This window comes from Euleptes europaea, chromosome 1 (assembly GCF_029931775.1).
Source record: "Euleptes europaea isolate rEulEur1 chromosome 1, rEulEur1.hap1, whole genome shotgun sequence".
Taxonomy (NCBI): Eukaryota; Metazoa; Chordata; class Lepidosauria; order Squamata; family Sphaerodactylidae; genus Euleptes; species Euleptes europaea.
Genome location: NC_079312.1, coordinates 49,589,685 through 50,743,117, shown reverse-complemented (window position 1 = coordinate 50,743,117; position 1,153,433 = coordinate 49,589,685). Strand labels below are relative to the sequence as shown.

The 1,153,433-nt window shown below is 43.0% G+C and overlaps 1 protein-coding gene across 2 annotated transcripts; it reads right to left on the bottom strand.

The window, feature by feature from the left end:
* Positions 1 to 393,699: 393,699 nt before the first annotated feature.
* GRM7 (glutamate metabotropic receptor 7) lies at positions 393,700 to 970,748 on the bottom strand. Of its 2 annotated transcripts, XM_056855460.1 has the most exons (11): positions 970,228 to 970,748; positions 776,173 to 776,389; positions 663,440 to 663,581; positions 654,901 to 655,055; positions 598,222 to 598,362; positions 572,461 to 572,661; positions 566,941 to 567,080; positions 519,316 to 520,251; positions 450,008 to 450,254; positions 442,125 to 442,217; positions 393,700 to 394,258 (listed from the first exon to the last, which is right to left on the bottom strand). In XM_056855460.1, the coding sequence occupies exons 1-10, from the start codon at positions 970,735 to 970,737 to the stop codon at positions 442,147 to 442,149; spliced, it is 2,760 nt and encodes a 919-aa protein (XP_056711438.1). In that variant the 5' UTR covers positions 970,738 to 970,748; the 3' UTR covers positions 393,700 to 394,258; positions 442,125 to 442,146. The 2 variants fall into 2 exon arrangements, with proteins under 2 accessions (XP_056711438.1, XP_056711446.1); XM_056855468.1 differs by lacking the exon at positions 442,125 to 442,217.
* Positions 970,749 to 1,153,433: the final 182,685 nt, after the last annotated feature.

The following is a 1,153,433-nucleotide window of genomic DNA, read 5'->3' as shown; positions in this document are numbered from 1 at the left end:
AGTTTCCACAGTGCAATGTGTTCCCAACCTCACAGTTCCTGATATGCAATGACTTGCTATCTTGACAGATCCTGGTGAGAGCAAGTATGCATCACGACTACTATCCATGTTAACTAGTAGCCATGAACACCCCTTTCCTCCATGAACATGTCCACTCCCCTCTTAAAGTCTTCCAAGTTGGCAGCCATCACCACATTTTGGGGCAGAGAGTTCCACAATTTAACTATGCATTGTGTGAAAAAAATACTTCATTTTATCTGTTTTTAATCTCTCACCCTCCAGCTTCAGCAGATGACCCCACGTTCTAGTATTATGCATAATTTTATAAACCTCCAGTCTAAGCCCATTGAAATGAATGGGCTTAGACTGGAGTAATTCTCTTTAGGATTGCACGATTAGTCTTTCTGAATCCCAGCCATCTATTCAGAGTCTGAATACCATCATCTTAATTTCAACTTCTTGAAAAGCCAATGAATCCAAAAATGCAATCAGGATTACGCTTGTTGGCATGGAACTTGTTTATTATGTATGTGTCATTCGTAGTGTCCTGGAGGAAAACATGCCTCCCACAGGTAATCCTTTTTCTCTTTATTTAATGCAGAGCCAATGGCAAGCTCTATGTCACAAACACTAACTAAAGTTATATGCCAGAAAATTGGGAGGGGGTGAGCAGTAGCTCATGTGTCACCTGTTTATCTGACACCTGCAGATCTTGATTGATGAAGAGTAAAGGATGAAGCAGGGAAAAACCTAGCCAGGTCAGAGATATGGGACAGTACCAAACTTCACAGTATTTAATTCTAACCACTGGAGTATCTATCAATTAAAGTTAGTGCAATTTTCCCAAAGGCCATATGCTTAGAGTTCTACCAGTATACTGCTATTGAACTGCAAGTACTAACCGGGGCTGACCCTGCTTAGCTTCTGATATCTGATGAGATCAGGCTAGCCTGGGGCTATCCAGGTCAGGGTTAAATGGTAATTGGGACAGTTAAACTACTTAGTCCAAAATAGTGTATTTGAGGAATTTAAAGTTTACAGCATAGTCAAAATAACATAAAGGAATACCCCCCAATCACTTCAAAGAACACATAGTGGTTTGCACAATTTTCCTTTCTTTTTTAACTTGCACTGTGATTTATTTTTCAGAGAAAACATGCTTATGGAAGAAACACTGTGATAATATTAGTAACAAAAGCAATAACACACACACTTCCCAAAAGGCTTAAAAGTATAAGTGTGGAGTCTGATAAAGTGTAGTTGGTTTAAACCGGACTGCAACAGACACCAATAATAACTCTGGTTTCTACACAGTTCCTATTTTGTCTGCTTCTTATTTCCCTTTCATATCCCAACAGAACAGAAATCTCCTGGACTGCCATATCTTTGGAAAGGTGGTTGTTAGTGGTGGAGCTTCCCAACAAGCTATGGGTTGGATTCAAACTCAATTTTCTATTGGGGGAATGGAAGCCCCTCCCTCATGCAGTTTGCTATCCAACCCAGCCTAGCTGAGAGGTTGTAGCTTATGTGTGAAAGAAACAGTTGGATGCATAGGCCCTTTGAAAAAGTCTGAGTTCTTAAAAGAGAAAGGTCTTCATTCAGTATAACAAAACTTTACCCTCTAGTGCACAAATACATAGGGGAAAGTATATCACAACACTTAAGGACTTTTGCAACAGAAAGAAAAACAAACAATCACATGAGGCTCATCGAAACATTTGAGTCAATGACGTTATCTTAGCATCCCCTCCTTGCAGGCTAGTCAGGCCAGATGCCACTCTGTTCCCTCCCTTGTTCCTGGTCACAGTTTGAGCAACACTAATGGGGTGTTCAGATCTTATAACCCTTCCTGCTCTAGCTGGGTGGGTTTCCCTTCACCGAATTGTGCATGTGGGGATTGAAGCCACGCGTGTGTGACCCGTCACTCCTTTCTCCAATCAACTTGGAGCAGGTACCCCTTCTTCACTGCCCCACTCATGTCATCCAAGTAGCCATCCATCTTGCCCCTTCCTGGTAGCTGGCCAACTCCTTGCAAGTTTCTCCTTGCAGGAAACTCATCTCCATTCAGCTGGCAATTTAAGCAGTTTATTACTCCTTTCCCTGGGAAAGAGTGTTCTCTAGTTGTAATTCAAGGCGTCTTACACTTCCCTGTCACAACATAGGGGATCCTGAGGAATGTCATGAGGGAAGGTGAATTGTTCGAAACTGTCAGTTCAGGCTGGCTCTGGCCCTATGGTTTGTGATTTCTTATGTAACAATAAATTAGTGCCACCTCTGGTTAACAAACCAGCTACAAACCCTATTTGGTGCCCACCACAACAGCACAGTTTGTTAGATGGTCTCATTCAGATGACACCAACTGAGGATTAATCTAACTGTGGTTTATCACCATGTCTGAATATAGCCTAACATAGTCCACTGCTAATCATCTTATTAAACATCTTCATACCTAAACTGTGCTGTGCTTCTCAGTTTTAGAGCATTCAAGACCGGAGCCCAGTTTTCAAGATATTTGCTTTACTTGCTCTAGCCATCCATATAAAATCTTTAGCTTGATCTTTGCCCACTATATAATTGTAAGAATGTCTAGTAACAATCATATCCAGATCACTTTATTATAGTCTAGGTTTTAGAGATGATGTAGCCTATTCATCATACCATGGTTTATTGACTGAAACTGTCCTATGGAGTCATGTATGTCCCCCTTTCTTTTCTACTCACAAATTTCTTCTTCCCTTCCCTGATCAGAATTAACCACCATTCAGCATTGTGTCATCACTAGAGCAACCACTGGTAGCTTTTATACCTAGTTTAAATCAAGTTTTAAAAACTAATCTCAGTCCTTAATTTGAAAGTGAAATATCTGTCAGTATGTAATGCCTGTTCAGATGCAAGCTTGGGTAGAGAAAAGTAAGGGGATGAATGTAAACTTCTATGGTGTTATATGGTGATGAGGCAATGTGGTGTTCACAGCTGGACTTATGTCACAAATGAACTTGGACCTATATCAGAAATGAACTATGTTAGCTGGACCTATGTCACAAATGAACTTGGAAGTCAAGGTTATGAGAGTGGCTAAGAAATATTAGCAAAAGGTCTTCGTTCTAAACCAAATGTTCATAGCTCACAAATAAGAATTAATCATACTGCTCACATAAGCACATGTTAAAAGAGTGAAATGAATGATGCAAATCAAACATTCATTATCTGTACTTTGGTTAATTACAGTTCATGTAATTCATCAGTGGAGTATCAGACAGAATGACTGCATGCTGAATTCTCATAAACTGGAATTAATGATGGTGTTTTAACCTTCAGTAACCTAAGAGGGCTTGGTTGATGTGAATAGCTTACAGAAGGTCCCCATTGTTACCCCTTCGTGTGTGTCCCAGAGTAAAATGTTGAAAATGCCAACATGATTTAAGAGCAAGGTAAATGAAATCTGGGAGGGGTTTGCCCACTATATCCGTGTTCAGTTAAGTGCTAGTCACATAGAAAAACACTTAAGAGGACCAAGCTACTAGACTGGTAGATCTTGTACGCAGATGCTTATTTATGGCATCTTCTGTTGTGGGGAGAGGAAGGGAAGTTGTCTAGGGCCTCAGCCCACCCTATAAAATAGATAAGGGAGCTGCTAACCCCCCCCCCACCCTGCTTTTCATACCAGGGGAAGAGATGCTCAAAGGCCAATGGGAAGAAGCAGCTTGATCAGACTCAGAGGGGGGAAATCATCAACATTTGTTAGATGCAAGAAAGCTCATCCTGAAAACAAACAATCCTGACTTGCTAAGATAATTTCAGATTCCAGTCACCAGAAACGGTCAGTGTTTGTGACAACAAAGCACAAATATTACAGAAGACATAAAGGGATTTTTCTTAAACGATGTGTCTTAACACATCCAAGAGAGCAACCGAGTCTCCTTCCTGAATAAATTAGGAGAAAAAACTCATCGTCTGAGTCCTAACACATATTTAAGCAAATATTCAGTCATTGTTTTTGAATTAATCAGGGTATCAACACAATATCAGGTGACGGCCACAGTTAAGCTTTGCACCAAACAACTATTGGCAAAGGATATCAGTTTCTTGAGTCCTGAAACTAGGAAATAAGACAATTTAATTTGACACCATTCTCAAAAGATACCCCTCCCCCAGAGTAGGAAATTATGTTGGGATTCAACCATACATTTCATGTCAGGTTTTTCCATCTAACCTACCTCTACCAGTAAGGAGGTAGCAGGGGCTCTTCAAGACTGGTGATTATGATCTAATTGCTCCCTCTTTCTTAATCTCTCCAGCTTCCTCTCACTATGGCCCATGGTCACCACACACTTTCTCCTAATTGCTCTGGCACTGCTCGTGGTTCCTGCCATGGAGCCTCCCAATGTCCCTCTTGGTCCCTTGGCTCTGTGGCTGCTGTCTGTACCTTTTTGTCCAACCCCCCCCCCCCAGCATAACTCTCTCTCTCTGGTCTAAAACGCATGGTCACTTACTCCGGTTTCTGCCCAGTTTCCTCCCCGTTCCAGCCAGGATTAAATGAACCTGGGCTGGGGGAGAATCTGTACACATTACCTTTGTTTATCCGTGGTGAAACTGTGCGCTGATCCGTCCGTGAAAACAGAAAATGCGAGAGACACGTACTTCCTGGTCGTTCAGCAACGCCCCCTCCCCCTGGTGATTGGTCGATTCAGACTGACCAACGACAGCCTTGCGAGGGGAGGGGTTTGGAGGCGGGCGGGCCGTTGTGACGTGGGAAGACTCGGCTCGTGTTTATCTGAGACGAGCCAGGGATAACAGTTTGGCTCCTCGATTGCAAAACCGGGTTCGTTTTGGGTCGACACATCGCTCAGCCAGCAGCAAATTAGGTGCTGTTCGTTTGCGAGTATTTGATCCTGGGTGAAACAGGGAATAAACAGGGAGGAAACTGGGCAGAAATCGGAGTAAGTGACCGTGCGTTTTAGACCTCTCTCTCTCTCTCTCTCTGATCCCCAAGCCTTCTCCTTGCATTATCTCTTTCACTTTCTTATTTAACCTTCCTCATCTCATTCTTGTCAGACATGAGCACATACACACAACTTCTTTATGGGCTAGCTATGAGCGAGACATAATTGGGCATCTTATTATCAAAAATGTTAGTAATTGTTAGTAATTGATTTAGGATTTACCAAGGTCGATATCTGAAATAATTTGACTTTCCAATTGTTTTAATTGCCAGCTGCCTTTTAGATTTTCCTTTCTGTCTTGCCTTCAAGCTATCCCCTTGTACTTAATCAAAGTCAATCCTTTTAAAATGATGGTCTCATTATTTTATGGAAAAATACCACAGTAACCTGCAGCCCAAGAGGCCCAGAGTTGGGGGTGCATGTGCGAATGGCCACATACATGTGCTTCTCCAAGGTCTCAAGGTAACATGACCCCTCTATCTTGCAGTACACAATTGCATTTGTGGTCCATTGAGCTTTTACCCCATGGGAGGTCACACTAGGGTTGCCAGGTCCCTCTTCACCACTGGTGGGAGGTTTTTGGGGCGGAGCCTGGGGAGGGTGGGGTTTGGGGAGGGGAGGGACTTCAATGCCATAGAGTCCAATTGCCAAAGCGGCCTTTTTCTCCAGGTGAACCAATCTCTATTGGCTGGAGATCAGTTGTAATAGCAGGAGATCTCCAGGTAGTACTTGGAGGTTTTCCACCCTAGGTCACACCCTAGTGGCAGGGCTCTGTCTTATGGACTTTGTATTCAGCAGTGAACATATGGAAAGTTCCAGGCAAGGATTCTTTAAATGAAATAAAGCTTCCTACACAACTTAAGAAATCACACAACCTCATTCACACTAACCCCAACGTTGGCCAGACATACTTGCATGCACAGGCTGCTAAAGTAGGAATTCTTCATTGATGATGGAAAGTAGAACTCTGACCTGTCTTGGCCTCCTCCTTTTTTATGCCTGATGACATCACTGTGTCTCTGGCCATTTTCTGCTCTTCTTTCATCTTTTTTGCCCCTCACTGTCCAAGTGCAGGTGTGTTCAGTTCTAGCTCAATACCAGATGTTCCCTGTGATAGTCTTTATCAATAGGGTTGCCAGGTCCTCCCCTCTCCTCCGGCGGGAGGTAGAGCTGGGGCAGAGACTGCACGGGTGCGTCTGTGCCGATGGGATTATTTCACTTCCTGTTTACACTTGGAAGCGCCGCATTGCAACTCAACCCCCCCCCAAAGCAATTGCCTGCCAACCCATGTGACATGGCAACACTATTTACCAGCCTTTTCCAGGCTCATTGGCTCCAACCATCTCTGTTGTTTAAGGATTGCTTCTCCTTATCTTTCATCTCTGGCTGGGGGTGGTGGTGGCTTGACTAGAGGTTCCAGCACTTCACATGTGGCATGGAACAAAACAGGCTGTTCTAGAGTCAGAACGGCATGGCTGCCATCTGTCATAAACCCACCCTGGGTCTATGTGTGCTTACATCCGTGTTGCATGTTTGTGAGTATATAAAGCCTCTTCTTCTGTGCCACCACCTCAAGTTAAAATCCAACCTCCTACATTACTTGGGGGACACTAGTAAAGACTGCCTCTGAGCAAATTCAAAGGGCAGAGTTTCCCAATTCCTTGAGTAAAACTGTGTGTGCATATTTGAGCCTAAGCAAGTGATCTAAGGCACACAAGGAGGACTTTGAATCAGAGCCTGCTCTCTCAAACAGGAAAACTTTACTGTTATAGATTAAGCTACTGCACACGACAGGGAAAATAATCTACCATGCCTACTGGGTTACAGATCTAAGGGAGAAAAATGGAAAAGTATAAAGCTAAGCAAAGTTCAACAATGCAGATGATTTACTTCTGACAACCCCCCCCCCCATGGAACAAATGAACATCCTAACCCCCACCTGTTCCATGCAGGGGAATCCAGCCTCCAGCATTTGAACAAAGACTAATGGAAGTTACCAATCTTTTAACCCTTCCTGACATTGCTGGTGGGAAGCCTCTACCAATCTAGATTTAGAGAACTCACTCCCATGTGTGAACCCCAATCTCCCAATAAATCAAGGGTGCACTTCTACACATCTCAATGTCCAGATCATATTTTACAACAACTATCCATCTTGCCCTCCCTGGCAGGTAGAGCAAATTGTTATGTCTGTGTGAAATACACCTCTGCTCTCTAATCTCTTGGTGCATTTTATGGTTCTCTTCCCTTGGAAAACGAGTGGCTGTCGGGATCACAGGAAATTCCGATGCACTTCAAAGCACCCTACATCTCCAGGGTATGACAGCATCTACCACTAGGGGCAGGAGAAAAATAAACAAAGAATGCCTCCATATATGCTTGACACTGCATGTTCTCAGTGCTTTGAAAATATTATCTAGTTTTAGCTCCTCTGCAATAGATCAAACAATTCGTAATAAACCGATGCCAAGTACTTAGCATAATAAACAAGTGAAGTCGAAAGATTATTAAAACAAAAGGGTCTGTGCGCTATGGTAGAGGAAGTGTATCTGAGAAACCGTGCCTTAAATTTCATCATAATGCCCATGATAAATTAAAACGAACTGCCCACAAGCTGCTTGGTATTCCTGGATGGATTCATGTTTGTAAATTCATGGATCTTCCCTTGAATTGCTCCCTTGGATATATAAGATTTAATAGAAGGACCATGCACTGAGAAGCAGGAGCTGATGTATGTAGGAGTAGGAGTTTGCTTCTTGGTGATAATTTTCCCATTCATTAGAAAGCATAGTATACGTGTATATGTGGGGGGAGGGGGCAGAATAATCCTTACAGTTTCCACTTACACTATTATGCTCCAGATGGCAACTTAACATGCCACACCAATGTTAAGTATAATTCCTGGTATGCGATCAGCCATCCCTGCAAAAACAACAGAAACTTCACTTAGTTCTGATTGATGCTTTGAATTGGCAAAGTCCGTTAGTTGTTGCTGATTAGCTGCATCCTGATAAGTGTTTGTGAAGATGCCATGCCTTTCCTAGACCACATTTGGCACCTATCCCATTAATCAGGTTTTCATTCCAAGTTTATTCACATTTTTTTAAAAAAAATTCTGTATGCTTTGTGGTTTATTTCTAAAATTGATGCCGTACAAGCAATTAATTCCAAATGACTGTTTACACAATAGTTAGTGGTTTTCAATTCCAAAAGAAATTACCTCCATTAGGTAAATATTTTCATTGTTAAATCTTCTTGGTACCCAGTTATCCACTGATGACTAGAATGCTGAGATACTTCCGTCATTGATACACAAGTAGGTTGCCCTGTCTGTGCTTAATTGGCTGTTCAGAAGAGGGCCACAGTTACCTTACTGTTGATATAAATCATACAAATTGCCCACTGAGAATCATTAAGAGGGAAAGGAATGCCCCTTGTCAAGCATTTTATTTTGTTGTAAGGCAAAACTCAGAACCTAATGTTAGGAATAATAATGGCAAAATAAAGGCATAACCTTAGGCGCATTAAAGTTTGTGAGAAAATATGGATATGCACAGACTGACGGTACAAACTATAATTAGACCCGAGCATTTTTCACAGAATTGAGCAGTTTAGGGATGATTCCAAAGAGCTCTTCATTTGAGTTTAGCCTCAGATTTTGGAGCTTCATATGACCTGCTTTTGTTTCTTAGGTCAAATTTGATAAATCAAGAATTATGTTTTGTTCTGTTATGTCTGAACATTGTACAGACGCTGGGCAGGTGCAGTTCAGTTTCTTCCATTCAGATACATCTTTTCCCTTCATTTTATATCACTATCTGTTCTACTTGTATTCCACCCCTATTATTCGGGCCACTTCGGCCCACCACCATTTTCTCCTTCCCCTCTTTCCTCCCCTCTTACATACCTGCTTCTGAAATAAATCCACTCCCATCGCTTCTCTGGGGTAGGGCAGAACATGGAAATCCACCCTCTGCCACTTCTCTGGAGCCCAGAAGAAGGGTAGATCTGAAAGATTTGGGGGAGGGGGGTTCAGTATTTTTCAGGTTTGGGTTAATTAACCCAAAATTTAATTAACCCAAAATTTTAATTAACCCAAAATTTTAGGAAAATCCGGGTTTTCTGGATTTTTCTTAAATATCCACGTTTGATAAACCCAAACTCCAAAAATACCAGGAAACAATTGGTGCACACCCCTAGTAGAGAACAAAGTTTGTGGCTTCCTCAGGGATGGGAAGGAGGAAGTACATACACAGTAGCTTCTGCTACATTAGGGTGCACAGAAACAATCTTGATTTCTTGTGATTGGTGTCTCATAGCTTCTCTTGTCCTGGAATGTGAAGAAAGGTCTTAAGAAAGATTTGCAATCCTAACTAGGTCCACTGTGACTTCTTAGCACTTCTCTTGCCCATATCTTGTATGTGTTACTTATTGAATTGATTAATCAATGAATAAAGAATTCATAGCACATGAGATCCTGAAGGGCCCTTTGAGATACTTTGATCACAGATGGCGTACAACTAAACAGCAAAGGAGCATCCATTTGTTACAGGGCCTTGAATCCTTACATTTCTCCAGGGGAAAAATATTGTGGCTTCAGTGTGTGAAAAGGGCAATCTCCTCAAAGCAAATGTACTGCCTTCAGGAGACTCATCCATAAAGCAAATTAGTCATAACTGAACTATTACTTTCTCTCAGTGTAATGTGAAAGGAAAAGCATCATACCGTGATGAAGTAACAACTTTTGACAAAAGAGACTTCCATTTTTTGAGTGCTCCCTGGAGTGGCTGCCAAGTGATATCGATTTATGGTAATCATGCAAGTACATCTCCAGGGTGAGTTGTTAAACATGCAAACAAGCAGCCAGTTGTATCACATTAATTGATTGTAAATAAGTTTTAGCCCCCCCCCCCCAGTGTATGCACAGGCATTTAAGGTTGTCTGTATCTCTGCTAATGATTAAGAGTATCAGCTCTCTGGGCCAGGCCAGATGTACCCTGATCTAGACCTGGAGAATCTCTATGTCCAGATTCCTAAGCCTTGTGCTGAAATTGGGCTGCTGCTCACTTGACCAGGCAAAAGGTCTACTTCTTTCTGTTGGTACAGATGCCTACAATGTAGGGGCAGCTTGTTTCACAACAATCGCAGAGGCAAATGCTGATCTGTCCCAATCAGAGTTGTGTGTGTGTTAAGTGCCGTCAAGTCGCTTCCGACTCATGGCGACCCTATGAATGAAAGTCCTCCAAAATGTCCTATCTTTGACAGCCTTGCTCAGATCTTGCAAATTGAAGGCTGTGGCTTCCTTTATTGAGTCAATCCATCTCTTGTTGGGTCTTCCTCTTTTCCTGCTTCCCTCTACTTTTCCTAACATGACGGTCTTTTCCAGTGACTCTTGTCGTCTCATGACGTGACCAAAATACGACAGCCTCAGTTTAGTCATTTTAGCTTCTAGGGTCAGTTCAGGCTTGATTTGATCTATAACCCACTGATTTGTTTTTTTGGCAGTCCACGGAATCCGTAATACTCTCCTCCAACACCACATTTCAAAGGAATCTATTTTCTTCCTATCAGCTTTCTTCACTGTCCAGCTTTCACACCCATACATAGTAATAGGGAATATGATGGCATGAATTAATCTAGTCTCTGTGGCCAGAGTCACATCCTTACACTTCAAAATATTTCTAGCTCCTTCATGGCTGCCCTTCCCAGTCTCAATCTCCTTCTAATTTCTTGGCTGCAGTCTCCCTTTTGGTTGATGGTGGAGCCAAGGAATAGAAAGTCTTGAACAATTTCAATTTCCTCATTGTCAACCTTAAAGTTGTGTAATTCTCCTGTAGTCATTACTTTTGTTTTCTTGATGTTCAGCTGTAGTCCTGCTTTGGCACTTTCTCTTTTAACTTTCAGCAATAGTTGTTTCAAATCTTCAATCAGAGTTGCACCCTTCTAAACTCATTGAAGTCAAGGGACTTAGAGGGATTGCACTGCCCGTTCCATACTGGCCTGAAACAAACTGAGATGCTAACTCTGTCCCCATATTCACTCTGACAACACAATCACCAGACCTAACAACACCAGCCATACCATCTCAGGTACATCCATTGGTTCATCTTCTAATGTTATGTACACCATCAAGCATCAACAATGCCATTCTACTTTTTATATTGGACAGATAGGTCAGCCCCTATGTGTGTGTGTTAAGTTCCATCAAGTCACTTCCAACCATTGATGATCCTATGAATTAATGTCCTCCAAAATGTCCTATCGTTAACAACCTTGCTGAGCTCTTGCAGATGGAGGCCCATGGCTTCCTTTATGGAGTCAATCCATCTCATGTTGGGTCTTCCTCTTTTCCCGCTGCCTTCAACTTTTCCTAGCATTATTGTCCTATGCAAAAGAATAAATATACATAAATCTGACAACTGAAACCACAACATTCAATAACCAGAGAGAGAACATTTTAATCTTCAAGGTCATTCCATTGCTAAAAGTGGCAGTCCTCAAACAGAGAAGCTTCAAGGGGAGATTACAATGTGCAATTGCTGAACCTGAGTTCATTCACAAGTTCAGAATAGTGGACCCCAGGAGCATAGGATTCTTGTCTCACTACAGATGCTAATTTTCTGCCCCCAAGCATTTCCCTTTTGCCCTATTCAAGCTGATTACAATGTGTATTGTACCTTTGCATCCTGAGTTCCCTCTTTGCAACACCCCTCCCACCTTCTGACTGAAATAGAAAGACTCGGAGATCTCCATTCCAACTCATATCTGATGAAGGGAGCTTTGACTCCTTTCATCAGAAAATGTTTTTGGTCTCTAAGGTTCTACTGGACTCAGATCTAGCTATCCTTATTACAGCCATTGATGTAGGTAGTAAAATGTTTAAATTTAATTAAACAAGTGAGGTTGGGGGGAAGCCAAAGATTCCGTATCATATTAAAACAATCCCTTATGCAGAGGTTCTCATTAATCAGATTCCCTTGTATAAACACTGACGGTTAATTAAATAATTACTGACACTTTACATTCTGTCTGTTTTTCCCTGAAGAAAGTGTGTTGCATTGAGTAGGACAGAATTACTTTTGCAGCAAGTTTGTTAAATTAAAAGTTACCTTCAACTTGTATCTAAACATGCCAGAATTTTATGCTCAGTTTGTCACTCCAGCAATAAAAACATGTTTAAATAAGCCGTGAGTCTCTTTTATATATGCCAAGATGAACAGTTATATAAAGAATAGCTGAAGCTGCACATTTTTATCATCACCAAGTTATATTTTGAGACAAAAACGTTGACTAATAAAAGCTCATTAAGGGCCATGAAAGCAGCTCAACTGAAATAAGCAACTGCTTTTTTGTTATATATAATGAAACTTTTTTTTTTGCTGCTACCCAAGCATACAAAATCTTATTATCATAGGGTACAGCTGCCTTAGTCTGCTGTACAGAGGTTGCCAGCTTGAATCAAGTGAGGTTGCGGCAGCAGGGCCTGTCAGAAGTTGAGAGAAGCCCATGCCATTTCTATTTTTTTTGGAGGCTCCCAATATATTAAAAAAATTAAGAAATGCCAAAACAGGTGTTGTGATATATTTTAACTCTTTGTGTTTAACTTAGATCTCAGAAGCTCAGCAAGGTGGGTCCTGGTCAGTATTTGTATGGGAGACCACCAAGGAATACCAGGGTCACTATGTAGAGACAATGGCAAATCACCACGGAACATCTCTCGCCTGGAAAACCCTATGTGGTCACCATAAGTTGTCTGTGAGTTATTTATTTATTTATCATTTTATTTTATTAAGTTTATACCCTCCCCTCCCCAGCAACATCCGGGCTCTGGGTGGCTCACACAATAATACACTCACAGCATGGTGTAGTGGTTAAGAGTGGTAGACTCTAATCTGGAGAACCTGGTTTGATTCCCCACTCCTCCACATGAAGCCAGCTGCATGACTTTGGGCTTGTCATGGTTTTCTTAGAGCTCTCTCAGCCTCACCTACCTCACAAGGTGTATGTTGTGGGGAGAGGAAGGGAAGGAGATTGTAAGCCAGTTTGATTCTCCTTGAAAAGGTAGAGAAAACTGGCATATATAAACCAACTCTTCTTCTTCTTCTTTTTCTATATTATACAATAAAACACAATAAAAACATTTAAAAACAATAATTACAACCTGCCTTATAAAATCAGTAAATAAGGGACAACATATGTTTAATGGTGCACTTAGTTGTAACATATAGGCCACAGCAGGGCCTGCAAGTAAATGAATACCCATAAGGTAGAATAGAATTCAAGGGGGTAAAGCAGGGTAGGGTAGGGAGGCCAGCATTGATGGAAAGAAACCATAGCTGGCCTCAGCCATAGGCCTGGAGGAATACCTCTGTCTTGCAGGCCCTGTGGAACTCCTTAAGGTCCCCCAGGGCCCTTGTCTTATTAGAGAGGCTATTCCACTGGACAGGGGCCAGGGCTAGGGTTGACAGGTCCCTCTTCACCACCGGTGGGAGGTTTTTGGGGTGGAGCCTGAGGAAGGTGGGGTTTGGGGAGGGGAGGGACTTCAATGCCATAGAATCCAATGGCCAAAGCAGCCATTTTCTCCATGTGAACTGATCTCTATTGGCTGGATATCAGTTGAAATAGCAGGAGATCTCCAGCTAGTACCTGAAGATTGGCAACCCTAGCCAGGGCAGAAAAAGCAAATTAATGGCAAAAATTATATTGTCTAAATTTGAGACCAGGCCAGATGACCCTTGTGGCTCCCTGTGTGATCGGCCCTGAGTTTCAGAAGGAATCTTCACTGCCTTTGTCTGTTCTGTTAGAGGGGTAACCATGATAGTCTGTTGGAGCAAAATAAAGCAGAAGTCCAGCAGCACCTTAAAGACTAACATTTATTTCAGCAGAGTCAGATCTCACCTCCTCAGATACAATGAACATAATTTTCTTCATATTTATCAGGAATGTAATGGGAGGGAGGAGTTGCGAGCAGAGAGACAGGCCTGGCGTGGCAAATTAGGTGGGATTCCATGCGTAAGGGACTGGAATAGATTAGGTTGTTACACATAATTGATGATGAAAGAGATTCTACCCACTGTCTCCTGAGGTGAAGACCAACAAAATTGTAGTGGAATGAAGTAAATAACTAATCATCCTGAACTCTTAAAAAACAAAACCCTCTCCCGGTGATCAGGGACCCTTGGGAGTGGTTCGATGTATGGTACAGAATGTTGCGACAGGAAAGGGAATGAAGATAAATTCTTGGACAAGCAGAGGAAGGGCTGAGTGAATGGAGCAACAGTTTATATAAGAACCTGCATGTATGTGGGGTAGAACTTTCTGCTAGGTCCTCCATCCCACAACATTCACAAATGTTTTTTGGAACATCAGAAGTGGTGCTGACTTGCATCAATGAGAAACCAATGAGAAATATTAAATAAGTTTGAAATAAAAAAGATATTTACAGCAAAGGCAAAAGGAAGGGGGTAGCCATTCTTTAAGCACAGGTGTATCTTAGAGAGGACGTCATTCCATAATGATGATAAATCCTGTGCAACTGGATAATGAAGATATGCAACTGATGTGCAGTCAGATAATTAAGAATCAAAATATGACCTGGACTTCCAGGAATGTGTCTCTGTAAGAAGCTGGGTTCAGGGCGGCTTACACAGCATTAATATCACCAACAAGTACACTAAAATTACAATAAAATCATGTTAAAAATGCTTATAAATGGAAACCTGCCCCAAACATAATCAGTACAAACATCCACAAAATGTATTGGATGGCACTCCCAATAGCATATAATCCATGGCAGGGCCTGTGGGCAGTCAGAACCCCCCACATAGATTGTAGTAAATTTGAATGGAAGTGTGTGTGGGTATGTGGGGGGAAGGTTCATAATTCATTATGAACATTTGGAATTAGCCATTTCTTGACACATCTCTATGTTTGTTGGGCAGGTTAACATCCGTACAGGGTCAACTCTTACACAATAAGTTTGGTGCAGTTCATCTCCCAGATGCATTCCATACATGTATGATTTGGGATACATGTGTATGATATGATCCTATTTGAATGTTAATGCATCAAATGGATCATAAGCGTAGCTGGTTCTACTGTGAGACATGATAAGGAAGTACCTTCAGGTACACACTGAGTGTGTGTGAGAGAATCTCCCCTGAACATACATGGCATATATCACACTGTCTTTCAGGCTGCCAGGGGAATGAGGAAAGAAGGAGTATTAGTTGCTCTGGCTCTTGGACAGGAATAGAAAGGCAGGTGATGACACCTTAGGGGGCATAGGTTCATGCAACACACCTTGCTGAGTCACCACTGGGGGTGGGTGATGTTGGAGACAGAGAAACACAACTCTCCACAGCCTCCCTGTGCAAAGTTCACAATGATTCTCTATGGAGGAGGGGGGAGACCCCTTCCAGACTCCATAAAATTGGACCCCCTAACCCAATCATGCAAGGAGTGTCCCTTCAAGCTACACTGTGAATTTGGGGGTTCTACCTTCAAAAATGCCCCCCATGAACCTGGAGAAAGCCAAACCCAAAAAAAGCTGAATTTTAATAGTTTTTCCCCGGGAATTGCATATTTGGCTTTGGCTTTCTCCCCAGGTTTGTGCATTTGGTAAACCCAAACCTGAAATTTACCGAAATGGCTATTTTTGGGTTTATTTTCAGTTCAGGTTTATCGATATACACAAGCTTACTCCTGAGGAATTTCATCTTCCCAGCTCAGGAATGAACTGTTAGCATATAAAATTGTGGTGTTTGGTATATTTATGGAATTTAAAAGTATAAAAATATTTATTTTTACACCCAATGCTTCAGAAAGAGTAGCAAACTGCTGCACCCTATGCTGCCATAGCACATGCACCTTTAATTTTAGCCATCTAAAATGTGGGGGGGGGGATTAAAGGTGAAGGTAGAAAAAAAATTCTGTAGTAAACAGAAAGCGGTATATTTGGACAGAGACTCTCTCATAGAGTCCCAGTAGGTAGGACTGCCAATATGTTTGGATATTAAGCGAAACTTTGTATCATTAAAAATGGTAAACTCTTTAATATATTCTCATTAAACAAATTATAGCACATGAAGTGTTGCCCACATTATTTAGATTTAAACAAAAAAATCTTGAAAATGTTGTACATGTCTAGAGTATAACAGTACTCTATACTGACCTTTTTATGCTATTCATTTGGAATGAGTGAAATGCTTTGTAATACAAGGCTTTTCTCAATATTTTGTTGGAGGTTTTTTCAGTATCCCCCCCCCCAATTTCCTAGTTTTCCATTGGAAAATTTGAATACAAGTCTTGGGGCAGGAATTCTGGGCGTTCATATTTCTGGGGAATTCTTGGGGGGGGGGGGAAGACTTCTCATGAAAGTTTTACTCACCCAGAATATGTAGTGTGAAGAATTTTAAGTAAGACAAGAATTCCTGCATCTATTATAGACATATGCTGCTAGCTCTATTGACCAACACACTTGCCTTCACTTTACTACCAAATATTTATTTTCTTTTTTCTAATCTTGGCAAAACCTATGTGCTCGTGCTAAGGCAGCACAGGACGCAACAGTTTGTGGTTCTCTCTTTAGTATTGGGTGTGATAGCAATTTTGCTTACAGAAAACAGATATTTGTACTTGTAAATGTCATTAAAATCATATGCTAAATTATAGATTATGCAGTAAAATAATGTTAGACTTGATAAGAAGTATTGCATCTGTCAAAAAAAAAATCCCTGAGGCTTCAAAATTTCTGGGAATTTTACACCTGTAGTTAAGGATCATCTGAACAATCTCATAACTTGGCCTTTAGCTTGTCCAAAATTTGGGCAATTTGAGGCTTTGGGTTGAATACTACAATCCATCAGCAGAAGGTCCTGATGGTCACAGATCTTTCCCACATTCCTCTCCTCTTAGCAGTCTTGGGAAACCGTATTCTGGGGATATAGGATCTGCTTGGACAATTAGCCATGTTGGCTTAGAGGCTGCATTGAGGAATACAATTGTCTTTCTGCTTTTTCCATCCATGGAGTTCCACTTTCTGAAGAGAGAGGAGAGGGCAATTTCACCCCCTTTTCTCTCCCCACTGCTGCCAGTGTGGGGTAATGGTTAAGAGCAGTGGTTTGGAATGGTGGACTTTGATCTGGAGAACCTGGTTTGATTGCCCACTCCTCCACATGAGCGGCTGATGCTAATCTGCTGAACCGGATTTGTTTCCCTATTCCTACACATGAAGCCAGCTGGGTGACCTTGGGCTAGTCACAGCTGTGTCAGGCTGCTATCTCGGTTTCGTTATTGCCTCTGTCTCTGCGTTGTATTGTCTGCCCCCCAAGGTCGCATACCTAGGCCTGGGAACCCAGCTCCTGAGAAACTGTATTCAGCCTGTACGTGTAATCTCCCGCCTTCCCTGCCTTATAATATCTCCCAGCTAGTGAGCCTCTCATAGCTGTCATTTTATTCGTTTGCACTGTATGCCTAATTGACCAGTAAAAGCCATCTGTTTGGACTCTATATGACTTTGTGGTGATTTCTGGTTCTGTGGGCCAAGGGCTGACATTATGACAGCTAACTCCTTCTCTTCACCATTCTACTAGCCAGGCTGGAGCCCAGGGGGGTTCGCCTGCCATTTGGATGGGAGCTGTGCAGCTCTCCAGGTGATCTACACCCTGGAGCCCTTCTCTGAGGATCCTACTCTGTTACAAGACTTAATCGCTGAACTTTTCCGGACGACCCGAGAGGTTTGCCGCTTGAGGGGACTGGTACAGGAACAGTGGCAATCTCTTAAAGGACGTCTCTGGATGTTAACGTCGGAGGATACTGATGCTCGTCTAGATCTTCAGAACTTGGATCAATTACTGGACGATGCCCGATTGGCGACTGAGGATTTACAAATATTAACTGGACTTTTGGATAATCTTATTTCTCGAGAAACTCTTTCTACCATGGCGGGAGCCCCACCGGAGGGTTTTTCCCTGATCCCGGATGCAGCCAGCTGTCAGGCTGAGGCCAAACGAGTCGCTATTAGCACCGCTCTTCTCCTTGTGGAATGTACAAAGGACACCCCGGTAGCCACCTTGGCTCAAGTTTTGACCTCGACCTTCGGAGCCGAGGCACCCGCACTGGCGGTTCGAGTACAACCTCTGCTGGGCGGGGAACCCGACCCCATACTCTCACTCCTGGAGACAGAACTTTTGCCGCGCATTACGGCAGAGGCTGCCCTGAGACTTGAGAACGCCAAAGTTCTTGCGGATCAGCAAGCCGCCGAAGCGGCTAAGGTCGCAAGAGAGAGAGAGGCTGCGGAAGCAGCCAGGGCGGCGGCAGCAAGGATTAGGAATCAGGCGAACGTGGACACGCGCCCTAAAGGCAATGTACTAGGGCTATCAGGTCTGTCCTTTTCCCCGGCGTTTGTCCCGTCGCGCGCGACCCAACGCGCACGCCGTTTGGCTGACCGACGTCGAGACTCAGAAGAGTCTGAAGACGAGGATTTATATGGGGATAGCTCTCAATGGGCCACAAGCTTCCGGACCAGTAAGCCTCATCTTACTGGTGGCCCAAGTGAGGAGGCTCATCTCTTAAGAGCCCAGAATCGGGAGCTCTCCGACCGTGTTGATCAACTCCAGGAAGTAATGGAACGTATGCTTCAGGAGAACAGGCAATTACAACAAACCCTGATAGCTCTGAGACAGCCCGTTCCGATACCGGGTCAGGGGGTACCCGTACAGCCACCCGCTAATGTGCCTGCTCCACCCTTGCCTCCTGGAGCTCCTGTTGCTCCTCCGCCCGGACCACCCGTGCAACCACCCGCTAATGTGCCTGCTCCACCCTTGCCTCCTGGAGCTCCTGTTGTCCCTCCGCCCGGACCACCCATGCAACCGGGTCAACCTGCGCCCGGCCCTTGGAAGCAACTCAAATTGAGGACTACGTATGACGGATCTCTCGAGACTTTGCCTTGTTTCTTGCATCAAGTGGACAGTTATATGCGAGAACAGGGACAACTTTTCCCCACGGAAGACAGCCGGGTGCGTTACGTAGCTTCCCTTCTGACAGGTAAAGCGGCTGACTGGATGGTCCTCCAGTTTGACACCCGCTCTCGTGCTATTCGTTCCCTCAACAACTTCATGACTGCCCTGAGAAGGAGGTTTGAGGACCCCTTCCTGGGGGAAAGAGCCAAAACGGAACTCTTACAATTAAAACAAGGCTCTGCTACAGTTCGAGAATTTGCCGATGAATTTCAACGACTGGCAAGTAAAATTGTAGGTTGGCCCGAGACCACCCTGATCCATCATTTCAGGGAAGCCTTGCATCCTGACATTTTGAACTGGTCTTACATGCGAGGCGATCCCGATACCCTCGAAGACTGGATCCTATTAGCCGAGGAAGTGGAAAGCCGCCGACGCTTCATTTCTCTCGTCCGTCAAAAGCACAAGGAAAAAGGCACCCAAAAGCCTCAACCCAAGGCACCACTGCTCGTCCCACGAAATCCCCCACGTCCGCCCCAGGAACGTGAAGCCCGATTTCAGAGGGGTGCCTGTCTTACTTGCGGAGAAATGGGCCACTTTGCAGCCGTTTGCCCACGCCGCCAGGAAATATTTCGTCCCAGCACAACAACCCGCGCCCGAGGTCGTCCACCACGCAGAGGCACCGCGGCCACCCGCAGCGCAGCTCCGGGAAGACCCACACCCTCTGCACTCCATGCCGGGGACCCAGCCTCCCTGCCTACTACCAACGACCCCGCCGGGTCTCGGATTACAAGTGCCCCATTGGGGGACGATTTTCCCTCTTCGGATGAGGAAAATCCTTGGATTTCTCCAGCCTTAAACCTGGAATCTCCCCTCGACTTGTCAAAAAACGGCTCCGGTCTGTGGTGAATGGAGCGTCTCCACAGACCTCTCAGGATCTTCCTATCAAACCGAATGCTCCTACCAAAATTAAAGACGTGGACTCCACCGTCTACGTGGATGCAGTTTTACAGCAACTTAACGGTGGCCCACAAATCCCCGTCAAAGCACTAATTGACTCCGGTTGCTGTCGCACTCTCATAAGCGAAACCACTTTTGCTGCACTCAGAGCCGACTCTGAGGCTTTACCCGCCCCCGTCCAATTTGCCCAAATGGACGGAAGCCATTTCCAGGGGGGTCCAGTTGATCACCGCACCATAGGGGTGGCAATGGGAATTGGTTCCCACTGGGAACAAATAGACTTCACTATAGCCCCTATCCGATTTGAAGTGGTCTTGGGAATTAACTGGATTAAAGGACATAGTCCCAGTATTGATTGGGATACAAACACTATCTCCTTCGCTAGTCCCACCTGCGACCAGCATCGGCAAAACTTTGCTCTGCCATATCCGCCCGTTCCAGCATTAACCTCTACTGCCCCAGCACCACCGGCTCTACCCGCTGTATACCGAGACTTTGAAGATGTCTTCGACCTTAAGGAATGTGATGCCTTACCCCCCCACCGGGCCTCAGACTGTGCGATTGAAGTGGTAAAGGACTGCACATTAACCAAGAGTAAGATTTACCCTATGAGCGCTTCCGAGCGCACTGTCCTCCGGGACTTTTTGGACAAAAACCTCGCCAGAGGGTTCATTCGCCCTTCGAATGCCCCAAACTCGGCCCCCGCGTTTTTCGTCCGGAAAAAAGAGGGCGACCTTCGCCTGTGCATTGACTTCAGAAAGCTCAATGCGGTTACCCAGACCAATGCCTATCCTATCCCATTAATATCCGATATTTTGGGACAATTACAGGAAGGCCGTGTGTTCTCTAAATTAGACTTGGTGGAAGCTTACTACCGAGTCCGTATCCGCGAAGGGGATGAGCACCTCACTGCCTTCTCTAGCTGTTTCGGAATGTATGAATTCCTTGTGATGCCGTTCGGATTAAAAGGGGCTCCGGGGGTCTTCATGCAACTCATCAATGAAATCCTACATGACCTTCTATATCGTGGGGTGGTGGTCTACTTAGATGATATTCTCATTTATTCGAAAACTATGGACGAGCATGTGGCTCTGGTCAGGGAAGTTCTGCAACGCCTGCGTAACCATCAACTTTTCGCAAAACTAGCTAAGTGCGAATTTCACCAAAGCAAACTCACGTTTTTGGGATACATCATCTCCCACCAAGGTCTTCGCATGGACCCCGCCAAAGTCCAAGCCGTCCTCGATTGGACTCCCCCCACCAACCGGAAGCAAGTCCAGCAGTTTCTGGGATTTGCAAACTTCTATCGAGGATTCATCCCTAACTTCGCCCAGGTGGCTCTACCCATTACGGACCTACTGAAAACTAAGGGAAAAATAAGCTCGGCTGCCTTGCCCTCCGCGAAAATCCTATGGACTGAGCAATGCCAAGCCGCCTTTCTAGCCCTCAAACGCCTCTTCACTTCGGAGCCGGTGCTACAGCACCCAGACCCAAATCAAATGTTCATTGTGCAAGTCGATGCTTCCGATGTAGCCATGGGAGGGGCTCTCCTCCAGCAAGGACCGGATGGTCTTCTTCACCCTTGCGCTTACTTTTCAAAAAAATTTGCGCACGCTCAATTAAACTGGCCCATCTGGGAGAAAGAGGCCTCAGCAGTTCATCATGCACTGACTCTATGGCGACAATTCTTGGAGGGGTCTAAAGTCCCCTTTGAGGTTTGGACCGATCACAAAAATCTAGCTGCCCTCACGGGGTCCCATAAGCTATCGGCGAAACAACAACGGTGGGCGGAGTTCTTTGCGCAGTTCCGTTTCACCCTGAAGCACGTCCCTGGGAAACAGAACGTTCTTGCGGATGCCCTCTCCCGTTTACCACAATATCCGGTAAAACTCGAAAGACCCACCAACTCTCTGTTCACCCCTATGCAACGTGGGGCTCTACCTATGCTGGCTGTACAAACTCGATCCCAGCATCAACACACCTTACCCAACGTACAAGCTCCGCCAGCTCAACCGGCTGCCCAGCCGCCACCACAACAAACCGGAGTTCCCGCCCTTCCTACCCCTCCGACCGCCCAGCCGCCTGCAGTCTGCGCGCCGCCGCACGTAAGCACTAGCCCCATAACTGTTTCTAAGATCTCCATGGCCGACGGGGGGGCCCCCTCCAAAATCCCCATTTCCGAGTCCTTTTTAACTGTCCTTCGGGATCAGTGCCTTTTAGAACGTTCCGCTCATACCCTACCTCCTGGTGTTTTGGAACAAGGAGGATCCTGGTACAAGGACTCGAAATTATATGTCCCCAAGGCTCTCCGAAAGGACGTTTTACATTTAGCCCATGGAGCCAAAACAGCTGGGCACTTTGGGTTCCTGAAAACCCTTCACTTATTGCGCAGACAGTTCTGGTGGGGGGGAATGCGTTCCGACATTGACTCCTTCATCCGCAGCTGTCCCGTTTGTGCCGCTGCGAAACGATCGCAGGGCAAACCCCCGGGACTGCTACAACCTCTTGAAACGCCCAGCAAACCTTGGGAAGTGATTGCTATGGACTTCATGACTGATCTCCCTCTCAGTGGGGGTAAAACTGTATTGTGGGTTGTTACTGATTTGTTTTCTAAGCAAATACATTTGATTCCATGCGCAGGAATCCCCTCTGCTCAGAAACTGGCCCGCCTCTTCGTGACGCATATCTTTCGTTTACATTCGTTTCCGCGTAAGATAATTTGTGACCGCGGCAGTGGTTTCGTTTCTAAGTTTTGGAAAGCTTTCCTCAAGTTGGTGGGAGTGGAACAAGGGTTGTCTAGTGCATACCATCCTCAAACTGATGGTCAAACTGAACGTGTCAATGCTGTACTTGAATGTTATTTACGCTGTTATGTTAACTACCACCAGGATAACTGGGTAGAACTGTTACCTTTAGCAGAATATGCCTACAATAATGCCATGCATCAATCCACAGGTTTTAGCCCATTTTTTGCTGTGTATGGACAAGATTTCAGTCCCATCGCTCCTACAGATGATATAGAGGGGGAGGGGAACCCCGACATTGCCTCCTGGGCACACGCCCTCCGTACCACTTGGCCCTGGCTCGTTAGCAACCTCGACCGAGCCAAACGTAAATACAAAGCACAAGCTGACAAACATCGCTCCCCCGGGGGTGATCTGCAAGTGGGTACTTTGGTTTACCTTTCCACCAAAAATCTCCGTTCCACCCAACCGTGCCATAAGCTCAGTGCCAAATACATTGGCCCTTTCCCCATCACCCGGGTCATAAACCCTGTCACGGTGGAACTGGCTCTCCCCAAGTCCTTGAGGCGTGTGCATCCTGTTTTCCACATTAGCCTCCTCAAACCCCATGTTGCTTCTCCACGATGGCATCCGGACCCACCTCCTGCGCAACCCATCATGGTGGGGGGGGAGGAACACTTCGAAGTCTCCAAAATCCTTGACTCCCGTGTTCACCATGGCAACCTGCAATATTTGGTCCGTTGGAAACATTTCCCCCCTGCCTAAGAGCTAGGGTTGCCAACTGCCAGGCAGTAGCAGGAGATCTCCTGCTAACTGAACAGATCTCCATCCGATAGAGATCAGATCACCTGGAGGAAAATGGCCGCTTTGGTAACTGAACTCTGTGGCATTGAAGTCCCTCCCCTCCCCAAACCCCACCCTCCTCAGACTCCACCCCAAATATCTCCTGCCGGTGGCGAAGAGGGACCTGGCAACCCTACTAAGAGCTCTCTCAGCCTCACCTACCTCACAGGGTGTCTGTTGTGGGGAGGGGAAGGTGATTGTAAGCTGTTTTGATTCTTCCTTAAGTGGTAGAGAAAGTCAGCATATAAAAACCAACTCCTTCCATCCTCCTGATCCGTTTATCTGTTAGACTATGTAGACACTTTGATCCTGGGAGTAAAGTTTTTTGGATTCAGAAATGACTGCTGAGGGGAGGAGAATGCTGGAAAAATTTGTGATCCTTGCATCCAGGGTTTGTGGAATCTAGTCCTTGAGTACAGTGTACAATGCTGCATTTTCTTCAGGAAAAAAAGTTAATCTTGCATTCTGAAGCAAATCTCCAACTACCTTTGCTCGCATTAGGTCCTTGTTCGTCTTCCCTCTCTTTTATTGTTTACTGCAGTGTGAAAATTTAGATTGTAAGTTCCCTTGAGGTATGGGACTGCTTTTTTCGCTAATGCAATTATCTAAAGGACCATGTACATCAATAATGCTCTATAATTATAATTATCATAATAGTTTCTAACCTAATTAAATCTGAGCACAAGATTTTTCTCCATTACCATTTAAAGACTAAACTAGCTGTAGATAAGGGATTAAGACCATACAAAGAGCTCTTTCACAAGTATCTCTTTCCCTCTCTTAATTATCTCCCTGAGGAACAGTGGAGCATAACCCAACCTGACATACTGCGGGGTGAGCACTTAGGGTTGCCGGTCTGTGCTTGGCAACTGGTGAGAGGGTGGAGGGCGGGGTCTTGGATGGGCCTGCAACATAGGGTTGTCAACCTCCAGGTGGTTGAGCAAACAAAACAAGCACTGATGACGTTCAAAAGCATATATTCATTGAAACAAAACAACATAGGTTATGCATAGGAAAGAACAATAAAAAATTGGTAAAGCCACACAAGTGTCCTTGTATATTACAAGAGACCCAAGCCATCCTCCTCACTCCTTGTTACAGCACAGAGCAGTTGTAGCAAAGTCCCGGAGAGGATGTTCCAGTGGATTGAAACTGCGTGTATAGCCGGGGAGGGATTAAACCATTGTAAACTTGTTGTTCCCAAGTTACACAAAAAGGCTGTGAGCCTACTTATCCCGAGATAGGAATACAGTATAATAGACCAGGTGCTACTGGACTCGAATCTAAATATTCAATTGCTATTTTAAACAAACAAACAAACAAACAAAAACAAACATGAAAAGCAATGTACTGGGCTGCTGCCAGGGAAACTGTGGGGAAAGCTGCTCTGTAGGACCCCCATTCCCACTGTGCTATATGATCAGCCTCACTGACCACAGGAAAAATGCAAACACTTTACCCTCTGTGGAAACCAGCGTAGTATATAGTAAATATGTCTGTGTGTACTGTCAAGTCACAGCTGACTTATGACAACCCAGCAGGTTTTCAAAGCAAGAGATGTTCAGAGGTAGTTTGCCATTGCTTGGTTCCGTGTCACAACCGTAGTATTCCTTGGAGGTCTCCCATCCAAATTCTAACCAGTGCCAACCCTGCTTAGCTTCTAAGATCTGATGAGATCAGGCTAGCCTGGGGCTATCCAGGTCAGGGCATATCATAAACTGCAATCCACTAATACATAGGGATGGCTAGCAGCAGCTGAATAAGATTTTGCTGAATTCATTTCCTCTTGTTTTCTCACAGGTGTCTAATGCCTGGGCATGCCCAGAGGTGCAAGTCAAAGGGCCTTTTTCCTTCTGCTCTTAGCTGAGGGTTCTAGCTTAGAATGGGAAGGAAGATCTGCCAGCAGGCTGTAAGAAAGAGATGCATTGCTCTTTGAAATCATTTTCCCTTTCTCCTCTATTTTTTTCTGTTAGTTATTCTTGTAGTGTATTGCATTTTTTTTGTATTGTAAGCTGCTTTGGGTCCCTATTAGGGCTGCCGATTTGGTTCGTCCCGAACCGGAAAACCACCAAATTTCCCCTGATTCAGCGGTTTCCGGTTTGGGACGAACCAAATTAAAAAAAGGCGGGAAACGGGGGAGCCGAATTCCCTGACATCGGGGTGTTCGGCAAATAAATTCGGGGTTTGGCGCAGCCATCAGGCTACCCCCCCGCGTGCCTTCACGGGGCTTCGCTGAAGGCGCGCGGGGGGGCCTTTAAACAGATCTGCGGCTAACAGCTGTTAGGCGCAGATCTGTTTAAAGGGCCCCCTGCATGCCTTCAGGGAAGCCCCTGAAGGCGCACGCGGGGGGAAACAGATCTGCGGGAAGGCAGGTGGTGGGTTGTCAAGCCCCTCTGTGCTGCCTGCACAGGCAATGCAGAGGGGTTTAAAGACACCCTCTCTTCCCAGGAGTCCCGGGAAGGTGGGCGGTGGGTTGTCAAGCCCCTCTGCGCTGTCTGCGCAGGCAGCACAGAGGGGTTTAAAGACCCCTCTCCTCTTCCCGGGAGTCCAGGGAAGGCGGGCCGTGGGTTGTTAAGCCCCTCGCGCTGCCTGCACCGACAGCGCAGAGGGGTTTAAAGACCCCCTCCTCTTCCCAGGAGTCCAGGGAAGGCGGGCGGTGGGTTGTCAAGCCCCTCTGCACTAAGAAAACCGAAGGACAGACACTGAAACTGAGGAAATTTTATTCCCGCTAGTTACCCTTCCCTTTAATGATCAGGGAGTGCTCAGCGATGGTTTTGTTTAGTTTACTTAAAAGGCATCCCTGCTAATATGTCTGCTGGAGGCTGCCTTAGAATATTACAGTTTCCTCATATTTCAAACATCCCATACTGTTCTAATAATACAACAGAACATCAGTATTCAGGCAGGCATCCTTTGAATTAGCTACCCAAAAAAAAGTTCTAAATGAACTCCAGTCTGTGTACTCATATCCCATTTACATCATGTTTAATGAAAACACAATGGAATCATTGTGTTTTCATTAAACATGATTTAAATGGGATATGAGTACACAGACTGGAATTCATTCTGAATATATAAAATCAGGGGTGAAGTAGGGATAGCAACCTTGTGACCATTTGTGACAAAGAGAGGAGGCACTGGTTGAAATAGGGTGTCACTGTCATATGCTTCTACAGCACACTTAGTATCTTAAGAATGTAAGAGCATAAGAAAAGTCATGCTGGATCAGACCAAGGCCCACTAAGTCCAGCAATCTGTTTACTCAGTGGCCAACCAGGTGCCTCTGTGAAGACCACAAGCAAGACGATTGCAGCAGCATTATCCTGCCTGTGTTCCACAGCACCTAATAGGCATGCTTTTCTAATACTGGAGAGACTAGGTATGCATCATGACTAGTATTCATTTTGACAAACAGTACATTTCTAGCAATATCTTAAGCACGGTTACACCCTTCTAAATCCAATGAAGTCAATAGGTTTGAAAGGGTAACTCTGCTTAGGATGCCACAGTTCCATGGTTTCCATGAGCTGCTCTTTTTTGTAGGTAACCCTCCATTAGGTTTAATCTTTGCCTGTTAAACCTCATATTTCCTTTAGTCACCACCAATGAGGTTCTTCTGCCTCCACACAGAAGCCATTATTTTTCAGTATGCCCCCCCCCAAGAAAAAACCAGAAAAAGGAAACATGGGGGGCACAGTTCCCCTTCACAAGGGATGCACAAATGTTCCTTATTTTATTTGTATTTTCAAGTTTGCTAGTAATGTTGCCAATAATTTAAGTTAGTTCTGTAGACTTGTGAATTATGCAAGAGTAATGTGCAGTTTTATAGGCAATCAGTACAGTATTTTACTACTACGTACATCATTTATATATATATGTAACATGTAAACACACAAATAACACAAATACAGAAATTCTCCTCCTCCTCCTCCTCCTCCTCCTCCTCCTCCTCACAAGTGGCTGCTTGTTTTTTTCTGCACTCTGCATACAATCTGAAACTGCTCAGCAAAACTATCCATGAGGAAAGAAGGTTTAATCTTTGCCTGTAGTTTCTCAGTTGTTATTGTATGAAGTGCTCGCCAGAGTGTTATGGTTTGGGTGAAACACACATAATCTGATTTTGGGGAGTAATGTCTGAGTTTGGTAGCAGCTTATCAGTGCCCTGTTTTCCTTTCTCTGCTTCCCTTTCCCCCTTGACGGGGGAAGTACAGACCCTCCAGGTCATCACAACTGTAAAAAAAAAAAAAAAAAAAAAAAGATGCTTTCTAACCGAAAGCAAGATATTTGTGGGTTTTTTATAAAAAGGATCTCAAGTTGAACATAAGAAAGGCCATGCTGGATCAGACCAAGGCCCATCACATCCAGCAGTCTGTTCACACAGTGGCCAATCAGGTACCTCTAGGAAGCCCACCAACAAGACGACTGCAGCAGCATCCTGCCTGTGTTTCACAGCACCTAATATAATCGGCATGCGCCTCTGATACCGGAGAGAATAGGTAAGCATCATGACTAATATCCATTTTGACTAGTCACCATGGATAGCCCCTGATCCATGAACATGTCCACTCCCCTCTTAAAGCCTTCCAAGTTGGCAGCCATCACCACATCCTGGACAGGGAGTTCCACAATTTAATTATGTGTTCTGTGAAGAAATACTTCCTTTTATCTGTTTTGAGCATCTGACCCTCCAACTTCAATTCAATTGAGAGGGAGATAAAACTTCAAATTCCATACACCTTGGTAAGAAAACCACCAATCGAGAAGCATTAGTTCTGAACCAAAATAAAAATTAAAATAATAATAATCGCAGCGCTAGATAAAAATGCACCCTGGCAGTATCACTTGCTTTAGATCTAAACTGACAGTTGCTACAGTGGCTGCTTATGAATAACTGACTTTGATGAATTATTGGTCAGCCCTTCCGCTTTGCATCTCGAAGGCTCCCATTTCTGTTACAGAAATTCTCAGCTATGTGTTCAACTCTTCAGGCTATTAACTATTTACATGTCTACCAAGGCAACTCATTATTGAAACACTTCTTGTCTGCATGCTTGCCACAGCCAAGACCTGTCAGCTCTGTATTAGTCTTCATTTTTCAAATCTGGCGATATTTACTTCTGCCTTGAGGCTACCAAGGGAAAGAGGGGAAACACAGCCAACACTTACTCGATTTAGATAATTCCTTTCTTCCCCCAAATCCTGCTCTTTCTAATGCCCATTATGTAGCCTTGGGCAACACTGGGATGGCTAAATGAAGTTTTAGTAGGCAGTCAGACAACAAGGCTGTTGGGTGCCACTCTGGACTCTTTACTCTAAAATCCCATTAGGAGAGATGTCGCGGCATTTATATTTAATATACGCTCGACGAACTGTTCTGGCAACAGTGAGCTGAGGCTGGCGAAGGTAATCAGCGCGCTGACAACGGCATGCCAAGTCTCCAGTATCAAGGCATTTCTGCCTAGGAGAAAGGCAGCTCTGTCACACTTTCATTAGATGTAATTGAATGTCTACAGAGGTGGTAATTACAAATACCCTCCCAAATGCAGAGGCTCATTTGTCTTTGTTTATCATCGGTGGGGTGGGATGGGGGGAGTGAATCATACTAGAGCATTAAATATCTTCAGAGAAGAATGGGGAAATTGGATGAATAAGTCTTGACAAGTGTTGTAAAGGGCAGCTCATCTGGAACGCCAGATGTGGTAATGCGAAAGTAGCAAACGAGAGGATTCTCGGGCACCCTGATGTGAAAGATTTGTGGAGCGTGGGGGAAGTCCTGCTGATGTGGTTAACGCGCATCAACTGCAACCCTCTTTTCAGTCGTCTCATATCAAACATTAGCCTTGCAAATTTGTGGAGGACTTCCTGCAGGCAAAAAGGACTTCGGAGTAATGCACAGATGAGTAATCCTCAGCCTTTCCATGCCTGTTGTATACCTGTGCTTTAACAGTGTGGCTTTACAGGATTCTGATATTCAGCTTCTGACAAATTCTGCTCTCTGCATCATGATGGTGATTTTATTTCTGTATTGTAGATACACCGCAACACCACCAGACAACTCAGCTTCAAGCTCCATATGATTATTTGATTCCTTGCCACACTGGTCTGAACTTAGCGTTGTGAAGAGAAATTCTCTTAATTCCTTTCTCCCCAATATCCAACAAGCTATTTCTTTTCTTCCTTATAGAAATTTAGAATCTGTTTTCAGTCAATTCTATTTTGATCAAAAGAGAATTTAAAGAGAGGATGGGCAGAAAGGGAAGTGCTGAAAAAAAAATCCAGAATTCTGTTCTGCAGAGGCTCAGAGGCAGGCAATGTCTTCTCAATAGGGTTGCCAGGTCCCTCTTTGCCACCAGCGGGAGGTTTTTGGGGTGGAGCCTGAGGAGGGTGGGGTTTAGGGAGGGGACTTCAATGCCATAGAGTCCAATTGCCAAAGCGGCTATTTTCTCCAGGTGAACTGATCTCCAGCAGCTGGAGATCTGTTGTAATACCAGGAGATCTCCAGCTATTACCTGGAGGTTGGCAGCCCTACTTCCCAGATCTTCTATCCTCCTGCTAGACCACTACCCTGTGGTGTGCTACATCAAAAAGGGGCAAGGGCTGAATTTACCAATAATATAGTGTAATTTATTAATTATGAAGGGCCTGTCTTTGATGTAAGGCACATCTGGTTCTGTATATGTTTGTGAGTGTGTTAAGTGCCGTCAAGTTGCTTCCAACTCTTTGCGACCCTATGAATCAATGTCCTCCAAAACCAACTAACCTTAATAGCCTTGCTCAGGTCTTGCAAATTGAGGGCTGTGGCTTCCTTTATTGAGTCAATCCATCTCTTGTTGGGTCTTCCTCTTTTCCTGCTGCTTTCAACTTTTCCTATCATGATTGTCTTTTCCAGTGACTCCTGTCTTCTCATAATGTGAACAAAGTATGACAGCCTCAGTTTAGTCATTTTAGTTTCTAGGGTAAGTTTGGGCTTGATTTGATCTATAACCCAACGGTTTGTTTTTTTGGCAGTCCACTGTATCTGTAACAGGGATGGTGTAGGAAGTACAATAACATAAGGCATGTGCAGTGTTTTAGTTGTAGGAAATGCTACTTAAGTTCTAAATATTATTATAAACCACAGATTTAGAAAGGCACTTTTTATTGCTTTTAATACTCTCTGAGAGACAGTGTTTTAGAGACAAACTAGATGAGATGCCATCCTGCGTTCACCCTGGGGATGCTCCTCTATTTTGTAGTGCCAGGGAAAGCCATTTAAGAGCACCGTTAGGGCTTGGTTTTGGTCAGGACTGCCATGGTGTGGAAGGAGAAGGGGCTCCTGTCTCCCCCCATGCCATTTCTCCAACCTGAAATGGCACTGGGGTAGGGTTGCCAACCTCTAGTTGGGGCCTGGGGATCTCCGAAAATTACAACTGATCTCCAAGCTAAAGAGATCAGTTCCCCAGGAGAAAATGGCTGCCTTGGAGGGTGGAATCTATGGCATTGTACCCTGCTGAGGTCCCTCCCCTCCCTAAACCCCACAATCCCCAAGGCTCCAGCCTCAAATCCCCAGGAATTTTCCAACCTGGAGTAGGAAACCCTACTGGGGGGGCATATTTGTCAGTGTGCCCTTCTGGCATCATTTCTGGTCAGAAAAATGTCTTAAAGGGAAAGCCAGAGTCACTCTTCCCTCAGTTCCATGGTGGTCCTGAACAGAATGAGTCCCTCATGGCACTCTTAAATGGCTTTCCCTGATGCTACAAAATAGTAGTGCATCATTGGGGTGAATCTGAAGATGTTGTCTGGTTTGGCTTTTATTTTATTTATTTTTTATGTTATTAAATTTATTTCCTGTCCTCCCCAGCAAAGAGCAACACAATATCATATCCTATTTAAAGTGCTCATAAATAAAACCAGCCCCACAAAATATCAAAAATATCAATCTCAAACATCGGGCACACTTATTGTGGCATGGAAGCCGCAGCAGCAGATGACGATAGCATGAAAAGGGTGGGGGGGGGAGGGAGGCCAGCATTGATGGAGAAAACCGTAGCTGACCTCAACCATAAGCCGATGGAATAACTTGTGTTGGGATCTGATTTTTTTTAATATGTTTTAAGATACAATACCCATTTCTTGTGGAAAAAAACCATTTTTTTTGTGAGTTCATTCTTCCAGTTTCTCTTACAACTTCCCTTCAATGGCCACTACTTTTGCAGACCCTACAGTGAATATTTCATACTCTGCATGTCTGGCTTGCTGAGAATTCTGTGTTCCATTGATGCTGTCTTGCCAAATTGACTGCCTTTGGTCTGTCTACCCTGTTTCTGGATCCAAACTGTACCTTGAACTTCTTCCCCCTTCGCCTCCTAGCTGAGAACTGAATCTACTAAAATGCGGACAGGTCAGATTACCTTTTCCCAAGGATAACCATCGCTTAGGGCTGGGTTTTTATTAGAAAACACAGTTTTCGTACAGACATCTCTCTCTCTTTCTCTCATCAAAGAAAGCTAACCTACAGGGCCAAGGTTAGATGGTCTTCTTACATTTCCAGACTGCTTACAACAGAGTCTGGAAGCTAGCATATTTCAAATGTGAAGAAGCCTTTTAATCCCTTGGTTTTACTGTCAAATTAGTCCTTTTTTGCATGCCATTTAATAGCACTGTCCCATAGAGATATAATCTTTCCTATTTTGAAAGTTTGACAGTTCAAATGCCTTAATTATTGGAGCTGCCATGCCTCCTCCAGAAGCCTGTTGAATCTGTCAGTCGGCTTGCTCTTCTGTAAGTCAAAGGTACCAGATCTTTTCCATAACAGAGAGCACAAAGTTCTTGTCCTGTAGAGATGACTTCTCTGTCTCTCAGTTCTGTTGACTGGATGAGAACCAGAGCAGTATTCCCTGCTCCAACTACCCTGACCTGGATGGCCCAGGCTAGCCTGATCGCATCAGACCTCAGATGCTAAGCAGAGTTGTGTGTGTGTAAAGTGAGTTAGCCCTGGTTAATACTTGGATGGGAGACAACCAAGGAATACTAGGGTCACAGTGCAGAGGAAGGCAATGGCAAACCAACTCTGCTGGTCTCTTGCCTTGAAAACCCTACTGGGTTGCCATAAATCAGCTTCGACTTGATGACACTTCATACACACACATATGCTCCTACTATGTAGTTTGTACACTATTTAACATGTCTCATTTAAATGCTTAAGCTTTATTTCAGCTCAGACTTCTGCTTGTTTTCAGATTTCTGGAGTCCAAACCTTAATGTATTATTTATTGAGGTCCCATCTTGTTGACTATATTTGACGTACACTTCATAATCCACCTTGAGCATCAGTGAGAAAGACAAACTATAAATAAAATAAATAAAATTAATTACCCCAAAATGTGTATTATTCTAGCAATAACATTTATTATACTTAGAGGCCCTTCGAAATCCGACACACCAAACTGTTGCTTTCTAAGCTTGTGTGTAAATCTAGCTCTGGATAAAGCAGCAAGATGCTTTTGAGACTATTAAATATATAATATTTTATTACATATTGTTTCTGATAATTGGCTTTAAATCTGGATTGACAATGGAGACTTTCCTGCTCCCCACAGCATCTCAGGATCATCTCTAGGTGACAATGAAAGAAATCTTTCAGCCAATTATTTGTGAAATTAGTACTACAAATTTCTAGAGTAGGTATAAGTTGATTATCCAACTCTCAGTTGTTTTAAGGCTTACGAGTTGCCAGCGTACTCCAGGCCCCACCCTTAATGGCCTGTGCTTGATCAAGTGAGCTACAAGAGAAAAACTGGTGTGGGAAACAATGGCACGAACACTGTGCTGACACTTTCAGGTGATCACCCAGAAGTAATGTCACAGTCTCATATGGTGCTCTATGAATCCTCCCAATCTATGGTAAAGACCATAGAGGTTGAGGAAATTACTCGAGTGTGGGGAGGGCTGTGACACCCTTCCCAGGCTCTGCTGACAAAAGCTTCTGAGATTTGTAGACACAGGCCTGTCAATCTGAAATGCTTTTGAGGATGCTCTTATTATTCTTAGTAAGTCATACATTTCTAGCACTCTAAAATGTTCAAAATAATTCACATTGCATTGTATTGTAATCCTTACTCCAGCAATCCTATTTTTATCCCCATGTTGCAGATGGGGGGAAGGGTCAGTGGAGACTTAGAGCCTTCCCTAAGCATACTAGTGGGATCCTTAAACCCCAATATATTATTCCCCCCACAAAAACATATATATACAAACACCCCCTAATATTGGTTTTAAAAAGAGATTGTTGGAAATTCCTCATTCATATATACCTGCTATACTCAACAACAGCATTAGTCTATCACTCTGTCCCCTTATATGATGTGATATGATTTTTTTTCATTTTGAAAGCCTATCCCAGATAATGAAGTGTCGGCCAGCAGAGTGACTCATTAACATCCTCACTTAATTTGCATCACCCTCGTTAGTCTGTGAGGTTGTCAGTGAATAAAAAAATGTTACATTTCTGCCTTTGTGGGGAGCCCAAATTGACATTATTCATTAGCTAACACAATATGAAGTACTTCATATTAAATCTGTATCGTGAATGGGTGATTTGTGGTTCTTGAGCAGTTAACTTGTTAGTCTCCCTGGATCGTGGAAGGACTGATTTAGTCTCATGTCTCTCAGTATCTTTAGATCCAGAAAGCCTGTAGAATTCAAAATAAAACATGCTGTTCAATGTTTTGAATGATGTCATTGTATGGCCACATTGTTGGGTTAAATCTGGATCATATGCAATGGAGAACCATTAATTACTTCTCTGTCCACATGAGCCCAAAGGCAGATGAGCTGCTTAACACATAGGGAAATTTCCTGATGGATCACTGCACAAGAAGGAGACTGGTGGCCAAGCCCCAGCAACTCGGCCAGTGGCTCAGAGGAGAGTTGGCTCAGATCCTTCACTGGTAATTGGTGTCAGTCCACCAGCTGTCTTCTCCTGCACAGTTGCCATTTTGTGGGATGAGGCAAATGGTGCGCCACTGAGTTTAGTGGTCCCCAAAGTACTGGCTTGTATCACCACGGGGGCTGTCCTGCTTGACTTGTTCCAGGGCCATGTTTACTTCCCAGTCCAGTCCTGGGAACAAGTCAAGCCAATATTTAGTGTAAACAGAAGTAGGGGAATAACAACAGTGCAAGTAGTAGGGATGTTGCAGTCTGTTGAAGGTGCATTCACCAACTGTATCAAACCCCTCCTATTTACCCACATTTCTCATGTGCTTTTTATTACACCACTGAGGCTAGGATCTAGAGAGATCTGTGTGTGCATAATGCATTTTTTCCACAGGTTGTTTATAGCAGCTTGATTAGATCCAGAACCCACTTTTTGGTGGTCCACGGTATCTGTTAAACTCTCCTCCAACACCACATTTCAAATGGTACCACTATACAACTGGAAAACAAGGCCCATTTTGTCTTTGATGCACAACAGAAGGTCCGTTGTATAGCTGAAGATGTTCCAATTTCTTAAGTCTCATGGCTCTATGCAGACCTCCTCTAACTTAGAGTACCAGCACTGATGTAGTCCTTCTGAAAACAGCAGGATTAGATTCTCCTACATCCATGTGGTCTAGCCCAAGTGACGGAAGCATTCCAACTAGATCTATTAGTCTTGCATAATTCATCAGATAAGATGAAATGTATTACAGTAGTGCTCAGATACCATAGCAAAGAAGCAGTATTTAAAAAAATCTAGCGAAAAAGTAGATTACGTACCATTCAAGTGATAGACTGCACTGACAAAATCCACTATAATGCCAGTAGGCAATATGTGTATTTTTATGTGCTCAGTGTTCTTCGAATGAACATTATCTGCATTTCACTGACTCTGAGTCAGTGTGGTATAGGGTGATGGGCTAATGTTAGTACACTATGCTGAGGAATAACATTACAGAAGAATTAAGTATCAGTCTTAGATAACAAACAACAATAACATTTCGGGTTAATATAGCCACAAATCTTTTTTTTAAATGACATAGACTCACACAGCTACAAGAGCTTGCAAGAAGACAGCAATTTATTTGTGCCACTGTTGTATGAACAGTAACTAGCCAAATGGGTTTTTGCTTCTACTGTATCTGCCAGGGTAGCTTTAAAGACTGTCTTCTTGATTTACCAAAGTGGCTTTGGTTGTGGTGCCCAAAACTGAACACAATTCCCTGCCAAGGAATTCTTCTATGTCTGTCACAGAGACCCTCTGTGTCTTGGAGGATCCTGCAGTCTTTTCATGCAGGGCACAAATCTAATCTTGTAGGGTCTGCCTTTGACCCAGTGCCCTGAAATGGACCCTTCACTTCAGGTCAGCCTACCCAGGGCTAGATCAAAGGATTTCCTCATCCCATTCTTATATCCTGCTAACTGTGGAACTACAGTGCTTTGGAGCCTTGTTGTGAGCCTGAGCAATGCTGGTGGTGCAGAAGTGATTGTAGAAAATTTGTAGATGGGATTGAAGAAATTGTCCTGATGTTGTTTTTCCCCTGTTGTATTTTAGAGGTATCATAATCATGAGTATAGAGCCCTGTGGTGCAGAGTGGTAAGCTATAGTACTGCAGTCCAAGCTCTGCTCACGACCTGAGTTCGATCCTGACAGAAGTCGGTTTCAGGTAGCTGGCTCAAGGTTGACTCATCCTTCCATCCTTCCAAGGTCGGTTAAATGAGTACCCAGCTTGCTGGAGGTGAAGTGTAGATGACTGGGAAAGGCAATGGCAAACCACCCCGTAAACATCAGGATGTGACGTCACCCCATGGGTCAGTAATGACCCGGTGCTTGCACAGTAGACTACCTTTACCTATATTCATGAGTAAAGACTAGCACAAGGATCTCAGATTTCTTTGGCTCTCCCCAGCAACCATTTATAACCCTGGGCAAGTTATTTTCTAGGGTCACAGGGCCCGCATGGAGTAGTAGCCATGTGAATTGGAAAGCTGCAATGCAGAAGGAGTGAAATAGTGTCCTTCCGCCTCTTTCATCAGTAAAGCTCTGCTCACACAAGAAACAGGAGAGAACAATTTCACTGCTCTTCTCACGACCTGAGGGGGCTGTGGCTCACTGCTAGAGCATCTGCTTGGCATGCAGAAGGTCCCAGGTTCAATCCCCGGCATCTCCAGTTAAAGGGACTAGGCAAGTAGGTGATGTGAAAGACCTCTGCCTGAGACCCTGGAGAGCCGCTGCCGGTCTGAGTAGACAATACTGACTTTGATGGACCAAGGGCCTGATTCAGTATAAGGCAGCTTCATATGTTCATCCCCTTTCCCCTCCCAGTTTTCAGCCTCTCAGTCTACATGTCTGTGACCCCAGGAAGACCCTATGAAGAAACTTTTCCAGGGTTGGAAATGATTGCTGGAGAGAGGAAAAAGCCAAGGAGACTGGCAGCTGGCAGCTCTTTCCATGGATGGATCTCCACAGCATGTCTATGCTTTCAGGTTTTCAAGTGTTACAATATATCCTGAACTGTCATGACAGGGACCCCAAACCCTATCTGAATAAATAAAATGCAGTTTGAAAGGGGAGGGGGGAGACACTGCTACCGCCCTTAGATAAAATCACATTATACATTCCTCATTCCAAAGAATCCAGTTCTGTGTCTTATTAGTTAATAAGAATGGGGCTGACAAAATCTACACTCTGTACCAAGTTTAATCATAATTCTAGCCCTTGGAGGGATTCAAGTTGCAAATGTATTTCTTCATAAAATAAACATATGCTTTTGGTCAGCATGTTGGGTAGCGGTTAGTTTTGCTTCTATAATATAAATGTTTAATCAGCTGAGATAAAAGGGGGGATTGAAATCAGGTCGAATAGGAAGTTAAAATGCCAGAGGCTTCAGTTGAAGTCTAAGATTTGACAAATGTAAATGTTATTTATAGACAGGTGGTAGTGTATTTTCAGCAGGATAATGGACTTTAAAGGGAAGAAGGCCTGTACAGATGTGAAGCAAAAGCCTTGGAAAAAAAATACAAATATCTAGTAGGCATTATGTGACACATAAATGGTTTGAGGCCAATTGCTCAGTTTACCAGACTTTCAGTGCATTCCTGAGAGGAATGCCTGTGCTAGTCATGGGAGGCAGCATGGCAGCTCTGCCTCCAAAGGAGGTTTCAGCACCCCAGAAACTTCTCCATGGTATAAAAAAATCAGTGCAACCCTTCATAGGGTTGCACAGGAGATACGCCACCTAAAAAGGTGGCGCATCTAACCAAAATAAAAAAGGGGCATTCCTAGCCCGAAAGGGCTTTGGAGGCTGCTTAAAGGTGGCTCCTCCTCCAACCCAGCACCGGAATACCCCGGGAACACCTTCTGGGATGCCAGAACGCCTCCCAAGATGCTGGTGTGGGCTTTTACAGTAGTGGGATGCTGGCAGAAGGCCCTGTCGGTATCCTGGGGTGGCGCTGCCATGGCAGCACCCGGTGCCCGGCATCCAGGCCTTCCTGCCGGTGTTTGGGCCACTAACGCTGGTGTAAGTTGCTTGGATGCCAGCATGGGGGAACTAAATGCCAGTGCAGCACCTTCCTGGCCTCCTAAGGGCTTTCGCCCTTCAGGCTCAGGAATGCGCTGTTAGTATACCAAGTAGAATCCATTCAGCCATTCAGTGGCAACTCCAAACTGTAGTGATGGCCACTATGCTGCCTTTATATCTACGTCTCAGTGCAGCCTTTTTTATTTTATTGCTGCTGCCTGTATCCCCTACCAGAACTTGGGAGAGTGCTCTTGACTGCCTGTTAGAGTTTCCTGAACTCTTGCAAGATTACCTCTTCTCCAAAGAGATGAACTTTTAGTTTGGTAGCCCTGGCATCAGGCAACCAAAAATGAAGGCTAGGATGAAATGAAGAGAGATCTTGGGGACAGGCCAGGAGGGATCTTTTCCAAAGCTATTACCTAAGAACCCCCAATTGTACATTGTTGGAAGTGGTATGTGCTCTACCAGGAGCCCTATGGCACGGAGTGGTAAGCTGCAGTACTGCAGTCCAAGCTCTGCTCACGACCTGAGTTCAATCCCGATGGAAGTTGATTTCAGGTAGCTGGCTCAAGGTTGACTCAGCATTCCATCCTTCTGAGGCCAGTAAAATGAATACCCAGCTTGCTGGGGCAAAGTTTAAATGACTGGGGAAGGCAATGGCAAACCACCCCATGAACATAGTCTGCCTAGTAAATGTAATGATGTCATCCCATGGGTCAGTAATGACCCAGTGCTTGCTCTACTTTTACCTATCTGCTCTACCACTGAATCAAGGCCAATTCCTTCCCTGTAGTTCTGTTCTCAGTATAGCTCAGGGAAGATGGACCAATGTATAAGATGTGTACATTGTGTGTGTTATAAGGTGACATTATGAGTTAAGGTACAAATATTGGATTATTTCAAAAAACAAGTAACATCTGTGGTTTGTTATTTACAGATTGGCACCATGAAATCAATTACCAAAAAGCAATTTAATTAAGACAGGTTAACACTTCATCTAAAGCACTAAATCCATGACATGTAATTTCACTTTGCTAACCAGTGTGATGCTAATAGCGATTTGACATCTGTTCAATGCAACCGGACTGTTAATTCTGGTGGCAATTTATTCAGCAATTTTTGTTTTCTGGTTCACATCAGAGAGTCCTTCTGAGTACCATAAGGTGAAGAAGAATAACAACAACATGATTCGTCACTTTCTTTCCACCTAAGCCAGTCCTTGTGCTTGCTATTACAAACAAAGCAAACTTGAGAAACAAAAAGCTTCAAAATGGCAGCAGCAGCTCTGACGAGAATGTGCAAAGAACCAGGTAGTAGTCATTTCATCCACTGGTCAGTTTTGTCACAGAATTGGAATGCCAAGAGACTGGTTCTGAATGCAAACTGGAACCCATCCACATGATGTATAATTTAGCAACCAAAGAGTTTACAAAAATGCTAAATGTTCGGACATACTATCAGTAGTTAAATATTCAGTCCTTCTCTTATAAATCTCTGGCACTGAACTAACCCAGTCCCAGAATATACCGTTTCCGTGGCAATGTCTACATCTACCTCTATGTTTGCATGACTCTACTGCAAACAGATCTGTCTTATGCATTCTGTATTTTTTATTACATTATAGTTCATTGGCATTACAGACAACACAGATGTTTGCTTCATAGAGAGCAACTGCGTGTAGATATAACAGCAGAAGCTACATGGAGAAAGCCCTCTTTGAGAAGAAGCCATCGTTCAAACTGCAGATCAATAAGGGAAATGGGGTCTTCTCTCTCATTTCTGCCCGCCAAACCGAGAAGAAGTGGTGTAATTACTGCTTTTTGAAGAATGATCTCCATGTGCAGCCATGCCTACTGCTTTGGTGGGGTCCACAGCTGGATCAGGGCTCCAGCCTCTAATTTAATGATCCCTTGCCATGCATTTGCCAGCCCAATCACTATTTGTTTTTTATGATTGCAGTCACAGATGACCAAATTTATCGATCCCGATTGCAGGGAATTCATTACACTTTGAATGGCTGCTGGTGTGTTGTCCTTTAGACTTCTACATACCATGTCTAGTTTTGTGAACTTGGCCCTCAGCTGCCAGTAACTTTGTTTTCACTTTGATTATGCTTGATTATTTTATCATTATACTGTTACCATAAATGGAACAAGAAATGCCTGATGTTCAAGCTGGATTCAGAAAAGTAAGGGGCACTAGAGATCATATTGCAAACTTATGTTGGCTACTAGAGCATATGAGATAATTGTATGGGTGTGAAAGCTGGACAATGAAAAAAGCTGAGGTGAAGAAAGTAGATTCCTTTCAAATGTGGTGTTGAAGGAGACTGTTATGGATACCGTGGACTGCCCAAAAAACAAATCAGTGGGTTATAAATCAAATCAAGCCTGAACTGACCCTAGAAGCTAAAATGACTAAACTAAGGCTGTCGTACTTTGGTCACATTATGAGAAGACAAAAGTCAATGGAAAAGACAATCATGCTAGGAAAAGTTGAAAGCAGCAGGAAAAGAGGAAGACCCAACAAGAGATGGATTGACTCAATAAAGGAAGCCACAGCCCTCAATTTGCAAGACCTGAGCAAGGCTGTTAAGGTTAGTACGTTTTGGAAGACATTGATTCATAGGGTCGCCAAGAGTTGGAAGCAACTTGTCGGCACTTAACACACTCACAAACATATACAGAACCAGATGTGCCTTACATCAAAGACAGGCCCTTCATAATTAATAAATTACACTATATTATTCACATAGTCAAAGTATTTTTTGTTTGTTTGTCTGTTTCAGTAAAACTGAGCTAAGCATATCAGAAATAGTGGATGCTTTTAGACAGAAGGGTGTTTTCCACACCAGGCCAGGCTTGTGTAGTGTTGGGGTTGCTACTGCAGCTGCGAATGCAGCACAGTGGCAACAGGCCTTCCACGCAGCAGGTTTACCTGGTAGTTTTTTTAAAAAACAACAACAACCTGTCATTAAAGCACTTTCTGCAATAAGTTCTTCAACCAAAAATTGCATAGACGGGAATATGTCCTCATATACAGGGAAACATTATGGACATTACATCATTCAAGGAAATCTTGTGCTTCCTAAGAGATAAACAGCACGATGGCTAGAACAGGTATTCTTACGAAGATCCCCCCAAACATGTGAACAACTTGTTGTAGTTGTTATAAGTGTTTTGTACTTTCTTGTCCAAGCTGTCATTATATGCTTATCATATACATGAGGAAAGATTGTTAATGAACTTATCTCTTCGTTACTGCAACAGTATATATTATTCAGGCTGATGAAATTATTCTTTACGAAATGGCAGAAGAATCCAGACTTCCATACCACCATCGTTTTCACTCCTCTGTTGCTTGTTACATACTTTGTACTCAAGCACTCCTTTTTCATTAAGAAGTGGGTGCTTGCCAAGATTGTCCTCATTAAGGTTTTTTTCCTACTTCAGACTTTGAGTGATTGTTCTCTTTAGTTACAACTGTATATATCATTGTTAAAAAATTATATTGCACATGCATTTGTTATAATTTTCATTAATGTTTGTTATATTAGTATATATAATTGATAAAACTACAAGTTGTTCACCTTTTGGGGGGGGGTTCTTCGTATGAATTCCTGTTCTAGCCATCGTGCTGTTCATTAGAATTGCATTTAGCTTGTCAGCACAGGTTGTTTCTGTATTTTCCTAAGAGATAAAGTCATCTAGAAAGGGCAATATAACTAGGCACCTTGTCTTCCTGGTCAACCTTTATTGAAATTAAAGATTAATAAACAGAGATCATCAGGAAAGAAAATACCAAGACCACGGTCACACAGCCCGGATAACCTACAAGAACCAATGAACTCTGACCGTGAAAGCCTTCGACAATATTTAGAGATCATCATATCATTCTTTAGTTCATCATCGTCTTTTTGAGTTTATTCTGACCATTGTTACTTATATTGCCAATATTTCATTGGTCTGACCACTAAAGCTGGCTCAGACCATAATCTGGCAGTTTTCATCCTGGCTCCAGTCCTGAGCTGCAAGCTTCTTCCCTGTTTCACTAGTCCAACATCTGGCAAAACCTGGTAGAATCTATCAAATGCCTCCTTTTCATCATTTCTGGCTCTACTATGTGTCTTGTCTAGAACGCATACCCTACTTCTGCTCTGGGGTTAGGTATTTTTGGAACTGACAGAAAGCCCTGTTCCTGTTGTAAACCTAGTGACATCTCTGTTGTTGAGCTCACTGACATTTGAATTAACATTCAGTGGAATGATTGAACTTTTTTACCTGTATAGATGTAGTGGAATGGAAGTGGGACCAGTGCTTACCATGAATGTGGAAAAGTCCATGAAGAATAGTTATTTCAGCAGTTATTTCAAAGACAAATGTTGTGTTCCTAGATTATGTACTAATAATGTATGCATCAATTAATAGAGAGAGTAGTGGTCAAGCCAGATAAAAATCAGGTTTGAGAGAATCATCATTTGTAGTAAGTCTACTTAGAATCCTATTCAGAACTAGTCAATGGGTTTATTCCCAAGAAAGTGTTCTTAGGATTGTAACATAAATATATCTAACTAAGAAATAAGTCCCATTGAACTTTGTGGGAATTAGGTCGTTTCCACACCAACTTTTTAAACCTTAAATGAAATGTTATATTTATTCTTGTCCACACACACACACCCGGTTTGGGGTTGGAGCCATCTTGCGAACATGGCATTGTCATCTTATCCACAAACACTTTCATGGAGATGTTTCCCTTCCAACCATTTCTAGGATGATTTCTCTTGGGATGAAGATATATTAACTACATATTTGTTTCTCCGCCCCCATCAGTAAACACACCCACTGCTTCCCAGTTTCTTCTTCCCCTCCCTCTCCTCTCATTAATATTTTCTGCTTATTTTCCTTTTTTAAAAAACACTTCCAAAGGAACAAAGGAACGTTGGATTGCCACATCTTTGCATTACCCCCCCTTCCTTTGCACAGGGTCTGTTACAATTATATGAGTTCTGTGAAAATTGGGACTCAGCAGATTTCAAATGAGGGGGTGGCAGCAGGGGAGAGTTCCTTGCTTGGTCTCACTCTGCTCGCTCAACCCAATACAAGTTCTGCCCGGTTTCTCACTCTGCTCGTCCCAACGTGTATGTGCTTATGAACATTTTGTAGAGGCAGTGGGGGTCTGAGCGGAGGAGCAGTCAACTGCTGGCATGAAGTAAAAGCAAATAAAAAGGGGGGAGGGGGAGCTTGTTGCACTTCCCTGACATCATGAATTACATGACACCACCCAGGGGAAAGTATGGACAGGCAAAGTAGTAAATATAGTGATGAAGAAGCCAAGATGTGGATGGAAATTTGGACTGCACAGCCAAACTATGCAGATCCACCACGATGATAATTTGTGGTCAGTTAATGGTGCAGAAATGGCTATACTTCAAACCATACATAGTCAGTATTACAGTGTAAGAGTACTAATGCAGATTATTCTTCAGTAGATTCTACCGAAACTGTATGCTCAAGATATATGCCTCCCCAAATGTTTCTGGTGTTACTGATAGTCTTTTAAATAATCTCACAGCGCATTCCTGAGAGGAATGGCTGCGCTGGTCATAGGAGACAGCGTGGCTGCACTGCCTCCAAAGGAGATTTCGCCCCCACAAAACCTCCCCGTGGCATAAAAAATCTGTGAAAGGGGTGTTCCCGGCCAGAAAGGGCTTTGGAGGCCGTCTAAAGGCGGCTTCTCCCCCAGCCCAGCACCGGAACGCCCTGGGAATGCCTCCCAGGATGCTGGCGCGGGCTTTGATACTAGTGGGACACCGGCAGAAGGTCCCGTTGGCATCCTGGGGTGGCCCTTCTGCGGCAGCATCCGGTAACCGGTGTCCAGGCCTTCCCGCTGGCGTTCGGGCCACTCATGCTGGCATAAGTTGTTTGGGCGCTGGCACAGACCCCCTGAACGCCGATGCAGTGCCTTCTTGGCTTCCTAAGGGCTTTCGCCCTTCAGGCTCAGGAATGTGCTGTTAATACAGATGGAACAGGACCCTAATTTGTGGTTAATTTTCTTTTTAGTTAAACCAGTGCAATAACTCTGGAGATGTGAGAGATTTTGCTGTGACATTTTGCAGGTTACAGTTGCTGTGTTACAGATGCTATTTTTAAAATTCTAAACAGCATCCACTGTTACTCCAGCTGCCGCCCTTGTGACACACTGCTGATCTTATTGAAAATCTTTTAATCCCTCTGAAAATTAATACAGATATTTCACTGTACATGACTCTCCAAATTTACTTGAGGTTTCACTTGAAGCAAATTTTGCCAAATGCTGTAAAATATACTTGTCGGCCACTGTTTCCTAGTTCTGTATTGTACCTGTTTTTAAAGCCCCTTATGTAGTGAACTTAACTGAATGCATACATTTCAGCTATGTATTCCTTCACAGCACATTGGCATGCTGGCATTTCCTGAGCTCTCAGTGACTCTGGGCGGGTGGGAGATTTCAGTCTAGATAAACTATAAGAGGAATGGACAAATAGAAGCACGCTGTGAGGTTAGAAAGGCAACCCATTTAGATTTGTGAAAGACATTTTTTCTAACATTATAGTGACTTTAGCTTCCATGTTAGCCTCCCACATAGGACTCCTTGAAATCTTTTTAATCACTGAAGAACTAAGGGCTGATTTTTAATAGGTACTGTAAATTCATCTATATTATACAATAAAATAACATTTCACTTTTTTGTTTTTGTATTATAAAATTCATTTTTTTATGTATTTAAAATAAATTACAGTGCAACTCACACTGTAGGTAATCACATCTCCTACTGAAAAAGGCACAAACTTTGAACAAAAATCTCTGGGAAATAGTACGGCCAGTGAGATATCCAACTCTGGTTGACACACTGTGTGAAACATGCATAAATGTGTTTGTAACACTCAGGGGTCATATTGCTATCCTAACAGTGCATTCCTGAGACGGGCCCAGACACCATCACGGCACCTTCCTGGCCTCCTCAGGGCTTTCACCCTTAGAGCTTAGGAATGCACCATTAAACATGAAATGGTTAGACCAATTACAACTGAAGTACAATCCAGCACTTTGAATAATAGGCAGAATAAGTTCTGCATCTCCTAATGGGGGGAAAAATGGAATACCATACTATGACTAAGGGAGAAGGCACCAGACTTGCTAACTCAAAGGTATGAAATGTACTATGAGTGAAAAGGGCCTGCCAAGCCCTTGATTTGTCCACCCATAATTGTGACAGAAGAGAGCCAGCGTGGTGTAGTAGTTAAGAGCAGCAGATTCTGATCTGGAGAACCAGCTTCAATTCCCCACTCCTCCACATGAAGCCTGCTAGGTGACCTTGGACCAGTCACAGTTCTCTCAGAACTCTGTCAACCCATGCAGAGGCAGGCAATAGCAAACCACCTCTTTTGCCTTGAAAACCTTATGGGGTTGCCATAGGTCAGTTGTGATTGAAAGCACTTTCCACCACCACAGCTGTGACACGAGTGAGGGAGTTTCCTCAGTCCAATGTACTCAAAAGATGTGACTGGGCTGGGTAGAACCTGTGATATCTTGGCATAATGGCTCATGATTTCAGGTTACCAGATTGTTCCATAAGCTTTTTGAAATATGTGGAATCTTGAGATTTAAAAATTAATTTGCTTCTGCGCAGAAATTTCTCCCACATGCCAAATTTACTTGACAACAGAAGTCATTCAGACTGGGGTATGATACAATTCTATAGAAAGATGTTTTTGCCCAATGTTTACTTCACAAAGAAATGCAACAGTGGTTGAAGAGGTTTAGAGGAGCATCCTTTGATATGAAGGAAACCAGATGATTCAATGACATACTAGATGTTATGTGATATCAGTGATCATGATCTCCACATTAAAAAAATTTATTAGCATGAAATCAACATGATTATATTGGAATAAACATATAGTTTAAGAAGTAAAGAGGGGAAATTCAGCTACTAGTAGTGCAATCCTAAGAACATTTTCTTAGGAGAAGGCCGCTCTGACTAGATCTGAGTAGGATTATGAGTACACCTACTTAGGACTGTAAAGTAGGGCTAAACAAACAAACACGTTTTTGGATAAATTTCAGGTTTGTGTTTATTGGACTTAATTTGGGGGAGGGGGTGGAACCTGAAATAAGCCGAATGCTCATACTGGTAAATGGGTATTTTGGCTTTATTTCCAGGTTCCCTTGGTGGGGGAGGGAGGTCCATTATAGTATATATGGAATTATTTTTGAGGAGCTCTTGAGGGGGTGTTTTTTGAGGTAGAGTCACCTTGCATGAACCTCAAAGATTGGTAAAGTTTGGGAAAAGGAGTCCAATTTTATGGCCCCCAAAGGGGGGAGGAGTCTGGAGAGGGCAAGGTTTGGGGGAGGAGAAGGACCTCAGCAGGATATAATGCCATACAGTCTATCCTTCAAAGCAGCTATTTTTTTCCCAGGGAAACAAATCTCATCTGGAGATCAGTTGTAATTCCAGGAGATCTCCAGGTCCCTAACCTTGGGCTCTTACAAGGATTATGGTTGTTTCCACATAAAGATTTTTCTCTAGTTTTGCATCCAAACTGGAGTGGATTTTTTTTTAGCATCCACACAGTGTCACTCTGTTGCCACTACAAATAGCGTTTCATTCAACAGCAGCCACAAGAGCTCCATGGAGAATTGCAGCCATATGGAAGCACCATACAATCTGGCTGTTGAGAATACTCAGCTGGAACGTGCCAAGATTGTTAACAGAACAATCCCAAATTGCATGCAGACTACAAAAAGATCCACCTCCTCAAGAGACTGATGTCCTGATCCAGCTGGAAAATGGGTGCTTTGCATGATGGTCCTCCTTTCTTCACCTCAAGCTAGATCAGCCATTTGCACAGAGAGCGGGGGATAGGCCTACCAGGCTTCCTGCTGGCCTCTGAGCCAGTACCCCTGCTTGTACCTGGAAGTGATGTAGCCATGTTGGCGATGTCACTCACCCTCCCATGTCACTGCCACCCAACCCTCCCTCTGGTTGTTAGCCTTGGCCAATGACTCTATGTATGGAACACTGGCAGCAACTTAAAGATATGCTTGCACTAGGCCCTACTTTTAGGGTTCCCTGCCCCCTCCTCTTTACTTTTGAATAACCTTATGTTCTGCCTTGTATAGATATGTATTTGTTCCAGTAAAAAGATTTCAAGAGCTTTCCTCTTGTTGCCTTGTACAGCCAAAGTACTTATTGAATTTTTTGTGTGTGTCAGCCTTCTAGAGTTCATTGCTGTGAAGAGCGAATTAAATCTTGGAACTTCACTGACTTTCCTTTTCTTGCTTTCCCCAGAGTTCTGATTATAAAGGACTTTGAGGCGGTGGGGGGGGGGGGAGCTTGAACCTTATATAAAAGGATTGATTTGACTTTTTGCATTAGCTGAACATAGCTGGAGATTCCAAAATTGTCTCAAGCTTATGTAAGTATTTATAATTTGAAGGTAAGCCTAAAGTGAATTTGAAGTTATTTTGTTTACTTTGCAAGAACATGCCAATGGAGATTATGTGAAAAGACCACCTTTGGGATCGTTTTTGAATTTTCATGACTTTTTCCACCTAGTTAAGCTCAAGCAGAAGCTTGCTAGCACATGTTTATTTTTCAGCAACTATTGTTTCACGTAAAAATCTGATTCAGACATTACATTTTTATGAGTTTGGCACACGGAGGACTCACTTGCACATCTATTATTTCCTAGTCATAAAAACATAATGTGCAGCATCAGAGAACTAGTGTGGCATAAGTAGGGTTGCCAGGTCTCCCCTTGCCACCAGTGGGAACTTTGTTGTGGTGGAGCTGGGTGGGGGGATCTGCATGTAGCATCACTTCCGGGTCTACCCCAGATGTGATGGGGACACTCTAGCCCATTCCTCCAAAACTCTATGGTCCCCGTCACTTCTGGGGTAAAACTGGAAGTGAAATTAATCACCCCCCTTCAGCTGGTTTGCTTTCCCCGCTGACCAGCTGAGGGGCAGTGGGCAGTCCCCTTAATTCGCAGGCAATTGCCTGGCATCTGGCCACCCTAGGCATAAGGGTCAGAGTACTGGAGTTGCAGTGCAGAGACCAGAATTTGAATCCCTGTTTGAGCCATGAAATTCACTGAGTGACCTTGGGCCAGCTGCTTTTTCGCTCAGCCTAAGCTATCTCACAGGGTTGTTTTGAGGAAGGAAAAAAATACAACCAATGTACAGTGCTCCAAGTTGCTTAGATAAATAATTAGTCAATGACAAAGTAATGCTAAATGGTGCCAGGGATCAAAAAGTGGGGTGTTGGCAGTGGGCTTTACCTTCTACTCCAGATGAAGAAGCTACTGGCTCACTCTCTACTGTGCTTCAGATTTACTCATGTGAATGGTATTGCTGCTACCAGTACTGCATTCAGGTGATTAAGAGGCCCAGTAGGGTCACACTTGGTTCCATCAACCTGGATTCTGGCCTCATTCCTCACCCTCAGCTATATTCCAACTGGCTCTTTGAATGCATGATTCATTGCTCTTACAATGTCACTTGCAGATTGGCAGTTCTAGGAGGTGTTGATTCCAACTGTAGTCCACTCTGTACTCTTGAAGTTATCTTCTTACCTAGTTTTGATTGCAGTAAAAAATGATTTGCAATAACCTCCCACATTGCATGGCCCCCAGTTTGAAGATGCATGATTTATTCCTACTTAGGTATCTATGGGTGAAAATGCATGGTCGCTTTATCCTCCTTTAATCCCTGCTTTAGCCAGGATTGAACACAAATTAGGCGAAACACATGCATTCAATCCTGGCTGAATCCTGGCTGAAACAGGTATTAAAGGAGGATAAAGTGACCATGCGTTTTCCCCCTGTGTGTTACATTTTATCCCATGTTTCCTCAAAGTATAGGTTTACCAGGTCTCTTCACTCCACCGGTGGGAGCTCTTCAGCAGCACGCGACCCACGCTACACACCCATATCACTTTCGGTTTTACCTGGACGCAGATGCTCTATCAATCTCTGCTGAAACTCTATAGTTTCCATAAAGTTTTGGTGGAGGTTGCTAGAGCATCTGAATCACTTCCAGGTAAAACCAAAAGTGATGTGGACGCGTCGCCATGCACGCGTTGCCCACCAGCCCTCAAGTGGTCAGCAGGCAGCTCGGTGGATTGGTGGGATTTTACCCGGCACCACCGGGCACTTGGCAACCCAATCAAAGTAGTTCTAGGCAGCTTGTGAAGTTATTTTATTCTCCATTTTATCTTCCCAACAACCCTACTTTATGCTGAAGATATGATATGAAATAAGATTGAGTGGGGATTTGAATCTGAGTCTTTGCCTGACACTCTGACCATGGCATCACACTAAAACAGAACTCAAATGACTCCTTGAAGACTAACTAAGTCGCCCTGAGCCTGAGATATAAATGCAAATAATAAATAAAATACATAAATTTCAGCATAAACGTTCGTGACTCAGACCTCATTTTTTTCAGAGATAAGAAATGGTATGCATCTGAAGAAGTAAGTTCTGACTCACAAAGGTTTATCCTGAAATGAACTTGGTTAGTCTTAAAGGTGCCACTTGATTTCTATTTTACTACAATAGACTAGCGTGGTTCCTCGTTTTAAAATATTGGCTCACTCTGGCTATTAATTTCTGCATTTATTGGACCAAAAAAGCTGTTTAAAATGGCTCATGTCAACTGAATGTTAATTCCTGCTTCTCCCCGCATGATCTGGTAACGCTTAGTGTCTTTATGAAAATCTCACCTACACTGTTTTGGTAACAAGGACCGCAGTAGTTGCTTGTCTTCCTAAACCTCTTAGCTTTTAGGCCAAGGATTGAACCTGTGACCTTTTGCATGGAAAATAGGGATGCCAGGCCCATGCTCATCAGGAGCTGCTTGGGGGTGGGGCCTGGGAGGGGAAAGCATTGGAGGGTTAAGCACTGGCAGTCTTTAAGCAGCGGATGGACAAACACGTGTCAGGGATGCCCTAGGATGAACCTGCATTGAGCTGGGGGTTGGACTAGATGACCTGTATGCCCCCTTACAACTTGATGATTCTATGTTTTGATGTCACGCCTATGCCAGTGGGACACCCTAGGAATCCCCAGAATTCTATGGCCAATATCATAGAGCTTTGGTAAGCTGCTAGAGTGTCCAGAGGGGAGTGATGTCACTTCTGTTTTTCCCCCTGGAAATTATATCAAAACACCAGCAATGTTGTTTCCCTCCTTTTTACCTCCTGCTTCTTTCTGGAGTGGGGTTGGGCAATGGAGGGTGGGGGCTGGAGTTCCTCTACCTTTGGTGGGCACCTGGCAATCCTAAATGGAATGTACATACCACCACTGAGCATTCTGTTCTTAAATTTATGGAGTCAAAACCCATTTCCTTCTTCCCCTTCCTTTCTAAGCATATACTCCAGGAACTAGGTTATGTAGAACTCAACAGGTCTTACTTCCAATTTAATGGCCTTAAGAAGACTGAGGCCTACTTACTTTCAATAGGAATGAATTATCATAGATCCAAGTACTCTTATGTAGCTGGCCTAGTTTGTAGCTTGGGCCACCAATAGCCTCTAAGGAGTCCTTTGTATGGCTATTTCTGAATCTATATTTGTCACCAATGAGGCACTAATTGAAAACTATCAAAGGGATCTGACTGTAATAAAAAAGAGAGAGATTGTAATGCAGCCACAAAACACACAAAGGTGAAGGGACCGAGCTGAAAGTGGCATTGCCTCATGCTGTACAATACCGACTTTGATGTGCAGCTCATAAAATTCTGCCTTCCAAGTGCCTTGCCTCCTTAGTTATTTTCCAATTGATTTGATTTCTTCAATAGCATTAACCACATGGAGGCCTAACAAGTGGTAATTAATATGTCTCAGACACTTGTTTCTGTGACAAGTTAGCAAGGGAGACAGCAAGAGGGGAAGAAACAGGTTGCCAAGAGAACATTTCCATTTAAAGGAATAAGCAGCTCCCACTTTTGACTTACAAATTATTTGAGACCGAAGGTGCTATTTTATATGTTGTTGTTGTTGTGTTTTTTTTTTTTAAAAAAACGAGGCAGTGTAATTTGGGAAGGGGGTTGGGTGAGTTGAAATCTCAAATAATTAACAGTATCACAAAAATGCTAAAAATATCCAGCATAACATGAATGGATGTAATATTTGTGTATACTGTACACATGCTAGGGTTGCTAACCTCCTGGTGGGGCCTGGAGATCCCTAGTAATTACAACTTGTCTCCAGATGACAGAAATAGGTTCCCCTGAAGAAAATGCCTGCTTTGGAGGGGGGACTCTATGGCATTATACCTCACTGAGCTCCCTCCCCTTCTACCTTTCCCAGGCTCCACACCCAAATCTCCAGGAATTTCCCAATCCAGAGACGCCAACCCTACATCAACCTATATACCGTTGAATATGTGACTGAAACCATACATTTATTCAAGTACTGGGCCCTGGATTCATTTGTAAATAGGGTTGCCAGCTCCAGGTTGGGAAATATCTGGAAAACTTTGGGGTGGAGCCTAGGGTTGCCAACCTCCAGGTAGTAGCTGGAGATCCAGCAGATAGAGATCAGTTCACCTGAACAAAATGGCTGCTCTGGCAATTGGACTCTATGGCATTGAAGTTCCTCTCCTCCACAAACTTTCCCCTTCTCATGCTCCACCCTAGAAATATCCAGGAATTTCCCAACCTGGAACTGGCAAACATAGTGGAGCCTGAGGAGGGCAGGGTTTGGGGAGGGGAGGGACTTCAATGCCATGCAGTCCAATTGCCAAAGTGGCCATTTTTTCCAGGGGAACTGATCTCTATTGGCTGGATATCAGTTATAATAGCAGGAGATCTCCAGCTAGTACCTGGAGGTTGCTACAAAAAGAAACCAGTACTACTCAACAAGTACAAATCTATTTCATACTAAGTGCAAACATGAAACATTTCAAAACACAACAATATTATTACAACAATAACAACAATATATACAAAGTGAATCAATAAGCAGTAAACTGCAAACTGTTTAATACAAGCATAATAGCTGTCTCCAAAGAACTAAACGTCAGTCCAATGTACAAAGGAAGAAGAGTGGGATCTTCTTATCCAAAAGTGGACAGTTGCTCCAAGGTAGGTAGCAAAAAAGGTCCAAAGAGAACGGCAAAGAGGAAATGCTATTCCTGATATTCTGTAGTGCTTTCACCAAAGCATAGCTTCATCAGCCTGGGACAGAAGGAAGGAGACGGCAAGTTGAGCGTGGCGTTGCATTTTGCTCAGCCTAGTAGAGACGGGCGGCTTTTTCATTCATGCACTCGGCTGCACTGAGCATATTTTCACTGTGGAACAGCCTCTCTTCCTTTTCTCTGTCCTTGACCTGCTCCTGGGGTTTCTAGCAAGTGGGGACCGTCTCCATTGGCCTCTTCAGGCCTCACCTGGACCCTCGCCCGGGTCCTTAACTGGGTGGGGAAGGGGTGGCCGGCGACCCGGCCGGCCGGGGAATTCAAACCATTTGCCTCCCGCAAGACCAAACTATCCCTGAACAAGGGGTGCCTGCTGTGGGGGAGTCGCGTCGTGATTCCGGCCAACTACGCACGAAAGTTCTGGAGGCTCTATATGTTAGCCACCCAGGGGTAGTGCGCATGAAGGCCCTGGCAAGAAGCTATGTGTGGTGGCCGGGCATCGACGCTGCTGTCGAGGAGTGGGTGAGCCGTTGCCAACCCTGCCAGGAGTCACGGCCGGAGGTGCCACGGGCCCCAACCCAGCGCTGGGAGTCTACCCACACACCCTGGTCCTGCATCCACATAGACTTTGCTGGGCCGTTCCAGGGTAGGACATTCTTGATTATCATGGACTCCTACTCCAAGTGGCTGGAGGTGGTCGACGTGGGTTCCATGACCTCGAGTGTGGTCATCCGTGAGCTGCACAAAGTCTTCGCAACCCGTGGCTTGCCCGACACCGTGGTCTCTGACAACGGGGCCCAATTTACATCCACCGAATTCAAAGACTTCATGGCCAAGAACTTGATCCGCCACACAACCTCGGCCACATTTCACCCTGCCACCAATGGGCAGGCGGAACGGATGGTCCGAACGACAAAGGACACTTTACGGCACATCGACCACCGTGACTGGGACAGGGGGTTGGTGGACTTCCTCTTAGCTCAGTACACCACACCCAACTCTGTGACTGGCAAGAGCCCCGCGGAACTCCTCATGGGTCGGCAGCCAAAAACGCTGCTCGATTGGCTGCACCCTGACCTGGCGCCTGAGTACCCAGGCCACAAAGACTCGACCACCACACCGAGGGTCATTGAGCAGGACAACCCCGTGTTCGCCCGGAACTACGAAGCGGGCCCCGCCTGGATCCCAGCCACGGTCCAGGACTCCACCGGCCCGGTATCCTATCGGGTAGCCACCCCAGAGGGGCGCATTCTGCGGTGCCACATCGATCAGCTATCCCGCTGCCCCGCCAAATTGCTGGAAGCAGCCATGGTTCCAGCGCCACTGCCGACCCCCGTCACTACAGAGCCAGAACAGCCGGAGCGCCTGGAGCCACCGTTGCCGCTGCCTGCGATGATTAAAACCGACGACCCAACAACCGAGGGTGAGATTGATCCGGCGCCGACAGACTGTCCAATGGCCCCCGTCCCGGCACCGTGCCATTCCCAGCGGAACCGCTTGCAGCCGAGCTACCTCCAAGACTTTGTGTGCTCCTAGTGCACTGCTAGGATCGCTCGGACTTAGGGGTGTTGTGTATGTATTTAGTAGGGTAGTAAGCAAGGGGAGGTTTAGGAGCTTGAGTTCCACATGAAGGATCCTAAACCTTGCTCACCCTATTGGCTAAGCAAACGGATCCTATTGGCCCTAAGCCAGCATGTCCCATTGGTCACCGAGAGGGTATTCCCCACTATCATGGATCAGGGGGGGAGTGGCCGCAGGCAGCCAGGGGGGCATATAAGCAGGGCACATTCAGTGTGTAAGTTAGTTCTGGGCTGAAATCAAATAAATCTGTGTTGTTGAACTCAGTCTCTGATCTCGTGAATCCTTCCCACCCGGACTTAACAGTATGCATAATAATTATGCAAGTTTGCAAATCACATGCCGTATCAGCAGCACCTCCATCTCCTTTAATGGGAGTTTTAACATCAATATATTTTTATGAGATCACAGTCTAATATCCTATACAAACAAAGTGTAAATATTGTGCGTCTACAAAGAAAAAGACTGAAGCACCAGCACAATTGCTATTCCCTCAAGAACTCTTTTACAAAGAGTTGTATTTTTAAACCCAAATACAAGTATAAAAAAATAGGCAATAGGACCTTGATTCATATTTGTGGTAATTCATTTAATCATTTTTCCCCTTAGCAAGATGCACCTATTTTAATTGCTGCTTGTTTTTTTTTTCCCCCTATGTGAAGATCTACATTGGTCACAAAAGAGATTTAAAGCTCTTGGGAAGGGAGGGGGAGAGGAAGAACAGCATCGAACCCAGGCAAGTTATTCTCTTGATGAATCTGATCCTGCAGCAAAAATGACAAGCTAACATCATGAGCCACGTTGCATCTGCAGATCAAAATGCAAAGCATGAAAGGTTTTGCCAGGTTCGTTTGATTAACTGCTCAGCAAATCTCTTTTTTCACAAGAGCTGCAGCTATGCAAGCAACACTAATCCTTTATTCAGGAGAACAAAATCCATTTATGTTATGCAAGGTACAAATCTTGGAGCCCAAACTCGCTTGCCTTTCTTATGGGTGATATCCCAGTGGGTTCAAGGTGTTAGGCAGAACTTCTTTGTATTGTCAGGATTGTTTTTATTAGAGCTGCAGACATTTTTCCAGCAGATTATTCAATGTGAGAAGTCAGAGTCCGCTGCAAGCTCAATGCAGGATTACTGGAGAATTAAGATGCGCAAAGCAAAGTGGAAGAAACAGGAAAATAATACAGAAGATGGTGAGAAACAAAAATTGTCTGCACAGCATTCTTGGACCTGCCCACAGTCTACAAAGGACCCATCCCTATGGGTTTCGTTGGCAACTTGATCAGATGAACAATAACATAAAAAAGGCCATGCTGGATCAGACCAAGGTCCATCAAGACCAGCAGTCTGTTCACACAGTGGCCAACCAGGTGCCTCTAGGAAGCCCACAAACAAGTCAACTGCAGCAGCATTGTCCTGCCTAAATTCCACAGTACCTAATACAATAGTCATGCTCCTCTGATCCTGGAAAGAGTAGGTATGCATCATGGCTAGTAACCATTTTGACTAGTAGCCATGAATAGCCCTGTCCTCCATGAACATGTCCACTCCCCTCTTAAAGCCTTCTAAGTTGGCAGCCATCACCACATCCTGGGGCACGGAGTTCCACAATTTAACTATGTGTTCTATAAAGAAATACTTCCTTTTATCTGTTTTGAATGTCTCACCCTCCAGCTTCAGCAGATGCACCAAGGGAATGATTGTCAACAAATGAGGTAGAGGTCATTGTAAATTAAGGAATGTGACCTTATTAGCGACCACTGATGGCCTACCTCCCCATAATTTAATTTATAAATGGATTACCAGTTGGAATTTTTTGGGGGAGAGGGCCATTTTTTTAATGAGTATTCTAAATTGGTTCACATTTTGTGCATGTGTGTACTTGCATTAAGAAACATAGAGATTAGTTCACCTGGAGAAAATGACCACTTTGGAAGGTGGATTCTATGGCATTATACCCACTTATGCACCTCCTCTCCCCAAACCTCGCCCTCCTCAGGCTCCACCCCCAAAATCTCCAGGTATTTCTCAACCCAAAGCTAGCAACCCTAACTGCGGTTACATTTTTGAGTATCTCAAGGAATGCAGACTGTGCCACCCAAAATCGTAGTCAACTCAATATTCTCAGTTTAAATTGTGAGCAGAAAACAATTTTCAGGCACGAAGGAATTTGCACTGCATTAAGTCCTGTAAAGAGACAAACTGTACTTCTTGTATAGATCCCTGGCAGAGAATAGGATACACCACCTGGTTCTGAGAACAGATGACAGGATTGTCTTCACTAAAACCCTTCCGCCCAAATGCACTGGGTTTCATGACCTCTTAGTAGGGCTGTTGATTCAGTTCATCCCGAACTGAAAAACAGCCGAATTCCCCTGATTCGGCGATTTTTAGTTCAGATGGAACCGAACTCAAAAAAAGGCGGGAAAACGGGGAGCCGAATTCAGTGAATTTGTGGTGTTCAGTGAATAAATTCGGCAAATTCGAGGTTTGGCACAGCAGCATAACAGTCAATTAGCAAGCAGCATTCTTCTGCAGCCAATCGGTGGCCAAGCTGGGTCTTCTTATGGCCAATCAGTTTGAGCAATGGAGTGCATGAGCCAGCTGCTGCGCGGCCCGGGAAAAGAAAGAGAGAGTATCTGTTTGTGTATGAGAAAGAAATCCCTGTGGGGGGGGGGTGCTTGTGCACATTCGCTCCTTTCCGTGGCTGCAGGGGGCACATTTTTTGGGGTAGAGACCCCAAACTTTCAGCGGAGCTTCAAAGGATCGTTCTTGTGAGACCCCCCAAGTTTTGTAAACATTGGGTCAGGGGGTCCCAAGATATGGGGCCCGAAAGGGGTCCCCCCTTAATGTGCATTTTTATTCCATTTAAAGCACACATTCGCTCCTTTCCATGGCTGCAGGGGGCGCATTTTTGGGGGTAGAGACCCCAAACTTTCAGCGGAGCTTCAAAGGACCCTTCTTGCAAGACCCCCTAAGTTTTGTAAACATTGGGTCAGGGGGTCCCGAGATATGGGGTCCCCCCTTTTCCCTATTGGGATGAATGGGATCAGCCAATCCTGTGTGCATCTCGAGAGTGGCAAATCCAAGGCAAAACCTCCCGTGCTTAAATGGAATCATATTGGATTAGCCAGTCCTCCCAGTCCCTCCTGATGGAACAGAAGACATCCACAGTAAGACCCCTTTTGGGGCTTTAATCTATAATTTTTCTCCTGTGTGTGTGTGTGGGGGGGAAGCAGAGTCTGTGTGTGTGTGGGAAGGGAGCAGTTTCTGTGGGTGGGGGGGAAGCCAAAGGGGGCTTTCGCCTGTTCTGTCTGGGGGGGGTGCCCCCTCGAGTTTCTCTCTCCCTGGTTTGAGGGGGGGGCTTCAGTTGTGTGTCCTCAGTTTTCCCCTCATTCATAAGATCGGTTAGGTCTATTTTGATGCTTGCTCAAAAATTGTTTTCAAATTGTGACTTAAAGAATGCATCTGCCTGGTCCCGAGTCCGATGCAAAAGGGGAAATTCCACCCCCTTCTGCTCCTGATGGTTAGCTATCATGCCTCTGTCCCTTTCCATGGTTTGCAAACTCCCAGGCATCAGATGTTGCTTTGCATGGTTGCAAACGTGTTGCTTTGCATGGTTGTGTTGCTTTGCATCATGGTTTGCAAACTTTTTCTGTCCCTTTCCATGGTTTGCAAACTCCCAGGCGTCAGGTATTGCTTTGCATGGTTGCAAACGTGATGATTTGCATGGTTGTGTTGCTTTTCATGGTTTGCAAACTTCTTCACACTTGCCCCGCCCTTGCTCCCCTCAGCTCAGCTGTTTGTCGGGGCTGGGAGCTTTGAGTGGGCCTGTTTTAACCGCTCCTCATAGGGCAGTTGCTCTAGTCCCCTAATCATTTTGGTTGCTCTTTTCTGCACCTTCTCAAGCTCTGCAATATCCTTTTTAGGTGTGGTGATCAGGTCCCCAGTCACGATCCCCAGGCTAAGAGCCACAGGGCAATCCCAGCAAACCTCACTTAGTTAAATCACAGTTTAATTAGGCTTCCCAGCCGTTTTAGGAAATGCAAAGTTACTTACCCCAGCCTGTTTTCCCCAGCTCAGCTAGCAACCCTATTCACTGGGGTATAGGCTAAACCTACTGTCATCTGATGATTATATCAGCAAACATTTCCCTGTCTTTATAGCTTGTCCCTCAAGCTGCCTAGCTTTATCCTGAATTCTCTTTCTTACCATATTAATATATTGTAAAATCACAAAAAATGGTATATAGTGATGGGAATGCAAGGCAGGGTTGATTCTATTGGTGTTCCACCCACCCCACTGCCCAACCATATCCTTATCTGAGCTGCAGGAGGTGGTCTTGGAGGTGGTGTTGAAGACTCCTAGGCTGGTTGTTTTGGGGGACTTCAACATCCATGCCGAGGCTACCTTGTCAGGCATGGCTCAGGATATCATGGTCTCCATGACAACCATGGGCCTGTCTCAGATAATAACAGGCCCCATGCATTGTGCAGGTCACATTGCTGATTTGTAGGGTTCTCATTTGAACCAGGCTGCCCATGCACCCTCCACTTGCCAGCGGGCGGAAGCAGGAAGGGGGTCTCAATTGGCACCATAGCATTACTTCCAGGGATGCTACTGGACCCACAGGGAAGGTGGTTCCTGGAGGTGGGGTTCAGCCAACCCCCAATCCAGGCCACCATTTTGGGGGTTGGAGGGGAGCAACCCTGTGGCCTCGGGTCTCTCGCCGGCTTTCCTCCCTGCCTCCCCCTTTCCTCTGCTGATCTACTGATCAGCTGTTTGGCAGTAGGTGGGGCCGGTCGGGATGCTGCTGCTGCCTGGCCTGGCTGCGGTTGGTTCCTCTCTGCCCCTGTTGCTGCTGCCCCTGTTGGTGGGGCTCCTGCTACTGCTGAAGCTCCTGCTTTCCCCAAGGTTTCCATTCCGCTTCTGCTGACTACAACTGGGGGTAAGTCTGGGTCCCTGCATCAGGATAATCCCCGGGCACTCTGCATTCTTGCAGTGATGATACTTCCAGGGTAAAAGTGACATCATTGCACGCGCGCGAACGACCTCCATAAGCCCTGCCCCCACAAAGCTCCTGCCGGTGGCCAAGGGATACCTGGCAACCCTATTGATTTGGTGTTCTGCTCTGATCAGGAAGAAGGTGATCTGAAGATGGAGGGGGATTGAAGACAGTCCCTTTGTCATAGGCAGATCACTACTTGCTAGGGTTTAGACATACCAAACCTTCCCCCCCATTACCACCTCTTTTTTGTTGGGATTATGTTTCAGTTTGTTAGCCCTCATCCATCCCAAAACTGCCTCCAGGCACCTATTCATGGTTTCGACAGCCTCCCTGGGATCTGCTGGAAACATGAGATAGAGCTGAGTGGCATCTGCATATTTAGGGTTGCCAACCTCCAGGTACTAGCTGGAGATCTCCTGCTGTTATAACTGATCTCCAGCCGACAGAGATCAGTTCACCTGGAGAAAATTGCCGCTTTGGCAATTGGACTCTATGGCATTGAAGTCCCTCCCCTCCCCAAACCCCGACCTCCTCAGACTCCACCCCAAAAATCTTCTGCCGGTGGCAAAGAGGGAACTGGCAACCCTATGCATATTGGTGGCAACTCAGCTCCATATAACATATAAACACACAAACACACATAACAAAACAACCAGGGAGGAGTTACAGTTACGGGATTTTAAAAGTATAAACAGATACATTTAACAGACACATAAAGAAAGAGTGTTTCTGTTCCCAGATGCTCTACACCACCTATTTCTAAATGAATTGCAAAAGAGAGGGGGGAACTATGTAGCCTTGTCCAGTTATCTCAGCTTTGCAGATGGTCACTGTGGCAGATATTCCATCACTACACTAAGCCTGGCATTTCATTTGAATGTTTCATAGACACTGTTGGTGGTGCTGACACTGGCATGTAATACTTTTCCAAACAGCTCTGCTGCAGAAGAAGAAGAGAAGTTGGGTTTTATACCCCACTTTTCTCTACCTTTAAGGAGTCTCAAAGGGGCTTACAATCACTTTCCCTTCCCCTCTCCACAACAGACACCTTGTGAGGTAGGTGGGACTGAGAGAGTTCAGAGAGAACTGTGACTAGCCCAAGGTCCCCCAGCAGGCTTCATGTGGAGGAATTAGAGTCCATCACTCTTAACCATTACACCATGTTGTGCTACATTCACACACTTTAAGGAGTTTTAAAAATATATAAGTATTAAAAACAATATGCCCTATGTACAATCTGAAGTGGCACAGTCCATTCTGTTAGCTCACCATTCCACCTGAGATGTTGCCCATGCCTTAGGCTCTGCTTAAACATGGCATGCAACTAAGTGGTAGAATATTGAGGTGAATGCCCCCTTTTTGGAGTGTAAGTGATGTATTCCAGCTCTGGACATCTCTTTGCATAAAAAAAAAACTCAATGCAAATAGAAAACTAGTGTAGCAGTACAACAGTACTCCCCCCTCTCTTGGCTTGTATGCTAGTTTGCTATTTGATGGGAGCTTTTTATGCAAGGAAACATTCAAAAATATTAACTTCCATGATCTTCTATCTGCAGAGCTGCACTCCATTTTACCACCTCAGCGTTCTGTGTTCAGCTATTCCCACCTAATTCTCTTGCATGTGTTCATGAGGCCTTAGATTCAGGTGAATGTGCACAAGACTGTTGCTCAAAGCTCCACTGTTGTACATTTGTTCCAAAACTAATGAAAAAAAATATGGAATGAACCCCACTTTGGTTACTGAATAACAAAAATCAACAAAATGCACCAACATTATTTTTATTAACTGTATTCCTTCCACTTAGGGTTGCCAACCTCCAGGTACTAGCTGGAGATCTCCCGCTATTACGACTGATCTTCAGCTGATAGAGATCAGTTCACCTGGAGAAAATGGCAGCTTTGGCAAATGGACTCTATGGCATTGAAGTCCTTCCCTTCCCCAAACCCCACCCTCCTCAGGCTCTGCCCCAAAAACCTCCTGCCGGTGTTAGACCTGGCAACCCTGCTTCCACTGGCAATGGTCCATCTTGTTTATAGCATTCAAGAAGGTCAGCTGGAGGGGAAAGATAGACTGGCAGATATCAAAATGATCACAAAACTTTCCAACCATCGAAGCAAATCATGCTGAAGTAAAACAATATGTGTGAATAGGTTTTAATTTCCATAGTGTATGCATCACTTTCCCTGACCTGGATAGTCCAGGCTAGCCTGATCTTGTCAGATCTCAGAAGCTAAGCAGGGTTGGCCCTGGACAGTGTTTGGATGGCAGACAACCAAGGAAACCCAGGGTCTCTACACAGAGGCAGGCAATGGCAAACCACCTCTTAACATCTCTTGCTTTGAAACCCCTAGGGGTTACCATAAGTTGGCTGCAACAGCAAAAAACAACAACAAAATACCACTTAATGCTTGGCTAAGGCTTCCTTGATTCAATATAACTGCTGGGGCAGGAAGTCTGATAGTATGGTTGGAGGTCTCAAAATGCACCAGTCTTATAAAGCAAAGCAGGTCTGGTCAATGTTTGATAGGGGAACATATGGGGATCTCATCTACAACCCACTTGGAGTTTCATAGTGGGAGACAGAAGGGTTATAAATGCAATAATTTGTCTTCTTTGCCTGAGCGAGCTGAAAGAATGAGCGTATTCCCAGACACAAACGATGGCAATCGGAATGCTGAGAAAAAGAAGCTCCCGGTAGCGGAAGCATGCATTTATTGCAGGAAATAGACTATATGGAAAGAACTGTAAAAGAATGGATCTTGGATGATCGTTATGGGATTCTTCCTTCTCAGCACTTTCAGCTATGCTAGACATCAGAACGAATGGGTTACATTTGCACCATTTTTATACTGGCCTCTCATTTTAGCAGCGAAGAGGGGAATGAGCCTGTGTTTGCCTTCCTTTCAGTGATAGATTAAAATGAGAAGGAGGATGGTAATCACCATTAAATATTCAACATCCTCCATCCACTGCACTCCTTTAGTATGAGAAGAACTACAGCAAGTGCCACGGCATGATAGATACTAAGTATTTAATGGTAATCTAATTTTGGATGCGCGCATTTTGAGGCTCCTGTTTTGTTGACAATCTACATGATAACGAATGGTAGTCTATCCAGAAGTAATTGTCCCTAAGTTGCGAAGTTATCCACTGAAGTCTGTGCATGCATATCGTTATTCATTTTAGTTTACAGAAGCAAGGGGGGGAGGGAAGCACCATGAATCAGTCCCTAGAACTGTCACATGCGTTATGTTTTTGTTATACCTATTGGCATGTATCCAGCCATGCAGTTCCTCCAACAAGACAGCATCTCCGTCGGCAGGGCAGTGATTTCTGTTGATTTCTGCCTTCTAATGCCGAACTCCAGTATGCTGTTCCTGAGGGTCTGTTGGCACCCGGAAACAACATTTCAGGAGACTCAGTGGGCTGAATCAGGTGAAGTGGGAAAATTCCATTGCACAAAGTCCACGAATAGTTGAATACATGCCACAACAAATTAGAGGCTGGTTACTTAAATACTGTGACTGGAGTCAGGAGCCCTCTTCAGACAACCACCTCAGACAGAAGACCCTGCTTGCAGAAGGGGGACAGGAAGAGCTCACTGGGCCTCACCATAACATATGTAGACAGGGACAAATTGTATTTGCGTGGTCTGTCCCCATGATCATGAACACCCACAAATGTTCCTTTAAATACTTGACTAACAGTGCATTCCTGAAGGGGGGGTACAAATGGTCTTAGGAGGCAGAGTGACCCCTATGCCAGCGTCCATGCCACTTGTGCCATGCAAACTGGCATGGACACTGGCATAGGGGCACCCCAGATGGTGACGCAACCTCCTGCTGGCATTCCCCCGGCACAAGTCTCCACGCTGGCACAAGTTGTCGTCCCCAGCATCACTTGGAGGCATTCCTGGGGTATTCTGGGGTGGGAGGAGCTGCTGTTAGGCAGCTTCTTAACCCCTTTTGGCCTGGGACTGCTCCCTAACTCAATGGCATTGGTGCACCACCTTTTTGATGGCACAGCATTGCTGTTTGCTATGGGGACTTTCCCCCCCTTTTCGGGGTTTTTGAAATAAAAACCCCTCTCCCCCCCACGGCAGCTGCGAAACCTCATTGGCTACATCATCCCCGGCCGCTGCGGCTTTCAGGAATGGGCTGTGAATGACATTGATGATGCTACACAGCCAGCTTTACAATTATTAAAAATATGTTAGCTATGTCAGCAATGCAAGTATCTATGCTTTTTTTGGCAGTATATCCTGAGATTCTCGTTTTGATGGCATAACTAATAACCAAAACAAGATTGAATTCAGTAACGAAGTAGAAGCCAAATGAAAATACAGCCGATAAGCAATAAATTTGAAATGTACTATACCAAACATCTGAAAGATGATGTTCTCTTTATGGAGTTAAGTCCTTGGAAGGGAAATGGAAGTAGTTAGGGCAGTGAATTGTCTGAGCAAATTAAGCTTTTTTTCTAAAACACACACACACCAATTGTGATTGCCTCTCAGTTCCAAGTCTATTCTGAATATGGAAACAGTTTGTTTACATTTATAATACGGGGTTTGGAAGCTATCCTTAATGTAAAATTGCCCAATAAGCACCATGCTACCATTTGTTTTGTGTAAGAGAACTGTTAAACAGTTTTTTGAAATTATATTTAGATTTATTGTTTCTTAAATCCACTTGCCAATGCTGATAACTGCTCTTGCAGTTCTTACCAGTGACACTGACCAAACTGGTTTGAGCTGTGGTGTGGAAACATTCGTATTTCTTTTATTTAAAATACATTCATCCCCACTTTATACAAGCTCCTTCTTTTTCACAGGTAATGTCCAAAGAAGACATTTAAAACCAAACAAGAATAAATTGATTAGCAGTAAAAGCAACAATATGGCATCACATAGAAAAACAACAATAGAATAATCAAAGTACACTTTCACAGAGATCATCCGAAAGTCAAAGACAATAACAGTGTTCTTACCTGATATCTGAATATCAACAATATTAGTGCTAAGTAAGCATTCCTGGGGAAGGTGTTCTAAACATGCAGAACCACCAAGAAATGTCACCATCTGCTTTACCTCCAGTGACAGGCGTTACCCAGACAGGCCACCAATTATTTTATAATTATACAATTATATGAGTGAAGGTTGAAAAATGAATGGGAGAAGACAGTCCTTTAGATACTTTTGACCCAGATTTTTAGGAATTCAACTAAACCACAGTTTTGAAAAAGTGTTTATTTATTGATTCATTCATTCATTAAAATATTTGTATCCCACCTTTCCTGGTGGCTCAAGGATGGTTTACAAATTACAATTAAAACAGCACTTTTAAAAACAAAACCTTAAATAACTTCCTTGTCCCAGATTGAAAAACAAAATAAAACCCTGCGGTCTATATACTACTCCAAGCCCTGGCAAATAAAACAGTTTTGCAAGGCCTCCTGAAGATTTCTAGCAATGGTGCCCCCCTTAACTCCTCAGGGAGTCCTTTCCACAGAGTGGGAGATACAGTAGAAAAGGAATGGACGCATGTCGATATCAGGTAAACTACCCTTAGGGAGGAAAGGTGGCATGGTATAGCCCTATCTTGTCAGATCTTGGAAGCTAAGCAGGGTTAGTACTTGCAAAGGAGACCTCCAAAGAAGACAATGGCTAACCACCTCTGCTTCTCAATTGCCTTGAAAGCCCTTTGCTGGGGTTGCCATAAGTCAGCTGTGACTTGGTAGCACTTTACACACACAAATTACCCTTAAGTGGGGGAACAGCTACTGGGTGGCAACCTGAGGACTGTTGCTGATGTATGGGGATATGTAGGAAGAGGTGGCCCTTTAGATATGCATGTCGACTTGTAGGGCATGGGGGACATTAAACATGTTTTCTTTTTCTTAGAAACAAACTGGGAGCAAGAGTATATCTTTCAAATCCAGCAAGATATATCCATATAGTGGCCCCTGTTAGTAGTGGCCCCTGTTAGTAATAGTCCCTGTTAATAACCTTACATTCAGAACTAGTTAAAGCCTCTGAACCATCTTGAAAGGCATGCGTCACATTACAGTAGCCAAAATGCAGATAACTGCAGCAAGGACATTCCCAAGAAGGAGTGCAAGCTCATTCTTAGCTGTTAGGGCCCGGATGCTATTGTCCAAGCAACTCTGAGATCAAATGAGGCACAAAGCCTCATTAACTGGTGACAATTAATTGGCTGTAGAGTTTGCTTCTGATGCTTGTATCCTTTTTTCGAAACAGTTAATTACCAAGGCTATCAGAGATAGCAGTCTCCCTCCTCCATGTTGGTTTTTGTTGTGTGCTCTTGCCCATCCTCCCTTAAGACAACATGGGACTAGCTGATTGTTTCATGGTCAAGCAGGAATTTGGGGGATCTCCCATTATTAGGGTCGCTGGGTCCCTCTTTGCCACCGGCGGGAGGTTTTTGGGGCAGAGCCTAAGGTGGGGGGTTTGGAGAGGGGAGGGACTTCAATGCCATAGAGTCCAATTGACAAAGTGGACATTTTCTCCAGGTGAACTGCTCTTTATCGGCTGGAGATCAATTGTAATAGCAGGAGATCTCCAGCTAGTACCTGGGGGTTGGCAACCCTACCCATGATAAGTCCGCTTTCTCACAAGGCACTGGAATAATGAGGTCTGGTCCCAAAACTGGTTAGGCCAGGGATGTCGAACTTATTTATTATGAGGGCTGGATATGACATAAATGTCATTTGGTCAGGTTGGGCCATGCCTCGCCAGCCCAGATCAAAGGCGGGGTTTTGGTGGTTGCCTTGGCTGGCTCACCAGCAGCAGTTTTGCCAGTCTAGATTCAAGGGGGGAGGGTGTGCCTTGGCTGGTGAGCCCGCAGCAGGCTCACCAGCCCAGATTGAGACTGGGGGGGATAGCTGTTTGGCTGGTGACCCTGCAGCAGGCTTGCCAGCCCAGATTGAGAGTGGGGAGTGGCTGCCCCTGCTGGCTCGTGGGCCGGATAAGAGCTCCCAAGGGGCCGGATCTGTCCCCCCTCCCCGGGCCTTATGTTTAACACCCTTGGGTTAGGCCATAACTAGGTTTGCTGGAATATAGGTGTGGTGAAGTGATGAATACCCTGGGATGTCATGGGATGATAAGGAGGGCATTCCTAAGCAGCCCGTGATTTGTTTTATGTCAGGGTGGGTTTGGGAAGGGATATCCTTGATGCTGAGCAGCCTTAACCACATTGTTAGTTGTCTGTGCAGCATGTTGGGGAATGAGATGAAGCCAGGCATCTCTTAGCATAGTTAATGTTCAGGCTGGTGTTTGGAGCCAGGGTGGTGTTGCCAAATGATGGTAGTCATGAAAGACTGCCTTAAAGAGACCATCCTTAAATGGGTAACAGTGATCAGCCTTTGTTTGGTTGTCTCTTGTTTGTGTTTGGGGAGGGTATTGGAGACAACTAACATTCCAGTTACAGGTGCTTGGGTATCCATAGTGAAGGGTAGCTCAAAAAACACCCCTTCCTAATTGTTAAGGAAGAATGCAACTCCTTTCAGCACAGGGTGAATCAAGTAGTGTGTAACACACTTCATTGGGTTGGATCCAATGACAACTTCCATCAAACAAGGAAACTACTTGTGATGAAAGAAACCTTTCTGCATTGGAAGAAGTAAAAAACATTCCTTGTTTAAAATTGGACCCTATTAAATATGTAGCTACCAATGATCCATATGACTTCCAGTAAAAAAATGGAAGTGATGTCACTGTGCTGGGGTGAACCTCTAGGATTTACTGGGAGAATCCCAGAGTATTACCACAGCACAATGATGTCACTTTCATCTCTTTGCCAGGAGCAATGTCACGCACTGGCACAACCTCAACAAAATTGTCCCTTCCCAAATTCTCCCAATAGGTCAATAGCTATTGCTGGCAACCCTATCAGTATCTCCCTCTACTCGTATTTGTCCACAGGGACAGAAGTTTTTTTATTCCTTCTATATGAAGTCCTTTCTGAATCATCTGTCTGGGTGCTGCATGGTGTAGTGGTTAAGAGCGGTGGTTTGGATCAGAGGACGGATCTGGAGAACCAGGTTTGATTCCCCACTCTTCCACATGAGCAGCGGAGGCTAATCTGATGAACTGGATTTGTTTCCCTGCTTTTCCACATGAAGCCAGCTGGGTGACCTTGGGCTAGTCACAGCTCTTAGAGCTCTCTCAGTCCCACCTACCACACAAGGTATTTGTTGTGGGGAGAGAAAGGGAAGGAGATTGTAAGACGGTTTGATTCTCCTTAAAAGGTAAAGTCGACATATAAAAAGCAAATCTTTTTCTTCTTTTTCATGGTGTGCTCCTTGACTATAGAATAATAATTTTCAGCAGCTAGGCTTGTAAACAAGTCCTAGGGGCACTTTAAGTTTGTATTTCCTCCTAAGAGTTCAGGGTGGCGAGCAAGTTTTTCACCTCCATTTTATCCTAACAATACCTCTGGTTACATTGACAGAGAGCATGTAGTTAATCACCCAGTGAGGTTTGTGACTAAGTGGAGATTTGAATTCAGGTTTCGCCATTCCCAGTGCGATACTCTACCATTACATAACAATGAGCTTCTAGCAGACTACTCTTCTAGGTAAAAAAGAAATGTAAGACAAGTTGGTAAGAAAAGAAGTAGGAACTGAATAAAGAAATAACTGGTTATGCACATACTTGCAAGATGAAAGTTAAAAATAGATGTTGGTATAAAATGTCACAGGGTATTATTTTTTATGCTTTATCCTTAAGGAAGCAAAACTGATAGGTACTGTATAAATTGAAATCTCTGATGTGCTCTGGTGGTAACATTAATTTTATATTCCATCAAAAACCCGTTGGAAAATGTCTGTTAAAATATTTAATTGCAAGGCGTTTTTCTTCTGTTCTTTCCTTCCCCATCCTTGCACATATTGTTCTCCCAATCAAAAACCTGCAGCGTTTGTAACTTTGACAGCTGTCTAGGGAAGGGAGGCAATGGAGTGGTGTAAAAAGGCGCAACATTGATGGCAGATAAATTGCTGAAGGCCTGGGTATTTATAGTTTAAGAAAGGTTATGTTTTGTTTAATTGAAAATGTGTGGGACATCAGAAAGATACCCAACTGCCTGAAAACACTGGAAATAGGGTTGCCAATGTCCAGGTATTAGCTGGAGATCTCCTGCTATTACAACTAATCTCCAGCCGATAGAGATCGGTTCACCTGGAGAAAATGGCCACTTTGGCAATTGGACACTCTGGCATTGAAGTCCCTCCCTTTCCCAAACCCTGCCCTCCTCAAGCTCTCCCCCCCCACACCTCCCACTGGTGGCCAAGAGGGACCTTGCAACACCTAACTGAAAAGTTATTTGGCATGTTGTTGTTGTTTTTTGGTTTTTTTTTAATGGATTGAGTTCAAACATTGCTCCCACTGGAGAACATCATGGCCACAAATGGTTTACCAGTCCTCAACAATAGCTTTCTGAAAACACAAAATGTCAAGTTTAGAGAACAGGGATGCTGTCTGAGGAGCATCTCTCAGTGAGTACAGTGAGTACTGTGCCTTTGACAGTTGAATAAAAGGAGGCCATTTATGTAGGGCTGTTTCCCTCATGATCACCCCATCAACTGCTTCAGGGCTTCCTTTTGATTGTGCCTGCCTCTCCTGACCGTCAGAGGTTGCCTTGCTCCCCATGTGTTTTGCCTGTTTTCTCCAGATGCTATTTTAGCTAGAATCCAGAAAAAGCAGGCAAAATGTGCGGGGAGCATGAGGCAACCTCTGATGGTTGAGAAAGGCATGCATAATCAAAAGGAAGAAGCCCTGAAGTAGTCAGCCGGGGTGACAGCAGGGATACAGCCCTGCATAAATGGCTGAGGAATTTAAGTTGATGCATGTTATCTCATACTTGCCTTGAAAATGTGTCACGATTCCCTTAGGTATTTGAATCTCTGTGAGAAAGGTGGAATATAAATAAAGTAAGAAATAAATGTAAATAAATTAAATGCCCAAATATTAAGGGCTCAGACAAGCTGAAGAACACATCTCCATCTTAAAATACAGAAAAGCAGGTATATGCTGCCTCAATTTGCCTTGGAGCCATGAAGGGAAGAGAAAGGAGGCTTAGCCCTTTCATTTCCACTTTGTGTCATACGCTCCCCTGCTTTGTTATTGACATTTTAAAGGAGAAAAGATATATCCCTTTTCTCCCTTAAAATATGCCAGTTTGAGCCTTAAAAGCAAAAACTGCCCCGTTGTAAATCTGATCACCTTCAGAAAAATTGTATGTAGTTTCTTTAATTGTTTTCAGATTTCTAACTGTTCCAACAAGTTACAGTGGTTGATTCAGTTCTGTTATTCTTTGTCACTTCTGCTGTGCTTGCAGACTCAAAAGTGGCAGAAATATTCTAGCGTTCTTTGAAAAAAAAAGGAAGAACAGTGGTATATATGTTGAAGGCACAATGGCTTGTATCCCCCTAGAATTTCCATGGGCAGAAGAACCTCTGCTCATCCTATTCTCTCTAGGATCAGAGGAGCATGCCTATTATATTAGGTGCTGTGGAGCACAGGCAGGATAATGCTGCTGCAGTCATCTTGTTTGTGGGCTTCGTAGAGGCACCTGGTTGGCCATTGTGTGAACACACTGCTGAACTTGATGGACTTTGGTCTGATCCAGCATGACCTTTCTTGTGTTCTTATGTTCACAGAGCATAATTTCCTGCAACAGCCCCCTAGCCCCCCTGAAATCCTGTTTGCCCAGTGGTTAGCCTTTAAGGTGCATAACAGGCCAGCTTCATGTTCTCTTTTTGTTTTTGTTGTTATTGTTTTGCTGTGATAGGCTTACTCCTCTGGAACGTAAAGGAACTGCTGGCTAAGATTTTACGTTTCTTTTTTAAGTGAATGTTAAGAGCTCATTATGGAAAACAGATTTTTTTTAAAACAATGCTCCATCAGAAGTCCATCAGAAGTCCATCAGAAGTCTTTGATAAAGTTCCCTAACAGACATTTGGGTCTAATAATGTCTTGTAACTAAAAGACATCATAACACTTTTCTCTCGACTTTTCGTACGACCGGCGCAGTAAAGTGCCCTCTGTAGCCTTGCTGGCTAATTAGGAGACGAAACATAAAAAACCCTGCAGGAACATAATGCATCTTCTAAGCTACCTATTTATATTCACAAAGCAAGCACCACTTCAGGGAATGCCAGCATTTCAAGGTTTCAGTGATTCTTTGCTTATGGTCCATTGATGTTTGTACTGTCAGATTTCCATCCTCGTCAGGTAAAGCCAATATTACTCCATTGCTTCCTGCAGCTTTAGCTCAGCCCCCCCCCCCCCAACAATCTATTATAAATCGTAGGGGCGAAGGTGAGGGATAATTCACTATGAATCAGCAAAGATTGGCATTTATCAGTGATATGATTTCTCTGTGACCTTATGGGCCACATTATTAATCAGAGTCACAACACTTTGTAGCGTTACTTTCAGAAGCTAAGGAAAAAGGGCCAGGCCGAGCTTCTCTCTTTTGTGGTGTAACCTGGCTGTGTGGGACAGGAGTAGATGTGGAGATGTGTGGTTACAAGGATTTTGCAACAGAACAACAAAAACGTGGGGGGAAACTCAACCAAAGCTTAAAAGGCTGAGCTACAAACTAAACAATATAACCAAACAATTACATTTATTTCAAGGTGTACGCAGTGAAATCATTAAAAACACAGGTCCTGGGATACAGGCTACATATATAAATATTGGTTATAAAATTCCCATACACAGTTGATATAACAATGAAAATGACCAATGCTTAACCAGACACGTTTCAGCCTGAGTAGGCCTTCCGCAGTGGCCAATTTAGATTCATCACAGGTTGATGTACACACTTCTGGAAGCATTGTTAATTTTGCAACTGTCCATGTGGCAAGACCCAAAATTGAAATTTAGAAGTCACATCAAGCCATACAAAATAATAGATAAAAATATTCCATTAGGTTTATTTCCGGATGTGTTTCTATAATTTTTTGTGACCACTGAGGAAGGCCTACTCAGGCCGAAACGTGTCTGGTTAAGCAGTGGTCATTTTTATTGTTATATCAACTGTTTACAAGGCTGTTGCATTCTGTCCCATTTCACAAGAAGGGGCCAACCTTTTGAATTTCGATCCATGCACCATTGGGTATTGTGCTGTTGTTATGCTACATCAGTTCTTCCCAACTGGAAGGGCTTATCCACAGAGGAGAATCCAGGAGTGAATAACTGCTATAACAGCAAAGTGGCACAATATTCAATGACATGTGGATAGAACCCAAGACAGTTAGGTGATGAAATCAAACTTCTGACAGTTGTGGTCAATGCAGGAGGATATAATGAAGTAAAAGTAAGAGAAGTTATATTTCATGCCACCATCCTTCTTTGAAAGGTATGACAATTTTTTTTTTGGTGGGTGCCTGTTTTATTTATATTTTCTGCAGTGCTTTGGATCCCTTTTTTGCATTATAATGTAAATGGCTAAATAGTAGAACACCTGTTTTGTATTCATAAAGGCCAGATTCAGACTTAAGCACTTCCAGTTACAAGGATCAGGCAATAGATTGTTTCCAAGGCCTCCACCTGAGACCCTGGAGAGAGGCTGCCAGTTAGAGCAGGCAGTGCTGACCTTGATAGAACAATGGACTGATTCAATAAAGTAGTTTCATGTGTTCAATGGTGTGGGGCTGGACTACACCATGAAACAGAATCCAAATCTGAAACTTTGTCAGCAAACCTTTAGGAACAAAATAAACCGAATCCTGTGTTAATGCTCATACATACCTAACAGTACGGGTGGGAGCAGCACAAAGCCTTTTTCATTCTAGAAGATGATAAAACAGATTACTATTCTCAAAGTACCACACTATTTAAAACACCTACATGGGCTTTCCTTTGTCACTAAAATGTCAGCAGAGTCCTCCTGAGCTATTACTTCAGTCACTTCAAAGTGCACAAGGTTAGGGGAAGTCCAACCATATAATTACAAGCCAGTTAAGATATTAGCTGTCATAGTAATATCTTAAATGTGTGGGTTTCAAGATTGTGCATGCTGTATTTCATTCACAATAAATGATCAGTCACCCTGAACGTATTAATGTATATGTGATTAACCATGTTTTCTTTCCATATGCTTTTTGTTGTTGTATGCTGCAAGCCCTAGGCTACCCTGGTACACCAGGCAAGGTGTTCAGGACTCGAGCTAGTGTGCAAGGATGGGACACTGCTGTATAGCCAGAGACAAAAGGGGTCTCCTGGCATCCATCTTGTTTATACCATGCTACAGAGGCCTATTGGGCAAGTTCAGGCATGCTCACCATGTTTCCCCTTGATGTTCCTTGGAACAACAAGGGACAAAAACAGACCTCTTCAACATTTCTTAAGCTCTCCTGCAGCAGATAAGACACACCTTGCTGGATCGCCTCAGGAACAGAACTCAATTCAGAGAATCAGGATGGACACAAATAATCTCATCAAATTGCTATCTGAGCCCTCTGACTCACCATGGCAGATAGTTTCACAGACTTCACCTTCCTCTCCAATTCTATAGCCAATGATCAGGGATACTTAGCCAAGAGTACCTAGGTATTGTTTCATCTCCTGTTCTATTCTTCTTCCTATTCCTAATTCAATCTAGAGCAATCAAACCTTTTGTCCACTGGCAATGACAAGCCATTTCCAGGCTCAGTAAGGCCACAGTTCCAACTCCTGGATACAAACATATCCCCATTTGCCATAGCAAATTGCTAGCATTTTTCCTGGATCCAAAACGTGAGACACTGTTCTTGCATGTACAGTTTTCCTTTCCTTGTCAGCAGCGCTGGTCATTACTTATCTCCACGCAGCTGCCTCTATCTGGAACCTCACTCCCCGGAATGATAAATATACTTTCACTTGTGAACCTTTAGTCCTTGTGTCCACCCCCTCATACCTTTGCTTTCTGAATTCTGTACGTATTGGGATTTGTGTGAATGTGTAAATGAATTTGATTATTTTTAATAAAACCATTAAAATTCATAAAAGCCTCTTTATTGGGGACCTTTTCCACTGGTGCGCTCATCCACATAAAAATTGGTTTCAAAGATCCCCATGCCAACCTTTTGCAAAGCTCTACCAGTCTCCAGCTAATTTCCCCCAATAAAAAGAGACCCCTCTATTTGGTGTTACATTTGTAGGTAGAAATTTGTTGACATCAGAAGAAGCATATGAAGTGAACATGTGGACATGATGATTCCTCCCACATCACTGCGGAGTGGCTGTGGTAAGCCAATGGAGTATGGAGAGAGTCAGTGAGGTGCACTGGCTAGAGTGTTACAGTACAGTCCTAGAAGCTACACTAGGAATGGGAAGACTCAAGTCCAAATCCCCATTCTGCCATGCAGTTCACAAGATGCTCTTTCTCGGCCTAACTTATCTTACAGGATAAAACAGGGAAGAAGGAGCCATGTAAGCTGTCCTGAATTCCTTGGAGGAAGGGTGGATAAAAAACAAAGATCCATGTTCTATCCATACTTCCATTTCTACTATAAAAGTATCCCATTGTGAGAAAATATATCTGTGCTTTGGCAACAAGTATATGCTCATCTTCCAAGATCTATGGCCTGTGCTATCATAGAAAAATATTTATATTTATGTATATAAAATATTTATATTCTTAATATTCTTTATATACACTTAGAAAACAATAGCAAATAACAGGAGCTGAAGGGATATGTATAGAATATGCTTGAGAAGGGTATTTGTTTTATCACAAACAGGCAAGACTCCAGGTTCCAGTCGTTTTCCTCCAGAATTTATTCAGAGGCAGAGTCATTTGGTAGAATTACAAGAACTCATCCAGAAAGCAAAAGGTGGGCCATCTACACCATCTGTTGCTTATGTAGCAGACAAGAGAAGGGCAGCAGAAACCTGAGAGACATCAATATGAAAATATAATTTACAGGGAAAACAATAGCTAAGTAGACAAAGTATTTGGCTAACAAACAAATGATGCCTATTAACAAGGAAGGTGGAAAATATGGTCCCAGCTGTCCTTTGATAACAGAGGGATTGCCTTTCTCTGATAAAGTGTCTTCCTGTGACAACACATTAAATAAGAATTGCTGAGGGAAGGTCTTGTGTTCGGAAAATGCTATGAAGGACTGAAGTTTTTCATACCACCAATGTGGTTTTGTAATCAATGGCTAGTAATGCTTATTTGCTAGAATTACTCTTTAGACACCCCAGCTGCTCTTTGAATCCCATATTTATTTTTGTTGGCAGAGTACCTATGCAGCATTCATAACACTGGACCCATTAAGAGTCACAACAGCTGTATTTATGGAACATCAAACTGGAAAGGGAAGAGATCAATCTAGCAGCCTTGCTAGCTGAGAGAGCATTCTAGAAGAAAAAACTTAAGAATAGTAGTCTGACTCTGCATACAGACAAGGAGAAGCCCTTTTAGAAAGAAGTCATTTCTAGCTAGAGCTTGCTGCCCCCTGCAGGATCTTCCTTCTTCTTCTATACGTACAAGACATTGTTCCAACAACTTTATTGTGCCATATATTTAGTCAGTTTTTCTTACATACATCCAAAAGTACATCCAAAATATTTTTAATGTGAGCATTTCTGCCTGTGTATAGTTCAGAATCCTGTCCATAGCCTAGTTGAAACTGGTTTCAGTTCAAATTGTTTCCCTGTAGGACTTTATCCAAAGATGAGTGCCCTAACCACATTTTAGGGGTGTGACCATGATCACCAGTTGAACTCACCTTGATTGAACTCCTTGCCCATGCGTGACTCAAGCCTGTTTGGAATTATTGCCCATATGTCTGATATGCTTGATATCTGACTTGAATGCCGTGTAGAGCAGCTTTGCGGCTCCTTAGTGGTCAGATGTGCTGCAGGGTCATAGTTCAGTCATGCCTTTGTTTCATTTTCTTTTGTGTTGCAGCTTTTGGCTGCTTTTGCAGTTGTGCCCTCATCTAACTTGATCTTCTTGAGGACTAGAGAAGATGGTATGTATTCCCCAAGGCTGTGGCCAAGTCGTTAAAGCTATCTACTTTTCAAGCATGGATCACTCACTGATGGCCCTTTATTTGCAATAATTTGGGACAGTTTCAGTGCCTTTTCTTTTAGTTGTTGGTGTAGACAATACTGTAGATCCTGACTAGAACACAATGATAGCCAGTTCTACATAATGAAGTAATGAGTGGAATACTGTACTGATATTTGATCTCCCTTTAAAAAAAAACAAAATTTGGGAACATGTATGCTCCAATACTGTAGAGGGAGACAACAGCTTGAAGAGCTAAAGGGCTAAAGAAAATTACACTAAGATAAAAGTAAATATTCCACAGAATTGTGGTGACACAATGAACAGGGTACATCAGTGTGCTCTGCAAGATCAGTCCCTTTTGAAGGCCTATTTGAGTTCAATGGACTTAGAAATATGTCTGTCTTCTTATGATTGCTCTGTAAGTATGGCAATTTTGGCTTCATTTTAACCATTAACAATGAGTACTGTTTGTCTTCCTGAGTAGATCTGCTAAAAACACCAGGGACATTGAGTTGGATCCTATAGAACCACAAGCAGAATAAGTTCATCCCTAAAATGGCCACTTCCTGGCAGACCCCCCAATTATGGGAAGCTGACATAAGAACTGTGGATGTGATGTTTGTCAGTTCCCGTTTCTGACTGAAGGACCACATAGCATATCTTACATTGGCCACTGATCCATTGGAGCAGTTTTTCGGAGGCATAGAGGGCTGTAGTAGTAAATGGGAGTTAGGAATTATTCCTTTCACAAACAATAATGCTGAAGAACCAATGCATTTCGTGGTTATACCAACACTGAGTAACATTTCAGTACTAAAGCAACCATACTCTATTCAGTGGGGGACTCCAAAAGCCATTTAAATACAACTGAAAAAAATCTTTTGCAATTTCTTCAACTAACAAAATTAGCTTGATCAAGATAAAATTAAGGCTTGGTATTATCACTTAAATATGTCTGAAAGCATTGCAGTAGAGATGGTGTAAGAGGAAGTACAAAAGTCAAAGTTTGAAGAATTCATTCTTACCGGACATAAACATTTTTTTTAAAGATAGGGATGACGCTAAGCTGTGTTGATATCTGGTAAGCATAGGGTTGCCAGCTCTAGGTTGGGAAATATGTGGAGATTTTGGGGGTGGAGCCTGAGGAGAGAGAGAGGGTTTTGAGAGAGAAGGAACTTCATTGCCATAGAGTCCAATTGCTAGGGTTGCCAACCTCCAGGTACTAGCTGGAGATCTCCTGCTATTACAACTGATCTCCAGTTCACCTGGAGAAAACGGCCACTTTGGCAATTGGACTGTATGACATTGAAGTCCCTCCCCTCCCCAAACTCTGCCCTCCTCAGGCTCCACCCCCAAAACCTCCTGCCAGTGGTGAAGAAGGAACTGGAAACCCTACCAATTGCCATAGAGGCCTTTTTCTCCAGGGGAACTGATATCTATCTCCTGGAGATCAGGTGTAATAGCAGGGGATCTCTAGCCACCATCTGGAGGTTGGCAACCTGGCTAGAAACTCACATTTCAATTTGTATTTATCTCTTGAACACACAGAGGAAGGAAAATCAAAATTCTCCCTGAAATGTTGAAAGGGAGGAATTCAAGGGCCTCTTCTGGCTTGAATGGATGTGTGTGTCTGTTACAGAAAGAATGAGAACACAGTGCTTTAGGCTTCATCATTGTTATTCTCTCCCATAGCTTCCTGCTCCTCCTCTGCTACCATTCTTGGCATGGCTCCTGAAATTGAATATTATCTATGAGCAAAAGTGAATGTATTTTTAAAAGGGACAAAAGCAATGCATAATGCCAGGCCTCACATTCTAATAATCCCATCTGTTCCACCATCACAATGATGACACAACGTCTGCACCATTTCTTAGACCTTCCCTGTGTATGGATTTCCTAACTGAGATCAGAGGGGTTCAGATATGTGACCATGTAAATAATATATTCCTCCTCCATTTCAGTTCTTCTCAAACAAAAAATGAACAGGGAGAGAGGGGGCAACGCCGTAGCCTCACATAGCCTTCTGAAGATCGCTTGGATTATCAAGAAACATATCCCAGTGTCCTTTTGAAATATTGAGCGCATGCCATATGTTGGCACAAACCGGGGAGCTGGAAGGCACTGGGAAGGCAGAGAGAGAGAGAGACACACACGAAGGGGTTGTGCCAATGGCCTAAGGGGGCAGAGAGAAGCTGCCAGGAGAAGAGAGACTGTTTATCAGTTCTGGTTGCTTGGGAGCAATTTGTACAGTTTTACATAGTAATTTGAAAGGCTGCAAGGAAGCAAAAAAAAAGAAAAGAAAAGAAAGTCTGATCAATTCCTACAACAGTAAGAATAAATATACCTTTTTAGCTTCCTTCTTTGAAGTAGACATGAACGCTGGCTTTCGGGAACACAGACAAATAGTTATTCATAAAGAAAAAACCCCCTCACATTTGGAAAAAAAATATATTCTAAGGCTGATCTGCTAGACACAGCCTACCAGTCATGTATGGTGGCTTGTTCAGTACTCGACAAGCCCACTCTTTTTGTAGACTCAGGTTGAAATTAAGAATGACCTGAAGGCTACCAAATCCCAATGAGCTACTGTCTTTACTATTAGTTCTGTGTTCTCCAGGGAGTTCAGGATGGTGTATACCAGGGGTGTTAAACATAAGGCCCGTGGGTTGGATTCGGGAAAAGAAGACATAAAAGGGAAAAGCCATCTCCATTAAGTTGTGGGCGGGGTGGGGAGCAAAGATTGGTATAAATTGTCCATACTCTGACAAAGTACTTTAATATCCCTGCAGGGTACCTTTCTGAGAGAGCAAAAAATCCTTGAATTCACGACTGTGACAAAAAGGGTCACACGGATATTTTTGGTGGATTAATTCTGCCATTACTTTGCATAGATTATTCTGGGCAAAAAGGATCTTTAAGGCCCTTATTTCTTTTAAGAAAAGGTAGCATTGCCGTGACAAGTGATGGCAGCTTATAATAGCATCTTGGACTTTCTGGATCATGTTGCTGATTCTCTTGTTCCTGTTCGAGCTCCATACTGTTATATCCCATCTGAGGTTTCAGAGGATCATTTTTTTGCCCCGTTTAATGTCACCAGGTCCAGCAGGATTCTTCCCTTTTCCCTATTGCCAGTTCCCTGCCAACTTGGCCTCCAGTGTTGGAAAGGGTGGTAATAGACCTAATACAGTGCCTTAAGGCGGGCAAAGCTCCTGGGCCAGACTTTTGGCCCGTGGATCTATTAAAGACCTTTCCAGATTGGCAGGCACTGCTTTTAATGCTTTGTTTATTATGAACAAATCATAATACATGGTTCTTGTTTCATCCCAGAGTCCTGGCTCCAGGCAATTACAGTACCGGTCTATAAGAAGGGCTATAGATCAGATCCATCTGTCTACCATCCTATTAGCCTGCTCTCTTCTGTTGGAAAGCTCTATGCCTCTTATTTGTACCATAAGTTGGTCTTGTGGACAGAGATGAAGGGAATTTTGAGGATGGAGCAGGCTGGCTTCCAAAGTGGGCGTTCCACTTTGGATCACTGTCTAGTTCTTTCCCAGCTGGCAGAGAAGTATTTAGCCCCTCCAAAAGGGTATGCTATATATAGCCTTTATGGATTTAAAAGCTGCATTTGCTTTCATTTCATTGCCCTGTATATTCACAGAACTGTCTGGTTTATGGGGGGGCGGGGGACGTTCAGGACAAAGAGTAACTGAGAACCAATGTACAATTTTTAAATGATTTGGTAAGACATTTAAAAAAAGATATTGACATCTATGTTACTATAAATTGTTATGCAGTGACCAGAGACAGTATATGACATTTGATTATTAATGCTGGATGCCACCATCAATCAACTGTGAAACTGGACTTTCAGTAAAATATGTATTAATATCTAGGGATCTCAGAAAATGAGACTGTCGGGCACAGCTTCAGAATGCAGAGAACAGAAAGACATAGGTACCAAAACAGCAAGGGGCAATCCATGTGTGTTACTCACAGTTTTTGGACAGAGAAATAAAGGCAGAAATTACTGAACACAGTGATTTCATGCAATCAAAGTCTTGGCTTCAGATCTCTAACAAATACATTTAATAGAATGATGATGAAGAAGAAGAGGAGGAGGAGGCGGAAGAAGAAGAGTTGGTTTTTATATGCCAACATTTCCTACCTTTTAAGGAGAATCAAACTGGCTTACAATCTCCTTCCCTTCCTCTCCCCACAACAGACACCTTGTGAGGTAGGTGAGGCTGAGAGAGTTCAAAGAGAACTGTGACTAGCTCAAGGTCATCCAGCCAGCTTCATGTGGAGGAGTGGGGAAACCAACTCGGTTCACCAGATTAGAGTCTGCCGCTCATGTGGAGGAGTGGGGAATCAAACCCGGTCCTCCAGATTAGAGTCTGCTGCTTCTAACCACCACACCACGCTGGTTCTTGTTTTAAAGGCTCTTGTTGCATTCATTGCAAAGCAGTTCCAAGTGGGACCTGCTGCTGTAATCTTATGAGATGTGATCTGGTAGTATAACCATTTGGGGTACAATCCAGAACTACTTTGATTACTCCTGAGCAATTCTACTAAGCTCAAATAATTGCTCCATGGTAAGCAGTTTCTAGAGTGGGATCTTGCCTGCTGTACCTTATAACGGAACATGAAATGGTTCCACCTCGATTAAGAAGACTGGCACTCCCTTGTCCCAAAGGATTTTATATAATTTCTTGTTATCCAAAGTAGACTTTTCATGCAGTGTTTCTGAAATGATCAAAACGAGTTGCTAATAAAGAGCTCGGGACTCTTTTGGCAACTAAAAGCCTATGCAGGTCAGGCTAGAAGTATGTGAACATTCAAAGCACAATGTAATACCCTGCAGTGCTGAGTTCAGCCTCGCCACAGCTCCCCCATCCATCAGTAGTTGTCATCTCAGAAGCAGGTAGTAAGAAGGTGTCCATACATAGGACAAAATGGTGTAAATATAATGAAAATCAGTAAGGGTCTATTTTCCCTACTGAAACGGGAATTGAATTTCTCAGGCATGTGGCAAGGAGATGTTGATTAAACATAAAACAATGCTATAAAAGTGGCAGTATAAAAAGAGAGTTACTCTCGGGGAAAAAATGTCTATGTGATGAGATTTCCCTTGTAAAACTCAATCTCGTTTCATGCATTTTGTCTACAATTTCATTTTCAATCCCTGCCCTGCCACAACTTTATTTGTCTCAGCTTGTATGACAAACTTTCTTTTGGCACATGCAATCCCTTCAAGACGTCTAAAAATTAGAAAGTTCCCAAATGCCATCCGAAGTGTAGAACAGCTCGCAAAATAATAGGTACAACAGTTTACGGCTTGTTTGTACATGTCACTGCATGGTGAAAAAGATCAATACTTTCCTTTAAAGGTAGCCCCGTTGGGGACTGAACATTCTGGAATATGAATAGCTGGCTAAATTGTGTGCGCGCGCCTGGCACCAGGAAGTATTGAAATCATTGCAACAGCATCTGGTGTTACTTATTCTGGTGATAACCCATCAAAATTGATTTGTGGGACAAATCCCCTAATACCAGTGTATGGCAAGGAACATTAAATGTGGGGAAGAACTGCACCAGAGAAATGAGTCCATAATGAGAAATTACATCGGATGTTCATCTTAACATTCAACTTACGTTTCTTCCATCCTCTGGAGATGGGTTAGGAAAGGGCCTGGAGCACCAGGAGAATCCAGTCAACCCAAATCCTCTTCTTTCTTGTCCTTTTTGTTGTTGGCATTTGTTAGTTTTTGTGACCACTTTATGGCAACTTGCCCACAAACAGCAAGATCACTGAATGAGATGTCCTCCTTCATTCATATGCTGCCTACTCAAAGAAGTCTTTGGACTGTATATTTTATTACAATGCTGGTCAGTTCAATTAGTTTGGTCACCAATAAGAGTGCTGGTATTTAGCCTGGGGTGGTCAGAGGCACAAGCCTTTGACTTGTCTCAAAGGGCAAGAGCCAAAGGGCTCTTAGCCCATGGCTTGTTGCTTGTGACCCCAAGTGAGACCAGCTAGCTGAATCAGGACTAGTCCATCATCAGTTTTCTTATACAGTTTGCTTATTTGAATTTCATTTATGCATTTTCCAGGCCACTTTGGGTTCCCACTGTGAAGAATAATTGGGTAAAAGCAGGGATGCTGGGAGCCATCATGGGCCCCAGACAAAGATTCCATCTGGGTCCCTCCATATCCCCTCAATCCAAACCAAATACCATAACAAAACAAATCACTTGGCTTGCTGTTACCATGACTAGAATAATAAGTGTTCAGTGTTTGACATAAAATGAAAAGGGACAGGATTATTAAAGAACAGATTTTACTTAATTTATGATTTGCACACTGGTATAGAATACAGTGTGGCAAAACAAAACAATACCACACCCCACTTTCAAATAACAACCAAGTCGCATGATTCAACATTAAAGGAGAACAGATAGAGTTGAGGAAATCTAGCTCATAGTGCTTTGTGAGCTTTTTGGCTGGCAAAAAGTTTAATAACACTATCAAAGTTAAGTTTTTAGACCAGCTATGCCTCTACTGCCAACTTTGCCAAAGCTGCCAGATGACTTTGGCTCCTTGAGGATCCTGTACCTGGGAGTAAACCCCATTGAATAAAATAAGTCTTACCTCTGAGTAAATATACATGCATACTGACCTCTGTGAATAATGAAATAGACTTATGCACAGGCATTTCATTTCATTCATTTTCATTATTAATTCCAAAAGGAACTGTTTTGCTATTGGGCTGCTTTGTATGGTTTTGTTTCATTATATCGTCTTTTGTTATTGTGGTTTCAACAATTCTGTGTTGTTATTATTTCTCATTGGTTTCAGTGGAAGACCCACCCCCCATCTCACAACTCTGTACATTCATGGTTTTCCCTGCCTTGGGTCGGAACTGTGTCAGTAGAAAGGCAGGGTATAAAAATGTTCTAAATAAATTAAGGGATACCCCAACAGGTCCATTCGGTACATGTTCCACTATTTCTCAAACTTCTTGCTTCAACATACCCTTCTATTGACCGTGTCTTCTGTTCATTCACACTTCTCCCAGCCTGGATTGTCATTTTCACGTTTTTTCAACCCCTCATGTACTCCTTGGGACTGACAATTCACATTGCAGCCGTTGCTGTTGCATCCTTATTTCCTCAATCCCAGAAAATCACTAGGAACAGGAGGTGATACGGTTCTCTTCCTATTTCACCGTTAGCCACACATTTTCACTGCAGTGTTCTCTAGCTTCCATTTATGTTTTAGAACTGAGAAAGTGCGCTTGAAGTGTTCAGAAATCCCTTTTGTCCATGTCTACTTGCAGCTCCAGTAGATAACCCCCTTCCTCCTGCTTCCAGCTGCCTTCAATGATAGGGTTGTCAACCTCCAGGTACTAGCTGGAGATCTCCTGCTATTACAACTGATCTCCAGCTGATAGAGATCAATTCACCTGGAGAATATGGCTTCTTTGGCAATTGCACTCTATGGCATTGAAGTCCCTCCCCTCTTCAAACCCCATCCTTTTCAGCCTCCGCCCCACAAACCTCCTGCTGGTTGCGAAGTGGGACCTGGCAACCCTGGGGGGGTGAGGCCTGCTTTAAAAGCAGCAACAACTGGACAATTAATGTGGACAGCATAAAATTGCATTTCAATAATAAAATTAGGATATATTAAAATTTCTTACAATCCACGAATGTATCAAAGACATGCATCATTTAATACCAACCTTTTGAAAAATTTTCCTATCAGGTTATATGAACAGGGCTGAGTAGCCAGGTTAATTCACCCTTTGCATTAGAGGTAGCAAAGCAGCTATCCAAGAAACACAAGATGAAGGTAAGTGAGAGACTGTTGACCGCAAAACCACCTTCTCTGTGCTTGACAGCATACTAAAGCATCACTCGTACCATGTATTATTTCCAGCCTTTGAGTACCATTAAGCAGGGGGTCCTAGCCCCAATATTCAGTATATATTGTCCTATTGAATAAATTTTGCTTTAGCAGTTATCTTCCTGCTTCTTTTGTCTGACATGGACAGATCAGACATGGATGCTATACAAGGTAACATTGAAAGGACTCAATAATTTTAAAACAATTGTCACAGTGTTTGTTCCTTTCATCAATCAGGAAAGCTTTCACATTATTCCTAAATTAGATTTTTTTTTGAAGCTGAGTAAATAAACTGAAATTTGGCAGAATCTTTCATGGCTATATAATAGCAATAATCAAGCTGGCATTAAGATTCCAGGAAAGGGCAAGGGTGCAACTAATGAATTTAAAAGTATCTCAGACCCTGTATAATGTAATATTCCCTACTATGAAAACAAATGAATAGAAGTGGAGACTCGGCAATATATTTATTACACAATATATTTATTAAAAAATATTGTGGTGCCCCTGTTAATAACGGCATGAACTCATTATTTTTCAGCTCTCAGATAATTAAAGAATTAGTTGAGTAAGGCGCAAACAGAAAGAGATGAGAAAGCCAAGGAATTAGCAGCCATGGAATCTGATATCATTGACAATGCATGCAGCAAGACATGAGACTTAGTGCTGTTATGTGTCTTTGGAAGCTAAGCAGTGATGACAGGCAAGCTGACACAGGGGGGTCAGCCTAACCCTATTACCTATGCAATCACATATTTGAGGCCACCTTTTTCTTTCTTTAAAGGTGTATCTAAGGGTGTCTTTGGTGGGCTCCAAAAATTACACCATCAACTTATTTCAGTAATTGGGAGAACAAAAAGCAGAATAAAGGAACATCTTTTTGTCAAGAAAACATATTGTGCAGCTCTGGAGATAAACTAAATTATGGCAGCTCAGAAATGAACTAAAAAAACACACACTCAGATAAAAAGAAAGGAAGGAAGAATACCCAAACCTCTCGTTGATCTCCATGGGAATGAGTTTTTATCTGCAAGCCAGTCAGCATTTCCTTACTAATTGAGCATTGTGATAACTATTTTCTTTGGCTTCTGAAGAAATTACCCAATAGGTTATTAATCAGAATCACTGGGAACTGTTGTTCAACAAATGCTTTTTTCTTTCTTCCTTTCATTTAGAACTGGGGTTTTTGTTCATCTTTTGGGCAAGGATGTGGCCTAATAATAGGAAGGGTTAATATTTATTCTCAGCCAAATCTTACTTCTAAATAATTCTCTATGAATCAAAAAGCCATATGATGTAAATCAAAATATAATGCAATTACTCCTCAGAGCAGACATTCTCAACTCAGCTGCATCCAGACATGATAAAGGGATGCCCAAATGCTTTCTGCCCATGCTTGGTGGCAGCTGAAATCTACCGGAGGGTAACACACTGGACTCAATCACAGACAGAGAATATGTGGCTCCTTCCTGCCCTTTTTCTGATGTCCCCATTGTAGTAGGGTTGCCAGCTCAGGCTTGGAAAATACCTGGAGATATTTGGGGTGGAGCCTGAGGAGGGCGGGGTTTGGGGAGGGAGGGACTTCAATGCCGTAGAGGCCAATTGCCAAAGTGGCCATATTCTCCAGGTGAACCGATCTCTAGTAGTAGTAGTAGTAGTAGTAGTAGTAGTAGTAGTACTGGACAGATCCTTTCTGAAGGCAGCTCTAAACTGAAGCCAAATGTTTAGATTGTCAAGGAGAGGGAAAATAACATCCATGTTCCACTTGGTACTAGCCCAATTAGGCCAAAACATTAGGCAGCCTAGCAATCTGCGTTCTTTCTTGGCTTGGGTAAGCTAAGTGTCCTTCTAAGCTGAGTGACCCCCTTCTAAGCCAATTGAAGCTGAAAGATTTAGAAGTGTTTAGAAGGACATTGTTTTTTTCCAGTGACTCTGAAGCTAGGAGACTGCAATCTTTTCTGAGGGACCTACTTTCATCTGGCTTTGTCACTGCACCTCTGTAGAACATACTGGAAAATACTATTTGGTAGGTGGAATGTCTTAAACAATGGGACCTCTTAAAAGGAGGTGAAAATTTTAAGATCAAGCTACCACCTCAGCCAGCCTTTGTTCTGTGGCAGAATAGATCAGGAATAGTCAGTATTCTCTGTGCATATTATATACCATACATGCAGCCAGATAGAAGTATTTGTATACATATGGCTATATTACACAATTGTCTGGTAATACTGAAATACATCTGCTCTCTGTAGTATGTTCTTTTCATAAAATTCGAGGAAAGACCATCAAAGAGCAGCGACCGTTCCTGTGACCCCAATCTTTGGATTATAACTAGGCCTTGTGACTTGTCTCAGAAACAATGGAGGAAAGGTTAGGGAATATCCTGCAGAAAACATGGAGAGAATTAGCATTCTGGGGAATAAAGAGGAAGAACAAAGCTTCTATCTTGAGCATTTGTTTTGTTCTTGTGTGCCTGTAGTTAATGTTACCAATTTACATTTTTCTTAATGAGTTTAAAAGCTGGCCCATTTTCTCAGTCCTGTTTCCTAACCTCATTTACTGTGGCATTAATGGGATGGTGCCAGTTGCTACCAAATCTTGGTCCACTTTACATCATGGACAGTTTGAAAAGAAACAAAAGCTAGAAGTCATCTAACGTCAAGCAATGAAATGTGATTGACATCAGAAGAGTGGAGTCTCACTTGAACGCTATACCAAAAGTATTATTAGACTAATCGGAAGTGTTTCTTTCTACAGATGACTTTTTAATGGAAAGTAAAGTATATTAACATGATGTCAGGTGCTTTTAGCTTTCTGATATCAGAATAGAAATCAATACCTCTCTCTCTCTCTCTCTTTTTTTCTTCAAAGAAAGCATTTTAGGAGGAAGGAAAACGCAGTAAGTTTTCTTCCTTTTACCCAAACTTGTTCCCAATTCAAAACTATTACTTTAAAGCATTATTGAATGACTAAAGTTTATGGTTAAAGCATTATTGAATGACTAAAGTTTATGGTTCAAAGGTTTTGTTCTTAAAACCCTACCAGACACAAAGCCTAGTAACAGATGGTCTTGGTGCTATATGTAAAAAGATGCAGCAGTGATGGAGGCAAGCAGCTCTATCAAAGGTTGATCAATCATTAGACTATGGTCATTAACACATGGCTGGGATGTCATTGGTTTGTCCCTGTTATGTCTCATGCTATTTGATCCGGTGCTCAAAAAATTGAACACGTGGTGCCCATGTTTGCTGAGAACAAACCATTGATGGACCTCTCCTCTGTGAATCTAATTGTCTCTTAAAGCTGTCTATGCTTGTGGCCATCACCACGTCCACAGGCAGTAAATCCGCCAATTTAATTACCCATCGAGTAAAGGATTTCCTCTTGCTGGTCCTGAACATATCGCCCAAATAACCTTGATGGGATGCCCCTGATTTCCAGTATTATAGTAGAGGAAGAAAAAGCTTTCTCTACTAACTTCATCCACCTCATACATCATTTTATAGACTTATGTCAAGTATCCTCTAGTTGCCTTTTTCCTAAACTGAAAACTTGTGGACTCATTAGCCTTTCCTTATAGGAAAAGTGCTGTAACCCCTTAATTTCTTGGTTGCCATCTTCTGCACTTTTTAAATATTTATAGATACCCTGAGCATAAAGGTACAAGGGTGCCGAGCCATCTTACTTAGCAATCACCAATTTTAAAAAATTCCAGAATGTTTTCGAGCTCAAAATCTCATGGGACATCACCATGTCCCATTATGGCAAGTTGAAACAGCTAATTTTTGCACACTGTAACCACCCCCACCAAAAAGCTTCATTTTTGATGCCTGACTAGAACCAGAAAGATTGTGGAAATCTGGTCTAGTGTCAGCATGGTGTAGTGGTTAAGAGCAGTGGACTCTAAACTGGAGAACCGGATTGGTTTCCCCACTACTACACATGAAGCCAGCTGCGGGCTAGTCACAGTTTTCTCTGAACTCTCTCAGCCCCACCTACCCCACAAGGCGTCTATTGTGGGGAGAGGAAGGGAGGGAGATTGTAAGCTGGTTTGATTCCCTTTTTTTTCTTTAAAAAAAGAGAAAGTCGGCATATACCGTATATACTCGGGTATAAGCTGACCCGAGTATAAGCCGAGGTGCCTAATTTCACCCCAAAATGGGGAAAAATTAGGCACCCACGTATAAGCCGAGGGGGAAATGCACCCCCTCCCCCCCTCAGGCTTACCTGACCGGGCTCCAGGCACAAGGCAGGCGGTGGCGGCAGCGACGGCCCTCTCCCTGCGTGCAGGAGGCCCCGCAGGGTCAGCTGGCAAGCGGGAGGACCGGCCCGGGTGAGGTGGGGGTGGGTGGGGTAGGTGAGGGGGAAGAAACCGCCGCCCAGCAGAAGGCGGGGTGGGGGTGGGGTGGGGGTGAAGAAACTGCTGCCGCCACGCAGAAGGCGCGATCGTGCAAAAGGCACGATCGGGTGGGGTGGGGGGAAAGAAGCTGCCGCCACTGCCGCACAGAAGGCGTGATTGGGTGGGGTGGGGTGCGGGAGAAGGCGGGACAGCCCGCCCATCAGCTGGCCAGTGGGAGCGTGCTGGGAGAGGGCCCGGCAGGCGAATTACCATATTGACCCAAGTATAAGCCGAGGTGAGTTTTTTAAGCCAAAAATCATGGCTAAAAAACTCGGCTTATACTTGAGTATATACTGTAAACGCCAACTCTTTTTCTTCTTTACAGTGCAATCCTATGCAGAGGTATTCCAGTCTAAGCCATAGATTTCAATAGACAGGAGCAGCTCTCCATGGGGTTATAGCATTTATTTATTTCAATATTCCTATAATGTCTCTTTAAGTGCACAGCAAAACATGAAAACATGCTCTTTTTAATGCACATTTAGATTTAAATATCAAGAGGTATCTTAATATAGCTGCCATCTGGTACTCATATAACCATAGTTTCTCCAGAACTAGTAACCATCATAACACAACATAGTACTTTTGTTGTGAGTTTGCCACAATGCTAGAAAGAATAGTAACAGTTCTTACTTTAGACAGTATTTATTATATTTACAATTTTGGATACAGATACAATGTTTAGGCTCTAAATGGACCACCAAGAAACTGAATAATTACAATTTTCATAGGTAAAAAAAATCCAAAAGGCATGATATTAATTCCTTTGCAATTGATGCTGAAGATATTTAGCCCTGGTGAAAATTTCATTAGTATCAATATTTCATATTAACCAAGTGGCTTACTTGAAAAATACACTTCAATGATCATTCAGCTGAGATGAGGGGAGTTTTGATTAGGGGTGCGCAGTGAGAAAAATCATTATAATTCATATCTGGAGTTTGAGGGGAAATTTTCACCATAATTGTTTATGTCCATATCGGACATTGCCATTTCAGGATTCAAATCTGTGAGTTTGTTCTGGTTACAGAGGTTTGGGCCCATTCTTTTCAATGGGGAATTTATTGGAGAGTCTGAGGCAGCTGTTTTTAAAGACAATGGCACCAAATGTGCAGGGAACATACTCTTTAATCTAAGGACGTGTTCAAATAAATTGGACCAAGGGGGTTGATTTTACAGATCCCCAAAGTAGGTGCCTCTCGGCACAAGCACACGTCTCTCCACTGATTCCTATCAGGGGGAAATGGTGCCAGCCACCATATGTGTTAAGTGCCATCAAGTGCCATCTGACTGATGGCAACCCTATGAATCAATGTCCTCCAAAAAGTCCTATCCCTCACAGCCTTGTTCAGATCTTCCCAGCCATTAGCATTGGGTTTTTTTTTTAAAAAAAAAACTGTCCGTAATCATTTCGTTTTCCTACAATTGCAGTGAATGACTGACATTTTTTTACCTTTCTGCTGAAAACTCTGTGTTTGCCGTCCTTCCTTGTTGTGATCTGTTTTTTTGTGTCCTATGACAAATTGAGGAAGGAAGGACTTCTTGGGGGGAGGATGGAGTAGCTCTTTTTCAATCAAATGACGACAACATTTCAGCAGAGCTAGTGCTGCCTGCCCACTAAAAAACTCAACGGGGTGCTATTCTATAGGCCCCAGAACAAGTTACCCCAGCACTTGTACTTGCAAAGAAAATGAGGGCTCCATTCCCACAAAGAAGGGAGGGAAAGAGAACGGTGCTTCAAAAGTGATTGGCTGGTAATGTTCTTTGCTCCTCTCCTGCAGGGCCCCATTGGAATACAGAAATGCCATTGCCCGGAAAATCAAAGAAAAACACAAGCACTTGCTGCATTGGTGATAAGCACCTGAAATAAAAAAAAAAAAAAAGGATTTGGGGAGGGGACGGTTATAATTCTCAAGAATCCCAGATTTGTATTCCCATAGCAGCAAATCACCACAGTGATACAAACCAGCAATTTCCATGTATATATTTGGCTCAGCAATTTTGTAATGCTCACTCCTAGTTTTGGTACTCCTTAAAAAAAGATCTTATTCCTAGGGGAATTTAATAGGTTTTAAGTGAAACCTTCCTTTAAAAAGCTAACAAACTGATGATCTAACAGAAAAAAAAAATACGTGTGAATAGATATGTCTATTTTCAAGTCATGAAAAGATATGGCAGTTGCAGAATTATTGTTCCCCAATTTGCTTTAACATTGACTATAATGTGTTTTATAAAGCAATTGTGCTTGAACTGTTTACTTCTCTACAGGGTAGTAAAAACCATGCCATGTTTTATATTACTGCCCTGCAGGGCTGGCACATATTGAAGGTGAGTTCAGATCGATAGACAATATGGCTATGCACATAGAATCAGGTAATATCTGATTACGTGAGGCTCCTTCAGATTTCAGATCCGAAGCCCCAAAGCTAATACGTTGGAAGATTTTGCAGCTCTGATGGGTTTATCTGTACTCAGCTCATTGCAAGACCTTTTTTTAAAAAAAGCTGAAAACAAGGGCTCATTCTCTCCCACAATGAGGGAGCATGTGACATTACAACATGGAGTACATTACATTAGAATAGATGCAAGGTGGATGGATCTGTGATTTGAAAATTTTGGGCGAGGAAAGGATTTTTTTTAAAAAATATATTATTTATTATTTGTTGCTTTATTTACAATTATATCCCCCCCTTGCATAGCAGGGCTCAGGGTGGCTAACAACAGTGTATATGATAAATGCATTAAAAACAGGCTTTGTTAAAATGCCATAATTCAAAACATTACATCTAAAAGCAAACATAGTTATGGTGCTTAAGGATCAAAAATCAGAACAACCTCCCCAGCTGAAAAAACATAATATTAAACTATAACAGAAGCCAGGGAGCATAGCAACAACAACAGCCAGGTCATAATCGAGAAGAGCTGGTGCAGAGCCGTTGGAAGGGGGGGTGAGAAACTGAGTGGCTGAAATAAAGTGAGGTCACCTCAGTCCAGGCCAGCAATTAGGGTTGCCAGGTCCCTCTTCGCCACCAGCATGAGGTTTTAGGAGCAAAGCCTGAGGAGGGTGGGGTTTGGGGAGGGGAGGGACTTCAGTGGCATAGAATCCAATTGCCTATGCGACCATTTTCTCCAGGTGAACTTATCTCTATTGGCTGGAGATCTCTAGCTAGTACCTGGAAGTTCGCAACCCTACCAGCAATCGGTTTTAGCCATTTTATACCATAGCTGTCCTCAGTGATATGCACTGAATGCACTGCCTTGGAGGGTGGTTGAGTCCCCGCCTTTGGAGGTCTTTAAGCAGAGGCTGGATGGCCATCTGACGGGAGTGCTTTGATTGTGGGATCCTACATGGTGGGGGGAGGGTTGGGGTCACTGGGGATGTGGGGGGGAAGGTAGTTGTTAATCTCCTGCATTGGGCAGGGGGATGGACTAGATGATCCTGGTGGTCCCTTCCAACTCTATGATTCTATGATTCTATGAATTTATGATTCTATGATAGGCCTGGCAGAACAACTTTGACCCAGATTTTTTATGGCCCAGGCCTCCTTTGACAGAGAGCTGTACCATGCATGGGCCAGAGCAGAGATGGCTCTGGCCTTAGTTTAGGACAGCCGGATGGCCTTTATTTAGAAAATTGCTATGATGCCTCTCCATAGAACCTACTCAAGGTGACTTATAAAGTAAAACATAGTAAAGACATAAAATATCATCGAAGTTGTTAACAATTTATAAATGTTTAAAACCCAGCCTTAAAACCTCAGCCTGAACTATAACATAAAACGCGACGTAGCTTAAAATGAGCCTCATACAACTGTTCTCAGACTTGAAGTAGACTATAAAAATGATGGTGACCCATCAAGTCCTTAATTAAAACCTTGGTTTTATAAAAAAAGGGGGGGTTGGCCTGGCACCTAAAAAAAAGTAGGGAAGGCACAAGGTGAGAATCAAGCAGATGATGATATTTTGGTGGGTTTGGGTTCAATCTGGCTAGTTTCTTTAAGCAACTAGATCAATGGAGCCACAGGGCAGCAAGGAATTAAATTATCAATACTCAGAATAGTGGCTGTTGACATTGTACTCACAGCATGACTAAGTTTATGGAGTGATATAGGAGCATATTTCTCTGAATGTGTCAGAATGGACTTTGTAGCACCTGACAGTATTGTGGGCAACTTAGGGTGGAACCAAACTGTACAAGAAACACGAGCTGCCACTGCAAACAGCAGCCTTGTTTCATGTTCTCCTCTTCCACACTGTGACAACTAGTCCACATCATTGGCTGACCCTGGCAAAGGCGGTAAAATGAACAGTATCGTGACATAAATATTCACAAAATGCTCATTTTGATTCACTCATTCAAAACTGAATGAGGAACAGTGGTGAAACTGGAACCTGCTGGATAATGTAGCTGTATGTACACTTTGTGCAGGAAAGAATCAACGGCAAAGGTAATTTTGAATGTCCACCATTCTCGTCCAGGGATATCTGTTCTTTGTTCCAATGATATGGAAATGAGGAATGGATTTCCTCCCAAAAAAATTAGGCCTGTGCCATAATTTGACAAATGCCTTGTTACAGCTTCATTTTTGTTATTTTTTATTATTATTATATTTTTATCTATCCATCTTGAGATACTATCCTCGATTTTATCTTCACAACAACCATATCAGAAAGGTTAAGTTGAGAGATAATTACTGGCCTTGGGGGTTATCAGTGAGCTTTTCATGGTAAGGATTGAAACCTAGGGTTCACCGGCTTAGGTAATATTCCAACCATTACACTGTCTATTTATACCTTGTTATGTTAGATAACCCACAATCAGAAGTTACACAGATTCAGTCCCTTTAATATTCATCTATGTGAAGAATCACCTCATTGGTGTTGCTGTTTATTGTGCCATTGCCATCATTCACCTCCTAGATTTTTCTGGCCAGGAATATCTTGGAGGTAAATGATGAGAAGCCCCAGTCCACAGGTGACCAACTAGATGACTCTTTCCTAGATCATGACAGGTTCTTCTTTAACATAACCACTGTCATGGTGAGATGATGACCTTGCTAATCAGAGACCACTATCAGTCCAAGATTTTGTCAGAGTTCCATACTTGCCTGAACCAGCACAAATTGCCTTGCTTCATATCCAAATTGGAACTTTGAAAATGTATAGCTGTAACAGAATGCCGCATCATTACTGTGTACTGTTTTGAGACAAGAAGGGTAAACGTTCATGCAAAATTTAGTGAGATATTGTTCCATGTAATAGGATTCCTTGTGAAACAGATGTCATTTTTGTATTGAATGTAGCATATATATAAGAAGAAGAAATTAAAGGAACTGAAGAAGTCATCAGACGAAACAGAGCTAATTTTTCAGAAGACCGTCTTCCCCTTTGCAGTCCAGTTTGGAGAGCTTTTTCAATACAATTTTGTGGATATCACTTTGAAACTTTATAGTAGCTTTGGACTTTAATGGACTTGACATTACACTTACCTGCTGTATATTATTCCTTTGTGGGTTATTACCCTGGGTATTTATCTGGTAATGGCTGTTTTGTTGTATATTTGTCAATTTCAGGCTATTAGATGCTTACACATTAATTTATAAGAGTTGGTTATTCAAGAGTGGCCATCTATGTTGATTTAAAAATATTGTCAAAGGCTTTCATGGTCAGAGTTCATTGGTTCTTGTAGGTTATCCGGGCTGTGTAACCGTGGTCTTGGTATTTTCTTTCCTGATGTTTCGCCCGCAGCTGTGGCAGGCATCTTCAGAGGAGTAACACTGAAGGACAGTGTCTCTGAGAGACACTGTCCTTCAGTGTTACTCCTCTGAAGATGCCTGCCACAGCTGCGGGCGAAACATCAGGAAAGAAAATATCAAGACTATGTTGATTTAATTTGTTGCTTCATATGCCGGCACAATAAAAAACAGGAGCGCTCAACGGAGAGCCACTTAGGAATCAGGATAGAATGAAGTCACTCCAAGGGTCCAGGGCTACCTACTGTCTGGAAAGGAAAAATCCTGTCCTTTAATAGAAGCTTAATGGAATGTTATTTGCCAGGTAATGTTATTTACCTCCATACTATTAAAAGTTTCAGGTGTCTATTTCTACAAATTAAGCCTGTATTAAAGGAACAGGCTTTATTTTTCTCCAGGCTTATTGGCAATCCCAACTGCATATTCAATCCATAAATATTTTTTAGTTTCTATAACTACTAGGCCCTGACCTGGATGGCCCAGGCTAGCTGATCTCGTCAGATCTCAGAAGCTAAGCAGGGTCAGCCCTGGTTAGTATTTGGATGGGAGACCACCAAGGAATACTAGGGTTGCTGTGCAGAGGAAGGCACTGGCAAATCACCTCTGTTAGTCTGTTGCCATGAAAACCCCAAAAAGGGGTCGCCATAAGTCGGCTGCGACTTGACGGCACTTTACACACACACATATCTGCTAGACATCTATATGCATTTTCTAGTTTCCGGAATCTGCTGGACTGTTTATTTGGGAGGAAAGACCATATGTGGCAAACCAGTTATAAAACCTTTACTCCCAGCCCCAGGTTTTACTTGATGTTCTCACATTTTGCTGTTGAACAGGATCAGTATTTCTATAGAGGTCAGCTTAAAACAACTAGTTAAATTTGTAATAAATCTGTTGCTAAACAAAACAGAATTTTACTGTTACTCTCTCTGGTGTGAAAGAAATATAGCAGGTGTATATATATTTTTAAAACAGCTAGTCTCTCATGAGTTGTAAAGAAGCCATAGAGAATTGGAAGGAATCGCCCGTTTCCATTTTGCTGAACACAGATCAGAAGGTGACTCCCTGTTGAAAAGCCTTGTAATGCAGCTTTATATATGATTCATTGTTCACTGATCAAAGGGCAAGACTGAAAAGAACCACCAGGAGAAGAGAGCAGAGTGAGAGGAAACTGGACACAGAATCAGAAAACATGAACTCCAGAGTTCCTTTCAGACAAAGTTGGGGGGGGGGAGGCCTGTGGATGAGTTTATATTAGAAAACCATGAAATATTTCTATGTATATTTCTTTTTTAAAAATTATTTATTTATTTTAGATAAAAGTCAATACAAAATATAAAAAATAGATAAAATGGATAAAACACATAAAGCAGATAGAACTAAGATTACGACTGCACAAAAATATTTAGTAAATTTGAAACAAGGACATATTTAAACAGAATAGAATAATCATGCTTAATATAATGGAAGACAGGTCATTACTTCAGACTAGTTACAAAATTCCAGAATAGCTTAGCTAAAAGTCAAATATATCATATCAAAAATAGTTAAACCTGTAAGTAGGATATATAAGCCAAAATGTTTATTTCTATGGTATCTATAGTTATATCTGTTCATCTCTACATACCGTTAGTTGCCATCCCCAGCTCTACATACCGTAAGTTGCCATCCCCAGCCACTGCAGTTCTCAGGAATGGACTGTTAGTCACTCATGTTGTAAGGATGTTATTTTTATAATTTACAATAGCACTAATATAACTTGTAATCAGGGCCGGCTCTATAAGGCTGTGAGATGAGGTGGTAGTATCAACCAGTGGACTTCGAAGTGTGGCAGTCTCCACTTCCCCAACAACTGCACCATCTTGCCATCCCCTCCATCCAGTGGCATTGCCATTGCTTTTACATGCTCAGGAAGGAAAGAGAGTGAGCTGCTCCAGCTCCTGATCAGAGTGAGAGAAGTAGGCAGCAGCAAACTTGGGGGCAGACAGCACTTCACATTCATTCTATTGACCCCCCAAAAATAATAATGCCAGAGCACTTCCCCTGATTTCCTAAATGCAAGGGAATATGTTATAAGCAATTCAACTTCTTGGATTAAGGGAGGGTGACATGAAAGGTCTATTTGCCTGAGGAAGATGGTCTATTAAAAAAGAAGTTGCCAAAGGAGATCTGATTATTTTGTAGGGTTACTGGTTTGACTCCTTTGGTGATTCGTATTGTTTTTTAAAGGTTGTGAGCCAGAAAAAGGCCTTGGAACATATTTGACTGACATAGTTTGAAGGAGAAAGAGATGTCAATATTGATGCCTGGTGTTTGAGAATTAGAAGTAATTTTGTAACCTACAGCTCTGATGGTTATCTGTTGCTTTATGTGTTGAAGACTCCGGGCAGATGCAAAGATTGAAGCTGGAGAAATCATCTTTGGATAAGAGGGATGTGGGCAAGTATTGATCTGTGTCCAGTCTCCCCTTCCTGGTCAAGGTGATAGTATGGGTTATGGCAGAGCAACTGCTGGAGGTTATGGCTTAAACACCTTCCCTTGACTCATTTCAGTCTGGCTTCAAACTGGTATTCAGGACAGAAACAGCATTATTGGTCTTGGTGGACATTTCCAGCTACGGACTTCCGCTAGGGCAGAGGAGTGAAGCAGCCGTCTCCCCCGGAGCTCCGGGAGGGGAAACCAAGAATGTCGTAAATAAGGGGGCTAGTCCCCCCCGATTCCTAAACAGTGGAACAGGTATCAGGAAATCTCCTGCAGCCTTGTAGTGCGGTTAACTCCTGGAATCTCTGAGATTTACAACTTGGAGACCCAGTAGCAGTTCCGCCCGCTAAGGAGTAATAAATCGCCAAAGACGTCTTCTTGGAATTTTGGAACTAATTGGCTTCACTCCCCCCTATCTATCTACATCTGGCAACTATACAAGTAAATATACCTGCTCTTCTGAAATCTGAGTAAGTCTGAAATAACTCTTTTGTTTTACTGGATCTGGAAGTCCCAGGAAATTGCTAAGCTTATCTGTTGAATCTGTATCTCCCCACTTAATTTTTAAATGACTCTTTAAAATCAAGAAAGTATCAGATAACCCGGCAGGAACCTTATCAATTTGATCAGTGGGAAGACATAACAATTAAGATTTTTGAAAGACGCCTTAACTACTAATCAGGAACTATTACGTATTAAGGGGAGGGAAGAATGGAAATCCCTCCCAACTCAAGGGCAGTCTTTTTAATTAAATAAAAACTTCCTGCCACGTCCTTCCTGGAAACAGTTTATCATTGCAAGAAAGTCAGAGAACTTGGAATCGGAAATCTGATATCAGTGTGTAACCAGTAAATGATTCCCAAGCCTCTGACTACAAAGAAGGAAGGTTTATGACTTTGATTCCTGCAGTACCTCCTTGTTACTCATCTCGAATCTGCCTGGATTTCACTAACTGAGCTTTAACAGGAAACTTTGGAGGTGCAATCCTGGCATTCGTGGCAAATATGATTAAACAGATGGAACAATTTATGGATTTGATGAACACTTCATTTCAAGGTCTTATTCAGAAAATGGACATCATCTTAGAAGAAACTAAAGAATTAAAAGCCTTATTCACCTCAATGAGATCAGAAGAGGCAGCAAAGGCTTTTTGGCTGATAAGAGAGACAAAGAACAAAGGGATCTTGCAAAAGACATGGGGAATCTTACAAAGCAACCTGCAGCAATTCATTGGATAATAATGGACTGGAAAGGAACTGATTTTGATTTTTACCATCTGGATTTGTCTGATGATCTTTTCAAAGTGACTTGTGCTACCTGGATATGTCTATGGATTTTACAACAGCTGTTTGGAGGATCTGAGGAATAGAAAAACTGGGTCGGTCAGGATCTCCTTTTTTGAATTTGGGATGGAAGATAATGCAACATGGTTCTATTACGTTCCATCTGCAGAAAAGAATTCACCAACAATCTCCAAGGATGCCCTCCGTCAATTACTCAAAATGTGGAAAAGACAGAAATGCTGGAAATTCAGGATAAAGGGACTAATTTAAAAGAGTCTGGTTTTTCTTCTGGTTAAGATTGACAAGTAACTGATTAAAAGGATTGGCTATAATGGAGATGGAATTACATAAAATATTAATTTACTAGAAATGTTATGTATTAAATAAGTGTTAGGGAGAAATGGAGGATTTACAAATTAATTAATTTTCAATGGAAATAATTATATGTTTTTTACTATACTAATCCATCTTTTAGTAGGGAGATTTAATATTTCTTTCCTTTTTTATCTTTAATATTTTTTCCTTTTTATGTGATGTTATTAATTAAATCCTTTTCTTTTTTCTTTCTCTTTGGTTCTGTTATAGAAAATATAATATTTAAGTGATTAATGATTAATGAATATTAACAATGATATTAGGATTAAAATTTATGCAAATGAGATTACAAGTCTATTGTAGGATGGAGGGAGAAGTAGGGGAAGTCAAATTTTTTATTCTATATATGTTATTGTTAACTTTTTTGATTAATAATTTTGGACAATAATAAAAAAATATTTTTTAAAAAAGACATTTCCAGCTACAATTGGGTGAGGGCAATCATCCCGAAGATACTGTTAGATCTGTCAGCAGCATTTGATATGGTTGATCACAATATTCTGGTGGACTGACTACAATCAGAGTTTAGAGTCAAAGGGACATCCCTCTGTTAGTTTTGTTCTTTTCTTTGTTCCCTAATTGGTGAAATTTTGTAAGGGCCAAATCCCATGCAGTGACCCAGGTTGACAGCCAGATCCCCAGGCTTGAAATTTAGCTGCAAACAGCAGCCACCAGAACCCCCCCACCCCTGCAATATGGATTGGGGTGGCTATGGTGAGGAAGGGATTCATTCAGCTTTTCTTCCCCTCATCAGAAATGCCACTGGGCCACTTTAAGCCTTTGTAAGGAAAAACAAACAAACACACACACACACCAAATACAAGAACAATATATGTGATGGGGACTCATTTCTCATCAAGGAAATGGTGTGGGGAAAATAATTAACTCCCTCTTTCCCTATGCCATGGTTCCAATCCCTTTCTCAGACATGAAGCCAGTTTTTGCTTCTAAATCACATGCTTAGGATTCAGTTATGGATCTTCATAGTCATGTAAATATTACTTTTAACTGAAATTTCCACTCTAGAATGACAATACATATGATTTTCCCTGTAATGTTGCCTCATAGAATGCCTATTTAGAGCAAATTTTATCACCAGGTCCATGACTTGTTGTGCCTTATTTTTGACAAGGTAAGCCTGCACAAAGCCTTTTAAAGATCACTGAGTTTCTTGATAACCTGCCTTGTCCATGGACCATTCTAATCCTTAGGTCCTGTCACCCTCAGTGTTGTACTGGGATGCAGATCGCAGAAGATTTGTCAATTGTGAAAGACAGGAAGACACAGGAAACTGAAACAGAGTTGTTACTGTGGCCAACAGACACTGAGGTATCACTTGATGGGAAGCAGCCGTTTAAGTCACCAGTGCTTAGAGACCATCACAGCTAGGTGTGTTGATCCACAAAATGAGTTGTCTTGTGACATGTCGATTAATTTTCATAGAATACTGGAATTGGGGTTGCCAGCTCCGGGTTCAAAAATAATGGAGATTTTGGGGGTGGAGCCTGAGGAGGGTGGAGTTTGGAGAGGAGAGGGACTTCAATGCCATAGAGTCCAATTTCCAAAGCAGCCATTTTCTCCACGGGGACTGATCTCTGTTGCCTGGAGATTGGTTGTAATAGAGGGAGATCTCCAGCCACCACCTGGAGGCTGGCAACCCTAACTGGAATATATTGCCCAAGCTGCAATTCTTTTATATCCCTGAGCAGCAGACTAGGTTGCCAGTGCTTTCCAGACTGATGTAAGTGTGGATACAGAATTGCTTTAACTAATAGGCCCTGGTTTCCCAGTATCATAATTCTAAAGTTAAGCAATACATTGAATCCTGTAGCTAGTTTTACAGGGCAGTTGAGCAGAGGCATTAGGGGGTGAAAGATCTGGGAAATATACCTTATAATTGGAATGATTATAGCATCTTTCCTGGTACAGCATCTTTTCCAAACAACTTTCAAAGAAAATTGTTCCATATGTTATGCAGGCACCTTGCATGAATTAATCTTCTGCTAAATGTTCTGGTTTACAAAACCATAGCATTATCATTATGTTACTCACAAGCTGGATTGTGCATTTGGCATATAATCAGAAAACAGCCTATAGTTTTAATTATTTCCATTAGCATGGTAGTTGCTATGAGTTACAGACAAGTTAATTAGGCAGAAGAATTACATCCACCAGTTAATAACAGTACAGTCCTAAGAAGAGCTACACCCTTCGGAGTCCATTGAAGTCAATGGGCTCCCAAGAGTAAGTCTGGTTAGAAGCCACTGTAAGGCTGCTACCTTAAGAACACTTTCCTAGTAGTAAGCCCCACTGAATAAAATGGACTTACTTCTGAGTAATTGCTTAGGATTGCAAGGCTGAGAAAACCAAGACTGGTATAGAACAAGGAACAATGTAATTGCAATTAACATTTGATCGGCCCTGCTTCTTACTCACAGTTTTGGCATTAATCTTTGGGCAGGGCTGGCTATTTAATTGCTAAGCAGATGCACTCGCCAGCTGCTCGCTGAGTACAGATGTCGGCACCACACTGTAACAATGGAGAGGTCATAGTAATTATGGTTGTGTCAAGCTGCTCAATTTGAATGCAGAGGCACTATGAACCACTGTATTGGAAACAACATGTATAGATAATTGAAGATCAGAGTGCTCTCGCATTGTGTTTCGCTTCATTTCTTGATGTCAGTTTAACTTTAGGAAATATAACTTTTTTATTTAGGTTTGTTTAGACAACTGTCTGGGGCTCTCCAGCTCTGTGTTGTAATGCCACGGCTATTTATCTAGTACATTGTGGTCCAATCCTGAATCCCAGGACTGAGTCAGCAACTCATGGAAACAAGTGTAAGATGCTTACTGACAGAGCAATGAATAAATTGAATGGTCTCCTAGTATCTGCACCGAAGCACAGTCCCAAATCCAGAATTTCTTCCTCTACTTCTGCCCATCTTCTCAGTGCAAGAGTGCTTATACTTCCTGTTTGGTATGGTTGGACAGAACTACTGCAGACGGGATGATGCCAGTGATGACCCCTTTGGGGGAATCATAAGAGCATTGGGAGTGGCCCCAGTAGCCTTTAAGTGGTACTGCCTCAATACCATTATTTGATTTTAAAGTGGTTTGTTTGCTTGTTTATTGAAATATTTTTACCCTGCCTCTTAGCTTAAGGTAGCTTGGTTTAACAAATTTTAAGTGGGATGCTTGGTACATATTTGTTTGTCTCTCTCCAGCCAAAACAGACCTGTAAGATTAGTAGGGTTGCCAGGTCCCCCCTCTCCTCCAGTGGGAGATTTTGGGGGGCGGGGATCACATGTGCGTGGCCATGAGCAATGCGAACCTGTCAATTCCGGTTTACTTCCGGAAGCACCACAGCACAACAGGATGATTCACCAATCAAACCCCCATTTGAGTGCTAAATTGTCCCATTGTTCTTCGGCGCTTCCAGAAGTAAACTGGAAGAGACAGGTTCACGTTGCTTGTGGCTGTGCGTGCACACGATCCTTGCTGTCAGCCAGCAGGTGGATTGGTGGGCAATTGCCCACCATTGCAAGCCATTTGGCAACCCTAAAGATTGGGTAGCAAGACCATTTTTTCACCTGTACTCATTCAAGTACAAATAATCAGAGTCCATGGGAAATAGCGATGAGGAGAAAACTCGAGTAGCCTCATCCTGAGGTATTCACGTTCTAAACCAACCCAGGGTCTACAAAAGTACTTTAGACATCATTTGATGTGACCCAAACATATCGATAGTTGTCCAAACTAATTATGAGGCTATGTGGGGAATGGATTGATGGTAATCTGCAAAGATGAAGGATTGTGCCAGCTACAAATATTTCTCTTTTTCCAATATTCAGCCCACTTACTATTACTTGGCCTGATATTTTTGAGTAGATGTTTTATATTTATACTGAGTGATTGCTTACACTGTTTCAGTATTACAGACATTGCCAGGATGCAGCCTCCTAACAAGATCATTAGCTCTAGCTGTCTATGGTTTCCCTCTTCCTTTAATTCCATCCAGCTCCTGAACAGCCATATCTTGCAAAGGGGCAAGTGTGGTAGCAATTTTTTTAAAAAATATTTTGTTGTGTTTTCCTACATTTCTCTAACTCTCACACTTTTCTCCTCCTTCATTTTGCTCTCTTCCTTTCATGATCTGCCATTAATCTATCCCCACTTCTAATTCCCTCCCTCAATTTAGAATGCATTTAATAGTAGTACAGCAGCAAGCCTTTGTTAATATTATGAACAGAAGGGGGAAGTTAATAGTTCCCAATAATCTAAAAGGATTATTAAGGATGCTTATTATAAAAGGATTATAAAAGGATGCTTCCCCCCTCTGCCCTTTACATGCATGATAATAAATGTTAATCTGCTTTAGTAGTAACAAATGAGGAATCAAAGTCAGAAACTATTGATTTACTTTATTTATTTACTTTATTTATATTCCTCTTTTCTTCCCAAGGGAGACCCAACATAACTTACATCATTCTCCTCTCCTCCATTTTATCCTCACAACAACCCTGTGGGGTAGGTTAGGCTAAGAGTGTGTAATGGGCTCAACACTGTTATCTTTCCAGTGCCAAGTAAAGACATCATTATTTCCTCCAGATTTAATAGCTTTACACCTTCAGTGGCTTCCAATGTGTTAATATAATGTTGGTCTTAAATTTACTGTCACTTCTTATTGTTTATTTTACCTTTGCTGATGTCATTTAGTTATGTTGCAAGTCATTTTGAGAAGCTCTACATGAAAGATGGGGGTTAAATAATTGAACTAACTAAATGAACAGCGATGGCCGCAGTAGTTACAAAGTGGAATGAAGACTACTTTTTAAAGAGTGTGGGAGCTTTCAGTAATGACTGGAGAATCTCCTCATTATCCTGCCCTTCATCCTACTTTGGCATACTTGGGCATACTCTCAAAACTGCAGCATGGATCCCCAAAGCATTCTCAAGAACCACTTTACAAAATTCAACTGCATGAAATGTAAACATGCAATATCCTCAAACTGACAGATCCATCCACTAGGGCATTCAACTATAACCTGAGTTCAGAGCCTTACTTAGTTATGAAGCTGTCTGGTTGACTTTGGGCCACTGTCTCTCACCTTGACCTACTTCATAAAGATTATTATGCAGGCAAAATGGGATTGTATGCTGCCCAGAGGTCCTAGAGGGAATGTATGATAAAAAATGGTGAGTTAGATTAAACTGTAACACAATGACTCCAGGGCCTTATTTTGTAGAGAGCCAGTTCAAAATGGCAATATTGTTCAATGGTATATACACCTTTCATCACAGAGATATATCACATACAAATTGGGAGCACTACAAGATGCCTGATTTTTGTAAATCCCTCCTTCCCACCCTGTTTGTGCTTGAAAAATTGTGACAGTTGTTCATCCAGGTAGAATGCCTGAGTCACATGTGACTTTGTGCATGTGATTTGCCCCAGAATATGGTTTGAAGGCACATGATTCAGATACCTAAGTGTCTAGTCAGTGCCTGGGGAACTTATGCATGTCATCTTGGGTTCCACAATGGAAGAAAAATAGGATTGCCAGGTTCTTCATGGCCACTGGCCACTGGGTGGTATAGTTGCCAGATCCAGATTGGGAAACTCCCAATCTGAGGAGGAGGGAGCCTGGGGAGGACAGGGATCTCAGTGGGTACAATGGGCTACAATGCCATAGAGTCCGCCCTCCAAAGCATCAATTTTCTGCAGGGGAACTGATCTCTGTAGTCTGGAGAGGAGCTGTAATTATATTGGAATCCCAGGTCCCACCTGGAGGCTGGCATCCCTACAAAAATGAGAGATAAATGTCATCAATAAATAATGTATTTGCTGTTGTTGATATAGTATGCTGCTTAAATAGTTTTCTGTTGTGCTGGATCTCCTTTTCTATTTGACATTTGTTGTTACTGATATGTGATATTTTTCAGCTTTCTTATGAGCCCCTTCAGCAGTTTTTAATCAAGGGAACAAACTATACATTTTAAAGAAATAGAATCATAGAAACATGGAAGGGACCAGCAGGGTCATCTAGTCCAACCTCCTGCACCATGCAGAAAATTCATAACTACCCCCCCACACACACCAGTGGTAGGAAACACCTGCTCCTCCATCTTGTGAAGTATCTTGGTGGCCTGGTAAAAATCAGAACTGATCATAGAAGTATGAGGTGGGACACTCTTCGGAGGATGAAGCTCATCCCATTCCTTCTGCAAGCCAATTATGTCAGCTATTACCCAGACATCCTACTGAAGATAATGGCAAAGCTCCCAGGAATGTTAACAGTTGTGAATTACACTCAAAATGGCACAACAATGCATTCATTATCCATTCATCTGTACACCAGTAGTAAAAAAAAAACAATACCACAACAGCAGTAGATTATAGGAGAACTCCATACATTCCAAATTGATGCTCAAAGAATTTATGGAATAGTTAATTAAATACTTTGAATGCTCAACAGTTTAAAATCTGTAAAATATCCTCAGCACCTGACAACATGTACATTTAAAAAGATTTACTACTATGCCATCTTTCAAAGAATGAACTATACTAAATGGGATAACATTTGTGCTGCAGTTAAAACTCTGGAGCACTTTCATGCCTCTTGAAGCAAGATGTAAATATATTTAGGCAGAGTCATTTATAAGGATAGATAGATATAGTGTAAAAAGCCAGAGATATTTAGTGAGTTATACCATTTGCTTGTGGATTACTATTTTCTCAGACTGTCGGCATGCATTGGTATTGAATTTATGTGTATCATAATCAAAAAGGAGGAATAAAGGAAAGGATTTTTTTTTACTTTAAAAGTGTATATATTTCTGAGCCTTATTCCTGTAATCTTGGGAGGGAAGGAGGGAGGGGAGGGAAGGAGGGAGGAAGAGAGAGAGAGAGAGAGAGAGAGAGAGAGAGAGAGAGAGAGAGAGAGAGAGAGAGAGAGAGAGAGAGAGAGAGAGAGAGAGAGAGAGAACAAACACCAGTTGTGGGAACCAGGTATGTGCCTCATGATACTGACACAGTTAAAGGAATGACGAAGTGGCCGCACAAATTGATCTGATCCCAAGTTTCATAGCTCTACTATGAAAGTAACACTTCCATTTATTCAGAATGAGATCTATAGATTGAGAATAATCACCTTGCTCTTCACAACCAGTTTAAAAAAAAATGCTTATATCAAATATCTGCCACTATTTTCCTCTGCTATGCGATTTTCAGTAGTCACCTCACTGTGGAGATGTCTGTGAAATGTAACCTTTAAAATAGAATCTTCCACCCTCGCTCGGTTTTTCTTCTTCTTTCAGCTCAGCGGGTCTTGAAAATAAATGCATGTGTGCGTGTGTGTACGCATGCAAGTAATGATGGCACAATAGCCAAGTACATAGTAAACCCACGCTCAAGATCATATTCCAGAGACATGATTGTCTCATTGCTTAGGAGATCACGCACCAAACATACAGTAAGTAAGAGCAGAGCTCAAGCAGAGACTTTTCTGGGATCCATTTAACTAGTGTGCTGCTGAAGAACTTGATGTGTTGCCATCGCAGCCGAAACCACACACAGTGATAGATGTCAGCCTGATCGATCCTCAGTCTATAACCTGCTTTTTGTGCACCTGTTTGGATGAAGATTTTCTCTAAATATTACCAAATGTTAGTTTGTTTCAGTATTTTTGTTCATGTTAGGCAGCATTTTTTTTCCAAATCTGTATGCAATAGGGAAGGGGAGAATTTTTACAAATAAAAAGGTTTTTTTTAAAATTGCGCTTCAGACAGATGTTTGGCAAAGATCACACTGTAGTGAGAAATGAACCAGGCAAACCTGGCAATCTGACAACACAACCCTTGTTTCTATTATATGATGCTTGATCCTATATAAATGCTACCACATTGCTACTGGTTCTGGTTCTTGATAGGTTTCTTGAGTCCTATATGGGACTGCCCTCTCTTGTAAGAATCACAAGCACTAAGTGTCTGCTGAGACAGGGACCCTGTGGAATGGAAAACAAAGCATTTGTGCATAGAGAATCATTGCTTCTTTTCCCTAGGCACCACCCGCTCTCATCCAACGTCTCTTTTTCCTGTGGATCTCAACAGCTATCATTGCCTTCTACAGAGTGTAGAGCTGCAATTGGAGACACAAGAAACAAACTTAAGCAGGCCTACTCAGGAGCCCCATTTCATTCAGTGGGCCTTATTCCCAGGGATTGCAGGCACAGTTAAGATGGAGTCGCCAGTGTCTGGGTTGAGGGCAGTTTTGTCCCATTTTTGTGAAGCCTTTTGCCCACTGAGCTCATTGGAGTATATATGGTTCTTCCCTCATCCATTTTATCCCCATAGCAACCTTGTGACATCAGTAGGTTGAGAGAGAGAGAGAGAGAGAGAGAGAGAGAGAGAGAGAGAGAGAGAGAGAGAGAGAGAGAGCTCAGTGAGCTTCTGAGTGGGAATTTTAACCTACATCTCTCCAGTTCTATACCAGTACTCCAACCACTGCATCAAACTGGTTGTCTGTCATCAGTTTCAGCCCCTATTTTTGTAATCTAGGATGGACTGTATTATATTCTAATGGTGGCTTTGCTAATTATACAAGTATCTGGTTTGGGTCAATGTCTCTCCAAATGATGACAGTAAACCGTATCATCCTTGAAAGATTAAGAGGAGCAGTATCTCTAACCATTTGGGATTTCTTTGACTTACATAGTCAGATGTAAAGATCAGGCAGAATGATGGTGTGCTCCAGATGAGAAAGGCATAAATACTGACAGATTTTGGTAAGAAAGTGATAGCATGGGATTCAAATAGACCTTGTCTACCTTCCCTTGGCAGCTCTTGTGCCCCTGTAAAGCCCAGCCCCTGCTGATACTTGAGAACAATACGCTGTGCTGGAATGGGGCTGTGGTAAGAAGGGAAAATAAAATTAAATGGGCCCCCTTTTCTCTGCTGTATGAGCACAGCAAGCTCTGTGAATGGAGCAAATGGCCATACGAGAACTGAGAAGCTGATATGGTGCTGGATGGTGCTGCTGCAGTCGTCTTGTTTGAGGGCTTCCTAGAGACACCTGGTTGGCCACTGTGTGAACAGACTGCTGGACTTGATGGGCCTTGGTCTGATTCAGCAGGGCCTTTCTTATTTTCTTATGTATAATTTTGTTTCTTGTATCCTTCCCCCCACCTCAGGGTGTAATGTTCTTGAGAGTCCCCTGACTTGCAACAAAGGATTTACAGAGGACTTTGGGAAAAGATCCATTCTTACATTCATTAGGAGCCGTTTTTTGTGGCTCCCCAACTTTGAAATTGGAAGGTACCAACTACTGGGTGGACAAGATAGCCCGATGCTACCAAGCCAATTGGGGGGGGGGGGGAGAGAGACACTCTTGTTTAATACACTTGGGGGAATTTTGTTTAATTCAGTCAAGAAGAAAAGCTGGTTTTTATATACCAACTCTCTCATCCTTTTAGGAAGAATCAAATCGGCTTACAATCCCCTTCCCTCCCTCTCCCCACAACAGATACCCTGTGAGATGGGAGAGGCTGAGAGAGCTCTAACAGAGCTGTGACTAGCCCAAGGCCACCCAGCTGGCTTCACATGTAGGAGTGGGGAAACCAACCTGGTTCACCAGATTAGAGTCTGCCGCTTATGTGGAGGAGTGGGGAATCAAACCCAGTTCACAAGATTAGAGTCCACTGTTCTTATACTACACTGGCTCTTTGTGTCTATGTCTATCTTCTCAGGTGGGAGACCAAGAGAAAGACAAGAAATACCATCTCATACATTCCTTCAATTTGCAGACCCATGGATCTAACACATAAGTTAGGAACTGGTGCAGATGCTACATTTCTGAAGATATTCCTTTTCTGCCTGTTTCAATTTGGTTGCAAAGAAGAACTATAAAAAGATTGCCATACCTACTTCCATGATCAGAAGGGGGAAGTGAATCTTGTGATTTTTCTAATTGCTGATATACTGTTACTACATTGTATGCTTATTTTGTTATAATTGTCTCAGGGAATATTTCTGAACATTCAATCTCTAACAGGATGCTCAAAAATCATACTCAGGAATTTGTTCATCTAGAGGACCCTTTGCCTCATGCACATGCAGACTTATGGTACTTATGGTAATCCTATCCAGTTCCTTAATGAAGTACTAACCTTTTGCTAAATCAATAGTTCTTGTCAATATTTCCCACATCAAATGGTGCGTACCTTGAGGTTACATACTTCCCGACCGATTTGTAAAAGCTCAGTTGACAGGCTGTGGTATTACAGTGGAAAATAAACTCACTTGAGGCAATAGGATTAAAACCTCACTGAAAAACAGGTCGTGGTTGTGAAACACCAACTCTTTTCTTTGTTAAAATATTCAAATGAAGATGATAAACAGAAGGGAATTACCTGCCACTGGCAACAGATATGTGGCTCCAGAGAAGGCATTATGTTTGAGTCAATATTATGCAAGAGTCATTTTCCATTTTTGTTTTAAAAAATAGTTCTTTGTTGGAGAAGCTTCTGCATCAAATCAAAGAAACCATGACCCCGACTGAACTAGATTCCCCTCTCCTGTGGAGGACAATCCTGTCACATGTAGAAATTCAGGAGGAAAAAGAAAGGGTTAGCGACTCTCTTCACCGCCACTGTTCCAATCTAATTGGCAGCCACCAATGGCTGTTTTTTAAGTTAAAATCAAAATGGTGCGAAATAACCATGTAATCCCCTGCAGTTATTCTAATCTAAACCCATCGAAAGAGATGAGGTTTGGCTGGGAGTACCTCTGCATAGGATTTCGCTCTCAGTCACAGATCTCTACACCACGTCTATCTATCGTTTCAAAACACGTTAAGTACCAGTGGTCAAGAAAACCTCTTACATATGATGAACTCAGAATATGTAATAAAAGATGTTACACAATTCTGTATATGCAGCATCTCCCTTTCCAGATGACCTCATTTCCCTTTCCTACATTCTTGTCTTGTGGCTCACCCTTATACTTCCCAATTGCAAGACGTTCTAGAGCAGCAGTTATTAGCTGGGGCCCTGGCCCCATCATGGAGTAATCTGCTAATCTTACAGTGCATTCCTAAAGAGAGTTACTCCAGTCTAAGCCCATTGAAATGAATGGTCTTAGACTGGAGTAACTCTCCTTAGGAATGCACGGTTAGGGAACATGCAGAATTTGGGGTACAAATGGGGGGCATTTGGGATTTCTAGATTTTCAGCAGCCCCTTCTCTCCCTTTTTGAATAACTTCTGACAGCCAGCAGAGGAGAAGTGTTGTTTTATACTGCTCACAGTGCTTTGAGAACAAAATACCAGATTTTTCTTTGAGATTCTTAAAAAGTGGAACACAGGAAACAGAAATCAAACCTAACATTAAGGAGTTGGCTGATGACCTTCAGGCACAAGTGTCTCATTGAATGCATGCTGAAGAATCACAGGGAAGGGAAAATCCCACCCACACTGTTGGACCCACTTCCTTGCCTCTTGCTCCCCCCTAACACACCCATGAGGCATTTCTTTCCCCAACCCTCCCACTGTGCCTTTTCTTCCCACATAATCCTCCCATTGAATGCTTTCTTCTCTTTGCTGACTCTCCCATCATTCATTGAAAAACAAGAGCACTGTTTTTCCTCTGTAATCAAGTCATTAATTTTTAATCTTACTAGTCAGTTAATTAAACATAATCTTGTTTGTTTTGTAGTTGAACAGTAGGAATGAAAACTGAAATGGCAGTGTACACGTTGAAGTTTAGGTCAAAGAGACACAGCAGCAAAACAATAGAGGGCTATTGAGGGTAAGTTGCCAGGTCTTTTCCTTAAAGAGGCTCTTGTGCTGTTACTAACTGCATGGCAATATAAAATTCAACATACACATTATTTTCTATTTTTGTTACCCCACTCATAGAAGCTGTGCTTGCTGAGTTATTTTTCCTATCGTGTCTGACACAAAAGCCATGAAACAAATTGCCAACTACGCTCTCTACAGGCATGTGCACAGATAAACCACACTTTCTGTGACTGTTTAATCATTATAATTTTATTATTAATAATAACAAAACAATGATCTTTAGAGCTACTAACAATGACATACAAATACCAACAGCATTTACACATGGTCATGCCATCTGAAAACATTGATAAGGCATCAAGAAAATATCGAACTCCAGAAAAGTGGTCCTTAACTGTCCACTAACAGTACATTCCAGAGAAGTGCCGGCAGCCACGACCAAAGGTCTTTGGAGGCCACCTAAGGCCTACGCCAGCGCCGGCATCTGGGCGGCGCACGCCAACATTTGTGGCCCAGCGCCGGCATGCAGGTCCAGCTGCCGATTTCTGGCTGCTGGCTGCTAGCGCGGCAGTGCCAGGCCCAGATGCCGATGGAGCCTTCTGCCGGCATCCAGACGCTGTCAAAGGCCGCATCGTCGTCCCGGGAAATGTTCCTGGGGTGTCATGGCACTGGCCAGGGGGTAGGGCCACTGTCAGGCGGCCTTTTAAGCCATTCCGGCTTGGGAATACCCCCTTTTACTTTGGCTGAGACACGCCACCTTTTAGGTGGCGTGTCTCCCGTGCAACCCTATGAAGGTTGCATGGATTTTTGGTGCCGAGAGGTTTCAGCAGGGCTGAAACCTCCTTTGGAGGCAGCGCTCCTGCGTTGCCTCCAAACAGCGGCACAGGCATTCCGCTCAGGAATGCACTGTAAGTCTGTAACATTATTACTGAATGCCCTCAAGTCACAAATAAAACAAAGAAATACATGCAAGAAACAAAACAACACCCTGGACAGGGTAACTAACTATATTTATCATATATGTAATTCCAAACTTGACATCACATGTGGATCAAATAAGTCCACAAAACAGAGCCATGCAGAAATATGGGAGATGTTTCTACAAATCTGGTGAAACCCCATATTTTGCAGAAAAGTCCCAGAAGTGTTTTTTTTTTAATGAGAGCAAAACTAAAACCAGGGGGAAAAATACTTTTAAAGAACAATTAAAAATGCCAACTCAGTTCTTGTGAAACTTTGTCTTAAATTACATTTGGTAACTGTGGCCTTTCATTCGAAAAAAGGGTAGGTGTCCACTGAGTGGAAGGGAGCAGCAACATGTAGGGGTGTGCATATCAAAAAGCTGAATTAAAAAAAAAAAAAAAACACGGAAAATACCTTTTCAGGGAGGGGAGTTATTGGCAAAAAAAATGGCGGCCATAATTGGGGGCTGAAAAAACGGACCTCAAATAATGCCGAATTTATTTGACATTATTCCGGGCTGCTATGGCCCACCACTAATTTTTAGCCACCCCCTACCCCTTCCTTTACTTACCTGCAGTATGCTTCATCGTAGCAGCAGATCTCCAGCTCTCTAGCTGGAGATCTGCTGCTGTGGTGAAGTAGACTGGAGGCAGGGCTGGCGGGGAGCTCTCCAGTCCTGGAGTTTGACTGCATTGGAACACAGAACTGAAGGCTGGCCTCAAAGCGAGCCCAGCCTTCAGCTCTGTGCCATATTTTTGGGATTTAAGTTTATTAACCTGAATTTTTCAAAAAAAAAACAAAACAAAACAGGAAAAGCTGAATTAAGTATGTGGCTTGGGGGGAGGGATTCAAAAATTTCCGAGTCTAATAAACCCCGAACCCCAAAAATACAGGGGGGAAAATGGTACACTCCCCTAGTAACATGAAGATGAGGTTGAAGACGGGGCTGGCTGAAGACGGACCTCCAAGCCAGACCCAACTCCAGTCCATCGGCACAACAAAGCTCAAGCTCTGCTGCTGCACCAAAGCAAACTGAAGACGGGCTCACAGAACTGAAGGCTGGGCTCGCTCTGATTAAGTATTTGTAGGCTTGCCAACCTCCAGGGACTAGCTGGAGGTCTCCCGCTATTACAACCGACCTCCAGCCGATAGAGATCAGTTCACCTGGAGAAAAGGGCTGCTTTGGCAATTGGGCTCTATGGCATTGAAGTCCCTCCCCTCCCCAAACCCTGCCCTCATCAGGCTCCTCCCTGAACCCCCCTCCCCAGTGGTGAAGAGGGACCTGGCAACCCTAAGTATTCAGCCTTTTTCAGGTTTTTCAAAAATGTCTAGGTCTAATAAACCTGAACCCAAAAAATACCGAACAAAAATTTGGTGCACACCCCTAGTAACATGCACAAACAGGGAGACTGAGGAAGGGGATCGTAAAGGGTAAGGGGGAAGTATACATACAAAGGGAGGGTTGGAAGAATGAATGATGGAGGCACATGAATAGGTAGGCTGTATTCCTGTGTATTTCTGCTTGGTAGTTCCTATAAGAAAAAGGTGCAGGTGGGGTGGGGCACCTTTTATGTTTGAGCTTCTTCAGTCATCACTACTGTTTGGGTAAGTGGCTCAGGAAAAGAAGGTGGACAAATCATGGAGTAAAAGTGAAACATTATGCACTAGAATAATTCTCTTCCTAGGGAGTCAGTAATGTAGAAATCCAGAGAAAGGACTTCCAAATAAGCATGCAAAGGGTTGTGCATTTCTTAACAGATGGGATAACTGAGACATGAAGGCTCTGGCTGATTGATCTAACCAAACTGTTTCTTGGGTAGGCTGAAAACTTTGTAAAAACTTTCCCCATTGAGTTCACAATGGGTTTCTTAGAAACCAAATATTCCAAATGATTGCTATCACAAGCAAAGGAGGGGGAAAATTGGAGTCATTTAAGTAGCAATTTAGGGACCATCAGTGCATGACACATTGTAGAATTGAGAGCATGCATCTGAGAATATGATGTCATGCAAATAAGTATCTTGTTAGTACATAAAATTCTTCAAAATAAAAATGTCATTCTGGAAAAAAACACCCATAGCAAATGATTACTGTGACAGAAAAATCGTTTGAAAGCATTCCGCACTCTCCCATACACCTTGCGTCTTTGCAGGTTTTTTCCTGTTTGCTCATGCGGACAGTTGGAGTGAAGCTGTCAAAATTATCAAACTGTGAGAGCCGTGCTGAGGCTAAGCCTTTTTAATGCTTGGCAAAGCATGCAATCCGAATTAAACAATGTGAATACATTCATTTCTGGTGATGTGTAAATACATGTAAATAGAAGATTTTTTAAAAAATTTAATTCACTAGTTTCTAATAAAATTTATTTGGATGGAAGGTAATAAAAATGTAATGATTACTAAGTACATAAATGATGCTAATCCCTTGGTATCTGTCAGAAATAGGAAAAATATAAACCAGTAGATTATTGTCATAACTGTGGTCCTGCCTAAACATGTACAGTGATGTTTAAAAGGCTACAGTGGGCATACAGGATGAGCCCTAATAAGAAAGATGACTTTAAAAGGGAAGAATAAATTGAATGTGTATCCTACCACTCTGAGCATGGAACCTGGAACTTTCCTGTATTCCTCTGTTCCTGCAGTCTCTTCTGACCTCTAGAAAGATCACTTCTAGGTTCATGGGATTCATGTATAGGAACAGGGTGGAGGTGGAGGTGGAGTGAGGAATGACAAGGACTGAAATTGATCCTTCTTTCTCTTCCATAAGTGCAGCTCATGCTTACTTCAGCCACACATGTACTCAGATTGGAACAGAAGTGTGGCTCCACTGAGGAAAGGTGTCATTTCATCCCATTGTCCCTTCTTCCTTCAGCCCACTAACCCTCGTTCCAGCCCCAGCCCACTTACCCTCAATCCAGCCCCAGCAATTATCATTCTGGGAGGTTAGAAGGAGCTGCCAGAAAGCAGAGGGACATGTGCCTTCCATGCATGGATGGTTGGATATATGCTTGTCTAAAATCAGCACTTTTCAGCTTAATTACCATGCCTAAGGCAATTCAGTTAGGGATGTGTGGTCATACTGATCATAATCCATCTTCAACTCATTCATAAATATTACAAATCCATAACCCTTCAAGTTTCACAAAATGACTCTGATTGGGATTTTGTGTTTCCACTTTCTGAAAGTTGTTAAAACATCCCAATGATTTGGGGATGACTTTTTCATTCGATATAAGCATAGATCCCGGTTGTCTAAGCTATTTGATTATTGGGGGTTGTGTGCATGTTAGGCAGGCATAAGGAATGTTTGCTTGGATTGCCCTTTCTTCACAGACCAGGTAGGCAGCACCATCCAAAAGCATGCCCTATAGGATTTGCTAGCAGAGGAAGGGAGGTCATAAACCTTTGCAGCAGATTGGGCAAGATTAATTTTCTGCCAGCTGCTCAAAACCATTTAAATTAACACAGAGAAAAGGAAGAGATATGGCTAAGTCTGGAACTGTTATCCCTGACTGTGGAGTTGACCATGGACCAGAATATGCTCCAGCTCTCCTTGTATCAGGATAGTAATTAAACAATATGGCTTGTTGCTTGTGTAGATTTGGAGGATGGACAGATTAAGCAAATAAATATTTGGGAAATATGAGACTGTGTGTTCCTCAAGTATCCCCATCCAGTACTACTTCTCTGCAGAAAGTAAGATGTTGATCCTGACCACTTGGAAGCAAATATTAAGAGTCGAAGTACAGGAAATGTCAAACAAACACAATTCATGCCACTAAAATGTCTATATTTCAAAAACCTTTCCTATTTTTTTATATCCATACAACTCCTGCCCTTGGCCATCTATGGCATTCATGGACGATTCAATTTCCATGAATAACTTAGTTACCTTGTTCACTATGTTTATCTTGAGTTGAGCACCTGGGTCTAGCTAGTTGCCATTAGTGGCGGAGCAGGAATTGTGTTGTATTACCTCACGGTGCATGGTTTTTGCCTGCTTCATGCTGTTCCTCAGTGTAGTGTTAAAAATTGGCCTGGTCTTACAACTGGTTAGGGCCTGACTATGGATTGCAGGAATAGGGTGTTTTGCTAGGGCAATTGGCTAGTGCCCTGAGGTAGTCAAGTTTAAAGGGCCATTTGTAAAGCAGCCCATCATTCATTAGAGTAGCAACATGGGGCAACCTTAATGCTGAGCTGCATGGCCAAAGCCTTAGTTACTGGAGCTGCACATTGGAGGAAGAACATCTCTTGCCACTGTTATCTCTTGCCGCTGTTAGTGTGTGAGCTATGATAAACATAGTCTGCAGTAATGTTGGCTATATTTGAAACGAGGGAGGAGTTCATCAAATTGCTAGTAGCCAGTGTGCTGTCTTAGTGGCAACCTGCTCTTAAAATTAGGGGTGTCGGTTGGATGATGCACATAAGCCATTAAATTAATAAAACCCTAGTTGAACCTGTATAAATGACTGTCCCATGTCTTCATTTTTGGACTGCTGATGTAGTGTGAAACAGAGAGAACATGAACATTTTAGAGGGTTTGAGGACACTCCTCAGAGGATGGTTGCTTCTCTTTGATGCCATCATATTTGACTGCAGACTAAGGCTGTTGATTCGGTTTGTCCGAACCGAACAAACAGCTGAATTTCCCCCGATAAGGGGGTTTTCAGTTTGGATGGAACCGAACTCAAAAAAGGCGGGAAAAGGATGTGCCAAATTCGGCGAGTTTGGCGATCGCCGGATAAATTTGGCAGGTTCAGCATTCCCCGAACCTTCCTTTTCATGCCTTTAAAGACCCCCCCCCCCCGCTCAGTTTCCTGGGAGTCCCAGGAAACCGGGCGGGGGGTCTTTAAACTGCTCCACGCTGAGCATGGAGCAGTTTAAAGACCCCCCCCGCGCCAAGTTTCAAGGGAGTCCCAGGAAACTGGGCAGGGGGGTCTTTAAACTGCTCCGCACTGCCTGCCCAGGCAGCGCAGAGCAGTTTTCCCGGGAAGGGGATGGGGGGAGCAGAGTCCCGGGAAGGGGGTGGGGGGTTTAAACTGCTCCGCACTGCCTGGGCAGGCAGCATGGAGCACTTTCACCCCTCCCCGCCCAGCTTCCTGGGACTCCTAGGAAGCCCTGCGGTGGGGGGGGGGTTAAACTGCTCCACTGCCTGGGTCCCGACACTCAACTGTTGCGCCCAACAATTGAGCATCGGGATCCAGGCAGCGGAGCAGTTTAACCCCCCCCCAGTTTCCCGGGAGTCCCGGAAGTCCTGGGCTGGCAGCTTGGAGCACTTTATTCCCCCCTCCCGGCTTCCCAGGACAGTGGGGGGGTTTAAACTGCTCCACTGCCTGGGTCCCGACGCTCAGCTGTTGGGCGGGGGACCGGCGGTCCCCTGCCCAACAGCTGAGCGTCGGGACCCAGGCAGCAGAGCAGTAAAAAAACCCCTCCTGCTTCCCGGGAGTCCCGGGAAACCAGGCAGGGGTGTCTTTAAACCGAATTTGTTCGGGAATGCCGAATTTCCTGCCAAATTCTGCATTCCCGAACAGGGGGGGGGGTCGGAATTCGGCCGAACCAGACCCAAGTCCGGCCGGGTTCGGTCGAATCCGAACCGGCCCTTTTTTTCCCCAACAGCCCTACTGCAGACATTTTTGCCAGTCGATCTTATCGCACTTGTAGCTTAGTACAATAGAACCTCTTCATTTGTGATTTCACGACTTATGATCTCACTTATTTGTGGTCTGTGGTCAGACTACATGTTGTAGTCTCCAGCTTTCTTTTACTTCCACTGTGTAATCATGGTCTCATTACGTTTAGCAGGAAATTTGGTTGTTTTGGAGATGACTCCATTTGCAGTGATACTGGGAATGTATTTGCCCACAAATGGTGGTGCTCCACTGTATTATATTCTGGTCACATCTTCAAAAGGAAAAAGCAGCTAGTGACAAAAAAGGAGGTCAGCTGCCTGCAAGTTCTCTCAGTCTAAAAACTTACAAAAGGAGGAACTGAAAAAGGAGATATAACTCACAGAATGTAAGCTGATACAAATACGGCTTGTCACCTCAAAATAATTCCTCTAAATTAAAAGTCACTGGCTTCAAGATATTACATTGCCCTTAATTCCCCCTGAGAACTTCGACCTTGTTGAACTGATTTGCTTCAAAGACATTAACTTTGATTAATGCAATGAAAATGTAAGTGGAAGTTCAACTTCATTAAGAAGTCAAATAGCAACATCAAGTTAAAGCAGATCTTTTTTTAAAAAATCTTAGTAGTAGTTCTTGCACAAATGACAGATCCAAGCAACAGCTGGAATGTTTTCATACTCTACTCAAAGTCAAGAGTTCATGCTTTATAGAAGAGGTGGGGAATGTCAGGCGGGGGGGGGGGGCATTTAAGGCCCACAAAATAATTTGGTCTGGCCCTTCCTGGGTCCTGGCAGATCTCTAACTCAGAAGGATCAAAGACTGGTGATCCAACCCCTCCCACAGACAGGAATGGCCTCTATTCAAGACGGATGTGAGTTTGTTTTGCCGAGAAAAGGAACCTTCCCCCCCTTGCCAAAGAGTCACTAGCTATGGAGCTGCTAGGACCACCCAAGAAACTCTATTAACCCTTTCCCACTCTATTAACTCTATTGACCCTTTCCAAATGGCCCTTGACAGAAAAAAGGTTCCTCACCCCTGCTTTATTGTATTTACACAGCCATGATTCAGGGATTAATGAACTTCCGAAAACATAGGTTATCAGGTTAAGGTTGTCTGTAAATCATGCCCCCAGGTGTTCAGATGGACTGGGAGCTGTTATTTGGTGGCCAGGACAATACATTATCTACATATTTTAATAATCACTTCTCATGTTTTATTATTGAGAGAATTATTGAGAGAATTTGCCAGTGCCCTGTGCCTTTTTAAAAAAAAGCAATGAAGGAACAGTCGTGGGGGTTTCTCCATGAAGTGGTTCCTGGAGGAATTCATTCATGGAGTTAATGGGATTAATACCTGTATAGCTGAAGTCAAATATAAGTCTTACTAAGTATAATTTCAGCAGCCACCAACAACTGAGAAACTACACTCAAAAGATGATACCTAGGGAACTGTGATTTAATAATGCTTGCTAGTGAAGTTTAATAAACAGTAAATCCTATTTGACAAAATCAGGTAGAGATGTTTCAGAGGGGATGAAATTAGCTAACACCTTGAGCGGGATTTTTTTCATTTCATTCAAGATGTGTTGCATGACTCCTGGGGGCAAAAAAAGTTATATTTGTACCAAATACAGGGAGTATAAAAGATAAATACACAATGTTATTTGTTTTTCCTTTGCAAGGTAAAGCAGAGATTTCATTCAATTCTTGCTACTTAATCTGGGTGATGTGATATTCTATTTCAGAAAAAAAACAATGGGAGTAAAAAAAAATCTGGATTGGATCCTGTGGACCCATTCCATGAGCACATATACCTTTAACAATATGGATCCAACTCGTCTTTGTAGTCTCAAATTCATATCCTATGCATATTTATTTGTTTGCTTTGCTCAATAAGGTTTATTGGCAAATATTGCATTGCATGCAATCTTTTATACTTGTGGTTTGATTTGCCCCTTTTGAAGAAGGAAAGCCACTGAGATGACAGGAAATAAAACAAATGGAAGAGAGAGGATGTTTAAGACTTCTTCCTGCTTCCTGTCCACTTCACATAATATCCTCTAGAGGTGCTTTTTCTTCTTCAGAAAGTGCTCTTGGACTACAGTGAGGAGTAAACTAAAAACTATAAATTCTATTTGTCAAGTGTTGCTGCTATCTGGGGGAGTCACTGGGGGACTGGGGTAGGGAGGTAGCTGTGAATTTCCTGCATTGTGCAGAGGATTGGACCAGAGGACCCCTGGGGTCCCTTTCAGCTCTATGTTTCTATCTGCAGAAATGTAAACCTTCCAGAAGCCTACAAAAGCCCATGATCCACCTCCAGAGGCTTTATGAACCACAAGTTGTGACCCACAGATAAGGAAACACTGCCATAGACCCTCCCCAAAATTCTCTCCTTGCTATGTATTTATTTATTTCATCATGTTTTTACCCCGCCCTCCCTGGCAAAAGCCGAGCTCAGACAGGCGTGTGTGTGTGTGTAAAGTGCCTTCAAGTCGCAGCCGACTTATGGCGACCCCTTTTGGGGTTTTCATGGCAAGAGACTAACAGAGGTGATTTGCCAGTGCAGACAGGCTTACAGAACAATAAAATATACAACAGGAATTAATACATTTTAAAAACAGCAATTAAAAAACAGCCCTATATAATCAATAAATAGTTATAATGTGTATCCAATGGCACCCTTAATTGTACAGATAACTGTAGTAGGGCATGCCAGAGAATGAGTCCCCATAGAATGGCATAAGGGGTAAGTTGGGAAGGGTAGGGAGGCCCGTGTTTATAGGGAATACAGTCGCTGGCCACAACCATAAGCCCAGCAGAATAACTCTGTCTTGCAGGCCCTGCAGAACTCTTTAAGGTCCCACAGGGCCCTGGTCTCACTGGAGAGGCTATTCCACCAGACAGGAGCCAGGGCAGAGAAGGCCCTGGCCTTGGTCAAGGCTAGCCAGACACTCTTAGGGCATTAGACCACCAGTCAATTGGTGTTAGATAATTGGTTAGATTGATGTTGCTAGGCATTCCCTATTTCCCTTTACCCAAACTCCTCCTGCTCTTCACATTTTGCATCCTTTTTGGGGCAACCCCTATACCTTTCTATTCTCCTGGGAGGATTATTTCTTGGAATAATCATGAGGGAACAACATGTAATTGGGTTAAAATGTAATTGGGCACTAGCTGAAAATAACTACAGTTTGACACAATGATTTTGCAAAGTAAATGGCTTATTGGTTTGCGACAAGCAAATTGCGACTGTATTTTAATCACTGAACAATTCCGTTTTTCTGGCTTATATTATTGTCTTTTTACTTTAGTATTCATTGTCTTGGTTGGGATAATAAAGTTACTCTCTGTTTAAGCTTCTTTCTCTTCCCCTCATATCCCTCCTTGTGGAATATTAAGTCATAAGCCCAGAATGATGTATACAACTGTCTCTGCAATTTGGTTTCAGGTCCTGCACATGTTGAGGATGCTCAAATGTGCATACCCTGACATGAGGAAGATTTTGGGTAACATACAGCCCCCAAGACAAGAGCCAAAACCAGAGCCCATTGGCTCATGCTCCAGGCCATGGCTCAGCCTTAAGTACTCATCAGATGCCAACCTGGAAATGTGGGGAGAAATCTTTGGTTGGCTGAATTGCACATCTTCAGCAAGTGACTATGGAAATTGTCTTCAAGGGGACTAGACTCCAGTCACCTTTATTCTCCCCCCAACTGCCACAAAGAATACTGGTCCACAACATCTGGTTACATGTTCTTGTGCCTGCCACAGACTGCATACATAAAATGTGAGTGGCAGAAAAGCAGTATTCCTGCTTAAGCCGATTGGACTGTTGGCCCCACTGGACTACACCAATTAAAACAATTGCTGAAGTTACTTAGAATAGAATCATAGAATTATAGAGTTGGAAGGGACCACCAGGGCCATCAAGTCCAACCCCCTGCACAATGCAGGAAATTCACAACTACCTCCCCCCTCCACACCCCTAGTGACCAGAAGATGACCAGAAGACTTACACTGGAAGGTTGAAGGCACAAGGGCTGCAATCACACACACACACCCCAGGTTGCTGCAGCAGTTGGATCTAGGCTGTGGAGGGAAGGGGCTGTGGCTCAGTGGTGGAGCATTTGCTTTGCACGCAGAAGGTCCCAGGTTCAATCCCCATCATCTCCAGTTAAAGAGACTGGGCAAGTAGGTGATATGAAAGACCTCTGCCTGAGGAGACTCTGGAGAGCCGCTGCCGGTCTGAGTAGACAATACTGACTTTGATGGACCAAGGGTCTGATTCAGTATAAAGCAGCTTCATGTGTCATATGTCAAGGGGAGGGGTTCTGGCTCAAAGGTAGAGCATCTGCTTGACATGCAGAAGTTGCCAGGTTCGATCCCCAGTATCTCCTGTGAAAGGATCTGGCAATAGGCAATGTGAAATATCCCCTCCTGAGACCCTGGAGAGCCACTGCCAGTCTGAGTGGGCAGTGCTGACCTTGATGGACCAATGGGCTGATTCAGTATAAGGCTGCTTTGAAGGTGTGTGTGTGATCTGGTTGGGAAACAGAAGGGCTCGGCTTTCGTGTTGTTTTCTGCAGAACCTGCTTCTGCAAAAAACCCAATGTAAAGTCAGACCACACATCTTTTCTGTCCTGAATTGCACAACATTCAGGAGAAAAGAAGGGTAGATAACTACAAATAATGAAAGGCTATTAAGTCAAGGCAAATTGTGTGATCTCCCTATCTGTATAGGTAAGTAAGCAGTGAAATTAACACTTCTCTTGGGTATTTTCAAATGACACAAGCAGTTTTAAAATAAACAGGACAATAGCGGTGCTGATTTGGGATGCATAGCAGTTCCCTTAATTGCCTGTGCTTTCCACTTGCATCAAGCAGAAAAAGAAGGCCATCCTGTCATTTTTACTGACAGTTAAATTTATGCTGAATGATCCCCCTGTTATCTACATATTTTTGCTACAGTTTAAGTTTCATTTGGCCTTATGAATCACCTCCTCTAGCAATTCAGCTTGAGTCTGTTAAAATGTATGACACATTTTTTTAATGGAATTCTACCGACTCCCCTCCTTCTGGAAAGAAAGTGCTCCCTTTCCACATCCCATTTCCTTGGCCGTATGAAATCAATTCTTTTCGCTTGTGCTTCCCTGGTAGAATGTTCATGCTACCACCGAGTAATCTAAGGCAATAAGCTGATTAAAAGAGTAATAGTTTCTATAGCTCAATGGGACCCAGTACTCAAATGCCTAATGCCTGTTTTGAGGAGTCTGGTGTTCATTCAATGGCGGGAAACAACTGTGGTGACGTGTTGCTGACATGATTCGTGTCAGTCGAGACTGGGCTTTCTCAAGCAATGTGTCAACATTGGAGCTGTGCCACCTCTTATCCCCTACAATACAGAGTGGGCAGCTTGCTGGAGTGGCATAGTAAATTGTATTTGGATAGACTGAGGGCCAGTGTGGTGCAGTGGTTAAGAGCGGCGGATCAGGAGAACGGGGTTCGATTCCTCACTCCTCCTCAGCATGGGCTAAGAGAGTTCTGAGAGAACTGTGACTGGCCCAAGGTCACCCACCTTGAATTCTCTCAAGGCACCACAGTTTCAGCATCACGGCTAGTGACTCTCCTTACAAGAGCCCCCAGGTTGGGTATAGATAGGGTGAGGGGGTCCAAATTTTATGGGCCCCATTTTTCCTCCATTGGAACCAACGGAGAATGAATGGGGCACCCCCTTTGTAGGCCCATAAATTGGACCCCCTGACCCAATCTTTACCAAACTTGCGGGTTCTTTTAAGAAGAGTCACCAGCAGCTATGTCACAAATTTGGTGCCTCTACCATAAAAATACAGTTCCTTAGAGCCCTGGAAAGATTACCAATTGGCTATAATGGAGCTGATTTGGGGGGGATTTCTGAGAAAAACAAAAACAAACCCATATTGGTATGAGGATCTGAGAGTATTTGGAATATGAAAAAAGTTTGGGTTCAATATTTGTGAATCCAAATTTTCCTTTTTTTTTCTTTTCTTTTTTTTCTTTTTTGCGTACCCCTAATTCACCCTATAAAGCTGTCATTTCCTCCAGAGTACCTGTGTCGTCTGGAGATCAGCTGTAATTCCAGGAGATCTCCAGGTCCCACCTGGAAATTAGCAACCCAAATTGTAAACAGCTTTGGGATCACATTGGGGAGATAAACAGGATGTGAATGAATGAATGCCTAAGATAGACTGCAACTATAGAGTTTTAGATATTCTGGAACTATTAGCCAGCATGTTATAGTGGTTAAGAGTAGTAGTTTGGAGTGGAGTCTGATCTGGAGAACTGGGTTTGATTCCCCACTCCTCCACATGAAGCCAGCTGGCTGATCTTGGGCTAGTCACAGGTCTCTTCGATCTCTCTCAGCCCCACCTACTCACAGGGTGTCAGTTGTGGGGAGGGGAAGGGAAGGTGATTGTAAGCCAGGTTGAGTCTTCCTTAAGTGGTAGAGAAAGTTGGCATATAAAAACCAACTCTTCTTCTTCTTCTTCTTCTCCTTCTCCTTCTTCTTCGAACAATAAAAATCTATTGCATTTTGAAATGTTAGTTCTGGGCTTTGTTTCTAGGGGAAAAAATAAAGGCAAATGTTACAAGATGGTTTCTTTCGTTATACAGCATGACCAGTATTTTTTGAGGTGGCAAAAGAAGCTGTTATATGAGGAAAATACACCCTTGCTTCAGAAAACAAAACTTGTTTTTGAGTGGCTCAGCTTTTTTTAAAGTCAAAGGGAATGCTCTCAAATAAAACTTCAAATAAAACAGCAAGTGTCACGTTTGTGGCCTGAGCAGGCGTTTGTACTCCTAAAACTTATTACTGTCTTGATTTGGATGAGATCCCAGAGAGAACTTAGCAAATGGGTAAATAAAATGATTTTTCAGGTTTTAGGGCTTTCTCTTTCAGCAAATACAGTGTGCCAGGACATGTAAGAGAGACAACATTGGATTGCTTTGAGTCAAAGAGAAAGTATCATAACAATTAGTTAGTCAATTTTGCAAGCAAACTTCCATCATTATTTTATATTATTGTTCCATTGTTATTAGTATTGCTTTAATGTAAAATAGTGCTTCTAATGGCTTTGTCATGTTCTAGCTGTGGTGTAAGTCCATATACTTTGAAGGAAAACCAATACAGGGTTTGTAGTGAGTAGTGTTTGTACCCTCATTACCAGTATGGGTAGGTTTTTTTTTTTATGGTTCTATTAAACCTGAACTAGAAAAATTCCACCCCACCTCCGAGCTCCCCGTGGGTCTTGTAGGTGGTAGGTGGGGCAGAGCTGAAAACTGGGCTGAGAGAACTGTGACAAGCCCATGGTCACCCAGCAGGCTTCATATGGAGGAGTGAAGAATCAAACCCAGTTCTCCAGATATGAGTCCACCTATTAACCACTACAGCATGGAGAGAGAGTGGGGAGAGAGAGAAAGACAGAGAGAAATAGAGCATGTGTTACCAAAATTGTTCTTTGGATGGGGAATTAGCTTGAGCAATCGGTAACTATGTATTTATTAAGCCGGGATCGCCCTATGTCTACGAGGGTTTTTCTCAGTGACTCCCCAAATAAAGACAGACTCAGGAATTCCAAATTAAAAGGTTTATATATATATATATTCATTCATACGAGGGAGACAAGGCAGATCTTCCCCTTTCACATGCATTGAGGTGGGTGGAGACCACTGGGATGTCACTTCCAGTTTTGAAACATACAGTGAAATCACAACACTCTAGAAATTGTCATATGTCTTTGTTTTTTACCATGGAGATTTTAAAAATCCTAGAGCATCGTGACATCACTTCCTGTTCTGAAAACTGACATCCCAGCATCAATGCTTCTCCCCCATTTCCCATGATGTGAAAGTTTTAAAATATGATAAGGATCAACCAAATAGGAGAGGTAGCAAATATGGTAGAAGACAGAGCCAAGATGCAGGATGATCTTGACAGGCTGGAGAAATGGGCTAGAACTAATAAAATGCACTTCAACAAGGACAAATATAAAGTTCTGCATTTAGGTAGGAAAAACCAAATGCATAATTATAGGATGGGGGAACTTGTTTGAGCAGTAGTGTATGTGAAAAGGATCTTGGGGTCTTAGTAGACCAAACACTGAACATGAGTCAGCAGTGTGATGCTGTAACTAAAAAGGCAAACGCAGTCTTGGGCTGCATCAACAGAAGTATAGTGTCCAGATCACACGAAGTGATGGTATTGCTTTACTCTGCTCTGGTTAGACCTCAACTAGAGTACTGTGTTCAGTTTTGGGCACCACAATTTAAGAAAGATGTAGACAAGCTGGAACGTGTCCAGAGAAGAGCAACAAAGTTGGTGAGGGGTCTGGTGACCAAGTCCTATGAGGAAAGGTTGAAGGAGCTGGGTATGTTTAGCCTGAAGAGGAGAAGACTGAGAGGGGATATGATAACCATGTTCAAGTACTTGAAGGGCTGTCATATAGAGGAGGGTGCCGAGTTGTTTTCTGTTGCTCAAGAAGGTCGGACCAGAACCAACGGGTTGAAATTAAATCAAAAGAGTTTCCGTCTAGACATTAGGAAGAATTTTCTAACAGTTAGAGCGGTTCCTCAGTGGAACAGGCTTCCTCGGGAGGTGGTAAGCTCTCCTTCCCTGGAGGTTTTTAAGAAGAGGTTAGATGGCCATCTGTCAGCAATGCTGATTCTGTGACCTTAGGCAGATGATGAGAGGGAGGGCATCTTGGCCATCTTCTGGTCACTAGGGGTGTGGAGGGGGGAGGTAGTTGTGAATTTCCTGCATTGTGTAGGGGGTTGGACTTGATGGCCCTGGTGGTCCCTTCCAACTCTATGATTCTGTGATACTATGATTCAAATGTGGATTTGCACCATGCTCTTTGTTGAGGCATGGGGGGGGGATCAAAGAACCTTCTGTATGAAAATGTAGTAAATTTCATCAAAGTGGGGAAAAAGATGTAAAAATCTGCCTATGATATTAGAGTTCTAGCCTATTTGGAATAAACCACAAATTTCAGACCGAATTCTTCTTTTAGTGAGTTTTGTCAGGAGGTCTGTTATTTTCCCCTATTTTATATATTTTCTTGTGCTGCTCAATATTTTATTTCAACTACCATTTTTATTGCTGAATCACTGATTTTCATGAGATCCTTCCACAACTCATCACTCTCACTTCTACACTGGAGGGTATTGCTTTCTTTACAGCAATAAGAGTAAGTACTGAGGAGGGCTATCTCCTATTCTTATAAAAGCCAGAAACATTTTACCTGCGGAAGAAAATCCATACCGCAAATAGTTTAGAAGACAGACTTATGGAGAGACAGCCTTTTGAGTTACATTAATGCTTCTGAAAAGGTATTTCAGGATCCATTTTATATTTCTTATCTGAATTACAAACAGGCATTCTGATTCTGCTTTTAGATGGAATGAAATCTATGGAATCTTGGATCACCACTGGTAAAATGGCATCCTGTGCATAAATGTCCAAAAGATGGACAGCTCCATTCCTTCAGGTCCATATTATGTCCCTCTATCAGCACGTCTCTGAGAAATAGTTCCTAAGGGTTCTGAGGGGTTATAGGGTGTATAGGATGGAACCACTTGTATAGAATAGAACCACTGTCTTGGAGGCTCCTGGTCTGTTCTGGCCCTACCTTCTCTAGCAATGTGGTGGCTTTACACTATGGGAGGGGCATGAAGTACCCACAGCCCCAAATTGGATAACTATCTGAAACATGGAACTGCTCTAGCATTCCTTTTGCATGTGCCTAGAATTAAAAAAAGGGAGTTTTAAGAACATAAGAAAGGCCCTGCTGGATCAGACCAAGGCCCATCAAGTCCAGCAGTCTGTTCACACAGTGGCCAACCAGGTGCCTCTAGGAAGCCACTAACAAGATGAGTGCAGCAGCACCATCCTGCCTGTGTTCCACCGCACCCAAAATAATAGGCATGCTCCTCTGATACTAGAGAGAATAGGTATGCAGCATGACTAATATCCATTCTAACTAACAGCCATGAATACCCCTCTCCTCCATGAATATGTCCATTCCCCTCTTAAAGCCCTCCAAGCTGGCAGCCATCACCACATCCTGGGGCAGGGAGTTTCACAATTGAACTATGTGTTGTGTGAAAAAATACTTCCTCTTATCTGTTTTGGATCTCTCTCCTTGCAGATAGCAGTTAAAGTAATCCTGGATAGTATTGTTTGCAACTTGCTCCAAATATAATGGCCATCACATGAATTAATTTCAAACATTAACAAACTGTGTGTGTTTCTCTGTTTTGTTTTTTTAATCAGTTCAGGCAGGACTCATTCACAGATGTCCCCACTGGATCTATGCTTAGGGCTGCAATGCTAAGCACACTTACAAGGGAGTAAGTCCCATTAAACTCAGTGGGATTTGATTCTAGGGAGACATCTCATTCCATAGTATTGTACTGCATATTCATGACTGTCAGTTTGTGTTCTCTTCCCTGGGCTCAGACAATCATTTCTAGTACTGAGATCTGTACCCCGGCCACTGACTTAGAACTGATTCAGACCTTCAGGCAGCCGTGTGACACAGTATCTTATGGAGAGTATCACTTCAGAATGCCAGTGTAAGATCACTTGTTTGAAATAGTCACCATGTCAAATTCTCCATGCACATGGAATGCATTATCAAGCAATCCAATGAGCAGCCATGTAAGTCTGCTACAGCAAAAATAGGATTTCATGCGCCACAGCTCACTTCATCAGATGATGGGGTGGCTCATGAAAGCTTATAACACAAGACATTAATTTGTCATTAAGCTGCCCCAAGACTCCTTGTTATTATGGAGAAGGTGACTTTGTCTGTCAAAGGACTTGCTGATTATTTATTATATTTGCTTTTATGTTATATATTAGGGGTGTGAAAAAAATATTGGTAAAATTTGGACTTGAAATTTATTGGAAAACCTGAATATTCTTCAACCCCCATATTGGGAATATCCCCCCAAAATTCAGATAGTGGTTTTGAGCAGTGGACTCTAATCTGGAGAACCGGGTTTGATTCCCCACTCCTCCACAGAGCAGCAGACACTAATTTGGTGAATCTGGTTGGTTTCCCCACTCTTCCACATGAAGCCATCTGGGTGACCTTGGGCTAGTCACAGCTCTGTTAGAGCTCTCTCAGCCCCACCTACCTCATAGGGTGTCTGTTGTGGGGAGGGGAAGGAAGGTAATTGTAAGCTAGTTTGATTCTTCCTTAAGTGGTAGCGAAAGCAGGCATATAAAAACCAACTCTTCTTCTATCTAGTAAAACTTCCTGTCACGGGTGTGCGTATGTGTGTTTTCCCATCAAATCACCACTGATGTATGGCAACCCCGTAGGGTTGTCAAGGCAAGAGACATTCAGAGGTGTGAACAGACTGCTGGACTTGATGGACCTTGGTCTAATCCATCATGGCTTTCCTTATGTTCTTAGATGGTTTGCCATTGCCTGCCTCTGCATCACACCTCTGGTATTCCTTGGAGGTCTCCCATCCAAATAGTTGCTAGAGTCAAGGCCTGTTACTGTTGCTGTTGCTTAATTCTTTCCTAGCAGCTTCTTTCAGTTTGTCACAGGGGAAAAAAAACGTTCTGTGGTAATTAATGAAAGAATAAGGAATAAATAATTTAGAAAATTCAACTATAAGTCACATTATGAAGCAATGCTTAACAGTGGGCAGATGACTCGGGATAACAACATAGGTCCAAAAACAAGGTAAGAATTACTCAATGCATATTTAACTAACAATCATGTGTGCACTGTATATGTTGGATATAATGTAAGAATTACTCAACACGTGTACAAAGAAAACCACACATATGTCATACATTGGTTTGTACAAACATGTTAGCCGAAATGCGCTTTGAATGGGGAATTAGCTGTGCATACGGTGAATATAATATTTATATAGCGGGATGCAACCAATTTATACCAGAGATGGAATCTGTGACCTTAGAATAATGACAGAGGCAAGGGATTACAAATTAAGAGAGTTATGTAGTTCAAGCATTCCATGTGACAACACAAACATACACAGAGAATCTAGGCATCAAAGACAGGAGAGAGAGAGACAATTGCCAATGTGGCAGGAATACGTTGACGGGCTATACGATACCTGTCCTGAAGCAGAGGTGTCCTGAGTCCCGTAGGCTAAGAGGAATAAACAAAAATGGCAGGGGGGGATAAAAAGGGGGCAGGGGGGTCCCCTGCATGTTTGAGCATGGCTGCCCACACTGACAGAGTGACAGTCAGTATGAACATAATGGTAACATAATGGACTGTGGGGACCCCAGATATACTGTTTTCCTGGGGGTGGGGATGATTGGATTACCTCTTCGTGGTTCCCGTGTGACAAAAGGTGACAAAAAGACTAATGGTTGGCTACCAAGGTGAGGTGATGGGCAATTTCATAATACTATACTATTTCCATGGAATTGTGCAACTCTGAGATGGCCGGGGATCTCTCGCAGATTGGATTAACGATCTAACACAAAGGCGCGACATCGCTGCATCCGGGGCTCGTCAATCTGCATTGCCAGAGGAACGACTCATCACTGATAACAGGATGTCTTCTGATGGGTCAAGTCTGCTGATGAGGCTGGAGAGGAGGGGTTGGCGAAGGCTACGTGCTTGTCAGCTCGCTGCGAAATGGCTTCTGCTGGAACGGAGGCACACACAGGAAATGGAGTCTCTCTGGTTCACTGGAGAGGTTGACCTGGCCTCTGTTTCTCAGCTGCCGGTTCTGTGGGATGCATAGGAGTTTTCATGTCAGTTTCACTGGCGCGCAGGAGCCTTCCCCGTAGCGTTAGGGGCTAGGCGCGTGGCTTGGAACAGCATGTGCACATATACTGGGGTTGCCATGACCAGTCCAGGAGTTTGGCAACCCGTTAGGCAACACACATCCACTGCAATGTGTATACAGGGCTAGTATTATTACCTCTCTGCACACCGCCTACAAACACAGAGATGCATTTTAACCATCACAGCCATTGATAGACCTATCCTCCATGAATTAGTCATTGCTATATCGTGTGGCAGCGAATCCCATACATTCATTATTCATTGTCTGAAAACATCCTTTTTTCTGCCATTAATCTACATACAGCTTATTTGCCTGGATCTTTGGTGACACATACATTTTATTCTGCAGCTACATTGCTTTTGTATTGTTTTAGATTTTATTGTACTCACATTTTATTGTACTTCTGTATCCTAGCGCAGTATACATAGTTCCGTAGTTCTTTGCTCAGTTTGCTGCTGGTAAGCCCCCCTCCCCACCTCCACCCCCCATTGGTTGCCAGGGGGTACCTGGCAACACTAACCACTACAGCACACAGGCTGTCCGTTTTTTGACTGTTGTTTTATTGTTGTCTTAAGCTGGCCTAGGGTCTTTTGTTGCAGAAAAATGGGAACATAAGGAAAGTAATAAAATAAAATAAGTATTGCCACTGCCTGCCTAATTCCACTATCCTCTCTGCTTCCATCTACTTCCTTCAACTCTGGTCGCTTTTTTTATCCTTCAGTTCCCTTATGTTGTGAACCAAAATGCCATCATTGTCTAATCAACCAAAACTTAAAGACAAATGCATAAGTCACATAATTGGAAGTCACAGTTAAAACTGAATGGGTATGGTTAGCAATCAGTATGATTACATTTTCAAGGAATGGTGATCTTTTCTTAGGGATGCCAGCCTCCAGGTGGGGATCCCCCAGAATTACAGCTCATTTCCAGACTACAGAGATCAGTTCCTCTGGAGAAAATAAATGTTTTGGAGGGTAGACTCTTTGGCATTGTACCCCACTGAGGTCCCTGTTCTCCCCAGGCACCATCTCCAAATCTCCAGGAGTTTCCCAACCTGGATCTGGCAACCCCATCCCCCGGGGGGATCTCGCAACCCTATCCTTTCTCTGTCCCCACACTTTTCAGACAACAGGATGTAAGTCAAAGATCAGAAACCTGTCCCTTCATCCTAAGCAAATAAATAAAAAACATACCTATCTATACCTATTTACCTATCTCCTCCTCGAAGGAGCTCAGGGTAGAATACAGGACTGTCTTCTCCTCCACTTTTTCCTCACAACAATCCTATGAGGTGTGACTGAGGGAGAGGGAGAGAGACTGGCTCAAGTGAGCTTCATGGCTGAGTTTTTAATCTGGTTTTTCCTGCCCCTAGAGTTTGACACTCCAACTATACTATGTTGGCTCTCATTACATGAAATGACTTTCTGAGTAGACTTGGATAGGATTGCATTCAGAAGTTATGATTAAAGCGAAGCCTAGTGCCCTTCCTTTTCTCAGTGAGACGCGCAGCTAGATTTAGTTGAAATTGGCTTTTTGAACATCATCCAGTTAAGGAATTCTCATCTTACAGGAGCAGCCTAATACTTTATTTTATTCTTGCCCATATAAATGAAGGCGTATGTTCCTTGGTAAATGCTTTAAACATATCCTGAACCAAGATTTTTCAGAGCCCGATGGATCTTCACTTTCTCTCTCTCTCTCCGTGTGTGTGTGTTTTACAAAGTGTTTACTTAGCACTTAGAGCTCATTCCTCATGACTTCAAGATCCATCATTCGCTTAAAATTCACAAGACTGCCCTCCCTCTATGTCATCAATCACACAGGATTACGGTTATACTATGTGTGGAAATTTTCACAATCATAACTTCCAGTCAACCAGTTACTTGCAAGGATGGCAAGTGGTTACAATCAAGCAGAGACAGTCTGTGTGAACTCATTTCTTTTCTTAGATGAAAATGCCCATGGTTGTTTTGGGAAGCCTAAACTGCTTTTGCCCTGAGACTGGACTAATCAATGTTCTGTTAAACTAACATAAAGAAACAAACGCTTGTTGCTTTTAAAAAAACTTTTATATAACACAAACAATGGGAAGGTAATGTACATGATGTAGAAGTTTTTTTAGAGACATCGGGGAACAAAATGTTATTGTAAGCCACCCTGAGCCTGGCCTTGGTCAGGGATTGAGGGTGGGTTATAAATAAAAAATAAATAAATACAACTGAGATTTAAAAAAAAAAAATTCAGTAAATCATTACTGTCCTTGACAAAAGCCAGGAGCTTTTCGGCCCTGACTCCAGCCTGGTAGAACTCCTTCCCTAGTAACATTAGGGCCCTGTGGGACCTTAAAGAGTCCCACAGGGACTGTAAGACAGATCTTTCCCACCAGGCCTATAATTGAGGGCAGCCATGGGAGTCACCTGCTGGTAGGGTTGTCAACCTCCAGGTACTAGCTGGAGATCTCCTGCTATTACAACTGATCTCCAGCCAATTGAGATCAGTTCACCTGGAGAAAATGGCCGCTTTGCCAATTGGACTGTATGACATTGAAGTCCCTCCCCAAACCCCACCCTCCTCAGTCTCCACCCCAAAAACCTCCCATTGGTGGCAAAGAGGGACCTGGCAACCTTATCTGCTGGCCTTATCTGCTGCCCTTTTCTGGCTTTGCCAAGCTATATATTATGGGGGTGCTCTGTCGGACCGCCAAACACTCAGTAGCTATCAGACTTTTAATTGAGTGCCATTTATTGTTTTATTGTAGGTAAGTTTACTGGATTTTGTTGTAATGTTTTAATGATGTTGGATGCTTTTAATTAATGTGTATTATGTTACATTTGTAATTTTAATGTTGTTACCTGCCCTAAGCCTGGCCTTGTTGGGGAGGGCAGGCTAGAAATTTAATAAACAAACAAACAAACAAATAAATATCAAAATCTATTTTGAGTGAGCCTTGTGCACAGAAAACATTGGTTCTGCACAGCCTTTCAATCCATAAGCGGTTCAAGTTGTTGGCAGTCAGATCGTGTCTCAGCATTAATCCAAGGCAAAAAGATGCAGGAGGTCCTCATGAACAGAGCCTTTGAAGGGCACCTTTTGGCAAGAAAGCCAGGAAGATTGGAGGGCTCAGGGCAGTGATGAGTACCTGATGCTGATAGGATAGGGGCATAGTTGGGGTTTCATGAAGGCATTTTTTTGGCCTTTCATGTTCTCAGTATCCAACAACGAAAAACAACTTTTCTCCAGAAGGAGCTACCTGAACTCTGCCGGATCGTTCACTCTGTCTAATCCAGCTTTGTTGCTCCTGAATAAGTCCATTCCACAGAATCCCAGGCAATGTTTTGGGATGGGCACACATCAGCTATTTTAGCAGATACTTTGTGAAAGTTGCCTTTGCATGCTGAGTGCATGTATTTGCAATAGCAATTGGAGTAGCAATTGCAATAGCAATTATTACACGTTAGTGTGACTATTATCTGATATCCAAGCACTGCTGCATATCATTCCACACAGAGGTCAGCTTTAATTGTGTTGCTTTGTAAGGTGTAGTCTTCCCCTTGTTAAAAAAAAATACCACCCTGCTGTTCTGATGGGTGCAAGGATGTTGCTCATTGTTGTTCCTTATTCACAGCACTGACAGCTTCTTATTATATAGGGTGCCAGGTTGTCACCCAACAGGCCTAGCAACTGTGCATTCTTTTCTAGCCGCAACCAGAATTAATTCAGAAATATCTTGTGTATTAAGGCACTGATTTTTAGGACACTACAATAACTGTTAGGAAACCAGACACAGGATTGAGAGGGAATCCCTACATATGATCTCTCCGGCCTCCTCTTCATTGCTGCAGCCCAATATACCCCCTGGAATGTTACCACTGAGGTCAGGGCTCTCTCTGGAACAGCATGGGGAATGAGGTTCTGTGGCTCAGCAGAACAGCCTCTGCTTTCCATGCAGAAGGTGCCAGGTTCAACCCCTGAAATCTCCAGTTAAAAGGACCAGGCAGTAAGTGATATGAAAGACCTCAACTTGGGACCCTGGAAAGCCCTGTCAATAGGGGTGTGCAACAATTTTTCCCTGGTATTTTTTAAATTCAGCAATACTAGACCTGGATTTTTTTGGAAAACACAAAACAATCTAATTCCCCATTCCAATAAGGAATTTGTCTGGCTTTTTAAAATATATAAAAATTTTTAGGCCTGTTAAACCCCATGGGAAAACTTTGTGGAGCTGCATTTTGTGCTTATGTGCTGATTTTGTATGTGCTCACTCAGGAGCTTCCATGATCCATCACACCAGGCAGCTGCTGTTGGTGCATACTCAAAATGTACATGATAGTTTAACCCTTACTGTCTGAAGAAAATACCTAAGTGTGATTGATTCCTTATTTCTAAAACTGACTTGAATTTCTGATTAATGGGAATGTTAATTTATGCATACCCCTGGGCCTCATGTGAATGGGTTCTCATGTCCAGCCTGGTAAGTAAGGGTCCTTTTCTTTGTTTTAGTGCAGCAGTTCATCAGCCAACAGTTAATCAGATGTCTCTCAAGCATTAGAAGAACACACTGTCTCTTTGGATGGAAGCCAACAGAGGAAAAACCTGGTAGTCCTTATATTATCAAAGCTGGAAATTAATTTTTTTGTGATGCACTAGGTAAAAAGTCAATAGAAGCTAAAGGGCAGGAGATAGAAAAAAAGATGGTTACAGGCATGATGGAGAGCCCTTAATCTGCAGCAAAGATTTGATTAACTGCTAGTTTTTATATACTCAAAAGGCAAGTGGTCTTTTTTTTTTACTTCCCTGTTCCAGTAGCCTTTGAAACATCTTGAAGCCTGCTGTGTACCCAGAATCATGCAATCCAATTAAGTCAGCAACACATCCTCTACTTCATTTGAAGATTCTACTGCAATCTAGGGTCTTCTCCATTGTTCCTTCATTCATCCGAATATGTTTATCCCACTTTTTCTCAGACTAGGGGACCCAAAGTGACTCGCAAAGTAAAATACACATAAATCATACAAATGAAACAAAAACCTAAAACTCAGCACCCCCTTCCAAATACAAATTTAAAATGGGAGATGAGCTGCAAGGACTTACCAGGCTAGTGCTAGTTCTTCAAGCATGACTTATACAGACTCATAGACTGCAAGCCACCAGCTAACATCCAAGACTCATGTCTCTGTTAAATCCCAGGCTTTAAATTACCAGCAAAAAGGCAGAGAAAGATGCTCAGGTCTTACACAGTGGGTTAGCTATACCTAATTCCTTTCCCTGACCATGCCCGGAAACCACCCCCTGCCCACCCACACACCCTTTTTTGTTTTGAACATTAACATTCCTAAGCCTTCAGCGGCTGGGGACAGCGTGGCCAAGGCGCTGATGCGGCGCCTCCAAAGTCATCCCCTGGCCATTGAAAGGCTTTTAAAAGCTTTTTAAATGTTTTTTTCCCCCATGGGGCATTTTGCCCCATTGAAAGCAGCAAGTCTGAGCCAGCTGGCGCAGCAACACTGTTCTTTTAGGTGGCGTACCTGAGGCGAAAGGGGTCAGGAACTGGCAGCTCCGCCCGGGCAAGTCCTGGGAATGCAGTAGCGCTGGGAGGATGGCATCCAGGTCCCCCCGCCGGCATCTGTGCCACCCTGGAAGGCGTAAGTGGAATGGGCGCTAGTGCAGGGGGCACAAACGCTGGTGCAGCCCCTTCCTGGCCTCCTAAGGACGTTGGTCCTTTCGGGTCAGGCATGAACTGTAATCCTGGGAAACTTGGAAGTTTGAGCTCTCTTTGGTGGTATTTTGATTAATCCTAATATCACAATATTGTTGTTTTTGGATCCCCCCCTCTTGGACCAGAATGGCTACATGCAATCTTTGCAAGTATAATCTTCTTTATTATTTCATGGTGGCTGAAGGAGTCTTCCAAGTCTGGATGCAGTATACCTCGGAATGCCCTCTGCTAGGAGGCAGCAGCGGGGGGAACTCAGTGTGTCCTTGCAGTGGTCACCTGTCAGCCACTGTAGGAAACAGGATGTTAAACTAGGTTCATCTTTTTACATTCTTTGTGTAGTTGAAATGTCCCTTTTGGGGTTCACCCCTCCCCCATGAAAATTACTTTTTCAAAAGCACCACAGGGAGCTGTACCTTGTTCGGTAGGTCAGAGGTTGTCCAGGAGGAGACAGAGAATCTTCCCATCATTTCCCTGAGCAGTTCAAAACCGTTCTGTCTCCACCAAAGCATGGCATAGAGATTGGTTAGCCCAGGGCAGCCAGTGGTTGATAAAGGACATGGGCAAGCTGCCTCACTCAGCACAAAGAGTTAAAAAGAAACAGTCATTTGTGGGTGTGTTTATAGGACAGTGAATTATTGGATTGCCCATTCTCCCAAGTACTGCAATCATAATTAAAATAACTATTTTCCTGATGCATTCGTTTGCTGCTGCCTTTAAGAAGAAAATACCCAAATAAATGTCATGATTAGAGAATTGTCCCCCAAACTATCAATATTGTGCTATTACAATTGCAGTGTAAGTACCAAATAGATTACGGAGCGATTACCCAGTGCTTTTTTTTTTTTTACCAAATTAAAAAAAAAATCAGGCTGAGAGCTTGGATAATTTGGGATGCAGCAATAACTAGACTGCCTGCAGAGCCAGGGGCTTCCAGAGTGCCACTAGAGGGCATCCTGGCCCCAGAAAATAATAGAAAACAACACTATATTGATACATCAGCTAAACTAGCAGGGTTTGCAGTGCCATATACTGCACCCAGTATTCCTCCATTTAAACCAGGGCAAGAAATCCACACTTAATATTTCACAGCTGAAAACATAAAGTCTCCTGAGCATTTACAGCATCCTTATTTGTAGTTGAAGAATTACAATTTCGCTTTCTCTGCTCTTGCTATTACCCATTCGATAGAGTCTAGTGGGTAGTGGTTAGAGTGTCAGACTAGAATGGGGAGATACCTAGGCTCAGACCCCTTCTATGCCATGAAGCACACTAAGTAACCCTGGACTAATTGTACTATCTCTGCCTAACCAATTGCACAGGACTGTTGTGAGGACAAAATGGGGATGTGAGAACAATGTGCTCAGTGGACGCTGGATGGGATAAATATCAACATAGCTACCTATGCTGAAATACCCTACAACAGCAAAATCCACTTAGATAAAGGCAAAGGAATGGTTGTTACAAATGGCACACCCAAAGAGTTCATAGAGGAGCTCAAGGAGTTACAAATGGCACACCCAAGGAGTTCCACACTATCTCTTCTCCCCAGCCATCCCCTGTGACCCCCCCCCCAAACCAGTGTTAATGCTCCGGGAGCCTTGCAGCTAAGATACTACATGGCTGCACTAATAAGTAGGAATCAGTAGAGTTGCTTCTCTTTGTTGTGCTAGTGGAAGAAGCTCTGTGAAACAAATAAAGCCTGTGGGGATAGTAACACTCACCTATCAGAGCCAGCATGGTGTAGTGGTTAAGAGCGGTTGTTTGGACTGGTGGCTTCTGATCTGGAGAACCAGGTTGATTCCCCCACTCCTCCATATCAGTGGTGGATGCTAATCTGGTGAACTGGGTTGGTTTCCCCACTTCTACACAAGAAGCCAGCTGACTGACCTTGGGCTAGTCACAGCTCTCTTAGAACTCTCTCAGTTCCACCTACCTCACAGGGTGTCTGCTGTGGGGAGGGAAAGGTAAGGTGATTGTAAGCTGGTTTGATTCATCCTTAGGTGGTAGAGAAAGTGGGTATATAAAAAACAACTCTTCTTCTTCTTCATGCCGGACTCAAGTAATGTTCACAGCATTATTGGCTTGCATCTTAACATCATGTTCTGATGACAGAAGAGCCCTTGCACTGGTGGAGGAAGGTGAATGATGTTCATTTGACCTCAATCCTGTTTGTGAGGATCCACTGAGGAGAAGTCTTCTTCTGCAAGCTTTATGTTGCTCACAGGTTGATACAATTCCAGCTATACAAAGCACTTTAAACATTCTAAAGCTTCCATTCATAGAGAACCAGTGTGGTGTAGTGGTTAAGAGTGGATTTGGAGTAGTGGAATCTGATCTGGAGAACTAGGTTTGATTCCCCACTCCTCCACACGAAGCCAGCTGGGAGACCTTGGGCTAGTCATGCTCTCGCAGCCCCACCTACCTCACAGGTTCATGCTTCCTTGCTAGGGAGTAAGCATCACAGAAGTCAGTGAGGATTATTTCTGAGTAAACATAAGTAGAATTGGTGATGCAATATTTTATTTATTTATTTAAAACATACGACATGACATATATGACATAAATACTAACTCATTATTTTCCTGGTGTCTGTATTTTCCTTTGTGTCTCATATCATTTTTAGGGCACACATTCAGAGTGTTTTCTGTCTCATCCCTTAGAAAAGACATAGACTATGATCCAACAAAGCAGGTTGGTACACTTTAGAAAATGCACATAGGGCTATGGCAAAGGAACATAACCACAAACAATCATATGCACCATCTGTCATCATTCACAGTGGTAGGCTCATGCACATGCAGGGATCTGGATGAAAGCCACAAACCTGAAAGGTAAAGGAAACAAATAGCCTATTTTAGGAAGAAAGTTGGCAATAATGATTTGCTAGCTTTCAATAGGTAGGTATGCATATGCAACTCCCTAATCTTAAAAATAACTTGCTAGTAACAATGTGCCAAGTGAACAGAGGGACCAGACCCTTCAACAAGAGATGTCTATCTTGTCTCCATATCCACTCAGGTAACGTTACAGAGCCTAATACTGCCAGAAGCTCATTCAGCTTCTCCTCTTATGTAGTACATGCCATCAACTGCTTTTTACACTGGACAAACAGGCTGGTCACTACTCCAAAGAAAATAGATTAGAATAGATAGATAGATGATAGATGATAGATAGATGAGATAGACATCTCGTCAGCTAGATAGATTTGAAATAAACAGCAGCAACTTTTAAAAACCTATGGCAGAACATTTAAATCTTCAAGGACATTCCATTGCAGATCTGAAAGTCAGCATTCTCCAACAAAGACCTTGAAAATGAGATTCCAGCAGGAAATAACTAAACTGGAATTCACCAGTGAATTAAAACAACAACTGCGTAATTGATTTTATTAGGATTGACCAAAATAGCACAGAACAGTATGTAAGTTTTGGGACTTCCGGCGGAGAACTGAGCTTGCCAGACGCGATTTCTTTTGCGGGTTCCCAACCGCTTCCATGGAGACTACCCCCCAGGCTTGGGGGGAGCGGGCCAAATAGGAGAACTTCTCCATAAAGCCCCCCCCCATTCTTTTTCGGGGTCCGACTGCCAGCAAAACGCCATTCTACAGCGTCTGGTGAAGAAGGAAGCAGCTGGGGGTGAGTCTACTGAGACCATGATGGCCCTCCGTCTCAACTTTTCTTCCCCCCCTTCCGCTTTTTAAAAACTTTTCAATAACTTTGACAAAAACAACTCATAAGTCGAAACAAAGTTAGAACTTACCAAACAAGCAATTTAGCATCCAAATGTGCTTCAGAAGCGGCCGCGTGTGAGCGAAGACGGCAGAACGAGCAGAGTTAGAGAAGGGGGGGGGAGTCGTCCTTCTTAATGATCCGAGGCTGAACTTCCTAGGCTGGGGCGGCAGAGATCTCTAACTAAACCACCTGTGAGGCACGGCATCTATTGTGGTCTCCGCATGGCTGCCCTGAACTGCCGGCCTATCCGGGAGCAGGCGGACTGACAGGAGCAGAGTGGGCCGCAGGAGCCTGAACAGCAGCGGCGGCGGTGGTACCGGCCGGCCGGCTACAACACCACGGTGCAGGACACCTGAAGATCTCTGTCTAGAATATTCCTCAGACCCAGAGCTTCTTGTTCCTGTTTTGTCTACCCCCCCCCCCGACGTCCTTTGCTTTGTTACTGGATTTAGCTCCGCGCCCCTCTTTTTACTTCTTTTTATTTTCTGTTTTGCCAACAAACAGTACAGATTTCGAACAGAGCTCAACAAAATGGAGCTGAATTGTTTTAGAGTTACTTTCATTTCTTCATACTGAGAAAGCCTTACAAACGCTTTGCTGCCCTCCAGTGGCTTTTGGATTAATTACATTTGTGTATTTTTTTCAACTTCCATCACCCCCCTATTACCACACTAAAATTGATGTCCCTGTCTGCTACCACAACAGTGAGAAATTAATTGAAGAAGACTTTTATCATTGTTACAAAAAATTTTTTAACTATGAACTATAGAATTTGTAATAGCGGCAATCAATGATTTTTTGATCAAATTTTTAACTGAATTAATTACACCGGTGAACTAAACTCCTTTTAATAGTCACTATTTTAATATTTTAATATCATTGATTAACTGATAAACAAAGATTGTAATTAATTTCAGTTTTTAAGGTACATCAACTGATTATATTAACTGAATTATTAATTGAACCTATTTAGGTTATTGAATTTATCATTTAAATAATAACTGTTTTTATCTGACGTATCTTTTTATAAGTTTGTTATTATACTATGTGGCTTGGGGAGGGTGAGGAGGACAATACTTCCAAGTGTGTGAGACCTGAATTAACATTCTTCCAGGGTTTTAACTAGCATGAGGAAAAGATTTACCAGTTTTGCACACTGGCAATCTCAGAAACTGAAAGGAAAACAATGAAAGAAGGTAACCTTAGAAGACTTTGAGGACTCTGAAGAAGAGCAAGAGGTTGACAGCATTGTAGATTTGATTTTCAACTTATCATGGGCCACTTACAAATTGTATCATTGAATATCAACGGTCTTAACTCCCCCAATAAAAGGAAGAGAGTTTTTCACAGTTTAAAAAAGCAAAAGAAGGATATTGTTTGTCTTCAAGAAACACATATTAATAAAGAACATGAAAAAATCCTTCAGACTAACCATTTTGGGACTCCTTACTCTGCATCGGCCCAAGTGAAGAAGAGAGGTCTGGTCACCTATATTAATGAGAATATTCTAACTGTTAAGAATCATCTTGCAGACCCAGATGGACGATACCAAATTTTAATTGTTCATGGTTCAGATGGAATTTGTTTTACATTAGCACATATATATGCCCAAACGCAGCAAAAGTAATTTTTTATGAAACACTGTTTAAAAATCTCGCAGACTGTCATCAAGGAGAAATTATACTCATAGGAGATTTCAATGCAGTTACAAATCCAATAATTGACAAATCCCATAACAGCACATCTGGAAAACTACCGAAAAATGTTTTTAAATTCATGAAGGAGTTCAACTTAATTGATGCATGGAGAACAAAAAATCCAATGACGAAAGATTATACATTTTATTCAAACTGTCATGGATCACATTTCAGGATTGATATGTTCTGGATTTCCAGATCAATGATAACAAGTGTAGACTCGATACAGATTGTCCCTAGAACACTGTCAGATCACAATCCACTTGAATTGACTTTGCTACAAGGAAGATCAGGAATTAAAAGATGGCGGCTAAACGACCAAATATTACTGAAAAAGCAGATACTTGAACAATGTAAACGTGATGTAATAGAGTTCTTCGCCTTGAATAAGACCCCAGATATGTCTGACTTTGTTGTTTGGGATGCCAGTAAAGCATTTATTTGAGGAAAAATGATAGCTTTAAATGCCAAAATCAGAAAAGACAAACAAAAGAAACTTAAAGATCTCCTAGAACAACTAAGATTACTAGAAAAAAATTCAAACTAAACCAGATAAAACCACTCTTCGTGACATCAAGCTGACCAAACATCAGATTGAAGTGATAGAGACAGAAGAAATTAAAATAAAAGTCAAATATGCCAAGCAAAGATTTTTTGAAAGAGCGAATAAACCTGGCCAATTTCTAGCCAATCAACTCCGACAACAAGAGAAGACAAGAAAGATAACTGGAGCAAAAGTCAATGGCATAACTTATAATAAACAGGAAGAAATTGAAAAAAAATATTATTGATTATTACAAGCAACTATATGCAAAGGACGATTTGGAAGAACAGGGGCTATCAGACTGCTATGATTTTCTTAGATGCAGAAAAAGCCTTTGACAATGTCTCCTGGCATTTCATCCTAAAAACACTTCAACAAATGGATTGTGGAGACACCCATCTTAAGGTATTCAATACAATATATTCGGCTCAAAAGGCACGTCTTCTAATTAATGGTTGTCTATCAACAGAATTTAACATTACTAAAGGCACCAGACAAGGATGTCCACTTTCTCCACTTCTTTTTGATTTGTCTATGGAGGTCCTCGCGAACTATATAAAAAATGATCCAAACATTAAAGGTCTTACAGCAGGAAATGAAGAACATAAAATTGAAAGTTACGCAGATGATGTTGTGTTAATATGTCAAAACCCAAAACAAACTCTCCCATTTGTTCATCATCACATTATGGAATTTGCAAAGTACTCCAGTTATAAATTGACCAAAGTAAAGACAAAAATTCTGACTTTTAATACTACAAACGACGAAGACAACTATATTAAAGAAATTATCGGATGTCAAATAACGAAGGAGTCAGTTAAATATCTGGGTGTCAACATATCATCACAAAACAAGACACTTCTAAAACCAAACTATTTGAAAATCTGGGGAGAAATAGAAAGAGACTTAAGCTCATGGTCCAAAATGAATATTTCCTGGCTGGGAAGGATATCTGTGATAAAGATGAATGTGCTTCCAAGATTTAATTTTTTATTTCAGTTTCTCCCGATTTATTTATCAGACAGAATAATAGAAAATTGGCAAAAACAAATCAGTTGTTTCGTGTGGAATGTGAAAAAGCCAAGAATCAGATTTAAAGTATTGCAAGACGAAAAGAAAAGAGGAGGATTAGCACTACCCAATCTTAAACTATATTATCACGCTGCCTGTTTAACTTGGATTACAGAATGGATTAAACATCCTAAAAGTAGACACGTCACTTTAGAACAAACAGATTTTGGGCAAGGATTCCATAAAGCTTTGTGGGACTCCTCAACAACAACTCAAACAGATAAAGCATCAGAAGACTGTGATATCAAGATGGCAATACTAAAAGTTTGGAAAAGATATAAAAGAAGAGTCAGTCCCTCTCCACCATCCGTAATGTCTCCGATCAAAGCCTATCATGATAATGTTAAACTGAAAATGGCTGTTCATTTCACGTACAGTGACATGGTAGAGCCTACAGGAGAAATCAAAAGTTTAACTAAACTTCAAGAAAAATTCCAAAAGTTAAACTGGCTGACTTACCTTCAACTGAGGTCCAATCTACAAAAAGACTGTTTACATCCTCGCCCATTTCGAGAATTGACTGAATTCGAATCGACAATAACCAAGAACGATGTTCACTTATTAGGAAAAATCTACAAAGTCCTCTTGAAATATGACACAGAAGAAGAAGAAATGAAAATCAATATGATCAAGTGGATGCAAAACTTTGGTGAAATGGTTACAATGGAATCATGGGGAAAACTCTGTACGTCTGAATTGAAATATACTGTGTGCCAAGAAGTGAAAGAAAATTGGTATAAAACATTCTACAGATGGTACATGACCCCCAAATATGATTTCACAGATAACTTCCTCCGGAAAGAAAGACGCTTGTTGGAAATGTCAAGAAACGGATGGTTCTTACTTTCATGTTTGGTAGACTTGTTCTAAACTACAAACGTTCTGCAAAAAGATCCAACGAGAATTACAGACAATAACAAAAACGAAGATAACACTAGACCCTAAATATTTCCTGCTCAGTATGGTCCCATCAAATTTGCTTTCGAGATTTCATGATGTTTTTAAGTATGCTACAACGGCAGCCAGAGTGGTTCTGGCAAGAACCTGGAAGCAAATGCAAATACCCGAAATAGAAGACTGGAAAGAAAAACTGCTAGACTACGCCAGTATGGCCAAAATTACTTTTATGCTGAACCCCAATCATAACGAAGCTACAGAACATTTTGACGAAAAGTGGGAATCATTTTACATTTACATGACTTCCAGTTAATCAAATGATTGATATATACTGAATAGTACTATAATGAGTAATAGGCAATGTTTTATCCATTATGTTCCAACTATTTGTCATGTAACTCCTGGGTTTTCAAACGGTATAATACCCCTTTATTATGTAATAGGTAGATAATCTGATTGATTTTTATATTTTTACAATTACATATTTGATTTGATTAATATTCATGCTTGTTATATGGTATTGTATTCGACTAAGTTTATTTTTCTATTGAATCTGCTATATTGTTTTTGTATATCAAAAGGTTTTTACCCTTCCCTTCTTTTCCCTTCTGTATCCCCTTAATCATAAAAATAAACCTTTAAAAAAAAGAGAAGAGTATGTAAGTTTTTACCTTCTCCAGAACACATTGTAAGGCTGAATGTTTATGATATTTTGGGATGTTTCAGGTCCTCGTCTTGTCTGCATCATATATAGAATGCCAAGTAGAGTTGAACAGGTAAAGCGTTGCTCAGGGAAACTGGTTTGGTTTTCTGGGAGAAGAAACCATTTGGCTTGTGTTGACTCTTTACCTAGCACATCATCTAAAAATTAATATCTAGTTTAGTTAATATAGCAACCACATTTCCCTTCTTCTCTTAGCCTTTTAAGGGACCTATGTGGCCCTTCTGGTGTTAGATGAATATTTGATAAACTATTGCTTTTTATATTGTCACTGGGAAGCTGCCATTTTCTTTTCTTCCCAGAAGCACCTCTGTATCTATTTGGACCTGCTTGGCATTGTAAACAGGGCCTCTCCTCTCCATTTGCGTTCATTTTTTGTAAACATCTACCCTGATTAAGAATTCTGCAGAATTTTAAAACTTGTACAAGACTGACTTTGTGTGAGGTTGGTTTGTCATAATAAACAATGTTATAACTTTTGTTTGGGGAGTTTGCTTTGGTCAGGCACAGCTACCAGCAAAAGCTGTCATATATCTAATAGTAAAGTGTGGGCCAATAAGCCGATACTTAAACCTGCAGGTTGGGCTAGGGTTGCCAAGTGCCTGGAAGGCATGTGGACGCTCTAGAAACCTCTGCAGCAACTCTATGGAAACCATAGAGTTTGGGCAGAGATTGATAGAGCATCCACGTCGCTTCCGAGTACACCCAGAAGTGATGTAGGCGCATCACATAGGGCACGCGTGCATTGCGCCAGGCATGCGCGTGTCCCGCACTGCTGAAAAGCTTCTGTTGATGAAGCTATGCACCTGATAAGCCTAGGTTGGGCCCACACTGACTAAAAACAGACCATTCTGCAAACTGAAAAATCAGAAAACATTTAATACATTGAGGGGGGTTAAAACCCCTCAAAAACAAACATGTTGCCTGCTCGTGTGAAGACAACGAATCTATCTCCTCTGGCAACTGGTGCAGGGGGCTGGAGCCATGGTAGGCTCAGTGGAGGTAGGGTTGCCAGGTCCCTCTTCACCACCGGTGGGAGGTTTTTGGGGCTGAGCCTGAGGAGGGCGGGGTTTGGCGATGGGAGAGATTCCAATACTATAGAGTCCAATTGCCAAAGCAGCCATTTTCTCCAGGTGAACTGATCTCTATCAGCTGGAGATCAGTTGTAATAGCAGGAGATCTCCAGCTAGTACCTGGAGGCTGGCAACCCAAAGTGAGGCTGGGAGCGGCACCAGAATCACTGGTGGTGGAGGCAATGGGAGGGGCAAGAGCAGCACCAGGCTCGCCAGTAGCACAGGAGATGTGGGAGGGCGGGAACAGTGCCAGTTCGCAGGCAGGGTTGCCAATCTCCAGGTACTACCTGGAGATTTCCAACTACTCCAACTGATGTCCAGCTGATAAAGATCAGTTCCACTGGAGAAAAATGGCTGCTTTGGCAATTGGACTCTGTGGCATTGAAGTCCCTCCCCTCCCCAAACCCCATCCTCCTCAGGCTCTGCCCCCAAAATCTCCAGGTATTTCCCAACACGAAGCTGGCAATCCTACTTGCTGGTTATGGTGGCAGTGGTTGTGGGGTAGCATTGGGTTACCAGGTCCCTCTTCGCCACCAGCGGGAGATTTGGGTGGTGGAGCCTGAAGAGGGTGGGGTTTGGGCAGGGGAGGGACTTCAATGCCATAGAGTTCAATTGCCAAAGTGGCCACTTTTCTCCAGGTGATCTGATCTCTATTGGCTGGAGATCTGTTGAATTAGAAGGAGATCTCCTGCTACTACCTGGCAGTTGGCAACCCTAGGGTAGCAGCTGTGGCTAAGAGGATATTGAATATTGTGAGTCCCCAGGAATATATTCAAACCCCACTGTTCACATTTTTTCTTTTTCTTTCACAGTGTATTGGGAAACTTTCTGACTCAGAATTCACTGAATCTTATGAAATTCATCAGTCTTTAAGGGTCCACAAGGCTCCTTTTAAGTTTTGATGCAGGAGACTAATGTGGTGACCCCATTTGAAGAATTAGGTGTCTCACAGTGCAGACCTCAGCAGTTAAACCTGTCTACAGCGTTACACGGTCTGGGACCCTCATACCCTCAGGCTACCTCTCCTGATACATCCCCCTGAAGGACATTACACCTGTCTGATAATAACTTGGTGGTGGTTCCCAACTCTAAGAATGTGCGGCTGTCCTCGACAATTCCACCGACCTGGTGGAATGCTGAGCCTAGTAACAGCAGGGCCCTACAGGACCTGAAAGAGTTCCACAGGGCCTATAAGACAGAGCTATTCCACCAGGCCTACAATTAAGGGCAGCTGCAAGTGGTATTAATGCTGGCCTCCCTTCTCCCGCCCCCCCCCCCCTATTTTTCTTCTTCAACAACTTACATTACACAAGGGTGAACTGGCTACTTGACTCAGGCACTTATTATGCTGCAGCGGGCACCATATTAACACTATCTGTTTTAACAATTTAGGAGATTCTATTTTATGGTTTTAGATGTTTTTATTGTTATATATATATGTGTATATATATATATATACACACACACATATATATACACACACACACATAGACACACACACACACACACTATATATATATATATATATATATATATATATATATATATATATATATATATATATATATATATATATAAATTGTTACCAACCCTTAGCCTGGTCTTGGCCAAGGAGAGAGGGTTAGAAATTTAAAAAATAAATAAATAGCATAACATAACTTCAGTGGACTCTAAAAGGTATAACCCTGCTTTACATTGCATTTCAAAGACCATTGCATTTCAGGCTTCCAGGTTTTCATACATGTATCTCAACCTTCTCTCTCTCTTAGTGTATTCTCCTCAATTGACAAATGTTTTATGATGCTGTTAATGGCTCCATACATGAAAAGTGAGAAAAAAAGCCCATTTCTAATTCTATGTTATTGAATAGTTTACAGACACAACACAATAAACACTGTGCTTTTTAAAAAAAATCTTGAAAGAAATGCACTATCTAATCCTTCCCAGGCAAATGGAACATCATAAATTATAACGTGGACCTATCAGCTGTATTTCATGTATAAGAGCTGAAAGGCTTGCAAATAAATCCAAGAAACCATTTATGAATTTATGTCAGTAATGTCATAAGAAACCAGTCACTGTGGCACCAGAGCATAAGAGACATACCACATTAAAGAAACACTGATGTGCAATGAGTCTAGGGGGAGAAAAGTAAAGATTAGATATTATAAACTCTTGCTTGCCTGATGCTCTGTCTCTCACTAATCTGCAAGTATTTGTTGGTCAGAAGCGAGATCTCCAAATGGCAGGGCTGCCCCAGGATTCATTTCACTCCGCGCATATTTTGAAGTCATGAAGAATGCCTTAATCAGGAGCTAGAGCTAGATGAGTGCATGGTGGCATTACACAGAATCCTGCCATTGCTCGCATGGCTGTTCCTCTTGACACCCGTCTGTAAAACTTTGTTTATACATGCCAATTGACATGTAAGGACTATTAAAATATGAACAAATGAACATGGATGGAAGAGTCCTACAAAGGAGGGCAAACCTCCAGGTACTAGCTGGAGATCACCTGCCATGACAACTGATCTACAGCCAAAAGAGATCAGTTCATCTGGAGAAAATGGTCGCTTTGGCAATTGGACTCTATGGCATTGAAGTCCTTCCTCTCCCCAAACCCCAACTTCCTCCGGCCCTACCCCAAAAATGGGCAGTGAAGAGGGACCTGGTAACCTTAGTCCTATAACCTGGAGCACGGAGGTTTTGTGTCTGTATGTTTTTGCTGTTTACGGCGGCAATGCTAAACATGCTTTCCAGGCAGTAATCCCCATTGAGTACCTTGGGGCTTACTTCTAAACAGACCCACCTTTTGTTACACAGTCCCCATTTTATCCCTGTAACTTTCATCTTGATAGTGAGACCTGCTTTCCTGGGACTTCTGGCATGTTGTATGGCCATAGTCTGATTCTGGGCCCAAAACTAGGCTTGCTTGGCCACAGTGCCCTGCCCTCAGCCTGAATCTTTCATCCTTGAGAAACTCAGGAGCAGGAGAATAATGATACTCTAGGAATATTCCAATGTCTCTATGGTTTCCTAGAATGTCACCTGGAAATGACATGACATACTTCCAAAACTCTGCCCCCCAAACTCTACCCTCCCTATGCATCATCCCCAAAATCTTCCAGCATTTGTCCAGGCAGTACCTTGAGGCAGTTGTGGAGTGGACTAATAAACTGAAGCTTAATCCTAACAAGATGGAAGTGCTACTGGTAAGCAGAAATCTGACATGGGATTTAATATGCCATCTGTTCTGGAACAGGTCCGTAGTCTAGGGGTGCTCTTGGACCCAGGCCTACTGCTGGATAAGCAGGTGACATCTGTAGCCAAGATTGCCTTTTACCAGCTTTGACTGGTTAGCCAGCTGTGACCTTTCCTGGAGAGAAAAGATCCGGCCACTATGGTTCATGCCATGGTTATATTTAGATTACTGTGGTGCATTCTATGTGAGGCTGCCCTTGAAAAGTAATCAGAAATTTCAATTGGTGCAGAATACTGCCACCAGACTGTTGATTGGACTGGGTAGTGAGGGCCACCTCACTCCAGTCTTGGCCAATCTATACTGACTCTCAGTCTACCCTGGGTTAGTGCTAACCTTTAAAGATCTAGATGGCTTGGAATGAACATACCTGAAGCACAACCTACTCCCTTATGAACTTACCCAACCACCGTGGGTTTCTGGAGGCTCTGCTTCAGATTCCCCCACCTTCTGAGATTAGGCAGGTGGCAATGTGGGACAGATACTTTTCTGTTATGGCACCAAATCTCTGAAATCTCTCCAGGGGACTCTGGGGGACAAATCTGTCCCCTTCTATTTCCATCTTCCTCCAGTAGGCGAAGATTGTTTTGTTTGCTGCTTTCGCAACGATCCCACCTTCCTTCCCAAAACAATAATTTTAATGTTTTCGTATGTGAATTTTAGCTCTGGTTTTAATTGTTTTAATGATGTGTTTCTTGTTAGTTTTAATGGTCTTTAAGATGTGACTTTTTATGTATATGTTCAATTTGTTAGACACCTTAGTGGCTCTTATGAGGGCAGAAAGGCGGGGTATACATTTTGTAAATAAATAATTAATAAACCCTACCCCAGCCAATCCTGTGAGCTATTATTTCAATTCCTGTCTCTAACACTTGCAAAATTGGAACATTCATGTCTTTCTTAAATCAGAAAGCTGTTTTTATTAGTTAGAGTCAGTTTCCAGATGAAGAATTTGAAACCTTATCCAGGGTCAAGAGAGGCTGATAAGATTTACAACTCCACACACTAACAAAATAGGCAATGGCTTAGAACTGATATCCCACTGCACAACCTAAGTGACAGCATCTCTTACAAAAACTGAAGCAGACTGAAGGCTCGGATCCAACAGCATGTCAATATACTTGCTGCTTCCAGGTGTGTAGCAACCAATGTGTCTCAGTATTGCTGCATCATAGTAACTAATACAGAGTGAGGCTTTGCCAAATCTCTCTACCCAGAAATAGCAAGTAGTTGACCTAATTTTGCTGGCACTGGGCACAGTCAATAAAAAGTAAATTGTTACCAAATCCCAGTGACATCAACGGGGGCTTAAAATATTTTAACTGCACACTTGAGTTTTACTGATTTCAGTGGACTTGTTTATGATGAACGTTTGCTGCACGGTGACTACTCTAATCTATATTTGTCCTGGCTATGGCTAAAATTAGGAGCCCCGTGGCGCAGAGTGTTAAGCTACAGTACTGCAGTCAAAAGCTCTGCTCACGACCTGAGTTCGATCCCGACGGAAGTCGGTTTCAGGTAGCCGGCTCAAGGTCGACTCAGCCTTCCATCCTTCCGAGGTCGGTCAAATGAGTACCCAGATTGCTGGGGGTAAAGGGAAGATGACTGGGGAAGGCACTGGCAAACCACCCCGCAAACAAAGTCTGCCTAGAAAATGTAGGGATGTGACATCTCCCCAAGGGTCAGGAATGACCCGGTGCTTGCACAGGGGACTTTTACCTTTACCTTTATGGCTAAAATTGCATACAAACTTAACTGTACATCTTCTTGAACTTACTTCCAAGTAGATATGCATGTGGCTGTGCTTCTGCTTAAGTGCAAAAAAGGACAGATGTTCCTTGTTAATTTCTCTGGAAGAAGGAGGAGGAGGAGTTGTTGGTTTTTATATGCTGACTTTCTCTGCCACTTAAAGAAGAATCAAACTGGCATACAATCATCTTCCCTTCCCCTCCCCACAACAGACACCCTGTGAGGTAGGTGGGGCTGAGAGAGCTCTAAGAGAGCTGTGACTAGCCCAAAGTCACCCACATGGCTTCATGTGCAGGAGTGGGGAAACAAATCCAGTTCACCAGATTAGTGTCTGCAGCTCATGTGGAGGAGTAGGGAATCAAACCTGGTTCTCCATATCAGAGTCCATGGCTCCAAACCACCACTCTTAACCACTACACCACGATGGATCTAGTGCAGCGTGCGTATTTATTTGAGCAGTCTGATAGCCCAGTCTAGCCCAATCTTATCAGAGCCTGGAAGCTAAACAGCATTGACCATGATTAGTATTTGGATAGGAGACCACCAAAGCACATCGGGGCTGCTATGCAGAAGAAGGAAACGACAAACCACCTCTGCTCATCTCTTGCCTTGAAAACCTCATGGCCTTGGGGTCAGCATGAGTCTGGTGCAACTTGACAGTACATAATTATTATTGCTCATGTTTCCTTGACCATTGCCTTCAAAAAGAGTAATTTTTACTCCAGCTTTGCTCACTTTTGATATTACAGGTAAGTTATGGTTTCTGTAGCAGATATATGCTGAGAGTTTCTGCTGGCATCACTGCAATGATGTTAGCTGACTATCTTTTCGTGATTCTTAGTTAACAGACCAAAGAGCTACTAAGCATGGGGTGGGGGTGGGGAGGGGAAGCAGGAAGAAGATAAAATAATTGTCATAGGAATTTTTTTTCATTAAGAAGATTAATGGGAGAAATAAGTTCTTCATCCGTGGATCCTGCATGAAATACATATTTTTTGCAGTTTCATTTTTTTCCAGTCTCACAGGTTTATAGCCTTGGGTAGTCACAGATTATTTGTAACTTTGTAACAGGGGTGTATATACACAACAACATTCTTCTTTTTTGCTTCAGTTTTTTCCAATTCTTAAAAAATTCTTTAACTTTATTATTCTTATTAACAGCATGCATCCACCCATGCAGTTTCAAAGGAAGTAATAGCACTTAAAACTTCACAAGAGTGGGTAACCATTTCTGTTGATTCCCTCTCCTACTGCAGGCTCCCATTTTACTTCCAAAGTTGTTCTGTATGGTCTCTTCACCCTGAAGAACAAAGAACACTGAAGAGACTCAGTGAGCTGCAGTAAAGTGAGGAAGAGGGAAAGTCCCATTCCACAGAGTCTGCTGATTTTTCTCTACCACTCTTCTTCTTCCTCTTCTTCATTCCCCCCCCCCCATTTTGTGGTATAATAGTAGTTGGGGGAAACAGTACAGGGAAAATCTGCTTCCTTACTAGCTGTGTTTAAGAAATCTCCAAAAAGCTGTGTTCGAGAAATCTCACATCCATTATTGCCAGTGGTGTCTCACATAACATCTTGTTTGGCCCTAAGTCTGCCTGTGTGTCTCTGTGTTAGAGACTGCAGTGCACACAGATTGGGTTGGATCCTGTGGTTTATCAGTGGAAAGTGCTGATGGATTCTGATTTTTCTCTCATTCCTTTTCCCCGACAGTCCTTTCTGGCTCCAAGAAAATTGATTCCCAGGGATGCAGAACCTTTTGTAGGCTGGGAAGCTGCCACATGCAAGGAAGAGAGAGAGAATTTTTTCTCCTCCCCCTTTTCCATCGCAGCCTCCTGAACTGCATGGTTATTAGTCTGCATAACTCCCACAACCCCAGGAACCAAATTTTCTGGGTTGGAAGGGAATGTTGGGTGGAAAGAAACAAGGGAATGGTCCCAGATCCATGTATTCTCAAATTGTGGGATCTGCTGCCTTGTGGATCCTATTAAAGTGGAAGGGTGGCATATAAATGTTTTAAATAAATAAATACAACTCATTAAAATTGACACATTTGTTTGTTGTCCATGATCTGCCCTAGGTGATTAAGATGGTACTTTAAAGCCATCTGGGAAGTGCAAATGTGGCATTTGCCTTCATCCACCTACCTCCAAGTCTGCAGTGCCACCAATATGCCAGTACGTGCAAGCAGAATGCATTGGTCTTGCCAGTAGCAGTGCTAACTAAAGCTGGGGAGGGACCAGTATTATTTGTCAGCCCTCCCTTTCCCCCAGGCTGTAGGCAGAGAAAAGATAGAATAGACAGACATGTACAGGTCACTTTCTGAGATCCTATAACCAAAGTGTGGGGGGGGGGAACCATGGAATGAGGGGAAAGGAGACTTGAAAGGAACTCCCAACAATGTGTTTGCTGGTGAAAAGAAATAAATAAGGCAGAGGAAAAGGAGTCCTATATAATAAATAACCAGAGGAGATCAAACAGCAAAAGAAAGAACCCCAAAAAAGAGCAATATCAAGAAGGAATAGATGCAGTAATATTTCATGTGTTGGGGTTTAACTCACCCTGATCTCATCTGAACAAGGCCACAGTTATAAATCTAAGCAGCAGTAGTAACAATAATATACTGTCAGATTCTCATGCTCCAGACAAATTATGCCTACTTGATTCTTTCAAAGAGTGACAAGGTATTTGATGAGGTGAGGCTTCTTCTATCTTTCTGCTGATTAGCCGGTAATGTTGTTGCATAACTGATAATAAACCAAGCTGAGCCTGACAATCGGGGGTGATTATTATTAATAACCAAAGAACCTAATTACCAGCTAACTTCTCCTGGGGGAAAATTCTGTTTAGACCTATAATATGGCAATCAATTATACCCTGAGCATCCAAGCAAAATCTGGCGGTTGACCCAGAGAGAGTCAACTTTTAGTGATGTATTCCACACTGGAGCCCCGTGGCGCAGAGTGTTAAGCTGCAGTACTGCAGTCAAAAGCTCTGCTCATGACCTGAGATCGATCCCAACGGAAGTTGGTTTCAGGTAGCCGGCTCAAGGCTGACTCAGCCTTCCATCTTTCCGAGGTGGGTCAAATGAGTACCCAGCTTGCTGGAGGTAAAGGGAAGATGACCGGGGAAGGCACTGGCAAACCACCCTGCAAACAAAGTCTGCCTAGAAAACGTCGGGATGTGACGTCACCCCATGGGTCAGGAATGACCCGGTACTTGCACAGGGGACCTTTACCTTATTCCACACTGAAGGAATCACTTCAAATTGAAGCCCCTTCAGAGGTCTTGCATGACGTCTTACATGGAGGTCTGCTTTTAAAAAAATGGAAAGTCTCCATGGAGAGTGCAGCCAAGGGCAGAAGAAGGGCAGGACGCTGGTTAGTGTTTAACCCTTTCCTGTATCTTTTGTTTGCCTTGTATGAAAAAAAGCAGATTGTGTGGCAAAACTCATTTCTGGCCTGGCTTGCTGACCTCAGAGGGTCAGGTTCAGCTTGGCCTATTATCAGTTATGCAACAACATTAAAGGCTAATCGGTAGAAAGATAGAAGCAGCCTCGCCTCACGAAATACCTCGTTGCTCTTCAGAAAAAAAATTAAGTAGGCATAAATTTGTCTGGAGCATGAGAATTTGACCCTACATGATTGTTATTACTGCCATTTAGATTTATAACTGTGGCCTTGTACATAGTTAGGGTTGCCAACCTCCAGGTAATGACTGCACAGGAGTCTTGGGACATGATTTACAATGAACTAAGATTAATTTTACAGAGAAATATCCCTAAAACACCAGATCTGATGCTGCTAAGTATGATTCCAGAACATATTTTGACACAAAGAACTTTTTTGATATATGCCACCTCTGCTGCAAGATTGGTCTATGCAGCTAAATGGAAAATGTCTGAGATACCAGACAAAAATGACTGGATAAATAAAATGTTTGAACTAGAAGAAATGGCTAAACTAACTGCTTTAGTAAATCAAAATGATAATGTAGAATATCTGAAAGAATGGGAGGCATGGATAACATATTGTGAAAATGAATTAAATATGGGAAAGGTTAAAGGTTATGATTTAATCTAATTCAACCGATTAAAGTAGAAAGGATGAAGTATTCAATAATTAAAGCATATAGAATGATATGTAGTTTATGGAAATGATACAATGCATTATAATGAATTAGAAAAAAATACAGAGGGGATTATATAGATATTAAACTGATAGAGGAGGGGAGAGGGGAAGTCAAGAAAAGTCAATATTGATTAGGCTGATTAGATTGAAATTTTTTTAATGAAACTTTTTAGATGATAATATTGAAATTGTTTGTGACTTAATTAAAAAAACAAAAAAAATATAAAAAAATGACTGCACAGGAGTCTCCAAGTACAAAGGTATCAAGTTACTTATTGGTGTTTAAACATATAACATCTACAGAACACAGTGGGATACATAAACAAAAATCCTAGAAAATATATACAATATATACACGTATGAGGTTTGATGCAGTCTCTATGCAAATCAAATTAGGTGTTGAAATCTTCTGGGTATATATCTCTTAAATGATCTTCAACAAGTCCATAAATGGTATAAAGTTCCCCAAAAGGTGTCTTTTTTTGGGGGGGGGAAACGATGGGGGACGGCCGTTTCAAATTCTTTTCTTCAACCTCATTCCTATATTAAGTATAATATTCATTGTAGCTACTAATATAACAATATAAATCCCAAATCGCCATTTCTATAAAAATTCATACTTACAAAGTTCTGTTTTCAGTTATGAAGAATTCAATTGTATATCACACACACTATTCAGTTCCACATAGGATACTCTTCAAAGTATAGCCAAATAGTTGAATTACCCTTTGCTGTGCTTAATATAAATCAGGTGTGAGTCAAAAGCACTGTAAGCATCTCTCCGTTGTGTGATATACAATTGAATTCTTCAAAACTGAAAATGGAACTTTGTAAGTATGAATTTTTATAGAAATGGCGATTTGGGATTTATATTGGTATATTAGTAGCTACAATGAATATTAATATAGGAATGGGGCTGAAGAAAAGAATTTGAAACGGTCGTCCCCCATCGTTTACTCAAGAAAAAAGACACCTTTTGGGGAACTTTGTACCATTTATGGACTTGTTGAAGATCATTTAAGAGATATACACCCAGAAGATTTCAACACCGAATTTGATTTGCATAGAGACTGCATCAAACCTCATACATGTACATACTGTATATATTTTCTAGGATTTTTGTTTATGTATCCCACTGTGTTCTGTAGATGTTATATGTTTAAACACCAAGAAGTAACTTGATACCTTTGTACTTGGAGACTCCTGCACAGTTTTTTCTAACCTTATGGTAATAGCACGGAGGTGCCTTTCTTTGGATTGCAACCTCCAGGTAATAGCAGAAGATCTCCTGCTATTACAACTGATTTCCAGCCGACAGAGATCAGTTCACCTGCTTTGGAAATTGGACTCTGTGGCACTGAAGCCCCTCCCCCTCCCCAAACCCCGCCCTCCTCAGGCTCCATCCCAAATATATCCCACCGATAGCGAAGAGGGACCTGGCAACCCTATACATAGTATTGACTAACCATGTACTGCTTCCAATTCTAGTCGCCAGCACCTTCTTCTCATTTAAAAAATTGTAGGACATTTACACAGAACTCCAGGTTCCTAAGTACTTGTCTTGAGATATGAACCTCAGCATTTTTTCATCCTCACTTTCAATAGTATGCCACCTTGTGGACCCTGATTGGGTAGAAAGACTGCATAAAAATGTTTTACGTAAACAAAATAAAAAAAGAGTGAGGGTCACATTTCTGAGGTCTTTTCCAACTGGGATTTTAATCTGAGCCAAAGAATTTCACCCTTCTACCTACTTATCTACTGCTGTGCCTCCAGGAATTCTACTGCCATACCCTTTCTTCTCCTCCTTTGTTGCAATGGTTTTCCCCTCCCCCCCTCACCTGGTGCCTAGAATACTGTATTGATCCTCCAGGTGCCACGATACATGGTTTCCCTAAGATTCCTGACAAGCGTTACAAGGTGTCTGCAATGAGCTCAGGTTGTTTGGATTCCAGCTGGAAAGGAAATACACTGACACTTTCAGCAGATTCACCAATCCCTCCATTTGTTGCTTGAACAATTTTAACAAAGGCAATCCAGTGTCATGAAATTTAATAGTTGTCACATGCACCAAAGACTGTAGGATGGTGAATCTGGTCTCTTGTCACAGAAACCAAGTCACAATACGTCATAGTCATATTGGGCATTTTGTGTCTTGTTCTGCCTAGGTCTTCTTGAATGGTGGTTTTATACTTTTAAAATTCTCCGTGGCTGCCTCCAGAATGATAATTTCCCTCCACTATTTTACAAACTCTACCATGAGATAAAACTATTCTACTTCCTTTATCACATGGCAGACTTTCTGTCTATCAATATTTCTATCCTCTTTTTTAAAAATAACTATTCTGGGATATTTATTATTTCCATTTGTTACCCATGCTTCCTGGCCAAAGCCAGGCTCAGAGCAGTTTACAGAAAATAAAAGTCATATTAATCAATAAAAGCATTAAAACATTTTAAAATAGCCCTATAAAATCATAATCATTATACTAATTTACCTAGGTGCCTCTAACATATGAGTCACAATACAACAACCCAGCTAGGCGAGCAGATGGAAGGCACCAGATGGAATAACCCATTGTTAACCGCAATGGGAAGGTTAGGGAGGCCAGTCTTTATATATAGGAACCGTAGCTGGCCTCAACCATAAGCCTGGTGGAATAGCTCTGTTTTACAGGCCCTGCGGAACTCTTTGAGGTCCTGCAGGGCCCTGGTCTCACTAGGGAGGCTATTCCACCAGGCAGGGGCCAGGGCAGAGAAAGCCCTGGCCCTGGTCGAGGCCAGCTGGACACTCCTTGGGCCCGGGACCACCAAAAGATACATCTAAGTACTGACCACAATTAAAAAACAAAAACAAAACCTCTGTAAGCACACCTTATGCCAGCATCTGTAAAGCATTTTGAAGGGAGATGAACTTCTAAACTTATTTTTCTTTTGGGTACCACTTGCAAAATAACACCAAAATACTTTCCCCCTTCCAAGGATAAAACATAGCAACCTCAGATCAGTTAAACATTGAACAAGCTGATTTCCCCCTTTTTTTGTATTTCTAAATACATAGCATTAATGAGCAACATATAGTACTTCCTGGCCAGTTCGCACATTATGCAGAGGCAAACCCAAATTTGCCATTAAGCCTCCCTGAGCCTCCTCTCCCCACTGATCTTTATTTAATGAATTTATACCCATCTTTGTAAATGTTTCTGGGTTCCAAAATAAGAGACCAAAGAATTTGTAGCTCAAACAGCTTTATCTAAGAAGCAACTCCAACAGGTTCATGCAAGCACTCTCAGCTAACTGAACTGCCTATGTGAACTAGGGCTGTTGAAAAAAAATTCAGTAAAATTTGGATTCGGCTAAATTCGGCCCGTTTTTATTTGGGAAATGCTGAAATCTGAACTCCCCCGCTTCGGGTCCATGCAATTCGGCATGAGATCCAGAGTTCGGGGAAAAATTCGGCCAAATAAAGCCATTAAAAACACAATCGCGCCTTTCCGCGGCTCCGGGGGGCATTTTTTGGGGGTAGAGGTCCCAAACATTCAGCATAGCTTGAGGGGACCCTTCTTGCAAGAACCCCCAGGTTTTGTGAATATTGGATCAGCGGGGGCTGAGATATGGGCCCCGAAAGGGGTCCCCCCTCCTTAATGTGCTTTTGCAATTAGCAGAGGTTGCCGACCACTCGAAGCTCCCTGCCCCAACAAACAGCTGAGCTGCGGGGAGCAAGGGCCCGGCAGGTGCGAAGAAGTTTGCAAACCATGCAAAGCAAAACGTTTGCAACCATGCACACCATGCAAAGCAACATGTTTGCAACCATGCAAAGCAACACCTGATGCCTGGGAGATTGCAAACCATGGAAAGGGACAGAGGCATGCTAGCTATGCATAAGGAGCAGGAGGGATGGAATTTCCCCTTTTGCATCGGACTTGGGAACCGGGAAATGCATTCTTTAAGTCACAATCTGAAAACCAGTTTTGAGCAAGCATCAAAATAGACCTAACCGATCTTATGAATGAAGGAAAACCTGAGGACACACAACTGAACCCCCCCTCAAACCAGGGAGAGAGAGACTCGAGGGGGCACACACACCCCCAGACAGAACGGGCGAAAGCCCCCTTTGGCTTCCCCCCACCCACAGAAACTGCTCCCTCCCCACACACACACAGACTCTGCTTCCCCCCCCCACACACACACACACAGGAGAAAAATTATATAGAAAAGCCCCAAAATGGGTCTTACTGTGGATGTCTTCTGTTCCATCTTCTTCGCTCCTGCCCCGCCCTTGCTCCCCGCAGCTCAGCTGTTTGTCGGGGCTGGGAGCTTTGGGCGTGGGAGGCAAGCTCTGCTAATTGCAAACCCCCATTGTCAGAGATGCACATTAAGGGTGGGGGGGACCCCTTCCCGGCCCCATATTTCGGGGGGCCCTGATCCAATCTTTACAAAACTTGGGGGTTCTTGCAAGAAGGGTCCTCTGAAGCTATGCTGAAAGTTTGGGGGGCTCTACCCCCAAAATGCATCCACTGCAGCCATGGAATGGCTCGAATGTGCACACGCACCCCCCCCCCAAAGGGGGATCTCTCTCTCACACAGATACTCTCTCTTTCTCTCCCTGGGCCACGCAGCAGCTGGGCTCATGCACTCAATCGCAACTGATTGGCCAGAAGAAGACCCAGCTTGGCCACCAATTGGCCGTGGGAGAATGCTGCTTACTAACTGACGGTTATGCTGCTGCGCCGAACCCTGAATTTGCCAAATTTATTTGCCGAACACCCCGAACTCGCTGAATCCGGCTCCCCATTTTCCCGCCTTTTTTGAGTTTGGTTCCATCCGAACTAAAAACCGCTGAATCAGGGGAAATGCAGCTGTTTTTCTGTTTGGGATGAACCAAATTGACAGCCCTAATGTGAACATATGACCTTAGGGAAGGTCTTCAAATTAACACACTAGACTAACATAAGGGAACATCTTGATATTATAAGTTCTGTCACAACAACCATTCTCCCCAGTGAATATGGGTCTCCAGATCCTACTCTAATACTCTAACCACTATACCACACTGACTGTACTTGCTCTACCTCCTACCTCTTAATGTGGTGGCTCACCTGTGAGTTGCAGCCTTTCCTGGGGTTCCAATACACAGCTTAAGAATCACAGTCTTATGCAGTTAGCATGCCATTAAACAGACACTGGGCGAAAATGCATGGTTGCTTTAGCCTCCTTTATTCCTTGTTTCAGCCAGGATTCAGCCAGGATCGAGCGCACTGTTACCTGGCAGTGGCCCGCTCCAGGACTATGTTACCTGGCCACCGCAAAAACACGTGTTACCACCATTCCAGACGTGCAGCAAGCCCCAAAAGCTATGGAAAGGGCTCCCACACCGTCCCACGAAACAGGCATAAAGGAACTACGGGCAGGCAGGCCCCTCCGAGTGAACCAGAGGGAATCCATTTTCTTGTGACCCTGTTTAAGTCCCCAGCAGAAGCCATTTTGAAAGGAACAACCAGACACGTAGCCAGCACCCCACCCCTCCATATGCATGATTAATGGCTCATCGGAAGAAACCGAGTTATCAGCTCCAGAAGATCACTCCTCCGGCATTGCGAAAGTGCCTCACCCGAATGCAGCTGTTTGCGTCTTTGTATCCAGCCCAATAATCCCATCAGCGACCATCTCCAGACTCTCCCAGAATTGCGCAAGTCAATAGGTTTAGGTTGGCCTGTCTCAATTGCCCCCTGTCCCACCTTAGCAGCCGACCATTAAGGTCTTTAGCCACCTTTGTTCTCCATGGGAACCACGAGGGGGTAATTCCATCATCCCCACCCCAGAAAGAGTATAACTGGGGTCGCTCTCAACCATAAGCTAGCTTCCTCCTCTCCTCGCATACTTGCTGTCACTCTGCTGGTGTGGGTTTTGCGCAGCCCAACCACGCAATCCTCCCATTTCGCTGGCCGAGCCCCGGGAATTCCCTGCCCCCGTCTTTATTTCATTTTAGTCACACGAAACCCCAGGACATCCTCTTCTGGATCAGGTGAAGTATTGCCCCTCTTCAAAGGGAACCGGCCACATTGGCGAATGTCTCTATTCTACTACCTTTATTTCCTAGGCTCTAACTGTGTGCTGTGTATGTATTATTAGATTGCTTGTGCACATATTATTAAGTAAACTCTAAAAATAAACCATCGCTTCTGCCTTATTCTTTGAATCTCGGAACAGACTCCCGTAGACACAGGTTAGATTCTGAAGTTACGCCTTTTTGCCAGTTATTGATTTGCTAATTCCCCATAAATATTCATAATTGAGCAATTTGGCTAACAGCATGTTTGGCGAAATGCATGCATTTGATCCTGGCTGACTCCTGGCTGAAACAGGGAATAAAGGAGGCTAAAGCAACCATGCAATTTCGCCCACTGATTCTGATCATTGGGACCATACATTGCCACATACCATGACAGCCCCCAATATGTTCCCATTCCAATCACCTCTGAAATCCTAATTTCTAACTAAGCCTGGGTTTAAGCATGCCAGAAATTACCAGCTCTCTTTCACTAACATCAAATGTCCCTGAAAAACTGTATGGCTATTATTTTAGCAGCATTACAGATTCTAAAGGGAAGAGAGAAACCCACAAACATAAAGGAAAAGAGACATCGCTACCAAGTAAAAGAAGAAAAGGTAGATGCATTGGGAGAGACAGAGGACAATTTTACACATGCTGAATAATGCACTTTCAAACCACTTTCAAGCCAGATTTTATGCATGGGAGATTTTGGTCTGATCCAGCATGGCTTTTCTCATGTTCTTAAATATATAACTGAAGCCCTTTTGGGAGGAGACTCCCTAATTCATGCACCATTCCTTCCTATGGCTTATGCCTACAGTTAGAATGGGGAATGTGTTTGAAGGCCGCTTTGGTAAATCTGATCCCATTTTAGGCTATAATAATGTCTTCTTTGGGTAATGTGTCAATTCTGAGCTTTCAAACACCATAGGAAGCAAACTATAGTGTATATCAAAGTGGCATCTCTACCAAACAAACTGAGAATAGACCATAGATAAAGGCTAAAACCAGACAGGACTACACACAATCATCTCAGACTAAAACTTGCTAGTTCCCACCTGCCTGTTTTCAAGGCCCATTATTGACCACTGGTTGAAGTTCTGGGGTGTATTCCAATAACCCACTTCTAATAAATACTCTAATTATCAGGACAAATGTGCCAGGGCTTTTGAATAAATCATTGTCATCTCAGACCAAAGTCCCATATGACAATGCTGTGAGGGCCATAGGTGACATTCCAATCAGAGTTATTTTGTTGCTATGGATAGTTCATTTCAATATCTCAGAGGAGTGTCTTTCAAATCACAGTTTCTTTAAACACTGACATTTGGCTTCCAGAGACAAAGTCTTCCCCCTCCCCTCTAAAGTCACCTCTGCAAATGCAAGCAGTAAAAACTTAATTTTCAGATGCAAACAAGATAACCTGCCAAGTGGCCAAAACAGTTATCTAATTTGTTGACACAGAGAATGAAGGCAAAAAACAACAACCTTGTTTAGTCCCATACACCTGCATTTGTTTGCCATCTGATAGAACCAGCAATACAGCAACAACACTAGCAGAGAAAACTGCTTTGCAGTCTTCCAAAGTTCTTACTGATAATTTGGAACATTGCAGTGTTTGGAATGGCTGGACTTCAAGGATCCACTGTAAGGTTGATGTCTCTGAACCACTTTAAAATGGTGCGTGGATTATTTCCAGTATGTCAAGATGAACAGTTTCCTGGAAGAGATGGCACTATAAGGGGATGGGTATATTTACCATGTTCTTTACACCACTGAAAATAAAGCAAGAGTTTGCAAAGGAGAGAACCCCTCTATTTTTGATCAGATTACAAAAAAGTCTGCCATGCATAATTTCCCGCCTTTAAATAGAATGGCTGGGGGTGGTAGTTATCCTTTCTCCTCAAGCATCTTCTGTGCCTTGGACCAGAAATTCCCTGTAAATTTCCTTCTTCACACCATGAACTCCACGCCATGGGCTTCCTTCCTTGTTTTTTTTTCTAAATCCCATCCATTTATCATTACATTTTACTTCTAGATAAATACATTGTAAAAGCACTTCCAAGTTAAATGTCAAATAAAAATTGCCTCAGAAACTATTTGGGGGCAAAGCAAATTACAAAAAATAAATGCACATGAGATGAAGCACTTCTGCGCTGAAAGGTATTAATTTGCTAGAGGAGAGTCCAAGTGTTCATTTTCCTTTTCCTTTCATTTTTCTTGATTTTTTTTTTTTTTAGATGATGCACTGTTTGAATGGTCTTTCAACATTTATTGTTTTGACCCTGTGGCAAAGTTCCAGATTGCACTAGAGTGCATGTCAGACTTTTTTTTTTTTTTTTTTTGATATGGAGAGACCTCATCCAAATGCAAGAATAGAAAACTATAGGCTTGAGAGGGCTTGGGAAACATTTTTGGAATGAAAAAGAAGATAGAAAGTAAACCATAAACTAGGCTTTTTGAACTGAATGAACACCATAGAATTAAATGATTAGAAGAACACTATGAGGCGGCTAGTCCTAAAGCACAATGCCTGTGCGAAATATATCCCTAAAATCACAAAGTCAGCAGCAATCTCTGCTATCAAGCCAGGCATCATAACCTAAGATATCCTGGTCAGATCAAGGTATCATCATAACCAGAAACATTATATGCTCCAGAAAGGTGATTACAGAGCCAATAGTTCAAGATGACTTTGGCTTATGTGGTTTGTGTGGCCCTTCCCTCACACCCCCTCAATTTGGTATCCCACTTCTTTATATCACTTTAGATGTGTAATCTCTTTCCCTGTTAGGATTTTTCACATATCATCATCTCTCTCTCTTTTTAAAAAAATAAATTTATTATTTTTCATAATACGTAATGGATAAACAGTCTTAACAATTACTAGATTGAATTGTCTAATACTCGCTACTTGACTTAGAGGGGTTCGATAATAGAAGTGGTTGGCATGGATATTTGTGGTATGATAAAATTAAGGTACATACATCATTTCAACAACATAGGGTTAAATTCTCTTTATTTAAGATATGGGAAAAAAATACAAATATCTTTTAGAACCAAAGACACCAATGTGGATTTCATCGCAAGAAATGTTGACACTACAACCATTAAGACCAGCTCAGTTCATTACATATTAAGACCTTTTAAAATGGGATGGTAATAAATGCTCGTTGAAAGACTATGATGAGGTTAAGGATCTTCTGACTTGGTTTCAATATCATCATCTCTTGAACCTGAGGTGCAGTGTGTTTTCCTGCCTCCCTCAATCCTAACAAACTACATTGCCACCAGGATCACTCTACACCGTCATTCATCTGAACCCCCCGTTCTGGTAACAAAGGCCACCTAGTGTTGCCCCTGAAACTAGGGTTGCCAGATCCCTCTTTGCCATTGGTGGGAGGTTTTTGGGGTGGAGCCTGAGGAGGGCAGGGTTTGGGGAGGGACTTCCATGCCATAGGGTCCAATTTGTAAAGTGGCCATTTTCTCCAGGTGAACTGATCTCTATCAGCTGGGGATCAGTTGTAATAGCAGGAGATCTCCAGCTAGTACCTGCAGGTTGGCAACCATACTGATGCCACAGCTTCCTTGCCACTCCCACAACATCCCATCTTACTCAGTAACCTTCTCACCCAGTCACCGCAAGCTGTGACTCTTTCTTTAAAGAGATTTGATGCAGAAATGAAATGGAAATTAAAATAGGCATCTGATGCCCCCCAGCCATTCCCAAGCATTTTCTCCCAGTAATTGGGGCCTGACCAACCCTACCAGCCATTAGAGAAGCCTTTGAGCCAGAGTTGACAAAAGTGGCTGTCTTTCTGAGCAGAAGGGTATGATGACTTGTACCCCCACCCCCAGGGACCAGTACTATGACCATCCCATGAGCTAGAACTCACAGCTACCAAAATAGTGGGAGAAATTGCAATGGCAGTAGTCACCAAAGGAATCAAAAGCAATCTAGGAAGCAATGTACAGTAAATTTACTCCAGATACATCCTAGTCAGTTAACTAGATTGGTTCCAGTAAATGGGCAATAGCTTCTGTAACTGAAAACACCTCCCATATAAAATTTCAATTCCTATATATTTTTGTTTACATCCATAGAATCCCTTGGAATAAATAATTTTCATAAGCAAAGTAAATTTGTTTAGCTGACCCACATCATTTCATGTCTTTTGAAGTGAGCTTTGTATCATATAGAACCCCAAGGCAACCTTACATCGACAAAGAAATAAGAGCACAGATGAAAGTGGGAGTTCATATGAATCAAACTTGTAAAGTGTAAGCTACCACAAATAGAAAAGCAGACATGTTTGCTAAAAAGATAAAACCATAAAGCAGCTTTAGTAAGTCAATTGTTTAATTTTTATTTGACTGATTATACTGATTAGTCTGAATGCTTTTTAGGGCTGCCAACCTCCAGGTACTCAAATCACACAGAAACTCAATTATATAAAAAAGCCAATTCTATTCACTGGAAAATACATTCATGTCCTAGAGTATCACGCAAAAACATGCTTACAAAGGTGAGTATACATAGAGGTAAGTCCATATACGTTCAATCCAACTTTCTAATAATACAATCTTGTCTTATTACAGGAACAAAATTCCTTGATTAATTTCATTCCTGTAATAAGACAAGATTGTATTATTAGAAAGTTGGATTGAACGTTTATGGACTTACCTCTATGTATACTCGCCTTTGTAAACATGTTTTTGCATGATACTCTAGGACATGAATGTATTTTCCAGTGAATAAATGTTGACTATTTGGAAGAATTGTATTTTGGATTATAGAACTGGCTTATTTATATAATTGAGTTTCTGTGTGATTTGGGTTGAACTGTAATGTACACAGAAGTGTCTATTTTGATATAACCTCCAGGTACTAGCTGGAGATCTCCTGCTATTACAACTGATCTCCAGCCACTAGAGATTAGCTCACCTGGAGAAAATGGCTGCTTTGGCAATTGGACTCCATGGCATTGAAGTCCCTCCCCTCCCCAAACCCCACCCTCCCCAGGATCTGCCCCAAAAATCTCCAGGTATTTCCTAACCCAGAGCTGGCAACCCTAATGTCTTTGGCCTTAATAAAAGCCACAACTAGGGCTGTTGAAAAAAAAAATCAGTAAAATTCGGATTCGGCAAAATTTGGCCCGTTTTTATTCAGGAAATGCCGAAGTCCGAACTCCCCCGCTTCAGGTCCATGCAATTCGGCATGAGGTCCGGAGTTCGGGGAAAAATTCAGCCAAATAAAGCCATTAAAATCACAACCGCACCTTTCCGCGACTCCGGGGGGGCATTTTTGGGGGTAGTGGTCCCAAACGTTCAGAGTAGCTTCAAAGGACCCTTCTTGCAATAACCCCCAAGTTTTGTAAAGATTGGATCAGCGTGCATTTTTATTCCGTTTACAGCACACATTCGCTCCTTTCCATGGCTGCAGGGGGCGCATTTTTGGGGGTACAGCCCCAAAACTTTCAGCATAGCTTCAGAGGAGCCTTCTTGAAAGAATCCCCAAATTTTGTAAAAATTGGATCAGCGGGGGTGAGATATGCCCCCCCTTTTCCCTATTGGGATGAATGGTATCAGCCGATCCTATGTGCATCTCGACAGCGGTAAATCCAAGGCAAAACCTCCCGTGCTTAAATGGAACCGTATTGGATTACCCAGTCCTCCAAGTCCCTCCTGATGGAACAGAAGACATCCACAGTAAGACCCCTTTTGGGGCTTTAATCTATAATTTTTATCCTGTGTGTGTGTGTGGGGGGGGGAAGCAGAGTCTGTATGTGTGTGGGGAGGGAGCAGTTTCTGTGGGTGGGGGGGAAGCCAAAGGGGGCTTTCGCCCATTCTGTCTGGGGGGTGTGCCCCCTCGAGTCTCTCTCTCCCTGGTTTGAGGGGGGGGGCTTCAGTTGTGTGTCCTCAGGTTTTCCCTCATTCATAAGATCGGTTAGGTCTATTTTGATGCTTGCTCAAAACTGGTTTTCAAATGGTGACTTAAAGAATGCATTTGCCTGGTCCCAAGTCCAATGCAAAAGGGGAAATTCCACCCTCTCCTGGTCCTGATGCTTAGCTAGCATGCCTCTGTCCCTTTCCATGGTTTGCAAACTCCCAGGCAACAGGTGTTGCTTTGCATGGTTGCAAACGTGTTGCTTTGCAAGGTTGTGTTGCTTTGCATGGTTTGCAAACTTCTTCTGTCCCTTTCCATGGTTTGCAAACTCCCAGGCGTCAGGTGTTGCTTTGCAAACGTGACGGTTTGCATGGTTGTGTTGCTTTTCATGGTGTGCAAACTACTTCGCATCTGCCCCGCCCTTGCTCCCCGCAGCTCAGCTGTTTGTCGGGTCTGGGAGCTTCGAGTGGGTGGCAAGCTCTGCTAGTTGCAAATGCACATTAAGGAGGGGGGACCCCTTTCAGGGCCCATATCTCAGCCCCCCCGATCCAATCTTTACAAAACTTGGGGATTCTTGCAAGAATGCTCCTCTGAAGCTACGCTGAAAGTTTGGGGGCTGTACCCCCAAAATGCGCCCCCTGCAGCCACGGAAAGGAGCAAATGTGCACAAGCACCTCCCACGGGGCTTTCTCTCTCCCACAAACAGATACTCTCTCTTTCTCTCCCCGGCTGGGCTGTGCAGCAGCTGGGCTCATGCACTCAATCGCGACTGATTGGCCAGAAGAAGACCCATGCACTCAATCACGGCTGATTGGCCAGAAGAAGACCCAGCTTGGCCACCGATTGGCCGGGGGAAAATGCTGCTTACTAACTGATGGTTATGCTGCTGCGCCAAACCCCGAATTTGCCAAATTTATTCACCGAACACCTCGAACTCGCTTAATTCAGCTCCCCATTTTCCTGCCTTTTTTGAGTTCGGTTCCATCCGAACTAAAAACCACAGAATCAGGGGAAATTCGGCTGTTTTTCGGTTCAGGATGAACCGAATCGACAGCCCTAGCCACAACATAAAAAGTGTGATGAACTGGTATGAATGATATCTAGTAAGGAAAGTGAAATCGATACAGCTAGATCTTTCAGGTTTCACAGAGTTCTACCCAAGGATTAGAAATCTGAATCAGTGGCCTAAGCAAAACTTAGCATGTAATTATCATCTTCTCGCTTCCAAGAGCTGTTCATTTATATTCTATTACCCAGGGCCCATGGAAACCTGGAACTGGTTCTTCCTACAGGCACTGGTATTCAGAGGTTTACTGCCTTTAGTCACCATGGCTAATAGCTACTGATAGACATAATCCACCATGAATCTGTCTAATCCCGTTTCAAAGATGTCTATGCCAGTGGCCATCACTATGTCCTTTGGCAGCAAATTCCACATTTTAATCACTCATCGTGTAAAGAAGGGCAGATTTACTGCCCACCAACTTCATTAGATGTTCTAGTCTTTTGGGAGAAGGAGAAAAAGTTCTCTCTGTCCATTCTCTCCAACCTGTGCATAATTTTATAAACCTTCAAGTGAACTAAGTTAGGGATGTTGCTGAAGCTGGAAAACTGGAGGAGAGGCATGAGCTGTGAGCTCCTTCGATGAAGAGCAGTATAAAATTTAATCCATATGATTGTCTACATGGATCATAAATAATTTTTCCCCAGCTTGGAAATTCTAAACTGATTAGTCAGAAGCCAGTATATTATATCCTATGAAGGAAAGGTGGCACATGATGTCAGAGAGGTGTTGTGTGGTTTCCCTTTCCACTGCAGCTTCTGTTTGTGCAAGGACCCATTGAAAATCATTCACCTTGAGCCAAAGGAAGTTTCAGCAGAAGAGGAAGCATGCTGGGAAGCACAAACTGTCTAGTGCGCATGGGCGTCCTTCATAGGATCAAAGTCATTGTTTTATAAGTTATTACACTCATGTAGCCAATTTCTCTTGTGAAGGGCAGTTTATCTGAGAATAAGGTATTAAATAAACATCTAAACATACATCAACAATGACTACTGGCTTTAGGTGATTAGTGTGTTGAATGTTAACTACATCAGCACAGATAGGCATGTACACTCACAGTAGTGTTAATCTCAGTGTTACCGGTAATGATAGAGTACGAATTTCAGGGTAAGGGTCTCAATTTACAGCAAACTTGGAAAATCCTTATTTTCAGCCCATTATTTTCAAATAGTTACTGAAAAGAGGAAGAAGAAAGATACCACTTGTTAGGGCTCTGATACAAACTATTCTTCTTATTTGGATTTTATCGTCTGTCCCTCATGCAGCCCCAAGTAGTTTGGTCAAAGCTTTGTAGATAATATACCTGTTGGAATAAACTTCTGAAAAGACAAATGGTCCGCGCAATCTCCTGGCCATTGATATAAATAAGATTTTCCTATATTTTAATTTGACCTAATGGAATAAAATTGGACTTGTTAGATCACCTGCATCAGCCGGCCCTTCATTTTGGTTCTCATATTTCTTTTGAGTAATATGACGGTCAGAAGGCACAGTAAATGTTGCTTGGTCTGCAGATAATTATGTCAAATTTGCCTTTTAAAACAATGTGTGTATATATATTTGACTCAAACTCTTGATTAGCAAGATGCTTTGGAATAAAAAGAAGAGCTCTCATTTATAATTAGCCTGCCTGTCCTTTTTGATTAACTCATTCATCTAGAATGACACTGAATCTTGATGTCCTGGGGGGAAACAAAATGTTGCTAACAGAGGAGAAAACACACTCAAGAAAGGAAAAGCTTTCACTGAGCCCAACCCCATAATAATAAAGATTTTGCCTCTATCATAGTTGTTGTTAGTTGAGGCCAAGAAAGACTGTTGGGTGATTGTCTTCCTGAAAACTCAGCCTCTGTACGGCTGAGTAAGTAGGACTGCACCAGCCAAAGAAATACCTTATGTGATTAATGTTTCAGAAAATTTGGAGATTATCATGATTGTTTTCTTAAATTCTGCTGAAAATAATCTATTCAATACATTTTCACCCCACCCTTTCTCCAAGAAGCTCAAAATAGGGTGGCCAGGTCCTCCCTGGCCACTGGTGGGGGTGGTGGGGTAGGGTTGCCAGCTCCAGATTGGGAAACTCCTGTAGGTTTGGGGGTGGAGCCTGGGAAGGACAGGGACCTCAGTGGGGTACAATGCCATAGAGTCCACCCTCCAAAGCACCCATTTTCCTCAGGGGAACTAATCTCTGTAGGCTGGAGATGAGTTGTAATTCTGGGGGATCCCCAGATCCAACCTGGAGGCTGGCATCCTTACCTCAAAACCACCTTGTGAGGCCCTTGTCCAACTAATGAACAGCAGAAGACAATAATAGTAATTGGTTGACCAACCGAACCCAAAGGGTGTTCATTAATGGCACAACTTCATCCTGGAGAGGAGTGACCAGTGGGGTACCACAGGGGTCTGTCCTGGGACCGGTACTATTTAATATTTTTATAAATGACTTGGATGATGGTATAGAGAGCATGCTAATCAAATTTGCAGATGACACCAAGTTAGGAGGGATAGTTAATACCACAGAGGGTAGGGTCAGAGTTCAGAATGACCTCGGTGTTCATTAATGGCACAACTTCATCCTGGAGAGGAGTGACCAGTGGGGTACCACAGGGGTCTGTCCTGGGACCGGTACTATTTAATATTTTTATAAATGACTTGGATGATGGTATAGAGAGCATGCTAATCAAATTTGCAGATGACACCAAGTTAGGAGGGATAGTTAATACCCCGGAGGGTAGGCTCAGAGTTCAGAATGACCTCGGTAGACTGGAGAGCTGGGTCATAAGCAATAAAATGGATTTCAATAGGGAGAAGTGTAAAGTACTTCACCTAGGCAGAAACAACATAAGGCACAAGTACAGGATGGGAGCTAGCTGGCTTGACAACAGTACATGTGAAAGAGATCTGGGAGTCTTAGTGGACCACAAAGTGAACATGAGTCAACAGTGTGATATGCCAGCTAAGAAAGCCAATGCAATTCTGGGCTGCATCAATAGGAGTATTGTGTCTAGATCAAGGGAAGTAATACTACCACTGTATTCTGCATTGGTCACTTGGAATACTGTGTCCAGTTTTGGGCTCCACAATTTAAGAAGGGTGTTGACAAGTTGGAGCTTGTCCAGAGGAGGGCGACCAGAATGTTCAAAGGTCTGGAATTCATGCCCTATGAGGAAAGACTTAGGGAGTTGGGTTTGTTTAATTTGGAGAAGAGAAGGTTGAGGGGAGACATGATAGCCATGTTTAAATATTTGAAAGGATGTCATGTTGATGAGGGAACTAGCTTGTTCTCTGTTGCTCCAGAGACTAGGACACGGAGTAATGGATTTAAACTAATAGAAAAGTGATTCCACCTAAACATAAGGAAGAACTTTTTGATGGTGAGGGCTGTTTGACGGTGGAATGCCCTGCCTCGGGGGGTTGGGGGTGGAGTCCCTGTCTTTGGAGGTCTTTAAGCAAAGGCTAGATGGCCATCTGTCAAGAGTGCTTTGATTGTGGGATCCTGCATGGCGGGGAGAGGGTTGGGGTCACTGGGGATGTGGGGGGTTGGACTAGATGACCCTGGTGGTCCCTTCCAAATCTATGATTCTAAAAACAAGGTCCACAAATGCCAAGGCCAAAGAACATGTCAACCATAAATGAAGTAATGTGCCATGAAGGTTACCAGCATTATATGGAGGGTGACTGATTGTATAAAATGCCACTTTTAAATAGGGTTCTTTGATCCTAACTGAGATGATTTTATGGAGACTTTCTTCAAAGCCAAACCAGTATAAAATTCTTGGTTGTGTATGGAGGATCAAATGATTATGTTACATAGATTTCCAAGGCAAAACTTCTGATGTATCCTCTAACTTTTAAAAAATCATTGGGGGAGTCATTTGTATGTATCATAGATGATCACATTTTGGAATGCTCCCTATGTTAGAAATTCTCTACATTAAGAAAACCAGCACAGCAAGCAAAGAGAGAAAATAGAATATTTCTGCCTGCTGTGCTTGATATTTACATGGAACGTTTTTAATTGAAGCAGATTGACATGCAAAGATGGAGTCCATCACTGGCAAACTGAAGTGGTGCAATTCATTCTGCTGTGTCATTTCATTTCGTTATTCCAAATTCATAGATCAGTAAGTGCACTCTCCAGGGATGAGTTATAGCCGGCCTGCCTCCAGCCTCAGGAGCCATGCTGAAGGGGAAAACAACTGACAGGGGCTGCAAGGGTGGCAGCCCCAAATTCACTCCAGCCAGTAGGGGCTCAGCAGGGGACTCAGAAAACCAGAACAGCAGCAGAAGGGTCAGCAGCAGGCATGGCAGCATCACATCATGAAGAGGAGGCCAGTGGGGAAGAGGGAGGACAGGCAGCATAGGCAGTCGCTGAGACTGGGTTGGCCTGTGGAAAGCTGGCCCAGCCTAGCTGGTGGGAATTTCCTCTCTGGCAGACCTCCCTGGTCAGCCAATCAGGGGCTTAACCCTGCTCTGACAGGCTAGACCATCTAGAGGGCCAGGGATTGTTGGAGGCTGGGCAAGAGGTGGGGCCAAACCCAATCCAGTAGTTCTCAGAACAGGGTGGGGAGGAAGCCATGAATCCTGCTCCTGGCCTGTGCGAGCATATATAGAGGGGAACCAGGTGGTGCAACCCCCTTCTCTCCCCATTCTGAGGCCCGGGGAGCTCAGGGGCTGATCCCCACCCAACAGGGCCGGCCAAATAAAGGAGAGTCACATGCACGTAGGACAGTGTGGTGATGGAAAGTGCCATCAAGGCACAGTTGACGTATAGTTAGGGTGGCCAGGTCCCCCCATCCTCTGCTGAGAGGTCTCTGGGACAGAGCTTGGGCAGGGATCACATGTGCAATGCTGCACCAACACGATTACATCACTTTCTGTTTACACTTGGAAGCCCCACATCACAACTGGCCACTTTACCACTCAAAACCCCCAAATGCTAGCATTTTTTTTGGGGGGGGGTTGAGTGTTAAAGCAGCCCGTGGCAATGCAGTGCTTCCAGGTGAAAACCGGAAGTGATGTAATCGCATAGTGTGCAGCCATGTGCACACGAGATCCCCACTCCTGAGCCAGCCCATGGATTGGTGGGCAATTGCCCACCAATCCAAGTGACCTGACAACACTACTTATGGTGATCCCATAGGGTTTTCAAAGCAAGAGATGAACAGATGTGGTTTGCCATTGTCTGCCTCTATATAGCAATCCTGGACTTCCTTGGTGATGTTCCACACAAGTACTAACCAAGTACTGTTTAGCTTTCCAGACTAATGAGATTGGGCTAGCCTGGGCCATCCAGGTCAAGCACAAAGGATGGTAGCCTTAGTAAGAACTAACTTTTTGCTGGACTCCACCACATACTGAAATTTACAATCTCCACTACACCCACTTTTTCATTTTTTAATCACTGACTCTCACCTATCTGCATCCACTGACTTCCATGCAATCCACCAGCAGAGCCTGCCCCACAGAAGTAATGATCCCTTTGAAGTAAAAGGCACAGCCTCCAATAAAAGACACCGTAAATCCCAGAAACCCCAGCTTCTCCACAACCTTAACATTTAAATCTTAGTAGCATTTCTGATCATCCCCACATTGTTTATGTCTTTACATATTTATTTTCATCAGCGATTTACAACCCTTTTTTGGGTTGAAAAGCTTCTGCAACGTGCTGTGATATCCTACAGAATCACAGCCCTTTCCTAAAAAGTTTTTGAAAAACCCAGATATTTATTTAATAATTACAAAATGCAAAGAAAAAAAGAGGGGAAAGTAAAGTGCTTCAAGTAGGCTGTTGTAAAAACAATTGGAATAACTGGGAGTGAGGGGCTCACAGACCCCTGACTGAAAATCTGTATATAGCTGACCTATATTCCATTTACTGTGTTTGTGTTTGTATAAAACATATTCAAGGCAGCTATTCCAATCGTAAAACATTAATTGCCTTTACTTCTGACTACTGTTAACTACTCTTGGAACATGTATAGATTTCACTTTTCCTTCCTGTGGGGAGGGATGTATAAGTGGAACTATTTCCATGGGGCACTTGAAAGCAGTTTGTGATCATTGGGAATGAAAGACTCTTCGTGAAATGAAGACACTATTAATTATACTATTATTGTTTATACAGCATGAGGCAAAAGGCATAAACTATTAAAATATGTACTTTTTTGCATGCAAAGATGTAATTAAAATCTCAAAACAAATGCTTTAATATAATGCAACAAAAATGTAAAATGCTACGCTGAGATCAGATAGAAGTTTCCAAATGTTTAATGAAAAAAATAAATCCAATATCTGATTTCATTATGGGAAAAGCTCACATATCACTATGTTGTTTCCCACATGAATAGTCAATTCATTGCCTGATTTTATTTGCTTCCTAAATTAATATATCTACTACTGAGTTACTACAAACAAAAGCTGGCACACTCTGCAACAATTGTAACAAGGAACACTATGTAATTCAAGACTTCCCAAAGGATAGTTTATACAGTTCTAAGGAGGATTTTAAAGAGTTACCCGTTTCCTGCTGTAACAGAAGCATTAGATGCCTTTGTGCAACTGCTCCCTGTCCAGCTCCAAACTGAACTCCTGCGGTAATGGCACCATTGCTAGAACTTAGCTTGATCCCAGTTATCGGTGGTTGTGAGAAGAGGCCATGGGCATAACCCATGGCTGTTTTTGCCTCCTAGACTCATGCTCCCAACAGTCACATCTGAGCTGAGCCCCTGCAGTGCTCACCTTGTTCCTATGGGAGCAGGAGGAGACAACCTGCATCGCATTGGGGTCCTGGTGGGATGGTGAGAATCATGCCCGCTGCCTCCTTTTTCTACCTTCAACTGTGATGTATTTGCATGTATCACTGCCACAGGTGGGCTTCTGCTCATCCATGAAAATATGAGATCCTAATATATTGCATGAAAACACGGCAATAGGGCTGTGCATATCAATAAACCAAAACCGAAAATAAACCCAAAATAAGCCATTTCGGCAATATTCGGGTTTAGTTTTGACTGAATACCCAAACATGGGAATCTACCCAAAGCCGAATAGGCACACTCCTACATGGCAACTTAAATCACAAGTAAAAATCACAGAAGACTATTAATCTGGAAAGGGAACAAGAAGATCGTTTCCTGGAAAATGGTGATACAACACAATGACAAGAGGACCAGCAGGCCAGAACTAGAACTGAAAAACTAGATGTACACACTTGCTTTTATAAAATCCATTGGGCATGAGATTTAACCACAGGCAAGGAGAAGCAACTGATCAGCAAGTAACAGTTAAAGACATGCTTTTCAGTACAGTTGATTTCAAGTGCTTAATTTTAAATGTGCTCTGCCCAAGAGCAGTTCCAAGGTTTAATGAAATCAGGATGAAACTGAATTTGCAAAGCTGTCCGGCTCAATTTGTATTCAATTCAATTGCGTATGAATGTCATATAGCAACATTTCTCAAACTAGGGTCAAGAGACCCCTGGGGCTCCAGGGGGACTGTGAGTCCTTCATAATGACAGAGGGTGAGCCCTTCTCACATTCATATGGCTAATATAGAAACAGAGCTTTTCTCTCTTTTCAAGAAATGGGGGCAAGGACTTTCCCCCCTTAGGCTTTCCACAATTTCAAAGATCACCTAATGTGCCAATTGCTCAGCCCTGGGAACTTTAATTGGCTGATTGTCACTAGTCCTAATTCAGTCATCATAGTTATTTTCCGTATAAAATTGAACAGGCTTTAGCTGTATTGTACAGTGCAAAGGCTTTCATTGTAGAAATATTCAAGGGGCAGTCTACATCCATATACAACAATCAACGGTAATTTCCACCTGAATAAGGCTGAGACACCATCACCCTGTTTAATGTTTGGTATAGCCAATCCACCCTTCTCTAAGACCCAGCAGACCTATTCATCCCAACAGTGAACAATTAATCCTACAATATGAAGGGGGAGGGAGGGTGGATGCAAAATGAATGTGTGCCAAAGAGGCGAGCAGGTGTAGACTATTTATAAGCCCTCACAATGCCTGCCTCCAAATGGTCTGCTGATATTAGGCTGGCCATTGTTACTATAGCCTGCACCCCCTATATGGAAGCTGGAAATGGGGGGAAACATCCCAGACAATATCTCTTTTTCATAGGCAATAGGGCTATGAAACCGGGCATCTCAGCTTGGGAATTTTGATCTGAACAGATGGGAGGAATGCAGGATGGCTCGATGCAGACTCCAAAAACCTCTGGTCAAAGGATATCAGAGGTGAACAGAAAGACACCCTTCTGTTTTACAATACAAATATCACAAGTACCAAGTGGAAAACAGGGTCCTCAGCATTTGATACAGCAGGAATGCATTGGCACAGGCTTCTCTGATAGCCCCATGAGCCCCTTACACCTTTTGGCTCATATACATAGACTCAGGAAAAGAGGAAGACCCAACAAGAGATGGATTGACTCAATAAAGGAAGCCACAGCCTTCAATTTGCAAGATCTGAGCAAGGCTGTCAAAGATAGGACATTTTGGAGGACTTTCATTCATAGGGTCGCCATGAGTCGGAAGCGACTTGACGGCACTTAACACACACACACATAGACCAAGGGTTGCAAGATAAAATAATCAAAAGCCCTTCTTGTATCTCACTTGCAAATTCAGTTCCGGGCATGACAATTACAGCCCATTCCTGAAATTTTGGGCGAAAGGCCTTAGGAGGCCTCCGCTGGCCTCTGGCAGCGCAGGGGCCCACACCACCGGTGCCCGGAAGGCACATGCTGGCGTGAATGGCCCCAGCACCAGAGTGCAGGCCCGGGCGCTGGTCCCGGGCCCTGCTATGGTAGCGCTGGGGCAGGCCACTGCCACAGCCTCCTGCCGGACGCTGGCCGCCAGCACAGGCCACAGCGGCGAGCCAGGAGGTGTGACGCCGCCCCGGGAGGCATTCCCAGAGCGTTCTGGCGCCGGCCGGGGGGGTGGGGCCGACATTAGTTATTTTCTTGAGATACAAGAAAATTCTTGAGATACATTAGTTATTTTCTTGAGATACAATTTCTTGAGATACATGCTCCTGTGCAACCCTATGAGGGTTGCAAGTTTTTTTTTGCACCGGGTAGAGGTTTCAGCGGTGCCGAAACTTCCTTAGGAGGCAATGCTGCTGGGTTGCCTCCTAAGCCCGGCGCAGGCATTCCTTTCAGGAATGTGCTGTTAATTGCTAGGAAAGGGCCATTTGCCCATCTCCTGGGTACCATTCAAGCCATTTAGCTAAAACAACACCTGCCCTCAGTAGCCAGCTAATAAACATTCATGTGCTCCTACGCTCATAGGTTATCCCAGTTAGTCGCTCACAGCCTAGATCTTTAACACCCACGCTAATGGGATCTCAGATCTTCACTTGCACCAGTCAGAGTGCAGCCCTGAATCCACCAGTGGGCACCCCAATTTTACACCAGGATGCAATTGGATTGCAACAGAGGTTAGGCTTCACCACTGAGGCCCAGGTAAACTTAGATCTGTAAGAAGCGCACACCTTGCCCCTTAAACATTGGAGGTGGTCTCATGCAGCCATCTCCCACTACTGTAACAGTAAATCCTTCCATCTTCAAGACAGGCACAGTATGACTTATTCTATTTTGCTTCCGTATTTTTAAAATGCTGGGTGCCCTTCTGTTTTTTTTTAAATGCTGGGTGCCCTTCTGTTTTGGTCCCATCTTGGGTAACCCATCTTGGGTAATCCACCACCTATTTCCTTTCTCTGGGCTGGACTGCTCTGGACTAGCCAAGTGGGAGGAACATAAGTAGCATTAACTGGGTATTTTTAATCTGAAAGTAGCACAAATACACATGAGGTTGGTTGAATTTGTGTCTTGTATTGGTCTTGTTATATAGCTCACTGCCTTCATTTCTCTTCTGATCTCTCAGTCTCTAGTCTGTATCTTGTTTGGGTAATAAAGTTACTTGCTGGTTGAGTGCTTTGTCTCCCTTCCATTTTTTTCTTTTCTAAAAGATTCACTGCACAAATTTAGGAGCTGACAAGAAACTAGACTGATTCAAAGTGTTGATGCCAGTGTTTTGTGCTGTGTCTGTACATGTGTAAGAGGACACTCGGGCTTGACAGGCTTGACACAACAATTTATTTGGGTCACACTACCTGCCTCAATCTGGGAGGTACACTAACTGCCAAGTCCCATCCTACCCTCTGTGCAGGTGGGTGGAACATCCTTCTGGAAGGCCTTTTAGGGACCTTGTTATGTTTGGAGTTGAAATGATGCTCTTTCTATTGAGATATTTGTTTGTAACTGTTTTCATAGTGCCCTGACCTTGATGGCCCAGGCTAGTCCAATCAGTACTGTGCCGTGTAGTCTCAAAGGCAGCCAGCTGTGTTCTGCTGCTACATTTTTCTACACAGAGGCAGGCAAAAAGGGGGACTTGACTAAACAGGTCCCCCCGTTGTGGACTTACCAGGGCAGGATGCAGGAAAGGGGGAGAGGTCTCTGCCAGGCTGGGCCGCCGCCCGTCGCCACACTTGCCTCGCGGTTTCTCCCCCTTCCTTCCCAGCGGTCAGGCGGGGCATCCTGACACCACCCCTCCCCGTGCCTATTTAAAGCCGACGCAGCCCAGCAGCCGTCCTGTTTTGCTGTGGGACGGCAAGGTTACCCGCCCACCCTCCCTATGTTCTGTTGTTATGTGTTTGATTTCCTTTTGTCACAGTTTGTTCTGGCAGTTTTTGTATGGGGTCTGATCCAAGAAGGGAAGATGTGCTTTTCCTTCCCGTTTGTGGGGACCCCCATAAGGGGTCCTGGGATGGAGTACAACAGCATTGCCCAGCTTGGGGGCCTGTATTGGGTGCTCCAATCCCAGGTGGTGCTGGCTCCACCCAGAGATGCCCGTCCTGGTGGGGTCACCTAAGTGCTACTCCGGTGCTGTGCCCACAAGTGGTTGGGCTGTTTATCGATGCTTTTGATATATATCGGGTTACAGGGTGGTGACCTGATATCTTGGATCCGCCCCCATGTTTTTCCGCTAATGCTCCATTCTGTTGTGATCAATAAAAACTGTGGCCATTTATTTCCCCTAAAGTACAGTGTATGTGTGTTTATTTGATGTTACTTCTCCTTCCCCTTTCCTTGGAACCGCTTGCCCGTGGGTCCACAATGACAAACTACTTCTGTTTGTCTCTTGCCTTGAAAACCCTATGGGGTTGCCATAAGTCAGCTGCAACTTGACAACACTTTCCACCATCATTTTCACAGCACTTGGGACAGGGATCCAGGTTTGTGGTGCTGTGACTAAAAGCATGTTCAATCTGCCTATTTAAATATGCAAATATTTCAAACACAGTACAACAAGAAAAGATCTATTGGGAAGGTGAAGGATCTATGTCTTCTTAATTCTTTGAGAAAAGCTGGCGAGATATCTGTGCACGTACTATTTTTTAAAATTTATTTATTACTTAAATTTCTATCCCGCCCTTCCCAACCAAGCCAGGCTTAGGGAGGGTAATAACACTTCAAATCATCTTACATTCAGTTATACATATTCATTAAAACAATAGATCGATTATAAATTATCATATTAAAACAATAAACAATAAAGCAAAAGATGGCGCTCCATAAGGGGTAGTCATTCCTGGGAAATATCGAAAAATACTGGAGAATATTGAAAAATATCACAGCAGTTCCTGATTTAGACAGTGCTTTATAAATTAGTAAAACAGTTTCCAATCTTGATTTATTTTGCTCTTTCAAAACCCTTTGAGGTAGGCATCATTTATCATATTTAGATAGATATATTGTGTTAAGTTGCATGAATTAAATGTCCTCAGTTTTTACATGCATAGGCCAATGTACCTCCATTTTTAAGTGGCCAGGTGGCACATTGCTATTATCTGCCAGTAACCGCTCAACTGTAGAATGAGCTTTATTTTTCTCATCTTTGCTTCTGATACTGCCAGATGTTTGCAGAATGGTCGAGATGTTTACTTGAAGTTGCTGGGTTATAGTTAGAAACTTCCTTGATCATTTGTACTTCAGGCTAATTTCCAAGTTAGGTTTCCGAATAAGAATACTAAGAATGTCATCAATTAGATTTTAGTTTGGAAGTAGAAAAGGCTATGCCCATTAAATTCCATATTGTACCACTAACAAGACAGAAGACAGGGAAATTGATTTTTTTAATCCTAGGAACAACTCCTTCTGGCTATGGATCTCCTGTAACCAACTAATATTGCATCGGCCACAACACCTCTGATCAATCACTTTACCAGATAAAACCGCAGTTGGATTTGCATTCCACACCCAGTCTCTCAATAGGATTTACTTCTTGGTGTACATGTTTAGGATTGCACTGTAAAGTTACTATCCTTTGAGTGGTTAGACACTGGGAACTGGCAGAATTATGTCTTGCTAGTTGGAAACCTCTAATGAAAGCAAATAAAGTCACTTGCTCAATAGGTAGTGTACTTTAATTGGATTTTGTTCACACTTTAAATCTGGAGTAGACCCGTATTTGAGTTAGTTTACTAAGTCTTTCCTTGGGTGTTCGGGCATGGAGAGCTGTAAAGGCTCTTGAAAGAGCATTGGGGATGTTACATTACTATTCACATTGTACAGGTTGAAACTAAGCCAGAGATTTACTGTTCCCCAGATAGTTCCATGGACCTGTTATATGGTGAATAACTAATAGCTTGACACTGCATTTGATGTTTTTATACCTGTATTCCATTAGTTATATTCACAATACACAGAGTTGTCATTTCTGTGAATAGGCAGACATAACCCCCCCCCACACACACACACACACAAATTTGGTATGCTTTGTGATGGAGAGGTCCAATTCCATCTTTCCCAAAGACAGCCAATGGGAGCTGATGGAATATTGGGGGAGGTGACAGCTGAAAAACAGGAGTATGAACTCTCTGCTTTTTAAAGAGAGATAAGATGGATGATGGATTGTGACTGATGAATTGTGACCTGGCAGTATACTTAAACCTGTATGAAAAGAGGTTAATGAGGGGAGCCAGAGAGGTTGTCTGAGTCACAGCCTTGTTGCTTACATATCAGGAGTAAGCAACATACATATCAGGAGTATTACAGGCAGCATGCTCTCCCATTACAAAAGGTTGCCACTCCAAAATCATAATGGCCAAATGGGGCTCAAGAGAACTGATGGATGGAACCATGTTTCTGTGTCCAGATCTCCCATGCTGAATTTTGTGTGTAAAGTACCATCAAGTCACAGCTAACCTATGGCGACTAGGGCTGTTGAAAAAAAAAATTCAACAAAATTTGGATTCGGCAAAATCTGGCCCATTTTGATTTGGGAAATGCCAAAGTCTGAACTCCCCCAATTTGGATCCGTGCAATTCGGTGCGAGATTCAGAGTTCGGGGGAAAATTCGGCCGCTTAAAGTCATTAAAAACACATTTGCGCCTTTCCACGGCTCCAGGAGGGGCATGTTTGGAGGTACAGGTCCCAAACTTTCAGTGTAGCTTGAGGGGACCCTTCTTGCAAGAACCTCCAAGTTTTGTGAAGATAGGGTCAGGGCCCCCCGAGATATGGGGCCCGGAAGGGGTCCCCCCAATCTGCCCATTGCAATAAAGCCATTACAAACACATTCACTGCTTTCCGTGGCGCCGGGGGGGCCTTTTTGGTGGTAGAAGCCCCAAACTTTCAGCATAGCTTGAGGGGGCCCTTCTTGCAAGAACCCCCACATTTGGTGACGATTGGGGCAGGGGGTCCCGAGTTATGGGGCCCGGAAGGGGTCCCCTCCTCCACCCATTGGAATGAATAGAAATAAATAGACCGTTTGGACTCGGAGTTTGCAAAACCATGCAAAGCAACATGTGACGCGACCTTGGGAGTTTGCAAACCATGGAAAGGGACAGAGGTGCACTAGCTATGCATAAGGAGCAGGTGGAGGTGGAATTTCCCCTTTTGCATCGGACTCGGGAGTCGGGACCGGGAAAATGCATTCTTTAAGTCACAATTTGAAAACCAATTTGTCTTCCAGCAGGAGCACGGAGGAGAAGTAAATCCAATCCTATTCCGGTAAGCACCAGCAGCTCAGCCCAGTCAGGAATCGGATCTCTCAGCAGCACCACCACCAAATTGGAAGGCCATGAATACAGTCGGGATGGGAGAGGAGGGATGGGAGTTTTTAGACTCTTCTCCTGGCCATTTCAAAAGTGAGAATCCCTGCTCTGATTGGCCAGGAGAAGACCCAGCTTGGCCACCATTGGCCGCAGGAGAATGCTGCTTACTAACTGACGGTTATGCTGCTGATTCTGAGCCCCCGAATTTGCCAAATTTATTCGGCGCGCCCCAAACTCGCTGAATTTGGCTCGTCGTTTTCCTGCCTTTTTTTGAATTCGGTTCCATCCGAACTGAAAACTGCCGAATCGGGGAAAATTCGCCTGTTTTTCGGTTCGGGATGAACTGAATCGACAGTCCTAATGGCGATCCCAACAAGTGGCTTGCAAGGCAAGTGAGAAGCAGAGGTGGTTTGCCATTGCCATTCTCTGCAGAGTCTTCCTTGGTGGTCTCCCTTCCAAATACTCACACTGTGTAGTTCCTGAGAGCTGATGAGATTGGGCTATACCATGCTGCCTTCCCTCCCCATTTGCTGATTTAGGCTGAGTAAATCTTATACTACTGAGGCTATCATATTTTGGTCAAGTCATGAGACGACAAGAGTCACTGGAAAAGACAGTCATGCTAGGAAAAATTGAGGGCAGAAGGAAAAGAGGAAGACCCAACAGGAGATGGATTGACTCAATAAAGGAAGCCACAGCCTTCAATTTGCAAGATCTGAGCAAGGCTGTCAAGGATAGGACATTTTGGAGGACTTTCATTCATAGGGTCACCATGAGTCGAAGGCGACTTGACAGCACTTAACACACACACACACACACAAATCTTATACTAAGGTCAGATCTGAACAAAGTCTTTCCATGTGCTGGGTCATTTTTAATCCACTGATTATAATAAATCTGATTTTTTCCTTCACTGTCCATGTTTCCCTACTTTGATCCCATTTACTGGGGCAGTTTATAAGTGAATGGTACCATATGTAGGGGAGGATATTATTTTCTTGCTGTAGTTTCCTTTCAGCACAAGACCTTCTTGTTAGTGTGTTCTTTCTCAAAGTAGAATTTTAATTAAACAATGGTCTCAGCTAATCCTATGAGAGAAACTTTAAAAATGAAAATCACATGCCTATTTCTTCCTGGTTAATTCTGCTAGCAATGTTTATTCAAAGTAATGAAATAAGCTAGGGAAGGAACATTGACAAAACTCCACTTTTTTTCTTTTTTGTGCACTTTAGGATTCATTGTCTTCTAATTTTGATCATGGTAAAATGCAAGCATTGTGGAACACTCTTAATACACTTAATTCCTTTCACATTAGTCATAGGTAAGTGACATGATTACTTCTGACAATTGTGTTTGCTTCCCAGATCGGTACGTTTGCAAAGGTTTGGTGGAACTACCAGCATTGTTTTATGAAACATCTAAATCATATCCTCAGCATTCCGCCTCTCTTTCTCTGGTGAAATATTTATTTATTTTAAACATCTATTAGCCACCTTTCTCCCTTGCAGAACTTGAGACAGCTTACAATATAAACAAAACATTATTAAAAATAAAAATAAAAGCAACAACTATAAAACCCACAAAAAGTCACAGCTTGAAAAGTCCAACTAAGACTGCCAAAAATAAATGATAAACCTATAAAACACAGTCCTAAATAAAACTGTCTTCAACAGCCTTCAGAAGAAGGCAGTGTACCCACCACACAAGAGTCTTAATTGGTGGGACAGTCAAACAGTCTTAATTTCCAGGCAGGAAAGTATGGGAGAGGATGGTCCTTGAGATACGCTGATCTCAAGAAATGTAGGGCTTTAAAGTCAAATCCAACACCTTGAATTGGGCTCAAGAGTAGCCAGTGTAATAGTTGTAGTATTGGGGACATCTGCTCCCAATAGCTGGTCTCAATCAGCAGTGTAGCTGCAGCATTCAGCACTAGCTGCAAATTCCGAACTCTCTTCAGGGGTAGCCCAAGTATAGCACATTGCGCTAGTCCAGTCTAGATGTAACCAAGACATGGATCATTGTGGCTAGGTCTGACTGAACCAGGAGTGGTTGCAGCTGACACGCCAGACAAAGCTGAGCAAATGCATTCTGAGCCACAGCAGCCAGCTGGTTTGTAAGGTGGCCACTGTGTCACACAGCACTCCCAAGCTGTGAACCTGGCTTTTCAAGGGGAGTATAACCTAGGGTTGCCAGCTCTGGGTTGGGAAATACCTGGAGATTTTGAGGGTGGAGCCTGAGGAGGGTGAGGCTTGGGGAGGGGAGGCCACTTTCTCCAGGTGAACTGATCTCTTTTGACTGGAGAGCAGATGTAAAAGCATATCTCCAGCTACCACCTGGAGGCTGGCAAGCCTAGTATAACCCCATCCAAGAGAGAGAAGATGTGAAGTTGCTGGTTTACCTTTCTACTAACCCAGAGAACCTTGGTCTTGTCTTGTCAGCATTAAATTTCAGCATGTTCACCCTCATCCTGTCCATTACTGACTCCAACCACTGGTTCAGAGCATCAACAGCATCCTTGGAATTAGGTGGAAAAGAAAGATAGAGCTGGGTATCTAAAGTAACCTGATGAAGAGACTCAAAGGGTTCAAAAACAGTAAACAGATCAGTGGACAACTGGCTCTCTGTTCATAACTGGTGAACAGCAGGTAAGTTGAACCTGAGGGCATATAAGCATTCCTACTTGACATCAAGAAAAAAAAGTAATGCATACAGAGGAATTCACAACCTTAAGGTTCACAACAGACACTGAAATTGTTTTTTAAAAACCCTATTTTTGGCACTATCATCAACCAAAAGGGAGATTGCAATCAAGAAATTAGAAGGAGATTGAGACTTGGAAGGGCTGTGGAGGATCTAGAAAAGATCTGGAAGTGTAGGGAAGTATTGCTGGAGACCAAAATCAAGATAATTCATACTATGGCATTCCCCATTACTATGTATGGATTGAAATTGGACAATGAAGTGAAATTGGACGATGAAGAAAGCTGACAGGAAGCTGATTCATTTGAAATGTGGTGTTGGAGAAATGTTTTACAGGTACCAAATAAGTGAGTTCTAGATCAGATAAAGCCCGAATTCCCCCTAGAAGCTAAAATGACTAAACTGAGACTAGAGTACTTTGATCACATCATGAGAAGACAATACTCACTGGAAAAGCCAATAATGTCAGGAAAAGCCGAAGGCAGTAGGAAAAGAAGAAGACCCAACATGAGATGGATTGACTCAATAAAGGAAGCCACAGCCTTCAGTTTGCAAAACCTCAGCAAAGCTATTAATGATAGGACATTTGGGATGTCATTAATTCATAGGGTTGCCGTAAGTCAGAAGTGACTTGATAGCACCTAACACATACGCATGACATAGCTAGATTTCTGGTCTTCAGCTTGCAAGACCATGGCCTGAATATCACTTGGTTGCCTACTACTGAGGTACTTTCTAAAATGCAACAAAATACCTTTTTTGAAGAACAGGAAAAAAAAGAGTCCTACAAGATTTCTGTAGAGCAGAATCATTCTCACTGGGAATAAATCTGGGCCATTCTTTTCTAACAGGCTATCATTCAGTCAGGCTGATTTTTATTTTTATTTTTTTTTGGCTATGATTCTAAAGTGGAGTGGTAGCTGCTCAATCTGAAACAGTGTTGTGGGTTTTGCAGTTGACAGGTTATTCCAGGTTTACTGATTAAGAAAATCAGACTTTGAAATTCTTGAGTCACACAAAGATGCTCACCAACAAGCATCTTATGAGTAGATAATTGAGCCTATCACTACTAAAGATGAGCAGCCTTGGAAAATCATGATTAGTGGAAATACTGAGAATCAGAAGGGGAAGAAAAACCTTTCTCCAGTGCAAAATAAAAATCAAGAATATATACTCATCCTGAAACAGTGCTGAAATAAAGTTCAAAGGGATAGGAAGGGTCAGAATGGATCATTCAGACGCTAACAGTACTTGCTTACACAAGATGAATTTTTAAAGTTTAAAAAATGCAACTCTCACAGCTGCACTCAGTAACTGGGTGGTTGGCCAACATTTTCATTGTGGAAAGAAACCATATGGTACCCTAGCATTATCCAGGCTAGTTTGTATAACCAAACATTCTGCAGACCTGAGCCATTCTCCCTCCTTCCAACTCCTTCACATGTAAGCATGAGTCTCTGTACTGTAGCAGACCATCCATTATTCAAAACACGCATGCACTCTGTTTCCCCGTCCAGCCCATTATTTCTATCCCAGCCAGGAGTTTGCTTCAAATTTCATTAAATCTACCTGTGTAGATAGAGAGGTCTGGGAGTTGAAAAACCAAGTGTGTTAACTTGTGCATACACTCTTCAAGTGTGGGAAGGGAGGAAAGCTCTACTCAGCTCTATGTTGTTGTTCTTGGCATTTGTTGAAGAAGAGTTGGTTTTTATATGCCAACTTTCTCTACCACTTAAGGAAGAATTAAACTGGCCTACAAACATTTTCCCTTCCCCTCTCCACAACAGACACCCTGTGAGGTAGGTGAGGCTGAGAGAGCTCTAAGAGCTGTGACTAGCCCAAGGTCGCCCGCTGGTTTCATGTGTAGGAGTGGGGAAACCAACCCGATTCACCAGATTAGCATCCACCGCTCATGCGGAGGAGTGGGGAATCAGACCCGGTTCTCCAGATCAGAGTCCACCACTCCAAACCACTGCTCTTAACCACTACACCACACTGGCTCATTTCATTTCATTTATAGTCTACCTTTCTCATTGAGACTTAAGTGTCAAGAAAAAAATAATTTTCATTTCTCCCTTTGGTGTCTGTCTAAGGAGAGTCCCTTGCAGCCAATGGCTGTTAAATCTAGGGAAAGAGAATAAACATTGCAATGGACTACCATCATATTCCCTTATAAAAATGACCTCCTGAGTTTATTTCACAACTATGCATGATTGGCATGTATGACGTATCTCTGTCATGTGAGACAAGATGGTTCAATAAAAACAGAGATTATTCAAAGGAGATGGTCAAAAATATTTTCATAAAGTGACATGCTTCCTAATCACATGATGCTCAATGTGATTTCACAGGCACTTAATTTCACAGGCACTCTATTTCATAGATACAAGGGTGAATGGGCTCAGATGTCTCTGTCCTACGTGGTTGCCTGGGTTTCTCTGATTTTGATCCTTCCTACAGATTGGGAGGAGGAAATGAAACGGATTTGGCGAATCTGAGTGTGGGATGTTATACCAAGAGAATGAGCATAAGGCAGCTTGAAATTGGAAGGAGGAAGAGAAAAATAAACTACCCTAAGTTTCTATGAGAGTACTTGAAGATAGGGTAGGGGTACAGTTCACAGCAGCATGTTCCTTAATACTATAATACATATGGGACCTATACCTAACAGTACAAAACACTAAAAACTCTAGCACTCTCTCAGCAACGATATTTTGGCTAGATGTAGAAGACAAATGCTTCATTTATTAGTTTTCCCTTTTAGTAGAATGTGCAAAATTGTTCAGTTTTTGTTTCCCATCAGTACATCAGTTTGAGTCTATTTTCGATGAAGGATTTTTTATTAGGGATTCTCGAATGCCTGCCGGTGCAGCTCTTATCCTGTTCACCTCACTCTAACAGGGACCTGCTTTTTCAACTGTCGGTTTGATAGTTCGTTGATCTGTTTGTCAATGTTTTACAGGCGATTGTATCCCTTCACCATATTCATTCCTAACTGTACCATACAGTGCAATTGGCTCTTCATGCATGTGTGTTCTCACATTGCTCTCACTGAGTTCTACTACCCCTTCATCCTGGCTGTTTAACTACTCAACTCAGTGAGAATTTTTTTAAATACATCACTCATAGAATCATAGAGTTGGAAGGGGCATGCAGGCCATCTAGTCCAACCCCCTGCTCAATGCAGAATCAGCCTAAAGCATCCCTGACAAGTGTTCATCCAAACACAGCTTGAAGACTGCCAGTGAGGGGGAGCTCACCAGTTCCCTAAGCAGCCGATTCCACTTTTCAACAACTCATACTGTAATCCCCCCCTTAATATCCACCCAGTCCCTTTCTGCCCATAATTTATGCCCATTATTGCAAGTACTATGTAGGGTTGTGCAATAAATAAATAATTGGGTTGGGTTAGGATTAATTGGCCCAATTGTTTTTGGTAAACCCAGAATAAGCCAAATATCCATATTGGTAAATGGGTATTTGGCCTTATTTCCAGGTTTACCAGAAAAAATTAGGGTCATTATAGTCTATGGGGATTTTTTCCCTGAAGCTCCTGTGGGGGCATTTTTGGAGGCAAAGTCACCAAATTTGCAGTGTAGCTGCAAGGGGCTGTCCTTAGACGGACACCAAAGTTTGGTGAAGTTTGGGACAGGGGGTCCAATTTTATGGGCCCACAAAGGAGTTGCCCCCATTGTCCAGGCATTTGTGAGCCGAGCTGTCAATCGGTTTTCAGGATCAGAAGTTCAGCATTGCCGGAGACTGGTGGGAAGAGCCATTTGACAGGCTGGTGCCTCAAAGTCTGGGCCCCTGTTCATATCTGGGGCACATAGCATGATGTCCATGCAAATTAGCTTCCAAACTGAGGAAAAAGGCTTAAATGCAAGTTAAATAAGGCATGGAAAACATTTCTTTTGGTGTCAAATAACTTCCTGTGAACTGTCCTTTATTATAGTAATCAAAAACCTGATTTCAAGAAATTGTCATGGTGCGAGGAAACAAAGCCACTATTCCGGGTGACCTTCAGTTTGAGAGCAGGTTTTCATGGGGGGAGGTAGGGCTGTCAAAAAAAAAAAAATTCGGTACAGTTCGGATTCGGCCGAATTTGGCCCTTGTGGGTTCGGTATGTGCCGAAGTCCGAACTCCCCCACTTCGGATCCGTTCAATTCGGCGGGAATTCAAAGTTCGGAAAAAAAATTCGGCCGAATAAAGCCATTAAAAACACAACCGCGCCTTTCCGCGGCTCTGGGGGGGGGGGCATTTTTGGGCTTAGAGGTCCCAAACTTTCAGCAGAGCTTCAAAGGACGTATATTGAAAGACTCCCCAAGTTTTGTAAATATTGGGTCAGGGGGGGCTGAGATATGGGCCCTGAAAGGGGTCCCCCCCACCCTTAATGTGTATCACTCTGCAGAGCTTGCCGCCCACGCACAAAGCTCCCGGCCCGACAAACAGCTGATGAGAGCAAGGGCGGGGCAGGTGCTAAGAACTTTGAAAAGCAACACAACGGCAGAGCAACCCCTTTGCAAACATGCAAAGGGCGGGGCAGGTGCTAAGAACTTTGCAAAGCAACACAACTGCAGAGCAACCCCTTTGCAAACATGCAAAGGGCGGGGCAGGTGTGAAGAATTTTGCAAAACAATACAACTGCAAAGCAACACAAGTACGCAATGCAACACCTTTGCAACAGTGCATAGCAACACCTGATGCCTGGGAGTTTGCATACCATGGAAAGGGACAGAGGCAGCTAGCTATGCATAATGAGCAGGAGGGGGTGGAATTTCTCCTTTTGCATTGGACTTGGGACCAGGCAGATGCATTCTTTAAGTCACCATTTGAAAACCAGTTTTGAGCAAGCATCAAAATAACCTAACTGATCTTATGAATGAGGAAAAACCTGAAGAATAAAAACGAAGCCCCCCCTCAAACCAGGGAGAGAGAGACTGAAGGGGGAACACACACCCCAGGCAGAACCGGCAAAAGCCCCCTTTGGCTTCCCCCCCCCACCCACAGAAACTGCTCCCTCCCCACACACACACACAGACTCTGCTTTCCCCCCCCACACACACACAGAAAAGAAAAAATATAGATTAAAGCCCCCAAAGGGGTCTTATTGTGGCTGTCTTCTGTTCCAGCAGGAGGGGCTGGGTAATCCAATATGATTCCATTTGTATCCAATATGAGATCCATACGTATGCATCTCTCGAGGGTGATCCATTCATCCCAATAGGGAAAAGGGGAAAGCCCATATCTCGGGGGGCCCTGACCCAATGTTTACAAAACTTGGGTGGTATCTTAAAAAGCCTTCACTGAAGCTCCGCTGAAAGTCTGGGGTCGGCACACCCAAAAATGCGCCCCCTGCAGCCATGGAAAGAGAAAAGGGGGGAGCCAATATTTCAGCCCCCACTGAACCCATCTTTACAAAACTTGGGTGGTCTCTTAAGAGGGATTCTCTGAAGCTATGACAAAAGTTTGGCGGCTGCACCCCCAAAAAAGCGCCCCCTGCAGCCACGAAAATGGAAAAGGGGGGAGAGGAAAAAGGGGTGGAGCCCATATCTCGGGGGGCCCTGACCCAATGTTTACAAAACTTGGGGGGTATCTTAAGAAGCCTAGTCTGATGCTCCGCTGAAAGTTTGGGGTCGGCACACCCAAAAATGCACCCTCTGCAGCCATGGAAAGAAAAAGGGGGGGAACCCATATCTCGGGACCCCCTGACCCAATGTTTACAAAACTTGGGTGGTCTCTTAAAAAAACCTGTCTGAATATCCCCTGAAAGTTTGGGGTCAGTACCCCAAAAAATGCGCCCCCTGCAGCCACGGAAAGGAGCGAATGTGCACAAGCACCCCCTCACACACACATGAGGATTTCCCTCTCTCTCTCTCTTTCCCCGGCCGGCCGCACATCAGCTGATTCCTCCAGTACTCAATCCTGACTGATTGGCCAGAAGAAGACCCAGCTTGGCCACCGATTGGCCGGGGGAGGAGAATGCTGCTTACTGAAGGTTATGCTGCTCACTGACGGCCCCGAATTGGCCGAATTTATTCGCGAACTCCCGAACTCGCTGAATTCGGCCCCCCCGGTTGCCCCCCAGTTTTGAGTTCGGTTCGTCCCGAACTAAAAACTGCCGAATCAAGGGAAATTCGGCTGATTTTCAGTTCGGGCCGAACCGAATTGACAGCCCTAGGGGGAGGTGATATTGGAGCCAGCCGAAGTCATGACCGAGGCAGCTCTTGTGAAGATTGCTAATCTGTAAGGGTGAGGAGTCTTCTTCAGAAGCCTGCTCAGCAGCTGTAGAAGCTGGTGCTTTTTAGCTAGAGGGTATATCCCTCTGGATTGGACTTAGTGAGCCCCGTCTTTTAAAATGACCCTTCCAGACTACTTCACTGAAGGGTGACAGATAGTTTGTTCTGACCGAGTGTTATACATACAGGAAATGTTTTAAATACATAAATAAGAAAATAGCCCTTGCATGCCTGGTAAATTTGTAAGGGGGGTTAAATTTATAATAAAACAAATCTCCCTATTTAATGTAAGGTAAGGTAAGAGCCCTGTGGCGCAGAGTGGTAAGCTGCAGTACTGCAGTCCAAGCTCTGCTCACGACCTGAGTTCAATCCTAACAGAAGTTGGTTTCAGGAAGCCGGCTCAAGGTTGACTCAGCCTTCCATCCTTCCGAGGTCGGTAAAATGAGTACCCAGCTTGCTAGGGGTAATGGGAAGATGACTGGGGAAGGCACTGGCAAAGTACCCTGTAAACAAAGTCTGCCTAGTAAATGTTGGGATGTGACGTCACCCCATGGGTCAGGAATGACCCAGTGCTTGCACAGGGGACCTTTACCTTTATCTTTTTAAGGTCAATTGCCAGGTAGATGGGTGAGCAATAATTGGAATAATTTTAAAATAGGATCATTTTAAAGTAGGATAGTGTTCTAGTTTTTCCCCCACTTTTGATATGATTTTAAGTGGTACTGCTGAGATATGCCCAAATCAAATGTGACATGCCAGAATAAAACATGCCTTAAGGACCACTTTCTCCCATATGAGCCTATCTGTTCACTCTTTGGAAGCTCTGCTTGGTATGTTCCTGTCATCTGAGGCTGGATGGGTGGTTATCCAACAGAGGTCTTTTTTGGTCATGGTGCCAAAACTTTGGAACTCCCTTCCTAGTGAGAGTCTTCTGTCTCCCTTTATTGGTGTCTTCCACTAGTGGGTGAAGACTTTTTTTTCCATTTGGCATATCCCCAATAAACATTTATTGGTTTTGATGTTGTGTATATGTTTTTATTGAACTATTTTAGATATTATTTTAAACATTGTTTTAATGTTCAAATGTTTCCAGGTTTTCATGTTCACCACCTTGGGAACCTTATTCGGGTAGAAAGGTAGCATTAATTTTTTTAAAAAATAAATAAAGTAATAGTTAACCCCTTTAGAGCCCCCTACTATCTGTAACTTTATCTGGTTAGCATTGATGTTAACTTCCCCTATGACATACTTCAACTTTTAACATTGTAGAACAATTTTGATGATCTGAGTTCAGTGCATATTAATAAAGTGAATTATCTCTGAACATTTCCAGCTGTGCTAAAACTACAGGAACCAACATGCCTCATTAGACTCCCATTGAGAAGAAATGTTAAAGTGGCTTTTCTTTTAATTTTAATTAAAATAAATTGGGTAGTTTTGTTTTTTAAAAAAAATCCAAAACTACTTCAAGTTTGCTACATTAGAAGCAACATAACTCAATGGTGCATGGGGACTTATTTCTACCATGGTTGGCTCATGGCATACCTTGCCACTCTGAGGCATGGTTTCACAGGTATGAAAGCTTTTCTTAAGCAGCCTTTCTAGTCCTTCCATCAGAGGCAGCAGCCTTACTCTGAACACAGACCTCTGGGCAGCCCACAGTCCGCTACACAAAGGACTCCCAGAAACCTGTGTTGTGTGGTCCCAGTCATGCATGCAGCCATTCTGTTTCTCCTGCTTTCTTTTCCTTTTACAACCAGAATAATTTCTACCCCATGAACGATCTTTCTGCCTCCTTGTCAAATTCAGTGGGGTTTCTCTTGTGCATAGGGAATAATCCCTTATCTTCGGAGAACATACAGGAATTTGATAGCCCTAAAGCAAGTGTGGGGAGGGAAGGCGGCATGATATAGCCCAATATCATCAGATCTCGGAAGCTAAGCAGGGCCAGTACATGGAAGGGAGACCACCAAGGAAGACTCTGCAAAGGAAGGCAATGGCAAATGCTTCTCACTTGCCTTGAAAGCCCCATTGCTGGGATCTCCATAAGTTGGCTGTGACTTGATGGCACTTTACACACACACCTAGTAAGAACAGAAAAGAGCAAGAGTCCAGTAGCACCTTAAAGACTAACAAAATTTCTGGCAGGGGATGAGCTTTCAGGAGTCACAGCTCACTTCTTCAGATACAGCTAGAATGTGATTCCATCTATCCTTAAGTAGAGAAGAGTGAAATAGGACACCCAATGGCAATAGCATGTAAATGTCAAAAGCAAGTAAATTACATTAGCAGGTGTGATTGGATTAGGTGTGATATGCAGAGGGGATAGTAGGCATGGAGAAATCAGCACTGGTAATGAGAGAGGAATCCCTGGTTCTCCTGGATTAAATAGGGACCTGGGATTCCTTTTTCATTACCAATGCTGATTTCTCTACACCTACTACCCTTCTGCATATCACACCTAATCCGATCAAACCTGCTAATGTAATTTACTTGTTTTTGACATTTACATGCTATTACCATTTGGTGTCCTAATTCACTCTTCTCTACTTAAGGATAGATGGAATCACATTCTAGCTGTATCTGAAGCTGTGACTCATGAAAGCTCATACCCCGCCAGAAATTTTGTTAGTCTTTAAGGTGCTACTGAACTCTTGCTCTTTTCTACTACTACAGACAAACATGGCTACCCATTGTGATCCACCTAGAAAGAGTGATAGAACAAGTATCACAGCAGATACAACGTACAATTGAGCTAAAGTTAAAAACATTATAGGTTGCAATCGTATATGGAGGTAAGACCCACTGAAGTTACTTGGTTTTACTTCCAAGTAAATATGTTTAATCTCATACTGCAAATCCGACTGATATCAATGACCAATGTGTTTAATTGCCTCCTATTAAGCATATGCTTAACTCTCTGCTATTCATATAAACTGGACTTGACTAATTTACCATTCTGGCATTCTACACCATCAGATTCTTATTACAGTCCCTCATTGGATTTCGTAATATGTAGCAGTGGGAGGAACCACATGGTTTATTTTTAAGGCACTAAGTTGTTCCCTTGATCACCACATTCTTTTCAGCTAAATTTCCGATAAATTCCCTCATAGTCTGAATGGCATCTTTAGGATTTGAAGAAAGCTCTCAAGGCAGCTTTCGAATGGGAGGCAGCTGGGCAAATCATAATGAGATTGTCTGGAACATCCTAGCATAATGAGCCAGGTGTAAGCCTATAGGGCAAACACATGGATAATCGTGCGTTTTCTATAGAAGGCGCCTGTAGAGACCTTCTTGCAAGAGTATGAATCCTCGGGAATCAGCTTGTTGCAGCCTTGGGAGGCAGGCACTGTCATCCCTCAATGAAACTATGGCAGTGTTTCCATTAGCTATAATTTTCTATCTTCCAGCTGCTTTGTATGGTATACGGGTATCCAGGGATTGGAAGGCAAGTAGGAGCACAGGTCATGATTTTGTTTTTCCCCACGCCTAGTTAAATAAGACATCCGCTCTTCACTAATAAGGAACCTATTTATGTGCACCTGGCAGAGAGGCTTCCTCCTAACAGCAGTAATATAAAGGTTGTCATGTCGCACGCACAAGTAAGGGTTGCCAAATACGTCGCAAGGATGAGCCAAAATGCTTTTGCAGCAAGTTTGGAATTGGCCAATAGCCACAGCCAGCAGATGTCTCTCTGAATCACTCCTAATCCAGGAGGAATAATGCCTGGATGGGAAGAACCGATTCATTTCCTTTTAGATAAAAGGGACATGAAGCATTCCAGCCATGCAAGACACTGAACATATATAAAAAAGGCAGGGTTTTAGTTGGTATACATCGGTCAGATGCCAGCTCACAACAATTTTGTACTTCCTCTATTTCCTCTCTCCAGTGCACAAGTAACACAGTGCATAAGACATAAAACTATGTGGCTGGAAAAGAACCTTAGCCCATTCCCTCAAGCACTGAGCCACAATTCATTAAGTCTAGACCATATCCCTAACAGCTGCTTATCTAACCTTTTCAAAGGTTCCTGTAATGGGAAATTATCTTGTTCTCCTGACTTCTTCCATTGCACTGATTATGCTTAAGAGACATGAAGTTAGAAACAGGGACATGTTTTCTTGGACCAGCTTCTTCCCCTACCCCAAAATTAAACATTTTCCCCCTCCTGGCAATATAGAAATCCTCATTAAAGTAGACCATGTTTGGTACTGCAACTGACTTATTTACTGTTGACTGAAACTGTAAAGTGTGTTCACCATATTTATAAGATAAATCCAGTTTCCTGCAGTCAGCAGGAGCACATGTTGTGCTCTGGGTTGGAGAAATGGGGAAGCAGAAGGAGGTGGAGTGGTTACAGGGATCCTGTGCTGCCACCCATGGCATCATCCCCTTGGCCAGCTGTTTATAAGAACCTAAGAAAGGCCCTGCTGGATCAGACCAAGGCCCATCAAGTCCAGCAGTCTGTTCACAAAGTGGCCAACCAGGTGCTTCTAGGAAGCCCACAAACAAGATGACTACAGTGGCATCCTGCCTGTGTTTCTCAGCACATCTATTTTAGGCGCTGAGTGGGTGGAGCCAGCTGAGTGGACAAGTGTGGAGATGACGTCTCTGTGGTCCAGGCTGGACCCTAAAAAGTCACAAATGGAAGTGGGCCAAGCACTCATTGCCCTTTTAACACAAAGAAGTGGATTCCCAGAGACACAGCACCTAGACAGATTAATAGCTATGTAGGTTGGTGAACAGCAGTGAGGAGGGAGAAAGATAAGGTTGCCAAACTCCAGGTAGTAGCTGGAGATCTCCTGTTATTACAATTGATCTCCAGCCGATAGAGATCAGTTTGAGTGGAGAAGATGGCCACTTTGGCGATTGGACTCTATGGCATTGAAGTCCCTCCCCTCCCCAAACCCCACCCTCCTCAAGCTCTGCCCCCAAACCCTCCTGCTGGTGGTGTAGAGGGACCTGACAATGCTAGAGAAAGGGTAAAATTGCTCTTCTTGCCTTTTCCATCAGCAGAGCTCCATTGATGGAAGGGGCAGCTCCACTGTCAGGAAAGGGAAGAGGGGTTAATTTTACCCCTTCCCATCCTCACTGCTGCACACTTAATTGTATGGTTGTTTCTCCATGTGGGTCCTACAGCACAGGAATCAACTTTTGTGGTGTCACAAATGGCTGGAGGGTGCTGGACAAGGAAGGGTGAAGATCTGAAAACCTTGCAGGAGTGGAATGATAGACTTGATCCATTATCTTGTATACTTTGAACTATGCATAAGGATATCTACTCTTTCTCTTTTCCCCCTCTGTAGTTACCCATGCACATGTGTATATTGCCCACCAAGGATAATACATGACAACTTTGATGAAGTCAGCTCTAGTCCACAAAAAATTTAAGCCACAATAAAAAGGCTAGTCTTTGAGGTACTATAAAACCCCTGGTGTTTGGTTGAAATAGATTGATGCGGTTACTATTGTAGAATATGTCCCAGTAACATATGATAACATGATAATCCCCTCCATAATTTCAGTGCACAGAGAACAATCATAAGCAAGTCTGAACAGAATTTTATTAAGCTCTGCACTGTAAACCATGTTAGAGATTTTTCTATATAAAATCATACTACATTACTCTATATTAGCTAACAAGAGATTAAAGAACTATCATTTTTGCTTTAAGTGTGGTGGAAGGGCAGTTTCTCCTACTGCTTTAAAGCACGTTTTGAACAGGATATTTATTCAAACCTTTTAGAGGCAGCAAAAAAAAAACCATATTAATTATTCTGAACTAAAAACCATGCAAGGATTCTAAAAGAATACTGTTCATGTGAATGAAAGTGTGGGTAATACATGAGTTAAAAGGTTACTATATCACACTAACAGCTTGATATCGTTCATTTGTCTCTTCTGAAAGTGTTAGATGAACAGCTGGAAACCACATTAACATGGCCATTAATCATTTCTAAGAGAACTGGATATGTGCAGCAACTCTTATTGCTTAGTAATCCAGCAAGTGGTTTTCCTGCAGAGAGAGAAATAGAGCATATATTCTTCCTGTATCCATAATTTATTTTGTATTGCATAATGTGATATTATATTGGTGGACAGTTGGTTATGTGTATACCGATTGGCTCAGAAAACCAGCCATTCATGGGAAGTTTCGGTATCAAGACTAGCTAATGGGAAACAAAATGATACAGGTTCTTCAATGATAGATTTGGATGTGGGACACTTGCAGATCAGTCCTAAACCCCAGATTGCTATTCTCTCTTAACAGAAAAGAGCAAAACGTTCAAATGTTCCTATCACCAATGTATATGACACAAGGCCTGACTGATAAACTAGCCCATACTGCATAGGGCTTCCAGGTCGGCCCTGGCCAGTGATGGGGGATGGGGAGGTAGGGTTGCCTGACCTAGGATGGGAAAAATATGGAGAACAGGGGAGAACAGGGACCTCAGTAGGGTATAATGCCATAGAGTCCACCCTCCAAAACATCCATTTTCTCCAGGGGAACTGATCCCTGTTGTCTGGAGATAAATTGTAATTCCAGAGGATCCCCAGGTCCCACCTAGAGGCTGGCACCCCGAATGCTGCATGGATTATAATCTGAGCTATGGATGTCCTGGTTAAGTTTATATAATGCTTAAGAGAGCTGTGACTGGCTGTAGACTTAGGGGGGTGGGAAGCTGGCAGGGTGAATTCAATGGCTGCTGGCTTAATGCTGTTCTTGTACAGGGGATATGAGTTCGGAATGTTAGGCTACTAAGCCTCAATCTCCTTGCCCTGCCCAATTCTAACTGCTATACCAAACCAGCTATTCTGTTATACACATACACCAGCATCATGTTGTCAGTCTGCTATGCTGGCATATCTGGACTAGAGAAACACCAATGTATCATGCAGCTACACCAGCACATCTACCCATAACACTAGCATAGGCCTTAGCTGCTATCATAATCAATATACAGAAAGGCCTTAGGACTACAGTGAACATTTCCCTATCCATTAATTTGGATTCCTTGGGCAAGTCACTGTTCTGGCATGTGGGGTTGGGAAAGGTTTCTTTTCTTTTTACCCAGTTAATCCCTTGGTCAGGTTTTTTCTTTTTTTAAAAAAGAAATCACAGTAAACAACTAAAATATCATTGCCACCTGGTAGTATGCAGTATCCTAAGATCTAGAAAAAAGTAATTTGCTGGAAATGCTAATTGAAAAGTAACTAACATATCGGGTGGTAAATTAAATTATCCCATTCATCAATTCACTGTTTCAAATGGATTCTTTGATGGGATAGGGCTAATCATTGATCATTGAACACACTGGGACCCAGTTAACATTCAAGCTAGGGACAGATGTCCATATAAATGGTTTTCTCCCCCACTATTCAGAAAGAATGGCTTAGCAATGCAAGACATTATATTTTTCTCAACAAGATTGACAGTAATTTATATAATTTTAGAAATGTGATTATGCGCCCTCCCTTATATATGATATTTTTGTGGTAATGATATTTGCATACACCTCAAGCATTGAATGCTCCCTTTCCCAACACACACACAATTTTTTTTAAACACAAGCTATCGCCTACAAATGACACACAAAACACAGCCTCTAGTGCAAGTCAAAGGCAACTTGAGATCTAATGTGGAATAGTAATTAGAGCATCAGACTAAAATCTAGGAGACACAGATTCAAAACCCTACTCAGCCATGAAACTCACTGGGTGACCTTGAGCCAGCCATGTTATCTCAGACTAACCAATCTCACAGAGTTGGTTTGAGGGCAAAAAGAAGTGGGGCATGGGATGGATCCAACAACTTTCTATACTGGTAGAAAGGAAGTAGAGGTCCCCTTTGACTATCAAAAATATATATAATGAGAATCATGTGACTTGCATTTACAAAGTCCATTTGGGATGGGAACTGTAGTGGGGAGGGAAATTGGCTGAGGTTGAGGGGAAAATCTAGCTGTGTCCAGCTACATATATGCTGCTCTGAGTCCCTTGGAGGTAGGGCGAGATAAAAAAAATGTGGTAAACTAGATTTACTACAGTTGTAACTGTGTTTTTAAAAATCAGGTCACTTTGATTAAGGGCAGCCAAGATATTTCCAGCAAGAAAGTACCCAAAGCAGTTACCAATAGGGATCCTGTGAATTTCACCATGAATGTATCCAACGGTTGAACTTATATCTGAAGGTGTTGAGAAAGACCATCCCTTCCCATACTGTCCAACTTGCCAGTTAAGATCCTCTCTCACAAGTCCTGCTCAGTATGTCATGCTAGCAGAACCAAGGCAGGTGAAGACTAGAGAGAGATCTCCCCCCTGAGGTTCACCTGGTGCCTACTCTACTATTAAAAGCAACAAAGAAAAAGGTATTAAACAACAGTCCATAATGAGATCAGTAGTAAAATGCACAGATTTAAATAGCTCCAGTGAATACAATTGTATGTCACCCTTTCCTGGCTTGACCAGGAAAGGGTGCCATATAAATACAATAAATCAAATCAAAATTATGCCTTCCAGGATGAAATGCCTTCCATGACAAAACTGCTTTCACAACTTGTCTTCAGCAGACCATCAGGAAGAAAGTTGATTCATTTGAAATGTGGTTTTGGAGGAGTGTTTTGTGGAAACCACGGGTCACCAAAAAGACAAATAAGTGGGTTCTAGATCAAATCCAGCCTGAACTTTCCCATGAACCTAAAATGACCAAATTGTGGCTATAGTACTTTGGCCACATTATGAGAAGATGGGACTCACTGGAAAAGACAATAACGCTAGGAAAAATTTGAAGGCAGCAGGAAAACAAGAAGACCCATCATGAGACGGATTGATGGAAGTCACAGGCCTCAGTTTGCAAGAACCGAGCAAGGCTGTTAACAATAGGAAATTTTGGAGGTCATTAATTAGTAGGGTCACCGTAAGTCAGAAATGACTTGACAGTACTTAACATGCACACTTCTACGACAAACAATTACAGGTTTAATATGGCTTTCTTTATTTCTTTTAAAAATGTTATATTCTTACACTTTAAAATGAGACAAGAACATACATTCATCTTCAAGAAATACATTTCAGAAATGTAGTTCATTTAATTTCCCTTGTGCGAAAATATTTATTATGTTCAGTATCAGAGCAATGTCACCTCCATTCAAGATTCATCCCTGGAGTACAGCAATGGCATAAAATAGCTTCTGGTGTTCATGTCAACATAGTGATGGGGGATATAGTTCATAGTCCACAGGTTCCCAAAGAGGATTTTTATTAACTTGTCCTCTGAGACTCCTTAATGGGGTTAATTATTTAGCTCTGTCTTTTGCTTGTGGGAACACCAGTACTAAAACATCTACTGAAAAGTGAGCAGGAAGAAATTCTGCAAAATGTTCTTTTAATTAGGAGGGACCAAAGTTGCTTGCTTTGCTACAAAATTCCAGATCCCACCCTCCTGCAAGCTGTGATTCAGTAATATAGATGATTCCTTAAATTCCTCTTGAAACAGTAGTCCTAGGACTTTTCTAATGCCCACCGTTAGACGTGAAGTCCAAATTTGGATGGATGGTCTCCATTTTGCTGACTGTCATCACTGCTTTGTGGCCCTGACATAAGCAAAGTGGTGATCATCAAGCCATGAGGTGGCTTGAGCCAAATGAAAATAAAATTCAACCTTGCAGGTATAACTCAATTCAGGTGCAGGAAGGGGTGAGTGGCTGCAATCAGTAAGTGATTGCTGATAAATGGAAATCATTACCAAGAACTGAAACCAAAATGCCAACCATGAGATGGATGCTAGCTTATTTTCCCCTTTCCTGGTCTTAGTCAATTCACTTAGATCACTGGGAAACAAAGAGCAATTGTTGTGTCAGGGAATAAATAAAAGTATCATTATCTAACTTAAGGGCAGAGAGTGGAGTATTCATATTTGCTTTCAGGGAGACTCCAAAACCTGTCAAAATAGGTGCTTCCTTTCTTTGATGCTCTGTCTCTAGAACTACTCAATGGGACTCCCATTGACTCTTTTCTTGTTTTTTTAACCAGGGATTCTCATTGCTTTTTGTTTTTGTAGCTTGTTCCCTGTGTGGATCATGAAGGATGTGTCACTGGCAACCAAGATCAGGTTAATTCATGCCATTGTATTCCCTATTACTATGTATGGGTGTGAGAGCTGGACAATGAAGAAAGCTGATAGGAAGAAAGTAGATTCCTTTGAAATGTGGTGTTGGAGGAGAGTGTTACAGATACCCTGGACTGCCAAAAAAATAAATCAGTGGGTTTTAGATCAAATCAAGCCTGAACTGACCCTATGACTAAACTGAGGCTGTCGTACTTTGGACATAATATAAGAAGACAAGAGTCACTGGAAAAGACAATCATGCTAGGAAAATTTGAAGGCAGCAGGAAAAAAAGGAAGTCCCAACAAGAGATGGATTGACTCTATAAAGGAAGCCACTGCCCTCAGTTTGCAAGATCTGAGCAAGGCTGTTAAGGATAGGACACTTTGGAGGACATTGATTCATAGGGTCGCCATGAGTCGGAAACAACTTTATGGCACTTAACATTCACACACAGCTTGTTTCCTAGGTTTTGTTGTTAATGTTTTTCTCATTGCATCTTTGAATCTTTCAATGTTCATTGCTGGCATTCTCAATTTATGTCATTTTACAGCACTTATGCACCATTTTATATCATATGTAGACATAGGTGAGATGTCATTTTATGTAAGAGTAACACTAAACATGTGTTAAATCAATAACAAAAGTTCAATGTGGGGAAATAGAACATTGCATGAAAACAAAAACTCATTGGTTTATTTAAGAAACTTTTATACCATTTTTTCTAATAGCCAACGATAGTTTATTTTAAAAAATACTTTTAAAATGCTTCCCCCCCCCCTCAGCGGCCAGGAAGCCTCTGAGGAGGCAGTGTGTCTCTGCCACTCCTGGCTGCCACACAAAGGGGGGAAAGTGTTTTTTTTTTTTTTTTTTTAATGAAAAAGGGAAAAGGGAGGAAATTCCACTCAAGGGGGTGTTCCTGGGGCTAAAGGGCTATGGAAGCTACCTAAAGGCAGCTGCACCCCTGGGAATGCCCCAGGAATGCCCCCCATGCCGGTGTGGGCTTTCTCTTCCAGTGTGGGGTCTCCCTGGCTCCAAAGGAGCTTCACCCCCCCCAGGAATTAGCTGCCCATTTCTCCCCCCACCCCGCCACCTTTTTTCCACTGAAAAAAGTAACCATTTAATTATTTTTGTCCCAGCTGGGGAAATTTTAAAGCACCATATTTTTCTGTGATAGAAGGTACTCAGGAACGTTATTTTTTTTCCCAATGGGAAAAAAACAAAGAAGAAAAAGGGTTAAAAAGCCCTCACTAAATGGCTAGCTCGGTAAAAGTACTTTGCATGTAAACTAATGACTGATAATCTCTGAGATGGTATTTTTACAAAATAAAAATTAGCACAATAAAAAAACTGACCTGTTTTTATTTGGGAGTCTGCCTCAGCTTCTACCTCCAGATAGGTTAGAGCCATTTTAACCATTTAGGCTAATCCCTGGATTTTCTCATATGTGGAGGTTCTTTCTCATGGGTTCATTCCTAAAACTATTTAAAATATCCATACATCTATGTTTCTCCCTCAGGACAGGATGTGTGGTAAAGATTCATGTTGTTGTTATTGTTTACCATGCATTCTTTACAGCCCAGCATTTCTGTTGGAGCCTTAGAAATCTGGTCACTTGACCTATTACACTGCTTGATGTGTACCCATCCTTAAGAGCCCAACATTAGGGCTGTCGATTTGGTTCATCTGAACTGAATAAACAGCCGAATTTCCCCCGATTTGGTGGTTTTCAGTTCGGAAAATGTGTTGAATTCGGCGAGTTCGGGGCGATCGCCGAATAAATTCATCGAATTCAGGGTTCGGCGCAGCAGCATAACCGTCACTTAGTAAGCAACTAGCAGTATTCTCCCGCAGCCAATTGGTGGCCAAGCTGGGTCTTCTTCTGGCCAATCAGTCGCGGTTGAGTGTATGAGCCCAGCTGCTGTGCGGCCCGGGGAGAGAAAGAGAGAGTGTCTGTTTGTGTGTGAGAGAGATCCCCGTGAGGGGGGGTGCGTGTGCACATTGGCGGCATTCCGCGGCTCTGGGGGGCATTTTTGGGGTAGAAGTCCCAAACTTTCAGGGTAGCTTGAGGGGACCCTTCTTGCAAGAACCCCCAAGTTTTGTAAAGATTGGGTCAGGGGGTCCCGAGATATGGGGCCCGGAAGGGGTCACCCCCCCAAAAAAATCACCCACTTAAAGCACATTGGCAGCATTCCGCGGCTCTGGGGGGGGCATTTTTGGGGGTAGAGGTCCCAAACCTTCAGGGTAGCTTGAGGGGACCCTTCTTGCAAGAATCCTCAAGTTTTGTGAAGATTGGATCTGAGGGTCCCAAGATATGGGGTCCCCCCCAACTGCCCATTGGGATGAATGGGATCAGGCGATCCTGAATGTGCATCTCTACTGAGCAGCAAATCCAAGGCAAAACCTCCCGTGCATAAATGGCCAGAGAGTCCTGAGAGATCCTGAGCAGATGCTGCTGCCCTGCTTCTGCTGGAACAGAAGACATCCACGGTTTGACCCATTTTAGGGCTTTTATTTATAACTTTTTTCCTATGTGGGGGGAGGGGAAGCAGATTCTGTGTGTGTGCGCGTGAGGGGGAAAGCCAAAGTGGGGTGGGTTTGATTGCCTCTGTGTGGGACTGTGCTTTCTCCTGTTTTCATCGGTAGCCAACTTTGTCTGGAGTTAACTGTGGGTCAGTGAGTCTCTCTCGGCTGGCTGCTATTGTTGCCAATGGGCTGTGCAGCCGCTTCTGTTGTTTCTAATGGGCTAGCCTGGCATTCATTTTAGTGCATCCCATGCTAGTTACGCTGTTTACTTACGCTTTGAGCATTGTTGGATGCACTTTTGTCGTAGTTACATCGGCTCTTAGAAGCCATGGACTGGCTTCTACTATGTGTGTGGTGGGGGGAGCCAAAGTGGGGTGGGTTTGATTGCTCTGTGTGGGATTGTGCTTTCTCCTGTTTTCATCAGTTGCCAACTTCGTCTGGAGTTAACTGTGGGTCAGTGAGTCTCTTTCTGGCTGGCTGCTATTGTTTCCAATGGGCTGTGCAGCCACTTCTGTTGTTTCTAATGGGCTAGCCTGGCATTCGTTTTAGTGCATCCCCTGTAATGTATTGTCAATGCAAGTCAACCGACATTCCCCTCTCCCATTATCTTCAGTGGGCTGGGCAGCCTCTCCCATTGTTTCCAATGGGCCGACTTGTCATTCCTTTTAGTACATCCTTTTTAATGGCTTTATTCTCCCGGGCCAGGGTAATGGTACGGCCCAACTGCCGAGGCAGCCAGACCCCCGGCCGAGCAGATGGGTGGGGCAACCCCTTCCGGGCCCCATATCTTGGGACCCCCTGACCCAATCTTTACAAAACTTGGGGGTTCTTGCAAGAAGGGTCCCCTCAAGCTACCCTGAAAGTTTGGGACCTCTACCCCCAAAAATGCCCCCCGGAGCCACGGAATGCCGCCAATGTGCTTTAAGTGGCTTTATTCCTGTGGGCGATTTTTTTGGGGGGGCAACCCTTTCCAGGCCCCATATGTTGGGACCCCCTGACCCAAACTTTACAAAACTTGGGGGTTCTTGCAAGAAGGGTCCCCTCAAGCTACCATTAAGGTTTGGGATCTCTACCCCCAAAATGCCCCCCAGAGCCGCAGAAAGGCGCAAATGCGTTTTTAATGGCTTTATTCGGCCGAATTTTTCCCCGAACTCGGAACTTTGTGCCAAATTCCATGGATCTGAATCGGGGGAGTTCAGACTTCAGCATTTCCTGAATTAAAATGGGCCAAATTTTGCCGAATCCGAATTTTACCAAAAAAAATTTCAACAGGCCTACCCAACATGCAACCGAAGGTGAGACATGGAAGCCACGTTCTAGTATATAAGAAATAAATAAACATACAGGGAGCTTCACTATACTAGAAGGGCTTTTACACATTTTTTACTGTTCTTTATGATATAATTATATTATCAGGATGTGTGCTGATAACTATAACTATAGTGGAGTCCCCGTCCTTGGGGGTCTTTAAGCAGAGGCTAGATGGCCATCTGTCGGGAGTGCTTTGACTGTGGGATCCTGCATGGCGGGGGGGGAGGGTTGGGGTCACTGGGAATGTGGGGGAGGTAGTTGTTAATTTCCTGGATTGTGTAGGGGGTTGGACTAGATGACCCTGGTGGTCCCTTCCAACTCTGTGATTCTGTGATTCTATTACTGACCACTGAGGAAGGCCTTCTTAGGCCGAAACGCGTCTGGTCCTTTTTTTGGATCCTACTTTGGTCAATATAAGATTGTACATCACAGGTGTTCATGTTTGTATACATTGAATGTGAAAGTTTTGCCTATGCTAGAGGCCTATGTTTTTAACTTGAATGAGCACCTTATTAAAATTCATATATTTGTAATTTAAGCATTTTTCAGCTCAACCTCTTCGGACTGGATTCCTTTCTTGTATGCCTTTAACAAGTCCAGGAAGAGAAAAAGAGAATCCAGGAAATCACTGCTGAAAATGGAAGTAGGAACTAATCATGATCGTTGAGGGAGGAGGAATACCATGGGAACCTATGGGAAGAGACCCCCAAAATGTCTGAAGAACATCAGAAAGGTCCACAAGGAACTGACACACCTTGGCCATTGATCACACTGTAAAGTGACTCTCAGGAAAAGCAAATCAAACTTTAGACTTTGTCTGAGAAACAGCCAAAACCCAGATTAGTAACTAAATTCTTAAAAGGGTATAACAGACCATCACTCTGTGAAAATGTATTGGCCAGCAAACAAAATGGAATACAAATAATCCATAACTGTTGATTTGTATAAAATGATTGAAACATGAAATACTCATTATGGTTAGCTAATACCATGAAGTGGTTAGCTTACCTGGAATGAAGCAAACCAATTTATATAAGTGAATGAAGAATCTATCAGAGTATCTTACCCCTATCAATAGTATTTCTTAAAGTGTTCACAAATACGAAATGTTGTTTATAACATGGAAGCCTTCCTGAATTGATCCTGCTTTAAAGTCATTTTATATCTTTCTGTGTTACATTTTCAACTCTAGAGTTCCTTTTATTATTTTTCTTCCATACTCAAGCGTTGAGCGTCTCTCTAATTCCTAAATTCATATGGAACTGTTTGATGTACTATAAAATTTAATTTTCACTTCTCCAAGTAGGTGTAAGGTGACCTTGTACAAGCATTGTTATCCAATGATGCATTTACTGCACTGCTTCTGTTTATATCCATTTCTTTCTACAGGCAACACAAGGACACAAATATCATTTGTTACGCCTAAAAAATTAATTGTGCTTGAATTATACATATACACACACACCAACTGTGTTTAGGCTGAGCTATTATTGTTCTTTACTTGATGCCTGCAATCGTTCCTTTTATATTTTAAAACAATTCTACTAATAAATTAGGAAAAATACATTTCAATCATATAATCATTTGTCATTAAAGGTAGCAGTTAAAGATGTATGCCTGCCCTTTCCCCAACCAATGTTGCAACTCTTGAGGAAAAAAATTAAAACAGTCTGGACCTTCCCAGGGAAGCAAATGATGCTCTTGGCATCCACTTTGCAATATAGACACAGTCTCTATCCTGGCTTAAATATAGGGATGAAATTTAGGGTTGCCAACAGGTATGTCCCTTTAATATATGTTTACTGTGTGGAAATAGGCAGCTGAAATTTTTCATCCCGTGGGGGTAAATGACATCACCCGCTAAATAATATCCCATTAAACTTCTACTAAAGGACATTTTTCTTCTCTCAGCTGTTGGCAACCTAGGTTATAAACCTCGGGCTGGCAACCCCTGGTAGCTATCGAGGGCAGTGCAACCCTACCTTACTGCCCAACTCTATACCAAATCAAATCAAATGTTATCAATACGGTCAATTGACCAAACACTTGTTGATACATCAGAGTATCTAGACTTGATAGTTTTGTACAGTAGGATTACAAACTGCTTGTATAAATAAAGGTGTAAGATCAATAAAAACAACCCCTGGTTAAAATTATCACCTTAACATTTATAAAATTATGAAGTATATTGACAATCATTTTCTAACAAAGTACTGCGCATTTTAAAAGCAACAGCGCAGAACTTGGCAGCTTGGAGTGTAAGCTGTGGATTTTCTCCTAATAGGAGACTCCATACCAATTGTAGCTTCCAGACAGTCTTCAAGGGCAGCTCCATGTAGATGCATTGGAGTAGCTTAATTGAGATGTTACCAGGGCATGCACTATAGTGGCAAAAACCTTTCAGCCCTGGAATGGTCACAGTTGGTTCACCAGCCAAAGCTGATGAAAAGTGCCCCTGGACACAGCTTTCATCTGTTTATCCAACAAGAGACCCAGGCTGAGGAGTACCCGCAAGCTATGAGCCTGCTTCTTTAGGGAGAGTGCAGCCCCATCCAGAACAGAAGATATCCCATTTCCCAAGTCAAATATTTCCCCCACCAATGCCACCTCTGTTTTGTCAGGATTAAGTTTCAGTTTGTTAGCCCTCACCCATTCCCAAACTGCCTTCAGGTAGTTGCAAAAAACATTGCAAAACGAAACCTGAGATGGGACACATTGTCTTGGAACCAGCGGAGATATGTTCAAGAATTGAAAGGGAAGGTGATGTTCACTGATTCCCCTTCTTGATGCAGATCTCCACCCAGAGTTGCTCCTTTCCGCCAGAAGCCACATTGGGGAAGGGTGTATTGAGCTGCACCAGGATGGGGGAAGTTGGAAAGTGCTGCTTCGCAAATAGAAATACTTCCATCTGCGGAAATATCCAGAGGATCTAAACTATTGATTCCAATAGCTTTTATGATTCTAACTGTGCATAGACCCCCTCCTACTGTGATCCATACACAATATATGTATCTTAGTTTCCTCCACATATAGTACACTGTTTTCTATTACCAGTATTTTCCTATTTTATTCAGGTCTATTTTTCATAAATAACCAGAGCCAGAAAGACTAGTTACCATTGAATGATTTCTGTTCTGAGATCAAGCTTTCAATTAAAGCTGCATGGTGCTTAAATATTTATTTCTCTTCAGCACAATAATTTAATTCTGAGTGCCACCATAAAATTTGAACCAGGACTGAAATTAGAAATAAGACTATGCAACTTCTGTGTTCATAATTAATCAGGGGGAGACCAGAAGGCTAGGCAGGACTGCCTGTTGGCCATATATATTAATGTTTTGAAGACCTCTGAGCAGTGACTTAGCTCCTATATCTGTCTATGGAAAGAGCAGGATCATGTAAACTACATCAATAATTTAGAGATATTCAGTGCATGCTGTGGCAATAATTAGAAGCCACTGCTACTCATATATCTCCCAATACTCTATGAATATGAAGCTTAACTACACAAATCTATACTTTGTAGTGCCATTAGCTTTTTATAGTGCAGTTATAAAGGCACCCCTGTGGGTGAAACATATATTATCCATTTGTTTTCCTGTAATTGTCATGAGCACAGACATGGTGTGACATTAAAAGACTACTTCATTAAATTTTTGAGCTACCGGCCCATACATTAAAAAGATAGCTACAAACTGACTCTCCAGTTACAATGTTCTACAAAAGAACACAGAGACTACAAGGAGCTTTGCCCACAAAGTCCATAGCACAGTGTCCCCCAATATGATGCCCATGGGTACCATGGTGCCTAGCAATGTATTTCCTGGCACCTAATTGCTTCTTTCTGACAGCAAAAAGCCAATCCTGGCATTTATCCACTTGAATGGAGTAGGAGATGCTTCATAAGAGCCCAGAAGTGATAACTAGGATTGTGCAAACAACAACAACAACAACAACAATAATAACAACAAAACGGTCAGTTTTGTGTTTGGGTTTTTTGGGCCCAGTTTTTTCAGTAAACTCAAAATAAGCCGAATATCCATACTGGTTAACATGGGTATTTGGCTTATTTTTGGGTTTCCCAAAATATTTGGGCCCATTATAGTCAATGGGGAATTTTTCGAAGCTCCTGGGGGATGTTTTTGGAGGTAGAGTCCCCAAATTTACAGTGTGGCTGCAAGGGATTTTCCTTAGATGGTCACGAAAGTTTGGTGAACTTTGGGATATGGAGTCCAATTTTATGGGCCTGCAAAGGGGTCACCGTCATCCCCCACGCATTTGTGAGCCAAGCTGTCCATCAGGTTCAAAAGTTCAGCATTGCCAAGGACTGGTAGAAATAGGTGATTCCAGGCTGGTGCCTCAAAGTCTGGCCTCTGCCTTCATTTCTGGGTTGCTTTGCATGATGTCCATGCAAATGAGCTTCCAAATAGAGGAAAAATGCTTAAATGCAAGAGAAATAAGGCACGGAAAACACTTCTTTTGGTGGCAAATGACATCCTGTGAGCAGTCCTTTATTGTAGTCATGAAAAATCAGATTCCAAGAGATGGTCATGGTGTGGGGAAACGATATCAGAGCCAGCCGAAGTCATGACCAAGGCAGCTCATGGTAAGGAGATTGCTCATCCATGCGGGTAAGGGAGTCTTCTTCAGAAGGGCCAGGAGCTGCTGATGTAAACTAACGTTCTCCAGACTGGGTGAGCTCCATCTTTTAAAGTGCAGATCAGCTAGTGTCAGTTGGCCAGACTAAGTTGACTCCGATAACACAATCTCTGCCTCAAAAGGGCCCCAACTATGGAGCCCTAACAAAAACAATCAAAAAAAAAAAAAAAGAAAGAAAAAAGGGGAGAAAACACAGAGATGTGCCTCTGAGCAAAGGCGAATAGCCAAACCCGAAAGGCTGAATACCTATTCAGCCTTTTCGGGAATAGCCTATTCAGCTTAGGCTTTATCCCCAGGTTTTGATGTTTGGTAAACCCAAATCCTGAAATTTACAGAAACAGTTAATTTCAGGTTTGTTTGCAGTTCGGGTTTATCAATATGCACAACCCTAGTGATAACTTTATGTCTGAAGGAAGCACCCGTAGGAGGATATTTGGCTCAGAACCTCCACACAGTTTGTGGAACCTTCCAATGCTTTGTGATTGGACTCTGTCCCCATTTCCTGTTCTCAAAAGTCCAGAAGCACCTACAGGTTCAACCAAGCTGAGGACCCCTACCATAGGCCCAGGGCTGCTAAGAACTACCAAGGACATCAAGGCACTTTGCTCCATTCTCACATTCCAAACAGCAGACACAAAATGTTTTATTAGAACATATGGTATTAAAATGTTTATTCACCAGCATCTTGACCAGGATTCTACACTCCAGGGTGACCTGGGCCTCCAGAGTTTTGTTCTCCCACTCCCCCTCATTCAGTACCCTTGCTTAGTACCTGTGCAAATAATCTAAAATCACTATGTTACATCTGCACAGTCCCCTAGTAATCATTGTTTAAAATAATTATTTATACACTACCTTTGTATGACTCAAACCTCCTTAAGGTGTCTTACAAAATAAAATACACATATAATACAGAAAAAATCTTGAAGACATAGTAAAATCCTAACAGACCACAAATTAAAGCACAGATATAGCAGACATAACCCAGGGATATTCTGAAACATATTTTTAAAAGCTGGTAAACTGGTTGTTGTGAAAAAGGTATGAAAAATCTTCCAAGGACCAGAATGTAGAGGTGGTTGCTGAGAAGGCCTTCATCTAACTCCCCACTAGCTATACCTATAACAGAAAATGGTCAACAGAGCCTGTATGGACAGGGACATATAGGTGAAGATAGTACTTTGGACAAAAGCCATTTAGAGATTTCAGGGTCAAAACCAGCACTAGGGTTGTTAAAAAAAGAAATTCTGTAAATTTCAGGTTCAGGTTTATTGAACCCGATTTTTTTTAGCAAACCCAAAATAAGCCAAATACCCATACTAGTAAATTCTGGTATTCAGCTAATTTTCGGGTTCATTGAAAAATTCAGACCCATTATAGTTTATGGGGATTTGGGGGACATGTTTGGAGATAGAGTCCCCAAATTTGCAGCATGGCTGCAAGGGACTCTTCTTAGACAGTCACCAAAGTTTGGCGAACTTTGGGACAGAGGGTCCAATTTATGGGCCCAAAAAGGGATAGCCCCCTCCCTCCCGGCATTTGCAAGCCAAGCTGTCCATCGGTTTTCAGGTTCAATAGTTTAGCATTGCCGAGACTGACAGAAAGTGCTGATTGCCTGGCTGGCACCTCAAAGTCTGGGGACTGCCTTCGTTTCTGGGTCACATGATGTCCATGCAAATGAGCCTCCAAATGGAGGGAAAAGCTTAAATGACAGAAAAAGGCACAGAAAACGTTCCTTTCGGTGGCAAATGGCATCCTATAAATAGTCCTTTATTGTGGTCATGAAAAATCTGATTCCAAAAGATGGTCATGGTGTGGGGAAACGAAGCCTTTAATTGGGGCAACCTTCAGTTTGAGAGCAGGTTTTCGGGGGGGGGGGGTGAGATTGGAGCCAGCTGACGTCTCAGCCATGGGGGCTGTCTGAAGGAGATTGCTTCATCCAAGTGGATGAAGCAGTTTCCTTCGGAAGCCTGTGGCCAGCAGCCGTTGAAGCATGTTCTTTTTAGCTGGAGAGTATATCCCTCCAGACGGGACTTAGTAAGCCCCGTCTTTTAAAAACCCTTATGCTTGATCCAGATCAATCTACTGAACGGTTGGTCAGATCAAGTTGGCTCCAACTACACAATCCCCAACTCAAAAGGGCCCCAACTATGGGGCCCTAACAAAAACAGTCAAAAAAGAAAAGAAAGAAAGAAAAAGGAGAGAAAGCACAGAGCAGTGCCTTTGAGCAAAGGTGAAAAGCCGATTTTTGGGAAATTGCCTATTCGGCTTTGGCTTTATCCTCAGGTTTTGGTGTTTGGTAAACCTGAAACCTGAAATTTACTGAAACAGCTAATTTTGGGTTTATTTTTGGTTCGGGTTTATCGATATGCACAACCCTCACCAGCACTTCTAATTGGTCCCAGAAACAAACTGAGAGCCAGTATACTTGGTCCAAACATTATTTTGTTCGTTGCAATGATTCCTCTTTAACATCATAGCTGCCACATTTCAAACCAGTTGATGTTTCTGGACTAGTTTAAAAGTCAGGCCCACAAACCTGGTGCCGTGCTACAGTAGTCTAGTCTGCATGTTAATGAGGCAAGTGTGACAGTGGCTTATCAGTTTTCTCTAGATACAGCTGGAGCTTGTGAAACAACCAATGTTGGTCTAAACTACTCCCCAATACCTCTGACATGTTTATATCCAGGAAAAGGGGTACAGGAAGCTGCTGAGAGGTTCAGGAGAGCCAGCAAGGAAGCACTCCCCCTCTTAGTAGATCACAGTATATCCTCAGTCAGTGCAGCCGAGTCAATTTAAGTGTCATGATAAAGCACAATTTATTCATTCACCAGTATCAAACATGCATAGATATCATTATTCAACCAACTCTTCTCTTACACCTTAACGTCTTCCTTCTGGAGTTCCAAACATCATGTTGACTACTGAATAGTGGCCCAACATAGTATTACAAGTGCAGGCCCACAAGAAACTTGTAGGAGCAGCCAGCCCATTACTCCTGCTTTTGCTTCTTCCCAGATTCCCCCACCCCTTCTCTCTCAATATCTCACTTTCTCTCTCTCCCCCCCACCCTATCACTATTTCTCTGATTCTCCCTCCTCACAACATCTCCTCTCACTCTCACTCCCCCCCAATAACCACTGTCATTGATTCTCTCTTTAGCTCTTTCTCCCTCCCTAGTTTTTCCTGCTGCATTCACACATAAACTTTGTTTCTCTCTTTCTCCATGCTCCCTCCCATCATTCCTTCACTTTCTCTGCCTCTCTCTCTTGTTCCCCTGCCTGCTGCTGATTACAATAGTTCCCCCTTCCCTGCCCCAAATCCCCTCAGCCAGTCTTTGAATTATTTGGGACTAACTTTGTACTTCTTCATTTTAAACAAAGCAAAAATATATTGCAGTCAAGTGTGGAAAGACAAGTATCAAGTTACTATTTTTAGCAATCATACCAATCAGCAAATATTCCAAAATATGCACATCTTATTTATAGAAGAATGGGAATGCTAATTAATTTACATTGAGTGCCTTTGACACCTCATTTTAGTTGATTTCTTTTCTTTCAAAAAACTAGAGGATTAGCATACTTATTTGCATAGATGTATATCTCCTGCTGTTAACAATGCGACACCTAATACACCTGAGGAAATTAGACCAATTAAAAATAACTCAACAAAATTGATAGTTAATCTTTAGTTGAGTTTTGTCTAGAAGACAAAACACTGTACGTACAGCAATTGACTTGTACATTGTTTTGTCCTCAAACTATGTTATGAAACATTTTTTTAGCCATGGGTATCTATATAAATACTTTACTGGGATGACTTGTTATTTGTTTGTTTCACAGTCTGGCTGGCCTCATGAATCACACATTATATTTTCAGTATCCTCCTGTTGGGTGACCTACACCTTATATTCAGGTGTAATCTGTTATTGTCACAAATTTTCAACCAATATTGCATAAATGTTCAAGAAAAGTTGTAAATGAATGTAAGAAACATTTTCACAATCCTATTAAAACAATTTAAGAAAGACAGTACAAAACCCTATGGGGCTTTCTACATGGACCCAGCATGTTTTTCTGTGTGTTGAAGAATAATTTGCATATGAAGTTTCCTCATTTCATGTGCAAAGTATGCACTACTCATATAAGAGTCTATAGTTTGTGTTTATTTAACTCCACATATGCAGTTAATACAATGAACAAAATTTGGTTGACCTGCATACTAGAATAATATTTGCCCATACAAAGAAAGGCATCACAAAGTATAATTCAAAGGAAATATTCATATATGAGAAATATTCATGACAAAATGTTAAAATATGGGATGTCTACAATTATTGAGTAAAAGTAAGTGTCTTTTTTTTTTTTTAGGAAATGAGGATGGAAAACTAATGTCCTGAGTACTGTCAATAAAGTTCTTCCCTGAGACACAAGCCGGTTGCTGCCAGTTATCGAAACCAGATTTATGCACAAGTAAGTTATATCTGAAGGCTTTAGATAATGAGGAGCTTCTAAATCCCTCCCAATACACTAAATATTATTTAGAATAATTCATATATTTTGGTAAATTGTTAGGGTTTCTTAAACTTAAGATACTTTAGGGCCTGAACATATCTTAATCTGGCCTTGCCAGTTATTCTCCCTTGTATATCCGTTAACACTTTTTTGGCATTAAGATCTTTATTCGAACCACATTATACTTTATAAACGTTTCTCTTAACACCAGCACTGTGTGACTTTCCAGGAACTATTATGCTAAAAAACAAAACAAATTTCTGCTTTTAAATACCTTGTTGTGCCGCTAAAACTTTAATTGCACCATAAATTGTATCTTTTATCATTTTAATGTGAATTGTCTTCTCACCATGGGATAAATTGCATGTTCTTTGCTGTTCAAGTGGCACCCAATGTGCCTTGCAAACCAGGGAAAAAAAGATGCAGCTCACCATAAAATCTTAACTGCTCCTCAAAAATCACAGTAAGATCATAACAACTTCACAATTAACAGTGATAAATGAACCAATTATTATAATTCCATAGTTAAAAGAAGATTGGAACAATGATGCAGTGATACTGCTGGTTCGTATCTGGTGAAAGAAAAACTAGGAAAGAGATAGTACATTGATGTTTCCAAAGAGTGTGCAGCTGTCAATCTGGCAATTCAGTTTATTCGTACTCCCTGGCTGGCTCAATATAGTTACTTAAGACATTCCCCTCATGAAGGACTCAGAACAGCCAACAACGACATCTAAAATACAACAAAATCAAACCATTTGGAAAACAAATGAAACATCAGCTACTATCACAAAATGTACATCCAATCTAACCAAACACCAACTTTTTAGGGCTGTTGATTCGGTAAAAATTGAACTGGAAAAATACTGAATAAATGCAAATTTGGTAAATTTTTGGTTCAGGTTTACCGAGTCCACAAAATCTGGGAGGTTGAGAAAGCCGAATTTTGCCATTCCTGAATATCCGGCTTTTTTAGCAATGTCTTTCCGTGGCTCCTGGGGGAGCATTTTTGCAGGTAAGGTCCCAAATTTTCAGGGAAGCTAGAAGGGACTCTCCTTGCAAGAACCCCCATGTTTGGCAAAGTTTGGGTCAGGGGATCCAGAGTTGTGGGGTCTGGAAGGGGTCGCCCCCATCCTCCTCCATAGAAATGCATTGGCAAAGTGGCTGTGTTCAGACTCTTTAATCTGATCTCTTCAATGTATTCAATGGAGAAGCTGGGCTTTAAACGGTAGGAAAGTTCCCCCCACACCTCCATAGAGACAAAGTATATCAAACTGTATCTCTATGGAGGCACCGGGTGAACTTTCCCACCCACCTTTTAAAGCCCTGCTTCTCCATTGAGATACAGTGAATGAATAGATCGTATTAAAGAGTCTGACTACAGCCACAATGCATTTATATGGAGGAGGATGGGGCGACCCCTTCCAGACACCATAACTCCAGACCCCCTGACCCAATCTTTAAAAAACTTGGGGGTTCTTGCAAGGAGAGTCCCTTGTAGCTACCCTGCAAATTTGGGACCTCTACCTGCAAAAACGCCCCCCCAGGAGCCACGAAAAGCCATGAATGGGTTCAAATGGGTTTAAATGGCCAAATTATTATGGAAGCCCGAATTTAAAGCCAAATTCCTACCTTTACCAATATAGGGGAATTCGGCATTCGGGTTTTCCCAAATTAAAAAATGGCCAATAAACCCAAACCCGAATTTTAATGATTTTTTTTTTATTTCAACAGCCCTACAATTTTTGACTGAAAGCTTTTCTGGCACATCTAGGAAGGACAGTTAGAGTTGCCAACCTCCAAGTAGTAGCTGGAGATCTCCTGCTATTACAACTGATCTCCAACCGATAGAGATGAGTTCACCTGGAGAAAATGGCTGCTTTGGCCATTAACTCTATGGTATTGAAGTCCCTTCCTGCCCTCCTCAGGCTCCATCCCAAAAACTTCTCACCTGTGAAGAAGAGGAACCTGGCAACCCTAAGAAAAGTTCATGCTGTGGGGGACCACTACTGAGAAAGCTCAACTTCAGTGTAGTGTAGTGTTTAATAGCAGTGGACTCTAATCTGGAGAACAGGGTTTGTTTCCCCACTCCTCCACATGAAGCCTACTGTGTGACCTTGGGCTAGTCAGTTCTCTCTAAACTCTCTCAGCCCCATCTACCTCACAAGGTGTCTGTTGTGGAGAGAGGAAGGGAAAGTGATTGTAAGCTGATTTGAGACTCCTTAAAGGTAGAGAAAAAAGCAGGGTATAAAAACCAACTTTTCTTCTTCCTCAAACTGTGCCAGATTTCATGAATCTGAAAGACTGTCATCCTTGATCAGAGGACTGGAGTAGCCTAACGGGCTCAGATTGGGAGAGAATGGCTATAAAGGGAAGAATGCCATATAATCCACTGTAAGAAGAACTGAGTTAAATATCACAGGTTAATTGTGAACATAACAATATTTTATGGACATATCCTGTTTTGGAGCCCTGAGATAAACAACAAGCCAAAGAAGGCTTAGATTAATTTCATTGTACAAAGGGAGGAATCCAGGCTTTTGAAACTATCTGGAGTTGATTTCTTCCAAAACTTTCTGACTAGCAGACATTTTTGGAAAGAGCATTCATAGTACACCCTCTACTTATGTCATCAGCCACCCTAACTATTTATATCTGACTGGTTGTATTTGATCAGCCTTGGCACCAAGCCAAATTCTCAGACATTCTGGAGTGGGATAGGAACTCCTCTGGTGTTCAATGTTTTGGCATCTCAGTGCTAAAATTTTCCTTTCTTTTTAAAGTGGGAGTCACTTTTAAACATACTGTACCTTTCAGGATCTATTGGCAAAGTACCTCTACACTTCCAACCATAAAATACAAAAATTTCACACCAGCTAACAGTGAACTAGTAGATATTCTGCTTTTCATATTTAACGTTCATAAATATATAGCATTACTGAGCAATTGTCTGTATTTCATGGCCATTTCACTCATTATGCAGAGGCAAAGCCAAATTTGCTATTGAATCTTTTGTAAGCTCACCTTGATCCTCTCCCTCTCTCCTGGATTTGTGGCCCACCTGTTAGAATATTGCAATCCTCTTTTGGGTCTCAACCCACAGTTTGAATTTGAGAACCCTGCCTTAGAAGAATAAGTAGTTCTAATTATCAACTATGAGAAAATCTGTAATAGAAATTTGGCATATAAAGTTTGGCAGTAGATCCTGTCTGAACTATCCATGATGAGATATATTCTCACTGTAAAATATCAACATTGATAAATTATGCAATTCATAGAAATGTCTAAGAATAATGTGACATGACCACTCATCAAAAATACCTGCATTTTCCGTGTAATTAAACCTCTAGAATCAGATCTGCCAATTCTCTCTGCTGAATTCCTTTCTGCCAATTAAATTAGTAACCCTCATGTCACTAATTACCAGGATTTTACAGAGGATGAGTATTTCTAATTAGTTCTGTATTGCACATGCTACTAATGCACAGTCAAATTCTTTGTGATGAATAGTGAACAGCTGTTAGTAATAATACCAAGATATTGATCTTCCTTCTTTTTAATTTCAGGAGACATTTTCAGTTTGGTTCCTAATGGATCTCAGCATTAAGCTGAAGGTATTAGGTCATCAACTTGGAAGGAGAAAGAAATTCCATCAGAAATTATTTGGACATTTCATTCTGAAGTTTCATTAGGGCATTAATCAACATCCCCTCTTCTTGAATATCAGCAGTTCAAATAATTCTAATGGGAAAAATACAAGAGTCAGTAATACTAAGAAATATTTAGATCTGTCTTTCACTTTAGTGCCTGGCTGTATGACTTAAGGTTCATGAAAGTCATAGGGAAGGGGAAGAGTTAGGAGTTAAACAACTGTTGTTGTTTAACAATCATATGTTGCATGATTGCACTGGTTGTACTGTCTTTCCATACTGCTGTTCTTACTCTCACATTGCTGGTTTACTGGTGTGGTATGAAGGCTAGGGTTGAAAATGCCATTTAACTAAATGTAGTATACTGTGTAGTTTGACCAGAATGAGCTCTACCCCAACCCTCTACTGACTGAACCCAAATGGCCTTTTAAAATCAGTTACTTCTTCATTCTTATGAGATAACAGGATAAAAAGAAATTCAATGTCTCTTGCTTCAGGGATAAAAGAAATACGGATATTCAGTAAAGAGGTTTAAAACTATTTGCAGGTAACACACAGCTTTTGCTGGGCTCATTTAGTTATAATGTTTCAGTTATAATGTTTCAGTTGTGCTTTGGTGCACAGAACAACTAAGCCTTTATTCTACAAGTGAATAATGGCCATATCTCAACCTGATTCTCACAGTGTAAACGTGACCTCCCCTCAGCAACCAGAAATCTTAAGCCAATTTCCCTCAGAAACTGTGCTCCTATAGTCTATTCCGAGAACATATGGTCATTTATGCATGGGTACTTGGAGTCATGTTCGCCCCACCTGACTCAGTTGTTCCTTGGAGTTCTGCATGAGTTTTCCATCCATTAGAAATGACCTCGCTGCCAGCCCTCGCAATGTCCGGGTCTTCCCATTCCTCTGTTAACCTGACTCTTCCCTCTCCCCTGAGCTCAGCCCGGCTGAAATCTCCATGCAGAAGGTAAAGCACTGGACTCAGAAGCTTGCTTTCTCTCACATCCAATCACAAAGCAGTGTGTAAAGAGGCAGGGATTCAAATGCTTCCTGCTTCCTTGGAGCTCTTTCTGAGCAAAAGAAAGGCTTTTTAAAACTGAGGCTTGGATTCCCCCCCCCCTTCAGATTGCTCATTTTTTTTATTTTGTTTTTTTGTTCTTGAAATGCTTTTTATGTGGCGATTGGGTCTTTGGGGGGAGGAATTTTCTCTCACAGTTAGCACTGCGAAGTAAGCCAATTACAAAGCAGCATTTAAAGGGGTGGGACTTGATTTGAGTTAGGAGACTGCTGGTGCAGAGATACCCAACTGGAAAGTGTGGGTCCAGCAAGCAACGAACCTCAGGTAAAACTCCCATGCATTAATGACCTATGTCTCCTGAAAATGATTTTCAGCCTACCACTCTGTAAACACAAATCCTATCTGATCTCAGCTGAGTGCAACAGGTTTTTCTCTCTCACTTACCCCCTCCCCATCTGGCTTTTTCAGATATCTGTTATCTTCGCTGCATACATATCAAACAGGCAGATAGGGGATTTGCCACTCACAGAAAGGGTCAGGGAATTTGCCCAGTGGTCACACCTGAAAAGGGTTTTCATTTGATTCTTTAGAAGCAGCACTGGCTCCTGTTTGCTTGCTATCCTGGGTTCTCTGAAGGTGCACCTGCTGGGTATAGGATGGGACAATAGTTCTAGAATGGTGGTGTTCATCTCATGACTTATTTTATGTGTTTATCAAAATAAGAGGGAGGGCTTTTTGCTATATTGAATTGTGAGAAGTCCAGGACAATGATGTCATCATCAAATTCCAAAGCCTAAACAAGGTCTAGTCATATCCTTTATTTACTTTTTTACTTATTTGCTTTATTTATATCCCCCCTTTCTCCCCAATGGGGACTAAAAGTGACTTACATCGCTCTCTTCTCCTCCATTTTATCCTCACAACAACCCTGTGAGCTAAGTTAGGCTGAGAGCATGTGACTGGCCTAAGGTCACCCAACGAGCTTCCATGGCAGAGTGGGGATTCGAACCTGGGTTTCCCAGATCCTAGCCTGACACTTTAACCACTACACCACACTTCTGGATATCTGTCTAGTTCAACTGGATACCTGAAAGCAGCCTGCCCCCCACCCCAATCCTGCACAAAACACTACTCTATGGCAGCACAGACATTACTACTGCTATTATTTACCATTCAGCAAAATGTTGAGGAAGATCTTGCTGACTAGACACCTCTGACAATCCCATTGCAAACTGAACTCCTGACAGTGCTATCCTGAGCAGATTTACAGCAATCAAAACTTACATAACTTGGTTTAGGATTGCACTGTCACTCATCTTTTGGGGGTCTGTGAGACGACAGCTCAGACAAGATATCTTTGCCACTGATTTTAATGTAGTAGTTTGAGGGGTATTATATTTTCATGTATTATTTATTTATTCTTTCCATTTGTTACCCCGCTCTTCCTGGCCAAAGCCAGGCTCAGAGCGGCTTACAGAATACAAAAGTCACATTAATCAATAAAAACATTAAAACATTTTAAAATAGCCCTATAAAATCATAATCATTATACTAATTTACCTAGGCGCCTCTAACATACGAGTCACAATACAACAATACAACAACCCAGCTATTAATAGTGAGAGCTGCCATGAAAAGATGAGATGAGATGGAAAGGTAGGATACGTATCCATGCAGAAAGAAAATAGAATCAGTCACTGACCACTAGACACCTCTGCTAGCAAATTATTTCATCTCCACAATTCCAGCATGCCATATACAATATAGCCAAGAGAAGGATGATCAAATGCCTTCTGCTCTATTTCCATGGCTGCTCTCTCTGCCTTCCATTCCACATCTCCTAGACTCCAGTTTAACTAAATGAATTTTAAAATTAATTCTGGACTGGAAGCATACGCATGTTGACAATTTAGAGGATTCAAAGGGGATGGCATACCTGCAGGACCACCTCTCCTGATATATCCCTCAAAGAGCATCACGCTCCTCTGATACCAATGTATTAGTGGTCCCTGGCCCAAGAAATATCTGGCTGTCCTCAGCCAAGGCCAGGACATTCTTGGCCCTGGCTCCGGCCTGGTGGAATTCTCTGTCGAATGAGACCTGGGCCCTGAAGGATTCCGCTGACCTTGCAAGACGGAAATGTTCTGTCTTGCCTACGACTGAGGGCAGCAGTGGTTTCATCATAGCTGGCCTCCCTGTTCCACCTTGGTCCTGCTTTCCACCTCCACACCTGGCTAGCCTGCCAGCCCCACTAGTAGTATTATAGTAGTTGTCTGGATTTTTTGTTTTAATCTGCTTAAGTGGATTTTATTCCAAGTTCTAAAATCATAATCTATTATACTATGTATCATTGTATTGAATTTTAAATGGAATGTATTTTTGTTTTATTGATGTGAACCACCCTGAGCCTGGCCCTGGCTAGGAAAGGGCAGGATAAAAATCTAATAAAAAAATAAAAATAAAAATTGAGATCTTGGCCAACTGGATAATTCTGTCCTCTAAATCAGTCAGGAGAATGAGGGATTCTTTAAGAATTGAGAAAAGAACATTTTTAATGGAGATCCCTGCACATAAGAGTGACAGTTTTTTTGAGGTGGACATATGCTGGTGCTGGGTTCTTTTTGGATTTTATCATTTCAATATTTCAAGATTCAGTTTATCTGTGCCATTTGAATTTCCTGTATAGTTTGAAAAGTTCCAAGGATAAACAAGAACTGACCAAAACTTGGGCTGGGGAGGGGACAGAAGTAACCCATGTATTTAACTTCTTGTGTATATTCCAGTGTGAAACTATAGCTTATATGTATCCTTAGAGCATGGTAATTTTTTTAAGCTGTTAACTGTTGCCATTGTCTTAGACTGTTACAATAACATCATGTATTATACTGTTGTTACTGTACTTCATTAAAATTACTAATATAAATCTAAGCATTTAAGTTATCTAATCTACCGTAATGACTGAAATATGATCAAGGTCCCTATGGATAACTACCAGCTGAGTAAATAAAATCTCCTATTAAGGGTGTTTTACATTTGCACTTTTATTTTTTAAACTTACCATATGTCAGATGCAGCATCCAAAACCTATTCGTGACCATGAATTATTTTCTAACTTCTTTTATGAATGAATTTCCCATAGAAACAACTCTTTGCACAAATGACCTACATCAAAAGGAATTCTTCAATGAGATGATAATGTGAACTATTTGCATAGCCTAATTATATTTTTGTCTGATGTCAAGCAAGATCATATGTTATCAAAGATCTATCAGCTGAAATTGATAGCTACACTCTACATCCCCAGGAGCTAGCACTATAGGTAGCATTCATAGGCAGCATTCATGGGTTTTGTACTGTTGATTTGCTATTTGCTACTTCATTATATCAATTTCTTGCATTTGTGAGCTTAGTGGAATGTTACACTTCATGAATCATAAACATCAGCTTTTAAATATGATCCTTTTGATTTTACTGCCAGAGTAAATTACAGAGACATTACGTTTGAATTGTTCCTTTTGGTACCTCTATTTAATTTAATTTTGCCACATAAATTCTGTTGGAGAAAAAACAGGTAATAATGTTACCATTATTTTTACAATCTTTCCTTAAACTTCGTTGCTAAGTAATCTCATCTGAAGACTGCCCATTTCACTGCAAAAGACAATTGGCACCCAAATACTAGGTATAAAAATCTGCGCAGTACATGTTTTATGTCACATCATGCCTTGTTGATTGGAGATGGCAATGTGTTGCATTCGAGTGACTCCATTGATGCATAAATTGCTTTTATCAGCTTTTTAATTAACAAATACATGCTCATCTCTTATAACAATATACAATGGGGAAATGTTACATCACTAGGCAGGAAAGAATCAGTAATGGATGCAGCAGTGATCACAAGAACTGTGTTTATAGGCCTCAGAAACTCTAACTCCTCCTCCATTAATGGTCACAAGACCTGAGCCTCTCTTTTCTAGGCAGCCTTTGGGAAGTGGCAAAGTAACAGTACCAATGGATGGGGAACACACTTTTCAGTAGCACTGTGTATGAACAAGATCTAGGGGTATAGGTAGATTATAAGATGAATATGAGCAGTGTGATGGACTGGCAAAAAAAGCTAACGTGGTTTTGGGATATATCAATAGGGGCATAACATCCAAATCACAAGTTGTCATAGTCCTGTTTCTACACTGCATTGGTCAGGCCGCACCTGGAGTACTATGTATAGTTATAGAGGCCTCACTTCAAAAGTGATGTGAACAGAATGGAGCGGTGCAAAGGAAAATAATGAGGATGATCAGGGGCCTGGAGATCAAGCCCTAAGAGGAAAAGCTGAGGGGCTTAGAAATGTTCAGTCTGGAAAAGAGGTGGTTGAGGGGGAATATGATTGCTTTCTTTGAAAGACTGTCACTTAGAGGAGGGCAGGGCGCTGTTTCTGTTTGCAGCAAAGGATAGGACTTGCAATAATGGGTAGAAATTATGGGTAGAAAGGTACCGGCTGGACATTAGGAATTTTTTGTACAGTAACAATAGTTCTGCAGTGGAATTGGCTGCCTAGGGAGGTGGTGAGCTCCCCCTCACTGTCAGTCTTCAAGCAGCGGCTGGGCAAACACTTGTCAGGGATGCTTTAAACTGATTCTGCATTTAGCAGAGGGTTGGACTAGATGGTTCTGTATGGTTCTTCCAACTCTGTGATTTTATGAATGGACCACATTTCTCTCCCAGGGCTATGAATAATTACACTTTTGACTTCACCCAAACCTTGATGGTGAATTCTCTGCGGGCAGCTCTGTGAAGACATCTGGGAGCAACAGCAGCTTCCAGAGAAGTAGAGGGCTGCCACTAAGCTGAGCGCAGGCACTGACACTTGAGCATACAGGCCTGCCCTGGTGCACTGGCACAGCGGGAAAGCATTACTACCAGTGGCGCTGAAAATGAAGGTTGAAATAGTAAAAAATAAAATAGTAAAAAATCCTGAAATCGTATTAACATAGCCTCCTCCATGCAGGACCTCAGTGGATTCTTAGTCATAAAATGGTGGTAGGCTTCATGCACAACTGCAAGCCAAACAGAGCTTTCAGGGGTCACTTGTGAAAATTCCCCAACAGCTGCATGTGTGAAAACTGGAGATGGGAGGCATCTTGTCTGCTGATAAGAGGGGGCTGGCATAGCACCCCCTTGTCTTTCAAAGCTTCCACAGGCAAGCTGCTGCTCCCTGAGGTGGCAATAGAGCCTGCAGCACCAGCACATTGGGGAAGCTGTCTTGCCACAACAGTTCCCTAGAACCCCAAGTCTCTTGTCAGTGGGCGACAATCAGAGCAGAAGGCAAAATGAGTGAGGCCCTTCCCATTGCCAAAGCGGCCATTTTCTCCAGGTGAACTGATCTCTACCGGCTGGAGATCAGTTGTAATAGGGAAAAACAAATTCGCATGAACAAATTCAGAATTCACATGAACACATGAAGCTGCCTTATACTGAATCAGACCCTTGGTCCATCAAAGTCAGTTTTGTCTACTCACACCAGCAGCGGCTCTCCAGGGTCTCAAGCAGAGGTCTTTAATATCACCTACTTGCCTAGTCGCTTTAACTGGAGATGCTGGGGACTGAACCTTCTGCATGCCAAGCAGGTGCTCTGCCACTGTTCCATCTCTCAGGATCTCACCTGTTTTGCTCCGTTTGCAACTGCTTCATTCCAGAGATTTTTTGGCATTGCTGGATTGTGGTGGGAATCAGGCATTACTTTAAACAGAATGTATCTCTTTTGTTATTTGAACAACAGAATCTAATTAATTAAAATGTTATCTTTCTATTGTACATTTCTTGTGCCTTTGTGTCTGATGCAAGCATCAGACAAGATAGTAAAGCCATGGCTGTCATTTCCAAGAGTTACAGCTGAAAGCCTCCAGTATTGTTAGGATTACTTGCAACAGCTCTATTGATCCCTGAAACCAATGTTTAGACACCCAGATCCAGTTTCTAGGTTAGTCAGGAGGGGAGATACATTCCAAGACTGTGGCAGTTTAATGAGATGCCATCCTTCTGGGTTTGATACAGCACAAACACCCCCCTCGTTTTCCCATGAATGCAAGATTTCTTACTTTGGAAAAGGCAACCTTAGGATGCAATCCATTTTTTAATGCAACAGCCAAGTGGGGAGGGAACCTTCTTCATAAGTAAGAGGTTGAATTCTGGATAGGAATGTTGCTATCTACTGAGATCTTATATTGCTGAGCTTTGGGATATGTTCTGAATATCAAACAGTGAAACTGTAAAGATAAAAACCAGCCCAGAATTCTGGAACATAACTAAGCTATAGTCATTCCTGACTTCAGAGACTGGAACCATGTTGTCAGTTCCATGGTGCGCTTCATGTATGCAATAACATGGGCTTCAGTATGTGAAACCTTATGCCACAAATATGCCACAAAGTCATGTGATTTTTCACATGGTTTTGGGGGGGGGGGTCTGGGTGGTTTATGGAAGTGTCCGAGAGAATCCTTGTTTGGAGGTATATTGTGGCCTTTGACAATCCTGGACAGAATCCTCCTGCTATTTACCTGAAATGTTAACAAAGAATTATGAAAGTGCATATGTATGTGATAAATATCTCAGAGGTATGGGGCATTTTTTTTAAAAAAAGAGACAACATGTCATGATACTCACATAAGAATACCACATCCCTTGGATGCAGAACATACATATTACACTGGCCTTTAACATAACAATTTTTCCTCACACAGTCATTCTTTTGTAATATAAGCCTTGAGAGTCTCAGTCTATAATTCGCTGTGACATAAAATATGGCTTGGTTAGTGTTTCAACATTTTCTTCCTACAGAAACATCTGGAGTGCAAATACTTTTCTTTCAAGAGCAGAACCACTTAAAAGAAGAAACAGGGATCTTTAAATAATCTCATTGCCTGGGGAAGATTCCCCCCCTCTTTTACCTGAGGACCAGGTTGAAATTAATAAATCGTAAAACCTCGTTCATTTCCAATCTTTCCAGCAGATTAACTGCTTGTCTGAGCTCCTGAAATGGGAATGATGAGGCTCTGAAGAGATTAAGTTACTTCCTGATTAGCTCATTTGTTCTAGTCTACTAGGGCTTAATGAGAACTTACCACTCAGATCAGAAATGCAATGTTTCTTTACAGTGTGACTTTTATGAATCTTCACACCAGATGACAGAAAGATAGAGTAAGGATTCCTTACCTTTTCGAATGAAATTTAAATAAATTATTTATTCATTGTATGATTGACTAAAAACCTGATAGAGCCCCTCCCTGACTCCCATCAGTTTCCAGCCACTGGCTGGCAATACCATATCCCAGACCCTCCAATCACCTGTAAATGGGGAACCTAAGAAATTCACACATACCTAAAACTCAGACAACACAATTAAAAATGGATACAACAGAGACGATAAAGTCCTTTACTGTCTCTGAGGCCTTCTGCAATTCTCATTCAAGATTTCCAGCAGCATAGCTGGTTCTCCGTGCTGCTGCTGATTTAATGAGACCATAGCTCTGCTTCTGGCTCCTCAGCAGGCAAAGATGTTCTCTTCCCAGTACCCTCTTCCTCAGAAATGCCTTTGTTCTTGTCCCCCACCCCTCATGCTGCTCCTGTGGCTCCATCTCAATGAGATAATACCTTTTCCTCCCGAACTCCAACAGAGGGCCAAACCTATGTGCAATGTACCACTCAGAAAGTGGGTGCATTGTGAAATATGGGGACTGCATCCAGGTAGAGAGAAGTTGAGGTGACCAACAGATGTAAAGCAGACAGGATACAGTGAATCAATGGAGGGGGGAATCAAGCTACTGGTGAGTTTGGAATTCCATGACAGGTGCTTTCAATGTGTTGCTGGCTTGAAAAGCCAAACACTACACCAGAGATCATATAGATAACAGCCATTCTTTTCTTCCAACCCCATGTCATTTCATGGCTTGAAAATGCTTCCCTCCCAAAGGTGCTCTGATAGGAACAATTAACACATCCTGTCCCTCTTTTTTTTCCCTTACTGGAGATAAACAATGCAATCCTAAAGGCTGCCTGTGCCACCGCAGCCAGTAGCTGGTGTAACTATGGTGCTGCTAGTCCACTCCCTAAAGAGTTTTGTTGGTAACTAGGGCTGTTGAAAAAAAAAATCGGTAAAATTCGGATCCGGCAAAATTTGGCCCTTTTTATTCAAGAACTGCCAAAGTTCGAACACCCCCAATTTGGATCCGTGGAATTCGGTATGAAATTCAGAGTTCGCGAATAAATTCGGCCATTTAATGCAATTAAAAACACATTCGCACCTTTCTGCGGCTCTGGGGGGGCATGTTTGGAGGTAGAGGTCCCAAACTTTCAGTGTAGCTTGGAGGGACCCTTCTTGCAAAAACCTCTGCAAAGGGTTGTGTGGCAACCTACTCTGCTTAGAATGGAGGGGTTCCACAGCCCCAACAAAACACCGTCTCTGGGGTGGGGGGGGGAGAATGGAATGAGATTACACACCAATCTCCCTTGTCTGTGAGGGGACATGGTGATGTGGCTCCTCCCGCACTGCTTGACTGTAACACTGCTGGGCTTGATTGTGGGAGACAATGTTGCTGGGGAGGTTCCCGGCCATAAGCAAGGGGAACGGAGAAGCAGAGAAATGGAGAAGCAGGTCTCTGCTTACCTGTCAGTGTACAGCCACCTCTTTGGGTCCTGACTCGAGATGGGGTACTGTTCGGGCTCTGAAATGGGAGAGGTTAGCCACAGAAAATGGACTTTGCATTCCCCTTTGGGTGATGGTGCAAAGGGCTCACCCAGCAGTGCTAAGTGCCCTTTCCTGCCCCCAAGTGCCACGCCGCTCGTGCTAACTCTGTCTGGCAGAGAGCTGAGACAGACTCCTGTGCTGTGCTCCCTACTTTGTGAACCGTGCTGCGTCCTAGCTGGGGTTTTTGTAGGGCTATGGGTGCCACGATTGAGTGGTGGGGAGGGGGCTTGGCCGCCACAGGGGAGGGAAGGAATTGGTCACTCCTGTAGTCGGCATCCTGTACAGCTCTGAGACGAATGGAGAGTCTGCACCAGTGGGGGGAAGGCAGGTGGTTTTTTCACTTCCATGGGCGCCTATGGGCTATGCCGTGTTTTTTGTTGGTGAATCTTTATGCCTCTGGTAGGGGGCATTATCAGGCTGAGAGGGCTTTGGAATTTGACTAAATGCAGCCATACCCCCAGGGCCTCCCACAACCATGCCAGTGCAGGCATTTATGCCTCTGTTCCATTGACAGGTGGCCGCTGCAGGGCTACGATGATGCCCAAGAGCTGTGGAGCTGCGCTGAGGGTCTGTGCCAACATAACCGAGCCTGAGTATCAGCATCATGTTTCCTTGACTCCCTTTGCACTTTGGATCCCCCCCTCTCCTTAGGAAAAGTTCATCTCCACCAGCATCATGGTCCTAATCTTTATTAACAAGCTGCTCTTTGGGGATACTCTGGGAATTCTGGTCACTGAATTCCAATATCACATGCATCTGAAACCTAAAGAATTATAGAAACAAAATTGAGAGATGTCTGGGACGCAGCTTCCAAAGAGAGGCTACTGAGGTCCGATACCTAGATAAATACATTTACAACTTGGCCACCCAGCCCCCTTATTCCTGTCTTTTCTCAAGAACGCACAGCCAAGTTAATCCAACTAGGAAATTACATTTTGTAATTTACACTTTGTAATTTACATTTACTGCTTACACTTTGTAAGCAGTCAGTCCCATCAATTGTAATTCCACTGTTTGCAAGCCATTTGTGTCAGCCTTGTGCATCAAAATAATGTGTGGGGGGGTTTTGGGGAGGAAGGAGGGTTAAAGCATTTTTACACACTATTTATGTATGCTGTATGGACTGTTTTCCATACTTGCCATCTGATCCTATATTGCCCTGTGATCATTAATGAGTTATAGCAGCTCTATGTGCCTTGGGCGGAAGTTGCTTAAGCATCATGGGCTGACAGTGATTAAGTTATAGGAAAATGCAGTTGGGGACAGTGTCTGAGAGCTTTCCTGCCTGGTAAGTAGCAATTCAGTTCTGGGGTGTTAAAAAGGACCCATTGAGGTGTAAGCAGTGCTGAAGGCAGCATTTTCTACTGTTCCACTGGGGAATAACAGCTTATTCGTGCCCTGGGGGCTCTTCAGTTATGGTGCATCTTGGCCCTTCCAGCTCACTGCTTATGGCGGATACCCTCGGGCTGTAGTTTTCTATGCCACTGCCTAACCATTTAGGAGTCTTTGGGCAGAGAAGTTTCCTGTTTGAATGTAGGAGGTTGAAGAAGATCACCTTTAGACTCCTTCCCACCCTACAGTTCTCTAAATAAACTTTTTTTAAAAAAACTGTATCAGCAAGGCACGCTTTTGGCAGAAAGTCCCTAAATTCTCTGCTATGAAGAGAGAAGTTCTCAGTGATTTGCAGGGCAATGTCCAGCCCTGACCCATCTCAAAGGTAGCCTACAGGATGAGAAAGCTTAGTTTGACAAAGCCATTCACAGATTCAATGGTACTGTCTGAAATTTTAAAACAGAGTTTTGTAAGCTGGATCTGTTTTTACTTGTGCATTTTTTGTTCCCAGAAAAACATCAAGATTTCTAGCATGACATTCTTTTGCTTAACAAGGAAGCAGAGCAACGATTAACCTGATTTCTCAGGCTGGTTCCTCAATTTTTCATATACTGAAACAGACATAATTTCTTTAAGGTGTCACTGCTGGCCTTCATTTAGTGCAGAGGGGATATAGTTCTTCCACTCGGTTCTCCAAACCACCGCTCCAAACCACCGCTCTTAACCACTGCACCATGCTGGCTCTTCTCTGTTTAAGATAGTACGAACTTGTGCACAGCAACTGCAGCTCTAATCAGAAATGTGTCTATCACATCATGTTTGGGAAGGTGATACATTTAGATTTTACTAGTGGCATGATGTGTATGTTACTTCGCTTCGTGATCTGAGAGCTAAAACAGACAAAACGAAGAGCCTGGATAATCTGTTAGTCTGTCACAGGTCAATTGTGGAGGCATGCATTCCATATTCAAATTGGGGCCATGCAGGAATAGGATTGTGGTGCTTATTTTAATTAGCAAAGTCAAGCAAGGGTTGAAGGGTTAAATCCCCTCTCCCCTTCCTTCCAGCCCCAATGCAGATAGCAGCTATGCATGCATGCAGTTCTGCTTTTACAGACTGATGGACAGCAGCGACCCCGTTGCATCTTTTTTCCTATTTAGCAGCAAGTTCAGTGTTGCAAACATCCTCCCCTTGTATCCACTTGCTTGCCTGTTTCCCTACTATTGGTTGTCTGTTAGCATTCTTCAGTCTGAAAATTCTGCCCTCCCATCATCCCAAAGATGTAAAACCAATGGCAGAAGTACACTATTTTTTACCTTACCTTTTTCGTACCTTCCACTATTAGCTGCCTTTCAGCAATTTTGTTCAGTGAGGAAGCCCATTTATTTGACAGGGTAGCTGATGTCTGTAAAGATGCAGCTTTATCTTTTCCAGGGCTATGGTTGAAGCTGTTGTAATCATAATCCAATCAAAAAACTGCCCTTCCTGGAGCTATTTAGTCAGTTCTAGTTTTCTCTTGAGTACTCTCAAGTATTCCTTTATCCTCTGTGGTCATCTTTTGTTTCCTGAAAAGAACCCATTTTAACCTATGGGCCAAAAACAGTATAACTAACCTGGCTTTAGGACCAGGAAAGAGAGTCTGATCCTGAACTGCAACAGTCTCCCGACACACTGTATCCCTCTCCTTCATCTGATTTCTTTGCAGAATAGGACAGGTAATCTTTGATCTCTCCCTGATCTATCCCCCCTATTTTCCAAACCACTATTCCCCATTTTCTATACTTTTAGCTGAAAGATTAACTCCTGCTCCAAGTTGGAGGAGTTCTGCTGAATATTGCAGTTCAATCCGTTGGATAGTTGTTGCTCTATTAAGTGGGATAAGGAATGTGTTTGTGCCGTGGTTTAGTACTTGCTTAGGATAAGTCCCTCCACCCACTATTGTACCAAATCCAGGTGTGATGGATAAGGGGTTAACCAGCAGCAAGAGCTGACAGGCCAAGAGTGAGCGGAGCCAGAGAGCTGACACTCTTCAGTTCTGAGAGACAGAAAAGCATTCGAAGCTTGGGACCAGCCAGAGAAGGCTGTGTTCGATTCAGAGCTGAGTGAAGAGACGAAGAAGAAGCGAGATTATACTCTGTGAACCTGAGGGTTCAGTGAAAGCCAAAGCTATTGACACACACAACCTGTGGGAGTGGCGGGAGTGAGAATTGGGTTAGAGAGGGCCCATTCTCAAGTCACAAAGGGGAATTAGTCTCTGAGGTAGAGCTATTCCAGTAGCAGGAAGGTGTGGAGGATTACAGCCACTAAGGTGGGGTAGTCAGCGAGAGAGAGCTAAGCTGGGGACAGAGTTTTGAGAGTCTGAAGCTGAATGACAGACTGAGAGTCTGAACGTCTGAATAGTAGTTCTAAGGGATAGAACTAAAGCTGAAGCTGAATGTGTATAATAGTTCTGAGAGATAGAACTAAGCTTGAGTACTGAGAACTGAAGGAACTTGCGTGAAGGAAACATCTAAGCTATATCTCTGAAGTAATCTTGCTTGTATCAATCTAACTCTGAGTTTTCCCTCCAAAATGTTCTGCCTTTTCTTAAAAACCAATCTCTGTAAATTCTCTTTAATAAACTTCCCTGTTATCTCTGTTTAAGTTGAAAAGCCTCTTGTCTCCTATTTCTCACTGAGGTAAATAAGGGTGTGGGACTGGAGGAGAAAGAAATAATCTCCTCATAGATATACTCAGGCCAACGCCTTTTCCCCTCAGCATATACGGCCGGGCTGAGTGAGTGGGATATTGAAGTGGTTGGAAGGGGGGTGCGTCATACCAGGTAAATAGAGAAGACATCAGATTTCTAATAATATTGGAACCACAACATCTTGTTTTGTAAAATCCTTGGGTTATGTTTTCTTTGGGATTTCAGGGATGCTCACAATTTCTTCTCCCTTCCGTGGCAATTTTTACTATCAGTGTTGGTGAGAAAGCTATCAAAAAGATTTAGTGTGACTTCTCCTGCCTGGTGCAATCCCTGTACCATACGAGACACTGCCTGTACAGAGGAGTGTGGTTAGGAAAGATCTGCTTTGATTTACTTTTTCCATTCACAGGAGATGGATCTGACTCAAAGTCCTTAAATGCTTCTTCCCTTTGGAATGATTATTTTACTTCTACCCTCTGGCTTCCATTAAATCCTCTGCTTTCCCTTTCACAAGAGAGACTGTCCTGTGATCTCTTTCCTCTTACTTTCTGTTAAGTGACAGATATGACTGGCACTTGCTGCTTCTTACTACATTTTGTTTTGCTGAGGATATGAACATAAAAGTCTTCCTGTCTTATTTCTCTAATCAACAGACTACAAGAATGAAAGCCCATGGGCTTCATTTCATGGCATTGCACTGAAATGTATGGGTTCAGATGTGTTGCTGAGTTAGAAGTGTTTTGCTAACTTTCATACACAACCTTCTGCTTGAGGAAAGGAAACAGTGACACACACATGCACACAATATAACAGATGAAGGAATCTGAATTCAATATAACCAAAGAAGAAAACATCTGAATTCTTACCAGCAAAGTTTCTAAACTAACTGTGAGATCTATATACTAATATAAAAGTTGGCCAAACATGAGGACACTTAAATTTGGCCACCCGAGCTGTGAATGGGCAAGACGTATATTTCTACAAACCTGAAAATGCCCCCGGTTTACAGAAAAATGTGAAATCTAAAAACAAAAAACCCTAAAAAAACATTTGCTTTTTTTAAAAAAAAAAAAACCAAATGATAAAAGGAGCGCCTGTGGAAACGGATTCCCTCAGTGGCCATTGCTAGGTGACTACAGCTTTCCAGGCTGGGTTTCCATGAGTAAAAAGGCACGGGGAGAGGGCAGGGTCCCTTCCAGGGCTGTTTTGGCCTTTGAGGGAAGACTCATCGGGGCCAGGCCTGAGCTAGGTTTGCCAGCTCCAGATTGGGAAATTCCTGAAAGTTGGGGTTGGAGCCTGTGGAGAGGAGGGGCCTCAGCTGGATATAATGCCACAGAACCCACCGCTCAAATCCAGTCATTTTCTCCAGGGGACAGCTTTCTGTTGTTTGGAGATTAATTGTAATTCCAGATCTCCAGGATCCTCCTGGAGGTTGGCACCGTAGGACTGGCAGCAACCACTGGGTGACTTGATACCACCTGATTTGCATGATTCAACTAGGCCTAGCTGTTTGCTACTGTTCAACAGCAGCCACCTTATGAAAGCCAGTGTGGCAGAGCAGTTAGAACTTCGGAGTAGGGTCTGGGAGACCCAAGTTTGAATGCCCATCTTCCTATAGAAACTCAGTTGGTGATTTTGGACAGTTACATACTTTCAGCATAACCTACCTCACAGGGTTGTTGTGAGGATAAAAAGGAGGAGAGGGGAATAATGTGAGCTGCTTTGGTTCCCACTGTGGAAAAAGGTGGAGTATAAATTAAGTAAATCAATAATGAATATAGCTGAAGATTGGAGGCAGATAAAGGGAAATTTGGTGAATGGCTGAGAAGGAGAGAATAAGGTAGAGAAAGGGGAGAAGATATGGGAGTTGTAAGGAGGAAGGAAAGGGGAAATAATGTGGGGAGGGGGATAAGTGGAAAGTTAGGTACCCCTCAAAGTTCTTGAGGGCTATCTACCATGCAAGTGATCCTGGCCCAGTGGCTGGGACTACACAACTGGGCCATAGTTTTCCTAGATAAGGTTGCCATGGGGACAAAAAGCTGAAGATGGGAGGGCAGATAAAGGTAGGTTGGGTGCTGGGAGAGAAGGAAGCAGGTAAAGGTGAGGGCCTATGGGGGCTTTGAAGGGAGGGAAAGAGGAAATAGTAAGGAAGGGGGGGATTATATGCCTCCTGCAAGTCCTTGTGGATTCCTGCTAGTAAGCCTTCTAACTTTCTAGTAATCTGACTATAGTTATTTTCAATGAGATATCATGGAATATTTAAAAAAAAAGAATTTAGGGAGTATTTAGGATTCATTTCCATTGTTTTCTTCCAATTTCTTAATATAGCCTATGAAAGCAAAAAAGAAATTACAGCCAATCCACTAAGAAACCCCCTACTTTGAAGGCGTTTATTAAGCCTCTGTTGGCTTGTGGTCACCATTATTGTAATTGCTTTATTATGGGCAGAGATATGAGTAAACCAGTGATCACGTGAAAATTGGTTTCAAAATAAAGATGACAGAATGACCGCCATGGGTCTAGCCACATCTCAGGGCTGCCTGGACCCAGTGAAATGTAGATATAAGACATTTGATGGGCATTTTTCACAACTCCCTTCTCCCCGGTGCTCCCTGAGATCTCCCGGAAGCTGGTACTGAAAGCTGTGTGACTGACACGGAAATAAATCATATAATTCAGGGTGATGTAGTCAGGAGTGCAAACAGAGGTGGATCTACTGTGAAGCTAATGAAGCTTAAGCTTCAGGGCCCCTAATCCCAGAGGGGGCCCCTGAAGCAACTTTTTTTAATGTGAATTTCTCAACAAAATCGATGGAGTTTTTTAGCAATAGAATCATAAGCCAATGGGTTGAAGTACTTAATACTGACTTTAGAATATGCTCTAATACCCATTTCATATGGCCTGAAAATGTCCCTGTAATTGGTCAAATTTCAAAATTTTGTCAGGGGCTTGCAGCACTCAAACCCCCAGCTGTAAGGGCTCACTGAGCTCACCAGAATCTATTCATAACCTACATTTTGGCAGCTGGATCTTTGAATCCTTTGTTGATGCACAGCTTAATAGTTCTATAGTTTTATTCCATCACTGTATGACCCATTTTCAAGGACTCCATCCCACCACTCTGTTCTCCACCATTTGGGCCTCAAGGTCCTTGTAAGGGCAGCAAGGCCCTTTGGACCTTGCTGGATGTTGCCCTGTTGTTGCTGGATACAAAGGGGACCCCATAACAGTTCAAGCTTCAGGGCACCAAAAATGTAGGTCCGCTACTGAATGCAAATAGGATAAACGCCTGGAATCAGTAGAAAGCAAAGCAATGCACCAAGATAGGATAATAGGCCAGGGACATTGAGATATGGTTTCTGTTGAGGATGGTTCCATATGAGTTACCATAAAAAGGACAGAAAGAAACATCTCATTCTGATATCAAGAAGCATTTCATGGGTAGGAATTATTCAAATCACACAGAACATAGGTCCAGGCATGATCAGGTTTGTTGTAATAGGAAAAAGAAATATTTAGGATGGCTTGCAAGTGTCTGGGTATATTATGAAACTGCAGTTAAGGCAGGAAGTAGGTTAATCGACCTGAAGTAGATTTACTTCAGCCACATTGGTATCCAGACATGAACCTAACAGAGGATTCTGTTGAACTCAGACTACTGAGTACAATGGCATGGATCCAATTGATTGTTTCCACAGGTAGATAGTGAAGTGCCTGTTTTGACATCTTAAATATCAGAACAATGCAGTTATGTAGCCTGCATCATGCATGTGGACATCCTTTCAACACCTTTCCCCCCCTAGTATGCCAAGCCAAAACTTTTTGCTAGACTACCAGACCCATTACTGCATAATACTCAGTGTTGGATTACAGTAATGGACACTTTCTATGTTCATTTCCAACTGGCAGCTATTTCTGGGTGATTAGGTTGCTAAGAGATAGGAAGATAAGACAGCATTGCGGTTCTTTCAGATACATAGAGATGTCCAATTATTTCATCATTTCCTCACAAGTACAATTTTTTATAAAACTTAAATTTAAATGGGAACAAACACTACAGAAAGAAATAAAAGACTAGATTGCGGGAGCGAATGATTGCCCTTCATCAATCCTATAGGAGAGCTAGATTAAAGAGTTAGCAGTTTTAAAATTGCCTTCAGTTACATTGGAGCCTACCCAAGTTTTTCAAAGACAGATTGTTGCTTCTTAATATATGAAGATTGGAGGTGCAGACTAAAGATGGTAATGACCATTTTATGATAGTGGAACAAGGCTTACTTACAGCGGTGAAAACATAGACCAGTATAGTCTTGAATGTTTAATTTTTGATATTACTTGGTGGGGAAATTGAATACAGAGGAACTTGTTGGGAATTCAAACCAAGGGTTGTAACTGGAGCATTATAACTTACTATCATTTGCTGCCACCATGGAGGCATTGAAGTAAAGATGTCGGGCTGAGAAGAAACTATCAGTGCAATCCTACGGGGAGGGGCAAAAGAGGTTTGGAGCCAGCGTGACTCCAGTACAGGCATTAGTGCCAATTGCACTGTGCAAATGGACACTAATGCTGGCTCTGGGCCACTTAAGCTGGTGCCAGGGAGCAGCGTGGCAGCACCATGCATGGCCGCAAGTGCAGCCTTGGTGGCAGTGCTTCTCCAGTACAGGGACTCGCGCCAGCGGGGGCATTCCCAGGGTGAGGCTGACATTAGTCAGCTCACTAAGCTCTTTTGCCCTGGGAATGCCCCCCTTTTGCCAACAATGGTGATGGTGTAGGAGCACCCCTCCTCCCTCTGACAGTTAATTGGCAAAATGATCACCTGACCAGGAGGACAGGTACTATTCCCTCAGTTCTCTCCATGCTGCTGCCAGAGACCCCAAGAAACTAAGGTTCCAGAGAGATGATATTGTGTGAGACTCTTCTCCCTGATCCATCCATTTACTGTCATATGGGATCTGCCCCAAGATCCCTAGGCCTCAGAATAGGAAGAGGAGGGGGATGGCACCACCAGGCTCCTTTCTCTGGACTGGACCCCTGCATTCACACCCTGGAGCAAGGACAAATGCTTCCTCCCTGCCCTGATGTGGGATCTGCCTTTTATGGGTTGTGTTTGGTCCCACCTTTTCTCCAGTCTCCCCCAACTTCCTGCCCTCCCCATGGTCTGGCATATTACAGAAGGGAAGAGTGACCACCTTCTCTGTGATAGGTCCTCCCTTAGATCTCCTGCTGGCCTCTGATTTGATACTCCAGGAGATCTGCTGGATTGGGCCTTCCAACTGACTGGCCCAAAGCTGCTTCCCATCTTTTCCCTGAGACCTCTGACACTGCTGACTTTCTCTTCTTCCTGCTAGCCACCTGATTCTTAGGGTTGCCAACTTCCAGATACTAGATGGAGATCTCCTGCTATTACAACTGATCTCCACCTGATAGAGATCAGTTCACCTGGAGAAAATGGCCACTTTGGCAATTGGACTCTATGCCATTAAAGTCCCTCCCCAAACCCTGCCCTCCTCAGGCTCTGTTCCAAAAACCTCCCACTGGTGATGAAGAAGAACATGGCAACCCTACTGATTCTTTTGGTGTTGTGGAGCTATTGTGGCGGTCACTGCTGCCCTCTTCTCTGCTGAGGTGAATGTCTGGGGTCCCCTGCTGTACTTCAGTCTTCCATGGTGAGTGATGGTGATGGTTAGGGGTGTGCATATTAATATGCTGAACAGAAACCACCCCAAAAATACCTTTTTGGTATTTTTCAGAGTTTTTTAATACCAAAAAAGGCAGCAATTAAAGGGAGCTAAAAAAGTGGATCTTAAATAATGATGAATTTATTCAGCATTATTTGTGGCCACTATGGCCGCACTGCCATTTTAAAACTCCCCCCTCCCCACCGCCATTCTTAACCTTCCCACTTTCCTTCCTCACTTACCAGCTATCTGCTTCACTGCCACAGCCGAACTCCACATTGAGTTCAGCCGCAGAAGGGATGCAGAACTGAAGGCTGGACATGCCTTCAGTTCTGCGCCATATTTTTCAGGTTCAAGTTTATTAACCTGAATTTTTTGGAAAATCCGGGGAAAGCCGAGTTATGTATTCGGCTTTTTAAAAAATGTCCGGGTTTATTAAACCTGAACCAAAAAATACTGGGGGGAAATGGTGCATACCCCTAGTGGTGTTGGAAAGTGCTGTCAAGTCACAGCTGACTCATGGCAACCCTGTAGGGTTTTCAAGGTAAGAGACGTTCAGAGGCTGTTTGCCATTGCCTGCCTCCATGTCATGAACCTGATATTCCTTGGAGGTCTCCCATCCAAATACTAGCCAGGGCCAACCCTGCTTATCTTTTGAAATCTGACAAGATTGGGCTAGCCTGGGCTATCCAGATCAGGGCTGCCATGGTAAGTACAGGGCTAGAACACCCACACCCACTGATAAAATTGTTTTTAAAAAAAGAGAAATACAATGTGATGGTCATAAAAAAAAATAGCACCACAGGTTTATTTGAAGTAAAGAACCATGTTGTCCAAAGTGGATTGTTGTTCCTTAGAGAACTCTACAGAAATTCACATTTTAAAAGTCTGAAAGTAATCCTACAGATGATCACTAAAATAAGAGTATACAAAACATCTCCACATGTTCTCTCTGTTTAATTACCTATTAATACTTTCTCCTATCTGTGGGATGTTTTTCAGGCAGGATTCCACAGGTGAGAGGTAGAATCCCTGGACATTTCTGCCCAACTGGGTGGAAAACAAAACAAAACCCTAAGTATATATTCTACTGAAACCGAAAGAAATGGACCTGTATAGTAATGAAAATAAAAGAAATTATTGGAGACAGAACAATTTTGATGTATTAGTAGGGAATCTGTTGGATGTGGAGCTAAAAAACAGTTGCTAAATTTGAACTGGACAATATTCATAGTTAGAACTGAAAGTTGGAGAACTGTCAAATCCTATCAAGGCACAATGATAAATTTTAAATTGACTGAAGACACTAGATAACCATTATGGGATTTTGCCAGCACTTCTCTGTGTGACAAAAGTAAAACTGCAGATCGATCAGCATTGGAAAGATTGACAGTATCAGCAAGTAGTTTAAAGGAAACTGTCAAACTGTCCTTCCCATTCTGTATTTAAAATAATCAGAAACATCAATAGGGTCAATAATTTGACAAGTCTAGAGAGGAAAGTCAAAATCATAATACAAAGTTTCCTGTTAACCCTTGATTCTAAAGTATACTCACTGACTAAAGGTCACCTCGATAAGATAAGGAGCTATCATATGTAGTCAGGGGACACAGGGACCTGCGACATGCCTGGGTGAATGGGGCTTACTTCCCAATGTGCTTCTCATTTCCTATCCAGGTAGCCTGGGAAACCATCCTTCCAACACTTCTCCCAGACTTAGGCTTTACATTGAAAATTCTTCTTCTCCTCCTTCTCCAGTGTGAAATAGCAATAGTGGCAAAGACAGTATATATCAGCCTACATTTTAGTCAATGTAATTAACCGGAGAAATAATTTCCAATCTATATTTTATCACGTTATAGTGCTTGGAAGCAATGCTGTTTTCCTTTAGGCTGGTTCTGGAATGTGAGGCTTGAAGATTACAAACACTATAACTTAGGACATGGTACTTTTCAGACTAGAGGCAAACAATCAGACAAGAAAATATCTTCTGAGCTTCCTTTGCTTTAAATTCCCTCCACAAGAACAGATTATAGTGTGCTGGTAACTCTCAGCTGTACTCTAAACACAACCTTACCAGCAAAGAGCTCTTTTAGCATTATTTCCTGTTAAATATTTTCTGACACTGGATAAAAAATTTTTGCCAGCAAGGAGGGTGGGGGGGATCACATTACTAGCTTACTACAAGAAATTCATTTAATTAAGTAGAAGATGAAGAAGAATAAATGTTTGTTTTTATATGCTGATTTCCCCTACTTTTTAAGGAGAATCAAACTGACTTATGATCTCCTTCCCTTCCTCTCCCCACAACGGACACCTTGTGAGGTAGGTGAGGCTGAGAGAGTTGGGAGAGAACTGTGACTAGCCCAAGGTCACCCAGCTGGCTTCATGTGGAGGAGTGGGGAATCAAACCCAGTTCTCTAGATTAGAGTCCACCGCTCCTAACCACTACACCACGCTGGTAGTATTTCTTGTTACATGTGAAGCTGCCTTATATGAGCATGATCTTGCTATGTAATGATTGAATGTGCAGAGGGGGTAAGCAGGCATAAGCACGCTGGTCCTGCCCCATGCCTCTGCATGGTCATAGTCTCATAAGCACAAGACCTACCCCCAAAGGCAGTGCACAACATGGATGCTCCCTCCCCATGACTAGGGATGCTGCTTGCTGAATGCTGCTGATCATGGGAAAGGACCATGTGCACGGCAACACTGCAGTGCATTGGTGCTACACTCACAAACCTGCGATCACATGGAGTCAGGAGGCAGGGCCAATGCATGCTAGTCAGCTCTCCCTCTCCTCACAGAGGGCTCATGTACAAAGGGTACTCAATCAGACCATTGGTCTGTCAAGGTTAGTTGTCTCTACTCTGATTGGCCACTGCTCTCCAGGATCTCAGACTGAGGTCTATGACATCACCCACACCTTATCTGTTTAACTGGAGATGCTGGCAATTGAACTTGGGACCTTCTGCATGCAAAACAGATGTTCCACTATTGAGCCATAGCCCATCCCCCTTCTTCTAGCTCTTATTATCAATGGATGGCTGACTGATATGCTCACTATTTAAATGGTTGGTAGCTGACTAGAAGATGAAGTTTTTATATGCCAACTTACTCTACCACTCAAGGAAGAATCAAAATGGCTTGCAATCACCTTCCCTTCCACTCCCTACAACAAACACCCTGTGAGGTAGGTGGGGCTGAGAGAGCTTTAAGAGAACTGTGACTAGCTCAAGGTCACCCAGCTGGCTTCATGTGGAGGAGTGAGGAAACCAACCTGGTTCACCAGATTAGCATCTGCCACTCATGTGGAAGAGTGGGGAATCAAACCCAGTTCTCCAGATTAGAGCCCAGTGCTCCAAACCACCACTCTTAACCACTACACCGCACTGGCTCTGCAGTGTGCAGTGATAACAGGTTTGTGGGGATGGGGAGAAAGTAGGACTCCCATTGGGTCATGTGAGAATGCACATGTGTGAAACACCGGCAGGTCACACTGTACTGAATACATGAAAAGGAACACATTGAGCAGGCTCCAACTGTGTGAAAACAGCTGAACTGATCGACAAAAGATTGTATCCCTGTTCATAACAAGGACACATCATGAGCTGAACCGATGGGTGTTCAACCATCACTACCTCCAGTTGCTCATTACCATGTGCCTAAACCCCAAGGTGATTATCTACAAGTGAAAACAACACAGGATAGATTCTGAGAAAGAGTAGACTCTCAGATCTTGGGAAAGTAAAGCAACAGTTAAACAGGTTATGTGGTGAGACTAAAGATGCTGTCAATATTTGCAGTCCAAAGTCTTTTTAGGATATATTTTTTCTTCCCCAGCATCTTGTAAGTTATTAGTTTTGTCCCTGTTACACCCTTTCTCTTACTCTAAGCAGCACACTATGAACACAAACAATTGTTATTGCTGTTTGATGAGTGAACAAAACTCCCCACAAAGAATAAACTGTTTCCCCATCAGTTGGACTGGCTGTTTATGGCAGCCCAAAACGGCTAATAGAACTCCACATGGCAGGTCTAGCTATCTGTCTATCTAAAGTTTGTGCTTGCACAGGCCATCCCTCTTCATTAGAGAAGGGTGTAGTAAAACAATCCTCTTTTTCATGGCTGTTATGTTTCAGTGCAAGCAACTCTCCTCGTTATATCAATCATTAAGAGGTATTCATTTTGCCCAGCCTCCTCAATGGCAGAAGTGCTAACAAGACAGAGAGATGCTTCCTGCCAAAGGAATGTAGTTGCAGCAGGCAAAGCCATTGATGGTCCCATTGCTGTTCTTTACAATGTATACAGCACTGGCAGAGTTTTATGCAGTTTGTAGGCATACTAGAAGACAAGGTCAGGGCCGTAACTGGGGGGAGGGGAGGCAGCACCCGCCCCCCCCCATAGCATGCAGAGAGGGCAGCAGAAGTGACACTCCGACAGGAGGAGTGGGCTGGGTAGGAGGGGCAGTTCTGCTGCCCCCTCTGCATGCCCCAGGGGCAGCTGTTGCCCTCTGCCAGCCACGGTCCTGAACAAGGTCTCTGACTCAAAAAGCATTGGAAGCAAACCAAACACTTATGCTCTTTATAGCAACAGAGGTATTGCTGATTGTTTGTAATGGCTATAGATAAGGATGATAACACTGGGCAACACAATGGCCTACAGTCTGGTTCAGGTTTGTGGATGATACATTTACTATTTGGAGCCATGGTGAAGAAAAATTAATGGAGTTCCTAAACCATCTCAATAATATCCATCCAAACATTCAGTTTACCATGGAAAAACAAATTGAGGGTAAACTCCCATTTCTTGATACCCTTGTCATCCGTAAAACCAACTTTCAGTTAGGTCACAAGGTCTACCGGAAACCAACTCACACAGATCGCTGCTTACACAAAAACTCCAACCACCACCCCTAAGAGGAATAATCAAAACATTAATGGACCGTGCAAGACGGATCTGTGAACCACAGTTTCTCAAGAAATTAATCATCTAAATCACGCACTGCTAGCAAACAGCTATTCCAGAAATGAAATCAGAAGAGCCATTAAACCAAACAAAAATCAGAAAAATCAGGAAAAACAGTCTCCCAAAGGAAAGATATTCTTACCATTTATTAAAGGAGTCACTGATAGGATGGAGAAACTTTTGGAAAAAAAACATAACCTACAAACAGTGTTTAAACCCATCAAGAAAATACAACAGTTCCTACGATCAGCAAAAGACAAAAGACAAAACACTCTCCTCTGCAGGAATATATCGTATACCTTGCAGTTGTGGACAAGTTTACATTGGGACCACAAAACGCAGCATACAAACAAGGATAAAAGAACATGAAAGATATTGCAGACTCAGGCCAACCTGAGAAATCAGCAGTGGCTGAACATGGACTGACCCAAACAGGACACAGGGTCTTATTCCAAGACACTGAAAGACTGGACAATTCTACCAACCATTTTGTCAGATTGCACAGAGAAGCCATTGAAATTCACAAACATCAGCACAACTTTAACAGAAAAGAAGAGAGTTTAAGAATGAATAAGGCTTGGCTTCCTGTCCTGAAAACCTCCAGACTAACAAAGACTACAGTCCACAATAGCCATGCGGATTAGTTTTGGATTCCACATGTTAACAGATCACTTCAGGATACAATGGTTCCACATTAACATACCACACCCTCGTTAGCACATTATCTTGATACTTACAGGACAATGATTAGCACATTACCTTTGATACTTTTTGCAGGACAATGATTCAGCTCAAACCCAACCCCCTTCTGACTATATATTGCTCTTCCTACACACGTGACACTGAGAGACACTGTCCTTCAGTGTTACTCCTCTGAAGATGCCTGCCACAGCTGTGGGCGAAACGTCAGGAAAGAAAATACCAAGAACACGGTCATACAACCAGGATAACCTAGAAGAACCGACAATGGCATGTATCCAGCCATGCCATTCCAAGGACTTAATGGCACTTAGAAGAGGCAGCAATTTAGAAGAGGCAGCAATTTCTGCTTTTCTCCCCACTCCAGATCCTACTGTTGCTTCACTATTAGGGAGAAGTTCTTGCAAATGGATTAAAACTCAGTTATGTTCCAAGACTTTATAGGAAACGACCCGGGTCATAAGCAAAAACTCATATTCTTCCAAAACACCTATTGCCAGAAAAGGATTTAATGCTTTCACATAGGCTTATGGAAAATTATGTGAGGAAATGGAAGCATTTTCCAGCAAAAATCCATATAGTCTACCATTGTGTTTCCTACAGCACATAGCCAGCTGCTTCTAGGACAACCAGGACATGAAAACGGCATCTAGTATTCAGAGCTAAATTTTAACATGGAGATTTGACATTTCTCCTGGCTAATAGCCATTGACAGGCTTATCCTCTATATATTTATCTATTAAAACCCCAATTTTAATTCAGATTGTAACATAGCTACATTCATCCTGTAATTTATATTTTTGCACCATTTTTATATTAATCGTTCCTCAAGCAGTTTATTTAGATACTTATACCCTGCTTTTCTCCCCAGTGTCTTTCAAGATCATTTTCCTGTCCTCCATTTTATCCTCACAATAAGCACCCTGTGAGGTAGATTAGGCTGAGAGAGTAACTGGCCTTCCATGCACAGTGGGGCTTTGAACCTGGGTCTCCCAGATGCTAGTTTGATACTCTGACAACTGCACCATGATGGCTGGCATAATATTCTTTCCTTTTATCCCCATACAAACCATTTTAGGTTACAATCGCTCTTTGCCCAAGGTGACCCTGTGGCTTAAATAACAGAATGGAGTTTGAAGCTGGCTTTTCTAATTCCAAACCTGTTGACTGGACTACCCCATCCCTCCCACCTAAAAGACTAGAGTAGTGGTGCTTTACCTTGATCACTACTAATAGTGTGGGCTACTTAGACAGCCCAAATCAATAATAAATGAACTGTAACTATGCTACATGTATTTATAATGGCTGCACGCTGTCTTAATTTGCAAACAAGAAGTGTTGCATAGTCAAATTCCATTGGGGAGGATACACAAAGTCTTCCAGAAATGATTATAATTCAATCTGAGTCAGTACGTTCCACTTGACACAGTACTGAGGTAGTTTCCCAGCAAGCGGCAACCCAATGCTAGGGGTGTTAACAAACCACAAATGCCTGATGACAATCCCTTAGTATGCATCATAAAACTGAAGATGTTGTGTCATTGTGGTGTCCTGGACAAATTCCAAACTTGCTAAATACATTCCACCTGATTGAATTTCCACTGCAGGGAGTGAATATTTAGCACTGTGTGTGTGTGTGTGTGTGTGTGTGTGTGTGCATGCACAGTAGCTGTCTGCTCTCAAATATCTGATCTGCCCCATATCAGAACACCAACATTTCTTCTAAAGTGAAATTTAAAATACTTTCTCTGGCAAATACCAGAGGAATTGCAAAGGGAACCAAAAGCATGTCAATTAAGTCCAACAAAGTTTTTCCGGGAACATTCTGCACATCTCTAGGCTATTGCAGTGAGATGAAACAACAGAGCTTGCATGAGAGAAAATCCTCATATATGATAACGTTGGAACAGGGAATTAAATAATGGAAAATGTTATGATAAATATTGTCGAAGGCTTTCACGGTCAGAGTTCATTGGTTCTTGTAGGTTATCCGGGCTGTGTAACCGTGGTCTTGGTATTTTCTTTCCTGACGTTTTGCCAGCAGCTGTGGCAGGCATCTTCAGAGGAGTAACACTGAAGGACAGTGTCCAGACAGTGTCCTCTGAAGATGCCTGCCAAAGCTGCTGGCGAAACGTCAGGAAAGAAAATACCAAGACCACGGTTACACAGCCCAGATAACCCACAAGAACCAATGTTATGATACTCTAAATTCATCCATTTTAAAGTGAGGCTATTCCAAATCATGCAGGGGTTTATGTCCTATCATACTCTCTCAGTGATATAATAAGGAATGTAATTTAGAGCTACTTTCAGTCAAGCTGGACCAAGGTTCTTTTAAACCATGACCACTGCCATCTTGAATGACTTATCAGAGGCACAGGAGGAAAAGAGGTAATCATCCATCCATAGGGTTGCTAGCCTCCAGGTGGTGGCTAGCGATCTCCTGCTATTACAACTGATCTCCAGGCAACAAAGATCATTTCCCCTGGAAAAAATGGTTGCTTTTGCAATTGGACTCTATGGCATTGAAGTCCCTTTCCTCTTCAAATCCTGTCCTCCTCAGGCTCCACCCCCAAAATCTGCCCCAACCAGGAGCTGGCAACCCTATCCATCCATATGTTGCTGCATGTGCAATGTATTAATTATCATAGCTGTCCAAGCCTTCGCATACGCAGGCATATATAGCAGCATTCAAGGCCTTTGAAGGCCTAGCACCAGTCCTGTTGTCCCTATCATTTCTGCTTGCTGGAAGAGATCTCCTGGAATTCTAACTGATTTCTAGATAATGGAGATCACTTCTACTGGAGAAAACTGCTCCTTTGGAGGGTTGACTTTATGGCATTATACCTCACTGAGGTCTTTCCCCTCCCTAAACCCCGCCCTCCCCATGCGCTACCAAAATGTCTAGGAATTTCCTAAAACAGAGTTGGCAACTGTAGAAGTCATCCATGAATGTTAACTAGACCAATTAAGGCCTATCATTCCCATGATGTCCAAACACCTAAGCAGTACCGTACCTGTGAGAACCTCTCTACTACTCTCTGCTTCCCGCTTGAAGATGTCAAAGTGAACACTAATACTTCCACAAAAACCAAGTGGGCAGAGCATGAATCATCTGACTTCCATCCCAACACTACTTTTTATAAGTTTAGGAAAATGTCTTATGAACTACAGAATGCAGTTCTTTCACAGTTAGATCAGGCACCTGCATCAAGTAAATCGGAGAAGTAATGATCATCACATAACATTGGACAAACAAGAAATGGTTCATTGATAAGCCAATATATTTAAATATATAGAAATATAAATGACAGTGTGTGAAAGTTCCATATTTTTATTGTCCAGTTTCTTTAAAGTGTGCGAGGTAAGGTAAAGGTAAAGTTCCCCTGTGCAAGCATCGGGTCATTCCTGACCCATGGGGTGACGTCACATCCTGGCGTTTCCAAGGCAGATTTTGTTTGCGGGGTGGTTTGCCAGTGCCTTCCCCAGCCATCTTCCCTTTACCCCCAGCAAGCTGGGTACTCATTTCACCGACCTCGGAAGGATGGAAGGCTGAGTCAACCTTCAGTCGGCTACCTGAAACCAACTTCCGTTGGGATCGAACTCAGGTCGTGAGCAGAGCTTTTGACTGCAGTACTGCAGCTTAACACTCTGAGCCACGGGGCTCCTAAAGTGTGCGAAACCCAGGCCTAAAACACCCAGACCCAAAATAAGACTTGAAAATTTGAGCATAGCTGCAACAGGCTGTGTCTAACATTCACGGCTCTGGCAGGGAATGATAAGGAGAACATCTGGGGTTTCACAGAAAGTGCTGAAAATCACAACGTGGTCCAGTCGACCTTCTGAAGAAGTGAACTATAGTTACCTAGTGATGTGTCAACATGAACCCCCCCCCCGAGAAATACATAATTAAAGTTGACTACTCCCCATGGTCTATTATGGGATGGCTACGTGCACTGTAGACTCAAGCTCAATTATGTTGGCTACGTGCGCTGTAGACTCAAGCACGATTATGTTGGTTTTAGCCATTAGAAGAATGAAGAACTGTGCTTGTCTTATAAGGAACATGCACTCAGCAAATGTGATAAGGTATAAATTGTGCAAGCCTCGAGTGGGAGGGTGTGCTTGGCTTTTAGATGCTTGGGCACCTAGTTGTAATCATAAATAAAATATTTTCCTTTCACCCCCGTGGTGTGGTTATTAGCTCAGACGGCACTAGGGCCCGATCCTGCATTTAGCTTACTTATGGAGATGTCTAAGCTGATGACTCTTATTTCTCCCTTGAATGTGAACAAGCAAAATACAATAAAGTATCCATGTGCAAAATAAAATCCCCAGGGCATCTCTTTTACTATCAAGGTGTCAAATTGCTTGAGCCTATCAAAGAAATCTCTTATCTGTCAACAGAAATACACCTGTCCTATTTCCCTCAGAATATGGAACCTACTGGGCATTTGCAGCTCCAATGTACTTCTCTCTGTGTTTCCTCAGAGGCTTAAAGGATAACATTTTTGTTGTTTGGTCATCATGGTTACATTTACAAATCCCTAAAGGTAAAGGAAATGTTTATACAAAGTCCTCCATGTTTAGGAATTGTTCCATGGACAAAGTGTTGTCATTGCAAAACATTTGTTTTAATTTCTTGGCTAGTTTCAAGACAAAATTTAGAAGGAGAGTTATAATTAACTGCAATTAGATTTTCTTTTGCGAAAGTAAGAATATTTTACTTCAATGGAAAATAAGTCTGTGACCACAGTGTACAAATGAATGATTAAGATATTTGGAAATGGTAATGGTTTCAAAAAACAAATAACTGTTGAAAGGTTAGCTAAATATTGCTTTTTAAAACTGCATTGCTGCATAATTTAAAAGATAAATGGGAAGTATGTTCAGATCTATGTATTCAAATACCATGTAGAGGGTCACAAAATAATTGGTTTTAAGTTATGAAGATGTGTTTTAAAAATAACTAATGTGGCCTGTGTGACCCAAAACAAGGGAACCTGCAGCCTGTGTGCAGGATTGCCACTAAAATTAATGAATGCCTACATTAGATTCTTTAACTTTCCTGTTTCCAGATGATGGAAATTTGGAAAGAAAAAGCAACAATACTGTTGAATTCTCATAAATGAGGAAAACTAGGTTTATTCAAGGGGAAAAAATCAAACATTCTGAGTTACTGATTTTAGGAAGTCGGGGGTCTTTATGATAAAGGGCTAGTCTTTTAAAAAAAATCCCACCAGAGAAATTTCATTAGTTTTGTTATTACCAAAAATCTTTTCATATTCCTCTAATTTCCTTGGATGATATGCCTAAGTAGCAACTGTAAGCTTAGTTTCCGATTTCAGTGCAGGTGAAATTGAGGTACAGCTATTCCACATCAAAGATAGTCTTCTTCATATGAAATGCATACATATAATTATCCCAAGCACATATTTGCTCTGTCCTCCAAGTAACTTGCCTTATGGCCCTCACTGACTGGAACCTTGTCTTCTACCTCCAGGACACATTGTGTGTGTAAAGTGCCGTGAAGTCGCAGCCGACTTATGGCGACCCCTTTGGGGGGTTTTCATGGCAAGAGACTAACAGAGGTGGTTTGCCAGTGCCTCCCTCTGCACAGCAACCCTGGTATTCCTTGGTGGTCTCCCATCCAAATACTAACCAGGGCGGACCCTGCTTAGCTTCTGCGATCTGACGAGATCAGGTTAGCCTGGGCCATCCAGGTCAGGGTCCAGGACACATGAACGCCTTTCAATTTCTTCTTCCTCAGCTTCTTCAAAAATTGTAATTAGCTCCTTTTGCTCTTGCTGCTTAAAATTTAGACTTCTTAATGATCTCCTTCTCCCATGCCCTCTTTCATATCTCTACCCATTCAGTTTTGCCTTCATCCTCTGGATCAGGATCCTATCAGACCTTAGAGACTTATTGCACAGACAGCATGTTATTGACAGTAAATGTTTAGCAGTGGTAGTCTGCACTGATGCCAGTGGTTCAACAGTAGCCTTATGGTAGGTTGGACTGGTGGGTAGAATTGTTCTACAGTTCTCTCTATAAAAAGCCAGTTCCCCATATGCCATCACACATCCATTCATTCATTAGATTTTTATCCTGCCCTAAGGGATTGTGTGTGTGTGTGCGCGCGTGTGTGTAAAGTGCCATCAAGTCGCAGCCAATTTATGGCAACCCCTTATGGGGTTTTCGAGGCAAGAGAATAATAGAGGTGATTTCCCAGTGCCTTCCTCTGTATTGCAACCCTGGTATTTCTTGGTGGTCTCTCATCCAAATACTAAACAGGGCCGACCCTGCTTAGCTTCCAAAGGTCTGATGAGATTGGGCTATGCCATGCTGCCTTTCCTCCAGGCTATGGGTTTAGATGGCTTTAAAAAGGGATTGCAAGATCCTGGTGGCTTTTAGCCATGACCTCTCTCTGGACATTAAAGACCTCTTGTCCCAGAAGAGGAACTAGAGAGCCCACTATCCATTCTTCCATGAAAGACAGACCAGCAGCTAGCTCCTCCTTGCTTGGTCCAATATTACAGTCTTTGTTCTGTTGTTGTTGCTGCTGTTGCTGCTGCTGCCGTCAAGTCACAGCTGATTTATGGTGACCCCAAAGGGTTTCCCATCCAAATACTAGCCAGGGTCAGGGCTGAGATGACTGGCCCAAGGTCACCAAGCAAGTTTCTCTAGCCTAGGTTTCCCAGGTCCTACTCCGACACCTTAACCACTACACCACACTGGCTCTCTTTTGTCCAATAGGGAAGGCTAAAACATTCACTTGGCAACAGGGATTAACTGGGAATAGGTGAAGGAGTGAGAGAAGGCAAGGGAATATTTCATTAACATATTTTAAAAATATGGTAACCTGATCTGAGCAAGCTGAATAACCCAGACTAGCCTGAGCTCATCAGAGCTTGGAAGCTAAACAGGGTTGGCCATGGTTGGTACATCGAATACCATGGTTGGTACCAAGGAATACCAGGGTCACTATGCAGAGGAAGGCAATGGCAAACAACCCCTTTTCATTTCTTGCCTTGGAAACCTCATGAGGGGTTACCTTACATAAGAACATAAGAAAGGCCCTGCTGGATCAGACCAAGGCCCATCAAGACCAGCAGTCTGTTCACACAGTGGCCAACCAGGTGCCTCTAGGAAGCCCACACAGCAGCACCATCCTGCCTGTGTTCCACTGCACCCAAAGTAATAGGCATGCTCCTCTGATACTAGAGAGAATAGGTAAGCAGCATGACTAGTATCCATTCTAACTAATAGCCATGAATACCCCTCTCCTCCATAAATATGTCAACTCCCCTCTTAAAGCCCTCCAAGCTGGCAGCCATCACCACATCCTCGGACAGGGAGTTCCACAATTTAACTATGTGTTGTGTGAAAAAATACTTCCTTTTATCTGTTTTGAATCTCTCACCCTCCAGCTTTAGCAGCTGACCCCGTGTTCTAGTATTATGGGAGAGGGAGAAAAACGTCTCCCTGTCCACTCTCTCCAAACTAGGGCTGTCAATTCGGTTCGGCCCGAACTGAAAATCAGCCGAATTTCCCTTGATTCGGCGGTTTTTAGTTCGGGAGGAACCGAACTCAAAACTGGCGGGCAACCGGGGGGGCCGAATTCAGCGAGTTCGGGAGTTCGCGAATAAATTCGGCCAATTCGGGGCCGTCAGTAAGCAGCATAACCTTCAGTAAGCAGCATTCTCCTCCCCCGGCCAATCAGTGGCCAAGCTGGGTCTTCTTCTGGCCAATCAGTCAGGATGGAGTACTGGAGGAATCAGTTGATGTGCGGCCGGCCGGGGAAAGAGAGAGAGAGAGGGAAATCCTCATGTGTGTGTGAGGGGGTGCTTGTGCACATTTGCTCCTTTCCGTGGCTGCAGGGGGCGCATTTTTTGGGGTACCGACCCCAAACTTTCAGGGGATATTCAGACAGGTTTTCTTAAGAGACCACCCAAGTTTTGTAAACATTGGGTCAGGGGGTCCCGAGATATGGGCTCCCCCCCTTTTTCTTTCCATGGCTGCAGAGGGTGCATTTTTGGGTGTGCCGACCCCAAACTTTCAGCGGAGCATCAGACAAGGCTTCTTAAGATACCCCCCAAGTTTTGTAAACATTGGGTCAGGGCCCCCCGAGATATGGGCTCCACCCCTTTTTCCTCTCCCCCCTTTTCCATTTTCGTGGCTGCAGGGGGCGCTTTTTTGGGGGTGCAGCCCCAAAACTTTTATCATAGCTTCAGAGAATCCCTCTTAAGAGACCACCCAAGTTTTTTAAAGATGGGTTCAGTGGGGGCTGAAATATCGGCTCCCCCCTTTTCTCTTTCCGTGGCTGCAGGGGGCGCATTTTTGGGTGTGCCGACCCCAGACTTTCAGCGGAGCTTCAGTCAAGGCTTTTTAAGAGACCACCCAAGTTTTGTAAACATTGGGTCAGGGCCCCCCGAGATATGGGCTTTCCCCTTTTCCCTATTGGGATGAATGGATCACCCTCGAGAGATGCATACATATGGATCTTATATTGGATACAAATGGAATCATATTGGATTACCCAGCCTCCCAGCCCCTCCTGCTGGAACAGAAGACAGCCACAGTAAGACCCCTTTGGGGGCTTTAATCTATATTTTTTTTCTTTTCTGTGTGTGTGTGTGGGGGAAAGCAGAGTCTGTGTGTGTGTGTGTGGGGAGGGAGCAGTTTCTGTGGGTGGGGGGGGAAGCCAAAGGGGGCTTTTGCCGGTTCTGCCTGGGGTGTGTGTTCCTCCTCCAGTCTCTCTCTCCCTGGTTTGAGGGGGGGCTTCATTTTTATTCTTCAGGTTTTTCCTCATTCATAAGATCAGTTAGGTTATTTTGATGTTTGCTCAAAACTGGTTTTCAAATGGTGACTTAAAGAATGCATCTGCCTGGTCCCAAGTCCAATGCAAAAGGAGAAATTCCACCCCCTCCTGCTCATTATGCATAGCTAGCTGCCTCTGTCCCTTTCCATGGTATGCAAACTCCCAGGTGTCAGGTGTTGCTTTGCACTGTTGCAAAGGTGTTGCATTGCGTGCTTGTGTTGCTTTGCAGTTGTATTGTTTTGCAAAATTCTTCACACCTGCCCCGCCCTTTGCATGTTTGCAAAGGTGTTGCTTTTCAGTTGTGTTGCTTTGCAAAGTTCTTAGCACTTGCCCCGCCCTTGCTCTCATCAGCTGTTTGTCGGGGCGGGAGCTTTGTGTGTGGGCGGCAAGCTCTGCTGAGAGATACACATTAAGGGTGGGGGGGACCCCTTTCAGGGCCCATATCTCAGCCCCCCCGACCCAATCTTTACAAAACTTGGTGAGTCTTTCAATATACGTCCTTTGAAGCTCTGCTGAAAGCTTGGGACCTCTAAGCCCAAAAATGCCCCCCCCCCAGAGCCGCGGAAAGGCGCGGTTGTGTTTTTAATGGCTTTATTCGGCCGAATTTTTTTTCTGAACTTTGAATTCCCGCCGAATTGAACGGATCCGAAGTGGGGGAGTTCGGACTTCGGCACGTACCGAACCCACAAGGGCCAAATTCGGCCGAATCCGAACTGTACCGAAATTTTTTTTTTACAGCCCTACTCCAAACCATGCATAATTTTATAGACCTCTATCATGTCTCCCCTCAGCCTCCTTCTTTCCAAGCTAAACAGCCCTAAGCGTCTTAACCGCTCCCCATAGGACAGTTGCTCTAGTCCCCTAATCATTTTGGTTGCTCTTTTCTGCACCTTCTCAAGCTCTGTAATATCCTTTTTTAGGTGTGGTGACCAGAACTGTACACAGTATTCCAAGTGTGGTCTCACCATAGATTTGTACAAGGGCAGTATGATATCAGCAGTTTTATTCTCTATTCCTCGTCTAATTATGGCCAGCATGGAATTTGCCTTTTTTTACAGCAGCCGCACACTGGGTTGACATCTTCATTGAGCTATCCACTACCACCCCAAGATCCCTTTCTTGGTCTATCGCTGCCACCAGCACAGATCCCATCAGTGTATATGTGAAGTTGGGATTTTTCGCCCCAATATGCATCACTTTACACTTATTCACATTGAATCTCATTTGCCATTTTAATGCCCATTCTTCCAGTATGCAGAGATCCTTCTGGAGCTCTTCACAGTCTGATTTTGTTTTAACCACCTTAAATAATTTGGTGTCATCTGCAAACTTGGCTACTTCACTGTTTGACCCCAACTCCAGGTCACTGATGAACAGGTTGAAAAGCACCGGTCCCAACACAGATCCCTGAGGCGCCCCACTGCTCACATCCCACCATTGTGAGAACTGACCATTGATTCCTACTCTCTGCTTCCTATTTTTCAGCCAGCTCTCAATCCATAAGAGGACTTGTCCTCTTATCCTGTGACTATGAAGTTTGCTTAGCAGTCTTTGGTGGGGGACTTTGTCAAAAGCTTTTTGGAAATCCAAATACACAATATCCACAGGCTCATTCCTGTCCACGTGCTTATTGACGCTTTTCAAAAAACTCTAATAGGTTAGTGAGACAGGACCTACCCTTACAGAAGCCATGCTGGGTTTTGCCCAGCAGACCTTGCCCTTCTATATGCTTGACAATTCTATGTTTAATAATGCTTTCCACTAATTTACCTGGAACAGACATTAAGCTAACTGGCCTGTAATTTCCTGGGTTCCCCCTGGAACCTTTTTTATAAATGGGTGTTACATTGGCCATTCTCCAGTCCTCTGGTACAGAGGCTGATCGAAGGGACATATAACATATCTTTGTTAGAAGTTCAGCAATATCCCATTTGAGTTCTTGAAGAACTCTAGGATGAATACCGTCTGGTCCCTGTGACTTGTTAGTTTGCAGTTTGTCTAGACGTTCTAGGACTTCCTGCCTTGTTATCACTATTTGCCTCAGTTCCTCATTTTCCCCTCTCCAAAATCTCTGTTCAGGAGAAGGAATCTGCCCTGTATCTTCAACAGTAAAGACAGTTGAGAAGAATTCATTTAGTTTTTCAGCAATTGCTTTATCCTGCCTTAGAGTTCCTTTACTCCCATTGTCATCCAATGGTCCAACCGATTCCCTAGCTGGTTTCCTACCCTTATATACTTAAAGAATTTCTTATTGTTTGTTTTGATGTGTTTAGCAATATGCCCTCAAAATCTTTTTTGCATCTCTAATTATCTGCTTGCGTTTCCTTTGCGCAAGTTTGTGTTTGCTTCTGTTCACCTCATTTGGGCAACCCTTCCAGTCTCTGAAGGAAGACTTTTTTTCTCTAATTGCTTCCTTCACCTTACCCGTTAGCCATGGTGGTGACCTCTTGGACTTATTACTACCTTTCCTGACCTGTGGTATACAAGCTAGCTGAGCCTCTAGTAATGTGGACTTGAGTAACCCCCAAGCCTTTTCAAGAGATTTGACCCTCCTAACTGTTCCTTTCAACTTCTTATTTACCAGTTTTCTAATTTTAGAGAACTTCCCTCCTTTAAAGTCAAAGGTAATTGTGTGAGATTTCCCAGTCACTTTCCCATTTGCATATAAATTAAATTTGATGCCATTGTGATCACTATTGCCAACTGGCTCAACTACATCCACATCACGCACTAAATCACTGGCAGCATCACAGAGTATTAAATCCAGGATCGCCTCCCCTCTGGTTGGGTCTATCACCAACTGTTCGAGGGCACAGTCATTTAGGATGGCTAAAATTTTTATCTCTTTGGCTTGACTGGAGCATACATTTATCCAATCAATATGAGGGAAGTTGAAGTCTCCCATTATTACTACTTCGTTACATTTACATGCTTCCCTAATTTCATTCTTCATCTCAAGATCACCCTGAGCCATTTGGTCAGGGGGCCGGTAGAACGTCCCCAGTACTAAATCTCCTTTGGGGCCCGGAATCATCACCCATAAGGATTCTGTGGACGAGTCTGCCCTTTTTATGGTCTCTAGCTTATTAGACACTATGCCTTCCTTGATATACATAGCAACACCCCCTCCAATACGCCCTTCCCTGTCATTTCTATACAGTTTGTAACCAGGGATGACTGTATCCCACTGGTTCTCTCCCCTCCTCCAGGTTTCTGTAATGCTCACTATATCTATGTTTTCTCTTAAAACCATGCACTCTAATTCCCCCATTTTTGCTTGGAGGCTTCTAGCATTAGCATAGAAACACCTCCACACTGTTTCTCTCTTTCGACTTGCCTGGCATGTGCCTTTGGGCATCTTTAAGTGGCTATCCATCATTTTTTTCCCCATTCCCATTCATGTCTAAGTAATCCCTATGTGGGCAATCTGAAGCAATTTTCCCTTTGTCCGTGTGCACTGAGTTTGCCCGAACCGGGTGCTTCTCAGCTCCTGTCGGCTTTCCTTGCAGGTTCAGTTTAAATGTTGCTCTGCCACTTTTTTTATATTACGTGCCAGCAGTCTGGTTCCAATCTGGTTCTCCATCCCTTTTGTATAAGTCCAGCTTGTCCCAAAATGTTGCCCAGTTCCTTACAAATCTAAAGCCCTCTTCCCTGCACCACCATCTCATCCATGCATTGAGACTCACCAACTGTGCCTGCCTAGCTGGTCCTGCACGTGGAACAGGTAGCATTTCTGAGAAAGCTACCTTGGAGGTCCTGGCGTTTAGTCTCCTGCCTAGCAACCTAAATTTGGATTCCAAGACCTCTGGACTACATTTCCCCACCATGCGGTCCATGCACCCACCAGAAACCCAGCTATCTACATTCCTAAGGATTGAATCCCCCACTACAAGAAGCCCCCCTCCCCTCTGAGGCATATTCTCAGTTAGTGAGGATATCTGTTCATCCACCAAGGAAGAGGTCCCTTCTAAGGTGCCACATCCCCCTACCTTAGTGAGATGGCCTCCTTCCCCAAGGGCTCCATCATCATTGACTAACAGGTTGCCATCATCTTGGGACTGGGATGTGTATATTTCATCCCGAGAGTCCTTAGTCACCTTTCTCTCTGCCTGCCTCAGCTCCTCCAGTTGAGCTACCTTAGCCTCGAGGAAGTGAACTCGCTTCCTGAGAGCCAGGAGCTCCCTGCACCGAGCACACACCCACGAGCTCTGTCCAGCAGGCAGATAATCATACATGTGACACTCCATGCAGCACACTGGATAGCCCCCCGACCCCTGCTGGCTTTCTACTTTCATAACTGTTATTTTATTAATTAATTAATTATTATATTATTCTTTGGTGTTGTAACCCTGCCCTTTACTCTCTTGCACTCTTCCTATACCAAATAAAAACTGAGTGCCGAAGTTCCTTGCCCTGCATCTATCTGCTGCTAATTCACATAGATATTCAAGTTGCTCGGTACTCCAACCAGATGGAGAGAGTTACTCTGCTAAGATAAAAAGATTTTATACTCACCTACAGATCCCCAGGCTAAGAGCCCTTGTGCTCTCACCTCTGGCAAGCAGGAGCCTTGGAATTTAAATGCACACAGCCCTCACCTCTCAGACACAAGCTCCAATCACAACAACCCCACTTAACAAGGGAACAATCAGGCTTTCAGGCAGCAATCAACCTTAATCAGCCACTGGCATAACAATCACAACCCTCTCCCAGCAAACCTCAATTAAATCCTCAGTTTAGTTAGGCTTCCCAGCATTTTAAAAAAGGCAAAGTTTAAACTCACCCCTACCTGTAGTCCCCAGCTCGGCTCAGCTGAATCAAAATACCTTAAGTCAGTTGCAACTTGATGGCACTTAATTATTATTAAGGCGCTCTTAGGTCTTTATAGTCAAAAGGTCATATGAACATGTATTAAATAAACAAATTCAGTTTCAGAGGCAGTATGTGCAAGATCAGCTCAGGAACGAGTCAAAGTGAGGAAGTGTCCTCAGGCAGTGAATCTGGGGGGAGAAGAGGAGGGAGCTTCAGCAGCCCCCTTGCCTCATCCTCTACTATTTTTTCACTTGTGGTTGTCCTAGTCCCTACCAAGAAGCGAGAGCAACTAATGCTCCTTCTTCCTCCAGCCCTCATGAGACATGGCACAGAACATGCTTAATAAGTTTTCCTGAAATTGCATGAAATTTTCAAACTCTGGAAGAGGCAGGCTCAGGGGGGGGGGGGCGTGGGTTGGTCTCAGGTAGCACCCCTTATTGAGTAGGCCTCCAGATATCAAGTGATAAGGAAGAAGAAGAGGAGTTGGTTTTTATACCATGCTTTTTCTCTACCTTTAAAAACTCTCAAACACTTTACAAACACTTTTCCTTCCCCTTCCCACAACCTAGTAAGGTAGGTGGAGCTGAGAGAGTTCTGAGAGAACTGTGACTAGTCCAAGGTCACCCAGCAGGCTTCAGGTGTAGGAGTAGGAAAACCAACCCAGTTCATCAGATTAGAGTTGGCTGCTCATGTGGAGGAGTGGGGAATCAAACCCGGCCTCCAGTTTAGAGTCCACAGCTCTTAACCACTACCCCATGCTTGCTCTTGCCTTCATGCTGTTGCTCAGTTGTGTGCAGGCACCTGGTGAGCCACTGTTGGAAATAGGAAGGATACTCCTAAAGGAAGGCTAACAAAAATATTTTCTGGTAGGGTAAGAGCTTTCGTGAGCCACAGCTCACTTCTTCAGATACAGCTAGACTGTGAATCCATCTGTCTTTAAGAAGAGGAGAGTGAATTCAGACAAGCATTAGTATGTAAATGTTAACAGTATGTAAATGTGAATAGCAGGCGTGATGGGATTAGGTGTGGTATGCAGAAGAGTCTGTGATGTCCAGGGGAGAGATGGGTGTGGAGAAATCAGCATTGGTAATAAGCCATGAATGCATTACCACACCTAATCCCATCACGCCTACTATTCACATTTACATACTGTTAACATTTACATACTAATGCTTGTTGAATTCGCTCTCCTCTACTTAAAGACAGATGGATTCACACTCCAGCTGTATCTGAAGAAGTGAGCTGTGGCTCACGAAAGCTCATACCCTACCAGAAAATATTTTTGTTAGTCTTTAAGGTGCTAGTGGACTCTTGCCCTTTTCTACTACTGCAGACAGACTAACATGGCTACCCACTGTGAATTATCCTAAAGGAAGGGTAAGAAATGGACTCTGCTTATTGCAAATACATGTTCACAGATTAGAAGGGGGATGCATAGTTTCTCATAACTCATAGCCCTTTCTTGTATGCCACATGTGGCGGCAATGAGATTATGAATATGTCTTTTTATTGCAAATAAGTCTGTTTCCCCCTCTTTGCCTCTCCAAGTATTGTACGTATCATGATGCCCTCCAACTTGCTTTAATATAACCTGCCCCCCTTCTCCCATCTAGACACGAATTCATCTTGCGCTTATATCCTGGCATGTTGACAAAAATACACTTTACACATTGCTCAGAGCAAAAAAATGCCCCAAACCCCCAGTTTCTATGAGGCTCTTATTTGTGAGAAAACCTCATTTCTTAAGGAAAATTCTTGAAAGCAGTTAATATTTTATTTTTGAAGGCCCTCTTCTTTCTTCTTCTTGTTCTTCTTTTCCTTGTTCTTTTTGCTTCGTGCTTCAACACCTCCCACGGCAAGTTAAAAATAGAGGAACCTCTTAAACAGAAATACACATTCATCCCTGCCTGTAATATGCAGGCTTCTTTGTTTCCATGTCTATTCTGTAAATGCGAACACAAACAGTTTTTAACAAAGCCGCCAAAGAATCGCTGATAATTGCAGTCATTTCAATTCCATCAAAAGGATGCATCTTTATTATTTTATAGGTAGGTGATGAATCGGTGACAAAGATTAAAGAGTGCAGCTCAGCAGGTAGGCCTATTATATATTCTGTCATTTGCCTGATTACAAATGCATACAAATGACATAAACAGAAGAAATGGATTTCTTTTATGCTAATAATGGCCTGGCCACCTGCACATTTACTAATGTTGGATTAATTGCTCAAAGATGGATTATGACAGTCTACAGAAAGCAAATGCCTGCCCTTATTTTTAAGGCAGTCTCCTTGATCTCATGAGATGCTGCAGATACAGGAGGTTCTGATGTGTCGCAAAAGGCAAGTTTGCCCATTAGAGCTGTTGCTTTCCCCTCCCCCCCCAATGAAAAAGGCAGCTAAGCACATGCATCATTGAACGAGCCCTTTCACACAAGAGAAAGGAGACAACACACACATAGGAATTCTACCTGTAAGTAGGAGACCAATCTGGCTTTGACCTGGAGAATGTCAGCTTTTCAGATCTTTCCACTTTCTTCCCTTAAATTATTTAGACCACACTTCCCTCAATCTGGTAACAAAAAATCAAAACAACTCATGAAACATAGATGCAAATGTCTCTAAAATTATCCAGACACCCACCGAGATAGGAAAGTTCCCATACAACATCCCTTTTTTTGGAATTTGGATGGGGATATTGTTGTTAGGTGCCCACCAATGGTAGATGAACTCTTGGGGGGGGGGGTGATGACAGCACCTATGGCATGACCTCACTTCCAGGGGATCGCCATCACAGTTCCCCCACAACACTCTAGGAACTGACCCAATGTGATCTTCAACGGGCTGCCCACCAGCACCTGTCCTGATGCCTGCAAAGTGTTTTTAGAAAGTGAGCATGGACAGGTCAGGCTCTTGCCCAACAGGGCGTCTGATTGGCCACTGGAGATCTGGTTGGCTATGCAGATTAAAATAACATTGTTTCAACAGCAGTTGCCACTACAGTATTGGTTTTATTGTCTCATTTTTCCCAGTTTTTTTTTTAAATTCCTCCTCTTTCCCTTGCATTTGGGCTTCCTATGAGTGTGCGTCTACCTACTGTGAAGGCCATTTTGTGGTTGGCTTCCCCTCCTACAATGGCCATTTTGTGCTATACCCACCACCTGTGTCAGCATTCCAAAGGTGCCCACGGGCTCAAAAAGGTTGGGGAACCCTAATCTATGGTAATTATTACTGGGTCATCACTCAGAAGTGACATCACAGTGTTAGTGACCCCTCCCCTTCCAGATTCCACCTAGGGTTGCCAGGCCCCTCTTCGAGATTGGCAGGAGGTTTTTGGGGCAGAGCCTGAGGAGGGAGGGGTTTGGGGAGGGACTTCAATGCCATAGAGTCTAATTGCCGAAGCAGCCATTTTCTCTGGGCGAACTGATCTCTATCGGCTGAAGATCAGTTGTAATAGCAGGAAATCTCCAGCTAGTATCTGGAGATTGACAACCCTAGTTCCACCTGCAACAGCTCCCAGAGATCATGGATAGGGGCCTGGCACATAAATTTCCTAAACTCCTCAGTCAAAGTATTCCAGAGCAGAGGGGTCACTTCCGTGAAAGATCTATTGAAACTGTAACACTTAAAGGAAAGCACACTTGCAGTAAAATCCCACCGTATAGCAGTCCTCTGTTTCCATTTCTGAACCTAGATGTTCCTGTTTGATTCGGGTATATTTCAGTGTGGTTTGGGTGCTGGAGACATGAGCAAAACTTCCCTTCTCAGCCCATGAAGCACACCGGGGGAACCTTGGGGCAGGTACTCTCAGACTAGCTCACCTCATAGGATTGTTGTGGGAATAAAACAGGAGAAGAGAGAACACCGTATGCTGCCTTGACCTCCCAGGGCATAGGGTGAGACAAAAACTATTGAGGGAGTTGTTCCTCTAGAGAGCAAGAATTCAAAGCTGCCCCCATTCCCTGATTTCATAACAGAGCATGCTCAAAACGTTTTCTTTTCTTCATCTGCCCACCTGATCCAAATTGTTAAGGGTTTTTTTTTATTTACAAGGTTTTTTTTAAAAAAAAATCAGAAACAACTACCTTAAGAATAAAGGTCTTGTCACCAATGCAGAAGCCCACACAAAACTTCAATGAGCATGTGCAGCTTCCCAGGGATTTAAAATGTCCCCTACATAGTTTTTCCTCAACCACGATTACATCTAGCCTAGCTTCCGCTGCCCTAATATAAGGAAGATATAGCAAACAGTGGCTAGGTTTTATTTCAAATGGGGACTTGTTTTTTTTTTTTCCTTTCCTTTTTAAAAGAAATCCCAACACTTTCAATACAATAAGAATGAGTTAGGCAGCATCTGGCCTGGGGCCCTCACATTTAAACCCTCTCCATTTTTGCATGGTCTGATGCTTGCTCAAAACTGGTTTTCAGATTATGACTTAAAGAATGCATTTGCCTGGTCGAGACTCCCGAGTCCGATGCAAAAGGGGAAATTCCACCCCACCTGCTCCGTATGCATAGCTAGCGTGCCTCTGTCCCTTTCCATGGTTTGCAAACTCCCAAGGTCGCATCACGTGTTGCTTTGTATGGTTTTGCAAACTCCGAGTCCAAACGGTCTATTTATTTCTATTCATTTCAATGGGCTAATGGGGGGACCCTTTCCGGGCCCCATAACTTGTTACCCCCTGCCCCAATCGTCACCAAACGTGGGGGTTCTTGCAAGAAAGGTCCCCTCAAGCTACGCTGAAAGTTTGGGACCTCTACCTCCAAACATGCCCCCCCGGAGCCGCGGAAAGGCACGAATGTGTTTTTAATGGCTTTAAACGGCCGAATTTCCTCCCGAACTCTGAATCGTGCGCCAAATTGCACGGATCCGAATCGGGGGAGTTAGAACTTCGGCATTTCCTGAATCAAAATGGGCCGAATTTTGCTGAATCTGAATTTTACCGAATTTTTTTTTTTAACAGCCCTACTTAAGACACCAGAGCAGTCAACTGACTCAGCACTGGGTTTTGGTGTTTCATTCAATGTAGCACTTCATGCCATTTTTTTTGGTCTTTCTACGTCTATTTTGATGTTTCTGTTTTGAGATCCCCCTCCAGCGAGTCCTTGCAGGTTCCCTGCTTGTTATATCTGATTATTGCGCAGATTCTCGCTATATAGTTTGGCTTGTACCCAAGGATTGGGTTTGTATTGTACCCAAGGCTGCATTAGCGACTCCATTGTGTTAATGTACAATTATAATTCTTTTGTGTAGTAGATTTTTATCAGCTGCTGTTTATCAGCTGCTGTGATTAGAAGGTGTTGTGTGATTAGTTGCAAGCATTTCTTTGTTCTTCTATGCTTTGAAATAAATTAGAGCTGAGACAGCTTGTTGTGGGTTTCACTTTTTGGGTCAAAAATGGCATGTTTGATAAGAGAGATCCTTTCCACAAACAGATAAGCAAAGTGTATGATCATCAAATGTGTTTTTTCCTCTGTTTTGATCAGAACCTGTATAACTGGAGAGTTCAAACAGAGTTATACAATGGATGACCAATTCTGCTTTAATAGCTTTTAATAGGATGAGGCAAGTTCATCAAGTCACTTAAATTGAATGCCAATTCACTTAAATGGAATGCCCATTCTGAGGTCCCAGGTCTCACCTTCATGCTTTATTTGTGTGAGTTCAACAAGCTTATGGTTTCTGGTTGTTCAAACAGAATGATGGTCCAGATGGACATTGGTGTAATCCAACAAAGCTATTCCTATGTTCTTATACATCCATATATTTCAAGAGATCAGTGTATTGCAAATCTAGACTAATATGGAACTTAAAGGAAGTCAGCTTTTGTTACTGCTCTGTTTTTGCCTTTTTTGACAATGAGGTATTGCATTTGAGTGTACCTGGTTCACGTATAACTAGACCATCCTACATGAACAAATTTGTCAACATCTGTACCTAGGTTCTAAAACTCTTTTGCCAGAATACAGAACTGTCTCATGTATAATCTCAAACATATTTTTCAGAATGTGTTGTAGGGCATAGTCCCAGGTTGTAGCTCTTCACTTATTTCAGTGGGGTTTATGTTGCTTGGTGATTTATTTGTAAAGTTATTTCACAAGAGTTTTTTTTTTTTTGGGGGGGGGGACATTTACAGTACTATAATGGAAGGCCTATCACTGGCAGCCTTCTAACCCCCACTGCTGCTCAGTAGGTCAGCGGGGGGGGGGGGAATAAGGGAAAATCACTGTTCCATTGATGTGTTGTCATTTCCGGGTTGAACTCAGAAGTGATATCACAACACTCTAAGATTCAGTGGAAACGATAGTAAAACCTGGATCTCATTGGTTTAATCTGGACAATTTATTAACTATTTATGTTTCTTTAGCCCTTATGGTTGTAGAAACATTTTGGATGTGTGGTGGCGAAAACCTTGTCTCAATAAAAAAGAAATATTTAAATATTTTGGCATTAATCCAGTTAGATTTGTGGGAGTCATACATAACAGGGTCTTTTAAAAAGCAGCTTGTGTGCGCCAAGTTTGTGTGTATATGTGATGGACAGTAAGAAACAAGAATCTGCAGAAGAAGTGTGGAACAAGCTGAAGTTTAAAGCCCCACTACCTGCATGTTGATACTTGCTGGATTCCTACAAGTCTTATTTTTATTACACAATTTGGATTTGAGGGTTGCAACACTGGGAGAGTATTGATTTCCAGCCTGCCTCTTGCCAAAGGCTCTGAGCTAAAAACGTAAGACCTTTACGGCTATTAAAACAACTGCCGGAAACCAACTGAAATAAAATAGAATGCCTATACAGAAATCTCTGCACTACTGGATTTTATTCACCTATTACATTATTTTGTTACCAGCAATATTTGCGTAGTTAGAACATGAACAAAATGTTGTTGTTATTTTAGGAAGGATGCAGTATATGCTATCAGTGTAACCCTCTTTGCTCAATTTGATCAGAGCGTTCTTGGAATACAGCTTGTATTTCCATGAAGCCAGTCGTAACCACATAGAAAATATGCAGCCCACCTCTGGTCTCTTACTTTCAGGTGACTGTGGTTGCTGTAGACTAAGGATGTGGCCAGGAAAATTTTTGTTATAATTTTGGATCCAGGCCTTGGGGGGTGGGGTACTGTAATGCTTATTTTCAGGTAGGACATCAACAGTTTAAGTTTAAAATCCATTTGGTGATTCCGGACCATTATGTTCAACAGGGAATATATGCAAGGGTCTGAGGCAGCTGTTTATAAAGATAACAGCACCAAATTTTCACAGAACATAGTCCCCCCCCCAATCTAAAGATTCCCTAAATTTATAGAAATTGAACAAAGGGGTTTAAATTTTATAGACCCCCCCACAAGTAGGCGGCTCCCTGAATAGATGCACTTCTCCCCACTGATACTTAAAATAGGAGTCAGTTGGTAGCCTAGCAGCAGAGCTTTGTTTGGCCATGGCATTAAACCCAAACTAAACCAAAAAATCATATCTGCATTCATTTCAGTTTCCTACTGTTATAGTGACTGACCTGACATTAAAAAAAAAACATTACCTCTCCATTGAAAACTCTACATTTGCCAGTCTTCCTTGCTGTGATTGACCAAGGGTCTGAATCGGTATAAGGCAGCTTTTAGGTGTTTCATGTGTTTCAAACCTTTCTTCACAGGACAAATTTTCCAGGCTCCCAACCCTCTTTTTGCCCTCTTCCGAAGCAATTCCAATTGGTCTACATTTTTCTTAATGTGTGACACCCCAGTTGGGACACAGTACTCCAGATTAGGTCTGCTGAGAATGCACGAGAGTAGACCTCTCCACCCCACAAGTCTTGAATATTATTCTAAGCGTCATGAGTGGAGTTGCATTAGAGGAATGGAAATTCCCCACTCCCCCCACCACCGCAGTCTTCTGTACCCTCTGAAATATTGCTCCTGCAGGTCAAAGGACCTGAAGGAATATTGTCTGGAGCAAACTGGGAGTCTGCAGCAGGAGAGGGCAATCATTCTAATCTCCCTTCACTCCTACACAGATGGAAAAGCCATTCCATTGGAGAAACTGTTGCTGTGTCCACTGAAACAGCACCTTAGGATCCAAGTGTTTACCTGTATTTGTATTAGTCTTTTTTGCAGCTATATCACATTGCTAACTCATATTCAAGTTGTGATCAACTGCAATCCAGAGATCCTGCCATACATACGAATACGGAATGAGGTTTCCCCTATCCTATATCCGTGCTTTTGATTCTTTTGCATCGGTTTCTGTTGAATTCTGGTAGTAATTATTTTCCATGCATAGAGCCACCCCCTTGGCTGAATATTAAATGCATAAGAGATTCTTGTACACTGTGAATGCATCTGGCATCCACATGGGACTGCAGTCATGTGTTCTTCGCCACCTAGAATACAACAAGGGTACTGAATAAAGATAGGACATTTTGGAGGACTTTCATTCATAGGGTCTCCATGAGTCGGAAGCGACTTCACGGCACTTAACACACACACACACACACACTGAATAAATAAATATGCAACAGGCACAGAAATTCACAAATTCTTCAAGCAAAGCAGTAGTTATTTTTGCTGGTAAAGAAAAGGAATTAAAATCCCTGTGATTTGTCTTCCTTTGGGCACTCTGTGACAGCATATTGGTTTTTTAAAAATTGAGAATGTTTCATTGCACAACTTTGGTCGGCACCTTAAAATTAATTATTGAGCAGTTATCATCAACAAGCCATTCTATGTGAATAGCTTGACAGGCCGCTCTGAGATGTTAACCTTTTCAGGGATACAACTTTGAAAGAACACAGCTTCCGATAGGAGTTGTGAGATTCAGTTTGGTGACATCACTGTTCCTTTAATCGATTGGAAAAGCAGAAAAAAATCACATATTAATGAAGGATGGTTAGCTCAGGTTTTCTGTGTGTCTGGCAAACACTTTTTTTCCAGTCTGGGATTTGGCAGAAGGCAGCAATACTGGACCCAATGTGGCATTTTTCATTTCAATGATGTCCTGAGGTATCTTCTTCCGTTGTTTCTCCCTCATTGCCTGGGCAGAAAAGCATCATAAAGAGATACTCCATCAAAATGGAGTCTGCGAGCATGATGGGGGGGGGTGTTGTTACTAAAGCAAATGCATTGTCTCACATGGTTCACACCCATCATAGAGTATTGAGGTTTGACAGGGCATTACAAGATGTTGTTATATGTTCTCCACTTCTCTGTGTAGCAAGAAATTCCAGGGGCAGTGCAGCTGGGTTGGTTTCCTTTGGCAAACACTGGAGACTTATGGTGTTTTTGTAATATTTGCTTTATGTACAAATCTATTTGCTAAGCAGAGAAAGATGGAGGAAAAGGAATATTCCAACAGATCAGCAGATCTGCTACCCCTCAGCAGACAGAGACAGAGAGAGAGACAGAGAGAGAGAGAGAGAGAGAGAGAGAGAGAGAGAGAGAGAGAGAGAGAGAATGAGAGAATGAGAGAGAGAATGAGAGAATGAGAGAGAATGAGAAAAGGCCAAAGTATTGGATTCAGATTGAAGCCTCCTGAATATAAAGCTGCCACAAAATATAATTAAGTAAAGTGCAACAAGGCTTTGTTTTCAGGGGGAGGGACTCAAAAGCTTTGTGATTCACTGGGGATGCCTAATTCATCACAAGGTACTCCTAGAATGGTGTTGGTGGGGGAGAGAATCCCTCATGCATATGATGTTTGAGAATTCCTTCTTGTAAAGATTACAAAAAGATCTATGCATTTAATTAAATATTGATTTGTCATCTCTCTGCATTCACATCCAAGGCATTTCATAACATAATAAAGCAAAATCTAAAACAATTAAAAGCACAAACTAAGTTCAGTCTTAAAACCAACTACAACACATCATCAACCAAACATTTTAAAACAGCAGCTGCAGTAAAATCCAATGGAAAGATTATGAAAAACTAGCACTGAGGGCTAGAAAGTCAAAAATGGAGTTCTCCAAATTCAAATTTTAAAAAGGTGAAGACCTAAGGTGACTTAAAGGTGATCAGTAGGGTTATGTATATTGATAAACCTGAACTGAAAATAAACCTGAAATTAGCTGTTTCGGCAATATTCGGGTTTTGGTTTTACTGAATACTAAAACCTGGAAATCTGCCCGAAGCCAAATAGCCAAATTGGAGGTAGAGTTCCCAATTTTTCAGGGTAGCTTCAAGGGACTCTCCTTGCATAAACCCCAAGGTTTGGTGAAGATTGGATCAGGGGTTCTGATTTTATGGGATCCTGAAAGAGTCACCCCCCCCCATCCTCCATAGAGAAGCAGATTACAATGCTTCTCTGTGGAGGAGGGGGTTGGCCCCTTTGGCATTAAAGTTGTCCCAAACTTTACCAAACTGGGGGTTCATGCAAGGAGAATCCCTTGCAGCTACCCTGCGAATTTGGTGAGTGTATCTCAAAAAATGCCCCCCAGGAGAATTTTAAAACTACTTTTCATAGTCTGTAATGGCTGCCTGCTTCCTCACCCAAGAATCATTGGAAAACTCAGTTTTTCATGAATGCTTGCAATGGATTGTAAACTGATTCTCTATGGAGGAGGGCAACCCCTTTGGGACCCCATAAAACCAGACCCCCTTACTCAATCTTCACCAAATGTCAGGGTTCGTGCAAGGAGAGTCCCTTGAAGCTAACCTGAAAATTTGGGAACTCTACCTCAAAAAATGCCCCCACAGGAGCTTCGAAAAAAATCCCCATAGACTATAATGGACCCAATTTTTTTGGAAAACTGAGAAAAAAAGCCAAAATACCCCTTTGCCAGTATGGGTATTTGGCTTATTCTGGGTTTACAAAAAAAATCAGGCTCAATAAACCCAAACTTGAAATTTACTGAATTTTTTTCACAACCCTAGTGATCAGTGATGGAAGCATTAGGGAAGAATATGGGGCATCACCACCAAATGGGGCATCATAACTGAAAAAGCCCAATCCTTCATGACTACCTGACTCACTTCTTAAGGGTTGGGGGGACAAGGCAGGCCTTCAACAAAGTACACAATGTCTGAACAGAAATGTATACAGAAACGTACTTCACTTTCCCTCTTCCCAGGTCATGTAGGACTTTAATGGTTTAAAAAAAAACCCAGCACTTCACATTGATTTAAAAATGAAGTTCGATGAATACTAAAAGCACTCTCTGATGGTTATTATTATTATAATTATTGTTGTCATTACCTTGAATAAACTAATCATCTAAAGGGCCTTTTTGACTCCCTCGGTGGGCAATCTGCCCAGAAACATACACACATGGAGCTACCTTATACTGATTCAGACCATTAGAACACCAAGGTCAGTATTGTCTACTCAGACTGGCAGCAGCTCTCCAAACTGGCAGCAGGCTGAGGTCTTTCACATCATCTACTGCCTGATTCTTTAACTGGGGACCCCTACCTACCAAGCAGGTGCTCTACCACTGAGCCATGAATCCTATGAATAAACCAGTGAAACCTCCCAACAGTAGTAAGAAGACCGCATAGATACATTGACTCTTCCAGTCATAAGAAACAAGTTCATTTATTTATTTGGGGAACTGATATGCACCTCTCTTGGGGAACCTGCATGAGACAGCTTACCAAAGAATGTAACAAAAGATAACATTAAACGTTATAAATTAAAATACAGCATTAGAAACTCAGCCAGAGAACAACAACAAAATCACTGAACAGCTTGAAATGAAAGTAACAATTTTCTGACTAAATGCACACTATAAAATGATTTTAAAAGCTTAACCCCTTAATTAAAAGACTGGTAAAACAAAAACGTTTTGGTTGCTGAATTTTGAGTGTTCTTGAAGACATTCCTGGCCAGACCATATTGCATTAGAGAAGCCTCAAGCTCCAAATCTCTGTTTCAGAATTAGATCTGTAAAAATCAAGTAGCACAAGAAGAAATTAAGTGGAATATTCTCTAGAACATTTTTATCTGTTTTATGTTGGTTGAAAAGGACACCGTGACAAATGGTCTTGGGGGGGGGAAATGGAAGGGCAATGCATATCTGTATTTATGACTATTGTGCTAAAGTGTTTGGGGACCTTGGAAGAGAAGGAGAAATGCAAATGTTTCAGGGCACACCACTTGCCTGAAACTCTCCTAGCAACAGATAGAACATTTCATAGATTATTGGTACAGTAACCTAGAAAGGACATATTTATTGGTGCTACAAAATGAAAAATCTGCCCGAGACGCCATGCTTATTGGAAGCTTGTCTCTTGGGCGAAGAAAGAATTTGAAACCACCTTGTTGAATCAATTTGTTCAGCCTCCAGGGGAGCTTTCTTTATGAGTGTTTTTCTCTGCAGTTGCTCTTCATTTGTTGGGGGCAAGTTCAGGCAAGATACCATGAGACCCAATTGTGCTCTTTTTTCACCTTCCTCATCACTGAAGCTGCCCACTCAGTTTTTGAAAAACACAAATGAAGCACCGGGATTCTGCCTGGGCATGCAAAGGAGCAGCAGTTTCTGGGATCGATGTCAATATCATTTCTACGCGTGAGCGCACGTGCACACACACACACACCAGAAGTCTATGGTGAAAAGCACTTTTCTATTCCTCACTTATAGTCAGGGAAGCTGCAGTGCAATCCTCAACAGAATTACATCCTTCTACGTTCATTTAAATCAATGGGGTTAGAAAGGTTAACTCTGTTTGGAAATGCACTGCTGGTATTTTAAACCCATAATCCTACCTATAGTCTGAAAATAATACTCACATGTAGGGATTGTCTTCATTATAGCAGTCATAACAATAGAAACCTGGGTGTGCCTTTCTGAATCACAGACAATTACATCCAGAGAACTCCATTTCCCCCTGCCTCCAAGTGTTTCTGCTTGGGAGGCATCCGAGAACTGCAGTGCATTTTTCCAAGGATACCTGAATCATGGATTCAAAAGATACATATCCATGGCAATTACAAAACAAAAACCTCCCTGGTATCTGTTGGTCTCCATAATGGGGGGGGGGGTATTTGAACATTGTATGTTTGTCTGTTTCAACTCTGTTTCAGATTTCTGCTTGTTTTCTGAGTTCTGCAACCCAAACCTTACTGCATTGTTTTACTGGTTGTCCCACATTGTTTGTTGTATTTGACTTAACCTATGTAATCTGCCTTGAGTCTGAGTGAGAAAGGCAGACTATAAATAAATGCATAAATAAATTTTATTTTATTAGATTTTTATCCCGCCCATTCCCTACCATGGTATTGTTGGATGTGAGGCTCAATACATCCAACAATAATCCAATTGAATCAATATCATAACAATATAACAAAATAGTTAAAAATCTATAGTACAGACTAAAAAGTAAACCATATAAAACCAGAAAATCTATGATCCAGATGACTCCAATGATGCCTTCCATATCAGTAGTGGTGGTAAACATTCAGGTGGGAAAGCAGACAGGCATAAATAAAGAATAAACCAGAGATGGAACAAAATGGAACAGGGCGACCAGCTTATGATGGAACCGTCACTGCCCTCAACCATAGGCCTGGCAGAATATCTCCGTTTTACAGGCCCTGCAAAATTGAACTTAGTCCCGCAGGGCCCTGGTCTCATTTGACAGAGTTCAACCAGGTTGGGGCCAGAGCCAAGAAAGCTCTGGTTGAGGACAGCCACATACTCCTAAGGCTAGGGACTATCAATAAGTTGTTATTCGAAGAGTGTAAAGCTCTTTGAGGGGTATACTGGGAGAGGCAGTCCCGTACGATGGTCCCAGACCATTTGAAGCTTTGAAGATTAATACCAAATCCTTAAACCTGATCCAGTATTCAACCTGGAGCCAGTGCAGCTGGCGAAGCACCAGTTGGATATGTGGTCTCCATGGGGTCCCCTAAGGACACTTGCTGCCGCATTCTGGACCAGATGAAGCTTCTGAAGCAGCCTCAAGGGTAGCCCTGCATAGAACAAGTTACAGTAGTCCAGGTAGGGATTACCTCCAGGTGACCATTGCATGGATCACTGTAGCTCGGTCTAGACGGGACAGGTAGGGCACAAGCTGCTTAGCCTGGAGAGGATGGAAGAATGCTATTTTGGCTATGTTCGTGACCTGGGCCTCCATTAATAGGGAGATATCCAGCATCATACCCAAACTCTGCATGGTGGGCTCAGGTGTTAATTGCTACTCATAGCTACCCATAGCTTTGTGCAGGCCCATTGCAAGCATTCATGGGAAACTGAGTTTTCCCACGAGTCTTTGGTGTGGAAGTCATTACAGACTATGAAAAGTAAGTAGTTTTAAAAGTCTCCCGGGGGGGGGGGGGAGAAGCATTTTTCAAGGTAGAGTCACCAAATTCGCAGCATAGCTGCAAGGCAATCTTCTTTCATGAACCCCAAAGTTTGGTAAAGTTTGGGACAGGGGGTCCAATTTTATGGAGGTCCCAAAGGGGTCAACCCCTCCTTCATAGAAAAGCATTGCAAAGTTTACCATGCTTTTCTATGGAGAAATGGCATGACCTCTTTGGGACCCCATAAAACTGGTCCTCCTCACCCAATCTTCACCAATCTTTGAGGGTCATGCAAGGATCTCCCTTGAAGCTACCCTGAAAATTTGGGAACTCTACCTCAAAAATGCCTCCCCCAGAGCTCATAAAACAAATTCCCATAGGGAAAAGCTTGGGGAAAGGCAAAGCTGAAAAAAAGTCGAATACCTATTCGGCTGATTCGGCAATCAGCTATCCGGCTTCGGCTTTGTTCCCAGTTTTAATATGTGGGTTAAATTAAACTCAAAAGAAGCGGAAAAGACCTTTTCCAGGTTTATTTTCAATTTGGGTTTATTAATATGCACAGTCCTAGGCTCGGTTTAGGTGAGGGTGAAGAGAATGTCGAGGAGAGATTTCATCAATGGCTTCAGACAGACAGCCATGCCAATTGCTCATCTAAGGAATCACTGGGGGGGTCTTGGATCTCACAGAGCACTCTGGGAACCAATTGAATCCATACGTCTCACCGCCCAAGCAGGGAGTGACTGGGAAACCCAGCCGGGCCTTCAGTGGTCTGACTATAGCATGGAATCAATAGACATCAGACTCACATTTATCCCCATTAAAAGATCAAATCTAGTGTATGACCTGCTTGATGTGTGGGACCTAATACAACCTGGGAGAGTCCCAGCTTAGCCATGGAAAACACTAGTCTGCAGCCTATGATGATGAGACCACATTGGCATGGGTGTTGAAGTCCTGCAAGACTATCAGCATAGGAAACTCCAAGGCCCAGCCTGATACCACATTCAACTGGCCCGACAGGGTATCTGCTGGTGCACTAGGCAGCCAGTACACCATCCAGATAGCCAAATTCTCCTCAGCATCCCACACCAGACCAACACAATCTATGCCAAAGATCTTTAAGGTGAGGACTGCCCTGAAGGATAAAGATTCCCAGATGAGCATCGCCACCACCACCCTGGCCCACTGTCCAATACTGATAAAGGACCAACCAACCTGGGGGAGCCAGCTCATTCAGGGCAACTGTCATGCCCTCCAGTGCTCAGGTCTTGAACAGGCATGCCAGGTCCACTTCAGGTGCTGTAAAATAGCTTTAATAACAACCCCTGAACAACTGTAGCCTAATCATACAGTAACCATCAATCAATCAATCAATCAATCTTTATTTTATGGTCATTTGACCAAAAGTAGAACATCTAATCAAGAGCTACATAAATTGTAATAAAACAATATCAGACAATTGAAAAGTCCACAAAATAAAATATATCAATAAAATCCCATATCTAAAAAGGTAAGCAAACTAGCTTCTAAAACGTTTATCTATTCAAATTGTACCTATTTATACATTATATACTTTCGGGCCTTATAGATAGCAGCACAGAATTTGGCCACACATCTCGAAGTTTGTGTTGCTATCTTCCAGTAGTCATTGGATACAGATTTTATCAGGTAGCCCTGTATTATTTCTTAGAGTTTCTTGAATAGTCTTAGATCTAGACTCATGATGGAGAGGGCAGTATAAGAAGACGTGTTCACGGGTCTCAATTTCTTCACCATTGCACAGGCAGAATCTCTCGGAAAGAGGAATTTTTTAATATCTCCCTTCTAGGATGGCCAATGGCAAAGCTCCACATCTGGCTAATGTGAAAGCCCTTCTAAATTTGTTCACCTCCTGTGTGCAGTAACCATCAATGAAACTAGTCCCCTCCCCCTCTCCATCCTGTACCTACACTAAACCCAATACAATGCAGTTAGCCTCCTGCTATAACACAGGGCTTAGAGCTAAACAATAATCTGAAGGAAGTCTGACCAAAAAGGCCAGCTCCCACTCAGTGGAAGGGAAGCAAAGATTAACAACCAAAAATCAAAAAGGTGAAACAGCCCCCACAGGTCACCCCCCCACACAGGAGTTAACCCACAGCAGTCCACAAAAAATAACAACAGCCCTTCAAACTTTATGATTCTATGAATACTGACAGAGATTGATGAGATGATGACCTATTGAACCAGTCACAAAAAATTGGCTCCCTGTTTACAACCAGCAAACAGGATGTTCAAGGCTCTCTAGCTATTACTCTATGTAGGTTCCACACAACCTCAGGAATCAGTGTTCCCAGAGTCAAAAATGGCTGCTGGGGTGGGGAGATAAAAGTGAACAAGCTCGATAATCTTTCCACAAAGATCCAAAATCCTTGTGCCAGGAGATGATTGGATGTAACTCTATTGTTTTTCTACAATATGGATCATTTGGATCCTTCTCCCAAGAAAGAAGAAGCTGACTGAACATTGAGAGAATGGGAACTATTTTGTTTGATCAGGTATACAACATGTGTCAAGTGTAAGAGCTGTTCCTGCTGTATGAATGATTTAATAAGATAGACTCTCCATTGGTATTAAACAAAAATTGCCTATTCTAGACAGGAAGGTACTGCTGATATCCTTATTAAAGCAGACTGGCATAGCCAATATCATCTAGTGCAGAGTATAGCTGCCCATTCATGGTCTGTGATGTCTCACATCCGATTAAATTAAAAGGCTGAAGGAGAACAGAGAAAGTTCTTTTGAAGGCATTCAAAGGGAAACCAAAATGATTGTTAATCTTATTTCATTACATTCAGTTTCCTTTCTCCCCCTTTTTTTTGTCTGCCTCTGAGTCACCCTGGGCATTTTAAATAAATTGTTTCCAGAAAAATTAAGTTGAGAAAAGATCAGGAATGGCTCCCTTTTATTCGTTCTCAATGGATTTCCCACAATTCTGGAAGGAAAACGAGTCACTGGGTTTTATTATTAATAGGAAATGTGCTTGAGACTTTTAGGTATGACCTAAATGGGCCTCCATTGAGCTTAATGCTGTCTGAAATCTTAATCTCATAGCCTGATCCCCAGAGAAAGTTAAGCATTAGCTACTTGTTGCACTGGGTTTTGTGGAACTCGGCTTCACCTTCGCTGCACCATTGCTTGTGCCATTGGGGGGGAAAAATAAGTGGGGCCTTAATTTCCAGTGCATTAAAATGGTGATTCTGGAATAACTGGAAAGAATGATTGTGATGGGAAAGGTCTCTGCGGGGGTGACTGTGACAATGTACCCAAAAACCTAAAATGTTCTTTGAAGAAGTATGTTGTTTAATTTTGGGAATTTGAGAACTAACTTGTACTATGCAGACCCTGCCATGGGGTAAATTAAAATAACCAAGTGCTTAGTGAATTATTTAGGAACTTGCCTAAAAGTACTTGACAAATTCTCTGTGGGCTCACCCAGCATTTTTTAGACTTTATATTTTAGACTTTATATTTTTCTGCATATCTGGGGGGGGGGGGTTCTTAGGCTTTTTGGAAAAATCTTTCTTGTCTGTCCTTGGTTCCAAACTCCGGATTTAAGTATTCATACATGGGGGCCAGGCCATGTTGCAAATTAGCTATATCAAGTGTTCCAGAAAGAAAGAGATGGAAACTGTCAATCACTGTTCCAGAATTCAAAATAATAAGAAATGTCGAAACTTTTCAGGAATGTTGCTTAGATTGTATTTTGGCACTAGGAATGTTTTGGTGTTTTTCTTCAGCTTTATCCTAATTTTTGATATTAACAATTCATGGTCTGTACCACAGTCAGTTCCTAGTCTTGTTTTAGTAGAGAGAATAGAGCTTCTCCATCTTCCCCTTTTGATTAGGTAATCTATTTGCTTTCTATATTCGCCATCCAGTGATGTCCCCGTATATAATTGTCTGTTTGGTTGCCTGAAACGTGTTCACATTGAACCATTTGTTGTCTTCACAGAATTCTGTGAATCATTCTCCTGCTTCATTTCATGCTCCTTGCCCAAATCTTCTGACAATATCTGATTCTACTTTGTTTCCTACTTTTGCATTCCAGTCACCTATGATTATCAGCACATCTTGTTTAGGTGTGTGATCCATTTCTTCCTGGACACTTTCATAAAAGCTTGCAATTTCTTCCTCATTAGCATCTCTAGTTGGGGCATAACCTTGGAGGATGGTTATGTTGACAGGCTTTCCATGAAGTCTTATAGATATTATTCAGTAAGACTTTGCATTACAGCCCCTGACTGCTTGTGCTACATCTCACCTCACTATTAGAGTAGAACACTTCATCCAGAGTAGAACACTTCATACTTTTCTGACTGAAAAAGTCCTAATCCAGTCCACTTTAGTTCACTCACTCCCAGGACTGCAATATTTAAATGTTCCAGCTCTCGTTTTACGATTTTTAGTTTCCCTTGATCCATACTTCTCATGTTCCATGTTCCTTTTATATGTGTCAGACATCTTTGGACTTCCCTTTTGCATCCATTCATGTGAACAACAGAATATGCTTTTGGCTTTAGTCCACTTATGTCATTAAAAATAGTACGGTTTGTAGTTTTCTTCAGCTCTTCCCCAGTAGCTGATAGAGTGCCATCTGACCTGGGGGTTCCATCTTCCAGCACTATATCTTTTTTACCCGCTCTGACTGGCCAGTAACGTTAGGGGTTGTGTGTGTGTGTGAGTGTGTGTGTGTGTTGTATGTGTGGTTTTTTTTGTAACAGCGTGGATATTGCCCACCCTCCCTGTCTGTGGTGCCTACGCCTTCTTGACTTCTTGTGAGTAAACCTTTGCATAGGGGTGTTCTGCAGCTAATCTGGGCTGGGATGTTACGATCCTATTCACTTTTGGCACTGCAGCTCCCTCAGTAATCCTGAAGCAAGTGGCCAGTGTTGAAATGCCTGGCTTACTTTTCTCATATATTATGTCTGTCACAAACAGAGAACCTTAGCTTCCATTGCAAACAGCAAGGGTGTGTGTGTGTGTGTGAGTGTGTGGGTGGGTGTGTGAGAGTGTGAGTGTGTGTGTGTGTGTGTGTGTTCTGGAGATAACCTGAGTCAGGACGTCCTGGTTCCCTTCATCTTTGGCACTGAAACTTTCAGAAGCTGGTGGCCAATTTTGAGACTCCTGGCTTTATTTTCTGAGGACTTTGCCTACCACAGATGGATAGATGCATCCTTTTATTATTATAAGTGAAATCTGAGTTCCTTTAAATCCTGCTTGAACAACCTGTTGCTCACTTGTATCAGCCCTCATAATAAAGAATACTTTTTATATGATAATTTCTTGGTAGACACAGGTTTTTAATGGGTTACTCTCTCTCTCTGTGTGTGTGTGTGTGTGTGTGAGAGAGAGAGAGAGAGTAAAGGGTGGCTCATTCAGGAAAATATCCAAGGCTCTACAGGGTGCAGAACCCAGAAAAATACTGGCTCTGACATGATTCTTATCGCTATAACTGATCTAAAGGGTTATAATTTATGGATATGTGAGGAAAAGAGCTGTGCATGTACAATACTGTTCCCTGGATCAATGTCCTACTCTGTATGTGGTATAAAGGGGAGATATAGAAATATGTCCATGCTATATAAAGAAAGAAGGGGGATTTAAGCTTTCATCTTGCATGAAAGTACAATGAGTATATGAATCCGGAACTAGTTTAGTCTTCCATTGTTCTTCCTTTGATGAGCCTATGACACACATTTCTGATAGAAATAGAGAATGAAGACTCGCTGTAGCCTAGAAACTAGCTACATTGAACTAAATAGCTTCTCCCCTTCATATTCACCTGTCTTATACTTATCTGCATATTGTCTGCCTATTGTTACTTGGGAAATTTCAAATCACTCTTTATGATTGGTTCTTGTAGATCACTGGTTCCCAACCAGGGGTCCGTGGACCACCAGGAGTCCACGAGAACTAAACCAGGGGTCCGCGAAACAAAGTTATAAACCCATAATAAATTAATATTTACGCGGGCAGCATGGCAGCGGCTCGCAGGCGCAGAGTGCGGCGGCATGCGGTGGTGACTCGCAGGAGCGGCGCCGACAAGTAAGGAACATGCAGGGCCGGGGAGGCCGGGGGAGGGTGCAAGCGAGCCTCACACAACCACACACAATAGGAGAAACACTCGTCAAACCTTGTTTGATGATAGCTGTCGAAGAGGTTTTAGGGATGGAAGCCAAAAAGAAAATACAAGAAATACCTCTATCGTACAACACGGTAAAAGCTTGAATTGAAATTATGTCAAATGATATCGAGGAGCAGCTTGTTTCGAAAATAAAAAATTCGCCATGTTTCGCTTTGCAGTGTGATGAATTGACAGACGTTTCTAATTGCAGTCAGTTGCTCGTATTTGTCCGCTTTTTAGACGACAACAACGCTATTAAAGAGGAATTATTGATTTCGCGGAAACTGGAAACGACGTCAAAAGGTATCGACGTCATGAATATAATAGCGGAGTATTTTGAGAAACATAGCATTATGTGGGAAAAGCTTGCCAGCTTCTGTATGGATGGCACTCCAGCCATGTTAGGATCAATGTCTAGCAACATTAATAAAACAGAAGAATCCTTCAGCAATAACAACTCATTGTATCATACATCGTCAGGCGTTAGCTTCCAAGACTCTTCCTAAATGCTTTGTTAATATCATGGAAATGGCCATAAAAGTGGTCAATGTTATTAAAAGCAGCGCCTTAAATACACGCCTTTTTAAAAAACTGTGCACTGAAATGGACTCTGATCATGAGACTTCTTTTCCACACTGAAGTTCATTGGCTATCGAAAGGCAATATGCTGGGAAGGTTATTTGAACTAAGAAAAGAGGTTGAGCTGTTTCTAGCCGAGAAGAAAATTAAAGATTTACTAGAGCTGTTTTCTGATTCGAAAAGTCAGATGCATTTGGCTTATCTTGTGGATATTTTCTCACATTTGAATAAACTAAACTTACAGTTGCAAGGTTCTGGAAACATAAATTTAGCAGGTGTGGGAAACATTTTTATGTTTGAAGACAAACTGGGTGCCTTTATTTGCAAACTTCAATTATGGGTAGGCGGAAACAATTATTCTGCGTTTGTGACATTAAAAGCACTGGTTGATGATAGTAAAGATGACATGATCACCGCAAATATACAAGACAACATCAGAAGTCATCTGCAAATGCTGGTCGATGAATTCCACTGTTACTTCCCGGAATATAACCAGACAGAATCAAAAGATATCCAAAAGCTGATTCGCAATCCTTTTGGTATTGCTGTTGAAGAGGTTGCAGAAGAAATCCAGGAAGAGCTCATTGAATTCCAAAATGATAGGCACTGTAAGGATGCGTTTGAATCAGTTTCTCTTGAAGAGTTCTGGTGTAAAAAAACAATTTCATATCCTACAGTTCGGGGATTCGCCTTGCGATAACTTATGCTCTTCTCCACAACTTATTTATGTGAACAAGGGTTTTCTGCTTTGCTTATACTTAAGAACAAGACCAGAAATTGATTGGAAGCAAGTGATGATATTCGTGTAGCTCTGAGCAACAGTATTAGCCCCAGAATTGTCCAGCTTGTAAAAAGGATGCAAGCTCAAAAATCACATTGATTTACAATTAAAAGTTCTCTATTATAAAAAATATATTCAAATATTATTCTAAGTTTAATGTTTAACTAACAGTTATAATTAAAGTTTATTTTCAAATTCTTGGAATTTTTATTTTGAACCTTGGGGTCCCTGCACCGAACAAAAAAGTCCTAGTGGTCCCTGGTCAAAAAAAGGTTGGGAACCACTGTTGTAGATTATCCGGGCTGTGTGACCGTGGTCTTGTTATTTTCTTTCCTGACGTTTCTCCAGCAGCTGTGGCAGGCATCTTCAGAGGATTAACAATGAAGGACAGTGTCCTTCAGTGTTAATCCTCTAAGATGCCGGCCACAGCTGCTGGTGAAACGTCAGGAAAGAAAATACCAAGACCACGGTCACACAGCCCAGATAACCTACAAGAACCAATGAACTCTGACCGTGAAAGCCTTCGACAATACTCTTTATGATTGACTATGGGTTTTTTGCACAGAGAGGTTTTCCCATGGTTTTGGTGCTGACCTGCAGCATTTTTTCTGTAAGCTTCCCCATGGCCTCATTTTCCATTTGTTGCCCTTCTGTGGTTGCTTCATCATTTCTCTCGGCTTTCTCAAACCACCTGTGATGGGTTTCGAGAAAAAAGGGGGACTTGACTTAACAGGTCCCCCCATTGTGGACTTACCAGGCAGGATGCAGGGAAGGGGAGAGGCTCCATGGGACTGGGCTGCTGCCCGTCGCCGTCTCGCGAGGCCACACTGACCTCACGGTTCTCCCCCTCCCTTTGCAGCGGCCGGGCGGGGTGTCCTGACATCACCCCTCCCCGTGCCGATTTAAAACTGGCGCTGCCCAGCAGCAGGTGTCGCTGGCTCCACACAGAGATGCCCGTCCGGTGGGGCCATCTAAGCGCTACTCCGGTGCGGTGCCCACAGGTGGTTGGGCTGTTTATCAATGCTTTCGATATATATATATCGGGTTACAGGGTGGTGACCCGATATCTTGGATCCGCCCCCATGGTTTTCCGCCAATGCTCCATTCTGTTGTGATCAATAAAGACTGTGGCCATTTATTTCCCAAAGAGCACTGTGTATGTGTGTTTATTTGATGTTATTTCTCCTCCCCCTTTCTTTGGAGCCGCTTGCCCGTGGGTCTACAAAGCATAAGACATGATGAAGAAACCATGAACAGACAATAAATGGACAATGAGGCTATGAGGGAGATGGGGAAAAAGTCGCAGCAGGTCAGCACCTAAACCACAGGAAAACCTTCATGTGAAAAGATCCTATATCACACATGGGAAATTGACCTCATTAGGGTTTTTTAAATATCACATCCTAAAAAAAGGACACTTTTTGGGGAGGGGGGAGTGTGATCACTTCTGCACTTTCTGGCTTGGATCCAATGATACATACGTGGAAACATAAATGGGCTTCTCAGTTATGCTTGCATAGGATCTTATGCAACACCTAGCACATCCCACCAGATATATTACAGTACCTAGGAGTTGGTTGTAAAAGTAGGGATACAGTGTTTGACTTAGCACAAGCAGCTATCACAATGTTTTTCTTGCATTTCCCCTTGCACATCATAAGTAGGAATTTAGCACTCAATCCAGTCCTCTGTATCATTGTTGTTCTGGATGCCTTTTCATAAAATTATAGAATCATAGAGTTGGAAGGGCTCTTACGGCCATCTAGTTCAACCCACTGCTCAGTGCAGGATCAGCCTAGAGCATTCCCTGACAAGTGTTCGTCCAGCTGCTGCTTGAAGACTGCCAGAGAGTGGGAGCTCACCACCTAGGCAGACAATTCCATGGCTGAAGTACTCTCACTGTAATATATATGTATATATTCCTAATGTCCAGCCGGTATCTTTCTGCCTGAAATGTAGGCCCATTATTGTGAGTCCTATCCTCTGCTGCCAACAGGAACAGTTCCCTGCCCTCCTCTAAGCAACATCCTTTCAAATACTTAAAGAGAGCAAACAGGTCCCCCCTCAACCTCCTCTTGTCCAAACTGAACATCCCAAGTCTCTCATCCTTTCCTTGTAGGGCTTGGTCTCCAGGCCACTGATCATCCTTGTCTCTTTCCTCTACACCTGCTCCATTCTGTCCACATCCTTTTTGAAGTGAGGCCTCCAGTACACCAGGTGTGGCCATAGGGGAATATGACATCTTCCATAGGGAATATGACATCTTGCAATTTGAATGTTGTGCCCCTGTTGAACTTCACTGTAAAAGCTACATCTGGGTAATTGTGGACTACTTTGGAACTTTTCTCTGGGATTGTGACTGGATGCATGAATGCATTCTGGATAAACAAGTTGTGTTCACCATAATTTAGAATTTAAATCAGTATAAATTAGGTAGGTGCTGAGGACAATACTCTAAAAATAGCATGAGCTTATTCAAGACATTGACTTATTGTGTGTCTTCAGAGTCACCTCTGCTTATTAGTAACTAAAATAGGCATGATGAACAAGACTCCTTTCAGACTTGTTTATTATCAACAGAACTTGATAATTAAATTATTGACCTAAAATCTTTAGAGTGGTTAGGGAGTGAATAAACTAGGCAAAGAACAAACAAGCAAAAGGCCTTTCCAAGTTCTCAGCTGCATCTATAATGCTGTAAATCATGTACTAATTCCCTGTTTGAGACTTGGCTCTCAAACCAGGAATCTTAGCTCTGATAATAAATGTACATAAATAAGTTGGTACATAATACTGTCACACCTGCATCTGAGCAATTTGGATTAATCTCTGAACCTATTTAGAAAGTATATTTGGCACCAGTAGTTATTCCTTGGTGGAACATGTATTTATTAAATGTAAAATATTTATATGCCTGCCTTCTCCTCAGTATTTCAGAACCTACAGTGTTTAAGAGTATGAACCGTGAATTGGAATTTCCTGGTCCAAAACCCAACTACTCTTTATCAGCCTAAGCCCCCAACCCCAACTGTAGTGTAAAAATAATGGATTATATTTAACCAATTGCAACCACAACATCATGTATTTTCTATGCATTCTATATCCCTATTAGTTCCTTTTGACTCTTGTAAAGATGATGCATGGAGGCTCATGTGCATGGACATGGATTGGGGGCTGCTACAGTGAGGATGGAAATCAGACAATTTGGCCCCATCCATTATCAGTACTTGGATGGGAAACCACCAAATAAGACTGGAGATGCTGTGCAGAGGAAGGCAATGGTTTGTTGCACCAGAGGAATAGGCAAAGTAGGAGGATGCAATCCATCAACAACGGCAACCTGCTCTGGCACAATCATATCCTAAAGGTGACATAAAGGGAGATGTAGTAAAAAAATATATCACACCTTTCTTTGGATCTAATTTTCAAAGTATGTCTTTGTGTATTGATGGACTCAACTGAAAATTACAAATGTTTTTTCTCCTGTCATCTTTAGTTAAGCACATCTAACAATATTATTTGGCCTCTTTTGCTGTAGCAAAGAAGAGTTAATAATGAGACTTTTCTCTGTTAATATTGTCACTTCTGTTGTTTGAAGCAGAAAGTTTTATGAGAAACAATGTCACAATAATGCATGAAAGTGAAGGAATGATATTGTCTATAAGAAGAGTGTGAAGACCAGAAACAGATGCTTTAATCTTATAATAGAGCAAAAGTACATCCTGGGCAGATAGGAACCTAAGTTCATGACATTAAAGGATTTTTTAAAAGATTCTAAGACAATCTTACATGTTTATAAGCATGACTGTATTAGCAACAAAAGTCTAAAAGTGAGTTCCACGGATAAATCACATAACACAGGGTTCATTTCTGGGGTATGTATTGTTTTAGATGCCAAGCAAGTGGCTTGTATTGTCTCCTTCCAAGTCTTAAAATCCAAAGCCTTATTTGCAGCATGCAAAGATGTGGAAAACCTTTCCAAGCCTGTAGTTAGGTGAGCATTAATCTATTGCTTGTCAGGAGTCATGTTACTCATACAGGTAACATATGATAAAGAGGTTAACTATAAATGTAAATTGATAATGAAATGTTTATGTAAGAAGATGTGGGGAACTTGCCTTTTTAGGCTGGGCAGTTTTCTTCAAGAAAAAAAATCCATTGGTGGCATCTCAATGGATGGTATTTTTTTTACTGATATTAACTCTGATCTTTCAGCCACAGCCCATCAAATGCAATCATACAATAGGATGATAATGGCTTCGATGTGACTAAAAGGACTCTCTAATACATTCTTAATGTGATTCTTTCTTTCTGTCTTGGAGGAGGTATCGTAATAGCTGCCTCCATAGTTTTAAAGCAAATCATTGTACTTCATATTTATGGCCAAAAAAACCCTTACAAGAGAACACAGTGTGCCTGAAGGAGAGGCACCATCATTGATCTTTGATATTTAAGATGTTCTGTGAATGCCTTCTTAGCCAGCCTTTTCAGAGCAGAACCTCATTTAGCCACATACATTTTCCCACCCAGTAACTGATCTGGTCACATCATGAGACGACAAGAGTCACTGGAAAAGACAGTCATGTTAGGAAAAGTTGAGGGAAGCAGGAAAAGAGGAAGACCCAACAAGAGATGGATGGACTCAATAAAGGAAGCCACAGCCCTCAATTTGCAAGATCTGAACAAGGCGGTCAAAGATAGGACATTTTGGAGGACTTTCATTCATAGGGTTGCCATGAGTCGGAAGCGACTTGACGGCACTTAACACACACACACACACACAACTGATCTGGGAGTACTAGATGACACAGACTAAGTGTTTTCCTGAAGCTCCTTGGTGGGACTTGAGTCGCCAATGCTAAAAAATCAAATGACATTAAAGGCCCCAATGGTGAAGCCTCAAGCGGCTTGACATTGCTTTCTTAGATGAGAGAGTGGCATCATACTATACACATTCCCTTGGGAATGTTTTGAAAAGGATTCATTTTATTTTATTCACTGCCTTGATACCCTGCCTTTGTCTCTAATGGATGCCAGAAGTGGCGTGCATTGTTCTCCCCTCTTCCATTTTACCCTCACAACAACCCTGTGAGGTAAATTAGGCTGAGAGTGTGCAGCTAGCCCAAAGTCACCCACCAAGCTTCCATGGCAGAGAGGGGATTCGAAGCCAGGTCTCCTGAATCCTAGTCTGACGGTCTAACCACTACACCACATTGGGTCTCAAGTCCTTACCATTTAAAGCAAAGACTGTAAAAATGTGTTCCTACCATGTCTCTACCACCATAATATACACTACCAGAATCCTAAGGAAAGTTATCATAAGAAAACATATGTCTTTAAATTATGTGGCTAGAGGATAACATTGTAGACCAGTGTGTTTTGTCCAGATTTTGATTATTCTATCCCTCAATAAGGTGCAAATCTTTAAATGTCCACCGATCAGCCTTGAAATCTTTTTAGCAAGTGTCTCACAGACTTATTACCACACTTTGTTGTGTGTTATTTGTCTTGGTGGTAATTTCATCTGAGCTGATCAAGATTTGCAGTTTTTCCCCCATAGGTAAGAAGAGAGTTGTTATATAAAACATCCTTATGCTTCAAGGCAGAGATTTGAATATGACTTTGGCTCCAGATTCTGGAGCTCAGCACAGGGTGAGAAAACAAAATGAGAACCCAAAGCCAAAAGCCGCTTGTGGGCTTGTGCGTTTGAAGACTGTTCAACAACTTCCATTCATGAAAACTGCAGCAACAAGGTCGCCGACTGGCACAAATGGCTGGAAATGTGCCTTGCCAGTTTTAAAAGAACTGCCTATTTGCTTCTGGGAACACTTCAAGATATGTCTTTGTGGTTAAAGTCTCTATGGGGATTACTGTTACAAAGATACCAAACACAGTTGATGATATACGACCCGAGTTTATGCCCAACAAAAGTTGGTTTCAGGTAGGGCTGTTGAAAAAAAATTCGGGAGAATTCGGATTTGGCAAAATTCAGCCTGTTTTGATTCGGGAAATGCCAAAGTCCAAACTCCCCTGATTCGGATCCAGGGAATTCGGTGAATTCCCGAATCAATTCAGCCAAATAAAGGCGGGCAGGGTCTTTAAACTGCGAGCAGTTTAAAGACCCACTGCCTGCTTTCCCCTGGAGTCCCGGGAAGGGGGGCAGTGGGGGTTTAAACTGCTCTGCGCTGCCTGGGCAGGCAGCGCAGAGCAGTTTAGCCTCTGCCCCCCTTCCCGGTCCCGACTCTCAGCTGTTGGGTGGGTCCCCACCCAACAGCTGAGCTTTGGGAAGCTGGGGGGGTAAAGTGCTTTGAGCTGCCTGGGCAGGTAGCGCAGAGCACTTTAAAGCCCCACTGCCCCCTTCCCGGGACTTCCAGGAAAGTGGGCGGTGGGGGTTTAAACTGCTCCGCACTGCTAGGCAGGCAGTGCAGAGCACTTTAAAGACCCACCGCCCCCTTCCCGGGACTGCCGGGAAAGCAGGCGGTAGGGGTTTAAACTGCTCTTGCCTGCCTGCCCAGGCAGCACAGAGCAGTTTAACCTCCCCCCCTTCCCGGTCCGATGCTCAGCTGTTGGGCAGGGACCCGCCCAACAGCTATGGGGGGGGGAAGTGCTTCACACTGTCTGGGCAGGCAGCGCATGGCACTTTAAAGACCCACCGCCCCCCTTCCTGGGACTCCCAGGAAGGGGGGCGGTGGGGGTTTAAACTGCTCCCCACTGCCTGCACAGGCAGCAAAGAGCAGTTTAAAGACCACCCCGCCCGGTTTCCTGGGACTCCCAGGAAACTGGGCGGAGCAGTCTTTAAAGGCAGGAAAAGCCGAACCTGCCGAATTTATTCATCATTCACCCAAACTCGCCGAATTTGGCGCGTCCTTTTCACGCCTTTTTTTGAGTTCAGTTCCATCTGAACCGAAAACTGCCAAATCAGGAGAAATTCGGCGGGTTTTCAGTTCGGGAAGAACCGAATCGACAGCCCTAGTTTCAGGTAGCCGGCTCAAGGTTGACACAGCCTTCCATCCTTCCGAGGTCGGTAAAATGATTACCCAGCTTGCTGGGGGCAAAGGGAAGATGACTGGGGAAGGCACTGGCAAACCACCCCGTAAACAACGTCTGCCTAGTAAATGTCAGAATGTGAGGTCACCCCATGGGTCAGGAATGACTTGGTGCTTGCACAGGGGACCAATACATGACCTTATGCATTTTGGTCTCTTGGGCCTTCCTCAGTAGTCATATATACAAAACATGATTATTAAAAACACATCCGGAAATACACGTTACAAGGTATTACAAGAGACCCAGTGTTTTGTAGTGGTTTGGAGCGGTGGGCTCAAATCTGGAGAACCAGGTTTGATTCCCCACTCCTTCACATGAGTGGAAGATGCTAATCTGGTTAACTGGGTTGTTTTCCCCACTCCTACACATGAAGCCAGCTGGGTGACCTTGGGCTAGTCACACACTCTCTTAGAGCTCTCTCAGCCCCACCTACCTCACAGGGTGTCTGTTGTAAGGAGGGGAAGAAAAGGTAATTGTAAGTCGGTTTGATTCTTCCTTAAGTGGGAGAGAAAGTCGGCATATAAAAACTGATCTTTTAGGTTCCACGGGACTATGAGGAGCCTGAGTTAACCACAGATAATATTTCAAGGAAGTTCAAAATTATATGTTTGAGAGAAGCTGTAAAGTCTCTAAGCTTTAGCCTAATGAATAAAGGCAGATATAGAGGGTTGCCAAATCCCTTACCTTGCGAGGTTTGGGGAAGGGAGGGACTTCAATGCTATAGAGAGCAGTTGCCAATGCGGCCATTTTATCCAGGTGAACTGATCTCTATCGGCTGGTGATCAGTTGTAATAGCAGGTAGGGTTGCCAGGTCCCTCTTTGCCACTGGTGGGAGGTGTTTGGGGCAGAACCTGAGGAGGGCGGGGTTTGGGGAGGGGAGGGACTTCAATGCCATAGAGTACAATTGCTAAAGCGGCCATTTTCTCCAGGGGAACTGATCTTTATCGGCTGGAGATCAGTTGTAATAGCAGGAGATCTCCAGCTAGTACCTGGAGGTTGGAAACCCTAATAGCAGATCTCCAGCTAGTACCTGGAGGTTGGCAACTCTACAGCCATGGGTCCTACAGCATGGTAACTTACTCACATAAGCATCTGGAGTAAAATTATCAGTGTTTCCGGATTTGTGTAACATCAACCAGTGACAAAATCTATTAGCCCCTGAAGCTTTGGCCTGACCTGGAGGTAAATAACTTCCCATTAAGCCTTTGCTGAAGGGACAGGACATTTTTTCCCTCCAGAAAGTTGGCAAACCTAGTGACTAGGGTTTTTAAGGACTGCTCGTACAGCACAAGCCTGCCTCTCAGTTAAGAACTTCTCCAGAGGCCCACCTTCAACAGTCACTAGCAGTCCCTGGAATGCCCTCTGTACAGCTCCTTGCCTTAGTACTTAACTAGCCTATCTGTAAGCTTCCAGTGAAACTGGTTTATTCAAGGAGGCTTTTTGATTGAATGTGGTTGTTCATGTTGACAGCGGGAGATTCCCCCCTACATTAACTTCTATTGTTTGCTCCTCTAATCTTGTTTCAGCGGTTGTTAGTTGCTAGCTATTGTCCAATCAGATAACTGAATTTCCCTCTCCCCTCAAACGACTTCTATTGTTTTTATTTTTGTTTTTCCCCTCTTTCATTATTTACTTCAGCAATGGGTGTAGCATGTCAAGATATCATGCCTTAGGCATTCCGGGGTTGCATGTTTAGACAAATGGCATTGGATTGTTTGAGAGCAAGAGAGGATATTTGGGTGTATTTTAACAGATGCCTAAATTAAATATTGAGCTATGATCAATTATGTATCTAATATTTGCAGAGCTTTCACTAGTCTTGGTGGCTGGCTGTGTAAATGAATTACTGAGATTCAAGATGAACAAGGAGGCAGAATCAAAATCTAGGCTTTATTTTACAGCCAAATTAACTTGATTCTCCTGCTCCTTTCTTCTGTATCCAGAGCTCAATCAAAAAGGAGGAAACGAGAGAGAGAGAGAGAGAGAGAGAGCTCAGAGAGAGAGAGCTCAGAGAGAGAGCTCAGAGAGAGAGAGCTCAGAGAGAGAGAGAGAGAGAGAGAGAGCTCAGAGAGAGAGAGAGAGCTCAGAGAGAGAGAGAGAGAGAGAGAGAGAGAGAGAGAGAGAGAGAGAGAGAGAGAGAGAGAGAGAGGGATCATACTTTGTTTTAATTCTATTTACTGCTTTTTCATTCAGATGGCTTATGCTGATTCCTGATGCCATTTTTTTCTTCTTCGCTCTCTCTAGCCTAGGCCATTTGTCTTTGCAACTGCTTCATTTGATTGGACGTTTAACATCGTTTAATACACGGGCATCCACAGCCATGATGTCATCACATCAGATGCCGTGCTGTGAAGACATTGGCAAAGAAGAAGAAAAATGTTGCAAAGCTGTAGACATGAAATGAACAAAATGGCACCAAGCAGCACTGAAACAATACAAATATGTAGGGAATAATATTGGAAAATTCTCCAAAGAGGAAATGCTTTTTGACACTCACCGAAGCATGCAGTAAACTAGGGAAGTTATTTGGCTCAGCTTGACTTTGCATGTTTGGCATGAGTGTCTGCTCATGCCATGAGTTCCATGGGACTTGCTTCCAAGGAACTAGGTTGAAGATAGCAGCCCTGCATTGCTGAACATTTTGGAATGGTGTTCGCTACTGTTGTTAAACTCAGAATTCCATTTTTATTCTGTTATTTCCAATGTGGAGGTGCACTCCATTTCAACCCCTCTCCTCTGTTCTTTAATTGTTGGTTGTGGATTTTTCCCATTGTTGATTTTTCCCCACCTCTATCTACAAATGACAGTCATATCTCTCACAAATAATGCTCAATAAGAATGCTTTCCATGAGAAAGTGAAGGCCTACTTCTCCTTAATAGCAACTGTTAATTTTTGGTAATGAATGCACCATACACTTGAGCAACCTTAGATTACAGTCTTTTGGGATTTATTCAGCTCCATTGTTATTACTGATAAGTGCTTAAAGGACAGGGCTTCCCCCCTTTAAAACATTAGTTTAATGCATCTGTTCCTGTTCAGGCATCTGCAGTTTGTTGCACTATAATTTGACTTGGCTTGAGACTGTCATTATGCACAGCAATAATAGGAGCTGTGGGTTTTAACACCCATTTTGAGAGTAAATTACTGCTTCAGAGATGTAAATGGAGTGTGGGTAGGTGCAGTCGGACTCTAGACTTGCAGCCTAATCCAAAACTCAAAAAGTCACACAGCATCCATATATGGTTCTCAGCTTGAATGAAGACTTCCTCATATTGTTCAAACTAGGCATGACCCTCAACTCCCAGTGTGGCAAGCATTGTGGTTGCCTGTGGTGATGAAAAAGGCCACCAGTCAACAAGTGGCTTGGCTCACTTGCAAACAACTGACATCTAGTTGCTAGGCTATTTTCTATGTCTGTACAAGTGCAGTCAGCCGCCTCTCTTTTAGGGATGTCGGGAAAAAAAATTCGGTACAGTTCGGATTCGGCCGAATTTGGCCCTTGTGGGTTCGGTACGTGCCGAAGTCTGAACTCCCCCACTTCGGATCCGTTCAATTCGGTGGGAATTCAAAGTTCGAAAAAAAAATTCGGCCGAATAAAGCCATTAAAAACACAATCGCGCCTTTCCGTGGCTCTGGGGGGGCATTTTTGGGGTTAGAGGTCCCAAACTTTCAGCAGAGCTTCAAAGGACGTTTATTGAAAGACTCTCCAAGTTTTGTAAAGATTGGGTCAGGGGGGGCTGAGATATGGGCCCTGAAAGGGGTCCCCCCCACCCTTAATGTGCATCTCTCAGCAGAGCTTGCCGCCCACGCACAAAGCTCCCAGTCCCGACAACAGTTTGCAAAGCAACTCAACCTTGTAAAACAACACCTTTGCAACAGGGAAAAACCAGAAGACACACAACTGAAACCTCCCCCCTCAAACCAGGGAGCGAGAGACTTGAGGGGGAACACACACCCCAGGCAGAACCGACGACAGCCCCCTTTGGCTTCCCCCCCACCCACAGAAACTGCTCCCTCCCCCCCCACACACACACAGACTCTGCTTTCCCCCACACACACACACACATGCACAGGAGAAAAGTTATAGATTAAAGCCCCCAAAGGGGTCTTACTGTGGCTGTCTTCTGTTCCATCAGGAGGGGCTGGGGAGGATGATTCCAATTAGGCACGGGACGTTTTGCTCTGGAGAAGATGCACACAGGATCGGCTCGCTGATCCATTCATCCCAATAGGGAAAAGGGGCAAGGGGCAAGGGGCAAGGGGCAAGGGGCAAGGGGAAAGCCCATATCTCGGGACCCCCTGACCCAATGTTCACAAAACTTGGGGGGTCTCTTAAGAACACTGGTCTGAAACTCCGCTCAAAGTTTGGGATCTGCACCCCAAAAAATGCACCCCCTGCAGCCACGGAAAGAGAAAAGGGGGGAGGCGATATTTCTGCCCCCACTGAACCCATCTTTACAAAACTTGGGTGGTATCTTAAGAATAATTGACTGAAGCTATGCTAAAAGTTTGGGGGCTATATCCCCAAAAAAGTGCCCCCTGCAGCCACATAAATGGAAAAAGGGGGGAGGGAAAAGGGGGAGAGCCCATATCTCGAGACCCCCTGACCCAATGTTTACAAAACTTGGGGGGTATCTTAAGAAGCTTCATCTGAAGCTCCGCTCAAAGTTTGGGATCTGTACCCCCAAAAATGCACCCCCTGCAGCCATGGAAAGAAAAAGGAGGAGCCCATATCTCTGGACCCCCTGACCCAATGTTTACAAAACTTGGGGGGTATCTTAAGAAGCTTCATCTGAAGCTCCACTAAATGTTTTGTGTCTGTACCCCCAAAAATACGCCCCCTGCAGCCACAGAAAGGAGCAAATGTGCACAAGCACCCCACACACACACACGAGGATTTCGCTCTCTCTCTCTCTCTCCCTGGCCGGGCCGCACATCAGCTGATTCCTCCAGTACTCAATCCTGACTGATTGGCCAGAAGAAGACCCAGCTTGCCCACCGATTGGCCGGGGGAGGAGAATGCTGCTTACTGACGGTTATGCTGCTTACTGACGGCCGAATTTGCCGAATTTATTCGTGAACTCCCAAACTCGCTGAATTCGCCCCCCCCCCGGTTGCCCGCCAGTTTTGAGTTCGGTTCCTCCCGAACTAAAAACCACCGAATCAGGGGAAATTCGGCTGATTTTCAGTTCGGGCTGAACCGAATTGACAGCCCTACTCTTTTTGGTCATTTATGCATAGTCGCTTGAACCTCCTTTATTCCCCGTTTCAGCCAGGATCAAATTTTTCAGTATGCACAATACCTCATTCCTTGGAAGCTCAACGCTCTTTCAACGCAAAACGAACCTGGTTTTTCCCATTCCTCTTTGGGCCGAATTAAACCATTCATCCTGGCTCATTCCGAAGTCACAGAGTGAGCATACACTGTTCTCGGGTTGAGCATCCCCACGCTATCACGTCCCACCCTTTTCCAACCCCCTCTTCAAAGCAGCATGCAGAGGGGAAAACAGAAGATTGGCTTCTCTCACAGGCAATCACAAAGCAGTGCGTAAAGAGGTGGGGATTCATGTGCTTCCTGCTACCTCGAAACTCTTTCTGAGCAAAAGAAAGGCTTTTTTTTAAATGAGGCTTGGATTTCCCCCTCCCTCCTTCTTTCAGGTAGCTCTGTTTTTTGTTTTTTGTTCTTGAAATGCTTTTTTATGCGGCAGTTGGGTCTGGGGGGAAGGAAATCTTCTCTCACGTGTAGCAGTGCGAAGTAAGCCAATTACAGAGCAGCAGTTAAAGGGACGGGACTTGATTTGAGCTTAGGATACTGTTTTTATGTATTCATGGCTCGATTAGCACACACTTTTGACCCTGATCATTCAAGCCAATGCATACAGTTTTCCCCAACCCAGGTTACTTTAATGTGTGATGAACCCAGGTCCAAGCAGGGAGAGCCAACCCATGCATAAAAGACCTTTGTGAGGTGGATTCCATTCACCCACCCTGCCCATTGCCACCAACTGTTGGGAGAATTCTTTACAAAGCTTATGTGTCGATCACAGAAAGCTATGGCTGGTTTTAAAGGAAATGGGTGTGCCTCTACATCTGATCGTTTTGATGCGCAACCTGTACTCTGGACCAGAGGTAACAGTTAGAACAGAATATGGAGAAACAGAATGGTTTCCAATTGGCAAAGGTGTCAGACAAGGATGTATTTTACCTCCCTATCTCTTCAATCTATATGCAGAACATATAATTAGGAAAGCTGGATTAGAGTTAGATGAAGGTTGAGTGAAAATTGGAGGGAGGAACATTAATAATTTGATATATGCCGATAACACTACATTATTGGCAGAAAATAGTGAAGATTTGAAATGATTACTGCTGAAAGTTAAAAGAGAAAGTGCCAAAGCAGGGCTACAGCTGAACATCAAGAAAACAAAAGTAATGACTACAGGAGAATTACATAACTTTAAGGTTGACAATGAGGAAATTGAAATTGTTCAAGACTTTCTATTCCTTGGCTCCACCATCAACCAAAAGGGAGACTGCAGCCAAGAAATCAGAAGGAGATTGAGACTGGGAAGGGCAGCCATGAAGGAGCTAGAAAAGATTTTGAAGTGTAAGGATGTGTCACTGGCCACCAAGACTAGATTAATTCATGCCATCATATACCCTATTACTATGTATGGGTGTGAAAGCTGGACAGTGAAGAAAGCTGATAGGAAGAAAATAGATTCCTTTGAAATGTGGTGTTGGAGGGGAGTGTTATGGATACCGTGGACTGCCCCCCCCCCCCAAAAAAAAACCCAAATCATTGGGTTACAGATCAAGAGTCACTGGAAAAGACAGTCATGCTAGGAAAAGCTGTGGGCAGCAGAAAAAAAGGAAGACACAACAAGAGATGGATGGACTCAATAAAGGAAGCCACAGCCCTCAATTTGCAAGATCTGAACAAGGCTGTCAAAGATAGGACCTTTTTGGAGGACTTTCATTCATAGGGTCGCCATGAGTCGGAAGCGACTTGACGGCCCTTAACACACACACTCAGCATCACAAATAACATTGTTGTCAGCTACAGTGAAGCGCACAAATGACTTTCCCGGATAGCAGGTCGTTTCATTTTCATAAATTTCATCAGTGTGCACTATAGTATGCTTGCAATATCTTACACTTTATTGTGTGTCCACTCGCTGCAGCGCAGTCAGTAGTGTGACGTGCAGGCATTATTAGGTATAGAGATGTATTTTTGTTTCATTCATCAACCTCCAGGTACTAGCTGGAGATCTCCTGTTTTTACTGCTGATCTCCAGCCAGGGCCATCTTAACAGCATTATGGGCCCCTGGGCAAACCAGTGTGCTGGGGCCCCTACAACAACCACTCACAGGAATAAAAACTAAATGGTCTATAATTTTAAACATATATTTATTTTATTGGCACTTCAATAAAACTGGTATTAAAACATTAAAAATAAGCTGTACAGCAGCAACTAATCAACATGATAAATGTTTGAACAATACACAAGGCTTGAAAAACACAGTAATACTCAGTAAGCCACACAGATTAGAGTATGAAATTACTACGAACTTCTTATTATAACAAGCATTTGCGGCATTTCTTTTCAGAGAATTACTTTATTATTGGCTTGAAGTCAATGGTCTTCAGGATGTCTTTTTCCATGCACATGAGTGAAAGCCAGTTCAAACGATGCTGCCCCATTGTGCTATGAAGTAGATTTTTTATAAGTTTAAGTCTTGAAAAAGAACGTTCTCCTGTACAGTTGGTCACCATCATGCACATGTACACTCTGAGTGCAAATTCAACATTTGGGAATACAGATTTCAAATTGTCCGAAATTATTTTTCTGTACAGTGCAGGGAGAGTCTCACAATTTTCATCAAGAGCCATGTAGTGCTTGAGATGCTCACATTCATTTGAAAGATCATCATAATTCAGGTCTTTGTGATACATATTAGCCAATGTTCACACTTTTTCTTTAGTGCATCAGAAGCAATGGTTTTCAATTCACTGAAGAAAGAAAACAGATTTCCAATCTGTGAATAAGCCTGTGCACGTTTTGTCAGTTCAAAGATTAGAGTGTCCAGAATAGGGAGGGAAGTTTCCACCCTCAACTTTTCGGTTTTACTGAGAAGTACCTCTTCTGATCCATCATATCTACTAAGACGCACACTTCGTTTTCGTTCTCGTTTTTTCCCATCACTGTAATCTGTATCCGGACACATACTCCCAGCTTTGAATTCATATTCACTAAATTTGTCTCTCGTTTCCAGAAGATAGGTTTTCATAGACTCAAAAAGATTCGTGGCAACAAGGATGTTCACATCCTTTGATTGCGGGACCTTGCTTGTTTTGTTCATTCTTTCTAGCATGCCATTCCAAAAAATTGTGAGAAAAATTGTTTCCAGGTTTTCCATTTTTTTGCTCAATCCTGCTTCTTGCCTTGTATTCACTTGCTGTTCACTGTCAGCTGATAGAGAACCCAGTGCATGTTTTATTTTCTTGAAACCCCCATACAGAGCATGAACAGCATCAAAATGTGCTGACCATTGTGCGTCAGACAGACTCTTGACTACAAAATCTTTTCCTACAGATGATGTCAATACATTCCAGCAATGAGTAGAACCAGCAAAAAATGAATACAGATGCTGAACGAAGTCAAAGATTTTTACAGTCTGTAGACAACACTCTGCTGCTTTTACTCCCACCAAGTTCAGGCTGTGTCCAGCACAGGGGACATAGATGGCAAACTCACTGAGTTGATGAATCCGTGTTTGCAATCCAGTATATCGTCCAGACATATTTGAGGCATTATCGTATGACTGACCATGGCAGTTTGATAGTGGAATGTTCTCATTAAGAAAATCCACAACAGTGTCTGTTAGATCCTTTGCTCCATGAGAAAAGATGGGGATGAACATCAAGAAACATTCCACAGGCTCACAGCCTTTAATGTATCGGACAGTAAATGTCAGTGGATCTGTGTGTGAGATGTCTGGAGTGGAATCTATACTTATTGAATAATACTTTGACTCTTTTACTTCTTCAAGAATAGTACAAAGAACCTCTTGTCCCATTAATTCAATAAATTCCTCACAAATATTTGCAGATAAATATGACGGATTCCCTTTTCCAGGATTTCCATACATTTTGAGATGTTCTTCCAAGAAAGGGTCAAAATCACTCAGCAGCTCTAGTATACCTAAATAGTTGCCATTTTTTTGCTGACCCAATAATCTGATTTTCTCCAAGAAATGGCAAACCTCTGGAGGCCAGAAAGCGAATTACAGAAACCACACGTGTCAACACTTTATGCCAATATTCCTGCTCTGAGCGATGTTGCTCAAGTAATAAAGAATCTACACTGCCAGTTTCTTTATGCCTTATCAAATATGCTGTATGCACTTTTGATGTTCTTTTCCATTTTATCATGTTCTACAATAACATTGCTGTGCTTCCAGTCACTGAACCCCGATGGAGCAAAGGGATGTTCTTTCTTGTACAATAGGTGACATACAAAGCAGTACAAACGACCTTGGGATGGTGAATAGAGTAGCCATTCACGTTTTACACACTCGCTATTCCACAGTTCACGTTTGAACACATCGTTTGATAAATACCTTGCCTTCATATTCTCTACTCCAGCTGTTTTATACACTCTGCGTGAGTCTGAAAGGTTGCTATCATGATTCTGACATGATGAGAGCCCACTACGAATCCAGTAATCTATTGTGTTAGTATCATTAATGTTCCATAGCCTCGGATCTGTGTCTTGGATTGCAAACTCCTTTACTGTTACAGATTCGGGTATTACCTGTTGTAAAATGTCACCAGCAGCAGCAACAGGCAATGATGGTATGTCTGCTGAAACTGGATGATTGGTAGCAGGAATGGATGTAGATGTGGATGCTATATCTGAAGGTATGGTATGAGTGGCTGTCATTGCACCTGTGCTGAGCCATGATGTTAATTTTGGAAGTTTTCCTATTTTCTCCTTCTCCTCTGCAGCTCTCTTCCTCTTCTGTGCTCCACTCAAAACATTATGTTTCATTTCTGCTGAAAGAGTTATTCACCTGGAAATATATATCTTAAATATTTAGTATTTAGTCCCACACCAGTCTGATGTAGGGTTATATTATATAAGTGTGCTTGCAACAAGACCTAAATATTTAAACATTCTGCTTCCATAATGAACGTGTCATTCCTTTAATTGTACGAACGATCTATGTATAGGTCTACCAGACTACATTCAACAATTTTCTCAACTTGCACAATTAAAAAGCTTATCCATTCATATATTCACAATCTATCAATACCTGGTTATTAGTACTGCATCATAAATTTATAATCTTAAATAACCACTACATGATTACCATACAAGTGTTCAATGTCGTGATTGAATCTCAGGTTCAATCACTAATAATCTATGGGTTCATATACAATGCATAAATATATCCAATAATCATGTCATTACTATTAATAGTACTACAGTAGGTCTAATGTTAGTAATGTCAACTAAGTTTAAGTGATGTAACATATACGCTAAATTACATTATACAGCATGAGGTCCATACACATAGGCCTACATGCAAGTGAGGTGGCACTGTGGCAGAGGTGACTACAATACTAACCCAGGGATACTAAATCAGAGACAAATCACAATGTCCATTTGTAACACAATAACATTGCAGCAAATATTATTTTATAGTTTAGTATAGTCTAGACTACTGTGTAGTAGTATTTATTTATGGCAAGTCACTTAACATACACAGATAAGCATAGGGCCCATGCGTTAAGATGGCCCTGTCTCCAGCCAATAGAGATCAGTTTCCCTGGAGAAAATGGCCACTTTGGCCATTGGACTCTATGGCATTGAAGTCCCTCCCCTCCCCAAACCCCACCCTCCTCAGGCTCTGCCCCAAAAACCTCCAGCCAGTGGCAAAGAGGGACCTGGCAACCCTAACAATAAATACCTGCATTAAAAGTGACCCAAACTTTTTTAAAAAGTTAGATAGTTCCACATCATAGCATGAATATGTTTTGAGGTCTGAAATAAAATTTAGTGATAGGGCTGGTTTAATGTATTAAGTGTGGGGCATAATTAAAATAAATCTGCAAACTTCTGAAACATATTCATTCTGAGATATTAGACCACAAGTTAAAATTGTTATGTTTCATTTGAATGAGTCTTAAGTGATCTGTTCCATATATTTCTAAAATTACATTTTTCTCCTGTAAAGCCGTTGGTTCTTCAGAGTGATGTAGTCCCTGCCAAAATTCCCATGATGAATGCATTACCACAGTCCATAAAATAAATGCATCCATCAGTTGTACAAGAAAATCTAGCTTCTATGTGCTCAAATACTAATGTATATTTACTGTCGTAATAGCAATAAACAAAATCTAACACTGTATTTCAAATGAGAGGTGAGGTGCAATCATTGTATAAGATATTATTACAAGTAATTTAATTGGTGTTTAGTTTTCCTGGATATTTGTTGAAATACAGGGCAAAAGTCCTTCCTAACTTCTAGTTGGTTACTATAGCAACCCTGAAGACTGAGCTCATTAGAATTTTCCTCATGAGGCTCACAAGGGCTTGTAAAACTCAACTGCTACTTTAGGGGAAACACTAAACAAATAGCAAAAGACACATATCCTTTGTGAAACAATAGCTCATATCTCATTAAACCAAAAGTTTGATATTTTCAGAACTGAAAAGGGAAGTGCTGAAATATATTCTTACTCAAATATATACTGCGGATAAAGAAAGGTCCCCACCCCATTTAAAAAGGTACATATGGATGAACAAAATACTATTCCTCACAGGACCTAAAGAAACTGGATGGGGTGGTATGTTGGTCTTCTTGATAAGGCTAGCCCTGCATTGCACCCTTTGCTACCCAGAGGTTGTGTGGCATGGGTGTACTTAGTTTATGCCATGCAGCAATACCCAGGTATAGAGCTGTCAATTCGGTTCGGCCCAAACTGAAAATCAGCCGAATTTCCCCTGATTCTGTGGTTTTTAGTTCGGGAGGAACTGAACTCAAAACTGGCGGGCAACCGGGGGGGCCGAATTCAGCGAGTTCGGGAGTTCGCGAATAAATTCAGCAAATTCGGCCGTCAGTAAGCAGCATAACCGTCAGTAAGCAGCATTCTCCTCCCCCGGCCAATCGGTGGGCAAGCTGGGTCTTCTTCTGGCCAATCAGTCAGGATTGAGTACTGGAGGAATCAGCTGATGTGCGGCCCGGCCAGGGAGAGAGAGAGAGAGAGCGAAATCCTCGTGTGTGTGTGTGGGGTGCTTGTGCACATTTGCTCTTTCTGTGGCTGCAGGGGGTGTATTTTTGGGGGTACAGACACAAAACTTTCACTGGAGCTTCAGATGAAGCTTCTTAAGATACCCCCCAAGTTTTGTAAACACTGGGTCAGGGGGTCCCGCGATATGGGCTCCCCCCTTTTTCTTTCCATGGCTGCAGGGGGCGCATTTTTGGGGGTACAGATCCCAAACCTTGAGCGGAGTTTCAGACCAGTGTTCTTAAGCTACCCCCCAAGTTTTGTAAACATTGGGTCAGGGGGTCTCGACATATGGGCTCTCCCCCTTTTCCCTCCCCCCTTTTTCTATTTATGTGGCTGCAGGGGGCGCTTTTTTGGGGATATAGCCCCCAAACTTTTAGCATAGCTTCAGTCAATTATTCTTAAGATACTACCCAAGTTTTGTAAAGATGGGTTCAGTGGGGGCAGAAATATCGCCTCCCCCCTTTTCTCTTTCCATGGCTGCAGAGGGCGCATTTTTGGGGGTGCAGATCCCAAACTTTGAGCGGAGTTTCAGACCAGTGTTCTTAAGAGACCCCCCAAGTTTTGTGAACATTGGGTCAGGGGGTCCCGAGATATGGGCTTTCCCCTTTCCCCTTTCCCCTTTTCCCTATTGGGATGAATGGATCAGCCGATCCTGTGCATCTCCAGAGCAAAACGTTCCGTGCCTAATTGGAATCATCTTGGATTACAAGTCCTCTTCAGCCCCTCTTGATGGAACAGAAGACAGCCACAGTAAGACCCCTTTGGGGGCTTTAATCTATAATTTTTCTCCTGTGTATGTGTGTGTGTGTGGGGGAAAGCAGAGTCTGTGTGTGTGTGGGGAGGGAGCAGTTTCTGTGGGTGGGGGGAAGCCAAAGGGGGCTTTCGTCGGTTCTGCCTGGGGTGTGTGTTCCCCCTCGAGTCTCTCGCTCCCTGGTTTGAGGGGGGAGGTTTCAGTTGTGTGTTGCAAAGGTGTTGTTTAACAAGGTTGTGTTGTTTTGCAGTTGTTTTGCAAATTTCTCAGCTGTTGTCGGGGCTGGGAGCTTTGTGCGTGGGCGGCAAGCTCTGCTGAGAGATGCACATTAAGGGTGGGGGGACCCCTTTCAGGGCCCATATCTCAGCCCCCCCTTACCCAATCTTTACAAAACTTGGGGAGTCTTTCAATAAACGTTCTTTGAAGCTCTGCCGAAAGTTTGGGACCTCTAACCCCAAAAATGCCCCCCCAGAGCCGCGGAAAGGCGCGATTGTGTTTTTAATGGCTTTATTCGGCCGATTTTTTTTAACGAACTTTGAATTCCCGCCGAATTGAATGGATCCAAAGTGGGGGAGTTCGGACTTCGGCACGTACCGAACCCACATGGGCCAAATTGGGCCGAATCCGAACTGTACCGATTTTTTTCCCCGACAGCCCTACCCAGGTATCGGTAAAACAATTTACAGCCCATTCCTGAGCTGAGGCATACAGGGACAGCGGGGAAGAGGCACAGTGGTGCCTCTTCCTAAGCCGATCCCCGTACGCTGTTAAACCAAAAAAAACCTTTGTGCAGCTTTTTGTTGTTGTTGCTTAACTGGGGCCTTTCGCTCCGTAGGGAATAGTGAGGCTGCGCCTGCTAAAAAGCAGGTGCAGCACCGCCATCGCCGGCGCCGGAGGAAGTGGCCGAAAGGGGATAGGGAGCCGCCTAACTGGCGGCTCCTCCCCCTGGGCCGCCCTCGGAATGCCCCCCTGCTCCAGAGTGGCCTCTCCATGCCATTGCCGGCTCCATGGAGAGGCCGCACCGGCGGAGGGGGGAGGCGCGGTTCCGCGGCGCTCTGCCGCCAGCGGGACCAGCCTCGCCGCCAGCATAAGTGTGTGTAAACATGCGTTTACATGCACTTACGCTGGCGGAGAGGTCACGCCGCCTCCACAAAACCTTCGGCCCAATTCTCAGGAATGGGCTGTTTGTCTAGCAAGGGAATCGGAAATACATCCCTGACCAGAATTTATACACTCACATACCATCCTTCCCTTCCCACACCAGTGACTATTCCTGATTGTCTGAGGTAGTAAAAAATCTTGGTATACAAAAGTGCCACCTATAAGAATATACGGGAAGAGGGAAGAAGAAATTTAGGGGATCTAGCAACATTCTTCCACTGTGTAGGAGCAAGTCATTGTAATTTCAATTTCCAGAGGTTCCACAAGACTTCTTTTTTACTTACTGAGCTCATCTAAAGACCCTCATGGTGGCACACCATGATTTCTGTTTTCATTTTTTATCGCAGAAGAGCATGGGGAGCACCAGTGTTCAAGCTTGTGGGCCCCAACCATTCCACCCACTGGCATTGTCTAGCATTACTATACCATTATAGCTTACAGAAATATGGTCAAAAGAAAAGAAAAAAAGAACACATGAAACACTGACTGATGACATCTTGTAAGGAAAAAAAAAAGATCCTCTAGAAATTTTCATATAATACCTACAGAAAGAGACAGAGATAAATAACTTTCAGAACCAGCTTCATAGTGTGGTGATGTTGGGCATTTATCATGGCTGCAAAAAGAGCAAAAGACTCACTACATTGCATGGAGTACCCGAGAAGGTCAGAAGCAGTATAAGAGACAAGTTAGTTTGCATGCTGTACCTCATCCAAGTAAAGTGAGCTATCAGTCCAAACTCCTGATCCAGCATTTCAGGGGAGCAAGCCAAGTGGGCACAAGTGATATATAATGTGGATATATATAATGTGAAATCATTAATACTTTCAGCACACTATGTGACAGGACATAGATGCACCTTTTTCATTCCAGTGACAGAGAAGCAACTGATTTTTCTCTCTCACTGGTACAAAGTAGACATGATGACAAAAGAGGTCCCCATCCATGGCTTATATCCCTGTAGTCTATCACCTCTTGCACACATACCCTTGTTCTAAGAACTCAGAACGCCACCATCCTTTCTCTACAAATGCTTTAAACATGTGGGTCTACCACAATCATATAGTGTTAACCTCATGCATCTATTAAAGCCATAAGAATATAAGAAGAGTACTCCTGGATCAGAACAATGTCCCATCTAGTCCAGCATCCTATTTCACACAGCAGCCAACCAGTTGCCCTGGTCAACTAGACTACTCCTGGATCAGAACAATGTCCCATCTAGTCCAGCATCCTATTTCACACAGCAGCCAACCAGTTGCCCTGGTCAACTAAGAGAGCATAGAGGCCAAGGCCTTCCCCTGATTTTGTTTCCTAGCACTGGGGTTGCCAGCTCCGGGTTGGGAAATACATGGAGATTTTTGGGGCAGAGCCTGAGGAGGGTGGGGTTAGGGGAGGGGAGGGACTTCAATGCCATAAGTCCAATTGCCAAAGAGGCCATTTTCTCCAGGGGAACTGATCTCTATCAGCTGCAGATCAGTTGCAATAGTAGATCTCCAGCCACCACCTGGAGGCTGGCAACCCTACCTAGCACTGATATGAAGAAGTTTGCTGCCTCTAAATATGGACATTCCCTTTGGTCATTGTGGATAGTATCCAATGATTAACCAATCCTCCATAAAACTGCCTAACCCTTTTAAACCATTTATGCTTCTGGCCATTACAGATGCTTCTTCCAGGAAGAGAGCTAACAGTTCTAACAGTGCGGAAAGAATTGTGCTGAGTAACTATAACAAAATCCTGACTGCTCAAATATATCACTCCAACCACTTATTTGCCATGTCCGGCAGTATGAGATATCATAATCAGTCATCACAAGACTTAGAAAGCTGGACAACAATAATGACATAATGTATGTCACTCAGTTGTGACCTCCACTGCAGACAGTCATAGTGATGGGACTGAAAACAAAGTGAGTAAGTGGCAATTAAGGAAAGCCTGTACAAGCTCCATTTTACTGTGTAATAAAACAGAGCACTTCATTATGAGTATAATACACCCTACTGTAATCCTCACTGGAAAGGTGTAAGGATATTCATTCCTCTTTAAGAACATAAGAAAGGCCCTGCTGGATCAGACCAAGGCCCATCAAGTCCAGCAGTCTGTTCACACAGTGGCCAACCAGGTGCCTCTAGGAAGCCCACAAACAAGACAACTGCAGCAGCACCATCCTGCCTGTGTTCCACTGCACCCAAAGTAATAGGCATGCTCCTCTGATACTAGAGAGAATAGGTATGCAGCATGACTAGTATCCATTCTAACTAATAGCCATGAATACCCCTTTCCTCCAGGAATATGTCCACTCCCCTCTTAAAGCCCTCTAAGCTGCAGCCATCACCACATCCTGGGGCAGGGAGTTCCACAATTTAACTATGCATTGTGTGAAAAAAATACTTCCTTTTATCTGTTTTGAATCTCTCACCCTCCAGCTTCAGCAGATGACCCTGTGTTCTAGTATTATGGGAGAGGGAGAAAACCCTCTCCCTGTCCACTCTCTCCAAACCATGCATAATTTTATAGACCTCTATAATGTCTCCCCTTAGCCGCCTTCTTTCCAAGCTAAACAGTCCTAAGCGTCTTAACCGCTCCCCATAGGACAGTTGCTCTAGTCCCCTCATAATTTTGGTTGCTCTTTTCTGCACCTTTTCAAGCTCTGCAATATCCTTTTTAGGTGTGGTGACCAGAACTGTACACAGTATTCCAAGTGTGGTCTCACCATAGATTTGTACAAGGGCAGTATGATATCAGCAGTTTTATTCTCTATTCCTCTTTGTATCTATACCATGGAGAATATGAGTTTTCATACAGCCATGAATGGAAGGGAAGGTGGCATGGTATAGTCAGATCTTGGAAGCTAAGTAAGGTCAGTATTTGGATGGGAGACCACCACTGAAGTTCTGCAGAGGAAGACAATGGCAAACCACCTCTGCTTCTCAGTTGCCTTGAAAGCCCCTTGCTGGGGTCACCAAAAGTCGGTGGAGACTTGACGGCACTTATGTACGTAAAACTATGCCTGAGGCTTCTTGTACATACCATGTGGATTTTACATTCTGGCATAATTTTTCATAAGTATACCACTATGAAGGACAAATGACACAACAGAACATAGTGACTACAAATCTTGCCTTTAACTTGCATTCCATTCAATGTAAATCTTGCCTTTAACTGGCATTCCATTCAATGCAGTCTCTTGACTCCCTGGTAACTTTCACTTCAACTAAACCCTAAGTATATTTTTAAATATTTTATTTTCTTGCTTCAAAAAGTCATAATTCTATCCCATGAGAAGCATTACATTAGTAGTCCACTCTCAGGGTACAGTACATTGTTACACAAAGCAATTAAGCTGAAGGGAATTAATTCATCTTGCGGCAGAACTCGTATCTTGTGAGATACAAATTGCAGAGTTTTGATCAATGGGTGTGCTGTAATTGAAAATGTGTTTTTACAGTCAAATACTTTGTGTGCTTCTAATTCCCATGATACTTTAGTAGTTTTGATTGATGTAGAATAAAAGCAAAGCCAATGAACTACCATCTGCATTTTGATATTTGATATATGGCATGGCTTACTAAAGTTCCAAAACATCTCTCTTAAAAAAAATTAAGACAGTTGTATAGATACAGGGTATTGAAAGAGATAACTCTTACAAACAAGTATTTAAAGAAAACTGTCATAATTAAGAAACGTACAACTTTAAAAATAAATGTATTAAGTTAACTTTATATAAAGTTGGGATTGTGCTCACTGGTGACGGGTGCTCATTGGCTAACATATATTTATACCAATCATGAGCATAAGCACATGCTTCTACTACATGTGGACTGGTGGTGTATATGGGGGGGATTCATATGTTAAGCTTCTGGACAAGTGTGGAATGCCTTTGCTGTCTTCACTATTTAATACATACACAGACTGGTTCAGATGATACGGTAGTTGCTGGCATGGTAGGTAGCAAGGTCATGGTGGGGAGAGAACCCTTTCCATCTACTCAGAATGCCAGTCCCACCTTTGATATTAGTAGGAATCGACACATAGTTATATGATCCATCATGGTTCAGATCGACTCCATAATCGCAACTGAAATTTTAACCATACATATGGAGCCTATATGCTCCTAATCAGATGATATGGCAACATGTGGATACACACTGGCATTCAATATGAGACCTCTATGCTGAGTGGAGATGGTTGGTGAGGCACACTCATGAGAGCCAGGATGGTTAAGAGCAGTGGACTCTAATCTGGAGACCAGGTTGGTTCCCCACTCCTCCACATTAAACCAGCTTGGCCTAGTCACAGTTCTCTCCGAACTCTCTGAGCCCCACCTACCTCACAAAGTGTCTGTTGTGGGGAGAAGAAGGGGAAGGAGATTGCAATCTGATTTGATACTACTTAAAAAAAGGTAAAGTCAGTGTCCTCACACTCTCCACTATGCATGAAGCTGCTGGGAAGTGTCTTCAGGCTGAGTGGAATTTTTCTGGAGCCCAATCTTAATTTTAATGAAAATATGAGGGTTTCCTTATGGATATCTATATGCTCTGGTATCAATATCCTATTGTAAGCCTCATATAGATAACTGGTCATCCCCTTCTGGAGATGCACAAATGCAGAACTTGACTTTGGGATATTGGTACGACCTAGCATGCCTGTTTTAAAATCTATGACGTAGGCTTCAGTTGAAAAATTGCTAAAGTAATCTTCTATAATAAAACTTAAAAAACTAGGCCAGTAGTTCTCCATCCATTCAAATAACAGCTTCAGATAAAGTATCTGAAATTTAAATATGCATTCTACAACATTCTTCTTATTTTTTTAAAAAATATTAACTAGTAGAAGAAAATGCAAGGTCTGAAAAAAAAACCCAGCCATTAGGATCTCAGTGAACGAGAACAGTGCACCATGTAACACATGGTTGCTGACTCCAAGGCCTTTTATGCATGGCTGTTCCCCTCAAGGTCACCCCTCCAATGACTTTGAGTCTTTGTTTTGATTATGCATGCCGTTTCCGGCCATCAGAGGTCACCTTGCTCTCCCCCTGCATTTCCCTGTGTTTTGCCCGCATTTTCAAATTCGAGATAGAACAGGTCCCTGAAAAGCAGGGAAATGCAGGGGGAGAGCTAGGCATGCTGGAAATGGCATGCATAATCAAAACAAAAACCCAAAGTCATCGGGAGGGGGTGACTGCAAGGGAAACAGCCATGCATAAAAGACCAAAATCTCCCTAAATGGCACTTGCATGAGTAGGCTCTCATCTACAGGCTCTTCTTGTGAGGTAAATAAAAACTTCAATTGGAAATGCTTATAACACCAACAATATCATACATGGGCCATCTTTCCCCCCCCCCAACTAATCAATACATTTGAGTCATCAAGGATCAGAAGATAAGTCTGTGACACAGAGGGGAGAACATTGTTTTTTTTAAAAAAATGATTTGCTTTCAAAAAGTTTTTCCCAAGCTGTCATTTAAATATACTGTGAATTTAAACAATTCCAACAAGATGCAGCCCACTGCAGGTTGCATGAGGTTCCCACATATACCTTCTCCCAGTCTCTCTCCACATCCATGGGCACATCCAGTGGCAGCACGAGTATGTTAATGCAAGCAACTTGGCCTGAGTGTGAGTAAGCTGCATTGCACAGACAGGAAAGACTGGCTAAGGATATGGAAATCATGCACAGGTCTTCTAGTCTTCACACCTGCTCATCATGGAGTGTGGGGGGGAGGATATTCAACCCTGTAGGGATCTTTTTGCACCCACAGTGGAACTGTATCATCTCCTTTGGGACCTGTCATGGAGTTTTTAACAGAACAAATAGCACTGATTTGTGCACATCGTTTCCACCTAATTTCCCTTTAAGGAAGTTCCTGAATTTACACTTGAAAAAATCATGGTGGTTTCTTCAATCCTGCAAATGTTATAGTTACTATCCAAGATTACATCTTTTACCCCTTCTTTTTAGTTGAGCAACCTTTATTTTTTAATTTATGACAGCAATCATATTTCTCCTTGGTGTTACACCTGCCTACTTCTGTATTTTCACAGCTTCATGCCTTTTTAACAGGCCATAAGTAAACTTTATTATTCCAGTAATTTCACTAGCTTTTAATATTTTTATTAAAATGCAACAATACACAATCAGAACCAGTATGCAGAGCAAACAGTGCATCGGAGTAATTTCACTAGCATATATTCTTCAGTCCTCGATGCTCCCAGTGTTTTCTTACAGCCCCCGGAAACCATGTTCCGCTCTTCTGCCCAACAGCAAACCCACCTTTTGGGGCTCTGGGGCTCTCAAGCCGTTTATGCTTGGTAATTAGCAGCAGGTTCCAGGCTGAAGTGCCCTGCATTTTTAAAAAATTTCTTCACGCTAAACTGTCATTCTAGCTATCACTGAAAAGCCAGCACATACCTGCTTCGCATTTCTTAAGAGCTCCTTTAATGTGACCTTTTGTATTTGCTCTGCCCCCGCATTGAAACTGTTAAGTCCGCGTGGGAAGGATTCACGAGGTCGGAGTTCAAACCACAACCGCGTTTATTGATTACAGGAACAGAACTCGATAACACAATGAGCAACCCATTTATATGCCCCCTTGGCCGCCTGCGGCCACTCCCCCCTTGAGCCGTGATAGGGGGACATAACCTCCTGGTGACCAATGGTACATATTGGCTTAGAGCCAATGGGGTCTGTTTGCTTGACCAATAGGGTGAGCAGGGTTTAGGATCCTTGGTGCCGAACTCAAGCTCCTAAGTCTCCCTTGCTTACTCCCCAACTATATACATACACAACAGAAACATTCACTGAAGGAAGCATGAAAAACCACAGCCGCAGCTTAGCTTTGGGAATGAAGGAGCAGGCGAGTGTGGGGTGAAGGGATTTGTTTGACTTTCTCCTCCTGCATCGGGACCGTGAATAGTCATTTTAAAGGGTGGATTTAAAAAAGCAGCTTTGAGCGAGCATCAAAATCGACCCTGCATAAATGGCCTCAGTGTTTAAGTGGGTCCACTTACTTCCCTTTCATTTTGGAAGTGGTCAATGGTCATTGATTGATCTAATTACATCTGAGCGTGTGTTTAAATAACACTCATAAATTCAGCTGTGTCATATCGAAACAGGCTTTTTGGCTGAGCATTCGGTGCTATTCGCTGCCGGCTGGCTATGGCCCAAAAAAACCCCTGCCAGGAAAAACAAAATGGCGTTTTATAAGGGGCAGTATTAGAGCAAGTACAGAAGCAAGAAAACATCAGAGCTATAAAGACAATAACAAGTCTCACAAGCATGCCAAGCAAAGCTACAGGATTTTTTTTTTTTTTTGTAAATGATGAAGACATTAAGAAGATGTAAAAGGAAATGGAATGGTGTACCTGCTTTTTTAAAATTAATATTGTAAATAGGAGGAAGGCACAGTAAAGACTTCAGAGGCAAAAGACAAGATTGTACTGAATATTAATGTGTGTGTAAAGTGCCGTCAAGTTGCAGCAGAGGGAACTTATGGCAATCTCAGCAAGGGGCTTTCAAGGCAAGTGAGAAGCAGAGGTGGTTTGCCATTGCCTTCCTCTGCAGAGTTTTCCTTGGTGGTCTCCCTTCCAATTACTGACCCTGCTTAGCTTCTTAGATCTGACAAGATGGGGCGATATCAGGCTGCCTTCCCTCCCTTGAATACTGACACACTTTTGGAAACAATGATTTATATGCAGTTAAAGAATCTAGATTTATATTGAATGACTCCAGCAAGTTCATGAGCAACATTTCTAATGAAAGCAATGCTCATTGAATGGTGTGAATGCAGCTGCACTTTGTTTTGTATGCCTGGAAAACACAGCAGGGATTTCAATGCCTCAGAAAAAGCCAGCAAGTAAATATACTTTAAAATGGAGAAGAGCTTGGAATGCTGCAGGAGATCACATCATTGATCATTAATTTGCCCTTCATTTATCAGAAGATATCATTATAGATGAAAGGCATTGTAGTGTTTACACTAGCCTTAGTGGAAGAAAAAGATGAAGGGATACTTTCCAGGCTTGTTTATGAATGGTTGTGGTAGTGGTGCCATGAAATAATATTACTATAGTTTACCACAGGAGTCTGCTTTGCATTCCATAGTGAACCAGCGTGAGTCAGGTAAAAATGTAGGAGGTGAGAGATTCTTCACTGCTTGACTGAATCTTTGAAAAGAGAACTGGGGACCCTGTTACAATTGTCTTGTTTCATGTCTTGTTTCATAAAACCTCCATCCGATGGCAAAGTGAAAGGATCCTTTTACTTAGGGTTGCCAGGTCCCTCTTTGCCATCGGCAGGAGGTATTGGGGGCAGAGCCTGAGGAGGGCAGGGTTTGGAGAAGGCTTCAATGCCATAGAGACCAATTGCCAAAGTGGCCATTTTCTCTAGGTGAACTGATCTCTTTCAGCTGGAGATCAGTTGTAATAGCAGGAGATCTCCTGCTAGTACCTGGATGTTGGCAACCCTACCTCTACTGCATCACAGATCTTTCTTAAGACTCGCTCATGGGATGGAAAGTGAACTCCAGTTCTCCATATATATATGAATAAATGGTGGCATCATGTGAATGGAAGAGTATTTGAGCCCCAAACCCAATAACTCTGTGTGCGTGAGGGCCAGTTATTAAAGGGGTCTAGGCTACCCTGTCTGCAGATCTCTCTCTCTCTCTCTCTCTCTCTCTCTCTCTCTCTCTCTCTCTCTCTCTCTCTCTCTCTCTCTCTCTCTCTCTCTCTCTCTCTCTCTCGAGAGAGAGAGAGAGAGAGAGAGAGAGAGAGAGAGAGAGAGAGAGAGAGAGAGAGAGAGAGAGAGAGAGAGAGAGAGAGAGAGAGAGAGAGAGAGAGAGAGAGAGAGAGAGAGAGAGAGAGAGAGAGAAGACCTGAGGTGTGAAATGGTCACGGCTCTCTATACATTTTAAAAGAGACGAGAAGCATGATAAAAGTGACATCCAAACCTAAACGTACCTTGAACCTGAGAGACAGAGACGTTGTAGAGGGTGGTAGGCACTTTGTGTGAGTGAAAAGGGGAGTCACAGAGACTAAATCTGGCTAGTCTTCCTTGCACATTGTTAATCCATTTTTTATTTTTTATTTACTTATTTATTTCGCAGCAGCAGAATTTTATTCTACTCTCAGATTTCTGATAGGTAGAAGTGGATGGTTCCACCACCTATCTCAAAATATAATACATTATTTTTAAATACACACACACACTCTCTAGCTGAATATATTAACAGTTCTCTTTACTTCCCCCCCCCAAAGTAATATTTTCCAAACACATTTGCAAAGAAATCACCTGTGAGATGCTGATATCAGACTGAATTATCATTGTAAGCTCTAGCCATTATATTTCCATCAAATGTCACTCTATTCAGAGTTTATGAGGACAGTTTGTGGGAACCACTAAAAGGGAAAGTGTTTTGAACAGAAAAGCTTCTCTGCCATTTAAACTAACTTGACTCATGCAGGCTGTTGAGTGCTCTGAGCTGAGGTCTCTGGAGTCCACAGCTATGAACCCAATAGATGTGATTGATAGATTTGATGTTAAATACCCATTCCAAATTGGCAGCTACAGTAGTGTTCATTTGAATAAAATGGAATGAAAATGTTGTAAACCTAACTTGAGTGCATGTTTAGTTCATTCTTCTTCAACGCTGAAAGAAAGTCAGAACTGACAGTAAAAATAAATAGGCTTCTGAAAAGGCATCCTTTCATTGGAAGACAGAATTACTTAACAACTTTATAATTCAGTACTAATTCTGATTCCAGGTATTTTCAGTGGCTTCCCGGCCACAAAATAAAAACGGGAAATTAACACCACCACCCCGACACTGGTGGAGGCTTTCCCTTCTGGGATTTCGCTATCAGTGTGGCAGCACCAGCAGCAGAGGCCTGCACAGTACTGTCCCTCCATGTTCTTGGCATCTTTGCCCCCGCGCCAGCATCCATGCCATTGTACACCATGATAAAGTGGCACAGTCACCAGCATGGGGTCAAGCTGCCTCCTAAGGCACTTCACCCACCCCCATTAGGATTGCAGAGTAATAGTGAAAACCTAAGCAATATTGTGTGTGTGTGTGTGTGTGTGTGTGTTAAGTGCCGTCAAGTCGCTTCCGACTCATGGTGACCCTATGAATGAAAGTCCTCCAAAATGTCCTATCTTTGACAGCCTTGCTCAGATCTTGCAAATTGAAGGCTGAGGCTTCCTTTATTGAGTCAGTCCATCTGTTGTTGGGTCTTCCTCTTTTCCTGCTGCCCTCACCTTTTCCTAGCATGACTGTCTTTTCCAGTGACTCTTGTCATCTCAAGCAAAATTACATATTTCTAAATCCACTGAAGTCAGTGGGCTTAGGAGCCAGGGTGGTGTAGTGGGAAGCCAGCATTGTGTAGTGGTTAAGAGTGGTGGTTTGGAGTGGTGGTTTGGAGTGGTGGACTCAGATCTGGAGAACTGGGTTTGATTCCCCTCTCCTCCACATGAGCGGCGGACGCTAATCTGGGGAACTGGATTTGTTTCCCCACTCCTCCGCATGAAGCCAGCTGGGTAACCTTGGGCTAGTCACAGTTCTCTTAGGGCTCTCTCAGCCTCACCTACCTCACAAGGAGTCTGTTGTGGAGAGAGGAAGGGAAGGCGGATGTAAGCCGCTTCGATTCTCCTTAAAAGGTACAGAAAGTCGGTATATAAAAACCAACTCTTCTTCTAGAAGAGAGTCACTCTGGTTAGGACTGCATGGTCACTGACTTAAACCGTGTAAGATGAAAGAAACTGATAGCCAGTGGGAAATCACTATTATTTCCATATGAAAATACCCTAGCAGCTTCATTCTAAATTTAGAATAATCTTTGTTCCTTGTTAGTTCAACTGATTGCTTTGTATATTGAACCATTGCTGTCAGAATGTGTCTCTTTGAAAGTTCATGCTGTACTTGATGCTGAAGGTCCTTTGTGTTACCTCACATTAGAAATAAATACAATGCTTTCAAGGTCTACATCCCGAGTGATTTTTAATGAGTACTGCTTTGTAGTTTTGATATGCACCAAAGAAAAATGAACAAGTTGCACAACCATCGATTTCACATATTTTTCATCAGGAAATATTTACTGTACGCCTAAATTTTTTCTATATATGTTTCAACAAGTGCTTGCGTATTTGTGTTAGTCACTCTCAACTCTCTTCAGAAAGGGCGATCCCACTTGGGAATAACGTATTCCCCCCATACCACCCACCAGTAGTTCTAAATTTGTGCAAATTGACAGTTGCATATATTATATACGTAAATGCATCTAGCACTGGGCTGGGAGAGCCTCCCACTGTAAACAGGAAAATAAAGAAAAAGGGGAATTAATTGGGTGGGGGGGACAAAGTGTTTGGCTTTGAGGAATGTCAAGCTACCTGGAGCTTGGTTTAGGGTTGCCAGGTCCCTCTTCGCTACCAGTGGGAGGTTTTGGGGGTGGAGCGGAGCTCTCCTGCTAGTACCTGGAGGTTGGCAACCGTAGCTTGGTTAGACAATAACCTGGATTTCACAGCCTCCCCCCCCCCACAAGCTTACTCTATGGTGCCATAAAAATTTACCCTTTGAGGGATGATAATTTAACTCTCTCAGGGCTATGCTTTTTGGCATACTAATAGATGGGTAATCCTACAACACAGACACTAGTGCATCACTAATGTCTTTGTTGTGCCAGCACAGCTGGTTGGTAACCAATGATGTCTCAGTAAAGAAAATAATGGTAAAGAAGACCCAGCGCAAGGGAGTTTAACAGTGCCATCCTAAGCAGAGCTACACCTTGTGAAGTCCTTTGGAATAAACAGGCTTAGAAGACTGTAACTCTGGTTAGGGTTACCCTATAAATCATAGCAATTGCAGTGGACACCATCGACTCCAATCAATCATGTTAATCAGCATGTGATCAATGTCCCTGTGTCAGCTGCACATGGGAGCTACCATCCAATGCAGGCAAACATGTCTCCCTGATTTTACCTTACTTCCATTAACACAGATAATATAACAAGGGAAAGAATAAAAGACACACTGCACCCTATGCTGTAAGGAGGACTGTGGCTAGCCCAGCAGGAACCCTGTTAAAAACATGCTCCCAGGAGCTCTGCAGATGGGGGAGTGTATACTAGAGCAGGGAAAGATTGCAGAGAAAGTTATAGTGCTGTCTTAGCATGCATTTGTTTCCTAGTTCAGCCTCTTCATGTTACTGCTTACTAGACAGCCCTGGAAGGAGTCCCCGGCAACAGCTGAGGTTTTGCACCAAGTCACTGTGGGCCTGAGGTACACATGTATAGGCATCTCCATTTGTACACACCCCAATCTGGATCTTCAGGACTATGGACCTGTGTATACGCTGCTTTGACATGAAAGGAGAGAGAAAGACACCACTGCTGAGTAACTTTATTAGCTAACAAGTGGATGCAGAAAAGGAGGAAATGAAGGTATGTAAATATGGAGTAGTCAGTCATCAATGTATGTGTGTGTTAAGTGATGTCAAGTCGCTTCAGACTTATGGCAACCCTATGCATTAATTTCCTCCAAAACATCCTATCGCTGACAGGCTTGCTCAGGTCTTGCAAACGGAGGGTTGTGGCTTCCTTTATAAAGTCAATCCATCTCATGTTGGGTCTTCCTCTTTTCCTGCTGCCTTCAATTTTTCCTAGCATTACTGCCTTTTCCAGTGAGTCTTTTCTCAAAATGTAACCACAGTATGAGAGTCTCCGTTTACAATAGCAGTTACATCTGCAACCAATCTTACTGACCATGATTCTGCCCTTGTCTTTCCCATGGGGACCCAACTGAGGAAGGGGAGCATGTACAGGTCCTGGCAGGGGCCAAGCACAAATAGGAAGCAGAATGAAGGAGGGAAAGAGTGAGACGAGGAGGAGAGAAAGAGAGATGTGGGCTGCAGCCAGGAGCAGTACTTGTGGACAGTTCCAAGAGAAGGAGTAGCATGAGAAGTGAGCAAAAAGCTGAAGTCTGGGGCTGGAGGTTAAGTTGCATTGGGTTGCCCCTGTACACACACACCACTAGCCTTGGCTGTAGGAGTCTGCATTGTCAAGGCAGTGCCCACAGTGTATGCAAAGGGGGAAGGGGGAGGGGAGAGGGACTCCTGGGCCAAGCCTGCTCAACCATCATGATATGGTTTCTTTTTCAGGGTGCATCTACAGAGATGTGGCATAAATGTGAAGCATAAAAACAAATACTAATAATTACTATTTAAAATCTTAAAACCTAACTTAACTGGAAAAAGATGGCACCCTATCTATGAATCTATGGTTGCCAACCTCCAAGTACTCGCTGGACATCTCCTGCTATTACAACTGATCTCCAACTGATAGAGATCAGTTCACCTGGAGAAAATGGCTGCTTGGCAATTGGACTCTATGGCATCGAAGTCTCTCCTTTCCCCAAACCCTACCCTCCTCAGGCTCTGCCCCAAAAACCTCCCACTGGTGGCGAAGAGGGAACTGGCAACCTTATATGAATCCCTCTCACATACAAGTTAAAATTAGCATTAAAGAGAGGGAAATCACCATTAATATGTAGTGATGTTGGTCTCAGGGAGTAATGAGGGGGAGAAGAAGAAGCGCTGGTTTTTATATGCCGACTTTCTCTACCACTTAAGGAAGAATCAAACTGGCTTACAATTACCTTCCCTTCCCCTCCCCACAACAGACACCCTGTGAGGTAGATGGGCCTGAGAGAGTATGACTAGCCCAAGGTCACCCAGCTGACTTCATGTGTAGGAGTGGGGAAACAAATCCAGTTCACCAGATTAGCCTCCGCCACTCATGTGGAGGAGTGGGGAATTAAACCCGGTTCTCCAGATCAGAATCCACCGCTCCAAACCATTGCTCTTAAACACTACACCACACTGGCTCTCAAACCCAAAAAGAGGTAGAAGAGAGATATAAGGATCTAATCAGGTCCAGCATGGGAGTAGAGAAAGCAATGGAAAGACAGCTGAAGTATACCCAGTTGCTGCCCTCAACCATAGGCCTGACAGAACATCTCTGTCTTACAGGCCCTGTGAACAGAGAGTTCTACCAGGCTGGGGTCAGGGCTGAAAAAGCCCTGCCTCTGGTCGAGGACAGCTGGATAATTTTTAGGTCAGGGACCACCAGCAAGTTGCTCCCAGACAGTTGAGAGTAAGGCTCTTTGAGGAGTGTATTGAGGGGTGTAACATATTTGTTCTCCTATTGCACTGAGAGTCTTTGCTGATCATTTGTCATGCACATGGGGCAACAGCCACCATGTGGGCAGAGCTAGATTTTATGTGAAAACTTGAAGGGGGGTGACTTGAAGGTGAATGATTTTCTACATTGTCACAATTTCCTGGTCTTCTTCTGTTCTTGTGTGCCTATTTTGCATCTACAATTAATACTAGCTCATTTCTTTTCTTTTTTGCCTTTCTGGATGTCCTCAAATAACCCTAGACAGAAAGCTGAATGTAACTGCTCTGCCTTTTCATTCTTGCGCAAACGAATTAGCCAAGATAGCTTTCTGAAAGGACTATTTATTTTTCCTTTGTATGTCTGCCTGACTGCTACTACGGCTTTTCTGGTTTCACCCTATGCTTCTCCATGCTCTAATAGATTTTTCTCTTCTCATTTGCAAATGTTCCACTCGCTTCATTGTTCTTCTTCAGTTCTTTTAGAGATGTTTCCTTTTGTGTCTGCTCATTGGAGAAGTCTTGATATGGCTTTGTCCCACAATCTCTACTTTGGCTTGCAATGTCTCTTCCCCAGGTTCCTCCTTTTGTTCCTTGTTTTCTTTTGCTAAAGAATATTCCATCTGAATGCTATTATAAGAACCTCAACAGAGCTGTCTTTTGCTTTGAGCCCTTTTTTCACAGAGCTGCAGTTGGTTGCAATTCAGCCAAAACAATATGGCATATTGAGCTTCTCTTGAGCATTTTCTCATATTTTGTATATGGATATCTCCCCACCCCCTCATGATCTGGACCATGAGTCAAAAGGTCCATTCATTATGCAGTTACATTTGTTCAGAATTCTTCTGTACAACTTTGACCTTTCAGGTACTAGTTCTGCTTTCCATATTCTGACTACTCCACATTCAGATTTCAGTATGGTGTATGGGACATAATATTGTTTTGGAAAGATCTGGGTTCAAAGCATTGCTCAGGCATTGCATCAGCCTCCCAGCTGTATTTTCCCTTCCCTATAAAGAAAGAACAACCTAAGATGCCACTTGGGACAGGCCCTGGCTTTGGTTCAGCGGCAAATCACCTGTCTTTTATGCAGAAGCGTTGCTCCTGGATTTAGCCAGAGCCACTTTTGTGGCCCCAGGGCCAGGAGCAGGTGAAGGGAAAGAATTCACTTTCTGGCTTAGGGTTGGGAAATTCTGAAGATTTCTGGGGTGGAGCCTGAGGAGGGCGGGGTTTGGAGAGGGGAGGGACTTCAATGCCATGGAATCCAATTGCCAAAGCAGCCATTTTATCTAAAAGTACTGATTTCTATCACCTGAAGATTAGTGGTAATAGTGGGAGATCTCCAGCCACCACCTGGAGGTTGGCAACCCTATTCTGGCTCCATGACAGCGGCAAGGAGCCATGGAGATTGGCCTCTTGGATGCAGCCCGGCCCGGCCAATCAGATGCTCAGACTGGCTGGGATGAGCGTTGGACTTCCAGGAGAACCTGGGTTTTCGCTGAGGTCTTCCTTTCCCATGTAGCTGCAGCCAGGGATGCTTTTGTCAGTTGGCTCTGGGGCATTCTTCACGGTAGATTTTGCTTCTGTTTTGCCACGGACTAGCACGTAGAGACAAAGAGACCTATTATAATAGCCAGTGTAAAGAAATAGAACAACAAAAAAGGAAGAACAAGAGATCTGTTCCACAAGATCCAAGAAATCAAAGGGAAATTTAAAGCACGGTTAGGCATGCTGAAAGATCAGCATGGAAATACATTAACTGAACAGGACAAAATAAAGAAAAGGTGGGAACAATACACTGAAGAACTATACAGAAGAGATGAAAGGATAAAAGATTCTTTCCAAGAAGAATCTTTTGAAGAAGAACCTACAGTTTTAGAAAGTGAAGTGAAAGCTGCATTGAGAGCAATCGGGAGAAAAAAATCACCAGGAGCAGATGGGATATCAATAGAGCTATTCCAAGCCACAGAAACAGAGTCCATCAAAATCTTGACAATAATATGCCAACAGATATGGAAAACAAAACAATGGCCCACAGACTGGAAACAATCCATTTACATTCCAATTCCCAAGAAAGGAGACATCAAAGATTGCAACAACTATCGGACCATTGCATTAATTTCTCATACAAGTAAAGTGATGCTCAAAATCTTACAGCAAAGGCTGCTACCATATATGGAACGAGAAATGCCTGATGTTCAAGCTGGTTTCAGAAAAGGAAGAGGCACTAGAGATCATATTGCAAATATACGCTGGTTACTGGAGCATACGAGAGAATTTCAGAAGAAAATCAGCTTGTGTTTCATAGATTACAGCAAAGCTTTTGACTGTGTGGATCATGAAAAGCTATGGCTGGTTTTAAAGGGAATGGGTGTGCCACAACATCTGATCGTTTTGATGCGCAACCTGTACTCTGGACAAGAGGCCTCACTTAGAACAGAATATGGAGAAACGGAATGGTTTCCAATTGGCAAAGGTGTCAGACAAGGATGTATTTTATCTCCCTATCTCTTCAATCTATATGCAGAACATATAATTAGGAAAGCTGGATTAGATTTAGATGAAGGTGGAGTGAAAATTGGAGGGAGGAACATTAATAATTTGAGATATGCTGATGACACTACATTATTGGCAGAAAATAGTGAAGATTTGAAACAACTATTGCTGAAAGTTAAAAGAGAAAGTGCCAAAGCAGGACTACAGCTGAACATCAAGAAAACAAAAGTAATGACTACAGGAGAATTACACAACTTTAAGGTTGACAATGAGGAAATTGAAATTGTTCAAGACTTTCTATTCCTTGGCTCCACCATCAACCAAAAGGGAGACTGCAGCCAAGAAATTAGAAGGAGATTGAGACTGGGAAGGGCAGCCATGAAGGAGCTAGAAAATATTTTGAAGTGTAAGGATGTGACTCTGGCCACCAAGACTAGTTTAATTCATGCCATCATATTCCCTATTACTATGTATGGGTGTGAAAGCTGGACAGTGAAGAAAGCTGATAGGAAGAAAATAGATTCCTTTGAAATGTGGTGTTGGAGGAGAGTGTTACGGATTCCGTGGACTGCCAAAAAAACAAATCAGTGGGTTATAGATCAAATCAAGCCTGAACTGACCCTAGAAGCTAAAATGACTAAACTGAGGCTGTCGTATTTTGGTCACGTCATGAGACGACAAGAGTCACTGGAAAAGACTGTCATGTTAGGAAAAGTAGAGGGCAGCAGGAAAAGAGGAAGACCCAACAAGAGATGGATTGACTCAATAAAGGAAGCCACAGCCTTCAATTTGCAAGATCTGAGCAAGGCTGTCAAAGATAGGACATTTTGGAGGACTTTCATTCATAGGGTCGCCATGAGTCGGAAGCGACTTGACGGCACTTAACACACACAAAAAAACACGATTTAAATGTTTTTTTCATGGCCGCGATTTATCCCCGTCAATTATCTGTAGTTTTGGTTTTTCATGGGAACAAAGCACGCTGTATTTGACAACGGTTTGGTCTGTCCCTTCTGCAGGAGGCCTCCCCTTCCAACAGGCTCATTGTTTATGCCTGCCCCCAGCTCCGCCCCAACTCTGCCCAGCAGATTACCTCGTGCGGTTCACCAGCCCGAGCGCAAAAAACAAGCACCAGTCCCTCTGGCCTCCTCCATTTTTCTTCCACCTTCGCTCTGTTCTGCTTTTGGAACAGTCAGATTCCAGATTGGGGGGGGGGAGAGAAGGCAGCGCTTTCCTCAAAGCTTCCCTCTATTTTCTAAAGGTGTGGAACCCATTGCCCTTAAATGATAGACAGGATTGGGGGTGGGCAGGGAATCCATGTGCCCAGAAAGTGGGAATGGGGGGGGGAGAGGAAAGAAGGCCCCTGGATTGCGCGCTGGCCATGATCCGGCCACATTGCATCGAGAGAGACAGGAGGGCTCCTAGCTTGCGCACCAGCCCCGATCCAGCCAGTGTGCATGGTGGGGGGGGGGAGGAGAGGAAAGAAGGCCCCTGGATTGTGCACTGGCCATGATCCAGCCACAGTGCATCGAGAGAGAGGAGGGAGATAAGAGCAGGCTGGCCGCCCCTCTTCAGAAGAGTGATGGGAGGGAGCTTTGCCTTGGGTTTTCAGCTCTTAGGATGCACATTTTCCCCATCCAATTTCTCAAAAATCCCCCCTCCCCTCTGGGGCAGAGGGGCCAACAGCCCCTTCCCTTGAACATCCCCCCCATGGGTCCAGCTGCCCTAGACTGAGCTGCCACCACCACCCCCAGCACGCGAGGAGCACATGGCGTGGCCCCACCGGTCTCCCCCTGGAGCTGTCTGTCCGACGTCCCCCTGGGCTTGGAGGTGTGGGCCCAGCTCCAAGGCCCATCCCGGGCGAGGGGCGGGGGAGGCGTGCGGGGACGGAGGGAGAGAAGTGCCAGGATTCTAGGCAGGCAGGCAGGCAGCCAAAGGGGAGGTATTCTTGTCCGAGCGCAAAACTCCCCCAGCCAATCACTGTTGTAGGGGGAGGAGAAAGGAGACGTCCCGGGGAGCGAAGCAAACATTTTTTCATGGGTATCCGTGCAACAAAACACCCGTCCACAGGAAAGATCGTCTCAAAAGTGGTTTGGATTGCCTCTCTTTTAACCCGGCTTATTTTTCTCAGGGGGGGAAAACACGGATCTGCAGTGAATAGCCAAAATTTGACTCCGACGCAAATCAGCATCGAAACAGCAGCAAATCTCCGTGAAGAATACCCCTCTGTTTTCCATGGAGCGAAGATCCTTGGGGAAGAGAGCAGATCCTTGTGGAAGCAAGAAGAAAGAGAGGAGACAGAATCAAGAAGCCAGCACTAGATAGACCAGGGTGACAATCTTCTGCAGCTCCATTGGCCACTGTGGCGAGCAACGTCGGCAACAGTGACCACCGTTGGTAGTGGCTGGGGCTCCTGCGGCAGCCGTGCTTTGGTTCCAGCAGCCAGCCAAGGCAATCTCAGCACCCTTCCCTCTTCTTGGGCTGAATGAATCACACCACGTGGGTTTTTACCGCACCCCCTGCCAACTGCTACCACTTATCTCCCCCGTGAGCTGCTAACACTCCCTCCACTTCTCAGTTCCAGAGGGATATGCTGGAGTCACTTGCAAGGAGGTCACATTTCCCTCTCACAGAGAAATACTTTGGAGAATGCAGTGCGGCCTTGCCTTCAGTGGAGGGCCACTTTCCCCTTCGTCCATAACTAGGGTTGCCAGCTCTGGGTTGGGAAATATCTGAAGGTTTTTGGGATGTAGCCTGAGGAGGGCAGGGTTTGGGGAGGAGAGGGACTTCAGTGCCATAGAGTCCAATTGCCAAAGTGGCCATTTTCTCCAGGTGAACTGACCTCTATCGGCTGGAGGTCAGTTGTAATAACAGGAGAGCTCCAGATGGTACCTGGAGGATGGCAACCCTATCCATAACCATCACTCCATAACAGCTGCACATCCATGGCTGAACTGCTCCCCCTCCCCAAGCCTGCATCCTCTCCTTCTCTTCTGGCAATATAGGTGCTTTCATTGGGGCACATAGGCCTTTCTGGGAAGGGCAGGCATTGGATTATTATTTACCCTCTCTAAACAGGGCGAGAAGCATGGCGCTGGCAAAAACCACTGGCAAGGGTACTGCAGTGGACACATGGGCAGCAGCCTTTCAGCCACATACTAGAGGCCAGGGCAGCCAAACAGGGGCATCATGGGCCACCACCCCTCGGCAGGTGGCTGGTGGCAGCCCACACACAGCATCCACCCAGTCCACGCCCACCTTCAGCCAATGCTGGTATGCTCTAGGGCATTCCCCAGGCCCTCTTCTGGCACTTGCAGCTCCTTTCTTGCCCGTTGTGCCATCGAGAGCTGGAGGAGAACCCCACCACCACACCAGACCCGTGCAAGCCCATAACCCTCTCACTCCTGAAAGGACTTTTATTGCAGCAACCTGAAATTTGCTGGTCTGAGGTTGCCTTCACATTGGCCTCCTTTGGGGCTTCCTGCAGCAATGAGCGGGTCTCAGCTCCACACCAGGATCGCTCAGGATGGGCCCTCAAGTGGCAAGATGTCTCCACTAAAGGGTCTGAGGTATTCATGGGTCTGTGGTGGCCAAAAATGGACCAAAAAGGGCAGGATAACCACGTGTGTCTTCAGGCAGCCTCCTTTTGCTCAGCCTTGCCCAATCTGCGATATCTCAAAATATCTACCTAAATGGATGAATAAACTAACAGAGTATGCAACTAGCTAAAAATTAAGAATAGAATTAAATTAAAATAAAACAGAATAAGACAGATTTAAGAAATATATGATTAATAATAAATATGTTATCAGATATGAAAAATATGTTGAGAACAAAGTAATGTAATTCAAGGAAGTAATGTAATTTTAAATAGTAAATTCCATATATATGATAATATTATGATTGTTCATGTTTCAATGTTTGTATGTTTGTTTGTTTGTTTGTTTATGTTCAAAAATAAAACTAAAAAAATCTAGCTAAGAGACCTCCTACTCCTGGTCCACTCCTTGTCTGTGCTGATGGGACATTCCTCACCAAGTTCCAATTCATTGGCATTATGTGGACTGGCGTAGCTGCCTTGGTACTCCATCCTGGGGACTTCAGAGCTCACTCATTTTATAAAGGGGTGGCCACTATGGTGGTGAAGCTTGAAGTCCCTGCCACTCGCATACAAGCCATCGGTCACTGGTGGTCCTCTGCCTTCAAGGCCTACATTTGTCCCTCCTCCATGCTCATTTTCTAACCTCCTTTCTTTCAGTTCCATCAGGGCAGTGCAGCTCTGTTTGGATTGTAGGCCACAGCATCGTACTCCGGGCTGGGACCTATGCAGCGTCATCTGGATCGGGGATCACCCCAGGATTCGAGGACTGGCTCACAGTCTCCTTGTATGGGCACTGGGGAATATGATGGAGGGCTCTTATGTCAGCTGTCACTCTCTATGTTACCCGTCATGGCCCTCTGGATGCCTTGATCATCCAGCTAGGTGAGAACAACCTCACCGGAAGGAAAGGGGTGGATCTCTCATTGGACATTGGCGCGGACTTGTGGTTTCTATCTTCTTACCTTATGGACCTTCTTTTGGTCAGATTTGTTGGAGTTGTGTGGGGCCACCTCCCTGGACAAGATTGACATTGCAAGGGGGGAAGTGAGCAAATCAACAGACAGCTTCATCATACAACATCCAGATATTTCCTTCAGACAGACAGCTCTCTTTGGGGAGGATGGTGTGCACCTATCAAATAGGGTCAGGACTTTTGTCTTCATGGCTTTCGTGGTGGCCTGCTTTCTTAGATATGGATATAGGAGCTTTGGTGGGAGCTGGGCAGTTGCTCTTCTCTGGTAATGTTTGGGCATTCAGCTGGATCCAATCTGAGGAGGAGGCTGATCCTGCATGCCTGCCTCTCCTTTTCTGGGGCCCTCTGGGCATCTTGGGGTAGGACCATTCAGAGATATGCCCAGCTTCGGGTCTGGCAACCAGCTCTAACCCACAGGTGCCAAGGGAACCACACAATGGCTTGTACCCATGTGGGACCTCAGGGCTTGCCATCCCACATGGCGCCCCCAGCAGGTGGACTGGAGGGATGGTTGGTGCCATTGGCTGACAAGTGGGTTATCTGCTATTGGATCCGTGCCTTATGCTGCGCCAAGGCTCCTGTGATGGTTTTCAATAAAAACCGTGGCCTGTAGTTGTTTTTCTCCAGTTGATATGTCTGCTTAGTTATTTCTTCATTTGCCCTTGCTCCCTCCTCTGCCCCCAGGACTGCAAAGTCCCAGGTTCAATCCCTAGCATCTTGAGTTAAATTAATCACGTAATCGGTGATGTGAAGAATGTCTACACGGAGACACTGCCACTTAAAGCAGATAATGCTGAGTTAAATGGTTTGAGTCAATAAAAGGCAGCTTCGTGTGTTCCCTCAAATGGCCAAAATACCACCTCTATTTAGTGTTGCCAGGTCCCTCTTTGCTACCGGCAGGAAGTTTTTGGGATGAAGCCCAAGGAGGGCGGGGTTTGGGGGGGAGGGATTTCAATGCCATAGAGTCCAATTGCCAAAGCGGCCATTTTCTCTAGGGGAACTGATCCCTACTGACTGGAGATCAGTTGTAATAAGCAGATCTCCAGCTATTACCTGGAGGTTGGCAGCCCTACCTCCATTCCAGGCAGATAGATGAGATGTCACAGATCCTTGCATAGTTCCACTATACATTGCAGAGACTCATAAAGTCAACATCCTGGCTGCGAGCTCCCGCTGACCTGTGACTTTTTTCTTTCCTCACACACTTGCATAAAGAACATTTTAGCATTCCCATTACTATTTTAACATTATAGTCCTGAAATGAGCTGAAATTCCGCACAGGAGAAGTAAACTATTTAAGTGGGAACGGATGCTTTGTATTCTTCAGTGCATTAACCGGTGGGGATTCTGCAGTGAGAGCCATGAAGAACAGAAATTCACAGAGATGAAGGAAACAATTTGCATTGGCCTTGAATTCTAGCCTACTCCACAAAACGCAGAGAGATTCAGCTCCAGTGCATCATTATACAACGACGCTGAGCATTGGGAGGCTTTTTCAGGCACTCTGAGGAGCACTGTATTTTTGGCTTGTGGCCCAATACTTTCCCCTCAATTTAGAGAGCCATGATTTCTTTTATTCATTTTTTTAAGGTCATTGTGCTCTGCCCTCGAAAAGATTATTGGACTTTGAAGTTTCGGCTCCAGAATGCAAAGCATTTCATTCATCCACAGGAGAAGGCTTTGCCACCTGCTGCTCTGTCAGTTACTGTGACTCAAAGCGGAAAAGACCACTCCTTTCATCAGCCACAAGAATAACTTAGCTAGAGCGGTACTGCGTCTGTCATACCAAGGAAGCATCTGTTGTGGCAGTGAGTCGCATGGGGTTACAGAATGGTGTGTGGGTTTAATTTAAGTGAGGACTAAGAGCCCCAGTGCCTTCTTTTAAAGCATGGAACTGAAGCTTCACCATGATGGAGGGAAGGTCATGCACACTTCTACCTGTAGCCAGTTTCATCATCACTTTCTCCTTTTTTAGGTGCTGTGGAACACAGGCAGGATGCTGCTGCAGTTCTTTGTGGCCTTCGGTTGGCCACTGTGTGAACTGACTGCTGGACTTGATGGGCCTTGGTCTGATCCAGCATGGTTTTTCTTATTAGGGTTGCCAGGTCCCTCTTTGCCACTGGTGGGAGGTTTTGGGGGTGGAGCCTGAGGAGGGCAGGGTTTGGGGAGGGGGAGGGACTTCAATGCCATAGAGTCCAATTGCCAAAGCAGCCATTTTCTCCAGGAGAACTGATCTCTATTGTCTGGAGGGGATGTAATCTCTATTGTCTGGAGGGGCTGTGGCTCAGTGGTAGAGCATCTACTTGGCATGCAGAAGGTCCCCGGTTCAATCCCCGGCATCTCCAGTTAAAGGGACTAGGCAAGTAGGTGATGTGAAAGACCCCTGCCTGAGACCCCAGAGAGCCGCTGCCGGTCTGAGTAGACAATACTGACTTTGATGGACGAAGGGTCTGATTCAGTAGAAGGCAGCTTCATGTGTGTTCATGTGAGATCAGTTGTAATAGCAGGAGATCTCCAGCTAGTACCTGGAGGTTGTGCAACCGAAACAAGAGCTAGTGCCCCAAAAGTAACTACTGGAATTCTCAAGCACTTATGGCAAAACAGACAGAAATATGGTGATTAGTCAATCACTATATTGTGCATACAAACACAAAATGCAAAACAGTGTTATACACAAATCAATTCCAAAGAAGAAAGTTCAACAGCCCGTATAATTTAAGGTCCTTGCAGCTTGTAAAGGAGTCCTTGCAGCTGTGTAGGTGAACGTCAAAATAGGTTTCCGGTAAAAGTCCTATTTCGCAAAACCGCTTTTTCATCATTGGCAGTCCAATGATGAAAAAGCGGTTTTGCGAAATAGGACTTTTACCGGAAACCTATTTTGACGTTCACCTACACAGCTGCAAGGACTCCTTTACAAGCTGCAAGGACCTTAAATTATACGGGCTGTTGAACTTTCTTCTTTGGAATTGATTTGTGTATAGCACTGTTTTGCATTTTGTGTTTGTATGCACAATATAGTGATTGACTAATCACCATATTTCTGTCTGTTTTGCCATAAGTGCTTGAGAATTCCAGTAGTACCTGGAGGTTGGCAACCCTATTTCTTATGTTCTTATGTTCTTTTCTGATGTTGAAGGGTGCCTTCAAGTCACAACCAATTTATGGCAATCCCTCATGGAATTTTCAAGGCAACAGACGAACAGAGGTGGTTTGCCAGTGCCTGCCTCTGCATAGCAACCCTGGACTTGCTGTCTGGATTGTGGTCACCCATCCAAGTACTAACCAGGGCTCACCCTGGTTAGCTTCGGAGAGCTTATAAGACCAGGCTAGCCTAGGCCCTCCTCTTCTAAATAATATTATTGTTACTAAAATATAACTAGTAAAATGCCAGAAACTGTGCACTATAGTAAACAGTGTTGAATAAGACAAGTCAAATGAATGATAGAACTGTTAAGAATTGGTTGGTGCCAAAGGCCATCGAGTCCAGTTCTTTGCTGGGAGACAAGATCGACCAGTCCTTAAGCAAAAAATCATGTACATACAATAAATTACCCTTATAAAAGTCAACACGTTTCAAATGGTTAAGGACACAATCCTATACATAGTTAAACTGTGTGAATCCCATTATAGCCAGTAAGATTTAAACAGTTTAATTGTGTATGTGATTATAGCCTAAGGCTCGGATTACATGGACAGCTTCTGTGCATGCTAAAATTTCTGCAAAAAGTTCCATTTGAGCAAGGTCAACGATTTTCAAGGGACCCTTGCACAAATGAAAGTTTACTGGAAGAGGAAGTGAATTGAAGCTGGGTACCCAAGGTTGGGTAGAATTATATATATAACTATATGAAAATATAATTTATTAGAAGTGCTATGTCAAGATTAAAATTATTTAAAAAATGTTAAAATAGCACAATGGCATTTCCTAAGGTTGATATCTATAACTACATGCCAGACGCATTTCGGCCTATTTGGCCTTCATCAATGGTCAATTGAAACCCATGTAAAACTTGCACACATTTACAAAAATATATACATATACAAACCGTTTAAACCAAACCTGGCATGTATATAGGTTGTATACTATATTACCAATTACTCAAACATCTGGTCAGATTGACTCTAGTTGTAATACTGGTTTACATATGTCTCCCATATAGGATGTGTGCAGTTATCAAAGTAGTGAAGCAATGTGAAACTGATGATCCTAACAGTGGAAGTGAATTGTGCAGCAGACAGTATCTAGCACACACACACAAAGGAAGATGGAAAATATCTCCTCTGGTACAAAACAAACTGGGTATAAGAATTTTCCTAGCTACCAGAGCCATTGTAGTGTAGTGGTTAGAATTTCTGACTTGGATCTAGAAGACCCAGATTCCAATCCCACCGCTGCCATGGACGGTTGGCTGGATGACCTTTCGCTAAAACAGTCTTACCTTAACCTACTTCACAGGGTTGCTGTGAGGATAAAAGGGAGAACAGGAGAACAATGTAAGCCACTTTGGATCCACAATGGGGACAAAGCACAAACAGGGGTGGAAAAGATTCTTTTACAAAACAAAGGGGGGGGAGTCCAAGAACTTTTCTGAGTTATCAGTAGGTTGCCAACCTCCAGGTACTAACTGGAGATCTCCTACTATTACAAAGGATCTCCAGCCAATAGAGATCAGTTCACCTGGAGAAAATGGTCACTTTGGCAATTGGACTCTATGTCATTGAAGTCCCTCCCCTCCCCAAACCCCACTCTCCTCAGGCTCCACCCCACAAATATCCTGCCGGTAGGGAAGAGGGACCTGGTAACCCTAGTTATCAGAGCCAGTGTGGTGTGATGGTTAGAATGTTAGCCTATAATCAAGAAAACCCAAATTTAAATCCCCATTCTACAATGGATAGGGTTGCCAGCTCCGGGTTGAGAAATACCTGGAGGAGGCCGAGGTTTGGGGAGGAAAGGGACTTCAATGCCAAAGAGCCCAATTCCCAAAGTGGCCATTTTCTCCAGTGGAACTGATCTCTATTGGCTGGAGATCAGCTGTAATAGCAGGAGATCTCCAGCTAGTACCTGGAGGTGGGTAACCCTAGCAATGGAAAGTAGCTGGGTGAACTTTGGCTAGTCATACACTCTCTGACAGACCTACCCCACAGGGATGTTGTGAGGAGAAAATGAAGGACAGGAGAACAATGCAAGCCACTTTAGGTCCACATTGAGAGAAAGGTGGGGTATGACATTTGTTATAAATCTAATTTTTCCTACAGTTCTCTCCCCCCCCCCCCCACAATCTCGTTCCTTGCTGTTGTTTCAACAGGAATTGCTTTAACTCTTTTGTCAGGAGGCTGAACTGCTAATTCAATATTCAAACTATTGTTAAATATTGTGAGTGCAGTGATCTATGGGGTTGGCCAGCAGAGTGAGCAGGGGTGCCCCCATAGCACTAACATGAAAGAATCATCTGCATTTGGATTTTTTGGGGGGGAAACTTAGGGAAGGATGAACATTTTTCCCTGAACATTTAAAAACCAAAGAATAAATGAAAAAAATCATTTGTGTACATCTCTTATAATATTAGTAATTGAAGATTGTGTTCTGTGGTTTCTGTAGGTCATTTTCGAAGGTCAGAAAACATATAGCCTTTGGAACACGTTTGCTTTGATAATCCAATGAGTTTGAATGCTATAAGAGTCAAATGGTAGAATACGGTTCTGAGTGAGGTCTTTCAGTCAGTTCAACTAGAATATTTGGATTTTTAAAAGCGTGGTGTCATGGACATCCACTTGTCTGGCTACATGTGCCTCTGACTTATGTTGTGAGTCTTTTCAGCCTTCTGAAGGTATGGAAAACAGTGGTGTCTATGTGGTGAAACACTCAGTTACACTGGTGCGTTCCTTACTAGTTGGGTAGGGAGCAAGGATTCTTGTTATGTCTGATATCAGCTTGCTCTCTTGAGAATCCAGGCCAAATTGGTTGCCATGGAGTTAGGAAATAAGAGTGCGCTTTGTATAATAAAGGAGGGGAGGAGGACTTTTGGGGAAGAGAGAAATGCATGGGCTTTGAGAGGACAGAATATTTGGACTGCTATCAGTGCAATCCTGAAAGGGGGCTCAATAGGCTTAGGAGCCGGTGTGACCCCTGCACTGGCCTTAGTACCACTTGCACCAAGCAAATGGGCACTAATGCAGGTGCTGGGCCACTTATGCTGGCACTGGGGAGCTGCGCATCAGTATTCCTCTGGAGCAAGTGCTTGTGTTGGCGCCAAAGAGAACATTCCCAGGGGCAGGGCTCATAGTCAGCTCCCTGAGCCCTTTCGCCCCAGGAATGCCCCTTTTTTGCCAGCATAGATCTACGCCAGCAAAAACGCTGACGAAGAAGAAGAAGAGTTGGTTTTTATATGCCGACTTTCTCTACCACTTAAGGGAGAATCAAACCGGCTTACAATCACCTTCCCTTCCCCATAACAGACACACTGTGAGGTAGGTGGGGCTGAGAGGGTGTGACTAGCCCAAGGTCACCCAGCTGGCTTTGTGTGTAGGAGGGGGGAAACAAATCCAGGTAACCAGATTAGCCTCCACTGCTCACGTGTGTCAGGGTCTTCCCTGAACGCAAGATCCTGACGTGCTCTTGACATGAGTGCAGGCCAAGTTCTGGCCACAAGTCAAGTCCTTGGTTCCCAGGGCTTGGAAGCTCCTGTGTATACTTCGTTAGTGCCTGTTATCACAGCTGTGGCGTGTTGTGTCTTCATTCATGGGAAATGCCTATCTCGCTGTTGCCTAGCAATGTTTATCTTACTCTCTTGTCCTAATGTTTTTAAGCAGGTAGCCTGTACTTGCTCTGCATTGCTAACCTTGCCTGCCTGCTTGCAGTTAGTTCTTTTAATTTGCTTTTTAGTTCCTAATAAAGTTTTACTGCTTCAGAGCCACCTGTCTGGATGAGTATGCTTGAGGGATGCTAGAGGCAAACGCCTGAGACTGACAACATGGAGCAGTTTCACGGGGTTTGGTGGAATTTCCTGATCAGTTTGCTCGCCACGGCACAGTTAACTGATCAGGAGGTGGCATGGCTGCGCTAGGGCGGCACCATCCCAGGCCCACTGCACGCCCCCCCTTAGAATTGCTCTGTATGCCACTATTTCTTTTGCCCATTTGTTAGGGTTGCCAACCTCCAAGTACAAGCAGGAGATCTCCTGCTATTACAACTGATCTCCAGCCGATAAAGATCAGTTGACCTGGAGAAAATGGCCGCTTTGGCAACTGGACTCCTCAGGCTCTGCCCCAAAAACCTCCCACCGGTAATGAAGAGGGACCTGGCAACCCTACTATATGCTGACAATTCCTGTCAATAGCTATTTTAAAGGCATGCCCTCCTGGAATCCCTTTTATTTTTTCATGTGGGAACAATCAGTCACTTGGGAATGGTTCCACTTTTTGCAGCGGGGTTTATGAATGGTCCACAAAATGGAGCTTTCTCCAAGAGGGTTGTTATACCTGGCATGCTGTAACTCTTTAATAGGTCAATATGCAACACTGGGAATGAAAATGGTGTGGATAAAAACACCACCGTTGAGTATATTTATGGATTTTAACCTCTTGGGACATGTCCTTTTGCTAAACCAATAGTATAAGTAATGATGACCATGAATGCATAATCCATGCCAAATACCGCAGTGGTAACTGGCATTCAGCAGGAAAATAAATCGAAAATGGCCCTTCTTTGCAGGCAATAAATAAAGTGATTAGCATTATAGATTTTTCATTTGGGTTGCTTATTTTCATATTCTAAGCTGTTTTCAATAATGCCATGTGTAGGCAAGAAAAGAAACTACCTCCAACACGTTGTTTTGTACTTGGAATATTGAGAGAAAAGCAATTTCATTATGTCTTTAAGCATTTGGGCTTGCTTTATTTAGTGCAGCTCCAAGAACTACCAGTGAAACAGGCTCACCTTTGCCATGAAGAGCTATAAAACGTTACAGTGGTCTTATGAAGTAAAATTCAAAAGCATCTGCATGTACAAAGAACCTGTTTTATTAAATGCTTTAATCTTGTGGTCTTCTCAGCCAAAGTCATGATTTTGAAAGTTTGGCCTGCTCTTTTGTTTTTGCTAAAACTATTTTTGATCAACCTTATTCATAACTGATAGACATATCACAGAACATGGGGAAATGCTGCCTTTGTAAATGTATTCATTTCATTTATTTACTTATTTGTTTGTTTATTTTGTCATCATTATAGCCTGCCCTCACCCAGTGAGGCTGGGCTCAGGGGGGCTTTTAAATCTCTTTCCCCATACAACAATCCATGCAGCAAATGTGATAAATTGACTAATGTCTCCCCAGTGTGACCAACTCCTTAAGGCAGAATGTCTGGCAGAAACACGAGATTCCCAGCTTTATTTTTGCTGCCAACATATAAAACAGAGGAGCTTCAGAGGACATGAAAAGGGGTGCTCAACCCTTTCTCCACTAACACTTTTTAAGAATGTAAGAACATAAGAAAAGCCATGCTGGATCAGACCAAGGCCCATCAAGCCCAGCAGTCTGTTCACACAGCGGCCAACCAGGTGCCTCTAGGAAGCCCCCAAACAAGATGCCTGCAGCAGCATCCTGCCTGTGTTCCACAGCACGTAATATAATCGGCATGCCCCTCTGATACAGCAAAGATTAGGTATGTATCATGACTAGTATTTGTTTTGACAAATAGCAATGGATAAACCTATCCTCCATGAATATGTCCACTCCCCTCTTAAAGCCTTCCAAGTTGGCAGCAATCACCACATCCTAAGGCAGGGAGTTCCACAATTTAACTAGGGGGTTTAACGCATGGCCAATTTGACTCACCTTTGTGCCGTAAAAGTAGCGAATTCCCGTGGTCCACACGCACGGCCGTCCAAGGGCAGCGCATTGGACCCACCTTAGGCGCGATTTAAGCAAAAAAAAAAAAAAAAACCGGGTTAAGCAATCCCTGGTTTCTAACGATCTTTTCAGGCTAAACCACTACTTTTTTTTAAATTTTGCCACATTACCGGAACGCCAAAGTGCGTGTAATCACACGACTAGCTCGCTACTAACCTCGTTTCGTTTCAGGACACGTCCCTTACTGGTCTCCCCTGTCCCGCCCCCTTTTCGGCGCGAGCACTTGCAGCTTTTCCCGCCCCCCGTCCCGCCCCCTTGTATGCGCGAGCACTTGCCGCTTTTCCCGCCATTTCCCGCCATTCCCCATTCCGTCACCGTATTGGCCGTGCAAGGGTTGAGACGATGGTATACCGGAACGCTGGTGTTTCAAGAAAAAAAAAGGGGGAGAATCACCCTTTGATTGGATAACCCCTCAGCCAATCCTTGGGCGATGTCACTCCCCTGCTATCCCACACTGCGGACTATCCCACATTATATGGTTGGTTCAAACGCACAGGGAGCCTCCAGCAGCTACTTGTTTCAGACTTATAGTGGGTTGGGCTAGCGTCATGCGTTTGATTATCCAGTCCTAAATATTGTGGGATTAAAATATTGTGAGATGACAGAGGAGCGAACCAGGAACATTCTGTCCATGCGTTAATCCCCTATGTGTTCTGTGAAGAAATACTTCCTTTTATCTGTTTTGAATCTCTCACCATCCAGCTTCAGCAAATGACCTTGCATTCTGGAATTATGAGAGCGGGAGAAAAGCTTCTTCCTGTCCACTCTACCTACACCATGCATAATTTTATAGACCTCTATCATGTCTCCCCTTAACTGTCTTCTTTGTAAGCTTCTTTTCTGCATGTTCACTCCCTTCTGGCCACTTTCTTCCCTGCCACGATTTCCGAGATATGTTTTCTGGCAAAGAAGGGATACAATGATTAACAGTCTCACATCTCAGATGTCACACCACATCTCCTGGGAGCCTACCAACCCTCCCAATAAGCACGGTCACAACGTTGTGTGAACAGGAGGTAACACACATATTTAGCACACATGCACACTTAGGTATGCATGTACTGACTGGATTTTCCAGGATTTGTATTCACATATACTGAGGCAGTATCCATGTGGTAAATGCATACATTGTGTGTGTGTGTGTGTGAAGTGCCGTCAAGTCGCAGCCAACTTATGGCGACCCCTTTTGGGGTTTTCATGGCAAGAGATTAAGAGAGGTGGTTTGCCAGTGCCTTCCTCTGCACAGCAACCCCGGTATTCCTTGGTGGTCTCCCATCCAAATACTAACCAGGGCTGACCCTGCTTAGCTTCTGAGATCTGACGAGATCAGGCTAGCCTGGGCCACATTGCCTCTGTTCAAGTGACATTACCACACAAGTCAGGAGGATTGCGGGTTGCATCTGCTCCCAGTACATGTGGTTGATAGTCTGTTGGTATGCAGGACTGTAACATCTGAAAAGGTCTTTTCATGAACAGTATTTTGATACCTTGCTCTCAGGGCTATATCTCATCTGGCCTGTTGTCTGGTCAGCAATGCAATTTGTATATTCTTAAGTGAGGCAGTGCCTCAGAGCCAGAGAAACTATCTGGTCAGGACAGGAGCCACTGACATATTTATGGGAGGGGCTGTGGCTCAGTGGTACAGCATCTGCTTGGCATGCAGAAGGTCCCAGGTTCAATCCCTGGCATCTCCAGTTAAAGGGACTAAGCAGGTAAGTGATGTGAAAGACCTCAGCCTGAGACCCTGGAGAGCTGCTGCCGGTCTGAGTAGACAATACTGACTCTGATGGACCAAGGGTCTGATTCATTTGTTCATATGTTCATATAGGTTCTGACTGCTCTACAACAGTAATATTTGTGTTGGTTATTGGGGGGGCAGTTTCTGTAGAATTCAGTGAATCCTACTTACAACTGTTACAAAAACATCTCTGCTGACTTGCCCACCTCAACAGAATAGGTTGAAAGGGAATAGGTTGAAAGGGAAAGAAAGAGAGAGGTTATTACAGCCTTGTTAAAGGCAAAAAGAGCAATTCTGATGCAGCTAAGTAATCCCAAGTGCAGCATGCTATCCCTCGTAATGAGCAAGTAAAAAGCCCTGCAGAAATTAAAGTAATTCATTGCATTAGTTTAGCCTGCGATGCAGGTTGCACTTTAAACACCAGTAGTGTTTATTTTTTAAAAAACAAAACAGAACAGTTTGGATTCAGGGATTAATTGTGCCTTTTTAAGGCATGCGGGCCTACGTATTTTAAGCAGTTGACAAGGCTACTTCTTGAAAGGAGTTCTTCGCTGATGTGTGGCAAGAACAGACACAATTGCCATCTGCTTTCTGTTCTTAGTAGACAGAAATGCTTTTTAAAATGTGTTTGATTCTAGTTTTTTTTTAAAAATCAACAACTTGCCATACAATTGAACTTGCCATAAAATTGACCTTTGAAGCAGGTTTGTCTAGTGCAGCTGCACTGACAGCCATCAGCTCTTCTAAATTAAAAGAGAGCAAAATGGAAAAGAACTTGCTCAATGTACAGCAAAACTGGGTGGCATAACCTACAGATGGACACAGAAAAACTAAGAATCCATAGATCTAATTCTGAAGTGTGCCCCCTGCCTGCAGATACTTAAATCTACAGATAGGGGACATACTAATCCTCAACAAGTTTATCTGCAGACTTAGGGGACCTCCTAGATCTTCAGAAAAATCTGAAACTTACAAAAAAGGGGGGTTTAAATCTTCCAGTGTCATTGCTTTAGCAGCTACAAAGAGCCAGGCATAGGGTTGCCAGCTCCCTCTTCACCACCAACAGGAGGTTTTTGGGGCAGAGTCTGAGGAGGGGGGGGCTTGGGGAGGGGAGGGATTTCAAGGCCATAGAGTCCAATGGCCAAAGCTGCTATTTTCTCCAGGTGAACTGATCTGTATCAGCTGGAGATCAGTTGTAATAGCAGGAGATTTCCTGCTACTGGAGGTTGGCAACCCTAACCGGGCAAGAGAGTGGGGCTAAGGGGGGAGGAGGAGGCCTCATTGCACTCACCTGGAGCAGCGCCGGGTGAGCTAGCAAGAGAGCAGGGCTGGGGTGGAGGGAGGAGGAGAAGGCCTCAGTGCACTCTCCCAGAGCAGTACCAGGTGAGCCGGCAAGAGAGTGGGACTGGGCGAGGGGGGGGGGGGGCTGGAGCCGCAATGGAGGAGGAAGCTGGGATTCCCCTCCGCTGAGTTTCATGATCCCACACTTGTATAAATCTATTTGGAAAGGTGTGTGTGTGTGTGTTTGTGTTTGTGTTTGGGGGTGATTCAGATGGCATGGAGAAAATTGTGTGAATCTGATAGTCAAAAGGGGGCTGACATTTTCACATGGGGTGGGTATACAAAGGTGCTGTACTACTCAGCTATGTTGGTAAATGTTTTGTCTTTTTTCTGTTGAAACGTTTCTTCTGCTGTACTGAAGCAAGCAAAGCATGCAACCCATGATGTCTCCCTAAGATCAATTTAAAAATCGAAATAAACTGGAGAGAGACTTGTATGCACCTCTGAGTGTAGAATTTGGGTTCAGCCTTAAGGATGTCTTTACTGTTGCAGTATCTTTATGGCCTCTCTGCCCCAAAGCACTAGAGAGAAGGCATAGCAAGCAGCTTTTATTGTTTGTAATCAGCACTGCAAGTGGTCTTCTCCCCCTTCTGTTCTCTGCAAACATCCCTAAGAGGAACTAGGGCATTATATTGCTACTGCTACATTCTCACAAACTTTGAGTGTCTTTCCAAGTTATTCCTAAATAACACCCAAAAAAATAACCACAAGGCTTTCCCTTTCTTTAGCACCATTTCTGGAAGCGTACTTAATATGTTGAACACTTCACAATTATTTTTAGACTCCACAAGGAGCTTGGGGTAGCACACCACTGCTCACTGCAGGGGGCAGGGCCTATGCCCATGGGCACTTCTCAGAAGTGAACCATTTATTTGTTTGTTTGTTTGTTTATTGGATTTTTATCCTGCCTTCGTTCCTGGTGACAGCCAGGCTCAAGGCGGCTACCATCTTATAAATACAATAAGACCATAAAACATGAAATCCAATAAATATACACTCAACAATTCTAAAAAACAACAATAATCGAACAATAGTTTTAAAATCCAGAGATGGCACTCATCACTAGAGTGTATCACCGCTGCATAACATAACATAACAAGGCAGTCAGCGCCCCCCCAACCCCGTTAAAAGCTGGTAACCAACATTGATGAAAAAAATGGGGGAAGGGATAGGGAGGCCAGCACAAATCAAAACACAGGCAGGATAATGCTGCTGCAGTTGTCTAGTTTGTGGGCTTCCTAGAGGCACCTGGTTGGCCATTGTGTGAACAGACTGCTGGACTTGATGGACATTGGTCTGATCCAGCATGGCCTTTCCTATGTTCTTATGGTGTTATGAAACCATAGCCATCCTCAACTACTGGCCTGGTAGAATATCTAGATGGAAGAAAAATGAACCCCAGAGGTCCTGGAAGCCTCAAGAGCTCCTCCTTCTGGCAGCCTGTGACATGTGAGGAAGTAATCAGCACAGCCTTTACGTGTCATCACCTCCTGGACGGGCACTACACACCCAGGTCCATGCCAAGACCCTGTGATACTTCTCGCACCACTGTGGCTTAGCTTGGACTTGTGAAAGGGGGCAGACAATGCCTGCTTCAGGCAACAAAACACCATGAGCAGACCATGCGCCTGACTTTGAACTAGACATATGCATTTAAAAAATGATTGTGTTAGTTCCATACTGGAAAGACAGGAAGGCCACGGTTACCGTTGTCGTTATATATTAGAAGTATTGATGTTGTATTAGAAAGTTGTGTCAGGGGAAAAAACATTTTAATTAATATTAGGAAAAGATCAGTGCTCCCCAAATTGAGTGAAAACAATAAATATTCCCAATACTACAAAACAATACTACAAAACTTCCCAATACTACAAAACATAATTTGTGAAGTGTCTGCAGGACGTTTGCTCCAGCTGGTCTACAGTACACTGGCCCTTTACCCTTTTGTGTGAATGAATGAATGAATGAATGAATGAATGAATTTATTTACATCAAAAGCCAGAATAAACACTTTTGTGTGTGCGCTAAGTGACATCAAGTCACTTCTGACTCATGGTGACCCTATGAATCAATGTCCTCCAAAATGTCCTTTGACAGCCTTTACCCTTTAAAGAACCATTGTTTTCAGTGGGTGGTAGACCTGGCCTCCTGACTCTTGCAAAACAGCAGAAAGGCCTCCTGACCCAATTCAAGATATTTCTGATACTTCTTTGGGAGTGAAATGTTGGAATCAGGAAATATCAGGAGTGCATTTCATGGCATCAGAAGTTGCTGATCCGATATCTGAAATATCAGGCATTTTATCACCAATGTCTGATTGCACACCTGTATTTTTAACTAAACACTACTTTAAGATTTCTGAGCCAGTGAGTTTTAGAACAACAAGAAGAGTTGGTTTTTATATGCCAATTTTCTCCACCTTTTTAAAGGAGAATCTAACTGGCTTACAATCTCCTTCCCTTGCTCTCACACAACGGACACCTTGTGAGGTAGGTGAGGGTGAGAGAGGTCTAAGAGAACTGTGATTAGCCCAAGGTCACCCAGCTGGCTTTAAGTGTAGGAGTGGGGAAACCAACTCAGTCCACCAGATTAGAGTCCACTGCTCATGTGGAGGAGTGTGGAATCAAACCCCGTTCTCCAGATTAGAGTCTACTGCTCTTAATCACTACACCATGCTGACTCAATGTCCATTTAGAAGTGGACAGACTTCTGCACTTGAAGGTCACTGGGTGCAGCAGTCAGTTTAGCAAAGTTTTGCTATAGGTACAGGAACCTCAAACCAGGAAGTCCTGGCCTGCTGTCTATTTGGCACAACTACCTTTACACAATAATTAAAAAAATATATACTGGGTGTAACTTTGCTTTATTAGCCAGCATGGTGTAGTGATTACAGTGCTGGATTATGATCTGGGGGACCTTAGAAGCTTGTTAGGTGACCTTAGGCCAATTACATGCTCTCAGCCTACCCTACTCATAGGGTTGTTGTTTCAGGAAGGAGGGGGGACAAACTGGGGTGAAAAGCATGGTATACATATCTAAATCAGGGGTGGTGAACATCAGGCCCGGGGGCCGTTTAAGGCCCGCGAAATAATTTGGTCTGGACCTTCATGGGTCCTGGCAGATTTCTAGCTCAGAAGGATCTAAGACTGGCGATCCGCCCCCTCCCGCTGACAGGAATAGCTTCTATTCAAGGTGGATGTGAGTTTGTTTTGCCGAGCAAAGGAACCTTTTCTCCCCCTTGCTGAAGAGTCGTTAGCTATGGAGCTGCTAGGACCGCCCAAGAAACTGTTAACCCTTTCCCACCCGGGCCGTGGAGAAATGTATTCCCTGTGTACTACAAGAGGGCTGGGGGCAGAAGTGGTGACAATGGAGGCGTTAAAGGGGGCAGAGCCAGAATTTGCGCCGGGGTGTGTGTGAGAGTTCTTAACCAGTGTGTCCTCATTTCACCCCTGCAGGCGGAGGTAGCAGGAGCCAGCTATAGAATCTGGCCCCGACCATGCAGAGCAGGAGCAACTCTGGCATGTTGCTGGATGGCTACGCCCGGCTGGTACAACAGACTATCCTGTGCCACTAGGTGGGCGAGTGCGCCACTGGTTTGATGCCTGCCTGCTTGCCTGCACGCGTGGGGGGGGGGTCATCTGGGGCATCTGCCTGCTCGGGGCTTGATCAGCTAATTTTTAAGTTGATAATTTTGTATGGCCCACGAATGATGTTATAAATATCCAAATGGCCCTTGGTGGAAAAAAGGTTCCCCACCCCTGATCTAAATATTTAATTTTGTTAGAAACTATAGAGTGACCTAGATGTTTCAGAATAAAAGCCAAACAGAACAGCTGTCCACTAACACAGTGTTCCCATTGATAGAAAACTCACCTAACGTTGTTAAAAGTTGGGTAATAAATAAGTTAAAAATTTATAATTTATTACAATAGTTTAAAGGGTAGTTTCATTGTTTTGCAATCAGCTCTTTTCTATGAATTAGCATTTCAGTATTAAGCTGTTAGTATTATCCCTTAATTAATAGTATTATCCATTATTATTAACTTGCTGCTGAAATAATGTTTCATTGTTCTAATAAAATCATTATTAATTTATTAATAAAATTATCATTAATTATTAGGAGGAAGCAGTCTTTTCCTTCAGAACAGGAGTCTTCACATAGAGGAAGGGATTCATAGATTCCATCCCAATTCATGGAGGAGGAGGAGGAGGAGGAGGAGGAGGAGGAGAAGAAGAAGAAGAGTCGGTTTTTATATGCTGATTTTCTCTCCCACTTAAGGGAGAATCAAATCTTCCCTTCCCCTCCCCACAGCAGACACCCTGTGAGATAGGTGGGGCTGAGAGGGTATGACTACCCCAAGGTCACCCAGCTGGCTTCATGTGTAGGAGTGGGGAAACCAACCTGGTTCACCTGATTAGCGTCCAAACCACTGTGTTTAACCACTATACCATGCTGGTTCTTAACTAATATTTTACAAAATATAGTCAATTTGCTGCCATTTTGGGTCCACTCAAATGGCTAACCCTATAAACTCAGGCCTGTTTATACAGCCTCTCTTCCCTAAAAATCACCACCAGCCACGATCCTTCTTTGGAATGCAACTTGCCTGGGGGCCACTTCAATGAGAGTCATGATGCACATGGCACTGCTGGATAAAATTACCCTATACTGTCCTGAGTAGGCTTCATAGGGTTTACAGAGAGAAAGGAATGCTCTGCAGTTAAGCATCTGAGGCATGTAGCTGTCATTTGTCATAAAAAAAGAGAACTCTGCCTAGCCTCTTAATGTACCTGCAGTTGAAAATTGAAGCTTTACGCTCTATAGAATAATAGCTATTGTGTCGTAAACCACTACAGTATTAGCTAGTGAGAAAGCTTGCATATTAGCTCCCAGCCACAGTGGGGAAAACAAAACAAAAAACATACTGCAGTTGATGCTGCTCTCAGATATTGATGGATGGTGTACATTTAAAGTAAACCCCATTTAGAGAATCTATTGCTTCTGTGATTTCTATGCTGAGAACATCTAGAAATGACAAAGATGAGGGTTAAGTCTGTGCATACTTCTGCATTCTTGCTCACTCTTCCCTATACTGATAAAGTGCTTTCACCTTCCTTTTATTATTCATTTATTTTTTTACATTATTTATTGTCTGCCTTTCTCACTTGGAGAAAAACTTCTTCTTCTTCTTCTTCTTCTTCTTCTTCTTCTTCTTCTTCTTCTTCTTCTTCTTCTTCTTCTTCTTCTTCTCATAAGAACACTAGAAAAGCCATGCTGCATCAGACCATGGTCCATCAAATCCAGCAGCCTGTTCACTGTGGCCAACCACAGTTAAGAAACTTGTTTTCAGTTCTCTGAACAGGATTGACAACCTCCAGGTAGTAGCTGGAGATCTCCTGCTATTACAATTGATCTCCAGCGATAGAAATCACCTCACTTGGAGAAAATGGCCACTTTGGCCATTGGACTCTATGGCATTGAAGTCCCTCCCTCTCCAAACCCCACCCTCCTCAGGCTATGCCCCCAAAACCTCCTGTCGGTGGTGAAGGGGGACCTGGCAACCCTATCTCTGCAGTTTGCCAGGAAATGGGGGGAAGGGGGAAGCAGGTCTCCCAGCCAGACAGGATCAGGAGAGCTGGAGCTGCCCCTGGCCTACCCTGTGCAGCTGTTTCCCATGGCTCCTCATGTACTTTTGGTTGCAAAAAAAAAAAAAAAGCCTCAGATTACTTTGGAGACCCTGCCAGGAACTTGCTTGGAGTATGCAGACCCTGGCCAGGACCTTGTATTTCTATGCTGGACCCTTTCTTTGGTTTCGTTCATTGTGATGATTAGTAGTAGCTAGCTTTTCTTTCTCCCTGGTGGGTTATGTAAGGAAGTACGCTTGTGATCTCTGGAGTAGGGGAAAGGGGAAACTGCATTGTTGTTATTAATACACTGTTCTTATTTTAACTGTGTTCATTTGTTGTGTTTGGGAGGGTGCCATTTAGTTTAAAAATAGCCACTCCAGAAAAGCTTGTATTTCCCTGCTAGGAAAAAGAAAAGGATGGGTGGGACCATCTTCATGGGCCCATAAAATTGGACCCGTTTGCCAAATTAATTTGAAACTTGGGGGATCTTCAGTAGAGAGGGAGTACTACGGTATATTAGCTGAAAGCTTGGTGCCTTTTGGTGCAAAAACAGCTGCCCAGGAAAGTCTGCCATTATTCCCTGTAAAGAATAATGGGCAGACATCCAATCCAACAGCAATGAAAATGGAAATTTCCCCCAACATGACTTTCTGATATGATAAAAACACTCTAGACAGTTAATGAAAATGATAATCATGCCCTTTCTGAAATTATATGAAATTAAAATGATAATTCAAGTGCATACCGCTACCCATGGATTAGGTATTTGGAAAATATATGAATTATTGATTAAAATTGATAGGAGTCAGGTCCATAACAGGAATTAAATTTGGAAAAGGTTTTGGCACCCCATCATAGCTATTCATCAAGCCTGCTAATCTTACACATTTACTATTTTTTTCTTTCAACTAACTGTTTAGTGATATTAATTTTTATACTAATATTAATATTTGTATCTAGGTTCAAATTATTTACCTAAGCATTAGATGGTGGGAGTAACATAAGGATCAAAATAATCCATTGTTGTGTGGAGACCTGACCACCACCACCGCCACACTGAAACCTGTGTCTTTTGTTCCCCAATATGATTTGGTCTTCAGAAATCAGATCCATGGATGAAATCCATCCAGTTTGATATTAAGGCAGGGACTGTGGATTAAGGAATTCCTCTAGGTGGTTTCAAAAGGAAGTAGCCTGACTACCTCAATGCTCCAGGAGAACATTAGTTAATTAATTAACACATTTATACCCCGCTTTTCCTCATTGTTCAATAAATCTCTTTTGTTTGACCTTCCAGAGCTTCTCACATCCATGACCATAATAATGCTCCAAGTTCTCAGGATAACCCCAGCTCTCAGAATCTCCCTTACAATACAAGTTTCCAGATGACTTAATCATAAGCCTAGGAAAGCCCACCCTGTCCATTATCAGCAGGTATGAGTCATGCCTGACCCACAACACCAATCAATCAACTATCCGGCGACAGGGGCTGTGGCTCAGTGTTAGAGCCTCTGCTTTGCATGCGAAGGTCCCAGGTTCAATACCTGGCATCTCCAGTTAAAGGGACTAGGCAGGCAGGTGATGTGAAAGACCTCAGCCTGAGACCCTGGAGAGCCGCTGCCGGTCTGAGTAGACAATGCTGACTTTGATGGACCAAAGGTCTGATTCAGTATAAGGCAGCTTCATGGGGAGAGGCCATGGCTCAGTGATAGAGCATCTGTTTGGCATGCAGAAGGCCCCAGGTTCAATCCCTGGCCTCTCCAGTCAAAGGGACCAGGGCAAGTAGGTGACGTGAAAGACCTCTGCCTGAGACCCTGGAGTTCCGCTGCCAGTCTGAGTAGACAATACTGACTCTGATGGACCAATTCAGTATAAGGCAGCTTCATGCTGATTCAGTATAAGGCAGCTTCATGTCTTCTTGTGATAGCCTGGATGCAATATGAGTACAGCCCTTATTCCTCCAAAGGGCAGCCGGATCCTGCTCTTTGGCCCAATGCCATCATAGATCATAATTATTCACTTAATTTGGCCAACACCAGCACTCCTCCATTTTGCCCAGGTAAATCAAAGTGTATCAGAAAGACATCTCCAGCTCTCTACTTTTGTAGTTGGTTCCCCTCTAAAACATTCTTCCAGCACTACAAAGCATGGAATCATGGGGCCCCTCCTCTTCAAGACAGGCAGAGTAAGTTTTTCTCTCTGTTAACCTGCTTCCGTTCCTTACCTTAACTTAAACCTCCATGTCTTTCTACTCACTCCTTGATCCTTAGCTTCTCCACCTCCCATTCCTGGCCAATCTGTTTTTCTGCCAGCCAGTCCACCTTCCCTGCAGTCCCCAACCAATTAGAGACTACTCTCTTTCCATCCAAAAACTCATTCACCATTTATTCCGCTGCAGCGTCCAGTCCCTTTATGAGAACCTGTCACCTGTCTCTTCTCTATGGGTTGGTTTGCTCTAGACTAGCCATGTGGGGCCCTTACCTGGATGACCCAGGCTAGCCTGATCTCATCACATCTCGGAAGCTAAGCAGGGTCAACTCTGGATGGTGTTTGGATGCAAGAACACCAAAGACTAGGGTTGAAACACAGAGGCAGGCAATGACAAACCACCTCTGAATGTCTTTTGCCTTGAAAACCCTATGGCGGTCACCATAAGTCAGCTGTGACTTGATGGCAAAAAAACCAAAAAAACAAACAAACAAAAAAACACCATGTGGGAGGTACATAATTTGGAATTGGGTATTTGGCTGAAAGTAATTCAACTGTACACTAGGATTGTGCAAACATGAATGGTTTTAATTGCTTTGTTTCATGTAAATGACTGTGGTATTATTGCAATTGAACAGTTCAGTCTTCCTGTCTGGTACTTTTGCTTTTATTTCCCTGCTTTCCCCCCTGTAGGTTAGATAGGGTAATGAAGTTAGGTGCCTGTGTTTTTTCCTCCTCAAAGATTTATTATGCCAGACCAGGATCTTTGGATACAACAGACTCAAACGATGGTTTTTTTGGCTCGGACCCGTGTTTTAGTCCATGTATGCCATTATAAGCAGGTGTTCTGCTGGAGAACAGGAAGTAATTAATCATTCCAAGAGGAGGAGGAAGGACTGAAATATAAAGGGCTAATAGCCTTTGAAGCTTCAGTCATGCTTTGATTGTTCACATGGGACATCCACATTGAGTTATAAGTTTGAAAGATCACCACAAGCCAAGTCAGAAAAAGATGGAGGAAAAAAAACACACACACTAAAGTGGAATGATAATAGTGTCAACTGGATAGTCCGTAACAACTGAATGAACCGTTTATGACAACTGCAGACTAAATGGCTAGTGAGGAACCATCAAAGTTCAGGACATTTACGTGGGCAGCCCCTAAACAACTGTGGTTAGATATAATTGTGCCAATAGCATAGTCTGAGGCTCAGAACACTTTATTTGGATGGTATTCAGTGATGGTAAAATATGCGATTAGCTTCCTATAATCTAAAAAAACAAACAAACAGAAGCCTGTTTTGTTGCCTTCATATCTTAGCATTGACGGATGAGAAGATGTATTGTAACCAAGGCAGCAAGTTGGGGAATGAGCATGAAATTAAATTCAAGAATTAATCCCCAGAGACAATAGAGATAAGGCAGTCACTAAAGTATACTCAGGTTCCGTTTCCCAACAGTGGGTTTCTTGAATGACTTCCAGATATTAACACAATGCCATTCAAACCTGAGGCGATTGCCTTCACAAAATCTGTAAAGCAGCCTTTCCACCCTTATTTATAATATATTTAGTATCTACAGAAGTAGAAGTGGGGGAAGTAACACTGATTCTGTCACAGTTTGGTGTAATATTTAGAGCATTAGACAAGGGTCGGGGACACCTGAGGCTCTGTGGCATTATACCACATTATACCACATTGAAGTCCCTCCCCTCCCCAAGTCCAGCCCTCCTCCACCAAAATCTCCGGGTATTTCTCAACTCTGAGCTGGCATCCCCAATCAACAGTGAATGGTAGGGGTCAGCAGGGAAATTATATAAGCAGTTAATGCCTGACTTTCAGTTGGAAAGGACCTATGCAAAAGTGCCTTCTGGTCTTTGTGGCTGCTTTAGGATTTCAAAAGTGCAGACAGCTCTGGGCTGCCAGCTCTGGGTTGAGAAATACCTGGAGATTTGGGGGGTGGAGCCTGAGGAGGTTGGGGTTTGGGGAGGAGAGGGACTACAATTATAAATAATGCCATAGAGTCCACCTTCCAAAGTGGCCATTTTCTCCAGGTGAACTATCTCTACCTCCTGGAGGTTGGTAACCCTAAAGAGAACTCACACCATGTGGGATTATGCCTTTAGGAAATAATGAAATTAGTACTGTATTACAATTATGTGTATTTCCACAGGAATGTGTGCATGGGGTGGGATGGGATGAGGGATGGGGGTGTTATTGACGTGGAAGCAGGTGGATTAGCAGTTATCCAGGACACACCACCAGAACTCCTTGCTTTATAGAAAACATTGTTGTTTAATTTACAGTGCACAGATACAAAAGACAAACCATCATGTACACTTCTCTCCACCAAATTTCCCAACACAGAGTTACAGTTACATAGGCTTATATACATAACACCATCTGAAACCAATAAGGCCACCTGCAGACCTGGCCACAGTATTACATCATCCTTACTGCTTCAAACCGGTTAGTTGCAGTTCACCCTAGAACCTGCAAGGCTATTGCTGCCTCTTGCATCATCCTAGATGCCTCTGATCTGACAGCTACCTGTCAGCTGTCTCTGCTAGATTATTATGGGCAACTTGTTACTCTGACACTCCTTCTCAAGTTGTCATAATAATTTTACCAACTGTTGAAATCTGTTACTATCTACTGTCTTAGTAAACAGATCAGCTATGTTTTCATCACCTGCACACTTTTCAATATATACTCGATTTTTGTTTATAGCATCCACCACATTCTGATATCTAATCCGGATATGTCTGCTTTTGCTTCTGAAACATTGCTCGTTTCCCAATTGCATTGCTGCAGCATTGTCAGTATATATTTTTACAGGTACAGTTACATTCAGTTCTTTTAACAAATACATGAACCATTCCAACTGTATTATTGTTTCATTTATTGCACTATACTCAGCTTCACAAGTACTCATTGCAACAAATGACTGAGTAACTGATTTCCAGTGAATAAGAGCTCTGCCCAAATACAGCGCATACCCTGTGGTAGACCTTGCTTTTTCCTGATCCGCCCACGATGCATCAGAATAGGCAACCAGCTCCCTATCACAAACTCTCAGGCATAGATTCCTGTGCATAGATCCTTTCAGGTATCTTAGCACCCTCTTTGCTGCCTTCCAATCAGTTACTGTTGGTGACACACATTTCTTACTCAGGCAATGCACAGCCTGATGAATGTCTGGTCTAGACCACGCTGTGAGATACAGCAGGCTTCCCACCAAAGACTGATACATAGTCTTGTCGCATTTTGCCTGTGCTTCTGTTTCACCACTCACATAACCTGTTACCATAGGAGAATCCACAACATTTGCATCTACCATTTTAAATTTCTCCAGTAGCTGTTGTATCTTGTCAGGCTAAGACAAAGAAAACATCCCATCTTCTTCTCTGCTTATTTGTACTTCTAGGTAATTACTGATTTTGCCTAGACATTTCAGTTTAAAGCATTCTCCTAATTGCTTTTCAAACTGTTCTATGTCACCTTTATTATTAGCCATCAGACACAAGTCATCAACATACAACATTACAAAGACCTCCTTCTGTCCTGAGCATTTAGAAAACAAACACAAATCTGACATGCTCTTTGGTTCTTGTAGGTTATCCGGGCTGTGTAACCGTAACCAAGACCACGGTTACACAGCCCGGATAACCTTCAAGAACCAATGAACTCTGACCGTGAAAGCCTTCGACAATATTCTGACATGCTCTGTTTGAATCCTAATTGTTTTATGGCTTCAGTCAGGCAATGATTCCACTCTCTTGCTGACTGATGTAAACCATACAATGCCTTGTTAAGCCTCAGGACCATGCTTTCCTGCTTCAACTCAAAGCCAGGAATTTGCTGCATAAAGATTTGTTCTTTTAAAGGTGCGTTCAAATAGGCTGTTTGCACATCGTAGTGATACACCTCTAGACCCTTCAACCCTGCCACAGCCAGGGCGGTCTTAATTGTGTCAGCACGAACAGTAGGACTGAAGGTCAGATCATAATGCAGATATTTGTGTTGGGCAAACCCCTTGCAAACAATCCTTGGTTTACGTTTTACTGTGCCATCAGCCAGCTGTTTCAACTTAAAGACCCACCGGCAACCTATCACAGATTGACTCTTTGGAAGTTGAGCAGGAGTGAAAACATTATATTCCTTTAATGCATTCATTTCCTCCTGCATCGCCTTTAGCCATAAGCTCCTCTCTCCCCTCTCCAGAGAAAGTACCTCTTCATAGCTGGCTCTACCGCTGACACACTATTGACACAATCACAACCAAACCTTTTAGGCGGCACACATTTGGTGCTGCGTTCAGACCTCCTGACCTCAGTCTCTTCAGAACTCTCTCCTGAAGTGTCAGACCTTACACTCTCCCTTCTTGGATAACCTTCTGAAGTTTCAGACCTTACACTCTCCCTTCTTGGAGCCCTTGCTGGAGAACCACTGATCTCTGGCTTCCAGCTGCTCATTAATTGGAAGAGATATCATGTCAGGCACCTTATCTGAGCAGTGCAACCTTGCCCAGTTGAATGACTCTCCAAAATTAGCAGAACGGCTAATTGTTATCCTATTGTAAGTATCAGCAAAACAGTAGGATTTTGCAGCATTCTGATACCCAAGGAACAAAAGTGGTTTGGACTTTTTGCCTCCCCTCCTATGCTTTAAAGGTATATCCACCCAAGCCTTGGCACCAAACACTCTCAAATGCTTCAAGGATGGATTCCTTTTATACAAAACCGTATAGGGGATGTTGTCAATGCTTGAAGTCCACAACCTATTAATGAGGTAATTAGAAACCTTAATTGCTTCCACCCAGAACCTAGGCTTTAGATTAGCGTCCTCCAACAGAGATTGCATCATGGATTTTAAATATCCTATCTGTCTTTCTGCAACTCCATTTTCCTGGGGGACACAAGGGTTAGCAAGTCTGTGCTGAATCCCTTTGCTCTCTAACCACTGGGCTAACTCATGTGACCAGAACTCTCCGCCACGATCTGACTGGAGATTGGCAACTGGCAAACCTAGCTGCCTTTCCACTCTGTTTACCCAGTACTTAATTGTTTTACAAGCTTCACTCTTGTGCTTGAGCAGATAAACCCAGCCAAACCTCGTGTGGTCGTCAACCAGAACCAGAGCCCATCTGTTCCCCAACACACTTTCTTGGAAAGGGCCACAGATATCTACATGGACAATTTTTAAGGGTCTGTCTGTCACCCTCTGGCTGACTTTGGCCACTGGACACCTTCTGCTCTTTACTGATTTACATACAGTACAATCAAGAAAATTATTGCATTTGTTTAGCCTCACCTCATTTCCCCCTAGCAAGCTCAGGGTTTTCTGTATTGTTGAAAAAGAGGCGTGGCCTAAACGCTGGTGTAATAAATGCACACACTCTGGATGAGGATTTTTGTTTAAAGTTCCCACTGTGCTTGTGGCTTCCCCAGCCCCTCTGCGCACAACATAAACATTCTGCTTTAAGTGCCCTTGCAACAGCGTGTCTCACTCTCTGCTTATCTGGCAGGTGTTTCCTTTAAACTGCACAGAAAAACCAGCCCTGGTTAAGGCAGATACGATTAGCAAATTATTCTCCAGGAGAGGTACGCAGAGCACATTCTGGAACATATGGCTCAATTCTGGAAAGTTTAGGCTGCCCTCACACTGGACCTCTAAACGTTTCCCGTCTGCCAGGCTGACATGCGTTCTAGCAGACTGCTTTGTGTTTGACAGTAAGGAGCTATCTTTAACAAAAATCTTGCTAGCCCCGCTATCAACCCGCCATAAATCCTCACCCTTATTAGTCTCTGCCAGCACTACAGCTGTGTGTGTGGCAGTCTGGAATTGTTTCTTAGCCATCTTCTTCTTTAATTGGGGGCAATCCCTTCTGAGGTGCTGAGTGCTGCCACAGGAATAACATTTCCTCACAAAGAGGACACAGTCCTCCCCCTCTTGATTGAAGATGTCACTCCTCAGGTCCGTTCCACAACCATGCTTCAACAACTTCTGTGCAGAGTAGACATCATTCCCACTTACAGGCTGAATCCGCCGCTGGGCTGAGGTCCTCGGCATTGACTGTAAATTACCTTGCTGCCAGGGGTGAAAATCCGGGTTGTTAAACTCCTGGGCTGAGGTCTCCGAAGATGGACAAGACACTGCTCTATCCATCAGGGGTGACTCATTCTCAGCTGGGCTGTTGTCCTCTGAATCCGTCCCTCCTGCCAACGCTCCTCTTCTTTCAGTATTTTGCCAGTAACGTAATCACATGTAAGCTGTTCCACAGCCATGCATTCCAGAGAGGCCACCAATACATCAAAGCTTGCATCCAAGGAACCCAGCATGATACTGTATCCTCGTCTGAGACATTTTTTCCTCTCAACTCTAGCTGCTGAAACAATTCTGCCAGAGTTCTCAAATGCTCCGAAACAGGCATGTGAGGTGATTTATTAGTCCTGTACAGCCTCCTCATTAGTGCAAGTATTGTTCCAGCCGAGTCTTTGTGATAAACAGCTTGCAAAGACGCCCACGCATCCTTTGTGAAGGTTTTGCTGGCAACATATACAAGCTGGCTATTCCCCACAGTCAAAATTATATTGCCTTCTTATCTTTCTCTTGCCCTTCATCATCATCATCAGCGGGGGTTTGCAGCACAACATCCCATAAACCTTCTCTCTTAAAGTAATGCTCAATTCTCACCGACCAAATGCAGTAGTTGTCAGCGTTGAGCTTCTCCACTGTGATTACAGATTGAGCCATCTCTCCACTCAATCTCACTGTTCCAAAAGCCTCTGGACATCCTGGAAACGTAATTGTGCTACCACTACACGTAACCTGCACAGTGTAGCGAATCTGGGCCCATAACCCTGACGTGGAAGCAGGCGGATTAGCAGTTATCCAGGACACACCACCAGAACTCCTTGCTTTATAGAAAACAGTGTTGTTTAATTTACAGTGCACAGATACAAAAGACAAACCGTCACGTACACTTCTCTCCACCAAACTTCCCAACACAGAGTTACAGTTACATAGGCTTATATACATAAAACCACCTGAAACCAATAAGGCCACCTGCAGACCTGGCCACAGTATTACATCATCCTTACTGCTTCAAACCGGTTAGTTGCAGTTCACCCTAGAACCTGCAAGGCTATTGCTGCCTCTTGCATCATCCTAGATGCCTCTGATCTGACAGCTACCTGTCAGCTGTCTCTGTCAGATTATTATGGGCAACTTGTTACTCTGACAGTTATACATGCAAACATTCATCTGCAGCTGTACTGCCAATCCAGGTGTGATTCTTTGGTTCTTGTAGGTTATCCGGGCTGTGTAACCGTGGTCTTGGAATTTTCTTTCCTGACGTTTCGCCAGCAACTGTGGCTGGCATCTTCAGAGTAGTAACACTGAAGGACAGTGTCTCTCAGTGTCAAGGGTGTAGGAAGAGTAATATATAGTCAGAAAGGGGTTGGGTTTGAGCTGAGTATTGTCCTGCAAAAGTAATGTGCTAATCATTGTCCTGTAAGTATCAAGATAATGTGCTAATGAGGGTATGGTATGTTAATATGGAACCATTGTATCCTGAAGTGATCTGTTAATGTGTGTAATCCAAAGCTAATCTGCATGGCTATTGTTGAATGTTGTCTTTGTTAGTCTGGAGGTTTTTTAGAACAGGAAGCCAAGCCTTATTCATTCTTAAACTCTCCTCTTTTCTGTTAAAGTTGTGCTGATGTTTATGAATTTCAATGGCTTCTCTGTGCAATCTGACAAAATAGTTGGTAGAATTGTCCAGTCTTTCAGTGTCTTGGAAGAAGTGTCTTCCAGAAGATATAACAGCCTTATTTCACCATTGTTTGACAAACAAGTTACTTCCTATGGGATCAAGAATTTTATGAACAGATTGATGGAGTAGCTATGGGAAGTCCACTCAGTCCAGTAATAGCAAACTTTTACATGGAATATTTTGAAAAGACAGCATTAGAATCAGCACCTTACAAACCTACAGTCTGGTTCAGGTTCGTAGATGATACATTTACTATTTGGAGCCATGGTGAAGAAAAATTAATGGACTTTCTAAACCATCTTAATAATATCCATCCAAACATTCAGTTTACCATGGAAAAGGAAATTGAGGGTAAACTCCCATTTCTTGATACCCTTGTCATCCGTAAAACAAACTTTCAGTTAGGTCACAAGGTCTACCGGAAACCAACTCACACAGATCACTACTTACACAAAAACTCCAACCACCACCCCCGACAGAAAAGAGGAATAATCAAAACATTAATGGACCGTGCAAGACGGATCTGTGAACCACAGTTTCTCAAGGAAGAAACTAATCATCTAAATCACACACTGCTAGCAAACGGCTACTCCAAGAATGAAATCAGAAGGGCCATTAAACCAAACAAAAATCAGAAAACTCAGGAAAAACAGTCTCCCATAGGAAAGGTATTCTTGCCATTTATTAAAGGAGTCACTGATAGGATGGAGAAACTTTTGAAAAAACATAACCTACAAACAGTGTTTAAACCCACCAAGAAAATACAACAAATGCTACGATCAGCAAAAGACAAAAGAGACCCCCTCACCTCTGCAGGAGTATATCGTATACCTTACAGCTGTGGAGAAGTTTACATCGGGACCACAAAACGCAGCATACAAACAAGGATAAAAGAACATGAAAGATACTGCAGACTTGGCCAACCTGAGAAATCAGCAGTGGCTGAACATGGACTGACACAAACAGGACACAGGGTCTTATTCCAAGACACTGAAAGACTGGACAATTCTACCAACTATTTTGTCAGATTGCACAGAGAAGCCATTGAAATTCATAAACATCAGCACAACTTTAACAGAAAAGAGGAGAGTTTAAGAATGAATAAGGTTTGGCTTCCTCTTCTAAAAAACCTCCAGACTAACAAAGACAACATTCAACAATAGCCATGCAGATTAGTTTTGGATTACACACATTAACAGATCACTTCAGGATACATTGGTTCCATATTAACATACCATACCCTCATTAGCACATTATCTTGATACTTACAGGACAATGATTAGCACATTACTTTTGCAGGACAATACTCAGCTCAAACCCAACCCCTTTCTGACTATATATTACTCTTCCTACACCCTTGACACTGAGAGACACTGTCCTTCAGTGTTACTACTCTGAAGATGCCAGCCACAGTTGCTGGCGAAACGTCAGGAAAGAAAATTCCAAGACCACGGTTACACAGCCCGGATAACCTACAAGAACCAATGAACTCTGACCGTGAAAGCCTTCGACAATATTCAGGTGTGATTCTGTTTTTACCCACTTGCAGTGGGGTTCACAGGCAAGAACAAACAGCAGGAGATCTAATCTTGTTTTCTGTTTGTAGTGACATCTTGTAAGGAACCATGAGCACAGCATAGCTGATCTATGCTTGTCATATCATGATCATGTCCCACAGCTGTCACTTTTGTCTTATCATATATTAAAATTATATGACATTTCAGCAAAAGCAAGCCTTTGTTATTTTTATTTACTTTTTCTCCCATGGCTATATTTTTCAGAAAGGTTATCCACATCTTACTGCAGATACCAATGAGGATTGTATTAAAGTTATTCATTCTGTGATTGTAATAAAACCCAGGATGCTTTTGTGCACTGGGATCTCAGAATCAAACCACATAAGTATTTTTCTTTGTACTAGTATTATGAATGAAAATACTATCATGGGGGGGGAAACATTAACACCCTATGACAACTGTTCAGATGATTTCTATGTGCTGAAATGTCATATGGGTGTCACGGTCTTAAACTTGTAGCTCTTCACTGAAACAAAATTCTATTTTCTTTTTCTTTTAGATTTATATTCAAGCTGCTGGCCAAGATGTTCCTATGGCAACCGTTACAATTTCATTTCCCTGATGTACTGCAGAAGAAAAATGGATTGGATTTCATCTGACACAGAGCTTGGCAGTCCATATCACTGGTTATTAAGCACTTACACTCTCATTGTGCTGTGTCAACAACAACCAGTTAGTTATTAAAAGCCTAGAATTATTTTTTTTAAACAATCCTTAGTTTCCTGGATTCTTACCTGTTTTCAAGAATTATCAACTTCATTTATAGCTTGCCTTTCTTACTGAGACTTCAAAACAGTTTACCAAATATGAGGAAAAACAATTCAGTCAAACAGCCAAGATCTCTAATGAATGAAACAATGCAATGGGGCTGGGGTAGAAGAACTGGAAACAATGCAATCAAACAACAGCAAGAAACTGTCCGAGGCAACAAAACCATCACTGTAGACAACAGTCTAAGGCAGGGGTGTCGAACTGAGTTGTTACAAGGTTTAGATATGACATAAATGTCACTTGTTTAGGCTGGGCCATGCCTTACCTGCCCAGATCAAGAGTGGTGGGGGGTGGATGCCTCAGCCGGCTCGTGGGCCAGATAAGAGCTCTCAAGAGGCTGAGTCCAGCCCACGGGTGTTATATTTGACTCCCCTGGTCTACGGCAACAGAAGAAAGGGTTATGAAGGTAAAAGACATTAAATTGCAGTAAGAAGGAGTGATGCATACAATAAACATCGCAATATACTATAATATGATCCCTTCCAGAAGCAGTCTCCTGAGCTGATCCATTATACTGTAGTTTTGATCCCTTTATAAGAATGCCCTGTTTTGTACATTCTGAGAAACGATAAAAGCATGGGAGCTTTCCATTGTTACAAGAGAACAATTTGGCTATTTTCATATACATATTTCTCCTGCCCATGACCCATTAATTTCAATGGAGGAAACGGATGCAGTGAGGGAGAGGTGTATTCCATTGAAATGAATGGATCTGTATGAACACACAACAACAACGAGGCTGTGATTTGAGAGGTATGTATAAATATTTGCTCCATCGGTCTCAAAACATCTCAAAACTGAGAGATAGCTCAGGCATGCCAGTTTGTGCTGCCATGCTCTCCTAGGGACCATTATCTACTCATACAGCTTTAGATTGACACAAACATGAATTGCGACATGTCACATACATTCTGAAACCGTGCAAGCCAGGGCTTTACTGAAAGAGGTCAAAATACAAACAGGAACTGTAGAACAAAACCTATGGGTTGGATCCAGACTAAATTGTAGATTAGGGGTGTGCATTCGGTAAAGCTGAACCGGAAAAAAAAAGGCTTTTAAAACTGTAGCTATAACCCCAATTCTGAAAAAAAGGTGGGGGGAAATCATTTTTTTTTTGGTGATCATTTTGGGATTGCCTGCTACAGTAGTAGAAAGAGAAGAAACCTCTTTTAAAAGAAACAAATGCTTTGGCACATTCGTGCCTAACTCTGCAGTGCTTTAAAGTTTAAATCCCCTCTCCTGCTACCTTATAGTGTAGGGGAAATCTTTCTGGGGCTGTAGGGGGATATTTTTAAAGTAGAGGCACCAAATTTTCAGCATAGCTGTTGGTGACTCTCTTACAAGAACCCCCAGGTTTAGTAAAGATTAAGTCAGGGAGTCCAATTTTATGAGTCCCCATTTTTCCTCCATTGGAAACAACAGAGGATGGGTGGGGATACCCCATTGGATCCCTTGACCCAATCTTTAGCAAACTTGGGTGTTCTTCTAAGAAGAGTCACTAGAAACTATGTTAAAATCTGGTGCCTCTACCTTTAAAAACAGCCTTCCCAGAGCCCCAGAAATTTTCCCATAGGCTATAATGGGGCAGAATTATTTTGGGTTTCTGAAAAAAACACCATACTGGTATGGGGATTTACGAATATTTGGGAATCCAAATTTTTTTTGAGTCCAATATACACAAATCTGAATTTTCCTGATTTTTTTTTGGGGGGGGGGGGCGCACCTCTATATGAGGTTGCCCTGACCTGGATGGCTCAGGCTAGCCTGATCTCATCAGATCTCAGAAGCTAAGCAGGGTCAGTCCTGGTTAGTAATTGGATGGGACACCACCAAGGAATGTCAGTGTTGTTGTGCAGAGGAAGGCAATGGCAAATCACCTCTGTTCGTCTCTTGCCTTGAAAACCCTACAGGGTTGTCATAAGTCGGCTGCAACTTGACGGCACACACACATGCATTTGAGATTTCCGCCAATTCCCCCACTCCCACTGCAGAGCCTCTTCCTGTCATTCTTCAATGATCTCCCTAGGAGGAGCACTTCATGGGGATCAGTGGGCTATGGTAGGAGGGTGGCAAGCACCAATTTCATGAATGTAGTATACAGGGTTACCTTCAGGCCTGGAAAAAATGCCCTGTCCCTTAGCAGAAGCTTAATATATGGAAATGGGCAGCTGAAGCTTTGCTTGGCATGGAGATAAAAAAACATCAACTGGAGTAGATGGACAACCATCCCTAGGAGTAGATGGACAAAGGAGATTGACTACACCACATAAGAGTCAGCATGAGTGACCCATCCCTAGTGATAGGGTTTGGTGGGGCAAAATATCAGTTGATCCTGAAACTCCTCACAGAGTTGTATGGGAGCTAACCATATGCAAAGCTTGAACCAGGATTCCCAGGCATGGAATGCCTGTGTTGTTCCACAATATTTTTTCCTTTATCTGCAGTCCTTCTGGAATGAGGCAGACCCTAGGGCCACTAGAGTATTCCAAGTGGCCCATGATATATCTCTGTCTTGAATGTCCAGTTAGGTGTGTAGATGGAATAATGTGCGTATGTGTGTAGTGTGTTTGTTGTGGGTTCTAGTCTTGAGTCCCCCTTTCATTTTACTCCTAATTGTCTTGTTGCTGGCCAAAGTGTGAGTTTTACTTTTTTTCCCAATTTCCCCTTTGGGCTTCGCAAACACATCTGCCATGCTGCATATCATATAAATTGGCCCTTATTGGCTTTGGAATGAGCTGGTAACAACTAGAGATAAGACATATATCTATATTTCAGTTTGATTTTTGCTAGTGTAAAAAACCTTTAATTTTTAAAATGCCCTTTTGAGCATTACCTAGAAATAGTCTCATTTTTTTTTAATCCAAGGCCTGGACACCAAGCAGAGGAAAGTGTGGGGAAAAAAAAACCTGGGGAGGCACAATTTCTTTCTGCAGAAATGACAAAGTGAGAAAACCACATATCATGCCTTGCGCCGAAAAAATTGAATCAGGCAAAACTTCTCCCACAGTTGCACACAATTATAGGCAAGGAAAAATCACTGTCAAGAAGGTACTTAAAAAGTGATGCCTCCAAGTTGGCATGCTGTAAACAACTAATTAAGGATTTTAAATTTTAAAATACCTTGTCATAGGATGTTATATTTATTTGAACAGTTCCCTTGAAAGGAACAGAGTTCAAGACAAAAGGGAGAAGTGGATTATTTACTTCCAGATACCACGGATCCATAAGGCAGACAGTCTCCATAAAAACAGATGCCACTAATTAAAATGCTGTATTGTCTCTAACATTTAACCTTATTCAGGCAAGACTGTCTCTAACCTTTTTTCCCCCTTATACTCACTAGCGGTAATAGTCTCAATATTTAGTGGAGTGATATATTATAAAATCTTTAATGCGCATCAAATGTGCTGCACGTCATTGCACATTCTCTCTGAACCAGAGCACTATGTGTATACGGATCTGGTGTGAATTTGGATTCCTGTTGATTTGGGTCTGATTGGTGTGTGTGTAAAGTACCGTCAAGTCGCAGATGACGTATGGCAACCCGGTAGGTTGCCTGACAGAGATGGTTTGCCATTGTATTCTTCTGTATAGTGACCCTGGTATTCCTCGGGGGTCTCCAATCCAAGTACTAACCAGGACCCACCCAGCTTAGCTTCTAAGATATGACAAGATCAAGCTAGCCTGGCCTATCCAGGTCAGGGTTTTGGCTGCTACTCGAAGCAATAAATGTACACATTTACACTGTCCATTGGCCTGTTTAGAGTTGTTCTCTTCTAAGTACAGTAACATGCCTTATTCAAGTAGTTGCAGGCAGGAATTATTTGTTTAAACAATTTGTGCTTCACTTTCAAGTAGTTTTTTTTTCTTCCTAATGTGAGCTAATATCACCGTTATGCTTGATTCTTTTTAGCCATGTTTCTCACTGGCTTCAAAGGCCAGACTGCAGGGTCTGAGAAAGAGTTCCAAGTTAGTGTGCATGTTGTTTATATCTTCTGGGGCATGTTGTTTATATCTTCTTCATGTAGGACTGATGTAGCCGTTATAGCTGATCTTTCAGTTTGTGTATCACGTGAATTCTTGACAACGGTTTTAGAGCATTTACTTAGGTGAATGAGGAAACATGTCAGGGTTTATGGTTGCCAACTGACTTGGGGGGGAGGCTTGTCTGTTTAACAGAGATTTAATATGCAGAAAGTGGCAGTTGAAGCTTTTCATGGCATGGAGGTAAATGACATCACCTGATAAATGCTGCTGAGCATACTGATATTGAAGGGACAGCTACAGGGAACAGTTTAAAAGCTGCCAACCTAAAATGGGAAAAATGGTGAAGTAGAGAGAAAAGTAGGGGTAAACATTACCAAATCCCTGAGCTGAAGATTTACACAAAAATTGCTGGTTCATGCCAATACAATGATTTCCCAGAAGGGTAATACATATCTGGGGTTGTTGTTATAACAAAAAAACCTCTTCCCAACCAATCTGTGTTGTTGTTGTTTTCTTCTAAGTTCAGGTGCCTACCAGCAATGCAGCATGTGCTTATGTTTTTGTTTGAGTCCACTGATTTACCAGGCAATGGTGTTTTCCCTTCCCAGTCGGACCCTTGCAAGGGATAGATCATGCTGTGACTCACAAAAGCTCATACCCTGACAGCAATTGCGTTAGTATTTAAGGTGCTACTGGACTCTTGCTTTTTCGATTGCAAGGGAGGGACACAGAGCACTCCTAGCCCATCACCTTTGGAGACAAGCTTCAGAGAACTGCTGTTTTCTTTGCACCCTCCTGTGTGGGGGCACAGCCCATTTTTCTCTAAAAGTAGAATGACTGAAGGCTCTCCGTTCAAGGACCTGTAGAATTAGAATGCTTGGTCCAATTTGCTTGCCACTTGGCTGTTGTTTAGAGGACAGGTAGCACTCACTCTCCTGTAAGTTTGGTGTCATTTGGTTGAACATCAGTCACTCCACCTGCTCCCCTGAAAATGTCCCCCCATAGGGAATAATGGAAGAGCTGCTGTTCTCATTCCTCATTTTTGAAACAAACAACCACAATAAGGAACTATGGCAAATGCAGAGTTTTCAATGGAAGGTGTGTGTGTATATAATTAACAGACTTACTCAGGTATTGCAAAATAAAGTTTCCTTTATTGAGTGGATCGATCTCATGTTGGGTTTTCCTCTTTTCTTGCTGCCTTCAACAGCTTAGATTATTTAGTGCAATTATTTAGCACAATTATAGTTCTTCAGTCAAAGAACTCAAGGTGGCCTACACCAGATTGTCAAGATCTAGACATGCCCCATCTAGACATGCTGACCAGACCCAGATCCACTTACCTTCACTAAGGCAGCTGTATCATGTGACCTCCAAGACATTTAAGATACGCAAAGAAGCTATATGAGAATTTTAAAATACGGACATATATAACTGTAAAAAGCAACAGACACTGAATAAGTACATAGAGGTTTTTGAAGAATACCTTTAAAGTAGCTTCTCCATGTGTTTGTTTTTAAATCTGTACAGAGGCCATATTTTTTGTATGCAGAGATTCCTTTAGATGCTTAGAAATAAGGAAGTCTGGGAAGTTTTACAGAAGTGAAGAATGTAAAATATTAAAGAAGGCTGGTATGTGAAAGAGATAAGACACAGTTATTTCGGTAGGAAAACTGGCTTGAAGACTGAAAAAGAAAGTTTGTGAGAGTCTACACAGCTTTAAGAACAATTTGAACAAATTCTTTTTAGAGCAGATTGTGAAACTTGTTGGCAGGTATATAATTAAAATGTAGTAAAATGAGATTACAAAACCCAACTGAAGATATTACATGCCTGACACAGAACAATGAAACTAAGCTTTAAGCTGAATGACAATATGGAAACCTAACTGAAAAAGTTTAGAAATTGCTATCTTGCTGTAAACTCAAAACACCAGTACCTCTCAGATTTGTTAGTTCACTGCAAATAGTGTCAACTTACCACGGATTAAAGCTTCCATTTGTTTGGGATATAAAGGTTACAGTTTTTGTTTTTTAACTGTGTGTATCAAGTTTTCAGTGATGTGTGTTTTAATTGTGAATTGGTTTTAACTTGTCGCTGGACAATCATTTTTTGTCACCCAACAGCTCTTTTTTGTTTTGTAAGCCGCCTTGCACTGTGACAATAAGGGGGGACTAAATGTTTTAAATAAATAAAATTTAAATAAATGATGGTAAAATGATATTTAAAAGATAATGTTAAGTTTGAGTTTGTAAGGTCAAATGTTGGAGGCCAACAGGGAATTGGAAGTGAACAGTTTGCAAATTCGCTCAAATCTCTCCCCCCGCCAAGGAATCTCTAAGCTCTCAGATGCTTGATTAGACCAATTTCCCTTCCTTTTCCTTTAACTGACACTCAGGCACTAGTCTTAGCATTCCATCTCTTCTGGAACATTATTTTTGATGATATTTGACAGTGTGTAGCAGCAGTCTGGGGGAGAGGGGGAAAACCTGAACTCCCATTGTGCTGTGTGGGAACACATCTGTGTGAAGTACTAACAGCTACACTCTGATGTCAGAACACTAAAAAGGTGACCCAATGAACAGGCTCAAACTGTTTGTAAACAGCTGAACTGATGGATGAAAACCAGCTCCCTGTTCATGACAGGCAAGCAGAATGTAACCTGAACCACCAGATATTAGAGCTTGGAGGAAAAATGTGAAGAACAGTTATTAGTTATGCTAAGGCAGTTAACACCTATAATGACTGTTTTGCCCAGGTTTTGCCCAGATAGTCCAGATAGTGAGGGGAAAAAAATCCCAAATCCCTGTTCAACCCAGAGGGAGAGATGGTGAGAAACCTCTTAATGAATCTCAGTCCAGCAGTTTCATGCTGTAGTCTCCCTTTGAAATACTTTTATTTAACGATGGGGAGCTTGGAGGCAGTTCATTGGCTTGATCAGGCCATGGTGCCAGAGTGGGTTAACAAATATATAACAAACAGCTGAGAGTAATATATAGATTTTGGGTTCTAAGAAGAGGAATAAAAACATGTTAGCAGGTAGAACATCCTCAGCGTATCTGATATAAACCGAATTGGCATTGACGTGCCCTAAGATTATAGAGCTTGATCAAGTTATGGTGACTTGTAAAGCACTGAAATTTAACTGGAATTAATTTTTAACTGATTATGGCCTTTGCAGATATGTTGGCATATGCCCACATTTCAGTGCATATGTTATCTCCCATACATTTCAGAGATTGAGAGGAGAACATTTTCATTCCTGACACCTGTCACATTCCAGCAGAGCTATAATTATCTCCCTGTTACATCAGGTATTGCAAACATTATATGCAATTTTGTGGGCACAGTTGCTGGCAGATGTCTGTGGAATATAAGCGCATTTGCACTGTCAAAAGCATAGTAAAAAAGACCCCCCCATTCTAAGACTCTAGAGTTTAAGAAGAATTACTATGGAAATTATATATGCTTGAAATACCTCATGTAGATTTCTCCATGTCTATGGTTAAAGTAACTGATGTATCCAAGAGCAACAAAGCAGTTTTCTTTACTTGTACAATAATAACATTCTCCAAAGCGACCTCTTATTTTCATCTTTAAGGTAGGAGCCATGCTTTCCCAGCATAAAATCATTCTGCCTCAATCTCCTAATAAAACCACCTACAATAAAATATCTATCCACAACTGCATATCTGAGAAGTTAAATTCTTTTCTGGATCAAAACCAACGTTGACTGAGATGTAAAGATACAAGTGGGCAAGCCATACCATAGAATATGAATTGTCATGGCCAATATTTTTCCCTGTACTGCCTCTGATTATCCTATGATAACTCAGCCCAGAATTTTCCAACACAGCTTTCTTCATTATAGCCGTTTACAAATTTAGAAGATAGGAAAAGCCATGCCGGATCAGACCAAGGCCCATCAAGTCCAGCAGTCTGTTCACATAGTGGCCAACCAAGTGCCTCTAGGAAGCCCACAAACAAGACGACTGCAGCAGCATTATCCTGCCTGTGCTCCACAGCACCTAATATATTCAGCATGCTCCTCTGATCCTAGAGAGAATACATTTGTATCATCTGAAATTTTCCCTGGATTTGTGGGGTCCAACTCATCCTCATAATCTAAACAATGTTTTAGCAAGCTACCATCTTCTGTTTTCTATTACTAGACTTTGTAAATGTGCAGAACAGAGTAAAATAAAAAAACACCCTGGAAAAGGGCCCCACCCACACAGTCCCCACCCCCACAAAGGAGGGAGGGAGAAGGAATCAGCCAGCCCCTACACTTCTACAACTTTGCCAGGCTCAGGCATGGCCATCTGCATGCTGTACCCAGGTCATGCCAGCTGGGAGCCACCACTGGGATGGGTGGGCCAAAGGTGGGGGGGCAGGCCACTATACTACAGGGAAATTCCCTGCTGGATATAATGCCTAATCCATCCCTGTTTACACCTACATTTGTGTGTTTTCCCCTGTGTGTGTGTGTGTAAAGTACCATCAACTTGCAACCAACTTATAGCAACTCTGTAAGATTTTTAAGGCAAGAGACATTCAGAGGTGGTTTGCCATTGACTTCTTCTGCATAATAAGCCTGGTATTCCTTGGTGACCTCCCACCCACCAAACCATCATGGTGTAGTGGTTAAGAGCGGTGGTTTGGAGTGGTGGACTCTGATCTGCAGAACTGGGTTTGATTCCCCACTCCTCCACATGAGAGGCGGATGCTAATTTGGTGAACTGGATTTGTTTCCCCACTCCTCCACATGAAGCCAGCTGGGTGACCTTAGACTAGTCACACACTTAGGCTAGTCACACACTCCAGACTCACCTACCTCACAGGGTGTCTGTTGTGGGGAGGGGAAGGTGATTGTAAGCCGGTTTGATTCTTCCTTAAGTGGTAGAGAAGTCGGCATATAAAAACCAACCCTTCTTCTACTACTGCTAACATCCCTGCTTAACTTCTGAGATCTGACAAGATCAGGCTAGCCACAATGTGAACCTAACAGCCCATTCCTGAGCTGAGGCGTACGGTGACGGCGGGGAAGAGCCGCAGCTGCGCCTCTTCCTAAGCTGTTTCCCCAATGCCATTAAACAAAAAAAAAGCCATTTCGCGGCTTTTTTTGTTTGTTTGTTTAACTGGGGCTTTTCGCCCCATTGAAAACAGTGAGGCTGCACCTGCTAAATAGCAGGAGCAGTAATGCTGTTCCGGCCTCCGGTGCAAGTGACCAAAAGTGGGTAGGAAGCCAACTAAGTGGCAGCTCCTACCCCCGGAACGCCCCCAGAACGCCCCCCTGTGCCAGCGTGGCCTCTCCATGCTGTTGCCGGCGCCACAGAGAGGCCGCGCCGGCGGAGGAGGAAGGAGCAGTCCCGCTGCGCTTGGCCGCTGGTGGGACTGGCCTTGCCACCGGCGTGAATGCATGTAATCGCGTGATTACACGCATTTACGCTGACAGCGAGGTCATGCCACCTTCTATCAACTTTTGGCAGATTCGCAGGAATGGGCTGTACATCTATGGTCACTGTTAAATCTCAACGCCAAAAGAAACCTTGGACACACAATGGTTTCTTTATCACACTGCAATTTAAGTTTGCACTGGCACATACTGGAAAACAAAACAACCAAAATTATGACAAATAGTTCCCAAATTAATTTTAGAAGTTTTCCAAGTTAAACTTGAAAGCATACACAGCAGAACTCGAGGCAGAGTGAACTCAGGGACGATAATGGAATGGAACAAGGGAAGTCATTTATATTAATTTACAGAAATCCGTGTGATATGAGAAAAGGAGTACTAGATCCACTAGAAACATTTCTTGTACCCCGTAGCTTTATATATGCATTTTTTTTACTAAGTTGTATTAGGCTGCAGTCCTTGGAACACTTTCCTGGGAGTAAGCCCCACTGAATAAAATAGGACTTACATCTGAGCAGATCTGATTAGGAATGTGTCCCTTTCAGCAGTACACACTCTGGTCCCAGTGGTGTAAGATTCTAGGGTGCAATCTCTCACCCTTCCTGCCAATCTGTATTATCACAAATGCCTCTGGATCAGGCTCCCCCTTCCTTTGGGAATAGTCAGGCATAGGGTTGCCAGGTCCCTCTTCACCACTGGTGGGAGGTCTTTGGGGCAGAACCTAAGGAGGGTGGGGTTGGGGAGAGGAGGGACTTCAATGCCATAGAGTCCAATGGCCAAAACAACCATTTTCTCCAGGTGAACTGATCTCTATCGGCAGGAGATCATTTGTAATAGCAGGAAATCTCCAGCGAGTACCTGGAGGTTGGCAACCCTAGTCAGGCAAAAATGTCCAGCCAATGCCACTTCTCAAGCAAATGTGTTCTGGGAACAGTGCTAGCCAGGCCAAAAGCAGTATTTAAAGTGTCACCTCTCGCCAAGCAGGCACTCCATCTAGCATGATATGAAAGATTGATTCCCATTTCTTGCCTGAAGGTATACCTGCCAAATGAAAAAGAGCTCCTTCCAAGGCTCAAAGGCAAGACAAGGGGCAAGAAAAATAACTGGCAGGGGCTAGAAAACCTGTTGGCAGGAGCAGATGCTGCCTGCCAGCTGGCCATCTCTGCTTTAGTCAAGCCAGAAAACACAGTATAGCTGGCAGGCGAGATTCATTTTTAAATGGTGCATGAGGATGATTCAGATAAAGGGAAAAGGAAGTGATTCTCATGTTTACATCAACTTTATATTAATCTTCAGGTCTTTGTTTGCCAGCCCCTGGGACGTAAGATTCTACAAAATGTACTAACAGCTTTTGCTAGATACCTAATGTAAACTGCTTAAAAAAAAGAAGATCTGAATTCTTATTAACACTTCAGGAGAGAGCCTCAAGCCTCAATTGTAAACCAATTGTGGCCTCATGATAAGTACATAATTTTGCCTGTGATCAGGAAGGCAGATTCTGCATCCTGGAGATAAATAAGTGGCAGCAAGATCGAGACAAATATTGACAAAGGAGATAAATCACGCTGTTGTGATAATGAAAAATAATCATACATTATTTTTATTTTTTTAAAAACACACACACACTCAAAATGGACATATTTCTCTTGAGGGGAAATATTCAACCCTTCAGGGGAAAGAAAGAAAGAAAGTTACCTTTTTTATTAGTTCTCTGTGTTCTCAACTGAAAGCAAAATAATCAGAATCAAGTGAACAGACTAATTGTTCCTCTAACTAATTTTTGATTGCATATTCTTTTAACCGATTCCAGCTTCCCTGGCTAATTGTTACACCTGTGCCAACATGACACCAAGTAGACTCAAAACCTCATGAACTATTTGTTGGCTTTATTGACATCTGTTGTCAATGCACTATCCTGACTTAAAGCTTTCCATTTCAGTTCTAGCAGTCTACTATTTTAACTTCCTAGACTTCCACATAAACACATGAAGCTGCCTTATATTGAGTCCAACCAGTCCTGTTCACAAGTCATAACGAATGCACGTACAATCTGTGTAAAGTGTGCACTTCATTTTTCTTTAAATGTGTATTAGTAATTCTCATATTATGTTCAATGCACGTCATTGAATAAATAAATGTCCATGATAGCACAGTCGGTGTCTCTTTACCTATGCCAGGCCCGCCAGCTGGCTCCTTATTTGTGCGGGTCAGACCTTGCCACATTGATCTATGCAACGGCCACCTCCAGATTGTACTACTGTAATTTGCTCTACGTAGGGCTATCCTTGAAAATGCTTTGGAGACTGCAGGTGCTCCAGAATGATGCAGCTGCCAGGCTGCTGATGGGATCATCATGGTCACCTCATATGACACCAATTTTGTGGCAGCTGTACTGGCTACCAATTAGTCTCCAGATCCAATTCCAGATGTTGGTGTTAACCTTTAAAACCTGGGACCCTCATACCTATGGGACCGTCTCTCCAACTATAACCCCCCCCGCACTCCCTTTGGTCATCCCCTAGGGGCCTCTTGTAGGTGCCTGGCCCCAGGATGGCTCAAGTAGCTGTCACCAGGGGAAGGGCATTCTCAATTTTGGCCCCTACACTGTGGGATGCACTCTCAGAGGACAGCCAAGCCCTACCAGATGTGTTTAATTTCTGCAGGGCATGCAAGTTGTTTAGGTTGGCCTGTGGAATGTAATCCACAAGTTTGGGGTGTTTTGTTAGCGGGATGGCACTAGCCACATATTTTAATATTTCAATGCTAAAACTTTATGCTTGTTTTCTGTTTTTATGTTTTTGTTTTTAAAAATCCAACAATTGTCTAATCTTCCAAGGACTGTTGGATTTGAAACTGTCATCCAATGAAGTCTCGAATGGCACAAGTGCTTTAGTCCTATGACCTTCACAATGCCGATTTCACTCTCAGAGAAGTTATATAAGCTAAGCTATCCTTAAACAATGGCCTGGATAAACCGTGTGGGAAATAGCACAAGTAACCCCTCCCCCACCCACAGCAGATTATTCAGGCAGAAAAAAAGGGGGGAGAACATTGCAGACAGCATGCCAGTATAATGTCACAAAAGCATTATTTCTATTCAGAACTAAAATGGTATCACTTGAAACCACTTGGCATCCTACAGCAATGGAAGTAGTTATATTAAGTATAGTTCTAGGATTTTATGGCATTTGTTTTCATTGTTCCTTTCCCTGCCTTGTTATTTCCTACAACAGAAGTTAAATGGGCCCACTGTGCACATTAGATTTCCAGATGCTTTACCTATATATTAATGTTATTTCTGTCAGTATTTTTATCTGGTTTTCCTCCCCATTGAGGACCCAAAGCGGTTTACAAAAACACAATTTAAATAAGCAAGCGTCAAAAGAGTACAATTAACTACACCCTGGGCTGGCCCTGGAACCACTAGGCTGGCTCACTTAAGGCCGCAGGCTGTGAGTCATGGGCCAAGAGCCCAGGCTTAAATACCTGCAAGAGGAAAGAAAACAGAAATTCAGCCTAAAGATTATGCAGCTGGCAGGGATGTTCCCAAGGTTCCCTTCCCCTCCTACAGGGCACTTTGTACGCTCTCTGCCCCTACAAAACATAGTGAAAACTTTGTTGTTGTTATTGTGTAGCTTTCCTACTTTTTCAGTGCTATGTTTTGTTTTTTTCTGAAATGGCATGCTTTGATGCAAAAACATAAAGCCACAAAAATCTGGTTCTGTTCTAGGGAAAAGAACAATCTGCCAAACCCCTGATGAAGGTATGTGAGACAGATGAGCTGAGCACCAGGGCCAGGAAGCCTGGGCACTAGAGTCTCTTCCTCATTATGCTAAACTTTAGAACTTAGCTTGTCTAAATGATGAACTAATAGTATGAGGTGTGTGTGTAAAGTGCCCTCAAGTCACAGCCGACTCATGGTGACCCCTTTTGGGGTTTTCATGGCAAGAGACTAACAGAGGTGGTTTGCCAGTGCTTTCCTCTGCACAGCAAGCCTGGACTTCCTTGGTGGTCTCCCATCCAAATACTAACCAGGGCCGACCCTGCTTAGCTTCTGAGATCTAACGAGATCAGGCTTGCCTGGGCCATCCAGGTCAGGGCAATAGTATGGTAGACCCTCCAAAATACCATTCTCAGAAACACTATCTATTGTGTTTCGAACTAACAAGGCAAGAATGAATGAGATGGTGGGCTTTGTAAGGAAGGGGTTAGATTTGTTGGGTACAGGTGCACATTTTGGGACAAGTCAGCTCTATACAAGCGACAGGCTCTACTTGATCAAAAATGGAACCAGACTGCTGATACTTAATATCAAAAAGGTTACACAGCAGCTTTTCAACTAATTCCTCAAAGAAAACTCATAGGAGCTAGAGAGAATCCATTTCAGGATTATTCATCCCTAAAGGATGATGGAGTAAATGTTCCAGGTCAGCTAAATAGAGATCAGCTAGAAGTTAACAATGAGCATATGGAAGGAACAGATAGCCGTTTAAGGAAACCAAAGAATTGTATGGGGAAATGTACTTGCCAAAGGCTCTTGGAAAAGAAAACAAGCTACAGATGGTTATACACAAATGCTAGAAGCTTCCAAACCCAGATGGAGAAGCTGGAATGCTTGGTGCTAAATGAGGACATAGATGTGGTAGGCAGAACAGGAGGCAGAATAGTACACTTTTATTCTTGTATATAAAGTCTTTAGAAAGGACTGGGAGGAGGTGTCCGGCCGATGTCGCTATGTAGGTCAAAGGAGATGATTAATCCAGTGAACTAAAAAATATGAGGGATAAACTTTCCCACAGAATTACTATGAGTGGAGATACTAGGTCAAAAAAGTATCTTAATAGTGGAGATGTATAAGCATGGCCTACCTTGCTTGAATTCCAGGATGATTGTAGGACAGAGGAGAAAAATAATAAAGGCAACTAAAGCAGAAAATGTTTCAATAAAGTGTGACTTCAGCTACCATCGTGTTGCCTGGGTAATACATTTTTCGGTCACAACAAAAAGATAACATTTCTAACTACTACAAATCACTGTTGCTTGAAAAACACAGTCATACAGTCAAGAAGAAGGGGCCTGACCTTGGACTTGGTGCTGAGTTGTGATAAGGACCTTGAGCAACATGTAGACTTTTTATTCTATTTATTTTATTTTTACCCCACCTTTTCCTGGTCTAAGCCAGGCTCCGGGTGGCTAACAATAATATAATTTACATCATGGCACGTAGAACCATTTGGGAGCAGGGAATGAGGTGATTTTTAAACTCAGCAATCATGTAAATGATTGTGTAGCAACAGCGGCATAGCTAAGGTTGCCAACCTAGAGGTACTAGCTGGAGATCTCCTGCTATTACAACTGATCTCCAGCCGATAAAGATCAGTTCCCCTAGAGAAAATGGCCGCTTTGGCCATTGGATTCTATGGCATTGAAGTCCCTCCCCTCCCCAAACCCTGCCCTCCTCAGGCTTCACCCCAAAAAACCTCCCGCCAGTGGCAAAGAGGAACCCGGCACCCCTAGGCTTAGCAAGGGAGCCCCCCACCGCAAGCATACGAAATTTCAACCCTATATGCAGGTCGGCTCCTCACATGATAAACTCTTAATTATGAAGTGTGTTATTACACGAAATAATAAATTATATAACTGCAGCTGTAGGGGAAAAAATGCTTCCCTACCTCCTGTGAATGATTATTCAGTCTATTGTGCTAGGAAATGGGGAAAACACACACCCATACACACTTTGTTGTTGTTGCAACACGGGTTTGCAGAAACTGTCTTCAGATATCCCTATTCCTCTGTGTGGTTGTTATCAGTACATGCCAGATAACAGTCATTCTTCAGTTTCACAGTTGCACTTACCTCATCCTTCTGTAGCAAGAGCTCTTTCATTGGTGGGTTTTTTCTTTTTTTTTAAACTCTCTTCTGGCCACCTTGTATGCACAGCAGTCTCTCTGATCTCTCTGGTTTTCTTTTCTGATGCAGCAGGTATGAGAAAACACAATCTGTGAAAATGGTGTCGCTTTCGCATCTGTTGATTACCACGCTCGGTCCTTCTTGATGCCTCTGCCTTGTAGGGCATAACATCTGCTGGCGTCTTCCTGGGTTTAAGATGCTGCTATCTTTCATTTTCAGAACAGCAGCACATACGCCCCCCCAACCCCATGATTTCTTGTGATCATTGTATGTTTCTGAAGCCATAAGAGTGCTGTTTTTTGGACTTGACTGTCTGCAACCTGAAAGCATGTGATTAAATATTATGCATCTAAATACAAGCGTTAAATTTCAGTTTGATTTTCTGGGAGTCAGCAGGAATGCTTGGAATGCATCACCAGATTATCCACAAGATTCCTTGTATGACCAATAGTCACAGAAAACAATACCCCTTCTTAATCTGTACCTGTACCATTTACTTTTCTCAGCATGCTTTCATCTCAAAAGTGCTCCCCCTTATCTGCCATCACATCCTTCCTTGAGTAACAGTACAATAGACAAACACACAGAAGATGACAAAAATGGCAGATCAGGTGTATTCTTTCTGACTGCAAGTGGATATATGCTATGTATGAATGCTCTTCCACATTTCATAAAGCATTACCAACATTCAATGCATACAAAGCTGAACATATGATTTAGACTCCTTGTTTATCCAGGTACTGGTCCCTAGTTTCATTTGTGAATGTGTGTTGACACTTTCTTACAAAAAGATGAGCATACGCAGGATGTAGGGTTGGAGCCTGATGAGGGTGGTATTTGGGGAGGGGAGGGACTTCAATGGGGTATAATGCCATAGAGTCCACCTTCCAAAGTGGCCATTTTCTCCAAGTAAACTGATCTCTGTCGTCTGGAGATCAGTTGTAATCCCAGGAGATCTCCAGCTGCAACCTAGAGGTTGGCAACCCTATCAACAGATGTACCTAGAGTAGGGTTGCCAAGCTCCAGGTGGTGGCTATTACAACTGATCTCCAGGGGACTGAGATCAGTTCCCCTGGAGAAAATGGCTGCTTTGGCAATTGGACTCTTTGGCATTGAAGTCCCTCCCCTCTCCAAACCCTAACCTCCTCAGTCTCTAACCTCAAAATCTCCTGGTATTTCCAAAACCCGGGGTTGGCAACCCTAATCTGGAGAGGTGTAGCAGCATGCCATCTTCCAAGATTGATTGGCCTGAGATCAGTGATGATGCCCGCACCACGGGACAGTCAACTATGAGGGGTTAGTTTACAGAAAACTCTTTGATTCTTTAAGTTCCTCAAACCCAAAATGCTCTGCCCCAAAACCTGTACTGTTTCTTCTGCCGGGAGGGGGAAGTAACTTAGCTCCATAGCCCTCTCTCAGCAACCTATGAAGTTCCATTAGGTTGTGCTGCAGATCAGCTAAGAATAAAACACAACCAGAAAAAGCAGCAATTGGCTCAACAGCATTCCTTGCTTCCAAATGAGTCCTTCTTGGTAAGACTGGTGATACCCAGATGTCTTTCACCACTAGAGATGCTTGCCCTTATATGGACCCAGAAGATGGTCATGTGGCCCCTTTAGGCTTATACCAACTGACAACACCTGCATTAGCCTGAGCAATAACCATCTCCATACTAAAACTGCAGCCAAATACTCCTTTGACTGCAGCTAGTATTAGGGCTGTCAATTCGGTTCGGTCCGAACTGAAAATCAACCGAATTTCCCCTGATTCGTTGCTTTTCTGTTCGGACGGATCCGAACTCAAAACTGGCGGGCAACCGGGGGGGGCGAATTCAGCGAGTTCGGGAGTTCGCGAATAAATTCGGCCAATTCGGCCGTCAGTAAGAAGCATAACCGTCAGTAAGCAGCATTCTCCTCCCCCGGCCAATCGGTGGGCAAGCTGGGTCTTCTTCTGGCCAATCAGTCAGGATTGAGTACTGGAGGAATCAGCTGATGTGCGGCCCGGCCAGGGAGAGAGAGAGAGAGAGCGAAATCCTCGTGTGTGTGTGTGGGGTGCTTGTGCACATTCGCTCCTTTCTGTGGCTGCAGGGGGAGCATTTTTTGGGGTGCACACACAAAACTTCCACTGGAACTTCAGATGAAGCTTCTTAAGGTACCCCCCAAGTTTTGTAAACATTGGGTCAGGGGGTCCCGAGATATGGGCTCCCCCCTTTTTCTTTCCATGGCTGCAGGGGGCGCATTTTTTGGGGTAAAAATCCCAAACTTTGAGCGGAGTTTCAGACCAGTGTTCTTAAGATACCCCCCAAGTTTTGTAAACATTGGGTCAGGGGGTCTCGAGATATGGGCTCTCCCCCTTTTCCCTCCCCCCCTTTTCCATTTATGTGGCTGCAGGGGGCGCTTTTTTGGGGATATAGCCCCCAAACGTTTAGCATAGTTTCAGTGAATTATTCTTAAGATACTACCCAAGTTTTGTAAAGATGGGTTCAGTGGGGGCAGAAATATCGCCTCCCCCCCTTTTCTATTTCCATGGCTGCAGGGGGCGCATTTTTGGGGGTGCAGACACAAAACTTTCACTGAAACTTTAGATTAAGCTTCTTAAGGAACCCCCCAAGTTTTGTGACCATTGGGTCAGGGAGTCCCGAGATATGGGCTTTCCCCTTTCCCCTTTCCCCTATTGGGATGAATGGGGCAGCCGATCTGATCCTGTGTGCATCTCTCCAGAGCAAAATGTTCCGTGCCTAATTGGAATCATCTTGGATTACAGCCCGTCCTGCTCGAACAGAAGACAGCCACAGTAAGACCCCTTTGGGGGCTTTAATCTATAATTTTTCTCCTGTGTATGTGTGTGTGTGGGGGGGAAAGCAGAGTCTGTGTGTGTGTGGGGAGGGAGCAGTTTCTGTGGGTGGGGGGGAAGCCAAAGGGGGCTTTCGTCGGTTCTGCCTGGGGTGTGTGTTCCTCCTCGAGTCTCTCGCTCCCTGGTTTGAGGGGGGAGGTTTCAGTTGTGTGTTGCAAAGGTGTTGTTTAACAAGGTTGTGTTTGCAGTTGTTTTGCTAATTTCTCCGCTGTTGTCGGGCTGGGAGCTTTGTGCGTGAGCGGCAAGCTCTGCTGAGAGATGCACAACATTAAGGGTGGGGGGATCCCTTTCAGGGCCCATATCTCAGCCCCCCCCCTGACCCAATCTTTACAAAACTTGGGGAGTCTTTCAATAAACGTCCTTTGAAGCTCTGCCAAAAGTTTGGGACCTCTAAGCCCAAAAATGCCCCCCCCCAGAGCCGCGGAAAGGCGCGGTTGTGTTTTTAATGGCTTTATTCGGCCGAATTTGTTTCCGAACTTTGAATTCCCGCCGAATTGAACGGATCCGAAGTGGGGGAGTTCGGACTTCGGCATGTACCGAACCCACAAGGGCCAAATTCGGCCGAATCCGAACTGTACCGAATTTTTTTTTTTGACAGCCCTAGCTAGTATGCTTGAATGAATGTCCAACTCATGGTCAAAACAAAGTCAAAAGACTCAGCCTGAAACTTCAGCTCATTGGTTGCAGGATCCAGTGTGTCGTACTTATTAGATTGTTAGACTTCAGACCCGAGAGACTCAGGTTTAAATTTCCTGCCATGATACTCACTGGGGGACCTTGAGCCAGTCAATCTCTCTTAGCCTAGCCTACCTGACAGGGTTGATATGAGTATATAAAATAGAGGAGGGGAGAGAACTGAGTATGCTGCCCTGAGCCTGTTGGAGGAGGGGTTGGGTAAAAATGTAGTAAATTAATAAATATTGTAATTTTTATATATCTTGATCTCCTTTTTGCCAAGCTGTATATCGCATAAGCACCAAAACCCAAATCTGAGATTGTGGGCATGGTGCCAGTGATCCAGTCCCCAAAGTCTGAGGCTATAAGCTGGCCTTCACCAATGCTATATGTATTACTGCTTGAAACTGCTAAGGAGAGCCAGCCTGATGCAGATCTCCCAGGGATTCCACTTCTACTGCCATCGTATTCTCTAAGGGCTTTAGAAGACACTGGGCAATTGCTGTTTTTTGATGTAAAACTATTGCCTGGCAGTTTTCCCATCTGAATAGTTTTCAATCTGCACAGCCTGATAACCACTGCCTTTCTACTATCTGGAACATATCCCATCTCTCAAGGTGCCCATTACTGATCCTACTTAGACTGTACTAAGAGCTCACTATTCTTGAAAGCTCCAAAGAAAGCCATTGAGGCTACTATTAAAAGGCACACTTCAGAAGGAGAAGAGCACAGCACCTGAAAACATGGGACCAGAATGCCATAACATCTGTTATAATAGGACACCTGGAATCCTGATTTATATCAATTTTCTTAGCCCGCTTCTCCAACAGTTATGAAAACCAGAAGCTGTTCATAGATTTGATCATCCCTCAGTCTTGGAAAGAAACGTAAAGGCAGCTAACCCCTCCAAGATCCTAAATGCTAAACCACTCCTTCATAGGCTCACCATAAACTGAATAAGGTGCTCCACTGGGCTGAATCAGTCTTTGGCAAATCCTACTTTAGATGTAGACTGCTGGAACTTCATGACTGGCCCTCAAATGGAGAGCTCATGAAGCCATGGTGGCTCTGCATCCCATAGGCACCAAGGTTTCTCAGTGCCTCAGACATTAGTTCTGGTCTCTCAGGTGCCAAGGGTACCAGGCCAGCTGCCTGAAATGCTCTCCTCAGGAATGACACTGTGGCAGTAATGATGTGAACCAGGCCCATACTGTGCAATGAACAAAATACTGTGCTTGAGGCATTGTAGCACAAAAGCCAGAACCAGCCTCATTATCCTTGGTGACTTCGAGCTTGGAGAGCTGATTACATGGACAGCTGTGTGACATTATTGTACCAAACATTTGACACCTAAGTAGAAAGGAGAGGGGGTATTGGAGTAGGATCTGTATTCGTTCATTTAGCAATATGCACACTGTTGATGCCCACAGAATTCTTCAACCAACATAATGGGATGGTAGCTAATTTTCAGTTATCATGAGAGAAATGAAGATAACAAAGGCAATTATATACATTTCAGTTAATGTCCCAGTCACAAATATGCCTACAGAATATTGCCTAATAAATGCTTCAGTTTTGCCTGATAAAGAGTTTTGTATAACTCCAAAGCTCATATTATTTTATGCCAACAACAGCTGCTCCAGATTTTTGGTTGTTTTTTTTTTTTAAAAAAAAACAATAATAAAACATATTGGTTCTTGTAGGTTATCCGGGCTGTGTGACTGTGGTCTTGGTATTTTCTTTCCTGATGTTTCGCCAACAGCTGTGGCAGGCATCTTCAGAGGAGTAACACTGAAGGACAGTGTCTCTCAGTGTCAAGTGTGTAGGAAGAGTAATATATAGTCAGAAAGGGGTTGGGTTAGAGCTGAATCATTGTCCTGCAAAAAGTATCAAAGGTAATGTGCTAGTCATTGTCCTGTAAGTATCAAGATAATGTGCTAATGAGGGTGTGGTGTGTTAATATGGAACCATTGTATCCTGAAGTGATCTGTTAATGTGTGAAATTGGAGTGGGACAGAATCCTTTATATGGACTACCTAAAATTCATAAGGATTCTGTCCCACTCCGACCCATCGTGAGCGCCATTGGTTCCCCAACATATGAATTAGCTAGATATTTGACCACCCTCCTACAGGACCACATTGGAAAAACCACTTCTTACATCAAAGATTCAACTCATTTCATCAACAAAATCAGTCCGTTGAGACTCAATCCACAGGATATATTAATCAATTTTGATGTTGTATCCCTCTTTATCAAGGTTCCAGTAAAAGACACAATCTCATTGATTAACCAGATTTTTCCGGAAGATATAACAGCCTTATTTCACCATTGTTTGACAACAAGTTATTTCCTATGGGATAAAGAATTTCATGAACAGATTGCTGGAGTAGCTATGGGAAGTCCTCTCAGTCCAGTAATAGCAAACTTTTACATGGAATATTTTGAAAAGACAGCATTAGAATCGGCACCTTACAAACCTACAGTCTGGTTCAGGTTCGTAGATGATACATTTACTATTTGGAGCCATGGTGAAGAAAAATTAATGGACTTTCTAAACCATCTCAATAATATCCATCCAAACATTCAGTTTACCATGAAAAGGAAATTGAGGGCAAACTCCCATTTCTTGATACCCTTGTCATCCGTAAAACCAACTTTAAGTTAGGACACAAGGTCTACCGGAAACCAACACACAGATCGCTACTTACACAAAAACTCCAACCACCATCCCCGACAGAAAAAAGGAATAATCAAAACATTAATGGACAGTGCAAGACGGATCTGTGAACCACAGTTTCTCAAGGAAGAAATTAATCAGCTAAATCACACACTGCTAGCAAATGGCTATTCCAGAAATGAAATCAGAAGGGCCATTAAACCAAACAAAAATCAGAAAACTCAGGAAAAACAGTCTCCCATAGGAAAGGTATTCTTGCTATTTATTAAAGGAGTCACTGATAGCATGGAGAAACTTTTGAAAAAACATAATCTACAAACAGTGTTTAAACCCACCAAGAAAATACAACAGATGCTACGATCAGCAAAAGACAAAAGAGACCCCCTCACCTCTGCAGGAGTATATCATATACCTTGCAGTTGTTGTCAAGTTTACATCGGGACCACAAAACACAGCATACAAACAAGGATAAAAGAACATGAAAAATACTGCAGACTTGGCCAACCTGAGAAATCAGCAGTGGCTGAACATGGACTGACACAAACAGGACACAGGGTCTTATTCCATGACACTGAAAGACTGGACAATTCTACCAACTATTTTGTCAGATTGCACAGAGAAGCCATTGAAATAATCAGCACAACTTTAACAGAAAAGAAGAGAGTTTAGGAATGAATAAGGCTTGGCTTCCTGTCCTGAAAACCTCCAGACTAACAAAGACTACAGTCCACAATAGCCATACGGATTAGCTTTGGATTTCACACATTAACAGATCACAGGATACAATGGTTCCATATTAACATACCACACCCTCATTAGCACATTATCTTGATACTTACAGGACAATGATTAGCACATTACCTTTGATACTTTTTGCAGGACAATGATTCAGCTCAAACCCAACCCCTTTCTGACTATATATTACTCTTCCTACACACTTGACACTGAGAGACATTATCCTTCAGTGTTACTCCTCTGAAGATGCCTGCCACAGCTGCTGGCGAAACGTCAGGAAAGAAAATACCAAGACCACGGTCACACAGCCCGGATAACCTAGAAGAACCAATGAACTCTGACTGTGAAAGCCTTCGACAATACAACATATATTGGGTTTCTATTATATGGGGCTAGGACAGAATCAAAGGTATCTTTACAAAGGAATCTTTTGGGAGAAACAGACACTATCCCTGTAGTTCTTAGCTAATAGATGGCCATACAGCATGTTAGACATGCATATGGGTACCTCTTAGATAGCAACAATGTCCATCTCTTCCTCATATCTCAAAGTGTATCGCTATAAATACAGAAAGACAGCTTTCTAGGCTGTCTGATATCTTTCAAAAACACAGAGGGGGAGAATGCTCTCTGCTTTGCACTCTTTGTCCCTGTAATGTTAAAGATATGCAGTGTGGAAGGGAAATGAAAGAATTTAAAAGTGGAGGAAGCTTCCCATTACGTACCTATTTTTCTCCTTGTTTCTTTGAATCATGATTATCAGCCACAGTCCATACAATCCATTTTCAGCATCACTACAGTCAATGATGGAAGCCCTGTTTATACATTTGAGGCGCTGCCATGGCTATAATATAGGGTTGCCAACTGCCAGGTAGTAGCAGAAGATCTCCTGCTAATTCAACTGATCTTCAGCTGATAGAGATCAGATCACCTGGAGAAAAATGGCCGCTTTGGCAACTGAACTCTATGGCATTGAAGTCCCTCCCCTCCCCAAACCCTGCCCTCCTTAGGCTTCGCCCCAAAAATCTCTCGCTGGTGGCGAAGAGGGATCTGGCAACCCTACTATAATATGAGAATAGGATTGGTATGTCTATTATCAAGTGGTGTCCAAGCTACAGGAGGGGGGGGGGAATCTGTGTCTTCGTCTTCATTAAAAAAACATTGTAGTCTCATTAAAAACTTTCAAGTGTGATCAAATGGGTCTTTGTTGGTCCTTTTCACATCATTCACCCAGTATATAGTAGTGGGTAGTATTCAATCTTATTTAATCAGCATTTTATGCATTTTTGAGATGAAGAGGGACATGAGATGGATATCACATTGGGTAATGTTGGACCAAAGTATATGCAAGGCAGCTATCACGATGTCTCAGCAGGCTATAAATTGATCTCCATTTTCGTTGTTGTGAGAACTAGCGTGATGCACTGTTTAAAATGACATACCAGGATATGGATTCCTAGAAGGGTCAATTGTTCTCTCTCCATGTAATCTGTCTCACAGTACTAATGTTAGGATAAAAGGAGAGGGCAGTCCACATAACACTTACCCTGTGTTCCTTTGGCGGACAAGCAGAATAAAAATCTGATAAATGACTTGTTTGGAAGCAAGGTGTTATTTTTCTACCCCAATTATCATTCTGGTTGTGTTTGTATGTGTTTGTTTTTCAACTATAGAAAGTTTTTAGGATAACAACCTGAATCAATTATATCACAGATGCTCTAGCAAAAACCCTAATGCCAAACTATAAAAGAAGATATTTTCCAGTAACAGCAGCATCTGTCTGCTTAGCAGCTCAGGTAGTTCGGCAGCCTGCTCCACTCGTGTGATTAAGCCGGCTGGCGCTCTGCTGCTGTCTCTTCTACTTCATGGCTCCACATGGATTTACTGCCTTAATGAAGTGGGGAAAGGCACTGTGGTAGAAACCCTCCTTTATCTAAACCCAGCATTTTACTGCAGGCTCCCCTTGCTGCCTGTGACACTATAACTCTTCATAAGTATACCACCTGCTCATCTATTTATCCAAATATTCTGAATAGCCTGGAAATTATTCTGTTAAAGGATGTGCAATCTCTTCACTTACGATTCTCATTTGCTTCATACTTGGTAGTTTGGCCATGAAATCTTATCTTTAAAACTTTTTTAGATGTTGTGTATGAAACTGAGTTTGTCATCTCTTAAACACTCTAACTAGGTAATAAGTCAATGGGATTTCTGAGAATGCAACACATGTAACAAGAAGTATTAAAAAAAACCTATGAATTTTGAAGGCTCTAAAACATATCTAAACAGAGGTCCTTCTTTGCCAGGTCCTTCTTTGCCACCGGTGGGAGGTTTTTGAGGCAGAGCCTGAGGAGGGTGGGATTTGGGGAGGGGAGGGACTTCAATGCCATAGAGTCCAATTGGCAAAGTGGCCATTTTCTCCAGGTGAACCGTTCTCTATCGGCTGCAGATCAGTTGTAATAGCAGGAGATCTCCAGCCACCACCTGGAGGTTGGCAATACTAATCCTACATCTTGTTCTCCTTGCTCAGTATCTTTTCAGACTACCAGTGCAATCCAGAGAAGACCTATACCCTTCTATGTGACTTTGCTTAGGATTGAACTGTATATTTTAATTACTGATGGGGCCCACTCTTGCTTGCTTCCCTCTTCAACCTCATAGAGTGGGAGGGGGGAATAAGAAAGTAGCCCTGAGAAGCAGGCCTGAGCGAACCAAACTGTAGCCATTAAATTGTCTCTGACTGTGGTGAGCTTTACACATAGCAACTTATTCAACTATAATTCTGCTTATGCTGCTGAGCCTTGTTTGCAATACCTGTCAGAACATCATAATGATGAACAGGTCACTCTGATTTCCAAGTTCATGAGTAAACAAGCCGAAAAGTCCCCAAGTCTACACTGATAAAAGAAGTAGCAGCTGCCAACTATCATTATCAGCACATTTTTCAATGCTTCTGCTTATGTTTCTGCTTAATTGCAGTTATTTGTATCTAACTATAAAACCTTATCATTCCTGTTTATTCAGAGAGAGACTCTTGTCTAACTTTCCAGTGGGATAGACTCTCTCCTTGTGTATCGGTGCACAATAAATTTTTCAACGGCAATCTCTGTGTCTATTTAGTCCTTTTCGTAGCCTATGAGCCTTGTCTCCCACTGGGTCAGAATTCCCTGACAATAGCTCACTGCCCTTGCAATATTTAATGGTAAATTGAATGGTGAATAAGCACTTCTTCCTCCTGACAAAAGAGTTGCAGCAATACCTGATGAAGCAGCAGCAAGAACCATCATCCTTTTTGGCAAACTGAAGGCAAAATTAGCTTTATAACCAATGCCATATCCCATCTTTCTTCCCAACGGGGATCCAAAACAGCTTACATTGTTCTCTTGTCCTCCATTTTATCCTCACAACAGTCAGACAGGTAGGGCTGGCTGAGACTCACCAAGCAACCTTCCATGGCACATTGGAGGCTCAATCCTAAATCTTGTAGATCTAGTCCAACATTCTAACCATTATACCACACTGGCTCTTATAGCTCAGGAAAGGTCTTTATTTTGTAAAGAAGGGGATACTTTCCACCCTCTTGGTCTGTGCTGCCTTTGTCCTCAATGTGAACCCGAAGCAGCTAGCATTGTTCTCCCATCCTCCGTTTTGTCCTTACATCAACCCTGTGAGGGAGGTCTAGTAGAAAGTGTGTGATTGGTCCTACATCACCCAGCAACTTTCCTTGGCAAAATGGGGATTTGAACCTGGGTCTCCTTGATCGTAGTCTGACATTCTAGCCTCTGTACCACGTTGGATCTCTAGGAAGTTCTTAACTTCCTTTTATTTTTTAACTGAGGGGATATTTTCCACCATCCATGTATGGGCTACCTCCACCTTCTTTGCTTCTTGTGAGTAAACGTTTGCTTCCATTGCCAATAGCATAGGGATGTTCCAGAGATAATCTGGGGCAGAATGTTCTGATTCCCTGCATTTTTGGCATTGCAGATTTAATACCTAGCTTTCTTTTCTCAGGAATTATGCCTCCCACAAACAGAGAACCTTAACTTTCATTGCAAATATCATGCAGGAGAGGGTTTCTGGAGAAAACCTGGGCCAGGATATTCTGATTCCTTTCACCTTCAGCACTACAAACTCTACAATCATCCTGAAGCGGACGGCCATTTTGAGACTTTACTTCATTTATTCCCTTCCTTTCTCCCCAATAGGGAACCAAAACAAATTATATTTAAATATATTTCATAATAAATTTGATCATTTAAATATGTCAACGTGAAAGAAGGGCATGGCACAATCTATCTACTGTATACTGCATCTAAAGAACAAATATTGGAAGCTTATGTTATGAACACTGATATATTTTTCTTGTTTGGGTCACTAGTACTTTTATTTTCCTTTTCTCTCTTTCCACAATATTATTCCTTTCACTGGGTTGAAATGCATTTGGATGCCGGGTGCTAGCTCTGAGAGCTGGCCTACCTCTGCAATAGTTCAGAGGCAGCAACAGAGTAATGAGAACCGTGTGGTATACCGGGCAGAGTATTTATACAAAGAATAAATTAAAAAGACACACAAATAAATATAATAAACCATACTGAGTTTGCTGCTATACATATAATTAATGTGGCATCCTAAATTTACTAAATAGCTTACTCGCCCCAAAATATCTAACCATCTGTGCAGTCTTTAATAAATCCAAGTTACAACTTTACATTCCACCTTTCTAAACAGACAGTTCATTAAATATATAACCCCATGTATTTCTCCTGTCACTTCTATATTTAACTATTTCCTTCCCATTATGTTAATAATTTTTGAATGTTTTGACTATCACATATTTATACTTGTAGCTTCTAGGCATTATACAGAACATATTAACTTGATTGGTCTACAATTTCATCTCAAAAGACGTGCATCTCACGGGCCCATCTTTTCTTTCACAGCTGTCACTTATTTGTAATATCTTATCTTATTTGTAATAGCTAGACATTATGTAAAACAATTAATCTAAAATTTCAAGTCCAAAAACATATATCTCTCAAATCTCATATTTCCCCTCAGACCATGTTTTAAGAGGTGCTTGGATGCCGTGACTGGATGGTTGAGGAAAAGCTGACTGAAACTAAATCCATCAAAGACAGAGGTCCTTTGGCTCGGCCGGGGTGGCTCTGGGGTGGGGTGGCAGCTCCCGGCTCTTAACGGCGTATAACTAACATCTGCATCTGCCATCAAGAGTTGGTGTGATCCGTGATGCATCCATATCAATGGAGGCTCAGGTCACAGCTGTGGTCAAGGTGACCTTTTCCCATCTCCGCCGGGCCCGGCAGCTGGTGCCTTACCTCTCCCGCCCCGACCTAGCCACAGTGATCTATGTGACAGTCGCCTCTAGACTGGATTACTGTAACTCACTCTATGTAGGGCTGCCCCTGAGACTGACCCGAAGGCTCCAGCTGATGCAATATGCCGCGGTGAGGCTCTTTATGGGGTCTTTGCTGCTGGATCATATAACACCAATACTGAAGCAACTGCACTGGCTCCAGCTGGAGCATCAGATCAGGTTCAAGGTTAGGGTTGCCAACCTCCAGGTAGTAGCTGGAGATCTCCTGCTATTACAACTGATCTCCAGCAGATAGCGATGGGTTCATTTGGATAAAATAGCTGCTTTGGCAATTGGACTCTATGGCATTGAAGTCCCTCCCCTCCCCAAACCCCACCCTCTTCAGGCTCCGCCCCAAAAACCTCCTGCCGATGGCAAAGAGGGACCTGGCAACCCTATTCAAGGTGCTACTTTTGCCCTTTAAAGCCTTACATGGTCTGGGACCATCGTACCTACGGAACTGCCTCTCCTGGTATACCCCCCCAAAGAGCTTTACGCTCTACCAACAGTAATCTGCTGGTGGTCCCTGGCCTGAAGAATGTGCGGCTGTCTTCAACAAGCGTGAGGGCTTTTTCGGCACTGGCCCTGGTCTGGTGACATCAGGGCCGTGTGGGCTCTTAAGGAGTTCCGCAGGGGCTGTAAAACAGAACTATTCCACCAGGCCTATAACTGAGGGCAGCCATGAGTGGATCCATCAATGCTGGCCTCCCATCCTCCCTACCCCCACTCTTGACATCTGTGGGGAGCAGACCTGCTGAAATCCAGTCACATGGTGGCATCTTGGTCATTTTTAGGGCCACCTGTTTATGGTTTACATTACAATGTTTTATTGATTTTGCTGTTGTTTTATTGATGTTTGATGGTTTTATGTATTTTAGAGGTTGTTACCTGCCCTGATCCTGGCTTGCTGGGAATGAGAGCGGGCTATAAATTTAATAATTATATAAATAAAAATAAATACATAAGAGGAATTTTCATAGTAGAGTTTCCATTTATCTTGAAATTCTTCTCATTTTTGTTACCCAGATGTAGAACTCTGAACTTGTCCTTGTTGAATTGCATCTTGTGCACATCTGCCCCCTTTTCTAGTATATTCAGATCTCTATCTTCCAAGGTGTTTGCTACTCCTTCCAATTTGGTGTCATTTGGAAATTTAATGAGTAGTCCCCCCACCCCCTCATCCAGATCTTTTATAAAAATATTGAAAAGTACCGGGCCCAGAACCAAGCCCTGTAGCACCCCACTGGACACCTCCCTTCAATCAGATGAAATGGCATTGACAACTACTGTTTGGGTGTGGTTCTCCAACCAGTTCCCTATCCATCTAACTATCCTAGAGTCTAGTCTGCAGTGCACCAGCTTACCCATCAGAACATCACAGGGAACCCTGTCAAAAACTTTACTAAAATCAAAGTAAGCAACATCGATGGTGTTCCCACGATCATCAATGAGCCCTAAATATATTTCAGATCTCTGGAAAATATAAAGAGCAAGGGGACACTGTTTTACCTAAGAATATGTTTTGTTGCAACTAACCTAATTTCCTATAGTATTAAAATGCTAGGCTTATTTTTTCCTGTGAACAGAGCTTTAAATGTAAGCTTTATGAACACTCTGTTCGATTAGGCTGAGTCAGAATTCGTGCCTTGGTAAAATTAATTACTCTTTATATATAATTAAGTACTGTTTGGGGCTGCTAGCTACAGTATTTGTGCACCCATGCATATACTAATCAACTATATTTATTAATTTTGGCTTTAATTTCTTCTATTTAATCCTTCTGTATAATTATAATTTTGGGGCTATTTCAGGGGTCTTTTTCATAGAACCACATGGAAATTATTTTGCTAACAGCTTGTTAGGCTGCACGTGGAATTTTTAAAAAATGTACTTAATGAAAAAAATATACTAGTTTTACTTTTGCTTGGTTTATAAAATTCAAAGCAATGCTGTCTTAATCTGGAGGTTTCTAGTAGATAAAAGAGTTACTGATAACATACATGTGCATGACACTATTTTAGTATGCTAGTGCCATGTATTACATTGACTGGACTACTCTTCACTAACAGCAGGCCTTACATTATCTTTATGGGGGAAACAGCTGAACAAAAGTCCACCTTCCCGGACCATTGTTATAACATGTAGTGCTGTTCCTCATATGATTCTTCTGCCTGGCATCAGCCAGTTTCTGTTGTAGTGCCAGCCCATTAAGTCATACAGTTCCAGAGGCCTTAAACCAGGGCTTCACAACACTGGCCAACCCAGTCAAGCACAGTTAATCTGTTAACCCATGTACCTGGCCTGTTGGATGCTTCATACTCCCCAGGGCTGCAACACCAGGCTGGCACAGAAAACAAGAAGTTCATTGAGTCCCTGGTGGACAACATTCAGCTTGGTGCATCATAGTCAGCACAGGGTTATCTAAATGACACCTTCTTTCTTTGGCAAGGGAGGGTCTCCAAATGTACATATTCACAAACCTGTTAGAAAAGTCATCTGTATCCATGAGTTCCTTTCCAGGGAGGGGAAATGGAGGGAGGCTACAATATCCTGCCCTTCCGCTTGGCCTCCTAAATAACACGTCACCATCGTTGTCATTTATCAGATGGGGTTTTATCCCTGTAGCCCTAAATAATGTCTTGTGCTGGAGAATCACAAATGCAGCATTGATTTGTAGCCACAATGCTCAATCTGTCGGAAGTGAAGGACTTTGCACTGTCTCTTAAACTCAGACTTTAGAGGGGGACTACACCAGAGATTCAGAGAGATAGACTGGTCAGGACACTAGGTATCCTTTCCTCTTCTGCTCTGATTCTATCCCAGTGTGGTGCTGTGGTTAAGAGCAGTGGACTCTAATCTGGAGAACCAGGTTTGATTTCCCACCCCTCCATTTGAGCAGTGGACTCTAATCTGGTGAACCGTGTTGATTTCCCTATTCCTACACATGAAGCCAACTGGGTGACCTTGGGCTAGTCCCAGTTCTCTCTGAACTCTCTCAGCCCCACCTAGCTAAGCTCACAAGGTGTCTGTTGTGGGGAGAGGAAGGGAAGGAGATTGTATGCCTGTTTGATTCTCCTTAAAAACGTAGAGAAAATTGGCATATAAAGACCAACTCTTCTTCTTCTTCTTCTTCTTTGATGTGTAGATTGTTACTCTCGGGGAAAAGAATTTCCTTCCGTCCACTTTTACACCTTCTCCACATGCACACTCACTCTTCTCCGTATTGGCACCATGAGAGCAGGACATGGATCCTGCATCTCTATCCATCCTAGACTAGATTAGAGACCTATCTCTACCCTATCTTATTTAGAAATTGAGTTCCTACAATAAAGGAAGCATATTACCATAGTTTGCTAAGATAAAGGAGGCTCCCTTTATAAGTTTGTTTCAGCACTGCATACAGATCATATGGGCTTTTGCTGCATAGTGTACCTTCATGCACCCTGCTAACTTTAGGTTACGAAACAAAACAACAACAACAACAACAAAACCCCAATAATATCCAACTCCAAATTCCTGTCCAAAACATTTTTTTTTCCAATTTCTCTTTCTCTGATAAATGTTAAAAGGGCATCCTCATAAAAACCTTAAACTGTTGGGAGCACTTATGAAGATATGAAACTCTTGCCCGGGCTAGTTTCATTTCATTAGTTGCTATAGAGTAGGAAATGACAGCAGCAAGAAGAGGAATATTATTGATGCTACCATTTTATTATCCCTACTCTCTCTTCTCTAATGCAACTTATAAACTACCTGGGCTGTTACTATACCCTTTTTACGTTCCGAACAGCACTTAGGGCTATATAAATGTTAATACAATAAACAATAAAGGCCCCCACTTTTTTTTGCAAGAACCCACATTCAGTTGCAAGCAGAAGTTATAAAACAGTCAGCATAAGTTGCACTATACACAACTAGCAGCAACTTTCAATCTCGCTCACTTTGGTTCACATTTATTACTTTTTGTGTCCTTTTTCAAGTTATAAAAGTGGAATAGAAATTGAGTAAACAAATTAAGCCAAATCTTTATTTATTTAGTGTATCTTAACATTCCCTTCCTTCTTCCCTTCCTGTGATACAAAGCTAATGGCCAATGCCTTACACCAATCTGAGAACCCTCCAATTGAACAGGGGGTTCAAAACGAGAATTCTACTATTGACCTGGGAGAGTGGCAGTTGAGAGTGGCAGTTAGAGGTTGGCAGCTAGTGTGGAAGAAGGAAAGTAGGATCAAGGAGGATTCTGAGATAGGGAAGTAAAACTGGTAGTCCTTCCCTGAGAAAAATAGCTCCAAGGAAAAGGGGGTGATCTAGGGTTGCCAACCTCTAGGTTGCAGCTGGAGATCTCCTGGGATTACAACTGATCTCCAGGTGACAGAGATCAGTTCACTTGGAGAAAATGGCTGTTTTGGAAGTTTGACTGTATGGCATTATATCCCCTTAAAGTCCCTCTCCTTCCCAAACCCTGCCTTTCTCAGGCTCCAACCCCCCAAATCTCCAGGTATTTCCCAACCCTAGGATGATCCCTATCAAGTGTGAAATAAGGCAAGTTGGAACCTGTATGTTCCTGCCTCCACAGACTTTAGAATTTTTTGGTCAAATAAGCTTATGCTTCTTTAGCTAAGGAGTGACAGCCAAGTTATCTCTCTCAACAGTAAAAACACCTGTTGCTAGAACAAAACTGCTACATTCTTGTGACAATTATATATAGGTAAATGAAATTTCCCTCATTCCTGTTGCTTTTTCACCTGCCAAGTTTAAAACTGAAACCTCCCTGACAGTCTGACTTGACCATTTCCCCATAAGATAAAACAAAACAGTTTATGTGTTGAGAATATATATCAGCCTCTTGTGTGTCATATCCAGACATATAGTAACGAAGGGTTTTTCAGTTCTTCAGTGTTCTAGGCTGTATAAGAATATATCTATATACATTTCATACATCTGGGGGCTGGGGAACCATAATGTCGCCTAACAAGCCAGTGAGGTAAATTAGGCCAGGAGCCCAAGCTCACCCAAGAAGTTTCATGGGAAGCAGAGATTTGAACCCCTGATTTCCACAATCCTAGTCTACCACCTTGGCTCTGGTGTTGGCTTTCTGTTATTTGATGTTTCAATAGGAATTATTAATGAATGCTGCTGTGAATGATTTGTTTTGTCATATGGTATAATAGTTTTGCTGTATGTGCTTTTTGCTAGTCCAGGGCTAAGCGAAAGGGGAGTCTCCAAACTTAAACAAATCTTATGAATACCATAAATAACATGCTAAAAAAAGTGTTGAAGTAATGGTTATGGAGATAAATAGCCACAACTTATTTATTTAACTTTTACAACAGCTGTAAAACATTGGTGCCGCATATGGGCTGGATTCGTGAAACATCTGTTGACCCCAATGTGGCCTGATGTGCATATACTACTCCCAGTGATCCCACTAGGAGTAGCAAGGGATGGCGGTACTGGGAATTACCTGGATGTGACCCACTTGGTGGTTCCCCTGCCACCTGGTTGGAGGCAACTCAGACTGCCCCTGAACTGGGCATGTCTTACCCCTGAACTGGGCATGTCTTATTGGGATCCCCCAAGGCAGAGGAAAGGGGTTCATAGATCGCTTTCCTCCCAAAATGAATCCAGCCCAATGCTCACCCCACATAAGTGGTGACAATAACTTCATAAACTTATAACAATAAAAGGGGAAGGGTGGGTGGGGATGAAAGCCGGTGACGGACTGAAGCTTCCGGGAAATGTGGCCCCCTTTAAATGCTGGAGGGAAAACTGCCTCCTGGTCCTCTCCAAGCTAGCCCCGCCCACCCAGATGCCGGCTGCTCCCATAGGCTCCTTCAAACCTGAAGGGGGAAGCTGTTTGGCTGGCCTGGGAACAGTAAAACTGCAGCCATCTGAATGCTGGGTCAGCAGCGACAATCCAGCCACAACCCCGCAGCCCGGCTTGCTGCATGCCTGCTGACCTGCTATGCCTCCCTTCTGCCCGGACCAGCAAATTGGGCTCCAGGTAAGGCCTAGAACCCTTTGCATACTGTTGCCCCTTTTATGTTGATGGAGGTACCTAGTGCTGTATAACTATTAAATATTTCTAATAAAGGCATGAAAGCAAAGTAGAGGAAGATGGAGCTGAGCTTTATCAGCCATGTTAAACGGAAGAGCTTCTTAACTTAACTTTTCAGTTCTCTGGAAACAAACCAATGCTCTGTTACTTTTGTTCTGCAAGAAATAACATTGGCCCACATATCAACATTGTTCGCTAATATTTTTTTTATTTCAAGTAGCCGTTCCTCATATTCCGTAACCATTGTAGATGCATTAATGTGCTATAGAATAGAGGGATGTAATATAGAATTTATTTGGGAGGGAGGTGACTTATTTTATCAAGAGAAAACTAGGCCATTCTGAATGAGTCAGCGCTCCTGTCGTTCCCGTAGTTCAGATCTTTTTGAGAACTGCGACAAGGTTACCGTTCATGAAGGAAACATGATTATAGTATACAGAGCCCTTTTCACCCGAATCAGATCTGAGGGTAGTGTCAATCCACATGCCAAAATCCCAGTTTGTGTGCTATCATTTAACAAGGCAAGGGTCATGCTTGTCACCTCACTGTTTGTACATTTTTCAAACACAAGTTTTACAGTGGTAGCTGGGACTCTGGGATTCCCTTGCGCTACAGCCAAGGGCAATGCTCCAAGCCTACAGTGTTAGTACAGACTTCTCTCTCTTTCTGTCTCTCTCTCTCTTTCTCTCTTTTTAAATCTGTTTCAATTTGAGCAGGTTTTTTTTTTAAATAAAGCTTCTTATTATATATTTTACAGTATCCAGCCACGGTATTGTCTATCACACTTTGTCCGACTCTTCTTCCAACAAGCCCAGAGCAATGTTCATGGTTCTCCTTTCTTTCTTTTATCCTCATAACAAACCTATGAAGCAAGTTACAATGAAAATGAGTGCATGGCTCAAGATCATCCACATAGTTTAATGGCAAAGTGGGGAGGTTGAATGCAGGTCCCCAAAAATAATAGTCTAACCACTACACCATGCTGCATCAAATTTGGTTGATAAAATGGAAGGCAATTTTCAATGCTTATGATAAAGTAAATATGGAATATGAAAAATGAAAGTAGAACTTTGGTATCTTGGACCACTATTGATTTATGTGCATTATGAAACAATGTACAGGGTACAAAGATACACACAGTTTTTTTTTTTAAAAAATAGCCATTAATACTGATTTGAAAGAGGGCATTTAGGTTGGTGTAATTTGCAGTGCAGAGGAGAGGAATGCTGCATTTTGTCAAGATTATTAAGCATACAGGAGATCTTTCTCTTTGTTCATCCTACTCATATACCATTCATCTGCTGATACTGGAGACCCTGTGGCTCACAGCATGGCAACAGATTTCATGAAAAATCGGGCAGAGTGCAGGAGCTTATTCTATTTCAGACTATTTCACCTCTGGCTGCTAGCTGCATATCACAAGTGGAAGATGTATGCATATGCAGACACTTCCAATATGTTTTTTTTTTAATTCAGCCTCCCCACTCCAGCTGCCGGTGGGGGTGGGGATGAAAAATTAACATTGTTTTAATTTGGGGATTTTTTTAAAAAAAGATTTCATTTTCAGGTGCCAAAATTCCCAAACCTGAAAACTTCGTATCTGCAGGACCTGGTATGCCCCCCAGAGAGCACTGCATGCCACTAATAATAACCTCCTGGTGATCGCCAGCCCAAAGAGTTTCTGGCTGTTCTCGACTAGGGCCAGGGCTTTTTCGGCCATGGCCCCGGCCTGGTGGAACTCCTTTTCTAATGATACCAGGGCCCTGCAGGACCTCAAAGAATTCTGCAGGGCCTGTAAAACAGATGTATTCCACCAGGTCTACAGTTGAGGGCAGCTACGGTTTTCCATCAAAGCTGGTCTCCCTACCTCCCCCGCCCCAGTTGCTGTAAACAGTTTCAACTAAAATGTGGGTTCTTGACTGTTTTTCGGGCCCTATAGTGGTCTCTATGCCATCGGTTTATTATTTCAATATTATCATTTTATGAGGTGGTTACATTGTTTTATTTTCAGCATAACGAAAATCATGTCCTATACTGTAGCCTAATGTATATTCCACTGTACATGGGCCTTGAGAACTCTGCTAATCTTATCATCATCTGTCTTGAATCTAAGGTTTTCAGGGAAAGGGCCTTTTCTATAGGAGCTGCTTTTCTATGAAATACACTCACACCCCCACTATTCCCCTGACCTAAATTTCAGGCTCCAGGTTACATTATTTTCATTTCACCAGGCACTTGGTTGATTTTATTGAGTCTTTTTGCCGTTATTATAGTGTTCCTCCCTCTATTTCCCATCCTACCCCCCCCCTCAGAGTAGTACATCTTAGTTGGTGCATTGGTTTTAGCTGTTAAGTGGTTTTGGCATGCTGTTAGGTATTTTATTTGAAATACTGTGATTCTGTGATGTTTTATCTTATTATCAGTCCTGAGAGCCTATGACTGAAGGGCAGCATATAAATTTCTCAACAAATGGTTAAACGCATCGCCCATGTAACTGCCAATGCTATTTACAAGGTACCAAAAATGAAAAGCATCTAGACTCTCTTTTTAATGGTAGGCATTTCTTACACAAAAATATCAATGTTTCTGTACTTAAGAATGCATAGTTTAATTTTTATAAAAGCTGTAGCAGTTTTGTTGATTTTATATCTGTTTATCCCCTCCCCAATATTTACATATAAAGTATACTGCATTCCCATCTGTGTTGTTCGCTTAGAATAAAATGAAATCCTTTCTAAATGCAAATGATTGTTTGTTTTTGTATTGAGCATAGTGATAACATATCAACTGGGTCAAATAATATGTTTTTGGTTTGACTGGGAAACCAGGGGAAGCAGGGAAAATATTTTGTGACTCAACTAAGCATCTTTTCCCCCGAGTTGCTGTACTGTTTAAAATGCTTTGGGGTGAAGTTTCGATGTTTTCATATTCTCTATAAGACAGAGAAAACTTTCATTGACTAAAAAGTCAAATACTAGGGTATATCTATGTTACAGGCATTTAAAAGCTGGTTCAGTAATAATTATATCTGTTCAGGGCACTGTAATTCTATGAGGAACTTCTAGCCAAATGCTCAGCACTAAACTACAATTCCCAGAATTCTTTGAACAAAGCCATGATGAACCTTATATACCGTATATTTCTCTGTACAGGCAATGTGCATGGGGGGTTGGGGGGTTTGACAAGCCCTGCCCACATATTCTTAGCCTATTGAAGAAGCCTATGCATGACATATTTTATGCACATAAGCTTTATCCATAGGACTGGCAACCCTTATGTATTGGTAAGATGCAGGACTTATGGGTGCTGTTCCAAACTCCCTTTAAGCAACTTGCTTATACACAGATATCTCATGGTGCAATACTACAGTTAAAACGTAAACATTTGGTGTTAAAGAGTGCAGATAGGTTCTAGGAATTGACCTTGGTGATCCCTTCCAAATCTATGATTCTATAACTATAAGACTGCCTCTAACATGTCTTTACCCTGCTCAAAGACTTCCCTTGCTTTCCTTTTATGTATATGTTCCTAGGATATGGAAGCTCTCTTATTCTTGCCTTCTGCCACTCAGGAGCCATAACTCTGACTCACTTGGATTCTCCTCTCCTTTTTCAAGTCTGGAAAACAAATAATGTTATCCTCATTCACAGATGGTAAAATTCCCTGATTCTCTTCATTTTTCGTTCTGTCACCTTCTTTGTGCTCCATTTCATTCCTTCTTAGCTTTGGTTTAACTGGGAGAATTCTAAACTACATTTCAGAAATGAATTATGATTAATTTACCACTGAATACATCCCTTCATTTACATCTCTCTCCCCTTTACATTACTCCTGCAAACGCATGTACTGATATAACCCTGCACAAAGGTAGCTTTGAGGGTACATTGTTTCCTTTGTGTTGTGCACACATATATTGTTGTGTATTGGTAAAAGAATATTTTAAAAATATAACACAACTGTCTATACATCAAGATTAACTCCCCTTTCTATGTTTTCTCAATACATAATAGGACGCTTATGAGCTGAAGGAACTGGAAGCTACAGTGAGATGCAAAAGCATCATATTCTATCCAAAATTTGGAAATCAAAACAGGCACAATGGAGAACTCTGAATGCATCCGATCTACTTTAAAAACAAGACCAGGTAATTTGGGGGCTCCAAAATCTGTGAATATGGATGAGAAGAATTTTGAAGGCATCACTAGGAATTGGCTGTAGTGACAGTCAAGTTTGACAATAAACTAATGTTTATGCTTCCAAGTCTCACTTCTGTTTTCCATCCATTACAAAATGGGTGGGAAAGAAATGGCTGTTGCTCATCAGCAAACACAGCTTAATGGACAGGTCCTCCTCCCTTTGCAAGACTGTAAGGACGGAGGCCAAAGAATGGCGCTGTTTTGCTTTGATTGATACCAACCACCAGTAGGAAATTGGACAATAAAATGCATTCCACACTTTCAGAAATGAAGGCTCTATTTATGTTTCCTTCTACAGCCTGCCTTTTCCTGTTGTTTTGCTACATGTAAATATTTAAATGGCTGAGGCAGGTTGCTGAGCGCATGCAATTCAGGAAGAAAATAATGTATCCTTTGGGGAACGTGTGGGAAGAGTGTACTAAGTCATGATTCTGTGGGTGAAAATCACCTATGGAAATGCATACATTTGCCTAAGGATAAGTGACTCAATAGTACTTCTTAAAGTTTTCAGAGTACAGCTTCCTCAGAAAAGCTTAGGGAATGATGTTTATTAATAGATGGTAAAATGGGGAGAATTGCCTATAATGTTTAAAATGCAGAGAAGGGCCCAACCTGGATATTAGTCTGCTACAGTCACAAACTTCTTGTTCCCATCTCCACTTTGGGTTAAGAGAAGATTCCTATTGAAATTGAAAGCCAGTGGAAGGATATTTTCAGTTTGATAATGAAACACAAATAAAACAGACAACAGTGGAGTTTTGATATAAAGAGATTTTTGTCTTGAGGTAATTGGCTACACTGCTAGTTTTCACACTTTAGCAAGCTGGGGACTTCCATTTTGATTTTAAATTTTTATGGAGCCCTCCCTAGGCACCCCTCCTCCCTCAGCACTGTCTGCCTCTAAGTGTGCTGCGAATTTTGCCACAAATGTATTTGATAGTTGAATTTACTATGTTTAAAGGTGTCAATTAGATGTGAGTTGATCACATGATGTATTCAAATAGTGTGCATGTGCAGGTGTTTCAAATTGATTGATGGTCATTTGAGAAGAAGAAGAGTTGGTTTTTATATGCTGACTGTTCAACCACTTAGGGGGGATTAATCCCAGCTTACAATCGCCTTCCCTTCCCCTCCCCAAAACAGACACCCTGTGAGGTAGGTGGGGCTGAGATAATGTGACTAGCCCAAGGGCACCCAGCTGGCTTTGTGTGTAGGGATTAGGGCTCTCGATTCGGTTCATCCCGAACTGAACAGCCGGATTTTCCCCAATTCGGCGGTTTCTAGTTTGGATGGAACCGAATTCAAAAAAGGCAGGAAAACAACGAGCTGAATTCAGCAATTTCAGGGTGATCACCGAATAAATTCAGCAAATTCAGGAGCTCTGAATCAGCAGAATAACCATAAAGGCATTAAAAAAAAAGGCATAAAAAAAGGCATCCACACCTTTCTGCGGCTCTGGGGGGGGATTTTTGGAGGTAGAGCCCCCAAACTTTCAGCGTAGCTTGAGGTGACCCTTCTTGCAAGAACTCCCAAGTTTGGTGAAGATTGGGGCAGGGGTCCCGAGTTATGGGGCCCAGAAGGGTTCCCCCCCAAATCGCCCACAGGAATAAAGGCATTAAACACACATTCACACATTTCCGTGGCTCCGGGGGGGATTTTTGGAGGTAGAGGCCCCAAACTTTCAGCATAGCTTTAGGTGACCCTTCTTGCAGGAACCTCAAAGTTTGGTGATGATTGGGTCAGGGGGTGCCGAGATATGGGGCCCAGAAGGGGTCCCCCCCAAATTCGCCCACAGGAATAAAGGCATTAAAAACACATTCGCTTCTTTCCATGGCTCCGGGGGGGGGGGGGTTGGAGGTAGAAGCCCCAAACTTTCAGTGTGGCTTGAGGTGACCCTTCTTGCAAGAACCCCCAAGTTTGGTGACGATTGGGGCAGGGGGTCCCGATTTATGAGGCCCAGAAGGGGTCCCCCACCATCTGCCCATTACAGACTTTAAAAACACATTCGAGTTGGGCCGTACCATTACCCCGGCCCGGGGGTCTGGTCTGCTGGTTGCCTCGGCAGTTGGGCTGTACCATTACCCCAGCCTGGGGGTCTGGTTGCCTCGGCAGTTGGGCCGTACCATTACCCCGGCCCGGGTGACTGACTAAAAGACAATTAATCTTGAGTTATGGGGTCCCCCCACCATCCACCCATTGGAATGAATGGGAGCAGGCAATCCTTAATGTGCATCTAGAGAGCAGCAAATCCAAGGCAAAACCTCCCGTCCCAGAGAGTATGTGTGTGAGAGTCTGCTAGAATCGTATTGGATTACTCATGAGTCCTCCCAGTCACTGCTCCTGATAGAAGAGAAGAAGACATCCACAGTAAGACCCATTTGGGGGCTTTTCTCTATAATTCTCTATAATTTTTTCCTGTGTGTGTGCATGTGGGGGGGAGATTCTGTGTGTGTGTGTATGAGGGGGGAAGCCAAAGGGGGGGGGTTAACTGTTCTGCTGGGGGTGGGCTTGATTGCTTCTGTGTGGGACTGTGCTTTCTACTGTTTTCACTGGTTGCCAACTTCATGTGGAGTTAACTGTGGAGCAGTGAGTCTCTTTGTGGCTGGTTCCTATTGTTTCCATATATCTGTACTGGCTTTCAAATGTCTTGCCCACACCAAGCAAAGTCAGTAATTTGTTTAAGGTGTCATTTGTTTTAGTACATCCCCTGTAATGTATTTCAGTGCAGTCAATGCAAGTCCGCCGACATTCCCCTCTCCCATTATCTTCAATGGGATGGGCAGCCTCTCCCATTGCTTCAAATGGGCTGACTTGTCATTCGTTTTAGTACATCCCTTTTAATGGCTTTATTCCAATGGGCAGATGGGGGGACCCCTTCCGGGCCCCATAACTTGGGGGCCCCTGATCCAATCTTTACAAAACTTGGGGGTTCTTGCAAGAAGGGTCTCCTCAAGGTACGCTGAGATTTTGGGACCTCTACCTCCAAACATGCCCCCCCCCAGTGCCGCGGAAAGGTGCAAATGTGTTTTTAATGCCTTTATTTCTGTGGGCGATTCTGGGGGGACCCCTTCCAGGCCCCATATCTCGGGACACCTGACCCAATCTTTACGAAACTTGGGGGTTCTTGCAAGAATGGTACCCTCAAGCTACACTGAAAATTTGGGACCTCTACCTCCAAAAATGCCCCCCTGGAGCCGCAGAAAGGCCCAAATGTGTTTTTAATGGCTTTATTCGGCTGAATTTTTCCCCAAATTCGGAACTTGGTGCCGAATTCCATGGATCCGAATTGGAGGAGTTCGGATATTGACATTTCCTGACTCAGAATCGGCCGAATTTTGCCGAATCTGAATTTTACCGAATTTTTTTTCAACAGCCCTAGTAGGGATGGGGAAATAAATCCAGTTCACCAGATTAGTCTCCACCGCTCATGTGGAGGAGTGGGGAATTAAACCCGGTTCTCCAGATCAGACTCCACTACTCCAAACCCCCACTCTTAACCACTACACCATGCTGGACTCCCCACTGAACACTGAAGGGAGTGGGTTTTATTGAAACACAGCATTTATTTATGACTAATTTATATGATTTGTGTGTGATCTAATTGTCTATATAAACAATTGCCTAATGGGTGCAGCAGATATGTAGCATGAAGGGGGGATATTAGAACTCAACGAGGCTGTGTGAGAACATTCATACAAGAAAACTCAATTGCCTGTACTGCACGGTTAGTTAGGAATAAGATGAAGGAATACAGTGAAGCAACCTATAAAACACCAAAAAACATTTCGACAAACTATCAGACCCGTAGTTGAAAAATTGGGTCCCTGTTCAAATAGGACATGAGTCATACCGGTGGTTGTTTCGGCATCCCTACCTGCCACACACCTGTAGAGGTAAACTTGTAGAAAAAGGAAGTTAGGGATCACTTATTATTTTCTTATTTCTTTCATCTTCAGCACAAGTATTTCCAACTTTGTTTTGTCAACCCTTCCTTAGACCCTGAGGTTAATTTCATCAGAAAAGCTACTTTGCTAGGCATTTTCACTGAGCCTGTTGTTTACCAAAGGAACATTCAATACACTACCTGACATAGTCCTGGTATGAAGTAAACATTAATACTAACAACCAAAACCATGTTCAATATAAGAATAAAAGCACTGATTGTGTACACAGTATTTCCACAATAAAGGTATGTGCTCTAGAGGGGCACAATTGCCATATAACAGCAACCACTTCATGAAGATGGCCATGATGTTGTGCCAGTTTTGCCATTTCTCCACTTCTCAAAGAAATATGCTAATTGTGAAAATAAATACATGCTTCATTGCTGGTTCCCCCCAACAGGCACATTCTAATTTGTTGCTTGATCTTGAGATGCCTTTGTAGAATTTGGGACTTAACCTCATGGACTGTAATTAATGGATACATTGACTACCTCCTCCCAATCAGCACATATTTCATCTGAATATAAGATATGGAGGAAGTAGACACCTTAAACAAATTACTGACTTTGCTTGGTGTGGGCAAGACATTTGAAAGCCAGTACAGATATATGGGTGCTTGTGATTTTAAAACACGGCCATCCCTTCTGTATGCCATAATTGTGAGAATGATTTTAATGGATGTCTTTTCTTCCAAGATCATAATCTCTATATAGGGTCTCTTACAGGAGATCCCACGCATTCTCAGACTCTGCATTCACTTCATAGTCTCCTGGCTTTATGCAGATCCCTCTCTGTTGCAGTATGGATCCCAAACACACAGCAGCCTTCAATGCAAGCCAACCTGAGTTCCAGATCAAATTCAGTCTTAATTTTTTTGCATTTTTTTTCTTCCAGCATACCCAAATTCCATTCCACTGAAATCTGTGTCACCAACCCACTCTCACCAAGGTACGGTTTTGGAAAATGTCAGAATGCCCCTTCTCTTTTCCCAGTCTGCTAAATGAACAGTACTGAGACCAGTTACATTTGGCATGCAATGTCTTTCATTAGTTGCTGACTTCTGTGGGCAAATGCCTTTGGACTGTCACATTTTCTTTTGAGGCTGATTATTTTCATCAGTATAATTTCTCAAGATGCCTAGATAAAATGGGATGATAAATACTTTGGAATCGAATCTTCGAATGACATACACAACCGTGCTGCCTCTCTGAAACTTTTACACTGGGGCGCTTCGTCATCTGTTGGGAGAGGCAAGCAATCAATGTGAATTGTCCTCTATCCTCTATATTGCTCATATCATTCTTTTTCTTTCATTATTTGATCTCTGAAGTCTTCACTGCTTTCAATCAGGCCATATTGAATTTGGACTGGTCTCTACTGCAATTGTGTTGTCTTATCTGGACTGAATGGGAATTTAACACGGATTTATGTGTGGTGTACTCTTGACACACAACCTAGAAATGAAAAGCAGACAAAGCACAAAAAGTAACCAGGACATCCTTCCATGTGGATAGTTATCCCCCTCAAAAAATAATTCACTGATATTCAGGTTGTCATAAATCCCAAGAAAAACTTTTGTGAATGTCGTTAGTTGAATAAATTAACACTTCATAACTTCTGGTAGGACTCATCGTTTAACAATTTTTATGGGATGGGGCACTTGGCAACTTGCAGAAATCAAAGAGAGGCATCAAAGACAAAAGACATTAATGAATCTTATCCTGGGGCATATGAGAGTTAGCCCCATGAAGCCAGATCAGCCCAAGATGTGTTTGTTTTCTTTGGCAATGATGGTCAAGATTGGAATCAGGGAGCCATTGCCCAACATGCCAGTAGCAAGCGGCCTGCCTTAATTGCAACCCACCTAGGATTGTGCAAAAAAAAAAATTAAATCAATAAATGTTGGGTTTATTGGGCCTGTTTTTTTTTAGTAAACCTGAAATAAGCTGAATACCCATACCAGTAAATTTCAGTATTCGGCATATTTTTGAGTTTCCTGAAAAAATTGGGTCCATTATAGTCTATGGGAATTTTTTTGGAAGCTTCTGGGGGGCATTTTTGGAGGTAGAATCCCCAAATTTGCAGCATGGCTGCAAGGGGCTCTCCTTAGATGGTCACCAAAGTTTGGTGAACTTTGGGGCAGAAGGTCCCACAAAGGAGTCACCCCCATCCTCCAGACATTTGCGAGCCAAGCTGTCCATTGGTTTTCAGGTTCGGAAAACATTTCTTTTGGTGGCGTCCCATTGCAATGTGGCACTTACAGAGGTAAACCCAGAAGGGACATAATCACATCATGCACATGTGTATTGCTGACCCAGCCCTGCCCCCAAAACCTCCTGCCAGTGGAGAAGGGGGGCTTGGCAACCTTATCCCTGACAATATTTGGATGGGAGACCTCCAAGGAATACCAAGGGCATGATGTGGAGGCAGGCAATGACAAACCAACTCTGAACATCTCTTCTCTTGAAAACCCTACCAGGGGTCTCCATAAGTCAGATGTGAGTTGACATCTGCATATATAAAACTGTGAAAGCAACCAGAAGCATGCCTGTGGATTTCTCCTTGATAAGGGATCGCCTTTAATTTACCATCTTGCAAAACTGGAAGAGACAGCGCCACATGCGGTTGCTGCTAGTTGTCCTGTCAGAGGTGGGGTGATAACTAAAAAAGTGTGGTTACAATAAATAAAGAAAAGTTAACCAAAATGTTTTATTGATACATTCTTGGACAATATCACAGGATTGAGAGTATGGAAAGAGGGAAGTTCTGCGGCAAAGATTGTTCTCACTAAATTGGCACATAAGCAGCAAGATTAACGAAATTACTTATTACAAACAGTATAAAACATACATGCTTTTCCCCTCCCCCCCCCCACTTAAAATTCTTTTTTTTTTTTTAAATCACACCAGTCAGTCGATATCGGGGCATCAACAAAGAAAAAAAATCCTTTTCAAGACATGTGAAAGCCATTTTCGTTCTTCCAAATACCATAAGAATTATTGAAATTATTGCAAAATAGTTATATACCTTAATGAAAAGAACAAAATAGAAACACAAATACAAATATCCAACATAAATGATTAACATGTACCGTAAAATTACATTACTGGCATGCATTCCAAATATCAAGACGACCTCTATCAAAATTCAGCAATCCTTTTTTCCCCTTGCTTTCTCTGTTGCCATCAGAATGATGAAAGGCAGAGAATGGAGGGAGGGGGGACAGAGTGAGGGGCTTGCTTTGTCAGCACAGTTTTTGGTCTTCAGTAACTTTTTTCTGTCTTTTCTTTTAATTAAAAAAATAACATATATGAATTGCAGTGGTACAGTCATCATTATACACGCCATGTACATAACATAAAGCCTCAATCTTAGAGACTGTTTTTTTATGTGCTAGAATTGGAAAGAACAGGGCTTGCAAGATACTGTGCATTCCAAACCAATGGTGACCCTCTGAAACAACATGGATGGCAATATGCAAAAAAGAAAAAAAATCCCTCACAAACTGTACAGAAAGTTCAAAAACTTGCAGCTTGGAAGTACATATAAAGACAAAATAGCCCCTTGAAAGTTACCATTGCCAAGTGCAGTTCACCGAGGAGAAGCTGGGTCTTCTCACGGGTTGGAGCTGGGTACTCATAGATCGCATCTCCCATACAAAGGAAAAGGCCCAACATCACAGCCTAATGGCAGTGCCAGTGACTTATTAAGCCAAGAATAATTTAAAGATTGTTTTTCATAGAGCAGCTGTTCAGAATACTTTGATCCTCCATAATAACTGCCTGGCCTTTCAACACCTCCAGCAGTGCATACGCTGCAGTTCCAGGAACAGGCCGACACCAGGTTACGTAACTGAATGGAAGAAAAATCTCCATCCTCCCATGACTCCGTCTGATGCAGCGGACTAGATAACCAAGTTGTTATAACTGACATATTTCTTTTTTGCAGCAGGGCCTGAAAGAAAGGGGCAAAAGAGCAGACGTCAATACAGGATTCTCTTCAAAGTCTTGCTGTATGTGGATTTGGGAGCTTTTCCAACATGACGATGGGTAGTAGCTAGGGTTGCCAGCTCCAGGTTGGGAAATACCTAGAGATTTGGGGGGGGGCACAGCCTGAGGAGGGGCTTCAAGGCCATAGAGTCCAATCGCCAAAGCGGCCATTTTCTCCAGGGGAACTGATCTCTGTCACCTGAAGATCAGTTGTAATAGCGGGAGATTTGCACCCACCACCTAGAGGTTGGCAACCCTAATAATGGCTACTTTGTACAGGTAACTACACCACAGCCATGCAAGAAGTCCACAAAAGTTCCTTGACCACAAACGTTAGCTTTGCCATGGGAATCGTAGGCTGCACATCAATGGTTTGGAGAAAAAAAATCCATTTTTGTTCAGCTGACAAATCACCATCCATACCCGTTCCCCTAGAAGCAAGTCTCACCAGGGATGAATCGACAAGCCTGCTAAGACACCAAGTCCCTTGGAGGTGGTGCTTTTGTTTTGACAAGGAATGGCTGATTAGATCAACCCAAGTGGTGCCTCCAGTCTGGTCTCCAAGATAAACTGATTAGCATACATTAGTTTGTGTTGGCATCAGTGGCCCACAATTACGATAACATTCATTAAGGCCTTTAGATCTGATTAAACTCTTTCATATTTCTACATTTGTTTTTATTATCATGAAAGATGAAATAGCTCCCATGCATACAATAATTTATGGAGCTTTCACTAGGTGTCTGATCTGGTAGTTATGTTTCTTGCTTCCCTGTTATGACTTTTGGCTTTCATCCCAGTTTCTGCCCTCCCTTTTCCACTCCTAATAATTAAACAGAAAACCATTAAAATTGTCAAGAGTTGCAGGCGAACATATAGCACGCTGCCAGTCACAGACAAATCTATCACATTTTCATGGTTTAAATCTGTCTTTACTACAGCCTTTAGACAAATCTTAGAGAGACCATCACACTGTGTTTTTAATTCTATTTTTTTAAAATAACATTGCATAGTGAAGTATATAGAAACAAACCAAAAAGGTGTATGGAACACATCTATTTTTTATTTTTTTTTACATGTTTATGCCACTATTCCATTTAACTTAGGTTCTCCAAGGAGTAAGCAATCAAAAACATTAACAAACTTTAGAAATACATGTATTAGCCACTGTTGAAAGTTGGTTAACCATTTCAGGCTTTGCATGTTTGCAAGTCATTTCAGGTCAATGAGCACAATGCCTGCACTTTGTATATAAAGATGGAAAACCACCATTTGTGGAAACCAGTGATTTTACTACTTTTTTCCCTACGGAAGTAAACCGGGCTTCAGTCCAGATGGGGTTATGTATATTTGGAAGCCCATTGTATCTTTAATTGGATGGGAAGTCACATGTGTGATCCCAGCGTGACACTCATAGCTTCATGCTCTGTAACCAAAGCTGAAATCCCCCTAACCAGTTGCTCAAGAAGAGTAGAGAACCTGTGCATGTCAGGGAATGGCTGGATCCAGCATTGCCTACGTCCCCTTCCCTGCCAAATAGACACTGAGTAAGATTCAGCTTTGTTTAAAGGGCTAAACAGGCACAGACCTAGCTGGTCATACATATTCTCTAGGGCATGAGTGCATATGCAACATGGAGATGCTTCATTGTAGATTCAGTTCATTCCTTTGTCCGGGTGAAGAGAAGAGAGAAACCTGGCACGCTTGTCAGAGCTACTACATTTAGTCAATTGCTAATCACATGCATGGCGTGTGACAAATTAAATCTTAGTCAAGATTTGGTGCATAATATAACTGGGAAAAGGTGGTCAGGTGCCAAAGATTTATTTCAGCATACCCAAGACTTGCACATACCTAGTAAAGTTTTTTTTTTAAAAAAAAACACTTGCTTGGAAAAGCAAGGGCTCAGATTCACCTTACAAGCTCTGTTTGCGGGCCTGTGCTTGGGGGTGGTGCTGGAGAGCCGGCACAGGTTCCATGGAAGTGGCAAATGGTGGGGCAAGCAAGCGGCACAGGTCGGCAGGGCTCTCTGGGGATGCGGCCAGTCACATGTTCCCAAACAGCTCTACATGGCTTGGGAAGCAATGCCAATCATGCTCCTGTGGCCAGGGAGCACGGCGGCAGCTACCTGGCCCCAGATGTCAAATGGGCCAATCAGGACCCTGAACAGGAAGGGGTGAGTTTGCTGGGAAGTTGAACCTCGGTGTTTTCAGTAAGGTCCGACTCCCCAGCATATAAGGAGGCCCCTCTCAGCTCAAGCAGGCCTACACACCATACCACAAATTACATGTAGACTTCCTCTCAATGTCAAAAGCTATTTGCCATGCGGCATTGTATGTGGGGTGAAACATAATTCCAAATCTAACTTGGGAACGTAGAAACAGTTGTGTGTTTCTTTGTATATTGACCCATAATGGTTTTACCTCAGCTTGTCTGAATGTATTCCCGTCTATGGTTACCAAAGGATACTTTGCAGGCATTCCCTGTTCAGACAGAAGCTGCATATGTGTGGATGGCCATACAGAGACCCTGGAACATATTTTGCTGTACTGCTGTGGATGGGATGATTGGAAGCAGAAATATTTAGGGCAACTTTTATTTTATAAATTTTATCTCTCCCCGCAAAGCTTAATTCAATGATTGCCATTTGGCACAGATAAAAGAATTATATTACTCGTGGCTAAATTTTTTGTGGGCGGTAGTTAAATGTAAAAAGGGTTAATTTGGGGGGCTATATTAGTGTGATGCTACTTTGGCCTTTTGGCTATTTAAGCAATATCATTGAAGTAAGTAAGTACCTTGGCTTGTCCACATATCTGTGGACAAATCCCATTTGCCATGTAGCATTCTAGGTCATCATCAATGGCCAACTTCCCAACAACTTGCGACTGTCTATGCACAGTGCAATCCTATGCAGTTATTCCAGTTCAAATCAATTTATTTCAGTGGGTTTAGACTGGAGTAACTCTGCATAGAATACCATGGCAAGCCATCACTGAAGTGTAAATGGAGTGCACCCCATTTATGATTGACATTCAATCATTATCTTCTGGTCTCCTTCCACATTTGTTAATGTGTCAGTTTGGTTAACCTGTGAGTGTGGACATGTCATTCACAAAGAACAAGGCATCCAGACACTGCCATATTAGCCAATAGTTATATCTGCTTCAACTTGGTAAGCACTTTGAGTGATTGCCTACAAGTCACAAGAAAGTTCACCTAAGCAGCCTTAGTGAAATAAATTGCTGTCATAGAAAAAGCAAAGACAGATGAGTGCTGTTGCTCAGGTTTAATTCATTCACTCTGTATAGGAACAACTGCTAGTAGATTATGTGTGTTGCTGGGAAAGTGGAATCAGTTGTAACTTCCTAGGCACCTGCTGCAGCAAAATGCCATAAATCTCATCTGAGAGGAGCCACCTGGTAAACAAGGTCCAGAAAGTAATAACAGAAATGACATTAGATGTCATCAGATGTGCACACAAAATGGTCAGAATGGATTGCACATTGACTTTGGGGTATTTGGTGGGGGGGAGGAACCTTTCCCATGGCTGATGTGAAATGACATTGCTGCAAAGAATATCCAGCTCTGAAGCAGGCATGATGTAATGATGCTGGAAAGCAACAGCTCCCCCCCCAAATGCTGCAGGGGGGGAAGGAATGAAAACAATGATGTTTAAGGGGAGTGAAGGTGCACCCTCAGCCTTTCATTTGACAGGAGAGCTCAGAATCTGCAATGAAGAGCAATACATAGAATCGAATGGAAATCCTGAGAAAGCGTCGCACAGACTAAGAAATTAAACTTAAAAGTGTACCGAGTCCTTGGCAAGTCATAAAAGTGCAGAATGCCATTTGGCTTGGTGGGCTTCAAGTCATGCTCGCCTGATTTACAGGCATACTACATCTCTGCCGACCATCTGTCTGTGCATTCAATCAAGGCTGCAGAGCATGAGCAGGCACAGTGATGCTGGCCCACTCTTGCCTCTACGTGGTCAGTGACTCGAGAACATGACATCCATGTGTAGATGAAGTCAGTGTGCATAAGCATGGCCCCTGTGTTTGGGAATACTATGTTCCCAACACCTCCCATTGTGTATACATTTCCATGCTCGGAAGTTCTCTTTGAACCAGCTGCAGTAGATAATGAAGTGTTTTTTTAATAATGCTAAGAAGAATGAAGGTCAGTAAAGGCCTCTTAAACTGAAGTTTCAAACTGCCGTTAATTCTGATGTTAACTTCTTTTAAAGCCCCTAAAATTCCTAGACTGATTATATGGGAAAGACCCAGAACTTCGTACAGTGCATTTTGTTTTCTGTCTGGGAATGGTGAGATATTCTTTCTATCTGCTATAAGTATAGCCTTCTTAATAGAAGGAACTGTATTATAAAATACAATTCCTTTTGGGTCACCTTCTTCATGATAATTGGTTGGAGTCGTGATATATTTATTGCAGCTGTCTCTTATAGAAACTTTCTGGTTCACAAATTTTTATGCAGTATACATATATTATTTGTTTGAATCAGTTATGAAATTTACCACTTGAAAATTCCTTTGATTGTCATCCACTCTGTGTTATTCTGATGAAGATTTATTTTGAAACAGGACAATATGCTAGATCCCTCTCTGCCTGCCCTATTGATGAATTTATGATGGATTTTCTGTGAAGGCACATTTAGCGCATGCTAATTATTACTCATGTGTGCTTCTTGGCAGACTCTTCTTGAATATATATTTAGTACATGTGAGATTAATTCTGTCCCATTAATCATTTTTTCTCATTTTGCAATGCTGTCTTAAGGATTTTCTTCATTGGCTGACATATCATGTCCATACAGCATGGTGTAGTGATTAAGAGCAGTGGACTTTAATCTGGAGAACCAGGTTTGATTCCCCACTCCTTCACATGAGCAGCGGTCTCTAATCTGGTGAACTGGGTTGGTTTCCCCACTCCTACTCATGAAGCCAGCTGGGTGACCTTGGGCTAGTCACAGTTCCCTTTGAGCTCTCTCAGTTTCACCTACCTCACAAGGTGCCTGTTGTTGGGAGTGGAAGGGAAAGAGATTGTAAGCTGGTTTGATTCTCCTTAAAAGGTAGAGAAAATCGACATATAAAAACCAACTCTTTTTCTTCTTTAGTATTTTTTCTTTCCATGTGTACACACTGTGTTCTCTTTTGGTGATGTAGAGCCAGAGTGGGTACAAGGACAGTGGCCCATTCTTGCCTCTATGTGGTCAGTGTCTCATGATGCCCTATATGTGTAGATGAAGTCTATGTGCACAAGCATGGCCCCCATGATTGGGAACACTGTTTTCCAAATATCTCCCATTGTGGGGAGGGAGCCTATGCGTGCAGACTTCTTCCACACACAGACACCATTCTCACAAGCTGGAAAGCATGTATGGAAAGCATGTAGCAGCAGGGCCAGTGCCCTTGTGCTCTCTCCTACTGTACACACATGTGTTGAACACATGGACAGATAATTCATAAGGTGGGCTTATCCACGGGATAGATTTGGCGTGTGTTTCTGCTAAGTCAGCATGGTGTAGTGGTTAAGAGCGGTGGTTTGGAGTGGTGGAGTCTGATCTGGAGAACCAGGTTTGATTCCCCACTCCTCCACATGAGCGGTGGAGGCTAATCTGGTGAACTGGGTTTGTTTCCCCACTAGCATCTTGGGCATTTGTGACATCACAAATGGTGAAAGTGGTGAAATGCGGTCAGAAATTTTGAATTCATAGCCAAACTTTGCAGATCGACCGCGAGGATAATAAGCTGTAAGTGAATGGTGCAGTAATGGCCATTGTTATCAGCTGGTATGACTGGAGTTGGAGGCTTTAATAGTTCAGTATTTTTCCTAACACAAAAACAGAGAATGCAAAAAAAAAAAAAAAAAAACCCCAGCACAGATCAAAATTGGGGGTGGAGGAATCTGGTTTTCTTTCTGCATATTGTCTCCTCTGCTTCAAGGGAAACCTAATTTGTGGGACAAGATGTAATACTTCGCATAGTTGTTGACACGGCTTTAAAAAGATTCATTTACAGCTTGTCTGGGAACTGAAGTAAATTGAGAAATAGCAGGACTGGTTCTGGAACACCAAAGTCTGTGAGATTTGCAGTTAACTTTAGGGGTAATTTGATTTCTGGTCTGTTTGCTTATTTGCCTGTTCTACTGCTCCAATAGAGAGAAAGCTAGTAAATTACAACATCAAGGCTGCTTTATGTTGTGTATTTATTCATTTTTCTGAGGCAGTTGTTGGACCCCTCTAATCAGATTGTTTTAAAGTGCATATTACATTCAGACATTTTCCAGCTTCTCTAAGGAACTTTCGGCATACCAAGTATTTGCAGCAGCAAGATAATAAACTTTTTTTTTTCTGGTTAAATGACCACCAGAATAGGAGCATTTTTAATGTTCATGTTGGATAAAGAATGTATACCAGCACTAAGGGTGAACAGAATGCAAACTAAAGCATAACCCACGAGGCCAGAGCAATTCAGAAGTATGCTCTCCCTTGCCAATAAAGGATGAGATGATTAATAATTTTTTCAGGGAGCTTTAAGTGAAAATAAAACAAGCCAGCAGTAGGAGCTATTAAAGAGTCAATATATGCTCGTAATTACTAACGCATAGTCTAACTACACAGCCAGTTGGGAGTCCTGTGTATGGAGCTCCCAACTTCTTTAAAAACTCATTTACTAGGTACGTGGACTCCCAATTCAAATAGCATCCATGACACAAGGGGAAGGAGCTTTTCCAGTCAAAAATGGCTTTTGGGGAGCACTATTTGTACAATTCTGAAAACAAACATGAATTGGTATCACATACATGTGCACTTTCACAAAAAGACAAATATAGTTTCCCCAAGGTTGTTTTGGTTTGGAAAACCACATGGGGGGATTTAAAAAACATTGTCTTCGCAATCTAAATTTGGCACCATGAATAGACAATTTAGGCACTGTGAACAGACAATCTGAACAGATTTCAGCATTGTAAAATTTATTTTACTATATTGCGTTATACATTTTATTGTATTGTGTTTTATATACTGTATTTAATTTATGATGTGAGACATAAATGTGAGATATAAATAAAAGTTGTTTATCATCATCATCATCATCATTATGGGGCCCTGCACATGTGGTAAGAGTAGTTAGGTCCACACGCATATAACGGCTTCCTTCTTTTAGCATGGAATATGATTGCTCTAAGACAGCAGGAGTTCAAGGTTTTGCTGGAAATGACTATTTACTATAGGTGAGATTTGAAAGAGCAGTCTTAAAGCTTCCTGATGGTAGAACTAAGGATCTTTCTGAATTCTTCTTTGATATTTCCCCAAAATATGCCATTTTGATCCAAGTTGTCCATGTTGTAGAATGGAACTGCATGCATATTCTTTTCACCCACTTGTAATCCCTGTGTATTTTGGGAGGGATAGGTGTTGTTATGGAAGTACAGATTGCAACATGTACTGAATATATATGCATATTTTGATGCATATTTTGAGATGTGACTTTTATAAAAGACACATCTCAAAATATGCATTATACGTACTTCCATACAAAGTTCACAGGAATTCACAGTACATCATTGAAAGAATGCAGAAGGGAACACTTGGTGCAGCAATACTGTAGAACAAGTGAAGAAAGCAAACAAACAAACCAGAATGAAGTAATTCATTCAACCCTGGGAGGGATGCTGAATTGCTCGTGTCACAGCTATTGTTATTTTAAAAAGAATAATGACTAATGTAACCAGTACCATAGCCATAGGCGGCCTGCAATGACCAGGTATCTCAGGGATACTCTAACCTTTTCCTCTGAATGTTCAGCTTTCATTGTAGGTTTGTAACTTTTATAGAAACTGAGATATCGCAAAGAGTCAAGCAGGATTCTGCCCAATTGAACACTAAGAAGTAACCCCCACCCCCCCAGCGTACAGTGTTCTAGTCAATGAGTGTAAAGGCACTGGGTGATGTACAACCACTTGGCACTTATTTTTAACACTATTAAAATGCTTACCTTATTAAAAGTTAGTAAAATAAAGAATTTAACATGAATTCAATCATTTATATGTTTACTTTTTTTGTGCCAGAAACCTTCCCTCCATGCATGGTCTCAATTAGCACGCATCTCCTAACTGATCGTATGTATAGTTCATGCAGAATGGAAGCGCATTCTCTGGAACATTGTCAAGTAAATATCTGAACCATCCTTCATAGTGTTACCTCAGTTATGTATATAATAATAAAAAGATGTGTCTGTCTATCCACTTGTTAACTCAACATTAATATCTGTTGAATCAAAGTAGGTCTAACATGTCCCGTTTTATCTTGCAGGAATTTGATTCATGTTTATAGTATATTTTGACCTTTCCTATTAAAACAATCCATAGACCAGAGATGTAATGTCAGCAAATTTTACCTGCATTCTCTACCAAAGTGCTAGAAATGGCAAGTATAATAGTTACACTACTGCTTTTAGAAAGCCTTGTAGATAAGGCACAAATTGGTTTAAAACAGGGATATTAAAATTCCCTGAAGGGCTTCAAGGAGACCAAAAACATCTTTGTGGTATACAGGGAATATAAAGAACAGGTATCCAAGGTATCTGGGCCTATCCTGTCACTGCAAATAGGATCAAATTATGCAGCTACAGACGCGGCCTGGAAAGCCAGAAAGAGCTAAAATTACAAGAAAGAAGAGTTTCACGTTGCCTAGCGACTATTACCATTTCGGTGCATTAAATGAAGGCAGTTCAAACTTCGGAATTGTTGGTGTTTGTTTCCTGGAATGTATGAAGAGATTTTCAATTTCACTGTGTCGCAAAATGAGATAGTTGCCATTGTCGGGGGAAGGACTTGCGCTGTGCATGCAAACCATGCCTTCTAAGGCTTGTAGCACAGAGGAGACACATGGAGTTTGAGGGCCTTTCGGAAAAGAAATGCTGCTTCAGTTTCCCAGGGCTGGCTGATCTTGTATTTTCAGGAATGACAGTGACTGGTTCAGCCATGGGCTGTTCAGTGCCCATGGCGGAATTAGCTGGTATGCTGTACAGACCCAGGGCTAAAATCTAGCTGCTTTAGGTCTGCAGGATGCACATATATGCGCAAAGAGCTGAGCCCTGTGAATCTGTATATTTCCCTTTTAAATGACGACACCTTGTGGCAGTAGGGTTGCCAATCTCCAGGTGGCACCTGGAGATCTCCCACTATTACAATTGATCTCCAGACAACCAAGATCGGTCCCCCTGGAGAAAATGGCTGCTTTGGAGGATGGATTCTATGGCATTATGTCCTGCCGAGGTGCCTCCCCTCCCCAAACCCCACCCTCCCCAGGCTCCACCCCCAAAATCTCCAGGTATTTCCCAACCCATTGCTGGCAACCCTAGGTGGCAGTGCATTTCATAAGTTAATTCTGCGCTGTATGAAGTTTGTGCGTGTGTGATCTGATGATAAAATGTTGCAGGAGCACAGTGCCCTTTTTCACCTCAGGCAACACCTCAGGGGCTTCACATTTACAACTGAATACACTGATGGGGATGAGATGAAGGGGCTTCATAGGTAGGGTTGCCATCCTCCAGGTAGTAGTGGAGATCTGCTATTACAACCGATCTCCAGCTGATAGAGATCAGTCCTAATGAGAAAATGTCACCCCATTGTCCCAGTGGTATAGCTGAAAGGAACCCACAGTTCATGAAAAAGGTAAAGAGACACTCTTTTACAAAATTCACTAATGTTGCTGTAGGTGCAACTGCTAGAGGATGTGAGAAGTCACACAACTGAACTTCCCCATTTGCAGAGCAAACTAACCCTGCTTGAGGCAGCAACAGCATCGGAGCACAGATAACCATTTTCCAGCCTATTCCATTCACAGTGTTGCTTATGGTCATGCTAGTAATCACTGCTATGCTGCCCTTCTCAAACGAACATACATGAACACATGATAGGGTTGCCAACCTCCAGATCTCCTGCTACTATAACTGATCTCCAGCCGATAGAGATGTGTTCACCTGGCATGTGTTCAATGGCATTGAAGTCCCTCCCCTCCACAAACCCCACCCTCTTCAGGCTTTGCTAGGTTTGCTAACCTCCAGGTACCAGCTGGAGATCTCCTGATATTACAGCTGATCTCCAGCTGATAGAAATCAGCTCACCTAGAGAAAATGGCTGCTTTGGCAACTGGACTCTATGGCATCAAAGTCTTTCCCCTCCCCAAACCCTGCCCTCCTCAGGCTCCGCCCTAAAACCTCCCACCAGTTGCAAAGAAGAACCTGGCAACCCTAGGCTCCACCCAAAAACCTCCTGCCGGTGGCAAAGAGGGATCTGGAAACCCTAACACATTATAGGGTTGTCAGATACCCCTTGGCAAACTGAGGCCTAGGTTTCTGTTGCCAGCGATGCATTAACGTCACTTCCAACATGCACCAGAAGGGATTCCATCACATCACTGGCAACGTGGGAACGCTTTGGTATTTTGGCAAAAACTCTATGGTAGAAGCCATTTTTACCATACAGTTTTTGCCCAAATACCAGAGTGCCCCCTTGTCACCTGTGACATGATGACATCACTTCCAGTGAGTGCCCGACATTATGATGATGCATCACTGGCGACACAGGCCTAGGCATCAGTTTGCTGCTGCTAAGTCCCCCCACCAGCTGACTGAACAGTGCCAGGAGCAGGAGCCCCAAAGTGGGGGATCCCCTGCCCCTGGCGGGGGTCTGGCAACCCTAACACATGATGCTGCAGGAAGCTAATTCAGATCATTGATGTATCAAGGTCAGTATTGTCTATTCAGACTGGCAGCAGCTCTCCAGGATCTCATGTCCAGGTTTTTCACATTGCCTACTTTTAACTGGAGAAACCGGGGATTGCACTTATGAAGGAAAGAAAGGAAAGAAGATTTTTTAAAAAAAATGTCGGCTGCCTTTCATAAACTTATGTAAACAAAGGTTTAATTTTGATGAGTACCAATCTAACTGTTGTCCCCTGATTAAACTCTTAGGATTATTTCTTCCACCTTTATGATACAACTTTCGTCTTTGTTTGTAAAGAAAGGCAATTTGCTAATATCTGTAAACAAAGAAAATGTGATTTCAAAATCCTTAAATAGTTCACATCAATGTGTATTTTGAATCAGTAACTGAGTTTACAGTGCTGCCAGCTGCCAGTCACTTCACAGCTATGTGCTTCTTTCTTTAAAATATTTCTTGATTGAGCCATGGTTGAATGTTATCCCTTAAGGTTCTCTCACTGTTAGCATTGTTAAAGAAATGCATATTTAACATCTGTACTACTGCACAATTGCTAAGCAAACTCAAACTGCATAACCATGGGAGTAAATTATAGAATAATTCTGCTTTTACCCCAGGGACGAGTAAAATACTACCTTATAAACAGTGCCAGAACTATAAGTAAGAATAACATATTTTCAACCTAATGGTTTCCTTTAACTGGGATTGCTTTGAAGTTCCCAGAAGCTATAATATGCGGCAGAAAGATGACCTTGGCTGTGTGCCAGAGGACCTAGCCATTTGAAGTAAAAGTTCCAATTTAAACGAGACATTTCATCCTTCACAGAAGTAGCTACTATCTGATGACTATATTTTCAAATGATGACTGCCTCAGTATATTTCCAACTGCATCATTTTAATGCAACGATGTAGAATTTAGGAAAAATAATGAAGGGGAGGCTTCAGCCTGCAATATATATATATATATATATATATATATATATATATATATATATATATATATATATATATATATATATATATATATATATATATATATATATATATATGCTTATTGATGGTGGCTGTGGTGAGTCTATGCCCGAGTGCATTGAGCCTGTCTGCTAATTAGCTTAGAAAGAGTTCTGCCATATGTATGAATTCCTGTTCTCAGTAGTGCTGGGATGAGGGAGTCCTTGAGTGACAAGATAGCTTCTTGATCAGCGGGCAGTCACAGAATGAAGCCAAGGGAGGGCTTCCTCTCAGCCCCTAGACCACCCCTGAATCTGAAAAAAAGAGTCTCTTACACCGCACTAGGAAGACACTTTTAATGAGAAAAGACAGCCATCAACTGAAAACTTAAGAGAAAAACAATGAGGAAGATGGGAAAGAGACTCAGACTGCCAAAACCAATGTCACAGACATGGGCTCAAAACCCTCCTCTGATTTCCTTTGAACAGTTGTATTTACGTGTGGTAGAGTTAATGGCTCCTCTCCAGAACCACTGAGAATAGAAATTCACAGGTAAGACTGAATTCCTTTTCACTGATAGTTTTCAAGCTGGGGCAGACTTTGGCTGTTGGGATTCATAACAGCAGTGCAACCTGAGTTCAAGTTATGTTAACGTATTTGTGCCATGTCCTTCAGTTGCCTTACTAATGTCTATAGTTTAGAATTTGGTTTATGTGATACCACGCAACTGACAGCGACTAAGGTTGCCAGACCACAATCCTTCTCACAAAGTGTCCTGTAGAAACAGGTGTGAAATTGATAACTTAGATGCACAGAAAACTGCTAATATAAAATGTGAGAGCACAATAAGAATTAAACACATAACGGAGGCCAAAGAACCATTTAGAAGAATTTGTCTTGCAACAGCAACCACCTGGAAAAATGGGTCTATCGGGGACGTATCACACACAATCTTTATAAAACTGATATGAATAGGTCTAGGAGAAATAAAGAAAAAATAAATGTAACAAGTTGTCATAGCAACCTATATCTCAAGATGTAATATTCTGAAACAAATATATATATATTAGCATTTCTAAATTAGCCTTTCTAATGTAATTAATGGGAAATTAAGAGGTGTTTGGGTTATTAATATTTTGACAGACTACAATCAGCAAACACTGGCAGACAACTGAGTGTCTTTTTTTGAAGCAACAACCACTTGGCTGTTGATATCCCTTTCAAATTTTCAGCAGATTGTGTATCATTTCCAGTATATATAGATATTTTATGGTATGCCATCTGGAGTATGGTGATGTCGGATTGACTGTATGGACAGCTAATCAATGAAGTACACAGAGTCGGAAGCAATCAGCTTCCTCCAGATGGTATCATTAATACCGACAATATCTAAAAATAATTTACAAACCACTTAGAGTACCGACAAAATATCTATTTGTACCATAAAGCAATTTCCTTCAGACCAAAGACCCCTCATCACATTACAGTTGACCTATATGTTCATTTTAGTATTTATAATTAAATAGCCATTAAAATTAAGTAAATGCATCAATAATAATGTCAAATGGTTTAATAAACCACTTACTGAAATGCAATAAACCACTTACCAAATGCAGCAGGTACCAGCCTTTTGGATATATGCATAAAGCCTTTCTATAGAAACAGGCCACTGCTATATGCAAGATTTCCTAGGTAATGACCAGCATAATGGCAATTTAATCTTGTAGAAAGGGCCACTGGGGGTTAATAAATAACTAGAGATAAACTGCAGATATATCTAAATGTTAAACAGTTAAGAGGTCTATACAGAATGGAATCTCAGTTCAATTGTCTACAGGGAACAAACTAATATGTCTCAACATTTTTTTAAAATGACAATAATTAGCAAGCAAGGAAAATTCCTACTCATTCCATTAGGGCTAAACACAATAGGGCAGTATTGATTGCCGTACATTTAAAAAAGGAATTTTAGAAACAGGTTAGTAACTATCTGATTAATCTACAGCCATATCTGACTTGTTTTCTTAAATAGAGATGGAAGAACTGCAGATTTGTATTGAATACACATGAAACAGCCTTATACTGAATCAGAACCTTGGACTGTCAAAGTCAGTATTGCCTACTCAGACTGGCAGCGGCTCTCCAGGTTCTCAGGCAGAGGTCTTCCACATCACCTACTTGGCTAGTTGCTTTAACTGGACATGCTGGGGGTTGAACCTGGGACTTTCTGCATCCCAAGCAGATGCTCTACCTCTGAGCCACAGCCCTTCCCTCAGACTTGCTGTCCTCCAAGAACAATGTATTTGACACTGCTGTGTGAGTCACGCCTTTCAACATTCATTGAGTCAAGGAGCCTATACAACCAAGAATGCAGCTTCATCCAAATGGCTTTCGTTGGCCACTGCAAACAGAAATTAGGGATGTCCATTCTGGCATACCCGAGCCAAACATACCTGACAAACATGCTTCAGATTGGCTCAGCTATTGCCGAAGTGAACCAAAACACTCCGCACTTCGAGTAGTGGAAATCGATCTCCTGAAATTCTGAGAGTGTTTTCATTTTGGGGGAGGGAAAAAAGGAAGCTGCTCACCCTGCCCCACTGGAAACTCCAGAGCCATTTTTTGGGCCATTCTTCTGCCTCGAGTCCCCTCTCTGCCAAGGAAGTGGTGGGAGGGAGACCTTTGAGCTGTCAAACTTTTATCTTGTCTTTTGAACAGTGGCATAGCCCAGATTTTCTCCCATTTTCTCCAGCTTCCATTCCCCCTCCCTTCTCTTCTTGCTCTCTCTTTCCAATGGCACCTGGACGTTTTGAGCTGTTGAGGCTAGCAAGAAGCACCAGAACAGTATGTGCAACCGCTGTGTGAAGAAGGAACTGGCCTGGAAGGAGAGGCAGAATGGGTTGATGGATGTCACTCACTTGCTTACAAGCATACCTGGGAGTGACTAGTATGTGTGTATGTATGTATGTGTGTATGTATGTATGTGTGTATGTATGTATTTTATACCCCACCTTTCTCTCCAATGGGGACCCAAAGTGGCTTACATCATTTTCCTCACCTCCATTTTATCCTCAAACAACCCTGTGAGGTAGGCTAGGCTGAGAGATTATGACTGGCCCAAGGTCACCCAGCAAGCTTCCATGACAGTGTGGGGATTTGAACCTGGGTTTCCCAGATACTAGTCTGATACTGTAACCACTACACCACACTGACTCTGTCTGTATTAAGCTCCCTTAGTATGTGTTTGGGCATTTTTGGGGTGGGAACATTGACAGCTGGGCACAGATAGCCTCTATTGGATTGCCTAGGCTTGCCATTGCAAAGTTTCCCATTTTTTCTCTTCACCTCCTCCCTTCAAAATTAATTAATTTTAAAACTAGACCCCACTTTTTATGGATCCTGTTCACAATTTAACAAAAACATTGGCATGGTTTTCCTGCATATCTTTGCAAAGGAGCTCAGCAATCTATAGATCCAGATTGAATAGCACCCACAAACTGTGAACCTTATCCTTCATGGGAATTATATCCCTGTCCAAGGTAGGTTGTCTCCCCATTCCACAATTAGTATCATTACCAGTCAGCAGTACCTCAGACTTACCTTATTTCAGCAAAGCATTTGACAACATCTCCCATGATATCCTTGTAAACAAAATGGTTAAATGTGGGTTGGATTATAGTACTATGAGGAAAGGCTGAAAGAACTGACTATGTCTAGCCTGGAGGAGATGAAGGGGAGAAACAGGGGCAGTCCTAATGATTCTGTGGACCTGCGCAAAGATCCAGGATGGGGCCTCAGAATCATTGTCACCCCTCACCAGTCCCACAACTGCACCTCCCTCCTTCCACCATGGTCCAAGCCTCACCCCATGTGAGCTGGGCACGAGCTTCTGCTGCCACCAAAAGCCAGCTGCCTGAACCTCCGATGGGGCAGGGACAAGCAGCCTCTGCCACAACAGCTGCCTGAGCCTCAGATGATGTGGGTGCAGGATGGATGGCCACCCGTTGTAGTTGCCTATTTCTGCAATGATCAAAAAGGAGAATTAGGTGTCCTCCAAAATCTGCTCAACCTCTAACACTGTACAACTGTATGGCCCTCATCTAACTCCTTATAAAGCTCAGAAAACTGGTCAGAATATCCCACCTGCATCAGGTAAGTAAATTATGCTACTTGAGGTAGTTAATTTGCCTGATTTATTTTGATTACAGAATTTGGAATTATTCCTCTCAAAGGCCAGTTTGGACCATATGCCATCAGCAGGAGGAAAATGTCTCCATTTGTCCAGTATTTACTTAAAAGCTAGTCTAGATTTCTTCACAGGTATATCATAAAAAGAGGGGGTCATCTTACGTTCACATACAAGTTACAGTTAGGTCATCTTACATTCAAGCAAATATGGTATAATTGATCCAAAGGGTTGGGACCAAGGACAACAAGATCTTCCCCCTTTCCCAATGGACCCATTTCTGAGACTGGAAATATAGCTGTACCAATCAGAATGCTGTAGAGGGGAGCGGGTGAAATAATTCCTTTCTTTCTCGTCCATGAGTGGAGCTTTTCTCATGGAGTGGCAAAAAGAGCATGCTGTTTCCCTTCCTCCTGCCCACCATAGCTGCCTAACTGGTAATGCTCTCACTCTGTTTAAACCCTAGAAATAAACTTTTCTAGGACTGGAAATGGCTCCAGGGGGAGCGTTGTGGAATCCAACCTATAAGATCTAGCCTGTTGTGGTGCGAGTTGTTTTACTTTAAAATGAAATAAAAAGTGCAACTTTTATTTTTTGTGTAAAATAAATAAAATTCTGCATTAATGATTAATTTGATACCTTATATTACAAGCCAGAGTTACTTGAGCCAAAACTAAACCAGAAATTAGCTGTTTTGGGTCAGCTTGGGGATATCCAAAGTGATCCAAAACACTCTCAAATTCCAAGAGTAATGAAAATTTATCTCCCAGAATTTTGGGAGTGTTTCAAGTGCCACGATCTGATGAGAGACTGAGGAAAATATGCCTGCCAAACAGCTGTTTGGTGGTCTCTCTCTCTCTCTCCCTTTAAATTTAAAGGGTCATTATTTTTTACAGGAAGACCTACCTGGTAGAAGATAACGTCCCTGTAAAATCAGCTTGTGTTTCATAGATTACAGCAAAGCTTTTGACTGTGTGGATCATGAAAAGCTATGGCTGGTTTTAAAGGAAATGGGTGTGCCACTACATCTGATCGTTTTGATGCGCAACCTGTACTCTGGACAAGAGGCCACAGTTAGAACAGAATATGGAGAAACGGAATGGTTTCCAATTGGCAAAGGTGTTGGACAAGGATGTATTTTATCTTCCTATCTCTTCAATCTATACGCAGAACATATAATTAGGAAAGCTGGATTAGATGAAGGTGGATTAGATGAAGGAAAAGAAAGCTGGATTAGATGAAGGTGGAGTGAAAACTGGAGGGAGGAACATTAATAATTTGAGATATGCTGATGACACTACATTATTGGCAGAAAATAGTGAAGATTTGAAACGACTACTGCTGAAAGTTAAAAGAGAAAGTGCAAAAGCAGGACTACAGCTGAACATCAAGAAAACAAAAGTAATGACTACAGAAGAATCACATAACTTTAAGGTTGACAATGAGGAAATTGAAATTGTTCAAGACTTTCTATTCCTTGGCTCCACCATCAACCAAAAGGGAGACTGCAGCCAAGAAATCAGAAGGAGATTGATACTGGAAAGGGCAGCCATGAAGGAGCTAGAAAATATTTTGAAATGTAAGGATGTGTCACTGGCCACCAAGACTAGATTAATTCATGCCATCGTATTCCCTATTACTATGTATGGGTGTGAAAGCTGGACAGTGAAGAAAGCTGATAGGAAGAAAATAGAATCCTTTGAAATGTGGTATTGGAGGAGCCCCATGGCGCAGAGTGGTAAGCTGCAGTTCTGCAGTCTAGGCTCTGCTCATGACCTGAGTTTGATCCCAGCGGAAGTTGGTTTCAGGTAGCTGGCTCAAGGTTGACTCAGCCTTCCATCCTTCCAAGGTCGGTAAAATGAGTACCCAGCTTGCTGGGGGGAAATTGCCCTGACCTGGATGGCCCAGGCTAGCCTGATCTCATCAGATCTCAGAAGCTAAGCAGGGTCAGCCCTGGTTAGTATTTGGATGGGAGACCACCAAGGAATACCTGGGTTGCTGTGCAGAGGAAGGCACTGGCAAACCACCTCTGCTAGTCTCTTGCCATGAAAACCCCAAAAAGGGGTCGCCATAAGTCGGCTGCGACTTGACGGCACTTTACACGTACACACACATTGGAGGAGAGTGTAACGGATTCCGTGGACTGCCAAAAAAAAAAAAAACAAATCAGTGGGTTATAGATCAAATCAAGCCTGAACTGACCCTAGAAGCTAAAATGACTAAACGGAGGCTATCGTATTTTGGTCTCGTCATGAGACGACAAGAGTCACTGGAAAAGACAGTCATGATAGGAAAAGTTGAGGGCAGCAGGAAAAGAGGAAGACCCAACAAGAGATAGATTGACTCAATAAAGGAAGCCACAGCCTTCAATTTGCAGGATCTGAGCAAGGCTGTCAAAGATAGGACATTTTGGAGGACTTTCATTCATAGGGTCGCCATGAGTCGGAAGCGACTTGACGGCACTTAACACACCCACAAAATGTAGAAGGATTGGAGATGCCAACCAACAGCTAATCAAGTAGACCTGGTCTTAGAGAATAGGTCTAATATCCATGGATGGTCTATCTATGGATCCGTTTCTGTAGTCTTAGGATCCTGATCAGCTAATGCTATCTATGGGAATAAATGGCCTCTCTACTGACCGTAGGATTATTTCCTATAATCAGTAGACCTGGCCTCTCCATTGTCCATACAAAATAATGGGCTGATTATGTCCTATGTGTAATAGACTCAGCCTCTGAGGCCAGGTCTACCTGATCACCTGTTAGTCAACTTCTTCAGTGCATAGACATTTTAAAGAACCATTATTCTTATAGGGGCAGACCTAGCCTTCATTTTCAGAGGCTCGATCTTCCCATAGAAAATAACAGCTGTTTGGCGAGACCAGATTCCCCACACCTTCCCTGCTATTATTATTTCTGGGTGGGTGGGGAAATGAAGGGGGCTGATAAAATGTTTATAAATTTTGGGGAACTGACCACCCCTCCCCGAAAATAATCCTGAAACTGTAACGGAAGTTCTGAAAATTCTAAAATTCTGGATGACAAAAAGCATGTGCTCCTCAAATACAGATCCAACATTTTTGAGGTGTACACCCTAGTCTCACCCTTCCAAATCCATTGAAATAAATGGCCTTAGATGGGTATAACTTTGTTTAGTCTTGTACTGTCAGTCACTGCCTCAATGGTCTGCCATCAGGACTGAACCTGCTTAGCTTCCCAGATCTGACGAGATCGGCTTTGCCTGGGCTATCCAGGTCAAGGCCCTGACAGTATATGTTATTCAAAATTCTGCAAATTAAATTTGGCATACTGATGAATTAATTAGCCTCTTATTTGACCACAACAAAGTCTGTGAAATAGTCTATAAACCCTGTGTAGGTGGCAGCTTACCTTTTTAATTCATCCTAGTGAAATTTGTTCGCAACAGCAGGAGTGAGGGCAGCTCGCTCCCCAGCTCTGCATCAGACAGGGGCAAACTTATCAGCATAGCAAAGCTTCTCCTACTGATCCTTTGCTATAATTGCAAACATGTCCAGACAGGAAAAACTGTCCTGATACTACTTTGCCCATGTTTTATTTTTTTTAATCGTTGTTTTATTTCCATCTTGTTTTTAAATGAAACGGCAGATCAACCCTCGTGTTTCAGGCGAAGAACTAAAGGGAGATCTGTTCTGTGAATCATCCTTACCTAATATTATTAAAAGTTAAAATAATTAATATATGATGTTTTTAAAAATACATTGCTTGAAAATTACAGCGGTAAAGTTAAATAATAAACTGCTTTTATTGTTTGCTTAGGCGTGAAACCCATCAAGGATTAAAGTATCTTTTGAATGTATCTGATCAATTTTCTGGTGTGGTGTAGTGGTTACAGTTTTGGAGAAGGATCTGGGAGACCCAGATTCAAATTCTCACTTTTCCATGGCAGCTTGCTGGGTGACCTCGGGGCATTTACTCTCTCAGGAGAACCTGCCTCACAGGGTGGTTGTTGTGAAGATAAAATGGAGAAGAAGAGAATTATATTGTCAGCTGCTTTGGGTCACCACTGGGGGGGACAGGAAATACATATAAAATAAATAAATAATAAAGTTAATGCTTTGCAAGGAGCTGGAAGATGTTTTACAGTATTTGATTCAGATTATTTACGGCCCTTAGCCAGATAAAACATTTTTACAGTATTTGTCTGGTCAACTGAACTATTCCTTTTGACCAGTGGCAGATCTTACTAAACATACAGAATCATGTAGCAAACTACTCTCTACATTCATCAATAGCTTCTCTTGGAAAGTAGCATTATTATTGTTGGATTTGATATCTATATTATTGTTTTCCTGATTGTTCCTCTCCATTCTTTAATTTCAAAAGGATCCAATATCTGCTCTATGGGAGGGGTTTTTAGTAACTGTGTAGCTACATTATTTCATTGTGATTGCAAGAAATGCATTATTCAAAAACAAAGGAAGTTCAGATAATTTACATTAAATCTTAAGTATGGTTAATTAAAAAGCATAAATCAGGGAATCCACTTTCAAGTTCCATTGACTTGAAAAATAACGAAAGGTTGCAAATTACTTTCACACATTTAAACAATGTCATGAACAATGTTATCTTATTGGACTGTTGGTTTCTCCACAGTTTAAATGAGGCATGAAAATAATTTATATAGTATTCACCTACTAATTCTTTTAAAACATAGCTTTCAGGAAGTTTCCTTTTTGGTCAAAATGATTTTGTGAAGCTTAGAATCTGGTTTTTACTTAATAAATCAGGTATTAGACAATTTATTATATTTGTGGTACGTAGGCTTGGCTATTGCCTGGTATTTGCGGGCAAATTCCTGCCAATCAACTGGGCTGCCCGCCAACCCTCAGCTGGTCATTGCGGGGGGGGGGAAGAGAACCAGCTGAAGGGGGGTGCGATTGTTACTTCCAGGTTAACCCAGATGTGACACAGACGCTCTAGCACTCTCCCCACAAAACTCTACGGTTTCCATAGAAATCACAGAGATTGCTAGAGCCCCCCCTTCACTTTCGAGTTTACCTGGAAGTGATGCAGACGCTCTAGCACACTCCCCCAAAAACTCTATGGAAACCATAGAATTTTTGGAGGCTATTTCTAGAGCAACTTCATCACTTCTGGGTCACATTGCCCCAGCCCCAGAAAGCCCCCACTGGGGATTTATTTTTGCTACCTATTAAACTTGTTGCTCCTTTCTTGCCTTTTCTATCTCTTTTCTAGTAATTTAAGTCCAGTGTTTACTTTAGGAATATCTTCTCTCAAGCAGCAATCCAAGACATGTCTGTGTGTATACAGGCTGTGCATACCATGGTCAATAGGGAAGCATGTGTTTCCTGGGTAACAAGCAAGACCCACTACTGAGGGCCAGCGTAATGCAGTTATTTGAATTTTGGATTATGATTACTGAGAACAAATTCCCACTTAGTCATAAAACTTCTCAGTAAACCCATCATCTCCAAGCTTAACCTGCCCTACAGGGTTGATATGAAGATAATCCTACAATGGATATTTTGAGCTCCTTAGATATAAAGGTATAATACAAATCCGATGAATAAATAATAGCAGTGTAGCATTAATCCACACTTAGACAGGCAGCTGTCTATCCATATAATAGCACCATAAGGGAATGGTATTAACTATTGCTATATATTTACATGGATGGGATCTTTTCAACCTTTGCACTCAATTCTAATACATATAATTTTTTTACTACTATTCCTAGCCCAAGAGTTACAACTTTTTTTGGGTAGGTGAAAAACTGTATTGTAATACACCATTCCTGTTTACCTTAATAAAGCTTTTGCAAGGGTTTCTTCTGGTTTAAACACTTAGTTTGTAATTTCTTTATGTATAACTGCAGTATTACTGTTGGGGCCCAAATTCAATAAATATAGTTTGTGCAGTCCTATCTCATTTTCGCTCTCTAGTTCATTTATCTCCTTAACAAATTTCGGCTGCTTAAAAACAAGAAAAATGCAAATTGGCAGATGGTTTCATTCTAAGAACTTGGCGAAGATGTCTTTTTAATGCCTTAGTTCATGCAACACTGGACACAGTAGAAGCCCAGCCATTTGCTTGCAATGATGAGTGATTTGCATTGTCTCAGGGCACACATGCTTGTATACCTATATGAAACGGTGCCAATATTTTGTGACAGGGAAAGACAAAAGCACTCTGCATAGGACACAACACACATAGAAATCAGCACCAAGAACAGCACCAGTGAATGAAGGCTCTCTCTATTATGTGATTAGGAATGTAGACTTTCTGTCTTTACCCCTAACTGGAAGGGAGCCTACACATCTGTGCTCCCTACATGTATCTTCACAAGCCAGTGATTGTTCTTAGAGTTACCAGATTCATAGAAAGTCAGGTATGGGATTAGGGTTGCCAGGCACCCCCACCAACCAGCGGGGGATTGGGTGTGTGTGTAGAGTTGCCAGATCCAGGTTGGGAAACTCCTGGAGATTTGGGGATGGAGCCTGGAGGACAAGGAAATCAGTGAGTTACAATGACATAGAGTCAACCCTCCAAACCTTCCATTTTCTCCAGGGGAACTGATCTCTGTAGTCTGGAGATTAGGGTTACCAGGTCTTTCTTCACCACTGGTGGGAGGTTTTTGTGGTGGAGCCTGAGGAGGGCAGGTTTGGAGAGGAGAGGGACTTCAATGCCAAATTGCCAAAGTGGCAATTTTCTCCAGGTGAACTGCTCTCTATCGACTGGTGATCAATTGTAACAGCAGGAGATCTCCACCTACTACCTGGCGGTTGGCAACCCTACTGGAGATGAGCTGTAATTCCAGGGGATACCCAGGTCCCACCTGGAGGCTGGCATCCTTGTACTGAATCCCAAGAACAGCCAATCTACAACATTGTAATTGCTGTGAGGGAAACACCGGGGGAAAGCCCTGTCAAACTATACAGGACACGGGTAATCATGGGGAAACTGTGGAATATCTCAAGGCATTTTTCATGCCATTTCATGTGGTCTTCTGTCCTTTTTTCAATGGGCAAAAGCAATAAATAAACTAATAAGCCTTTATGAATCTCAAAACATCACAAGTACAATGTTGGGGAGAATCAGAATGCTACATGAACCCAATTAGCATTGGTACCTTCTTCTCCTGGCAAAGCCTCTATGCCTTTAACAACTAAATTAGAGGCAGAATTTGAACAGATGCTTCAGAAGCTGTACCTATGGAATCTTTTTTTCTTTTAAGTATCTGTTAAGTATATGGCAGCTCTACCTCTGGGAATGCCCTGGGATCACCCTCCAATGCCGGCGTGGGCACCCACTTCCAGGTTTTTGCTGCCTGCCTGAGCAGCAGTGCTGGTGGCTGAGGCCTGCACTGCTAGGGCACTCTGCAGTGTTGGTGTAATTGCCCCTGCACAGGCATCCTGGCCACTTTATCACTGCGCAAAGTGGCATGGATGCCGGTGCAGGGTGACGCTGGCTCAAAGAAGAAGAAGTGTTGGTTTTTATATGCCGACTTTCTCTACCACTTAAGGAAGACTCAAACCAGACTACAATCACCTTCCCTTCCCCTCCCCGAAGTAGATACCCTGTGAGGTAGGTGGGGCTGAGAGAGCTGTGAATAGCCCAAGGTCACCCAGCTAGCTTCATGTGTAGGAGTGGGGAAACAAATCCAGTTCACCAGATTAGTGTCCGCCACTCACGTGGAGAAGTGGGGAAGCAAACCTGGTTCTCCAGATCAGAGTCTAGCACTACAAACCACTGCTCTTAACCACTACACCACACTGCTCTCACCTATGCTGCTTCACACACACACACTTCAGGATTGCAGTTAATCTTGCCATTCCTTCCCAAATGTCAGATTCCTTTACACAGGCTCTGTTATTTTCATCTTTCTAATTTGAGAACATTGTACTTTCCTGTAGATAACTTATGTGGCTAAGGCAAAACAAATGTACATCAAAGTCTGATCTACAGATCTGTGCATCAAGTTTACTGAAAGCAAATCCAATAAAATAAACCAGAATGTACTTAATTAGTGATCAAAATAGCTAAAATTATTCACAATCAATCCAGCAGCTCCAGAGGAGAAAAAAAAATAGATTATCTAAATGCAATTTTTTTTGGTCCACTGATGTAGGAATGTAACATTTGACTGGTATCTCTGAGGGCCTTATTTACAGCTTTCACTTGAAGGGCCATATCTGTTCTCAGTACCACAATTACTTAACATGAGAGTCTTTATTCTAGAAATATGATAGACAGTGTAACCATAGCAACTATTCATTTGTGCCCTCATTCAGAAGCAAGTGAAAAAAGCACACTTAGACATTAGGTGCTCTCAGGTATGGCCGCACTACGTCCAGGATATCAATGAGTTTTTGGGAGAATGTTGAAAGCAGAGTATGATTCAGATCATTGCCTTCTGCTCCTTTGTATTTTCATAGATGTAGCTTTTGAAAGCAAAAAACAATTCAGTCACCGTTTTTAGCTTCCTCCAGTTTTGTAGCATAGTTTCATATATACCCTCCTCCATCACATCTACATCCCAGCCCAAACTGATGAGTCTTATCATTCTGACAAACATGGGTTAAATACGTTGATTATATATCTGAATGCGTCTAAGATGATCTGTAGTTATTTTTCCTCTCATAGCTGGCTATTTTGAATCTGCTGTTCTATTGTGCTGACAAGTATTACACAATACAATTATTCAGTTATGAAACCAGACTTGTGTGTGTGTGTGTGTGTGTGTGTGACAATTTTGGGATTGCTGGCATTGCTCAGTCAACCAGCATACATACTAGATCCTTTTCAATCTGTCTTGGACATTGCACAAAAACTGCCTTGGATGCCTATTGGTCCATCAACGAGCATATCTCTATTGACTTTTCTGGGTCTCTTGGAAGTATCTGATACCATCACTCATGGTATCCTTCTGGACCTCTGGACTTAAATGGGAATACTCAGAGCTGTTTTTTTGGGGGGGGGGGCACAAGGGAGACAAAATTCTAGGGGGAGGGTTGGTAACCCTGGGGACCCACATAACTGGAGAAGACATAAGATGTTTGGGTTGGGTATACTTGAGGTGATAGACAGTGTAACCATAGCTAATAGGGCTGTTGATTCGGTTCGGCCCAAACTGAAAATCAGCCAAATTTCCCCTGATTCGGTGGTTTTTAGTTCGGGAGGAACCGAACTCAAAACTGGCGGGCAACCGGGGCCCCCGAATTCAGCGAGTTCGGGAGTTCGCGAATAAATTCGGCAAATTCGGGGCCGTCAGTAAGCAGCATAACCGTCAGTAAGCAGCATTCTCCTCCCCCGGCCAATCGGTGGCCAAGCTGGGTCTTCTTCTGGCCAATCAGTCAGGATTGAGTACTGGAGGAATCAGCTGATGTGCGGCCTGGCCAGGGAGAGAGAGAGAGAGAGCGAAATCCTCGTGTGTGTGTGTGGGGTGCTTGTGCACATTTGCTCCTTTCTGTGGCTGCAGGGGGCGTATTTTTTGGGGTACAGACACAAAACTTTCAGTGGAGCTTCAGATGAAGCTTCTTAAGATACCCCCCAAGTTTTGTAAACATTGGGTCAGGGGGTCCCGAGATATGGGCTCCCCCCTTTTTCTTTCCATGGCTGCAGGGGGCGCATTTTTGGGGTACAGACCCCAAACTTTCAGTGGAGCTTCAGATGAAGCTTCTTAAGATACCCCCCAAGTTTTGTAAACATTGGGTCAGGGGGTCTCGAGATATGGGCTCTCCCCCTTTTCCCTCCCCCCTTTTTCCATTTATGTGACTGCAGGGGGCGCTTTTTTGGGGATATAGCCCCCAAACTTTTAGCATAGCTTCAGACAATTATTCTTAAGATACTACCCAAGTTTTGTAAAGATGGGTTCACTGGGGGCAGAAATATCGCCTCCCCCCCTTTTCTCTTTCCGTGGCTGCAGGGGGCACATTTTTGGGGGTGCAGATGCCAAACTTTGAGCGGAGTTTCAGACCAGTGTTCTTAAGAGACCACCCAAGTTTTGTGAACATTGGGTCAGGGGGTCCCGAGATATGGGCTTTTCCCTTTCCCCTTTCCCCTTTCCCCTATTGGGATGAATGGATCAGCCGATCCTGTGTGTGCATCTCCAGAGCAAAACGTCCCGTGCCTAATTGGAATCATCTTGGATTACAAGTCCTCCCCAGCCCCTCCTGATGGAACAGAAGACAGCCACAGTAAGACCCCTTTGGGGGCTTTAATCTATAATTTTTCTCCTGTGTATGTGTGTGTGTGTGGGGGGGAAAGCAGAGTCTGTGTGTGTGTGGGGAGGGAGCAGTTTCTGTGGGTGGGGGGGAAGCCAAAGGGGGCTTTCGTCGGTTCTGCCTGGGGTGTGTGTTCCCCCTCGAGTCTCTCGCTCCCTGGTTTGAGGGGGGAGGTTTCAGTTGTGTGGCTTCTGGTTTTCCCTGTTGCAAAGGTGTTGTTTTACAAGGTTGTGTTGTTTTGCAGTTGCTTTGCAAACGTCTCAGCTGTTGTCGGGGCTGGGAGCTTTGTGCGTGGGTGGCAAGCTCTGCTGAGAGATGCACATTAAGGGTGGGGGGGACCCCTTTCAGGGCCCATATCTCAGCCCCCCCTGACCCAATCTTTACAAAACTTGGGGAGTCTTTCAATAAACGTCCTTTGAAGCTCTGCTGAAAGTTTGGGACCTCTAACCCCAAAAATGCCCCCCCCCAGCCACGGAAAGGCACGATTGTGTTTTTAATGGCTTTATTCGGCCGAATTTTTTTCTGAACTTTGAATTCCCGCCGAATTGAACAGATCCAAAGTGAGGGAGTTCGGACTTCGGCATATGCCGAATCTAAACGGGCTGAATTCGGCCGAATCCGAACTATACCGAATTTTTTTTAATTCAACAGCCCTAATAGCTAATATTCATTTGTGCCCCCATTCAGAAGCAAGTGAAAATAACACACTTTGGAGGACATTGATTCATAGGGACGCCATGAGTCAGAAGCAACTTGATGGCACTTAACACACACATGCTTGAGGTGACTTGAGGGAAAGACCTCAAAGGAATCTTTATCTGAGAGTCCATGGTGACACTTGACAGCCCTGAACCTAGCGCACACTTCTGTGATGGCTCCAGCACTTCCTGGAAAGAAGGTTGCAGAAAGTCGTGACAGTGGGACTTCTGTTCAGCCCTTTGACTGTTGGCTTATGGGGTGCCTCAGTGCTTCATCTTGTCTCCCATGCAGATATAAGAAATCAGTGAGAAATTTCCATCTGGAGTTTTGGAGTTGTGCCATCAGCATCCTGATAATATCCAACTCTACCTCTTTTTTCCATCTAATTCCAAGAGATGGAAGTGCACAGCAAATTTTTAAATGTAGCCAATGACTGGATGAGGGCCACAAACTTAATTCAGGCAATACAGACAGTTTTGGATAAAAGCAGTTTCCAGAATACATGGAAACCCTTTCCTTAACTCCCTCTAAAAGATCAGGCACACAGTTTGTCCCTAGATAAGGGTGGCTAGGAGTGCCTTTGACTAGCTTAGACTGGTTGAATAGCTGTGGCCTGAGGACAGGTATCCTAGCCACTGTCCCAAATGCTTTGGTAGAATCTATATTAGATTACTATAATACATGGGGCTGCCATTGAAGGAGGGTTCAGAAATTCAACTGGTACAATTGTGGTGGCTAAAAAGCTAAGAATGGACCACTGCAATGGATATATATTACCACGAGCACTGTATCAGGTGCACTGGGTCACATTGGGTTCCTGTGACCAATTCAAAATGTTGATTTGGACTTTGAAATGGCTTGGGCCCAACTGCATAAACCTGCCCAGGTTCTGAAATCAACCTGCAGGAACTTGTTGGGGCAACCCATGCATTTTAGAGATTCAGAATATGAAAACTTCCAGGAGGGCCTTTTTGCCTGCTGCCACTAAAATGGAGTGATGGATGTGACGCAGTCATTGCAGGCCTTCCAGTGAAATCTGAAGACCCATTCATTCTGAAGGGCTCGTACAGGTGTAGTGTTGTGTAGTAGTTAGTGTCATACTAGTATCTGGGAGATCCAGGTATGAATCCCTACTTGTGCCATGGAAGCTCGTTGTATGACCTCGGCCCAGTTACACTCTCTCAGCCTAACCTATCTCACAGGGTTGTTGTAAAGATAATATGGAGGAGAGGAGAATGATGTAAGCAACTTTGGAGAGAAAGGCAAGGTATGTATGTATGCATGCATGTATGTATATATGAACAAATAAATAGATAAATAAATAAATAAAATTATGTCCCCTGGGACTAAAATTTCATTTGTGTCTTATTTCTATTATTGTATTTTATAGGGGGGTTTGGGTTAATAGAAATGAAATTCACTGTGCAAATTAACTAAAATGCAATAACAAAGTACCATTTTAACAGGTGCTAACATATTATACTGTATATTATATTGTAAGTTACAATTGTACTTCAGTCTGCCCCTCAAAAAAAAAAAAAAACTTTGCTTACAAAAATTTCATTCCAACACTCGGCCCAGACCTTGGGGTTCTGAATTAATGCTTAGTAATTATATGATGCATTCAGTGTTAAAAGAACTTCATATTTATTATTGTGTTGTAATTTATTCATTTGTTTGTTTAAGAGATTTATACGATACCCTTCAAATCATGGCCGCTCTTCTTCCCTGGTCACTGAGTTTAGGCTGCTGCTGTACCAACAAATCTGGTCGACTCAGCTGTGATAGATGAACTCTGCCAGTGTCATCTAACCAGGTCTTAATAATTCATATTAAATTGGCCTTGTCACCCAGCATCAATCCCTGCAATGACCAATGTTTTCCTACAAACTGACCTGGCATTCAGCAGTAATACTTTAGAGGACCTGATAACACGTTGGCATGGCTGTTGCTTAGTGAAGAAAGAACCAAACTGAAACAAAGGCATTATAGAACTGCATCCCCCTGTTGGATCTTTCCTGGTCTTACTACTCCTCTTCCCATACCTAATATCCAAACACATAAAAACTGCAGCATGAACATAGACCTCCTTTCAGCAAGCCACCAAAACAACCCAAAAAACAACAACAAAAACAACCAAGGTTTCAAATAGTTTATGCTAGGTTCCAAAAATTACCCCCCCACACACAGACACACTTCCAAAAACTACCACCACCACCCCACACACACACATACTGATATTCAAGTTTTCTTAGGTCTTATCTTCTTCCACCAATAGCTCCCAGTATCTCACCCAAGTGGTACCTTCCTATTCTGCAAAATATTCAAACGGAGAAGCCAGTCCAGCTCTCATCCTCCATACCTGACTCTCTTCTTTGAGTAATCCTTAATATTATCCTTATAAGCCTTCTTTGGTCTGAGAAGATAAGGCAGAGTAGAAATTTTTAAATAAACAAATTAAATAAATAAATCACATCAGCCAATAAGGAAGCATCATTATCCATTTATAACAGGGGGTGGGGGACTGAGGGTGATAAAGAGTGACTTTATTGAGTTCATGGTGGAAATGAAATTTGAACTGGGGAAGTTCTACTCTTTCAGTTACTAAACTACACCAAGACTACTTGAACCTGTTTCCAGAGTGGCACCGATACATTAGTGATCTGGTATTCATCCATTTTTGACTTCTGGATTTAGTTCAGACTGCTGAACATGAGCAATTTGCTGCAGTTTTCAGTTCACATCAAGCTACTGATGTGCACCAGCACATATGCACATTGATGAACTCGCACTGCAAAAAGACATCTTGGTGTGGTTGTACATTTGTGTGATCAATTGAGATTTCTTTTTTGGGTGGGAGGATGATTTACTAATTGTGCACAAGCACTGATGCATTGTACTGATTCCAAAATTAATTTTCGACAAGTCTCTTAAGTTAAATCAGAAGGCAGGTGGAGAAGAACATAGAACAGAATGAATCTGTGGAACAAAATGGAGGAAATATGCTTAGTCTTAAATAGAAGATACAAGTGAGAACCTGCATGGACTTGTGGGGGCATCTCATTTCCCCCTCCTGTTTCTCTTCCTTGACAGGTCCCACAGTCTCTCCCCTTTTCCTGCTTCCTTATCTCCTTCCCGCCCAACAGCCAACCAACCTTTATCTGGCCTATCTTCAGCCCCTCACCGCCTCTGCCTAGGAAAACTATGGCACATGTGTGTGGTGCTGGCTGATGGACCAGGCCCACTTCAATGGTAGGGAACCCTCAAGGACTTGTGAGGTGGCATATATCTTTCCCCTGTATCCACATTATTTCCTATTCCCCTCTCCCTGGCAACCCACATATCCCCTCCCCTCTCCCTGCCTCATTTTGTCCTTCTCAGCCATTCACCAACTTACCTTTTATCTGCTTCCCATTTTCAGCTAAATTTATTAATTATTTTCATGCCCCACCTTTCTCCACAGTGTGGATCAGAGCACCTTATACCATTCTTTTGTCCTTGTTATCCTCACAACACCACAGTGAGGCAGGTTAGGCTGAAAGTATGTGACTGGCCTACATCACCTAGGGAGCTACCATGGCAGATTAGTAATTTAAACATGGTCTCCCAGACCCTAGCTTGAAACACTAACCACTACACCATACTGGCTTTCATTTGGCGGTTGCTGTTGAACAGTAGCAAAAATGATATTGGATTCAGGATCCCACGGGACATTAAACTACATCAAAGTATGCTATTTCAACTATAAGAAGCTAATGCTCCTAACAATCAGCATACAAGAAGCTCAGGCTCTTGTTACAACCACCTTGCACAAAGCTTATGCTTTGAAAAGAAATTGTGAAATTAATACAATTCATTGCAACTTAAGAAGAGGACACAGAATTGGACACAGGTGGTGAAGAAGGAAGAAACAAGATCTTTTACCAGAGACTTGTCCCACCTTTTTGTGTCCTTGTTTAAGTTTACCACATTTTTGCTATATGTTGTATGATATATTTGTAACAAGCTGCTGATTTATCTATCTCATTGACTCAATGTAAGAAGTATTACATTGATTATATTCCTATACTTATTGTAAAGCCATTGTATGAAAGTAATACAAAGGAAACAGTTCATTGCCAGTAGTTTTATTTTACAGTGTTTTATTATATATATCCAGCACTATTGCACTTAGTTTAAAATATTGTACACACATATGTGATATTATTTTTGATTTTTGAGCCATAGTAGTAGCAAGCAACCAGGCCTAGGTAACTCATGCAAGTCAGGTAGTAGCAGGAAGCCTGGTGGTTGTTGCCAGGCCTCGTCCTGATGACTCCTCCATCAAAGGCCAAAACAGCCCTGAAAAGGACCCTCCCCCTGCCTTTTCCTTAGCGAAATCAAGCCTAGAATGCTGGGGGTGCCTAGCAACCACCACTGGGGACTTCTGTTTCTTAAAACTTCAGATATCTAGGTATTAATTTTATCCATAATTTAACTTGGAAAACTCACATCTCCTAGGCTCAAAAAATTGCTAAAGTGGATATAAACGGATATAAAGGCCAACAGTATACACCTGCTACCATTGAAGCCTTTAATGGTAAGATATTTCCACAAATCCTGTTTGGCGTATGAATTTGGATGAGAGGGGTTTCAGAATCCATTGATCACTTACTTTTAACATATCTGTGTAGCATTGCTTTTGTACCGTCCTGTGTTGCAAGAACAGTGCTGAGAATGGAATTAGTCCAGCATTCATTAGAATCCGGGACCTGGCTGTGTTCCTTTAAATTAAGCCTAAAATCTCTTTTTCCAACCCCAGACATCTAAAGAAGTCTTTTGCATTGGCTGAGGGTAGATACCTACAAAAGTACCTGGATGAAACTGGTGGACAGTAAGTTGGAATTCCTTGGTCTGTCTCTTACCGTAATTCAAGATAAGAGGAGGCTATTTCAGTTTGATAAAATTAGTACCTACTTCATGCTCGGTGTGTTTGTTCTACTTTGGCTCTTGGACTATCCCCTCCTGTTCACCACTCGTTATATCTAAAATACCTTATCTCCCAAAGCAGCTGCTGTGCATTCATGTTGGGAAGAAGAAATAGTGTTGGATTTTATATGCCAACTTTCTCTACCACTTAAGGAAGAATCAAACCGGCTTACAATCACCTTCCCTTCCCCTCCCCACAACAGATACCCTATGAGGTAGGTGGAGCTGAGAGAGTGTGTCTAGCCCAAGGTCACCCAGCTGGCATCGTGTGGAGGAGTGGGGAGACAAATCCAGTTCACCAGACTGGTTTCTGCCACTCATGTGGAGAAGTGGGGAATCAAATCTGGTTCTCCAGATCAGACTCCACCACTCCAAGCCACTGCTCTTAACCATGCTCTACCTACAGCAGAACTGAATGGGTGCTATAGGGAAAATCCTTTATCGACCATGTGCTATTATTCTGTATGCATTGGGCCTCACTTAGAGAATTGTGGATTACCCCTGTTCTGAGAAAGTTTAAACTTGCTCCTGAATCAAAGGCAATCTCCTTTCTGTTAGCTGATATCTGTCAGGAAACTATGAGGTTAGTAACTAAATTTTTGTCTGCTGTAATATCCCTAAAGCACTCTCATGCTCAGAATTAAGAAATAACGCTAGCTTTTTAATTATGTTTTATGTTTTTATTTTATACCTTTTCTAGTGTGGTTTAATACTCTGGATTCTTGTCCATCCTGGCTGTTAAAATCATGTAAGGACCACATCCAGAAACCCTTAGCATCTATTATAAATCAGTCACTAACTCAGATCACCTTCCCTTGGCAGCTCAAAGAGGCAGTTATTCGACTGCTACTTAAAAAAAATCCCTATTGAAGAATGGTGGTGGCCAATTACCACCCAGACTCTAATCTACCCTGTCTGAGCAAAGTGACTGAGAGAGCAGTAGTGAACCAACTCCAAGCCTTCTTGGATAACTCATCTGCTCGAGAAGGCCCTTTTCAGTCTGGCTTCAGGGACAGAGATGGCTCTGCTAGCTTTAGTTGATGACCTCCATCTGAGTGGAGCCTCTCCGTTGTTCTTATTGGATTTATTTGCAGCCTTTTATAAAGTAGATCATGCCATTTTGTTGAGGTGCCTGGAGGCAGAAGTTGGTATCAGGGGGTGCGCTCAAATCACTGGCTCAAATCATTCCTCATGGATTGGACTCAAAGGGTTGCTATTGGAAACCAGTTATCATCAGTGTAGAACCTCTGGCGTTCCACGGGGCACAATTCTATCCCCCATGCTTTTCAATATCTATGCAAATTCCTTAGGACAAATCATTCGTAGTTTGTGGGTTGGTTCTTATCAATATGCTATCAATACTCAGCTGTATTTATCTTTATCCAAATCTCCTGGTGATGCAGTAGAGGTCCTGAATCGCTGCCTGTCCACAGCGAGTCCCTGTGAGAAAGATGGACTATAAATGATGTGAATAAATAACTCAAATATAATTAAAAATACCTCCTGAAATTAACAACAAAAAGTACACATCCACATTTGGGGAAGATTTTTTTTGTAATGCTGACATGGTACCAATGTGGCTGTATCATGAGGCCATCTGAGCTTCCCTCAGGCAATGAGCATCACCTACTTTCAAAAGCTTTAGCTCAGTCAAAGTTTTACATACAATTAACATATACTTATTACCATGATATGCCTTTTTCTCTGAAGCCACTGTATTCCCTCTGCCCCCCGCACACATTTTACACCTATGCTTCCTCCATATTTTAGTTCTGGTGTTCATTGAATTTAAATTGTGGGTTTAAAACAAAAGAGTGTGTTGCAATGTGTACATGATCTGGAGGCTTAACAACATAAATTGCTGACCAAATGACTAAAAGCTGTAGCTTTATATGGAAAAAAATTGACCTCTGCATTCCTTTCAGCTATGGATCCTCCATGTTAAGCTCATCCCTAGAGGTATATTAGCATTGTCTGGATGATGAGAGAAACATGGCAATTGATGAAGGGGCCATTATGATGTTAGAGGTTATGTCAGTCTGAGAGGCCTTCAGCTGCCACAGAAACCAATTCTGACCAAGAATGTCACTCTTTAAAGTCCCAGTCCTGGAAGCACTTCCTTGTCTGAGCAGCACAGTACCACTGACTGACCATATGAAGAAACAGAAGCATGTTGTACATTTATTATCTTATAAAAAGAAGACAATTCACCTTCAATAATATGGTAGCTACTCAGAAAAAAAAGAATTACCGTATATACGCGCGTATAAGCCGAGTTTTTCAGCCCAAAAAAAGGGTTGAAAAATCCCAACTCGGCTTATACGCGGGTCAATACGGTAGGTGGAGGGAGGGGGGAACTTGCTGCCGCTGCCGCCTCCAGCCCGCCTTCCCCCGGGCCAAGAGTGGCCTGCAGGGCCTCCTGCATGCCGGGGGGGCCGCCACCGCCGCCTCCTCCTCCAGCGCGCTTCCCCCGGCCCAGGAGCGGCCTGCAGGAGCAGCCTGCGCGCTGGGGGGCCACTGCCACCTCCAGCGTGCTTCCCCGGGCCAGGAGTGGCCTGCAGGGCCTCCTGCGCACTGGGGGGGCACTGCCGCCACCTCCAGCACTCTTCCCCCGGCCCAGGAGCGGCCTGCAGGAGCGGCCTGCGCGCCAGGGGGCCCCAATGCTGCCGCCGCCTCCAGCACGCTTCCCCGAGCCAGGAGCGGCCTGCAGGACCTCCTGCACACCAGGGGGGGCGCTGCCGCCTCCAGCGTGCTTCCCCAGGCCAGGAGCGGCCTGCAAGAGTGGCCTGCGCGCCAGGGGGGCACCGCCACCTCCAGCTTGCTTCCCCCGGGCCAGGAGCGGCCTGCGCGGCCTCCTGCGTGCCGGGGGGGGGCGCCACCGCCAGCTGATCAATGCCTCTCCCTGTAAGTAGCGGGTTCAGGGGCTCTTCCCCCTCCCCCCCTAGGCGTGAGTCTGGAGGGCCCGGGAGGCTGGGCGGGAGGGCAACCCGGGGGTTGTATAAGCTGACCCTCGGCTTATACGCGGGTGCCTAATTTTTCCCCATTTTTGGGGTGAAATTAGGCACCTTGGCTTATACGCGGGTCGGCTTATACATGAGTATATACGATACAAATACGTTAAGGGCAAAAATGATATACAGTTTCATTCTTTTCCTTAATATAAAATTTCAAATTATCTTTCTGTGACAGAAATAATAGGGAAGGCAAGGAAACAAATGTGCAGAGAGGAAATTAATTCTTTAACAGTTTTTATAACCCCAACGCATTTTGCATGCAGTTTCATCGGGGGGAATCTAATGAGAAAATAACACAAAATAATAATATAAACATGTGTGGTATGTGATTAAAACATTTTAAAATATATATAAAAAGTACACAAAGGACAATTCATAGAGCATGTTCAGAGTACAATATCTAACTGCAACTGAATATTGAGGAGATGGGCCACCCAATCTTAAGCGGGGGATAATTAGTTGATAGCTGGGGACGGCACAGCCATGCCACCTCCTGAGAGTCTTCTCAGTCTGTAAATAAAATTTAAAAAATCCACTTTTTAAAATCCCTGTGGAATTCCCCCATTTAGTTTCACGGGGCTATGAATAGATTCTGGTGAGCCCATACAGCTGGGGGTTCGGGTGCTACAAGCCCCTGAGAAAGTTTTGAAATTGGACCAATTACAGGGACATTTTGAGGCCACATGAAATGGGTATTAAAGCATATTCTAAGGTTAATATTAAGTACTTCAACCCATTGGCTTATGATTCTATCACTAAAATAGCCTTATTTTAATAACAAACACTTTTAGAAAAGTGTTTTGTTGAAAAATTCACTCATTTTTGTTTGTTTTTAAGTTGCTCCAGGGCCCCTCCAGGAGTGGATTCTGAGGTTAAAAACACTGCCCCCTAAGTGGTTAAATGAGAATATTTCTTTGCAGATGTTTCTGTAGATATGAGCCGGTACTAGCTGGAACAGCTCACTTTTGCCTTAATGCATGCATAGGGAGATTACTAAAAGGAATCTGAAAGGTCAGTACTAATTAATGTTAATTTTAAAAGTGATTTCTTAGTAAATTTACAGTACATAGTATAGATTATTTAATGTTCTCAATATTAAGATGTAATTAGATATTGCACTCTGTACATGCTCTGTGAATTGTCCTTCGTATAATTTTTCTATATATTTTTTAATGTTTTAATCATATATCACTTATGTTTATATTTTTTATTTTGTAGTATTTTCTCATTTATCAGATTCCCTCTGATGAAGCTGCACGCAAAACGTGTTAGGGTTATAAAAATTATTAAAGAATTCATCATTTCCTCTCTGCACCCTTTGTCTCCTTGCCTTTGGTTTGCCTTTGTGCGGCCTCCTTCTTTTCTTCAGAAAATAATAGCACTCAAATAATTCAGACGAGTTAGTTTGCTTTATCAATAGATTGCTGATCGATAAATGCTGGTAAAAATGGGACAGGGATAATAAAATATATAATAGAGCACATTTAGAGTTAACAGCTGTCTTTTGAAAATAAATTCAGAAAACACAGGCTCCAGCTCTTAGTGGGGGCTTAATGTGTGTCCCGCGATGGCCCACATCCCGGGCTTATCGAGCCCTTCCCTCCCACGGAACCTTCCCTCCGCCACCAGCTGCCACCTCAGGGAAACGTCCAACGCCGCCCACAACATCTCGGACCCTTCCCACCTGCTGCACCTTACTTCCGCTGCCAACTGCCACTTTGGGGAAGCCTCCAGCATGGCCGGGGCTATACAGGCCGCCTGACCAATGCCTGCCCTTCCTCCCGCAGGCTGACCATGAGGAGCGGCAGGACAATGATGGGAGGAAGCCGGGGAAGGAGGGGTGTTGGCAGTGGTCTACCCTTGCTGCTGCACAAGCCATGCCACTCTCCCCAGGCCCCACTGACCAGCTGGTGGGTGGGTGGGCTCACCCAGGGCAGGGTCGAAGCAACAGAGGCCCCAGCAACACAAGTTGGGCTGACGGGGCTGAAGCAAGTCCAGCCCAAGCCTGGGGGCGAAGCCAGGAGGTGGGGACTGGGCAGAGCTCATGGAGCCCAGATTCTACTTAAGGCCAGAAGGGAGGTGAGGCTGAGAAGGAAGGCCACAGGCCAGGCTGGCTAGAGCCACAGCCTATAACCCTGGCATCCTCTGAGAGAGAGGCTAGTTCAGACTCCCCCTCAGAGTGGTCTGAGGCCAAGGAGGCCCCTTTGGTCAAACGCCTTAAGGGTTTTGACAGCGCAAGGAGATCTACCACTGAGCCAGCAGCTCATAATGTGAAAAACAGATATGTTCAGGAAGACATTCTTATAATAGAAACAAAACTATATTAAGATGAAACAGCCCAGAAGGACACCTTCATAGAGGAAAAAGTCTATAGTCCATTGTGGTGATTATGGTTGGTATCACCTACTGCTGTGGGTATCACCTGATTTTTACTGCAGTGTTTTATACCTTGCATTGCCACATTCTTCACAGTTCACAAAATACCTTGCCTTAGGTAGTTTGCGGTTCTCGCTGCTGCTCATATTGTTTTTGAATTTTGCATTCTTAGCCCTATTGCATTGTTCATTAGATGTTTTATGTTCTATGATTTCATTTCTTCGCTTTTTTTGCTCTGTAATCCACCTTGAGTCTCAGTGAAAAAGGCATGCTATAAATAAGCTATAAATAAAACTCATATAAGAAGAGTGTGCAAATTGCTTTGCGGAATGAAGGTTAATTTTAGCCAGGGCAACATCTCTAGGAGTAACCAACCAGATATTGCTTGGAAGCATTCCTATGCCCCCTGTCTGTTGCAAATGGAGGCACACTTTCCCCCAGAATGTGTACATTTTCTATGGGATCATTACTGTCCCCAAATAATGTTCCACTGAGTGAGCCAGACATTCTTCTAACTTATTGTAGGAGCCCAGTTTAAATAAAGCTGTATAAAGAAAAGCCACTTGGAAAGCTTCAGGCCCACAATGATTTCCAACAGTCTCTCTAGCACTAACACCTGTTTTGAGTAGATCAGTGAGTAAAGCAAATAACAAATGGAAATAAACTTTAGACACCCTGAGGGCTTAAATTTTAAGTGACAGCTAAATTAATATACTACTTAATGTGAGCAGGATAACAGAGCTTGGCCTTCAGGAAACACTTGCAGGTGGCAGGGGCTGATGCTGTAATCAATAATTATGTGAATTGCTAATGCAGGCAATGAACAGGTTTCTAACTGTCCAGATGGAGAGGCATTCTGAAGCAATATATCAGGAAATGAAGTTACCGATCCTTAAAACTCCCTGCTGGAACAAGCTTTATTCACTCTGATACAGTAGAACACTTGGAGGGTTATGCTGCCCAGGTCCACAAAGACATATGCCCCACTTTAACTTTATGCATTGGCATCAATCTTCCTGAAATCAGTGGGCATATTTAGCCGATCAACGTATCTAATTCCCAACATGGCCAAATCTGAGAATAGTTGGAGCTGTGAATGGAGAAAACAGATCTTTCTACAAACCTGAAAATACCCCAGGTTTGCAGAAAAATCTAAATATATACTGGGTTTTTTTAAAAAAACACCAACAAAAATCATAAAAGAAGTGTCTGTAGCCTTAAGAAATGTATAACTTCCATGAGTATTTCTAGGCAACCACAACAGTATTAACAGCCTTTCAGCCTTGGTTTCTGTCACTAAAAGAAGGGGGAGGAGGCAGGGCCCTTTCCGGGGCTGTTTTGACCTTTGAAGGAAGACTTTTGGGGGCCTAGCTTGTCAGCAACCACCAAACTACTTGCTACCACCTAACATAGAAGACTCAGGGAGGTCTGATACTTACTACTATTCAACAGCAGCCATCCCATACAAGCCAGTGTGGTGTTAGCATTTCAGACTAGGATCTTGGAGACCTAGGTTTGAATCTGTCATGGAAGCTTACTGGTGGGGTTACCGCATTATGTATTCCCAGCAATGTATTAAGAGTTTGAAAATGTTATTAAAAATACTGTTCGCACTTTCTATGTATTCCCACCGATGTATTAAGAGTTTGAAACTTATAAAGAATACTGTTTGTACTTTGTTTGGCCCCTTTAGCTGTGAAAACATCTTCCTACCATTTTTTAGCCATGGCATCCAAAAGCCCTTTTAAAGTGATGTTTTGTATAACTTTTTCAAACACTTAATACATCACTGGGAATACATAATGTGGTAACCCCCTGGGTGACCTTGGGCAAGTTACACCTTCTGAGCATAGTTTACCTCACATTGTTGTTGTGAGGATAAAATGGGGGACAGCAGAATGATGTAAGCTGCTTTGGGTCCCCATTGTGGAGAAAGAGTCCAGAGTCAGGCTGACCCCCTGTCCCAAACTTTACCAAACTTTGGAGTTCATGCATGGAGAGTCGCTTCCAGCTACACTGTGAATTTGATGACTCTACCTCAACCCCCCCCCCCCGGAGCTCCTCCTCCCAAAAAAACCCCATTGGGAAAAGCCTGGGGAAATCCGAAAAATGCCGAATACCTGTCTGGGTTTTTTGGCAATTGGCTATCCAGTGTAGGCTTGATTACTAGTTTTAATATTCAGCCAAAATTAAATCTGAAAGAAGCCAAAAAGGCCCTTTTCAGGTTTATTTTCAGTTCAGTAATCTCAATATGCACAGCCCTAGCTGGAACTGCATAGAATTTTCTCAGGCAGCGGCTGCCATTGGAAGGGAAAGAGCGAAAGCTAAAGTCAGATGTCAGAAAAAGGTGAATTGGCTGGTGGGCAGGAAGGAGAGAAGGGTGCAGGAAAATGGGATGTTCTAAAGGGGCTTTCATGGAAGGGAAAGAGAAAATAGTGGGGAACGAAAATGAAATGCCTCCACAAGACTTTGTGGGTTCCCCACTTGTCTAGCCTCAAATCAAATATATGAGTGTAGGGCTGTCAATTCGGTTCCATCCGAGCTGAAAAACAGCCAATTTTCCCCTGATTTGGTGGTTTTCAGTTTGGATGGAGCTGAATTCAAAAAAAGGCAGGAAAACGACGAGCCGAAATCGGCAGGTTCGGGCAGACACCGAATAAATTTGGGCAAATTCGGCAGCCCCAATCAGCAGCATAACCGTCAGTTAGTTAGCAGCATTCTCCCACGGCCAATGTTGGCCAATCTGGGTCTTCTTCTGGCCAATCAGAACAGGGATTCTCCCTTTTGAAATGGCCAGGAGAAGAGTATAAAAACCCCCGTCCTCCCATCCCGTCCTGAATCTGGAACTCATTTCCTTCCATTTTGGTGCTGCTGCTCCTGACTCTGAGAGATCCCGATTCCTGCTTACTGGAATAGGACTGGATTGGATTTACTTCTCGTCCCTGCTCCTGCTTGGGGTTTTTCTCTATACCTTTTCTCCTGTGTGTGTGTGTGTAAGGGGGAAGCAGATTCTGTTTGTGTAGGGGGGGAGCAGTTTCTGTGGGTAGGGGGGAAGCCAAAGGGTTTTTTTACCTGTTCTGCCGTGTGTTTGTGCCCGCTCACCTCTGCTTTTTTTCTGCCCATGGCCTGGCCACCCTCGCCTGGAGCTGAGTCTGTGCAGCGGTGCGAGTGTGTGAGTCTCTCCCTCCACTCACCAACCACCCCACCTCCTCCTTGGGTCATTTGTAGGTGGTTGAGCCGAGCAGTACTGGCTTGAGAGGGGGGATTTGGTGCCCGTTCGCCTTTATTTGGGGTTGAGCCAAGCCGTACTGGTTTGAGGGGAGGTTGCCTGTTCTGCCGTGTGTTTGTGCCCACTTGCCTCTGCGGGAGTTTGCATTCTGCTTTTTTTTCTGCCCGTGGCCTGGCCACCCACGCCTGGACTTGAGTCTGTGTGGCGGTGCACACGTGTCTCTCCCTCCACTCGCCAACCACCCCGCCTCCTCCTTGGGACATTTGTAGGTGATTGCCAACTGTGCCTGGAGTGAGGGTTGTCTGCCTCTCTGCCTGGGCTGTGTGTGTACCCACAGTTCCAGCCAAGCAGCTCTCCTATAGTTCCCCCTCCTCCCAGCCATTTTCCTGCAGTGAGTGCGCGCTGGTGCCCGTGGGCCATGGGCTGGCCTCTTGGGAGCAGGAGGATGGGACGAGATGGGAGCTCGGGGGTGGGGCGGGGGTCCTAATCAGCAGCACTTACCACATATGGCATTTTTTACTAATAGCATATGCATTGCTAGCGTGCCTCTGTTCCTTTTTATGGTCGCTCATGTGTTGCTTTGCATTTCAAGGGTTTGCAAACTCCAAAAGGTCTATTTGTTCCAAAATGGGCTGATCATGGGGGGCCCCCTTCCAGACCCCATAACTCGGGACCCCCTGGCCCAATCTACACCAAACTTGTGGGTCCTTGCAAGTAGGGTCCCTCCAAGCTACCCTTAAGGTTTGGGACCTCTACCTCCAAAAATGCCCCCCTGGAGCCACGGAAAGCCATGAATTTGTTTTTAATGGCTTTATTCCAATGGGCAGATTGGGGGGACCCCTTCTGGGCCCCATAATTCGGGACCCCCTGACCCAATCTTCACAAAACTTGGCAGTTCTTGCAAGAAGGGTCCCCTCAAGGTACACTGAAAGGTTGGGACCTCTACCTCCAAACATGCCCCCCCAGAGCCGCGGAAAGCCGCAAATGTGTTTCTAATGGCTTTTAATGGCCGAATTTATTTGGAAACTCCAAATCTCACACTGAATTCCACGAATCCGATTTGGGGTGTTTCGGACTTCAGCATTTCCCAAATAAAAATGGGCCAAACTTTGCCGAATCCAAATTTTACTGAATTTTTTTTCAACAGCCCTATATGAGTGGGTGTTTTGGCTTTACTGAATGAATTATCAAAATTACGAGGTCATCAAAATGGTTAAGGTATGCCCTCAATAAATATTTAGTATACATGCACTTCAAGACACTTTAATCATTTGAAATATCTCGAAATGGGACAGTGTTATGTGTCTGATCTAAAACTGACTATATGAAAATCTACCATGTAATAGCAACTAGTATCCTAGTAGACACAAAGCCATGCCACAACTCTGAGTATGGTGACCGATTTAATGTAATCTTAGAAGGGTATTTGTAGTACCAGCAAAGAATATATCAAAGGTGAATGTATGAAGCAGCATGTGACACAGGCCTGCAGAAAGAATGAAATTCCATTTATAAAGGACGGATAATGTCCAGATGAAACTACTGTAACATGCTTTATGTAAGTCTTAAAGAATGTCAGGACATTTCAGTTAAGAAGAAGAAGAAGAAGAGTTGGTTTTTATACCCACTTTTCTCTCCTGTAAGGAGTCTCAAAGTGGCTTACAATTGCCTCCCCTTCCCCTCCCACAACAGACACCTTGTGTTGTAGGTGAGACTGAGAGAGTTCTGAGAGAACTGTGACTAGACCAAGGTCACCCAGCAAGCTTCATGTGGAGGAGTGGGGAATCAAAGCTGGTTTTCCAAATTAGAGTCCGCTGCTCTTAACCCCTACACCATGCTGGCTCTTACACTGTGACTAGGATCTTAACATGTGCCAGTCATGATATGCATATGATTCCTGTTCTATGACACTTTCCCTGGCTTCAGATTTATTTCCCGGCCCAGTCAAAAGAGCCAATTTTCACCTGAAGATCTGACACGAAGGTACCTGAAGGACCACCTCCAGCCATATTAGTCGTCCCCATGATCTGAGATCAGCCAGTAGTGTTCTGATTTTAGAATATACATTAACAAAGGTAAAACTGGCAAACATTGCTAGGGATTAAAATTCCCAGAGCTATAGAAATATCTCTGAATTCTCAGTTTCTTTTGGCTCCTTCTCTCCTCACCTTCTGGGAAAACCTTCTGTTCTGATTTGAATGAATTTTTATGGCCTCTGGAAACTGTGGTTCATTTTAGTGATACTGTTGTATTACTTGTACTGCTTTTTTAACCTGTTTGTTCATTTTACTAATTTTGTATTTTTATTTTTGAATATTTTACATTTTTAAAACAGTCCCATTCAGATACCATATATGCAGGGCTGTTTCCCTGCAGTCACCCCCACCGACTGCTTCAGGTCTTTTGGTTATGCATGCCTTTCCTGACCATCAAACTTTGCCTCACACTCCCCATGTGTTTCTGCACATTTTGCCCATGTCTTCCAGATTATGGCTAAAACAGCATCCAGAAAACATGGGCAAAACATGCGGGGAGAGTGAGGCAAACTCTGACCATTGGGCAAGGCATGCATAATCAAAAGGAAGCCCCAAAGAGGTTGGCGGGGTGACCACAGCGATACAACCCTGGGTAAGTGGTCAGAGTTACTTCTAAACCCATTGATTTCAACAGGCTTACACTGGAGTAATTCTGCATAGGAGTGCAGGTCTGCTGACGTAAATCTGATGCTATTCAATGGGGCTTACTCCCAAGAAAGTATTCTTAGGATTGTAGCCTTGAGTACTAAATATAGTACTCAGATAAACCACACATAGTAGTACTATGCTATTATACTAAATATAATAGTAAATATAAGCATGTAGCATCTTAAATATGCTAGTAAAATCATGAAATGTTAGCTAGAGTCTATTTGCTTTTATAATGCTTAAATCACTGGTAACTGATGAGATAAAATCAAATAAATGTCAAATATATGAATCTTGATTGATACCAGATGAAAAGGGCCCAGATTGATACCAGATGAGAAGGGCCCAGATTACTCCCATCAATTGTATCTATGGATTCAGATACCTATGGACAACTAAAGAGCTGCAGGATTTTTAGCAAACATTTCTGTAAAGGAAATGTAAATGCCAAAGGCCCACGGGTAAGTTGTGCTACGAATATCTGTCCTATTTTTTAAAGTGGGGCAAATCATGATTGAGTCAAAGAGGATGAAATAGCTGCAGGCATGGAACTCATGAAAATGAACCCTTCACTCACCCATGTAGCGTAGGAGGAATTTTCCTCCCTGTTTCATCAATAACCTTATTTTATTGGTATTTTATCCCATTTTGCGTCTGCTTCTTGGGTCGTGGCGATCCTATGTTTATTGTTCCGACTGGAACTTTTGTTCCATTCATACAGTGTATGACTTCCTGCTTCTAATGGATGACTGGATAATGATGACTGAATAAAATACCGGAACCCCATTGTCGGTGGCCTCTATGGATATTTCTATTGTGTTGTGTTATATACCACAAATATTGACAAGCCACTTTATTGTGAAAAAATTGTAAATTGTGATACTTGTTAACAATTGTACAGCGGCAAGGCACTCCCTTGCTAGCTGGCTACACACTGTATTTTACAAGTGTCAAGGACCAAGATAAAGGTTGCACTACTCTGAAATAGGCTTAACAGCTTTTTCATGCCATAAGTGCTCAATTTTTTTATTTCACAGTCTCCTTTGGGGCACTAGTTATTTCTGTTTGACTACCAACCACTGGGGGGTTGGCAACCCTAAGTAAAGTACATGTCATTTATACATATCAGGTTGATTTATTGATAACAAATGTTGAAAATTGCAACCATTTTGTATGAAAAATGTGTGAGGCATCCTGATCTCTTTGGAGGAAGGCCAGGAAAAACTGTACTAGATAGATAGATAGATAGATAGATAGATAGATAGATAGATAGATAGATAGATAGATAGATAATAAATAATGAATCACAGTTTTGAGTCATACAAAGAAGAACAGAAATGGAAACGGTGACTTTCAGAATGAAGCTCAGGGATGAGATCTTTGAAATTGTCTCAAGTCACATTGGATTGGACCCAATGATCCAGCAGAAGAAGACACTGACATTCACGGATCTTTCTTAAGTTCCTCTCTCCAACAATCCTTTCTAGCTCTGGGAAAATTTATTCTCACGGTAGCAGGACCTGCCCTTTTAGTCTCTTCCATAAGTTCAATGCTACTGACAGAAAGGTAAGGAGAGGGCAATTCTTGCCTATTCCTCCACACCACTGCAGCTTCCCAGCACTCATGGCTGTTAGGCCACATGGGTCCTACAACCCCTAGAATAAACTTTCCTGGGGTTGGAAATGGTTGCTGGGGCCAGGGCAGAGAACATGACTGATTGAAGTTCTTACATCCATGGGATGGGGGATCCAACCCATTGTGTTAATTATCTCATTTTCTTAGAAATATAACCCTAAGAAGAAGAGAGAGAAGGTGAGGAGACAACTTTTCAAGCATTGGAGGAGAGAACCTGAGGCTTCCAAATAATCATTTACATTCTTCCTCGACCCCAAAAAGATTAATGCTATCTTCCATGTTAATAGATATATTGTTACAAATTATGGGGTTTTTAAAACCCAACTTTCTTCTTGCTTGTACTATAATGACATCTTATGGTGAAAGCATTTCCCTTTTTCCAGTTTATTAGAAAAGCCCCATCTGAGTAGGATGAGCATGCAGTTTAAGGTAAGGCCTAAATTTAGGGATTTCAGCCTTGAGGTGGGACCTGGGGATCCCCTGGAATTACAGCTTATCTCCAGACTACAGAGGTCAGTTTCCCTGGAGAAAAGGGATGATGTGGATGGTGGACTCTATGTCATTGTACTCCACTGAGGTCCCTGTTCTCCCCAGGCTCCACCTCAAATCTCCAGGAGTCTCCCAACCTGGATCTGTCAACCCTACCCCACCATCCTTGCTAGTGGCCAGGGGTGACTTGGCAACCCTACCTAGATCACACCAAATTCATATTTTCAATGAGAATCCCATCAGTTCAAATTCAATCTCTACCAAAACCACCATAAATCTCCTTAAGCAAACCCTTCTCTGTCAGTGAAAGTGCCTCATACACCCCTGCAATATTTTGAAAATAATACCATTCTACCAGGGAGAGCCAGTGTGGTATAATGGTTAGGAGTGGTGGTTTGGAGTGGTTGACTCTAATCTGGAGAACCGGGATTGATTCCCCACTCTGCCACATGAGCGGAGTATGCTAATCTGGTAAACCAAATTGGTTTCCCCACTCCTACACATGAAGCCAGCTGGGTGACATTGGGCTAGTCACAGTTCTTTCTGAACTCTCTCAGCCACACCTACCTCATAGGTTGTCTGTTGTGGAGAGGGGAAGGGAAGGTGATTGTAAGCAGGTTTGATTCTTTTTTAAATGGTAGAGAAAGTCGGCATATAAAAACCAATTCTTATTCTTCTTCTTTTGTAGGGATTTCGTGATAATGTATGTGAAGAATTTGAACACTTAAAATGTTAGGTCTTAAACCATTAACTGGCCTAAATCATACAGCATCATATGCTGCTGTTGGTACTGCTAAGAACATCACTTTCAGCTGTTTCTGTCTTTAGTTTCTGAGACTTTTGGTATTGCTGATGTGTGATGCTACCATTAATTCTGGTGTAAAGAAACAAAAATTTTAAAAGATGCTTAATATTCAGCATTAAGATATTTATTTACCATTTATTTACTATGTAGTATTGACCTCACGACCTCTTAGATTGGTTTGAATAGTCCATAACAAGACAGTTCATAAATTTTCAAACAATGCAATAATAACTTCTTTTAGCACAAACCACTCAAAATAATGGACAGTAATCAATTTCAAGATAACCTTGAACATTGGCTGCTCATGAAGAAAACTATACATTGCATATTCAGAAAAAATTGTTATTTAATATATGTCTGCTGAATCCAACAATTGTAAGATGCTCATGTAAGTAGATTTCTCCCCACCTTCTCTTTCTCACCATTAATTCTGGTGTAAAGAAACAAAATTTTTAAAAGACGCTTAATATTCAGCATTAAGATATTAATTTACCATTTATTTACTATGTAGTATTGACCTCACGACCTCTTAGATTGGTTTGAATAATCCATAACAAGACAGTTCATAAATTTTCAAACAATGCAATAGTAATTTCTTTTAGCACAAACCACTCAAAATAATGGACAGTAATCAATTTCAAGATAACCTTGAACATTGGCTGCTCGTGAAGAAAACTATACATTGCATATTAAAAAAATTGTTATTTAATATATGTCTGCTAAATCCAACAATTGTAAGATGCTCATGTAAGTTAACTTCTCCCCACCTTCTCTTTCTCACAGCAGATCGTGTCACCCTTAAAAAGGCAATACAAGAGTTTGGGGGACCCTCATAGAGATGGCACAGGGGGCTGCAGTGAGGAGAGGAAACTGGGCAAAATCACCAATCCTCTCATCCACTAGCAGTCCCTGCTGGTGCAAAAGGCTATGCTGGTAAATGAGAAAGATGATTTCACTCTATTCTCCCTTCTCACTGCAGTTCCCTGTGCTACGTGTGGCTTTCCATGACCTATGCAGGGTCATAGAGGATTGTTTTAGGAAGGAAGGGAAGGAAAGGGAAGGGATCCAGCTCTAGCGATGAACTATGTATTTTTATGATGTTTTTCTATCAAAACTTTCTATCAAAACTTTTGTATCAAAACTTCAAACGATTATTTGACATTAATGTATCATTTCACTAGAAAACCAGACCTCTTCCATAATGAATGACTCAGAAAATTAGTTGCAACAGTAGCAACTTGGAATATATGAAGCAGCTCAACTCAAAGCATAGCCCTCCATAATTCATACCTCTATGGTATCCTAACCAACACTGACCATATTTTAGCCCTTTAAAAGCTCATAATTATGGAGAAAGTCATCAGGTGCATTGTGGTCATCACTGCAACTAAGTGTGCACTGATTATGGGAGAAAGTACACCTGTGTAACCCCCTCAAGCTCTTAAAGTACAGAAATCAAATCTTTGTTGGAGAAGAGTTACTCTACTCTTGTCCCATTCCTCCACTACTTCCATTTTTCCTTCAACAAGAGCTCAGACATACATCAAAAGATCCATATTTAGGGAGGAAAGATTATAGATAGAGGGAATAGGCATGAGGCACCAACACCTTCCATGAAGAAACAAAAAGTAATCTTGTGGCACCTTAAAGACCAGTAGAATTATTACGGCCTCAGCTTTTGTGGACTAAAGCTCATTTTTTGGGTTCAACCATCATCTCAGTGCATCAAAGCCAATGTACATTTTTAACATTGTCCATATTTTCAAAAACTTTTGTCCATATTTTCAAAAACGAAGCAGTAAAAGTTAGTTTTGGTCTTACCTTCTAAGAAAGCAGGCAAGAGCTATACTGTAGGTGGAATAGTGTACCAAGTAACAGATTTTTGTACACTCTTTCTTACAGGTGGTATGCAGTCTATAGGGAAAGTAAATATATTGGCATGTATAATAAACACTTTGAAATAGACCATATTATTTGTTTGATGAGCTAGCTTTAGTTGCCTTATAAAGGATGTGGAATACGTCAATGTACAAAGTGTCTGGTAAATCAATAATAAAGCACTTCACATAAAGCTTCAGGTACCTCTGAACATAGGAGAAGGTTCTCAGTGCACCGAAGAAACACTGGATGCATCCCACACAGGCCTGAAATGGCTGTTACATCTAAAGATGACATCCAGAATCCAGTCTTCATCATCCATGCATTCACTTTTCCTTGTCCTCCCCCACTTTTGCTAATTTGGGCTGTTTACTAGGCTTTCCCACCTTTTGCCTCCACAAGTGAAAAAGGCAACAACATGCCAATGATGTTAGGAACCAATACAAATGAAACAAACAAAAGATATAGCACAACACGGTAGCATTAGTACAGCGGTGTCTACTTCATTCTCCGAAGTAGAACATGGGATGTTTTCATTCCATGCGTACGTCACTCACAACCCACTGATGGGATTCCACAGCCAATGTATATTCTTAACCCTGCACTAGGGTGGCCAGCTCCCAAATGAAGACTGACAAAAGTTTCATTCCTTGTAGTTTGATGACTTGGAAGAAGGAAGGGCTCAGAGGATTTCAACTTCATTTGCTTACGCTGTACCACACATGTTGGTAATTCTCAGTAAATAAATATAAACGAGGGACAACAAATCCCAACTCTATCAAGCTTGCTCTAAACACACTCAGCACCAATTTCATTTGACTACTGGAATACAAGCTGTGGTGGTCAGAGAGACAACTTTCTCTAGCTGACACTAACAGCTGGAAGTGAACTGACTTGAAACAGAATTATTTGTGACATCGGAATTTCCAGCCAAATACTGCTGGTAAATACATCATCACGATTGGGGAGAAAATCCCGTCTACTACTATCTCCTACTATGAACTCTCCTACTCCAAATGACTTGTGTTCGGCCTCCTCTGTATTTTTTTTTTAATATGATAGTTAGCAGCATAAAGAATTTTTCGAAAAGATTAGACAAATGCATCCAGGATATGTGGCATTTTGTGAGATCATGTCCCTATATCCTGAAGATGAAAGTATTGTTTTCATACTTGGCTTCTGAACATCTTAGGGCTTCAACTTTCGCCATTGTTGGCAAACAAAAACCTAAAATTGATGGTCTCATGAACCATGACAAATACACATCACAAAGAAAACCCACTCCACCCCCTCACTCAAGATGCTTAAAAATAATAGTTAAACAGCCCTTTTCACAATCTCTGTGTTTTGCGAGATGTTAATAGCAAGTTGCAGGAAATATCTAAGGGTGCTTTGCAACAATGGATTGATTCGAACCTTCTCAAATATATCAGCGATCAAAGCAGACAGCGTATCTGGCAGTGCTAACCTATTCAATTCATGTAGACATGCCCAGATCTCCTTCAAGGAGATGAGGGTAATGAAGGTCTATGAAATGTTTTAATTTTCCTAACCAAAAGGTACCACAGGGAAAAAAACCTGCACATAACAGACAGTTACTATATCAGCTTTCAGCATTGTCAGCTCTCAAAAGTGCTGCCTGGCTTATGAACTGATCCAGTTTTCATAAGCATGTGTCCAGGCACACAAAGGCTCCCTGTGTGTCTTTCTGTTCTTGCAGCACCTTCTAACTCCTAGAAACTATCATTCCTGAGGTTCTCAGAATCTGTTCAGGGAAACAGCCATGTGGATAGGGTTGCCAAACTCCAGGTACTAACTGGAGATCTCCTGCTATTACAACTGATCTCCAGCCAATAGAGATCAGTTCACCTGGAGAAAATGGTCACTTTGGCAATTGGACTCTATGGGAATGAAGTCCCTCACCTCCCCAAACCCCACCCTCCTCAGGTCCACCCCAAAAATCTCCAGGTATTTCCCAACCTGGAGCTGGCAACCATACATGTGAATCAGGTGGGCTGGTTAGAGTAGAGACAATGGGATGAAATCGACCCCTTCCCTCAGTGGAGTTGCGCTTGCAGATGAGGAGGGAAGAGCAATTTCATCCACTTTTCCTTCCTCATTACACCCTTTCCCCCAAAAAACAACAACAACACATGGCTGTTCTCCTGCAGAAGTCCTGAAATTGTGGGAATGATCTTTCTGAGGATCAGAAAGGGCTGCAATAACAGAATATGGGAGAACTCCCTGTTTAATGCACAGAGTGATAGGTTGGGTTGGGTTGGCATGTCACCTTTTAGCTCAGCTACAAATCCCATAAACCTGAAATGTGAGAAGTTCAGTGATGAGCTGAGTTTGCAATTACTTAGAGAGAAGTACTTAGAAAGCTAAAAAGATTGCATCTTATGCTGTATATTGCCACTATGATTTAAGCGTTATTTGTACATTTGTGAACGTCAGTTTGAAATTTGCCACCATCACTTCTTCCAACCTTTGAGAAAAGAAAACCACTCATGGAACAATACCGATTCTGATTTTCTGCTGCTGCATTTTAGAATGATACTCATCCCTTAGAGCAGCTAAATGTAACAAGTGTGCACCTCTCCATTAAGCTATTTCGGGTAGAGTTGTTTGCTTTGTCCCAATTGTGATAGTTGCTATCAAGAACAGAACAGGCATGCCGTTTACTCAAATGAAAACATGATGAGATATTTTGTCAAATACTGTGAAATTCAACCAGCGAAACACATGAGAGAAGAATGAACAATTTCAGGGAAGAAAGTGGCTATGCTCACCGTAAGCTGCTGGAAAATAGTTTTTAGTGCAAACATGTAACAGCAAAGCAAAGCTGTTAAATGGAGAAAGCATGCACATACCAAATGGTAACTGTAATAATGATTAGCAGACCGTTGTTAAAAGACTTGGAAAAGTTTAATATATGCCATTTAGCCTGCCATAATGGCTCATTGCATTCAATAGTGCAGGGCTGCCAAGGAAGGGAGAGTAGCAGAACAAAATTATGGGGGACCTGGTCACCCTGGAAGTCCATGAAGATGGATTAATTATGCAGTTTGTTTTCATATGATGTTTGGGTTGGACCTGCGGGGGAGGAGAAGGTCCAGAAGGAATCTTGGACTGGGAGCCCATGGAGGCTCTTGGCAATCATATATGATGGGGAGTCTTGTTTTCTGCCATATACTAAGAGCCCATTCTTGAAAGGGGGGCAAAGCCCCTTAGGAGCTGGCGTGACCCCGCACCGGCATAGGTACCACTTTATCATGGAAAAGGTGGCACCTTTGCCAGTGCAGGGGCAAACACACCGGCATCTGGCCACCACCGCCAGCACAGCCATGTCGGCAGAGCTTTCCTGGAAGAGAAAGCCCATGCCGTCGTGGGGGGGGGGGATTCTTGGGGTGGTCCTGGGTGTGGAGCATCTTTTAGGCAGCTTCCACAGCCCTTTTGCCCCAGGAATGTTTTCCACCTTTTTTGATGGCACAGCCCCATTGGAGGCAATGGGGGATTCCCCCCTTGTTCTCAATTTTTATTTGTAAAACAGCCTTTTTCTGTCTCCGCAGTGGCTGGGAAGCCTCTAAGAAGGCGGTGCGGCTGCACCAACTCCCAACAGCTGCTGATCTCCTGCCCCCTTCAGGATTGGGCTGCCCAACCCTCTGACCTCAAAAGAATGATATTCATGTACCAATCACTATTGTACCTGTGCATGATGAGCTAGGTTCTTGTTTTCACCCTTTTGCTTATACTGTTTTTACTTTTAATAAACCAACTTTCCCCTCCAAGTTCAGTTGATTCAACCTCAGCCCTCTGTAACACCAGGCATAATTACATTTTTGAAATGGCATCATTTTGCGTGTCAATTAGTCAAAATAACCAAACATGGGTTTATTAGCATTTAATACACTTACAGCTACTTCTCACATTGATAGTCATGGGTCTAATGGATTAGTATCTTCTTTTCCTCTCCCTGTCCCACAGACAGAGCATTCTTATGAGTGAAATGTAGATTCTGATCCTTAGTAGAAGGAATTCACCCCTACACTTTCAAGCAGCACCACATTACTTCATTAGTAAAGTGCTTCAATTAGTCACACTGCCAATTAAATAAGAGATCAAATTGGCAGTATGGACAATGTAGCACTTAACTGATAAAATTACTGCTAGAGTAAGCTACTGGTGCGTAAGAGCATGGATGCAAATTAGGCTGGAATCTTAAGGACCCTTTCCTGGGAGTAAGGTCACTGAATGACATAGGACATGCTTCTAAGTAGACCTGCTTAGGCATGCGCCCTTAGTGACTCAAGATGGGCTGGCAGTAACAGAAGACTAGCTAATATGGAAGGGGGTGAGTTTGTGTGATGCTTCATGGCAATTGCTGAAGATTCTCCTATATACCATTATCAGGGCTTTAGGAGAACTGTATGCTTCATCAAAACACATTGTTGCTCTCTTTCTTTTTTAATTTAATGCAAGCAATAGAGATGTTTGCATGTAGAAGCAATTCTTTTTTAAAAACCTCTTGGCAGCAAAGGAGTGCAATGAGTTGATAGCTAGGTTTCTTGGATTTTTGGTTACCTAACAGTCCAATGTTTGGAGGTACATGAATCTCCTGCTGGCAGTTCAAGATACACACATTCCTTAGTGGAAAAAAATAGTTTTACATCTGACTATAAATCCAAAATGTTCATGAAATGCTGGAACAAATTGTTAAGCACTTTCATCCTACCAAACATCTGTTAGTAAACATTCCAAATCAAACATGACTCAACAATGCCATCCTAAGCAGAGTTGCTGTTTTCTAAGTCCATTGGCTTCCATGAACTTAGAATGGAGTATCTCTGCTTAGGATGGCACTATAAATCAATCCATCTCATAATTTCTGATGTAAGGCACAATTACATGATTTGAGGCTGTGCTAAAACAGTCTTCAATCATATGCCTTGTGGTATAGGTTCTGACAAGCTGGAACAATTCATTCAGGCCTAAAATCTCAGGGCCAAGCCAGAAATGAAAAAAGGAAATCTGTAAAGAAAATCCACCAGCTGTTTGAAAACAGAAATAGCAGGTGTACAGGGATCCCATTCAGATTCAGGCCATGGTACACGAGGAGAGGATGTAACCTTTCCTCCCTGTACAGTTTTGCCACCTGAAATCAACATCCTGGTGGACCACTGCTCTGGAGGGCTAGTAGAAGCCAGGAAGAATCTGAGTTGCTAGGGCTGGCAACCTCCAGGTGGTGGCTGGAGATCTCCTGCTATTACAACTGATCAAGAAATCAGTTCCCCTGGAGAAAATGGCAGCTTTGGCAACAGGACTCTATGGCATTGAAGCCCCTCCCCTCTCCAAACCCCGCCCTTCTCAGGCTCCACCCCCAAAATCTCCAGGCATTTCCCAACCCAGAGCTGGCAACCCTATGAGTTGCACTGGCACTACCAGAACCACGGGGGCTATTTAGTTTGGACCTGTCTTTCTGCATCACCATTAGGGTTGCCAGGTGCCCGGTGGTGGCGGACAACTCCCCGACAATTTGCCCCTCTGCCCGCCGACCAGCTGACAGTTGGCAGACAAACGTACACGAGCGCACACACACCGCTGCAGGTCACTTCCTGTTTACAACTGGAAGTCCCGCCTTGCAAGGGGCCTTATGCCACATAAGGCCTCTTGCGAGGCAGGACTTCCGGTTGTAAACCGAAAGTGACGCGCACGTGCGTCGGGCTGTCGGCGTGTCCACGCGTTGCCGCGCGATCCCGAGCTGTGCCTTAAAAGTCTCCAGCCGGAGGAGAGGTAGGACCTGGCAACCCTAATCACCATGTTAATGTCTCACTCTGTCACCTGCTGAAACCACTTATGTGGGACAGAATTAAGCCCCGCCTTTCCTCACACCTTTGCATTGATTTGAAGTGGAATCACGTGCAGCTGCTATTTCCATTTTTGAAATACTGGGAGGATCCAATTGTGTTTCATCCAGAGCCTCATGTGGTCTGACTCTTTGTTGGACCCTTTGTAACACTGGCCATACTTTTGACCATTCAATGCAAGATACTGTTATTAATTGGAAAGACATGCACTTACGAGTTTTTAAAATCAGTATTTCTACTAACAATTAAATCAAGCAGAAAAAAAAACATTTTAGCCATCCACATATCATTGCTTTTGATTGCTAAGTAGCAATTTGTAAACCTGAAGTAACTTACTGCTTTTGTTCCAATACAGCAATATATTGCTAATAAAGAACTTACTATTGATAATATAACTTGACTATTGAGGCAGAGGGACTTACCTGTGGGACAATAATTCATAGGGCTTGAATCCAATGGAACATTTATGTGGACAAACATAGGTATGTCTGTAGAGCACAATATTCTCACCTCACTCCTCTGGTACAGCTCAAACTACCCCGCTCCCCAAATTCAGGAATAGTATTTGGGGGATATTTTGCAGTTATAGTGGGACAAGGGTAGAAAAGAATGTCATGCTCCACAGACACAAATGCTTAGATCTTTGGAAATGTTCTTGTGATCGAGGCCTGTGACTCTGCAAGAATGTTAAGAAATGGAAGGATGCCTATTATTTCTCTTGAGGGCAGGTTACCTCACAATTTAATAAACATACACTACCATTAATTTTAGAATTTCAGATCACCTTAATATTTCTTGTTCATTAGTTTGGGAATCTGGAAAACACAAATTACTCATTAAAGTCACATAGGGCTGCCAAACTCCTGCTCTGGGCAAGGGAGAAAAACAAACAAACAAACAAACAAAAATGGCCAGTGGTCCAATAGCATGATGCCACTTCTGGGGGAAACCCAGAAGTGATGTCAAACCTCTCCAGGAATCATTGAAACTCACTGGATGATTCCGCTCAGAGAGGACTGAAGTGACATCGTGCCAGCCCCAACTGTGCCCCCATGTCACCGCTTCCAGTATCCCACTGGTTACAAGGCCATGCCTAGCAATCATACAGCTATGCTTCCCAACATAAACAAGCTCAAATTCTAGCAATAGTGTACTGATGCTGATTGCAAGTAGCCACTATCCGCTTCTATTGCCTGTGGTTCTTATTGGTAGAAAGACGGTCATAAGGGCTTCACCTCAGAATACAAAATACGTTTGGATACAAATGAAAGCAAATTTATTTAGGTTTTTCTTTCATCAAATTTGCCTTAGGAAACTTGCAGGACTGTGCGGCCTGTCCAGTGATACATCTAATTTAATCAAGGATATTTTTTTTAATTGGTAAGTAAAACTTTGTTATACTTTTTAAACATGAGTCTGGACACTGGAGATGCTTTCCAAGATGTGGATAACAGAAGTATGGGTAATCACAGAATGGAGAGAGACCACCCAGCAGGTATCCTACCTCTCCATTTAGCACTGTCTGCTATATAGGGCAGAGATCTATGAGTGCAAAGTGTTGGGGTCAATATTAAAGAATACTACTAGAAACACAGCACAATCCTTAGCGAAGGTGACCCTTCTGTTGAAGTTAGTAGGCTTAGAAAGCATAACTCTATTCAGGATTGCATTGTTAGAAGGATATTCCTAAAAGAGAAGGGAAGGGGAGGAGGAGGAATTACTTGTGGTTTTCAAGACTAGACCAGGGGGTTGCTCCCAGCTGGAAAGAGCCAAAGAGCAGCGGAGAAAGAATAAATGTCATGAAAAGGATATCCCGCAGAGATAAAATGTCTTTAGACATCTATACAGAATTTTCAGTGCAGGAGATATGAGCTTATGAAGTCTTTACAAATCAGGCGCCTCTTAAAACTTCCCCTGCCCGTGACCTGTGAAGAAAGCAACAAGCGCGAAACTACTTACTGTTTGGGTCTACATTTTCACAAAGTTCTGTTTTTGCTTCCCCATTGGGTCTGTCGCTAGCTTTGTGTGAAAGTCGCGATGACATGGTCGCTGCTGTCACTACTGCCTTGAAGCTGCGCTTCCGCTTCTGGACATTTAGTTCAGGGTGGAAGATGATGATGTACACTTTCGGCATGTAAAGCATCCCCAGGGCCACTGAAGCACTTAAGTTCATGGATATTGTAAGTGTGGTAGTTTGTACGTAGAGCTAGGAAACAACAACACATAAGGACACTATTACAAATAAAATGACTGAGAAGGCAACAGTAGCACTTTCGGTATGGAGATGCCTGTTAGAACCGTGTTGCTTGAGACCGTCTGGGCTGTCAGAAATTTGCACCAGCCTTTATGCCACCTTTGCCAATTTTACAAACATTTTCTTAAACAAAGCAAAGCCTTCGAGGCTAGAAGCCTGATATGATCCTACACATGAAGTAAATTCAACAAGGCTTCCGAGTTCAATATGTCTTATTCGTAAACAATAGTCTATCAAGCTGCAGCCTTTCTTGCGGCTTTTTATCAGGAGGTTTTATCACGCAAAGGTCCCTACACTGAACCAAGACGTAGTACATGGCAGCCCTATGTGGCAGCCATTTCGTGACTGCACCCACCACACTGTGTCAGAATTTCAAAGCTGCCTGCAGGTTCAAAAAGTTTGGGCACTAGAGTTGCCAACCTCCAGGTACTAGCTGGAGATCTCCTGCTATTACAACTGATCTCCAGCCGATAGAGATCAGTTCACCTGGAGAAAATGGCTGCTTTGGCAATTGGACTCTATGGCATTAAAGTCCCTCCCTTCCCCAAACCCCGCCCTCCTCAGGCTCCGCCCCAAAAACCTCCCACTGGTGGCAAAGCGGAACCTGGCAACCCTATTGGGCACCCCTGACTTAGAGCTTGTTTTGTGCTGTGGGTACAGCACAATAATAGACCCTTCTGTGCTGAAACTATAGGCTGTGTTTAAAAAACCATGTCTAAACGGTACAGGCAGACACTTTGACTGTGTACCGAAAATAAACCCTTATCTATGCACAATATCAGGACTTCATTAACCTAAAACAAGTGCTGGCCATTTTCCCACTGAATTTATCAGATTGTAATTGCTCATGCAATTAAAATAAAATGTTAACATCTCCATAGGTGCTTCATCCTATATTGTTTTATAGCAGGGTTCAACACAAAGAGTTGTGTTTATCATTTCTTAGCAATTTCTAATCTGACATCAGATATAAAGGAGAATGCAATTGATGAGGAGGCATTTGAACCTGCCTCTCCCCAGGTTTCATTGTATTTATTTAAAAAGTATTAGCTGCCTTTCTTCCATACAAAGCTCAAAGGAGCTTACAATACAATGAAATACATAAAATTAAATACACAAAATCCATAAAAAATCCAAAATTTAAAAATACACTCTATTCAGTATAACACATTCTCATAGTTGCTCTGGGATGTGGAAACAGGAACAGCAATATTTGTACTCCACATGCTCAGAGTGGTTTCTCTTTCAGCACAGGTGACCTCCTTCAATAATCTGGATTCCCCTTATTTTGGCAGCATTTTGTCTCCCTGCCCCCCACAAATATAACACAACAGAGCTACTTTGCTTCATGAAACACACATCATTAAGAGTAGCATCTATAGAGAAAGGAAAGTTCAAAAGGAAAATGTGCATATAATGGCTGCCAATGGAGACTGAAAAAGAATCTCTCTCACACAGTCGAGGGAGAGTTGGGTGCTGTTGCAGTGAAAGAAAAAAGGACATTTTAGAGACTACGGTGGGTAATGTGGGCCAAGAAGATCAAAGAACAGTTCTACACCTGGACTAAACTGGCTGGGCTACTAAATTATTATAGAATTCCCTGCCACTGTTGATAACTAATACCATTTATTTTAAAGAAAATATTAGACTAAAAAGGTCTATCAACGGCGATTAGCCAAGCTAACAAAAATGAAATACTTACAATTAGCAGGAGCATACATGTTATTCCTAGAGGCTGGGGATGTACAAAGAACATCCCCTATATCAATGCCTGTAAGCTTTCCAGAAGCATCTGGTTGGCTGGTTAGAAACAGCGTGCTAGAATAAATATGGGAATTGATCCAGCAAAGCAATTCTTAAGTTCTAATTTAAACTTTTGTTTTTCAGTGCCGCCAGTGTTGTTCAATAAAACTCAACGCAGAGCTCTGAGAAGGTCATAAAAACAGAATGCTGTTGTTTAATATCATTCCAGACTTATTTTTTTCAACCCCCTGTATTCTCTAGCCAACAAACACTTCTAGGCCTGCTAGCTTCATGCAGGCAATTGTACCATAGTCTCTAGTGCTTTGCTCTTGAACATTTGTTTTGACACACCAATACAAATTTCTAGTGTAATGGGGCTTACTAATGGATTATTACAATGGTATACTGCAACACACAAGAGTACATCTGGCTCACTCCGAAAACCTGTATGAATAGGGTTGCCACCCTTCAGGTATTAGCTGGAGATCTCCTGCTATTACAGCTGATCTCCAGCCAATAGAGATCAGTTCACCTGGAGAAAATGGCCACTTTGGCAATTGGACTCTATGACATTGAAGCCCCTCCCCTCCCCAAACCCAGCCCTCTTCAGGCTCTGCCCCCAAAACCTCCCGCCAGTTGCAAAGAGGGACCTGGCAACCCTATATATGAATAACATTATCTGGGACCAAAGTGCAGGCTGTGTATGTGTGCAGAAGTGAGCATGTTGGCCCCTAACCCCATTCATAGCTAAGTATCCTCGCCAAGCCCACTCTGGCATATATATTTGTCTCAATGTAAGCATAGCATCTATGTATCTCTGTTTTTCTCTGTCAGAGACAGTCTATGTATAACCGGTTTGTACATACATAGGTATTTTACCCACATTTCAGCAATTTTATGGAGGTAGGAGGAGGGACCAGCTTATTCACTGTTGTACCCTCTCTTTTTATTTAGGAATTAAAGCATTTATACTCTGCTTTTCCTCTTGAGTCAAGGCATGTTGGCTCTGCATACATATAAGCACAGTGTACAAGGCACATATCTAGGGTTGCCAACCTCCAGGCGGTGGCTGGAGATCTCCCGCCATTACAACTGATTTCCAGGCGACAGAGATCAGTTCCCCTGGAGAAAATGGATGCTTTGGCCATTGGACTCTATAGCATTGAAGTCCCTCCCCTCCCCAAACCCTGCCCTCCTCAGGCTCCTCTCCCAAAATTTCCGGGTATTTCCCAACCCAGAGCTGACAACCCTACACATGTCCCATATGTTTCCCAGCATGTGTGACTCTCACCCCACTAGCCACACTACACATCTAAAAGAAGAAAACTACAGAAAAAAACCATGGTTGCTCTTGGGTATTCTATTGCAAGCCAAGAAGTAAACCAATTTACTCTGATACCATCCCATTTTACTTTCAACGGTTCTTCCACAGAGGTTTCTTTCTAAAAGAGAACAAGCCCTGCAAGTTTAGCAAACCAGCCTAGCATTGAGACATTATTTCAGATGTGCATTTTAAAATTTCCAAGCTGTAAATGTGTATGAAAATTGCTGTTTTGGGTCATTAGCATGATTTTCCAGAACAGTTACACAAATCCAGAATTCTTAGGTGTTACAAAACACAAACATAACACACACACACACACACACACACACACACACACACACCAAAAAAATCCATTTAGCTTTTCATGTTTGGATGATTACCAACAGCAGGAGGAGGAGGCATCTTGGGTTTTTATGCTCTGAATTCCTTAGGCAGCAGACCAGAGAGGGCAGTGCAAGCCAAGTGCATGGTTCAGAAGAGCTGCAAGTATGGCCGGCTACTTCTCCTATCTTTTCTCCTTAGTGGGGGTGAGGTCCTTTTTTCCTCCCAGTGCACAGCTCTGCAAGTAGGATCATAGAATCATAGAGCTGGAAGGGACCACCAGGGTCATCTAGTCCAACCCCCTGCACAATGCAGGAAGTTAACAACTACCTCCCCCCACATCCCCAGTGACCCCAATCCTCCCCCCGCCATGCAGGATCCCACAATCAAAGCACTCCCGAAAGATGGCCAACTAGCCTCTGCTTAAAGACCTCCAAAGACAGGGACTCCACCACCCTCCGAGGCAGCACATTCCACCGTCGAACAGCCCTCACCGTCAGAAAGTTCTTCCTAATATTTAGGTGGAATCGCTTTTCTATTAGTTTAAACCCATTACTCCGTGTCCTAGTATCTGGAGCAACAGAGAACAAGCTAGTTCCCTCATCAACATGACATCTCTTCAAATATTTAAACATGGCTATCATGTCTCCCCTCAACCTTCTCTTCTCTAAACTAAACAAACCCAACTCCACAAGTCTCTCCTCATAGGGCATGGATTCCAGACCTTTGACCATTCTGGTCGCCCTCCTCTGGACACACTCCAACTTGTCAACATCCTTCTTAAATTGTGGAGCCCAAAACTGGATACAGTATTCGAAGTGAGGTCTGGGGGCACCTTACTCAGGAGCCCATAGAATTGAATTGAGCCCATAGAATTGAACAAGGTTGCCAACCTCCAGGTAATTAGCCAAAATTAGACACTTCTATGTATAATGTAGTTACAACCAAAAAAAAAACACAGACACAATTTTCAAAATTCAGCTAAGTTCAATATCACAATTCCTATATCTATATAATCTTAACAATAGCATATACTAACACTCCAACCAATGACATTTTTTTTCTTGTTAAACCAACAGGTTTAAATCCTAACTATTGCAGGTAAGTACATCCAATAAATAGATACAAAAGGTATTCTCTGTAAGTTCTATGTCATATCTATAGTACTAATTTTTATATATAATTTTTCATCTTTTCTTTCTACAGATGTCAGGCAGAAGAGGAAGACAGCCATTTCTGTTTTTCTTCAGTTCCTCTTTTGACACCTGTCATCAATAAAAATATTAACTCCCACCCTATTTCTCCAATGGGTATTGGTTCTCAGTTCTACAGAATTCCATTTCACAAACTCCCCATGGGTAGTATTAAAGTCCTTCTGCCTTCACAAGTCTAGTATGATTCCCTGAGATTTTTTCCTTCTGTATAGGGCCTCAGGAGCCCCGTGGCACAGAGTGTTAAGCTGCAGTACTGCAGTCAAAAGCTCTGCTCACGACCTGAGTTCGATCCTGACGGAAGTCGGTTTCAGGTAGCCGGCTCAAGGTTGACTCAGCCTTCCATCCTTACGAGGTCGGTCAAATGAGTACCCAGCTTGCTGGGGGTCAAGGGAAGATGACTGGGGAAGGCAACGGCAAACCACCCCACAAACAAAGTCCGCCTAGAAAATGTCGGGATGTGAAGTCTCCCCATGGGTCAGGAATGACCCGGTGCTTGCACAGGGGACCTTTACCTTTATAGAGCCTCACAGACAATGCTGTTAAGAACATAAGAACATAAGAAAGGCCCTGCTGGATCAGACTAAGGCCCATCAAGTCCAGCAGTCTGTTCACACAGTGGCCAACCAGGTGCCTCTAGGAAGCCCACAAACAAGACAACTGCAGCAGTCTTATCCTGCCTGTGTTCCACAGCACCTAATATAATAGGCATGCTCCTCTGATACTAGAGAGAATAGGTATGCAGCATGACTAGTATCCATTTTAACTAATAGCCATGAATACCCGTTTCCTCCATGAATATGTCCACTCCCCTCTTAAAGCTTTCCAAGTTGGCAGCCATCACCACAACCTGGGGCAGGGTGTACCACAATTTAACTATGCGTTGTGTGAAAAAATATTTCCTTTTATCTGTTTTGAAACTTTCACCCTCCAGCTTCAACAGATGACCTAGTGTTCTAGTATTATGGGAGAGGAAGAAAAACAAAGTACAAAACACACACACACACCACCATTTCCAGTTTTGCATTCTAGGAGGCTTTTATCACAGAGATGTAGGGTTTGAGGAAACCTCAATATATATAACCTTTCTTTGATGGGGTCAGGGCTGTTAGCCCTTTCTGTCACCTACATATGCATTATGCATGGGCTATGCAGTCAGCCTGTGCTGAGAAAAGTGCAGTTATGCTATCATTAGTACAATGAGTATGAACGAGATGAGTAATTTGAAATGGGCTCAAGAGCAAGATTACAGCTTGGCATCATCTCATATTGGTTTTGAAAAAAAGGTACATGGTGTATTTGGCTGACTCTAAGCAGTCAAGCTAAGACCACTCATCTCTTTTCCAGGCGTTTCACCTTTGCGAGAGTGATCCAGGTCACTGCACAGGCAAGTCTCTGAGTAGTCAGGCTCAGCAAGACCGTTTTATTCTCTCAGCAACCCAATCAAGTAATTAAAAACAGATGGCCTGGCATGCTCCTTGTTGGATCAGGCATCCCTTCTAAAGTGAGTCTGGCTTGATATTCCTGTTACAAAATTAGGGTTGCCAACCTCCGGGTAATAGCTGGAGATCTGCAATTAGAACTGATCTCCAGCCGATAGAGATCACTTCCCCTGGAGAAAATGGCCGTTTTAGCAATTGCACTCTATGGCATTGAAGTCCCTCCCCTCCCCAAATCCCGTCCTCCTCAGGCTCTGCCCCAAAAATCTCCTGTCAGTGGCAAACAGAGACTTGGCAACCCTATACAAAATGCTTGGATAGGGCATGGGAAAAGGTTAATGGAGTTGTGAAATGGGCGGCCACTACAGTTGGAAACTGTTTTACCACACATCTTGAGGCATGCACCTTTATGGGGTTGACAACTTTCACCTCTTGGAGAAGGGATATGTCATCTTCCTGATGATGTGTAAAAGGGACCTGCTGGAAGTTATCCAGAACAGGTGGGATGAAGGGAACTAAGCATAAACTGATCCTTCTCTAGGCAGGGAAGTATGAGGGTTACCAACTCCGGGCTCAGAAATACCCAGAAATTTGTGGGTGGAGCCTGGGAAAGTGGGGCCTCAGTAATGTATAATGCCATGTATAAAGCCATGCAGTCCACCTTTCAAAGCAGCCATTTTATCCAGGAGAAGTGGAATATTAAAAAAAAAAGTAAGAAAGAAATATGTGATTTATGTAATCTAGAGATCACTTGTAATTCTGGGAGCTCTGAAATTTGCTGTAGCAATGTTTCATCAAGTTCCATCTGACATATAAAAAAGCATTCAAACTGGGAAGATCTCATGACTTCAATAGGAGCATTTCAGTCCTGCAGTTTAGTTGTGTTTCATCAGAATCAAGCCCCACTGGATATTGTCGAAGGCTTTCACGGTCAGAGTTCATTGGTTCTTGTAGGTTATCCGGGCTGTGTAACCGTGGTCTTGGAAATTTCTTTCCTGACGTTTCGCCAGCAGCTGTGGTAGGCATCTTCAGAGTAGTAACACTGAAGGACAGTGTCTCTCAGTGTCAAGTGTGTAGGAAGATATAGTCAGAAAGGGGTTGGGTTTGAGCTGAGTCATTGTCCTGCAAAAGTAACGTGCTAGTCATTGTCCTGTAAGTATCAAGATAATGTGCTAATGACGGTGTGGTATGTTAATATGGAACCATTGTATCCTGAAGTGATCTGTTAATGTGTGAAGTCCAAAGCTAATCTGCATGGCTATTGTTGACTATAGTCTTTGTTAGTCTGGAGGTTTTTTAGGACAGGAAGCCAAGCCTTATTCATTCTTAAACTCTCTTCTTTTCTGTTAAAGTTGTGCTGATGTTTATGAATTTCAATGGATTCTCTGTGCAATCTGACAAAGTAGTTGGTAGAATTGTCCAGTCTTTCAGTGTCTTGGAATAAGACCCTGTGTCCTGTTTGTGTCAGTCCATGTTCAGCCACTGCTGATTTCTCAGAAAGTCTGCAGTATCTTTCATGTTCTTTTATCCTTGTTTGTATGCTGCGTTTTGTGGTCCCGATGTAAACTTCTCCACAGCTGCAAGGTATACGATATACTCCTGCAGAGGTGAGGGGGTCTCTTTTGTCTTTTGCTGATCATAGCATTTGTTGTATTTTCTTGGTGGGTTTAAACACTGTTTGTAGGTTTTTTCAAAAGTTTCTCCATCCTATCAGTGACTCCTTTAATAAATGGCAAGAATACCTTTCCTATGGGAGACTGTTTTTCCTGAGTTTTCTGATTTTTGTTTGGTTTAATGGCCCTTCTGATTTCATTCTTGGAATAGCCGTTTGCTAGCAGTGCGTGATTTAGATGATTAGTTTCTTCCTTGAGAAACTGTGGTTCACAGATCCGTCTTGCATGGTCCATTAATGTTTTGATTATTCCTCTTTTCTGTCGGGGGTGGTGGTTGGAGTTTTTGTGTAAGTAGCGATCTGTGTGAGTTGGTTTCCGGTAGACCTTGTGACCTAACTGTTCATAAAACAAACTCTCAGTTAGAGAAGCCATTGAAATTCATAATCATCAGCACAACTTTAACAGAAAAGAAGAGAGTTTAAGAATGAATAAGGCTTGGCTTCCTGTCCTAAAAAACCTCCAGACTAACAAAGACTATAGTCAACAATAGCCATGCAGATTAGCTTTGGACTTCACACATTAACAGATCACTTCAGGATACAATGGTTCCATATTAACATACCACACCGTCATTAGCACATTATCTTGATACTTACAGGACAATGACTAGCACATTACTTTTGCAGGACAATGACTCAGCTCAAACCCAACCCCTTTCTGACTATATCTTCCTACACACTTGACACTGAGAGACACTGTCCTTCAGTGTTACTACTCTGAAGATGCCTGCCACAGTTGCTGGCGAAACGTCAGGAAAGAAATTTCCAAGACCATGGTTACACAGCCCGGATAACCTACAAGAACCAAGCCCCACTGTGTTTTTAGAACATCACTCCACTATTTGCACAGGTCAAGTACTTTACATTACGCCACTGTCTGCATCGTGCCATAAACATAAAGAACTCAAAAAACCACCTGGCCCCACCAACATTCTAAAAACACTTGATGGGTACCAAGAAAGATGTTGGTGGGCACCATGGCACTCACAGGCTCCATATTTGTAGGGTTGCCAGCTCTGGGTTGGAAAATACCTGGAGATTTTGGGGGTGGGGCATGAGGAGGGCGCGGGTTTGGAGAGGACTTCAATGCCATGGAGTCTAATTGCCAAAGCGTCCATTTTCTCCAGGGGAACTGATCTCTGTCATTTGGAAATCAGTTGTAATAGTGGGAGATCTCCAGCCACACCTGGAGGTTGGCAACCCTACACATTAGGGACCCCAGTTCTAAGGTGAGCCACACCAGTGGCACTCCCAGTAGCATTTTAATAGTGCTATTTTTATGAAATTTTAAAAGAAAGGGCAGGGAGGTAATATGAACAGGCGTAAGTCGCACAAAATTAAACAGAGGCTTTATATTGCAGACTGAGGGTCAAAATATATATTTAACTGTGAAGAGGCTGATTTATATCATCCAGTGAAGTTTTTAATACCTCCAAGAATTTTGAACTGCTTGCATATTGATCATCCAATTTGCCACAAGAGATCATATTGCATTTTTATGCTGTTTCATAATAAAATAAGCAGCAATATTGAAAAGCAGCAGGTACAAAATATTTTTTTCTACTTTTAATTCCTTCGTCAAGTGAATAGCATGGAATTGGATAGAAACCTAGCTTACCTCTTTAAAAAGTGATGTCAAACTGAAATCAAGAACACATCAAACTTTGCTGAAGTATGTTAGTGACAATAACACCCTGAGGATATCATTTAGATGCAAAGGTACCTAGATTTGATCATTTATCTTACATAAAATATTTCAATTTGAATTTCCATGTGTGCCATAATCTTGCCTTCTCCATGCAAATGACACAAAATTACCTTAAAATACTGGGAATGGTCTTAAAAGTGCAGCTGTATTGACTAGAAACATTGTACAGCACATATGGCACCAAATAGACTGTTTTAATGGCTAAGTGTGTGTTGTATCATTAAATCACTTATGGATCAGACCTTTATGGGGGTTTTAGTCTGAGATGTCAAAGAGGCCATTGAATTCTATTCATGAATTGAAACTTTTCGCAATAAAAAAGGGAGACAGAGAGGCTTTAGATTTATACATACTGTACTGCACAGTGAAGCTTCACAACTGTCGCAATTTACCAACTAATTACTTTTGGTGCTAACACCAGTAAAATATCATCCAGTCGTTTCCTTCTCCTGTGACTCTGATCATGTGAGATGCTGAATATCTTTATTAGCTACCAATGAGTAGCAGAAAAAAAATACTTCCTGTTTTTAGGGCTTTGCCACTTAGGCATTTCAACTGGGCTGGTTTGATCGTTTCTGCCTGGTATTCTAGCGGGGTGAGGTGACTTCACAGACACACAACAACCAGTATTAATAAGATCTGCTAGGAAGTCAGGGCTACATTGGCCCCTCACATTAGGGTTGCCAACTGACAGGTAGTAGCAGGAGATCTCCTGCTAATTCAACTGATCTCTAGCCGATAGAGATCAGATCACCTGGAGAAAAATGGCCGCTTTGGCAATTGAACTCTATGGCATTGAAGTCCCTCCCTTCCCCAAACCCCACCCTCCTCAGGCTCCACCCCAAAAATCTCCTGCCAGTGGTGAAGAGGGGCCTGGCAACCCTACCTCACATTGAAACCCTAGCTGTAGGGCCTCAGCTTCTAACCAACTAGACTCTGTTAGGTCTTTAAAAGAGCAAGGGATATTGATTTCTAAATAGATCAATAGGTCAAACAGTTATCGAAAGCTTCCTGTCCTTTATTGTGCCCAGCTGGCATTAGATTCATAGTTCAACAGTGAGGGAGGAGTGTCCTTGCAGAAAAAAACTCCTCCTGGTTCCTTGGGGATCCATTGTTGGAGTACAGAGGTAGATAGGGCGTAATATATCCTCAGTACACTATTTCCCCCTTTTAAAAAGTTTCCAAAGTCCATCTTCAGGGCAGTGTGAGAGGTTAAACTTAGACAGGTCTCTAGACCAGGTTCAACAGGTAGTTCTTAAAAAAAAAAAAAAACCAGAAATTATTAAGTGGAGGTTAGGTTAGGGCCTCTTTTTGTTTGCAAATCTTTTTTAGTTTTCTTGAGGGAGGGTTTATAAAAAGTTCTCAGGGCAGGGACTGATCATAGTCCAGGACAGCTAGCTAGGCCCTTAAACTTCCCAGTATTACAGATAGCCAGAGTTTCTCCCAGGGGAACAATGAGTGGCAAGGGTGCAGGTAAGAAGGCCCCTGGGGACAAAGAGAAGGAGAAGACTAGAGGAGTGGAGGGGGAGGGCTGCAGCTCACCCCTGACCTGTGCAGGGAGCAGCTCCAGAGCTGCCATCCAAGATTCTGTGGAGGATTCTCTTTGGCGAGGTGGCCTCTGGAGCTGCCCCACCTGCACAGGTGTTGGCAGGTGCTGACACGGGGCAGGGGTCTGCTGCTCAGGCTGTCTCTCCTCCTCCTCCTGTTGTTGTTGAGCCTTTTCGGCAGCTGCAGCAGGGGGAAGAGGAGCAGCCTGAGGAGGAATTGGGGCTGAGCATTAAAGCGTTTCCTCCCTCACCGCCGTGAGAACTTGGTCAAACCTATTAACCTAACAAGTTTTCCCCCCCACCAATGTTACCCTATGGGATTTATTTGCAAAGCTCCGGGGGGGGGCACTTTTGCAGGTAGAGGTGCCAAATTTTCAGGGTAGCTGGAAGGGACTCTCCTTGCAAGAACCTCCAAGCCTAGTGAAGATCGGGTGGGAGGTTCCAATTTTATGGGGTCTGGAAGGGGTCGCCCCTTCTCCATTCAAAGCAATGCAAAGTGTTTGCAATGCATTTCAATGGAGGAAGGGGGCAACCTCTTCCAGACCCCATAACTTCGGGACTCCTCACCCAATCTTCACAAAACCTGCGGGTTCTTGCAAGGATAGTCCCTTCCAGCTACCCTGAAAATTTGGGACCTATACCTGTAAAAATGCCCCCCAGGAGCCATGAAAAGCCACAAAATGGGTTTAATGGATTTAAATGGCCAAATTTTTCAGGAATCCTGAATTTAAAGCCGAATTCCTACCTTTACCAGTATAGGAAATTCAGCATTCGGGTTTTCCTGCAGGGGGTGGGGAGGCAATCAACCTGAACCCGAATTTTCCTGATTTTTTTTTCAACAGCCCTATTTCAACCTGTGTGTCTGTGAGACTACATACAGTGTACACTACTATTGCAGATTGAAGTATCTCACCTTTGATGTACCTTACTAGGTACAGATAAGAAAGCATTCCTATTTTAAAAGGCTCTAGCAATCAGTGCAGAGAACCTTGAATTCTACAGAAGATTTCTCTTTTAGCCCTCTGAAATATGTCAGATATTCTATAGGAAGAGAACAGGCTTGCATTCTCTACACTATCCCCTTTTCACATTTCCATTTCTTCTGGCTTGCTTGGTTTGTTACGCTGCCTGCATTTCTCTGTCTACAAGTACAGGCATTTCAGCAGTGAGTAACACAAGGAATATCTCTACCTCTCTACACGCATTGTTATTCTGAACACACATTTGCTATAACCTATTCTTGAGTGCTTCATCTGTTAAGAAAAAAAAACATTCCTTAAGCACAGGAATCATAGAATCATAAAGTTGGAGGGGGCCATACAGACCATCTAGTTCAGCCCCCTGTTCAATGCAGGATGAGTCTAAAGCATTCCTGACAAGTGTTCATCCAAACACTACTTGAAGACTGCCAGGGAGGGGGAGACCACAGTTCCTTTTCTATGTGGTACCAGGTTCTACACAATGGACTGCGAATACACAAATCTCACCACAGCTGCAACTGTAGTCTATGTTAGCAAACAATCTGAGAGTTATCAAACAAATAATATACCAACTGAAATAATATTATAAGAACAGCCCTACTGGATCAGGCCAGTGCTCCATGTAGTCCAGCACTGAGTTTCACACAGGGGCCAACCAGCAGCCCTTGGCCGGGGAGGAGGGGTCAACAAACAGGGCAGAAGCCAAAGTCTTCCCCTGATGTTGCCTTCTAGAAGTGGTATTCAAAGGTTTACCGCTTCTGATTATGGAGGTTCCATGTGTCACCATGGTAAAAGCCATTGATGGACTTATCTTCCATGAACCAGTCTAATCCCCTTTAAAATCAACCTATGCTAGTGGCCAACACAATATCCACTGGCAATGAATCCCATAATTCAATTACTCATCAAGTAAAGAAGTACTTCATTTTGGTATATATCTGAATCTGTAGCCCATCAACTTCACTGGGAAGAAATGTTCCACCCACACAGGCTCCCAATAGGAAAATTCTCCCCCTGTGCAGTTGTCCTGATCCTCATTGAGGTCTTGCATGCTTAGAAAACAACTTCTCCCACTCCTGATGCCTGTCAAAGTAAACTTTCAGAGGCCAAGTTTAAATTTTGAAGATTTAGAATGACTAGGACTGGATTTTATTTTTTTGTGTCATTACTATACCTTATGGGAACCTTTTTGCAGCACTGTGAATATGGAGGAGGACTATTTTCAGCTGTAGCCAATTAGATGTTTTCATATAAGGAGCGCTCAGATAATTAAGCCCATAATGTACATGCTGGAGATACAAGTACAAGCAGGAGACTTGCAAGAACTAGCAGGGGGCATCTCATTATCCCTTCTCCCACTATTTCCTCTTTCCTTTTTCAAAAAGTCTCCATAGCCTCTTCCCCTTGTTTTCTTCCTTCTCTCCTTCCCACCTGCCTCGGGTTGCCAGCTACGGGTTGTGAAATACCTGGAGATATTTGGGGCAGAGCCTGAGAAGGGTGGGGTTTGGAGAGGGGATGGACTTCAATGCCATAGAGTCCAATTGCCAAAGCTGCCATTTTCTCCAGGTGAACTGATGTCTATCAGCTGGAGATCAGTTGTAATAGCAGGAGATCTCCAGCTAGCACCTGGAAATTGGCAACCCTACACCTGCCTGCCAACCTGCTTTATCTTCCTTCCTGTTCCTAGCTTTCCTCCCACCTTCCCTCCTCCTGGCAGCCTCTCCTTGTGAAAACTCTGGCCAAGTTGCACGGTGCCAGGAACTGGGCTGGGCTGGGCCCAGTTACTTGGCGAGGAACCAGCAGGGACTTGTGGGGAGCAAAGGATTTCCATTTTGCATAGCGTGACTTTCTTGCATTCCCATCCCGCTTCAGCCCAAAATGCCCATCCAAATGCAGCTGCTGGATGGGGGATAGGGTTGCCAACCTCCAGGTGGTGGCTGGAAATCGCCTGCTATTACCACTGATCTCCTGCCAAAAGAGATCAGTTCATCCGGAGACAATGACCACTTTGGCAATTGGACTCTCTGACATTGAAGTCCCCTCTCCAAACCCCGCCCTCCTCAGGCTCTGCCCCCAAAATCTCCAAGAATTTCCCAACCTGGAGCTGGTAATCCTAGTGGGGGACAAAGGACCTCAAAGAATAGCTTGTAAAGTGGAATCAGAGGTTTGCAGTGGGAAAGGGAATGTTGAGAACTAATTCCCCTTCTGTCCAAGGAAATCTTCTGTGGCTGTAGTTTTGTAGAAAAATAGTTAAACATAAAAGTATATAGCTTTTCTCAAACCACAATAAATATTATCTTTTCCCCATGCGTATTGACCTTTTGGCAGCAGTGCAATAACATAAAAATGTAGAAATAATACTGCAGTTAAGAGATAATTCAAGAATGTCATGAGGATACATAAGAAACAACATACAAAGGGGGGGGGAGAGATTAAAACCAGACACTGCTTTGAGTGACATCTTGATGCTTGTTCCAGTCGTACTATTTGCAAATCCACTTAGCACAAGGTACATCCCAAGGGAAAGAGCCATCACTGCCTACATGAAATAGCATAAGGTTGTTTTCAAAATTGTGACTTTCTTTCCACATGATGGTGCAGCAGCAGATGGAGACTACAGGATCACCTCTATGCCTAGACAAACCTGTCATGTTTGTTCCATTTGTTTTTTAAACTGTTCCCAACTTTTTTTTTCCATCTCAGTACCCACCATTGTGGAAAAGGCAATGGAAAATAAGTGTACAGCCTGGAAAAGAAATATGCATTAAAATAACGTGTTCAGTAAAATCCCATTTATCTAGACAGTTCTAATTTACAGTTTTTACTGCAAACTTGCATTATGTCTTCCTCCAGCTGTCCATTAATAAAATCCTATCCTTTATGTCCTCATTTTAATGATAAAATTATTCAGCCTCAATGAAGAACAGAACATTTAGGGTTAGGTGGTATATATAAAAAGGTAAAGGTAGTCCCCTGTGCAAGCTCTGGGTCATTACTAACCCATGGGGTGACGTCACATCACGACATTCACTAGGCAGACTATGTTTATGGGGTGGTTTGCCATTTGCCTTCCCCAGCAAGCCGGGTACTCATTTTACTGGCCCCAGAAGAATGGAAGGCTGAGTCAACCCTGAGCAAGCTACCTCTGCCAGGATCAAGCTCAGATTGTGAGCAGAGCTTAGACTACAGCACTGCAGCTTACTACTCTGTGCCACAGGGCTCTTCATATATATAAAGGCCAACACAAATCTGGCTGGATCCAAAAGTGTGAGTGGACCTGTGCTGATGGAACAGATCTTTCCTGCCTCCCACTGTAGTTGATTGTGTTCAACAAATGCTGGTTCTGGGAGCTGGGGGACACTTGGGAACAGTGTGGCACATGATGCGGAGGTCTGCAGTGGGAGGGAAAAATCACCCCTTGTCCCCTGTGAGAACTGAAGCACCTTTCCGTTGTGGGAGAAAACTTTGGATGAAGCCCTACATCTTTACAATCAGCTGACAATCTTCATGGCTCTTTTACAGGGGGAAAAAAAACACTTAAGTACAGGAACCCTTTACATTTAGTTTTGGTTTCAGCTTAAAGACCTCAAATATACCCATATTATTACTGAATTCTGAAGCAGTGGTGATATATGTATAAAGCAATATTACTCTCCAATCGAAGTAAAACAATAAAATACAAAGTTGGTTACCAAAATTCCTAAATGGAGGATTACTTCAGGTGCTTAAGATTGACAGACAGAATCATCTCTCCCACTTTCCTCCTAAAATAACTATCTGATTTTAAAATTTTGTCTGTCCTTCCAGATGCAATTTTAGGTTACATTAATAGAATCAGAGTATCATATCATAAGACGTTCTACTCAGTACCACATTAGTCATATCTTACCTGAAGTGCTATGTCCAGTTCTGGATACTGCACTTTCAGAATCATGCAGACTCATTGGAACAGATTCAGAAGAGGGCAATGAAATGGTCAGGTATGTCAAAAGCTAATTTTGTGAGGAAAGGTTGAAGGCAATAGGTACGTTCATCTTGGAAATGAGAACACTGAAGCAGAACATGATTGCACTCTTCAAATACGAGATAGGCTCTCACACAGAAGAGGGAAAATTCTTGTTCTCTGCAGCTCCAGAAGGCAACACTAGATCTAATGGACTTTAGTTACAGGATAATAAATTTCAGCTGAACATTAGGAGAAGTTGTTGAACAACGGAACCAATTACTGTGGGTGGGGACTCTCCCTCAATGGACGGCTTCCAGCAGAGGCCAGACAGCAATCTGTCAGAGATGTTCCATCTTAGCTTAACTGAGCATGGTCAGACCAGATGGTGCGCAAAACCCTTTCTAATTCTATGATTCTAGGGTTTTGATTTGATTTATTATTTTATCAACCTCCCATTCAATAAATATTGGGAAATGTTGGTATCGAGCCTGATTTAGATGTATGCTAGTCTGTTAATTTCCTAGGAAATAAACTTGTTTTAATTAATTATAGTCTAAACTAAGAGCCTAAGAAGAGCCATGCTGGATCAGACCAAGAATCCCACAATCCTGTCGCCCTTTCATACATGCTGCAATAAGGAAGATGCCAGAAGAGTCGCACAGCATGCAAGGAAGAGAACAGACAACAAGATCCATGGAAGAATGGGAAGAAGCAGCTACTTTATCTCCCACTGCATAAAATACAAAAGAAGATATCTGGGTAAAATACTAGCAACCTTCCCTATGTATTTATTTAACCCTTGGTAAATTGAAAAGAGCTTTGCCATGATTGGGCTCCAACTGTGAAGTAGGCCACTGTTATTTTCATTTTTTCAAACGACAAATTAAGGCTGAAGGATCCCATCCATAAGAGCATAAGAAAAGCCACGCTGGGCCAGACCAAGGCCCATAAAGTCCAGCAGTCTGTTCACACAGTGGCCAACCAGGTACCTCTAGGAAGCCCGCAAACAAAATGACTGCAGCAGCATCCTGCCTGTGTAACACAGCACCTGGTTATGAGAATAGTAAAAGAAAAAGAAAAGAAAGAAACTGAGGGGAAACTGAGGCCCCCCAAATGCGTATAAGGCAGAAGAAGAGGGAAAAGATTATTTGGAATAATGATGGGGGGTGGAAATTAATTGCAACAGTAAAATGCCCAAAAAGTGTAAGAGGCTGGAAAAAACCCTGCTTGGCCCTGATGAATACACATTTAGGAAACTAATAGCTTGTGCAATAAACCACTGCCATGGTAACTGTTCGGAAACTTGTTGGTATAGTCCATAAACTTATCTGCAATTGTGATTTCCATTCCCCCAAATGATGCTTCACTTCCCTAATGTAAATGCCTTCCCACCTGCCAGTCAGGATACAATAGGTAATAATAATGCAAATTTTCATTATTTATTTCCAACACAGAATTTAGCATTTCCATTTGCAGGTTCTCTTTCTCCCCGCCCACCCCCCACGCGCGCGCGCGCGCGCACACACACACACACACACACACACACACTGTGAGCACGTAAGACTCCCTGTGCCTACTACAGTCTAATGCTGAGGCTGTTGTGTGTTTTTTAAGGCAATTGAACCACAAAGTACAGAAAGTAATGCTACACTGATTGCGGCGCCCGCAATGCAGTTCTCGAAGTTTTACCAATGACTAATGATGGCACTCGGGGGGACGTTTGATAAACAAATGATAGCAGTTAGGATGATTGCAGCCATTACTGCACAAAATAGCAAGACATGCAAATAGCCTCTCTGAAGTTTCCATGGGAATGTCAGGGTATCAATTGCACTACCTGATTGTCGATTCAGTGCTTTGTAATTAAACAAAAGGTGATATTCTCTGTGGGGGTCAAGAAAAGGATGGGAAGTTATTTTCACTGCACTTACTGTTTAACTCTTAGTGATATTGCATATGGGACGCCAGGCATACCGATTTGCTATTGAATTACAGTTTATGCACATATTGTATTAACATGATATGGTTCATGATTTTAAAAATATATACGGTACCAAACTGGCTAAATGAGAAATAAATAGGTGTCAGTTTAGAAACTATGAATGACGACACAATAATTGCAGGTGGCATTTACAGCAGCTGGTAGCATCACTCAGTTCCTCTTTTCCGATATCTTTCTTCCTACTCACACAGAAGAAGTTACTCTTGAAAATTCTGAGATATGGATCAACTTGACGATGAGCAGGGGTTGGGCTTCCCATCTTTTAGAAAATGTTCAAGTGGGTTCCAAGAGGTCATTGCTTGTGGACAGAACAGTACAATGATGACGTCAATTGTGCTTCTATGTGAGAATCACAAAGTTCTAAGGAGATGGTATGAAGTGATTAAGAGGCCTTCCACATGGCTACAAGTCAGGTTTTCCTGTTGCTGTTGAGGATGCCAATTCAAAACAGTGGCAACTGGAATTCCAGATGGTAGGTTTCCCTGTACTTTCCCTACTTCATTCCTCCACAGCTGCCGCCACCCCACACAAGCTTAAAAACAACAACCCAGCAATAGCTAGATCTCTATAGCATTGTAATGATATAATGATCTATTTTTTAGGTTCTCTGAATTTCCAACTTTCATGTAAAAATAGTAAGTTTCTAACCCCTTTCACTTCCACACAATTAAGGTCACATGGAGCTGAGAAGAATTTGGGGCACTATATGAGATAGGGCTGCCCTGGATAACCCAGGCTAGCCCATTTTCATCAGATTTCATAAGCTAAGTATGGTTAGCCCTGGTTAGTATTTGAATGGGAGACCACCAAGGAATACCAGAGTCACTATGCAAAGGCAGGCAATGGCAAACCACCTGTAAATGCCTCTTGCCTTGAAAACCCTACAGGGTCATCATAAGTTGGCTGCGACTTGAGGGCACAAGAGAGGGGGGGTTACCAACTCCAGTTTGGAAAATTCCTTCAGATTTGGGGGTGGACCTTAGGCACAGCAGAGTTGGAGCACATGGAGCTAAGTAGGGCTCTGATGCCACAGAGTCCACCCTCCAAAGCTGCCATTTTCTCTAAGGCGTAGCCAAGTCAAGTTTATTGTATAAAGCCAAAGGCCATTACAATCTAAAACAGTATAACAATATAACAACAGGTTAAAATGTACAGAATCAGAATCATTTAAAAATACAAAAAATGATGATAATTGTGACACTGAAAGACTGTTTGCCAAAAACTTGTTCCTGGGCTCAGTTTATAAGGGACAGGCTAGGACATAATGGGGGAGATCTTCTACTGTGCCACCACATAAACAAATGCGTTGAGCCAGAGGTTTTTTGTTTTTTCTTAAGTGGCCGGCAAGGAGCTCTGTGGGCAGTTTGGAAACGCAGCGATGTAAGGGCTACTCTGCGGGCATTTTCTCTAGGGAAACTGATCTCTGCAGTCTGGAGATCAGTTGTAATTCCAGGAGATATTCTGGAGGTTGGCAACCCTCATATGAGAAGTTATTATTTCCAATAAAAGCCTTGTGGGTGTGCTCATAGGGTTCTAGAGAGGTGCTTAGGGGCAACAACCTAAGCTAGGGCTATTTTATTTTCCACTTATATCTGTACGCACACACACTAAACACCCTTTCCCATGTACTTTTGACATAATGTATGAAAAGGTCACAAGTGCTAAGGAATACATTTGAAACAAGATAATATTATTTCCCATTTTATAACTTTCAACTAATTTTATTCCTTTTTTTACACTATAGATTGTCTACATTTATGAATGCCAGACCAAAGGGAACAATGTTCATAATGATTTGTACATTCAGGTAAGTTCTTGTGGAGGTTATATATGCTGCTAGAAAGAAAATAAATCATGAGATCAGATTCAGAAGGTGCTCCTGGTCCTGGAATAATCATACCAAGAAGATATTTTGTAATCAATAGACTTTTCTAATATAGACTGCTCCTTAATCCATTAGGCTTTTCAGCATGCAATGCATTAACCATCATATTTGATAAATTTCATTGGGTAATGCTGAAATAGGAGATGCATTTATGGGTAAGGTAATTAATTAGCTGTCAAGTAGACCTAAGCAGGACTAAAAGGTGATGAAGGCAGACAGCCATTTCCCCCCACTAAAATTGAAATGCCCTTTTTCATGAATATGTATGATTTTCAGTCTGGTAAAATGTGTCTGTCATAAAACTCCTTATGGAGGATTTTAAAACACCTAACATGCAGTAATACGCCTAGGGCTATTTTGCAAATGATTCACAGCAGACACCTGTTTGTCTACTTTTAGACAGACTGAAATGGGTTTGATGGTGTTTAAGTGAATCCGTGTTCTATTAATTTAATGAACTGATATCATTGTATCAAATTGTTCTCTGTGGTTGAACAGCCCTGGTATCCCATGAAAACATGTGATATAACAAAAAGGGCTTGAAAAGGAGATTGAAGGTGTTACACATAATACATTTTTACTCACCTTTGAGATGCCCCAAGTATGTATCGCATAGACAAAGTTTGCACCAGAATATTGCAAATTAAAGGCTGGTGCACACACAGATTGGTCATCTGAGTACAGAACGATGCTTCTGAACTAGGCTAACAAAGAGGTACCATTTGTGTCAATCATTCTCCATGTGGGTAGAACATATATGGCTGCCCTCATTTCCATGATGTTAGTCCCCTTGCCTCAAAGTATATAGTCATCATAATGATGGAAGCTGCATGTATTCCATTATGTGGAGGTGCCAATTCAAAGAATTGTGTCCCCATATAAACCAGGCCTGGCTACAAGCCTAATGGCAGGCTCTTCTGCTCCTGAGCCAGTTACATGGGGAAGTGTTGAAGTATAAACTAGCTTGTCAGATAGAATTCCTATAATAGATGTAACTTAAAAAGTGCTATGAATTTACAGACATTTCTACAGATTATGGCTTGAATCCAGCAAAACATTTCCACCTACAAAAAGTGACTTTCTTTCCTCCAGAGTGGTGTAGTGGTTAAGAGTGGTGGTTTGGAGCGGTAGACTCTAATCAGGAGAACCAGGTTTGATTCCCTACTTCTCCACATGAGCGACAGATGCTAATCTGGTGAACCGGGTTGGTTTCCCCACTCTTACACATGAAGCCTGCTGGGTGACCTTGGGCTAGTCACACTCTCTCAGCCCCACCTACCTCACAAGGTGTCTGTTTTGGGGGGGAGGAGGGAAAATGATTGTAAGCTAGTTTGATTCTTCCTTAAGTGGTGGAGAAAGTTGGCATATAAAAACCAACTCTTCTTCTTCCTCTTCTTCCTCTTCTTCTACTACCCACTGGAAACCAAAATGTTCCCTGAAAAGCTGCTTCTGGGGGACAAGGGAGGGAGAGGAGGGAGGCAACGAAGTCATACTTCAAAGGCAGAAATCCTTCCACCCATGGAAATGCTCTGTTGACTCCAAGCCTATATCCTCTAAGGCAATTGCTTGCAAGGACAAAACAAATATATGCCTAAAGTGCCTTGAAGATGTCCAACACTAGACTAGGAATCCCATCAATCCTGTCTTACTTAGTTGTGTTAGTTACCCATGACTGCCTCTGAGGTAGGGAGAACTGAAGGTCAAACTTGGCCACATAACAGATATACTGTAATAGAACATACTATCTGCAAATGTTCTGCACTTTTCCTTCAATTTTACAACCCCCCTCCAAACAATATTCTTTGTTATAGTAACACAAGCAGTTTCACTGCACCCCCAGGAGCATGTTCTTTGGAAACATATAGGAAGATCATTGAATCTCTGCTGTTCTAGGCAAATGCTAAATGATACAGTAGGCCAATGCTTACAGACTGCCTGGGATACAGCTTTCATATATCATGAACATGTTAAATAGCCTTACATGAAGTTGGGTTGTTGGTTATCTAAGCCCACATTGTCCATTCTCATTGACAGAGGCTCTGAAAGGCCTGAAGGAGATATTACCCCCCCCCCAACCCTGTTCCAAGATACCTTAATCAGAAGTGTGGGGACTGAATTGAAACTGGGATGTTGTACCTGGAAAGGGTATACAATGATATACCCATACCTGTTATGTATATTTCATGATGGGTGCAAAAATTTGGAGAAGACATGGCTTCTGGGAGTATTTTTACAAAAAAAGTAGTAATTTTAACAGACTAGCCTCTCTTTAGAAAGTTTTCCTTCAATTTTACAAAAAAAAAAAAAAAAAAACCACCACACAATATTTTGTGTTACAGTAATACAAGCAGTTTCTCTACACACCTGGGAGCATGTTCTTTGGACACATATAGGAAGATCACTGAATCTTCGCTGTTCTAGGCAAATGCTAAATGATAGCAAAGCGAAAATCTATGGCTATTTTAAAAGTGTATGTTCTGCCTCTGCTACAAGAAATTATAATGGATTAGGTCCAACAGAATATTTCCACAGGCTTCCACCACCTTTGAGCACAACTTTCGCCTCCCCACTTCTGCTGCATTTTGAGCTGGAGAAGGAGGGGCAATATGAGAAAGTCAAACTTTGTCAATGTTCCACTGGATCCATTCCAAACGATCGTCTATCAATAGGGTTGCCAACTGCCAGGTAGTAGCAGAAATTGCACATATACTACAATAGTCAAGCTAAAGGAAATGAGCAGTAATGGCTCTAAAAAATTGTACACAAACGAGTATTCAATGAAAAAGTGAGTTTAGTGCCAAAGTGAAAACTACAAAAATTAACAAAGGAAACTTACAAAATGCTAAGAGTAAACACTCGATACAACAATATACAATGGGCAAAGATTCATTTCTTATCTCATTCAAACACTTGTAGTCCCTTAGGACTTATGTACAGTTCATATGCTTATAAATCCCACAGGCACAGGAAGAAGAAGACTGGCGAGAAATGGAGGATGCTTCGCGTTTTCACTACCACTTGGGCAACTTCATCAGCTCTCAATTCAAGTTGGAGTCAAAGCTCCTTTAGATGAAATACAAAGTTTCACAAAATTACTAAATTTCATGTGCCCGCTAGGCTGCTCCGCTCTAAACTGCTAGAGATCAGATCACCTGGAGAAAAATGGCCGCTTTGGCAATTGAACTCTATGGCACTGAAGTCCCTCCCCTCCCCAAACCCCGCCCTCCTCAGGCTCCGCCCCAAAAATCTCCTGCTGGTGGCGAAGAAGGACCTGGCAACCCTATCTATCAAACATTAGTGGGGTCTTTGATATTGGATCCTGCAGTTTCTCCTGTACACCAGTTTGCTATGAAGTTTTCAACAGCCATTCTAAGCCTAGTAAAAGCAGCAAGGTTAAGGGGAACTGGGGCAACATGACTTCTGCAACTGCACAATTTCATTGGACATAAATGCTGCTCTTACTTTCAATGGCAAGCAAACAACTGAGGGATAATCAACACAGGGAGAAAAAGAAGAGGAATACAACGATGCCGATAAACTCGCTTGTAAGTGTTGAGAACAAATGTTTCCAGGTTTAAGGCTCTAGCTCATAAGAGCTTAACAATAGCAAAATTATATACTGACGTTATGCAGATTGTGGGTGTTAGGATGCTTCAATGTGTTCCCAACAGCAGGAGGCTTTGGATACCAAAAGAAGAGAAGAAAATTGAGGTCATATTGTGAATGATTGCCACCTGCAGAGGCCAAATACAGAAGACAGTAGCACAGTAGACAGGTCCTCCAGGACTAATTTTCAATTTCCCTTTCCAGCAATGTAAGAACTATTTATCCAGGTGCTGTACTGCTGTAGCCAACCTAAATCTCCTTGTCTTAAAGCATAACACCTGCAGGTGGCTTGGGTGTATTGGTTCTGATGCTTTCATCTCACAAGCCAGAGAAACACAGAGGGAAAATTGAGTGCAAAGCACAAAGCAAAGATGATTTTCTGAGAGATCTCCGAAGCGAAATATTAATGTACCCAAGTCTGTGATAATAATGTACTTTCACTGCCGATGCTGCACTTCCATTCTTTTAGGAGAAACTCATGTCAGTAGCCCTGTGATAAAGTTATCAGGATAACATAAGGTTGCCAACCTCCAGGTACTCAGCACAGCAATAACTGTACAGAGCGAACACACAAGTAACGTGTTTAAACATATATTCAACCAAGGTGCAGTGATACATATAAAACACATATACAACTATGTACACAGATATACAATGGCTCAAGTGAGACAGCTTTCCGTCTGAGTCACCCAGATCCCTTTTGCTTTTGTAACAGTACTGGCAGAACACATCAACAATAGTTGCTAGCTGGCAGCTCACAGGCTAGTAGTTGGAGAGGGAGCACCAAATGCAGACACTCCATCACTGCTACCTGCTTCCAGCCAAAAGGCTTGATGCTACATTGGGGAGCACCTGTAAATTATTGAGGATGGTTGAGGTGACTGTATTTGGGTTTGCATGGTTTTCTTGTTGGTTTTGGAATTTATTATGTTTTATATGGATTGGATTGTCTTTGGGATGAGAGATCATTCTCATTCTGGAAACCACTTTCAGTGAAATAAATAGGCTTAGACTGGAGTAACTCTCCTTAGGAATGCACTGTTTGAGATCTTTGTCAAAGAGGCAGTTTAAATATTTTAAATTAACTAAACACATCGCTTTTGCAGGGGGTATAAAGTTGTTGGCTACAATGGATGCTTCTTTTGTCTATTCAGGTAGATGACTACAGGGAGCTTTCCTGCATCTGACTGAGTTTCCACATCCACAAATGTGCCATTAAATTGACTGACACACAATCTTGACATTCTATGGCATTCAATGCCAGACTTCAGCTACTGCTATAAATCACATTTCTTCACACCTATTGCATTTCATTCATTCTAGCCATGACCAGAGATTAGAGTTCAAATGAAATAGATTTTTCCTGTTCCCCAACATACCTACCACCCATTGAAAGTGCAGAAGTCTAATTTTAGTAACATTCGATCTTGAGTAATTCAGTGAAAAGAAGGATAAACGGAATGTTTAAAAATTAACAGTTTAAAGTTTAAAAAATTGTGGGGAGAGAATCTTTCTGGATTTATTTCATATGCATAATGGATAAACGAGAGGTGCAATACAGGCAAAGTTAGATTTATTCAACTCTCAACAGTGTTTCTGTTTTGTTGATTTGTGCCCAATGTGTGTCCCCCCCCAATATATTCCTGAATGAACGTGAGTGATTGAAGCGCCTGGTTTAGAGGTCATTCAGGAAATGATAGACTAGACTTTGCGTCAAGCCAACAGAGGCTGTAAGAAACAACCATAACATATTTTCAGGGCAGTAGCCATGTTGGTGTGCACTAGAAGAGCAAGATCTGAGTCCATTAGCACCTAAAAGACCAACAAGATTTCCAGGGTATCATCTTTCGAGAATCAAAGCTCCCTTTCGCAGATCTGACAAAAGGAGCTTTGATTCTTGAAAGTCTTGTTGGTCTTTAAGGTGCTACTGGACTTGGATCTCGCTCAACCTCGAAACAGGTCCTCTTTTTCTAGAACTAAAACTGCTGAGAATAAGACTATTTTGATTGCTTACTGAAAAGCCAACAGCTCTACAGGTTTCACCTGCATGTGGTGTTTGGCTGCAATGAGGGGGTTGATGGGCAGTAGGGTTGGCCAACCTCCAGGTACTAGCTGGAGATCTCCTGCTATTTCAACTGATCTCCAGCCAATAGAGATCAGTTCATCTGGAGAAAAAGGCTACTTTGGCAATTGGCCCTCTATGGCATTGAAGTCCCTCCCCAAACCCCGCCCTCCTCAGGCTCCGCCCAAAAAACCTCCCGCCGATGGCGAAGATGGACCTGGCAACCCTAGTGGGCAGGCTAACTTCCACTGTTCCCTTCCCTCTCCCTAATGTGCACACAATGCATCTTCTCTACATGACTTTTTTATGTTCCTTTATACCTATTAACTCTGGGAAGTGTAAAAATAACCACAGAAGAGCTGTAATCAGATGCTTCTCCAGCACTGTTCCAAAAGGAAATGGGAGATTACACCTGCTGTGCTGTAGGAGCCTCCGGGGCAGTCTTTCATTTCCTGTTGAGAGTGCTAGAGAAAATACAAAGGAGATTGCTCTGCTCCTTCCTTAAGGCACCACCAGCATCTAGGGAGACTGACAGGTAAGCACATTAGTATTGGGTATTTCTAGGCATCATTTCCACTTATTCACCTCATTGAGCACCAATGAAAGATAAGAGTGGTAGCTGCCACCTCTGCGCACTCACTTTTCTTACTGGCAGTGGAGGAACAGTGGAATTAAGTACCAATGAGATCCTCCTGATTTTCCATCCCTCCCAGCATGTCCTCCCACCAGATAGCCTTCTGAATGGAATGAGAAGACTGATAACACTAAAAATGTCCCTCAGCTCCAACATCCATTTAAGTTCTGACAAGTACCAACAGTGGCGACCAGTTTGCTGCCCATATGATGATGAAATGCAACCAATTCAACATATGCAAATATACTCAAAATAGTGTTCATTTAATTTTTTTAACAATAATCAATGTGTGCATACAGGATGCTTGCCTAGAGTAAAAATGAACCTTGCACACTAGCTGAATGTGCTTCGAGATCACATTATTTGTGAGGATAGAAGCATCTAGCAGACCACATGTTAATGCCATGTTTTGACACACTTTTAACAGACATCATCAGGACTATTTCAGTATGTGTGACCACTGAATTACCCCTGGGCCACGTTAATCTACTACATGTATACAACCCAATCTTTGATCTCCCTGACGATCATGAATGTAATGACACCAAAAAGGAAGATACGCTGACTTACCTTATTCAGATAGACTTTGTCCATGTGACCTGAAGAGAGTTGACACACTATCTCATATGATGTTGGAATGTCCCCTATACAATACTTACCGCGATCAATAAATTACCGCTATTTTAATTAAATTATCTGCCACCGTACCAAAAGACAAAATAGTCCCCTTTCTGCTTGTGGATAGAGATCCAAAAATAATACTGGCAGTGGCCAAGTATCTCTCCACCATATTATTCTTAAAGAAATAAAGGCTCCCCATTTATTGCTTAAGGCCTTTGGGTCACGGGAGCTTGAAAGGAAAGTAATGCCAACAAATAGTTCTCAGCTGATAACTGAACTAACCGCTTAGTGCATTTCCAAAATCACTACCATTCCACTTAACTTGGACCCATTTTAGGCTGATAACCACTTACAGTCAGCAGACAATATGCCATCATATTTTGGGGAGATGCAGCAGAGAGATAATGGCTGTCTGAAAGAGCTTGATGTGGTATGATAACTAGCTTGATAAAACACAAAAAATAGCTAATGAGAAACAGGCAATTTCCAGCATAGAAGAACCTGCAAAGAGACAGTAAACAGGTTGAGCTTTTGGGATTCGTCCGTCTCACCTGCAGTCTCTTTCCCCTCATTACATTTCATCAGTATGGACAAATGAGATAACAAGCTCACAACAGGGCAGTGTGATGCAGGTGTTTTTCGTCAAGTGGCAGGTCAAATCTGACAGTTCAGCTTGACAATTGACAGCCGCTCATAAATCCGCATGCAGTTGGCATGGCAATAAAGGGGCTGTGAATAGAGCAGATGCTTTAATGCTGCTGCACATTGTCAGTGCTCAAACCTATTGCCCAACTTATTCCATAGTCTGGGGAAACATGGGAAACAGGAAAAGATAGTTCTCCTTGTACATTTTTAACAGGGTGGAATTTGAAGAAAACTTTCCTTTCTGGAATAGTCAATGGTGAGGCATAATAGCTGAAATTCACCTTTTCAGCCTGACCCTAGGAGGTTAGCTGGGAAGTAAGCTCCACAGATTGACTTGGACCTGACATTCGCCACTACAGTCGACATTTAAAGACAATTAAAAAAGAGGTAGCTTTTGGGGAGTATGACCCAGCACTACGAAACTGACGTTGAATCTGCTTATGTCCCCCAATTATCGACTTCAATGTCCCATGGGCCACAGGGTCTGCTGACATACAGCCTCTATATGTAATTCATGGTCACATTGTTTGCATTTTTGCACAAGCCAGAGAGGTTGCAATAAGCCATTAATAATTACTGATAGACTTACCGTGCATTCCTGAGCCACACCAGCGACCAGGACGAAAGTCTTCTGGAGGCTGGTGAAGGCCTGCGCTGGTGCATGGGCCCACAGCGCTGGCATCCAGGTAGCGTATGCCGGCTTTTGTGGCCCCAACACTGGCATGAAGGCCCGGATGTCTGCCTCCGGGCAAGACGCCAAGGCCACAGCGCAAAGGCCACGGCGGCATCCCGAGAGGTGTTCCCGGGGCATCCCAGCCTCCCAGGAGGCATTCTTGGGGCATCACGGAATCCTGGGAAGCATTCCTGGGGCATCACGGCACCGGCCTGGGAGAAGGGCCACTGTTAGGCAGCCTCCTAAGCTGTTACGGCTCGGGAATGCCCCCCCCCTTTTTGGTTGCATGGATTTTTGGCACCGGGTGGAGGTTTTGGCTACTAGTCAAAATGAATACTAGTCATGGTGCATACCTATTCTCTACAGCATCAGAAGAGCATGCCTATTATATTAGGTGCTGTGGAACACAGGCAGGATAATGCTGCTGCAGTCATCTTGTTTGTGGGCTTCTGAGAAGCACCTGGTTGGCCACTGGGTGAACAGACTGCTGGACTTGATGGGCCTTGGTTTGATCCAGCATGGCTTTTTTATGTTCTTATCCACACCTCTTAAAAGCATACACACTGTGTAGGATTTCCCAAACTCTTGCAAGATTCTTTCCTCTCACAAGAATCCAGCCATCATTTTGGTTGCCTGTCACCAGGATAACTAAAATGGTGCTCATACTCTTCAAAGAGGAAGGAATCATATGTGAGTTTGGGAAGCCCTATACGACATGCCTTTACCAAGGAGGTAAAGAGGAATCATTTTTCCAGTTCTGAGATAAAGATGGATTTAAAGGGGGTAGGAGATGAAGAAAGTGGCTGCAGAGGAGATGAGTGGGTGGTCTGGGAAACAGCTGTGGGTAGTCAGGACACTGTCACCCACCATCAAATCTACTGCTTGAGATGACAGCCTCAGTTTCCTTCACTATAAAACCACCTCTGATCCCAAATTGTATTCAATCACTTATAATTGGGTATTAACAATTACAATTTTAATTGATTCACCAGCTAATTCTTGAATCCCTAATTTTGAAGGGAAAAAAACCTTAGACACAACTGTGACTTAAAAAGTTACTGTTCAGCATGACATTTACTGAGTTTTTGCACCTTTGATGCAAAAGATATATATCAGAAAAGGAAATGTACCTTGCTTTAATCTGGTCAGTGACAGTATTTATAGCTAATAAAAGCCAATAGTTTCAAGCTATAGATATTTCATGTTTACAGGCTCTAAGCTGACCTTTACCTTAAGGAAAGCACAGAGTATGAACACCTGCACAGTTACAAAAGAATCACCCACTGCAAACAATAATGTATGGATTTAGAAATGAATTCACAAGCACATAGGTGCATATGATTTGACTGTTTTTTTTCTCTTATCACCACATTATATTTATGAATAACAAAATATTTAGATGCTATGCTTCATATTTCAGCAACATGTGCAAGCTGAACTATTCCTTTGTAGTAATACATGTAAACTAATTCATTTTTGACACAATATTAAGGAGAAAACAAGCACATTGTTTCTGACCATGTCAACAGAATCAAGATGTCTTTTATGTCTTCAATTTATTGTGACTGAGCCGCGGAGTGAAAAATCTGGGAAACACATTGTTATTAGATTGCTGCCTGAGTAACTGTGAATGGTTCAATCACTATGGTTTTACTAAAATGGCACATGATGGAGAGTCAAGACCTTTCACAAAAGAATGCCATTGTTATTTAATGGCTGCAGATGTTTCATCAAGAGGAGGTAATTGTCAGGAGATAGTTCTGATAGTACTCATTGATATATGTGTCTTTGAACAAGGGAACAAGAGAACTATCAGGAGATCTGGATATAGAGAAGATGCCCTCACTCTTGGTAAGGAAAAGCACCAAAGGTGTTTGTGTGTGTTTGTATGTGTGTGTGTGTGTGTGTGTGTAAAAAACAGCAGCAGAGCATAGAGAGACAGAAAACTTCTGCAAGTTGGCTAAACACAAAACACCTTGGTAAACAGGCTTCATTTTTTCTCAAATGAAAATCTGGCATTCAGCAGCACCAGCAGCAGAAGAAGCAGAAGTAGGAGTAGGAGCTGGTTTTTATATGCCGACTTTCTCTACCACTTAAGGAAGAATCAAACCTGCTTACAATCACCTTCCTTTCCCCTCCCCACAACAGACAACCTGTGAGGGGGGTGGGGCTGAGAGAGCTCTAAGACCTGTGAGTAGCCCAAGGTCACCCAGCTGGCTTCATGTGTAACAGTGGGGAAACCAACCCGGTTAGATCACCAGATTAGTGTCTGCCACTCTTGTGGAGGTGTGGGGAATCAAACTCTGTTCTCCAGATTAGAGTTCACCACTCCAAACCACTACTCTCAACCTCTATACCACACTGTCGTGGAAAGAAAGAAAGAAAGAAAGAAAGAAAGAAAGAAAGAAAGAAAGAAAGAAAGAAAGAAAGAAAGAAAGAAAGAAAGAAAGAAAGAAAGAAAGAAAGAAAGAAAGGAAGGAAGGAAAAGAAAAGTATATTTAAGACAGAACAGAGAAGGCCAGGCTGTGCAAGACTTTTCCATTACAGACTCCTATTGTCAGCTGCTATATGTGCTATTCACAAAGCCATAGATTCACCATCAGGTATAATTACAGTAGAGATCACACATCTCTGTGAAGGAAATTTAACACATTTTAGTGGCCTGGAGCAAGCAACATTTTTTTAATCAATACTTTTTTCATCAAAACATATTTTTTGTTAGCTCTTCAGCTGAGGATTTCCTCAAATAAAACCCTAAGGCCTTGGAAAGACATTTTGGGACTACACAGATGTATGATGTGAAAACATGCAAATATTTTATCACATGGGTGATAACACACTTTCTGTTTGAGAGGTGGATCCCTTTGAGCACTTATTCCATCCATTCTTCTTAGAATCAAAAATCATAGAGTTGGAAGGTACCACCAGGGTCATCTAGTCCAACCCCCTGCATAATGCAGAAAATTCACAACTACCTCCCCCACACACACCCTGTCCCCAGAAGATGGTATAGGGTTCTCAACCCTTTGGTATAGGGTTCCCAACTGCTTGGTTATGGCAGCCAATTGTCTGTCAATTGCTTCTGCTGCCTGCTGACTCTCAGTTGGTCAGCGGGCAGAAGCAGGGGGTGATCAGCATCATCTACGCGATGTTGTCACTTCCGGTTTATGTGGAAGTTCTGGCATCACACTTGGGGGGGACGACACTCTAGCCCTCGTGAAAAATCTCTATATCATAGAGGGAAGTCTGAAGCCCATCCTCCCCTCACGCTGAACTCCTATGCTGATTCAGGCCCCACAGCACTTGGGAACATTAGTTCCCCATTATTACATGTGACACAGTTGGGAGACTTCTGACCAGACTTATGTCACATGTATCATCTAGTTGAGACCACTGTCTCGGCCTTTCCTATCTCACAGTGTGGTTGTGAGGAGGAGATGAAAACCATGTAGCTTCTGTGAGGAATGACAGGATACAAATGTAAGAGAGAGACCGCTGCTCTGCACGTCAGTAGCAACTGCTGTAATAAACTTTCAGAGAGTTTAGAAATTAATCCCTGTGTATTTTATATCTCTGTAGTGGCATTTAATTTAGTACATGTGAATAATGTGCAGACATAACTCAGCAGACAATTTAAAGTATTCACAATATATACGTTGTACATTATTAAGTCAGAGTATGAGAACTATATACCTTTCAGTAACCTCCTAACAACTGTAAAACCTACAAATACATATACCATTATGTTTATTTATGTACACTGGGCAAACTTCTTTTTAAAAAAAGAACATTCTGAAAATCTTATCTTTAGCCATTTTATGGATCTTTATTATCAGATTAGATTCATCATCCTGGGATCATATCCTATTAGATGTCTCTAACCTCATATCTCTCCACAAATTCAAGAGAGATGCTTGATCAGAGCATGAGATAAGATGAAACAGTGGAAAGCAGAAAGGGTATTCGGAAACTGCATGATACTGAATGTGTTGATTTAACTTTAGTAGTGCCATCATAAGAACACTTTACTGGGATTAATAGACTTGGAAAGACTTGAATAGTATTCTGAGTAAACATGTTTAAGATTCTCTAAGTGGTGTAGAGTGCAATCCTGAGATGAGTTAGTTTCACCCATATAAGCACAATAACGTCAACAGATTTATAACAATGTAACTTTGTTTAGACTGCACTTGTAGCCACCTCTGAAATGATGAACTACCCGAACACTGATATCTTGAGCATGGAACACTGATATCTTGAGCAAGGAGCGACAATGGATGAGAGCATGCTGGCCCCAACCCGACCTCCATGGGTTTACCTGGTTGTCTGCAGGGTCAACCATGTGGAGGAAGTGGCCACATGAATTCTCCCTCCCCATGGTCAATGGTCTTCTGAAAACAGTGTAACTGAACACAGGGAGGAAACATGCTTGCAGCCCCCTCCTCCAGGCAAAATGGGCAAAATCAGTAACTGGCCATAGACGTTCATTCTCTGCTGTGGCCCATCCTTGCGGAATGGCCTGCCTGATGAGGTCAGGAGGGATCCCACTCTTTTGGCATTCTGCAATCTATGCAAAACATAATTATCCAGAAGGGCATTTTTACAAGTGTATTTGACTGGGGAAGGCAATGGCAAATCACCCCATAAACATAGTCTGCCTAGTAAACGTCGGGATGTGATGTCACCCCATGGGTCAGTAATGACCCGATGCTTGCACCTTTACCTTTACCTAATAGGATTGTACTGACATGAAATGGTTCAGAAAGATACTTTAATGAAGGAAAAGGAACTGTGGACTATACTACTGTGAATAGCATGTACCATCTGTTGCTGTATGTATTATCCTATTATATAATTTCTGCATTAACATGTCATGTGAATAGTTGTGCTTTGTTTCAGATTTCTGCTTGGTTACATATTTCTGCAACCCTAGTCCTGTAACATTGCTTACTGCATGTCCCATCCTGTTGATTGCAATGGCTTAAACTATGTAATGTACCTCAAGACTCAGCAAGAAAGATGGAGTATGAATAATGTTAATAAAATGAAAAAGTTACTGTGAGGGTCTCTGTCTTTGTGTCTCTGCTTTCCATCACCTGCTGTGTTATCAGTGAACTCGTAAAAGCAGTTCACACCTTCTGGTCTCAGGCGCCAGGCCTGATGGCCCATGTATCTTCCCCCCCCCCCCGCTGTTCTTCCTGCCAGTACTCCCTCAGGCCGATGCGGCCTTGGAAGTGTGATAGCCGCCCAGACTTCCTGGGATCTGTCTGATGTTTTGTATTATGCCAAGCTTGTAACTTCCCATAACAATAAGTGTGAACCCCAGTGCCCCAGTGCCCTGGAGTCAATATATTCTGTAAACCCGTATAGCCCCTCACTTGCAACTTTCTACCTGTGCCTGTCTCATCTCCTGAAGGCTTCAATAAATCGATTGTTTCTGTATCAACGTCTGAGCAACTGATTTGGAGAAGCAAACTCAGAGAGGGGGATCTCTCACATTAAGTTGCAAGTCCTTGCCTCTCGGACTGCAGCTGTACCGCTTTGGACAGAATGTCAGCCGACGAGGACACCACCCCTAACCCCGATGCCCCCAAGGAACCGGACGAGCCGGAGAAGCCGGACCCTAAAGAGGAGGGAGCCAAGCCAAAGAAACCGAAGGGTCGCGCCCCCGACCAAGATCGGGACGGACGTCCCCGGGGGCTCACTTATTGGCTGGACTCTCCCAAGGGCTGGTCGCTCTCGCGGACTGCGGCGAAGGATCGCCGGTTGGCCTTCCCCAGCACGGGACTCGAAGGGGACCCGGCCCGCAAAGAGGCCCTCATGGAGGAAGAACGAAAGCAGTGGCAGGAAGACCGCCGGGCTATGCAGGAGCAGATGGAGATCATGCAACGCGTAATGGGTGAGATGGCCACGACCCTAGATGCGCTGAAATTGCAACCTCCAGCCGGTGCTCCCCCAGACGGGGCGCCAGTAGTTCCGCCCGCAACCCCTGCCCCCCCGGCCCGTCGGGACCTGAAAGTCACGTATGACGGGTCGGGAGACCAGTTGACCTTTTTTATGGTCCAAGTAGACATTTTTATGCGGGAACAAGGCCGAACCTTCGTTTCTGAGGAGTCCCGGGTGCAGTACGTGGCTTCCTTACTGCAAGGGGAGGCGGCTGCCTGGATGGTGTTGCAGTATGAACTCCGCTCGCCGGTGCTGCGAACCCTGGACGAGTTCATGGTAGCACTCCGAAACCGTTTTGAGGACCCGACTCTAGGTGAGCGGGCTAAAGCCTCCCTGATGCAACTGCGCCAAGGGACTAAGTCGGTGGCGCAGTATGCAAGTGAGTTCCAGTCACTGGCTAGCCGAATTCTGGACTGGAGTGAGGCTACCTTGGTACAATGTTTCAGGGAGGGTCTCAACCCAGACCTCCAACATTGGGCCTTCATGCAAGGGAACCCCCCGGATGTGGAAGGTTGGGTTCGCCATGCTGCTGACATCGAGAATCGCAAACAACTCCTGAACTTGTCCAAGCAACGGATTGGGCGAGACCCCAGGCCCCGGGGTGACCGTGGCCGGGAACTCCGGCAAGGGGGTGGCGGGGTCCTCTCGGCCGCGGAACGCCGCAAGCGGTTCGAGGCCGGCGTCTGCCTGATCTGCGGGGGAAAGGGTCACTTTGCATCGCAATGCCCCTCTCGCTCAGGCCGTCCGACCCCTCCCCGCCAAACCCAGGCCGAGCCGACGAAACCGGCCGCCGACAGCCAGCCTCGCCGCAGAAGTGGACCACTGAGCCGGCGCTCCGGCGCACCCTCCGCTCTCCACGCACGTCCCCAGGATGGAGCATCCGACTCTACGGTCCCATCGGGGTCCCGGATTACAAATACCGTCTTCGATTCGGACGGCTCCCCGGAGGCCACTACCCCGTCCCCCTCTTCCAGCGAGGAGGAAGAGTGGGAACAGCCGGCAAAAAACGCCGTCGGTCTGCTGTAGAGGGGGCTCCGCAGCAGACCGTCCCTATCGTTGTGCAAGGAGCTCCACCGATGGTAAGCGCCCAAGAGGACAATGTATTTGTGCGTGTCCATCTGTCCCTACCCAAAGGGGGTCCCCCGTTAGAGGTCCCCGCGTTGGTCGACTCGGGGTGTGCCCGCACCATGATAAATGAGGAAACTGCCAAGAAGTTGGGTGTCCGGCGCAAGCGGCTTCCGGGACCCCTCCGTTTTTCCCAAATGGACGGGAGTGACTTTAAACGGGGCCCGGTGACCCACAGAACTGCAGCCGTGATTATGTCCGTGGGGGAACATTGGGAACGGTTGTATTTCACTATCGCCCCTATTGTAACCCCTGTGGTGTTAGGGATGAACTGGTTAAGGGGGCACAATCCCTCCATTGATTGGGTTAAACGGGTGCTTTCCTTCCCCGAAAACCCCTGTGGGTTGCATGACAAGGAACGGGTACTCAGGACTCCAGCCGCCGCACTGGTAGGGTCCCCCGCCCCAGTCTCTCCTCAATTACCCTCTGAGTACTCGCAATTTACTGATGTTTTTGATGTTAGAGAGTGCGACGAACTGCCTCCCCACAGAGAAACGGACTGTGCCATCGAGATTGTAGGGGAAGGCAAACTGTCTAAGGGAAAGGTTTACCCCATGAGCCCTAGTGAAAAGACAGTGTTGCGAGACTATCTGGATGTCAATCTGGCAAGGGGTTTCATACGCCCCTCCAAGGCTCCTTATTCAGCCCCAGCTTTCTTTGTAAAGAAAAAGACGGGAGATTTAAGACTGTGTATTGACTTTCGCAGACTGAACGCAGTCACCCAGTCTAATGCTTACCCCCTCCCTCTTATTCCTGACCTTCTAGCACAATTAAAGGAGGGCCGAATCTTCACCAAACTGGACTTGGTAGAAGCCTACCACCGCATTCGCATCAAAGAAGGAGACGAACCCAAAACGGCCTTTTCCAGTTGTTTTGGGATGTTTGAGTACCTAGTCATGCCGTTCGGACTTTCGGGGGCTCCGAGTGTCTTTATGCAATTAATTAATGAGGTTTTGCATGATTTGCTGTTTCGGGGGGTGGTGGTATTTCTCGATGACATCCTTATTTACTCTGAAACCATGGAAGACCATGTGCGCCTAGTGCGAGAGGTGCTCCAGCGGCTGCGGGAGCACAAACTGTATGCTAAGGTGTCCAAATGTGAATTCCACCAACCCTCCATTACATTTCTGGGGTATGTGATCTCCCACCAAGGGTTGGAAATGGACCCCGCCAAGGTCCAGGCAGTGCGGGACTGGGAACCCCCCACTACCCGCCGCCAACTTCAGCAGTTTTTGGGGTTTGCCAATTTTTACCGGAACTTCATTCCTAACTTTGCCCAAGTTGCGCTTCCCCTCACTGCCCTGTTGCGTACCAAGGACAAGGGGGCTAGCGCCGCGCTTCCCTCAGCCCGTTTGCAATGGTCCCCCCAGTGCCAGCTAGCTTTTGAACGTTTGAAGCTACTTTTTTCATCCGAACCCGTTTTGGCTCACCCAGATTGCACCAAGCCTTTTGTGGTGCAAGTGGATGCCTCGGATGTAGCCATGGGCGGGGCCCTATTGCAGAGGGATGAGGGGGGACGGTTGAGACCATGCGCCTACTTCTCCAAGAAGTTTTCCCAGTCTGAAATCAACTGGGCCATTTGGGAGAAGGAGGCAGCAGCGGTCAAACATGCCCTTACCATATGGCGACACTTCTTGGAAGGGGCCGAACTGCCATTCGAAGTGTGTACCGATCACAAGAATCTTGAGGCCCTCAAGGGGGCTAGAAAACTCAATGCCAAACAGGTTCGGTGGGCCCAATTTTTCGCTAAGTTCCGGTTCACTCTCAGACATGTCCCTGGCAAAGAAAATGCCCTAGCCGACGCTTTGTCACGACTTCCCCAGTATCGCAACGATTTCGATCGCCCAGTCGACTCCCTGTTCACTCCCGAGCAGCGAGGGGAAGTTCCTAGCTTAGCCGTCACCACCCGGTCCCAAGCCCGACCACCGGAGACCCCCCCTACACTCAAAGGCATCCCGGAAGCCTTCCAACAGCGACTCCGGGACGCCTCCTTGCAGGAGGAGGAGCATCATCTCCTCCCCACTGGTCTGGAACGTACCAACACTTGGTGGGTGCAAGGGGGGAAACTGTACGTCCCCTCCTCTCTTCGCAAGGAAGTATTGGGACTTGTACATGGTGCCAGGCTAGCGGGTCATTTTGGTTTCATAAAAACGCTTCACCTGGTTCGAAGACAATTCTGGTGGCCCGGTATAAGATCTGATGTAGAGTTGTATGTGCGCAGCTGCCCCACCTGCGCCACAGCCAAGAAACGGATGGGAAAACCCCCAGGGCTTCTCGAACCGCTTGAGAGCCCCTCCCGTCCCTGGGAAGTCATCGCCATGGATTTTATCACCGACCTACCTCCGAGTCGGGGAAAAACGGTTCTTTGGGTTATCACAGACCTCTTTTCCAAACAGGTTCACTTCGTTCCATGTGCAGGCCTTCCTTCAGCCCAGGGCTTAGCTAAACTGTTCATCACACACGTCCTCAGGCTACACTCGATCCCGAGGAAGGTCCTCTCCGACCGGGGGGTCCAGTTTGTTGCCAAATTCTGGCGGGCCTTCCTAAAGTTAATGGGAGTGGAAGAGCAGGGCCTTTCTTCCGCCTATCACCCCCAAACGGATGGTCCAACAGAACGAGTAAATGCGGTGGTAGAATGTTATTTGCGTTGCTATGTAAATTTCCACCAGGACGACTGGGTCGACCTGCTGCCATTTGCCTAATATGCGTATAACAATGCGCCTCATTCCTCTACCGGCTTTAGTCCCTTCCAAGTTATATACGGGACGGATTTCGGCCCTTTCGGTTCTGCCCCCGTCTCGCCAGAGCTCCAGTCTACCCCTGACCTTCAGGAGTGGATTCAGGTGGTTAAATCCACCTGGCCATGGTTGCTCAAAAATCTGGAAAGGGCAAAAAGCAAGTACAAGGAACAAGCAGACAAACACCGGTCTCCGGGATGGGAACTCAAGGTGGGGGAGCAAGTCTATCTGTCCACCAAAAACCTCCGCTCTCTTCGCCCCTGCAAAAAACTGAGCGACCGTTATGTGGGACCTTTCCCCATTACCAGAGTAATCAACGAGGTTACTGTGGAACTGGACCTCCCAAAAACTCTGAAAGGAGTCCATCCAGTCTTTCATATAAGCCTCCTCAAACCCTATGTGGCAGCCCCCCAGTTCCACCCCCCTCCCGCACACGAGATTCCTACCGTAGTAGGAGGGGACACCCATTTGGAAATATCCAAGGTTTTAGACTCCAAATGGAAGAAAGGGAAACTGTTTTACTTTGTTCGCTGGAAAAACCTTGGCTCCGCTCATGACGAATGGGTGGCCGCACCCCACATGGCGGCTCCTCGCTTAGTCCGGGAATTCCACCTTGCTTATCCCGATAAGCCTCGTCCTCTCGGGGACCCCGGGGGGGGGCCTTAAGGGGGGCAGAATGTGAGGGTCTCTGTCTTTGTGTCTCTGCTTTCCATCACCTGCTGTGTTATCAGTGAACTCGTAAAAGCAGTTCACACCTTCTGGTCTCAGGCGCCAGGCCTGATGGCCCATGTATCTTCCCCCCCCCCCGCTGTTCTTCCTGCCAGTACTCCCTCAGGCCGATGCGGCCTTGGAAGTGTGATAGCCGCCCAGACTTCCTGGGATCTGTCTGATGTTTTGTATTATGCCAAGCTTGTAACTTCCCATAACAATAAGTGTGAACCCCAGTGCCCCAGTGCCCTGGAGTCAATATATTCTGTAAACCCGTATAGCCCCTCACTTGCAACTTTCTACCTGTGCCTGTCTCATCTCCTGAAGGCTTCAATAAATCGATTGTTTCTGTATCAACGTCTGAGCAACTGATTTGGAGAAGCAAACTCAGAGAGGGGGATCTCTCACAGTTACTTCTTCATCAGTGATTATGTTCTTTTGTTATGTTCTTATGATCACATGTAACATAGCTAGAATTAGAATCTACTTCATAAACTGCCGTCCTTCTATGAAATCCAAAACCCACATTAATTCCTGGATAGACGTATTTCAGCAACACAGGTCTTAACGTGTTTCAGAATCACTTTATAATGGTTCGATGTGGGTCAGTTTCCTGACATTTTATTCCCTAGAGAGACTTTCAGGGGGGAAAGAAACCTTTGGAAACTTGGACTCTCAGAAATAAAGGTCATATGAAACAGACAAGCATTGCAGAAGCATACAGTGTCATTGACACTGGTCTTAATATCCATGTCCATCACATTTAATATCTTAAACTAGTAATAATTCCCATATACCATCTATTAACTAGGAGCATTAGACATGACAGTCTCCATGTTTGTTGGGGAACAACACACGGAATTTGCATCACACTTGCCATGGGAGTTTTGTGCCGCACACACACACACCAGCTCTTTTCTGTTTCCGACTACAGCAGGCAGGAAGAAATGGCTTTAAGCTCTCCCCTATGTTGCTTCTGCATCCTCAAACAGCCCCTTTGACCAGCTATTTGCTCCATTATAAACATTACATTGTAACAATGCAGGTAAATTTTACCATGGAGCTAACAGGCTCCCGCAGGCTGTCTGAGGATGCGAAAACAGCAGGAGGGAGAAGCTAAAGCCTTTTCTCCCTGCCTGTTGTAAGAGATGGGGTGTGTCTCTGAGGCATTCAACTCTCACTGCAGGTGTGATACAAAGTCTTTGTGTTGTTCCCCAACAGACAAAAGGACTTTGTGGTGTGTGGCTGGACCCTCAGCTGACACATAGTTACAACAATACCTTTAATGATGTAAGTAAATAGGGAAGCTTGAACTAAAAGGGGTGGGAAATAATACCTGTGTTCCAAGGGGGAGTCTTTAACTAGGTCTTTTGGACTTGTCCTTATATAAAGGAGGCATTTGGACTAGGCAGGGCTGGCATGCGATTTCTTTGGCTACTGGGAACAGGAGCAGAACACCTCTCCACTGTCGCTTCCCCGAGCTTCAGATACTGCAGCTCAAAAGTCTCCCCTATTCTCCAGCATTTTATGCCCCCAGTCTAGGTGCTAGGAGAAGGAGAAGGAGAAGAAGAAGAAGAGTGGGTTTTTATATGCTGACCTTCTCTACCACTTAAGGGAGACTCAAACCGGCTTACAATCACCTTCCCTTCCCCACAACAGACAACCTGTGAGGTAGGTGGGGAGAGAGTGTGACTAGCCCAAGGTCACCCAGCTGGCTTCGTGTGTAGAAGAGGGGAAACAAATCCAGTTCACCAGATTAGCATCCACCGCTCCTGTGGAGCAGTGAGGAATCAAACCCGGTTCTCCAGATCAGAGTCTACCACTCCAAACCACAGCTCCCAAGCAATGGGCTATAATATTATTATTTATTTCAACTTACTACCCCACCCTCCCTGGCCAAGGCAGGACTCAGAGTGGCCCAACGGGTGCCAAAATTCCACCTCCAAAGATGAATATGTGCTTACCTCATCATAGGCCAGAAGAGGTTGCAGTTACTGCCTTAAGCAGCTTTTGGTGGCAGAGTGTGCTGCCTCAGACTTGCCTGTGTCGCTTAACCAGAAGTGCCTTCCAGCAGTCCTCCTTTTTGGCCTCTCCTCCATTCACATGAACACATGAAGCTGCCTTATACTGGATCAAACCCTTGGTCCATCAAATCAATATTGTCTACTCAGACCAGCAGTGGCTTTCCGAGGTCTCAGGCAGGGGCATTTCACATCACCTACCTGCCTAGTCCCTTTAACTGGAGCTTCCAGGGATTGAACCTGGGACCTTCTGCATGCCAAACAGATGCTCTGTCACTGAGCCACAGCTCCTCCTCCAGCTGCCTCCTCTCACATTCCAGCTGTGTCCTCTCACATTAATATGGATGAAGTGGAAGTGAAGAATCAGGGCAACTGTCTCAATGCTGTTCTGTGCCTCTTTTACATAAACACCTCTGTCTGACACCCCAGTGTCACTCTACCCCTCATAATGATGTTGCGTCTGGTGCAAGTCGATCTACCTCTGGCAGCAGACCTAATGAGTTAGTTGGGGCTCCAGGAGGTGGCATGCCACTCTTCTATCTATAGGCAAACAGATTGTCTCTGGGATTAGAGCTCCCAATATGCATAGTGTAAGAAACCAAAAGTTGGAATTTCTTCAACATCCCCGTATGAATTCCTTCTCAAAACCAAGCCAGATGAAACTGGGATTTTTGGGAAGGTTCCAAAAGCAGTGTTAAATGGGTTTTTAACGAAAAGGTATATTAGGGCTGCCTTTCCTTCATCACACTTCACGGCAGTAGCAAGTTCAATACCATTCTACCATTCACCGGAGAACACCTTGGCACCTGGCCAAGAGACAGATTTATTTTCTTCTGAACGAGTCCTCCTTGCTCCCTTTCAAGTCAGATTGAATTTGTTCCTAGCAACTTCGTGCAGTCGCCTGCGCTCTCCGCTCTAGCCTGTCTCCATTGACAAGGCAGTTCAACTCCCAAAGGACAGCGGACGGAAGCGCTCACCATTGATTGCAAAGAATGAATTTTTAAAGGGCCAAGTCCCCTAGTTCTTACCCTGAGTCATTATCAGTTTTCATTTTCCACTACCGAAAGAAGCTAATGAATTATATTGATTTTACAAGCACTCAGGTTGCAAAAGGTTTGATCTTTTCACTTAAATCTGTTATGCTCTCACCAGGTTGGGTCCTGTTAGTAATACATTATTTTTAAAAAGTCTCCATTCCTTAGCTACCACACAACACCTCTGTGGCTATTCCTTCCAAAGCCTGAATTTTTATTTCTATCTGCTCTATTTCTTCACTAAATCCAGGCAGTTAATATGCTGTAGCTTCTAAGCCAGCTGTCCATCCTCACCATTACAGTAGAAAGATTTGCCTTGGAAGTAAGACCACTTTCCCCTTTACATTTTTATACCTGGTAACAAAATATGCATACCTCACATCACTTGAGAATTACCCCTTTCCTTAGATTTAGGGCTCTAGTTCTTTCCCATTCACCACTTCCGTATATCTTGATGATGGGAACTGTGATTAAAATGTGTGTGTGTGTGTGCACGTGCACTATTCTCAATCCACATATACTCCCAAATGAATTTACCCAACCACTCCAGTCATCTTCGGAGGCTTGCTTTGAGTGCCTCTGCCATATGAGGCTAGATGGGTGGCTACCAAGAAACGGCCTTCTCAGTCATGGCACTGAAACTTTAGAACTCTTTCCCCAGGGAGATTCATATGTCTCCCTCTATTGTTGTCCTACCCCAGCCAGTGTTTGACATTCCCTTACTGACTCTTATCACTCCTCTGATTGTGTGTTTATATGTCTGTCCAGAAGCTTGAAGACTGTCCAAAAGCTGCAGTTGGTACAGAATGCTGTGGCCAGAGTGTTGATTGGAGTAGGTCTTAGGGACTGTATCACTCCAGTCTTATTCCATCTACACTGGCTTCCAATTTGCTTCCAGGCTTAATTTAAGGTGCTGGTATTGACCTTTGAAGATCTGTATGATAGGGTTGCCAACCTCCAGGTACTAGCTGGAGAGCTCTTGCTATTACAACTGATCACCAGCTGATAGAGATCAGTTCACCTGGAGAAAATGGCCACTTTGGCAATTGGATTCTATGGCATCAAAGTTCCTCCCCTCCCCAAACACTGCCCTCCTCAGGCTCTGCCCCAAAAACCTCCTGCCGGTGGCGAAGAGGGACGTGGCAATTCTACTGTATGGCCTGTTCCCAACATACATTAAGGACCACCTTTTCCCATATGAACCAACTAATTCACTCTGGTCATCTATAGAGGCCCTGCTTTGGTTGCACCAGCCATCTGAGCCTAGATAGGTGGTGACATGAGAATGGTCTTTCTCAGTCATGGCACCAAAACTTTGGAACTCCTCCTCCAGGAAGATTTGTATGTTTCCTCTATCAATGCCTTCTGCCAATGGGTGCAGACTTCTGTTTTTCATTTGGCATACCCCCCAAAACTCTTATTGGCCCTTTTCCCTGGTTCTGATATTGTTTGTTTGTGTGTTTACTGAATTGTTTTATAATTTTAGATGTTGTTTTTAATTGTTCAAATGTTTTATGTGTGCCGCCTTGGGGGACCCTGATCAGCTAGAAAAGCAGCACATCATTTAAGAGGAATCAAACTCTGTTCTCCAGATTAGAGTTCACCACTCCAAACCACTGCTCTCAACCTCTACACCACACTGTCGTGTGAAGAAAGAAAGAAAGAAAGAAAGAAAGAAAGAAAGAAAGAAAGAAAGAAAGAAAGAAAGAAAGAAAGAAAGAAAGAAAGAAAGATGGCTCTTCCACTGGAGGTAGGCTCCTGTGAGGATGGTTGGATCTACCCCATTGTTCTTTTCTGTTGGTAGGGTGAGATTTTTTTTACCAGAATCTGTTTCCTTTAAAAAAAGCTAGCTTGCTGACAAATATATTCAATTACCTTATCAAATGTTACCATTTGCTCTAATATAGACAAAAATGTAAATTGCAATAAAGAGAGCTGTTACCTTGGCATAATATTCAACCAATATTCTATCCGCCTACTCTTTTTCTTTCTCTCTAAACAACTGTTTCTCCTTGGACCCCATGTATTGCAAGTACCAAAGACACAAAAAAGATCTAAACAAAAACAAAACCTTAAGAGTATTACTGGTTTCAGTGGAATTTCTGTCTCTTCCAAGGTAAGTCTTTAATTGTGGCCTTGGTAAATCAAGCACATGGCAACTAGTCTGAAAACTTTCTATAGTCAAACCTGAAAGATAACTACTGAATGAAAGTTGCTTTTCATTTCTGAATTTTGTAATGATATTCTTTGCAACAAGCAATAAAGGATAAAAGTGAACATAAAACAATAAGAATAATTTAGGGGAGGTACAAAGAAGGAAAACACAGAGAAGAGAATATTCAATTTAGTAGAAGAGGGAAGGATGTATAGCAGGCAAAAAAGTAGAACATGGTTGTTATGTCAACAGGTAATATGAGCATCTTGCTACCACAAAGGAAATGCTGCTAATCTAGTATTTATTTACTTCTTTCACTTGTACCCTGTTCTTCCTCAGAATTGCTCAGAGGTACTTATCTACAGTTCCCATGTAGTCAGCTTATAGATTATTGTGTTACAGGAACAGCACAACAATACGAAGTACTATGAGGTTTAACAAGGGACTCTATGTTTACAATGTTGGACCCGGTGAAATCACATAATAAACAAACATGTTATTTCAATACATCTTTGGGACCTAACTTCTTTATTAGGTTAAAAACAACAACTGACAACTCTGGAAGTGTACCTTGTTGACTCACAGAGCTGCAACATGAGTCAGCAAGGTACACTTCCATTGTAAACCACCATAAAGCACACTGTTAAAAATATGGCAATTCACAAACCTAAGCCTCATTAGAATGACATGTACTGATATGAATTCTTTAAAAAAAAAAAAATTTTATTTTTTAAAAGCAAAAAAAAAATGATACAGAAAAAAGGATAAGGGAAGGAAAAAAGGGTAACTTTGATACATCATCAGGTCCGTCCATGCCCAAACTTACATTAAAAGTTGTCCCACCCCACATTACAACCTAACATGACTTAGCATAATTTCTATTAAAATCTTAAGATCTTAATACCACTCCTAGATGATCTTAGATATATAAAAGACCATATTCTGAACTCTAGTAAAATCAATACATTCATGTTAATTTCATTACTTATCATGTACCTTTAAGTTTCTGTCACCTAACGTGTACTGTTATGAATTCTGAACATTCACTGGTCCTAAACAGTAAAGAGATCCCTGTTTTCAAGTGAGTGTCCTACTGAACATGTCTTTTGTATATCACATTGTTGAATGGCAAAGTCAGATGCTATGTCCATCCACTAAGCAAAGTTAACAAATGTGTCCATTTCTATCTCTGAAGCACACAGATTTGTATTCTGAACACAACACTACAACACAGGCTAGTAACAATACATTCTCAGAAAAGTTGGTTGCAGAATCCAAAATATAGTTAATTTTAATATGATCACAGTTGGGGTGCAGAGGGAGGAGGAATTAGTTACTTAAAATATGTAAATAAAGCAATAATTCATCTATAGTGCTTTGTGCAGAACTACAAAGTGTAATTCAGGCTTCTTCTATCTATGTGAAAAATGGATAGAATTAAGAAGACAAGGAATCACCTTCTTTGTACAAACACTGAGAGAGATCAAACATAGAAAGTGGATTCCTGCTGCCACATCTCTTTACTCAGAAGTAGCTCCCATTGGGTTCAATGGAATCTACTCCCTATCTAGCATTGTGGTCACTGTGTGCCACAAAAGTGGAGGTGGAGATAGGACAGAAGGTTACAATAAATACTACCATTTTGACAACATCCTTGAAAATTCACATGTAAAGTATCATGCAGAGAAGGGACTTCTTCTCTCACTTTTATCTGTCTTCAATATCTTCCCACCCTTTCAGCTTCATCATTGTAGCTGCTACACAAATAAAAAATTTTCCTGGCTACAATGTGCTTCATACACCTTGTTTGCCTACAAATACTCCTGGAGCAAAGCACATTTCATTGTGAAGAATTAGCAGTTTATTGCATTGATCTCAGTTGTTCAAGATGACATGCCTCTAGGGGTCTAATATTGCTTCAAATTTATTTTGGGGAGGAACTCTGAACTGACTCATAGTGTTTATATATTTCAATAAGTGGGTGTTGTTTTGTTAAGGTAACAGGTATACTTTCCATTATTTGGGGGAGTGTTAATGCCCCAATATATTTCCTTTTTAGATTTCAGATATATATTTTTTGCAAACCTGGGACTTCATTCAAGTTTGTAGAAAAAAATCTCTGCTCTCTGTCGTTAGCTCCATTTAGCAGATCTACTGATCATATAATCAATGGCCTGATTTGGAATTAGACATAATGATATAATATATCTCAACCAGAAATTGAATTATCTGTTCCTTCTTAGGTCAAAACCATAATGATGATGAAGATGATGATGATAATGATGATAATAACAATACTTAAACAGTAAGTGGGTCACAATACTCTCCAGCTGGACTCCACTATTTGCTGGAATGTCAGCACAGAAGTAGCAAGTTTCAGATTACTGCCAGGCTAACCTAATCTTGTCAGATCTCAGAAACTAAGCAGGGTCAGCCCTGGTTAGTAATTGGAAGGGAGACTGCCAAGGAATGCCAGGATTGTTGTGCAGAGGAAGTTAATGGCAAGCCACCTCTGTCAGTATCTTGCCTTGAAAACCCTACGAGGTTGCCATAAATCAGCTGCAATTTGATGGCACTTTGTACACACACCGCTATTTCACTATCAGTCACACATGGCAACCTACATTGGGGGGGTCTCTTAAGAAGGCTAATCTGAAAATATCTTGAAGGTTTGGGGGCTGCACCCCCAAAAAAGCGCCCCCTGCAGCCACTAGGGCTGTCAATTCGGTTCGGTCCGAACAGAAAATCAACCGAATTCTCCTCGATTCGGCGCTTTTCTGTTCGGACGGATCCGAACTCAAAACTGGGGGGCAACCGGGGGGGCCGAATTCAGCGAGTTCGGGAGTTCGCGAATAAATCCGGCAAATTCGGCCATCAGTAAGCAGGCGCGGGGTGCCCTTTAAACTGATCTGCGCCTCCCGGCCTGGAGGCGCAGATCAGTTTAAAGGGCAGCCCGCCCCCCTTCAGGGGAGCCCGCTGAAGAGGCGCGGGGTGCCCTTTAAACTGATCTGCGCCTCCCGGCTGGGAGGCACAGATCAGTTTAAAGGGCAGCCCGCCCCCCTTCAGGGGAGCCCGCTGAAGTGCCGCGGGGTGCCCTTTAAACTGATCTGCGCCTCCCGGCCGGGCTCCCCTGAAGGGAGGCGGGCTGCCCTTTAAACTGATCTGCGCCTCCAGGCCGGGAGGCGCAGATCAGTTTAAAGGGCAGCCCTCCCCCCTTCAGGGGAGCCCGCTGAAGAGCCGCGGGGTGCCCTTTAAACTGATCTGTGCCTCCCGGCCGGGAGGCACAGATCAGTTTAAAGGGCAGCCCGCCCCCCTTCAGGGGAGCCCGCTGAAGAGCCGCGGGGTGCCCTTTAAACTGATTTGTGCCTCCCGGCCGGGAGGCGCAGATCAGTTTAAAGGGCAGCCCGCCCCCCTTCAGGGGAGCCCGCTGAAAGGTGCGGGCTGCCCTTTAAACTGACCTGCGCCTCCCAGCTGGGAGGCTCAGATCAGTTTAAAGGGCCCCGTGCGCCTTCAGGGAATCCCTCTGAAGGCGCGCGGGGGCCGAATTTCCCCCCGAACTCCGGATCCCCCGAATTTCCGGGGATCCGAAGCGGGGGAGTTAGGACTTCGGCACGGCCCGAATAAAAATGGGCCAAATTTTGCCGAATACGAACTGTACCGAATTTTTTTTTTAGCCCTAGCAGCCACAGAAATGGAAAAGGGGGGAGGGAAAAGGGGTGGAGCCCATATCTCGGGACCCCCTGACCCAAAGTCTACAAAACTTGGGGGATCTTTTAAGAAGGCTCGTCTAAAGCTCCGCTGAAAGTTTGGGGTCTGTACCCCCCAAAATGCGCCCCCTGCAGCCTCGGGAAGAGAAAGGGGGGAGCCCATATCTCGGGACCCCCTGACCCAATGTTTACAAAACTTGGGGGGTCTCTTAAGAAGGCTTGTCTGAAGCTCCACTGAAAGTTTGGGGTCTGTACCCCAAAAAATGCGCCCCCTGCAGCCACGGAAAGGAGCGAATGTGCACAAGCACCCCCCCCCAAAAAAACACACACACATGAGGATTTCTCTCACTCTCTTTCTCTACCTGGCTGGCCGTGCATCAGCTGATTCCTCCAGTACTCAATCCTGATTGATTGGCCAGAAGAAGACCCAGCTTGGCCACTGATTGGCCGGGGGAGGAAAATGCTGCTTACTGACAGCCCCGAATTTGCCGGATTTATTTGTGGACTCCCGAACTCGCTGAATTCGGCTCCCCCGGTTTCCCGCCATTTTTGAGTTCGGTTCGTCCTGAACTAAAAACCCCCAAATCAGGGGAAATTCGGCTGTTTTTCGGTTCGGGCTGAACCGAATCGACAGCCCTAATTGGGACATCACCACTCTACAGGAAAAGAGAATATTACCTCTCCACGACCTGTCATGTTTGTGTCCACACCCTCCTCTCTTATATTTCTTAGGCTCTTGTATGTTTCGGGTGTATGATTCGGGTTGTGTGTGTGCGCTTAAAATGTATACTTTATTTTCAATAAAACTCCCTAAAATTCACAAAACGTTTCTTATTTAAAAGGGGTATTTTCGCTGGTAAGCTCTTTCCTGTAAAAATTGGAATAAAAGATCCCGTATCACTTTCCTCTCGCTAAAGAGTGGTCTCAAGTTATCCCCCATCTTAAATTGAGACTGATTGTACGGGGTAACAGGGTGACCTTGGGCCCATCAGAGTCTCTCAGCCTAATGTACCCCACAAGGTGGTTGTTGTGAAGATACGATGGAAGAGAACAATATGATACGCTGCTTTGGGCCCAATTGGGGGGAACGTGGCAAGGAAATAAAAACTAAATAAAATAAAGTACTTCATAAATAATAGTACTAGTTCAGGCAATAAATTCCTTCTTTTACTCTAACAACTTGGGGTGGAATTGTGACTCAAGTAGAGCATCTGCTTCCCCTGTAGAAGGTCCCAGGTTCAATCCCCTGCATCTTCAGTTAAAATGATCAGGTAATATGAAAGAATTCTGCCTGGGACCCTGGAAAGTCACTGCCAGTCAGAGAAGATAATGTTAACCTTGCTAGACCAATGGTCAGACAGGATAAGGCAGCTTCATATGAGATCATATGAACTACGAGATGCAATGTAAAATGCTAAGAAACTGAACACTGTTTAATCTACATATAGCTGCTTATGTTATGAGCATGCTTCCATCAATGATGAATAATATTTACACAATCAAACAACTACGATGAATTTAGTAGAAATACGTATCAATCAGACACATATATTGGGACAGCGGGTTGTACTGACTACATTAAATGAAGTTAAATACAAAATCACCAAACAATTTGAATTATTTATGGATGATGTTGTTTGACATTTTAAAAAACCAAGGTGTAACATAGGGAAGAATTTATTAATTATACATTCAGTGTTCAAAACACTGCAAACAGAATAGCAATTATTTCCTATTACGCTGATGTCACATCATCTAGGAAGTTGATGATTATACAGTGTCACAGTGGGTATTGAAACTCTGCTAGCAGTTTTACAATTTCTAAAGAAAGGCAAAAAGAACAGGTGTCAACATGATGCATTCAACACTTTGCAAAATATCAGCTTTTAACATTTAACCCTCAGCCATTAGATATGCATCACAAACCACTGTGCCAACTGATACAAATTCCAACACTCCATCAAACTCTGGCTGTACCAAGACATACAGTTCCATCCTAAGCACAGTTACATCCTTCTAAACAATTGAAATTAATGGATTTAGAATAGTGTTAACTCTGCTTAGGGTGGTGCTGTGTAGAATGGGGCTCTGTAGACAGGTATAGGTTGCATTGATGAGGTCACTGAGGTCACAATGGGCAGACAGCAGTTCTTGCATCAATGAAGTGTTACTTGTCTCAGTTCACAGTGGGTAGCCGTGTTAGTCTGTTTGCAGTAGTCAAAAAGGGCAAGAGTCCAGTAGCACCTTAAAGACTAACAAAAATATTTTCTGGTAGGGTATGAGCTTTCGTGAGCCACAGCTCACTTCTTCAGATACAGCTAGAATGTGAATCCATCGGTCTTTAAGTAGAGGAACAGTATGTAAATGTGAATAGCAGGCTTGATGGGATTAGGTGTGATATGTAGAAGAGTCTGTGATGTCCAGGGGAGAGATGGGTGTGGAGAAATCAGCATTGGTAATGGGCCATGAATGCAAGGTCTTTATTCAGCCCAGGTAAATGCATTGACTTTAGTTTGAATATCAACTGTAATTCAGCAGTTTCTCTTTCCAATCTCCCTTTAAAATTCCTTTGTAAGAGAACTGCTACTCTTAAATCTGCAACAGAATGTCCTGGAAGGTTGAAATGTTCACCTACTGGTTTTTGAATATTGTGGTTACATACTGTTCCTCTACTTAAAGACCGATGGATTCACATTCTAGCTGTATCTGAAGAAGTGAGCTGTGGCTCACGAAAGCTCATACCCTACCAGAAAATATTTTTGTTAGTCTTTAAGGTGCTACTGGACTCTTGCCCTTTTTATCTCAGTTCAGTTGATCAATACTTCCATATCTGATCTGATCTGAAGCCTTTATTGGCATTAAATCTAGCAAAGGGAACATTGACTCTTTAAAGTTTATACACTGGAAATCTTATTGGTATTTAAGGCTCTACTGGACTTGAATCTTGCCCTTCTACTGCAGACCAACATGGCTACCCATCTGAAACTAGCAACAGAAGAAGAAGAAGAAGAAGAAGAAGAAGAAGAAGAAGAAGAAGAAGAAGAAGAAGAAGAAGAAGAAGAAGAAGAAGAAGAGCTGGTTTTTATATGCCAATTTTCTCTACCTTTTAAGGAGAATCAAACCAGCTTACAATCTCCTTCTCGTCTCCCCACAACAAACACCTTGTGAGGTACGTGGGGCTGAGAGAGATCAGAGATAACTGACTAGCCCAAAGTCACCCAGCTGGCTTCATAGATGTAGGAGTGGGGAAAACAACCTGGTTCACCAGATTAGAGCCCGCCGCTCATGTGGAGGAGTGGGGAATCAAACCCAGTTCTCCAGATTAGAGTCCACCAGTCTTAATCACTACACCACTTCCTGGTTACATCTGAATTCAGGGTTTCACTGTAATAATGATTCCACAACTGGTGTGAAACTAGATGGATGTGTTCTGTATATGACCCCCTCCCATTCAGATTTATTTTATTTTCCTTTTCTGACCTCTCATCTATACTGTTTGGGGGGGGGGTCTTCACTTTATTGTAAATGTATTTACTTTATTTTCTATTGCTTCCTACAGACAGGACCAAGCCAGCAAAAGACACCAGAATTATCACATACTGGGGTGGGAGGCGGGGATAAAAGGGAAAAAAAGGATTCCTTTCTTTCTGCATGAAACATCAAAGAAGCCGAGCTTGAGCTTGCAGGCTTCAAAGAAATTCCTCAGTGACTGCAGACCCACCTTTCGAGGCCAGCTTTCAAAAAGTAATTTCTGCCTAAAAGAATACATCACCATTATGATGTGGTTTCTTATAAGTTTAATTTGAGTATTATCCTTCTATTGTGAAGACAGTGGTTTTAATAACTGAAACTTCCACAAAGGACACTGATTGTTAATTATGTCTTAGTATTCATCTCGGTATTCCTCTTAGAGATACAGGAGGTTACAGCAGCATGAATATACTTTTCGTAGCATCCTAATAACTGGTGGCGTGTTCCTGACTGAAAAAAAGCACATTCAACTCTTTTGGTAAATTATATAGAGCATGATTATAGCCCTGGGCTCTTTCTGTTTAATATTTTAAATTAGAAGCATACCTCACAAGTATAAATTTTAATAAGGTTTCAATGCAATAAATCTGGCAGAGCAGGTCAACATCAAACATGTATTTTTCTGTTGTTTCAGAAACCATATACTATTAATTTATGGCCTTCTAAGAATAAAGTAATTATTCTGATTAGTTGTAGTTTTAACCCACAGTTCTCTGCAGGACTAATCTAAATATACTAGTTAATAATATCAGCCCCCTCTTCAGCAGTTGGTAAGAATCCCAAATGATAGTCTGTAAGCCACTGGTTCCCAGGGGTCCGCAAGAACTAAATTAAGGTCCGCGAAACAAAGTTATAAACCCATAATAAATTAATATTTTCAATTAAAAGTTCTCTATTATAAAAATATATTCAAATATTATTCTAAGTTTAATGTTTAACTAACAGTTATGATTAAAGTTTATTTTCAAATTCTCGGAATTTTTATTTTGAACCTTGGGGTCCCTGCACCGAACAAAAAAGTCCTAGTGGTCCCTGGTCAAAAAAAGGTTGGGAATCACTGCTGTAAGCCAAAAAGAAGTGGAGGTGATACACTGTACAAGACTTTCAGGATACAAATATAACACAATGATCATATAATGAAGAACAACTATTATTGTATAGCACTATAAATTCATTCCACCTTACATGTAGAACAGTGATATTTTACAGACACTTTCCTGGAAGTCAACCCCACTGAACAGACTTCTGAGAAGACTTGAGGCACCCAAAATCCCACGGGTTTGTCACCTTATGAAAGAGTCTTGTTTCAGTTGGTTAAATATGGAGGTCCTCGAGAAACTGCAGTCACCCTTATGAGGCTAGAAGAAATTACGGGAATCTCTATGTTGGAGAAGAGATTCTTGTGAAGTGATACGATTGCCACCTTCTAATACCTAAAGGGATGCCATGCAGAACATGGGATGGATATGCCTGTGGTCAGGACTAATGGATATATAAACTACAGCAAAGGAGGTTTTGAGTACATTTGAGAAAGAACTTCCTGATGGTGAGATCTGTTTGACACTGGAATAATCTCCTTCATGAGATGGTGGATTCTTTGCCACTGGAGATTATTAAGCATTGATCGTATACCTACTTGTTGGGGATATTATAGCTATAATTTCTGTGTTGGCAAGGGATTGGACTAGATAATCCTGGTGGCCCCTTCCAACTCTGAGATTAAATAAATAAACCAGCATGGCAGGCCAGGGTCACATTCCAGAAACAGAAAATGTGAAAAAGGACCAGTGACAGGTACTGTATTTCAAGAACACAAAATGAAGAATAAAAAGAAAGCAGTTCAAGACAAAAGGCATAACACCAACCATGATCTTCTGTGTAAAGGGGAGTTGCTTAAACAAAAGAGTAGGTTTTCAGACGGAGGTTTTATACATCCTGTTTGCCAAGAGGGTTGGCAAGCTTAGTGAGCACACTTGTCGAAGCCCATTGGCATCCTCAAAACTCAAAGCTCAGTATACAAGGCTTTGGGAAGAAACAAAACAAAGGACTGAAAGAAGCTAAGATTTTGGAGCCTCAGTTTGAAATACATACACCCTTTTAGAAATACAGTGATCAGAACTGCACATAATATTCCACAGGAGGCCATACCATAGATATATTCAGGGTCATTATAATATTAATCATCCATTCCTATTTGAAGCTACATAGTAGTTGCAATCTTTTTGTAGGCTCTATTTTTCACCGCTATCAGAAGTGTGATGAACAATTATCTCTACCTATATTACCTTTCTATGCCAAGCCAAAATTTTTAAGGGTATTTTGTACCATAATTGTTTGATTATTTTGGTCATATTACTCTGTGTGGGCTGTTTCCCACCCTTGTATTTTGATCTGTTTGAACATTCCCTTATTGCTTTCATTTGCTGATTTTGTGGGAACAGTTTAATTCAACATCTCCGCTACTTGCTTTTTGTTATGCTTCCCCCCTACTGTTGTTAGAAGATTTTTGGAATGCTAACTTTAAAAAAATTAAACTGGCACATTTTTTTATTAATTTGTTTTATTGATACAATGCATTTCCTAAGTCCTACCAGGAGCTATGTTTATCTGAGCTTGTAGATATTATAAATATTATAAAAAAATATTTCCCATTTCTAGTCCAAGTATTAAAGATTTTACTGGATTCATTTTAAATGAAAGGGAAACGACACAAATAATTTAGGCTAATCAAAATAGTTGCTCTAACACTCATGTGTTGCCAACTCCAGGTTGGGAAATTCCTGGAAATGTTGGGGTAGAGCCTGGGAAAGGTAGAGTTTGGAGAGGGGAGGGACTTCAACAAGGTGTCATGCCACAGAGTCCACTCTCCAAAGCAGCCATTTTCTCCAGGGGAACTGATCTCTGACACCTGGAGATCAGTTGTAATTCCAAGAGATCTCCAGGACCCCCATGGGGGGGTGGCAACTCTAATCATAGTCTAAACTGAGGGGTTGTTGCTACACACAACAAAGTACTCATATTTGCTGGTGGACATTATAAGGACTTTATAGTAGACATGCAATAGGAATTTTCTATCTGCCAGATGCACGCCCATGGCACATGGGAAGGTGCAGCTTCAGCCTCTTCTCACAGTATTGGAGATCCTTGGCCCAAAAAATGTTTGGCTGTCCTCAACCAGAGGCAGGGCTTTTTCAGCTCCGGCCCCAGCCTGGTGGAACATTCTGGCAAATGAGACCCTGGCCCTGCGGGACTTAACCCAGTTCCTCACAACATGTAAGACAGCGATGTTCTGTCAGGCTTACAGTTGAGGGCAGTGACAGGAATATACAAAAAGCTGGCCTCTCTTCCCTTGTATCCTTTTCTTTATATTCCCTTCCCCCGTCCCTTTCCTTTCAAAGGTCCTTTCCCTTAAACATTTCTTATTGTTCCTTCCTTCCCTCCCTTCCTTTCTAGGTGCCATTGGGGTGGGATTGAATTTATTGAACTTTAAATTGGTCATGTTATAAATTTGTGATTGTATTGTATTTTATATCATGTCAGCTGCCCTGAGCCCAGTTCTTGGGGGGGGGGGGGCAAATAAAATTATTATTATTGTTATTGTTATTTCCTCAGACTAGCCAGTAGAGGTGCCGTTGCAAATGTGATTTTTTGCAAAATAGCAATACGGTTCAGTGGGGCAGTTTGAGGATACAAGAGTGGCACATGGGTGGGGAAGGTGAAGCTGCATCTCTCCCACAGTAACAAGAGGAAAGGGACCAGTGTGCATCTGGGAGTAGGGTTGACATCCTCCAGGTACTAGCTGGAGATCTCCTCCTATTACAACTGATCTCCAGCCAATAGAGATCAGTTCACCTGGAGAAAATGGCTGCTTTGGCTATCGGACTCTATGGTATTGAAGTCTCTCCCCTCCCCAAACCCTGCCCTCTTCAGGCTCCACTCTGAAAACCTCCCACTGGTAGCTAAGAGGGACCTGGCAACCGTATCTGGGTGGCATACCTCTCCAATTGTATGTCTGATAAGATTTATAAGAAACAGCATTTTCATTTACTGTATACGAGACTTGTTGGTCTCAGCCCCATCTGTTTCATACACAGACTCCACCATGTGCTTCTTCTGTATCCCCCACCCCACTGGCTCTATTAACCTAAAGAAGGAGGGTGCTGGTGATAGAGGATCCTGGCATCTTGATAGTGGGAGATGTGGGGATTGCTCTCATACTTCAACCCATAATAGATCACAATCATAAGCTCAGCCTTCTATATCTAAAACTGCATCTGCAACTAGGAAGGGGTTACAGCTCAGTGGCAGAACATCTGCTTTGTATACAGATGGTCTCAGGTTCAATGCCTGGTATCTCCAGTAAAAAGGATTAGGTACCAGGTGATGTGAAAGACCTCTGGTGATTCTGGAGAACTGCTGCTAGTTGGGTAGACAATACTGACCTTGGTGGCCTTATAATCTGTCTCAGAATAAAGCAGCTTCATGCGTTTTGGCATCAGGGTCTGCACTATTTAACTTGTTCATAAATGACCTGGAAGTAAGAGTGAGTAGTGTAGTGGCCAATTTTGCCGATGACACAAAATTATTCAGGGTGGTGAAAATCAAACATGACTGTGAAGAGCTCCAGGAGGATTGGGTGAATTGGCAACAATGTGGCAAATGAAGTTCAGTGTTGGTAAGTGTAATGTGATGTACATTGTGGCAAAACCTCCCAACTTCAAGTATAGGCTGATGGGGTCTAAACTTGTTGAGTCTGAGAGGGGAAAAGATATTGGGGTGGTAGTAGACAGCTCAATGACAGTGTGCTGCAGTGGTGAAAAAGGCAAACTCTATGTTAGGGATCATTAGGAAAAGGACTGAAAATAAAATGGCTGATATTATAATGCCCCTGTATAGATCAATGGCAGAGTCTCATTTTGGAATACTATATACAGTTCTTGCCGTCATAGTTCAAAAAGGACATTGCAGAGCTGGAATAATTACAGAAGAGGGCTACTTGGGGCAGCCAATGAAGCTGATGGGCAATAGATTCAGATATTCTTTGCACAGTGTGTTTAAATTGTGGAATTCACTGCCAGAGGATGTAGTGATAGTCACAGCATAGATGGCATTAGACACATTCGTGGAGAATTAGACAGATTCATGGAGGATAGGTCTAACAGTGGCTACTAGGGAACCTTCACGTTCAGAGGCAGTCAGCCTCTGAATCCCAGTGCCAAGAAGCAACATCAGGAGAAGGCCTCAGCCTATGTTCCCTGTTGTTGGACCTCCAGAGGAACCGGTTGGCCACTGTGTGAGACAGGATGCTGGACTATATGGACCACTAGTTTGACCCAGCAGGGCTTTTCTTATATTCTTAAATCAGAAAAGTTTCCACTGAAGTATGTCAGGCTTTGCCCCAGTCTGCCCCTGGCTCCATTCAGCTAGCCTTATGCCATTAGCAGCATTCTTTAAATATACACTTATCAATCCTACACCACCTATTATGATACTACATAATAGCTCTGCATATTTCTAAAATCCCTCACTGATGATCCTGTTGGAATAGTGCCACTGAGCCACCATGCAATAAAGAATATTGCTCTGAAATTATTTTATTCACCACAAACTAAAATGTGTTGCCAATTCTATGCATTATTCCTTTTGTGCAGTTCATGTCTTAAAGGAAGGCTCCCAGGTGTTGAAAGAAAAATTATACACAAAGAGCAATCAAATGAATAATACTTTTGGAAATATTTATCATAGAACTCCCAGGAGTTTATAATAAATGCTTCTGTATATTCTGCGTAATGAATAATATAGTTTCAAAACATACATCAGCAATGTTTGAAATCTCTGAACATTTTTGTTTTTTGTCTTCATGAGATTAGGTTATACATTCATGAGGGAGTTACGTGGTAGTGAGATAGATAACAGTATGATCTGTGGAAGCAAAAACTGTTAACTATTCCTGTTTTAAACAGTATTAAAACTAGCAATTCTCCCCCCCTTTCCATTCATCATTCTGAGCAGTAAATGAGCATTTATTTTTTCCTCCTAGTAACCAATTAAAAATAGCCCTACTCTATGATTCTATGAAATAGCAGGGGGTCTTCTTACATTCACATACAAGTTCTGAGTAATGTACAGAAATAACAACAATAACAACTTTTTCTACATAACATTTTTAAAGAGTGTAGTCTTTCAATCAGGATCCTTTTGAGCAATACAGTATTACCCTTTCCTGCATAATTTTAGTATATTGGAGGGGGGAGGCAATTTAACTTTGAATTCTCAATAGGTTTTAGAAAAGATGAGGGGCTAGGCTGCTTTGCCTTGTCATTCATTTAAAAAGGAAAAAAAAAACCTGGCATGTCTGAAATTAAAGCATAAGTGTCACATCATTAAACCTCATGATAACACCTCAAAGCATAATAAAATTAAAGGACTACAGTATTTGGGCATATTAGATTGTTGCTAAATAGCTGAGATCAATTTGTTGGAGATGAACACATGCAATTTAGATTTTTTCCCCTCCAACTCCTATATTCTTATTTTAATTTATTCAGATTATGGACATGTATGCTAATCTGATTTCTGTAATGAATCCAATTCCAGCGATGTAAATTTAAACTTATTATCAAGAAGAAGAAGAAGAAGAAGAAGAAGAAGAAGAAGAAGAAGAAGAAGAAGAAGAAGAAGAAGAAGAAGAAGAAGAAGAGTGCTTGATTAATGACTTTTGGGACTTATTTGTTGTCTTGCTTTTAACAAACAGATAAAGAAATTTAGGAGGGTAGGATTTCAAAGTATACTCACCGACTAAATATGCTTTGGACTGGAGCACTCAATAAATATTACACTACAAAGTACATCCAGGATACATTTTAAGGGACTTTTCTCATGATCAATAATTATTTCTATGTATACACAAATTCACCATGACTCATGTAACCACTTTGATCAAATGAGATGCACAACCAATCTGCAAAGGACCTTGCATGCTGCTCAGCAGTGACAGCCCCAATTATTAAAACATAATCATTTGATTATTTATTTAATAATGTGCAGTTCAATCATCCATCAACCTGATCAATGATTTGGGAACTGTTAATCAGAAATGCCTAAGCATGGGGCTCAGGGCTCAACTACGGTTGCCAACCTCCAGGTACTACATGCATATGCCATCACTGCCTTCTTAAGATCATCTAACTTCCATAATATACAAGACAACTAAGAATGTCGGATAAACATTCCAAAAGTTAATGAGAATTTTTGTACTTGGTTTTGGTCCTACAGAGTTGAAGTTCCATGGAAATGCAACAGTAAAGGCGACCTCTTTTGGGGCCTAACAATGGTAACTGCAAATGCAAGAATGACACAGTCGCTTCCGTTACCCAGTTATGCTTTAGGATTCCAAGCAGTGGGTACGTACTGCTGTGTAGCTCCTCCCACTATCAGAGCAATAAGAACAGTGAGGAGTACACACATATATGTCAACATTTAACAGAGCATGGGCTCCATTGAAAACATATTTAGTTCAACAATATACAGATTGAAAAATGTTTCACTGTAAGACTGTGGACACTGATATCCATGCATATATAGTTGCCATAGCAACTGCCAGTGAAGCACTTCTGAGTGGCATACAGTACCTTCCTGGGGAACACACATATCAGTTTTAACTAGTCAATCAGTATTTACATTGCAACAAAATAAAGGGCAACACCTTCGTCCCCCTAAATATATATGCACAGTACCAACTTCTGAATGTGACGTTATTTAATTTGCATGTGCCTGCAAATTATAGTGTTTAGAGAGCCTTTTTCACACCAGAGTGAACATGTATGCTTGCAAAATGCATGCTGCCAGATAGATCCTGCGCATCCTGATTGGTGCACTGATTTGAATAGAAAGACCTTTAAAAAAAAAGTCACTGGGCAGCAGCAGCAACTGGGATTAAGGGCTTCACATTTTCTGCTGGAAAAAAATTATTTCAGGCCAGATTGGCTGGGGATCCTGGAGGGTTTTTGTTGCCATCTTCTAGGTATGGAGTAGGGGTCACTGGGTGTGTGTGGGGGGGAGGTAGTTGTGAATTCCCTGCATTGTGCTGGGGGTCAGAGTAGTTGATCCTGGTGATCCCCTCCAACTCCATGATTCTACATATGAGTCCGGAAGCTGTGACGCAGGCACTCTGCAATTGAGTCATGAAAGCAGGGTTTTGTCTAGCGGCGACAAATGCAGTGCTGATATTCTTCTCACCTCTCCCACGTCCTGACTGAACAGTGCTCCAACACTCGACCAATGTTAGGAGGTGACTCAGATATTAGTAGTTTATAAACCTTTGCTGCTAGATAAATTGAGAGATTCCTTCCATTGTGAATGATTGTTAGGGAATTCCCATGTAAAACCAGCTCCTCTGACCTTTACCTCATGAACAGAAAAGGCAGGAGAAGAAGTCGGGAGTTTACTGTGTGCACACAATGGTCAGTGCTCAGCTCCTGGCTAGGGATACTACTGAATCTGATGATGGCACTGGATCAATTTTTCAAGTTGCTTTTCTGGTTTCTTCACATTGGGGCCTTTATCCTGACCATATTAATAAAATATGATAGAAATATTCTGTTAATACTGATGCCTGTTTGGGGTTCAGTTGCATGTCCATGGCATCAAACAGCACATTCCTGACTTGCGCCGGCGGCCCTCACCAAAGGCCTTTGGAGGCCGGCAAAGGCCCATACTGGTGCAAGGGCCCACAGCTGCTGGTTTGGCAGCGCCAGGCCCGGATGCTGGCAGAGCCTGCTGTTGGCGTCTGGACGCCGGCAAAGGTCATGGTGGTGACCCGGGATGTGTTCCCGGGGTGTTATGGAGCCGGCATCCTGGGATGCGTTCCTGGGGTGTTATGGAGCCGGCATCCTGGGATGCGTTCCTGGGGTGTTATGGAGCTGGCGCCCTGGGATGCATTCCCGGAATGTTACGGAGCTGGCGTCCTGGGATGCGTTCCCAGGGTGTTATGGAGCCGACTTCAATGCCATAGAGTTCAATTGCCAAAATGGCCATTTTCTCCAGGTGATCTGATCTCTATCGGCTGGAGATCAGTTGTATTAGCAGGAGATCTCCACTAGTACCTGGAGGTTGGCAACCCTACTCTAAAGGTCTTCAGGCAAAAGCAGATTAGTGTACAGAGCTGCATTTGTTGAGTATCCTCTTATGTATGAAGGCAGAAACAGGTTTTCTTCCTTTTCTATCTGAATTGACTGCCCCTCAGATCTGCTGATGCCATCCCTCCCCATTGCCATATATACCTGCCAGTAGATCAATGCTGACCAGAGCTGCATCCTGCCAATTAAAGTTGCGGAGAAGCCACGGTTTAGTCATAGAGCCTCTACTTTGCATGCAGAAGGGCCCAGGTTCAATCCCCAGCATCTCCAATTTAAAGGATCAGGCAGTAGGTGATGTGAAAGACCTCTGCCTGAGACCCTGGTAGGGCTGTTGAATTAAAAAAAAGTTCGGATTCGGCTGAATTCGGCCCATTTAGATTCGGGATATGCCGAAGTCTGAACTCCCCCACTTCAGGTCCGTGCAATTTGGCGGGAATTCAAAGTTTGGAAAAAAAAATTGGCCGAATAAAGCCATTAAAAACACAACCGCGCCTTTCCACGACTTGGGGGGGGCATTTTTGGGGGTAAAGGTCCCAAACTTTCAGAGGAGCTTCAAAGGCTGCTTCTTGAAAGACCCCCCCAAGTTTTGTAAAGATTGGGTCAGGGGGGGCTGAGATATGGGCCCCGAAAGGGGTCCCCCCACCCTTAATGTGTATCTCCGAGCAGAGCTTGCCGCCCACGCACAAAGCTCCCAGTCCCGACAAACAGCTGAGAGCAAGGGTGGGGCAGGTGTGAAAAAATTTGCAAAGCAATACAACTGCAAAGCAACACAAGCACGCAATGCAAAACCTTTGCAACAGTGCAAAGCAACACCTGAAACCTGGGAGTTTGCAAACCATGGAAAGGGACAGAGGCAGCTAGCTATGCATAATGAGCAGGAAGGGGTGGAATTTCTCCTTTTGCATTGGACTTGGGACCAGGCAGATGCATTCTTTAAGTCACCATTTGAAAACCAGTTTTGAGCAAGCATCAAAATAACCTAACTGATCTTATGAATGAGGGAAAACCTGAAGACACAAAACTGAAGCCCCCCCTCAAACCAGGGAGAGAGAGACTGGAGGGGGAACACGCACCCCAGGCAGAACCGGCAAAAGCCCCCTTTGGCTCCCCCCCACCCAAAGAAACTGCTCCCTCCCCACACACACACAGACTCTGCTTTCCCCCCCCACACACACACAGAAAGGAAAAATTATAGATTAAAGCCCCCAAAGGGGTCTTACTGTGGCTGTCTTCTGTTCCATCAGGAGGGGCTGGGAGGCTGGGTAATCCAATATGATTCCATTTGTATCCAATATGAGATCCATATGTATGCATCTCTCGAGGGTGATCCATTCATCCCAATAGGGAAAAGGGGAAAGCCCATATCTCGGCCTCCCATGACCCAATGTTTACAAAACTTGGGTAGTCTCTTAAGAAGCCTTGTCTGAAGCTCCGCTGAAAGTTTGGGGTCAGCACACCCAAAAATGCGCCCCCTGCAGCCACGGAAAGAGAAAAGGGGGGGCGATATTTCTGCCCCCACTGAACCCATTTTTACAAAACTTGGGTGGTCTCTTAAGAAGGATTGTCTGAAACTATGCTGAAAGTTTGGGGGCTGCACCCCCAAAAAAGCACCCCCTGCAGCCATGGAAATGGAAAAGGGGGAGAGGAAAAAGGGGTGGAGCCCATATCTCGGCCCCCCCTGACCCAATGTTTACAAAACTTGGGGGGTTTCTTAAGAAGGCTCATCTGAAGCGCCATTGAAAGTTTGGGGTCTGTACCCCAAAAATGCGCCCCCTGCAGCCATGGAAAGAAAAAAAGGGGGGAGCCCATATCTCGGGACCCCCTGTTTACAAAACTTGGGTGGTCTCTTAAGAAGGCTTGTCTGAATCTCCGCTGAAAGTTTGGGGTGTGTACCCTCAAAAATGCACCCCCTGCAGCCATGGAAAGGAGCGAATGTGCACAAGCACCCCCCCACACACACACACACAGGAGGATTTCCCTCTCTCTCTCTCTCCCCGGCCAGGCCGCACATCAGCTGATTCCTCCAGTATTCAAACCTGAGTGATTGGCCAGAAGGAGACCCAGCTTGGCCACCGATTGGCCGGGGGAGGAGAATGCTGCTTACTGACGGTTATGCTGCTTACTGACGCCCCGAATTTGCCGGATTTATTCGTGAACTCCCGAACTCGCTGAATTCGGCTGCCCGGTTGCCCGCCAGTTTTTAGTTCGGTTCGTCTCAAACTAAAAACCGCCAAATCAAGGGAAATTCGGCTGATTTTCAGTTCGGGCCGAACCGAATCAACAGCCCTAGACCCTGGAGAGCTGCTACTAGACTGAGCAGACAACACTTTGATGGGCCAATGATCTGATTCAAGATAAGGCAGCTTCATATGTTCATATGTATTAGAAGATAATTCTGCTTAGGACTGCATTGTAAAAGCACCCACAATCAAGGGGTGACCCCAGTTGCCTGGGGCAGATTCTAAGGAAATCACAGACTTCATCACTTACTCTCAGCTAATATTCCTGCCTTTCAGTCATAAATGGAATTCTCTAATAGATGGCACCGTAATGTAAGAGTGTACAAAATTCTTTGTTTTCATGTCAGCTCCCTTGCTGTTGTGAGCTGTTCTGTGGGCTGTTTCAGGAAGAAGGACAACATATAAATACTTAAATAAATAATGTGAACAGCAGGGTTAAAACACTGAAGGTCAAATAGCGCAGCCTGTGGCTATTTCCATACAAAACTTAAATATAATCACACATTACTTCTGTTGTGGTAACTTTCCTTCCCTTGGTTACATTTGATTTCTACGCAAAAATACCATAGCCTGTCCTTGCCTCTGCCTTTTACAAGGCAGCCAGCTCTCATCTCACTACACTCACACCAGGTGGCCATAGGAAAACCATTCTCAGTACCCATCTAATGTATCTGATAGCCAGTGTGATTTACTGGAATCACCATCATATCATCTATATACTATTTCCCCAGTGTTTCCCCAATCTGAAGATATCTAAATCTGTGGATTGGGGCCACATGCATCCAAAATAGAGTTTTCTGAAAACTTGGGGGATCCCCTGGGTTTGCAGAAAAATCTAAAATGTTACAAAAATGCATTGGGGGGTTAAATCCCCCCCAAATTAAATAAACTGCGATCTGCGCATGCATAGACAATGCACTTACTTTTGAGGGTTCTGGCGGTGGCAGCTACTGCTGCAGCGGCAGTACCCAGGAGCCCGGTGACTGCTTTGGTGGTAGTGGGGGGAGCCTCAGCAGGCCTGGAGCAGTTCCAGGCAAGCTACCAAGAGCAGCAATGTGGGAAGGGAAGCCTTGGCTGGCCTGCTGAGAGCAGCTGTGGATGAGCCACCAAGAGCTGCAGTGTGGGGGGGATGCTTCAGTGGACCACCTGGAGCAGCTCCAGGCCAGCCACTAAGAGCAGCGAGGATATGTGTGGGGGTCCTTGGCAGGGAACAAACAGAGAGGCAAAGAGAGTGCTGGGCTAGGAGGGCAGAAAGAAAGGGATTGATGGGGTAGGGGCAGAAAGAGACAGAAAGAGAGAGTGATGAGGTGGGAAGGCAGAGAGTTTTCCTAGGCAGAGGCTGCCAGAGATGCAGGGAAAGCTTAAGAAAGGGGCAGATAAAGCTAAGTTAGCTGTTGGGTGAGAAGGAGCTAGACTTGCCAGCACCAGGTTAGGAAATTCCTAGAGATTTGGGGGGGTGGAACCTGGGTAGGGTGGGGTTTGAGGAGGGCAGGGACCTCAGGAAGATATAATGCCATAGACACCCCCCTCCAAAACATCCATTTCCTCCAGGGGAACTAGAGTTGCCAACCTCCAGGTGGGGACTGGAGATTACTTGGAATTACAACTGCTTTCCTGGTGACAGACATGAGTTCCTCTGGAGAAAATGGTTTCAAAGGAAGGCAACCCCTCTTCTTAGGTCTGTACTTTCATTGGGTTTCCATCCAAACTGAATAAACCTCAGGGGGAACTGTAGTATTCCCTAAAGACACCCCGCACTGCCAAATTTCAGACAGATAAAGGCATCCACTTTTCGAGGCAATGAAAGGCACCCATTAAAGTCTAAACAGTAACACAGACAGCACTGCAGCAGCCACTTAGCTTGAAGCACAGTAGCATGAGGAACAGGCAGATTGACATGGCAAAGGCCATTTGGTGGCATAATGAGGGTAAGGTGTCTGGGTGGGCAGGAAGGAAGCAGCAGGAGGACCCTGGGGTAGATTTGCTTGGACCGGGGATAAAGTTTGGAAAGCAGCACGCAAGCAGGAGTGTGCAGACAGCAAGGGAAAATTTGGCACAGCATGGCAGGAATCGGGAGGAGAAAGGAAGGCAAAACCCACCCCATTTCCTTCAAGATTGGAATAGCTCACACATGTATGTAATATTAGTGGTTAGAGCTTGCAGTCGATCAAGAAAGCCCAGAGCCTCTCTCCCTTTCAACCTAAAGAACATCATTACCTCTCTATTCCTTTTAGCAGGAAAATACTGCCTGCCTTGTAAAAATTAAACCAATAGTGGCAGAGACTGCAATAACGAAAGAAACCAGAAAAGGAAAGAAAATAATGGTGTTGTTGTTTTTGTTTTTCAAGGATGTTTAGACAGTGAATTTGTTTCATTTTCATAGTAATTACTATAGTTACAAAATGCCAATTTTTGTAATTACTGTAATTAATAACAAAAGGAATGTTCAAGTCCAGTGCTGAACACCCCCAACGATCTACGATCACACTTCATGTGTTTTCTTACACAAAAGTGCTATGTGTGAAGGAATCCTCAGCAATTGGCTGGTCTTTCCTACTCTTGGAAAACATATACTTGTTCTGCAGTCTCAAGAGAATAGAAATATTACAATTCAAAGTGAGAATCTATTTGCAGGTAAAGGGGGAAGGTTCCAGAGAATGCAAATTCATTGTCTGTCAGTCCCAGGAATAATTTGCTATAGAACTGGGCTGATTCACTCACCTCCTTATCTTCTCACTTTGCTATTCTAATATTTTGATTCAATTTGGCTTATTGATTTAGCCAAGCTTTCCTTGACCTTACTGGAGCTGTTTCTGCTCTTTTCAAGTGCCCCTTTGTATTGATTCCCGCATAAACCTATAGCTTCCATAATTAGCCTAACAGTTCTTGGAGGCTGCTTCACTTCTGATCAAGGTATCCATGGATCAGCTCAGGAATGTAAAATAGTTTTGTTGTCGAGGCCAATTATTTTGGCAGTTGCATCACTAGCACTTCATTTGTACAACACCGCTCTTCAAAGGCCGAGGTTAACAAGCTGTGCTACATAATGGTGCTTAGCTGGGCAGCAAATGGGGTGCGAGGGATGTTAGCTGCCCTGAACTCTCCACTGTGGCAGCGGAAGGTTTTGATCACCAGATGCTATTCAGAGGTTGACTGCAAGTGACCCATAATTCTCAGAAGAAAAAGCCTAGCGCATAGTCGATACCATTCCTGCATTGATAGATCTTAATGAGAGAAGTGAGATGAGAAGATGCACTGATTGTTAGTACAACCATGCCCGAGATGGAATAAAATGCCTCCAGAACCACATACCACGAGAAATGCAGTGGCACTGCCTGCATTACACCAGTATACAGCTTCTTGTTGTATGCTGGTTTACTATACACAGCACATTCTTTGCAGGGAAAGGGGGAAAACATGAAACATGCATGTAGAGCATCCTATATAACAATTGGACACAACTGCATTTCACTCTCCCTCTTCCCAGTAACTCTAATCTATACCTGAACAATATATTATCCAATATAAGATGTGGATGCACCAAATCATTTCATGTGCAGTTGCAATCTATGGCAAATGGTTGCCAGTTGCAAAAAAAAAAACAAAAAACAAACAAACAAAAAAAAAAAACCTTACACAAACGCACATGTTTAGTAAGAAATATTAACTGAACTGAAGGCTTTTTCAAGATCAGCATTACACATGCATTACACAGGTGGTCACCTCCCCAAATAACCAAATAGGAAAAGAAGGATCAAGACTTGGAATGCCAGCCTCCAGGTGGGTCCTGATGATCCCCTGAATTACAGCTCATCTCCTGAATGCAGAGATCAGTTCCCCTGGGGAAAACGGATGCTTTGGAGGGTGCACTTTATGGCATTGTACCCCACAGAGGTCCCTGTCCTTCTCCAGGCTCCATCCCCAAACCTCCAGGAGTTTCCCAACCTGGATCTGGCAACTACACTGTGGGAGCAATACCAAGAGACTAAGAAGTAAGCCCCATTAGATTCAGTGTGGCTCACTCCTAGGGAAGTGTTGTTAGAATGGCAGGCTATGGTTTAAATTTCATATTTTTAATTCAGATGGGTAGCCAGACAGATTGAGAGTCTCTAGATTGACAACGTGCACCTCCCTCTTTACTTCTGACTTCATTTATGAAGGATATCAAAGGTTTGTCAGGAGACCTCTCTCACATGTGCTAATTTGAACACTGGGTATGGGACTTGCCAGCACCACCAATGGTGCTTTGTTGATCTCTAGGGTTGCCAAACTCCTGGTGGTAGCAGGAGATCTCCTGCTATTACAACTGATCTCCAGCCAATAGAGATCAGTTCCCTTGGGGAAAATGGCCGCTTTAGCAATTGGAGTCCCTCCCTCCCCAAACCCCACCCTTTTCAGGCTCCGCCCCAAATACCTCCTGCAGGTGGCGAAGAGGGACCTGGGAACCTTATTGATCTCTTTCTTTTGTGTGTGTATGGGAGTATGGGGGAGGGGAGAAATAGGGAAGTTGTAGTTTGGGTGGAGTAGTGTACAGGTTGGCAGCAGGCTTGCAGGAAATGTGCTGCCCCTTTAACAGAGGCTTAATGTGTGGAAATGGGAAGAAGATTTTCCATGGCACCAGGGTAAATAACATCACCTGACAAATAACATCCCATTAAATCTCTATTAACGGGACAGGGCATTTAACCTCAGGCAGTTGGCAGCCTTGCCACCTGTGCCTCCCCCATCACCACAAAAACATTTATATTTATTTTCTTGTGAAATATTGGTTACACAAACATCATATTTCTTAAGACCTTAATGACATTTATGCATAAGGGTATTTTGTGCTTTTCACAAGGACGAGGCAGGTGTCTGCGCTTCGCAAACCTCCAGGACCATCTATAATCCTTTTCTTGCCTCACAGCTCATAGATCTGAAATGACATTGGTATTGTTTCTATCACTACTTGGCTTGTTGTCGTTGATTGATTTCCAAATGAAGTATTGAACACATTGACCTTCATAACTAGGTTGAGTGTGGGGGTAAGAGGAATGCTAAAAAAGTTGTAGTGAAATAGATTTAGCTGAGCTTTCAAGAGAAACTTGAGAGACCAGTGCCACACAAAATGTGGGAGAATGTTCTTTTCTGGAGGTATTTAAGAACAGACTGGATGAGTCTTATCTGTGTATAGCTCAAATTTAGGGAATCCTATGATTATAGAAGATTAGGCTAGATCATCCAGGAGAATGTTTTTAGTTAATAAGATAATCAGTGGCCTCTAGGTACTTGCAAAGGAAGAAAATAAGCAACTAAACTTTAGATAAAGGAGAGACGGATTCCTCTAGCATCATCTAGAGAACTGTATACAAGCACACGGTTCTGTGCACTCAGACACACTAAAAAACTTTTCCCCCCCCATTTTTTAAACCGATCCATGGAACTGGACCTTTTTTTTTATCTTATTCTGTGCTATTAGACAAAGGACACCATCTCCAGGTCCTAACCAGGGATTTTATCCACCCCGTTAATAAAACGGAGTCATTCACATGCACGTATCCTACACCATACCCACTTTAAAGCAAGAATCTCCAGCTCCAGAACTCTCCTTTGCCTTCTCTCTTTGTTGATACGTAAATAAATAAATAAATGATATAAATATCTCTGTTTATGATTCGTTTTTCTTCAAATTGCCTCTCACTCTCACTGCTTCTGTCACAGTATAAAATGCCAACCAGGAGGGATCGTGGATGTAGAGCCAACAATTTTGTCCTGAGAAATCAGCACTGTGGTCTAATTCAGTGATGAGCAGTAGAGATCTCCCATTCAGTCTCCCCTTTGATAGTTTCCCCTTTCCTTCAATCACTCAGAAGTCTGCTTTCAAAAACTTACTCAGAAAATTTAATTACACCATTACATTTAAAAAAAATGAAACTATTTATTCATAATTACACTGGTGGAAGTGTTGACTGCAGTAATTTTCTATTGATACAGTTAACTGACCACAACGGCCTTGTATTATTGCTTAGTTTTATTTGTATGGAACTCCCATTCATGCGGAGCTTCACAAAGAGATAAAGAAAACCTCCCCGAGATGTCATTTGTATAGATCAAATTCAGTAGAATTATTAGCAAAAGTCAGAGCAGTGGCACATTGTTTCTCACCATCTTTTGAATACTCACCATCGGGCATGCCTTATTCATGTTAACAGAGTTGAGTCAGAATCTGTAGTATGAAAAATGTGTCTGTGATATGCCTATTTGCGCGACAGACTCCTTCGCTCTCAGCAATAATTTGCTCTTTCCGTTAATCTGAACTCCAGACACGCGGGTTGGTACAAAACTGTTTTTGACAGATGTTAATTTTACATCCTATAATCAAAGTGATACCGCAAGGAGCCGTTCCTTGTGCTCAAATGAAACTAGGTTCTATTAATCATTCCAGAAAAGGTATAGCTGAAACAGATGCAGCCATGAAACTGACAGATCAACTGATTCCTATTGATCATTCACCCCATGCTATCAAATAAATGGCCTACAAACTAACTGCAGAATAAAATGGGGTTAGTGTTGCTGTACCTGCAAGAAACTTTCTTCCTATCATCAAATTCATTTCTATAACACACAACTTATTTTCATAACAATTTCATATAAATGTCTTAATTCTACATACCTTTTCTGCTGCTTGGGCAGTGCAAAAAAATATTGGAATGAAGGCAAGCCATACTATACAGGTAGTGTACATAGTGAATCCAATGGGTTTGGCTTCATTAAAATTCTCTGGGACACCCCGAGTCTTGATGGCATACACAGTACATGTAACCATTAGCAGAATGCTATACCCTAAGGAACATATGATTTGTAGATCCGTAATGTCGCATTTGAGGACTCCTCTGGCTTGATCTGGCTCCATAGTCTTCTGTTCATCGTAATCTACGAAACTGTTGGGAGGGTCAACTGCAAACCAAATGAAAACCCCCAAAAGCTGCACCGATATCAAGCTTGATGTGATTGCTAGCTGCGACGTCGGGCTAATAAGCCTGGGTGCTGTCACTGATTTTTTGCCCTGTTCAAATATGCGGTAAATGCGGTTTGTTTTAGTCAACAGAGCAGCATAACTGATGCACATCCCCAATCCAAGGAAGATACGCCGAAAAGAACATACGGCAACATCTGGCTTGGCAATCATTAAGAAAGTGATGATGTAACATAGAAATATCCCCGTCAATAAAACATAGCTGAGTTCCCTTCCGGAAGCCCGCACAATTGGGGTGTCGTTGTATCTAATGAAGGTTGCCATGACAAAAATGGTGGCAATAATTCCAAGCATGGCCAGGAAGACTGGAATGACAGCCCACGGGGAATGCCACTCCAGCTTCACAATAGGGATCGGGCTGCATCCCGTGCGATTCTCATTGGGTCGTTGATTGTAGGTGCAGACCTTGCAGTTTTCTTCATCAAACTGGTATTGGTATCCATCACACAGCTCACACTGCCAACAGCAGGACATCCCTTTAATAATCCTCTTTCGTTCCCCTGGTTTACAAGGAAGACTGCAGACAGAAGAAGGGATCTCCTTCACTCCTTTTCCCCACTGCATTTCATCAATCTATGGAGAAAAGAATGTAAAGTCAATGGGGCTGGTTATCTGGATATTAGGATCAAAAAACGCCAGGTAACTGAAGAGTTTATTGGCAAAAGAAACATAAAATGAATGTGTGCAAAGATGGGGTTTCCCTTATAATTAAGCAAGTTCAGATTTTTTTCTTTAAAAATCTACTACACAGTATTTTGAGGGAAACGGTATAATACATGAAGGGGAGGGGCTGTGGCTCAGTGGTAGAGCATCTGCTTGGCATGCAGAAGGTCCCAGGTTCAATCCCTGGCATCTCCAGTTAAAGGGGCTAGGCAAGTAGGTGATGTGAAAGACTTCTCCCTCAGACCTTGGAGACCCGCTGCCGGCCTGAATACACAATACTGACTTGGATGGACCAATGGTCTGACTCAGTATAAGGCAGTTTCATGTGTTCAAGAATTCTGTATACAAAAAGTTTTTTAAAAAATCATAAACTAACCAATACACAAGATAAATAAGGGTTAGACAAAAAACACATTATTTTGATGATACATTTTGCTGGATTAGTACAGTATTATTTGAACCATGTGGGTACTTTCTTATACAGCAATAGACAAATGACTACACAATATTCTTAAGATATGAAAAACATTTTTCCCAGCCATGAAAAGCCTGTGTTCATAGATATCACTTGAGATAACATTTAAGGGACACAAAGTTCTGAATGTGATTTAGGCATCTATATCTGCTGCAGTCTTCAAGATCAGTTTCGGAGGTTCAAAGTTCCAACTAAGCCACTGAGCTTAATGCAGCCTTTTTGAAGGAAGTTTATAGTGATGTTGACATTCAGGTTTGTACATTTCTTTTCCTGATATGGAGATCCTGGGCCAGTTTAGACACTATATTCTTGTTAAGGCTAGGTGTTCTGTGCTTGTTCTTGAGTGTACAAACATAATAGTATCAGCTAGGCATAATGGATAATAAAGCTGTTGTGGTAGGTGAAAACTGTGCCTTTATGACCTTTATAAAGTAATATGTTAGTGCATACTTAGGAGTGTGACTTGAGCAACAAATGTAACATCATTTCTTGACTTGCAGACTTTGTTTTTCTTACATCTGAGTATGTCTACAGCTTCCACTATTCAGTTGCTCTACATCACTGGTTCCCAACCGGGGGTTCACGGACCCCCAGGGGTCCACGAGAACTAAATTAAGTTCCGCGAAACAAAGTTATAAACCCATAATAAATTAATATTTTCAATTAAAAGTTCTCTATTATAATATATATATATATATTCAAATATTATTCTAAGTTTAATGTTTAACTAACAGTTATGATTAAAGTTTATTTTCAAATTCTCAGAATTTTTATTTTGAACCTTGGGGTCCCTGCACCGAACAAAAAAGTCCTAGTGGTCCCTGGTCAAAAAAAGGTTGGGAACCACTGCTCTACATGAATATAGAAGGTATAAGGACCGGGGCATTAGGATCTAAAGAGACTAGCCCACTTTAAGGTTGTTTATTAAGCATCACTTTAACTAGGTCACATGCGATGTCCACAACCAACATTACCATGGAGATCTCCTAACAGACTCAAAATGCATATTATCTACTACATCAAATATCAACAGTGTAACAATTCTTTGACACATTCTCAATTAAAAAACTCCTTAAAATAAACAATTAAACCAATAAGTGTGGTGCAGTGATCAAAATGATCTGGGAGTCGCGGGTTCAAATCCCCACTCTGCCACGGAAGCTCTCTGGGTGACCTTGGCCCAGTCACATATTCTCAGCCTACCCTACCTTGCAGAGTGGTTGTGAGAATAAAAAAGAGATGAGAAGAATAATGTAAGCCACTTTAGGTCCCCACTGGAAGAAAATGGTGGGGTATATATGAAGTCAACTAATTAATTAACACTATTGAGAGTCACACATCTGGGCTACCCATATTTTCATTTTCAGGAATTGAGCCTCTTGTTATAGTAATGTATCTTCTCAGTGTCTTCTCAGTTAAAGGGTGTCAGAATAGAGAGAGAGATCAAATTAAAGGATATAACATTAATAAGGATAAATTGGATTAACTGCATGTCAATGTCCATGAATTACAGCTAGCTCAGATCAAGATTTGATTTGCTATATTTAAAAAGTAAGATACTGAGGTATCAGATTTTCTGATAATTTAAGACACTTGGCTACTATTAATTAAGGTACTTGGTACAGAAAGTTAAACAATAGTTAAAGAATAGATGGGATAAATTAAATGATCATGGCTTGTGAGAATTTCAACAATTAAGATATATGTTATTTCTTTTCTTGCTTGCTTCTTTAAAAACATTTTTCTTTTGCCTTTTGTTTAACTTTAATAATGGATTATAAGACCTGAAAAGCTGACAAATATTGTCTGGGTAGAAAAGCAACTTGAGAACGCAATCCTGAAAAGGGGGGTTGGATCTGCGGCTGGAAACAGCGGAGCCACACTGCCTCCTCAGAGGCTTCCTGGCTGCCGCAGAGACAAGAGAGATTTACAAAATAAAAATAATAAAAATGAGGAAAATGACCCATTGAACAAAGTGAGGCTGATCTCCAGGCCCCTGATCATCCTCATCACTCTCCTCTGCACTTGCTCGATTCTGTCTACATCCTTTTTGAAGTGAGGCCTCCGGAACTGCACTCAATACTCCAAGCACAGCCTGACTAATGCAGTGTATAGTGGAACTATGACATCTTGCGATTTGGATGTTATGCTAAATATTCATACTGAACGACGGTGACAGATGACAGGCTATTGCACACATAGACGGTCTCCTCTAATTCCCTCGGCTAACATAAGTTTTAAAATGGTCCATCAGAAAGAGTCTGTTGGCACAAGCATTTTCTGTTTATCACTTTATATTATGATATAGCTTTTGCAAATGATCCATAAGAACCCGGCTGCTCTTTCCAGTGCAAAACCCCAATCTAGTTATTCCATAAAAGAACAAGATGCTATGCATGGTCAGCAAAATCCTTCCCATTGAAATGAATTGGGGTTAAAGGAGAGATGGTGTTTAGTGGCTTATGCAGTATGAATTCTGCCAGGCCAATAGTGCGGCAGTCTGATTTGTGCCTTTAATATAATGAAAAAGCCAACTGTAACATTTATAGGGAAAATATATAACACCAGGATCACCTTTACTTTCATTCACTCTCATTTTAGCCCAGTAGCCAAAACATAAAAGGTGAGACAAAGTCAAATGTTCCCAAATAATTAACCTAAGTGTAATTATAGAACAAATATTTGTTGTAAATTCAAAGCAGGAAGTTTCTGAACTAGCTAAAATAGGTATTATTCCAGCTAGTCTTTCCATAGAGATAGCAGAAAATATGATATAATGGAAGAACTGGATACTGGATTTTAATACCCTTTAATGCCTCTAGACCCATGGCAATCACCCAATATTAGGACTCTGTGTATCCTAATGCTATTTGTCGATACTTGGGACATTAGGGCCATTTATACTCAGTTATTAGTTGCATGATCCCCATGGAACTGCCCCAGGCCTTCTTTTGAGTTCTTCATGGTTTTTCCATAATTCAGCAGTTACCTAGTGGCCTCCCCGCACTTGTTCTGTGGGTTTAGGAACCTGTTTTGGCATGAATTTAAAGTTTGCCTCAATCACAAATCAAGGTAAATCAGCACAATTTTTGCAAATAAGTGCGACTGCGGGTTTCTTTCTAATGCCCCCCAAGCTCCCGTTTCCATTTCCCCTCCCAATTCCTCACTCCTTCACAGCCCTCAGCTGGAGAAAGTAAGCCTGCCTCTCAGGAGGAGGCGAGGCTCTGTGCAGCAGGCGGGAGGAGGTGGGGTGGGAAGGCATGCCAGGCCCTTCCACCCCTGGCTGCAGCCTGAAGCAGTACACAGGAGGAAACCGAGAGAGACGGACCGAGAAAAAGAGAGATGGGGATCGTGCACCTCTTCGCCATCTTGGTTTCAGCGACAGGGCAGACAGAGCTCCCGCAGCAGGGCTGACTGGGGTTGGTGATGTGTTGTCAAAAAAAAACAAAAAACAACAACAGCCAATTACACTGTACCATTTTCAGTGGGGAAAGTCTCTGATGGCCCACATTTTCGTTGATGATTTCTTCATAGCAGAAATTTACTCCTGCCACTCATGGAATTTCTATAACATCATATATATGTCTAAATCAATCCAGCTAATAGAGTCCACATTGGATAATTATTATCAGCCACTCAACTTCCTTTTTGCAAAGTTTCACGTTTTCCAAGCCTCAGGTAAGTTGAAAAGAGAAATTCTTCATATGGTACGTTTGTGGAGTAGTATCCTGACAGATGCACAATTCTTCATGGACAGACCACAGGTCTCACAAACTAGCCAAGTCAGTGCTGCAAAGCTACAGGGGTCTGGGTATCGCCCTGTTTCGACCCGCATCTTCTTCAGGAATCAACCATGGCAGCTACTATATCTGCTCCTGCATTGATAGGAACACAATGTGGACTCCATTAGCTGGATTGGTTTAGACATATATATGATGTTATAGGATTGTTTATATGTATTGGTTGGTGATGTACACTATCTTATAAGTTATTACACTTTTGGTTATTTTAAAAAAAGCTGGGCAATTTTCTGCTGTTATTCATTTCAACTCATGGAATTTCTTCAGAGCAAGAAGCCCCCATGTATAGGATTTAAAAAATTCATATCACAAAACAGTGCATCTGCTGAGAGGCAAACCCTCCAAAGCATAAATGGTTTAGGCTTGTTATTTACCTGCCAGTGGTGAGAAAACCCCCAAAGTTAGACCCAATCCCCTGCCCTCAAGAAGTTGAGGAGTGGAAGAAAAAATGGTGGGAAAATGCCTCCATGAAGCTCTAGGAATCCCACTCTCTATAGTCTTTACCATAGAGATTAGAGGAAATTCCCAGAGTATAACCTGGAATTGACATCATCTCCTCAAACGACATTCTCTGCTGGCACTGCCCTCAATATCTCATGCTATTTAATTAGGCAGTGTTGGCAGCCCTATAGGAAACTGATCCAACCTAGGATTGCCAGTTCTCTGTTACAGTGGAAGGCCTCCCTGCCATTCATCTTGTTGCCTGAAACATCAGCATGAGGAAATGGAGCTTTTGCATAGACTAGAGCATGCCATGGCACCACTTCTGGTTTTCAGCAGAAGTGATGTCAGCGTGCCATTCAATGCTGGGGTATGTCCCCATTCTCCCCATCAGCACTTCAGGAGGTTTCCTGCCATAGTGGGAGACCCGGATACCCTAGTTGCCAATAGGGCTGTTGAAAATTTTTTTTTGATAGAATTCAGATTTGGCAAAATTCGGCCCGTTTTTATTTGGGAAAAGCCGAAGTCCGAACTCCCCCGCTTCGGGTCCGTGCAATTCGGCATGAGATCCGGAGGTCGGGGAAAAATTCGGCAGAATAAAGCCATTAAAAACACAATAGCGCCTTTCCATGGCTCCGGGGGGGGGGGCATTTTGGGGGGTAGAGGTCCCAAACTTTCAGCGTAGCTTGAGGGGACCCTTCTTGCAAGAACCCCCATGTTTTGTGAAGATTGGGTCGGGGGGGCTGAGATATGGGCCCCGAAAGGGGTCCCCCTCCTTAATGTGCATCTCTGACAATGGGGGTCTGCAATTAGCGGAGCTTGTCGCTCAGCTCCCAGGCCCGACAAACAGCTGAGCTGGGGGGAGCAAGGGCGGGGCAGGTGCAAAGAAGTTTGCAAACCATGCAAAGCAACATATTTGCAACCATGCAAACCATGCAGACCATGCAAAGCAACACATTTGCAACCATGCAAAGCAACACGTGATGCCTGGGAGTTTGCAAACCATGGAAAGGGACAGAGGCATGCTAGATAAGCATAAGGAGCAGGAGGGGGTGGAATTTCCCCTTTTGCATCGGACTCAGGACCAGGAAAATGCATTCTTTAAGTCACAATTTGAAAACCAGTTTTGAGCATACATCAAAATAGACCTAACCGATCTTATGAATGAGGGAAAACCTGAGGACACACAACATAATCCCCCCTCAAACCAGGGAGAGAGAGACTCGAGGGGGCACACACACCCCAGGCAGAATGGGTGAAAGCCCCCTTTGGCTTCCCCTCCACCCACAGAAACTGCTCCCTCCCCCCCCCACACAGACTCTGTTTCCCCCCCCCCACACACACACACACAGGAGAAAAATGATAGGGAAAAGACCCAAAATGGGTCTTACTGTGGATGTCTTCCGTTCCATCTTCTTCGCACCTGCCCCGCCCTTGCTGCCCACAGCTCAGCTGTTTGTGGGGGCTGGGAGCTTTGGGCATGGGAGGCAAGCTCTGCTAACTGCAAACCCCCATTGTCAGAGATGCACATTAAGAGTGGAAGGGCCCCTTCCCGGCCCCATATTTCGCCCCCCCGATCCAAACTTTACAAAACTTAGGGTTTCTTGCAAGAACGGTCCTCTGAAGCTATGCTGAAAGTTTGGGAGCTCTACCCCCAAAAATGTGCCCCCTGCAGCCACGGAATGGCTCGAATGTGCACACGCACCCCCCCATGGGGATCTCTTTCACACACAAACAGATACTCTCTCTTTCTCTCCCCAGGCCGCGCAGCAGCTGGGCTCATGCACTCAATCACGACTGTTGGCCAGAAGAAGACCCAGCTTGGCCACCGATTGGCCGCAGGAGAATGCTGCTTACTAACTGACGGTTATGCTGATGCTGAACCCTGAATTTGCTGAATTTATTCACCGAACACCCCAAACTCGCTGAATTCAGCTCCCCGTTTCCCGCCTTTTTTGAGTTCAGTTCCATCCGAACTAAAAACCGCCGAATCAGGGGAAATTCGGCTGTTTTTCGGTTCGGGATGAACCGAATCGACAGCCCTAGTTGCCAACACTGCCTGGTTAAATGTCTGTAATCAAAGTGATTTAGCAATGAACCATCCTTTGTGTTAAAATTATGACTAGATTCTATTCATTAAACGGGAAGATACCATTGAAAAAGTGCAGCTAGGGAACTGATGGATCAACTGATTCAACTTATTCTTATTGATAATTTACCCTACTCTGTCAAATAAATGGCCTACAAACTAACTGCAGAAGAAAACACTGTTAGTATTACTGTACTTCCCAACACAGTTTAATGTTATTTTTATATTCCAGATTATTTGGGGAATGGATTTGGGAGTGCCTACATGTTAGATCTGGCAATAGTAAGAAACAGGGTTGCCAGGTCCCTCTTCACCACTGGCGGGAGGTTTTGGGGTGGAGCCTGAGGAGGGCAGAGTTTGGGGAAGGGAGAGACTTCAATGCCATAGAGTCCAATTGCCAAAATGACCCTTTTCTCCAGGTGAACTGATCTCTATCGGCTGGAGATCAGTTGTAATAGCAGGAGATCTCCAGCTAGTACCTGGAGGTATGGAAATCAGCACAGCCAAGGTACAAAATTACAAAATTATTATTAGTGATTAGGACAAATTACAAATAGCGCAACACAACAATATGTACTATCCTACTACTATAATACATATATACAAGGTCTTCATAATGTCAGCCATACAAGGTATACAAATATCCTTAATGCAAATCATGCAAGTGTGCAGTTATTCTTATGGTATGGTTGAAAAGTCCAGTTTAAGTAGGATATCCAGAGAATGGTATAATCCAAAAGAATGAGATGGGGGACGGCCGTTTCAAGATGCTTTCTTCAGCCCGATGTTCAATCTCACAAAATCCTGTTATAAAGTCCAAATCATGGTAATTTGTCTTCAACATTCAATCCAACATAGTTTCACGTTAAGTCTACAGTTCCTCAAGGGATACAATTCAGTGTGACAGTAAGTTCTACTGTAAGCTCTCAGTTATCCCCTGCTTGCAGAGATGAAGCAGACAGTCTTGTAGGCACCAGGCCAAAACATTCCTTTTTACACAGGCTTTTAATTTAATACTTCCCTCATTTCAGCTGCTATTTTTCAATGCCTGCTACTAGCCTGGGGATCAGTTTGCCAACCTTCAGATGGGACCTGGAGATCTCCCATAATTACAACTGATCTCCGGACATCAGAGATCAGTTCTGCGGTAAAAAATGGCTGCTTTTGAGGGTGGACTCTATGGCATTATACCCTGTTGAGGGCCCTCACCAAACCAAACCCTACCCTACCCAGGTTCCACCCCAAAACCTCCAAGAGTTTCCCAACCTGGAGTTGGAAACCCTACCCGGGGCCCATTTTATGAATATTAGTTCACACTGTTGGATACTGCTTTTAACTGTTTAGGTTTTCATCATTGTACAGTTTTCACCTTATGTGCCACCTCAAACATTTTACTTCCTTTACTTTTGTTTATGGCATCACTGAAATGAAGAGCATGGACTGCACCATTTTACCCATTACTGAACATTCACAGTGGATGCAAGAGAGGAAGACAGAATACCTGTGTCTTTTCCAGATAAAAAAGCTGTTGATTTCACACTTAACAATGAAAAGGCTTTATCTTCCCCCTTGTCAGCCTCTACAGGTTAACACATAGTTCTTTTTATAAAGAGAACCATCCTGTGAAAGACAAAAGTGGTTTTGCCTGGCTCAAAGTGGGACTGTTGGACTATTTGATGCTTTTACTATGTGATTGAGTTCTAACAGGTTGTGAGAATCTGAGATGTGTTTGCAACCATTTAAGGACATTACCTCTTAAGTTGGAATCCGCCTTGGCAGCTGTTACAACAATGTCTGACTTTTCTTAAAAGCAAAATGCAATGATTTTGCTCGGGTGTTTTAGAAAGCAGGTTTTATGGCTCACAGAAACTCCTACCAACTGATATAGAATAGAGTATGAAAAGGTCAGCCATGAGGGGGAAAGAATGAAAACAGAAACACCGTTGTATCCTCCAAGTCTCAGTGGGAAAAGTGGCCTATTAATAAGGTAAGTAAATAAATGGATTGTGAATATTGTTTTTATTAGTGTTTATTGGTTCTTGTAGGTTATCCGGGCTGTGTGACCGTGGTCTTGGTATTTTCTTTCCTGACATTTCGCCAGCAGCTGTGGCAGGCATCTTCAGAGGTGTAACACTGAAGGACAGTGTCTCTCAGTGTCAAGTGTGTTGGAAGAGTAATATATAGTCAGAAAGGGGTTGGGTTTGAGCTGAGTCATTGTCCTGCAAAAAGTATCAAAGGTAATGTGCTAATAACATACCACACCCTCATTAGCACATTATCTTGATACTTACAGGACAATGATTAGCACATTACCTTTGATACTTTTTGCAGGACAATGATTCAGCTCAAACCCAACCCCTTTCTGACTATATATTACTCTTCCTACACACTTGACACTGAGAGACACTGTCCACGGTTACACAGCCCGGTTAACCTACAAGAACCAATGAACTCTGACCGTGAAAGCCTTTGACAATACTAGAGTGTTTCTTTGACCCCCATCCACTGAATGGTTGCCAACCTCCAGGTAGTAGCTGGAGATCTCCCGCTATTACAACTGATCTCCAGCCGATAGAGATCAGTTCACCTGGAGAAAATGGCCACTTTGGCAATTGGACTCTATGGCACTGAAGTCCCTCTTCTCCCCAAACCCGACCTCCCCAGGCTCTGTCCCCAAAACCTCTCACCGGTGGCGAAGAGGGACCAGGCAACCCTAATCAACTGTGAAGTCCCAATGATGTCCCAAAAGCCAGTCTTGAAGGTCAGAGATCTACTTGAGCGAGATTCAGTATGGTACAGAAAATGTAGCTGGAATGCAGTGAAAACTGCCTCATGTACACCTCTACCAGGCAGGGCGGGAAGTGTTTTTCTATTATGTACTTGGGAGGTGGCTTACAGAAGGTTAAATTTTCCTTTCATTTTGATGAGAACCCCAGCTTGTTTACAAATTCAGGGAGAAAAAATGGCTGTATTACCTTAAAATGAAAAAGAAAAAAAAGATAGGGTAGTTTAGTTTAGTTTAGTTTATTTGATTTATAGGCTGCCCTTTCATGGCCACAGCCAGGATCAGAGCAGCTAAAACAATTTAAAATCACACATTTCAACAATTATTACAACAAAACCAGGTGCCTTAAAATGGTCAATAACATTGCTATTATAGCAGCCATAATAATTGTGCATTTGACTACAACTCCTAACCTTTAAAAAAGAAACCTTTTGAGGATGAACCGGGTTGGTTTCTCCAGTCGTACACATGAATAGGGTTGCCAACCTCCAGGTAATAGCTGGAGATCTCCTGCTATAACAACTGATCTCTAGTCGATAGAGATCAATTCACCTGGAGAAAATGGCTGCTTTGGCAATTGAAGTCCCTCCCCCTCCCCAAACCCCACCCTCCTCAGGCTCCGCCCAAAAAATATCCCACTGGTGGTGAAGAGAGACCTGGCAACCCTACACATTAAGCCTACTGGGTGACCTTGGGCTAGTCACAATTCTCTCAGACCTCTCAGGAGGGGAGGGGAACGGAAGGAGGTTGTAAGCCTGTTTGATTCTCCTTAAAAAGTAGAGAAAGTCGGCATATGAAAACCAACTCTTCTTCTTCTTCATTTTGGGCTTCAGCAAGAAGGGAGAGGTGAGAAATTAATGCTCCATGAGTGGAAATTGGTCCATGCATGAAAATACATGACCTCGGTTATATCTGTAATCAAGGAACAACTTTTGCTGAATGAATCAGCAAAAATCCACTCCTTCCGACATCTTATCTCTCATTATAGCTGCTATTTTCTTATGTACTTTCCCTGCCAAAAGGAACACTTCTATAATACCCTCTTGTTTTATAGCAAACAATTACATGTAATGTATAATTAAAATAAAAACCAGTACAGAAATAATTATGGGAGGGTTAATTAACACACCATGCCTGAAAATAAACATTTCCCTTTACATAGCTGCAGTTATTCCCTGTAGCTGTTTAATAGTGGTTATACCATTATTTCCATGTGTGTGTTAGAAATAAGAGTTGAGGATTGTTTTCAGATTTATTGTAATCTTGCAGATTGCTTTCCAGCTCCAGTTACTAAGTCAGCAGTTCAAACAGTTTTGGTATATTTAGCTCCACAAATAGCAATATTTGCATGATTTAGCTCCATAGGCTTATCTATTTAAGACTTGTAATTAGTTTCTAAATCCTGGGCTTCAACACAATAATGGTCTGAGGCTAAGAATATGTCAATAACTATATGTTATGTGTTCTGCAACAGAAACTACAGTAATGAAGTATCCTTAAAAATAGTGGTATAGCACAGGCCAAGCAGCTCCTCCATGGTTTAAATCTTGTCTCTGCCACTAACTCACCAGGTGCCTTTAGCCAAGTTACTGTTTGTGTGCCTCAATCCACAATATTGGGATAACAAAAGGGGGACCCACAAAGACTTGCATTGGAAAGAAGTCCCACCCCCTCACTGGTCCCCACTTTCAATCTTCCTGCTCTGCTTAATAGTGTCCCCTTCCCCCTTTCCCAATGCGCCCAATTGCCTCACTCCCCACTAACATGCACAATAATCCATTCCCCCATTTCAACCAGCACAGTCACCCATTTTCCTTCTCCTTTTCTCTGATCCCCCAACTTGTCAGTTTCCTCCTCCTTTCGGCTATTCCCTACCCCCCTTTTTTCATTCAGTTTTGTTTATGAAATATCTGTATGTGAGCAGAAATCACAGGTTACTCTTTTCATAATTTTGCTGGGTGACCTTGGCCCAGCCACTTACTCCCACTCAGCCTTATCTACCTCAAAGGTAGGTTTGTCAGCTCTGGGTTGGGAAATACCAGGAGGTGGAGCCATTTTCTCCAGGGGAACTGATTTCTATCGCCTGGAGATCAGTTGTAATAGTGGAAGATCTCCAGCCACCACCTGGAGGTTGGCAGTCCTACTCACAGGGTTGTTTTCTGTAAAAATTAACAGAAGGAGGAGACTTACACTGTAAGCTGTGTTGGGTACCCCGATGGGGACAAAAGCGGGGTATAAATATCTACATAATAAACAAATAATGTCATATAACAAAAATCTGAATTTGTAAGTTCCTTATCCAAGATGACTAAACATTGCACCGATCCTGTTAACAATTACTACGGGGCCAGTAGTTTGACCAGAAAGGGGTGAGCATATGCAGAACAGAGCGCCTGTCACTCCATGCCAATGTTCAGCTAGCATATTGCAGGTAATACTTGCAGATGTTTTGGGTCCCAATCAGAGGTGCTTACACAGAGAAAGGCTTTTCTCTGTGCAATTGCTGGTCCATCTGTATTTGCAGCAGAGAATTTCCACACAGCACAGGTTAGTGTGACTTTTCCCTGTTGTTAGCTGTGGTTTCCCTCTAACACAAGATGGGAATTGCATCCACCTTCTGATGCTTTCATCATGCTGTCATGATTCTCTACCCCCTTTTAAAACAATTTGAGCATGAATAGCACTGCTCCCGAATAGTGTTTTTAAAAATTACACAGTATTGGTACAAGTGTGACACAGCACAGCTGCCAGGCACACACACACAGAGGCAGGGGTAGACTGGGAAGGAGAAAAAACAGCCTGGGAAAGGGTCTCCATCCCTGGCTGATCCTCCCTCTCCCCCCTGTCTGGGAGGGAGAAACAGCCAGCCCAGCACAGCTTAGCCAGGAAGCTCCTTCAGTGTGCAGGCCTCAGGTTGGTTACACAACCCTGCCTGGCAAGGGCTTAGCCTGGCTGCATGCTTCCTTTCCTGCCCAGCTTGGGACATGAGAAGGCAATACACCTCCCTCTCCACTCTGCATAGGGCTTGTCCCAGCCATGCACCTCCATCCCCAGCCAGCACAGAGCTCGGACAGGCTGGGTACCCCCTTACCTGCTTGGCATGAGGTATGGATGGGCAATGCACCCCCATCTTCCATGGGGATGAAGACCACCAGCTTCCAACAGCTGCTGCTGTCCACCACACATGAAATGGGGGCTGCCCCTTATTTGGGACCAGGGTGGTCCTGGTGGGGGCTGCCCCCCCAGGCCATTGGGGCACCATGCCTTTTCCCTGTGGCCTTAATGTGCTTTCTTTCTGGTTCAGCCACCATCACCATTCCCTTTTTTCAAGCGTTATTATAGCATCCAATAGGAAAAATAAACCAATACAGAATTTACACTCACATGATGTTCCTGGAATACTGTAATTGTGCTTTGGGTAACATATGTGAAAAGAATGATAAAGTTATGGCAAAATGGACATGAGGGATTGGTGCCAGACATGTGTGCACACACACCTGTACACGGTTGCACCTGCAAAGAAAAGTATAATTTGCTATATTTTGTGTTGTGATAATTGAAGAAAAGAGCTACAGTGTTGCCCAGACAAAAATGTTGATATCCTCAATAGTGTCGGTTTCAACAATGATAGCAAAAAAAAAAAAAAAAAAAACATTGGCAGAGCATGGGGGTGGCTTCATTGTGGAAACGTGTGGGAAATGTTCCCTTTCATTCAACCACAAGACACAATGAAAAATATTGGCCCAACAATGGCATAGTGGAAAAGATTTTTTTCTGGTTTAAAACAAGCAGAGGTTTCAGCAGAAAAATCAAACACTGTGTGAGTTGTGCCCAAGATGAGGATGACGTGTGGGGAAAAAAACACACACCATACAACTTGGGTTGCTGAAAGAGGGAAAGACCACCATATAGAAAGAGGAGGCAGGATGGGTGATTGAATTAGTACTGGTTAGTATTGGCTAGTATTGATAGGAGACCACAGAGAAACACTAGGTTTGTAGGGTTGTGCAAAAAAAAAAAAAAAAGTTCGGTAAATTTTGAGTTTGGGTTTATTGGGCCCATTTTTTTTCTTTTTTTGTAAACCCAGAATAAGCCGAATACCCATACTGGTAAATAAACTTTGCAATATTTCTCTATGGAGGAGGGGCGACCCTTTCCAGACCACATAAAATTGAGGCCCCTGGCCCAATCTTCACCAATCTTTGGGATTCATGCAAGGAGAATCCTATGAAGCTACCCTGAAAATTTGGGAACTCTACCTCCAAAAATGCCTCCCCCAGAGCTCATTTTTAAAATTCCCATAGGGAAAAGCTTGGGGAAAGCCAAAAAAATATATATATTTTTTGTAAACCCAGAATAAGCCGAATACCTATTCAGCTGATTTGGCGATTGGCTATCCGGCTTCAGCTTTATTCCCAGGTTTTGGTATCCAGTAAACCAGAAACCCAAAAATTACCAAAATGGATTATTTCAGGTTTATTTTTGGTTTGGGTTTATCAATATGCACAACCCTACACGTTGTTATGCAGAGGAAGGAAATGGCAAACTATCTCTGTTAGTCTCTTGCCATGAAAATCCTACTGAGTCACCATAAGTCAGCTGCAACTTGATGGAACTTTGCACACACGTTTAAGAGAAAATTGTTTTGTTTAGAGTAAAGGTTCCCTTTTACATCAGAGCCACTCCCTACATGCTCACCATTCTGTCATTCCATCAAATATAAGTAACCCATCCTATTCTTTGGGCCCAACTAAGAATTCTATGGCAAGAGCCTTTGGTGGCAGCAAAAATAATGTAAATGTAAATGTTTATTAATACGGCACCAGCCAGACAACAATAAATATATACTCCTATAAAATAGAAAGTTATAGGGCACCTGGCATACTCATAATAACAATATAAAATTCCTTACATAGCGAGAAGTTAAAAGATTAATATTCATTTAAGTTTCCAAGGCCCACTCTATGAGCAAGTCTTACAAATGAACGCACAAAATTTAGCAACCTGCTTTGTGACTGAGGCATCCCCCTCCCAAAGTAAGTACTTGGTTTTTCCCTCTTCAGAGCTAGCAGTAGTTTTTTTTAAGTGAGGGAACTATGAACTTTAGTCTAGCTTCCTCATTAAAGGGACACTTAGGGAAAGCATGTTCGACTGTGTCTATTTCTCCCAACTTGCAGGGGCAGAGTCTCTCTGATCTCGGTACCTTCTTATATCTACCTTCTAAAATTGCTGGAGGTAGGGCTGCACATCTTGCCAGCGTAAAGGCCCTCCTATACTTATTCACCTCTAGCAGGGATAAATACTCCACTGGTGCTAGGACAAATCTAGACCTGTTGGGTGCCATAAATGCTGGGGAGTTCGAGAGGTCTATCTGGCGTTCAGTGTCAAATAGCCTTTGGTTGATTTCCTGCTTTGCCTGCTCCCTGCTCAACTCCAGAAGACTTACAGGAGCAAAGCCTAGGCTGTTGATTCTCCCTATAGTTGACTGCCACCACCTGGATTTAAAGTTGTCACTGCGGAGTAGTGGAAAGAGGCCTTCTGTGGCCCAATGTACTTTCAGCCAGAGGAGAATGGAAGAAAGAGCAATCCTGGCTTCCACCTTCAGAGTGCCTGCCTCTAGCCTAATCCATGAGTTTGAAACTCAACAGGGGAGTTGGAAAATTGCCCTAAGAAACTTAGATTGGACTCTCTCCAATGGCACAAAACTGGACGATGGTGGCCCCAGTAAGGTTCCATACAACATCTGTGCAATTGACTTCGCCTGAAATAATTTTAGGGCAGCCAGAACAAAATATGCTCCTTTTGTTCTAAGGAATTTGAGTATGTTGTTGGAGGATCTTTCGGCCAAACTTGCTGCTGACGGCAGCAAAAATAAGTAGGAAACACTAAGGAAGGCAAGGAGGCAGTCACCTCAGAACACTACAGGTGCCTTTACAAAATTTATATATAAAGGGTCTCAGAAAAGAGCAAAATGTTACACATCACAAAAGGCCTATAAAAAGTTCCATTCCTGAATTACATTGTTTAAAAATAAATGTATTTAGCTCCATTTTCTTGTTTTGCCTTGTTTCTACACACAAATCTAAATCTAGAAAAATATCCAGTGTCAATTGGCTCAACCAATTGAATATGGCCCTCCCTCTGAAATCTAAAATGGCTCCCTTTAGGACTGCAGCAATTCACAATGGGCACGACTATGACACTTGAACAAATGCTCCTTGAAATGAGACATAATATCTGAACTGGTCAGTGCTGGTTCCCCACTGGAACATTTCTGTGTTGAGATAAAATGGCTTCTAGAATTCCTCTGGGCATCACTATTATTTTCCAAAGAAGTATTGATTATACCATTACAAAACTGATCATGAATTCTGTCGCTGACTGCTGGATTTTCTCTATCAGTGGATGCAATTCCAAAATAATGTTTTATCTCTCTTGATTTCTCAAGTCACTTTAATGCTGCTGGGTTTTGAGCCTGGATGGAGGTAACAGTATTTCACAATGTCACATGTCCTGCACTGTAAATCTTATTGGAGTCTACCTTTTTGCCTTCTTTTTTCTCCTAGCAACTATGAGACCATTACTTCACACTGTATTGTTTAATTTAGCTGTGTGAAAAGCTAAGCCCTATTCTTGATCTTTCAAAAAGTGCTCTCCTGTCGAAGCCATTGATAATGGTACCCTTATATCATGGCTGTTTAGGGCACAGTTTCTTTGTATAACATGTACTGAGGGAAAATGCCATAATTCGTAAGGCTGCCTATAAATATAAGGCAATGCAATTGTTTTTATCAGGACTGAACTAATGACACAAGCTGTCCCTAGAAATTTTCATCAAGCCAGATGCTACTAAATGAAAAAGAGGGGAAAAACAGATTTTAAGCAGATTTTTCTGGCTGTGATGTTAAGGACAGTATATACTGGATTTTCTGACAAGGTAAAAAGATTCAGGTTTCGGGTTACTTCAGGCCAGGGACCATAAAAGCAAGAGTTATTAACACAGTTAAAATACCAAATGTCCAGTGGCAACTTAAAGATTAATAGCATCAATATAGCAAATTCTTAATGTAGTCCCATTTGTGGATACTTAAATCCAGAGACTGGGTGCATAACAAATGGGGGTGGGGTTAAAACCCTCCAAAATGATAGAATTAGTGCCTGTAGCTTTAAGAAACAAATGCCCTCAGTGCCTATTGCTAAGGAACCACAAAAGGTAAGGGGAGAGGCAGGGCCCTTTCCAATGTTGTTTTGGCCTTTGAGGGAAGATACACTGAGGCCATTCACAGCATCAACCACTGGGCAAGTTTCTACCATTTGAATTGTGTACTTAACCCAGGCCCAGCTGCTTGCTACTGTTCAACAGCAACCATCCCATGAAAGTCAGTGTGGTATACTTGATAGAGTTTGTGACTAGGATCTGAGATACCCAGGTTTATATTCCCACTCTGCTGTGGAAACCCACTGGCTGGCTTAGGGTTGCCAGCTTTGTGTTGGGAAATACCTGGAGATTTTTGGGGTGGAGCAGGGTATCTGAGGGGAGGGTTTGGGTAGGGGAGGGACTTCAATGCCATAGAGTCCAATTGCCAAAGCGGCCATTTTCTCCAGGTGAACTGATGTCTATCAGCTGGAGATCAGTTGTGATAGGAGATCTCCAGCTACTACCTGGAGGTTGGCAACCCTACTCCCCTGTGACTTACTCCTAAATAAGCAGGAATAGGGTTATGTCGTAACTTTTCTGCAGAGCACTGCAGAGTATTTCCTTTGTACAGAGCAACTTTGAAATGCAGAATCGCTTTCTTTTAAAAGGCATAAAATCTGCCCCGTAAGATATTCGGCCACACCAATATCCCCACACACCAATATCCCACAACAGCCCCCTTGGAGTGGGACAGAAGTGGAAGTATGAGGAGTGACAATTTCACCCTCTGACATGCTAGAGAGGAGCTTTTTCTTTATAGGTATCGACCCTTGGCAGTGCCTTTTCCCAGAGGAATGCTGAGGGAAACAAAACCTCTTTCCACAATCACCCTTGTGCTCACAGTTTGTAGATGTAACCCTTTGTTTGGGGGGGAAATTTACATGTCATTTATGAATGATACCCCAGACCTAGGGTTGCCAGCTCTGGGCTGGGAAATACCTGGAAAGTTTTGGGGCAGAGCCTGAGGAGGGCAGGTTTGAGGAGGAGTGGGACTTCAATGCCATAGAGGCTAATTGCCAAAGCAGCCATTTTCTCCAGGTGAACTGGTATGGAGATCAGTGGTAATAGCAGGTGATCTCTAACTAGTACCTGGAAGTTGGCAACCCTACCCAGACCCCTTCTCCTTAATGACAGTGTGTGGGAAATCATAGTTAATGTTCTGTATTGGGACTATCACTTTATGTCAAAATATGGAATATAAACCATTCAATACTTCTCAAACAAACATTTCTACCTCTGTCAATAATCTAAAATAGTGTTTGGCATGCAAATCAGCTCTAGGAATACCTACCTAGAGTGCAAACAATGTATTTCCTGGAAAACTGACAATACTGTATCTACATGGAGAGGAATCCTTGATTAGATGAAGAGCATTGTTAGTAATGTTGTATGTCTGCAAACTATTGCTAAGAGGTTACAGCTGCTGCAGTAAGTATCTACCATGTGGTTCCTGAACATTTATTTCCACCATTTGCTAGGCCTCAGCAAGCCACTCATTTCCAGGTCTCCTAGGATTTATATCCCGATGAATGTTCTAGCACAGCACACAATGCTGCTTCAGCTAACTGATGAAGTTGTGTGCTGTTGTGTTGTGTTGGTAAAGAGACTCCATTTAGGGATTCGTTGGAAATTATTGCTGCCAAACTAAGTAATCATGTTTTCTTTGTGTGGTCGGACCCAGGGAGTGATATCCACACAGTACTGAGCTGTGGGACTTTCTGTGCATTAAGAACATGAGGACATAAGAAGAGCCCTGCTGTATCAGATCCATGATCCATCTAGTCCAGCGTCCTGACTTACACAGTGGGTAAACAATTAGATTTGAGTCTAGTAGCACCTTCAAGACCAACAAGATTTTTAGAGTATAAGCTTTCAAGAGTGAAACCTCCCTTTCTTTTCATTTGTTTTGAATCTGTCACCCTCCAACTTCAGCAGATTTTCCCACATTTTAGTATTATGAGAGAAGGAGAAAAGCTTCTCCCTGTCTTGGAGATATCCCGTTTTTACAACTGATCCCCAGGTGATATAAATCAGGTTCCCTGGAGAAAATGGCCACTTTGGCGATTGGACTCTATGGCATTGAATTCCCTCCTGTCTCCAAACCCCGCCCTCCTCAGACTCCACCCCCAAAATCTCTAAGTATTTCCCAACCCGGAGCTGGCAACCCTACATATATGGGATACAAGTAGCTAAAAATAAATGTCTGTACAGGTCAATCATAGAGCCCTGTGGTGCAGAGGGATTAGCTGCAGTACTGCAGTCCAAGCTCTGCTCATGACCTGAGTTCGATCCCAATGGAAGTTGGTTTCAGGTAGCCGGCACAAGGTTGACTCAGCCTTCCATCCTTCCGAGGTCGGTTAAATGAGTACCCAGCTTGCTGGGGGTAAAGGGAAGATGATTGGGGAAGGCACTGGCAAACCACCCTGTACACAAAGTCTGCCTAGTAAACGTCGGGATGTGATTTCACCCCATGGGTCAGGAATGACCAGGTGCTTGCACAGGGGACCTTTACCTTTACCTTTTACAGGTCAAACATAATATTTGATAAATCTAAATTATACTTGGGTATTATGCTATAATATTTTTAAAAATTGCTTGAAGCAGCTCTTAGTTAGCTTTATTTAATAAATGAATTACAGCTTATCTAGGAAGTAGCCAGGATAATCATAATGTACTCTGGGGAGAAAACCATGGCTTGAGCCACCCCCAAGTGTTTTATGGTTTTCTATGTGTGATACAGCTTGTCACAGAGTGCTGTGAACCTAGGTGAAATACAGCTGGAAAAATGAAAGCTGGCACCTTTGATGGATGAGAACACACTCCCTAATGAGGTATTCACTCAATCATAATGACAACGGGTCACAGTACTTGGCTTTTACTGACCAGTGCACTGCAACGTAGGAATGTGGGGGAGTTTTTATCTACCCAGCACATAGCATTTGTTATTAGAGAGGTAGAGGAAGTGATTGAGTTTTTGTCAACAAACCTGCCACACACACACACACACACATCAGGTACAAAAATAGGTTGCACCAGCCAGGGCAGATCCCAATGGAATTCATGTACTCTAGGAGATAGCGAGAAGAACAGATCTTTTTAAAAACAACCGTTTGTTTTGGCTGCCTCTGAATGGCCTGTGCTCAGCTAGAATGTAGCTTTTTACTATGATTTTTAAAAGTGTTTATATAGGATTTTGATTTGCAGCATTATTCTTGTAGTTCAGATTTAATCATACCTAAAAATACCCGACACATAAACAGTCAGGAACAACATTTCTAGTAATTCTTTTAATTTTTCTGGCACAGAAACTAGTGGATCATCGTTTTGATTTTGAATTTTGATGATCATTCAAGAAAAGATGATGTTCCTAAGAGAAAGACAGGCCTTGCAAGAGAGTGCAAAAAATGCTGCCATTTTGTCAGCAACGGGCATGGTTAGTGAATGTTGTGAATGTTGCTGCGAACATATTCATTGGTCAAATGTGCTAAGTTTGAAGGTGGCGATCAGATGTGAGCTGATCACTTGGTTGAACCAGGTTTTTTTTTGTGCGTGCACAAAGACTCTGTTGATTCAAACTGATGGGCAGCCATTACCATCACTAAAGACTACTTAGCAGAACACCAACAGTTAGGATTCTATTGAAACACAACATTTATTGATGATTGATTTATATGATCAAATTGTTGAACAACGGCCTGCTGTGCTCTGTTATGCCAGCATGATGTAGTGGTTAAGAGCGGCTGACTCTAATCTGGAGATCCAGGTTTGATTTTCCACTCCTCCACACAAAGCCTAATGGGTCACCTTGGGCTAGTAATAGTTCTCTCAGGCCATTTATGTGTGGCTGTTTCCCTCATGCTCACCCTTCTGACAACTTTTGGTCTTTGTTTTGATTATACATGCCATTTCCGACTGTCAGAGGTCATCTCACTCTTCCCCTGTGTTTCCCCGCGTTTTGCCCGAGTTTTCAAATTTGAGATAAACCAGGTCCCTAAAAACATGGGCAAAATGTGGGCATAGAATCATAGAGTTGGAAGGGTCATCTAGTCCAACCCCCTGCACAATGCAGGAAATTAACAACTAACTCCCCCCACATCCCCAGTGACCCCAACCCTCCCCCCGCCATGCAGGATCCCACAATCAAAGCACTCCGAACAGATGGCCATCTAGCCTCTGCTTAAAGACCTCCAAAGACGGGGACTCCACCACCCTCTGAGGCAGCACATTCCACTGTCGAACAGCCCTCACCATCAGAAAGTTCTTCCTAATGTTTAGGTGGAATTGCTTTTCTCTTAGTTTAAATCCATTACTCCGTGTCCTTGTCTCTGGAGCAACAGAGAACAAGCTAGTTCCCTCTTTCACATGCACTGTTGTCAAGCCAACTGTCTCCCATCCTGTACCTGCGCCTTATGTTGTTTCTGCCTAGGTGAAGTACTTTACACTTCTCCCTGTTGAAGTCCATTTTATTGCTTATGGCCCAGCTCTCCAGTCTATTGAGGTCATTCTGAACTCTGTCCCTACCCTCCGTGGTATTAACTACCCCTCCTAACTTGGTGTCATCTGCAAATTTGATTAGCACACTCTCTATTCCATCATCCAAGTCATTTATAAAAAATAATAAATAGTACCGGTCCCAGGACAGACCCCTGTGGTACCCCACTGGTCACTCCTCTCCAGGATGAAGTTGTGCCATTAATGAGCACCCTTTGGGTTCGGTTGGTCAACCAATTCCCAATCCACCTAACAGTAGCAGTGTCCAGCCCAGATTTTACTAGCTTTGTTTCAAGAAGATCATGGGGGACTTTATCAAAGGCTTTACTGAAATCAAGGTACACTACATCTACAGCATTCCCTTCATCTACCACACTTGTCACTCTTTCAAAAAAAGATACGAGATTAGTTTGGCATGACCTGTTTTTGAGAAACCCATGTTGACTGTCAGGGAGCACGGCATTTCTTTCTAAGTGCTCACAGACCGTCTGTTTAATTATCTGCTCTAGTATTTTACCTGGTATTGATGTCAGGCTGACTGAGCGATAATTGTTTGGGATTTCTTTGTTCACCTTTTTAAAGATGGGGACCACATTTGCCCTCCTCCAGTCTGCTGGAACTTCTGTTCTCCATGAATTCTCAAAGATTATTGCCAGTAGTTCTGAAATCACTTCAGCCAGTTCTTTTAACACCTTGGATGCAGTTCATCCAGCCCCAGAGACTTGAATTCATTAAGAGTAGCCAGGTATTCCTGTACTATCTCAGTGTCTATTCTATGCTGTAATTCCCCTATTGCACCCTCTGCTCCATTATTCCCAGGTTGAGCACTATTCCCCTTTTGGGAGAAGACTGATGCAAAAAAGGAGTTAAGAAATTCTGCCTTTTCTGCCTCCCCTGATTATAACTCACCATCCTCTCCACGCAATGACCAGATCGTTACCTTGATCTTCCTTTTGTTATGGACATAACCAAAAAACCCTTTTTTGTTGTTTTTAACTTACCTGGCTAGCCAGAGCTCATTCTGCGCTTTAGCCTTCCTGACTTTATCCCTACATGTGCTGGCTACTTGTTTGAATTCCTCTTTGTTGATTTCTCCCTTTTTCCATTTCTTGTACATGCCCTTCTTAAATCCTATCTCAACCAAAAGTTCTTTAGTCATCCACCCTGGTTTCTTCAAACCTCTACCTTTTTTTCTCCTCATGGGAATTGATTGAAATTGCGTCTTCAATATCTCCCTTTTAAGAATTTCCCATCCTTCATGTACTCCCTTCTCATTCAATATTCTCATCCACGGGATCACACCCAGTAGTTCCCTAAATTTATTGAAATCAGCTTTCTTAAAGTCTAGAGTACATAATATTGTCGAAGTCTTTCACGGTCAGAGTCCATTGGTTCTTGTAGGTTATCCGGGCTGTATAACCGTGGTCTTGGAGCAGAGTACATTTTTGACTATTTCTTGCTTCTCCTTTCTGCTGTATAACAAACTCCAGGAGAACATGGTCACTCCCACCTAAACATCCCACTCCTTCTACCCCATAAACCAAGTCATCATTATTGGTTATGATCAGATCCAAAATGGCTGTTCCCTGTTCTTCCACTTTTTGGACTATGAAGTTGTCTGCAAGGGAAGTGAGGAATTTGTCGGACCTAGTTGTTTTGGCAGAGTTTAGCCTTCCAACAGATGTCAGGATAATTGAAATCTCCCATTACTACTATCTTTATTTTTTGAATGTTTGGACATCTGTTCTAGGAAAGCATCATCTAACTCTTCAGTTTGGCTTGGGGGTCTATAATATACCCCCACAAAGACATCACTATTATACGCAGGGGGAGAGCAAGGTGACCTCTGGCAGTCAGAAACGGCAAGCATAATCAAAACAAAGACCCAAAGCCGTCGAAGGCGTGACAGCGAGGGAAACAGCCATGCATAAAAGGCTTCAGAATTTTCTCAGCCCCAACTGCCTCACAAGATGCTTGTTGTGGGGGAGGGGGGAGGTGATTGTAAGCTGCTTTGAGACTCTTTACAGTAGAGAAAAGCAGGGTATAAACCAACTCCTCCTCCTCCAGTTATGCAGCCGGAGGGAATAGATCTCAATTAAATTGTGTGAGAATGCTTACGTGCAAAGCGCTACTTGTGCTGTACTACATAGTTAGCAAAGAGTACAGTAAACAGCCTGTTGAACATCCACAAACAGATCAATAAACTATTGAACTGATCACGGAAAAAAACAAAACAGGTCTCTGTTCAAAACTGGAGAACAGGCATGAGCCAAACCATCAGTTGTTCATGCATCCCTAGGTATGGTTAATGTAAGTAATGTACTCAATGTACTCTCACCCCAACCTATCCCGGGAACGCCCCAGGAACATCCCCTCATGCTGGCGCCACAAGTCTCTGCCGTGGTCTGCACCACGGGGAGACTGCGCCAGCGGAGGAGTGGCGGGCAGCTCTGGGGTGCTCAGCTGCTGTCGGAACTGCCCTCGCCGCCAGTAGAAGTGCATCTTGTGCTGTGATTAGACGCACTTATGCTGGCGGCGAAGTCACATCGCCTCCTAAGAGGAATCGACCCCCAACCTCAGGAATGCACGGTAAAGATCCTTTCTGCCAAACCAGTGGTACCTTAGCTCAGTTCTTATTTACTTCCGAGCCTTTAACAGATATGGCACATTTTGTGATTTATGCATTACAGGAACTTAAAAAAAATGGATAGCATGTAGTAGCTATAAATTCAGAATCGTCCCTCAGTATCTGACTTTCTGAAGCCTCTAACAGAAGCTCAAAACAAATACATTTTCTTGTTCATGTTGCAGTCATCAATCAATCCTTTTTTGACAACGGGAGTTGGTACAAAGAAAATTAGGTTTTCTTCATTGAACTTTAATTACACGTCGGTTGGAGACATTCTCATTTTAATGCCACAGTGATGTGTGGCTGATCAAGCATGTGGGGGTGGGGGTGGAAAGAGAAGACCGACAAATCCTAAAAACAATAACTCTGCTATACTTCCTGTATAAGCTGCAAACCTTTAAAATATCTGAGGCAGAACGAACAAGAACGATACAGTCAAAGTAGTGAGTAGGTTCATATTTTACACACAAATTGCTTACTATGGTTTCTGCCCATTCATCTTGGCTTGTTCCCTAGTGTACCCTCACCACAATGCAGGCTAGGATACCACCAAGTCCCTTGGGTGGGGGTGGGAGTAGAGTGCAACATATTTAGACTGGCTTCTGGTGGGAGACAGGGGGGAAGGAACATGGGTGGGGGCGCCATCAGCATGATGGGGTTACGTCAGTTCAATTCTGGGAAAATGTGGAAAAGACATCATTCTGCTCTAGGAATTGGCAGAAACTCTGTGGCTTTACCATAGAGTTTCCACCAATTCCTAGAGTGGTGTGGTATTGCTTTCAGGTTTTTCCTTGAAGTGATGTAATTCTGTCAAACTGATGGTGATTTTTTTTTCATTTTCCCTCTGCTAGCATACCAAGCACAAGCAGGGGTTGGAGGTTGCCAGCAGGAAGACTCCCACTAAGACTACTCTAAATATATGTTTTTGTTAGTTGCCACTTAGTAGTCAAGTGGCAGATATTTTTGTTTAGCATGCTCATGAGGAGATGGTGCAATTTTCTTCAAATAGATCCCTGGCTGAGGCCTTGTGTGCTGTGACTCAAATAAAACACAGTTATACCCTTGTCTTGCTAGTACGGACTCCAAACATTACAGAGGAAATAGTGATGGTAATGCAACAAGCGTTTGTTGAAACAAACAAACAAGGGTTTGAATTATATCTATGAGATGAATCCTGGTTTCACAAGCTAGCCATGGTTACAATAAACTATGGTTTCACAGTTAGATTTGAGTCCAGTAGCACCTTAGAGACCAACAAGAGTTTCAGTATACCAGCTTTAAAGAATCAAAGCTCCCTTTATCAGACACAGAAGATTAGAAGTGGAGACCTGAGTCCTAGTCAGAAGGTGAATGGGGTGTTGTAAAGAATGCTTGTAAAGGATGCAAAGTTACAATGTGTATTGTTAACAGCTTCATTAGAGCAAAGGGGGAATTTATTTGCTCTAATTGAATTTTCTCTAATCAAGCTGGACTTAAATCTTACTGCCGTACTGCAGACCAACATGGCTACACTCTGAAACTATGTTTTCACAATATGACTTAGCTAACTCCGTATGAGCATAATTTAATAATGAATTAATAATCTTAGTGGGTGGGATCGCTTACGCAAGTGTAAAGCAAGAAAAAAACCAAGGTAGTCATTTGCACTAAGTTAGACTTAGTGGATTTCCACTTGTGCATGATCTTGTGTAGCCAATTTCTGGGCTCAATAATATATAGGGAGGAAAGTGCTAAGTGTTGCACAAAACCTTGTGCAAGCAAAACTGCACTAAGACTATTTATGTTTCCACTTGCACACAGGGTTGTCAGGTAGTGTCTGGCAGCTGGAGTGAGGGCTTGGATGGGGATATGGGGGCATGGTGTCAACTGCAGTGTCATGCCACTTCTGGGAAAAAATAATGTAAGTGACATAAAGCAGCTCTAGGAATCAGCAGACACTTTACGGTTTTACCAGAGTTTCTGGCAATTCCTAGAGCTACCCTGTATCACTTCTGTTTTTAAAGGAAGTGGCATAATGCCACAGCTGGTGTCACATGTTCTTTCTCTCCTCTCACCACGTAGAGAGGCAGTAGGCAATAGGAGCGGGATGGGGAATTCCCCACCCCAATAAGGGGCTTGGCAGTCCTACTTGCACATCACAGGATCCAATCCACAATGAACATTGATAAAATATTAATATGTGAAAAAGAATTCTGGGCATTTGGAAAACTACTGCAGATGGGGAGATCTCTTGGATATTTTCTAAAGTCTTTTTTTTAATAAACCTAGCAAATCCTTCTGAAAAATATTAAGCAAGTAGAAAAGGATATTCAGTCTCACAGTGTCTCTGTTGGAAGGATCAAATTTCCACCTACAACTGTTGTCTTATAAACAAGACTTATTAAATCTACTTATTACTTTGGCTCTTTAAGGCAATTCCATTAACACAGAAAACTTCAAAAATAATACAATAATGCTCTCTGAAACCTTTAGTGAATTATAGCCATGTGGGATTTTCAGCGATTACCACTCATGTCTTGTCAAACAACTGAGTGCTTCCTCAAATCATTATGTTTCTCAGAAACATTGGCACCAGAAACGCTGGCACTGAGCATAATTTTTGGCAAGGTTACTTTCAACAAATTATGTTGAATACCAAGTTGGGCTGCATGCAGCCCCAGCTTCTGAAGGAAATGTAGGTGAGAATCAAAACCAGGACCTCTCCAGTTGAGGAATCTGGTTTATAGAATGCCTTCCTCAGTTCACATGGTTTCTGGTCTTCTGATATTTACACACGAAGTGGAAACATTTCTTCTCCATCTGTTTCCCCCCCCCCATTTTCCCATGCTTATTGACTTATGTAGATCTCCTACCTTTTATCTGGTTGGTGCATTACTTTTGCCCATACTTCCCCTTTGTTCTGGTCTTCCTCTCATTTGATTTTACTGTAAGTCTCTTCCTTTCCTGCTCTAATTTTGTTATTAGACTGAGCTGCATTTGAATCTTTAACTGTTGGTTTTGCTATGGTTGGTTTTATTTCTTACAGTTATATAAATTCATTGTTTTACATTGTATAGAAGCTACTTTTAGAACAAGAAAGAAAGAAAGAAAGAAAGAAAGAAAGAAAGAAAGAAAGAAAGAAAGAAAGAAAGAAAGAAAGAAAGAAAGAAAGAAAGAAAGAAAGAAAGAAAGAAAGAAAGAAAGAAAGATTTGGTCAAGGAGTATTTAACTGGAGCATAAGGGGGGTAATGGCACCCATCTACAAGTTGCATTTCTCTTTTTAAAAGGTCTCATACCCTATCCCTGCACTGTTGTGTTTTTATACTTAAAGGAACATAAAGAACAGGCTGATGGGATAGTCTCATATGGGCTCTTTTTGAGACCAACTTTTTCAACAACAAAGTGTGTAAGGGCAGCTCTCAGCTGAAGTGGCAATCAAATGCCAGCCTTACCATGAGGCCCCATGAAGCTTCAAGCAGCAGAAAAGGAGTACCGTTCACTAACACAGATCTACAGCTGAAAGTATTTTTTTAAATAAAAGTTCATATAAGAGGAAGGAGAGGCTTATCATTTTGACCTTTTGCTTCAAGTGCAAAAATGTCTAAGTGGGGCACCGTTAATCACATCCATGTGCCTGAGTAGGCTAAAAAGAGAGTGGGAGAGCTGTGGTTAAAAAGTGAGGTTAATCTGATTTAACAAGAGTAAGTGGCATCATGGCCTGACCTTCCCCTCACATGTCTGGAATGTTTTTAGTACTGTTTTAAGTGCCTCAGTTGGCATCACTTGTGAATCAATCTCCTACTTATAAGATTATTGTGGCTTCCTACTGTTCGGTCTGCACTGTGCTGCTGCAGCAGTCTTATAATAATTCCGCCTGCTGATGGTAACTTGATGTGAACAGCCTGGCTCTGCAACTAGTTTATATGCATGGAGCAGCATAAATGTTTACACACCTCTGGTTGGCAACTTCCACCCTCACACTGATATGCTGATATCCCTTCTTTTTCACCAGTGGGGCCTGTACTCAAAGGGATGTTGAGAACTGGATTGAAAGCTATTTGTAATCTGCTAGTCTTTTCCACCTATATATTTTTGCATGGCTCTTCGCTTACATTTTCCAATAAATTATGCCCCTTCTAAAATTTAAATAAGGCTAGTCCACTTTCAGACAACTAAAAGGGGTTTACCACTTTTCTTGCAAGTGCGTTTTCTTGAACAATTGCATTTTCTGACAAAAAGTGTATTGTCTGTTGGGTTGCTAGATCCAGGTAGGAAAATACCTGGAGATTTTAGGGATGGAGCCTGAGGAGGACGGGGTTTGGGGAGAGGAGGGATGTCAGGGGGGTATTAATGCCATATAGTCCACCACCTGTGTTGGGACTGGTGCTTTTCAACCTGTTCATCAGTGACCTGGAGTTGTGGGTGAACAGCGAGGTGGCCAGGTTTGCAGATGACACCACATTATTTAGGGTAGTTAAAACAAAATTGCACTGTGATGAGCTCCAAAAGGATCTCTACAAACTGGAAGAATGGGCATTAAAATGGCAAATGAGATTCAATGTGAGCAAGTGTAAAGTGATGCATACTGGGGCAAAAAATCCCAACTTCACATATATACTGATGGGATCTGTGCTGGCAGTGGCAGACCAAGAAAGGGATCTTGGAGTGGTAGTGAATTGCTTGATGAAGATATCAACCCAGTGTGCAGCTGCTGTGAAAAAGGAAAATTCCATGCTGGCCATAATTAGATGAGGAATAGAGAATAAAAATGCTGCTATCATACTGCCCTTGTACAAATCTATGGTGAGACCACACTTGGAATACTGTGTACAGTTCTGGTCACCACACCTTAAAAAAAGGATATGGCAGAGCTTGAGAAGGTGCAGAAAAGAGCAACCAAAATTATTAGGGGACTAGAGCAACTGCCCTATGAGGAGCAGTTAAAACATTTAAGCCTGTTTAGCTTGGAAAGAAGGCGGTTAAGGGAGACATGATAGAGGTCTATAAAATTATGCATGGTATGGAGAGTGTTAAGTTCGCGTGGGGGAGACACACGAGGTCGGAGACGGAGTTCCAACAACAACCACTTTATTGAGAACGAGAACAGAACTGCAATACAGTGGACTGACCCCCGCTTATATGCCTCTCTGGCTGCCTACGGCCACTCCCCCCCCCCGGTCCGTGATTGGGGGGGGAAACAACCCCTAGTGACCAATGGCGCATACAGTTTTAGGAGCCTCGGAGAACCCCAAGCTCGGGGGGGTTTCTCCTACCTACTGTCAACATACATACATAACAGAGAGAGTGGATAGGGAGAAGCTTTTCTCCCTCTCTCATAACACTAGAATGCAGGGCCATCTGCTGAAACTGGAGGATGAAAAATTCAAAACAGATAAAAGGAAGTATTTTTTTCACACAACACATAGTTAAATTGTGGAACTCCCTGCCCCAGGATGTGGTGATGGCTGCCAACTTGGGAGGCTTTAAGAGGGGAGTGGACATGTTCATGGAGGAGAGGGCCATTCATGGCTACTAGTAAAAATGGATATTAGTCATGATGCATATCTTTTCTTTCCAGGATCAGAGGAGCATGCCGATTATATTAGGTGTTGTGGAACACAGGCAGGATGGTGCTGCTGCAGTCATCTTGTTTGTGGGCTTCTTAGAGGCACCTGGTAGGCCACTGTGTGAACAGACTGCTGGATTTGATGGGCCTTGGTCTGATACAGCATGGCCTTTTTAATGTTCTTATCTAAAGTGGCTATTTTCTTCAGGTGAACTGATCTCTGTCACCTGGAGATCAATTGTAATTCCAGGAAATCTCCAGCCACCACCTGGAGCTTGGCAACCCTAACTGTCTGTCAAATGTCTGTCAAATGACATTCACAATGTTCAACGTATGGTAGGGGTACTGTAAAAAGAATGTAGACTTCCCTATTGACACCAGAACTCTGTGTCATGTATGTCTTCATAATGCCCTGAACACGGCATTCAGGCTTTTTTTTTTTTTTTTTGCTTTATATGTAAATAGGAATACTCAAAAAGCAATCCTGAGTTCCAACCTTCTAAGCCCATTGATTTCAATGGACTTATTGAAGGCTGTAACTCGGTTTAGGGTTACTATGACAGGGACAGGTCGGACAGGGAACCCATGTACCTGAATCCAGAAGGTCCACTTCATGAGGAAAGCCCTAAGGCACGGCTGGGAGTGAAAGGGTGGCCAAACAGCTCTGAGAAGGCTGCTCAGGAAAGGCCAGGCAAGCGCCAGGAGGAAATGGTGAGGGCTAACAATTCAGGAGCTAGGCTGAGCCAGCAGCTGGGAGTCGCTAGGGCAGCCGGGCAGCCAGGCCAGGGTACTTGTTGAGGCAAGGCTTAAAAGCAGCAGCCAGACACTCACTGGGGGGAGCTGATGGAGAAGCAAGGGGATCTTGTGAGCCCAGAGACAGGAAGGGTGCTGTCCACTACTTCCTTGCACTGTATGTATGGTCTAAACAAATGGTTGATAGAACTGACTGGAGTGTCTGGCATGTGCTTGGGGTGAACAAGACCAATAGACTCTAGACCCTCACCCAGTTGGCTATGGGCTGCAAGGCTACAGGTTGCCCAGGAGATGCCCGGTCCTGCCACAATTACACTATCAGTGCATATATTCTTACAGCGTGCAGGCTTGAATACATTCAAAAATACAATATAAAATGGAGCAAAATTATGAGATCACACAAGCTTTCTTTCAAAAACAGCTTTTGTAATAAACAGGCTTTCTGACGACCATTTTTTTTTGGGGGGGGGTCCTGCTACATCTTCTTTTTCCAATATCTTTGAAGTGCAGGAAATATATTTCTCAGATTTTCTCTTACTATGATTTCCTTTTTCATCTTTTGGCATTCTTAGAGCCATATTTAAAAGGAAAGGAACAACAGTGTTCAGTTGCCAACAGCTGATAACCTTTATTCCCACCCCACCCCTCTTGCCACAGGTAGCACATTTTATAATGATGTTACACTTTATTGTCTAGGCACAATAGCTATGAAGAATGACATTTTACATCTTCAGTTTTGAAACTGTCTCATGAATCAATGTATCATGCAGGAACAGCAGAGTCCAAGAGCTGTCTGTGCAGAGCAGTATGGGGAGGGGGGAAACCCTTAAGCGGTCAGTTTTTCCAGGTGGAAAATGAACTTCAAGACTACATTAATGTGCTCTATTTCCACTGCCAACTCTTCTGCTCCAAGAGTCAGTGTCAGCTGCTGAGGCTGAAAGTCTGTTCTGCTGTCATTCCATTTGATATTAATGCCAAGTCTGAGCAGACGTTTGGTCCCAGTGGCCACAGCTAATGTTTAAAAGACAGAAGATGGACATGACAACTGAAGTCACCACATAGAATCGTACGCCACAATCCCAAGAATGGCACCACTAGTTCCATAAATGCTCAGGAGGGGTCTGAACTTTTCTTTCAAGAAGCACTGGCTCACTAGGCTGGTTGGGGGTGGGGAGGATAAGGGAAAAATCACTGTCACGTTGGTGGTGTGACATTATTTCCGGGGAGAATCGGGAAGTGATGTCACACTGCTGTAGGAGTCAGCAGAAACCATAGAGATTCTATTGAATACTGGAGCAGCATGACATCACTTCCAGGTTCAGCTCAGAAATAACATTGTCCTGTCAATGTGACAGTGACAGGGCCCTCCTATGTCCTTGCCTACACGCCCCCCCCCCCTCAATTTCCGGCCGGGTGCAGGCTGGCAACCCTAAGTAGCATCCATGAATATATTTTTGACAGGGGTTGTTAAGTAGCTAATAGCTGTTCCCTAAATAACACTTCCATGAGCTGTTGATCACTCATAGAGCATCTACCATGGGGAAAAAAACCCTCAGCAATAACACCCTAAAAAAAAAGGTATTCACATACATATTATCCAGGATATCAAAAGAAGTAAGAATTATCACCCTTTAGATCATTTTGCTAGAGATTTGTGGAAGAGAGGGGTATGGTCAGCAAAGGGAAAACGGTGTTGCCCCATTCTGAGGAGGGTTCTGCCTCCGGAGCATTCTGCCTCTTCTCACACGCACCCACATTTGTACCACATGAAGCACAATGTTGCATAAAGATCAGTCACAGGCTCGCAGCTATGATGCTATGTTTCCCCTGTCTAAATCTTCAGGTTTCATCTGAAATCAGAGTAAATCTTTGTGCCTCTTCCTTTCAGAGATATAAGGGAACATGTGCAATTGCCTGTCTAATTGCCTAGTTGTCTCCAGCAGGGGAGACTACAGTGTGTGGCTGGAATGGGATCCTGTCAGGAGCGAGTTAATTCCTTACCACCTGTATTGGGACAGAAGATTATTGTGACAGCACTGAGGGATCAGTTATAGTTGTTCACTGGCTTTCATTTCTGTATGTATCTTGCCCTTTTCCTGAACTTCCCAATATATGCAGGCTGCAGCCTTGGTGGCTGAAACTCCCAGCCTGATAGAGAGAACTCTGCCTGGTAAGCTGCCCATACCTTTGGTAAGTGATAAGGTTTTCAGGGAAAACCTGAAAGTGATGCAGAGTACTGTAGCATTTTCCACAGACGTGATGTAGTAATACAGCTGATATTATGCCCTCCTGCACCTGCCCCAGACCCTCCTGCCAGCTGCCAATCTCGGCCTGACAATCCTGCCATCCATAGCTCTTGTTCTGGGGTCCGCAATGGCTGGAGGGATGTTGTAAGCCCTTTCTTTGCCTTGCCTCTATTACCTATTCTCATCTTTCACATGAACACATGAAGCTGCCTTATACTGAATCAGACCCTTGGCCCATCAAAGTATTGTCAGTATTATTCATATGGTCTACTCAGACCGGCAGCGGCTCTCCAGGGTCTCCAGCAGAGGTCTTTCACATCACCTACTTGCCTAGTCCCTTTCAACTGGAGATGCCGGGGATTGAACCTGGGACCTTCTGTATGCCAAGCAGAAGGTCCCAGGTTCAATCTACCACTGAGCCGCAGCCCCTTCTTGTCACACCTGTTCATCTTTTAATGAACATCACTAGAATTGCAAATGATTTTATCCTTTTGGTCACACTTTGCTCCTAAGAGTCTGTGAATTAAGATGTTACCCAGGCTTACTCTCACGTGCCCAGTTCCTGATCTCTGTGTTATTGCCCATCCTTTTGAGAATTTCTTCTGAGACCCTAACATGTTTTCCTACTTTTTCTAATGTGAGGCAAATATCAAATGAGATCGAGGCATTTTTAATTGTGGCATCCCAGCTTTAGAAATTCTCTCATTGAGCTATTGTCTTTCCAATACCAGCACCATTTGGCCTCCCAGATTATTAAGAAAGGCTTGTTTTCTCTCCCCATTACACCCCACCCCCCGGAGGATCTTTGATCAGCACATGAATGCATACCTGGGATTCCTTCAACAATCAGAAGGGCTATGCATCCTTTTAATTTTATTTCTTAATTTGGTCTCAACCAATATTTGGGTTAATAGATGGGAATGTATTTGTCTAATTTGGAGGCAGAAGAGAAACACCCGCAGCTAAGCACACTGAAGAGAGGATGAAAGACGATCACCACCATGCTTGGTAAAAGACAAATGCAAGTAAGCTCATTTCCCCCACCATTCAAAGGTAATAATAGTGTCTCAATTAATTAAGTTCGGCATTCCACAAATACTAACAAGCTCTGTCCAGGAGTTAGGAATGACACATCAACTCATCAATCTCTGAGTTTGATATATTTATTTCCTTCACTATGTTGTTTCCCCAGAATTCAATCCCATCAAATGGTGACCATATAACCTAGCTTGTTATTTCATTTGGGCCATAACACTTCATCAAAGAAATAATTGATAACCCTAATTTCACCCTCCTTGAGAGATATCTTTCCCATGCAAGGGTTATCTTACTAATTAACCAGTGAGGTTTAAAACTTTTCTTCCAATCCAATCCATTTTGAGCAGCATCTCATTTTCCCCTCACTCTTCGCACTTTGGGAATATAAAATTAGCCCCAAGAACACTGGTTCTTTGTTCCAGCTGTTGGGTCCCATCTCAATATTGGGACCCAACTACTGGCTCCAAAACCTTGGCTGAAAACACATCTGAGTGGGTTTGTGACTTGAATCGGCCCTGCCATCCCAATGCAGGAGTGTGTTAGGATTGTGCATCACTCTTCCAACCCGCTTTCACTTATACCGTTTCCTCCTCACTGGCAAACTGCACTGGGCTTCAGCCGCTGGAACAGGCTTGTATGTTTCCCTTCCTCATTTCTCCTTTTTGCATACTACTTTTTATACTAATAACATTTACTTAGGTTAGTATTTACCGTAGTAGAAGTTAGGATTTATAGAACAGTTATTCACAGACCATAGATTGTGTGTGTGTACTCATGTTTCAAACTTGGTATTCAGTTTGCTAATTCCCATTGCTGTTATTCTTTTTATTAATGACTCCTTAACTTTAACCACTGTCCATTTATTACTAAGAATCTGCACATGCTTATGAAGTGTTAGATCAAATCTGGGACCTCAATATACATATGTAAGATGGTCCCAATAATATTTTCCCTGAGCATTTGTATGTATAAGCTTCTGACACTTTAAAAAGGAAGACACCCCTACAGTCAGAGTATATACATATATGCACCATTTGGGTAACATCCCTCCAACACATTTTCCAATTCTGGTTCATTTTGTTTTTTACAATCTTGCTGATAGTATAAAAATAAAAGTTATGTATTTTCATAACTATTTTAAAAATTAGTTTGACTGCTTTTAGCTATTTGGATTTAGTGATTGTTTATTAACGCATATATGTGGATCAGTAACACTGAAGTGGGGGGAGATATAAAGGAGCTAATGGAACATAAAGCTGTGGCAAACTGTGTGCTCCAATTTCAGAAATACCTTTAGAAATTCTCTTAGTTAGATCAGAATTCCAAAGGAGCATAATGCTGTGCAGAGCAAATCTACAGACCAATAACGGAATGGTGTAATCCACTGTTTTATACTAGACCCATTAATTACTAAAATAAATATATAGCCCTATGTTATATTTATGAAAGGGTACCATCATTGTATGAATTTGTCTGAATTTATACTGTATTATCATCGTATAATATGTGTTTATGCAACTGAGTGCCTTTCAAGTATTTAGTTTACACAAAGTCAATTCTTAAACAAGAATTTTCATATATGGCTGCTGGGCGTTTGTTCAATATGCTTTTGTTGTGCTCTCAGTGTGATTCATTTTCAAGTGCTATTTGAGTTTGTTTTTTGCTTTGTTTTTTTGCAGTCATAGCACCTTTACTCCTACACAATACACCTAGGCATAAGTGGTGTTTACTGTGTTTGCATTGCTCAGCCAAGGAGAAAGTGAAATCTATAACACACCAGGTATTTGTATGATCATCTCACCTTTATAAGTTGGGAATTTATTCTCCAGCTACATCTCCAGCCACCCAGTACTATTGTCTGCAGCTCTGTAGAGGTGAACGATAATGACTGGCACCTGAAACGAGGAACTACCAGGAATGGCTGTGACTAACAATTTTTTTGGAATACTCCTCAGCTGAAGAGCTCCCTAGATTTTTGGAGTTCTGAATGTATCAGAAACTGATGTCTCAGGAATCTTCCACTGTTTGGTATTCTTTATTTTCAAGTTTTGTGCAGAATAGTGTGTCTGTGTAGTTTTCTACAACTTTCAATTCCATGTGCCTTCTGAACATCTCACATTTTCAAACTTGTCAGCCATGGTTACTACTTGGATAGGAGAGCAACAAGGAAGACGGGGGTTATTATGCAATGGAAGGCAATGGCAAACCATCTCTGCTCAAACTCAAAACCTGAAAATTACCCAAAGGACTAATTTTGGGTTTATTTTTGGTTCAGATATATTGATATGCACAACCCTAGCCACCATTTAGTGAGAATAGTACAAAACATGTGTTTTCCAGTTCTGCTGCTTGCCAGTGGAACACACAGGATTGCCAGGCCAGCTCCAGGTTGGGAAATATCTGGAGATTTTGGGGGCAGAGCTTAATGAGGGTGGGGTTTGGGGAGAGGTGGGATTTCAATGCCATAGAATCCAATAGCCAAAGTGTTTATTTTCTCCAGGTGAACTGATCTCTATTGGTTTGGAGATCAGTTGTAATAGAAGGAAATCTCCAGCTAGTACCTGGAAGTTGGCAACCCCAGGAACACAGGATTTTTGAGAGTATGCATTTGTATGTAATGAAACTTTACCCACACAGAAAAATATGTGCATTGTCACATTCACTCGAAAGAGTAACTGTGTGGGTAGTGTGTGCTCTCATTAGATGTTGCTGGTTTGCAAAATAAAACTCAGCAACTACAGGACATTAAATAGATTGCCTTCCCCTTCTCCCTCACTACTCTTGCTCACTTGTGCTATCACAAGCTTCACCACCCCAAAGTACGATTTTTTTCCTGCATAGTCAGGTTTACAGAACATTATTTCATACCTGTGGTTGGCCCCATTGTGAGATTTGCCTATCTGTATGAGGGCCAGCTCCATGGCTATTAGATATATAGACAGATAATTGTTTCTTCACCTGGAGATGTATATAAATTAATTTCTCCATGATTTATCAAAACTCAAAACTGGGCATATTTCAGAATACTTTATTTATGCTGTTGCTTGGTGGAAGTGGCTTATGCATATTTGTTGATATAGGCGTTTAAAATCTACCATGACCTGTTTTGGGGATAAATCGGGCTGTAGATTATAAATAAATGCTTCTAGTGAAATATATTTATGGTGTACAATTCAGAAGTTAATTTGCAGGTATTGCTGAGACAGAATGAGAACCGTACTGTCCCTGGGCTTTCATGCAAGGCCTTTTTATTTCAATTGGGTTTGAGCAAAACAAACAGACACACAAAAAAAACCCACCTTGCTGGATTTTCTTCATTGTCTGCCACAGATTGCAGTGGTTGTATATGATGGGAAGTGTAACAAGACAGAAAATGATCACAGCATGGGGGATTTCTATCTGGTTGCCTGTTAAAATACATTGTAGACCTATGACTGAAACCTATGTACAAAAATATGGTCATTCAGGAAACCAGTGGTTTAAAAAGTTCAGTTGAATAAGGCAGAATTAAGCCTATAAGATTAAATAAGGGGATTTGCCCTGGTTTTAGCTGAAATAAGCAATTAAGGAGTGTAATTAGAGCTAAATGAATACTTCCCAATGCCCTCCTTTGTGGTTATATAGGTAATAAATGGTGAGTATTTGTCAAATATTTGCTGTTTCACATCTTCATAATGCCTAGTGATGTTTGGCACTTGTTGTCACGCCTCTCTCGTGCTGCTGTCGCCCCCAGGGTCTCTGCCGTGGAGGAGGGTCCGACCGGAGGAGTCTCCTCAGCCTCAGACCAGTCCAAGGGAGAGTCAGAACTTTCCTCCCCCTCAGACGAAGCCAGGTTGTCGAGAGTTCAGCTCAGCCTCTCCCACCTCTTGCTGCAATCCTCCCCGGCCGAGGCTCCTCTCTGGCCTTATATCCCCTCCAGGCCAGCGAGGTCCTGCCCCTTTCCTCCCCAGACCTGCCCCCGGAAGTTCCACAAAAGGTTGGGCGGTTGAACCTAGCACCGCCGGCCTGCAGGTTCTTTCCCGCCCCGCCCGTGCCCTCCCGACGCTCAGCTGTTGAGGGGGGCGGAGTTCGCCGTCTGGCGTCCCTCCGGTCGCGTCCGGCACTGAGGCTTGGTGATTGGCCCCGTTATCCCCCACTCGGCTTGCCCTCTCACTGCTTCGCTGGGAGCCTGGGGGGGGGGAGAAAGAAGTGAGGCGTCGCCGCCATGCCTGCCCCTGGAGGGGCTGGCACCCCCACGGCTTTTCTCTGTTCCTCCTGCGGTGAGTGGGGTTCTGGCCGCGAGGTTTGGAGGGGCTCGTCCCGGGACACTTGTTTAATCCATTTCCTTCTCTTCCGGTTAGGGTTGTCAGGTCTTACCTGGCCTCTAGCGGGAGGTTAATCTTTGCGGGGCTGAGGGGCAGTGATTCTGGTTTAATGAGGAAGTGTCACACGTACGAGGGACGCTCTAGCAATTCCCTCTAAAAACTCTATGGAAACCATAGGGTTTTGGAGGAGATTGCTAGAGCGTCACCAGCACTTCTGGAGTAACCCGGAAGTGACGGTGGCATGGCGCACGTGCTTGGTGTGTGCAGACTGCCACCTTCCCTCCCCAGTTGGCCTACTTCTGCCTGCCAGCCAGCTGAGAAACAGCGGGCAGCCGGTGAGTTGGCGGGCAATTGCCTGACTTCACCGAACAGTTGAGAACCCTACCACTGGTCTACTAATCCTGCTGTGAGAAGAAATGTGGGGAAATGACAATACCAGTGGATCCAGGGCATTAGATTTTACTATGTTGTCAACATTTCCCATTTGTAAGAATCTGTATGGCAGCAAAGTAGTTGGGACCAGGGTCATGGTCTAACAACAAGGGGCAGAGACAGCACTAGTACAAATTAATAAAAGATCATGCATCATAACTAGGCCAAGTTAAGCAGATACCTAGGAATTATTTGGAAAATATACAAATAGAAGAAAATCTAGAAAACATCCAGGTTTTGTTTTTTTTCCCAAATAGGGGATATTGAGGTGGAAATTATTTATCAATGGCTACAGGTGAATTAATCTACAACTTTTCTTCAGCCAAAGCAATCTGCTGTAGTCATGGCCAAGCATTATTAAGCACAAATGTAATTTTCCTGCCTGCATCATTATCAGTCCCTTTTGACAGCTAGGGAAAATGAAAACTGAGGAACTAGTTCATTTGAGTAGAAGTCTTAATCACAAGCTGTCATTCAGGCAAGTCAGTTTTATACAACTGTTCATAAACTCATGAAGCTTCTTTAAACCGAATCATACCATTGGTTTATCAAAGTCATTATTGTCTATTCTTGCTTTCAGCGGCTCTCCAGGGTCTCAGGCTTTTTCACATCACCTACTGCTTGATCCTTTTAAATGGAGATATCAGGGATTGAACCTGAGACCTTCGGTATTCAAAGCATATACTCTATTGCTGAGCCTTAGTCCTTCTCTCTACTGGATTGACCGAGCAGAAAACTCAAAAATGGATGAGGAAGACTCATTTGGTCTGGCTTCTTAAAGATCAATAAGTATGCCAAGGCACATAGACCAGGGAAGAATAGAGACACCGTAGCATTCTAACCTGTGAGCTCTTTGGAACATTATTCTGATTCCTAAAGCAAAACTTACATCTCTTTTTTTGGCAAGGAAAATTATCCTAAATCTCTGTGAGAGGTTCTCATCGTTAGCATTACCATTGCCTTGAAAAATAGCCCTGAAAGGGAAAAAAAGAGAGTAAAACAGAATTTTTCAAACACCCTCTGCTCAACTCTTTTCATGTTGTAAGACCTAGGTTTTTTTCTTATATTTGTCATCTTCCCTGTTTGTATCTGTCATCATTCTGGTCTTTCCCTAGGGTGGTCAGTCTCCAAGTGGGACCTGGAGTTCTCTCAGAATTATAACTGATCTCCAGACTATGGAGATTAGTTCCCCTGGAGAAAATAGCCATTTTGGCAATTGGACTCTATGGCACTGAAGTCCCTCCCCTCTCCAAACCCTGCTCTCCTCAGGCTCCACCCCCAAAATCCCCAGGTATTTCCCAACCCAGAGCTGGCAATCCTTAGGGTGGGGCTGCTGGAGGAAGGGGTTTCCTAGAACAACGAGCCTCCAACTCTTTTCATTCCCCCCCTTTTAAAATTCCATGGCTTCCTCTAGCTGTATTTTTTTTAAATAAATAGTTTATCACCAGCTAATAATTTGTGCCAAACAAGCAGCATATTTCAATTTTTGGAGGCAAAGTTTCGGATTTTGAAATTTAAATTTTATTTTTGAAGTCAAGTGTCCGCTTCAACATCCAAACAGCAAAAGACCATGAGATGTTTTTAAAATCTAAATTCAATTTCATGTAATGTAATGCAGGAGGGCATCTGCTGAGAGAGAGAAAGATGTGAAATATTACAGAGTACGTTAGGCAATCACATAATTTGCAGAATCAGAGTATTATGAGGTGCATGCTGATAGTGCCTAACTAGCAAGGTTGTCAATTGCCTGGGGGAAAATGCTTAATGGGATGCCATTTACCTCCATGACATAAAAAGCTTCAGCTGCTCATTTCCACACGTGAAGCTTCCATTAAAGAGACAATACTTTATTTTGTTTTTCTCCAGACCTGCTGGCAACCCTAACTGCCCATATATAGTTTCTAAGGCTGCCAGATTAGTCAATTGTTTATATTAACAAATTTAGATAATTTTGATTAATTAAAAAGATGACCATTAATAACTAGCCAGACATTTTAAAGTAATTGTTGATTTTTTAAAAAATGTATGTGTAATGTATGTGTAACTACCTTGGGAGACAGGCACCATCTTAGAACAGCTTCTTCTCCGTCACCCAGGAAGGCACACCTCTTCTAAGATGGTGACTGCTATAGCACATTCCAGTATCCATTTTGGAACCAAAGGAGCATTCAAAAGCAGACTGCGAGGCGACACAAGAATTTGCTGATCATGTCGAAGCCCCTGGACTAGGGTTGCCAACCTCCAGGTACTAGCTGGAGATCTCCTGATATTACAACTGATCTCCAGCCACTGGAAATCCAGTGCCCTGGAGAAAACGGCTGCTTTGGCAATTGGACTCTATGGCATTGAAGTTCCTCCCCACCCAAAACCCTGCCCTCCTCAGGCGTATTATAATAACAATAAAAATATGGAAGAACTGGACGCTCGCTGGAATTCAACAGTTTCAAAGATGGAACAAGCACTCCAATGTGTAAATTGTAGAGATGTAGAGATATAATAATCATGCAGATTTTAGATAAATAGAGTATTACTTGATTAAGTGCTATGGGTATTTTAGTTACATTAGTAGCACTGTTTTAGTTTTTTTTTAAATAATTTGTATCATTAGTATTTGATTTTTTTAGTAATGTTATATCTATGTTTTTTTCTCTTTTTCTTTTATTGTAAGATTAAATGTTTATAATAAAAAGAAGTCCCTCCCCTTCCCAACACCACCCTCCTCAGGCTCTGCCACAAAAATCTCCAAGTATTTCCCAACCCAGAGCTGGCAACCCTACCCTGAACCCTTCTAAAGGTAGCTTGTTGTATCCTGCGAATTAACCGAGATGTTTACGACACTTCAAATAGTTTAGTCTGAGCACAAATAGACACAGTAGGTGTTGAACTACATGCAATTTGCATCATAGATGAGTACAAAGCTATTTTAAATATCTGTTCTGGCACAAGTGTAACTTGTCAAGCTTTGCATTCTTTCCACTGGCATTACCTAAAATCATGTCAGTCATTATTAATTACTAGAGACCAGACATTCCCAGTACCATCTATCCCTATTAGATTTCCTTTTTTTTTTCACTTGAAGGGAGATAGTGACAACTAAGCCATCAGTTACGCTATTTTGTTTTAAGAACTAGCAGTATCTAAATCTTGCTTTCATCATGTTGGATGTGCCACAAAGACACAAACAAAAGGGGAGAAAGAGGAATAAAAAGATGTGGCCGAGCATGGTGTAAAAATCATTGATTTTAAGGCTCGTAAAATGGAGCTGAGGAGCTGTCATTCAGGCTAAGTTAGACGAATAGTGCCATCAAGGGTTGCCAACCTCCAGGTGGTGGCTGGCGATCTCCCTCTATTGCAACTGATCTCCAGGTGACAGAGATCATTTCAGCTGGAGAAAATGGCTGCTTTCGATAGTGGACTCTATGCCACTATACCCCATTGAAGTCCCTCCCCTCCCCAAACCCTAACCTTCTCAGGTTCCACCCACAAAATCTTCAGGTATTTCCTAACCCAGTGCTGGGACCATAGTGCCATCCTAAGCAAAGGGCACCTTTCCAAGCCTATTGACTTAGAAAGGGATAATGTTTCAAAGAAAGACATATTATATTTGCTTCACTATGATATTCAGTCAAAGTAAAGTGCTGTCTTCATTAGTTGTATTCCAAGTATCATTTGGCCAACAGTTACTAAGAGGAACTGATTGATTAACTGCTATTCCTATAATTAACTGACCCACTTTTCCCAAGTAATTTGTTGACACCTCTAAAATGCTGCAAAAGATGAACAGTTATGTGTAATTATTCATATGGTATTTATTATTTTAATTGTTTATTAATTGTTTAATTGCTATGCTGTTAGCTGTCCTGAGCCTGGCTTTAGTCAGGAAGGATGGGATAAAAATATAATAATAAGAAAATTAGGAAGCAGGACTTAGTTTATAGCCCTTTAGGAGACACGTGACATGGTCAGAGATTATGGAAAATATGTACATATGGATTGAGATATAAGAGAATAAAGAACTACAATGTGGACAGAAATAAGGCCAAAGGTACCAAATGTCACTTTCATTCTGGAGTTGATCCATTTGATGGGCTTAAAAATCCAACAACAGCAGGAAACAAATACTTGGAATGGATCCATTTTTCTCTTTCCTGAACTGCTATAGACCATTCTTAGTTATTCTGAGAATATAGTGAAAATGAGGATCAATACCTGCAGACCAGAAAGAATCTTTTTACAGAAATAATACTGAGCTGAAAGAGTTGTCTCGATCACAGTGGTGATATTGATGGAATTAAAACACCGATGGAGAGAAACACAGAAGATCCCAACAGGCTGAAAATTTTAGATTCAGTTCCAGTGTTAGAGAACATACGAATTCTGCTCATCGACCTGGGCATAAGGCCAATGTTTTACACTTTGTATTTTACACTTGCTCACCATGGGAAGAGATGGGCACATTCCCCCATCCTGTGACATCCAAACAATCACAGTATTGCAAGCTGCGAAAAATCCAAACAGTCCTGACCATCACTTTCTGCAAAAAGGAGTTTCAGACAATTACACTCCAGTAACATCCATCGTTTGGCTGGATGCCTACACGGTGGCATACCTTGTAGTGCATTATGTTGAGAATGAGCCTGCCGAGGAGAATAAAAAGGGGACGCAATGTACTGTCCACTTAAAGTAAAGCTTAGAAACATTTCATACACTTACCTAAGCAGCCTTTCCATAGATGAGGAAGCAGGAACATACACATGGCCAGCTCCCCCAAACACCTATAACCATTGCTGTCTTGCTCCAGCAAAGGCCTGCAAAATGCTGAACACAGTCTGAAAGAGACAGATCTGTGCACAAGTCCAATAGTAGATATCCAGGCAGCTGGCTCTATAGTACCCGGTTGGCGGCTCCTATACTACACGGCTGGTGGACCAAGAGGGAAGCTTAGGCCTGCAGACTGCCAGCCGGGCCTGCCCCAATGAGCCTGTGCCTGACTGTAGGGTTGCCATCCTCCAGGTGGTCTGGAGACAAACGAGGCTCAGTGCTGCAATGGTAATGGAAGAGATTCACAACAACACTCACAACTATAGCAATAAAGTAAGGATTTATAAAGTGAAAAAGGTGCAAAAAAGTGAATATATATACATGAATATAATAGGGTACAATAAGATACAAATTATCAAAGGAATCCAGCACAAATGGAAATTCAATTGAAGAATATAAACATCCTGTAAGCCAGGCAAGTCAATGTATATTGTCCACAATATGTTGTTATTTCTTCTCTGTCTATAACAAGCTGGATGGTAAACAGCGATGGCGAAGCCACAACGAGGAAATATCAGGACACGTCGTCCAGATCAAAAGCACGTTTCGCACTTGGCTTCATCATCCTCTCAAGGGATATCCCTTGAGAGACCTACATAAGGAAGACTTTGGTCCTGTTTGAGCCTTTATTTATCTTGACTATTATGAATTCTCTTAGATACATGTAGCTGATGAAGCCAAGTGCGAAACGTGCTTTTGATCTAGACGATGTGTCCTGATATTTCCTCGTTGTGGCTTCGCCATCGCTGTTTACCGTCCATCTTGTTATAGACAGAGAAGAAATAACAACATATTGTGGACAATATACATTGACTTGACTGGCTTACAGGATGCTTATATTCTTCAATTGAATTTCCATTTGTGCTGGATTCCTTTGATAATTTGTATCTTATTGTACACTATTGTATTCATGTATATATATTCACTTTTTTGCACCTTTTTCACTTTATAAATCCTTACTTTATTATTATAGTTGTTAGTGCTGTTGTGGATCTCTTCCATCCTCCAGGTGGTGGCTGGAGATCTCATGCTATTACAACTGATCTCCAGCTGATAAAGATCAGTTCACCTGGGGAAAATGGCCACTTTGGCAATTGGACTCTATGGCATTGAAGCCCTCCCCACCCCAAGCCCTACCCTCTTCAGGCTCTGCCCCAAAGACCTCCTGCCAGTGGCAGAGAGGGACCTGGCAACCCTACCTGATTGGCCCATTTGAATTCAGGGGCGGGCCAGGAGGGAGAATGGCCTGGCGGGAAAGTTCCTGTTGGGGGGAAAAATGCTGCAGCAATGTTGGGCCTTCCCAGCTGGCTGCCAATTCGCTGCTGCGTCTGACCGACCCAGCCGAGCCCCTGTCACCCTCACCAAGCCTGAGGCCAGCCGGGCAAGACTTGTCTCTCCCTGCACCCTCCCCAGCCCTTCCCCAGCACAGGCCAGCAAACAGGGATCCTGTGAGTCACAAACCCATGCTTTTCATCCAATGCACAATATGGGGTATTACATGAGATGATTCAAACTGTAACTAAAACCTAAGGTAGAGTCTATTGTTTCATTACATTACAAAGTTGCTGCTGAATCATTGTAATGCACATATCCTCTTGGATAAAATGGAAATAATAATAACAATAATAATAATAATAATAATAATAATAATATCAGTAGTATGCTGTTGGTTTTCCATTTACTTGTGTTTGTACAAAACGTACCTGCTCCATATCCCCAATTCACCCAAATTTGTGCTGGGAGAGCAAGCTGCTCAACAGAGTCATTTCTCAATCTATCTGATTCTATATTAAGAAACACATATGTCTCAAAGCAACATTTTGCCTTGGATTCCAAAATGGCAATTAGAGCAACATATTGGCAGAATAAATCTGCAGAACTCTGCCTACCCTCTCTCTCTCTCTCTCTCTCTCTCTCTCTCTCTCTCTCTCTTTCTCCTTTTCCTCCTCTCCCCCCTTTCTGTTACCTTCTGTTCCTCCCTGTGTACTTTCAATATCAGTATGGTAACATTAAGATTGGGTTTCATACAATAATATTACATTTTTCATCTACTCATGTTACTGTGTGATTTGCGCAATTTGGCAGGTATGCAAATCATTATACCATCGGCAAAATGGGTGAGCAGCTGGATAGATTTTTGATTTTGGAGCAGGGAGAAGGTGGCACATAAACAATCATATATTTATCTCATGGAGTAAATATAAAGAGTGCTTAAAAAAAGAGATGTTAAATAATAACCTTATATCACAGGCTAGACAGATGTTATTTCAGCATTATTTTTGAAGAAAGATTGACATTGTTTCTCCTGTTCTTAGTGCAACATCCAGTTTATAAGTACATACTTTTTAGATCTCAGAATTTCACTGCTGAACAATACATTTTCACAAAGGTGCCTGTTTATCTAAGATGTATAACACATCCAACCACCATTAAAATTCAGAGAAAGGCATGCTGAAGTCAAGTGATCAATCAGTGATAAAGACAGTCTGATCCAATGCCGTCCCAATTCAGTCCCACTGAAATCTCCTGACCTGGAATGTGTGCATAGGATCGCAGCCGTAGTTTATTACACTAACACTTTCCTCATATTTTGGGCTGAGTACTGTTGCTCTACAACATTCCCAGCACAAGAACTGTGTGACAAAGTTTATAACTCCAACATAAATCACAATAAACAAGGAAAGGTCACCCTCTCGATTCAATTTAGCCCCGAGTCAATATGTTTCCATTTACATTTAAGAATGTGTTCAGTGAATTCGCTTAAAAGGGTTTGTGTATATCGTCTACATAGTTGTTAACCATGATGTCAGAGGCTTTCAGAGATTCATTGAGTGGTATGGGAACAGAGGAGCTGCTGCAAGGATGCTAGCAAGAGAACATCGAAATGGGATCTCAATAGTAGACTCTACTTACATGCACCATTACCACTGTGATTAATGCCACCTCCATAGATGTCCCCACGCCAGTCTTGCTACATATAAAAACTTCACTCCATGTGGTTCAGCTTCTGGCATGCTTACATACAATGAAAGGAACAGACTTCTGAAAGGCATGGCATTGTTCATGTTGTTTGCAGACATGACTCAAACCTCATGGGACTTTTGACTAATACCAATAGTGCCAACTAAACCAGTACACACATGTAAATGGGGCCCTAGTTAAGGCAAAATAGATAGCGGATGATATAAATCATCATCAACAAAATGCAATAGGGGCTCTGATGAACTTGCCATATGTGAAAGATTTTTGCTTATACTGAGGTTATAAACCAGAAGGCGTCAACAAAGAACATTTATACCATCAAAGAGACTACCCTGAGCAGTATTAAATACTGATGTAGTTTCACATGATTGCTATCTATTTAATATGTGTACATATTCCAACTTTGCAAAACAAATAGATCCAATAATAGATTTTCACATAACTGGGATTCATCTCTCCTTATCGACCAAGCATGTTCCATATATGAGCATTAAATATTTGCCCAATGGTAGTTTCCCTCATTACCATCTAGTGATGAAGGCAACGAAATACAGAGTAAAATGGACTCACATTAAGCTGCAGGTCATCTGTCCACTGGCCAATCAAATGGTAACCCGGGCTGCTGGTGTTTGTTGCTTGGAACTGAAAGATGTCATAACGTCCTGGTGCATCCCCATTCTTATTGAACATCACTGGAGTGCCAGCACTGCCTAAGGAAGGAAGTGAAGCAGAAGAAGAGAGAGAGAAGACCAGCACTTTACACTGATTGCTTTATTTGTTTCATGGAGGCTAAAGAGAGCTTAGGTTAAACTTACGACAGTCTAAAGCCTGCCGTCACTACCGCATTTTAAATAGGCACTTTAGAAAACAGTTTGTGATTAATTGACATGACCCCCATGTCTGGCGACAGAAAAGGAAATTAAAAATAGAAACCTGCCACAGTCTAGTCCTAAGTGTGACAGAAAATATGGGGCTGCTCCCTTCTGCCACACAAGAGAATTCCTCAGTGAAAACTGGTGCTGTGAATGGAACTTGTAATTATTTTCACCTCCCCCTCCCAAGAAAACATCCCATCTGCTTCAGAGAGATATTGCCATCTGAAGACAGTGCTGGTTTAGTGAATCTTGACTAGCATCCAGAAATAGCTTCCTCCTCCAGAATATGCTCTTAATCAACATGCTTCAGGGAAGGAAAGACAACAGAAGAGACTGATTCTTAATTTGTCCTTGCATTCTCCTTCCCTTAGATTTCAGAACTTGCTCATATTCTGTTACCTACTCAGAAAATAACTGAATAATATTGTGTCATATCTAGGGAAGTTCTTTGCTAGAACCGAGACAGAAATGCAGTCCTTTTCTTAGTTACTCCAGCTAGATCTCTGTGGATGGCTCTAAGGGCTATAGAGAGCTGCACTTTTAGAGGAACACTAGGCCTGCAAAAAAAAAAAAAAAAAAAAAAAAAAGACCCTCTGATTATTACATATATGATCCTAATTGAATTTCCTCAGGAAATGATTTTTAGAATCCAGAGCCTCAAAAGCTTTCCATTTCAGACTTCATTCCATTACAAATTTTATTCCAATCAACTAATCAGATATGAACTTAATGGACTTAGAAGGGCATAACTATGACTAGGATTGCATGGCAAATGTCCTCTCTTTTTTTTTTTTTTTTTTTAGGCATGAACTCTGTACAATTATTTATGCAGAAGATAAAGAGAGATTTCAACCTGCTGGTATTTACCACTAGACAGATTAATGAGGTTGAAACAAATTAATAATCCATTTCCCTTTGTTGCAAATTGGACAATCGTATAGGGCAAGTAGCACCATTGTCACAGTTTTGAGTTAGAGAAAATATTAAAAATAAAAATTAGCCTCAAAAAATATTTCATGATGGAACAACAACCGATCACTTGTCAAATCAAATCACAGCTGTGGTCCAGCAAGTAATATGTGATGACCTCAGCTGAATTGTACCCATTACAGAGGATTGTATGATGATGTAGTTGTCTGATTAGTCCATCAAGTGTCCATTGATCTTCCATTCATCATTTCCTTGTCTCACCACACAGTTAAAAGTACTTGGGTGGCTGACAGAGTGATCAGACAATTGCTTCACATGCTGCTGTATCTTCTAACATACATTCCCTTCCTCTGAATTTACTTAGGTAATGTTTTGATTGAATGAAATTATTCCTTCTTAATATTATTTTAAATTATCAAGCCATATCATATTTTCAAATATATGAATTTTTCCAATCAATATGATTAGCCCTTGGTTCCAGGTAGGGATTTTGTTTTCCTATAGACATCGGGAAAGTCAGAAAATATCATTATTTTTTTTCCTTCATGTTTGGAAGCATTACGAAATGTTAATTCTCCAGTGTCAGAAACAAATTATCTGTAGACTCTCACTTGTTACACAATTCCAGCTGCCATTCACCAACAGTTCTGGCTAAGAGAGATGCTCTAAGATTTTGTAAGGTATTTGTCTCTTAGCCATCTCACAAAATCCATTCAGATAAGAAGCCCATTATGAAAAGTAGAACAAGGACCTCAACAAGTGATACTAGCTGAGATATATCTTTGTGACAAGGTGAAGGAGAGCCACTACACTTTTGATGAAAATCTGAAACAACATAGAAACATCTTTACATTTAAAAAAACAAATGCCACTACTTTGCTTACTAAAAGATCACTTGAACTCTTACTCTCTAAACACCATTTTATCTGTAGGGAGAAATCCCCAAGCTGCACAAAGTAACATTTTTATGTATATATAATTACAACTATAGTTATATATATGAACCTGATGTGGATGGCCCAGGCTAGCCCAATCTCATCAGATCTTGGAAGCTAAGCAGGGTCGACACTAGTTAGTACGTGGATGGGACACCACCATTGATATGCAGTGGCAAGCAATGACAACCCCCCTCTGTTTATCTCTTGCCCTGAAAACCCTGTGCGATCTCCATAAGTTGGCTGTGACTTGACAGCAGTTCACACACACATAGTTATACGCTATATATAGTTAAAAGGAAATCCATTTATAAACTCACATACATAACAGGAATACAAGATCCTAGATTTTAGATGCAGAACATCCCCCCCCCCACTCCCCTTGTAGCTGACATCAGGGAAAACAGAACCAAGATGGACTTCATTCACATTATAAACCTTGAAAATCAGTAGGATACCAAACATTCAGATACATTTCATGGAGGTTTCTTTCTAAACATTTATTTGAACATATGAAGCTTTCTTATACGGAGTTAGACCTCTGGTCTATCTAGTTCAATGTTTAGTGCTAATGGATACTTCAGGTCATAAACAGACCTTGGCACCAGAGTTTGTTTTTTTGTTTTTAATTGGGAAGGACAGGGACTGAATCTGGGATCTATTGAATGAAAGGTATATACACTACCTCTGAGCTGTGGGCCCTTGTAACACCATGAGAATGCCGGGACTCATGTCTGATTCTTTTGTAGTACATTTAAAGGGTATGGAAGGCCTGAAGTTTGAAATATGAAGCCACCGTTTACAATTTCAGACCACTGGTCCATCTAGCTTAGTACTGTATATTCTTTTTAAAAAGATTTTATTTTAATTTATTAAAAGAAGAAGAAAAACAGAAAATCCAATTTCATCAAAAGAAAAGAAAGAAAAATATATATATATATATATATATATATATATATATATATATATATATATATATATATATATATATATATAAATTGTGAACAACAATAGTAGAGAATAAATATTAATAAAGTAATAACATTGAGTGGTCCCCATTGAGGAGAAAGGCCTTGAGGAGAAAGTAAAGAAAGAAAGAAACATAACTTCTTGTGCACATGAAGCATGTGTTCTTCTACTGAACCTCAGCCCCTCCTGAAATAATAATCAAAGATTATGCTGCTGCTTTAGAGAACACATTTTATCTTTATGAGCCTTTACAGCCAACAGTCAGAAAAGGCTTGTGAAAGGATATGCCAGTCAGACAGACATGCATTTATACACAAGCTAAGCAAGCTACAGTTTAGGATCTGAGACTATGAGAAGCCTCTGAATTAAAAACAACAACTAAAAATTACTAAATTACTATTTTTATGGTAATGCTATGTGTGTGTGTGTGTGTGTTAAGTGCTGTCAAGTCGCTTCCGACTCATGGCGACCCTATGAATGAAAGTCCTCCAAAAGATCCTATCTTTGACAGCCTTGCTCAGATCCTGCAAATTGAAGGCTGTGGCTTCCTTTATTGAGTCAATTAATCTCTTGTTGGGTCTTCCTCTTTTCCTGCTGCCCTCAACTTTTCCTATCATGACGGTCTTTTCCAGTGACTCTTGTCGTCTCATGACGTGACCAAAATACAATAGCCTCAGTTTAGTCATTTTAGCTTCTAGGGTCAGTTCAGGCTTGATTTGATCTATAACCCACTGATTTGGTTTTTTTTTTTTTTTGGCAGTCCAGGGTATCTGTAACACTCTCCTCCAACACCACATTTCAAAGGAATCTATTTTCTTCCTATCAGCTTTCTTCATTGTCCAGCTTTCACACCCATACATAGTAATAGGGAATACGATGGCATGAATTAATCTAGTCTTGGTGGCCAGTGACACATCCTTACACTTCAAAATCTTTTCTATCTCCTTCATGGCTGGCCTTCCCAGTCTCAATCTCCTTCTGATTTCTTGGCTGCAGTCTCCCTTTTGGTTGATGGTGGAGCCAAGGAATAGAAAGTCTTGAACAATTTCAATTTCCTCATTGTCAACCTTAAAGCTGTAGTCATTACAGTCAAATTCTCCTGTAGTCATTACTTTTGTTTTCTTGATGTTCAGCTGTAGTCCTGCTTTGGCACTTTTTCTTTTAAGTTTCAGCAGTAGTCGTTTCAAATCTTCACTATTTTCTGCCAATAATATAGTGTCATCATATCTCAAATTATTAATGTTCTTCCCTCCAATTTTCACTCCACCTTCATCTAAATCTAACCCAGCTTTCCTAATTATATGTTCTGCATATAGATTGAAGATATAGGGAGATAATGCTATGGGACCTCTTAAAATTAACACAGCACACAGCTTCAACATGTCTTAATCCAGCCCTGTAGGCAAGCAAGGCTTTATTTGGGAACAGAAGGTTAGTGGGGGTTATTTTCTGGACATTTCTGTAATCAAAGGTTGCTTGGTAGACTGATCAAGTAAGATATCATTATTACAGGTTGAGTATCCCTTATCCGAAATGCTTGGGACCAGAAGTGTTCCATATTTCAGATCTTTCCATATTTTGGAATATTTGCATATAGATAATGAGATATCTTGGGGATGGGGCCCAAGTATAAACACGAAATGCATTTATGTTTTATATATACCTTATACACATAGCCTGAAGGTAATTTTATACACTATTTTTTAATAATTTTGTGCATTTGAGGCATTGTGGGGAACCCGCCACTGGTGCATCTGGCCTTTTATTACCCTTTGTGTGCACTCAAAAAGTTTTGGATTTTGGAATATTTTGGATATCGGATTTCTGGATAAGGGATACTCAACTTGTGTTATTGTTGTTGTTGTTGTTTTATAACATTGTGTACTGCGTAAGACACAACAAGTAAAGTAATTTGAGTAAAGTAATATATAACATTTACAACCAGACACTACTACATACATTTCTGATATATCACCAATCAGGACCCATCAATGGATGTATTTGTAGAATCCGCACAATAACTGATGTTCATTTCATTGTAGGGTAAGATCGGCATTGTAGGTTCAGATAATGATGTTTCCCATAAGATGAATGATTGTCCGCTGGCCTGATCTTTTAAAGTGTTCATCCAATGAGGGAGGATGAAACCACTCACTCGCCTATTTCAAACAAACCTGTTACTTAAATAGCTGGTCAAAATAAGGTGTGGGTTAGCACATTTGTTTCAAGCCAAGCAACTCGAGAGCATGACTGGAAGTAAGTTTCATTGAAAGCAACATGGTTTACTGTGCATTAAATGTATTTCTTGGTTAGTACAGGATTAATTGAACAGTTATGAACTCAAACTAATTCTTTGGGGTAAAAAATGATTAGGGACTCACCGTTGAAGCTAACACTGCGTATGTACTTCAGCAACTTCTTGCCCCCTGCGTGTTCCATCTCCGGACAGACACCGGAGAAATCAGTGCAGAGATCTTTGTTCATTTGATGGAGGGCATGAGCCATGGCATAAACAGCATCGATCACAAACTGAACTTTACCCTCTTGCTCATAGTGGGAGTCTTTCCCAATTCTCTCCTGTCCTGCACATTCAAACAAACAGACAAGGTAGTCATAAATACAATTATTCTGATGGCTGAAGTGTCAGACCCTTTCAGGGAATACAAATATAATTAATGAACAGAAAGAAAGAGGAAAAATATTTTGAATTGTATTGTTTTTGGTTTTAATATATGAAACTTCTTTACAGTGAGGCAGATATCTGGCTCATTTAGTCCACTTTGGCTTCATCTGGCTGGCAATGGCTCTCAAGTACCTTCCCCCTTTTTTCCAAATTGACGATGCTAAGGACTAAACCCTTGTGGCATACTAAGCATGTACTCTTCGTGTGTTCCCATTTCAAACATTCGGCCTTTGCTCCCACTTTAAAACAAAGATACCTACAGCACCCAAATTCATAATCTTTCATCTGTGTGCCTTTCAAAACTCTGACGCAGAATTCAGTGTGTAGCAAATGAGATTTGTCTGAATGAGGAGAAATTGTTTAAAACAAAGCGCAGCTGCTATTTTAAAGTCTTGTGGTATGCTCACTTTTCTAATCCCAGACTCTAATTGAAAGACACGGCCTGATTGAAGCAGGAAAGAGTAATTTCTGATGCAAAGTGAAGGGTGCTCAGGAGAATTTGGTTAACCAGCTTACTGCAACCTGAGCAAGCATGGTATGTATCCAATTCATGAGGTTTCCCTTTTGTCTGTTCTGAAAGGGATAAAAGAGTTCATCTGAATTCAGAACATGCCACTGAAGTGTTCCGTTAGCAATGCAGAAACTTTGACCATTTCCCCTTAACTTTTACTTTCTCAAGAATCCCTGCTGTTCCCAACCCATATGGAAGAAGTATATGTCAATTCTCTGAGGCTGTGCTGTTTTTGATTTTAAATCTCATTAACATAAAACAATGTTTCTCGCGCACACACGTTTAAAAGCATAATAGGTGAGCTTAGCAATAAAACTGGATTTGGGAAATAGTTCTGAAAGTCAGAGACTGTGGAAGCATCACTTTAGTGCTGTTCTTGAAAGCTTGCTTGCTGAACATCCACTATGACAAGAGTCCCTAACATTGTGGCGTCTGTGCACACCACTGGAATTCTGAGCCATTGTGGTGGTTGCAGCAACAAAATGGCGGCCTCAGGAGCTGTAGTCAGCCGCCAAATGGCCTCCAAAGCCTTCCTTCATTCCCACAATCAAATCTCCAATGCTCAATCAGAAGCCTTGCTGGGAAAAGCCTCACCTGGTCCGGCCTATATTCTAAAAGCACTTGGCAAGTGCCAGGAAAGGTGTTTGTGGGCTCCATGGAACCCACGGACACCGTCTTGGGGACCCCTTCTCCAGGACACAGCAAAAGTATAAATGCCTTTAAAACAGCAGCACCGGACACTGTAGCAGAACTATAAAGATGGGCTTCAATCAGGCCCAGTTTTCGCCAACACTGGTGCTAGGAGAGACTGCCAAGGAGGCTGGGGAGCTGTCCAGCAGGAAAAAGGAGCCACTTGGTAAATATTGAAACCAGATCTAAGTATACTCTCCCTGTTGAATATCAGTTTATACAGATAAGCAAAACCTTCTAGGGTTGTCTCTCTCTCATTATTTTTCAGATATAATTACTATGCTGCTTGAAGGTTATGCTTGTTAATCTTGACAGACACCACACAAAAACCACTGCAGTATTCTCCTAGTGATTTACATGGATTTCCTTATTCCCCAGGTATAGTCAACCAAATATCTAGCGTCACCCACTCAGCTGGCAATGAATCCAAAACATATGATAAAATTCCCTGAGGAATTTTTGAGCTGGGGCATTCAGCAAAATCCTTGCAGAAATTATTCTAGCCAAAGAAGAGGTTTGCATTGAATTATATATTTTGATCTACTTCATAACACCAAGCCTATCTAACTCACCCTGCCATGCTGCAGAGTTTCACCAGCAATGCTTTTTATCTTCCTATAGTGTTTGGTGAGACAAGTCTTCAAATATGTCAAGCTGCAGGGCTGTATTTTGAAAGGTGCTATGATTAAGATATTCCCTGGGTTAAAGCTCAATTATAATTCAGCAACAAGACAAGCCATGATTAATTTCTCTTGACTAAACCAACCGGGTGAAAAATGATTTGGGCTCTGAAAATACACTAACTGTCCTTTGTATTATTATTCCACTCCATGTGTATTGATTATAGAGTGTACTGCATTGCTAGTCACTGACACTACAGTAGTAGTGAACATCTGAAACATGAACCAAACCAAGCTCCTTCCATAACATCATTGGATGCCTTCAGCCCGCTAATAACCCCCATTGCCGTTTCTGAAAACAACCCCCTTTAATTCCTCAATTTAAATAATTGGCTTGATAAGGTTAAAGAAATGTATGCTTTAATTAAGTTGACGTGTTAGAATAATGGCAAAAATACGGAATAACTTGATGCTTGCTGGAGTGTAACAATTTCAGAGATGGAAAAAACACTCCAATGTGTAAATCGCAGAGAGGGAGTGATGTAATAATTATGCAGATTTTAGAAAAATAGAGTATTGCTTGGTTCACTGTTACGGATATTTTAGTTAAATTAGCAGCATGGCTTTAGTTTCTTTTCAAGAATTTGTATTATGAGTATTTTAGTAATGTTATATTTCCATTTTCTTTTATTGTTATATTTCCATTTTCTTTTGTTGTTGTGTTCTCATTTTCTCTTAATAATTTTTTTTAAATGAAAACAAGCCCTTTATTTGGCAACTTTTTTTAAAAAAATTGACATGTTGTTAAACCCTTTTACAATTTTGTGATTTAAACATTTACACGGAGTCAGATGACAGCATTATATTTCTGGATACTGAATACATTTTAACACATGGCTACATCACTTTGATTTTTCTGTTGCTGTTGCTGTTGTTGGCACATTAGTCCTTGGTTTTCTCCAAGGTGACAGATTGTCATTACCATAAGGAGACTTTACGTTCAAAATGGCTCTTTTCAGCTTGGTTACATTTTGGAAGCATAAGCCTTGGCAGTGTCATCACTGGGATTTTTGACATATTTTCACAGCCTTGTAACCCTAACAGATTTATTTCCCCAAACAAAAGAAAAAAATATAACATATCATTAACCTATTGTAGATTCAAATGTATCGGGGGAATGGGAGTGCAATGTGTCCCTTGTGGGTCCCTTTCTGGTTCCAAATCCTTAAACTAGCACAGAATCCTTATTTCAGTGGTGATGTAGGATTGTGAGAAGAGGGATGGAAGAGGAAGAGGCACCCAGAAGGGGCTTACGGTGTTCTCCAGATGAAGTTGCTACTGAATCTGTTAGCAAATCTTCGCTTCGATCAATTTCTTGCCCCTTGTTAGCTTTTCATATCTTCCTAACAGAATTCACCGGTAGTAGATAATATTGTCCTTTCTCTTTTATTCAGTTAATATGACCTTGCTTTGTTCTTCTTATCTGAACTCTATTTTTCTGTTAAACTCCTTTGTACTTTTCCTTTCCATTCAACAGATTGTTCTGGTGTTATGCAACATTTTTATATAAAAAAAAACTGTTTAAGACACTCTTGAAACAGCAAAGGCATTAAAAAAGATAAGATGAAACAGGACAGAAAATTCTGAACTGAACATAGATTTTCATCTACATAGTTGAAGTTGGTCAGGTCTTAACAGAGGGATCAAATTCATACAACATTTGATAAGGCAGTAAGTTTGTTTCTTGGTTTTCCTGGCCAGCTACCAAATGACAGAGGATTCACAAAGAAACAAGCCATTTGTTTGCCCTTTCCTTTGCTCCCCCCATGTTATTTTTCCCATATATTGGGCATCTAGACTGAAGAAGTGTGTCAGGCTCTGCCAATGTTTGGACAGGATTTGGGGCTTTAGCTCCCTCCACATGTTCCTTTTTTATATGGGGCTCAACTAGGGTTGCCAGGTCACTCTTCGCAACCAGCGGGAAATTTTGGGGGTGGAGCCTGAAGAGGGCGGAGTTTGGGGAGGGAAGGGACTTCAATGCCATAGAGTTCAATTGCCAAAGTGGCCATTTTCTCCAGGTGATCTGATCTCTATCGGCTGGAGATCAGTTGAATTAGCAGGAGATCTCCTGCCACTACCTGGTAGTTAATGAAACCACAGCACCAGCTCGTGAATTAACAATAACCATGAAATACCACAATTAATTGTACATCATTAGATGATATTATTGAAAATATGCCAAAACCACAAAAGTATAACAAAATGCACGGTTGCTTCACCCCTGCCAAATCCTTGGTCAAAAAATAATAATACAGAAGAAAAACGGTGATTCCGCAACGTCCAATAAGTCAACTGAGAAATATGAATTCCAGGTGCAAAGTCCAAAGAATCACAACTAAGAAATACAAAACGTCACTTCCGGATAAGTAGGCGTTTCACAATTATGATTGATTCATCAGTTGTAAATGTCCAGTTCTAGTTCTCCTTACCCCAGTGGGGTTATCAACGTGTAACGGGTACAACGACCTCTGTAATAGATAAACCAAGATCACATATGCACCTTCTTACATATTAAACAGAAGTATTTTTAACATTTATAACGTTTTTTAACACTTGTTAACATGTTTCAACATTTTTAAATTTTAATTTTTTAAATTTTTTAAAATTTCACACCGTTTTAACATTGTTTTAACATATTTAACATTTTAAACATGTCAAGCAACTAGCCAAAAGATTAATAAGAAATTACCTATGATGACCAGTAGACCCTCACGGTTCCTCAGGCTTCTGCCGTAACTGGTAAGGAATGCTAACCCTGACCAACATTTTATTCCAAAGAGTGGTAACAGCTGCGTTACCTGGTTGATTAAGTCAAGACAAAAAAGGAAATTTCTTAAAGAAAACAGGAAAGGTCAAATTCGTTATTAAGACCCAATGGGGTCATAGTTTTGAAGAGATGGATGAACCTCATTTCATTCCTATGCATAATTTTTGCTACGTCCTCGAGGACATGGGGACGCGGTTTGTACTGCCATAGCGCAAAAAAGAGAAGGTCCCTGTCAGAATGAGACTTCTCAAGGTAGTGTCCCGTGAGTGGTGCCTCCAGGGTCTTAGTGCGGATCCTTGTTCTGTGCTCCCCAATGCGGACCTTGAGGGGTCTCAATGTTGAACTGATGTACATTAAAAAACATGGACATAAAATTGCGTACACCACGTTTGAAGAGGAGCAGTTGGTAAACTAGAACTGGACATTTACAACTGATGAAGCAATCATAATTGCGAAACGCCTACTTATCCGGAAGTGACGTTTTGTATTTCTTAGTTGTGATTCTTTGGACTTTGCACCTGGAATTCATATTTCTCAGTTGACTTATTGGACGTTGCGGAATCACCGTTTTTCTTCTGTATTATTATTTTTTGACCAAGGATTTGGCAGGGGTGAAGCAACCGTGCATTTTGTTATACTTTTGTGGTTTTGGCATATTTTCAATAATATCATCTAATGATGTACAATTAATTGTGGTATTTCATGGTTATTGTTAATTCACGAGCTGGTGCTGTGGTTTCATTAACTTTGTTTAAGTCAGCATACGCATTTTTGGATTTAGCTAACACTACCTGGTAGTTGGCAACCCTAGGCTCAACCCCATAAAAGACTCTCAGAACACTATGGGGGGCTGCTTCTACCTTGCTCCCTCTCTCACTCACTCCTGCCAGGTGCCTCTCCTTGGGTATCTTTGGGGATGGTCTAAACATCCCTCCTTTGCATTCCCTGGGCTGGTCTAATAAAGGATTGCCTGAGGGTGGGCTGATCCTAGACTCTCCCAATGCCCTCCCTTTGGGACAGGCCCCTAGGGAGTGAATGGAATCTGAGCCAATGACCTCTCTTGCTGAAGTCTCTCTTCTCATGCCCTGCCCCAAAGCTTCAAGATGCTACTCTGCCTGCCTGCACAGGTCCCAGGAGGCCCCAGTTGCTGCTGGCCTCTTCCTCTGGCCTGTTCCTTGGTGCTAGGGTTGCCAAGCTCCAGATATTAGCTGGAGATCTCCTGCTATTACAACTGATCACCAGCCAATAGAGATCAGTTCACCTGGAGAAAATGGCCGCTTCGGCAATTGGACTTTATGGCATTTAAGTCCCTCCCCTCCCCAAGCCCCTTCCTCCTCAGGCTCTGCCTGAAAAACCTCCCACCGATGTTGAAGAGGGACCTGGCAACCCTACTTGGTGCCCTCTGCTGCCTGAACCTGTTAGGCCCCAGTGCTGCTGCTGAGGCCTCACCCTTGTTCCCTTCCCCACAGCCTCTGGCTGGGCGGCTCACATCAGTGTTGCCTGGGTGAGGGTGTCCCCTGCTGGCATCCCTGCAGGTGAATTCAGGGATGGGGCCACCATGCCTGGACATGAGGTTTAGAAGGTGTTTGCAAACAGCACTGCATGTGCAGAATTTAGAACACCTCTCTTGGAGAACTCTGGGTAACCCCTCCCCCCAAGAAATCTTCCAAAAGTCATAAAAAAACTGAAGTAACAAGTTGGTGTGGGTTGTCCATTATAGCCACTGAGAAAAGTCTCATTGAGCCAATGGCCTGGGTCTGCCCCTCTTCCAAGATGTCACCATGTGTGGTGAGGCTCACCTCACTGCAACCTGAGCAAGTCACCCATCGCAACCACAACTAGCTGGTTCTCCCTCCATGGGGAGGGCATGGTGGGGGAGGATACAGGCCCTTTCCCCTGTCTTTCTTTCATTCCTTGTCTTCTTCTGATCACAAGGCAAGCCAGGACTGACCTAAATCTTCATTATACACCCCTAGATCAGTGGTGATCAAATAGAAGATGTGAATGGTAGTGCTTGCTGGCAGGAACTTATAAATCTATATGTAGCTTTATGTAGGATTGCCAACCTCCAGGTACTAGCTAGAGATCTCCTGCTATTACAACTGATCTCCAGCCAATACAGAGCAGTTCACCTGGAGAAAATGGCCACTTTGGCAATTGCACTCTATGGCATTGAAGTCCCTCCCCTCCCCAAACCCCGCCCTTAGGGTTGTCAGGTCCCTCTTCATCACTGGCAGGAGGTTTTGGAGGCAGGCCTGAGGAGGGAGGATTTGGGGAGGGGAGGGACTTCAATACCATAGAATCCAATTGCCAAAGCGGCTATTTTCTCCAGGTGAACTGATCTCTATTGGCTCGAGATCAGTTGTAATAGCAGGAGATCTTATGCCACCACCTGGAGGTTCAGTAGTGCAGTTGTTCTCAACAGAAGCCCGGTGATCTTTCTGTTTCAGTGATTAACGCCTTCTTCAGGGACCAACGCTGGCTGTTATTAACATTCTCTGTGTTGGCCAACGCAGAGAATGTTAATAACTGCCAGCGTTGGTCCCTGAAGAAGGCGTTAATCGCTGAAACAGAAAGATCACCGGGCCTCCGTTGAGAACAACTGTACTACTGTATTGCTACTCTCAAGAAGCATATCTGTGGAAGAAAGGGAGGTTGGCACCCCCTTTCATGGACTTACCTATAATACTGTTATTTGTTTGTAACAAGGCATAGTCCTCTCTTTGGCATTACTTTTCAGGCAATAATTAACAACACATGTTTTTGCCTACATACTATCAGTGGTGGATATGTTATTAAATACCACTACTTTATAATCATTGTGTCTAGCTTTGTGAAGTGCTGTTTCTAGTTTGCTGAGTATCCTACAGCATGCTAACCTTTGTTTACCACACCACCTGGAGGTTGGCAACCCTACCCTCCTTCTAGTGGCGAAGAGGGACCTGGCAACCCAGGTTTTAGAGGAAGGGGATGCAGGCTGTGGAACAGAGACTGTCCAGGGTGTATGAACCCCATTCACAGGATCCAAGCCTACGTATGTCAGCAGTTTGGATTTATAACTTTCATACTTGTGTCTAATTAGGGCAAGAGGGCTCAAAATGACAGAAGAAGAAGAAGAAGAAGAAGAAGAAGAAGAAGAAGAAGAAGAAGAAGAAGAAGAAGAAGAAGAAGAAGAAGAGGAGGAGGAGGAGGAGGAGGAGGAGGAGGAGGAGGAGGAGGAGGAGGAGGAAGAGGAGTTGGTTTTTATACCCTGCTTTTTCTCTTCCTTTAAGAAGTTTCAAAGCAGCTTACAATCACCTTCCCTTCCCCTTCCCACAACCTTGTGAGGTAGGTAGAGCTGAGAGAGTTCTGACAGAACTGTGACTAGTCCAAGGTCACTCAGCTGGCTTCATGTGTAGGAATGGGGAAACCAACCCAGTTCAACAGATCAGCCTCCACCGCTCATGTGGAGGAGTGGGGAATCAAACCTGGTTCTCCAGATTAAGGTCCACCACCCCAAACCACCATTCTTTACCACTACACCACGCTGGCTCTACAACACAACGAACTAATCTGTTAATATTATCATGCAAAAGTTCTACAATTGATGGTTCAACATCTGCCTAACACACAGGGCAAAAATGCTGAGATATAGCATCCTTCATAGAGCCAAGATTTCTATCAATCTCTTCCATATTATACACCAGAATTTCCCCTATCTAGCTCTTTGCAACAACCAGCCATATTTTTCTGGTTTCTAGGGCAACACATTACTTCACCTCCCCACATCATTTGCCTGTCAGCTCTAGTACTCACAGCTCCTTATACACAGAGTTCTTAAACCGGCAATTGCTTCTTGTTACTTAGAAATTATTTTCTCCCATCAATAGGCATAACTTCAAAGGACCCAGTGATCAAATCTAAATAAAAGCAATATTTTCGGCAAATATATCATTTTATGCTGGGTCCAGAAACTCTTTGATAAGATTTCTAATTTTCTCCACAGTAGGAAAAATCATTTAAGGGAAATGTTGTCCTTTTCTTTGGGAACAATTTTGAATCCTTTTGATAGTGTCCTGTGATATTCAGTTCTTCTTCTTGACTTTCTTCTGCCCAGAAATAAAAATTGCATTGATAATAATTTTCCAGGAAAAAAGGTGTAATAATCTTTGATGGCATGGCATTGAAAGACAGTGTTCCTTCAATATTCAATCAGTTTGTACTCATACTTTATTTAAAGCTTGCAATAAAGTAGTATTGGACCCAGTTGGGTTTGGCACAGATTTGTTTCCTGACATCAAAATCAAGATTGCAAAATAACACTATCTAGTGTTACTGCTGATTGTCCACAAGCTAAGTTAAAATATTTGGAAGGAAGGAGAAAACTACAACTGAGAAAGGAAAGCTTTTTTTTCTCACATTGAAAACTTTTGGGGGGGCGTGGAAAGAAAAGGGTTTGTAAGAATATCATTCCCAATGTATCAGTATGGACCCTGACTGTTGTGGTTAAATGGCTAAGAGTGAACATGGTTAAACTAGGTCCTGACAAGATAACGGTAATGCTGGGTGGGAAAGCTGTGGTCTTGAAGGTCATTGTGCTTGCCCCATTCAATGACATAAAACTGACTAGCAGACTCAGGAGCCTAGGGTTTGGTGTGTGTAAAGTGCCTTCAAGTCACAGCCGACTTATGTCAACCCTTTATGGGGTTTTCAAGGCAAGAGACATTCAGAGGTGGTTTGCCATTGCCTGCCTCTGCATAGTGACCCTGGGCTTCCTTGGTGGTCTCCCATCCACGTACTAGCCAGGGCTAACCCTGCTTAGCTTCCAAGATCTGACGAGATCAGGCTATACCATGCTGCCTTCCTTCCCCTATGGATTTACAGATTCAGAATTATTACTGAAAGTTAATACAGTTATTACAGAAAGTTAATACATCTGCAAACAAATGCTTTCTTCCATCTTCATTTAGCCTGGAAGATGACTCCATACTTTGTCCTTTTCTTTGTCCTTTGGTCAATTCGGCCATGTGGATGGATCCATGCCACAGTGACCTTGAGACTCTTGTAATGCACTTTTCATAGGTGTATTCGACACAGGTGTACTCTTGAAGTAAACTTGGAAACTCCATTTTGTACAGAATGTTGCCACTCAGTTACCTTTGTGAGATGGGCAGAGTATATTTAATCCATTCTGAAGTCACTCCATTATCAGTTACTGGGTCCAATTCAAAGTACTGATTATCACATACAAAGGCCAGGTGCTTGGACCATCATATATACAGGACCATTCTCCTCTGCTACGCTCTACCACAATAGCTTTGTTCTACAGGTGCCACCCTGCAAATAGATAAGATTGATAGTTGCTCATATATGCACGTTCTCCACTGTGGCCCCCACCTTGTAGAATGGCCTGCCTGCGGATGCCAGGAAAGCTCCCACATATCTTTCTTTGCACAAACTATGTAAAACAGAGTTGTTCTGGAGGGTCGTTTAAAGGCATTACTATAACGGAATGGTTCAATAAGCCAGTTTTATAAAAAGAACAGAATCATAGCCTATGCTATTGTGCATGCTATTACCTATTTACTGTATGTATGACATTGCATTGTTTTCTACTTTTGTAAATCTATTTTTTGCATTGCTTTACATATCACATCTGATACTTTTTGGCACTTTTTCTAATTTTTGTAATCCTAGTCTTATTGCATTGCTTATCAGATCTGTCATTCTATCTGAATACATTGATTTACATGATGTAATCCACCTTGCGTTTTACAGCCCATTCCTAAAGGGATTAGGCAGCTGCCTAAAGGCAACTCCACCTTGGGAATGCCCCAGAAACACCCCCCACATACACACACACACGCTAGTGTGGACTTTCCCTTTAAGGAATTCCCTGCTGGTGTGGCTGCGTTGATGGCAGGGGCTGGTACAGCCAGGAGAACCAAGCACTGACACAACCCTTCCTGCCCTCCCTCTCACGATTTGCCCAAGTTCACAGAATCAGTATTGCTGTCAGATGGCCGCTGCATAAAAATCTCCAAAGCAGAGCCCACCACCTCCCAAGGAAGTCTGTTCCACTGAGGAGCTGCTCTATTAGGAAGTTCTTCCTAATGTTTAGCTGAAAGCTCTTTTGATTTCTTATCATTTAAATTGATAGAGTTTAAAAGTGCTCTATCCTCTATCCTTCGTAAATATAAGAAAATAGGTCATGATTTCAAACCAAAACACAAAATAAAATTTCCTTTACAGTACTTTGACAAGTGACTGTTCAAAAGTATTTGTTAAAGTATTGTTGATAAGTTTTCCTGGTACATCACGGTGAATATTCACTTTTTAAGTACTTGTTGTCGAAGTACACCCATTGGTAGGAAAGTAAACAGGTCAAACAAACTCCCTCATTCATTTCATACCTTAAAGTTTGGTATGAGAAACAGCAAACTTCAATAGTTCTGCAAAGTCATATCTCAAAAATGCTGTCTTTAAAGTTGTCACTCATAGGGCTCACACTGGGCCTAAAGCTGCCTTCAGGCATGGACAAGTAACTCCTACTGTGTTTAATAAGAATTGTGCATATTTATCAAAGTGAAACATTTGACCCATTACCAAGTTCTCTGCCATTTTCTACAAAAGACCAACAGCTGTCATCTTCAGAAGAACAGATCAGAGTGACTATTCCTAGACTCCAAGAGTCAGAAAAACCTATAAGATTCTCTTTAGCCTGGCAGTATACCTGTGTGTGTGTGTGGGTGGGTGTGTATCATAAAAAATATAAAATCATAAAAAATATAAAATCATAAGTTCAGAGCCTGAGTTTTCGGCTAAATCAGCAACTGCTCTTTTCAGATGCTTCTTGTCTACTTCGGTCCTCTTTGGGAATGAAAATAGAAACATTTGTTCAAAGTAAACTAAAGGAAGGTGAAAACTAATGATAAAAAAGGTAAGGAAAGCACAGACTCAAATGGAGAGGTCAGTAGCTCATAAGGGACTAGAAATATATAATCTAAAAATACGAAATGGAGGGGAACAACCCCTTTACCAGCATATCACCTTAGGGAAAATGTACAACCTTTTATGCATAGCTGTTTCCCTCACAGTCACCCCTCCAATGACTTTGGGTCTTTGTTTCGATTATGCATAAGATTGAAACACCAGTGTGTATGTGTTGTTTTTTTAAGGATATTTCAATGCTGCCTCTTCAGTGTCCTGCTAAAGGGGGCTTTGCAGATACTTTATTCCCAATGTGTTTCATTCCCAAGAATGTGTCATCTCACAGTAATGAAGTTCCCTGACCCATGAGTAGTAAGTATGGATCACTTATTTTATGTCAGGCACGACTCAACCATTTTGGGGACCTTTAGCCTAAAGGATATTTGATTCACTGCAACTCATCCTACCTCTGTAGAAAGTGGTTGCATTTTACACTATTTACTGTAAAAATATATATGCAAATGTCAAGATTTACAGCTACTTGATGTTGTATCTGTCATGCTAAATGTTAACTTTTATATTTTAAAAAAACCCTAACCTTCAACTCTTGATAAGGATACTTCTGTGGGGAGTCATAAAGCCAGACAAAGGACAGTGGGGCACTTTAGTGCTCCAGGCTGTCATTCTGAGTAAGATCCACCAAAATCAATGAGACATCCTTCCAATTAAGGGTGTTGTATCCAAGCATAACTTTTCTGTTTTGCACCGTCCGTTTTCGGTTCTAATGAGGTGTCAGTTGCCGGGCTTCTAGGTGGAAAAGTGCAGTCCCCATTGACCACAGTGCCCCATTTAAAACTTCAAGCCTAATTTATAACTTGTCATTTCCAAAGAGCGCACGGTTTTCTGTTCTTTAGAGGCAATCTTTTACACAAACCAACACCAGGACTCGCTTTTCTCTCCTCATTTTGTTTGTCAACTCCCACTACTCAGGCTTCATTCAACAACGTTCCCACAGGAGCCTACTGAGAGGGGCTTTAGTAAGTAGGAGATAAGGAATGGATCCTTCATGCCTTACGTTTGTATGCTCGATAGCATTTCTGCTGAATCTCTATGGGAAAACATACCATGTTTTGGATTTTTACAAAATAGCTTCCATCTACAAAGCAGGCTGTCTCATCAAGAGCAGCTCGTTCTCTATACCGTCATTAGAGTGGCACCTCCAGGTCAATACATCCTGTAATCATAAGAAAAACTCTTCGCCACTTACTGTGCTTCCCAGAGCGGAGTTGTGATATTCAAAGCCCTTTGACTTCAATGGACTTAGAAGGCTGCAATTCAGCTTAGGATGGCTCTGTTAAAATCTTACCAAATGACACTGACAGTGCAATCCTATGAGGAGTTACTCCAGTCTAAGCCCATCAAAATGAATGGGCTTAGACTGGAGTAACTCTCCTCAGGAGTGCACAGTGAGGGTGATGCCACCCCATTGTCAATGCATTAAGTCTTGTTGAACACAAGGAGGCAATGTTGAAGAATGTATCTAATGAGAGAAAACAGCTATCCTCATGCTTGTGTGTGTGTAAAGTGCCATCAAGTCGCAGCTGACTTATGGCAACCCCAGCAAGGGACTTTCAATGCAAGTGAGAAGCAGAGGTGGTTTGCCATTGCCTTCCTCTGAAGAATCTTTATTAGTGGATCTCCATTCAAGTACTGATCCTGCTTAGCTTCCAAGATCTGATGAGATCAGGCTATACCATGCCACCTTCCCTCCTATCCTCATGCTTAACTGTTGGTTTTTATTTTATAGCTGTTCCATACTAACAAACAATGGGTAATTAAATATAGCTTGTCTGGTGATACATTAAAAACAAGCAGATGCATTCAAAGTAGAGACTAGCATTATGTGAAACAGGGCTATGGCTGCTGACTGAACTTTCCTTGGTTAGGCTAACAGTCCAGAATTGTTAAGTTAATGTTTTATCTTTGGGAAGAGTCCGCTTTCTGACAGATGGAGAAACTGTGTTTAAATTTGTGGGGGGAAGGGTAATAAATAATGATCATAAAACCTTAGATCAGCCCAGATTACCCTCATGGGACAAGCTGAGACAGGAACAATGTGCAAGATGTCTGAACCTTTACAGCTAGCCATGGGACTCATTTTAACAGAGGTAGACCAAAGATGGTGTCTAAGGAGACCCCTTTAAATTATGTTGGCTTTTGATATAGTCTTTTGCATGCATTTTATTTAGTTTGGTTTTGTTAGATATAATGTCCATTCCATTCGGACTTGGGGGGCAGATGTGACATGGACATTTAAAATGATTAGGACTAGGGCTGTCAAAAAAAAAATTCGGTACAGTTCGGATTCGGCCGAATTTGGCCCTTGTGGGTTCGGTACGTGCCGAAGTCCGAACTCCCCCACTTCGGATCCGCTCAATTCGGCGGAAATTCAAAGTTCGGAAAAAAAATTCGGCCGAATAAAGCCATTAAAAACACAACCGTGCCTTTCCGCGGCTCTGGGGGCGGCATTTTTGGGCTTAGAGGTCCCAAACTTTCAGCAGAGCTTCAAAGGACGTATATTGAAAGACTCCCCGAGTTTTGTAAAGATTGGGTCAGGGGGGGCTGAGATATGGGCCCTGAAAGGGGTCCCCCCCACCCTTAATGTGTATCTCTCAGCAGAGCTTGCCGCCCATGCACAAAGCTCCCAGCCCCGACAAACAGCTGATGAGAGCAAGGGCGGGGCAGGTGCTAAGAACTTTGCAAAGCAACACAACTGAAAAGCAACACCTTTGCAAACATGCAAAGGGCGGGGCAGGTGTGAAGAATTTTGCAAAACAATACAACTGCAAAGCAACACAAGCACGCAATGCAACACCTTTGCAACAGTGCAAAGCAACACCTGACACCTGGGAGTTTGCAAACCATGGAAAGGGACAGAGGCAGCTAGCTATGCATAATGAGCAGGAGGGGGTGGAATTTCTCCTTTTGCATTGGACTTGGGACCAGGCAGATGCATTCTTTAAGTCACCATTTGAAAACCAGTTTTGAGCAAGCATCAAAATAACCTAACTGATCTTATGAATGAGGAAAAACCTGAAGAATAAAAATGAAGCCCCCTCTCAAACCAGGGAGAGAGAGACTGGAGGGGGAACACACACCCCAGGCAGAACCGGCAAAAGCCCCCTTTGGCTCCCCCCCCCACCCACAGAAACTGCTCCCTCCCCACACACACACACAGACTCTGCTTTCCCCCCCACACACACACACAGAAAAGAAAAATTATAGATTAAAGCCCCCAAAGGGGTCTTACTGTGGCTGTCTTCTGTTCCAGCAGGAGGGGCTGGGAGGCTGGGTAATCCAATATGATTCCATTTGTATCCAATATAAGATCCATATGTATGCATCTCTCGAGGGTGATCCATTCATCCCAATAGGGAAAAGGGGAAAGCCCATATCTCGGGGGGCCCTGACCCAATGTTTACAAAACTTGGGTGGTCTCTTAAAAAGCCTTGACTGAAGCTCTGCTGAAAGTCACCCAAAAATGCGCCCCCTGCAGCCACGGAAAGAGAAAAGGGGGGAGCCGATATTTCAGCCCCCACTGAACCCATCTTTACAAAACTTGGGTGGTCTCTTAAGAGGGATTCTCTGAAGCTATGATAAAAGTTTGGGGGCTGAACCCCCAAAAAAGCGCCCCCTGCAGCCACGAAAATGGAAAAGGGGGAGAGGAAAAAGGGGTGGAGCCGATATCTCGGAACCCCCTGACCCAATGTTTACAAAACTTGGGGGGTATCTTAAGAAGCCTTGTCTGATGCTCCGCTGAAAGTTTGGGGTCGGCACACCCAAAAATGCACCCTCTGCAGCCATGGAAAGAAAAAGGGGGGGAGCCCATATCTCGGGACCCCCTGACCCAATGTTTACAAAACTTGGGTGGTCTCTTAAGAAAACCTGTTTGAATATCCCCTGAAAGTTTGGGGTCTGTACCCCCAAAAATGCACCCCCTGCAGCCACGGAAAGGAGTGAATGTGCACAAGCACCCCCTCACACACACATGAGGATTTCCCTCTCTCTCTCTCTCTCTTTCCCCGGCCGGCCGCACATCAGCTGATTCCTCCAGTACTCAATCCTGACTGATTGGCCAGAAGAAGACCCAGCTTGGCCACCGATTGGCCGGGGGAGGAGAATGCTGCTTACTGAAGGTTATGCTGCTTACTGACGGCCCCGAATTGGCCGAATTTATTCGCGAACTCCCGAACTCGCTGAATTCGGCCCCCCCGGTTGCCCGCCAGGTTTGAGTTCGGTTCCTCCCGAACTAAAAACCGCCGAATCAAGGGAAATTCGGCTGATTTTCAGTTCGGGCCGAACCGAATTGACAGCCCTAATTAGGACATTAAGAAACTCTGACCATGTTATAATCATCCATTCAATATCACTTCCTAGGATCTTTATACACAGTAGTCCAACTATGGGATGGCAGACTTCAGTCCTGTGAACTTCTATAAACAATTGCATCTAGATCCTGGCTACTAATGCCAGGAGCTTTTGTTTTCCTTACCATAGAGAATACCAGCAATACCCAGCTGACTAATACAGCATAAGTTTTTTTTCAGAGTAACCTTCCTAGAATTATTCAACAGCATTCGTATTAGACTATCTGTATAAGAGAACATTCTTGCCTATCAATGTGAATGCAAAATGATTTGCAAACGCCAAGTACCAAAAGGGCATCGGCACTGACAAAATGGATTTACTTGCCATGTAATTGAATATCTGTAGATTTTGTTTGCAGCGGGCACTAAGCTGCAAGAAATGTGTTTATTTTCCACTTATCTGGGAATGAGTTGAGTCGTTTGACTCACTGAAGCCTAAACTTCAACTCACTTCAATGGTCTCGGTACTTTATGGGGTGATTCATTTCAGTGACTTATGAATGTAGTGGGGGCTTCCCATTTGAGCCCCAAAGTGATAAATGATTTTCCACTGTAGGAGCTTGCAGTCCACAATGGAGGTAATTTACACATCAAGGAGGAAGCCACAGCCACCTGTAGGTGCCTGCAACAAAATCAAAACTCCTTTCAATTACATAATCTCACCGTCTCAGGTTTTCCCCAGTTCTTTCTCAAGAGTTAACATCCTTCATACAGTCTTAAACTTTGGATGCAATCACAAATGACTATCTTACCATCCCAGAGGTGGAAGGTGAAAGTAACAAAATGAAGATGGAGAGGATTTTCCAGTTAACGGGAAAACGTAAAGCAAATAGTACCTAAACCAGTAGTTGAACAGTTAATGGTTGGATCACTGTGGCACCAGCAGATAAAATGAATATACAATGATCTGGAACATCTTGGCAGCCCTCATAATTGAACACATGAAGTTGCCTTGTACTGAATCAGACCTTTGGTCCATCAAAGTCAGTTTTGTCTAGTCACACCGGCAGTGGCTCTCCAGGGTCTCAGGCAAAGGTCTTTCACATCACCTACTTGCCTAGTCCCTTTAGCTGGAGATGCTGAGGATTGAACCTGGGACCTTCTGCATGCCAAGCAGATGCTCTACCACTGAGCCACGGCCCCTGTCAAAATTGTTGGGACTGATCTTGAACATGCCTCTGGCTATTTAAATACAGATCACACAAGCGTGATTTGCTTCTGACTGAGGAAGGAACAGGAAGAAGCTTTAAAACTCCTTCCATCCTAGTTTAGGCTGTAACCTGCTTTGGAAACTCCTGTAGCTGTGCTTCAGAAACATCATTCATTTTCTCTGTTGGAATGAAATTGGCTTCTCTTGCATACTGCTGGCGTTAACAAAGATTTCATGAAGGTGACTTCTGATGTGCTGGGTATGACACACACTGGGCAAAATTACTTCAGCTGCATTAAATGCTTACATGTTTCCTGATCTATACATGATTCAGCCTATGCTTTTGCCAAGAATACAGCAAATAATGGATTTGGAACTGTTTTGCCCAGAAATAATTTGCGTGCTTTCCCAATAGTCCAAGTTCCACATAGACATGGCTGATAGTTCCTCCTGTCATCTGATGTGGATTTAATGCAAGTGGTGCTGGGGGGGGGGGAGAACAAATGAAGAATGCAGCTAAGTCCTTGATGGGGCCTCAGCTCTTGCCATTTCTTGCTATTCAAGTCTTGGCACAGAAACCTGGCATGGCAGTGTGGTATAGTGGTTAAGAGTGGTTTGGAGCAGTGGACTCTAATCTAGAGAACCGGGTTTGATTCCCCACTCCTCCACATGAGCAGGAGACTCTAATCTGGTGTACTGGGTTGGTTTCCCCACTCCTACACATGAAGCCAGCTGGGTTACCTTGGGCTAGTCACAGCTCTCTTAAAGCTCTCTCAGCCTCACCTACCTCACAGGGTGTTCTTGTGAGGAGAGGAAGGAAAGGTGATCGTAAGCCGGTTTGAGTCTTCCTTAAGTAAAGATTTTATATGATCTGAAGAGAAACCAGAGTAGAGGAAGTCGGCATATAAAAACCAACTCTTATTAATATTCACACATTGGATAATGCGCTTTCAATGTGTAACCCAGCAGAATCCTGGCTATATAAACCCCTCTTCACAAGTATCATTTCCAGTTGAAGAGTTTTTTTGGGGGAATTAAAGTCAATAAATGAAGCAATGAAGACCCTGCCTCTACAAATGTTATGATCATAGCAATTATGATTCAATATGTTGATTTTGCCTTGAAAATTATAATATTTGAATGCTTTCTTTTTGAATGCAATTTCATAATTGCTTCACAAACCACAAAGAGTACTGTCATTTGTTGAATCACTTCCAACTCTCCAACAGGAAAAGAAAAATTTGGATAGGGATTAGGGTTACCAGCTCCGGGTTGGGAAATACCTGGAGATTTTAGGGGTGGAGCCTGAGGAGGGCAGTGTTTGAGGAGGGGAGGGACTTCAATGAGGTATAATGCCATACAGTTCACCTTCCAAAGTGGCCATTTTCTCCAGGTGAACTGATCTTTGGAGATCAGTTGTAACAGCAGGAGATCTCCAGCTACCACCAGGAGTTTGGCAACCCTAATAGGAACCTGTGTAGCCAGGATTCTACTGGGCTTCACAGCCAAGTCTGTATCTAATATACAAGATAAAGACAAAGTTTGCATTTGTAGTGGTTAAAGTCCGACTCCGTCCACTGTGCTTACACTTGTCCGCCGTTTGCCTAAATAATTGTAATTTGACAATCAGACAGAACAGTGCTCAGAGCTTGATGCATTCAAAGCTGAATTACAGTTGCAATTAGTTTCTACAGCAACATGGCTCAGGAAACTGTAGACACTGAAATTAGTGGCAACCAGTGGCCACTTAGGAAACACCTTCTTTGAAAGCAAAGAGAGCAATCCTAAGCAATAGGGTTGCCAGCTCCTGATTGGGAAATACCTGGAGATTTAGGGGGTGGAGCCTAAGGAGGGTGGGGTTTAGGGAGGGGAGGGACTTCAATTGGTTATAATGCCATACGGTCCATCATCCAAAGTGGCCATTTTATCCAGGTGAATTGATCTCTGTTGCCTGAAGAACAGTTGTAATAGCAGGAGATCTCCAGGCAACCCTACTAAGCAAGTCTACCCATAATCCTCCTCATGTCTATTTGTGTGTGTGTTAAGTGCCGTCAAGTCACTTCCGACTCATGGCGACCCTATGAATGAAAGTCCTCCAAAATGTCCTATCTCTGACAGCCTTGCTCAGATCTTGCAAACTGAAGGCTGTGGCTTCCTTTATTGAGTCAATCCATCTCTTGTTGGGTCTTCCTCTTTTCCTGCTGCCCTCAACTTTTCCTAGCATGACTGTCTTTTCCAGTGACTCTTGTCGTCTCATGACGTGACCAAAATACAATAGCCTCAGTTTAGTCATTTTAGCTTCTAGGGTCAGTTCAGGCTTGATTTGATCTATAACCCACTGATTTGTTTTTTTTGGGGGGGGGGGGCAGTCCAGGGTATCCGTAACACTCTCCTCCAACACCACATTTCAAAGGAATCTATTTTCTTCCTATCAGCTTTCTTCACTGTCCAGCTTTCACACCCATACATAGTAATAGGGAATATGATGGCATGAATTAATCTAGTCTTGGTGGCCAGTGACACATCCTTACACTTCAAAATCTTTTCTATCTCCTTCATGGCTGGCCTTCCCAGTCTCAATCTCCTTCTGATTTCTTGGCTGCAGTCTCCCTTTTGGTTGATGGTGGAGCCAAGGAATAGAAAGTCTTGAACAATTTCAATTTCCTCATTGTCAACCTTAAAGCTGTGTAATTCTCCTGTAGTCATTACTTTTGTTTTCTTGATGTTCAGCTGTAGTCCTGCTTTGGCACTTTCTCTTTTAACTTTCAGCAGTAGTCGTTTCAAATCTTCACTATTTTCTGCCAATAATGTAGTGTCATCAGCATATCTCAAATTATTAATGTTCTTCCCTCCAATTTTCACTCCACCTTCATCTAAATCTAATCCAGCTTTCCTAATTATATAGATTGAAGAGATAAGGAGATAAAAGACATCCTTGTCTGACACCTTTGCCAATTGGAAACCATTCCATTTCTCCATATTCTGTTCTAACTGTGGCCTCTTGTCCAGAGTACAGGTTGCGCATCAAAACGATCAGATCTAGTGGCACACCCATTTCCTTTAAAACCAGCCATAGCTTTTCATGATCCACACAGTCAAAAGCTTTGCTGTAATCTATGAAACACAAGCTGATTTTCTTCTGAAATTCTCTCGTATGCTCCAGTAACCAGTGTATATTTGCAATATGATCTCTAGTGCCTCTTCCTTTTCTGAAACCAGCTTGAACATCAGGTATTTCTCATTCCATATATGGTAACAGCCTTTGCTGTAAGATTTTGAGCATCACTTTACTTGCATGAGAAATTAATGCGATGGTCCGACAGTTGCTGCAATCTTTGATGTCTCCTTTCTTGGGAATTGGAATGTAAATGGATCGTTTCCAGTCTGTGGGCCACTGTTTTGTTTTTAATATCTGTTGGCATATTCTTGTCAACATTTTGATGGACTCTGTTTCCGTGGCTTGGAATAGCTCTATTGATATCCCATCTGCTCCTGGTGATTTGTTTTTCCCGATTGCTCTCAATGCAGCTTTCACTTCACCTTCTAAAACTGTAGGTTCTTCTTCAAAAGATTCTTCTTGGAAAGAATCTTTTATCCTTCATCTCTTCTGTATAGTTCTTCAGTGTATTGTTCCCACCTTTTCTTTATTTTGTCCTGTTCAGTTAATGTATTTCCGTGCTGATCTTTCAGCATGCCTAACTGTGCTTTAAATTTCCCTTTGATTTGTTGGATTTTGTGGAACAGATCTCTTGTTCTTCCTTTTTTGTTCTCTTCTATTTCTTTACGCTGGTTATTATAATAGGTCTCTTTGTCTCTACGTGCGAGTCACTGTTACATTGCACTTAGACTTTTGACTATTTCTGTCACCTACTTTTGCTTCTCGTCTATCTCTGGCAATTTTAAGAGTTTCCTCAGACATCCATTGAGGTTTTTCTTTTCTTTTGGCTACAGGAATAGTCTTTGCAAATTCCTCCTTGTTAATATCTCTAGATTCCACCCATAGTTCTTCAGGTTTACATTCACTTGAACTCAGTAATGCAAATCTGTTCCTTACATGGTCTGTAATAGGGCTGTTGAAAAAAAAATTCGGTATAGTTCGGATTCGGCCGAATTCAGCTTGTCTGGATTCGGGATATGCTGAAGTCCGAACTCCCCTGCTTCGGGTCCCTGCAATTCGGCGCGAATTCAAATTTCGGGAAAAAAATTCAGCCGAATAAACTTTTAGCGGAGCTTCAAAGGACCCTTCTTGCAAGACCCCCTAAGTTTTGTAAAGATTGGGTCGGGGGGCTGAGATATGGGCCCCAAAAGGGGTACCCCCACCCTTAATGTGCATCTCTGAGCAGAGCTTGCGACCCACGCACAAAGCTCCCAGCCCCGACAAACAGCTGAACTGCGGGGAGCAAGGGCGGGGCAGGTGCAATGAAGTTTGCAAAGCAACACAACTGCAAAGCAACACAACTGCAAAGCAACACGTTTGCAACCATGCAAAGCAACACCTGACACCTGGGAGTTTACAAACCATGGAAAGGGACAGAGGCAACTAGCTGTGTATAATGAGCAGGAGGAGTGGAATTTCCCCTTTTGCATCAGACTCAGGACTAGGCAAATGCATTCTTTAAGTCACCATTTGAAAACCAGTTTTGAGCAAGCATCAAAATAGACCTAACCAATCTTATGAATGAGGGAAAACCTGAGGACACACAACTGAAGCCCCCCCCCCAAAAAAAAACCAGGGAGAGAGAGACTTGAGGGGGCACACCCCCCCCCAGGCAGAATGGGTGAAAGCCCCCTTTGGCTTCGCCCCCACCCACAGAAACTGCTCCCTCCCCACACACACACAGACTCTGCTTCCCCCCCACACACACAGCCAGGAGAAAAAAATATAGATTAAAGTCCCCAAAGGGGTCTTACTGTGCCTGTCTTCTGTTCCATCAGGAGGGGCTGGGAGGACTGGGTAATCCAATACAATTCTATTTAAGCACGGGAGGTTTTGCCTTGGATTTGCCGCTCTGGAGATGCATACTGGATCGGGTGATCCATTCATCCCAATAGGGAAAAGCGGAAAGCCCATATCTTGGGACCCCCTGACCCAATGTTTACAAAACTTGGGGGGGGGTCTCTTAAGAAGGCTCGTCTGAAGCTATGCTGAATGTTTGGGGGCTGCACCCCCAAAAATGCGCCCCCTGCAGCCACAGAAAGAGAAAAGGGGGAGCCCATATTTCTGCCCCCACTGAACCCATCTTTACAAAGCTTGGGGGTTCTCTTAAGAAGGCTCGTCTGAAGCTATGCTGAAAGTTTGGGGGCTGCACCCCCAAAAAAGCGCCTCCTGCAGCCACAGAAATGGAAAAGGGGGAGGGAAAAGGGGTGGAGCCCATATCTCGGGACCCCCTGACCCAATATTTACAAAACTTGGGGGGGGGGGTCTCTTAAGAAGGCTCGTCTGAAGCTCTGTTGAAAGTTTGGCATCTCTACCCCCAAAAATGCGCCCCCTGCAGCTATGGAAAGGAGCAAATGTGCACACACACACCCCACGAGGATTTCTCTCTTTCTCTCCCCGGCTGGGCAGCTGATTCCTCCAGTACTCAATCCTGACTGATTGGCCAGAATAAGACCCAGCTTGGCCACCGATTGGCCAGGGGAGAATGCTGCTTACTGACGGTTATGCTGCTGCGCCCCAAATTTGCCAAATTTATTCATGAACTCCTGAACTTGGCTCCCCCGTTTTCCCGCCATTCTTGAGTTCAGTTCATCCCGAACTAAAAACTGCCGAATCAGTGGAAATTCGGCTGTTTTTCGGTTTGGGCCAAACCAAATCGACAGCCCTAGTCTGTAAACTCTTCCGGAATATTGCTTAGATTGTATTTTGGTGCTATGAATGTTTTGGTGTTTTTCTTAAGCTTTATCTTGATTTTCAATATTAACAATTCATGATCTGTACTGCAGTAGGTTCCTGGTCTTGTTTTGGCTGAGAGAATAGAGCTTCTCCTATTTCTCATGTCTATTTAGTGGGGCTTATTCCAAGGAAAGTATTGTTAGAACTGTGGCAGAGTCCATTTATTAGCACAGAAATGTTTGCTTTTGCTACAGTAACAGGCCCACTAAAACCAATTTTACATACAAATTGCATCTGTTTGTTTCCTCCAGTTTTTAATGCAAATGGTGAGAAGTAGATGTTAGTGGTTTAAAACGCTATTACTTGATGACACAACAATCATTAATCATAACATCTGGGGATATCAGTGGCAGTTCTCTAAAAAGAACTGGGTATATTAGTGGCAAGCCTCTCCCAGAGTAGGCCTAGGCCAGTTGAGAGAAACCTATAATGATAGCTGGGGGAAAAATCTCCCCCTTAACTCCAAAGAAATAATACTTCCTGACATGCAGAAAGCTATTTTAATTTCAAGGGTCCTACATCTGTCAAAATTTAGGGGGGGAAAAGAGACATTCCAGAGTTTTAAAGTGTAACATATGGGCATCCATTACATCTTATGTTGCTGTGATGCTCTATATCCATTATATACAAGAGAGTCAGCTTGGTGTAGTGGTTAATAGTGGTGGTTAGGAACGGTGGACTCTTACCTGGAGAACCGGATTTGATTCCCCACTCCTCCACATGATTGGCGGAGGATAATCTGGTGAACCGGATTCGATTCCCCACTCCTCCACATGAAGCCAGCTGGGTGACCTTGGGCTAGTCACAGCTCTCTTAGAGCTCTTTCAGCCCCACCTACCTCACAGGGTGTCCGTTGTGGGGAGAGGAAGGGAAGGAGATTTTAAACTGGTTTGATTCTTCCTTAAGTGGTAGAGAAAGCTGGCATATAAAAAACATCTTCTTCTTCTAAACTCATAACATTCTTTGGTCTGAGCCCTTCTTAAGTAAAGAACAGTTCCTAAATATTAGAGATATCTGACATACCAAAAGTTATATAAAGTATATTGTATCAGATAGCATAATATAGCATAATATCAGATAGCATAATATTTCCTACGAGTAAATTTTCAGTTTGCAAAGTAAATTACAATTTCTTCAATAGACGCAATCAAGCAAAGAGGAAGTCAGACTACCCTTTAAAACAATCAGAGGTCTTAAATGTACTCCTGAGGATGATTGAGATGGAAGGATAGCCATGAAGGAACTAGAAAGGTTCTTAAGTGTAAGGAAGTGTTGCTGGAGACCAAGATCAAGATAATTCATATTATGGTATTCCCCATTACAATGTATGAATGTGAAAGTTGGACAATGAAGAAAGCTGATAGGAAGAAAACTGATTCATTTGGAATGTGGTGTTGGAGGAGAGTTTTACAGATACCATGGGCAAGTAAATGGATTCTGGATCAAATCAAGCCTCAATTCTCCCTAGAAGTTAAAAAGACTAAACTGGGGGTATCATACTTTGGTCATATCATAAGAAGACAAGACAATAATGCTTGGAAAAGTTGAAGGCAGTAGAATAAGAGGAAGACCCAATGTGAGATGGATTGACGCAACAAAGATAGCCACGTCCTTCAGTTTGCAAGACCTGAGCAAGGCTGTTAATGATAGGGCATTTTGGAGGTCATTAATTCATGGGGTCACCATAAATTGGAAGCAACATGACAACACATAACATGACACGTTCTGTGTGTGTGTTATGTGCCATCACTTTTTTTTACCAAACCTGTACAACTCTCTCCCTCGTGAAGCCCATTTTGCTTAGTCACTTAGAAGTTTCTGGAGAATGGCTTAAACATGTTTCCTCCAGGAAGCCTATGGATCATTGCAAGTTTTAATGTGATAATTTTACGCTGTGTTGCGGACTTAGTACTTTCTGTTATGATGTTACTGTTTTCTGTGACCAAGGCCCATTGTGCTAGGGTAAAGGTAGAGCAGAGAATGAACAAAGGCACACTTTTTGCACAAGAGAAGAACCCTGAAATAAAATCACCACTCAAAATAACTCTGAATTTACTGCATTTTAATCTTACTTGCATTGCTGCTACAAAACCAACTTTATTTAAAAAAAAAATCCCCTTGTTTGAAAAACATGTAAAAAGAAATATTCAAAATGAGACAACCACCTCTCTCTCTCTCGGCACAAAATCAATGGGAAATGTCAGTTACTCCAGCACAGTAAGGTAGAAACAGAAAGAGTGCATTTTTTACCTCATCTGTTTCTCTTGTCCGGGAAGGTTTATGTTTCTGTGTCCAATTTCTATAAAACCTATGAAAATTCAATCTCTCTTTTCAATCTATCTCCAACAAGGTTTCCTTGCAACAGCTATATACAGGCTTTGCAATGTTAGCCACATAAAGCATCACGAGAAGGATAAAGAAAATGAAATTACCCGTGCATTTACGATCCGTGTCTTCCTTTTTTGACCCACTAATCGTTAACTTGCAATTGAAGTTCTCTTCCCAGTACTCTGCAAACCATACATTTCTTCTGTTGTTCTCCAGCGTACGTGAAGTGAAGTAGGTATCAAATCCTAAAAGATAAACAATTATTTCTTTTAATATATATATATGTATATATATTCATATGCAAGATGGATGTTTTAGGATTTGCCAGGTCTGATATTACATGCTCGAGCAGCTGGAAGTGGGGACGAAGCAGGAGAATTAGCATACTGAGCTGTTTCCGTTCCAGGGAGAGGCCGGGCAGAGTGTCCCAAGCTCAGCATAGTAGGCATTTGGAAAGTCAAATATGATCTTATTGTTAGCAAATCCGTAGGGGAATATAAGGAATCATCCCACTGTTAAAGGAACTGGGCCAATGAAATACAAATCACAGATGGTTCTGACACATCATTCTCAGGGCGTTTCAAGGTGACTTCAGCATGAATCCCAGGAAAAGACAGAGGAAGTCTGAGTGCTGAGATCTACTTTCTTTATTACCAAGTTCTGGTCTTTTGTAAAGGACAGCACTTGCAAAATCAGAATGTGGTTAGAGTATCAGACTAGGATCTGGGAGATGCAGGTAAGAACATAAGAAAAGCCCTGCTGGATCAGATAAAGGCCCATCAAGTCCAGCTGTCTGTTCATACAGTGGCCAACCAGGTGCCTCTAGGAAGCCACAAACAAGACGAGTGCAGCAGCACCATCCTGCCTGTGTTCCACAGCACCCAAGATAATAGGCATGCTTCTCTGATACTGGAGAGAATAGGTATGCATCATGACTAGTATCCATTTTAACTAGTAGCCATGAATACCCCATTCCTCCATGAACATGTCCACTCCCCTCTTAAAGCCTTCCAAGTTGGCAGCCATCACCACATTTTGGGGCAGGGAGTTCCACAATTTAACTTTGTGTTGTGTGGAAAAAAAAATACTTCCTTTTATCTGTTTTGAATCTCTCACCCTCCAGCTTCAGCAGATGACCCCGCGTTCTAGTATTATGGGAGAGGGAGAAAAACGTCTCCCTGTCCACTCTCTCCAAACCATGCATAATTTTATAGACCTCTATCATGTCTCCCCTCAGCCGCCTTCTTTCCAAGCTAAACAGCCCTAAGATATGAATTCCCATGCTGCCATGAAATATCGCTTGGAGCCCTTGGGACAGCCACACACTCTCAGCCCAACCCACCACACATAGATTTTGAGAGGATAAAATGGAGGAGAAGAGAATGATGCAAGTGGTTTTGGGACAATCCCAGACCATTATTCTGTTTTAGGGGTAAGCAAAATAAAAATTCAGAAAAATTTGGATTCAGGTATATTGAACCCCCAAAATTTTGATATTCCCAAATTCTCCCAAATACCCACACTGGCATGGTTTTTTTCGGGAATCTGAAAAAAATTCGGATCCATTATAGCCTATTAGGTAATCTTTACAGGTTGGGGGGGGGGTGTATTTTATCGGTAAAAACAGGGTAGCAATTAAAGGGAGTAAAAAAAGCAGATCCTGAATAATGCCAAATGTTTTGGCATTATTTGGGGCCATTTTGGCCCTGCTGCCACTTTTTATCCCTCCCTCCCTCCCTTACCTGCCAGCTGAATCCTTGCCACCTGCTGCTTCTGAAGTCCACTCCGTCGGGGGCACACGGTGCAAAACTGAACACTGGGCTCCACAGGGCCTTGCATTCAGGTCTGTGCCACGTATTTTTCAGGTTCAAGTTTAATAAACCTGAAAATTTGAAATTATTTTAAAAAGCCAAATTATTTATATTTGGCTTTTTTTGGATTTTCAAAATACTGGAAAAGGGTGCACAACTCTACCTACCACTCCACAGAGCATATTTAGAAGCCCTCCTCCAGCCTAAGGGTGGATACATGCCACTGCTAGTGGAACAGAGATAGAGGATCTAACCCCTGATAATTTGAAACTCCAAAATCGGGCAGCCCAATCCTGGAGGGGGAGTCAGATCTGCAGTGGCTGGGAGCAGCACAGCCACGCCTCCTCCTCAGAGGTTTCCTGGCCATTGCAGAGGCAAAAAAAGGCTTTTTAAAAAATAAAAAGAATAAAAGGGGGAATCCACCATTGCTGCCAACAGGGCAGTGTGAGGGGGCATTCCCGGGGTGAAAGGGGTGAGGAAGCTGCCTAATGACAGCTCCTCCCCAGGAATTCCCCAGGAACGCTCCCCCCATGCCAGCACGGGCTTTCCCTTTTGGGAGTGCCCTGCGAGCATGGCTGCACTGGCAGCAGGAGCTGGTGACACCCAGATCCCGGTGTATTTGCCCCCACACCAGCATAGGCACCACCTTATTCTGTGATAATGTGGCACCAATGCCAGCATGGAGTCACACCGGCTCCCAAGGAGCTTCACCCCCCCTTCAGGAATGGGCTCACAGGTGACATTTGGATGAGGAGAATTCTAGAAGCATTCATATTTTCCACAGCTAAGTGGAAAGGTCTTGACCAAATCCATATTTTTGACTCTAGGCTCCCGTACCCAATTCTAAAAGGTATGAGATTATACTGATTTTCATCTTCTGGGATTCACACAGAAGTTAGTAAATACATTTTGTATTCCCTCAGAGGATGCAGACAATAATCTAAGAATACCGTATTAGTGTTGTCATACTAGATAACAAAGCCTGCCCTCAGTGTTCTGGCTCGACTATTCTCCATATTTGTAACTGTGTCTGCCCCCACCAAGTTGAACCAGCACCAGTGAAATGCAGAGAGACCTTTTATAAATAAGAGGAGTCACAAATCAATAGACACCTAGGCTAAATACTACTCTGATGTCTGAAGGCTGACCTTTATGCCTGTGACAGATAAAGCTCACATGAGAGCAGTGTACGGAAACAAGAAAGGGACCGGGGTGTCAATATAAGTCAAAGGCTTGGACAACAGTCTCAGCTTGGGCAGTGCCGCACTGACAGATACTAATGGGACTTCATGCAGCACGAAAGAGCAATGACTTGGAGTGTTAACTGTGCACTCGACACAAATCATGCATTACAGGATTAGAAACATCCTGCCAAGCTCAGCAGTGGAGCAGGTTTTAGGTATCCATTTGGCTGGCCTCTAAACGAAATCTTGTTTCAGTCTGTCTCCTATCCTCTATTCACAATCCTCCAAAATCAAATAATATATATATGTAGCTGGACAGGGAAAGAAGTTATACAGCCCTCATTGTTAATTGTTTAAGCTGTAGCATTAATTGCACTTGTGGTGAATTCACATATCTCATTTAAATAGTATAATTACCAATTTAAATGCCACTGTTGACTATAACTGGAACGCAGGGAACATAAGGGACCATACGGTCAAACATTACCACAACTTTTTGTACTTGTTGTATTATGGCACTATTTATAGGTATTTTTGTTGGTTTTAAAAAATCTGGAAACATATTAGTCATTACAGCAGTCATTACATTCTCCTACACAGAGTTAAACTGAAGAGAAATAATATTCCTCTTTTTACTTGCTCTTTGTTTCCGTACAGGTTAGCTTTTTTAAAATCAATGTTTAGAAAATGGTTATGGTTCCCTTGGACAGCTATTTTATTTACCAGATGCCTCCATGCTTTTCAAACCGTACGAAACTGCCGCATCAACTTTGGAAGCCTCAGCTAGTACAAAATATGGCAGCTAAGGTTCTTACTGGAAACTGTTGTGATGATCATATAAAAGATGTTCTCCCACCCCTACACTAACTTCTGGTTTGCTTCTGGGCTCAATATAAGATGTCGGTTTTGATCGTAAAATCCCTAAGCACTTTTGGCCCAAAGGGCTAAAAGACCGCCTTCCCCCATATCTACCTGCCAAAGCCTTGAGATGCTAAGTATAAGAAAAACAGCACGAAAGCTCAATGTATGCAATCTATTAAGTGACCAGTTAAGCACAAAATAACACCATAGTCATATACAAATATCACAACATACCTACCAAATATGTACAAATTTCTACAAAAGACACGTCAGTAATACAATCACATATATGACATATGGAAACCAAAAGTTGATAGTCCAAAATCCAGCCATACATGGAAACCAAAATTGTCCAGAGACTTCCATGTACCACCCCAAAAAAAATCTTTCTTCTGTCAAACTTATATAATAGCAGAACAGGAAATGCGCCTTCCGGATTTAGGTTCCACGTTTTCGCCAAGCAAGAGCTTCATAGCCTTTTGCAATTAAATAATCTATAACTAGACCACTAAGGGTGGTCTTATTCCAGGAGGTCTTTGAGATCATTTGACACCGCCATATCCTCTTCTACATGATTTCTCTGAATGACAGTGAATTCATATGCTTGACTTTAATATGTTTTAATATCTTAAATAGCTTAACTAGTCTGTGTTTTATGACTATTTTGAACTACCAAGGAACAAAAAGTGAGCTGGAAATGGACTTAACAACAACAGCAATTGTCACCAAGGTAAGCCAAAAGGTTTTTTCTCCATGTATTTCTACTTGGATGGAAAATACCAGGTTAATCATGATAAATGCTTACTACACAGCACCACTCACACTTTTTCAACTCAAACAAGTACAAATAATTGTAATTGGCATCCTTTATTCTTGCTTAATTACCCAAGCAAGTCCGAACATAATAGTCAAAAGTTTCCTTCTAGAGTTAAAAATGTTTCCTTCTAGAGTCTCGTTTTTCTGAACAGACCATAATTAATATTTGTACTTTTATTTACATAGAAAGGCAGAACTTTTTGACAGCCTGGCAAGCAACCACTGTGTTCACAATTCATAAAACAGAAGATATGTCTCTGACCTGGATGGCCTAGGATAGCCTGATCTCGCCAAATCGTGGACACCAAGCAGGGTTGGCCCAAGTTGGTACTTGGAGGGGAGACAATCAAGGTCACTACATAGAGGCTGGCAATGGCAAACCACCACTGTTAGTCTCTTGCCTTGAAAACCCTACAGAGTCGCTATAAGTTGGCTGTGACTTGACGGCAACAAGAAAAAGAAAAGGAAAAGGGAGTGCTCCATTGGGAACACTTTGTTCCCTAAACAGCATCAGCCTCTGCTACATTGCAATCTGATGTTTAAGTTCCCAGGGGGGAAAAAAATGTTCAAGACAGGTTTGTTCTAAAGTCCTGCTGCATCCACATAATCCTGGACTTCTATAAAATGGCTGACAATTCCCTGTCAGTGACTGTGATCTCTATAGTGGAGCAACTGGGGCAGGGGAAACTACGGCAATTGCTCCCTGTGCGGAAAAAATACATAAGTATTTGGATCCCATCCTAAGCATTGGGTTGTTAATTTTTTTAAGGAGAGAGAACTGCAAATTAATGGCATATTTATTTGTTTATTTACAAATGTGATGATGTGGTTTGGGTATGTACATAAGAGGAGAGAGAGAAATAGCAATTTGGGAGGGGGCATGGGTAGATTATCTGATTTTGCCTGCTGCAGGCCCTAGGTACAATCACTGGCATCTCTAGTTAAAGGAAGTTGGTAGCAGGTGATGTGAAAGATCTTAATTGAGACTTTGGAGAGCTTCTTCCAGTCATAAGAGACAATATTGACCTTGATAGACCAATGGTCAGTATAAGGCAGCTTGATATGTTTGTGTGCAGTCTGAAAGAGACAAAGAGTCATGATTTGTTTGAAACTGAAGACTCTTGGAGAGTTGAGTGTCTCTCTGGGAATCAGATATGCAGAACAGAAATGCCTTAAGAGTGCCTCTTCACCTCCACCTGTGCTCTCATTTTGAGTGCCAAGGACAGTCTACTCAGGTTTGGTTTCCTCTGGATCTACTCAGGTTTGGCTTCCTTCGAGTAGTGGGACATAAAACGTCTTGTAATTAAATCAATTATGAATCAATTATCAAATATGCAAGGGCAGGGGTTTGCTCCAGCTTTCAGGCAGAAACTAATAGGGTTCGCAGGGAGCATGTATGCTATGCATGTGAGGGGGGGCAATAAATTAAGGAACCTGAATCAGAAACAAATATCCTAAAATAGGAATACAGCTCCAGCTGGGAAATTCCTGGAGATTCAGGAGATGGAGCCTGGGAAGGATGAAGTTTGGGGAGTGGAGGGACCATCACCAGGTTATAATGCCATAGAGCTCATCCTCCAAAGCAGTCTTTTTCTCCAGGAGAATTGATCTTGATAACTGGGATATCAGCTGAAATTACAGATCTCTGGGCCCCACCTGGAGGGTGGCAACCCCATCCTAAATACAAAGATTAAATTTAAGTGAGTGTTTAAATTATATTCAAATCAGTGGGACTAACAGTCCAGTTTTAAAATACTCTGTACCAGGTGAGCAAGCAAGCAAGCAAGCAAGACTCCTCTTCTTTAGTTGTTGTAGTACAACCAGTGTGGTATAGTGGTTAAGAGTGGCAGACTTTAATCTAGAGAACCAGGTTTGATTCCCCACTCCTCCACATGCAGCCTTGTATGACCTTGAGCTAGTCACAGTTCTCTAAGACCTGTCTCAGCCCCACATACCTCACCAGGTGCCTGTTGGGGGAGGGAGGCAATCGTAAGCCACTTTGAGACTCCTGACGACAGAGAAAAGTGGGGTATGAAAACCAGCTCTTCTTCTTCTTCTTCTTCTTCTACTACTACTACTACTACTACTACTACTACTACTACTACTACTACTACTACTATTCTGACAACAGCTTAACCACAAGGCAAATTGAGAAAAGCCATGCAAATGGACCTCCCATACAAACCAGACCGTTGTGCCCTTTTCAGCAAAGCTGGTATGACTGTTCTAATGGCTGATGTCGGCCCCCGTGCAGCTGGCTCACAGATCTGAAAGAATGAGACCATGGTTTGGATCCAGATTACATTTTCCATTAGCAGGCTGGAGCTTTTCTGACCCCTCCTTTCCAGTGCTTCTTGCTGATCTCCACACACTGCTGCTCTTGGGGGAAAGGGGCTCCTGAAGAACAACATGAGGAACAGGAAGGGGGAACTGGCAGAAATTACCCCTCCCATTTCATTAGAGGAAAATTTAATCTGGATCCTTTCCTTTTTATCCCTTAGAAGCTCCTTGATCAATTGATCTTGAGCAGCATATATCTAGTGTTGGAGGGATATAAGGACTGAAACAAATCTTGCCACTGACAATGTAGCCTTGGGGTCCCTATTGCTTAGTAAAAAAGGCATTCTGTCAGTCACAGAGGCATTGGATTTGTATGTTAAAAGGGGGAAATATAGTGCAATCGAAGTTCCTCGTAAAAGCGGCATTCCAAAAGGGCATGAGCTAATGAGTCAATAGAGCCAGAAGAGCAAGGACAGATCCTGTCTGAGTATGGTATATTCAGAATTCTGCCCTGCATTACCCTAGAAGGGTTGGCATTCAATCTAGCCAAGCAAAAAGCTCTACAAAGATGAGGAGTTGTCAGATAATATGTATAGGCAGGCAGACCACATGGAGGGGGTATTCCGAAGAACTGGGATGAACGGACGCGACGAGCACGAAAAGTAGTGCTGTTATAATCGAGCTCTTTAATGCGCTTTTTAATTTTGGGAAAAGCTTCAGTTTCCCAAGATCTAATAACATATCCTGCAAGAAGCCCAACAACGACAGTTTCTCATCTAAGATTTTTTGCCATGAGGATTTAAAAGGGTCATGCTTCAGAGAAGCTAGGAACCCCTCAGTGCTAAAGCACAGTTTAAGGTGTAGTTTAAAGGCGGCCAACCACGCCCTAGCTTCAAGTGACATTTGGCCAAACTCGAAACGAAGAGTAACGCCAGCAACACATCGAGGAGCATTTAGGAGTTTTCGTAAGAACTGAAGCAGTGGATGATCTATAGATTCATTGATGACTGTTATCCAGATGGCAACACCAAAGAGGATAATTGGGGTAATTTTCAGATTAAAAACCTAAATAGCCCCTGGAATATATTTGCCACCTTTGGTGTGAAAAAAGTTGACAATAGCACCAACCCCAGGTTTAATTTTGTTGGACACTGCTTTTTGATGGGCATTTCAATTTAGGTTATGGGAAAAAAGAATGCCAAGGTAAACAAACTCCTTGACTTGGTCAACCTCAAAGCCATCTAATACCCAGCGAAAAAGAGGCATTTTTCTCCTCTTAGTGAAGATCATAATCTTAGATTTATGATGGTTTATTTTAAGACCTTCCCTAGAGCAGTACTCAGAAAAAGTTTGCAAAGATCTTTTCAAACCAATTCTTGTGCAGGACAGGAGAACTGCATCGTCAGCATAGAGTAGAATTGGGGTGGGATGACTTGCAAGCTTTGGGGGTGGCAAAACTCTGAGAAATTGGTTGCCATATCATTCAGGTATAGATTAAACAAGAGAGGAGCAAGGAGGCAACCTTGTCTAACTCCCTTGACCAGTTCAAAGGGCTTGGGTAGTTCTCCTTGGTTGCCACAGCAAACCTGAGCTGTGAGGTCAGTATGAAATTGCTGAATAAGCCATAGTAACCTCCTATCCATAGTAGAATTTGATAGTTTCAACCATAGCCTCTCCCTCGGGATGGTATCAAAAGCTCCCTTAAAATCCATAAAACCCACATAAAGGGTGTTAATCTGGATCTAACCTGGTATGTCTTGCACGGGCAATAGGACTGTGTTTTGTAGCTATTGTGTGATAAGGCTGCCAATAAGATAACTCAGGAAATAATTATAGGGTGCTTTACATCCTGAAAAATGGATTGCTATGAGAATTATTAGTAGAATGCCTGGGAAATCTATTTTGCAAAAAAGAAAAACATTTAAAACAAATTTTCTAACTTGTAGCTGCCTAGAAATAAAATTCAAATGTGTGTTCATTGTAATGCCAATGTGAATGGATGTATTATGAAATATGAACCTGATCAACAGCATTGTCGGGCTGATTCCTGTTTTGTGCAACACCACGCAAGCAGGCGAAACTCATCAAACTCCAGACATATTGCAGAGACCACTACACTGTCCTCTCAACTGTAACAACAGCTGTCAAAAACCAAGGAACAAACAGCAGGGTGAAGAGCATTACAGAACATGATATATTACTGGTATTGCAAAGAACAAACCGTCGAAGTGAGCCTTGTATCACATTCTTGAACAAATGATGCCGCCTTGTCTACTGTCTGTCTACATCACCACTGTCAACTGTGGCAACTGTGGCAACCACCTTCTTACCAAGTCCTTTTAACTGAAGTTACCAAGGTTTGAAGCTGGGAACTCTGACATACAAAGCAGGAGCTCTGTCACTGAACTATGACCACAACTACTATGTAGATTTAAAGGGTGGTGGATTTAAGGTGATTTTTAAGGCAACCACAGCCACAGGGTAGGTATTTAAACTCCTGTTTAATGGCTTAAGGCACTGTGGCCAGAAAGTTTGACCATGAACTGTATGAAATATTAACACTGTACAAGGGAATCTATTTGAGAAGCACAGCATGACACAGAAATGCACAACGATGCTCTTTCCCAAAGGATATGAATAGTTATTCTGACATATCCTTAATGAAAAGAAACTTATTTACTTTATATCTTTATGATTTTATTACCTCGATATATTTACACAGGTAACATTAACTGGTCTAATTTATTCCCTGAGTTAGTCTTAATTATGGGGTAGTCATTGGGAAGGTTGTTGTTGCTGGGTTGTTGTTGTTGTTTGCTTTGTTTTGCTTTATTTGGGGGGCAAGGTAAAGATGGCACATTGAACAGACAAGGCAGAAAGACATCCCCATTGAAACTTGGGAAATATTTGTTCAGTATGATGCATTTATTCAGAGAATGCAGGGTACTCCATAGTTCCTTGTCCATATGTGAATGCATGTTGTATAGTGGCAACAAAAAACAGCTTTTTAAACTAAATTTTACTTATTAAATGGATCTTGCACATGTCCCAACATGATCAAACTATGACTGAAAGCATTGTAGGATTACTTCCCAAAGTGTTGGTACTAGAAGCTGATGAGTTGTGACTTAGTACATGCACAAGTATGAGCATTTAGGTAACTATCTGTTAAAGGCCTCCTCCAAGTCCACACGGGATGAAACCATACATTTGGTTAAGTGGCAAAGGGGTGAATCATAAGAACATAAGAATGGCCCTGCTGGATCAGACCAAGGCTCTTCAAGTCCAGCAGTCTGTTCACACAGTGGCCAACCAGGTGCCTCTAGGAAGCCACTAACAAGACGAGGGCAGCAGCACCATCCTGCCTGTGCACAGACAGGCAGGCAGAATCATAGTTTGTGACGAAGAAAGATCTGAAGAATAGCTCTAGCTGCCACTCTATTTCAGAACACTGGTGGTTTGGCTCATGATCAATGAGCCATCTTCCTGCTCTTTATGGGAGGCAAGATCTTTAGAAATGTCCTTAGAAACTTTTTTGAAAGGTCAGATTAACCAGTGGGCTACGTATTACAGTAAGATCCCACTCTGGTGCAATTATCTGATATCTCAGACATTTTCCATCTCTTCTTTGCCCTGCAGTCTCCTTGATTCCAGACTGTTCCATCTGCTTCAGTGCAGCCTCTCTTCCTTACCACTTCTACTGCTCCCTTGGTCTATATCAAGGGAAGAAGAGTCTTCAGTATGGTTGTTCCGACTTTGGTTTCTGAAGGTCAGCACTATTTTTTCTAGGAATGATTACCAAGTCCAATTAGATTGAACCATGATTCATAGAACCTCTGATGAGCTGTCCCACTAAGTTCTTTTTACACCATTTTATGTTATTTTTTTGTCCAGTATCCACAGACACAGTATTGGGGGGGGGGGGGCTAAATACCCTAGGAATCAATTGTGCAATCTCACAATTTAGTGACCTTGGTAAATTTTCTCATGGCTTGCCTAAGATTTCCTGGACTTTAGTGAAGTAATTGGGTGTGTATTGGACAAGGACTATAAATTTCAAGTGCCTATGGCACTTAGGTAAAGTTTTTCTAAGACCTGCATGAGCTCCTTAGAGCACAATTGCACTCCCGTAGCATTCAGAGATGATTATCTGTGCACTTGATGTCAATCAGCACTTAGTACATGGTTTTTAAGTTTTTAGAATGCACAATTAGACCTTTCAAAAGTTTCCTAAGTGCCATAAGAGCTCCTTGGAGCCCAATTGTGAGCTCCTTACAGAGACATTTCTAAGTGCTATAGGAACACACTCGTATGATGTTCTTAAGCTGAGTCTACTACTGGGTCTTTGCTACTGCTTTCTAGACAGTGTTAAAGCCAACAATCTCATGTAGTGTGTCTTCAAAAATAAACCTGAAAAGCTCACATTTAGAAAAGCAATCAATGCAAGAGGAGGCCATTTTATTCAAAGATGGAGGCCTAATTCTGGCTAGCATGGAGATTCCAAGGCCAAACTAGTACTCACTATTTAGAGATCTTGATAGTGCCCTCCCATATGTTCCTTAAAGTTTAGGAAAACATACAAAAGCCATGGCAATACATTAACTAAAGCAGTGGCAGATCTACTATGAAACTAATGTCGCTTAAGCTTCAGGGCTCCTAATCCCGGAGGGGCCCTGAAGTAACTTTTTTTTTTAATGAGTGAATTTTTCAACAAAATCAATGGAGTTTTTTAAATGTGTTTGTTATTAAAATAAGGCTATTTTAGTGATAGAATCATGCGTAGGGTTGTGCAAAAAACTTTTTCCAATAGATTTTGGGTTTATTGGGCCTGGTTTTTCTTTTTTTTCTTTTTTGGGTAAACCCAAAATTAGCTGAATACCCATACCAGTATTTGGCTTATTTTCAGGTTAACTGAAAAAATTGGGCCCACTATAGTCTATGGGGACATTTCCAAAGCTCCTGGGGGGCATTTTTGGAGGTAGAGACACCAAATTGAAGTGTGGCTGCAACAGACTCTCCTTAGATGGTCACCAAAGTTTGGCTAACTTTTGGTGCTAGCAAAACATCGGTACAGTTTTTGCTAATGTCATTGTTTAATTTGATTGTGTGAATGCTTGAAAATAAAAGAACATTCTACATTTTATTAAATTCTCTGGTTATTTCTGAATACTCTTGTGACATTCCTGAATGCCTCATACTGATAAGATGAAAGGACAATAAAATTAACAAAATGTGGAAAAAGTATTTATCACACTGTTTAAGTTGCCTCATGTATACTTAGTCATCACTATGAGACAACTGCTCACCTTTTAATGAGTTTCCCAGGATAAACAGCACTGAGAGGGCTGCTTTACATGCCCTCATCATGGTAAGGTACACAGATAGTATGTTCACAAGTATGTTTAATTATTTCCCAAATTTATACCTTGCCTTTCTACCCAACCAGGGACAAATAAATAGCTCTGGGGAGGGAGTTCCCTACTTTTGTTGACACAACTGAGAAGTAAAATACATGCATAAAAACAAACAGCCAACAATTAAAACATAGGGTGGGAAGAAGAGGTCATTGGAAGAATACCAGATGAAACAAAAATGCCTTCACTTGCTAGCAGAAGACACTGATGGAAGGGGACATAGCTCTTGGGATGGAGTTCCATACTTTTGGTGACATGACCAAGAAGGCCCTCTCTTGGGTTACCACCCACTTAACCTCATCATCTACCCAATTAATTAATAAGACAGCATTCTATGGAAAGAGATCATTAGAAGGATTTGGCAAACACCATATCCCTGTTCACATGTTACAGTGAACACTTGTACAACTTCCATGTATGTGCATGAACTAGTTTGTTAGGAGGGGCCAACACATGTACACTTTATGAATGAAACTGGCTCCTCCTGACAAACTAGTTCATGCACATATGTGGAAGTTGTACAAGTGCTCACTGTAACGTGTGGGGTTTGTATCTCACATTTAGCTGTACATGTGTTGACTGTAACATGACAATTATGCAACACAAATATAAAGAACAACAAAGTCTATGTGCATTCATTATAACTTGTGAACAGGGCTCATGAAACACCAGGTTTTTTTTACTCACCAAGAACCTCATATATTCCCATATGCTTCATGCACTACTTTCATATTTAGGCATCAAGCTACTCCCACGCTCCAGCTGTAGCACATGGAGTGAGAGTGGAAGAATTTCCATGCAAAAATAGTATCATGCTCTAAATTCCAAGGAAGATCCATATGCATTTGAGCCTGAGGGGAAACCTCTTCTTATATTTTTCTCCAGTCTAGAATTTCTATTCCTGTTACCCACTATATTTTCTCTTGGAAAAATTCCTAGTAAGTATCATAACTTTTTCTTCTTGCAGCTCAAGGTCAGCACAGCTAATGTGAAGACTCACAACTGAAATAAGAAACAACAGACTATTACTGTCAATTTAAGTATTTGACTCTTGCCCACATCTCCCACTCTCTTCAATCGATAACTAAGCACATTCTCCGTATAATCATTTATTTTTACACAAAGTTTTTAAAATCTAGGTTCGTAACAGCAGAGGACTCATCTTGGAGTAGGCAGACCTAGGTAGGGTTGCCAACCTCCAGGTAGCAGCTGGCGATCTCCTGCTATTACAATTGCTCTCCAGTCGATAGAGATCAGTTCCCCTGGAGAAAATGGTTGCTTGGGCAATTGGACTCTATGGCATTGAAGTCCCCCCTCCCCAAACCCCACCCTCCTCAGGCTCTGCCCCAAAAACCTCCCACCAGTGGCAAAGAGGGACCCGGCAACCCTAGACCTAGGCCATTTCTACCTGGATCATTTGCTCCAGCTTTGATTGGGAAGCACTGTGGTACATTTGTACACCTCCAGGGTTTCCATGGCTTTTCTGTGATCTTTCCCAAGCCTGCTTTGCGTGATGTTTTAGGATAGTTTGTAGCAAAGCCTGGATGGTTGCCATGTGTGTGGAAAAGTTTGGATTTTCCTGATCGTGCCCTCATAATAGTCATTTTCCTTGTTCCTGTTCCCACAATGGTCATTTCCTTTCCCCATGTAATGGTTAAAAATATTTAAAAACATTAAAATAGCACACTGGCATTTCCTAGGGTTGATAACTGTAACCATATGTATGTGGTTACAGTTATCAACCCTAGGCAATGCCATTGTGCTATTTTAATGTTTTTAACTATTTTTAACCTTTACATAGCACTTCTAATAAATTATATTTTCAGTATTTATATACATATCTATATATATATTCTTTCTACCCAACCTTGGGTACCCAGCTTCTATTTTCAGGTTGGATTTTATTCCCCTCTTTTTTCTTCCATTTCCTTTCCCCACCACCACCACTGGGGGATATTTTACTTGACAGCTGAATATCAATATAATGTGATAATAATTTCTGCATTAGGTTTGCTGAAGTCACAGCTTTCTTTTTTATGTAAGAAAGTGTCTATCCCCTTTCATTGCAGAAATATAAGGGTAAAGGCTGTGAAGCTTCTGCAGTGAATGGGGCTAGAGGCTTAACATAAGAACATAAGAAAAGCCATGCTGGATCAGACCAAGGTCCATCAAGACCAGCAGTCTGTTCACACAGTGGCCAACCAGGTGCCTCTAGGAAGCCCACAAACAAGATGACTGCAGCAGCAATATCCTGCCAGTGTTCCAAAACACACTAATATAATAGGCATGCTCCTCTGATCCTGGAGAGAATAGGTATGCCTCATGACTAGTATCCATTTTTACTAGCCCTCTCCTTCATGAACATGCCCACTCCCCTCTTAAAGCCTTCCAAGTTGGCAGCCATTTAAAAAAATAACTGAAAATTCAACAAACTGATACACAGATACAATATATGAATATTCACTTGGGGGCTTAACACACGCACCCTCAAGTTCTGGTAGTGGGGTGGTGGTGGAGGAAGTGGCCACTGCCAGGGGGGCTGGAGCAAGGAAACTACAGGAAACCTACCATGGGAAGCCATGTTCATGCTGTGCTGTATCGGCAGCCATAGCAATTATGGAGAAACTATATAAACCTGATGAAGAAAGTTTTGACTCTCGAAGGCTGATACCCTAGAAATCTTGTTGGTCTCTAAGGTGCTACTGTACTCGTTCTTGCTCTTCTACTGCAAACCAACATGGCTACCCACCTGACACTACACAAACCTGTCACTGCGCGGAAAACACTACTCAGTTATAGTCTTGGTGCTTTCCCTGTGGCTGACTCCATGTGTTGTGGAACTGTCTCAGCATCAGAATCTTTGCACCCAGCACTTTCTGCTCTTTCAGTGGAATGTAGGATGGGAAAGTTCTTCTGAGCTTTTTAAGAGTAGATACATTGTTATTCTAAAAAATATTTTGTTCTTGGTTTTTAAAAGTATTCTAATACATTTTTGATTTTATCAGAATGCCTATATTTACAATTGTCTTCTCCTGTATACATAATTTATAGGTAAAAAGGTAAAGGTAGTCCCATGTGCAAGCCCCGGGTCATAACTGACCCATGGGATGATGTCACATCCTGATGTTTACTGGGCAGACTATGTTTATGGAGTGGTTTGCCATTGCCTTCCCCCGTCATCTACACTTTACCCTCAGCAAGCTGGGTACTAATTTTACCAACCTCGGAAGAATGGAAGGCTAAGTCAACCTTGAGCCGGCTACCTGAAACAGACTTCCATCAGGTTCAAACTCAGGTTGTGAGGAGAGCTTTGACTGAGGTACTGCAGCTTTCCACTCTGCGCTACGGGGCTCCTTACATAATTTGTACATAATAAATAAATATGAGGTTTTTAATTACATAATTATAAAACTAAACCATAATTACAATATTAATGATGGCATTAATATAGCATATGTCTGTAAGTCAGCCTGTATTTTTCTATTCCAAAACATTAATAAAACCCATTTCCTTAAAAAATAAATGATTTGTTTGTCTTCTGTCTCTAGCATGTATAAAATAAGTCACTTTAATCATAGAAACAACATGCCAGATCTTAAATAACCAAACCATTATAGATGCTGTGTTTGTTTGTTTTTTCCAGGCTTTGAGCTAAGACTATTCTGTTAGATCCAATCCCATTCTTAACAATCATTTCTAGATATCCAGATTCACTGTATCTTTTAGAAAGACAAATAGAACAGAAAGTGATTCTAATGGAATTCTGTGGCTGCAGTCCTATGCACACTTACTTGACAGTAATCCTCACTGAACTCAGTGGGACTTACTTCTGAATAAATATGCATAGTAAGGGTTGCACATCAAGCTATTTATTTGGTGCATTGAAACAGTGATAGTCAGCATCATATGATTTTCAGGCATTTTCAGGCATGATTTTTCAAACAAACAAACATGGAACAAACCACCATTCTTCCCACAATAACCATTACATTGTGCATATATTACAATTAACCTTGAGTGAGACATTAGCAATACAGAATCTTACTAAATGTTTTCTAAGATTGAACTATAATAGGCTGGATTGCATTTCCCTTCCACCATATCAGGAATCTTCTAAAGGAAGGTTTCTTTAATAAACCTTCTAAAGGAAGGTTTCTTTCTTACAGTGGAAGACTGTGCACTAAATAGAAGGGAACCGCTGGGTCTAACCTCAGGCCAGTTTAAGAACATGGTGCTAAATTGTAATGCAAAAAGTGTGTTTTGTAGGTGCTGTCTCAGCCGAGCATTTAAAATGTTGTGCTATTCTCGTACTACAACAGTGAAGATGATAGTTGAAAAGGTGTACTCGGTTGAAAACACGAAGAACATACTATTAGACAAGTTCTGTCAGTAAACAAAAAAGGTAGTAGTGTATCTTGTTCTTATCAAGCAACTGCAGTTCTCGAGCGCCAGTGCAAACAAGTAAATGTTGAAGGGGAGGGGGCTGACCATGGCTGTTGTACCAACGCAAGTTATACAGGCATTCTGATGGGCTGCATATAGGGTTGCCAGGTCTCTCTTCGCAACCAGTGGGAGGATTTTGGGGTGGAGCCTGAGGAGGGGAGGGACTTCAATGCCATAGAGACCAATTGCCAAAGCGGCCATTTTCTCCAAGTGAGCTGATCTCTATCGGCTGGAGATCAGTTGTAATAGCAGGAGATCTCCAGCTACTACCTGGAGGTTGGCAACCCCAGATGAATGTACTGCCCACCAGTGGGACAAGTGGCATCACCAGGGCTTTTTCCAGTCAGTAAATTGCATTGGAGGGAAGGCTGAAGCCTCTTCTGTTCCTGTGCCATGGCCCCAGGAAGGAATTAGGGCCCTGTGTGGTTGAGAAACAGGTTCCCAGCAGCCTGACGTGGCTGATGTCTGAAAGTTGGGCCAGGAACCGAGACCCAACCCATGAAAAATCATTGTGTCTAGTTGGGCCCATAGTATGCACCCATACATACAAAATCTTCAGCATATGCTCCTAGGAACCTGCTGAAGGGTGTGTATACCTAAGCCCCGATAGCACCAAATATAATGGACACGTTTATATTTTAATTTATTTATTTAAAACATTTTTATGCCACTTTTCCACCCAATCAGGGTCCACAAGATGGCAAACATAAAAAACCCTAAAACATTTAAACAATAAAAAACAGTTAAAATAATAACATATATATATATATAATCAGTGCAAAAAGGGGTTGAGGTAGGGTCGCCACTGGTGGGAGGTTTTTGGGTCGGAGCCTGAGGAGGGCGGGGTTTGGGGAGGGACTTCAATGCCATAGAGTCCCATTGCCATCGCAGCCATTTTCTCCAGGAGAACTGATCTCTATCGGCTGGAGATCAGTTGTAATAGCAGGAGATCTCCTGCTAATACCTGGAGGATGTCAACCCTAGGTTGAAGCAAATTGTTGGTCTTTGGCCTCAGCCAGAGGAAATGGTATTACTAGTAATACAGTTCTTTCTCCTCTAGAGTTTGTGTTTGGTCTAAGGCTAGAGCAAGGGTCCCCCTTGGGTGCCTTTCCTTGAGCCCATCAAGTGTTGTTAGAAAGTGGGCAAGGCCAGGTGGGGCTTTGCTTGCCTGTGCAGATTAAAAGGCATCATGTTAATTAGAGTTTCTGCCTTTAATGTTGAAGAGTTACTATGAACATTGTGCATAACCTCGCTCCCTAATGTTTTGTGGTTGGCTTTGCCTCCTGCAGCAGCCATTTTGTTGCTGCGCCCACCACCCTGTTTCAGAATTCCAAAGGTGCCTGCAGGCTCAAAAAGGTTGGGGACCCTGGACTAGAGAGTCATCAAGTTCCTTTTGCCCAGATTACCTTGCCCTCTGCCTTTTGTATGTAACCTTCCAACTAGAGCCTGCTTCTGTCTCCTTTACCTGCTTCCTGATTAGTTTCCTGCAGACTTTTATTAATGAGTAATCTATAGTTTATAAGGAGCCCTCACTCATGAATGTTGGCTGAGGGCAGGGATTGACTGCTGACTGTCCTTTGCATGGCAGAGAAGCAGATATGTTCCCCATTCCACTTACCCAAGGTAATGTGGGTACTCCCCATGAAAGATCTCATTAATATTTATTTAAGAAGGTTGGATGCTACCTCTCTAGATATGCTTGTGGCAGCAAAAAACTAAAAGTATAAAACAAAACCAATCAAGACACCAAAATAAGATGAATTAAGAGAATTTCTCTTAATAATGCTAGGAGGTATTATGGCCCAAATCTATTTTGGGACTTATGGGCAGGCAATGGAGATGGGCATTTAGGGATGTATGGAGCTAGCCCAGGGGTGATACAATACCCATTTCCAGCCCCTGAAAATGCTGCCACATTCTGGATCAACTTAAGTTTCCACATAAAGATCACTACAGCATTCTAACCAGGATATGATTAGAACATGGGTCACTATGCGGAAATCATGCATTGGGAGGAAGGGCCATAAATGACATATCAGCCAAAGGTGACAAAAAGCATCATGTGACACAGAGGACATCCAAGTCTTCAACCAGGTTCCCATAGCACCCCTAAGCTATGAACCTGCTTGGGGAATACAACTCCTTGCAAGACAAGCTGACTCCTCAGTCATCTAGGAGCTTTGTCAATGACTAGTAGCATCTCAATATTTTCTGGATTGAGCTTTTGGCCTTCACCCATCCCATTACTTTTTCCAGATACCTGTTCAAGACTTCCAAAGATTCACATGGTTCAGATGGTAATAAGAAACAGAGCTGTCATCCACATGATACCGTACTCTAAATTCCTGGACGAGCTCTCCCAGTGGTTTCATGTAGATAGTAAATAGCACGAGGGACACAACAGAAGTCTGTGGAACTCCATATCAAAGTGTAACATGGCTGGACAACAGTCCCCTAGCACCATTTTTTGGACTCTGAAGCATGGTCCTCCCACTCCCAATTTATCCAGCCTCCCAGAAGGGTACCATGGTTCATGTGTTTGAAAGCCACCAAGATGTCCAGGAGAACTATATACTTCTGATTCTAGCCCACTTTTTGAGGGGAAAGAAATATGAAGATCCTTGCTAGATCAGACCAGTGGTCTATCTAGTCCAGCATCCTCACACAATGGCCAACTAGGGCATAGAAGCTAACACCTTCCACTAATGTTGTCTCTTGACACTGGCATTAAGAGGTTTACTGGCTCTGAATGCGGGGGGTTCTCCTTAGTCACCATGGCTAGTAGCCACTGATAGTCCTCTTCTCCATTAATCTAATAACCCCTTTAAAGCTTTCTATGCTTGTAGCCTTCATTACATCATCTGGCAGCAAACTCCACACTTTCATCACTCATTGTGTGAAGAAGTTGTTTGCCCTTAGTACATACAAGCCACTACAACATGGAGTGCATTTGTCACACAGGAAAAGTGCATCATGGAGGGAAGGGGCATGCCATATGCCTCCCTCATGCAAAGTGGTAAGTGTATGAACTGGCCTAGTCTGGATGAGGCATATTCCAGACAGGTCAGAAATAATAAAGTCTAATAATGAAATGATACTGTTGATCAATTTAATTTCATGTTCGTCTAAAGGACAGTACATTTAATTCCTAGGCAAGCTGGTTAGTGTCTGCATGAAAACATATTGACCCCATTTTCATTTGGTGATTTTCCTACCAGTTATTTTATTTCACCTATGCTCTTCTGAAAATAACTAAAACAGCATTACAACTATGGGCATAATCAAAGTACAAACTTTTCTCATGTGGCCAAGATTATTGATTTAATAAGCAGCCCAAAGTGACCTATGATTAATTGTGCTTAAGGGCTCTTAGATAATTCCCCCTTCCCCCCATCATTTGTTCAGCACTCAGACCAAAGTCGATTTATTCCTTGATCTCAAGTCTGAAAGAAAACATTAATAGGTGGGATAACTAACAGAATCCATTTAAAGCATTTTCCACAACATATCCCCCACCCCTCAAATTTTATTATCTTGTCTGAAGAGTACACTCCATATTTTTTATGGAACTATTAAGATACTTTACAGAAGCTCTCTAAACCTCCGTAGCCAATAAAAAAGGAAATGCTGCTACTGAGTGATTTTAATAACTTACTGGCACAGTGTCATAAAGATGGTTAAGGAGTGTTAAAAATGGGGATAAAAGGTACTTTTGGGGACAATGACAGAAAAAATATTCTTGTTGACATTATGTAATGGGCACTTACTTTGGTTTATGCTGCGCATTAAAATAGGGTCGGTTTTTCCACTCAGGACAATTTTAGGCTTGAAGAATTCCCTTTACGCAAGCAGCTGTATGTGTGAAGCGACATTATATGCATTTATGTTACTTACTTATAACATTGGGAGGACTGCCTCCTCCTTGGCCTCATTGTGCTAATGCAACAGGGCCCATCAATTTCATTGCATGGGTCACATACACTGACAGCAAGACTTCCTGACAGAGATTTCCTTGATTGCAGCAATCATGGTTGGGCTTACGCAAAAAAAAAAAAAAAAGGTTAATTTCGGGTTTTGGTTTATTGGGCCTCATTGTGTTTTTTCAGTAAACCCAGAATAAGCCAAATACGCATACCGGTAAAGGGGTATTTCGCCTCATTTCTTCTGATGGCAAATGACAACCTGTGAACAGTCCTTTATTATAGTCAACTAAAATCTGATTTCAAGAGATGGTAATGGTGCAGGGAAACAAAGCTCTACTTGGGGCGACCTTCAGTTTGATAGCAGGCTTTTTTTGGGGGTGGGGGGTGAAATCGGAGGCAGCCAAAGTCATGAACAAGGCAGCTCTTGTGAAGGAGATTGCTCATCTGCCCGGGTGAGCAGTCTTCTTCAGAACAAAGCCTGTTCAGCAGCTGTAGAAGTTGGGTGTTTTAATTGGAAGGCACATCCCTCCGGACGGTACTGGGTGAGCCCCATCTTTTAAATGACACTTGGGCTTTCAGACTATCCTGATCCAGATCACGCCAGTGAATGGTGATGGATAGTTTGGTCAGACCAAGTTGGCTCCGGTTACACGACCCTTACCTTAAAAGGGCCCCAAATATGTGGCTCTAACAAAACCAGTCAAAGATAGAAAAATGGGAGAAAGCACAGAGCTGTGCATCTGAGCAAAAGCAAATAGCACAGAGCTGTGCATCTGAGTAAAGGCAAATAGCCAAAAGCCGAAAAAGCCAAATACCTTACCATAAAATACCAATTCGGCTTTTTCAGGAATTGCCTATTCAGCTTTGAGCAGATTCACAGGTTTTGGTATTCGGTCAACCCGAAACCCGAATATTGCCAAAACAGCTAATTTTGGGTTTATTTTCAGTTCAGGTATATCGATATGCACAACCCTAGTTGGGCTTCATAAATACTGTCATATCACTTTCGTGTAGTTTACTTCAAAACAACCAGATTGGCCAGGAATCCTGGAGGTTTTTGCCTTCCTCTGGACATAGAGCAGGGGTCACTGGGGGGAGTGGGGGGAGGTAGTTGAAAATTCCTGTGTGACACTTGAGGCCCCTTCCAACTCTATGTTTCTATCTTTCTTTTGTTTGCAAGCAGCTACAAATTAGGGTCATGTTTGCACTAAACAAGAGGTAAAATGTACTCTTCTAGCACTGTTAACTACCCAAAGTATGTATGTGGAAAAAATGATTAAACTTTGATAAAATATGCCCTGTTTTGGGGTGCTAGTGGTAGTACCCACTTTCTTTCTCATTTGACTGAAACAATTTCTCTTCCTTTGCCTTTAATAACCCTGAAGCTCCTTTTCTCCCATCCCATCCCATGCCATCCCTTCCTTACCACAACCATAAAAAAGAACTTTTTTTCAGCAATGGTTGCTCCCCCTCCATTTGTTATAATGTTTCTTAGAACAGATGTGGTGAAGCCAGGCAAAGTCCTCCTTTTTCTCTTATGTCTTCATGCTAAATTTCACATGGACTTATTAACAATTCAATGACTACATCATCAAGAAATGGGTTGTATGTATTTAACAGGCATCATGGATCCAATATCATATACAGGACTTTGATGGAACTGTAAGTCACCCAAAATACAATGCTTTAAAACAGGCAGTTCTCATAAAGGGGTAGAAATAGGGTTTCCAGCTCCAGCTTGGGAAATGCCTGGAGATCGGAAAGGAGGTGCCAGGGAGGGCAGAATTTGAGGAGTGGATGGAGATCAGCAGGGATGTAATATGATACCATACAGCCCACCCTCCAAAGCTCCATTTTCTTCAGGGAAATTGATCACTGTAGACTGATGATCAATTATGACCCAGCGGGTGACAGTCTTAACTGAAACCCAGGTGAACCACTATGACATAATAGTAAATAAAGCATTGACGTTGATCTGGGAAGACCCAGGTCCAAATATATGCCATGAAACTTATTAGGGGTCTTGGACTAGCCTTAGATCTTGAGTTAACAAGTTGTTTATAAGGAAACAATGGGGAGGGGATCAGGCACACATAACTTGATTGTTTTTTTAAAGAAAAGTAGGGCTCCAGATAGAACACACATTGTGCGAAGTCCTGCTGTGACAGATTCTATACAGTTATTTGTCCCATCCCCGTCCCTCTTCACAGCAGTGAGGAAAACAGAATGTGGGCACAATTAGAGATGCTCTTGCACTTCACAAACCTGCTGGTTTAATTTGAATACTCCCATTTTAATTTTGCTCTTCAAATCAGTAAAGTGTTCATTCTCTTCGGTGGCGCTAACTTGATGAACGTTCTCTCTCACACACACTCACACACACCCTCTCTCTCAGCGCACATACATATAAACACACCTCTGCTCCACCCTTCTTATTTTTTGGCCAAAGAGATTGTGCAGAATGCTGGCACGGCTGCACTTAACCACAGGAAACTATCCTTTCTTTTTCTTCCTCCTAAAGGCGGACTATGCCTCAACCAGGGTAGTGAACTACTCTTGTGTTTTGTTTTTGAGGAATGGTGTGCGGGTGCTTTTGTGGGCCCTCACAACCATTTCAATTGGGTGTGGACTGAGGAGGAAATAAAGACCAAATTATCTTCCTGACACACACTTTCCCTTTATTTCCTGTATTTACTAGTAAGATCCTTCTCATTAAGCAAGTCGCACACTCCAAGTAGTCACAACTTTGTGCGTTTTTGGATGATAATGCGCTCTCTTTATTGTTGACATGGTAACATTTCACCTGAATTAAAAAGCAATTTGAAAGAAAATTGTTGCTTTAATGCAGTGCTTTCCACCCCTCCCTCTCTTTTCTGTTGGAACGCCAATTAAATAGTACACACTGAAGATTTCTGCCAGTGGGTATTGTGAATTGCATTCATGTAAAGCTAATACATAAGCAGGAACAATGGTGGCAATTCAAGCAGTGACTGTATTGGATTTGATATAATTGGCTGTGGCTATACAGAAAAGTAATTTCTCTTTCTTTTTTGAGGCAGCCACATCTATTTTCAATTTTATTTTCAATTTCTCCACAGATAATGACCTAAGGAAAACTTGCGCTGAAATCTTGCTTGTTTAGCACACCTTTTTTGGACCAACCCTTTAATGCCTTTACAATTGGAAATATGTTCTTCAAAAAAAGGTTATTTAAAATAGAAGGATCCATCGTCACCTATATTGATTAAAGTAAGTGCAATAAATAATTACTGCTCTTAGTACATTTACTAAGTCTTATCCTGCCTTACTGTTTAGAACTCCACAAGACTAATAAACATAATATAAACATGAAAAATAAAACAAATACCATTAAAGTGTGGTTAAAAATAAAAATAACTAAATAACATAAAGCAGTGTTATGTGGTGGATAGGGTGCTATACCCAGAACAGGGAGATCGCCACTCAGTCATGAAATTCACTGTGACTAACATACCTCACAAGTCTGTTGTGATGCTAAAAATGGAGAAGGGGAGAGCCATGTATTCTTTTCTGAGTTCTTAAGATTAATGGTGAGAAAGAAATGTAATAACTAAATATTAAAATAAATAATACATACCCCCCCCCAAAAAAAAGAATTCCTGGTTGCCACTTGCCTAACTTCAAAAGAGGAAGGCACCCAGAGCAGAACCTCTGAAGAGGACCTTAGGGAACAATCCTATACAGGTCTACTCAAAGGTAAGTTTCTTTAAAAAAAACTGTAGTCTCTGATTCATGCCTAGAAGTTCAGAGACTTATTTATAATGTATCTATATCCCTAATTTATTATAAATTGCATTGTAGTTGGACAGCCCATGGGAGTGTCTTTGGTAACAGAAACCAATGGTGGTCTATGAAATAATTTATAGAGTTGCCAGTTCCGGGTTGGGAAATACCTGGAGATTTTGGAGGTAGAGTCTGAGGAGGGCAGGGTTTGGATAGGGGAGGGACTACAATGCCATAGTCCAATCTTACTTGGACCTTTGGACTCCCAATTAAAGTTTGTTAAATGTATATTTGGCAAGATGCCTATATTCAAGGATAATATGTTTGTGTTATACAACCATCAAGTTAGTAAGGACAAGCGTATGAGGACAAGGTCTGGACTCCCAAACTTGCTTTGCAAATAGACTGAAGAATGCAGATTTTGCATCTATTCTGGTTTTATTCAAAGCTACAGTGCATAGCCCCATTATTTCCCAAAGTGATATCTCCCCCCAAAACATTTTACACTTCCTTTCACTCATATTCAGAATACGCTTACAGCAGCACCTAGATAATATTGAAAAGCCATTAAGGGAATCATTCTGCTCATGTATCATATGTTGAATTAATAGCCAATTTAGCCAATCAGGTGTACAGCTCGGATCGCTCTCTGTGATAATGCAACTGTGCCTACCAGCCTGATACAAATAAGGACTGCTTTTTGTAAGACTTTTTGTCTTTTAAGCAACTTCTTATTTCACATCACTAATTACAAATGCATGAAACAAAACCTTTCTGCTTTCCTCTCCTTATGTTCCAAAGGATTATTTTCCCTGTTCCAAATCCTTCAGTGAAAAACAGATTGTATAGCTTCCTTCTGTATGCTAAGCTAAGAGTTAAGGAATACCCAGAAAGACCCAATTTTTTTCACAAATAGTAGATGAGTATTTCCCATCATACTGGATGAGATGTACACAAGAAGAACACTTGGACCTTAAGGGTGCACTTCCCCTGAGTCCATAAGGTTTTCAACCAGAATCAAGCCCCAGGGCACAGTTAAAGTGTTCCCCAGTGGGAAATTGCAGCTTCACAATAATGAGCTGTCCTTGGGGATGTCATGCCATCTAGTTTGTCCCTCAGTCTAAACTACATGGGTAAGAACCATGCACACTGTCCTTAAGATGTAAGTGCCATTCCAAAAAACTAACAGTGAAAATAGTAATAAAACAGATTGGTGCCCACATAATGCCACAGGTTCATTGCGAGCCCAGGGAAGAGCAATCGGGAACCCCCATTAAAACTCAGAGGAGGAGATGCTAGGAAGAGGAATGAGACAAAATGACACTACATATTTTTGCTCTATCAACCATGCAAACTTTGGAATGACATAATGATGACATCTCTCATTTCAGGGCATTTTTTCTCCCAATTTTTAAACCCACCGTTACTGTATTTTGTTTTTTTTTAAAGTTCCGTTCCTTAATGTGTTAGCCATTTAATTATTAATATTTTAAGGAAATAAGATGCACATCTTCATCTCTCAATGTTCTGTCAAATATTTAGAACAGTATATGGTACCCTCCTCTAATTATTGTACTATACCAGTGATTCCCACAGTGGGCAGTACCACCCCCTGGGGAGGTGGGATTACCTAGGGGGACACTAAGAGGCAAGAGGGCAGCAGGGGGGCAAGAGGTGGGCCCCTTCAACTGTATTGTTGGATAGGGTAGGGGGCGCTGGGGTTGAGTGTGTGGAACCAAGGTGGCCGTGGCCTGAAAAATTTGGGAATCACTGTACTATACCATTATATCCTCCTTTCTTCCATCATGGACTCCAGTCAGTGTACATATGGTCCCCAGAAAGCCTCCCATCCAAACATCAACTATTTTCATACTTGCCTAATATCAGGTTGCTACACACCATTCCATCGTAGCCTATGAAGTGAGATGGCATCTCCATAAAGTACACACACAGAGAACTACTTTTTTGCAAGTGCCATCGCACAGAGCCAGTTCATTGCCCAAGTTACCCAAGTACCCGCTTGGGCACCACGCTGGTGATGTGAAGTAACATAGAAGGAGGTGACAGCCTTCTCATATCTGCCACCTCACACCTATCCAAGGCAGGTTGTAGAAGACACTTCTTTTGCAGGTCAGCTTGGATTCTGATGGGGAGGGGGACAGCAGGGGATGCTTGAGGCAGTTCAGTAGCTTGCGGTGGTCCTACCCTCTCTGTGTTAAAGGAAAATTAATATCAGATGGAAATTTCAGGCCTAGCTTTTCCCTTGATATGCAAGCTTTTCACATGCAAGGTGATGTGAGGATGTTTGTAAATATTCCTGTATTCTGAGCTGGTTCAGTCACAGGGAAAACTAAGTCTACTTCTGAACATTTGAATTGGCTAAAAAAAATGACCATATAAAACCTTAAGCAAAGAAAATATATACTTCCCCTTGGAAGTGAAGTCCTGGATAAACAAGAAGGGATATATGTTCAGAAAAGCCTTTTCAAGCCAGCCTTACAACAAAAACTCAGCAGATCTTGTAAAGGTCTTGAAAAGAATGATGTCAATTTTCAATTACATCAATACGAATAAAGTGAATGTTGTTGCAAGCATACAGTAAATACCAAACTCCTGCTGGTTTTTTGCACTAATCTCTCTTTCTACAACTGGTGACACAAAGAGATTTTAAAGTGGACATGTAATTTTGAAAAGCTCTTTAATTTTCTTATTGAAGACAGCTTGGGGGGAGTCATAAAACCAATGTGCAGCAACCGATGTTACATATCTCAGGGACCTCGTCACGTTTGCTCATCTCAATTTTTTGGAATACCACCACGACGCTGTTTGCATGCCTATACCTACTTTTTGACAATTCCTTGCCTCTCTAGAGAATTTTTTCTAGCTAGATTAAATGCTAACCTTTCTATGGTTATGCAAGACAACATTTTGAATTTACCATACTTGGAAAGGACTTCTCCGTGCTCTTCTGGCTTGATTGACTCATTAGCTCATGTGCTCTTGGAATGCTGTTTCTATGAGGACCTTAGAGCACGATATACTTCTCTTTTAATACATAAATCCAATTACTCTATGTCTTATATAGTGCCCTTTTTATTAAGTGATAGGGATCCTAAGGCTACATTGGCAGTGGCAAAATTTATCTCAGTCCTTATATCCCTCAAACCTAGGGTTGCCAGTTTCTACCTAGGGTTGCCAGTTCTGAGTTAGGAAATGCCTGGAGATTTAGGGTTGGAGCCTAGGTAAAGCAAAGTTTGGGGAGGGCCTCTGTGGGGTATAATGTCAGACAGTCCAGGCCTCAAATGCAGCCATTTTTTTCAGGGAACTGATCTCTGTCATCTGGAAATCAGTTGTAATTCCAGGAGATCTCCAGGCCACACCTGGAGGTTGGCAATCCTATTTAAGAACATAGGAACATAAGAAAAGCCATGTTGGATCAGACCAAGGCCTATCAAGTCCAGCAGTCTGTATTTCTGCCTCTTCATTCTGCTGTATGCGTATACTAGTTCTAAGTGCTGCTCTATACAAGTCAATTAAGTCTGCAATTGCACTTGCAGAACATCATATCAAACTGGGCACAGAGTTTTGCAAATACAGAATACTATTTTTATATTGACAGGATACACCCATGAACCCCGTGGCACAGAGTGGTAAGCTGCAGTACTGCAAGACAAGCTCTGCTCACGACATGAGTTCGATCCCGACGAAAGCTGGTTTCAGTTAGCCGGCTCAAGGTTGACTCAGCCTTCCATCCTTCTGAGGTCGGTAAAATGAGTACCCATCTTGCTGGGAGTAAAGAGAAGATGATTGGGGAAGGCACTGGTAAACCACCCCGCAAACAAAGTGTACCTAGTAAACGTCGGGTTGTGTCGTCACCCCATGGGTCAGGAATGACCTGGTGCTTGCCCAGGGGACCTTTACCTTTACTTTACACCCACACACTTACATACAAAAACCAGCACGAGAAGCAGCAAGATAAACAGTAGACTCCATTATTTGTGGATATAAAAATGGTTACAACTTTTTGTATCTAAGCTTCTGACATCAGTACTTACAGACATTCCGTCTCTTCTTCTCAATACCAGTATGCTCCTCTTCCAGAAAACTTTTAACTCAGGCCTGTCTATGTTCCATATACGGGTTTGAGATCAGATTAGAACTTGGACCCATTAAAACACAGAACATATCTGGAATTCAGACAAGCATCCTGACCTTTCTCCCACAACATCATGTTCCATGATTGTACAATATACACAACAGACAGAATGTAATCTAGCAGATCTGGCGTGCTTCACGGTACAAAGGCCACCATGCTGGCTGCCTCCACAGGTGTCTCTGTGTCCAACAATCTAAACATGATCAACCTACAGTACAAATGGTAACCTTTCATTGAGGGAAAAAAAACCCTGTCGCCTGTTAAAACATCGCCCATTTACCCTTTAGAGATTACCCTTTCTGTGGCATCTCCACATTCTTTCATGCAGCAAGCATACTGCTTTTTTAAATACTAATTTATTCCCCAGACAGTATCCGTGATTTGTAATGCTGGAGGCTGCCTCCTTGTTTACAGATACATATTTTTGTCCACCCAGGAATTAAATTCTAATTCAAATGAAGCAAATGGGTGTTATTTCCTTGCTTTTATCAGCACATCAAGCATGACACCTGTTCCTTACCAGACATACATATTTTATTTCCTTACAAAACTGCTGAGACAAATTCCCCAAGTAATCTCTCATTCCCTTTGGTTACTGATGTGTATTCAGCAAGTGCTATCAACGAACTGGGGACCAGGGGTGGGGAACGGAAATACAGAAATATATCACGTTATTTTCAAGTAGTCCTGCTAGGCCAGCAGAAACAGGCCAGGGACCTTTAATGTTCCTTCTTGTTCTTTTCTAAAAAGAAATTACAGCTTTTTTTAGCCTCTAAAGAAATGATTCCCCCCAATACTAGTCATGATGCATACCTATTCTCTCCAGTATCAGAGGAGCACACCTATTAGGTGCTATGGAACACAGGCAGGATAATGCTGCAGTCGGCTTGTTTGTGGGCTTCCTAGAGGCACCTGGTTGGCCACTGTGTGAACAGACTGCTGGACTTGATGGGCCTTGGTCTGATCCAGCATGCCTTTTCTTATGTTCTTAGGTTCTCAAGCCTAACTGAAATTTTAATAATACACTATCAGAAGCAAGAAAACAATTTATGACAATTCGTGTCAATTAGAATAATGTCATAGTTCATTCAAACCTATAGATGGATTACCTGATCTAAAAAAAAAATGCTCTAGAAAACTAAGCAGCATTATACCATTTTAATCCTGTTGACTTGAACAGATTTAGAAGAGTGAAACTCTGTATAGGATTGCACTGTTAGAATATCCTGCAAAAACAAAGGCATAGAATTCTAAAGGAGTGAAATGGACACTATTTTTCCAATTTTAAGTCCATTTTGAAATGGTATGTTCCCCCTAGCTTGCCAGATGCCTGAAGGTATATGGAGAAGCATATTTCATTTGTGGCAGATAAAGGAATGGCTCACTCAAAATATATCACCCTAAGTATTGAGAAGTGCTGACTGAGCAGGCTGTCCTCAGTTCTTCAAATCAGGAAGTTTTAGATGGTGATATAGAGCCCACAATAATAATGCTGAGATAGAGGAGAAATTATGCAATTCTTGGTGTGCCAAAGAAAATGGCAGCTGTTCCCATGAAGAAACGACAACTCAAAACTTTATTCTTCAAATCTAAGCAAAACTGGGCATGCTGTCGTACATTCACAAAATCATAAAAGTGGGAATGTCATTGCTATCCTAAGCAGGTTTGCTCAGAGTCATACTCCGGTTTATTCAATGGAACTTACTCCCAAGAAAGCAATTTTAGTATTGAACTGTATAATATGCTTTCATGTGTGCTTTACCAGTGTGATGATTGGCATGCAAATCAGGAATATGGTACCCCACTCAGGTTCCTGCTCTTAGGTTCACATAGCATAGACAGGTGTGTTCAAAACAACACCCATTTATTAACAAGAAGGTACAGAGATAGGAACAACTGGTTTCAGGACACTGGAGATCATGAAGTCTACAATTCTAACTAATGAACAGAACTAAGGAAAAGGGACTCTAGCCCATAAGACTAAACCAACACACACAAATATTAGAGTGGGGGAAACAACAGACTATTCCATTGTAATGTATACAATAAACACACCACAATCAGGGAACTGGGATTGGATACAGATCCTTGGTGAGTCTACATCTGGGTTAGCCTATTATGTAAAATGGTCCTTTTAACATTTAACTGTCCATTTCTTTTTAACATTTCTGGATTTTCTGCAAATCTGGGGATTCTCCCCCCAGTTTTTAGAAAGATCTTTCTTGTCTGTTCATGGCTCCAGTCTCCAGATTTAAGTATCCACAGATTTGGCCATTTTGAGATATACTGATATGAAAAGATGACAGCTCATGCACCACTAAACAGCCCCTGCCATGAGGTTGTCCAATGCAACATAAGTTATTACTTATACAGATATTCAATTTCAAATTTCTGTGATGCGTCTTGAATATGCCTAAGCTGTGTAATGTTGGAGGTGCAGTTGGCACATTAACTAGCCAAATGCATCATAAGGTTAGAAAACTGAAGTCAATGTTTACTCCAGGTGTTGCCTAGATCAGTGTCTGACGGTTACTGCCTCTGAAAACGAAGACTTGGATCCACCAGTAATTCCCTTCTCTGTCCCATAGCAGTCCACTTAAATGCTGTTCCTAAAAGAAAGGGGATCTCCAAGAATAACATGAGGGAGGAAACCAAGGTCTGGAGTGGGAGGGAGAGTTGGCAAAAATGGTTCCCTTCCATCCACAGAAGTCTTCGGATGGATCTAACCCAGAGGTTCAGTTTAGTACAGTTGTAGCCACTGATGGACCCATCCTCTGAATTTCTCGAAGCCCTTTAAAAGTTTTAGAATCAATGTTTTCAAGTTTTGCAATTTAAATCTCACTTCATTTAATAAGTCAATACCGGCTAGGTCTCACCTTTCACAACAGGTGTGTATTTTATTTAAGAGTACAAAGTCATGAGTGCACAAAAAAATTTTATATTAGAGTGACTCATTCTAGAGTGACTCAGATACTGCCTCTTTCCAAACAATAAACTTCAGTAGACCTATATGCAATATAAAGACATGCTGGAAAGTTCATTGGAGAATATATACTTTTGGTATTACAAGGAAAATCTAAGATCTGAAGAAATTGGGCTAGCCTGGTCTATCCAGAGTGACACCCTTTTAAATCCACTGAAGTCAATTAGGATTGCACTGTAATAGTGTGGTTGCCAATTCTAGGTCCAGAAATTACTGGAGATTTTGTGGGGTGGAACCTGGTAAGGGTGGGGTTTGGGGAGGGGAGAGAATTCTTCAGGGTATAATGCCATAGAGTCTGCCCTCCAAAGCTGCCATTTTCTCCAGGGGAACTGATCTCTGTAGTCTGGAGATCAGTTGTAATTCCAGGAGATCTCCTGGACCCACCTGAAGGTTGACAACCCTATGCAATAAGTATACTTAGCCTCACAGAAAAAAAATGATCAGAGACTCCTGAAAAGGTAGCATGGATGCAGTACCTTGTAAATGGGTCTTTAAGGCTGCAATAAGTTTAAACGTGAGTCCTGATAAATATAGCCCACTTAGAACTTGATCCCATTTCAAAAAGTTTGAGAACCAGCACTCCAATAAAAAATGAATAAAATCAGCATTATATGCTGCCTATTTTGTCCCCATGACTGACTAGAATTGCCAGCACAAGGCTAGCACAAGGCTGGCAGCTGTCTAGAGTTGCCAGCACAAGGCTGGCAACTGGTGGGAGGGAGCAGGGCCTCACCAGTGACACAATGATGTCACCGGCGATGCACTGATGTCACTTCTTGTTGAGCCACAAGAAATTATATCATCATATTGAGACACTGGCGGTCACCCTTTCTTCTTTCACCGCCATTTTTCTCCCTCCCCACAAGGCCACACCAGAAGGCACCCAGTGATGATAAAAACTAAACCTTCAAGTTTGGCCTTTGCCCTTTTTGAACTGTTTCAGTTAAGAAGCAGGGCACAGACTTTCAACAAGCCTGCTTCATCATTTAGGTGATCATTTCAGTGTTGGAATAAATTCATTTGAATGGAAATTCTCCCTGGGAGCTCTTCCAAGTCTTGCAGATCTTGAATCTGTGCTGCGCCTGCTGCCCAATTACTAGATACCTTCCTAGTAGGGTTGCCAACCTCCAGCTGGTGGCTGGAGATCTCCCGCTATTACAACAGATCTCCAGCTGATAGAGATCAGTTCCCCGGGAGAAAATGGCCGCTTTGGCAATTGGACTCGATAGCATTGAAGTCCCTTCCCTTCCCAAACCCCGCCCTCCTCAGGCCCCACCCCTAAAGCCTCCTGCCAGTTGCCAGGAGGGACCTGGCAACTCTATACTTTCCACTCCAGCCACAATGGCTAAGACAGGATGATAATAAAGTAAAATCAAGATTATGCATTTTGAATAAGAGAGCTATTTAGACCCTCCCCCACACCCTTGTTCTGTTAACCACTTTTGTGGTGGGATCGTGGGATGTAAACTGAAATAAATAAGTATCAGGAGCTCAGAGGAGGTGACCCTTCTCGGCGGAAGGGAGGAGAAGGCGTGTGTCTGTGTGTGTAAAGAAAGATTAAAACAAAGCAGTGCTGATTTAAAGAAAGTTAAGTTGCATCAGTCAATTTAATGAGGTCACAAGCCATTTTAAACCTTTGGTGGATTGATTTCTTTAAAAACAAAGAGAAGAGTGGGAAAGAGAAGAATGTCATGGCACTCTAATAGGGAGGGAAGACTCCATTTTCAATCATATCCACCAGCAGTTAGAACACAGTAAAGGAAGAATCCTTGTAAGCCTCATTGATTTACAAAGTAGAGATTAACATTCTTTCTTCTAGTCTGCCACAGGGAAGGAAATCAAAACAATGCCAACACATTTTCAATTTTGGGAAATGGAAAAGATTTATTTTTAGCATTTCACATAAAGGAATGTATTTTAATGGATTTTTAAAAATGAGATAACTTATATACAAACCTTCATGGCACCAACCTCCAGGTACTAGCTGGAGATCTCCTGCTATTACAACTGATCTCCAGCCAACAGAGATGAGTTCCCCTGGAGAAAATGGCCACTTTGGCCTTTGAACTCTATGGCATTTAAGACCCTGCCCTCCCCAAACCCTCCCCTCCTCACGTTCCACCCCAAAAACCTCCCACCAATGGCAGAGAGGGACCTGGCAACCCTCCAAACCTTACACAACCGTGTGTTGTATACATTGGCTTGAATCTGAAGCCTTACTTCTGTTTGTGCACTTTTTCATCCATCACAGAGTTGACTTTTAATGCCAAAATAATCCCCCAGATCTTGTTTGGAACAGGCATTTGGATAAATGGAGTCTCTGAGTCTCTGGACTATATACTTCTTCAGTTGCTGCATAGGATGGCAGGAGTGCCTCGCTGCGTAGCAGGAACTGTTCTTAGAATGCATTTGCTCATTGGAGTCCAGGGCTTGGATTGCTGCTGAAGATTCTTTTTTCAGAGCCTAATGCCTTAGCACAGCTTTTTTATCTTGTGAAGGAAGACAACTTCAGAAGTTCTTGGGAGAGATGTGTAATTAATAGAGCTGAGTCTCTTGGCCTTTTCCTCTCTACGTTTAGGAGTATTGATTACAAGGAAGCATCTGATCAGGATACAGGTGATTGATCTTGATCATGTCTGTACATTAACCTGGGCTAGGTGTGTATGCTCCATTTGTGCATTAGGGATTCCTTCCCCTTTGACCCTTCCCTCATATTTGAAATTCCTTACAACCCCAGCCACAGGTGTGCTTTTATGCTCACCAGATTGAATGTTTTGTCAACTGCACAAATAAGAGGACGATTCACTAAAATTCTATTTTCAGAACACTTCTGTGATTGTGTGTCTGGTGCATTAGAGACTGTAGACCTGGGGTGTCAAACATAAGGCCCTGGGCTGGATGTGGCCCCATGAGAGCTCTTATCTGGCCACAAATCCCCCACCTGGCAGCCACACATCCCCCACCCCCTGCTCCCAATCTGGGCTGGTGAGGCATAGCCCGGCCTGACCAAGTGACATTTATGGCATATCCAGCCCTTGTAACACATGAGTTCAACACCCCTGCTGTAGATTATGTCTTGCTATTTTGTGAACAATGGTCTGCCCCCAGAGCTCTTTGGATTATTCCTGTTTTGTCTAGATACCAGCTCCCTCTTGAGCCCTGGGTTGCATCGCTGTTATTCTGGATCTCGATCCAGAAACCACCCAGGCTGTTGGTAAATATCTGACAATAGTGATCTCCCTAAAATGTTGCTAAAATCAGTACTATTTTGTTGATTGATGAGAAATTGTATAGGCCCATTGTTATATATTATTTTTAATGTGTTGCAGATTTTATGAGATATATGTATTTTATTGATTTGGTATTTTGTTTTCATTGTTTTGTTAATGTTACATTGGTTTGTCTGTCTGATCTGTTGTGATGCATTGGTTTTATGCTTAAGACCTTTGATCGTACAATCTTAATAATAAAAGGAAAGGGTTGGTCATCTGCTGCAAACCATATTTCTCCAACACTAGGAGCTTCTTCCCATGCAAGACCAGCATCTTCCAAGGAGCCAAAAAGCACCAACTACCAGAGGGCACAACAGAGGACCACCTCCACAATGGATGAGCAGGAGCACAAAAGGAAGCAAGATTTAGGAATATAAGGCACTGCTTTTAATAATGTGTGTGTGTAAAGCGCCTTCAAGTAGCAGCCAACTTATGGTGACCCCTTTTGGGGTTTTCATGGCAAGAGACTAAGAAGCAGAGGAAAGGGGGGAAAGTGAACATATGGCAAATATTTCAGGGCAAACAGAGACAGAGATGACATGAGGCAGTACAAACTTGAGATACAAGCATCATGTTTCAAGACTCAAATTTTGTTCTGCTACTACAGATTAGCATGGCTACCCACCTGCAACTATGGTTTCAGGATGCAACACTGAAAACAAGCAAATTTGTCTATGTACAATCTTCATAAATATAGGTATTTTCTTGCTCTCTGTGATTCCATAGCGCCCTGTGGTGTGGAGTGGTAAACTGCAGTACTACAGTCAAAGCTCTGTTCACAAACTGAAGTCAGTTTCAGGTAGCTGGCTCAAGGCTGACTCAGACTTCCATCCTTCCGAGATCGGTAAAATGAGTACCCAGCTTGCTGGGGGTAAAGTGTAGACGACTGAGGAAGGCACTGGCAAACCACCCCATAAACATAGTATGCCTAGTAAATGTCGGGATGTGACGTCACCCCATGGGTCAGTAATGACCTGGTGGTTGAACAAGGGACTACGTTTATCTTTAAAAAATAGGATTAGACAGATTCATAGAGAATAGGTCTTGGCTCCTGTGCTCTATGTGTTGACCCTCCAGGCAAACTGGTTGGTCACTGTGTGAAACAAAATAGTGGACTAGATGGACAGATCCATCAGGACACCTCATATTCTTATGGTGATAATTAATTCTCTATTATCACATAGTTATTGCCATGGGGATTAGGAGGAACAATTGGGCCTTCCCAGTTCTGGAGCATTTTCTTTGCGATTAGGGCTCTACACAATCTGGCCTACTCTGAAGTAATGTTTTGTAATACAGTACTCCAATACAGCCATTTTGAAGATTTTTTGCCATGAATATTAATGATGCTTACAAAACTAAGTTGATACAAACATGTAAAAGAAGCTAGAGTTGTGTCACTGGTGGGCAATTCAATCTCATTTGATCATGTGTGTCCTTGGGACTGTCGACAGTCCCAACAACAACAGCAAATGCCTCATGCCCTTTTTTGAGACACTCAATATGTACTGAAAGTATGATGCAGAAGTGCTTGTTGTACCAAATTCAGCCTGAAGTTTACAGTCAATGAGTTAATGGTGCTGAAGGAGATTTTTCACCACTCCTTCAAAACTGGGTTGTTTTAATTATGTTTCAATCTCCTCTTATTGTTTTTCCATCATTTAAAGTTAAAGGGTAATTTTATTCAGAGGAAGGTATTCATCTGTGGGTGACATATGGATTACTATGTGTTGCAGGACCAAATTGAGAGGTAAGTAAATAGTTGATGGATATAATTATTTGAGTATGGAGTAGTCTATAAAATCATAACTAGCAATTATATGTTTTGTTAATGACATTCAAAAATGGAAGTACCTCAATCACAATGCTTTACTCACTTGAGTTAAACACTCCATACAATTGTGTTGATGATAAAAACAAGTAGGTAAAATAGGAAAAGTTGGAGTTCAGAAAAATTGTGACTAAGTGGGGGGACATGATAGAGGCTTATAAAATTTTACATTGGGTGAAGAAATGACATAGAGAGAGCTTTTACCCTTTTTCTGTGGTTTTCATGGACACCTAGGAAATGGGGAAGAGTATTCTCTTTCTCTTCAATCCATGGGTTGTGTTCCACAAAATTCTGTGAAATTTGATGGAGATTGGCTGAATGAAATTCCTGGATTAAAGGTTAAAAAAATCCTAATTGGGGAGGGGCTCGAGGACGTCACTTCTTATCTCACTTTACTGAAAACCCTGAATTTATTATTTGATCTCCTGATAATCAAAACAGTACTGCAAAACACAGGACGCGGTACATTATAATGAATGCATCATACTTTTATTTGCAAAGAATCCAGTCATGAAAACTGAAACCAAAGATTGTTGACATGCCTTGGAAGAACAGGAATAGGGTTACGCATTTGCAAAATGAATGTCTTAATTCCATATCAGAAAGTAAGAAAAGAAATTATTATTGTTTTCTTAAATATTGGCAGTATTATCATCATTCCAGAAAGGTGTTCTAGAAATATTGGAAGAATGCTGCGGATATTTAATGAAAACTATAATTGTGCCCTTTCTGACTTCCTATACAAAATAATAATTCTGTAAGGGTCTTCCTTCCCAAGAGGCAGCAAGAATGGGGAGGGAGGGAAGGGGAGAGAGGAATTACCCCCCCCATCCCCAGCTGTTCTGCAGTACATCTGCCTTTCAAACTTCAAAGGGACTATTTTAAATTGGAAGACATGGCCTTAACATTGGGGACCAGCTATGAACATTGAAAGGTTTCCCATCCCAATTCCAGATATTTCCAAAATGTATTACGAGAAAAATATCAGAATCAGGAAATACCAGGAAATCCTTTCACAGTATTGCCAATCTAATACGGGAAATATCGGACATGGTCAGCAATATCCAATTGTGCACCCTTTGATCATAATTGGTCCATCCATCAATTCAAGCCATTGCTTAGATGAAATTGGGGGGGGGGCTCTATAGGGATACTTTCAAAACTCTCCATATCTGAATTTCTCCCCAGTTGTTAAGCTTGGAATTACCTGGTCTTGTTTCTGACATGGAACCAAACCATTCTTCTACTTTTTTTTAATTTCTGAATTTTGTTTATGCTTAATTTGCCATAACACTCACTATTTTTCCAGTCCGTCTCCTCTATATACCAGTTGATTATAAGAAAGAATTAAGCCAACGATGATTACTTGGGCACAGACAATTGGTCATAATATTCCTTTGAACTGTTGGGAAAGACTTTGGTCAAGAGATATGAAAAAGGTTCTTTCCCAGTTGATAAAGGAGAACATTTACAAGATGATTTACAGATGGTATTTGATACTGGAAAAAATGTCCAAAATGTACAGTACAATGTCACCAACCTGTTGGAAATGTCAGGAAAAAGTTGGTTCTTTTCATCACGTTTGGTGGCTTTGCGACAAAGCAAAAAAAAAAATAGGGATATGATATATAACGAGCTAAGATTAATTTTACAACAAAATATCCCTAAAACTTCGGAGATGATGTTGTTAGGCATTAATCCAGAACATATTGCAACACAAAGAACTTTTTTACTTTATGCCACCACAGCTGCAAGAATGGTCTATGCAGCTAAATGGAAAATGACTGAGACACTGGACAAAACTGACTGGATAAATAAAATGTTTGAACTAGCAGAAATGGCAAAACTGACTACGTTAGTAAATCAAAAAGACAATAATGAATTTGTGAAGGAGTGGGAGGCATGGATTGTATACTGTAATAATGAACTTAGTATGCAAAATGTTAAAGGTTATGATTTAGTCTAAGTCAACTGTTAATAACAACTACCTTGTAGAATTAAACGAATGAGGAAATTAAGTATTTTTTAACAATTGTAGAATGTTTTATAAAGAATTAGAAAATAATTCCAAAGAGGATTACAGAGACAAGTTAGAGATAGAAGAAGGAAGAGGGGAAGTCATAGAAAATTTAGGTAGTAGTACAATACATTGTAGGTTAAACAAAGGTTTAGAAGGGATTAAATGATAATGTTAATTGAATGTATGGATATGTATAAGAAAATATTTTTTTTAAATATATACCAGTTGATTGTGTGTTTATCAATAAAACACTGCAAAAAAAAAAAAAAAAAAAAAAAAAGCCTTGATGGGATTATATGTGTAGACTCCTCTTGTAAGCTGTTTCACCTATGCACTCAGGGTTATATGCCCATCAAGAAAATACCCCTCAAATAGAATCTTGATCCAATTTTACAGATGATTGCATCATCAAGGAGATTAGCAGTATCTATGAACAGCTGGTGGAGGGGGATATTTAAATAAACCGAAGAAACTGAACACCACAGGAAACTGCACATGCTCCAATTCCAGAAATAATCTTAGACATTCTCCTAAATCCCTACATCAGAACTCAGGCTGAAAGGTACTGGCTGGATATTAGAAAAACAATTTCTATAGTAAGAGTTGTTCAACAGTGAATTCTGCTAACTGGGGAGGTGGTGAGCTCCCCCTAGGGCTGTCGATTCGGTTCATCCCAAACCGAAAATCAGCTGAATTTCCCCTGATTCGGCAGTTTTCAGTTCGGATGGAACCAAATTCAAAAAAAGGTGGGAAAACGACGAGCCGAATTCGGCGAGTTCGGGCAATCGCCGAATAAATTCAGCAAATTCAGGGGCTCCGAATAAGCAGCATAACCATCAGTTAGTAAGCAGCATTCTCCTGTGGCCAATGGTGGCCAAGCTGGGTCTTCTCCTGGCCAGAACAGGGATTCTCACTTTTGAAATGGCCAGGAGAAGTGTATAACAACCTCCGTCCCTCCACTCCCATCCCGACTGTATTCATTGCCTTCCATTTTGGTGGTGGTGCTGCTGAGAGATCTGATTCCTGATTGGGCCGAGCGGCTGCTGCTTACCGGAATAGGATTGGATTTACTTCTCCTCCATGCTCTTGCTTGAAGAAGACATCACACAGTTTGATTTTTGGGGTTTTCCTCTATACCTTTTCTCATGTGTGTGTGTGTGGGGGGGAAGCAGAGTCTGTGTGTGTATGTGGGTGGGGGAGCAGTTTCTGTGGGTGGGTGGGGAGCCAAAGGGGGACTTTCGCCTGTTCTGCTGAGGGGGTTATGTGCCCACTCGCTTCTGTTTTTTGCCCCTGGCCTGGGGTTGAGTGCAACGGTGCAACTTGCGTGAGTCTCCCTCCGCTTGACAAATGTGCCTCCTCTGCCTTGGTTTTTCCCCCATTTGGGGTCCAGCCGAGCCGTATTGGTTTGAGAGGGGGGGCGAGAGTGGCGGTGCGACTTGCGTGAGTCTCCCTCCGCTTGGCAAACACGCCTCCTGCACTTCGTTTTTTCCCCCCATTTGGGGTCCAGCCGAGCCGTATTGGTTTGAGAGGGTGTGTGTGGGTTATAGATCTAATCAATGCTGAACCGACCCTAGCAGCTAAAATAAAAGACTAAGCTGAGGCTAGCGTGCTTTGGTCACATCATGAGATGACAAGAGTCACTGGAAAAGACAGTCAAAGTTACCTGCCCACGCCTCAAATTCCATGCTGGAGTGACCTGCGTCCTCCCAATGCTTTTGGAAGCGCTTATAATGGGCCGGCCTCTTCTCCCCGGGCCGCAGCCGTGCGTGCTGCACGGAAGCCTGGACGGCGCCCACACCTTCCTATATTTTCTAATGCATTCTCCCGGGGTGCGTGTAAAGTCACTCGCCAGGAGAGCCTGGGAGACCTTTTCAAAAACATACAAACTGTGCTCTTAGGGGGAGTTCGGACTTTGGCATTTCCTAAATTAAAATGGGCCGAATTTTGCCGAATCTGAATTTTACCGATTTTTTTTCAACAGCCCTAGCTCCCCCTCATTGGCAGTTTTTAAGCAGAGGCTGGACAAACACTTATAAGGGATGCTCTAGGCTGATTCTGTATTAAGCAGGGGGTTGGACTAGATGGCCTGTATGGCCCCTTCCACCTCTATGATTCTAGGATTAGAACCAAGGGCACAAAGGATCTACAGTACAATAAAAGACCAGAATGAGGAGAACCCCTTCATCCCTACATAGACTGCAATCAGGCAATCATTGTAATTCAGGCTTAAATATTTGATTTAAAAATCTGTTTTTTCCCCATGATTCATTCAGGTCTACAGAGTAGAGCAAGCAACCCGAGGATAAGGTTACTGATTATACTTCTCTGTGGGGTATTCTTCATGGAGATTTGCTGATTTGCGTCGGAGTCAAATTTTGGTTATTCACTGCAGATCCGTGTTTTCCCCCTGAGCAAAATAAGCCGGGTTAAAAGAGAGGCAATCCAAACCACTTTTGAGACGATCTTTCCTGTGGACGGATGTTTTGTTGCACGGATGCCCATGAAAAAATGTTTGCTTCGCTCCCCGGGACGTCTCCTTTCTCCTCCCTCAAGAACGGTGATTGGCTGGGGGAGTTTTGCGCTCGGACAAGAATACCGCCCCTTTGGCTGCCTGGCTGCCTGCCTAGAATCCTGGCACTTCTCTCCCTCCGTCCCCGCACGCCTTCCCCGCCCCTCGCCCGGGATGGGCCTTGGAGCTGGGCCCACACCTCCAAGCCCAGGAGGACGTCGGACGGACGGCTCCAGGGGGAGACCGGCGGGGCCGCGCCATGTGCTCCTCGCACACTGGGGGTGGTGGTGGTGGCAGCTCAGTCTAGGGCAGCTGGACCCGTGGGGGGATGTTCAAGGGAAGGGGCTGTTGGCCCATCTGCCCCAGAGGGGAGGGGGGATTTTTGAGAAATCGGATGGGAAAAATGTGCATCCTGAGAGCGGAAAACCCAAGGTGAAACTCCCTCCCATAACTCTTCTGAAGAGGGGCGGCCAGCCTGCTCTTATCTCCCTCCTCTCTCTCGATGCATTGTGGCCGGATCATGGCCGGCGCGCAATCCAGGGGCCTTCTTTCCTCTCCCCCCCCATGCACACTGGCTGGATCGGGGCTGGTGCGCAAGCTAGGAGCCCTCCTGTCTCTCATGATGCAATGTGGCCGGATCATGGCCAGCGCGCAATCCAGGGGCCTTCTTTCCTCCCCCCCCCCATTCCCACTTTCAGCTAAACACTTCTCTGGGCACATGGATTCCCTGCCCCCCCAATCCTGTCTATCATTAAAGAACAATGGGTTCCACACCTATAGAAAATAGAGGGAAGCTTTGAGGAAAGCACTGCCTTGTTCCCCCCCCCCCAATTTGGAATCTGACTGTTCCAAAAGCAGAACAGAGCGAGGGTGGAAGAAAAATGGAGGAGACCAGAGGGACTGGTGCTTGTTTTTTGCGCTGGGGCTGGTGAACCGCACGAGGTAATCTGCTGGGCGGAGTTGGGGCGGAGCTGGGGGCAGGCATAAACAATGAGCCTGTTGGAAGGGGAGGCCTCCTGCAGAAGGGACAGACCAAACCATTGTCAAATACAGCGTGCTTTGTTCCCATGAAAAACCAAAACTACAGATAATTGACGGAGATAAATCGCGGCCATGAAAAAAACATTTAAATCGTGTGTTTTTTTAGTCTGTGGCAAAACAGAAGCAAAATCTACCATGAAAAATGCCCCTGTGACTTTACAAGAACAAGCTGGAAAAGGCTGCAGTAAGAAAAAAAGGGGGGGGCAAATACTTCCAGAAAGTTAAAAGAAGAAGAAGAGTTGGTTTTTATATGTCGACTTTCTCTACCACTTAAGGCAGAATCAAGCCGGCTTACAATCACCTTCCTTTCCCCGCTCCACAACAGACACCCTGTGAGGTAGGTGGGGCTGAGAGAGCTCTAACAAGAGCTTTAACTTGCCCAAGGTCACCCAGCTGGCTTCGTGTGGAGGCGTGGGGAAACAAATCCAGTTCACCAGATTAGCCTCCGCCTCTCATGTGGAGGAGGGGGGAATCAAACCCGGTTCTCCAGATCAGATTCCACCGCTCCAAACCACTGCTCTTAAAAGGAGGAAAGAAACTATATTAACTTGATAACACAATCTTGCTGCACTAAAATTGCATTTCTTGCCCTCCCAAGAGCTGCATATTAAACAGTAATATTTCCTTTCAGCTAGGGGCTTCTTGGGATTACTGGAATTCTCCCCAAAGCCTTCTTTTTAACTTTATAATGTTAAGCACCGGGTTGCTTCAGAAACGTCGCCCTGAGTATGAAGCTGGTATACACAGTTTGGGAACTGAGCCCAGATCACTGCAGGATTACCAGCCTTCTTCATATGAAAAGACTGTGTGCCTCACTGCAGAACAGTAGCTAACCTAATATTTGATTGTGTGCTCATGACACTTGAGATGGAAATCTTAGCGCATTATGCTTGGAATGAAGATATTTATTTAGTAGGTGCATTTTCCTTTCCTTCAAGGAGCTCAAGGCAGGGGACCTTATGATCACATCTTCCACTTTATCTTCACCACAACCCTGTCAGGTAGGCTAGGCTCAGAGAAAATGACTGCCCCAAGGTCACCTCATGAACCTCCACAGCAGAGTGGGGATCTGAACCTGGGTCTCCCAGATCCATACATAGTAATAGGGATTATTACTATGTATTACTATGTATGGGTGTGAAAGCTGGACATTGAAGAAAGCGGATAGGAAGAAAGTAGATTACTTTGAAATGTGGTGTTGGAGGAGAGTGTTACGGATACCCTGGACTGCCAAAAAACAAACAAACCAGTGGGTTATAGATCAGATCAGGCCTGAACTGACCGTAGAAGCTAAAATGATGAAACTGAGGCTATTGTATTTTGGTCACACTATGAGAACACAAGAGTCCTGGAAAAGACAGTCATGCTAGGAAAGGTTGAGGGCAGCAGGAAAAGCGGAAGACTCAACAAGAGATGGATTGACTCAATAAAGGAAGCCACAGCCTTCAGTTTGCAAGATCTGAGCAAGGCTGTCAAAGATAAGACATTTTGGAGGACTTTGATTCATAGAGTCGCCATGAGTCAGAAGCGACTTGATGGCACTTAACACACACACACTTCCATATCCCAGCCTGATACTCTAATCCTTATACAACATCACCTCAAAATTAGCTTATTATAGATAAAGAAGTAAGGTCTTTCGTATGACAGAGTCACCTGCCATTTGCCTTGCTCTCTACATGGGCACAAACAAACGTAGGAAGCATATGGTTTTGTAAATAACACTGCTGCAATAAAAAGCAGCCAGTACTACAAGCGGCAAGAAGACATGAGAGTTAGCACGAGAGAGAGAGAGAGAGAGAGAGAGAGAGAGAGAGAGAGAGAGAGAGAGAGAGAGAGAGAGAGAGACAGAGAGAGACAGAGAGACAGAGAGACAGAGAGACAGAGAGACAGAGAGAGAGAGAGAGAGAGAGAGAGAGAGAGAGAGAGAGAGAGAGAGAGAGAGAGAGAGAGAGAGAGAGAAATCAAAATAGCTCTCAGCTGCTAAAGTTCTCAAAATGCTGAAATTGTTATGGAATCTTAGACATTTCCAGGTACTTCTCAGAAATCTATGTAACAGAACTATTATTTGAAAAATAACTAGTCACTAGGGGTGTGCATTCATACATGGCGAACTGAAAAAAAGAGGCATTGTTTTTGGCTTTTTCAGATGCATTTTACCCTAATGGGAATCTTCGCAGGGCTCTGGGCAGACTGTGTTTAAGATAGAGGCACTAAATTGGCAGTGTAGCTGTAGGTCATTCTCCTTATAAGAACTCCCAAGTCTGGTGAAGATTGGGCCAGGGTATCCAATTTTATGGGCCCCCAAAGAGGATGCCCCATCTATTCTCCACTGTTTCCAATGTCAAAAAGGGGGTCCGTAAAATTGCACCCCCTTACCCAATCTTCACCAAGCTTGGGAGTTCTTGTAAGGGCAGACCCCAGGAGCTACACTACAAATTTAGGGCCTCTACCTGACCCCTCCCCTCCCAAGCCCTGCAAAGATTTCATTATAGTTTTCTTATGCTGGGAAAATTTTCTCTCTGTGATTCTCAGCTCTGAAATAGTTCAATGTTACGTCAAAGGGAAATATTTGCAGTGCTTAGGGAGTGGCAGTTTTTTGAGGTACAGGCAGAAAATGTGTAGTGTAGCTCCACCGGGCCATCTCTGCTGGGCCAGGCAGTTGGCCCCTTACCTCTCCCACCCCAACCTAGTCAAAGTGATCACCCCAACGGTCACCCCTAGGCAGGATTACTGTAACTTAGTTTACGTAGGGCTGCCCTTGAGACTGATCCGGAAGCTCCAGCTGGTGCAGAATGCCACGGTGAGGCTCCTTATGGGGTCCTTGTTGCAAGACCATATAACTCCAGTGCTAAAGCAGCTGCACTGGCACCAGCTGGAGTACTGGATCAGATTCAAGGTGCTGGTTTTAACCTTTAAACCTTTACATGGTGTGGGACCATCATACTTTCAGGACAGCCTCTTCTGGTATGTCCCCCAGAGAGCTCTACGTTCTATGAATAATAACTTACTGGTGGTCCCCGGCCCGAAGAGTCTGCGGCTGTCCTCGACAAGAGCCAGGGCCTTTTCAGCCCTGGCCCCAGCTTGGTGGAATAGTCTTCCAAGTGACATCAGGGCCTCCAAGTTTAGTGAAGATTGGGTCAGGGGGTCCAATTTTATGGGGCCCCATTTTTGCCTCCATTGGAAACAGTGGAGAATGGATGAGGGCACCCTCTTTGGGGGTCCATAAAATTGGACCCCCTGACCCAAACTTTACCAATCCTGGGGGTCTTCTAAGTAGAGTCACCCAAAGCTGCACTGAAAATTTGGTGGCCCTACCTTAAAAAAAACAGCCTCCCCCTCCAGAGCCCCACAAAGATTTCCCTAAGAGTTTAATAGACCTGAATTTTTTCGGATATTCGAAAGAAGTGCCCCCAAAACCCATGTCGGTATGGGGATTTGGCTTTTTCAGATTTTCTGAAAAATTTCAAGTCTATTAAACTTAAATCCAAAAAATACTAAAAAAAAAAAAAATGGTTCATACCCCTACTAGCACTCAGCATGCAGAAAGCTCTAGTCTTAATCTATTTGTAGCCATTTTAGACTGTGCTGACTGAGAGGAGCAGTTTTTACCACCATCTGCCCTCACAGAATGCCAGAGGAGTCCATACAAAAGATGGAAGTACAAATCAGAGCATGTATCAGGTGAACAGGTCATCAACTTCAGTCAATGCATAAATATTGAAAACATTCAACACTCATTTTGAAGGATGGACTTTAATGTACTACTCTGTGCCTTTCCTCACAGATATAATGATGTATGATTTCTGGTACAGTTCCACACAATGCACATTGCAATAGTCGGGAGAAGATGGGACAAAGGTATGAAGAGAATGGCCAACAGTGTTCATCCTCTAAGACATTACATTGAACAGTTGCTCTGGTACTTTGCTCCTGAAGTCCATATCTTTGAACAACTTATTTTGTTCTTAAATCATTTACCCCCTTCCTGTTGTTCAACAGAACTGTAAATTTTAATGACAGTAATTATCCTGTATCACTATCAAGGCTTTGTTTCCCTTTAATTGTGGCACAAACTAAGAGGAAGGAAAAGTGTGGGAGAAAGATGAGATGCATACTGTGTTGACTTGAGGGGGGGGGAGCAGAGTACCACATTAAAATGCCTCAGTAATGAATGTTTGGGATAGTGTTGAGTAATGGGCAAGACGAGTATTCCCTAAAACGAGACAACAATAATCAGCCTCAATTAGCAGTAAAATCTAAACAAAAGCTGGAAGCCGCTATTTGCCGACTGTGGGGACAGTAAACAAACAGCAGAAGGCAAGAGGAAATAAAATATGAAGATGCAGTTCGTCAGCGTGTGAATTATTCACATATTTCTTCCATTATTCACATATTTCTTCCATTGGGCGAGAGGCAGCTTGAAACTCAGAAGGTCAATGACCCCCTTGTCATTCTAAGATACACCTGATGGAGACCAACCAGAAGATTTAACAACCTGTGCATTTCTGCTATCATTCTCTTCCTGCTCCTACTTCGTGTCTTCATTTTTCCCCCCTGATAACTAGAAATCCTTTTAAAAACACATCATACAGAAGCAGGGACAACAACGATAAGAATGAGAGAAAGAACAGCAAGAGCAAGATTATCTTTGGTTCTAATGTCAGTACCTTCAGCTGATAAAGACATGAAGAAAAGTAAAAGCCAACTCAGAGAATATCAGGCCAGCAGTAGAGTACTGATCTTTTAAACCTAGCTGTGAAACTACTGTCCTTTGGAGGCTTGCTAAAGCATTTGTCAGAACCAATGGATAGCCAGTGATATATGTTCCCCCCCCCTTTTTAAGGATTGTTGTATAATCAGACAAATAGCAAGAAGCACAGTCACTGTCTGTTTTGTTTCTGAAGCTGACTTGGAAGAAAGGAGGTTTTAAAAAAAATCTACTTCCAAAGATTTAAGCAACATGAAGGAAGGGAAGAAAATAAATTCAGTGAGCTCTGAGATTCTTCTTGTGGCTGTTATTATTTAAAGTGGTTTAGTGTTATTGCCATGCAATCCCAGGCATGTCTCAAACTAAATTCCATTTTGTGCAGTGGTTGCTTCTAAATGCCACACCCTTCTTTGCCCATGCGTCTTTCTCCACTCCCCTGCGCTATTGACTTCTGCCACTTCTAGCCCTCCCCCCCAATCCTCATTTTAGCAACAAAGAACACCAAGGATCACTGGGGGACATGCCGCATAACCGCATTGGTTGAGGGCTACTGAACAGGGCTCCCTTACAGGAACACTTCCTTACAGCGCTTCTTTTGGTCAGTCACCATGCTGAATGCTGCTACACTGCAAATGTAAACCTACTTCAAATGTTTCTGAAAACTGAATGAGCCTTAATTTCGACTAGGGTTGCCAACTCCGCATTTTGAAACTCCTGGAGATTACAGGGTGGAGCCTGGGGAAGGCAGAGTTTGAGGAGGGGAGAGACCTCAGCAGGGTATGATTCCGTAGAGTTCTCCTTCTAAAGCAGCCATTTTCTCCACAGGAGCTGATCTATGTCACCTGGAGTAAGGGTCTGCGTGTATTTTTTTTCCAGATTTGGGAATATTGGAGCAAAAAACAAAAAAATCAGTATTTTTTAATATGATTTTCCATACCAATATGTTGTTGTTGTTGTTTTCAGATGTGGAAGGGGATCTGAATATATTCAGCTCCATTATAGCCAATGGGGAATCTTTCCAGGGGTCTGGGGGGGTGGGCTGTTTAATACCTGAAAGGGGTCTAAAGATGCTTATAACTTCAGTCCTGAATAGATGTAGTCCTGGGAAGATATATTTGCTCAAGCACTACACAGTCTGTAGAAATGTTCCTTCAGGCTTCATTCATTTTTCAAGCACTTTGCTCAAAATAACAAAGACACATTTTTTATTTTCCTAGGGTATTCCTTCCGGTCATAAATAGATAAATGAGGGTATCTAAATCATAATTGAAACATCTTGCTGATGCACTGCCTTCCAGCAAGAAAAACTAAATGGTTAGAAGAAATATTATCATGGGGGGGGGGGAGTGGCAGACAGATTTACAACTCTCAGGTGGGTTATGGCCACCTTAAACCACAATGTGAATTGACCGTTTTTGGCTACGTGCAAATCCCACTGTAGGGAAAAATATAAATTCCTGAACACGGTGATGTTTGCACAGGACTAGGAATAGCACCACTATTCACATTCAACAAACAAATGCAGAATTTCCTTCAGGTTGCTCATGGTCTGCACAATTAAAGCTGTGTAGTTATTAGCTGAAACCAACAACTACTGCTGCTGCTACTACTACTAAAGGTAAAGGTCCCTGGTGCAAGCACTGGGTCATTCCTGACCCATGGGGTAACGTCACATCCCGACGTTTCCAAGGCAGACTTTGTTTACGGGGTGGTTTGCCAGTGCCTTCCCCACTCATCTTCCCTTTACCCCCAGCAAGCTGGGTCCTCATTTGACTGACCTCGTAAGGATGGAAGGCTGAGTCACATCTCGAGCCAGCTACCTGAAACTGACTTCAGTCGGGATCAAACTCAGGTCGTGAGCAGAGCTTGGACTGCCGGATTGCAGCTTACCACTCTGCACCACGGGGCTCTTACTACTACTACTATTATTAATACTAGTAATGATAATAATAATAAAAAAGATGTTAAGATTGATTGGACTGATCATTATGAATGGCCCAAAATTATGGGGAAGGGCCGTGGCTCAGAGGTAGAGCATCTGCTTTGTATGCAGAAGGTCCTAGGTTCAATCCTTGGCATTTCCAATTGAAAGGACTAGACAAGTAGGTGATGTGAAATACCTCTATCGGAGACCCCGAAGAGCCAGTGTTTATGTGATTCAGTGTTTATGTGTTCAATAAAATATAAATGTTTCTTGACGACCATTTGCCTTGGGGTGATGCAGGGGAGGGCTCTGATGCTTTAACTTCCACTTAGTTTAATTTTCAAAGGACACATGCTGTCCTTCAAAATAGTAATAGTAGCAGAGCAGGGAAGGGGGCTTCAAATAATGAAATGGAGTGGCGGATGAATGTTGTAGCGTGGTGTGGATAAGAGTGGCGGAGTCTAATATGGAGAACTGGGTTTGTTACCCTGCTCCTCTACACGAAGCCTGCTGGGTGACCTTGGGCTAGTCACAGTTCTCCCCGAAATCTCTCAGCCCTACCTACCTCACAAGGTATCTGTTGTGGGGAGGGAAAGGGAAAGTGATTTTATGTTGTTTTGAGACTCCTTAAAGGTAGAGAAAAATGGGGTATAAAAACCAACTCATCCTCTTCATCTTTCTCTGCATAGTCCCAATAACAATTTAATTCCCTTGAGTGTACAATTTGTATTTTATGGATGGAACTGGATATATGATCTCATCTGCTTTGAATGGGACACACAGCCCTTTGCAGCACAGTAGAAAGACAGCGAGTTACAGAAGGAAATGAGTTTATGGTGGTAGGTAGTTGGAACTACAGAGGCAGCCTTGAGGAGTTGCCCAAGACTGCAGGAGTACTTGCTTGCTATGCTTATGCTGAATATGTATACTTAAAGAAACAAAACAATTACACAGATGTCTAAAATGTTCTCTCATCCAAAGGAAAGTAAACCCAAGTAACAAGAAAATTAACAATCAGATCCCAGAACTGAGCAGTATGAAGGCATTAAAGTAAACTAGGAGAAACTAAGAGAAGTCACTGTTTGTTTCTTTCGTTTGCAAGATTCTGCTACTGCATTTCAATAGATACATTTTGAAGGTGGCAATACAACAAATAAAATCACAAATATTAAAATATACAACAAATAATATAATATACAGTCCATTCTATATAAATTTTGGAGGACTAGATTAGTTTTGGGAAAACCAATCTGCCAAGAAGTTCACCTGTTCACTTCTGGACTGGATTTATTTTGTCAGATGAACCCCAGCAATTTTCTGTTTCTTTATGATCTTTCCATTTCAAGATTGTTGCTGCTGCTGCTGTTGTTGTTATGACCTGGTGTTGTCAGTTTATGCATTTGATTTGTTGGACGTACCAACAGAAAATAATGTAATAGAGATCAGATTAAACTGGGAAGTGATCTTCCTATCTGTATCCCTGATAATTACAGCATCCCTACTCAAGTTGCTCCAGGCATTGTACATTGTTTGCCCCCCTTCCATTTTAATCTCAGAACAAACTTAGTTGTGACATAGATAAGGCTGAGAGAGAGGGACTAGCTTAAGACCATTTAGGTACATGGAGAGAAGATTTGAACCCAGATCTCTTCAATCCAAATCCAGCATTCTCACCACTAACTGACACTGGATTGTCTGCCATGTCCTGTTTTCCACAATTGGACTTCATAATATACCCTTATTGGTATATGTGGGGAAATTGTACTTTGGTGTTGCCATTGTTCTTCTGCATTGTTCACCCAGAATTGTACCATGTGGTATGTTGTAGAAGCACTTACTGTGCTGAGACCACATCTCTCTGGGACCTCAGATTTCCCATCCAACATAAAAAGTCTAAATTAAGTCTTCTTTATAGAGCTATCCTAAGGAGAATTACACCCTCCTAAACCCACTGACTTCAACTGACTTAGCAGAGTGTACCTGTCTTTAGGATGGCACTATAAGCAACCATATTACTCTTTTTACATTAATCAATATAAATATATGCTCATTTCACATCTCATGGTATGTGGGAAAATAATGTTAGCAGTGATAAAATTCAGATAATGGTTTTCAGCCCCATCTTTCCTAAATAAACTTCAATCACAGCCCTCTGGACAAAATGCAGTTCTGTTTTATTGATTTTTGTAAGTTAAATATGGGTACTGTTTATTGCCTATCGATACCAAGTAGCTCTGATTAAACTCCACTTAACCCTTTTTATGAAGTGATTATTAAGAGATTAATCCCAAGGATTATCCACCTCTTGGATCTTGCAAATAATATGTGACATCACCCTTTACTGTAAGCATATCAAACAAAACCAGACTATAGTAAGATGGATGTAAATGAACAGATGTTAATCAATGTGATTGGTAGTAAACCCTTTGGGGAGGTAGATTCACTGTTAATTTCTGTGGATGGCAATCTCTTCTAGCAGCAGAGCTCAACTTGTTCACCTCCCCCCTCCAGCTGAAGTAGGGTTGCCAAACTCCAGGTGGTGGCTGGAGATCTCCCACTATTACAACTGATCTCCTGTCGATAGAGATAATTTCCCCTGGAGATGGTTTCCCCTGCATTTCCTCTCTTCCACAGAGAGCCTAAATGCAGTAGATGCATTTGCAAAAGATGATGCCTCAGATTCTCCCACCCTACTGCTTCTGTTTACTCATTGGTCATTATTCAGCTGTCTGGAACAAGAGTCCTGTTCATTTTAGTAGAGTTGAAGAAAGGGTGGGAAACTAGCATAAAGAAGAAGAAGGGCAGGAGAAAGATAAGAGAAGCAGATGACATGGATCCATGCTTTTCAAATTCTGGGCCTCAGAATGCTTCTCTGTACGGTCACGGAGAGTCAGAATGCTTCTCTGTACTGTCATGGAGAAACTCTAATGTACCCAGCACAATTTTTCTAGCACTGAGACTGCAGCTTGCATCTTCTACAGAACTCAAATAACTTGGAGATCTCGGTGTTTTATACTTGCATGAACTGAATTGATACTTGCTCACTATTGTGATAGAGGGCTTTTCTTCATTAATGTAACTCATATTCTTACAAACCTGCTCTCTGACCTGCCCTCCCATACTTGTAGCCCCAGCCACAGTTTTGAAGATATCAATAAAAAACATGATTCAAACACATCAATTTGAATGTACATATGTGCATTCTATAAACAGTGATCTGCTAGGAAATCCATTAAAATGCACTCATTACGCCATCTGGGAGACTGACAGTGTAAATCCTGTGTAGAGTTTCTCTAATGTAAGCCAATTGACTTCAGTGAACTTAGACTGGGGAAACTCTGCATGGGACTGCACTCTGAAATTAAATCTTGCCACTATCTTACTGGTACTGTTCACTGGATTGATACTGCCGGTACAACTTATTAAAGCTTGCCAAGAACCTGGTGAGTTATGAAAAGTGATGCACAGACACATATAATACAACTGAGACATCAAGTCTCCTTGCTATTCTAATTTTTTTGCTTTTAAAGTGTGAGTAGAGGTCAGAAATATCACAGGTTTAACAATGAGATGTTATCCTCACATTATCAGTAAAAAAAGACTGTCAGAAAAAAAAGATACTGAAGAGAAATTCTAGTTCCCACAAACTTTGTTGGGAATTTGCTTTATTCTTTTTGTCCTACTTTGACAATTACCTTGACAGAAAAGGGGCCTCTTGGGATCATTTTACTTTCTGCCAGCAGAGTTCTATCAGTGCTTATGCAAACAGATGACACCCACTTTTATAAGGATCTTGTAAACACAAAACTTAATCATGGGGTGGCTACAAGTATGAGCTGTGATCCAAGCCCTATACATAATACATCATCTGCCATGAACTTTCTGGGTGTCTTAACTACTCTCAGCTTCAGTCCCATATCTGCAGGATAAGGATTGTAGGACTTTCAGGTAGGCTTCTTGCGAGGATTTATGAGATAAAGGGTGTGACTGAGAAGTGTTGAAAACCTTCTAAGAGTACAACATAAATGCCAAATTTTATTAATGAATGCAAGCCCCACTTGGTAACTAGTAGCCAACACTGGTATAGCAAAGCAGCTCCACGTTTTTTAAAGCAATCTGATTAAGCATACCATTTCATTCTTAGCTATATTAAGGTCAATAGCCAAGAAAGCCTTTAAGGAAATGCTAAACTATAGCTGCATTCAAACATTGTGGGACAAAATTAAAAGCCAGCCATTTCAGCAGCAAAGAGCTTCTGATTCCTGGTATGTATCTTGTCTCTTCTTTGATATACACAAATGCACTAGCATCCCTTCGGGAACACTTGTTCTATACTAGAAGATAAAGATGATGATGAAGTATTTCTTCCCATTACAACTTGATATATTATCTAACGATAAGAATGAAAACATGGCAGTCTAATTTATAAATCTTTAGAACTTTCATGATACGGGTGAGAAAAAGAAATGATAACCAATTTAACTGAATAAATAGTCCCACAGAAATGTGATTGACATCCTTTAATTAACACAATATGCCTTATGATCCTATCACAGCATTTCAAACAAGAAGCCGCAATTTGGTTAGACTAAGCTAAGGCATCCCTGCCATACAGATGCCAAATCTTCTACATCCAAAAAGTTCTGAAAGAGAGTATACCCTACATAATAGAAACAGAACAAAGAGCATATCTGAAACCTCTATGCAGAACCAGATTCCAGAGCCTCCATGAAGTGGGTGCATAAAGATTTTTCTCAGACCTTTCAACACCTTTCAAACGTTTGCATTGCAGAGGGTTTACTACACACTGTTTCCATTGTTTATACTTCTCAACACATGTGATGGGATGTGTCTTGGGATTGTTCCTGCAAGTCACAGCAGTTAGGTATTCATGTCAAGTTGACTGCTTGTATGCTTACTTTTCATGGTCCTTCCATATTCAAAAGACAGGCAGGAGTGGGTGGGGGAACTAAAATTGGTGAATTGGGGTTCCCTTTGTCTTTGCAGTCAGCTGGATTATACCTGAGGTCCTATGGAGTTCCTATGTCTGGCTGTTGTGTGAAAGAGGATGCTGGACCACTTCTCTGTCTGATCCATACACAGGTCATACCTGTGAGCATAAATCTTGGAACTTCTAGAAATAACGTTGTCTGAGGGAAGAGGTTAGCAGTGCTGGCTTCCCATCTCATAAAAGGTAAAGGTCCCCTGTCCAAGCACCGGGTCATTCCTGATCCATGGGATGATGTCACACCCTGACATTTTCTAGGCAGTCTTTGTTTGCAGGGTGGTTTGCCAGTGCCTTCCCCAGTCATCTTCCCTTTACCCCCAGCTGGGTACTCATTTTACCGACCTCAGAAGGATGGAAGGCTGAGTCGACCTTGAAACCAACTTCCATCGGGATCGAACTAAGGTCGTGAGCAGAGCTTTTGACTGCAGTACTGCAGCTTAACAGAGGAATGCATCATTACATCTTTAGCAACTCTGTGTCAAAACCTCAAGACAAATTCATAATAATAATAGCAAAGTACCCCACAGGATTGCTGAGAAGGTGTACAATGAGGGCAGCAAAACACCTGGAACAGTTCAAGTGGCAGGCGAACGAACAACAATAACAACAGTATGAAAAGCCTCTGAGGACAGAGCATATGAGGAAAGAGTGATAAATTGATGGTTACCCACAAACAAAATTGCTGCCTTTTGGTCTTACTGAGATGAAAACAAAAAATATGGGGAGAAATTACCTAGGCGGAAGCAGGAAAAGCGAGTAAGACTAGAGTTCCTTCTACCTCTGAGAAGAATAATTAGTACAATAGGACTTAATGAAAAGGAATGCAAATATTTGATCTTCCTTTGAGGGAGGAAAGACATGGGATCTCATTTTAATGTGTGAAATGTCTCCTAGAACCTTCAGAGACCTAGCCTAATGTGCAAGAAAAGCCATGTACCCAGAGGACTTTACACAAAGCCTTCTTCAGAAATACTTTTTCCCACATGAAACAGGAATATGAATTTCAAACAGCGGCCATTATGCTTCTAAACGGGTTCCAACTGAGTGTTTATCCATGTCTATAGATAGAAAGGAGAGAAGAATGAGTGACAGGGTGTGTCAACAGAGTTTATGAAGAATGCATCCAAATGCTACTTGTGAGAAAGAGTCAAAGCATGGCTCCTCACATTCTAGGGAGTCAGGATGAAGTTGCAGCTGATGAAGTTGCTAGCTGATCTAGCAGAGTGGTATTAATGTCCCTCAAGATCCCATAAAAGCAGATCTCCCCTACAGCATGCACCCCTGTGCTTCATAATAAGCATATCACACCCATCAACCCTTCCATCCCCCAAAGGAGAAAGCTGACATCCACAATGGAAGGAGCCACTAAGAATATTCAACAGAGCAAGAAAGGCAGATGAACACCATTTGGAATTCTCCAGTTTAGCTGGGGAACACCTGAACTTAGCCAATGATGTGTATCCTACAGGCCAGGATAGGACAAGAGAAACAAAGAGACAAGGTTGTTTTGCTGGAAAATTCTTCCTATGGTGGAATCCAAGCACACATATATGCTTCTAAAATTCTCCTTATCTGGAATTTGGAAGTTCGGAATTCCTGGGTCTTGTTGCATTAGAAATACTAAGTCTGTTTCACTGTGTATTTTGGTACTCAGGCAGTGAGAACTGGAGCACAGCAACATCGCACTGTCATCGTTTGAATGAGGCTAGGTTTGCCTGTTTGCTGACAACCAAAAGGCTACCCATGGTTAGGATAACCCGCACTGAAAAGTTGGATAAGCTGTTAATACAAACTAAAAAAGAGGTAAAGGTCCCCTGTGCAAGCACCGGGACATTCCTGACCCATGGGGTGATGTCACCTCCCGACATTTTCTAGGCAGACTTTTTTTTAAGGGGTGGTTTGCCAGTGCCTTCCCCAGTCATCTTCCCTTAACCCCCAGCAAGCTGGGTGCTCGTTTTACCAACCTTGGAAGGATGGAAGGATGAGTCAACCTTGAGCCAGCTACCTGAAACCAACTTTGTCAGGATCAAACTCAGGTCGTGAGCAGAGCTTGAAGGACTGCAGTACTGCAGCTTATCACTCTGCGCCACGGGGTTCCTTAATACAAACTACTTTAACTCATTTTCTGGGTGCTGTTCATTTCAGGATGTGGAGGCAACTATGATTAGTGTGACCATCCAAAGGCACACTGCTGCATTAACTACTATGGCTGGTTAGCCATGCTAAACCAGGATCTGAAACCATGGTTTGTTTGAAGTTGGTCTATTAACCACTGATATTCTTCATTACGCTTTCATTTGACACTTGTCCCCTGGTGCTGCAGGGACACCAACAAGGCCTCTATGAGGATCTCTGGGCGGAAAGCAAAGGTGAGGTAACTAGCATCTGTCAAGGCAAACCAGGATTATATTGTCTGCAAGTCAAATCCTAACTTCACAAACTGACCGTTGTTAAAACAAACCGTAGTTTCATGTGACGTCTGAACCAAGCCAGAGAGATGCTAGTGAGTATTGCCTGGCTCTTGCTATTAGTGTGATGCTTCTTTCTGACAGATAAAGCTGATTCAGTGTGGAGTCTGTGAGCTTCTAAAGTCCTTTAAAAATGCTGACAAATTTCCAGCTGTGGAAATAACAGGTTTTCATATCAGCAGTGTACACAGGTAGGAAGATGATTCCACTCAAATTAGGTTGCATTGAGCTTATGTCTCTGAAGCATTCAATATATGAAATAGGTTTACACCAAGTCGGGTTTGTGGCCTACATCCATCGAAAGCATCAACAACAAGGCAGGGAAATTAAATGACACCAGAGAGACTGCAGAAGGAAAAGCCTTACCTTCTATTGTGGCTCTCTTTGGCAGGATGGTAATGGCTCCTTCAGCAACATCTTCATGCTGAAGGACAGGGTTCAGTTTGGAGCCCCAAGTGTCCGATGCCACCCACAGAAAATGACCAACTTGATCGGCCCTATTTGCTGCTGCAAGAATTTGCCTGTAGAGAGAAACATTTGATTAGCACAAATATAAAGGGGGTGGATGGGAGTACTACTTATTCACTTGGGGACAATAGCTAGTGGAGAAAAGTTGCTTGAGCTGGAACAATATATTCTCATAAGTAGAAATTCAGAGATTAAAAAACCCCTACTTCATCAGGATGCTTTCAGACTTGCCTTTCATTGTCTCTTGGCTTTGTGAGTTAGCCTCATACAATCAGCACTGTAATTTGGTGTCATTATGGAAGAAGTTATACCATTTACAAATCAACAGAGCTTTGGACTGCTTACCATTTAGAACAAACACTACACAGATCTTTAAAAATAAAATTTCCAATAACTAAAAAAGGCCAAAAAAATTAAAAATCAAAACATTATTAGCAAAGATTGCAAAGTTAACTCTGCATCATCTAACATCATTACCAACACATTTGGACCCCAAATTTACATGTATATGATCTGCAAAGTGGGTTATTTGTCACTGTAGGAACTGATTATTAGGCTCAAGTCTACATGTGAGCATCAAATAGCTCACGGGTTGCCAGCTTCCGGTTGGGAAATACCTGGAGATTTTGGGGGTGGAGCTTGAGGATGGCGGGGTTTGGAGAGGGGAGGGACTTCAATGCCATAGAGCCCAATTGCTAAAGCAGGCATTTTCTAAAGGGGAACTGACCTCTATTGGCTGGAGATCAGTTGTGACAGCAACCTGGAGGTTGTAGTGCAAAACCAGTATAGGTAAATACTAAATAATTTCACACAATTCACTACAAGGTATAGCATGTAACATGTGTTGGAAAATATATTCCTCAATCTCACAATTCCAAAAAGAGCTGTTATACCATTAACAGCAATACAAAAATCTCTGAACAATGCAAAAGTATAGTGAGAAGGGACTGCTGGATGCAGAAAGATCTGTGACCACTCATGCCTTCTTCTGGCAGATCAGTGGATCCAATGCATTAAATAGCACAAGAGGCAATAAAAATACAATAACCTCAATAGGCCTCTGAATGCCTATTTTCCCATAGTGTTGAATGGCTGTTGCTTTCATGGTTGTTTTGATGGCCACCCAGGTGTTCGAAACAGGATGATGATGAAAAAGAAGAGTTGGTTTTTATATGCAGATTTTCTCTACCTTTTTAAGGAGAATCAAACCAGTTTACAATTTCCTTTCCTTCCTCTCCCCACAACACACAACTTGTGAGGTAGGTGAGGCTGACAGAGCGCTAAGAGAACTGTGACGAGCCCAAGGTCACCCAGCTGGCTTCGTGTGTAGGAGTGGGGAAACCAACCCAGTTCACCAGATTAGAGTCTGCTGCTCATGTGGAGGAGTGGGGAATCAAACCCAGTTCTCCAGATTCCACTGCTCTTTACCACTACACCATGCTGGCTGTAGGATGCTAAACTATAATGTTTTCATCCAGCAGGACTCTTCTGTTTACTCTCCCCACTTTGATTTACATAGCTGTTTGCTTCATCCTTTCAATGGGGCCTAATAGTCTGTAACTGAGTTCCAATGTTGCTTCTTTGGGATTTTTGTGATGTGGGCTTTAAAAAATGTAGCACCCCCCTACTACTTTCTTTTTCTGCCATTTTGTGGGTTTACATAACATCATCAGGCATGTCTTCCGCTTGCCTTTAGGGAAGTGTTGTCGAACACATTCATTTCTGAACTTTGGGGAATTCATTGAGATAAGGCTTAAGAAACTCGTGCCAAAATGAACAAAATTAAACCTAGCCAAAGATAACCCAATTGGGAACGAATCGCTCTGGTAAAGAAGCTTTTCAACATACTGCAAGGAACATATAAATGGTACAATCTTTTTTTAAAAAGCACTGTTTGATTCACATGAAGGAAAGCCAAGGTCAAAATGGGGAATTTGGGAACAAAACACCACAGAGAAGACATGAGAATCATCCCTAGTCTGCATTCAAAAGTCTATGTAATTTTGTTATTGCTGATGTCATACTGGGCAAATAAAAATGTCCCTTTTTTGCTTTGTAATGATTAAGCAAGAACCAACAAAATTGCATTGTAAAAGTATACACGGTGACTCAACTATATCAGGGACACAATGAATATATCCCTTTCCATTTCCGGAGACAAAAATATTATGAGCTCAATACTGGATAGGGATACCTCACATTATAGTTATCATAGATCTAGAATGGGAAGAAGAAAAAACGCATAGAATGGGAAAGTTGACAATAGCCTCTCTCTTTTTTTTTTTTTTTTTGAGAAATAACCCAGCTGCACTTAAACTGTAGTACTAAGGAACCCTGAAAAAAATCATAACAAAGCTTTGGTATTCTGTTTCAGATCAACTAGTCAAAATGCATCTTTTACAATGGGAGGAATAGGCACATAAGTAAACTAAAAAGCCTGGTTTCTGTTTCTTTACATAGATCAAATAGCATTTTTAAAGCTACCTACATATCCACTCTGCAAAGAAAAAGAACTTTTGATCATCAAAAACTGAAGCTGATCAGAACAACACAAATCTAGGGTGATTTTTAGGTATTCACAAGCAGGGGACTTGCAAAGGTAATTTCATTTTCCCCTCCCCCCTATTTTCTCCTTCCCTTTCCTGAAAGCCTTGATTTCCTCTCCCTTTTCTACTTCCATCTCTCCTTACTGCCCACTAGCCAACCTACCTTTCTCTAGTGCCTGGCATCACATTTCCTTCCTTCCCTCTGGAAGACTCTCCCTGGAAAAATCCTGTGTAGTGCTGGCTGCCCTTCTGAGGCAGGCCCAGTTGCATGATGGGAAACCTGCAAGGACTTCCAAGAAGGGGACCTCACCTTCACCTGTATCCCTTCCCTACAATGTGCTTTCCCTTTTCCTGAAAGTTCTGTATCCTCACCTTTCTCTGCTTCCTTCTCCCTTTCCCATCTACCAACCAATCTATCTTTTATTTGCTTCCCATCTTCAGCTATATTTATTTATTTACCTCATTTATATCCCACCTTTCTCCCCACTGGGGGGGGGGGTCAAAGAAGCATACATCATTCTCCTTTCTATATTAACTTCACAACAACCCTGTGAGGTAGATTAGAATGAAAGGGTGCGACTGGCTCAAGGGCACTCGGGTAAGTTTCCATGACTGATTGGGCATTTGAACCTAGGTGCCCTAGATCCTATGCTAACCACTACACCACACTAGCTTTCTTGAAGTAGCTGATATAGAACAGCAGCAAGCAGCTGGGGCTGGGTGAGTAATTCAGGTTATGTGGTAGCAAGTCACCCAGTGGGTGCTGGACCCAATAATTCTTCCCTCAAAGGCCAAAACTGCCCTGGAAAACAACCTGCCCCCTTCCTTTTAATGACAGGAACAATGGCTAGAAGGCTGGTAATACTGTTGTGGCTGCCTTTCTTACCTGTTCCCCACTAACTCCCTGAAGGATCCTATAGCCTCTCCCTTCTTTTCCTTCCTCGTTCTCTCCTTCCCACCAACCAGCCAACCCACCTTTATCTACTCCTGTTTCAGTTGTCCATCCTTCCATTCCCTAGCAGTATCTTTCTGGGGAAACTCTGCATGGTTCTAGCCACTGTGACGAGGTTTTGGGGTGCTAGTTGTTGGGCCAAGCCCAGCCGCACAGTGGGGAACCCCCAGGGACTTGCAGAGAGAATCCACAGATGGGGCCACATTGAGAATTAGACATATTGATAATATTCTGCTTGAGTTCCTTTGACTTTCATTAACGAATCTGCATGCTTTTCTCCCCCCTCATCCTCCTAGCACATCAGTTCATCACACGTCCCCCCAAATCATTACAGATCAATTTTATTAAGCAGAAAGAACACAGCATGAGAACGAGGATACCGGGCTTTTCACTATCGGGAGGCTAGGAGAATAATACTACTTAAGCTGATTTTCAGGAACAAAGCAGTACATCATGAATATTGTGGGGCTCTCATCAGCTATTGAACTGGGCTTAATGAAATTCAGCACAGATTTAACCTGAATTGCTCTCACAGCCTGATCACAAATGGTACCAATGATGGCTTAATGAATTAAATACTGGTATTAGCCCCACTGGGTGCCTGATGCTCGCACTGTGCATTCCCATCCACAGATTCTTCTTATTCAACTACCTTTCTTTCATACACAAAAGCAACTGATAAAGTAAAGGTTTGTAAGCATAGTTTCATCTCTTGGGCCCTCTTTTGAAGGGTGGATTGAATGTGGGAGCACAGGACTCATTGCTTGAAAGAAGGCAGTGTGAAATGTACAATAAGTTTGGGCTAAGATCCCTGCTCCAGGTATTCAATTAGTGCATCAAACTGTTAATTCAGATGCTTAGAGATCTGGTCCAGGTTGAACATGGCTACAGTAGAGTTGCCAGGTACCTGGAAGAAAAAACATGCCCTTCTCCTTTAATAATGTGTGGAAATGGTTGAAACTTTTCATAGCATGGAGGTAAGCAATACCATCTAGTAAACAGCACCCTATTAACCTTCTGTTAAAGAGATAGGACTTTTCCCCCCTGGTTGGTAGCAACCCTAGGCTGCAGCAGACTGAGACCTTTTATGTAGGGACGTTTCCCTGCAGTCACTCCTGCTGACTGCTTCAGGTCTTTCTTTTGATTATGCACGCCTTATCTGCCCATCAGAAGTCACCTTGCTCTCCCCAAGCATTTTGCCCGCATTTTCCAGATTCTGGCTAAAACATGGGCAAAACACATGGGGAGAGTGAGGCAAGCAATCTCTGATGGACAGAAAAGGCATGCATAATCAAAAGGAAGTCCCGAAGCAGTAGGTGGAGGTGACCATGGGAAATGTCCCTGCCTAAAAGGCCTGAAAACTGTGGAAGTGCACTGAATTAAGGACCACGTTCTCTCATCAGTTCTGGTCATCTGAGGTTAGATGGGTGGCACCTGAGAAAGGGCCATAACTTTGGAACTCCACCCCCAGGGAGATTCATCTGTTTCCTTCTATCATTGTCTTCCACCAGCAGGTGAAAACTTTGCTGTTTTGTTTGGCATACTCCCAATAACTGTTATTGGCCTTCTTCCCTGGTTTTGGTGTTATGAGTGTTTGTTTTATTTAAATAAACAAACAAATAAATAAATAAATAATGCTCTTTTTAATCTTGCAATGTTTTAATATTTTGATGTTTACTGCCTTGGGAGGAAATGCAGCACCCAGATGTCCAAATTAAATTTTGTTACTGTAAGGGAGTGTTTGATGGGGTGGCTCTTTTGGTTAATGGTAATTGCGACTTTGGCTCTTCACAAGTTGTGAAATAGGTTAGAGGCTTCAAAAGCTGGAAGTAGCCTAGGCCTCTCTGGACTTCTCGGTCTGGACCTGACCGTAAATACATCTCTTTACTCTCTCTCCCAGTTTCCTTTAAGACTACTCCCACTGAACATGTCCTTTTCCCTTAATTTCCCCCCCTGGCTCTGCTATTTCTTTTCTTTTTAAAATATTATTTAGTTATGTTCAAATAACAGAAAACCAACTATAAGTCAAACAGCATGCTGGAATTTTTCATACCAAAATCAACAGTTGTAATCATTCTCAAATAGCAGTGCTCAATTGATCAGGCTTCACATCCTCATGCAAAACACGTTTGGTTGCTATTGCGGTCTCAAATCCTGTGGAAATGCTTAGCCTGAGTACTGTCATTTCTGCTTATATACATCAGTGAGTTTCTTTTTAACGTATCCTGAATTTTCTATATATTAAATTATTCAGTAAAGCTTCTGAATCTTTCTGAACCTTATTGGTTTCAATGGTTTCTTAATTTGGGTTAAAATTAAATCATTGCAGTAGAGTCTCCAAACAAAATTATATTTATCACACTAATCAAGATTTTTTTTTAAAAAAAGGGGGGGGGGAATAAAGGCTGCAGTGAGTATTCACTGTGCCAAATCCCATAATTGAACATGTGTTAATGACCAGATGTTCCTCAGGGTTTCCTACTAGTAGATTTTTGCTAAATTTTATATAAAGAAGAAAAGATTTAGACTTCTTCTTCTGAATAAGAAATAGGGTTTCCATTCCTCTAACAGGAGTGGAGAATACTCTTCCTCCCACCTCTTGTTTAATTTAAAAATGGCTGTCAGACCAATGGCATAACATCACTTTTGGGGAAAACTCAGAACTGACATCATATTTCCCTAGGAATCACTGGAAACTCTATGGTAAAACCACAGAGTTTTCAGCAATTCCTAGAGATTACAAATGTAACTTATGGGAGAACCACAGAGTTTCTGGTGACTTCTAGAGAAGCATGATGTCACTTCTGTTTCTCCCCAGAAATGATGTCATACTGTTGTCGAATGCCACCCCTGGTTTCTTGCTGGTTGCCTGGCCAGGCCTAGCAACCTTACTTGGAAATTGCCACCAAACCAAAAAGATTTAAGCAGATATTTCAATATTTGTATTAATTCAGGACATATTCTTAAAAGTGTAAAGCACAATTCTTCCCAACTATCAGGTCACCAAGCAAACCCATTCTTGTGGCCACAGAAACATCTTTTTCACAATGCCCCAACTCTGATCCCAAGATGTCAGAAAACCAACATAAATTGGGAAGGAAAAACTTCTACCATCATGTATCAATCATGGTACTGGCATTTAGGGAGTTATTTATCTACCACTATCATATATATGGCTGTGGTGAGGTAAATGTTTTCCTGAGAAACCTATTGTTTGCACCAACAAGGATAACAAATAGACACATACAGCATTTCACTTCAGATCTTGCCTGGATGAGTTTTCCTTTGGAAAAAGTCAAAGCACATTTTTATAGCAATATTCTATAGTGAGGGGGAGCACCTCAATGGAAAAACCAGTTATTTTTGAGGAATATGTTTAAGTGGCTATACTTTGAGGTCATTATTTAGTAATATGCAGGTGAAAAAGTCATAAAAGGACAAACTTGTAGGATCACTTATTTATGTGTTCTCCCAACAACATACAACTGGGGAAGATTTTTACCCCAGATTTTTTTTTTAAAATGCTAAGCCCATTCTGAATCAACAGAGGACAGTTTGCTGATCACTATGTAGCAAAGAGTTATCTTGTGAAAGTATCCTACCATGTAATCATGCTCCTACAGCCTGAAGTGCTGTTATTTTATTTTTAAAACTTTACCCCACCTTTCCATTTCAAAAAGCCCACAGAATGTCTTATAAACGTTAGAATAAAATTGGGACAAAAATAGCAAAGAAAACCCCAAATAAAATCAACAATTAAAAATCCAGCAGCAGTTCAATAAAAATCTTAACTACTATTAAAAGCTTGAGTGAAGGGGAGAAATTTAGTCTGTCACCTAAAGATTACCAATGAGACCTGGTAAACATTCTTGAAAAGGTTCACAAATTGGATGCAGTCCACAGAAAACACCCTTTCTTTAACAGCCACTATGTAGTCACCAAAGACAAAGACACACAGAAAAAAATCTTGGAAGACTGTGCGACAGATTCATGTGTGAATCATGCTCCCATTTAAAGTTGCGCAAGACATAACCAGCACTGTGAATTGTACCAGAAATTAATTGTAATCCAGTGTAGACTTTTCAGTACAATTGTGGCAAACCCCAGTGAACAGACTGGATGCCATATTCTGAACTAGACAAAGTTCCCAAATACTTCTTATGGGCAGGATAGCTGGGTCTGCAGTAACTTCATCATCTCACTTATTGACTGGGTGAAGAAGCAGTCCTAAAGCCCATTCCCACAGAACCATGTGTAAGCTTTAGAACTACACTGTCTGTGTGATTGAGGACCATTCCTTTTGCAACTACAGAGGTTAGACACAGGTACAGGTATAATCCCCCTCCCCCATCCACTGAATATGTAAAGAGTATTTAAGGGACAAACTACACATGACACAGGAGATCTGTAACTGGATCCACTAATCCAGCCTTTAATGCTGTGTTGGGATGGGCTCCCATGAATTGGGGCTGTGGTGCTGGCTAGGGAGGTTAACTTGTTGCCCTTGCATTATTTCCTCAACAGAAATTGCTCTCTTCAAAGCTGCTACTAGTTGTAATTCATGGGGAGGGGGAAGACATGCTCTTGCATTGTAGCTTGTGCCCCCCCTTTACTGAGGCTAATAGGAACTTTGGGGGAGGGGAGTTATTTTTATAAGGAACACATTACAGGGAGAAAGGGTTAAGCCCCATTCCCTTAACACTGTGGTCCCATAGCTTTTTAAATATTTTTTAAAAAGAAAACATTTGTAGTTTGGCCATAAGAACCACTGTGAACGTATATGCTGCGGACTACAAATGGCTGTCCAACTGGGTTGAGTTGTGTGTCCCTTTCCTACAGGTCCATCAGCACTCTTGTTCTATTTTGTAAATCTCTATGGCTCCATCTAGCCCACAGCACCATTACAAGTACATGAATTAATTTCTCCAGTCATCCTTACTTTATATCCTCATCGTTGGCAAAGACAATGATAGCCCTGGCTCTGGGAGTATCTAGGAGCAGCTTGATAATTTTATCAAATTCGTAGGTCTTGTCTTTACGATCCTGTGGGATTTTCAATGACTGGGCAATGCAGAGGTCACCTGCCAACAGAAAGAAAGAAGACAAGATGCTAAAATCTGTAAATTAAATCCAAGAATCAAACTGGAAGAAAACAGTGGTTAGCGGGAAGAGGGAACAAAGTGAGACATGAAGATTTCATAGGTCCTGTGTGATGGTACTGGTTCAGAACATGAGAAAATGGTATTCAGACCCACAGTTTGGTTAAAAAGATCTCTGGTTGTATATAAACAACAGTAGATCTTTCTGTATATCAGCCCAACCTACCTCATATTAATTACCTCAGCCTAGCCTAATGTTGAAAAGATTAATAAATTAAGAACGATAATGTGTCTTGAACACTTAGACATGCAGTATAAACTATAAGAGTGGGGGGGATGTGTATTTTGGAAAACTTTCCTGAGATGATAGCATATGACATACCTTACTACTATATTTGGGGCAACACAATGTCAGATTCTGTTTAAGTGTTCCATCCTTGGCTATCAGTAAATATTTGGGCAGGAAACCAAAGCTTGTGAATAGAATAGAATAGAATAGAATAGAATAGAATAGAATAGAATAGAATAGAATAGAATAGACGTGAGTTTCTGTAATATATTCCTGATGAGACTTGGCTCCATGGGGATGGTGTTATAACATCAGTGATCCATAAAAAGGAACAAAAAAACTGAAATTCCATTTCCCCAAACAATATTGTGAAAACTGCTTGACTAGTCAATGAAATTCCCAGAATTTTCTAATCCTGGCTGTACTCAAAGGAGCCAATAGACATTAAAAACATTTATCCTGAAACATCCCCAAAGAATATCTTTCCAGAAAAAACATAAAACCAAAAGTGGGACTGTGTGCCCATAATCTGTCAGGAAAAGCAGGAGGTTATATCAGTGCTACTGGGGATTTGGGCAGTAAGACAACTGTTTGCTGACAGGAAAAGAGAATTCAGAGAAATAATCCTGTACAATGAGGAAAATTGGGAAGCTATTGGTCCAAACTGAAACCTGTTTTCTTAAGAGTAAGCCCCATTTATTCAATGGGACACCTCTTGGTTAGGAGCCTATGTTGTTGTCACTGTAAAGATCAGCATCTTTGAAACATCCCAACCCGCAATATGCATGCTTTATAGTTTTTAAGCAGTGACTTAATTTTAACAAGACCCCCAAACTGGATATTTTTGCATCTTTAAATATTTGTGATAGATTTTTACAGGATACAATGGCCCTCTTTGCATGCTCAGATTCACAATGATTTAAGGGGTAAGAGATTACAAATATTCAGAGAAATCATATCCCACAATGAGAACAGTAACAAAGGATCACTTAGGCATGTGAATGAAAAATCTCAGAACAACTGCTACAGATTGAATGTTACACAACAATTTTTTTTCAATGGAGTCTAAGTCTATCTGTTACATTATTAATCCTAATGAATTTAGGGTGTCATGCATGGCTTTTCCTTTCTCGTTTTATTCTTACAAACCACCCAGTAAGGAAGGCAGCAATTAAAGGGGTGGAACTTGATTTGAACTTGGGAGACTACTTTTCTGCAGTCATGTCCCCGATTTGCACACAGTTTATTCCCTGATCATTCAAGCCAATGCATACAGTTTTCCCCAACCCAAGTTGTTTTGATCCTGCCTGAAACGGGGAATAAAGAAGGGTAAAGTGAGCATGCATAAAACACCTGAGAGTGACTGAAACAGTGGTGAGCTTCATGGCAGAGTGAGGATTTGATGCTTATTAAAAAGGTTGACAGGGAATGGCCCAGGGCACTCACAGTGCCATCCTATACTGAGCTACACCCTTCTCAATCCGTCTCATTTCAACAGACGAAGAAGGGTATAACTTTACTTGTTTAACACAGTTAGTCCATTTCATGGCTGAGCAGGGATCTGAATACATCTCCCAGAGCCTAGTCCTACACTTTTACCACTATACTGGCTGCCCGCAAATATTCAGCTCCAGGTCACCATGGTAATAATAAAACAATGGGAGTAAAATTAATGCATGCATATCAGCACAGATTTTTATGTTTCTCTTTTTTTCTAAATTGAAACTATAGATATTTCTGTCGTCAAACAACCATTTATGTATGTTAGCAAGCATGCAGAGGCTGAATTTCTTAGAATACAAAAAATAGAGACAGTACCCTTCTTTGTTTTGTTTTTCCCCAAATCTAAATTCCCAGAACAAATTTTGACTGTTTACTTGAATTTGCCCTGAGATATAAGACCAGGATTCTCCTGAACAAGTGTCTGTGCCACGTGCGCTGTGCAAAGTGACATGGGCACCGGTGTAGTGCCACTTGCGGTGGCGCTCTAGAACTGGCTCAGCAGAGTGACCCATGGATGCCAGCATCCTGGGAGGCATTCCCAGGGCGTTCTGGGGGGCGGAGCTGCTGGTAGGCTACCTTCTAACCCCTTCCAGCCCGGGAACGCCCTCCTTCGAAACAGCGATGCTGCGCAAGGTTTTTCCTGGCACAGCCTCACTGTTCTCTATGTGGAAAAATACCCCATTTTTGAATTTTAAAATTTAAACAGGCTTTTTTTTAGCCTTATTGCTAGCTACAATGGCAGAAAGATGATGAATTACATACCTTTGGTCTGAACCAGCTGGGCTCTTCTTATGTTTTTAAAACTCCTGAGATAGGGCTTTAGGGCTTTAGGACAGTGTTTCAATTATATTTCCTTGACTGGTACAATCATACCTTGTATGAAAATTAAAACACTATACCATTTTTATCATTAAAATGATGCAAAATCCTTAGGGGTGTGGCATAATTTAGATTATTACAATTGGTTTCATTATGTTAAGTAGTTTCAGAGGGTAGCTGTGCATAAGCTTATACCCTGAAAATCTTGTTGGAGTCTAAGGTGCTACTGGACTCAAATCTAGCTATCCAATCTCTGGAAGCTAGTGAAAGAGTTCTTTATCACCTCATACAGATAATCACAGTGAATTAATATCAACCATGCCATTAGAAGTATCAATTTTATTGTGTGTCTTGATGTAATTATGTTTAAATCCTATCTTTAGCATTTTAAGCACCAGGCTATCGAGTATTGTTCAAGTTTTCCTGCCTTAGATATTGCAGACCAAAAAAAGGGGGGCAACAGATGCATTTTTACTAGGAAATCATATTTACAGTGTTCTTTCAGTATTACCGCCACACAATTAGTTGATTTTCTATCATTCTGCAACCCTCTCTGTTCCAAGTTCATCAGAGGAAACCAATCCATCATACCCCAAAATAGCTGTAGAATATTCCAGCAGGTGTCACTGTGGTACACAATTTGTCATTTTTATAAAGGTTAAAACATTTGCATCACATAAGCTCTACCATGATAAATTGTTTCTTTGAAAAGTGATAACAACAAAATACTAATTTATTACAGCAAACGACAATGAAATGTTTAAATGATGTAGAATGGAATATCTTGGCTAACTCAATGGGTTGTATCCTACTGCCTTTCCACTGCTGGAAGTGGAGGAAGGTGGGGCAATACGAACTCAGCCATAGAGTGTGGATTAATAGCCACACAGAATTGTGGTAGGGACCGATAGAAAGGATTATTCTGCAACTCTGAAGGAAGTCCTAGGTTTGTAGAAAAAGCAGAAATCTTGGAAAAACAATACAGCAGTTGAGAAATAGGACTCTAAGTTACTGCAATTGTACACAACGGCCATTAACACATGGCAAAGTTGTTATTGGTTTATTATTAGTTTGTCCCACACTTTTTCTGTCCCGCAATCAAAAAATGGAACACATGGCAAAGGCGGTGGTGAGGAGAGAGCCGGTCAAGAGGAGGCGAAGAAGGGGCGCCGGCCAGAATGCAAAGCCAGGCTCTGGGCTGGGGTTCCGGCTGGTGGCGGGTAGGTGAGTCCCAGCTCAGAGGTGGGGGCGGTTGGGGCAGCTGCAGGTGCTGTAGCTCCCCATGAAAAGTCGCCTCTGGCTTGGAAGAACTCCTCTCAACAGAAACGCGGATCAGATATGGAGGAGGAAGGCAACGACAAACAGCCTTTGCTTGCCTCTTGCCTGGGAGTCCTTATGGATGGGGTTGCCATAAGTCAGTTCTTGAAGAAATGGACATAGACGATGGAAACGCTTCAGACCTGACTTTTCAAGAAAAGTCATCAGAATGTCCATTGCCTCATGGGCGAAAGAACAGATAAGGTGGATTGTTTCTGCCAACAGTTTCGGCTTCCTTGAAAGATGAGAAGTACAGTGTTTATGAGTATGGCCTGCAGGGGTCTGCTTTCTTAACACTCAGTTCAGCCGAGAAATCAATGGATAGCTTTGACAAGCTACTCTCTCTCAGCTCAGACTCTCATCTGTACTACAGAGATGATAACATTGGTCTGACAGAGACAGTGTATGTGAAGTGCAATGCATGCTTACAAACAAAAAAAAAAAAAACAAAAAAAATACCCTCTAACGGAATAGGAAATAGTCATAGTATATTTCCTTTCCCTGCTAAATCAGGTTAACATGCCCAGGAAAACTGTTCTTTATGATACAGTTGGAAGGAATATGTTTAAAACCACAGTATCTGAGGGAAAACTTGCATCCTTCCAAATATGTCACTTGGTAGGCCGGCCTCTAAAAGTTATAGACTTCCAGTACCATACTTTGCAGAATTATGCCTTTCTAAGGGTTGTTGGTAAAGGACAGTTATGTGAAGCTTATTCGTGTGAGATACCACACACTCTCTTTTCCCCCCCAAAGGTTTAACAAACCTTAGCTATATGACCGAATCAAAATGGGACTGGATGATTTCCAATATTATCTCAACTACAAGGAGCTAGGGAATTATTGTGGCTCAGTGGTAGAGAGCATGCTTTGTATTCAGCAAGTTCCCAGTTCAGTCACTGACATCTCCAGGGAGCCGTGCTGGAACAGACCCATGTATGCTTCAGACACTAGAGCAGTTTTGCCAGACATACCCCAGAGTGCTGCAGCCCAACAAACTGAGCTAAATATCCCAATGTTCATACATGGTATATGCCAGGGGTCCCCACCATGGTGCCCATGGGTGCCGTGGTGCCTGCTGACACCTTTCCTGGACAAGGATCTTCATTGTGTGATTGAAGGTAATCGTAGGCTAAAAAAGGTTGGGGACCCCTGGTATATGGTCTCTTCAGATGAGCAACTCAGTGTAGTCAACAAAATAATTTATTTTGCCTTAGATATTTTCAGCAAAAAGGCCTGTGAGTGGTTCAAATGAAACTGGGAGAGAGATCTACCCCATTCACAATTTTTTGTGCTGGTTTTACTCATGTCTGCCCAAAACCTTCTTTTGTTTGCAGAATAACCAAATGATAATTTCTGGCCTATGCACAAAACATGTTGAATAGCTTTTAAAATTTTGATTTCACAAATAATGCTTTATGTGTATTATGTGTGTTAAGACAAGGAGAGTTGGTCCAATAAAATATCTCTGTCTGCAGAGTTGCTCAATTGTACATTGCATAGTTTCTGGAGGGAGGGGGCTCACACAGCTTCCATTTTAAAACAGACAGCCCCTCAAGACATTCCTAAGAAGCAAACCATGGCTTTAAGCTGTTCAGGTCCCAGATTGATTAGTTTATGAAATCTGACAAGGTCAAAGTCCAATGGGTTTAGGCGATATTAGTTTAAAAGATGCCAGTGAACAGTTATTCCCTATAGCAACTTAATTGGAAGATGACTGTTCCAGCATTAAAAGGAAGATATGAGTGCAAATATACTTTACTTGGACTCATAAAAAAGGGCTTATACTACCCAGAGGATTTTTTTTCACATTTGCTTCTTTGAACAGTTGATTTCACATTGCTTTTGAAACTCCTCTTCTCCTGAAAAGCTGTTCTCCATGTAGGGTTGCCAACCTCCAGTTACTAGCTGGCGATCTCCCACTATTACAACTGATCTCCTGCCGATAGAGATCAGTTCATCTGGAGAAAATGGCCGCTTTGGCAATTGGACGCTATGGCATTGAAATCCCTCCCCTCCCCAAACCCCTCCTCAGGCTCTGCCTTCAAAACCTCCCACCAGTAGTGAAGAGGGACCTGGCAACCCTATCTCCATGTGATATGGGGCTATTGGCATTTCCTAATGGGACCTCACTGAAACCAATGTAAACATCTAGAAAACTACAGCAAAGCCCAAGTGTCTACATATATTTAATATCTGTTGAATTGTTAGCATCAGATATGTACAAATTGAGAAGCACAGTTATTTCATTCTTTAGCTTTGTTATTAATTTCAGAAGTTCTGTACCATCAATGTTACAATAGCTTCCTTTACTTAACCTGTCTTGCTCATAGTCATTTTATCTGACAGGAGATTCCACCCCCCCCCCCAGGGTGACTGGCAGTGTAATCCAAACATTTTCCTGGGAGTTAAGTCCAGTTGAACAGAACTGAGTAGGATTTTGAGCTGACATGTTTAGGTTAGTACTGTTAAGCACAACATGGGTAATAGTGAGCTTGAAAAATCCACTCCAAACCAGGGACATATGTCACAAACACAGCTGAGACAGGCAGGCAAATGAAGGTTACCGGATTGCCACTTTTAGATCACTGGTCATCACTATTTTAAAAACCAACTAGCTACGTAAATCATCTATATAGAAGTTTTCATTATATAAATGAATATTGTCATGTCACATCAATTGCCATGCCCTGACTATGACTTCAGTGGCATTCATGAAAAAACATAGTTTTGGTTATATAAGATAGGACTATAGTAAGCCAGGAGAACTCAATGAGAACTCCAGGTTCAGAATCAGAAATACCTCTAACTGACAGATGTTGGGAAGAAACAAATGCCTATTTTCTGTGGGCCCTACTTATGGTGTTCCCTATGGTATCAGAGTGGCTTGTGTGAAACAGGATAAACTAGATGGCCAACTAGCTGGGCCATTGGTCTGATGCAACATGGTTACTCTATGTTCTTATCCCTCTTGCACACATACCCTCTCTCTCCCTCCCTCTCTCTCTCTCTCTCTCTCTCTCTCTCTCTCTCTCTCTCTCTCTCTCTCGGCCTCTCTTACATACACTCACAGAACTAGCTTTACAGTTCTTTCAATCCTGGTAAACAATGGGTTTAATCCAGCCATTTTTTCATTCAATCTCACCTAAGGTTGCCAGGTACCCCTGGCAACCAGCTGGGGAGGGGTTGGGGGGTCTTACCAGGTGCAAATTGAGGCCTCAACATCATTAGCAAGTTGACATCACTTTCAGAAGTGATGTCATCACATCGACAACCTCTGGTATTTGGGCAAATACCAGATCATTTCCCATGTCATCGACGATGTGAGAATGTAACTTCAAGAAGTGATGTAAATGTGCTGACAGCTTCTAGGCCTAGGCATCAATTTGCATCTGGAAAGAGCCCCCCCCCCACCAGCTGGTTGAACGTCACGGGGGTGGGGAAACAAATTGGGGAATTCCTCACACACACACACACAGTGGTGGTCTGGCAACCCTAATCTCATCCAATTCCCCTCCTACTAGAATTCCTGTCCTACATTGCTTTTCTCCTTGCCAGGTCACTTTTGTTCATGCAGGTGCCATAATACACACTATAGACTACTTGGTAGTAAACCCTTTCTCACCAGCAGAAAAACAGATTGGCTCCAAGAGTATCTTGTGTGTCTGTCCACTTTGGTGCAAAGAGCTATTGGGTTGGATCCAGTGACCTCCTTCCACAATGGATTCTTTACCTTTTACTATTCAATCCTTTATTGCTTATTTATCAAGTACTAGCAGACGTCCTGCTTGCAAGATCTCAAAAAGCTAATTCAGAGAAAGGAACCATCTGACAACAGTGGTATAGCATCAGTCAAAACAATAGGGAAAGGCATAATCTACAGGAAGGTCCTTTTATGCAAGTCCACAGAACAGTATTAAGGTACTTTGGTGGGATTTATGCAGGAGAATTTCCAGGTTGAGTTGTCCCTAAAACTTCAAATGCCAATGCACAAACTAATAATCATGATGTGAATTTTGGAAAGCAAATCTTGAGAAAACTATAGATTATCACAAAGTGTACCAGGGAAGATTTGCTTGGATAGCACGGATTTAAACATAAAAGCTCCATTAGTTTAAAGTGTCAACTTCCTGATATACTCTATTGCCATTTGTTTCCTTCTTCTAAACCCTGTTCTTTTGTGTGAGCAATAAGCACACATGCCAAATTAAATGTGCAATAAGGACAAACATTAGCACCAGGTGTTGTCACTTAAGGGGAAACATCTTGGGTTTATCTTTAATCCTTGGGAATAGCTCTTTAACCGTTTGCTCTGACTGTCAAAGTGAACTGAACTCCCACTGACTCAAATCATAAAAGTAAAATCAAGGCTGTTAGGAGGGAGCAGGTTGACCCAGGCACACAGAATCCATATCAAGTCTGGTCACACAGCAGTAAACAAGGGGCTGGGAAAGTGGAAGGGAGCATTTACCGGAGAAGGAGCTAGATGAGAAACGAAAACCAACACCCACGTTGTATACAATGAATAGAAGCTATTACTGTCAGAAGAAAAGAAAAAAGGATACCATTTGCTTCTTGGTGTGTGTATGAGTGTGTGTGCAGTTTTGGTACATACTATGAGTCATAAATTCATGTGACTTTCCTCCTTGGATCTGCATGCACTTGACCTTGGGCCATAATTTCTCTCCCCTCCCCTATGCCTAGGTGTCAGGATGATTTTGGTTTTGTCCCTTTCAAAGGAAAGGAGCATGAGAAATGAGCGGGATATATACCTAAGGCTAAATCTTGGTCTATAGGCCATTTATGCATGACTGTTTCCTCGCGGTTCCCCGCCGACTACATTGGGGCTTTGGTTTGATTATGCTTGCATTTTCCAACCATCAGAGGTTGCCTTGCTCTCCCCGCGCTTTCCCAAGTGTTTTGCCCACGTTTTCTGGATTCGTGTTCAGCCAGCATCCAGGAAATGTGTGGGGAAAGTGCAGAAACACCGGGGGGGGGGGGAGCAAGTTGACCTCTGACAGTTGGAAAATGCATGCATAATCAAAGCAAAGCCCCTAAGTAGTCTGTGGGGTGATTGCGAGGAAATAGCCATGCATAAATGCCCATAGATTCATAGAATCATAGTTGGAAGGGACCATCAGGGTCATCTAGTCCAACCCCCTGCACAATGCAGGAAATTCACAACTACCTCCCCCCCACACCCCTAGTGACCCCTACTCCATGCCCAGAAGATGGCCAAGATGACCTCCCTCTCAGGATCTGCCTGTCATAGAATCAGCATTGCTGACCGATGGCCATATAGCCTCTGCTTAAAATCCTCCAGGAAAGGAGAGCTTACCACCTCCCGAGGAAGCCTGTTCCTCTGTGGAACTGCTCTAACTGTTAGAAAATTATTCCTAATATCTAGGAAGAATTTTCTAACAGTTAGAGCTGTTCCTCAGTGGAACAGAATTCCTAGGAATTCTGGCAACCTTCCTAGGAATTCTGTTATAATAACCAGGAAAATGAGGAGTGATATTTTCCTAATACATTTGGCAACACTGTGAATCTAAAAAATAATTTATTCTTTGTGGAGAAACTCTGTGTGGAATGAAAATAAAGATTTCTTTGGAAGTTGTTCGTATGTATTCTTCTTACAGCAACATTTCAAGTGTGTCGGTGTTTATTGATAGGTTTTATTTTTTTTCCCCTCACAGCAAACTTAATCAAAACCAACATTAAACAGAAAGCATAGTGTGCAAATTGGCTGAGAAACTAAAAATGTCTAGCATAGATGAGTTAATTAAGAACTTTATTCTATTAAAGTTGTCACTGTAATTTTGGGTGCATTTTTAACGCTGCTCCCTGGTGCATTTTATCACCTCAAAGACTCGCTTTTATTATGACAGTTAAATCAAGCTTCTTTAATATACCAAAATCAAGGCAGTCAGTGGAAGACAAAATTGAATACTAAGAATGGTGTAAATGATAATTATGGTTGGAAAAGATAGAATAGCTTTGCTTGATGGGTTGATTCTGATCTAAAAATAGGATGTACAGAGCCTCATAACTTGTTAATTCCTCAGTGTCCCATGGTTATGAATTCCTAACAGGGTTTTTTTTTTTTTTTTGGTTTTTTTTTTGGTCATGGCTTCTTTTTGTAAACTTCACAAGAACACATATTATGGCATTTTGAAAGATTTCCATATAGATACTAAGACTTTCAAATAGAGGTAATCAGTGTGGTGCAGTGGTTCTAGTGTCAGACTAGAATCTGTGAGACCCACCTAGTTCAAATACCCACTTGTGTCATAGAAGCTTGCTAGGTGACCTTGGGCCAGTCACACATTTTCAGCCTAACCTACCTCACAAGGTCGTTGTGATGATAAAATGGAGGCGAGAAGAATGATGTGAGCAACTTTGGGTCCTGTTGGGGGAAAAGGTGGGATATAAGTAAATAAATAATTCTGCTCACCTACATTTCTCTCGGGAGTTTGAAATTCTGAATGACCCGGTCCTGTTTCCAATGCCAAATTAAAGTATTCACCCATCTATCCATCCTTACATTTTTCCCCATTCTGAAATGTGTATAAAGTCCAGTGCATGTGTATAAAGTCCAGTTTTCCAATGCTTTCAAATCTTACAGTCACTGATGGGCTCCATACGATAAAAGCAGTCTTAGATGATTGTGCATACAATGGTATCAACCTTGGTAAAATACCAGGGGCAGAGGGGAGTGACATACCTGGGGGCAGATTGGATGTTAAGGCCATTGAGAAAAGTCCTGGTAAACCAATGCTGTGGGGAGACTGCCTCCCCCCACTGGGGCCACCTTGTCCCCAAGCAAGGAGTGGCCCTTGTAGCCCCTGCCATGGTGAGCTGATGTCCCTGGCCCTGTGTGGAGCAGGCGGCAGCCACTGCAGTGAGTGAGCTGGCTGCACAGTAGCTATGTGGTGTGGGTGAGCAGCCACAGTGGAGAGAAAGCTGGCTGCACATGTCTCATATGGGACGGGTGAGCAATCGCCACAACAACAGAACTGGTCTTTGCTCCTTTCCCCCTCTATTGGTAGGGTTGCCAGGTCCCTCTTTGCAACTGGCTGGAGGTTTTTGGGGCAGAGCCTGAAAAGGGCAGGGCTTGGGGAGGTGAGAGACTTCAATGCCATTGAGTCCAATTGCCAAAACAGCCAATTTCTCCAGGTGAACTGATCTCTATCGGCTGGAGATCAGTTGTAATAGCAGGAGATCTCCAGCTATTACCTGGAGGTTGGCAACCCTATCTATTGAGGGTCAGATCTGGGTGCAGGGCACGGCCCTTTCCAGGACTATTTTGGCTTCCTATTCCACCCTGGCTTGTACCCAGCAAGATCTGCCTACAGACTTTGCAGAGAAGGTATTTCTCACTTTCCCCTTTCTCTGCAGCCCACGGAGTGCTGCATGTTGTTCTTGGGGAGACCCTCAGGGGGAAAGGCAGGGGGCTCCAGCGCGAGGCAGGAACTGGTAGAAATGCCAAAGATGAAAGCATCCTTCAGTCTTCAGTACCAAGCAGTAGGATACAAGCCACTCTGTGTGAGTACATCAGTAAAACACTGAACAAAAAAGATTGTTCTGTTTCAGTCATACACAAAATCAATTTTTTGCACATTTTTAAAAATGCATATTTGTATCTTTATGCCCTTATTTATTAAGGGCATTTAGATGCTGCCTCTCCAGAGTCCTGCTCAAGGCAGCTTACCACAAAAAATATCACATCAGTACAAAAATAAGCCATTAAAAACAGATCACGAGCATAACAACAGCAGAAAATAACCACTGAGCATTCTTAAAAAAAAAAAATCTATAAAATATCCCTCAAACAGACTTTAAGCTGGAAGCAGACTCTAAAACAGTTAAAAAGGCAAATCCCTCTTTAGTTAAACTATCCGACATACGTTTGTGAGAAAGATGGAGTAAAGGATCTGAAAGCAGAGGCTTCATTTCCAGAATGAATTTTAGAAATTCCTGATTAAACCAGAATTGAGCAGAGACAGAGCACAGCACAGAGAAATTCTGGAGCAGTGAAAGAACAGGTCATGGGAAATCCAAGCACACAACTTCTAAGTACTGAATCTTTGCCAGAACCACAATTTCTAGCACGAATTGAAGTATTTCAGGAATGAATTTGGATGCCTGCGTTCTGAAAATTCAATGGAAGCCTCCGTGGAAAGAAAGGGCAGGCACTGTTCATAAGCTGCTGTAGATCCCCACTTGCCAGAGTGTAAATCTTCACACACGCACACACATACATGTAGGGTTGCCAGGTCCCTCTTCGCCACTGGTGGGAGGTTTATAGGGCAGAGCCTGAGGAGGGCGGGGTTTGGAGAGGGGAGGGACTTCAATGCCATAGAGTCCAATTGTCAAAGCGGCCATTTTCTCCAGGTGCTCTGATCTCTATCGGCTGGAGATCAGTTGTAATAGCAGGAGATCTCCAGCTACTACTTGGAGGTTGGCAACCTTACATACAGGTCCAAGGGCAATGTTCACTAGCTCTTCTCTCACTGGATCAGAGTGCACTGCAAAGGCTTCTACAGCCGTTGCTGGACATTTTGTGAAAGGGAATAATTGTGTTTGTTTATTCAAAACTTAGAAAAGCAGTTCCTCAAAGTTCCACCTGTCTTTACTTCTAAGTGTAACTAAGAGAGCAATCTTAAGCAGGTCTACTCAGAATCCTATTCCTGTCTATTCAGTGTGGCTTATTCCCAGGAAAGTGTTCTTAGCAGTACACTGTAGAAGTACTATCTTTCCAGTGTAACCTTCCACCAAGACTTAGCAATGAATGAAACCATGCATTCTTGGATATCCACAGAATGTCGGTGAAGTGTCTTCCTAGTCCAAACAACTTCTGTGTAAGTGCACTTAAAAAAAATCTCATTTTTAGTAAAATCAAAAACATTGCAGCTGCATAAGTGGGTTTGCATGATAGTAAAAGGACAGAGCATGCATGTTGCTTCCTTACATGCTTGCATATTATGAGTTACTTGTACTATGCTTCCCATTTTAATACCAATTATACACTATATCCAGCAAACATGCAAAGGCTATAGAGGGAAGAAGCTGAAAGTCTTTTCACAATCTTTACTGCAAGGTGTGAGAAAACCGTTCATTTTAGAAATTTAGAAACTCTGGCCAATTTAATTTCTAAAGTGCAGAGTTTAGTCAAAAGTGTGAGGGGATGGTCAAAAGGATGGAGGGGGAGCGCATTGATTTCGCCAGTATCTGTGCACATTTTTTCATGGCCATCTTCTGGGCACTGTGTGTGTGTGTGGGAGGTAGTTGTGAGTTTCCTGCATTGTGCAGGGGGTTGGACCAGATGACCCTAGTGGTCCCTTCCAACTCTATGATTCTATTAAAGTTATATATATCCAACTATACTGTTTCCCCCCCCCCAATAATACTGTCCCAGATACTGTCCCAGAAGGCCTGGCTAGGGGTCTGGAAGCTGTAGTGGGATGTCTGAAGCAGAGATGCCTGAAATTGAACCCATCAAAGACGGACGTCCTTTGGCTGGGCTGGGTCAGATCAGGGAATCCAGTTTCCCACTTTGGATGGCATACAGCTGGTACCAGCTCCCACCGTCAAAGAGTTTGGGTGTGACCTTGGATGTCTCCGTTTCATTGGAGCCAAGGTCGCAAATACGGCTAGGATGGCATTTTTCCACCTCCGCCAACCCCAGCAGCTGGTCCTCTATCAGTCTTGCACTGACCTGGCCACAGTGATTCATGTGATCACCACTAGACTGGACATGTGGTCACCACTAGACTGGACTACTGTAACTCGCTCTATGCAGGGCTTCCCTTGAGGTTGCTCCAGAAGCTCCAACTGATCCAGAATGAGGTGGCATGGGTCCTGACAGAGATCCCATGGAGGGCATATATACAACCCACAGCTGCACTGACCCCAGATTGAGTACCGGATCAGGTTCGAGGTTTTGGTACTTAGCTTCAAAGCACTAAAGGGTCTGGGACCTTTGTATCTATGGGGCTGCCTCTCCTGATATATCCCCCAGAGAGTTTTTTGCTCCTCAGGAAACAACTTGCTAGTTGTTCCTGGCCCCAGAACTATCTGGATGTCTTCAACCAGAACCAGGGCCTTTTTGGCTTTAGCCCCAACCTGTTGGAATGCTCTGTCTAATGAGACCAATGACCTGCAGGACTTAGCTCAATTCCAGAGAGTCTGTAAGACAGAGATGTTCCACCAGGCATATGGTTGAGGCAGCAACGGATCATTAGATCAGCTGGCCTCCTTTCCCCTTCTCTCTGTTGAATTCTCCCTGTTGAATTCTTTGGAGATTGTTTTTCATCTATGTTGTCATAAGCCAACTTGCTATTGGGAATGATTGGTTATATATAGTAGGTTTGTAATTTAGAGTGCCATCTTTTAAACTAAATCGGTAATTTATAATTTTATATTGCATGTTTTAACTTATATTATATATTATATTGAATATAGTTTGCTGAAAGATGCCCTGAGCCCTGTCTGTTTGGAAAAGGGTAGGACATAAATTCAATTAAATTAAAAATAATCAGTAGGTAAAAAAGTTTGCAACTCCAGCTGCAAATATATTTTCCCCATCAGGAATTCATTTGGATTACATCAGACATAAGGAGGTTACTGAATACTTATACGCACCAGTGGAACTGCAATATCAGTGTTAGCAATCAATCATAGTGGGGTATCATGGAATCCTGATGGAGCCAGATACAAGCTCCTGTCAACCTCTTTGAGAGTCTGAGGTAGCTTAAAGAGCCTTAGATTTATCCCAGGAAAGTGTACAATGGATGTCCTCTTCCCCTCAGGCCAACTAAACGTCCTGATAATATCTCTGAGGAAAATCCCAAAAGTGATCATCAGAGGCATGCTGAGTGAAAACATGTGGCAAGACATCTGCTTCCCTTCCATTTTAATTTATTTCTAACATTTCTGTGTCATCTTTCCATACAACCTGCTCTGGAGTTCAACTAGGGTTTTCAGGTCCTCCCCCCACCTCCCGGCCACCAGCTAGAGAAGGGAGGGTAGGGTGGCCAGATCCAGATTGGGAAACTCCTGGAGATTTAGGAATGGAGCCTGGGGATGACAGGGACCTCAGTGAGGTACAATGTCATACAGTCCACCCTCCAAAGCAGCCGTTTTCTCAAGGAGAACTGATCTCTAGTCTGGAGAGAAGCTGTAATTCCGGGAGATCCCCAGGTCCCACCTGGAATCCCTAAGTTCAACACAGCTAAATTTCTACCTCCCTGCACAGGCCTACATATAGTGCCTCTTCAGCTGCCACAGTTACAGGGATACAACATGGTAGCAGCATGCATACAGTTATAATAAGCTGTTCTGGTTGGAGGCAGGGTTAGACTGGGAGCTTAAGCCAGGCTTGGAACACCTAGAGCTAGGTTTGCCAGGTCCCTCTTCATCACCGGCGGGAGGTTTTTGGGGTGGAGCCTGAGGAGGGCAGGGTTTGGGGAGGGACTTAAATGCCATAGAGTCCAATTGCCAAAGAAGCCATTTCTTCCAGGTTAACTGATCTCTATTGGCTGGAGATCAGTTATAATAGCAGGAGATCTCCAGCTAGTACCTGGAGGTTGGCAGCCCTACCTAGGGCTCAGTGGCCCTGCAGGGGTTGATTATCTCAGGCTTTGGCTGCCATGACATTTATAACAGCTGTAAGCTTGCAAGGCAGGGCCACTTGGTTAGCTTGTCCCCACCAGCCCACTGGGGACTAAAAGACCTTTCCACCCTGGTCCTGCCTAATCACCCCATTTATCTCCTTACAAGGTTGCCCACAGATACATTGCCTAGAATAACACCCCGCCCCACCCCATTACTCTATTCTAAACTTGCCCTTTCATTTGGGAGTGCTGCATGCCCTGGAGGATTGCTATGGTTCCTACAAAGCTACACAGAGAAATATGATTTGGTATCATTCCAGAACAGTGCTTTAGTTCTGATTTGATTCAAGGTCTATATGTTAATTGTTGCAAGAGCTTCAGGCCACATGGTGGACCCATTAATAAGGACCTTTTGATAAACTGAGGTTTGTATATTGATGAGTTCACTGAATTAGCAGCACCGAATATGTCCATAATGAATAATTTCTATACCAAAGTACTTGAGGTCCCATGCTGTTTTTTTTTTTAATTGTATTGCTTTAAACGAAACAATTAAAAAAATCAAAGTAGCAATTCATATAACAGTGAGAGAATGTTTGTGAAAAGATCCTTTATCTGAGGGCGGGTGTGGGGGGAGAAATCTGCAATTTCATTATGGGTAGTGGGCATCCATGCTTGCCCATTTGTGATTCAAAGCCATTTGTTTTGCTACCTGGAATTACTGGTTGCAACACTGCTCACAAACAACACCTTCCAATACTGATTTGGCTCCACTGCCCAAAGCAATTTCCTGCAACCTCCGCATGCCCTGGAGAATGTTATGCTCTGTGACATTGTTTTATTCCTCTGAATGGCTTCTTAGAACGCCACTCTGTAATTTAAGAGATTGTTCAGTGCTGTGCCATTCTTATAAGAATCTCTCTCCGAGCCCAGTATTAATGTGACCACCTCTAGATAGTGAAGCAGTTTACAAGATGCAAACACAAAGCTTTTTTTTTTATTATTTTAAGGTGAGCTTTGAGAGTTTTTGATTTATTTTCCCTCCTTGGACAGTTGCATACCATTTTAGACTATTTGAGATGACTGTGCATCCTTTGAGGCAAATAAAGCCACTGCCAACAAGAAATTCAATGAACAATTAAAAAAAAAAAAGCATAATGACTAATCAGTGGGTAGCACTTATCCACTTTGTCGAAAACCAGCTTAAATGTTTTCTCAGTTTTAATAGATCAGTGACTTTAGAGCGCAACGTGGACTCAAATGTTTCAAGTAACAGATATGGGGGACAGGGAGCTGATAATATACAATGGCTTTTGAAGTTGCTGCTAGGTGCCTGGCACCCGGGTTGGGAAAACATATATGATGTTCTCCATGTTTCTTGAAGTTCTGGGGTCTGCTGGATCCATACTGCTTGACCAGTGATCAATTAGGCCACATCAGAACCTTCTTCATTCTTGCATTACAACCCTCTAAGCAGCATTCTTGGAAACTCAACGGTTTCCAGTGGTGCTTTCAGTGCGGAATGTAAGAAGCACACTCAGAAACCCCTCATTTGGGATCTCACATCTTTCTCTTTTGGCAAGCACTGAACTTGAAAGGCAGAGGAGATCTTTTGATAGTTAGATTGCCTGCAGTGTTTTTCTTGAAACTAAATGGAAACAGAGGGCTGGAGAGGCATTTTTTTTATCAATCTTTTAGTAAAACTCAAGCTGTTCAAGAAAGCATATGAAAATACCAAGTGCTTTAAAGGAGGGCCGAGCCAGAACGAAGGCCTTCTTTTCATGAACATTTTTACCTCTGTGAAATGCACCTTCCCCCTTTCCAGCCGTTTTTGCCCCCATTTGTTAGGAGCTCATGGAGCAGAGTGGTAAGCTGCAGTATTGCAGTCCAAGCTCTGCTCACGACCTGAGTTCAGTCCTGATGGAAATTGGTTTCAGGTAGCCGGCTCAAGGTTGACTCAGCCTTCCATCCTACCGAGGTAGGTAAAATGAGTACCCAGCTTGCTGGGGGTAAAGGGGAGATGACCTGGGAAGGCACTGGCAAACAACCCCATAAACAAAGTCTGCCTAGTAAACGTCGGGATGTGACGTCACCCCATGGGTCAGGAATGACCCTGTGCTTGCACAGGGGACCTTTACCTTTTTTGTTAAGTGGCACAATTTTTTTTTTTTTACAAGAAGGTAGTTGTCCAAATGAAGACGAAAAGCAGACCGTTGCTGGGGCAACTGAGCCAATGTTCTCATGACCTAATCTACAAATGTGAATTCATATGGGTGTATATCTACATTATACAACAAGTTATGGCCAGATAACTGAAATCCTATGTAGAGGATTCATGGGCTTGCATTCAGTGAAGTAACTCTACATAGGATTGCATTGTAAATGTGATTATGTGACTAAATCTGGATGATTATGAAATGCTTTTTTATGCAGCACCGGCAGACAATGGGGGTTACCGCACTTTGTATTCCCAGCGATTTATTAAGCGTTCATGTTGCCCCAGAAGGTCATACCAGAAACAACAGGTTGAAATTAAATCAAAAGAGTTTCCATCTAAACATTAGGAAGAATTTTCTAACAGTTTGAGCAGTTCCTCAGTGGAACAACTCAGCACCATCCTCCACATGATAGCTCTTTAAGTATTTGAAGATGGTTATCATATACCCTCTCAGTCTTCTCCTCTTCTGGCTAAACATACCCAGCTCCTTCAACCTTTCCTCATAGGACTTGGTCTCTAGACCCCTCACCATCTTTGTTGGCCTCCTCTGGACACGCTCCAGCTTGTCTACATCTTTCTTAAATTGTGGCGCCCAAAACTGAACACAGTACCCTAGGTGAGATCTAACCAGAGCAGAGTAAAGTGATACCAGCACTTTGCGTGATCTGGACACCATGCTTCTGTTGATACAGCCCAAGGTTGCATTTGCCTTTTTAGCTACCACATCACACTGCTGATTTATGTTCAGTGTTTGGTCTACTAAGACCCCAAGATCCTTTTCGCACACACTACTGCTCAGACAAGTCTCCCCCACATCCTATAATTATGCATTTGATTTTTCCTACCTAAATTTTGCTGTATACTCTGAGTATACAGTATTGGATTGAACTACAGTTCCGGGGTAACAGTGCACACACATATGAAGCATTTGCAATCCAATTTAGAACAAAAGTACAAGGTTTTCAAAGTCAGGCAGGCAAAATGGGTCAGGATGGAAAACTGAAAAGACAAGCCACACAATTTCCACATCCTGAGCTGATGGTAGAAGAGGACACAAGGGAAAGGTGCAAAAAAAAAAGCATACATAACAAGAAAACTTTCTGTTTGAATTTTTGAAGCTGATGCTCACAAATTGCAACCAAACTGTGATTTGAGCACCAGCGTATTCAGACAGCATGGAGCTAAACTGTCTGGCACTACATCACTTTGAAGAATCTAAGTTGCATAAATCAAATGGGGCAAGGCAGCCATAAAGAACAGTGTGATAAGGGCTGCATAATCCTTGAAAACATATTGTTAAATCTGTAACCACATGCAATACATAATGTGAATCACTTCTTAGAGAAACAGAAGAACAAATATTTCAACAGATTTCTTGCTGCCACTGTGCTTCCAAAGCAAGACTGAAATATCCAAGTTGATTTAAAATAAGGGTGAGATACCAGAATAGCAGCTGAGCATGAGTCATTCTTCACTTTCCCAAGTGGAAAAGTGATATGCAAATAGGAATCTGAAAACCCTGTTAACTTAAATAACCGGAATGTTTTCCAGTTTGCATTTTACTATAGCCTGGATTGTTTTCTGAACCAGATTCAGTGGCAGGTATTGTTCTGTTGATTTTAATGGAAGTGTTCAATTCCTTCACCACTGGACAAATGGTGGGGAGCCCTCATATATATGCTTTGTTCATTGAATTGAAAACACGAATTCCAGTTTGCACTGCTCTACAACAAGTTATGTTAACCTTGGAATCAATAATAGGTCCTATACAACTTTAGATAGCAATGGGTTTTTTAAATCAATGATTTAGGAGGCTGGCTTCTTCTTCTTCTTTTGGCTGAGGGAGGGACTGTCATTTATGCAGGTGATGTTTGTGTTTGGTTTGCTGAACAGTTTTCTGATCAGAATTCTCAAACATCATATGCATGAGGGCTCCCCCCCTCAAAGAAATTCCAGGAGTACCTTGTGATTAATTATGCATCCCCAGTGAATCACAGAGCTTGAGTCCCTCCCTCTGAAAATGCAACCTTGTTGCAGTTTACTTGGAGTGGGTGGGTCAGCTCTTAAAGGGACTGCTCCCTGTTTGTGCATGTGCATTTGCAAAGCTGGGTATTCCTCACCTCCTTTCTTCAACAGCTCCCTGCCAGGAGCTGCCTTCCAGCTTCTCTTCGGCTGGTTTCTTCCTGCACATTTCATGAAGGCTTCACTCTCTCTTTTGTGCTTCACTCTGAGGGCAGGGGTTGGATGGAAGGGACAGACATGTGGGAGGGAGAAGCCAGAATGAGCGCGGGGAGAGAAACCCTGAAGTTAGGACTATGCATGAGAATGGCAGAGATTTGCCTCGCTCTTGCCTCGAAGCGATATTTAAATTTGTTATAAAACAGCATCCTAGAACTGTGGGGAAAGAATGAGGTGGGAGTGAAGTGACTTCTAAAAGTTGGTAAAATCATAAATAATGCAAAGGAGGCCTCGAAGTAGTCCAGCAGGGATTGCGAGCTAAATACCCCTGCATAAATGGCCTATGTGTTTTGCTTACAGAAAGTCCCAGATTCAGTTCCCAGCATCTCCAGCTGAAATATCTTACAGTCAATGCAGGGCTGGTGCCTACATACCTTGATATGAGGCAAGGCCCAGGGCCCAGGTCTTCTGGTGGGGCCCATTGCTGCTGACCCCCACACTCACCTCCCCTGCAACTTGCCTTCCCCATCTGTTGCTTGAAGTGCTCTGCCACCCATGCTCACAGCTGTCCAGCATCACTGAAGAAAGTCATGTAGCGCACAGAGCCAGCAGGCACCAGCCAGTACAGTCAGGGAAAGGTGTACTGGTAATATAGGTAGCTATGCACATGCAGTGGGAGAGCTTACGAGTGGGAGAAGTTGGGAGGCACACAGGTGGGAGGGGTGGGAGGATATGGGGGGGCTAGTGGTGGGCAGAGTGGGGCCTGAAACCAGTCCTGGTCAGATGTTGAGAAAGATGTTAATTTTTATGACAACTTGGAGAGCCAGTGTGGTATAGTGGTTAAGAGCAGTGGTTTGGAGTGGTGGACTCTAATCTGGAGAATCGGGTTTAATTTCCCACTCCTCCACATGAGTGGCAGAGGCTAATCTGGTGAACCACATTGGTTTCCCCACTCCTACACATGAAGCCAGCTGGGTGACTTTGGACTAATCACACTCTCTCAGCCCCACCTACCTCACAGGGTGTCTGTTGTGGGGAGGGAAAGGGAAGGTGATTGTAAGCCGGTTTGATTCTTCCATAAATGGTAAAAGAAGTCGGCATATAAAAACCAACTCTTCTTCTACTCAGAACACACCATGTTGGGCTAGATGGAGCAATGGTATTACTCAGAATAAGACGACTTCATTTAGTATTGTTTATTTTGTATAGACGGGAAGCAAAACTGCCAAACTGAATTGAAGGATGATTTATAAAGGTTGAGGTATGAAGATTGGATTAAAGGTCATAAATCAGAGCTTCTTTGAACCCCACTGTCAGGAGCTCTTGAGCTTGAAATAGTTCCCTCATGTCCCTGGCTTTAACTTATGAACTACTAAGCATATGGATGCTGAGCCATTACACCACAAAAAAAGCAGAGAAATACTACATTGATACCTACCATTGGCAGGTAGCATGAAGCCTTTGGACTGACCAGGCTGAGCTGAGGGCCAGCGTGGTTTAGTGGTTAATTGCAGTAGTCAGGTGTGGTAGAGTCTATTCTGGTGAACTGGGTTGATTTCCCCACTCATCCACATGAAGCCAGCTGGGTAACCTTGGGCAAGTCACAGCTCTCTTAGAGCTCTCTCGCCCCACCAACCTCACAGGGTGTCTGTTGTGTGGAGGGGAAGGGAAGGTGATTGTAAGCTGGTTTGATTCTTTTTTAAGTGGTAGAGAAAATCGGCATATCAAAACCAACTCTTCTTATTCTCCTCCTCCTCAGATCTGATCATTGCCTGTTTGACAAAGTAGCATCTTTAATTGGCTACAATTTGGATGACAGCTCAAACCTTAGCTTTGATCCTGCAACAGCAAGACATACAAATCAATCCCCCCCTTCCCCTGAGATCTGAACAGGTATTGTGCTGATCCCAGCCTGTCCTCACAAACCTCCATGACCTCTTGATATTTTATTTCACTCACTGCAATCTGGAATTTTGATTTGTTGAGAACTTTACCTACTGCCAACTTCATCGCAAGTTGACCCTTAAGTGCTTGTTCACCAGAATATCTGAAGGTTATTTTGTTAAAAAACAACAACAACAACAACCTGAGTATGTATGTGTCTATATCTTAATAATAGGAAGCAAAATGGAACTGTGGAGGCAGCCAGGCTGGGTACCAGTAGAAACAAGCTAGAAGGAGAAACCGTAAAAGCATTAGACAAGGATATCAACTCCAATAATCTTAACTCATCATTTGCAAAACCCTGGTGTTACTATGCCAGAGATATGTCCAATGTGGATTTTTAATTGAATAGTTTAGAGATTTCCCCCCTCCCCATATGTTAGGTCACTTCAGGTGAACAGTTTGCCATATGGGAGCAAACCCCTGCTTCCTGTTTGATCCATTTGTTACATTTTTAACCCAAGAAGCTCAGGAAGGCATACAAAGCTATTTTATTCTCCTTCATGTTACCCTGTGAAGCAGGTTAGAGAGAGTGTTAGCCCTATGCCCACCTAATGATTTTCATGGCTGAGCGGGAATGTGAACCCAAGTCTCACAAATAATGTATTGGCATTCTCGTCACCATCTAAGTGACTACTGTGTGTAGCTGCCCTTAGTTCATTACTCTTATGAGAAGAAGTGAGGAGAAAAAATACTGAATCAGCTTTGTCTCAAAGATAACTTATGTTCTACTCAATGTTGTATGGCTCTGAAATAAGTAAAACTGTGAACCATCACATCTCAGTGACTATCACCTGCACAGCTAAATCTGGAAGGGTATGTTTCTGTTGATGACACTTTGATTATATAAAGGGTATGAAGATTGCATCATGTCGAAACTGTTATGTAGAGCACGGGCCTTTTATACGCCAACATAAAGTATCTATTGGCCCACTCAGCTAGAGGTAAACAATTCTGGAACTCTAGATCCTTGAAACAAAATTTGCAGCTAAAATAGGTTCTTATTTCAAACAATCTGTGTTTTGGTAGCCCAGGAACACCTGCACAACTGCTGTTACATATCAATTTAACCAATGTACTTCCAGTCCAAAGAATCTAAAAGTAACCCATACTCTATTAACAACACTGCCAATATACTAATGTACTAGGGCTGCCAAACTTCCAACCCAAATTTATGTTCCCTACTGTTATGTGGAGTGATGGTGTGTGTGTAGGGGGAATTAAAATAAATGACTGTTGTTGTTTTTTAATTGACTGACAGCATTTGCATTGGTTTTCAATGGAGGAAGGGGGGGTGACCTCTTCCAGACACCATAACGTCAGAATCCCTCACCCAATCTTCACCAAACTTGGGGGTTCTTGCAAGGAGAGTCCCTTCCAGCTACCCTGAAAATTTGGGACCTCTACCTGCAAAAATGCCCCCCAGAAGCCGCAAAAAGCTACAAAAAGCCCCCATAGGGTTTAAATGGCCAGGGTTTTTTGGGAAACCCAAAAATAAAGCCGAATTTCTATATTTACTGGTATGGGAAATTCAGCTTTTCGGGTTTTCCCAAAACAAGAAGTACAGAAATGCAGAACATTTGTGACAAAGGAACACAAGGAAACACAGGGGAGATAAACACCCCATTGGTGGGTTTTTTTTGTTTTGTTTTTTGTAGCATTTGGAATACTGTCCAGTTTGGTTCTCAGTGTTATATACTTATTTGGAAGGGGGCAAAAACAGAGCCCACTCGTTCAGATATATGGGGTTACCCTCACTAGGAAAACTATTATTTTATGTATAATAATATAATTGTTGACTCCTGTAAATATGATAAAACAGCACAACCCATAGACAAGGTAGTAATAACTCCCCTGGAATGCAGAAAAATATGTGGCTTTATAAATTAAATTCCCCACCTCCCTTCAAAAATCAGATTGATGAGGATTAAATAGATTTGCATTTGCTTCCAAAACTTCTGAGAGCAAGGAGAAACACCACCCTTTCATTTTGTAGACCTTGAAGAAAAGTGGACTAATCTTGTAGGGGATGTCATGAGGGAAAGGAACAAAATTGAGCATATTTTTTCCCTTTCTATCTTCAAGAAACTTCATAAGGTCCAACAGCCAAGCCAACCCTTCTCTAAACAGAAGTGAGGAGTATTTAAACTTCCAAACACCAGTCTGTTAAAATAGTTGAGGCCTCTAGTCCCCATCATTTTATCACATGACATGACATCTGGCTTGTTCCTGGATGCTGGCCTCATAGAACATAGGCTACAATACCACCTAGGCCTCTGTGGGGAACAGACAGCAAAGGCAAACCAGCATTTGCCAAGGCACACTAGGATTGGAAAGATCATCTGTAAACCCTAGTTTCATGAACTATTGTGGTTAAAATCACAGTTTCCTGCGTAATATCTGAACTGAGCTATTCCTTTGCAGAATAAACTATGTTACAATGTTGGTTTGAATATAAAACAGTTCTCTAAATCACGGGAATCTGTTTGGGTAATTGTTTACAGGGTTGCCAAAAACATGAAAAAAAATGTCCTGTCATTTTAATGTGTGGAAATGGGCATGTGAAGCTTTTCATGGCTTGGAGGTAAATAACTCCCATCAGCATCCATTAAAGGGACTGAAAACTTTTTGTTCAGTCTGTTGACAAAATTGGTATTCATAAGGAATTATATTGGGAATGATGATGTAGAATTAATTACAAATTTGATTACAGTTGTTCGAATGTGTGTAGCAAAAGCACAAAAGTTGCATATACCAACCCCAATTAGGGATTGGTAGACGAAAGTATGATCAGTGACAGTACTGATTAAGTTAAAATGGCAAAAGGGAAGCAGCTAAGCCTTTATCCAACAAACTTGTAAAGAACTGGATTTTGTTCATTGAACACTGATTGTGTATAGCCTTATGTGTACTTTTTTTTGTTTCTCTATGATGTTAATTAAAGAAATACCAGAATACAGATGTGATAGATAAATAATAAATACATTTGAGTTGCATATTATTTAAACCAGCAGCTATTATCATTGTGCATAAGGCAGCAGATCTTATATCAGGCAAGCATGTTTTTGGAACCAAAAAATGGAACAGGATACGCAAGATGTAATAGGGCCTGTAAGAAAAATTAATTGCCGCAATTGAGCTCAAACTCACATTTGTTCCATGTCTGGCTACATATTCTCTAATGATACATGAGTATGGGATCTGAATGAGAACAGAGGGTACAAATGAGATTCTTTATATCTGAAAATCTGTGTTAATGTTATCATTTTACCAGTTACTGGATTGTGAAGCAAAGTAGCAGCCAGGCTAGTAAATGTATCACATTATCATTGCTACAAGTGAATGAAGACACAGAGAAATCCAAGTTTCCTCGAAGCGTAAATTAAATTACTTTGCCACCTGGGAATGGATAAAAAATCCTTGCTGTAGTTGGCTTGATTGTTGTCCTGTTAATGAATACTACAGACCCGGTTTTGTTTGCACACCACACCACATAGCATCTAGGGAAAAGAAACAAAACCAACACAACACCTGTCGACGACATCACATAGCATAGTTAAATTGTGGAACTCCCTGTCCCAGGATGTAGTGATGGCTGCCAACTTAGAAGGCTTTAAGAGGGGAGTGGACGTGTTCATGGAGGAGAAGGGTATTCATGGCTACTAGTTAAGATGGAAGGAGCCCCGTGGCGCAGAGTGTTAAGCTGCAGTACTGCAGTCAAAAGCTCTGCTCACGACCTGAGTTCGATCCCGATAAACGTCGGTTTCAGGTAGCCGGCTCAAGGTCGACTCAGCCTTCCATCCTTCCGAGGTCGGTAAAATGAGTACCCAGCTTGCTGGGGGTAAAGGGGAGATGACCTGGGAAGGCACTGGCAAACCACCCTGTAAACAAAGTCTCCCTAGGAAACATCGGGATGTGACGTCACCCCATGGGTCAGGAATGACCCGGTGCTTGCACAGGGGACCTTTACCTTTACCTTACTTAAGATGGATACTAGTCATGATGCATAACTATTCTCTCCATGATCAGAGGAGCATGCCGAATATATTAGGTGCTGTGGAACACAGGCAGGATGGTGCTGCTGCAGTCATCTTGTTTGTGGGCACAATGGTGCGGTGTCATTTCCAGGATGAACCTGGAAGTGACATCACATAGCTCTAGGGTTCAGCGGAAACTCTATGGTAAAACCATAGAAACTCTTATGATAATTCTACAGAAACTTTTACGGTGAGCCATAGTGTCCACTGAATCCTAGAATGGCATGAAATCACTGTCGGGTTCAACCCAGAAACGACATCATGCTGTTCACGTGACAGTACTCCTCATGTCCCCACTTCCCAGTCTCCAACCAGGTGCCAGCAACCGGCTGGCAATTCTACTATGAGCCCAGATAATAATAACACCTTATAGTATTAACAACACTGTAGCAATACAGGGTTGGATCCAACCAGCTTTTAGTCTTGGCCAATCCATGTCCCTACTACAGTTCTCATTCCAGGCGGCTTACATACATGCAGGTCCCATGATGGCATTTTTGAGTGGTCAAATGGGATGCCTCTTTCTTTATCAAGCAGCAGAAATGTTGGTTGGACCCAACTCACAGTCTAAAAGTTTTGCAAAGGGTGGGAGCTACAAACTAAAAAGGAACATACTCTAGAGTGGAACAGCAAAGAGAATCTAACCTTAGGATTGCAGCCTAGTGAATGGGAAACTGAGCTATCATCCACAGAAAGTGTATGATCTTTAAGCAAGAAATGAGGCAACCTCAAGTCCTCCTGACCTGAGACCTCTTCATTTACTCTGCCTGCAGTAAGAAAACAGGGTGTATGTCACTGCAAGTGAGTTAGAAGAGGTGATAAAAGGACAAAGGAGGGAAGAATATAAAATACATTCTGCTGGATCAGAGAGAGACCATCAAGTCTAGCATCCTGCTTCCAACAGTGGCCAGCCAGTTTTTTACAGGAAGTCCACAGCCCTTTTCTGTATTCCATCTACAAAAGCATTTGCCATTCAGCATATACTACCTCTGTACATAGATGACATTGCAGCTATCCTTTTCAAATATATCCAGTCACCATCTTTCAAATACATGGCCATCACCACAAACTGGGGTAGTAAAATCCCTTAAGTTAAATTCTGTAATTAAAAGTAAATCCCAAAGTTAGTGGTAACTCCAGGCATCTGCTACTGGATCTCCTGTTTTATCAGAATGCAATAATAATAATAAATGCACATTCTCCAGGCAACAACTTGGGAATCATTTTTTTTTTTAAAGAGTAAGTTCCTGTATGTTCTCCTTTCAAGTTTTATTTTTTATGGCTGCTACAAATCTTGCAGCCAAGAAATAGGTGCATTAATTCAGAAGTAAACCACACATCACTCAAAGATGTTTGCTTCTGAGTTAGGACCAGAAGACCAGGCCTGAAAATAAGGAGTCAGCCCATGTTCAAAGAAATGCAAAGTTTAATAATGAGGTTCATTCTCTGCATAAAGTTACAGCAATAACTAACCTTAACCCGCTTCTAGGATGTTCTTTTGTTTTTCTAATCCATTATAAGGTCTGGACTGGAATAGGATATAGTTAATCCAGGCAAATCTGGAATTCTCATTTGGATCACAAAATGGAGTTGACACAAACACCATCTACATGTGCCACTGACTGTAATTTCAAATATTTCATTAGCACTGAAACATGTATGGTTTAAGCCTTTGCAATCCAGTATCCTTCCTGACTTGAACCAGCTGCAAAATCACAATACAGTCGATGCATTTCCAAAATGAGAGGAGAAACACTAGATTAATTCATTTTTTCTTTTCTTTTCTTTTTTGCTACAGAGGACAAACACAGTGGTATTTTTCCCTCCAAAGCACATCTGAAATGGAAAGTGTAAAACAAAACTCGACAGACAATTGAAGACTGTCTTAAAAAACAGCTCAGTCTTTCTCCCCACAAAACTCTGGGAGAGAGAGAGAGAGGGAGAGATCCTTTAAAAATCTGAAACTTTTTTCACACAAGGTCAGCATGGCTTTGGGCAGATAATTCACAGTAGCTATAGCTCATCATAGAAACTAAAAACACATGGTCACTTTAGCCTTCTTTATTCCCTGTTTCAGCCAGGATCAAACACATGCATTTCGCCGAACGTGCGTTCAATCCTGGCTGAATCCTGGCTGAAACAGGGAATAAAGGAGGCTAAAGCGACTATGCATTTTCGCTCTAAGCCTCTGGGTTGCTAGGGGGATGAATTTGGATCTGGGAGGATTGTGCTTCCCAAAACAAACTGCCAAATGAAACCTTGTTAAACTGACATTTTTCCAATTTAAATTTGCAATACAGCATATTCCTGATTATCTATGAACAGTAAAAGGTATAAATATAACTCTGGCCTATTGAAGTCAATGGAATCATTCAGATGTGTTCTGAATTATGAACACATCCCATGTAGATGTTTTTTTCTATCCCTGGTCTGTACTGACCCATTGTTTCTATTTTGTCCTAGTTTCCGCCCTTGGGGAATGTCTTGTTAAAAATGCTCTTATAGTGAATTGGTAGCACTGGATGTTGATAACACCTGGTAACAATTAGGAGCCAGCATGACCCCTGCACTGACATTAGTGCCATGTGGCATGAAAAAGGACACTAACACCAGCGCAGGGGCCAGTTACGCCAGTGCCAAGGAGTGCCACAGCAGCATCATGCTTGGGCGCTGGAGCAACAATAGTGGCATTGTACCTCCACTGCAAGAGCTCCCACTGGTGCCAAAGGGGGTGTTCTAAGCCCTCTTGCACCAAGACACCCCCTTTAACAGGTGCAAACTTGCACCTGCAAAAATCATGGCAGCAGTTTCACGGGACTTGGGGGGGGGTTCTTTTATTTTTACTACTGGTGTAGTGGTTAAGATTGGTGGTTAGGAGCGGTGGACTCTGATCTGGAGAAGGGTTTGATTCCCCACTCCTCCACATGAGCGGCAGAGGCTAATCTGGTGAACTGGATTTGCTTCTCGACTCCTACCCATGAAACCTGCTGGGTGACCTTGGGCTAGTCACACACTCTCAGCCTTACCTACCTCACAGGGTGTCTGTTGTGGGGAGGGAAGGTGATTGTAAGCCAGTTTGATTCTTCCTTAAGTGGGAAAGAATGTCAGCATATAAAAACCAATTCTTCTACTACTACTGCTGGTGCACCTGTAACTACCCCCTTTCAAGGTTGCTCTACCCATTAATATAGCTTTCCAGAATGTATATAAGAGAGGGTAGAATGTAGTTGCTAACCGTTGATTGGAGGTTTTAAAAGTGTGTCTGTTCTATTTTTGAAATGTTGGAGGGTATGCAAAATCAGGCTGTCTTTCACAATCACTACAGAGCCCTGTGGAAATTTGCATTATTGGAAATCGAAAGCACTGCAACTCCAGTTTATAGGGTCATTCTGACCACAGATGTTCTATATAATTTTGCTACCATAACATACCATTTTCTGTGTGTATTACATCACACACGCACACACACACACACACATACCAGTTGTACACTAAATATAAAATTTTGCTTATCAAGTTAAAACATTGGTCAAGCTCTTTATCCTTTATACAGTGTAAAGGACAGTGTGATGTTGCTTTACTTCAAGACTGTGTTTAAAATTTCCTATTTAGTTGAACTGGCTAATTCAATCCCCTCTGAAAGTATAAAACGGTTTGTATATTAGTCTCGTTTCTTTCAAACTGAACTGGTCTTGAAAGGTGCTGCTACAAATTACACTTGCTGCCCTCAAGTAACCCCCTCCCAAGCACTCCTTAGAACAAGTGCATAGCCAAATGACAAATTCAAAGCTCTCTGCTGCTTGCAGAATTCTGGTAAACGGAGCTGGCTCTCACCTTGAAAAGTGCTTAGCGCTGTTAACTATATTTAAATCCCCTCAGGTATATTGGTGGTGGAGAGTGCTGTCAAGTCACAGATGACTTATGGTGACCTCATTGGGTTTTCAAGGCCGGAGATGAACAGAGGTGGTTTGCCATTGCCTGCCTCTGCATAGCAACCCTGGACTTTTTGGGTGGTCTCCCATCCAAATACTAACCAGGGCTAACCCTGCTTTGCTTCCCAGATTTGACAAGATCGGGCTAACCTGGGCCATTCTCCACTCCCTCCCGTAGTTTGCATAGTTACAGTTAATGCAAAACTAAATGACATCTTCTAAGCTTTTAACTGCTTGTAAACTTCCTGAAAACTGAGCTGGGTTTACCTTGAAAGGTTTAGAATATGGTTTAGATAGCAATTATGAATTTTGTTGGAATGTGCGTAGTTTCATATTCCTAATATTTAGCAGAGTGCCTTAAGCTTAGCAGCAGCAGAAGCTACACATGCATGTGTGTGTGAAAATAAAAGGAACAGTCGTTTGCTCTAATCAAACTAAATACATTTATTGTGGAAATACACTTTGGATAGGAAAGGACATACAGGGTCCCCTATCCTAATCTATCTAGCTAATTCCTTAGATATAAAAGAAGTTACCTGCCTTCCACTCCATCTCAGGAGTGGCAAGGCCTGAGCTCATGAAGAGCCTGGCTCCTAGGTCTTGCTTCGATGAGGGTGAGGGGGAAGAGAGTAGGAAGAGGATATTGTCCCTGACAATATAGCTCTAAACATCAAAGGGCAGGAAATGAGGGGAGAGGTGCAACTGCTAACAACCTCCCATTTATCTATCTGACTATCTGGTTAGTTCCCCCCCCTCCTTTGAGTGTGGAGGCAAGTGACACCGTTAGGGAGAGCCCCATTTCCAACAAATCTTACGTTACTTTGTTCCCAGCAGTGGCATAACAAGGGTATATCACAGTCCAATAGCTGTTTATAACAGTATGTCTTTTAAGGCAGAAAGGTTGAATAAGTTGAGGTTTGAGGGAAAGCATTTATTGTGTCTTTCTCTTTGTAAAAAAAAAAAAAAAATCCCTGCTTTGAATCCCCTTGATGGTGCCTTTTCTCAATTTGTTAATCCATATTTAATTTTCTTTAAAACCATGGTGTGCTGCGATTGCTTAAAAAAAAAAAAAGATAAGCACTCTCCCATAGCCTCCTAGCAAGTCTGTCTTGTGTTCTCTGGGGATATGGCTGATAACACGTGAAAAATTGCATGCTTCAAATATTAATGGGGAGACCGAGGCAGGAAACCAGGGTAATCAAGACTAGGTGAACATGTGGTGCAGATGTGATTTAAAGGGGACATATGTGACCTTGAATATGTTTATTCTCAGGGAAATGGAATGAGGGAGCTAACAGTGCCAGGTACAAAAGGGAAAAATATATTTCCCAATCAAGGATTATCAATTGTCCTACCATATGCCTAATCTGGAATTTTTTTGTGGGCGGGGGGAGGCATTTCATGCAGTTCAGACAACAACTAACATTTCAAATGATTCTCTGCTAGTTGGGGTGAAGTGTTCATAGCTTCACAAATGTACCAGCTATTTTAAGGACAGACACATACAAAGCCTCCTGCAAGAATCACTGTTACTAATTTCAGCTATGTAGGAGGATGTCTCAGAAGTTTTGTAATAGAACATGGAACCTATTCTCCATAGGTCAGCCTTTCAAACCTAGTTCTGTTTAAAAACAATGATTACAACTGATCAGGAAACAGAATTCCTTTATTGTAATGTCTCGACTGTGTGGGCAGCTGGGTTCATGAAATTCTGCCTTCATGATTTCCCGACTACTTCAGCTGGAGCTGGCAATTTCTAGTGACAATAGTCACAAGACTATTGCCATGATTGTATTTTGCCTCACAGCCCAAATATGGCAAATTGAAAGAGAGTGAGGGAGGGAAATCTTTATTTAGAAATTTAAGATTTTTGTCAGCTTGACTCTAAAAACAAAAGTATGGCGCTCAGAAAGATACCAGTAGAAAAACTGGATTTACTTGCCAACATTTTATGTCTGGCAGTATCCTTATTTATGTCAAAACTTAGAAAAAGGAATATGAGCATTCATCATTATCTTTTTTGTGAATGGGAAGGCCAAATTGTCTGGCACCTCCCAATCCCTACTGACTCTGAGGTACATTGACTATAATTTCAAAAAGCCTCAGAGGCGGGAATGGACTTCAGCTGATCTTAGGGCTGTTGAAAAAAAATTCGATATAGTTCGGATTTGGCAGTATTCAGCCCATTTCGATTCGGGATATACTGAAGTCTGAACTCCCCCGATTTGGATCCGTGCAATTCGGCGCCTAGTTCGAGTTCAGGGGAAAATTCGGCCGAATAAAGTCATTAAAAATGCATTTGCGCCTTTCCGCGGCTCCGGGGGGCATTTTTGAGGGTAGAGGTCTCAAACTTTCAGGGTAGCTTGAGGGGACGCTTCTTGCAAGAACCCCCAAGTTTTGTAAAAATTGGGTCAGGGGGTCCCGAGATATGGGGCCCGGAAGAGGTTGCCCCCCCCAAATCGCCCACAGTGACAGGAATAAAGCCACTTAAAGCACATTGGCGCTTTTCCGCGGCTCCAAGGGGGCATTTTTGGGGGTAGAGGTCTCAAACTTTCAGGGTAGATTCAGATGAGCCTTCTTGCAAGAACACCCAAGTTTTGTAAAGATTGGGTTAGGGGGTCTCGAGATATGGGGCCCGAAAGGGGTCCCCCCTTAATGTGCATTTTTATTCCATTTACAGCACACTTTTGAGCCACTCCATGGCTGCAGGGGGTGCATTTTTGGGGGTGCAGCCCCCAAACTTTCAGCGTAGCTTCAGATGAGGCTTCTTGCAAGAACCCCCAAGTTTTGTAAAGATCGGTTCAGGGGGTCCAGAGATATGGGTTCCCCCCTTTTCCCCATATCTCGAGATATGGGGGTTCTTGCAAGAAGCCTCATCTGAAGCTATGCTGAAAGTTTGGGGGCTGTACCCCCAAAAATGCATCCCCTGCAGCCACGGAAAGGAGCGAATGTGCAGATGCACCCCCCACGGGGATTTCTCTCTCACACAAACAGATACTCTCTTTCTCTCCCTGGGCCATGCAGCAGCTGGGCTCATGTGCTCAATCAGGACTGATTGGCCAGAAGAAGACCCTGCTTGGCCACCGATTGGCCGCGGGAGAATGCTGCTTACTAACTGACGGTTATGCTGCTGTGCCGAACCCCGAATTTGCTGAATTTATATGTTGAACACCCCGAACTTGCCGAATTCGGCTCCCCGTTTTCCAGCCATCTGAACTAAAAACCGCCGAATCGGGGAAATTCAGCTGTTTTTCGGTTCGGGATGAACCGAATCGACAGCCCTAGCTGACCTAATTATTTCATAGGGTAGCCCAACCTATCTGTTACTTTCTTGGCATCATGATAAACTTTCCCTTGCATCAGGTGCTCACTCAGTATTTAAGCTTTTATTTGAGTGAGGTTACCAGAAAAAAATGTAAATATTACAACATTTCATTTCAAGGGTGTGTGTTTGTTTGTTTTTTACACAAAAGATTCTTGTTATGTGCTTGCAGCACGTTGTACGGGCTTAGATTATGACAGAATGGGGCCTCACATCCTCTGTGGGATCTACCTTCTTTTTGAGTTAGAATCCAACTCTTGCTCAGAGGAGGTCAGGTCATAGCTTGTCAGCCCTGGTGGAAGACAAGGGAGAGGTCAGCAAGATAATGGGTAGACCTCGCACCTGCTCATACAAAGATCTCAGATTTCCATACTTTCTCCTCCCACACAGCAGTCTCTTCTGACCCTGGGAAACTTGATTCCTGGGCTCATGGGGCCCATGTGGAATAATAGCCATGCCAGGATGAGGAATGGGGTGATATCTGACTCTTAGGTCAATGGAGCAACTCTTACAGAAGAAGCTTTCTTCTTTCAGCTCGTGGCTGCCTCATTACCCACATGACTTGCTACTCCACAGAAGTCCAGCTATCCTGGGAAACAATGTTCCTGAGGTCCGAAGGGATTGCCAGGGGAAGGAGCAGCAGCAAAGATCCATAACCATCAGCACCTTCCACTGAAGGATCATTGAATGCAACACACTGTTATTGAAGGCAGAGGCAAGGACAGACAGAAATAGCGAGTCCTGAATAGCATAATTTGGCTGTTGATGTATCAACACAGGATATCAAGGTGACATTGGAAGTTTGTGGAGAATTGTGGGTGGAGCCTGGGAGGGGAGAGAGCTCAACAGGGATGTGCTGCCACAGAGTCCATCCTCTGAAGCTTTCTTTTTCTCCAAGGGAACTGTCCTCTGTATTCTGGAGATGAGTTGTAATTTCTGGCCTTTATCTCTAGGTTAGCAACCCTAAGGTGACAGATGAGGTAGAATTTCTCACCCCTGCTGTTTAAACCCCACACCCCAATTACAATTCCATTCCATTTTCTCTTTCCTTGCATTGATCCCCCCCTCAATTTATGCATTTTCCAAGGTTGTCTGTCTGTCAGTAAATGAGCATCATACGTTGTATGCATAAATCCTGCATAAATGGTAATGGACAACATATGTGCACAGTGAAGGTGCATCTAGAAAGCCAACAATGAAAAACAGAAAACTGAAACCATTTACAAAATAAATATAAAACAAAATGCCATGGGGGACATTTGTTCATCCCTATCTAGCCACTGTGAAATTTCACTCTGTTTCAGAAAGGTAAGAGGCTTTAGGCTGTGAGTCTGTCCAAAAGCCAACAGTGTAGGCATTATACCGTATGTGTTGAGATGGCTCTGTTGAACCGTGCCTAGCTCCACAACCCCAACCCTTCAATACACCGTTACATTGAGTAAACTATCTCTATATATTTCTGCTGCTTTCAGAGGATGCAGTGAGTAGTTTTTGTGAGGATGAGTCCTGGATCATCTTGCACTGGTTTTATTTCAATGCCAACTGAAATCAAAGTATGAAACTCTTTTTCATTTCTAAGGATTAACTCAAAGTAACATTTAAACATGAACAGGGCATCTATACAGATGACAATAATCTCAAAAGGAAAAGGATTTAATGCCACATGGTTTTTTGTTTCTTTTCTTGCATGCTTTTTGGAGAACCATACATCAGTGGTAAGGCCTATCTCAAGATTCTAGGGATTAGAGTAATATGTGGAACAGATTATCCTGCAGCTGTCTACTAAACCATTCATGCATTTTCTTCTGAAACATCTGTTGTTGACTAAGGTCAATAGCAACATTATGAAGTAAAGCAAGTGTGTGTGTATACACACACACACACACACACACACACACACACACACATATGGAATCTCTCTCAGTTAACCTAACACATCATATTGCAGTTAGGGATGGAGTAAAAAGTTCTCTGGTTCATCACCTTGATTTGACACATACAATTTTAAGTGGCTGTTTAACGTATACTGACCACTAAATATGTTTGACTTCCAAACAAAGTTCAAGGGGGAAACAGAAATCTTTTAGAATGTTTTCAAAGGATTATTTAGTGTGTGTGTGTGTGTGTGTGTGTAAAGTGTGTTCAAGTCGCAACCTACTTATAGCAACCCCTTTTGGGGTTTTCATGGCAAGAGACTAACAGAGGTGGTTTTCCAGTGCCTTCCTCTGCACAGCAACCCTGGTATTCCTTGGTGGTCTCCCATTCAAATACTAACCAGGGCTGACCCTGCTTAGCTTCTGAGATCTGACGAGATCAGGCTAGCCTGGGCCATCCAGGTCAGGGCTTATTTATTATATTGTCTATTTTTTCTCTTTTATACTCCTTTGAAGTTGTTGTTTCTTTTGTGATTTCAAGGGCTAGGAGCTGGACACAATCCCCCCTTGGTATATCTCTAAACTATTACATCCGTCCATTTTTTATTCTGCTTTCCCACTGCTACTGGAAGAGGAAAGAGAAGATCCGTATATCTAATTCTGAAGTGTGCCCCCTGCCTGCAGATACTTAAATCCACAGATAGGGGGGACACTTCCCCCAACAGGTTTTTTCTGCAGACTTGGGGGACCCCCAGGGTCTGCAGAAAGTTCCACATCATTTTTAAAATAAATAAATGGGCAGGTTTAAATCCCCCCCAAACTAAATAAAGCATTGTCTGCACATACACAGACAACACACTTACCCCCTTAAAGCCAGGCGATGGTTCAGGTGTTGGAGAAGCCTGGGCTCAGCTGTCATGGCTGGGCACTGCAGGGATTCATAGCAGACCCTGGGAGCCAGCGGTGGAGCTCATTGCAGTGGAGCCCAGGAGCACGGTGGCAGCCAAGCCTGACAGCCTGTCTATGGGGGTGAAGCCTGGGAGCCGCCAGCGAGCCCACACCCACATCACTGTAAGGTAAGTAATGGGAGGAGGAGGAAGAGAAATAGGATTTCCTCCTCCCCCATGGTAGATGCCACGAGCCACTCCATACCCGAGCCAGTGAAAGAACGGGCCAGGGGTGGAGGAGGCTTTGCCATGCCTGCATGGAGCCACTCCCAGCAAGCCGGCAAGAGAGCAGGCCTGGGGGTGGAGGAGGCATCACCGAACCCACACGGAGCTGCTCCTAACAAGCCAGCAAGAGAGTGGACCTGGGCATGGAGGCTTCACCATGGAGTGGCTCTGGACGAGCCAGCGTGAGAATGGGCCTGGGGGTGGAGGAGGCTTTGCCATGCATGCATGGAGCAACTCCAGTAGGGTTGCCAACCCCCAGGTACTAACTGGAGATCTCCAGCCAATAGAGATCAGTTCACCTGGAGAAAATGGCCACTTTGGTAATTGGACTCTATGGCATTGAAGTAGGGTTGCCAACCTCCAGGTACTAGCTGGAGATCTCCTGCTATTACAACTGATCTCCAGACGATAGAGATCAGTTCACCTGGAGAAAATGGCCACTTTGGCAAATGGACTCTATGGCATTGAAGTCCCTCTCCTCCCCAAACCCCACTCTCCTCAGGCTCCACCCCAAAGCCTCCCACCGGTGGCGAAGAGGGAACTGGAAACCCTGCATTGAAGTCTCCCCTCTCTCCAAGCCCCACCCTCCTCAGGCTCCACCCTAAAATCCTCCTGCTGGTGGCAAAGAGGGACCTGGCAACCCTAGGTTCCAGGCAAGCTGACATGGGGTTCAGGTGGGGGAGGCCTGGAGCCACGATGGGGGCTTATTTCTAAAAATAAATGTGATGCTTTTTTAATGGAAAGAAAGAGAAGAATTGTATGCAAACATCCATTCCTGTTGAGGAGGAGAAGACAGTTTGTACATGAAATAATATCCACTGATGCTGAGAGCAGAGCAGAGGAAAATCATTTTAAGGCCCATTGATTTCCAAAGAACGAACACCTTCTAATGTTCTGGAGGGAGGGGAAACAAAACAATAAAGAACTGTGCCTGCCCATTCATAGCTGTCAGAACCAGAAAGGATTTTCTGTTACACTTCATATAAAGAAACATATTTTACTTAATTAAAGAAAACAGAAGGCTAAAAATATCCTTTAAAATCATACTAATGTAAAAAATCAGATTTTTTGGAAAAACACTCAGGAAGCAACAAAGCTGGACAACTTGATTAAAAAAAAATACCCAAAGAACTAAAAACGTAGAGGTCCCTCAATTTCCAATTGCAACAGCTTCCAGGATCTAGCACAGGTCACTAATCACATCTCAGTGAAACAGCCATTTCAGCAGCTAACAAACGTGTACTTCCATGAAGTCCTCAGTCAAGAGTGGCTTCAGTGAAACTTCGTACATTATAATACACATGTCACAATATAGGCGCTGCTGCTTTTAAACGGAACCAGATGCACAAAGCACGTTTTAAGGGAAGAACACAAATAGCCACATCCGGGTGAATGTTTCTACTATGGACGTCCCCTCCTCAGAGAAATAATCCAAAGGAAAGGAGAGGGTCTCAGAACCATTGCACAGATTGCACAGAGAAGCCATTGAAATTCATAAACATTAGCACAACTTTAACAGAAAAGGAGAGTTTAAGAATGAATAAGGCTTGGCTTCCTGTCCTGAAAACCTCCAGACTAACGAAGACTATACTCCACCATAGCCATGCGGATTAGTTTTGGATTCCACATGTTAACAGATCACTTCAGGATACGATGGTTCCAGATTAACATACCACACCCTCATTAGCACATTATCTTGATACTTACAGGACAATGATTAGCACATTACCTTTAATGCTTTGCAAACATTTAAGGGCATTTCAGCAGTATAACTACTCCCTTGGGCTTTATAATGAGAATAAGAATCATAGGTCATTTATGTGTGGGAGGTTTTGCCTTGGATTTGCCACTCTCTAGATGCACATTTCCCCCGTCCAAATTCTCAAAACTCAACAATAAGCCCCCATGTAGAGTTTTGAGAATTTGTATGGGTGAAATGTGCATTGCGAGAGCGGCAAATCCAAGGCAAAACCTCCCACATATAAATGGCCTGAGTGTTATATTTAAAGTTTCTTCTTGCCAAGAATGTATGGGTACGGGGTAACATTTCAGCAAATCTCCCATTGAAATTCAAACAAATGCCTTCAAAAATGGTGGGGGAGGATAAAATGTGAGGAGGTAGGAACGATTTCTAGGATTAAACAATACTATCCCCACAATCCATCCTGTTGTAAGGACAGGATGTTTTCATGAATTTGATGTAGTACACTGTCAGACAGGGAAAGAGCAAAATAATAATAATAATTCCTTTTTCTCTGCTCATTCACAAATCCTCTGCTTCTTTATCACTGAATATTAGAAGATTCAGCCCTCCTTGGAAACAATGTGCCAAGGGAATAGGTTTCAGAATGTTTATTTCCCTTAAGACAAATGAGATTTTTTTTTAGATGATGGTTTACATGACTCACTGAAGAAAAATAAAGCAGTGTATTAGAGGAAATAATCTTGCAGTGCCCCAGCCTCATATATTTAATGCCACATGATAAAACCCTGTTTTAAAGCCTCATCACATCTAACTTTTCAAATGTGTCCTTAATATCTCCGTTCAAGTTTATGAAATTGATGAAGGTTGCGCTTCATGATAGCATTCACACTCGAAAGCGCAAGCAGCTTAAACTGGCTCTTACATGCACACTGACAGGGCTGGAAATACACTTCAAGAAGATAAACAGCATCTTTGTTCACACACAATCTTTAATGCTGTTGCCATTTGCGCTGCTTCAGTTAGCGTGGCAGCATTTCAAACACAGCCCTAGTTTCAACACACTGCTTAAAACATCACCCTTAAAATGCAATCCTTATTGAAAGGCAGTATAGTAGGAGATTTTAGGGGGTTAGTGATGGTGGCAGTGGTGAGGTCTGAACACCAAGGGCAGAAGGAAGGATTCACAAATTTGCTCACCATGCTTGCCATGGGGAAGCCATCTCTTCCCCTCTGGTGAGCGTGATCAATCTCCTTCCTTAGGGTTGCCAGGTTCCTCTTTGCCACCGGTGGGAGGTTTTTGGGGTGGAGCCAGAGGAGGACAGGGTTTGGGGAGGGGAAGGGAAGGGAAGAACTTCAATGCCATGGAGTCCAATTGCCAAAGCGGACATTTTCTCCAGGTGAACTGATCTCTATCGTCTGGAGATCAGTTGTAATAGCAGTAAATCTCCAGCTAGTACCTGGAGGTTGGTAACCCTATTCTTCCTCTGTAGCCTGGATCTGGAGAGGGGTACTGTGGAACAATTCCTGCTGTTGGGCTGTGCTTGAAAGAAGGGATGCATCCCCACTCTCTTGAGCTTCTTATTGGAGCAAATCCCATTCTAAGGGATTTCCAATAGACAGTCCTATCAAACTGAAGTATGAGACTCAATCCTGGCACTTTGAAATGGTGTTCTTAATGCCTGGATAAAGCCTCAGAATCCAGATGGGTGTACTTTTAAAATCTGGGGCCTGATTCAGGCCTGAGTAGAACCATTTCCAAGGGCCTTGATTGGGCTCCCCTCCCAAGTACATTCTCTATAGACTTTGGGGAAAATGGGTAAAAAAGAGGTGGGGGAGGCAAGAGATAGCTACTTCCATCCCTGGGGTACTTCTCTGTCAAAACTCAAATCCCCAGGAGTGGAGATATATTGAACTCCCTGAGTTTGATCTCGACGGAAGTCGGTTTCAGGTAGCCAGCTCAAGCTTTACTCAGCCTTCCATCTTTCCACGGTCAGTAAAATGAGTACCCAGCTTGCTGGGGGTAATATGTAGACAACTGAGGAAGGCAATGGCAAACCAACCCATAAACATAGTCTTCCTAGTAAACGTCGGAATGTGATGTCACCCCATGGGTCAGTAAGGACCCGCTGCTTGCAGAGGGGACTACCATTACCTTTTTAAAAACTGTATAGAACCAGAGAAATCCACTCATCCCTACTTGTGAGACATGCATTGACATTCAGCAAGGCAGGAACACTTCTTCAGAGCTGTGGGGGGGGGGGCAGAGTGCATTCCTGATGTGATTCAGAGATGCCCTACCTGTGTCTTCAGACTCAAGATCCTGCCATCAAAGCAAACATAAATTTGCTCTGGCTTCTGTGAACCACAGCTGCCAAAACGTCCGGACTTTTGCATAAAAGCCAAATTTTAGACAAAAAAAAAAGAGAGAGATACCTTTTGAAAAACGAGAGACAACTTTTGAATAAAGTACAAAATGAGTCCATCTTTTCTGCAGTCCTGTTCCACTCAAAGGAAGGGTTTATGTTTTCAGGAAATGCACGCAACCTTAGGATGTTACCATGAAAAAAACAACAACAGTGCTAGCCAGCCCTTTGGAAACTTAGTGAAAATTTAGAATTAATAAATTCAGGGGTCAGTTTCTGCTCAAGGATCTTTTCTGCGTACAGACAGTAATTGGCTTTACTGTGAGAATATTGTTTACAGATGGTTATATCCTTAAAGGTCAAGTTGTAGGGCCCCCTCACTGTGCCTTCTGTCCCCCCCCCCCCAACCAAAATGGAACCATTTTCTCTTTTTATGTCTAATTTCTGCCCCTGTGGTTCAGGATCTCCAGACTCACTTATGCATATTATGTTGGAATGTCGCCTGGGTGAGGGCCTTCGTAATGACTGTCTACTAGATATGTTTGATACTGAGTTAGTCAATAATAAAAGCCGAATGTTAACTGCTCTACTGTCCGATGTCAAGCCTGAAACAACTGCCTCGGTTGCAAATATTTTGGTAATGTTAATGAGAAGGGGATCTATGAAGCCTGCCTAATATTTTAAGTTGCTGCTGTGATGTGGTTTATCTAGAGATTGGGTAATGATCATGATCATCATTGTTTATTGTATCACAGTCTGGCTAACCCAAAAATATGGTACATTTTATATATTTTACACTTAATTGTATTGTATACTCTGTAGGGGCCCTGGTTTGTTCAGCAGGGATTTGTGTGTTTTGTTCTCCTTCACGAGAATCTGTATGAGCTGTTTTTTGTACTATGCCTATTAAAGGTTATTGAATTGAATTGAATTGAATTGAATGTCTAATTCAAATACATGGTGTAACATGTATATCCAGTATATAACTGGCATTAAAATGATATATTATGTAAACATGGTATAAAAACAGTAAAATGCTGTAAAAGAAAGAGAAAAAATGTGAAATGTGCCAAAGAAAACAGAACAAAAATGGTCTTCCTAACAATAAAAAGATATGAAAAAATAGATATATCCAGGTCCACCACACTTAAATTGTTCTATCTGCCATCCCCCTTAATTAGGCCAGCAAAGGCGTATTGAGGCTTCTTTATGAGAACATTTCTGTTTCATCATCAGCGGATTAAAGAGTAAGGGAAATTTATGCTGATCTGTCTTCTAGGAACCTGGCATTTTCTCACTCATTTTAGACAGGCCCTTGTATAATGGCATTACTATACCGGCAGTTTTATTCTCCGTTTTCCCTCCTGATGATCCCTAGCAGGGAATTAGCCTTTTTTTTATCACTGCTGTTCACTGAGTCAAACCTTTTCAGTGAGTTATTCACCACCACACCAAAGCCTTTAACAAAATCTTTAACTGCCACTTCAGACTCCACCAGCATATTTGTGAAACTGCATTTTTTAACACTTAGGGAAACAGTGGAAATAGGGTGGCAAAAGAGCCTCTATTCCATTGTTTAGGATCCATTCCTTGGTGGAGGGATTGGCTATTTAGATCCACAAGGAGAGAGAGACATGCATTGCTCTAACCTTAAAATCTATTTATTATACCATAAAACAAACTAGATAGAGTTTGTATGTTTGTACATTACTTCCTTTACATAGTGAATACAACAACTGAAATATAATAAGGAATATATTCCATCTTCATACTAGACATGAGCAGAGCACTTGTGAGGTTGGCATGAAGCCCCGAACAAAGAAAACAGTCAGGTTACCGGTATATATCCTTTTCAGTCCATTGATGAGATAACAAATGTCAGTAAAGAATGTAAGCAGCTGTACATTATCCAGGCATTCAAAGAGAAGGTGGTATGGTGATGACACATGTCAAGCGGGAATTATGGCCAACCTTCCTGCTCAGTCTAAGAGGAATATCGTGCCCCTGCCAGGTCACCAGGTTAATCTTGGATACCAGTAGCTCTTGGAGTCACAGCAACCTATATTATTAGATTCTTGTAGGTTATCCGGGCTGTGTAACCATGGTCTTGGAATTTTCTTTCCTGACGTTTCGCCAGCAACTGTGGCAGGCATCTTCAGAGTAGTAACACTGAAGGACAGTGTCTCTCAGTGTCAAGGGTGTAGGAAGATATAGTCAGAAAGGGGTTGGGTTTGAGCTGAGTCATTGTCCTGCAAAAGTAATGTGCTAGTCATTGTCCTGTAAGTATCAAGATAATGTGCTAATGACGGTGTGGTATGTTAATATGGAACCATTGTATCCTAAAGTGATCTGTTAATGTGTGAAGTCCAAAGCTAATCTCCATGGCTATTGTTGACTATAGTCTTTGTTAGTCTGGAGGTTTTTAGGACAGGAAGCCAAGCCTTATTCATTCTTAAACTCTCTTCTTTTCTGTTAAAGTTGTGCTGATGTTTATGAATTTCAATGGCTTCTCTGTGCAATCTGACAAAATAGTTGGTAGAATTGTCCAGTCTTTCAGTGTCTTGGAATAAGACCCTGTGTCCTGTTTGTGTCAGTCCATGTTCAGCCACTGCTGATTTCTCAGGTTGGCCAAGTCTGCAGTATCTTTCATGTTCTTTTATCCTTGTTTGTATGCTGCGTTTTGTGGTCCCGATGTAAACTTCTCCACAGCTGCAAGGTATACGATATACTCCTGCAGAGGTGAGGGGGTCTCTTTTGTCTTTTGCTGATCGTAGCATTTGTTGTATTTTCTTGGTGGGTTTAAACACTGTTTGTAGGTTATGTTTTTTCAAAAGTTTCTCCATCCTATCAGTGACTCCTTTAATAAATGGCAAGAATACCTTTCCTATGGGAGACTGTTTTTCCTGAGTTTTCTGATTTTTGTTTGGTTTAATGGCCCTTCTGATTTCATTCTTGGAATAGCCGTTTGCTAGCAGTGCATGATTTAGATTAGTTTCTTCCTTGAGAAACTGTGGTTCACAGATCCGTCTTGCACGGTCCATTAATGTTTTGATTATTCCTCTTTTCTGTCGGGGGTGGTAGTTGGAGTTTTTGTGTAAGTAGCGATCTGTGTGAGTTGGTTTCCGGTAGACCTTGTGACCTAACTGAGAGTTTGTTTTACGGATGACAAGGGTATCAAGAAATGGGAGTTTACCCTCAATTTCCTTTTCCATGGTAAACTGAATGTTTGGATGGATATTATTAAGATGGTTTAGAAAGTCCATTAATTTTTCTTCACCATGGCTACAAATAGTAAATGTATCATCTACAAACCTGAACCAGACTGTAGGTTTGTAAGGTTATTAGCACATTATCTTGATACTTACAGGACAATGATTAGCACATTACTTTTGCAGGACAATGACTCAGCTCAAACCCAACCCCTTTCTGACTATATCTTCCTACACACTTGACACTGAGAGACACTGACCTTCAGTGTTACTACTCTGAAGATGCCTGTCACAGTTGCTGGCGAAACATCAGGAAAGAAAATTCCAAGACCACGGTTACACAGCCCGGATAACCTACAAGAACCAATGAACTCTGACCGTGAAAGCCTTCGACAATATATTATTAGACTTGCTGATGGTATGGCTAGGCTCTGGGATGTTTGCATTAACATAACTAAGGACAACTCTGGGCAGAGCCTTCTTGTAACTCACATCAGTATATTTTCAAAGGCCTATGGGAAGGAGAACTTGAGATGAGGGACCAAAGGAAAAGGACTAGTCTCCATTCTTTACAATTCTTCCACATGCACCAACACATACCACTTTTTATTTAATTTATACCCTGCCTTTCTCCCCAATGGAGACCCAAAGCTGCTTACATCATTCTCCTCTTTTCCATTTTATACTCAGCACAACCCTGTGAGGTAGGTTATGCTGAATGTGCAAAGATTATTAAATTTGTTCCCCCTTTCACCATATGTTTCTTTGCCTTCGTTTGGCCCAAGGTCTTCCAGCAAGCTTCCATGGTAGAGTGGGGATTTGAACCCAGGTATCCCAGATCCTAGTCTGACACTCTAACCAGACTGGCTCTCATATATTAGTCTGGGACTCACTTTGCACTTCCACTAAAACACACACACACACACACACACACAAGCATAGTAACATGCGAAAAGCCCTGCTGAATCAGACCAGTGGTCCATCTAGTCCAGCATCCCATCTCGCACAATGGCCAACCTGTTAATCCAAAGGGCCCACAACAAGGCATAGAGGCCAAGGCCTTCCCCTGATGTTGCCTCCTGGCACTGGTATTCAGAGGTTTACTGCCTTTGAATGTAGAGGTTGCCTTTAGTCACCATAGCTAGTAGACACAAATAGACCTACCCTCTGGGAATTTTTCTAATCTTGTTTTAAAGCCATCAGTGGCTGTGGCCATCACTACATCCTCCTGTACCAAATTCCACATTTAAATCACTCATTGCATAAATAAGTATTTCCTTTTGTCTGTCCTAAATGTACTGCCCATCAACTTCATTGGATACCCTTGAGTTCTAGTATTTTGGGAGAAGGTTATCTCTATAAAAAGATATCTCTGTCCACTCTCTCTAGCCCCACTCAGAACCAAGTCCAAGATCACTACTCCTCTGGTTGGCTCTGTGACCAGCTGTTCAAGTGTCCAAGGAACCTCATTCCTACAGCGTGTTTCAAGCACAGTTTTACCCAGTCAATGTGAGCGTAGTTGAAGTCACTTGTATAACAACATTATCTGGTTTAGTCCCCTCCATTGTTTCCTTCCGCCTCAAGGGTTTGATCAGTTTCTAAAACACGCCATAGTTTCTTCAGCATTTCAGCCCCCCTTCCAAATCTACCCAAGTATATCATGCAAACATGTTTCCCCAGTCCCCATTAATAGGGTTGCCAGGTGAGTGGGTTTGCCTGCCAATCCACCCAGCCACTCTGGAGCCGTGCGCACACGATGACCCCTGGAAGCGCCTCATTGCAGCAGCTACTTTAAAATTTGTGGGTTTGAGTGCTAAATCAGCCATGGTGGTGCAGTGCATCTGGAAGTAAACCTGGAAGTAATGTCATCGCATGCGTGCAACCACATACGGCCGCCCCAGCCCCACCCCAAAAAACCTCCCGTCAATTGAGAGGGGGCCCCCTGACAACCCGACCCATTAACATTGCACTACACCATGCATGCTCATTTTGATCCTAACACTGAACAGGTTCCTGATAATTTAACAGTCTCGCCTTGACAAAAGAAAACAAGGCCCTTACTGTTGCTATCGAGAAGCTGTTGACTGCCAGAGCAAGAAGGAATGTTTTTGTTCATGTTTCCAAGAATGAATGAGAATATTCCACCATGTTTTGGGCTGTCACAAATTATCTAGCACTTTTTGGAGCAATCAGTCCCTTCAGGTTAATGCGATTTCCACATGCCAAGATGAAAACAGCTGGTTCGCCTGGCAAAACAAGAATGTTTTATCATCCTTTCTTGATCCAGGCTTGACACAAACATCTGTCCGTTAACAATATGGTTTCTGCACATTACACTGCTGAAAACGGGGTGCTGATGAAATATCTTCACTCCTGGAGTTGAGCCATCACTTACCTAGACGTATGTGCAGGAGCTGGGAGGCACGAAATAGAATGTATCAGATGATAGGCGTCAGAAAGCAAAATCAGAATGTAGGGCAAGAAAGGGAGAGGGGAGTCTAATCCTTTGCTGAGGAGCATAAATCCATAACAGGCTCATAATTGAACAATAAAAATCTTTTTAAAAAACTTTATGGCTAGAGATGGCTACATTGATTCATTGAGAGCATGAATCTTTCTTCTTCTGAGATTTTTTTAAGCTTCCCAAAGAATTTTAATCTTGCTTTATTTGGAATCGGAGGCTTCATAATCATTTTGCATTAATCTCAGTTTTGTACCACCATGTTTTAAAAAAAAAAAAAACTTGTAATCATCTTCAGCTCTGTTATTTTTTTCCACATGCTGAGCTTTTTTTTCTTTACACAAGCACTACTTCCAAAGCTCCTCCCCTGCAGATGAGCAGAACAAAGAGATAAGTTGAGGAAATTCTCCCAACTGCACAACAATAGAAAAACCTTTCCCTGACAATAGGAGCTAGAAAAGGCAGAGAAACTTTGCACATTACAGTAAATCTCCTGAGAAGCAAGCCTAATAATTACAGTAGCACAACTTAAGAAAGAGTTTCTAAAATGATCAGCAAGTCAAATTACCAGACAAAGAAAGAATTAGAAATGTATGACAGCTTACTTCTCATTCTGGAAGGTGCCAGCAAATAGTGGTTATTTAGTTCATGGGGTCCTTTTCTGATTGTTACAGTAATTATCCTCTTCTCAGAAAACACTGAAAATATTTCAGATTCAAATTGACTTGGTCTATGCATTGAATAATACAGAAATAAAATCCCATGGAGGGGTAGACAGGTTCATCTGCCGTAGCCAAAACAACCTCTTATGAGGTGTTAAAGTCAAATGCATTTATTGTGGCACAGATTTTCGTAAGGTATAGCCCTCATGGTCAACTGATGAACTTCATCTTTATGCATCTGATGAAGTGAGCTCTCAAAAGACTGGGTCACCACGAATGTGTTAGTCTTTTAAGTTGTCACAGGACTCTTTGTTATGATGGAAACCAAAGAACAGGTTCTTCACTACATCCCTAAGAACTACATTTCCCAGCCCTTCAGACAGTGCATAGGAGCTGTTGTATGGGAAGAAGGGGTTATCGGCCTAGCCAAGCCACACCATTGATGCCCCAGCTGCTGCTTCTGCTACCACAGTAAGGTATGCATAGTGGAAGAAGTGGGTGAGGAAGTAGAGGAAGAGAAGTCAGCAGTAACTAATTCATTATTTTCCCCACTTTTTCATTATGGTAATACATGAAATGCAGTTTTTTTCAAATCACCCCTCCCCCTCGCCTTTGCAAATTATCGCACATACTTGTATGTTCCAGTTCTCTCGTTCCTGCTTACCACTACTAGTTCTCAGGTCTACATGAGTTCCTGTCTGCCAGCACTTCTGGGTTCTTCCTGTCCTGCATGCCTGTTCTCTCATTCTAACTTTTATCTTTTGGGCTAATGGGTCAACCCATATTTACCTTAAAAGCGGGGGCGGGGGGGGGACACCATCAAAAGAAACTAAACAGCAGAAACACAAGCAAGGGAAGGTTGAGACAGGAACTGATTGAAGAAGGAAGCCATCACAGTCCTGCTTCATCTCAAAACGCACCAGATATTTTGAGTGGCAAAGTTGATGTGATTTATGTTGTGATAGTCCAGATCTAAATTTAGTCATTATGGGGTTAATGTATTTGTTTAGCAACATCATAGACCTGACCTCGAAGTTTAATCTGACTTTTAGCCAATCCTATATATTATTTGGTGTGTTTGAGAAACTGATTTGCCAATTTGAATTACGTCATCGTTTGAGTTGGTTAACGAGCTCAATTGGTTTCCTGTAGAGAATTTAATAAAATGGCTAATTTGTAACTCAGTCGTATAGCCACTTGCCGTCCGTGCCTAATTGCTTGTTGGTATGCAACCTAATGTTTTAGAAGCTACGTAGAGCTTAGGAATTTATTATTTTATCAGGAATTTCCCGTTTTACCTTTTCCCTATAGACTAGATAAAGTTTGTTACTTTGATTAATAACTACTGTCTCAGCGTTACTATTTTCAACAATTTAAAGGGATGTTCAAGACCTAAACGGTGGGTTGTCCTTGATCATTTGTTTTGCTGGATTTGTAGAAAGCATGGCTGAGCTTTAGGGCCGATGATCAAAATCCTTTGAGTTTCTTTTGTGTGTGTGTTAGGGTTGTCAGCCTCCAGGTGTTTGCTGGAGATCTCCCACTATTACAACTCATCTCCAGGTGAAAGAGATCAGTTCACCTGGAGAAAATGGCTGCTTTGGAAGGTGGACTCCATGGCACTGAAGCCCCTCCCCTCCCCAAACCCCGCCCTTCTCAGGCTCCACACCCAAAATCTCCAGGTATTTCCCAACCCAGAGTTGCCAACCCTAGTGTATGTGTTTGAATGTACATTCAGTTCAAATGTTCTGTTGAACAGCTTTTCTTTTGCTCCACTATGTTCTCTTCCTTATCCATCCTCTCAGAACCATTTGAGCTACCGTATTTTTCGCACCATACCACACACCTGACCATAACACGCACCTAGTTTTTAGAAGAGGAAAACAAGAAAAAATCTTGTTTTCCTCCTCTTAAAACTTGTCTTATGGAGTGAATGCCCCAGGGAGGCCAGGTCTACCCATTGGTTTGCATGGCAGTAGACCTGGCCTCCTGTCTCAGTCAGGAGGCCAGGTCTACTGCCATGCAAACCAATGGGCAGCCTGACTGTGCCTGGGACATGGGGGGCAGGGAAAGTGAGCCTGGCCCTCTCCGGGGCCAGGATCACACGGGAGAGAAAGGGAAAGTGGCCCCATGTGTGCCTGGTAAGGGAGAGGGGAGGGCTTCTGGCTGGCGCGCGTGGTCAGATCTGGCCCGTGTGCACCCAGGGAGGGAGGGAGGGAGGGGGGAAGGCTCAAGAATGGGGTGAGAGAGGAGGGGGCACCAACCGGCACCTCTGCCAGCCCAGCCCCCCCCCCACTCGCTGCACAGAGGCCAGGTGGGGCGGGTGGAGAGCGAGACCAGATCCCGCCGCTGGGACGATCTGCCGGGCCCTCCCTGCTTCCCTTCCGCTCACCCGGCCTCCGTGCAGCGGGGATTGCCGAGGGGGAAGTGGGAGAGGGAAGAAAGTAAGGCTGGGGGTGGGGGTGGGGTAGGCCTGAGGGGGAGATGCTGCCTTCGCCCATGGGGGGAGGGGGATGGTGGGGGAGGGGAAGCCGGGGGGGAGGGGAGCCCCTTCTGAGGAGACCCTCCTTCCTTCCCACCCGGCAAAGGAAGCCAGGCCGCGGGTCCACTTACCTCTGGCGCCGGCCGCCCAGGAGCCCAGCAGGAGCCGCCCCAGCACCACCATCTTTGACCCCCCCCTCCGTGCGCTTCCCGGTCCTGAAGCTCGCCCCCACCCCCCACCCAACAGCTGAGCCTCGGGACCGGGAAGCACGTGGGGGGGAGGTTAAAGACCCACCGCCCCCCTTCCCAGGAGTCCCGGGAAGGGGGGCGGTGGGTCTTTAAACTGCTCTGCGCTGCCTGCCCAGTGGGCCTAGAGCGCCTAGAGCGAATGTGCACAGAGCCGGCTGGTGCGCCGTTCCAGCGGGCCCAGCCAGCTCTGTGCACATTCGCTCCATAACCGGCACAGACATTTTCCTCCTCAAAAGCGAGGGGAAAAAGTGTGTGTTATGGAGCGAAAAATACGGTAAATATCCTTAGCACATCTTTTGTAGCTGCCAAATCTAAGACATTCTTGTGCAAACTGTGGTGCGAAACTTATTTTTTTTTATACCCACAGATGCATCTCTCTACAAGTTTACTTAAGCTCCAGTGGGAAGACTGGTATGAATTAGTCAGTTTGTCCCAGAGTTTGTTTCAGTCTTGCATGTTTTCTGTAAGTCAGAAGGAGTAAAAATGATGCTCTGCTAAAGAGATCCAAAATACATGGTAAATAACCAGTTCCCTTTTGTAACCAATTTTCATTTCGCTACATTCGCAAAAATATAAGAGCTAAAAAAAAGATCAGTTACAAATTGATTCAGAATTGCTTCAGAACACAGTCCCCAAGCTTGCAATGACAAAACACATTCTTTTTTTAAAAAAAAACCCTCCTGCAAATTGTCAGTAAAAGCTATATTAAAGCAACTTCTCATTAATCTTTGTTGTACCTGATGTATTTCAAAGAGATATGCACCCTATGGGGAAAAAATGGAACCACTTTAGTAAACTGATGCAAGAAAACAATCTTGCCTTCCTACTTGCAAATCTGAGCTTGTGGATGTTGAGAGAATCTACATTAAACCCTTTAAAAACACTTTTTATTACATTTTAAAAATATTATTATGTACTACAGATTTTATTGTGCATGCACAGGAGGAAACAGTGGTCTTGGGGAGAATTGATTCACTCTTGGAGAAGTCAGGATGCTTTTCCTATAGTTGTCCTTTTTTGTGAAGTGAAAAAAAAAAGATTACCGATGGGAAGACTACAGTTCCCATGAGGCTGTGTGTGTATGTCCAGAGGTGAACTTATTTGGATCTGGACAGTTCTGTAACCTTTAATGCACATGCTGTCAGGACCCAAGAGGACAGTGATGAACACCAAATGAGAGAGCTTGTGATGGCAGTTGAGGGGGGCACCATAAAAACCAGAGGGAATTTCAGCACATGCACAGAGACAGCATGTTCTAGCTGTTTGAATGCAGACTGAACAGCCTATTGAATCTTCAGCTTCTGAGATCATGTCAACAGAGCATAACCCAAACTAGCAAGTGCTCAAGTACTTCGACAATTTAATGACTAAATGGTGTTTTTAAAAATATTACTACATTATTTATCCCCACCTACTTTCTTTAGCAAGGAGGGTCTCTACCCATTAGAAGTAAGGAAGATGATATGCATGTAAGGGATAAGAGTAGACTTATGCAACCTACCCAGTAGGAATTGTGGTGGCACTTATGTACAGTGACCATGCATCTCCCCAATTAAGGTTTCAACACCACCCAGTGTTTGTCAGCACATGGTTACCACACCGTTGAGTAAGACTTTGATGGAGCTTCAAGTCAATGATCAGCAAATGGACAGGAGCCTTTTTTGCACAGGGTATGATGCAATTTCACTTTGTCTGGAACTGGAGTCAGAAGGGGGGGTTCTGTCACCATTCCTCTTAGTGGGGACAAGAGGAAGACACAGGGCTTCCCTATGGCTCCAGAGTAGGGTGGCCAATCTACAGGTGCTGGCAGAAGATCTCCTGCTATTACAACTGCTGATAGAGATCAGATCACCTGGAGAAAATGGCTGCTTTGGCAATTGGACTCTATGGCATTGAAGTCCCTCCCTCCCCAAACCCCGCCCTCCTCAGGCTCCACCTCAAAAACCTCTTGCCAGTGGTGAAGAGGGACCTGGCCACCAGAGGCAAGGCTGGTGGTCAATCCAGCAGCAGGGCTGAGTTTCCTTAGGGTGGCAAAAGTGGATGGCTGGGCAGTCAATGCTGTGGCTTTAAACCCTGGCAGGCCAGAAACCAAAGCCACACCTTCACAGCCCAATGGTGGTCTGATGAGGTCTAGTCAGGGAGAAGGCCAGACCACAGCTGGCCACAAGAGGGCACAGATAATTCCCAAACCTTTTCCAGAGATGAAAGGCAACACCAGGCATTGGCTGATGCCTACGGTTGCCAACCTCCAGGTAGTAGCTGGAGAGCTCCTGTTATAACAACTGCTCTCCTGCTGATAGAGGTCAGTTCACCTGGAGAAAATAGCCGCTTTGGAAGGTGGACTCCATGCAATCGACATCCCTCTCCTCTCCAAACCCCACTCTCCTCAGGCCATGCTCCCCAAATCTCCAGGTATTTCCTAACCCAGAGCTGGCATCAAATCATCAAATACATGGGGCACAGTTTTACCAAAAACATGCATTTCCTCTCCTCCTTATAACTGGGGGCATTTGACAGTGGAAAATTCTAGATGTCTGCCAAAGCTAGCGCTATAGAAAAGTGTAACAATGAGACAGAAGATTAAAATACACTTTTTTGTACCAAAGCCAAGATAATTTGTGGTGTGACTTTCAGTGACTTTTTTGTACACGGCTACCAGGCCTGGCTGGGCTTACGCCTTACTTATTACTAGAAAATTTATGGGGACAGAGGAAGCTGACTGTGGTCAGGAAGGTTTCAGTTTTATACTTGGCAAGAGAAAAGGCAACCAGAATGAGGGAAACTTCATATAACTATATACAATAGATAGTTTGTGACAAAAATGTAACTGTTTTTTTCTACGGACAGGTGTTTGTAACTGTTGTGAGAGCTCACTTGGCTGTCATTCGTTAGATAAACAGGCATAAGCTTATTTGACCCAAAATGTATAAAGTCTGTGGAGGCAGGAACACACACAAAGGTTCCAATTTTCCTTCTTTAACACTTGATAGGGATCATCCCTCCCCCATTTCCCATAAGCTTTCCCCCTCAGGTAAGGATTACCAGTTTCACTTCTTTATTTCAGGATCCTCTTTGATCCTTCACTCTTCTCCTTCTCTACTCTCTCTCCCCCCAATCTTCCTTCCTAACTGCCTCTCTCAACTGCCACTCCCTCAGGTCAACAGTAGAATTCTGTTTTTGAGCCCCCTGTCAATCAGGGTTGTCAGACCGCTATAAGACATCTGCAGCTAGCTGTCAGTCACACTTGCATTCAACACTGCATTATAATTTGTTTTACAATTGATATGATCTATTTCAGTGAAATATTATTAAATACATTTACATAAATGTTTAAATAAATATGCTGCTTCCTTAGTTTAAACATTACAATTAGGATCAAAATAGAAGACCCCATGATGGAATCTAAATATGTGTTCCTGAAAAACTCGAATAGGAGGCTGTTGCATAATGAGAAAGCAAATGAGCTTGGAAAAATAAAATAAAACTAAATAAAAAGCCAGCTTTCTGAATGGATCAAAGGTAAGCCAGAATCTTCTTATAAACATAGTATTGCCAATAAAAAAAGGATTCTTTATTCTGAAAAATAGTTTCATTTGTTTTGTTCAACCTACACGAATAAGTTTTCTATTTGTTTACTGTAAATATCTGGGGATGTGGGAACTGATTCAGAAGATGCCTCCCATTATAACTGCACAAAAATTGAACTAAAATGTTGAGTGCTCACAGAGATTTTTTTTTTCTAGCTAGATGTACGGGGGAAAGTCAAGTAAACACTTAGTTCCTGTTATTTAATTCTTTGTGCTCTAGGGCTTTGAATACTCTGAGAACATGAGTGTAGCTTTGTGAACTAAAACAAGTCGTTCTATCTGAAGTGCAATTTTTAGCATGCCATATTTTGCCTCCAAGGTTAACTTGATTTTCTGCATGTTCCTAGTATATTTCAGCATTCCTGGTAATTTTGGTTATTCGTGTCTGATCAAGTGCAAGTCAACACAAGATGTGCAGCATGAAGCATCCTTATGCTAGAGGTACATGTGTGCTTCCTCTGTACAATCTATTTCTTTGCACTCGTGTTAATTGGCTGGGCTGGGATCCACTGGCCATCCCAAGAAATGTAATTGATATCAGAATATAAATTTGGTCTCTTTTCCACAGATGGAGAAGTGTGCATATCCCCATCAGCTGGACTGATTTTTGGTTTTGTCACATTTTTTTTTGGGGGGGGGAGTCTTCCTCATTTGAGGAGTACAGGATGATATACTTTCAGATGCTCCTATAAAAGCTTAATTCAGTCATGTTGTTACCTACTGTCCTTAATCGCTAAACTAACACAAACTGGTCTGCGTACAATTATGGTCTCCGTAAAACTGATTTTTAAAGTCTTGCTATCCTTTTTCCATTTTTCTCAGATGCTGGCAATTGGTATACATGCAAACTCATCTGTCCAGCACTTTTGAAACACCTGGGAGTTTGCTTTCAGTTCCAATGCTTTTAAATCATTGTCTGTGAGAAATATGGAAAATGCCGACAGTTTAGCTGGATTACTTGTGGCACATTAAAGAACATAAATGCTGAAATGATTCCATTGGTTGGATCGTAATATATATTACAGCTATCCAACACACATGGCTAAAAAAATTGGCTGATGTTTTCAAGCTGTTGCCCCATAGAGGTGTTGCATTCCTATATTATCATTATTATTATGTCTTCCATTGCATATTCAAAAATTGTTTGGAATGGCCATTTGCTCTTGAGCTGAAGACACTGATCACATTGATGATTTATTTGCAATTTAAAATGAGCATCATTTTGAATGCTTTGGTGTCTGTGAGGTTGCATTAAGTATCTGACTAGGTAGGCACTGTTGGTTCACGCTCACAATTTACCAGCTTCCTTAGACTGCATATTCTCTGGGCCTATCATGAACAAATCATGTGTCACTGAAAATCAGTAAAATTTCAAGGATAGGCATCACTTTGCACCTATGCAGTTGATGTATTTGTCAGCCAGCAATATTCATTGTGTTGCTGCATACTCGGAATGTAATGGTTTGGACCCAATGGAGTGGTTCCATGGATGGAACAATTTCTACCCATGGAGTGTGGCTTCTCCTTTACACTGCAGCCCCAAATGCCCCCCCTCGAAGTGCAGTTACGGGGTGGTCCCTAGGAGCAGCATTTGGAAGGGTGCATTTTGAGCTGCAGTAGAAGGGAGAGGTGAAAAAGTTGCACTCCTTGAGAGGAAATTGTTCCATCTGACAAAATGATCTCTTTGGTCCAACAGGAACACTGCAGCCATATCAGTAAAAAAACCAAAACAAAAATACATCCAGTTTTCATTGGAGTGACAGTTGGCATGTGCTCTAGAGCTGGCTGGGAAACCCTTCTGGATCTCAAGAGCAAACAAGAGCAATAAACAAATCTAAATGTCAAGGGTAAACGATTCTTTGAAATTGCGTAAGATTGCTGAAGTAGCATCTTGCATTTAATTCCTGTTGGGGAGAAAAAGCTGAAAGCCAAACGAAACATGGCTTGGCAGTTTTCTCATACTCACTATAATTCATCATAAAAAGTGTGGGATGTAATGGTTATTTCTGACCAAGTGTTTTTTACCTTTTTTTGCCTTTTTTTTTTTTACCTATGCTGCCAGAAAGGGAATGTCATACATCAAAATGCCATGTAGATGACATATTTCAGATTGGTAATGTAGACTTAAATCCAGCCAAGCATGCTGACCACTCTAGGTGGCTCCCTATCCCTTGACAGGCTTGTTCTAGATATCTAGAAATGCCAGAGGTGGACAGAGCCTGTAGTGGGCTCTGTCCAATTCATTTCATGGTAAATGACCAGCCAACCTGTAGTCAGAAGCTGATCAGAGCTCTCCTTCCTGACACCTTTTATCCATGCTGTCCATATTTAACCCCTCCCCCCCAACAAGGTCCTTCTACTTTAGAATCCAGCAAGGGCATCTTTAGATATCCAAACAGTTAGTGGGAAGAGGTTCTCCAGGCTCTGGTTCCTCAATTGCCCATCCTTTTGGTCTTCCTAACTGTGAAATTTAGCTTGTTTTTTTGAAAGTCTTCTAAGATTGCTCCAATGCTCAAGTCTCCTGCCAGAGAGGCAGTCTATCCAGACAGCCTCCATCTTCTTAAGCACATTAGTTTAAGAATCAGTCCCACAAAGTTCAAATGGGACTTACTGCCAAACAAATCCGCACAAGAGTGTCGATTACAAAAGAAAATGCAAAAAGGTTTAGCATTCAAGTCTAACCAGCCCAGTTTTGTCTTCTACAACTGGCAATGGCTGTCCAAGGAAAGAGACAGAGACCCTTTCCAGCAGTCCTATCTATTATCCTTTAACTGAAGGTGCCAAGGATATCACCCAAGGTCTTATGGATGCAAAAAACATGTTCTGCCACTAAGGTTGTTTATGCATGGGAGTTTTACCTGAGGTTCGTTGCTCGCTGGACCCACACTCTCCTGCTGGGAATCTATGCACCAGCAGTCTCCATGCTCAAATCTGGGAGTATTTGAATCCCCACTCCTTGAAATGCTGCTTCATAATTGGCTGTAGTAAGTGAAAAGTTCCCTCCCCCCAAAAAAACCCAATTGCCGCATTAAAAAAAATCATTTTAAGAACATAAAACAAAAAACGGAGCAATCTGAAAAGAAGGGTGGGGGGATCCAAACCTTGGTTTTAAAAAGCCTTTCTTCTGCTCAGAAAAAGCTCTGAGGAAGAAGGAAGTATTTGAATGCTCTGGACATGCTGCATTGTAACTGGCTGTGAGTGAAACTAAGCTTCCGTGTCCCACACTTTGCCTTATATACAGAGATTTCACCCAGGCTGAGCTCAGCAGAGAGGGAAGAATCGGATTAACAGAGGAATGGGAAGGTCTGGGATTTGTGAGGGCTGGCAGCGAGGTCATCTCTAATGGAGGGAAAACTCATGCATAACTCCAAGGAACAACCAAGACAGATGGGGGGGGGGGTGAACGTGAGTGAAAGTACCCATGCATAAAAGACCTAAGATATGGTCCCTTCTCATAACAGATATTTATGGATTTTGTATTAACTTAAATCTCTTTGCTGTCTTCAAGATCTCCCACACAGAAAGCACAGCAGTAGTTAACTCTCAAGATTAAATAAAATCACAAAAGATAATTCCAAAAACCAATAGAGAGTATTGCCGGTGACAAGAAAAAAACAAATCTTTGCTTCTCACTGCTTCTCCCTAGTCTGAACTTTCTTTTTTGCACCTGTTGATCTAATTTTATCCCTAACCTTTCATTCTGTGCATTTCCAAGCAGGCAGCTATGCAATACAGATCCTTCAGCATCACGAAATCCACCTGCTAATGGCCACTGCTATTTTTAGCTATACCAAAAATCAATATACTACAGTTTGCAGAGAAAGAGGATTTTTATCAGGTTGCCCTCTATTATAGTGATTCATCATCTTGCTATGCTCTTTCATTTTTAAAAAGCTACCACAAATATTTCTACATAAACGTATTATCCCTGTAAGAGTTTCCAAAGGCAAACATACGGAAACAAATTTTTTAGCTATTTTAAACTGATTGAATACAAACTAAGGATATATTTTAATCTCTGCAGGTTCTGGATAAAGCTTGAAATCATTTTTCTATTGACACTACAAGTGCAGGGGTGCAAGAAACTTCTTAACATGACATTTATCTGCTGATGCAAAGTGTGAGGGTGGGGTATGTGACAGAAGACCAATTTGTTTATCACTAGAACCACTTTTACCTCCAAGCAGAACAAAAGGGTCATCATTATCATTTGTTTCCTTCTCCCCAGTTCAGACTGGATGAACCAACTTCCATTGTTCTTGGATGTCCTCCTCAGCCATCCCTCCCTCTTTATGAACAGAGGTGAAGCTCAAACTTTGAGAGACTGGTAGAAATGCATCAGTGCAGTTTTTTTTTTTGGGGGGGGGAGAGGGACGATTGCCCCCATCTCAAGTGCAGATATAGAAGGTGCAGGGTTCACCCTGTCAGTAATGGCCCACTCAAGACACACTGACAGAGGACAGGAAGGAATTTCAGTCCATCTCAAGGCTCTCTCCTCCTGAGCAGTCCATCCTCACACACAAGAGAACCAGAGCCCTAACACTGGCCTTGTTTGTAGCCTTGAAAAGTTTGTGGCCCTTGCATAGTAACTTGGCATTAAGCAGTACAGTTCTTACCACTGGTGTCCCACATAGCATACTGTGTGCCCTTGTTCAACCCTACCAAGCAATGGGAGGCATTAGGTCTATCTTACCTCATCACAAGTTAGAGACTTTCTATTAATTTGCTCCCCTTCTATTAATTTGCTGCCATTACTGTTATTTTGCTATTCTGTTTACCAGCTCTGCTGGAATGCTCTCCCTCTGATTTCACTGTGGTTGGTATTGCAGAGGTCCCAGGTATTGGCCTGTACACATTAGCAGTGTGCAGTTGGATATTACTGGTCCTATACAATGTCCAATTTTTCCCTTATCAGATAAGGTCAGCAGTATCTATCATAGAGGAAAAACCTCCTGATAGTTTCCCAACTCTGACAGTTTCCAACTGATCATTATCAGAAAAATTGGGAAAAGTCAGGCTATCCTGTGCAGCCATCTCCCTTCCACGGATCCTCATGTACTTCCAACTGTAAACAAACAAACAACAAAGACCCTTGGATTAAATCTTCTGAAGAGCTGTTTAGATATATGACCACGACAGCAAGAGTGGTGCTGGCTACAAACTGGAAGACAGAAGACTGCCTGGATGTAGAAGAATGGAAGGATAAACTAGCAGAATATGCAGTGATGGCAAGGTTGACAAATCAAATGAATTCACTGTCCCAGTGAAGAGTTTCAAAAGAATTGGAAATTATATACTCACATGTTTTGTAAAATTATACGTAAATAAAATTGATTATGGATGGATATAAATTCAGTTTAGAGAAGTAAACAATAGAAATTACTCTTTAAAAAAAACTAGGTAGCAGCAATGTTAAAATTAGTTGAATATTCAGTGATGGCAAGATTTATTATGTAACTGCAAAAGTATCAATATTATAGTGAATTAATAAGCAAGCTATAATTAAGAGTACTTAGTACTAAGGTGCCAAAATTGTTGTATATTTCATAAAATGTTGTATAAACAAAATTGAATATGGTTGTAGCAAGTAAAATATGGGGAATATAGGGAGCCTGCGTGGTGTAGTGGTTAAGAGCGCTGGTTTGGAGCAGTGGACTCTAATCTGGAGAACCAGGTTTGATTCCCTACTCCTCCACATGAGCTGCAGATGCTAATCTGGTGAACTGGATTTGTTTCCCTACTCCTACACATGAAGCCAGCTGGGTGACCTTGGGCTAGTCACAGCTCTCTCAGCCCCACCTACCTCACAGGGTGTCTGTTGTGGGGAGGGGAAGGGAAGGTGATTGTAAGCCGGCTTGATTCTTTCTTAAGTGGTAGAGAAAATCGGCATATAAAAACCAACTCTTCTTCTAAAATCAAGAGTACATATTAACAAATTGTTAGATGGCCACCCAGATCTTATTCCTTTGTTTCTTTCATGGGTATAGGTATGCTATTTTTCTATGTACTTTTTCATTTTCTATTTTGTATTCTTGTTTGTATTATTTTCTGAAATGACATAAATATCTCTTTAAAAAAAGATGCTTGGATTACTTGGGAGGCCTTGCCTGCTACTTGCTGTAGTATGCAGCCCATGGCTTTGACTATGGATTTCAATGCTGGATCCTCACCTGCCTTTTAAAGTGGTTTGGTTCATTTTGATTATTCTTAGTAGCTAGCTTTTCTTTTCCCCAGGGGGACAAATTAAGAAGTGTGTTCTTTGGGTTGGGAGGAAGGGAAGTTGCTTTCTTTTTAGTAATGTACTTATTTTAACTGTTGTCTGTTTCTTGTATTTTGGGGAGAGTGCTCCAAGGAAGAGAAATAGGCGTGGGGGGAACCTTCTTCAAGGATCCATAATATCAGACTTCGATTTCCAGTCTTCTTGAAACTTGAATGGTCTTTAGTAGAGAAGGAGGATTAGGTTCCCTACAAGTTTGGTGCCATTTGGTGAAAAAATAAAACAAAACAGATGCTCCAGAAAGTCTGCCATTATTCCCTCTAAATAATAACGGGTAGACATCCAAACTGACATGAATGAAAATGGACATATTCATGACATGTCTTTCTGATATGATAAAAACATTCCCAAAATGAAAATGATAACCATGCCTTTTCTAAAAATTATGATAGGGAATTAAAACCTTTTTTTTCAAGCGTATACTCATAACGTACATCCCAGCCATGTCAGAATGCCCCCACACATTGGTTGATCACTTCCAACCTGGCTTTGAAAGGTCACCGTGCTGCTAGGCTGCCCAATGCAGTGGTGTCCCAGATAAGCTTAATTAGAATTTCCAGGTTCTTCCACCTTGTTTTAAACTCATGTTTTCAAAATCATACCTATATTTGTTGCATGAGTCCTGACCAACTTTGTTGTAAAGCGAGCTCTGTTCTGGCATCAGAGCTGGAAATCTACTACAGTAGCCTCAGACTCATCTTCCTCTCTCATGTCATTTAACCTGCAGGCTGTCTGAAAAAAAAGTATTTTAGCTGGATGGAACTTATGTTATCCTTACTACATATTGCCTCATATGTATGTGTGTGTAAAGTGCCACAGTGGACTTACAGCAACCCATGGTGAGGTTTTCAAGGCAAGTGATTAAGCAGAGGTGGTTTGCCATTGCCTTCCTCTGCAGAGTCTTCCTTGGAGTTCTCCCTTCCAAGTACTCACCAAGTACCACCACTGAGAGCCAGTGTGGTGTCTTAAGAACATAAGAAAGGCCCTACTGGATCAGACCAAGGCCCATCAAGTCCAGCAGTCTGTTCATACAGTGGCCAACTAGGTGCCTCTAGGAAGCCCACAAACAAGATGACTGCAGCAGCATTATCCTGCCTGTGTTCCACAGCACCCAATATAATAGGCATGCTCCTCTGATACTAGAGAGAATAGGTATGCAGAATGACTAGTATCCATTTTCAGTAATAGCCATGAATACCCCTTTCCTCCATGAATATGTCCACTCCCCTCTTAAAGCCTTCCAAGCTGGCCGCCATCACCACATCCTGGGGCAGGGAGTTCCACAATTTAAATATGCATTGTGTGAAAAAATACTTCATTTTATCTGTTTTGAATCTCTCACCCTCCAGCTTCAACAGATGACCTCACGTTCTAGTATTATGGGAGAGGGAGAAAAACGTCTCCCTGTCCACTTTCTCCAAACCATGCATAATTTTATAGACCTCTATCAAATCACCCCTTAGCTGCCTTCTTTCCAAGCTAAACAGCCCTAAGCGTCTTAACCGCTCCCCATAGGACAGTTGCTCTAGTAGTCCCCTAATTATTTTGGTTGCTCTTTTCTGCACCTTCTCAAGCTCTGTAATATCCTTTTTTAGGTGTGGTGACTAGAACTGTACACAGTATTCCATGTGTGGTCTCACCATAGATTTGTACAAGGACAGTATGATATCAGCAGTTTTATTCTCTATTCCTCATCTAATTATGGCCAGCATGGAATTTGCCTTTTTTACATCAGCAGCACACTGGGTTGACATCTTCATTGAGCTATCCACTACCACCCCAAGATCCCTTTCTTGATCTGTTGCTGCCAGCACAGTTCCCATCAGTGTATATGTGAAGTTGGGATTTTTTTGCCCCAATATGCATCACTTTACACTTGCTCACATTGAAACTCATTTGCCATTTTAATGCCCATTCTTCCAGTATGTAGAGATCCTTCTGGAGCTCTTCACAGTCCGATTTTGTTTTAACCACCTTAAATAATTTGGTGTCATCTGCAAACTTGGCTACTTCGCTGTTTAACCCCAACTCCATGTCATTGATGAACAGGTAGAAAAGCACCGGTCCCAACACAGATCCCTGAGGGACCCCACTGCTCATATCCCGCCATTGTGAGAACTGACCATTGATTCCTACTCTCTGCTTCCTATTTTTCAGCCAGCTCTCAATCCATAAGAGGACTTGTCCTCTTATCCCATGACTATGAAGTTTGCTTAGTAGTCTTTGGTGGGGGACTTTGTCAAAAGCTTTTTTGGAAATCCAAATACACAATGTCCACAGGCTCATTTCTGTCCACATGCTTATTGATGCTTTCAAAAAACTCTAATAGGTTAGTGAGACAGGACCTACCTTTACAGAAGCCATGTTGGGTTTTGCTCAGCAGACCCTGCCCTCTATATGCTTGACAATTCTATCTTTAATAATGCTTTCCATCAACTTACCCGGAACAGATGTTAAGCTAACTAGCCTGTAATTTCCTGGGTCCCCCCTGGAACCCCCCTGGAACCTTGGAGATCTCCATTCCAAGTACCAACCAAGTACCACCACTGAGAGGCAGTGTGGTGTAGTGGTTAGGAGCAGTGGCCTCTAATATGGAGAATTGGGTTTGATTCCCCACTCCCCCACATGAGCGGTGGACTCTAATCTGGTGAATCAGGTTGCTTTCTCCACTTGTCTACATGAAGCCAGCTGGGTGACCTTGGGCAAGTCACAGTTCTTTCTGAACTCTCTCAGCTCCACCTACCTCACAAGGTGTCTGTTGTGGGGAGAAGAAGGGAAGAAGATTGTAAGCCAGTTTGATTCTCCTTAAAAGGTAGAGAAAGTTGACATATAAAAACCAACTCTTCTTCTTCTTAGCGTCTGATATCTGACAAGACCAGGCTATACTATACCATTCCATTTCCCCTATAGACAGATAGAATAAAGAGCTTAGGTTTCAAAGAAGGGCACACATGAGCAGCAAAACTGACAGCCTCTATCGGACTGCTTTTTAAGTAAGAACATCAGTTTTAGGAGATGTATAGAATAGCTTCTCTGAATGAAATGTTCTAGTATAATTTTGAATGGTGAACTATATAATGTATGTCCTCTCTCAGCAGCCTGTTTTTATAGATGTCTTACCCCAAACAAATTGGTTTCGGCAGCCCAATAATAACTTTCTGCCCAACTTGAGTCTTTCATGTCCAAAGGCACTCAATTCTTCTGCAGCACTTTTCACATCAAACACAGTTTCAAATGAAATCAAGCACACAACACTTCCAATCAAGTAGCTCATACCTCTCCAGAATTTACACTGTGTAGATCCCCATAGCATTCCACTGAACACTGCTCTGATTCCAACTGCCTTAGGTCTGCAGAATATACTTTGGCAAAATGGCTACAACAAATGAAACCTGGATTCGGGGGGGCGGCGTAATTTCGTCTGGCTTTACAATCTTACCTAAAGTGAAACTAATGTGAAGGATTCTGAATGAACAATTTTTTAAAATAATATTTCCATCCTAAGAAGAACTGTGCCCTTCTAAGTCCGATGACTTCAATGGACTGTTGTTGTTGTTTTTGAAGAAAAATGGAAATTGGAGGAAAATTAAAACATATGTAATGCTTACTTTCCTATCAACTCCAAACCTATATTACTAATTTAATAATATAAAACGAATCTTTCAAAACTAAGCTAGAATACAAACATGTACTATTTGCATGTTTATGGAAATGTAAAGGAATAAATGCCTTCAGGTGTCATTCTAAGCACATCTTCTCAAAAGTAAGCCTATTTTATTCAGTGGGGCTTACTCCCAGGAAAATGTCTTTATGACTGCAACCATAGTTTTCTACATAAAAATTAGAAGTATATCCTATACAATAGAGCGAGTGAGAGTTTAACTAAGGTATCTCCGTTTTTTACCTCTGAGAGGTAAAACATTGTTAAAAAGTTGGAGGTAAAACATAGGATACCCCTTAACTGTCCCCCCCCAAGCCCTCCCATTTCTAGTTCTGAAGCAACTTAAATCTAGTTTTGTTGCTTGCATGCAGGAAAACACAAACATTCCTACTTTTCCTGCAAAAGACATAATATTTTATTATGGAATTATTTTTCTCAGAGAAGTTGATTGTGATTATTACAAAGGAATAACCTAAGCATAAAGTTAAACAAACAAAAAACACTTTCCACATGTTTTAAGTGATACAGAGAGATAAAAGTAAATGGCAGTTGTCTTTTCCCCTTTTGTTGTTGTTCATCTGAAATCTGCAAACCAAAGTGATGCTTTCATCTTTCTCCACCTCATAGTGAGGCTGGACCTGGGAAAAAGGTATAAAACACACCATGGCATTGGCTTCGCCTGCAGAGCAGCATAACCAGAACGGAGCTCACAGGAGTCTCAGCAAGCCATGGATAATTCCCAAAGTGCATTTGAAGAAGGAGGAGGAGGGTTGGTTTTATATGCCGACTTTCTCTACCACTTAAGGAAGAATCAAACCAGCTTACCATCACCTTCCCTTCCACCTCTCCTCAACAGACACCCTGGGAGGTAGGTGGGCCTGAGAGAACTGTGACTAACCTAAGGTCATCCAGCTGGCTTCATGCATAGGAGTGGGGAAACTGACCCAGTTCACCAGATTAGTGCCCACCGCTCATATGGAGGAGTAGGGAATCAAACCCGGTTCTCCAGATTAGAGTCCACTGCTCTTAACCACGACACCATGCTAGAACAAGGTGGATTTATAGTGTGAGCTGCTGCTGCCCCAGCCTGTCCCTCTTGCCCTCAGGTCCTCGCTGGTGCTGAGCCAAAGGTGCTTCTTCAGCCTCAGACCACTCTGAAGGAGAGTCAGAGCTATCCTCTCCCCCAGAGTCTGCCACGGTTCTGGGTCTCTCATCCTCAGCAGGGTATAATGCCATAGAGTCCACCTTCCAAAGCAGTAATTTTCTCCAGGTGAATTGATCTTGATCCCCTGGAGATCAGTTGTAATAGCAGGAGATCTCCAGGTGCCACCTGGAAGTTGGCAAGCCTTTTAATAAGCCTAACATGTAGTTTGGCCCTTGGAATGCTGCTGCTTGTCTAGTTTATCATGCTCAATTATATGATTGTATTCCTCCCCATTTCTGCTTTTGTTGGGGCTTTCACGATTTTATCCTATCTACTGGGTTGCCCCCCTCCTGGTGGTACAATCCAAAAACAGTATAGGAAAAAGTATACCACACTCCAAAAAGAATCAAATTAGTAACTAAATGTATCACTTGTAATTATTCAACAACAATGTAACAATGATGACAAACAAGTAATGTAAACAGAAAGGATCCAATCACGTTATACAAATCTCACTGTGTACAAATCTTATTAATCAAAGATCCCCAGCAGTGTGGTTCCACTTTCACACGTAGACTGCCGATCAGACCGCTGTGATCTCAGTGGAAATACAGTTCATGTCAATTTCATATTGTGGATCCCAAAGCAGAACAGCACCATTTCAAGCACAGGGCACAGACGGTTATTCTAGATATTAAATCGTTTCAATTTTTTTTCCTCCATGTGTATATTAATAGTTCATACTGAGTTCCAAAATTTCACATGCTGAATTGCATCTCTCAGTGTACTCATGGTATCTGGCAAAGTGGTGTCAAGCATCTAAGGCAGGGATCCCCAACCTTTTTGAGCATCCATGCACATCTGGAATTCTGGTGGGTGAAGCAACAAAATGGCTGCCAATGGAGACGGAGTCAACCACGAGATGATTGCCACTGCTTAACTTCAGTAACACAGTGCAGATCCTTTTAGCTGTGGTGGCAGCTGCTGCCAAAGCAACATTTTAAAAAATCTGCACAGCCAATCAAACCTCCAATAGTCAATCAGAAGCCTTGCTGGGCAAAGCACTACCTGGCTCTACCCAGTTTCTAAAAAACACTTGGCAGGTGCCAGAAAAGGTGTTGGAGGGTGCCATGGTGCCCATGTATACCAGGCTGGGAACCCCTGATCTAATGGCTCAGTTGATGGTGCTCAACCACTAAGGGTGTTCTCTCCCCAGCTCACCAGGCCACTCAAGCCAATGATGGGCTAGTTTAGGAATGGTCCCCCCTTCCCTAGATGGCTCAGGGTGTTTGCCAAATATCCCTTCCTATTCTGGTGCAAGTTGCAAAATCCCTGCCAAAACTAGCTATGACCTAACTAGTCAAAATACCAAGCCTATTTAGAGAATACTACCACTCTACAGGACGCTGACTGTGCCTGCTATGCTGAGTTAGATTTTAAAAGATGCCCTCAGACTCAAAGGGATTGGGGACCCCTGTCCTACACAGTCATGATAAATCAGCTGTGACTTGATGGCAAAAAAAAACACCCCATGGAAATGGAATCAGAAGTAGAAGATAGGGTGAGAGTTAGTAAGTGAAATGTCCTACATGAATCTACTACCCAGGCAAGATAGGCAGCCACACAGAGTAGTGCTGATGACCCCTTTCACCACAAGGTACATTGATGGGTCATTAGCCACCATGACTAAGTGGAATCTCCTTGTTCAGTGGCTGTAATTCTCTGAATATTTATGATGGGTGGCAACAACAAAGAGAGAATTTGGCTTCCGTGCCCTGGCATGGCCACTGTAAGGTTGTCAAGCCTTGGTTGGCAATCAACAGGAGCTCTGGGGGGATGAAGACTGCTGGAATGCCACTTCCTGCTTCAGAACAGGAAGTGATGTCATAACAAGCTAAGGATTTTCCATCCTGATGTCACTTCTGGTCCTGAAACAGGAAGTGATATGCAAGTGATATGCCAGCACTGACACCATTCCTACCGGGGTCCCCCACTGCAAGCAGGTATGTAGCACCCATGGACCACTTTGTTTGTGAAACAGGATGCTAGGTTAGGTGGTATGAGCTGCAATCCAGCACAGTTCGTCTTCTGTTCTCAACTGGTGTTTCTGAACAAATCAAAGACATCAGAATAGTAGAACTGATAGAACAAGATCAAAACTGATTTCCACTTTTTTCCCATTTCACAATATTGCCAGACATCCACCCCCCCCCTCCCCGGTCTTTGTGCCTGAGATAATTGCATACTTAAAATGTGTCTCAGGGAAGCAATATCAATACTGATTTTTATTCAACATCTGTACACTTGATCACAGAATATGAAACACTGAGAGGGTAATTAGTTCTTCTCACACGTAAAGCTTTAGCTACTCAGAAGTTGTTCTCTCGAGGCTGTTCTAAATATGGATCTTTGTTAGAATAATGTGGTCATGTCTGATCATGTCATTGTCAAACATCTTACCTCAGAATACTTGAGATTCTGCACTTTTTTAAAGCCAGCTTTTAATTTTCTTTTTCTTTCTTTCTTCTGCATGACAGTGTTATTTGCATACTTTGAGCTGTCAATGGAGCTTTTACTAGATTAATTCCCCTCTAATGTTCTCGCCTCTAACTCTGCACATAATGGAATCCAAACAGTAAGCAATCTTAGAGCTGATACATAGAATTGTTAGCCAAGTTCCTCTTTCAATATATATTTTATAACAAGGTCATTTTCTTGTTCTGCGCAGAAGTCAGTGTTGTCCTTCTATTTTGTATTATTATTTTATCATGTGAAGGAGGAGAAAAGAGTGCCTCTGAAGAGTGTAAAGTTAATTGACAAAGTTGTCCCTTTGCTTTCCACACAAGAAAAGGCTACAACCAAATGAAAACCCATCAGTACATAAAATGGAAACACCAATCACAATGGGTAGGACCCAACCAGATTTTCTGATGGTGAAAATGGAAGGGCGGGTTTCCTTTTGATCACCTCCAAAAGTTACACTGGGGCTGCATAGTCAAAAGCCATGTGAGATGGGGATTGTATTGGGGAAGACTGTCTGAAAGAGTTGTCTGGAACCAAAATAACAACAATGGTAGCGCTATCCTTGTGGTGAAACAAGTGCTACAATTACTTTCAAAGGCATGCTCCTACACATAAAAGGAGGCTGCACAGAACTTGAGTGGAAGCAAGAACTCCATCAGCTCAAACTTTGTTCTGCAAGGACTCACCCCTGAGCCTTTTGCCACAAGCCAAGGGCTCTTTCGCAAGGAGTAGGGCTGTTGGAAAAAAAAATTGGTATAGTTCAGATTCGGCCGAATTCAGCCTGTCTGGATTCGGTATATGCCGAAGTCCAAACTCCCCCGATTCGGATCCGTGAAATTCGGCGAGAACGCAAAGTTTAGGAAAGAAATTCAGCCGAATATAGCCATTTAAACACATTCGCGCCCTTCCACGGCTCCGGGGGGGAGCATTTTTTGAGGTGGACGTTCAAAACTTTCAGCATAGCTTGAGGTAGCCCTTCTGGAAAGAACCCCCAAGTTTGGTGACAATAGAGGCCGGGGGAGGTGAGATATGGAGCCCGGAAGGGGTCCCCCCACCTATTTGCCCATTGAAAAGAATAGAAATAGACTGTCTGCGTTTGCAAAATCATGCAATGCATGCAACACTCGACCATAGGAGTCTGCACCTGTGCAATCTGCAAACTGCAGGCCGGTCAGAAGCGCTAAGGATATCCATTGCATGATGGTGGTACAAAGGCAGCTCAGAGGGCTGGAGGAAGTCAACTCTCAGACAAAAAGTCACTGAAGGAGGGGAAAGACAGAGCTCCCTCCCCTTCCTTTTCTCTTATTGTGTTCTTCTGTGTATTCTATCTTTGACTTTCCAAGGTGGGGCTGCCTATCGGCTTTTGGCAAACCCCGGTTGCAAAAATTAGAGGGAGGGAAAGGCTAGGGATGACTGTTCTGTGAGTGGCATGTCATCACAACCACCGTAAAGGTGAACTCCTGCCTTTCCGACTGAAGGCCGTGGTGGCTCGAGCCATAGTGGAGTAGATGGAGCGAGGGGTGCAAGCGCTCGAGCTGTCCAGGTTTTGGACAGCCTACTCACTGCGTGAAGAAGCTCTCCACCCCAAGTGGTGGGGGCTTCCGAACCATGTACTGTAAGATCATGGGGATCCCCCTCCCCCTAAAACCGGATATGCCTTTGGAAAGCCAACCTTCTATTACCATCTGAAAACCAGGTGTCACCTTTTAAACCGAAAGCACCTTCGCTTGACACCTGTCAAAACGCTGGGAGAAGTCAGGTACCCATCCTGCTCCTGGTCTTGAAATTTGCATATGCCAAACCCTCTGGTGCAGACCTGATCAGCTCTGTTCTAGGCAATGGCATACGTTCCCTCTCTCCCCCTCCCCAAGGAATGAACCAAGTGAAGAGTGTAAGAGGTGGTGCCCTTTTTTTCTCATTCTATCTTTTACAAGTTTAGTGGAGGTCTCCCCTGAGGGGGCGATTCCAGCCTGAACTAATGGAATCACCCCGTTAGGAAGAGACCTCATGGTTTCGGTTTCATGGCAAGCCTGCTCAGCGGGCAAGCCTGTCCAAAACCTGTACAGCCCTAGTGCAAGCCAAAGAAGCCCACCTGGGCTTTTCCAGCAGGGTCTGAATTTACCGGTGGTCGTGAGGACCTGCCACTGGGAACATTAGCTTGGAGCTTATGGAATGCGCCCCGAGCAACCTTGGTCTTGCAGCTCTGCTTCCTTTCCACCGATGGTTCCTAACCGAGCATTTCTGCATGTATTTTTCGGGTGTGCGTCACGAGGTGGAACAAATAATGGCCTTACCAGCGCCAAGCACAGAAATTTTATGTAAGAGTTTTTATTCTTAAAAGTACGATTGTATGCACCCAGGATGCCTAGCGCCGCATGCAAATGTCTCCCCACCTCCCTCGGACCAGCCTAACCCGTGCCAGCCCCGGTGGAGGCCACTGGCTGGGAGCAATGCAGAAAACAGCAAAAACACCACACCAATAACCAGTAGTCCTTCCCCCTTAATGGATTAGTCCAAGAGGCCATTTGCGAACAACAACCAGTCCGAGTCTAAGAATTTGCATATGGAAGCCAACCCCCCCAGGAGAACGGGCCTAAAAGCGTTTAACATATTGTGCTTGAGGGCTCAGGCTTTTGTTTATGTTTACTGATCTATCTTTTACTGAGTACAGTGAGATCTCTCCCCGAGAAGGAGACCCCCCCCCTGCATCTGAGGGGTTCCCCCGTTAGATGACAGATCTCGGCAGTTCGCCCAGGCACTCCCCCCCCCAGAGAGCGCCTGGTCCGAAAACAGAGCGACACCAGCAGGGTGTGTGGCAGACAAGCTAAACAGGCGCCCCTCTTTCCAGAAGTGGCTTTAGAGATTAAGTTATCAATAAAGTGGATTGGGAAAAGAAACATTTGTCTGCAAATCAGCGTTCTATTGCAATGTGTTCCTTCACTATAGATTTTAAAAGTTGCAAAGTTTTTCCCTGTAAACATCCCGCAGGCTCATCCCAAGGTATTTCTTTGTATCCTATGCCAGACTTAATTGGATAATTCAATTTTGCATAGTTTGCAAAAAGCCAGGACAGCGGAAGCCTTGCTGACCTCCTTGAGCCGGCCATTCCATAAAGTGGGAGCCAAAATGGAGAAAGCATGTGTACAGGCAGTTGTTAATTTTGCCCTCTTGCAGGCTGGCACCTGCGGAAGACCCTGCTGGCATGAGCAATGCTGTTGGGGCATGAGGGAGAGGTGGTCCCACAGATAAGAAGGACCATGGAGAGCTTAGTATGTGATAGCTGACACCTTAAATTGAGCCTGGTAACAAATGGACAGCCAATGGTGTGTCTGCAGAATGGGAGCAGTATGCATGCTCTGTCTAACTCCAGATAAAAGCCAAGAGCCGTAGCATTCTGCACCATCTGGAGTTTCCAAATAGACTTTGAGCAGAGGTGTTTTTTTGTTTTTTTTTACAATAAGGCATTGGTTTTAATGGTAATGCTTCTGTCAAATTCTGTTGGCAGGAAGAACCCATGTCAGAACCTGAGTTTTTTCAAATCAAATCACTGTGTCCACAAAATTTGGTAACAGTGCTAATAAAAGCCTTATGAATGTACCTAAAATACCTAATGTGAGAAGTAGCTGCAGGCAGGGGGCACAATTCCGAATGAGATCTGAACATTTTGGTGGCTGGAAAGGAGGAGAAACCATTCTGGAGGCAGTTTTCACTCAGTACTGATTAGGGATGTACATCTCAAAGAAAAATTGATATTTTTTGGATTTGGATATCAGGGAGCTGGAAAATATCAGTATTCGTGGGGGTGGGGGGGAAAGGGAATTATGATATTATTCGGCTCCATTATTCCCTATGGGGAATCTTTCTAGAAGGCTGAAGGGGCTGTGGGTTTGGGGGGTTTGGAGGGGCTTAGCAAGAGCTCCTGGTGCCTGACCTTTAAATAACCCCCAAGTTTCAAGTGATTTGGACCAAGAGGTTCAATCCTATGGACCCCTAAACAAGGTGACCCCAGCCATCCTCCATTGTTTCTTGTGCATAATCTTGGTTTTCCATGAAAAGCAGGGGCTTTAATTTTATATAGAAACTCTGTGTGTGTGTGTGTGTATGTGTTTGTTGCTTAAGCCAAAAGCCCAACCTTACTTCCCTTCTTTAAAAAGGGTACTTTCCTGTATATTATTCACCAGACCCATCCCATTCAGCTGAATCTCTGTCCCTCCTGTTTTATTGCTGTTGTTTAGTTTATGCCTGAGAATGACACAGTGATATCGTTACTCAGTTCTGTTGGGTCTAGCAATGGCTTTTTTAGTGGAAGACTCTTTCAGAGGAGTATATGGTAACTGTATACAAAAGAAGCCTTAATAACAACTTGATGGTATCAGCTGAACATGACAAGCCTTAATGCACAAAGCTCAGAAGAGCAGGTATTGGTGCATGCTCATCTAATCACTTTATTTGAATTTTCAGCTGAAATCAACACAAACTCATTCAAGCAACTGCAACTAATAATGGCCTGGGAATCTCAGGTATAGATAGAACTAACAACCATTGCGGCATCCAAGTTGAAATTAAATGCAGGTAATTTTATCTATAAAGTGTTTTGCGAAATAGTCACAGAAGGCTACAGATGGTTCAGTGGGTACTTGTGATTGACTCAACCCAAGAGTAACCCCAATCCCCATCTCTGAGACTGCACCAACAACAAAGCTAGAAACTGCTGATAACAGTCCTTCTCACCAGGGAGTAAATATGATTTCTGTAGGCATGGATAAATGGCTTAGTTCTTGCCCTTGGTTAATCCCAAACTATTGACCTGAAGGTTGATGACTTTATGCAGAAGTTTAAGCAGTGCTGTCTGTAAATATATCCTCTTACAAGAAGCTCCTACTCCATACCAGTCTGACAGGGCAGGTCATTTGTGGGTTTGGGATAAGAGTATCCCAAAGGCAGTTGGTTGCTTGCTAAAGCAGTTGGTTCAGCACATACTCATCCCAAAAACTCATTCCACACTGACCACTGCATTGCAAACCATTTCCAAGTAAAATGTTCCAAATGCATAGGTTCTTCACACAAAGCATGGAGGCAATTCCTATATAAGTCCACAAGAAAATACAGGATCTATTTCATGCTCAAGGTATCGCTCATTTTATTTTATCGAAGCAATCCGAGAAAAGGAAAGCTGCATCAAAGTCATCTTCAGTGCAACAGCATTATTGGAAAGAACCTCAAGAGACACTAAACTAATAAAATTTTGCAAAGCACTTGGAAGTGTTAATTGCTTTTTAGTGAATATTACAGAATTCCACAACAATAGGCTATTAAATGGTGAGGAACCTAATAACGGCTCCTTTTCAAGCGTTTGTCATGGAGATTTTTTCCCAAAGTTGTTTGCTTAAGTACATCAGTGACAGTTTGCATATTATCTGTTTTGATATAATTTGCATATTAGGCATTAAACCACTCTTAAGGCTTCAAAGTAGCCAGAAGTTATTTAACTAAAATCATTGAGGACTTTCTCAGTCACATGGCCACCATCCTTTTCTTCTCCGTAAAGCAAGCTTTGAAGATTTATTACAGTTGACTTTTCAGATTGAAAATCAACTAGGCGTTGCTGAAGGAACTATATTTTCATCTCCATTTTCCTATCCTATCCCAAATCCAGCAGTAAATTAGAATTTCAACTTTTACCAACTGCATGTAGATTCAATGGCTATAATATTTTATAGTTAATTAAATTCAGTAAATGTACTCTTAGATATTTCTCACAGTCACATTGAATAATGGGCTTTGTAATTTTAAGGCTGCATAAAGTTACATTTGGTTGTATCCTACCTTAGGCTACAGGTTCAGCTCTCTACCACTTAAGGAAGAATCAAACCAGCTTACAATCACCTTCCCTTCCCCTCCCCACAACAGACACCCTGTGACGTAGGTGGGGCTGAGACAGTTTGGAGAGAACTGTGACTAGCCCAAGGTCACCCAGCTGGCTTCATGTGTAAGAGTGGGGAAACCAACCCGGTTCACCAGATTAGCGTCCGCCGCTCATGTGGAGTTCTCCAGATTAGAGTCCACCACACCAACCACTGCTATTAACCACTACACCATCCTGGCTCTCATACACAAGAATAAAAAGCATCACTGGAATAAAGATCATTTGGCGTGAAAAGAATACCACAATCATACAGATTGTGACAGAAAAGGATGACAAACATTTTACCTGCTCTGGAAATTGATACATTTCTTCAGAATCCATAAAGTCCAGTGTTTAATATGCATAGATAATTAGTTATTATCAAAAAGTGTAGCAAAATTAACTTGTTATTAAAGCTGGTAGAGAAACACGACAGTAGCTTTAAACACAGTTTAGATTCGGATTCTGGCTACTCCCTATGACTCAAAATGGCATTCCTTTCTCTGTGCATCTAATGAAACTGCCATCTTACTCCATGGAGAAAAATAATTTGTTCGAACTGATTGACTACAAGAGAGACTGTGGTACAAAGGTTAAAGAGGTGGCATGTGTTAGACATGTACTTACAATTGCAATTTCCCAGCTGTCATTCCATGCTCCCCAAGCCTCGCATACATGAGTGAGGCAAGGCTAGGCAGTGAACAACTGAGCCCTGGAGTGTCATCAGCCTGCTTCCCCCCCCCCCCCCCATGCTGTGCACATGCTGTCTTCACCTACAGGACTAGTACTGTAGGCTTTGGTAGTAGCAAAGTAGCAAAGGGCTAAGCCATAGCTTCAGTTTAGAGCTTTCAGTACCTTCTTATGAAATATTCTTTCATGTGTGGACTTTCCAGGATTAAGAATCGGATGGTGAGTCCACTAAAAATAAAATAAAAAGTCCATTAAGCATTTTCTTGAAATTTACAAGATCTGTATCGTTATTAAAAACTGTTCAGCATTTTTGAGATGTATTGTTAACAATATACAAGACTGATTCCCAGGAACTACACACAGAAAGAGAGAAAGAAAGAGAGATGATTAGATCATATGAACTAGGAGTGCCTTTCCCTTTCCCCAACCTCCTCCTGTGACTCCTGAAAAGGTGATGTTGAGGTCTGAGGGACCATCATGTGCAAGGGCACAAAAAATAATAAAAAAAACAACCCCTCTCATCATGTATGTGTGGAGAGATTATCACTGATCATCTGCTGCTACCAGAAGCGACAGAGGTAATTTCATCCAATTCACTCCCCTTAATGTAGCCTGACATGCTGTGTGGCATTATGACCCAAAGGGTCCACCAACCCTCTGCACTGGCCTTTAGGGGTGAGGTCCTACCCTGGCCAAGTTCACTGCTGAGTCTGCAAGGGGCACACCCAACTGCCTGGCAAATCAGAAGTACAATGGATCCAGTGGAGGTGGAGAGGTGCAGACCCCAGTCCCAGGGACATGGGGGAGCATGCTGGATGCAGAGGGGAGTGAACCGAATGACCCAGCATCAGCTGGACACACCACAGCAGGCGCCCCTGTGGTGACATGACCACACCACATCTTGCCAAGCGAGGCGGCAACCGAGATACTAACTAGTCCATCAGTGTGAGGGCATGGCTGCCAACCAATCCTACCGGTTGCCTGGATCCCAAGCAAGGGAGGAATAAACAGCCCCCCAGAATCATTACCTGGGCCTATCTTCAGAGCAGGTGGTAGGGCTCTGGTGATAGAGAGGGGGTAGAAAAAGATGGCCTAGGAAGAGCAAGGAGGTGGGGCAGAGATCAGATCAGCTATAAAAGAGACTGGGAGGGGGAAGAAGGGAGCTGGTGACCTCAGGAAGCAAAGAGACACAGCTTGGGAAAAGGCAGAGAAGGAGTAGGTGGCAAGAATAAGGGTGTAGAGCATCAGGGTTATCGGTGAAGTAACCATTTCCAGGTTACCTCACCAGTTTATCAGGCCATTAGTAAACTTCACCAATTTATTAGGCCATTAGTAAACCAAGTGTCCTAATAAACAAAGTTGCAAACAAGACTTTGTGTTGGTGAACTTTGTGCCATGAGGATGGGCAGTATGATGTACTCTTACCCCTGGGGTCCTGACAGGAGGTCACCTGGCATGCTGGAAAGTTCTGCCTCCATGAATTCCTTCAACTTGTGGTTTGTAGGATCTAACACATATATGAACCCGTACATACATATGCATGCGTGCCCACACATGTCCATGTTCAAATGATTCCCCCCCCCAATCTCCAGCAATCCCCATTTACCAAGGCATATTTGCAGTAACACAGTATAATAATAAATTAAAACATATTTGCCTTCTACAGCTGTGAAAATCAATAACAACTGGTGGTGCTAAGTTCAATTTGCTGTTACTTTGGATATTGTGTGCATGTGTAAAGTGCCTTCAAGTCGCAGCCAACTTATGGCGACCCCTTTGGGGGTTTTCATGGCAAGAGACTAACAGAGGTGTTTTGCCAGTGCCTTCCTCTGCACAGCAACCCTGGAATTCCTTGGTGGTCTCCCATCCAAATACTAACCAGGGCTGACCCTGCTTAGCTTCTGAGATCTGACGAGATCAGGCTAGCCTGGGCCATCCAGGTCAGGGCACTTTGGATATTACTGATTGCCATATGCTGCCACTGAGGTTTCAAGCTTCTCCCCTTCTTATCCCACAAAAAATGGTTAAAAAAAGTCTGAAAGCATTAATATCAAACAAATCACTAGATTCTGATGTCTTAAAAATGAAAAGCTTAGCAGCCGTCCAATTAGCTTACATTTTATTAATTAGCTAATAAATGTGCTTAGATTATGTGTCTAGACTTTTCTGCTTTCTTGATATAATAAAACTAAACAATACTGTTTCTCATTTTTTGCTGTCAAGAAGCTGACCTAACCTTTACTCACCATCAAGTGACACTGTTTTATATGGGAATTACATGACACAAATAATTCTACATTCACCTGGACACCTGTGTTCGGTCAAGTTGCTTCCAGCCAAACAATCGCTTTTGTGAGAGGACAGGTCACTCCCAATGAAAGTGATTGGCATCAGTACATCGGGACAGATGAAATAAAGGGATTCTTCACATAATATCTCATTAACAAAAGGGAACTTGCTGCCAGAAGTTATGGCAATAGTTACTGGTCTTGAGCTGGAGGAGGACAGGTCTGTCAACTGAGCGGACAGAGTACTTTCTTTTGTCTGTGCTGAATGTACTGCTAAATCAATTTCATTGGGAAACAATCCTTCACATTTACCAAAAATCATTCCTGCCTGATTGCCTGGAAGCAATTCTTATTCACCACAGGCAATCAAGTGAGTGGGTATTTATATGCCTTGCATACCAAAAGCTGGAGCAGGGAGAACAATGTGAGAAAGCTATTGCCTTTGTACCCTGCATTAGTCCACATTGCCCATGCCCAGAACCAGAAGGGAACGATAGTTAATAGGAGGGCTCCACTGCTCAAACTCCATCACACACCAGGACTTTAGGAAATCGAGGTCATTGCTCTAAGTCTTGCCATCAAGGCTCCATTAGGGCACCATGATGTGTGGGGCAATAACATAGTTTGCAAAAATCCTCAGTTGCTGCCTATAAATTGGTGTACTCCATACTCATATGGAGTATTTCCAGACTTCTAGCTTCTGCAGCGTCTTGACAGTTTATCTGTGGGTTAGCACTTAGCTTCCAAGTCACTGAATCTGGCCAATCTTGCTGGAACTGCTGGACAGTTCCAATACTGTTGTGATACTCTTGCTGTGAGTTTTGGCCATCATTGCTGATTGCCCTGACCTGGATGGCCTAGGCTAGCTTAAACTCATAAGATCTCCGAAGCTAAGCAGAGTCAGCTCTAGTTAGTACTTGGATGGCAGACCAACGAGGAAGTCCAAGATCACTATGCAGGGGCAGGCAATGGCAAACCACCTCTGAACTTTTCTTGCCTTGAAAAGCCTATGAGGTTGCCGTAAGTCAGCTGCAACTGGATGGCGCTTTCCTCCACTGACTAAGCTGGCCTATACTCCGATGACTAGAAATGGAACAGCTTATAGGATTCAGAAAGCATCAGACGGGCCACACTTGGAAACAGAAGGCTGGCCTAGACAGAAATATCATCCATCAGAAATCTTCTTCTTCTTTTTTTAGGCTACTAGTGTTCTGAGAATGACAAATATAATGAGTGGGTAGACAGTCTAATAAAAATAAATTATAGGTTACTAGCTTTTTAATACAAATTGAAAGGCTGATTTACCCCCTAATATATCTGCTTCGACTACAATGTAAGAGTACCTAGTAATGGCATGCATAACAATCTTTCTGCCATTGGTCTCAGTGTCTCAGATTCATAGAGCCAACCACAATTTCAACTTTGTTTTTTATTGTCCTGTCCTTCAATATTCAGTTTTCCTATATGTATCAGTTGCTCTATATTTCCTTGCAATTATATCCAGTAGCTATTGGAGACCATTGTGGGGCTTGCCAGTTAACACTGAGCACCCTCCGGGACTGGGAGGTACCCTATGCTTTCCTGTATTAGAAAATATGCACTATTTCTATAATGTGTTCCACATAACAGAGCTAACAAGCTTCACAGTGCCCCACTGTAAAGGCATTATTAACTCTGCTGAACTCTTAAGAGCACTAAATAACCTATAAGTGTCTAAATATATATTTGTTTTAATGGTCAGTTCAAAGCTTTTCATTTGCACAAAGTTGCATACCTGTATGTAGATCCTTTGGAGGCCCGTACCTAACCTCTGAATGCCACACTGAATTTCTTGCCTCTCTACACAGAAAGGAATTGTCAAGGTGTCAGCACAAGATGATTAGGCTTCCCAGCATTTGCCAGCGTGGTGCAGTGGTTAGATTGTCAGGCTAGGATCAGCGAGACCCAGGTGTGAATCCCCATTCTGCCACGGAAACTTGCTGGGTGACCTTGGTCCTGTCATGCTCATATAATCCTGCAACAACTGTGCAAATATAGCCCAAATGTCAAGCAAAGAAAGTGCACAAGGGAAGCTTATAACACTATTGTTCTCTACTGATGTAACAGTTGAGATCTAGTTCTAAACTGTTCATGCAAGCTATTTTTTTTAAAAAAACCTTTGACATTAGAACACACTATATGCAACATGTTATAAGATATTCATCAGGCATGTGAATATCAGACTGCACCAACACCGATCCTGGCTCCCTTCTTCCAGGATGTTCTTCCTTAGGCAACTAATCCCATTAGCTACTGTATTCTCTCCATAACCTAGGCTACACTTTGTCTGAATTATGAAAGAACTGTCGCATGTATTCCAAGACTCAAGCTTTGTTTGTGTGATAACAGTGATGCCAATAAATATATAAATAAAGGCAGACATACCCGTATGCATTTGACCATTTGAGTTTTCTTCCATTGTAACACTTCCAAGGGAATCGAAAAACAGAGCAGTCACTAGACTAGCAAGAACTTTGTTCTAAATACTTTCACTGACCTTGCCATGATGATATAAGGCCCAAGAGACACCGCTCCTGGGGCAGTGTTCTGAACAGATCCACCCTATGGATAAATTTCACCTTCACAAGCTCACACTGGAGATCTACATATTCCATCTTTATGTTTAAAAACAGAGATCAAGAACATATAACGGGAACCCTTCCAGTTCAGTAAAACAATCCAGACACATAATCAAAAAAGAATCAACAGGAAAAATATAGGGATGAATGGTTTCCACCAGATCTGTCCTAATGGGGATTTAATCTCTGTCTGCTGATAGATTTCTGCTCCAATGATATTCCATCAGATTTTGTGGAAACCACAAAGAAACAGATGACCCATGCTAGCCAGATCCAGGAAGCTAAGCAGGGTCATCCCTGGTTAATATTTGGATAGGAGGCCACCAAGAAAGTCCAGGGTCGCTACGCAGAGGAAGGCAATGTCAAATTGCTTCTGAAAGTCTCCTGCCTTGAAAACCCTACGGGTGGCCATAGGTTGGCTTCACCTTGATGGCACTTTTGACCACCACCAAGAAACAGGAGTAAACACTGCTCCTCCTCATTTTCCTGCTTTCAGTGGAGACTAAGGGAGGGAAATGGTTTTAGAAATTCTACAGATATAACAGGGAAAGTGTTGCAAAATAGTAGCAATACAAATAACAAAACAAAAAAGAGTGATGTAATGACTATGGTTTCAGATTAATTATTAAAGGAGAGGTAAACTGGCAACTAATCTTAAACAGCTATAGTACTGCTCATTAATGAAATTAAACAGTAAAACAAATCCACATAACTGGCAATTATATCAAACGCAAGGAAACACAGCCTTCAAATCACTTTTATTCCCATGACCACTGTTATCAGGTACACTTCAGATGTATCCTTCAATCACAGCTTCTTTTAATCAAAGTCTGTCAATCTTTCTCCACTTTCTATCAGCTTTTCCTCTTTTTTAGTGAATCTGGATGGCTATTTGCTTTTATCCACTTGTCCCCTCATCTCTTGGGTTCCTCTTCTCAGTTATTAACTGAAGTTTTCTTTTTTTAGCCTTGCTCTCTCTTCCTCACATTCAATGCCCCTCTCTTTGCTTGCTTTATGTTCTATAAGGCATTACATAGAAACCCTGTTAAAATTGGCCCTTTTCTTACTTACAAAAAATCCTCTTTTTTGGCACACAAAAGGCTCATTTTGAAGGGCCTTACTCCCCCCCATTGTATGTCACAATATATGTTCCATTTCCCTGGGATAACTGGATTTCAAGGTCATTTGAGTGTGCAGCCATGGATCTTGAAAAAAATTCTTGGTATATATGGCCTCCAAAAACTGAGTCAGAGATGGAAACACATGGATGAACCACAGCATATTCTCTGCTGAAGAAGCCCTCTCTTGACAAAGAGGTCAAAAGACACTTTCCATCTGACTTTTTTCAAGGAAAAGTGATTGAGCAGAATTCTCAGGGTCCTCTGGATGACTCAATCTCCACTTGCAAATGGGTAAATTTTTGGATTTTCATCTAATGAGCAGTCCAAGAGGATCAAGATTTGGTTTACCTTCCTAGGACTTTGCAGTCATCTTTAGAAAACAAAATCTTGTAACATGATTGCTTGTAGCATGATTTATGATTGTGGCATAAGTAGTATAACACCAAATCCAGGAATTGGCACAAGATTACTTTTTCCTTACCCCATCCAGAACAGAAGATAACCCACCCACCCCCTGCACACACACCACTAGTAAATCAAATTTATTAATACAGTCAGTCAGACCAGTAAAAAATATACAACAATAAACCTCAGCAGAAACAACACACACCACTAGTACTTCTGTTTTGTTGGGATTAAATTTCAGTTTGTTAGCCCTCATCAGTTCCAAAGCTGCCTCCAGGCACCTGTTCACACTTTCCACAGCCTCACTGGGATCTGCTGGAAGCTTGAGGTACAGCTGAGTATAATCTGCATATTGGTAGCAACTCAGTCCACATTTCCAGATGACTTCTTCCAGTAGTTTTACATCAATAATGAAAAGCATTAGGGACAAGATGGAACCTTGTAGAACCCACAGGCCAGGGACTAAGGGGTAGAGCAACACGTTCCTCAGCACCACACTCTAAAAACTTTGAGGTAGGACCAGAACGACCACAGAACAGTGCTTCCCAGTTCCAAACCCAAAACACAGTCCAGAAGGATCCAAGAGGTCCAAGAGAATTAACAGGGTTATACTTCCCCTGTCCAACTCCTGCCAGAAGTCATCCATCATGGTTCCCAAGGCCATTTCAACTGAATAACCAGGCCTGGAACCAGATTGGAACAGATTCAAACAGTCCACTTCATTCAGGAATCCCTGAAGTTGTCTAGCTATCACTTGTTCAGTCACTTTGTTCAAGAATGGTAGATTTGAGATTGGACAGTACTTATCCATCTGTCCTGGATCCAGTGTAGGTCTGTTTACAAGTGGTCATACCACTGCCAGCTTCGAGGCAGGAGTGACCATTGCCTCTCTCAGGGAGGTATTTACTGTCTCTTGGACCTAGTCCTCCAGCCCCCCCTTCCCAGCAAATTTAAGCAGCCAGGAGGGGCAAAGGTGTTTGTGTCAAACTTCCAAGAATCCTATCCACTTTCTCAAACTGCACATGATTAAAGGAATTCCACATGACTGGACTCATTAGCACCCTGGGACTATCTGCTCCTGTTGTTGCTAATGTAGAGTCCAAGTCAGAATGGATGCGAAATATTTTATCTGCAAAGTGCTTAGCAAAATTATTCAATGGGCTGCAGAGAACTCCATCTGTAGACTGGAACCCAATAGGTCCCTGACCACCCAGAAGAGTACTGCAGGTCTATACTTATGTGGTTGCAATGGAGGCAGAGAAATATTAGTTCTTTGTTGCCATCACTGCCATGGAGTAGGCTTTAAAATGAGCTCTTGCCCATGCCCTGTTGGATTTGCCTGAGTCTTTCTTCCAAGTTGCCCTATCTGACTTCCTTGTCATCATCCACAGTCCCTCAGTAAGCCAAGGGACTGCTGAGGCACTTAGACCTGAGAGAGGGCACCCAGGAGCAATCATGTCAATTGCCTGGGCCATTTCCTAATTCTACAGGTCAACTAGGGCCTTGACAGGGACACTAACACTGTCTGAAAACCAATCAGATTCATTAGACTATGGAAGCAGATAACCTTAATCAATTATGACATTCATTTATGGCTAGCAACCTGATACTAAGCAGTTACCCCTTCCAAATTCCATAGAAGTCAATGGGCTTAGAAAGGTTTAGTTCTATCTGGGATCGCACTGTAAATTTTGCATTTTCTGGAACAGGCAAAGATCATAAGTAGTTACAGTGAGCCACAGAAAAATCTTGCCTCTCCCCCTCTAAGGGCAGGTGTGCAAGCTTTCAAATTCTCTGGAACTCATCATCAGGCTGAGTAATAATAAATGAATAAAAAGGACAAGGAAGAAAAAATATATCATCAATTTAATTAATTAAAAGGACATTAAGCATGAATATTATGGAAATCAGAGGGAGGACCAAAACTCATGCAGGAAATAAAGCAGAAAATGGAAGCTAAGAATTAATGTTGAAAGGGAGTCGTTTCCTGCTAGTACATTTGAACATGCAGTTTCAGCACTTTTGAGAATGGACAGTAAGTTATCAGAGGTGCTTATTAAGTGCAAACCTTTTTTTTTTTCAAGGTGGAAATTTGTTTGGCCTTTTACTCCATAAACAGCACTTTTTAACAAATGATGGTGCATCTTCAGGGAACCGGGAAGCTTAGCACAATTCCCCCCCCCCCACACACACACACACACAAAGCTAACCCCTTATCACAGGAAGGAGGCACTTGAGGGCTCTCGTTATCACAGAGTACTGTTAAAATCTAGTTAAAGATGCCTTCTCGATTTCAGTGACTGCTAATATAATGGAGACTAAACCCTTATCAAGATAAGCCATTTTATTGAGAGCTCCTAGGTCAGAGTCCATACTTGAAGGGCTGTTATATAGAGGGTAGTGCTGAGATGTTTTCTGTTGCCCCAGAAGGTCGGACCAGAACCAACGGGTTAAAATTACCGTATTTTCCGCTCCATAACACGCACTTTTTTCCTCCTCAAAAGTGAGGGGAAATGTCTGTGCGCGTTATGGAGCGAATGTGCGCACAGAGCCGGCTGGGCGCGCTGGAACGACGCGAGCCGGCTCTGTGCGCCCCGTTTCAGCGCACCCAGCTGTGCGCCCCGCACGCCTCGCCCACCTCGCAGCTGGGAGGTGGGCGGGGGCACAGAGCTGGCTGGGGGAGGGGGGACCAGGAAGGAACCTGGGACCTTCTGCAAGCGGGTGCGTGCCTGTGTGTGTATGTGTGCGCGCAGGGGGGGGGGAACCGGGAAGGATGCCATGTTCCTTCCTGGCTCCCCCCCTCCCCTGCACGCATGCACACACACACACACACACAGTCACGCACCCGCTTGCAGAAGGTCCCAGGTTCCTTCCGAGTGGTGGGGGGAGGGAGAAAGATGCTTTCCCCAAGGCTGCCCCTACAGCCGCGGTGTGCAGGATCGCGGCACACTTAAAAAACCCCTTTCACTGCCTCAGCTGTACCTGCATGCCGCGGCGGCGTGAGCAACCGGGCTTCAACCTTCCCGCCTCCCTACCCCACCCCCAGAGTTGCCTAATCGCCTCCCGTGCGGATGCTCCGCCGCCGGGAGTGGCTTGGCTTCTTCTCTTCTTCCCCCCTCCCTCTTGCCACTCAACAGCTGACAGGCGGCGAGAGGGAGGGGAGAAGAAGAAGCCAGCCGCTCCAGGGAGCCGATTAGGCACTCTGGGGGTGGGGCGGGGTGGGGAGGCGGGAAAGCTGAAGCCCAGTTGCGCGGGGTTGCGCGCGCCACCAGGTGTGTGTGTGTGTGGGGAGGCTTTTCTCTATTTTCTTCCTTTTTCTGTCACTCCTTTCCCTTTCTTTCTCCCTCTTTTTTTCTCTCTTTCTTGGTCTGTCACACTCTGTCCTTTTCTTTTTCTCTGTCCTTTTCTTTCTCCCCCCTCCATCTTTCTTTCTTTCTTTCTTTCTTTCTTTCTTTCTTTCTTTCTTTCTTTCTTTCTTTCTTTCTTTCTTTCTTTCTTTCTTTCTTTCTCTCCTCTCTCTTTCTCCCTCCTTCCTTCCTTCCTTCTGCCATTTATGCATGGGAGGTTTTGCCTTGGATTTGCCACTCTCTAGACTAGATGCACATTTTCCCAATCTGAATTCTCAAAACTCAACAATAAGCCCCCATGCAGAGTTTTGAGAATTCAAATGGGAAAAATGTGCATCTAGAGAGCAGCAAATCCAAGGCAAAACCTCCCATGCATAAATGGCTTCTTTCTTTCTTTCTTTCTTTCTTTCTTTCTTTCTTTCTTTCTTTCTTTCTTTCTTTCTTTCTTTCTTTCTTTCTTTCTTTCTTTCTTTCTTTCTTCAACCCCAAAAACCTCCCTAGCCTCTCCCCTACCACCCCCCCATCCCCCGCCGGGAGATCTACAACCGGTATGGTACCGGTATGGCCCCCGAATGATGTGATAAATATGCAAATGACCCTTGGCAGAAAAAAGGTTCCCTACCCCTGTCTAGACCAACCCTTTCCCCCATTGATCTAAGAAGGCCTTTCAGGGACAAAACCTCTAAATTTTATTTATTTTTATCTGTGGCACCCTAAAAACTAGGTGCGTGTTATGGTCAGGTGCGTGTTATAGAGTGAAAAATACGGTAAATTAGAAAAGTTTCCATCTAGACATTCGGAAGAATTTTCTAACAGTTAGAGCGGTTCCTCAGTGGAACAGGCTTCCTTGGGAGGTGGTAAGTGCTCCTTCCCTGGAGGGTTTTAAGCAAAGGCTAGATGGCCATCTGTCAGCAATGATGATTCTGTGACCTTGCAGAGGCTAGACTGCCATCTGTCAGCAATGCTGATTCTATGACCTTAAGCAGTTCATGAGAGGGAAGGCATTTTTGCCATCTTCTGGGCATGGAGTATGGGTTTCTGGGTGTGTGTGGGGGAGATAGTTGTGAAATTCCTGCATTGTGCAGGGGGTTAGACTAGATGACCCTGGTGGTCCCTTCCAACTCTATTATTCTATGATTCCCTTCTGGCTCATCGTTTCTTTGTTCACAGCATGGGTTGCAAGATTAACATAATAGTATGCTATGCCCTAAGGAGCCCTGTGGCGCAGAGTGGTAAGCTGCAGTACTGCAGTCCAAGCTTTGCTCACGACCTGAATTCGATCCCAACGGAAGTTGGTTTCAGGTAGCCGGCTCAAGGTTGACTCAGTGTTCCATCCTTCCAAGGTCGGTAAAATGAGTACCCAGCTTGCTGGGGGTAAAGGGAAGATGACTGGGGAAGGCACTGGCAAACCACCCCGTAAACATAGTCTGCCTAGTAAACGTCGGGATGTGACGTCACCCCATGGGTCAGGAATGACCCGGTGCTTGCACAGGGGACCTTTACATTTACCTTTATGCTATCTCTTGGAATACATATCAACTAGTTTTTTTTTTTTTCAGATTACTATACAAATCAATAGGAAAATATTAAGATACATATCTTGAAAAGCAATCCTTAAGTTTAAGATTTCTGAAATCATCTCTGAAATTCCTCGGCCTTCTTGTTAAGTTCTTGTATCTTATTATGTACATAAGTGCTGTCAACTCACAACCGATTTATGGTGACTACAGCCAGGGGTTTTCAAACCAAGTGAAAAGCAAAGGTTGTGTTCCATTGCCTTCCTCTGCAGTCTTCCTTGCTGGTCTCCCATTCAAATACTGTCCCTGCTTAGCTTCTGAGATTTGATGAGATCAGGCTGCACTGTGTCACCTTTCCTCTCATGTTATATTAGGCATAAGAATTTTTGAGGAAATAAAGTTTTGCATACCATACACATCCCTTCTTCTCAAGTCCCCGAGGCCATTATGATATGGAATAGCAGCTGCTCCTGACTGGTGGAACAGGACTAATTACTTACTTGGATGGAGTTGTCTGACCTCTCAGACTGTGATGGATACACAGGCGAAAACGCACGGTTGCTTTAGCCTCCTTTATTCCCTGTTTCAGCCAGGATTCAACCAGGATCGAACGCACATTTGGCGAAACGCATGCGTTCGATCCTGGCTGAATCCTGGCTGAAACAGGGAATAAAGGAGACTAAAGCAACCATGCATTTTTGCCCACATTGTCCCAACTGGATAAGTAAGAAAAAAAGATGTTCATGTGAGGTCCTATCTTCTTCAAATGTGTCTATGGGTGCAGTCTAGCCAAATGCTTTCAGCCTCTTCATTTCTACAAGAATAGTAAATTAATGACAAGTAGAAATTTCACCTCTCTCTTTTCCAGGAAAACAGAGGGAGTCTTATTGTGAGCTGTAGAAAAGTAGTGCCATTGTTTGGTTGAATTCTTCCGCTGTTACGGCTGCATCTCAAGGAGTACTACATGTCAGTCCAGCCATTCAAATGCTATCTCCATAAAAAAGAAAAGACCCACTTTGTAGTGCTTTGAGAATGCATTAACAGATGATATACAGCAGCCCAACAGATCTCATCAAGTGATGATTTTACCCCATTATTACCCTGGTAACTACCCCTCTCACAGAATAAATGGTATCCCAGTGAGTGGAGTCTTCCCAAACCCTTGTCAAGATACATCACAGATGGTCTCCACTGTCTTTTCATATACCATCATTTAGAAGTTATCTTTATGGATGAACTCTTCTCTGATTTGGGTCTAATCTCTGAAGGCTGTACATATTCATTGGGTTACCATCAGGCTACTTTGCTCATATGCGGCTCTCCCTTAAGTCTCAAGAGCCCCTAGCTCTTGAATATGCATACCTCCTAGTCAAAGACTGCTAATGGTTATCTTTAACAATCATGGTCTGGCAACAGGAACCCTGTGGGAAAGCTTATCTTGGACAATAATGAATTTATTTTATTTACTTTACTTATTTATTTAAACATTTATAATCCACCTTTCCTCGAGGTTCAAGATGGCTTATAATCTCTCCACTGAATTTAGGGTAGGACTTGAATATAAGTTTGGTGCTGCAATATATAGTCGTAGCAGCAACAATTCTGAAAAGGCCAGACTTTTAAACTTCACTCATACAACAGAATACTTTGGCATGAAATCAATATACCAGGAGCAGGGCTAGAGTTTGGATGATCACAAATAATTTTGTGAGTACTTTGACAATATTCCTTGGACAGAAGCATGTTATTTCTTTGACAAAGCAAGGCAATAAAGCCATTGCTGTAGCAGAAGTGAACTCTTTCTTGATCATAAATCTATACTGAAACACTTACTTGTCATTATGATGTCTACTCCTGATGTGAGAATCTGACCAAAATATTATCCAATGGCACAGATATCTGCATTTGTCTATAACATATTACATATCTACATCTATTTATCAGACCACCAGAAGTTAGGTCCAGTGGGAAAGCGGCCTGTTAGCTTTATCAAACGCCACAGCTTGAAGCAGAACTGCTCAGTTCTTTCTGAATGCTTGTTTTGACACAGAATATGGGACAAAGGTAGAAATGACTGCATTAAGAAAATGAGCACATACAATCAGGAGGGCAAAAAAGCTACTTTGAACTCAAAATAGTATAGCCAAAATCCTGGTTTCTCTGGATTTTACATCCATTTCTCAGTTTACTGTTCAGATCTCTCCCTCCAAATATACAGCTTTTGTTTCAGCATTCTTATCTTCAATTCCTGACATCCATGGCAACCAAGGATTTCTGACCTAGGCTCGCAGCAGAAAATCACCAGTTACAAAAGACTGAATTCTGAACAACAACTGATAATAAAAATAACTGAAACATCACCCGTCATGTCTCACAAGGCAAGAGAATATCAAATATCAATATCAGCAGGCATCCAGCACACCAGGTTCTACACTCCTGAGTTGAAGGGAAGCGAGGATCTTCTAGGTCCTCTAGGACCACTAGGACCTTTGTGAATTCTCTGCATGCTGATGTTAGCCAGAAGGGTTCTTGCTAGAGGAAGACTATACTGACTTCTGTGAATTGGTCCTATTAGGACAAAATTGTAACTTTGCAAGAGATCCACTGAGGTTCTTGCTGTAATGGTGATGCTATAGTTTGGATACTGCCAGATTTTTCCAGTCGATCTGCCCCAATTGCCCTCTTTCCCACAGCCTCAATCCCACATTACTTGTGTCCACACAGGTCTCATGGTATCCAGCATAATTCATTCAATTTTCACAATCTGAAAAGCTAGCTCCGTTCAACTCTGCATTATCAAATTTCCATGTGTTGTTTCTTCAGGAATTGTTGAGCTTCCTAAGACCTAGAATTGCCTTAACGGTCCTATTTTTCTTCAGCAGTGCAGAAATAATTAAGTAACCTCCTGAGTGTCATTGGGAAGAGAAATAATCTCTATGACCTGAATATCGGAGATGGCTTTACAAACACTTGTCTGTCTTGAAGAAAGGGTAGCATTATGTTGAACCTAGCTTGTGAGCTGTTCTTCTGGGAGGAGATCTGAACTATGGATAGTATATTTTCCTTCAATAAGAGCTTGGGATTGTGATAGTCTGAGCTTGTAGGATAAAGTTTTGTAGAGTTCCAAAGGGTTTGAATATGAGTCATTTTTTGGCTTAGAGAAGAGCTTGTTTTCTGTCCCTGCAATAACAACTTTCAGTCAGTCTCACAGACTTTGCCTGTAGCAAAAGGAGATATAGCCAAAGATGACTGAAAGCTTGGTCCACAATTAAAGATGTGCATCCAGATATTTCTGGCCTGAATATATATCTGAAAAATATCTTATCAGTATTTTACAGAAATATTAGTGTCTCCAGATGGTACCCAGGATTTTCCAGGATACTGGGAAATGGGTCCCAAAAAATCCTGGAAACTTTCAGAAGTAACGACGAATATCAGGAGCCAGCATTTTAAAGCTCTGCTCAGGGCCATCTTAACGCATGGGCCCGATGGGCATTTGCCCGGGGGCCCCACGAGCATAGGGGCCCTATACTAATCTGTGTATGTTAAGTGACTTGCCATAAATACTACTACACAGTAGTCTAGACTATACTAAACTATAAAATAATATTTGCTGCAATGTTATTGTGTTACAAATGGAAATTGTGATTTGTCTTTGATTTAGTATCCCTGGGTTACTATTGCAGTCACCTCTGCCACAGTGCCACCTCACTTGCATGTAGGCCTATGTGCATGGATCTTGTGCTGTATAACGTAATTTAGCGTATATGTTACGTCACTTAAACTCAGTTGACATTACTAACATTAGACCTACTGTAGTACTATTAATAGCAATGACATGATTATTGGATATATTTATACATTGTATATGATCCCAGGTATAGGGCTATGCATAGGTTATTAGTGATTGAACCTGAGATTTAATCATAACATTGAACACTTGTAGGGTAATCATGTAGTGGTTATTATGAATTTATGATGCAGTACTAATAACCAGGTATTGATAGTTTGTGAATATATGAATGGATAAGCTTTTTAATTGTGCAAGTTGAGAAAATTGTTGAATGTAGTCTGGTAGACCTATACATAGATGAGGCTAGATCAGTGCCAGACACCCTAGGTATGCCAGTAAGCTAGATCTAGGTCTTGTCCAGCAGTTTTGTGAATCAGCACACAGAAGAGAGTTTGTATTAAGAATAAAGACTGTCCGTACAATTAAAGGAATGACACGTTCATTATGGAAGCAGAATGTTTAAAAATTTAGGTCTTGTTGCAAGCACACTTATATAATATAACCCTAAATCGGACTGGTATGGGACTAAATATTTAAGATATATAATTTCAGGTGAATAACCCTTTCAGCAGAAATGAAACATAATGTTTTGAGTGGAACACAGAAGAGGAAGAGAGCTGCAGAGGAGAAAAAGGAAAATAGGAAAACTTCCAAAATTAACATTGTGGCTCAACACAGGTGCAACGACAGCCACTCATACCATTCCTTCAGATATTGCATCCACTGCTACCAATCATCCAGTTTCAGCAGACATACCACCATTGCCTGTTGCTGCTGCTGGTGACATTTTACAAGAAGAAATACCCAAATCTCATCGCTCAGAGCAGGAATATTGGCATAAAGTGTTGACATGTGTGGTTTCTGTAATTTGCTTTCTCGCCTCCAGAGGTTTGCCGTTTTGTGGAGAAAATCAGATTATTGGGTCAGCAAAAAATGGCAACTATTTAGGTATACTAGAGCTGCTGAGTGATTTTGACCCTTCCTTGGAAGAACATCTCAAAATGTATGGAAATCCTGGAAAAGGGAATCCGTCATATTTATCTGCAAATATTTGTGAGGAATTTATTGAATTAATGGGACAACAGGTTCTTTGTACTATTCTTGAAGAAGTACAAGAGTCAAAGTATTATTCAATAAGTATAGATTCCACTCCAGACATCTCACACACAGATCCACTGACATTTACTGTCCGATACATTAAAGGCTGTGAGCCTGTGGAACTTTTCTTGATGTTCCTCCCCATCTTTTCTCATGGAGCAAAGGATCTAACAGACACTGCTGTGGATTTTCTTAATGAGAACAACATTCCACTATCAAACTGCCATGGTCAGTCATACGATAATGCCTCAAATATGTCTGGACGATATACTGGATTGCAAACACGGATTCATCAACTCAATGAGTTTGCCATCTATGTCCCCTGTGCTGGACACAGCCTGAACTTGGTGGGAGTAAAAGCAGCAGAGTGTTGTCTACAGACTGTAAAATTCTTTGACTTTGTTCAACATCTGTATTCATTTTTTGCTGGTTCTACTGATTGCTGGAATGTATTGACATCATGTGTAGGAAAAGATTTTGTGGTCAAGTGTCTGTCTGACACACAATGGTCAGCACATTTTGATGCTGTTCATGCTCTGTATGGGGGTTTCGAGAAAATAAAACATGCACTGGGTTCTCTATCAGCTGACAATGAACAGTAAGTGAATACAAGGCAAGAGGCAGAAGGATTGAGCAAAAAAATGGAAAACCTGGAAACAATTTTTCTCACAATTCTTTGGAATGACATGCTAGAAAGAATGAACAAAACAAGCAAGGTCCTGCAATCAAAGGATATGAACATCCTTGTTGCCACAAATCTTTTTGAGTCTATGAAAACCTATCTTCTGGAAACTAGAGACAAATTTAGTGAATATGAATTCAAAGCCAGGAGTATGTGTCCAGATACAGATTACAGTGATGGGAAAAAACGGGAACGAAAACGAAGTGTGCGTCTTAGTAGATATGATGGATCAGAAGAGGTACTTCTCAGTAAAACCAAACAGTTCAGGGTGGAAGCTTTCCTCCCTATTCTGGATACTCTAATCTTTGAACTGACAAAACATGCACAGGTTTATTCACAGACTGGAAATCTGTTTTCTTTCTTCAGTGAATTGAAAACCATTGTTTCTGATGCACTAAAGAAAAAGTGTGAACATCTGGCTAATATGTATCACAAAGACCTGAATTATGATGACCTTTCAAATGAATGTGAGCATCTCAAGCACTACATGGCTCTTGATGAAAATTGTGAGACTCTCCCTGCACTGTACAGAAAAATAATTTCGGACAATTTGAAATCTGTATTCCCGAATGTTGAATTTGCACTCAGAGTGTACATGTGCATGATGGTGACCAACTGTACAGGAGAACGTTCTTTTTCAAGACTTAAACTTATAAAAAATCTACTTCGTAGCACAATGGGGCAGCATCGTTTGAACTGGCTTTCACTCATGTGCATGGAAAAAGACATCCTGAAGACCATTGACTTCAAGCCAATAATAAAGTAATTCTCTGAAAAGAAATGCCGCAAATGCTTGTTATAATAAGAAGTTCGTAGTAATTTCATACTCTAATCTGCGTGGCTTACTGAGTATTACTGTGTTTTTCAAGCCTTGTGTATTGTTCAAATGTTTATCATGTTGATTAGTTGCTGCTGTACAGTTTTGTTGAAGTGCCAATAAAACAAATATATGTTTAATATTATCGACCATTTACTTTTTATTGTCGAAGGCTTTCACGGTCAGAGTTCATCGGTTCTTGTAGGTTATCTGGGCTGTGTGACCGTGGTCTTGGTATTTTCTTTCCTGACGTTTCGCCAGCAGCTGTGGCAGGCATCTTCAGAGGAGTAACACTGAAGGACAGTGTCTCTCAGTGTCAAGTGTGTAGGAAGAGTAATATATAGTCAGAAGGGGGTTGGGTTTGAGCTGAGTCATTTACTTTTTATTCCTGTGAGTGGTTGTCGTAGGGGCCCCAGCACACTGGTTTGCCCAGGGGCCCATAATGCTGTTAAGACGGCCCTGGCTCTGCTGCTGAAGGAAACCAAAGCAAACTGGGGGCAGGGCTGGCTGGGAGCTTCCAGCCAGGCCTGCCCCCAGTTTGCTTCAGTTTCCTTCAGCAGCAGAGCTCTGCTGCCGCACTAAAGCAGACTGGAGGCAGGGCTGGATGCAGACTGGATTTCTGTCAATTCTGCCCACCCCCCAGACCCTGGAGAAAGCTAGCGGGGCAGGACTGACAGAAATCCATGCCATGGCGCTTCTCTGGAGTCCGGAGAAGTGACACAGCATTGATTGCTTTCAGATCCTCAACCCTGGCCTTCTCCGGACCCTGGACAAGGCCATTTTTTCCCCCAGGATTGTTTTGGGTTCAGCTTTATTAACCTGAAAATTACCCCCAAATCTGGGTTTTCAGCTTCCATGGGGCTTGCAAGTAGGGGCAGCTTTCTGCCTTCAGGGGGGCTGAATCCTCCTTTGGGGCAGTGCTGCTGCTCTGCCTCCAGCCACCAGTGCAGCCCCTCCCCTCAGGAATGGGCTGACCAATTTACTTTATCCCAAAATGGTGATGTCTAATAGTGAAAGACTCAGCAATTTATTGTATGATAATGGCAGGTGCTTCTTGAAACTATTACCCCCCCCTCCCAATATTGCAAAGCAATTAAAAAAAAACCTCTGGTGTGCAATTCACATAAGAATTGGTCTTCACTTAAGACAGAAAGATGCATTCTAAACATGAATTCCTGTAGATGCATAGTAAGGATAAGAGGGTTGTTTTTTTTTTTTAAAAAAAATGCCATCACCCACATCTCATATTTGAAAAGGACATGTACAAAGCCAATGCATTTGTGCCAACAATGGTCACTCATACTGCTAAATTTAAAATTGTAACACAGAATCTTTAGTGGGCAGTGGAATTTTATATTTGCACAGATTTTGTTTTTTGTATTATTGCTATGATAACATAAATCTCTAATAGCATGCTGTCAGCTTTCAAATAAATGTGGTGCATAAGCAAAGACAGTGAAGACTAAACATTTAAGCATCTCTTTTCTGACTATTATTCTGAGTCCAGTAGATAATTTCAAATTTAGTTAATCACAGTGACTACTTCTCTTTTCAATCTATAGATCTAATATGACAGTACTTCTGATATCTCTAATAACACAGTGTTTTTCATATCTTAATTAAAATGTCTGCATATAGGTCTTGTATTGAGTAAGTAGGGGAAAGGATATCTCCAGTAAAAATAAAATAAAATAAATCTTGAGTTGTAAGGATGGGTAAAAGCTTTTCCAAAGTAAACGGTACTTAGGCTAGACTGGTCAAGAGTATTCAACTCATTACATGTCAGTTTTCACAGAATCATAGAGTTGGAAGGGACCACCAGGGTAATTAGTCCAACCCCCTGCACAATGTAGGAAATTCACAACTACCTCCCCCCCACACTCCCAGTGACCCCCTACTCCATGCCCAGAAGATGCCCAAGATGCCCTCCCTCTCATGATCTGCCTAATTTTTTAATAATATTTTTTAATGGTTTGCAAGGCTGGCTAGGAACAGGCCGCCTTGAAGTGTTTGTGATGAACAATTTGCCTCTACATACTGGAGTACTGGAGTAGGGTCGCCATGAGTCGGAAGCGACTTGACGGCATTTAACGAACACACACACTGGAGTACTGGTAGTTTCAACAGAAGCTGAAAAGAAGTACGGTGTAGAAAACTGTCAGGATCAGTAAGAGCTGTGTTATCAGACCAGTGAGTCACAGAAAGTCTGAAGGCAGAGGAGTCACAGAAAGCATGGCTCAGGAGCTTGAAGAGCAGCAGACTGGGTAATAATTGCTCTCTGTGTAAGGCTTAATTGTTTGGATGATTAAACATGCATTTTATGACTGGCCACTGAAGATTCACCTTACTGCAGGGATCTTCGTTGGGCTGTCTCCTGATCCCTGATGAAACTGGATCTGAGGTTGTTTTTCACTGGTCAGTAGCAGAAGCTGGTGGCGTCTCAGGTCATCCGTTCCTCTTCAACTACTATGCCAGAGAAAATCTCTCTCAGAGGGACACGGTGAGGGAGAAATAGGTTCTAAGAAACTCATTGGGGGATTCTGATTTTGTAAGTAAAACTGCTTGGTCCAGATGTTGTTTGTGATTAATGTCCCTCCCCCCTCTCCACTTCTGTAGGAAGCTCTGGGCCACATTTAAACCTAGAAAGTCCACACTGCAGCCTTTCATGCCTCTGGTATCCTGAACCATACTCTCAACATGGCTGCCAGAGAGTACCCCACATTAATCACAGGACTAGGCCTGCGAGCAGACACAGACATTCCTGATCCAGATCTTGTTCCACATAGGCTTTAACTATCCAGATAAATTATAAATTCAGAGATAAAAACAATATCACTTATGAGAACTTATAGACATACAGCTAATAAAACTTTGGCCTTTTCCGCATGAATGGTTTACAATGTTTTCTGCTGTCAAAAGCTACATTGTATTTTTCATGTCCGCACGTTTTTTCCTCTGTTTGGGGTTGGAAACATTTCCCCTTGTTATTCTCCATTGTTATTCTCCATTATTTTCCCAAGCACTTTTGTCGCGATGTTTTTTTTCCTCCGTTTCCAAACCAGCTTCCCTTGAGTGTGCAAACATCTTCAAACAGCGTTTATTTCTCAGCCCCACCAAACACCCTTCCCTTGTTCATGCCCACTACTTTGCTTGTTTCCCTTCCCCTCCCTTCCCTCCACCCATTTCCCCCCCTTCATTTATTAAATATTTTAATGCTGCTGGATCAAATGTAGCATGAAAATGAGAATCCTTTCCTTTCTGCATTTGATCCACCTAATGTAAAAGGGGGTGATTCTCACATTTGTAGCTTCCTCTTGTCATTTCAATTTGAAAAAGTATAGTCTTCTCTCTCCTCTGCAAGCTTCCTGTACAAGTTAATAAATGCCTCGATTCTCGTCCCTCTTTTCTTTCAAAGCCAGATCTCTTTAATCAGGTAACGTTTGATGCCACAAGAAAAACAGAGGACTGCTTCAAATGCGCATCTAAGAAGAGCAGGACCCCTCTCCCTTCTCCTCCCTCCACCTCTTTATTTTGGGAGGCTCAGATTAGTGCTAGAACACTGGATTGAATATCTATCATTAATCTGAGCCTCCAAAAAAATAAAAAAGGATGGAGGGAGGAGAAGGGAGGGAGGTGACATAAAAAGTTACCTGATTAAAGAGATCTAGTTTTGAAAGAAAAGGGGGAGATTTGGGCATTCATTAACCCACATGGAAAGCTTTTCAAGGAGAGACAAATGCACTGGACTCTATTTTTTTTTGGGGGGGGGGGAGGTGCAGATGTCCCTAACGGTGGATTGTGCTTTGGTGTGGGGCATCCATTTTCTGGCAACTTCTCAGCAGGACTGCACCTGCAAAAAACCCAAAAAATTAGGAGGAAGTGGGGGGAGGGAGCATCCAGCATGACCATCCATGACATCACGAGTGGCATAACACTCCCCAGCAGAAAACATCACTTTTAGGGAAAAGTGCGGACAGTATAAAACTGATATGGAAAAACAGAAAAACAACATTGCAAAGAGAGGTGTGTGGACAAAAATTGTGGAATTTGATTCTAAGCCTCACAGATCAACTACTTGGAAAATCTGGAGTAAGCGATGCATGCGGAAAAGTCCATAGACCTTTTGTTTGTTTATTCTTGCAGTAATTGAAGGATTTCAAACTCTTTACTCCAATACAACTATATTCTTGGTGTTCAAGTATTTATATATCTAGGGTTGCCAAGTGCCAGGTGGAGGCGGGCAAACTCCTGCCAATCCACCTGGCCGCCTGCTGACCAGCTGAGGATCGCCGGGCAATCTGTGCAGGCAGGGACAGGTCACTTCCCGTTCACATCCGGATGTGCTGCATTACAAAGGGCCGGTTTCCACTCAAACTCCCAGTTTGAGTGGTAAAGCCCTGTTGCGATGCGGCACTTCTGGATGTAAACCGAAAGTGCTGAAGCACTTCTGGGAGCACGCAACCCCCCTTACCTCCACTCTAAAAACCTCCCGCTGAAGAAGAAGAGGGACCTGATAAGCCTATATATGTCATGTTTTTAAATCCATGGAACATTTGTAGGAATAGATGCCAGGTCTGCCATTATGACAGAAAATTGGCATTTAAATTCCCAAGACTAGCCAATAGAGTGAAAATCTGAAAGCATTGTTTACAAGATGGAGGACTTACTCCTAAATAATGATACATGAATTAACCAGTCAGTGGAAGTGATATGTAAGCTTTATGTAGATTAAGAGCTCATTCTTGAAAGGGGAGGGCGAAGCTCCTTAAGAACCAGCATGATCCCATGCCGGCATAAGTGCCAACTTATCATGGAATAAGGTGGCACCTACACTGGGTGTGGGGGAAAACACGCTAGCATTCGGGTGCCACCAGCCCCCACCACCAGGGCACCCAGAAGGAAAAGCCCACACCGGCATGTGGGGGGTGTTCTTAGGGCTTTCCCACAGCCCCATAGCCTCCCACCAGAGCAGAGGAGGGACCTGGTAAGCCTAATCATGACTAGTATTCATTTTGGCTAGTAGCCATGGATAGCCCTATCCTCCACGAACTTGTCCACTTCCCTTTTAAAGCCTTCCAAGTTGGCAGCCATCACCACATCCTGGGGCAGGGAGTTCCACAGTTTAATTATGTGTTGTGTGAAGAAATATTTCCTGTTGTCTGTTTTGAATCTCTCATCCTTCAGCTTCAGCAGATGACCCCACATTCTAGTATTGTGAAAGAGGGAGAAAAGAGGTAGGTGGGGGGGAAAAACTTGAAACTACTGTTAAAGCAGTTCAGAAACTGTTCAAACTGTACACCTAACACAGATCAGTGTGGGATATAAAAGGAGTCAAAGACATTTTGAGATCAGTGACAAAATAGCTTCAGAAAATACTGACTAATATGGAATTTTATTACTACTGGGATACGTCCATGGATCCATTCTTCTACTAGAAACCCTTCTCTCCAGTGGCAGGAGCCAACCACTGCCTCATTATGCCCCTCCGCTAGCGGAACAGCTTCCTATGCCAGGGGAAAGCACCACCATTAACAGAATGGATCTGTGGGATACAACCCACTCTTCTTGTATTCACTGTTAAGAGGAAAAAATACAGGAAGGATTTCACTGGAGCTGCAGCATGCAAACAGAGAAAACAAAAATATAGAATATTGTTTATACTGTGGAGGTACAATGAAAAGTTAATTATGAATGGCAGACAATGTCTGGAGAAGGTTGCAGTACCACTGATTTAAAATGCAATTAGAAGGGACGTTTTATTAATGAGGAAGGGTCTCAGTTGCTATTGGAGTATGTAAAAGGAGCACTAATATAATTGATTACAGAACAGAGTGATTAAAAGGGAAAAATACATTTTGAAAACTCCATATGCAACTGTACATAAATGATTGCATCGTTAACATTTTATACCCTACTATGCACTATATTTAACCCACGAGAGAAATGAAGTACAGTCCATTAGAATGTACTCAACCAGAAAAGAATCATTCAATATACTGAAAACTGTAGAAGCATAAATTATGCCTCTCGTTAGAGAGTTTTACCACGTATACCAAGCTTCTACCCTATTTCCTTTGAGAGAATTTTTAGCTTTTAAATGTGGCAGCTCCCTCTGTGGAGATAGCTATTTTCAAGGCATAAGCGAAGGGAGCTCTTCATTATGTTCATTGTGTCAGCACACGATTGATGGATGGGTGGATGGATGGGTAGATGGATGGGATTGCATCTTCTGCCCAACACCCAAGGCATGAGGCTCCTTGTGAATTTATACAATCTAGTGAATTAGGAGCAAGCCAAGGTCAGAGTTACTCTCAAGGTAGATATACCGCAAGTCTACGTATTACCTTCTAAGCAAAAACAGACCAACACAAATTAAAAGAACACCAATGTGTGAGCGGCTTTAATCCAAGGATAACAAAAATTAGTATTGTTAAATGCCAATACCACTTTAAGAAATAGACTAAATGTCATAATTCCACATTTAATTGCAAGGAGAGATGCATCTTAAATCAGATGCTAACAATCCAGTCCTTAGCAGAGTTATACCCTTTTAAATGAACTCAGAAGGGTTTTACTGTAGTTAGGATTGCACTGCAAGTCATGTGAAAAAGTAAGGATGATGGAGATATTTGCAAAGCAGTGTTTCAGAGTTCTACTATTCAAACTAAAGGGCTTTTTATACATAGGTTCCTTTGTATTTTCAGTTGATATCTTCCTTAATTTTGGACTTTTCCCAACTCATAGAAATTTAGGGCTCCTAATTTGGTTCTGATGGGGTTTCTTTGACAACAACTACAACAGGGGTCATACAGGAAGACAGAGTCATCCTTTTCCCAATCTTTTGAAAATTACTGGTGTTTAGTTTGAGACTACAGAAGGCAGACTTGAAAATACTCTTGAGACAGAAATCTATTTCCCAGGATTTGATCTCCAGCCATGATAAATCAAGAGGACCAACCACACAAATTATGTGTCTTGCATGGATGGACACAGTACGATTTGAGAATGTAGGTTCTAGAAATACATTCTGAGAGCCTCTTTCTTTTCTCTCTCTTAGTAGTTTATCTTGTAAAACAATGAAGTTCTGTTTATGGTTATTCTGAAATGCCTGGAATATGCACCAGTAGCTCTATGCACCAATACCTACATGTAGAATAAGAATAATATTGGTAATGTTATAATATTACCAATATTATTATTATTAATAATAATATTATTAAGAATAAGAAAATATCAATAAAATATTATTAGTAATAATAACAACAACTGTGGCTGTACTTAAGGCACTGATCTACCTATGTAATTAAGAAAGGATCAAGTATCAGTTGAACCGTTTACTTAAGGAGTCACTTCTGGGCCTGTAAAAACAGTAGATGCATTAGCAATTCATCCCAGAATGAAGGAAGTTATACACTTAAAGATCGGAACAAAGTTCTTATCTGAACTACCAACATAGGATCACCACGACCTGAGAAGCAGACGCGAAATGGGACACTTTACCGGAAGCCCATTATGGTGGTCACTATGAACTTTAGTTCTTGGTTCTTGTCAAAAAGCCACAATACATGTATTGCATGTTGTTGTTGTTGTTACACAATTGCTATGGTTACAAGCATTGTTAAGAAATATTACTCAGTGGCTTTTGTATACTGACCTTGACTTTGTATGAACAAGCAAGGCATAGTTCTGGATTGTAAACTGCACTGTAATTTTGGTTGATTAAGACTAACTGCCGAGATATTATGCAGTTCAAGAAAAGATAGGCTTATGAGCTTTACTTTTTGCCACAAGTGCTCTAGCTATTTGATTGCCAAACTGCCAGGTAGTAGCAGGAGATCTCCAGCCGATAGAGATCAGATCACCTGGAGAAAAATGGCCGCTTTGGAAATTGAACTCGATGGCATTGAAGTCCCTCCCCTCCCCAAACGCCGCCCTCCTCAGGCTCAGCCCCAAAAATCTCCTGCCGGTGGCTAAGAGGGACCTGGCAACCCTACTCGGAAGGCCAACAAACAGAGCATCGAGGGAAGGCCTTCCTTGAGGTTGCCTCCTAACACTGGCATTCAGAAGTTTTCTGCCTCTGGATATGGAAGTTTCTTCAATCATCAACATGGCTAGCATCCAATGAGGGATCTATCCTCAACAAATTTGTGTAATCCCCTTTTAAAGCCATCAGTGTTAAAGCTATTTACCAGCAATGAACTCCACAATTGAATTTCTCATCGTGTAAAGTACTTTGGCCTTTTGTTGGTCCCGAGTTGATTGCCTATCAACTTTACTGGGTGCTGCCAAGTTCTAGTATTATGGAATGGGGAGAAAAAGTTATCTGTCCACTTTCTCCATCCACTGTATAATTAAATAAATTCCCATGATGCCTCACTCTGAATATGAGTAAAGGACATGTAAATCTGGGGCTGTGAAAGCACTAACAGGACTGAGCAAGGAGCCAGTTGCACAGATGAAACAGCTGAGAAGTTGATCAACATAGACAACAATAGCCAATAAAACAACCTGGAATTCCTGAAGTCTGTCATGGGTATATTAGGGGAAAGGATGGATTTTGTTCCCCACTTTTAAAGAAAGAAGTTACAGATATTCCAGCGTAATCTGAAGAATATCCCCAGAATGGTAAGCAAGCCTAACTGAGCAGGAGGGTTGCCTGGTCCCTGCTGGTTTCCAGGGTGGGGGACTTTCCAGTGTTGGGGGTGACACAGTGGTGTTGCTGGCCAGAAGTGATGTTGCTGCCACATCGCCAGCCTAGGCCTCTCCCACAATGTAGGTAAGTTCCCCCACTGACCAGCTGATCAGCAGTGGGAGGCAGGGTGCAAGGGCCAGCAGCCTTACTGAGGAGACCTGGTGAGTAGGAATCTGAACGTACCTACTTAGGGTGTAAGTTTGCCAGGTCCCTCTTCACCACCTGCAGGAGGTTTTTGGGGTGGAGCCTGAGGAGGGGAGGGTTTGGGGAGGAGAGGGACTTTGATGCCATAGAGTCCCATTGCCAAAGCGGCCATTTTCTCCAGGTGAACTGATCTCTATCGGCTGGAGTTGTAATAGCAGGAGATCTCCAGCTAGTCCCTGGAGGTTACAACAAAGACTCACTACCACTGTTAATTAAACAATTGTAGGAAAAAAACAGGGCAGGCTCAATGGTATCAAAAACTATATTCAAAGTTATTATATGCAAGTGCAAAACTAGAACATTACAAGTGAAACATACATATACACAACTTATATACAACAGCTGTCACTAATATGACCAGCACTAATAACAACAGGCACAATGGCTGTCTCCAAGAAGACGTGAAGCAAAGTCCAATCAATGGAAAAGATTCTCTGTTTTAACTTCCAGATGTAAGATTCGCAACTCCAAACATGCCAAAGGCACAGACGGAGAGCAAGGAGGAGAGGAAACGCTTTTCGGGATATTTATAGCGCTTTCACTGTATATATAGCTTCATCAGCCTCAACAATAGAGGATAAAGCCCGTAAGTATTTCAAAGTTTGCCTGGGAGATTGTAGGTAGTTTTGTTCCAATCTCTTTGATAAGTCATTTTAACATGTAATTTTTTCTTTCTTTTGCCATTTTTCTTATTGGAGGTTGGCAACCCTATTAGGGTGGCACTGTTAGAAACCATTCAACTGCTTTGTGGGAGATGAACTAAGAGTGACATGTGGTTGCTTGGTAGTAACCCCTTTCAAACTCTGTAAAACATAGTTCAGAGTAAAGCATACATAAACATAAGGAATATTGCTGGAGACCCAAGCTTTCTAGTGACTGTCAGAAGTCACAAACAAGGCCCAGTCTGTAAATGCAGCAGGATAAATTGATAAGAGTGCTGATACTGGAACAGACTGTGCCCCTTCATGCTACAGTAGGGTGATTACATTTTTGAATGTTCCCCTAACATGAAAAGCCAATAGAACAGAAACAAGATCCAGCCCTTTTCTCTGCTTTGTCAGTTTTTATTTGTGTGTGTGTGTGAAGTGCCGTCAAGTCACAGCCGACTTATGGCGACCCCTTTTTTGGGGTTTTCACGGCAAGAGACTAACAGAGGTGGTTTGCCAGTGCCTTCCTCTGTATAGCAACCCTGGTATTCCTTGGTGGTCTCCCATCCAAATACTAACCAGGGCTGACCCTGCTTAGCTTCTGAGATCTGACAAGATCAGGCTAGCCTGGGCCATCCAGGTCAGGGCCAGTTTTTATTTACATGGCAATTAAAAAAAACGGAGAAGCATTCAGAAACTACCACCTGCAGTGGTATGCTCTGTACTACTACCTCATTCTCTTGCAATTGTATGAGGGTTGCCATCCTTGAGGTGGGGCGTGACCTCCAGACTACAGAGATTGGATCCCCTGGAGGAAATGGCAGCAGCAGAAGCCAGTCTTTACAGAATCATGTCCCCTCTGAGCTCCCTCTTCTCCCCAGACTCTGCTCCCAAATCTCCAGGAATCTCCCAAGCCACAGGTGGCGACCCCTAAAAATAGTCCCAATTCCTTCCAGTGGAATTTACAGCAGAATTCTAGGCATGTCTTCTCAGAAGTAAGTCTGACTATGGACAACAGGCCAAATAAGAGTGCAGAGCATTGCAGTCTTAATCATGACTTGCTTTTAGTCAGATTGGGACCACCGACTCTCTTTTTCATATACACAATCTTTCTTTTTAACCTTTTAGCCAGCCTAGCGTATAAAATGCTGTCACATCGCTGACTTATACCAACCCCATAAGGTTTCCAGGTCCCTCTTCACCACCGGTGGGAGATTTTTTGGGCGGAGCCTGAGGAGGGTGGGGTTTAGGGGAAGGGAGGGACTTCAATGCCATAGAGTCCAATAACCAAAGCGGCCATTTTCTCCAGGTGAACTGATCCCTATCAGCTGGAGATCAGTTGTAATAGCAAAAGATCTCCAGCTAGTACTTGAAGGTTGGCAACCTTGTGACCCCAGCAAAGAGTTTTCAGAAGTAGAGGTGGTTTGCCATTGCCTTCCACTGCAGAGTCTTCCTTGTTAGTCTCACTTCCAAGTACCGACCCTGTTTAGCTTCCAAGATCTGACAAGATCAGGTTATACCATGCCGCGTTCCCTTCCTCTTAGACAGCAATAAATCTTATTAATTAATAAAAGTAATCAGAGATGAAATACTCTTTAAGAGTTAAGTGTCTGGTAGTCTCATTAATAACCTCAAACTGTCCTTTAGTTTTTCCATCATTAGAAAATGTTCCTAATTTATAAATTCCACAGGCTACTGTATGCAATTCAAAGCTCTATTCCCTGTCACAAAGATAGATCTAAACTAACATGAAGTACCCATAATAAAAGTCATTTTGGGAAGAATTATGAACTCTGAAAAGGACAAATGGAAGTCTTTTGATTCTGGAAGCACGAGTTAAGACTAAAGGAAGACTGATGTTCTGTTGTCCCCGCTGCAAGGTTTGTGAATTAAGCATTTTGGCAGAGACTCTGGGAAACAACTCAGAATTTCAGGTAATTTGGGTGCAGATTTGGGGCTGAGGGTAATAAACATTTTATCCTCTATAGCTTGTCTCCCAAGCTAAGCTGCACACTAGAGAGAAGGGAAGGACTGTCAGTCAACCAGACTGACAGTTCATAGCCACATTTAGACATTCAAATTTACAGACACTGTAGTATGTAGAAGGGAGCAGGTCCATGTGCCACCCCACAGCTGTGCTCAGTGAGGGCCAAACTACACCATGTTTTTGTTGTTATTGAGTCAGATCCATGCAGTTTATACGGCCAGCACATAACTCACCACAGGACTGTTCTGGCTCAGGAAAACAGCATGGGGGAATCCTTCCTTTCCCCTGTGATCCACTGTGACCCAGTGCAGACCCTCCCGCCAGAGGAACAAAGCCCTCTTACCTCTCCCCCGTCCGTATGACAATCCTTCCCAGCCCAGGAGCCTGCAAATGAGCCCTACATAGGCCCTATCAGGCATGCCTAAGAAGACATTTTGATGTGTGAAGTGACATCAGAGGCGGGGCCAGATGTTGTGATTCTTGTCCCTCCTGGAATTATACAGTGGGTATAATTCTGAACACCTGGACAGGACTATTATTCCTGGAAATCATTTTCAAATCACTCTAGTTCTGATGTGAACCTTGCTTCATTCAAATTGTGGCCAATGGTGGCATTTTAGTAATCATATTACTTAGCAGTACTTAGCATTCACACAGTGATTTAGAATTTTAAAAATACTTGATGTTCACTAAGTCAACAATCTTTACAACAGTCCCCTCATTTCAAATGAGAGGTTAAGGTTTAGATCAACTGATGCTTGCCAGTTTGTCCATTGGAGGCAGGCGATGCTGTTGGTTCTTCCTTGTGTCTGTCAATGGTTAGGGGTGCCAGGTCCCTCTTCACCACTGGCAGGAAGCTTTTGGGGTGGAGCCTGAGGAGGGCGGGGTTTGGGGAGGGACTGCAATGCCATAGAGTCCAGTTGCCAAAGCGGCCATTTTCTCCAGGCGAACTGATCTCTCTTGGCTGGAGATCAGTTGTAATAGCAGGAGATCTCCAGGTAGTTCCTGGAGGTTGGCAGCCCTAGTCAATGGTGTCATATGAGACACCTCAGCCACTGGTTCCTCCCTCACAGTCTGTGACTTTTCACATTATCTGAATATGAATGGTCAGTGCTATAAAGCAGCAGTATTCAAAAATGGTGAATACGTACCCCATTTTTAAAAAGGGGGACATGAGGCCCGCTATTTGGGCATTGCAAAGGGAAAGGAGTTAAGCGCTTCTCTCCATGCTGTTTTTTTCAAACTCAGCTGACCCTCCAGGCTGCTATTTAGCCCATGGTAGAAACATATATATTTTACCCCATGGGAGAAAGACCAGCTCTGGGAAATTACTGAATTTGAGAAAATTGCTTAGGAAAAGGGCTACGCCTCCCTTCCCCAGTTCTGATCTTAATCAGGCTATCCTGTGGCTACTATCTCCATTTAAAAAACAATGAAATCTAGAACAGGACCTATGTATACACAGGCTCTTCTTATATTTATTTTGTCAATTCAACCACTAACCTACATATGTGCCTTGTAGCAGGTGAGCTGCAAAGTCACGTATTTCCAACCATTTCCACTAATTGAAATGTAAATTTTGGAGCATTTGTTATAAGGATATGGAAATACAGCATTTCTGTTCCTTTTTATATGCTGCCCATAATCCTTTCATGTTGTCCATTTTCATCACCGTTGAATTTTATGGTTGGTTCTCCAACTTTCTTTTTTTTCTTTGACAGCATGTTATACTATTGTATGTCATTCACACGCCATTTATATACAATTGAGGGAAAGGTAACATTAAAATTTCATGAATTTAACAGGAAAAAACTGGCAGGAAGAAAACTCAACCGCCCCCAAAATAAGGACTTGAAGATTGGATTCACACAAGGGAAAATGAAATTGAAACAGGGATTTTTGAGTCAAAACAGCGAAGATGCCGCACAGCAGAACTTGATGAGTTCCCAGCTTATGCTTTACACTGTTTTTGCTTGGGCTAGTTAGGAAAAAAAGTGACTTTACTGGGGCAATGTGTGAAAGGCTGTGATACAATATTACAAACCCTACATCCAATTTTTCTCCCAACGTTCTGCTTTACGTGTACAACAGTGTTACCATAAAAAGGTTTGACCCTGGTGCTGTTGAGCCAATAACCACACACCAAGGGGATGAAAGGAATAAAAGGTTATTTCTGTGCACACAAAAAAGCCCCTCCCCCCAGCTAGAGTTGCCAGGTCCCTCTTTGCCACCCGTGAGAGGTATTTGGGGCAGAGCCTGAGGAGGGCAGGGTTTGGGAGGGGAGGGACTTCAATGCCATAGAGTCCAATTGCCAAAGTGGCCATTTTCTCCAGGGGAACTGATCTCTATCAGCTGGAGATCAGTTGTAATAGCAGGAGATCTCCAGCTAGTACCTGGAGGTTGGCAACCCTACTCTCAGCTCAAAGGGCTGTTGAAGAGAGAAGCACCCCGTCACTCCCAATCACAAACAATACATAGCATCCCATTTCCTCCTTCCACTTTACATATTTGGAAAGCACATTACTAATTGGCACATCTAATTATTATTCAAGCATGCACACACTTTACTATCTTATATAATTAACCTTCCACTGCAACTGTGCAGCCATCCTTGGAGGAGGAACACTTTGAAACAAGAGGTGTGTTTTGGCCATCTTTATGTCCAGGGTTGCCAACCTCCAGGTACTAGCTGGAGATCTCCTGCTATTACCACTGATCTCCAGCAGATAGAGATCAATTCACCTGGAGAAAAATGGCTGCTTTGGCAATTATTGGACTCTGTGGCATTGAAGTCTTTCCCGTCCCCAAACCGTCCTCCTCAGGCTCTGCCCCCAAAACCTCCCGATTACATCACTTAGTAACTCTCGGTCACGTTCCAAAGCCGACCTGCTTGTTGCAATCTTCCAGCCGTTCCTGTAATCTGTTATTCCCCTCCCAAAGCTGTGAATGCTAGACACATCTAAATTATGCCTACATCAGACCTTTAGCTAAGCATGTTTGAGCCAAATGAAACCTTAAGGGCCTTAATTTAGGGCCTAGGCTTTTCAGGTCTGGGTGGCACCAGCCTTGTCAAATGTTTTAAGGACTGGTACAAGTGTCATGCAAACAAGATTATTTCAGAGCAGAATTTTCTCATTGCCTGACAGATTACCACAAACAAAAACAACCCCAAAACTTACAACTTGCTTGCCATCTACTGTGGTGCACTTTACAGAGAAGACTAACTCTAAACAAACAGTCAGGAGGAATTACTGTCACACGTAAGGACCCCCTGCCAAGTAGTAAAAGGGCAGATTGTTTCCTATGTATCTATTATATGGTTGTGAAGGTGGAACATAGCAGCAGATAAAATGGTCTCCTCTTATATTACACTGCTCATAAAAGCAGTAATTGATATAAATAGGTGAGGTAAAAGAAAATGTGTGATTTTCTTAGCACAGCAGACATGAAAACCTACACCCTTAGCTCTTTCCACTAAATTGTTGCTTCAGTACAATTAGGGCTTCAGAGAGAACAATAAATGCTCAAGAAATAAGGTTGCCTTTCCAATGGCAGCCCTCCATTTTCTAGAGAACAGTAGCAGCAGCTCCTGCTGCCACCTATTATATGAGGCATAGATAATAGTGCTCTTTTCCAATTCTCGTGTTAGTGTGCTGTCCACAGTAACCAGCCTATTGAGCCAAAGTTACCTTTCTGGAGACGGAAGCAGTGTTGTTCCAACAGTAGCAGGTGCATTTAAACAGTAACACGGAAGAGACACCGAAACTTTCTGGAAGGAGCAGAAGGGGCAATATAGAAAAGGAGTCTTGAAACGACTTCATCTTCATGGGTAGTGGTATACATGGAGTCACCAAGAGAAGGAAGTCTTAGCCTGAACCAATCAGAGATGGAGAGAGTGGTGAGGAAGAGCATGGAAAAAACGAGCACACAAGATCTGTGTGGCTGAAGTTCCCATGCTCTGAGTGGAGATACTGCCTTTCCTAACACAGTCTTACCGGCTTCAGGTGGTTACTGATCGTGAGTAGAATTGGACATGAGCAAAGACTGGGGATAAAACTAATGTATCCTGGTACTTGGAACATTAATAGAGCCTTTTTCAGAGGGGTGTTTGGGAAGCATGGAAAGATGTGTTGGACCAACATGGGCAGAGGGTTTCAGAGATAAAAGGAACAATTTGCGTGAGAAGAAAGTAGGGAGCTCTGCAAGGTTTGTATGACCATTTATCATCATGCAACACCCCCCCCCCATTACAGTCAAGTACTGTGTTGTGGGGTGGGGATGTATACACTTTACTAAATAATGCTTTACCAATGCTTTCCCCTACCCCCCCATATCTTCCTCCCCCATGCACATCATGGATTGGACTGCCATTTGTTTTGTTTTGTTTTTTTAAGTTTTCTTCCGCTCCTAACAACCAGTTCTCCTAACCCTTGCTACAACCTTAAAAAAATCCCTGGGCAAAGAATATTAGAGAGCAAGGGCTTCTTATTGGATGCTTCTATTTATCACATTTGTATCTTAGCCACAGACTTCTCTAGGGAGCTCAGAGCACCATACATACCAGGTACATATGCATCAATGCTAAACTGAGGATAGTAACCCAAGAAAAGACAAGAAGCTTTATAGATAAATGAGGTCTCAACCCAAGATCAAGTCCAACACTCTCATCACTTAATACTGTTTCTGATTCCCCTGCAAAAACAGGCTATATACTACTCTTTACTTCCCATTATCCAGTTCTAGATGCAGTAATAGCCTCTCTGTAATTTAAAAAAAAATGGACCATCTCAGGAAAAAAAACTATATTTTTGATATCACCATGTATTTAGCATTATAATTAAGAAATGTTATGTATTATTTCTACAAGCATCTATGGTAGCCTTAATATTAATGGTTAATGGATTAACCATTAGGCCAATGGCACGATACAAAAGGCACTTTCACACATGCCAAATAATGCCCTTTCAATCCACTTTCAATGCACTTTGCAGCTGGATTTTACTGTGTGAAATAGCAAAATACACTTGCAAAAAAAGGGAGAGGCCATGGCTCAGTGGTAGAGCATCTCCTTGGCATGCAGAAGGCCCCAGGTTCAATCCCCAGCATCTCCAGGTAGGTACATGAAAGACCCCTGCCTGAGACCCTGGAGAGTCGTTGCTGGTCTGAGTAGACGATACTGACTTTGATGGACCCAGGGTCTGATTCAGTATAAGCCAGCTTCATATGTTCAAATGATTGTTAAAGTGCATTTAAAGTGGAATGAAAGTGCATTACTCAACATGTGTGAAAGTGCCCAAAATCTAAAAAGCTATATGTTGTCCTCACCGTGGAAAATATAAACAACAATTTGGTTTGGTATGCCTAGTTTTTGTTTTCCATTATGACTGGCACTTGCTTTTCAAGCATTTTACATTATATTTAATTCCAAACCCTTCCCCCTTAATAACGCATAAATATGCATTCAGACATACAGAGAAAATACATGCAAATACCAGCATCTTTTGGAATGTCAACAGATTGAAATTATTTGAGCATCATCCTTAGACAATGCTGTTTTTCAAAGTGCAACATCATCACTGGTGCCATTCTTTACATGGATTAGGTTGAAGAATAAGATGCTTTTAATTACTCAATGACAGTTTCGGGCATCAGTGATCATGCAAATGCTCTTCAATTTACAGATAATGCCAGCAATCTGCAAAGAGACAGTTGCTGCTCCTGTCACTGAACTAGCTAAGTACATCTGTAACAAACACAAACTTCATGGAGCCTCTTGAGATCATAGACAAATTGGCCCATGACCTAGTTCCGAATGAAATCTAGTTAGAGACTTGAGTCTACCACAGTAAATCTCACAGAAGCTTAATATTTAAAGATTGCACCCACTTTCATATATTTGTTTAGTGTGGTTAAGGGTAACATAAGGACAGTCTTGATGTACTAGGTCAGCGGTTCATCTAGCCCAGTGGTGTTTACTTGAGATGGCTGTGCTATTCCCAGCTCTCCTTGTTTGAATAATCTGAATGTTATTCACAAAATAAGCCTGCAGACCACACAGAACTCCATGGTGCACCAAATAATGTCCTTGGGAGCCCTGTGGTGCTATCAACACTACACTTCCCAGATCTCTGTCCTCTCTTTTGATCATCTGCCCTACCTGGTTTGATACTGGACAGTTATGTGCTGGCAGGAAGCAAAAGACAATGGATGAGAAAATGGATGCTGTAACCTGCCGTACAGCTAAATTCTCCCAGTCACCAGGAGAAATGGACTCTAATTTGGAGAACCGGGCTTGATTCTCCAGTCCTCTACATGAGCGGCGGACACTAATCTGGTGAACTAGGTTGGTTTTTTGACTCCTACACATGAAGCCAGCTGGGTGACCTTGGGCTAGTCACAGCTCTCTTAGAGCTCTCTCAGCCCCACCTACTTCACAGGGTGTCTGTTGTGGGGAGGGGAGGGGAAGGTGATTGTAAGCTGGTTTGCTTCTTCCTTAAGTGGTAGAGAAAGTCGGCATATAAAAACCAACTCTTCTTCTTCATCATCATCATCCCTGGGAAATGTAGATTCCCACAGATTCCAGTAACTGAAACTGTTGGGTGAAAGTTATCATAGTGATAGTTTAAAATAACTACAAAAGAGACCCAAGGTTTTTTTTTCAAAAAAGTATCATACACCAACCACCTGGTTGTGCTGCGTTTACAACCATCTTCATTGTCTACAAAGGCATCCCCCTGCATTTTGTTTGAGAAGGGTAGCCTTGTATATTCAAAGTACTGAGAGCAATCACCTGCTCCCTTTATTGAAATGAAAAGGAAAGTGTCATATACGCAGAAGATTGCAGCCCAGTTGAAGTTCTGGATTGGGTAATACTGAGCAATACGTCAGCATGGTTAAATCCCCAAGGGAAGAAAAATGAGGATGTAGCAAAATATTTTACATGCAGCAGAAAGAAAGAAGACTGGACAAGTGTGGGGTGATCAGAAACAAACACTGTAAGCCTCTTTATCAGTTTATTACATTTTCCCCTACCTCTCCTTCAAAAAGATCAGAGCAGTTTACATAATCCTCCCTTCTGTTTTTGATCCTCCCAATAAGATTATAAGCAAGTAACAGTGAGGTACTCAATGACTTTCATGGTTGAGTGGGGATCTGAATCTCCCCCCCCCCCGCACAGTCCTACTCTGACTCTTTGACCGCCACCCCACACTAGCTCTCAAGAATAGTGCATTAACAATAAAGTGAAAGGAAAGGCTGAGAAGGTGCATAATGTATACGATCTCTACTGGAGCTCATATTTACCATCCAATCTCTCCCTCCCCCCCATTATACATTACATTAGAAGCACTGAGAGGTGAGAAAAGTGGGAGGTTTTGAATGAATCAACAAACTAAACTGTGACAAGTCATCTGGACCAGATGGCATTCACCCAAGAGTTATTAAAGAAGTCAAGTGAAACCATGGAACAAAAATATGTAACTCATTAAAATCAGCCTCCACACCAGATGACTGGAATGTGGCCAACGTAAGAGCAAAATGAAGGGAGCTGAACAAGTGTTAAATGAAAGAATAGCAATATTTTAACCTCTGTCTCTTTGTATATAAAAGCCATTTCATGCCCCTTAACCATTATAATATCTCCCCCCCCCACCCGGGTTCATAACTTTTCAATTTAAGCTGTAACCATTCTGAAATGATGTCAAAAGTACTGGGTGCCCTTTTTAATGCACATAGACCACTGTCCATCCATGTTTACATATAAAACGCATATATAAAAATGTTTTATTACATAGAAAACATGTTTACATAGGAACAGAAAACCTTTCTTGCATTATTTAGGCAGGGATTTATATTCCTTTCCAAATCAGGTCACTGAGCCGTATACTCATGTGTCTGGATTGTCAGCATTTATAAAGTGAAAGAGGAGAAATGTGAATTCTTTAATGTAACTGGTCCATGCGGACTCCTTAAATGATCAAATAAATACTGGACAGCAGTAACATCGTGATATTTTCCTTTTTCCACATTTGTTTCTTAAATCCACTAACTGTTGTAAGTAAGCGGATGACAAGCTTCCCACTCCTTCCTCTTTTGGAATGCTGCATAATTCTAGAGCAAGCATTTCTTTACATATGCTCTGAGCCACTGAGCTATTCCACCATGACTGAGAAGATGTATATGTATGTCAGTGATTTTCAAACTGTGCTCCAGAGAACTCTGTGATTACTTCAAAATCCATCAATGAGCTGTCAGTGAAGAGATCAACATTGGCAGAAAAGCTTCTCAGAAAGATCACCATGGTTACCAATTTACTTCTATAAAACAGAGCTACAAGAATGTACTGAGTGTCTTCATACATTGTCAGTTTATGCAAGGTAAAGACAACACCCAACAGCTCTATCAGGCAGCCTAGAATGTCCCCACAGGGTTGAATGCAGCCAGCTTCTCAGCTGGTGAAAAGGGGGATTTAAAAAATGCTACACTGGGGATTAGGGTTGTGCAAAAAAGAAATTGGGGTAAATTTCGGATTTGGTTTTTTTGGCCCATTTTTTTGGTAAACCCAAAATAAGCCGAAAACCCATACCAGTAAATATGGGTATTTGGCTTATTTTAGGGTTTCCCAAAAAATTCAGGCCCATTGTAGTCAATGGGGATTTTTTCAAAGCTCCTAGGGGGCATTTTTGGAGGTAGAGTCCCCAAATTTGCAGTGTGACTGCAACGGACTCTCCTTCGAGGGTCTCTAAAGTTTGGTGAACTTTTGGACAGGGATCCAATTTTATGGGGCTGCAAAGGGGTTGCCCCCATCCTCCAAGAATTTGCAAGCCAAGCTATCCATCAGGTTCAAAGGTTCAGCATTGCCAAGGACTGGCAGAAAGAGGTGATTCCAGGCTAGCGCCTCAAAGTCTGGGGTCTGCCTTCATTTCTGGGTCACTTTGCATGATGTCCAAGCAAATTAGCTTCCAAACGGAGGAAAAGGCTTAAATGCAAGATAAATAAGGCATGGAAAACATTTCTTTTGGTGGCAAATGACATCCTGTGAGCAGTCTTTTATTGTGGTCATGAAAAATCTGATTCAAAGAGATGGTCACCGTGGGAGGAAATGAAGCCTCTACTCAGGGCAACTTTTTTTTGGAAAGCAGGTTTTCATGGGGGTATTGGAGGCAACTGAAGTCATGACCATGGGGGCCTTAACAAAACCAGGAGAGAGAGAGAGAGAGAGAGAGAGAGAGAGAGAGAGAGAGAGAGAGAGAGAGAGAGAAAGAAAGAAAGAAAGAAAGAAAGAAAGAAAGAAAGAAAGAAAGAAAGAAAGAAAGAAAGAAAGAAAGAAAGAAAGAAAGAAAGAAAGAAAGAAAGAAAGAAAAGGGGAGAAAGCACAGAGCAAGACAATTCTATTCGGCTTTTTTGGAAATCGCCTATTTAGCTTTGGCTTTATCCCCAGGTTTTGGAGTTCAGTAAACCCAAATCCCGAAAAGTACCGAAAAGGCTAACTTCAGGTTTATTTTTGGTTTGGGTTTATCAATATGCACAACCCTACTGGGGATGATGACATCTTCATGGACAAAACCCATGTGGGACAGAGGCTGTAGTAAGGAGGGGAATTGGACAGGATTGAGTAGAAAAAGCTGGTTAGATCCAGATCATAATGTTCTGAAGTACACATCCGGGTGTTCCTGAGAAGACAGGGCAGTGTGGAAAGGGCTCACAAAAGAGACAGAGTTTTAAAAACACACATATATGTTAAATACAAAAAGTAATTTGTAGTTTTCCAAATACACTGTTTTAAAACATTCCGTCTCATCTTGATTTGGTATCTCTTCATTGCTAATGACATTTGACCCCTCAAAACCAAGAAGTTTGCTCCTTGTATTGCGCTGACCAATTCTTAAATGTAGATCTTGAAATGTATACAAGAACTGTCTCATACAAGTCTATATTTAAGAAACAGCTTGCTTGAAAACAACTCACGGCTGTGAAAAGTCTCCACCACAGCGTAGGCTTTTCACAGTGGAGAACAAGATACCTAATACAATGTCACTGTTTTGTCTTTCTTCCACAGAGCATGAATGTTTTGTTTCTGAAAATGTCTATAACCTGAGAAACATGAGGAAATAATGAGGGGGAAGTAATAAAGATGTAGAACAATTTAAAAGACAAAACATTTCTAAAGACACATGCACTATTTCCATAGCTGCCCATTAAATACAGGATCATTCCTCACCTACCTGAGTCTCTGGAAAGTTGCATAAAAGATTCCACGCCTTTTTCTCCATAATTTCCTTCAGAAGCCAATGTGGAGACATAATTCCACCCCAAAGCTTTTACTATGTCCACCATTGCTTGGGCCTGGAAGGAATCTGGAGGAACCACTCGTGAGAAGAAATCATAGCGCCTGTCGTCACTTAATTCTGGTGCAGTTGAAGCATAACTGATTTGGGGGATCTGTAGGGAAAAGAACAATTATTTGGAGTTATAAATTGATAAACAGCACGCGCACACACACACACAACAATTAGCTTGAGCTGTAATACAATTAGCCTACCCAATGCCCATCTGTTACTTTCCATTTCCATTGGCTCCTAAGTGAAAGTCAATGAAGCTTTCTTTTAAATGACTTTCATTATGTGAATACTAATTGGCCAATTAAAGTATTATCATTTTCCCCTCCCAAACTTTCATAGACCTCTGTAATGAATGATATATATTAACATGCTTGGAATTAAGTGCAAATAAACCACATATAAGTTTGTCCCAAGACAATGGGGACGGACGGACATGTAGCTTAATTTTGAAGATGACAAATGAACTTGAACTATCATTTTGCTTCATCTGAGGGTACCCCTAGCCTTCCCAGAAGTGGATTTCTATCTAGTTATTCAATATACAAAACGCAACCCTGGCTTGGGCAGACTCCATGTTAAGTCGAATTGACATCAATTGTACAGAAGTAATTTGACCAGGAGACAAATCTTCTGATTTGGCAGTTTTCAGACTTGGCATAAAGCATTTGCTGTGTGTGATTTCTACTGTGCAGCTGGTATTTTGTATATAGGTCATTGGTGACTGTGCATTCCACAAATTAATTAGGGGGAAATATGATTAACTTTCAAATACCTGAGACAATTATGATTGTATTTATTTGGTCACTCATGAAATTATTGCGGGGGGGGGGCTGTGGCTCAGCGGTAGAGTATCTGGACTGCATGTAGAAGTTTCCAGATTCTTCAGCTTCAAAAAGGATCCATTGGGAGTTGATATAAAAGATCTACCTGAGCCCCTGGAGAGCTGCTTCCAGTCAGAGTAGACAATACTGACTGTGATTGACCAAGACACTGACTCAATATAAGAGCAGGTTCATGAATATGTGTATGTGTACTGCTTCCTTTGTAAACATGAGATACTAAAATCAGGCTTGCTTACATTTTTTTTTTTTTTTGCCCATCACAATTTAAATTTCTACTCCTTTGGGGATTCCAAATTACTTATGGTGGCATGGCACTGATACGTTACAACATTCTTCCCATTTGGATTCCACTGGGATGGTGCAGTTTGATGCAGCTTTAATTTCACATCCTTTATTTTTCTTAATGAGTACATGTGATAAGGCTGCGGGGACTGGATATCTCCCCAAAGTGCAACTGATCAACAGACATGAGAGATCAGTTCCTCTGGAGAAAATGGCTGTTTGGGAAGGTAGACCCTATGGAATTATACCTCACTGAGGTCCCTCCCTTCCCTGTGCTCCATCCCCACATCTCCAGGAATTTCACAACCCAGAGTTGGCAACTCTAACATGTGAGCACATATGCATTACGGCACATATGCATCATGCAGAGCTGACTCTCAGATCGCAAATTTGCATTGATGAAATCTCAGTACCAAAATGAAGCCTGATATGACTGTGTCATATCAGAAATAGAAGAGAACAAAAAAAAAGGAAGAACAAGAGATCTGTTCCACAAGATCCAAGCAATCAAAGGGAAATTTAAAGAATGGTTAGGCATGCTGAAAGATCAGCATGGGAATACATTAACTGAACAGGACAAAATAAAGAAAAGGTGGGAACAATACACTGAAGAACTATACAGAAGAGATGAAAGAAGAATCCAAGAAGAATCCAAGATTCCAAGAAGAATCTTTTGAAGAAGAACCTACAGTTTTAGAAAGTGAAGTGAAAGCTGCATTGAGAGCAATCGGGAGAAACAAATCACCAGGAGCAGATGGGATTTCAATAGAGCTATTCCAAGCCACAGAAATGGAGTCCATCAAAATCTTGACAACAATATGCCAACAGATATGGAAAACAAAACAATGGCCCACACACTGGAAACGATCCATTTACATTCCAATTCCCAAGAAAGGAGACATCAAAGATTGCAGCAACTATCGGACCATCGCATTAATTTCTCATGCAAGTAAAGTAATGCTCAAAAATCTTACAGCAAAGGCTGTTACCATATATGGAAGGAGAAATGCCTGATGTTCAAGCTGGTTTCAGAAAAGGAAGAGGCAGTAGAGATCATATTGCAAATATACGCTGGTTACTGGAGCATACGAGAGAATTTCAGAAGAAAATCAGCTTGTGTTTCATAGATTACAGCAAAGCTTTTGATTGTGTGGATCATGAAAAGCTATGGCTGGTTTTAAAGGAAATGGGTGTGCCACTACATCTGATCGTTTTGATGCGCAACCTGTACTCTGGACAAGAGGCCACAGTTAGAACAGAATATGGAGAAACGGAATGGTTTCCAATTGGCAAAGGTGTCAGACAAGGATGTATTTTATCTCCCTATCTCTTCAATCTATAAGCAGAACATATAATTAGGAAAGCTGGATTAGATTTAGATGAAGGTGGAGTGAAAATTGGAGGAACATTAATAATTTGAAATATGCTGGTGACACTACATTATTGGCAGAAAATAGTGAAGATTTGAAACGACTAATGCTAAACTGAGGCTATCGTATTTTGGTCACGTCATTAAAAGACAAGAGTCACTGGAAAAGACAGTCATGCTAGGATTGACTCAATAAAGGAAGCCACAGCCTTCAATTTGCAAGATCTGAGCAAGGCTGTCAAAGATAGGACATTTTGGAGGACTTTCATTCATAGGGTCGCCATGAGTCAGAAGCGACTTGATGGCACTTAACACACACACACAAACATGACTGTGTGGTCAACCTCACATCCACCAAATCCCTGAGGCAAATCCCTGGCAACTTGTGTCTCCTACCACTTCAATGCAGAAAAAAATGTAATGGTGCCAAAATATGGTAATTGTACATTAAGGCTCTAGTACCTGCATCAACCTACTCATTAGGAAAGAGCTGTCAAACTTAAGGCCTTTTGGGATTTCCAAGGTGGCTTTCTGACCCATTCCAAAAAAATTACTGCACTATCCTTTTAAAAAAATAACCACACACACAGTCATGCAAAGGGAGCTGGCCTACCTATGTGATGCCATCTGCTAAACATTTGCACTGGCAATCGAGATTATCATGGAATATTTCCATTTGCCAGCATTTGTGGCAAAAGAACAGAGGGTGTGTATCAGACAAAGGCAGTTCATTTTGTGGGTATGTGGAAAAGGAGATTTTTAGGGATGGAAGAATGGTTGGGCAAACAGGATACAAGTACAGGTCTTTTGCCCTAGCAGTTCTGTCTGTGACAAATTTGAAGAGTCTGGGGCAAAACTCTGCTAATGCCCTCATTTAAACAAAATGACTTGTAAGAATTACATGACAGCTCTCCACTGAAAATTTTTAAATGAAAGGCACAGAGACCTATGCTGCTTAACCAGACTAATCCAATTAATGTTTCTTGCACAGAAGTCCCTCAGAAGCTGATGAGGATACCACCGAAGAACTTGCTGAGTCAAGTCCCTGAGGTAATCTTAGTTCAGCATAGCTGTAAATTATTCACCAAAAATAAATGCTCAAACTTCCAACCAAGGTTACAAAAACCGTTCTACATGTTAAGAAAAATCCACCCCTCATTACCTCTGTCTTTCTGCCTTGCGTTTCTGCTAAGGGTTGCACTTTTGAGAATTTGTTGCACTTTTTAACAGGCCCATGTCAAGCCAGGAAGGCTTTCAAGCTGGGAACAGAAATACTTCAGAGGCTTGATCTCAGCTTCTTACAAGCATCTTAAAAGTGCCATTTTCAAATGCAGAGATTTATTAACAACTTAGTTTCGGAATAAAATTGCATACACTTATTCATACACACATCCAATAATTACAAAGTTACAGAAGCAAAACATCAAACCACTGGAGCATCAGGATCCCTATTTACTTTGCAAATTATGTAAATTCACCAACAAATAATTTGTGTGTCCCTCTGTTCTCGGCAGCATTTTATTATATAGAAAGATGTGTAGACATAGGTATCTACAGAACATAGTTGGGAAGAGAGAAAAAGTGTGTTTGTGTTATACACATTGTTGCCCAAGTCAAGATTCTATATTAGCACAGATCTCTGCTTGGATGCGTAGAGATGTGCAAACCATCTGTGTAATGTCATACTTTTAATATGGGTGCCATGCTTTAAATGTAGACACAATTGCAAAATAAGCCATGATCTGAGTAAACTGCCTTATACTGAGACAGGCCATTGATCTCTCAAGGTCAGTATTGTCTATTTTGACCGGCAACAGCTCTCTGGGGTTTCAGGAAAAAGGTTGTGTTTTTTTTCACATCACCTGCTACCCAGTTCTTTCATGGGAGATGTCAGGGAGTGATCCTGGGAACTTGTGTGTGCAAAGCAGGTGTTGTTGTTTATATTGTTGTTTCTCTACCACTTAAGGAATAATAAAACTGGCTTACAATCACCTTCCCTTCCCCTCCCCATAACAGACACCCTGTCAGGTAGGTGGGGGTGAGAGTTCTAAGAGAGCTATGACAAGTCCAAGGTCACCCAGCTGGCTTCATGTGTAGGAGTGGCAAAACCAACCCGATTCACCAGATTAGTGTCCGCCGATCATGTGGAGGAGTGGGGAATCAAACCCGGTTCCCCAGATTAGAGTCCACCACTCCTAACCACTGCTCTTAACCCTTCAACATGCTGGCTCAACCAAGGCATCATGGCCACTCCCTAGCTTATATTATAATGAAGCCAGATGGGAGATGTTTGTCTGCAGCAGCAAAACAAAAATGGGGATCTTTCAAGTGGTACTTGAAAGTTTAGTAGAATTAATTCCAGCATTCACTTTTATGGGTCAGAGCTCACTCCAATAATATCAGGTCAGCTTGGCATGTAGGCTATGGACATATATGCAATACTTTTTAAAAAAATATTAATTTGTTTAGAACACACATACTCCCCGCTTATATAAAGCTCAAGGTGGCTTCCAACAGCTTAGAACATTACAAAGAAAAGGAAAGTAAAAATATGACCACTGTGCTATTTTTATTATCTTTCATATAGCTGTCCTACATATAGGCGACAGACCTGGGATGGGGGGGGCACTTGCATCATGGATCTATAGTTGAGCTACTGAGTGACAGAGAAGTGATATATAGAGATTTTTAACACCTTTGGGGGCAAATAAATCTGATGGTCAGTTTCATGCGATTTGAAGCAGTCTTCTACCAAGTCTAGGGCTGCCAACCTCCAGGTACTAGCTGGAGATCTCCTGCTATTACAACTGATCTCCAGCCGATAGAGATCAGTTCCTACCTGGAGAAAATGGCCGCGTTGGCAATTGGACTCTATGGCATTGAAGTCCCTCCCCTCCCCAAACCCCACCCTCCCCAGGCTCTGCCCCAAAAACCTCCTGTTGGTGGCAAAGAGGTACCTGGCAACACTAACCATGTCAGACCATTGGTTCATCTAGCTCAAACTTTTCCATTCTGGAAGATATGGTAAGACCACATTTGGAATACTGTGTACAGTTCTGGTCACCACACCTAAAAAAGGATATTACAGAGCTTGAGAAGGAGCAGAAAAGAGCAACCAAAATGATTAGGGGACTAGAGCAACTGTCCTATGGGGAGCGGTTAAGATGCTTAGGGCTGTTTAGCTTGGAAAGAAGGAGGCTAAGGCGAGACATGATAGAGGTCTATAAAATTTAGGGTGGTTGAAAAAAAAATTCGGTAAAATTCGGGTTTGGCAAAATTTGGCCTATTTTTATTCGGGAAATGCCGAAGTCTGAACTTCCCCAATTTGGATCTGTGGAATTCGGCACGAGATTCGGAGTTCACAAATAAATCCGGCCGTTAAAAGCCATTAGAAACACATTCGCGCCTTTCCATGGCTCCGGGGAGGGGCATTTTGGAGGTAGAAGTCCCAAACTTTCAGTGTAGCTTGAGGGGACCCTTCTTGCAAGAGCCCCCAAGTTTTGTGAAGATTGGGTCAGGGGGTTCTGAATTATGGGGCCTGAAAGGGGTCCCCTATCTGCTCATTGGAATAAAGCCATTTTAAGCACATTCTCGGCTTTCCGCGGCTCAGGGGGGGTATGCCCAGACACTCCCTAACATATCTTATTAATGAACAACACCTTCACTTAAAGTCGTTGATCAAAACAGAGTTAGCAACAACTCAGCCCCACTCCAGGCAACCACCTAAAGCATCAGAACGGGGATAAACAGAGGGAACACACACAGCCCTGGCAGAGAGACAGACAACCCTCACTCCAGGCACAGTTGGCAACCACCTACAAACGACCCAAGGAGGAGGCGGGGCGGTTGGCAAGCAGAGGGAGAGAGTTGCACATGCGCACTGCCGCACAGACTCAACTCCAGGTGAGGGTGGCCAGGACACAGGCAGCAAAAAAGTAGAACGCAAACTCCCGCAGAGGCGAGTGGGCACAAACACATGGCAGAACAAGCAAACCCCCCCTTTGGCTTCCCACCACCCACAGAAACTGCTCCCCCCCACACACAATCTGCTTCCCCCCCCCACACACACACACAGAAGAAAAGGTATAGAGGGAAACCCCAAAAATCAAACTGTGTGGATGTCTTCCACAGGAGCAGGGATGAGAAGTAAATCCAATCCAGTCCTGTTCCAGTAAGCAGGAATCGGGATCTCTCAGAGTCAGGAGCAGCACCACCAAAATGGAAGGAAATGAGTTCCAGACTCGGGATGGGACGGGAGGATGGGAGTTTTTATACTCTTCTCCTGGCCAATTCAAAAGGGAGAATCCCTGTTCTGATTGACCAGGAGAAGACCCAGCTTGGACACCACTGGCCGCGGGAGAATGCTGTTAGTTGCTTACTAACTGACGGTTATGATGCTGATTTGGAGTCCCTGAATTTGCCAAATTTATTCAGCGATCACCCGAACTCGCCGAATTCAGCTCATCATTTTCCCGCCTTTTTTTGAACTCGGTTCCATCCAAACTGAAAACCTCTGAATCGGGGGAAATTCAGCTGTTTTTCAGTTCGGATGGAACCAAATCGGCAGCCCTAATAAAATTATGCATGGTTTGGAAAGAGTGGACAGGGAGAAGCTTTTCTCCCTATCCCATAATACTAGAATGCAGGGACATCTGCTGAAGCTGGAGGGTGAGAGATTCAAAACAGATAAAAGGAAGTATTTTTTCACACAACGCATAGTTAAATTGTGGAACTCCCTGCCCCAGGATGTGGTGATGGCTGCCAGCTTGGAGGGCTTTAAGAGGGGAGTGGACATATTCATGGAGGAAAGGGGTATTCATGACTATTAGTTAGAATGGATATAGTCATGCTGCATACCTATTCTCTCTAGTATCAGAGGAGCATGCTTATTATTTTGGGTGCGGTGGAACACAGGCAGGATGGTGCTGCTGCACTCGTCTTGTTTGTGGCTTCCTAGAGGCACCTGGTTGGCCACTGTGTGAACAGACTGCTGGACTTGATGGGCCTTGTCTGATCCAGCAGGGCCTTTCTTATGTTCTTATGATATGATCTCCCCACCCCCCAGTACCACCAGCTTTACTATCCAAGATTCTTTTAACTGGAGATGCCAGAGATTGATCCTGGGCCCTTCTGCATGAAACATACATTCTCTGCCACTAAGCCATGGCCCTTCCTGACAAAGAGGTTACTTACTGTCAGAAGTCATTGGGAGTTGAACTAGAACAGTGGTTCCCAAACTGTGCTCCACGGAGCACTTGGTGCTCCGCGAAACATCTCCTAGTGCTCCGTGAAGAGATTGGAAGGAAAAATAAAATAAATGTGACAAGATCTCAAAATTGTGAATTTTTGCAACCATAAACTGTGTGTAGGTAAGTATCAAGTAGAATTTATTATGCCCAAATGCTTAAACTACCTTCCATCATCAATACTACTGGCATTTGGTTAAGTATATAGGTGCTAGATGAAAATTAGTGCTCTGTGACGAATTTCTCTCCTAAAAAGTGCTCTGTCTCAAAAAGTTTGAGTACCGCTGAACTAAGTTTCCTAATCTGCTTACTGGTGCCCCTTGTTGTGGCCCAATTATTTCTGTATTCTTTTACTTTATGCAGCATTTATTTCAGAAAGCATACAAACATTGTGCAATGTTCAGAATTTAGTCAAAACTATTTTTAACAGTGCTAGAATGTCATTTAATATTCCGTGCAAACAACCATGGCAAACTTTGGAGAGGTATGTCAAAATCCTCTTTCAGTTCTTATTCCCTAAAGGAATGGTTGCCATTCCCAGGCATACTGACACAACCTCAGATGTACAAAAAGAACATCTGCTCAAGTCAGCAGGGGAGGAAAAAGACCTACTCAATATGCTGCTTCTTGTTGAGTTAGGTAAAAGTTCAATTCTAGTGCAATCAGGTCACAGATAAATAATAGGCTGTGAGATATTTTCAAGAGGGAGCTGCAATTCTGTAAATAGAGCAGCAAAGACACCTTAGTCATGAATAAAATCTGAAACAAGTGACTGGATTTTGAATCAGACTGGGGCCTAGCCTTGCTGTGCTGTTCTCTGGTCCCCTTTCAGGCAGGAAAAGGATGTGCAATGGGAATATTTGCATATTGGCAGCTCTTCTGAACCCCATGATTTGGCTAGACCTTGGATAAATAGCTTTATTCTTCTTCTGTCTGTTACACTTCAAGGTCCAGTTTCTCTAGCTTAAGCCAGGGACCTCAGTGACCCTGAGCTGGAAACACTTTTTAGATTTTATGGGGTGTGGTCACTTTTAAGCTTGATATAATTTACTTACTTTGACTTTAAGGCTGAATTTTGCTGAAAGTCTTTCAAAAGTCTCCAATAACATACCATAGTGTGTTTACTTTGTAATAGTGAAGGTTAAAAAGGTCCTTAAGCCTTCAACAACATAAGAGAAGATCCCAATTTCTAGTAATGTTCTACTACTTTGAAGATATCAATATATCTAATTCTCAAATAACCAAATTGGTGAATAATTAAATCTAGAGACTGGAGCCATGAAAAGACAAGACAGATCTTTCTACAAACCTGAAAATGTCTCAGGTTTTGCAGAGAAATCTGAAAACTTAAAAAAAATCCCACTGGTGGGTGGGAAGGAGAGAAGGAAGTAGGAAAAGGGGGTAACAGAAGGAAAAGAGGAAACAGTGGGAGAGGGGAAAATGAGAGGCCCCCTGCAAGACATTGCAGGTTCCATTATTGTTGGTATTAGGATGCTCAATTTGGGTCCTAAAACTATTTTTCCTTTGTCCTGGATCCTGCAGTGATTTTGCCTGTGTTAAGGTGTCATACCCTGGTGCCATAAGAATGACAAGGATGCCAACAAATTCAGCATTATCGTGGGTTTGCTATAGGATTAAACAGAAAGAGAAATCAGGATGACCAGAAGTTGGAATTTGTTTAAACACACAAACACATATCTTGGCTAATTCGTACATTTAAAAATTGTGTTAGGAAGCCATGAACTATAAATGTATTATATAAGCGCTTTAGGGCTGGTCTGGAAATAGTGCCCCAGCATATTAAGTGTAAAAACTGCATGGTGTCACCTCAGCTGTAACGTTCTTACCAAGAACTCTCCTAAACTGGCATCAGATTAGACATATTCAAAACCAGGATATTGCTATCTTTCATCTTTTCTCTCTTTACAGAGATGCAGCCATGTTGTGACAATGTTAGATATGAATGTACTAAGTAGGCTTTTCAGGCCTAATGATCATGGTGTGACAACATACATGTTGGGGAAACAGGGTCCGAACCCAGAAGTGACATGATTTCTGGGTGGCACTCTAAGAATTCTCCAAATCTCTATGGTAATGATTATTGAGACTGAAGCATTTCCTAGACCATCACCGGTCATTTCCAGGTTCAGACACAACCCCCTTCCCTTTCTCCCACCATGATGATTAGCATCAGTGGCCATGTGAATAAATTATCAGGCAAAAGCTTCCTGGGGGCAGGCTGATAGCAACCTCATAACCTAGTACTAAGCTAGACTTGGTCATTCCTTTTATAGCAAAAGGATATTCTCTTTACTAATGTTGCTAAGATTCACAGGTTGCAGCACTGGTGAGCCCTTCCTGAACATGCCACTACAATGTTCATTTGTGGAACTCCCTGCCCCAGGATGTGGTGATGGCTGCCTGAAAAAGACCACTTCAAATCCCCAACACTGGAAAAAGTGCCCATCTTTCCCATCACATTGTCTAGGATCCTATGAATGTGTTCTATGTATGCTAGCCAGTGTGGCATAGTGGTTAAGAGCTGGAGAACTGGGTTTGATTCCCCACTCCTCCACATAAACAGCAGACTCTAATATGGTGAACTGGGTTGGCTTCCCCACTCCTACACATGAAGCCAGCTGGGTGACCTTGGGCTAGTCACAGTTCTCTCCGAACTCTCTCAGCCCCACCTACCTCACAAGGTGCCTGTTGTGGGGAGAGGAAGGGAAGGCAATTGTAAGCCAGTTTGAGTCTCCTTAAAAGGCAGAGAAAATCAGCATATAAATACAACTCTTCTTCTGTTTCGACTCTGAAGCACACTTCTTCCACTGAAACTTCTATTTGGACAAGATCAATGGTTTTCAGTGAGCCCTTGTGCAAATGAAAGGTTTAGTGAAAGAGCACTCTATGGCAGAGCCTATTTAGCATGCAGGGAACTCATTCATAGGATCCAAGCCATAATCACTACCTAGCCTCAAAAGACTTTGGGGGCAGCATCTCTATTTAACAGGCAGATATATGCACCACACCCTTCATATGTAGGGTTGCCAGGTCCCTCTTCGCCACCGGTGGGAGGTTTTTGGGGCAGAGCCTGAAGAGGGTGGGGTTTGGAGAGGGGAGGGACTTCAATGCCATAGAGTCCAATTGCCAAAGTAGCCGTTTTTTTCAGGGTAACTGATCTCTAATGGCTGGAGATCTGTTGTAATAGCAGGAGATCTCCAGCTGGTACTTGGAAGTTGGCAACCCTATTCATATGGGAGGAGTACCCAGCAGGAAGAGGGTCAAAAGTGTGAGATTATGATGAATATGTGTAAGGGGGAGGGAAATCATATATTTTGAACATTACAAAATCAAAGTCTGCTGTGCTGCAGGTTTCCACAGCAACTAAGACAAACCCATGGCGATTTGTTTGGCAAAGCTGATTAGCTAACATCCCAGTGTAACAGTTACAACCCACAAAGGAATCAAATGACTTGCACTTGTGATGTAAAAACAGTTTTATGGAGACAGAGAAGTAGGTACACCAGGACAGAGATGCATTTTATTTTCCTACTTTACAAGCTTGAGCAACCAGGCCCTAACCTTTTAATACAGCACCAGAATTTATTTTTAACACATAAAATTCGCAAGAGGAACAACGTATGCTTTTTATGACGAGGGCATTACCCATGAAATAAGAAGAAATCCCCACTATCAAAGGGAAATGCATTGATCAGTCATTAATTCCAGTCTCTTCATTTTTACATTATTCTTCATCATCACCACTGATTCATTATCTTTTGTACAGAACTCTGTTCTTCAGATCTATTGAGAAAAAAAAACACTTTTTTTGTATGTATGTGTTCTTTTAATAGTGTTTGTTTTCTTGTGGGTTTTTTAAGTCAGGGTTTGCTGAACATGACTGAGTGCACAGTATATGTTATAAGAAGAACAGTGAAAACAAGGGTGTTCTGGAGGGATTTTAAAAAAAGGAAGGAAGTAGATTTCCTTGTCCTTGAAGCTCTGTTATGCCTGTTTGAAGCTACCAATGATTAAAAAATAAAATAAAATCACAAACCGCTATTACACTATTCATGGGTGTCCTGCATACTGTTTGTCACATGGCAACTATCCAAGTGCATATTGAGTACAATACTGCAAGCTGTCTCCTTTAGATACCCCAGTTGAAGGTGGAATCAAAGCGAGCCTCTCTGACAGGTCAACTTGGTATATAATAGCCTGGCCCTGATCATGTCTTTACTGCCCCCACTACAACTATCAGTTTTCATGTGGTTTTGTTCTCCTTTCTGCTTCTCTTTCTCTCACTCCAAGACTTTGGGTGCACTTTTGTAATCAGAGACTCCCAGTGTTAAGATTCACTTTACATAGTCACAGAAGCCGGCACAAAATTTATATGAAAGTCAATGTATGTCTTGAATCTTAAAATCAAACTGGAGGGGAAAGTCCAGCAAATGTTACACATTCAAATATATTAAGAACATAAGAAAACCCATGCTGGATCAGACCCAGGCCCATCAAGTCCAGCAGTCAGTTCACACAGTGGCCAACCAGTGCCTCTAGGAGGCCCACAAACAAGACGACTGCGGCAGCATCCTGCCTGCATTCCACAGCACCTAATATAATAGGCATTCTCCTCTGATACCAGAGAGAATAGGTATGCACCATGACTAGTATTCATTTTGACTAGTAGGCACGGATAGCCCTCTCCTCCATGAACATGTCCACTCCCCTCTTAAAGCTTTCCCAGTTGGCAGCCATCACCACATCCAGGGGCAGGGAGTTCCACAATTTAACTTAACAATTCAATATAACAAATTAACAATGTCATCAAGTAATGTGTGTGTGTTAAGTGCCATCAAGTCACTTCCAACTCATGGCAACCCTATGATAAAAGTCCTCCAAAATGTCCTATCTTTGACAGCCTTGCTCAGATCTTGCAAATTGAGGGCTGTGGCTTCCTTTATTGAGTCAATCAATCTCTTGTTGGGTTTTCCTCTTTTCCTTCTGCTTTCAACTTTCCTAGCATGACTGTCTTTTTTAGTGACTCTTGCCTTCTCATAATGTGAGAAGTAATAGTGAGGTTTAATTTTAAAAGCTCCCTTTTAAAAATGTTTGTATCCTCCACCATTTGATGAAAACAGCGGAATCCCTAATCCTATCCATGGACAAGCTGCCCGATTCCCCTGACATTGCATATTGCTGAAGATTCTGTTCTGCTGTACTGATTTACTCTTCACCAGTCCTGCATTTGCCAAATATCAACAAGGTAATTGCTTGCTCCTGTGGAGCACTGTAAAACTATAATTGGGCTGAAATCTTATGTCACATAGAAGAGGAAAGTAGAAACAAAAAAGAAGTGCTAATTTACCAAGCACAGGAACCAGCAACTAAGGACCATCCCTGGTAACTAGAACAGGTGAAGGGCTGCCTAGAGTTACCATTAGACAATGGAAAAGGCATTGAACCAGCAAAACTACAGAATGCCTGTTAAAGCCTTTAAATGTGTCCATGTTCTGTGGAGGCTAATAGACAAGGCATTTGATAGCTAGGCGTTCTATAGGGTGGTGGCCAATATAGGGAAGGTCCCATGTTCAATCCCTGGCATCTCCAGTTAAAGGGACAAGGCTAGTAGGAAGCTTGGCTTCCTGTCCTGAAAACCTCCAGACTAACAAAGACTACAGTCAACAATAGCCATGCAGATTAGCTTTGGATTGCACACATTATCAGATCACTTCAGGATACAATGGTTCCATATTAACATACCACACCCTCATTAGCACATTACCTTGATACTTACAGGACAATGATTAGCACATTACCTTGGATACTTTTTGCAGGACAATGATTCAGCTCAACCCAACCCCTTTCTGACTATATATTATTCTTCCTACACACTTGACACTGAGAGACACTGTACTTCAGTGTAGGGCTGTTGAAAAAAAAAATTCGGTATAGTTCGGCTTCGGCAAAATTCGGCCCATTTTTATTCAGGCCGTGCCGAAGTCCGAACTCCCCCGCTTCGGATCCCCAGAAATTCGGGGGGATCCGGAGTTCGGGGGGAAATTCTCCCAGCTGGGAGGCACAGATCTGTTTAAAGGGCTCCCCACGCGCCTTCAGGGAAGCTCCCTGAAGGCACGCGGGGGGGCCTTTAAACAAGCCCCTCTGCGCTGTCTGCGCAGGCAGCGCAGAGGGACTCTGGGGAAGGGGGTGGGGGGGTTGCCAATCCCCTGTGCCCAACCAGCGTTGGCTGGGCACAGGGGTTTCCAGACCCCCCGCCCCGTCCGCAGGGACTCAGGGGAAGGGGGTGGGGGTTGCCAATCCCCTGTGCCCAGCCAGCGTTGGCTGGGCACAGGAGTTTCCAGACCCCCCGCCCCGTCCGCCGGGACTCTGGGGAAGGGGGTGGGGGGTTGCCAATCCCCTGTGCCCAGCCAGCGTTGGCTGGGCACAGGGGTTTCCAGACCCCTCGCCCCATCCTCCGGGACTCTGGGGAAGGGGTGGGGGGGTTGCCAATCCCCTGTGCCCAGCCAGCATTGGCAACCCCCCCACCCCCTTCCCCTGAGTCCCGGAGGACGGGGCGAGGGGTCTGGAAACCCCTGTGCCCAGCCAACGCTGGCTGGGCACAGGGGATTGGCAACCCACCCACCCCCTTCCCCAGAGTCCCGGCAGATGGGGCGGGGGGTCTGGAAACCCCTGTGCCCAGCCAAAGCTGGCTGGGCACAGGGGATTGGCAACCCACCCACCCCCTTCCCCAGAGTCCCGGCAGACGGGGCGGGGGTCTGGAAACCCCTGTGCCCAGCCAATGCTGGCTGGGCACAGGGGATTGGCAACCCCCCCACCCCCTTCCCCAGAGTCCCGGCGGACAGGGCGGGGGGTCTGGAAACCCCTGTGCCCAGCCAACGCTGGCTGGGCACAGGGGATTGGCAACCCACCCACCCCCTTCCCCAGAGTCCCGGCGGACGGGGCGGGGGGGTCTGGAAACCCCTGTGCCCAGCCAGCGTTGGCTGGGCACAGGGGTTTCCAGACCCCCCGCCCCGTCCGCCGGGACTCTGGGGAAGGGGGTGGGGGGTTGCCAATCCCCTGTGCCCAGCCAGCGTTGGCTGGGCACAGGGGTTTCCAGACCCCTCGCCCCATCCGCCGGGACTCTGGGGAAGGGGTGGGGGGGTTGCCAATCCCCTGTGCCCAGCCAGCGTTGGCAACCCCCCCACCCCCTTCCCCTGAGTCCTGGAGGACGGGGCGAGGGGTCTGGAAACCCCTGTGCCCAGCCAACGCTGGCTGGGCACAGGGGATTGGCAACCCACCCACCCCCTTCCCCAGAGTCCCGGCAGATGGGGCGGGGGGTCTGGAAACCCCTGTGCCCAGCCAACGCTGGCTGGGCACAGGGGATTGGCAACCCACCCACCCCCTTCCCCAGAGTCCCGGCGGACGGGGCGGGGGGTCTGGAAACCCCTGTGCCCAGCCAGGGGTTTCCAGACCCCCCGCCCCATCCGCCGGGACTCTGGGGAAGGGGGTGGGGGGGTTATCAAGTCCCGGCAGGGCTGGGGGTGGTGGCTTCAAATAGATTTGTGCCTCCCAGGCGGGAGGCGCAAATCTATTTAAAGGGCCCGCCGCGCGCCTCCAGGGAAGCTCCCTGGAGGCACTGGGGGGGGGGGGAACAGAGATCTTTTTAAAGGGGCCGAATTCGCCGAATTTATTCGCGAACTCCCGAACTTGCTGAATTCGGCCCCCCGGTTGCCCGCCAGTTTTGAGTTCAGTTCCTCCCGAACTAAAAACCACCGAATCAGGGGAAATTCGGCTGATTTTCAGTTCGGGCCGAACCGAATCAACAGCCCTACTTCAGTGTTACTCCTCTGAAGATGCCTACCACAGCTGCTGGCGAAACGTCAGGAAAGAAAATACCAAGACCACGGTTACACAGCCCGGATAACCCACAAGAACTAATGAACTCTGACCGTGAAAGCCTTCGACAATATTTTTAATACTCCGTATACTTTACTATGGTTTTTGTCTTATTGCTGGCTAGCCAGTTTCATCATTAGAGTAGTCCCACTCTAACTATATCTTCCACAGTTTTGGCCCACCGTTTCTGCTCGTTTACTAGTTTGGCTTCTTCCGCTATGTAAACAGCCATAGGCATTAAAAGCAATATAAATGCAATGCATAATGCTATATTACTTGGAATTACTAAATAAACTTTGCCATTCATCTCTTTTGCTATCCAAGCAGAATTTAATAATATGAGACTAACCTGAAACTGCTTTCCAAAGACAGTTGTTAGAACACTTCTTTATCAAATAAAAAGGCAATTTCCTTCAGGATCATGTGCGATTAAGATAATGCATGAGTATACCTGTTGAGATATTAATGAGGTCCCACTGGGACATTATTAAGTTCACAGTTTGCTGTAATTTCACTTGCAACCTCCTATTAAGTTTTATTGATATGAGTTCCAGACAAGTGGGGGAGGGGAGCTTCACAATATTTTGAACTAAAGTTATGTGAAACATTGGTATTGCTTCTTTACTATAATTAATATCTATTTTTGTCCCAAATAAGAAGATTTGGGAAAAACTGGCACTGCACATAATCAGATTCCCAAAGTTTCATCCCATTATGGGTTCAATCCTTCTTCATGGGATTCAGTCGGTAGATCATCTGCTGAAGTTCACAAGTTTGAATAGAGCACAATCCCAGGAACAGAGGAGGAATGGGCCATTCCTCCCTTCCTCTTATGCCTTTGTGCCAGCAAAACTATACACCCTGGGAGCCAATGCCTAAGTGCTGTGGGGATGCATTTGCGCAATCTGACAATGTAATGACCTTAGTAAATGAGCTCCAATGGAAGCACATTTTCAAAGGTCTCTATTAAATTAAATTTCTGGGATTGAAAGCGGAAAGAGTCACCCCATTCTTTAAACAATCCAAAAGATCATAAGTCTGGCCCTACAGAGCTGTGACTGGATGGAAGAAAGGGGCAAAGTGCCAGGAACATATTGCAGAGGGCAACTGCAAGCTCCAGAAATGATTTCTAAGTGCTACAGGAGTACATTTTGTGACCTTGCAGTTTAAGAGAGGCCCCAGCAAATGCTCTTCCATGCTTTCCCTGTCCGGATATTAGCTAAGGTTTACTAACAATGAATTCCTAAGGAGTGGTGGTGGTATTTTCATGGCAGCTGGGAGTGCCGCAGCTGCGACACCTCCTAAGAGGCTTCCTGGCTGCCGCAAAGGGAAAGAAAAGTTGCAGGAGGGGTAAAAAGCAACATGAAGGAGCCCTGTGGCGCAGAGTATTAAGCTGCAGTACTGCAGTCAAAAACCTCTGCTCACGACCTACGTTCGATCCCAATGGAAGTCGGTTTCAGTTAGCCGGCTCAAGGTTGACTCAGCCTTCCATCCTTCCGAGGTCGGTAAAATGAGTACCCGGCTTGCTGGGGGTAAAGGGAAGATGACTGGGGAAGGCACTGGCAAACCACCCTGCAAACAAAGTCTGCCTTGGAAACGTCGGGATGTGCCGTCACCCCATGGGTCAGGAATGACCCGGTGCTTGAACAGGGGACCTTTACCTTTTAAAAAGCAACATTGTCACAGTCTCTGACATAATTATGGTATTTTGTGTACATGTGCAGAATTAATTCCATGTAGAGCTTGAACACATCATATAAAACTGAACCATAAACTGCAGAAGTTTGTGTAATGAAAAAGCCTGGTAACAGCTTACAAAATGCTGACAGAATTCTCTCAAGGTCAGAATTCTTTAAGAGCTACCCTGGTCTTGTCCTTGAAGAGAGAAGTATAGAGTCACTTTCATTATCTGTCAGTAAGATGTAACTAAAATCACCTTTTCTGATTCAGCTGCCAGCTGTCAGCTGAATCTCAAAGTCAGAAAAGTCCTGCCATCCTCAAGGTCTACTAAAAAGATCTTACTGCACTGTAAGTGCATTAATAGCTTCAACTTTGCTTTTTATAACCTCAAGGCAGTAACTTCTTGCTTTCTGTGACCTTGCTAAAGGCTACATTCTATAACCTTGCTGAAGGCTACGTTTCATACTAACCAGATGGTTACAAGTTGCAGTGTAAGCAATAATTGTGTTTTATGCTTTATATAGTTATATATTGTGTTATAGATTTCTAAATGGTCTCATTTAATGCGTATTGTACTAACGATGAGAATGGTATGAAAATTGAGTATATAACGTGATCATGAAACTCAGAAATGATTGTTTATACTTTAAGCAAAATAGACTTAAAGGAAAGGAAGCCCATATATGGTCATGGGGAACTGAACAGCTGCAACTAAGACATTACTGCACTGCTCATGTTATCTGAAAGAGGGAACAAAAGGTATCCCTCTTGATGGATAAAAATGTTGTCTGAAAGTGGGAATAAAAATCCCTCTTCACTCTTAATGAGTCTAAAACAGTATAAATACAGCCACAGTAAGCCCAGAGAATCAGAACCTTCCAAAGGCTCTCAAGAAAAGGCTGACTGGTATGTATGGCTTAAATACATTACTCTAGACTTTATGAATTAGATACTTTGAACTGAATCAGAATAATTTGACTGTTATATTTTAGAAGTTGGATTTTGAAACTGAATAGTATGTAAGACTTGCTTGCTTTTACTTCATGCATTGTAAATACATACATTGTACTTTGACAAGAGTTTTTTATAGAAGTGTTAAAGACTTGATAATCTGCATTTATACATATTTTACTAGAAGTATGTCAATAAAAAGACTTGCTTTTTAAAAGTAAGTAGTTGTTGAGTACAGCTTACTCGATGATTAGCTGAATAAGATAACTTCACTTCTCAGTAAGTGATACATTCTAAGAGCCTATCATCTGAACAGCACGACCCGCTTCAACATAATACTGAAAAGTCCCTATACGGGAAAGCAGGGCTATGCCACCTAAAAAGATGGCATGGCCATTCCACTGTGGGTGGGGGTATTCCCGGTGCAAAAAGGGAAATGTCCAGGGAATGCCTCCTGGGATGCTGGAGTGGGGACTTGCACTGGGTGGACAGGACACTCGCAGGAGGCTTTGATGGCAGGGAAGGCCGGGGTAGCTCTGAGGTGCCAAGGTACTGGCAAAAATGCCCCCCCCCCGTGCTGGCCTTAGTGCCCATTATCATGGGATAAATGGGCACTTATGTTGGTATGGGGTCACATCAGCTCCTAAGTCGATTTGGGGGCCCCTTAGGAATGCATCCTAAATTGTAAGAGTGAATAAGTGTTCTCCCAAAGCATTTATAAAAATAAGGTGGGGGTTCTTTTTTTTTTTTTTTTTAATTACCTTTTTCAGACTGCTCATTGGAAGTCCCAAGGAATAGGCTGAACAAGGCAGGGGAAGCCCACAGTCAGTTGCCAAATCTGATCTAATCAGATCTTTGCTATCATCCCCCATTTGCACTCAGTCACTAAACAATTCAGAGTGATGGATGGATGATTAACAGCTTTGCATTGGTTTAGGTCTTCAGTTGAGTGATGCTGAAATTTTCCTCTGTCAGGACTTAATAATCTGTTCCCACAGCGGTTCTTTGCTCACAATTTACTTCACTAATTACATAACAAAGAGCTCTGGCATTCTGTGAGCAGGGCATAATCATTTTTCAGTCTTGCATTAAAATTATGTGGAGTCTAGGTTGTTGTTGTTGTTTTCATCTGCTAGGATAAATACTGTCCCCTCAGGTTCTTATTCAGTCTGTTCTCTCTGTCTCTCTCCCTCACACATGCAAATATGTAAAGAGAGTATGAGATAGGGGTTGCAAACCAATGACAATGCACATATTCACCAGCACAACGCAGTGGTGTTAAGCTATTTGTTATGAATCCTGATCTGACATAATAGTGCCCTTCTCCCCTTACCCACAAACTGAAGCATTGTGCTCCTCAAGTTAATTACTCAAGAGAAGAGTGTTGGCTTGAAAGCAGCAATCCACATGATATCCTTTTGAAAAGATGTTACTAGACCTTGCTGCCGGAAAGCCCACCCCTTTGCCGGCTAGTTGACCAGTGGATGGGTGTGGCCCAGGGGTAGTGAATCAGCTGTGTCCATCAGCAGCCTGGCAACCCTAAATGATCCTCCACTACTGTGCTCCTGCCAGCTTGCATGGAAAACCATACAAGCCTATGCAGCTGGTCTGCTTCTTCACTCCAGAAGTTAGAAATAGTTGGGAGGGAGAGATGCACAGTGCATCTCCCTCCTCAATCTCTGCCAAATGGTCAAGATCTCCATCATCCTCCATCATCAGCATGCAAGCACGCGCGCGCACACACACACACACACACACATTTCTTATTAGAGCTACCAACTCTGGGTTAGTAAATTCCTGGAGATTCGGAGGATGGAACCTGAGGAGGGCAGGATCTGGGAAGCAGAGGGACCTCTGTAGTCTATAATGCCATAGAGTCCACCTTATGAAGCTGTCATTTCTCTAGGGAAACACATCTCTGTCGTCTCAAGATCAGTTGTCATTCAGGGAGATCTCCGACCCCCACCTGGAGTCTGGCAATGCTAATGCCCCCAGTCCAGCTATGGGTGTCTGCAGGGGTGCAAAGGCACCATTCCCCCACCCCTTCTTAAATTACTGATATGCATCATGTCATGCACAGTTACAATTATCTAGTTACTTCTATTGTTGCTCTTGAATTCAAATGTATTCTGGAAGCTGAAAATGGCTGACTTACCAGCTAAGCTTCCAGGCCACAGAACTCCAGGGTCCAAGCAAATGAGGGAGGTTCTTTTTGTGAAGCACTTAGAGGGAGGGGGCAGACATTGCTGGATAGATATTTGCTTGTATCAACTGATTCTTTTGGGCTGGACGAAGACAAACATTGAATGAATTATAGGACACAGGATCTGGGGCCATCACAGACAGAGGGAAGGAGGAAGACTCAGAGCATCCATTGTAATGATAATGGATTATGGACAAATACTCAAGAAGGGAAGAGAAGGCGTATCTTTCCTCTCTTCGGAAACTTTTCAAAGAAAAGAAAAGTTTTAAGAAAAAAATAAGGAGGGACAAGAAAGCAAGGGGGAGATTTCTACCCAACCCTGTGAAAATTTATTTCAAACTCAGTACCATTGACCACAAAAAAGACACCCGTAACTGCACAAAAAACAGGAAGGATTCAGAATAGTGGAGCAGCTCTCCACAAAGGGAGCAGGGGAAAACCCTTAACTTCTTCGGATGGTACTGTCTTCTCCAGGAGCTTGCAGCACTGTCTAGGTCAGAGGAGGAGGGGTGGAATATGGGTCTGGAACCCTGGGCGTCAGGAAAAGAAGAATGAAGTGCCACAGCTGCACTTGAAATGAAGCCTGGGAGGGTAGCCGGCACTAGCTCCCTACTCCCTGCCCACAACCTTGGGGAGCTGCAAGAAAAGGAGCCACATTCCAAAAGGGGTTGCCCAGTGCCCCTCAGGAATGCTTTGGGCAGGCCCGATGTGGTTCATGGGCCATATTTTTCTACACCCTTTGCATAAGAAGATTATTTTCAAGTGCATTGTTGAATTTAGTTTGCATTTGAATACCATGTATCATTTGGTTTTCCCAGTCAACCATTTGGGAAAGATCTTGTGTATTTATTGTATACGTTACAATAGAACAGTTTGTTCCCTCTTGGATTGTCGTCGTGTGTGTTGGGAAGGAGGGATCCCTTAGTTCTGTTTGTTTCTTAGTTAGAATTGTAGCCTGCCTGAGCTCCCTTGTCCTGAAATCAGATGAGAGCCAGTGTGTTGTAGTGATATGAGTAGTGGACTGGTATCTGGAAGACTCAGGTTGAAAGTCCGGCTTCTGTCATGGAAGCTCACTGGGTGACCTTGGGCCAGTCACATACACTCACAGAGGTTGCGAGGATAAAAGGGAGAAGAGGAGAGTGGTATAGGCCGCTTTGTGTCCCCATTGGAAAGAATAGCAGGGTACAAATGAAGTACATTAGTTAATTAAATTCATAAATTAAATACTTAAACTAGTTGATTCCACCCTTGTATCTTTTTAATAATAAAAGGATGTTGTTTTGAACACACCCCTTTCTGCTTGTGTGAGCCTAAGGCAGGAACCTGAGTAACTGTCCCTGATTTGCAAGCAAAGGGAACGTCAGAGATCTGTTTTTTGCCTTTCAGTCTGCTGCTGATTTAAGACATCCAAGAAGGTAAAATCAAAAGCAGATAAAGGCTATAACAAATTTAACAACAGTTCATCTCCGGCTTCTTAAAAAAAAAAAAAAAAAAAAAAAACCAGCAGTGAATTTAATCTAGCTTGATGGCAGCATATGCTACCTGAGCATTAAGGATGTGCCATGGTGGCGGTGGTTTTGTTGTTGTATTTTTTGAAGTTTTTTAAAAAGAAAACTTCATTCAGGTTTATTAAATCACTCATGTCAGAGTTTTCCCCTGTTTTCATTGAGAAGCACATTTCTAGCACTAACTCTTTCCACTTATCCAACTAGGGTGAAATTCTCAGGCATTGTTCTAAGACAGACAGAAGATGAAAACTTCCTTGTTTTATAGGGAATTAAAACCCCTTGCTTTCAGAAGTTGGCACAGGGGGTTAGCGAATAGATCGCTGGGTAGAGTGCGGACAAAAAAAATATAAGATACTGTTAGCCACCATGGTTAGCAGAAGATTAAAAGAAGTCCCTCAGTTATCACAATTCCAGATACCAATGTATTTGTGGCTAAACAATCAAAAGACTGAGAAATTAACCTTTTTGAAACAAAACAGGAATATTAGCCCATCTGTACCATGCTGGGATGGAATGAAGATGTAGTTGGCCCAGCTACCACCTCTGTGATGCCAGTGTGTGAGTTTTTCATCCTTTCCCTTACAGCCGCCCTGAACCGGGCTTCAGCTGGGGATTGAGGGCAGGGTAAAAACCTAATAAATAAATAAATAATAAATAATTTTTTTTTTGTATAGTTCCACAATCATTTGAACTGCCTTTTTAATACCAACTGCAGCTACTGTGGGCTCAGTTTCAGGGGCAAGAAAGGGGCAGAAGGGCTCCAAGAAGCCAGCATGGTGGTTAAGAACGGTGGACTCTAATCTGGAGAACAGGGTTTGATTCCCCACTCCTCCACATGAGCAGCGGATTGTGGTTAACCGGACTGTGGCGGATCTAGTGAACCGGGTTGGTTTTCCCACTCCTACACATGAAGCCAATTGGATGACCTTGAGCTAGTCACAGTTCTCTTAGAGCTCTCGCAGCCTCACCTATCTCACAAGGTGTCCGTTGTGGGGAGAGGAAGGGAAGGACATTGCAAGTTAGTTTGATTCTCCTTTAGAAACAGAAATACGGCATATAAAAACCAACTCTTCTTTAACCATTTCCTCTTGTGCCACTTTCATGCAAAAAAAGTCACGCTTCTTTACCCTTGTGGCAGAAAGTATTCTTACAGTTGCCCCGTAAGGGCACTTCTCTCATTTTGTACTGCTAGCTGTAGTAATGTGTATACATTCCTGAGAGAAAAGAACAGATGTTGTGTAGGAAGGGAAAGAATAGCATCTGCCTCTCCCTCCCAGTCTGTAATGTTTCTCAAGGTACAGGGAACACAAGCGAAATGTTTATCACAGTATGTTCCAGTGGTAGCACTGCCTAACCGATCCTGGAGAAAGGGCAAGTATAACATTTGTCTCTGTCCCTCTTCTGGTCTACAGCACTGCTTGTATAAGCAAAACATTCAGCTTTGTGCCTAGCCAAGCACAGTATCAGTCATCATCATCATCATAATACAGTGAAGATCTCCCCAAGCCAGAGAGCCAGCAATATCACTGTCTTAAACACTTTGGAAAGACAGATATGTTTGTAGTAGAAAAGAGCAAGAGTCCAGTAGCACCTTAAAGACTAACAAAAATATTTTCTGGCAGGGTATGAGCTTTCGTGAGCCACAGCTCACTTCTTCAGATACCACTTCTGAAGAAGTGAGCTGTGGCTCACGAAAGCTCCTACCCTGCCAGAAAATATTTTTGTTAGTCTTTAAGGTGCTACTGGACTCTTGTTCTTTTCTACTACTGCAGACAGACTAACACGGCGACTCACTGTGAGATATGTTGGTGTTATTATCATTACTAGCAAGACTGATGTAACTCTGCTGACTGGAAAACATCCCTGCCAGCTACATACACAGTTTATGTCTCCTCATTCTTCCACCGCCATCTCATCGCATAAACTCTAAGCGTGATATCCAGGCACCAGAAAAAGAATATTTCCAAATATCAGGTCAATGACTAGTTTGTTTAAAAATCTGGTTTAATAACCACAACAATATTAATAAATAGAGAGTGGTTTGGCTGAGGTTTTGATTAATTAATATCCTTACTGAGCACAGTGATCATGTGTGCTGGCCACTAACAATTCAAAATTATTTCAAAAGAAATAACTTAATATTGACAGCACTGCAGCTGCTGAACAAAACAAGTCTGTTTCAAGGTAGCCTCTTATACAGTAGGATTTTTTTCCAAAAGCATTAAGCTGTTTACAGTTCACATATTCTCCCCCTTTCTTTCTCCGCCCATGTTTGCCAATTACTAAAGCTATTTGTGCTCAAACAAGAGCCTGTTTGCTCACATCACAGCCTCTTTTCTGTGTTACCTTTGCAGTGAATTTGTAACGATAAATTAGCAGCCCTGCATGATTGCCAGGGTAGGAAAAACAGATGAATTTTGTAAGGGACAAGTAAGCAAATATAAACGCGAACAAGCAAAATGGAAAGCTGAGCTGCCGAGTGGTGGGAATCATAAATATCCGCGGCAGCAAAAGATGCTAAGAACATAAGCCGACCAAATTACTCGGTACTAAAGATTGCATGCCTGTTACTATTCTGACCAGCAAAACAAACCCTGTTCCTTTAAGTACACCAATCATCATCTTTGGAAGGGAGGTCAGTAGGTGACTGAGCCATTTTTGTTCCTGGCCCATGGGCATTTTTTGTCAGATGTCCTCTGATTCCTGACTAAAGAGCAATGCTGCGAACAAACAAATGACTAAGCTCCACTGCAAATCACTTCTCCAACTATGAGGTTGCCAGCAAGAGGGACAGATAAAATTCCTTGGGGAGAGACCTCCATAGGTTTGGTACCATGGCTGAGAAGTACCTTTTCAGGTTGCCACCCATCTATCCTCAAAATGATGGGGGCACCTGAAGTAGGGCATGCAAAGGTTACCATAGTGGTTGGGTAATTTATATAGAATATGCAGTCCCTAAGGTATGCTGGCCCCAAATCATACAGGATTTTAAATGTCAATGTGTGTACCTTGAGTAGGGCCTGGAAGAAAAATGGGTGGGAATAAAACTGTAGTGAGGTTGCAAGACCTGATCAGAACCAGGAACTGCAGCAGCTGTTGGATCTAACCCTAAAGGCCCTTCTCAAAATCACTTCTGTCACCAGGCAGCTAAACACATGGGAAAGGATCAAGATGGATTTGCAGGTGGACGCAGAGTATGAGGAACCAACATCAATAATGGGAATAACCAAAGGCCAACTTTATTTATTTCACAGCAAGAACCTGCAGCATCCAAAGGCAAAGCTCACTTCATAATTAATAATAGTGTGTGCAATTGATGGATGGGATACAGAACAGTCAGATCTTTTCTGTTTGCATATGCTTTTGTTCTGGTTACCCCGGTTTTGTTCTGGTTACCATGGTTATGTGTCCTGAGTTTTCAAGGTGTATACTGCCCAGGTTCCTCCTTGCCAAGAATTTACTGATGCTCAATGGAAGTAAATTATGTCCTATCTGTGAGATCTTTGGGCCAAGGATAAGAGGATGCCGCAAGGGGGTTCCGTCCCAGGTCCATGAATGCACCAGAGGTCCTTGTATAAGAAACTGCCCCTTCATCTTTCAACTTTCAAGCTTTATGCTTGGAACTTTTTTTTTTTTACCACCCTGATATTGCCATTAGGTGAAATTGATACATAAGGCCACTGATTTTCTAATACCTGGACTAGTCCACGCCTATGATCTTCAGAATGACAACAATAAAATTACAAATAAAAACATAATACATACACATTAAAACCATATCCAATATCATTAAAAATGAGAATCAACAATCTTAGCTATAAAACAGTAAATGATGCACAAGTAAGAACAAAATCACTGCTGAGCGCTCGGCAGTCAGACAGTACTCCCATAATACAAATGCATGTCAACCAACAAAATGGGGGGTAGGGATGAAACCTTCTTCATCTATGAACAAGCTATTTTGATCCTCTTATACTGTGATTGCTATTTTTTTAGATGTTTATTTTGTTCTTAATGTTCTTTTCATCTCTTTCGAAAAGAGGAATTTTAGCCTCGCTATCTTCTTTACAGTTCTTTGAAAAAGTCTTCAAGCAAGTACATATTGATATCTGCTGTTCAGGATTTGATGGTTAAAAATAGTTTTTTTTCCCCTAACCTGCACTTTTCTGATTGACCATTCCTTTGTTGTAATGATAACTCAGAATGTTAGCTGATGATTCCACAATGGGTTTTACTTAATAGGAGACAATCCCCTGGCAACACACACTCCTTTCCAAAGACTGAAGGAAGTTGATACAATTTACACATTAATACATTCATTGGAATAGTGCTAAATGCTAACACTTACAGGTCTAAAGCAGTCATAAAGCAGGAGTAAAACCACACAATAGGTAGGAGCTTCTTAAAAAGCTGCAGTTTCATTTATCCTCATGTATGCTATATGTACAGCCCAAACTAGCCCAATCTCATCAGAGCTCAGAAGCTAAACTGGGTCAGCCCTGGTTTGAACTTTGATAGGAGACCACCAAGGATGTCTAGGGTTGCTATGAGAGGCAGGCAATGGTAAACCACCTCTGAACATCTCCTGTTTTGAAAACCCTAAGGGGTTTCCATAAATCAGCTACAACTTGACAGCAAAAAAAAAAAAGATGTATGTGTATGGTCATTGCTACTTCTAATTTTAGTTTCAGAGGACTGGAGATTAAGGCTCAGTGTCAACGATTTATAATTTGACAATGTTTTCTTGCTTCGGTTTTGGTTCACAATGTCATTATTGACTCTTATTTTATTGTGAGCTGGCTTAGAGAATATTTTTGTTCAGAAAGCAAATTACAAATATACGGCAACTAATACTGCATCTTACAGTATCAGTGTGTACATACTGCAAAACTGATATTTCAACTAGGCTTCTTAATTCAACTACGGTATTTTTTTATTTATGATTTTATTATACTAAAATATTTATATGCTGCCTTGCCCCTCAGCCAAGGAGGCTCAAGGTGACTTACAAATACCTCACATCTAAATAGAAACAACACAAGACCAGCTAAAACAAAACGATGAAACAGTACAGGATGCTGCACACAACCAAAAAAAGCACAGTTGAGAGACAACAGTAACATCAGTCACTTGAGTGGCTACAGATGCCTCTAGAGAGCCAGTGTGGTGTAGTGGTTAAGAGCGGTGGTTTGGAGCGGTGGAGTCTGATCTGGAGAACTGGGTTTGATTCCCCACTCCTCCATATGAGCGGCGGAGGCTAATCTTGTGAACTGGATTTGTTTTCCCCCTCCTACACACATGAAGCCAGCTGGGTGACCTTGGGATAGTCACACTCTCTCAGCCTCACCTACCTCACAGAGTGTCCGTTGTGGGGAGGGGAAGGGAAGGTGATTGTATGCCGGTTTGATTCTGCCTTAAGTGGTAGAGAAAGTCAGCAAATAAAAACCAACTCTTCTTCTTCACAGAGATCTCAGAGCACATTTTTAATTATGTATTTATTTATTGGGTTGATTGATTGATTGATTTCTACCCTGCACCTTACCCTGGCAAAGCCGGGCTCAGGGCATGTTGTCTCCTTGACTAACTCAGAATCCTAGCCTGTTCCTCAAAATATCACAGTTGGGGTTTTCCCACCCTATTTTCAGAGGTTGCTGAAATGAGCCAACAGCAAACTGAGGTAAGAACATAAGAACATAACAAAGGCCCTGCTGGATCAGACCAAGGCCCATCAAGTCCAGCAGTCTGCTCACACAGTGGCTAACCAGGTGCCTCTAGGAAGCCACAAACAAGACGAGTGCAGCAGCACCATCCTGCCCATGTTCCACCGCACCCAAAATAATAGGCATGCTCCTCTTAAGCCTTCTCCCTCAATGGTCTCAAGGCATCCCTTTCTTGCTCCCCATTCCACATCCTCCCCATACCCACATGAAAGGAAGATGGACTCTATGGCATTATACCCCACTGAGGTCCCTCTCTCCCCAAATCCTACCCTCCCAATCTTCTAACCCCCCCCAAAAGTCTCCATAATTTCCCAACATGGAGTTGGCAAACTAGACTAGAGGAGGAGATGTTATGATATATGGTGGCAACCATTGAGAGATCAGCTCTTTAGCCCTACTAAACACACACCTTCCTTGTGTCATTCCTGACCATGGGTAAAAACTTTGTGCGGAAAGAGCACAACAAGCTGCACTGGGGGGGGGGGGGGCTTAAGAAGTCTGATAAGGCCTGATGTTTGTTCGCCTTGGCAATGGTTATATGCAGTTCAATCCATTTTGGTCCCTTTCTCTTAAATGTCTTTCGTACTGTTATGCTACCCTTAATCATCTACTTACTGCAATGACAGCCTTTATAATCTATCCCCTTCTGACCAATTAGCTGGATGTGGCCTTTGAATGCTGCTATAAAACCTGGTGTAATAAAACCACTACTCTCATATGAGAGAACGTGAGTGACATCAAGCCTTCCCCCCTCCTCATATTTTATCCAGATAGAGGACATAGCTCAACAGATAAGTGAATGATCTAACATTAGTGCTCTCAGCATTCCCATGTCCAGTCTAACTTAAGCAGCTAGTTTTCAAATGCTTATCCCTCCACCAGACAACTTCCACTGACTTCCAGCACTAACTCTCCTGAACCTACTATACAAACATTGGCCTACATCCCTGTGCCACTGCCTTTCATCATCGATCCTCTTGAACTCGTAGACATTTTCATTGAATATATGCTTTGAGTTAGAAAGTCAGGAAAGATCAGAGCGGGGCTCACTCAAACCTGTAGATTGCTATTTAAAATCCAAGGACTTAACTAGATGTAGGGTTGCCAGCTCTGGTTTGGGAAATACCTGGAGATTCTGGGGGCGGAACCTGAGGAGGGTGGGTTTTGGGGAGGGGAGGGACCTCAATGCCATAGAGTCCAATCGTCAAAGCGGCCATTTTTTCCTGGTGAACATCTCTATCAGCTGGAGATCAGTTGCAATAATGGGAGGCTGGCAACCCTAACTAGATGAGTGCAGCACAAATTCCAATTCAACAAAAGCTGCTTTAACCAGCAAATTGAAATATTAAAATCATATTGTCTTGATTGGAATGAGACTTCTGGAGAGACTAGGATTCTCACTCTCTTTGCCCATACCCCACGTTAAGCATGCATTTCTAAACAATATACATGGTCCACAAACATGGTTCTCCATAATAGTCCTCTTTCAACAGCATAGCTGTAATTCTCCGAGCCTTCTAACAAATCCGAATCAAGCTGGGGAGGTATTAAATAAAGAATAAAATGAGTGTTAGTAAATAGGTCAGGCAATGTACATGATTAAGTCACTTATAGTCTTAATTTTTTAAAGTAAAAGACTGTGTGCATATGTCCTTCCTTAAAGAATAATAATAATAAAAATCCTCTGGGCCTTCAAATGAATTTAAAAAAATGCATGGTAATGTACAAATATAGGAACAAACAAGTTGAAACTTAACTAAAATCAGAAACTAACAAAAAGGAATGATGCTGTGTTTGTGAGGGGGGAAATGTCCACTACTTTTTTGTGTGTGGTTTTAATGAACCCAATCAGTTGGGTACTTAACAGAGCAATCCTAAACAGAATTACACCATTCTAAATCCTTTGAAGGCAATAGGTTTAGAAGGATGCAACTCTGATTAAGATTAAAGCACATGAGCACTGAAAGGAAGCATAAAGGGGGAGGGGAACTGCACCCATTCCATAAATGTAGTTGCAGAAATCTCCATGTTAATTGAAAGAGGGATGAAATGGAACATGGGCACAGATTGTTCACGGAAGAATCACACTATTACAAGGAGAAAACAGAAAAAGAGTGTTTCAGTCACTTTAGAGGTTAGCAAATGTATTGTGTTATAATCTTTCCTGGTCCCAGATTCAAGCCTATTTCATCAGTGGGCTCAAACACCAAGCCACTCACCTTTAATCTTTCCAGTGCCACAGGAATTTGTTTTTGCTGCAATGTGGCTGCCCCATTTGAAAATGAAATTAAGAAAACCCTTCCACCTAGTATGCAAATACATACCAGAAAAATTGCATGTAGTAAAGATCGAACCATCTTTGTTGGCTAGTGATGCTCACTACTAATCCAATTGGATCTTTATATACAGTCAATGATCAGTAAAAACTCCAATAGCCTTCTGAGAGTGGACACCTCTGCCTATTTGCACTGTAATGTGGACAAAATAAGAATCCGAAAACCCTGTGGCAGACATAGATGGCACTTATATATAATTCAAAGTCTTTGGATAAAAGTGTCTTTTCAGGCAATGCATCAGACAAATCATTAGCTGAGCACCCTTGAGGGTATAGGTGTACTAGATCCCTCTTAACCTTTCTAATTAACATATTTGGATAATGATATGCCATGATAAATGGATTTCCACATGTATTTTTCCTATATAAATTCTGGCGGAGAAAGTCAGACCTCTGGCTGCCCTTTCTCACCCCGTTTCACTGTGTCGAAACTGACCATCCATATCCAACACAAGGCAAAAGTAACTTCACAACTGATGTCCACATCAACTTTTTAAATTACACAGCAGTGACATTCACTGTAGGTTAATGATGAGTCAAATTATGGTTCCTACTGGCCACGCGTTAACCAGGTTTCTGCACATTTAGAGCGCAATCCTGAAGGGGGTGGGGAATTGGAGCCGGTGTGAACCCCGCGCTGGCATTAAGTGCCCATTTATCCCAGGGCAAGGGACACTTACACTGGCACGGGGGGCATTCTTGGTGGCTCCGAGACACCACTCTGCTACGTGGGGCTCTGGCAACTACGCTGTCTCCCGGAAGCATTCCAGCAGCACAAATCCCTGCGCCAGTATCCTGGGAGGCGATCCTAGGGTGTTCTGGGGGGCAGAGCTGCCTTTAGGCAGCATCCTAACCCCTTTCGCCCCGGGAATGCCCCCTCCAGTTGCAGCATTGATATGTCACCTTTTTTTGGTGGCATAGCCTCTCTGTCTTCTATGGGGGCATTCCCCGCATTTTACATTTTTTTTTTTTTAATTTTTACTTTCGGCAGCCGGGGAACCTCTGTGGAGGCACTGCGGCTGTGCCGCTCCCAGCCACCGCGCATCATTACCTTCTTCTTTTCCCCTTCCAAACTTACCTGAAGGTGGGACAGGATAGTGTTAGGTTATGGCATCCAGCTGTCAGGAACCATGAGAGAAAGAGTTCCTATGGTCCTTAATATTCCTAATATGTGCCATCAATATGTACATTTGAAAAGCAAATGGAAGGCAGTAGGGAGTCTTTCCACTAGATCATATTTATTACCATAATCATTGTATTCATTTAGTTATGTAGAATATTTTTTGTGCTGCCTCTTCAGAATCCTGCTCAAGATGACTTAAAGGTAAAGGTAAAGGAAGGCCCCTGTGCAAGCACTGGGTCATTCCTGACCCATGAGGCGACATCACATCCCGACATTTACTAGGCAGACTATGTTTACGGTGTGGTTTGCAATTGACTTCCCCAGTCATCTACTCTTTACCCCCAGCAAGCTGGGTACTCATTTTACCAACCTCAGAAGGTTGGAAGGCTGAGTCAACCTTGAGCCAGCTACCTGAAACCAACTTCCATTGGGATCAAACTCAGGTCATGAGCAGAGCTTGGACTGCAGCTTACCACTCTGTGCCACAGGGCTCATCCTAACCTATACACAGAATAAAACACAAGCATTAAAAATTTTTTTATAGATCTTATCTGAGTTCTGGCCCTATCTCAGCAGGAAAGTTTGGCCCAATTCTGTATCTTCTGGCCCAATATAAACAGAGTCTGCTCTGACAGCAATTGCCAGTAACAGAAGTCAACAGTGACAGGAAGGCTCTCCCAGGGTATGTTCTGCTTGAGCCAGAACTCAGGTAAGATCCAGAACTGGATATTTCTCTTGACAGTTTTACACGCACGGTTACCTCAGACCCCTTTATCTGGAAGTGGCAGCGAGTAAACCTGGGATCAATCTACATGCAAAGTGTGCACTCTACCACTTAGCTATGGCTTCCCCGTGTGTAAAAATATAAACTTGCAAATGCTTCGGCGCTTCCGCCTCCAAACTGAGTGCACGAATCTAGTCACCCAGCTAAGTATGCAAACGTCTTCATGTTCTTGAAGAGTTAGCCTTGGATATTTTTGTTTACTTCTGTATATCACAAACTCTTTATAAATTATTTGCAGCATTCTATTAAAAGGCATCATACGCTACCACAATGACAGGCTTACAAGCCAAAAAGAAAAGAAAAAAGAAAAAAAGACCCTGCTATTAAACCCTAACAAGACAAGCCTCATATACAAGCCATTTTAGAGTAGATAAATGAGCTATGCAAACTATAAGCATGAATAATTTTGATTTATGAGCTGTATACAAGGATTTAAAATGGAAGACACTAACAGGAATGAAACAGTTGTCACTTGCTCTGAATGCATGGAACAAATGGCAAGGCAGAAGTGTAACTTATTTGTAAACGGAGGACTAATTGGAAGGTAAGGTCATGCCTGCAATAGGGGATTTTCCATTGTAGCATTCAGATTCCCAATTCAGATCCCCCGATTTCATTTCGATTAGTAGCCAGTGGTGGCTGGTAGGATGCTTCATCTGTAGGTATACCATACCACTCTTGGGGGAGTTAGTAAGGTAGAAGTGGAATACATGCTGTTACTGGGAAATTCAGGCACTGGTGAAAGCAAGTGACTCTTGACTGTTTTCAGCCCCCTTGATGTCAGGGTTTTGCATCTGCACTGGCGACTGGTAACCAGACAGCACTTACACACTTGCACTGTGTTGTCAGACGTGGTGGGCTCTCCTTCTTTGGAGGTTTTTAAGCAGGGGCTAGATAGCCATCTGACAGCAATGATGATTCTGTGAACTTAGGCAGATCATGAGAGGGAGGGCAGGAAGAGTTGAATCAGTGCTCAGCTCTCGTGGCCTTTTCCTACATGCCCAGGGTAATGCCAATCGCCACTTTGGGGTCAGGAAGCAATTTTCTGCCAGGCCAGACTGGCCAGGGATCCAGAAGGTTTTCTTTTTCCATCTTCTGGCCATGGAGTAGGGGTCACTGAGGGTCTGGGGGGGAGGTAGTTGTGAATTTCCTGCATTTTGCAGGGGGTTGGACTAGATGACCCTGGAGGTCCCTTCCAACACTGTGAAGTTGCCCCTTATGCCACTGATGCTCCCTGAGGAGTTGCAGTAAGGGTATTTCCACTCCCTAGACCACCCTTTAGCAGCAGGGAGGTATACCCACCAGTAAATGTTTCACCAGCCACTGTTTATAATAGGTGTTTTAAATTCCTTTAAATCAGTACCAGTTTATTCATTTAAAATATTTAGACACCCACCTTTCTTCAAAGCATTTGAGAACCCAAGGCAAATAACAATGATATAAAACAGTATACAATAATTGGATAGATCAACAAGTATTAAAACATACATAAAATGTATTAAAACAATATTAAAAACCAACAACAATCTAACAATACCTTTTGCCCCAGCAGCAAGATATCCCTTCTTGGCTACATCAAAACCTCTTCAGAATAACTCTTTTTTGTAATTTCACCAGTAGGGTTGCCAGCTCCGCGTTGAGAAATACCTGGAGATTTTGGGGGTGGAGCCTGAGGAGGATGGGGTTTGTGGAGGGGAGGGACTTCAATGGGATATAATGCCATAGAGCCCGCCTTAGCATCCATTTTCTAGAGGTAAACAGATATCTGTCACCTGGAGATCAGCTGTAATCCCAGGAGATCTCCAGCCTCCACCTGGAAGTTGGCAGCCCTACCAGAAAATTGGGACTGTAGAAGCACCCCTCCCAAGGCTGTTTCACAAGCATATGGCAGCATCTGCAAAAAAACTGAGCCCAGACTGTTGCCAAACATGACTTAGAGAAGGGTCTATTCTGCTGTGAAGAAAGAAGCTGCCAGACAGGAATATGCAGAAACTGAGTCCTTAAATATGTTGGCTCAAAGTCATGATGGGCTAAGTTGGATTCCTTTAAGCCTCTGGTGTTCTCTCAACAGCACTCTACTAAACCCATCTATACAGAAAGACAGAGCTATTTTTCCTAGATATGAAAACACAGGGGAATGTACATAGATGTCTGATAATGAGCTGCTGTTATCGAGCAAGACATTAATTTTGAGTTCCAATTCTCTATCTGTAAAATGATCTTCAGTTCTCGATCTGTAAAAGGATCTATTTCATATGAACATTAATGGAATAAAAATTGGAAAATAATATCCATGTTACTGTTAAGAAGACCATTACTGAAAAATGGAAGGTGAGGAAAACTAGATGAAATGTGACGCACGGGGATGGTCTAAGCAGTTAAGGTGACTGCAATAAAGTTGGTAATCTTGTGGTATTCTAGTCTCAGACATCTGTAATTAACTCTCTACATGAGGCAACTGAAAAGCAGCTCCTTGGAAACTCTGAAGTATTACCCCCAAGGACTTTTTGAGATGCACTTTTTTGAACACACTAGCTCAAAATGCTGGAAATGCTGGAAATAAAACCAAATACATTTTCTCAACACATCTCTACATCCCATAAGGTACCTAACTCACAGTGGTGTTATGAGGATAAAATGGTGGTGTACTTCACCTAGAGCTCTCCTTGGAGGAAGAGGTGGATAAAAACGTAATTGAAAGGGCAAAAAATGCAGAGCGTTATAAAATTCACGGCCATCTTGCCCTACCAGGCAACTGGTGGATGGGTTGCAGGCAGGGAAATAGTGTGTGTGTGGGGGGGGGGGTGAAACGTTGCCTATGTTCCAACTTCACTTCAAGGGATTTTGTAGTGACCCGCTCTGAGCCTGACTTGCTGGGAATGAGGGCGGGATAGAAATGCAATAAACAAACAAAACGAACAAACCCAGAAGTGGCATAGGGTAGCTCTAGGAATCACTGGAAATTCTATGGTAAAACCATACGGTTTCCCCCAGAAGCGACATTGTGATGTAGTCGATGTGGCTGGCTTTTGTTTTTGTTTTTGAATGTCCACTCCTGCTCCAAACAGCTGCAGGCAAATGAGGTTGCCAGCAGAAAGCTTATGCCCTGGTCATCTTCAGATCAATAGATGCTATAGCATCTGACATATATATGTCAGGAACCAGGATTGTCCAATGTTGAAATTGCAATCCTGGTCCTTGAAACTGCATCCTCAATATAGGTCAGGGATGCTCACAGAATCGTACTCTTATATGCCCCTTATAAAAGGTGTGTAATATATTTTCCTAAATTTACTTTGAAAACTTATATTTTCCTGGGTTAAATATAAAGCTACAGATTTAATTTTTTCTCTTTTTTTCCCCTTTAAAGAAATGGAGGAAGGAAGAAAATAATGATGATGAGACCATATTATCTGCAATTTAAAATGGCATCATGAGCTGACTGGCACTGTGGGTTTTCGCAGCATTTTATTTGAGCTGATAATGCGAACTGAGAGGTTGTGAAATTGTTTTTAGGGACGTTTATGGTTTATTGACCTACATATAGCTCACTAATATCTGCAGTTATTCCACACACTTTATTTCTATGAGAGCTTTCTGTAAATTGACTTTTTTTTAGTCCTCTATGCTATAATTGATGAAAATATAAATTGCTTCTCCATCATCTGCTAAAATAGTTCTTCTTCGTAGGGAAAAAAAATACTCCTGGATTTTGCTCAACAGAAACTGCAAACTCGTTAAAGCATAACATTTATTTGCCTTGGAGGTGAACTGAAAAAGGGAGAGACAGCAAATCATCAAATGCCAAAACCTCACTTGTAAGTTAATGAAGGAACTGAGAAACAAGAACACAGATCCAAACACAAAAATGTTTAAAAAGTAAAATTTAAAAATATCCGAAATAAATTTTTCAATCACAAACTGAATGCCTTCTTGACTTAAAAGATGCCTTGGGAAACTTACAATACAATCCTGAACAGAGTTACTCCAGTCTAAATCCACTGAAATCAATGGGCTTAGACTGGAGGAAATCTGTTTAGGATTGCATTGTAAGAAAGCAGTCCAAACCAGGGCAAGCCTAAGGACACTTTCCTGGGAATAAGCCTTACTGAATAGACCTGATAGAATTCTGAGTAGACCTGCTTAGGATTGCTCTCTCACAATGCAATCCTAAGCAGGTCTACTCAGAATTCTATCAGGTCTATTCAGTAAGGCTTATTCCCAGGAAAGTGTCCTTAGGCCTGCCCTGGTCACTATTTATATAATATATTTCAGGTGCTTATACCAGTTCACAGACAGCAGGAAGACCTAAGAGCTATCATAAGGCCTATTTATTTACTGCATTCTATACCAGTTTTCTTTGTTGCTCATAACGGTTGATTTCTAAGCAAAGTTTCCCACTAGCATTCCCCTGACCCAACCCAATAATAATGTGAAAGTAAATTCCAGCTCTATGAGCTTCGGAATTTGGTCTCCATAGTTCACCCCTTCTCAGCAACCCCAAGGACCAAGGAGATGGCTGAGTTGTACAAGATGATGGAAGATGTCAAGATGGTGCTGATGAGAGTGGATTAACTAGGACTCTACCCCTGTGGATTGATGAACAATTTTATGTGGAGTTGCCAGGCATGGTGGGAGCTTGTGGGGCAGGGTCATGGGGACCACTGGCCGTGCATGCACCATGACATCACTTCTGGAGGGGGAAGGAAGTGATGCAACATTACTCTAGGTAAAACCATGTAAATGGTATCTATTTCCTAGAATGATGTGATGTCACTTCTGGTTTTTCTGGGTGTTTTAAAAAAATTTCCTCCTCCATCGTGGGAGGCCAGGCAACCCTAAATCTGAAAGCAAAGATGAATTGGCAGGTTTCACCCTATCAGACAAGCAGCAATTATTTATTTAAAATGTTTATTAGCCACCTCTCTACCTTGAAGAACTCAAGGCAGCTTACAATAAAAAATAAAACAAGAGTTGTAAAATGCATAAAAGATGACAGCGGCTGGTATCAAACACAGACACGGTTTCATAACTCATTGGTCATAAAAGCCCAATGGCTGCCAGTGAAGGAAGGAGACCTGCATCACAAAGACTGTGCAAGAAGCACCAGAACCGAACTAGTCCAGATCTGACCATGGGAACAATGTCATCTGCTATGGCAAAGGACTCGTGGAAGGACTGCAGCTGAGCTCAGTTTTCATGAATGTTGATTTCCGTGTCAAAATTTGCATCTTCCCAATTACATGCAAATCCAAAATGTCTCTCTGCTTCTCATCTAGGTCATGGGCACCACACACAGCAGTGCAAAAGCTTTTAAAGGCAACAGTTTAAGGATTTCTGTAGTCCCAGAGAATAGCACAGGGATGTTTCCCGAGCCCTGGGAGCAAGGGAGTTATACAGCAGTCCCAGAGGCTGCCTGCCTAAAGCTCATGGGAGTTACCCAATCCAACAGAGCTAAAGTTACACAGAATCTTTTTAAAATATATCCTTTAAATGTTCCACAGTCCACTCAAGCTCAAAAAAAGTGTGTCGGAGGCAGATTCCAGCCTAGACCTTTTCCTGATATGTGCATTTCTTATGAATAGGATTTTTCTTTGGTTCTTGTAGGTTATCGGCCGAATTTTTCCCCGAACTCCGGACCTCATGCCGAATTGCACGGACCCGAAGCGGGGGAGTTCGGACCGGCATTTCCCGAATAAAAACGGGCCGAATTTTGCTGAATCCAAATTTTACTGAAGTTTTTTTTTCAACAGCCCTAGTGGTAAAGATATGGAAGAGTTCAAAAAAAAAAACTTGGCTAAGGGCCATCGCATGTTGTGATGAACTGGCCAAAATGAATTTTACAAATATAGTTAATGAATTATAGATAAAATATGTAGCTTATATATAAATAGTATAAGGTAATTCTAAATACTGTCAGAACACTTCTCCGAAAGTCCAGTGGTGGTGGGATACACATGTAAGGTGGGTGGTGGGTATACGGGCACTGTTTATTTTACAATATTATAGTAAACAATGAAAAATTGTAGTTCAAGTTCTCTTCTTGTAATTTTTGTAATTTTTTGTATTTTTGTTTGTTTTCTTTTTAGTTATTTGTTTATGTGATTTATAATTTGTTATGTTTTCTTTTTTTGGTTAAAACTAATAAATGTTTATTAAAAAAAACTATTTGGGCTAGTCTGAGTCATAGTCTTGGCAGGGTTCCTGAAAACCCAGAATTAATGTGTGTCAGCAGCAGTCCTTTCTATATCATCCTTGCAGATGTCCATAAACAGCTTTGAGATGGAAAGAATACTAATTACCCACCTCTTCTACAAAGTGAAATCAAATTGCTGCTGTTCTTGAATTTCAGAGAATAATGGAATTTGGAAAGAAGCAAAGGCCCATCTAACACAACCCTACCAATTACCAATTTCGATAGAGTTTCAGTAGGTATGGAGGATATCTGTTTGCCCAAATGTCTTTGAGGTAGGGTTGCCAGGACAGTCAACCGGTGGGAGGTTTTAGGGGTGGAGCCTGAGGAGGGCAGGGTTTGGGGGGAGGGACTTCAATGCATAGAGTCCAATTGCCAAAGTGGCCATTTTCTCCAGGTGAATTGATCTCTATTGGCTGGAGATCAGTTGTAATAGTAGGAGATCTCCAGCTAGTACCTGGAGGTTGGCAACCCTATTTTGAGGTACAGAAAGATATTACGCTATTTGCCTGGCAATCAAAAAGGCCTGTCTTAAATTTACATACAAGTTACAGTTATATACAATATTAATAAATCTTTTTGTGTATAACCTGATTTTTAAAGGGCCCATCTTATATTCAGGTCCATCTTCCTTTTGGTAAATACAGTGGCTACAGCTGAAATACTGTGTAAATAATAAAATCCAAAGAATCTGCAGAACTGCAGTCTGAGACCTTCTCTTAAATTAAGCTTCTCTTTTCATTTTCTTTTTTGCTAGGCAAATCACTCATGAAATCATTTATATTAATAAACACAAGGTAATAATTCTAATGAATGTCATAAAGATTCATTATGAAATGGAAATTTTATAGAATTGTAAAACTGAAGGATCAGGAAGACATTGGCAGGTTTGTTTGTTCAAGAACCTGAACTGAGGCAGGATGCTCTTCAATTGAATACTTCTAGAAAGAAAATATGAAGAGCCTTACTCAATCCAAGGCTTTCTGTTTCTCACAGTGCCAGATACCTCTGAGATAGCCCACAAGCAAGATGAGAAGTAGGGTTGCCAACCTCCAGGTAGGAGCTGGCAATCTCCTGCAATTACAACTGATCTCCAGCCGATAGAGATCAGTTCCCCTGGAGAAAATGGCTGCTTTGGCAATTGGACTCTATGGCATTGAAGTCCCTCCAAACCCCACCTTTCTCAGGCTCCGCCCCAAAAACCTCCCGCAAATGGCAAAGAGGGACCTGGCAGCCCTAATGAGAAGGCAGCAGCATCACCCCCCCCCATTCGGACAAATTAACCCACATTATAGGATCATAGAATCATAGAAAAGGAGTTGGTTTTTATATGCTGACTTTCTCTACCACTTAAGGAAGAATCAAACTGGCTTACAATCACCTTACCTTCCCCACAACTGACACCCTGTGAAGTAGGTGGGGGTGAGAGAGCTCTAAGAGAACTGTGACTAGCCCAAGGTCACCCAGCTGGCTTCATGTGGAGGGGTGGGGAAACCAACCCAGTTTACCAGATTAGAGTCCGCTGCTCGTGTGGAGGAGTGGAGAATCAAACCCGGTTCTCAAGATTAGAGTCCACTGCTCCTAACCACCACTCTTAACCACTACACTACACTGGCAGGATGGAACCATACATGCCATCTAGTCCAAACCCCTGCTCAGTGCAGGATCTGCCTAAAGAATTCCTGAGAAGTGTTCATCCAACCACTGCCTGAAGATTGCCAGTGAATGGGAGCTCACCACCTCCCTAGGCAGAATACAAGGAAGTGAGTACGCCAGAGAAAGTTTTGGAATTAGCTTAACATGTTGAAATCATCATTTGGCTTTATCAAGCCATTCTGATAAAAGGAAAACTTCTGAGCCCTCATGCTGGCTAATTAGTAAAAGCTAAAGCACTAATGGCTGAGAGAGCTCCTAAGATCGTGAGTGCAGTCTGCCATAGCAAAGTGGTTGTCTGATTTTATCACAATCCAGCCTCCTTTTTGTATGGCAGAAGATTTCTCATTTTATGAATGAAAAATACAGCCAAAGCAAGAATGTGAAGCCAGTTAGTAATTTAACTAAAAAGTTTCAAACGGCAAGTGTGAACCATCAATTTTAAAATTTGTGGTTCGGTTTTTCAAAAGGTCATGATTTGATACCATTAATTTTGTGACTGAACGTGGTGGTGGGAAGTGTTGTCATTCAAGTTGTAGATGGTTTACAGTAACCCGGTAGGGTTTTCAAGTCAAGAGACAAAGAAAGCTTGTTTACAATTGCCTGCTTCTACAGCAACCCCAGACTTTCTTTGTGGTTTCCCATCCAGGTACTAAGCAGGGCTGACTTTGCTTAGCTTCCAAGATTTGATGAGTTCAAGCTAGTTTTGATTCCAGTCAGGGCATGACTGAATATAAAAAATATTTTAAAAACTCTCTTTTAAAAAACATTCCAAGCATCTATCAAATCGGTTGAATCCTACAACTCACTTCTGCTAAGTGAAGCTCCTAAGTGAGAATTCCATTGGAAGGAACCTTGCTCAGAGCAAAGCTCTTCACGTAAGCAGCAGGGAGTTCCTGGACCTAACCTGTGATACTTCTAGTTTCATCTAATGTTTTTAATCTAAATTCTGAAACTTGAAATATGATTTAAATATTACTAAATTTAATTAAAGGCCAACACTTCCCACCTTTAAACCCCCGAATTCATTCAGAGATGCAATAAAAATTAGCCAACATGTACAACAACAGGGGAGCACCAAAAAAAATGGATAAGATTTGCTGAATAGGATGAAAATAAATTTAATCTAAATCCAACTGTTCTTTATCAGGGTAATTATAAAATTACCTGAAGGACATACAAGCTTCACACTGTTATGCAAGATGTGTATCTGAAATGGTTTTTAGAAACTCAAAACTCATTTGAAATTTGATATTTTTTTTAAAAAAAGAAAGTGTGTGTGGCAGTGATTTGCGTGTAGGATTGCCAACCTCCAGGTGGTGGCTGGAGATCTCCCATTCCTCCTCATGAAACCAGCTGGGTGACCTTGGGCTGGTCTCTTTGAGCTCTCTCTGCCTCACCTACCTCACAAGGTGTTTGTTGTGGGGAGAGGAAGGGAAGAAGATTGTAAGACAGTTTGATTCTCCTTAAAAATGTAGAGAAAAATTGGCATATAAAAACCAACTCTTCTTCTCTTCTAAGCATTTCCCCCAAACCCACACTGACAGGGTTGCCATGTTCCTCCAATAGAGATTTTTGGGGCGGAGCCTGAAGAGGGTGGTGTTTGGGAAGGGGAGGGACTTCAATGCTATAGTCCAATTGTCAAAACAGCCATTTTTTTCCAGGTGAACTGATCTCTATTGGCTTGAGATCAGTTGTAATAGCAGGAGATCTCCAGCTAGTACCTGGAGGTTGGCAACCCTACACACTGAGCCTGCAACCATACGTGACCTCATCCATGGCTGTTCATTCAGTGAGAAAAAGGGGCTAATCTGACGATGAATTCCTTGGTCTTCTTTGCTTATGCTTGTTCTGTATGATAAATCAAAATAAATTAGAAACATTTTGGTCCCCCCACCCCCCTTCAGCATTTATTATACTTGGACTGGGTTTACCTGGGTACTGCTTTAAGTGCTACACAAATTCTTGAAAGTGGTTCCTTGTTTTCCATTGAAACATGTGTAATCAAAAGGCCAGCTATGCTTAATTGGGGAAAAATTACTTCAGCTGCATACTGTGTATTTCTTCTCCCATCCCTGATGACTTTTCTTTCTACTGTTTGCTAGCAGAACAAAAATGAGAGCCCTGAGGAAACACAGATTAACCTGGCAGCTGCAAGACCCAGATGAGAGACTCTGGATTCCCCCCCTCCCAGCAGAGTGACATCTGGAGCTATCATTGGCTTCTCCCTTGGTCTCTGAATAGGCTGTTTGTTTAGTTCTGTGCTGCGTCTGCAAGTTGTCGCTCAACACTTCAGGGATCAAAGCACTAACAGACTAACTTGTACTTCTGAAACACTTTTGCCTGGTTCGTCTCATGGGGGTTCCGCTGCCAATTATAGTAACATGTATATGGTACTTAAATCATTATAAGCCATGATTCTTAAAGTCCATTCAAAAACCAGGGTTTTAAAAGAAATAAAACTAAGGATTGATGATGGCCGTTAACGTATTAATTGGATATATACATATCCTAGGGAGCAAATACACACTCAACATTTTCATCCATGTTATAATTTGCATTCATTGTAGCTTTAGGATCATTTAGATAAATGTTCCTAGGGTTGTAGTTTTGAATGCCACACCCTCTCATCAGTAACAGATAATGACCTGATAACAGGAGACAGGTAGTTTCTTTTCCATGTTGCCCTATCTTCAACTTCTCATCAATTGAGGTTGGAAACAGTCGATTTGGGCTGAATCCTAGTGTATGTTCCATTATGTCACTGTTTTATTGAATTTTAGTGTGTTAGTTTATTGATTAGTAGATGCCACTTCAAATTCAGTTAAAAATAAGATAGATTTTTTAAAAAAATTAATTTGTGGAGGATCGGAGATGCTATAGTCTCTATGATACTGGACAATAGAAAATGTATGCATTTCGTTACCAATATATCACATCTATTCACATAACCAAACACACTGTGCTTAGGTTTGGTCAACCCCAGTAAATCCACTCTTGGTCCAACTACATGTGCTATTGTAAATTTAATACATGTTGACATGGTAACATGACTTCACAAGTATATGATAGCAAACATGTTTGTGTATTTGCACTATACAGCCTATTAACCAAGCAAATAATCTTTCTCAAGATTAATTTTTTCTCCAGAGACAGCTTGATAGCCAGCTTCTCATTTGTGTACCTTAGGTTACATATTTGCTATGTGTGTATCCATGGCATGAGCATATGTGACTGGATTATGCAATCAGTATGCTCTTATTTTAAACACAAGGTTTAATTTTGATGAGTCATGGTTTAGATTTATGAGCAATCTCTAGGACTGGGATGGGAAAATATAAAATCTCCACAGTTCCACTCTACAAATATGAATTCCAAAGATGCATTGGAATGGATTTCCAATAGTAAGCATTTATTCAGGGTTTGTTGGTATTGTACTACTGGTTCTGATCTGCATTTAGGGTTGACATACAACCTGGCCCCCTTCATAATTTATTTGGATTTTTTTTTGCCAGTTCCATTAAAGTGCACTGAAAATGGCCAAGCATTTCACTTCCCTTTTCTTTGTCTGAAAGCCCCTTACATAATGCCATCTAGTGGTCATTCTTAAATGATCTATTCAGCTATTTAATGGTTTCAAAGTGGGCTAAGCGTAGGACACTTACACTTTTTTCAAGCAAAGCAGCTGTGGGTTGCTTCATGTAAATAGAGGCCTGGGAGGAGGACTGTTTAATGCTTTCCCCCCAGATATTTGTTGATTCAAACATGTCTCTCTGACGGTTCTCATGAAGAAAAAAAAAGCAGCTTTGAGAGAGGGGGATAATTTTGAGATGACAATTAACTGAGAAGGGTTGAACAGGCCCCTTTTTGTCTTGCCACTTCCCTGTTCAACCCAAAACCATTTGTAACAAGAACAATAACAGTAATAATGCTATCACAATTCTCATGATATTGTCCGGTGTACAAAAAGATAGGTTCTTGCCATAAGACCACAAAGGAATAAGAGGAAAGTGAGGTTACACGTATTCATTTTTGTTACATGTCTGTAGATTATTCCATTAAGGGAAGGAGTCTAAAGGGAAATGCAGAATGATTAATAAAAAAAGTTTTCAGGAGAAATTTGATAAGAATATAAGAAAGGCCATGCCGGATCAGACCAAGGCCCATCAAGTCCAGCAGTCTGTTCACACAGTGGCCAACCAGGTGCCTCTAGGAAGCCCACAAACAAGACAACTGAAGCATTATCTTGCCTGTGTTTCACAGCACCTAATATAATATGATGGAAGAGAGGGGTGGTATTATACAGGTGTTTTTGGGAAAAAGCAGCTGAGGGCAAGCAAAGCATACAGGGCAGAGTAATTTGAGATAGCTGGGGACCTGCAGGTGACTGAGGGTGATGAAGCTGCTGCAGTGTTTTCCAACCTGTGGGTTGGGACCCAAAAGTAGGTTGCAAAGCCTCTAAAAGTGGGTCAGAAGCCACCTGGTACTAATGGCCACCCCTGCCCTTGCCATTGCTCTCTTTTATTTTGGAAACCAAGATCTGACCCTGGAAAAGGTATCCTCAGCTCTGCACAATCACATCAGCTGTTGGCCTCAGCTATGTGTTTGGCCATTGTCATCTCAACAGTTTTCCCATCCCATTTTTCCTATACGTCAAGGCCTTCAAATTACAACATGTTCTTGAGAGCCAGCATGGTGTAGTGGTCAAGAGTGGTGGTTTGGAACGGTGGACTCTGATCTGCAGAGCCGGGTTTGATTCCCTACTCCTCCACATGAGTGGCGGAGTCTAATCTGGTGAACTGGATTTGTTTCCCCACACCTGCACATGAAGCCAGCTGGGTGACCTTGAGCAAGTCTCACTCTCTCAGACCTACCTCCCTCACAGGGTGTCTGCTGCAGGGAGGGGAAGGGAAGGAGATTGTAAGCTGGTTTGATTCTCCCTTAAGTGGTAGAGAAAATCGGCATATAAAAGCCAACTCTTATTCTTTTTTCTCCTTGCCTTACTACTTATTTCTCAGTCCCACCCACTCTTGAGCATCTCACAGGATCCCATTTGAAATTTGCACATGCAAGGTCTACCTTCCTCCTTTTGATTACTCACTATTTTCTAAACGCTTGAACTGAATCCCTTGCAAATTACTGTGGTTGCAGTGACTCACTAATACAAAGTTCTCTGTGATTCTCATGCACAAGTAATCAAATTATGAAAACACATTTGAGGCATCCTATAGATTCTAAAGCTTCCAGGCTAGGATCATAATTTATCCAGTGTCCTTCATACTGTTGATGCTGAAGGTATACTAAGAAGTTATAACAGAGATTTCTGCAATATGTAGCATGGTGCTTGAGATGCTGCTGGAAATAGGATGACCTAGATAATATAAAATGTTCTTATAGACATTTGTTAGGCTGAGTTCTGATGGAGAAGTCATTCTAACATGCCAATTAAAACCACTTCTCCTCATGCTCCTCTCAGCAGTAGAGAGAGACTTTCACCTTGAGTCCTACAAGTGTGTCGTGCTGAGCACATTCTGTCATATCCATCAGACTTCAAGAAGTGACACAGCTAAATGCAGCACAGCTTCAGAACTCCAGAGCAAAGCTCCTTGGTGAAGCCAGATTATTTTTTGTCCTTCTCCTCCTCAGCTTCATCACCCACAGAAGACCTCCACATCCCCCAAAGGTTTGTCTCTAACATGTTATGCTTGCACAGAGTTCCAGCTAATGAGCATTTGTTACACCATTCTACATAAAGTTAAAATGGTGTTCCTAGCCATTTCTCCAACCTTGGGAGATAGTGGTCTTGCCTTCTTCTCTTTCAGATATTCAGCCTGGCGGTTTAGATTTTTCAGGCTATGATCGATTCTTTCCCTTTATTCCTTCTATGACTATTGGTTACTTATTTAGTTGATGAAAAAACACACATCTTGCAGATCAAGATTGTTTTGGCTGATGTTGGATCATATTCATTCTAGGTCTTTCCACCAACCCTGCATAACATATGAAGCAGAGAGAGGGGTGGGGTGGGGAGGAGGGCGTTTGGATGGATTCAGGTAACTCTCCTGGTAACAGAAGAAAATGTAAGCTAATACCGGAAGTGAAACCATGCCGCCCCTCAACTTTTTATTCATTGGTAAATGCCAGCAATGATCCATGTCTACCCATGGGAAGTATTCAAAACTCTGTTTGTGAAAACACAGGCTTAGATCCTATGTAATATTTCTGTGGTAACACTTCAGTGCACATAAGCATGACTTCCTGACCCAACATGCCTAGGAATAGCTTGTGAGGGATTTGAGGTCTGTCACAGAAGGGGGGTGTCAAAACCCCTTTTCAACTTGGACATTTTAGACAAAATTTAACCCATAATCCCTGTCCCCTGCCCTTACTCAATGGAGCAGCAGGAGGAAAGTGGGCAGGGGGGGGATAGCACCAGGTAGTCACCTCCTGTTTCAGCACAGATAATGATGTCAAAATGTAAAAAAAAACCCCACCCCTTTATAATAAGATCATAAATGAGTTTTGAAATTCCTAGAGTGTCATGATGTCATTTCCTGTTTGGATTTCCAAGAAACCTCCCTAACCCTCCCCAATGCTCCCGGGGATTGTCAGACAATAGCTGGCACCCCTTGTCTGGGTGCATCTTACAAGTGTTTACACAGTACAAGAGAGCTAGGAAAGGAAATAGGCAAAAGTATTTTTTGGATTCAGAAACCAGATTTGCCAAAAACCAAAAGCAGGTTTGGCGTGTTCCAGGAAATCTAGCTGCTATGTAGGGTTGCCAAGTGCCAGGTGGCGGGGGTCAACCCCCCTGGCTGCCCGTCGACCATGCACGTCTGCCCACCGTGCCACATCACTTCTGGTTTACACCCGGAAGCACCACATCACAAGGGGCCTTTACCACACAAAGGGATTTCACACATTAACAGATCACTTCAGGATACAATAGTTCCATATTAACATGCCACACCCTCATTAGCACATTATCTTGATACTTACAGGACAATGGTTAGCACATTACCTTGGATACTTTTTGCAGGACAATGATTCAGCTCAAACCCAACCCCTTTCTGACTATGTACTACTCTTCCTACACACTTGACACTGAGAGACACTGTCCTTCAGTGTTACTCCTCTGAAGATGCCTGCCACAGCTGCTGGCGAAACGTCAGGAAAGAAAATGCCAAGACCACGGTCACACAGCCTGGATAACCTACAAGAACCAATGAACTCTGACCGTGAAAGCTTTCGACAATATTTTTTGCACTTTGTATACACTTCGCTCCTGTACTGAGTTCCTCAACCTCCAGGTACAAGCAGGAGATCTCCCACTATTACAACTGATCTCCAGCTGATAGAGATCCATTCACCTGGAGAAAATGGCCACTTTGGCAGTTGGACTCTATGGCACTGAGGTCCTTCCCCTCCCTAAATCTCACCCTCCTCTGGCTCCGCCCCAAAAAATTTCCAGTTATTTCCTAACCTGGAGCTGCCAACCCTATGGATGTTCATAGGCCACACTAGGCCTTAATGTACACATCTCAGGTGCTTGATGGAGCTGATATCAAACACATAGCACATTGATGCATGGTAGTATTAATTGATGGATGGTAGTATTAATAACACTGTTGCATGGTAGTCTAGGCTCCATTTTGGCAACCCGGATAGTTATTCTTAAATTCACTCGACTCTGGAAATCAGCCTGGTCATTTTGATGAACCCCCCCCCCCAATTTGTTTTATTAAGGCATTTTTGGAGGAGAACTCACCATTTCAAACCTTTTCTAGAATTTCACAGTATGTATATATTCATTTACTGAGCCCCATGGCACAGAGTGGTAAGCTGCAGTACTGCAGTCAAAAGCTCTGCTCACAACATGAGTTCGATCCCAACGGAAATCTGTTTCAGGTAGCTGACTCAAGGTTGACTCAGGCTTCCATCCTTCTGAGGTTGGTAAAATGAGTACTCTGCTGGCTGTAAAGTGTAGATGACTGAGGAAGGCAATGGCAAACCACCCCGTAAACATACTTCCATTATTCATGGAAGGTTTTGCATTGGATTTGTCACTCTATAGATGCATATTTTGCCCATCTGAATTCTCAAAACTCTGCATGGCGGCTTATTGTTGAGTTTTGAGAATATGGATGGGGGAAATGTGCATCTAAAGAGTGGCAAATCCAATGCAAAACCTTCCATGAATAAATGCTAGTAGTCTGCCTAGGAAATGTCAGAATGTGACGTAACCCATGGGTCAGTAATGACCCAGGGTTTGCACAGGGGACTATCTTTACCTTTATATGTTCATTTATTTAGAGAATTAATATGACTCCTCTCCAGAGGTTTTGAGTCAATGAGACTCACAAAATAAAACATAATAAAAATAAAAAGAGCTATTAATGTTTTAAAAAGCCAGGGGCATAACCGGACCATAAAACAACATTCAGCAGCTTAAAACGATAGTCCACAAAGCAGAAGTAGACAATAAATCAGCTAAAAAGAGGGAGAAGATCCTCAGTTAAAAAGGAAACTTATCACAGCCAGAAACTAGGCAAAAAGAAACGTTTTGGCCTGACTTCTAAAAGACATTCAAGTTGGCACTGGGGAGAGGGGGCACAAAGGGGAAGTCATCCAAAACACAAGATGCCACAACTGAAGAAACAAAACAAAACCTTGATGCTGGTTGCCACCTGCCTTACCTCTGCAGGTAAGGGCACGGAGGGCAGGGCCTGGGAAGAGGATTTTAGCAGCAGTGACAGTGTAGCCGCAACAGAACGTGCGGTGTCCCTTTCATATTGTCCCAGCCCTCCCTATGGTTCAGTAGCACTTGAGAACCACTAAGAGGCTCCTGAAGCAAGCCTTCGGGCTTCTATTTCAAGACAGCCAGCACCAAGCCAAGAACGCCCAGTTTCTGGCGGCAACGAGTCTCCTCATCTTAATCCATTTGAGCGTTCTTTAAAAAAAAAAAAAACCTTCCTTCTAGTTAAATATTCTTTCAGAGGAAGACAAGAAACATGCAAAGACACAAGCTGTGTGATGTGCATACTTCATCACATTCTGTAGACTTCTTGGCTAATTACTCCAGCCACAGTTCTCAGCCTTGCAAGCGGTTCCAAAGAACTGGAATCAAACCCCTTCACAGAAGCCCTGCAAGCATTGCAACCAGTGCCTGTGCTGAGGCAACCAATCCCCCCCAAGAGTTATGAAGCATAGAACTTCCCCCCAAATGCTACGTTTTTTTTCCCGATCACAGGCAACCAACAGGAAAATTAGAGTTGTGAAATGGCAGCCTCCTTTATACAAGCGCTATGTGAAACCTTCTCATCTGTATAGAGAGTCATTACATGGTCGCGAGCGAGCGAGCCGAGCCAATTCCCCCCCCCCCCGCCTCTCCTCCTCCTCCTCACCCCCTAACATTGCTCTGGGAGTATCTTTCGATAGTTATACATTGATATTGGAGGCACAACAGTGACAGTTCACTGGCAGGTCTACTTACGTGGCAGGGACATTATTATTAATTACCCAACATAGCTGTCAGTCTGAGGGAGGGAGCTGGGAAATGTGGCAGGTATAATCCATTACCACTGAGCTATAAATAAGTAAATTATTTCAGGCAACTCTTTCAGGAGCTTTGACTTTTCAAAAAGTGAGTGGCAATTTTATTGTACCTCTGGGTCCAGGGGTAGGGGCAGGGATGGGGATAGCCTTGTTTAGACACTGAGGGGCACTGTATTGATGTTTAAAACTGTCTGATGCGCCACCCCTCAAGTGTCTTGCCAGGTTTTTTATCTGGTATTCTGCAAGTCCTTTAAACTGACTGTCAGTTCTTCATACCCTGAGGAACATTTTCACAAATGCTACTTTCTAGCTATTCAGAGGAAATGGCTGTAAGTTTTAATAATTGCAATGACTAGCCAGATCTATCTGTGATATGTTAGGGATGCAAAACCCAAAGATTAAATCAAAGCATAACCTGCATTCAGCATTAATTAGTTCTGGTTTCCAGCATGTTGAACCATCTAGAGTATACTTCAATTGTTAAATGTATAGCTCTCCTTTTCCACATGATGTAACTTAAGGTGGCATACAAAAGGTTCCCAGTAGGTCTGCTATCCAGGTACTCTCCAGACCCAAATCTAGTTAACTTTAGCAAACGTGCTGCATCATATGCATTCCAGCCATAAACCTGGGATTACATTGAACTGATATATTTCAGATTAATAGGAAATCTGGTTTGTAACTGAGTCCAATGCAAATTCAGGTCCCAAGTAACTACACTATTGGTAGTCTCAGTTTTTAATGGTTGCCATTTAAATTGATTCAACATTAGGGTAGACCAAGAGAAATGCTGGGTTAACATATTGGTCAAAGCAGAAGAAACAAGTCACACTTCCTCATTTCATATTTCTATGAAGGGGGAAGACATACAAATAAACATACAAATAAACCAAGACCACTGGAGACAGAGGCAGTTCATGAATCGCCATACTCCACCATTTTATGTTACGTCAAAGATATAGAAAGAAGGTGCACAACTCACCCACATTTATTGAGTGATTTTGCTACAGTTTTACATGGATTTCACCATGCTAGGTGACACAAGCAAATGCATCTACTTTTCAAGGGGCTGCTTCTTCCCAGAAGAGCAAACCTTGAGTGTGTAGAGCGAACTGCTACTCTTCATTTGTGCAGGTTCCAAGGCAAGCAGTACAGTAAGCAGTGGCAGGCAGGGATATGGGAACCCATACAGGAAATCAAACTAGGGGTCTACGTGTATTACAGCCATAAGCACTAGATATTTACCCTTTTTGAAATAATGAAGTCTGACCTTACTCTAGAATTTAGAGATTCTAGACTGAGAGCAATCCTAAACAGGTCTACTTGGAAGTAATCACCATATTGGTTCTTGTAGGTTATCCGGGCTGTGTAACCATGGTCTTGGAATTTTCTTTCCTGACGTTTCGCCAGCAGCTGTGGCAGGCATCTTCAGAGGAGTAACACTGAAGGACAGTGTCTCTCAGTGTCAGATGTGTAGGAAGAGTCTTCCTACACACTTCCTACACACTTGACACTGAGAGACACTGTCCTTCAGTGTTACTCCTCTGAAGATGCCTGCCACAGCTGCTGGCGAAACGTCAGGAAAGAAAATTCCAAGACCACGGTTACACAGCCCGGATAACCTACAAGAACCAATGAACTCTGACCGTGAAAGCCTTCGACAATATTTTAATCACCATATTATTCAATGGGGCTTACTCCCAGGAAAGTATCTTTAGGAGCAAGTCTAAGTCATTGGCAAATCTCTAGCAAACTATACGACAGAAGTAAGGATTTCTGAGATTAATTTGATTGGTCAAGGGTAGAAAAGGAGAAGGCGGGAACCATCCAATAATATGTTTAGATGCAATACAAATCTCTCTGGATTTTATTGTGTGCATGCCATGCTAATTGGTTTTTAAATATCCTTTTAATCTAAAGAAATTACATTCTGTCCTGTGTTCCCCACAAGGGAGTGAGAGAGAAAGGAAAGACTACTATCAGAATCCTATTCTTGCAGACTACATGAATATTAATGCAACAATCCAAGCTAATTTTGCCAATTATTACTGTTACCATAGCTCTATTATGATATGTAAACTCAGCATTGGTAAGAGGGGAGCTCGGAAAGGAGGAGTATAACTGAATGCTAGCATAGTTTCATAAGCAGCAGGAAAAAGTCACAACTGGATGTTTAGCAATTCTCTACTACTTAGCCAAACTGCCGTTGTTTGGGACCTAGGGTTGCCAGCTCTGGATTGGGAAATACCTGGAAATTTTGGGGGTGGAGCCTGAGGAGGGTGGGATTTGGGGAGGGCAGGGACTTCAATGCCATAGAGACCAATTGCCAAAGCAGCCATTTTCTCCAGGTGAACTGATCTCTGGCGGCTGGAGATCAGTTGTAATAGCAGGAGATCTCCAGCTAGTACCTGGAGGCTGGCAAGCCTATTGGGGCACGAAGAGGGCGGCACAAACAGTCAGTCGCCGATTGTTCGCTATGTCAGATACACAGGCAGTCTGTAGAGATGGATGGGAGAAAAGTGTCTGCCACAGATGCACATATCATCTGAGTACAAAGGGCTTTGCAGTAACTATTACATTCTTCATCACCACCATCCTGCGAGACAGATTGTTAATATCCCTGTCCCGCAGACAGAGAAATAAAGATGAGAAATAATCTCTCCAAACCTACTCAAACAGATTACAGCTCAACCAAGGATTATTTATTTAAAAGAGGGCGTCCATAAGGACTTGTGGCGTGCCTCTCATTTCCCCTCCTCCACTATTTCATCTTTCCCTTTCCTGAAAGCCCCCCGTTTCCCCCTTTCCTGCTTCCTTCCCACCCAACAGCCAACCTAACTTTTGCCTGCCTCCCCTCCATTTTCAGCTTTCCCTCCTCTCTCCCCCCGCCCATCAGTTTGACCCGGGACACTTCTGGCTGAGTTATCTGATGCCAGCTGCCAGGCCAGGCCTGGTTGGATGGTGCCAGATGGGCTGACCCTAAGCATGAGGTTAAATGTAAACATCAGAATCCAGGCCCTGGGAAGATTTGCACACTTCAGGCCAAACTAAATGAACTGAAAGCTGACTTAGGATTCCCTGTATAAGATCTGTCCAAGGCCAGGGCCTGGTCTGTCCTCAGCCGAGGTGACCCCAGCATAGTTGGGGACTTTTCTGACATTGCAGTATCTATGCGTAGGGTTGCCAGGTCCCTCTTCGTCACTGGTGGGAAGTTTGGGGGCGGAGCCTGAGGAGGGCGGGGTTTGGGGAGGGACTTCAATGCCACAGAGTCCAATTGCCAAATCGGCCATTTTCTCCTGAAAAACTGATCTCTATCGGCTGGAGATCTGTTGTAATAGCAGGACATCTCCAGCTACTACCTGGAGGTTGGCAACCCTATCTGTGTGGGACCCACCCACTTCCCTCATACCTCAGGCATAGGATTGCCAGGTCCATCTTCTCCACTTGTGGGAGTTTTTTGGGGCAAAGCCTGAGGAGGGCAGGGTTTGGAGAGGGGCTTCAATGTCCAATTGCCAAAGTGGCCATTTTCTCCAGGCTCAATTCTTATTCAGTCCGTTTTAAAGGAGTCCATAAATATTGCCGTCCAAACATACAGGAAAGGTACTCTCCTTTATGCATTGAATGAATAGTGCACGGAAAGACTGAAGGCTTGAGAAAGTTTACACGAAATGGAATTATACCGGATCTCCATTTATCACATCTTGTTTCCGTTGCCTACTGGTGCAATATTTATGGACTCCTTTAAAACGGACTGAATAAGAATTGAGCCTTTGAGCCTATTTACTTTCATATTGTAACGCTTTGTGTGTTATGACTTGGGGTCTTGTTTAGACCAATTGTTATATATCTTTTTGCTCAATAAGTGTGACTATATAAAATTGTTCTCAATATATGTTCTTAAAAGCAAGATTTGTATTTTTGTTTTCCTAAATTTGGAAAATATTGTCTTGTGCCATATTTTGAATTCCATACTCCTGAATAGCACGTGCAGGCTGTTATTTGATTACAACCTCCAGGTAGTAGCTGGAGATCTCCTGCTATTACCACTGATCTCCAGCCGATAGAGATCAGTTCCCCTGGAGAAAATGGCCGCTTTGGCAATTGGACTCTATTGCATTGAAGTCCTTCCCGTCCCTAAACACCACCTTCCTCAGGCTCCGTCCCTAAAACCTCCCACCGGTGGTGAAGAGGGACCTAGCAACCCTATCCTCCCCCGCTTTCTATTCTGAGGCCTGGGGAGACCCTAGGGCAGGGGTCTGCAAACTGCGGCTCACGAGCCGCATGCGGCTCTTTGGCCCGTTGAGTGCGGCTCTCCGAACTTGGTTCGGAGCCCCTGCTCTAGTGCCGGCAGCCAGGCTGCGGAGCCAGCTGCCTGAGAGAGAGAGAGAGAGAGAGAGAGAGAGAGAGAGCAGGCGAGCAGGTGCGCTGTCTCTCTCCCCCCCCCCCGCCGTGGAGAATGGCCAGGTCCCCCTTTCCCTTGCCCTCAATGGTTGGGAGGCTAAAGCTTCCCCTCCCCTCTAGCCACGCAATTGCTGGGCGGGCGGCTCGGGGTTCCTGCACCCCCGCCTGCCTATCAGCTGTTGGGTGGGGCGGGCTTCCTTTGGTAGACCTGGCATCCGGCTGAGTCCCATTGGGAGGCCATGTCTACCCACTGGCTTTCTTGGCGGTAGACCTGGACTCCGAGGAGGGGAAAAAGTCCCCCTTCAGAGGCCAGGTCTACCAATTGGCTTCTATGGGCCTCCGGAGGCCAGGTCTACTGCCAAGAAAGCCAATGGGTAGACCTGGCCTCCCAACGGGACTCAAGCCGGAGGCCAGGTCTACCAATAGGCTTTTATGGCGGTAGACCAGGCCTCCAGACGAGGACTCCAAACGGAGAGGGGGAAATGGCAGGGACTTACAATTTAATTTTTATCAATAAATAAGATCACTATTAAGTATGATATCAAGTTTTATTCAGTGTACCTATAGTTTAATTAAGACTTAAAACTTTAATTAAAGTTTTTAAAGTTAATAAACAATGTACCTACCTATATAGTTTAAGTTTAAGAAATCTGGCTGTCAAAAGAAATCTCAATCGTTGTACTGTTGATATTTGCCTCTTTTGACTAATGAGTTTGCCGGCCCCTGCTCTAGGGGAATATCAAGGAATGGCACCAGAGAGGGAGGAATCTCAAAAAATCTTGGACATGATTCCACCCAAAGACATAAGGTTACACAACTGCCTGACTGCTCCTTGGGGAATATGCTGAGGGTGAATTTTTCTTGGGGGGGTTGCATGGGGGGAAATCAGTGCTAAAAGCTCTGATAAGGGAAGTCAAAATAACTCATGTAATTCTTGCTGGAGCTAAAGTAACTAGTGAACTTTACCTTTTCAGTGCCGTCACTGTGTAGTCTAACATGCTGTCCTGAATCTGTGGTGGGAGAAAGGTGGGCTAGAAATGAATAATAAATAATTTCCTGATGTAAGGGGCACACACTACCCATGAATATTAACTTCTTTGAGGAGAAAGTACAAGTGGAGAATGTAAAAGAAAGCTAACAGAGAATTAGCTCAGGAAATGTTTAAATGAATAGTCTGCAGAAGCCCATTAAGCACTTACTGAGCAAATGTGACAGATCTGCCAAATGGCTTTCTAATGATAGATGGAAATTCATTTGAATGCAGTTTGATTGGCTGATACCAGCACAAGATCTAGACATGTGTTACATTGCTTTTCCCTATACTCTAACTGCAGCAAATCATTTTTAAAAAGTAGGATAGTCTCCGTCCTCACACATTTCTCAAATATGTTTAGGAATATAACTATTTATTCATGATTTCAAAAAGCTTTTATTTGTTTCAGCTCTCATTTTTCAAAAGCATTTGATCTGTTAAAGCATATTTCCACATATGCAGCAGCGGATCGATTCTACTTCACGTGCAAAGCCCAAATGATCTTTCATTATTCATGCAGCAATATCATTTTACATTTTCTTTCAGAGTGTCCCGTCCCCCCAACAAATACTAGCTGGAAGTCTTAATTTCATCCGAAAAAGAAAGAAAAATCAGAACACTTCATATGGGGGGGGAAAAAACCTATGAAAATATGCTGCTAGCTGGCACCACCACAATATAATGACCTAGAGAAGGCTGTGAAATATAGCTTCTATTTAGAGTATCACCTAAGGATGGCCATCATTTTGAGACTACTCACATGTCAACTGAATAATAAGTTCAATATTCATTAAGGAGAGGGTTTACTGCAGCATCAAATGGCTAAGATGAGATAATATTCTAACACAACCTTTTGTGTTTGCTCCGCTCCCGCCTCAAAGTATCCCCTCAAGGAAGAATGCAAAATCATAGCTATGTGTTACCTATGCAACCAGTGATTGCTAATGGCTATGCAAACAAAGGAACGAAGGAGCAGGCAAGTGAGGGGGTGGGATTTCTCCTTTTGCATCGGGACCATGAATAGACATTTTAAAGGTCACATTTAAAAAAAGAGCTTTGAGAGAGCATCAAAATTGACTCTGCATCATTGGCCAATGACTTTTATTTATTTTTTTAATTTATTTTTGGATTTATATCTTGCTCTAACCCAGCCAAAGCTGGGCTCAGAGTGGCTCACATCATAAAATCTCATTACAATACAATTCGCAATATACAACAACATAATTCAGTCGTTAAAAGTCCACCGTTTTAAAATTGACTTAAGCTCCAAGGCACCCATTACGTCGGCACAAGGGCCAGCAGCCAGCTTGGAGGAGAGGTAATCAGGAACACCCAGTTTAATTCACGATACCAAACAGAATAGGGGGAGAGAGGCCAGCTACAATAGAAACACTGAGATACAGTGTTCAAGGCTGAAGTACATGCACGAAACTGCTATATAGTGAATCATCTCATTGCTCCATCATGGTCAGTATTGTCCATTGTGACTTGCATCAGCTTTCCAGGGTTGCAGGTGGAGATCTGCCACATTACTTACTACCTGACCCCTTTTTACTGGAGATGCCAAGAGAGTGAACCTGAGACATTGTGCATGCCAACCAAAGGCTTTGCCACTAAGCCACAACCTAGGGTTGCCACGTCCCTCTTCGCAACCGGTGGGAGATTTTGGGGGTGGAGCCTGAGGAGGGCGAAGTTTGGGGAGGGGAGGGACTTCAATGCCATAGAGTTCAGTTGTCAAGACGGCCATTTTTCTCCAGGTGATCTGATCTCTATCGGCTGGAGATCAGTTGAATTAGCAGGAGATCTCCTGCTACTACCTGGCAGTTGGCAACCTTACCACAACCCCTCCCCAAGTTTACTGTACGTTGTATCACAATAAATTAAAAATTAGTATTTCCCAACAGTCAAAATAAGGAATATTGAATGTCGTATGTTTATGCCAGCAGGAAAAGAGGGAGACCCAACAAGAGATGGGTTGACTCAATAAAGGAAGCCACAGCTCTCAATTTGCAAGACCTGAGCAAGGCTATCAAAGATAGGACATTGATTCATAGGGTCGCCATGAGTTGGAAGTGACTTGACGGCACTTAACACACACCTGCCTATGCCCATAAGACAAGCATTTGGATTTAGCATACAATGTTTGGGGGAAAACCCCATCAGAGTGTTAGGGCTAGGGTTACCATTGGCAATGGGAAGTCATTAGGGTGTCAGTGCTGCGATAAATTGGATTCAGCCTTTGAAATCTTGTACCCTTGATTTCTGCTAGTACTAATTCTGCTGGAATTTTTCCCCTCGTTATTTGTTTGGGTGGGGGGCTGAAAACAACAGGCCCTGCGACTGAATTTTCCCTACTATTCTAACAGTGTAATCCACTGCAGAGTTATTCCAGTCCAAGTTCATTGAAATTAAAGGGCTTGGACTGGAGTAACACTACACAGGGTTGCATTGTGAAGTATTCAGCATTTAGAGAGTGTTTCGTTGTTTTGCTTTAAGAAATTTAAAGAACCATGATTTATGAGTGTATAATCATTGCTGCCATTAAAATTGGTACATGATTGTAGAAATACAGCACTAAGGGTATTTCTTCCCAGGGCCTGGATTCTGGTGTTTACATTTAACCTCATGCTTAGGGTTGCCAGGTCCCTCTTCGCCACTGGCCACGGCGATGTGGCTCTTCCAGAAGTGCCATCCTCGTGTGAGTGTGCCTGCACATGCATGCAGCCCCACCCCCTAAAATCTCCTGCCAATTGGGAGGGGGGACCTGGCAACCCTAGAGGCAGGCATCAGGCATGCTTTGAAGGCCCTATGCCTGCCTGCCCCTGCATGGTTTTGCTCCAGCCCTGCACCCAGCCATCATGTAGGGTTGCCAGGTATCTTTTCGCCACTGGCGGGAGGTTTTTGGGGTGGAGCCTGAGGAGGGTGGGGTTTGGGGAGGGGAGGAGCTTCAATGCAATAGAGTCCAATTGCCAAAGCAGCCATTTTCTCCAGGTGAACTGATCTCTATTGGCTGGAGATAAGTTGTAATAGCGGGAGATCTCCAGCTACTACCTGGAGGTTGGCAACCCTACCACCACGTCATCATTTTCAGAGGAGAACTAGTTTGACTCTTAGGGACCAACAGGACCAGCTATTTTTCCTGAATTTACAAATCTTTTCAGCTCTAATGATGCTCTAGTATCAGGTAGCCAATACCCATCTACTGTAGCAAAGCAGCATTTGCAAAGTACAAATAGTGAGTCCCCCTATGCAGTTATATCTAACTGTATATTCCACACTGAGTTCTGATCTAATGTGGGGGGGGGGGAGGAAAGCTCATAACTTGTCACTAAGTGCTTTACTTAATCAAGAGTTATGACCCATTAAAAACAGGTCTCCTGCCATCTTGTTCCTATAATAGCTTAGAAAGCACTGGGAGGAGAAAATGATGCCCTTTTATTATTTACACAGATTTCCTGCTTCTCTACACAAATGATTTAATGAAATAATGGCATTCCAGATGCCAAAAGAACCAGGAAAAATTATGCTTACAGAAAGAAAGAAAGAAAGAAAGAAAGAAAGAAAGAAAGAAAGAAAGAAAGAAAGAAAGAAAGAAAGAAAGAAAGAAACTTTTTCCCCCAAAGAGGTCTATGGAAATAATTTTGCTTTCTTTAGGGTTTATATGCCAAGTATTTTATGTAACCACTATTGATCTGGAGCAGTTGGGTACTTACATCTACACATATGAATGACCAACTCTCCCCATAAGGTTCCCTGCACCAGATACGATCCTCTACTTGCCACCTTCTGGTTGTCAGCCCATTTAAAATTGCCCTCGTGGTATATACCAGGATCCAGTCCTTTTCTAAAGTGGGCTCCCACAGTACAGACTCCCTGAGGAAGTCAGGGAAGTGTCAACCTTAGAGGTTTTTAGGAAATACTGTAGGGTTGCCAGCTCTGGGTTGGGAAATACCTGGAGATTTTTGGGGTGGAGCCTGAGGAGGCTGGGGTTTGGGGAAGGGAGGGACTTCAATGCCGTACAGTCCAATTGCCAAAGCGGCCGTTTTCTCCAGGTGAACTGATCTCTATCAGCTGGAGATAAGTTGTAATAGCAGGAGATTTCCAGCTACTACCTTGAGGTTGGCAAACCTAAAGTACTGTGAAGTGCTTTAATTTACCAAGCCTTTTAAAAGAGTATAGCCTGCATGTGTTTTCTAGGAGGGAGGCAGTTATTGGAGTCTTGTTATGTTTGTATAGTTTTAACAAGGAATTCTAAGCCGCTTAAAGACACAATTAAAGCAGGGTATAAATATTTTAATAAGCAACATGTTATACCCAAAGCACACTGAAAAAGAAGGTGGAAAACCAAGGTGGATTTGATTTAAATCAAATCAATTTAAATCATGATTTAAATCACTTGTCAGTAAGACTAGATTTAAATCATGGTTTTCTAGATAAAGACCCATTCTTCCTGTTATAATCTTCCTGTTATAAGATCCCAAGACTTGTGACGTATTCTGCTCAAAAGGTTTCACGTTTTTACTGCTTGCCCCTCCCTCCTCACATTTAGCTCCTCCTGCAGATCTATTCCACTCCAAACAATCTTCTATTAGTTGAACTACTTGAAACTTAAGAGGTAAGGGGTTGATTCTGTGTACATAGATTTGCAAAGGAACAATGGGATTAAGTTCTTTCTCTCAACTCTCTATGTTTATTTTAGAACATTTTTGCCTGTAAGAGGCATGTTATCTCTGCAGATAAAAAAATCACAATTTTGAGAACTGCAAAACCAAGCATCTGTGATAATATCTTCTAGATAGAAAAAGTGCCCAAAATAATCTTACAGAAACCTCTGGAATAGCATGACATTATGAATGGATTAATGGAATTCATTTACCAAAAAATGTAAACATTACAATAATGAATATACAGCCTCATGCTACATAATTAAAACCTAATCCTGATTTCATGATGAATAACCTTTGGACTATAATGAATCTTAAATAGAAAACTATCTTTAGATAGTTTTTTTCCTCAAAAAGCATTTTATTTTTAAAAATCCGATTTAAATTAAAAAATCTGATTTAAATTTTTTAATCCATTTTTTTAAATCATTGAGTTTTATCTACCCTGGGGGGGAAAGCAGCCTTGTGACCTTTCTGTCACTGGTGCAAATGTGGTCTGTTGTTCAAAACAAGGGATGTCACTGATTTTACAGCAAACATAAAATGATTGGTGGCAAAGAGCTTTGTAGCTATATAGCAGCTGTGATGCTGGAGCTTCATTTTCCTTCTGCCTTGCCACTGTAGGTTTTTGTAAAACCAAAACACACAGCACATGAAAGCAGCCAATCACAACAGCTAGGGTTGCAGACCTCCAGGTACTTATAGTTATACAAAATAAAAGTACGCGGTCAAATGCAAACAGTTTTTACTATTTCTATATCCACAAACAATATCATACAACAATATAACATGAAACAATTCCTAAACTATCTATTCTAATGTGTCTTACAAAAATAGTATGTACAATATTTACAAAAGTGAAAAAAGCCTCTTATACAGAAAGAACAATATAGGACCACTGTTAAGCATTAACTTGATCAATGCATGAAAAGTTCATTGAATATCAGCAAAACCTGAGGCTCAAAAGGCCAGAGGTTTCAACCAGTGCAGCAAGGCGCTTTAGCGCAGAAGGTGCTGCATACATGAGGGGGAGCATAGACATGCAGCTCAACGGAGCGCCAAAAGGCGCTGTGCGCAGAAGGCAGCAGGCATGGAAACGCCTTCCGGATTATGAGCATTTTCACCAAAAGCTTTTTGGCTTCATCAGCCGTACCTCACCTGTAGAACAATCATTATTTAAGTCAATGATTTTTGAAATACAATAGCTGAAGTGTGTCCTCATTTTGTACAAGTAAGTGACAATAAAAATTTATAAGTTACCTTCAACTCCTCCCAAACTCTGTCTTAGGCTATTTATGTATGGGTTATCATTAGCGTTGCCAACCTCCAGGTACTAGCTGGAGATCTCCTGCTATTACAACTGATCTCCAGCCGATAGAGATTAGTTCACCTGGAGAATATGGCCACTTTGGCAATTGGACTCTATGGCATTGAAGTCCCTCCCCTCTCCAAACCACTCCCTCCTCAGGCTCTGCCCAAAAAAACCTCCCGCCAGTGGCAAAGAGGGACCTGGCAACCCTAACAACAGCCCTTGTTCATGACACAATTACCGGTAGTGTCCTAGGAAATGCCAGAACTTCCCCAGCGTCAATGGGCAGTTTCACACTGAATATTGCACTTTCAATCCACTTTCAATGCACTTTAACGATAGTTTGCAAGTGGATTTTGCCCTTTCACACAGTAAAATCCAGCTGAAAAGGGCATTGAAAGTGGATTGAAAGTGCATTATTCGGTATGTGTGAAAGTGCACAAGTGTTAGTGTGAGAAAACATACCCAAGAACGAAGACATTTTGATGTTTTAACACATTATTTGTTTTTGTGTGCTCTGTGCTTTTTTTAAAAGCGTTTTTGCAGTGATGTGGGAGAGATGAGTGAGATGGCTATGAGGCTATGCAAGCTCTCCCTTGGATGAACGAGAGTCAACACAGATCACTTTCCATTAACATCACTTAACATACTCAACCACCAAATGGGAAGACACAGTATTCTTCCTGCAACTTTGAAATGTCTATGTCATTCATCTAGATTTCTACTTGACTGGTGAAGTGCAGCGACGGCAGCATGGGGGGGGGGGACGGCCAACAGTTCATATAGATCCTGCTTGAACACACACAACATATTGGCCTGAGCTGCTCATGAGCAGCTGAACTGTGCATCAGAAAATGTGCTCCCTGTTCACAACATGTCAGCCAGATGTGAGCTGAACCAGCGGGCGCTCAGTCATCCCTAGATCAAACCAGAAGGCTGCAGAACTCCACCACTGTATAAAGGTAAAACCGATTTTATAGGTTACAAGTGTAAATTACTTCCATTAAGGCTCCCATTTACACTATTACAGCTATCATTCGCATGCTCCAAACTCCACCCATACATGAAGTGAGTACAGAATTTTACCAGAGGCACAGACTATATTTAGCTCAATAACCCATTCTCAAAACCAAATAGCCAGCTACCACCAAGGAGCCCACAAACAGGACATGAAAACGACTGCTCTCCCCTGCCATTTACCTCTTAGTAACGGGCATTCCCAGAGGTACTCTGACTCTGCATGTGCAACTTCCATTTTGCCATCAAGATGAAGAGCTAAGAACAGACAATTCTTCTTAAATTATTTAAAGCCATAAAGCCAGTAGTCATGATTCGATCTCACAGCGGTGAATTCCATGTTAATGTTACACTATGTGAAAAAATGCTTCATTCTTTTTTCTTTATTCTTCTGTACTATTGCTAGGGTTGCCAGCTCCGGGTTAATAAATACCTGGAGATTTTGGTGGTGGAACCTGAGGAGGGCAGGGTTTGTAGAGGAGAGGGACTTCAATGCCATATACTTCAATTGCCAAAGAAGCCATTTTCTCCATGGGAACTCATTTATGTCGCCTGGAGATCAGTTGTAATAGTGGGAGATCTCCAGCCACCACCTGGAGGTTGACAACCTTAACTTTTGCTCTGTACAATACTTCATCCTTCTGAATATAGTTAGACTAGGGTTGTGCAAAATATTTTTGGTAAATTTCGGGTTTACTGGGCCCGAGTTTTTTTAGTAAACCTGAAATAAGCCAAATACCCATAGTGGTAGATATAGGTATTCAGCTTTATTTCTGGGTCCCTCCCCCCCCAAAAATGGGTCCATTATAGTCTATGGAAAAAAATTCGAAGCTCCTGTGGGGATATTTTTGGAGGTAGAATTCCCAAATTTTCAGGGTAGTTTCAAGGGACTCTCCTTGCATAAACCCCAAAATTTGACGAAGATTGAGTCAGGGGTTTAATTTTATGGGGTCCCAAAGGGATCGTTCCCCCCATCTCCATAGAGAAGCATTGTAAACTATGCTTCTCTATGGAGGAGGGGGTCGACTCCTTCGGGATCCCATAAAATTGGACCCCCTTTACCAAACTTTGGGTTTCATGCAAGGAGAGTCCCTTGCAGCTACACTGAAAATTTGGTGACTCTACCTTGACAAATGCCCCCCTCCCCGGGAGAATTTACTTTTCACAGTCTGAAATGGCCGCTTCCTCTCCAAAGAATCGTGGGAAAACTCAGTTTCCCATGAATGCTTGCAATGGGCCTGCACAATCTTCACCAAACTTCGGGGTTCATGCAAGGAGAGTCCCTTAAAGCTACCCTGAAAATTTGGGAACTCTACCTCCAAAAATCCTCCCCCTGAGCTCATTTTCAAATTCCTATAAGGAAAAGCTGAAAGCTGAAGCCGAAAAAAGGCGAATATCTATACAGCTGATTCAGCAATCGGCTATCCAGATTTGGCTTTATTCCGGGTTTTAATATTGGGCTTTAATTAAACCCAAAAGAAGCCGAAAGGCCTTTTTCGGGTTTATTTTTGGTTCGGGTTTATTGATATGCGCAATCCTAAATTGGACTTTAGAGTGGAAGTCCAAGGTATCAGTTTATGGGTTTAGGAGGGGCCTTCCAAAAGCAGGCGGCATCTTTGCATCTGAAGCATGCATTACCATCTGAAGCCCAACTGAAGCCAGGCAATGACCATTAAGTCTAGAGTCTGATATTACCTAACCGCACCGCTGTTCTGTTTTATTTGGCTTAATATCTAAAAAATAATTCAGCAATTGAACTACAAGATTCTTTTTGTGTGATGTTTCACTGATGCCTGTATGCTCCTGTGGTTTGGTAAATCCACTCATAACAGAACTGGTCTTTGCCAGTATTTTCTCAATGTGCATGTATGCTTCAGCAATGTAGAGGAGCCAACGGATGCAAATGAACTGGAAAACATTAAAACATGTGGCAAACTGCAGAAACACAGTACCCTCTTCAAAATTTGGAAATAAAGAATGGAACAACAGAGGATTACCAGGGCATCAGTTCCACTTCGATAGTAAGGCCAGGTTATTCAGAGCCAGGGAAGAAATTCAGATGAAAACAATTTCTAAAAACATCCAGTCTGTCCTGAGTCTACTGCCAATCTATTTCAATGGGTAACCCCAATTCATAATAGTCTGACAGGATAAAAAATTCTATGCCTACTCTCTCCATCATTTCCCTGCTTCTCTACTCATTCCTTTGCTCTACAGCAGAGGGGAAGGCAACAAGAGGGAACACAACCCTGAGGGGGACCCTAAAGAAGTTTCTCTTCTATGGACTCTCATCTTCTCCCATGTGCATTGGCAAAATATTGTGGCTATTGATATATTATCCTGAATGATTCTTGATATTTTTTTTAAAAAAGAACATTGCTCAGTGTACCAACAACTACTGAAGTAAGAGATGCCTTTTTGCAATCTGCTTATGGACAGGGGCAACGTATTCTAGATGATGGCTGCCACTTCCAACCCAGTGGTAGCAGATGAATTCTCCAGAGGCAGGGATACCATATTGCCATCCTTGTCCATAGCAGATCTGCTGGCAGCTCAAAGAGGATGTTCAGCCACCAAAGATCCATCATTTTTGGAGGTCACAAACCCATCCCAGTTTCTGATTGTATGTGAACAAAGAGAAACTACTTGATTGTGAAACAAGTCAGGAAACCACCTGTCCATCTGGAGCGTACAAGAAATTAGTACATCCAGAACTTTGAGAGGAAATGGAACGTCTTGGTGGGTATTTATGGAGCAATTTCATTGGTTTCATATGAAAAGGGAATCTATGTCCCCAAGATTGGCAGCTGTATCAGACAAAAGAACTTCGCCAATCTGACAGAACTCCACCAACCAAGTTAAACAAATCAGAATCTTCTGAACTTTTTGAACCTATCTGTTTCCCACTAAGTTGAGCAGTACAGTTTTCAGTTTTGGAGGAGAGAAATGCCACAGCTACAAATAGCTCCGATTACATTCAGCTAAGTCTCCCCTTAGATGGGGGCTTCTGTCACATGTTGTCATTGGCTCTGAGGCTAAGCTATCCGGTTTACCACTGCTGGTTTCATCTGCCATTCTCCCTAATTCTTTTCTTGAGACAATGTTTCTTGAGATATGGTATCCTGATTGGCAGAACCCCTTTCTTCAAAATCTGAACCAATTTTTCCAAGTGTTTCTTTTGCCACACTGTCTGCAAGGCTTACGGCATATTACTTCTTCTGTCACATAAATAGCCTTTTGGCTACTACTCTGAACAACTGGCTATAGCAACTTCAGCTGAATCCACAAAAGGGATATTGTGCTATAATGAATGACTGCTATAATGCAGTGATGGCTCAATATCCCATGATGTGCGTGGACTTTGTTATCCATTCCCCTTAACTCATTCAGAAAGGAATTGCCTGCTTCCCCATGTGAAAGTGCTATTCCTTTCTCAGAGCTGTTATATCCCTATCTTAGCATGGTCCCAGTATTGCCTTTTCTACTCTCTCTGCTGTCAGCATTGTTTCAGTTTCCAAATAATGTATCAGCTATGACCTGGATGGCATTTAACGAAAACTGCATCGTGATCCAAATCTCATCATTTTATTTGCAGTAAAACGGGAGAGGAGAGAGGGTCATTAAAAAGAAGTCAGATGGGATAATATTCTAGGCCAGTTTCAGAGGGTAGCCATGTTGGTCTGCAGTAAAACAGCTAGATTCAAGTCCCATTCCTGAAGGGGAGGGGAGCACATAGGAACCTGCATGATGCCTACACCATCTGTGCCACTTGCACCATGCAAACTTGCACGGATGCTGGCGTAGGGCAACTTACACTGGCAGGAAGCATATGTCCAGAGGCATATGTCCAGTGCGAGAATTCACGCTGGCATTCTGGGAGGCGATCCCAGGGGAGAAGCTGCCTTTGGGCAGCTTCCTAATCCCTTTAAGCCCCCCAAACGTGCCATTTTGCATACGCCTGCAAAATCTTGGCACAGCCCTGTGGAACTCTATGGGGAGTTGCATGGGGTTTTTTTTTCTGCTAAAAAATAATAATTCCTTTTTCAGCTTGCTGCACTAGCAGCAACAAGATTTTCTGGTATCTGATGAAGGGAGTTTTGACTCTTGACAGTTTATGCCCCCCAAAACTTATTGGCTCAGAAGGTGCTATTGGACTCGAATCTAGCTATTTTAGGCCAAGATCAAATCCAGTAGCATCTTAGAGACCAACAAGATTGCCAGAGTATAAGCTTTTGAGAGTCAAGGATCCCTTCATCAGATACAAGTCACAGGGAGCTTTGACTGATGTCATTGTGCTATATCGTGCCCGGAAATTTTGTTGGTCTTTAAGGAGCTACTGGTCTCGATCTTACTCTTCTACTGCAGACCAACACAGATGCCCACCTGAATCTATTACTGGCCAAACTGTCACTTTTAAAATGAAGGATTTTTTTTTTTTTTTGGTGTCAGATCAAGCAACCTTGGACTAACATTTAAAGTTATCAGACCACTTTTATTATATAAAAGAAAAGTTCCGCTGCATTCTTTTCATGGTGGCAGAATATCAAGTCATATCTTAGTTTGCTAGGATGAAATTGCTTCTTCCCTCCAAATAACTCCTCAGGCTGAGCCCCGGGTAAACTGACCTCATCAGTTTATATAATCTCTCCCACCAGGGTCATCCCAAGACCAAGCGGCCCCCCAAGCAAGGAGCATCTCCTGTGCCCCTTTCATTTGTTCACTTCTGAATACACTGCTTTTATTAGGCTTTGCTGCATGATTTGCATGCATGGTTTATCCCTGTCAAAAATGATGATAAATTTGCATACTAGAACCCGTCAGTGTGAATTTATTCATGCCACATATAAGAAAAGCTAAACAAGTTTGGCTGGGTTTGATAAATCACATGATGGTCAGTTCATTCTATGGTATTACAATCCCTTGTGCACAATGAGCACCGGTGTTCCAACTTTTTTAAAAAAGAAAAGAAAAATACAACTTTAACATAACCCACCATGCAGTTCAGTGCTAGCAGCTTCCCAAGCCAAACTAAACTGTGTGTCCTATTTTTATTAGCTGTTTAATGGCTGAGTCAATAAAACTTGACAAATGCAACCCTAAACCCAGCACCAAAACTCAGCTCCATAAGTAGTTGTCTGACACTGAACAGATGCATACATGAAAGTTGCCTTATAGTGGACCAGACCCTTGGTCCATCAAGTTCAGTATTGTCTACTCAGACTGGCAGCAGTTCTCCAGGCTCTCAAGCAGCGGTCTTTCACAACACCTACTGCCTGATCCTTTAACTGGAGATACTGGGGATTGATCCTGGGACCTTCTGTATGCCTGGCAAATGGTCCACAACTGAGCCATGGCCTCTCCCCTAAATTTGGCTCTGTTTGCCACTTTATTTCACCAAAGAGTCACCAGGAAAGAGACTGGTATCAGCTAGACCCACACCATTTATGCCCCAAAGGCAGGGATACAAACCTTCCTCTCCCAGTACTTAAAACCTCCTTCTCCCCATGGAGTTGCATATGCTGCCCTGTACTCCTTGGAGGAAGGGCAAGATTAAAATGTATTAAATTAAACATTATTTAAACATGCAGTAATCTTTATGATATGGTCAGATTGCCAGTTTCAAATTCACAACTCCAGTATACATGGGGGGCGGGGGCATGGCAAGGGTGGCAGACCATCTGAGTAGATGATATTGACCTTGGTGGTCTCATTCGGTATAAGGCAGCTTCAAGCTTCATCTGCTTTGCATATGGAAGGTCCCAAGGTTCAATATCTGGCAATCTCATTTAAAAAGATCAAGTAGTAGTAGATGTGAAAGACCACTGCCTAAGACCCTAGAGAGCTTCTAACAGTCATAATAGACAGCACTAGACCAAAAAAAAAATCTGCTAGACCAAAAGTTTGATTCAGCATTGGGTGGTTTCCACTCTGTCCAACATGCAGCAGAAGCCAGCACAACAATTTAAGGACCTCCCTCTATCTATATGTGCTGTCATTTGTCTCCCCTCTTCCATGGACCACTGAGATAAACCAGAGGTATTGTTAGAACCATTACTTGAAGAATTCATGAGCCTATAAGCTGCTGAGTCTAATGAGATAGATAGGTTTAAGAATTGTGACATACATTCTTATGATGGTTGATTATGCACATTTCAAAAATATGACTCTCATTGATCACTTCAGTTGCTGGCTACAGCTTCTGAGTCTTTGCCCAGATCACATATTTACTTAAAATCATTTCCCTGTTTATCTGCTCCTTCTCTCTTTCCGACCCCTCCCGTCACGGTGATTATTGCATTTTATGCCCATCAGACAGTTCCCATTCAGTTAACATTCACATCCATAACTCAGAACCAAGTTTCTTCTTTATTACAAAATACTAGCAGCCAGGCGTCTGTTAGCACAGGAATAAATGTATCGCCACCTAGGCCAGTTGACTTAAAAGGGAGTGTTTCCAGTTTTTCCTCAAGAATCGTGAAATAAATCTCTTTCCCTTGCCCTTGTTCCCCAGAAAACAGTGTCAAAAGCTCCAAGTCATTTGCAACCTCCTTCAGAATGCCAAGTAAATAGTAAAAAGGAAGGCGTCAGCTCACCATTTCAGTGATGGGAGCAAATTAGAGCATAGACACTATGAAAAGGTCTGGTGTGGGAGAGATTTCGCCAACAATTAGACTCTCCTTGAAATATCTCCATAAATAAGCCGCTCTTGACAGACTTCTCAAGGAACTACCCTCCTACAAAGAGCTCTTTGAGCTGATGTGCAACAAGATGCACATGTCTTTTTCTTCCTTTCAGATGCTAATGTCTTTTTCATTGGCCAAGCAACTGCATTTCATTTTAATAAATGCACAAATAGATTCAGAGAGAAACATGCCGAAAACAGAAAAATATTTACAACTTCTGTCTGTTAATATTTAAATACTTAATCGGTGATGAATCTCTGATTCAAGGAAGCAGCTTCAAATGTTATGCTCCAATGTTTTGAAAGCATGTCTTGATATCTTGTATAGACAGCATCTAAGTGTTGACACATATATTACATAGATGAGTCAAAAGGAGGAGACTGGCTGGAATTAATTCTTTCCCATTTATGAAGATTGTAACATCGTTGGCATGATGACCTCTCATATATTCTGCCTGTTGATGTTACACTTCAAAGTTAGATGTACACTACTGGCAGAGTATTAGAACAACAGGAATCCTACTAGAATATGATTGCGAATCTCCAGGTAGTAGCTGGAGATCTCCTGCTATTACAACTGATCTCCAGCTGCTAGAGATCAGTTCACCTGGAGAAAATGGCTGCTTTGGCAATTGAACTCTATGGCATTGAAATCCCTCCCCTTCCCAAACCCCAGCCTCCTCAGGCTCCACCTCAAAAATCTCCCACCTGGCAACCCTATACTAGAACATGACGCAGATCTCACTCATTGTGAGAAATCTGACTAAAGATTTCCTTTGGGTGCCTCACTCATAATTCTTTCATTGCAATGTTTTAATTTCTTGGTATGTTAGGACTAGTCCTCACAATTTTCACAACATACAGGAACCCCCCCTGCCCCACCCATCCTGCTTAGATTAAAACAAATGCAAGGACCTCTTTTGTATGTCAATATCCCCCCCCCCATTTGGTGGGTTTGGTAGATGGCAGACAGGGATGAGGGTGGGGATAGCCATTGGAAAGAAACCCAAGAAATATAAAACATTTCCATCACAATTTAAAACTATTTTGATAAAGAAGGGGGGGTGGAATGAGCATTTGTATAGCTGCTCAAAATGTATTCATACATCACAGTTTTTTTTTCATTATTGCTAACAAAGAGTATATTTCACAATTACCTGTTATGTGAATGTATGTTTTTATTACCCCCCCCCAAAAGATCCCACTTAGATCTTTGACAGCCAGTGTAGTGGAATGGTTAGAATGTCAGACTAGGATCTGGGAGACCCAGGTACAAATCCCCCTACTCTGCCATGGAAGCCTGCTAGGTGACCTTAGGAAGTGATTTTCACCAATCCCAGCCTCCCGCAAGAGGCCCCACTTTGTACAAAGTTCCCTTCTCCTGCCCATTAGCACTGCCTCCCTGTCAAATTGTAACATCCCCGTCACAAATTATTAATGAAAAATGTGCATGTCTGCCACTGCACAAATTTACTACGTAGCATATTTAAATTTTTGTGGCCCCCAAATTAAAGTTTTGCATCCAGTTCATAGGACCAGGCTGTTAGTTACCAAGGAATCTATAGTATTACCTTAAGAAATACCTCAGCTTAAGTGCATTGCGGATCAGGCTGTTAAGACCAGCTGACTGAAAACACTGAGAAAAATTGTCTTTATCCATCTACTCTGCATTGGCTCAGGAGCTATGATAAAAGAAGAACATATTTTGACTGTTCTACTGAAGAAAACAAATGTATACTTTAGAATTCATGTGCTGCAAGAGAGCAATCATTCAATGTATTTCAACGTAAGAAGAAAACATTAATCTAGACTGCATGAGTTCTGCCAAACCGCATAGGCAGAGTCCATTTCAAGGGCAGAATTGATTTATAAAAAATTAATTGGTCAACGGGAGCATCTGCCTCTCTGAAACTAATGCTGTCTTATTGTGTACAATGTGAGAGTTATCTGCTCGAGTCACAGGTTAAGCCCAAAGAGGATTTGCCACAGTGCTTGGAATGGCTTCCACTTCTGGTTTGGAAATGGAAATGGAAAGGAGGTGACATTTATCATAAAATGCAATGCTAGACATATGAAAATATGATAGCGATGGTTCAGCTCTGGACATAGATTGTGCTGTAATCAAAAAAACAACCCAATGAAAGCTGGGGGAAAAGCTTAAAGATTGGCATTGCCTGCATCGCTGGAGGTGTCATCTTGCTTTCTACTTGTATAGGCGAAAAAGTATAACGAATGCAGGTTTGCAAACCTTTCTGTAAAACAATGATGCATATTACTCCCCAACACAAGTACCTAATGTAGCACAGCATTATGGGAAGGGGAATGAAGTGATGGGAACCATCTGATGAGATCAAGAAGAAAAGGTGGTAGGATTCCACCCACAGACACAACCAACGAGGGACAAGGGCAGGATAAAAATCCAATAAATAAATATTGTCAGAATCATTGATGAATGATGTGCCAATAATCCGGACCCAAACAACAGCATTTCCTTTAAGATATGAAATGCTCTCTATGTTCTCTGCAAAAGCACATACGCAGCCCTCCTAATTTATGTGCACACCTGATTAATTTGAATATTGTTGAGATCCCTGCTGGACCCTTGAAGAAAAGGGAATGTATTAAAATCATGTTTTATTCTTGATCAGCCCAATGCAATTTTCATAAGAAAGAAAATGATTTGGAAATTTTTACCACCTGCTCTGTGTAGGATAAGAAGTCTCGTTCCACTTTAAAATCTATGCATTAAGTTAATTCACAGCACAACTGCATAACTGACTCACTCAGGAATCATTTTACAAGCTGCTGAACGACTCTCAGCTTCAAAAGATTATACATTCTTCAATGTATGTTTGCAGCACATAATGAGTAGAATACCGATGCACTCCTTAAGGAGAATAAAGTTATGCCTCACTATACTTTTTTGATCTGTCTGAAAGGCTGCAATCCAGAGGGGGGGGGGGCAATCTCCTTAGGAGCCAGCGTGACCCCACACTGGCGTATGTGCCACTTTATCATGGCACAGCCTTGCTGTTTTCAACAGGGCATTTCCCCTTATTTTTCCTTTCTTAATTTTTAAAATCCCTTTCCCCCCCCCCTCTGCGGCAGCTGGGAAGCCTCTCAGAGGGGGGGGGCAGCTCCACTGCTCCTGGCTGCCACAGATCTACCCCCCCCTTTTAGGGATGGGCTATGAGGTTAATAACCAAAAAATCATGGAGGCATCTATTTATATCCAGGTGAGATTCTGACTCCTGATTGTAATGATTAAAGACCTTCACAACCTGGGACCCACCTATTGGAAGACACCATCTCACTATAGACCTGCCCACCCAAATAAGGCCAACCAACCAGCTGTTTCAGGTGGTCCTTCACCCGCTATAAAATCACCCACCTCTTCTGTGGTGGTGCTTAATCTTTGGAATAATCTGTCAAAGGAAATAATAGGGGCCCTTAATGTGATCGTGGTCTGAAAGTTGTGTAAGGCAACTTTTTCAGCAAACTTTTGATAACTAGTTCCCTTTGTTAAGCTATAGTACGATTGAACCCTATAGGTAGTGGAATGTTGTCTACTGGCATATAGGACTTATATGATTGGTTGATTTGTTCTCAGGCTGCAAAGTGTTAAGAGTTCCCCATTTTATATGAATATTTGTTGTAATTTGAATTTCGGTGTTTTTAGTGTTTTATTGTATATTATGTTTGTAGATGTTGCTTCAAGCTTAGAATAAGTGGGATGAAGATCTTTTCAAGCAATTAATAAATGCAGACTTTTTAAAATTCTGTCTCCAATGTTCAATGCAGTGTGTGTGTGTGTGTGTGTGTGTGTGTGTGTGTGTGTGTGTGTAAAGTGCCATCAATTCGCAGCCGACTTATGGTGACCCCTTTTGGGGTTTTCATGGCAAGAGACTAACAGAGGTGATTTGCCAGTGCCTTCCTCTGCACAGTAACCCTGGTATTCCTTGGTGGTCTCCCATCCAAATACTAACCAGGGCTGACCCTGCTTAGCTTCTGAGATCTGACGAGATCAGGCTAGCCTGGGCCATCCAGGTTAGGGCTTTCAATGCAATTTACACCTTCACAAAATACAATTTCACAAAACACTACAGTTGATATGTAAATCCATCCCACTTTCAGCAATTTCCAGTACAATCCTAAGCAGAGTGCACCCTTCTAAACCCATCAGCTCCAATGGATTTTAAAAGGTGTACTACTTAGGATTGCATTGTAAAAGACCTTTGAAAAAGATGACTGTTGTGGGCCAAGCTGATGTTAAGAAGCAGGAAATGTTTTGTGGGGGGAAAAAATGCTTCCTTTGAAATATATATAAATGAGGGCCGCCTGGTTGCAACCACCTTATGGTGACCCTAGCAATGGGCTTTCAAGGCAAGGGAGAAGCAGAGGTGGTTTTCTCATTGCCTTTCTCTGTGGTCTGCCTTGATGACTTCCCATCCAAATTAGGGTTGCCAGTTCTGGGTTGGGAAATACCTGGAGATTTTGGGGGAGAAGCCTGAGAAGGGCAGGGTTTGGGGAGGGGAGGGACTTCAATGCCATAAATTCCAATTTCCAACGCAGCCATTTTCTCCAGGTGAACTGATCTCTATCGGCTGGAGATCAGTTGTAATAGCAGATTTCCAGCTAGTACCTGGAGGTTGGCAACCCTAAACCAAGTTCTGACCCTGCTTAGCTTCCGAGAGTCAACAAGATCAGGCTTCCTTCTTGCCCCCTTGAAAATAGCCCCATGTAAAATGGGACAAAATGTTTTCCCATGCAAAGTGAGGGCAGAAAACATTCCTATTGGATTTAATGGTGCTATTTATGTCATCATATTGGCTAAATGCTCCTTCATTGGCTGAATCGTGTAGCTAGAAGGAAGAAAACCACCTTTTCAAAGGAAAGAGAAAATGTACCGAAATAGCTGGTGTTTGGTGCAGCAAACAGGAACATAATTAAACAAAATGGTATGAAAAGGTTAAGGGTTGGGGGGTGTCTTTTGTATACAATTTTGGTATCCTCCGAAGTCCCTTTTTGGGTAAGCCTTAACCCTAACTCACATCTCTTCATGAAAACCATTAAGACATTCTCAGATAAGCCTTCTCTGGAAGCATATTACACAGCTCTAGAGGAAGTATTACACAGACACATGGAGTACCAGCATAGACTTTTAGGTGGCCATTGCATGGAGGCTGTAATTCAGACCTAACATTCTTCCAGAGGAAGAACCATGTAAGTCGAAGGAAGTGTTGAGCAAAGTGGTAGGATATATGCCATCATTTATAGCTGTGACTTGATACATTTATCAGGAATTTTTGGTGCACATAAAGAAATTATGGATAGCAAGCAGTGCCCTGATATAAGCACATTAGTCATCTGCTGTATCATTACAGCAGGCATACCTCATTAGCCTGAGTTATTAATCACACAATAAAAATGTTTATGGGTTTCTAAATTTCACACATCAGGGATACTGAAGACAGAATTTAGCATGGTAAAGAAAAAGTATTTACATGGTAAAGAAAAAGTGCAGTGTTACAAGTGAAACACGGCAGGAAGGGAAATGAAAGAGGGGAAAGGTCAAAACAAAAGTAAAGTAAAGTAAAACAAGTAAAGTAAAACAAATAAAATTCCAGGGTAACCTTGCCTGCCAGCGTCAAGAGATCAGGGATGCCTGATCATCCACTGGTTCAGCATGCATCTTACTTGTCAGTCATGATGAAAGAACTGATCATTCACCAGCAAATTCAGACATGTCCTTAACATAATTAGATTACTTTTCACAGCTGCTTCCCCCATCTACCCCCCCCAACTGTTAAAAGGCACATTGAGAAAAAAAATCTGTTTGACATTTTTGAGCTGCAGTTTATTATTTAAGTGTCTCTATGCACTTTCAGTGTCTGCCCACAGACCTAACTACTATTGAAATCAGTTCTTGCAACACTTACAACATTTTTCTGATCATGCAGGCAAAAAAAAAAGTATGCAATAAACCAAATGCTGGTTATTTAAAAAATGCTTTTGACTGTGCCGGTGCAGAGGGTAACAATTTGCAAGTGATCCCACGTTTGACAAGCAGGATCAATTTAATGACCATGACACTTTGCCTGTGATAGAGGAGTGAAAACCACCCAGCAACATAAGATCCAGTGAGAGTAAAGTTCCCACTACTAAAAAAAATTCTGGGAAGCAGATTGTCAGTTAAATATTAACAGCTGAGTTTGCTGAGCCAAGTGGGAAGTTGTCAGTTAGAGCTGAGAGTCAGTCAAAAACCTAGCTTTACAGGAGAGAGAGATAAGTATAGAAAGTGTTGCAGCAGAATGCAGTGTTTATGGACAGTCCTCGCAATGGAGGAGAGTGAGCAGTGGTATCCCTCAAAGATCAGTATTGGGGCAAATATTATTTAATTTGCTCATAAATTATTTGGAATTGGGGGTGAGCAGTGTATTGGCTAGGAGCCCCATGGCGCAGAGTGGTAAGCTGCAGTATTGCAGTCCAAAGCTTTGCTCACAACCTGAGTTTGATCCCAACAGAAGTTGGTTTCAGGTAGCCGGCTCAAGGTTGACTCAGCCTTCCATCCTTCCAAGGTCAGTAAAATGAGTACCCAGCTTGCTGGGGGTCAAGGGAAGATGACTGGGGAAGGCACTGGCAAACCACCCCGTAAACAAAGTCTGCCTAGAAAATGTCAAGATGTGACATCACCCCATGGGTCAAGAATGACCTGGTGCTTGCACAGGGGACCTTTACCTTAGTGTATTAGCCAAGTTTACAAATGACACCAAATTATTCAGGATGGTGAAAACCCAGGGTTGTTTCTGGTATCAGTGATGGATTAAGAGAAAAATGCTTCATCTACTGCAGAGTGACAAGCTAAGGTGCAGAAGAGGGTTTAGCTCTCCTTGCCTGCAAACTCTTATCTTTGTTTAAAAATAGACAACCAGCCTAGCTTTCTTTACCCAAGAAGAGATGACTTCATGTAAATACACTTTTTATTATTATTTGTGGTCACTACCTGCTCCCTTGTGTTATCAACCACCTTGCTACTGCATATGCTCCTCCAGTGAGAATTTTAGTTGCCTATACAAACAATGAGTATTTATCTTCCTTAAACTGTGCAGGGAGGATTCCTTGGGAAAGGGTTATAATTTCTGAGAATTTCATTCCACTTGGATCAGGGTGGGGGGTTACAGTCTGAAATTTGTTTTCTATTGTAACATGGAATAGTGGTTATAGACTAGGATCTGGGTCCAAATCCCCACTTTGTCAAGGAAGCTAATTGAGTGACCTTCTGCCAGTCATTCACTTCCACCGTTAACCGATCTCACTGGTTAGGTTGCCAAGCCCCTGGTCAGGGCTGGGGATCCTGTTGCCACTCCAAGAGGCATTGGGGGACATTTTTTTTTTAAAGCTCACTGGCTTTAAACATGGCGATGTTACTTCTGGGGGAAATCCAAAAGTGGTGGCAGTTACTATAGGAATTACCAGACATTTTTATGGTTTCATGCTCGGGATGCTGCCTCCCCACCATGTCCCCCACCCCCAACACTTCCGCCAGTTGCCAGGCTTGGCCCAGCAATCCTACTCACAAGATTGTCGATGCGTGAATAAAATGGAGATGGGAGAACAATGGTGTAAGCTGCTCTGGGACCCCATGTACCTGAATAAATAAATATGTAAACCGCTGGAATAAAAACAAACAGGATAAAGTAAATGGGCAGGTGCAAGATTTAAAAAAGGAAGATTTTAAAAAGGACAATTAAAATCAACTGAAAACAAAAAAATTAAAAAGGTGGATATTCCTGCTCAGAAGGACCCTGCATAAGAATGAATGCAAGACATGTAAAAGAAATGTTTAAGATAAGTGGTTGGTGCCTTAGGAAACATGATTAGAGACCTGCTGTAGAGTGAGAGGGCGGGGGGAAAACCAGAGAGAGAAAAAATGCCACCCCTGAAGCTGCCACATCTTGCTGAGGAGCAGCTTATGGAAGATTGTAATCATAGCTCAGTAGTGGATTAAGCTGCAAATCTAACAGACCAGAACATAAACTACAAAACTGCCAAAGCAGGCTAGATTTATTAATCCAGAAGCTTTTCTGTGTGGTCTTTGCTCCTGCGTGACCCACAATACAAAATACTATTGGGGGAGTTGCACAATGTCTTGTTTCCTCAGGAGCTGGCAACAATTTATTTATTTATTTAAAGCTCTCCTAAGCAGTTGACTGCATGTTTAACTTCAACTTCGGATGGTCACGCCACCTGCCTTCATCAAATGATTTGTTTATCGAGCTCAATGTTATTTATTCTGACTGGCCTTGAGTCCCAGCTTCCTCCGAGCCACTGTGATGGAGTGGTTAGTGTCACACTAGGTTCCAAATTCAAATCCCACTCAGCTATGGAAGCTTGCTAGGTGACCTTGGAGCATTCACGCACTTGCAGCCTAGCCTACCTTCACAGGATTGTTGTGAGCAGAACAATACCACCAATTTGGCCCTTTAAAAGCAATTTGTGGGGGGAGGAGGAGTTGATATGAATTAGAGTTACAGTGCAAGGAAGTTAATTTATCCTTTACAGATAGGGTTGCCAGGTAAGGAAAAAATATGCTTGCCACCTTGGCCTGTGGATTGCCGGCTTCTCTTTCCACCTGTGGAGTTGTGGGTTCAACCCTGGCTAGAGATTATGTGGGGACCTGGGACTGGGAGGGGAGAGCCTGCCTGCCATCCTCCTTCTGTCTGCAGAGTTGCAACGCTGCCCTTGCCTAGGGATGATATAAAGGTTGGGACTGGGAAGCGAGAGGCTGCTTCTTACTTAGGGTTGCCAACCTCCAGGTATTAGCTGGAAAGCTGCTGCTATTACAAGTGATCTCCAGGTAACAGTCAGTTCCCCTGGAGAAAATGGCTGCTTTGGCAATTGGACTCTATGGCATTGAAGTCCCTCCCTCTCCAAACCCCATCCGCCACAGGCTCCACCCCAAAACTATCCAGGTATTTCCCAACCCGGAGCTGGCAACCCTAGCTGTAGCTCAGTGGTAATCTGCTTGCCATGCAGAAGGTCCCAGGTTCAATCCCCAGCATCTCCAGTTAAAGGGACTAGGTAAGTAGGTGATGTAAAAGACTCCTGCCTGAGACCCCAGTGAGCTGCTGCCGGTCTGAGTAGACAATACTGACTTTGATGGACCAAGGGTCTGATTCAGTATAAGGCAGCTTCATGTGTTCAAATCCATACTGTGCTCCCCATAGCAGCTTTTAGGGCAAAATAGCAGATCTTTGAATCAAGAAACACCACTTTGCAGAGCATGAAGCATTCCACTATTGAAAGCTTTTGCGTCATATGTGAGAATACTGAAGTTTAAAAACAACGATGTTGGTTCTTGAATCAAGAAATGCAAGCTCTCCTGTCTGTGCTCCTGTGCTCTATTGAAAAATATCAAATTAAAGGGGCTTTTTCATCAAGCATCTTGAAACTGTGAAACATTTTGCAAAGGAGGTGGTGGTTGGGGGGGGGGTTGGAGGAATACAACAACAGGTGCCATTTAGTCAGAAAGAGATTCAAGCTTTGTCCTTTTCCCCAACATGATACATAATTTGTTTCAAAAGGCAGTGGAACGAGACCACAGCTATTGCAAGCAAAATCCAACACACTGCCTCCTAGCACCATGACAACACGTCTTATTTTCAGGTTTTTTTAAAAAAAAAACAGCTTAAATTTCTGGCAGATTAACCAACTGAAGATGTTTAGGCACATAATAAAGCTAATATGTTTGGCCACCCACACACATAGATTCAAACTGTACCCAAATCAAATTTCCAACAGGAAGCAAGTTATATCAGTGGGTAGCTGGCTGCTTAAATGTAGCAAAAGAAACATGTATAGTAGATACTATTAGGTCAACTAATCTGCAATACCAAAATGAAAAGCCTCTACGCTTGGGACAGTGGCAGTGTGCGGATTGTTTTCTTTATTTAGGGTATTTGTATTCTGCCTCTCCAGAAACCTGCTTCAGGTGGGTAACAAAATGAGATTATGCAAATACAACAAAAAATAAAAAAAAACGTTTTATTGAGACTGAATACATATCCAGCAAAACAGGCAAGTGGATTAAAGACAATTTGTTAGCTATTCAATGTCAAACAAATGCTTGCTAGTTTTGGCTGGCGTGGCATAGTGAAGGAGCTGGCATAGTGGCAGAACATCCCTTTTGCATGCAGACGGTCACCACTTTAATTCTCAAGGAGCTCAGGGAGGTGTATATTATCCTGTTCTCCATTTTACTTTCACAACAACCCTGTGTAGTATGTCAGGTTGAGAAAGAGTGACTGACGAAAGTCACACTGCAAACTATGACAGAGTGGGAATCTGAAGCTGGGTCTCCAGTGGAGAGGGGGGACCTGGCAACCCTCTCACATGATGATGTCACTTCCAGAAGTGATGTCATCATACTGGCAATATCGAGGCCTCGGTTTATTCCTGGTAAGACCCCGTCAACCAGCTGGACGGTGCCAGGGGCAGGGGGCCCAAAGTAGGGAATCCACTGCCCCCATCAGGGGTCTGACAACCCTAGACAGGAATAGCTCACTGAATCCAGATTCAAACTAAACTGCAGGACATTTGCCCACCACTACTTGTTACCCAATTATCACCAAAGCAAGATTTGAAGTAGGGTTGCAATCTTCCAAGTGGAACCTCTTCAAATCTGCAGGCTATAGAGGTCAGTTCTACTAGAGAAAAAAGCTGCTTTGGGGGAAGGACTCTATTGCATTATACCTCACTGAGGTCCCTCCCCTCCCCAAACCCCATCCTCCCCAGGCTCTATCCCTAAGTCTCCAGAAATTTCTCAACTTGGAATTGGCAACCCTAATTTGAAATTATCTGTGGTGGTCCAGATAAATACTTTAAAAAAAAAAAAAAAACTGTGAGAGAAGCTGAAGTGTTTTGATAGGACTAGCAAATCTTGAAAGTGAAATAAGAGTAGTTGGTTAGAAATTGTTCAATCTAGCCTAGGCTTCTGCTTCATGTGCACGTGAAAGTAAGCTTGTCTTGTCTTCCATCTTCCCATCTTCTTCTGTTTTGCTTGATCAAGAGAACAGATTTGATCTCTGCTTTCAGAGAGAGGCCATTCTCTTGCTCCCGGCACCAAGTATTAAAAATTAATTCCCATAAATATCTTTCACAGCTAAGAGAGTTAATTAGATTGCATCCATTTAGTTTCCAAACCATTAAATAAAGGTTTTGCATTGATTTACAGATTACAGGTTGGTGTGTCTCAGCAAAAGCAGCCTTTCTTCCTCTTTTCACTTTCCCCTCAGAACATGATTCCTTCTTAGAAAATCAATACTGACCTTTGTAAAGCAAGAAATAAATATTAAGAGTTCCAAAGGCCAAGCTTTAAAACGTTTAAATTTTTAAATACTTGTGGTTAAATCTATTAGAAAAAGCTAAACAAAACAAAACAAAAAAAATCTGAAAATGCCAATATTTTGCTTCTCTCCAGGATTGCAGAAAAAAGGAGCAATATGTCAGCTGCTCAGAATGGCAGCATGGTATGCTGCCTGCATGCCTGGGACTCTGACATAAAATCCATCACATCAGACTAAATCTAGAGGGACAATGAGATTAGGTAGGGGAACAACAGCTCAGCCACTCAAGAGGGACTGTTGCTCAGTGGAGCTGGAGACAAAGGCCACAGTGAAACAAGGCAAGGCTTACGTGAGCAATCCACACAGCTGGCATCTCCCTTTCAAGGCACAAAGCCCCTAGGAATAAGCAAATTTACCTTGTTGCATTTCTTATTGCTCTGTGGATTTACTGCCCCTCTATGTTCAACTCCTCCCAAACTCTGTCTTAGGCTATTTATGCATGGGTTATCATTAGGGTTGCCAACCTCCAGGTACTAGCTGGAGAGCTCCTGCTATTACAACTGATCTCCAGCCGATAAATATCTGTTCACCTGGAGAAAATGGCCACTTTGGCACTTGAACGCTATGGCATTGAAGTCCCTCCCCTCCTCAAACCCCACCCTCCTCAGGCTTCACCCTCAAAATTTCCAAGTATTTCTCAACCCGAAGCTGGCAACTCTAGTTATTTTCCCCAGGTTCAGTGTTGTTGGGAAGATGGTTTTCTGACTGCTTCCTCACAATGTCACAGTGCATTGGTACACCTACTGAGGTTTCCCTGGATTTTCTCAAACCTTTCTCAAATTTGCTTTGCTGTGAAGCTTTGGGAAATATCTCAGTAAAGTTTAGATGGCTTTACTGGATTTGGATTTTCCTTCCCACATGGCAGCCATTTCCCATTACCCTGCCTCCACTGCAACCATTTTCTCCCCCTCACCATGAGGGGCGTCTTTGTTTTTTTGTTTTTTGAATCAGTCCTAGACTATTGCTGTATTGATATACCATTGTAACCATTGGTATAAAAGATTCTCTGAATTATCAGCTTTCATTAAAAAATAAAAATAATTCTCTAGCCCCTTACTTTAATTTAAAAAAAAGCTGAGAACTTGTTACACCTATTATTACTATGGTATATTATAGGGTCGCCAACCTTCAAGTGGGGTCTTGAGATCTCCCAGAATTTAATCTGATCTCCAGACTACTAAAATCAGTGCCCCTGGAGAAAATGGCTGCCTTGGAGGGTGGACTCTATGGCATTATCCCTCATTGAAGTCCCACCCTGACCCAAATCCCATCCTCCCCAGGCTCTACCCCCAAATCTCCAGGAATTTCCCAGTTTGCAGTTGGCAGCCCTACAGTTTGATATTATAGGGTAATTAAAAAACAAAATCAAAATTGCATTAGCCCCTATAGTTCAGGAGAAAAAGGGTGGCTGCTGCTGGGGGATTGGAGCTGGGAAACTGCAGGAAAACCTGCCATGTGGAAGCCCCATTGTAGCTGAGCCTTATCAGCAGCCTGTGCAGCAACTAGGCTTGCCAGGTACCTCTTTGCCATCAGCAGGAGGTTTTTGGGGTGGAGCCTGAGGAGAGTGGGGTTTGGGGAGGGGAGGGACTTCAATGCCATAGAGTCCAATTGCCAAAGCAGCCATTTTCTCCAGGTGAACTGACCTCTATTGGTTGGAGATCAGTTGTAATAGCAGGAGATCTCCAGCTAGTACCTGGAAGTTGGCAACTCTAGCAGCAACAGGGAAACCTCACAGGTCTCTCCCCAAGTTGAAACTGCCTTTGTTAGGAGCTATCCTTAAACAGGGGAAATTTACTGGTAAAATACAAGCTTCAGTCCAATTCAAAGGACACTGCAAATTGCTGTGACAGCTGTCTGGCATTAGAGACATATGGGATCAACTACTAGTTTTATCATTTTTATTGGGGGGAGAGCAGCCATTTTTTCTTCTTTCTAGTTACCCAAGGTTTCACTCGAGACCAGCTCCATCTTAATCTATTATCATCTATAGACTCTTCTATAGAAGAAGCAGACAAGAACACTGAAATAAATACCCTTTTTTCCCCATTCCACCGTTACCTCTAGCCTCAAAAAGCGTTCTTAAGAACACACACACACACACACACACACACACACAAACACAAAACAGTGTGCAAAATTTTGAGCTGTCCCCAGTTGGGATGAAGAGAAGTTTGGAAGCATTCCATTCTACCATGTGCACCACATTTTATTCACACTGCTTCTTTCTGCACTCCAATATGCCATCCATCAAGGCCACAAATTATTAAAACGAGCATGTTGCGTCAGACACCGACTAGGGCATGAATAAACAGTGTTCAAATTAATCCACTTTTCTTTAACCCAGTATGAGAGCAGTAGTAAGTCACAAATATGTCGGGCAAAGTTTCTTTCCCCCCTTGAAGCTGGCCAAACCCTTCTTGGTCAACTTGTGTTGAACAATTTGTATGATTGCATATAGCTTGCTACCGTGATGTTCCTCAGCTATCAACACGCATCATCATTACATTGGCATACCCACACTCAGATTTTAGGATTCAGTCTTGAGAGAAAATGACAGGAAATCATTGAGCTGATAGGAAACTTCATTAAGCAGCCCTTCAAGAAAACAAAAAACGGCAAGATGATATTGGATAGGAAAGAAAATCCATTTGGCATGTTTCCGGAAGAAAAGAGATGGCCCCTATTTGTGGAACCAATGCAGAGCCTGGACTAACCAGAAGAGATGTGGCATTCATAAAAACAATGACAAATAGCACAGACACTTTGCCATCTTCAGTACCACATGACTTCTAAGAACATCTATGGTGCATTTGTCACTAGTGGAAAGGACCTGTATTTTCTTCTAAATTCAGTATTAAACGTTTCCAGTGACAATCACCATCAAAGCATTCCAGGTGTCTATTCTTGATGGCAAGAGAGCTTTCCATATTGCTCCACAGGAGTTCTAACCTCAGCCTCAGTTTCTGGCTAGTGCTTTTAATGGCAGTGGTCCTTGAATTGGTCGGCCAAATTTTCCACCTGCCTCTTATTCTTATGCCTCCAAAAATGTGGCTTTTGGACTCATTCATACTAATCCTGTACACTCGACTATGAAACCTCCACAGTAGGGGATCAACTACCTCAATCCACGGTTCTTGTCAACTATAAGAGCATTATGAATAGGAAATATCTCCATATTTAGGCAGAACTGTTGTTTTATATGGAAACTGGTATTATGGACTTAATAAAGATTTCAAATTCTACTGAAGAATGACATGAAAAAATGGTGTCTTTCATTCACCTACTATCATGTGAGAAGGTATATATGTTGGGAGCACCTTACAAAATTGTTCATTTACAATTTTATTTGCTTTCAACATTATTTAGGCACTACTTTCTCTAGAGTTTTATTCAGCATGGTATCTGTAGAGCAAAAAGGCACAGATATACAAGGACTTGCATATCCCTGAGCTGCATATCATAGGAATAGATAAAATATGCCATTACGACTCGGCTGACATTTGTTTGCTTATCTTTAGATGCCTGTCAGTCGATGGCCTAGATCCATAGGAGGATTTTAAGACAGGAAGGGTGGGGTAATTTTCCAAAAAACAAAATTCTTCCAAATGAAGATCTCCAATGCCCCTCATGCTGTTCCTGGCAATCTCCTGCACCTAGGGTTGCCAACTTCAAGGTGGGACCTGGAGATCTCTGAGAATTACAACTGATTTTCAAACTAAAGAGATAATTTCCCCTGAAGGAAATGGCAGCTTTGGAGGATGGGCTCTATTGCATTTCATCCCTTGAGATCCACCCTCCCCAAACTCTGTCTCTTAATCTCCAGGGATTTCCCAAGATGTAGTAGGCAACCCTACCTGTCTCCAGGAACAGAATGAGGGATGCATTTGGGGCTGTACCATTCTTTCAATGGAAATCTTTTCCATTGGCCAAAATCACTAGTGGATCCAGTCGATACAGAAACATTCTTGCTATCTGTGCCATGCATGTCACGTAAGACCAAGCAATTTAAACTTTGATTTTCCCTTTCTCATTCTAGTTACTTTTCCTTTAAGTATTGTTCATTGTTATCTCTTCACTAGGGTTTCCTGAACAGCTTTATCAACAATTAAGATTAGCTGGCAAAATGTTGCTTGTAAACTGACAAACAAAACCCTTCAGTGGTTATTTGTAAACCCTTCTCAATATTGTAAAAAATAATAATGGAATATGTAATTGAAAATTATTACAGGAAACAGAAGTGATTATTTTTAAGAAGTTCCCTAAAACATTTTTTGTGGGAGTTGATTCATTATACATTCACAACCACCCAAAGATAGGTTTGGTTATGAGGCACTGGCTGCTGCACTAAATTCATCCAATACGCTTCACAGCAGAATGGCAATTTGAGCTCAAGCATCCCTGGTCCAAGTTAAATATTCCAAACTCTGCCTCACAGTGGCAATCTTGGATTAAAACATTGCCTTGTTCCCTCATATCTGTGGGACCATCTCTCTTTATGCTCCATTATGACAACTTCGCTCATCTCAGCAGGGCTTTCTGCAGGTGCCACCTTGCAAATGGGCAAAATCAACAACTGTGTCAAGAGCATCCTTTGTTGTGGCCCCACCTTGTTGAATGGCCTGGCTGAGGAGGTCAGGAAGGCTCCCACTCTCATGGTGTTCCATAAACTATGCATTACTGAATTATTCAAGAGGGATTTTTTACAGAGGTCCACATTCCAATTACAAAAAAAAGGATATGCCAAAGACTGCGGCAACTATTGGACCATGGCATTTTCTCATGCAAACAGAGTGATGCTCAAAATCTTACAACAAACACTGTTGCCATATATAGAACAAGAATTGTCAGATGTTCAAACTGGATTCAGAAAAGGAAGAGACACTAGAAATCATATTGGAAATTTACCTTGATTACTGAAGCATATGAGAGAATTTCAGAAGAAAATCAGCTTGTGTTCCATAAATTACAGCAAAGCTTTTGACTGTCTCGATCATGAAAAACTATGGTTGGTTTTAAAAGAAATGGGTGTGCCACAACATCTGATTGCTTTGATGTGTAACCTACACTCTGGACTACAGGGTACTGTTACAACAGAATATGGAGAAACAGAATATTTCCAATTGTCAAAGGTGTCAGACAAGGATGCATTTTATGTCCCTATCTGTTCAGTCTATATGCAGAACACACCATAAGAAAAACGGGATTAGATTTAGATGAAGCCAGAATGAAAATTGGTGAAAGGAACATGAACAATTTGAGATATGCACATGGCACCACATTACTGTCAGAAAATTGTGAAGAAACGATGACTGATGAACGTTAAAGCAAAAAATGCCAAAGCAGGATTAATGCTGAATGTCAAGAAGACAAAAGTAATGACTACTGAGGATTTACACAACTTTTAAGGTTGACAATGAAGAAACTGAAATTGTTCAAGATTTTCTATTCCTTGGTTCAATAATCAACTAAAAGGGGGACTGCAACCCAGAAATCAGAAGGAGATTGAGACTGGGAAAGGCAGTCATGAAGGAGCTAGAAAAGATCCTTAAGTATAAGGATGTGTCACTGGCGACCAACATAATTCATGCCATAGTATTCCCTTTTATTATGTGTGGGTGTGAAAGTTGGACAAAGAAGAAAGCTGACAAGAAGAAAGTTGACTAATTTGAAGTATGGTGTTGGAAGAGATTTTTACAGATGCCACGTACTGTCAAAAAGACAAATAACTGGGCTCTAGATTAAATCAAGCCTGAAGTCTCCCTAGATACTAAAATATCCCATCTGTTATTATCATATAGTATTGCACATTATGAGAAAACAAGACTCATTGGAAAAAACAATAATGCAAGGAAAAACTGAAGGCAGCAGAAAATGAGGAAGACCCAACATGAGATGGATTGACTCAATAAAGGAACCCACAACCCTCAGTTTGTAAGACTTGAGTAAGGCTATTAATGAAAGGACATTTTGGAGGTTATTAATTTATAGGGTCACCATAAATCATATTCAATTTGATGGCACTTAACACACACACATTATACTATACTATAACACACACACACTGTACTATAATGAAATGGTTCAGAAAGATGCTTTGGTAAAAGGATATGGATGATACTACTGTGTTTAGTGTGTTTAGTGTATACTGTGTCTGTTGCTGTTTGATCCCACTGTGTAATGCATTGCATTGCTTAATGCTTGTACATTGTTTCGGCTCTGTTCAGAGTTCTGTTTGGTTCCATATTTCTGCAATCCAAATTTTATTGCATTATTTAATGGATGTCCCATCCTGTTGATGGTATTGACTTACACTATGTAATCTGCCTTGAACCTCAGTGAGAAAAGCAGGCTATAAAGAATGTAAATAAATAAATAAATAAGATTCCACACATACACTCTTCCAGTAGACATGACCCTTAAGATGACTTACAAAACCCATTAGCCACATATACACATTTGTTCTAAACACCATTTTAGAGTCTACCATATTACCAAGAGCCCCGTGGCACAGAGTTGTAAGCTGCAGTACTGCAGTCCAAGCTCTGCTCACAACCTGAGTTCGATCCCAACGGAAGTTGGTTTCAGGTAGCTGGCTCAAGGTTGACTCAGCCTTCCATCCTTCCGAGGTCGGTAAATGAGTACTCAGCTTGCTGGGGGTAAAGGGAAGATGACTGGGGAAGGCACTGGCAAACCTGGTAAACAAACCTGGTAAAACCTGGCAAACCTGGTAAACAAACTCTGCCTAGAAAATGTCGGTATGTGATGTCACCCCATGGGTCAGGAATGACTTGGTGCTTGCACAGGGGACCTTACCTTTTTTATATTACCAGCCTCCAGAATCCATGGGCAGTGTTTTCATCCCTGATCTCAAAGTATTTGTACCACTGCTGCTCAGGCAACTGTTCCTCCTTTGGCCTGTAATTGTTCCATGATACCCACAAACACATAGAACAATTTGAATACCTAATAAAAATAAAGCATTTTCTAAGTCGGCTAACAAGCACACTGTGCATGCATTTTCTTACAGGTTTTTCCAGAGGCTATCTGTTTTCCCAAAATAGTATCTTCCTTGGTTGTTTTGACCCAGTATCTTCCTTGGTTGTTTGTTCATTTTGCTTTCTTGACTCTCCAAAGCCAACATGTATGTATCCAATGTTTGTGTGTCCATCAAGGGTCCTGAACTGGATTACAAGTACTTTGCACTTTCTCACGCTCCAGTCTGATCCAGTAAACTCTGTGCAAAACAGAATGAATGCCACTGTGTATGTAGGCCCAAAAGCAGCACTAATGTTGCAGATTTCAAAGGCAGCATGACATCTCCCTGATGACCAAGCAAGTCGTTAAATGGTAAGTATGCGCCAACAGCATTTGCCACATTGAAAGCTGCCAAATGTGCAGATGCAAAACCACTCCAAGTACTACTTGTTTTTAATCTGCATCCCAATCACCAATGCAATTGTACAGGGTGCTGGGCTCTAGAGACCCATGGTAATTGCGAGCAAGGCAAGTTTGATTTTCAAGCATGTTCTTTGCAAAAATGGCATAATCACTAAACCAGATATTGATGGTCTCCTGGGGATGAGACACTCAGCAGGGAAAATTTATACGAAATACGGAAAGTGGCCATATGTGTGCTTTCAAGACCCTGCAGACTTTGAGAGATGGGATCCTGCTCTTTAGGGAGGACAATCCCAACCAAAGCCTCCAACTAGTAAATGAAATAAATTATTTACACATTTGTTCTAAACACAATTTGAAGCCTGCCAGATTACCAACATCCAGAAGTTAATTCTTTTCCATGAATATGATGAAGACCATGCCCTATAAAAAAACACTTCCAGTAGATTAAACTCCATAAAAGGTTCTTCACTTGTTTTATTTTTTTTCATATTCATTAGATAAAAAGCACTTTAATAAAACAGTAAACTATCAACAGGAGAACCTAGGGCAATTTCATGCATATTACTATGCGGCATGTTCTAAGCAGGTGCTTGAAATAAATAACTGGAGAAGTGCACAGAAGAAAAGGGGTGTTAACACTAGAATTACCTTCAAGCAAAAGTCATTTAAGCGCTTTTATTAAGACTAACAAAAACAATACAATACGGTGTGCAAACATTTTCTTTCTCAGTGAGATAACCAGGAACTGATTCCATCTCAGACAGGAACTTTGCTCCAGATAGATATTAAAATGATACTGGAGTCCCTGGTCCTGCTCAGTGAATCTAAGGGGCCGTGGCTGGGAAGAATTCAAATGGGGATTTCAATGGCACAAAGACCTGAATTATCTCTGAATCTGCTCTTAGACAGTGAAATGGAGACTTTCCTATCATACTACAGCATCAAGAAACCCACATTTTAGAAGAAAACATTTTTTAAATTATGTTCATATACATCAAAGGAATATTTTTCTTACTATTTTCCCCTTATTATCAGCTTCCTAACGAAACTGTGGTATAGCATGGTTGTAACTAGAGCTGTTGATTCAGTAAAAACCAAAGTGAAAAAATACCAAAAAAATATGCAAATTTGGTAAAATTCGCTTTTGTGTTTACTGAGTTTGCAAAATCCGGGAGGTTGGCAAAGCCAAATTTGCCATTTCAAAAAAAGCAGGGTAAAAATCCAGCATTTTTTGGGAATATCTTTCCGTGGCTCCTGGGGAGGCATTTGTGCAGGTAGCGGTCCCAAATTTTCAGGGTAGCTAAAAGGGACTCTCCTTGCAAGAACTGGTAAAGATTGGGTCAGGGGGTCCAGAGTTATGGGGTCTGGGAGGGGTCACCCCATCGTCCTCCTTTGAAAAGCATTGGCAAAGTGGCTGTGTTCAGATCCAGATACATTGTATCTCTATGGAGGTTCAGAGCAAACTTTCCCACTGGCCTCTCCATTGAGATATATTGCGAAGATCGCACTAAAGCATCTGAACACAGCCACTTTGCCAATGCTTTTCAATGGAGGAGGATGGGGTGACCCCTTCCAGACCCCATAACTCTGCCCCCCCTGGCCCAATCTTTACCAAACTTGGGGATTCTTTCAAGGAGAGTCCCTTCTAGCTACCCTGAAAATATGGGATTTCTACCTGCAAAACTTCCCCCCAGGAGCTGTGGAAAGCTGCAAAAATCCCCCATTGGGTTTAAATGGCTGAATTTTTCGGGAAACCCGAATTTAAAGCCGAATTCCTACCTTTACTAGTATAGGGAAATTTGGCATTTGGGTTCTCCTGGGAAAAAATGGCCAATAAACCCGAACCCGAATTTTACTGATTTTTTTTTCAACAGCCCTAGTTTTAACTGTAAGCCACCTCAAGCAGCACTCTGAAGAGGCAGCGTAGAAATATATAAATTAAATAAATAATTTTAAAGGCTCCTTTAGACTGGAGTAACTCTGCTTAGGAAGGCATTTATTTAGATTTTTGAGGCACTTTCCCAGAGCCCTGCTACTTGCTTCTCTGCTGGCCATATAAGCCCAGAACCTTAACGACAGAGATGACCAGAGTTCCTCAGCTTCATTATCATTTCAACATTTCATTATTTGTTGTTTTCCATGCCAGTTGTCCTCTGGGGGAAAAAGGAGAATTTTTAGAAATCTGATCAAGGAATAACCTTTTTTTCTTTTCTTGAACAGAGTTTTCAAGATTAAACAATATTTTTTTTTATTTGTGTTGTTTTCACACAGGACAACTGTGCTTCTATGCAATATAAAAGCAAAACTTTAAGGTGCTACTGGACTCTTGCTCTTTTCTATCACTAGAAATAGGGTACTCATCAGGTTTGTGGATAGGAGAAATCAAATTCCACTCCTAAATATTTTTCTTCATATATTGTATATATTATTTGAAGAGGTCCAAGGCTGGCCAGCTTAATTACCATAAGAACATAAGAAAGGCCCTGCTGGATCAGACCAAGGCCCATCAAGTCCAGCAGTCTGTTCACACAGTGGCCAACCAGGTGCCTCCAGGAAGCCACAAACAATACGATTGCTGCAGCGTTATCCTGCCTGTGTTCCACAGCACCTAATATAATAGGAATGCTCCTCTGATACTAGAGAGAATAGGTATGCAGCATGACTAGTATCCATTTTAACTAATACCCCTTTCCTCCATGAATATGTCCACACCCCTCTTAAAGCCTTCCAAGTTAGCAGCCATCACCGTATCCTGTGGCAGGGAGCTCCACAATTTAACTATGTGTTGTGTGAAAAAATACTTCCTTTTATCTGTTTTGAATCTCTCTCCCTCCAGCTTCAACAGATGACCTCGCGTTCTAATATTATGGGAGAGGGATAAAAACTTCTCCCTGTCCACTGTCTCCAAACGCTGCATAATTTTATAGACCTCTATCATGTCTCCCCTTAGCCGCCTTCTTTCTAAGCTAAACAGCCCTAGGCGTCTTAACCGCTCCCCATAGGGCAGTTGCTCTAGTCCCCTAATCATTTTGGCTGCTCTGTTCTGCACCTTCTCAAGCTCCGTCATTGGTGTTAAATGCTATTGAGATATAGGTGCTGTACATAAATCAGTATTGCATTCTCCTGAAATACTGTCAAGGTATGATTCTGGAATCTGGAAACAGAATGACAGTGCAATGAACTATCAGGGTGCAATGAACTATCAGGCAACACAGCACCAAAAGCATGAAATAGACTAAGAAGATGGTACGTATATATTCATGGGCTGAAAACTAAGGCTAGGTTATACAACTAGAGCACATTGATAAATGGTGCACTAAGCGTATCATAGGTCAAATCATTGCTAAGAGAAAGACAATTTACTTTTGTGTAGGAGCCCCGTGGCGCAGAGTGTTAAGCTGCAGTACTGCAGTCAAAAGCTCTGCTCACGACCTGAGTTCTATCCCAACGGAAGTTGGTTTCAGGTAGCCGGCTTAAGGTTGACTCAGCCTTCCATATTTCCGAGGTCAGTGAAATGAGTACCCAACTTGCTGGGGGTAAAGGGAAGATGACTGGGGAAGGCACTGGCAAACCACCCCGCAAACAAAGTCTGCCTTGGAAACATTGGGATGTGACGTCACCCCATGGGTCAGGAATGACCCGGTGTTTGCACAGAGGACCTTTACCTTTACCTTTAGGAGGGGTATCAACATTTAACAGAGCTGAACACTGTACACGATATGCTGACTTTTATCACAGTAATAAACTGAAATAGATCAAAATACATCAATAATGTTTAAATCAGTAATACAATGAGCTCTACGCTCCTCTATATTCACAGGTCTAGCTCCTGAATGTGTTCAACAGAGATACTTAGAATAAATTAATGGAAGAGAAGACTAGCCTGGCATCTTTCAGTTTGAGAATGAGTCCCTAGGAACCTGAGAATGAAGGGAGATCAATCTCGCAGCTACATACCTCCTTTCCCACTTGCACTAAATTATAGATGTCAGTCAAGACTGCAAAAGAATGTTAATTATTAATTGGAATGATTTTGAGTTGATTTTCAATTAAAAGAATATTATTTTCTATTACATCCCAATAAGAATGCAGGAATTCCATTAAGTCCAAAATACTTGTCATTAATTTCCGCTAAAGCACATGCCCAGCAAAACCTCTCTGTTGGTTGACGGCAGAGAATTCCATTACCCATTTCCATTCATTTCAGGCAATTCCATTTCAATTGTGCTGTAACAACTACCTGGCTTATCAGTATTCTGAGCATTCCAATTTGACAGGGGACACAACCTGGCTGCCAACACCTGTTCCTGAACATTTGCAAATTTAAAACCCCAGTTGGTCTCCCTGAGGTTTTGATGAAGGCAGCCAATTCATTCAGACAGTTGTCTTTAGACAAGTATGGCTTCTAGCCCTGTATTAAAGCTGCTCTTCAGAATACTGGCACTTAAACTGGACACCCCCCCCCCCCACTGAGAACAGATAAAAATAACTAGTAACTATGTTCTTAAAACAGTCTTAAAATCAATTTGTAAGTTGTAAACATTCACTCTGCACTGGACCTCTCTTAATTCTAATATATTCATTGACAAAATTGCAAGATTTTAGGGGAGCAATTCTAACCAGGCCTACTCAGAAGTAAGTTTCACTTTAATAAATAGGAAAGTGTATTTCCGAATGCAGCTATAAACCGGACTGTACTCGTTTCTTTTACATCTGGACCTTGGATCCATCTTTAATACCAAGCTTGAGACACAGTGAGCTTTATAGCAGAAAGCCATGTGATATCAGAGTGACAGGAAGAGGGGGTGCTGAAGTTATTTATTTATTTACACAATGCATATCCTTCCTTTCTGCCACCAAGGAGGCTAACAATTTAAAACATACATGATAAAATGGATTATAATCTAGTAAAATAACTCCCCTCCCAAACATACCTAATTAAAATAACTTTTTTAAAAAAAACAGCTGAAATACATAGAATACAGTTAAAATACATACAAAACATGAAACATTGGTTAGGAAGGAAGGAAGGAAGGAAGGAAGGAAGGAAGGAAGGAAGGAAGGAAGGAAGGAAGGAAGGAAGGAAGGAAGGAAGGAAGGAAGGAAGGAAGGAAGGAAGGAAGGAAGGAAGGAAGGAAAAAAAGAGAAGTAGAAGAGTTGGTTTTTATATCCCCCTGCAGATTAGAGTCCACTGCTCTTAACTACTACATTGATTGTTGAGGGAATTCCAAATGATACAAAGAAGTCTTCACTCGCTGGCAGAGGATGGCAACAGAAACAGAAAAGAAGAATCTCCCTTGGGAGAGTGCCAAATTATGACCTCATCTATGTGAAAACCAGACCATAGATGGCATACCAAGACAGCTGAGGCCAGGAAACACAATCTAAATACCAGTATTACATTGAAGAACAAGCCAAAACAGGAAGCAGCTCAAGCAGGCACCTCTTTCCACTAGGGGGAATGAGGAATTTACAAAGCTGGTCCAAGCATCAAACTCCTAAACTTCAGTGTGGAGTCAACCTGTTCAGTTTTTTCTATCCACTCTCAACACGTATAAAATTCCTTTTGGCTGCCAGAAGCATATTCAGAGTTATAAATATGCTTACCTAATACCCTGCCCCTCAAACACTACCCTTAAAAGATGTCTTAAGCTGCCCCTTGCACTACAAATCTCATGGAATGTGGGGTCAAACTAGATGATCCAATTTGCAGGCATACAAGATATTGGGAAACTAACATTTTTCAAGCATGCAAGAGCCTGATTTGGCTTAGGAGCATGGTATAGGGGGAGGAAGGGCATTGGTCTTTCTTTTTGTGCCTTTTCCCCAAACCCAAATAGCCATGGATTGCCCTGCTGTGAGGCTCCATATGCTGCATTCAGAACATGTGCAGCCCCACAGTGGGGCTAACAGGTGCTCCTGAGGCCATGTCGGCTCAGTCATACAGTGGACAAGGAAAGGTTGAAGCCCTCCCTACCTCTGTTCTGTGCTCCACAACCGAATGGGGATTCAGTATACTTGGGAGGTTCATTCCCCAAAAGTTATGTATATCTGCAAGTCAGGTTGGGGACCCCTGACCCAACTGATGTCTCACATATCATCTGGTTTGGCCCACAGCGAAACCTCTCTCATTATAGATTCAGGCAAGCATCTCCCGCCTGTTCTTTACTTAGTAAGGATGAGCCAAATTAGGCTTTTTGTGTGAGAGCAGATGGACCACCATAACACCCGTTTTTGGGGGAAAACACATCAATTTTTCTTGAATACACAGTTGTTGGTAACGAAAAGTAAATGCATATAGTTGAGCAAAACTTGACTAACAGCTACTGTGCAAAAGGGAATAAAATGAGTGATAAGATAAACACATCCTATCAGCCGAGGTCTCAAATGATAATGGTGAATTAAGACATGTGCTGGCCTCCTTCCTTGAGCTCTCACTAACTTCTCCTTCCAAAAGACTTCCACAGTCTCTTTGTCTGTCTGTCTGTCTGTCTCTCTCACACACACATACAGATATATCCCTATATCTACTCCTCCCCATCATGTGTATGTGTGCCAAGTCATCGCTGATTTATGGCGACCCCATAGGGTTTTCAAGGCAAGAGAATGCTGGGAGGTAGTTTGCTCCTGCCTGCCTCCACATGGGCTGAGAGAGTTCTGAGAGAACTGACTGGCCCAAGATCACCCAGAAGGATCATGTGGAGAAGTGGGGAATCGAACCCAGTTCTCCAGATTAGTGTCCGCCACTCTTAACCACTACACCATGCTGGCTCTCCCCATCAACGCTAGTGGAAAATTACAACCCAGCTCCTGATGCCTCAGAACATAGGCTTTGTTCTCCAGGTTAACTCCATCAACATAAGGAATGACAATCGGCCAGCTTGAATGATAGACATGAAAATGTATTCTACAACTTTTTTTGCTCACCTGTAAAGGTGGCGTTAGGTCAACCACCGGGCATTCACACAAGGAAATTCAAGATTTACTTTGTAAAGTTGTATACTTTACACAAATACTTGAGGCATTGTGGCATTTCACTACAGGAATCATAGAGGAACTCTTTCCGCTTCCGAGTGACCTCTGTTGGCTGCCCCACAGCTCCTCTCAGCATGCATGCAAATGGGGCAGGATATTTGTGCTCTTGCTCCCTATGCATGTGCATGAGCAGCAGGTCCTTATAACAAGCAGCATATTCGGGTGGCTCTATCAGGGGTCTCAGCCAGCAAGTGGGGGACTATGACCCAACACCCACTAAAATGGATTAGAATAGCTGCTTGCATTAACAGGTGGAGAAATCTATCCTTTAAACACTCCAGAGTAACACACTGCTTCACGTCGAATGAGTGGTTAATTAATAAGTATTTAATGATCTGGGGGTTGTACCATTATTAACTCAACTGAACCAGACAATGTTCAATGTATGAGAGGAGTACATACTCTACTTTGGAGATCAGGGCGAAACATAGCTCAGATAAATGTCACATGATAAGGAATCAAAAAAGCCACTAGAACATAAGACAGACCATGCTGAACCAGACCAAGGTCCATCAAGTCCAGCAGTCTGTTCACACAGTGGCCAACCAGGTGCCTCTAGGAAGCCCACTGCAGCAGCACCATCCTGCCTGTGTTCCAAGGCACTGAGAATGGAACAGCAAACAAAGCACTGAGAATGAAATAGCGAACAAAGGACAGAATGAAAGTAGTACATAAAAATCAAAGAAACTGGATGCTGTGGCAAGCTGTGCATGCTCCAATACTGGAATTAATTTTAGAAATTTTGCTCGCTGAACAAAAATTCAGGAGAAAGATTAGAAAGCAGAGTGAAATCGTGGCACAGCAAAAGAATGCTGAAAATCCTCTTAACTCTAGTTTAATTGAGCCATTTCCTACTCATTAAGAATAAATAGAAAAATCCCCTTTAAACGTCGTCACCATTTCTTATTCCTACATATATGCTTAATCTCCTCCCACAGATACACATTCTTCATCCATAATCACCTGCTCACAGCATTCTCATACCCAAACACGTTTGGGATGAAGAAAATTTTTTGCATAAAGGAGAGGGGGCTTGGAAATAAATCCCCCCAGTCCTGAAATCCCCAAGCAATTAATAAACAGAGTCCAACCTGCCTCTTAATTCTGTTCTGTCTCATTATAGCTTAGCACCATTCTTCATGTCTGCCAGATTCATCCTGCCCATTACTTTCTCAAACTGACAAAGCTTTGTGAGGAGGAGAGTAAACAAAAGCAGAGGTAAAAGAAAAAGGGACTTTTAAATTGTTCCTGATGTAGGCTTTTATGTATCTTTACTCATTTACCAGGAACCTTCTTTACAAAAACAAACAAACAAACAAACAAAAAAAACCTGTCCCCAGACTTAAGACAAGAACTGTTTCTAAGAGTTTTCCTTACACAGTCATGATTACTTGAATATTTGGAGTCTGCATGGCTGACTGTTATTCTTCGTGACGTTTGCCAGAATGAAAAATTACAGTTCGTAGACTTCTTCATGAAAGCAGAAGATGGAAAGCATGCTCAAGTTGGAAACCTTAGGAGACTCCTTGGTTATTGTAAACTCTCTCAAGATGCTATTCTTCCCCCCGCCCCATTCCACCCTCACACAAGAGTTGGGAAAATATGGGAAAAGTTGGGAAAATATGGAAAAGAGGGAGATGAAAAAGTGGCAGAATAAATAATTTTTAGAAGCCTAAGCTTTCCTTAAGGATTCCTAACAAAAGAAAATGAAGCAAAACATTGGAAAGCCACTTTTCAGTGTGTAATAATGGTCAGATTGTCAGACTACCATCTGGGAGACTCAGATCTGAATCTTCACTCTGACATAAAGTTGCCAAACTCCAGGTACTAAGCAATCCAAATAAACACCTCTGTACCTATACCCAAGGTTAGAAAGAAAGTACAGAAAATAGCTGAAAAATGCTACTAATAGCACATTATAACAAATCTGTATTCACAATAACAAGTTGCATTCAGCCAATTGAAATGCCAGATAGTGGCAATATACAAGTACAGTTACAATTCACTCCGAGGTTGAAGTCTTCAATGAGCAGAAAAGTAAACTGGGATACGATCGTTTCAATTATTTGAATTCTTCCTCAGTCCCGTTTCTGTACAATATGTGAAAAGTGATACATCATAACATCAATAATCAATATTGTAAACTTGTCTGAGCAACTATATGAATTGGATATCCTATCATTGGAATCATTAATGTGAAAAGACATATGTGGTTGCTATTTGTATCCTGCAAAAGGATTAAGAATTGTATGAAGAAAGTTTGAAGCTATATCAGCTTATATTGAAAAATAACCAACATAGATGATTGTAAGTAAGAAACTATTTTATTTATTTGTTAACATTGATAAGAATTGTATATTATTGATGTTATGATGTGTCACTTTTCACATATTGTACAGAAACAGGACCGAGGAAGAATTCAAAGAATTGAAATGATCGTATCCCAGTTTACTTTTCTGCTCATTGAAGACTTCAACCTCGGAGTGAATTGTAACTGTACTTGTATATTGCCACTATCTGGCATTTCAATTGGCTGAATGCAACTTGTTATTGTGAATACAGATTTGTTATAATGTGCTATTAGTAGCATTTTTCAGCTAAACTCCAGGTACTAGCTGGCGATCTCCTGCTACTACAACTGTTCTCCAGCTGATAGAGATCAGTTCACCTAGAGAAAATGGCTGCTTGGGCAACTGGACTCTATGGCATTGAAGTCCCTCTCCTCCCCAACCCCCACCCTCCTCAGGCTCCGTCCCCAAATTCTCCAGGTATTTCCCAACCCAGAGCTGGCAACCCCACTCTGCCATGAAATCTTACAGGGTGACCTTGGGCTAGTTGCACACTCTCCAGCCTAACCTACTTCACAGGGCTATCGTAAGGTAAAAATGGAAGAGAGGAGTAGGCTTCATATGTCAGTAAAATACACACACTACAAGTGTCCCAGCTTTGTGTTCTTCCCAAGAAAATGGGCAGGCAGAGCTTTCATTATAAGTGGGCCTCGCCTTTCTCTCTTTCAATAGAAAGCAAAGGGGAGTTCTGAAGTGTCCCACCTTGCTCTTGTAATGTTGTGGCTTGTTCATTACTTTTCTGGATTGCACACATTTTATGACCAACAATTTTTTTTAAAGGGGAAAAGCTGGAGTGAACAGAATTCCCTGTGCTATGATTGCTATTATTACCATTATCATCTTCAAAGGCAAAACTGTGTGTTCGAACCACAGTCAATCATTGTACCTTGGAAGTACACATTGGAGTTACAAAACGAATTTCTAAAGGCAACAAAAGTATAACCTGCAAAATAATGTGTGTATAAATCCTGAAGACAAATAAGGGGAATTTGTTAGTAAAACTGAAATATAATACATGGGGTATAAAATGGAAATCCCAGAATTTAGGGGTCCAAGAACCACCCCTCATAACCAAGTCAAAACATGGCCAAGGAATTAAAAAGCTCAGAGGGTGTAAATGAGAAAAAGGAAGATTACTGCTGCAAAGAGGCTTGTGTGCTGAAAAGATGATTTGATGAGTGGAAGAGACAGTTACAGGATGTAGCTGACCTACTGACATGCTCTCTGAAAGCAATAGAAATATTTTTCTTTAACTATAGATCACCTGGGAATTCACAGCAGTTCAAGGAGGGACAAATCCAGATATTCCATCCTAAGAAACCCAGGTTGTTTCTACACTTTTCAATGGCAATACCACAGAACCAAAGCCTATATGTTATGCCTATAACATTTGGTATCTGCTTGGACTAGATGACCCTGGCGGTCCCTTCCAACTCTATGATTCCATGATTCCTTGCCATCCCTGAGAAAAGCAGAAGTGAATGGATGGCCACCTTATAGCTTCAGCTAATGTTCTTGATTCCTCTGTATGTTGTCACTTGACTATTTGCTGTAAAGGTTCCATGCTTATTGTTTGCATGAGGAATTATCTATACATTTTACTAAAAATAAAATTATTAAGTTTGCTCCTTGCTCTTCCACCAAAAGAGAGACATGGAAAATTAATGGATAGAAGATTTCCCAGATTTCTTCATTTAGGTATTTGGGTGTCCTATTTCATTCCACCTTGACCTGGAAATTTCATAAATAATTGGCCACTCAGAAGTTTACAGCTACTCTGAAGGCATTTTTGTGATTTTCTCTCTCTAATGGGGCACATTATATCCCAGCAGCTATTAGAGTCTTTAACTCAATAGTGATGTCACAAGGGTGCCCCTATATGGATTTCTTCTGTAGACAATTCCATAAATACAGTGCAGTCCTCATTCCTTCAAGCAATTGGAGGGCTCCCCAGCTGCATTTCATCATCAGCCCTTCGTTATGAGTTTGGTCTTAGCTCCATAGAAGCTTGTGCCTGGGTACGTGCCTTTAATTATTGGTTTCATCTATTTTTTGAGGCCCAGGAGGATAGCTTGGTAAACTTAACCATCAAGTGCTCTTATAAGGCTCCCTGGCTCCAGCATTTTGAACATAAGATAGCACTTGTACATTTGAAGTTGGAAAACCTTTACTCTTCTTCTGTAGATCAATGTAAAAAAACGTGTGGCCAAATTGATCTATGCTAGAGATAAGAGTTACACTCATTTTGATGATCGGAGGACATGTTCTCCACTTGCCCTGGGCCTGTTATCTAAAGGTAATCTTCCTTCCTATATGGATTCTCTGGTTAGACCACAGTTATGTATAATCTTTATGCATTCAAGATTTAATTGCCCTTTTCCAATGGTTTTGCTGGGCTGTATGCTAAAGATCCTTTTTTTCAGACCAGCTGTGTCCTTGCCCTCTTCAGTCAGTGGACAACTTGGTACAGGGAGGGTGGGGTTTGGGGAGGGGTGGACATCAATGCCATAGAGTCCAATTGCCAAAGTGGCCATGTTCTCCAGGGAAACTGATCTCGTATCAGCTGGAGATCAGTTGAAATAGCAGGAGATCTCCAGCCAGTACACTTGGAGGTTGGCAACCCTAGTGAGAGCCTACAGTTCTGCTTTATCAGGTTGAGGAATATAAAAGAAGAGAGAACTGTAGGCACTTGTGAAAGAACATCTCTGTATATGCTTTGGCCTCTTAACTGATCTCTGGAAAAGGTAGCCACACCAGAAATACATGCCTGCATTTTGCCCACAGATGTTTTTTTTTCTTCAGAGATGCTGGCACGATGATGTCTTTGATCCTACTAGCCCAAGCACATATTCAGTACACAGTAAACAAACTGAGAAAACCCATACAGGGAACACAGCTTCCCCTAACAACAAGTAGTCATAAACCTGTGGTCATCACATATTAGAATCTGACTGATATCATCAGATAATTGCTGTATGTTGCATATCTTTTTCAAACAGAAAATGGACAGATGGCTTTTTAAAAATACTCAGTTCCAACAACGTGTTTTGATTCCTCAGAGGTCTTCTGTTCTCATCACTCGTGAACAAACCATATTTTAGTCACAGGAAAAAAAACAGCATTTTTCCAGCTTCTAGCCATGGACAAGATGTAAATGTCGAAGTAGTTATGTTCATTTTGTTGCATTTACCGTTACCAAAAATAAGAAAAAAATACTTTAGGTGAATCTGAAGTTATTAATTTTATGTCTAATGTCTCCAGGATTCCTGCCAAATTACAAGCAGCATTTGTCTTTAACAATATCTACTACCACCTTCCTTCTGAGTTTCCTTATCCAGCAGACTGAAGAAGAAGAGGATAGCCAACAGGAAATGGGGGGAAAGCCTACAGGAGCTGAGAAGCATCCGGTTCGGGCAAACTCAGTGCACACAGACAAAGGGAAAATTGCTTCAGATTGCCCACATAGGAATTACTTAGACATGAAAGGGAATGGGAAAAATTATGGATAGCCTCTTAAAGATGCCCAAAGGCACATGGCAGGCAAGTCAAAAGAGAGAAACAGTGTGGTGGTGTTTCTATGCTAATGCTAGAAGCCTCCAAGCAAAAATGGGGGAATCAGAGTACATGGTTTTAAGAGAAAACATATAGTGAGCATTACAGAAACCTGGTGGAGGGGAGAGAACCAGTGGGATACAGTCATTCCTGGTTACAAACTGTATAGAAATGACAGGGAAGGGAGTATTGGAGGGGGTGTTGCTATGTATATCAAGGAAGGCATTGTGTCTAATAAGCTAGAGACCATACAAAGGGCAGACTCGTCCACAGAATCCTTATGGGTGACAGTTCCGGGCCCCAAAGGAGATTTAGTACAAGGGATGTTCTATCAGCCCTTTGACCAAATGGCTCAGGGTGATCTTGAGATGGAGAATGAAATTAGGGAAGCATGTAAAGGTAATGAAGTAGTAATAATGGGAGACTTCAACTTCCCTCATTTTGATTGGATAAATGTATGCTCCAGTCAAGCCAAAGAGATAAATTTTTTAGACATCCTAAATGACTGAGCCCTCGAACAGTTGGTCCTAGACCCAAACAGAAGGGAGGCGATCCTGGATTTAATACTCTGTCGTGCTGCCAGTGACTTAGTGCGGGATGTGGATGTAGTTGAGCCAGTTGGCAATAGTGATCACAATGGCATCAAATTTAATTTATATGTAAGTGGGAAAGTGACTGGGAAATCTCACACTTGACTTTAAAAGAGGAAACTTCTCTAAAATGAGAAAACTGGTAAAGAGGAAGTTGAAAGGAACAGTTAGAAGTGTTAAATCTCTTGAAAGGGCTTGGGGGTTACTCAAGTCCACATTACTAGAGCTAGCTTGTATACCGCAGGTCAGGAAAGGTAGTAATAACTCCAAGAGGTCACCACCATGGCTAACGGGTAAGGTGAAGGAAGCAATTAGAGAAAAAAAGTCTTCCTTCAGAGACTGGAAGGTTTGCCCAAATGAGGCAAACAGAATCAAACACTAACTTGCACAAAGGAAATGCAAGCAGATAATTAGAGATGCAAAAAAAGATTTTGAAGGGCATATTGCTAAACACATCAAAACAAACAATAAGAAATTCTTTCAGTATATTAGGAGTAGGAAACTAGCAAGGGAAGCGGTTGGACCATTGGATGACAATGGGAGTAAAGGAACTCTAAGGGAGGATAAAGCGATTGCTGAGGAACTAAATGAATTCTTCTCCTGGCTTCACTGTTGAAGATACAGGGCAGATTCCTTCTCCTGAACAGAGATTTTGGAGAGGGGAAAATGAGGAACAAGGCAGGAAGTCCTAGTACGTCTAGACAAACTGCAAACTAACAAGTCACAGGGACCAGACGGTATTCATCCTAGAGTTCTTCAAGAACTCAAACGGGAAATTGCTGAACTTCTAACAGAGATATGTAATATGTCCCTTTGATCAGCCTCTGTACCAGAGAACTGGAGAATGGCCAATGTAACACCCATTTATAAAAAAGGTTCCAGGGGGGACCCAGGAAATAACAGGCCAGTTAGCTTAACGTCTGTTCCAGGTAAATTGCTGGAAAGCATTATTAAAGATAGAATTGTCAAGCATATAGAAGGGCAAGGTCTGCTGGGCAAAACCCAACATGGCTTCTGTAAGGGTAGGTCCTGTCTCACTAACCTATTAGAGTTTTTTGAAAAGCGTCAATAAGCACGTTGACAGGAATGAGCCTGTGGATATTGTGTATTTGGATTTCCAAAAAGCTTCTGACAAAGACTGCTAAGCAAACTTTATAGTCATGGGATAAGAGGACAAGTCCTCTTATGGATTGAGAGCTGGCTGAAAAACAGGAAGCAGAGAGTAGGAATCAATGGTGAGTTCTCCCAATGGCGGGATGTGAGCAGTGGGGTGCCTCAGGGATCTGTGTAGGGACCGGTGCTTTTCAACCTGTTCATCAATGACCTAGAGTTGGGGTTAAACAGTGTAGAAGCCAAGTTTGCAGATGACACCAAATTATTTAGGGTGGTTAAAACAAAATCGGACTGTGAAGAGCTCCAAAAGGATCTCTACATACTGGAAGAATGGGTATTAAAATGGCAAATGAAATTCAATGTGAGTAAGTGTAAAGTGATGCATATTGGGGCAAAAAATCCCAATTTCACATATACACTGATGGGATCTGTGCTGGCAGCGACAGACCAAGAAAAGGATCTTGGGGTGGTAGTGGATAGTTCAATGAATATGTCAACCCAGTGTGCGGCTGCTGTAAAAAAGGCAAATTCCATTCTGGCCATAATTAAATGAGGAATAGAGAATAAAACTTCTGATATCATACTTAGGGCTGTCGATTCGGTTCATCACAAACCGAAAAACAGCCGAATTTTTGCCAATTCAGCGGTTTCTAGTTCGGAGGGAACCAAATTCAAAAAAGGTGGTAAAACAACGAGCCGAATTCGGTGAGTTCAGGGCGATCGCCAAATAAATTCGGCAAATTCGGGGGCTCTGAATCAGCAGCATAACCATAAAGGCATTAAAAACACATTTGCGCCTTTCCGCAGCTCTGGGGGGGCATGTTTGTAGGCATGTGTAGCTTGAGGTGACCCCTCTTGCAAGAACCCCCCAAGTTTGGTAAAGATTGGGTCAGGGGGTCCTGAGATATGGGGCCCAGAAGGGGTCCCTCCCAAATCGCTCACAGGAATAAAGGCATTAAAAACACATTCTCGCTTTTCCGTGGCTCTGTGGGGGCATGTTTGGAGGTTTATAATGGCTTTATTCCAATGGGCTACGCTGAGATTTTGGGACCTCTACCTACAAACATGCCCCCCCAGAGCCATGGAAAGGCCAGCTGTCGGGTCTTCCTGGTATTATAGTATGTGTGAGGCAAATCAAGTACAAGAATCCCTTTGTAATCTAAGCTACACTACATTCACTGGAAATGCATTTCCTAGTTTAATATACTCAATAAGTGAAGTAGTGCTTTCTTTTTGCCTGTCAAGAATCAATTGCCCAACAATGCCCTTGCATGCTTTCAACTCTTCTGCCTGTACAGTTTAATATTACACTTTTAGTTCAAATTTAACAAAAGAGTAGGCTGCCATTCCTGGCTGGGAAATGCCTGGAAATTTTGGGCCTGAGAAGAGAGGGTTTTGGGGAGGGGAGTGACCTCACTGGGGTATAACGCCATAGAATCCATCCTCCAAAGCACCCATTTTCTCCGGGGGAACTAATCTTTGTCATCTGGAGATCAGGTGTAATTCTAGGAGATCTCCAACCCCACCTGAAGGTTGGCAATCCTAATTGTCCATGATCTTATATAAGGGAATGTTTCACATATTCCATGGAATTGCATCCCTTTCAATGTTATTTTATATTCCCAAAAGATGCTGGATGCCCCCCGAACTGCAGATTTATAATATTTCAAGCATAAACATAAAAGCAACACGTCATTTCTGAAGCATGTATCATAAAATCAACATATGGCTTAAACAAACTACAGATTTTATCTTAGGTAGTAGATGTTTTAGAGGACTCTTTTTATCCTAGATATCACAGAAGTGTGCTCAGGTGTTTCCATATGACACTACTGAAATTAAAACAATTTTATGTGCATACGAAAATCCAGTTTTAGAAAGTTCCTTCTACTATTAAGTATTAGGTGAATAAAGAAATAACAGGAGACAGAGAGTCAGAAAATATGCTATCCAATATAAAAAGCACATCTCATAGCATCTAGTCAAGTGTATGAAGTATACCACATAGTTGTCCTAAAAAGTGATACAATTTGCCATTCATTTGACCCAAAATAAAGGTTTTTAACATGATCACGGCCATCCATATGCATCGATCATGAGCTATCAGAGTTTTTTCAAATTACTGTGAAATGATGGGTCACCACCCCTTTATATTTTCACTCACATGTGGACAATCGTAATCCACGTCAAGAAAGCACAGGGGAAATAACTGATCATGCGAATGAGCCTAAGGCAATAAAAAATCAAAACGAAACACATGAATTGATACAGGAATACTTAGGGAATAATCCTAAACAGATATAGTCAGAAGTAAGTCCCTTGGCTTACTCCTAGGGAACTGTTCTGATGATCATAGCTTTAGTCTTCTCTGTTTCATACATGTCTTCTATGACCAGTTAACCCATATAATGTGAACACCTTAATTTTTACCGCTACCTGTCTGTGCAGAAACAAATACATTAAACAAGATGCAGATTGTGCAGATCCAGGAGAAGCTCATTTAGTAGCAGAGAATTTTAAAGACGTTTCAAGAAGCAGGAGGATGCAGCCCGCTGTCCGTACAGAACAACTTTCCCCGTCTGTTGTTTTCATACTACTGTATTGTTTAAAGTGTTATTTGGATTGTTGGTCCCTGGTGGTAGCATGGTAGGAAGGAAAATTCCTCATGGGAGGCTATCACTTGTGCTCTGTAATGCAATAGATGTCTCCGTTTGGATTCCCATCTGTCACTCAGCTTTCCCTAGAAGGCTTTAGTGCCGGCAGCAAGATGTCTGGTGATCTCTTTTTAGCAAGTTAAAAAAATAATCCAACTTGGCTTGATATGATCACAGTTACACCCCTTTCCTGAAAGATGAAGGAATGTATTCTACACATTTTTGTAAAAAGAATAATAATGAATAATAATTGTGTGCCATCGAGTCACCAGTGACTCATCGTGACTCCAGGACCAAGGGGGTTTTCAAGGCAAGAATTGAGAAGGGGTGTTTTGCCACTGTCTTTCTCTGTATAGCAACCCCAGCCTTCTCATCCAAGTACTAACCGTGGCTGACTTTGCTCCAAATTCTACTGAGACCAGGCTGGGCTGGGCTATCAGGCTGCTAATAAAAGGAATAATGCAACATAAAGGACATAATATGTTTTCAATTGTTATCTGCAATTGTTAGCTGCTTTGGTGGCTCTTGTGAAGGCAGAAAGGTCTGGTATAAATTTTGTAAACAAGCAGGATCAACCAATCAATGGCCATTAACGCATGGCCGATTTGTCCGGGGAAACTCCCGGGCATGCAGCAAATTATCCTTGTCAACACACATGGCCGTCTCTGGCTTGCGTGTTCGATGCGGCCCAGCCCAGAGCTTCTCCGAGTTTTTAGGTTGCTGTGATATTGCGACTTAAAACTGAAGCCTCGCTACAAATCAGAGAGCTTGCCCGTGGGCGCAGCTTCCGGGTCGACTCCCCGCCGCTTCCGCCCACCTCCTCGCTGCTGGAAGAGCGTAGAGCCATCGCTGCAGCTGCAGCCTGTGTGTGAGGAGGAGGAGGCGGCGAGAGAGAGGCCCATTTGCTGCAGAGAGAGAGAGGGATAGAGACCGGCCACCACCAGAGCAGCCACAATTAGAGGCGAGGCGAGGCGGAGGGCCGAGAGAAGCGTCAGTGGCTGTTTCCCCTGTCCCCGCCGCCTCCACCTGCCGCTGGCTTCCCTTCTCCCGCTGTGCCCAGGGGACGGCAGGGCAGCAGCTGCTGCTTTGCCAGTCCCCGGCCACAGCAGCCTCGGCTCGCTGCCAGCCTCCCCTCTCCTCCACCAGGGGACGGCAAGGTGGAGGAGAGAAGAGCGGCGGCGGCTCCCACTGGGTGCTCCTTTGTGCCGTGCGTTTGATTTCCCGCTTTAAAAAGGTTCCCGCTTTTAAAAAGCGTGCACCTTTACCGGCACAAAGGAGTCATGCGTTAATGGCCAATATCTTCCTCAGCTTCCTGGGCACAGATACAACATGTCAAACATACTACATCGGCCACTAAATATGGCAGAAGCCTCCACAGTGGGTTGGAACCCACTGTGGAGGCTTCTGCCATATTTAGTGGTCGATGTAGATCAAACAGATCAAATCAAGCCTGAACTCTCCCCAGAAACTAGAATGACTAAACTGAGACTATCATAATTTGGTCACATTATGAGAAGACAAGGCTCACTGGAAAAGACAATAATGCAGGAAAAGAGGAGGACCGAACATGAAATGGATGGACTTAATAAAGGAAGCGACAGACATCAGTTTGCAAGACCTGAGCAAGGCTGTTATCATTTTGGAGGTCAATAAATCATAGGGTTGCCATAAGGCCTAAGTGAATTGACAGCACTTAACACACACACTCACATTTTTTGGGGGTTGACTTTAATGGTTTTAACATGTGATTTTATTATATATATTTTTAAATTGTTAGACACCTTGGTTATCCTTGTGAGGGCAGAAAGGTGGGAGATAAATGTTGCAGACAGATAAATAATAAACTAACCTGCTTTGCAGGGCTGTTGTAAGGAGAGAACAAAAGAATGGCGAAAACTGCTTTGGGTTTCCGTGGGTGAGAAAGCTATGGTAAATACATAAAACGATGGGCAGGAAGATTAGTTTACTCCCACATTTTGCTTCTTAGCTCTAAATCTCCTTCTCCCTTACCTAGAAACATTCACTAAGGTTTCATTCTATTTAGTATGCATAGTTTACTTTGTGTGGAATGTATACCGTTGCCCAAAAGACACATTTAAACCCAAAGAACAGTTTTGTTACTGAATGCAATGCATATTTTATACTTCATTATATGGCATGGAGAAAAAGGTAATATACTACAGTGATGGAAAAAAGTGTTCGCTATTACTTACGTTAACTCAGAATCAGAAAAAAAAAATTTCCCTCTGGCATTTATCAAACCAAACACACATATCCATATATCTATTTGAAACCCCCAAACAGAAGGCTTTCAAAAAGGAGATATATCTTTCCTCCCCATCTGCTTTCTAATACAGTGGCTTCTCTCTCACTCACTCTCTTTCTTGTTGCCCATACACATTGGTTTGCGTCTATTAATATCCTGAAGCGTGACTTTTCTTGCCAATGGTAAATACATCTCTTTTAGAATGCTGAGGTCCCTTTAGTTTTGACAATGATCTTCGAATGGCTGTGTGGGGGCTAATTAACTACGTCTTTGTGGAGAAAATGGGGTTTGCAATGAGAAGAATACTGGTATTACCTTTCGCAAGACCTCTGTAAATGGAAAATGCCCGATAATTGGTACGGCTGCATCCTTGCCCATTATGCCTAAAATTACAATAGAGAAATCTATACAAAATTACCACCTTTCAATTTTTTATTACATTTTGCCTTGAAAATGGATCACTGTTAACTCAGACAGATAGGAGATGCCTCGTTTCATCTTGTGCAGTGGACAATTATTAAATGCTGCTAATATTTTGTTATGCTTACTGGACACATTAAGAAGCAGAATGAGGCAAACTCGTAAAATTAGGCTGTCCAGCAAGCCACTAAAACCTCTGGCTGGGCAAAGTCAAAAACATGAATCAGTTGGGCTTAAATCATTTAAATAATTTGTTTTTCTTATTTCCTACCAAAAATCGCAAATGAAAATATTTGCTATGTCAGTGAGGGATATAGCTGGCCAATGAAAACAAAAAGAGGTGGGAATAGCTTGAAAATACAGGTGATTTTAGATTGTGCCACATTAGCTATGCACAGCTCCTCAAATTCACACACCGCTGTGCTTCTGCAACATACTAATCCAAATGTCAAATGAATTTATGAATCAGAGCCATGCAGGTGCAAAATACATTTGATGAATTGCATGCTGCACAAATAAAACTTAACCACACTAATGTAGCCCCTGGAGATATGCAACACAACACAGACTGCTTCCATTCATATTCATTATCTGTCTCCCTCCAAGAAGCCCTTTATTGATAATGGGGGCAGCTTTTCTATGACCAGCTGTTTCGGTGGCTGGGAAAACATTTAAGTGATCCAAACAAATGGGAATAGTGGATCATATGAATCTTTCCCACAGATCTAGCAATCCACTGCCATGGTCGGGACCCATATGACCGGTAAGTAGGGTTGCCAGGTTCTTCCTTGCACTGGCGGGAGGTTTTTGGGGTAGAGCCTGAGGAGGGCAGGGGTTGGGGAAAGACTTCAATGCCATAGAGTCCAATTGCCAAAGTGGTCATTTTCTCCAGGTGAACTGATCTCTACCAGCTGGAAATGAGTTGTAATACCAGGAGATCTCCAGGGACTACCTGGAGTCTGGCAACCCTACCAGCAAGGCCCACTTGTTTGAGTCAGTTAAAAGTTTTCCCAAGTTCCAAACCATATAAGAAACACTCATAGAAGAGTGTTTCAGAGGGTAGCTGTGTTGGTCTGCAGCAGAAGAGCTAGATTTGAGTCCAGTAGCACCTCAGATAGGGTTGGCAGGACCCTCTTTGCCACCGGTGGAAGGTTTTTGGGGTGGAGACTAATGAAGATGGGGTTTGGGGAGGGGAGGGGCTTCAATGCCATAGAGTCCAATTGCCAAAGTGGCCATTTTCTCCAGGTGAACTGATCTCTATTGGCTGGAGACCAGTTGTAATAACAGGAGATCTCCAGCTACTATCTGGAGGTTGGTAACCCTAGCATTAGAGACAAAGATTTTTGGGGTATAAGCTTTCAAGAGTCAAACCTCTTGAGAGCTCTTGGTATTGGATGAAGGGAGCTATGACTCTTGACAGCTTATACCCTGAAAATAGTGTTGCTCTTTAAGGTGCTACTGGATTCGAATCTAGCTATTATATGGGTGGCTCCCATATGAATACAGCCTGCTGAGACAGGGAAGGAATTAGGGTGACAAACTTCATTTTACACTCCTCTCTTGCATGAACATACCTGTTTCAAGGGCCATTCATTCATGTGTGAAAATCTGCCCCAATTCCTTGGTTTTATTCTTAACCTTTCGGGCAGAATTGTATGCATACAATTCTGTGACAGTAGCCTTGAATATGTACCTCCCAGAATTGTATGCTTCCAATTCTAGGAGGTACATGTTCAAAGCTACTGTCACTTTGGTTGGCCCTAATAAAAGGAATCAGGTGGCGCTTTAAACATTTTTTGTTTGGACCAATAGGGCTACCTCTAACCTCTTTGTACCCAAATTAGTTCCCCTGAAACCTTGTACTATTTTCTCATTGGTTATAAATGGTGGGCTTTCTTCCAAAGCTAATCAGTATTCAGAATTACAGATAGTGATTATATGTCACCCAAATAGACAAGTGCCTTTCAACATATATGCAGAATTAATTTTCCTTCACATCTCTGAATAACCAGAAACTTGCTCTGCGGACAAGGACAGAAGGAACCCCAAACCCCAAACGAAGGCCACAATTGAAGCAATATAGTCGCATAAGAACAAAAAAAAAAATGTGTTGCAACAAATAAGACATTTCTTTTCTATATTTTTCTTCCACAGATTCTATTGTACTGATTTCTCAATAGCATTGTGCAGATCTGATTGAGAACAGTATGAACTCCCTTTTTAATAATCTTCATATTTCAACTCAACTTCTGATTCATCTGGGGCATCTACCGGTAATTCCTTTTTAGTTCCCCACAACATTAACGAAATATATTTATTTTCATGTTTCCAAAAAAAGTTCTACTTTCAAAAGGTAGCTGTTAGTCATATTGGTTGATCTAAGCAATTTATTTAGCTGAGAAAATGCTTTTAAAAAAAACATTAGCTGATACAGGAGTTTGTTTGTTTGTTTTACTCCCCCGAACAATAGATATTTCAAGAGAGAAAATTTTCAGTTAGAGAGCTTTTTCTTCTAATTAAAAGTAAACACACTTTGCAAATGCACTCAGCAAATAACTACAGTAAGGTGTCTTCAGGGAAATTCTTCTTTATCAAGAAAATTGTCAATTCAATTTGTCTGCTTAGTTTCTACAATGTAAAACACAAAGCTTCCCATTAGTGAAAATATGTAAACAAATCTGAAATCTTCATTACTATGTCTCCAAATAATGTAGAAAATGAAATGAGCATAGTTAAATGCACAGTGATCCATAATTCTTGGCATGCATACTTTTGTCCCTGGACAATTACTTATGTTTTATCATGATTTTCTTGAAGTCCATAATAATAACAACATGCCAATGTTTGGTGTATAAATTGACTATTTTTTGCACTTAGTGTAAATATTATGTCCTTCAGAACACAATAGTTATACTCTCTAGAGGTTAAATCCTGTAGTCTCAGAAGTGTGGTTTAGCTGATGCATTAAGCCTTGTATCCATGAGGCCTTCCTGCAGTTCATCTAGTGAACAACTGAAAACTTTTCTTTAGAAACTTTTCATTCATCGACCTGTTGATACACAGGTACCTGTTGATACTTGTTGGCCTTTCATTCAAGATTAAACACTTGTGATTAAACACATGTAGTTCCTCCTGTCTTCCTTGTGTAAGGTTCTCCTTGTGACTGCTCACTTTCCATTCTCCCAAATGGAATCATATTAGCTAAACCAAGAGATTATATACAATTCTCTCCCTAGGTTTAACGTCAGAAACTCAGTCCTGGGACGAATGACAAAAAAAGGGGATGCCCATCCATCCTTCCAGAGCCAACACCGGACAACTCAAAGATGTCCCTCCAAGGCTAGTTACTAAAATCGCTCACAGAGAAAATCTATCCATCCCCTTCCCTAGACATTAAATCACACATAGCCAACCTCCATTCCATTGGCACACATACAAAAACCCTAACTTTCTTACAGAGTTAACACCAGCCCGAATACCACACTCCCTGACCTGGATGGCCCAGGCTAGCCTGATCCTGTCAGATCTCAGAAGCTAAGCAGAGTCAGCCCTGGTTAGTATTTGGATGGGAGACCACCAAGGAATACCATGGTTGCTGTGCAGAGGAAGACACTGGCAAACCACCTCTGTTAGTCTCTTGCCATGAAAACCCTAAAAGGGGGTCGCCACAAGTTGGCTGCAACTTGAAGGCACTTTACACACACACACACAATACCACACACTAAGTCAGGTCTTAGTATGCAGAACAGGACGCATCTAAAAGACTTACCTGTCTTTATTCCAGCATAGGCTTTGTGTACTAGAGCCACATCTTGTCAGATGCATAAAGTGAGCAGTCACAAGGAGAACCTTACACAAGGAAGACAGGAGGAACTACATGCTATCAACAGAAAACACTGGTGGCTGAGAAACTATGGGCCAGCAAATGGTGGCGCCAGCCAGAACTTTCACTGTGAAGAACAAATGGTATTTACTAATAACTGTAGGGCAATCTGATAAAACTCCAGCTGGGAACCTGCGACAGCACTCCTGTTCTATTTCAAGATACCCACGGCTCCTCCAATCTCATTACAAAAGTTTATTTCTTAACATTGGTACCCCAGAAACCCCTGGGAGACTCAAAAGTCATTCTGAGCACAGAGCAACTAACACAGGAAGTCCCAAATTAAATATTACTAGAGTTAATACAATGTGGGGGTTCTGGCACCACTCATAAGAATCTCATGCTGTGTTATTGCCCTTCCAGATATCAGCAAATCCTCTAATTGCATCACAACTCATTTAAAGATCATGCCCTATCCCATACTTATAACAGTAAGCTAATTACATATATTTTTTTGCTACAGGTGTATGAGAATCAACATATTATTTCAAGCCCAGACCTGGTCTGCCTGCTGCCAGAAAGAACTACATGAGAAAAAGAGCTACATCAAAAGAAAGAAGGGATTAAAAAAACAAATGGAAAGGAATATCAACACACACACACACATATATATATACTTTAAAGGCTTTGGCCACACTCTCTAAGACAGTATGGAGATGGACACTTCCCACACAATTAAGGGTACGCACTTCAAAACAATTCATAATAATTTTGGATCTGGATTTTGGGTAAGGGTACTGTGTTCATTATCCAGGTTTTTGGGAAGTGTTGGTACAAGTTCTGGATTTGGGGGGTGGGTCCAAAAATTGGGATCTGGGAATAAAGGTAAAGGTCCCCTGTGCAAGCACTGGGTCATTCCTGACCCATGGGGTGACGTCACATCCCAACATTTACTAGGCAGACTTTTGTTTACGGGGTGGTTTGCCAGTGCCTTCCCCAGTCATCTTCCCTTTATCCCCAGCAAGCTGGGTACTCATTTGGCCAACCTCAGAAGGATGGAAGGCTGAGTCAACCTTGAGCCGGCTACCTGAAACCGACTTCCATCGGGATCGAACTCAGGTTGTGAGCAGAGCTTTTGACTGCAGTACTGCGGTTTACCACTCTCCGCCATGGGGCTTCTGGGATCTGGGAGACCCTGGTTCAAATCCCCATTCTGTCATGGAAGCTCACTGGGTGACCTTGGGCCAGTCACTCTTTTTCAGCCTAACCTGGTGCACAAGGTTGTTGTTGTGAAGGTAAAAAACAGAAAGGGGGGAAACAATGTTGTAAGCTGTGTTGGATCCCTGCTGCGGGAAAAGATGGGGTATAATTATGGAAAACAGTGGAGGGTTATTTGGAGGATCCAAAGGCAGCACAGAAAAACAGTGAAACAGGGAATGAAGAGGAGAACAAGTTTTGGGAAGAGTGGCGACTTATCCAGTGAACTAAAACATCTAGAAATATTATTTCCAGACCCCTTTTCCATCTTCCTTTCCCCTGTTTATACGAAGTACAACTAATATCTTTCTACTGTCCTCCACCCTAGGAATATCATTCATATTTTTCCTTATTGGCAGGGCAATGGACAGTTGGCTAAAGCCGGAACTGGATGTTTCCTTACCATTTAGAAACTATAAAGCTTTGTAGTGTTTCTATGACCCTTCCACCTCTTTGTTGATCTCTTGTCCAAATAGCCATTTTCCAGTGCAGCAAAGAGCATTTAATCAAGGCTCCAGACAGTTCAATGGCCATCAATTCATGTGCCTGAAATAAATCTTCCATCTCATTTCAGGTCTGATGCCTTTTGTTCAAGTTCCTTATTGATGGTGATTTTATTATTGTGCCATTAATTTTACTTGCATCATTAATATATAGAGATTTTGATCCATGCTGCCAATGTTTGGAGATTAGATGTTTGAAGAATGGCTCTATGCAAGGAGGAAAATCAGGGCTAAGCTGACCTTTCTCTTGCTCTCGATCTCATTATGCCTTTCAGAAGCCAGTCATATGTCAGTCATAACCACTATCAAAAGTGCTTTTAGATATAGACTCCACTATATCAACACCTGTGGCTGGCAAGATTTCAAAAACTTCCATTCCTACTCCACGCTTGGCTTTTCTTGCTTCCATCTCTCCTGCAGATCTTCTGAATATTATGACCAAGCAACGGGAAAGAGAAGGAATCAGGAAAAGCTTGGTAAATCCCTCCCATCATCCCTAATCATTTCCTTCATGATCAGAATGACATTGCTGACGTTAGGTGAGATCCATCACCCAAGCATAATGGAGCCAGTAAATAAAGGAAACACGGAGTTAAATAAAAACAGCCTTTTCTGGTCCTGATGATGGAAAACTAGCCACATGACAACCTTGCCCCCATTGAGCAGCTTCCCAGATTTTGCAGCCCATGGGCCTATCTAGGATATCATCAAACCCATATGCAACAGAATATACATTTCTTTTGAGGGTTAATCACAATCATTAGGAATCAACTTTTTAAAACACACATAAACACACACACACACACACAAGGGGCAGCAAGCATCAACAAAGGGGCCTGAAATACAAAATAGAACCAATGGGCAGATAGTACATGGTGTTGTAATATGTTAACATCCTTTGGGGGTTGGAAAAAAACCCAGGATAAATCTTTAATTGCGTACAAATAACCTGCTGTCAGCCCTCACTCAACTCTTTGCATTCCTGTTTTGACATGGATGATCCTTTATATCATATCCTCCAACAATGTAAAAACAAGACCTTGAAGACCTGAAAGAAGGAGTGTTTTTATTGCCAGAGTACAATGAGAAATTTCTCTGTGGACAACCATATTTTTAATCTAGAGATGTGTGCAATACCGTGCTAAAGATACCAGATGGCAAAAAAAAAAGTGACTGGAAGAACATTTTAAAAAATCAAACCAAATGTTTATAATGAAGCCTCAAAGTTCACAAGGCAAAACAATTCCTTTTAGTCTTCCACCATGACTCTGGAGTCTATATGAACGTTTTAGGGTGACTTGTGAAAGAAGAGAAGTTTCCATTGGAACGTTTCCATTGGTTCTCAAAGGCTTTGAAATACCAACGCCTGCCAAAGGTCAGTGTGGCAACAATCAATATACATTCAAAGAACCATGCAAGCACTATTTTCAGTCCAAAGACTTATCCAGGATGCAGTGTGGCCGCAAGTGAAACTTAACAGAGATGTGGTACACACATGAAGCTGCCTTACCCTGAATCAGACCCTTGGTCCATCCAAGTCAGTATTGTCTACTCAGACTGGCAGTGGCTCGCCAGGCAGAGGTCTTTCACATCACCTCCTTGCGTAGTCCCTTTAGCTGGAGATGCCAGGGATTGAACCTGGGACTTTCTGCATGCCAAGCAGATGCTCTGCCACCGAGCCACGGCCCTTCCCCATAGTATTTGAAGGAACAGCAACAGAAGTATTAGCTTACTTATCCTGAAATATATACAGGGCTTTTTTCCACTATTGCTTGAGACTGGGCTAATATGATGGAAAACAATCAATCTTGCCATGTGACGCCCATTCTCCTGGCTGTCCCGGGGGATCCCCCACTGCCACTCTGAGAGCCAGCAGGAGAAAAATAAATAAAAACCCCTACGTCAGCTGTGGCACCATGTCATTTCCTGTAAAACAACTGAAGTGACCTAGGATAGCTCTAGGAATCACCAGAAACTCTATGATAAAACTATAGAGTTTCCAGCAATTCCAGAGCTACTTGTGTTACTTTTGTGCTTTTTAACTGGAAGTGTCATGACATTGCAGCTGGCATTGTGCCCCCGCCCCCAATACCTGCTCACAGCCCTCCCTAGTGATACTGTGCATTCTGAGCATCAAAATTTCCTCAAATCTTGCTTGCTTAACATTAGTGTATTTTCTACATCAATAAAAATTCTTCAGGATTTCCAACTGTCCTAATTATGAAGACATGCTAGAAAACTTCTAGTATGCCTTAAATTTATTTAGAACTCTAATTCCTATCGCCCTCCATAACCCAGGAGAGCAGGTAGGTAAAACAATTTAAACCAGTAGTTTTCAAGCTACTCTATAGTAATATAGTGGGAGCAGATCCAGCCTCTTCTTATTCCTTAAAACTAATTGGAACAAATACCTATTTGTGAGGCAAAATATTATGCCTTTTATCACCAGGTACTTCTCCACCTGCTCCAGTCATTATCCACAGCTTCTGCTGCCTTCCTTTTCTCATTTCTTTTCTTCCCATCAGCTACCTGATGGGTCTCCTTCAATGCTTGCAGAATTTATTGAAAGTCTCTGAATGGTCCCATTTGGGGAAAAAAGGAATAATCAGTTACAATATTGCAGCAAAAACTGCAGAGGTGGACTTCAGCCATCAAATGGTGCTCCTGGCTCTAGAGAGTCTGCAGGAGAAATGGAGTTCCTGTGCTATGTAGCACCAAAAAGGGCTCTTTTTGAGCTCCAGTCACACAAAAATGTAAAAATTAAAAAAGTTGTGAGTAGCTGGGGTTGCCAACCTCCAGATGGTGGCTCCCGGTATTACAACATATCTCTGGGTGACAAATCAGTTCCCCTGGAGAAAATGGCCGCTTTGGCAATTGGACTCTATGGGACTGAAGTCCCCTCTCCAAACCCCACCCTCCTCAGTCTCCACCTCCAAAACCTCTAGGTATTTCCCAACCCGGAGTTGGCAACCTTATGACTAGCAGAACTGAGAAACTGGAACAAGACATAGGGGAGGTCCCAGCTGGGCCCAGGCATCTCCTTTGCATTCCGTACAAATTGTTGAAGCGGTTTGAAGCCCTTAAAGGGGGAAGGGCTAATTTATTCACAGGAGCAAGAGTAAAGCATTATGCATGTACATTCAATACTATTTTGGTATAATATCCATGCTATAAACAGCTCACTGAACCATTTCTTGTTTTTTTCTTTTTTCAAAATCAGCATCAAACTGAGGAGGAATTGACATTTCTCAGCAAGTGTTCGGAGATGTGATCCTTGCCATATGCTGCATAGAAAATCTGACTTTGAGTGGGATACACTTACATGCACTAAATAAAGTACTTCAGAGACTCGAGATCTGATAGCCTGAGCTTGTAAAATCTGCACAGGAACAATGGCTGCAAAAGTTATCATACCAGTCTTAATCCATTACCGTAAAAAAAAAAAAAAAAAACCAGTGTTCCTCCAACACAAGAAACACATCCACTAACACTAGCTGTGAGTCCTAAGCCCGAAGCTTACTTTTGTTTTCCACTTCTCTTTGTTGGCAAGAGATAAAATCTACAGCTAAAATACACCCCTTTACTCCTATAGGGAGGATAAGTGATGTTCATGTTCTTCCACATGGACCTCCTATTGGATTATAATAGAAAAGAACCAACATCTTGAGAAAGAAGCTCTTTACAGTCAGGAAGTGCCTGTCATTTATTAATATAAGCAGTTTATTGTAAGAATAAAAGAGCATAAAATCTGAAATTAGCCCAGCTGGAATATTGGAGCCCCTGGTATGAAAGCCAATAGCATCCTTTCCCTGAAAATAACAGCCTTGTCTCTTGTTAAACTCTTGCAGCTTGCTCTCTTCCTAATTGAATCCAACCTGACAGTTGCTAACTGAGATTTTTCTCCTACTGTGTGTAGTGATTTTTTTTAAAGTAAGTAGTTTGTATTTCTCAAGGTTGTTAGGATACTCCTGATGGAGGGCAGGTTAGGATTGCCAGCCTCCAGGTACTAGCTGGAGATCTCCTGCTATTACAACTGATCTCCAGCCGATAAAGATCAGTTCACATGGAGAAAATGGCTGCTTTGCCAATTGGACTCTATGGCATTGAAGTCCTTCCCCTCCCCAAACCCTGCCTTCCTCAGGCTCCACTCCAAACACTTCCCACCAGTAGCAAAGAGGGACCTGGCAATCCAGGTGCAGCCACACCTATAAAAGATGCTTTTGTGGGCCTTGATACAGATCCATAGGAAAATGCTGCACCATCCGCTTTTCTGTATCTCCCATGCCTATCTCGTTGAAAGTATCTCACAGACAGGGTCATATGACCAGGTCAGGGCTGGTTTGAGAAACTGGAAAAAAATACTAGCAAAGATGGTAAAGGCTGACGGATGGGGAATTTCCCCCCCCCCCATATGTGGATATTTTTAAAGGAATTTATCTCAGATTAATATGAAATTCCAGCAGTGCTAAGATTTACTCACCTCTCCTTCTTCAATTGGTTCTGGGGCCCTCCATCAGGTGACATAAGATAGCTTTTCAAACAGCAGAGCTAAGTCTGTGGGCACCCTCCAAGCTCTCGGCCTGCTCTGCAAATGCCAACTCTACTCAATCCACCAAAAGGAGATCTAATCCCTCTAAAACATCAGCCTTCCAACCTGAATTGCCTCTTTATTGTATGGATTCAGCTTGTTCTACCTTAGGCACAACCACAATTTCAAAACTGGTTCAGAGTCTGGACGGACACATGTAGAGCTGGATATCATCTATAAATTGATTGCATCCAATCCCCAATCTTTGGGCTATCTCATCAGGGGCTTCATATAAATATTGAGAAGTGTAGGTGGCAAAATGGAACCCCTGGGGCACCCCACAAGACAGGACCCACCCTGTCAACTGTGTTCCCCCAGTGGAAACTCTCCGTCCAGTCAGACAAAAATGACTGAAGCTACCAATGAGCTGCTCCTGAAAAATACTCCAGCTGATAAAATAAGTGGTAGTGGACAACTGTATCAAATACCACTGAAAGGTCTGGCAATACCAACAAGGAATACTCTACAACCCTTATCTAGCATGGTGCAGTGGTTAGAACGGTGGTTTGGAATGGTGGACTCTGATCTGGAGAACTGGGTTTGATTCCCCACTCCTCCATATGAGCAGCAGACTCTAATCTGATGAACTGGGTTGGTTTCCCCACTCCTCCACATGAAGCCAGCTGGGTGACCTTGGGCTAGTCACAGTTCTCTTAGAGCTCTCTCAGCTCTTCCTACCTCACAGGGTGTCTGTTGTGGGGAGGAGAAGGGAAGGTGATTGTAAGTCAGTGTTATTCCTCCTTAAGTGGTAGAGAAAGTCATATAAAAACCAACTCTTCTATTTTTAAACAGAGGTTGCCCATGAGTACAACCAGTGCTGTCTGGGATCAAACAGTCTGGTAGAACGTTTGGATTCAGCTGCCTTTTTTTATCCAACATTAGAAATTAGACTCTATTGGCATATATTTCCAACAACCACTGGGTATTTTTCTGCATAAAAATTGAGCTTTTAATGCCTTTTAAATTCACAAGGAAACATAACAAATGTGAAAATGAATACATACAAATGAACAAATCTAGGATGTGGGGGGGAAAAGAAACAAGAAAACAATAAGAGCATGAAATGCAAAACTTAATAAGCACATCCACTGCTGTTTGAAAACAGTCATTGAAAGTAAATGAAACTGACACACGGAGCTGTGACATATATGAGATCAGAACACGTTACACAACCACTACTATTGCCTTTCCTCAACAATCAGTTGTGGCTGCCCCACAATGTTTATTAACCTCTCTTTAGTTTAACAAGGCATGATTATACTCCTTTAAAAAAAATGAAGAGTTTTGCTAACAGCGTTCTTAATTTACTTGCATTAAGGTACATAATCTAGCCAATGTCACTTTAACTACACCAAGGACAAAACATTTCACTACTAACCAGGAGCTGATAATTAAAAGGTTTTAGACCCTAAAGAGTGAAATCTTACTTACGGAGTACAAAATCATATTGCAGATATGGAGAGAATAAGCAACAAATGGCTACAAAATAGAACTTCAAATTAAAGCAAATTCTACAAGGATGGCAAATTGGTATAAACAAAGGGTACAAAAAAAGGAATATAAATCAATCAGAACATGTATTATTCTTGCATCTTGTAACAATTTAACTAATTCCCAAGAACTATACTGCAAATTGTCATCACTTGGCTGCACAGTTGTATGCTTCATCCTGTTGGCCTTCTTCAAATTTTGGAGGTTTAGGGATGTGTCCCAAATGATTCTGAACTCCAGCAACTGAAGCTAAATACCAATAAGTCAATTGGCTTAACAAAAGACCTTTTGAAGATGGAATAATTGGGACTTAACTTTCTAACAATCCTTTTTTTCTGATCAGATGGTAAATGGGGATGTTCCACTTCCACTGAGTTTATTCCCTGCTTGCTTATTTTGATTTTGTACCAATAAAGGAGATCCAAAATCTTGTTAACATGTTTAAATCTAGTGCGAAGTAATTTTGGAAGTCTAAAATCAAGAGGACCAGTGGGTCTTAAAGTGTGGGGGTAGGGACCCAAAAGTAGACCAGGTCTTTCTTGCAGAGCATTGTCTACAATATCAAGGTCAGCTTGTCTACTCTGACAGTGGATTCCTAGCGTCCCAAGCAGAGGTCAACTGGAGATGCCAGGGATTGAACCTGGCACCTTCTGCATGCAAAGTGGAGGCTCTTCCACTGAGCCACAGCCCTTCCTGTTGGGCTGGTGTCCAGACAGCAAACTAGTGTTCAGACACTTATTTTGCTATACAACCTGACCCCATCATGCATAGTCTTATGAAGAGGCCCTGAAATAAGATAGACTGCTCTAAAGGAAATGAGGTCAGAAAGGGGTGCACATCATTCCCAGGTGAATAAAAGCATTTGTGTGCACCACTTGTTCAACTAAATGATTTCTTTGAGCAAATGAAGACTGCCCCCCTTTCAAAATGCACCATTATTAAGCAAATAGTCTAATCCACCCATTGATGTTTCCTGTCACCTGGCCTACTGGATTCTTGCTCCAATCAATAATTTCCAAGTAGATTGGACTCAGTAGCATGATCATTATAAAATGACCCAATTGCATTTCATAAAGCTAATAAATGTGTCCCTAAAATAGCATTATTAATGGAATGTTTTCCCTCCCCTCCTTCAGGCTGAAAATCATACACTGCAGCGACAGAACACCTTTATGGTAAATGCAAATCTAATTTAACATTATCATAAAATCCTCCGAGACTACAATAAAACTTCAGGCCAACAGCAGAGCAGCAAACAAGATTATTTGGAGCTATATTGTTGCCTACACAAAGGGTTTATGTTTCTTTTGTTAAAGTAGCAAGTATTTAAGTAACATATACCTGAATTATTCTTCAAACAAAATCATAAGTACCTTGCAGCTACTAAATACTGAGTCTATAACTGACGCAATCTCAAATTGCTTTTTTTCTTCAGTTCTTAACGTAAGGAAATGCTGCCTTTTCCAAATAGCCTAACAATCTGTGTTATGTTTTTTAAGAGACCTGTTGCTACCGGGGCTACATTCAAACACCTCTCAAAATGCTTTTAAAATAAAAGCATGACTTTCTGACTCCCTATTAACACATCCAGACCTATTTTGCACCCCTGTTTGAAAAGTAGTATCACATTTACCCAGTAACCTTCTTACACTGAGCTGGGTATGAAAAGGAGGAGGAGAAGGAGAAGGAGAACAACAACAATAAGAAGAACAAGAACAAGAAGAATGGCTACTAGTAAAAATGGATACTACTCATGATGCATACGTATTCTCTCCCGGATCAGAGTAGCATGCCTGTTATATTAGGTGCATTGGTGCACAGGCAGGATAATGCTGCTGCAGTTGTCTTGTTTGTGGGCTTCCTAGAGGCACCTGGTTGGCCACTGTGTGAGCTGGACATGATGGACCTTGGTCTGATCCAGCATAACCTTTCTTATATTCTAGAAGAAGAAGAAGAAGAAGAAGAAGAAGAAGAAGAAGAAGAAGAAGAAGAAGAAGAAGAAGAAGAAGAAGAAGAAGAAGAAGAAGAAGAAGAAGAAGAAGAGGAGGAGGAGGAGGAGGAGGAGGAGGAGGAGGAGGAGGAGTTGGTATTTATATGCTGATTTTCTCTACCTTTTAAGGAGAATCAAACTGTCCTACAATCTCCTTCCCGTCCTCTCCCCACAACAGACACCTTGTGAGGTAGATGAGGCTGAGAGAGCTCTAAGAGAACTGTGACTAGCCCAAGGTCACCCAGCTGGCTTCACCAAATTAGAGTCCATCACTCATGTGTGGGAGAGGGGAATCAAACCCGGTTCTCCAGATTATAGTCCACCACTCCTAATTACTACACCACGCTGGCTAGATGATGTAGCAATCAATAAGACTGTGCTGGGGTATATCAGAAGACAGCCACCCAAACAGCTATAATTCCGGTGTGCAAATTCTGCATACACAATAAATCACCTTCACTTGGGGAGGTTTTTGCAGAAATAACTGGTAAATCAAGTCTTCAAATCTAGTTACTTTAATTCTAGTCCCTGCTTGTCAAGCACGACTGAAGGCATAACTACACACCCAAATTAACAGGTCATCATTTTCCCTCAGGGAAGCTTGGGAACTGTACTTTTGTGATAAAGACTAGGACCTCCAGTAGATCTCTCTCAGCAACCTGAAACCAGAATTCCTAAGATTTTGTACAACGAGCCAAGAGTGCTACCAGGCTAAAATCCTGATATAGATTTGTAGTGTCATCAGTTGCCAAGACCTGAGCAAGGCAGTCAATAATAGGATGCTTTGGTAACTCACAGAGTCACCATAAGACGGAAGCAACTTGATGGCACATAACAAACACCGTCAACTAGGAGCTGCCACCATGGAGATTCTGCTTCTGTGTGAAGCCCAGAAACATCCTAGCTTTTTTTGTACCCAGACTTTCACTATTATATACAAACTTATCATATAAAGCTAGATTACTTTGACTGCCTCAGTCACTTGGTTCAAACTTCCAGAGTACAGTGAAGTCAACTTCATATACAAATCGACTGCAATGAAGGTAATCAGAAAACCCATGGTGCTATATTCCTATGAACATGAGCTCTGCACGTGGATTGGTGACCTACACATAGTTTAGTTCTAAACTCCCAGCCATCACTGTTAGTGCTGACTTGTGCCATGGAATCGAAGTACTCTTGACGTGCAATCTTATGGGGAGTTAAGCCAGTGTCAGCTCCTTGATTTCAATAGCCTTAGACCAGAGTAACTCTGTACAGGATTTCAAGCTTGGTAGCACTATTTGTCAGACTGCTTGGCCCATGAATTGTTTTGGTGTCTGCAAAACGTTGACTTTCGTTGCTCTTCCCCCCTCCCCTTGAACATGTTTACCAAAAAACTAGTCAGAAGAAACAAGTCAGTCTCCTAACTGGTTTTCATCATGAACGATTTTTACGAGAGGGAAAACACAAACAGAAAAACAAACATTTTGATATCCATGTGATGGACAATGAAACTATATCAGCACTTCAAAACCAGCCAGAAGAAGAGGGGGGTGGGGAATCAATGACATTTTTTCCTGGGTTTGAAAATCTATGGCCAGAGTCACACAGGTAGATAGATAATCAAGCTGTTCTGTGCTCTCGGTCTTGTAAATTTCAGGGAGCGCCGCAAAGGCTGAACACTGCTCATAAGACTACAAAGCGAATGAGTGTGCAACTCTTTATCATCAGTGTCTGCTGTGCAAGACATTCAGTGGGAAGAAAAGCTTTCAGTTAATGAGCTTCTATTTCAAGCATCAGCAGAGGCAAAAAAGAATGCATTGGTCTTTGTTGTCACCACAGCTTGTACACACCTTTTCAAAAACCCTTTGTGTATACATTGTAATGTCTTCCCCCTACCATCCTGCAATTCTGGCGTCATTTTCTTCCAAAAGAAAGTCTCCTTATGATCATCTCATCTAACTTTTCTGGGTCATTTCTCATCCCTATCACACTTTATAAGCCAAGCACCACCGCCATGATTTTCTGCATCCAATGCTGTGTTATATATGAAGGGTAATTGTGCGGAACACAAAGGGGAAGAAGAAGAACAACAAAATGAGTCTCTTGATGGGGCTGCAAGTTGTAACTACTGCCCAGACGCTACAAGGAGCTCCACCAATGCTCTTCTAGCTGAAGTAGGAAACTATTCCACCTAATCCCAAGGGGTTGAGGTGGAGAGCAGCAGTTCAAAAACTCAAAAGATGAAGGGATTTGGAGAAAAGTTAATCAGCTGCCATGCTGACATCGGTTTTATTGGTCTGACTCCTGTTGCTTACTATCTGAACCCTGCTTTCTCTTGGAGCCCCTGTATCACTGATAGGGGGGAAAAACACTTATGTGACCAAGGTTAAGGTTGCCAACTTTCAGATGGGGCTGGAAATCTCCCAGAATTACAATTAATCTTCAACTAGAAGAGATCAGTTCCCCTGGAGAAAATGTCTGCTTTGGAGGGTGGACTCTATGGCATTGTATGCTGTTGAGGTCCCTCCCATTCCCAAACCTCAACCTCCCCAGGCTCCATCCCCAAATCTCCAGGTATTTCCCAAGTGGGAATTGGCAACCCTAGACCAAGTGTGTCACCAATAGGAGTTTTTGTAGCAGTTGTAGATTCTGGAGTATGGTTTGTATACTGGGCTGGACCTCTGTCACATCCAGCAATGGGGTTCTGACACTTTTATGGCAGAAAAATATCATGGCACCTAATAACCACTGAGGAGCCCCATGGCGCGAGCGGTAAGCTGCAGTACTGCAGTCAAAGCTCTGCTCACGATCTGAGTTCGATCCCGACGGAAGTCGGTTTCAGGTAGCCGGCTCAAGGTTGACTTAGCCTTCCATCCTTCTGAGGTCAGTTAAATGAGTACCCAGCTTGCTGTGGATAAAGTGTAGATGACTGGGGAAGGCACTGGCATACCACCCCATAAACATAGTCTGCCTAGTAAATATTTTGATGTGATGTCACCCCATGGGTCAGTAATGACCTGGTGCTTGCACAGGGGACTACCTTTACCTTAAATAACCATCGAGGGACTCAAAAACAGACTTTACAAAATCTAACCTTCCCTGGATTGTTTTCCCAGCTGCAACCACAGAACTCAAATGAAGCTGTCACATTCTTTCAGGAAAGTTTTGAGCATGCATCGCCATGCTGAATGCTGCCAATGGCACAGAAGCAAAATCAGCACATATATACAATTGTATCTGATTTTCAGTGGAGCATGACCTAATTATGATGTTGAGCCAGGGGCACACATAACCGAAGCAGGCCAGCAAACTGTGAGCACAAGTCAGCAATGGCTAGTCCAGCCAGCTGCCATAATGAATGATGTCACTAAGGAGAAGCCAAACTACTCAGAAGTGCTGTTTATTCTGAATGTGAGCATATTGTCATGGTGATCATACAAAGTATTCATAGCACAAAAGGGGCACTGCAAGAAAGGCAGATTTAAATGTTGATTATGTATTCCACAAAGTTCTCAGCATACCTGTCATAAAGAACTATAGTTCAAAGTATATTTCTTGTAGAGATGTATATAGTAAGCCAAGCCAGTGGCATCTTTGCAAGGCAAAGACTTGCATGCCATTTCCAGCATGGCAGATTGGTTGGCTAAGAAGGATTCCCGAATCCCCTGTGATATTCCAGAAGATTCCTTGGCACGCAGCTGGCACGAGGAGGTAGCCATACCAAGAGCAGCATGAAAGGTCAGACTTGAATGCTGCTTCAAGCATGCGAACTATGAAGACTGACTTGTCTGAATGCATGCTTTTTATTAGACATCCAAAGCACATCGCCCTATCCTACAGTCCAACCTGTAGTGCAGCATCTGAAGAATAACTATATTTCTAACTAGTACAGCATAATCAAAGGGCTCTTCTCTGCTTTCTGAGAAATCATCACCCTTACTTACTGCCAATTATGGCTGGTGTAGCCTCATCTAAAAATATTAGGATGGTGATATGGCCCTGACATAGCTCTGCAGAGGGCTGCCAAATGGTAACCAAAAGGTAGAAGTTCCCTGCTACTATATATGGATATGAAAGTTAGACAATCCAGAAAAGTGAAAAGAAGAAAATTGATTGATTTGAAATGTGGTGTTGGAGGAAAGTGTTATGGATACCAAGGATCATGCAAGAGACAAATAAGTGGGTTCTCGACTCGATCAACAAGAGTCACTGGAAAAGACAACAATGCAAGGAAATGTTGAAGGCAGCAGGAAAAGAGGAAGACCCAACATGAGATGGATGGACTCAACCAAGGATGGCCACGGCCCTCAGGCTGCAAGATCTGAGCAAGACTATTAACGATAGGACATTTAGGAGGACATCGATTCATAGGGTCGCTATAAGTGGGAAAAGACTTGATGGCACTTAACACAGAGAGAAGTGCATAATTTTCATAGTGCAGGCATCAATATTTTGCCCATGTCCCAAGATATATCAGTGCGGCAAAACAAGAAACCTTTCACTGTCCAGTTTTTTTTAACAAATCTAATAAATGACAGCAAATAATGTGAAATGTTTTGACATGTACAATCAGCACATGTGTAGTAAGGGCCAGGGGCTTCCCATTACTTTGGTTGCCACACAGTCCAATTGCCAAAGTGGCCATTTTCTCCAGGGGAACTGATCTCTGTCACCTGGAGATCAGTTGTAATAGTAGATCTCCAGCCACCACCTGGAGGCTGGCAATCTTACTTATATATCATGGAGGACCAGAGGCAGTAATTCAGTTTGGCATAAAAGTCCCTATCCTGAATCAAACTCTGCCCTCATACTTTTGTCTTTAATTATACATATGCTGGCAATCATATATATAGAAAAGCAAGAAATCTTCCCTGGTCTTGCCAATCTAGGACAGAAAGGAGGGGATGTCTTTATTTGTTCTTTAAACCAGGGTGAAGCTCCAAAAGCCCCACAACAGGTGAGAGGTGGATATTCCTGCAATGTGAGTTTATGAGGAATGGCAGCATGCACTGAAACTGAGAAAGACCTGGGAGCAAAATGGGCATGGGGGTGGGGAGCTCTACCATGTACCAGCACTACATAAATTGAAGTCTAGTAATATGTTTAGCAATCTAATAAAGTTTGGACTGAGACCACTTCTCTTGCACCCTAGAATTTACTGACAGTTCAGTATTTCAAGACGCAGGATGGGAAAAAGTGGTTGAATATATAAGGGTTTGGCTTCATCTTCCTATTTCAATGTAAAAGAAATAATTTCCCCTTTTTAATATATTTTTCACCCTCTAGAGAAATCTGTTGCCTACTGACAATTAAGCTGTTCTGTATTTCCCCAAGGAAATGCAGCTGATAACTTATATTTACAGTAAAAGCTGGCTGGCTAGCAGCACCCTTGGAGATTATGACACAGCCAATATTTTAACATGGGCAGTGTTTTCTGCAGTATTTTGTATGTTAAAGCAAAGATGGAAAGGTAAGGTCGAACGTAATATTATTGAGTAGTTTTGCCATTTCCCCCTCTTTTTGCTGTCAAGTCACAGCTGACTTATGGTGACCCTGCAGGGTTGTCAAGGTAAAAGATGTTCAGAAGTGGTTTGTCATTACCTCTGCACTGCAACTCTGCATTGGTCTCCCATCCAAATACTAACTAGGGCCAACTCTGCTTAGCTTCTGAGATCTGATGAGGTTGAGCAATCCTGGGCTATCCTGGTCAGGGCATTTCAATCATACCTGGGGGATAACTGAAACCATCCCTGAGAATTGATTTTTAAAATACACATTTTAACTGGTTTTACAGTTAACATTCTGACAGCCTGACATGCCTCTGTGAAACAAACAGTATTGTGAATCATGCTTTTCAATCATATCTCTCTTTCTGTAGCAACACATGTTTTTCTGAGTGGTAAGGGGAGGGATATATGAATAATGCCCAAAGCCAATGAGCCCTGATTTCTATAAGAATTACAGAAACAAATGAGGGAAATGAAATTCTCATCTGGGACAGTCAAGAGTATTCCACCACATGTAGATCAACCTCCAGAATTCTAACCCAAGTCATTTATTAGGGTAAATTTATAAATTGCTACTACAATATGATACTGAAACAGAGCAAGTAAAAGGCTGCATGATAAAATGGATGCAAAACTTTGGAGGAAGCATAAATATGTGTCAGTGGGAGAATCTTTGGACTAAAGAAATTAAGTTCACGCAGAATGTCAAATATTAAGAGAGACTGAGTACAAAATGTTTTTCGTGTATACCACACCTAAAGACATAGCAAAAGCTAACAAAGACTTTAATGGGAAATACGGGAAATGTCAGAACACAGATGCAACATTTTATCATACATGGCGGACATGTAAGAAAGCAAGAAAATACTGGATAATGAACACATGAAGCTGCCAGTCAGATACCAGTCAGAATGGAGAGTCTTTATATATATTTTAACTATTTGCCATCTTGGTGGCCCTGATTGGGAAGAGGGTAGCATACACATTTGTACATAAGGATATAGATGGCTGCGGTATTTAAATTACTTGTGATTTGTTGATGTAATTGATATTTGACCTTTTATACCATTTTAAATTTGTTAGCTTATTTGCAGACTGGTAAGTGTTATACTATTTTTAGAAATAAATTAATTAAGAACTAAAATTATTAGTATACAATATTTCTTTTGTATTGGTCTGTTAATCTCTGGAGGGCTAGGAAAAATTGTTTGATGAGTAGGGATTAGCGTTGCCAGCTGGCAAGCCCCAGGAGATTGGGAGAGGGAATGAAGACTTACCATCGCAATGCCACAACATTCTGCAATGCCTCAGCATCACTTCCATCTGCCTAACTGGAAATGATGTCACCACATCATGGGATGCTCTAGGTTTTCCCCAAAACATTATGGTAAAAACAATTAGCATATTACAAGGAACTGACATTGTACACTTAGCATTTACATTTTTAGAACAGTATAGAGTTTCAGGGGAATCCTAAAGCTTGCCATGACTCACTGATCTCACTTCAGTTATGCAGCTGGAAGTGATGTTGTGAGACACTGTTTCACCCCCATTTTCCACCCTATCAAGCAGAAGCAGAAGACCAAAGAAGAAGAAGAGTTGGTTTTTATATGCTGACTTTCTCTACCACTTAAGGCAGAATCAAACCGGCTTACAATCGCCTTCCCTTCCCCTCCCCACAACAGACACCCTATGAGGTGGGTGAGGCTGAGAGAGCATGACTTGCCCAAGGTCACCCAGCTGGCTTTTGTGTGTAGGAGCGGGGAAACAAATCTAGTTCACTAGATTAGCCTCCGCCACTCATGTGGAGGAGTGGGGAATCAAACCCGGTTCTCCAGATCAGACTCCACCGCTCCAAACCACCGCTCTTAACCACTACACTAAGCAGAAGGTAGGAGGTTACCTGTGTAGGGATGCATCTCAATTCCTCCAAACTCAATAGGCTGTTTTGATCAGAGATGCCCACATTGCAGAATAAAAACTGCATAGCTATTTTGACCTCGAATTGGGGGCACACACTTGACATGTGTTTGGATATATTTTAGCATGTTGCATCACTCATCAAAAGGAGTGTTTTGTGCACCTCCACACAAAACTCGCCGAAATTTGCAGCAAACCACTGGAAGGATGCAGAATGGAACACTTGATGACGCAAAAATATAGAACAAGAACAGATGGAACAAACAACACACATCCAGCACTATTCAGCAGCCACATGGAGCCCACTGGGTGCCATTTGGCCATCTTGGATATGGACAAACTTTAAATATTGATGAAATTTGTTAGAGCTGTCCCTTAATGAAAAGAGGTCAGAATGAAAACTGGTCCATCTAAACTATTAGTATAACACTGAACTTATTATCAAAATGAGTATTGATTCAGGACTTTGTTTTTTATAAAGTGTATCTTTCAGATAAAATATACATGAGTTACTCTAAATAATGCAATTAGTATATTGCAAGGAGCTAACATTGTACACTTAGCATTTAAATTTTTAGAACAGCAGTTGTGGTTAGAGAGAGGAGACGAATGTTCAAGAGTTTCATTTTTTTAATGGTCTGTGTTGTTGAGTGGTAAAGCAAACTCCACACACATTACGAATGTTGCTTTGTTTTACCTCCAGGTCCTGGACACCAATCACAGCTCAGTCAGGACTGTGCTGCAGTGCTCAAAGGCTGGCTATAAGGATCCAAGTCCTTTAGAGAGCCTGAAGTACAAAGCTCAGTGAATCTCCTAACCAGAAAAGTAGAGCTCTGTGAAATTGCATGTGGACTTTTCCGACACGTTTGAGATAAGTTCCTCACTAAGCTAAGTTTAAGTAAGGTCCCTTTACATAATCATTATAAACCCTCTCCAGCAGCTAATCTGATTCAGGCTGGCATGAGGAGCTGGCCAATGAAGGGCTGGAATGAATTAACTGGATGATGTTAGAACTTCCAGAAAGCACATAAAAGAACTCCACCTAAGCACGAGTAGCTCTGTCAGGCTGTGGAGGCAAGATCAAGTATTGCAGATCTGGTTTGCTCCCGGGGCTCAAGAGCTTGTCTGAATTCTGCCCTGCCAGCTAGCTCAGGACTGGTCAGTTCCCAGGAACCATAAAAATGCTTTAAGGGCTTTTACAAACTTCTTTCTATTGTCCAGGGCTTGGGCAAAAAGAGATAAGAAGTCAAGGGGCCAGTTGAAAGCTTGAGGAAAAAACAGAGGTGCTTCCCAAGTCAACAAATAGCAAAAAAAAAAAAAAAAAAAAAAAAAAAGATCTTAGAGAATTGTTTCAGCCCAGCTCTAGTACTTCCATTATTTCTCACCGCAGTGTGTCACACATTGTAAAGAGGGTCAAATTTGACTGACGAAATGAAGACAGACAGTATAATGCAGGAAGAGATTTAGCTTATGGAGAGTACAAAATGCTGGAAATGGCATGTTCCTTTCCACTTACATCCCAGCCACAATAGAGTTTAAAGGCAGCGAGAGCACAGGGAAGAAAGAACCTATGAAAGAGAGAAGAAATCTGATGGCCTCTACAATCAAACTAAATGAGTTTCTGGAATGGTTCCTCACATGAGTCTACTGTGAAGGTTGTGGATTCCAACTGAGGAAAATCTTCTTGTTTGGTCCTTTTCCATAGTTTGGGAAAGAAGAAATGACAAGGAAGAGTCTTGGTGATGACAAAGATACTTACCCAGCTTTTTGAACTTTGTAAATATTTGGGGAAAGCCAACAACTCTACCGGAGTTTCATCCAAGAGTACCTGCCTTAAGCTTGCCAAACAAGCAAAACTAAACATCTCCAACCTGTAGATTTTATTGGGGGGAGGGAATCTTATCTAATTTGGAGCTAACCATGAATTATGTGCCTTAAACATGGAGGCAGAAAGTGAAAGAAGACCTGAGAGATAGGAAGTGACAAGAATGTGGAACATAACATTAGTGCATCTCACTAGGATATTCAGCTGTCTTGCAGGACTGGTAATTTATATTACAGAAACAGGGAACGGTTTCAATAATATTTCAATTCCTTGTCAGCTTTCTGAACCTTTGATCCAAAATAGTTGTCATTTCAAGATGACTATTTACATTCAAGATGGTCCCAAAATCATTTGACACCACTCAGATCAAATTGCAAGAAGGTATAAATGCACTGCGGAATACAATGAAAGAAACATTAGGAAGGTCTGGGTCATAGCTGAGCAGCAGACGTTGGCAGCCTTTAAAATACTGCTTGACTTGTAATGGAATGATATATTTTTCTTCATTACTAGCATTCCACTCTAATGTGCATCTGCAAGTATGAATCTCATCTTAACAAGCAACGAATGAGTGAACACGACAGTGAGATGCAGGTGAACCGTTTGGAGAGCGCCACCAGCTCTACGTGCTTCCTGAGCAAGAGACATGAGGTGTGAGCAGCATTTGATGTAGCCGAGATCTGTCTGTGAATTAACGCATGAGAAAAGTACAAAATCCAGTCATGCTTGACAATAGGCAAGGCAATAAATATTCATTACAGATTGAGGAAAGAGGTGCACTGGGAGGGCAGCACAGCATATTTCCCTATTTGATTGGGGGGGGGAGGGAGGGAGGGAGGGAGGGAGGGAGGAGAGAGAGAGAGAGAGAGAGAGAGAGAGAGAGAGAGAGAGAGAGAGAGAGAGAGAGAGAGAGAGAGAGAGAGAGAGAGAGAGAGAGAGAGAGAGAGAGAGAGAGAGAGAAAAGCATTGAGGCCATTCAAGAAGCCCCATGGGACAGAGTTCAAATTTACCTTTTTGTCTACAGGACTGAACTGGGGGAAGGCTGATTGTTCAGATCTCTGGTGGGATGGACATATACAAACCTATGAAGTCTTATTATACCAAGTCACATTGAACACATGAACACATGAAGCTGCCTCATACTGAATCAGACCATCAAAGTCAGTATTGTCTACCCAGACCAGCAGCAGCTCTCCAGGGTCTCAGGCAGAGGTCTTTCACATCACCTGCTTGCCTAGTCCCTTTAACTGGAGATGCCAGGGACTGAACCTGGGACCTTCTGCATGTCAAGCAGATGCTCTACCCCTGAGCCATTATTGATCCATCTACCACAGTATTGCTTAGGCTCACTAACAATGACCATCTAGAGCCGTGTTGGCGAACCTATGGCACGCGTGCCACTTCCGGCACGCGTAGCCCTCTCTGCCGGCACGCGCGGTTCCTCGAAGCCTCTGGCCTTTCCGGCTCTGCCCCTCTCCAGATGGTGAGGCTGTAGCCCAGGGGTGGGGAACCTCCGACATCACTGGCGGTGGCCCCCGGACTCTCTCACAGAAGCCGCCGCTGGAGGGAGCGTGCGCGGCCGGCCAGGCGGGTGGGAGAGCAGGGAACAGAAGCCGGGCGCCCACACTCGGCATGGCTGGCGGCTTCTCCGGCGCCCTCTGGGCCTGTACGGGCATGGCTGGCCGGTGGGCGTGAAGGAGGCGCCCTCTGCCCCACTTCGCTCGCCTCTCACCGCATCCCCCCCTTAGGGCAGGCAGACCGGGTGGGAGATCCCCTCCGGGCGGGGGGCTTAGGGGCCTGGGCAAGCCAGGCAGGCAGAGAGGGGCGCTGAGCTAGGCTTGGCTCCCTCCCTCCTTCCTTCCCTCTGCGCCAGACGGGCCTCCTTTCCGCCGGAGCTCCACTCTGAAAGGGGTGGATGGAGGCGGTGGCAGCGAGGCCCAGCCGGGTGGGGGATCCTCCTCCTGCTGCTGCTCACCCCGGCCACGTGGGAGGCGGCCGGAGGGGGGCAGCCCCGTACACAGGCGAAGGGCGCAGTGGCAGGGCTGGTGGCTGGCGAGCCGTGGGGCAGGAAGTCAGGCGGAGGCTCTGGGGCGCCTCCTTCCCCTCCCTCGCTGGTGGTGGGCCCGGCTGGGCAGGGGCAGCTGTCAGTGGGGCAGGATGCTGAGCCTCCGCAGGAAGGGAAGGGTCTCCCGGCGCCCGTGCGCTGTGGGCTGTTCTGCGTGCACGCGCCCCTTCTCTGCTGCGGGCTGAGGGAGGAGGGGGGCTTGTGTGTGTGTGTGTGAGAGAGAGAGAAGCGGGAAGGCTTTCCTGTCTCTGGCCATTCATGCATGGGATGTTTTGCCTTGGATTTGCCGCTCTGTAGATGCACATTTTCCCCATCCAAATTCTCAAAACTCATCAGTAAGTCCCCATGCAGAGTCTTGAGAATCCGGATGGGGAAAATGTGCATCTGGAGAGTGGCAAATCAGGCAAAACCTCCCATGCATAAATGGCCTCTTTCTTTCTCTGTCTCCCTCTGTCCTTTTCTTTCGCTACTTTTCTTTCTCTCCCTCGCTCCATTTCTTTCTCCCTTTCTCTTTTTCTTTCTTTCTTTCTCTCCCTCCCTTCCTTCCCTTTCCCCCTACCTTCCCTTCTTTCCTTCCTTCTTTCCCTCCAGCGGCCTCTCCGGCTCCCTCTGCGTCTGTGCGGGTGGAGGGACGTGCAGTCCTATTCCACCTTTGAAGTGCCCACAAGCCATCCTCCAAACACCTTTCCATTTGTCTTGATATGTAGAGAGAAAACACTAAAGAACTAGTTGCCAATCTCCAGGTACTAGCTGGAGATCTCCTGCTATTACAAGTGATCGCCAACTAATAGAGATCAGTTCCCCTGGAAAAAATTGCCACTTTGGCAATTGGACTCTATGGCACTGAAGTCCTTCCCCAAACCCCACCCTCCTCAGGCGCCACCCCAAAAATCTCCCACTCATGGCGAAGAGGAACTTGGCAACCCTAGCCTCTCACTCTGGGCCCCCTCTGGGGGTGGTATTCAGGTTAAATTGCCGCATTGGCACTCGGCGATAAATAAGTGGGTTTTCGGTTGCAGTTTGGGCACTCGGTCTCTAAAAGGTTCACCATCACTGATCTAGAGTTTCAAGTGCTGAGCAAGACTTTTCTTTCCTGAATGTCTCGTATCTTTTAACCAGAGATTCCAGGGACTGGGCATGAGGTCTTCTGCATGCAAAGCCATACGCCACCACTGTGTCACAGCTGGATATTGCTAAGAAACCTCCTCCAGTCTCCACAGTAGCTTTGCATTTTCAAAATGGAAAGTTGTTCCGATACACATGGATATCATTTCCCTATTCAAGTGTAGGCAGTGACACTGCAGAACCATCCACTGAGCATCCCGTTCAGCAAACTGGAGAGCATGAAAAGCACACTCTCAGTACAGGAGCCCCACGTAATGGAGCAGTCTGCCACACAAACTTGCAATGGCCAGAACTTTTCAAATACAAGGCAACGAATCAGCAGGAGAGGACCTTAAGCTAAAATGGCTCCTACATACTACTAGGGGCTCTTGCCCCTGTAACCTATCCAGTTACATTGTTTATCTATCAGAGGAGTATCTCCTGCCACCACCACCACCCCATGAGCTGGTTTGGTGGGGAGCCTGGAGGCAGCAGCAGAACTGGTGGCCAGCTGATCTCCCCCCTTGTGGGAGGCCAGGGCAGGCAAGCCAGGTGAAATGGTCCTGAGCAGCAGTTCTGAGCCTAGGGGTGCCACTCAGGGCTCGGTCTTGCTGCCCTAGGAAATTGCCTAGGTCAGCCTGGTGAGCAACCTGGCCCTGCCCAAAGAACCATCTAGTCTAGCATTCTGTTTCTATCAATAGCTAGCCATCTTGTAGCCATCCAAGTTTCATTTGATATGAGGATGCTAAGGACCTGCCAGCTAAATGATATTTCCATTGCATGGAGAGAACTGGAAATTGTCCCCTGGAAAATCTTTGTGAGTCCCATTCACACTTATGGTGCTTGGAGCCATAACTGCATTTTCCAAAAGATAATAAGTTAGATTCAGCACCACTGGGAGATGGAGCAAACTATATCATTTGTTGAAAACATTCTTTAAAAAACTACTCTCCCTTTAGCTCTCTATGGGATAGAAGTACAGCTGCGTTAGATCTTGAAAGACATTAGCATATCACGTGTTCCTTCACCACTAGATTGATCCTTTATGATATTATGCACTGCCCTAATTTAAACTGAGTGAAAGATTGGGGGGAAGGGAGAAAAATTAATCATTGTTTTTTTTAAAAAAAAATTGAAAAAGAGAATTTTGTGCCAATCAAGCTTTCCCCCCAGGAAAGGAGTGAAATTAAGAAGAGGTGAAGAATGAATAGGCACGTGTCTGGCATGTATTATATATGCAGACATGGCAGCAGGAATCCGACAGTCACGAGAATTATCATTGTGCGTTAATGCCTCATTGAAAGATGTCTGGGTGACTGCATAATTCTGTTCCAGGGGTGTAGGTGCAATTGCTGCATTGGCAACCTGGATCTGCATGTGTCAATGTAGCCTCTGACAGTTTATATGGCAGGAACAGCTGGCTATGCTTTCTGTAGGGATCAATTAAATTAAAAAAGCGCCCAGAAGCCTGATTTACGTACATTAGATGAAGGGTGTTTGTCCATGCCTCATTGCCTGAATATTTAAAAGTGATACATGCTCAAATATATGCTTTGTGGGATCAGAGGGAAGTGGCAAATGATATACATCTTCTATACTTGTAGATCTTCTCTTCCTATGCTTAGGAACAGAACTAAGTATTAGGGATTTGCACATTTGCTCTTTCATTTTTTGGTTTGTTTCCTTTAAAATAAAGAAAAGATGTGAATCCACCAAATTCATGATTAAAACTGTCAGTTTTAGTGACTTGATTCTTTCCTCACTTCCATTAGTTTGGGAAACATTCCCAGCACTAATGCCCCCTCCCCCAAGAAAATCTCCAAATCCACCAGAGAGAGAGAGAGAGAGAGAACGCTTGAGGAGGCATTTGTATTTACAGCTTCTGGTTGGTGCGGTGCCATAAGAACGTAAGAAAAGCCCTGCTGGATCAGACCCAGGCCCGTCAAGCCCAGCAGTCTGTTCACACAGTGGCCAACCAGATGCCTCTAGGAAGTCCGCAAGCAAGACGACTGCAGCAGCATCCTGCCTGTGTTCCAAAGCACCTAATATAATAGGCCTGCTCCTTTGATCCAGGAGAGAATAGGTACAGTACACATCATGACTAGTATCCATTTTTACTAGTAACCATGGATACCCCTCTCCTCCATGAACATGTCCACTCCCCTCTTAAAGCCTTGCTACTGTAATATTAAGTGATCTGGGTGAGAAAGAGTGAGAGATTTGCCAGCGAGTGCGTAAGTATGTGCGCTTTGGCCACTGTTATGCTGCAGCTGCCAGTATGTTGTGAGGTTCCCATGGGAAAGCACTAACGACTCTCTTGTACTGCTGGTGCATGCATGCGGGATCCAAACATCAGCTCTGCTCACTCTGTTTACCACTGCCACCTATAGTTATTGGAAAACCGAAGGCTCCACCCACTATACTGAAAAATTCTATTTACTGAAAATTGCAGCACCGTATATAAATACTAGGAAAAAAAAACAAATAAATAAATTAGAAAACGATGACATTTTAGCCTAGCCTTCCTCCAAAGAGCTCAGGACACTATAACTGGTTCTCTTCCTCCATTTTATCCTCACAGCAATCCTTGGAGGTACATTAGGTTCATGATCACTCAGTGAGTTTTTCCATGCTGAACAGGGATTTGAATAAGGTTGCCACCAGCGGGAGGTTTTGGGGGCGGAGCCTGAGAAGGGCAGGGTTTGGGGAGGGGAGGGATTTCAATGCCATCGAGTCCAATTGCCAAAGCGGCCATTATCTCCAGGTGAACTGACCTCTATCGGCTGGAGATCCGTTGTAATAGCAGGAGATCTCCTGCTAACTCCCGGAGGTTGGCAACCCTAGATTTGAACCTGCCTATCTCCAGGCCTAGTTCAAAAATATAAACACTACATCAAACAAATGTTACAACAAATATAACAAAAACAAATAATGGGTTTGAAATGAATATGAAAATAATCATTATTCATTTCATGTTCAATTGTAGGTCAACTCCCCAAAGGTGGTAAAATCGTTACACAGTGCTTCAAGATATGTTTCAAATAGAAAAGGGTCTCCACTTGAAATACATGTTGGAGAGGTTGGTGGAGGACAAATAGATACTGCCATGTTTTATGAAGTATTCCTTTCTGAAGTAACAGGCACATAGTTTTCTGCAAGGTAACAAAGACTCGAAAACATGAAGGATAGGTCCATCATTGACCTCCAGCCACCATGACTAAAGGGAACCTCGATATCCAGAGAGAGTAAATCACTGATACCATTAGTTGGAGGTAATGTCACAGGAAGTCCTTGGCTTCTGTGTCCCATTTGTTAGTCTTCCAAGACAACTGGTTGACCACTGTGTGGAGCAGGATACTGTCCCCAGATGGACCACATCAAAGTTCATAATTTCTTGCCTTGAAATATTTGCTTTGGTGATTTATAATCCTTCCTCAATTCGGATTTTAATCCAACCCAGATGACAACTCCACTTTCCTGCTCACATATTTGGCTACTACTGTTCAGTGGCTCATTGTTTTGTTGTTGTCTCCATCATCCCTTGGTGCCTTCAATTGCCTGAAATGCAACTAAGTCAGTGTTTCAGGAACTAGGAGTGCTAGGACATGTAGTTTCCAAAGGACGCCTGACAAGAGTCTAGCCAGTACTTGTAAACACATAGAACATTAATTTACCAGCATTCTACACACACAAAGAAATTGACTCAATGTTGTCTCTGATAACATGAAGAAGAAAAAGGGCAGATAACTGCTTCTATAGATGAAGACAGGGTAGGACAAAGAGAGAAAAATGGAGCACCAGCAGCAAACACCAGGAAAGGAAATTGAAGGCTCTAGGGAGAAGATGTTAGAGGCTCATGGACTGGAGTAGGCAATTACAAATCAATTTAGAACTCTTGGGGAGAAAGAACTTTTTACTTCTCGGCTCTGCATGTAATTGCTGGATGCAATGCGAATAGAGACTGGGGGAGTTTGCCCATCACTAATTTGAGGTAGATTGCTAGTATTGACTCGCACATCTCTTCCCTAGGGCTACTTTCTGAGTAGTTACTGTGTGCATTTCCAGTAATGATAGACAAGCTCCCCCTGGCTCACTTTGTAATTTGCTCATTATTTCCAGGCTTTCTCAGAGAAAGCTCAGGAGTTCTCTGAGCACTGAGAAAGCTCAGGGAACCTACCTATTAGTCCCCATGGTTGTCAAGCCCCATGCTGTAACCAGTTGTCCTATTCCCAAATGTATTCTGCAAGATGAGACAACACAAACCAGTGGCGAGGAGGAGAACAGCTTCCTCCTTAAGTTCCTAAGCTCTTCTGCAACAGTGGAGAGTGCCAAACAGGGAAAGACCTGTGAGGAACTGAAAACTATTATTGTAAATCTTCTTGATGGCAGTGCATTTCTTAAGGCAGAGGTCCACTGTTTCAGGGTTCACTAGACACCATCTCTTGTGGTGGTGGTGGAAAGTGCCGTCAGGTCTCAGCCCACCTATGGCAACCCCACATGGGGTTTTCAAGGCAAGAGATACACCATCTCTACTGCAAGATCAGGCCCTGATCTGGATGGCCCAGGCTAGACTGATCTCGTCAGATCTCAGAAGCTAAGCAGGGTCAGCCCTGGTGAGTATTTGGATGGGAGACCACCAAGGAATACTAGGGTTGCTGTGCAGAGGAAGGCACTGGCAAACCACCTCTGTTAGTCTCTTGCCATGAAAACCCAAAAAAAGGGGTTGCCATAAGTCGGCTGCGACTTGACGGCACTTTACACACACACACACACTGCAAGATCAGAGGGGCTTGCATATTATATTAGGTGCTATGGAACACAGGCAGGATAATGTTGCTGCAATTGTCTTGTTTGTGGGCTAGCCTAGAGGCACCTGGTTGACCACTGTAGGAACAGACTGCTGGAGGTGATGGATCTTGGTCTGATCCAGCATGGCTTTTCTTATGTACTTACATTCTTAAGAGTAAGTTTAGGAAAGTGGTCTACTCTACTGGTACCTCACTGAGATGGGAATTCAGGTTATGCTCATAACAGGATTTGAGTTGAAAGCATCCAAGTACATTATTCTGAACCCACCAATTGGCACCATCATTCATTACCAACCAACCAATAAAGTGAAATCTTTCATAAATCCCATGCATAGCACAACATACTATGTAAGCATCTTTCTGCCAGTAACTCAATATATATAATGTTATATGGCAAATTTTATGTAAGGGGAACAAACAGATTTTGAGAGGCTAGAAGCATACCAAGTTTTTAAAAAAAGATTGTTGCAAAACTAAAAGGGTTGCTACAGATTAAGATGACCAGAAATTCCAATTCAAGCTGTTGAAAAAGCGAGTGTTCCTAAACTTAAACAGAACTATTGTGTAGATGACCTACAAATGGGATAGGATAAAAGGCTAAAGATGCTTTGTTCAAAAAGAAAATCAGGTTGCTTTGAATACCGTGAGAAATGTTTTCAGACCTCCCTGAGAGCAAGTTAGGCAGTTTGCATAGAAGGTTTCAGAAGCCCAGGTGTGATTTAAAAAAACCCACTTTTCTGGTCAAATTGAAGACCCAAAAGTACATTACAAAGATTTCCAGAAGCTCTATTCAAAGCTGGGAGCATCAGAATTAGCCTAGTCATTAGAGACTTTCCCAGGCAAAAAAAAGTAATCAGTTTGACAAGTATTTAGGAATGATGAAAGATTATTCATCTTTGGGGCATAGATTAATATTTTTTAACAGTAAAACTTCTCTCAAAATGCTTTCTAATACTGAGGGTCTTAATGGTATCATCCTCCAGGGGCTCACTTACAGTCATTCATTTAAGAGTGCTTAGGCTACCTCCCACTATTATCTGCATGTCAAGAATTTTCTCATCTGTAATCTACTTTAATGAAATCTGCTGCTTCTCTCTGTGAAACAAAGTTTTATCCACAAAATCCTAGAACTTTTAAGAACTGGGTTTTTTGGTACTCTGAAAGCATGTTTATACAACAAATGCTTCCATAAACACCGCCAATTCTCCATTTGCAATATTTTCTTTATGCATCAAAGCAAAAGTATCCATTGCTTCTTGATGTCGAATTTTCATTCTGCATCTCATAAGAGTGCTGGAGATGAAAGGCTTAAAACAGCTGTTTCATTCCCATTGGTCCTTTGATCTTATTAAAGAAAACATGCCTACCTCTGTCCTTTGCATTAGCAATATTCTAAAGCTGAAGGTAGACATTGGTTTCATGAGACACTTGAAGAATTTTGTGTGGTCCACCAATTCCCATGAACCTCTTTCATTTGTGATTATTTTATTCTAGCAGCTAGAAGTAAAAAAAAAAAAACAACAACCAAACATCTCCTGTTTCTAATTGCACAATTTAAAGGAACTTCAGGATTATTAATATAGAAAAGCATTATGGGTTGGATCCAGACTAGAAACGTCTACGGTGCAAGGATTTCCAACTACTGACTGCAGTTCTCCCCCCCTCCCATCCTGTGGCAGCCTGAGACATCCCCTGAAATCTTGTGCCTGGGGGTGCACTCTCCCCCAAGATCAGGATTTGTGGGGCAATTTAGACTTCCATGGGAAGGGAAGGAGAAATATTGAGCTCAGTGGGAAGAGATCATTACACTGCAGAAACGTCTAGTCTTAATGCATGCATGTGGGTTGTTTCTGCATACCTCAGTGGGTAGTTCCAGCCTACTACTTTGACCCTACTTTTTACTTGATTAGACCTCTAAAAGGCTGCCGCCTGAAGTTTCCAAGGGTGCGAGCCATTTCATTCAAACAAACAAAATTTCATTAATCAGTGCCAAACCTGTTTTAAAGATATGCTAGCCAACTACCAAACATTTGATATTCTAAAAAATAAATTAAAAAGTCTTAAGTTCATAGATGAAACAGAAAGTTAATGATCAGTTCAAATTTAAAATAAAAAACAAATTAAAAAAAAGGTACAGGAGTTCAAGAACTGCACCCAGACCACAAGTGGCCAAATCTACTAATCTTCTGAAACTCCTGTGGTAGTCTTTAGAAGTTCCAGAGCATAAGTGACATGCATTTTTTTTTGTATTGCCAATGTTCCATGTTATAAAAATGCTGTTATAATTATGGCTAATTTCCCCATCTCAATGTATCAAGCGTTTTTACCAAACAATCTGGAATTAATAGCTTATTGCACCTTGCACCAATAACAAAACAGGAAAAAGAGAACTCAAGTTGGAGAAAATGCCAGTTACCAAAAAATACAGACTAACCAAGTCAAGCCTGGCCTTGGCATTGGGTGTTGGCAAAGGTAGGCACTGGGTTGGGGGGCTGGCCAGGCAGGCTGTTTGCACTGCCTATCACTCCATCCATTTGGAGCAATGACATATTTCTAAGGCACAATGCCGTGAAGGTCTGGAACAGTATTTGGGTTTGGTAGCCAACCATTATTTTGCACTAGTCAGTTGTAAAGTTCAATCTCACCATAATATTACCTGAAATAATAAAATAACTAATCTGACATTTCACTAACTGCATCCATTAAAAAACACACAATTCTTTAAAAATCTATTTTTCTATCCTGCCATAAGCACAAAGCAAGGATTAACAAATTTAACATGCAGTCGTCAGTGCTTACTACCTTATCTAGATTATTGGACATCTGTAACTATTTGTAATGTTCATGCTATGATTAATTTTATAATTTTATCATTTTTATTTATTAATTAAAATATTTATATACAGCCTTTCATGGCTCAAGGCATCTTACAAATCATAATGAAAAGCATTACCATTTAAAACCAACAAAATAAAACCCAAAATATCTCCCCCCCCCGACATCTGCAGTTTATACCCTAATGAAAAGGCAAACTTGCTTTTAATTTGTCATTCCGCTCTCCCTACAAATGGGTAATTTTTTACAACAGGCTCAAATACTATACAACATAATGAAGGAGAATTCTTTCAGAAAGTGTAAAATATTGGGCAACTTTTTTACAGTTGAGGATTTGTTCTACAAAAAGCATGTGCTGTATAATATTTGAGCTCATTGTGAGCAAACAGTACATACTTGCTTTCAGAAGGGCCACTGCAAGGGTTAGTTTAAGTTCCTGTAAAAAGAAAATGCTTGTTAAAAAAGTGCAGAGCATAGACAATTTGTCCAAAGAAAAGAAAATCCGAGGCACATTAAAGACTAATACATTTCTGGCAGCTGAGGTACACAGAATAGGGTATACTTTTTCAGAAATAATTTATCCAGATTACGTGGAGGACTCCAAGTGAGGGTTGGAGTTCTCCTAGAATAACAACAGTTTCCAATAACAAGCCTCTATAGCATCTAGGGTTGCCAAGCTCCAGGTGGTGGCTGGAGATCTCCTGCTATTAGAACTGATCTCCAGGCCACAGAGATCAGTTCACCTGGAGAAAAGGCCACTTTGGAAGATGGACTCTATGGCATTATACCCCATTAAAGTCCCTCTGCTCCCCAAACTCCACCTTTCTCATGCTCCACCCCCAAAATCGCTTGGTATTTCCCCACCCAGAGCTGGTAACCCTAATAACACCACATCCACACTGAGCTCCTTCCCTGCACTCTGCCTTCCCTAGGCACCACCTCCACGTCTCTAGGAATTTTGGAATCCAGAGTTGGCAACCCTGCTTTGAGTGCAGAAGACACCAAGTTCAGACATTGGCACCTGCAGTCAATGGACCTTTGGTAGCATGGCCAGGAATTATTTGTTGTTCAGACTGAAATCTATTGCCAGTCAGAGTAGACAATGCAGTCTTGAGAGACCAAAGACCTAACTAAGTGTAAGATAGTTTCATGAGATCAGTGTTGCAATCCTATTAATTATTAGGGTTGCCAGGTCCCTCTTTGCTACCGGTGGGAGGTTTTCGGGGCAGAGCCTGAGGAGGGCAGGGTTTGGGGAGGGGAGGGACTTCAATGCCATAGAGTCCAATTGCCAAAGCGGCCATTTTCTCCAGGTGAACTGATCTCTGTCGGCTGGAGATGTTGTAATTGCAAGAGACCTCCAGCTAGTACCTGGAGGTTGGCAACCCTATTAATTGTAATATAGGAGTGGAACTTATTTCTGACTAAATATGCATGTCATCAAATTGAACGTCACTGAAATTCCCTAGTTTGGAAAGGCTTTAGCAGAAATCAAATTCAGATTGCAGTGTTATTTTTTTTTAAAGAAAACTTCTCTGTCCTTACTTGGCCAAAACTGTGGTCCTCTGTTCTCACCCCTTCCCCCCCATCTCCCAGTTCCCTCTGTCTTTCTGCCTGTGGAGATATTAAGAGAAAAAGAAAAAGAAAAACTTGCTTTTGAGGCACAAAAAACGCCTTCCCTGAACATGAAAGTAAAAAATTGCCAGCAAGGGTAATCAGTAAACCCCTAAAGACAGAACACTAGGGCAATATATATCGGGTTTATCGAATTAAAAATAAACCCCAACCCCCCCTCCCCCCATCAAAGCTGGATAGCCGATTCCCAAAAAGCCGAATAGGTCTTCAGCTTTCTTCGGCTTTTGGCTATTCTACTTTGCTCAGATTCCCGGCTCTGTGACTTCTCCCATTTGTCTATCCTTTACTGATTTTGTTGGGGAGGGGGCAATGTAGTTGTAGTGGAGTAATCTGGATAGCAGAAGGGTCATTTAAAAGACGGCGTTCAACCAGTCTGAAGGGATATACCCTCCAAATAAAGACACTGGCTTCAACAGCTGCTGATCGGGCTTCTGGAAAAGACTCCCTCACCTGCGTGGATGAGCAGTCTCCTTCAGAATAGTGGCCTCGGTCGTGACTTCTGTTGGCTCCGATATCACCACCACCTCCTCGATTATCATGTCTGTCTTTTTAAGCCTCAGCCAAAGTCAGCAGAAGTTTCTAGCTTAACAATATTTCATTACTCTTGGTGACTCAAAAACATGTGTTGACAAGCCCACCGTCTTCTATTAGCACATAGTGTTCCATTTAGTGGGAAAATGGGTATAAGTAAATGCCTCAGAAGAGTGCAATTATGACCATTAGGCAGCAGTAATTTTCACAAAAGCCATTTAGCAATAGAGTGTGTTTTTATAGGTGGAGATAGAGTATTTCATCACCTATTTAACTAAATCTGATGAATATCTTATGAATAATTAAACATTTGGATAAATTTGAATAGAAAAGCTCTTCACAGCCCAAGAGTGATAACGCTATCAAGCAATACTTGTATCTGTAAGATTTGGAATTTACTGTCCCAGGAATAGTTTAATTTTTATTTTTTTATACTTTGCCTCTCTACCCAGTAAATTTTTTATTGACCCACTGAGAAACATAGAGATACATACACGGTATGGGCTCCTCCATTTTTACCATAACATCTCCATGAAGTAGGTTAGGCCAGGAGCGCGTGAGTGGCTCACAGATACCTGAAAAACTTCATGGAAGTGTGGGTACTGAATTGAGGTGTAATACATGCAAAAGAAAATCTTGACCTGGCATCTAAAAGGGGCCCATCACAGAGAGTACTAGAAGCTGAGGGCTATCACCAGGGGCCTTATCTGATGTTTCCACTAAGGTTGCCTGCTCTGGGTTGGGAATTACCTGGAAATTTTGGGGATGGAGCTTGAGGAAGATGGGGTTTGGAGAGGGGAGGGACTTAAGTGTCTTAGAGTACAGTTGCCACAGCGGCCATTTTCTCCAGGGGAACTGATCTCTGTTGCCTCGAGATCAGTTGTAATAGTAAGAGAACTCCAGCCACCACCTGGAGGTTGGCAACGCTAGTTTCCACCCCTACTGTAAGATAGCAGCAGGACATCAAGAAGAGTCTCCACTAAGGAGGTAAGTGAGAGAACTGGTTCATATGGTTAGAGCAGGTTCACATGGAACACATGAAGCTGCCTTATACTGGTCCATCAAAGTCAGTATTGTCTACTCAGACCGGCAGCAGCTCTCCAGGGTCTCAGGTAGAGGTCTTTCACATCACCTACCTGCCTAGTCCCTTTAACTGGAGATGCCGGGGATTGAATCTGGGACCTTCTGCAAGCCAAGCAGATGCTCTACTACTGAGCCACAGCCCCTCCCCTAATGAGGGAGCCAGTGTGGTGTAGTGGTTAAGAACGGTGGTTTGGAGCGGTGGAGTCTGATCTGAAGAACTGGGTTTGATTCCCCACTCCTCCAGCGGCGGAGGCTAATCTGGTGAACTGGATTTGTTTCCCCGCTCCTAACACGAAGCCAGCTGGGTGACCTTGGGCAAGTCATTCTCTCTCAGTCTCACGTATCACACAGGGTGTTTATTGTGTGCAGGGGAAGGGAAGGTGATTGTAAGACAGTTTGATTCTCCCTTAAGTGGCAGAGAAAGTCGGCATATAAAAATCAACTCTTCTTATTCTTCTTCTTCTTTCTAATCTTGAGATATCAATAACCTAAACTGTTTACACTTTAAGAGTAAATACAGGTGCATGGATTTGACTCAAAAAGTAACGGGGGTCAACAATTTCTACACCAAATTCTATTATTTGCAGGCAGCATGAAGCCTCTGCATTGGCCATGTATCAATCCCATGCCTTTCAGCATTGCCAAAGGAGCAGTACCTTCTCCTAGCTGCACTAAGCCTGGTTCCACCTCAGCTCCCAGCATCAGTACCTGAGCTCAGGGATGGCAGCTCTGTCCTTGGATCCCATTGATTTCCACTCTTTGAGTCCCCTGTAGGGGTAGGCCAGGCTCCTGGACAGGACTTGCCTAGGCTTACCAGGTCTCTCTTCTTCTTCGGCAGGAGGTTTTTGGAGCTGGGGGGGAGGGTGTCGCGCGCTCCCGGAAGTGCTGCATTGAGTGGTAAAAGGCCTGTTGCGATGTGGCACTTCCGAGTGTAAAATGCACCACAAGGGGCCATTTTCCACTCAAATGGCCCCTTGTGATGTGTTTTACACCCGGAAGTGCCGCATCGCAACAGGCCTTTACCACTCAATCTGGGAGTTTGAGTGGAAACTGGCCCTTTGCGATGCAGCACTTCCGAGTGTGAACCGGAAGTGACCTGTCCCTGCCTGCACAGATTGCCCGCCGACCCTCAGCTGGCACTTGGCAACCTTTGACTTGCCCCTTGCCAAATTGATGCCTTCCAAAAGTTGGCAACCCAACTTCAAGTCTCAATTGGTGTGCCACCGCCCAACTTTGACAAAGTCTGCCATCCTGTAGTAACTGACTAAAAAAACCCTGCTCTAATAATGCTATTCTGCAAAAAAAAAAAAAAAAAAAAAAAAAAAAAAACAAATTCATAAGAAAGCCTCCAACTGAAAGACAAACTTAACATCATGAGGGAGAAGAATCCTCCAGTGTCTTCTGACCCTCAGACATCTGACTAAGAACATAATACCACCAATATGCTCTACTAGGGTTGCCAATTCTGAATTGGGAAATACCTGGACATTTTGGGGGTGGAGCCTGAGGAAGGCAGGGTTTGGGGAGGGGAGGAGCCTCAGCATGGAACAATGCCATAGAGCCTATCCTCCAAAGCAGCCAGGTTCTCCTGGGGAACTGATCTGTCATCTGGGGATAAGTTGTAATAGCAGGAGATCTCCAGGCCCCACCTGGAGGCTGACAACCCTCTGTCACAAGCTGAGGCCCATGTCCAGGACTAGAACGGTTTCTCCCAGATGAGGGCTTGCTGATGCAAGTTTGAATAGCAAAGGCACATTCACGCATGGCTCCACTCTCATTTGCAACATATCTCCTCTACATGCTGGTAGTGAGGCCCAGCATTCATTGAGAACCTTAGCTAAACTATCTGTGTGGGTTTTTTTTATCAGCAGTAGGCTGGAGATTAAATTGGGGACATAATGTTCCATTTTCACCAAGCTGTAGTCCTTTTGTATTGTTACATCATGTCAGAGAAAGAGACACAGCCAAGCCTTCATGCATGTCTTTTGATATATGCAAATCTGCCTGGATTGGTACACTTTCAAGAAAGCAGGCTGTGCTGAAAAACTGTAATGTCTCTCCATCAAGGGGATTCCTCAGGTATACAAATCCTCTTCATTTGACATTAATCTGCAGTGTTTGGACTTAGGCCTAAGTACAATAATGGATTCCACTCAACTGTACATTTGCCACTGCAGCTGGCCTTCAGGGAGCCAGACACTTTTTTAAAAAAATGCAGTCTTTTTTCTCCATTCCCACCACTGAAATACAACTAGAATTGCCCAGAGTATACATCAGCAGCTGCATCTGATGAGCAAGCCCTTCTTTATTGGTTTAGGGAATTGCTATAGCCTCATGTATGGAATAAGAGGGTTCTTTCTAGCCTATCACCACAGCAGACCATGAGAGGGGACAGAGTCTGCATGAACCTTCAGTAAAAATCTCTCTGTACCTTTTTTTTTATTTAGCAAACAGCAATGAGTAAAGTTTGAAAAAGTCACCCTACACCGGTGTCTGTGCCACTCGTACCATGCAAACTGGCATGGACACCGGTGCAGGGTGACTTATGCTGTCCCCAGGGCGCTGCACTGCAGCACGAGCCTCCTGTGCCCACGCCGCCTCCCTGGCGACATATTCCAGCAAGACTGATTTCCTTTTTGATTTTTTTCCTAAATATTTCTCAGATTCTGAATTCTGGGCTTTTGTACAAAAACAATGTAACTAGTGATACATTCATTATGGAGGATAACGTAACTCTGTTGACTTCTACCACATGGATGGCCTGTGGAAAGCTTAATGTTCAACCAACCTTTTGACTCTGTATTCCACAGGAAGGGCTAGATTGAGATTCTGAATGCTGTCAAGTCCTTGTTAAAACAAGCATTCAAGATGACATGACCTCTTGTGCCAACACCCACAGATGTTTTCCCATTCATGCTTGATATTATTTGGAACCTTAAATCCATACAAAAATCCCCATCTCTTGAACAACTTTTACAAGTAAGAGACAGGCAGCCCATCGCTGAAGGGAAGGGCCCGGAGCCACATATGAACTTGCGTGACCCCTACACCGGTGTCCATGCCACTCGTGCCATGCAAACTGGCATGGACACTGGTGCAGGGTGACTTATGCTGTCCCCAGGGCGCTGCACTGCAGCACGAGCCTCCTGTGCCCACGCCGCCTCCCTGGCGACATATTCCAGCAAGAGTGCTTTCTCTGGCATCCTGGAAGGCGTTCCCAGGTCATTCTTGGGGGAGGAGCTGCCTTTAAGCAGCTTCCCAGCTGCTTTCAGCCCCAAAACATGCCATTTTGCAGGTGGCGAGATATGCCTAAAAAATCGTGGTGCAGCCCCACGAAACTCTATGAGAGTTCCACGGGACGTTTTGCTAAAAATAATTTCAAATTCCTTTTTTGGCTTGCTGTACTAGCAGGAAGCCGCTCTGGAGGCAGGGTGGCTGTGCCGCCTCACCACCACCCCTTCAGGAATGAGCTGTAAGAGAGCAATCCTAAGCAGGTCTACTGAGAAATAAGCCCCATATTATGCAATGGTGCTTACTCCAAGGGAAGTATCTTTAGGATTGCTGCCTAAGTCATTCAGCACCAAGATAGTCCTCAAGCCCTCAATCAGAGCTGCTTATCCTTACTCACTGAATATGGTGAATATTTATTACAAATCAAGACCAATTAATTTTTATTTTTGTTAATAAGCTCAGGTTTGTTTGAATTATTACCTCATTTGCAGAGTGCAGAGGCATCATGATGAAACGTCATCTTGAACGAAAGAGGCTTCTTTTTTGTGCAGATGAGTTAGAAATTCATGGTTTGATAGAACACTGATTTCTAGGGCCTTGTTGGAGAAGTAAATGCAATGTATCATTTTGATTAATGGTGGGCTACAGCCATTTAATCTTGTTTATGGACCATTGTCCTCCTGGCACTTGAGCTCGTAAAACTTTTCACATTCTCTTAATCGCTCAATTAGAACATTTAATCATAAACATTTCCCCCCCCTCAAATAAATTTCTCCATTACATCTGAATAGTGCAGTTAAAGCGATTTCTGTTGGTGAAAGATATTGATAGATATCTATATTTGTAACAAACACCTTGGCAAACAGCAGTAATGAAAATCAACGGATTTCAGATGAAAGGTGTAACCAGATATCTGAGATACCAGATAGCTGTTTCTGGACAAGATTTGACCCTGTCCTCCATTTCCACATACAAAAGAATCTCCAGTGGGCATAAGAGAGTCACATACCCTTGTGGCACATGCATGCAGGCACCACATCTGGCCTTTATGGGAAATGGGAGGCCTACATGGACCTTCCAGCCAATCCCATAGACCAAGTGGAAAAGGGAGGGTCTAGATGTGGATATGAAAGATTTCCAGTTATAGTCTGGTGTGCTGAGTGCTCATCTGTCTCTCACACACATAGTAAAACTCTGGGGACCCTGCCTGAGCACAGGGCCTATGGAGAAGTATTTTCAAGCACCTACTTCATGTGGTTTGTAGGGTTGCCAGGTCCCTCTTCACCACCAGCAGGTTTTTGGGGTGCAGTCTGAGGAGGGCGGGGTTTGGGGAGGGACTTCAATGCCATAGAGTCCAATTGCCAAAGCATCCATTTTCTCCAGGTGAACCGATCGCTGTCAGCTGGAGATCAGTTGTAATAGCAGGAGATCTCCAGCTAGTACCTGGAGGTTGGTGACCCTAGTGGTTCATTAATTGGAGATGGCAGGGATTGAACCTAGGACTCTTATGCAAGCAAAGCATATACTTTCCTGCTAAGCCACGGCTGGCCCCAACTACAGTTCCACCATGATGCTTGTCGGGAGCTCCTTGGTCAGTTGCTCTGTTGTAATCTGCCTTACTGCACAGAGATGTTGTTAGGATAAAATGGGACAATCCCATGTACACTGCTGAAGTTCTCTGGAGGAAGGGTTGGAAAACAAATGTGAGACAGAAGCCAATCAACTGCTGGGGCAACTTCAACTCTATTATTCGTTCCCACAGCATTCACTAGCTCCCACAGGCTTAGAGGAAAATCTCCAGCAACATACAGCTATGCTATAGAACGATTCAAAATAAGGTTCTGGAAATGTATCGAGCTGCAGCTTCCTTCTGCTTATCTAGAGGCCTTTGCAATATATAAGGTTGCTTAAGTTCTTAATGGACTCTGTGGCACAGCAAAACAACTACAATGAGTCTTTGACACTTTATAGTAATGGGAAGATTTCCTGCAAGGGTGCTGATAATTTCCAATCAGCTCAGCTCACATAATGTCCTTACTCCATTTCTTTCTTACTCTGTTTACACTCGGTTGAAATGCTTTCAGCCACAAATAAAGAATTATCTCCGGAAAACTTTCAGCCTTGCTTTTCAAGGAGAGTTAAGAAATCCTTCCACAAGAAAAATGAAAGTATGATTTTCTCTCTCCTTCTTTTGAGGCTTCTTTGAACAAATAAAGTGCATTCAGCATTGCCTTTGTGAATATTCATCTTCTTTTTGTAGCAGTAGCAATTATCGTGTGTCCGAATGTATTATCGATCATCTGATAACAAATGCATGTTTCATCAGCTGTAGGGTTTCATTTATTTTCTGCTGAGCTTTGTCATTCCCCATCTGTCTATCCATCCCTTTTCCTTGCCAGATCCTTTTCTATTGCTGCTTTGGAATCTTCTTTCCCCATTCAAGTCACCCCTTTTCTGGACACAGCCTCCCCACTCATATCCACCTATCTATTTTCTTCATTTTCTGCTCAGTAGCTCTTTGGAGCTATGGTAAATCCTCAGGGATTTTGGCATAGCTACTGAGAGTTTAATAGTCTTTCTCCTGTGTCAGGAGCCCTGTGAAGAAAGAGCAGCAGGCAGAGCACCTATATGGATCGGAGAAGTGAACATCACCTGTTTACTAAGACTCCACAGTAGGGTTCCCAACTGCCCAGCTGTGGCGGGCAAATGGCCACTAATCAACCAGGCTGCCTGCTGACCAGCTGATGATCAGCAGGCAGAAGCAGCTCCCATCGCTTCGGCTTGACACTGCCACTTTCGGGTTTATCCTGGAAGTTCTGGCATCGTGCCATCACCTCCCAAAACTTGATGGTTTCTGGGAATCACTTCCCCCAGCAGGGTTGGAAAGAAACTTCTGCCGAAGGTATGAGGGGACCTGGCAACCCTACTCAACAGCCACCAAGCAGAACCTGAACCACCGTGTATTGGAGACCAGGAAAAGAGAGTCTCCCCCCACACCCCCAGAGATCAACATCCATTGTTATAGCACTTGGGGAGGGGTGTCTCCAGTTTTTTTTTTTTACAAACTTTATGATGAACAAAACAACAGTGAACAGAACATTTAGAGGGCTGGGAAGGTTTCGACATAACAAATAACACTAGTACTGAAGCCACTGCAGCACTGTTATTGTTTGATGCGACTGCACTAATTTGCTTTTATTGTAAACCACCTTGGCAGTTGTTGTAGCTGAAAGGCACCTACATATATAAGAAATAAAACCTTACACACTACTTTGGGAAGTGCCCCACTTGCAGACATACGTGCTGTTGGGGAACTAACATTCCCGTCGGTACAGCTGCCCAGTTTGGCTCAGGAGCACGGTGTGGGAAGAGGAAGGACTTCAGCCTTCCCTCCTGCATAGGGTTGCCAGCTCCGGGTTGGGAAATATCTGGAGATTTTGGGGGTGGAGTCTGAAGAGGGTGGGGTTTGGGGAGGGGAAGAACTTCAATGAGGGATAATGCCATAGTGTCTACATTCCAAACAGCCATTTGTTCCAGAGGAACTGGCTTCTGTAGTCTGGACTCTGGAGAGCAGTTGTAATTCCAGGAGATCTCCAGGTCCCACCTGAAGGCTGGCAACCCTATTTGGGGAGCCACATGCTGCCATCAGTATACTTTGCACAATAAAGCAAACAGACTCCCCTCATAGCCATTTTGGCTTGGGAAAACGGCACAGGAGGGAGGGCTTAAGCCCCGCCTCCATCCATACCACACTCCAGAGCTAAATCAATTCCTACAATTACAGCTATTGAGGAAGCTTATAAGTACTTAAAAACAAAAGTACTCCACGTATGCTCAGAGGCCAAAGCACTGAAAATGGGATCCAAGTCTGAACCCTAGCTTAAATGAAGCCCTGAAAATTGACTTCAGTGGTACATAGGTCAAAGAAAGCATGCTCTGAATTGTAGCCTTGGCAACAGTGTTAGAAAACCACCGAAGTTTCCATTTCATTCAAACCCACCCCGCATATTCAGAAGATTAGAAATAAAATATAATCACCCTGAAAGTAGATATATTAATATTTATTTAGCCTTTTATATTTTACATGTGGCCAGAATTTAATTTTGCCCTGAAGTACTCATTGGGGTGTTTTTTCCCCCTTTAATCCTCCCCCCACCAAAGTCCTAATTTGAGTTTCATTTGAATGTATTTGTGCACCTTTAGACCAAGCTCACTGAAGCATATATACCCCCTCTAATGAATTGTAAGACATCAGTGTATACACAGCCAGAAGTCCCTGACTTTTGTAGGACATATATTAGCACTGATTTATAAATTCAATAGTCAGGTTCATTGGCATGCATAGAGTCAAGGGACCTTTGTTAAACTAGGACATTTGATTATGACTGTTCGAGTAGCTGTGCATTGAGAAAAGTCCCTTTTTTAATGTCAGGAAATTAGAAATATTTTAATGAATTAAACCTGCCAACGTCTATCAAACCGTTGAAAAAAATGTCAATATTTAAAATTTGCTATTTTAATGCACTAAGACCTCGCCGTGGGCAATTGCCTTGCCACTTGCCATTCCAAAGAAAGCTGCCCCTCTTAGAAAAGCAAACCAATAACAAGATTTCAAGCTCCCAGGTCATAACTGTCAACAAAGTCTAACCTCCAAAGGAAACTCATCATGTTATTCAAAAGGTGCAATGAGCACAATGCTCCCAGGAAAACTGCCTAGCCCAGCTGCCTCAAACAAAGCTTTCATATAATACCACCACTCCCTAAAAATATCTCCCCAATGCAGCCTTGAATTCCATGGTAACATGCTCATCTATTAAGCTAGCCCTTGCAGTGCCTCTGAAATGCCAAAGAATGGTGTTGGTAGAAAATGCAGGAGTTTCCTTTAGGGGTATGCGCTGCAAAAAAAAAAAAAAAAAAATCTGTTTAATTTTATGTCCAGGTTTTTTATAAAGCATGTTTTTCATTATAATATAATTTTGAAGTGGGGGCTGTTTTTTTTTTAAGGATTATTTTCAGGCACTTTTTTCAGAATTTTGGAACCCAAAAATTTTTTCGGGAATTTTGGAACCTAAAAAGCATGTGTGTCATCAAGCCACTTCAGACTCATGTGACTCTATGAATCAATGTCCTCCAAAATGTCCTATCATTAACAGCCTTGCTCAGGTCTTGCAAACTGAGGGCCATGGCTTCCTTGACTGAGTCAATCCATCTCATGATCAGTTCCCCTGGAGAAAATGGCCCCTTGGCAATTGGACTCTATGACATTGAAGTCCCTCCCCTTCCCAAACCCCACCCTTCTTAGGCTCTGCCCCAAAACCTCCTGCCAGTGGTGAAGAGGGACCTGGCAACCCTACCTTTTCTCCAGGGGAACTGATCTGTGTACTCTGGAGGTCAGTTGTAATTCCGAGAGATCTCCAGGCCCCACCTGGAGGTTGGCATCCCTATCTCTAGACAATAGAGATCAGCTCCCCTAGAGAAAATGGCTGCCTTGGAGCGTGGACTCTGTGGCATTATATCCTGCTGAGGTCCTTCCTCTCCACAAACCCCACCCTCCTCAGGTTCCACCACTAAATCTCTAGGAATTTTCTAACCTGGAGTTGGCAACCCTAATCCGAGCTGAATCAAAATGGCTAATTTGGGGTGTATCTGGATGTACAACTGTGGTGGCTATGGGGTGTGAGAGAGGAGGAGGCTCTGAGGCGACTGCCATCCAGACTGAAGAATATCCAATCCTCCATTTTGGCCTATAGATTCTTTATATCCCAGCCACCCACAATCAAATAAAAAGGAGAACATGAGCTTTAAAGTAAAGGCTGGTAGTGTGTAAGCTCCGTGCACCCTAAAGGTCTCTTATTGGGAAACCTGCTAGACCAAGGCTGTACTTATTTGTGGGGTAAACAGAGATCACATGTTTTGTTTGTTTGTTTGGATATTTGACTTGACAGGCAAGACACAATAGGGGATCAACAACAAAGGTGGATTTAAAAGAAAAGAAAGTATTTAATAAAGTAAATATGACGCGGGGGTAACTTAAAAATATAAAGCTGGTTCTCAAATAAAGTTAATAATCCCTGAGGGGAGATTTGATTCCCCTTTTTCTGGACAGGTTATCTCAGCAGGTTCAAGGCTGCTCTTTTTTCTCACAGAGCACCTTATCACAGAACTTACACACACCTTAACAAACCTAGTTTCTTCCTTCCTCCAAATCACTGGATACAGTGCATATGGGTATGGTTAGTTATCTTAGGGCAAAAACGCACGGTCGCTTTAGCCTCCTTTATTCCCTGTTTCTGCCAGGATTCAGCCAGGATCGAACGCACGTTTGGCGAAACGCATGCGTTCGATCCTGGCTGAATCCTGGCTGAAACAGGGAATAAAGGAGGCTAAAGCGACCATGCGTTTTCGCCATAGATTCCTTGTGTACTTGAGGGTTGTCCATCAGTTCGTAAATGACAGACTTGCCAGGTTGTAATCTAGATGTACCTAAAGGTGAGACAGACATTGATTCCCCCCAACAACAACTCAGTTCAATAGGATTTACTTCCAAGTTAGTGTATACAGGATTTCAATCCAAGTCTTCTACAGCTTCTGCAATTGTCTCCTCCTGTCTTCCTCCTGCTGCTGTAACAACAAGGATTCCAAATGAGGAAAAAGACAAACCACAGGACTGGGGGAGAAACTGTAGCTGCCTCATTCCTGATAATCTGAGAATTTAAATGTAAACACAGATCTGTGGGTTGCAACCCATTAACCTTGTAAAAGGAAAGCTGAGTTAAGAATTAATAGGAATTGTCATGTGCTGGTTTCCTCCATTAGATGTGAAGCCTTCTCTACTAGCATGTCCAGAACTATAGGAGTCACTGGAGTCTGGAACAATCTCATGCTTAGGGTTGCCATTGCCAACCACCAGGTACTAGGTGGAGATCTCCTGCTATTTCAACTGACCTGCAGCTGATAAAGATCAGTTCACCTGGAGAAAATAACCACTTTGGCCATTGGACTCTATGGCATTGAAGTCCCTCCCCTTCCCAAACCCTGCCCTCCTTAGGCTCCACCCCAAAAACCTCCTGCCGGTTGCAAAGAAGGACCTGGCAACCGTACTCATGCTGCAGGGACACCCATGCAAATTGTGCAGTCCCATGAGCAGGGCAGGCAAGGAAGTATTTCCAATACATTTTATTCCAGGTATTTTCAGTTCTGAGGACACATAGCCACCAACAATATCAGTAGTCCATGGTATAATGGATTCTTACCACCACATAAAATTGCCTTTCCCGTAAACACTACGCATGGACCATACCCGGCTGAAACCATCTTCTTAGTGAAGGATACCAGTTTTTCGAGATTAAAAAAAGCCTGATAACGCTGCACCATGGTAACCAAGTTCTATGCTATTAAAAAAAAACTGATTTCTGCAACTGTTTCTAAATGATGCATACGAAGCACAATGGCCATGCCTGCCGCCTCTGGTTTATTTACAGTACAATCCTAAGAACACTTTGCTGGGATTAAGTTCAATTGAACAGCCTCAAGGAGGATTCTGTGTAAACCTGTTTAGACCTGCACTGTTAATCTATTGTTGCACATCATGGGGGTGAGTACCGACAATACAGTCCTCAACAGAATTCCATCCTCCTAAGCCCACTGACTTTAATGCACTTAGAAGGGCATAACTCTGTTTAGGAGGGCACTGATAGGCTATGCAAGTATCCACACAGGCACTGGTCCTAGGGCTTTGCATATCAATAATGCCAAAGTGAAAAACAACAACTTTTACCAGCATTTTAAAAGGTGGCAATAAAGGGAGCCAAATAATCAGATTCCAAATAATGCTGATTTTTTTTTTTTTTGGCTGCTTTGGCCCCACCACCATTTCCCCCTCCTGTCTTCCCTCCTACCTTCCCCCTTACTTACCTGCTGTCATGTGGAGTCCACAGAGCCTGCTAGCAGTGACAATCAGAAGGTTGCTGCCTTCCTCTCCACACTGCCTGCTGAATCGGGCCGATCCAGCAGGCAGCACATAGGGGAAGGCAGGAGTCTTCTGATTCTCGCTGCAGGTGGGCTCTGTGCAATCTGTCAATTCTGTCCTGCTGGGCTTCTCCAGGGTCCAGAGAAGCCCAGCAGGGTGAATCTGACTGCAGTCCAGTCCAGAGAAGCTGCATGGGCTGGATTGCAGTTAGATGCATGGTTCTCTGGACCATGGAGAAGCCCGGAAGGGCAGATCCGATAGATTTGGGGGGGGGGAGTGTCCCGGTATTTTTTGGGTTTGGATTCATGAAACTCTTTTTTTTTTAATCTGGGTTTTCTTGCTTCATCTCTTCTCTGGAGTCAGACCCAAACAGGCTAGACACATTCTTTTAAAATGTACATTTTGCTCTGGCTTTTCCTAACTGAGCTTCTTAGTATTCTACCTTCCTTGCTGTTCTCTCCTAATGCATGTTATCCTTTGCAGTTGGCAAGCATGCAAAGCCCCTCATTATTGTGGTTTTAGAACTAGCTGTAACCCTAGAAACTATGGGTAGTCCCCCTCCCCCAGTCTTCATTCAGGTATCCATTAACTATTTTTATTCCAAGTGTAACACATTTATTGGTAATAGTTCCTAAGCTAGAATCACTCATAGGTTGTTTATGCATGGATACTTTTAGTCACACTCACCCCCCTCTGTCTCCGTTGTTCCTTGGTGTTATGCATGAGTTTTCCCTCCATTAGAGATGACGTCGCTGCCAGCTCTCACAAATCCCAGGACTTTCCATCCCTCTATTAACCCGATTCTTCCCTCTCCCCTGAGCTCAGCCCACTTGAAATCCCCATGCATAAGGCAAAGTGCGGGACACAGAAGGTTGGTTTCTCTCACAGCAAGCAGACAGCCAATTACAAAGCAGCATGTCAAGAGGCAGGGATGCAAATACGTCCTGCTTCTCATTCTTTCTGAGAAGAAGGCTTTTTAAAAAAAGAGTTTCTCCTCTTCCCCCGATACCTTTCACATAGCTCAATTTTTTTTTGTTCTTAAAATGCTTTTTAATGTGATAATTGGGTTTGGGGGGGGGACTTTTATCTCACTACAGCCAGTTACAAAGCAGCATTTCAAGGGGCGGGGATTCAAACACTTCCTGATTTGAGCTTGGAGACTGCTGGTGCATAGACCCAACAGGAAAGTGTGAGCAGCGAACCTCAGGTAAAACTCCCATCCATAAATGACCCCACTTTCCTTAGCTTATTGTATCTCCTCCCCTCACTGGAGTTGGCAAAGGTATATCCTGAGTGTCAAGCTCCATACCTTGCATACCAGGGAAAACTTCACCAGATGCAGCTGTCACAGCTAAGTATGGGGACAGTCTTATCAGGTTCTCTGTCACTTTTTTATTCCCTTTTCTTTCAAAAAGCTCTGGTTTCTCCCCTCTTTTTATTCTCACAACAATTCTGTGAGGTAGGGTAGATTAAGAGAGATTGGTAGAAGGGAGGATTTGAGCCTGGAATTCCCCAGTAATCGTCCAGGGGTCTAAAACTACATCACATTCAGCTCTTTCAGCTTGTAAATGTTCAGCAACCTCCTTAGGGTCTTGTCCAAAGACAACTAATGAGCCTAGAAATGGCAAATTTGGCAAAGGATGCAGTAAGAATCCATCAGACATTGAAGTTGTTCTCAGAGTATTTTCCTGGAAAGCGCTGAATCTCCAAGAGAAATGTGTCATTTGTATAGAGCTTTGTTCAGCTGCTAGGCTTGCTCAAAGGCCACTGAGACAACTATGGGGCAAGAGATCAAGGGCCCTCACACTTCTCAACATAATCCTCTGGCAAGTGGTTTTGCCACAGCTTCCACTTTCACCTGGCCTTTCCCCATCTTCCAATAGTGGGGACTGGATGTAACCCAGAGGCTACCAGCTGCAGTCTTCTGATATAGAGAGAACATCATAAGCAGACTGCTTAGAAATATGACCCAAAAAAAACTGTTTAGTTTACAGAATCAGATACCTCATGAAGCAGCTTCCCCCTCCCATATACACAGATGAAGTTCCAGCAGGATGATTTGGGTATCGTTCCTTCAACCATCCAACCAGAAGTGAAGCTTTGTGTGTTAGCTGCATGTGATGTTTCTGAATGCCACATGAACAATAAGGAACAGTATATCCCAACTCCCCTGGTACATTTAACAAAACGCTCAACTATAGCCAGATGTCTGTGATACGCTCGACGCCTTTCCTGAGACACAGCCTACAATATGCCTATTTAAAGTTTCATTTTGTGTGTGTGGGGGTGGGGAGCTGCAGAAGTGTTGTCTTTCTGGAGCTCCCGAGTTTACAGCGAGGGCTTTGGAAAAACTTTCAGGGAGACGACTAGAGAGATGAAAAGAGATTCACAAGAACAATTAAAAGGGTCAATACAAATTGGCAAAATGGGAAGGAAAATACTCGGTAGGCTGCCGGGTTCACTTGCTAGCTTATTTTAAGGCTGAGAGGTCAACTGCAGCCTGCTGTCATTCCATTCGCCTCCCGTGGTGCAGAGGACTGAACAATATCGGTAACTACCTCCTCTGCCATCTGTTTATACAGCTTGTTCAGTCAAAGAAGGCACGCTGACATCTTTCTCATTAGATGTACATGAAGCAGTGCATTTCTACATGCATCCCAAAGCCTTTTATCTCAGATTCTTTTAGTGCAGTCACACTGCCAATAAGGAATATAACAGCAATGGTCACAGGAGTCATCTGAGCACTCTTGCTAAGCCATTCGTTCTACGCATACCAAGTATACGAAATACATGACAGAAAACTTATCCGTGTTGACTCAGTTGGGAATACTGACAACTGTGATGTCCTGTAAGTTAATGGATTGGCCCGTAGATAAATAAACGGAATTAAAGAGCCATAGGCATGCATGCCAGGCAAAAACTCAACCGGAGAAGCTCTCCTCATCTATGTCTGTCAGTTGGCATGGAGAAAAATATTCTGTCCCTTTAATATTTACATGATTTATAGTCTACCTTTCTCACTAAGACTCAAGATGGATTACACAGTGTTAAGTCAACACAATCAACAGGATGGGACATTCAATAAACAACGCAATAGGATTTGGACTGCAGATATTTGAAACCAAACTAAAAATCTGAGACAAAGCTGAAACAAAGCATAAGCATTCACATGACACATTAAACAATGCAGGATTATACAGTATGCTCACTCTTACAGCAACAGGTCGTATGTATTATACATATCAGTATAGTCCACAGCCCTTATCCCTTTACCAAAGCATCTTCCCAACCTTTTTGTTACAGTACAGTCCTAATACCTGTCTAATAGAGACTTAATAGGATGTTACTTTACCTCCATGCCACAAAAAGATTCAACTGCCTATCTCCACACATTAAGCCTCTATTAAAGGGGTGGGGCAGTTTCCGCCTGGTTAGGAGGTAGCCCTGTTCCCATCCTTATGTCCAATGAGACATGAGCTTTGATTGTTCTGGATGTGTGATGCAAACACGAGAAATCAAATACCATGGACTGGTCTGAATCCAATAAAGCATCAACAGGATGCCAGTTTTTTCCTACATTCCTCTCTGCTCCTGCTGTCCCTTCCAATCCCCTTTTGGAAAGATCATTCTGGGACTCTGCATAGAAGAAATGCCACATAGGCCAGGGAGGGGCTGCAGTAAAGAGGAGAATGAAATTGTCATTCTGCAGTATAGAACCAGAGCGTCAGGTGAGGATCTGGAAGACAGAGGTTGGAATTCCTATTCCACCACATAAGCTCACTGGGTGACCTTGAACTAGTCATGCTCTTTCAACCTAACCTACCTCACAAGGCTGTTGGGAAGATAATGTGCAAGGGGGAGAAGGATGCTTTAAGCCACTTTGTCTCTCTACTGGGGAGAAAAGCAAGGCATAAATATCAAAATCAATAAATGTGTCAGTCCTACAGGCAAGTTTTGTAACCCCTGAAATGAATTTTCTGGACATAAGAAGACAATGGAGAGTAATGTGGGGAATTCCGTACATCTTTCACTGATGCATCATCAGATACAAACCTGCACTTTCATATTCCCCTTTGACACTTAAATGCAGTGTTCTTCTTCTCTACAGTGAAGCTGCAAACTATAACTCACAAGGTGAATAGATTTCAGCTGATGGCCATACATTGTCAATCCACCCTTAGCGTCTGATCTCCTGGTCAGAGCCTGGATATACACGGCCAGCAAATGTATTTATTTTCAGAAACTAATAGGGCCAAGCAACCACAGAACTACCTGTTCTAAGAAAACTAATGTTTACCCTTTCTAGAATCCGTAAAACCTAACATTTAAGAACATCAGGGGATAAACGTAATTTATAATACATACAACAAGGAACAGCAAAGAGGTGTATGAAAAGAAAAATCAGCTGCTGGATTGCCTCCTTCCCACTGATGAAGTTAGCAATCATACCTGATCTACAAAACAGCTGTTTCAGTATGGAAGAAACACTTACATTACAACAGCTTTTAACTTAGGGCATCTGTTAGCAACGTTCCTTCAAAACATTCCTTCTCCTAATTGTAACTTCTGCATTATCTCATTGTTATCTAGGGAAGTAGCAAAATACCCTTATTTTATGCAATCAACAAGCTTTTGTTCTGTAAGAACTTAAATTCTACTCACAGGACTATCATGAATACTTTAAACTATCCCAAAGCAGCTTTTATTTCTCAAGGCTGGAGTTCACTGGATGTACTTTTATTCTAGCAACACCTGGAGGTAACCAACAGAGTGAAATTGGTGGTGACCCATATACTGATTACATACAAAGGAGTAGGTGATGCTTCCTTTCAAAGCAGTGGTGTCAGCCTCCAAGTGGAACCTGAGAATCCCCCAGAATTACAGCTCATCTCTAGACTACAGAGATCAGTTGCCCTGGAGAAAATTGATACTTTGGAGGGTGGACTGTATGGCATTATACCCCGCTGAGGTCCTTGTCCTTCCCAAGCTCCATCCCCCAATATCCAAGAGTTTCCCAACTTGGATCTGGCAACCCCACCCCCATCCCACGCTGGGACCAGGCAACCCTAGGCCTGTTGGTACCCCTGCTTGGAGAAGGGATAAACACAGAGGCTGACTTTTCCCTACCCAATGCCCTCAAATCGCTAGGTTGCCTACTTTGTAGATTAGAGATGGAAGAAAAGGTTCATGCAGAGTAGGGGAGGGATACTCAGGCTTTGGCTTACACACAATATTAGCCTGGCTGGCTGCATTCCTGCAAAGTAGTAGAGCAAAGGCTTTACTTGCCTGTACTGGCTGGCAGGCAGAGCTGAAGCAATTGGGTGGACTAGGCTTTGCCCATGGAGATATGCAATACAGTCGGCCCTGCAGACTGAGAAATGAGGATAGAAGCAGAGCCAGTGTGGTGTAGTGGTTAAGAGCGGTGGTTCGGTGGACTCTGATCTGGAGGACCAGGTTTGATTCCCCACTCCTCCACATGAGTGGCGGAGGCTAATCTGGTGAACTGGATTTGTTTCCCCACTCCTACACATGAAGCCAAGGAGCCCCGTTGCGCAGAGTGTTAAGCTGCAGTACTGCAGTCAAAAGCTCTGCTCACAACCTGAGTTCGATCCCAACGGAAGTTGGTTTCAGGTATCCGGCTCAAGGTTGACTCAGCCTTCCATCCTTCTGAGGTCGGTAAAATGAGTACCCAGCTTGCTGGGGGTAAAGGGAAGATGACTGGGGAAGGCACTGGCAAACCACCCTGCAAACAAAGTCTGCCTTGGAAATGTCAGGATGTGATGTCACCCCATGGGTCAGGAATGACCTGGTGCTTGCACAGGGGACCTTTACCTTTACGTTTACACATGAAGCCAGCTGGATGACCTTGGGCAAGTCACTCTCTCTCAGCCCCACCTACCTCACAGGGTGTCTGTTGCCTTGAAAACCCTATAGGGTCACCATAAGTCAGCTGTGACTTGATGGCACAAAAATATATCAACATAATTGATCTGACTAGCAACCTGATGCCACACATTGTATCCTGAAAGCTCTCAAGTTTTTCTGGACAATTGTGATGTCTGTGTTGTTATGCAATGGTTCTGTTTTGCGCATGTAATCAGCACAGTCTCATAATTAGACTTTGCTACCAAGACCCAGAACTGAAGTCAAAGGGCCAGTGGAAATCCAAAATGTGCCACTTTAAAGACTGAAATTGCAACAGACATGCATCCATAGAGTTCCTGTACAATATGCTGCTCTGTGTCACACTTTTACCTGAGATGATCAGATAAAGGTTGTCCCTTCCCCTTTTTTACAGCATCCTTATCATGCTGATGTTAAACTTTTGATTCAGAGGCTGAAAGTTTTCCTGAGAGTGACCAATGGTGGGAGGAAACTTCACTGGTTGATGCTAGGGGCACAGAAAAAGAGGTCCCACAATATATGGGGGAGGGGTCATGGAAGCTGTTCCACTATGTGAATGTGTGCCAAGTTACCTTCCATTCTCCAGCTCGCTGATGAGTTTTTTGAGTCACCCCCATAGAGAATCTCATTTGGGTTCTTGGGTTTGTGGGGAGCACATTCCACAACACCGAGAGAGACACATGCAAGCATTTGTGTGCCTCTGTTAGGAGTTCTGTATGCTGCAGCTCCGCTGGTAAGAAAATACCTGATATCTCGCTTGGCATGTGCTCCTCTAAGGTTTAATTAAATTTAATGGCATTTTTAATGTGCAAAATGTTTAAATCCATATCTCATTATATACAGTGCTTCAAGTCACTGGAACCCAATGAAGTTCGTCATTTTGGTTGTCGTTCTAAAGAGCGGGGGTGGTATGAAATACCCCTTTTGGGTTTGTCGTGTTGTTTTTTGTTGTGGTTTTGTTGTGACTCTTTTCCTTTTGACATGGTGTACCTAATTTGTTTGTCTGTATGCCACAGTATTATCATTTCTGTTAAAGTTTTATGCTGTTGACAAAAGCACAAGCATCAGTTCAATAGTAACACTTCTGCATTTTATTAGAAAGGATGGGGGGGGCATTGACTGCCGTTTCTCTGTGAGCAGGGAGGAATCAAGAAACCTGGGCTTTTGAAGTGGTATAGTAATGAAATTCAGTAACATCTCTATTAAAGCATGAGATGACATATGGAAGAGCTTGAGGCACTTCCATTTATTCTTGAAACAAATGGACCTTCTAGAGACAGCCCACTGATGCAGAGTGGTCTTATACGTCTTTTGAAAGACTGCCAAAGTTGGTGCTTTCTGAGCCACCTCCGGTCTTCATTTCACACAGAAAAACCAGGAATGGACAAGGAGGGGGCGCTGAAGGGAGGCACTGCAGTGAGCAGGAGAGATGGCACATTTCTCTTCCGTTCCTCACACTAGACATGATGTCTTCTCACCTGTTTGTCGGATGGAGCTCCTACACACTTCTCTGTTATGCAGTGGGTGGGAATGCAACATATGTGGCTTTTTCCATGATGGAAATCCAGGAATGAACATTAAATATTTGACAGTTATGTTGTAGGAGCCCTGCCAACAGAATAGTGACAATGCTTCTGTGCTTGAGGCACAAGGTTACTTCCCCTTCTATAAATCTGATTCTTAACATTCACCCTCCAGACTTTAATCAGCTGTCCAGCCAGTATCCCATTCTGCTTAAAAGTGATAAGAAATAAAGAGATGAAATTGGATCTGAATGTAGCATAAGGTGAAAGCAGAAGATTGCTTTGTACTGCAGAGTATTGTGATGGCAATTAAAATCGGCACACAGACAAAATTCTAGTCCTTTCTGATGCATGCTTCAGTGTCCCTCACCAGGCCTGGTGTTCTGCAGGGAAACTGATGCTAATGATATATATAAAAAATTTCACAGCCTAAATGATTTTTGGAGGCTTTACCGCAGCAAGCTTTACTCCATTTGACTGACCTTATGGAGAGATCCATGTGTATTTGAAAAAAACAAAAGGAGTCTAAAAACAGGAGGCTTTCTCGTTCTTCTTGGCATAATACAGTGAACAGTGTAGTCTGTACAAATTTTGAACAGATAGAGATCTGCAAACTATGGAATTTGGGCCAGTAGATGAAATGATCTTTCAGCTGTCTTACTTTCTTACTGAACACATGAAGCTGCCTTATACTGAATCAGACCCTTGGTCCCTCAAAGTCAGTCTTGTCTACTGGCAGAGGCTCTCCAGGGTCTCAGGCAGAGGTCTTTCACGTCACCTGCTTGCCTAGTCCCTTTAACTGGAGAAGCCTGGGACCTTCTGCATGCCAAGCAGATTCTCTACCACTGAGCCACACACCCTCCCTACTGACAGGTTGAAATGACTGGTCTGGAATCCAATGGCTTAGGAGTTTGATACAGGTAGTACGTGCATTGGGCTTTCCTGTCTAGAAGGGGTTCATTTCTGGCAACCATCCGTAAAAATAGTTTTGAGGAACAGAAAAGGATTCAAAAGGGAGCTACAAAGAAGTTGGAGGAACAATAAAGCAAACCCTATTAGAAAGGATAAAGGAACTGGGTTTTGGGTAGCCTAAAGAAAATGTCATTAAGGTTGTATGTATGTACATGTGTCTGTTCCTGCTGTCAACTGAGAAACAGAAATGACTTTAAGAACAAGCAAGAAGATGGATTTAGGGGAAACCTTAGGAGCAGCTTCCTGACTGTAAAAGAAGTTCACCACTACCTGATGAGGGAAGACCATGAGGATTTCAAGAAAAGGAATGGACATTCATCTGTCAGATTTGCTAAAGTGCAAGGCATCCTGTCTTGCCTTAGGACAACTGCTTGGACTGTTTGATCCATTTGATTTTTCCCAGCACTATGATTTTAACTCATACAGAAGCCAGGGTCCTTGTTACCCTATTCTCAAAAGAGGGTAACAGAATTTTCTTAACAATGGAACTGCACATAAAACAAATCGGGCAAATGTGTAAGGCCTAGAGGGCCGCTGTGAGTAGGCAGCGGAGAACAGTGAGGGCTGCCTGTAAAGCCACTGACATTTCACCCTCAGAACTTTTTTCTCCTTTATGTCCCCTTTCCCCCCTTTATGTTCTCCACTGTGAGATTTAAGTAGTCCCAAGATGACAATGTGTGATGTTCTCTCTCTTCTTAGTACAGAAACAAGAAATGCATTCTCTCTTCCGCCGGCAACAGCAAGAGACTACACAAAAGTGTGGATGGTATCCGCCTCCCTCCCTCCCTTGTACTAAGGAAACAGGACACACCATTCTTACTTTCTTGTGCTCTCCTCTATGTGTGCGAGTGTGAGTGTGTGTGTGAGAGAGAGAGATTTGTGGGCCCTGCACAAGACACGATTCCCTCACTGCATACCATCCTTTGCCTCATTTCAAATTGTGTCCGTATTTAATGACATATCCAATCTCTCTAGCATGGAGACAAATTAAACTTTACAAAATAAACTAAACACTTCCACAATACATCAAGGGGAACAAGGAACTTTGCCCTATGTTCCAGGTATCTGAAGAAGTGAGCTGTGGCTCATGAAAGCTCATAGGTAAAGGTAAATGTGTCCCCTGTGCAAGCACTGGGTCATTCGTGACCCATGGGGTGACGTCACATCCCGACGTTTACTAGGCAGACTTTGTTTATGGGGTGGTTTGCCAGTGCCTTCCCCAGTCATCTTCCCTTTAACCCCAGCAAGCTGGGTACTCATTTAACCGACCTTGGAAGGATGGAAGGCTGAGTCAACCTTGAGCCGGCTACCTGAAACCGGCTTCCGTCAGAATCGAACTCAGGTCGTGAGCAGAGCTTTTGACTGCAGCTTACCACTCTGCGCCACGGGGCTCCTATGAAAGCTCATACCCTGCCAGAAAGTTTGTTAGTCTTTAAGGTGCTACTGGATTCTTGCTCTTTTCTACTGCTACAGACTGATACATGGCTACCCATCGAGACAATGTTCCTAGCTGTTGGTAACCTGGGCAAGACCTGTGTTGCCAAGGAGCTGCTTGAATCAGCCCATCATACATAATTATTGTTGCTCCAAGTCTCATCTTTGCTTTCTGAGATAGCCAATACTAGACTTACTAAGGTTGCCAACCTCCAGGTGGTTGTGAAAGGCGGCAGCGCGTGGCTCATAGTAATCAATTTATAAAAAATAAATAAACAATTTCAATTGAGACTGAGTTGTTTTTATGTAGCCAAAACCAAACCAAAATTTATCAATATTGTGTTAAGATACACACGATTTGCCTCGCAGGGCTTAAGACCCAAAGAATAAAGAGTTAGCTGGTATTGTGTTATAGTTCACACAATTAGCCTCACAAGGCTGAAAGCCAATAATAACAACCTGCGAAAATACTATACATTTACAATAGCCGCTAGGGCTTATTTCATTGCATAAATACGAAGTGTATCAATACAAAGTGTATCCAAATGATTACGAAGAAAAGGTAGTCAAAGCTAGAGTCAATGACCAGGTCAACTGGCCACTTCAGAAGGTAGACTTTATGGCATTATACCCCATTGAAGTCTGTCCCCTCCCCAAACCCTGCCCTCCTCAGGATCCGCCCCCAAAATCTGCAGGTATTTCCCAACCTGGAGCTGGCAACCCTAAGACCTACAGCTCCCCCCATGGTGGAGAAAAGTAACTTTGGGACAAGGATGTGACCCACCCGCCCCCACCGCCCCCAGGATGCTACACCTCCAGTCAGTGAAGCCACAATCCCTGGAGCAATCATACATCTTGCAATATAGCTGCTAAGCCATTGGTCAAGGATTTCTTGATCAGGAGTTGTGGGTCATATTGAAAAGTAAAATTTACCTCAAAATGGAAGCTATGGATAATCCAGAGGATGCATCAAAATTTGGACTGTGGTCATGTACAGTGTAGAAGAAGAGGAGGAGGAGGAGTTGGTTTTTATACCCTATTTTTCTCTACCATAAGGAGTCTCAAAACAGCTTACTATTGCCCCACCACCACCAAACAGGCACCTTGTGAGGTAGGTGGGGCTGAAAGAGTTTGGAGAGAACTGTAACTAGCCCAAGGTCACCCAGCAGGCTTCATGTGGAGGAATGGGGAATCAGACCTGGTTCTCCAGATTAGAGTCCACTGCTCTTAACCACTACACCATGCTGGCCCTCTGTGTGAGAGATCATGTAGTTGAAAAAAAACCCCATACAAATAAAGCATATTGAGAGCCAGTGTGGTATAGTGGTTAAGAGCAGCATACTCTAACCTGGAGAGCCAGATTCAATTCCCCACTCCTTCACATGAAGCCTGCTGGGTGACCTTGAGTTAATCACAGTTCTCTCAGAACTCTCTCAGCCCCACCTACCTCACAAGGTGCCTTTTGTGGGGGTGGGAAGGGAAGGCAATTGTAAACTGCTTTGAGACTTCTGACGGTAGACAAAAGTGTGGTATAAAAACCAGCTCTTCCTCTTCTTGGTACAGGGGTTTTGACAATAGCACCATCTCAGATTGTGCTGCAGTCAGGTATAAGTCCAGAGCGGTCTTCATCCATCTCCAGGATCACCAGGTAGGGAAATTTGGCCATTGCCCCAGGGTAGACCCTTAGAAATAGAGCAAGAGGAGAGGGTTCCTCTTCACCAAATTTCGCCACTCCGCTCAGCTATTTACCTATTCTCTGCTGCCTTGGAATGGGTCTGACTCTCCCTCCCCTGCTGCTCCTGGGGACTCCTTTTAAATGCTGCCTCAAGGGAGAGCCAATCCTGGGTTCAGCCAGTCCTCCCTAGGGTTGCCAGGTCCCTCTTCACCACCAGTGCAAGGTTTTGGGGGTAGAGCCTGAGGAGGGTGGGGTTTGGGGAGGGGAGGGAGGCAGACTGTGATTTAGATTGTAAGCTGCTTTATTTTTCCTATCCAGTGTTTAGTTTGTAGTCACATAAATAAATGCATTCATTGTATTTTTATCCAATTTTAACCCTTCCTCCAAGAAGTTCAAGGTAACACATATAATTCTCCCATGTTCTCTGTGATACTCACAACAGCCCCATGTGATAAAAGGTAATTCACTGAGTTTCAGCACTGAATGGAAATTGAACCTAAGAATCCTTGATCCTTGTGTGACAGGGTTGCCATAGGGTTGCCAACTGTCCGGTTGTGACAGGCAATTGCCCGCCAATCAACCAGGCTGCCCACTGACCAGCTGATGGTCAGCGGGTAGAAGCAGAAAGGGGGGAGCGATCCCCCCCCATGTGCTCCCGGGAATGCTCCAGCCTTCAATTCCAAACTGCAAGCCCAATCGGTCCCGATCAGGCTTTCAGCATGGAAAGGGAGGCTGGAGCCTTCCTCCTAGCCCTGCTGTGCATGCGCTGCACAGAGTGTGCGCACAGCAGAGCTAGGAAACCGGAATTGGAATCAGGAGTATGCAGGACTCCCTCCACCTAGCCTTGACCATAAGAAGCTCCAGCCCAGATAAGTGGGAACCTGGCAATCCTAGGTTGCCAAGTTCCTCTTTGCCACCAGTGGGAGATTTTTGGGTTGGAGCCTGAGAAGGGTGGGATTTGAGGAGGGGAGGGACTTCAATGCTATAGAGTCCAATTGCCAAAGTGGCCATTTTCTCCAGGTGAACTGATCTCTATCAGCTGGAGATCAGTTGTAATAGCAGGAGATCTCCAGCTAGTACATGGAGGTTGTATGGAAAAACTCACTATACTGTTAAAGTTAGATGCTAGCAAAGAAACAGTATAACTCAGTAAATACAAAAAATGCAAAAAGTATATTCATAAGACAATAGTGCATATACACGGTACAAGGACAAAGTGATTACATATATACATAGGTTACAACTATATGCCCGGTTCTAGTGGGAGCTAAAAGACAACTTTAAAAATTGAAAATTAAAAATATACTTAAAAATTGTAAGGCTTACTTTCGAACCTAACTCTCACATTACCGTTTCTTTTTGTGTGACTTTAAATAAAAATAAAAATAAAAACCTCCCAGATGGGTCACTACACGCTCTTTGCTTTATACCTTGAGGCTGCTGAAGCTATGCTTTGGTGAAAGCGCTAGATATATCCGGGATAGCGTTTCCTCTCTCCGATCTTCATTTTTGCTACCTACCTTTATGGAGCAACTTTTCCCATTGTGGATGTGAAGAATTCTACCATACTTTATTGGACATCACGTTGTTTTTTTGGAGATAGCTATTATGCTTATGATTAACTTGTCCCTAGCTTTGTATATAGTTGTAACCTATGTATATATGTAATCACTTTGTCCTTGTACCGTGTATATGTACTATTGTCTTATGAATATACTTTTTGCATTTTTTGTATTTACTGAGTTATACTGTTTCTTCGCTAGTACCTGGAGGTTGGCAACCCTAGTCTGACACCAGCCACAACACTGCACTGGTTCTCAACAAATAAAAATCAGTTGGGTATGTGATCAACTCTACAATTGATTTACTGCCACATATAGGCCACATATGATGAATAGGGTTGCCAGGTCCCTCTTTGCCACTGGCAGGAGGATTTTGGGGCAGAGCCAGAGGAGGGCGAAGCTTGGGAGGGGAGGCTGGAGATCAGTTGTAATAGCAGGAGGTCTCCAGCTGGAAACACTACGACCAGTTCTTTTGAAAATATTTTAGATTGTACATCTATAGGAACTGATAACTTAAAACAGTGAAATTCTCGACCTCAGTGTGCGGAGGTAGCATTTCTTTGAATATTAGATACTGGGGGGGGGGGGTGGTTTAAGACAGAAAAAATAATCTGCAGGATTCCAGATACATAATTATCCTTGTAAAGAAAAATCAGAGCAGGGTGGATTTTGAGCAGAAAGAGGCAAAGGGATAAGCAGGTATGTGCGTGCGTGCACACAGGCCCTTAGCTGCAAATCCCAGCCTCCTGAGGATGCTGCTTATAAAGAAATCAATCCTGTTGATGGGGATTTCAGTATAAGCCTTTTGTCTATTGAGTGATTGATTTGTTTAGATATTGATACCTTGCTTTTCTCCCCAATCAGGACCCAAAGCAGCAGACAATATCATACTCCCCCTCTTCTGTTTTAACACAACCACCCCAGAGGTTGGGCTGTGAGTGGGTGACTGGCCCAGGGTCACCCAGAAATACAGATATGGTCCCCCAGATTTCGAGGCGGACACTGTAACCACACCACACCGGGGTGGTAACATGTCACCATTTGGCCCACATTTTGGGTTTATAACTCAGTGAAGAGAGATGAAAGCTGTTGTGCTTTAATCGTTAGGGCGTCACTGGTCGCCAAATGAATTGTGCCGCCATTTTAGAAGTCACGATCTTCCCCCGAACTAGGAGACTGGATTGAAGACCCTTGAAGATTTATCCTTGAAAAGGACTGAATCAAACCATAGGAGAGGTAATTTGGAGAAATTCGGTTCAGTTTGGCAACGTTTCTTGACATCTTGTCTGAGCACTAATTGGTTGCTTATCATTCCTGTGCAGGAGGTAGGGTACTTTTTCTTCCTTCGCTGAGAATATTCAAGTCATTGGAATGGAGGGAATATTTGATCAGGGGGGAGTTGCATCTGTTTCCTATTCCTATCACAGCCATTTTTGTCAACCAATTAAACTTCAATAGAATGTTAATAACAAGAAAGGGGCTGCAGATGTGCAGTGGCGGATGTGTGCCGGCAGAGCTTTGACAATTCTTGTGTGAGGTGACATAAACAAATACACCATCCTATGTTATGAGTCCGTTCCAATCTCCTTCTAAAGTCTTGCTCATAAAAAGTTCCTCATCTATGACGACGACGAAGACGAAGAAGAAGAAGAACAACAACAGTTGGTTTTTATATGCCGACTTTCTCTACCACTTAAAGAAGAATCAAACCAGCTTACAATCACCTTCCCTTCTCCTCCCCACAACAGACAGCCTGTGAGGTAGGTGGGGCTGAGAGAGTGTGACTAGCCCAAGGTCACCCAGCTGGCTTCATGTGTAGGAGTGGAGAAACAAATCCAGTTCACCAGATTAGCCTCTGCTGCTCATGGGGAGGAGTGGGGAATCAAACCCAGTTCTCCAGACCAGAATCTACCACTTCAAACCACCACTCTTAACCACTACACCACTCTGGCTGGTCAAGGAGTTGGTCGTATACCCATCCCACTGCTTAGGAGGACAGCACTGATAACGGACCTTTGGTGTCCATTGGTGGCTTGGATCTCAAGAGCTCGCAGTAGGCAGTTTCTCTTGCAGAAGAGAGGAGGGCATTTTTGCCAAGTCCTCTCTCACTATACCATCCTCATCCTGTGTTTTGGGGGTCCCCTGACCCACAAGGAAATAATTTCAAGGGCACAAATGAATGCAGCAGGGGAAAAGAGTCAGGAAAGTTACTGCCTGGTGGAAATGGCTGCTTTGAAGGGTGGACTCTGAGGCACTACATCCTGCTGAGGTCCTTCCTCTCCCTAAACCCTCCCCTCCCCAGGCTCCACCCCTATAATCTCCAGGGATTTCCCAATCTGGAGCTGCCAACCCTAGATGGTAATATTATCAGGGCATGCCCAGTTGCTGGGACTGGTATACATTTTGAGTACATGGGCTAAGGAAGCCAAATTTCCTCCCTTCCTTTGGTTTTTCCATCCCCTGCAGTCCATACCAAAACTGATCTCAAATTCCCTCCCCTCCCCCCACCCCCCAATCAGGTTCCAATGCCAAAAATGAGCCCAGCTGAAATGAAGGAATCTGCAAGAGACTGGGTGGGGTTCAGCTATCTCTTCCCCATGCATCCTCATTGCCCTTTAAATAATACACAGCTCACTCCCACTATTGAGGCCAACCTGCATTTACAGACTGGGTTTGGCACTGGGTTTGGCTGTTGTTGGTTCCTGCTTCGCTGCTACGGGCGGTGTTTGCATTCTGGCCGAAGCAGGAGGTTAAAAGGCCAACCGATTTAGCTATTTATCAAGAGCATTCAGAACAGGTATTGACTTCCAGTAAAAGTGCCTGCTTGGGTCACTCTGTCAGCATCTTCTCCATCTGAAGCAGAAGAAGAAGTGTTGGTTTACCCAGTTTTCCAGATTAGAGTCCACCACTCTTAACCAATACACCATGCTGGCTCTCAGAAGGACCCCTGTGCAGTTCCAGAAGGACCCCCATGACCCCCAGTAGAGAAATTGACTCTCTGTATCCACTTTTTTGTAATCTTGCTCCGGGGTTCAGGAAACTGGGAGTTGCACTTCCAGTGATCACCAAACAAGGAACAAAGAAGTGGGGAGCAGGAAAAGAAGCGACAAATTCTTTTTCTTGATGTGCTGTTCAACCATCTTTGAAAACAGTACAGAGTGGGGGAAGGCTTTAGCCAGTTTTCACATAAGTATTTCAGAGAGAAGATGTCCAAGTGTGTGTACTCTCTGTATTTCATGCCTTAATATAAGGTGCAAAGTCTGGCCTTCGGGTTGACCACAAAATGACTCAGCACACACACACAAATCTCAACAGATAAACCTAGCTGTGTTGAGTGGTGCAGCAGGCAAAGAATAATAAACTGGGTTGTAAGAATCTCAGATTTAAATCCTTGTTCAGATATGAAGTTCTCTCTCTCTTACAGCCTAGCCTGCCTCACAGGGGTCTGGAAAGAACCAGTTAGGTAAGAACTAGAAAGCTTTTTTGGATACTAACAAGTGATTACTGAAGTGATGCATTATGTCTTCCAAGGTATAAGGCCTCTGTTAAAATGGGAGAGAATAAACAGAAGTTTATGTGTGATTTACTTCACAGGTTTTATACTTTCTCTCTTACTGTGATGAAAGATCATGGGAATTTGTCCACATTTGTGGGTTTGAAATAGAAATCCCAAAATTACAATTGTTACTACACTAAAACCCAAAACCACACACACACACTAGCTCAGTGGCCAGGTCTAATGTTTTCCTGGTGCCATGCATCTCATTTGGTTGCATTGTTTTAGGCTACACAACTAGTTACTGTATTCTCCAAATTTTTCTTCACCACACACCAAGAAACTGATGCTCCTCTGCTCTGAACGACCACAGTCTGTACATGCACCAATTAAACCATGTGACTTTGTGTTGAGTGTGTTTTAATCTTTTGCTCTTCCTGAAGTTTGCTGAATAGCTATCATGCCCCCTTTAAAAAAATCTCAACTCTGTGGTTTCAGCAGAAGTGATATAATCATGTCAGGATGCCCGCAATTCTGCCCCCATTTTTTTTCCCCTCACCACCATCCATCTGAGCAGAAGCAGGAATGGCTGGCCAGGGGCAGGAGGTCTTCCACACAAAACGGGTAGCAAAACTCTAACTACAGTCTCTGCTACCACAAGGGCAAAAACCATCATTTGAAGTTGCTTGTAATGACCCTCAAGGATTGCTGATGGTAAAAAAGTTAAAACTCACTGATGCTTTGGTAGGGTTAAGATTTTCAATAGTTTACTCACTTCTGAAGCAGTGAAAACCGGAGATCTAAATTGAAAGGTAATTGTACTGTTGGTTTGGTGTGCTCTTTGTCATTACATAAAAATCAAAATTTTGCAACAAGAAAATATGGATTCTATGACGCATGTACCTTATGCAAATTATGCAAATGTGCACAACATTGTTTTATACAGATTCTGATAGCTGACAGTTCCTATACTGGTCACTGAACTGAAGTCCCATACTGTGGCCACTTGAACCCCTACTCAGCTTCCTGTCACTGCCTTCTGAGATTTCACTTGGCCTCACTTAAAATTGCCAAATCCAGGTAGGGACATTTCTGAAGATTTGGGGGTAGAGCCTGGGAAGGGCAGGATTCAGGGAAAGTAGGGCATCAGCAGGGAAGTGATGCCATAGAATCCACCCTCCAAAGCAGCCATTTTCCCCAAGGGAAACTGACTTCTGAAATCTGGAGATCAGTGGTAAGTCCAGGAGACATCTAGGCCCTAACAGGTGGTTGGCAACCCTAGCCTCACCAGACAATCCCATGCCTGAATTCACAGATATTCTTTCTATAAGGGGCATAGTTTCACACACAGAATGCATCGTTGCATCCATTATTCTACAAGAAGGGAGCTAATAAATAGACCCCACTGTTTTCTCTCCCCTCCTTGATCAGACTTCCATAGCAAGGAGAGCTTGCAGAAGAGAATGACAGAAGAATGAATATTTGGGAGATGCATGCAGCCCCTCCTTCCAGTGGAAGCCAGTGGCTGCAAGTGTTTGCATATGTGTAGTTTAGGGTTGCCAGGGCCCTCTTTGTCACCAGCAGGAGGTTTTGGGGGTGAAGCCTGAGGAGGGTGGGATTTGGGGAGGGGAGGAACTTCAATGCCATAGAGTCCAATTCAAATCAAATCAAATCACACCTTTATTTGGCATTTAAAAAGTACATAATGAGGTTAAAAGGTGATTTATAAACTTTTGACAAAGATCTTTCTTACAACATTAAAAGTTAAAATTTTAATATAAATCCCAGGAAGCTAGCAACCCCTGCAGTAACCTGGGAATAAATATCACTTAAAAGAAATCGAACTAGCTCCTTATCAGTGCCACCAGGGCAATCTGTCAGTAGGGGTTCGATGACCTGTTCCCGTAAAAGTGAGCCATGCTTGCAATGTAGTAGTACATGGGCCACGGTTTCCACATGTCCAGAGGCACAATAACACAGCCTTTTCTCATAGGGGATTCTGGCATACGGTATCTGCCCGTGGTCCAGGCCATGGGGAGAAAATTTAGACGAGCTTGCATAAAGAGATGTCTCAAGAAAGGGGAGGTCAGAGTGCAAAAGCAGCTGGGTAGCGAGCCCGAGGCCGGATAGATACCAAGAGCTAAGGGTGAGCAAGAATTAGTAGCCATAGAGTCCAATTGCCAAAGCAGCCATTTTCTCCAGGTGAACTGATCTCTATTGGCTGGAGATCAGTTGTAACAGCAGGAGATCTCCAGCTAGTACCTGGAGGTTGCAAGGAAAAAAGACACCACTGTGCGTATACCTGAAGGGTTTGGAAATCAGCACAGGAGCGAATATAACAAAGTGCAAATATTTATATAAATTGCTGCAACATATAACATAGAGTCACAACTTATTGAACAAACAACCTAAATTATCTATCCTACTATGTACAATGTATATTACAACAATCAAGTTGGAACAAACCAGACTTGAAAATTCAAAGTATAGGTATAGTCCTTAGGTTATATTCACAAGGAAGTCTTTGGTTCCTCTTCAAGCTTTAAGTGGTGTTACTGATGTTGCCATGAGATGATGCTAAAAATTGAAGAAGGGATACGTCTGTTTCGAATTCTTTGGCTTTACATTTCTTCATCAGTCCCTCCTTAGACATATAAAGACATAGTATCTTTTCATATAATATCATCCCAATAGGCACTCATAAATTCACTTGTAATCATTATAAACATACCGTACTTACAAAAATCAGTCATCATGTAATATCTCCAGCTTACATATTGCATGTTTGCTAACAATTCAAGCAGGATAAATTTTAACCAGTTCCCACGTAGGGTAACACAACTGTGTAGCAGTATACTCTCCTAATTTGCTAGCTAGTAAATAGCTTGCGGGTGTGTGTGAAAGGGAAGAAGGCTAACCATTCTCATCTGTTGCAATCTAAGAGCTGCTGAGTCTGCAGAACATTTAAAGGGGCCATGTCCTATTGCAATCTGTCAGTTTATAAGAAGCATGATAAATCATTCTCCAAATTCAAACCTTGTGGAGTGATGGTGTTCAGGAGATGGATGAAGTATGCTTCCTTTTGTCTTAATATCTTCTCAGTGTCACGTCTATCATACCTCCTCCCTTTGAGACACCATATAACGAAAAAGTGGAGAAGTAGCTGGGTAGCAAGCCCGGGGCCGGATAGATACCAAGAGCTAAGGGTGAGCAAGAATTAGTAGCCATAGAGTCCAATTTCCAAAGCGGCCATTTTCTCCCGGTGAACTGATCTCTATTGGCTGGAGATCAGTTGTATCAGCAGGAGATCTCCAGCTAGTACCTGGAGGTTGGCAACCCTAGTGTAGTTGTGAATTTCCTGCGTTGTGCAGGGGGTTGGACTAGATGACCCTCAAAGTCCCTTCCAGCTGTATGTTTCTATATTTCACTTTTTAAAAGCCAAATGAATGCACTGATTCTCAGGATCCTAAATGTTGACCCAGCACCAGTTTCAGTAGCTGCTTGATAAAATCCTGGAATAAATGCAGTTTGGATAGCCTTAACCATCAGAATTCCTCTGGCGTCAACTTTATTTCCCAGTGTGACTAGAAAAATTACACCGTGTTGTGTTGCAGCCTCTGAAACAACCATCTTCACACTTTTCAAAAGCACAGCCTAGAGTGTTTTACAGTGCAATCCTATGAAGAGTTATTTACTTCGAGGGGCTTAGGCTGGAGTAACTCTACAGAGCCCTGGTTGTCTAGTCTAGCTGTATATGAGACTACAGCAAAACCATTCACTGGCTCTCCACCCCAGTATAATGTCCTATCAGACCACTGGGGGACCTGGGATGGGGAGGTTTTCTATCATGAGCTTCTGAAACTCGGGCTAGGATCAAGGAATAGATCCATCATAAACACGGCTCTTTGTTTCAAAGAGTCAGTCCTCGGAGACTGCCGTTCTGATGTTCTATTCTCTTTCCTCTCTGTCAGCTCATGCCACCTTCTCCTCTCTCAACTTCTCGTCAGTTTGCTTAAAAAAAAAAAACACACACACACACAGTCAAGTGCAGCCTCAGTTACAAACGCACGATCCCAGATATTCTAAACCCAATAGAACAAGTACCGTGCTGAACTGTCTTCAAATTATATAAAATAAAATAGGTCAGGACAGGCCAGCTTCGGCGAACTTTGGCTGCGCCATCTGTGCAAAGATTCTACATTCATTCACTGCTGCACTGAAGAGTACTACAAATTAAGCTGCCCTCTGTGCACATCTATGAGAAAGGGAGAAGGCGAGGGAAAAGGAAAGTCTACCCAAACCTATACTTGATATTACTGTCAATTTGAATATATATATATTTCTTAGTCATGCAGTGCTCGGAAGCAACCCCCCCATCTCTCTCAAAGCACGGCGCTTTTTTCCAGCTAGCTAAAAGATGACTACAGTTGTGTTGAAATGAGACAATGATGTAGCACTTGACCAAACTATGCTACACAGTTGGGACCCGCATTGTCCAAAATCATAGAATCATAGAGTTGGAAGGGACCACCAGGGTCATCTAGTCCAACCCCCTGGACAATGCAGGAATTTTACAACTACCTTCCCCACTCACACCCCCAGTGACCCATACTCCATGCCCAGAAGATGGCCAAGATGCCCTCCCTCTCATGAACTGCCTAAGGTCATAGAATCAGCATTGCTGACAGATGGCCATCTAGCCTCTGCTTAAAAACCTCCAAAGAAGGAGCACTCCAGGAAATAGCACCTGATACAGCACAGACTGTTCAATAGTGTGTTTCTTCATCTGGGCAATTGTAACCTAAAGATTGGCTCAGGTGCTTTAAACATCTAGCTCTTTAGTAAGCCCAGAGGCCTCTTCACTACATTTTTTGCAGTCAGTCTATGTTATCTGTCCCCTGGCTAAAGCACGGAGCTACTCTACCTGCATTTTCAAAGTCCTTGATAGAAGGAGGAGAAGAGTTGCTTTTCTATATGCTGACTTTCTCTACCGCTTAAGGAAGACTCAAACTGGTTTACAATCTTTTTCCCTTCCCCTCCCCACAACAGACACCCTGTGAGGTAGGTGAGGCTGAGAGAAAGTGACTTGCCCAAGGTCACCCAGCTGGCTTCATGTGTAGGAGTGGGGAAACAAATCCAGTTCACCAGATTAGCCTCCGCTGCTTATGTGGAGGAGTGGGGAATCAAACCTGGTTCTCCAGATTAGAGTCCATCGCCCCAAACCGCCACTCTTAACCACTACACCACACTGGGAACGCTAGTGAGTCTGAGATAATTATCAAAGGGGCAGGTGGATGATATGCAGCTTCTTTTCAGAACATGTTTTACCCTATGTACAGAATGGCTGATATCACCATTCTTTATTAGAAAAGAAAAATATCATGCATCCAGAGATGATGGGCAATTTCATTTAAGAAATTTTAAACTGGTTTACTGGTTCTTTACATGCATTACCAAATCCTTTATCAGGCCAAATCCAGTGGCTGGAAGTTGTCCATACATCGCGTCAGGCTCTATCTAGTCTCCTGCCTGTCAGTCTAATTGCCTTTTCCATCAACGTAGGTCTGATTGCTGGCCAAGCTTTGACAGGAGGTCTGCATTTGCTGGCTTGGTGCCTGAGTGTAATGCTTTGTTCATCAACAGTGGCATATAATAACTTATAGTGCATATATATTAGTTTCCAGAGCTGCTGTCTCTTGATAAAGAACATGAAAGGAGGGGCTGTGGCTCAGTGGTAGAGCCTCTGCTTGGCATGCAGAAGGCCCCAGGTTCAATCCATGGCATCTCCAGTTAAAGGGACTAGGCAAGTAGGCGATGTGAAAGACTTCAGCCTGAGACCCTGGAGAGCCGCTGCCAGTCTGAGTAGAGAGTACTGACTTTGATGGACCAAGGGTCTCATTCAGTATAAGGCAGCTTCATGTGTTCATGTGATGTTAGGTATGCATGATGAAGAGGATACTGTATAGATGCCTTTTAATGCACTTTAACCCCACTGCCATAGGCACAGGGGTTAAACAATTGATTTTCACCTAACGTTTGAAGCAAGCTTATGAGAGGACTTGGAATTCTACTAATTGGAAGTAATTCAGAAGGGGTTTGGATAGGGATCCTACCCCTTGATGAATTCTAATGCCATGTTGTGGTAAGCCATGTATGCAAATAACTCCCCACATATTTAGGGCTGATTAAATCGCTGCAAAATAATAAATCTTCAGCAGATGAGCATGCATTGTGTTGGAGTGAGTACAATTTGCATTAGCTGTGTTGAGTCAACACATATCATAGAATCATAGAGTTAGAAGGGGCCATACAGGCCATCTAGTCCAACCCCCTGCTTAATGCAGGATAAGCTTAGAGCATCCCTGACAAGTGTTTGTCTAGCCTCTGCTTAAAGACTCCCAGTGAGAGGAAGCTCACCACCTCCCTAGGTAGCTGATTCCACTGCTGAACAACTCTTACTGTAAAAAAAATTATTCCTACAAACATAAGAACATAAGAAAGGCCCTGCTGGATCAGACCAAGGCCCATCAAGTCCAGCAGTCTGTTCACACAGTGGCCAACCAGGTGCCTCTAGGAAGCCACAAACAAGACGACTGCAGCAGAACCACCCTGCCTGTGTTCCACAGCACCCAAAATTATAGGCATGCTCCTCTGATACTAGAGAGAATAGGTATGCAGCATGACTAGTATCCATTCTAACTACTAGCCCTGAAAACCCCTCTCCTCCATGAATATGTCCACTCCCCTCTTAAAGCCCTCCAAGCTGGCAGCCATCACCACATCCTGGGGCAGGGAGTTCCACAATTTAACTATGCGTTGTGTGAAAAAATACTTCCTTTTATCTGTTTGAATCTCTCACCCTCCAGCTTCAGCAGATGACCCTGTGTTCTAGTATTATGGGAGAGTGAGAAAAACATCTCCCTGTCCACTCTCTCCAAACCATGCATAATTTTATAGACTTCTATCATGTCTCCCCTTTGCCGCCTTCTTTCCAAGCTAAACAGCCCTAAGCGTCCTAACCACTCCCCATAGGACAGTTGCTCTAGTCCCCTAATCATTTTGGTTGCTCTTTTCTGCACCTTCTCAAGCTCCTAATATTCAGCCGGTACCTTTCTGCCCACAATTTAAACCCATTATTGCGAGTCCTATCCTCTGCTGCCAACAGGAACAGCTCCCTGCCCTCCTCTAAGTGACAGCCCTTCATATACTTAAAGAAAGCATTCATGTCCCTCCTCAACCTCTTCTGCAGACGAAACATTCCCAACTTCCTCAGCCTTTCCTCATAAGGCTTGGTCTCCAGGCCCCTGATCATCCTCGTTGCCTTCCTCTGCACCCACTCCATTCTGTCCACATCCGTTTTGAAGTGAGGCCTCCAGAACTGCACACAATACTCCAGGTGCGGCCTGACCCATGCAGTGTACAGTGGAGCTATGACATCTTGCACTTTGGATGTTATGCACCTGTTGATGCATCCCAAGATTGCATTAGCTTTTTTTGTCGCTTCATCACACTGGCTACTCTTATTTATCTTACAGTCCACCCGTACCCCAAGATCTTGTTCACACACACTGCTACCCAGAGGTGTATCCCACATCTCCCATATCAAATGATTTATCACAAGGATCTCTACCCACATGGTTGTTTTACAAACAACCAAGCACATCCAGAGCAGACCCAAGTACGAAGTGGTAGGGGACTTCTTTCAAATGGATTTGAAGTGGATGGCAAGGGTGTTGTCTTCATTGTGCACTAAAATACAGTGGTATGCCAATTTTATATCAACCTAGTGATTTTTTTTTAAAGATGAGAACTAAAGTTGTTTCCACTTTCAGTTAATGTATACCGTATATACTCGCGTATAAGCCGAGTTTTTCAGCCCAAAAAAAGGGCTGAAAAAGCGGTAGAGGGAGGAGGGAGGGGGGAACTTACCTCCACCGTCTTTTCCTGGCTGGGAGCGGCCTCCAGAGGCGCCCTGCGGCCGCGAGGAGGCCACCCAGCCGCCCCCGCCGCCTTTTCCAGGCCGGGAGCGGCCTTTAGAGGCGCCCTGCGGCCGCGGGGAGGCCGCCCAGCCGCCCCCGCCGCCTTTTCCAGGCCGGGAGCGGCCTTTAGAGGCGCCCTGCGGCCGCGGGGAGGCCGCCCAGCCGCCCCCGCCGCCTTTTCCAGGCCGGGAGCGGCCTTTAGAGGCGCCCTGCGGCCGCGGGGAGGCCGCCCAGCCGCCCCCGCCGCCTTTTCCAGGCCGGGAGCGGCCTCCAGAGGCCCCCTGCGGCTGCAGGGAGGCCGCTACGCCGGCCCCACCGGGCCCGCCGCCAGGAGCCCAGAAGGAACGGTAAGCCTGCGCGCGCGCGGGGGGGGGGGTTATAAGCCGACCCTCGGCTTATACGCGGGTGCCTAATTTTTCCCCATTTTTGGGGGAAAATTAGGCACCTCGGCTTATACGCGGGTCGGCTTATACATGGGTGTATACGGTATGTGTTCATCAGTGAAAACACCATTGGGTGAGGAATAAAAGGAAAACAATGGAAGGCGCCTATCCCTATCTCTTTGCTCACCCGTTCTTTTATATAAATGTCAGAAATTAAAAGGAATTAGAAAATGACTCGAAAGTCTTAAATCAAGCTCAACATCCTGGTTCCAAAAATCATATGGGTCTCCAAGATCTCCTTTTTTCCCTTTAGAAATGATGCTGAGTAACGAGCAGAATAGGTTACCCCTTATTATTCAGTGATGCTAACGTAAGAATAGTAACTAGACTTCAAGCTTCTGTGTGAATGTACTATCAACTTCCAAGTCTTGTATCAGTGATCTGAGAGAAGGCACCATTAAAAACTGTGTAGAAAAACATTCAACAGGTGTGGACTGACTGCTACCACAGTGGTGAGAAAGGCTCTGCCTTCTAGAGCTATTAAAACCACAGGAATCCTCCTTTCTTGCTTATAGTGCTTCTCAAACTGATGATGAACACGTCACTCATAGTGCTTCTCAAACTGATGAAGAACACCTGGTTGGCCACTGGGTAAACAGACTACTGGACTTGATGGACCTTGGTCTGATGTTCTTTATGTTCTTATCCATGGAATATTTGGCATCTGGGAATCTTTGGCGCCGGATAGCCTCTACACCAAAAACACTAAATGGCCATAATTCCATTGTTATTTCAAAAGCATTTGGCGGAATCCTTTCTCTTGATGCCATATGACTAGCTGAGACTAGTTCCCCATTCCTGGTACAAATGGCCATTGTTCTGTCTCCAGCCCATGATTTCCATCTCATTCCTTCATACGTTAATCACTGGGGATACATCCCACAGTCAGGCTTCGATAAACCAAGGCTGTCTTTACTTGAGTTCTTGAGTGGTACCTGTGGGAGGTGACTGGTTTCCAAGAGGTAGCATTGCCCTTCCACACTTTTGTTACTAAATAAGTGAGGTTGCTTTCCATCATGCTGTTCCTGTTTTCCCAAGACGTCCACCCCACCTCCAGTGCCCTGACTGTATCAAAAATCACGCTTCTAAATTGGCTTTAATTACATGCTTCATATCTCCCAATATTATGACAAAAATTGTCATATTCCTATCCCCAGGACACTCTGTATTCTCATTCATTGAGATTAATTTGCATAGTGCTATAAATAGAAGTCACAGCATCTGATACGACGCTACAGTGCATTTGGCTGGATTGATCAATGCCTCCAAGTCAAAACTGATTTTAGAAGGCAAAATAGAAAATGTGGCCTGTGCAGGTTTATCTTATTAGCACTGTGCCATCCCAAATGTAATCAATATTACTTTCATAAAAATTATTATCTTTCAAAAGCCATCTTCATTTCAAAGAGGATGCTTTCGTTCGGTAAGCCTTTGTATTCCTCAAGGTATTTTGATGTCATCAGTAGACTGCTTATTTGGCAACAGATGATGCTTTCCACAGTGTTATTGTCCCACAGGCAGTTGCAGCCTTTTCTAGTGCTAGAAACACAGTCTTTCATCCATGTTTTCTATAACAGAACTACACTATCTTTGCCTAGTCAAGATATATACCAATGCCAGCTGATAAAAGAGGGTCTACGAGTTGTGTTGGATAATGCATGTGGACAGGTACCTGGTCAGACTTTGTTGTGTCTATATTCCAGTGATTTCATTCATTAAGTAATTAATGTTTAAATATTTTTATCCTGCCTTTCTCTCCTAAGATCACTTCAGGTGGCTTACAAATTGAGAGTTACCCAACAGACTGGAAGAAACCCAAGAGCACCAAGAAATTAATACATATAATAAAATATCAACAAACAACAATGCCATTTTTAAAAAAAGACAGGCTGAACCTCTGAATCTTGAAATTACATACAAATCTTAACTTCTTCCAAGTGCCCCCTAAACACTCCTAATTTACAGTGTTTGTGTGGGATAAAAAAGCAGGCTGGGTCTTTCCTAGCATGTTAGGGTAGATAGTTCTACCTAACCAGAGCAACTGCTGAAAAAACCCATGACAAGGTGAACATATATCTTAGCAGCCTTTTGGAAATAAGTGGCACACTTAGGAAGAATTGTGGGAATGACTGGAGCTACTGGACATGGGGAGAGGCAGTCCTTTCATTGTGCTTGTTTCTCTTTCTACTGTGTCACTGTCTGTCTGGTGTTTTCCCTACCTATGGAGAAATGCCCTCCACTGAGGAATTCACTCAGATATTTCAGTGATTGTGATTACACTGTGTGTGCGTGCTCAGGAACCCAGATGGTAACTCATAGTTGGCAGAAAGCAGTAGGTTGAGAAAGGAGCCATCCAGAACCAAGCACAGAACACTCAAGCTCATGGTTATGCTAATGACTCTGGCTGAAGCAGGTCAATGGTTTACCTTCTAGAAGGTGACACCCAAAGAGAAAGAGAGGGAAACAGCCAAAGTACTATAATGTATTTTCTTCCTCTTGAGGCAGGAGGATCAAAATTACCCCAAGGTTGGAAGGACTCCCCAAGGTAGATTGTAAATTCTGAGGACTCAGAGAAGTCCTCAGAATTTGCTTACTCTTCCATTTCTTCATCCATTTGGAGCAGCAACTTGTACAGCTCAAGCACTAAACCTTTGCCTAGGGACTCCAACTTGTCCATATGGTGAGGAACAAGGGGGAAGGTAAGGATGAATTTTAAGCTGCTCTGAGCCTGACCTTTGGGTTGGAGAGGGCAGGGTAAAAATGCAATGAATAGATAAATAAAATAATCTGCTGCTACTTCCAGTAGGAGCCCCATGGCGCAGAGTGGTAAGCTGCAGTACTGCAGTCCAAGCTCTGCTCACGACCTGAGTTCTATCCCAGTGGAAGTTGGTTTCAGGTAGCCGGATCAAGGTTGACTCAGCCTTCCATCCTTCCGAGGTTGGTAAAATGAGTACCCAGCTTGCTGGAGGTAAAGGGAAGATGACTGGGGAAGGCACTGGAAAACCACCTTGTAAAACAAAGTCTGCCTTATAAACATCGGGATGTGACATTGCCCCATGGGTCAGGAATGACCCGGTGCTTGCACAGGGGACCTTTACCTTTACCTGCTTCAAGTAACACTAGCCTGTTCTGTTTAAATATCATTTAGGATAGGTACCAAGTGTAGGGAAAGAGGACTACATGTTTTCACCTTTTCCTTGTACCCGTGCTCAGCCTGAATGCCTGAACAGACCAGGTGTGTTATTTTTATTCATTTATTAAACTTCCTTATGTTTTGAATGCTGTATTCCCGATCTCTGGAAAAACAGCACTCCTCTTCGGTCTTGCTATCTGAAGTAGTGGGAAGAACAGCAGGGAAGGTTGCCATCCCTGGTGGACCATAGATCAAAATTGTGAGGTGGCAATAGATTGCCCACATACTAGTTTATAGGCATGTAGCATGAGGCATGGCAACTAGGTGGAGGCTCTAAATGGTAACACAGGTACAGAGTGCTAGACTTGCATCTCTGTTATCGGGAGATACTTTCAGAGTTGCTGGGGACAGTAGGAGTTCCCCAGTTTGTTTTGGGCGCTCACAGGGAGTGAGGGATTGAGCAGTGTTTCTGACCAGAGGCCTCAGGCAGCTGTGGGGCTTTCTAACTTCTCAGGAACCACCTCAAAGGAACAAGGAGGGTTTGCAATTCCGTTCCTTCACACTGCCTTCAAGAATTTATAAACACGGGGATTTATGGAGAATCCATGACCAAGAGGGGGGGGGGGAGATGCCTAGTGGGAAGGAAAAGGCCTTGTTGCCTGCAAAAGCAAATATAGCTACATAATGAGAACAGAGGGACAAGCAGTAACCGCAAGAGAGGAAGTGTAGCCACAAAATTAGGGCATGTTTCCGAGTGGCACACTTAAGATCATAAGAACATAAGAAAGGCCCTGCTGGATCAGACCAAGGCCCATCAAGTCCAGCAGTCTGTTCACACAGTGGCCAACCAGTGCCTCTAGGAAGCCACTAACAAGATGAGTGCAGCAGCACTTAAGTGAGACAGCTCTCACTGGGCTAGCTATCTAGGAATAAAAAAGTGAGAGGATTTCACAGAGTAAATTCTTCTGCCCCCTTTATCATCCTCTCAGCCTTTTGGAAAAGGTTCCTTAGGGTGGACAGAACTGTCATTGTCAATTCTTCCTCATCATCACCCTACAGATATTGGGTCTCCAGTTCAGGAACATGCACAGATTACTCGATGACTTGTCATTTGATGGTATGTAGCAGAATGTGTCATAGACTGTGCAGAAAAACACTGTGTCTGAAGTGATGAAAGCTGTAGTACCTGTGGTGACCAATCTATAATGATTCATTTACATTTGCAACTAATGACCTGATGCTGCAGTCATCCAGTTCTAAATAGACATGTATGCGAAAGCTAGCTCTAATGATGATTAAGATACACTTTTGGCACACACACAATCCCTCAAGCCACTCACAGCCTTAGTCTTCTACTGGGATGACCAGTGAGCTTGCCAAACCTGAGCCAGAGGATTAAGCATAACTTCTAGCTTGCTTGCTTATGTATCTCCTACTCTTAGCCAGAGAGTTCAGCCATAAAACCAGTCTGACAAAGGCAACATGAGTTAGGAGCTCGTATCAGCAGAATAAAACTGCTGATATCATACTGCCATTGTACAAATCTATGGTGAGACCACACTTGGAATACTGAGTACAGTTCTGGTCACCACACCTAAAAAAAGGATATTACAGTGCTTGAGAAGGTGCAGAAAAGAGCAACCAAAATGATTAGGGGACTAGAGCAACTGTCCTATGGGGAGTGGTTAGGATGCTTAGGGCTGTTTAGCTTGGAAAGAAGGCGGCTAAGGGGAGACATGATAGAGGTCTATAAAATTATGCATGGTTTGGAGAGAGTGGGTAGAGAGAAGTTTTTATCCCTCTCCCATAATACTAGAACGCAGGGTCATCTGCTGAAGCTGGAGGGTGAGAGATTCAAAACAGATAAAAGGAAGTATTTTTTCACACAACGCATAGTTAAATTGTGGAAATCCCTGCCCCAGGATATGATGATGGCTGCCAACTTGGAAGGCTTTAAGAGGGGAGTGGACATATTCATGGAGGAAAGGGGTATTCATGGCTACTAGTTAGAATGGCTGTCAAAGAGGACATTTTGGAGGACTTTGATTCATAGGGTCGCCATGAGTCGGAAGCGATTTGACAGCACTTAACACACACACACACACACACACAGTTAAAATGGATACTAGTCATGATGCATACCTATTCTCTCCAGGATCAGAGGAGCATGCTTATTATTTTGGGTGCGGTGGAACACAGGCAGGATGGTGCTGCTGCACTCGTCTTGTTTGGGGGCTTCCTAGAGGCACCTGGTAGGCCACTGTGTGAGCAGACTGCTGGACTTGATGGGCCTTGGTCTGATCCAGCAGGGCCTTTCTTATGTTTTTATGTTCTTATCACTGTTGCTGATGCCACCCATATCTGAAGCAGTCAGCCACTTCCCCAAAACATATATCTTTCTACTCGTTCCTCCATTTTTGAGAAGCCATCACTAGACGGAACAGCGGCTTCAGGCAGCTGGCCAAGGTTCCACAGATTCGAATAACTGTATGATATAAGTGGTGAACGTTGATCCCAAAGAAACCCTCAGCACACTAGCATACACACAATATTTGCTGAAAGCAACCTTGGAGCCAACAGCAACAGCAACCTTGGAGCAGCCAATACTGGAGAACTCTGGATTGAAAGAATACAGCCAGAATGGGGTTTACCAGCCTGTTTACATGGGAAAACACAGAATATTATCTCCATGTCCTGGGGAAGGGTCAGAACTGATTTTGAGATTCTGGGAAGATTTGCATAAGATACATTGCTGAGTCTAACTCTGCAACCCTAAGCAGAGTTACCCCCTCCTCAGTTGTATTGTCAGTGGGGGTCCTTTGAGTCTGATGTAATTGAGTCTTTGTATGTTTCACAAGGATGTCCATGAAAACCTGTTCCTCGCTCGTATCTCTTTGTCACACTTTAGAGCAGTTTAGAGAGTTCATTGATTCTTGTAGGTTATCCGGGCTGTGTAACCGTGGTCTTTGAATTTTCTTTCCTTACGTTTCGCCAGCAACTGTGGCAGGCATCTTCAGAGTAGTAACACTGAAGAGACACTGTCCTTCTGAAGAGACTACTCTGAAGATGCCTGCCACAGTTGCTGGCGAAACGTCAGGAAAGAAAATTCCAAGACCAAGGTTACACAGCCCGGATAACCTACAAGAACCAATTAATCATAACTGTTAGTTAAACATTAAACTTAGAATAATATTTGAATATATATTTTTATAATAGAGAACTTTTAATTGAAAATATTAATTTATTATGGGTTTATAACTTTGTTTCGCGGACCTGAATTTAATTTTCGTGGACTCCTGGGGGTCCACGGACCCCTGGTTGGGAACCAGTGCTTTAGAGCAACCAGAAATGGGCTAAGCCTGTGCAGTCGAGACAATCACAGTTCTCCGCAGATCTGAGAAGCCTTGACAGTTCTCAGAATGGAGAAACCTATCTCTTGTTCCAAACAGTAGTGGTTTTTATTTAAAAAATGGCATGCATTCGCACACACACACATAGATAAAAATTGCTTTAATATTTTAACCCATAAATATTGTTTATATTTTGCCATACATATTAAGCAGAGTTGTAAAATGGGGAACCAATCCATTAGGAGAGAGGCTAGGTTAAAAAAAAAAAAACACCATGGAAGAGGTTTTTAAATTTGTAGGGAGTTGTTAAAATGGGAAGCATTGAATATGACCCCCCCATCTACACTCTGAAGTGGTAGAGTCTTGGTCTGCCACTTCAAAATTCTGCCTCCTCATTCTGCTGCATATGCGGAACAGGCCTAAGACTTTCTTTCAAAGGGTTCACTCTCCTGACCCAAATGAATTCCATCAAGCCCACCATTACAGAGGAATACATACACACCAGGGAGTAGATGGCTATGCAAGCATACATTTTAGAACATGTTGATATTTTAAACTGCCCTAATGATTTAAGACTCTGCTGTGACTGTACCAACGACAATAAGCAGCCACACAACTGTCAAAGTAAAAGTGTTTTTTTTTTTTCTGAAGGCATTTTTTTAAGGAAGAGGTATGTCTTATTGGTCCCACAGATATTTCTTCTTAAAGATGTGACTTCACATAGAGATGAACGTAAAGTAGAAATTCAAACACTTTCCCCTCTGTTCAAACATATCCCCCCCCAATGAAAAAGAAAAACTCCTTAATGATTGCAGAAGCAACGAGCCAACACCAACACATTTTAATTGCAATGTCTATCAGGAAGGTATGCTAAATTTACATGTAACAAAATAAGGCTAGTGAACCCAGCAACACTGATTCACTTGCTTTCTTATATTGGCTCTCTTTAACTATAGGAAAAAATGATTTTTATATCCCAATTTTCTCTACCTTTAAGAAGCCTCAAACTGGCTTACAATCACCTTCCCTTCCTCTTCCCACAACACACACCCTGTGAGGTAGGTGGAGCTCAGAGAGTTCAGACAGAACTGTGACTAGCCCAAGGTCATTCAGCAGGCTTCATGTGGAGGAGTGGGGAAACCAACCCAGTTCACCAGATAGAGTCTGCGGCTCATGTGGAGGAGTGGGGAATCAAACCCAATTCTACAGATTAGAGTCCACCACTCCTAACCACTATGCCACACTGGTAGTATTAGTAAATGCAAACAGCTAGTACATGCATATATTTACTATGTGACTGTGGCCCATTTGTGAATATACTGCCAGTCACTTCAGCACTTTCTTCTCTCCACTAAATTGGTCTCAACAGATGTGGGGGGATAAAACAAGAGTATGCAGGATATTGTCGAAAACAAGCATGTTTGGGTGAAGAGAATCTTGACAGCAACCATTCATCCATGTTCAAGCAAGGAAAGAGCTCGGTAATGAAAACCCTGCAAGGTCCAAAGTATATTTTCAATCGGAGAGGTGGGTGAGGCTTAGAGAGAACAGCTTGCCAAGGCCAACTAGTGTGTTCACAGCTGGAGTAAAACTCCAAGGAGTGATTTAGCCAGTAAACAGCACCAGCTTTGCCTAAAAGGGTACACTGGATTTTGAGTCAATCTTCAGAGCTGCCAAGAACCAGTAGAGATCCCCAAAGAGTTCCTCCTTTACACAACCCAGACCCAGTCCAAATATGAACAAAGATTAACATTACTTTCCTGACTCCATGAGTCCCCTGGGTGATGAGGCCCCCAGGAATTTGACCCCCTTCTAATCCCCATGGCAGCTCTGATGATATTTGGCAAAGAAGAAGACTAAGAAGAAAAAGAATTGGTTTTATATGCCGACTTTATCTACCACTTAAGGCAGAATCAAACCAGCTTACAATAAACTTCCCTTCCCCTCCCCACAACAGACACCCTGTGAGGTAGGTGGGGCTGAGAAAGAGTGATTAGCCCAAGGGCCTCTGGCTGGCTTCATGTGCAGGAGTGGGGAAACAAATCCAGTTCACCAGATTAGTGTCTGCTGCTCATGTGGAGGAGTGGGGAATCAAACCGAGTTCCCCAGATCAGAGTCCCCAGCTCCAAACCACCGCTCTCAACCACTACACTACACGCTGGCTCTCATACATACGAGATGCACTAGTGAAACCTCACTAAGAACATTGACATTAGATGAGTCTGCCGCCTTTATTTTGCCCTCCCTTTCATCCCACTCCAGTGCCAACACCTAGTGCTGCAGTATCAGTGCTCTGTCTCCCTCCTGCTCATGGCTAAACATGAGGCTCATTGGTGACTTCCTATCTCCTGCCTCTTGTCAGTCTCCTGCCTCTTGTCAATCCCCTGCCTCTTGTCAATCTCTTTTCATCTTGTGTGTCTGTGTGCCTGTGTGTGTTTGGGGGGGGGGGAGTTAACGGACAAAAATCAACAATGGGGTGCAACCATAAAGAGTAGTAAAAGGAAATAGAACTCAATGCACGTAAAAAACACCTGATTTGTAAAAAATATTCATACTTGGTAAGAAATAAACTAGGCAGTAGCTTCTAGGGGTTCTTTGCGGCACAGCAATCACAGGCTGCTATGTGGGATTCATATCAGAACGCAGCCCTTTTTTTTTTTTAAAGTGACTTTATTCATTGAATTAAGAACCTGCATTAAAAAAGACTTATTATGTCTGCCTTCCTGCCACATTATGTAAGATCAACAATGCCGAAGTTATAGCGGGGAGGGGGTTAGTTACTGTGGGAATGAAGCTTTCTCAGTAAAAGTAGGTTGTGACTGCTTTTTTTTTTTTTTTTTAGCTTGTGAAAAAGAAAAGCCTCAAGCGATGCTGTTTAACTAGGGCTTCCTCATCTCTTTAATGGTATCTCTCTTGGCATGAAACGAAGCGGAGCAGGAGTGTGCAGTCCCGGAGCCTACGGACCATCGCTATCACCACCACCACCATCATCACCACCACCATGAAAGAAAGATATGTTCCATAGGCATGCATCCTCTGCCCCCCTCCCCAATTAGATCTCATTCACGCAACAGATACAAATTGTGGAGGAAGCCTGAGTGAACATTTCTGCCATGATGGGACCATGAGCTCAAGCTCCATCATGATAAGATGATTGTGGTCTCCTCCACTGGGCAACTAGTCATGCATTGTAGATCCATAAGAACATAAGAAAAGCCCTGCTGGATCAGACCAAGGCCCATCAAGTCCAGCAGTCTGCTCACACAGTGGCCAACCAGGTGCCTCTAGGAAGCCCCCAAACAGGCCAAAGATAAGCTGCCCTTCCATTTAGAGAGAGGGAAAATGTCTAGGCAGAAACCCACCATCCTTCCCAGAGAGAGATTCTTTGAGGCTGCCTGAAGCAGAAAGCCCTGACTCTTCTGCATCTGTTCAGTGAATGCATGTGAGAGCAAGTCTCGGCTCAAAGGTCTGGGTAGGAGAGGTCTGTAGGGTTGGTAACTAGAGAGTCAAGTCAAGGTGGCCTGAGACTGGATCGCAGACCTGGGTGGAGAGAGGCGACAAGAAACCCTGCCCAGAAGAGGGGTAAATCAATTTGGTCCGCCTGTCGAGGAGGAGAACAGAGGTGATTGGTTTTCAAGCTCTGAGGATGGTCACAAGATTAGAGGAGACCTCCTGAATAAAACGGGAGTCCTGTATTCCTGCTGCCCAGGATTCCTCTTTCACAGGTAGTCTCAGTGCAAGCCCAAGGTACTCCGGGAATGTATGGGGAGAGGGACTATTTTGTTGGAGGCCAGCCCTGGCAGTTCCCCACGGATTTTGTTAAGTTTTTCTTGTCCTGGTGCTAGGAAGGGACAACTATGCTAGGAAACTTTCCAGATGCAAAAAACAAAACAAAACAAAAAAACCCACCACCAACCAAAAGCCACTGCATTCTGCAGAATGAAATCCCACCCTACTGCTAATGGCAGAACTATTTCGTGGTGGGGATCATAGAATCATGGAGCTGGAAGGGACCACCAGGGTCATCTAGTCCAACCCCCTGCACAATGCAGGAAATAAATGCAGGGTCCTTTTGTCTCTGGCCATGTGATGACTGGTCAGCTCGCCACTGACCCTCCCCTTCGGCACTCCGGATGACAGCTCGGGTGTAAAAAGAGGCAGCTGTCGTGGAGTGGCGTCCGAGGAACGGGAGAAGCAGCGCGAAAGCCCGCTTCGCCGGGCAGCTCCGTCTCCTCTTGGCGCTGCGGAAGGCGGGAGCCGAAGGATCAGACTTCGCTGCCTTTGCAGAGCCACCCAGCAGCAATGGGAGCCAGAGGCGGCGGCTCCCATCCCTGGTGGAGACAGACACACACATGCCACTTATGCACGGGAGGTTTTGCCTTGGGTTTGCCGCTCTCTAGATGCACCTTTCCCCCATCCAAATTCTCAAAACTCTGCATGGGGGCGGGGGGGGGGGCTTGTTGCGGAGTGCTGAGCATTCGGATGGGGAAAAGGTGCATCAAGAGGGCGGCAAACCCAAGGCAAAACCTCCCGTGCACAAACGGCCTGTACCGACTGCCTTTCTCCCAGCACCAGCTTCTCCTAGGCCGACAGCAAGGCAACGGCTGCGTTTGCAGGGCGATCAGGGTCTCGATGCAGCCTCAGAAAAGGCGGAGAAGGGAGGCAGGGGAGGAGCGGGCAGCTCTCCTCGGCCGCGGGGGGAAGGAGGGACGCGAGAGCCGAGTTGGACAGCGCCGAACTTTACAGGGCGCGCTACAAGTTGATGCATCCCCGCCCTTTCGCCCAGCCTCCCCCTTTCTCCCCTCCTCCTCCTCCTCCTCCTGCTGTCTCTTCTCACCCCTCCTCCTCCTTCGTCTCTCTCTCTCTCCCCCCCCCAAAGGGACACCTCCACCTGTTCTGAACGGTTTCAATTTGCAAATTAGAGGCAAAATTGCAGTGTGTTGCAAAGGCTGACGGTTGAGATCTCTCTCTCTCTCTCCCCCCCCCCCAGTTCCAGGGAGCTCTTTGCGCTCTCTCGCTCTCTCCCTTCCTCCCCTTTCTTCCTCTCTCTATATGACTCTCGATAGCAAACGCTGCCAGTCTTCTATTTGGGACCTCTTTGGAGTTCAAGGCTATAAATCGGCTTTCAGAAAAGAAAAGGGACAGCGGCGCCCGCTGCGGAGAAGATCCCCGTCCCCGAACTGGAAAGAGAGCCTTTGCTTGGGGTTAATTAAATCCCTGGTTTTTCTCTCTCTCTCCTGGATGCAAAAGCATTAGCTTCAAGAGAGCCAGGATGGTACCCAGTCGGGGTTGTATCTCCCTCGTCACCTTTCCAAGCAGATAGAACCTCTTGCATTTTTTTTAAAGGTGGGGGGGGGGGACAGCAGAGAAGCCTTCATCCAAATTCCCGTAAATCCAATTTGGGTTTGAAGGAGGACGGGCTTGCCTTTTTTGTGGGGGGGGGGGGGGGACGCCTCAAACGGACCCGTTGGCTTCCAAACCACGAAGCCGAGGAGGAAGGGATGCTTGCCATCAGCGCCCAGAGAGGAAATCGATTTGGGGAAGGGGAAAGCCAGGAGATGGGGAAAATCAAAGACAAACACATGGGGGGGGGGGAGGCATTGCAGCAACACATGCCGCCGTGCGCTCGCACACACTCGCACGAGTCAACACACACACACACACCGATCCTTTCATCCCGTTTTCTCTGCCACGGCTCACCACGCGAAAGAGGCGTCAAAACCTCCAGCGATCCGGATTGTGGTAGGGCGGAGAGCTGAGCATCCCTCCGCTCCTGCTGGGCTTCCTTCCCACCCAGAGTCTTGCTCTTGAAATTGACACGGGTGCCTAAGAAACTGATCAGGCGTCCAGGTTAAAGATGGGAGGCTTTACTTTTCATTTCAAGGCAGGGTTTTGTTTTGTTTTTAATGTACAGATTTTACCTCCCAAGGGAAAGCCAGAGATTGCTTGGGGTGTGTGTGTGTGTTTAGCAATTCAGTCCTAGACAGTGACAGATCTGGCTTGTACCCTACCCAGTTGCCTGAGGGGGAAAGCTCGCGGCCAAACGGAAAGTTGCCGGAAGACACCTGATCCAACAACCCGCAACGATCCCCTGAAGTTGCACCAACAAACACACCTCCAAAGCCCACTGACCAAGATGGAAAGTTAAAGGAGGGTAAAGGGTGAATAAAACAACGGCCCGGACGAATGCGAACTGCAGTAGGCGAGCACGAATCTCTTCCTCCTTCTGCCCAGATCCACCATTCAGAGTATGCGCTCCACCCTTAAGGCAACTATCCCTAAACTGATCGGACAGGAGTAGCAGTATGCAATCTATGTGCCTTAATAAGGGGGGGAGGGCTTGAATATTTCATGGTGGAAACCAAACCCTGGCAGTCCCCCCCCCCCGCCTTTCCGCTAGCCATCTTTCCCTCTAATGCAAAATCCATTTCAATCATCGCCTTGTCTCCCTCTCTCTCCCCCACCCCACCCCCAGCCTTCTTGATTCACAGATCGCTTCTTGGAAAATTGGATCATAAATCCAGAAAGTGCCAGGCGTGGAGAACGCAGAGACATCCCCGCCAGCGTGTGTAGGAAGCCCCGCAAGGGAAGGAACGGGAGAAACAGAGCAAGGAAGAGCGAGCCGGGCGGGACAGGTGGCTGGGGAAAAGAGGAGAGGCGAAGCAGACCTGGGGGAATGTGTGTCCGTGGGAGGTAGGGGCACACTTAGCGCTGCAGCTGGGGAGTCCGCCTGGTTTTACCTCGGTAGAAGTGAGTTCCCAGAAGAGAGGGATGTCGAAGGTAGGTTAGGTACTCTCTCATTATATAACGTTCTGCTATACCATATATGCATAGCATATAATAATCCTGTTGGCTCGTACAGTTTGCCAAATATAGCCCCAAATAATACAGCAGATTGGTTTTCACTGTCGTGCATAGATTCATATACCTCCTATGTGCATGTGCGTGCCTCTCTCTCTCTCTCTCTCCATATCTATGTATGCAAGCGCCCGCAGCGACACCCACATGCAAAGGGGATCCAGCCATCTCTCCGTCCCAGATCACCCAACAACCTGCTGCTGACGCCGTCGAGCCCCCCCCCGCCCCCTACCTGGAAGAGCCTCAAGATGTTGGCCACCATAATGGAGACGGAGCTGCCCGACGCCCCGATCACTCCCACCACTTTCTCCGGCTTGACAAAGACCGGCGGCTCCCCATTGGTGCACCTCACGTCGGAGGTGTCCTTCTGGATGAGCGCCTGGACGAAGGTGAGCGACTGCTCCAGCGCGTAGGTGTCCCGGGAGCAGGTGTCCAAGATCCTGGCCCCCAAGGTGACGTTGGGCAGGAGCTCGGGGTCGCTGTTGATCTGGTCCAGGGCGAAGAGCATGGCTTCCAGGCGGTGGATGCCGTTCTCCTTCTTGATGTCCCCGCAAGGCACGCCGGTGGGGCCCTTGGCGTGGACGGGGAAGAGCCCCCCCAGGGTGATGTCCCCCTCCAGGCGGATGGAGTGCGGGGCGTACATCTCCTGGCCCTGCGCCACGGCCGAGAGGAGGAACTCCAGCAGGCACCAGGGCAACTTCATCAAAGTCAGCAGCTGGACCAGCCTCCCCGGCTGGAGCATGCTGAGGAAGAGGAGGAGGAGGAGGAGGAGGAGGAGGCAGCTCGGTCCAGCCAGCCAGCCAGCCAGCCAGGGGTCCCTGGGCGCCTCCCGGCTGCGAGGATGTCCCCCCAGGGGTGGCCAGAGGCGCGGCGGGGAGGTCCAGCTCCTGCTCGGGCTGCCGTCGACGCTCCCGCCGGCCGCGCTGCCCTTCCTCCCGCGGCTCGGCACTGGGCGGAGGGGAGGGGAGGCGGCCGCTTTAAGGGCTCGGTCGGCTCCTCTCCGCCCCCCGCTCGCGCGATCTGCCCACCTCCTCCGCTCGCTCGCTCGCTCGCTCTCGCCCGCCCGCCCGCCTCCCCAGCCTCGCCGGCTCTCCCCGCGCGTCATTACGCAGGGATGCGGGCTGAGCGAACCGCCGGCGAAGGGGGAAAGGATGGCGAGGCGACGAGGGGAGAAGGAGGCGGCCGGGCTGGAGGAAGCCCGAGCGTCTCTCCGACACTAAGGGGTGATGGACGGGCTGTGGGGGGGGGGGCATCTCCCTCTGGCTTCCCCCGCTGGCGCCGGAGAGATGCCCCGCGCCTCTCCTGGGGCTTTTGCTCGGCTCCTCCAAGACAAGCCACCTGTTATCTCCACCCGGAGGGCACCGGGAGTGGGATGGGATGGGTGGGGTGGGAAATTTAGGCCATTTATGCATGGAAGGTGTTGCCTTGGATTTGCTGCTCTCTAGTTATGCACGTTTCCCCCATCCGAATTCTCAAAACTCTGCACGGGGGCTTATGGTTGAGTTCTGCGAATTCGGATGGGGGGGGGGGGATGTGCCTTGAGAGAGCGGCAAATCCAAAGCAACCCCCCCCCCCCATGCATAAATGGCCTTAGTGTGCCAAAATCGGATCCTTTCAGACAGGCGGGCTCTAAGCCCCCTGGGGAAGGAGCTGTCCAGCGCCAAGCAGACCGCTGGCTCCAACTCAACGGCGTTGGAGTCCCAAGACATGGATGGGGAAGAGGCTGTGATACTCTTCTGCTCTGCAGTGCCCACCTTGACCCCCAGGGCCGCGTAAAGGAGATGATAAAATGTTACACCAGCGTGGTGTAGTGGTGAAGAGCGGGGGGGGGGGGCTGTTTCCTAATCTGGAGAACTGGTTCAATTCCCCGCTCCTCCACATGAAGCCTGCTGGGTGTCCTTGGGTCAGTCACAGTTCTCTCAGAACTCTCTCAGCCCCACCTACCTCACAGGTGCCTGTTGTGGGGAGGGGAAGGGAAGGTGATTGTAAACCACTTTGAGACTCCTTAAGGTAGAGAAAAGCAGGGTATAAAAACCAACTCCAACTCCTACTCCTCTCATTAACTGAATCTTGATGGCTGCTCAGTTGATCAACCAAGGAGGGATAGTTGATGCTCTTTCTCCATTGATCCAAGGAAGAATCAGTTGCAGTAAAACTTTATGGGCAACCTTATTCTTCAACTGCATTCTCCCCTTACCAAAGCAGATGAAGGTTCCGAAATGGGTCCTTGCAAAGCCTTGATGGAAAAATCCACAGCCCTGAGGTTCTTGGAGAAATGATGGCCTGAAAAAAAAATGATTTTTTGGGGGGAAATTATAAAGTTCTCTGTTAGAGCAGTGCCATAAGTTAGAGCAGGGGTGTCAAGTATAAAGCCCATGGGCTGGATCCGGCCCCTTGAGAGCTCTTATCTGGCCTGCGAGTCAGCCAAGGCAGCCAATCCCCCCTCTCAATTTGGGTTGGCGAGGCATGGCTCGGGCCCGACCAAGGGCATTAACGCATGGGCAGAATGTTCCTGGTTCGCTCCTCTGTTATCCCACAATATTTTAATCCCACAATATTTAAGTCTGGATAATCAAACGCATGACGCCAGCCTATCCCACATTAAGTCTGAAACAAGTAGCTGCTGGAGGCTCCCAGTGCGTTTGAACCAACCATATAATGTGGGATAGTTCGCAATACGGGATAGCAGGGGAGTGACATCGCCCAAGGATTGGCTGAGGAGTTATCCGATCAAAGGGCGATTCTCCCCCTTTTTTTTTTCTTTGAACGCCAGTGTTCCGGTATACCATCGTCTCAACCTGTCAATTAAAAAAAGGCGGGACAGGAGACCGGAGGCAGCAATTGCTCGCACAGGAAAGGGGGCGGGACGGGGGACGGGAAGCGGCAATTGCTCGCGCAGGGAAGGGGGCGGGACGGAGGAGACCGGTAAGGAGCATTAGTAGCGAGCTAGCCGAGTAATTACACGCACGTCGGCGTTCCGGTAATGTAGCGGAATTAAAAAAAAGTAGCGGATTAGAACCGAAAAGATCGCTATAAACCAGGGATTGATTAACCCGGGTTTTTTTGCCTTAATTCGCGACTATGGTGGGTCCGATGCGCAGCCCTTGGACAGTCGTGCGTGTGGACCATGGAGATTCGCTACTATTAAGGCACAAAAGCGAGACAAATTGGCCGTGCGTTAAGCCCCCAAGTGACCTTTATGTAATATCCTGCCCTCATAATAATTGAGTTCAACAACTAGAGCCTTCCTCAAATAACAGAAAAAGTAAATCTTTACTGGAGACTGAGCCAATTTGGGGTATAATTTGGACCAGAGTTGCTCAAGTACATAACCTGTTTTCAGTGCCAGGGCCCAAGTTCTTTATATATCATGATCATTCACTTACAATTTCCCCCCTGTATCTCGGCAGTTTAGTTTAGATCGGTGGTTCCCAGACTTTTCAGGCCACTGCCCCTTGGTTCTACAAACTCAACCCCAGCACCCCCTACCCTATCCAACAACACAGTTGAAGGGGTGCCCCTCTAGCTAATCCCCCCCAAGGGGTGTTACTGCCCACTTTAGGAACCACTGGTTTAGATTATCCCCGACTATATGTGGGTCACTTACTGGAGTTTCTGCAACCATCTGCCATAAATCTGGATCCAGGGAACATTGTCTTCAGGGTGACACAAGGTTCTGCATTATCTTTTATGCATGTCAAGCACTACAGAACATGTTGCAAAGCTATCTGCTTGAATATTTGTCAATAAAACAAAGATTACAACGATGAAATGCAAAGCGTCCTGGGTGGCCTCTCATCCCAAGCCTGTAGTGCTATTCTGGGATTTCTCACTGTTTCTGGAAGCAGGGAGGGCGTGAATATTAATTGGCCCAGAAGACATGCTGAGCACCCACGGATCCAGCAGCTTTTGAACTTTTGAGATAAAAGTAGCATAAATAGAAAAAAGCATCAGGGTCACATTTTGTGTTACGTTTCCATCTGTGGCTCAGTGGTAGAGCCTCTGCTTGGCATGCAGAAGGTCCAGGGTTCAATCCATGGCTTCTCCAGTTAAAAGGACTAGGCTAGAAGGTGATGTGAAAGACCTCTGCCTGAGACCCTGGAGAGCCACTGCTGGTCTGAGTAGACAATACTGACTTTGATGGACTAAGGGTCTAATTCAGTATAAGGCAGCTTCATGTGTTCATGTGTGTCTCAACAACTATATTATGAAAAACAGATCGTCTTTGGGAAGTAAATAGTGTGCTAAAGAAATCTATCACCTGTAGCATCTGTTTTTTGAACCATCTAAGACTGTTCACACATGCACATTCGTTATTTAGTTAAATTGTGGAACTCCCTGCCTCAGGGTGTGGTGATGGCTGCCAACTTGGAAGGCTTTAAGAGGGGAGTGGATATGTTTATGGAGGAGAGGGCTATTCATGGCTACTAGTCAAAATGAATACTAGCCATGATGCATACCTATTCTCTCCAGGATCAGAGGAGATTGCCTATTATATTAGGTGCTGTGGAACACAGGCAGGACAATGCTGCTGCAGTTGCCTTGTTTGTGGGCTTCCTAGAGTCACCTAGAGGTGGCTTTTAACATGGCATTTAACATATGCCTTTTTCTATGAATACTTGTATTAGATTTTTTAAAAATAATGTGTTGACTAATTAGAGAAACTTTTTAGCCGATACATCTCTTTCATTGATCAATCAGATTAATTGATTAATGCAGTGATCCTACGCTTGTAGACTCAAAATGGTTTCAGTGAATTTGTACACATACACATTGCCATGTATCCTGTACTCTGTCTCCACTAGTGAAAAAGCTATTACATCAGTGGAAGTTTTTTTTTTTTAAGTTTGTTTGCTTTTGCACCATTGTATCAAAAGAGTCCATTGTATCAAAAGGGCCACTTCTATTTGTGCAAGACATTGCTCTAGAGTGTTGCCCTGTTTCTATGCTAATTTTTAATTTAATGCAGTCAAAGAATGGTATTTCAAAGTGGGTATTGGTAACCGCTTAAGATCACAAGAACGCATGAAGCTGCCTTACACTGAATCAGACCGTTGGTCCATCAAGGTCAGTATTGTCTACTTAGGCTGGCAGCAGCTTTCCAGAGTCTCAGGCTGAGGTCTTCCACATCACCTGCTACCTGATCCATTTAACTGGAGATGCTGGGGAGTGGGGATTGAATCTTGGTCCTTCTGCAGGCTAAGCAGATGCTCTGCCACTGAGCCACAGTCCCTTCCCTGATCATGCAAAGATTGTTCCCTGTCCAGTACTGCCACTTGCACCATGATCCTCATGTTAACTGAAAACCACTTAGTCAGAGATGAACGACGCTGACCTTATGTTAGAGATACACCATTCGTGTTTTTCTTAGTGATAGAAAGGCATACCTCATTTTACTGTGCTTTGCTTTATTGACCTTTGCAAATATTGTGTTTTCCAAACATTGCATTTTCGAGCAAGTCTATCGGCACCATTTCCGCAACAGCATGTGCTCACTTCATGTCTCTGTGTCACATGTTGGTAATTCTCTCAATATTTCAAACTTTTCAGTTATTATTACTGTAAATTTTTTAGACATTATGTATTGCACTCTTAATAGAATACAGTATACTGTAAACATAACGTTTATATGGACTGGGAATAAAACAAAATATGTGTGGCTCTCTTTATTGTGACACACTGAACCCACAATATCTCTGAGGTATACTTATATTCTTTATTTTCCTTTAAGGTTGCAGTTCTAGCCACAGTCATTAGGTAGTAAGTTCCAAAGACTTTAATGGGACTTACTGCTGAATAGGTATGTCTAATACTAGGCTGTAAGTGTTAATTGAACTCCAAGATCTTTCACAATTTAGTAGGTACATATAAAGGCCTCATGGTGATCAATGGAGAATTGCCACAACTGAATCTTTGGACTAGAACTGGCTGTAACTAAACAGACTAAGCAAGTGACTAAATAGACTAAGCAAGTAACTGCAGAAGCATGCCTTGAGTTACCCCCCCCCCCCCATTGTTCTTGGCTTGTTCATAGTGGCTGGCATTCATAAAAAAAGAAACAAGCACCTCTCATTCTAAGACAAAATAGTTATCTGGTAAGGGAAACTGAGGTTAACAGCACTGATGCATAATGAACTATATTGGAGTTGGCATTAAAATTTCATTTTACAGTGAAAACTGAAATAGTTGGATGCCATAGGTGTCTCTTTAGTTGCAACGCCTGAGATATTCGGAGAGATAGGAAAGTCCTTTGATATGATTTGCAGAATTTCTTGGGGGGATTCTGCGTTGTCACTGAACCCCATCTAAAACAAGTCCTGAAGCAAATGTTCCTTTTTGATGAAAGATTTGGAAAGACTAGTAAAATGGGATGGATAGTGTTACACATCCATGCTGCTAAAGGTGAAATATGAGCACTCCACTTCCTTGAAAGGGCTACGAATGTTGCAAACAACCAGTGGTAGCCTTGTTACAGGCTTTAACATATGGAACATATGAACTGATGTATTAGTGTTGTGCATAGACCAAATTTACCTATTTCTTACCTATGAAGCTTTCATTAGAAGCTTTCATATAGAACTTTTAAGCTAAACAAGCCTGGACATGTCTCCTATTCCACTCATTCAAAAGACAGTTTTAAGTCCTTTCCCTTCACTGTGAAGTGAATTGAAGGTATGCTTAAATGTGAATGCCGGCGTGGGACTTAACACCAGTGAGATGCCGGCGGAAGGCCCCATCGGTGCCCTGGGATGGCTCTGCCAGGAGACTGGCCCCAACGCTGGCAGGGAGGCCCAGATGCCAGTCGCCTGGCAGCGCCGCCCCAGGACACCAATGGGGCCTTCCGCCGGGGTCTCACCGGCATTAAGTCCCACTCCTGCATTCCGGGGGGTGTTCCGGTATCCCTGGGGGCATTCCTCGGGCATTCTGGGGGCATTCTGGGCATTCCCTGTCCCCTTTCAGCCCGGCACACTGGTGGCGAGAACGGCAGTGCTGTGCCAGCTTTTTGGTGAAAAAAACCATTTAAAATTTAAAAAGCCTTTAAAAGGCTTTTTAGAGCTTTTGGAGCCCAGGAAACGGGTTAGGAGGTGCTGCGGTGGCATTTCCTCCCCACCATCCCTGGCTGCCAACAGCTCAGGAATGGCCAGTTAATGATGAGAAACTACAGTATTTGAAAGGGTGTCTACTTACATACAAACCTGCCCGTCTTCGAAGGTCTTTTATGGAAGCCTATTCTTTGTGCCTCCATCTTCAGAGAGAAGATGGTGGCAACAAAAACTGGCCACACTCTCTGGTGGCACCTTGTTTCTGGAATTTTTATTTTTTATTTATTTTCTTTCTCTTTGGATTTGTATTTCGCCCTCTATCCCAGCTGATGCCAGGCTCAGAGCTGCTAACAACAATAAAACATTACCAAACAACAAAAGTACAGAAAGATTCAGTCCTAATTTAAAACCCATAGTTTCTGAAAATTAAAAAAAAAAGTCGGTGCACATTACCTGCCCACAGGGCTGCCACTAGCATGGGGGATAGCAATTGGGGGTCCCCTGTTGAGAAATTGGATGGAAAGGAGAGAAAGGAAGGGAGGCCAGCTGTAATGGAAACTGTCACTGCCCTCAACCATTGGCCTGGTGGAACAATTCGGTCTTACAGGCCTTGCAGAACTGTGTTAGATCTGTCAGGGACCTCATCTTGTTGGAGAGAGAGTTCCACCAGGCCAGAACCAGGGCCAAAAAAGCCCTGGCCCTGGTTGAGGACAGCCAGATATTTCTCGGGCCAGGGAAAAACCAGGAAGTTGGTATTTACCAAGCGTAATGCTCTCTGGGGGGCATACCGGGAGAGATGGTCCTGCAATACTCTTTCCCCTTTGGTATTGGTGCCACATTTGCTGAGCTTTAAGACCTGGGTGAAAAGTTCGGGTTTTTCTCTCTAGATTTCTGTTAAGCTTAAAAAAAAAAAAAAAAAAACTTCAGAGTTCCCTGTATTAACATTGCTGCTTTTTTAAAAAATTATTTTACTATTTATTTCTTAGCTTGTTATTCTGCTTTTATGGTACAGGTCATGGTTTTATTATGTGCTGCGGCTTTAACAGAAAGTTCTGCTCCTTGCAGCTGAGCTTTTAGCTAGTCTTTATCTGCTTTCTTGGTTAGAAAGATGGCTGTAAGCCAGGCTGGCATTTTTCACAGAGGATGTGGGTTGTAAAAATAAATAAATAAATAAATAAATAAGAGTCACCACAATTCTTTGATCATTGACAATAACCAGAATTTTGGTCCAGGTGGAAAGCAGTGGCCTGGAGGAGGTGTCTTCAGGGCACTGGATTGCAATAAGTACCGAGCCCCTCCGATCAGACCACTTGATCTTTCTAGATTCAGCCACATTGCATCCCATAACATTAAGATTTCACAGTGGGAGTAGGCTAGCAGATGTGGCAGATCAAATTATGAGTGGTTCTAGCTGATTAACTCTTGATTGAGTTTTTCAGAGCACCCTAAGGGGTTTCAAGACATCACCCATTAATTTGTAACACATCATTTAGTGGGGGTTTTGTGTCCAAATCCGCTGAAGTCAATTCTGAAAATTGAACTTGTTGTGGAAACAAAAAAGTGGACATCGGGTACCATTATTACTAAGGTATTATTATGCCATTAAAGGTGACTGAAACTGAACTGTTACTAAAGTACGGTGCTCTAGGTTCTGTTCTTAAACTTGGGACTTCTGGTATCTGAATAACTGCATATATTCCTTTTTGAAGTGGCATCATCATTACATAAAAATCTAAGTAAGAAGGTCCTGGCTAGATTAGGCTGAGAATCCATCTAGTGCAGCATCCTGTTTGCAAGAGTGGCCAGCCAGCAGTTTCTGGGGAGCCTCTTACAGGGTATAAAGACAGCTACCTCCCCCTGTTCTTTGCTCCCAGTTATTCATGTGTGCAGGTGAACTAAACAGTCTCTAGACATGGAGTTCCCTTTAGCAGTCATGAGTCACAGTCCCTGACAGAACTATCCTTCAAAGGATCTAGATCTGGAGCGCCCTATGGTTCATGCCTGATTGGTCAGAGGCTCCCCCCCCCCCCTTCAAGGCTTTGCTGTCATTGTTAACATAAGAACATAAGACCATAAGTAAGTCCATGCTGGATCAGACCAAGTTCCATGAAGTCCAACAGTCTGTTCACACAGTGGCCAACCAGGTGCCTCTAGGAAGCCCACAAACAAGACAACTGCAGCAGCATCATCCTGCCTGTGTTCCACTGCACCCAAAATAATAGGCATGCTCCTCTGATACTAGAGAGAATAGGTATGCAGCATGACCAGTATCCATTCTAACTAATAACCATGAATACCCCTCTCCTCCATGAATATGTCCACTCCCCTCTTAAAGCCCTCCAAGTTGGCAGCCATCACCACATCCTGGGCAGGGAGTTCCACAATTTAACTATGTGTTGTATGAAGAAATACTTCATTTTATCTGTTTTGAATCTCTCACCTTCCAGCTTCAGCAGATGACCCCGTGTTCTAGTATTATGAGAGAGGAAGAAAAGCTTCTCCCTGCCAATTCTCTCCATACCATGCACAATTTTATAGACCTCAATCATGTCTCCCCTTAATCGCCTTCTTTCCAAGCTAAACAGCCCTAAGAGGTTTTAACAGTTCCCCATAGGACAGTTGCTCTAGTCCCCTGATCATTTTGGTTGCTCTTTTCTGCACCTTCTCAAGCTCTGCAATATCCTTTTTAATGTGTGGTGACCAGAACTATACACAGTATTCCAAGTGTGGATTCACTATAGATTTGTACAAGGGCAGTATAACAGCAGTGTTTTTATCCTCTATTCCTGGTGTAATTATTGCCAGCATGGAATTGTTACCACTGTGTCCTCTTCTTTACCATGGCCCTACTCATTTAGTAAAAATAAAAAGGCAGTGTCAAAAATGAAAGCTGGTAATGCAGAGAAGCTGGAAGATCACGGCAACAGATAGTGGGAACATTAGTGCATATTAGAGCAACAGGAGTTGCTGATTTTTTAAAAAGTCCCTCCAGTGCAGCCATAAGCAGTTGTACCAGTTACAAATCATATAAATCAGCCATAAACAAGATATATATATATATATATATATATATATATATATATATATATATATATATATATATATATATATATATATATATATATATATATATATATATATCATACTTCTTAGTGTTTATTTAAATAGTCTTAAACATTAATGGTTGGTCTTTTCTTTGATCAGCAGTGTTTTAGCACATGCACAGTTTGGGTGAGGGGGAATGAAAACTCATTTGGTGGGTGTTTCATTCATTTGGTGCAAACCAAACTGACCATGTAATCAGGCCTCCCTTGATTGCCACAGTCCAACAAGATAAATTTGACTGTCAAACATGTGTGATGTGAAATGTGCAGCAACTAGCCTGATTACTTTCTCCTTAGTGTGAGCAGAAGTAGACAGGACTTTGAGTTGCTGCATTACTATTTACCATTAGGGATGCTGCAGAACTTTGGCAAGTGAACTTACAGCTGAACTCTCCATGCTCACAATCACACTGTGGCCTGGAGATATATCACGATGGGTAGCCGTGTTAGTCTGTCTGCGGCAGTAGAAAGGAGCAGGAGTCCAGTAACAAAATTTCAGTAACAAAAAAAGAGTCCAGTAACAAAAAAATGAGCTTTCGTCAGTCACTGACTCAAGAATGCTCACATCCTGCCAGGAATTTTGTTAGTCTTTAAGTTGCTACTGGACTCTTGGTTTTGTTTGATTGTTTTTGACACTGTGACCTGATCAGGGATACATTTGTATTGCATTAAGCAACTTCAATAGGTGCTGAAAAAGTTTGCAGCTGCCTGTTGGTCAGAAGCCTAATCAGAGCTGCTTAAGGGATCAGCTGGGAGTCTGGTTCTGACCCCCCCCCCCAAAAAAAAAGTACACAGTGGAATTACAAAATGGAGGGTGAGAACCAGTTAGTTTCTCTTCCCTTCCATCCAAGTTGGGGGAGGACAGAAGGAGTACTTTTAATTTCTGCATTGCAAAGAGGAGAAGAGAAAGAAATACTTTCTCACCTTTTCTCTGCAGCCTAAGCTGACAGGGTGGGGAGAAGGGAACGGGAATCAACTAGTAAGGTTGTGCAAAAAAACAAAATAAAAAACCCCTGGTAAATTTCAGGTTTATTGGGCCCAGTTGTTTTTGGTAAACCCAAAATAAGCCTAATACCCATACCAGTAAATTTCGATATTCGGCTTTTCAGTTTTCCTGAAAAATTCAGGTCCATTATAGTATATGGGGATTTTTTCAAAGCTCCTGGGGGACATTTTTGGAGGTAGAGGCCCCATATTTGACGCGTGGCTGCAAGGGACTCTCCTTAGACAGTCACCAAAGTTTGGTGAACTTTGGGACAGGGGGTCCAATTTTATGGGCCCACACAGGGGTCACCCCCATCCTCCAGGCATTTGCAAGCTGAACTGTCCATTGGTTTTCAGGTTCAAAAGTTCAGCATTGCCGAGGATATATCTATTCGGCTTTTTGGGGAATCACCTATTTGGCTTCAGCTTTATCCCCAGGTTTTGGGATCCGGTAAACCCGAATCCTGAAATTTAAGGGTTTATTTTCAGTTTGGGTTAATCGATATGCACAACCCTATCAGCTGGGTTTCTGATCACTTTCCTCCCCCAGGTAAATTTGCTGCATCCCAGCAAGTCTGGAAGGCAGCAAAGTTTTCCAGGATTTGGGAAGATCAGGATAACCTGATTGCCAGCTGATTGGTTCCTAATCCCCACCCTCAAAACGTTGTTGTATGAAGAGCAACATTTCCCCAGCAGGAGTTCAGAAACTTCTGATGACTATAAGCTGCCTCTTCCTTCTAATACACGTGAACAGGTTGTGAATAGCCCAACAGCACCTGATCACAAATGGGAAAATGTGCTGAACTGGCAGGTGTTTGAGCATCACTCTTTACCATAGGTCAGAGCATCTTTAGTAGGTTAGTAGTGACTAGAGACAATTGATTAGGGTAAGGAGATCACAGATGGAGGTTATATACATCCCATTGGCTGTCCTGGAGAGATGTCAAAGCATTAGGAACCTCAAAGGAGGCTGCCCATTGTGTGTCTGCATGAATCACAGCTCCAAGCATGTCTGCTTCAAAACAGGAAGCACACCCAGATCGGTGACTGATGTATAAACATAAAGAGTATGTTCCTCTTAAATGTTTATGGAGAACATACATGTGTGAATATGAGAGAGAGACAGAGAGAAGGAGGGAGGGAGAGACTAAAAAAATCCCAGGATGTGTGATTTGACATTACAATGTCTACATTTCAAAAATTATGCTGTGACCTACAAAATTATACAGTGATTATGGTGCTTACTATTCAGTTGCTGCGGAGTTGTCACTTTCAAATCAGTGTTGTTATTGTTTAAAATGCAGTTGAGATAACAACACCAACACCAAAGTGTTTTTTTTTTTATCACAATTGCATTTTGGGCAGGCCGAAAATACTTTGATGAAAAGGTGTCCACACTTTTGGTTCTGCTTCTATGACCTTTCTGTTTGTGTGTGGTATTTAATATTGCTTATCATCATGGTGACAGAACTGGGACAAGTTGTCAAGTTCAGGAAAGGCAGCAGGGGAGCTTGGTTATGGTGGCATAAACAGAATTGTCCCGGTCTGGTGGGAATGGAGGAAAGATGAGGCTGGACATGTCAGTGGAAATTTCTTTATGCGCTCACCTGACTGCTGCCCACCTGAGACATGCTGACGCTGTAGCATTTCTGCATCCTGCCTTATTTCATTCATACCGCAGGTGGCTGGTGCTCATTCATCATCCCTCTCATCCCAATGATTACAAGGCATCCAGTTGCTGCTCAGCTGAATGTGAATCTTGCTCACTGTCACAAAGATGTCCATTTAATTTTTTCACGTTGACTCTTGCTTCTCCTGGTTTGTTTCCTTGAGCTGCTCTCTGGGCACATAAACAGATGGCTACTTACCACCTTGGCTGCTTTTAAGGTTCTCCTACGACATTAATTGTGTGTGGGGACCGATCCAATGTTTGGGATATTTGTCTTCACCTTCTCTATTGCCACCAAATGTCACAGGATTGCTACCAAGTATTTGTACGGCTCTTCGTTCATCTTAACTGGGCTGGAAAAGAGCTTCCTGGCAGAAAGGCAGTCGTTGGTAGGCTCCAGCCATAGTGAGATAAGAAGGAGAAGGAGAAGAAGAAGAGTTGGTTTTTATATACCGACTTTCTCTGCCACTTAAGGGAGAATCAAACCGGCTTAGAATCACCTTACCTTCCCCTCCCCACAACAGACACCCTGTGAGGTAGGTGGGGCTGAGAGAACTCTAAGAGAGTTGTGACTAGCCCAAGGTCACCCAGCTGGCTTCATGTGTAGGAGTGAGGAAACCAACCCAGTTCTCCAGATTAGCATCCGCCTCTCATGTGGAGGAATGGGGGATCAAACCCGCTTCTCCAGATTAGAGTCCACTGCTCCAAACCACTACACCACAATGAGAATAGGACTGTGCCCACTTTCCCCATACCGCTGAACTGCCGCAGATGCCTTATCTTCCATTTAGCCAGCTAGTCGGGCAATCACTTTCTATTTGGTTAAAATTGCATTGTGTATCAAGGGGGGATTTATAACACTGACCACATATTTATAAAAATGGCCATCTGTTTTCACCTACAGGGTCTTTCTGTGGTTGTCTTGAGCTTCCACTTTGTATTACCTGTCATTGATATTGTTTATGTAGCACTTTGGATTGCAAAGGGCTACTATGTTCTGCTTTAGTTAATAACAGTTCACTTCTACAAGGTGCAGGAATAGCCACTAGATTAGTATGCATGTATGTACTGCATTCTTATTTCTTCCTTCCTCCAAGGATCTGAAGGAAGCATAGAATGTTTTTTATTTCATCCTCACAACATTCTGTGACAGGGTTACAGCCCTGTGTATCCCAGCAAGTTTGTTGGCAGAGAAGGGATCTGAACCTTTTTTTAACATTTACATGAAACTGCTGGGGGGGGGGGTCATCCAGAGATTTGGGTGAGATTCCTCTAATATGCAGATGACAATGAGCTCTTACCCGTGGTTCCAACAGATCCCAGGAAACATGTGGAAACCAGGAATTGGTTTCTGGAGGCAGTTTTGGGATGGATAAGAGCCAACAAGCTGAAACTTAATCCTGCCAAAATGCAGGTGCTACTGGAAGGCAAAAAGATTGACCCAGGAGATGAGGATTCATGTGTTCCTATGCAATTCACCTCATTAATAGTTTTGGCTTGATACAGACTGCAGGGGAGAGGTTTCTGGGTTCTGACACCTAATTGGCTATGCTGGTAACAGAAAGTGGACTAGCAGTATCTTTGGTCTAATCCTGCAGTTTTCATGTTGATCAACCACTTAAGTAGATTATGAACATTAAAGACTGAAAAATAAGGGTGAATGACAATGGTTTCAATCTAGAAAAACCAAGTTAACCCTAATTTCCCCCCACTGATTTCAATGAACCTGGGCTATTAACTGTTCGAATTGCAGACCAATGATTCTCCAAACATCATACAATGAGCTTGTATCTGCTGAACCCAGCACCAACTCCAAAAAGTCGACTTTGGCACCAGTATCAATGCCTGATACGGGGGAAGGGGAAACTCTCTCTCTCTTGCTCCTGAAGGAATCCTAACCTTCCTCTTCCTCTCTCTATTTCCTCTCCTTCTCCATTATTTGCTGCTGGTTCCTTTGCTTCCAACAGTCATCAGAAATCTGACACCTATGTCCATAAACAATGTGATGTATCATGACTAATCATATGAATCCAGCATGCAATATGATATCATAATTTACAATAGTGGGATAATGAAGCAACATAAGGGTATGATGAAAGATTTTCCATACATTGCCAACATAGGTTTTAGAAAAGAAAAGGACTGAAATTGTGAGAAGCCGGACAGTGTGAAAGTCTTCATTCATTTATTTGTGATCCCATATTGGGGTGTGCAGATTCTTTGTGCATTTAGTTTTGTAATAGATGAGAAACATGAATATTTCATTACATTAATCTATATCAAGACTTATAAATATTCATGCTCCCAACAACATAGGAAATGTTGTTAAAATACATTTTAAAATTCTGTTTTTGAAATTTGTTGTGTTATTTCACCCTGACACTATTCTACAGCTGTGACCTCATTGTATTGCAGAATTGGGCAAAAAAAAAGAAAAAAAAAGAAAGACAAAATTACTCCAAAACCTTCTCTTACTTCATTTCTCTCCTGGATTCCCTCTGTCTCCAGCTTGTTTCCTTGTGTAGTTATGAAGTCACATGTACATTGGACACTTGTCAGGGTGAATGCGGCCCACATCCAGTCTGAGTCAATATTCAGACTAAAACAGCCTCCTTCTCCCACCTCGGTTAAAGAAGCTACTGGCTTTGATTGCTCATGTAGCTTAAGGAAAGCATCCAATCTGGGCAGAGACCCACACGATGGTATTAAAGGATCTGTTGACAAAGTGGCAAACTGACTCTACTGTTTAGGAATGAATACTGAGAATTTGGACTGAATGAGATCAGAAATCAGGTTTGTTCAGAGGGGGCAGTAATGTAACCATACAAATAGCTGGGCTGGAGAATTAGCACACTCAAGCAGCCAAAATAATAGCAAGCATCCAGCAATCATATCCAACACTAGAAAGCCCACTAAAGGGAGCTAAGTATTCCAAGCACCTACATGCACTGTGCAACATACTCTACCCAAGAGGAGGAGGCAAGAAGCCCTGAGGTAGAGCAAGAGATTAAAGCAGAGGTTTAGAGCTACCATATCCATGCAGGTCCAAACACAGGATATGGGTCCCACAGCATGGATCCAGGTGTCCTGGGCGTAAGTAATCAACAGGTAGTCCAAAAGTAGATCAACAGAGACACACGACATGGGTTCAGGCTGGTTACTTTCCAACTACACAAACATGGCAAGGAGCCAGTCAGAATTCACTTTTTGGGGGGCAGAGTCTGTTCCCAGTTGCAGGACAAATGGTTTGGAGCAAAATTATTTTTCCTTTCCCTTCTAGGCTTGAGAAGAGGAGAGTAAGTGCCCCGTGTCTGAGGGTTGACAATATTTCAGGAAACTGATGCAAAGGCAGGATGAAAAGAAGGTGGTCCTATAGCTAGAGCTGGCACACCAATTAGGTGGACCTAGGCTATTGCCTGGAACACCAGAGGGTGGGGGTTTGCTAATGGCAAGCAGCAGCCCTGACTGGGGGTCCCAGTCCCAGCGCTTCTGCCTGGGTGCATGGCATGATTGGCAGTGGCTTCTTCTAAATCACATGTCTATAGCTTTGCGTGCCTGGAATTCACACAGCTCAGTTGTTTTCCCTCCTTCTTCTCCTCCCTTTGGGGGGCAAGGGTGTGGACCTTTTCCAGACCATTTTTTTCCACCATCTGCCTCTGGCTTCCAGGCTGTGGCAGGGGTGCAGTTCCAGGTCGTGAGTGCCACACTAGCACCACTGGGTGGCCTAGGGCTCCAAAAGCTAGTGCTTCCAGGTCCCTTCGCTCCACCAGCGGGAGCTTTGCGGGGGCATGCTGGGGGTGCGTGATATGCATGCACACTCTGCACAATGCGTGCGCCCCCCTGCACAACATGGCAACATCACTTCGGCATTTACCCGGAAGTGATGCGGATTCTCTAGCAATCTCCACCAAAACTCTATGGTTTCGGAAGTGATGTTGGAGCAGCGCACGTGTGCCCATTGCATGCCTCCCCCCTTTTGCCTGCTGGCTTTCACCTGGTTGGTGGGCAGCCCAGTGGATTGGCGGGCTTTTGTCTGCCCCCCCCCCAAGAAATTGGTAAGCCTAACAAAATCCCTTGGGCTGGCATTGCCTCTATCAAGGTTGTTGTGGGATCAAGGAAGACAGACAAAAATAGAAGCTTGTTGGTAACAAATTAACATTCTCTTCTACTGGAATTGGATTGTATCTTTTGCTTTCAGCTCGGCTTGTGGGGGCTGTTTTTCTGAGGTGTACACATAGCATGAAGACTTCCCTCTGACCATTAATGCAACCATAGTTTGTCCAAGTTTCTATAGATGTTTTAAATGAGATTTTTGATTGTAACCTCACAAGTTCATTAATATGCAATGGATTTTCATTGAAAGGTCGTCCAATATCTGTACATTTTCAATATAATGTAGACAGAAAAAAGGAGAAATTCAAAATATGTGGTGGATGTGTGAAACACAAAGATGCTGTGATTAAAAAGATATCAATGAAAACCATTTTAAGCAGATTTTTAAAGCAGATTAAAAAAAAAACTTTAGCAAGATTATACCCATATCCAGATAGATTTTCTGTGCCAAATTTTATATTGCGGTGGTTACAGGTCATTTTGATTTTATGATGACGAGAATTTCCAAGCATTCTAAAACTAGTGTGTAATTCATGGGGCTGTATATTAATTGAAATTAGGAGAAAAAACTGGATAGCATATTTTATCATGATCTATAGTCTTCCCCCACATGCTGCCCTATTTTAACAGGAGCAATATGGAATATTAAAAACACGTGTCAGGTACAGGCAGCTGACAGTCAGTGAAAGCTGGGAACACCTACGGATCTGAAAGGTGAAGGTTAAAAGAAACCAAAGAAAGAAGCTTTTAACGCGAGAAGATTTCTAGAGGATACCGTATATATCCATGTATAAGCCGACCCGCGTATAAGCCGAGGTGTCTAATTTCTCCCCAAAAATGGGGGAAAATTAGGCACCCGCGTATAAGCCGAGGGTCGGCTTATAACTCCTCCCCCCCCCGCAGGCTTACCTGACAGGGCTCTCCAGCGGCGAGGGTCTGGTGGCGGCGCGGCCCGGGGGGGCCTGGGCAGCCTTCCTGCGGCTGCAGGAGGCTGCAGGAGGCTGCCCCAGGCCGCTCCCGGCGGCAGGAAGTGGCACGGGCCCGGCGGCGGCGGCGACGGCGGTAAGTTTCCCCCCTCCCTCCTCCCTCCTCCCTCCCTCCCCCCGTATTGACCCGCGTATAAGCCGAGGCCGGCTTTTTCAGCCCATTTTTGGGGCTGAAAAACTCGGCTTATACGCGAGTATATACGGTAATAAGATTTGCAATGAAATTGTCAGGAAATGTTGCTTTTTTCTGCTGTCGAAGCTAATAATAAATATGACAGGCAGCCTATCACTCTGCACAAGCCGGGTCCATCAACAGGCTCCTCCCACCTCAGCAGAAGAACAATCCAGACTGCAGCGGGTTACTGATGTAGAACAGTTGCCCAGCCTACTGAGGCTAGAAGTGCAAATAACCCCAAGGGACACAAGCAAGCAACCCAAATCATGTATTGTAGGGGGAAGGTAATCACTGGTAGGGAAGGTGGTATGGTATAGCACAACTCCTCGATCTCAGAATCTAAGCAGTCATGACTGGGATGGGAAACACCAAGGAAGACTCTGCTGAGGGGGGAAATGGAAAACCACCTCTGTGTCTTGCAAGCCCCTTGCAGGGGTCGCCGTAAGTCAGTTGTGACTTGATGGCACTTATGTATGTAATCAATGGTAAAGAGAGGATTCATCTAGTTCCGTTGCTTTATGGATGTTTGCTGTTGACTGCTTTCCTCTATTCACTGAAGGCTTAATGGGGAAGATTTCTAAAATTCAAGAACGGGAGAACGGGCAGTTGGCCAGCGCATTTAATTCCTTATGCTTACTTGAGTCTTTTTTTCACATTGATAGAACATTGTAAAAATAGCCATTGAACAAGAAATACAAAAGCAATGTGATCAAAAGTATGATTGTATCAAGATTTTGGGGTGTATCATGTTTTGCTGATGTCCATCTGTGCGCATTAAGAAAACAGAAGGGGGAAAACAGCAAACTTGGTGTGATTTATGTTTGGCCGCATCAAGATTACTTTTATGTCATGTTATACAAAGTAGAGGAAGATCGTGTACATCACTAAAAGACTACACCAGAGTACTCTTGATGCAATTGTTTGTGCAACCAGGTAAAAATTGTTTTTGGTAGTGATTAATCAACATGCATGTACAGAAATTTTTAGGAAGGAAGAAGACATACATGAAATTAAAGCACTGAAATATGCAATAAAAGATGCATGCGAAATAGACTATTTAAAACCCTGATACAAAAATGAAATAATGGATTTTTGTCCATTTTGCAAAAACAGTATTGCACAATTTGAACCCACATTCTCAGAAGAAATTTAGGTGAGTATAATTTAGGAAGTAATCTTCAAAATCATTAGGTCTAACTCATTATCAGTGCCATTCAAGGCAAAGTTATACTCTTCTAAATCTATTGGGTTTAGAAGGTGTAACTATGTTTAGGATTAAACTGTATTTCCAAAACACAAAACAAAACAAAAACAAAACACTGGTCCAGACTTTTGTGAAAAATACAAAATCAAATGATTAAGACAGACAGATGATCAAGAAGCAGCAATAAGAGAATAGGGGAAAGATGAAAAAACTGGGAAAGGTGCAGGAAAGAGCAACCAAGTACGGGCAGCCCATTCCTAAAGGGTTTTTTTTTTATGATGGCGGCCAGGAGTGGTGCATGTGCTCCGCCTCCTCAGAGGCTTCCCATCCACCATAAAGGAATTTAACTTATTAAAAACAGGAAAATGCCCCCATAGATTTATGGTTGCCAACCTCCAGGTACTAGCTGGAGATCTCCTGCTATAACAATTGATATCCAGCTGATAGAGATCAGTTCACCTGGAGAAAATGGCCGCTTTAGTAATTGGACTCTATGGCATTGAAGTCCCTCCCCACCCCAAACTCCACCCTCCTCAGGCTCTGCCCCAAAACCTCCCACCAATGGCAAAGAGGGACTTGGCAACCCTAACACCTGTGCAGGGTCAAACCGGCTCCTAAGGAGCTTCATGCCTCCCCTGCAGAATTGCAGCCTTCCTCTAGCAAATCCAAATTTAAACCCAGATAGACATTATATCACAGACTGATCTTGACCCAAGCTCTGGATGTTGCTCATGTGTAGGTAGGTGTCTCTCTTCACTTGGACATAGGGCGCAGTGCTGTGGAGGATCGATTTGGGAAAAAAAAACCTTGCAGTCTTGTGTGCATTTTGGAGGCCTACATTTCCAAGGGGTTGCTAGACTGGTCCCCCAATCTTCAAGCATTAGTGTGTATGCTGTAAACTTAAAGCAATCATATGCTATTTTACAGAAGGCAATACATACAAGATGTCTGCCTTTTTGTTTTCTTGAAAAAAGTAGAAGTTATTCTCATTCTGCAAATTGTTCCTTTCTGCTCAAGCTTTCTTTACATAATGGTTATTTGTGATTGAAGTGATTGCTCCCAACATTTTTCTCGCTCAAATCTGTATCAAAAGAAAATGCTGTGCACCTAGGAATGAACACACTATCATCTATTGCAATGGATCATCTTCATGCATTGCTAGTGTGCCCAGATTATATCTGTTGTCAATAGGTCAGCACCAACATCAAAATATCATCCTTATTCATGACCTCATTGATCTATGGGAGAAACTGCTCTTCTGTGGTTCTGCGTTCAGATGTGTGTGTGAATTACATAAGTCACAATTAAAGGGGTCCTTCTCACCCAGATAATAGGTGAGAAAGATACACACAAACAATGCTGCCCCGTGGTTTCAATGGTCATATATATAATGACCATTATATTGTGCTGGGCTGTGAGCCACATGGGCTGTTGAGCCAGCTGCAGCAGTTCCTTGGCAGGAAAGATGGTGCATGCCCTAGTAACATCTGCATTAATTACTGCAGTGCACTGTATATGGGGCTGCCCCGGAAGACTGTCTGGAAGCTACAGTTGATAATGAATGCCGCAGCCAGAATACTAACTAATGCTGGTGTGAACCTTTAAAGCCCTTAACAGTCTGGGGTCCTCATACCTTCATGACCGCCTCTCCTGTTATGTCCCCTCAAGGAGCCTGTGTTGGAACAAACCTCCTGATGGTCCCTGGCACAAAGTCAGTCCAGCTATACTCAACTAGGGCCAGGGCCTTCTCGGCCGTGGCCCCTGCCTGGTGGAACTCTCTCCCTGTGGAGACCAGGGCCCTGCAGGATCTCTCCCAATTCCACAGGGCCTGTTAGGCAGTTGTTCTGCCAGGCTTATGGTTATGTTCCATCTCCATTTATAATCTGGGACTGGCTAGCCACCGGTGCGGTGACCACAGGTACTGCCTCTTTTGCCTTCTTCCTCCCCCTCCTTTCTCTTGGTTATGATGGGTGGCACTGGCTGCCGGGCTGCCAGGTTCCTGGCTTCACAGTGTTTTAAATTGTATTTTATTGTAATTATTTACAGGGTTTTTAAATTGTTCTTATGATGGAGCTTCAGAAACCATCACTGTCTGCCTAATATAAAGCACAGAACTCGATACTATTCCAAGCATTCTCATCCTGGCTCGCACCAAGAAGGTAATGGTATATTTCACACAGGGCCTTGTCAGGCACAACACTACTGCTGTAGAGTTAGAGTCTCAGTTTTGCCCTCTTGCAGCTGGGTCAGTTAAAGCGTCATTCCAGTCCAAACTAAAATATTTCCAGCCATGCCTTTCTACTTGTATTATAAAAACACACACACAAGTGGAAAGCAGGTGATTCATTACTTCTAGCAGCAGATCTGTAGAACTCTATCAAGGAATAATGGAATATATATTTAAGGCTTTGAGTTGTATTGAAAAGAGTTTTTAAAAATATTTTCTCCCCATCTTGGGTGAACACAGAATTTAGATTCCATGCTATTCAGCTGATAGGGTGTTGTATATAGAAAGAATAAACCCTATTAAGTTAGCAGATGCAAATAACAGTAAGAGATATAGGCCTGTTTTGAATCTCTAGGAACTACTTTGGTAGTGGCACAGATTTTTGTGAGAATCAGGCACAGTCAATATCACACAAAAGATCATACTTTTTGTGTGGGATATATGTCTCGGCCAAAATCAAGGTGCACAGCAACCACGTGCCAGAATCTAGACAGTTTTGGGATTGGGTATAATTAAAAAATACATGGCAAAGTCTAAGGTCATTTTTTATTCTACACTAATGGACACGGTACAAGCAATTAATTTGTTGGATGGAGTCAATGGACAGTCTTGTGCCAGGGCTCCTGCTTATCTGGCACTGTGTACATAATGAAATTTTGTTATCTAAAGCCAACGAGGGGAAATACTATGATCCTTAAACATAAGGGTTCGCAGGCTCACTTTCTGAAAGAAGAAAGGGTATTATAGCCCCCTGGAGACAGAAAAATAGGCAAATTGTCTCTGAACAAGCAATGGCTAGCCAGAACGCTTGTTGGTGGCTTGCCTTAACAGATTACCGGATGTAAATATTCAATAACTGTCAAGTTAATACTGAAGGCCTGCTTCAAATCTGAAGAAACTGCATTGCTGCTTCAGTTCCACAGTATTTTCTATATTCAACATGCCATTTATCAACCTTCAGCCATGTCCATCTCCTGATTATCCCAATGAATGCTTGTGCCTTTCTAGAGCATTCCCTTCTTTAAAGCTTTGATTCCTCAAAGATTTTTGATATTTCCCACTCACTTATTAAGATAAACGAAGCTGAACTGTATTTGAATGATCCAATCTATATATTTTAACCTCCTCCCTCTTCTATCACATGAAGCTGCCTTATCTTGAGTCAGGCCATTGGTCTCTCAAGGTCAGTATTATCTAGTCTGACTTGCAGCAGTTCTCCCTCACAGTTCCCCCTGTCTTTGCTGCTGAAGAGTTTTCCTGTGGTTTTCCTTGATCATGCAGCCAAGTCAAGCGGACACAAGAGACACACCAACACCTCACACCTGTGTAAGTCGCTGTGATAATTTTTTATGCATTAAAGAGTATGGTAATTGTGGAAGATATAATGAAGTAGTGGGAAGAACATGTGGGAAAGTTGTGAAAGTTCCCTCCTCTTCTTTATATTAAAGAATATGGTGCTGGCAGGGTCTATGGTAGTGGAAGCAGGGAAACCTTCAGAAAAATGAAATATGATCATGCATACTCAGTTGATATTTTTGCTCAATGAGATGCAAATGTTTGAATCTCCACTGAACAGTTTGCCAAATCTTTAGCCATGTTCATCATAACTCATGCAGAAAGCCTAAGCTAATCTGGCAGACAATCAGGTATCTTTCATTAAAATATAAACTTATGTATGTAATAGGAGTTTCTTTAAGTAGAGATATCAGAGATTTGTCACTGCACCCATCTGGCACTCAAACCTACCTTGTCTGACCCTCGCAATCGGACTGTGTTCTGATCAGGGACATGTTTGGATTTCATTGAGCCACTCAAATAGCTGCAGAAGAAGTTTGCAGCTGTCTGTTGGTCGGAAGCCAACTCGGCTGATCAGGGGTTTTGACCCAGTCCCCTCAGAAAAAATAGCTATACAGTGACGTTGAAAAGAAAGAGGAGAAAAAACTCCTCCCTCTCCTCCCTCTAAGCTGGACAGGGAGAGAAGCAATGTTTCTGAGCTCCCCGTTGAAAAATGCAGAGGACAAAGAGCTCATTTCTCATCTTTTCTCTGCTGCCCAAATTGACAGCTTGGGGTGGGGAGAAGGGAAGGAAAATCAGCTGGGCTTCTGATTCCCCCCTCCCAATTTGCTGCCCCTCAGAATTCTGGGAGGCAGCAAAGTTTCTGGGGAGATCAGAAGAATCTGACTTCCACCCGATCAGCTACAAGTCAGCTTCAGAGCTCCCCCCGCCCCCCAAAAAACTTTGCTAAGTACAGAGCAAAAAATTTTCCCATCAGGAGATCAGAAGCTGACTTCCAGCTGATCCCTCATCAGCTGGCAGTCAGCTTTTAATGGCTGCAAGTAGCCTTTTCCTGCAAATAGACATAGTTGCAAACAGCCACTCAGTCAGTCTATTAAGTGGCTATTTAACCACCACTAGTGAAAGGGAAATGAGCTAAACTGGCAGGTGTCTTTTATGGTTTTATTTTAGGAATATTTTCCATCAAATGTATTTTATTTAGGAAACAAACAGAAAACCTTGAATTTATGCATAAAGAATCATTCTCCCTTTTGATGGGTGTTTCAGTCAACTAGTGTAATTAGATGCAGAAGAAAGTAATAGCATGGACAAAGTGGAAGTTGAGAGCAAGAAATAAACTACTCAAAGTTTTGAAGCAAGGATTGAAAGAAGCATGTCCCCTTCTCACCCCAATCCATGATTATCCTCTTCAACTTTAGAGGAAAGTGTCATCAAAGACAGATACTGACTGCTGGTGCTATATTTTTATTCTGGGAGTAAGTCCTACTGAACTCAGTGAAATTGACTTCTGAGTAAACATTTTATTTGTTTGTTTATTTATTTATCTAAAACACTTTTATGCCACCTTTCCACTTAATCATGTTCTACAAGGTGGCGAACATAAGAAACATTACAACACTAAAACAATTAAAAATAAATTATAAAATAATTAAAATAAACTCCCATGGAAGCATTTTTAGAGGTAGAGTTTCCAAATTTTCAAGGAAGCAGCAAGGGACTCTCCTTGCATGAACCCTAAAGTTTGGTAACATTAGGGATGGGGGTCCAATTTTATGGGCCCTCTAAACTCTACCTCTAAAAATGACCCCACAGAGCTCCTAAACAAAATCCCATAGAGAAAAGCCTTGGGAAAGCCAAAGGCCAAATCATCCAAATACCTATTCGGCTGGTTCAACGATCAGCTATCCAGCTTAGGCTTTATTCTCTATTTCAATATTCAGCCCCAAATAAACCTAGAAAAAGCCAAAACACCTTTTTTGTTGTTTATTTTCAGGTCAGTAAACCTGATATGCAGATAATCTAGAATCCTTTTCTGCTTTCCTTTCCAACAGTTGTATCACATGAGAAGAATGCAAGGAATTATTCACCCTCACTTCCTTCCCCCCTTTAAGCATCAAAAAGGTGTAGGTCTTAACCTTTCCTTCGTTTATTAGAGCCTGAGAAGGTTTGTCCCCTTGCTGGCTCCATTTTTCCTTCCATCGTGCAAAAATCCCAGGTCTGGTGTAATGTTCTTCCTGTAAGGCAGTTTTCACTTCCCATCTTCTACTTGGACTTCTAGCCCCACCAGACTCCATGGCAGCTTTTTACAAAGCGCCTCATGGATAATGCCTTTGGGTTTACAATCAATGTTCATTATGGTCTTCGTCCAATAAAGGCAGTGCCAATGAGCACATCTTGCTAGAGTATGAAATTTGCCAGAGAATCTGGAAGGATTTCAAAGTCAATTCCTGTTCCTAGAAACCGCGTTGCCGTAGCCCAGTTTGAATAATGCCACGTTTCTTTGTGAACATGCTGCACAGACAACATGATTAGGCCTCTCTGTATTCATCTTTCAAGAGAAGTTTTCCCACCTTCTGTCACATGCTTGCAATTCATGTCCCCCTCAAAGTCACATCAATACATGTCCCATCAGTTTGAAAGCTGCCCAAGCCTTTAAAAGGAAAGGATCAATCAATTATGCGGGAGTAAGAGGACCATAAAAAAAAACATTCCTTTGAGAACTCAGATATTTCAAATCGGCAGATATATTAGATGAGAGCTTGAGCCAAATCATCAAACACACTGCAATCCAAGGAGGATAATATTTCTTCTTTTTCAGGAGTGTTTCACTGGGACTGCATGAGATGGTTGAATGTAGGTTATGTTGGACAATGAAAATTTACAAAAGATGCCTGCTTTTCCTTGTCAACATGGTAATAATTTCAGTCAACAGTGTGATCAAGCCATGACTAGTTGGACTGAACTTTAAGCCCATTAAACAACTGTCTTCAATTATTTTACAAGACAGTGGGTTGGATTCGGTGCTACACAAGCAGAAACATAAACACACTTAGTGCAGTTTTGCTTACACAAGATCTTGTGCAACACTTGCATAGTACAGTGCCCAGAAATTGGTTGCATAAGATTGGCTGAAAACAGAATCACAAGGGGTGATCCAAGAAGTATGGCTTAGCACAATCTACATACCCTGATTTCCCCTATTTTTAAGGAGATTCAAACTGGTTTACAATTCCCTTCCCTTCCTCTCCTCACAGCAGACACTTTGTGAGGTAGGTGGGGCTGAGCAGACACCTTGCGAGGTAGGTGGGGCTGAGAGAATTCAGAGAGAACTGTGACTAGCCCAAGATCACCCAGCAGGGTTCACATGTAGGAGAGGGGAAACCAATCCAGTTCAACAGATTAGAGTCCACAGATAAAAATATAAGAAAGGCCCTGCTGGATCAGACCAAGGCCCATCAAGTCCAGCAGTCTGTTCACACAGTGGCCAACCAGGTGCCTCTAGGAAGCCACTAACAAGACGAGTGCAGCAGCACCATCCTGCCTGTGTTCCACAGCACCCAAAATTATAGGCTTGCTCCTCTGATACTAGAGAGAATAGGTATGCAGCATGGCTAGTATCCATTCTAACTAACAGCCATGAATACCCCTCTCCTCCATGAATATGTCCACTCCCCTCTTAAAGATCTTAACCACAAAACTACCCTGGCTGAAGATTGAAAACAATCTTCAATTTTGCTATGCTTTCAATCAAAGTAGCCAATATTTTCTCCATCGGCAAATATTAAGAGATATGTGGAGACTTTCCTGCAAACAGGCTGCTTTAATTCCATTGATTTTGAAAAGGATTTAAGCAGCCTAACTGCATTTAGAATTATGGCCCACAAGTTTAACTTTCCATGCTTATAAATGTTCTATGTTTACCTTGGCTATACATTCTCCTCCTCAAAGCAAATCATACAGAAAGGATGCCCAGAAAGCTTTGTGTGCGTAAAGTGCCATCAAGTCACAGTTGATTTATGGCTAGGGTTGCCAGCCTCCAGGTACTAGGTAGAGATCTCCTGCTATTACAACTGATCTCCAGCCGATTGAGATCAGTTCACCTTGAAAAAAATCGCTGCTTTGGCAATTGGATTCTATGGCATTGACGTCCCTCCCCTCCCCAAACCCCGCCCCAAGCCTCCTGCCAGTAGTGAATAGGGACCTGGTAACCCTATTCATGGCAACCCAACAGGGTTTTCAAGGCAAGAGACTATCAGAGGTGGTTTGCCACTGCCTTCCTCTGCATAGCGACACTGGTATTCCTTTATGGTCTCCAATTCAAGTACTAACTAGGGCTGATCCTGCTTAGCTTCTAAGATCTGATGAAATCAGGCTAGTCTGGGCCATCTAGGTCAGGGCCTGGATAGCTTTATCAGAATCTAAAATTGCCATACAGCCACACATCATGGGTGGGGGAAGAAGGAGATTAACAATTAACTTGGAAAACCAGAGCAATCCTGAAAGGGGGGGTAGTTAAGGAGTGCCCAGGGACAGCATAGCCACACCACCTCCTGAACAACTTGTAGCAGTGCAGAGGAAAATAAAATAATAAATTCCTCCCAAGCCCCGTGAAACTGCTCCATAGAGTTTCCCAGGGCTATGCAATGAGTTTTGCAGGTGCCAATTCGGGCCGAGAGGGCTTAGGGAGCTGATTAAAGTCAGACCGGTCCCGAGAACGCCCCCTGTGGTGCTGGCACGAGCCCTTGCAGTGGAGATAAGCTCCTGCTGAGGCTGCTGTGGTGCCTGAGCATGGCGCTGCCGCGCTGCTCCCCAACACTGGCGTAACTGGCCCTGCACCGGCGTTGCTGCCAGTTCAGCTGGCGCAAGTGGCACTAACGCTGGCACAAGGGTCACACCACCTCCTATCCCCTTTCGCCGCCCCTTGTGGATTGCTTTGCCCATTGTTGCATCTCCCTATGCTATGAGACCCATAAACAGCTTGATTTCCAAAGAACATTTGATGTTTATGTTAGTCATTAGTTCAACATGGGTGCTCCAAGGTGGGGAAAAAAGCAAACGATGTTCTTGTATGACAAAGGCTTTAATAATGTAATGATCCTTAAACCAGGTGGAAGATGCACTTTAAATGGTCACGTTTATCTCTAGATTACATTTTCAAAAGTCACTTCAGAGCCCAAGGAGATGACTCAGCACTCACTTGAACTGCTTCTATGGTTTCCATGAGAGAGTGACACTGTAAGTGATTTCTGAATCATTATGGAGAGTATTTTGACACTGTTGAGACTGGTACAGATTTATGTGATTAATCTTCATTTTTTTTTAGGGGGGGGATCCAAGAGCGTGAAAATAATAGCCAACATTTTATTTGGAAAATTATTAGAAGCCATTTGATTCATTTTGAACATGCTGTTCTTTAAGTTGTTTACAGCTGTGTCACTCCAAAAGTGAAAGCCAAACTGCTAAAAATGCCATTAATGTAATACCTTTTATTAGGACCAAGCTTTTGAATTCCCCAGAATTCTTCATCTGCCTGTTTATAGCTGACCACAGAGGAATTATCCCGTTGTCTTTTCACTAGGGTTGCCAACCTCCAGGTACCAGCTGGAGATCTTCTGCTATTACAACTGATTTCCAACTGATATCGATCAGTTCACCTGAAGAAAATGGCCTCTTTGTCAATTGGACTTTATGGCATTGAAGTCCCTCCCCTCCCAAACCATACCCTCATCAGGCTCTGTCCCAAAATCCTCCCACCAGTAGTGAAGAGGAACCTGGCAACCCTACTTCTCACACAGACTCACTGGAAGGGTTATTGATAGTTGATCAGATTCCTAAAAAAGGCACGTAGGGGTGGAGTGGGGGAGTTGCCCTTTAGATGTGGTTTATCTCTAGATTACATGTGGTTTCATCCTCCTTATTTCCAGACTTATGATCCCTTGAAAATAATAATTTACAAATGAAACCTTTCAGGCCTTTAATTATAAAGACTCACTCATCCCTGATGCAATCTCTGTACAATTATGTACATCCATTATAAAAATAATTAATTTCTATCGCAACAATTAGAAATCTATCTCTCCAGTTTTAATGAAGTGAGTGACTTGTCCTCTGGACATTGATGGAATAGCTAATTCTATTCACTTCTGTGTGGACAGAACCAAGTCTGGGAGTTTATAGTCTGATCCATCAGGCTGAGCCAAGGCATCTCTCATGAAGGTGTAGGGATAATGGGGGAATGCCCCTCCAACTCCCCCTCCAACATATCAAGTTTTGCATCCAAGATCTGCATGTGCAAGGACCACTGAACTTCCTGCTTTCCCCTGCCCACAACAGTTCCTTCCAACCCTGGGAAAGTTGATTCCTGGAGTCATGGGACCTATGTGGAGTAATTGCTATGTGGTTTTTTTTTTGGGGGGGGGGATTGCACTAGGACCGGGAAGGGACTGAAATTTTCCATTTACCTATCAGTGGAACAGCTGATAGAACAGAGAAGGGAGCAATTGTGCCCCTTCCCCCTCCTCTAGGGTTTCCAGAACTGTCCTGGCAACCAGTGGGAAACCAAGGGAGCAGGGATGTGGGGGAAGGGTGGTTACCAGCAATAGCATGACTTCATTTGGGTGGGGGGGAATGGAAGTCACATCACACCTAACTAGGAAGCACAATTCCTAGAAAGTAGTGACATCACTTCTGGGTTTTCCCAGAAGTGATGTCACTACATCAGCCTGACAGCTATTTGTTAAAACAAATTTATCCTGCCACCTCTCCAAGCAGTTGTGGGAAACAAGAGGTGGGGTGGCTGATGTCCTGCCCCCACCAGGGGACTGGCATCCCTAGTTGTCACTGCAGCCACCCAAACCACCTGACTATTACCCCATGCAGGTCCCAAGATCCCAGGAGTCAGATAGGACTGCTGAGGGAAGGGATAATGAGGAAGCTTTGTCACCATCTCCATAAGGTGCTGAGGGATTGCTGGATCCAACCCCCCTTTTCCTTTTTTTTTTTTTTTTTTGGTGGGAGTTTATTAATTAAAAACATTTACACCCTGCCTTTCTTCTTAGCTCACGGTGGCTTGTGTGTTATTGTCTGCAGCCTTTGTGTCCTCCCCCCACTCTGCTGTACTTCTGCTTCCTATCTCTCTTCTCCTTTATTGTGTGATTTGAGCTAATTGGAGCTCATGTAGTGGGTAGTACATTATCCCATCATTAAATAAACACCCCAATGGGGAACATATAAAAGTATTGTCGAAGGCTTTCACGGTCAGAGTTCATTGGTTCTTGTAGGTTATCCGGGCTGTGTAACCGTGGTCCTTCAGTGTTACTCCTCTGAAGATGCCTGCCACAGCTGCTGGAGAAACGTCAGGAAAGAAAATACCAAGACCACGGTTACACAGCCCGGATAACCTACAAGAACCAACATATAAAAGGTTTGCCGATTCTGATTTTGGAAATTCCTGAAGATTTGGTTATTATGCCTGGGCAGAGTTTGGGGAAGGAGTTCCGTGGGAACTGATGCCATAGAGTCCTCCCTCTGAAGTTGTCGTTTCCTCCAGGACAACTAAACTCTGTAGTCTGGAGATAAATTGTAATTCCAGGAGATTCCCATGCCCCATCAGGAGGTTGGTAACCCTAACATATGATCATCACTGAGCTAGGTTTGCCAGGTCCCTCTTCACCACTGGCAGAAGAAGAAGAAGAAGAAGAAGAAGAGGAGTTGGTTTTTTATATGCTGACTTTCTGTACCACTTAAGGGAGAATCAAACTGGCTTACAATCACCTTCCCTTCCCCTCCCCACAACAGACACCCTGTGAGGTAGGTGAGGCTGAGGGAGCTCTAAGAGAGCTGTAACTAGCCGAAGGTCACCCAGCTGGATTCATGTGTAGGAACAAACCCAGTTCACCAGATTAGCCTCCACTGCTCATGTGGAGGAGTGGGGAATCAAACCTGGTTCTCCAGATAAGAGTCCACTCAAACCAGCTCTCTTAACCACTACACCATGCTGGCTCTCCTACACAGTGCATAGCTTGGGGCCAGCATATCATAAGGACAGGCTACTCCCATATGAACCTACCTGACCACTTGGGTCATCTTCAGAGGCCTGCTTCAGGTGTCCTTGACATCTCAAGCTAGATGGGTGGCAACCTGAGAAAGGGCCTCCTCAGTTATGGTGCCCAGACTCTGGAACTCCTTGTTTGTCTTCCTCTATTCTGCCAGCAGGTGAAGACTTTTGTGTTCTATTTAGCACTCTGTCACTCTTGGTTGCCCTCTTCCATCTTTGCGTGTCACTGTGTTTATACATTTATTTAATCATTTTACACATTTATATATATTTATCCATATTTTAAAAATTGTTTTGATTGTTTACCACCTTGGGGAGCCGAGGCTGAGTGGAAAGACATAAGGTTGTCAACCTCTAGGTAGGAAAAAAAGGAAACCTCTGAAAAACCAAGAAAAAATGTACAAAGTACCAGAGGTCTGGAACAATAATTCAAAAATAAACAAAAATTATCAAAGTGTATATAAATTAAAAGTTTACAAAAAGTGAAAATACAAAAGATTATTACTATGAGTCAAAAAACTTCATGGTTGCATCACAATATATCAAAAATTCAGCAAATTTCAATTGCAGTACAAATATCAGTAACATACACCATGTGACTATTCTTTCCAAAAGTATACAGAATGGAAAAAGCACCCAACAAAAGCTCCAGGAAGAAGAAGAAGAAGAAGTGTTGTTTTTTATATACCAACTTTCTCTACTACTTAAAGAAGAATCAAACTGGCTTACAATCACCTTCCCTTCCCCTCCCACAACAGTCAACCTGTGAGGTAGGTGCGGCTGAGAAAGTGCGACTAACCCAAGGTCACCCAGATGGCTTTATGTGTAGGAGTGGGGAAACCAACCTGCTTCACCAGATTAGCCTCCACATTTCATGTTGAGGAGTGTCAAATCAAACCTGGTTCTCCAGATTAAAGTCCACCGCTGCAAACCACCACTCTTAACCACTACACCATGCTGGCTCTGAAGATGTCCTGGAATTACAACGGATCTCCAGATTACAGAGATCAGTTCCCCTGCATAAAATGACAGCTTTGGAGGGGGGGGGGCTATGACATTTAGACCTCGTGGAGATACTTCCCTGAAAGCCACCCTTCCCTGGCTCCACCCCCAAATCTGCAGGAATTTCCTAACTCAGAGTTGGCAACCCAAGACAGGTGATGAGCACATGTTTTAAAACAAATAGACAAACCAAGAAAGAGAAGCAATAGCATTAAAATTGAAACAGGGCACTGGAATTAATTAAATATATAAATACCCAGTGATGGTAGCACATTTTCTCTCTGTGTCTACAGACACTGTGTCTGCAGAGCCACAAGGAGAAGCTCCAGTGTAAAGGAACCACTGCTGAGACCGCTGACTGTCTCAAGAAACTTTCCACTACCTGTGGCTTCTCCAAAGCCATCTTGAGCCTGTAGATGTTAAAGCGCTTTGAGCAAAGCCTCTGTTGCTAAGAGGGGGAAAAAACCCTCATCTTTTCAGCCATGACCGCCTGGTGTGCGGAAAACAGTCCCTCGTGGCAAGGCATTCTGGCAGCACTAAGTGTTGTGTCACATCGAATGTGGGTAAAAAAGAACGCTGGAATGATGATTGATTTTGAATGAGATTTTGACAGCTGAAATAAACCTCTGACAGTGCAATCCTAAAGGCAATCAGTAAACAGCTTTGGGTGGCCACAAAACCCCACACTAGTGTGAGTGGGGCCAGGGAGGTACTCGGACATCGCCACACATTGACAGGCCGCTTCCATAGCTGGCTGCCATGGTGTGTGTCTGGGGCTGACGTCAGCAGCCTTCCACTCCAGAAATTCGGACATGAAACCTCCCCATACAAAGTCAGGCCATGGGTCTATCCAGCTCAATGTCATCTGAGATGACTGGAATTAGTCCTGCACAGATATTTTCATCACCTGCTTTTATATCCTTTGGCTGGAAATGCCTGGGAATGTACCTGGGACTATTTGCATGCAAAGTGTATGCCCTACCTCTGACCCACAGCCCTTCCCTGGTGATTGGTGTTGTCATGGTCCAGCCTGTGCTCTACGATAGTGAGGACTCCTCGGAGGAGGAGGGACCTTGTGCGGCCAGCCCAAGGCTGTCAGCACAGGGCCAACAGGAAGACCAGACCCAGGCACTCTTGGAGGTGCAGCCACTCGGCAGCCCAGAGGCACCTCTTACACCAGAGGCAACAGCCCCAGTCCCTGACCTCAGCTCTCCAGGGTGACCAGCCCTTGTGGAAGGCCACCATAGAAGACTGCCCATGGAGATGCACGAACGCCGGTGCAGTGCGAGATTGGCTGCCAGGTATAAGCCACATGGGGGAAGCTCAGATGAAGAGTGTTGGCAGGATGGTTCCTAGAGGCAGGCGTCAGCTATAAAGCTCCCGGGAAGGAGTTTCAGGGCTTGGCTGCAACTTGTTCGCCATATGTGTCACCTGCTGACCCCGTTGTGATTGACTCCTGGACTTACCTGACCTTGGACTGATAACTGGCTATGGCAACTCCTCCCTATTGACTTCAGACTGTTTGACTTCGCTTGTGAATTTCCCCAGCCCTGTTCCTGATAAGCCAGCTAGAACAGGTGTATACTGGCGGTGTTGCTATTTCAGGGCTTTTCCAATACTGTGGCTATACTCTCAGCGCCTTCAAACTGGGTCTTTTAAAAGGCATTCTTTTCTGCGAAAAAAGCATAGGATACTCTGCTGGCACTGCGCCAACCCTGGTGATGTGTCAGTATCCTGGGTTTAGGATTAAACTGCCCATTGTTGCTGGGCTCCTAATTGATGCGTGCAGTTTAGTACATATGGGACAAGGTTTGAAAGGGAGCCTAATGGTCTAACAGCACAGCTGCACTTAGAAGCCTGGGTTGCTTCCAGCAAAGCCAACCTACAGTAAACAGCGTAGGATAGAAGGATGCTCAGAAAGATCCAGTGACAGGATTTCTGTACCTTCAATCAGAGGAAGAAATTTAAGAAATTCCTTTCACATTCCCATTCTGAGCACAGCCTTTGGCTGGGGATGGTGGGGTATTAAATAAATAAAAAAATAAATATGTCAATTTGTGATCACAATATCTCTTTCCATTAAAAATATTTAAAATACAGGGCACATGTCTTCCTTTGCATTTGATTGCCCTACATAAAGGTAAAGGAATTTACCTGTCAATGGGCATAGAGTACCACTTCATACACCTGCACACAATAAGCCAGATCAGGTTGTGGCTCCTAGTAAGTTACACTGCTCCTAGTAAGTTATACTGCCACCTATGGGGCAATACTTTCAGCTCTGCCACCAAATCAGTGATTTGGATTAAGTGTTGCCCCCACAGTTGCTTGGCACTAATTTTAGTATGTTTCCAGCTAAATATTAGGAAGAACTTTCTGACAGTTAGAGTGCTTCCTCAGTCCTCAGTGAAACAGGCTTCCTTGGGAGGTGGTGGGCTGTCCTTCCCTGGAGGTTTTTAAGCAGAGGCTAGATGGCCATCTGTCAGCAATGCTGATTCTGTGAACTTAGGCAGATCATGAGAGGGAGAGCAGGAAAGGTTGCTTCAGTGTTTTGCTCTCATGGCCCTTTCTTACATGCCCAGAGAAATGCTGATCACCACTTTGGGGTCAGGAAGCAATTTTCCTCCAGGCCAGATTGGCCGGGGGGGAGGGGGGTTGGCCATCTTCTGGGCACAGAGTAGGGGTCACTGGGGGTGTGGGGTGAAGGTAGTTGTTAATTTCCTGAATTGTACAGGGGGTTGGTCTAGATGATCTTTGAAGTCCCTTTCAACTCTAATATTCTATTATTCTATGGTTCTATGTGCTGTTGGCAGAAGCACACACAGTTGCTTGAAAGGTTTCCAGAACTAGATTACAACATGATACACAAAAACAATCCTGGAAAAAGAATTACTTGATGCAACAAAACTCATGTGCATGAGCATCAACATCTGGACATTCTGGGGCTGGCGTTTCCAGGACAAACTACTGCCTTTCCTTCTGAGGGGCACAATCCATCTTTTTGTCTTAATTCTTGCACAAAAGTTGTCAACTTTCTGCTGATGATTTGGCTCAACAGATAAGAAAATTAAATCTTCCTGTCGCTTCTCAATGAAAGTACATTCATGTTGTTGTAGAGGAAGTTTAAAAAAAATTAAGTTAAAAAGAAAAGAATCTAAGATGTGCAGCTGATGCATTTTTCCTGCATGCTGGGTGCAGAATCTGTGGACTATCCTGGGACGCATCTTGCCAATAGCACATTTAGAGTTCTGCAAAAGCTAATTACAAACGATGCCTCTGTGTTCTTCTCACAATATGGGTTTGCCCTAAAATTAAAAAGCCAGATGTGTCCTTATTGTCTGCAGTGTAAGTGGATGAATTATTAATCAGCTTTCCTTCAAAAATGATTTAAACTTCCTTTAGTGGGAAGCATTGTGTGCATGTGTGTGCATGTGTGTGTGTTTTGTGCCTCAGAGTTTCATAAACCTAGCACATCTCCACAGATCCACACTTAACTTACAGAATTGCTGCGTGGATGTTGAAAATTGCTGCAATTATTTTGCTTGTCTGCTCACCGAACTCTGCTTGCTGTTTCTCACTCCATTACCTGTATTGCCCCTTCCTTCTCATAATCCACATCTCAGTTCATTGTCCTCAAGCTTCCCTATCCCACTGGACTTTTCCGGTCACCCTTTTGTACCTCAGCCTCCACTGCCCGTTTTCCACAAGAACAACACCGGTCTTCCTTTCCTTATCTGTCAGAGAAATGGCGCTGTCTTCATTCTAACTGCAGACAAAGGCCCATTTAGTTGTGAAAATGTTTTACAAACTCTCCGTGACGTCACAGAAGCTCAGCTGTGGCTAAGGGGTCATTGTCGATCTGCAGGCATCCAATCTACATCCTGTTTTTTACAAGTAAGGTAAGATCTGCTGGAAATATCAATAATCATTGGTATCCATTTGTACATTTGCTACGAAGATGCTCCACTTAATTCTGGAGCCTTTGCCTAGCTTCAAAAAAAACCCAAGAGAGTGGCAGGGTGCAGCTCAAATACTGTCACTGATATTTCTGTGAACAGACGAGGAACAGAGCTGCATAAGCCCATGTATTTGCTGGCCAAAGTGAGCTTGGCAGAGAGCTAAAGGGGCATAAAGGAAAGAAAAATGTCTCTCTAATTCAAGCTTTAGAGATAGCATGGCAACTCCACTAAGGATGCAATGCCACAGGAGCACTAGATTGATGGAGGTGCTAAAGATTTCATGACCTCCAATAAGACTTCAAACATCTCTCTTTGGTGTCTGGTTCACCTGCTACAGTATCAAGCGATACCTCTGAGAAGACCCCAAACAAGACAACTGCAGCAGCACCAACCTACTATATTTGGCATGCTCCTCTGATCCTGGAGAGAATAGTTATGCATCATGACCTTCGGCAGGAGGTTTCTGTTAAGTTGTGTGTGTGCGTGCGCGTGTGCCGCCTGGTGCGCGGGGCTGCAGCGGGCAGCCTGCTCACCCCGGGGAGGGCAAGGGAAGATTCCCAGCTGGCTCGCAGGCCTGCAGCTGGCGGCCCGCACACCCCAGGGAGGGAGAGGAGAGGCTTCTTGGCTGGCATGGTGGCCTGCAGAGGGCAGCCCGCTCACCCCGGGGAGGGCGAGGGAGGTTCCTGCTAGTGCCTGGGCCTGCAGTGGTCAGCCTGCTCGCCCCAGGGAGGGAGGGAGAGGAGAGGCTTCCCGGCTGGCATGTGGGCCTGTGTGTGCACGATTGCTCGCGGACCTTCAGCTGGTCAGCGGGCAGAGGGGCACCTTACCGGGGGTTTGCCCGCCACCAGCGGGCACCTGGAAACCCTAATCATGACTAGTATGCCTTTTAACTAATAGCCATGAATACCCCTCTCCTCCATGAACATGCCCACTCCCCCCTTAAAGCTTTCGAAGTTGGCAGCCATCACCTCATCCTGGGGCAGGGAGTTCCACAATTTAATTATGCATTGTGTGAAGACTCTCATTTCCACTACCTTTTAATCGACACTTGCACTCCCCCAAAATTCTCCACCCCTTCTCTTTTTTCAGTGCTCTGAGTTATTCAAATGCACTTTTTCAAAAATAAAGGTCCCCTACAAGTTAAGTGCGCAGTGGGCCCACACATTTTGAAGTTTCTATACCACAAGTAGTCACCTACTGATTTCTTTGGAAACGTTTTACAATGGGATCCATTTTCTGCATGATAAGTACTCCAAAATGTCTCTCAAAGTAACCTGTGATTTGCCTTAAAATCCTCCTGACTTTGCCTAGAATATTCATTAATCTAATTAAGAGCATAAAATTGATCGAAAGGTGTTTTCAATGACTTGCTGCAAAAGGGGCAGTTTCTCTATAATAAGAAATTTTAGACTGGAAAGGAAATAAAAGTATCTCTATAGGTTGTTCGAGCAGAAGTGGTGTGAAGAGGAACTTGTAGAGAAAAAATCTGTGCTAATTCTGATGCAGAATTTTTTAAAAAAATCATTATTATAACACTCTTCCCCATCAAAAACAGAGGGAAAAATTCACTTAAATGTCTTAGGTAATAATTTTCAGTGCCACATGCCTTGAAATGTGAGGCCAAACTGGTGAGCGATTTTTAAATGAAACATAGATGTGCAAACCTGCTTTTAATTTGGTAACCCACACTATCGCTTAGCATTGGGGCTTGTGACAATTCAAAAATGTTTTAAATAGTGTGTGTGTGTGTATGCGTGTCCAAGGATGGCTCTTCAGAGGAAGGAAACAGTAAATCTAGGGTTGCTACGTGCCGGGTGGTGGCGGGCAAACCCCCACCAATCCACCTGGCTGCCCGCCGACCAGCTGAGGGTTGGCAGGCAATGTGTGCATGCGTGCCTGCCTGCAGTGGTACGTCACTTCCAGTTTACAACCAGAAGTGCTGCATCGCGAGAGGCCTTTTTCACTCAAACTGTGAGTTTGAGTGGAAAAGGCCTCTTGATGCCGCACTTCCAGTTGTAAACCGGTAGTGACGTCATCGTGTTGGTGCGGCCGTGCACACGCAATCCTACCTTACCTCCACCCTAAAAAACCTCCCACCGAAGGACAGGAGGGACCTGGTAAGCCTACTAACCTCAGAAGGCAGGAACACCTCAGAAGATGACCATAGTGTTTGATAGGGCTGTTGAGAAATAAAAAAATCAGTAAAATTTGGATTCAGCAAAATTTGGCCCGTTTTTATTTGGGAAATGCCAAAGTCCGAACACCCACGCTTTGGGTCTGTCCAATTCGGCATTAGGTCCGGAGTTCAGGGAAAAATTCGGCCGAATAAAGCCATTAAAATCACAACCACACCTTTCTGCGGCTCCAGGGGAGCATATTTGGGGGTAGAGGTCCCAAACTTTCAGTGTAGCTTCAAAGGACCCTTCTTGCAATAACCCCCAAGTTTTGTAAAGATTGGATTAGCGGGGGCTGAGATATGGGCCCCGAAATGGGTCCCCCCTCCTTAATGTGCATTTGCAATTAGCAGAGCTTGTTGCCCACTCAAAGCTCCCAGCCCCGACAAACAGCTGAGCTGTGGGGCGCAAGGGTGGGGCAGGCGAAGAAGTTTGCAAACCATGAAAAGCAACACAACCATGCAAACCATCACGTTTGCAACCATGCAAAGCAACACCTGACGCCTGGGAGTTTGCAAACCATGGAAAGGGACAGAGGCATGCTAGCTAAGAATCAGGAGCAGGAGGGGGTGGAATTTCCCCTTTTGCATTGGACTCGGGACCAGGAAAAGGCATTCTTTAAGTCACAATTTGAAAACAATTTTTGAGCAAGCATCAAAATAAACCTAACCGATCTTATGAATGAGGGAAAACCTGAGGACACACAACTGAAGCCCCCCCTCAAACCAGGGAGAGAGAGACTCGAGGGGGCACCCCCCCAGACAGAATGGGCAAAAGCCCCCTTTGGCTTCCCTCCCCACCCACAGAAACTGCTCCCTCCCCACACACACACAGACTCTGCTCCCCCCCACAGGAGAAAAATTATAGATTAAAGCCCCAAAAGGGGTCTTACTGTGGATGTCTTTTGTTCCATCAGGAGGGCCCGGGAGGACTGGATAATCCAATACGATTCCATTTAAGCACGGGAGGTTTTGCCTTGGATTTGCCGCTCTCGAGATGCACACAGGATTGGCTGATCCCATTCATCCCAATAGGGAAAAGTGGGGAGACCCCATATCTCGGGACCCCCTGGCCCAATGTTTACAAAACTTGAAGGGGTCTCGCAAGAAGGGTCCTTTGAAGCTCCACTGAAAGTTTGGGGTCTCTACCCCCAAAAATGCGCCCCCTGCAGCCACGAAAAGGAGCGAATGTGTACTTTAAATGGAATAAAAATGCACATTAAGGGGAGGATCCCTTTCGGGCCCCATATCTCGGGACCCCCTGACCCAATTCTTACAAAACTTGGGGGGTCTCGCAGGAAGGGTTCTTTGAAGCTCTGCAGAAAGTTTGGGGTCTCTACCCCAAAAAATGCGCCCCCTGCAGCCACCAAAAGGAGCAAATGTGTGTTTTAAATGGAATAAAAATGCACATTAAGGGGAGGACCCCTTTCGGGCTTCATATATCGGGACCCCCTGACCCAATGTTTACAAAACTTGGGGGGGTCTCACAAGAAGGGTCCTTTGAAGCTCCGCTGAAAGTTTGGGGTCTCTACCCCCAAAAATGCGCCCCCTGCAGCCACGGAAAGGAGCGAATGTGCACAAGCACACCCCCACGGGGATTTCTCTCTCACACACAAACAGATACTCTTTCTTTTCCTGGGCCGCGCAGCAGCTGAGCTCATGCACTCAATCGCTCAAACTGATTGGCCAGAAGAAGACCCAGCTTGGCCACCGATTGGCTGCAGGAGAATGCTGCTTACTAACTGACGGTTATGCTGCTATGCCGAACCCCGAATTTGCCGAATTTATTCACCGAACACCCCGAATTCGCTGAATCCGGCTCCCCGTTTTCCCTCCTTTTTTGAGTTCAGTTCCATCCGAACTAAAATCTGCCGAATCAGGGGAAATTCGGCTGTTTTTCAGTTCGGGACAAACTGAATCGACAGCCCTAGTGTTTGAGCAGTTTTGTTTGGGGGTAGATGGCCCTTAAATAACCTTTAAGTTAAGAAGATCCCCCTTAAAGAAATATAACTTCTATGTAAATTTTAGATAGCCTGCTATCTTTTTTATGATTGCACACTTGTAAAAAACTACAACTAGTACACTTTTCAGGTACACAAGGTACATACAACCTCAGATATTCCACTATTTCACCCCAGCCCCTGTACATTTTCTGTACTCCAAAAATTATACCCTAATCAGCAGGAATCCTAGTGGATCCTCATTTTATTTCTCATCTACAAAGGCCTGCTTCATCAGCTCTCCAAATGCAGGGCTTATAAAGTCACTCATTGAGTCCACCGTGTTCAGTCTTTCCTTTTGGCAGTAACACGACAGAAAAAGAATCATCTCCTTCTGAAACTGTGGGAGAAAGTCTTCTAGTTGAAACCCTGGCCTGCTGATAGTAATATTGCTGGCTTGGCTATTTCTTCATAATGGGATAGCAAATCCCTTTTTGTGATATGGGAAAAGGAAATAACAATTTGAATTGTGGCCTAATTATGAATCCATGGCTTGGATCCTAACCTTTCATCCTGCTCACTTAGGGAAAGAGGAAGGGAGTGATGTTTGTGGATTCACCCAATTGCAGCTGCCACTTTGAGCCCTGTGATATTTGTGGGGGTCCACAGACTCAAGTGGGCCCAATTTCAGAGAGCATCAGGAGTAGGGTTGCCAGGTCCCTCTTCACTACTGGCAGGAGGTTTTTGGGGCGGAGCTTGAGAAGGGCAGGGTTTGGGGAGGGGAGGTACTTCAATAACATAGAGTCCAATTGCCAAAGTGGCCATTTTCTCCAAGTGAATTGATTTCTATTGGCTGGAGATCAGTTGTAATAGCAGGACATCTCCAGCTAGTACCTGGAGGTTGGAAATCCTAATCAGGAGGACAAAAGTTGGAAAGCTGCCATGTATGCAATGTAGGGTTGCCAGCATCCAGGCAACCCTAATGCAATGCAGCTCCATTTTCATTACATAGGATCCAAGACACTGCATGCCAGTTGTATTATGCATTTGTAATTGTATTATGTGATCAAAAAGCATTTGTAATTGTGATCAAAAAGCCTTTGGTTAAAAGAAAAGAGTTACGGTTCTAGCAAACTAACTTTTACTCATTTTCCCCAAATCATGCAAATTGTACCTTAGCACTCTGGCCTTTAGCAGCAATAGGATAAATAGCCTAGCAACAATGAGGAGAAAGCTTGGGAATGCCAGCCACTGACGGGAACCAGAGAGAGAGGGGGGAACATCAAACCCCAAAGGAGAGAGACCCTGAAGCTCCCCATTCCCCATCCATTGCTGTCTTATTGTGTGTGCTTAGTTTTTTTTTTTTTTTCTGAGCGAAGATTTCCACAAATGAAAGGATGGTGCAGGTTTCCCTAACTGCCACCCTGAGGTCCCAGAGCCAGGTCTCTCTGCTGAGGAGCCTTGCAAATACCACCCTGCCACTCTTGCCACCAGGCCCTGCATCATGAACCGAACCTAGGGTTTCCAGGAAAATACCTGGAGATTTTTGGGGTGGAGCCTGAGGAGGGCGGGGTTTGTAGAGGGGAGGGACTTCAATGCCATAGAGTTAGGGTTGCCAGGTCTCTCTTCACCACCAGCAGGAGGTTTTTGGGGTGGAGCCTCAGGATGGTGGGGATTGGGGAGGGGAGGGACTTTAATGCCATAGAGTCCAATTGCCAAAGAGGCCATTTTCTCCAGGGGAAACTGCTCTCTATCGGCTGGAAATCAGTTGTATAAGCAGTAGATCTCCAGCTACTACCTGGAGGTTGGCAACCCAACGTAGAGTTCAATTGCCAAAGCAACCATTTTCTCCAGGTGAACCGATCTCGATCGGCTGGAGATCAGTTGGAATAGCAGGAGATCTCCAGCTAATACCTGGAGGTTAACAACCCTAACTGAACCAGTCTGCCAGTGCCAAGGACCAATCATTCATGATGTGGGTAGCTCTTTGCAAGGAGTTGAACAGAACACATCAAAAATATGACTGTCCCACAAATCAGGTCGGCTCATTTCCAGGTGACATGTTCCCAGATACTAAAGAGAGATTTTAAATCCTGTCAGAGAGAGAGAGAGAGAGAGAGAGAGAGAGAGAGAGAGAGAGAGAGAGAGAGAGAGAGAGATCTATATTTGCAATTAAGACTAAAATCAAATTAAGATTAAATGAGGACAATTTGTTGGGTACTGCTGTTCAACAAGCAGATAGGTTAAAATAAGCAATAGTATTTCAGAGCACTTTCCACATAATATTTTGCAACAACTTCAGAGACTGGAAGCTTTGTCTCTGCGCTCCTGATCCTTTTCAGTCCAGATGTTTGTGTGGCAGGTTTCCATAATACAGTATAGAGCATTTTACGCCACCAACAAAAAGGGGGACAAAATAATTGAGAAACTAAATATTTAAGAACCTCAGAGTACTGGAAAAACAACATGACCGATAACTGCAAACCTAGCTTTAAAAGTTAGCCTTCTCAGTTTCCATCTTTTAATCATATTCTTAAAGCCATGTTTCTTTCCTTAGCTTGGGCAAAGGTTGGCCTCGGCACCTGCCAGAGAATAGCTGAAAGCTACAATCTTCTTCCCTTTGCTCCTTTATGTGTGCCATTTAAGCATTATTCTTCCAAAGTTGTAATTTTTACACAGTACTTACGGCAAGTGAGGTGTCATTTCATCATGTCTGATTATACTGATTATATCAATAGCAAACTCACTCAACTGCACACAACTTGTTGAATGGGGCGGAAATAAATTTTCCTGTTAATAATAATAAATAAACTAGCTGAGGACAACAATCTTGCTAGCTCGACAAGTGATGGTGAAATGTTTCAACTGCTGAGTGGATAGATAGCCCATGACCACACCCCAAAAACCAGCACCCCCAAAGCTGAACTCGGAAGAGCCACTTGAGCCCCTGTTCCAAAATCCAACCCTGCATAGCTAAAACAGTCTAAGGAAATAAAGAAGCTGAAATGGACTATACGTTACATTCAACAATTCTCTCTTTTTTATCATTTTCAATCTGTAATAAAACCATAAAACTTTGCTGTGTAAGCATTATATTATATTATATAAGCCTGCACACTTCATGAAAAATTAATGGAACAGAAATAAACAAAGGAGGAATATGCCAAAAGAACAGGCTATTCGGAACATGCTGTAATTTTCTTGCAGCAAAATTACAGCAAGTGTTACTGAAATTATGATAGCTAATCCAGCATCTTCCAAAAGCCATTATAATGGATAAACGTTTATCTCTTTTTAACATATTTTGTCTGGCCTGCACACAATTTGTCAATTTGACTAACTTGGCTGTATGCCACATCTTATTGAGCCACACTCCAAAGGGTGGACCTATATACCTGGTTATATTTTTAACCCACTTGACAATGTTCATCTAGCAGTTCTCATTTTGAAGCCAAGTGTATGCCAAAGGGTCTTGTTATGACCTATTTTTGCACAGAGAGCTCAATAGAAACAAAGAGCTGGAAGGGACCTCAAGGGTCGTCTAGTGCAAACCCCTGCCCAACACAGGAAATTCACAACTCCCTCCCCCCCCATTCCCCCGGTGACCCCTGCTCTATGTCCAAAGGAAGGCAAAAAAAAACCCTCCAGGATCTCTGGCAGAAGCCTCCTTGTTCTAGTAGAAAAGGTATGTTCTATTGCAGTAATGCTCCCCAGTTAGCAGAACAGAGATATAAGTATTAAATGTGAACAACGTAACAAGCACCAATGCAAATGTGTATTTTGCTGAATATGCACATGCACATTTTCTTAGGATGAGACACAAGTTTATCTCATATTTACTTTTTATACTTGCATCCTCACTTTCTTCCGTCATAAGAATCTCAGTAAGTCTCACATCCAGCCACTGGCCAGACCAAGAGTTTATGTTGTTTCAGGAAAGTTATTGTTGTACACGCCTTCCAAAAATATCCTGGGACTAGGTTATGTATTTAAATGGTGAAACCCATCTGTTGTAGGGACTAACTCCCAAATAAATGTGATTAGATTGTAGTGTTAGTTGAAGTGAAGAAATCTATCCCTTTATTCCATCCATTAGGAATTTTCAGTATAGATAAATAGATAGATAAAAGACAGAACATGTCAAAAGGATGTTATATTACAAAATAGGGTAATCTTCCTTCCTATATGGATTCTCTAGTTAGTCCGAAGTTATGTAGAATCTTTATGCATTCGAGCTTTAATTAGCCTTGTTCAATGGTTTTGCTGGGCTGTATGCTAAAGATCCCTTTTTCAGACCGGCTGTGTCCCTGCCCTCTTCAGTCAGTGGACTCAGTACATATCCTTTTGCACTGTCCTTACGTATACCAACTTAGGCTAAAATGGATTATACCATGTTTTAACAAATGGTCCACATCTTCTCGAGCAACTTTGGAGCAAAAGGTTCAGTTCCTCTTGGAGGACTCTGACCCTCAGAGTACCTATTTTGTTGCTTGTTTTTTGGAGGCTGCAGAGAAAAGACGAGGGGAGATGTTTTTAGAGATGGGTCTTGTTTAAGTTTTATGTTTTTATTGTTCAAGACCTTGGTCTAAGAACAGGGGGAAAGAAAGAGGAAATATTACAAACTAGGATGATCAGATAACTTTCATTTTGCTAATTAATTAATAATTGTTAATTAAATATTTATATCCACCTCTCCAAAGGTCAAGGCAGCTTCTGACAGTAATGGAGTAATCCATGGTATAGATGACTCAATTTGGCATTGATCCTCAGGAAACCACTCATTGAATAAATTGTATTACAGTACATCTCAGTTCCTTACTGCACTTCAAAGCCACTCACTACTTTAGTGATAGATTACCTCTGAAAATGGAAGTGTCTCCCTCTACATAAAGCAGTTGTGGCATAATCTGAGCCTGGGTGTACGTGGTCAGTGTAAGGGATGTTAGTAGTGGTATTCATGAATTGTCCCCATAAGTTGGGTTCTGCTTCTTATGACTGAACATTCTGACTTAACAGGCTTTTTTTCTTCTGTGATTTTTGTGAATGTGTGTGTGTGTGTGTGCGCAGTGGCAGATCTACTATGAAACTAATGAAGCTTAAGCTTCAGGGCCCCTAATTTTGGAGGGGCCCTGAAACAACTTTTTTTAAAAAATGAGTGAATTTTTCAACAAAATCGATGTTTTTTAAAAGTGTTCGTTATTAAAATAAAGCTATTTTAGTGATAGAATCATAAGCCAATGGGTTAAAGTACTTAATATTGACCCTAGAATATGTTCTAATACCCATTTCATATGGCCTCAAAATGTTCCTGTATTTGGTCAAATTTCAAAATTTCCTCAGGGGCTCGCAGCGCCCAAACCCCCAGCTGTATGGACTTGTGAGCTCACCAGAATTTATTCATAGCCTACATTTTGGCAGCTGGATCCGCAAATCCTTTGTTGGTGCATGGCTTAATAAATTCTATAGCTCAGCCCTTAGGCTAGAGCCAATCAGAACCATAAAAAAGACATTTGAATTCTCAATTCAGGCTGCATTCATCTGTCTCGCTTGTGCATTTTAACACCAAAAATCCGATTTTCACCTCTTTATCCTAATAAGCCCCCTCTGATGACCTTCTACCTCTCTATTAGAGATAGGGTGGCCAACCTCCAGGTACTAGCTGGAGATCTCCTGCTATTACAACTGATCTCCAGCCAACAGAGATCAGTTCCTCTGGAGAAAATGGCCGCTTTGGCAATTGGACTTTATGGCATTGAAGTCCCTCCCCTCCCCAAACCCTGCCCTCCTCAGGCTCCACCCCAAAAACCTCCCGCTGGTGGCGAAGAGGGATCTGGTGACCCTAATTAGAGACTGAACCAATACATCTGCTATAGAACATCTCCATTGAGTAAGATAACAGTGGTTACCCAGACCTTGTTGCTGGTTGCAAAGGAGCCCCCATAACAGTTCAGGGTCCCAAAAATGTAGGTCTGCTGCTATCTCTTTATACTCTTGATGCTTTCTCATACTCAGGCATCTTATCCCAAAACAAGGCTGAACAGTGAAGAAGCGAGTAAGCCTTTGGCGATCATGTCAAAGCATTTTGATAGCTACTCCACCATAGGTTAGATATTCAAAAAAGCCAGATTCACAATAAAATAAACGGCTGACTTAAATTAAGTGATTCGTTTTCTTACGTTCGCCACATTTCTACTCATGTTAAAAAGTCTGGTGATTGCTAAATCAAGGAATATTTGGAATGCTCAATTAGTCTTCTTTCATAATGTGAAACTATACGATCCCAGCTCCATATTCAGTCACCAAGTTTATCATAGACCAACTCTGGATGTATCACTAGATATTCTGTTCTTGCCTTCATTATCCTAATTTATTCCTTGAAAATGAAAATGTCTAAACTACCATAGAATCACTTATTTTGTATGAATACTGATGCAGAAAATGAACTTTAAAGCCCTTTGATCTTCAGACTCTGAGTCTGTTGTTCCTAGTGGGAATTAGAAAAAAAAAAAAAACACTTGAAGTAATTTAAGTTTCAAATATATTTGTGACTCTTCACAGTGAAAAGAAGTGTAAGTGTTTTTCGGATGAGTTTGTATTTTGGAAATGGACTTCATCTTTGCTTATAATACAAAAACAAAAGCAATTCTTTTGGAAAAAAGAGAATTACCACAACCAGATACTCTGTTTTCAAACGATGCAGTTTTAATGTAACATTATAATCTCAAGAACTGAAAAAAACAAACAAAAAAACCACTCCCTCTCTTTGATTGCTATGAAATTTACCAGTTTTTTCCCCTGCATCATAAAAGCATTGATAGTTAAAATTCAAATGTGCTGGGAAACATAAATGCCTACAAATTATTTTTGTTTTGTTTTAAAAAAAAAGGATAGTCACAACTGAAAATGTTAATTGTCACAAACACACACATGCACACCCAAAACAGTGATGTGATTACTGCTCAGGAACATCTAATATTTCTGGTTGTTATGAAATGCAAAAAGCAATCACAGTAAAGGCACAATAAAATGCACAGATCACAATAAAATAAAATGGAATTGATTGTGGCTCAGTGCTAGAGTCTGCGGCTCAATGTCAAGGGCCTTAGCGTAAATCCTTGGACTCTCCAGTGACGGTGGCAAAAGACATGAGGCCAGCATCAGCATACCCTGAGGTGGAGCAACTGCTAGATGCTCAGGGCTTTTGGCGGGACCCAATGCCCACCTGTACTCCCCTTCTCTGCTCACTTGTTTGTGAGCACTCTGCCACCCATGCTCCTGCTTGCCCATGTTGCCTTGTAACAGGCAGGATGGTGCTGCTGCAGTTTATGGGATTCCTAGAGGCACCTGTTGGCCACTGTGTGAACAGACTGCTGGACTTGATGGGCCTTGGTCCGATCCAGCAGGGCTTTTCTTATGTTCTCATGTTCTAACACCAGGGAAGGCTGTGCAGGTGGTGAACGGCAGCATTGATCCTGGAGGCCATGGCGGTGGCCCTCTCTGCCACATGCATCTGATGTTGCCATTGGAGAAATGACTATAGTGAAAGCATACTGGCCGCCTAAACTCCTGGACTGGACCTGGCAACCCGATATGCAGGCACACGACTAACTGTTCTAGCTGCAAGCCGCCCCACACGCTACTGGGATGGCCGCTGCATGCTCCATTGAAACTGACACGGCCGCTCCTGTGAGCTCCTTGCAGCCGGCAGCTAGGAAGCAGAAGCAAGGGCAACCTCCAGTGAACCTGAGAGACTCCATGTTCCTGTGCAAACTCTGTTCCAGCCGCAGCCATGTCATGGAAAGCAGACAGTCACGTAGTCAGTGCCAACACCCCCCTCTCCCATTGCAACATCAGCAGTTTAATGGGCAATCAGCAGCGATCCTGATATCAGCGATGAGTCATTCCTCCAGCTATACAGCAGCGATCCCCAGACGTTTGCAGAGATCGCACCTATTGTTCCAGAACGTTAATCACTTCAGCAGAGATCCGGTTCCTCCCGGGTTGCAAAAGCCATTGGAATCAGAATAGATTTCCAAATTCACACTACCCCACCCTGGCAGCTGAAGATTAATCCTTTTGTCACCTTTTGTCACCTGGGAACCTAGGAGGGGTAAATCCCCTCTCCCTGCCAGAAAAACAGTAAATCTGGGGTGCCCCCAGTCCATAATGTTACCTTAGCTCTTTCCTGGCATCTTTGCCATTACTCTGTGGGTTTGGTTTTGCGCAGCCTGACCATGCTCCCTCCCGCCTTGCTGGCCAAGTCTACGGGAACCCCTTGCCCCCGCCTTTGCTCTTAATTTCTTCTATCTTAGTCTATGTGAACTTGGACAACCCCTCTTCAAGAACGGTAAATATCACCCCATCAATGATCCCTGCCACGTTGGCATCTGTGCTTGTACTACTCTCTTTGCATTTCTTAGACTTCTTTGTATGTGTGTATGCATCACGGATTTGAAAGAAAAACATAAACTCTCTCAATTAGGAATCCTTTGCTTCTGTCTTTATTTAAAGGTCACAGTTACCGGCTCTGGTATACAAAGGTTGCGATACCGCTATAAAAATAAATATTGTAGTTTGCCATCTTGCTTACTAATTCCCCAAGTTAAAGGGCAATTTGGCTAACAATAGGCTGCTCAGGTGGCTGTGAGCACAGGCAGTGGTTGAGCTCATGAGCAAGAGAAAGAAGGATGCCCAAGCCGGTGGGAGGGCATGTGGGTGGGTGGAGAAGAAGGGAAGAGCAAATGGGCCTAGCAGTATGCAGGGCATCCCAGTAGGGTTGCTTTGGGTTGGGAAATACCTGGAGGTTTGAGGTGGAGCCTGAGTAGGGCGGGGTTTGAAGAGGGGAGGGACTTCAATGCCATAGATTCCAATTGCCAAAGTGGCCATTTTCTCCAGGGGAACTGATCTCTATTGGCTGGATATCAGTTGTAATAGCAGGAGATCTTCAATCACCTCCTGGAGGCTGGCAACCTCCAGGAGTCAATCCCAGTTACTCTCTGCACAGGGCCCTCACAACCTGAAACCAGTCCTGAATAGACATTTTTATGCCTAATGACCTGGAAAGCTGTCACTAATCAGAGTCAATACTGGGCTATATATGGTCTGACTCAGTATAAGGCAGCTTTTTGTGTGTATGTATATAGCAATCTTGTTCTGCTTGCTGAAGTGTTTTCATCATTGAGCCACAGAAACCTGACATGGTTTCCCTGATGACATTAGTCAAACTGGTCAGCCCTTCTGTAACAAAGCCTCACAATTTTCTTTTGCAAAAGAGTTGTGAAGTTAAGTCCATTGAAGGTTCATGTGGTGCTTGAAGAATGACGGTAATAGACCCCATTAATGCCAGTAAAAGACAAACATCTAAAGAGCTTTGGAGTCAGCTCTCGTCGGGAATAGCTGTGTGTTTCACATTAGGACTAATAGACATGGCGCTCTTAAATACCCACCTATCTCTTTGAAAATGGATTAGGTTAAATTAAATTGAGGCCCAATAATGCATAAAACACAATTAGACCTCAGCAAATGGGAACAATTAAAACTTAAGCTGTTGGGTAAAATAGCATAATTGCAATCCGACTGAATCTGCTCTTCCTCAGGATATTGTATATAGTTAATGCTCTAATATACCTATAAATTCCAGTGCTCCTTAATGCTAACTTAGGCTTGTTTGGTTATTTCGCTGTGTTTATTTTTAATGAAAATATGATCTGTGCAGTACGTGTGGTACTTATCCTGAAGGATGTGATACTGCCCAAAGTTTATGAGAGGAAACAAATAATTTTTAAAAAAAGATCCCTGAAGCTTTAATGGGATTATATTACTTTCTACATGAGTTACAGATACCGAAAATTATCTCCAGTTTACAACATGGAGGATGTGCAATTCCCCCAGGCCTTCAGTATGTGATAACATAATGAAATCATTTTTACGAGAGGGGTACATAAAATGCTAGAACTGAATTGCTGGTCTAATTTCAGGGTGTATATGCTTAGATGATAGGACAAAAAGAGACTGCAGTGAAACTAGGGTTGCCCGCCAATTTCTCCTGGCACCCTGCCAGGAGACTGGGGGTCAAGGAAAGGCCTCAAGGGGGTCAAGGAAATTGGGGGTCAAGGAAAGGTGGTGTCACACCAGCACGCAATGTCACTGCCAGCATAAAACAGGAAGTAACGTCATCACATTGGGACAACATTCTAGGATTTGCCCATTCTAGGTTTTGTGGCAGGAGCCACGTTGTGCTGGCAATAGCCCCCTCCATTCCCTCCCTGACAGCCTGTGAAATGACAGAGGGAACAGAGGGCAATGATGGGCGGTATCCGGCTACAGGAATGGATCCTGAGATTTGACGATGTAGAGGGAAGAGACCCTCCGCTGAAAAAACAGACAATACTATCAGGAAGCATTATGCTTTGCAATTTACAAATTTGATAATTTCTTTTTACTGCTGGATCCTGAGGTTGCAGCCATAAATTTGCAGTAAACAAGACTGAATATCTAATTACCAAACCTGCATGAACTGATGTGAGTGATATGCTGACAGTCATCCATATTTTCTATAACCCTGCTCAGGGGGAGAAAAGAAACCCTCTATAGGAGCCAGTACATTTACCTCAGCTCAGCGTGATAATTAAGCCTTTTATGTTGTATGCAACAAATTCTGCCTTACAACCAATTATCAACCAAATGCTCTTCAAAGATTTATACTAAATTTAAGAACTGTTATGCTCAGCAGTTACAGATGGACTTTAATGTGTTTTCTAGAAAACCTTTTAAGGGCAGATTCTTAGCTTGCTAATTCAAGCACTTTATTTGTAGAAGTGATTTATATATTACAGGTAATAGTCGCCCCCCCCCCCCGCTGCCCAGTAGATAATATATACACCAATATCTATCTTTAATCCCCTCTTCCTCCAAATTGCTCAGAATGGTGTTCTCCCTTTCTTGCTTTAAGTTCATTACAAAACTTCATAACAATGGCCAGGTGGGTTAAAATTAGGGTTCCCATCCTCCAGGTACTGGCTGGAGATCTCCTGCTATTACAACTGATCTCCAGCCAATAGAGATCAGTTCACCTGGAGAAAATGGACATTTTGGCAATTGGACTCTATGACATTGAAGTCCCTCCCCTCCCCAAACCCCGCCCTCCTCAGGCTCTGCCCCAGAAACCTCCCGCTGGTGACAAAGAAAGACCTGGCAACCCTAGTTAAGATGAGCAAGTGCAACTGGCTAAAGGCCTCGAAGAGAAAGAACTTCATGGTAGCGAGCTGAGATTGAGTCTCACCCAGCATTCTTTTATTTTATTTATTTAAAATGTTATCATGCCACCTGTCCACCCAATCAGGATCCCCAAGGTGGTCACCATGAAAGCATTATAACATTTGAACAATTAGAAATAACATTTAAGATTATAACATAATTCGATAAAAACACATAAACATACAACACCAGAACCAGGGAGGAGGCCAATAATCTTTACTGGAGGTATGCCAACTGAAACAAAAAAAGACTTTATGTACTGGTGGAAGACACTGATAGAGGGAGTTCCAAAGTTTTTGCTCCATGACCAAGAAAGTCCTTTCTCAGGTAGCCACCAGTCTAGCCTCAAATGGTGGGGACAAGTGAAGCAGGACCTACAAAGATGATTGCAGTGAATGGGTAGGTTCATATGAGAGAAAGTAGGTTGGTCCAAGGCCAGACAGGGCTTTACAGGTTGATACCAGCATTTTGAATTAAGCCCAGAAGCAAATTAGAAGCCAGTATAGATGGAAGACTGGGATGATATGGTCCCACTGCTACATTTTATTGGCACTCACACATGCACATAATTCAGATATGAATGAGCTGGCTAGGCAGACAGTCATCATATAACAAGGGTGTATTCATTATTTATTTATTACCTTTGCATCCTTATTTCCTCCCATGGATTTCAAAATGGCATACACAGGATTTGCAGGTTGTCTCCTATCCAGGTGCTGACCAGATGAACATGCGTAGTTTCAGAAAGAATGTTCCATCACATGCTTTGGGAGCAGTTCCTAATTCCAGAGTAACAAATTCCCCTAAATTCAAGTCCACAATACTTTCCTTCCTATTTGTTCTTGACTGATTGCCCCTGGGTTTTGAATCCATTTAATTTGGGCTTTGCATTAGGTTCTACAAATCGCCTGTGTGACGGGTGTAAGTTTGCCACCCTGAATGGCTAATTTGACTACCGGTACCTGATTCTTAACATTAATTACAATCAGCCAGATGTCTAAATGACAAGCTGTGCCAACAAAACTGGACCTATATAATGTTAATGGTCCAAAATTACAAGTACCAAGTGTGAGGCTCAGTGGAATTCACTTTTGGAATCACACCATCTGTTCTACAATTTGTTAGCTAAAGGTCTTCACAGTGAAAAGGATGTCCAAGAGTTAGTGTTGCATGCTTCCACTCCATATATCTAGTTCTCAGATTGTGTGTGTGTGAAGTGCTGTCAAGTCACTGCCGGCTTATGGAGATCCCAGCAAGGGGCTTTCAAGGCAAGTGAGAAGCAGAGGTGGTTTGCTGTTGCCTTCCTCTGGATAGTCATACTTGGTGCTCTCCCTTCCAAGTACGGACCCTGCTTAGCTTCCAAGATCTGACGAGATCAGGCTATACCATGCCACCTTCTCTCCCAGTTCTTAGACTAGCTAGGCACAAATGGCCTTTGCTATATATAAATGGAATATTTTGCCTCCCTCTCCCCCTTTATAAGATGCCATTCCCTAACCTGTAGCAAAAGAAATAACTATTCCATTAATCAGATCTCAGTAATAATTCATGCCCTTTGAATTATGTTACTGTTGCAATGTCTGTTACCCCAGTCTTACATTTGCTGGTAAATAACAGTTCACTTAATTACAGAAAATAAATCTGCTGGATGGTGTTTGGAAATGATGAAAAAGTTTAATATTGAAGTAAATATTGAAACAGAGACCTTGATCATATTTAACGTTTGACCAAAGTTTGTTTCATTTTGCAGTCCAGAGGCCTGGAGGACTGGAAACACTATTTTGTAGGAAGGCAAAAAGTTCTGCAGTCATCACCCCTTTTATAATACGGAGGGTATTTTTTTTTCCATTCTAGATTCATTTGTTATTGGTGATCTCAGATAAACTACTTTATAGCTTTTGGGCAGGGGTGCATCCGATATTTTATACATGGCTGTGATTTTGGAAGGTGAATTTTCCAAACTGTTTTAGAAGAAAACTTTCTTATTATTAAGAACATTATTAACTTTTATTTCTTTTAGGTGGGCACTTTCTTCATATGCTCTGATATTGCTGATCCATAAAACTCAATGGTGAAAGCATAGCTCAAAAGTACAATTATTTTTATCTTGTCTAAGAACAAATTGTGGTTTCATTTGGCCTTTGAATTGAACAGGACCTCATTTATTTATTTTTAGGAACCCAGCCATCTTGATCACAGAAGTGCAATCCTAAATAATGCAGTCTTAGAAGGATGTTGGTCTTCTTACGATAGCAAGGCAAGGCCTTAAAGAATAGAAATCCAAATATGCTGTTGATTGCAATGATTTGGTGCATTATGGCTAAATCTGGTCAGTTGCAGGGCTTTCCTTTTTTATAGTCACATGCTTCTCTCAGTAACTCACAAGCACCCATTCATTCATTCTTCTTTTCCATTAATATGACAGCAAGAAAACAAAGTATCATCCAGAATTCTATTATGTGGAAGAGTAAAGGCTACTAGAACAGTATGTTGGCCTTAGACCTGAAGGGCATGACCTCAAATTGCAATATAGGTTGGATCCTTTGAACCATGATTCAAAGGCATTCATGGAATGGATTTTTCATTTACCGTTGTTTTGCAGCCTCCTGCAGTACCCCAAAGCTGCTCCTGAGGACTGAAGTGTTTAATCCTTTCATTGCCCACCAATTATCCTCTGTAAACTGCTCCCCATCAGAAATGTTAATTGTTTGTTCTCCAAATTAGATTCACTATCAGGAAGCAAGCTCAGGAGGGGTCAGAAACAGTCAGGGGCAGGATATTTTCAACAACAAAAAATCAGCAGATTATCAGAGGGTTAAGCATTTCTCCCTTTCCTCTATCAGTTTTAACAAGGGAGAGTTTGTCTATCCATTCCTGACATATCAACAAATGTTGTATCTAGCTAATTCTGCTACTTGCTTTCGCCTAGCAGTGGATTACCAAACAAAGTGCTACAACCACTACCTAATGACCTCTGAATTCCACCCTCTACAGCCTTCTACGATGACAAGAGTCACTGGAAAAGACAGTCATGCTAGGAAAGTTGAAGGCAGCAGGAAAAGAGGAAGAACCAACAGGAGATGAATTGACTCAATAAAGGAAGCCACAGCCTTCAATTTGCAAGATCTGAGCAAGGCTGTCAAAGATAGGACATTTTGGAGGACTTTCATTCATAGGGTCGCCATGAGTCAGAAGCGACTTGATGACACTTCACACACACACACACACACACACACACACACAGCCTTCTTTTCACTTCTTGTGGCTTATGTAGTCTCTCAAGGGGTTCATTCAGTGACGATAGAGCACTTCATGATATCATTAACATCCAAAGAGGGAACTGACACATCTCCTCCCATAGGAGAGAAGCACATGATTATCCTTACAGGCAAACCACATGAGTCCCTGCTGTGATCATTGATATGGATGGATAAAGAAACTGTGGGCCAGTCTGGGTAAACAGCAGATCATATGGTGAAACTGTTCTTGGATTGGAACAATCTGAACTGCAGTTGGTGTCAGACATGGCATCATGTTTGAATGTCAGCCTCAAACAAACAAACAAAAACTAAAATTCAAAAAATCTACAATGTCATCCACACCAAAACCATTATCTGTGGCATCTATTTTTTTTAATGTTTAAGGTTGTTAGTTTTTTGAAGAGGGGGAAAGATTTATAAAGTTTTACATAAATAACACACTTCTCTTGCCGTCTGAAGTGGTACAGTCCAGGAACATAATCTGCTTTTTGTATCATAGAGACAGAAAAAAAGACTTGAGTTGCATACAACCCACAATTCCAGTTCCTGTTAAAATGAAGCCCCTGCACCCCCAGATCTTTCTCATGCTGCGCCCTGTTCTTTACGTTGGTTGTCCTGCACATTTTCTTGAGAACCAGAAGTGCTATAGTTTCATGTAGTCTGTGACTCCTCTGTGTAATCTGGATGAAGTTACATTCATTTCCAAATTCTTAGGATTACTGCACAAACATACCTTGAGAGACCCAACCTGTGATTTTAATGTAGTAGATACAGTTCTGATTGTGCATGTCTGCAACTCCAGTGAGCAACTCCTTTGGTTTTACCATTTTCCAATGCATCTGACATCTGCTAGAGTTAATGTATCTTGATGGGATGATTATGTGGAGAACAGCCACAACCTAGTTGGCCTAAAGCAAGACATTAATTATCAACTGCGTTCAGCATGAAGTCTTCCAGAAGCTCTGAAATCTTACTATTTATGTAGTGCCATCAGTTTATGAGGAGCTCTGCAACATTGAATATACCAGATCAGTATTTTAAAAGCATTCATTGTTGGCCAAAAAAAGCAACCCTGGACAAGGATGGAGAAAGAAAATGGTGAATCCTAGATGTGAGAAAAATAATAGTCAAGTGTACAAAAATATCTCTTTTCTTCTTCTATCAGGTATGACTTTATCATTTAAACTTCATACATTCCAGGATCGCTTGCTTTATCTGACCCAATTCCACAACATTTCACTTCCTGTTTGCTTAGTTGAAGTTGGTGTGTCATCAGTGGACAAAGAACCTACTGTATATACTCGCGTATAAGCCGAGTTTTTCAGCCCAAAAAAAGGGCTGAAAAAGCCAGCCTCGGCTTATACGCGGGTCAATACGGTAGAGGGGGGAGGGAGGAGGGAGGAGGGAGGGGGCAACTTACCGCCGCCGCCATCTCTGCCGGGCCCACGCGGCTTCCCCTGGCCAGGAGTGCCCTGTGAGGGCCTCCTGCGGCCGCTGGAAGGCTGAGCAGCCACGGCCGCTGGAAGGCTGGAAGGCTGAGCGGCCGCCGCCGCTAGGTGCGCCCGGCTCCCTCCGCCCAGGACCGACCTGGGGGAGCCTTCGCTGGGCCTGGAGTGAAGGTGAGCCTAAGGGGGGGGAGGGGTTATAAGCCGACCCTTGGATTATACGCGGGTGCCTAATTTCCCCCCATTTTTGGGAAGAAATTAGGCACCTCGGCTTATACGCGTGTCGGTTTATGCATGGGTATATACGGTAATTGTCCAAGATTTCTGTGGTCATTATTTTACTGATATATGTGTGTATGTGTAAAGTAATTTACATCACTCTGCAGAGCCAGCTGTATAATTAAGCCAAAACTAAACAAGGTTACACCCTTCTAAGTCAATTCAGCCCTGACCTGGATGGCCCAGGCTAGCCTGATTCCATCAGATCTCAAAAGCTAAGCAGGATCAGCACTGGTTAGTAATTGGATGGGAGATCACCAAGGAATGACAGGATTGTTATGCAGAGGAAGGCAATGACAAACCACCTTTGTTAGTCTCTTGCCTTGAAAACTGCAGCTTGACAGAACTTTTTACACACACGTTAATTGAAAACCCTATACAGATGATCCACCTGTTGTTGACTGACCACACAGGGAGGGAGAGCAGGCATGAGTGTGCTGGACTCATACTCACGTCCATGAGATTATTGAGGGGTCTGCACTCTGTGAATGTGTGGAGAAAGTGTTTGAACACATGCTCCCTCCCTGTGATCAACAAGGTTTGGAAAGCAGCATTGCTTATCCCGGGGAGGGAGAGCCAGCATGGTGTAGCTGTTAAGAGTGGCGGACTGTAATCCGGAGACCCAGGTTTGATTCCTCGCTCATCCACAAGAAGCCTGCTGGATGACCTTGGGCTAGTCACAGTTCTCTCAGAACTCTCTCAGCCCCACTTACCTCCTGTTGTGGGGAGGGGAAGGGAAGGTGATTGTAAGCCGCTTTGAGACTCCTAAGGGTAGAGAAAAGCAGGGTATAAAAACAATCTCTTCTTCTTCTTCTTCTTCTTCCAGCAGAAACCAATTGGCTATGAAGAAGAAGAGTTGGTTTTTATAAGCCGACTTTCTCTACCACTTAAGGGTGACTCAAATCGGCTTACAAGCGCTTTCCCTTCCCCTCCCCACAATAGACACCCTGTGAGGTAGGTGGATCTGAGAGAGCTCTAACAGAGCTGTGACTTGCCCCAGGTCACCCAGCTGGCTTTGTGTGTAGGAGTGGGGAAACAAATCCAGTTCACCAGATTAGTGTCCGCTGCTCACGTGGAGGAGTGGGGAATCAAACCTGGTTCTCCAGATCAGACTTCACCACTCCAAACCACCGCTCTTAACCACTACACCATGCTGGCTCTCCACCCTATGGTGTGGAGGTGGGGGTGGGGCCAGCTGGCCTATGTCCACTTTTCCTCCCCTTGTGTTCATTCAATGGATGGACAGATCATCAGTGGAGGTGAGACAAGATGGAAAGGGGGGTGGCCTCATGCAGTACTATGGTTTTAAGTTGGCATTGGCACCTTGCAAGAGACTTTTGCACAGTTGCCTGGATGTCTTGACATTATTTCAGCTTTCAATAACATTTTGTTTTTATCCAAAATGAATTCAGCCAAATGTTGGTTCTTTTTTTCTGCTCAGCGCTTTCTGTTAATGATCACACACTGTTTCTCCTCTCACCACTGTCTGCAACCTTGGGGTCAGCTGTGACTTAGATGTTTCTTCATAGTCTGCCATTAATGAGGTTGCTAAGTTCCAGATTGCTCCTGCACAGGTGTGTGAAGGCCCAGACAGTCTTATCTAAGCCCTTGGCACATTCTTTCTGTTGGTATAACTATATATTTTCACCATCCTTGCTCTTCTCTATGACTTTAAATCTTTCCAAGTCTTAGGAGATGGCCTCGTCAGATAGGAAGATCTCACTCCTGAAGGAATTCCGCTTTATTCCAGAATGCTTGAGCAAGTATGGGACTCTTCACCGCTCATGTTTAAAAAACAAACAAACAAACAAGTCACAGAAGCATGATCATGCAAGAGTTTCTGAGGTGTATGTGTGTGTGTGTGTGTGTGTGTGTGTGTGTGTGTATATATATATATATATATATATATATATATATATATATATATATATATATATATATATATATATATATATGGACAATCCTTTCTGTCGGCGAGTCAACCGCATTGGCAGGTGAGATGATTGACCTCCAGCTTTAGCCTAAGGAGTTGTTGACTCACAGCACCACTGAGAGAAATTGCCATTCCATTATGTGAGTTCAATGACAATGCAGGCCTACAGGGCTTGATGAGAACTTATGATAAGTAATGGCTTGTTGGAAACTCCCAGCACTGCTACTAAGATCTTCAAGCATTCCGCTTGTGCTTCCTTCACTTGGCCATGACATCCTTTTTCTGAAATATCATTTCAGCCTTGCTGAGCTAACAACAGTGGCTCTCCATCCATCTTAAGCTGTTCTAGGTTTCAAATAGAGAGCTGTGTGCCAAAGTTCATGAGCTTCATGAGTTCACAAGCTATGCTTCCTTTTTCCTTTTTTTTTTTTTTGCACAACTCATCATTTGAACACAGCATATTATCTATAATAGATAATATCTATAGTCTTCTTTTAAGGTTGCCATGCCTCCTGGTATTATTCAAAATACACAGCTACTATGGCTATATGGTAGTTACCGTATATACCCATGTATAAGCCGACCCGCATATAAGCCGAGGTGCCTAATTTCTCCCCAAAAATGGGGAAAAATTAGGCACCCGCGTATAAGCCGACGGTCGGCTTATAACCCCCTCCCCCCCCCGCAGGCTTACCTGACGGGCTCCCAGTGAAGGTGGTGGTGGCGGCGGTGGGCCCCCCGCAGGAGGCTTCCAGGGCGGGGGGAGCCAGGCGCGCCCGGCAGCCGGCTTCCCCCGGCCCTTCCAGGGCGGGAGGAGCCAGGTGCACCCGGCGGCCGCGGCCGCACGGCCTAGAGCGGCAGCAGCCGGCTTCCCCCGGCCCTTCCAGGGCGGGGGGAGCCAGGCGCGCCTGGCGGTGGCGGCCGCGCGGCCTAGAGCGGCCGCAGCAGGCTTCCCCCGGCCCTTCCAGGGCGGGGGGGGGGCCAGGCGCGCCCGGCGGCGGTTGCCGCCCGGCCTTGGAGCGGCCGCAGCAGCCTTCCCCCGGCCCTTCCAGGGCGGGGGGGGGGCAGGCGCGCCTGGCGGCGGCGGCCGTGTGGCCTTGGAGAGGCCACAGCAGGCTTCCCCCAGCCCTTCCAGGGCGGGGGGAGCCAGGCGCGCCCGGCGGCGGTGGCCGCGCGGCCTTGGAGCGGCCGCAGGAGGCCCTCACAGGGCGCTCCTGGCCAGGCGAAGCCGCATAGGCCCAGCAGCGGTGGCGATGGCGGCGATGGCAGCGGTGGTAAGTTGCCTCCTCCCTCCTTCCCCCTCCCCTACCGTATTGACCCGCATATTAGCCGAGGCCGGCTTTTTCAGCCCTTTTTTTGGGCTGAAAAACTCGGCTTATACGCGAGTATATACGGTAACGGAAATGTGTGTGTGTGAAGTGCCATCAAGTCGCAGCTGACTTATGGCGACTCCTTTTGGGGGGTTTTCATGGCAAGAGACTAACAGAGGTGGTTTGCCCGAGCCTTCCTCTGCACAGCAACCCTGATATTCCTTGGTGGTCTCCCATCCAATACTAACCAGGGCTGACCCTGCTTAGCCTCTGAAATCTGACGAGATCAGGCTAGCCTGGGCCATCCAGGTCAGGGCTAACAGAAATAGAGCTAGATTATAAATTATAAAATAAAAATAGCAAGGCACTTTGATTTCTATATATTATTTTTATACATATGTTTTTTAAGTTTCAACTCAAAATATTCACACAGTTCTGTAATCACTTATGTTTTTCAAGTTACAACTTAAACTATTCACATAATTCTGTAATCATTATCAGTGCTGCTTTGAAGATGCATACAAGTGAAAATCATTATTGGTCCAAAAAGCGTGGATATAATCCAAAACCGTTCAAGAGGTTTGCAAGGGGTGCAGCAGGTTCCCGGTGAAGAGTCCTGGAATTACAACTCATCTCCAGACTACAGAGATCAGTTCCCCTGGAGAAAATGGCTGCTTTGGCACTGTACTAGGTTTGCCTGCTACAGATTGGGAAATACATGGGGTGGAGCCTGAGGAGAACAGGGTTTGGAGAGGGAATGAACTTCAATGCCATAGATTCCAATTGCCAAAGTGGCCGTTTTCTCCAGGGGAACTGATCTCTGTTGTCTGGAGATCAGTTGTAACAGTAGGAGAACTCCAGCCACCACCTGGCAAACCACCTTGGCAAATCTACATTGTATCCCACTGAGGACCCTGTCCTCTCCAGATTCCATCCCCAAACCTAGATTTGGCAACCCTACCCCTCCCATATCCCACTGGTGGCTAGGGGGGACCTAGCAACCCAACATTGGGTTAGGCTTTCCAAGTGCCCGGTGGTGGAGGGTAAAATCCCACGAATCCTCCGGGCTGCTTGCTGACCAGCTGAGGGCCGGTGGGCAACGTGTGCCCTTGCGCCAGTGCGCCACACCTATGTCACTTCCGGGTTTACCCGGAAGCAATGCTCTAGCAACCTCCGCAGAAACTCTTTGAAACCATAGAGTTTCGGCAGAGATTGATAGAGCATCTGTGTCGCTTCCAGGTAAACCTGGAAGTGACATAGGCACGTTGTGTGGGACGCATGCATGCATCGCGCCAGGCACAAGTGTGTTTCCCACACTGCTGAAAAGCTCCCACCGATGGAGCTATGAACCTGGTAAGCCTACATTGGGTAGCTCTACGAATTTCCAGAAAATCTATGGTTTTACATGCCCCATGTCCCCATCCCCACCTCTCCTGCTAGTTGCCAGGCTCAGCCTGGCAACCCTACATGTTCTGCCATTGTGGCCTAACTGTACAAATGAACATATAGGAGTAAGAAAAGGGAGAGGAAGTTACAATAAAAGGAAAGCATTACAGCACTAGCATGACAAGCCAGTGGTTGCATAAATTGATACAGGAAGAGGATATGATAACCTCTTTTAAGCAACGCAGGGAACTTGATCTTGGGAAAAGAATAACAGAGCTCTAAAAATGTTTGGGTCTAAAATATCTCAGAGACACACAGTGTTCTACCACAAGGCTGTTGAAAGGAAATGTTCTAATGATGATATAGGATGCCAAAGAGCTTCTTCTTTTTTTAAAAAATGTGCTTGTAGATGTATGGAACTATGGTGTTGATGATCATTGGTCATGATCTTGTGTTAAGATTACATTTGATTAATTGGTTACTTCCTCCCTCTAAGCCTTTTATTGTTTTTGCAAAACATATTTCAAAAATATGGCTTGAAGCACATTCTGAGTCAGAGGGTAAGAGATTTTTCTAGTAGAATATCAGAAACCGATTGATGGCAGGGAGGGAAGGCAACATGATATAGCCTGATCTTTTAAGATCTCAGAAGGTAAGCAGGGTCCATACTTGGAAGGGAGATCTCCAAAGAAGACTCTGCAGATGAAGCTAATGGCAAACCACCTCTGCTTCTCACTTGCCTTGAAACCCATTGCTGGGCTGCGACTTAACAGTTCTTAAGTGCACACACACACATTGATGGAAGGAGGCTGAACTATTAACCATGTAAGAATTATCGATGGGATTGAAGACTGGTAGAACTATTAAATGAAACTTATGCAAATAGGAGAAAAAATGAATATATATTTGGAGGGACAGACTTTTCAGCCGAATACTTGGAATAATAGAAATGACAAGATTGCCCAGTGGAAACAATGGCAGAGACTGGAAGGCCCATTAAAGATCATGGGAGCCAGGATTGCTAATTGACTTGCATGGGTTCCATTAAAATACAATACAGCACAAAAAAGTTTTAAAGAAAATGTGGAATGGATTTTCCATTACGGTCACTTTTCCCAGACAGACTACTCTGGCACTGGACTAATAGCTCCCAGAGTGCACCAACATTCTACCCTGGGGCTGACATTCCAGTCCCAGAACACTTCTGCTACTCCCAGAGGGTGTCATTCCACTCGGGGGGCTGTCATTCCTGTCTCAGAGCACAGATTCTGTTCCCTGGGTCTGCCATTCCACTCTGGGGGCTGTCATTCCAGTGCCAGAGTAGCCACTTCACTTTGGCTGCCGCAGTCCAGGTCCATACGGTGGCACGTGGTGGTGCAGAGGTTGCCCCCCTGCGAGGGGAAGCACTGCTGCTGGTGGGGCACAAGCAGGAGGCAGTAATGGTGGGAGGCCCACAGCGAGATGGGGGAACCGGCCTCCGTGGTGAGGCGAGGCTGGGCTGGTGGGTCGTCCTCCTTCTCCTCCGCCAGAATAGTCTATCTGGGCCAAGTGCCTTAATGGAAAATCCATTCCGCATTTTCTTTGCAACTGTTTTTGTGCTGTAATGTATTTCAGTGGAGCCCATGAAAGTGTAACTAGGTTGGTTCCTGATTATGCAAACACTCGCTTCCTCCCTGCTGGCTGGAGGAGGAGGGGGAAACCCAGGATGCCTTATGCACACAAATAGTTACAATTTGAACCGAGTTGATCTCAGAGCAGTCTTTAAATCTGTGGCAAAACAACATTAGGAAAACCTGAGAAAAATGCTGGGTGGGTGCGAGGTCAACTCCGAGGGATGGAAAACTCATGCATAACTCCAAGGAACAACTGAGTTAGTTTGATGGTGAACATGAGTCAAAGTAGCCATGCTTAAAGGACCTATGTTTCTGTATTTTTAGCTGCTACTAAACAGATTGGAATTTGGTATGTTTTTACTGAGCATGGCTGTGCAGCGTTAGTCTAATGAGCTAGACTGGAGGAACTCTTCATAGGATCGTACGGTTAAAATGCTTTCTGAATGTTGTAGTGCTGTTATTGCTTCTGGATTGAGTTTAGTTACTCCTCCCTCCCACCCCCATGACTGCTTTTCTAATGTAATTTTATTGTTTTTGTGTATATTGTGGACAAAGGAGTTCGGATCTCACCTGTGCCACCAGATATGTGTAGGATTTTTGTTTTGTTTCTCCACACAGGTGTTCAGAGTATTGTGGCTATGGGATGGTATACAAATAACTGAAACCAAAAATTAATGATGAGTCTATTCCATTTTCTCTTTACAACCCTTACTTTGTGAAATGAGTTAGGCTGAGTGACCCCAAAGCACTGAAGGATCAGAAATTTTATGGTTTGGGCAGATATTTCAAGCCAAATGCTGTCTACAGGCTAAATATGTCACTGTATTCACTGGATGACACTGGTTATAATTGAGATTTTTATTTTTAACACTACAAATATTTACTTCTGAGAAACAGTGACTCAGTTGAAAAACATGTTATTCTGCTAGGCCAGACAAACTCCTCTTTTTATCAAATAACAATGGAAGGTGATTGTACCTTAACAAGAATACAAGAGAAAGCCATGCAGAGACACTGCAATTTGAAATCTTGAAAAATCTATTTACTGGACTGGAAGCCAACAAAGATTTAAAGTTTTGTTTTGATTTCATTCTTTCTTTCTTTTTCCCCTCTTTTTCTTTTCTTTTTACAAAGGAAGTTGGTGAGTGTGAAAGGTAACAAGCTTTCTAGAGACTCTTGGCCTGTGTGCGTGTGTTAAATTATTACTTCAAGAGTGCAATCTTGTTATTGGTTGCCTACAGAATTTATGCTCATTTGAAGGACTACTGCAATAACTACAGATTCCCCTGAAGTAGCCCCTTGGGCAAAACGCGTAAGGAATTTCTATTCCGAGTAATAAAAAATCTTTTTACCTATTCTGCACCATTGGCCTTGTTACTCCTGTTACTGGTGCAGCCCTTTTAGTTCTCTTTAGTGTAATAATTGGGCCAAATGTAACCAAAAAAAATGTAGTGATGATGTCCCACCCTCAAAAAGCATTCTTTCATTGCTACCATTGTATCTGCCCAGTGTTAGTAAGCTTCTGGAATACAGGTGGTTTGCCATTGCCTTCCTCTGTGAAGTATCCCTTTAGGGTTGCCAGGTCCCTCTTTGCTACCGGTGGGAGGTTTTTGGGGTGGAACCTGAGGAGGGCAGGGTTTGGGGCAGGGGAGGGATGTCAATGCCATAGAGTCCAATTGCCAAAGCAGCCATTTTCTCCAGGTGAACTGATCTCTATCAGCTGGAGATCAGTTGTAATAAATCTCCAGCTAGTACCTGGAGGTTGGCAACCCTCTCTCCCATCCAAGTATTGACCCTGCTTAACTTCTGAGATCTGATATCAGGTTCTACTATACCATTCCACATCCTGTAATTCCTCTACTGCCTGAGAAATAATGTTTGTCTTACTCTCTAGGCTTTCCTTCAAATTCCTTGGATATTTTTGTCTGATGAGAAATCCTCAGATTCCCTTTAAATTTCATTTTGTGAGCAACTCTGGTTAGAGGGGAGCAAAACACCACAAAATTAAGACATATTTGAATCAAAGACTAGTGGCTTTTGAAGAAGGGTCAACAAGATTATGCCTTCTACTAGTTTCTATTTCACCTATGGAGTTGAAACATCATGATGTCTTTTCATAAAGTGCATAGTGTTTTGTTTTGTTTTTGACATCTTTGCATTCAGAAAAGCTTTTCTACATCAGTTTCTAAACTGTGCAAGGGATTCATGCAGATCAGAATTGCCTGAACATTTGAATATAGAGATAGACTATATGAATATGGAGATAGACTTCTCTGGAACACAGATAGGTTATGTGAAGTTCTGGTCTGACTGATTGAAGCTAAAGTCAAGTTGCAACCTCTTTGGTTGAGTACTGCAGAGAAAGAGTCATACTGGTAAGGCAAGTGGTCTTTTTGGAAATCTGTTCTGCCATTACTAATCCTTTCACTGAAACAAAGCATATCAGGAAGCTCCTCAGGAACCTCAGGATACAGCCAGTAAGCTACTGCAATACAGTAATAGAACTACAATAAATGAAACATAGCAGTGAAATTTAGATCTCCTTGAAGTCAGGTGGAAGTTTGAGGTCAAGGGCCATTCACACCACACATAATTCTCAGAGCTCTCATCAGTTGACGCATCAAAGACTACATATTATGCCGGAAGGAGTTACTTAGGGATTACAGTTTTCTTTTTTAAAATCCAGTTTGAGGCCAGTTTAATTAGTTTAAAATTCAACTGAAGAACCACCTCTCTGCTAATTACTTTTGAGCCTATATATAATTCATTTGACAGCAGAAAAAAACCCGTATATGGCATAAAGAACTAGTTGCAACCCTTAAGAGAATCAGTTTGCAAACACAGTAATATGCAAAGGTGCTGGGAAGACAAACATTATTAAAGTTAAGTTAGGTAACAACAAAGGCTAAAATGAGTCTTTAAGTCTCATTCTATTAATAATTATCCATAATTTTCCATCTACCATAATGCAACAGAAGCAATCTATAACACAACATTTATTTAATGATAGTACTACTACTGCTACTACTACTACTGCTTTTATATGCTGACTTTCTCTACCACTTAAGGAAGAATCAAACTGGCTAACAATCACCTTCCCTTCCCCTCCCTACAACAGACACCCTGTGGGTAGGTGGACTGAGAGAGTGTGACTAGACCAAGGTCACCTAGCTTGGCTTCATGTGTAGGAGTGGGAAAACAAATCCAGTTCACCAGAGTAGCCTCCACTGCTCATGTGGAGGAGTGGGGAATCAAACTTGGTTCTCCAGATCAGAGTCCACAGCTCCAATAATAATACCATTTAGATGGATATAAAACTTTGTATCTATTATGTTCAAAATAGAAAATCTACATAATTCATTTACCGTATTGCTCCTGAGTAAGTACAAGTTTAAGTGGAAGCAAGGTATGCACAAAGGAGGAGACACCATTCACAAAGGATAAAAGCAAAGGACCTCTTATTAATGTTCTGCCTGAACTGGATGACCCTAGTTTGACCTAAAAGCATAAACTGGTCAGAAATAGGCTTGTGGGATGGAGTTTCTGTGAAGCACACAGGAACCTGTTGTTTCTGTAACGAAAGTTAATTTTAGCTGGAGATAGCATCTGCTAACGTGAAGTTATTCTTTCTCTTCTTATAGAAGCTATCATTGTAAAGAAACCTAAATGTTTTCTTAGGTCATGTGCTGATCGAAGATCTATCAGGGGGGAGTCAATATGAAACAGGGCTATGCATTTTCATTGGGTTCAAGATTTAAGGTCTTGTCTCAAATATCATCTTCCTAATAATTAAAGATCTGGGCAGCAGAAACTATAATTCACTCTTTTCCAGAATGGGCTTCTTAACTGACTGTCTCCTCACCTGCAATTTTAACATGTAACTTGAAAACAGATTGGCATATTCTAATCCAGGATATAAACTGGTAACCAGGTCCCCCCAAAATTCCAGAAATATTCGGAATATGGGGGGGGGGGCTGGAATTTCAAGGCTCCCAGGCCTGTTTTTCTTCAGTTTTACAGGGGAGGGGCTATGGCTCAGGGGTAGAGCATCTGCTTGGCATGCAGAAGATCCCAGGTTCAATCCCCAGCATCTCCAGTTAAAGGGACTAAGCAAGTAGGTGATGTGATAGACCTCTACCTCAGACCCTGGAAAGCTGCTGCTAATCTGAATAGACAGTACTGACTTTGATGGACCAAGGGCCTGATTCAGTATAAGGCAGCTTCATGTGTTTATGTGTACAGGATTTCTGGGCGGGTAGGCCATGGAAAGAAGCCCTGTGGCGCAGAGTGTTAAGCTGCAGTACTACAGTCAAAAGCTCTTCTCACGACCTGAGTTCGATCCCGACAGAAGTTGATTTCAGGTAGCCGGCTCAAGGTCAACTCAGCCTTCCATCCTTCCGAGGTCGGTCAAATGAGTACCCAGCTTGCTGGGGGTAAAGGGGAGATGACTGGGGAAGGCACTGGCAAACCACCCCGCAAAACAAAAGTCTGCCTAGAAAACGTCGGGATGTGACGTCTCCCCATGGGTCAGGAATGACCCGGTGCTTGCACAGGGGACCTTTACCTTTTTAGGCCATGGAGAGGGAGGCTCCCCTCCCAGGCACTGGGATCAGACATTGGGGGGATTGCTACAGCTGTCTGGTCAATCGCGGCTGCAAAGTCTTCTTTGTATAAGAACTTGCATTTTCAGTATCTCAAAAACGCAGATGAAATGTAACTGCTTTCATTCTTCTTAAGACTGTTCCATCTTTCTCCCTGGATATCAAGAAGGGAACTCAGTCAGACACATCCTTGGTATTCTCCCTTTAAACTATGTGGCATTTGGGACAAAACCATATGCACTACCATGCTTACAGCTAGGTAATGCTGACATGAAGTTGCTGTTATGGGAGGGAGCCCATTTATGTAGGGGGTGGATCAATGCAATCAAAGCAGCCCCAACACCATTATATTGTGACTGCCAGTGGTTTTAAGGACACTTCGTCTAACATTATACACCAGTGGGGCCTGGAGATCTCCCACTATTGCAATTGATGGCCAGACGACAGAGATCAGTTCCCCTGGAGAAATTGCTGCTTTGGAGGGTGGACTCTAAGGCATTGTATCTTGCTGAGGTCCCTCTCCTCCCCAAACCCCAACCTCCCCAGTCTCCACCCTCCAAAAAAAAATCTCCAGGTATTTCTCCGCCCAGAGCTGACAACCATAGGTACAAACTTCCATGCACAAAGGACACAAATAGAAGGACATATCATTAGAAATGCATATCTCACAACGCATATGAGATCTTTTCCCTGATCACCACTGATATGTCCTTAAAAAGGACACACACGATTTTTAAAAATGTGCCCTTCAAAACATGTTACTTTAGCACTTTGTATCAATCAACCTATACCAAACACAAATTGCAATGTAAGAAGTAGAGATCAAAATTTATCGCAAAATCATGGCTGAGATTCCACATAGTGAGCCTTGGAGGAAGGATTCCACAGTTGCTAGCTGACCAAATGTTGGTCATTCGATTCTGAAAAGAAGGCTGGCACTAAATCAAAAGAGGCCAGGCGATAGTAGGAAAAAAACATCTTTATATTTATTTTCAAGCTAGGCCAGATGTAAAGGAGCACCATGGATCCTGCCTCTTTAACGCCTTTCGCGGTAAGCAGATTTTACGAGTTTGTCGTGTAGGGATGAGGATAGGCTACGCCTGCTCAAAGTCACTCTCACAACAGGAGACTTGCCATCCTCCGCATCTGGTTTCCCAACATGCTGCACATTACATGACCAATGAGTAGTGGCAATGTTCCCCGCAGGCGTGAAAATAAAACGCTACTAATCTGCCTGGAGTGCCCCCGACTGACTGACGGCGCTGTTAATATCTCAATACATTTCAAGATATGGATGACAACCGAGCAGCTTCCTGGGACCTCCTGCAGAGAAGTGCATTAATGTATGAGCCACATTCTTCAAGGCCTCCCACTTCTTTGTTTAACTGATGGTTGGCTATCCTGGGTATGAAATAATGGACATCTTAGCCAGATAATACCACGACAGGCAGCATTTTTGTCAAGTCAAGCTCACTGATTTCAAATGTCTCATTTCCACAGAGCATGCAAGGGCTTATGTCATCCCCTTTTGATGCATGTAGCGGCTTTAAAATGTTTGTAGTAAAAAAAAATAGAGCAAAGTGACAGCTTCTCACAAAATATCTTTATGCGGCGCATGCCTTCAGTGAGAAAATTAGTTTTAATGTCGACTGTCGCTTTCGAAGCAAGACAGCAATGGGATGTTCATCTTTCAGCCCAGCTGTCTTTGACTTTGATGAAAGTTGAGTCAGGATGAATATTTACCTGAATATCACATCTTAGGCTTGTCAGTACAAGAGTTTGATTTGGATATATACATGGGATCAAAAATCAGAAAATGAAAGATCCACTGTTTCTGCACTCTAACATTCAGAGAAAGACACTTGCATTTCTTAAAAAGAGAAAGGCCTGTTTGACACTGGAAGTTATATTATTGTAGATAATAATGTCCTTGGCTATTATCTAAGAGATAATGCCCTTGTCTAACAGACAAGTCGACGCAATATTCTCCAAGTAGGAGTTTTGTGTAAAATGTACTTGACAGATCAGCACGTCAAGACCCATAAAGGCCTCAAACTTTGGGAAACGACTGGAACAAGAGCTTGAAAACAGATGTTAAGAGGATGACAGTGAGGATTCATGGGGGAGGGGGAATCATAGATCATAGAATCATAGAGTTGAAAGGGACCACCAGGGTCATCTAGTCCAACCCACTGCACAATGCAGGAAATTCACAGCTACCTTCCCCCCACACCCCCAGTGACCCCTACCGCATGTCTAGAAGATGGCCAAAAAAATATATCAGATTTTCTTCTGTCTGCTGACCTTGACTCCCACCCTCTTCCTCTGTCTCCACTTCCTCTCTTAACTTATTTGCTCTTTTCCACCACCAATTTTCTTTCCAGGTTTGCCAGCCTTCTCAACCACCTACACACCCCCATGCCTGCAGTCTCTAGCTCTCCATCGTCCTTTACTTTTCCCAGTTCCGACCACTGCCTGTTCACCCCCCCCCTTCCAATTGCCCCAGCAATATTTCATTTCACTTCTCTCCTTTTCCTGCTACTCACCTCCTTCCATTGTTGGGTGCCATTTGAGGTTGCAACAGAAACCCTAAATGCCAGCAGCATTTCTCTCCCCCCCCCTGGAGATACTGAGCTATTGCTCAAGGGGAGGGAGGGTTGTTAACCTCCTAATTTAATGTTTAAACTTCTTTTGCATTTTTCCTACAAGCTTAAATTTCCCCATGGCTTTCAGAATTATCGACCGTAGCCCCATGTGCCCACCAGACTTTTGCAGACTTTTTCACCGTACCATGATATCATATGAGATTTATGATTTATGTAACTGGTTGTTTCTGATCATGGACTTCTTATGCTGCTGGTACTTATCAGATGTTAGAGAGTCTCAAACACCCACCAGTTCAGTTCACCTCCTGCTGTTTGGTCACAAGCAGGGAACTGAATGTTTGGCATGCTGCTCAAAATTGTCAGAATAAATTTGGATGATTCATTCCATATGATTAAGCATGTGCTTGAAAAAATAGTGCCAGATGTCTTCTCTTGTTGTGGTTACCTTTTTTTTTTTAAGTGGAGGACCCACAAGGACTTGCAGGGGACATCTCATTTAACCTTCCCCTACGGTCGTTTATGCATGGGAGTTTTACCTGAGGTTCGTTGCTCACTGGACCCACACTTTCCTTTTGCGAATCTGCACCAGCAGTCTCCAAGCTCAAATCAAGACACATTTGAGTCCCCACCCCTTGAAACGCTGCTTTGTAAGTGGCTGTAGTGCTTACTGTGAGAGAAAAGTCCCCCCCCCCCGCAGAAACTCAATTGCTGTGTGAAAAAGAATTTTAAAAACAAAAACAAAACGGAGCTTTCTAAAAGAAATGGGGGAGGGGGGAACCCAAGCCTCATTTTAAAATCCTTTCTTCTGCTCAGAAAGAACTCCAAGGAAGCAGGAAGCATTTGAATCCCTGCCCCTTGACACACTGCTTTGTAGTTGGCTGTGGTGCTTTCTGTGAGAGAAACATCACTCCCCCAAGCTTCCATGTCCTGCGCTTTGCATTATGCATGAGGATTTCATCTGGGCTGATCAAAGAGTCAACTTATTAGAGGAATGGAACATCCTGAGATTTGTAAGAGCTGGCCACGAAGTCATCTCTAATGGATGGAAAACTCATGTGTAACTCCAAGGAACAGACTGGGGAGGTGAATGTGAGTGAAAGTACCCAAGCCATTTCCTACTATTTTCTATTTCCCTTCCCCAGTAGCCCCCACAGACTCCCCCCTTTTCCTGCATCCTTCTGTCCTTCCCACCAACCAGACACCAACCTACTTTTATCTCCTCCCCCATCTTCAGCTTTCCCCCTTTCCCGCTTCCTTGCAGCCTCTTCCTGGGAATACTACATCCCAGTTGCATGGTGGGCAACCCACATGGACTTGCAGGGAACACCTCACTTTCCCCTGTATCCTTCTTCCCATTTCTTTCCCTCTTTTCCTCTTTCTGACAGCTGTCATATCTTGAGAACTGGATATATTGATTAAAATTGACATTATTATGTGGTGGAAAATGCCATCAAGTCACAGCTGACTTACAGCGACCTCATAGGGGTTTCAAGGCAAGAAACTTTGAGAGGTGGTTTGCCATTGCCTGCCTCTGCAGAACAACCCTGGTATTTCTTGGTGGTCCCCCATCCAAACACTTGCCAGGGTCATCCCTGCTTAGCTTCTGAGCCTGATAAAGATCAGGCTAGCCTGGGCTATCCATGTCAGGTTTGGCATTATTATACCAGTGTGCTATTAAATTGTTTCTACTATTAGGCAATGTTCCTGGTGTGTGATGGCATAATAGCCTTGCAGAACAATCCTCAGTGTGTGTGTGTGTGTGTGTGTGTGTGTGTGTGACTTTTGGTGTTAGTACCACTTGTGCTAGCTAAATGGCAACTTATGCCAGCTCCAGGGAGCAGTGCAGCAGGGTGAAGCTCAGGTACTAGCGCTTCCTCCCTGGCAGCATTTCCCCAGTGTGATGGCTCACGCTGGCACTGAAGGGGGAGGAGCTGACTTTAGTTAGCTTCCTAAGCCCTTTCACCTTGTGAACTCTCCCTTTTTCAGGCACAAACTTGCACCTGCAAAACTCGTGGCGTAGTCCTGTGAAACCAATAGAGGAGTTTCACAGGGCTTGAGGGGGAGTTAACTAACTCCCTTAATACCCCCCCTTCAGGATTGCTCTGTTAGTTGCTGAAACTGACAACAAAAATATGGAGGTGTACATTTTCCAATATGTAGAGGTAGAGTGGTGAGCTGCAGTACTGCAGTCAACAGCTCTGCTCACGACCTGAGCTGGATCCCAACAGAAGTCAGTTTTAGGTAGCCGACGCAAGGTTGACTCAGCCTTCCATCCTTCCGAGGTCAGTAAAATGAGTACCCAGCTTGCTGGGGGTAAAGTATAGATGACTGGGGAAAGCAATGGCAAACCACCCCATAAACACAGTCTGCCTAGTAAATGTTGGGATGTGACATCACCCCATGTGTCAGTAATGACCCGGTACTGCACAGGGGGCTACCTTTACCTTTACATAGAAGCACTATTAGGTCAATGATTGCAGTACTTTTTTGTTGTCATCCCCTGTATATGCACAGAGATATAATCCAGTTCTCTAGCTGACAATGATGTGCATCCCATAGTCTGATAAAAAGAGAGAAGGTGGATGCATGGCAACATTGTGAGAAGCAAAGCTGTTGGACATCTTGAGATGCTGAGCAGCTGAAATAAGATTATCTCACATTTTTCTCCAGGGCCATCGTAAGTGTTTCCCTCTCCCCCTGCCATACAAACACACATACACACATACATCAGAAAAATCCCCCAAGACACACAGAAAATTATTTTTGATTAGAAAGGGTTGAACAAACACTGGCTCAAATCTGCATTACTACGCTGAGGTCTCTGTTTCTAAAATTGTCACACCAATTAAGATGACTCTCAGTTTTTACGTTAAACATGCAAATCCTTCACAGAACTGTTCATTCATTGATTGGTATCTACTAAAACCACTTTATGTCAGCTGGGCTGAATGGATTTGCTTGTAGCAGCACAAGTACGCCCCCTTCTGAAAAAAGTGATCAATAACATATCCACTATGCATTCTATTTTTGGGGGGGAATGATTAATTTGTGGATTGTTTCAAAATAATAGCAAACCGGAGTTCATTATTTATTGCTTGTTTGTATTGTTTGATGTCGTTCTTGGATGGAATGCATGTAGGAACATACAGGGGAGATATAAATTAAGGACTGACCTTTTTCTCTTGTTTATCACCCCATCTTCCCTGCTGTATTTTTAGATGGAACAGAGTCAGAGAACCTTTTTTTGTGTACTGTTTTCTTGGAAAATATAGGTAAACCTTTCCTGCAAACAGGCATCGAACGGATTTCAGGACGTCTTACACTTAAAAAACGGAAACGAAACCAAACCGTGTTTCCTCTAAATACCTCTGAGAACTGAAGAGTTATGTGGCCACTAAGAATTCTGATACGGTCCAGTTCTCAGTGGATTGTCATAGACAAGGTGATTATAAGAAAACTGAGCTTGGATGATAAGACACTCACTGAGTGTCTATGAAAACTTTGTTCTCCCTCAGATCCAACCTCACAGGGATGTTGTGATCATTAATAAATACATGTAAACCATGTAGCAAATCAGACATATTACAGAAATGAATACAAAGCAGCCTATCTTCTTGCTCTGGATGTGAAGTCATTGCCAGTTTTTTAAGCCATAGTTCTTGGTCCTTTAAGAACTTAAATTGACTTTAAGGATTGAAAATGATATCTGAACTAAAAAGATGCATTTTATTTATCTATACATTTTATCCCACCCCTCCTTAAAAGGGAGAGAAAGTGGGCATATAAAAACCAACTCTTCTTCTTCTTCTGTCGTACTCCCATTTTTCTCTCACAACAACCTTGACTGCTAGGTTAGGATGAGCGAGAATGAGAGAGAACAACTCACTCAGGTCACCTTGCCATAGGTTTTTATTTGTTTTCTTTTATAAGGATAAAATATTAATTCTGAAATTAAAGTTACATCCCTGTTGCAGTCCTCTGTTCAGAATCACCAGCGTGCATCACTAGGCTTGCCATGTCCCTCTTTGCCACCGGTGGGAGGTTTTGGGGGCGTAGCCTGAGGAGGGCGGGATTTGGGGAGGAGAGGGACTTCAGTGCCATAGAGTCCAATTGCCAAAGTGGCCATTTTCTCCAGGTGAACTGATCTCTATCAGCTGGAGATCAATTGTATTAGCAGGAGATCTCCAGCTAGTACCTGGAGGTTGGCAACCCTATACATCACCACTCTTACCAAAACCAAAAATGGTGGAAACCCCAAGCCTGAAATTATGAGTGGAGCTTCAATTTTTGTGCCCTGACAGAATTATTATTGCCAAGATTCCTTGGAGAAAGTGGTATAAAGCGGCCCGACACATAAGCATATTGTTTTACAGGTAGGGCTAAAGCATTTGGTTTCCTTTAGATGAGAAAAAAATGGAAGATTTATGACGGTGGGTAGCCATGATTGTTTGTAGAAGTAGAAAAGAGCATGAGTCCAGTAGCACCTTAAAGACTAACCAAATTTCTGGCAGGGTATGAGCTTTCGTGAGCCACAACTCACTTCTTCAAATTTATCGTATCTTTGTAATATATGTTTTATTTGCACTCCACTCACCAATCCCATACCTCACTGTGCTTGCCATGTTTCATGGTAGTTTGAATACTGAATTAGCACTTCTGTCTCTTTCCAAAACAGTTGAGGGATTGGTTCTTGTAGGTTATCCGGGCTGTGTAATCGTGGTCTTGGAATTTTCTTTCCTGACGTTTCGCCAGCAACTGTGGCAGGCATCTTCAGAGGAGTAACACTGAAGGACAGTGTCTCTCAGAGTTACTCCTCTGAAGATGCCTGCTACAGTTGCTGGCGAAACGTCAGGAAAGAAAATTCCAAGACCACGGTTACACAGCCCGGATAACCTACAAGAACCAATGAACTCTGACTGTGAAAGCCTTCGACAATAAGTTGAGGGATTACCAGACAAAGCAAAAGCAAGTGTGCTGATTCTTTTTTTCTTTTTTTTATCCTCAAAACAACAACCATCTGACATAGTTTAGGGTGAGAGTGTTTGACCTGCTGATGGTCACCAAACAAGCTTCTGTGTAGGGTAGACATTTCTTGCCGTTTCTTGTTTAGGAAATTCCTGGAGATTTGGGTGTGGAGCCTGGGGGTTTGAGAGGGGAGGGATCTGAGCAGAGTATAATGTCATAGAGTTCACCCTCCAAAGCAGCCATTTTCTCCAGGGAACTAATATGAGAGCCAGCATGGTGTAGCGGTTAAGAGTGGCGGACTCTAATCAGGAGAACCAAGTTTGTTTCCCCACTCCTACAGCATGACGCCTGCTGGGTGACCTTGGGCTAGTTACAGTTCTCTCAGAACTCTCTCAGCCCCGGCTACTACCTCACAAGGAGCCTGTTGGGAGGGGCAAGGGAAGGTGATTGTAAGCCACTCCTTAAAGGTACAGAAAAGTGGGGTATAAAAACCAACTCTTCTTCTTCTATGTAGCCTGGAGATCAGCTGTAATTCTGAGAGATCTCCAGGTTCCACCTGAAGGTTAGCAACCCTACTTCTGTGACAAAGGTGAGTTTCAAACCTGGAACTTATAGATCATAGTTAGACACTCTAACCACTGCACCACATTGGGGCTGATACATCAGGGATGGTCTTATCCCCCCCCCCTTTTGTTTTGTAAATGAGTGGATATGTTCTACCTTCCCTGCCTGTGCTGCCTTTCCTCTCAATGTGCATGCAAAGCAGCATACATAGTTCTCCAGTCCTTGAAAGCCATGATTAAGGTTAGGGTGAGATTGTGTGACTGGCTGCAGGCCACCAAGCAAGTTTCTGTGGGTGAGATTAAAACCTGGGTCTCCTAGGTCCTAGTCAGACACTCCAAAACCACTACAGAACACTGGTCTAATAGCTCAGGGAAGCTCTTAACCACCTTTGTTTTGTGAAGAAGGGAATATTTTCCACCCTCTCTGTGCTGCCTACATCTTCCTCGCTTCCCATGAATAAAATTCTGTTTCCTCTGCAGATAGGGGAGGGATGTTCTGGAATGGTTCTGGGCTAGGATGCTCCGATTTCCATCATTTTTGGCAGTGCAACAAACATCATATTCTTAATCTGGTGGCTAATTTTCAAAGGCCTGCTTTTATTTTCTAACGAATGTCACCAACAGAGTACCTTAGCAACTTTCAGATTCCTGCAATCCTAATCTGATTACATTGTTTATTGCATGCCCCATCCTGTTGATTGCAATAATTTATTCATTTCATTTCATTTCATTAACCTTTATTGGCATACCAAAAGACAGAGATAGAAAAAAACGACAATATACCTCCAATGGGCAATACATATAAGTTACAAGTCGGGTTAATAAAACTGTTCTTGTTCTTTAAGAACTCCTGTAAGAAATTCAGCCACGGTAGCCGTAATTTTAGGATCATGGTCACTCAAAAGAAATTTGCATTTCACTTCATTACTCCTGTATGTCTTGTACTCAATAATTTATTCAGGGCAATCTGTCTTGAGTCTCAGAGAAAGGCAGAGTAACTAGAAATGATGTAAATAAAATAAAAATAAAATAAATAGTTTTCCATCTTCACACTCCTCTTTTGTTCAAACACACTGGCCTCCTCGCCTTTACTGGGACGCTTGAGATGAGTAAGAGATCTACAAGTAGACCGTCTCCAGACAGCTCACACTGAAGAAACATCGCCAGCACTTAACCATAATTAGCATTCTTTTTCAAAGGCCCTGAATCCCTTAACCCATATTTTTATGCCAAAAACCCTGATATATCCATTAACAATAATCAAACCAGTGTTTGATTAGCTAAGTGGTAGAGCATCTGCTTTGCATGCAGAAGGTCCCAGGTTCAGTCTCCGGAGTCTCTAGTTAAAAGGGACTAGGCATGTAGTTGATGTGAAAGACCCCTGCCTGAGACCCTGGAGAGCCACTGCCAGTCGGAGTAGACAATACTGACTTTGATGGACCAAGGGTCTGATTCAGTATAAGGCAGCTTCAATGTGTTCATGCGTTCACACCAAAGATCCAGATAGGAAAGGGCTGCTGTGTTTTACTGTCCTATTTTACTGTTTTACTGTGTTTTACTGTCCTGTTCATGGTGGCCACCTGTTTCCTCTTCTCCATATTTATGACGATCCATTTTATCTCCAGTTGCGGGCCAGGTGGTATGTGATATGAAAGACCTCACCATGAGACCCTGGAGAGCTGCTGCCAGTCTGAGTAGGCAATATTGACTTTGATGGACCAAGAGTCTGATTCAGTATAAGGGATCTTCAAGGGCTCATTCTGATTGATTCATCAGAAGAAAATAAAATGCCACAAAAAGAGTTCAACATGAGATGCGCACAGGCAGACAGCAACATTTCAACAAATCCTAAACCTGTCCCCTTTGGAATAGATGTTCCCTTGTAGGGCCTGCTGTTACCATTATCTGATTCTGTAGTGTCCACGAAGTGACCTGTTTGTGAACTGACCAGTCTAAGCAACTGTATCTTATTTATACCAACGCCCCTTCCAACATTACAATCTCAGTTCCAAGAAGAGCTGGAAAATTTCACTCCTGAAAAGCTCTAGCTGAGAGCATAATAATTGCATCGCCTCCGTTATCGCACTGCAGAACCAAAAATAAACCCACAATTCATCTTTGAAAGAAAGAAAGCTTTCAGCATATTATCACATCCCAGTCAGCCCAGGATCACTGTTATGTAAATGTGTGTGACGACCTTTACTTCTCTGCCATTGATTCCAATGAAACATAGAGAGAATCATTCTTTTTAATGGTGCTTGCTGAACAGCATCCTGAAAAGGGGAACAATTGTTTCTGTATCCGGAAAATATTCTGAAGGTGTTCAGCGCATCTGCCATATTCCCCAAGGCACTTCATACTTGGGGTAGGATTGCAAGGCTGTTATGCAGGCGGCATTGCCAGCCGGATATATAGATTGTGGGCTTGCTTGCAGAAATCTGTGGACATTTATACTGCATGGTTTCTTCCCTTTGAGGCAACTTCTTTTTGGTTTCTTTGGAAGGGAAAGAAGGAAAAGGGTGACCTGGGAGGGTACCTCTGGGAGGCTCAGTTGCCTCTGCACAAGGTGTGGAATGGTCATGAAACATGGCCCACTGCTCCGTAAATGCTACATATTTAAAATCATAGAATCAAAGAGTCGGAAGGGGCCATACAGGCCATCTAGTCCAACCCCCTTCTTAATGCAGGATCAGCCTAGAGCATCCCTGACAAGTGTTTGTCCAGCCTCTGCTTAAAGACTTCCAGTGAGGGGGAGCTCACTGCAGTTTCTCTTCAGCAGTCTCTCTTGCTTATCTCCCTTTGAAATCCTTTTGTAAAAGAACTGCTACTTTTAAATCAGTAACTGAATGTCCTGGAAGATTAAAGTGTTCCCCTACTGGTTTCTGAATGTTGTGGTCAAGCTCCATGCAGACATTCAACTGATATATGAAGGTCCCACTGATATATGAATTCACTCACCCTGGTTGTCAACCGAATAGGCTTTAATCTTACTCAATCAGAATACTAGAAATGATCCTGGTAAAGATCCAAACAAAGGCAAGATGGTGATGTTCCTCTTCCATATATCCTTAGCCACTAGCATGGCTTGAAGTTTATATATCAGTATTGTATGTTGTCTGCCCATTCATTTGCATTTTACTCTGATTAGCATGCCATTCAGAAGCTCTTGCCTGCCAAAGAACAGCCCCAGAGGTAGTATATCTGCGTTGTATGCTGTAACATAGCAACTTTTCACATTCCAGAGCTATCAGCTTTCAGATCTTGACTTTCGCCAAGATCTTTTCTATCATCCCATTTAACCAGGATTAACACAGTAGCGCTTTTAAGAGATTATACTATTCAAACAGTACCCAGGGCTTTCTGAGCCTTGCACATCCATAGATTTCAACAGCACAATGTTACAAAATAAATTTGTTTCAAGCATTAGGTATTCAAGTCTTTAATCCCAATATCTGATGGACTGGTTCGGTGGCAGAACAATCAGCTGAAGACATCTTTGTGTAAGCATGATGACATATTTAAAGATAGGAAGAAAGTATTAAAATATTGCAAGATTTTCTATTGTTGGATACAATTATAGAAGTTAAATGCAAATATAAGTCAATGAAACACGTTTTCAATTGGTAACATTTGTATTGAATGGCTAGTTTATCAGTGAAAGTACAATTCATTGATGACATCTGGGTTAGTCATCTTAATATGTTGTAGAGAATCTTGCTGAATGTTAAAGATTTACAGGACAATCCTGTGACATCCAAAGCCTACCAACCCACACAGAAAGGACCCACCTTTTGAGATCCTGGACCTTTACAAGACTTGCTCCAAGAAACCTGTCTTCTTGTTCTGCATTTGTCATCAGAAAACCTCTAAGACTTCCCCCTGGCAACTGGGTTGACTGGGAAATTATGGAATGGGGCTGCATCACAGGCTGGGTGGCTCCCTACTGGAGACACCTGGAAGGGGGTGGGAAAAGAAGGGGCAGTGCTTTATTGTGGTCATGAAAAATCTGATTCAAAGAGATGGTCACAGGGTGGGGAAACGAAGCCTCTAATCAGAGTGACCTTCTGTTTGAGAGCAGGTTTTCAGAGGGGGTGAGATTGGAGCCAGCCGAAGTCTCGACCACAGGGGCTGTCTGAAGGAGGTTGGTCATCCACGTGGATGAAGAAATCTCTTTCAAAAGCTTGGTGGAGTCAGCAGCTGTTGAAGCTGGATCTTTTTATTTGGATGAGCCCCATCTTTTAATGACTCTTCTGCTTGCAGACTAGTCTTCTGTTGGGTGATATACCTGGAAAGTTGGTCAGACCAAGTTGGCTCCAATTACATGATCCCCATCTCAAAAGGGCCCCAACTATGGGGCCCTAACAAAATCAGTCCAAAAAAAAAAAGAAAAAGAAAAAGGGGAGAAAGCACATTTTTATTTTAATTAATTTCTATTCTTAATTGTTAGTTAAATTAATTAAATAAATAATTCAATTTTTCTTTAAATTCTGACATTGGTCTATTATATATCAGAGAAGTTAGTTTGGCCATAGTTGCATATTCTGTTAACTTGTTGTTCCTTTCAGTTAAATCTAGAGAATTCTCTGCCTTCCATTTTGCTGCATAAATTACTCTTGTCGCCGTCACCATATACTTTAATAATTCACTATGTGTTTTTGAAATATTGCTTGGCAGAATATTTAATAGCATACTTTTCAGATCTAGCACAAACCTAAGTTTTAATATCTTTCGCATTTCATCATGTATTGTTATCCAATATTTTCTTGCTTTTTTACATATCCACCACATGTGATAAAATGTTGCATCTGTATTTTGGCATTTCCAGTACTTCCCATTATAATCTTAGTTGACTCTTGCTATGTCTTTAGGTGTAATATACCATTTAAAACATGTTACACAAGTTCTCTCTTAATATCTGACATTCTGTGAAATTTATTTCTTTAGTCCAATGATTCATATGTATGTTCCTGTTTCACACCAAAGGAAACAGGTAGGCTTGGGTTCCTTGCCAAGTACAGTTATAATTCTAAATAATAGTTAAAAGGGTAAAAATTCACACATGTCAGAATTCACACATGTCTAGCCCAACTTGTGCATTGAAAATTAAGGACAACAACTTCTAGCTTCAAAGGTTGTCACCTTTATTTATGTCCAGGACAACAAATGCAGGGGACGAGAAACCTAGGCATAACCTGGTTGATCTAGGGTAAAAACTGAAGCAATCTGGCAAGGGTTGAGATAGCATGGAAGTTATGGAGATGAGGGGAAGAGCTGGTGGAGCAGAATGTTGTAGGTTTCACTGGATCCTGGCAGAATTTGACCAGTCTTGCCAGAAATGGAGAGAGTTTAGAGTGTATTGGGTTTAGTAGCTGAACAACAGATACAATATAGAATGTAGTTCTGTTGTTTGGTCCTAGACATGGTGCATATGGCTCTAGCAATTACTTCTTGTCAAAGTGAATGCAAGCTTCTTGTCTGTGTTACTGTGTAACTGAGTGTTCTTCTACACATAATTGCTAGAGGATGTGTGAATGAGTTTTCCAAACAGGTTCATTCATGGAAGTGTCCTATTGGCCCCAGCTACCCACACTGCTGACAGAGCTCAATGACAGGGCTGACACAAATCATGGATTTTGCAGGCCATATTTTATATGCAGAAAAAGTATTTTTGTTAGCTTTTTACAATACAGCTATCCAAGACCACCAGCAGAGGGAGAGACCGAAAAGGCCAGTTCTTCATTTTCATTCACTGCTGTTGTCATTGAAAGACCTTTAATTAAAAGCGGTTAAGGTGCATCTTTTGTGTGTGCAGGGAGGGGTATTTGCCAGGAAGGAGAGCCAGGGATCAAAGCTCAGAGATCAACCACAGGTGTAGAATGCACAAGATACTCAAAGTTACGGTCAGGTCAGAAGTCAGGTTCTAAGATGGGTGGGGCATTTGGAAGCTAGGCAGAATTGGGCCCAGAAACAGATAAGAATCCAGTGTAGATCTTTCAGCACAGTGGTGATAAGATCTCTGTATTCTGCCCCAGGCTGCCAAGTTCTGGACCAACTGAAGTTTATGAATAGTTTTATAAGGCAGCCTCACATAGGGCAGACTACAATAATCTAACTGAATTTGATCAGAGCATGGATCCCTGTGGCCAAATCATGTAGTCTGAGAAAGGGCTATAGGTCATATATCAGCTAAAGGTGACAAAAGGCACTACATGACACAAAGGAGATCAAAGCGTCCATCTATAAAGCAGGATTCAGCAGCATCTCCAAGTTCCTTCAGGAGGAGTGCAATGCCTTTCAGGAAAAGCTGACTCCTTATTCCTCAAGTGGGTAGTAGATATTTAGGTTATTTGGGTCCAGTAGACCCTCTTTCATATGTTTGTGTATTTTCATTTTTTTAATTGTACTGTGGAAACCCTTACTCTTTCCCCTCCCCCTTTTTCCTCTTGCACCTCTTCATCTATAAAAATAGAAAAAAAAATTTTTTTAAAAAAACCTGACTATCCAGATTAGAGTCCACCACTCTTAACCACTACTCTGCGCTGGCTTTGCAGGCCTATACTGTGCATATGTAGTGTGGTAGCTGAGAAATACTGTTTCTTTGCTGTCACCACTGCTTTGGAGCTCTAGCCTGTCCTGAGTCTTTCTCCACTGTCACTCTAGTCATCTCCCTTGTCTTTTCACCATCCACAGTCCCCCTTGGTTTACTGAGGAGTAAACTAAGGGGCTGCTTGGACTCTTAGACTTGAGAAATGGCACCCAGGAGTGATTGTATCAATTGCCTGGGTCATTACCTTATTCTAGAAGTCAACCAAGGCACGGGAAGGTGTTTCAACGCATCAGCAGGAAAATCCCCGAATGCCATCTGAAAACTAGTCAAACCCATCAAGCTGCAGGGATGGATCATCTTAATCTATCCCTCCTTCCCCGTGAAGTCTTAATAACCCTTTAAGTGTAAATCCTGGAAGCTAGTGATCTGTCAATACCAAAGGACAGATCCCCCATCTTCAATCCCCGTACCTTCAGATTACCTTCTTCCTGCCCACCGCAGAACATCAGATCAAATTAATATAATTCTAATCCCTGTATAAAAATACCCTCCCAAACATTTCAGTTTTGCACAGTCTGATGTGTATTGGATTCTGCAAATCTCTCATACTAGTGGTTTCAAGGCACTTTCAGTCATTAAAAGAAGTATCTCTTGTGTCAGAGGAAGACCCCCTGTGGAGGGAAGTGCCAGCACTACTGGAATGAATACATTGGATCAAACCCATTGTTTGTGCAAAATGCAACATATAAAAACCATACCACTTGTATACACAATGCAAAAAACAAACAAACAAACAAAAAACCCTCTACAGTACCTAGTTTGAAAATCTGAGGGCCAAAACAATTGCCAAAAATATAAAACGTATATAAAAAAATAAATAAAATACACTTGCTAGTCAGAGCAGGTTCAGTCCACTCACCCGTTACCAAACATTTTCCTGTCTTTCACTATATGTTACAGTGTGTAAATTATTCTCTGATTTAAAAAAAGAAAAGAAAAGAGTATTCTTGAGATACATAACATAGAAGAGTTATACTAGACAGGGTAGAGTTAAAAATTCCCTGCATGTACATCACAGTGAGTATAGGGGGAAATTATTGTAGGTCTTTTTAAAGTAGAAATTAAGTGCTCATCCATCTGAGTTCTCACATGATTTTTTTTTTAAGCCCTGGAGGCTCGGAAACAACAAGGATGGATAAGGAATGTGCTGTTCAGTTCTTCCATTTACAATCAATGTTTTGAGATGCTGAATTCCTCAACGTGCTAAAGCATGGCACACACTCCCCCAAATGTTGCATAATGTATCTATTTGTGTACCTACTGGCTTTATTATAGCTGAGGGATTTATTTAAGGTTGCCAAGCGCTAACCTGGAGACTTAAGATCTCAGAGGCAGAAACAGAGTAAGCAGCAGTCGCTGTTCACATTCTGCTATTCCCATAACCTTTTTGCCCTCCTTTCTTTCCTGGCTGCCATGGCAAGCATAATTCTCATTATGCCCCACAGCAGGCAGGACACAAGGGCACAGAAAGGGCCTTTAGTGTTGTGCTATGAGATGTGTCTCTGCTGTACAATCTCTTGCCTCCTCTGAGCTCTTAAAGAAGCAGGCAGAGTCTCCGGTGAGCAACTGTCAACACCAAATTTATAAACGCGTGAAATCATCAGGGAAGCACACAGCAAAGACAGAGAAAGCGAACACACAAAATTGCTCTTAAGAGAAGATGAAAGGAAAGAATTGGGGTATTTTTCTCCAAACACAATTCTTCCAAAAATCATTTATAGTTAGGGTTGCCAACCTCCAGGGACTAGCTGGAGATCTCCTGCTATTACAACTGATCTCCAGCAGATAGAGATCAGTTCACCTGGAGAAAACGGCCGCTTTGGCCATTGGACTCTATGGCACTGAAGTCCCTCCCCTCCCCAAACCCCGCCCTCCTCAGGCTCAGCCCCCAAAACCTCCCACCAGTGGCAAAGAGGGACCTGGCAACCCTATTTATAGTAACAGCTATTTTATGGGATACAGTATGATTCACAGAAGGGTAGGGAAAGAACTCTTATCACTACTCATGAACATAATTTGTTGGACAATGGCAAATTCTGTCAACTCCGTGTCAAGAAACTAAGTCTCTTGGTGCAGTTTCTTTTTCTCTTACACATTGGTTCAGGCTTCAGGCTAGGGCTGCCAACCTCCAAGTACTAGCTGTAGATCCCCTGCTATTACAACTGATCTCCACCCAATAGAGATCAGTTCCCCTGGAGAAAATGGCCGCTTTGGCAATTGGACTCTATGGCATTGAACTCCCTCCCTTCCTCAAACCCTGTCCTCCTCAGGCGCTGCCTCAAAAACCTCCTGCCGGTGGCAAAGAGGGACCTGGCAACCCTCCTTCAGGCCTACAATAGAAAAGTTTATGTTGGGAAATGACTGTGCTGTTGCTTGAGATTCAGCAAGTAACAGAGTTACGGTTAGTTAATTGACATCACCACCCACAGATCTGATTAGTCAAATGAGCTTAGGCCAACTCAGACCCTTGGCCATAAAATTTAGTATTTTTTGTGTCAGTTCAGACACGACTGGTTTGGCTCCTGGCTGCTAACATATTTTTTTATTTTACTTGTTCAGACAGTCATTTGTGTCCCATTCGCAAAGCGAGGCTGAGACTTTTTTATGAAAACTGCTTTCCACTTGTTTCAGTTCTGCCTTGCACCTCTGAATCATTCCATTGTGCTGTTTGAACTGCTTGGAGTGCTTTGGAAAGGACTGTGGTTGTTTTCCTGCCTTTTTTGCTGGTGTGTTGTTTTGTTTAACGTTCTGAGACCTGGCAACCCTACGTATGATGCTGTTGTATGAGGTTCATCCATGCAACCTCCTCCTTGACTAGAGTAGCAGCAGCCTGATTTTGGGTGTGCCTGCCCTGCAGGGATTCTGTTACTCATGAAAGGGACTATAATGTGAGAAGCATCCTTTACATGTGTAAGACCCAACCTCTGTTACCCAGGGTCAATTACTGAATGAACTAGGATCTTCCCACTAGTGTATACTGGGGTCCCAGTTACAATAGTTCTCTGAAAGAATGAGAGAGAAAATAGCTCTGACATAGGGAGGGGGGAGATTCATTGCCCGTAACAAGATACACAGTGGGGAATGAAACTAGGAAAAAAATGTGTGTGTGTGTGTGTGTGTATAAAGTGCCATCAAGTCGCAGCCGACTTATGGCGACCCCTTATGGGGTTTTCAAGGCAAGAGACTAACAGAGGTGGTTTGCCAGTGCCTTCCTCTGCACAGCAACCCCGGTATTCCTTGGTGGTCTCCCATCCAAATACTAACCAGGGCTGACCCCTGCTTAGTTTCTGAGATCTGACAAGATCAGGCTAGCCTGGGCCATCCAGGTCAGGGCTAGGAAAAAAATAGCAAGGTCAAAACAGTGAAACAATTGCAGGCAATAATCCAGTGAATCCTTTGCATATATCTACTCACCTATGGGCTATTGCCTAATTGGGGAAGAAACAAAGAGGGGAGAGGCTAGCAGAAGGAAAATGAGAGGCACCTAACAGTGCAATCTTAAGGAGAGTTATACCAGTCTAAGCCCATTCACTTTGTCAGATCTGATGAAGTGAGCTTTGACTCACAAAAGCTTATGCCCTGGAAAAAAATGTTTGGTCTTTCAGAAATAGCTGTATCAGGCACATGATTATAAATTATCATGATTAATATGCTTTTGGCAGTGTCATTTTTAATTATCGTTTGTTTGTAAATAGATAAAAGCAATGTAATGTTATGCAAATGTCACACAAGGCTTGGAAGAGGTATAGCATAAAATTCTCTGGCTCAGTTTTTAATGACAAAAAGCTGGAGGCATTTTTCTTACTTCCCTTAACTACAGAGCAGAGTCAAAGGCCTCTGAGGTTATAAAAGTAAAATAAAGAACTGGAAAAGTGAGTAAGAGCATTTGTGCATTAGAGCCCAATATGGAAATATTTAAATAATAAAATAGGTTCTAAAAATGAAATGAGAAGAATGAATAAAACTTATAATGTGCTGAAAAATCAGAATAATGAAGCTCTGTAAAATGAATTAGCGAGTTGAAAACACAAGTATTTTTTATTTCATCAGACTTCTACAATGTAGGCTGAGTTAACAACGATATCGAATTGGGTATCATTGCCCCCTTCTCAAATGACATTGTTATGTAACCATTATGGAGCCTTGATTGAAAGGTATATTTTAACAGGGTGGCATGTTCAAACAAAGACATACATCAGTAGCATATATGAATAGACTCTAAGGACCAATTCACAAATGCAAGCTTATCAGGTGATGCCCGCAGCTTTAAGCAACACAATGAATGAAAATGATTGAATGAAAAAGACATAGGGAACACACCACAGTTGACTATTTATCATTTCTTTTCAGTGAAGGCAGCTCTGGAGCAAATGCTCATGATCAAATCAAATAATGTGCTCTTTTGATTCAGCACTAAGAAAGAAAAGAGTTTCTTATTACAGTGAAAAACCAGAAGAGAATCAGCAATTCTTCCTGTGGCTCCATTGCCTTTGATTTCTGCCCTCTTATATAATGGGGAAGAAAATAAGGCTGCACCAGTAACTAGGAGAAAAAAAGGGGGGAGGAGGTGCAAAGGAGAGTAGTTTATTTGACCTTTTAGATCCACTTGTATAATGGACACCCAAAGTGTACCACTCTCTTTATACCTGATTATACATGATCAACTGAGGATGGGGAAATATAACCTTCTGCAAATAAGGCAGAGCTGCCAGTCAACAGATGCTGAAGGTGAGGCAACTCGCTGAAAGATCTGTGTATGGTTTGCTCCAAATCTCAAAATACACACAACTTTTACATAGAGTTGCCCACCTCCAGGTGGAGACCCATGCAGAAATCCTTTTGGTCCTGTTTGAAATTGTGTTTATTCTATGAACTTCTTTGATACATGTAGCTGATGAAGCCATATGCGAAATGTGTTTTTGATCTAGACGACACGTCCTGGCACCTTCTCACTGTGGCCCTTGCCTCAGACATCTTCCGTCCAGCTACCTAGAAGCACAGGAAAGTCTATTATAGACAATACACATTGATATACCTGATCCATTGGACATTTATACTCTTTGTTGTATTTTATACCTTGCTGGATTAATTTTGCAATCCTTGTGAGAAAACTTGTATGTGTATCTCTTTGATTTTTGTATGTATATATGCTCACTTTTTGCACTTTTATAAACTTATCTCTTTATTACATTACCTTGTGAGTGCTGTTTGGATCTCTTCCACCTCCAGGTGGTGGCAGGAGATCTTTTGCTATTGCAACTGATTGCCAGGCATCAGAGATCAGTTCACCTGGAGAGAATGGCCACTTTGGAAGGTGGAAGGGGAGAGAGAGAGCGCTGTTCCACCAGGCCCATGGTTGAGGCCAGCTATGGATTTCCATCTAATGCTGGCCTCTCTACCTCTCCCCTCCCCCTTCTATTTTTTTAATAGAAAATTGGGAACTATGTAGGGGGTTCTGGTTGCTTGTAAGCCCTGCTGTAGCTCTGTGCTATCTGGCATGCCATATCTATATTTATTCATATTTTACATTGTGGATGTTTGGATTATGTTTATGGGGCTATTTTGAATGTTTTAATGATTTTATTGTAATTTTATGAATTGTTTGCTATATTTGTGAGCTGCTCTGAGCCCAGCGTTGCTGGGGAGGGCAGGGTATAAGACCAATAAAATAAATAAATGAAATAAATGGTTTCTATTATGTTTTTTATATTTTGGTATTGTAAGCTGCTTTGGGTCCCCAATAGGGGGAGGGAAGCAGGAAATCCATCCATCAATATTTGCATGAAGCATCCACCAGCCCATCAATTAATTGGAAGCCCAATCACCCCTGGCGAACAATAAGTAAGCTAAACTGGAAGGTGTTTGAACTTTCCTACTTGTGTGTAAAGCTATCCTGGCCATGATCTCATGAGTCATTCCACATGTTCCCACACACCATTTCTGGGAAATGGTATGTGTGTGAATCAGGCCATCATTTTTCCCCTGCACAGCAAAGTATTTCCTTGTACCTGCCATAAAACATTATTACTGTAACAAAGCTAAAACTCTATAATGTTAAATAAACCATGATTTAAGCCACTGGAAATATGTTTCTTATGTGACAAAGCATTACATTTAAAATCACTCAGTGCACACTGCAAAGCCAGGCCAAGTCCTCAGCCGTATTTTTGAATGTTCATGTTCTCTAGAAAGAGGAACTATTTTGTTTTGTTGTAAATGATGCTCATACAGAAAGGGCTGGCTGTGTTTTTGCTCTGTATGGTCTACACATGGCCAGATATGACCCTGCTGAGACAAATGAGGCTTTCCCACTCAATCAAACAGCTCATGATTCAGAACGAACAACGGCTGTTTATCAGCAAAGACCTTGAGAGAATCTACAATGAATTCAGATGGGCAGAAATAGCAGTTCTCTGGCCTTAAGGTGAGACCTATGAGATGCCCAAACTTCTGCACAGCCAGATCTGGGAAGGAAGCCTGGGAGACCTTGGAGGCAATAACATTTTGCAGTGGAGCCAGCAAATATAGAGCGTTGCTGTTCTGGGTTGATTTCAAACAATGCTGCAATCACATCTGACACTGCCAGTGAGTATAAAAAATACCCATTCTTGGCCAAGCCAAAAACAACCTCCTAGATCATAGAATCATAGGGTTTGAAGGTACCACCAGGGTCATCTAGTCCAACCCTCTGCACAACTACCTCCCCCACACACACCCAGTGACTTCTACTCCATGATTGCCAGTATGACTGGAACCCTCAAGTGTATGACTGGAACCCTCAGGAGTCCCTCAGGAGACTTTTTTGGGGGGTGGAGCAAGGAAAAAAGGATGTTGGCAACATGTTGACATTATTTCCAGATGAAACCTGGAAGTCACTTTACTGATGCTCTACCATTTCATTCAATCTCTATGGTAAAATCCACTGAGATCAGGAAGATTGCTACAAAAGTATAGCATATGAGCAAGGACATCTATCCTCCACCCATCCACCCACACTTTTTGCCTTACCTTATTTCAGTATTTTTCTCCCAGCTCAGCTGACCTTGCACACTGGAGAACTGCTGGATTAAACTACACTTCAAGAAGAAGAAGAAGAAGAAGAGTTGGTTTTTATATGCCGACTTTCTCTGCCACTTAAGGGAGAATCAAACTGGCTTACAATCACCTTCCCTTCCCCTCCCCACAACAGACACCCTGTGAGGTAGGTGGGGCTGAGAGAGAATGACTTGCCCAAGGTCACCCAGCTGGCTTCGTGTGTAGGAGTGGGGGAACAAATCCAGTTCACCAGATTAGCCTCCTCCGCTCATGTGGAGGAGTGGGGAATCAAACCCGGTTCTCCAGATCAGACTCCACCGCTCCAAACCACTGTTCTTAACCACTGACTACACCAGGCTGGCATATAGTGTAATATAGACCACTAAACAAAAAGGGCAAGAGTCCAGTAGCACCTTAAAGACTAACAAAAATATTTTCTGGTAGGGTATGAGCTTTCGTGAGCCACAGCTCACTTCTTCAGATACAGCTAGAATGTGAATCCATCGGTCTTTAAGTAGAGGAACAGTATGTAAATGTGAATAGCAGGCTTGATGGGATTGGGTGTGATATGCAGAAGAGTCTGTGATGTCCAGGGGAGAGATGGGTGTGGAGAAATCAGCATTGGTAATGGGCCATGAATGCAAGGTCTTTATTCAGGCCAGGTAAATGCATTGACTTTAGTTTGAATATCAACTGTAATTCAGCAGTTTCTCTTTCCAATCTCCCTTTAAAATTCCTTTGTAAGAGAACTGCTACTCTTAAATCTGCAACAGAATGTCCTGGAAGGTTGAAATGTTCTCCACTGGTTTTTGAATATTGTGGTTTCTGATGTCAGACTTATGTCCATTTTATCTTTGTCTAAGAGACTGACCTGTTTGTCCAATGTAGATTGTGGAAGGGCATTGCTGGCATGTGATGGCATAAATCACATTAGAAGATGAGCAGGAATATGAACCTGAGATAGTATGGCTGACATTGGTGGGTCCAGAGATGGTGTTCCTAGAATCTATATGAGGGCAAAGTTGGCACCTTGGTTTGTTGCAGGCCTTGGTGCCAGAGTCCATGTTCTTGTTAAGTAGTTTATCATCATGGGTGAGAAGTTGTTTTAGGTTAGCCGGCTGTCTGTAAGCAAGAAAGGGACGCCCCTGCCCCAGTGCTTCAGCGAGGGAAGTGTCACAATCCAGCATTGGTTGTAGGTCCTTAATAATACGTTGGACTGGTTTTAGTTGGGAGCTATAAGTGACAACCAGAGGTGTTCTGTTGTCATTCTCTCTGGGCTTATCTTGTAGTAAGTTGTGCCTGGGTATCATTCTGGCCTTCTCAATCATCTTTCGCACCATATCTGCAGGATATTGTAGTTGCATTTCAACCTTCCAGGACATTCTGTTGCAGATTTAAGAGTAGCAGTTCTCTTACAAAGGAATTTTAAAGGGAGATTGGAAAGAGAAACTGCTGAATTACAGTTGATATTCAAACTAAAGTCAATGCATTTACCTGGCCTGAATAAAGACCTTGCATTCATGGCCCATTACCAATGCTGATTTCTCCACACCCATCTCTCCCCTGGACATCACAGACTCTTCTGCATATCACACCTAATCCCATCAAGCCTGCTATTCACATTTACATACTGTTCCACTACTTAAAGACCGATGGATTCACATTCTAGCTGTATCTGAAGAAGTGAGCTCTGGCTCACGAAAGCTCATACCCTACCAGAAAATATTTTTGTTAGTCTTTAAGGTGCTACTGGACTCTTGCCCTTTTTGACTACTGCAAACAGACTAACACGGCTACCCACTGTGAATTATAGACCACTAAAGTATCTGGGTAGAGGAGGGGTAACTAGTCTCATCCTTGGGTAGCATGATGCACATGCCAAAAGATGCATAGCACAATGGGCTTTGAATCATTGCTCTAAAATTGTTCTAGACAGCTGGGTGTCCACTTCTCCAAAATGTCCATCATGACTGTTACTAACATAAATGGTGCATTGATTGACATACTTGTTGGCAATCACTTCAGCAAATGTTTGGCAATCACTGCTGCAGGAATGAAAACTTTGTTTGTTTGTTTTCTTCAGATCTCTGGAACTCTGATAGACCTGTTCAGCAAGAGCCCTCTGAATTCTAACATTGCAGACCTAGTGTGTTTTTTTTGGGGGGGGATGACTCCTAATGGTTTTAGTGGACGTGATTTCCATCTAAAATTAATTAACATTGGAGCCAACAAATAACATGGTGTCAAGAGCTGTGGCTGCAATCTTCCTCCAACGAATGTCTCCTTGATACTCCTGTTGTGTTTGTCTATAAACATTGATACTCTGTAAGTGATGCAGCACTGCCAGTGATGGAAACCACCAAAGCTGGGAAGTGAGGAAATTGCTTCAAAAGCAGGTGAAGGAAACCAGATGAAGGAGGACAGTCAATCCATTGTGATGGACCTAGTACAGCAAGAGGAAGCAGCCCATAGTGGCAAACCAGATGAGGCCCCACTCCATCCCCAATCAATCATGATTCACCAAATCCATGACACTGCTGACTGCTGGTGCATTCACTCCCATGAGAACACTAGAACCCCAGGACTCAGGTAGTCAAACCACAAGAAGACAACCAATGGCTGAGAATGAGCTCAATGTGATCCATATCCAATGAGTACAGATGGGTGCAAACCTGTTGCCACAGATGCCCCAGAGAGAGTGAGAAGCGGCAGGATCTCCTGGGAACACTTCCAAACATCACACATGGAAATGGATACCAGCTGTGTAACTGGGACTTACATATACATAGTACAGTTAGGACTAATGTGTAAAACAGGAACAACACAGATTCTCTGGTGTGGGTATTGTGCCATTCCCTCACACAAGTCTTGAAGGCAGAATGAGAAGACAAAGCTGTGGAATTTTCCATCTTCCTTGTAAGTTAGATACAAAGAGTTCAGGAATGGAGAGGCAGAGAATTACTACAGCTCAGAAATGAGGATAAACTCCTTGACTACACTTTAAATCCTGTGCTTACTTAAGTAAGATGGTGGAGAGATTCATTGCTTGTTTCTCTTTCTCCCTTTCTACTCCCTTTCTACTCCCTTCTACTTCTACTAAAGCTCCCTTTATTCACAGCAGGTAGAGGGTTGTGTTGTTTTGCTTTGTTCAAAACAGAGGATCCTGGGGGTTGTTCTGGTATGTGTGGTGTATTGGAAAATAGCTCTTGATTGTAAGTCAGAACGTTCTTGAAAATAAAGCCAGTACAGTCTTCTCTAGGAGCTCAAACAGTAAGTTTCTTTCATTCCAGATGTACAAAGATTCTCTCTGCAGGTTTTCTTTTGTGACCAAATATGTGAGTTTTAATGCTTTTACCACTCCAGACTGTGAATTTAACAAACAAAATAATTCTACCAGCATGTGGGAACTATAAGTAATGCTCCATTATTAGCAGCATAGAAGCAGGAATTTCAACAGATTTTGATTTTTTCTCATGCTATCATGATGAAGGATACCTAGGGTTGCCATCCTCCAGGTACTCACCTCAAAAAGAAGAACCTAGGTTGTTAGAATGATAGTGTTCCAGCAAAAACAACCTATTATAATCTAAATCAAGTTTCAAAATCTAAGTTGCAAGTTCTGTGGTTACTACCCTCCTGGATGAACCTAAGGAGGAAAAAAACCTCAGTTCCCAACCTCCAGGGCTGGCCTGGAGAAAAATTCTCTGTTGCCACCCTCCAGGAATTGCCTGGAGAAAAGAGTGTTTGCCAATCTCAAGGGCTTCTCTGGACTGAAATTCTGTGGTTGCCAACCTCCAGGGCTTGTGTTCTAGCAAAAACAACGTATTATAATCTTTACCAAGTTTTCATATCAAGGTTGCACATTTAATGATGATATTCCTACACTATATACTCTTACTACAACTATAATGCTAAACATAAACCAACTCAATATTGTACATACAATATCTCCCACATATATGCAATACAAATACCATATAATAGATCAGTCATCATACAAATTCTCGAGGTCAGAGGGTACAGTCTCCATATGTGACAAGTGAAGTCCATGAACCATATCACTATTACTTCTCAAGGTAAGTGTTCATATCTACTGTTGTTTTTTTCCAGACATGTCCATGTGTAAAATTATTTTCTTTTCTTTTCTTTACAGGATACCGGTTGGTTGTTCTTGTTTTGAAGATTTCTTCCTCAGAAGATGCACATGGATTCTTAATGCAAGCTCGAGTTTTCCTCTCAGTTTGCCCAGAGCTTTTCCGGCACCCACCACCAGCAGAGCCACGCCAGCAGGGCTTTCCCAGAAGGGAAAGCCCCCACTGGTGTGGGGGACATTCCTAGGGGGAGGAGCTGCTGTTAGGCAGCTTTCTCACCCCTTTTGCCCTGGGAATGCCCCCTCATCCTCCAGTGATGTAGTGCTACCTTTTTGGTGGTGCAGCCCCATTGGAGGCAATGGGGGATTTCCCCCCTTTTTTTTCCTTAAACTTTTTTGTATGCCTCTGTGGCAGCCAGAAAGCATCTGAGGAGGCAGCATGGCTGCACCGCTCCCTGCCAGCATGGATCTGCCCCCCTCCTTCAGAATTGGGCTACCCATCTGCTAAAGATTGTTAAGTTGAGAGATAAGAAACACATTTAAGAGTCAAGGCTGCCATATTTTAAAGATGAAGAGAAAGACATTTCTAGGCCATAACTATCCTGGCTATGACCTGGTGGTTGTGATCGTTTTCTAAAAACTGGGGTGGGGGGTGGGGGTGGGGGGGGAAGCGACAGAAAAGAAATGAAGAATTTATGCCTGTAGTTGTACTGGCAACCCAGTTTCGTATCAGTTACATGGCTTGCTTGCAAACCAAACTGACACAGCATCACATACTGGAAAAGTCTTTTTACCATTGTCATTTGGCAAACATTTGAGGAAATCTAAAATATGCAAAACTCTTATCGACTGGTAGATAATTAGTAATCAGGGAAAACAGGAAAACCCATCAAGTAAATTATTTGTGGCAAATTATTCATTCAGCTCTATCCCAACTTCATTACCTATGCAGATCGATAAACTCTAGGCATGTATTGGCCTCATATGAATATTCTGCCTCTGTTCTTTCTGGTTTTCTGATGAGAAGGCTAATATATGATCAGATCTTTAACTGCAGTTGGAGAGTCACAGTATAGCAATAATTTTGAACTGAAGTGAGAGTTAATGATGTATCCTCAATAGTCAGTTCCAGCTAACTGCTATAAGTTTCTTGCTGTACATCTGCAACATTTAAAAGGCAATTAATAAAATGAAAGCCCTTTGCATAGGCAAATCAATTCTCAAAGCACTTGTGAACAAGAAACATTGGTAAGTTCAGGAGAGCTTTTGCTCCTGGGAGAATGCCTATAGAAATCTGGAAAGGGAAATACGTGCATCCAGAAAGTGCACTATGTCCCCAAATAAAGCACAGAACTGCTTTACAAATTTAAAACAATTGGGATGTCAAAGTTCTCATAAAGCCTCATCGGTGTCGGCGTTTTGTAGGACTGTCATAGAAGGCCAGTATGATAGGCAAATGAGGCAAAACAAACTAGACTAGATGAACAGATGCTGCATGCAGCCATACGACCCTACCCTTGAAAGTTCTGTTACACTCAGTGTAAAACCCAGCTGTAGAGAATCATGGTGGTATCTCATCACTAGGGTTGCCAGGTCCCTCTTCACCATCAGTGGGAGGCAGAACCTGAGGAAGGCAGAGTTTGGGGAGGAGAGGAACTTCAATGCCATAGAGTCCAATTGCCATTTTCTCCAGGTGAACTGATCTTTATCAGCTAGAAATCAGTTATAATAGCAGGAGATCTCCAGCTAATACCTGGAGGTTGGCAACCCTACTCATAACCAGTTGTGAGAGGAAGACTTGCAACAAGGAGGTTGTGTGTGGGAAGCATCAGTTATTCCATTGGCTTGACTGCCTAGCTTTCTAATTCTGCAAAAAATGGGTACGATGGAAGAAGCTCATGATTTATTTTGCCTGCCTATAATGTCAATTCATGAACCATATGTTGCACAATTCAGATCAGAAAGTGAAAAGGGTCCATTAAAGGCAGAACTTAGCATTACTTTTTTTGCTAAAAACCACTTTTGCATCATGCATCTTTCTTTAGAAGAAGGATGCCTTCCTTCATTTTGCTGTTCTTGAAGCAATTAGTTGCATTTATTATGTGTGTGAATGCTACTACTGATAATAATCTCACGGCCTGCTTAGAAGCTACCACTCCCCAAATATAATGGGATATGAAAATAAAGAAACGATGTCTCTAGTGTTTCTTTGCCTTTCACGCATCTTCAGAGGGGCTAGAGAATTAATAGCTTTAATGCCTTTGCAAATCCCGGATCAGATCTGCTTAATGCCATGTGTGGTATCAAGCACTAAAAGTATAATAAAATAGCATGGGACAAGGAAAGCTTTCAAGTGTGGATTGTGCAGCATGTCCTTATCACTTATTTATCCAAATTTCTGGCCTTGATCAAAAATGTAAGCAAAAAAAGAACATCTGGGAAGCCCTGCTTCAAATTAAATCCTCCCGGTGTTGAATCAAAATGGTGATATGTCATTCGGTGGAAATTCATTTTAGATAAAGGCATAAAATATTGGCAAATTATCTTTCAAGCAAATGCTGATCTATTCTTCTGAGTCTTTCAACCATAAAAGGCTTTCAAAAAAAAGGTCCATCAATTGACTCTCTTGTGGGCCAAACTGGTCTACCTTATGCTCATTCTTAAGAGCTTAAATATATGATCAAAACATGGTCTGGTGGTGTACTCCAGCAAACACGGTTCTACTAAATTTATCATTGATATGGATCCAGGACTCTGGCAGGTATTGTGGAAAGCACAATGGTTTCTTCATGGGAGGACAAAAGTGAAAGGATAGAATAGGGCCTGGAGTAACTGAACAGCAACACTGGAGGAAGACCACACAAGGCAAAGCTGAGCGGTGAGGTTGTGGTCATTTAGGAGGGCTTTGCTGAAGGAGAAGATTATTACAGAGGGATATGAAAAAAGAGAGAACGACGGAAGGAGATGAGGCAGGATGTTCCAGGCATACAAAACAGCATGGTAAAATAACTCATAAATGATCAGTGAAACAAGAAGTATCAGAACGAAAGTTCTTCCTGCAAACTGGGCAAAGTGAGAATATGTATAAGATGAAAGAGCAGATGGATGAAAGAAGCAGTGGGGCCATAATATAGGATACCTGGTCCTTGTCACTCATTTGAATTAATATTCATTGCAAAAAAGCCTAGCACTAGCCATATGACATCACTACTTAGCTGTGCACCAAAGCATCTACTGAAGCACACCGATTCAAACAGGAATTATGATTGCAAAGGAGTATTGTGAAGACACATTTTTCCAGCGTAGGGTTGTCAACTTCCAGGTACTTGCTGAAGATCTGCTGCTATTACAACTGATCTCCAGCTGACAGACATCAGTTCCCCTGGAGAAAATGACCACTTTGTCAATTGGGCTCTATGCCATTGAAGTCCCTCTCCTCCCCAAACTCCACCCTCCTCAGGCTCCACCCCAAAAATCTCCAGATATTTCCCAACCTGGAGCTGGCAACCCTGTTCCAATGACAAACAGATTGTGGTTTGTACAAACGAATGCATAGAATATCATGGGGCTATCTCATACAAGTTGACTAGCTGGGCTTGTTGTGCATGAGAACGTGAGTTCAAATGTGCATTGGATTGCATATCGTCAGATGCATCCCATGAAGATTAAAATAGCCTTTGCACCCAGATGTACTTTTAGCTGTTGCATTCATCCTACCTGCTTTACTCAAATGAAAATGTGTACATCCAGACACCAGTTGTTTCTCCAAGGTAGAATCATAAGGAACGCGTAGGGTTTTTATAAAAAGATAAATAACACAGACTTTTTAAAAAAATAAAAGGGTAGAATAACACAGGCTTCTCTGTGGGAATAGGGGCAGTAAACTCCTAAAGTTACATACATCCCATTAAGAAAAAGACAAGTATTGGGTGACTGATGGAGTTGAGAATGAATGTAATCTTGGGCTCATCTCACCATATGGCCAAGTTCTCAAAAGAGCCATGATGGATCAGTTCTAATTTTATTTTCTGGAGGAGGCTTAATCTCCCTTAAACTAGACTTATGAAGTGATTGTTCAAAAGCAGACTTGGAGGGAAACTTAACACACACACACCCAATCTGATTGGGCTGATGAAGAAACTCCTTGGGCTGCCGGGGAATCTATAAAATTTAGTTGGGAGTTCCTTGTCAAGTTGCTGATGTCAAAGGCAGGCCTGATCAGCCTGTGCCAAACTTGACAAAGATGAGGACTAAAAGGGAGGTTGTGACAGGGCTAATTGTATCAGAGAAATAACAATATGCATATCACAGCTGGTGGGGAATACTATTGCACCTCTACTTGTTTATCCAAAACAATCATGAAAGATCTTCAGTAGCATTTTTTTGTCATCATTACAAAGTATGATTACAGTGTATGGAATATTTCAGGAAATAAAGGTCACAATAAACAATAACTTGGCAGAGTAAGGTTAGAGTTTTCTTTGTAATATCTGTCCACTCTCTCAGGATGTCACCTCTGTGTGTGTTTGGGTGCATACGTTTGTATGCAATAAATAAATACATAATATTCTGAGGCTCATTGGGCAGGCATATTTTGGCATCCAGTTTAGGAGCAATTGAAGAGTGAAGGGCGGTATTACGCCTCATATGGTCTTCACCATGAAGATCAGTGATGATGTTCTAGGCCCTAAACCACAGCCAAGAGTGCTGGATTTTCCTGCTTTTTCTGGTGATGGTGCTATCAGCTGAAGTAGTTCAATGGAAAAGGAAGCACACCTGTGTGCAACAGTAACAGTGAATTTGGTTGCCTGGAGAGCATGAATGCTTCTTGAGCCATCACTAATTATGTATGCATTATGGGTCCAATTTAGCAGAAGTCTGTGACCTTAACAGTGACTTATTAATGAAGAAAATAAGGCAGTGGAAGAGAGTTCTCAGACTACCTTGTGTTGGACCTTGAAGTCAATGATGTAAGCCCCAATGAATCATGCAAGTGCCTTTTTAAATTTAACCTGTCGCCAGGGGAAAATAGCTTCTCTCAGCAGTTGTGAGAATAGAGTGGAAAACCATGAAAGACAATTTTGTCCTATTTTACACTTTGAAAGTAAGGACACCCATATAGGCTTTAACTGAGGCGGCAGACACTTTGGCAAAATGATGGAAACAGCAAGAAAGGAGGAGAAACCTACTCTCTGAGCTCTGCAGAGGCCCAAATGCTGGTCAGTTGGTGGCTACAAGATTCTCAGATAGTTGCCCACCTGGCTTTGACTGATACTATAGCTTCATCTAGAGATGTACAGAAGCTGCTAAAACTCCTCAAATCAGAGCCTTTTGAAATAAAATGTAATTAGAGTTGTGTGGGTGTAGTTTTGCTCCAAATGTGTTCCAGAATTGTCTGCATCAGGTAATGCTTTTTCTTGTTTTTCCATTGTGAATTTCAGTGAAGCCATACATGACTTAACAGCAACCCATTAAGGTTTTCAAAGCAAGAGACTGACAGAGGTGGTCTGCCAGTGCCTTCCTTTGCATAGCGACCCTGGTATTCCTTGGTGGTCTCCCATTACCAAGTACTAATGAGATTAGGCTAGCCTGGGCCATCCAGGTGAAGGCAAGTAAGATGATACAAAGCTATTAAAATTATTGTGCATGCACATTAGCCAAGAAGTTACTGTAGTATATAAATTATTGTATTTGCAGTCATGTCTGTGCAAGCTTACTATATATCAATCAGACAAATATTCTTGCTATATTAAAAGCCATTTGTTTAAATCAATTTTCTAATGCTTAAAAAAACATTTGGGAGGATGATGCCATGTAATCTTGAATTCCACAATAGCTTATCAAAGAAAATATGTTAAGAGAAGTCTCCTCTAAGCTACCTTTTGCGTAGCCCCCCGCTCCAATTTAAATTGCTCTGCCTTTGGATCATTGTTTGATGAGAAAATTTCAGACATAAAAAAAAAACCCTTAGAATGAATCTCTCAATAAAGAGGATATTTTTGGGACATAAAATGTTTAGCCTCCTTTCACACATTTGCTTTCTCTGACCAATATATATAGTGAACTCAGGATTGTCAATACTGATAATCACGGTTTTAAATGAATTGGGCGCAGTGTCATATTCAGAGTTCATAAGCCCCACTATCCATGCTTGGAAGCAGATGCTAAACAGGCCTTTTTCACCTGCCAAAACCCAGAAATATTCATGCAACACTGATGAATTCTCAAATGTGCTGTTCGCAAATGCACTCAAGGAACTATTCACAGAGCAACTAAAAAGCAATTCACAGAGAAGCTACAAAGCAATTGCCAAAGTGGCTATTTTGAACTGATCTCTATTGGCTGGAGATCAGTTGTTATAGCAGATGATCTCCAGCTACTACCTGGAGGTTGGCAACCCTAGACTCTGTTCTGTTTCCTAGGAAGTTCATCTGTTCTGAAAAGAGCATGAAGATTGGGCAATGCTCATGTGTAAAATGAAAGTTTCTTATCTGCAAACTGATGGCTTCCCCAAATGATCCTGTTCAGTCAAACTGATCATTCAAAGCCTATGAAGACCAAATAGGGTTGCCAAGTGCCAGGTGGTGGCGGGTAAACCCCCGCCAATCCACCTGGCCGCCCGCTAGCTGAAGGTCGACGAGCAATCTGTGCAGGCAAGGACTGGTCACTTCCGGTTCACATCCAGAAGTGCTGCATTGCAAAGGGCCGGTTTCCACTCAAACTCCCAGTTTGAGTGGTAAAAGCCTGTTGTGATGCAGCACTTCCAGGTGTAAAACACATCACAAGGGGCTTTTTGAGTGGAAAATGCCCCCTTGTGGTGCGTTTTACACCCGGAAGTTTGAGTGGAAACCGGCCCTTTTCAATGCAGTACTTCCAGGTGTAAACCGCAAGTGCTGAATCATTTCCGGGAGCACACAACCCCCCCACCTCCACTCCAAAAACCTCCCGTCGAAGAAGAAGAGGGACCTGGTAAGCCTAAGACCAAATCAGAACCTAAATCGATGTCTTTCACAGACTAAAGGTCCAACCTTCTTTCTTATATTCTAGTTTTGCCCAAACTGCCCAGGTACCCGGTCACAGGCAGAAGACCCAGGGTGTGTGTGTGTGTGTGCAGCAAAGCGCTGGTGCTGAGCTGGCTGGTTTCAAGTTTCGCTGCCACCCTACTGAACACACATATTGTAGTGGAGCCAAGCCCATGGCCTTTCCTTACTGCCCCTATTCCTGATTTGTGCCGATACTTACTTATGAAGCTCTCACAAACCATGATCTTCCCAGAGCAGTCCATTACTTGGCATAATGAGGACAAGCCATGCCATGCTGTCAAGAGTGCTGGATAATGTGTGTATGATGGCTTGTCAGGACTCAATAAACCTCCTGTTCTTGAACCTGTCTTGGGCTACAAATGAACCTCCATAACACATGGCACATGGGCTGTGCTCAGCCAGGTCATAAATTGAGAAGGCATGTTCTGTTCCCTTGGATCCCTTTCTCTGATGGAACATAGTTAAATTGTGGAGCTCCCTGCCCCAGGATGGGGTGATGGCTGCCAACTTGGAAGGCTTTAAGAGGGAAGTGGACATGTTCATGGAGGAGAGGAATATTCATGGCTATCAGTAAAAATAGATACTAGTCATGATGTATACCTATTCTCTCCAGTCTCAGAGGAGCATGCCTATTATATTATGTACCGTGGAACACAGGCAGGATGCTGCTGCTGAAGTCCTGTTTGTGGGCTTCTTAGAGGGACCTGGTTGGCCATTGTGTGAAGAGACTGCTGGACTTGATGGACCTTGGTCTGATCCAGCATGGCTTTTCTTATTTTCATATGTTCCTACTGAAAATCTCTCCCGAGGCAGAAATGACTGTATTTAAAACCTTCATATGCTATTTAAATGCTCAAATGTGCAGAATTTCACAAGTGCTTTGTAATTCCCTATAAGATACTGGCATATGGAAAATACTTCCTTATACACTTCTCTATCTTGAAACCAGGGTGGCACTGGAATTTAATTTCCTTGTCCCATCATATTTTTGCCAAGAAGCTCTGGCTTGTTATAACTTATTTGTTTAGGATGATTGAGTTTCCGCCATATTGTTGGTACTTTAATATTTAGGTCTATGATCATTAATTTCTCCCTTTCTCCTAAATATTAAATGCTAATTCCATCCACAGAATGATTCTTGGGCTCACACGGTCCTTGCAAATCTAGTGGTGTGAGACACAAACAGAATTGAATTTTTAATGGAGGGCATTAACCATAGCCCATTGCAGATCCATTGCCCCCAATAACAAAAATGACAACGCTATAATCATAAAACTGATACTGATTTGTACAGAAGAAATTACTCTCATGAATCCATAGCACACTGGCTTCACTAGCTGTCAGTTGCCCATTAAATTTGTCTCAGTAAAAGGACTTGTAAAGCATATGGTGGGAATAATCTGCTTTGCATCCTTTATAGGCACTGAAATCACACAAAAAACCTTTAATAAAACTTTTAAAATTATTGTTTGATTGTAGCAGAATTATCTTTAGCCAACAATTCCAAGGTTTTTTTTTTAAATTACTGCCTCTTAACAACAAAGAAAAACTTTGAGAACAGGTCCTGCCAGACCAAGGGGTCTTGCCAGACCAACCTCGTTTCTTTTTTGATCAAGTGATAAGCTTATTGAATCAATGGCACTCCATCGATGTTGTTTACCTGGATTTCAATAAAGCTTTTGACAGGGTTCCCCAAGATGTTCTGATGGGTAAATTAAAGGATTGTGGACTGGACTCTAGGATATTTAGGTGGGTAGGTAACTGGTTGGAGAACTGCACTCAAAGAGTAGTTGTCAATGGTAATTCACCTGAATGGAGGGAGGTGTCTAGTTGGGTGCCACAGGGCTCGGTTCTGGGCCCAGTACTTTTCAATATTTTTTATAAATGATCCGGAAGAGGAGGTGGAGGGACTACTCATTAAATTTGCAGATGACACTAGAGGTGTGCGTATCAATTTGCCAATTAAAAAAACAAAAACAAAAAAGCTTTTTGGTATTTTTAGGGGGGAGTTAAGGACAAAAAAATGGTGGCAATAAATGGGAGTCGAAAAACTGACTGCAAATAATGCCTAATTTATTTGGCATTATTCAGGGCCACTATGGCCCTGGCACCATTTTTTCTCCCCTCCCTCCCCTTCCCCCCCCCTTCACTTACATGCTGGCTAGGCTCCCTCCAAGAGGTGGGGTGGGGGGTTTCCAGGGGCAGGGAGGGACTGAAGATTATGCTGCCTCCTAGCCGGGTGACATAATGAACTTCCCTTTTATTCCCCTGCCCCAGTCAAGCCCCATTTGGAGCTTGGCTGGGGTGGGGAGGGACTGAAGATCACGCTGTCACCGTGGCTAATCCATCTCATGTTGGGACTTCCCCTTATCCTACTGCCGTCAACTTTTTCTAATGTTATTGTCTTTTCCAGTGATACACACACACACAGGTCAAAATGAAGACAATGTCTATCTGCCATTAGAGGTTCTTTCTCGAGTTAATGTGTTCGCTCTCATTTTCCACTAGTTATTCAACTCAATTTTCATTATATGTCCTTGCTTTTCATAAAACCTTCTTTTGTTCTCATTATTTTATTCATTGCTTGTCAAGGCCATGCCCTTCTCTCTTTTTTCTCTCTCTGAACCCATATACTGTCAAAACATGTTCTCTCTAAGAAAAGAATGTTTCGTTGCCAACTGGAAAGAATGCATGACTGAAAACCCAAACCATTTACCTCATTTTAGGCACACCATTCACACTGAAAAGAGGCTAATTGATATACTAGTGATGGCCTAAATTTCATGCATTGTTTTAGGCAAGCCAATACTTGTGTTCCTTCCTACTATGATTTGTAAGTAGCAGAAATATGCATATGTATTTTGTGCTAACTGTGAATGGAAAAAAATTCAATGCTGGCTGAACAATAACATGCAGCCTTGACACATTTGCAGGTTGTTGTATTTTTGTACATTGAAATACATTCAAAGCATATATATATATTTAGAAATAATTTCAAATACTGTAATTTGTGTATTTTCTGCAATGAAAGTTGCTGTCAGAGTTGTGGGCAAGTTCCAAGTCTCCTCTTTTCCTAAGGACCTTGATATTCCTGTTACCCCTTGCATCCTTTGTTATGCCAAGCACAGGGGGTCTCCATTTATTGGGGGAAATTAGCTAGAGACTAGATAGAACTCTGCAAGAGGCTGGGGTTGGGGTCTTTTAACCAATTCTGCTCCAGATGAGATAACCAATGGAAAGAATCCCAATAACAGGGAGGCTTTTATGAATTTTAAGGATTTTATTAAAAGTAATCAAATTTGTTGCGCACACACACAAAATTCCCAACACATACAGAGGTAAGAAAGTAAAGGTTTGAGGGGTTGGTCACAAGGATATAAGGGTCCCAGGGGGGTTTATAGTTACCTTCCTGAACAGCGAGGTCTAGAATGACAGCAGCAAAGAAAGCAAGTAATGGCCAACACTACTAGCAAGGAAAACGGTACACGCAAGTACCGTGGCTCACACTTTAGATCCAGGAAGTGGTAGCAATTTGACTGTGGCCAACGGGGCTATAATTATACCTCAAAATGTAGCTGGAGGCTATGGCTGGGAATGGCTGGTCATTGCCAGTGACAAAGGCTTGATTGCTCGAGATAGGATTAATAGGGTGCAGTGAATAAGGTCATAAGAAAATGATGGCTGGGTCACTTGGGACTGAGTGTTCAAGCATTGAGTTATAGACTTGGGAATTAAGGTGGGGTCCACAAGGTGAGTCAGTGAGAGGGCTTGGCTAGCAACAGGATGGAATTAAGTCCATCTGAATAGGGTTGATGAGATCTAGCTGGATGCTTGCTATCTTCTTCAGGAAGGATATAGAAATGCAAAAGGCTTGTCTGGGTCTTCTTTTGTCTTTATGGAAAAGCAGCAACATTCCTTTAAGGGGTGTGTATGGCACAAACTTGCTGGTTCAGCCCAGTCAGCTTGCTACAGCCTTGGCACAAACAAGATGGATGCCAGGAGATCCCTTTTAGTCTCTGGCTACACAGCACTGTTCCATGCTTTGCACACTAGCTCCAGTCCTGTACACCATGCGGGGTGTCCCAGGATTGCTAAGGGTCTGTTCAGGTACCGTAACACTTTAGGCTCTCTGCTTTTTTTTGTATGATGCTGGAGAAGGACTGTGTCTCAATGGGAGAACATCTGCTTTGCATGCACAAAATCAGCAAGTTGATGGCATGAGTGTGCTCCATCCTGGGGCATTTGATTGTTATTTATTTTACTTTATTTTGGTCTTTTTTCTGTTTGCCATGGTTTATCTTTTGTCATATGTCTAATTAAGCCTCATTCTACTTGACCCCCCCCCAATTCTGTTTTTTTTCCTTTTCTCCCTTCTCTTTGTTATGTGAACTAGAGAGTAGGCTGAGTGGGGCTTGGCATTTCTTGGCAATGCTCCTCGTTTTGTCCTCCTCACTCAGTTCCAGTTTATTTTAGTTTTAGTTCTAATATTTATATTTAGTTTGGCTCCAGCTCCCACCTTCCTCCATTCTAGGAGCTGGGGGAGGAGAGAAGAAAATATTTTAACTGTTTTAATTTTGTGTCTCTTGCTAGGGGCTCAGTTTTATCTTATTTAAATTCTTTTAGTCAAGCTTTGCTAATTGTTTATATTTTACTATCTCTGTTGTTGTTGTTGCTCCATGTTTCTTTGGTTCTCTTTGGCTATGGTTGTAGCAGTGTTTCAACAGTATTTAGGTTTATTTTCGGCAGAATACCAGAACCTGGGAATATGCCTAAAGCCGAATAGGCAATTTGCCTTTGCTCAGATGCATGGGAGAAGGCAGCCTTCTCCCATTTTTCTATCTTTTACTGGTTTTGTTAGGACCACAGAGTTGGGGCCCTTTTGAGGTAGGAGTTGTGTAATTGGAGCCAACTTGGTCAGACCAAACTATCCATCACCATTCAGTGGATTAATCTGGATAGCAGAAGAGGCATTTAAAAGATGAGGCTCACCCAGTCCTGTCCAGAGGGATATACCCTCCAACTAAAAGCACCAGTTTCATCAGCTGCTGATCCAGCTTCTGAAGAAGACTCCTCACCCATTCGGATGGTCATGACTTTGGTCATGACTTTGGCTGGCTCTGATATCACCACCACCCCCTCAATGGAGAAGCCAGGGTTTAAACGGTGGGAAAGTTCGCCCTGCGCCTCCATAGAGATACAATGATACATTTCCCACCATTTAAAGCCCTGCTTCTCCATTGAGATACATTGCAAAGATCACACTAAAGCATCTGAACACTGTCCCTTTGCCAATGCATTTCAATGGAGCAGGATGGGGGTGACCCCTTCCAAACCCCATAACTCTGGACTCCCTGACCCAATCTTTACCAAACCTGAGGGTTCTTGCAAGGAGAGTCCCTTCTAGCTACCCTGAAAGTTTGGGACCTCTATCTGCAGAAATGCCCCCCAGGACCCCTTCTGGTCACTAGGGGTGTGGAGGGGGAGGTAGTTGTGAATTTACTCCATTGTGCAGGGGTTGGACTTGATGGCCCTGGTGGTCTCTTCTATGATTCTAGGAGTCACAGAAATCAGCAAAAAGCCCCCATAGGGTTTAAATGGCCGAATTTTTCAAGAAACCCGAATTTAAAGCCAAATCCCTACCTTTACCGGTATAGGAAATTCGGCATTTGGGTTTTCCTGAAAAAAACAACATCCAATAAACCCAAATTTTATCGATTTTTTTTAAATCAATAGCCCTAGTTAGCAGATGTGAAAGGTCTCTACTGGAGACCTTGGAGAGTTGTTACCAGTCAGAGAAGACAATACTGATTGACCTTGATAGATCACTGGCCTGATGCAATACAAGGCAGCTTCTTGTTTTCAAGATATGTGAACTACTTTTGTCCCAATGTCAACTGAGCTAGGGACACTTGGCTCACCAGGGTGTGTGCATTCCAGTGAATCAGTTATGCTGATGAGCCACCAGGGATCTTCAAATGCTAGACCTCCTAACAACATTTAACAATGAGCAAGATTAAAAAAAAAATTGGCCATACTGCATATGGGTAAGTGTTGCTCCAGCAACTATTATATTGCCCTTCTAAAAACTGGATAGGCATGGCTGAAACCATAAGACAATAAATACCATTAGTGAAAAGACACTTTCAGCTTAGCCAAATATTTTGCAGCGCCATGAACTGAATTAATAATCCAATAGACAACAGAAAAAAATGAGGATCTAATATATTCCCTATCTTTTATTCTTGCACATTTATTTGATATTCTTTCTAGATTGATCAGTTCCTTATGGTAATGATGATGCTACTAGGTTCTAATCCAAACCAAAGCCAATAACAAGAGAGAATTGTTGGTGCAATTAGTGTTGGAAGCATTTACCCAAGGTTGGATAAAATATTCAACCAAATGTGATATTTAAATTATATTGGCTAAAATCTTGTGAGTGTTGAATAGAAAAGTACTACAGAACTGAAAATAAACAGGATAGAGACAATAAATCTTTCCCAGCGTCTCAAATCTATGATTTATGTTTCCTTTCTACAATAGAGATGTGCAATATTGTGTGTGTTTTTCTTTCAAATACTATTCAAAAATTAGCCCATGGCAATTGGGTAGGTATGAATTATGTATTGTAGTAAAAGGGGAAAATTAGCTTATAAAATTGATTTGATCTGCTCAGGTGTTCCAGTAAGAAATATGATAGTCAACCCAATGTACTAAAGTAGGGGACATACAATGTTTCAGGGGCACAAATGTTTATCATCTAACAAGATTCATGTACCAACTTAAAGGATGCTTGATCTAAAAGCTTGCCCTCCCTCTTCTCTATTCTTGCAGGTATTATAGTACTTCAGCAAATTCATCTTGATAAATATAGCTCATGATCCAGGACAATGTTAGGTGTGCTTAATTCAGTCCATTTAGTGCTTTTCTATGTCAGACTATGGTCACAGAAAAGAAAATAATTAGTATTCTTATTATTCATTTTCTATTCCACCTTTCTTGAAAGAATCAAGGATGGTATAGTCCTCCTTTCCATTTCATCTTCACATCTACCTTTCTGAGGAAGAGGAGGAGTAGTAGTTGGTTTTTATATGCCTACTTTCTCTACCACTTAAGGAGAATCAAACCGCCTTGCAATCACCTTCCCTTCCCCTCCCCACAACAGACACCCTGTGAGGTATGTGGGGCTGAGGGAGCTCTAAGAGAGCTGTGACTAGCCCAAGGTCACCAAACTGGCTTCATGTGTAGGAGTAGGGAAACCAACCCCCCTTTTTTTTACTCCCATTTATTGCCGACACTTTTTTGCCAGAAAAAAACCCCAAATACTGAAAAGGTATTTTTATTCGGCATATTGATATGCACACCTCTAGTCTTAGATTCACAAAACCCTTTGGACACATGCACACATTTCTTTCCCCTCCTTTTTAGGGACAGGGTATAATTTCTCATACTGCATCAGATTTGTGGAGTGCGTTATTTGGGGACTTGGTGGGCTGCTTTAGGACTAGGATCTTATGAGCCCAATTGCATTCATGAAGTTTCATCTACAGCCGATCTCAAGTAATGCAAGAGAAGAGTTAATTAATACAGTTTCTCTATAGAGATGTTTAAGTACTGGGAGCATTCATATTTTCAAAAGAGGAGAGATCTAACAGTTATTTCTTTGCATATTGCCCCAGAAGATCAAAAACAGGAAGTACAACTACTCTTTTAGCAGTTTCTGGTAAGTTACCTTAGTAGAAATGTTCCTAGCTTGAGGGATATTTATCTTGGTACAGCGATATTGTATTAGTAGGGAAAGGGAAGGCGAGTGACATTATCTGTGCAAAGAGGGGGATTTGACATTCCTGTATGTCAAAGCAGTTACAAATTTAAACCTATTTTCAGTTTACAATGAGCTGTGTTTCTAACCCCATCACGGTAGATCACACTGGCCATTTTCGTTCTTACCTTGTGTTTTTAGTTTAGTTTAGTTTTTTTTTAAAAAAAAAAAACCATGTTGAAATAAGCTTCACAAAAGTTTATAAGGGAATTTTGTTCCAGAAAAGGGAATCTGAGAGTGTTAAGGGGAAATTGCAGAAAAAAATAATTGAAGATGTCTTGAAGGTAAAAGAGATCAAGACAAGGGGTGTTATTCCACTTTTTTATTTTTTGTTCTATTAAGTCACAGCTGACTTATGGCAATCACAAAGGGTTTTTAAGGCAAGAGGTGTTTGGAGGTGGTTTGCCATTGCCTGCTTTCGTGTCATGACCCTGGTAGTCCTTGGAGGACTCCCATCCAAATACTAGTCAGGGTCAGGGCTGAAAGTGTGACTGGCTAAGGTCACCCAGCAAGCTTCCATGGCATGAGTGAGGATTTAAGCCTGGGTTTCCCAGATCCTAGTACGACACCTTAACCACTACACCACACTGGCTCTTTATTCCACATAGGTAAGTTTTATTTATTTATTGTTTTTTAAAAAAAACAACCTGGCTGGCTGAATTCACTAGGGACTGTCTCTACCAACTTATCCAGAGCCAGAAGCCAAGCAGGGAACCCTGCACTGGTGATAGAAGCTCAGCTAGAAGGCTCCAACAGCTAGTCTTCTCCTGGAGTTGGTCTCACAAGAGCACAGTGGTGGCCTCCAGCCCTAACCACCCAGAAGTAAAAACAGGTTGACTGAAGGAGGCGAGGAGCCAGCAGAGGTGAGGGTGAGTTCCAGTGCCCATGCCAAAGACATCAGGAGGAAAGGTGGGGCAGGAAGATAGAAGCACAGTGATGGAGACAAGAATGAGAAGCAGATAAGAGCAGATTGGGGCAACTGGAAAAAGAGAAGAAGCAGAGGAGGAGACAGAAAGGGAAAGAAGGCAAGAAGAGGAGGGGACAAAACAACAAAGAGAAAGAGAGGAGACTGGGAGAGGAAGAAAAGAAGGAGGGGACTGGCATTGGGGTGAGGGAGATGGCCTGATGGACACCATCTCCCCATGGCTTTACTTTTCCAGGACTGAGACTCATCCTTCAAGGTAGGGCTGTTGAAAAAAAAATCGGAATAGTTCGGCTTTGGCAAAATTCAGCCCATTTTTATTCAGGCTGTGCCGAAGTCCGAACTCCCCCACTTCGGATCCTCGGAAATTCGGGGGGATCCGGAGTTCGGGGGAAAATTCGCCCCCCTTGGCCGCCTTCAGGGGGATTCCCTGAAGGCGCGTGGGGGGCCCTTAAAACAAACCCCTCTGTGCTGTCTGCGCAGGCAGCGCAGAGGGGTTTAAAGACCCCCCACCCCCCTCCCGGGACTCCCGGGAAGGCAGGCGGGGGGCTGTCAAGCCCCTCTGCACTGTCTGCGCAGGCAGCGCAGAGGGGTTTGAAGACCCCCTGCCCCCCCCTCCCGGGACTCCCAGGAAGGCAGGCGGGGGGCTGTCAAGCCCCTCTGCGCTCTCTGCGCAGAGAGCGCAGAGGGGTTTGAAGATGCCCCACGCGCCTCCAGGGAGCTTCTCTGGAGGCGCGCGGGGTGCCCTTTAAACAGGGGTGCCCTTTAAACAGTTCCCTGGAGGCGAGAGGGGGAAGCAGATCTGCGCCTTCCAGCTGGAAGGCGCAGATCTGTTTAAAGGGCCCGAATTGGCCAAATTCATTCGGGAAACACCCCGAACTCGGCCAATTCAGCTCCCCGGTTCCCCCCTTTTTTGGGTTCGGTTCATCCGAACCAAAAAAACGCCGAATCGGGAGGAATTCGGCTGTTATTCGGTTCGGGCCGAACCGAATCAACAGCCCTACTTCAAAAACTGCTGTTGAGAAAAATAATACAACACAACTAGAACCAAGAAAAGAGAATAAAGGTGCTATTGTTAAGCAGTTACTTGGTGTCCTTGTGTTTCTGCATTCCCAATAGGGCTGCCAGGTTCTTCTTTGTCACCAGCGGGAGGTTTTTTGGGGTGCAGCCTGAAGAGGGCAGGGTTTGGGGAGGGACGGGACTTCAATGCCATGGAGTCCAATGGACAAAGTGGCCATTTTCTCCAGGGGAACTGATCTCTATCAGCTGGAGATCTGTTGTAATAGCAGGTGATCTCCATCTAGTACCTGGAGGGTGGCAACCATAGTTCCCAAGAAGACTCACACCTGCCTTTCTGCCCTTATCAGGGCCACCAAGGCATAATACAAACACATCTTTAAAAAAACCAATGAAATCCAACAAAAACACATCATTACACAATTAAAAACAAGGTGAAATACACATACAAAAATATATAGCTGTGCTACTAAAGCAACGGTACAAGCAAGGGTTCTTTCCATGGCTTAGAAAACATCACTGATTCAAAAAACGGAAGAATTTGTCTTTGAAATCAGGGTAATGAAACAAGGCAGCTTCTTAAAAGTCCAATTAGACATCTACTGTCTACCAGGGATCCTAAAACATTGCTGGATAAAACAGAAAGTATGCAACTTCAACATTCACACAAAGGTGTTTCTCAGTACAGTATACTGGAAATATGTCGGGGAAACTATACAGAAACTTTGGATGAGAGTTTTGGTGCCTATTCTTATTTCAAAGACTCAGTGGTGTTTAGAATTTGTTTGTAATGCAAGTCAGCAGAGGCTGCAGAGTGTATTATTTTGGAAAGAAGCAAATGTTTTGATCTATCAACAAGAAGGAAATCTTGATTTGGGGAAAAAAGACTTCAGTGTATTTCTTAGGAGCTGACAGGTGGTTTTCACACAGTGACTGATCCCCCTCTCTCTCGAGATAACACAATAACCCTAGCAGTTGTTAATTAAGAGCATCAGACTCTATTACCTTTTCAGTTACAGTTTGGTGGCCTGTAAATTATTAAATATTTGGGCTAGAGCTTTCAAGACAGAGCTGTACATGGTTAGTGATAGTGGAAAAGGTCCAGTGGACCATGTTAAACCAGGGAAGAGTGTTATTTATAGCTTAAAGTAATGGAACATACCAAAGTGAATAACTGAGAATGGGTATTGGAATCCATTGGTTCCTTTTGAATGACTATATGAATTGACTGAATGACTATATGAATTCAATGAATGGCTATATGAATTCACTCAGCTTTGAATGGCTTTTGGGAAGCATTGAAGCAAGGGGGATTGGCTGCTAAAAAGGTTCTCTTTAGGAATCATTTCCAAATGTGAGACCAAAGGTCTTTGTAGTTGTTCCCCAACATTAACTTAACCCACCCCCCAAACCCCCAGAAGACTAAATACACATGCACATTCAACACCCAGGCAGACCTGGAGTTAGGGTTGCAAACATCCAGGTACCAGCTGGAGATCTCCTGCTATTACAACTGATCTCTGGCCAATAGAGATCAGTCCCCCCGGAGAAAATGGCTGCTTTGGCAATTGAACTCTATGGCATTGAAGTACCTCCCCTCCCCAAACCCCACCTCCTCAGGCTCTGCCCCAAAAACCTCCGGCCGGTGGCGAAGAGTGACCTGGCAACCCTACCTGGAGTTCAAAGGCTTCACTCTGCAGATGTTCTGATATCAGTTTGGGTAGGAAGTTTGGGTTGTGGCGGAAGGCTGTGCCTGCATCCCTTGTTTTGGGGACCTTCTGAAGGGGTATTGGGGGTGGAGCCATACTGTGGCATGCCCAGCTCAGGGGCTGTGAGCTGCCTTTTACCACCAGATGGCAAGGGAACCATGCAGTGGCTTGACCCCATGTGGGATCCCTGGGGCTTGCCACTCCACATTTGCTTCCCCAGCAGAAGGGCTAAGGGAATGGGGTGATATTGTGTGGCAGGTGGGTCGCCTGATGCTTGAGCCATCCCTAGGCTCTTGTGGTTGTTCGTAATAAAGCGGAGGCCTATTTTTCTCTCCAATCACTTCTTTGGTGATTTTGTTCTTCTCCTTTAGCCTCACTCCTTCCTCTGTCCCTAGGACCGCAATTTTACATTTTTTGTTTCCTGCTAAGGAAGGATTCTGGGTAACTCAACAAATGTCTAAAAACAGAAGACACTAGTCTAATAAAAGATATTGCCTTGCCTGTTTTGTATTTCTTTGATACCCACTTGGCAACAAAGGTATACATTGAACAATTTATTCAGAGTAACAATTTTTTATTTGAAATAGAACATTCATGATTTCTTTCCCTTTTTTGTCAGCCTTTTCACCATATGTTATCAGCTGTAATTACAGTTCAGTGGCTACAATTAAAACCAAAGACACCTACTTGTTAATGCAGAGATAGAAAAGTAATTTCCTCTGTCATCATTTCAAAACATTTGCTCAAGCTGTTGCCACAAACAATACACACATGCTAATGTAATAAATGCCAAGAACAAAATGCAGCAAAGTCTGGATTAAGGGATCCCACAGAAAATGTGGTCTTCCAAGCCCAGGACTCTTAAAAAAGAATCAATCAGCTCTATTATGTAGAGCTGAGGATGAACATGCAGTTTAATTAGTCCAGAGCAGTTGCTTTTTGTCTCAGCTCCAAAGACGATGTGTAGGCAGGGCTGTTTGATGTTGTAATGGCTGCTTGCAAAGCATTCACATTCTTTGAAGCTGGAAGCCAAATGACTGTATGCTGCTGTTTAATATATTGCAGCAAGTATAGTCCCCTGCATGGCCAATGTTTTCTGGCAACCTTTGAATGACTTTCACGTGTCAGTAAACTTCTCTAGCTTAAGGTACGATCCTCTCTCCCAAAGTCTTACTCTCAGTGTCCCTGCCTGCAGAAGTGAGGAAAGTGACAACCAGCGTCAGGGCTTTTTTAGTGGTGGCGCCTCACCTTCTGAATTTGGTTGCCTTGAGGTCTTTCCTTTGGGCACCTAGCCAAACATTTCTTTTTACCCAGGCTTTTAATGGAGGGGTTCCATCTTTTTTACATGGTTTTATGGTCTTCTAGCCTGAGGTAGGGATGCTGGAATGCCTGCTGTGAACAGAGAGCCAGTTTTTTTTTTAATGGATTGTTCATCTGTTCAGTTACTTGTTCATGGCGGTTTTGTAGGTTGCTTCACCCTGTTTCTTCCTAACATTTCAATACAGCATGACCAGCTTTTCACTTATACACAATCTCATGAAGCCCGATTGCATTCTACTCCCGTCCTTTTGCAGCCCCACTGTTCTGCTTGGCAGGTAATTATTTAAATAGGTTGCTGCCCTTCCCTGTACTACTGGGCTTTTGTCTATTGTTCCTTTTTTTAATCAGCAATGACTAGTTAATAATAGTGCAACCAAGCTATCACTATATCTAATAGTCCACTTGGCCAAAACTGAAGATACTTAAATCCAGAGACTGGAGCCATGAACAGATAAGATGGACCATCCTAGAAACCTGAAAAATATCCCAGATCTGAAAACTAAAAAAAATACATGGAGGGGTTAACCCCCCCTGCAAAAAAAAAACAACAACCAACAATAGAAGTAATGCCTGTAGTTTCAAGAAACAGATGCCCTCCGTAGCTGTTGCTAGGCAACCACAAAAGTTTTGCCTGCATCTCAGGCTTGGCTTCTGTCAGTAAGAGGCAGGGGAGGCAGAGGGCCCTTTCAAGGACTGTTTTGGCCTTTCATAGAATCATCGAGTTGGAAGGGACCACCAGGGTCATCTAGTCCAACTCCTTCACAACGCAGGAAATTCACAACTACCTCCCCCACACACCCCCAGTGACCCCTACTCCATGCCCAGAAGATGGCCAAGATGCTCTCCCTCTCATCATCTGGAAACCACAGAGGTTTTTTGCGAGTGCTGGAGTGTCCCCCCAGTGCGATGCTAAAGGGTGGACTAAGGCAGGGTTCCCGCCTTACCGGGAGCCATCTTTGCTGCCCCGGGGGGAGGAAGGAGCGATCGCGGAGGAGGGGGAGGGAAATCGGGTCCGGCCAGCCGACATGTGTGTTTGCGTGCGCACGGAGGCTCGTGCCGGACCCGATTTGCCCAGTTACAGCCTTCTCATTGGCTGGGGCAAAGAAGGGCTCCAGCCAATGAGGGCGGAAGGCGGGAGCTGGGTGGGGGGCGTGGCTAGCCTCGCCCCTCAGTATATAACAGGGGACGGGCCCGCCCACAAGCTCACTCCGTTTTCTTTGTGAACCCACCCACCCTCCCTAAAGTTTATTGCTTATAGTCACAGCTTGGGGCGGTTTAGCATGTGGATGTGTCATTTTGGGGGGGGAAGCTCCATAGGAATTGGTCGCTTCCCTGGTTTTGGGAACCCTATCCCAAGGGTTTTGGGAGAGGCTTCTGGGACATGCCCTGGCGGCAGGGCAGGTGTCCGCCTCTTCCCAAGTGGTGGGGGATAACACCCAGTGGTGTTCGTCCTGGTGTCATCCTGGTACTGCCATCCCAGTTGCCCACAGCGGGAGTCCTGTGGGCAGTGGTTACTTCATGGCCGTGGTGGACACGGCCTGGGCGCTTGACACATCTCGCATGCTGCGCCACGAGGGTCGCAGCTGTTTGCCAATTCCAAGCTGTGGCCAATTTATTCCAAAATCAATCTAATTCCTACAATTAAATATTTATAATGTTGTTGTTTAATAAAGTTGTGTGTTAATAAAATGTTAACTTTTAAAAAATGTTTGAACTTATTGAATAGCGGCGTTCCTTTTAATTAACCCTGGATCAGCAAATCACCAGCATCTGAAGACACCGCGAGGGCTCTCCTTTCTCAGCAGCAAGCAGCGCTGCCTCCAGGCATTTTCTCCCCTGCATATAAGCATCGGGTTTCAGGAAGGCATGGGCTTGGGTCTCCCCTGGAGGAAGACACAGGGCTGGGCAGGCTCCTTAGGCTTTCCGGGGGGTGGCTGCCATGGTCGCCTTGTTTCCTCCTCTCCAGCTACCCTCCCCACCTGCCCCAGAACCTCTGTTTTTTTCAATCACCTGATCACCTGTTTTTTTCAATCAGCTGTTTGGTGGGGAGGCAGGGAGGACGGGCTTCTTTTCTCTCCACCTCCAGGTTGGGGCTGCCTCAGCAAACCCAACCTGACGTCATCACTTAGATGACGCTGGTTGCAGCCCCTAACCCCACCTCCCTAGGGTTACCTGATCCCTCTTCACTATCAGCGGGAGATTTTTGGGGTGGAGCCTGAGGAGGGTGAGGTTTGGGAGGGGAGGGACTTCAAGGCCATAGAGTCCAATTGCCAAAACGGCCATTTTCTCCAGGTGAACTGATCTCTATCGGCTGGAGATCAGTTGTAATAGCAGGAGATCTTCTGCTATTACCAGGAGGTTGTAGTCAAATGAACTCTACAAGTGCTAAACAGGAGTTCTGAATTTAAAACCAAAGCACAAGCAAAAATAAGCCCTGAATAAGGCTACTGGAATACAATATTGCTGTTTAGAAAAATATATATTATGAGGTAAAGCCTCACAAACACAACCGCAGTTGAGAAAAAAATTTTTTTTACAGACTGGTCTAATGTACACACAATGCAATAGCGCACTAGGCATTGTAATAATGTAAACCAGGAGGTTGGCAACCCTATCCCTAAACCTCCCGCCAGTTGCAAGGAGGGACCTGGCAACCCTAGCTATATGTAAGATCTGTACAGAGTGCCAGCATGGTGTCGTGGTTAAGAGTGGTTGACTCTAATCTGGAGAACTGGGTTTGATTTCCCACTCCCACACATAAAGCCTTCTGGGTGACCTTGGACTAGTAACAGTTCTCTCCAAAACCTCTCAGCCCCACCTACCTCACAAGGTATCTGTTGTGGGGAGAGGAAGGGAAGGCAATTGTATGCCACTTTGAGACTTGTTAAAGGTAGAGAAAAGCAGGGTATAAAAACCAACTCTTCTTCTTCTTTTTCAAGTTTAATTGTACAACATTTTTGTAGATTGGAGCCATCCTATGCGTGCTCCCTCAGTATGTTAGCTGCATTCATGTACTGCATGAACACCTCGTGTCAAGTAGCTCAGTCTTAACACATAGTATAATAACTTTATAACTAGAGTTAAGCAGGACTGAACCTGGGAGCTTCTTCATGCTAAGCATGTGTACTACCTGAGCTACAGCTCCTCCCAGTTCCTTAATTTAGTCCAAATTAGGGGTGAACAAATGTCCGCCAGTTCAGCTCCTTTCCTGTTCATTGGTTGTGAACAGCGACCTGATTATTTAACAATCATTTCAACTTCATTGATCTGTTCATGGGCGTTTGACAGGTTGTTTCATTGTGTTTCTTACTAGCCAAAGCAGCACAGCATAATTGGTTTTCTGTGCATGCACATTGTTACACAGCCCAATTGAGTTCTGCTACCCCCTCCTTGCTGCTTAACTGTTGTGCTCAGCAAGCGACCATTGAAATAGACAATTTGATCATTCACAAAACATATAAATCAAGAAATGTTCTTTTTCAATAACATCCTACCCTTCAGAGTTCAGCTAAACAGTCTTTACTGACACTAATGGCTGATGACTAGTTTGAAGCAACAGCATCTTTACACATGCACAGTTTTGGGAAAACTGGATGCAAATCAGTTTGGTTGGCTTTTGCATCTGCTTGGCATGAAGTGAACAGACTGAATGGCTATTGTTAGCTTTTGGATTTCACACATTAACAGATGATACAATGGTTCCATATTAACATACCACACCCTCATTAGCACATTATCTTGATACTTACAGGACAATGATTAGCACATTACCTTTGATACTTTTTGCAGGACAATGATTTAGTTCAAACCCACCCCTTTCTGACTATATATTACTCTTCCTACACACTTGACACTGAGAGACACTGTCCTTCAGTGTTACTCCTCTGAAGATGCCTGCCACAGCTGCTGGCGAAACGTCAGGAAAGAAAATACCTGTGAGGGTTCCCAACCTCCCTGTGCAAACTCCATAAAATCACTTGCTCAGACGGTCATGCAGAAACAAGGAACTTTATTGGAAGCTTCAGGTTAGTATAGGCCCTACAATGGCAAAGTTGCATGTGCTAGCAATTTCACAAAGACAGAATTATAACCCTACAGGGAAGCAGATGTCAAATGCATGTTATGGGAATCTACGAGATAATTGTGCATGGTACAGGAACATCAAAGATCTCAGGAAGCTCGTTATTGCTATCTACACACCAAGGCCATAGCTGGTGGGAGGGAGTCGGAGAGAGCAAGGGAGGTGGATGGTGGGAAGAGACATTCCAACCTGGGGCCTGCTGGACGCAGCGCCTGAACCAAAGAAAGGCAAAAGGCCTGGACTGCTTTTATGAGCCCAGGGGGGGAGCACACAAAGCAAAAGCTTACAGACCCTTACAATACCATGACCACGGTCACACAGCCCGGATAACCTACAAGAACCAATGAACTCTGATCATGAAAGCCTTCGACAATATTCCGTTAGGTAGTTTGAAAATAACTTATTCAATTTGAATAACGGATACCATGGAGAGAACTTGGACTTAGGCACATATCATTATCAGTTTCTTTATCAGCAATCCATTTTTTGATATCTTTTGGGTCCCATGTGTTTAAGATTTCTAGCAAAGGCAAATTATACAATTGTAGGATGGGTATAAGGACCTTGTCTCAATGGTTTTCCTTTGAATCGTACATATAGCTGTAATACACCAATTTTGAGTTGGTCAATTTTCTCAGTTTTAGGTAGGAAAGTAAAATTCTTAAATGGGCTCTCATGGCAACTGACGGCAAGCCTCCCTCCACTCTAAGGTATGCTGTAGGTACCCCTTGGGGCTAACTCAAGATCTTCCTAATAAAGCTATTTTGGATTTTCTCCAATTCGTGCAACATTTTCAGTTTTTGCCCCCAGATCTCGATTCCATATAGCAACTGCGGTATTACTTTCCCCACAAAAGCTTTGATTGCTGGGGCAACCATACAGCCTCCTCTGGAATAGTAGAATTTAAAAATGGCACTCGTAGTTCGACATGCTGCCAGGATAGCAGATTTACATTGCATTTGCCATGACAATGTGGGTTGGAAAATTATGCCTAAATATTTTAAAAAACTGGTCCTGTTCTACTTTTTGGTTTGCTATTGTCCAACTGTGAGCAATCCTGCGGTTGACGAAAACAACTATTTTAGTTTTGTTGTAGTTAATCTTTAGGGATTCCCTGTTGCAGTATTCAACCAGTGTTTTCAGCCTTTCCTTTAGCCCAGTTTTTGTGAGGGCCAAAATAGCCATATCGTCGGCATATAATAAGGTTGTTATTTTCCTTCCAGCCAAAACGGGGGAGAAATGCGTTAGCGCATTCATCATTTGTACTATATCATTAATATAAAAATTGAAGAGGAGAGGGGCTAGCAGCAGGCAACCCTGTTTCACTCCTTTCGTTAGGGGGATCGGTTCTGTTAAACTTCCAGTTCCTTCCACTCTGACTCTAGCTGTGAGGTCTTTATGCAATTCCCTTATCAATCTAAAAAGCCTCTGGTCAATAGAGGTATCCTCCAACTTCTGCCAAAGCCTATGTCAGTCAATTGAATCGAAAGCTGAGGACAGGTCAACAAAGGCTACAAAAAGTTGGCATTTTAATTTGACCGAGTATTTCTCAATCAGGGCTTTAAGAAGTAGACAATGATCAATTGTGCTATGTTCCTTACAGAAACCGGCTTGTTCCTGGTTAAGGAGGTTTACCTGGTCTCCCCAATCTACCAACTTATTTAACAGGTGGCGAGTATATAGCTTAGAGGCAACATCTAAGAGGCTGATAGGTCAATAATTGGCAGGGTCTGAGTTTTTCCCCTTCTTAAAGATAGGGATGATGATGCTTTGTTTCCATTTGGCTGGTATCACACATAGGTTGTTAATTGTTGTAAATAGAGCTGCTAACACTGGAGCCCACCAATGGATGTTCGATTTAAATAATTCTGGAGGGATGTAATCTTCTCCCGGAGCTTTTCCCCCAACTAGCCCCTTGATCAGCTGGGCACATTCCTCTGGTGAAACCAGGTCCCATGTGGGCAATGAATTTTGTTCTTTAAACATAGCTTCCACGGGAGAAATATCCCTGGGGGTGCCATAAAGGGAGAGGAAGTGATTATGCCACCTATCCTGTGTAATATTTGCCATCACATAGTTGCATCAGAGAACTCATAATGCAGAGACTGACCTGAACTGATAATTGCCTTGATATAGATATATCATAGATTTACATCTTAGCTTGAATCCAGTGGTGATAACTTTCCAGATCACCATTCAGACTCCAATTGACTTTTAAATAATGACTATAAATCTAAATGGCACATCAACTATTGCACTTCTTTCCTTATCTTTGTCTTTATCCCCCCACTTACTCACATGCCCTGAAATATTTGCCCTACATTTGATTTTCTTCCCTTTATCTTTTGCCTCAAGTAATCTAACTTCATCATTTCTTGTTCTCATCCCTCCATGACATTTATCCTCTAAATTAAGAAGCAGAGGTAAAGAGAAGGTAGAATAATTTTTGTTATTTAGAAATAGAAGTGTGTTGCTCAAGTTCCCATTGTCAAAAATGTATGAACCTCAGTTATATGCATCAGCCAAACAGATAGTAGGGAGCACTGAGTTCTTGAATAGCCTTTTGATTAGCCATGACAACATATGCTTTGTGTGTGTGTGTGTGGGGGGGGGGCAGATTGTTAAATCACATGGCAACAGAACACACAGAGGCAGTATGAGAGAAATACTTCCAGACAAGTTTTCTAGTGACAGAACAGAGTTTACAAATTCTGAGGTTGCTGCAACCAGAATCTGTATGTTTCATCATGTTTTATCCTCTTAAAACAGAAACAACCTGGTTTTTGATATCCAGGAATGAGGTAGCATAAGAGCAGAATAGCATTAATATCACTAGTGGGGTGGTTTATAAAATTAATTAATTTATCATTTAAAATGGTGTTATCCTAAGTTGATTCAGCAATTATTATGCAGCCTAATAATTTCTTTTAAAGGTTAATTTTTTCTTGTATTTCACAGGTTGATCATTATAGACCAGTGATGGCGAACCTTTTCGAGACCGAGTGCCCAAACTGCAACCCAAAACCCACTTATACATCGCAAAGTGCCAACACTGCAATTTAACCTGCATACTGGCCCGAGCGCTCTGCTCCCCTCCAGCTATGCCATGCTGTGAGCTATGCTCCTCTCCAACCTAGCTCCTCTCCATCCCCACCACGGGAATCACCTTCACCACAGACTCAACAGGCTGCCGTTCGCGCCGCACCCTCACGTCACATGTGAGCCGCCCGGCATGTGAGCCGCCCTGCTGCATGTGACAGGGGAGGGAGGAAGTGCTCCCATTGGGCTGCTAGGCAGAGGGGCGGGTGATGTGAGAAATGCCCTCAGGCACACGTGGAGAGGGGGAGGTGAGCAGCCCGTCCCCACATCCCTCTGGCTTTCTAGTAACGAACTCAGGTGACCTCTGTGCTGGGGTGACGGCGCACGTGCCCACAGAGAGGGCTCTGAGTGCCCCCTCTGGCACGTGTGCCATAGGTTCGCCACCACTGTTATAGACAAATAGACAATTTCCCCCCTTCAAAGTATACAGGCCCTATATTAATTCCTTATTTTATTTTTTCCCCTTAGATATTGTTTAAAAAATAGCATTTTGAGTTTGGTTGCTATGCACATCCTGGAGTGAGCGACTTATCTGAATGCTAAAAGCAGATGGCTATCAAGGGTGTCCCAAAATGCATGCTGGCAGGAAACTTGAGAAAGACAATATATCTTGACAGTTTGCACAAATTTATACCCTAAGGAATTCAGGAAGAATTGACTGTCTGTTTCTTTACAACAGAAACAATTTATCTATGTGAAAAGGTGCTATGCACTGAATTCCCATTAGGCTGCTATAGTTTAGGTGGGAACAGAATGTTTTCTTTTTAATTGTTGTTGTGTTATTGTTTTATTAATATATCTTTCTTAATGTTGGAATATTTCCACAATCCAGTGAAGTTCACTGCTGTTAAACCAAGGAAGGATATAACATTTGCTAATAGGTTATCAGAGCACAGAGTGTTTGGTCCTTGTGAAAATGATGGAATTATTGCTATGAGCTGCTTAACTGAGAATGCATTCTTCTACATTCACTGAAGTTGGAGACCATGAGTACTTTGCTAACTTTTGATCAAACACATTTGGGATGCAACCTGAAAAGGCACATTTTGCTGGAAGATCAAACTTTACATCAATTGCAAATACTATACTAGCAGCTGCAGGTGTCATCTGTGCTAGCCTCCCTATCCCCCTTCTTCTTTCTATGATTTGTGCATCTTTATGGACTAGAGGGGGTCCTGCCTGCTTGTTGTGTCTCAGCAGGTACTGTATAAAATCGAGCGCTATCTATGGTTTTAATAGTTGTGGATGATTGTTGTATGTTATGTTTTATTCTTTTAAATGTATGCATGTATATGTGTGTGTGTGTGTGTGTGTGTGTATAACACACACACACAGTTTGGAGTTTGCCTTTTTCACTGGTGCAACACCCCGAGTGGCTATTTTCAATGAACTGTCCACTACAGCTCAAGATCTCTTTCCCTCTCAATCTCAGGGAATTTGGAATGGCGACCTCATTTACATGCTAACATAATTTATTGAATCACTATTATATACTTATGAGAAGACAAGACTCACTGGAAAACACAATAGTGCTCAGAAAAGTTGAAGGCAGCAGGAAAAGAGGAAGATCCAACATGAGATGGAGTGACTCTGTAAAGAAAGCCACAGCCTTCAGACCTGAGCAAGGTTGATTGTGATAGGTTGTTTTGGAGGTCATTAGACCATAAGGTCACCATAGGTCAGTAGCAACTTGACGGCATTTAACACGCACACATTCTATGCTGTCAGTTCACTTGAAAAAAACATACTTTACCATGTGTACAACCTTAATCTCAGGTATTCTAACATAGTTAACTTTTTTCCTGATTTGTGTCCTTAGCATATTGTTACATGTCATTGACAGTGCATTAACAGCTCATTAGCATTAACAGCTCATTAGCTGAGATCCACTGAAGTTATGCTCACTTAGGTGTCCTGGACATATTAGTAAGATGGTGGGAGGCTAGTGGTAGTAAAAATATAGTTATTGCTTCCAAAATGTTATCCTTTAAATATTAAGCCTTATTATGACAAACATTAAAAAGCAAACCCACAAGGCGTAGAATGGTACTTGTGAGTCCATTTGAGCCCCGCATTGCCGAGGCATCCTTTTTGTCTTCTCTAAATGAAGGATTACAGGCTACACGAAAAGACAGCAGTGTTGGGAAAGGTTTTTCTTTTATTTGTCCATAAAAATCTATGCTGAGGGTTGGGGCAGTGTGATTTTTCTTACCTCTACCACCATTATATGCCTTTTGATAAATGTTCCTGAAATGCTACTCAGACAGAAAACAATGCTGAAATGGAAATCTGTATCACTGATGGTTCACCCTGGGTGCTAAGTCCAGCACATAAATATTCGAGGGGCGCTGTAGATTCCAACCGTCCGTTCTGTGCTGCTGCAAGTGCAATTACTCCACTCAAGTTGTCAGCTCTGAAGATCTGAACAATATTTATCAAAGGGCTTGAAGGCGGGAAAAAAGGAGAGAAAGCATCAAAGGAAAGAAGAAAATAAAGTCTGCAGCTCTTGGACCTGCTTTAGAACAAAATCTATCAAATTTAAAAGAGCTCAACACTCAAGCTCTCCTGATAACACCACAGAGAGGATGGTGATGACATTGTCAAGGACTACTCCCAATGCTAAGATGCCAGCAATGAATTAATATCAGCAAATGCAGGCAATGTCTCTGTGAATCTGGCAGTCTAAGCAGGGTTGCCAAAGATGTAACATTGCTCCAGGATCAGAGGAGCATGTCGAGTATGTTGGGTGCTGTGGAGCACAGGCAGGATGGTACTGCTGCAGTTGTCTTGTTTGGGGGCTTTATAGAGGCACCTCATTGGCCACTGTGTGAACAGACTGCTGGACTTGATGAGCCTTGGTCTGATCCAGCATGGCTTTTCTTATGTTCTTATTGTGTCCAAAGCATGCCTTTTCCAATCATGCTTTAAATCCATATTGGTAATCCTCTGTCTGTTTTAACCCTAGATCTTGTGATGAAAATGGTAAAAGCACTTGCCATTTTTGCAGGAGCAGACTTCCTGTAATGTGTAATTTGCTAAAGACTGGCAGGTTCGAAATCCGTCAGCTGGCTGAATATGCTTTTTTAATATATTTTATCTGTACTCACAAAAGTATTTATGTGGGTTGGTGAACTGTAATCTGAAATAAGTTGCTAGGCTTGTTTGGAAAGTGGAGGAGGGTGCCTTGGATCCTACCAATAACTTCGGCACTCACAAGGGAGAGGAATTTTTTGTGTTTGTTTGTTAGTTGCTAAATCCTCTTTCCAGCAGCAGACCTCCATCTTCCCCTCATGCTATTCCTGGGTGTTTCCTTTCCCCAGGAGTAATATTTGGGAGGGGGAACAATTTGCACTGAAGCAGGAGGGGGGAGTCAGAGAAGTCATTTTCTGCTGAGGAAATCCTTTCATCAGCAGAGATTTTCAGCTGGATGCAAGTCCACACATGCTACTTTAAGTAAGAGTGCACTCTTGATTTCCAAAGATCTTTATGCCAAGTAGGGCTGTCGATTCGCTTCGTCCCGAACCGAAAAACAGCCGAATTTCCCCCGATTCAGCGGTTTTCAGTTTGGGAGGAACCGAATTTAAAAAAAGGCGGGAAAACAACAAGCCAAATTTGGCGAGTTCAGGCGATCACCAAATAAATTCGGCAGGTTCGGCTCCCCGAACCTGCCTTTTCCCGCCTTTTTTTTTAAAATTCCCTGGAGTCCCTGGAAGCCGGGCGGGGGGACTTTAAACTGCTCTGCGCCGCCTGGGCTGGCAGCACGGAGCAGTTTAAGCATCCCTACCCCCTTCCAGGGACTCCATGGAAGGGGGGAGTGGGTCTTTAAACTGCTCCGCACCTCCTGGGCTGGAAGCGTGGAGCAGTTGAAGCATCCCTCCCCCCTTCCAGGGACTCCATGGAAGGGGGGGTGGGTCTTTAAACTGTTCCATGCCGCCTGGACTGGCAGCACAGAGCAGTTTAAACACCCCGCTCCCCTTCCCGGGACTCCAGGGAACGGGGGCGGTGGGTCTTTAAAGTGCTCCGCGCTGCCTGCCCAGGCAGCGCAGAGCACTTTAACACCCCCCCGCCCAGCTTCTCGGGAGTCCCGGGAAGCCGGGCGGTGGGTCTTTAAAGTGCTCCGCGCTGCCTGCCCAGGCAGCGCAGAGCACTTTAACACCCCCCCGCCCAGCTTCTCGGGAGTCCCGGGAAGCCGGGCGGTGGGGAGGGGGTTAAACTGCTCCGCTGCCTGGGTCCCGACGCTTAGCTGTTGGGCAGGGTCCCGCCCAACAGCTGAGCATTGGGACCAGGCAGTGGAGCAGTTTAAAGTTCCCCACGCTGCCTGCCCAGGCAGCGTGGAACACTTTAAAGACCCACCGCCTGCTTTCCTGGACTCCCGGGAAAGCAGGCGGTGGGGGTTTAAATGAGCACTTTAACCCACCACCACCACCCAGCTTCCCAGGAGTCCCGGGAAGCCTGGCGGTGGGGGGGTTAAACTGCTCCACTGCTTGGTCCTGACGCTCAGCTGTTGGGCGGGGTCTCGCCCAACAGCTGAGCTTCGGGACCCAGCTGACAGAGCAGTTTAAAGACCCTCCCTGCCCGGTTTCCTGGGAAACCGGGCGGGGGGTCTTTACACCAAATTTGTTCGGGAATGCTGAATTTCCTGCCGAATTTGGCATTCCCGAACAGGGGGGGTTCGGAATTCGGCCGAACCGGACCCAAGTCGGGCTGGGTTCGGCCGACTCCAAATCGGCCCGAATTCTTTTTTCAACAGCCCTAATGCCACGTTCTAAGCTTATTGGTGGCTTTACACTTTCTTTTTTGTAGTTGTAAGCATGGAGCAAAATGCCCAGCCCAAGGAAATTAGGCACACAGAGTAAATGTGCTTGTTGGGGGATTGGAGGGGGAATTGAGGGAAGATGGCTGCTGGCTTGAAAGTTCTAGAATGAGAGTTTTTTCTCATTCCCGCTACAGGTATTTATAGCTTGGGCATGGCTGGAGGCATCAACCCTTGGTCATGAACCCTTTGGCATGAGTTGAAGGGCAGGAGCATAAGGGTTGTTTTCTCTTGCCTCTTATCCTGTGGATCACAGCTGAAGCCTTGACCATATAGATTAACTCGGTGGACACCAACCCAGGATATCTTGTCTACTGTTTGTTTTTTTTACTATATTTTATTTAATTTTTTTGAAAGTGTATTTTTGTAAGCTGCTTTGGGCCCCCATTGGGAAGAAAAGCAGTATAAAGATATTGTCATGACTACCACTGAGCTCGTTTTGGACTCCTTCTCAGAAGCCTTCAAGGAGGAGTCTGAAGAGCCAGAAACATGGCCTGGGGAAGAGCAGGGAACTCAGGGAAACCCCAGCAGAGCAGAAGAACCCATCTGTTTCAGAGGCTTCCACCAAGGATTTTGCAGTTGAAGCTCTTCCACTAGAACTTCAATCTGCCTCTATCCCCCGATCCTGGGCAATTATCACCAGCCCAGTACCTGGACCATGTTCCCACCTGGATAACCTCCACTTGACAGGAGCAGCAGAGGCAGTGGACTCATGCCGAGGTAGCTGCGGGGAGATGCAGTGCCAGGTTAGCAGCTCATGCACCACCTGTGGAACCAGACTAGACTTTTTCTCTTCAGGACTCTGTCCCAATTAAGACCTCACCAGGAGGGTAACAGAAACTGTTTCCTCAACAGTGGGAGCTGTTTTCCCTTAGCCTATTTAAGCTAAAGGAAAAAATGAGAGCTCTGCTGGACCAGCTGGTTCACAAGGGCACAACCCTTGTGTTCCAGACCAAGCTGCAGACCTTGCCTGTGCTCAGGACCTTACCAAGTGTCAGTCTGTAGAGTAAGTCCTGACTCTCAGAGAGACTGGTAGACAAAGAAGCCTGTGGCCAGCAGAAATATACTAAGTAAATGAATAAACTGAATGCCAATATTAATTCTTGACCCTTGGCTTTCAGGTCCATTGAGCAAGGCAATATTTGCCTTTTCTTGGTGTGTGGGCAACAATTATGGGATGATGGCCTCTTCAAGCTAAGGAAAGCCATAACAGTGTAAGTCACCAATCAGATTACTAGCTTCTTAAACCAGGGTTGCTAACATCCAGTTACTAGATAGAGATCTCCTGCTGTTACAACAGATCTCCGGCCGATATAGATCAGTTCACCTGGAGAAAATGGCTGCTTTGGCAATTGGACTCTATGGCATTGAAGTCCCTCCCCTCCCCAAACCCCACCCTCTTCAGGGTCCACCCCAAAAACCTCCCACCGGTGGTGGAGAGGGACCTGGCAACCCTACCATAAACTGCTGAACCTCTTGAAACAAGATTTAAGATAACACTGAATATTCTTTCCAATGTTTTCCTCTGTCGTGAAACTTCTGTGCACATTAGTTTTGGAATCTCACTGCCCACTCTATGTGTATCAGATAGTAACTGCTGTGATTCCTTTCAAAAACAGCAGCAGGTTTCATGTTCTATGCTGCTTTCATGTTCAGGAATGCTATATTTTCTGCCAGTTTTCACAACTGGTGAATTCCTTTCCTTTTTGCCAGTGAACACCTTTATTTATATTTGAGTTCCCCTTCAGAAAATACTAAATATGAAAACTAGTGCAGTGTTGTTCAGCACAACTCTTCATTACAGTCCCAGCACCTTTTCTCTTCAATTTAAAAAGGGATTTGGGAAAATGAGGTTCTGGTGGTATTGACGATACTATCTTCCTCCCCCCCCCTTTTTTTGCAAGTCAGAAAATGGGGTAGAGCAACCTTTGATATGCAGAATCTGTTATGTCTTTAGGCCACAGTCCTGGATCTTTGATAAAACAACAACCCATGAATCAGGTGTTCTGTAGGCCAGCAGAAGTCATGACCAAGGCAGCTCATGTTAAGGAGATTGCTCATCCATGTGGGTGAGGGAGTCTTCTTCAGAAGGCCCATGAGCAGCTGACGGAAACTAAAGTTCTCCAGACTGGGTGAGCCCCGTCTTTTAAAGTGCAGATCAGCACACCACCTGGTTGGTCAGACCAAGTTGACTCCGATTACATGACCCCTACCTCAAAAGGGCCCCAACTATGGGGCCCTAACAAAACCAGTCCAAAAAAAAAAAGAAAGAAAAAAGGGAGAAAGCACAGAGCCGTGCCTCTGAACAAAGGCGATTAGCTGAACCCGAAAACTTTTCGGGAGTCACCTATTTGGCTTTGGCTTTATCCACAGTTTTGGTATTTGGTAAACCTGAATCCTGAAAATTACTAAAATGGCTAATGTCAGATTTATTTTCAGTTTGGGTTTATCAATATGCACAACTCTATTGACCGCAGAACTGAATGAAAAACTAAGGAAAGGTTTGTGGGCTTAAACTATTGGCATGTATCCATCATGCATCTGACAAAGAAAATAGATGAGATCTACTATACAGTTTAAATCAGACCTATGTAACTTGTGACCCATTGTGCTGACCACAAAGTGCTTGTCATGTATGGCAGCCTACCAGAAGTTGAATAGATCTTTTGTTTTTGTTGCTTGTCTGGGGTTTTTTAAATGGTGTTTGCAAGCACCTGGTGGTGTTTTGCCCTGTGGTTCACAAATTGTGCAGATTAGGCCTGAATTAGCTGGCACATTAATTGGTGCCTATTCCCCCCACACCCAAAAAAGTTTGTTGCTTACCCATAAGCAATGCTGTGAGTCTGATTACGTTTTCTAAAAATATTACCTAGCATCTAAATGTATCCAACTCTGCAGTCCACCATGAACACTCAGTATGTTCTCCCTCATCCATTACCAAAAGCTCTTTGATACATGAAAACAAAAACTTCAATTAAACTTTAATTTAATTTGATTTGCTCTTGCTCTTATCTCCCAGAAGGTATAAACATGAAGACAATATGACAGGAAGACTGAAAGGATCATTGCTTCTTCTTGGACTGCAGAATAATCACAGGGCCTCCCTCCACATTTCCTTTACCTGTTTTCATTTTGACTGGTATTAATAATTCACATTTGCTTTTGTAGTTTGTACATTCATTAACATAAGTTGGAAAAGTTCTTATTTGCACATGAAGATAAGAAAAGTTTAATAAAGTGGGTTAGTCATTTATGTTTCTTCAGGGGGGGGAATTATCTGTTATGACTCATCCTCAGGAGCTGAGTGGGCTATAAGTCTAAATAAGTGAATACATCCTAGATAATGCAAAGAATCACACACAAAAAGACAAGCAGATCCATTGTGCTGCTTTATGACAAAGTATTGTTTATACATGTAATTTAAAAATAGCTTAGGTATATATATCCACACCTACTTCAATTACACTTGTGTTTGTTTTCATTTGTCCTTAGTATTGTTTTTTGGAAGGTACAAAGATTATAATAGAATGGACAATTTTACTTTTGACTTATAAAATAAGCATTGTCTTTAAGATAAGCATGGCTGTAATGGAACATTTTTCTGTTTCTCAAATTACTAGGCCCAGAATTTCCTGTACAAGCTCTCTCTCTCTCTCTCTCTCTCCCTCTCTCTCTCTCTCATTTTCTCAATCACACACACACACACACTGTACAGAAATTTCCTTGTTTTTCTTCTGCTGATTGGAAGCAGCATATTTTACAAGATGGCTCTGTACATATTTTGGTCTTGTACTATCAATGACTATCAGGGTCGCCAGGCCCCTCTTTGCCACCGGTGGGAGGTTTTTGGGGTGGAGCCTGAGAAGGGTGGGGTTTGGGGAGGGGAGGGACACCAATGCCATAGAATCCAATTGCCGAAATGGGCATTTTCTTCAGGTGAACTGATCTGTATTGGCTGGAGATCAGTTGCAATAGCAGGAGATCGCCAGCTACTACCTGGAGGTTGGCAACCCTAATGACTATTTACCTTCATGGCTAAAATGGAGCCTCTGCATTTAGAGACAGAATATTAGGAGTGGGCATAATGGAACTCCCAAGGAGAAAGTGTACATGAAAATTGCTGTCTTGGGTTGTTACTTTGGTATTAAGAATCCAGGATTCTAACTGAAATGAAAATATCCTCCCTGAAAATCGGGGTTGTTTTAAGTTCAGGTGCTTACCAAGCCAGCAGAACCATGTTCATGCACTTGCCATTATTGTTCGATAATGCTAGTTTTCCTGGATCTTTGTATCCCACCTTTCCCGTTCTGGTGGCTCAAGGTGGCATACAAAGCCTGTCCAGTATAATGGTGGTTGAAGTGGCACACATTTCAGCAGTGAAGACCTAAGTACATGTTAAATACCAAGTATAACACAACCCCAACAGCAGACATCTGGAAGGAAAAAACAGCGATGGGAGGGCAATAATGAAAAGCAGCAGGCACTAGGGCTGTCGATTTAGTTCAGCCCGAACTGAAAAACAGCCGAATTTCCCCTGATTCGGCAGTTTTTAGTTCGGGACGAACCGAACTCAAAAATGGCGGGAAACTGGGGGAGCTGAATTCAGCGAGTTCGGGAGTTCATGAATAAATTCGGCAAATTCAGGGCGTCAGTAAGCAGCATAACCTTCAGTAAGTAGCATTCTCCTCCCCCGGCCAATCGGTGGCCAAGCTGGGTCTTCTTCTGGCCAATCAGTCAGGATTGAGTACTGGAGGAATCAGCTGCTGCACGGCCGGGCCGGGGAGAGAGAGAGAGTGAGAGAAATCCTCGTGGGGAGTGTGCTTGTGCACATTGGCTCCTCTCTGTGGCTGCAGGGGGCGCATTTTTGGTGGTAGAGACCCCAAACTTTCAGCAGAGCTTCAGACGAGCCTTCTTAAGAGACCCCCCAAGTTTTGTAAACATTGGGTCAGGGGGTCCCGAGATATTGGCTCCACCCCTTTTCCCTCCCTCCTTTTCCATTTCTGTGGCAGCAGGGAGCGCTTTTTTGGGGGTGCAGCCCCCAAACTTTCAGCATAGCTTCAGACGAGCCTTCTTAAGAAACCCCCCAAGTTTTGTAAAGATGGGTTCAGTGGGGGCAGAAATATGGGCTCCCCCCTTTTCTCTTTCTGTGCAGCCCCCAAACATTGGGATGAATGGATCACCCGATACTGTATGCATCTTCAGAGCGGCAAAACCTTCCGTGCTTAAATGGAATCATATTGGATTACCCACTCCTCCCAGCCCCTCCTGATGGAACAGAAGACAACCACAGTAAGACCCCTTTGGGGGCTTTAATGTATAATTTTTCTCCTGTGTGTGTGTGGGGGGGGGAAGCAGAGTCTCTGTGTGTGTGGGGAGGGAGCAGTTTCTGTGGGTGGGGGGAAGCCAAAGGGGGCTTTCGCCCGTTCTGCCTGGGGTGTGTGTGCCCCCTCGAGTCTCTCTCTCCCTGGTTTGAGGGGGGGCTTCAGTTGTGTGTCCTCAGGTTTTCCCTCATTCATAAGATCGGTTAGGTCTATTTTGATGCTTGCTCAAAACTGGTTTTCAAATGGTTACTTAAAGAATGCATTTTCCTGGTCCCGGTCCGATGCAAAAGGGGAAATTCCACCCCCTCCTGCTCATTATGCATAGCTAGCTGCCTCTGTCCCTTTCCATGGTTTGCAAACTCCCAGGTGTCAGGTGTTGCTTTGCAGTTGTGGGTGTTGCTTTGCAGTTCTGTTGCTTTGCAGTGTTGCTTTGCAGTTCTGTTGCTTTGCAAACTTCTTAGCACCTGCCCCGCCCTGCTCTCAGCTGTTTGTTGGGGCTGGGAGCTTTGTGCCTGGGCGGCAAGCTCTGCTCAGAGATGCACATTAAGGGTGGGGGGACCCCTTTCGGGGCCCATATCTCAGCCCCCCCGACCCAATCTTTACAAAACTTGTGGGGTCTTGCAAGAAGGGTCCTTTGAAGCTCCGCTGAAAGTTTGGGACCTCTACCCCCAAAAATGCCCCCCTGGAGCCGCAGAAAGGCGCAGTTGTGTTTTTAATGGCTTTATTCGGCCGAATTTTTCCCCGAACTTTGAATTCATGCTGAATTGCACGGACCTGAAGCAGGGGAGTTCGGACTTTGGCATATCCTGAATCCAGACAGGCTGAATTTGGCCGAATCCGAACTATACCGATTTTTTTTTCAACAGCCCTAGCAGGTGCTTCACCCATTCTCTACCCACTGCTCTCCTATTCCAATTATCCTCTTTCTCTCTGCTTTTGACTTGGCAAATACACACCTGAAATGAATGAAAACAAAAAAGAACAAAAAAAGTCAAGTAATTTTTTTAAACGCATACTCATAAATGAGTACCCAGCTTGCTGGGGGTAAAGGGAAGATGACTGGGGAAGGCACTGGCAAACCACCCTGTAAACAAAGTCTGCCTAGTAAACATCGGGATGTGACGTCACCCCATGGGTCAGGAATGACCCGGTGCTTGTACAGGGGACCTTTACCTTTTTACCTTACTCTTATACTTCATGCTTGTTCTCTTATTAGGAATGCAAACTTTAAAAGTCTGTATAGTAAATACATACAATTTTACACTTAAAATATAGTTACAAAAATTATTCATCCCTGGGTGGTTTCTAGTTCATCCCTGGATGGTTTCAGCCAGAGCTGGAAAGTGTGCACAGCTAGATCCATGTGGTTTCTGGGTGGCTGTGGTCAATGGTGCACACATTCCCCAAGTCAAAATTTAATCCATGGTAGAGACATAGACATACTCCCAATGAGTGAGAAACAAAGCTTAATGAATTGGAATAAAAATACATATATATGCTAATGCAGAGACAAAGTGAGCAATTCACGGGGTTTCTACTCCTTTGGCATACATTAGCATGTGAGGCTACGATATGCTTCCTTTTACAGAGATGAAAGTGGAAGTTCTTCTTTGTAGGATCATTCAGGGATGTAGGGGGATTGTCTGTTGGTTTAATTGCAAATGACAGACAGTGAGCAATTTCCCAGAAGGTAAGTTTAAATGTCAGTTGTTACTAAACCTTAAGCTAGCCAGCGGCATCAGTGCGTGGCCTCCCAATGGTGGAAAAGCAACACAGCAGATAATTTTAAAGACAGAAATTGTGACATGTTGAGAGAGAAGCTGCAGCATGACAAGTATTTTGTCCTCAGAGGACCAAGCCGTAACAGTATCAATGGTTACTGATCTCATACTCCAACACAGGAACAGACCAGAGTTGTAGCACACTATTAGAGGCATGCATAATGAAATATCTTCATACACAGAAATCGCTGTTTCAGGTCATTACTATGATTTTCCAGAAAAGCATTAGGAATCCAGGATTCTTAGAGAAACAAAACTATGCTCCCCAAAGAAATCTGTGTTGTTTTTGAGTTACGGTTCTGCTAACTGGCTAAAGCATGTGCTCGTGTTCTTCCTTGATTCTGCTGATTTCTTGAGCAATGGCATTTCTCCCTTCCAATTGGATCCTTGTAAGGGAGGAACACAGAGCTCTTCCAGCCAATCACCTTTGGTGACAAGCTACAGAGCGTTGCAATTCTCTTTCCCTCCCTGCTTTGGGGGACAGGGGCGGAGCCCTTTTGTTCTTCTATGACTGGGTAAACAGAGAGCTGTGGCAGCTTGTTCAGGGGCCTGTGGAATTCATCCCCTTGGTCCAGTTTGCTTGACACTTGGTTCTTTAGTAGACAGGCAGCACTCACTCTGTTGCAATTTTGGTGTTATTTGGTTATAAATTAGCCACTCCAGCCCTCTGAAAAATCCCCCTTGGGCAAAATTGCAAGGTGTAATAAAACTTTTGTACTAAGCTGGTAGTATAGCTCCTTAATAGGATGTGAGGATTTGCAAAAGAATCCACTTTTACTTTGTGAAAGGAAACATACAGGCCACAGCAAGGAAGGATGGCAAATGCAAAGTTTTCAGTGGGAAAGTAAGAATTTTTTTATCAGTCATTCACTGTAAGAGTAGGAAAATGCAGACAGTTTAAAAAACTGTCCCGAGCTCTCTTGCTAGATTGCTACTTGATCGCTATTTTTAGGAATTAGTAGAGAGAAGTGCAGCTGCAATTCAGGGGTCTGTAAAATTGACCCCCTGGGTCCAATTCACTTGCAACTGCGGCCGCCATTTTAGAGCGCAGGGATGATCTCGCCCCTGCCCCAGGTAGCCCTCCCACCGGCCTCCTGGGCCCTCCCGACCCACCCCGACCCCAGTGCCATCCAAGGGGGGAGGGGGAAGAGCCCCTGAACCCCCTACTCACTGGGAGAGGCGGCGAATCAGCGGCAGCGACGCGGCCCTCCTGGGCCTGCAGGAGGCCCCTGCAGGCCGCTGCCGGCCGGGGAAAGGTGCGCGGGCCCGGCAGCGATGGCGGCGGTGACGGCAGTAAGTTCCCCCTCCCTCCTCCCTCCTCCCCCTCCCTCCTCTACCATATTTACCCACGTATAAGCCGAGTTCGGCTTTTTCAGCCCTTTTTTTGGGCTGGAAAAATTCAGCTTATATGCGAGTATATACGGTATTTTAATAGTTTAATATTTTAATGTTAATGATTTTTCCCCTCAGTGCATACCCTTACACACTATCCATGTAGTTTACCAGGATTTTTCTCCCACGTTAGGTCAAACACTTAGTAAAGAGTACCATTTGTTCTCATGTAATGTTATCCTCATAATAGCCCTTTGAAATATTTTAAGGTGAGAAACCCATCGCTTTGCTTATACCCATTCCCACTTCTATATCTCAGAAGAAAAAGAAGAAAACACTTTCTGGAAATTTGATAGTAGGTCTTTCTGGAACTTGCAAACAAAGGCTTTCCCATCCAAATCAGACTAGAATATAATTAATTCCTGGTTTAATTAAAATTTTAATTGCAGTTAATAGACTTATTGGTAAATGGTATGTGCAGAAGAATATGGACACAAGTCTATATTTACAAAAGTATGGAATTATTGCTAAGATGACCTACATGGGAAATGACAGAGATTAGTGAATTTCAGGTTTTGACCTAAAGAAAAAATTTCCATTTGACCTAAAGAAAACAACAACAACAAAAAATAGGCATCCTGTTAGCATCATTCATTTTCCCCTGGATAAGTGCTTCATGTCTGACAGTTCAATTTTAAGCAGAGTTGCACCCTTCTAAGCCCACTGACTTCAGTTACTATAAAATATTAAAGAATAAAACAACCCCCAAAATGAGAGGAGCAAGATCTCTGGGCATAGAAACTACAGAGCGTGCTTATATAGAATCAGAAAGCCCTCTCCGAGCCACTGAGATGGTATAGTGAATGGTGGAACGTGGAAAATACTACAATATAGACAGAAATGCCAATTATATGATCCTGTTTGACAGAACATTTGTCAGGTTCTTTGGTTTGAACAGTGGTCCTAGCAAACCCATATCAGCTAAAGCATTCTTCTCCCTCTCCCAGTTGCTGCCTCATGAAACATCATGAGTGAGCCACGCAAGAATATTCAGAGGACTGACAACCATCCTTCATTATTTCTGAAATGTGTTTATTTTCCTGCTAATCAATGGAGTGTGTTTGGGTCAGCTTTTAATTAGCAGTTTTCTGAATGCACACCTGTCAAGACTATATTACGTTAATCAGAGGCTGACTGGTATATTAGGGCCATCTCATCACTATATCAAAATACTTAAGATATATTTGGATACTGGTGTTATTATTATTATTATTATTTAAAAAAAACAGGGTTAAGAAATCCTAAGAAGGAATGAAGGACCCATTCTGGAAAAAAACATTTGGCCAGGGAGCAAAGAAGACTTGCAGAATGTGTGTGAACAGAGAATGAGACTGACGTTAAATGCTTCCTCAGCCTAGGGGGAATCCTTTGACTGCTACACAAGGGCAATGATTTTAGTGGCCTTAAGCAGGTTTTCTGCAAACCTGCTCAAAAAACTCTCCCAACTGGAAATCCATGCTGTTCCCCATATGCTTCTTGAGATGCTAAGTATAGTTATCCCCATGCAAACACATGTCCTTGAATTGTGATTCAGTTGAAGTTGAAACATGAGAAATGCTGGTAACAAGTCAGTGTGCAGGGCAACTGTTGTGTTATTGTTGTTGTTTTGTGGCTGCAGATAACAGCTCAAATAATTGTCTGGACTACCTCATTATTGCATGAAGTGCTAAAGGCTTAAAACAAGAGTGACAGAGATTTCGTATCAGACTTTACACTAAAAGAATATATGGACTCTGGAGGGACTTCTCCAGGGCCTCCTTGAGATGGTGACGATGTGTTTTACTGGGGCAGAAGCATGAATGCCCTTTCCAGAGGCAATATACCACCTTGTTCCAGCAAGCCTTGGGTGGCTGTAAAATGACTTGCTGCTATAGTTTTATGATCCCTGTTTATTACTGGATTATTTTGCATCCATAGTTTCTTTCATTTTTATTGTTGTGAGTGTAGTATGGGAGGGAAGGTGGCATGGTATAGCCTGATGTCAGATCTTGGAAGCAAAGCAGGGTCAGTACTTGGAAAGGAGACAACCAAGGAAGACTCTGCAGAGGAAGGTAATAGCAAACCACCTCTGCTTCTCAGGGTGAAAATGCATGGTCGCTTTATCGTCCTTTAATCCCTGTTTTAGCCAGAATCAAATGCACATTAGGCAAAACGCACGCGTTCGATCCTGGCTGAATACTGGCTGAAACAGAGATTAAAGGAGGATACAGTGACAGTGCGTTTTCGCCCTCAGTTGCCTTGAAAGCCCCTTGCTGAGGTCACCAGGGATAATTATTCACTCAAAAAATTGCTGCTCTCTTGAGGTGGAGTAAAAAAAACACCGAACTTAAAAGGTTATTCATGGTAGGGCTGTTGATTCAGTTCGGTCCGAACTGAAAAACAGCCGAATTTCCCGCAATTCGGCGGTTTTTTGGTTCGGATGAACCGAACTCAAAAAGGGGGAAAACCGGGGAGCCAAATTCGCCGAGTTCAGGGTGTTCCTGAATAAATTTGGCGAATTCGGCCCCTTTAAACAGATCTGAGCCTTCCAGCTGGAAGGCACAGATCTCTTCCCCCCCCCCCGCGGGCCTCCAGGGAGCTTCCCTGGAGGCGCGCGGCGGGCCCTTTAAATAGATCTGTGCCTCCCCCCAGCCTCTCCCCCAGCCCTGCCGGGACTTGACAACCCCCCCACCCCCTTCCCCAGAGTCCCGGCGGATGAGGCGGGGGGTCTGGAAACCCCTGTGCCCAGCCAGGGAGGCGCAGATCTGTTTAAAGGGCCCCCCGCACGCCTTCAGGGAATCCCCCTGAAGGCGCCGGGGGCCGAATTTTCCCCCGAACTCCGGATCCCCCCGAATTTCCAGGGATCCGAAGCGAGGGAGTTTGGACTTCGGCACAGGCCGAATAAAAATGGGCCGAATTTTGTCGAAAACGAACTATACCGATTTTTTTTCAACAGCCCAAATTCATGGAATCGAATCAAATTCATAAAGCCTGATGTAGCTTCGATTACTCATGAGAAAAAGGCCACAGCATTTCAGCTGCAAAATCAGAGGCGAAATCAGAAAAGAGACAGAGTTTGAACAACTACTGAGTAAACCGTCGCAACACCTCTTAGGAAAGATCTATAAGCTCTTATTATTATTTGACACAGAGGAAGAACAAGTTAAAGTATGTCAAATTAAATGGATGGAGAACTTAAATGAAACGATAACAACAGACGAATGGGAACAGATCTTTCAGAAAAATGCTAAGTTCACTTTATCCCAAAATATTCAGGAAAACTGCCTAAAGATGTTACATAGATGGTATATAACGCCTAGTGACATTCAGAATATGAACAGTAAAGCTTCAGGACTCTGCTGGAAATGCCACAAAACCAGAGGCACCTTTTCCCACTGCTGGTGGACATGTGAGGGCGTGCAAAAATATTGGAAAAAGATTCATAAAAACCTCGAAGGCATTGTAGGGGAGAACATAAAATATGATCCAAAACTTTTTCTCCTGAATAAAACACCAAATACCATGAACGAGGACCAACAGATTATGGTAAAATATCTAACAACGGCAGCAAGAGTAGTTCTGGCATCACTTTGGAGAACGAATAAGATTCCAACATTTCAAGCATGGTTGGATAAATCTCTGGAATACATTACGATGGCTCATTTGACATACTATCTGAAAGATATCACACGAGAACAGAATTATGAGAGGTGGAAACCCTTTTATGACTTTATGAAACACACTAGACAAAAGATACCTTCGAACTAATCCATTACCAGATAAAAAATATGGAAGACTTTGTAAACAGGGGTAGTGAATGTGAGATATTATCATAATGATATGTAAACAATATCATTCTTCCTTTCCCTATTTATTTTTCATTCTACAAGGTGATAGTGCTAAATATATTAAAATGGCAGAATATTTTTGTATTTACTATATTTTCTTATGTATCCCCACCCCTCTTTTCTTCTGTATCCCACTTAAAATCAATAAAAAATATTTATAAAAAAACACCCCAAATTCATGGAATCGAATCGAATTCATAAAGCCTGATGTAGCTTGGATTACTCATGAGAAAAAGGCCACAGCATTTCAGCCCTCCTCCTGCCGACAAGCTCATTGTTGAGGCCCGCCCCCACCTCTGTCACAACTCCGCCCATCGCAGCTCCGTAGAGGGGAGGCATTCGAAGGAGAGGGGGAAGGAGAAGTCCTATCGGGCTCCAAACCGCTCGACTCCACTTTCATGCAAACGAATGCATAGGGAGTTCTGCCTTGGATTTGCCACTCTCTGGATGCACATTTTCCCCATCTGAATTCTCAAAACTCAACAATAAGCCCCCAATAGGGCTGTCAAAAAAAAAAATCTGGTACAGTTCGGATTCGGCCGAATTTGACCCTTGTGGGGTCAGTACGTGCCGAAGTCCGAACTCCCCTGCTTCGGATCCCCGGTAATTCGGGGGGATCCGGAGTTCGGGGGGAAATTCGGCCGAAGCGCGCCTTCAGGGATTCCCTGAAGGCGCGCGGGGGCCCTTTAAACTGATCTGAGCCTCCCGGCCGGGAGGCACAGATGAGTTTAAAGGACAGCCCGCCCCCCTTCAGCGGAGCCCGCTGAAGGGGCGCGGGGGCCCTTTAAACTGATCTGAGCCTCCCGGCTGGGAGGCGCGGATCAGTTTAAAGGGCAGCCCGCCCCCCTTCAGCGGGCTCCGCTGAAGGGGGGCGGGCTGTCCTTTAAACTCATCTGTGCCTCCCGGCCGGGAGGCGCAGATGAGTTTAAAGGGCAGCCCGCCCCCCTTTAGCGGGCTCCCGTGAAGGGGGGGCTGCCCTTTAAACTCATCTGCGCCTCCCGGTGTCAGCCCTTGACCCATTGAACCAGAAATCACCACAGAGACAGTCAGGATCCAAGCAGATGGCTTTTACTGGTCAAATAGGTATTACAGTGCATATAGAATAAGATGACAGCTATGAGGGTCTTGCTCGTTAGTTGGCAATATAAGGCTTGAAAAAGGCGGGTGATTACAGAACACACAAAGCATAAACAGAGAACACTTTCCCAGGAGTAGAGTTCCCAGGCTTTGGTATGTGAAGTTGTCTTTGAAGTCTGAATGGTTCAGCCAAGGAACAGAGGCAACAGAGAAACCGAGATAACAGCCTGACATCCTGCTCCCCTTAAGGCCCCCTCCCATCCTGCAAGGGGGCTGGTCTGTCTGGGTAGGCAACGTGAAAGGCGTTGACGAGCTTGGGGGCGGAGACATCTCGTGCACGAACCCACTCGTCATAGGCAGGGGGGAAGTGTTTCCAGCGAACTAGGTATTGTAAAATTCCATGGTGAATACGGGAGTCTAGGACCTTGGAGACCTCAAAATGTTCTTCCCCCCCCCCACCATTATGGGCTGCTCGGGAGGCAGTTCTGGATGCCACTGCAGAGAAGCAATATGGGGTTTCAGGAGGCTGATGTGGAAAACGGGGTGCACACGTCTTAAGGTTTTGGGGAGAGACAGTTCCACTGTGACAGGATTTATGATGCGAGTGATAGGAAATGGGCCAATGAACTTAGCGTTGAGCTTATGGCACGGTCGGGTGGAACGCAAATTCTTGGTGGATAGGTAGACCAGGTCACCTACTTGTGGATCCCCACCGGGGGACCGATGTTTATCAGCTTGTGCTTTGTATAAGCGCTTGGCTTGGGCAAGATTGCTAATCAGCCAGGGCCACGTAGTGCGGAGGGTGTGTGCCCAAGAGGCAATGTCGGCATCCCCCTCCCCTTCCACATCCTCCACAGGGGGGATAGGACCGAAGTCCTGTCCATAGATCGCATAAAACGGGCTGAAACCAGTGGACTGATGTACAGCATTATTATAAGCATATTCTGCAAAAGGTAACAGTTCTACCCAGTTATCTTGGTGGTAATTGACATAACAGCGCAAATAACATTCAAGTACAGCATTAACACGTTCGGTCTGGCCATCCGTTTGGGGATGGTATGCACTAGACAATCCCTGCTCCACCCCCACCAATTTGAGAAAAGCTTTCCAAAACTTTGCAACAAAGCTACTGCCGCGGTCGCAGATTATTTTGCGCGGAAACGAATGTAGTCTAAAGACATGTGACACGAAGAGGCGGGCCAATTTCTGAGCGGAGGGGATCCCTGCGCATGGAACCAAATGTATTTGCTTGGAAAATAAGTCAGTGATAACCCATAGTACAGTTTTTCCCCCGCTGAGAGGGAGATCCGTCATAAAATCCATAGCAATCACTTCCCAGGGTTTGGAGGGTATTTCAAGCGGTTGCAGTAGTCCTGGGGGCTTGCCTTGAGATCGCTTGACTGTGGCGCAAATAGGACAGCTGCGAATAAACGAGTCAATATCAGAAAGCATTCCCCCCCACCAAAACTGTCTGCGCAACAAGTGAAGGGTTTTTAGAAACCCAAAGTGCCCTGCGGTTTTCATTCCATGGGCCAAGTATAAGACGTCTTTTCGGAGCGCTTTGGGTACATACAATTTTGAGTCTTTGTACCAAGAGCCCCCTTGTTCAATAACACCAGGAGGCAGGGTTTGATTAGAATGTTCCATAAGGCAGTGGTCCCGCAGGGACTTTATGAAAGAATCAGAGATGGGAACCCCCCCCCCTCGTTTAACATAGTAGTCGGAGCAGGTAGGGGGGTTGGCGAGGGGGAAACGCTTACGTGTTGCTGTGCGTAGACTTCAGTCGGCCGGGCGGCCGGTCGAGTTGGAGGAGTCAGAGCCGGACCCATCGTGGCGTCCCGTCGCGGAGGTAGGAGAGTGGCCGGTAGGGTTGGAGGAGTTTGCCCGCTGGTAACTGTGTGTTGTCGCTGGGGCAGCGTTTGAGATCGGGTTTGTACAGCCAATACGGGCAGGGCTTCTCTTTGTGCGGGCGTAAATAGAGAGTCTGTTGGCCGATCGAGTTTTGCTGGGTATTGAGGCAATCAGGAGAGAGCATCCGCGAGAACGTTTTGTTTTCCTGGGACATGCTTCAGGACAAAATGAAACTGAGCAAAGAATTCCGCCCAACGTTGTTGTTTTGCGGATAATTTATGGGTTCCTGTGAGAGCGGCCAGATTCTTGTGATCGGTCCAAACTTCGAAGGGGACTTTGGACCCTTCCAGGAACTGTCGCCAAAGGGTAAGAGCATGGTGAACAGCTGAGGCTTCTTTCTCCCAAATAGGCCAGTTCAATTGGGAGTGCGCAAACTTCTTAGAGAAATACGCGCAAGGATGAAGGAGACCATTAGGTCCTCTTTGCAGCAGGGCCCCCCCCCCATGGCTACGTCGGAGGCATCGACCTGCACAATGAACATTCGATTAGGGTCTGGGTGCCGTAGCACCGGTTCTGATGTGAAAAGCCGTTTGAGAGCCACAAAAGCGGCTTGGCATTGATCAGTCCACAGTATTTTAGCGGAGGGCAATGTGGCCGAGCTTTCTTTACCTTTGGTTTTTAGAAGGTCGGTGATGGGCAGTGCTATTTGGGCGAAGTTTGGGATGAATCCGCGGTAGAAATTAGCAAAGCCCAGGAATTGTTGTACTTGCTTGCGGTTGGAGGGAGGTGCCCATTCGAGGACAGAACGGACTTTGTCCGGGTCCATGCTAAGGCCATGGTGAGAGATTATGTATCCCAAGAAAGTTATTTTGCTTTGGTGAAATTCGCATTTAGCCAGCTTTGCGAAGAGTTGGTGGGTGCCTAGACGGCGTAGAACTTCTCGGACCAATGTGACATGCTCGTCCATGGTTTTTGAATAAATGAGAATGTCGTCTAAATAAACCACCACCCCGCGGTACAGCAAATCATGAAGGATTTCATTGATGAGTTGCATGAAGACCCCCGGAGCCCCTTTTAACCCGAAGGGCATCACAAGGAATTCAAACATTCCAAAGCAGCTAGAGAAGGCAGTGAGGGGTTCGTCCCCCTCTCGGATGCGGACGCGGTAGTAGGCTTCTACCAGGTCCAATTTAGAAAAAATACGTCCTTCTTGTAGTTGTCCCAAGATATCTGAAATTAATGGTATAGGATAGGCGTTGGTTTGAGTAACTGCATTGAGTTTTCGGAAGTCAATGCAGAGGCGTAGGTCGCCCTCCTTCTTTCGAACAAAAAACACGGGGGCTGAGTTGGGAGCATTCGATGGGCGAATGAACCCTCTAGCAAGGTTTTTGTCCAAAAAGTCCCGAAGCACAGTGCGCTCGGAAGTGCTCATTGGGTAGATTTTACTTTTGGTTAATGTGCAGTCTTTCACCACCTCAATTGCACAGTCGGTAGCCCGGTGAGGGGGTAAGGCATCACATTCTTTAATGTTAAAAACATCCGCGAAGTCTTGGTATATTTCAGGGAGGGCTGGTGTTGATGGGATCTCGGAGAGTAATGCCGGAGCGGGTGGAGACAGCATTGCAACTTGTTGTCGGTGTTGATCGCATTTGGGATTGTTAAAGGAAATTGTGTTCGTGTCCCAATCGATACTGGGACAATGACCTTTAATCCAGTTAATTCCCAGGACCACCTCGAATCAAATAGGGGCTATGGTAAAGTCGATTTGTTCCCAGTGGGAGCCAATTCCCATTGCCACCCCTATAGTGCGATGGTCAACTGGACCCCCTTTGAAATGGCTCCCATCCATTTGGGCAAATTGGACGGGAGCTGGTAAAGCCTCGGACTCGACTTTGAGTGCTGCAAATGTGGCTGCACTTATGAGAGTGCGACTGCAACCAGAGTCAATAAGTGCTTTAACGGGTAGTTGGGGGCCACCTTCGTGATGTTGTAGAATGGCATCTACATAAACGGTGGTTTCTACTTCCTTTACTTTAGTGGGAGCTGTCGGTTTAGCAGGAGAATCTGCAGAGGTCTGTGGAGACGCTCCACTCACCACAGACCGGAGCCGTTTTTTGACAAGTCAAGGGGAGATTCTAGGTTTAAAGCCGGAGAGGTCCATGGGTTCTCTTCGTCCGAAGAGGGAAAGTTGTCCCCCAATGGGGCACTTGTAATCCGAGACCCAGATGGGTCAGTTGATGCAGGCAGAACGGATGAGTCTCCAGCGTGAAGTGCAGAGGGTGTGGGTCTTCCCGGCGCTGCGCTGCGGGTGGCCACGGTGCCTCTGCGTTGCGGTCGTCCCCTAGCTCGAGTTGCCGTGCTGGGACGAAAAGGTTCAGGGTGGTAAGGGCAGACCGCTGCAAAGTGGCCCTGTTCCCCACAAATGAGGCAGGCACCCCTTTGAAATCGGGTTTCGCGATCCTGGAGTGGACGCGTCGACTTCCGTATAGCGGGGGGTGGTGCCTTGGGCTGGGGCTTTGGGGCGCTTTTCTCCTTGTGTTTTTGGCGGACAAGGGAAACGAAGCGCCGGCGGCTTTCTACTTCTTCGGCTAATAGAATCCAATCCTCGAGAGTATCGGGATCGCCCCGCATGTACGACCAGTTCAGGACGTCGGGGTGTAGGGCTTCCCTGAAATGGTGAATTAGGGTGGCTTCGGGCCAGCCCACAATTTTGCTCGCCAGTCTTTGAAATTCATCGGCAAACTCTCGGACTGGAGTAGAGCCCTGTCTTAGTTGTAGCAGTTCGGTTTTGGCCCGTTCCCCCAGAAAGGGGTCCTCAAACCTCCTACGTAGAGCAGTCATGAAATTGTTGAGGGAACGGATAGAGCGGGATCGGGTGTCGAATTGGAGCACCATCCAGTCGGCCGCTTTGCCTGTCAGAAGGGAAGCTACGTAGCGCACCCGGCTGTCCTCGGTAGGGAATAATTGTCCCTGTTCTTGCATATAACTGTCCACCTGGTGCAAGAAACAGGGGAGAGCTTCAAGAGATCCATCATACGTAGTTTTCAACTTGAGCTGTTTCCAAGGACCGGGTATGGGTTGACCCGGAGGCACAGGCTGACCCCGTTGCACAGGAGCTCCGGGTGCAGGTAGAACGGGAGCTCCGGGAGGTGGAGGTGGTGCAGGAGGTTGGACTGGTCCCCCCAGACCCGGGACAGGCTGTGCTTGGGCTATCAGGGCTTGCTGCAACTGCCTGTTGTCCTGCAGCATTTGTTCCATTAACTCTTGGAGTTGATCGACACGGTCGGATAACTCTCGATTCTGGGCTCGTAACAGGTGAACATCCTCTCCTGGGCCGCCGGTACGATGAGGTTTACTTGTCCGGAAACTCGTGGCCCATTGAGAACTGTCCCCATATAGGTCCTCGTCTGCAGACTCTCCGGAGTCTTGGCGTCGGTCTGCAAGGCGGCGTGCGCGTTGGGTCGTGCGCGACGGGGCAAACACTGGGGAGAAAGACAGACCTAACGGAGGGCCGCTCTTTACAGTGTCCTTAGGGCGACTGCCGGTTCGCGCACGATCCGCAGCCAGCTGTAACTCCTTATCCCTTGCGGCTTGGGCTTCGGCTGCTGCCTTAGCCACTTCAGCAGCTTCTTTATCCTCGAGAACCTTTCGGGCTTCGAGTTTCAGAGCTTCAGTTGCGGTAACGTGCGGTAAAAGTTCTGCTTCCAGGAGCGAGAGTATGGGGTCGGGTTCCCCGCCCAGTAATGGTTGTATCCGAACCGCGATAGCTGGTGCGTCGGCCCCAAATGTCGAAGCCAAACGTTGGGCCAAGGTGGCTACCGTAGTGTCCTTTGTACAATCCGCAAAGAGGAGGGCCGTATGGACAGCGACCCGCTTGGCTTCAGCTTGACAACTAGTGGCATCGGGTATCAGGGAAAGACCTGAGGCTCCTGCCATGGTACCTTTTCCCTGGGTAGTAGGGGCCGTGAATGGGAGAGACTCACGGGCAATAAGTTCGTCCAATAATCCGGTTAGTACCTGTAAGTCCTCAGTTGCCAGCCGGGCATCATCCAGCAACTGATCAAAACCCTGGAGATCTAAACGAGTATTAGTATCATCCGAGGTTAACATCCAGAGAACTTTCACTAGAGAATGCCACTGTGTCTGTACTAGTCCCTCCAAGCGGCAAGCCTCTAGAGTAGTCCTAAAAAGTTCAGCGACTATGTCCTGTAGAAGGGTAGGATCCCCACATGAGGACTCCAGGGTTCCAGGAAGTAGCAGTCCCGGTTCACTCGGAGAGCGACCTCCTAGCTCCCATCCGAGTGGCAGGCGAACCCTCCAGGGCTCTAGCCTGACTAGGGGATCGTTGAAGAAGAGTTGTAGTGATAGCTGTCATAATGTCAGCCCTTGACCCATTGAACCAGAAATCACCACAGAGACAGTCAGGATCCAAGCAGATGGCTTTTACTGGTCAAATAGGTATTACAGTGCATATAGAATAAGATGACAGCTATGAGGGTCTTGCTCGTTAGTTGGCAATATAAGGCTTGAAAAAGGCGGGTGATTACAGAACACACAAAGCATAAACAGAGAACACTTTCCCAGGAGTAGCGTTCCCAGGCTTTGGTATGTGAAGTTGTCCTTGAAGTCTGAATGGTTCAGCCAAGGAACAGAGGCAACAGAGAAACCGAGATAACAGCCTGACACCCGGCAGGGAGGCGCAGATGAGTTTAAATGACAGCCCGCCTCCCTTCAGCGGGCTCCCGTGAAGGGGGCGGGCTGCCCTTTAAACTGATCTGAGCCTCCCAGCTGGGAGGTGCAGATCAGTTTAAAGGGCAGCCCGCGCCTTTCAGTGGGCTCCCCTGAAGGGGGGGCCGAATTGGCCGAATTTATTCGCGAACTCCCGAACTCGCCGAATTCAGCCGCCCCGGTTGCCCGCCAGATTTGAGTTCGGATCCGTCCGAACTGAAAATCACCGAATCAGGGGAAATTTGGTTGATTTTCAGTTCGGACCGAACCGAATTGACAGCCCTAGCCCCCAATGCAGAGTTTTGAGAATTTGGATGGGGGAAATGTGCATCTAGAGAGAGCGGCAAATCCAAGGCAAAACGTGCCCTGCGTAAACGGCCCTTGTCTCCCTTTCTGCTTTGACTCGGCACGATTCCCCCCTCCCTTTCAGCTTTGGATTCGTTTTCCCGTTGACTTCTGTTTTCTGCTTCTGTCCACTTTCCTTGTTTCTCTTTTAGTCCCCCCCCCCTTTTTGATGGTGTGTCCTGACTTGTTGCTTCGTCCCCCTTTGGAATAGTTTTTTTCACTTCTCCCCTCGTGATTTATGCTCACGTTTTTTTTCTTCACCTCCACCTCTTTGTTTCCCTCTTATTTTTTCTTTCTTCATTAGTGCAGCAGCCAAAGCACCCAGGGCCATTTATGCATGGGAGGCCACACATCTCTTGTAAACTTGCCGTAGAGATTTGGAATGGCACTCAAGCGCAGATCTAGTGGCCGCGCAAAGTGCATGAAAAGGGGCAGGCTTCTGGTCGGAACAAAAAAGAACCCTTGGCCAATAGCCACCCCTGTGGGTGGGGAGACGTAGGAGAGGGAGGGGGCATTTGCCAGGATGGGCGGGGAGAAGAAATCCAACTCCAGGAGTTTTTCATGGGACCCTCCGGCAGAAAGGGCGAGGCAAAGGGAAAGTTCGTAGCAACACAGGTTTGAGTTGCTGCTGGTTTGCTACGAATTTTATGGGCTACCTTGGGGCTGCTGTGAAAAATCGAAAATAAGGTCCGGAGCTACAAAGCATCGAAACAGCAGCAAACAGCCATGAATAAATGACCCAGAAGTCAGCTGTGACTTGATGGCACCTTACACACACACACACACACACACAAGTGTAGAATGGCTATATTATTATTATTAACCAACTTGAATGTGTGAAGGTATTAACAGTGGCATCCTAAGAGCCAGCATGGTGTAATGGTTAAGAGCCAGCATGATGCAATGGTTAACAGTGGTGGACTGGTTTGGAGCGGTGGACTCTGATCTGGAAAACCGGGTTTGATTCCCCACTCCTCCACATGAGCGGCGGACACTAATCTGGTGAACCAGGTTGGTTTTCTGACTCCTACACATGAAGCCAGCTGGGTGACCTTGGGCTAGTCACAGCTCTCTTAGAGCTCTCTCAGCCTCACCTACCTCACACAGGGTGTCTGTTATGGGGAGGGGAAAGGAAGGTGATTGTAAGCCGGTTTGATTCTTCCTTAAGTGCTAGAGAAAGTCGGCTTATAAAAACCAGCTCTTCTTCTTCTTCTTCTTCTCCTCCTCCTCCTCCTCCTCCTCCTTCTCTTTCTTCGCAAAGTTACATGCTTCTATGTCCGTTTTAATCAAGAAGTTTAGAAGGGTGCAATCCAGACTTAAGAGGATGCTGAAAATGATTTTAACTTTTGACCCTTTAGACTTCCATAAGATTTACTTGATTACTGAGAGCCTCTTGCTTGGGGGTCCACATTTCTGAAGGACTGCCTCTCCCTAGATGAGCCCATTCGTAGATGAGCCCATTCTTCTTCATGCAGAACTTGCTTTCCAGGGTTTCAGGGACCAAAAGCATGCTGTTGTAGTTATATCTGTTCCACCAGCTCCTTCTGTGAGCTTTTCCAATAGATCTAACCTATTATGTCAAAATATTAGAATTTTGGGGATTTGTATATTGTTAGCTCCCATGACTGATATATTAGAGGCAGAATGAAAATATTTTAAATAAATAACACATTTTATTGGGGGGGGGAATCCAAATGCCTCATTTTGTGTGTGAAACCTGCACACAGATAATGGTAAATAAATGTCCCAAACAGAGGGTCAAATTTCCAAACACAGAATGGAAAAGATGAGCAATATAGCCCAGCATTATGTGCAAAAGCAAGCCGATCCGTTCCTTGAATGGGCAAGATTCAAAAAATGACATCTTTGTTATGGATAAGTGGCTCAGACCTGTGATCTCATGCTTTTGATTGATGTAAAATGTTTCAAAGGAATAATTGGAGTGATTTCACACATCCCTAGTGAGCTGCAGCTGGAAAGTATGTTTTCATTTCACAGTTAACAAAACGGGTGGGGGGGAAACCTGGCCAAGTTCAAATTTTCCTTTCTAAAATAAAGTGACAAAAATCTTTCCTACCATTATTATTATTATTTCAATATTATGGATTCTTAAATACTTGTTTATCTTGCTCGATTACTTAAAAGGAAAGAACATTCCATTCTTCTGCTGTTCAAAACAGAATGAAACAGAAATATGAACGCAGCGACAACACTGCTAAGTATATATTGAGGGTTCCCCCCCACCTTCCAAAAACAGCTCTGGCAACACATTCTTTTCATATTCTAATAGCGGCATTCCATGAACTTTCACAATATGTTGCCTTTCTTCCATTCCCCACCAATGTGTTTTGCGTAGTAAACTGGAGAGCCATCTGCTCTTTCTGTAGTCCGATTAGTCCCAGCTTCCTGTTGGGAGATGCAAAGCGCTGAAACGTGTGAATTATGCATGTGTTCTGTAAACACAAAACAAAAAGACCATTTGTACTCTTACAAGAATTTTTATGTCTCTGAGTGTCTTAGAGAAATACTCGGGCATATTATTTACTTACGTTTGGTTATGTAGCATTACAAATGAGTTAGGGAGAAAGCCGACAGTTCCAGAATCAAATCAAAGTGGTAGCAAATCAAAGGCAGAACGGGACCAGCCAGAGCATTCAAAGGAAACTTCGGTTCCAAGCTGGGATGGCATTGAGGATTGAGGTAATCAGGCAGCTGCTGGAGACCCAGGGCTCCTGGAGGGTCTACCAATGACCTCTGCCTGCCAAAGTATCTGACCCCAATGTCAATCCGAGTCCATGGGGTTGGGCTTGAAGGAGCATGTGTTCCATTGCCTCCCCTCTGTACCTCTTGGAAGAGAACCCTGGAAATGGAGACCACCCTAGAGATCCCTATATTGTCACAGTGGTTATCAGAATGGGCCTGCGGCCTAGCGATAGCATATCCATTTGGCATGTGCAAAGTCTCATATTTAGTCCTTGGTACCTCTAGCTGAAAGTATCACATAATAAGTGACGTGAATGACTCACCTGAGATCCCAGGGAGCCACCCCCAGTAAGGGTAGACAATATGACCTCGACAGACCAATGGTTTGACTTAGTATAAGGCAGCTTAATTGAAGAAAGAAAATGAGGGCAATATATACACATATGTACACATATCACCTTCCCTTCTTCTCCCCACAACAGATACCTTGTGAGGTAAGTGGAGCTGAAAGAGTTCAGAGAGAACTGTGATTATTCCAAGGTCACCCAGCAGGCTTCATGTGGAGGAGTGGGGAATCAAACCCAGTTCTCCAGATTAGAGTCTGCAGCTCCTAACCACTACACCAAGCTGGCTCTCAATTAGATGTACAATTGGATGAGGCTGAAGCAAGCTGCCAGGCAGAAATATCATGGTATTCAGGCAGAAGATGTAGGCAGATTGAATTTCTAGACATTATCAAGATGGTCAGATATCTGAGCCATAGTTATCAAAGTTTTGGGGAGGGGAGAAGTTAAGAGATTATTCTTTTTCATAGGAGCTCATTGATTATTATTGACATCTCTGTGTAATAGGATATAGCCATAAAAATTCAGTATACTTCCTTCTTTTCATGCCACCATTAGATTGCTCCATTAATTTAGCTATTTCTTCTGTGAAAGATGTAATCTCAATCCTTTATTGCCTGTTCTCAAAAAACTATTTAATAACACTATTGGAGAGAACATGCCACTTTGGAATGGAAATTGATTCAGGAGAATGTGATAATAAAAATTACACTGGATAAACTGTATAACCTGGATTTTTGCTCTCTCAATGGCAAGGATATAAGAGATCAGAATCTTCAGTGAAATGTCCTTTAAAAAATAATAAGAAAACACTATTGGAGTGGGAGCATATATTATGCTTCCTTGCTATTCATTCCAATCCTTTAAAGAAAAATATTGGCCGTTGATTACCAGAACTTCAGTGAATACTTGTCCTCTTGAGAACTATTATAAGGAGTATAGAAAAACTTCTAAAACCCAAATGACACAGGGATGCATTTACTGCTGCATTTCTATGGAAGGTTAACTTTAATGCTATGGTGGAATTGCCATCATATAGTTAAACACCTGGACTTCAACATGGCAAGAGTACATAGGAAGTGGCCTCTACACTGAGTACCAAGATTTCAGAAGGTCCTGAAAGATGAATTTGTTGCACATCATGAACCTGGGACTTGAAAGAGATCAGGATGGCAACAATAGGCCATAGTGGATCACATAATCTTCCTTGACTTTGGTGAGGTACCTTGTCAAAAGCCTTTGGAAGTCCAAGTATATAATGTCTACTCGGTCATCATTATCTATATGCTTGTTCACTTTCTCAAAGAACTGCAAAAAGTAGGTAAGGTAGGAGTCCCCTTTGCAGAAGCCATGCTGATTTTCCCTCAGCAGAATTTGTTCCCCCATGTGCCTAACAATGCTGTTTTTGATTGCAGTTTCTACTAATTTGCCTGAGACAGGTTTTAGGTTAACTGGCCTGTAATTTCCAGGTTCCCATCTGGACTCCAGCTCCCCCATCTTGGCTTGGAGACTTCTAGCACTGGCATATAGAAACCTAAACATGTTTCCCCCTTCAACAATCCTCATCTCATTTGGTCATTTGGTATATGCCCACAGCCCTCCTTCATCACCCTTCTCTCACTCCCAAGTTTTATTTACACTGTTTGCAACTCAATCTTCTGCTTTTTCAGCACTTTCCCCTCTTCTGAACCAGATGTGGCTTCTTTACCTTCCCTATGTGATTTCTGTCAGTCAGGAATGACATGGCAACTTTGAGGACATCATGGCTCCACGTGGTCAATGAGATTTGGCTATGTCAGGATGTCTCTGAGGGCAAATTAAGCCAAGTCAGAGTGAATGTACTGCTTCCTGCTTTGCATTGCTCTTGGTCTCATGGGGGAGAGTGCTGTGCTAAAGGGAGAATGAGTGTTGTGGGAAAGAGAGGAAGTGAAACTGCACCTGAACTGTCACAGCCAAATATTACCTGTATCTCCTACTGCACCCGTCCACACTGTGATCAAACATTATCACCCATTTTTGGACTAAAAGAAAATAAATGTTGATTATTTTTGTGGCCAGCAAGAATGTTTGCAAAAGCTTTTCCCTGTCTTGGATCAACACTGCACCACAAATGTTTAATGTGGAGATTAGAGACCCACTAAATAACAGCATGACCATTATGGATCTCTGAAGAAATGGCTGAGATCAAAATGTATTGCAAGCACACACTGCCCTGTGAATGAACCAAGACAATTGCGCTTGGCTAAAGTACTCAGAAATTCTCTGCTTGCATAACAAATAGTTTATTAATGATATCAGCCTTGAATCAATGCACTCTGAAACAGGTAGGTATCTTGTTAGGATGAAAAACTGGACTCCAGGAAAGTATGCATAATTATATTCTTGAGACATAGTTTCTATTATTTGAAGTGTATGTATTGCAATGAAATCATGTTATTATACATATTATACATTTACACATACATCATAAATATATAAGTAGGAATGCTAGAATACAGCATTGGTTCACATCCTTTATGTCACGCATGTACAGGTGATTGGTTTTTCTATGACCAGTTTGACTGCTTGACCCATTCATGGTTGGTTGCTTCACTGAATTCCTTGCTAACCATGCAGTACAGTGTAATTGGATTTGGGGGGAATAATGGACTAATAAATCTGTACTACCCCCTCAACCTTGCTGCATAACTGTTTTGCTCATCGGGGGAAAAAATTAATAGACAATTGGATCAGTCACAAATCATATCAATCAGGCATGTGTTTTAGCCAAATCCTACCCTTTGGTGTTTTTCCAAGTAGTCCTTCATGAAGCCAATGGCTGCCAATCCATTTGGATAGCATGTGTGCATGTGCTGCTTTGCAAACACAGAATGCACATCTGTTCGACAGGGCTTTGTGGCTGTTCAGCACAAACCAAACAGGTTGGGTGATCGGCTGATGTCTGATCAATACCTTCGTACACAGTAAGTCTGACTGTCGAACAAATTCAGTGCAAAAATGCGCAGCATCTCTAATTTTAAGTATTATTACATCATTCATAATGGTAGGGGAAAGCGTGTCATCAATTATACTTTCCCCTATAATCACGGACAAATAATGGGTTGGTTGCAGTGCAACTTGTCCATGGATTCAAGGACTTCTGTGTGTGAATTGCAACTTATGCAGTTCCCCCTGGGGACCCCCACAAGCAGGATTTCAGGAGGCATTTTGGGCTGCTGTGGGAGAGTTAGCCACAAAAGTCATGTGCTGTGGGTGAAAGACTGCTGTGGGTCAGCCTGCCGACACTTCCTCAGGTGAGGAGGAACTAGCAGGAGATGGCAGAGTAAGAACAGAGGAGCAGCCCCAGTGGAAGAAAGTGAAAGGAGTGAAGAACAGGGAATCTCACCAGGTCTGGAGCCTGGCAGCTCAGGAGAACTGGCTGTGTCTGGGGTTCAGCCACAGGTGGCCTTGCCTGGAGAGTTGCCAAGATCACTCAAGCAGAGATGCTGGAAGATCAGGTCCACAATAGAAAGCCATCAGAAGAGTGCAAGGCTACAGGCACTGCATAGAACACTAAGCGATGATGAAACCAGGAATGTCTAAATGAGCAACAACTGGTCTGCATTAGATAATGCCTATTTAGGCAGGCAACGAGCTCAGCATTGTGTGGGAGCAACTCGTTCGCTTGCAGCCAGCTCGTGTCTCTGTTATTCTCTGGACGCCTGGACTTCTGTTACCCTGACTTGGAACTGAGCCTGACATTGAATTTGGATTGCCCCTTTGCTTAGAAATTGGACTTGAACAGTATGGTACCTGACCTCGGACTGTTTTCCTGATTATGCTACCTGCCTCTGGCCCTTGTCTCTGCCAGCATTCTGGACAAAGACCTTGCACTGGCAGAGATGCTGCACCAAATCCAGCCCCATGTTTACTATTTATATCCTCCATCTTTTGAGTTTTTTCCCCATCCCATCTGTGGAGTGTATTCTGAAAACAAATCTATTTGCCTTTGCTAGCATCCAGCTTTGGCTGGAAATGCCTCAGCAGCAACCAACACCCAAGTCAGGGTGATTCATTGGATCAATATTTCTTTAGTCTGCACCTAAGAGGCTGAAAAATGTGATAGGTCTTGGCAGGAAAATAATGATTGTAATGTTCAGCAAAATGGTTATTGATGCTTAGAGAAGGGGCATATTTGAGGAGGGGCAGAGCATGAAAAAGATGTCCCATTTTACCCCTTACTGCTTAACGCAATGTAAGATTATGTATATTTTTATAATTATACAATTATTTAATTCTATTACCAAGTCATCTTGGTCTTAATTTCTTTGTTTGTACTATCTCCAATTGGCCTTCAGAATTTTCATTAACTTGAATTGGTATATTGACAAAGGAAACAGAGTAAAGTTTTGGTAAGTTAGGAGGAAAGCTATAATTGAGCCTTGCTAAATAGCTGATTGATTTGGACAGCGCTTTTTGCCATTCCAGCACAGAGATTTGCCTTTTCTTCTCCTTTAACTAGAATTGCGTATCTTGCTTGATGCAGTCTTTTCTGCTAAATAGGCAAGCCTTCCCTTCCTGTGAAATCTTCTGTATTTTGAACTCTGTCCCCTAACACTGAAGTGAATGGGGAACCCCCAAATATAGGTGTGCATTACAGCCTGGAAATTTGGCATAGGCCGTGCTTCTGTCCATTTCATTGTTCATTTTTCAAGTACTATATATTGCATACAAGGGGCCATCAATGAATAGGTTCATGGAAAATTCTAGGTACTTTCAGGTCACTCCTAGCACATATGCATTAAACCGAAATAGGGGAAAGAATATGACTGAAGGGGCATGTAGCAACACATAGGTAACAAATTCCTTGTCCAAATTCTGCAATATGTTACCTGAGAAACCGAAGTTACCAATGGATGCACAGGGCTCCTTCCAATTCTGGTTTAGGGATCCTAAGCCTGCACCTGTACAAGGGCGTAGTTGAAATAATATTAAGGGATTAACAGAGATACTTCTAAGTAACTAGGTCAGTTTTATAGCTATAAAAGGGAATAGAAAAAGCTCTTCAGTTGTTACAATTATCTGTACCCTCAAGTGTGCAGAAATCCTCATGATATGTGTTGTTGCCGTGTTGTCTGAGGGGCCCCGTGGTGCAGTGTTAAGCTGCAGTACTGCAGTCCAAGCTCTGCTCACGACCTGAGTTCGATCCCGACAGAAGTCGGTTTCAGGTAGCCGGCTCAAGGTTGACTCAGCCTTCTATCCTTCTGAGGTCGGTCAAATGAGTACCCAGCTTGCTGGGGGTAAAGGGAAGATGACTGGGGAAGGCACAGGCAAACCACCCCGCAAACAAAGTCTGCCTTGGAAACGCTGGGATGTGACGTCACCGCATGGGTCAGGAATGACCTGATGCTTGCACAGGGGACCTTTACTTACTTACTTACTTACTTATTTACTTACTTACTTATGTGTTGTCTGAAAGGGGCAATGCATTCACCTTTCGCTTCAGCAAACACAAAGCAGGACCTTGAACAACCAGGGTTACTGTAATGTGTAGCACGTGACTAGCCCTAGGGAGAGGCAGTTTTTAAAACAAAATGTAAAGCAAAACACTCTAAGCAATCCTAGTGGTAGTAATTGTGGTTACAGATGAGCCACACCCATGGCTAGACCAAATAGAACTCCCCCATGGTTGTGTTTACAGTATCACCAGGGCCAGGAGATGGCAGGAAAGGAGGCAGATGGGGGGGGGGGGAGAGTTGGTGGGACTGAGTGACAGGGAGGTGTGCATGAAGAGGAGAACCTGGAGGATAGGGAGCAGTTGGGGAGGGGGCATCACCAGGAGGAGAAAAAGATGAGGAATCTGGCAGGCTCAGATTTGAATGACACAGGGAAGTGTATATGAGAAAAAGAGCATGCAATGGGATGGACGAGGGAAGGAAGTCTGCATAGCAAGGAGCCAAGTGAGTGGGAGATGTTAGAAGGGCTGAGCCAGAGACGGATGGAACTGATGGAACATGGTGGGCGGAGGGAGAGTCAAATCATACATTGCCTATTCCTCAAATGTCAGTAGTGTCAGGTGTTGTGGCAGTGGAGGGGAGTTCTGGAGTGGGGGCTTGACCTAAAAATGCCAGTCTAAAGCTGATATTTCAGTCTTCTAAATGTGCACCCTTTCTTCTGTAGTGGCAAAAGAGCTGGCACAATGGTGGCTGTTCCAGAGGCTATGCTAACAGTACAAGGAAATAATTCTGTCTCTGCTAACTGGCTCAGGAATGTATCTTGATTGCTCTATTTGAAGGCTCAGCATTATTTTGGAGTTTTGTGAATTACACTGCAATATTTGCTAATATCCCATAGGCACCTATCATCCAATTAGTCTGGATTTAGGGTGATCTCCTGAAGTCACAGCACAGACCCTGGGGCTGTGAGTTGGGCAATTGGCGGTTTCCTCCCTTGACCAAAGTTTGTTGGCCTTTTCAACCGATCCTTAGGGTCTGTGTCCCAGATATTGTAGGGCAGGGGTCTGCAAACTGCGGCTCCCGAGCTTTGGCCCGTTGAGTGTGGCTCTCCGAACTTGGTTTGGAGCCCCTGCTCTCATGCCCGCTCGCGCCGGCAGCCGGGCTGCAGAGCCGGCGCGCCTGAGAGAAAGAGAGAGAGAGCGAGTGCGAGAGAGCAGGCGAGCGGGCGTGCTTTCTCTTCCCCCCCCCCGCCATGGAGAATGGCCAGGTCCCCCTTTCCCTTGCCCTCAATGGTTGGGAGGCTAAAGCTTCCCCTCCCCTCTAGCCGCACGATTGCTGGGCGAGCGGCTTGGTGGTTCCTGCCCCCCCCACCTATCAGCTTTGGGCGGGGCGGGCTTCCTTTGGTAGACCTGGCCTCCGGCTGAGTCCCATTGGGAGGCCATGTCTACCCACTGGCTTTCTTGGCGGTAGACCTGGACTCCGAGGAGGGGAAAAAGTCCCCCTTCAGAGGCTAGTTCTACCCATTGGCTTCTATGGCCCTCAGGAGGCCAGGTCTACTGCCAAGAAAGCCAATGGGTAGACCTGGCCTCCCAATGGGACACAGCCGGAGGGCAGGTCTACCAATAGGCTTTTATGGCGGTAGACCAGGCCTCCAGATGAGGACTCCATATGGGGAGGGGGAAATGGCAGGACTTACAATTTAATTTTTATCAATAAATAAGATCACTATTAAGTATGATATCAAGTTTTATTCCGTGTATCTATAGTTTAATTAAGACTTAAAACTTTAATTAAAGTTTATTAAGTTAATAAACAGTGTACCCACCTATATAGTTTAAGTTTAAGAAATTTGGCTCTCAAAAGAAATCTCAATCGTTGTACTGTTGATATTTGGCTCTTTTGACTAACGAGTTTGCTGACCCCTGTTGTAGGGGGTCTGGGGTAATAAAACTTTAGAAGGAACTGGGTATAATTTACAATCCATTTATTTTATTTATAAAAATCAATGGGGCTAGCACTAGAGTATGTGGACTGCAGTCAAGGAAGAATAAAAAGAAAAGAAAGCTAATAATCCCTTGGTCTACATTGGTCAATTATCAGGCTTTAAACTAGCTATCAGATTCCTCATGGAATTCTATGCATAAAGAGTGTGATAGAAAACAACAGTGCTTAAATTTGAAAGGCATGAGTATCAAAATCCACATAGTTGGTATAAATACACTTCTCAAAATTTGAAGGTCTTTCATGGTTATTTCAATTGGCAAGAAATTAAGTGCAATATTTCACTCTAAGGGGCATTTTTCACGGTAGATTTTGCTTCTGTTTTGCCACGGACTAAAAAAAACACAATTTAAATGTTTTTTTTCATGGCCATGATTTATCCCTGTCAATCTCGATGTAGTTTTGGTTTTTCATGGGAACAAAGCCCGCTGTATTTGACAATGGTTTGGCCTGTCCCTTTTGCAGGAGGCCTCCCCTTCCAACAGGCTCATTGTTTATGCCTGCCCCCAGCTCCGCCCCAACTCTGCCCAGCAGATTACCTCGTGCGGTTCACCACCCCTAGAGCAAAAAAACAAGCATCAGTCCCTCTGGTCTCCTCCATTTTTCTTCCACCCTCGCTCTGTTCTGCTTTTGGAACAGTCAGATTCCAAATTGGGGGGGGGGGGGGGGCAAGGCAGCGCTTTCCTCAAAGCTTCCCTCTATTTTCTATAGGTGTTGGACCCATTGCCCTTTAATGATAGACAGGATTGGGGGGGGGCAGGAATTGCATCCATGTGCCCAGAGAAGTGTTTAGCTGAAAGTGGGAATGGCGGGGGGGGGGGGGAGAGGAAAGAAGGCCCCTGGCTTGCGACCCGGCCATGATCCGGCCACATTGCATCGTGAGAGACAGGAGGGCTCCTAGCTTGCACGCCAGCCCCGATCCAGCCAGTGTGCATGGCGGAGGGGGGGAGAGGAAAGAAGGCCCCTGGCTTGCACACCGGCCATGATCCGGCCACAGTGCATTGAGAGAGAGGAGGGAGACCCAGAGCAGGCTGTCCGCCCCTCTTCATAAGAGTGATGGGAGGGAGTTTTGCCTTGGGTTTTCCGCTCTCAGGATGCACATTTTTCCCATCTGATTTCTCAAAAATCCCCCCTCCCCGCTGGGGTAGAGGGGCCAACAGCCCCTTCCCTTGAACATCCCCCCCACAGGTCCAGCTGCCCTAGACCGAGCTGCCACCACCCCCAGCGCGCGAGGAGCACATGGTGTGGCCCCGCCAGTCTCCCCCTGGAGCCGTCCGTCCGACGTCCCCCTGGGCTTGGAGGTGTGGGCCCAGCTCCAAGGCCCATCCCAGGCAAGGGGCGGGAAAGGCATGCCGCCTGCCCACCTGCCAGCCTCCGGGACGGAGGGAGAGAAGTGCCAGGACTCTAGGCAGGCAGGCAGCAAAAGGGGCGGTATTCTTGTCGGAGCACGAAACTAGGGCTGTCAATTCGGTTCGGTCCGAACTGAAAATCAACCGAATTTCCCCTGATTCGGTGCTTTTCTGTTCGGACGGATCCGAACTCAAAATTGGCGGGCAACTGGGGGGGGGGCGAATTCAGCGAGTTCGGGAGTTCGCGAATAAATTCGGCCAATTCGGCCGTCAGTAAGCAGCATAACCGTCAGTAAGCAGCATTCTCCTCCCCCGGCCAATCGGTGGGCAAGCTGGGTCTTCTTCTGGCCAATCAGTCAGGATTGAGTACTGGAGGAATCAGCTGATGTGCGGCCCGGCCAGGGAGAGAGAGAGAGAGAGAGAGCAAAATCCTCGTGTGTGTGTGGGGGGTGCTTGTGCACATTCGCTCCTTTCTGTGGCTGCAGGGGGCACATTTTTTTGGGGTGCACACACAAAACTTTCACTGGAACTTCAGATGAAGCTTCTTAAGGTACCTCCCAAGTTTTGTAAACATTGGGTCAGGGGGTCCCGAGATATGGGCTCCCCCCTTTTTCTTTCCATGGCTGCAGGGGGCACATTTTTGGGGGTACAAATCCCAAACTTTGAGTGGAGTTTCAGACCAGTGTTCTTAAGATACCCCCCAAGTTTTGTAAACATTGGGTCAGGGGGTCTCGAGATATGGGCTCTCCCCCTTTTCCCTCCCCCCTTTTCCATTTATGTGGCTGCAGGGGGCGCTTTTTTGGGGATATAGCCCCCAAACTTTTAGCATAGCTTCAGTGAATTATTCTTAAGATACTACCCAAGTTTTGTAAAGATGGGTTCAGTGGGGGCAGAAATATCGCCTCCCCCCCTTTTCTCTTTCCATGGCTGCAGGGGGCGCATTTTTGGGGGTGCAGACACAAAACTTTCACTGGAACTTTAGATTAAGCTTCTTAAGGAACCCCCCAAGTTTTGTGAACATTGGGTCAGGGGGTCCCGAGATATGGGCTTTCCCCTTTCCCCTTTCCCCTATTGGGATGAATGGGGCAGCCGATCCGATCCTGTGTGCATCTCTCCAGAGCAAAACGTTCCGTGCCTAATTGGAATCATCTTGGATTACAGCCCGTCCTGATGGAACAGAAGACAGCCACAGTAAGACCCCTTTGGGGGCTTTAATCTATAATTTTTCTCCTGTGTATGTGTGTGTGTGTGGGGGAAAGCAGAGTCTGTGTGTGTGGGGGGAGGGAGCAGTTTCTGTGGGTGGGGGGGAAGCCAAAGGGGGCTTTCGTCAGTTCTGCCTGGGGTGTGTGTTCCCCCTCGAGTCTCTCGCTCCCTGGTTTGAGGGGGGAGGTTTCAGTTGTGTGTTGCAAAGGTGTTGTTTAACAAGGTTGTGTTTGCAGTTGTTTTGCTAATTTCTCCGCTGTTGTCGGGCTGGGAGCTTTGTGCGTGGGCGGCAAGCTCTGCTGAGAGATGCATAACATTAAGGGTGGGGGGGACCCCTTTCAGGGCCCATATCTCAGCCCCCCCTGACCCAATCTTTACAAAACTTGGGGAGTCTTTCAATAAACGTCCTTTGAAGCTCTGCCAAAAGTTTGGGACATCTAAGCCCAAAAATGCCTCCCCCAGAGCCGCGGAAAGGCGCAGTTGTGTTTTTAATGGCTTTATTCGGCCGAATTTGTTTCCGAACTTTGAATTCCCGCCGAATTGAACGGATCCGAAGTGGGGGAGTTCGGACTTCGGCATGTACCGAACCCACAAGGGCCAAATTCGGCCGAATCCGAACTGTACCGAATTTTTTTTTTGACAGCCCTACACGAAACTCCTGCAGCCAATCACCATTCTTGGGGGAGGAGAAAGGAGACGTCACGGGGAGGGACAGTGGAACCGAAGCAAACATTTTTTCATGGGCATCCGAGCAACAAAACGCGCTTCTACTGGAAAGTACGGCTCAGAAGTGGTTTGGTTTGCAGCTGACATAATGCGGCTTTTATACCTCTATCAGGGAAAAGCCGGATCTGCAGTGAATAACCAAAATTTGACTCCGACGCAAATCAGCATCGAAACAGCAGCAAATCTCTGTGAAAACGTCCCCTAAGATGTTTGTGTGTGGCACACAGAACATTTTGTATTCCTTCAGAAAAGGGATTCAAATAACCCAAGGACTAAACACTCACATATGAAGAATTATTTATATATAACATATCTTATATTCTAATAGTGGTCGGCCAAATCTTTGGATACTTAAATCTAGTAGCTGGAGCTGTGAACGAGCAAAACAGATTATTCTACAAGCCTGAAAAGGGCTCCAGGTTTGCCACCCTTCAAAGCAGTCATTTTCTCCAGCGGGACAGGTCACTGTCATCTGGAGTTCAGTTGTAATTCTGGGGGATCTCCAGGTCCCAACTGGAGGTTGGCAACTTACACTTGGAAGCAACCTCTGGGTGATTTGATACCACCTGATTTGCATGACTCAACTAGGCCTGGCTACTTGCTACTATTCAACAGCAGCCACCCTATGAAAAACAATGGGGACCCAAAGAGGCTTACATCATTCTCTTCTCCATTTTATCCTCACAACAACCCTATGAGGAAGGCCAGGCTGAGAGAGTGTGACTGGCACAAGGACACTCAGTTGAGCTTCCATAGCAAAATTAGGGATTAAAATCCAGTTCTTCCAGACACTAGTCGGACACTCTTAACCAATACTCTGCATGTCCCTAGTGCTTGTACGATGTTTTAGTTCTTGCATTCCTCTAGCACATTTCAGTTTGAATTATGTTGATTCTACCATATTAGAATTGTCTACCATATTATGTTGTCAGACTCCACCCACAGCAACATCCATTTATGCACCAGACTCTTACAGAACTAGCATTGGGACATTCGAGGGAAATTGGCTGTGTGCTGTAACTCATTTTTGTTTTATGCTGATATTGTTGAATACTTGTTTTTCTACCTTGAACTCAGGACAGGAAGGGTACAAATGTCTGAATGAATTATAATTAAAATGAATTTCCTAAATCAATTAAAAATTAAAGGATTCAAGTACATTGTTTTACTCCTTGCTCTCCAACAAAAGAAATCACACATAGTAGTCTTCAGCGGTTCTCACAGTGTATAAAGAACCTGCAACTTCTAGAAGCTTAGTGTCTGTCTAATAATGTTACTTTATAGAAAGATGGAGTTTTTTAATAATTACAAACATCTGCTTCCCACCACATGAGGCCTATACAACATGTGTGAATAACAACTAAAGCACCAATAAACTTAAGACTTTAATAGTTCTTAACCTTTTAAAATATTAATAAAAAAAGAAAGAACAATGAAAGAAGAGATTTAAAAGCAAATGTAAGATTGTGGAGAAGAGAATAGGAAAGCAATCGAATCTATGAGGGGGGAAAAGAGAAACCATTTGAGGTGACAAGATCATTACTCTGGTTGATTAGAAAGTTGAAGTTCTTTTGTGGTTTTCTGGTGCTCAGGGATAAAATTGGGCTTAAGTGAGCTAAGTGAGGCTGAGAGAATGACAGGTCTAAGGTTACTCAGTGAGTTTCTCGGTCAACCGGGATCTCGACTTGTGTTTCCCCGGGGCCTTGTCTGACATTCTAATACAATGAATAGTGTAAAAATGTTATATAGTGAACATGCATTGGAATGGCAGAGGAAATGATATAATTAGCCAAACTCCACATTTCCAAGCTTCTTCGTGTGGTGTTCTGGAATCAAATGATGGGAGCAGCTCTTTCATCTGCTGCCACTGCCCCATGATTGTGCTGCTGAGATTATTTAAGACTCAACTCCAAAAGAATGATTTTTATGTGAGTGCCCTGTAAATATACTGGCATTGATCTTACCTAAACGTTGAAGGGATGGAAGGACTTCCATCTGCAGGTGCATGGCTTCCCCCTCCCCCCACTGAAACTCAAAATGCTCCCAACTGCTTTTCCTGGGTGATAGGGCCACTAGGAATATTCCTGAGGATTTTGATGGACTACTGTGAAAGGGAAGAATTCTTTGCATGCTTCTATATTGGACCCAACCCAGTGTTGCAAGTTTGTTGATTATTGTAAATGTTCGTTCATTATGGTTTTTGCCTAATCGGGTATTTAATTGTAGAGGTATGCTTAGTTGTCCTTGATGGCTGCCTACCTCTCTTTGGTCTCTGGAATATCACAAGCATTAGCTAGTGGGAAGAAAGATTTTTTTATTTTAATTTGAGAGAGTCAGAGAGCTAGAGAGTCAGCTGAAATTAGTGAAGTCTAGAATGGGAGAGCACCCTCTGTTCTTCAGAAATCTGCAACAGGGTTAGTAGCCGTGCCGCCTGCTTTAGAAGTCTATTTAGTTCCAATATGCTCTGCTCGTGTATCTGTAAATAAACAAGTGTCATAAAGGAGCTATATTGACAGACTTTGAAAGAGACCATCCCTAGAACTTAACCATAGTGAAGTGGGATAATATTCACCCCTTTGTATAAGATGATTGCTTTGTCAGAGCCAGGGGAAGGGACACTCGGATCTGGGAAGTCTTTATATATTTCAGTTAAATGGTAAAGAATTTGACACAATGGATGTTCAGTGTTACTGTTTATTGCTACCAGATAAAGAAAACAATCACCATATTAAATGGGAAGTGATTTGAAAACGCTAGCCACAAAGGGGTAAACATAGTTTTAGCAGTTTTGACTGCTGAAGGGACAAAATCTTGACTATATGATGTCGTGCCCCGTTTGTATTGATTCTGGGAGTAAGAGAATCCCTAAACATTTTCTCAGGCACTGGCTTGTCACTGAAAACAAAGATGTTTGTATAGCCTGTTTTGATGAGGCTCCCACAGCAACTGGCATTATTCAATGCTTCAAAAAGAAATCAATGGATGAGTTACTTTCCAAGGTCCTCTTTCAGTTTTGTATTATTACCACAAACAATGCAGATGCGTATACAAGGAAATGGATCAGTTGGCTAGTTCCTTGTGAAGGAAATGGAGTTTTTCTTAAGGATGAACCCTGAGCCTGATTAAGGACTAAACAAAGGGAGTTTATTCAGAAATCACAAACTTGGTAAACGACTGAGAGACATGCTTATTTCTAACTAGGGTCCATAACTAACAGGGTAACATGCAGCCTGTTGCTCCTTTCTTTCACTGTAACTAGAAGGAAGAGGAGGAGTGCATTATGGGAACAAACAAGAACACAGGAAGGATCACAACCTTTCTATCTATCCAACTCTCACACTTGCTGCCCCCTGCTGATTTTCCTTTCTTTAATCAATCTTTGTGCACTACTAGACATTGTATTTCCAACACCTTGTACTGCTGCTTAATTATATTTTATTAAGGCATAATCAGAATGAGTTATTTTGTAGTAAAAATGTGCCAGAGTGATTAGTTGGGTGAGAGGTGAGAGAATTTAAAACATCTGCATATGATACCTAGTAAATGAAATCAAGAAATCAGAAGGAGATCGAAACTGGGAAGGGCAGCCATGAAGGCACTAGAAAAGATTCTTAAGTGTAATGATGTGTTATTGGCAACCAAGATCAAGTTCATTCATGCCATAGTATTGCCTATTACTATGTATGGGTGTGAAAGCTGGACAATGAAGAAAGCTAACAGGAAGAAAGTAGATTCTGTTGAAATTTGGAATTGGAAGAGAATGTTACGGATACCATGGACTGCCCAAAAAATAGTGGGTTCTAGATCAAAGCAAGCCTGAATTGTACCTAGAAGCAAAAATGACTAAACTGAAGCTATCATACTTCGATCACATCATGAGAAGAAAAGAGTCATTGGAAAAGACAATAACGCTAGGAAAAGTTGAAGGCAGCAGGAAAAGAGGAAGACCCAACAAGAGATGGATTGACTCTGTAAAAGAATCCCTGGCCCTCAGTTTGCAAGACCCTAGCAAGGCTGTTAAGGATAAGGTGTTTTGGAGGACACTGATTCATAGGATCGCCATGAGACGGAAGCGACTTGATGGGACTTGACACACATACAAATGAAGCTTGCATTCTACGAACGGAGAAAAATTATTCGGAGTACCCCAATCTGAATTCCCAACCCTCTGCTCCCTTTACATTATAATTCTGACCTGGAATGCTGGTCTCTACATATCCCAAGGTTTAAGCATTGTACAGACTTATCCCCTTTTCAGACAGTTCTAGCTACCAGCATGTCTTGAGTTACAAATGAGCCAAATTTAAACTTTATGCTTGGTACTGAGGTACCTCAGACATTTAGGGCTGGGAGTAAAACATTTTGAGCATTGAGTAGGGCATGTGAACAGGTAGAGTTTAAGCCCTCTTTTTAAGCCCTTTAAAAAAAATCCCCTTTTCTACATGCATATACCAAGGAAAAAATAAGATCCACTAATGCACACATTCATGCCTCCCTGCTCCCTCCCAGTCAGGTGGTAATTTGAATTACTTGAAACTGGGGTGCTTTGTCGTGGCTTTTGTGAAATTTGACAGAAAAGTATCCCATTAATGAAGGGTATTAAATAATAAAACTTACTGGAAATGCCACCAATAAAATTGCTGGACACATCACTATAGCGTTGACACACTTTTGCATTATTGATTGCCAAGCGGAGAACAGGTGGTGTCTAAACTTCTGACTGGTTTTGCTTCAAGGATAATATTACAGTGAGAGAGGAAGGGGATTGCATTGCTTAGTATTAGCAATTCTACATATGAACCTCTAGGATACTTTATAGGCTAGCCCAGCTTCACAATGAAAATAAAACAGGGGATTTCTGTTGGGTTTTGTGTTATTGGATAATTTGTCAGTTCTGGCATTTTTTACACATAACAAAGTAAAGAACATGTAGTGGAAGCATCAGCAAAAGATGGAAGACTCACTTTAGTTTTTCCTTCCTGTATTATATACAAAAGCTATGTTAAAATTAAATGTTTCTGGTACAAAGATTATAGGGTTTTATGAGAAAAATGCTGCAGTGTTGTTTATTGTTCGTTTGTATTCCTTGCATCAAGAATCTGCATTTTCTCCTTTGTTCTGTGGCATTAATACAAAAGGATCTTCATGATGAGCATTTCAGAACAGGTCATGCTTGCTATCTTTCAAATGAAAGTACCTCTTTTATCCCATTAATACATCCATTAGCTCCATTAGTGGAAGACTTGCCATCTACTTGGATATTATGAGTACTAATTGCTCCAAGAGGCCCTAGATGCAACACAACACCAAGCAAGTCTTAAGATCTTCAGAGGATCATTTCTAAAAGAAAATTTCTCGAAGATATGCTTGATTCAAAGGTACATTCTAGATGTGTGGGGTAAGGTACCATGTGTAGATTATGCACATGCACACCATAGTTGATTCTGTTGTGCAACTGGACACATTTTGTGCAGTGTGAAATAATTTTTTGTGCAGTTGGGCATGTGGAATTTAAGAATCTAGGTTGCTTCTTCAAAGAAAATAGATGATGAAAATAAACAGAAAATGAAGATGAATACTATCTTCTTCTGTCTTACAAGTGGAGTCCCGCAAGAAACTTGCAGGAGCAACTATCTCATTTCCCCCACTTTTGCTTCCTTCTTTCTTTTCCTATTTCTCTAAGTCTCTCAGTCTTTCTCCCTTCTGCTACCCTTTTTCCTAATCTCTCCCTCCCTCATGCATGTCACTTTTTCTTTCTTTTGGCCCCTCATCACCCTCCCAGCCTCCCACCTGCTTCCTCCCCCTCCACAGCAGCTGTGGTAGCAGCAGCTCTTCTGGAATCACAATGGATCTCCCAAATATATAGATAAGTTCCCTTTAGGGTTGCCAGATCCAGGTTGGGAAATTCCTAGAGATTTTGGGGTGGAGACTTGGGAAGGTGAGGTTTGAGGAGAGAAGTGACCTCACTAGGGTATAATGACATAGACTCTACCCTACAAAGCAGCCATTTTCTCCAGGGGAACTGATCTCTGTCATCTGGAGAGCAGTTGTAATTCTGGGAGATCTCCAGCCCTCACCAGGAGGTTGGCCTAGTTCCCTTTCTATGGTTGCCAGCCAAAGGCTAGCAACTGGTCGGAAACTTCCTTGGGGGGGTGTTAATGGTGATACAGTGACATGTCTTCTGGCACCCTCTCCCATTTCCCTAGGATTCCTCCCCCTGCTGCAGTAGTGGGGAGAGCCCGTGTGGGGAGAAGTCTCCTACTGACCCAGTGGATCTGGTTTTCCCGGCCGTTGCTCATTCTTTTTTATGGTACCTCTCTGTGTTTTTTTTTTCTCCCTGCTTCCCCCATTTCCCAAGCTCTTTCTTCTTTCTTTTTTTCCTGACGTATTCTTCTTTCCCTTTTTCCCTTTCCCTTTTGTTTTTTCTTTCCTTTCCTTACCTTTTTTTACATCTTTCCTTTTCTCTCTGATGTTTTCCAAACTGTGCTTTACTGTATTCATTCTAATTTCCCCTTCCCTCTTCCTATTTTCTTAGGGGCATTAAGGTGGGGGCGGAGGAGGAAGTGGCAGCAGTCTACTGGCTGATTTATGCAGTAGGGAAGAAAGCTTAGAATAAACCCTGACACCAACTGTCTTCATTGGGCCATCTTAATGGCAAATAGCTGGCACATAAAATGTTCAACCTTGCAAATTCAGAGTATAACCCTGCACTATGAAACTCCTACTGTTTTCTATGTCACTTGATTAATGTCTCCTGTCATGTTCCACCTTGTCCACCACCCTGGGGGTCCTCTCGGAGGCTTACGAGGTCTGGGCTGATATAGCTTCCTCGGCCTCAGACCAGTCTGAGGGCAAGTCGGGGCTGTCCTCACCCTAGGTGGATGCCAGGTTTCTTGGAGGCTTGAGCTCCCTGCTGCCCTTTTCTGTCCTCCTCGGCTGTGGCTCACCTCTGGCCTTTTATACCCCAGCCTCTGAGAGGCTCCTCCCAGACCCTACCCCTTGGCCTGCCCTTGGAAATCCATAAAAGGCTGTATTGGGAAGGTGCTTGCTTCAGCCCCTCCCAGCATTTCTTGTTGATATTGCCTGCCAATGCTTGCCTGGCCATCAGCTGTTTGGCAGGGGCGGGGCTGTTAATTGCACAGTCAGGCTGGGAGCTGCCAGGGCATCTCTCTTCTTTCCCTCGCCATCTCGCTTGATTGGGGGGTGGCTCTTTGTTGCTGTGGGGAGTCCTTCTCTAAGGACTGCAGCCTAGACCCAAAGGGCTGTCTGCCCTCCCGAGGCATCTCCCATTATTATCATTGGAACTTTCATATTATTAACCTTGGCTGGATTGTGCCCTCATGCTTTGCATCCAGACTTTGGGCTTCCAACATATTGGAGCTAGTTCACATGCCAGTTGCCCCTCCATAGAAACTGGCTCACAGGGTGGATCACGATGCAAAATAATTTCATTCCAATCTCAAATTAGTCTTTGAGGAAGTCCAGTTCAATGTGTAGACCTTTATGGAGGCCTAATGATAAAAAATTTCAAATAGAACTCAGTGCTCAGGGACTGGGACAATCACAAAACAGGCAGGGAATGGTTTCACAGTCATTAAAATGACTCACCTAGGGAGCTGGGAATAGGCTGTGCAGTGGAACACTGAAGCCTGGAAGCCAATTACACACTCAGATACCATACCTTGTCAAGAAATTATATTCCACAGCTTGGTATTCATGTCTGCCAGCAATCTCTACATGTACATTGGACCACGGATGTCAGGGACTTTGCTGATCCATGTGGAGGTGGAAATAGAATTGAATCAATGGTGCTAGCAGTATGGCTATGTTCTGACAATGTACTAATGGAATTATACAAGGATGACAAGCTTATGGTCTATTTTTAGTTCAATTACTTTTACAAAAAAATGAAGAAGAAAGGAAACTAAAGGAAATCCATTTTGGCAAAAACTTGAAGTGTTGTGCCTTTACGAACGGACTATTTAAAATCCACTCTAGACATGCCAATCGCTTTAAACTGGCTTCTTGAGATTTTACAAAATTGATTGCACTTGTGTACCTTGCAAACCCACCCCATTCAAAAATCAAGATTTCTAAAGGAACATATTGTAACAGTTCATTCCTGAGCCTCAAGGGCGAAAGCCCTTAGGAGGCCAGGAAGGGGCTGCGCTGGCGTTCGGGCATCCCGCGCCAGTGCCCAGGCCACTTATGCCATGGTGAGTGGCCCTAACGCCAGTGGGGAGGCATGGACACTGGTCTCTAGCTGCTGCTGGGGCAGCGCCACCCAGTGTCACACCAGTGAAAGGGCCCATGCCGGAATTCTGGGGGGCATGCCGGCATTCCCAGAGGCGTTCCCAGGGCATGCCGGGAGGAGGAGCTGCCTGTAGGCAGCTTCCTCTCCCCTTTCGCCCCGGGTACGCTGGTGGGGAGGAGAGCAAGGCTGCCCCAGCTGTTTTGCTGACGCAGCCTTACTCTTCTCAATGGGGCGAAAAGCCCCATTTAAATTTTTTTACCTATTTTACCTAGTCAGAGCTGGTGGGCTTTTCAAAAGCACCTTGCTAGATTAGACCGATGGCGTATCTAGTCCAGCGCTTGTTTTAATACTTATGTTAGAAACGATATGTAGGCATCCAATATTGAGGTTTTTTCCCAGCCTGGAGATCAACAGGAAGGAAAACTTCCAAGGGGTACCAGCCTCCAGGGAGGGCCTGGAGCTCTACCAGAAATACAACTGATCTCCAGACTACAAATCATTACTGCCCCCTGTTGTGACGTCACATCTCGATGTTTACTAAGCAGACTATGTTATGGCCTGAGTTCTGACGGAAGTCAGTTTCATGTAGGCGACTCAAGGTTGATTCAGCCTTCCATCCTTCCAAGGTCGGTAAAATGAGTACTCAGCTTGCTGGGGGTAAAGTGTAGATGACTGGGGAAGGCAATGGCAAACCACCATGTAGGGCTGTCAATTCGGTTCGGTCCGAACTGAAAATCAACCGAATTTCCCCTGATTCGTTGCTTTTCTGTTCGGACGGATCCGAACTCAAAACTGGCGGGCAACCGGGGGGGCCGAATTCAGCAAGTTCGGGAGTTCACGAATAAATTCGGCCAATTCGGCCGTCAGTAAGCAGCATAACCGTCAGTAAGCAGCATTCTCCTCCCCCGGCCAATCGGTGGGCAAGCTGGGTCTTCTTCTGGCCAATCAGTCAGGATTGAGTACTGGAGGAATCAGCTGATGTGCGGCCCGGCCAGGGAGAGAGAGAGAGAGAGCGCAATCCTCGTGTGTGTGTGTGGGGTGCTTGTGCACATTCGCTCCTTTCTGTGGCTGCAGGGGGCGCATTTTTTGGGGTGCACACACAAAACTTTCACTGGAACTTCAGATGAAGCTTCTTAAGGTACCCCCCAAGTTTTGTAAACATTGGGTCAGGGGATCCCGAGATATGGGCTCCCCCTTTTTCTTTCCATAGCTGCAGGGGGCGCATTTTTGGGGGTACAAATCCCAAACTTTGAGCGGAGTTTCAGAACAGTGTTCTTAAGATACCCCCCAAGTTTTGTAAACATTGGGTCAGGGGGTCTCGAGATATGGGCTCTCCCCCTTTTCCCTCCCCCCCTTTTCCATTTATGTGGCTGCAGGGGGCGCTTTTTTGGGGATATAGCCCCCAAACTTTTAGCATAGCTTCAGTGAATTATTCTTAAGATACTACCCAAGTTTTGTAAAGATGGGTTCAGTGGGGGCAGAAATATCGCCTCCCCCCTTTTCTCTTTCCATGGCTGCAGGGGGCGCATTTTTGGGGGTGCAGACACAAAACTTTCACTGGAACTTTAGATTAAGCTTCTTAAGGAACCCCCCAAGTTTTGTGAACATTGGGTCAGGGGGTCCCGAGATATGGGCTTTCCCCTTTCCCCTTTCCCCTATTGGGATGAATGGGGCAGCCGATCCGATCCTGTGTGCATCTCTCCAGAGCAAAACGTTCCGTGCCTAATTGGAATCATCTTGGATTACAGCCCGTCCTGATGGAACAGAAGACAGCCACAGTAAGACCCCTTTGGGGGCTTTAATCTATAATTTTTCTCCTGTGTATGTGTGTGTGTGGGGGGGAAAGCAGAGTCTGTGTGTGTGTGGGGAGAGAGCAGTTTCTGTGGGTGGGGGGGAAGCCAAAGGGGGCTGTCGTCGGTTCTGCCTGGGGTGTGTGTTCCTCGCCTTCCTGGGAGTCCCGGGAAGACAGGCGAGGGGTCTTTAAACCCCTCTGCTTTGCCTGTCCAGGCAGAGCAGAGGAGCTTGCCAACCTCCCGCTCGCCTTCCTGGGAGTCCCGGGAAGACAGGCGAGGGGTCTTTAAACCCCTCTGCTTTGCCTGTCCAGGCAGAGCAGAGGAGCTTGCCAACCACCGCTCGCCTTCCTGGGAGTCCCGGGAAGACAGGCGAGGGATCTGCAGTGGATCGCCTGCCCTTCCCCCTTCCAATCCCCCCTCCAATCTCCCGAGCGATCCTGCCGCCTGCGGGGGCCACAGAAGCCACGGCCCTCCGTTTGCAAGATCTGAGCAGGGCTGTCAAAGATGGGACATTTTGGAGGACTTTCATTCATGGAAGGTTTTGCATCAGAGTTGCCACTCTTTAGATGCACTTTCCCCCCCATCCATATTCTCCAAACTCAACAATAAGCCGCCGTGCAGAGTTTTGAGAGTTCAGATGGGGAAAATGTGCATCTAGAGAGTGACAACTCCAATGCAAACCTTTCCATGAATAAATGGCCATAGGGTCGCCATGAGTCGGAAGCAACTTGACGGCACTTAACACACACATGCAAACAATGAGCAGGCGAGTGCGGTGGGGTGGGAATTTCTCCTTTTGCATCAGGACAGTGAATAGTCATTTTAAAGGTGTTTGGTTTGTTGCTCTGTGTGTGCGGGCTGTGATTTCTGGCCTGTGCTACTGTTCCCAAGTTTGGCTTTCTAATTCCTGCTGTGGCCTGGAGTTGGCATAGGCTTTTACTGACTGAGTCTCTGTTAAGCTTGGCCTGGTTTGGGGCTCTTTATGTTAAATTTGATGTTTGGGTTGTTGCTCTGTGTGTGTACGCTGTGATTTCTGGTTGGGGGGGGATTACCTGTTCTGGTTGAGGTGGGCTTGCCTTTGTGGGAGTGTTATTCCTGCTGTTTTTTGTGGTTGCCAACTTTGGCTGGAGTTAAGTGGGTCAGTGTGAGTCTCTGCCCGCGGGGGGGGGATCCAGTGTACTTTGGTTGAAGTTAGCTTGGGTTCTAGAGTGTTGCGCCGCCTCACCTGTGTGATTCCTGCTTGCAGGGGAGATCCATCTGCTTCAAGGTAGCTGCCTTGTTTGTGAATTGTGATGTTGGTGGTTAACTTTGTTTAAGGGTGCACTAGTTATTAGGTAGGGTAGCACCCAGGCTTGGGTGAGGGAGGTAAACCTCTTGGTCATTTAAGCAGGGGAGGTTTTGCCTTGGATTTGCCACTCTCCAGATGCACATTTTCCCAGCCAGATTCTCCAAACTCTGCATGGGGGCTTATTGTTGAGTTTTGAGAATTTGGCTGGGGGGAATGTGCATCTAGAGAGTGGCAAATCCAAGGCAAAACCTCTCTGACCCTGGAGATTATAGATATGCATCATGACTAGTATTCACTTTGACTAGTAGCCATGGATAGCCCTAAGCCCTAAGCCAAAAGTTTTGCATTGGTTTTTATGGAGAAGGGGGCAAGCCCCCTTCCAGCCCCCCCCCAACCCAATCCTCACCAAACACGGGGGTTCTTGCAAGGAGTCCCACCAAGCTAACATAAAAGTTTGGGACCCCCACCTCAAAAAATGCCCCCCCCCAGAGCCGTGGGAAAAACCTCCCTATGCCTGCCTATGCTGGGAGATTTCTCATTAACCTACTTCCCATGAGGGGTTAACACTTTGGGCGTCTGTGGTTAACCGCAGAGGAAACAAGCTTAATGAGAAATCTCTCAGCACCAGCAGGCATAGGGAGGTTTTTCCCACGGCTCTGGAGGAGGCATTTTTTGAGGTGGGGGTCCCAAACTTTTAGGGTAGCTTGGGGGGACTCTTCTTGCCAGAACCCCCAAGTTTGGTGAGAATTGGGTCAGGGGGTCCGGAGTTATGGGGCCCGGAAGGGGTCCCCCCCCGCCCATTGCATGAATAGCAGCCGGCTTCTGTTCTTTCTTTCCTATGGGTGGATGGGGGGGACCCCTTCCGGGCCCCATAACTCCGGACCCCCTGGTCCAATCTTAACCAAACTTGGGGGTTCTTGCAAGGAGGGTCCCTTCAAGCTACCCTGAAATTTTGGGACCTCCACCTTAAAAAATGCCCCCCCCACAGCCGCGGAAAGGCGCGATTGTGTTTTTAATGGCTTTATTCGGCCGAATTTTTTTCCGAACTTTGAATTCCCGCCGAATTGAACGGATCCGAAGTGGGGGAGTTCGGACTTCAGCACGTACCGAACCCACAAGGGCCAAATTCGGCCGAATCCGAACTGTAACGAATTTTTTTTTTGACAGCCCTACCACCATGTAAACACCGTCTGCCTAGTAAACATCGGGATGTGATGTCACCTCATGGGTCCGTAATGACCTGGAGCTGCCTTGCACAGGGGACTACCTTTACCTTTTACCAGTCTACAGAGATCAGATCCCCTGGAGCTTTGGAGAATATGGACTCTATGGCATCACATCCTCATCCATCTCCCTCCCTTCCCCAAACTCTGCCTTCCCTTGGTAGCACTCTAAAATTTACTGGAATTTCCCAAGCTAGAGTTTTAGCCACTTCCAAAAAGATGATCTTTAAACTCTAATGCTGTAGTTTCATGCATATTTATCTGGGAGAAAGCTCCACAACTCAGTGGGGCTTAAATACAAGTAAATATGCACTGTCTTAGCAGTTTAAGACAATACTCAAATAGAAAAGAGAGGTGTAATGCAACCTTAATTAGATTAGACCATGGTTGGTATAGTATTCGTCTCTAGTTTTGCTAATATGCCTATATTTCTTCCCTGCAGTTCTCTTCTTCACAAGGGACCTATGTGTTCTGATTAATGCTACAGGCAGCAATGAGCGACTGTTGGCTTTTTAATCCCCTCCATCAGCAGAGAAGCCATGCTTCCCTTGTAGCCTTTGATACAGCCTGAGATCTTTTTGCACCTAATATAAGTCCGCATAATACATACTTCAATCCATTTTGAGAATGCTACAAATGGCAGAGTAATGCCAAAATCAAGCATGTATCAAGATGCTCCTGGAGGCTGAAAAACAAGGTTTAAATCAAGCTTCCCATGTGGCAAGCAGTCATGTCATAAATTTGATAGAAGCACATTAAAATTGCTTTTCTGTTTTCAGCCAAAGCGGCCATTTTTCTCCAGGTGATCTGATCTCTATCGGCTGGAGATCAGTTGAATTAGCAGGAGATCTCCTGCTACTACCTGGCAGTTGTCAAAAAATTACAGTTGTAGGCCAATATTAACACAGTCAGTTTCTGTATTATAACATATCATACATAATAACCCAATTGTTATACACTGTTATGTTACACTATTTAATCATAATGCAACAAGGCACAAGTATAATAAGATTGGATATGTCCAAATAAAGTCTCTGAAAATAAAGTCAACAGAAAATAGATTTTTTGTGGTTCCTTTGTTTGTTATATTTCCTTTGTTCTTCATGAAACTTGGTTATATCCTTGTAAATTGTAGGGTAGAATAGGATGCCGGTAACTAGCCTGTTTCAAATCTTCTTCAGCCACCCCAAAGGGACATAGAGCCTGATTCTGCGTCTGGATATTTTTATATGCTCTCAGAACGCTTTCAGCTGTTGACATAAACATTAATATTAACAATTACCAACAATTTCTAATTCTACAATTTGATTAAAGAAATAAAGCATTATACTTACATAGTTGTATAAACATTCAAGCACAGTAACTTGTGAGGTATGGACCTGACAAGGATTCTTTCTTTTTCTCAGTCAACTAATACAAAATAATCATCTCACTTAAATGCATGAGAGAAACAATCCCAGGTGCAATGAGCAAGTCTAGAGAAAAAAGGTGAGGTCATTTGACATATTTAACCCTTTAGGTGTAACACAATCAAAGAGTTGCACAAAACATGCCTCCTGCTGACATAAAACTCTATCAATATTCATCCTTTGATATTTTTTTGCTGTTATTTGCCAGACCGCAAAGAATTTTAAATCATTTTCAGTGTGTTTATGCTTTATCCAATGTTCTACCATGTTTAGTGTGTTTTCAGTCTGTTTATGCTTTATCCAATGTTCCATCATGTGATTTTTAATTCTAGAGTGGTGCTCTCCAATTCTTAACTTCAAAGGGTGTGATGTTTTGCCGACGTAAATTAATCTGCATGGGCAAATAATAAGGTAAATTACATTTGAAGAGTTGCAATTAGTGAAATGTTGCAGTTCACATTTAAAGCTGGTATCCTCTTGAGTAAAGCTTTTTACAGGAAGAGAGAATCGGCAAAATGCACATGAACCACAACTGTGATGGCCGACGCCCCTGTTGTTGGAGTTGTTTGAAAGTCCGTATATATTAACAAGTCCCTTAAACAGACCGTTCATTTCAATCCTATTAAGGGTGGCTCTGAGCATCCCGCAATGCCTTTGACTAAATGCCAATGTTTGAAAATTATTTGTTTTATCTTATTGGCAAGCGGTGTGTAACTTAAAGAAGCTGTTAATTTATATTTTGAATGTTTTTTGGGTATGAAGAGAGTAGCTCTTTCCACCGTATCCGCCCGTTTGCGTGCTGCATTAACGACATGTTGCGGATAACCTCTTTGAATCAAAGTCCCACTTAAATCTATTGCCACTTTCACATAATCATCAGCTTTGGTAGCGTTCCTTTTTAACCTTGAGAACTGTCCATACGGTAAGTTGTTCTTTAAAAAAAGTGGGTGATGAGAATTATAATGCAATAGAGCTCCTTTATCAGTTGGTTTTTTATAGGAAGCGACCCATAGTTTACCTTGGGTATCCACATTGACTATGGTATCTAGAAATGAAAGACTAGTATGACTAACCTTAAAATCAAATTGAACATGATTATCAAATTGATTCAGTCTATCAAGAACATTACAATTTTGTTCATTATCAAACAACATAATCAAGTCGTCCACAAAATGCCGGAAAAACTTTACATGACGTTTAAATGTCTCATCCTTAAATATGAACCTCTGCTCAAAGGAAATCATAAAGATATTTGCTCAAAGGTGATGCAGCCGCTGACCCCATCACAACTCCCTTAATCTGCTGATATATTTCATCACCAAATCTAAAATAATTGTTTTCCAGCAGTAGGTCAAGTAAATCTATTAGGAAATGAGTCGGAGGATTTTGTTCTGCTCTACTCGTGAGTAATTTTTCTATTTCAGTGCGACTATCCTCAAGGGGCACGTTTGTATATAGGGCTCTCACATCCATGGTAGCTATTACTATTCCAGGCATGGTTGGAAGATTTTCTATTTCTTTTATAAATTGTGTGGAATCAAGAATGTAAGATGGTGTTTCCACAGAAAATTTATGTAGATGGCTTTCCAAATATTTTGAAATGTGGTCAAGTGGTCCATTAATACCTGAAACTATTGGCCATCCCGGAGGGGGTAGTATTCCCTTATGGATCTTAGGCAATACATAAAATATAGGAATTTTTGGAAACCTATTGAACAAAAAACCTACTTTTTTTGGTTATATAATCCAATGTTAAAGTCTCAAAAATGACTTTTATACGATTTAAAACTGATGTTGTAGGATCACCCCGTAATCATTTATAGAACTCTGCATTACCTAGTTGTTTGTGGCATTCCAAATCATAATCCGTTTTTCTTAAAAGAACAATAGCGCCACCTTTATCCGCTTGTTTTATGATAAGATTGGGTATTGTTTTTAAGGTCTCAATGATCTCTGAACATGAAAGTTTTGCTTGTGCATAGATATCTCTATCTCAAGGGTATATGGGTAGTTAGTAGGGTTGCCAGTTCTGGGTTGGGAAATACCTGGAGATTTTGGGGGTGGAGACTGAGAAGGGTGGGGTTTGGGGAAGGGAGGGACTTAAATGGGATGTAATGCCATAGAATCCACTTTCCAAAGTGGCCATTTTCTCCAGGTGAACTGATCTCTGTCGTCTGGAGATCAGTTGTAACAGCGAGAGATCTCCAGCCAGCACCTGGAGGTTGGCAACCCTATTACTCAGGGAATTTTGAAGTGTGGACTTCAGTAGAGCAGAAATCAATAGAGCTTTTGAATAGGAATGTCAAACCTGAGAGTTTATTTCCTTTGACAAATGCTGAAATTTGAATAATAATAATAATAATATGCTAAGTTTGATGTTGTCTACTGATTAATTCCACCACCACCCCCTTAGCATATTCTGTTCCAGTCATATAAAATGAAAGATCTGCTTATTCGCTAACTCTGGAAAAAGGGCAGTAACATGTTTGAAATGGAAGTTTAAGTATATTGTGCTGTTAAGTGTCTCTTCATTTATTACTCTTGCAATTGAGAGTTCAAGACCTTAGCCACTCTATTGGGGAAAAAATGAACAATGTACCTGATACTGCATAACCTTTTAAGGTGTGCTTTTTGGTGCCACCAAGTGTAGATATGACCTTAACCCTTCACCCCTTGAAGATCAAAGACAATAGAGACACTGTCCTTCAGTGTTGCTCCTCTGAAGATGCCTGCCACAGCTGCTGGCGAAACGTCAGGAAAGAAAATACCAAGACCCCAGTCACACAGCCCGGATAACCTACAAGAACCGATGAACTCTGACCGTGAAAGCCTTCGACAATATTTTGAAGACAATAGCATTCCTAATTTCCATTTATGCCTTTGAAATATTTGTTGATGATATGAACATTCTTCTTCTGGCTCAAACAAAGCCATGTAGCCTAGATGCTTTATTTACTCCTTATGTACCATTAATATTCAGGCAGGGCAACCTTTCCATAATTCATTCTAATGTCTCTATGTTTTCTCAATTACATCTGGGAGGAAGGAATAAAAGAAAACCAAGATTAGGGATGAGTAAATGTTCCCTATTATTTTTGTATTTGTTTATATTCTTGTTAACAGTTTTGGTTCTCTGCTTTTTGCTTTTGGTTTCCTAGAGGTGTTCTCATTGTGCATGCCTGTTGCACAGTGTTTATGAACAACTTATGTGTCATTTACACATAGGGATGTTCACATCTACTGCTCAATTTCTCTGCCAAATTTGATGTGTCCACTCAGCAGCCCAATACATCAAAATGTAAAGGGCTGCACTATTTTCACTAATGAAACTCAATTTGCTATGAAATGATTATTTAATATGTATTTATGTATTATTTATGTCTCTGTCAACCAGTGCCAGAATACATTATAGCATGGAAGTTGCTCAGCCTGGTGAACAGCAGTTGATCTGAAAAGTCAGCGTATCATGCATCCTCTCTCCTGCACATTAAACACATATAAAATTAGCAGCAATGTATGACTGCAGTGGCCATTTAGCCAAACACATATGAAATTGACAGTGAAATATATATACAAATGTATTTAATACACACCTATCTACCGTTTTCTGTTCTACTATAGTACTAGAGTTGCCAGCCCCAGGTTGGGAAATACCTGGATATTTTTGGGGCGGAGCCTGAGGAGGGCGGGGTTTGGGGAGGGGAAAGACTTCAATGCCATACAGTCCAATTGCCAAAGCAGCCATTTTCTCCAGGTGAACTAATCTTTATCAGCTGATCAGTTGTAATAGCAGGAGATCTCCAGCTATTACCTGGAGGTTGGCAACCCTATATATTACATCTACCAGCAAAGTTTATAGCTCCTGTTTTATCTAACAATACCATCTCTGGAGAAACTTCCGTATTTATAGAACTTGCTTTCTTAATAATATGAACACTGTATTTGTATATGCATATCTGCCTCTGTCATCCACAACACAGGCAGCTATAGATAATAAAAGAGGACAAATATTTCATCCAATATAGGATAAGCTGGTGCAAGATAGAAAGCATTCCTTCACAACCACCTGGTCCTCTTTTCTCAACAATTTTAAGAGGGAATGTAAACTTGTGTTCTCCTTTTCATAGGACTCTGGTTTTCGTCTTCTGACAAAAGAGCCATAGTCACATTGTTGTTCCTTTGCACCACAATACTTGTCACTGTAACTTTTATATTTTTTCTTGTTTCTGCAGTGTCCCTCTTTCATTTTAGGTTCAAAAGGCACATTTATCCTTGATCTGAGAAGTGCATCTCTCTCCCATGCAATAGTTCTGCAGGTGATGCCTGTATTCTACCATGTTGTGTCATCCGATAAGCATGCAGAAAATCAGTAGTAAAGGTTTTCCACCCTTTGCCTTCTAATTTAGCTGTTTGCAAAGTCCCTTTCAAGCTTATGTTCAACTGTTCAATTTCCCCTTTAGCTTGAGGGTAATGCAAAGAGGATCCTCTGTATATAATATTCCATCCTGCAAGGAAAGCTCCAAATTCTAGTGAGGCAAACTGAATAGCATTTTCAGAGATTAGTTCTTTAGGGTTCCCCTTCCCCATGAAAAACTACAGAGAGAAATTGAATCACTGTAGCAGAGGTCACTTGTGATGCAAACGCTACTTCAGGCATTGACTGAAATGGTCTATTAAGGTGATAGCATAACAACACTCCATTGGAGCAATGTCAAAGGGCCTCACAATGCCAGATGCAACCTTTTCCCATGCAGGATTTGGAAGAGAGACTGGCTGTAAGGGTCCTGGATGTGTCACTGCTATCTTATCATGCAGCTGGCAGGTAACATAGGCTTCGATAGCTGTCTCAAGTTGGCAGTCCATCCCTGACCTTCATTATAGATCATGCAGTTGCTGTTTGGTTTGGATGATCCCTTGATGTGTATCATGGGTAAGGCAATGTATGAATTTGCACTGCAGCTCCTCTGGCACAAGCAACCGCTACATGCCTCATAGCACACCGCCATTTTGTAAGGAAATTTCATCCCGTACTCTAAAATAAGGCAGCAACATTTGTCAAACATTTGCAGAACCTTCGTTGAATTGGACATGATAAACAAGAGCTCGGAATTGCTGGGAGAACTGGGAAAGCCAGTGTGGTGTAGTGGTTAAGAGTGGCAGACTCTAATCTGGAGAACTGCGTTTGATTCCCAACTCCTCCACATGAGCAGCAAACTCTAATCTGGAGAGCCAAGTTTGATTCCCCACTCCTCCACATGAAGCTTACTGGGTGACCTTGGGCTAGTCACTAGGGATGCCAGCCTCCAGGTGAGACCTGGGGATTCCCCGGAATTACAGCTCATCTCCAGACTACAGAGATCAGTCCCCCTGGATAAATTACATCTGGGATAAAATGGATGCTTTAGAGGGTGGACAGTATGGCATTCTACCCCACTGAGGTCTCTGTCCTCCCCAGGCTCCATTCCCAAATCTCCAGGAGTTTCACAATCTGGATCTAACAACCCTATTCCCCCATCCCCTGCCAATGGCCAGGGGGACCTGGCAACCCTACTAGGAACAGTTCTCTTAGAACTCTCAACCCCACATATAGGGTTGCCAACTTCCAGGTACTGGAAGAAGAAAATACCTATGCTGGAAATAGTAGAAACTATAATAAATGGCAGCACGTGGCTTCAAAGATAATATAATGTGAAATATACCAACTGGAAAAATAAACAATATTATAGAATATAATAATTCTATTTTTTGGAAAATCCAAAACACAACATATATTCATAAACACTGTGTTGAAAACCACACAGAAACCTCACTGGGTCTGAAATAACAAAAAATGTATATATACAGATTGCTTTTAACAACAAAACATGAACAACATAAATTCAAGAATTATTTCTGTGGCCTTAACAAAGGCTCATGTATACTCAAGAATTATAGTCCATGAAAAATCACGAACAGACGAAGAAAGGTCCAAGGTGGGTCTATCACAAGTACGCGTTTCGGAATCCAATCCTTCCTCAGCTTGGCGACCACAACGATGTTTAAAAAGACCAATAATAATGGCTTCACTGCTTTTCAAAAAGTCCAAAGAATCTTCAAAAGGAAATTCATGGGAACAATTTTTCCCCATATGAAAGGGATCTAGGAAGAGTAATCAACCCAAATACATTTTTTGTTATTTCAGACCCAGTGAGGTTTCTGTGTGGTTTTCAACACAGTGTTTATGAATATATGTTGTGTTTTGGATTTTCCAAAAAATAGAATTATTATATTCTATAATATTGTTTATTTTTCCAGTTGGTATATTTCACATTATATTATCTTTGAAGCCACTTGATGCCATTTATTATAACTTCCAGGTACTAGCTGGAGATCTCCTGCTATTACTGCTGATCTCCAGCCGATAGAGATCAGTTAACCTGGAGAAAATGGCTACTTTGGCAATTGGACTCTATGGCATTGAAGTTCCTTCCCTCCCTAAGCCCCACCCTCCTCAGGCTCTGCCCCAAAAGCCTCCCGCCGGTAGTGAAGAGGGACCTAGCAACCCTACCCACCTCTCTCACAAGGAGCCTGTTGTAGTGGCGGGGAGGGAAAGCAATTGTAAGTCGCTTTGAGACTCCTCAGAAGAAAAAAGCAGGGTATAAAAATCAACTCTTCTTCTGTTGTGCAACTGCAGAAAGTGTGCTTGTGAAAAGAGCAATGGCTTCTACATCCTCCTCCTGTGGAGTGTCTGGTGATGGCAAAGCAAACAAGACAAACAATCAGCTGTCGCATTTTGGATTGCTAGCCTGTACTCCATTTCATAAGCAAGAGAGAGCAGTCTAGATGAACATCTAGCACAGGGATCCCCAACCTTTTTGAGCCTGTGGGCGTTTTTGGAATTCTGACACAGGCTGATGGGTGCAACAACAAAATGGCTGCCACAGGAGGCGGAGCCAACCACAAACTGTCAGGGAGCAAGGTGATGCATAACTCTCATAGAAACTCTTTGGTGTTTAAGGCAGAAGGTTTGTTTAACAGCATGCCTTTTAATCTGAGGCTGCAGCAGATACTGTAAGGGTGCACTTTTTTTCCTGCAACACATGTAGGACTGGTTCTGATCATGCTCTCAACATCTGGCGCTTGAATCGCATGTGCTTGTTGTTTGGAGTGGTTGATGACATAACTTGGCAAAGTGTCCCGTTTGCTTACAATGGTTACAATGGTTGGACTAGACTACTTTTGCAGGGCGTCTTGCACAGTGTGCAAGTTGTGTAGAGCCACGACGAAAAACATATTTTTGGTGGGCATTGAATGTGTCGTTTTTGTTGTTGCTCGCTCATTTTCCTGCAGTAACTATGGAGTTGCAATGAGGGTTTCTGCTGAGGAACGGCACGTTGCACTGTGCCTCTTGTATTCAGGCTCATTATTTTGGCTTCGGCCAGAGCTGTCTGAACTCTGAATTTGAGCAGAAATAGTTATGGCTGTTTGCAGCCAGAGGCCTGGTTGTAGAAGTAAGTGTTCTCTTATGTGAGGCATATTTGTTTACTCAATAAGCTGGTTTCTAATAATCTCTCCTGCCATATTTCCAGAGTCACAGGAGTCAATCATGCCTCTGAGAGCAGTAATTTGTCGTGATTAGCTACCACAGCCACTTTGGGCAGGAAAAAATTGTGTAATGTAGTGAGGGCTGCCTTATACTTGTCATCTGCAAGGGAAAAGGTAGGGAAAATATGATATCCTTCTGTTCCAAGGAAGTGGTGAAGCAACTCAGATTTTCTTACCTCAGAGACCTCTGTATCACTAACTGCTAACAAGTAATTATCAACCATCCAAATCTGAGCGGTAAAGGTAATTTCAGGCTCACTAGGGCTTTGAAGAAAGGGTGTCGGTTGGTTCAGAGACAAAAGAGACATGTTCATCGCCACAGTGTTGTGTCATGCAGCAACTTCAAAACAAGGTTCATTGTCAGGGTTGCCAAGCTCCAGATACCAGCTGGAGATCTCCTGCTATCACAACTGATCTCCAGCCGATAGAGATCAGTTCACCTGGAGAAAATGGCTGCTTTGGCAATTGGGCTCTATGGCATTGAAGTCCCTTCCCTCCCCAAACCCCGCCCTCCTCAGGCTCCGCCCAGAAAATCTCCAGCCAGTGGCGAAGAGGGACCTGGCAGTCCTAGACATTGTGGAAATTGTAGTCCTAGTCATTGTGGACATTGTAGTCAAGTGCAGGATCCCTCAGTAAGCAAGACTTGGCCCAGACAAATCTCCTTCCTTATTGTCGAAGGCTTTCACGGTCAGAGTTCATTGGTTCTCGTAGGTTATCCGGGCTGTGTAACCGTGGTCTTTGTATTTTCTTTCCTTCCTTATACTTCTGGGTTGCCAACTCTGGATTGGGACATTTGTGGAGATTTGGAGATGGTGCCTTGAGAGGGTGGGGTTTGGGGAGGGGAGGGACCTCAGCAGGGTATAATTCCATAGAGTGCCCTCCAAAGCAGTCATTTTCTTCAGGTGAACTGATCTCTGTCGCCTGGAGATCAGTTATAATCCCAGGAGATCTCCAGGCTCCACCTGTAAATTGGCAACCATACTGTCTTACTATACTATATATCACCGCAGGGTCTGTTGTTTATAGCTATTACTATAAAGTCACATCTTGACTTGTGAATCTTATCAGCCCAGGGAGGCAGAGCAAAAAAGATAAGCCCTACTGGGCTTCAAGGAGCCTATTGTGCCGAAAATACGCTGATGAGGCCCCTAGTGGCGAAAACGCGAACAACTACCTGGGAAGCATTCCAACTTTCCCCTCTGGCTGTGGAGACTTCTTTTGAAGCTATATTTCTGTGTATATAGCCTTCATGGCTGGTATAAGTAAATCAGAACTTTTGTCACCTAGCGCTGCTTTGCGCACGCGAATTGTCATTGTACATAGAAATCATATTGAGTGTGATTGTTATTTGTTTGTATTGTCACTATTGTACTGTCACCTCTGGTGTATGGACACATTATTCACCATGTCTTTTGTATAGTTGATTTTGTAATATAGAATTTGCAATTACTTTTGAGCCTTGTGCTAGTGTTTCGCATTACCTTATTAGTATAGCATAGGTGTTAATTTCACTCCACCTGTAAATTGGCAACCATACTGTCTTACTATACTATATATCACCGCAGGGTATGTTGTTTATAGCTATTAATGTCTCTAAGATTGCCACATGGGCAGCCCATTCCTGAAGGGGAGAGAGCAGTTAGGCAGCAGCCAGGAGCGATGCAGCCATGCCGCTTCCACAGAGGCTTCCCAGCCGCTGAAAATAATACAAAAGGCTTTTTAAAAAGTTAAAAGGGAAAATGTTCCCATTGAAAAAAGTGAGGCTATGCCAACAAAAAAAGGTGGCATAGCCATGCCACAGCTCAAGGGGGTGTTCCCGAGTCCAAAGGGGTTAGGAAGCTGCCTAAAGGCAGCTACGTCCCCAGGAATGCCCCAGGAATGCCCCCCATGCCAGCTTAGTCTTTCCTTTCCAGGAATTTCCTGCTGTTGTGGCTGCTGTTGGCTGCAGGGGGCAGCAACTCTCTGCAGCTCCCCAACACTGGTGTGTTTGCCCCTGGAATGGTGTAAGTGCCCGTTATCCCGGGATTAATGGGCACTTACGCCAGCATGGGGTCACGCCGGCTCCGAAGAAGCTTTGTCCTCCACCCCACCTTTCAGGACTGCAGATAATGTTGTCACTTCTGCCTCTGAGCATATATTCCTCTTTCTTCCAAGCTCAGGTAAACCTGCAATTGCTTTCACTTTTATTTATTGTTTTATTCATTAAAACATTTGTACCCCATCTTTTCTTGTGGTGCAAGGCAGTTTCTTGGATTTGGATGATGATAACTATTTTCTGGCAGTTAGTGATACAGAGGTTTCTCAAGTAAGAAGAAATGCCTGCCCTTGGAGCAGAAGGACAATGTATTTTCTACACCTTTCCTCCTCAACCCAAGGACTTAGCAGGTTTAAACTTGGTGTTAGATGAGTTGAAAAAGAAAGGGAATATCAAAAACCAAGTCTCTCTATTTGCAATAATTTCTAAGATCTGGCCAGCTCCAAATTTACTTACTTAGAGGTATTTTGTTACTTCTTCCCATATCTCAAGTCTCATTCTTGGGTATTGTAAACAGATTTAACAACAGAAACTTGACAGAACTCCAAGCAAGGTTTCATATACATCATAGGGTTGCCACCTAGTGGCTTGCAACCAGCAAATGTCTGGAGGGGACTGGGGTGGGTGGGTGCTGCCCCATTGACTCTGTGGTGAAACCCTCTATGGTAAAACTCTATGGTAAAACAATAAAGCCTCCAGAGATTCCTACAGCAGCATGATGTCACTTCTGGCTTTTCCCTGGAAGTGATGTTACACTGTTGTGCTAACAGCAATTGATTTATTTTTCTCCCCTCAGCCAACAGAGACATGGAGGGTACCGGGGGTTGCCTGCAGGAGGCCTCCTGTCAAAGTAGGAAACCTGGCAGCCTGAATCAGGCCTGAATTGCATTTGCCAAATTATAAAGCAGAGGCAGCAACAGTCTGCTTTTTCTAAGTACTTTAGCTGCTGCACATTTTTTCCTTAAACATGTTGTCTCCAATACTGCAGTGCCTAAAATCAGCAGGTATTTTTCCTGCACAAGATTACAGCAGAATGGGAGATGTTTGAATCCCAGAACATCAT

Excerpts from the sequence above, each read along its gene's own strand:
- GRM7 (XM_056855460.1), bottom strand. The coding sequence starts at position 970,737 with ATGCTCCAGCCGGGGAGGCTGGTCCAGCTGCTGACTTTGATGAAGTTG. Across the intron at positions 572,662-598,221 it reads CACGGATCGTAAATGCACGG|GACAGGAGAGAATTGGGAAA; the intron begins GTAATTTCATTT and ends TTGAATGTGCAG. Across the intron at positions 450,255-519,315 it reads CTGCCCAAGCAGCAGAAAAG|CTCTACGTACAAACTACCAC; the intron begins GTATGTAGAATT and ends GTTGTTTCCTAG.